At 37.5% G+C, this 1,153,433-nt stretch overlaps 17 protein-coding genes, 6 long non-coding RNA genes and 2 other non-coding genes across 34 annotated transcripts; 18 read left to right on the top strand and 7 right to left on the bottom strand.

Moving 5' to 3' along the window:
* Positions 1-35,151: 35,151 nt before the first annotated feature.
* Positions 35,152-35,255, bottom strand: LOC134802046 (U6 spliceosomal RNA). The gene has a single exon (XR_010145804.1). It is a non-coding gene; the product is annotated as a U6 spliceosomal RNA (small nuclear RNA).
* A 13,376-nt stretch (positions 35,256-48,631) lies between these two features.
* On the top strand, positions 48,632-59,125 carry LOC134801707 (homeobox protein 2-like). Its single transcript, XM_063774305.1, has 5 exons — positions 48,632-48,773; positions 51,776-51,929; positions 55,862-55,963; positions 57,313-57,393; positions 58,034-59,125. Exons 1-5 carry the CDS (start codon positions 48,640-48,642, stop codon positions 59,114-59,116), a joined length of 1,554 nt encoding a protein of 517 aa, XP_063630375.1. The 5' UTR covers positions 48,632-48,639; the 3' UTR covers positions 59,117-59,125.
* Positions 59,126-74,973: 15,848 nt separating this feature from the next.
* On the top strand, positions 74,974-75,693 carry LOC134802022 (uncharacterized). The gene has a single exon (XM_063774640.1). It carries the CDS (start codon positions 75,107-75,109, stop codon positions 75,674-75,676), a length of 570 nt encoding a protein of 189 aa, XP_063630710.1. The 5' UTR covers positions 74,974-75,106; the 3' UTR covers positions 75,677-75,693.
* Positions 75,694-86,762: 11,069 nt separating this feature from the next.
* LOC134801701 (probable serine/threonine-protein kinase DDB_G0276461) lies at positions 86,763-94,165 on the top strand. The gene is made up of 5 exons (XM_063774295.1): positions 86,763-86,942; positions 87,570-88,775; positions 89,085-89,708; positions 89,905-91,303; positions 91,829-94,165. Exons 1-4 carry the CDS (start codon positions 86,868-86,870, stop codon positions 90,631-90,633), a joined length of 2,634 nt encoding a protein of 877 aa, XP_063630365.1. The 5' UTR covers positions 86,763-86,867; the 3' UTR covers positions 90,634-91,303; positions 91,829-94,165.
* Positions 94,166-95,546: 1,381 nt separating this feature from the next.
* LOC134801706 (probable ATP-dependent RNA helicase DHX35) lies at positions 95,547-125,378 on the top strand. Its single transcript, XM_063774303.1, has 9 exons — positions 95,547-95,738; positions 96,070-96,335; positions 112,281-112,445; positions 113,967-114,047; positions 116,709-116,768; positions 119,494-119,659; positions 123,712-123,809; positions 124,843-124,979; positions 125,156-125,378. Exons 1-9 carry the CDS (start codon positions 95,705-95,707, stop codon positions 125,376-125,378), a joined length of 1,230 nt encoding a protein of 409 aa, XP_063630373.1. The 5' UTR covers positions 95,547-95,704.
* LOC134801943 (ceramide phosphoethanolamine synthase) lies at positions 97,525-99,567 on the top strand. Its single transcript, XM_063774575.1, has one exon. The coding sequence runs from the start codon at positions 98,097-98,099 to the stop codon at positions 99,216-99,218; it is 1,122 nt and encodes a 373-aa protein (XP_063630645.1). The 5' UTR covers positions 97,525-98,096; the 3' UTR covers positions 99,219-99,567.
* A 106-nt stretch (positions 125,379-125,484) lies between the features above and the next one.
* LOC134801952 (probable ATP-dependent RNA helicase DHX35) lies at positions 125,485-169,937 on the top strand. The gene is made up of 9 exons (XM_063774588.1): positions 125,485-125,615; positions 155,212-155,353; positions 156,067-156,186; positions 157,659-157,825; positions 164,779-164,906; positions 167,124-167,270; positions 168,204-168,294; positions 169,027-169,177; positions 169,798-169,937. Exons 1-9 carry the CDS (start codon positions 125,534-125,536, stop codon positions 169,910-169,912), a joined length of 1,143 nt encoding a protein of 380 aa, XP_063630658.1. The 5' UTR covers positions 125,485-125,533; the 3' UTR covers positions 169,913-169,937.
* On the top strand, positions 164,661-164,733 carry Trnaa-agc (transfer RNA alanine (anticodon AGC)). The gene has a single exon. It is a non-coding gene; the product is annotated as a tRNA-Ala (tRNA).
* A 22,170-nt stretch (positions 169,938-192,107) lies between the features above and the next one.
* LOC134801931 (uncharacterized) lies at positions 192,108-200,748 on the top strand. Its single transcript, XR_010145761.1, has 4 exons — positions 192,108-192,233; positions 198,346-198,356; positions 198,779-198,847; positions 200,669-200,748. It is a non-coding gene; the product is annotated as an uncharacterized LOC134801931 (long non-coding RNA).
* Positions 200,749-206,750: 6,002 nt separating this feature from the next.
* On the top strand, positions 206,751-208,290 carry LOC134802025 (uncharacterized). The gene is made up of 2 exons (XR_010145798.1): positions 206,751-206,839; positions 208,212-208,290. It is a non-coding gene; the product is annotated as an uncharacterized LOC134802025 (long non-coding RNA).
* A 35,072-nt stretch (positions 208,291-243,362) lies between these two features.
* On the top strand, positions 243,363-258,644 carry LOC134801951 (uncharacterized). Its single transcript, XM_063774587.1, has 4 exons — positions 243,363-243,484; positions 250,171-250,302; positions 257,220-257,344; positions 257,790-258,644. Exons 1-4 carry the CDS (start codon positions 243,458-243,460, stop codon positions 257,794-257,796), a joined length of 291 nt encoding a protein of 96 aa, XP_063630657.1. The 5' UTR covers positions 243,363-243,457; the 3' UTR covers positions 257,797-258,644.
* Positions 258,645-261,334: 2,690 nt separating this feature from the next.
* Positions 261,335-930,368, bottom strand: LOC134801938 (hemicentin-1). 9 transcript variants are annotated; one of them, XM_063774564.1, is made up of 27 exons: positions 929,932-930,368; positions 879,736-879,840; positions 588,588-588,759; positions 498,155-498,309; positions 404,960-405,139; positions 351,010-351,159; positions 330,132-330,289; positions 284,867-285,017; positions 284,211-284,322; positions 283,671-283,849; positions 281,782-281,958; positions 281,164-281,304; positions 280,622-280,730; positions 280,003-280,160; positions 279,467-279,525; positions 279,002-279,184; positions 278,424-278,556; positions 277,938-278,022; positions 277,224-277,429; positions 276,406-276,488; positions 275,581-275,758; positions 274,526-274,543; positions 273,867-274,001; positions 273,063-273,096; positions 272,224-272,279; positions 269,831-269,940; positions 261,335-265,499 (listed from the first exon to the last, which is right to left on the bottom strand). In XM_063774564.1, the coding sequence occupies exons 2-27, from the start codon at positions 879,791-879,793 to the stop codon at positions 265,338-265,340; spliced, it is 3,342 nt and encodes a 1,113-aa protein (XP_063630634.1). In that variant the 5' UTR covers positions 879,794-879,840; positions 929,932-930,368; the 3' UTR covers positions 261,335-265,337. The 9 variants fall into 9 exon arrangements, with proteins under 9 accessions (XP_063630634.1, XP_063630635.1, XP_063630630.1 ...); XM_063774560.1 differs by lacking the exons at positions 272,224-272,279; positions 273,063-273,096 and adding exons at positions 267,243-267,977; positions 268,089-269,282 and having other exon boundaries at positions 265,362-265,499; XM_063774566.1 differs by lacking the exons at positions 272,224-272,279; positions 273,063-273,096 and adding an exon at positions 266,547-266,597 and having other exon boundaries at positions 265,362-265,499.
* On the bottom strand, positions 270,864-272,019 carry LOC134801944 (uncharacterized). The gene has a single exon (XM_063774576.1). The coding sequence runs from the start codon at positions 271,686-271,688 to the stop codon at positions 270,864-270,866; it is 825 nt and encodes a 274-aa protein (XP_063630646.1). The 5' UTR covers positions 271,689-272,019.
* On the top strand, positions 360,274-362,034 carry LOC134801962 (uncharacterized). Its single transcript, XR_010145775.1, has 4 exons — positions 360,274-360,397; positions 360,702-360,859; positions 361,315-361,371; positions 361,469-362,034. It is a non-coding gene; the product is annotated as an uncharacterized LOC134801962 (long non-coding RNA).
* LOC134801961 (uncharacterized) lies at positions 414,755-415,255 on the top strand. The gene is made up of 2 exons (XR_010145774.1): positions 414,755-414,938; positions 414,972-415,255. It is a non-coding gene; the product is annotated as an uncharacterized LOC134801961 (long non-coding RNA).
* LOC134801996 (uncharacterized) lies at positions 430,185-434,385 on the bottom strand. The gene is made up of 3 exons (XM_063774614.1): positions 432,782-434,385; positions 431,503-431,677; positions 430,185-430,386 (listed from the first exon to the last, which is right to left on the bottom strand). The coding sequence occupies exons 1-3, from the start codon at positions 434,370-434,372 to the stop codon at positions 430,185-430,187; spliced, it is 1,968 nt and encodes a 655-aa protein (XP_063630684.1). The 5' UTR covers positions 434,373-434,385.
* Positions 456,822-459,444, top strand: LOC134801953 (uncharacterized). Of its 2 annotated transcripts, none has more exons than XR_010145764.1 (4): positions 456,822-456,961; positions 457,754-457,872; positions 458,726-458,783; positions 459,320-459,444. It is a non-coding gene; the product is annotated as an uncharacterized LOC134801953 (long non-coding RNA). The 2 variants fall into 2 exon arrangements; XR_010145765.1 differs by lacking the exon at positions 456,822-456,961 and adding an exon at positions 457,422-457,442.
* LOC134801964 (uncharacterized) lies at positions 634,366-1,076,356 on the top strand. Its single transcript, XR_010145777.1, has 3 exons — positions 634,366-634,534; positions 739,060-739,079; positions 1,076,059-1,076,356. It is a non-coding gene; the product is annotated as an uncharacterized LOC134801964 (long non-coding RNA).
* LOC134802001 (uncharacterized) lies at positions 985,248-992,685 on the top strand. Its single transcript, XM_063774618.1, has 2 exons — positions 985,248-985,252; positions 988,740-992,685. Exon 2 carries the CDS (start codon positions 988,743-988,745, stop codon positions 992,481-992,483), a length of 3,741 nt encoding a protein of 1,246 aa, XP_063630688.1. The 5' UTR covers positions 985,248-985,252; positions 988,740-988,742; the 3' UTR covers positions 992,484-992,685.
* Positions 1,022,906-1,031,364, bottom strand: LOC134801970 (uncharacterized). Its single transcript, XM_063774595.1, has 3 exons — positions 1,031,249-1,031,364; positions 1,024,651-1,025,231; positions 1,022,906-1,023,573 (listed from the first exon to the last, which is right to left on the bottom strand). The coding sequence occupies exons 1-3, from the start codon at positions 1,031,249-1,031,251 to the stop codon at positions 1,023,423-1,023,425; spliced, it is 735 nt and encodes a 244-aa protein (XP_063630665.1). The 5' UTR covers positions 1,031,252-1,031,364; the 3' UTR covers positions 1,022,906-1,023,422.
* Positions 1,076,357-1,110,637: 34,281 nt separating the features above from the next.
* Positions 1,110,638-1,113,948, top strand: LOC134801965 (uncharacterized). Its single transcript, XM_063774590.1, has 5 exons — positions 1,110,638-1,110,916; positions 1,111,206-1,111,864; positions 1,112,276-1,112,401; positions 1,112,734-1,112,823; positions 1,113,319-1,113,948. Exons 1-5 carry the CDS (start codon positions 1,110,868-1,110,870, stop codon positions 1,113,484-1,113,486), a joined length of 1,092 nt encoding a protein of 363 aa, XP_063630660.1. The 5' UTR covers positions 1,110,638-1,110,867; the 3' UTR covers positions 1,113,487-1,113,948.
* Positions 1,113,949-1,115,473: 1,525 nt separating this feature from the next.
* LOC134801736 (uncharacterized) lies at positions 1,115,474-1,116,649 on the top strand. The gene has a single exon (XM_063774333.1). It carries the CDS (start codon positions 1,115,474-1,115,476, stop codon positions 1,116,647-1,116,649), a length of 1,176 nt encoding a protein of 391 aa, XP_063630403.1.
* A 3,550-nt stretch (positions 1,116,650-1,120,199) lies between these two features.
* On the top strand, positions 1,120,200-1,120,985 carry LOC134801735 (uncharacterized). Its single transcript, XM_063774332.1, has one exon. The coding sequence runs from the start codon at positions 1,120,200-1,120,202 to the stop codon at positions 1,120,983-1,120,985; it is 786 nt and encodes a 261-aa protein (XP_063630402.1).
* A 12,094-nt stretch (positions 1,120,986-1,133,079) lies between these two features.
* Positions 1,133,080-1,136,018, bottom strand: LOC134802020 (uncharacterized). The gene is made up of 3 exons (XM_063774638.1): positions 1,135,702-1,136,018; positions 1,134,723-1,134,937; positions 1,133,080-1,133,788 (listed from the first exon to the last, which is right to left on the bottom strand). The coding sequence occupies exons 1-3, from the start codon at positions 1,135,787-1,135,789 to the stop codon at positions 1,133,111-1,133,113; spliced, it is 981 nt and encodes a 326-aa protein (XP_063630708.1). The 5' UTR covers positions 1,135,790-1,136,018; the 3' UTR covers positions 1,133,080-1,133,110.
* Positions 1,136,019-1,136,780: 762 nt separating this feature from the next.
* Positions 1,136,781-1,149,546, bottom strand: LOC134802000 (protein IWS1 homolog). Its single transcript, XM_063774617.1, has 12 exons — positions 1,149,353-1,149,546; positions 1,148,762-1,148,793; positions 1,146,836-1,147,658; positions 1,146,382-1,146,742; positions 1,145,965-1,146,032; positions 1,145,545-1,145,695; positions 1,143,177-1,143,378; positions 1,142,415-1,142,582; positions 1,141,834-1,141,996; positions 1,139,597-1,139,750; positions 1,139,177-1,139,288; positions 1,136,781-1,138,904 (listed from the first exon to the last, which is right to left on the bottom strand). Exons 1-12 carry the CDS (start codon positions 1,149,366-1,149,368, stop codon positions 1,138,779-1,138,781), a joined length of 2,376 nt encoding a protein of 791 aa, XP_063630687.1. The 5' UTR covers positions 1,149,369-1,149,546; the 3' UTR covers positions 1,136,781-1,138,778.
* Positions 1,149,547-1,153,433: the final 3,887 nt, after the last annotated feature.

The raw sequence follows: 1,153,433 nt of genomic DNA, 5'->3' as shown, positions 1-1,153,433 counted from the left end.
TAAACGAAATTAATAACTAGCTTAAATCTAAAATTGGCCCCTGAGGCATTGTACCAAGGATTCTGGCGGCATTTCCTCACTGTATCGCAATGCTGATATCTATCCCAAAACTAAGTATTATTATCGACAATATCGACATGTCCCATCCCTAGCGAAAGCAAAGACGGGACGAGCTAGATCTCAAAGTGCGGAATTTTGACTCGCTGCAAACCTAATATTACTCGCAGTTGGGACTTGAAGGACCTTATAAGATAGGATATACTTACATGTGTCAGGTCTGACTGGCAGATGTGTCTGGTAAGGTAAGCGAAACCCCTCTCTCCCTTATGTACGGTCGAAAGCATTAATTTATGACCCATTTCGTACCTTGTCACAGTGACAATCAATATGAAAGTCACTAGAGACCTCATACAATTGTCACTGTGACAATTAGTGTAGGTGTAGGTTCTACTACCTAATTAGGCACTACTAAAACCTTGTTCCTCGCGTTATCCCGGCATTTCGCTGGCTCATGGGAGCCTGGGGTACACTTGACAACTAATCCCAAAAATTAACGTAGGCGCTAGTTTTTACGAAAGCCATTGCCATCTGATCTTTCATCTAACTAGGCTTTATCGGGATTAGTCCGGTTTCCTCACGATGTTTTCCTTCACGGAAAAGCAACTGATAAATATCAAATGATATTTCGTACATAAGTTCCGAAAAACTCATTGGTACGAGGGTTTGAACCCGCGATCTCCGGATTGAAAGTCGAGCTCTTACCGCTAGGCCACCAGCGCCTCACCCTACCAAAGAGAATAGAGTGTATAGAGACGGATTATCACAGTAAATTATGTAGCCACTGTAAATTTACTGCCATCTTTCAACAGAAGATAAAACTGTTAGAACGCCATTTGACTTTGATCCTGATTCTTTCACTGATATGTGTTAACTCATTAAATATTAATACTAACGCGATCTACTCGATTATAGGCCAAAGGTATGGTGCAATATTTTCGAGCGATGGCACATCACATAACCTTCAGCCTACTCTCAAGTAGATGGCGGTAATATTAATATTTAACAAGTTAACACATATCAGTGAAAGAATAAGGATCAAAGTCAAATGGCGTTCTAACGGTTCTAATCTTCTGTCGAAAGATGGCAGTAAATGTACTGTAGCTACATAATTTACCATGACAGTAACTCTATTTCAAATTCTCTTTGACCCTACTAAGTAAACGCACGAAATAAATTTTATCTCCGACGACAAGAAAAAAGGGTGACATCAATCTTAAAAAGACATTAGTTAGTGAACTGTCCCATTAGGCGGACTTAAGGATGTCCGACGATTTGTTACGGCACACTTTAATTCTATTGCCCAAATTAATGGGGGGAAATTAACTCGACGGTGATGACTGTACTTAGCTTTCACTTAAAAGCTGAGACAAATATCTAAGTGATATTATAAACGCGAAAGTTACTCATTTCATTTCATTTTATTTATAATACATTGTGTTAGAAAACTTATGAACTAATTACAGACTTATAATTTAATTAAACTAAGTAATGATGGGACATGTCAGCAAATAAATAAATATGTTTTCAATAATAAAATTAGACAATTAAATAACAAGTGAAAAGTACAAATAAAATAATATAATGTCAAATATAAAATGTTATAAAACCATAATTTATGTATGTATGTATGTATGTATAAACTCTTTATTGTAGGTACAAGACACAAAACACAAATTTATGACACAGGATAGGTATCAGGATAGGGATTTAGGGACAGGATGGTATTTATAATAGTTACAATTAAATAAATGTTTGATAACATATTTAATTACACAAACGGCTCTACCGCGATATAATTTCATTGTTTTTACCTTTAATTCCGACGTTTCATCTGAGTTGCACCAGCTGTGGTCACGGAAAGACTGACGTCCCAGCAAATGTCAACGGATATGTAAATAAAACACCACTAAACTACCCGAAATTAGTTTATAAAAATGTTCGGAGTAGACAAAGAAATTGCAGCTCGTTGAAGTTTAATGTTTATTGTCCACGGCGGTGTATATGTGTACGAAACGCGAGAGTTAATAGTGTTATATTTGATAACATGTCAATCCACACAAAAACAAGTACTTAACTAAAAACCGGCCAAGTGCGAGTCGGACTCGCGTTCCAAGGGTTCCGTACATTAAGTCCGACTCACGCTTTACTGCACATTTCTAATAGGTTTTCCTGTCATCTATAGGTAAAGAACTATTTTGTGTACTTTTTTCAAAATTTTAGACCCAGTAGTTTCGGAGATAAAAGGAGGGGAATGGTCAAGCTTTGGCTATTTTCTTAAATAACTTCTAACCTTTTTATTTTAAAATTAATATATTTGAGATACTTAAAATGAGCTCTTTCATTTGATATGTAGGTAACACGATATAGTTTAAAAATCATTTTTTTTATTGTCTCATTTACCCCCCAAAAGTAGCCCCCATGTTTAAAATTCATTTATTTACGTTACATGTCCATCTTTGGGTCACTAATTTACATATGTGTACCAAATTTCAACTTAATTGGTCCAGTAGTTTTCGAGAAAATAGGCTGTGACAGACGGACAGCCAGACAGACGCACGAGTGATCCTATAAGGGTTCCGTTTTTTTCCTTTTGAGGTACGGAACCCTAAAAACAAACAAAACTTGACTCCGTCTATCTGTCTGTTACCTCTTGACACTTAAACCAGTGAGATCAATGAAGATAAAGGTAAGGTAAGGACATAGTATAGTTTTGATCGAGGAAATTATCATTCTACGCACAGTATTTGAGAATTTATCAGTGACAATACTTATATATAACTGCTAGTTGACAATAGATGTCTCCGTTTGTCTAGTAAAGAACGCAGGAAACAATCTACAGAAAAGACAAGCCGGAAATAACTTCCTTCCCGGCCGGTTAAACTCAGATTCAGCTTAATACTTTCCTAACGCTGTTGGAACGCTTTGTTCGAAGTTGTGTTGCTTATGAGATAAACTGGCAAAGGAAAGGTTTAAATGAGGTTATAGTTTGACGTAGAACGTGTTTACAGGAACAAAGTAAGGCCTCAAAGAATCTTAAGACTTTAAGTGGCAGATACCTACTCCAGTAAAGATACGCTTACGTTAAACATTAATTAGTAATAGGCAATTTTTTTTTTATTCCTGAGCCTCTACCATCAGTTTTAACATTGACATAACGCTCACGTCTACGTAATTTACTTTCTGTACATCTCGCTTGCACTATTGCTCGCATATGCGAGTACGAGCGAGATGCATAGAAAGTAAGTTACGTAAACGTTAGCGTTATGTCAATGTCAAAACTGGTGGTAGCCGTACTATTCTTTAGATCATTTTAAGATACTTTATTTTCGAATCCAAAAAACTTTCTGTCCGGAAGTAGGTAAAAAAAAATAGTTAAAAAAAAGAGCCGTTCTTGTTTGTTAAAAATAGTAATAGTATTTTTAGTTCGTAAACGTGACGAAAATAATATTTATAATGAGTCGACAATGGAATCAGTCAAAATATTAACACGGAAAATAACTAATTCAATAAATGGCGGGGCCTCACGGATATACGTCGTAACTTGATATAAAAAAAAAAGTAATAATTAGGTCTTTGATTGAATTACCATAAAACTACCTCATTAAGCTATTTATCCGAGAATCCGACATCAATATGATTTGTAACACTTGTATATATATTTACGCCTTAAACATGCTAGAAAAAATGGTTATAGATATAATTTCTTGCAGACTTTGTTCTGATAACGTTCAAAGTGATATTCAATACATAATCACACAAAAATATGGTCAATGTAATAAATATGTGCATTTTATCAAATTCGCTAAATGAAACTACCAAATTTGAACTCTTTGCGCTAATGCTAAGGATTACATTTCCTTGCGGCGCGCGGGGACAGTTTCAATGCGGGCGGTGGCGGGAGTTCGTGCCAAGGACGCGTGGATAGTATGTAGGTAAGTATGTACTTACCTACAAGTTGCTACAAGTGACAGGCCAATTCGAACGTGCGCGGGCGTCTCGCTCGCACCAAATATTTGTGCGGCCAAGTCTGAGCAAAATGAACGCGCGCGTGAATGATAGCTGATTAAAAATAACTGATATCATATCCAATATTATTGGTTGATGTTCAAATTATATTCGTAATTATATACGTCAATTATGACCCACTACAAAAATAAAAATTGCGCATGACTATCTATCGTTCTTATTTAATTTCAGAATGGCATAGTGTGGAGTGGCATTATAAAAGGAATACTTATTATCGTAGTCATTTGACAGTTTTGGTGACACTTTCACATTCTGTCACAGCGAAGTGTGTAGGCCCACTCTTTAATTTGATATTAACGTCTATCCAACAACTTTGTCAGTAGAAAAAGGCGCGAAATTCAAATTTTCTATGAGACAATAACCCTTCGCGCCTAAGCGTCTGTAGACTTTTTTTTTCAACAAACGTATTATATTGACTATTTCGTGCTCTTTCAATTCATAGTTTACGTTCCATAATAAGTATAACATAGTATAATAAGAGTCGACGTGAAATATATGTTTACACTTTTGCACCTTACTCCTTTGCAATAAGGCGAAAAGTACGGCTTTAAAATGACAGCGTTTTACACAAAAATAAAACGCTAATTAAATAACTTACCATATTCGGAACCTAAGAATAAATAATATTGAGAGTGGCAACACTGTCGTAGGGGGCTATTCATAAATTTAAGTCATTTCAAATTGGGGGGGGGGGGGTCTGGACATCGGATGATGGTAGCATGACGCAGGTGGAAACGGTGTCATTCGAAGCATGATTTTATGGGGGGGGGGGGGGGCGACAAAAATCGTCAAAAATAGATGACGTCATGTATGGACAGCCCCTAGGTCGTATTGTCTTTTTCTAGCATATACCTCCCTCTCTACCCCACACTCCTACCACACAGGCAGGTTGCTTTGTCAGTTATACAAGACAAATTTTCAAGTCATTGTCTCAATATTATACATATTTGCACCATGCAGGATTAAAAATTTAGGTTCCGAATAGAGATGCACCGGATATTCGGTTACTATCCGGTATCCTATCTCGCCCTTATTTTAATATCCGGACGGATACCGGATACTAAAATAAGGGTACTAAATAACTATGCTTGATATCGGAATATAATCGTACTCGATTATTATTTTAAAACAATTTAAACGTTCCATTCACTAGCTCGCGCACTAATTTCGTACCTAGTGATAGACCTATATACCGCGCGAAAGTTCATTACGAAACAGGCCAAAACTTCCACAATGCGCACCTGAAAAACCTGAATATTTCCGCCGGCCGAATATTCGGCGGCTGAATACTGAATATTCGGCCTATGGTCAGGCCGTACCTCCCGTATCCTGTATGCGGCCAAACAACTATCCGTTGCATCTGTAGTTCCGAATATGATAAGTTATTTAATTAGCGTTTTATTTTTGTGTAAATGCTGTCATTAAACAGCTGTACCGATATTCGGAACCTAAGAATAATATTGAAACATGTTTGTTATCGCCTGGTGGTGGGAAGACGCCCGCCAAACCAATGTGATTATACATATCCTATGATATACTTATTATGTGTATGTAATATAATTATATTATGAGTGTTTAATTAATAATGTAGTACGTACACCCTTTATTGTAACACCTGTGAGGAGAGAGATATTTAGTAAAGTATACAATTTGATAGGTACATTTTGTAAAATTAACATTTATTGTATTTATTTATTAATTCAAATAACAAATTGCACCTTACAGCTAATGCCAAAGCAGCACAATTTGGAACACATTAACAACATAAAGCATTTTTAACATTATTTATAACAATACAATATACAGCTAAGACACATGTATTCATTATGGTATGCTACTCTTAGGCATCTCTCTTTCTAATATCCTCTTGCACTTTCACATCACTATTCCGGATCGTTTTTATTTGCTAGATAATTTAACGGACAACTATGGTACATTGTAGGAGAGGACGGAAAACCGCTAAAAGATGGACGAGTGAGTTTGAGGGCCAACACGTTGGTGGAGGCCCTCGAATAATACGACTCCATCTTTAGCGTTTCCGGCCGAGGCATTACATAGTGCTTTTCACGACTACTGCGAGGAAATAAGGAAACATTTGGATAACTATAAGTACTAGCCCGCGATTTCTCTGGTAGCAAATTACTAGCCACTGCCTGTGCTGTCTCTTGAATTTCGGTAGGCGTCAGCGTAAGAATATCATTTTCTTCACTAGAAGAACTCATTTTTATAGCGAGCGTAGATACGTGTTTCTTATATTTTATAGTACTATCCAATTCAGTGAGAATTTTCCGATCCCGCCTTTTTTCTTTTTATCACATTTAAGAGGCGTTTTTATGTTGTTTGCTTCAAACGGACTCTAAACTTAGAAGCGTTTTTGCTAAAAAACCACAAACAGCTACAAAAGTAAAAAACGCCTTAAGCGTGAATCGAATGAACTGACTGAATGAATGAATAGTTTGACATTTCGTTTTTTTTAAACAAGAAATTGGTCCTATAAATAACCTAAATTTATTTTTGAAGGAAAAAGTTGCGCCAAAAAAGACCTTTTATTGATTTTTATGTTTTAAATTATACTCATTGCTGTAGCGAACTGTCACCAATGACAGATGATGATAATAATGAAACATTGTACACTCGCGTGCAAAAGTATTGCATCACTTTGCATTTTTTCGTCCGCATCCAATATATTTGTAAACTGGTTAATTTCTCTAAATTATTTTAATGTAATCATGTTCCTTGAAGTTTTAGCTTTACGAAAAGTAAAAAAACATGGAAATCGGCCCAGTATTTTTCAAATTATCGGCATTTTCCCGATTTGTGAGCGGTTTCACGTTATCACGCGCACGAGTTGCGTTACCCTTGACCCTTATAAAACGGGGGTAGAGAAGGGGTTGTTATCAGTCACTTATCAGAAGTCAATCGTTACATATCTCCGCGTATTTTCCCGTGAAAAAGACCTGGAAAAATGGAAACCACTGAAGCTGAAGTCCGCCAAATCATCCAGCCCCTGCAAGCGGGGCGTAGCCAACGTTCAGTAGCTGCCGAGCTGAATTTAAGCCAATCTGCAGTTTGCAGAGTTTACCAGAGGTTCCAGGGGACTGGATCCTTTACTTCAAGACCAAGAAGCGGCCGCAGAGAGTGTACCGTAAACCGGGGTTACTTTGATCAATTTTAGAGTTTGGCACCATTTTTTGACGATCCTAATATACGTAAAAATATGAAATAAAAATATAATAATCGGTTTTTTCTCTTCTTTCCGCCTGCCAAATAAAAAAAATGAGGACTTATATTTTTTTCATAAATAAATAAAAACAACGCGATCAAAGTTATATTGAGAATGGGGTTACTTTGAAACCACTAATTTTTTTGCTGACAATCTAAAGTAGACCCGCTAAAAAGCCCGTAAAAAATAAAAAAATAAAAATCGGTTAAGTATTTTTTAAGTTATTTATATTTTTAAGGTGTGGGGTTACTTTGATAACATACCAAATGATACAAATTAATAACTTGAAGCGCTTATTACATTATCTACTATAAATAACGTAGGATTTTAACTTATTATCTCACTTAGCAACTGATTTTTGAATTGCAAGCTTTAAGGTTTCAGTAAATTTGGTATGTGCACTCGGGTTTTTGATATGTTGCCTTCATACTTATTGTATGTTCTATAAAAAAAATTGTATGCTTTCGACGCGGCACGAATAGATCTTGTGCCCGCCACTAGGTGTGGCGTGCTCATTGAGTTGTTCTTCTTGGTATTTTTTGTAGTCTCGTTACCCGATATTTTTTTGTAATCTCTGGCATTGTTTCTATAAAAAAAAACAATGCATATTTATTAATAGTAGAATTAATTAATACCCTGGTGGGCTGGTGGCCTTACGCACGTATAATAAAACACCTAAAGCAAAGACGCAGTATTAAATATAGCCAATTTCCACCCAGAAAGTTAATACCATACAATAGAAATGGGTAAAAGAATGTTTAAAATCAGATGAGCAGTTCCGGAGATCAACATTTACATACAAATTTATAATTCTACAACCTCTACCTCTTCCACTGACTCAGACGATACATATTTATTATTGAAAAAGATACATAAAAAAATCGTAGGTTGCCAAAACAATTCATGGTGTTACTTTAATATTTTGATCAATTTCACCACGTATAAGTGATCAAAGACACCCCGACTCATGGATTCCCCGGCTATGTGCACATGTGTAGGTTGTCGAATTCAGGTATTTTTTTATAAACTCACGAATAAACACTGATTAACCTAAGACACTATAAAATTACATGTATTTAATTATTGACACAAATACAGTTAAAGTTTTTCAACCAATAAAACCAGAAAGAAATGCGTATCCGCCATTAATATTTTTTTTCAAGACGAAATAATAATATTACACTCACATCCGGTTACTGGGCGATGAAGCAACTATCAGTGTTGCCAATAAAGAAAAAAATACTGCGAAGTTATTTTCCAACTCGTCAAAACAAGCACTTTAGTAGCGGAGGGAAGTCGTTATCAAAGTCGACCCTCAAATCAAAGTAACCCCGGTTTACGGTACATCAGAGAGGGACGACCGCTTCTTTGTCACAACATCTCTCCGAGATCGACACCAGACCAGCATTGCCATCCAGCAGCGTCTGCGTGAGGTACGAGGAGTGGCTGCCAGTGAGTAGACAATAAGAAGAAGACTTAAGAAAGCGAACTTGACACCCAGGAGGCCCGCAGCGGTGCCCAGATTGCTGGCGCGACACCGTACAGCCTAAAGAGAGTTTACTGAAAATCACAAGGACTGGACCATTGAGCAATGAACCCCAGTTCTCTTCTTGAAAGAGTGCAGAATGTGTTTGAATGGATGTGACCGAAAAGGAAGAGTCTACAGAAGGCCAGAAGAACAGTTCGCTCAATGTTTCTTCTCCGAAAGGGTCGCCTATGGCGGTGGATCCGTAATGTTCTGGGGCGGCATTTCCTACGACGGGCGGACAGAACTGGTTTTCGTGCCTGGCGGGGGCCGTGACAGTGGATTGACCGCTGCCAAGTACATCACTGATATCCTGGAGGAACATGTTGTTCCTTATGCCGGTATTTTTGATGAGGGGTTCATCCTAATGCAGGATAATGTCCCGTGTCATACCGCTAGGGCCACCGCAGCCTACCTTCTCGAAGTGGGCATCGACACAATGGACTGGCCAGCGATGAGCCCGGACCTTAACCCCATTGAACACGTGTGGGACTACCTAAAAAGGAGGGTTCGAAAGCGGAATCCTGCCCTGGTCAATGTTGAGGAGTTGAAGGGAGCCTTGCTGGAGGAGTTTAATTTAATTTTGATTTAATTTAAATTTAATTTAATTTTAATTTAATTTTAATGTAATTGTGTTGACATGTATTTTTAAGTTTATTTTTAATTTTATTATGATGTTATTATTGTTTGTAATTATGTATGTGTATATTTTTTTTTGCCTGAAATAAAGAATTTGATTGATTGATTGATTGAATACTTTTGCACGCGAGTGTAGTAGTGGTGGTTCAAGTGCTACAGCTATTGCCTACTTTCCAGCTTGGTTTTAGACCATCTATTGCCACATTTCCGAACAGTGGCGTGAAAAATTTAATTATTTATTTCACACCAGCTCGGAAAGGCTTACTTTGCACTTCAAAGACTGAGAGCAAAGTTTCATTTTATTCACAAGTGAGGCAAAGGAATCAAATGCAAATTTTGAGTTGTTTTCTTATGTTTGCTGGTAGAATTGACTTTTAAATCATAAATATTTAATAAAATTCATTTGTATTTGATTTTGTATGATATTTTTACATTTAATATTTGCTTCGGGTTGGTGTGGTGAAACATTTTGTGTTTCACTTGGGGCAAATTTTGTTTAACCCTCGTGCTTTGAAACCCTCGCAACGCTCAAGATTCCATGTTTCGAATGTTTTACTTGCTCAAGTATCAATATTAGCACGAGCGGTTAAACAACAATTTGCCCCCTTGTAAAATAAATAACTATTTCAATATGGTCAGCTAAACTGAGGTACAAATTCAAAAACTCACCAGCAGTTTAGCTTCACGACCTTCCAGATGGAAAAACAGCATGCCAATGACTTGAAAATTTGCCTTGTATAACTGACAAAGCAACCTGCCTGTGTGGTGGGAGTGTAGGAGAGAGGGACGTATATGCTAGAAAAGGGCAATACGACCTACGATAGTGTTGCCACTCTCAATTAGAAATGCAATGGATAGTTGTTTGGTCGGATACCGGATATTCGGCCCGACCGTCGGCCAAATATTCGGTATCCGACCGCCGAATCTTCGGCCGGCGGAACAATAAAAAAAATAAAAAATCATTTATTTCAGACCTTGGTTCATACACTTACACCAAAAAACTAATTAACTACAAACTAAATTTAACAATACCTACATTTCGGTTTTTAGGTGCGCATTGTGCAGGTTTTAACCTGTTTCGTGGTGAACATTGGCGCGGACTCATTTCTATGTTCGAAATGAGTAGGTACCTACGCGTGCAAGTGAGTGGATGTTTAAATTGTTTTGAAATAATAAACGAGTAATGTACAATATGACCGTGACTGTTTCTTAAATCCAATTTGTTTACTCTGAAATCAAGCAAAGTTACTATCCGGTATCCGGCCGGGTATATTATTCTGAGGTTCCAAATATCGGTACAGTTGTTTAATTGTTGCTTAATTTGGAGATTGACCCCAATTTCATTTCTGATCAAATCGGTCGATTTGATCATCCCGTCTGGACTTCACTTAACAGCCTAACACATTACCGCGCCGTTCAGGGTCACGGTGCGCCAAACCATAGCCTGATGTCATGTAGGTATGTATAATGTACTTAGTCCAAAATTATGTTATTTACTAATTATGTTATTTATATGCATTAAACGTTAAATCTGAACCAATTCGATTACTACTCTATAGTGAAACACATTCAGCTTGACTAGAAAAAGCGCGGCAAATTTAAAACATGTATAGCGTTAGGTTTCAATAGCGCTCAGAGACCTGACTTTTATCTCGATATCGTAATTTTCTAGCGACAAATCCATTATCTATACAAAACTGTCGCAAAAATGTTATCGCTTGTATATCGTGGTACAGGATAGGATGGAGCCATATACTTTACTACTTGCTTGCAAGTATCGTAATTAAACAGTGCTAAGTAGTTAAATACGCGCAATGTATTTTTATGTCATAAATAATGTATTTATTTAATGTTAATTTAGTATTAATTATAGTATGTATATCGTTTTATCCACAAATATGAATAATTGTAGTTAATTTACCAATAAAACATAATTTATACGGCCACAAATAAAATATTAAATGCTTCTAAAGTCTGTTTGGTTATTTCTACATGGAAACGAAGTCATTTCAAATTATAAAAACATTAACTGAACACCTTATTGCCGCCTGCAGTCACCGCTCGCCGCTCAGCTATCCGCTGTCGTTAATACCACGGCCTTACGTTTTATGACACTGAGTCGCGTCAGGGGAGCGACACGGTTCGGTGCGCTTGCGTTCAGTCGAGTTTTGGAATATTACTGCAAATTTTTGTTGTTTGTTAATTTGTTGGTTATTGTTGTTTGTTAATTTGTTGGTTGTGGTGTCGACTTTTATTGCCCTAGTCGCCAAATGATGTTACTAGTGAAATTTTAACCGACACCACACGGTAAAAATAAGTTTAACAATAATTACTTAATTAAAAATCGAATAAAAACGGTATTTCTAATGCATAACTTATATTTTTTGCTATTCAATTAAAGAGTACTAACAAAATCCTAACTCAATTAATTAGTGCAAATATTTTAAGGTTTGCGATTCCTGCTCGGCCTTGCGTCGCAAGGTGCCCGGTACCAATGTATTGCAGCATTAACTAGAAATGCTTACTTTGGGGAACATTAGCAACTGTCGTTTTTGATAATTACATTTTAGTGGTGAGGGGTGGTACTTAAATGACCGCTATTGAAACCTAAAGTTTAAACTTATAGGCGCGAAGATTTGATTTCCCTAAGAAAATTTTAATTTCGCGTCTTTTTCTGCTATCAAATTGGGTGTGTGTCAGTATAATAGCCCTATATAATTGGCCTATTATTGTTTTAAATTTAACGCGCACGCAAAGACGGAAAGCCTGCAATTACGTAAAATTTACTTTCTTATTTACAGCACTCTTGCCCAGATTAAAGCTGATAATTAGTTCGAATCTAGTCTCCCATATTTTTTACGTTCACTGGTACATATGTTTTGACCGAGTACATAGTAAATATACTAAATACTTTTTTAAATATTCGCGCTCGGGGCGATGGAAGTTTCATCGTTCCGTCGCCCCGCTCCATGCAACGACCAATCGCGTTAGCTCGCTGGCTCGTGCGCGGCAACTTTAAAGCAACGATAACGTTTTTGATGGTTTTTTGTGTTACGAATCATATTTCAAGCCGATTTTTACAGTATTCGATGAAGGAGAACTCATAATAAAAATCCCATATGATATTGATCTATTACCATTTTTAACCAGGCAATTAATGCACAACCCCATAAAACCTCCCATACGGTATTATTTAGTGTACGATTAAATTGCAACGCTTGTACTTATTGTAATTTGGAAATAATGAGAGAAAAAATAGCCTATTACCATTTTTGAGGACGGAAATATACTGAATTTCATAATAACCGTAGGTTACTTACTTTAAATGTAGGATACAGAATTATTTTTTGTGTGATTCATGCTTAATGTCATAAAGCAAATATTTCTCTATGAGTATAAATTTAAAAAATGTTATTAATATTTTTTACAAACTTTCTGTGATTTTTTATATTTTTACTTTTTTTTTTAAATACCTAAATGTAATATATTTATTTGGATTATGTGTCGACGTAATCACTAGATTTATTATCTGTCCCATACACCGAAAATTTCAGCTATTAATAATTATTTCCATTCCGCCATACTAGCCGAGCGTACCTTTCTTGGCCTAACCGGCTACTGTATCGTACCGGACAATTAAGGCCAGTGCACACCGGCTGCGTGTGCGTGACGTGCGCGTGCGGCGTTGTATAGTATACAGATCCTTATGAGAGACGGCACACCGCTTGCGTGACGTGTGCGTGTGCGGCTCCAACATTTTAGCGCACGCACACGTCACGCACACGCAAGCCGGTGTGCACAGGCCTTTAACGTCATTTAAATTTTAAATAAAGTCGAAATGCCAACAACTCATAAATGACGTATGCCACTTGAAAAGAGCCACATGATCCTAGCCGCCTCCATACAATCGATGTTACCCTCTCATTTTAAAACGACATTTTGAAATAACATGAAATTTAACTTTTAATTTAATTTAATTTTTTATTTTATTTGAATTTATTCAAACTGTATATTTAAGTAGGTAACGATAATTAACGATAAAATAGGTATAATTGAACTTTTGAAAGTAACTTCTGTATATTAGTTAGTATAATGTATGCACTCATTGATAACTTTGTTATTTAATGATAACTTTGTTTTCCGCTTACTGCTCCTACACCAGCTATCTTAGATTAAAAATTGTTTTATTAAGGTAGGGCACTCAAGGTCTATTAACACATATAATATTATTATATTATTTTTGTACAAGACTGTTTGTTGCCTAAATAAATTAAAAAAAAAAAAACATGAAATTTTATAACTAACTATATAGGTATATCTGTCTGGTATTTGTTGCTGGATGGAAAGAAATTAGAACGAGTCTTAGAGCATTTAATAACCGGAGTTTAAGAGCTTACCCCTCTGCCGAAAACCTTGCACAATTGTACAAACTTTTGTATGGACTGACGTTTATCTGACATACCTAGTTATTTGTACGTTACGTACAAATCATGTACAAATAGCCATACATTTGACGTGCCCCTCCCCCGCAAAAATCGGCAAACTGTTTTGTCCAGAAAATGACACCCAAGGCGTCTCCAGTTAATAAATGCTCTAAGGTCACCAGTTACGTCAAACAGACGCTACACAAGTACCTAATATCATTACTTAAACGTAATAAAGGTATTCACTTCGGGCCCGCTGAAAATACTGTAGCTACTTAAATATGGAAAGTGCAACGTTCCGCCATTTTGAAACAGGTAAGCGAAATTCAAGATGGCAGCTTATTTCTGAAGATTGCGGCTCCATAACCATAGTGCTTAAGTCAAAAGGAAGGAATGCCTGGATAAAATCTAGCCTTTGAAATATACCAGCTAACACGGCGCGCATACATATACATAAATATAGTATATCTTGCAGGATACGGCAGTAAATGTTGGAGGAACAGTAGTGCAATCGTAACTTAATTTAGGACAGTCAGAATCTAAATTGTTCTACATATAGAGTTATACAGGTTGGCCAAAAAATAAGTGCATCCCCGTTGCCAGGGAGGTTTTGGGATTATACTGAGCAACTTTTGCTAAGGAACCAACACTGAATCCCGAAAAAAAATTTACCCTCCCCTAAAAAATGGACCAGCCAAAACGTATGTGTGACGACTACACAATAAACAGTACGACGCAACTACCCGCTAGCTTCACTCCATGGGGAATTGTCATGGCGTGCGGGTGGCTGGCAGAGTGCACGACTTGTTTCATTTGATCACCCAGTACACAACGGAGTCTGGACGTCACAGTATGAAACAGCCAAACTTTTTTTTCGCTCTCGGGATTGGTCCCATAGTAAAAGTTGCCCAATACCTCCCTGGCAACGGGAATGCACTTATTTTTGGCCACCCTGTAGAGACATAAATAATATCTAGAGACATAATATTTCATTTTGGTATGGGAGCTCCACTTAATTTATTATATTTTGTTTTTAGTATTTGTTGTTATAGCGGCAACAGAAATACATCATCTGTGAAAACTTCAACTGCCTCGCTATCACGGTTCGTGAGATACAGCCTGGTGACTGACAGACAGACGGACAGACAGACAGACAAACGGACAGATGGACAGCGGAGTCTTAGTAATAGGATCCCGTTTTTTTTACCCTTTGGGTACGGAACCCTAAAATTCCAAAATTTCGGCGCTTGAAGTAAGTACATTTTCCTACTGTTTACATGCTTTACACTGCATCACAGTTCGGGCGTCAAGTGCATATATTAACTCGCTCGGTTCACATGCAGAGCTTGTTGCCCCCCCTCCCCCACAGCTTGGGGGGGATAGCTCCCAGTTTTAGGTGCTAGGTGAATCATATGCCAACCTACTGAAAATATCTCTCAAGGACAATCGAAATGTCCATATTAAAATACTAAGGTTCACTTGCACCATTCCACGAACCCGGGGTTAACCGGTTAAACCTGGAGTTACCTTTATAACCAGTACAATTTGACACCAGGTTTATGGTTTAACCGCTTAACCCCGGGTTAGTGGGATAGTGCAAGTGGGCCTAAGTAACTCTTTTAATTGTTTTTTCCTGTATGTGTATGTGTTTAATATCGAGTAAATCATAATTATGCCAACCTACTCAAAATACATCTCAATAGAAATCAATATAGGTATGTCAGTCACATTAATTTCTTTCTAGTGTGTCAATATAGGTCGATGATTTTTTTTTAACTCACTACATTATTTTTGAAGCGATTAGCTGTAACCCTAGTCTAGCGTGACGTGACGTACGCGTTTGCGTTAAGTGTCGTTTTGTATGGAATGTTGAGTTTCCAAAACGTCCCGCTTGGCGCGCTGTTCAAAATCCCATACAAAAATAGACATCGACGAAAGCACGTCACGCTATCGAATGAAATTTACACTAGAGGTTCTGAAAGGGAAATATTACTTTAAGCTTTTAGTTAGGAAAGTGAAATATAAATCAAAATAAATATTTTACACAATCATGCAGTACCATACGTGCTATCAATTCTACCATGCATCATTAAAATTAGACTAGAGTTAGACCAAGAAAAGTCCCAGTGATTTTGATAGCCTACGCAGTGCCAGCAACTATTAGGTGTATAATCTGTGGTGCCAGTGTTATTTTAAACGTCAAACTTCTGTGAAATTATGACGTATTTATAAATAACACTTGCCCTGCGTGGGCTATCAAAATCTGCAGCCTTTTCTTGGTGTAACATTACTTATAGTTCGTTTTTTTAGCATTAGTAATAAGGTAAACAATCTTGTTGTGTCTTTTAATTGAAAAACACATTTTAAAAATAAGTTACGGCTAATATGTAACAATTATGAATCTAATACGATCATTTATATTCTTCTACTTTCATAAGTAATAGTTACTGATTTTTAAAAAGCGTTTACTATTAAAAGACATGTCAAGATCGCTTACCTTCTTTCAAGATCTTTCTAATGCTAAAAAAACGAACTATACGTTACAAAAGGAACCAATACCCAATTTTTAAACATATATTCTTATCTTATACACGGCGGTGTAACATGAGGAAACCGAATAATTTTAACCACGCATTTCTGAGGTCAAAAGAAGGAAAAAATATAATATAAGTTTAGGTCAATTTCGCCAAAAAAATATTTTTTTTTTCGTTTTGTTTTTTAAATTTTTTAAATGTATTTGTACATAACAAATAAATATTATAGGTAAACTTGTCACTTATAATTGATTTTTACATTTTTTTTCGGTTTTACGAAGTTTTGCAAAGTGTTACTTGTCACTTTTTGACATCTATCAATAAGGACATTTAGACTACGTCCCATAGCAGCAACATCACCATCAAAAAGGCCTTTTACACTATGTAACAATAAAAACTTGTTTTTTTTTTAATTAATATTATCTCTGAAACTAGGCGAATTTCAAAAAAGTTTATAGGACTTTTTTGTCTCTAAATATGATCAGGAATACGCTGTTAAAATTATTCGGTTTCCTCATGTTACACCGTGTATATACGCATGCGATTTGAATTTATTGTGAGACTAAATTTGATTAGTATATGCTTGTCACCTACGGTGCTCAGACCTGGTCATTGACGGAAGCTCAGAAGTCCAAACTCGGGGTTTGCCAGAGAGCTATGGAGCGCAGCATATTAGGTGTAAAATTAAGGGATCGAGTCCGAAACACCACGCTGCGTTCTAAGACTCGAATAATGGACGTAGCTCGGAAAGCGGCCAAATTAAAATGGGACTGGGCTGGTCATGTCTGCCGAATGCCGGACGACTTGTGGGCCAAGTTAACCACAGAGTGGGAGCCCCACGAGTCTAACCGGGGAGCCGGCAGGCCTCGTCGGCGATGGCGGGATAACTTGGACTCCTTCTTGAGAGGCTGGCCAGATATTGCACTAAATAGAGAAGAGTGGAGGAAGAGGGGGGGAGGCCTTTGCCCAGCAGTGGGACACAGTGGGCTCTGAATATATATATGTGCTTGTCCCGATCCCGTGATATTTATTAATCAAATTATTTTGCCACACTATCCGGACAAGAAGCATATGTCCGGAACGGAGTGGTTTCCTTCTTGCCTGTAGTCATCCTTTAGTACCTACAAAAATATGCATGCGTTTACCAAAATATATACCTGCATTTTTAAAGTGGGAGGAAAGTTCTTCCTACATATATTCAGACTTTAAGTGCTACTACTACTAGTACTATAATAAAAGTTTTTATTTAGGATAGCGGATCAGACGTCCGACTTTCAAGCCGGTCGGGTCGCGGGTTCAAAATGTACGGAATATTATTTGATAATTATTTACTACTAGATTTTCAGTGAAGGAAAGCATCGTGAAGAAACTGCATTATCAAAACCAATTCAAAACTATAATAAGTTGTCAAGTCTAAGTCGGGCTCCAGCAAATATTTGATAATTATATAAAGTTGGCAACTTCGGCGCTTAGCGAAGTTAGACTACCTAGTGCTTAGAGCTGAAAATAGGTTTTACTAGCGTGCAAATGTACTTGGTAAATAGCTTAACGTTGTAGTTTAACGGGGCGGTTGATTTTAGCTATAATAATCCCCTTTGTCGGTATTATTAGAAGTTTTAGTTTGATTTGTCTGCTTGTAATAGTGATATTGTTTTGTGCATCGTTAAACTGTTTTATTACCAGAATTTTTTTAGATGAGATAGGTCGGAACGGAACAACTAACCCCGCTATGGGGCTGGATGTTCCGTTGCTTAAAATTCTTACTTATTCGTCAAATATTTTAATCTCAGTTCACACACGCTAAAAAAGTACTTTGCAGTTCGTTGAAATATGTGATTATTTTTTGTGTACTATCAACAGTTAGTAAAAAAATCCAAAGCAAAAATGGGATTTTCCGTGGGGTTAGTTGTGCCCTCGTTTTTGATTTATTTTCCATAACTACTATTCTACTGTAATGGAAGGAACGAAAACGGCTCCTGCAATCGCATAGTGGTCTGATTTTTCGCGACAAACATCATACGAATCGCTCCATGGTTTACTTGCCTCCTATTCCCATCGGAACAACTTACCCCCGGCACGTTTAACCCCGCTCTCCCCTATTTACTTTATAGCCTTTCCCATGGTCGCATTTTTATCACTTGTCATGCCATGCGTCACTTTCTCACTTACATATTTATTAGAACGTGACAGGCATGGTGACAAATGATAAAGAGCCGACCATCCCTACCCTACTGATTTGATTGCCCTTCAATATCTGAGAAGTGATTAATGAAACCATCATGTCTTTTACTGTTTTTCTTATCATGTAGAGCAGCGGTCGGCAACAAGCGGCCCGCGGGCCGCATGCGGCCCGCGAACCTCTCGCTTGGGGCCTGCGAGCCTCCCTGGCTATTTTGTATGTAATATTGACAAACGACAATGTCTGCTAAAGTCACAAATATTACTAAAGTGCGGCCCGCGTCAACTTCGTTAACTATGTACTTCGTGGCCCTTGGCTGCTAAAAGGTTGCCGACCGCAGATGTAGAGTGTTTTAAAAGTAAATAACATATAGAAAAATATTCAATAAGGTAATAATAAAGCATTATAAGGCCCACCTTAATTTAAATTGAAATATATTTTTAACTAATCCGGAAATTAGATACGTAAAACTTTTGTAAGTAAATCAAACTAATATTTATTTAATTCCAGCTCTAGCTCTCTCAGACTACAAGGACACTTCACAGATTCTACAATATTGTCTATCAAATATCAAAAGTATTAACAAAATCGGGATGATATCATAGAATCTTTTTATTTTTTATAGATTTTTTAGTTTTTTTTAATGTTTTTCAGTTTAGTTTAGTTTTGATAAATAAATTATTAGTAAGTATTTGTTTCATTAATGATAAACATCTGTGTAGTATGTCCATCATTGTTTTTGTACCGCACGATCGTAAACACAGATCACATCTTTACCTCTTTTACCTCAACTTTACACAAATGACAAAACCGTTAGGCGGTATTCACATTGGAATGTTTAATAACTTCCTATAGGCACAAAATAAATAATAGTACCTATAGGTACAGAGTTGCCGCAAATCGTGCTCAATGGCGTGCAATAGGAGAGGCCTATGTCCAGCAGTGGACGAGAGTAGGCTGATGATGATGATGATGATGATGACCTATAGGCAGAGTTGGGCAAAAATTAACTTGAATAAGAATAAGAATAAAAACAGAAATTTTATTCTTATTCAAATCGATTTGAATTAGAATAATTCTTGCACTAGTTATTTTAGAATAAAATTAAGGTGAATAAATCATGTGACTTTTATTTTAAATGCGGAATAAAAAACAGAATAATTATTCTAGAAGTAGGACTATTCTAAATAAGGTTTTATTTAATTAAAATGTAATTTTTTTTTTTTTTTTTTTTTTTTTTTCATTGAAATGGGAAATATATGTTTATTACTCATACATCATTCTTAAATATAAAATATTATTATTAAATATTATAAATGTTATTTAGAATTAAGTTAATTTTTGTAGTACAATCGGTTATATTTTGTAAGTTGTTTTTCACCCTTCTATTTAAAAGTCGGATTGAATTGATATTTGTTACTTTAGTTTACGAGCAGTATATATTGAAGAGTTCCGCTATACACTATCTAGTTCTATCATCCGATCAGGGTGCTTAGCCAATATGCGAAACGTTAACGCTCCGTAGAGTTGCGTATAGTCTCTCTCTATCACTCTTACATATTAGTGCGATAGAGAGACAGATAGCGTTTCGTTGTCGTAGCACAAACGATTGGCATGTTGGCTACGCACCCAAGGTGCCTAGCCAAGATGTCAATTTTTGTTTTTAATTTAATAACCAAATCATTACGTAAATTTAGCAGTTCTGGGGGCCTAGCCAACATGCCAATCGCTTGCACTCCAACAACGAAGCGCTTTCTGTCTCTATCACTCTTACATATTAGTGCGATAGAGAGACAGAGATAGCGTTTCGTTGTCGTAGCGCAAACGATTGGCATGTTGGCTACGCACCCAAGGTGCCTAGCCAAGAGGACGATTTTTCTTTTTAATTTAATAACCAAATCATTAGGTAAATTTAGCTGTTCTGGGGGCCTAGCCAAAATGCTAATCGCTTGTGCTCCGACAACGAAACACTTCCTGTCTCTATCACTCTTACATATTAGTGCAATAGAGAGACAGAGATAGCGTTTCGTTCTCGTAGCGCAAACGATTGGCATGTTGGCTACGCAACCAAGGTGCCTAGCCAAGATGACATTTTTTGTTTTTAATTTAATAACCAAATCATTAGGTACAATGTAGCTGTTCTGGGGGCCTAGCCAACATGCCAATCGTTTGCGCTACTACAACGAAACGGTATCTGTCTCTCTATCGCACTAATATGTAAGAGTAATAGAGGCAGAAAGCGCTTCGTTATCGGAGCGCAAACGATTGGCATATTGGCTAGGCCCCCAGAACAGCTAAATGGTACCCAAAGATTTGGTTATTAAATTAAAAACAAAAATTGTTATCTTGGCTAGGCACCTTGGGTGCGTAGCCAACATGCCAATCGTTTGCGCTACGACAACGAAACGCTATCTTTGTCTCTCTATCGCACTAATATGTAAGAGTGATAGAGACAGAAAGCGCTTCGCTGTTGGAGCGCAAGCGATTGGCATGTTGGCTAGGCCCCCAGAACTGCTAAATTTACCCTAAGATTTGGTTATTAAATTAAAAACAAAAATTGACATCTTGGCTAGGCACCTTGGGTGCGTAGCCAACATGCCAATCGTTTGCGCTACGACAACGAAACGCTATCTTTGTCTCTCTATCGCACTAATATGTAAGAGTGATAGAGACAGAAAGCGCTTCGTTGTCGGAGCGCAAGTGATTGGCATGTTGGCTAGGCCCCCAGAACAGCTAAATTTACCTAATGATTTGGTTATTAAATTAAAAACATAAATTGGCATCTTGGCTAGGCACCTTAAGTGCGTAGCCAACATGCCAATGGTTTGCGCTTCGACAACAAAACGCTATCTCTGGCTCTCTATCGCACTAATATGTAAGAGTAATAGAGACAGAAAGCGCTTCGTTGTCGGAGCGCAAGCGATTGGCATCTTGGCTAGGCCCCTAGACCAGCTAAATTTAACCTAATGATTTGGTTAGTAATTTCAAAATAATACGGTTACTGAAACTATGCGACAGTCAATTTGTATGATTTTATTCCATAAAATGGGTATAAATTAGACAAGAAACTAACTACTATTACATCTACCTAACTATACGCAATTAGTACCTATACGGTACCCAGCCCACATTTTTACTCATAGAATATTATTTCGAATAAAAATCATGATTATATTTATTTGATTACGAATATGTTATTCTCATTCAATTTTTTCTCATACGAATTATTCCCGACCAAAATTATTTGAATATTTTTGACGGGAATAAAATCGAGATGATTTTATTCCTACAAATTCTTATTCAAATAATGATTTTATTCTTGAATGCCCAACACTGCCTATAGGTAAGGAAAACGTTACCCACAAATACTGTAAAACAAGTATTTAACATACATTTTTAAACATGTACCAAAACAAGAGTCGTAAAGCGTCTTAAATTAACCTTTAATAAATTTATGTCGGTTTTAAAAGAAATGTCGACATACTGTACATGACTGAAGAAAAAAAAAATTTTTTTTTAAATAATTTGTTAATTGTGTTGGCCAATTGCGGTATCTTTCATTAAACACCTCAACATAAAATACGAATAGAACGTCCAACTTTCAACGCGAAAAGCGGTAGCCATTTTATAGGTATATCAAAGAAATGCTTACCAAACATACCAAAATCGCCATAATCCAAATTATCTCCTAAAGGCCTGCGCAAACCGGCGGAGCACAGCGCAGATCACTTTAAAATTATCAATGTAGTTTCTTCCCTATTTCAATTACCTTCAGGCATAAATTTAAATGCTTTGAGACCGACCTCGGAGCATCACGGAGGATTGTTACTCCGCGACATCGAGGAGCACGCTAAAGGATACTGCGGCGGCAGGCGCCGGTATGCCGCGGCATCCCCCGGCATACGCCGAGGCCTCCCGAGTGCGCCGGAATAGCGCCGGGACGACGGGGGAGAACTCGTGCACACTAGTCACTAATCCCTTGTGATAAAGTATACGCGGTGGCATGCCGCGGCATCCCCCGGCCTGCGCCGAAGTGCTCCCTGGTGCGCCAGCCGCCAGCGCTCGGGCTGGCGGGCGCTCGCGGTATCGCGGGGGATTTTACCTCGCCGGTGTGCGCTGCGCGGCGTAAATCCTCCTCGGTGATCTGCGCTGCGTTCCACCGGTTTGCGCTGGCCTTTAATGTCTCAAGATTTGTGCCTTTATATTATGGTCGTGCCAATCAATAATACCTACCTGCATATTGTTGAAGCGCTGGTGGCCTAGCGATAAGAGCGTGCGACTTGCAATGAGTTTTTCGGAACTTATATAATAAATATAATTTGATATTTACCACTAGCTTTTCGGTGAAGGAAAACATCGTGAGGAAACCGGACTAATCCCGATAAGGCCTAGTTTACACTCTGGGTTGGAAGGTCAGATGGCAGTCGCTTTCGTAAAAACTAGTAGCTACGCCAATTCTTCGGATTATTTGATAGTTGCCAAGCGGACCCCATGGTCCCATGAGCCGTGGCAAAAGGCCGGGATAACGCGATGAAGATGATATCGCCATGCCAATGTGAAGGCCTTCTTAAATTAAAACATTAAACAATCCCCACATTATGAAGTAAAACTCACTCAATAAAAAGGACAATGGTCAAAGTTTGGAATTTACGACGGGACGGAATCATAAGCAGTTAAAATATTTACTGTGCTATTAAGTTGCAATCTGATCGGGTCCAACAATATATTTACAACTACATATCTAATATAGTATAGACCTCCAGAGATTTAAGTTATTTTTAAACTTGGCAACACTTCCTTCTGCAATTATGTGTTGCCTATTAAAGGATGACTCACGCTAGACCGGGCCTGGGCCGGGACGGAGCTTTAGGCGCTTCGTTTTCTATGGAAAAAACCACGTGATCACCAATCAGCCGTCATAGAAAATGACATTTCGGACGCCTCGGCCCGGGCACGGCCCGGTCTAGCGTAAGTCATCTTTAACCGGCTTCACATTCGCATCATGATCCATAAACACTCTCATTTGCATAAAAGCCAATATTGAGCACTTCCTTCTACACAGCTTCGCGCGGGTTAGTGACATCCTGAAGGCCTGTCAGACATATTTTTGGTTTTATGATGTGTTGTTATTATTTATTTTTCTTTATTATCATACCCCATGATCATACCAATTGTTTAACCATGAAAGAAATACGATCGAATTGAGTTTTATATATTTAACCGTCGAAAAATGAAGAAATAATTCGTTTCTTGTACGCCCTCCGTAATGTTTCATTTTAGTTTAAGTAATTCAAGTCAAGGTTTTTGTGCACAACATGTTGCAAGAATGCAAATTTTCTCACATTTTGAACTTTTTACTCGTCTTTTAATATTAAACAAGAGGCACGACGAATTATCTTATAATTATCATATTATTATCGTCACAATAAAATCAAGTTGAGATTTTTGAAGTTCAAAATGTTTAGAGTAAAACAGATAGATAAGTATAAAAAAAAATATTTTCATCCAATTTCATACTTCACTGTATTCTAGGTACCGTAAAATGGGGTGAGTAGGGTCAAAACTGAAATTCAAACCTCGATAACATTTTATTTTTACATATGAAAACTGAATGGTGTATATAATAAGTGTTCCGGACGTTTGTATTTTATTTTGGGTAGTTCCATTTCATAACTTTGACGATAAAGAGGAAAACCCACCTCACCCCGTAGTGCCTCGTCTTTGGCGTGAGAGGGGTTTTCATACAAAGGTGATTTTGGAAGATTGTTTTCTATGGAAAAAACCACGTGATCACCAATCAGCCGTCATAGAAAATGACATTTCGGACGCCTCGGCCCGGGCACGGCCCGGTCTAGCGTAAGTCATCTTTAACCGGCTTCACATTCGCATCATGATCCATAAACACTCTCATTTGCATAAAAGCCGATATTGAGCACTTCCTTCTACACAGCTTCGCGCGGGTTAGTGACATCCTGAAGGCCTGTCAGACATATTTTTGCTTTTATGATGTGTTGTTATTATTTATTTTTCTTTATTATCATACCCCATGATCATACCAATTGTTTAACCATGAAAGAAATACGATCGAATTGAGTTTTATATATTTAACCGTCGAAAAATGAAGAAATAATTCGTTTCTTGTACGCCCTCCGTAATGTTTCATTTTAGTTTAAGTAATTCAAGTCAAGGTTTTTGTGCACAACATGTTGCAAGAATGCAAATTTTCTCACATTTTGAACTTTTTACTCGTCTTTTAATATTAAACAAGAGGCACGACGAATTATCTTATAATTATCATATTATTATCGTCACAATAAAATCAAGTTGAGATTTTTGAAGTTCAAAATGTTTAGAGTAAAACAGATAGATAAGTATAAAAAAAAATATTTTCATCCAATTTCATACTTCACTGTATTCTAGGTACCGTAAAATGGGGTGAGTAGGGTCAAAACTGAAATTCAAACCTCGATAACATTTTATTTTTACATATGAAAACTGAATGGTGTATATAATAAGTGTTCCGGACGTTTGTATTTTATTTTGGGTAGTTCCATTTCATAACTTTGACGATAATGAGGAAAACCCACCTCACCCCGTAGTGCCTCGTCTTTGGGGTGAGAGGGGTTTTCATACAAAGGTGATTTTGGAAGATTGTTGGATCGATTTTTTTTTACTATAGCTCCATTTTAAATTGGTATACATTATTTTTGTAGCAGTAGCCTTAAAATCCCTTCTCACCCCCCTCTCAAACCTTCTCTCCCCATTCATAACCCACCTCTCCCCCGAAACCTACTCACCCCGTTTTACGGTATAGTATCCAAAGTAGATCGCGAACTGGATTAAACCAGTAACACCAGTGCATTGACATTTAACCAGCGCCTCGCGGCGAGTGCAAACACGGGGAAATTATTTAAATTATTGTTTATTCGATACACTGCAGCATTTCTTATATACGCTGGAAGTGGCTTCAGTGAATACCTGTTTTCTGTACGTATAGTTTTTAACGTGTAGCTATATTTAATTACACAAACGGGTCTACCGCGATATAATTTCATTGTTATTACCTTTAATTCCGACGTTTCAGCTGGTGCAACTCAGCTGAAACGTCGGAATTAAAGGTAAAAACAATGAAATTATATCGCGGTAGACCCGTTTGTGTAATTAAATATGTGTACAAAACGCGAGAGTTTAAAGTGTTATAACGTGTAGCTATTTTAGCAGGTCACTAATTAGGCCATACATATTATACAACCTACAATTTTTACTAACTATAAAAATGTTTTTGGACTCACACCGAAATAGCAAGCTTCTTTAAAATATTCTGGTTCATCAAATGTTTATGTTAAATTTTTTTCACGGTTTTAGGATTGGAGTTTTTAGTTTCTTATTAGGTATGTACATTGTAATAGGTACATAATTTTATTTTTATTGAAGTGAAAACTTCTTTAGCGGCGCTGAGCACTTATTGTGATGGGGAAAAAATGTTAAACTCGCGAGAGCGTAAGATGTAAGACGTCAGGTCACGTGTGACGGACACTCTTACAATGTCATTGAGTTTTTCTTTTTTGATTTAAATGCCATCTAGTGAGTTTCCCTCAAACTGGTAGTAATATAACACTAGTACTCACAGTGATGTGCTTAGGGGTTTCAAGTAATGCGACGAAATAACGCTAGATGGCGTTAACCTCAATTATACATGCTGTTATTAATATTTTGAGTTACAATGTCATTGAGTTTTCACTTCTGCCGGCACTCCCGGAGTGCAACCCGTTGTTTTTTTATATCAATTTTAATTTTAACTTTAATTCTAATTTTATTTTGACATGTATATTGACTTTATTAATAAATCAGCATGAGTAATGAGTAGGATTTACCTTTAATTTGACAACGTCCAAAAACATTATCTTCGATCTACTTTTTGCATTTTTCCGTACTAGATTTCAATACTTTCTTTACTCATGACCTTCCCTGTTTGGATTGAAGTAAAAATACGACTTTCATTAATTTTGAATTGTTTCATAAGGTTGGTTTGTTTTATGTCTACTAAGAATCACGAGCTCTTTCGATTCTAATAGTATAAAAAAATGTCCCAAAGTATTTTCCTATTGTGTTACCATTTCCCCAATACTTTGTATGGCGGTAACAAAAAGGAAAGTTTTAAATGTATGTCAATTTTGGGACACCTTTTTTCTCCTATAAATATGAAGAGGGCTCACAATCCTGACTAGAAATAACACAAAAATGGCAAAAAAGGCCACATAAAAAATTGCTAACTTTTGAACACATATATTAACTCACGTTTATAGACGGGTCTAACGCGAATTTTATTCAATTACCTTGATTTACCGACGTTTCGACACAGGTTTCACTGGTCGTGGTCGCGGCTGACACTTTTGGTCTTTTGTCACTTGTGCTCACTTTTGGTTAAAAAACACCAAGCCACATCCAGTAAGACTTTCCTTAGCTTGTCATTATGCGGCGCCACGCGCGCCTCCTAAACAGTATCTCGCGGATATTTTTGCAGCTCTTTATACGATACACGCGAAACGGCGTGTACCTAATAACAAAAGAATCTTTACTGTACCAACATATGTATAGGTGGACTCAGATGGGTTGTTCAAAAACATTTAAGAGTCCACAGCAAGCTTGGTTCAAATATCAAATATCAACATTTATTCAGCAAATAGGCCACAAGGGCACTTTTACACGTCAACATTGAATTTACATACAAGCAAAAATAATAACAAGACATTAACAATTTTATAAAATACAACTAACAATTCAAACTAACGTATTACAATTACTTAGAGATGTATATGGTCTCTTAATGTCGAATTACATAAAAAATACAGATACAAAACACAATAAAAAAAAAACTATAATATTTAGAGGTGTAAATGTCTCTTGGTGTCAGAACTATAAGATTATATAGTTTATCAAATTATCCTTAGAGATGTATAAGGTCTCCAAGAGTCAATATCCTGTATAATAAACACATTCATTGAGAGAAAAGAAACATACGAGAGCAGAATGAGGCGTCTCACTGTAATTAATTAATAAAAATAAAGTTACTAAGTATAATAGCTCGTGTAAGCTTAAACAGACCAATACATCTACCATCAGTTTTGACATTGACATATACGCTCACGTCTACGTAATTTACTTTCTATGCATCTCGCTCGTACTCGCATATGCGAGCAATAGTGCAAGCGAGATGTACAGAAAGTAAATTACGTAGACGTGAGCGTTATGTCAATGTTAAAACTGATGGTAGAGGCTCAGTCTTCACAAACAGCACCCGTTCACGAGTATGACGCGTATCTCAGGTTCTCCATACAAACGTAGTTACGCTCTCATTTTAAAATGTCTAGCTTGATTAGATTGCTCTGACACTTTGTACTTACAATAGAATAAGGTGTATCTATAGTCTTACAAAAAAGAGTCGATTAAAAAGTGGCAATACCGTAGTGTCGTCCCTTTGAAATCAATCTATACATGGTGTGTCTGACCATGGGGCTTTAAATCCAGGGCTTGATTTTACTCGCTAAACTGAGCTACTTTGACTATGGGACCAACCCTAAAATCGGGAAATTTTTTTTGGCTTTTCCATAGAAAACGTCGACATCTGATCAGCCAAAATGTATGTAAAAGTAAAAAAATTTTTCGGGATTTCGGGGTTGGTGCCATAGTAAAAGTAGCTCAGTTTAGCGAGTAGAATCGAGCCCTGGATTTAAAGCCCCATGGCCAGTAACACACAGTATAAGAAAACGGGGTGACACTACAGTTTTGCCACTTTTTAATTTCTACTCTTTTTTGTCAGACTTATGCCTGTAATTCGTTTATGTAGCTTCCGATACCATAGTTAAAAATACAGCGAATTTAAGTTTTTGATACAAAACTTGTTTTTGTTCTATTTCGTTTGTTTTATAAGGAGCTATACCGGGTGTGGCCTGTAACACGAGCAAATAATTAAAACATAGATTGTACTCCTCAAACGGTGTCACTTATGAAGTATTTAGACTCCCTATTTTTCATACAAGATAAATATTATCTTCAATGGACGCCATCGCCGCGCCATATCATTGTGATTGTGACGTTGCTTGTCACGCCTTAAACATAACAAAATTCGCAATACATTGCGTCTTAGAATAAACTTTAAAGTGTATTAAAAATCAAACCACAAGTTATTTTTAAAAGTCGCTGAACAAATGTTGGTCAGTATGAGGAATACAGCTTACAGTTTAATTTTTTGCTCATGTTACAGGCCATACCCGGTATAAACTAATTACAGACATAGATATACCTCATGTCATTGTATGTACACTATGTACAATCACCACGCGGGATTGTTATGACATTTAGGGTTCTTGCTAAATTGGAAATTCTATAATTTGTATATTTTACCACACAGTTTTATGTGAAATAATTCGTATATAATACTTTTCTTTAAAAAAGTAGTTCATAATAAAAATCTATTACCCAACTGACAAGTCATGAACTCGTGACTCGTGACTACTCTACCCCGGTTCCATTTCCGGACGCCATCTTTTGTTATGATAACTTTCAAAACCATCTCAACTCTATACAAACCTAGTACTCACTTACGACGTTTTGAAAATTAGTTATGCTTTATTGTTTTACTTTTGAAAGGATGTAAGTGCGGCGGTTTAAACAAGATTATAGGATGTTTTGAAAATGAACTAGTTTATTGTTCACTGCGGAAATTGGTTATTATGTGAGTTTTCACGATTTTGACGGATTTGCAGTGTTTTTGGGAAAGGATGTCAACGAGACGTAATCTTGCTGATCTAGAGTGAATAAACTTTTATACAGGGTGTAAATTTAGTCACCTGCAATAATTTTCGGGGTGAATATATAGGTCATACTGGACAACTTTTACTATGGGACCAACCCCGAAATCGGGAAATAAATTGACTCGCCCATACATGTTGGCTGGCTGATGTTGATATTTTGTATGGGAGACTCATTCTTTTCGCGATTTCGGGGTTGGTCCAATAGTAAAAGTACCTGCTTTATAAATTGCATAACCCTCAAGTTGTTTCGCAAGGGTAACAATCTTACAACAATTTAGTTCACATCAGAAAATTACTAGAAATAGTACATCATTATTTTTAATTTATAATAACCCCATCGGATTCGATTATACTTCTTAGTGAAGTTTTGTAAGCATTGTTAAAGCTTACACTATTAAAATATAATAATAAAAACTCACACCTACTTAAATTAGTGCAGACATAATTTAATAACTAGGTACCATTACGAAAAGAAATCGCACAAAGAACCTAACAAAGTAACTTATAGCACTTTGTCAAAGTTATCCCGCGTTCGCGGTCGAACTATTGCGACGACAATAAGCGAGAATTTAATACGACACGGTTCCAAAAGTTATAATGGGCCTCACTTTCTATGAAAACATTGTGATAAAATAAGTTGTGGGGAGCGTTGGTAGTCATTTCCTTAGTAACCGTACGTCTTAGGACTTGTGTCTAGTTCTTAAAAAAAATAGTTATATTTTTGAATTTGACTATCGATAAAAAGTTACTTCTATTTTCGAATTTGACAGTTTTTCGTTTGCATAGTGTTGTGAAGTTATGTGATTTGAACTGTTATCGGTTTTTTGAGTTGGCGATTGAACTTTTTTTTGTAAGTGTTTAGAGTTTTTGTTAATTAGTGCAAAATAAAAATAAATAATTAATTAATATTTCTTTATTAAAGAAAATCTTATTGTGTCAAAAGAGGCCTTACTGCTATAGATAAATAATGCATTTTTAACTCATAGGTAAACTTTCGGTCACAGCAAATAAAAACACTTGTCATACATTAAAGATGTACCTCTAGAGTTTAGACTGAAAATTACGTCCAAAACTTAAACTTACCATTTATTTACCAATTTATTCATAAAACTTTACAAGACTCAATAGAATAGAATTTGGTTCAATTTTTGTTTTCTTTCTTGATCCGTCATTTTGACGTATGTATGTGTACATACGTCAAAATGACAGATTAAGACAAACGATTCATGACAGCGTTTTACACAAAAATAAAACGCTAATTAAATAACTTACCATATTCGAAACCTAAGAATAATATTGAGAATGGCAACATTGTGTTGTCGGTCGTATTGTCCTTTTCTAGCATATACGTCCCTCTCTCTCTCTCACATTCCCACCACAGAGCAGTTGGTTTTGACAGGTGTTTGACAGTTACCGCCAAAACAAATTTCCAAGTCATTGTCTCAAAATTATACATATTTACACCAGGCAGGATTAAAAGTTTAGGTTTCGAATATGGTAAGTTATTTAATTAGCGTTTTATTTTTGTGTAAAACGCTGTCATTAAACAACTGTACCGATATTCGAAACCTAAGAATAATATTGAGACGTGTTTGTTATCGCCTGGTGGTGGGAAGACGCCAAGCCAATGTGATTATACATGTACTTATTATGTATATGTAATATTATTATATTACGTGTGTTTAATTAATTATGTAGTACACCCTTTATTTTAACACCTGTGAGGAGAGAGGTATTATGTAAAGCATACAATTTGATATACCATTATATTATGTTACTAACTTTACATTTCATATACGTACTTAATGTACTTATAAATGTTCAAAGAGAAAAAATGAGTCACCACAATGGTGCTATGCTTAATTAGTATGTGAAAACTAGGTAAAAGAAGATGAGATAAGTCAGTCTACTCTTCAAGGAGCATACAACATCTGTGGTAAGGAGTGATGTAATTCAAGTATGAAAAGAATAAAATCATAAAGTACTCGAGTAGTTTTTATTTATAACTCCCAATTATTAACAAATTTGATAATAATCATCTAGTAAAGTAAGCAGTTGCAGGAATATAACAAGGACAAGACCTTTCTTATTTCCAGAATCCCTCGGGATTAAGTAGACGAATATTTTAAATATTCGTTATAATTCACTATCACTACCCACAAAGTTAATATTGAGTACCTACTTACTAAAATGTCATAGGGAATTACTGAATTCCTTTAATGACTGTGAGTCAGTGTGAGCTATATACTTGGTTATAGCTATAAAATGCATTTAATCCTTTGTACGCTTTACTAACGCGAACGCGAGCTAATGTACCTAAACAAACCTTACTTAAAATTGTGAAGGTTACTTTGAGAGCTTAAGCCATAACATAACACTCATGTGGGCACGCCTAGTTATGACGCTTTTTGGTGCTCTTGGCGTTCAAATGGTTAATATAGAAATGCCACAGAACCTTATCAATTATATTTGTAAAGGTGCAGGCTCATTCTGCTTATATTCATGTTTAGCTATCATCAAGTGACCTTAATTGTACTCATTAATTTCTATATATGCAGTAAGAGTAGTTTACCTTATCTGGTGCCTACTAGTAGGCATAAGCTTGATTGGTTCTGAACGCTAAAGTGGTTTAATTTATGTAAACCATTCATAGCATTGCTTAATTCTGAATATTCAGTTTCCTCTTTCCAGTGTGTAAATTATTAAGAATAAGGTACTTAATTCGAAACCTTAGCTCATCGCATATGTGTTTTTAACCAAAATGAAAGTTTGTGTGTTTATTTAGTGATCATACATTATTTGCAATAACTGTGCGGACCATGGGGTCCCCGACCTTTTGCCGGACACCCGTGGGCACAAAGCCAACAGCGCAGAGGCCCTTTAAGAGGGACCTATTTCATCCAATGCTAGAGTCAACACTTTGTCGAATCTATTTGATATTTATGTATACTTATCCTCCTTATGAACTAAGGATAATTGTAACTTTTTGATATCAAATATACGCCGAATTGTCAATTATTTTATATTTTGAAATACATATAATATTACTGGATTTGGAGCAGTGTGCTTTTGAATACTATATCTCTGGCCTACTATATAGGCTAGTCTATTAGCATCCCGCCTCCTGGAAGGCAGACTTTTTAGATATACAGTAGCGCTAAGTGTGTGGACCTAGTTTTCCGACACTTGACTGCATGAGATTATAGTGAACATTTTTTCAGGTCTCGGGCAAGAAGGGTACCTAGATAGGTTGAGGTCCTTAACTTGTGGATTTTGTAAGAGCAAGACACAGGCGGGGTGTAAATTAATTAATCCACCATGTTTCAAGAGATTCATGTGCAATTGTGCATTGATGCCTTCAGGTTACGCTGTACAGACAGACTAACACTTTGGCAGAGTTTTGCCAACATATAATAAATGACTGCATTTGTTTGGGTGTACATGTTCCACACCAAAGACATATTTACATATTTCAATCCATTTTTGAAAGTTTGGCGTTTCAAAATAGCTTCGCCTTTTCGCAAGGCGTGCTCCTGTTTCTCTATTTTATTGTGCAAGCGAACAGTATCACAATGCTATAATTTTGTATAAATTGAGAACTAGAGGGTCATGCCCTAGGCGTGACCGCCCAGAAGTTGTGCTAGAACCTTTCGTGCAAACCATTCAGTCACTGTTTTTTAAAAACCTTTTGTAGTGGGTACATTCCACGTTCTTAAATTTGTTAAACGTGTAGTATCAAACTATGACAAGTCATGATAAGTGAATTAAGCGGTAACAGTATCTGGTCCGTGCATAGAAGCACTTGCCCTTGAGGTTAGGGCATGGGTAGTTTATAATAAACTTAATCCGTGCATGGGAGCACTTACGATACAGGTGGTTTAAAACTTCCAGGGTCACAATACAGACATAAGGGTGTAATATACATAATTCATAAAGGTAACGGGCCCGTTAGGCCAGTTTTGTATATTTTATTTCAAACATGCTTGTGCAGCACCGCCAGCACATAATAATTTCCCATACCATGGCAGTCAGGGATATAATAATTAAATAGGTAGGTAACCTTGGTCATATCGTGTACATAGGTAGGTACTCGTAAACATATTAACTGAAAGACTAGTGCTCTCGAGGCAAATATAATTTATGCAACTGTGAGCTGCTTTTACATTGGGATCATATGTATTTATTTCTAGTCTGCCTTAGCAGGCCTAGACTTCAAAGGTTTTTAGATATTCATAGGGCCGTTAAACGGACCTTTTGTACGCCTTGAGCAGGCTGTTTGTTTCACACTATGAGTAATATATATTGTAAACATAGCTTATTTCAGAATGGAATCGTAAGCTCTGTCGTGTCGTGAGCTTACCGAGCCTGATTTAATTAGAGTCCACAGATTATCTGGACCTTGGAGGATTGACCACTCCTTATTCTAATTATCAATATTCTGCCTGGGCTTATAGTCGAAATTCAGCGACTAAATTTCTTAGTATTATCTATGCCGCCCAAGTTATGAGGCTTAGCGTCTCCAGACCACAATTTTATTTATATATTAGGTTGTAAAGATTTTATCATCTTTAAAATAAAAATGAGTCGAGATAGGCCTGGAATCTTAGGTTATTTTTTACCTTTTATGATTTTAGAAATGTTATTGTAAATAGTAAGTAGTTTTCACTTTTACCACAGTTAATTAACCCAATTTTGGGTTTAGCCAACAGGGTGTTCGGGACCCTTAGAATAGATTGGTAAACAGAAATGAAAACTCTAATAACGAAGCCTTGCCTATTTCGACTGATTTTTACTCAAAACATTATTTTAAACCCTTTTTACTTTCTCTAAGAGGAGATATTTACAAATTCATCTTTGTAATATTTTTCTGATTGTGGCCTACTCGCTCGCTTGTGTTATAACCATATCATTTATATTTCTGTGAATATGTCTGACATGCCTTGCGCAGGCTTACATAGGTTATAATATCATCATCAATAACTTGACGTCAGTTTGTGAACGAATCAAAGATTCTTTGGCACACCTTACGCAGGTGGAAACATGGCAGCCTTGCGCAGGCTTAGATAGGTACATAATATATTGGTTTTATCACAAATAACATGACGTTAGTTTGTGAACGAATAAAAGATTCTCTTAGGCACACCTCACGCAGGTGGAACCATAACAGACATAGGTTTAAGAATATCATTCAAATCAAATACCCTGTGGGTAATATTCCCTTAGTTGCGGGTTCCTTGCTCGACAAGGTGAAAGGCTTTAAGCAGGCTTTAACAGGCACTTTTAGACAGTGTCATTCACGGTGACGCGCAGATTTGCCAAAACTAAACTTTAACTCTACAGTTAACTAATATAATTTGACAATATGAACCAAACCATGCGTCTTCGTCAATGAATCAATCTAAAGATTCCCGTATCGTTAATGCCCTTCCAAATCACAGGCTTCCGATTTTATTTGAAACGTTTACAAGTGTACTATTTATGTAGGTAGGTAGGTAGGCTTAAGAATTGACCCTCTTGTATGTAGTTACGTATAGAATTAATAATCAAATTATTCAAATCCAAAATAGCACATATAGCAACTACATGCAAGAGTTCTTTCCTTAACCTTTTTAGGCTGTAAGTACCTGCTAAGTTATTTATTTAAGTAGGTACCTACCTACATTTTAACCATTTTTTTTTTTTTTTTTTTTAATCAATTATCTAGTTGGAGAGATATAAGTTGGTAGATAAAGAGTGAAATACTTCACGATTTCGCATGTCATTCTTGCGCAGAGCCATGCTAATCTCTCTCTATGTCTAGTCAGATTTAAGTTTATGTACTGCCGAAGTACTCACTTTCCACAAAAATAAATGCAATGTTTGCGATGTAGGTTTGTTCGTTACCTTGTGTCCCTCAGAGCGGAAATAGAAGCCCCGCGAAGCGGGGCTTCGTCGACTCCTAAGCGGATACACATTATTTATCAGCAAGTTTATTACCAAAAAATAAATTTTGCAATAAATATTATATTAACCCGGAACGGGATAAAAAGACAAATTGCTGATAGATACTTGGACAGATAAAACTTACACGTCTATGAGCTTCTACCTTCATACGTAGGTTCTACGTAACACGTATTAACTATCCGATCCTTTCGTATTCGAAAACACAAATCACTTGAAAACTGAAGGGTATGCCTCCACAGATCACCATTTAAGTATTAAAATTTCAACCGTTATTATACACACACACAAAGATTTAAACTAACAAGACTCTGAAGAGACTTAATGTAGGTATAAAATTAAATTATAATGGTGACACGTGCACGCTTTACCAGCTCGATGTGTTTTCTAACATGTGTTTTAGTATTTTCATTGGCATAGCCACGGTGCGCGCAGGCAGCCTTTGAAAACACTTGCACATCACTATTCCGGATCGTTTTTATTTGCTAGATTGTTTAACGGACAATTGAATTTAAATATTTATTTCGAACGGCAAAAGCCGTTAGAAACTGTTTTTCAATATAGTCAGCTAAACTGGGGTACAAATTCAAAAACTCACTAGCAGTTTAGCTTCACGACCTTCCAGATGGAAAAACAGCAAGCCAATGACTTGGAAATTTGTTTTGGCGGTAACTGTCAAACACCTGTCAAAACCAACTGCTCTGTGGTGGGAATGTGAGAGAGAGAGAGGGACGTATATGCTAGAAAAGGACAATACGACCGACAACACAATGTTGCCATTCTCAATATTATTCTTAGGTTTCGAATATCGGTACAGTTGTTTAATAGCTAATTTTATTAAGGTTTGTTGCCAGTTATTAGTATATAGTTTATTTATAGATAACATACATGATTCAGGAACAAACAGTTTTGATAAACAAGCAAATAAATGCCCTTACCAGGATTCGAACCCGATACCTCCTGCTTCATAGGCAGGGTCACTACCGATTAAATAGACTAGGAGGCTAGGTTTTTTAAATGAAACGGGCAGATTGCTATTATTTTTAATACTATTAATTACCTAGAATGACCTAGATCAGGGCACTCCAAACCCCGGCCCGCGGGCCAAATCCGGCCCGCGAAGCATTTCAATCCGGCCCGCCGACAGCGGTCCAATCCGACCCGCGGGAGCCAGGCCCCAGTTGTTCAGCCCTAACAACAGCAGCAACCAGATACACCCTCCCCCCCCCCTCGGCGCCGACGGTGGCCCGCGCGAAAATTCTGAGGCGCAATATGGCCCTCAGGTAAAAAAGTTTGGAGACCCCTGACCTAGATAGAGCTTTATTGAATACTAACTTTAACTTAATAAAGGTACTGAAATTTTCTCACGGGTTTGACAGCATAATAAAGTTTTGCAAGCTATGTGAACTATGTCTAATTTAATAACCTTATGTATATTATTTCACACTTATCTTATGTAAGCTGCAATTTGATCGTTAGTCGTCTTTGCGTTTGTCATGTCGGTTAAAAAGTGAAAATGAGGACTATATTATTAAAAATATTATAAAAATAGTTTAAAAATATTTTTTTTTATTTTTTGACTTATAACTTCTTGAGAGCCCTTGTACAATTTTTTTACATCCTTGCTTCTGGGTCTCAGGAGGATAAAACTCCTGTGAGGCTCATTTATATGTTGACACTATTTAAAAGCGGTATGAAAAAAATCTTCTCGTTTGGTTTTAAAACAGTTTTAATACCTATCAAAGAGACGTGGAATTAAAATAAAAAGAAATTTAAGGCCCATCAATCCACATATTACATTGGAATCGCTGCAACCCACCAAATACAAAAAAAAACATTAAAAAAACCTTAATAATAGAAGCGTTACTGTTCATAAACGCGTTACAAGCATCAATTAGCTATTAAACCTTAAGTGCATGATTTTTTCTTTTTGCCCGAAATTAATATATGTATCACATAATTGTTTGCCGATTCTAGAAAAAATAGTAAAAAAAAATATAACTTCGATTTTCACTGCGAAATCAGTGTTAGAAGTTGAATTGGCTAAATCATATTTATGTAAATATGTAGTTTTCAGTAATAGATATATGACATGTTTTACTACCATTAGAAAGGTACACTATTTGTGATATACCTATGATAAAGATTTAAATATAAATTAATAACAAACCCCGAAAACACCGTTCAAAATCACATACTAAAAATTATCAACTTCTGGATTTTTCCAAGCTTTCCGACTTTTCGTCTTAAAACGAATGTAATTTTTATAAATTAAAAATATTGCGTAAATTTAACCCTTAAATCATCACCCTACTACTTGACGTTAGGTAAAAAGGTACGTTCAAGAACGTAGGCCTTTTTAGGGTTCCGTACCCAAAGGGTAAAACGGGACCCTATTACTAAGACTTCGCTGTCCGTCCGTCCGTCCGTCCGTCCGTCCGTCTGTCACCAGGCTGTATCTCACGAACCGTGATAGCTAGACAGTTGAAATTTTCACAGATGATGTATTTCTGTTGCCGCTATAACAACAAATACTAAAAACAGAATAAAATAAAGATTTAAATGGGGCTCCCATACAACAAACGTGATTTTTGACCAAAGTTAAGCAACGTCGGGAGTGGTCAGTACTTGGATGGGTGACCGTTTTTTTTTTTGCTTGTTTTTTCGTTTTTTTTTTGCATTACGGTACGGAACCCTTCGTGCGCGAGTCCGACTCGCACTTGCCCGGTTTTTTAATCTGTGAGCTGTCTAATGATTTGTAGACATTTGGCAACACTATGCATTTAAGGTCAATCGTCAGCCTTAATCTGTCATTTTGGCTTAAGTACTTGTAAGAAAGGGATCATAAACGTTGATTAAATAATTAAGAATTGTAAAGTTTTACAAGTAATATGTCTTTATAGTACTTATCTGCAATCATAGGTAGTTCTCACGTTTAAGTGTGATGTAAACTAAGTAGTATTATGTTAATTTACTAAGTAGTATTTAGCTGGTTCTCACATATTAATTATGAAAACGAACAATGCCGTGAGCATGCATTCATTTTGATTTCATTTATCGCTACGAGATAATTAATTGCGTTTTGTTGACCATTAAATTTGTTATTTTAGCGCTAGGCTATTTGAAATAATTTGACTTTTTTTTTGGAGTATTGGGCTAAGCTTGGATTTTTCGCCATTTTTTTTTATCGTGAGGTTTAAGGTTTACCCAAGAAATAATTTTCTATAAACTATAGAAAAAAGTAAAATACAATTTTTTGATAATCGCTTTGAAATTCTAAAATGATGCGAAAAAATAAAAAATAATGATACAAATTAAGAAAATAAAGCTTTTTACCAGTTAAAAATAATAAATAATAGAGATTTTTAACGATGTTGGTGGTCCCACACTTTATTATCCTTTGTATACTCTATTTCTGTGTCTGTGTGCGTGTTACTGTTTCTTGTCCCAAATAAATTTCAAAAAAAAGAAACCTTAGTGTCCCATCCCTATCACTTACATAATGAACCGAACTGCCGCCGGCCGCATGTTTGACTACCAACTCGAAACCACTGGACCGATTTCGATGCGGTTTTCATTGACGTGCAGTTTTGTTATACCTACACGTAGACTCGGACCAAAAAAAGTCTGCAGCGGATTTGATAGCCCACGCAATGCAAGTGTCATTTCTACGTAATAATTTCATGGAAGTATGACGTTTAAAATAACACTTGCACTGCGTGGGCTATCAAATTCGCTGCAGACTATTCTTGGTCTGACTATAGTTTGGGGATGAATGTAGCTAATTGTTTAATTAAAGTAATTGTTTAATTAAGAAGCCGTAATAACGCGACATTTTATTTAATTTTCTATCTACTTTTATTGTGTAGGTATCCATACTCTACAGATGTGTCGACGGATATGTTCTTGGAAAAATAGGAATCGAAATTTTCCATTTCTAAATAGAATGCTTCCTTTGCTTACTGTGAAATTTTCGTGGAATTCCCGAAGACTTTTCCTACTTTTCAGAAAAGTTTGCGGTAGGTACGTGCATATTTCTAATCCATACAAAAGCAGTGACACTTGTTTGACTTGACCATGGGCAGCTTTTTAACTTAAGGTGACAGTCCATTTCCAACGACAGCAGCACTACCATTCATTTTACCATCATTTTACTATGGAAATTGACAATAACACCGACTCGTTCGTACTAGTAGTGCAGCTACGGTCAGTAATGGAATGTTACCCTTAGGGTCTATTGTTTCCCATAAAGTTTTAAGTCATCATGTTTGTCCGCATTTTCGTTAGTCATAAATCGGTTTTTCTCAGAAACGCGTAACTTTTCAGGATTGCCATAAAACAAACCTAACCTAATCTAACTTATCTATAGAATAACTTTACGAAAATCCTGAAAAGTTAACGGTATCAGTTTTAGGACTAATGATAATCGGACAATCATTCATTATGACTTTCAATAATTATGTCAAACAAAGGGACCCCTATAATTTATCATGAAATAATTAATTAATAATTTATTTTATTTAGAAATTTAATTCAGGCAACAAGGCCCATATTACAAATACCTTACAGACTAACATACATATGTATTTTATAAACTTAAAACTAAACACTATTTAGTCGACAAAACGGCGTGGCTCCGTTGCATCGGCTGCTCTTGTGTCGGATTCGGCAGTTTGCCCCGGAACCTCCGAAACACGACACCTTTCGGCCAGAAGTCGACGCACTCGATGGTTCCCTGCAGCGGTCGCGGCACGCGCACCACAAAAGAGTTGAAGTGCACGTAGTGGCGCGATCGAAGCTGGAATACCCTCAGCGTGTAGCCGGTCTTCTGGTGTACATACTCCACCACTTCAGCAGCCGTGGCGGTGTAATGCAGGCGCGATACGTACAGCGCCTTACTCGGTGTAGCAATCCGCAAGCCAGAATTAGCCGGTTCGGCGGTACCACACTGAGTCTTACGAGGCGCCGTGCGCGCCTTCTTCTTTCTTGATACCACTGTGAAATCTTCCTCATCCACACTGGTAACAGGGAGCTTCTCCTTGGGAGCCGCTCGATCTTCAGTACCCTTTACAGGTACACTAACCCGGTTCGGTGCGACTTTCGGACCGGCGACGACATCCGCGTAAACACGATGATGATAATGTAATAAAATTAGTAGTTACTATTACAATCAGTGAACACAATCAAGATAGGTCACCATTAAATTTGAGGTTACCCCAAGACCCAAGTTTTCACACGATAACAATTACACGGTGTATACCCGGTGTGTAGATATATGGCACAGATAGGGAAATTTGTTTTGCAACGGTGATGCAAGTGGAAAGCACGGTGTATATAATGAGCAGTATTTTGACTTTATTATTACTTGACATAGGTATTAGATAAACGTATTAATTAAAATATTAGGTACTTGATATTGTTTTAAGTATTTTGAAAGGAATATTAAAACGTGTTTTTAATTTTGTCAAATTGCGTATATTTTGTCCCTTACGGCAGCATTATTTTTATTAAAATTTTACTATTATGACTGATTAATAAATAAGTAAATATGTGATGAAGTGCATTAAAATTAAAAACATTAATGGTTAGATTCACACGACAACAGTTTTGTATAAATATCCATTATTCGTCGCTGCCCAAACTTTAAAAACGTTATAATGTCCTAAGAGACGGACGACTCGGATGTCGGACCAAGCTATCTTTGCACGCTATTTCCAATGACATAGCGTGGCGATGTCATCATTAATGTCAAAATAGCTATGAAAATATAACGTGACACTACCTCACTTGGTTCTATTTAAATCCATGCAAATTTAGCTTCAATTCTATGGTATCTAAAAGATTGCGAAACGTACTTTTGATTATTCTAAATATTTGTGATTTCTATTATACAGAATACAGATCTTTATTGGTAAAAGAAAATTTTACAGGTCACATTTTAATCATTTTATACATATTTACAAAAAATATATGTTAGTAGGTACATACATATGTTCGCTGATTAAATTAATTATTTCATAACATTTTTTAAACAAAAACATTAAGTAGAGTACTTATTACGTTTAATATTGTTAACATTAATAGGTACAATAAAAAGTAATAAATGTAATTTGATCTATAATTCGTTTTTTTTAGCATTAGAAAGAACTTGAAAGAAGGTAAGCGATCTTGACATGCCTTTTAATTGAAAAACGCTTTTTAAAAATCAGTAACTATTACTTATGAAAGCAGAATAATATAAATGATCGTATTAGATTCATAATTGTTACATATTTGCCGTAACTTATTTTTAAAATGTGTTTTTCAATTAAAAGACACATCAAGATTGTTTACCTTATTTCTAATGCAAAAAAAAACGAACTATAGGTCGTTTTATTATTTTGAGTGGAGCTAGACATAATACTGCATATTACATTGACTGTGTAGTAGTGGAGTGGCTTGCCCCGCGGCGATGCGTGGGTTTGTGCTTTTGTGTTGTATTGTTACGGGGTACGGACAAACATACAGACGCACAAACGGATATCGCTGGTCATGATTAAAAGGTGTTCGTAAATGTGTGTGAGACAAATTGTGTTAGAAATTTGAGATTTTCAGTTTTTGTTGATAATTACCTAGGGTAATTCGGGTGGCCGGTGGCCAGTTACTTTAGAATTAGCATATGTAGTGTAGACCTACACGAACTTTACACGTAAGTACTTAGATAACTTAAAACGTCAAATTAATGGGTCAAACAGATCACTGTGTTATGTCTTTCCTGTAGACATACACAAGAGTTAAGGGCTATAAAGGTTAATTTTCTTATTTAACCCTTATCCACGTGAAAAGGTCCTCCTTTTATTTAAAGAACTATGATAAAATCATTACTTATATGCCCACAAGCTGTTAACTATTGCCCACAGGAGAGAAAACTAGTTCTCTAAATAAAAGGAGGACCTTTTCACGTGGATAAGGGTTAAAAAAGAAAATTAACCTTTACAGCCCTTAACTCTTGTGTATGTCTACAGGAAAGACATAACACAGTGATCTGTTTGACCCTAATATGTGAAATGTAACCTCCTATAGGTATAAACCAGCTTTTACCTGAGACAAATCGCAATCCCGTATTTTACCTAGGTACCTATAATAATATAGTCTGGCAAACCAATTTCACAGTAATAATAACGGTTTATTGAAAAAAATGCGTTCGATGGTCATACACATTGTATGGACTGACGTTTATCTCATGGTATAATAATATACTCCGCCTGGTACTCCATTCCCGTCTTTTCTAGGTCACCTAACTGACACAAGCCTACGTCATCATGCGACAGCGCTATATGATAATATGCGATAGCGCTATATATAGCGGCCATGTTGTTGTGACGTAGGCCCGTGTCACTCTGGGAATGGAAGACCATGTTTTATTAGACTATGGTTTATCTGAAATTGCAATTTTTACGCTACGTCATACATTTGACGTGCGATTTGTTAGATGTATTTTCCGATATTTTTTTTTTCTTGTATAATAAATTCCGATCGTCTTTTTTCCCTGTATAAAAATTTCCGCACGCCTTTTTTCCCTATAGATATATTTCCTGGTATATTTTTTTTCTTGTATATATAAATCTGAACGCCTTCTTTCCGTATAGACATATTTTCCGATAGATTTATTTTCTTATACACAAATATCTGAACGCCTTCTTTCCCTGTATTTTTTTAACATAATGCAATATTTTATAGTCCTTAATTTTACTAGGGGACAAATTCCCGGCTGTCTTTTTTCCTGATCAGAAATTTTAAAATAGATATGATTCTTGATAGAAAATTATATAATATGTATTCGCATGTTCGCAATTTTGCCCGTTTACGTTACTACCTACTTACACTACAACATAAAAGTTGATACAGATGTAGTGCATAATTACTTTCCATCGTGTTTTATCGAAAAAGTTCGTATCTACACGTATAAACTGTATAGAGGATTAATAGGCGTACTTCTGTCAAGTGCCTAACTAAGTACAACGTTTCACTCGTTTGATTTGATTACTGATTGGTAAAATTCCTTTAAAGATAACTAACCATGATACACAAAATATTCCACACAAGATTGCAAACAGGGTCCAAGCAAATAAGAAGTTTTGCCCCTAGTAAAATGAATGACCATGAAATTTTTCGTTAAACAACAAAAATACAGGGAAAGAAGGCGTTCAGATATTTGTGTATAAGAAAATAAATCTATCGGAAAATATGTCTATACGGAAAGAAGGCGTTCAGATTTATATATACAAGAAAAAAAATATACCAGGAAATATATCTATAGGGAAAAAAGGCGTGCGGAAATTTTTATACAGGGAAAAAAGACGATCGGAATTTATTATACAAGAAAAAAAAAATATCGGAAAATACATCTAACAAATCGCCAGGGGGGTTTTGAGATTATACTGAGCAACTTTTACTATAGGACCAACCACGAAATCGCGAAAAAAAAATTACCCTCCCATCGAAAATGGACCAGCCAAAATGTATGAAACAGCCAATTTTTTTATTCGCGATTTCGTGATTGGTCCCATAGTAAAAGTTGCTCAGGCAACAGGAATGCAATTATTTTTAGCCACCCTGTATATAAGTACATAATATCATATATAATAGTGTAAACAATAAACATGAGTAGTATTACTGATATTAGATCTGACATTTCACTAAAGGGCCAACCTCGGGCTAGGTCACAGATGATTTGTCTACTAGATGAAACATGATTGTAATACTCGCGGTTACCACGTTGACACTCCCTAAGGTACCCATGAGAGCGCCACCACTAATTATAAAATTATTATTATTAGACAATGACCCTAATACATATTCTTCAAAATCATATTACTCGGCGTGCAACTTGCGCGTAGATACATACTTATATACAAAGGTTGTCTGGAAGAGATCGCTTTTTAGCGATAAGGCCGCCTGTTGTTACCTAGTCTTAAGCTTGTATTTCAGTTTTTGTATTTTTTTAACTTTATGGTGCAATAAAGGATACTTACCTATTTACTTACTTATACAATTTACAGAAAAGTTAAGTCTCATGCTCTGACAGGATAATTTCAGGTCGTACAAAAAACGTGTACTAACTATTAAAGTAAATTTAATTTCATGACTGCTGTGAAACAACTTAATTAATCTTTATGTATAATACAATTTAATTAACCCTGTTCTACAATATTCTATTTACATATTCAATACAATACAATAAAACAATAACAATTTTATTGTATTGTGTTCCCTGCGTGATCCCTGGTGCAAAAGTACCCATCACACTATCCGCGTTACCACGTTGAACAACCTTTGTACCACAATATACAACTAAAATAATGCCTATGTTTTATGAAACGGAGTCTACAGGTGGTGTTCTAAAGTCTATGGTCTAGGTTTATGGTGTTAGCCTGGATAGAACATTTGACCTTTCTGACATGGGTCACTTTATCAATCTAATACAGCGGTTCTCAATCTTTTTTTTTGACGGAACCCTTTTGGAAAGCGAAATACTTGATGGAACCCTACAATAAAACAATAGTTTTTAGAAGTGTGTTTTTAGCATAGTAAAATTTTTCGAGGCGACTAAAGCATAGTGTTCTAAATTCTTTCGGAACCCCTGCAGGGGTGTCGCGGAACCCTAGGGTTCCGCGGAACACACTTAGAGAATGGCTGGTCTAATAAATATATAGGTAACTCTTACACAATAGGGACCGTGCGCGTTGGAGGGTCTGCCATCTTGGGGCCCGAATCGGAAACATATGTGCACATGTGCACATATGCTGCCCCCTATAGTTCATGCACAGGTCCTATACAGTCAAGAGATTATTATTTTATTTTATTTTTTAGTTTCTATTAATTTTTTTTTTTTTTTCTAAGAGATTGTCGAAATGTTAATAACTTAGGTACCTCCTTAAACCATATTTTCATATTTATGAAACCACTGATTCGGAATTTTTATTAGGGTTCCATGCCCAAAAGGTAAAAACGGGACCCTATTACTAAGACTCCGCTGTCCGTCTGTCCGTCTGTCCGTCTGTCCGTCTGTCCGTCTGTCCGTCTGTCCGTCTGTCCGTCTGTCCGTCTGTCCGTCTGTCCGTCTGTCCGTCTGTCCGTCTGTCCGTCTGTCCGTCTGTCCGTCTGTCCGTCTGTCCGTCTGTCCGTCTGTCCGTCTGTCCGTCTGTCCGTCTGTCCGTCTGTCCGTCTGTCCGTCTGTCCGTCTGTCCGTCTGTCCGTCTGTCCGTCTGTCCATCTGTCCGTCTGTCCGTCTGTCCGTCTGTTCGTCTGTCCGTCCATCCGTCTATCCGTCTGTCTCTAACCAGGCTGTATCTCTTGGACCGAGCTAGACAGTTGAAATTTCTAAGATATTGTATTTCTGTTGCAAGAATTACTAAAAGGTACGGAACCCTCGTTGGGCGAGTCTTATCTGTTTTTTTAGTTTTACCTGCAGCTCTCAGAGCCACTAGTGTTTAAATGTTTATCTAGAATAAAACAGCTAAACAAAAGCTCCTATAGCAGCTTGTTCAGAACAATGTTAGGCAACTTTTAACTTTGGCGGAGTTATTCGAAGCAACTCGCAGGTAAGGCTTGTAACTATTTAAACTTTTATATAAATTAGCTAGGTATTTAGGTATTTACTTGACTTATGCAGATAGGTATTTCTCATAATCATAATCTTTAGGTATCTCGAGTAGGGATTTTATTTTACTTTCAGCCAGGCGTGGCTCACTCCGCGATTTCGTCGCTTTGCAACAGGTAGCTAAAAGTACATTCGTTCTACACTAATTTTGGTGGCTAGCCATAACGCCGCGCGTGGCGCTGTCGCCACCAACGGCCATATCTGTCCTGATCGTAACAGACGCGTTTTGTTAGAGAGTGAGTCTTCTGTACCTAGTACTTTTATTTGTTCTGTGTTTCAGCTCATAACGAGGAGCTTACACGCGAGCACGCGTTGCAGGCAATCTTAGACTTGAAATACGTAATTTACTTACCACCTACTTGGTTCGTATGAATTAGTGACATAGGTAATTAAAAAAGAAAGCTATAATTTTTCACAATCCATAACTCCCGCGGGATCAATATAGGCCTTTGTCCTTCAGTACACCTGCATGAATTAGGACCTTTTTCGAGCAAGTGTGATAAAAACGATTTTTTTTTAAATACCTCTACTCGACTTATTGTGTGCGTGACCCCTCCTTAGAGTATCGGAGGTATCTCTGGTAACACAAAAGCAACAGACATAATGTTTGACCCCAAATCCATCGACTACAAAAAATGGGTCACGCAAACCCACCATTTCCCAAGAGACAATAGCGCGAGCAAGATGTACATACACTACCTCCGATACACTCCGCAATCTCCGCATTATGTATTAAAAGAACCGGGTATTTAGCAGAGTTACTGGAGTATGAAAATTAAAATACTAGTTTACGTGCTGAATAATATATTTCAAGCGACAACAGACAGAATGTACAAAAATATAAACAAACTTATAATATAAAAATTTTATGGGGTAACTATAAAGTGCCAGCATTCACATATATGCAACCTCCAATATTATGAAGTGTATTGTAAGACCGGATCCCTTTGTTTGACATAATTATTGAAGGTCATAATGTAATGATTGTCAGATTATCATTAGTCATAATTCTGAAACCGTTAACTTTTCAGGATTTTCGTAAGGTTACCCTATAGATAGGTTAGGTTATGTTAGATTTGTTTTATGACAATTCTGAAAAGTTACGCGTTTGAGAAGAACCAAATTATGACTAACGAAAATTCGGACAAACAATACATTAGGACTTAAAACTATATGGGAAACAATAGAGACCCTTGTAAGACTCACTTCCTAATATGCAGTCGTTTATTAGGCTTACATAAGTAACTTATGTTAATAAATTCGATTAAAGTAAATATGTAGTTATTAGTAGTATAAAAATAAAGGTATGTACAAAAGGTGGATTTCATGCCTGGAGACATTCTCTGCTGTTCAACAAATAGGCAATAAGTACAGAGATTTGAAGGGGAATACACACACGGGAAAATTAAGAACTAACGTTATTTAAACATACAGGATGTCCAGTAATTGATGAACAACATTCTAACCATCGACGGCACTTTAGGGTCTAGAAAATGTTTACATAGGTTTAGTAACAGTTTTGTGGTTTTCGAGATAATAGGAGTTTTCTTGGCACCTCATTTAACGTTAATGACGGACTTGTTTGTTTCTAAATATTGATGCTATATTTATAGTGGCCAAAACATTTTTTCAATCACATATTTATTCTGTGGGAGCGCCTATACCATACGCAATGGTCGACCCATTCTACAGTCAACTGTAAAAATATGGGTGTAGACAACTTACTCAAAAATATGTCCCATAGTTCTTAATTCACTGACATAAGAGTTATGGGGCATATTTTTGAGATGATTTGTACACCCATGTTTTTACAGTTGACTATACATGCACCATCTAGCGGACAAGTGATCTGTCGGCAATGTCGGCCCACTAGACAATGGATGCAATCAAGATATAAAGAATTTTAATTTTTATAGGGCGCCGGCGTTTTTGATTGGGTATTGAAAATCTGCCGGTATTGTTGTTTTAACTCTGTAAAAAAGAGGAATTGATTCGGTGATATTTTTACGTGGAACAGGAAGACTTTTTAACCGACTTCAAAATTCTAAAAGTTTGCGAAGAAATGTTTTTTTTATTTCTCTCAATCCCATTTTCCCCTTTTGTAATTTTTCTGTACAGTCAAGATGTAAAATAAATACAACAGCCAACTTATAACCTCGTCCTTTGACAACTCGATTAAAATGCTTACTCTTCTTCCTCGCGTTATCCCGGCATTTTGCCACGGCTCATGGGAGCCTGGGGTCCGCTTGACAACTAATCCCAAGCATTGACGTAGGCACTAGGTTTTACGAAAGCGACTGCCATCTGACGGTCCAACCCAGAGGGGAAACTAGGCCTTATTGGGATTAGTCCGGTTTCCTCACGATGTTTCCCTTCACCGAAAAGCGACTGGTGATGATATTTCATACATAAGTTCCGAGAAACTTATTGGTACGAGCCGGGGTTTGAACCCGCGACCTCCGGATTGAAAGTCGCACGCTCTTATCGCTAAAAGGCAAACTCCCTTTGTGACGTAGTATGCCTGTGACCACGAACGTAACATCACGTTCGAAACGTCAGGCCATAAATAAACGTAAGTTTGACGCGATTAAGTCCCGTATTAGTTAAAAAATAAACTTTTTTTTTTTCAGAATATGTCCCGTCTTCTCCTCCTCGCCCTACTGTCGAGAGTAGGTGCGGAGGTCTCCACGCCGTCCAGCCTGCTTGGACCCAGACACTTCAATTATCACCCTTTTGAACAGTACCTGAAAGAGGTCAAGCCTACCAAGTAAGTACGTACTGGGAGTAAAATGCTCTAGTGCAGAAACGTATAATTTCTGCACACTTCTTAGAACAACAATGACCCACTTTCAAAGCAAGAGAAATGAAAAAAGAAAACCGGCCAAGTGCGAGTCGGACTCGCGCACGAAGGGTTCCGTACCAATACGCAGAAAAAATCACGTTTGTTGTACGGGAACCCCACTTAAATATTTATTTTATTCTGCTTTCAGTATTTGTTGTTATAGCGGCAACAAAATACATCATCTGTGAAATGTCAACCGTCTAGTGACAGACAGACGGACAGACGAACAATGGAGTCTTAGTAATATGGTCCTGTTTTTACCCTTTGGTTACGGAACCCTAAAAACCGTACAAAACAGACAAAACATTTTTATTCTAAATGACCATATCACAAGTATTACCCTAACGATAACTGCGAATAATTTAAGATGCAAACTGTTACATCCGACTGCGAAAAGGAGGTTAATGTCAGTGACAGCGTAAAATCTAATTTAATCGGTTCAAAATGGCGATCTTACAGCTTGGCAAAAAAGAGTAGAAATTAAAAAGTGGCAACACTGTAGTGTCGTCCCTTTCAAACCAATTTAAAGAAAACGGGACCACACTACAGTGCTGCCACTTTTTAATTTCTACTCTTTTTTGCCTGTAGACCAAGCGGCTTAGCACGGTCGCGTTTTTATCCCTTGTCACCATGCCTGTCACGTTCTAACAAGTATGTAAGTGCGAAAGGGACGCGCATAGTGATAGTCGATAAAAATGGAACTGTGCTGAGCCCGCAAGTATTATTGTTATATCTTTGCGTCACGGGTATATAATAATACTTTGTATGTCTGTAGAATGGGGATGTAATGATTTTTAAGTAATATATTTCAAGCTTTAAATTTTACGGTCAAAAAAGTTGCAGTTACGTTAGAACTTTTTTTCACTATGTAGGGTAATTCACCAGTAACTGGCCACCTGTTAGTAACTGGCCACCGTAAACTAAAAATTTATTGTATCCACCTATAAACAGAAATAATTTTAGTACCTATAAGGTGGCTAGTTATTAAAGGCTGGCCAGTTATTGAAACTTTATACTAAAATGAGTTATGTTTATAAGTGAATAGAATTCATTTTTAGTTTTAGAGTGGCCAGTTATTGGCCGGTGGCCGACTGGCGAATTACTCTATAATTTGATTGAGTTCAACAACAACATCGCCCCCTTGTAAAACAAATAACTATTTGCTGTTTTTTTGTCTTTCGTTAATTTACTACAATTATAAATAACAGAACCCCTGGTGTAAATTTAATTCGATAGCGTGACGTGCGTTCATGTTTGCGTTATGTCTATTTTTGTATGGGATTTTGAACAGCGCACCAGTCCCGCCTGGTGCGATGTTCAAACAAAGGTTCCCCGTATTCGTCACATTTCATATTCTGCAATAAATGCAATAGCCTCCTTTGAGATGTCAATAAAGTCCAAATTGCCACAGTTAAACGCATAACAGAACACAATAGTGGTAAACTTGAGTTTGCCTCGGGCGAACTTAGACAAAGGCTGCATAGTTTAAGTTAAACCAGGGCTTAACCCAACCTACCGTTTACTAGGAACACAGCATCCCTACTAGGTATATCCATACTAATATTATAAAAGGAATATAATATTATAAAAGGAAGTCTGTCTGTCTGTTACCTCTTCACGCTTAAACCGCTGAACCACTTTAGATGAAAGAACCGTGTCCCTGTTTGGGCCATGGTGCGTCCATTAATGAATCGCATACTAACAGATAGGGGTTTGCGAGTACATTCACGGAAAAATAGTTTCATTGTTAATCGAAGTGGGCATATGATTATAGGCAACCCAATACTGGTGGCTTAATTGCCGTTTATATATCTGAAGATTCTTCATGGATACTGTCAAATCTTATAAAATATGTCTCCCATTTCTGTTCATGGAGGTTTTATTGGTTGTGTTAGATGCCTTGCATATCCTTATTACCAAATAATGTGCTGATTTGCCCCGGTATCAACGAGATCGTATCGTGTATCAAAAAAAAGGGAAGAGGGGAAATGGTCGGCTCCCCAGGTCCAATCTATGCTATATTTCTTCATGTTCTTAGCAACTAGGGCAAGTTATATATCAGTGTTGTATAATTTAGGGACGAGGAATTCAGTTTTAAAATAATCGTTATACCTTTTCATACAAATAAACTGATTTTTGCACTATAAATGAAAATTATATGTATTTTTTTAGGACAATTTGGTACTAAATTAAAAACTGTACAATTTAGCTCATTTATTCCTCATTCTAAAAAGTATCACTTTAAAATAGGCACTCATATTTTTTTTTGTGAATAATAATTTGTTGCGCGTGGCGGTGACGATTTCCATTTAGATTTAATTATGGCCAAAGTCAAACATTAAAAATGTTTCAAAAAAACTTGAATGTGGCATTTGAAAAGCACGAATACAATGTTTTAATATTTTACAGATAAATTACAGGCAAAATTTTTACGAATGAAATGGGTTTTTGCCGCCCTATTAAGGCAGTAGACTTTTTTGCTAACAAGGTATGCCCACCAAATACTCTCATAAAAACGATATATTCTATCGATATAGGCTATGCACTATCTACTTAATGACATATAAGTTACTTCGGGACGCGTCATGGCCCAGAACCTATACTATCCGGGACACGGTTCTTTGGTAGGTATAGAGATTGTTTGAGTCCCGATGAAGGTCATAGGATAGTTTTTTTTCTCAGAAATCATCCCTTAAAGGAGTGGAATTTTGTATGGGGACTTAACAACAACTGCACAACAAACTTTGTCAATAGGAACTGCCCGTAGCTAAAGATTGTAGCCGTTATTGACGGAGTGAAGCGCGCAGTCAATGATTCGAAATTTTTATTTTTTTATTGTGGCGCCACCTATTTAAACATTTTTGACGGTCACTTTTTGATAAATACATGGAGATTGCTCCATACTTCTAACTACATTTCTTCCACAGACAAGGCCCAGTCGTCTTCCCCAACGACGCCCCCCCACCCCCGCGGCCCCCCTTGATCGTGACGTCACGGCCACTCACTGAGTCCATAGCCAGAAGCGAGCTGAACAACTCCGTGGCCGCGCAAAGCCGGGTGCACTACCAATATGATTACGAGGTAAGACCTGAAAAGTCATTTTAATACCTAGCCTCTGCCATACAGTCAAACGTCACTTTGACACTGACAGATCGGTATCGTACCGCTGTGACTTCTTATAAGGATTGTTCGAATCGGGCCGAAAGTTACGCTCTCATTTAAAAACGATATGTTATTCTCAAATGGCATGTAATTGGACATGAACATTCAATTAGTAACAATTTTTTTCTGTCTCTAACTAAACAACACCAAGCGCATTTATTGTATAAACACACTTCTTACAAACAATAGCAAATATTAGCGAAGTCGATACAATTTTATTTATACTACAATAAAAAATCACCCCTCGGCAAGGTGCCGTAGACGCTGGCAGCATTACCTCGCTGAATTGTACTGGATATCTATGTATATGTATAGCATACACACAAGCACTCCTGTAACAGTCACACCTTTTAGGTACACACACACATACACACACACACACACACGCACGCACGCACGCACACACACACGCACACACAGTCGCGCCAAACGCCTTCCGACCAGAGGGATCAGGCTGAAAATCAGGGCTGGATAATACCACCAATCTAGCAAAACCTGAGACTGGTGCCCATTGCCTATGTACCAAAAGAAAGGCTGTCCTGCACTTGTAAAACTTGTTAGTATTAATAATTGTCTATTGTAAGCTATAATGTACAGTCGCCATCAGATATATCGGAGCGGCCAAGGTGCTCACAAATATCGGAACACGCCTCTATTGTCAGGGCGTTAGAGCGCGTGTTCCGATATTGTGAACACCTTGGCCGCTCCGATATATCTGATGGCGACTGTACTTATACTGTAAGATTTCGTTTTTTTGGCAATAAACATTTTTTTATTTTTTTATTTATTTATTTATTTAATTGGAATGGGGGCCTACCGCGAAAACCGAAACATAAACTTATCTATATCTGGTACTAGTTTTGTACCTGTGCCCAATTTAAGCATGTCGTTTTAAAATAAGAGCGTAACATCGATTGTATGAGAGCGGCGTATTGGCGGCGGGTTCGTGTAACTCTTAACTTAAGACTAGTCAAGACCAATGAAGACGTAATAGCCATGTCACAGCCGTCAAATTGACGAGTTAAATCGGCCCCTGGATTTCACTTGACAAATGAGTTTGAACCAACTAATCCTAATACGCAAAGAAATCGCAACAAATGTAACGTTCAGCGCTTGATCGATAGCATTTGTAATTACAAACAATGGTGTTAATACAAGCAGGTGCGTACAATGCGAGGCGATCAATCATTGAGCAGATGGAAAAAACACACGAAACGCTCCTTGGGTGGGGCCACAAACTTAGAGGGCAGCGGGGCGGGGAGTAGAGCGGAGCGGGAGCACCAAGGATAGTGTGCAAACTGAGTGGACACTTTTTTTACATCTGACAGCTGGTGTGGAGAGCGATGTATAGACCGACAAGAAATTGTACATACATACATATAATCACGCATATTTCCCGGAAGGGTTGGCAGAGACCACGGATTTCCACTTGCTACGATCCTGACATACTTCTTTCGCTTCCTTCACTTTCAAAGCAATCTAAGAAAACGGGACGACAATACGATGTTGCCACTTTTTAATTTCTACAATTTCTTGTCGGTCTATACGCCTTCGTACATTATGCTGTAGAGTCTGTGCGTAAAGAGAAGAGTCATGCAATATAAGGGAACCAATACATTCTATGACTCATACGCACAGACTCTAACACAGGTTTTCAAAAGTTGACGTTTGACAATCCAAAGATAGCATTTGTAATTACAAACAATGGTGTTAATACAAGCAGGTGCGTACAATGCGAGGCGATCAATCATTGAGCAGATAGAAAAAACAGACGAAACGCTCCTTGGGTGGGGCCACCAAGGCGGACAGTAGCGGAAGCACGGAGGATAGTCTACGGTCAACCAATTTGATTGCTAGGCCAATGCTTTGACTACTAGAGTTAGACCAAGAAAAGTCTGCAGCGATTTTGATAGCCCACGCAGTGCAAGTGTTATTTATACGTCATAATTTCATAGAAGTTTGACGTTTAAAATGACACTTGCACTGCGTGGGCTATCTAAATCGCTACAGAGTTTTCTTGGTCCAACTCTAGATACATGACTAACATGACACATCACTCAATAAGCACTGCCCTTAGTAGAAGATTAATAAATTGATTTATTTGGGATCAAAATGAATCAATTTATTATTAAGGAATCAAATTGGTTGACTGTATAAACTGAGTGGATATTTTTTGGCATTTGACAGCTCATATACAGTGGCGATGTGCGCCTCCGTATTACGTTAACACAGGTTGTCAATAACTATATACTATATGTCATAATGAATCAAATTTTTGGCATTTTACAGCTGATGTAGCGGGCGATGTACACCTCCGTACATTATGCGTTAACATAGGTTGCCAATCCATAGATCACAAAACATGGCAACACTTCAAAACACTTCAAAACTTCAACATTTTAGTGTTTACATATTTCTTCTTCAATCAATTATTTGGCTCTAGGTACTTAAAACTAGTAAAGAAAGGACGCGTAGCACAACGTCGACTGTCAACTGTCTGATGTTGGCAGTGGCTAATGACACTGTGCCAGCAGGACAGCAATATAATTATGCACGTGCGACAGAGATAAGGACAGGCGGGTCAGTGTTCGAAATTCCTCGAGCTAAGCGTCTTCCATCTTCATCTTTCCCAAATCTTCCCGCTGGTCTCATGGCCCGACACAGCCTCTTGCTAAGCAGCAAGTCACCATGAACGGCCCACATCACAAGCATTGTTCCGTAAAACACACGTTTTTGTGCGCCTGGGAACCGGGCTAAGATACGTGAGATATTGTGCTTATGTACATGTATATGTTTATTTATCTGGGTATATAAGTAGTTGCGAACATGGACATAAATACAGTATGTATCAGAACGAAAGGCAAAGAAAGAGACCCATTAATGTTTAGGTCACAGGCAACTTTTACTATGAGACCAACCCCGAAAACGCGGAAAAAAAATTGACTCTTCAATAGGAAATTTCAACAGCAGACCAGCAAAATGTATGAAACATCCAATTTTTTTTCCGCGTTTTCGGGGTTGGTCCCATTGTAAAAGTTGCTCAGTATGACCTAAACATTAATAGGTCTCTTTTTTTGCTTTTCGTTCTGATACATACTGTATAAATACTAAGTATTTAAATTTTTAATACGTAATAAAATCGGATCGCTTACCACCTTGCGATTCGTCTGCCCAATTGGGTCAAACTCAAAACCATGTTCAAATCGTTCCTGTGGACTTACCTAAAAGTTAAGAGCTATAAAGGTTAATTTTCTTGTTTAACCCTTATCCACATGAAAAGGTAGGTACTCCTTTTGTTTGGAAAAGTATGATACTGCCTATATTGCCCACAGGAGAGAAAACTATGCATTCGGATGAACTCACAAGTTCCCTTAACTTAACCCTTAACTTTCGGGTATAACATGGTTTTGAGTTTCACATTTGAGGTGTGAGGATGTGAAGGCAAGTTTCACGTATACTTTAACCGTATTGACTTTACTGCATTTAATAGAGAAAACAACTTACTTACTTACCTACTTGGCTGGCGCGATGACCCATAATATCACTTGGCCTCCGACACACGAGCACGCCACTTTGCTCGGTCTAGAGCGGTATCCCGCCAGCTTTCGCCGTCGCCGAGCTCACGGAGATCTGCCTCCACTCTATCTGCCCAACGGTATTTAGGATGACCAACAGGACGGCGTCCAGGTGGTCGACCCAAGGACCCAAGTAGTTTTAACTGCCCGATCTTCACCTATCCTTTTGAGGCGGCCAAGCCAGCGGAGACGATGCGCTCTGGTCTCATCTATTAGATACAACAACAATGCAAAATTTTAAACTAAATTAAGATAACAATTTTTATTTATTTTCAGCAGGAGCAACCTACTCTGCCGCCCATCTACAGGGCGATATCAGACCACGCCGACAAGAATCTCCGGCAGCTACAGAAAATACCATCTCACAGTAATTACAAGGTATCTTATCTTATCTTATTTTACCTTATAATATTCGGGGGTCCTTACGGATACACTTCGACCCATAAGGAATTACAGAGTTTATCATTGCAGTTGGATATTAACATAATGGAAATAGTTATTTGTACAACAAGAGATCAAAGTTTGATATTTCTTCGAGTGCTTATTTTGAGTGCTGTGCAAGGGAAAGATTCTATAATAGATTCACGAGCGTAGCGAGTGAATCTAATTTAGAATCTTGAGCGTAGTAAGGGCCTCAAAAGCGCATGAGATGTAAATAACTTTGATCTCGTGTAGTACACAAAAAATTTCACCTGAGCAGTGAGAACATACCTATTAGACAACTTGAAAAATGTAATCCTTCTTCATCACTTAATATAATACCTGCACTCATGTTTTCTTGAGATATACAAACAATTAAGCTAAATTACCGCAATCGAACACAAAAACAAAACGTAATAATAAATTTCAGTAAAATAATAATATGGAAATAACGAACCTCAACTGACTCTCCTATATATTACAATACTTTTTGCAACTGACACTTCAATCGACAACTTTTTTTTGTAAAAAAAAACTTTGTAAGATACGGTCCGAATTGCGGATACGTACTATTATTTTGTCAACTATGGTAGAAATTCTTAAAAGTAAAATAATTAATTTTGCGTGATAATCTGTGTATTTTTTGAGTTCATTATTTTAATTGTACAATAAAATACCTAAAATATAGTATTTTATCAGTTTTTATCAAATCTTAAACTTTATTTTTGTTAATTAATTATTAAGAATTCATACTCGTACGTGGTTTGGAACGATGCGGTCTGAAGTTTTTCGGCGGTCTATTATAAACCGTCAATATACCGTTGAATGTCGTTTTAACTTTTTTTGTCTGTTTCTTTTTGCTAAAAGTATGAAAAGGACAGAGATAATGAACCCAAGTATTTCGAACTTGTATTAGACCCCGCATGTTGAAATGACATTTGACTATAAAGGTCACTTGAATGTCATTTTGTCTCACTCAGTGAGCAAAATCGCATTTTGCTCACTGTTTTTAAGAAGCAAAGTACCCTTGTTCGAGCTGCTGAGGTGAAAATATGTTTGCATAATTTGATGTATAACTATAGCTATGCCCCTACGTTTGACTTTTTCGAAGTTTTGATAATTGTAAAAATTAGGAGCGAAAAAAATCAAACGTAGCGGTATAGCTGTGGTTGATATACAACATACAACCAATTGTGTCAAAATATTTTAAAAAATGTTAATATCCAGAGAGGAAAATAAGGACTACTTTTGTATGAAATTTCGCGCGGGTCCTCCACTTGTCTTAAGTCGGTTAAAAACATGATAATTTTCAGATCAAGGAGCCGGATTACTCGAGACAATACGAAAGCAATAACGTGAACGATGATGACAATAATGATTATAATCAAGTAAGTGACAAATTCTACATTTTGGTAACAGTTATTTTGTTACTGATGGGCAAAGATCTCCTCTGTCAAGAAAGTATGGACCCTATCGGCTATAATGCCCGCGCTAATATAAGCACCTTTTAAATTTATTTGCAGATTTATGTAGGTTTCCTCGTGATAAGTATTTATAGTTATATTGTACATATAAGTTCCATAAAGCTCAGGGGTTACGACCAAGACCAGTGTTTTGCAATCAATATAATTGTCAAATAGAAATAACAAAAAGTTTTACATCAGTAGTAAAAGGCTCAAAAATAACACTTTATAGGTATCACAATAAAACATAGGAAAGCCTTTTATATTAGGCTGAATTCATAGTATTTCCTCCCATTTAATAATATCTCCTACCACAATCTTAATTAGACGTATCTTTGTCATATTTTTTGTAAAAAGATATATAGTAATTTAAATCATTCGTTATTTTCACACTTAACGATACTTATCGATAAACTAGGAGGTACGTGTCGAAACCATGGAATTAAAGGGAAACAAATTAAATCGCAAGGGAGTTTCTATATAGGTACCTACTATTTAGTATGGAACTGGAATTCTTCACTTAATCAACTAATTCTATATTAAATCATGATTTCATCGGTTCCAGGCTCAAAACTACGCGTTCTCCTACATAGTACGAGATCAGAAAACGGGCGATGACTTCTCCCATTCACAACACAGCAGCGGCTCGGCCACCAACGGGGAGTACCGGGTTCGACTCCCCGACGGGCGCATGCAAATCGTCTCATACACAGCTGATGAAAACGGATACAACGCTGATGTTAGATACGACGATGAAAAACATGGAAACATAGATTATAGAAATTATAACAACAATCATAAATCCAATCATGATTATGTCAGCAATCAAAAACCTACTGTAAATAGTGATTATATAAATTATAACAATCAAGATCAAACACATAATTATGCAAACAATCAGAGACATTATGATAGTAAAAATGATTTCGACAGGAATTATATTGATAATTATATTAACAATGTAGATTATAACGCTCATTATGATGTTAATAATGTTAAAAGAGTGAATGATATAGATAATAATTATAGGGTAGATACAAAACCAGTGACAGAAAATCATGCATCTAAAGAGGATTATCAATATAATGATCCACAATCTAAAGAGTATTACGGTAATGATTATTCATTAGAATATGATGATAAGTATAACAACTACGATCCTCATAAAAGCAAATTCATTGCTTTTTCTGGACCCAAAAATCCCAAATTTGTACCTAAAAAGACTTACAGCACAGCCTCTACAGTTGTACCTTCATATGAAGAATTGAAACCACTTTTCATTCAAAAAAAGCCATTTAAATCACCGTCAAATAATGAGTATTTATACTCGAAAATACCAATTGAAATTAGCGTACCTTCGACAACACCTAGTCCATACTTCGACGCAACTACTGAAAGAGTAGTAATAATAGGTACAACGAAACCTAATTTTTACACAAATATCAGGAGTAGTATAGGTCCAAGTTTTATACCTGTTACTCCTGTTCCAAAATACGCGAGTCCAGTAGTGACAACGCCTAAAGGCTTTCTAGCGTCTACGATTGCTTCTTTTGTGAATTTGAAGAAGAATATTGACTTTTCGGGAGCGAAACCAGTTTTGACTAATACTTTTATTGATAAGATTAATAGGTATTTAAGTTATAAGTAACTAAGCATTTGAAATAAGTACCTATGTTAAGAGTTAAGGTGACAGTCCATTTCCAACGACAGCAGCACTACCATTTATTTTACTATGGAAATTGACAATAACACCGACGCGTTCGTATACTAGTAGTGCAGCTGCAGTCAGAAATGGAAAGTTACCCTTTAACTAAAAAGTATTTATACTTAGTTTTTTACAAAAATACTTGATGGTTTTTACCACTGAAGCTTTCAGTATTACCAAATAAAAATGATTAAACAATGTCATCAAAAAATATAAGTTACCATTTTCTAAGTCTATATTTTATACTGTAAATAAATTATAACTATGTTAAGAGATAAAATAAAATGAATGAAGAAAACATTTTTGTCATTTACCCACCTGTGTCAAAAGGTAAAATATTGATGGCATTTGTTTTACAAGGGGGCAAAGTAAAGTTGTCGTTTAACTCCTCGCGCTGTATTGATATGATACCCGAGTAAACGAAAAATTCCAAAATGGAACCACGAGCATAGTGGTTAGAAAAGTGGAATCTTGAGCGAGGGTTTCAACTTTCAAGACACGAGAGTTAAACAAACTACCAATTGAAACGAATAATTTTTCACCACCAACGCAATTCAAATATTAGCTATAAAACATTGCAAACCAAACCCAAATGATCGCTTTTAAATCAATTAAAATCATCATTATAATAGTTTATTCTAACAGCCAACATGTGACTGGAAACAACTATAATTTGCAGATTACCGCTCTGGGGTCATCCATTAATTACGTCACACGTTTAGGGGGAGGGAGGAGTCAAGAAAATGTGACATGTTGTGACAAGGGGGAGGAGGAAACTAGTAGTCACAAACATTGTGATGTCACTTTAACTTCATCAGTAACCGAAAATTAATTTATATTTTTTTATTCGCTGTACAGTTAAATAATGAGTTTTTGGAAGTAATTTTCGTTCCTAATTGGTTTTGTGTTATAAAATTACTAATATTTCTTTTACCAAAAATATTTTTTCATTCAAAAAAATAATGCCGAGTTACTATTACCGATTTCGTTGAAAACAAAATTGCCTAAAATGTGACGTCACCCCAGGTGGGGAGGGATTTGCAAAATGTGACCAAGTGTGACAAAGAGGGGGGGAGGGGTCAAAAAACCTAGAAATTCGTGTGACGTAATTAATGGATGATCCCTCTTGTGGATAAAATGCAACTTTATAATTTTTTAGGAAATAGCCTTTACAAGACTGAGTGGTGATAAATTTTTTAAATGGCTGTAATTGAATAGTTTTTAATTCAAGATATATTATAGATATTAATACTAAAAAGTTAGTAAAGTTCTCCCCGTTACGTCGTGAGGCACGAAGCTCTATCTCAGATAAGACGCGGCTGTCGATTATTGCCTACGATTCTTTAGAGCTGCCCCTGTATCGATAACTTAATAATACAGGGTCATTTTTGATCCGTTAGATATATTTGAATATGTCATTAAACTTAGATCAGCAGTACAGTCAGCAACAGAAGTTGCTAAGCGGGCGAAGTGTTCAAAATTGTCTTGACACGCTCTTATTCTCTTAACAATAAAGTCACGTCAAGATCATTTTGAACACCTCGCCCGCTTAGCGACTTCTGATGCTGTAAATTCCATGTTGACGTGTAAAAGTGCCCTTGTGGCCTATTTGCTGAATAAATGTTGATGTTTGATGTTATGTGCGCCGTCGGACTACAAATTCACGCACGTCTGTGACAGCACAATATGCCACTATTTGCGTTCGATGATTTGAAGCATGTCCCCTCTCTACTGCTGCATCTCGTGTACTGCTGATGTCGCTTTTTAGTCCGTACGTCAGGAGGAAAAAACGGAACCCTTATAGGATCACTCGTGCGTCTGTCTGTCTGTTCAACCCCCCCCCCCCCCCCCCCCCCCCTTATACAATTTTGAAAAACATACACACGTACGGAACCCTTGGAACGCGAGTCCGACTCGCACTTGACCGGTTTTTTAGTATTCCTGGGACAGTGTTTTTATTTTTACCAACAAAGTAAATATCGATATCGATAGTTTGCATGTCCCGTCCCTACTGCTGCATCTCGTGTACTGCTGAGTCTGCTGGCCGCGAGCCAACGACGGTAGTAGCGGGACAGTGTGTTTTTTCAACAAAGGTTTTATAATCAACTAGCCGTGATAATGGTAGTATAACGATGTTATGCTTGTTTTGTAGCATTATGAAAGTAGAGTCAGACCAAGATAAGTCTGCAACGATTTTGATAGTACACAGTGCAAGTGTTATTTTAAACGTCAAAATTCTACGTATAAATCATCATCATCTCTTGTCCTGGCCGGTTTCGGCCACGGTTACTGGGTTTGTAATAGTTTGTAACATTACGATACAAGTGCGATAAGTAGTGTGTAAAATGAAACACGACCGAAGGGAGTGTTTTAAATCGACACGAGTTGCGAATTACCTTTTCGCACGTATACATATTGTACAACGTTTTACAGTACATATGGCCCTTTAAATTTTCGACATATGCACGTATTGTGCCATTTACCGCACTAGGGCCCATATGTACTGTAGTCGTTTTAAAATGTTTTCACCACAGCAACTCGTTAAGGCTGTATTTATTCTTTAAAAAAACTTATGAAAAAGGTTCGAATCCCTGTAAGGGCATTTATTTGTGTGATGAACACATTATATATTTCACATGAATTTGAGGCATGGGTGTTTTCTATGTATTGTATAAGTATGTACGAGTATTTGTGCTATTCGTATGTGTATGTATATTGTCCCCTAGTCTACCCATAGTACAAGCTTTGCTTAGTTTGGGGCTAGGAGGTTATGTGTAAGATTGTCCCCAAATATTAAAAAATATATATAATATTGAGCTTCGTTGTACCAGATATTATTGCAGACTACAAATTGGAATAAAACGAATATACCCCCAAATCATATACAGCCCATCTTGAGCATATTCCGAATTACGTAGTCCGCATACGAACTAAGCTGTCCAAGTTATCTACAGGATGTTTAAAATTGTGAGTCAGAATAGACTTAATTTTACTGATCGAACAAAAGCGAAGATATTCCTTTTTATCTTGGACATAAATGCTTTCGTATATATATCCTTTTCCGTTGTTCTCCTCTAAAAGTCGTACCTATTTTAGAGTCAGACCAAGACAAGTCTGCAACGATTTTGATAGCCCACGCAGTGCAAGTGTTATTTTAAACGTCAAACTTCTATGAAATTATTACGTATTTAAAATAACATTTGCACTGCTATCAAAATCGTTGCAGACTTGTCTTGGTCTGACTCTAATAAGACTCAAGCAGATTTAATACATAATTTTATATAAAACTTGAGGGAGTCGTTTTAACATGTTTTAACCAGAGCACCTCGTAAATGCTGTCTTTATTCTTTAAAAAAACTTATGAAAAGGTTGCATGTTACCAACAAGAGTGATAAAGTAATCTGATTTTAAGCGTCAAGTTTTTGAGTTGACATCTTATTGAAAGATTAATGTGGCTTGACACATTATTGCTTAACAGCATCCTTTACAAGGGTTATGTAGCATAATTTCTAAAATCAAATTTCCTAAGTACGAAATTCCTAAAGACAGAACATCGAAAATCTAAATGTCTAATGTACGAAATTCCTAAAGATGCATGTCCTACGGTTAATCAACCTATATTTTAAATGTCTAAAGTACAATACTGGTAGTGCACGAAAATACTAACGACCTTTTTTCCTACGTTCAGTTGACCTAAGTTTAAAATGTATAAATTGCAAAATTTCTAACGACATTTGTATAAATTGCGAAATTTCAAACTTTCTTTTCAAAAAACATTTCCTTTACAACTTAACTAGACGGAGCCCCGCTTCGCGCGGCTCCTATTTCTGGGCGGTTTGCCCTTCGGCTGAAGCTACCTAACGAACCTAACCTTCCTACCTCCCTACGCTTTTTCCCCCAAAGTGTACTGTTTTCACGGATGTCACACTAAACTAAATGAATAGGTAGGTAGGTTAGGTTCGTTAGGTAGCTTCAGATGCCCGAAGGGCAAACCGACCAGAAATAGGAGCCCCGCGTAGCGGGACTCCGTCAAATCAGGGTAAAAAGGAAATATTCCCGGAAATATTGATTTTCAATATATTGTCATTAGGCTTTTTGAACGTAGCTATTTTAAGCACTAGACATATTGACTTTCAAAGTATTGTCCTTAGGCATTTTGTACAAAGGAATATTGATTTTCGAAAATGAGATCGTTCGATTAAAAGTGTATTAGGACATGCATCTTTAGGAATTTCGTACATTAGACATTTTGATTTTCGATGTTCTGTCTTAAGGAATTTCGTACTTAGGAAATTTGATTTTAGAAATTATGCTATATAACCTTTACAAGTGTTGAGTTGTTTTCTTATGTTGTCTGGGTGAATTGACTTTTAAGTGATGATCTTGAATGATAAATACTTATTAGCGTTCATTTGGATTCGATTTGTAATATAATATTTAAACTTTTCGCGTTTTGAACATATATTACGTATTAACTCACATTAGTATTAGACAGGTCTATCGCGAAGTTATTTTATTACCTTTATTTACCGATGTTTCGACACAGGTACGTATCACTGGAAAGTGGAAACGTCGGTAAATAAAGACAGGTAATAAAATAAATTAATATTTTCCTCGCGTTTGTATGGTGACAAATTTTATGTCCCACTCAGTAGCAAAAGCAAAGTTTGTTTTAAGGATGACTCACGTTAGACCGGGCCGTGTCCGGGCCGGAGCTTCTGGCGCTTACTTTTCTATGACATGACAGGCGATCACGTGATGCTTTCCATAGAAAACGATGCGCCGGAAGCTCCGGCCCGGACACGGCCCGGTCTAACGTGAGTCATCCTTTAATCGTCATGATTAAAATCCCAATATCCTCTTAATATCGCACGATGAAAAAGAGTTGGTTCTGGCGGTCGGTATAAATATTATTGAGCGCTTCGTTATACAAGATATTATTGCAGACTGTACAAATAGGAATAGAACGAATATATCCCCAAATCATATACAGCCCATCTTGAGCATATTCCGAATTACGTAGCCCGCTCACGAACTAAGCTGTCCAAGTTATCTACAGGATGTTTAAAATGGTGAGTCAGAATAGACTTAATTTTACTGATCGAACAAAAGCGAAGATATTCCTTTCTAGCTTGGACATAAATGTTTCGTATATATATCCTTTTCCGTTGTTCTCCTCTAAAAGTCGTACCTATTTTTCAAACGATTCACGTGAAATTTGGTGAGCAGGTTTGATACTTACATAGATATTAATGTCTATAGACAGGTTTTGTAACTTGTTAAAAATGGCGGAACCATGGGGATTCGCGAGGTCTAGCTCGCAGAGCCATACGTCTATGGTCTGTTTTAGTTTCATACTAAAATAACAGTTAATTACCTACTAAAACAGTTTACTACATGCCTGATGACTTGTGGGCTAAAATAGCAAGCGATTCGGTCCCACAAAATCGAACCCGGGGACACGGCAAATCTAGACCACGTTGGCGAGATGACTTCGACGTCTTTGATAGGAACTAGTAGGAGACGAGTCAAGACCGGGATACGACACTAGACTCATACTAATATGTTAATGTAACCAAACTAAACTGCAAACTATTATGTAACCTAAACTCAACACACAATAAATATTTCATTTCATAAATCCTATAATAAATAAGTTTTCGGCAAAAAATTAATTTTTGGTACAAGCTTTTATCGCTGACTGTACTTTTCTTACGACAGACAACTAATACTCATCGAGACAATTCTAAAAACCCCTAACACAATTAGGTTACGTTGTTTCATCACAGAGTTCCTATGGCCACCTCCTGTCTCCATCATCAGATCGGCTCGATGGTACCATAATATTGCATTGTCATCCGATTTATACATGCATGCAAAATTTCAGCTCAATCGGAAACCGGGAAGTGGATTAAATTTAACTTGCAAGATTTGATTACACACAGACAGACAGACAGACAGACAACGGTCAGGTGAAACTAAATAAAAGCTTGTAATAAATAAAAGCTTGTAAAATATGAATAGTAATAATTGAATTTATTTTACTTCAGGATCGTTCTTGGCGCATCCTGTACAGTGGTGCTGTAGGTATACATGCAGCAAATTGCAGTTGCACCGACTTTGATCTAAGTTGGCCGGACTCGCGAGCCGAGCTAAATATCCTAAACTAATGTGGGACACATTGTATGTTAAAACACCCAACATATCATCTAGCCGCCCATACGTCAAACCTTGCCAAGCAAAATGAAATTTTATTTTGTCAACACAAAGTTCACATTAGAATGGAACAGGAGACCTTTTTATAGGTCTCTGGGCGGCTAGAGGATATAAGTAATGACGAATCCGACTTAAATGTATAAAGCACTAGTATAACTATGAAGCGCTGGTGGCCTAGCGGTAGAAGCGTGCGACTTTCAATCCAGAGGTCGCGGCAGTGGCGCATCAAACATCAAACATCAACATCTATTCAGCAAATAGGCCACAAGCCACAAGGGCACTTTTACATGTCAACATTGAATTTACATACAAGCAAAAAACATAATAACAATTCATCAACAATTTTATAAAATACAACTAACAATTCAAACTAACGTATTACAATTACTTAGAGATGTATATGGTATCTTAATGTCGAATTACATAAAAAACCTTTCATATTAATATTAAAAAAAAATACAGATACAAAAAAATCTATCTATGCATTCTAGGCATTTGCTCTAAGGCCTAGTAGGCCCAGGCCTAGGGCGGTCTTAGGGATTAGTTGCCAAGCGGACCCCAGGGTCCCATAAGCCGTGACAAAAAGCCGGGATTTTTCACATAGCTTGGATACGGTGACAGCTGTCATATTTTTTTTGTGACCTATATTACGCATTAAAATGTAGAACATAATCCAATTAAAATGACTGTACTTACCAGAATCTTCATTTCCTCTTGATTCTTAATCTGTGCTGTCCGTCCGTCCGTCTGTCCGTATGTCCGTCACCGGCTCCTGAAGGCTAACTTGCTCTACAAAAACGTTAGGAATATGCAGTTTTACACACCACTTCAACAATTTACAGCCACTTTGAGTTTAGAAGTTAAAAGTAAGACAGCCATCGTCTTTACTAACATGAAAAATCTTTAGGAGGTCGGACCTCGGATCGGAGCCTTGGGTTCACAATAAGGTCTATAAAAACCGGACAAGTGCGAGTCGGAGTCGCCCACCGAGGGTTCCGTACTTTTTAGTATTTGTTGTTATAGCGACAACAGAAATACATCATCTGTGAAAATTTCAACTGTCTGTAGCTATCACGGTTCGTGAGATACAGCCTGGTAACAGACGGACGGACGGACGGTAATTCAATAAGTAATTATCTAAATAACTACTACTATTACTACTAAGTTACAATTATTAATATTAAGTATAACGAGCCATTTTTAATTTCAAGTCACGTTTTCGCTAAAGGCAAGTGGCTATTCTACTTTTCAAAATGGCCGCCCGTGCATATAACCGTTATTTCTTATAAGACAAGGCATCGTTATGCGAATTAACTCTTTCTTATAATGGTATGATTAAACTTTATGTTATTAAAGTTTTTTAAACTATGTAGGTAAGAAACAGTTCGTTGCAGAGATAGTTAACCCTCCCGCAAACCAATTTCTGTAAATAAGGTGTTTTTTTAAGCTGAGTATTTATTTCTTTCACAGGGATCTTAGGAACCTAATACTAATACTACCTAATATACGTAAGCCAAAATAACCCGAGAGTGTTTCTAGGTTCGAATCCCAGTGATTTATTCGACTTACTAATAGATGGATATTATTGATATATTCAATCTTACGTGTTTACTTACCTGCGTACACATATCTACACGTTACTTCTGCGTATATAAAGGGCATGTACTCAGTGGCGGATTTGCACTAGGTATTTGCAGTCTTTGTCGCCCTAGGCCCCAGGCCCTGTAGCCGCCCCTTTCTCAGCACTCATCATAGTGACTACATTTTGAGTTATTTCTTGTTATCTCTTCTTCCTCGCGTTATCCCGGCATTTTGCCACGGCTCATGGGAGCCTGGGGTCCGCTTGACAACTAATCCCAAGAATTGACGTAGGCACTAGTTTTTACTACGAAAGCTACTGCCATCTGACCTTCCAACCCAGAGGGGAAATTAGGCCTTATTGGGATTAGTCCCGTTTCCCCACGATGTTTTCCTACATCGAAAAGCGACTGGTAAATGTCAAATGATATTTCGTACATAAGTTCCGAAAAACTCATTGGTACAGGTTTAAACCCGCGACCTTCGGATTGCAGGTCGCACGCTCTTACCGCTAGGCCACCAGCGCTTGAGTTATTTCTTGTTATCATCCGCGAATTTTTAGTCACAATTTGCCGCCTCAAATATCTTCCCGCCCTAGGCCCGGGCCTACTTGGCCTTAGGGCAAATCCGCCACTGTATGTACTTTTAGTTTTATTCTAAACTAAATTTACAAATAACTGGTTCAGATGTTAAAAGAGAGAAAATATGTATTAAGTTCACTCTACATCTATTTAAATTAAAGCATAGGCAAGCATAGAGAGTTGAGAGAGGGAGACGCAGCTACCTGATAGAAAGGGAATACAATAGTGTAGGTATATACCTTTTTCACCATTAAAATCCTTTCCATCTGGTTACAATAAACTGGTTGGAATATGGATGTCGTAGCCAAATCTAAAAATTGATCATTCATGAAATGCCATTTTAGAATTATCAAATGATGAATTATGATGTGGTTACGTTGGGTTTGACTTTTTCATGGTGTAGAAAACACATTATTTCATGAAATCATTGCCACAATGAAACGATGAATTGTAAGATCTGGCCACGGCATGGACATAAAATACTATTCAATCATAAAATCAGCTCCTGACAAAATCCTCATAGCAATAACGCCGTCCTGAGAATTCGCCCGCGGGCCGCGTCAAAATCGTAATTAACTAAAACAAATGAACCGATCCGGAACAAGCTAGAACTTTGATCCGTTTACGTTTACATCGGTACACGGCAGATCGATAATCACTAATCATCAACAAATTTACGAGTAACGCGAATTTGGAGAGGTTAGAGGTTTAAATTAAATTGTTACTTTGAGGAACCTATAGGGTAATTGCGTCAGTTTACCTTCCAGTGTCAGTTTCCGTCCACTTGACGGATTAGCAAGTAATACATTTCATTTTTAATTTGCTACTTGCGAAATATATTTTTTTATGTAGATAGATAAATTGTTTAGATATTAAGGCTTGCAATAAGTCCAAATTTGTGCAGCAATGAAGGTTTATATTCAAATTTCGTCAGGTGGACGAAAACTAGCGCAATGACCCTATTGACCGTGCGCCTGATTCCAGTTTAACTGTAATGTAACTTTAAATGGAACGAGTTTAAATACGATAGCATCTTCCAAATTCCAAACTAAAAGTCATACGAACCCGCCGCTAAAAAGCCGCTCCCATACAATCGAACTTACGCTCTCAATGGGGTTGGCCGGTCGAAGTATTTAGCAGATGGCGCCATCATAGCTTGCCCTGTCAATCCCTAGAATTATGTCAAATTTTTGTTTTTTTAATGGCCTGGATGCCAGCCCTTTAAGCCAAATCTCATAGAAAAAGGGGCAAGCTGTGATGGCGATCTATGCAAACTGTTGACAGTTGCAAACCCCATTAAAACGACATGCTTAAATTCAAAATTACACGAATGAACATTATTAGAAAATTGGCATGAACATTTATGTAAAATACACGTACGTAGTTTGGTACCATTAAGTAATACTCATATTTAAATACACAAACGGGTCTACCGCGATATACCTACTTTCATTGTTTTTACCTGAAATTCCGACGTCTTTCCGTGACCACGGCAGTGCAAGGTGCAACTCAGCTGATACGTCGGAATTTAAGGTAAAAACATGAAAGTATATCGTGGTAGACCCGTTTGTGTAATTTGTGTACAAAACGCGACAGGTTAAAGTGTTATAATAAGTAATACCTACTTACTTATTTACTAAAGAAGAGCGATAGAATTGGATAGAAGTTTTATAAACCAATTTGTCAGTAAGTAGGAACAAAAAAAACTATACTCATCCTTTTCTTTTGGGTGCCAGTACTAGTGTAAGACAAAGATAGTATGATTCTCTCTATCTATGTTTGAAATTAGACAGTCCTTTGACACACTATAATTATAATTATATATGACCGAGGGGCATGGATGGGTTTTGTACAGGATGGCGGGTGGGCGTAGTATCTCAATGTATTACTTCACAGCTAACTCAGTATGCTACCAGTGCATGAAATAAACTTTCGGGCTTGTTAACCATACTAGTGCCTACTAAAATATCTAGTCGCTATTGGGATGTATTTGGATTGCACTTAAATAAAAGGATCGCATAAAATCGTTCAAGTCTTTATTCAAGTCAAGCTAGGCCGGCTCCAACCGTACACCTATGACCCGAGAAGATTTAATTCCTTCTCAATTGGAGAAGGGTATCCCAATATGGGACCGGCAACAAACTCGGCGGGACACATCTTTCAAAACAACACTTCTTCTCTTTATTTTACAAAGGTAAGCTTCTAATCACACGTAAGAAATCAAAATAACACTTGGAATAAAACACTTAGCTAAATGGTTAAAGAACGTTGGATTCTATAAGCTTTCAGAATAATCCTTCAGGTATAAGCCTTCAGGAACGTCGCGAATTAGGCACGAGGTTGGCTAACGTCCGATCTCTAGCGCGGCTTGATCAATTCTGCTCGAGGAGCGTCCCCGCTCCCGCCTTTAAATCAAGTAGGCAAACCTGCTCGACCGGTCTACCAACATAACGACAAAAATGCCAACTCGTGCCTACGTTCACCCAAGAGAAACCTCTTGACGTTCCAAAGCCTTCTACTTGTCATCTTAGTTCAACAATACGCCAATAGAGGGCGTTACTCTCTACGCAACATTATGAATTTCGTTACAACTAAGTAGACGTAGCCAAACATTGCTAATCGACTTTATACAGGCGTCTAAAACTATGAACTATAACGCTGCAATACGTCCTTCTGGAGTCACGCTCCGACATATACATACAAAACTTCATGTTTATATGACAGGTCTCACAGGTAATTAAGGTGTAAGGTGGTCGCCGTACGTGCGTTAAGGACGCAGCTCTGCTATAAGCTAGAGAGAGAAAGAGATAGTCGCGGTCGCGGTCGGGTCGCGGTGCGGTGCGGTAGTCTGCTACGGCTTTTACAACACCTTATAAGTTTTCTAAAGCCGTTGCAACAATAAAGTTGCCGCTTTTTTCTACTGACGGAAATAGTTTAAAACTAACTATAGCGTTAAATGTGAAATGAAATAAAATCACGCCAATTTAGTATGCTAATCGTGAGAGAGTATTAGACTAACAAAAAACATTGCCCGTACCTTTAAGTCCTAACGGGCTATTTTTAGAACAAAGTTTCAGTAATTACGGCCTAGCGTCTTATCTTCTAATTAGTTTTGGACCCCATTCCTGGATCAGAAATTTTAAATTGGATTGGTTCTAGATTTTTATCATAGATTTAGGCAGACGTTATCCCTTGAACGTAGAAAAAAAACAACGGGTTGCACTCCGGGAGTGCCGACAGAAGTGAAAACTCAATGACTAGTCCAAAATGTCTGCAGCACTATGTATAATTGACCCATCCTCCTTTCTATTGAAAAACTTTAGTTCCGAAATTGCTGGTCAGTGAGCTTGTTTAAAATTCGAAATTCAAATTTGTAGCGTTAATTGTTTAAAATTCGAATAGAAATTGTAAAGTTACCTTGCAGACCTCGCATCTAAATATATTTGGTCATGATATTTTGAGTTTTATTCACCAGTACTAGAGTTCACTTTTATTAGCGATTTCATCAAAATGTAGCTTTATTGAATTATATTTGAGTGATATAAAGTTAGAATGTAACTGTGAGATCCTCGTATTTCAACCCGTACAAGATTAGAACCTTTTTCATGTAATGTCATTGAGTTTTTCTTTATTGATTTAAATGCCATCTAAATGAGTGGCCATCTAAACGTTACGGTCACGTGATCGCCTTACGCTGTCTCGAGTTTATCATTTTTTCCCCACCTCAAAAAGTGCCCAGCGCCGCTAAAGAAGTTTTCACTTCAAAAATTCACAAGTAATTTTTTTATTAGGTCTTTAATGGCCTGTACAAAGTCTACAAACGTCACTAATCGCATCCGATGTAGACATTGGGGCATTGGATCATAGAGAAATATAAGAAAGAGTGGTAACTCAATAGGTACATCAGTTTTCTTACCAAAACGGGAGTTGTTTCGTAGTCGACATCTAGCATCAAGTAGCGGAATTTATCAGTACTGTTAGTTGACAATAGACGCGACGAACAAAAACTCTAAAGCTCAACTATTTTCAGCTATATAATAAAACCGGATTAACGGGAACTCTATTTTCAACTCCTGCTTGTAATATTAGTTGTAAATTGATTTATAGTTGGTCAAGCAGATCTTGTCAGTAGAAAAAGGCGGCAAAAATTAAAAATGTAGGCGCGAAGGGATATCGTCTCATAGAAAATTTGAATTTCGCGCCTTTTTCTACTGACAAGATTTGCTTGACCATCTATAGCAGTACATTTTTCGTCAGTAGCGACACTTGTGACATTGTGTCAAGTACGCGGTACTGATAATTCTACTACTTGGCGTTAGATATCGACTACGAAATAACTCGCGTTTTGGTAAGAAAACTGATGTATGGAATTACCACACTTTCTTTACTTATATTTCTCTATGATTTGATCGACTGATTGAACACATTGTTCCTACTTAGCCGGAATCTAATACTAATATCGCATGTCGTTTTCATTTGTTGCACCGTATGTACTGCCCTGCTAATAAGCTATAAGCCAAATAGCGCTATTATATACAAAAGAAAATTCATTGCTAAGTTTCTATTACTGAGAATTCCATTTTCAAAATCATTTGTTTTTGAAATAGCGCTATTCGGCTTAGGAGGGCAGTGTAGAAGTCTTAAGGAGTGTGCAAACCATACCGATATTGTAGTTTTAGACGATTGCAGCGACATGTAATTTATTTTTGCAAGTTATATCTTATATCCTCTCAGTAGTTGGGAACGTATCAAAATCACATACAATTATCAGTGAAGTCTATATTCCCATTATCTAACAGCCAAATTTCAACTCAAACAGACGTGTGGCTCTGGCTCTATTACCTACCAGGCCAATTCTAGTTTTAGTTATTCGATGTGTTTCCGATATGATATTGATTTATTAGTGTGTGTGTGTGTGTGTGTGTGTGTGTGTGTGTGTGTGTGTGTGTGTGTGTGTGTGTGTGTGTGTGTGTTTAGTATTTCTTCAACAAAATGTAACTTTAGACACTGACAGTTCATTATCATATCGGAAACAGATCGAATAACTGCAACTTCGAATTGGTCTATACGTCAATGACAGCCGGAAACAAACAGATGCTAACATCGAATTGTATTTCTATGTAATTACCATGCCTTTGTCCCGCGCAATTGCGAATTCGACAAATTAAGTAATAGAGAACGTTTATTACTGATTGGGTGTGTGCGCGACAGTGGTGCTTGCTTAGCGGCTATGAATATTAATATTGTTATACGGCCTGATAGTAAGTAATTGCTGTCGCTCATATAACACATTTTATACTTAAAGAACAATTTACCGCTTCGGGCAAGAGTGGCAAGACTCGAACTTGCGACCTTTTGGAACTTCGGTCCGATCGCTCTTAACCAACTAAGCTACCGAAGCTTACCAGAAACATGCTAATCTTTCCATTCCTTCTTTTTAGGGTTCCGTACCCAAAGGGTAAAACGGGACCCTATTACTAAAACTCCGCTATCCGTCTGTCCGTCCGTCCGTCCGTCTATCACCAGGCTGTATCTCACGGACCGTGATAGTTAGACAGTTGAAATTTTCACAGATGATGTATAATCTGTTGCCGGTATAACAACAAATACTAAAAAGTACGAAACCCTCGGTGGGCGAGTCCGACTCGCACTTGGCCGTTTTTTTCTTTTACACGCCTCATAAGAGTCATAAGAGTCATAAGGGAAATACTTCTACAGACACAGTCGACTTGCCATACTACAAATACAGAGCTCAGACAGTGAGAATCTATACATATTATTATCTATTCTGTGGGAGGGACGTGTGCGGTGGGTATCGAACGCGGCAATTATGCAAACTGTCTGCCGTCGCTTATTTGTCGAGTGTTTTCTTGAGTGCCTAGGGGTGGCTGTGTCGATATCGCTCTAATTAGATGTTATCGGTATTTTCAATTCAAGGTGCCTGACAAAGCCTGCGTTGCGGATGTAAAATTATAGTTACTGATTCAAGATGTAATGTAAGTTAAATGGATTTAAGAATTATAGTCTGTGAAGCCATTTCCGTCAGTAGAAAAAAGCGGCAAATTAAAAAAAAAGTAGGCGCGAAGGGTAATCGTCCCATAGAAAATTTGAATTTTGTGCCTTTTGCTACTGACAAACATCTTTGACCAGCTATAACAAATATTTTACACAGTGATTTACACCGCCTCATTCTTTAGGAGCTGATTTGATGCTTTAGATGAGATGCTATGAGGGAATTTAATGCTATATAAGTTTAAATGTATACCTATTAGCTAGTTAAGATAGGCTAATTATAATTTTAGTGTAAGATCAATATTTTGCATCCCTTATTGTGGCAGACTGACATGACCAGTATTGTATCTGTGTATATTAGCAAAATCAATAAATTGAAATTATAGAAAAACAGCGCTTCAAAGAGTGCCCCGGATTTGTAACCATGGCAACCCAGTCATCGAGACTGTGACTGTGATTCACTTTTATCAATTCCAAAGCCGCATTTTTAAAACTATAAGTTACAAAAAGTAGTAAAATCGAACCAAACTAACTCTGTATTGCATTTGCACTGACAACGTGTGGCAATGTCATCATTAATGTGAAAATATGACAGTTATAATGACACTCGACACTCCCTCACTTTATTCTGTTCAATTCGGCGTAAACTTATAAAGTTAGCTTAGAGGGACTCTAATCGCCTGTCGCTATTTCTCAAGTGCTTGTCGAAGGCTTTTTTGTCACCCGTTGACGTTGACATGTAACTTTATAAAATGGGTTCAGATATCGATAGAATCCCATCTCTACAGTTCGATGGGGCCGCATCGGAACGGCCGCTGTTCTAAGACTCGTTATCTCATCTCATTGTGATCGCGCTCGCTTGTTTCTCTTAACAAGATCCATGAATAACTTCCTTAGACGCGTATCCTATTCAATCATGTTTCTTTATGTTGCGCCTTATTCCAAGTAGATACAGTTAAAATTGCAATGTTGTTAACAGGACGTATTCTTCCAGGAATACATTTTTCGTTATAATTGGAATAAAATGGAACAAGTGATCATTTTAATTAGGATAGGAATAATAGGTACACAGACCGTTGGTACTTGGCATTTATTGCCGAAGTTGTAAAAACAATGGCAAAACGAAACCTAATAAATGAAATGGCAAATGTAATGATTTATCAATACAACTGACAATGCCGTAGCTATAGTAAAATAGAATACAACTCATGTTAACTTGTAACTTACTTTGTGCATTTCCGACTGACCAATGATTTCTCACATATCGTTTGACAGATCGCAATGATAAATTGTAGTCATCTGTAAACCGCTTGAAACCGCTTAAGTCGTGTCAAGACTGCCAACATTATTGATTTAATCGATCAGGCCATCCCATCCATACTTATTATGGTTACGTTATCTGTGGTAAACTCAATTTTGACGTTTGAGACACGCAAAACTTTCAATTTTAAAATACATTTTAAATGAAAATATGCCGGTTTTCAGACGTTATGAGTGATCACAAGTATTAATCTAGTTATAAATAACTTACTAGTTGAACATTATTATGGCTGCAGCTATTGTGAATAGTGTAAACGAGCTGCAACGAAACCCGTTAAAGTTATACATACAAGACATCTTTCGGGCCTCAAGAACTGAGCAAAACAAGTATATATACGAAATTTTCGGCTTAAAATTCAAGAATGTGATGCTACATGGCGTTGTGACTGCTGTTTATAATACTAATGCTTCAAAAACGGCCACTAACTTCGATTTAACCGACCCGACAGGCTGCGTTTCAGTGTATTATGATAGCACAAAGAATAATTTGAATATACCTTTGCCGTCATATAAAAAGTTGATACAAAACTTCGCAGATGCTTCGAGAAGGGGAGACGATAATACTATGGTTATGGGTAGATTGATAAATAGCATAGAGAAGAAAAAAACTAGTCCATTATTTTTTTCAACAGGAGACTGTATAAGTGTTGTCGGTGATATTTTTGTTGAAGATTTAAAGAACACTAGAATGATTTCAGCGTATGAATGTAGATTAACTTCCATGGAACGGGATCTAGTGTGGTTAGAAGAACTTAGGTATTTGTATGAGAAGTTTTATTTGTGGAAAAATGAATAAAAGTGTTTGTATGAAAATGTATTTCATTTATATATAACTGACATTTTACTTGTATTGCTACTGGATCATGTAAACAAACCCCAAATCTAACTGTCGCCACAGAATAAGTAATAGTACTATGGTACAGCAAGGAAACTTCCTACAAAACCAAAGTTTGACAGCGGTTCAGGGTCGAATCATGCAGTCCCTTTCTTCTTTAAGCTATTTAAGGTTGTTAACATTCAAGTAATTATCTTATCTGTGATCGTACACGCAAAGGGATGTCAAGTTTTGTCAACCCTAATAAGGTAATAGCTGCTTGGAGCAATGCTGAGCCGAATAGAGCTGAAAATGCCCAAAAGGAAGAGTTTTGCACAGCTGCTGTCGCTGCAACAATCAACTAAGATGCTGTGGCCAATGATGATAATAAAGTATCTACCATCGGGAACCCTATTTTCACCGTTGGTTGGTTATGCTAGAACCTCTAGCATTCCACGGTCCCAATACTAGTACAAATAACCTCCAATTAAATTTAAATCATTACCTATTAAATGGAAGAGATTTACTTTTATTTTGTTACAATAAAATTATATTTATTAAAACTAAACAAATTCAATTAAATTTTCTCATACTAATAGATCCATTTTTTTTTTCTGTATGGTGGGCGCCAGTGGAGGTAAAAATCTACTTAATTTTATAGAACAAAACTTTCTGCCACCCTTTAATGATTTCACAAATATATAAATAAATATTATAGGACATTATTACACAAATTGACTTAAGTCACAAAGTGACACAAATTGCCTTAAGTAAGTTAATTGATCCTTTGTTGGCCTTAAATTAATTTAATTTAATTTAAGTAATCTACAACTCAAGCTCAAATAAGGCTGTTGTAGGTACCATCGCCCACACTGTTAACTGTACATCGGTGGACCTTAGGGGCTATTCATAAATTACGTCATTTCAAATTAGGGGTCTGGACATCGGATGATAGCATGACGTAGGAGGAAACGGGGTCATTCGAAGCATGATTTTTGGATGATTTTAGGGGGAGGGTGTCAAAAATCGTCAAAAATATATGACGTAATTTATGGACAGCCCCTTATGCCTTTTGTAATAAGGTCCACCGATGTACATTTAGGAGTGTTGCTGTTTGTACTAATGAGACAATCACATCGCCATCTTCCTCGCGTTATCCCAGCTTTTTGCCACGGCTCATAGGATAGGACGGGGGTCCGATCAGCAACTAAGCCCGAGAACTGGCGTTGGCACTAGTTTTTACGGAAGCGACTGCCATCTGACCTTCCAACGAGGGGAAACTAGGCCTAAAACACAACTCCCCTAATGAGGGTGCCACTGGACGGTCGACCCAGTCTTAACATAATGATGGTAAATACCATCAATCAAACCATATCAAGATTACTGATATGATATCACTTTTTGATGCTGACCATATTAACACATTCAACACCAAGAACCCGACTGTCGGGTACACTGTTCGTAGCGACTACGCGCTACATACGACGAAACCGTGGCTACGCGCTACGAGCGTAACCCGTAGCACTTAGTGGTATTGAATGTGTTAATAGGATGACAATACCAGTATACATTAGGTACTGTCATGGCCTGTAATTGTTATAATAGGTAGCTAATTAGTATTTTCATACCTACATACATATAATCACGCCTATTTCCCGGAGGGGTAGGCAGAGGCCACGGATATCCACTTGCTACGATCCTGACATACCTCTTTCGCTTCCTTCACTTTCATAACATTCCTCATACACGCTCGCCGGTTTAGGGTGCTCGTGACCTATTTCTTCAGGATTTCCCCGATCTGATTAACATTTTCATTTCAACCAAATTAGCTTGAACCCTAAATGGCTCAACACTTAAAGTCCGTTACTGTAAATTTGAAATAACCAGACTTTGAAATGTTGCCCCCTCTTTATATTGAACATTTTCCATAATTCATAATATAAGTAAAATAAAATAAAACACCCAAAAGCGAGTCATTACGTTTCATTCCGTACCATTACGCAAAGAACGGCAAAAAAATCACTTTTGTTGTTATGGGAGCCCCTCTTAAATATTTATTTTATCTATGAAAATTTCAACTGCCTAGCTATCACGGTTCATGAGATACAGCCTGGTGACAGACGGACAGTGGAGTCTTAGAAATAGGGTCCCGTTTTTACCCTTTGGGTAGGTACGGAACCCTAAAAATTACACATGCAATGTATTTGGGTTAGCGTTGTTCATAGCGTTATTCCTAATCAAGTTATTTAGCAATGTGACAGATAGGCGGACGGACGGACGGACAGAGTTGCACCATAAGGGTTCCTTTTGGTACGGAACCCTAAAAACATCTATAACTCGGGTACAAAATATTTGTTTCAAACACACAAATTCCAACGTTCCATCAAAAGTAGTCAAAGATCAAAACAACGTCAAGTCAGGACGTTGTTCACAAAAATTATTATTATTAAGGCGCTTTTATACTTGAGTTTTACGTTTCCGAGGGGGTGAAGCAGACGAGTGGTAGAACTGGCGGGCGGGCGCCCCGCGCGGCGCACCGCACCATTCCCGCGCAGCATGTCTACGTCCTTATTCTGAAGACATCGGTATTCTGAATATTCTGATTTGTCAGTTCCGGGATTTTTTCCGGCAATTAATATCGAATAAGGTTTATTAGCAAATTCGTATTTGAATGAGTACTTAATAAAATTATATACAATATCAGAGTATACCCCGACAAATTAAGAACCTAATCAAATTATACCCAATTATTATGCGACAGAAATTAGTACTTACTTACCTTAAAAATATAATAGAGTTAGACCAAGAAAATTCTGCAACGATTTTGATTGCACACGCAGTGCAAGTGTTATTTTGAACGACAAACCTGTATGAAATTATGATTAACACTTGCACTGCATGTGCAATCAAAATCGTCGCAGACTTGGTCTAATTCTAGAAGTCAATTTCGGGCAAGTAGGTATTGAAAATAAGGAAGAATACTGTAGTTCGTTTTTTTGTATTAGAAAGTACTTGAAAAAAGGTAAGCGATCTTGATATGTCTTTTAATTGAAAAGCGCTTTTTAAAAATCAGTAACTATTACTTATGAAAGCTTATTTTATATATTAGGACTTTTATTTGATATAAATCAATCAACATTTGGCATGATGTGTAACATCCCCGTAGCTGCAGGCGTCCATAGGCTATGGTGAATGTGGGTCGTATACTTGCTTGCCACCAGTGTGGTATATAAAAACAGCATTTTTTGGAATAAATTTCCATATCGCACGGTACGGACTTGGCGGAAATAAGGTAGAAGTACTAGTGCTCAACGCTGCAATAGTATTCGACACGGGCACTTTATGTCAAAGTGACAAGAATTAAATTTGAATACAGAAAGATCGTCGCCGTTCAAATTTAACCTATATTACTTTGACATAAAGTATACTCGTAGTGTGTAGCTTTCAAATAGAGCTCAACGGCTAATCCTATTGTCTATTGTTAAGTAAAACCGCACGTGCTACTTACCTGCAAAAAAAGGGTCTTAATTATTTTATTTGGCACCTGAGCGCGGGCTAGGCCAACGTTCAAAAATCCAGTGTAGGTGCGCTCTCCGATAACGCGCCTTTGTTACGCATCTCGATGACACATTTTAGACTGGTTCTGTAGCGTTCGACTCGCCGGCACTCAGTAACCGAAGTACGTATTTTTTATGTAGGCACTGGTTGTGGCACGTGGCACGAGCGGTTTTACTTAACAATAGACAATAGGATTAGCCGTCGAGCTCTATTTTAAAGCTACACATTATACCCATGTCGAATACTAGTGCAGCGTCGAGCACTAGTACTTCTACCTTACCTAATATTAAACACAAAACCATTTTAGGCATTTTTCGACCACTTCCCTTAAAACGCATGTAGGTAACTCGGAAACTAAAAGCGGTGAAATGGTTACCACCATACACTAAACACTCCCACATAGGTATTTGAATCCCGTACACATATGTTTAAAAATGATTCAATTTGATTAATTTAATAGCCTTTAATAAAATATGTTTACACAATTTATCAATCGTGACATTCGTGACTGAATTCCGGATTGGTTAGATGAGTGTGTGCCTTTGCTTCCCAACTTGTTATAAAATGACAATATGACGGGCGAATGTCTGAAATGTCACAGTAATTAAGAATTGTTTTGCTTTTCTTCGTAAGTATGTTGAAAAACATTGTGTGTATAACATATTTGCATATTTATACAGTGGTTACCCATTTTATGAAACGTCCACTAAACTAGCATAGGTCCGACGCTGGCAGTGGCCACGGGCGTACTGGCGCGGGGAATGGGCGCAAGGTATTGCCGCGTAGGGTGTAATTTAGTAGGCAAAAGTTGAATTCATAAAATTATGAATGAAAAGATTAACGTATCGATAAAAGGACCAGCAATAACGAAGATTTACTTAAAAGCTATCGAATGAGGTAAGTTTCATATCCATTTTCGTCGTAGTACTTCTAAAATATGGATCAAAAGACAGCTTTAAGCATGTTTTCTACTTAAGATTCTATCGAGATAATAATGAGCCGTTGTGTTTCTGACAAGCAATAACGTAGTTCAAGGACTAAAGTTATACATACTAGAAAATAATGCATGAAATCCTTGTAAAAGTCTGTAAATATGGTTACAAAAAGCGTATTTTACTACACACCGCGCCTTAAAATCACAATTTCAAATTCTATATATTAATAACTAAACGACGAAACTGGCTACAAACTAGTACGGCCTGTATTGCAACACCGTTAGCCAGTTTCCCGACGGTACAGCGACATCTAGCGCTGTATTTGAACAACCCTGTCAGTCTAACGGGCCATAGACAAAGGGGCTGTAGGTACTATACCTATAGTTCGTTTTTTTTAGCGTTATGGTTCGTTTTTTTAGCATTAGAAATAAGGTAAACAACCTTGATGTGTCTTTTAATGGAAAAACTCATTTTAAAAATAAGCTACGGCAAATATGTAACAATTATGAATCTAATATGATCATTTATATTCTTCTGCTTTCATAAGTAATAGTTACTGATTTTTAAAAAGCGTTTATCAATTAAAAGACATGTCAAGATCGCTTACCTTCTCTCAAGTTCTTTCTAATGCTAAAAAAACGAACTATAAATTTAAAATATTTTAACAATTTTAGGTCTATAGCTCACGGAGCCACTAGTTTATTTGTAGAGTAGACCAAACTAAGTTAGCAGCGATTTGCGCTAGTATTATTTAAACGTCATAATTTAAATAATAATTGTTATACAAATAATTTCATAGAAGTTAAATGAACACTTGCACAGTCGGGGCTAAAACCAACCCCGAAATCGCAAAAAATATTTGGCTGTTCCATACACTTTGGCTGGTCCATCTTCTATGGGAGGGTAAATTTTTTTTTCGCGATTTCGGGGTTGGTCCCATAGTAAAAGTTGCTCAGTATAATCCCAAAACCTCCCTGGCAACGGGAATGCGCTTATTTTTTGGCCACCGTGTTTGAGAGTGAACTTGGAGTGAACACTCTATAAGCTTACTTATTAAAATGTATCTATGACTAAAGACATATTATAGGTATTAAGTCTTTTAGTAAAATAGTACTAAGTAATAGTCAGTACATTACTGAAATAATAGTACGACAGCCGCAGGCTGGAGTGAATTAAGGACTCGAGTAACAATATTCTTACCCCCTGAGTTACACACAATGTTTTTCATCACACAAAGATAATTAAATATTTTTAAACATAAACAAAACAATTAAATTATAAACGTTAGGTTAATTTGGTTAATATTTTGAAGGTAAAACTCATTTTATACCTTGACCTTTAACAAGTATTTTACTTGGAACCAACTTAATTTAAGTTGGTTTGACACTCGACAATGAAAATGCTACATAAACTAATACAGTCTGTGTTGGAACATCGTTAGCCAGTTTACCGACGGTACAGCGCCATCTAACACAGAATTTGAACAACGAATGGTAGAAACATCCTTTAATTTACCAGACCGACATCTAGTTCACGATTTTGGCAACTCAGAGCATGACAGAGGGCCTGCGGACACCGAAGTTTGCAAATTGCGGGCATCGTTCACTTTTACTCCTATAGGGAGTATTACTGCAATGATCTGCCGCCAGAGTGCAGCACTAGTACACATACTCAACCATAGAGTAACGTAAACATACTAGGCCTTAAAGTGGTAACACACTATCGCACCGCACCGCGACCTTGGTGCGTCGCACCCGTAGGTGAGAGCGAGAAATAGATATCTCTTCCTCGCTCTCACTTATGGGTGCGACGCACCAAGGTCGCGGTGCGGTGCGATAGTGTGTTACCACTTTTAAACAGTTCTTTGACAAGTTTTCACTATGACGGCGGGCCTGTTTACAGGTGACCTACCGCGAAACGCGAAAATCGAAATTTCGTTATCAGCCTCTCTATCGATCGAATAGGCAAGAGTAATAGAGATAGAGACGCAAAAACCGAAGTTTCGATTGTCGTGTTTTACGGTAGGCCATGTGATTGAGCTAGTGACGCCCACTACGCAGAGTTTTGCGTAATATTCCCTATTAAGGCGTAACTAGAGTGACAGAGAAAGATGCCCGCAATAGGGACCGTGCGCGTTGGAGGGCCTGCCATCTTGTGGCCTGAATCGGAAACATATGTGCACATGTACATTGCGAAAGCAAGTGCTACCATCTACCGTTTGCCCGATGTGAGGAGTGTCTCCCCACTGACGATAAGCCCCCTCCAGACTATCCGCGTGAATCGCGGGCGAAGCCGCGAACGCGAGTGTGGAGTCGATTTTCGCAGACAGCGAAATCGACTCCACACTCGCGTTCGCGTCTTCGCCCGCGATTCACGCGGATAGTCTGGAGGGGGCTATACACGCATGCACTATAGCCATGGCGTTCCATAGAAGGTAGGATCCTATAGAAGTGGTATACGTCCATGAGGGACAAAACATAGGCAATGCGACACTATGATTGGTCGAATTTATTTGTTGCCCACCATAACCCATACTAATTTATGGTGGGGAATAAAAAAAAATGTGAGACTGTGTCAAGGACAAACAATAATAGCGCTTTCGCTGCTAGGCGTGGGCAAAGGAGACCTCGCGCGAGGCCCCTGCGGCCACAGTGAAAGAAAAGGGCCCCGCAGATTCGACTTCGCCCACGGTTAGATTAGTTCACGCTACGCCACTGCTCCTACTGAAAGATACATAAGACTATCCCGTCCCGTTCGCTCATTTCCCCCACCCATCATGCCTTATCCAGTTAAAATACTAGATTCATGTGGCGTTCAAAGGGTTGAACTAATAGTATTTTCTTTAGTAGGTAACTACTTCTTATTTTATTATAATTTACCATAATAATACGGGTCATAGGCGTCATCGATTACGCAGTTATTCAATTTAATCGCTTTAAATCGATTTAAAATACGGATTTTATGGATTCGCAACCTGAAGGTAAAAGAGAATCTTTAGTTTAGTTATATTATCCGTAGATCTAAATGATTTTTTTTTACTCCATTATATATTATGCTAAGCTTTATTTCATAGCTTTTTGTGCTTAGGCATGTTAAAGCTGTAGCTACCTAACAGACGGGCGTTCCGGACCGCGACCTGGTCCGGTCTGAGGCCTGATCGATCGTGTGGTCGTATGGTGGTACCGCGACCTTGGTGTTCTAGTCTCACTTATGGGTGCGTGCATATATAATGAGGGCTACCGCGCTCTTTTACTTCAATAAAGGCGTAATTAGAGTAAAGCCCCCCATTCACACTCCTACCGAGTAGGCCGCCTCGTAGTCCGTAGTTGTGTGCATACATAATCCTACCCAACGAGGCGGACTACGAGGCGGCCTACACGGTAGGAGTGTGAATGGGGGGCTTAACAGAGAAAGATGCCCGCAATTTGCGAACTTCGATTTTCGCGGTTATAGCCCAGACCTCTGGAGCCGCCATTAACAGGCGTTCCCCTCTGTCGAAAAAAGGCGGCCAATGGTCAACCACATGTCAACCACATGTATGGACTGACGTTTATCTGACATGACGTACCTATACATTTGATGTGCCCCTCCCCCGCAAAAAACGGCAGACTATTTTGTACCGAAAATTTTAGACATGGCGTCTCCGTTAGTTATATCCTCTAAGGCCCAGACCGCGACGTTGGTGCGGTGCGGCAGCGCACGTATAGCCCCCTCCAGACTATGCGCGTGAATCACGGGCGAAGCCGCGAACGCAAGTGTGGAGTCGATTTTCGCAGACAGCGAAATCGACTCCACACTCGCGTTCGCGGCTTCGCCCGCGATTCACGCGCATAGTCTGGAGGGGGCTTATCGATAGTAGATGATAGTAGGTATGTATGGTCGCCGTACGTGAAATTTTGACCGCACCGAGGTCGCGGTGCGATGCGGTAGTCTGTTACGGCTTTTAATGACGCAGCTATAAGTGAGAGCAAGGAAGAGGTAAGTTATCTCTTTCTCGCTCGCCTTTCGCCTCAAGCTCCCCAAACTTCAGATGGTCTGAACTTTGGTCTGAACATGAAAACGTATTTCCAGACTACTCTAGAGTTTTCGACCTTCTCCTAGTTGAATTTTGCTAGAGTTAGACCAAGAAAAGTCTGTACAGATTTTGACGGCACACGCAGAGCAAGTGTTATTTTAAACGTCTAACTTCTGTGAAATTATGACGTAATAAATAACACTGGCACTGCGGGTGCTGTCAAAATCTCTGCAGACTTTTCTTGGTCTAACTCTATTTTGATTTCGATAAACTTGAATTTCGATGTTCACGAAAAATTGATGGATTAAGGCTCCATTCGCACGACAGCTTAAAAAGCGTTGCGTTAAAACCCGACGTTGGCGCTTTTTTACCGTTTCCAATATTTGTGTTCATATGAACGCTTAAAAATCACTTGTGAGTCGTACTGCCACGTACGCATCTCAGAAAAGCCATACTTTTTTGCTATTACTACTAATATAGCTTGAATATTTCAGGAATTAGTAAGCTTAAGTTGACATTTTTAAGGTGAAACTAATAATAATCTTGACGATTGACACCAAAAATTGACACTTGACAGCCAACTGACAGCAGCGCCGGCGCTTTTTCAACGCTTGTGAGAACAGATACACGGATTTCCGTATGGTCTATTCAGTTTGACGCCAACGCTCAACGCCGAAAATCGAACAGTGCTCGATAAAAAAGCGCCGCGCTTAAAAACCGCCTTCGTGTGAATACATACATGGTTATCCATTTGTGTCATTCAAACGCTTTTTTAACGCGCGTTGAAAAAGCTGCCGTGCGAACGGGGTCTAGTGTTGATTTAGGCCCCATTCGCACGACAGCTTAAAAAGCGTTGCGTTAAAACCCGACGTTGGCGCTTTTTTACCGTTTCCAATATTTGTGTTCATATGAACGCTTAAAAATCACTTGTGAGTCGTAATGCCACGTACGCATCTCAGCAAAGCCATACTTTATTTGCTATTACGACGTATTATTTGAATATAGCTTGAATATTTCAGGAATTTGTAAGCATAAGTTGACATTTTTAAGGTGAAACTAATAATAATCTTGACGATTGACACCAAAAATTGACACTTGACAGCCAACTGACAGCAGCGCCGGCGCTTTTTTAACGCTTGTGAGAACAGATACACGGAGTTCCGTATGCTCTATTCAATTTGACGCCAACGCTCAACGCCGAAAATCGAACAGTGCTCGATAAAAAAACGCCGCGCTTAAAAACCGCCTTCGTGTGAATACATACATGGTTAGCCATTGGTGTCATTCAAACGCTTTTTTAACGCGCGTTGAAAAAGCTGCCGTGCGAACGGGGCCTTAGTGACAAGACAAGTCTATGATCTATGATAATGTAACGTTAGCAGAAAAACCTTTGTAATTATTTTTTTAATAGCTAAATATATTTTCGGAATTGTTAATGTTCACAACAGTCACAATACTTAATCAATAAGTTTAATATTTAACATACCAAAAATAGTCTAAAACGACTAAGGGCCACTTGCACTAATCCACTGTTAGCATGTGAAGTTAACCGTTAACACAGGGTTAAATTGTACTGGTAACTCCGGGTTTAACCGGTTAACCCCGAGGTGGCTAACCCTGGATGGTGCAAGTGGCCCTAAGGCCCCATTCGCACGACAGCTTAAAAAGCGTTGCGTTAAAACCCGACGTTGGCGCTTTTTTACCGTTTCCAATATTTGTGTTCATATGAACGCTTAAAAATCACTTGTGAGTCGTACTGCCACGTACGCATCTCAGCAAAGCCATACTTTATTTGCTATTACGACGTATTATTTGAATATAGCTTGAATATTTCAGGAATTTGTAAGCATAAGTTGACATTTTTAAGGTGAAACTAATAATAATCTTGACGATTGACACCAAAAATTGACACTTGACAGCCAACTGACAGCAGCGCCGGCGCTTTTTCAACGCTTGTGAGAACAGATACACGGATTTCCGTATGGTCTATTCAATTTGACGCCAACGCTCAGCGCCGAAAATCGAACAGTGCTCGATAAAAAAGCGCCGCGCTTAAAAACCGCCTTCGTGTGAATACATACATGGTTATCCATTTGTGTCATTCAAACGCTTTTTTAACGCGCGTTGAAAAAGCTGCCGTGCGAACGGGGCCTAAGTAGTTTAAAAAACCGGACAAGTGCGAGTCGGACTCGCCCACCGAGGATTCCGTACTTTTTAGTATTTTTTGTTATAGCGGCAACAGAAATACATTATCTGTGAAAATTTCAACTGTCTAGCTATCACGGTTCGTGAGATACAGCCTGGTGACAGACGGACGGACGGACGGACAGCGGAGTCTTAGTAATAGGGTCCCCTTTTACCCTTTGGGTACGTAACCCTAAGAATAAACTCACTATAGTAATGTAAGTACTCGTATTCTTGGCAAGTTTATGTTCAGGTAAATATTAAAATAAAACAATATAATATTATGTTTTATGGTCTTTAAAAAATTGTTTAAAATGTTATTTCACTGACACGATTTAACGCTATAAGGCATGTTTTTATCAAATTGGAAATAATCTAGATTCCATGGTTTCTGTACTAGAACGAATCGCACAGATCTACAAAACTATAAATACATTGTGTATAGTTCAGTTCTGAGTTTTTAAAACCTGATTTATATATAATGTTTCACATAAATATATTTAAAATGAAGGCGATATTCATTATCTTTGTCGCTGTTCTGTGGTATGACGTGGAGGTAATTTTGATCATGATTTTATACTAAATTGTAAAATGTATATCAACCGGGTTAAATGCGTTACTTGAGGTAAATGCGTCTTTTAATGATATCTTCTTAATGGCACATTTTCGAACTTTTGCAATCCTCTATGTTCAAATTATGGTCACCGAACTTTTTAAGTAGACGGCTATAATAGTTATAAAATGTTCCGTTTAGAAGATATCTTTAAAATACGCATTTACCTCAAGTGACACGCATTTAAACCGGTTAACTTAGTGTTTAATTTGCCAGTAAGTATCTTGTTTTTTTTTGTAGCTACAAATTAGCGGACTGTTATATGTTTGGATTTTTTGGTTTTAAGGGTAGACTAATGTAGTAAGAGGCCTTTTGTAAAAATTAATTAAAAAATGCATTTACACTTAAATAGATGAAAATATAATCTGATCTAGATTTAAGCCAAGAAAAGTGTGCAACGATTTTTATAGCACACGCAGTGCAAGTGTTATCTTAAAAGTCAAACTTCTATGACATTATGACGTATAAATAACATTTGCACTGCGTATGCTATCAAAATCGATGCAGACTTTTCTTGGTCTAACTCTATAAAGTATTCGGTTGTTATTTAAAATGTTTTGTATTATTCAGAGCGCCAAGATTCGGGCAACCCGCAGGCAATGGATCCAGTATCAACCACCGAACCCAAATGTATCACCTGTCCAAAACCAATACAACTTATATAACGCTTATCTAAACAAACTATTGGCGAATAGGGGACAAATGTATCAAATTTGGCCTGGCTCTGCCCAGGCAGCTTGGTGGGTAAATAAAGGACTAATTGGACAATCTGGATATCAAAACGGGCTAAATTCTTTAGGAACACCTACTGTTTACAAAAACTTGGTGGGAACACGTACTTTTTATAAAAACTTGGTCAATGGAGGACATGATCTCAATCTATCTACTAACCAAAATGATAACTCTGAAGGCAGCGGGCAAGATGGTTACGATATAGGCATTCGCGTCAATAGCGCACCAAACCCTGAACAAGTTCATTATTCAGTAAATCACAATATCCAAAATTATGATAATGGTAATACTTTTTTAGCCAAAAGTGGTGTAGATGGGAACCAAAAAGCTCAATTTAATATCAAAAAGGAAGAAAGTGGCTCAATATCTTCAGTTCCTGATCATGATGCGATGACTTTAACTAATATCGATGTTTTAGATCAAAATAATTTAGACGTTGCCAACGAAGCTTCACTACAAGATGTTGTGAGTGAAGTTACTACTGATAACGTAGAAAATACCAGTAACAGTATTTTCACTGAAGATCAAACCCAAAACTGGGCTGACGAGACACACAGTGATCATACAGTGACGGTTAGTGGCTGGAACAGTGACAATGTCAAAAATAATATGACTTCTCCTGATAATGGAGATATTATCACAAATGTTGAAGCTGGCATCAAAGACAATACTGACACAGAGAGTATCATGACTGAAAATCTTATTTCAACAGACGAAAAAAGTCCTGATAGAAGTGGACTAAACGTGGCCGATGCAAGTCTTCATAAACAATTGAAAGAAGTTAGTAGAAACATAGACGTCGCCACTCAATTAAATTATTGGAGTCCTCTTCCTCCTAGGAACTTATATCCTGTAAATCAAAATAATCTTAACTGGGAAACCAAATTATCTTTCCTTGTGAACGGACCGAAACCTCGCGTCAATCCCAACGGCTTTTCCACAATGAATGTAAAACCTCGTGTATATCCCTTCAGCTTGCCACCAAACCAACAACAAATGATTAGATACAATATGCCATGGAGTGGTTTTTACGGAAATTATCAAGTAAGTATTCTAAAAGAAGATTTTAGTAGGTTAATTTGTATTTACAGAAAAATAACACTTTCACAGCACAGGTCTTAATAAATACGAATATGATGTTTCAATATTGTTTATTTCACATATAAGCTTACAGTAAATAACAACCAAAGCGCTTACAAGGTTTGTCAAGATTATGTGCTTACTGCGGCGACTATACGTTTTTTTGACTAATGGTTTAGTGTTTTACTAAATATTATTATAATATTGACAGGCCCTTTCCATATCGCTTGCTTGGCTATAAATATCTGTTACATTAATGTAATATTTTTTCAGCGAGCAAACCCTATTGTCCATCCATACTTATCAAAAAATATTATAAAGATTGTAAATTCACGAGAAAAACAAAACTGGGCCGACACCACACACAGTGCTAACACAGTGACAGTGAGTGGCTTGAACAGTGACAATGTCAAAGAGATACATGAAGAAAGTGTTGTCCCAGTAAATGTGGTACTGAAAAACGATTTGATTTCTCCTGATAGTGGGGATACTATCATAGATATTGAAGCCAACAAAGACAATACTGACACAAAGAGTAGCATGACTGAAAATCTTATTGCGACAGACTACAAGAGTCCTGATAAAAGTGGACTAAACGTGGCCGATGCTCGTCTTCAAAAACAATTGAAAGAAGTTAGTAGAAACATAGACGTCGCCACTCAATTAAATTATTGGAGTCCTCTTCCTCCTAGGAACTTATATCCTGTAAATCAAAATAATCTTAACTGGGAAACCAAATCATCTTTCCTTGTGAACGGACCGAAACCTCGCGTCTATCCCAACGGTTTTCCCACATCGAATATAAAACCTCGTGTATATCCCTTCGGCGTGCCACCAAACCAACAACAAATGATTGAATATAATATGCCATGGAGTGGTTTTTACGGAAATTATAAAGTAAGTATATTCCAAAAGAAGATTTTAGTCGTTTAATGTTCAAAGGCACACTTGTCTTGGTCTATTAATAATTACGAATACTTAGGATGTTTAAACATTTCATAATTTTCAAGGTTAAGTATTTGTTTATTTCGGCGAGTATATTTTTAGGTTTAACCTTATTATATATATAATACATGAATTATCTATTTTTCAGCGACCACACCCTACTTATCCATACTTTACACCAAGGAATGTTGAATGGATTATACCTTCACGAGAAAATATTTCACCAGAACAAGTATATAACCTTGTTTCACGTATATGCTTAAATCCGAATATAAATGTTAAAGCAGGTACACGCAACTTACCTCTAAATACCTACAAAAGCACACCACAGAACTTGGATATGGATTATGACTTGGATGAGAGACGTCCCTTTGATTTTGATTACGCCGACGGTGCTTTTCAACCAAAGCTTAACAGAAGGTTTCCATTTTTATATCAAAGACCACAAAAAGCTATTAATTTTCCGGGACGATTTAATAGATACAGACAAAGGCCTTATGGTGATGCACGAGAGCTAAAAATCGAATCAACAATTTTGAGACAAAATGAAGCTACATCAAATGATCCTAACATGATTGACTTTACACATCCCCAACTCCAAATTGTCAAAAACAATTATGTTACCAAACATGATTTTGATACAACAAATCAAATTGGATCTTTGCTAACAATGAATTCAAAAAATATGATGCGGGATGGGCATAACACACCAGAGGCTTCAGAAAAGTATGTTAGTCAAATGATAGTAGATATAGCAACTGACTTAGTAAAATTCCCCTCCTCTAAATGTCACAGTGAAAATGTTGCAAAATTATTAGAAGGAATAAAATATATTGTTGATGCCTTAAAAGCAGAGCAGTGTGAAAAAACACATTAATGATTACTGCAGGACATTATAATATAAATAAAGGAATATTTTAAGTCTACTTTTTATTTCATGTAAAATAATAATTGAAAATCACTTGAAGTTCAATTGCATGTTAGACAAACCGATTCAAAAACACAATCAATTTTGTTACCAGGTAGCATTATACTTTTCACTTCCCACTGTTAACCCCATTTTTATATGTGCAATAAATAATTTTTCTTTTCATTTTTTTTTTCATTTAAAGTTTAGCGCACTGGATAAATTGTGTAGATTATTACTCTTCAAAATGTTCATGTAGCAATATAGTTATATAAATCGGTTATATAGAATTCTGTCAATAATTAATACAGTAAATTATAATATATTTATACATGCAATGAAAATCAAAGCGACGCAGTGTAAAACTTAAGTAGCTTTAGAACTGATCTGTGATTTTCAGCATTAAAGTTCCTATTTGAGTAATTGATAAATTTTTTATAAACACTTACTCTTAACTGTTCCTAAGTGCTACAATATTGACCGTAAAATCCGATTTCACGGCATATAATGTGACATTGTGTTTCTATTAATTCTCGCCTGAAGTATTTATACGGCTGAGGTATGGGGATGCAGTATTTGCAATATGTGGCTTTGGGTAGGTTTCTATTTGACATCGGCAGTTGTGACAGCTCAGAATACAGTAAGTATTTAAACTAATTTTCATCAAGCATATGTATACGATACTACAAGTTTTTAAAGTGGTGAATTTATCCTTTAAATGAACATTTTACTGTAAGTATCTAAATACCATATATTAAAAAGTAAATCTTGTGCCTAAGGCAATTCTTAGGATGACTTTCCAAGCGGACCCTATGCTTCAATGAGCCGTGGTGAAAAGCCGGGACAAATACGAGGATTAAATGAAATTAGACAGTATTTTTCAGAGAGATAAGAAGGTTTAAGAAGAGCAAAGTATAGGAGATAAAAGAGCTGAACTGAAACGTATAGTGTGTGTAACAACTGTAACATGTTATAAATGCAGACTATATTTACCAGTTGAACACGTCTAATCTTAGCTTATAGGTATCATAGGCAGGTGGACAAATGTATCAGACTTTATATAAGTATATTATATATAGTCGTCTATTTATCATATATTATAAACCATATTTGTGTTAGATTGTCCCATAATTAAGTTATTATGACAGTACATTTTATTTCACAGGTTCTTTCTACTAAAGAAAACAAATTGCCAAATAATACCAAATGTGATGAGGTGTTACTAAAACTCTGGACGATATTTGCTAACCAGTTATATGAAAATAGAGGTGCTGTGATAGTTCCAAGTCGCGATCATATTATATACGCCTTAACATTGATCAAGAAATCTATATTAGATAAAGAAGACGGTGAAAATGTAGATATTAAAGAAAAGTTGTATCTTCGTGAAGCAGAACTAGCGAAATACAAAGGAGTTTACTTATACGATAATCGGCCTTTACAAGCTTTGCTTGATCAAGAATTGATTACGAATGAGAATCAAAATGTTGGAGTCCAATCGTCGCAGTATAATCTTAACAGTCCTGTATATACTAAACAATTAATTGGGTTAAATCCTATCGTGAAAGATTCTACCAGAAATCGTGATGAAAATGTTGCCAATACGATAGGTCAGCAGTCTGACCTAAATACGATTGATTCAAATAGAATACTTCACGCAGTTCAACTCTCAAAGGAGACAAATCATCTTCTTGGGAGTGATTATACAGCTGATTTAGATCATGCAAAGGGGGTTGCTGATAAAATGAACAAATTATATGAATCAAACAATGAGTATAAATATAGTTTGAAGTCTCAGCAACCACTTCGTAATCTTAATGAGAATTATGTAGCCGCCAGCGTAGGGGTAGTGGATACTCCCTGGGTGTCATCTTTTTATTCTAAGCCTGCTGTTGTGCAAGCAAGTTATGTAGCACAAAGTCTCTCAAATACAAATAACATCAATCAAAATCGCGACATAAGCCAGCCAAATGCTTTGTATAATATACCGACACAAGACATGCACAATAACGCTATTAACCAATCCTATACATTAATCACGAATGCAATGCAATCGAATGCAAACGGATTTAAAAACGCTATAGTAAACCCAGAATCTACAAATCAATTAAACAATTTTATCAATGCTAAATACCAGCCTAATCCTGCTCATTATGGTGAAGCAACGAAAGAAGTATTACCAAGTAATCCTCCTATAACTAGTAAGGCATATGCCCAAACGGTTGTTGCCCCTATGCTAAAATTTAACATGCATAAACATCCTTACCAAAATAAAAATGTAGGACAAATCCTGCAATATACACCTCAAAACATGGCTCAATATTCAGACGTCATTCCAATAAAAACAAATTTAAATCAAAAGCTGTATGTACCAAATAACCGTTTAAATTACAATGTCTACTCTTCACTAAACCCTTACTCTTCGAAAAACTGGAATTATCTTCTAAGTAAAGCATATAAACAAAGTCAAAATCAACCCTACATTTATATGCCCTATGCTAATAAATATACCCCTGTAGTTGCAGTAAGGCCGAATAACGCAAACGTGAATAATATCTTCCAAGAACCAGGTATGAATACACGGAATAGTATCTATACAATGCAAAACTACTTAAAACAGAACTATCCCAACAGTGCATTAAGTAAAACAATCATACATGGCACCCCACACCTTCAAACTGTCAATGAAAACGCAGTTAATAGACCTTCACCACCCTACACGTATATCACGAGGTATTTTAATAATAACAGACCTTACACACAACAAACTTTAAATTACTACAACGATCACATGGTTATCGATAAGCTAGCAAATTGGATTAGTGGAACGAATTCCGCGAAATTGAATTCAAATTTCGACACTGATGCTGATATAGAACTAACTTACAGAGTGAATAATCCACCTCCTTCATACCGCCCATCGGTTTACTATGTTAAATTCCGAATGCCATACAATGCATTTGCTAAACACTTAAGTGATTTATTGAAGATGCAGGACAATTCAAGATCAGCTTCAACAAACACAGATTTGTACAATGATTTGGCGTCACAATACAATGCTACAGTAATACCAACAGATATGGCCGGTCTTCCAGAAGATATAAAAAGTCCGGAGGAAAAGTTTTTAGTTAGAGCAAGATACATACAACCGGACGAATCAGGCAATGACAATTCAAACTCAGTAGATATTATTAATTTGGTCAGAGAAGCAGTACCAAACAATGCAAATGTTGAGAATCCAGTTAACAATGTATAAAGTAATGCCCAAATGCCATTGCAAGGTGTGTAATGCCAGTTATGCAGAAAAGAACTACTGCGATTGTCTCGATTCCTTTATTGAAGAAATTGTCAACGAATTGAATAAAATACGCCATGCCAACTAATGATTTATATACATATTGTTTACTGACACCTGTATAATGTTTTGAAGATGATGTTATTCTTCTCAATATTACGTATTTATACTATTTATTTTGTTTTATTATTAAAATACTTAAACTAACGATGTGATTATTTTTTACTTCCAATTTTTATCCCTAATCCACTTCTGCTACATTTACACGCTTGACAAGTCTCAACAAGCATCCTCAATCACCTGCGTGTGAACGGGGGTCTGTGGCTGATCCGGGCCTGATGTAAATTTTTGAAAAGCCCGTGCGCGATCGCGAGTTTTGAGCGGGCTAAATAGATCAAGTTGTCCGGAATACAATAACGCATTAGCAAGCGTGTAAATAGCATTCGAGCGTTTGTACGGAGGTGAGTATTAAGGGGCCCACAGATTACCAGTTCGCCGGACGATATCAGCCTGTCAGGCCCCATTCGCACGGGAGCATAAAAAGCGTCGCGTTAAAACCCGACGTTGGCGCTTTTTTATCGTTTCTAATATTTGTGTTCATATGAACTCTTAAAAATCACTTGTGAGACGTACTCCCGCGCGTTGAAAAAGTTCCTTTGCGAATGGGGCCTCAGTTAATTGCAAAATGTGACAGTTCCGAACAACTGACAGGCTGATATCGTCCGGCGAAGTGGTAATCTGTGGGCCCCTTTAAAGCCGTAACAGACTACCGCACCAAGGTCGCGGTGCGGCGCACGTATCAATAGTGTGTAAGGTGGTCGCCGTACATGCGTCAAGGACGCAGTTATAAGTTAGAGCGAGAAAGAGATATTTTGTGCGGTAGTCTGTTATGGCTTTTATATTCTTTAACTTGGAACAGGTAAACGTGTAACAATTTTTTTCACAGCCCAGACTGCAAGCTGACGTTTAACATAACACTTGCACAGTCATTATCAAAATCTCTGCAGACTTATTTTAGTCTAACTCTAAATGTAGCATCAAGGGTTTCATGTATATTCGATTTAATTTAAAATTCACATTTTTGTTGACGCTACTATACTATAAAAATATCCGTCTGCCAATCAAATTACATTGATCTATAATATTTGTACAATTGAAAAAAAAAAAAAGTAAAGCGTTCCGATGTATGGCATTTTTCTAATATTATTTATCAATTTTTGCTCAAGATGTCTAGCACGATTTTGTTAAAAACTTTTTGCTTTTATGAAATGGTATGGAATCACAATTTGATCACAATGCATCATAGAGTCAGTCCATGAAAAGTCTGCAGCGGATTTGATAGCCCACGCAGTACACGTGTTATTTTAAACGTCAAGCTTCTATGAAATTATGAGGTATAAATGACACTTGCACTGCGTGGGCTATCAAATCCGCTCCAGAGTATTCTTGGTCCGACTCTAACATGAATATTCAAGCTTCAAGTTTTGTTTTAGTGATTTAGTGCATTGCGTAAATTGAAACTTACGTACTGACATTATTGACATTGACAGTGACAGTTGCTTTCTTTGCTTCGTTATAATAGCGTCCGATGGCGATAACTAGATTGTAATCATAATTATTTTGTTTTCAATCTCAATGAACAAACTGTGTTATTTATGTCTTAAAATACAATTAGAAACTTAATAACTACGTAACTAAATAAAGTGTTCATACTCACAAGTTATAAATTTAACGTTCATCTTAAAAATGTTGTCTGGCAGACCTCGATTCATAAAACCGGGTAAGTGAAGTGTATTTTAGGATTATTTTAATCGTAATAATCATTTAATTGCCAGTGTACACAAAAACGATCACGTTTAATATGATTTTTGCAAAGCATGCCAATTTTATTGGTTTTTAGCCATGATTCAAAACTTACTTTAGTCTTTCGAACTCAAAATGAGTCTTAGAACAACACATTAAGTAGGTTTTTCTGTAAATTAAAATCAGACTTTAATCTCTAGAGACACTAAAACCCTGTAGTATATTGAGAAACTAAATTTTTTAACAAAACAACAACGGTCTCTTTGAGGTTATGTGGTTATGTTTACTTTTTAATTTTCGAATTCCAGGCAATGACCCACTCTATCCAGCCAGAAACAAAGATGGCGGAGTAGAGATACTGATAAACCCAAACACAGACTCTGCGCTGACCACAGATAGTGATGCAAAGACTAATTTTGTCTATAATCGGTATCATCATCTACCATTGACTAGTCAGAGACAGAAGCTGCCGGTGTTCCAGTATAGGAACCACATATTGTATTTGTTGGAGAAGTATCAGGCTTTGATACTTATCGGAGAAACTGGTTGCGGGAAGTCGACACAAGTGCCACAGGTAAGTTGTTTTAATATTTTTCTTGCAATGATGTATAGTTGGTCAAACCAATTTGTCAGTCAGTAAGGAAAACTATACTCATCCTTTTCTTTTGGGTGCTAGTACTAGTGTAAGACAAAGATAGTATGATTCTCTCTGTCTATGATTGAAATGAGACAGTCCTTTGACAAACTATATATAGTTTTTTGGTTGCTGTTACTGGAGCATAGACAGTGGCGGATTTGCAGTGTTGGCAGCCCTAGGCCCCAGGCCCTGTAGTAAGTACTAGGCACCTCTTTCTCAGTACCATACTTATATGTAGAGAGACTGCAGAGTGTCACCCCTAAAATCTTACCGCTCTAGGCTTGGGCCTACTTGAATGATGCTTTTATTCGAAACACACATACACAACAACATTAAAATAAGCTTACATCTAGGTAAATTTGAAGTTACAGTGCTGCGAGTGGTTCCAGAAAAGGATAACACTCAGCATGTGTCGTAGCACATGAGTAGTGTTACAACGCTGATTTTCAGTGTACCCATTGACACATGATAGGGAAAAATACGCAAAAACTGTAGAAAAAAAAATGAAATTTACTGTCTGAAATAAAGGATTATTACATTGACACGTAAAACAAACACAAAACAACACAGAAAATAAAAACAAAACCAAAGCAGAATACAACAGAAAGTGCAGTTGACACGGTAATTTATTTACTTTACTTGGCCTAATAGTAACTAACATTTAAATTTGAATATACTAGAACTAGATAATAAATGGTCCTAAATACTACTACCCACACCTACCACAATTTTTTGAGGTTAATTAATAAAAGTAAGCAAGTCTATAAAAATGTTGCGCTTCATTACTTAAATTAATTAACTCAGCAATCTTCCATCACATCAACTTATCTAACCAAAAATGTAAATTTAATTAACTTTTCTTTAATTTATAGCACCATCAACATAATCATTATCAACTCTACTCTAATTAATTACATTGGTTATGAGTTGATAGCATAACCATAACATCTGTAACACAAATACAATAATGACATAAGTAATTGAAAAACATTTGTATATTATTCCAATTGTTATTAAGAACTGCCAGTCTCTTCAAGCTCATCCATATAAATGAGAACTATTATTAGATATAATTATTATTAAAGTCGAGGTCTCCCTATACTGGTATTGCGCTCAGATAGAGGAATTCAGAGTCCACGCTCTGCCAAAACTTGCCAATGCAAAATACACTCTATCCCGTTCTAAATGAGTTCAGTTTCTCAATGACACGCATAACAAAAACAGGCATAAAAACGCGTCAAGTCAAATTGCGCTCTATCCCGTTTTAAAAAGGTTCATTATAAATGTTGGTAATAAATTTTGGCGGGAACGCTCGATGGCCGCCATGTTTGTTTTCACGTCATTCCGCCTAGCGGTACCGCTGCGCGCGCACGACGCACGGATCCCATAAAAACGGGAACGCGAAATATCGTGATGTCGATTTTAATAACAAAGTAATGTGAAACGCGGTGATGGAACGTTTGTGTTTCGTTAAAACAATGCTTGCTTGATAAACAAAGATCGTGTTCTTTAGTGGGATATTTAAAAAATGTGTAGTGATGTAAACATGTGTGGAAATCGATATTTACGATAAGTTTTAAGGCGGAATTTTAACAGTTCTCGTGCAGATGTTTTGAATTCGGACTCCGAAATAGCTAACCCAATTCACGCCAACGCGTGATGTTATAGCGAAGCTTTATTATAAAATTGACATTGAAAATGATGTGGCCTTCTTCAACAGCCAGCAAAGTACTCACTTTGCTCCTCCTAGTGACTTTTATATACTGCATCTATATGGACACATTCCTGTTTCTACGCATACAGAATTATAGACTAGATATTTTTGGAAATGTACCGGAAAACAGGAGTGAGAGCTCGACGTTTAAGTCGATATTGAAGGACGCGAATTATGAAGATGTTCTATGGGTTCCATGCAGTATAAATCCGTTATGTCACCCAACGGTCAAAGCGTTGATGATAGATCATGTAAACCATTATATCTACGGACCTTTTTGTTCTATAGTCGACATAGCGCTTGGGATCTCAAAACGCTGGCAATTCCTGACTCCAAACATGATTTCATTTTTCCACGTTTTCGTGGCTTTGATCGGAGCGAAACTTTTAACCTGCCAGAGTTTAGCTGCACGACGATTCGCAGTTGTTTTATTCCAAATTCGAATGTTTTTAGACGACCTTGACGGTCATGTAGCTAGAGAAAGAAAGAATATAAAAGGAGAGCGGACTGAGGTTGGGACTGTCGGTTTCTGGATCGACGGAATCTGTGATTTATTAGGAGTTATCGCTATGATGGTCGGTATATTGGTGTTCCTTAAAAATAATCCACCTAGAAGAGGTTACAGAGACACCCCTGTAAGCACGCTGCCTTACCACCAATTAAAAGAAATAAACACAAGCGAAGATTTAGAAAAGGATCATACGGCGGAGATCGGTATTTCATATAAAACAAAAGTGACTTATCAAAGGATAATTCAAGTTATAGGACTGTTTTCCGGTCAAATGCTGCTATCATCTCTCGCTTGGAACCGTTATATAGACATTTATCAAGAATTATTGGAGAATAACGCTGAATATGACTTGATAAGACGAGAAACTATGTTCAGATCTGGATTGTTCTTCTTTGCGACAAGTTTATGGCGGATTGTGAACCCGCATAGCTATCTACATCTTCTTTCTTTAGCTGTTTTCTGTGATAAAACTTGGCCTTTTCTAAAAGTGGTACACTACAGTGGCTACGTTTGTCTGGTGGTAGCTGTGGGTACTTCAGAATACTTGGTCGATACCATACAGTCTTTCGTGCTCAATGGTGTAGATGGGTTATGAATGTTATGATCCATTAGTATTTAAGGTTAACGTGATTGCCAAATATGTAATTAAGGTTAGTTAGAGATCTATGTTTGATCTATTGAATATATTTGAAAGTATTGTTTAAGCAGAGGGTACGACTTATTTGGTTGTCAATAATACGCAATAGATCGCTTCGGGTCTTGGAAGAGTCTTGAAGAAACAGTGTCCCACTGGGAAAATACTCTTTTTGTCCACTTAGTCCGATATTGAGCAATTTCCTTATGAAAGTTCACCAAAAATTTAGTATATCGTCATTTTTGACAACTGACAGTGGTGCCCTTTTTTCTGAGAACATCACGTTTCTTTGAATGGCGAAAAAACGTTTCTTCACAACTCTTTAAAAAACGTTTCTTCTCTTTAAAATTATATTAATTTCCTTACTTATTAAACTCTTTCATGCTAAAATATAATAGACACAAGTGTCAATCATCAGTCATCACAATGAATAATAATTAGGGAAAAAATACTGTATCGATCCTGTCAAGATCAAGGAATCAGAGAGTTTATCGGGAAAACTGAAAATCGAAATTTCGTTATTTCTATATGCCTTTATCGCTCGAATATGCAAGAGTGTCTAAAGGCCGACAGTCGCTAATAGATATATCGGACCGGCCAAGGTGCTCATAAATATCTGAACATGTACTTTAAAAGCGGTTTCGCACTACGTCCGATCCGAATCCGATCCGAACCCGTGAAAATATGGTCCGTTGTAGCCGTAGAACTATTTCTATGGTAAGTTACGCACTAGATCCGATCTCAGTCATCCGATTTCTTTCCGTCATTCTAGAATCTCCATTCCGGAGAAGATTTTTGACGGACCGAAGTAGCCTTAGTATTATTTGTATGAACGCTCGCGCACTGCGTCCGAGTTAAAGCCGAGCTGCGTACGAGCAGAGAGACAGCGGGGCGGGCGGGGTATGCGGCTGGGTGACGTGAAGCGGCAGGCATCCAGTGTATAGGGCTAGTGCGTAAGCGAATATCCGAATTCGGTCCGAGTTAGACCCATATTTTCACGGATTCGGATAGGACTAGTGCGTTAGCGAATATCCGAATTCGGTCCGAGTTTTCTAGACCCATATTTTCACGGGTTCGGATCGGATTCGGATCGGACGTAGTGCGAAACCGCTCTAACTTCTTGACAATAGAGGCGTGGTCAGATATTTGTGAGTGCCTTGGCTGTCCCGATATATCTGATGGCGACTGTACAGACGAACTGCAACCCGACTGCAACTTGTATGGGAACTGCGCCGACGTTGCAGTTCCCATACAAGTTGCAGTCGGGTTGCAGGTCTGTATCCGCCCTTATCTGACCACCTGTTTTATGAACTTTACTTCTTGCGATATATTTACAAATTATCAGTTATATTAACGGTGGTAATATCTACAGATGTAGTGCATAATTATATTCCATCGTATTTTCACGGAAACGTACGAACGTGTCTTGCTATTTCAGTCAGTCTCGGTACGAAAAGTACTGAGGTTGATGGAAGTAGTATGACAAATACGAAAGTTTCCGAGAATATGAAGAAAACAATTGTGCATCTACATCTGTATTTGAATTGATACCTGCATTATAATCAGTAATAATCAGTAATAATGATACTATAATCTATTTATTTTCGGAACATCAACGATTTCGGGTATTATTTTCATCGATAAAAATCGCGTTTAACAGTAGGACTGCAAAACCAATTTCAGATTATGGTGATGTAGTTATAAAAGGTGGAGCAATAACGGAGTAGTTTGTTGTATGCGAGCTATAGCTGCTATAAAGCATAAGTAAGCATAAGTATAAGTTTTTATTTTGTGTTTGTGCTTACGAATAAAATTATTTCTATTCTATTCTATTCTATTCTATAAGGTGGGGGGAATTTCGACTGCGGGGAAATTTGAACTAATCGAAATATCTTCCATGTTCATTATTAACTAGAGTCACACACAACACACGCAGCACATCTTTTTCGCTACCTGGACATATATGGCACTCTAGTTAATAATGTAAAACATGGAAGATATTTCGATTTGTTGAAATTTCTCCGCAGTCGAAATTGCCCCCCTGCACCTTAAGTGTGTTATCATATAAATCCCCGCCGCTTCTTTCCGCCGTCGTTCTATGCGACATTTCCATCTTCACCACTTGGATGGTTGTCCGTCTTTAAAGGGGCCCACTGATTAACAGTCCGCCGGACGGTATCGGCCTGTCAGTTGTTCGGAATTGTCAAAATTTTGTTCTAACTGACAGGCCGATACCGTCCGGCGAACTGTTAATCAGTGGGGCCCTTAACTGTGCGTTTCTAGAATAAACTTCCTGACATATAGCGCCTTGACAAATAGAGGCTCAGATATTTATGAGCATCTCTGCCGCTCCGATATATCTGATGGCTGTGCAATAAATATTTCAACTTCCTTAGTGCTCCATAATGGTTCCGTTTGACCAACTTTACCACAATAATTGATCGGGTACCGTGACCGATGTGGCCTTAAGGTAGTCACGTTGGGACGTCTGGTTTTTTATCCGCCCTTGACCGATTGACATTTTGTTGTGACAATAGAACAATTTACACTATCCGTTCGGTCTCGTTCACACTTTGTTCCTAAATTCCGGCCTAAATTTAGTAGAGAACTAGCGAACCGCCCCGGCTTCGCACGAGTAGTACCTTAACAAATTAGGGGCTATTCATAAATTACGTCATTTCAAATTAGGGGGGGGGGGGGTCTGGACATCGGATGACGGTAGCATGAAGTAGGAGGAAATGGGGTCATTTGAAGCAAGATTTTTGGATGATTATAGGGGGGGGGGGGGGGGGTCAAAAATCGTCAAAAATCGATGACGTAATTTATGGACAGCCCCTTATACACCTAAACCTTCCTCAAGAATTGATAGGTGAAAACCGCATGAAAATCCGTTCAGCAGTTTTCGAGTTTATCGCGAACATACATACACACAGACAGACGCGGCGGGGCACTTTGTTTTATAAGTTGTAGTGATAGGCCCTGACTCTAAATGACTGACCATCGATGAACCTTGATGTCTTAACAATAAGGTTGAATTGTGTTAACAGTGGACGTACCACGAACGTGTGTAGGCATTAGTTGTTGCAATCAACTGTTATCTGCAACACCCGACACCCACTTTTACGTTCCATTGTCATTTATCGCTTCCTCTGATTTCATACATACATACATACATACTACATACATACTACATACATTTAAAACGCTCATAAAGGCTTTGTGGCGCCTCAAAACGTTATTTTTGTATCTGGGATAATATAAAGTCGTTGTGCTTCTACATATATTCCGTAATGGGATTTGACAAAATTTAAGCAAAGAAAAACTTGCCTGACTGACCTTCCTCCCTCTCTCTTAGTTCATCCAGAGGAGAGAGAGCGGAAATTACTACTAATGCTATAAGTTGACTCCCCATACCTCCGCTCCGCTCCGCCTGAGTAGATAGGTAGACTAAAGGGGCCCACTGATTAACAGTCCGCCGGACGGAATCGGCCTGTCAGTTAGAACAAAAAGTTGACAGTTCCGAACAACTGACAGGGTGGACCTTATTACAAGAGGCATATTAAGGTCTACCGGTGTACACTTAACAGTGTGGGCGATGGCACATACAGTGAGTATCAAGAGTAGCGAACATAGATGTAAGTAAATTGAGGTAGATATGGTACCAGGCGCACGATTGTGAGCCGTTAAATATAGGTTCCGGAACCTATATTTAGTTAGTCGTATGGGTGACGCCAACCTGTCAAGTTGTCAAAATCGTTGGATCAAATTTAAATTTTGTCAACTATGAACGTCACACGTCTACATAAATAAAAAAGGTCATTGGTAGCGAACGATACATTATGCAATCTAGAGCTTTAGAGAGGCAGATAACGAAATTTAGATTTTCGTTTTTGGCTGTAGGACCTCCAAATGCAGATACTTATTTACCTACGAGTATATCTCTACAGTTTGCGTTCAAAAGTAAATTGCCACAGTCTAATTGTTTTAAGTACAATAGATTTATACAGTGTGGAAAGATATGTCGGGCCCTGGAGGGAAACTACCTTAAATCCTTAAGTTGGCTCATTTTACTTAAAGGAGACATTCCTTTATTTTTAAAAAGAAACAAAACTGCATTCAATTTTTTTTTTAAATTCGGTTGTCTTGACCGGGAATAGAACCGAGTAAAACTTCCAAAAACTCACACACACACACAACACACACACACAAACACAAACACACACACACACACAAACACAAACACTCGCTATTTTTTTCTACTAGTCGATCCAGTTAATGTTAATGATAACATTCTCCAAGAAACATTAGGTCTTACACTCGTCTGTCGTACTGGTCGTACAAAATATCCATAAAATCGTATATTTAGTACTCAAGAATATTAATCATAATCATAATCATTTATTGCAGCCATGGTATTATTACAAGGTGTTCTTATTTAAGTCAGTACATACATGTACTATTTAAAACAAGCGAAATTGAAGAAAAAAAGAAAAATTTTGAATGCAATTTTATTTTATTTTTTAAATAAAGGAATGTCTCCTTGAAGTAAAATGAGCCAATTTAAGGATTTAACGTAGTTTCCCTCCAGGGCCCGACATATCTTCCCACACTGTAGATAGAGACGCATCTCTTTTTATGTTAAACTATTAGATAAATGGACTCTGGACTCTGGAATGGAATTACTCTGGACTATAAAAGCTCTATTTTTTATACAAATGACCCATATCCAATTAAACTCGTAATAACGTCACGCGATATCTAAAAATATCGATTCAGATAACTCCGTGTGTGGGGGATTAGGGCGATACTTTATTTTAATGGATTGATACATTTATTGCTAAATATAAAACAGTTCCGTTGTGGTTTCGTTATGAATGGATCTGTAGCCACTGTAGACGGCGCGAGAGCAAGCTAGTTTCATTACATTGCGCCATTGCGGTATTTGATCGGTCAATATATAATGTAGGTACCTCAATAGTCCGCAGTGCAACTAAAATCGCATGAGGGTTTGCGCGCCGTCCTCCTAAGTCCTGAGTTCCTTTAAAAAGTACAAATTAAAATCGAATTTTGAACTAAAATGGAATAAAAGAAAGGAAGGTTCCCAATTCAAAACTGCAAAAATGACTCTGGGTCTTAGGAGGTTAACTGACCATATGTAAACCTTATTACAAAAGGCATAAGGTCTACCGCTGGAAAGTTATGAGTGTTCCTGTTTGTAGGCGAGGGGAAGCCCCTAAATTTCGAGGTGTAGCGTTTCTTTATATCAAATAACGCAGAAACGTGACTAAGGTTTGTTAGTTCCATGAATTCACAGTATAATGGTCTCATGTTGCTGTTCAGTCATTTTACCTTGTCAACAACCTTTCGTTTGACGTAATTGGGTGAATCAACTTTTTCTTGCCACTAGTTGCCATGGTTACGGTCTCCTGGGTCACTCTTAAAATACTAGTTATTTCGTATTTAAATGAACCAAACTTGAATTTTTTGGTAGTTATAAGGTCTTTCCATAATGGGACGTCTACTAAGCACGTTTGTAGAACATGGTACAGCAGCTCTTCTAAGAAACTATGCTACTATTGTCTCCTGGCTGATGGGACAGAATAACAACAAGAAATAGTTGATCGACCCAATGGGGTTGGCCGGTGGAAGTTTTTAGCAGATGGCGCCATCATAGCTTGCCCCGTCAATCCCTAGAATTGTGTCAAATTTTTGTTTTTTTAATACCCTGGATGCCAGCTCTTTAAGCCAAATCTCATAGAAAAAGGGGCAAGCTATGATGGCGCCATCTAGGCAAACCTTTGACAGTTGCCAACCCCATTGTCAAAGGGTATTTTATTAAGTTGACCATGTATTGGGCAATGAAACTTATTTTATACCTTTAAACGAGCAATTCTTGTATATATTTATATATTTCGGGGTTCACGGAAACGGCTCTAACGATTTCGATGAAATTGATATATGGGGGTTTTCGGGGGCGAAAATTTGATCTAGCTAGGTCTTATCTCTGCTGGGAAAACGTGCATTTTTGAATTTTTATGTTTCCCGAGCAAAGCTCGGTCTCCCAGATATTTTATATTACCTTTAAACGAGCAATTAATTCTTGTCTATATAATATCTGGAAGACCGAGTTTTGCTCGGAAAACGTACGGTAAAGTGGCCGAATATGCCGAATACCGAATAGTTGCCGAATATTCGTGGCATCTCTAGTTGTTATGGTTATAAACCAAAGTCGTGTCGTCTTGTAACATCGTTTTGTTATCTGATAATTCCTGAATCTTATTGTAAACACGTAAGGTACAACGAAGGTCAATTAAAGTTACTTTCCGAAAGAAACTGGATTTTTTACCGAAACCGGAGGTTCGGTTTTGCTCTAGTTTACCAAAACGCCGGCCGCAACATGATTTTTATGCCAAATCTTGCTGAAACTTTCCGAAGCCTATCGGTTGGACATTGCCGAAAATACAGTTTCGGTGCGGCCGAAAAGTTCGACAGTTTTTTGCCCGAAACCGAGTTTTCTGTCGAAACATGATTTTATGCCGAAACCGAATCTTCGGTAGGACTCTAGTTAAAAGTGTTGTTGTTATGCAAGTGAGAGTAGTAGCAGGGGTGCGAAACTCCTGACTTCGGCCAAACTCGACTCGGCATTGCTCCGAGCAATTATTAGGGTTGGCACCACTTGTCTTCCTTTGGAATGCACGACCACAGATAAGATAATCACTTGAATTTTGACAACCCTAAATAGCCGAAAGGGATAGTGCCATATATTAGAAAGGGATAGTATGATTCGACCCTGAACCGCTGTCAAACTTCGGTTTTGTAGGAAGTTTCCTTTCTGTACGGTAGTACTATTAGTATTATTTATTCTGTGGTAGTAGTGAGTTGAGAACGCTAGTGATATTCGACTGATTTTGGCGTAGGGAATGTTAAGAAAGTTATGTTGAAAAACAGTTAGAAAGTGTGAAGAAATGTGCTGAAATAATATACTTACTTAGATAGAAAAATAGTTAGGAATACAGAGCGGCTCAAAAATCTGTTGACAAAGATGTTTAACTGTGCATAATTGCTAATTGTTGATAAACATTGTTGATAATTTTAACAAACGTTTGCTTTTGTATATCAAACCAAAAATAAGGGTGCACTCATCATACTCAAAAATATGTCCCATAGCTCTTATGTCAGCGAATCATGAACTATGGGACATATTTTTGAGTAAGTTGCATACACTCGCATTTTTACACTTGACTGTACCTACGTTTCGTTTCAGTTAAATGATCGTAGTTTTTATTTTTCAATGGTTTTTTGTAAAATACGCGTAGCGTAAGATAAATACTCCTAAAAATGTTTTGTCAATATATTTTCGGGCCAACGTCTTTACACTCTATACCCAAACATTGAGATGCTGGTTTTATGAGTGACTTATATTTTGTTAGACTGTTTTTCCTGCATTCATATGTGACGTTATCTATAAAAAGGGACCTTATTGTCGACGGCGCTTACGCCATTATGTGTATATTACGCGCGACGCTGTACGGCGTAAGCGCCATCGACAATAAGGTCCCTTTTCATAGATAATGTCCCATATTCTAAACTAAACGCAGTATTTCAAGATTTTAAACTTATCTTGACGGTACAGAACATAATGTTAAGTTAAAATAAAATAATATATGTCCAAAAACAATTCTATTAGATAGACAAGGGTAATTCGTCCATTACTGGCCACTGTTTAATAACTGGCCACCTTAGGTATACTAACAATGAATGGCTGGTTAATAAGAACAATGAACAATAACGTGGCTAGTTATTGAGGAGCGGCCAGTTATTGAAACCTTAAATACTATAATGAATTCAGTTTATAGGTGAATAGAATTCATTTTAAGTATAAGGTGGCCATTTATTAACCGGTGGCCAGTAATTGACGAATTACTCTATATACTATAAAAATCATATTATTTAAGATGTTAAAATAGCTAGACTGCGATGGAATGGTTGTGTATGGCGTGTATGGCAAGTTCCAAAAATGAAATTTTGGCATAATTGTCAATGTTATAAAAAAATATTCTAATTGCAGATTTATTTTATATAATTATATAAATAAATTTGTCCTGGAAATTTAGGACACTGATTTATGTAATGTTGATTGTAAAAGTCATTTCTGCTAATCTATGGGTGACTGTACTATTTTTTTTTAATAAATAATATAAGTACTTATGATTATGAATATGAATGTTGCCCAAAACATGTTTGTAAATATAAATGTTTATTAACTGTTAGCATTTTTAAATGAATATCAAAATTATTTCAAATCATTTGTCAATTTATAATTATATTATATCAAATTATATGAATTAAGTATAATATTCAGACTTATTACTTTTAATTTAGTTTTTAAGACATAGTTAATTATTCGTATGTATGTTACCCTGTGATTCAATTGATGTTTTCATGCGATTTAAATTTATAAATGGTGTTGATTTATAAAACTAAATGTGTCTGATGCTTCAAACTTGTTGTTTTATTTATTATTTGATTCAGTTAAATATTTTTATAGTTCCGTACCCAAAGGGTAAAGACGGGACCCTATTAGTAAGACTCCACTGTCCGTCTATCTGTCACCAGGCTGTATCTCATGAACCGTGATAGCCAGACATTTGAAATTTTCACAGATGACGTATTTCTGTTGCCGCTATAACAACAAATACTAAAAAGTACGGAACCCTCGGCGGGCGAGTCCGACTCGCACTTGTCCGGTTTTTTGCTGGTTTTCTGCCCCATAAACCTAGAGATAGAGTCGTAACCAAGCTAACTCTGCATCACATTTGCAATGACAAAGTATGGCAAGAGCATTAATATCAAATTTCTATGGCAATATGACGTTTATTTATAATGACATTAATGACAGTCCTCACTTTGTAAGTTTGTTCAAATAAAAATATGTTAACTTAGACGGACCCTAACTTAAAATTACATATATTTACAACAAAAGTGTATGTTTAGTGCAATTAAACACTTAATTTTTGACAAATTTGACTGCAAACTTTTGGTTATCAGTGTACAGTCGCCATCAGATATATAGGAGCGGCCAAGGTGTTCACAATATCTGAACACGCGCTCTAACGCCCTGACAATAGAGGCGTGTTCCGATATTTGTGAGCACCTTGGCCGCTCCGATATATCTGATGGCGACTGTACCTATGGAGTCGATGATTTCTCTAAAACTATTCATTTTCCCTGAACATACATGGGGGTCAAATCGGTAGCTATTAAGGTCCCATCATAGGGTGTCACCACACCAATAGGGTATTTGACTACTAGTCAAATCAGTTTCTTTTTTCGAACTGTCAAAACGATTTTGCAACTATGGAATTTATATGAAACACTAGTATGTGACGTCACAATCAAATTACCTACTCTTTATAGTTTTATACGGGTTTTAAAATATAAATTGTGTCTAAATATAACTTCTGTCTACGTTTATGTATTAATCTTCTGGTGCTTTATTTCATGCATGGTTTAAAATAATTTATTTTAAATTCAGTCAAATACCGTATCGATCGATGACATCGATCGACGTCGATTGGTGTGGTAACACATAGGCTTGCGTTTAATCTGTACTGAACGTGACACCCTGTATTTTGTGCATTTTACAAGCTTTTAAATTTTATGTATGTTTGGGTCAAATCTTACAAGCTAAATTAGACCCACATCCCATAGTTCGATTGAGCTGAACGTACCGAACTTATTATGGTATGGCAATATTATGGTACCATCGAGCGGATTTGATGGAGGAGACCATGGTCTAATAAAACATGGTCTTCTATTCCCAGAGTGACACGGGCCTACGTCACAATAACATTGCCACTTTATTTCAACATAACATGTTACATGGGTACATTATACCTATGGTTAATAAGTTAAAATATTTCTTTATAATTTTCATTTATATGTATTTTATCTTACATTTTACAATAACACGTCATTTTTAATTATTCGTTAGCAATATCTTCCGATTCACGAAAGAAATTTCAGACGTTCGGGTAATTCTGTTTACATTACTGGCAACATAGGATAGCGCTGTCACATTTGACAATTCGGATCTAGATAACTTCATGCCCTGACCGTCATCCTTGTCGAACGCGTGTTAATTGTTATTTCCTTCTCGCTCAGTGTCAGCAGTCGCAGTGTTTTCCAAACTTTTCACGTCGTAAGCTTGGTAATTAATGTGTAACTGTGAATTAGTTTATCAAACGTTTGTCTTGTATAGATAAATAAAGTTTAATTTAATACATTAGATTTGTTTTATTTTACTATGTTTCTAAATGACGAATAACTTAAAATTAATGCCGTTAAAATAATTTTCACCGTTGGTTAAAATTCTCCCACATTTTAAAGTTTGAGAACCTGTAAACAGCATGATGACGTAGCCCCGTGTCAGTTAGGTCATACGCGAATCTCGGAATAGAGTACCAGGCGGAGTATATTATTATACCATGATGGAGACAGGAGGTGGCCATAGCAACTCTGTGATAAAACATCGCAATCAAATGGTATTTAGGCTTGTAAGAATTGTCTCGATGAGTATTATAGTTGCCTGATGAAAGAAAAGTATTGTGAACGATAAATTTATGTTGTGTAAGATAAGATATTATTGCAGAAATGCAGATTGTACCTACAGTATACGGTACCTATTTATGTTGTTAGGTATAAGTGTTAAGTGAAGTGTCTATTTAGTGACGGCATGTTTGATAATTCGAGTGGTTCTCGTAATAGCTATGACTTATTATTGTTTTTATCATTTTACCATGAAACGATTTCACAAGATTCACAAGTATGCTGAATAATAAATATCAAATGATATTTCGTACATAAGTTCCGAAAAACTCATTCGTACGAGCCGGGGTTTGAACCCGCGGCCTCCGGATTGAAAGTTGAAGGGGATATTGATATAATCTTATTTTTTTATATGTCACTGTCACTGTCTATTTGATGCTGCGTCAGGATTCAAACCCGCGACCTCGGAAAAGTCGAACGCCTAGATCACTCAGCCACGACGCCAACGTCTATTACGCAACTATAATCACCATGGGAAATGAACACAATACCACCCACACTGTTAAGACGATAGTAGACGAACGCTTCTCCATACAAACGTAGTCCATCGACATATCTAAAGACGGGCAATAAGAATGGGGCCAGTACAGCGGTGTCAGGCACACGAATTCGAGCCAATCGTCCAGTCTAACGCCACAACGCGAGTGGTTGATGAGTTCGCAACACGCGCGCGATTGGTCGCCACTAGTTGCGTTTGACTACACGAGTGCCCGTAAGGCCCCGTCTTTTGATATATTATGTCAATGACGTAGTTTAATTTTGATATTAAATTTACTCATAATCTTCATTGCATATCACATTATATCTTAACCTATTACATAGAATTAATATGCTCCTAAATTATTATAAGAGTTAAAAGCTTTCAAAGTAAGTAAGTAAGTGAAATGAAAGGGTATAGCTATGTAAATATAATAAAACAATACTTGTATTAAATTCAAGTCTATTAATGGAAGATAGTTTCTGACATGTTACAGTACAGTATATCTCATAAAAGCAGCGGAATATCTATCTGTATCTGTCTGTAGTCTGTCTGGCTGGTCACCTGGCGGCTTAGCACGGTCGCGTTTTTATCCCTTGTCACCATGCCTGTCACGTTCTAACAAGTATGTAAGTGCGAAAGGGACGCGCATAGTGATAGTCGATAAAAATGGAACCGTGCTGAGCCCGCTGGAGAGGATCGTGCTGTGAGAAGAGCGTATGTGGGATGTGGGGCACCCGCGGGCGGAAAACGTCCGTCTGGGCGTCCCAGATACCACTGGAGTGACGAAGCTCTACAAGACCCGCCCTCGGAATACCCAACTGGCGTGAAGTGGCGCAGAATAGGGCAGAGTGGCGCTCTCTTGTGTCAGAGGCCAACGTCCTTTTTGGGTCACTGAGCCATTGAGGTAGTAATAGTCTATGTCTATAGAAATTATTCAGCATGGGAAAATGGACACGCGACACTATTCAACTTTTATATGACATTTGACAGCGGCCATGCTTGATAATATCTAAATTATATGCTTTACATTGCATGGTAGTAACGAAATTAATGGGTTGAGGTATGCGTGGCCTTGGAAGAGAATTGTTTATTTTATTGGAAATATGTGGTTGGTTGGTGTACCTTACCTACCTACCTACCTATACAAGAGCTGTTTTTTTCCTTATGGATGGTTTTAATTCGAAATCTGTTATGTGGTTATCATGATAGCTAAATCCTTAAAATTTGGTACACTGATTTAAAATACAATACCGTAATAAGTAAGGTACTTTCTAGACAGTTTAATATGCAAAATTGGTGTCACTGACATATACGAGTATATAAATGTGTCTACCGAAATTCTGTCCAAATACACATAATTATGCCCTATTCACAACATCCATTGACAGATTTGTCCGCCAAATACATTTGCCAGACAAATCTGACTGATATTCTGTACATATGTATATTGTATATCCTAAGCTTTTAGCCCTTTACCGGGCTAACATTTCAAAAATGACAATCGAATGTCAGTCTTACTCATCGAAAATAAAACACATGTTTGAAGTGCCGTACGTGGGAAATATATATCCCTTAGCTTGGTAAAGGGTTAATAAGAAATGTGTCAATATGTCAAAATTATTTGGTAAGGTGCATACTAACTTACTCCGTTGGCTTAAGGGGCCCACTGATTAACAGTCCGCCGGACGGTATCGGCCTGGCAGTTAGAACAAAATTTCCGAACAACCGACAGGCCGATACTGTGCGGCGGACTGTTAATCAGTGGGCCCCTTTAGTGATCCAAAATGAGACTTGGCCTCCAACACAAGACAGCGCCACTTTTCTCGGTCCTGCGCTACTCGCCAATTGCTGACTCAGAGTTCACGCAGATCCGCCGCCACCATTACCAAATTTTCCGATATTAGGTACCAATTTTCCTTTTTTTAATGTTACAGTACCTCCACGAGATCGGACATAAAGTAGTAGTAACGCAACCACGAGTAGCGGCCGCGGCATCATTAGCGGCCAGGGTGGCTGAGGAAATTGGTGAGCCGCTGGGCGAGTGCGTCGGCTATGCTGCCGGCATGACTAGTCTGCGCTCACCGCATTCTAGTATTGTGGTAAGTTTATTCCAGGCCTTTCAAAGGCCGCGGCCGACGGTCGAGTTTCAAAGCTCAAGGCCCGGAGCGTCCTTGTCCAGTAGCGCTAATCCGTGCGAGGCCGAAGTACGACCTACCTGATGTAGGGGAAAAATCAAGTTCTAACTTCGTCTCAGACCACAGTCAGATGCGCTGCGTTCGCAATTTGACTGTCTGTATTAAAATGTAATGTGGGTTGTAGTGTTGAGGGATAATCCAATAGTCATGCGCAAAATGTGTCACTGAAAAGAAAATATTGATATGCATCTTTCGTACGCTGTGAAGTACTTCATTCTTTTAGTTCACCAGTTCAGTTTAGTTCAGTAGCTCAACAGATCCATCTATATCAAATGTACTGGTTTCATTTCTCTCATTCGCGGATATATTTGATAGATAAGAATTTGATAGATAATTTCATTCAATATGAATCAAATAGATGGATTTATGAATCGAAGGTTTAACATGGTGTCCTTGTCACTCTCTAAGCGAATGAGCAAGTAAATGAAAAAAAAAATTAACTGAACTGCTGAAGTAAAGAAATGAATCCCAACTGAACTAGTGAATGAAAGAGTGATATCAAGTGAAGTACTTCATTTGAATCTTTCATTCGCGAACTACTCGTGTCTACTTTTAAAGGCCGAGGCCAACGGTCGAGTTTCAAAGCTCAAGGCCCGGAGCGTCCTTGCGTCCAGCGCTAATCCGTGCGAGGCCGAAGACCGACCTGCAGGGGAAAAGTCGAGTTCTAACTCGAGCTCAGAGCAGTCAGATGCGCTGCGTTTGCAAGACGACTGTATTAAAATGTAATGTCGGTTGTAGCGTTGGGGCAATCCAACTTGAATCTTGGTATCTGGAATATACTCTTTCCCGGCCGATTTCGACCACGGCGACTGTTTCAACTCCGCTGCTGAAGACGTTCGTGTGCCCGCGTGTGGCTTGCGTAGCCGATCTTATTAACAAAGACCCGTGCACACAACGGGCAGGTAAGGACACCATTGCTGTAATTATACCTAATAGCCGCTGGTGGTCAGGCTTTCAGCTCATCCCGTCTGATATCTAGTTCCATAAGTCGACGGGACTCAAAGTCATCAGTTTGTTTAATGACAAAAGATCTCCATACAGGGCCGGTCGGCCGCCTGCTTCTCCCACAGAAGCGGTATCTGGAATATAAGGACCAGGGCACCAGATCAAGATTAAGCATAAGGGTTTGACTTCGGTATAAAGTGTTTATGCTTGAGTTATGAAAAAATCGGTCCAGTAATGACGGTGATATGGAGTAACAAACATAAAAAAAACACACAATCGAATTGATAACCTCCTTCTTTTGAGATTTGGAAGTCGGTTAAAAATGAGTTTTGTCTTTACAAATTGAATTGAAATTATATTTGACCTATACGGCATAGGAGAAAAATCTTAACAGTGCGAAGTAGCAGTAAATCAGCGCCATCTACCATGAAATTAGGCAATTAAACTGCTACAATTAACATTTTTATTCCTTGTTTTCAGTTCATGACGGAAGGCGTGTTGCTGCGAGAAATGTTCGCGTCTCCACTTCTGATGCAGTATTCGGTCGTTGTTTTGGACGAGGTAAGACAGACATACCGCCAGGCTGAAGTGGGACTGGGCAGGTCACGTCTGCCGCATGCATCCGGATAGGTAGGCTAGTATAGCCGTATAGTGGATGCCGCAAAATAAGCGCGGACGTGGCAGGCCCAGACGGAGATGGCGGGACGACTTAGACACCTTCATTAATAACTGCTCGGAAAAAGCTCAGTAACGGGAGTCGTGCAAATCAGGGGGAGAGGCCTTTGCCCGCAGTGGGACACTATAACAGGCTATTAAAAAAAGCAGCGGGTTGCACTCCGGGATTGCCGGCAGAAGTGAAAACTCAATGACATTGTAACAGTTTTTCGATCAGGTCACGTGTCCGTCTTACGTCTTACGAATCTTACGGTCACGTGACCTGTCGCGAGTTTAACATTTTTTCCCCATCACAAAAAGTGCACGGCGCCGCTAAAGAAGTTTTCACTTCAAAAAGACATACAGACTTGTACAGTCACCTGCAATAATATGTTACTCTTCGACGGCTGAAACGGTCGTGTTTGAAAATTTGCCACTATTTTTCGCAGTTGTACCGTAAATAACTATTATACCTAGGACTGTTGATAAAAACTTATCATAATGTTCATGACAAAGCCTTTCATTATTATTGAATGAGATCATCTATAATAACGATGACTTGTTCAGTTTAATAATATTATTTTAATCCCCTTCTCATAGACACAAACTAAAGTCTTGTGCGCACTTAGAGTTAAACCAAGAAAAGTCTGCAGCGATTTTGATAGACCACGCAGTGCAAGTGTTATTTTAAACGTCAAACTTCTATGAAATTATAACGTATAAATAACACTTGCACTGCGTGGTCTATCAAAAACCCTGCAGACTTTTCTTGGTCTAACTCTACCCTCGTAAGTCGTGGACCGGGCAATTTTGTGCACTTGCACCATTGCACTAGCCCGAGATTAACCGGTTAAACCTGGCCTCTATTTCACCACGGTGACAGGTGCGACAATTGTCGACATCACTGTTACTGACGTCACATGCGTCCATAGGCTACGGTAACAGCTTACCATCGGACGGGCGGTGTGCTTGTTTGCCACCAACATTTTGATTTTAAAAAAACTCCATTATATCGCCAATAATTAAGTACCTACTTATTTTGCGAAGCCAATGACAATTGTCACATTCAAGAAACACGACAATTGTCACGAAATTCCGACACAACTAATTTCCTGTCAAGAATTACCGAAAGTTATTTTAAATCTTGTGACAATTGTCATCATCATCATCACCATAACCTTCGCAAGAGAAATACCTGTTTTTTGCCGATATAATAAAGATATTTTAAATGATACAATGATGGTGGCAAACAGGAATACGGCCCGCCCTATGGTAAATTGTAACCGTAGCCCATGGATGCCTGTGACGTCAGCAACAGTGACATTTGTCGAATTGTCGCACCTGTCGCCGTGGTGAAATAGGGGTCTGGAGTTACCATGGTTACCAATACAATTTGACAATAGGTTTAACCACTTAACCCCGGGTTAGTGGGATGGTGCAAGTGGGCCTAAGAGTTTAAAACTCGTATTTTATTTGTACAGTCACCTGCAATAATATGTTACACAACGAAGGCCGCAAAACTATGTGACACGCTCTTATGGCTCTACAAATAAGATCGTGTCAGATATTTTTGCGGCCTTCGTTGTGTAACATATTATTGCAGGTGACTGTAGGTACTTGTAAAAGTACTTCCGTATTATGGCGTGTGACTATACTAAGTTAGGGTGGTATTCCATCTGTCCAATTTCTTTGTCCAATGTGTATTTTGTCTCACATTTTGCTTAATGAGAGAGTGAGACACACTGACATTAGACCAAAATATTGGACAGATGGAATACCACCCTTATGGCTCCTCTACACGATGGGCCAGCGCCGGCCACTCCAAGGGACGCAGCCATGCGGTAGAATGAGATAGCAATATCACTTGCTCCCTCTAACGCATAAATGCGTCGCTTGGAGTGGCCGGCGCTGGCCCATCGTGTAGAGGAGCCATTAGTCAATTCCTAAGGATGTTATTCCACCATTTCCACCTGTTCTTGGTACAATGTCATACTCATTTCGTCTTACTCTCTCATTAAGCAAAATGTGAGACGCAAATACATATTGGACCAAGAAATTGGACAGATGGAATACCAACCTTATACTCTGTATCTTTAGGTACTTAAATAAAAGTAAACAAATAATTTGTACACTTTCGGGTAGTTATAACATTTATTGGTTAACCAACCAAATACAAAACCGCCTGGATCTGTCACTGAACGACCTGACTTTCACCTACATTATTTGATCATGTAATGTTTTCATCTACCCTCAACTGGGTTAAGAAGCCATTTGAGGGTACATCTTATTTACGCTTTTTTAAAAAGGTACCTAAATATATAGACTATAGGGTAGGTGTGTTAGTTTTCGTCCAGCTCTAGTTTTCGTCCACTTGACGAAATTTGCAATCCTTAATGTCGAAACAATATATCTGTCTACATAAAAATGATATTTCGCATTTAAAAAAATAAAAATCAAATATATTATTTGCGAATCTGTCAAGTGGACGAAAACTAGAGCATGGACGGAAACTAGCGCAATGACCCTAGTCCTTACATTTATTTCAGTACCATTTTCTATGATTTTCAGGTCCACGAAAGATCGCAAATGACAGATGTGCTGATGGGTCTGCTCAAGAAAATAGCCAAAGTAAGTTTTTGGCAAATTTGCTATATTTATTTAAAAACAAACTATTAGCTACCTACAAAACTAAAACTAAGACCTAAAAAAAAAAACTAAAAATTGATATCTAAAGAGGGGCATAGTGCCAAGGATGCTGGCAGCACTTCCTCGCTGAATCGCAACGATTATTCGTTGAGCGAGGAAGCTGCCAGCTCTTTTGTCCCCAGTGACCTCAACCAGCCGTTTGGCCAAATCAGTAAACAGACTCTGAGCTCCCGGGGCCCACGGACCGAGGGTCTCGACACCGAAAGGAACAAAGTTATAATTGGCGTGGAGACCCCCGTAGTATTTCCGCCGTTTGAGGGTCTCGCAGGGGCGTATTTTGAAATTTGGCGCCCCGGGCTATGGCACGTTTAGCCGCCCCAGAACTCAAGGAAGAAAAACAAAATGCAAATCCGCCAGGAGCGGCATATGCCGCCCCCGGGGGTTGGCGCCCCGGGCCATGGCCCGGTTGGCCCTGGGGTAAATACGCCCCTGGGGTCTCGGCAGCTTCGGCAGCGGCACCCGCTTTCTTTGTGGTATCGTGAAGGTGAGACAAAAAAGCGGTGGTGGCCTAGCGGTAAGAGCGTGCGACTTTCAATCCGGAGGTCGCGGGTTCAAACCCCGGCTCGTACTATAGTGTAAACAACTTTATTTACGGTATTTGACACATTATGACTGACGTATATAGAGATGTAACTAACGCAAATCGATTGTCACAGCAAGCGATTACGATTGGATGGCACGTAGACTGAGGTATCGAATTGCGACGTATAATGAATTTTTATTTGAGATTTAAATAAAGCTAGAATTATATGGTTTTCCCGCAAGCTAAATGCATTTAATACACCGACCGAGTAGGTCGCACCCATTGTCAAAATTGAAACTAACTGGGGATCTATTTTAAAGTTTATTTATGTTATTTCTGTGTCAAATTTGTTGTCTGTTAAGTGACGATAAATATATCCATATTTACAGTTAATTATCCACCTTTTCCTTATTTTTATTAAAAGAAAAATGAAAAATTCATATCGATTTACTTAGACGACTACCGATTCATAACGGTGGTGTCCGGCCAACCCTAAAATTAAAAAAAAAAAGACGTAGAACGTAAACGTTCGCAGTGCAGTTGTTTTCCTTTGTGATTTCAATGTGCAAGACATTTTACGTAGTGTTGCTGTAGTGAGTGACAGACGTCAAATACCGTAAATAACGTTGTTTACACTATAATGAGGTTTTCGGAACTTATGTATATCATCGTAGCATCGTAGCATCGTGACTAATGAGGAAACCGCACTAATCCCAATAACGCCTAGTTCAGAGGGGAAACTAGGCCAGCGGTTGGAAGGTCAGATGGCAGTCGCTTCCGTAAAAAATATTGCCTACGTCAATTCTTGGGAATAGTTGTCAAGCGGACCTCAGGCTCCCATGAGCCGTGGCAAAATGCCGTGACAACGCGAGGAAGAAGAAGATCTTGAAGGTGAGACGGTGCCAGTGTGTCCACACAGGTCGCGTCCCACAGCAGGGCAACGTCCACACTTGGCAATTTTTAAGTCATTCTAAAAACCTAAATATTACCACCATCACCATTCCACTAACCCGGGTTTAACCGGTTAAGCCTGGAGTTACCATGGTTACCAGTAAAATTAAACACTGGGTTAACGGTTTAACCGCTTAACCCCGGGTTAGAGGGATGGCGCAAGTGGCGCTTAGTCATCTTCGTTAAGGGGCCCGATTCTTACTTGGGGAACTTAATTTAATCAGCGTTATCGATCTTGAAGAAGAAGATAAATACCATAACCATAATAAAATGTTAAGTCTGAATCGATTTCCTGGGATTTATTCACTACCACTATCCATCACAATTTGGGGGTCGACCGCGAAACAAGAAAATCGATATTTCGTTATACAACCTCTCTCTCACTCTTGCTTATTCTAGCGATAAAGAGGCAGATAACTAAATTTCGATTTTCGCGTTTACCGGTAGGCCCTTGTTAACAAACCGCCTTGATGCATCAATGTCATATTTTATTGTCTGTGAAAACTTTTCAAAAACGGCACAGTATGTATAAGTTACTCTATGGTTTACTAGCTAGCTTAGTGCTGCACTCTGGCGGCAGAACATTGCAGTAATACCCCCTATTTGATTAACTTCTGCTACTCGAATTTCTTTCTTCCCATAAAAATGAGTAAAATGTATATGATATCAAATTCAACAATTATGTCTGTAGGGTTCCGTACCCAAAGGGACCCTATTACTAAGACTCCACTGTCCGTCTGTCTGTCACTAGGCTGTATCTCATGAACTGTAGCTAGACAGTTAAAATTTTCACAGATGATGTATTTCTGTTGCCGCTATAACAACAAATACTAAAAAGTATGGAACCCTCGGTGGACGAGTCCGACTCGCACTTGTCCGGTTTTTTATTTTATTGCCAAATATTATTACTATAGCTCCATTTACAATAGGAATACATTATTTAGGTAGCAGTAGCCTTTAAAAACCGTCTTGCCCCCCCCTGTCATTCCTTCTCTCCCCATTCATAACCCAACTCTCCTCGCAATCCCTACTCACCCCATTTTACGGTATGTATGTTAGTTTGTAAGGTATTTGTAATATGGGCCTTTGCCTGATTTAAATTTCTATATAAATAAATTATTCTCTAATCGTCGAAAAACAAGACTAATCCCAACGCACCTAAATATTTTTCAGAAACGGAAAAACCTGAAGATCGTCGTGTCATCTGCTACAATGGATGCTGAATTCCTGAAGGATTTCTTCAATCTGACAGACAAGAGAGAGAGGGAGAAACCTTCCACCTCTGTCATCATGTCCATGCAGGGCCGGACTCACCCTATTGACGTTTTTTATACCCAAGGTAAAATAGAGTTAGACCAAGAAAAGTCTGCAGCGATTTTGATAGCCCACGCAGTGCAAGTGTTATTTATACGTCATAATTTCATAGAAGTTTGATGTTTTAAATAAAACTTGCACTGCGTGGGCTATCAAAATCGCTGCAGACTTTTCTTGGTCTAACTCTAACAAAACAAGCTAAACCTGTGGCGTCTCTGTCACTGGCATCGTCGCACCACAAGATTCTACCAGATGGCGTTAGCAATTCATACATCGCGCTTAAAGTTTGACGTTTAAAAATAACACTTGCACTGCGTGTGCTTTCAAAATCGTTGCAGACTTGTCTTGGTCTAACCCTACGATCTAATTCGAAAAAAAAACCCTGCTTGATTGTCAGGTAAAGAGTGAAACGGACTACCATACAAACAATACTCCTCCATACAAACGTACGTATAATATTTTTACAAAATTTGATGTAAATTAACAATATCTTTGCCCCTTCGTTTGATTTTTTTATAGGGTTCCGTACCCAAAGGGTAAAAACGGGACCCTATTACTAAGACTCCACTGTCCGTCCGTTTGTCTATCTGTCTGTCGCCAGGCTGTATCTCATGAACCGTGATAGCTTGTTGAAATTTTCACAGATGATGTATTTCTGTTGCCGCTATAACAAGTAACAACAAATACAGAAAAAGTACGGAACCCTCGGTGGGCGAGATCATCATATATATAAAATTGAAAAACCAGAACGGGATAAAAAACGAGGGAAGAAGCGAGATGGCGCCTTACAAATTTCTAAAAAAGTTTTTGACACGTTTCTCAAATACGACGCACGTATGATAAGAAAAAACTGTTCTAATCTATTATCTAAGTATGAGAATATAACTAGAGCATAAAAACTATCGCTTTCGATGCGTATTTAATTTACAATAAGCAAAAGAAATTTTCATAACCTTCTTCATTTTACGACTATCGGCTATTTTCGGAAACTCTCGGTTGATTTCGTTTCGAACTTCAAATAACCAAAATTATGTTTGTTATGTTGGTATGCAGTGATTTCGGCCTTTTTTACTCGAAGTAAAATAAAAAGTGCTGTCAACCTCAACCTTTTACCTTAGTTTATGCCCATACGAGTGACATGCCATATAATGACTGATAATGACTTATCAATATCAATAGTAATTTTTATTTTGTTGTTTTAAATTTCTTTTTGAGTTATGTTATTCAGATTTACTTTCACAGCTTCGGCAAACAAATTCGTCCGCGGACCGGGCTGCCGAGATGGGCCAAAAATACAAAGTTTATCAACTTATAAGTTTAGCAATTTATAATGTAGGTAGATAAAATTTAAGTGCATGTTCAGATATTTTTAAGCGAAACGACCTGGTGAAAATAAGAAAACGTACAGTCAGCAGTCGGCCAAATATCGTAATATAACTCTGTTGCTATAGAAATAAGGATGTGTTCCGATATACTGCCGGAATACTGAGAGACAAAAGTGGCTAAGCTTACATTGGCTCGGACATTTAGAGAGAATGGGAGAGGATCGTGCCGTGACGAGAGCGTACTTGGGACAACGAAATGGGAGACGCCCAATTGGACGTCAGGTACCTACCGCTGGAACGACGTAGTTGCTCGAGATCTGCTTATCCTCGGCCATGGGGACTGGCGAGAGCTATCGCAAGACCGAGAAAAATGGTGTGTTTTGTTTTGTCTTTTCTCGGAGGCCAGGATTCACATAACCGTAGTAAGTAATGTTAGTATTCAGAAAGGGAGTACGTACGTTTGTACCAAAAGGCGATTTATGGGCGGTGGTCGTCCATATTCGTCTTAAGGCGGAAATTAATCTAATGAACGGTTTTGCCATTAGGCTTATAAAAATAAATAATAATTTAATGTTGAAACGAGTTTTAAATAAATAACTACGTAGATGAAAAAGTATAATTTTGCCTTTTATCAAATCACATAATTTTTTTCAGATATTTTGCGTATTAAGTTATCCAAATAACGGGTACAAATAAGAAATCCCTATCACCGTTATGAACCCTGGCAGGGTTGACACACTCTTTATTTCATTTCGCGAGCGGAGCTGCGGGCCCGTCTAGTAAATCATAAGAATGGTATTTAGCGTGGTATGGGCATGTAATGAGGAGGGATGAATGCCATATAGGCAAAAGAATTAGGGATGAATGTTGATGGACGGAGAGCGGATGGTAGACCCAAAACACGATGGATGGATTGTGTGAAAGAGGATATGAGAAAGGAAGGAGTGAGTGCTGAGGGATGAAAGATAGAGGAGAATGGAAGAGAAAAACATGCTGTGCCGACCCCACATAACATGACGTGGGATAGGCCCCATTCATGAACTATAGGGGGCAGCAAAGGAGCCGTCAGATTATTGGCGCGAGGCGAGGCGAGGTTTATGCTTCCGATGTAGCCCACAAGATGGCAGAACCTACTATGCACAAGGTAACGTACCGACGAGAACGGTAGATGGTAGCACTTGCTTTGGCATGTGCACATATGTTTCCGATTCAAGCCACAAGATGGCAGACCCTCCAACGCGCACGGTCTCTATAAGGGCAGGAAGAAGAAGAAGGTATCATATTATATGGTATTGTAGTAAGTTTTATTGCGAACACCAGCAATTATTTGGAGTCGATTTCTAACTGTAAGTGTTAACTAAAGGAATAAAAAATAAGCTTTTTTTATGATATAGTAGGCAAACAAGCAGACTAATCGCCTGAAGGTAAGCGATTACCGTAGCCCATGTCACCCGCAATACCAGAGGAAGAAGGTTTGAAAGTCGTATCGGTCCGGAAATACAGAAGGCGACAGTTCAAAAAAATACTTCATCACACAAATAAATGAAGCCGCGGACAAAAGTTAGTTAAGCTTCCGTACCCAAAGGGTAAAAACGGGACCCTATTACTAAGACTCCACTGTCCGTCTGTTACCAGGCTGTATCTCAGGAACCGTAATAGCTTAGAACAGTTCATATTTTCACAGATGATGTATTTCTGTTGCCGCTATAACAACAAATACTAAAAACAGAATATAATAAATACATAAGTGGGGCTCACGGCTCACATACAACAAACGTGATTTTTTTTGCCGTTTTTTGCCTAATGGTACGGAACCCTTCGTGGGAGAGTCCGACTCGCACTTGGCCGGTTGTTTTAACACTTTCGCAACCAGGCAAAATTTCAAACAATACCCCAGAAACCGACAGTACTCGCTAGTCGGGCAACGACGTGCAACTCAATGCCGCACGCCGCGAACCCGCTAGTCGGGCAAGCGGCGGACGCTCAGGGCTGTGCCAAGTAACTTTCGTATAAGTACGTGGATAAAATTAAATCTGCTGTCTCATCTGTTTAGGCTCCCCGTTTTGTTCTTCTCCTAATTCTAACTCCTATTGATACATACCCGTGTATGCAATTTCACGTAACCAACTAATAAGAATTTTTATTTTGTAATCGCATTAGGTAAAGTAAATAAAAATACAAAGTGAAGTAATAAAATATAATAATCAACTGTACCAACTTTTCGACCACATAATAATCAGAAGACTTACAATTTTTTCTGTTAGTGGCAGTGGCAGCCCTGAGGTAGTGAAGATGCAATGCTTGCCCGCCTGTCGGGCACTTCGGCGTCGCGTGTAGGTTTATAGCTCTTGCCCGACTAGCGGGTATGCCGGCATCTGAGTAAAGTTTACGAGTGCCCGAGAGTCCCGAGGGTACGCGGTGTCGAATGTGTTAATACATACATATGATCACGTCTATTTCCCGGAGGGGTAGGCAGAGACCACGGATTTCTACTTGCTACGATCTTGACATACCTCTTTCGCTTCCTTCACTTTCATAACATTCCTCATACACGCTCGCCGGTTTAGGGTGCTCTTGACCTGGCCTTTCTTCAGGATTTCCCCGATCTGATCAGAGAAAGTCCGCCGAGGTCTACCACTTCCAACTCCCACTTCCATTTCTCCCTTATACACTCTTTGTTAGCCTTCTTTCACTCGTTCTTTTTTTTTAATAATTGGGAATCTATTTTAAATCTAAACCTGTAACGTTTCAGATCCGGTGCCGGACTACGTGAAAGCTACAGTAGACACAGTCATCAAGATACATGAAAACGAACCTTTTGGAGATATACTAGCGTTTCTCACTTCACAGGTAAATAAATATTATCATCAATTCATAATTCATCCGTTAGTCAAATAAAACTTTGCGGAAATTTCAATAAAATTATCCTATACCAGGCGTGGCTCACTCCGCGATTTCGTCGCGTCGCTACAAGTACATGCGGCCCACACCAATTTTGGTGTCTAGCAGTAGTGGTTGCCGCGCACCGCTATGGAATGGACGCCTGCTCGCGCGTGCGTCACCTAGCGGTCATATCTGTCGTAATAGACGCGTTTTGTTAGAGAGTGAACCTTCTGTACCTAGTACTATTATTTATTCTGTGCCTATACTAGTACTCGTACTTTGCGATCTACTCGAGGATAGGCCAAAGATATGGTGCCATCTTTTCGAGCAATGGCGCCATACCTTTGGCCTATTGTCGAGTAGATGGATTCTTGTCATTTAACACATATAAGTGAAAAAATCACGATCAAAGTCAAATGACGTGGCGTTCTAAAAGTGTTAATCAGGGTCGCCATGTGAGGTGGGATGTTGAATTAAACTATTTGCTTGGAGTATCGATCTATAATGTCTTGAATAACATAATGTAAGAGCTTATATACATATAGGGCTAAATAAAGGGAGTGTCAGTGTACGCGTAGCGCACCCACTACAGTGTCGAAAGATGGCATTAAATGTACTGACTACATTATTTACTTTGACGATATTCCTCTAGTTTAAATTGTCTTTGAACTCTATTGACTCTGTGGTCTGTAGACCCAGCGCCATTTCGTAAAAAAATCTAAAAACCGTATCATGATCATTTCTCGAAAATCGGTTGAAAAATGCTCTAGAGGAGAACAGACGGACAGACAAAACGATTTTGCCCAAGCCGAAACAGAGACCTTTTTGCTCTGTCAATGTGATTCCTGTAAAGCGCAAACGCATGCTGTAAATGGCTCGAAACGTCGGGATCTAGTATGAATTCAATATACGCGATATAATCCGTTTCAATAGTTTTATTTCATGAGTAACTATCGCGGTAACCGAAGACAATATTAATGTGATTCCTTTAAAATTGCAGGAAGAAATACTAACAGCATTAGAAACATTACAACTATACGCAGAACAGAACAACGAAAAGAACAAATACAGGAAACAGTTCCCGAGCGGCGTACAGGCGGCGAATTTATCCATTCTACCAATGTATGGCAGTCTGCCGCACTACAGACAAATCAAAGTGTTTCAAATGGCTGACAAGAATGTCAGAAAAGTGGTCTTAGCGACTAACATAGCGGAAACTAGCGTCACTATACCCGGGATTGTTTATGGTGAGTTTTACATTAATTCTGTATTAAATAGAATTTATCCGTTCTACCAATGTATGGCAGTCTGCCACACCACAAGCAGATCAAAGTGTTTCAAATGGCGGACAAAAATGTCAGAAAAGTGGTCTTAGCGACTAACATAGCGGAAACTAGCGTCACTATACCCGGGATTGTTTATGGTGAGTTTTACTCTAATTCAGTATTAACTAGAATTTATCCATTCTACCAATGTATGGCAGTCTGCCGCACTAAGGCAAATCAAAGTGTTTCAAATGGCAGACAAGAATGTTAGAAAAGTGGTCTTAGCTACCAATATAGCGGAAACTAGCGTCACTATACCCGGGATTGTTTATGGTGAGTTTTACATTAATTCTGTATTAACTAGAATCTATCCGTTCTACCAATGTATGTCAGTCTGCCGCACTAAGGCAAATCAAAGTGTTTCAAATGGCGGACAAGAATGGCAGAAAAGTGGTCTTAGCGACTAACATAGCGGAAACTAGCGTCACTATACCCGGGATTGTTTATGGTGAGTTTTACATTAATTCTGTATTAACTAGAATTTATCCGTTCTACCAATGTATGGCAGTCTGCCACACCACAAACAGATCAAAGTGTTTCAAATGGCGGACAAGAATGTTAGAAAAGTTGTCTTAGGGTGGTATTCCATCTGTCCAATATTTGGTCCAAGGTGTATTTAATGAGAATATATAAAATTCGTTCAATATTTCACTTACCCAATCATTGCATAATTAAAGTTTGTAAAAACACTTAGACATAATAAACAACATCAAACCGACATTGTTTCCAAAAATTGAAAGGTCTTAATCGTAGCATTAATTTAGATACAACAAAATAAAACTCTAAACAAAACATTTCTGTGGTGATAAATTGTTCCCTAGTTTGTTTTCGGTACAGCGACATCTAACGGCAAAGTGGTGATCAAACAATTGTAGTTTGTGTTACAAAGGATCAAAATGATATATTTCCGTCAAGGGACACGTTCGTACATTGAATCCTTGAAAAAAATTGTATGAAAGAAAGATAAAATCGTGTCCTAGAACAGAAAACTACAACTTTGACCCCTCCTAGCAGGGAAGAAAAGTGCCACTTTGATCCCTCTTAGCGGGGAAGCCTCCTAGCCCTTTTTCGAATAGGTGACGTGAGAAATATTTTGGATAATTTATGATTAAGAGGAAAGGGGACGCTTCTCCATACGTACGTCCATACGTAGTCTCCGTTATCCTCTCTAGATTGATGACAATTTGATGTATACTCACCAAATCTATGCACATTTGTTCGGCTTTTTTCAATTATTTTATTATTACACGAAGCGAAAATGAAACTCCATACAATTTTTTAATGCTCCTAGCTCTTATAATAATTAAACATTCGAAAAATAATCAAAAACATGGCTGTGGTTGATATGACGCAAACACTTTGAAGTATCCAAAATATTTAGTTGTTACTGTTCCACTTTGCCGTTAGATGTCGCTGTACCGAAAACAAACTAGCGAACGATTTACCACCACAGAAATGTTTCGTTGGAGTTTATTTTAGTTTAATATTAAATTAACATAACCAATGATTTTCTATCTATTTTTGGAAATAATGTCGATTTGACGTTGTTATTTATGGCTAAGTGTTTTTTACAAGTATTATATTAATTTGCAAAGTATGGTATTTAACCTTCGAGCAACACGGAAGGGAGGCGGCATTCGCACTATTTCCCCTCTGCCGAGGTACAAGATTAGCGCGTCAATCTAATCTAGCGCGGGTAATAAAACTAGTTGCACTTGGATTTTTCACTAGACCGAGTCCAGACGCGCGCGTGAACACAGCTGCACAAAAATGCCTGTTTGCTCGGTTTTTTGTTATAAAAAGAGGTCGGGGACATCAAATTTACAAAAAGAAAGTGTTACATTTCACATGTAATATTTTTTTTACATATCATACGTTTAATTACATTCAAACACAATTATTATATTTTAGTCTCATGTAATTGTTGGATTTATCGATTTTGCTCGCTCAGTACAAATTGCGGATCGGTCGAGCGACAAATCCGACTTCTCATCACTCAGAATACAATAACATACTTCAAAGAAAATGTGTTAGTGTGCGTGTTGTGACACTTGTCACTCGTCCGTACACAAAAAGAGATCGAGGTTTGCAAGATTTGTCTTTGACGTGTGTCATTTTCTATGTATTTGTGTCGTCATTACAGATTGGATTTTGTATGTAAGTGTGTGAGAAGTGCGACTGTGTGCACCTTTCCCCCCGCGAAAAATGGCAGAAAGATTTGTACGGTGAGATATCGCTTGGGCCCCTCCCTTCCGATGTGTCGGAAGCCGGTGTTGCTCGAAGTATTTAACTATATGTTTGTACGGGTCAAATTTTGCAAGTAAAATTTGACCCATTTCCAATGAAGCTGAAAATTAGCATACATATGTAAGTCGGGTGACAATGCAATATTATGGTACCATTGAGCTGTTCTGATGATGGAGACAGGAGGTGGCCATTGAAACTCTGTGATAAAACAACAACGAAACCTAACTGTGTTTGTGGTTGTTAGAATTGTCTCTAGCCTCCTAAGGCCCAAGGTCCTACCTATTACCTCTTCAGTTCGATGAAATTTAAATCCTATTCAATTGGATCAGAGTCGCTTTTGCTTTGTTTTGTTAAATTTTCCGACAACGCAAAATTAACTCTATTTCCTACACTATAGCTTCAAATTTCATTGGCAAAATTTTCATTTGTATGGCCAGGCGTGGCTCCGCGATTTCGTCGCTTTGCTACAGGTAGCTAAAAGTACACCCGTTCCACACCAATTTTGGTGGCTAGCCATAAGCCGCGCGTGGCGCTGTCGCCACCTAGCGGCCATATCTGTCCTGATACTCCTGATCGTCACAGACGCGTTTTGTTAGAGAGTGCGTCTTCTGTACCTAGTACTATTATTTATTCTGTGCTAGTACGTACTGAATAAATCGAGGTTTGAGTATTCTGAGTTTTGAGTTATATGCTGAGCGGTACTCAGACTTTTTTGGTGACGGAACCCTTTGGGAAAGCGGAATATTTGACGGAGCCCCAAATGAAAATGAAAAAAGAGTGTAGAAAGAGCTCTTCTATACAACTGGGTATCGATTTATTTTCCTTAGTAAAAAAAATATTTCAGCCTATATAAGTCCCACTGCTGGGCATGCGCCTCCTCTCATGCGCGAGAGGGCTTGGGCTATAGTCCCCACGCTGGCCCAATGCGGATTGGGGACTTCACATACACCTTTGAATTTCTTCGCAGATGTATGCAGGTTTCCTCACGATGTTTTCCTTCACCGAAAAGCAAGTGGTAAATATCAAATGATGTCCCGTACGTAAGTTCCGAAAAACTCATTTCTCTTAACAAACAAACAAACAAATCAAACTTATTTCTCTTTTTTTATTTTTTATTTATTTATTTTTCTCATTTTTCTTAGTATTTTAAGTATTCTCGCACAGCCCCCAATGAGTCTTTAAGGAGGCCTAGGGCTCCAAGCTTTGAGAATGGCTGCTCTAACAAGGTACGGCGAGGTGTACAGTAGTCACTGTTTCACCGATTTCCCGTTAGATGTCGCTGTAACGAAAAGAAACTAGCTAACGATATGTCACCAGAGAAATGTTATGTTTAAACTTTAAAGTTAATTTTTTGATGTTAAGAACTAATTGCTATTTATTTTTGGAAACAATGTCTATTTTGATATTGTTATTATTTGCGTCGCTTAACTTCAGATGTATGATATAACCAATAAGCAAAAAGAATAGATAGTATAGAGGGGTCCTGTCATTGTAAATTTTGTAGTCACTGTAAATTTACTGCCATCTATCGACACACGACTAAAACTCAAAATGAAAACGTATAAAGTTATCAAAAAATGTATATATATGGATAAATGATTTTATTATTTTTATATCATTTTGATCCCTGTTCATTCACTGATATCTATGTGTTAAAATTGTTAAATATGAAACGGTGTCGTCACGCCATCTAGCCGAGGATAGGCTAAAGGTGTGTGCGCCATCTATTCGAGAATGACTTTTGCTTGAATTCCGAGGCACGTTTTTTCCTTAGACTTTATTCGTCTTATACGAAGTTACATATGTCTTTGCAATAAGTAAGGGCCATAGAAACATACCTTACAATTACAATGACATTATATACAATAATAAAAACCTTAATACTAAAATAGTTATTTGTTTTACAAGGGGGCAAAGTTGTTGTTTAACCGCTCGTGCTCATATTGATACCCGAGCAAGCGAAACATTCCAAAATTGAACCACGAGCGTAGCGAGTGGTTCGAAAAATTGAATCTTGAACGTTGCGAGGGTTAAACAAAATTTGCCATTTGCAAAACTCAACATTGTTCACCACATCAACCCGAAGCAAATATTAAATGTAAAATATACAAAATCAAATCCGAATGAATGTTATTAAATATTTATCATCAAAAATCATCATCTAAAAGTCAATTCTACCAGCAAACTTAAGAAAACAACTCAAAATTTGCATTTGATTACTTTGCCTCACATGTGAATAATGTAAGTGCAAAGTAAGGCTTTCCGAGCTGGTATGGAAAAAAACATTTTCGTCACGCAGTTTTCTGTTATAGGTATTTATATATCTTGGAAACGGCTCTAACGATTTCGATGAAATTTGGTATATGGGGGTTTTCGGGGGGCGAAAAGTCGATCTAGCTAGGTCTTATCTCTGGGAAAACGCGCATTTATGAGTTTTCATATGTTTTCCGAGAAAAGCTCGGTCTCGCAGATATTAATATTAAAGCAGCTTAGGGTGGTAGTCCACCTTTTCAGTTTGTCCAATGTCAGTGCGCCTCACTCTCTCATTAAAGCAAAAAGTGAGACGCAATATATAGGTATTGGACATAGAAACGATTTGACGGCAGGCGTGGCTCACTCCGCGATTTCGTCGCTTTGCTACAGGTAGCTACAAGTACATCCGTTCCACACCAATTTTGGTGGCTAGCCATAAGCCGCGCGTGGCGCTGTCGCCACCTAGCGGCCATATCTGTCCTGATCGTAACAGACGCGTTTTGTTAGAGAGTGAGTCTTCTGTACCTAGTACTATTATTTATTCTGTGACGAGAGCAACCTTCAAATAGCTCCGCTAGATGTCGCTATACCGGCGGGCGACTAGCGAACGATGGGTCAACACAGATCATACTAGTTTTAGTAAAAATATATGATAGTTATTATTGGCTAGATGGTTGTCATGTATATTGTTTATCTATTAATAGATAAAATATTTTTGTAAGCGACGCTTTTTTATTGGCGTTCGCCTTTAATTTGAAATTATAATTATATTAAAATTTATTTAAGTAGTTTGCGACATTATTCGCTTCGAGTACCTACGTTAAATAATTAAGTTTATTTTAATGAAATACAGGAATCGTTACAGTTAACATACGACGATGTGAAAAATAAATTAAAATCAAATGTTGCCAGTGCAACTGATCATGGTCTAATAAAACATCTACGCCACAATAACATTGCCACTTTATTTCAACATAACATGTTACATGGTACATTATACCTATGGTTAATAAGTTAAAATATTTCTTTATAATTTTCATTTATATGTATTTTAGCTTAAATTTTACAATAACACGTCATTTTTAATTACTCGTTAGCAATATCTTCCGATTCACGAAAGAAATTTCAGAATTTCGGGTAATTCTGTTTATACTACTGGCAACACAGGATAGCGCTGTGCACATTTGACAATTCGGATCTAGATAACTTCATGCCCTGACCGTCATCCTTGTCGAACGCGTGTTAATTGTTATTTCCTTCTCGCTCAGTGTCAGCAGTCGCAGTGTTTTCCAAACTTTTCACGTCGTAAGCTTGGTAATTAATGTGTAACTGTGAATTAGTTTTTTAAACGTTTGTCTTGTATAGATAAATAAAGTTTAATTTAATACATTAGATTTGTTTTATTTTACTATGTTTCTACATGAATAACTTAAAATTAATGCCGTTAAAATAATTTTCACCGTTGGTTAAAATTCTCCCACATTTCAAAGTTTGAGAACCTGTAAACAGCATGATGACGTAGGCGCGTGTCAGTTAGGTCATACGCGAATCTCGGAATGGAGTACCAGGCGGAGTATATTATTATACCATGCAACTGATGATGAATATAAAAGCCATAACACACTAACGCACCGGACCGCGACCTTGGTGCGGTGCTGCGCACGTATCGATAGTGTGTAAGCTTCCATCGCACATAATTATTATTTATAGTGGTGCGGTGGGCATGCACGTCGCACCAACTGACAGGTAATAATAATATTAGTGCGCACCGTACTAATTTCCCTAGTGTGTAAGCTGCATCGCATCGTTTGACAGCTGTCAAACGGTGCGATGCAGCTTAAAAGCAGTGCTTTTAAGACGCAGATTTTCATGGAAAAAGGTGGATTATATTATCTCCCGCCCTTCATCTACCTCTAAAAAAGCGCAGTCACATTAATTGACCGAAGCGAAGCGAAGGTCTACGTTTTGACTCGGGCATTTTGCTTTCGTATGTCCGGATGTTCTCCTCTACAGGTCGCAATTCTTAACCGATTCTCGTGAAATTTTGTGACCGAATTTTATGACTAAATAAAATTTTTTTGTCAATCCGGTTTTTGGAAATTTTTAAAAATGGCGGAGTCGTGATACCTGGCGCCTAAACAAATAGTCGTATCGATATCATAAGAGTTTTTTCTTTTTGAGACATGTTTACAGAGTTAATAGCAAAAAATACAGAAAAAAATTATCGCTGGTTTAGGCGGTATTTAGATATTTAGTTTTGTATTTCCGGATGTTCTCCTCTACAGGTCGCAATTCTTAACCGATTCTCATGAAATTTTGTGACCAGATTCTATGACTAAATAAAAAATTTTTGTCAATCCGGTTTTTGGAAATTTTTAAAAATGGCGGAGTCGTGATACCTGGCGCCTAAACAAATAGTCGTATCGATATCATAAGAGTTTTTTCTTTTTGAGACATGTTTACAGAGTTAATAGCAAAAAATGCAGAAAAAAATTATCGCTGGTTTAGGCGGTATTTAGATATTTAGTGTCGCAATTCTTAACCGATTCTCATGAAATTTTGTGACCATATTCTATGACTAAATAAATTTTTTTTGTCAATCCGGTTTTTGGAAATTTTTAAAAATGGCGGAGTCGTGATACCTGTCGCCTAAACAAATAGTCGTATCGATATCATAAGAGTTTTTTCTTTTTGATATATGTTTATAGATTAATAGGCCAAAAATTCAGAAAATTTGTATCACTGGTTTCGGCGGTATTTAGATATTTAGTTTTTACTTGAGAATGAGTAGCTAAATTTCGTCAGCTTTAGTAAGAACTGTCATGGCGCATTTTGCAAACGTTCGCTTTTTTGTTTGCATAGGGAGGTCCCTGGTTCCATCCCCAGTAATTGTATGCTGCTACATAACTTTTTGTATTTTTTTATACTTAAATTTCGTATCAATTGTTGTTTTTTATTTTATTTTTTTATTTTGAAAAAATGAAAAAAATCGTATTTTTTATTTATCAAGCGCGGGCTAAGCGCATTCGTTTATTTTTTGCAACAGATGATGGCTTTTTGTGCTTTAAAGAAAATTTGATTCTTGAATATACGGCGCCATACCTTTGGCCTATGCTCGTCTAGATGGCGACACCATTTTATATTTAACAATTTTTACTCATATCAGTAAAAGAACATGGGTCAAAATCATATGGCGTTCTAAAAATAAAAAAAATCATTTATCCATACATATATACATTTATTGATATTTTTTTTTTCATTTTCATTTTAATCCTGTATCGAAAGATGGCAGTAAATTTACTGTGACTACAAAATTTAGTATGACAATAACCCTCTACTACATATAGGGACCGTGCGCGTTGGAGGGTCTGCCATCTTGTGGCCTGAATCGGAAACATGTACATTGCCAAAACAAGTTCTACCATCTACCGTTCTTGTAGGTACGTTTCCTTATGCATAGTAGGTTCTGTCATCTTGTGGGCTACATCGGAAGCATAAACGTCACATTTACGCCTCACGCCAAAAATCTGACGGCTCCTATGCTACCCCCTATAGTTCACGCACGCCCACTATAGGGACCGTGCGCGTTGGAGGGCCTGCCATCTTGTGGCCTGAATCGGAAACATATGTGCACATGTACATTGCCAAAGCAAGTGCTACCATCTACCGTTCTCGTAAGTACGTTTCCTTGTACATAGTAGGTTCTGCCATCTCGTGGGCTACATCGGAATCATAAACTACACATCTACGCTTCGCGCCAAAGATCTGACGGCTCCTGTGCTGCCCCCTATAGTTCATGCACGTCCCCTATACACTTTATTCTCTTTAGATTAGATATTTAAATTCTTACTCGAGAATAAGTAACCAAATTTCGTCAGCTCATCTAAATGCTATCATAGCGCAGTTGGAAAGACGCTTACAAGCAAGCATATGGGAATAGGTACCCGGTTCGATCCCCAATAAATGCAATTTTTTTTATTTTTTTTTTGCACTTAAACATCGTATTGCTGATTGATCAAGCGAGCGCGAAGCGCGAGGTAAGCGTATTCGTTTGAGTTTTTGTTTGAACATTTTTTAGCGGTTTTAGTTCAAGGGCATGGCTGTTCCAGGAGTCAATTTCCACTTACGTTTATAGCATGGGCGGTCACCATCCATAAATCGCAGGGGTTAACATTGCCTAGGGCTAGAACTAGCTGTAGGTTGCTCGTACGTTGCGCTTTCCCGGGCTCAAAGTCTAACTAACAATAATGTTAGTTAGACAATAATGTTAGTTACACTTTGAACCTTTTAATTTGGATCGCCTCGCTAAAATGGCCCATAATTTCCGCAAATCATTTTTTCTTCGAGGCAATTACTCCGTTCTCATTTTTTCCCAGTGGAATTTCTTCGCTTTATTAAATTTTTCATAAACTAAATTTTCCTTTTCTCAATTTATTCCCTTTTCTTTTTAATCCCAGTAGTAGTTAAAATAACCAGTAGGTTTTTTTTTCATTAACTAAATATTCTCTATCTCCATATTTTCTCTTTTTTTTAATGCTAGTGGTAAAAATAACCAGGTTTTTTTCAAATAGGTAGGCTAGGGTTATTTTTTTTGATGACCGTATAAACGAAACTGCTCCCAGAGATAGGTAGGTTAGGGTTATTTTTTTTTGATGACCCTAAAAACGAAACTGCTCCCAGAGATAGGTATGGTTAGAGTTATTGGCTGACAGCGTTTGGTTTTTTACTTGTAGTTTTTTAGATTATGTTTTAATTTTAGTGTTTTTGATATTTGTTGTATGTGAAATACCTACAAGTAACAAATATAATTACTACACTATTAACATACAGTAACAAGAAAATATTATCCTAGATATTTAAAAGAACGAAAACTATAAGGAAAAGATTAATTTAAAAATATTAAAAATAGGCGATTGCGGAAGAAAACCATTGGGAAAATATGGGAACGGAGTAATTGCTACCGAGAATGAATGATTTCGGGAAATTATGGGCAACGCAAAATATGAGAACGGAGTAATTGCCTTGAAGAAAAAATGATTTTCGGAAATTATGGGCCACGCTCGCGCACGAAGCAGTTTACAGTACGGTTACCATCAGTTTGTCACTGACATATACGCCGTCGAGAACGTAATTTACTTTCTATACATCTCGCTCGCACTCGCATATTAGTGCAAACGGGATGTATAGAAAGTAAATTACGTTCTCGACGGCGTTTATGTCAGTGACAAACTGATGGTAACCGTACAGGTTAATTCAAAGGTAATGTTGGTTTCCTAACATAGGTAGAGTTAGACCAAGAAAAGTCTGCAGAGATTTTGACACTGGCACAAATAACATTGGCACTGCGTGTGCTGTCAAAATCTCTGCAGACTTTTCTTGGTCTAACTCTATCCACTTTTCTATACAATTAGTATGGCGACGTGTATACTTAAGGGGCATCGACCGTACACTGACATCGGGATGATATTTTTATCATGTTATTTAGTAGTCATCGTGCGTCTCGCTTGCGCCAATACATGTACGGACAAGAACGAGTGAAATGCACGATAACTAAATGACATCAGTTAGATGTCTTTCTGATATCAGTGTAAGTTTGAATTGGCCTGTTAGCCAAAAATTGTTTCGTATGTCCATATGTTCCACTCTACAGGTCGCATTTCTAAACCAATTCCCGAATTTTGTAAGCAATTGATAGTTAAGTTTTTATGGTAAAATTAGATTCTCTAAATTCTTCAAAACAACGGAACCATACATTTATTCAGTTTTAAACTCTGCTCGCGAGGTCTACAGCTCACAGAGCCACTAGTTTAAATGAAATCTTAAAGGATTCCATTGCAAAAATTCGTAGATAAACACGGAAATATGGGACACTTGGCAACACTGGCGCACGTGTGCGGCAGTCTGTAAGCTAGGATCGCACCGTTTTGACAGTCCGGTGCGATAGTGTGGAAGCCCACGTCAGTATGAGCTATTCCTAGAACCGCTCCAAGGTCGCGGTGCGGTGCGATAGTCTGTTACGGCCTTAACAGACGCTTCGCGTTCGCTCGGTCAATAAATTGAGAAACCCCCGATAGATGTCGCTGTATCGGCGTGAAACTAGCGAACGATGTGTCGACACAAACTGTACTAGTTCTATAGGAGCCAAGATAGTTGTATCATCTATCCGCTTTTAAATGTCATTAATTCACTTTTTGTAAGCGACGTCCCTTTTTTGGTGCTCGCCATTATTTAACTAATATGCTCCTAAGGCCCAAGGTCCTACGTATAGTACCTCTTCAGTTTGATGAAATTTAAATCCTATTCAATTGGAACAGAGTCGCTTTTTGCTTTGTTTCGTTCTAGTTTTCAACAACGCAAAATCAACTCTATTTCCGTTGTAGGTTCTAATTTCAATGGCAAATTTTGGATTTTTCATTTGTGCTGGGCCTTAGGAGGATATCAAAGAGAATTTAGATTAGAGAAATATTGTCAAAGTAAATTATGTAGTCAGTACTAGGGGGGGGCACTTTTACATAGCAACAGGCGACGTCGATCATATACCTATCAATTTAGATTATTACAATTTAGAACCCCTAGCAAAGTTCTTTCGATAGCGTGACGAGCGTTGGCGTTTGTGTTGTTTATTTTTGTATGGGATTTTGAATAGCGCGCCAAGCGGGACGTTTTGGAAACTCAAAATCCCATACAAAAAACGCAAACGCGTACGTCACGCTATCAAATGAAATTTACACTAGGGGTACAGAAATCTCCGCTAGATGTCGCTATACCGGCGGGAAACTAGCGAACGATGGGTCGACACAGATCATACTAGTTTTAGTAAAAGTATAGTCACAGATGTTGCATGACAAATGTATAAAGTATTTTTGTGAGCGACGCAAATTTTTGGCGTTCGCCTTTAATTTAAAATTGTATATTTAAATTAAAATTTATTTTTGTCGTTTACGACATTATTCGCTTCGAGTACGATAATGTTAAATAATTACATAGAGTGAGACCAAGAAAAGTCTGCAGCGATTTTGATAGCCCACGCAGTGCAAGTGTTATTTTACACGTCAAACTTCTATCAAATTTTGACGTATAAATAACATTTGCACTGCGTGGGCTATCAAAATCGCTGCAAACTTTTCTAGGTCTGACTCTAAATGTGTTTTTATTTAATGAACTATCTTTACACATCACATAATATATCTGGGTACATTTTTGAAGTAAAATGCTTAAACATGGCAACAATTTAGTATGGATTTTTTTTAGTTCCATTTTATTTAATTTCTACTATTTTATGTCGCACGTACCGGAAGGCGCAGCGTGGGTAGACCCCACAAGGTGGTCTGACGACCTGGTAAAGGTCGCGGGAGTCCGCTGGATGCGGGTGGCGCAAGACCGGTCATTGTGGCACTCTGGGGGAGGCCTATGTGTAGGCCAGCAGTGGACCTCCTCTGGCTGATATGATGATGATGATGATGATGACGTTATGTCGCACTATACTTATTTTACAAGATTACTATACCATCCCATAACTGGTGCCGTACAGTCGCCATCAGATATATCGGAGCGGCCAAGGTGCTCAAAAATATCAGAACAAGCACTTTAACGGACAATAGTCCGATATATCATGCCGACAGTGTCCGCCGGGCCGGATAGATGTCGCTGTACCGGCGGGGAACTAGCGAACGATGAAACAATATAGATTAAACTAGATCCACGGGAGTTTGGTTAACATTATCATCTCACTTCAACAACAATTTTTGAAGCGACGCCCTTTTTGACGTTCGCGTGAATCGGATATGTAATTGTAATTGTAATTAGCCTTTATTATTGAAGGGTGGATTTCATCACAAAAAATTTCACCATACAAAAAAAATTTTTTAATGTTTAATTTAACACGATTCTAGCTGGGTAAAGTAATAGGGGGCTGTATATTGAGGATATTTATGGTATTTATACAATCATTTATGGCTTATATTTGAAGTTATCGCTTTCGGAAAATAAAAACGCAAGATGGTGATGATAGACGTGCGCGCCGCGCCGGCGCCGCCGCGCCGCGCCGCCGCCGCCGGCTCGTCCACTCGGCGCGCCGTTGCACGGGCAACTGAGCGTTTAAGCCCGATTCGGGTGGATAAAATTATTTTATTCACGACAATTATGCAACATGTAAAGAAAATTGCATGTTTATTCATAAACAATCTGTTTACTTTGTTGTTTTTAGGGTTCCGTACCCAAAGGGTAAAACGGAACCCTATTACTAAGACTCCGCTGTCCGTCCGTCCGTCCGTCTGTCTGTCACCAGGCTGTATCTCACTAACCGTGATAGCTAGACAGTTGAAATTTTCACAGATGATGTATTTCTGTTGCCGCTATAACAACAAATACTAAAAACAGAATAAAATAAAGATTTAAATGGGGCTCCCATACAACAAACGTGATTTTTGACCAAAGTTAAGCCACGTCGGGAGTGGTCAGTACTTGGATGGGTGACCGTTTTGTTTTCTTTTTTTTTGCATTATGGTACGGAACCCTTCGTGCGCGAGTCCGACTCGCACTTGCTCGGTTTTTTTTTCTCTCCTTATTTAGTACCACACCAAGATGGCAATAAAAGTAAACTACACAACACATTTACGCAATAAGTCTAAACTATGTTGTACAAGAACAGATTGTGCGTGAGTATAATGCTAGTGAAAAACTATAAATAGTTAATTTTTGCAGTTTTTAGTAGGAAATACCTAAATGAAAAAAAAATACTACACGCCGGCGCCGCCGCGCCACGCCGACCTAAAATGCCGGCGCGCCGCCGCCGGCAAATTTTAGGTCGGCGCGCACGTCTAGGTGATGAGAACCATGGTATGGTAATGACTCTTTTATAGACGGTAATGACACTGCATGTACGGTAATGACGATTTGGGAACTAACTTATATATGTATTAAAAACGTATTAAAAAAACAAAAACTTTTTTTAATTGTAAGGCTTTAGAACTTTAATAAACATTACAAATAACATGTTTTTGAACATAAGACTAGCTACATAAATTATTTTTAGAAAATTATAAATATACATTTTATTCATATAAATAAATATTTAACAGGTATTTTTATTGTATAATTTTAAATAATTTATATTCCGAAATAGGCAATTTATGTATTCAATTATTTTTTTGGGTTTTTTCAATGTTAAATCATATAAACAATATTGTACTCTTATTATCAGTTTAAACCCGCATCTTCTTTTATCTACTGCATAACTTGGTATTTATAACATATTATAAAATTGCTGGCTTACCAATGAGCTTAATTTTTATGATATATAACTTTTTTTTTTGATAATTTGATTCATTGCATAACTTTGTATTTTTTTGTTTTATAAATTAACTTTAAAAATAGCTATAATGATTTAAATCCATATATATGTTGTTTAATAGCTAAACATTAATATACAGGGTGGAAAGGCACGACGATCCTTTCCGGAAATGGGAGATAGTTTAGCCTAAGCTCTATATTTTCTCCATAGAAACTATGTTAATATGGGCAACCGTTTCTAAATTATGACCTTTTAAACATCCACGCAAAAAACTACTTTGTTCTAACCCTAACAGGTGACAGGGTCAATGAACTTACTTGTAAACAATCAGTATTCGACAGGAAATTATGCTAATTTGTTGCCATCTAACCATTTTTAGGTCTGCTTACAGCACGGTAAGAATCATTGCAGGATTTTCGCTTTCTTAGTGGTTCCACTTGTTCAATACTTGAATGAAATAGTTATGTTATTCCTTAATATTAATAATACCTGATAATACTAACCACAACATTGTTTACAACGACAGTTCAAATGGTGACATTGACAACCACTCAAAAGTACGCAATCGTCTTATAAATATCTCTGGTTTCCTTGACTGATAAAAAGGTTTTAGTTTCTTAACACGTTTCACAAAATTATTTTCGAATAATTGGAAACTATCTAAAATAATTAAAAATAACAAGTAGGTTGTGTTAGTTGCACCAAATGAACTTGCAAAAATGAAATACTAAGAATAAATCAAGAATAAATACTTCTTCAATACCAAACTAACAAACCTTCTTGCGTGGTAGGAAATAGACAAGACGTCTGATGTTTGAAATTAAATTTTCATTGAACTACTTATTGAATGTCATATTCTTCAAATAAAAATGTTAGATGCTCGTGGCTATTTAAATTTGTGGGGCTGTGTAAAAGATATGGTGTACCAAACCAAACGGAATGTGAAACTGCGGACGAAATGAGACAAAGGCTAATTGGTGCTTTCTGCGGAGGATAAATGACGAAGAGCATACACTATATCGCATGTGCATCGACATACTCGGGTACGGGCTGCGGCGGCGTTGTAATACACGGAGGTACATTTGAACACCGTATGTGAAAAGAAGATAGTATTAAATATTGGAAAAAAGTAATTATCTAAGAAAGTAATAAAATTGTTTGTAATATTTTTGCATGCATTTGATTTATTTGACATTTATGCGTCATTCATACATCATTGCGATACTGTCAACGATCGGAAAAAAGTGTAAAGTCCCGAGCTTTCCCGACGGAGATCCTTAATCTAGCCGTCATGTGCACATGCTATAGGGTTATCACCACAGTTAAAAAGTAGTATTTTTGCAATTTTTATTTTTTACTCAATTAACGATTCTTACCATTACCAATAGTCTCTGTATCACTTAAATGACCTAATACTTCCGGGAAGGATCGTCGTGCCTTTCCACCCTGTATAATCAGTGTTTTATAAGTTGCAATACCCCTACTTGTAATGCATGTCATAAGTTACAAAATGTTAGGTATTGGGTCCGGTGACTACCCAATGGTATAATTATTAATTGCTGTATATACATCAATTAATATAATATTATCAAAAAACATAAGGCCATCACGATAGTGAGCCAGTACCGTAGCCTATGGTCGCTTAAAACTTAATATATGTTGCTTGTTTAAATACTTTGTTTTAACACGACTAACATGCAATTACAGACTCTAAGTTGCACGATTTACATTATTAGGTTATAAAAAAAAACACATTTGTATGTTCTAAGTTCTAAGTGACCTAAATTAAGCCTACTTCAGTCAAAATGTTATTTAAAAACTAACCATCTTGTAGTGTGAAAGAAATAGTTATATCTTCTTCTACATTTATAAGGTAGACATTATATAGTGTTAGAAGACATAGAGAACGTTTTTCAAACATACAGCTTAATTTCATAATTAATTATAGCAAAATAACTAGAAAAGATTCTGAGAACCGTCATCACCATACACATGAAATCATCACCGGTCGTCATTTTTTCCCGGTGATGATGGGTATGGTGTTGACGATTTGAGAGTTTCTTGTTTTTATTTATAGAATACGAATAATAGTATTTAATGTCTATGCTACACAATAAACTTCATGTAGTTTGCCATTCATTTCAGTAATTATTTCTAATATATCATTTGTAACTTTTTTAAACCAAAGCATAACGGTGATGATGCTCTGTTGTGACAAACTACGTTTTACAAATTTGTTCGTAATATTTCTCACGATTCAATGATGTGACTTTATAGTAAAATCATTTTTGGCATTCTATATTAAAGTGAAAAATAGGGCAAGGAACTTAAGCGGTATTTCGTTGTTCATACACGGAGATAAACTCACATTGACATTACCATGACGGTGTTGACGAATATTCGTGACAAAATTTTAAATATTTTTAAATGTACTTTCTCGGTGAAGGAATTATTGCATATTTTTTCATGTGTTAAACAACAACATGGAAAAGATATAAGTAAAAGAAAAATCGCAATCGTACGATAGGTATGCTATAATTTTCACTGCAAACAAAAAAGTTCAGATTTTTCCGGTAGACGGTGATGATTTTAGACACATAAAACATTTTATATAAAAAAAACTATAAAGTTATTGGAGATGGTAATTGAAGGAACATGAAGATAAGTTCTTAAAAACATATAAAAAAGTTGCAACTCGCACAACCTACTAGTTTTTTTTATAAAGACCGAACCATAAGTTTTCGCAGGATTTTGAAATCCACCCTGAAGTCAGTTGGTAGTATATATTAATTCGGTTTTATAACTTTAGCCTCAACTCGTCTTTGACGTAGGCCTCCTCCATAGATTTCCATTTTATTCTATCTTTTGCTGTTTGCATCCATTTACCTCCTCCTATTCTTTTTAGATGAATCGGATATGTAATAGGTATTTGTTTTACAAGGGGGCAAAGTTGTTGTTTAACCGCTCGTGCTGATATTGATACGGTAGGCCATGTGATTGACCTAGTGACGCATGATGTGTCATTGATGATGTCAATGAGGTTTGTTTACTGTATGTGCTAGTGGTGCCACCTACGCAGAGCTTTGCTTAATATTCCCTATTGTTACATAATTTGCTGTGACTTACATTCTTTCTAATGCTAATTATCCAATTTCTTGGTCCAATGTGTATTTGCGTCTCACATTTTGCTCAATGAGAGAGTGAGACGCAATAATACTACCAATACGCAATAACAATACCCTAAAATAAAACGAAGTATAATAATTAGTGTAGTTTTGGAAGTACAAACAGTAACACTACTGTTTATAATAAAATATATTTAGAAGTGATGAGTTTTATTAGGCTTAATGGCTCACAACAGCCAATAATAAAAACATAGATAATCACAAAATCGGGACGAACGGAGGGACCCGTTCGAATACGCTAACATTAATAAATAATCACGTTCGGAAACATCTCCCTTTCTCAAAACAAGATACAACATAGTCTCTTAGATGACGTGGCTGTGTCTTAGCCCGCCCACTGCGGCGCACGGCCTCTTCAGGTTCCATCGGTGGATGTTGTTCTCTGATTGGTGGCTGAACCACTAGAGGGTTAGTATTCTGGTTCTCGTCCACTAATTCAAAGCCAGTAAACTCTGGTTCTCTATCGTGCAGTGGTTGGTGATCTGGGACCTGTGTCTGACTAGGGTGACCACCATCTATAATGTCCCCACTGTAAGGCTTTATGTGAACTCTACTTCTTCTGTATGCTTTATCATTTACATGTACTATGTACGATCTTTTATCTAGTTTCTTCGTGATGATACCAAAACTCCATCTCTTATCAATCTCGGGCTGAAGTGGAGTAACAACATTCTGTCCTACCTGTAACTCTGGCAGCTCAGCACATCTTTTATCACATTCTCGTTTTATCTTCTCTTTTCTTTCTTTTATTTTAACTGGAATACCAGGAATTATGTTTGGCTTTAAATGTCTTAACAGGCAAGGAAGTCCAGAACGTGTTCTTCTAGAAAATAATTTCTGAGAGGGACTGGTATTGTCCATTTCTATAGGAACATTACGCTGATGAAGTAAACTGTACCATAAATCTTCTTTGGTTTCTAGGCTGTTAAGTACTAGCTTCTTTGCAATTTTCACAGTAGCTTCGGCTTTTCCATTTGACTCTGCATGATGTGGTGATGATGTTACATGCTCGAAATTCCACTTATCTGCAAACTTCTTAAATGACTCATTGGCAAAATTAGTTGCATTGTCTGTGCATACTCTCTGAGGAACACCATGTCGAGCAAAGTTTTTCTTACAGATGGATATGATTTCGTTAGCTGATAAATTAGAAATTTTGTCTAATTCGAGAAAATCTGAGTAATGATCTATAGTGACCAAAAACTTTAGATCTCCCACACTAAACACATCCATGGATACATATTGGAAAGGGTAAGCCGGTATGTCATGACTGTCATGACACATTAGAGGCAGTTTTTGTTGTGACGGAGCATGTGCCATACAAAACGTACATTTCTCAACATATTTTTTTATTTCACCCGACATTCCAGGCCAGAAAATGTTTCCCTTTGCTAAACGAAGGGTACTAGCAACTCCGTTGTGACTGACATGAACTCTTTGCATCATCTCTGCTCTTAACGCTTCTGGAATCAAAACTTGGTTATTTCTGAAGATGAGCCCATCTGATGTGGACAGTTCATGTTTAAATTTGTAAAAAATCTTGACCTCTGCTGGCATGTCTGATATGTATCTGGGGAATCCGTTAATAATATATTCACTTAACTGTAGGCAAAGTGTGTCTTTTATGGACTCTTCTTTGATTTTTTCTAAGAGTTTATCTGTGATCTTTAATTATTTTAAACTTGAAATTTTGCTTATCAGTTTATAAACTTTTTTTTCCTTGATTTTATTTTCCAGATCATAAGTGTCACATACCTCTGATACTGGAGCTCTGGATAGGGCATCTGCTACAACATTTTCTTTTCCTTGAATGAATTGTAACTGTACATTATATTTTTGTAGTGTGAGTAGCATCATTTGTAGTCTTTTTGGAGCTTCAATCAGTGGTTTATTTGCAATATTAATTAATGGTCTGTGATCTGTCTTGACAATAATTCTACTATTGCCCGCTACATATTGATTAAACCGGATGCACGCAAACACCACTGCTAACATTTCTTTCTCTATTTGAGCATATTTCTTTTCTGTCTTTGTCAAACATCTAGATGCAAAAGCTATTACCTGATTGTTCTGATACATTGCAGCACCCAAGCCATATTCACTGGCATCACATTCTAAAACCACTTCTTTATTTAGATCAAAATACTGCAATGTAGGTAAATCACTAACTTTCTTTTTTAACATATTAAACTCTTTATCTTCTGCTTCAGACCAGACAAAATCCACATCTTTTCTCGTTAGCCTCCTAAGATGCGTAGCTTGAATACTGAGATTATTTATGAACCTGCCAAGGTATCCAACCATTCCCAGAAAACGTAAAACATCCTTACTAGATGTTGGAGTAGGCATGTTGTTAATAGCCTCTACCTTAGATTTGTCTACCTTTAGACCTTTGTTGGTTAACATATGTCCATAAAATTTCACTGATGTTCTTAGCAGATTGACTTTGTCTTTATTCAACTTACAATTTATTTCTCTTAACCTTATTAGTAATTTTTCAAATTTAATATTATGATCCAACACGGCGTCTTCAACTGTCTCTCCAACTCCATAAATTAAAATATCATCGGCTATAATCTCAATGCCTTTTAGATCCTTAAGGAGACTGGTGAGTTGTTGCTGGAAGATCTCAGGCGATGAACAGAGCCCGAACGGGAGACGGAGCCACCTGTAACGACCAAACGGAGTCCAAAATGTAGTCAGTTTACTACTGTTCTCAGTATGACGGCACTGCCAGAATCCTTTCTTAGCATCTACAGTGCTGAAAACCTTTGCTTTACTGAGCTCAGGCAACATCTCATCTAGAGTAGTGAATTGGAAGTTTGGTCTCTTTAAAGCTTTGTTTAATGGAATAGGGTCTAAACATAATCTGAATTTTGAATCACGACTAACAATCAATATGTTATTTACCCAATCTGTGTGCTGCGTCTCCTTTACTATGATGCCATCAGCTTCTAGTTGTTCCAGTTCCATTCTTAATTTTTCTTTTAGTGCAACTGGGACTCGACGTGCAGGCTGGATCCGGGCCGGAACTGATTCATCCAGCTCTAATGACACTTCACCTGGGAGGCTGCCATAACCCTCAAAGACATCTTCATATTGTTTCATTATTTGCTCTGCTTTAGAACGATCCAGCTCTGTTGATACTTCATCACAGTATTGAATAAAGCCCAGAGCTACACAAGCTTTCTCTGATAAAAGCGGTTCATGTTTTACATTAACAATGTGAAAGTTTAATTTATAATCCTTATTCTTTCTGGTGACTATGAAGGATGCACTTCCATAATTAATGATGGGAGAGCCGTTAAAAGCTTTCAGCTTTTTTACTGGTGGAGTCAAAGCCAATAAATCCTTTTGACCCGTTAACTTTTTATAATATTCTGCTCCCATCACACAAACTGCAGCTCCTGTGTCCAAAGCACAGTATATTTTCTGTTTTTTCTCACCAATATGGAACAACAGTGGTGCCTCAGCATGACCTGACTCTTCATTGTGCCTCACCTCCGCTATGATTACACTGTCATCCGAGTCTTCTTGTAATTCTTTTACCGTTCCACGCTTCTTACAAACCCTTTTAAAATGGTTTCGGCCCCCACATTCTTCACAACGCTGTCCCCAGGCTGGGCATACTTTCTTTTGATATACATGAACACCTCCACAGAATTTACACTTTTTAGGTGTGTCCTTATCCAGCTTTAGCTTTTTTTTGATAATGAAAATGAAAATGAAAATGTATTAATAACATTAGGTTACACGTCAAAGATTACATAAAATTTGAAATATCATTGTAGATATACTTATACGTATATTACACTTATTAATTATTAATACTTATGTCGTAGTAAGTATACATGTTTATTTATTACAATAAATTTTATTTAAATAAGTACATCATCAATTTTGCATGAAAGATATTCATCAATGTCATAAAATCAGTCAATGATTTTAGTAACCAACGTTTTAGTTTCGTTTTAAAATTATGGAAGGAAGGTGCATCCCTGATACTTTTAGGCAGGTGGTTGTATATGCGTGGGCCAAGCACATAGGCTGATCGTCCGCTTTTTGCTAACTTATGTGGCACAGATACCAGGCAGCCCGCGTTCCTGTTACTGCGCAGATGGCGATTTGGATTTACCTGTTTCGCAGTAAATTTGTTTGAGTTGGTGTGAGTAACTATAGCTATTTGTTGAATAAGTACACAGGGTAGTGTTAATATACTGTATTCTGTGAAATACTGACGAGCAGAGACGTCATCAGAAACACATGCTAATGCGCGTACAGCTCGTCTTTGTAATGAGAACACCCGACGCCAGTCAGCGGCTCCGCCCCATAGCTCGGTGCCATACGAAATGAGCGAGTGCACGGTTGCGAAATAACAGCTCCTGACGACGTCCCTGGTCGCAGTACTCGCGAGACGCCTTAAAGCGTAGCACGCGCTGCCCAGCCTCGCGCACAGATGGTCGATGTGTACGTTCCATCTCAGGCCACTATCGATAGTAAAACCTAATAATTTTATGTCCGCAACTTGACGGACAGCATCGTCGCCGGCATACGCGGTCATGGGCCTGGATGTGTGGCCATTTAGATTGAGTCTCATGACGAAGGTTTTGTCCTTGTTAAGGGCTAAGCCATTTGTTTTAAACCAGTTGCAAAGCTGTTTAAGCGTGTCGGTTACCCTCGTTTCCAGATCTGGTAATCTTGTTGACCTCTTCAGATTTTTTTAGATCTGCAACTTGTGCAGCAGCACCCTCAGAAGCACGACAGATATTGATGGCTGTTTCTAAAGTTAGGTCTTGCTTTTTTAGCAACTCTTTTATCACTTCACCATCTTTTATTCCCACCACAATTCTGTCTCTTAAAATCTCTTCCTCAAACTCTTTATAATCGCATCTTTTAGCCAATTTCTTCAAAGCCAGTAAATACTCGTCAAAGCTTTCTTCATTCTGGTTTTTGATATTGAACAAGTACCTCGAGTATATTACATTTGTTTTTTGAAATATGACCTTTTCCATTTTTGCTAATATTTCATTTTGACTCTTCTTCTCTATCTCAGACAAGCCAAAATCCATATATTTTTTCATGGCTTTGCTACCGATTGCGCTGAGGAGAAGGCCGGCTTTTGTTTCATCTTTTTCGGTACTCCAAGTATTCATTCCGGTAGCAAGGCAATAATCTTCCCAGCGGCTCTTGAAAAAGGTAAGATTTTCATAAGGATAGCCATCATCTACTTCTAAAGATTGTGGCCAGGGCACGGACACGCGGCTTTTAACATCTGGCGATGTGACATTTTTTACTTGCTCTTGCAGCATGAGCATTTGTTGCTGCATCACGGCTACCAATTGAGACTGCTGCTCAAGAAGTTTCTTATATTCTTCTGCTTCCATTTTTATTTAAAACTTCTACACCATGTTTATAATAAAATATATTTATAAGTGATGAGTTTTATTAGGCTTAATGGCTCACAACAGACAATAATAAAAACATAGATAATCACAAAATCGGGACGAACGGAGGGACCCGTTCGAATACGCTAACATTAATAAATAATCACGTTCGGAAACAACTACTAACTGTAAATGTGTGGACCTTATTGCCAAATGCATAAGGTCCACCGATGTACAGTTAACAGTGTGGGCGTTGGTACCTCCTCTGTACCTTCAGGCGTGGCTCACTCCGCGATTTCGTCGCTTTGCTACAGGTAGCTACAAGTACATCCGTTCCACACCAATTTTGGTGGCTAGCCATAAGCCGCGCGTGGCGCTGTCGCCACCTAGCGGCCATATCTGTCCTGATCGTAACAGACGCGTTTTGTTAGAGAGTGAGTCTTCTTTACCTAGTACTATTGTGTATTCTGTGGTACTGTACGATAAAATTGATTCATTGAATTCCGAAACCTCCGCTAGATGTCGCTGTACCAGCGGGAAACTAGCTAACGATGAGTCCACACAGATTGTACTAGTTCTGTAGGAGCTCAATTTTCTGTAGGGTTTACATCCCGCTTATAAAGTTTTTTGAAATTTTTTGCTATCGGCGTCCTTTTTTGATGATCGCCGCTAAAATAATCTAAACATTTGCCCGAGCGTTAAATAGGATCTCATTGCCTGTTGCAGCTCTGAAAAATGTGATGATTCCAACCAAAAGGTACTACATTGCTCGGGGGAAAATGAGATGTTTTCAACCAAAAGGTACCACATTGCTCGGGCAAAAATGAGATGTTTTCAACCAAAAGTTACCATATTGTCGTGTCGGTTGTTTATACCCAATCGGTTGTTGATTTCAAATTGAGGCCATATGGAAATATCGCCTTATTGACAACCGATATTAAGTACCCTTTTGGTTGAGAATGACACAAATACTTACGTATGTCTGAATATACTCCTCTGCAGGTCATTTCTACGAAAATAATAGTCGTTTTGGTACTAAAACTGATGTATGGATTGAGCACTCTATGATTAATATGATTATGCATAAACTAGTGATTTATTAGTGTAGTTTGTTATTGATTTCAGAAACCTCCGCTAGATGGCGCTGTACCAGCGACAAACTAGCGAACGATGGCTGTACATAGATTGTACTAGTTCTGTAGGAGGTCAGTCTGGTGTATGGGTTATATCCCACTTCTGATTTGTTGAGGATTTTTGGAAGCTGCATCCTTTTTGATGCTAGCTAATATCACAGAATAAATAATAGTACTAGGTACAGAAAACACACTCTCTTATATAACGCGTCTGTTACGATCAGGATAGATATGGCCGCTAGGTGGCGACTGCGCCACGCGCGGCTTATGGCTAGCCACCAAAATTGGTGTGGGACGGATGTACCTGTTGCAAAGCGACGAAATCGCGGAGTGAGCCACGACTGCTGTAGCCACATAATTTACCATGTCAGTAACTCTCTATTTCAAATTCTCTTTGCTAGTGTTTAGTGTAGTTTGTTATTGATTTCAGAAACCTCCGCTAGATGGCGCTGTTTCAGCGACAAACTAGCGAACGATGGTTGTACATAGATTGTACTAGTTCTGTAGGAGGTCAGTTTGGTTTATGGGTTCAATCCCACTTCTGATTTGAAAAGAATTTTTAGAAGCTGCATCCTTTCTGATGCTAGCTAATATCAAAGAGAATTTGAAAAAGAGGCGGATTGTCAAAGTAAATTATGTAACTACAGTAAATTTACTGCCATCTTTCGACAGATTAAAACTGTTAGAACGCCATTTGACTTTGATCCTTATTCTTTCACTGTTATGTTTGTGTTAATTTGTTAAATATTTAAATTAACGCCATCTACCCGAGACTAGGCCAAAGGTATGGTGGAATCTTTTAGAGCGATGGCGCCATAACCTTCAGCCTACTCTCGAGTAGATGGCATTAATATTTAACAAGTTAACACATATCAGTGAAAGAATAATGATCAAAGTCAAAAGGCGTCCTAACAGTTTTATCTTCTGTCGAAAGATGGCAGTAAATGTACTGTAGCTACATAAGTTACCATGACAGTAACTCTCTATTTCAAATTCTCTTTGCTATTGTTTAGTGTAGTTTGTTAACTCATTGATCTCAGAATCCTTCGCTAGATGGCGCTGTACCAGCGACAAACTGGCGAACGATGGTTGTACATAGATTGTACTAGTTCTGTAGGACGTCAGATTACTTCGTTCGTGAGGATTGTTATCCCACTTCTGATGAAAGAAAAAAAAATTGAATGCGACGTCCTTTCTGATGCTCGCTAATATATTACAGAACGTTTAATTTTTAGGGTTCCGTACCCAAAGGATGAAAACGGGACCCTATTACTAAGACTCCGCTGTCCGTCCGTCCGTCTGTCACCAGGCTGTATCTCATGAACCGTGATAGCTAGGCAGTTAAAATGTTCACAGATGTATTTCTGTTGCCGCTATAACAACAAATACTAAAAAGTACGGAACCTTCATCATCGCTCGGTTAATTAGTTTAGAATGATCCGTTAGATGGCGCTGTACCAGCGGGAAACTAGCGAACGATGTTTGTACTAGTTCTGTAGGAGGTGAATTTACTTTTGAAGATTTGACATCCCACTTCTGATGAAGGAAAAAAATTTTTGAATGCGACGTCCTTTCTGATGCTCGCTATCATATGAAAAATATTTTTAATACAGTTGCTCAAAAAGTGCTACTTTACGTAGCTGTTTAGCGTGCGGAAAGTTGGTTATCTCGAACTAGTGCTTTTTACTTTTCCAATTTTTTTAAATTTGTACTTGTTCCAATTCACGACTACTTATTGATGAGTGTTAATATTCGTTTCCTTTAAACGTCGTAATCAGCATAAAAACCTACTGTTAATGTAAGAATGTGAAAAATATACATATTTCATATTTTAATACTTACCTCTTCATCATTATAACACGTTTATTTTTTAATATTGAATATTGAAAATTCCGTTCTTAATAAGTTGTCTGAATGGAACGGAATAGCTGCCAAACGCCCATAGATATAATATACTTAAAGACGACGTCTAAGCGAGCTGTCACTGTTACCACTTTTGTTTAGTGTACGATTAACAATGTTTTACTTATTTTTTCGCAACTGTATTAAAAAACGTCGTTCGATACACGTGCGGAAATGTCATTCTTCACTCGTCCCGAGTCTTGCCACTCGCCTGCGGCTCGTGGCAAAATATCTCGGTACTCGTGTAGTAATGACATACCTTCCGCACTAGCATCGAAATGTACTATAATTTTTTCCTTTTTGAGGCGATTTTATTATATTTATAACTTCTGCCCGCGACTTCATTTGAGTTAAATGATGATCATCATCATCGTCTTTCTCGCGTTGTCCCGCCATTTTTCCACGGCTCCCAGGAATTGGCGTAGGCACTAGTTTTTACGAAAGCGACTGCCATCTGACTTTCCAACGCGAGGGTAAACTAGGTCTTATCGGGATTAGCCTGGTTTCCTCACGATGTTTTCCTTCACCGAAAAGTGACTGGTAACTATCAAATGATATTTCGTACATAGGGGCTGTCCATAAATTACGTCATCGATTATTGACGATTTTCGACCCCCCCCCTAACATCATCCAAAAATCATGCTTCGAATGACCCCGTTTCCTCCTACGTCATGCTACCATCATCCGATGTCCAGACCCCCCCCCCCCTAATTTGAAATGACGTAATTTATGAATAGCCCCATAGGGTAATTCGCCAGTAACTGGCCACCGGCCAATAACTAGCCACCCTAAACTAAAAATGAATTCTATTCACTTATAAACACAATTCATTTTAGTATAACGTTTCACTAACTAGCTAGCCTTCAATAACTGCTACCAGCCACCTTATACTAAAATGAATTTTGTTTATAGGTGAAAAGAATTCATTTTTAGTTTAGGGTGGCCAGTTCCTGGCGAATTACTCTAAGTTTCGAAAAACTCATTGGTACGAGCCGGGTTTCGAACCCGCGACCTCCGGATTGCAAGCCGCACGCTCTAAAAACTAGTGCCTATGCCAATTCTTGGAGATTAATTGTCAAGCGGACCCCAGGCTCCCACGAGCTGCGGCAAAAAAATGCCGGGTATTTTTTACATGCAATCATGGTATAATAATATACTCCGCCTGGTACTCTATTCCCGTCTTTTCTAGGTCACCTAACTGACACAAGCCTACGTCATCATGCGACAGCGCTATATGATAATATGCGATAGCGCTATATATAGCGGCCATGTTATTGTGACGTAGCCCCGTGTCACTCTGGGAATAGAAGACCATGTTTTATTAGACCATGCATGCAATTAATTTAATAATAAATATTAATTTCTTTTTGATTAAATTCTCTGTTTCCGCTACCCAAAGGTTATCTGAAAGATATCGCTCTCACCGCCTGGTATCTGCTTCTATCTTTAATAAATTATTTTACAAATAAAAATTTGACGAATATCAAACCTGCTCACAAAATTCCACAGAAACCAGGAGGCTTGGTCAATAAATCCATACTAATATTATAAATGCAATTGTGTGTCTGTCTGTTACCTCTTCACGCTTAAACCGCTGAACCAATTTGGTATATAATATTTATTTGATTATAATTTTTTTTTTTTTGGTTTTGGTATAAATGTGAGTTAAAATTTGGTATGGAGATAGTTTGGGCCCCGAAAAAGGACTAAGGATAGTTTTTAAATCATCATCAATATCATCATTCTGGCGAATTATCCTATTATATTATGCAGTGTGGAAAGATAAGTCGGGCCCTGGAGGGAAACTACCTTAAATTCTTATGCTGGCTCATTTTACTTAAAGGAGACATTCCTTAAAAAAGGAACAAATCTGCATTCAAAAAAATTCTAAAACTCTCTTGCCTCACCCGGGGCTCTAACCAACTAAAAATTCCAAAAAATAAACACTCGCAATTTTATTCTAATAGTCATTTACAGTTAATGTTAATGTTAACATTTCTCCACGAAATATTTGGTCTTACACTCGTCTGTCGTACAAAATATCCATAAAATCGAATATTTAGATAATCAAGGTTTTTGTACACAAGAGAAATTGAAGAAAAAAAAGAAACATCTTTGAATGCAGATTTGTTTCTTTTTAAAAATAAAGGAATGTCTCCTTTAAGTAAAATAAGCCAGCCTTTAAGGTAGTTTTCCTCCAGCCAGGGCCCGACTTATCTTTCCACACTGTATATGTATAGCTGGTCAAGCAAATCTTGTCAGTAAAAAAAGGCGCGAAATTCAAATTTTCTATGGGACGATATCCCTTCGCACCTACATTTTTCAAATTTGCCGCCTTTTTCTACTGACAAGATCTGCTTGACCAAGTATAGTTTATTTTATTTAGCGAGTATCAAAAGATGTCGCCTACAAAAATTATTAAACTTGTTGGTTGACATTCTTTTTAAGACACTCATGTTTAATGAGTTTCTTACACTAGTAGGATCTGTGTCCGCACATCGTTAGCCAGTTTCCCGCCGTTACAGCGACATCTAGCGTTGAATTTGGAAATTAAAAATGTTTTTCAGAAATTTTTAAATCTGTATTTCGAATAGTCGAACGTGCACCTGGTACGGTTGCGTTAAGTGTCCACTTGTATGTGATTTTGAGTTTCCAAAACGTCCCGCTTGGCGCGCTGTTCAAAATCCCATACAAAAATCGACATAACGCGAACGCACGTTATCCAATGAAATTTACACTAGGGGTACAGGCTGGCAAAAAAGAGTAGAAATTAAAAAGTGGCAACACTGTAGTGTCGTCCCGTTCTCTTATATGAATTGATTTGAAAGGACGACACTACAGTGTTGCCACTTTTTAATTTCTACTCTTTTTGCCAGCCTGTACTGAGCTGATTTTTTTCCGTAATAAGTATTTAATCAACTTTCCAAACCTTTGTCCAATGTCATTGCGTCTCACTCTCTCATTAAGTGAAATGTGAGATGCAATACACATTGGACAGGTTGTATACCATACCACCCTATGTCATTGTCAATAGAGGTGACAGCAGGGTGTCATCTACTGGGCATTAGCATGTCGAGCACCAAGACGTTTACCTAACGGTGAAAGTGTATAGAACAGTGAACTATGTAGAGTTAGACCAAGAAAAGTCTGCAGCGATTTTGATAGCCCACGCAGTGCAAGTATTATTTATACGTCATAATTTCGTAGAAGTTTGACGTTTAAAATAACACTTGCACTGCGTGGGCTATCAAAATCGCTGCAGACTTTTCTTGGTCTAACTCTATCCACCTTTTATCAAAATCTGTAAAAAATTGAAAAATTACAGTAAGAAAAATATAGCCGGTCAAACTTTTGTCAAAGCCCTTTGCGCCTACATTTACCGCTTTTTTCTACTGACGGTAATGGCTTGGCAGACTATAAATAAAAGCGACCATAAAAAAAGGACGTCGCTTTCAAAAAATATTTTGCGTCGAAGACGCCATCTGGCTTTTAATCGGTAAACTGTAAATGATAATTTAGTGGCTCGACAGGTAGAATCTGTGTCTATACATCGTTGGCTAGTTTGTCGCCGTTACAGCGACATCTAGCGTGGGATTTGGACAACAAAGCCCTTTGAGTGCAAACAATATTAAAAGATAAAGATAAAAGATTTTTATTCGTGACGATCACAAAACATGTACGAACATGTATAGACAACAACAGCAAGAACAGAAGAGAACAATAAGTGTGCATCACGAAATGGACCCAACTCAGCATAATGCCAGCGCTGGTCTTCCGTAGGGCCCATTCGGTGATGCCACGACAGATAACACAAAAATATACATATTTAAAACATTTCAAAAGATACACAGAAGAAATAATTATGAATACAGAAAATACAAAATACAAAAACACTAATTAAGAAAAGAAACAAAACAAAATGAAAAGAAAACGATAACGATAACGGGGTTTGGCAATATTAATGGGCAACTGTCAAAGGTTTGCATAGATGGCGCCATCATAACTTGCCCCTTTAAGGGGCCCACTGATTAACAGTCCGCCGGACGGTATCGGCCTGTCAGTTAGAACAAAATTTTGACAGTTCCGAACAACTGACAGGCCGATACCGTCCGGCGGACTGTTAATCAGTGGGCCCCTTTAGTTTTGTTCTATGAGATTTGGCTTAAGGCTGGCATCCAGACCATAATATTCCACAAAAAAAACAAGAATTTGATACAATTCTAGGATTGACAGAGTCCTCGCGACATTGGCTTTATCTGCCCAATTCGAACAATGCTTCTAAGATGTCACAGCGGTACGATACGGGCCTGTCAGTGTCAAAAGTGATGTTTTTGGTTGAAGAATAATCGCTATTGACACTGACCGATCGGTATCGTACCGCTGTGACATCTTAAGAAGCATTTTCAGGCGTGGCTCAGTCCGCGATTTCGTCGCGTCGCTACAAGTACATGCGGCCCACACCAATGTTGGTGTCTAGCAGTAGTAGTTGCCGCGCACCGCTACGGAACGGACGCCTGCTCGCGCTTGCGCCACCTAGCGGTCTTATCTGTCATAATAGACGCGTTTTGTTAGAGAGTGAATCTTCTGTACCTAAGTACTATTATTTATTCTGTGGCCAAATAAAGTATATTTTGATTGTTAATTTCAGTGATCGACTGCGGTTTCCACAAGCTGCCCTACTTCGACCCGTCGGTCGGCGTCGAGAGTCTGTGCGTCTGTCCGTTGTCGCGCGACAATGCGCGACAACGCGCCGGCCGCGCGGGACGCACGCAGAGGGGCAAGTGTTATAGGTAGGTAATACAATACATTACAAATACTTGTTATAGTACATATGGTGCTACTTTATGATACCGGTGCTATAGAGACCATGCGTGTTGGAAGGTGCGCCATCTCGTGACCTGAATCGAAAGCGGAAACAATTCACGCTTCTAAGGTGCTGCCCTCTACACTTCAGGCTCTATTCCGACTGCGGTTTCCACAAGCTGCCTTACTTCGACCCGTCGGTCGGCGTCGAGAGTCTGTGCGTCTGTCCGCCGGCGCCGGCCGCGCGGGACGGACGCAGAGGGGAGAATGTTATAGTGACCATTATTGGACCAAAATTTATGACATTTGTGAGTAAGTTTATGGACCCAAAGAAAGTAACAAGCTGTCAAAAGTGCTTCTACTGAAGGCTTTCAAAACAAATACCTATCTATATTTCATTGTCTTATAAAACTTTATTTAGGGTAATTCGCCAGGAACTGGCCACTTTTAGTAACTGGCCGCCCTAAACTAAAAATGAATTCTTTTCACCTATAAACAGAATTCATTTTAGTATAAGGTTTCAATAACTGGTTTGGGGTGGCCTTACTAAAAGTGGCCAGTTACTGGCAAATTACCGTATATAAAAGATAAATTATTAACCTATGGTCTCGGCCTATGGTTTTCGACTCACAAAACTCCCAACTCGCCCGAGAATTGTAATAACTCCTACACTCTTAATTTAATTTTATTTTCCTTTCAGATTATACACAGAGGCGGAATTTGACAAGCTGCCTGCCAGCGTTCCACCGGAGATATCGAGAAGTGATCTGTCATCCGTACTGCTGCAGCTTAAAGCTCTCGGCATACATAATTTACTCAGGTATACAACATAGATATTACATACCTAGGGCAGTAAAGTAAGAAATGTCTCAGATCGGGGTCCCTTTGTTTGACATAAAGTTTTAAGTCATAATGTATTGTTTGTCATATTATCATTAGTCTTAAAACTGAAACTGTTAACTTTTCAGGATTTTCGTACGGTTATCCTTAAAGGCCAAGCCACACCGGATGCGTGTGCGTAGACGTGCACGTGCACGTACGCGTCCCGATGCGTTGTATAATACGAAAACTCATACGAGAGGACACACCGCTTGCGTGACGTGTGCGTGACGTGCGCGTACGCGTGACTTGCACGCAACGCAGCTCCGACGAGACAAACCGGCTGCGTGCTGCGTGCACGCGTCCACGCAGCGGAGCGGCAACGTCGCTTCGTTGCGTGCAGTGATGACGTTGTGTTTAACTGCTTTCCCTATGAGAGGGCGAACCGAGCAGGTTCGGACACGCACAGCTCGGTGCTGCATAGGTGCTGTGCGTGTACACGCGCAGCTCGCTTGTATTTATTTACAACTCAGCCGGTGCGCGTGCTGGTTTTTAATATGGATTCAGTGATAAAAGAAAAACTAATTAAAATCGTTCGTCAATACGAATGTATATTTACAACATAGCACAAAGATTACAAAAAATACGTCTTATAAAAAATTAATTTGGCCTGTGGGAACAAATCGATGTTAGGTAGGTATTAACGATACTATTGGAAAACAAGGTTGTTGTATTGTGAACTATTGTGCGTTGGTGAATAATATTATGTACTCTCAATTATCTCGATTCAAATATGAGACATTTTTTTCCTCTAATTGCAATGGCGGCATTAGTTGAGCTGCTTCCATTTGCAACGGGACTTATAATAACATGATGTAGGTACTGTCGCAGGCGTATTTTATTTTACTGCACGCATGACTGAGCTGCAGCGTGCGCCTGCGTGGCGTGTGCAGCACACTGCGTGGCGTGCGTTGCGTGACGTGCGCGTCACCCGGTGTGACAGGGGTGCTGCGCACGTCACGCAGCGCACGCCACGCAGCGTGCTGCACACGCAGCCGGTGTGGCTCGGCCTTTAGGTTAGGTTAGATTTGTTTTATGGCAAACCCGAAAATTTACTCGTTTCTGAACCAAACAAATTATGACTAACGAAAATGCGGACAAACAATACATTATGACTTTAAACTTTTTGGGAAACAATAGAGACCCGTCTGACATGTAATTGACAGCCGAGGCGAAGTCGAGGTCACCAAACATGTGAGGCTTTCTCATTTATTGGTCGTGTTGTGTATATGTACTATATTTCTGCTATTATAAGTATTAGAACTATTAAGAAGTATTAGAGAATAAATAATAGTTACTGTTTTTTAAAGCGTTTTTCAATAAAAAGTGTCAAGATCGTGTAGTATTTACTAATACCAACACTTACCCTTTTATTTATTTATACAATTTCTAACCTTAACTCCTTGTTTTAAGGTTCACATTCCCAACGCCGCCGCCAGCTAAAAGTCTACTCTCCGGTCTAGAAACACTCTACGCTTTAAAAGCAATAGACAAAGATGGGAACCTGACACCTTCGCTAGGAGAGAATATGGCGGAGTTACCGCTGAGACCCATGTGCGCTAAAATGCTGTGTAATAGCGGTAAGTTACCCACTGTAACAGCGGTAAGTTACAAGAGCCATAGATAAAGATGAGAACCTGACAATCCTGACACCTTTGCTAGGAGAGAATATGGCAGAGTTACCATTAAGACCCATGTGCGCTAAAATGCTGTGTAATAGCGGTAAGTTACCCACTGTAACAGCAGTAATTTACAAGAGCATTAGATAAAGATGGGAACCTTACACCTTCGCTAGGAGAGAATATGGCAGAGTTACCATTAAGACCCATGTGTGCTAAAATGCTGTGTAATAGCGGTAAGTTACCCACTGTAACAGCGGTAAGTTACAAAAGTAATAGACAGAGATGGAAACCTGACACCTTCGCTAGGAGAGAATATGGCAGAGTTACCATTAAGACCCATGTGCGCTAAAATGCTGTGTAATAGCGGTAAGTTACCCACTGTAACAGCGGTAAGTTACTCTTGTAAGAGCATTAGATGAAGATGGGAACCTGACACCTTCGCTAGGAGAGAATATGGCAGAGTTACCATTAAGACCCATGTGCGCTAAAATGCTGTTTAACAGCGGTAAGTTACCCACTGTAACAGCAGTAAGTTACAAGAGCATTAGATAAAGATGAGAATGAGACTTAGGTATCATTCTCGATGACCGACTAACCTTCACATCACATATTGATAGTATAATCAAACGAGCATTTAGAAGTCTAGGTTTCATAAATAGAATTACAAAACCATTCAAAAAAATTATCACTCTTAAAATCCTATATTTCGCTTTCGTTAGATCTATTCTAGACTTCGGATGTGTAATCTGGAGCCCGTATTACAAACACCATATCGATCGTATCGAAAAAGTGCAAAGAAAATTGATTAAAATATTAAATTATCGACACAATCGTCCCAATGACCATTATGCCCATTCTTTGACACACTACAAACTCACAAGTCTTGCAAACCGCCGCAAGCTGTTCGACATGTCCTTCCTCTACAAAATTGTCAATAACGAAGTTGATTGCCCTTTATTCCTCTCAAAATTAAACTTCATCACTAAAGCCAGACTTCCCGCTCGCCCCAACCGTGTTCTTCATATGTTCGTACCACCCATCCGTCGAAAGAACTACACTAGAAACAGTTTTATTCCCCGTATTATGTATCTTTACAACAAAGAATTCAACGAAATAGATCTTTTTAATACCACTCTTAGAGGGTTGAAAAACAAAATTAATAATAAATTTATTAATAAATCAAAAGTGAGTAATAATAATTTATAATATGAGATGTGACGACCCCATCGCCCGCTGGTTTTACCAGTGCAATCAGTCAACGCAGGGCAGCTTGTGGCGAGCTGTTGGGGATTAGCGACCTCACGTACCCGAGTGCTCCTGGAGAGTTCTGTTACCCGCAAGGAGGGTGGGTGGGACAGGATTCTCTGCCTCTGGCTTGCCTTAGCCGGCCGGTCAGAGTGGAGTCGTTAGAGCTATAAGCTCCAGGGGTGGAAGTGAAATATGCATAAGACGCGAGTTGGCACAGTGGCTGTTAACAGCCACTGGGTAGAAAGCGGCGCACACCTCTCGACACCCCTGAGCCGCTCACACCGGTGTTGCCCTTGAGCCATCCTAGATGTCGCTTTTTGTGGGGGCCCATCTTGTGAGGGCGTGTCACCGTCTGCCGGAAATAAAATTGCATACCGTTTTATTAGGCAGGCGTCCGGTTTTTTTACCCCATAGCTCAGTACTTAGTCCATCGCTTTCACCCAATAACCTAGTTCATTTTAGATTCCATCAACTCTCAATAGCCCTTACACCCTGGCGGGTGCTGCCTCTGCGTGCGTCCCATGACACGGGCAAGGGCAGCATCCGCTCGGTGTACCCCTTACATTTCATTAAAGTGTCAAAAGGGCCTCTACGTGTTGGCTTCGGCTCCGCGCATGCCTCCCAAAGGTCCGGAACACCATTGTTCCGTGATGGGAAAGACATTTATAATATAAGTACCAGTAACACGCTAGATATTGAGTAGGTAGTAAACAATTTCATCTTCTTCTTATAGTTTAAGTTAATTCAGGTCCGTTGCAACAAAAATATTAACTATAATCTATAACGTTTTCGGCACTGTATTGTCAATATTATATGTAATATTTTTCAATGTATCTTTTTTGTAATGACTGTTTGTGCCAAAATAAAGAGAAAAAAAAAAGTAAGGCCGTCCGACGCTGTATTTTATATGACGTCAAAGGACGTCACATATACAAAAAATAACATAATAACAATTTAGTATATTCTATGTAAAATATTATATATAAAATATATAATGACGTCAAAAAAAGGACATCATTCGCAAAAATTAAAAAAAAAACGACGTTCTGTCATTCAGCGGACTGTCAATTAAAGCGAGTTTTCTCCTTACAACTAGTACTTTCTGTAGAGTAACATCGTTCGCCAGTTTCCCGGTGGTACAGCGACATCTAGCGAGACATTGGTACAAAAGTTTATTAGATCTGACGGTGCGAAAACTAAAGCGCCACACAAGTTGTATAGGGAACGTCGGTCAATTCTCCAACAACGCAAAATTAACTCTATTTCCTATAACATTAGGTTCAAATTTTGGATTTTTCATTTGTATGGCTGGGACTTAGGGGCTATTCATAAATTACGTCATTTCAAATTAGGGGGGGGGGGGGGTCTGGACATCGGATGACGGTAGCATGAAATAGGAGGAAATGGGGTCATTTGAAGCATGATTTTTGGATGATTATAGGGGGGGGGGGGTCCAAAATCGTCAAAAATCGATGACGTAATTTATGGACAGCCCCTTAGGAGGATATAGTGAGTCCGTCCATGTCGCCCGACTGTATATTCTATATGACGTCAAAGGACATCACATATACAAAAATTAACATAATAACAATTTTATTGGATGGGAACTTAAATTGTCTCTATATACTAGTACATTCTGTAGAGTAACATCGTTCGCCAGTTTCCCGGTGGTACAGCGACATCTAGCGAGACATTGGTACAAGAATTTATTAGATCTGATGGCGCAAAAGCTAAGCGCCACACAAGTTGTACAGGGACCGTCGGTCAATTCTCCAACAACGCAAAATGAACTGTATTTCCTATAGTATTAAGGTCAAATTTTGGATTTTTCATTTGCATGGCTGGGCCTTAGCAGGATATAGTGAGTCCGTCCTGGGGGCCGATTTTTTAATTTCGATCGCTCGATTTCGTCACTCGAAAATCGGTGGAAATCGGCGAAATGCTAATTTTTGAAATACGAGCGATCGAAATTTGGAATCTAGTGGTATTGACCACTCGATTTCAATTCTATTAGTGGAATTGAAACGCCTAGTAGTGGAGATATCATTTAACGAAATACACGAAATCGAGTGGTCGAATTTCAAAAATCGGCCCCCATGTCGCCCGATTATATGACGTCATAGGACATCATATATACAAAAATTAACATAGAAATAATTTTATTCGAATTAGAAATGTACACTGTCTCTATACACTAGTATATTTCATAGAGTAACATCGTTCGCCAGTTTCCCGGTGGTACAGCGACATCTAGCGAGACATTGGTACAAGAGTTTATTAGATCTGACGGTGACGGCGCGAAAGCTAAAGCGCACAAGTTGTATAGGGACCGTGCGCGTTGGAGAGTCTGCCATCTTGTGGCCTGAATAGGAAACATATGGATATTGCCAAAGCAAGTGCTGCCATCTACCGTTCTCGTACGTTTTTTGTGTGCATAGTAGGTTCTGCCATCTTGTGATTATTGATAAGGCCGTGTTTTACAGTCAGCAGCAGAAGTTGCTAAGCGGGCCAGGTGTTCAAAATGATCTTGACGCGACTGTATTGTTAAGAGAATAAGAGCGCGTCAAGGTAATTTCGGTCCGAGTACAGGAGCAGAGCACGAGGGCGATTCCATTGCGAAGAGGCGTAAGGCAGGGAGACGTTATCTCTCCGAAACTGTTTACTGCCGTAATGGAAGACGCCTTCAAGCTCCTGGAATGGGAAGGACTTGGCATCAACATCAACGGCGAATACATCACTCACCTTCGGTTTGCCGACGATATCGTAGTCATGGCAAAGTCGATGGAGGAACTCAGCATGATGCTCGATGACCTCAACCGAGTTTCACAATACGTTTGTATGAAATGTAGTTTTTGTTTGCCATGAATAAATGAGAATTCTTATTCTTATTATGCATCATATGGCCTCGCGCCAAAAATCTGACGGCGCCTGTGCTGCCCCCTATAGTTCATGCGCGCTCTCTCTCTAGGAGGGTAGAAAAAATAAGTTGCTTTACTAAAAGTGAAAAATAAATATTTAAATTCTTAACATGTAGTAATGTAAGTAAGGGTGGAATTCAATCTATCAAATATCTTGTCCTATATATTTTTAAACACTTGTCAAATGATGATATTTACTGAAAAACTACTTTTTTGCAGCCTAATTACATTGCAAGTTATAAAAAACTAAGCAATTTTTATTCGCGTTCCGCCCACCTAATAAACTCTTGTTGTACCAATGTCTCGCTAGATGTCGCTGTACTACGGAGAAACTAGCGAACGGATGTACACAGAATATACTTGATGACGACAGAATATACTTGTTGTAAGGTGACAATTGAAAGGCTATTTAGCTATTTTAACAGTATTTTTGGATATGATGTCATTGTTTTTTTTTTGACGTCATGTAAAATATAAGCACAGAGAATTGATAGTAGGTAAAGAGGGTTATTGTCATCGTAAATTTTATTTTGTAGTCACAGTTTTACTGCCATCTATCGACACATGATTAAAACTAATAATGAAAATGTATAAAAATATATAAATATTTTTTCACCTCAGCAGCTCGAACAAGGGTACTTTGCTTCTTAAAAACAGTGAGCAAAATGCGATTTTGCTCACTGAGTAATTTGTCTCACTCAGTGAGCAAAATCGCGTCTTCAGCCTCCCGGCCTGAAACTCGCCCTTCGGGCTTGCTTAACCTACTTGGAAATTTGACTTTGCCCGTCTCCGCCGCCATTTTGGATTTTTCATAAATTTTTTTTTGACATGGTAATCTTGGGCCCCCAGGCTCGCCGCATGCCAAATCTCAGCGCGCTCGGACCAACTTGAAAAAATTAAAAAAAAAAACGGCCATTTTGAATTTTTTTTAATGTAGTTTGTTGTGTCTCGGGGCCCTCTATGATATTTGGTCGAGCACCCCCCACCTATCACGCATCGTTTAAAAGTTGCCATACAAACAAACAACAAGAATATTGATCAGGTTCGAATCCCGGTTATGTATGATAGATTAAAAAAAATTGAATGTCATTATTATTAAATCTAAAATCGAAGCCATGGTTCCTAAGAACAGATTTCGCTATCTCTTATAGTTTCTGACTTCTCCATACTGACCCATTTGGATTGATCATCCTGTATATACAGGGTGAAATTTAATTCACTGGCCAAATTGAAACACCCGAAAGAACTCGAAAAAATATTAAACACGTGTTTTTTCTTTTAATACCGCTCAGTACATTTTTTTCGAAATAACTCATCATCAAGTTGTCCTAAAAACCTCGTACGTTATGGTGAACCGACAACTACCCACTACACCCGCTTCTCTCTTATCAGTTAAGGTCGTTGACACCCCGCCCCTCCCGCTGTTTGCAATCGCGTCACCAATTATGAACCCTATTGCAGCGAGATAAGACGCCTACCTACATAAGTTGCTAATTTTTCCTTCATACTTTAACGGGCTTAGAACCGTCAAAATACAAAGGCAACCCATTTTTAATCTAAAATGTTATTTCTGACTAATGATTATTAACAAAACGTCCGAGGCTTAAAAACAATGAGTAAAAACTAGGTCAGGAATCTTTGCATTCAGGCGTATTTAAAAAATTGAATCAACTTGTGTACATTTGATTAAAAATCGATGCAATCAACGAAAGTCCCACGAGATGGTACTTACTCTTGGATTCAATCCTTGTCTGCGAAGGCGTGGAACTGATTCCATTTCGTATAATCTTTGTGCACCACGTAAACACTCACCACTTAATAAATAACACCGTACCATTTCGTAATATTCCCGGTTCGAAAACATTTTTTTAAACCTTAGTACGCGCGCGATTATTATTTTAAGGTTGGCGAGTGACGAGTGACTAATCATTTATGCTTACCGTTATGTTTACCGCTAGCGCGGAATGGTTTAGACTACCTTCGAAATTAATATACCTGCCTACCATCGCCAATACTAACTGGGTGGACCCTATTGCAACGATTATAAGGTTTAGTAAAGGTCAGATAAAGGTTTTGCTGATGTTGTTGTTAAAACTTACTATTAGGTTTGTTTACATTTGTGGTAATAGGGTGACTACGACTCGTGGAAAATATTTAAAAATTGAAAAATGAAAATTAAAAAAAATGTACTCTTTTTTTTTTGCTAAATAGATTCCTTAAGTGTAACCTAGTGCCGGGAATGAATATGGCCAGTGATTTAAATTTCACCCTGTATATCAGGGATCTAGGAAACGGCTCTAACGATTTCGATGAAATTTTCTATATGAGGGTTTTCGGGGGCGAAAAATCGATCTAGCTAGGTCTTATCTCTGGGAAAAGCGCATTTTTGAGTTTTTATATGTTTTTCGAGCAAAGCTCGGTCTCCCAGATATTGCGCATTTTATTACGGAAAAATATATAATATTGAATTTTGGGTGTAAATGAAACGGGAACTAGAAATTTATAATAAAAAAACATTATAATTATTCATTTCCGTAAATCAATATATTTATTAACAACAGCTTTGCCGTCGTCAACATCTTTATTAGCATTGACGTAACGCTCAACTTCACACAAACCGTGAGGAGGTCTTGGTAGTTCAGATGGCAGAGCACTGGGCTAGCGATCCAGTGGTCGCGGGTTCAAGTCCCACCCAAGACAGTGATTTGATTTTAGTTTAATTTTGTTTAATGTATTCCCTTTCAGGCGAATACGGTTGCGTTGAGGAGGCACTGTCGATCGCTTGCATGCTTCAAGTAGAGGGCGTGTTCACGAAGAGTGCGACGGGGAAGGACAACATTGCAGCTAGGATGTCTAGAAGAAATAACTTTGAGGTGCGTATTATCTACAGTCTAGTAACTAATACGGTTGCGCTGAGGAGGCACTGTCGATCGCTTGCATGCTTCAAGTAGAGGGCGTGTTCACGAAGAGTGCGACGGGGAAGGACAACATTGCAGCTAGGATGTCTAGAAGAAATAACGTTGAGGTGCGTATTATCTACAGTCTAGTAACTAATACGGTTGCGCTGAGGAGGCACTGTCGATCGCTTGCATGCTTCAAGTAGAGGGCGTGTTCACGAAGAGTGCGACGGGGAAGGACAACATTGCAGCTAGGATGTCTAGAAGAAATAACTTTGAGGTGCGTATTATCTACAGTCTAGTAACTAATACGGTTGCGTTGAGGAGGCACTGTCGATCGCTTGCATGCTTCAAGTAGAGGGCGTGTTCACGAAGAGTGCGACGGGGAAGGACAACATTGCAGCTAGGATGTCTAGAAGAAATAACTTTGAGGTGCGTATTATCTACAGTCTAGTAACTAATACGGTTGCACTGAGGAGGCACTGTCGATCGCTTGCATGCTTCAAGTAGAGGGCGTGTTCACGAAGAGTGCGACGGGGAAGGACAACATTGCAGCCAGGATGTCTAGAAGAAATAACTTTGAGGTGCGTATTATCTACAGTCTAGTAACTAATACGGTTGCGCTGAGGAGGCACTGTCGATCGCTTGCATGCTTCAAGTAGAGGGCGTGTTCACGAAGAGTGCGACGGGGAAGGACAACATTGCAGCTAGGATGTCTAGAAGAAATAACTTTGAGGTGCGTATTATCTACAGTCTAGTAACTAATACGGTTGCGCTGAGGAGGCACTGTCGATCGCTTGCATGCTTCAAGTAGAGGGCGTGTTCACGAAGAGTGCGACGGGGAAGGACAACATTGCAGCCAGGATGTCTAGAAGAAATAACTTTGAGGTGCGTATTATCTACAGTCTAGTAACTAATACGGTTGCGCTGAGGAGGCACTGTCGATCGCTTGCATGCTTCAAGTAGAGGGCGTGTTCACGAAGAGTGCGACGGGGAAGGACAACATTGCAGCTAGGATGTCTAGAAGAAATAACTTTGAGGTGCGTATTATCTACAGTCTAGTAACTAATACGGTTGCACTGAGGAGGCACTGTCGATCGCTTGCATGCTTCAAGTAGAGGGCGTGTTCACGAAGAGTGCGACGGGGAAGGACAACATTGCAGCCAGGATGTCTAGAAGAAATAACTTTGAGGTGCGTATTATCTACAGTCTAGTAACTAATACGGTTGCGCTGAGGAGGCACTGTCGATCGCTTGCATGCTTCAAGTAGAGGGCGTGTTCACGAAGAGTGCGACGGGGAAGGACAACATTGCAGCTAGGATGTCTAGAAGAAATAACTTTGAGGTGCGTATTATCTACAGTCTAGTAACTAATACGGTTGCACTGAGGAGGCACTGTCGATCGCTTGCATGCTTCAAGTAGAGGGCGTGTTCACGAAGAGTGCGACGGGGAAGGACAACATTGCAGCTAGGATGTCTAGAAGAAATAACTTTGAGGTGCGTATTAGCAAGGATAATTTGATATAGAGGGTTACTGTCATGGTAAATTATGTAGCTACAGTACATTTACTGCCATCTTTCGACAGAAGATTAAACCTGTTAGAACGCCATTTGACTTTGATCAATATTCTTTCACTGATACGTGTCGCCATCTACTCGAGAGTAGGCTGAAGGTTATGGCGCTATCGCTCGAAACGTTTATATTCGATTCAATCGATTTTTAAAATCGACTTGATCAGAGAAAATATTTACTTAAATAATTTCTTGTTTTTTTATTAACCAAGTAACTAATATGGCTCAGCGACCCAAAAAGGGTCTTGACCACCGAAACGAGAGCACGCCACTTTTCCCAATCCTGCGCCTTTTCCTGCCAATTAATCATTTTCTTTTATTACGACAAATGTATATTTACAAACAAGATATACTATTCAGTTTAGTAATACCAATTATTAAAAGATATTAATAAATAGCTTAAATCTAAAATAGGCCCTTGAGGCATTGTACCAAGGATGCTGGCGGCATTTCCTCGCTGTATCGCAATGCTGATACGTTGTGCGAGGTAGCCGCCAGCTCTTCGGTCACCAGTTACGTCAACCAGACGCTTCGCCTGGTTGGACCTAGAGTTTCAACTCCAAACTTCCGAATCAATTTATTTCGCTTTTTCAATAATCGACATTTTTGTCCGCTATTTCAGGTAGCCGAGGGCGATATAATAATGTACCTAAACGTATTCGATTCTTACATGAAAGTGAAGAACTCGATACAAGATGAGAAACGGTCGAAGAAGGCGTGCAGGGAATGGTGTCAAAAGATGTATGTCAACCATCGCGTTATGGAGAAGGTAAGAAAAACATCATTCTCCTTTCTTAGTCGGTTTAAAAACTCGCTTATACATATACAGAATATAAAGGCGAAAGTGTGTCTGTCTGTCTGTCTGTTACCTCTTCACGCTTAAGCCGCTAAACCGATGTAGTTGTGGTATAGAGATAGTTTGAGTCCCGGGGAAGGACATAGGATAGTTTTTATGTCGGAAATCATCCCTGAAGAGAGTGCAAAGGGGGGTGGAGTTGAAAGAGTTAATGAATTGCCTTATAATTGAAGTAAGCAATGCGCGAATTGAATGATTGCTATTAGCATTATCCAGGCGCTATACCTACTTTAGCTGCTGTTACTAATTCCACGCAGACGAAGTCGCGGGCGAAGGCTAGTATAGTATATTACCTACACGCCTAAAGGCTCGGCCACTGCGCGACTGGCGGTGGCGGCAACCAAAGGTGGGAACGAAAGGTCCAATAGCTGTGTCTCGCTCCAACCTAAGGCTGCCGCCGCCGCCGGGCGCCACCAGACGTATTTGTCAAAAAACTGATTAATATTCTGTTATAATCTGAAATAAATGTTACATATATACTAAGAAAAAGTGTCCAAGGCCTCCAGTGCCCCAGGCTGGAATCGAACCAGCGTCAGGCGTGGCTCACTCCGCGATTTCGTCGCTTTGCTACAGGTAGCTACAAGTACATCCGTTCCACACCAATTTTGGTGGCTAGCCATAAGCCGCGTGTGGCGCTGTCGCCACCTAGCGGCCATATCTGTGCTGATCGTAACAGACGCGTTTTGTTAGAGAGTGAGTCTTCTGTACCTAGTACTATTATTTATTCTGTGCCAGCGTCCTCTGCTGACTGCTATCGCGGCAGGTGTATAAAAAAATTTCTGAAAATTATTTAACTTGTTCTAATACTTCCAATAGTATAATATACTGTTGTTTATATATTTTCAGGCCTGCGACATTAGAGACAGCTTGGAAAAATTAATAAAGAGAAAGTTCGGGATTGAAAATAAAACGTTCGAAGGACCAGACTTAGGAACAGGTGGGAATTTTTTCGTTATTTTAATTGGAAAAAGCGGTGGTGGGCGAGTGGATATGACGTCCGACTTTCAATCCGTAGGTTGTGGGTTCAAATTCCGGCTCGTACCAATGAGTTTTTCGGAACTTACGTACGTAATATCATTTAATATTGACCACTAGCTTTTCGGTGAAGGAAAACATCGTGAGGAAACCGGACTAATCCCAATAAGGCCTAGTTTCCCCTCTGGGTTGGAAGGTCAGATGGCAGTCGCTTTCATAAAAACTAGTGTCTGCGTCAAATCATGGGATTTGTTGTCAAGCGGACCCCAGGCTCCCATGAGCCTTGGCAAAATGCCGGGATAACGCGAGGAAGAAGAAGAAGATCATTGTCAACCATAGAGAAATATAAGTAAGGAAAGAGTGGTAACTCCATACCTCTCTACTTTTCTCATACCTCATACTTCAATACTCCTCACATAGACTAAGAATCCTCTAGACCGAGTTTAGAGCAATTATTTCATGCAACCGATGATGCCAAAAATGCGGGGGTTCGCGGGACGAGGTGGGCGAAGTCCCGAGCCGTGATTGGTCCGTTCAAACGACGAACCAGTTCACGGACGTCTCACAAAGACACTTTCGACTCGAACATGGAGTAAAATTACCGTATGCGTGGCAGAGGGGGTAGCGCGACTATGCTCAGTCTGGAGGATGTTTTGTCTGTGACTCCTCACTATGATCGCAACTTTTTTTTCAGCGAAATGTCAAAGGATAATGAAATGCGTGCTATCGGGATTCTTCCCCCAAGCGGCGCACCTAAGCACAGACTCCACATACAGAGGCGTCAGAGGCGCTATATTACACATCAGCCCGGACAGCTGTCTGTTCAGAGTGCAGCAGCCGTCGTGGTGAGTGCTGTGACCATACTGCCGTGGACTTTCATACAAACACGTTTACAAAATATCACGTTAGATGGCGCTGTAACGGGCGCGGAGATTCCTACATCGCGCTAACGACATTTTTATTGGGATTGTATATGGGTTGGGGATGTAGATGTATTTTCAATATATTGGATTCTTTCTCATGTATAAAGGGACCTTCTAGAAGGTAAGGGGTACAGTAGTGACTTTAATTACCCAAACACAGTTATAGGGACCGTGCGCGTTGGAGAGTCTGCCATCTTGTGGCCTGAATCGGAAACATATGTGCACATGTACATTGCCAAAACAAGTGCTGCCATCTACCGTTCTCGTCAGTACGTTTCCTTGTGCACAGTAGGTGCTGTCATCTTGTGGGCTACATCGGAAGCATAAACGTCACATTTACGCCTCCGCGGCAAAAATTTGACGGCTCCTATGCTGCCCCCTATAGTTCATGCACGGGACCTATAGTTCACTTGAATGTCATTTTGTCTCACTCGGTAAGCAAAATCACATTTTGCTCACTGTTTTTAAGCATGAAAGTACTTTAGTTCGAGCTGCTGAGGTGAAAGAGTGATTTTTCTAACAAAATACTTGTTTGTATACAGGGTGGTGTTTGCCAGCGTCCAGAGCTCTGGTGACAAGACATACATGCGCGATATGATGATGATAAACAAGGACTGGCTCATAGAAACAGCCCCGCATTATTATAAACAAACGTAATATTAATATACTACGAGATATTAATAATATGTATGTAGTTTTATTACGAATATCTGGTTTGTCAAAGCTCGGTCTCCCAGATATTTTTGAGCGCGCATTTTTGAGTTTTTATATGTATGAAAACTCAAAAATGCGCGTTTTCCTAGAGATAAGACCTTGCTAGATCGATTTATCGCCCTCGAAGACCCCCATATAGCGAATTTCATCTAAATCGTTAGAGCCGTTTCCGAGATATATATAGAGATATATATAAATAAACAAGAATTGCTCGTTTAAAGGTACAGCTAAGGGCCCACTTGTCCAATGTGTATTTGTGACGTTATCTATGAAAAGGGACCTTATTGTCGATCGCGCTTACGCCATAATTAATGATGTTACGATATAAATACAATGCCGCGCGACGATTTGCGGCGTAAGCGCCATCGACAATAAGGTCCCTTTTCATAGATAATGCCCCATTTTGTCTCACATTTTACTTAATGATAGAGTGAGACGCAATGATATTGGACAGATGGAATACCACCTTAGACTGGAATGACGTGTCGCCTGCGTTTCCGGACCGATACGACATTCAAACGTTCTACGACATTCTACAACATTCAAACATTGAAAACTAACTAACTGTCTCTGTTTAGCCCAATGGTTGACTGGTAGATAATGCCTCAAGGCGTTAATTCCGCCATTTGTTCTTAGGGTTCTGTTAAAAACGGGACCCTATTACTTAGACTCTACTGTCCGTCTGTCCGTCTGTCTGTCAACAGGCTGTATCTCTTGAACCGTGATAGCTAGACAGTTGAAATTTTCACAGATGATGTATTTCTGTTGCCGCTATAACAACAAATACTACAAAGTACGGAACCCTCGGTGGGCGACTCCGACTCACACTTGTCGGGTTTTTATTTGTGTATGTGCAATAAAGTTTAAATAAATAAATAAACATAAATCTTCAAGAAAAGAGCGTACTATTATAAATGCCGGCAACGCACTTACAACCCATCAGGTTACAGGTGTTAATGGGCGACGGAGATCGCTTACCATCAGCCATCACCGTTGTACAAATGTCACGCTAGATGTCGCTGTACCGCCGGGAAACTAGCGAACGATGTTACTCTACAGAATATACTGGTTGCACCTTTAGTGATGGTTATCATATTATAAACTTTCTTTGATATTATTCACATATCAAATTTCTCTTTTTTGAAAATGGTGTCATTGTGACAAATGACATCATATTAACCTTTTGGACGCTAATGACCGATATATCCGCACCGCAGGTTCAACGCCAAAGACTGATTAATCGGTTACAGACCACAGAGCAACATAGACCTACGTGCATATGCATAAAGTTCAATTTCAGTTTTGACACTTCGGTGACGTGGCGTCCGCGTGACAGCTTTTGTGTTTGACACGGCGTCGAAAAGGTTAAATATAGGAACCGTGCGCGTTGGAGGGTCAGCCATCTTGTGGCCTGAATCGGAAACGTATGTGCACATGTACATTGCCAAAATGCCATGCCTTGCCATGGTGGCACTTGTACCATCTACCGTTCTCGTCGGTACGCTTCCTTGTGCAGAGTAGGTTCTGCCATCTTGTGGGCTACATAGGAAGCATAAACGACACATTTACACCTCGCGTCAAAAACTGACGGCTCCTATGCTGCCCCCTATAGTTCATGCACGGGGCCTATACGCCATCTGAAGTTTTGACAACTCCGGGCCGGATTGCAAAGGTAATTAAATATTTTATAAGTGTTTTATGTAAGTACTGACATAAAGAGGATTTGAAATAGAGCAATATTGTCAAAATAAATTATGTAGTCAGTACATTTACTGCCATCTTTCGACACAAATGAATAACACTTTTAGAACGCCATTTGACTTTGATCCATATTTTTTCACTGATATGTGCCATCTTTTCGAGCGATGGTGCCATACCTTTGGCCTATTCTCAATGCTCTCGAGTAGATGGCGCTACTTTTTGACATTAAACAAATTTAACACATTAATCAGTGAAAAAATAAGGATCAAAGTCAAATGTACTAAAAGTGTTAAATAATTGCATCGAAAGATGGCAGTAAATGTACTGACTACATAATACTTTGACAATATTCCTCTATTTAAAATTCTCTTTGGACATAGGATAAAAGGGTGGTATTCCACCTGTCCAATGTCATTGCGTCTCACTCTCTCATTGAGCAAAATTGTGAGACGCATACACATTGGACAAATATATTGGACAGATGGAATACCACCCTAAGTGTGAAATAATTTTTATTTATTTTATTATGCAAATGGAGCTGTAGGTCATTCTGGCGTATGCTTACTATAATAGGGATACGTTATTTGACTTCTTACCTACCTTGCTACCAGCCACCACACAGGCCTATTCGAACGTAAAATGATATCAGAATGGTATCTAACTGATGTCATTCAGTTATCTTGAATTTTGTTCGTACTCGGGCCGCACTATAACTTAAATAACATTTTATTTGATAACGAAACAAAATGATTCAAATTCTGATGTCGTGTACGTTCGAAATTCGAATTGGGTACTTTCCTCTACTTAAATTAAACATAATTTATATTTAATAAATCGGATGGAAGTATAAAAAGTAGGTGAGTTGACTGTGACGTCACTACGCACGTTTTCATATAAACACAGAAGAAATAATAGTACTACCGTACAGAAAGGACACTTCCTACAAACCCGAATTCAGGGTCGAATCATGCTATCCCTTTCTAATATATAGCACTATCCCTTTCGGCTATTTAGGGTAGTCAAAATTCAAGTGACTGTGGTCGTGCACGCACAAGGAAGTCAAGTGGTGCCAACCCTAATAATTGCTCGGAGCAATGCTGAGCCGAACGGAGCCGAGTTCGACCGAAGTCAGGAGTGTCTCCCCACTGATATAAATTCCATATTAGGAAATCGTTTTGACAGTTCTAAATAAAAAAGAAGCTGATTTGACTAGTAGGAAAGTAGCCAATTGACCTGTCAGACTGTACTAGACCGACTAGACGGCACTCATTTTGTTCTCTGACAATCCTAATAAACTCTTGTACCAATATCCCGCTAGATGTCGCTGTACCACCGGGAAACTGGAGAACGATGTTACTCTACAGAAGTACATCCTTTAGAAGGAGATAAAGCTATTCAAGAATTAACAAAATTAAGTTTTTATTTTATTACAATTTTTGAATCACGACGTCATTGTTTTGTTTTGACGTCGTGTCGGAAAAGTAAGTGCTGATGTCAAACGTCAAGATTTGACAACTAAAACAAACATACCAATGGGATTGGCCGGTCAGTGTTTAGCAGATGGCGCCAGCATAGCTTGCCCTGCCAATCCCTAGAATTGTGTCAAAGTTTTGTTTTTTTAATGGAATTTTATGCCCTGGATGCCATCCCTTTATGCTAAATCTCATAGAAAAAAGGGCAAGCTATGATGGCGCCATCTATGCAAACATTTGACAGCCAAATCCATTCGAAATTATGTTTTAAAAAAATTCGCTACACGCAAGTTTTTTTTAAATTGGATTTTTTATATAATTATTTACTTTTATTACCTTAATTTTTAAGTGAAATGAAATAACTTTTAGTAAATTTTAACTTAGTAGCAGGTCACAAAATGCAATCTTCCTCATTGAAATTTAGCTTATAATTTTCGAGTAAAATGGCTACGGCCGTCCGTATGTCACGGACGGACAGACGGACATGATGAAATTATAGGGGTCCCATTTTTACCATTTTGGAACCCTAAAATCAGCTTATAGCTAGCATAATTTCATAATTATGACGTTTAAAATAACACTTGCCCTGCGTGGGCTATCAAAATCACTGCAGACTTTTCTTGGTCTAACTCTAACACCCTTCCTCTACTCATGTAACTCCAATATTGCGTCTCACCTTTTTTCTTAATGAGAGAGTGAGACGCAATGACATTGGACAGGTGGTATAACACCCATAGCTTTAGCACCAACATCACCTAATAAACTCTTGCAGCAATGTTTCGCTAGATGTCGCTGTACTACGGAGAAACTAGCGAACGATGTTACTCTACAGAATATACTATACTTGTACAGAGACATAGCATTATTTGAAATGTAGTTTATTTTATGGAAATTAAAATTACTAATTTTTGGAATACGATGCCATATTGACGGACGTCGTAATAGAGTCAGACCAAAAAAAGTTTGCAGCGGATTTGAATTGATTTGATAGCCCACGCAGTAAAAGTGTTATTTTAAATGTCAAACTTCTATGAAATTATGACGTATTTGCACTGCGTGGGCTATCAAATCCGCTGCAGACTTTTCTTGGTCTGACTCTATAATAAAAGCTATATCACAGAATAAATAATAGTATAGTCGTTCGATTTGTAGCAGGCCCCGATTACTCTCAGAGTATAGGAGATTCACTCTCTAACAAAACGCGTCTATTACGACAGATGTGACCGCTAGGTGGCGCAAGCGCGAGCAGGCGTCCGTTCCGTGGCGGTGCGCGGCAACTACTACTGCTAGACACCAACATTGGTGTGGGCCGCATGTACTTGTAGCGAACGCGACGAAATCGCGGAGTGAGCCATGCCTGACTATGTAAATCGTCCAGCGGGCGCAGCACGGTTCCATTTTTATCGCCTGCCACTATGCGCGTCCCTTTCGCACTTACATACTTGTTAGAGCGTGACAGGCATGGTGACAAGCGATAAAAATGCGACCGTGCTACCGCCGCAGGCCCCTATTTCACCACGGCACAGAATAAATAATAGTAATAGGTACAGAAGACTCACTCTCTAACAAAAGGCGTCCTGTTACGATCAGGACAGATATGGCCGCTAGGTGGCGACAGCGCCACGCGCGGCTTATGGCTAGCCACCAAAATTGGTGTGGAACGGATGTACTTGTAGCTACCCGTTGCAAAGCGACGAAATCGCGGAGTGAGCCACGCCTGACTATTTAAAAATCGAATTAGACCGTTTAAACCACAGAGTCAGGCCAATCTAACTCTGCAGCGATTTTGATAGCGCAGACCGTTGTTTTAAACGTCATAATTCCATAGAAATCTGACATTTAACACTCGCACAGCCTGTGATATCAAAATCCTTGCAGAGTTAGCTTGGTCTGACTCCATAATAATTATTTAACACTATTATCATAACGAATGAAGCGCGTTGTTGTCCAAATCATTCACTAGATGTCGCTGTACCGACAGGAAACTAGCGAACGACTTAACATCATAAAATATACTACTAGATTCCGTTAACTATCGTGAGGCAGACGAATGTTTTGCGTAGCGTTATAATAATAATTTTTAGAAACGACGTTTTTGACGTCGTGTAGTGGTGCTGTTATAAAATAGAGCTGGGTCGTTTCGAGTTTTCCGTGAAACGAAACGTAACCGTTTTTTTAAATCACGTAACTGTTAAAAACAGTTTCTAAAATAACTGGATTCCCTGTGTGTGTCGAACGAAACGAAACGAAATCGCATTGAAGTAATAAAACGTACAATACGCAATTCACATTTCAAAAAAATCTAATTTGCATCGTCTCACAAATCTCTAATATAACTTGACCCCTAACTTCAGTACTTTATAAAGATAAATCGATAGGTCACACATAAAATGGCTCCTCAATTTGTGATGCAAGCGAGTGTTCGTTAACCGTCGTGAATCATTTGTAACGTTATTCAATTGACGCTACTTTCGCTACTTGCTTTAATTTTACGCATTAAAAGATTCTTTAATTTAAACCCTAATGCTTAGAAAATAGAGCACTTATTTGTTTAACGAACATTGAAGTTTTTGAATATAATGGCCTGGTAAAAAGCGCGCCTGGCGTCTACCTGAACAAAGCTCAATCCGTTTCGTTTCGTTTTTATCTCTATCTCGCTCTTTCGCTAGCCGATAACCTATATCTGTCCCTCCCTGCTCATCGGAAAACGAATAAAACAGTTTTGGAGCTGCGTTTTGCTTTGCGATAGTTGCGTCCGTTATGCGCGACTATGTTATCGTATGTCGCCGCCTCTTTGTCATCGTTTTTATAAAAACAGTTTGTCGTTACTACCACAAACTGTTATTTCGTTACAGCACAAGAAAGTGTTTTTAAAAACACTTACGAAAAAAAACGCTCAGCTCTATTATAAAATGTTATATAGTGTGACAAGGATAACATGATAAAACCATAGAATTAGAACAGACACGAACAACTGTCAATCTTCAAAAGCGTGACCAAAAATGAAATGCAAGTGTGTGCGTAATTTGTCTATGTGAGATGAAAAATAGTGACGTCATGTTGCAACATATTAATAATCTGTCGATGTTTGATTGCTTTATGGACTACTTTTTCAAATGTGTTATTTTAAACGTTAAAATTCTACGACATTATGATGTATAAATAACACTTGCACTGCGTGTGCTATGTAAATCGTTGCAGACTTATCTTAATATTCTTAATGTAACTCTTACTGTGTTGGAAAGTGAAGTTTAAATTTACCGCTAAACATGAGCACCTTCAAAAAGGTATAACAATCGTTATTATTTGAAGTCGGTTATAAAAGCTAATATCTTAATGATGTCTTGTGAAGAAATAATTACATAGCTATTAATATACCGACAAGTTATCGATACTGTCATATGAACATTTTGTCAAGCCCTAGCGTAAAGTAACAGGTTATGTTTTTACACAAAATATTTTAATTTTTAGACTAATATGATAAAATATTAGCACATAAATGAAGAAAAACTTATAATGAACTGTATAAACCGGCTTCTTACACTTTTTATGCTGTTAATTTGACGAAATATCGTTATGAAAATTTCGCTCCGGATATCATAAATCCTCTGAAATGAGTATTTGCTTGGATTATTCGGCCCTGTGACACTGCAATCCGGCACACTACAAGACACCATCTTCACTGAATTACTTTATTTAATACTTTTCGTCCTAATCCGTGTATATTTTTCAATTTGAAAATTACCGTGATTCGCTCTTGGCCGTCCGCGGCTGTCGTCAAACTCAAAAGTGGTTACGTTTTCTCATTGGTAGTCTGACTCTTTCGCACTCATGGGATGTTCATATACGTGATGGCTTCCCTTTCGCACACTTAAGCTGTCTGTCAAGCGCGAGCGCGGTCTGTGGGTGCAAAACTCCTGACTTCGGTCGAACTCGGCTCCGCTCGGCTCAGCATTGCTCCGAGCAATTATTAGGGTTGGCACCACTTGACTTCCTTTTGCGTGCACGACCACAGATAAAATAATCACTTGAATTTTGACAACCCTAAATAGCCGAAAGGGATTGCCTTAAACTACAGATAGTCCCCATACGGCTAACCTGCCAAAAGTGAAGCCGAAACACGATCGATGTGTGCGTGGGAGGCTCGTGTTTTACGCTCAGCAACACACACACATATACAAAAACGTGTTGCCAGTATATAGATATTTCCCTCAAAGTGGGGATTTAACAATATCCTTAACACTTGGTTATTAATAATTTGTGTGTAGATTTAATAGCAAAAGCTTTTTATTAGGGATGTACCGACTAGTCGGGAAAGCCGACTATCCGGCCACATTTGTAGTCGGCGACTAGTCGGCAAAAATGGCCGATTAGTCGGCACTTTATTAGTGCAAGAAAAACAGAAAAAAAAAGAAATCAACAGTCAATATTTACCATATGTTTTATGTCTTTTTTACTAAAATACCTATTCAGAGGGCATTCGAGAACTTTTGTTCATATAATTGACTGTTTGATCGTTATCGTATGTTGGTGGGATGGTGTTTTCCTCTACAGGTCGATCTCAACTGATTCTCGTGTAATATCATGGGCAAGTTCGATAGTTAAATAATTTTATTATTATTCAGTACTAGCTTTTGCCCGCGACTTTGTCTGCGTGGAATTAGTGACAGCAGCTAAAGTAGGTATAGCGCCTGTATAATGCTAATAGTAATCATTCAATTCGCGCATTGCTTACTTCAATTACTAGGCAATTCGGTAACTCTTTCAATTCTACCTCCCTTTGCACTCTCTTCAGGGATGATTTCCGACATAAAAACTATCCTATGCCCTTCCCCGGGACTCAAACTATCTCTATACCAAATTTCAACTAAATCGGTTCAGCGGCTTAAGCGTGAAGAAGTAACAGACAGACAGACCGACACACTTTCGCCTTTATATTATAGTAAGTATATATTGACGAACTATTAATGTTATTGCAAAATTTAGAGACTTAGGCAGGGCACGTTGATCGTAAAGTCGCTGACCAAGGGGATAGGTTCTTAACTGGCGACTACGTACGGGAAATAGAGCCTTGGAAATACCTCCTACAAGCTGTACGGATGGTCAGCTCAGGATCGCAAAATAAAAGAAAGACAGAAATTGAACGAGGATTCTTGTGATAATAGGTCTTTGAAGCTGTAGAGAACACCTTTTAGCCAAGCTAATATGATGAATAGCGCGACCAAAGGAGTAAAACTATTGTTTTTCACCTGAACTTATACGAAACTAATGATCTGGCCGACTAGCCGACTAGTCGGCCGACTAATCGGCCATTCGAGAGCCGATTAGTCGGCTAGTCGGCCAAATCAATAGTCACTCTTCATCACTACTTTTTATGTTTATTTAAGGATTTTTTGCATTAGAGTCCTTTATTTGTGAAATAAGGTTTAAATAAAAAAATTGATCCATTTTTACAATTTTTTATTTAAAATGTGCATGAAATTACTACATAATTTGAAATAAAATTATGAAATATTTAAAAATATATAATTTTTATATAATTACACAAGGAACTTCAATTAAGCGTATTCATTTTAGAATGTAAACGTCATGTCCCATTTTGAGGAAAAAATATTCACTACACTGGCAACATTTATAACAAATGGCGGCTGACGAAACATTGGATTTTTGTAGTTACGATTACGTAAAAATATCACTTTAAACTCTATACTTACGCGTGAAATGTAATGTAAGTCGGTTTGTTTTTATGATATGATGCGTTGTGACACCCATTCAATGCACAAACAACCATTTATCCTGTGTTTTTGATTTTTAAACGGGAGGTGTACACAAACCGACGTGACCTTGAGTACTGCCAGGGCCCATGGTATAATAATATACTCCGCCTGGTACTCTATTCCGAGATTCGCGTATGACCCATGGTATAATAATATACTCCGCCTGGTACTCTATTCCGAGATTCGCGTATGACCTAACTGACACGGGCCTACGTCATCATGCTGTTTACAGGTTCTCAAACTTTAAAATGTGGGAGAATTTTAACCAACGGTGAAAATTATTTTAACGGCATTAATTTTAAGTTATTCATGTAGAAACATAGTAAAATAAAACAAATCTAATGTATTAAATTAAACTTTATTTATCTATACAAGACAAACGTTTAAAAAACGAATTCACAGTTACACATTAATTACCAAGCTTACGACGTGAAAAGTTTGGAAAACACTGCGACTGCTGACACTGAGCGAGAAGGAAATAACAATTAACACGCGTTCGACAAGCATGACGGTCAGGGCATGAAGTTATCTAGATCCGAATTGTCAAATGTGACAGCGCTATCCTGTGTTGCCAGTAATGTAAACAGAATTACCCGAACGTCTGAAATTTCTTTCCTAAATCGGAAGATATTGCTAACGAATAATTAAAATTGACGTGTTATTGTAAAATTTAAGATAAAATACATTTTAAATGAAAATTATAAAATTATAAAGAAATATTTTAACTTATTAACCATAGCTATAATGTACCCATGTAACATGTTATGTTGAAATAAAGTGGCAATGTTATTGTGACGTAGGCCCGTGTCACTCTGGAAATAGAAGACCATGTTTTATTAGACCATGCCAGGGCCGACCGAATACGGTGACACGAGTGCGACGTGACGTCGCATTTGAAATGGCTTCACTAGGGATGTACGAACACTCAATCTATGCCTTATAAATCTATGGGGATTGCCATATATTAGAAAGGGATGGCTTGATTCGACCCTGAACCGCTGTCAAACTTCGGGTTTGTAGGAAGTTTCCTTTCTGTACGGCGGTACTATTATTTTTTATTCTGTGACGGCACTCATTTTGTTCTCTGACAATCCATCTAATAAAATCTTGTACCAATGTCCCGCTAGATGTCGCTGTACTGCCGGGAAACTAGCGAACGATGTTACTCTATAGGAGTACATCCTTTAGAGTAAGGAGGCAATGTTATTGTACTATTTTACAACACGGAGTTTCTTTTTTATTAACAATTTTTGAATCACGACGTCATTGTTTAGACGTCGTGTCGTAAAAGTGCTGAGGTCTTACTGCGAACCACGTTCGAAGTATTGCCTCCCTGTCACACTTACGTACAAATTTACAAGTGCGACAGAGAGGCAACACGTCGTTCGCGGTAGGCCCTCTGATGTCAAACGTCAAGATTTGACAACTAAAACATGCCAATGAGATTGTTCAGTCAAACTGTTTAGCAGATGGCGCCAGCATAGCTTGCCCTGTCAATCCCTAGAATTGTGTCAGTTTTTTTTAATGGTATTTGATGCCCTGGATGCCCTTTAAGCAAAATCTCATAGAAAGAGGCGCAAGCTATGATGGCGCCATCTATGCAAACCTTTGACAGTAAACCCCATTCGAAATTTTGTTAAAAAAATTCGCCACACGCGAGTTTTTAAATCTGATTTTAAATATAATTATTTACTTTTTTTACCTTAATTTTTAAGTGAAAGAAAATACAGTAGAATCCCCTTATAATGACATCGAAGGAAAGTGACAAATACGTCATACTAAGCGGATTTCATATAAAGCATAGTTGATTAACTTCTTATTCTTGTTAATTTTTCCAAATTAATCTCAAATTCCTTTGTGAGAGATGAGTTTTATTAACCTTGTACCAATTATTAACTTGTCACCGAGAATCAAAACTAAAATAACTTAAACGCCACGCACGCACCAAACGTCCTCGCAAGGAAATACGTGGGGACGGCCACGAAAACCAGCGAATGTGTCACTATAACCGGACATAATTTCACGGAAATAGGATTTATAGGTCATAGTAAGCGGTTTGTCACTATAAACGAAGTCATCTTATCCGAATTTGTCACAAATAATTATATATGAAAACCAAACTTCGCACAGTAATTACGTCATAGTAAAATTAAAAAATCATTCATAGGTAATTGTGTAAGATTTTATAATAAACTTCCAAACCATATTACTGAATTATCTATTAATAAATTTAAGAATTATGTAAAGCGCAAACTTATTTCTAAAGCTTATTATACCACACAAGACTACATGAATGATAATACAACGTGGGATTAATTGTTATTCGAAATAATTATTTATTTATAAGGTATATTTGATTATTGATGAGGAAATGGATATGTATGTACGTACTTCTTTTGTTATGTTATTTTTGACATTTAGATTTTATTCTAGAAATTCTAGACTAGTATTTTTTATACATTTTTTCATGTTTGACAATCCTTTTGTGAAATTCTTAGTGTTAAATTTGATCTGTAAAATAATCCAATGTTATTATGGAATAATATTAACATCAATAAATTGCTCTGATAATTAGATTAAGATTAATTCCGATTCATAAGAGCTTGTTGCTAGGCCTACATGAATAAAGTATATTTTGAATTTGAAATTTGAATTTGAATTTGAAAAGTAAGCGGAGTCATAATAAACGGATTCCACAACAAAAACTTTACAGCTTACAACTTTTAGTAAATTTTAACTTATTAACTTAGTAGCAGGTCCCAAAATGCAATCTTCCTCATTGAAATTTAGCTTAAATTTTCTGGCTTAAAATTATAGGGGTTTCATTTTTACTATTTTGGAACCCTAAAAACAGCTTATTGCTAACACCCTTCCTCTATTCATGTAACTTGACAAATTTCTTTGTCCAATATTGCGTCTCACATTTTCCTTAATGAGAGAGAGACGCAATGACATTGGACAAAAAAAATTGGACAGGTGGAATACAAACCATAGCTCTCGCGCCAACTCACCTAATAAACTCTTGTACCAATGTCTCACTAGATGGCGCTGTACTACGGAGAAACTGGCGAATGATGTTACTCTACAGAATATACTAGTTGTATAGATATGTAGTTTGATTTATGGATATTAATATTACTTACTAATTTTTGGAATACGATGACATATTGATGGACGTCGTAATAGAGTTAGATCAAAAAAGTCTGCAGCGGATTTGATAGCCCACGCAGTAAAAGTGTTATTTTAAATGTCAAACATCTATGAAATTATGACGTATTAATAACATTTGCACTGCGTGGGCTATCAAATCCGCTGCAGACTTTTCTTGGTCCGACTCTATAATAAAAGCTGTCACAGAATAAATAATAGTATAGTCGTTCGATTTGTAGCAGGCCCCGAATACTCTCAGAGTATAGGAGGTTCACTCTCTAACAAAACGCGTCTATTACGACAGATATGACCGCTAGGTGGCGCAAGCGCGAGCAGGCGTCCGTCCCGTAGCGGTGCGCGGCAACTACTACTGCTAGACACCAACATTGGTGTAAGCCATTGTACTTGTAGCGACGCGACGAAATCGCGGAGTGAGCCACGCCTGACTATGTAAATCGTCTAGATGTTATTTAAAAATCGAATTAGACCGGTTAAACCACATAGAGTCAGGCCAATCTAACTCTGCAGCGATTTTGATAGCGCTGACCGTTGTTTTAAAGGTCATAATTCCATAGAAATCTGACATTTAACACTCGCACGGTCTGTGATATCAAAATCGCTGCAGAGTTAGCTTGGTCTGACTCCATAATAATGATTTAACACTATTATTATAACCAAAAAGAATAGATGGTATAGAGGGGTCCTGCCATAGTAAATTTTGTAGTCACAGTAAATTTACTGCCATCTATCGACACACGACTAAAACTCAAAATGAAAACGTATAAAATTATCAAATTTAGAATTTTTACTTGCGTAGTAGTAAAAAAAACCATGGCCAATTATGTTTTTCTACGCATGAGAACACAGCAAATGACTCAAGCTATCTGCCGTTTTAATTTGGCAAACGATGTAGCAAACAGCCTGTATATGGATAAATGATTTTATTATTTTTATATCATTTTGATCCATGTTCATTCACTGATATCTATGTGTTAAAATTGTTAAATATGAAACGGCGTCGTCGCGCCATCTAGCCGAGGATAGGCTAAAGGTGTGTGCGCCATCTATCCGAGAATTACTTTTTCTTGATTTCCGAGGCACGTTTTTTCCTTAGACTTTATTCATCTTATACGAAGATACATATGTCTTTGCCTATAGCTTTCACGTCATCACCCAATAAACTCTTGTTGTACCAATGTCTCGCTAGATGGCGCCGTACTACGGAGAAACTAGCGAACGATGTTACTCTACAGAATGTACTAGTTGTATAGAGACATAACATCATTTAATGGATCTTAATATTACTACTAATTTTTGGAATACGATTCCATATTGATGGACGTCGTAATAGAGTCAGACCAAAAAAGTCTGCAGCGGATTTGATAGCCCACGCAGTAAGTGTTATTTTAAATGTCAAACTTCTATGAAATTATGACGTATTAATAGCATTTGCACTGCGTGGGCTATCAAATCCGCTGCAGACTTTTCTTGGTCCGACTCTATAATAAAAGAGATATGCGCAAAATGTATCACTGAAAAGAAAAGATTGATATGCCTCTTTCGTACGCCGTGAAGTACTTCACTCTTTTAGTTCACTAGTTCAGTTTAGTTCAGTAGCTCAACAGTACGGTTACCATCAGTTTGTCACTGACATAAACGCCGTCGAGAACGTAATTTACTTTCTATACATCTCGCTCGCACTCGCATATTAGTGCAAACGGGATGTATAGAAAGTAAATTACGTTCTCGACGGCGTTTATGTCAGTGACAAACTGATGGTAACCGTACAGATCCATCTATATCAAAAGTATTGGTTTAATTTCTCTCATTCGCGGATATATTGAGTTGAATTAAGAATTTGATAGATAATTTCATTCAATATGAATCAGTCAAGTAAATTAATTTATGGTTCAACATGGCATCCTTGTCACTCTTTAAGCGAATGAGCAAGTAAATGAACAGGTTTTTAAACTGAACTGCTGAAGTAAAGAACTAAGTGAATCCGCGCTGAACTAGTGAATGAAAGAGAGACATCAAGTGAAGTACTTGATTTGAATCTTTCATTCGCGAACTACTCATGTCTAATAAAAGCTATGTCACAGAATAAATAATAGTATAGTCGTTCGATTTGTAGCAGGCCCCGATTACTCTCAGAGTATAGAATAGAATAGAATAGAATAGAATAGAATAAATGTTTATTGTATAACTGTGTACATACAAAGGTGGTAATTTACAAAGTAAGAATTATCAACAGTTGCCTGCTAAGGGCGTACAATCATGGTATGTAGGCAACCTACCTATCTTAAAACTAAGCTTATAATACTAATATTGTTACCTGTTAACTTGCAAAAAATTCGTTGACATCATAAAATATAGGAGATTCACTCTCTAACAAAACGCGTCTATTACGACAGATGTGACCGCTAGGTGGCGCAAGCGCGAGCAGGCGTCCGTTCCGTAGCGGTGCGTGGCAACTACTACTGCTAGACACCAACATTGGTGAGGGCCGCATGTACTTGTAGCGACGCGAAGAAATCGCGGAGTGAGCCACGCCTGACTATGTCAATCGTCCAGATGTTATTTAAAAATCGAATTAGACCGTTTAAACCACATAGAGTCAGGCCAATCTAACTCTGCAGCGATTTTGATAGCGCAGGCCGTTGTTTTAAACGTCAGAATACCATAGAAGTCTGACATTTAACACTCGCAGTCTGTGATATCAAAATCGCTGCAGAGTTAGCTTGGTCTGACTCCATAATAATTATATAATATTATCTGATATTATTATAACCAATTATAACGAATGAAGCGCGTTGTTGTCCAAATCATTCACTAGATGTCGCTGTACCGACAGGAAACTAGCGAACGACTTAACATCATAAAATATACTACTAGACTCCGATAACTATCGTGAGGCAGACGAATGTTTTGCGTAGCGTTATAATAATAATTTTTGGAAACGACATTTTTGACGTTCGTTTAGTGGTGCTGTTATAAAATGTTATATTGTGTGAGAGGGATAACATGATAAAACACTGTCATGTTGTCCCTGTCACATGATGTTTTTAATTTTTATAAAGCGGTATCCAGACGGGATGATCAAATCGACCGATTTGAGCAGAAATGAAATTAGCGTCAATCTCCAATTTAATCACCAATTTTAGATTTATGGTGATATTAGAGCCCTCTAAATTGAAAAAATGCCCCGGAACGAAAATACAGGCGTCACAAATTCTTGCGTCCGCACCTCATTTTATCGGTAATATCGGTCATTATCGGCGGTTGAATTTGGCGAGCCAAATTGGCGTTTGCGTCCGCACGTCCTGATTCGATCGGGCAATTTAATCAGATTGTCGAAAATTTGACTAGTCTGGATACGCCTTAACATTTCATAACAGCCGATGTGGGAGCACCATTTAGAGTTGAATGGTGAGACGAGTTAGAATAATATATTTCGATGAATTTGGTTGATGGTTAGTTTGAAGACTGAATAGCTCCTTAGAGCGTTTTCACATTGTCCGATCCGATATCGGATGTAGGATCCTACATCCGCGTAATCAGGCCGCGGGGGCGCGCCCGGGCGCCGTCGCCACAGAATAAATAATAGTACTAGGTACAGAAGATTCACTTTCTAACAAAACGCGTCTGTTACGATCAGGACAGATGTGGCCGCTAGGTGGCGACAGCGCCACGCGCGGCTTATGGCTAGCCACCAAATTGGTGTGGGACGGATGTACTTGTCTGACGTCGCATAGCGGTCACGCATAGTCGCAAACTACAACAAGCATTATGTCTATACGCTTACGCACACAAATAAATATTATCGGTCCGACATCGACAGGCTGGATTTATCGGAAGCGCCTTTCCGATATCGGATGTCGGAAGGCGCCTATGACAAAAACAGCTGCAGGAGAGTGCTATTGGCATTAAGTCCGCTTTTTTGCGTTATTAATCGTTTTTTAGTAATTATGATTTATTATATAAATTCATAAATAAATACCTTCCGACATCCGATATCGGATCGGACAATGTGAAAACCATAGATATAATATACAAAGATTACGTCTAAGCGAGCTGTCACTGTGACCACTTTTGTTTAGTGTACGATTAACAATGTCACTCCACCTTGCTGTAGCCATGTCGATAAAGTCATATCGATAAACTATCGACATTTATTGCAATTTTAAGTTTACTTCAAAGGTTTAACGATACCTAAAATGAACAAAAACGCTTTTATTCTTTATTGTGGTTATCAGATCACAATTTTATCGTCACGCCCCAGCAGGGAACGAAGGGAAAGTTCAGATATTTAATTAAAATACATAAATACCTACTGAAATACGTGTTCCGCAATAATTGAATTATTTTATTATATTTTAATATATTCATTATACATTAGCATTTCAATTATGTTTATGTTTAACGAAGATATTGAAGCTTCAATTAATAGCTATTTCGTTCCGCTGTGTAGTGTTTATCGATATATAACATGATTAAAATCGACTTTTCACATCCCTAAAAGAGCACACATACACGTTTTTACGCACACATACACAGCCTGGATGCACCAAAAAAGGCAACAATTTGATTTGAAGTTCATCTTGTCAACAGTATGGTTGTCCTTTTTTGACAAATGGCATTTTTAAAAGAGCGAGGAGAGAGAAGTGATACTAGTTGCTGCGCCGTCAAAGTGAACAGACAACGTTGGGGCCTGGGTGAAAACGCTCTTATTCGGGGTGCAATAAATACGAAGTCCCAATTTAGGAACGTAAAATGTCTAATTTTCCGAAAACCAAAAATAATTATTAAATTGGTCATTAAATGTATCGTTCTCGTAATTTCATAATTAAGTAGGTACATAAGTCAATATTAATCGTTAATGTTTTCAAATTGATTTGATATGGCTTTGTGTTAAATCAATAACCAATTAATAGGAAATTAGCGGTACACGACATAATTATGCTTTCCATACATACAGACAATTTGATATGCCTGTAATCATACTATTCATTATTGAATCAGAATTGTGACGTTTAAGGCTGTAACGCCTTACGGCGCGATTCGGGAAATGAATTAGAGATTCACTAGATATGAAAGGCTACAAATATAATGACCACCAAAAAATACTTTGGTACCCTAAATAAAAAAATCATGCTTACCAAAAAAAAAATCTGAACACCAAAAATATAAGGCCTAAAAATACAAAAGTATCACCGTTTTAATTACGACTGCACTTCAAATTGTAATCAAATACCAAATATATTGAATGATCACCAAAAATCATTAATGATCACCAAATCTTGAAGACCAAATTAATGCGATATTTTCACCTAAATAAACCACTATGATTACCAAAAAATTTATATATATTACCAAATAAAGTAAACTGATGCCAAAATTACTAGCCCCTCCCGCTCAACCCCCCGTACCCCGCACCGCATGCCTACCTAACCTAACCTACTTTTCTAGTAGCATTTCGTTATGCTACTAGAAAATTAGGTTATACTGCTATCAGTTAAGTGGGTTAAGTTAGGTTAGCACTGCGACCCTTACAGAAACGAAATGGTACTAGAAAAGTAGGTTAGGTTAGGTTTGAACTGCGACCTTTACAGAAACGAAATGCTACTATAAAAGTGGGTTAGGTTAGGTTTCAACTGCGACCCATACAGAAACGAAATGCTACTAGAAAAGTGGGTTAGGTTAGGTTTGAACTGCGACCCATACAGAAACGAAATGCTACTAGAAAAGTGGGTTAGGTTAGGTTTGAACTGCGACCCATACAGAAACGAAATGCTACTAGAAAAGTGAGTTAGGTTTGAACTGCGACCCTTACAGAAACGAAATGCTGCTAAAAAGTGGGTTAGGTTAGGTTTGAACCAGGGATGTAACGGATGTGGTTTTATCGGAACCGAAAACGGAAACAGATGCTTTCGATTTAGTTTAACGGAACCGAAAACGGAAACGGAACCGAAAACGGAAACGGAACCGAAAACGGAACCGGAACCAGAATCGGAGCCTGACTTTTTAACGATGTAGTCGTTTTCTAGAATAAACCTTCAGACAAAGTTTACACTTAGTCGTGTCCCCACTAACTTCATCAAAACAGTTCCAAATCGAACTTGATTTCGGCTTCATTGTGCGTTTTTTTACACACTAACATTCACCTCACACACTACACACAGTCAGTAGTCAGTACACAACAGAACACATACGATTTTAATTTTAATAACACGAATACAACAAAGTATACAAACAAACAACAAATTAGCGTAGCACGTGGCAAGCGGGGCGATGAGCGACTGACTGGTATGAACCTGTTTGTTTTTGATGTACGCCGCCGCCGCGCGAAGCATTGACTACTGACTTATAACTTCCGTTTCAAACATAACGGAACCGGAACAGAAACGGATGTGTAATACCAAACGGAAGTTCCGCCTTAACGGAAACGGAACCAGAGCTCCGTAACATCCCTGGTTTGAACTGCGACCCTTAAGAAACGAAATGCTACTAGAAAAGTGGGTTAGGTTAGGTTGGAACTGTGACCCTTATAGAAACTAAATGCTACTAGTAAAGTGGGTTAGGTTAGGCTTGAACTGCGACCCTTACAGAAACGAAGTGCTACTAGTAAAGTGGGTTAGGTTAGGTTTGAACTGCGACCCTTACAGAAACGAAATGCTACTAGAAAAGGGGGTTAGGTTAGGTTTGAACTGCGACCCTTACAGAAACGAAATGCTACTAGAAAAGTGGGTTATGTTAGGTTTGAACTGCGACTCTTACAGAAACGAAATGCTACTAGAAAAGTGGGTTAGGTTAGGTTTGGACTGTGACCCTTGAAGAAAAGAAATGCTACTAGAAAAGTGGGTAAGGTTAGGTTTGAACTGCGACCCTTACAGAAACGAAATGCTGCTAAAAAGTGGGTTAGGTTAGGTTTGAACCAGGGATGTAACGGATGTGGTTTTATCGGAACCGAAAACGGAAACAGATGCTTTCGATTTAGTTTAACGGAACCGAAAACGGAAACGGAACCGAAAACGGAAACGGAACCGAAAACGGAACCGGAACCAGAATCGGAGCCTGACTTTTTAACGATGTAGTCGTTTTCCCCTTTCTAGAATAAACCTTCAGACAAAGTTTACACTTAGTCGTGTCCCCACTAACTTCATCAAAACAGTTCCAAATCGAACTTGATTTCGGCTTCATTGTGCGTTTTTTTACACACTAACATTCACCTCACACACTACACACAGTCAGTAGTCAGTACACAACAGAACACATACGATTTTAATTTTAATAACACGAATACAACAAAGTATACAAAGTTAGGTTTGAACTGCGACCCTCAAAAAAATGAAATGCTACTAGAAAAGTAGGGTAGGTTAGGTTTGAACTGCGACCCTTACAGAAACGAAATGCTAATAGAAAAGTGGGTTAGGTTAGGTTTGAACTGCGACCCTTACAGAACCAAACTGCTATCAGAAAAGTGGGTTAGGTTAGGTTTGAACTGCGACCCTTACAGAAACGAAATGCTACTAGAAAAGTGACTGCGACCCTTATAGAAAAGAAATGCTACTAGAAAAGTGGGTTAGGTTAGGTTTGAACTGCGACCCTTACAGAAAAGTAATGCTACTAGAAAAGTGGGTTAGGTTAGGTTTGAACTGCGACCCTTACAGAAAAGTAATGCTACTAGAAAAGTGGGTTAGGTTAGGTTAGAACTGCGACTGTTACAGAAATAAAATGCTACTAGTAAAAGGTGACGAAGTGGATTAATTAATTTAATAGGATAACGATAATTATATTAAATATTTGCACATTTTTAATTAAAGTGTGGTTACAATTTTGGTGGTCATTTACTATTTTTGGGTTTACAATGATTATTTTGGAGTCATTTGCTTTAATAGGATAGCAAGATTTAAAAATTTGGTTATAATTTTACATTAAAATGGAGTTCTAATTTTGGTGGTCATTTATTATTTTTGGGTTTACAATGATTATTTTGGTGTAATTTTCTTTAAAAGGATAGCAAGATGTAAAAATTTGGTTATCATTTCACATTAAAATGGGGTTTGAAATTTGGTAATCATTTATTATTTTTGGGTTAATAATGATTAGTTTGGTGTCATTTCCTTTAATAGGATAGTAAAATGTAATAAAATTGGTAATCATTTCACATTAAAATGGTGTTATAATTTTGGTGATCATTTATTATTTTAGGGTGGTAAAATAGATTTTTTTGGTATTAAATTTTACTAAATCTGGTGATCAGTTAAATAGCAGCCGATATGAAATAGTAACGATATGTGACGTTCCACGGCAAAAGGTACCTTATGGAAATTGGCACGTACGTTATTATTAACGCCGCTCCAATATTATTGCGGCCATAAGGTACCTTTTGCCCTGGAACGTCACATATCTTTACTATTTCATATCTAGTGAATCCCTAATTCATTTCCCGAATCGAGCCGTTATTGTTTAGCTACAATAAGTTATCTTCATGAAAACAACACAATTAGATATATGTTGGTACTTGGTAGTAAATTGATATTATATTGATTTTCTCTAATTAATCAAAATATCTGGGAGACCGAGCTTTGCTCGGAAAACATAATTATAAAAACTCAAAAATGCGCGTTTCCCCCCCGAAAATCCCCATATACCAAATTTCATCCAAATCGTTAGAGCCGCTTCCGAGATCCCCGAAATATATAATAAATAAATAAATATACAAGAATTGCTCATTTAAAGGTATTAGATATATTTTCAACACACCAGCTCATATTTGATGTAAATTTTGAGTTATTTCCTCGTGTTGGCCGTTCAAATTCACTTTTAAGTGATGACTTTGAATGATAAATATTATTTTCATCCGTTGACCACGAACGCTGTAAAGGGTTCGAAACGTAGGAACGTATTTACAATTCGTTATGTACGCGATATAATCCGTTTACATAGTTTTATTTCATGAGTAGATAGGTAAATATCACAGTAAGTAATCGAGTACAACCCCCTAACCCCGGCTCGTACCAATGAGTTTTTCGGAACTTATGTACGAAATATCATTTGATATTTACCAGTAGCTATTCAGAAGGAGAAGAATCCTGAAAATATCATGGACGGATAGAATAACTAACGAAAGAGTGCTGTAGTTAGTAAATAAAGAGGTCGAGGTTTTAAAGACCGTCAAAAAACGCAAGCTACAGTACTCATTTTCCAAGACGACGACGACAAGACGAAGACGTAACTCATGCCTCAAAAATCTCCGAATATGGTTCAAACAGAGCACACGCTCATTATTCCGCGCAGCTGGGTCTAAAGTTCGAATAGCCCTCATGATAGCCGACCTCCGGTAGGAGATGGCACTGGAAGAAGAAAGTCGCTTTTCGGTGAAGGAAAACATCGTGAGGAAACCGGACTAAGGATAAGGTCTAGTTTACCCTCTGGGTTGGAGGGTCAGATGGCAGTTGCTTTCGTAAAAACTGCCTACGCCAATTCTAGGGATTAGTTGCCAAGCGGACCCCAGGCTCCCATGAGCCGTGGCAAAATGCCGGGATAACGCTAGGAAGAAGAAGAGAGAAGTAACCGAAAACAATATAATTTATTTTTTATTTTTAGTAGCCAATGTGTATGTCCCACTGCTGGGCAAAAGTCTCTCCTCTCCCTTTCCAATCCTCCCTGTGCTGAGCAAGATCCCGCCAATCCCGCTGGAATGCATCCAGGTCGTTCCGCCATCTCTTCCTCTGTCTGCCTCTGGCTCGACTACCCTGGGGATGCCAGCTAATGGCTATTTTGGCCCATCTGTCATCATGCATCCGGCAGACATGTCCAGCCCAGTCCCGCTTTAGCCTGGCGGTCTTCACCCCAACGCCAACGACTCGGGTTTTGGAGCAAAGCTCTGTGTTCCTCACCCTGTCAGATCTTCGGATACCCAGGACAGGATACTTCGCTCCATTGCCCTTTGGCAAATCTTGAGCAGAGATTTCTGCGCCTCAGTTAGTAAACAATATAATACCTACATTTATTTTCAGTTTCCGAATAAGTCTTCAGATTATGTGCGCGCTTATATAAATCAAACAAGGCCGCTGTACGCCATTTTGGATTAAACTATCGCTCGCAATGCGTCGAGCTATAGTCGTCGCAATGGCGCTGGCGGCCGTTGCGGTAGTACAGGTACATTGTTTATTAAGGGCGGTAAACAAGAATTTACGAACGAGTGTGAATTGAAGTTTGAAGCCGAAGGCGAGGGCTTAAAATTCCTGTACCGCCCGTGATATTCAAGTTTTTCATCAATTGTGGGTCAATTTTCAAATAGGCATTTTTTGCTGTCCCACGGCTAAAACTCGAATTCCATAGGACTAAAAGACTGGGTATGTATATATTTTCATTTAATGTATTATAAGCTTTAAAAATCATGCACAACTGTACCTAAAATATTATTTGTTTCTGACGAAATCGCATTTGAAGTTCCAAAAACGGCGAAATTTGCCGCTTTTTCGCGTGTCCCAGTGGCGGCATAGCGCAATAAAAAAATCATAACATTGGATGTAGGCAACGTATTATAAACAACTTTGTATTTTTATAAAGAGCATTTTCTAGAGAATTGATATAATCATATTGATAAATTAATGTGTTATTCAATAAAACAAGGGAAGCCTTTTTATCGCTGTCCCGCGCGGCACCTGTTTTGCTATGACTTAAATATATCCCCTATAATCTTCTTTGTCTATTGAATAACGGTTAGATTAAATTTACGACGCAATAGTGCGGTTAGTTAGGCGTCGATTGAAATAGAGTGTGGACACGGAAACAGTTTAATTTATTTTAAAAACAGGTAAAAATCTCTTTCTATATATTTTGTTACGACTACAATGACATTTGTATGGACGCTTAATGCGTTGGTACATAGTTGAAATAAAAATGTTTATTTTATAATAATAGTTGCAAATAAAGTGTTAAAATATATAGTAAAATAAATAAGTGAAGCGGTTGTATTGTGTAGGAAATATCGCAAAAAAATATTATTGGGGACATGTCGCGACATTTGTATGGCGACATTTATACGGCTATTTTGACCGTAAAAATGTCGATTGTGGCATACAAATGTCGACATAGTGTCATACAGATGTCGAGAAGGTGCCATACAAATGTCGTCGGGGTCTTATAAATGCAACAAAAATAATAAATAGTGGCATATACATGTTGATACTGCCATACAATGTAGAAAAAATGCCTTATACATGTCAAAAGCGCCTTCATCATTTCAGCCTATATACGTCCCACTGCTGGGCACAGGCCTCCTCTCATGCGTGAGAGGGCTTGGGCTATAGTCCCCACGCTAGCCCAATGCGGATTGGGTCAAAAGCGCCTTACAAATGGCTAAATAGTGCCATACAAATGTCGATCTTTAAACGTCCATATCTAACTAACTGTAAAAAGTACAGAGGTGCCTCGTACAGTATATTTTTTGTTGTTAAGAACCCTTCCTAAAACGATGATTATAAATCTAATTTTTCAAAAATAAAAAATTGCCATACAAATGTCGAAAAAACACCCTCTTCAAAAATTGACCCTTGTGAGGAAAAAAGGGAAGAATGAAACTTCTACCTAATTTAGGACGTACATTACAGCCCTAGGTCGAAATTTTGGATTTATGGACCGCATCGCCTATACCTAACACCTTTTCCGAGCAAGTGTGATGCAAATTTCATTTCAGTAGGTTCGGGTTAACTTGAAAGTATTAAGTATTCGATCTATTGTACGCCAGGAAATTGAAGAATCATTTAATGAACGTCTAATAGATAAAATTTGCAAGAGGGTGTCAGATGAATTAATCCCGACACTTATTAATAAGATTACTGCCGTACAATGTTACAGGACTAAGTGAGCACAATGCTCCCATTGCAACTGCCGGTCCCGTCGCTACATCTGCCCCTACCTACACCTCCACCCCTGCTGCTCCCGTCGCTACATCTGCCCCTACCTACACCTCCACCCCTGCTGCTCCCGTCGCTACATCTGCACCTGCCTACACCTCCACCCCTGCTGCTCCCGTCGCTACATCTGCACCTGCCTACACCTCCACCCCTGCTGCTCCCGTCGCCGCTTCTGCTACCACCACCGCAACTACCAATACTTATCCATCCTACGCCGCTGCCGCCGCCGCTGTAACCACCACCACAGCACCAGCTTCTCCTATCCTACTACCAGTCCAGCCCGTTATTCGCTCCAGTCCCAAGGCAAGAACAAACAACGATTCCAAACCTAACAAAAACAAAGACAATCAAGTGTCTACTACTCCTGCCGCACCGCTTAAGGTACCACCATCAACATCTCGCGAAACAAATCCAACCCAAAATGGCCTATCAGAAATTAACGACCATAGAAAGTCACTAAAGGGAATCACACGGGGCTGTGCTACCACTTGCATTTCTCAACTCCAAGCGTCTGAATGGATGAGACAAATTCACCTATATTATGTGAAGTTGGGAACCCCCGATGATGTAGTTAAAAATCATTTAAAAGTTATTACAGGTTATGATTGTGACACATTTAAAGTTGAATGTCTTAAATCCCGCGGTCAATATGCTTCATTTAAGCTTACTGTGCCATCGAGTCTGTTAGATAGAATTATGATCCCTGATAACTGGCCAAAAGACGTATGTGTCAAACCTTGGAATCAGCCCTTTCGACAAAATTACGCAGACAAAAACAATACATAACAAAAACCGCTTTACTAGAATACAAATAATATACCAAAATGTTAGGGGACTACGTAGCCGAACCTCGCTCTTTTATAGAAATGCCCTCGCAAGTGCCTGTGACATATTTGCGCTCACTGAAACATTTCTAACTAGCTCGATACAAGATGCTGAGCTCTTCCCGTCGAACTACACCGTGTTCCGTAAGGATAGAGCAGGCGACGCGGGATGGGGAGGAGTTCTACTAGCAGTGAAAGATATTTACAAACCTCAGTTAGTAATGCAAATTGATGGCTTGACACCAGACATGGAGATATTATTTGTTATACTTCATATTAAAAATAATAAAATTCTTATATGTGTAGCATACCTACCGCCAAATTATAATAGAGATCAGTATCTTCGCGTACTAACGTGTATTGAGAATGCAATTTGTACATTTTCTACCATAAAATCCATTATTATTGGCGATTTCAACCTCTCCTCATGCACAAAAACTGTAGTTGACCAATTTAACTGTTTCACCGAATTTTGCAAACTTAGGCAATTAAACAAAATTTGTAACGAATATGGAGGCATTTTGGATTTAGTTTTAACTAGTCTCAGTGACGTGTGCGTGGGTAGCGATGTCGAGCCGTTGATACCAATAGATCCATATCACCCACCTTTAGGAGTGACTGTCACCCTGCCAAGAGGACAGACAAGACGGACCACATTATCTTCACCGTCACGTAGTGTTGAACATAGTGATGCTCCGACCGGATGGAATTTTTTTAAAGCTGATTTCCCTGCCTTGTATACAGAACTAGAGTCTATTGACTGGTCTGATGTTCTTAATTCAAATAACATTGATTCTGCGGTAGACGTTTTTTACAAAAAACTCTACGGCGTTTTCAATGTTACTGTGCCCAAACGTTTACCCAAAACTAAAGTATATACATATCCATCGTGGTACACACCGGAAATCAAAAAATATATCGAACTAAAATACTATCACTTAAAGAAATTTAAATCATTAGGCCTACAATTTAACCTCGAAATGTTTAAATACTACAGGTCTCTCGTAAAGGAGTTAATTAACAAATCTTATAAAAAATATCTTCATGATATTGAATGTAATATAAGTAAAAACCCTCAAGAATTTTGGAAATATGTAAAAAGTAAACAACAGAATAGAAACATAATATCTGAATACATATATAAAGGTAAAACAGTCGTTGATCAAGAAGCAGTCGATGCTTTTGCGTCCTTCTTCAGCTCCGTATTCCAGCCTGAAGCTCCGCAACTAGATCCCAAAAAAGCGGAACTGGAGGCTGGTAACAACAATGAATCTATGATTGCTATCCCAACTATCAGTATTTCAGAAATCAGAGCCGCTATTCGGAAACTCAAACCTAAGTCGTCAGCTGGGCCTGATGGTATACCCCCGTTTCTAGTCAAGGACTGTGTATGCTTGTTAGAACACTCGTTACTTCACATATACAACCTATCACTCAAGCTGGGCGTATATCCATCCCAATGGAAGGTCTCAAGAGTGACCCCAATTCCTAAGATAAGTAAGTCCTCCGATATCACAAACTTCAGGCCCATTGCTGTATTGTCCGTGTTTGGAAAAGTGTTTGAGACCATTCTAAACCACTGCTTACTTAATCAGATAAATCGTAAATTAGTAGATTGTCAACATGGATTCCGCGCTTCTCGATCCACTACTACCAACCACATTTGCTTCTTTGATAGCGTTTTGCGCCAAATGGATACTGCACGACAAGTTGATGTTGTTTATTTCGACTTCAAGAAAGCTTTCGACTTAGTTGACAACGATACTCTCCTATGCAAACTGTCAGCCTTAGGTTTCACCCCTCAACTTCTTGTTTTCTTCTCTGACTACCTCAGGAATCGCACACAATATGTCCAATTAAATTCTTACCAATCTGAAAGGTATTACACTCGTTCCGGGGTTAGTCAAGGTAGCACTCTGGGGCCTACTCTTTTCTTAATCATGGTCAATGATCTGCCAAGTAATATATCAGGCGTGGAATCACTATTTTATGCGGATGATCTTAAAATAATTCAACCGGTCGTAAATCCATCCGACTGTACGGTACTCCAACAAACAATCAACATGGTTGACAGCTGGAGTAAAACAAACCGCTTGTACCTAAATGAATCTAAGTGCAAAGTAATAAGTTTTAGCCGGTCTGTAGATTATATCCTCCAGACATATACTCTTACTAACATTCCCCTTGACCGAGTAACAGAAATAAAGGATCTAGGGTTAACACTCGACACTAAGCTAAACATGCACTCACACATTATAAATATTTGCAAAAGTGCCTACAAAATTTTAGGGTTCATTATTAGAACGACTTCTGAATTTCGTGACCCTAAAATCGCAATAATTATTTATAATGCCTATGTTCGCAGCAAGCTTGAGTACAATTCTATCGCATGGGACCCTCGGGAAGCAAAATATACCATAATGGTCGAGCGCGTCCAACGTAAATTTGCTAGACATCTTTACAAAAGGTATTACGGATACTACCCATACTTATTTCCGTCATCCTTTGTATTGGGAATGGTAGGGTTAGAGTCTCTCGAGCTAAGGCGTAAGCAAACGCTTGCCTTACACTATTGTCTGCTTTTAAGAAATCGTATTGACAACCCATCCGTTCTGGAGCGTATGCGTATTTTTACCCCAGACAACTACATAGCTGCAGTAGGGCGTAGCGCACGTAGAGCCAGAAACCTTTTTGCATATCCAAATGTTCGCACCTATCACGGTTCAAACGCACCCACGTACCGAGCAATAGAATTACTAAATAACTTCATAGCTACAGTCCAAAACGCAGACATATTCGCAGACAAGTGGCCGTCCCTACAACGTAGTATCAGGATTTTTTTAAACTCTACCTATGTTATTTAATATCAGATTCTTTTTTTTATCTCTATGTAACTTAGTAATACATAATATGTATGTTCAATTATAAAGATAAGTGTGTAATACAATAAGTGTACCTACTAATTTTATGATACTGACTGATACTGACAACATATATGTACCTAATTAACAGTATAAGTGCCTTGGCTTGAGCTGTAAACTTATACATAGTGTTTGAATAAAGAATAAAGAATAAAGAATAAAGAATAAAGAAAGCGGGACATAGGGCATGCATACCGGTATTTCGGAATACCGGTATGCCCGAACCGACCTTACGATATTTTAATACTTAGGTACCTACTGGGATTTAAGAGGATCAATGTCGATATATCGGAATTCCATAATTAGAAAAAAAATTGATATAATATCTTTTAACATATAAAAAAGAAGACTAGGTACTAATTTTGTATAGATTATGTTTATAAATTGTATATGTGACGTTCCACGGCAAAAGGTACCTTATGGCGGCTGGCGCTTACGTCGCATAGCGCCGCAATAATATTGGAGCGGCGTTAATAATAGCGTAAGCGCCAACCGCCATAAAGTACCTTTACCCGTGGGTCGTCACATATGTGTAATCTAGGTTTTAATAGTCTAGAATTGGTCTAAATAATATTCTTACATATACCATTTTTTTTCATTGTAGTGTGCAGATTCGTAAGTACACACATTAATATAGACAATTTTTTGAATTTTATAGATGTTTAGGTAACGTAAAAATTTATAGCCGATTCCTTCGTTTTCCCGCTTAAAAGACTACGAAATACGCAACAGTGAACCCGCCGAGCGGGATTCCGGTATTCAATATGTTAAAATCATATATTTACTAACAAGATATATACAGTGGTATTACTAAAATAAATTAATAACTAGCTTAAATCTAAAATAGGCCATTGAGGCATTGTGCCAAGGATGCTGGCGGCATTTCCTCGCTGTATCGCAATGCTGATACTTTGTGCGAGGTAGCCGCCAGCTCTTCGGTCACCAGTTACGTCAACTAGACGCTTCGCGATTTCTGCGAATAACTTATGCGCGCTGGGACCCCATGTTAAAATGAATGTGTAATTGATTATTCACAGGCCCCAGAAAGATGCAAATGTGACACTATCCGACTCAAAAATCATAAAACCTGGTAGTAGAAACAAACGGTAAGTTTTGGAAACATTTTGAAAGAGAACGTTTTAAAATTGCCCGACTTTCATACAATAGTGAATCATAGCTTTTTTGGTTAAAAATTAGCATTACACTTCAGTATAGGTACACTTCACAAAAAAAAAATACAACCACCAATGCTCTATAGATATAGACTAAGTGTAGATAAACTTAGTGGTCACTCCAGATTAATCGAGGATACCATCATAAGATCCCGAATTTATGACTATGGATGATTTCATTGTAAAGTTCTTCTTCTTCTTTTTAAAATTATGGCTTCAGCCCAGTGGTACAATTTCGCCAGTATCATGGTCGTAGTAGCAGGATAATACGATTGAAATTGTACGGTTAGTACAAGACAGTGTACTGTGATTTTATTCGCTTTTGTAAAGCGATAGCGGACTTGCATTGTAAAGTTATTTTTTCGAAACAAAAAAACCGTATTACGGCCCTATTGTCAAATATTACGTACGTATATAGATACGATATGGATAAGATAAGTCAAAAGTGACGTTTCTTCAAACAAACACGTAACTTTTACACCGACATTATCTAATCAATATCGTATCTAGACATAATATTTGACAGTACCTTAAAGTGCGAATCGGGCTGTTAGTAGCCAAAAGAATTAAAGGTAAAAACAATGAAATTATATCGCGGTAGACCCGTTTGTGTAATTAAATATGTGTACAAAACGCGAGAGTTTAAAGTGTTATAGAGTTTTTACATCACTGAAATTACTGGAAACACCTTTAGCGGCACTTTATTTCTAAAAGTAGTGATTATCCAACGTTTAATTTTATAGTATGTAATCAATTTTGTATTTTTAGGGTTCCGTACCTCAAAAGGAAAAAATGGAACCCTTATAGGATCACTCGTGCGTCTGTCTGTCTGTCCGTCTGGCACAGCCTATTTTCTTGGAAACTACCGGACCAATTAAGTTGAAATTTGGTACATATGTGTAAATTAGTGACCTAAAGATGGATATGTAACGTAAACAAATTAATTTTTCACTTCTCATGCTCAAAAAGTGCACCTTTATGTCGTGCGTAGACGACATAAAATCGCATTTTATGCTCTAGAGCATAAAGTATAATCATCTATTACGACCCTTATTGACTTAGCAATAAAGTCCAAATTCTGCCATACAAACTGCCAGCCCTGCCGGCGCGCCCCCGACCGGCGCTCTCCCGATCGGCGTGCCCCGCGCCTCCGACCGGCCCAAGAACAATTTTCTTTAGTCTTGAATAAATACGTTAAAATAACCTAAAATATTTGATTTTTTGTATATTTTCCTCGCAATCGAAGTGAAAAGCAGAGTGTACAACAAGGGCATAAATGTCCATTTTTACCCTCGTCTACTATTTTGGTCTTCGCTTCGCTCAGACCAAAAAATTGCCTCGGGTAAAAATGGGTCACTTTATGCCCTTGTTGTACAATCTACTATTAAACATGGAGGCCACTTTTGGGGGGTAAATGAAAAACGTTTAAAAATAAAGTTTATCAAACTACTTATATCGTGTTACATGTCAAATGAAAGAGCTCATCTTGAGAATTAAATATATTTTTAAAATACAGAGGTTCGAAGTTATTTAAGAAAATAGCCAAAAAAAGACCACCCCCCTCTTTATTTCCGAAACTACTGGGTCTAAAATATTGAAAAAAAATACACAAAATATTTCTTTACCTATGGATGTCAGGAGAACCTATTAGAAATGTACAGTCAAGCGTGAGTCGGACTTATTGTACGGAATCCTTGAAACGCGAGTCTAACTCGCACTTGGCCGGTTTTGTATTTGTACCTATTTTTGTTATAGGCAAATAGTGAGGCTAATGCCCTATGAGGACTCCTATAAATGGTGAGTCGTAATAATAGCCTCTATTATTAAAGGGGCCCACTGATTAACAGTCCGCCGGACGGTATCGGCCTGTCAGTTAGAACAAAATTTTGACAGTTCCGAACAACTGACAGGCCGATACCGTCCGGCGGACTGTTAATCAACGGGCCCCTTAATACATAACAGTAGCACCATTATTACCAGGCGTATTAGGTCACTCCGCGATTTAGTCGCGTCGTTACAAGTACATGCGGCCCACACCAAATTTGGTGTCTAGCAGTAGTAGTTGCCGCGCTATATGCGGAACGGACGCCTGCTGCTCGCGCTTGCGCCACCTTGCGGTCATATCTGTCGTAATAGACGCGTTTTGCTAGAGAGTGAACCTTCTGTACCTAGTACTATTATTTATTCTGTGACATTACTAGAAAAGAAAGGCCAGGAAATAGGCAATTGCCGGCCGGGTTTGATATGAAGGACCGAGCGAGCGAGGCCTTATGAACACAAGGCCACAAGGCCAATCATTCCTATCCCGGCCGAGGTATGTATTATGAACAATGCTTTTCTAAAAAAATGCGTGTGAATACAACCTATAAATCAATAATAACCTCGACGCTCGCTTATCTTCATTTATTATTTAATATAATTTAGAAATTTATGAAGAATATTGTTCGAAAATCCATTGATAAATATTAATTCTTACAAAATTGCAATATAATTTTTCAGGCTTCTAAAGTAAGTATAACAACGTATATTACCTATAGTAATTAATAACAAGGCTATTTCTTGTCATATATAGCTATGAATTTAACAATTAGGTTTTTTTTAAATTAATACTAAATACCTAACGAGAGCCAATATGAATCTGAGGGCCTACCGCGAACATCTAACTTCGCAAATTGCGAGCATCTTTCTCTGTCACTCTAATTTTTACACTCATTGTTTTATTATAACGTATGAAGAAAAAAGTTTCTTGTAAATTAAAGTAAGTTTTTTTTTGTTACAGAGAAAAGGAGTAAGTACTTACAACATAAATCTAATTTTCTGGCCTTCGTAATAATTTATTAATTTACCTAGCCGTAATTTTTTCTTATTATGTTTCTTTATAAAATTAGTTTTCTGCAATTCTTAATAAATCGCTAACAGTTTTTTTTTATAATTTACAGAAAGTAAGCATAAATTTGAGTTATTAAGTTTATATTTCAGGTTTAAATAACAAAGAAAATAACTGTATTTTTTGGAACAGGCGAACCAAACGATCTTATTGAAATCTCTAACTCCTGCAAGAGAGAATGACATGATAACAACTGCCTATATTACTCTCCACTCTAGCAGATAGCTACGTATATAAATATCTTCTTCTGGACTCTGTTTTAAGATTTTAAACTAAACGACATTTTTACTGTTGTAGGGAAAATCAGTAAGTACAAAAGTAAACAAAAAACTTTTCGGAGGGACCCACAGATTACCAGTTCGCCGGACGATATCAGCCTGTCAGTTGTTCGGAGTTGTCACCTTTTGCGTTTAACTGACAGGCTGATATCGGCCGGCGAACTGGTAATCTGTGGGCCCCTTAACAACTTGATTGTATTTCTCGAACATGCATAGAAATGTCATGTTCGAGATATCTACTACGACAGGTGATGTTTTGAGAGCTTTAGTAAGACGTGCAGGCAATAGATTTTCATATAACATGGCAAGGTGGATTCGAGGTGTGTGCCATGTAAACTGGCGTCGTACAGACTTATCTTGCTGTAATACTAACCCGTTGAGATTGGAGTATCTCCTGCAGTTAAAAAAATACTAATTATTTCTTGAATAATTACCACATAATTATTATAACTATTTACATATGTAATTGATAATCTTATAGAAATTTCAAAATCCTTATTTTTAATTTTTTTAATGTCATTTTTACAGACAGTGAGTATTCTATTTATAGCATGTTTTAGTAGTAAAACGTCCTTTTACAGGATGTGTAGAAAAACGAATACATTTTTTATATTTTTTTTTATTTCCATTGCAAAAACTGTTAGAAAACGAAATCTAACAAAGGTTTTTTTTTAATAAGTACGACTTTATATCACATTACTGCTTAGTTAAAACTATTATTTACTATTACAGACAAAAGAAGTAAGTAAAACAAAAAATAAAGCTTCCTAAAAATTGTTTGTAATGAAATGTTAATAATTACCACGTAACTATACCTAATTTTAGTTTTATTCGTTTTATTTATTATAAACTATAGCATTGTCTCCGTTTTACAGGCAGCTGTGAGTACTATTTCTTGTTATAATAACAGTGTTTCATATACAATATGTAGGTAGTTTAAAAGATTTTATACGTAAGAAAAAAAAAATGTTTTTTTTACTTCTAATATCTTATGGATTTATTTTCCTGTTTTACCCAAAATATTGGGCTATATTTTGGGTAAAACAGGAAAATAAAAAGTAGAGAATTTATTTCACTTTGTCATATAATTAAGTACTTTTTCATTTTCCAGGAAACAATGCCTGCGTAACAGCCCAAAGGATCAATGCCTGTAAGTGCATCATATTGCTACACGGGCCAGAAAGTAAGGCATAGCTGGCCGAGTTTAAAATGGGCGAGCGTAAGCGAGGCCGATTAGTAATAAGAGGCTGGCAGTATCGTTTCCGTCCTTCAATTGCTAGCGGTCCTTATAATAAAAATTCGAAAATTCGATAAATTCATAGCTTTTTTGCTTTTTGTTCATATTACTTATCTTTTTAAATTATATTTACAGGAAAAAAATGTAAGGGCATTGTAAGGGGTTGGACAATCAGCCTGTAATTGTAGTATAAAATACGTAAAAAAGTAGCGTGAAGTGTGGTTATTCAATATTATCCATACACATACATATCTAATTTATAATTATATTTACAGGCGAAATAAGTGAGGACCTATATGTATAATTGCTTATTTTTAGCTTATTTTTTCATAATATTAAGTACACCTCACCACCACTCACCGCCAATCACTTACCATCAGGCCCCTATTTCACCAAAGTGACAGGTGCGACAATTCGACAAGTCTCATTGTTGCTGACGTCACAGGCATCCATGGGCTACGGTTATCGCTTACCATCGGGCGGGCCGTATTCCTGTTTGTCACCATCATTGTATTATTTAAAAAAACTTTATTATATCGACAAAAAACAGCTATTTCTCTTGTGATGTTTATGATGATAATGATGACAATTGTCACAAGATTTCAAAGAACTTTCGGTAATTCTTGACAGCAAATGAGTTCTGTGTCGGAATTTCGTGACAAATTGTCATATTTCTTGTGACAATTGTCATTAGCTTCGCAAAATAAGTACTTGTGGCGTGGCGATATAGTGGAGTTTTTTTAATTAACATGTTGGTGGCAAACAACCACACCGCCCGTCTGATGGTAAGCGGTTTCTGTAGCCTATGGAGGCCTGTGACGTCAGTAACAGTGATGTCGACAAATGCGACATTTGTCACGTTGGTGAAATAGGGCCCAGGTGACCCGTCTGCTCGTTTGCGTCCTATATGATAAAAAAACCTTTTGTCAGTTTGTGAAATCACTAGATGCTTCTATACAAATTTCAATTTCTCCTATCATTTAAAGGTTTTATTTTTATCCAAACGAAACCGGGTTTTTTGCTGAAAACGAAGGTTTGATTTTGCTCTAGTTTCAGCCGAAACAAGATGTTTTAAAATGAGAATATCGCTCTGTACCGACATCTATTTTTTATGTTGCTGGATTCGTCAATCTATGCGTCCAAAGTTAAAACGGCCGTTTTTGTTTTGAGTTCATAGATCGACGAATCCAGCAACATAAAAACTAGTTTAATGTATTCAAAAGGTACTTAAAATACAAAATACAGTACGTAGCGGCCTCCTTTTTAAATATCTTTCGTTAAATTTAAATAAACACGATTATTTAGCAGTGGCGCTAGTGTGCACGTTGATGGGCTCTTAAACTACCCAGTCCAGTAGTGAGCAATATAGGCACATTTTACCGGATAAAACATTTGAGTTTAGTACACCTTTGACATTATCGTTGCAGAAAAAAATTGTAAGTAAACCGGTTCCGAGTATTGTATAATTATGTAGCAGTCTAATTTTAATTGGTAGAAACACTAATCGAATAAATTATATATTTGATCCACAGAAATATTTTCGCTCTTAACATATTAATCAAGGAATGGTGGGAGTAAGTAAGTATTAAGGGCAGAGCACACCGGCTGCGCGTGCGTGCGCACACGTCACGCAAGCGGTGTGCCGTCTCACATAAGCAAACGTCGGACTATAGGGGGCAGTTTGAGGGCAAGGTAAGGTTTACAAAAAAATTACGAGTACCTAGTATTTGTAACATAGTTAATTAAATTAGTTACCCGTTATCATTTATTCATCTTTAATGTGTAAATACTCTTTGAAGTGATGACTGATAGCCCACTGAAGTGGCCACTTAAAAAACACATTTTGACTTATGTGTAGTCCAAGTACGTTTATAAATAACGCAGTTAGTTGCTATGATATTTGGAATTTCACAATATAAATACTAGGTACCAAATACTAAGTACAAATACTCGAAAGTGAATTGATTGATTTGCGAACCTTACCTATCATTCTGATATGCCACGAAAATGACCGCTGGAGTCCGACGTATGCTCATAAGGAATAGACGTGCGCGCCGACCTAAAATTTGCCGGCGGCGGCGCGCCGGCATTTTAGGTCGGCGTGGCGCGGCGGCGCCGGCGTGTAGTAATTTTTTTCATTTAGGTATTTCCTACTAAAAACTGCAAAAAATAACTATTTATAGTTTTTCACTAGCATTATACTCACGCACAATCTGTTCTTGTACAACATAGTTTAGACTTATTGCGTAAATGTGTTGTTCAATAGTTTACTTTTATTGCCATCTTGGTGTGGTACTAAATAAGGAGAGAAAAAACAACAAAGTAAACAGATTGTTTATGAATGAACATGCAATTTTCTTTACATGTTGCATAATTGTCGTGAATAAAATAATTTTATCCACCCGAATCGGGCTTAAACTAAGGAACTGTATATTACAACGCGCACGTGCACGTGCAAGTTTACGCACCCGCACCCGGTGTGCACAGGCCTTTTTTCATATGATCATGTGTTATTGGCCTATGGGGCATTAATATTTAAACATGTGTACATAATATGTTCAATTGTTCAATATACCGACCGACCGGTCTGGCCTAGTGGATAATATAGTGATCCTGCCTGCGAAGCCGATGGTCCTGCATGGGTTCGAATCCCAGTAAGGGCATTTATTTGTGTGATGAACACTAATATTTGTTCCTGAGTCATGGGTGTTTTCTATGTATATAAGTATGTATTTATCTATGTAAGTATGTATATCGTCGTCTAGCACCCATAGTACAAGCTTTGCTTAGTTTGGGGCTAGTTTTGATCTGTGTAAGATGTCCCCTAATATTATTTTTTTATATATCATGTATATTCACGTCAAAATAACATCCTGTATTTCATAATGCAAATAACATTATCATACCCACCACAACAATGACAAAAATATAATCAAGAAAATATTTTTGTGGATCAAAATATATAAAATATTCGAAATAGTAAATTAGGTATTTGCCGTGCTATATTTTTTCATATTGATTTATTAAAGTAAAGGATTCTTTTACAGAAATATTGGAAAAATAATAGAAATAAATCATGTTTTGTGACTCGTACAAAGACGGCCTACCGCGAAAAATGAAAACCAAAATTTTGGTTAGTTGATGCGTAAACCAGGGTTCGGAGCCGATATTTTTTAAAAACCCCGAAATAGCCCAATATTTTGAATAATTTTATGCTCTGTACGGAGAACTGATTCATGTATTTAGGTAACAATCTAATAAGATTGTTCCATTAAAAATGAAATAATAAACCAAAGAACGAAAACGAACGTAATGATACCGGTATTTTTGTATGGAGCAAATACAGGTTCCGGACCCCTGGCGTAAGCTCTTGCATATTCGAGCGATAGAGATGCAGATAAAGCAATCTCGATTTTTATATTAAATTTTTATATTAAAAAATGTTAATATTAAATTTGGTTCACAGGACTCTTATTGCGTACATCTTACTTCCTGGGAGTGATTTTTGGTGATTTCTGTTGTGGGTGAGTATGTAATGTTATTTGCATTAAGAGATACCCCACACTAGCGTCTTTCGAGCGTCGGCGTCTAGTCAACTCTGTGGCTGCTGCTCGACGGAACGTTGGCGCTACTGCGCAGCGACGCCATTTTCCTAGCGCTGACTAGACGCTGACGCTCAGATGCTAGTGTGTGGTGGCCCCAAACATCCTAAAGTCTATCTATACTTTCTACCGTCTAGTACAGGGGTCTTCAAACTTTTTTACCTGAGGGCCATGTTGCGCCTCAGAATTTTCGCGCGGGCCACCGTTGGCGCCGAGGGGGGAGGGGGTGTATCTGGTTGCTGCTGTTAGGGCTGAACATTGGAGCCTGGCTCCCGCGGGCCGGATTGGAACGCTGTCGGCGCGCCGGATTTGGCCCGCGGGCCGGGGTTTGGAGAGCCCTGGTCTAGTAAATAGGTTCAATGTTAGAATTAGACCAAGAAAAGTCTGCAGCGATTTTGACAGCCCACGCAGTGCAAGTGTTATTTATACGTCATAATTTCATAGAAGTTTGACGTTTAAAATAACACTGACACTGCGTGGGCTATCTAAATCGCTGCAGAGTTTTCTTGGTCTAGCTCTAGTAAACTTTGGCTATGACAAATTGAGGGAGTGTCTACTGTCATTATAAATGTAATTTTTTCATAGAAATTTGACATGGAAGATGTCATTGTCACACTTTGTCATTGCTACTGCCATATATAATATTTAAAACTTCCGCGTCTTGAACACCAATAAAAGTCTGCAGCGGATTTGATAGCCCACGCAGTGTAAGTGTTATTTATACGTCATAATTTCATAGAAGTTTGACGTTTAAAATGACACTTGCACTGCGTGGGCTATCAAATCCGCTGCAGACTTTTCACGGTCTGACTATATTAACTCACATTTATAGAAGGGTCTAACGCGAAATTTATTCAATTACTTACCTTTAAAGGTAATTCGTCTATAAATGTGAGTTATTATGTATTGCCATATAATTGCAATACAATTTTTAGCAACTAAAACTAGTACCTACCAGGGCCCCTATTGTAGTGTAAATTTAATTCGATGGCGTGACGTGACGTACGCGTTTGCGTTAAGTGTTATTTTGTTTGATACTTCGAGTTTCCAAAACGTCCCGCTTGGCGCGCTGTTTAAAACCCATACGAAAAAACGCAAACTCGTCACGCCTTTGAATGAAATTTCTACTAGGGGTTCGAGTAACAATTTTGTATGTACAACTTCTACTCGGTCTAGTTTCTTTGTGTGTGACTCTTTAGGAATTAAAATAATAGTTAATCTTAAATAATTATAATTGGTAATCGTACAGCACGTTTGTATAAATAAATTTCTCATAACTTTATTTGATTTTCAGATAAATCGAGCAAAGGAAATAATGTTATTCGACCAATCGATGAAACTTTTGCTATTATACGCTCCTGAATATAATAATTGTATTTTAATTTATCAGTGTTAAGTATACAAAAATCCCTTAGAGTATGACTCACGCTAGAACGCCCAGGGCCTGGGCACAACACTCAGTTTTCTATGATGGGTGATTGGTGATCACGTAATGCTTTCTATAGAAAACAAGTTAGAGGCTTAGGCCCGGATCCGGACCGTTCCAGTCATCTTTTAGTTGAGAGTAATATGAGCATACACATGTTGACAGTGACACTATTATAATAATATAGGTACCTACAATAACATATAATTTAAAAATAGATACATATTTAACTGAACAACAAAAACATTTAAAAGATATTGGTAATCGTACATCGTAATCATCTATAATTATGAACCACGCAGTAGATTGTCACATTAATAAACTAATTAATTAAGTACACGTGTAAAACTTCAAGATCCGTCCACACCTGGCCCCAATTTCACCACGGTGACAGGTGCGACAATTGTAAAATCACTGTTGCTGACGTCACAGGCATCCATGGGCTACGGTTACCACTTACCATCGGGCGGGCCGTATTCCTGTTTGCCACCATCATTGTATTATTTAAAAAAACTTTATTATATCGGAAAAAAACAGATATTTCTTTTGCGAAGTTTCTGACAATTGTCAAGATTTAGAAGAATTGTAGGTAATTCTTGACAGGTGATGAGTGATATGTCGGAATTTCGTGACAATTGTAGTGTTTCTTGTGACAATTGTCATAAACTTAGCAAGAGAAATATCAGTTTTTTTCCGATATAATAAAGTTTTTTTTAATTAAACAATGATGGTGGCAAACAGGAATACGGCCCGCCCGACGGTAAGCGGTAACCGTAGCCCATCGATGCCTGTGACGTCAGCAACAGTGATGTTTTACAATTGTCGCACCTGTCACCGTGGTGAAATTGGAGCCTGGCGAATGCCTTACAAGCGCGACATTCGCGCATCTCTCGCGCACTGTACCATGAGTTTTACGCAGTTTCAAACTCACTGCGTCAACTCATACGTAGTGAATCTCGCTTGCACCAACACCAGCAAGAGAAAGAGGCATGGCTCTTTGAATCATTGTAATTTGTACGTGGGCCATACTGAAAGTTTCTGGATTCTGATATATGAGACGACTTTTTTTTCTAAGTGGCCAGGTCCAGGAAATTTCAGTATGCCCTAAGTATTTAGTTGCTGCCATATTCGCTAGCGCCTGAGTAAACTAACTAACCATGCTCTCGCTTGCACCAATGTCAGTACGAGAAAGATGCATGGTTAGTTAGTTTACTCAGTCGCTAGCGAATATGTCATCAACTAAGTACAATACAATGATTCAAAGAGATCCCACATTTTTGAATTTAAACTGTTGTGAGACTTACTAACATTAAATCATTTTACGGTTTAGACTCACTTGTTTTTAGTATCTCGCGCGACATGTTTCGGAGAGCCTAGCTCCTTTCTCAAGCACTAACAATGACTACACTAACGAACAAGTGAGTCTAAACCGTAAAAGTATTCAGTCCAACATTTTTTTGGTAAGTAATTTCGTATTATTATCTCGTTTCTCAACCGATTCTCGTAAATTATTGTGCAGTATAGAAGCAGATAACGAAATTCAGATTTTCGTTTTTCGCGGTAGGCCCTCTGTAACCCAAGTATAAATTTATATCGATAGCGTGGCATGACGTACGCGTTTGTGTTAAGAATCGGTTCGATTCGGAAAATGAATTAGATTTCTACTAGACTTCAACAAGTTACAATACGGATAATTTAAAGATATTTGTAAGATAGATATGTCAAATTTGACGTTTCCGCGATTCTGGAGGTCCTCTTGAACGATTTCGACAAGTTATGACTTAGATATCCAAGTCACATCTAGTCGATATCTAATGTAGATCTAGTTGATCTCTAAATCGTCTCAAGATCTTGTGATTATCTCGAAATCCGAATAGGCCTGTAAGTGTCATTTTGTATGGGATTTTGAGCTTGCAGCGCGCCAAGCTCAAAATCCCATACAAAATTCTCAAGATTTTTTAAATAATTTTGAGTAAATAAATGTTATCTATAATGGTTTTGGTTTATGGTTATATTATATTACATACATGTATAAATGGCTGTAATTATATAATATTTGATAATTTTAAAATGTTAAAGTTTTTTATAGTTATTAAGTTTTCAAATGTAATTATTTTTAAAATGCCTTCATGGATTTGCATGCTGTTTGTACACAGCTGAAAAGGTGAAACAAAATACTGTTTACTTACATTAAGACCTGAAAACGTTGCCCTTTTTTTGCAAATAAATTATTGTTTATTTGTTTGTTTGTTCAAAATCCCATACAAAAATACACAAAGCAAACGCGAACGCTTGTCACGCTAATGAAATTTACACTAACCCCTAGTAAATTTTATTAGCGTGACAATGCATCTCGCTCGTACTCGCATATTAGTGCAAGCGAGATGTACAGAAAGTAAATTACGTAGACGTGAGCGTTATGTCAATGTCAAAAACTGGTGGTAGACGTACTGGTGTGGACGCACCATGCACAACGAGAGGCCGTGACAGCCTTGGACTTGAAGTCAAAAGTCTAGTATTTTAATTAAGATTCACCTGGATCATGGATAACCTATAATTCTGGGCTATCTGTGCATTTGTTTACATGATTTCAATGTTAAATGATCAATTAACTGTAATTAGGAATCTTCTAGAGTAACCCTAGTGTACATTTAATTCGATAGATTGACGTGACGTACGCGTTTGCGTTGAGTGTCATTTTGTATGGGATTTTGAGTTTCCAAAACGTCCCGATTGGCGCGCTGTTCAAAATCCCATACAAAAATGGACATAACGCAAACGCTCGTCACGCTGTCAAATGAAATATACACTAGGGTTTCTGGGCTGGGGAATGTTGGTTTTAATTTTAACAAACGTTTGCGTTTATGTATCAAAGCTAATAAAGAATATTTGAAGATATTACTTTTTGTTTTCATTAAATGATTGTAATTTTCAAGTGTCAACTGTAAGAAGGTTTGGCAAATAAACGTGCAGGAAAAACACCCGAGAAAATTTCATTGGAACTTTGCAATTTTAGAAAATACTCTTTTGCACATTACTAATTATATGGGCTATCCCACACTATAGTTCGTTTTTTTAGCATTAGAAAGAACTTGAAAGAAGGTAAGCGATCTTGACATGTCTTTTAATTGAAAAACGCTTTTTAAAAATCAGTAACTATTACTTACATTGACGTATAAAATCTCAGGACTGGCCTTACGGGCAATAAGAATGGGGCCAGTACAGCGGTGTGACACCGCTACAACGCGATTGGTTGATGAGTTCGCATCACGCGCGCAATTGGTCGCAACTAGCTGCTTTAGGCTGCGCGATTGGCTCGAATTGGTGAGTCACACCGCTGAACTAGTACCATTTTTAGTGTCTAGTCAACTCCATGGCTGCTGCTCGACGCTACGTTGACGCAACTGCACAGCGACGCCATTTTCCACAGCGCTGACTAGACGCTGACGCTCAAAAAACGCTTATGTGGGGTGGTCGTATTAGTTACTACTATAAGATGCTTAAGATACGCATGCATTATAACGTAAACAGCAAATCTAATTCACGCTTTACGCTACACTGCGTAGTAAATAATATTTACTATGCAACATAATGCAATTTCTAGCTAACACAAACAATACAATATTGTAGTTAAATTCTCCATTCTACAATTACTATGTTTCTAATGATTCATGCTATCGTTATGTTAATTATCAAGTATAGTAACTTATTAAAATCATTAGCGATCTGAGGTTATCGCGGGTTCGATCCCGGACTTAGTTTAATTATGAAAAAGTAATTAATGCGATTGAGGCGTAGAAATTTAAATTAATTGATCACGTTACGGTTTTCACATTTCTAACCTCTAGCAGATACATCAAAACTTGCCAAGGCAAATTGATGATTTGTCAAAATAGGTAATGATTCAAAATCGAATAGAATTGGAGACATTTTAATAGGCCTAAAAAAACAAGCTTTTATTATTAATTTACTTAATAACTGCTCCACGCAGGCGGATTTGCAGTCTTTGCCGCCCTAGGCCCCAGGCCCTGTAATAACTACTAGCGTGAAATGGCGTCATTATTAGGAATGCACATTTTGTTGATATATAATTTTCCGATCAGATGTAGACTATAGGAACTTACCTAATACTTATATTCAGAGGGCGGAATTGCTCATGGCAAAAATCAAACGTCAATAGAGTTGGAACGTTGAATTTTATCGACTTTTTCAGCTATCGATAAGTTCAGTCACCTTTTACATTTTATACGATGAAAATTAGTTTTTGAATCCTTAAGCCCCTGCTACACGGTCGCCGACAAGCCTACTAACCGTCTGACCTTGGTCTGTCCCTGGTGTGTGGGTCCGTCTGAGTTGGCTGGCTAGACGGTGGCAGACCACAGTGTGTTCAGAACTCGCGGACGGACAACACGTATTGCAAGCGCACAAAATGGCCCCTAACCTTTCAGAAAGTTGGCGTGGCATTAGTACCTACTCAGTGGCGTATGACCCTATAAGGGCGGCGTATGCCACCCCTGGCGGATTGAATTTTGTTTTTCTTCCTTGACTTCTGGGGCGGCAAAACTTATTGGCCGAGGCGCCAAATTTCATAACCTACCTACTCATACTAGTGCAATGACAAAAAAATAAGGTTTTAGCAAAAAAATAATTTTTGGTACTTACAAACTTTTATCGCTGACTGTACTTTTCTTTCCAGAGGCAACAAATACTCGTCGAGACAATTCAAAAAACCCCAAACACAATTAGGTCGCGTTGTTCTATCACAGGGTTCCTATGGCCACCACCTGTCTCCATCATCAGATCAGCTCAATGGTACCATATTAATAATGCATTGTCACCCGACTTATATATGTATGCAAATTTTCAGCTCTAAGTTAATAAAAAGTTTGTAAAAAAAGAAAAGGGTATATGAATGAAACGCTGGCTCAAAAAACGGCATTTGTTGAGTCATTTCAACTTAATGAATTCGCTGGACTACGCTACGGGGACATACATAACTTTCTGAGAATGAAGAGGAAAGTATTTGATGAATTATTAGAAATGCTACTGAGTACCCATGGCATGGCTATTAACCACACGAGCGCACACGGCGCGTCCTTCAAGCGAAATGGCCTAGTGCGGTCGGAGTCGGGCGGCTACACGGTTCCGGACCGACCGCTCAGACCGCGGTCGCTGGCGCGCGCTCGCATGCCAAGGGCGTCAGGAGGTCAAACGAAATTTTGTTGGTAACAACTGTCTACACGGTCCGGGACACACCAAGGCCACGCGGTTTGGGGGCTTGTCGGCGACCGTGTAGCAGGGGCTTAAGGTTGTATTATTGAAACTTAGGTAGTTTTAATAATGCAGTACTAGTATTAAGTAGTTTTTAAAGTTATCGTTTTATATTGTCTTTTATTTAAATGTTATTCCGTAATGTTCATATGAAGTCTATCATTGTTTGCTTATGGATTTGAGGTTACTAATTTTGTAATAGGTATATATGTCGTAGTCAGATCGTATAATCCGCCGTATTACGACTAGCCGTAATAGCCGTTTTCAAAAACAGGGGCGTTTTGAAATGCGGCGGTTCGACGATTAGCCGGATTGTCATTGCGATACGTTCTTCAATAAGGCGGCCTACGTTTAGCCGCATCGTACTACTATTTAGATTGTAGAGTGACCAGTTCTTTCGGTCGCCTACGTAACCGGAGTTTTATTTATTATTTATTATTATAGTTATTTATTATACAAGAAGTTACAACTTTTTTGTAAGGACAATGCTCCACAAAACTACATTTAGTTTGACTGTGGAGTCTCACTATACTATACTTAATAAAATTTAAATATTATAATAGGTTTACATTTGGGAGTTAAAATACTTAGGTAAGTAGGTATGTCATGAATACTCTGTAGGGTAACAACACATCTCCTATAGAGTATTCAGGAGATACCTTTTTAGACTATTTTTAAATATACTTTTTTTGGGCTCTTTGACTATGTCCGCGGGCAAAGTATTCAGTAAATAGGGTAAACGTTTCTTAAGTGTCCTATCACCGTAATAATTATACACCCTAGGTACTTCATATTTGCCCGCAGTTAGTGCTCTGGTATTATGACTATGTTTGACTAGATCTCTGTGTTCCTGGCTGCCATGACTGTTTATAGCTAACATATATTTAAGTTTTATTCCCACTGGTAAAATTTTACATAATTTAAATAATTGTCTGTAGTCAGATTTGCAACTGTATTTTATCTTTTTATTTACTAGTAGTTTTAGAAAACGGATTTGTAACATTTCTATATTATCTATGTTTGTTTTAAACGTGAGGCCATAGCAGTCAAGACCGTAACTAATAATAGACTCTACTAAAGAAGTATAAATACATTTCAACGTGCTAACAGGAACTTTAAAACTAAGATGGTAAAATATGCTTAAAAGTATTCTTAATTTATTACTAATGAAATCTACATGAGTCGTCCAGGAGAAGTTTTCGTCGATTTTCATGCCAAGATATGTAAAACTGTTAACTCTTTCTATGGGCTGACATTTACAAGTTCCGGGGTTATTAATACTATGAAAACAATGGAAACTATGAGTGAAAATCGATGGGATATCGTTTTTAGGTACCAAGTATGGAGAATGTATTATCATAAGTTTTGTCTTATCGGCATTTAGTACGATTCCATTATCGTGAGACCACTTGACAACAGCATCGACGTCCTCCTGTACGAGCCTGCAGGTCTGCTCTAGGTCGGTGCCGGCGCGCAGCGTGCACAGGTCGTCCGCGAACATGTGTGCGGAGCAGTGACGCAGCACGCCGCACAGGCTGTTCACGTGCATCAGGTAACAGAGGGGCCCGCAGCCCGAGCCCTGCGGCACTCCGTAGCGGACGACCTGCTCGTCACTGAGCGCCGACCCGACCTTCACGTGGAAGGACCGCGCGGTCAGGTAGTCGCGGAACCATTGGTTCAGCGGCCGCCCCACCCCGCACTCCTCCATAGCTTTCAGCAAAGTATCGGTCTCTAGGGTGTCAAAAGCCTTTTTAAAATCAAAAAAGATAGCTACCACAAACTGTTTATCTGGTAAGTTATTGTTAATCTCATCTGTAAAGGCAGATAATAGTGTGTTCGTACTTTTCTGTTTTTGAAATCCATGCTGGCGACTATTTAGAATATGGTTAGTTTGTAGATAATGTGATATTCGGTCGGTAATACATTTCTCTATTATTTTGTCAACGCTAGATAGTATAGATATGGGTCTGAAATTAGAATAATCTTTAAAACTGCCTTTCTTATGGATTTTGGTTTGACAATGTTTGCAATTTAAGTTATTTTTACCATGGTCCCACCGCACTACATGTGTTTCTTTTCCAAAACATTTCCTTCAAAACTTAAATAGACGGAGCCCTGCAAGCGGGGCTCCTATTTCTGGGCGGTTTGCCCTTCGGGCATCTGAAGCTACCTAACGAACCTAACCTACGCTTTTTTCCCCAAAGTGTAATGTTTTCACGGACGTCTCACTAAATCAATAGGTAGGTAGGTTAGGTTCGTTAGGTAGCTTCAGATGCCCGAAGGGCAAACCGCTCAGAAATAGGAGCCCGCGAAAAGTTTTGTTTTTTGAAAAGAAACAGTCCGATGAACTCCAGATTTGATGGACACCCCAGCGTTTGTCAGGCAGCGCCACTGGTGTTAAAAATGGGAACTAAAAACTGTCAAAGCGGCGGCTAATGACTCGCTGTATTACATTACGGCTAGCCGTGTTGAAGAACGTATGGCGCCGAATACATTCCGGCGGATTCTCATTCAGCCGCATTCAATCCGGCTAATCGTTGAACAGCCGCATTTCAAAACGCCCCTGTTTTTGAAAACGGCTAGCCGTAATGTATACGGCGGATTATACGATCCGACTGCGACATATACACAGCTTAAAAGTAAGAGATATCGGCCCTTGACAACCAGCTGTCTCCGTTGCGAGGTCGAAAGCCGACGCCGCGCCTCCTCCGTACAGTCACGGGCTTTAAAACATAATTAACCATATTATTTTTGTGTAAAAAAAGCGCTGGTGGCCTAGCAGTAAGAGCGTGCGACTTTCAATCCGGAGGTCGCTGGTTCAAACCCCGGCTCGTACAAATGAGTTTTTCGGTTGTCTATTGTTTGTCCGAAAATTATATAAAATAATACTCATATGCCCGAATTTCATTTGCCCGAATTGTTTGTTTACCATAAAAATTATGTGACATACTCTTTGTTTACCCGATTATTAGATTCCAGAACGTACGAGTGCCATACGTGTTGTTGTCCATATTATTAATTGTAATAATATTATTTAATAGAATATTTAAACCTCACCTAACCCACTTTTCCAGTAGTATTTCTTTTCTGTAAGGGTCGCAGTTGGGTCATTCCATAATAAACGCTACCAAGGGTTCAAAAATGAAAAATAGTTTAAGAAGTCAACACTAACCTATTTCCATAGAAAACATACCAAACCTTCATGTCAGAAAAAAAAACCGGAAAAAAATCAATTTTTACATATTTTTCATGTACTTGATCGCAACGTTTAAATGATAGGCGTAAAACTAATTTTATACAGCGATATTGGCAAGACTAATTAAAAAGAAAGTAACTGTAAACTGTTACAAATTTCCCGCAGTTATTTCAGGTAAAATATCGTAATTTTATAATTTGTCTTTAAAAATATTAAAAGCATGGATTAATCGGTGTTTAGAAGAGTATTCTAGACTATGGTCTCAAAGTAACACCCGAAACGAAAAAGAGATAAAAGTATGTGTAACTTTTCCCGTAATTAACTATAGCCAAACATGTTTTGCCAAAGAAAGGCTATGATGTGAACCTATGCAAATGTGTAATAGTTGTTGTTTTAGCGTCTGCTTTAGTCGTATGTTTTAAAGTTTGAAGTTGTGTAACACCCGAAACGTGTTGATCGTCCGCCTGTCATTCCCCGGCTTTTCTCCGTGATGGTTAGTGCTAGAAAGCTGCAATTTGGCATGGATACATAAATCAATCATGGCGACAAAGTAGTAACACAAAAACTACAAAAATAATTTTTTTTTAGGTTTGCTCCTGTACAAAATATTTTTAATTTTTTTGCGACTTTAATCCTGTGATGTGGGATGTCGTTGGATAGATCTTTCAAAATGAATAGGTGTCACCATCAACCATTTTTTGATTAAGTGAATATTTTCGGTAATATTCGCATCGAAAGAAAAATAATTATGATATCTTCGAGAAACAGTTTTTATTGTTAAGATTAATGTATTTTATAATAATTCAGTATTTATTACTTATGTTTTTCATCGAATTTATTAAAACGACAATAATTTCAATAAAATGAGCCATAATTTCGTATAAATCTGTCTTAATTTCGTACTCGTAACACCCGAAACGAACCATGAGTAACACCCGAAACAGGTAATTTATTTTATTAAAATTAATTGAAAAGTGATACTAAGTGTTACTTCAGTGTTTCAGTAGACTATACTAACTATTATTACTTGACATAAATAAAACTGGAGGTTACTTGACAAAATTCGCTAAATTATGCATTTTGGTACTGATGGTCAGAAGGTATAGGCCAATTCCTGTAACGCCCGAAACAGCTACTTTTTAGTGATTCTCTCGTTATTGCTCTTATACTTTAATTATGTGTGTACAGGAAAAGAAAATATTATCAAAGTAGTAGATGAATCAATAGTTATAACCCCCTAGTTCCTGTTACAATATCGAATAAAACCTTATTTTAAGAGTTCAAGTGTAATACCCGAAACGGTGGAATGACCCAGTTCAAACCTAACCTAACCCATTTTTCTAGTAGCATTTGGTTTCTGTAAAACAATTATATTATGGATAGTGATAATTATGGCTTACAATGATGATGACAAATGATATTATTGAAATTGATTTTATGGGAAACAAAGTTTCTGGCACGTGACAAATATAGTAAACAATGAGTATTGCATATGTAATTATGGGAAACAATATAATGGCTGTTGACTATTATGGGAAATGAAATTATGGCAAATGAAATTCTGGCAAGTGGGTGTATACCGAGTTTTTCGGAGCTTATGTACGAAATATCATTTTGATATTTACCAGTTGCTTTTCGGTGAAGGAAAACATCGTGAGGAAACCGGACTAATCCCAATAAGGCCAGGCTTCCCCTCTGGGTTGGAAGGTCAGATGGCAGTTGCTTTCGTAAAAACTAGTGCCTACGCCAATTAAGATTAGTTGTCAAGCGGACCTCAGGCTCCCATGAGCTGTGGCAAAATCCCGGGATAAAGCGAGGAAGATGATGATTATTTTTGTGTACACCTTGTGTTTAAAGTAAGAAATAAAAACTTTTTACAAAAAAAAGCAAACCGACTTCAAAAAGGATGAAATAAAATATTATCCTTTTTGAAGTCTATGCGTTACCAACTGATATGTTTGAAGTCGGTGCCAAGCCAAAATTTGAAGCATACCATGATTTTGGTGCGATTCGATAAGGATGTACCTACGTTGGATTGCCTTACACGACGACAATGAACGTACTTTCTGTAGGTACAGTCGACGTTAAAAATATGTTTACACTTTTCGCCTTATTACAAAGGAGTAAGGTGCAAAATTGTAAACATATCTTTGACGTCGATTGTATCTAAGAACACACCTCAGAACACACGATCAAACCTTCTTGGCGCAGTCTGTACCATGTTTGTCGGCACATTTATTAGTGGAAATCCAATGCATTTTTTTTCCGTCGTATTTTTTAAAGAGCATTTCTTACTAATGCTCGAACAGTCTATAGCACGCAAGTGTGAGATTGGGACTGAGTAATTTCCCGTCCCTTATCCAGAGGACTACATTTCAAAATATAAAACAATTCAAGGAATTTACCTTCTTGCCAAATTTCACCTAGTACATCAAATTGGTGGTTTTCGGAAGCAAATGCTCGAGTTACTTTAGAAAACCCCGAAATCACTTAACACGTGCCTTTAATTGAGGAGTTCCCTCAATTCCTCATGGATTCCATCATCAGACCAGAACCAAAAATAATACGGAAACACCTTGGAGGTAACTTTTTCCAAACAAAAAAAGAATTACTCAAATCGGATCACCGGAGTAATCGCTGAACATACTTACATTTAAAGAAATCATCATCATTATCATCAAAATAATCATCATCATCAGGTCTACTTCATCAAATTGGTGGTTTTCGGGAGAAAATGCTCGAGTTGCTTAAGAAAACGCCCAAAACACCATGCCTTTAAAAATTGAGGAGTTCCCTCAATTCCTTATGGATCCCATCATCAGAACAGAACCAAATTAAAATGGGACCAACTCGGAGGTAGCTCCTTTCAAACAAAAAAAGAATTACTCAAATCGGACTACGGATGTCGGAGTAATCGGTGAACGTACATAGAAAAAAAAAACCGGGCAAGTGCGAGTCGGACTCGCGCACGAAGGGTTCCGTACCATAATGCAAAAAAAAACAAAAATAAAGCAAAAAAAACGGTCACCCATCCAAGTACTGACCACTCCCGACGTTGCTTAACTTTGGTCAAAAATCACGTTTGTTGTATGGGAGCCCCATTTAAATCTTTATTTTATTCTGTTTTTAGTATTTGTTGTTATAGCGGCAACAGAAATACATCATCTGTGAAAATTTCAACTGTCTAGCTATCACGGTTCGTGAGATACAGCCTGGTGACAGACGGACGGACGGACGGACGGACGGACGGACGGACAGCGAAGTCTTAGTAATAGGGTCCCGTTTTACCCTTTGGGTACGGAACCCTAAAAACATAGCCACAACCGAATACAGAACCTCGTCCTTCTATGAAATTGAAGTCGGTAAAAACGGATAATATTTTATTTCATCCTTTTTGAAGTCGGTTTTCTTTTTTTTTTGTAAAAGTTTTTATTTTTCAATTTTTAGTTTTAAGGCATTGTTAAAAGCTTATGAGTGACGTGTGACGCATGAATGAAATGCATAATAAAGCGTATCACTAAATTCGAAATTATTCCTGTCACTACACAAACACAAAATCCATCCTCCGCCCCGCCACTGACCAAATCCCTCAACCCCCGGATCACTCAACCTCACAGCACATCAACCCCTGATCACGGAACCCCTCGACCCTGAACCGCCAACCTTTCAACCGCCATTTCCCGACTCCTCAGTAGCCTTACCATAAGTCTTACACTGACATATTCGCTAGCGTGTGCGTAACTTACTTTCTATGCGTCGTGCTGGCATCCTATTAGTGCGAACGAGATAGTTACGAAGACATTAGCGAATATGTAGTAGTGTCAAACTCTTGGTAGGGCTACAGTTGTACTTCATCAAATTGGTGATTTTCGGGGGGAAATGCTTAAGTTACTATAGAAAACAACGATGTCGCCATACTCGTGCCTTTAAAAATTGAGGAGTTCCCTCATTTCCTTATGAATTCCGTCATCAGATTAAAACCAACAATGTTATGGGAACACCTTAGAGGTAACTTCGTTCAAACGAAACAAGAATTACTCAAAGCGGACCACGGGTTTCGGAGTAATCTACATTTATAAAATCATCATTATTATCATCAACAATCATCATCATCAGGTCCACTCTATCAAATTAGTGATTTTCAAGAGGGAATGCTTGATTTGTTTAAGACAATACCCAAATTACAATACATGTGCCTTTAACAATTGAGGAGTTCCCTCAATTCTTCATGGATCCCATCATCAGACCAGCACCAGATTAATGTGGGACCACCTTGGAAGTACCTTCTTTCGAACAAAAAAAGAATTGCTCAAATCGGACCACAGGTCTCGGAGTAATCGCTGAACGTCCTACATTTTAAGAAATCGTCATGATTATCATCAAAACAATCATCATCATCAGGTCCACTTCATCAAATTGGTGCTTTTCGAGAGAAAATGCTTGAGTTGCTTAAGAAAACACCCAAATCACCATACATGTGCTTTGAAAAATTGAGGAGTTCCCTCAATTCCTCATGGATCCCATCATCAGAACAGCGCCAGATTAATGTGGGACCACCTTGGAAGTACCTTCTTTCGAACAAAAAAATAACTACTCAAATCGACCCACGGGTCTCGGAGTAATCGGTGAACATACATAAAAAAAAAAAAAAAAAAAACATACCGAATACAGAACCTCCTCCTTCTATGAAATGGAAGTCGGTTAAAAAAGGAGTTATATTTACGATTACAGAGGTAACAGAAAATGTAACTAATAGTTCATTGAGAGCTCTACATTTGAGATTCAAATCTCATTTTTCAAAAAACACCGGCCAAGTGCGAGTCGGACTTGCGCACGAAGGGTTCAGTATCATTACGCAAAAACGGCAAAAACATTACGTTTGTTGTATGGGAGCCCCACTAAAATATTTATTATATTCTGTAGTTACGTATTTGTTGTTATAGCGGCAACAGAAATACACATCATCTGTGAAAATTTCAACTGTCTAGCTATCACGGTTCATGAGTTACAGCCTGGTGACAGACAGACGGACGAACAGACGGGCAGACGGACAGCCGGACAGACGGACAGACGGACAGACGGACAGACGGACAGCGGAGTCTTAGTAAGGGACCCCGTTTTTACCCTTTGGGTACGGACACAGAAGAAATAATAGTACTACCGTACAGAAAGGACACTTCCTACAAACCCGAAGTTTGACAGCGGTTCAGGGTCGAATCATGCTATCCCTTTCTAATATATGGCTCTATCCCTTTCGGCTATTTAGGGTTGTCAAAATTCAAGTGATTATCTTATCTGTGGTCGTGCACGCAAAAGGAAGTCAAGTGGTGCCAACCCTAATAATTGCTCGGAGCAATGCTGAGCGGAACGGAGCCGAGTTCGACCGAAGTCAGGAGTGTCTCCCCACTGGTACGGAACCCTTAAAATTTACTAGATATGTTCTTTCCGTGTACACTTCAATTGTTAAACCAGGTTTACATTAGATTGGTCATTTCATACCGTTAGTATTGACCACCAAATTATCTTGAGCCCTAAATGGCTCAACAATTAACGTCCGTGACTGTACAGTCGCCGTCAGATATATCGGGGCGGTCAAGGCGCGCACAAATATCTGAACACGCCTTTATTGTCAAGGCGTTAGAGTGCGTGTTCAGATATTGTGAACACCTTGGCCGCTCCGATATATCTGATGGAGACTACCGCGCGGTGCAGCGGTGTCAGACCGCTACGTGGGTTCTTCGCCTTAGTGCTTTCAATACAGATTGCTATAATCGGTAGACACAACCGTCTGGCCGTTGCTCTTGTTATTGTCCTCTCGTTAATATGCGAGATAGCTGCAGGGAGCAATATACATAAGTATACAATGTGTGTCTAGGTTGCAGATAACCCTGAAACTTATAATAAATATTTTTGGGGACAATCTCACATAGGGCGACCTAGCCCCAAACTAAGCAACGCTTGTACTATAAGAACTCGGGCGATGATTTACGATAGGGTAGGTACATAGACACATCCATAACTCAGGAACAAATCTTCTTCTTCTTCTTCCGCGCGTTGTCCCTGAATTTAGCCACGGCTCATGGGAGCCTGGGGTCCGCTTGACAACTAATCCCAAGAATTAACGTAGGCACTAGTTTTTACGAAACAGACTGCCATCTGACCTTCAAAACCAGAAGGGAAACTAGACCTTATTGGGATTAGTCCGGTTTCCTCACGATGTTTTCCTTCACCGAAAAGCAACTGGTAAATATCAAATGATATTTCGTACATAAGTTCCGAAAAACTCTGGTACGAGCCGGGGTTTGAACCCGCGACCTCCGAATTGAAAGTCGCATGCTCTTACAACAAATATTCGGGACGAACACAAATAAATGCCCTTACCAGGATACGTGCCTCTAGCAGAGTCACTACCGACTAGGTTAGGAGATCGTGAAACATAGATTAGATTAGATTAGATGATTTATTTCATGAAAGACAATTACATAATAAGTTTGCATTGATGTCAAAAATATAAGAATTTCTATCATGATCGTCAAAGTAAAATAAAATAAAAATACAATAATAAATACAATAATAACAATAATAATGAAATAATATTATAGCTCCAATAAGGATTGTCAACACAATTAGAATAAAAGTAAGTAGGTGAATACTTACAAATCCAAAATATAAATTCACAAACAAAATACAAATAATATCTCCCAATAAGAATCGTCAACACATAACAATATAAAAACAATAACATATGTAGTAGTACCTATCTCCCAATAAGGATCGTCTTTATGATAAAGAAAACAATGTCAATAAGAAACAATAACAATAAAACAATTTCTGAATCAAAATGTCATTTCCATGAACTCCTTTACTGAGTACATGGGGTTTTCCAACAAAAGGTTTCTCAATTTACGCCTGAATATTTCGTCGCATATGATTGGATATAGTTTTGACGTAGAAATTTCTTTGGGCTGCGATCTTTAGCGCCAAACTGAGGTCATGTGTAAATGTATTACAAGGTACTTCTTTGGATTTCAAGGGCCTATAAATCCTGGTCTTTTGATAGGCTTGCGTGGGGATATAGATCCAACACGTAGAGGCCCCTTGGAGAGCTTTAATGTCATGTAGAAGGCCTGCTGGGACCCGTTCACAGGCGCAACAATAAATACCAATGAACCGGTCGCAGCAGGCATTGGGACTATTGTATATACTTAAAGTGAATAGTTACCGGTCTATGGATTGAAGTTTGGTCTATGAAAAGTGACAGTTATTTTATTACGTGAATAAAGATGGAGAAAGCCATCCATAATACGCCGGCAGGCGCGGGGAGCGAATGCACCCGTTCGTTGTTAATAATCCATTTCGTCTGTACAAAACCATTTGCCTCGTCTTTTTTGGTAAGGACGGCTAAGGAATGGAATGCGCTCCCTTCATCTGTATTCCCTGAGAAATATGACCTCGGTCTCTTTAAAGCAAGAGTGAATAGGCTATTACTCCGTCATTGGTAAACCGATTTGGAAAATTATTTTTAAGTTTGTAAGTATATAGTTCCAAGCTTCCAAGTTGGTCCCGTTTTTATCAAATCCCAGTTCTGATGATGGGATCCATGAGGAATCCAGGGAACTCCTCAGGGAACTCAGGGAATATAGCGATTTTTGTGTTTTCATAAATAAAGCAAGTACCTATTTACGTTCAGAAAAAGTGACATTTAATGAAATGGAACTGCTGATGATGATCAAAACGGAACTCTTTACTGAGCCAGCAAGATTTATAAAGAACATTTTTATCAAGGTTTAGTCTGATGATGGATTCCATGAGGGATTGATGGAACTCCTCAAATCTTATAGGTAAGCATACATACAGCGATTTTTATATTTTCATCTACAAACTAAGCATTTACAATTAAAAAGTGCGATTTGATAAAGTGGAGCTGCTGATGAAGACTTGAAGTCGGATTTACTTTTTTTTAAAGATTAATTATATTATAAAAAAACCTACTTACATTATTCACAGATTGTTTATTGTATCTCGTGATATCTCAATTTTTGTTGAACGTGGCCTGTTTACTTCACCTGATAACTGTGGCATTTGATGTTTTGACTAGTGTCGCTGTAAACAAGTTTTGTTCCGGTTAAAAGGTTGGTTTATATTTATCACAGCAGCGTGATCGTTATCATTTGGTATAACAGCCAAAAGAACATAGGTTTTCCTTCAGGATCTTTACAACGACCGGTCGACAGCCTTCGTCCAACGGATCATTGTGAATATTGTGATCTTCAGACCCCTTCAGGACCGGTATTTCGATTTTGAAGTTTGTTAAGTTTTTGATATTTGTGGCACGATCGCTCGCGCTGATTGATGCGAACAAAGATAAGATAAGTTGCAAAGAGTCGCGTTATTAGGTATCAAGGCCGCACTTGAATACGAAACACATTCATGTAAACTAATCAACTATAGAAAAGCGAAAAGCGCTGGTCTTAGGGGAGTAATTAATAACAATATAACGCCTACTTTTTTGATTAAGTTTCTGAGGGCCACTTGCACCATCCCACTTACTCGGAGTTAACCGGTTAAACCTGGAGTTACCATGGTTACCAGTACAATAAATTTGACAATGGGTTAACTAACGGTTTAACCGGTTAACCCAAATCTCTATTTAGTTACCACGTGATCCGATAACTATAAAAAAATCGTGGGTGATAATGGTTGTCTACGTAACATTCTAGAGAATCGCTAATTCATTTCATTCTATTTTTAATTTTGATTTGATAAGGGTTTATTTTTAAACTGCCATTTATGAATTTTAAATTGAGCCTAATCACTGTGTAAATAAGGCATAATTTAGATTAGCAAATGGTTCACATATAGCTTTATGACAAGTCACGCCCCTTGCATCATTTACCAATCGAAGAGACTAACATAATGCAAATGAAATTAAGACATCTTACATAGGAAATACGGTGTTCAATTCAATGACTAATTGACCTTTAATACCTACGTTTGACGACGCCTTGTTACCTACTTTAATTAAGTTTTTTTCCACAGTTACCAGTTTAAGACTTTCGGCCGAATTTTACCTTCCCATACAAATGGAGTTTCGTTCTCTTTTTAAAACTACGTGTTGGATTGTAATAAAACTTTGCACATGATATGAGGTATATCTATTTCTGTTATTAGTTATATAGCTCCAGTTTATAAAACAAATACTTTACTTGAAAATTTTTCAATTTAGACCAGTAGCCTTACCACGACTGCTTTAGCAGCGTCAAACTGACATTCGCTAACCCTTTAAAAATCTATAGAGTCTGTTCGGAAAGAGAAGAGTCGTTGAATGTATTGGGCCCCATACATTCCACGACTCGTCTCTTTCCGAACAGACTCTACACTCCTTTGTTGAAGAATCCCATACTGTAGTCCCACAAGAAAACCTCGGCATGAGCTCATTCCACAGCTGGAGCGTCTGCAGGAGGAAATTCCTCTTAAACCGCACAGTGCGTGACCATTTAGGTTCTAGGGTTCTTTAAATTGTTAATAAAAGAGTCTAGTGCCTCTACGTTTTGGCTTCAACTCCTCTTCTTAAACACGCCTCCTATCATTTGCATAATTGTCACGTCTATTTGTGTGCTCATATTAAGACCCCCCAGTTAATTAAGGACCGTATCGTTAATTATGGGTACAACTTTACTTAGCCGTTTTTTCTGGTATTATATTTTTATTTAAAAATTACACGTATAGTTTAATTAGTGCTTTAATAATAAGTAACATTTCGTCCTGGGAGATCACGTAAAGCATATGGTTTGGACAATATTTACCAAATCCTCCCTAGTAACTACAACGATTTTGGACAAATACTACAAGAAAATTTGCGGTTTGCGAACAAGACGAGATATTACACAAAGAAAATCGTACTATGTAAACAGCAATTACATATGATTCGTAAAGCGAAACATCTGGGCATAGTCTAGGTTGTTCAGCGACTTATTAAAAATACTTGTGTTTTGATTTTTAATATTCACTTTAAAGTTTATTCTAAAACACAATACATTGCTAATTTTCTTATGTTTAAAGCGTGACAAGCAACATCAATTAACCTAATCATTTATTTTAGTTGGAAAAAGTTTTGGATCTGTGCATGGTGGCCTTTTAGAGAATATGGCATGTTACTTACGACAACCCCGACTTTGGCATACAATATAACCATCATGGAGCGTTTCTATTGACCTGCTCTAGCCATGGTTCAACGCCATGAATGTTCGTTAGGCTTTGGATTTCGGTAGATTCTTTTAGCTGATTCCCTCATTTCGCTTGCGTCAGAAATTGACGGGAATCCAAAATGTTGCATAAAAAGTATTTTTCATGTAAAAATAAAAATTCACCACATTTATTTTGTGGATGTTCAATTGAGCAATCATGAAAAGGACACTTAGATGGCATATTTTGGCAGCATATTAACCTTTTGTTTCTTTAAATCGTACCAAGGAATCGGTGAAATAGTCTCAGATTAAGCTCGGTATTAAAATCATCATAAAGTCCCTAAAATAAAATACCTAAATACCTTCTTATATCAGATATGGCTTAAAAATATCCCCAGTTGATACCTTAAGAACATAGTAAAACAAAATAATACACATGTCAACAGTTAGACCAGGTTTTATCTGTATCCATAATAAACGATACGGTCCTTATTTCATTTTTATTTATACATATAGATAACTATAACTGTTCGTTAATTAACTCGTGAGAAACATGTGTGCTGGCCATGATAGGAGGAAAACCCTAATGAGTCATAGTGCTAAATATTAATTTCAAGGCATAGCGTAGGTAATGTTATACCTAGAATTTGTGATCATAATATTATTGTTTCCATTCGGTAAGGCCAGTGTGTAAAATTGTATTGTATCCTCTAGTCTTAGAGTCTAGAGTGAAACAAAACAAATTTATACGCGGCATCTTTACAGGCGGGATAATTATTTCAGTACTTGGACTCAAATAAGAAAAACGGGATATCTATGTATAGTCGGACGGTTTTAAAATGTCGGTACGGTATGCACTTGTGAGAGTAGGTACTACCTGACGATGAATGGCATTGTTATCTTTTGTTAAACCAAACCGTTAATTACCTGTGCAATATGAAATGCAATAACAACAAAAGATTCTAAACAGATAACATCTTTACCACTTGAAGGATAGAGTTAAATTACAATATCAAGTAGGTAATCGATATATAACCTTTTGGAAATTAAACATGAAACTTACATGCCTATTCGGATTTCGAGATAATCACAAGATCTTGAGACGATTTAGAGATCAACTAGAGAACTAGATGTGACTTGGATATCTAAGTGATAACTTGTCGAAATCGTTCAAGAGGACCTCCAGAATCGCGGAAACGTCAAATTTGACATATCTATCTTACAAATATCTTTAAATTATCCGTATCGTAACTTGTTGAAGTCTAGTAGAAATCTAATTCATTTTCCGAATCGAGCCGTTAGACAAACATCTGGGCGACCACGGCTCTAAATTCCAAAAGGTCCTATAGGTATCGAGTACCTGCTACTGTAATTCTAACTCTATTCTAAGCGGCAAAGTTGTTATCTGTATGGAATATTTTGTTATTATTGCTTTTAATTTTGCACACGTAATTAGCGGTTTGGTTTATCAAAAGCAAACAATCGGTATCCACTTGAGAGAATTGGCATTGTAACAATACCATTCATCGGCAGGTATTCTCTCAAGTGGATACCGACATTTTAAAACCGTACGACTCTACGAGAGTCGTATATTTTTATTGTATTAGGGTCCCTTCTGTGGACAAGAAGTGACGTTTTTCTAAAATGTGTTTGACCCACTTATACTTTTTCAATTTTCCTCACTGCCCTCTTTATTTCGATTAAACATCGCAATGCAAAGATGAATAAACTCATAACGCGGTTAAACAATAAAATTCCACTATTATCAAATGCGCAGTTGATCTGTACCAACAAAAGGTCGGTATGTCGGGTATTGTGATCAATAGATACGTAGATCTTGATATCCTAATTACCCGTGTTAGGTTAGGTTACACGTGTGGATGGTAGATATGAGTGTGTCTGATAATAAAATTTTGAACAAAGCGTTCTGGTAAGTTTACTTAATCTGATTTAAGGATTATTAATTAAAATAATTTATTGACCCAAAAAAATACATATGCTGTATGTACTTTCAGATCCACATCGCAGGCTTCGTTATTACACAGATAGCTCATCCACCTCAGGTTTCGTCAAAATGAAACGTACATTTTCACATATGTCATCCACAACACGCATCGTCAAATTTAAAAGGAAATTATGTATGTCTGTCTATGTATATATGTACTGTATTTCTATGTATATAATTATTAGAAGAAGAAGAAATACATTTATTTAACATCTTAATTGAGTATAAAAAATAACAAATACAACACAAATTACACAATTAGATGCTAAACAGGATCCCCACTCAGCACGATGCCACGGCTAGCCATGACGCTGATTTTCAGTGGGTACCTGACTTAAAACTAAGCTACTCGTACACCTAAACTAAAACTAAACAAGTGACAACACACACCTACTATTACCTACATTAAGGTAGGTAATAAAAGGGTAGAGATAGATAATAGGCACCTTCTGACGTCACTTATCATATCACCAAAACCCGGATCCGGATACTTTAGTGAAATTGCGATAATTATGATGGATTTCAGGAAGATTTCGCGATAGCCAATATTCGTGGCGTTTTCGACCAAAAGCTACCACATTGTCGGTTGTCGATAAGGTTGATTTCAAATGGAATCTATATGGAAATGGCGCCTTATTGACACCCGACAATAAGTACCCTTTTGGTTGAAAATTGCACATTTATCAATAAGGCCATAGGTTAATAATAAATGGCTAATCTTACAACGTCAGCGTCTGGTGACGTAGCAAAAATAGTTGCATTGCTTAAATGATTTTTAGTTTATTAGGCCAAATTATATTTATTTAATATAACATACTAATAACCATATTTTAAACTAAAATTTATCACTTCACCTAAATAATAGGTCGGGAAAAAGTTTTTTCGCAGGTGTGTTATAATTGAATTATATGACACCGTAAGATTGTGAAATCGTTAGTTTACAATTCAACATAGGTTAGTTTAGTTTACTGTTTAATCTTCCGTACCGTTAATTTATAATCTAACTCTGACCGGTGCTTTATTAACAATCCTTTTGGCAATCCAAACCACATGGGGATACGTCTTACTACGGAAATTGAGTAGAGTTAGACCAAGATAAGTCTGCAACGATTTCGATATTGTACTTACACTGCGTGTGCTATCGAAATTGTTGCAGACTTATCTTGGTCTAACTCTATCTATCAATATAATAATTCGAACGTACACTGACCTCAGAATGATATTTGAAAATTTTATATTAAACGAAAAAAAGGAAAAAATTACGCGTTTTTGACGTGATAACGTCTTATAAATCGATGAACACCAGTAGCATGCACGGAAAAGTGTCACGTTGTGGACAGATCTCCATGGTAACGTTGTGGACAAATCTCCATGGTAACGTTGTTCATCAATGTTTTCTTATGACGTTATCACGCTAAAGTATCGTCCGTAAACCGACTTTAGAGACAACCATATTTTTATTTAGGTTGCGGGTTCAAGTCCTGCCGGAAGCGTAAATTTTTCCATTTTTTCCTTTAATATAAAATCTGGAACGCTCGCAGACGTATCTGCATGTTTAAAAATTAGTTTAGAATGATATTTGAATTGTGTATTTCGCTCGCACTTCTCCACAAACCAATAAAAAAATTAAATAAACACATTAACTATAAAAAACCCAACCTAGGATACCGCTAGCAACGGGGCAAGGCCCAAGCTGCCGATGTGGTCAGGGCTGCAGAGAGAGGAACCGAGTACTATCCGCGCCGTGTCCAAGATCACCGCCTTCTGCATCTGCCCCTTGATCCAACCACCTAGCGAGAGTCTCTCAAGATGTTGGTCGAGACTCTTCGCTATTAGACTGTTCACTGAAACGACTATCGGGACAATGATCGTCGAATCAACATCACATCAGTCTAGGTACTTACTGGACTTGTCCTTCACGAGCTTCTCATCATGGGGTATGGTGATGTCAACGAGCACGGCCTCGATCTATTATCACAATGTCAGGCTTATTGGCTACAATAATCCTGTCAGGATAATAGATCCATCCCAATAGAGCGTGGCACGACCATTCTCGAGAATAGGCGCAGGTAGTACGGTACTTCGCGGTCCACAAGGCCGTATAGAAGAGCAAGTTGCTGGTGAAGTGGTGAATAATCCTGGCTATGAGATTATGTCTGTGCAAGTACTCGCCGTTAGCAAGATGAGAACAACCTGAAATGATATGCCTGAGTGACTCTCCGTCCTTCAGGATATATTTCCGTTAGTTGTTCGTCGTCATCACTTCGTCCGCCTTATTATTTATTATTGTTAATTATTGAACTTTACACTTTGTTGAGTATATAAAGTAGTCTGTAGTTCTTGAGGAAATCCTGAATGATTCACATCGCATCATGATAAACAACAGGTGCTTGAATAGGTGTTATATATTTGGTGTTCACATTTATCTTAAAGATAAGACCCTTCTTGGGATTTAATTTGTAATGTTTTACAGTGGTGAAAAATGTTGTCACTCGATAGCAAAGTTTGTTTAACCCTTATATATATTTTTAACTTTATTGCACAGTAAAAATTGTGCAAAAGGCGAACTTAATGCCAGAAGGCATTCTCTACCAGTTAACCCTCGGGCCAAACAGAGAACAAGTCGTAATAGGTGCAAGAAAAAATAAAAGTACGAAAATTTTAATATTAAGCATAAATTTTATGTTGAACAACATACTATTTCAAAGGATCTATATCTGAATGGGTCCATATTGGGTTGCATAAAAGTTTAGGTCATATCTTTGATGCGCATAACAACTTGTATCATAATCATCATTGCGCATACAAATGAAAAGTCATATTATATTGTGTTATACATTTTTAGCCATAATATTTGATGACATACTCAGCAGTTGTCATATATTTTTTGTGCATATAGGTTTTGATTATAATGAATTAAATGTCATACCAGCTAAAAGCATATTTATCAATACTTATAATGTTTTTACGTATAACGTTTTGTAGCATAATAATTTTCAACCATAATGGTTTACATAAATAATTTAAGAAACTAATTTTAGCCTGTCAACAACTCCTCAAAAAAACCTTTTCCCTAATCTACGTCCAATCACTTAAATAACCGGAGCCCCGCTCACGCGGGGCTCCTATTTCTGCGTAGTTTGCCCTTCGGGCATCTGAAGAAACCTAACGAACCTAACCTCCCTATTATGATTAGTTTCTTTTATAAAACCGTTTCTCCTACTGGAGGGGGCTCCTCTCCTTCGATCTCCTCTTTTATACGGTCTTTGTGTGGTTATGATTATGACATTTATGACTAAAGTAATATAAATTTGCTTCATAGGTTGCTCACAACCATACATATTTATTATTCATGCTTTGTAACATTTATGAAAATAACATATTATGATCACTAATTATATGACTTAATTTTTTATGTCTATATTAATACTATGCACTGCAATACTTAGAACGAAAAACAATTATGGATATCAAGTAGATGACTGAAAATTTTATGCGAATTAAATTGATGACTATAAAAATTATGACATAACTCATTTATGACAAAAACCCAGTTATGCTCAGAAATAATTCTGACTAAAGATTTTTATGACTTACAATTTTATGCATAGAGTGTTATGACAATTAAAAATATGACAAAAGTTGTTATACGACCAGAGGGAGTCCCGTTTTTCCCTAATGGCACTTTCCGTATTGAGTATTTATCCTAATGTTATGTAGCATAATTCTTTTTTTGCCTAATTATTGTTAGGCCGAAAAATTATATATCCTATCCATCATGTTACCTAATTTTAATTAGCCTATCGTTACTTGACCTAACACTCGTATGCCCTACTTTTGATTTTCCTATTATGGAATGGCCGATTTTTTTGTTCCAACCTAACCTAACCCACTTTTATGACAGCAGTTCGTTTTTGCAAGTATCGTAGTTCTAAACTAACCTATTTTTAACAGCAGTTCGTTTTTACAATGGTCGCAGTTTTAACCTAACCTAACCCACTTTTATCGCAGCAGTTCGTTTTTGCGAGGATCACAGTTCTAACCTAACCTAACCCACTTTTGTGGCAGCAGTTCGTTTTTGCAAGGATCGTAGTTCTAACCTAACCTATTTTTAACAGCAGTTAGTTTTTACAATGGTCGCAGTTCTAACCTAACCTAACCCACTTTTATGGCAGCAGTTCGTTTTTGCGAGGATCTCAGTTCTAACCTAACCTAACCCACTTTTGTGGCAACAGTTCGTTTTTGCAAGGATCGCAGTTCTAACCTAACCTAACCCACTTTTGTGGCAGCAGTTCGTTTTTGCAAGGATCGTAGTTCTAACCTAACCTAGTTTTAACAGCAGTTCGTTTTTACAATGGTCGCAGTTCTAACCTAACCTAACCCACTTTTGTGGCAGCAGTTCGTTACCATTCATTATGGAAAGTAATGGTTATGATAATTGATCAATAGGAAAAGTAACTGTTATGACAATTGATCATTAGGGCAATAGCCATTAGGTCAAAACAGTTAGAGCATGTTATTTTATGCCAAACATTGTTAAGGATTTCGAAGAATATGGTAAAAACATTAGGGATCTTGATAGTTATGGTACAAATGCTTAGGACAAATGAGTCTTAGGCTAACCATTACATTATGGAAAATAATCGTTATGACAATCGATCGTTAGGGCATGTGCCCATTAGGACAAACCAGTTAGGGCAAGTGACTTTAGGACAAACGTTGTTAGGGATTCAGAAGGACACCCTATTTCAAATATACGTAATTACATACTGCTATAATATACTTACTTATACATACATAAAATACTTATATACATATGTGTACATATAATACAATATATACAAAAAGTTTTCAAAGTATCAAGGTCTCGGCCCCCAATACCATTTTGTGGCATTCGGTGTCGAGACACTGGGGCCGTGGGGTCCAAGCGCTCATGTTCTTTTTAAAGAACTGTCGAAAAAGCTGGCCGATACCACCGGTGACCAGAGATCTGGCAGCTTTCTCTCGCAACGCATTAGTATTGCCATTCAGCGAGGGAATGCTGCCAGCATCTTTGGCACAATGCCGCGGGGGCCTTTTTTAGATTTACTTTAATTTAGATTAGTTTAGTTTTTAATTTTAGGTAGTTTTAAATTTTAGTTTTTAAATTTAGTTTTTAATCTTTTTATGTTACTCATTATACTGTAATTAAATTTTATAATTAGTATTTTATACAATCGTGAAATATATATAAATAAATACCTGCTTTCAGATTTTTATGAGACTTACTTAGCTAAGAGACTTTTCTAAAAGATGTCTGCGCAACTTGATTTTAAACAGAGTTTTGGTCTGACTTTGCCTTATCTCGAGAGGGAGGGAATTCCAAAGACGAATCGCATGCATGGTGAAGGAGTTGGTCATGGATCCGGAGCGATACAATGGAACTGACATAGTTAGTTTTCGTGAGGAACGTAGCTCACGGCCTGGCTGTGCGGTAACAAACTGGATTTTAGACCGCAGGTACTCCGGTATCCGGTACCATTGCATCGCTCAAGATTCTACTTTTCGTAGCACTCGCTAAGCTCGTGGTTACATTTTGGAATATTTCGCTTGCTCGGGTATCATAGCACCAGAGTTAAACAAACTTTGCTATCGAGTGAAACACATTTTTCACTTTCAATAAAATCCAATGTTTGGTCCATCGTTTGCCAAATTAAAATGGCGGATAAGTGGGGTAGTTTTCTATCTTTTCACGCCCTTTAAAAATTTTTTGGGCCCACGAGTTTTTTTTTTTGTTGTTTTTGAAAAATCTTCAGGCCTGACTTGTTTAAACTTAAATTTAAAAAAGTAAGTGGTAGAGATGCAACGTTTATTGCGTCGTGATGTCTAACGTTAAACGGTTTTATCAAAGTCAAAATTACTGACATTTATCCTCTAGTTTTTTTTGTTATTTACACTCAAATGTTTTACAACATGTAAAAATTTACACCAAAGTCAAGTTTGATTTTCAATTAAAAAAAACAAAAAGAGACCACGTTCTTGAAATTACTTTACGAAATTCTGTGTTCTGTCCTCTTTCTAATGATGTACAATAATCCCAAAAAAACTTTCATGAACTTCATTTTTTGCCGATGTTTTGTAACGGACGCAACAGGCAAAAATTATCAATGCCTAAACATTGACGCTGTAATCTCCTTTGAAATCCCCTTTGCCTATCCACACGCGGGTTTTTTTCAGCGATGAGGTTTGCTGGTTGAAGGTTTAAAACTTATCTTTCTTAAATTTTGTTGAAGGTGCTATCTCCCTCTTACATAGCACAAAAGCTGGTAGGTTCCGATTTCGCGTCGCATCCATAGTTAATTTATGTTTGGTTATTGTAATTAAATGTGAACGCGCCTTATTAGTGTGAGACCGTTTTAAAAAAATAAAACTTAGGCGCGAAACTCGGGAAATGTGACCGATGTCGGAACTTAAAAAGCCATAAAAAAAACAGAAGGCATAAAACTGAACTTTTGTTAGTGCTTTTATTAATCTCTGTTTTGTTGAGTTTTGATCATTTGTAAATGGCTACTTTTTCGAATGAAGAATACGCAGACATGTTAATGGCTTATGGTAAAGCCGATGGTGTTGCACGAGCAGCGCAAAGAATCTACCAGGAACGATTCCCTAATAGACGCTTACCAACCCTCCACACGTTTCAAAACACTTAAAAAAACCAAAAAGAATTTAAAGGGCGTGAAAAGATAGAAAACTACCCCACTTATCCGCCATTTTAATTTGGCAAACGATGGACTAAACAACCTGTATAAGTATATCCGTATTTTTGTAATTTCAAAAGATGTAGCATGCAACTTAGGGTCACATGCACCATTCACTAACCCGGGGTTAACCGGTTAAACCTGGAGTTACCACGGTTACCAGTACAATGTGACACTGGGTTAACGGTTTAACCGGTTAACCCCGGATCAGTGGGATGGTGCAAGCGGCGCTTAGTGACCTATATTCGTAAAAGCCTCATAATACTGTGTTACTATGCAAATTTTTATACTTAATATCCATCAAATATCAAGTGTGCGGTCAAGCGTAACGGTCAATCATGACCTCTGTGATAAATATTGTTCATATCATCAAGCCATGGCCATTGCCGCACAATTCCATGCGTGTTAACTATCCCCCTAAGGCCCAAGATCCTACCTATTGTACTTCTATAGTTCGCTGAAATTTAAACCCTATTCAATTGGAACAGAGTTGTATTTTCTTTGTTTCGTTAAATTTTCAAACAAATAAAAATCAACCCTATTCCCTGCACCATAGGTTCAAATTTCATTGGCTAATTTTGGGTTTCGCATTTGTATGGGTGGGAGGGAATATCATTTCCGAACTTAATTAACCTTTTGCCCCTCCATCATTACCGTGTGTGATTTAAGAGGCTGTCAATGCCTAAAACGCGCACACTGTCTATTTATACTCGTATCGGAGTAAATGAGATAAAGTTAGACCAAGATAATTCTGCAACGATTTTGATAGCACACGCAGTGCAAGTGTTATTTATACGTCATTATTAGATATATCGAATACCGATGGTCTCAAAGGCGGTGGGCGCGTGGGGGTAGTACGATAATGTATTACTTCACAGCTAAACCAGTATGCTACCATGCTACCAGTGCATGAAATAAACATTCGGACTCGTTAACCATACTAGTGCCTACTATACTTCAGTAGTAAATGTTTAAAAGAACTAATTGCTATTTTTAACTCAAGGGAGCGATATGAAAGTAAAAAGAAACCGTTTAAATCTTTATTCAAGTCAAACTAGGCCGGCTCCAACCCTACATATCTGACCTGAAAAGATTTAGCCCTATATGGGACCGGCAACAAACTCAGAGGGACAAATCTTTTCAAAACAAGTTAAAACAACACATAACACATCATTTCTTTATTTCACAAAAGTAAGCTTCTAATGAAACATAAGAAATCAAAATAACACTTGAAATAAAACACTTAGCTAAATGGTTAAAGAACGCGGGATTCTATAAGCTATCAGAATAATCCTTTAGGTATAAACCTTCAAGAACGTAGCGAGTTAGGCACGAGGTTGGCTAACGAGTACGTCCGATCTCTAGCGCGGTCCGATCAAGAAGAACTACCAGCGGCGGAGCCTCTCTGCTGCCGCCTCAAAGTCAAGTTGGCAAACCTGCTCGACCAGTCTACCAACATACCGACAAAAATGCCAACTCGTGCCTACGCTCACTCGAGAGAAACCTCTCGACGTTCCAAAGCCTTCTACCTGTCATCTCAGTTCAACAACACGCCAATAGATGGCGTTACTCTCTACGCAACTTTATTTCAACAATGCGCCAATAGACGGAGTTACACAACTTTACTTATTTTGTTATAACCAAATAATACGTAGCTCAACATTGCTAATCGATTTTATACAGGCGTCTAAAATAATGAACTATAACGCTGCAATACGTCTTTCTGGTGTCAGGGTCCGACAGATAGAAGTTTGACGTTTAAAATAACACTTGCACTGCGTTTGCTATTTAAATCGGTGCAGACTTGTCTTGGGCTAACTCTAACACTGTCGCATGTTGCTGGGCCTGATGGGCAAGGGAATAATAAGAAAACTATTGATATAAAAAACCGGGCAAGTGCGAGTCGGACTCGCGCACGAAGGGTTCCGTACCATAATGCAAAAAAAAAAACAAAAAAAAAGCAAAAAAAAATACGGTCACCCATCCAAGTACTGACCACTCCCGACGTTGCTTAACTTTGGTCAAAAATCACGTTTGTTGTATGGGAGCCCCATTTAAATCTTTATTTTATTCTGTTTTTAGTATTTGTTGTTATAGCGGCAACAGAAATACATCATCTGTGAAAATTTCAACTGTCTAGCTATCACGGTTCGTGAGATACAGCCTGGTGACAGACGGACGGACGGACGGACGGACGGACAGCGAAGTCTTAGTAATAGGGTCCCGTTTTACCCTTTGGGTACGGAACCCTAAAAAGGGGATTATTTGTGTAATATTACTCGTTAGCGGTTTAGGTATAAATGTTTTGAAATTGTGATTTTAATTGCAGACCCATTGGTAAAAAAAAAAGACAGAACCGTTTAATGGTGATTTTAATACCAATCTTTGCAATTATCTTCTATCGAGCCGATCTCGTTCAATCATGTATCGAGTAGGTACGGCCACGGTCTTTGAAATATAATGAATATTAACATATATTTTTTTGCTAATCCGTCCCGAAATATGAGCTCCACGTAGCGATAATAATATTCACGATTCACGATATGCCTAGGAATTTCATGATCTACCTGATTTTACGATCGGCCACCAACATATATTTCTTCATTGATCCCTATCCGTTTACGTGACTGTTATCATAATGTCTGCCGTATATTATCTTTTCAATGTCTAGACTCATATCCACCATGTATCCAAGGCTCATTTTCCTCGTGTTACCGATATGATAAGACGTCGGGTGAGAATACGTTTGTGCCATACGCCACTTACATTGGTTTGCAGGAGAGCGAAAAGAAGGAAAATAAAATATTTTGCGTAAAGTTCTACATTTAGGAAATATTGAACTTATTTATCATTTAGGCACATATGTTTACTATTTATAGTACAATACAAATATTATAAATATAAATCATAAATCATAAATTATTTATATAATTATTTATAATTATTTTATTAATATAGTGGTAATCATATAATAAAAGCATTTTTAGTATTGCCATATCCGTTTTTGATGAGTAAATGTTAAACGTACGATGTATGATATGGCACAAACGTTTTGGATATGTCACACTTTTGTGATAATTTTCTGTTAAAAGAGTGTAATTATCCTATAGCAAAATGCGGATATGGCACAACATTTTTCAAAAATAGTTTTTTTCCAAAAACCGATTACTGTACATTATAGCATATTTTTTGCTATTTTAGGAATCATTAAAAAACGATTTTGCCAAAAATGGATAGGTATGGCACAAACGTATTCTCAACCGACGAAGAGTTTGAATTTGTAAAGCGCCCTCCACACTCATGCGCGAATCAGTGTGGCGTCGATTTCGCAGATTGTTCACTCCTTCGCGCCTTGTTCCCCGTTTTTGTCGGTTTTCTGGCCCGAGTCAAAGGAGGCGCGAAGCGCGAACTTGAAAGTCTCCACATTAAACACTATTTTGGCTCATCTGTGGCAATATTAAATATTTGTTATATTATATTAAGCGGCTATATTTTACAACAAAACAAAATGGAAAAATCGCACATAGCAATAACATTGCTGCCGTAGCTAACTCACCGTTACATTCGATCAGCTGATGATTTGCCGCCATCTTGTGGCGAAAGTCCATAGGGGCCCACTGATTAACAGTCCGCCGGATGGTATCTGCCTGTCAGTTGTTCGGAACTGTCAACTTTTTGTTCTAACTGACAGGCCGATTCTGTCCGGCGGACTTACGGAGTGCTCCCGGTACCGGTTTTCTATACAAACACAGTACCGGAACCGGGAATTCCCGGTTCTCGCCATACAAACTCAATACCGGGAGCATTCCCTAGGCGGACTGTTAATCAGTGGGCCCCTTAAGGTGACAGTCCATTTCCAACGACAGCAGCACTACCACTCATTTTACTATGGAAATTGACAATAACACCGACGCGTTCAGTACCATGGTATAATAATATACTCCGCCTGGTACTCCATTCCCGTCTTTTTTAGGTCACCTAACTGACACGGGCTTACGTCATCATGCTACAGCGCTATATGATAATATGCGATAGCGCTATATATAGCGGCCATGTTGTTGTGACGTAGCCCCGTGTCACTCTGGGAATGGAAGACCATGTTTTATTAGACTATGTTCAGTACTAGTTGTGCAGCTGCGGTCAGAAATGGATTGTTACCCTTAATCGCCGTGAAGCTCGGAGAGTGTGGAGTCATACGTCAACATCGCCACAATGCTTTCTCCGCGATGTCGCGCCGCAGTCTGCAGGGGGCTTAATACGAGGATTTGGAGCATTTTCGCGGATATTTCATACAATCGCAATAGAACAAAGTTCGAAATTCTATCTTAGTTAAGAATTTGCTTTAATTTTAATAACAAATCTTCCGTGAGACACAGACTTATTAAATATATTAAGAACGGGTCACTCACGTATTTTAAGTCGAAAAACGCTCGAAATGTTTCACTCAACATCATGTGTCGAGCGTTTTTCGATATAACTACGTGAGTGACCCGCTCTTAATATACCTACATATTTAATTTGCTTTTCCCCTCACTAGCTCGGAAAGCCGTCTTTTATCCTTTAAAACAAGCGGGTATAAACGCATTTTATCCACTAGTGGGGAAAGTAATTTGACCTTGGAGCGTGTTTAAGTAGCTTTTGACAGATAACAAAACGTAAAACGCTCATAGTAATGGTTCGTTCGATATTAATTATCATTAAATAAATAATTTGAGAATTTAATAAAAAATACCAAATTTATCTTTATTTAATGATTTTAAGTCATAAACCTTAAAATTCCATATTTTATAATGATGTTGAATATAATTCTGAACGCACAAGTTGAGTCTATGCAATTTCAAAACGCATCGTCAGAAATGTCAACAAAAATTTTACTTTAAAACTTTTCTCACCGACTCCGACTCACGTAAAAATACACAACTTCCAGAGTTCTCTTTTATAATATCGTAAAAAAATGAGTGATTCCTGTGATGAAGATGATCTTTTAACGCCTGTGGAGCTTGCTATATATGCACTTTCCTCGCTATAGTGAGGTGAAAAGTTTTGTTACATACGGGTGCAAATGTATTTTTTAATACAGTTGCTCAAAACGTGCTACTTTACGTAGCTGTTGAGCGTTCGCAAAGTTGTTTTTTGCGAACTAGTGCTTTTTACTTTTCCAGCTTTTTTAAATTTAATTCTGACCGTATTCGATACGTCCACACCAAAGAGTTTGGATGTCCAAAAACTTTATGTACCTATTTTCATTTTGCCAAGTATTGTTACACGATATAATTAAAGTAAATATTTATTTGTTATTATATAAAATAAAACGTTATAAAATACGATATTTCACTAAAAATACTTTTTTATTATTTGGCTGAATGGAACTATCATTGCCACGTTGGCTGTCCTTAACAGAAAAAATGAAAAATTAAAAAGTTAAAACGCGCCCGCCATTTTCACTTGAAATTTAGTTGTATCAAAATAATTATCTTAAATTGCAACTGTAAGAGTGTTTTTGTATTAAATGAGATAATGTGATTAATTTAGTCAGTGTAAATCAACGCTGAACGTAGTTTATAGTAGAGATGCCCCGAATAGTGAATTTGGCCGAATACCGAATACCGAATATTCGGCTTCTCTCTCGGCCGAATACCGAATATTCGGCATGACATGCGAACACTTTGAGTCACAATTATTATAAAAACTGTTTGCCAAAAAAGCACAGCGTTTGCTAAGATATATTTTTATGTTGAACAGAATTAATGAATGTAGTTAGAGTCAATCAAATCAGACCCATGATAAAAATAAAATATTTTGTAATCAACAAATGCTCAAAAACTTCGTATTTAACTACTTTCCAAGAATACATTTTAAATATTAAATATACCTAGTTTTTGGTTATTTTTTTGTGTAATTTTTCTTTTTATGTAGGGGCAACAGATATTCGGTATTCGACGGAATAGTAGGCAACATTCGGCCGAATACCGAATATTCGTGGCATCTCTAGTTTATAGTGCTGAATAATAATATATGATATACAATAGCATACAAGTTCAAGGGAAAATTCGTAAATGTAAGTGTAATACTCATGAGTATTTATATTACCAATATTTGTATTATTGTGATTGTTTCGCAAATGTATAACGTCGTTCAATGTACGTGTGTAAGTGTTATTATTTACTTGTCCCGTGTCTTTAAAGACATCTCGGGACTCGTAAATAATAACATACTTTCCACAGTTGTGTTGAATTGTACTATTACTTCTCGTGTTTCAATTCCACACTCACAGGTAAAATACAACTTTGCACCCAACACACATAACAAATAACTATTAAGTTTTTTGGTTGGGACTGAAAATCAGCGGTGATCGCTTAGTCTCATCCCTTTTACTACACAAATATTTGATAGGTATCATAAGTCGTTACAGTACATTAGGTGCTACATTATGTTACTACTGCTGTAATAGGCACATTACGTTACTACGTCGAAAATGTGAAGGGCCTTACTGTAAAACGTTGTACGTACTATACACGTGCGACCTATTCGCATTATACTCGCGATATACCCGTGTCGATTTAAAACACTCCCTTTTATTACAAGCTTTTATTTACTTTCACCTGTCCCGTTGTCTGTCGGTCTGTAATTAAATCTTGCAAGTTAAATTTGATCCACTTTCCGGTTTCCGATTTGTACCATCGAGCTGATCTGATGATGGAGACAGGAGGTGGCCATAGGAACTCTGATGAAACAACGCAACCTAATTGTGTTACGGGTTTTTAGAATGTGTCTCATTGAGTATTAGTTGTCTGTCGTAAGAAAAGTACAGTCAGCGTAAAAAAAAAATGAAAAATGAAAAAAAAAAAATAATGAAATTTTTGCCTAAAACTTATTTAAATCTCTAGAACAGTCCTAAAATTTGGTACCTCTTAATTTCTATTTAATAGAAAGCCGTATTTAATTAATTTATTTAAACATTATTGTAAAATACATGAAAGTAAAAATTGTGGACTTAATGACAGAAAGTATACAATACATAGGTAATACTTTACCAATCTACCAAGGGCTAAACCAAAGATTAAGGACTGGTGCATTTTAATACAAAACTATACATTATAATCATGATACCTACGTAAGTATGTAATACTCGTATATGTATACAGAGTATATAAATATACATACATAGGTACATAATTATAAACCTATTGAGGAACATCATGAAGACGAACCTTGAACCTTGTCAAACAAACATGCGCAACATGCGCTTGAAAGTGAATTTATTCTGAGCCTGCCTAATGGAGAGAGGAAGCATTCCACAGCCGGATTGCCTGGACAGTGGAGAAAAGCCCATTTTGCTCATTATATAAAAAACCCGGTATACAAAGATCTAAATCTCAATAAGCCCCAATTCTTACATCAGGAAACAATCGCCCACCACCTTCCTTATCTTTATCACTAGAAGAGCACGCGCCGAATAGGTGTACGATAACAAACAAATAACCAGCCAGTATAACGAGACCTCTATACAACCAACGGTTACACGTAATCACAGCTCTTATCTGTACTGGTTGTTACAGATAGCAGTTGGAACACTACTCCCGGTTATATCATTAATACCCCGGCTTTACTTTATAGCCGCCAAACGGTACTAAAACGCGGGATCGAACGAACCGGAGATTGGTTTGCAAAAGTTCCATTGACTTTTAAAAGAGAAAAATTAGTGAGAATTAGTGAAAATGGTGGCGTTAGTGTTTTGTCTTTTGGTGAGTTTATTTTGTTTTGTGATCGATTGTTGAACTTATTGTTTGGTTTTTGCTTTTATTTAAAATAAAGTGCGGATGTTAAGAGATAGTTTATGATGCAAAATTCGCGTGCAAAAAGCTAGTTTTTGAGCGTTCATAAAAAAAGTTTGAACACAATTAAGGCTTTCATACAATTTTCAGTTGTTTCTTATTGTTTTACTAAGTTTTAACTGAAATGCTATTTTTGATATGTTTGAATTGATGCATATAATAATCTTTTCACCACACCGGCTCGGAAAGGCTCTCTTTGTACTTCAAAAAACTGATAAGAAACTTGCATTTTATCCACCTGTGAGGCAAAGTAATCTGATGCAAATTTTGAGTTGTTTGCTCATGTTGGCTGATAGAATAAACTTTTAAATTGTGGTTTTTAATGATAAATATTTAATAGCGTTCATTTGGATTTGATTTTTTTGGTATTTCATAGTTAGTATTTTCCTCGCGTTGGTATGGTGAAAAATTTTGTGTTTCACTCGGAGGAAAAGTTTGTTTAACTCTCGTGCCTTGAAACCCTCGCAATGCTTAAGATTCCCTCGTGGTTCAATTTTGGAATCTTTCGCTTGCTCGGGTATCAATATTAGAACGAGCGGTTAAACAACAACTTTGCCCCCTTGTAAAACAAATAACTATTAATCATTTGTAAAATGATTTTCGTTCGTCTCGTTTGATTTCTAGAATAACTATTAAATATACCTCAGTCAATAAGTCAATTCTAGGCATATTTTTCCAACTAAATTCAAACAGACTTATATCGACCGGGATATGGACCGTGATTACCTTTTGTATTGTTTTCGAGCTCACGATCGATATAAGTATAATAGTGAAACTAACCGCGAATCATTCAAAACTGTTAAATCCAAACAGTTTAATACTTATATATGGGCATAGTTAAACAAAATCTAACGAGAAATGATAAGGGCGTAATAAAATAACTGCAAGTATTTGAAAACGAGGACAAAACCTACATTTAATTTGGCACAACATACGCATCACGGCACGGCACGGCATACGTAGCACGGGCATAGTACCTAAGTTTAAGAGTCCCCAGCAAGCTCAGTTTTCCATAAAAACGTAGTACTTAAAACGTTGTACTTACGTACAATAGGAGTATATATCTATATCTAGCTTCAGATATCATAGTTAAAAAAATACAGCGAATCGAAGTTTTTCATACTAAACTTGTTTTTGTTCTAATTCGTTTGTTTTATAAACTGGAGCAATATAAACTAATTACAGGACAATTCTGTTTATAGTACGGCAGCTCTCATAGGTAAGATACTACGGGATTTCCCATCAAACTATGAGACTGTTGGCTTGGCGGATGCCAAGAACGCCTGGTCTATTGCCTGCCCGGGCAAAGAATTTCCCGAGAATCGGGAATCACAGAGGGCCTGGGATGACGTCCAGTCCAAAATTATATACGACGACCTTCTTAGCCGCAGCACTGGTTCAAAATCAGACTCTTGGCGGTGGGGACCAAAGAGGCCGGGGTCTGGTTGCACGCTTTTCCTTCGGTGCACACCGGTACCTTTTTGGAACCTAACACCATGCGCGTGGCAACCTGTTTGCGGCTGGATGTCTGTGTTTGTACTCCTCATCGGTGCCCTTGTGGTGCTGATGTTGATGTTCGCAGCCACCACGGACTCTCGTGCCAAAAACGTGCTGGGCGTTTTTCCAGGCACTCGTCCCTTAACGACATCTTGCGACGCGCGCTCGCCAGCGCTAACGTGCCAGCTTTGCTGGAGCCCTCCGGCGTCCTCAGGGACGATGGTAAGAGGCCGGACGGCATGTCATTGATTCCATGGGAGATGGAGCGGGTGTTGGTGTGGGACGCTACATGCGTCGATACACTGGCCCCGTCCCATCTTCATGGCACCTCCGTCTCACCTCTCATCTACATCTCAGTGCAGCTGCAGATGCGGCTGAGCGAAGGAAAAGGACTAAGTACAGCCGTATCGGCCAAGAATATAGTTTTACCGCTTTTGGTGTGGAAACACTCGGCCCGTGGGGTCCCATAGTGCCCTGAAATTTTTGGGGACCGTAGGGCTGGCAGCTTCCTCGCACAGCGCATTAAGCATTGCAATTCAGTGAGGTAATGCTGCCAGCGTCTACGGAACCTTGCCGAGGGGCAGTTTTTTATTGTAGTCTAGGTTTTATTTTTATTAATTTAGTATAATTTTAGTTTATAAGTTTTTATACAACATTTATATTTATTTAATGAATAATAATACATTTTAATATTGTACGTTAGTGTAGTAATAAAGAATTTGATTACTGGACTAGATATACATCATGCCATTGAATGTGCAAAGTTTCATTACAATCCAATACGTAGTTTTAAAATGAGAACGAAACTCCATTTCTATGGGAAGGTGAAATTCGGCCAAGCTTGCTTGGGGACTCTTAAGTTCGGATTTAAAGAAGACCTAGTTCGGCCCAGGCCGAGGCGTCCGACATGTCATTTTCTATGACGGCTGATCGGTGATCACGTGGTGCTTTCCATAGAAAACGAAGCGCCGGAAGCTCCGGCCCGGCCCCGGCCCAGTCTAGCGTGAGTCATCCTTTAAAGTATCCCTGTCAAAAACTTCAAATTACTTAATATAAATTAGCTTAAGATGATTCTTGTAACTGGTGTGCTTTTTGCTAGGCCTACGCAGTTATTTGAATAAAGAATATTTTCAGTTCGTGGCATAGACTAGGAATCCTCTAGACGGAGTTTAGAGCAATTATTTCATGAAACTGATGCTGCCAAAAATACGGGGGTGCGGGGGACGAGGTGAGCGAGGTCCCGTGCCGTGATTGCTCCGTTCAAAGACACGGACGTCACACAAAGACACTTTCGACTCGAAAATGGAGTAAAACTATCGTATTTGTGGCAGGGGTAGAGCTATAAGCTACTATGCTCAGTCTGGAGGATGTCTTGTCCGTGGTTCACGGTTACACACCAGTAGCAAATTTAAAATAACTGTTTGGGTGTTAAGCTATAATCTCAAGACCGAGAGCTAAGTTATATCCTGCGATACATCTGGCTTAACCAAACGTTGTTTACAATTTATAATTATCTATTATGGATCACACTGTCTTCCCAGCGATACCCGGGCCCATCCACAGGACGGCTACCAGTCGTCCCAAGAACGCCCTCTTGACAGCCCGATCCTCTCCCATTCTGAGTAGGTGACCGAACCAGCGTAATGCGCAGGATCGGGACAGGTGGCACGCTCTCGTTTCGAAGGCCAAGATTCTTTTTGGACCACTGAGCCAAAATAAATGGTCCTGGGTCATCATCATTAGCCTTCGAGTCTATTATAGACTATACAAACAGTGTTAGGTAGGGACACTACGTATTTCGTGGCTGTGTAAGCCAATGCGGGAGCGGAAAACACGACCACAAGCCTGGCAGGTGTAATGTGCCCGTGATGAATAAATATGTCATATATCACGTTTTATTGTATGCTTGACTTGTTAGCGTCTTTCTTGCGGACATCGCATTAAAGGCTATAATTTTCAATCAGAAATGTATTTAAAAAATTAGCCTTCATAGCGCAAGGGCTCAAAGTCAGGAAGGAATTGTCATCTGAAGAGACGTACTTAAATCTTATTGTTGCTGAGCCACGTAGCGTCAATATTTACTTCATAGACCAGCAGCTCAATGAACGATGGATTCTCATGCTGACAATAAATAATTGTCAGCATGGTGATATAAAGCCGAGTTGTCCCATTAGAAGATGACTTAAAAAATATCCATAACACACAAATAAATGCCCGTACTAGGGATTCAAAGCCTCCCTGCTTTGTAGGCAGGATCACTGCCGACTACAGGCTAATAGGACGCCAAGAATAGAGAACCAATTTGCAATAGTCTAGTATACGTGCAAAGTCTATCAACATATAATAATATGCTCTACTATCTCACTAATTGCTATTAATTATAAATAAACGGAGAAAGCCAATTAATAAAGGTGTTGCAATAACCTTGTTTACTGCGTTCTTGTAAACAGGTTACACATTTGTATCGGTGCAAAAATAGGTAGTTTATCTTAAATATGAACTTACTATCGTACATATGCCTATAAACTTACCTGAGTTATTACCATGAATGATCATATTTTTAACGATGGTTCGTGTTTTTAAAAGTAGGCAGAGGTGAAGGTAGGGGGGAGGAGTAGGTAGGTAAGTGGTGTGAATCCAGGAAATTAGAAAAAAAAAACAAAATAAGTACGAAACTTGTGACGGAAGATTTGGTCGTTGTGCGGGACCTTTCATCTTAGGATTTCGACTCAGCCCCTTCTTAAAAACTTTTGGTCTACATAGTAGACAACTTAGATAATTAGGTCTTTAATTAATATCGATTATTTATAGAAGTCTTATCTCACCCATCGATTATATTCTAATAAATTTAATTGCTATTTGGTCGGAAAGATAAGAACAGTCAGTGGTAGATTAAAACTTCCGGCGTCCCTACTATGTTATTAATAATAACTTATTATGATAGAAACACGAATAAGTCCGTAGGACAAGGCCACATATATTTATCTCTTCACCTTACACGAGTTTTACTTATCTTACTCAATTAAAAATTACTTATCTTACTTACAGGCCAATTCGAGTTTTAGGTAGGTGCCTATTCGATCTGTTTCCGTTATGGTACCTACTGGGCCGCGTAGCCAACATGCCAATATCTTACGCTCCGTAGCGATCGAAACGCAACTGCCACTGTCGCACTAATATGGAATAGTTGTGCATTAATGCCATGATTTGCAGTATCGTAATAGATAACAGACTAGACGGATGTAAGATAAAAATCGCCAAGTGCGAGTTGGATTCGCGCGCCGAATGTTCCATGAACCCGACTTCTGAATCTCTTTTTAACGACTTTTTTTAATACCATATCGGTGGTAAACAAGCATACGGCCCGCCCGATAGTAGCTAGAAGATAGCAGTCACCGTAGCCTATGGACGCCTGCAACTCCAGAGGTGTTACATCGGGACCTAGTTTCGATTTTGTTTCGATACGACCTTGAAGATCCGTCACGCTGATGGATGCGAGATGGAGTGAAAGTCGTGCCTTAAGGTGGGATCAGACGGTTTACTCGAATGAATGTTCACTTGAGTGAATGATTCATTTTTCTTTCTGCTGCTGCTAAGATTATTCACTTTTCATTTTCTTTCACTATGGCGTCGAATGATGGTGTGCGTCTTGGATATTTTTTTATTTGTGATAAAGAAAACGTCGACGGTGGTAGGTGCGAGCTTCGAGTACATTGGGGAAACTAGCCATTGAAGATCCTGAATTTTATCGCAATTTTGCAGTTTTTTGCTCTGCTATACTTTTTCCAGTTTTATCCTCTCCATGATATATTGCGACCAAGATGATTAGCGATCTTGAATGACATGACAACTAGAAACTGGGTCAAACCCTATCTATTTATAAGTAATTATTTATTCAATAAGCGTAGATAGGTATTATATTTTATTGATATAGATGATAATCTCAGGAATTAGGGCACATTGTTATTGATGTTAAAGGTCGCGTCTTAATCAATCAATATTGATGTAAACGCATAGATTTAACCAGGTTAATCTGTTGAAAGAGTAAATAGAAGTATCGTTGGATAAAATAATAGAATATCGTTGAACAAATATAGAATTAGGAACAGTGTGATAAGGGAAAACGGTGGACTGAACGAAGATGTAGTGACAAAAATTGAGATGGTTTGGACACGTGGAAAGAATGAGTGAAAGAAGGTTAAGAGAGTATATGAGGGAGAAGTAGAAGTGGGAGTTGGAAGGGGTAGACCTCGGCGGACTTTCTCTGATCAGATCGGGGAAATACTGAAGAAAGGCTAGGTCAAGAGCACCCTAAACCGGTGAGCATGTATGAGAAATTTTATAAAAGTGAAGGAAGCGAATGAGGTATGTCAGTATCGTAGCAAATGGAAATCCTACACCTCCGGGAATTAGGCGTTACGATTAATCCTAATATAACCCAAAACCAATAAGTGTGAGTCTGTATAATAAAAACATTATCATATTGCAAAATTATATACGACATGTTAGTTATCAGATCAATGAGAAAGCGATTGCGATAGCCGGGAAAGTTGTGAGTGCAGTCTTCAAACCGTCCGAAAGAAATCAATTAGTGAAACAACCTGCTAATTAATTAAATAATTATTCTTAATTATCTATTAGGACTTGTCTGGCTGGTCTAGTGTGACTCTGCCTTTGAAGCCGCTGGTCCCAGGTTCAAACCCTGTTAAGGTTTATTTGTTTGATGAGCACGGATAATTTTCTTCCTGAGTCTTGGGTGTTTTCTATGTATTTAAGTATTTATAAATATTTATACATTTATGATTATTTTATTTTTCTGAAAATAATATAATAACAATATACCTATATGGGGGAGGCCTATGTTCAGTGGACGTCTTATGGCTGAGATGATGATGATGTATTATCATATAAATTAAATAATTTATTTAAACAATATAAATAAGAACAGGCATTTCTATACATTATATTATCGTTGTCTAAGTACCCACAACACAAGCCTTATTGAGCGTGTTGTGGGACTTAGTCAATTTGTGTTTATGTCCTTTCATATTTGTTGTTATTTATTTATTTATTATTAAATATCCTTTTTCTTTTTTCAGAAACACTCAATAGCGTTGCTGCTTCTAAGCATGTGTCTTGCTATGCTGGTCCGGGACTCGAACGCGAGACCCCCCGGAAAGTCGGAGCCGGCGACTGGCATCTTCTCCGAGTCCGCTCAGTGTAAAACAGACGTAGGTGCTCTTATATTTTTGACAGATACCGTAAAAGTATAAAACTTTGCCCTCTAACATAACTTTGCCCAAAGCGTCACAGTTCAGTAAAAGCGAAATAACTTTCTGAAGAAAGTGAAGAAAGCGCTGAACTGAATTCAACTGTGACGCGATGGGCAAAGTTATGTTAAAGGGCAAAGTTTTAGACTGTTGCGGTACAGCGGCGGCATGAACGCCGCCGCAGGAATGTTGCAATAGTAATGCAGCCGTTGCCATCCGAATATCATATTTTAAATTGAATTCGCATCCAAAGATACCCAAAGATAGTTTATTTTACAAGTAGGCATGTTGCAATGCGCTTATGAACCTACACCTCTAACTAACCCTACACCACTGACCCAAGAAGATTTAAGGTTGACTCGTGCTAGACCGGGCCGGGGCCGGGCCGGAGCTTCCGGCGCTTCGTTTTCTACGGAAAGTACCACCGATCAGCCGTCATAGAAAATGACATGTCGGACGCCTCTGCCCGGGCACGGCCCGGTCTAGCATGAGTCATCCTTTAAATCCCTCCTAAATTGTAGGTGGGTATACCAATATGGGACCGGCAAGAAACTCCACACAAACCGGCAAAACATAAACTATGGTATTTATTACGATTATTTATCAATTGATTCCGGAAGCATACAAAAAATGTGTAACTATTATGGGCCCGATTCGGATTTTGAAATAGAGATCTATTAGATATCTTTTAGACATCACTAAGATTCGATAACGATATGTTTAAGATCTAACCTGTCAAATATGACATTTGCGCGATTCTGGAGATACTCTTGAACGATTTCCTCAGGATATGACTTAGAGATCCAATTCACATCTAATAGATATCTGGGTTTAAAGATTTTATTACTCATAAAGAACAAAAGTTCACTTACAATGAGCTTAAACTATAAAGAATTTCATGCATGTTTTACAATTACAGACATCCAGCTAGTCGATGATAATAATTAATATACATTATCACTGATATATTTTTTCAACTTGGTTTTAAACATTTTTAATGATTTGTCTGAATCTTTCACTTCACTGGGTAAGTTATTGTACATCTGTGCTCCCTCGTACATGACGTTTCTTTTGCCGTATCCTGTTCTGTGCTTAAGAAGTTTGATTTTGTCTGTATTTCTCAAGCAATGTCTAAAATTTCGTTTTGTTAATGTAATGTTTGTATGTATTTTATTCGTAATGATTTTTTTAATTAAGATACAAGTAGTATAGGTGTATAGTTGTTTTATATTGAATAGTTTGGTTTTTTTGTAAAGTGTTTTGGTATTCATAAGGTAGTTATACTTGAATAAGGATTTTATTAATTTATTTTGCGATCTTTGTAAACTTATTAAGTTGGTTTTGGCAGCACAACCCCATACTTCGACTAGATATTCTAAATTACATTTTACTAAAGAGTTGTAAACAGTCATCCGTACTTTATGAGGGACACATCCAGCAATTTTACGAAGTGCACCAGTTAAGGCGATTAATTTAGATCTTACATGTTCAATGTGCCACTTCCAGTTTAATTTATCATCTAGGTGGAGGCCAAGGTATTTTTCTTCATGGGAACGGTGAATTATTTTGGTATTGATGGTTAAGGACGGAAGCTGGGGGATTGATTTATTTTTCGCGGCAAATATCATATAGGAAGTTTTCTTAATGTTAATAGTTAATTGATTGTGTTGACATCAAGTATGAAATTTGTCCAAGTCGAGTTGAGCGTTCCGCGTAAGTTGCAGGAGGTCAGTGCCAAAGTAAAAAATATCTATAATCTTACGCTATCTAACGTAAAAATGACATTGGTTGGCCGAATTGCGCTGCAAAAGAGAACTAGTTGATATCTAAACTATAACGTATCTAGAATGGATCTAGTACGTGTCGTCTCTTGTGAATATCTTGAAGTTCGAATACGGCAGTATGTCAAATAATAAACGGTATCTATGCAGTGATAAAGATAACTTAAGTATATATATTATTTGATATTATGTATGTATAAACATTACGTCACGGTCCCGTGACTGGACGGCATTGATGTGATAAATCGTTTTTTAATAATTAGGGGATAACTTTTATCACGGGTACCTATTGTTACGGGACATTTGACACACAGTTGAAAAATATAAGATCATAAAATATCGAACACTCCTAAAACAATAAACGTATGAGTAAAACTAAATTAAATGACACAGATTATTTGATCCCGACATTTTGAAAGTGGATCTCGACATTTTAAAACCATCCGAATATATAGGTAGATTTCAATTATTTTGCCAGCGAAGTCAACAACGATGCACATTCAAAATACTGAACTTGGCTCTTATATCTCATTTCTGTTTTTGATGGGATTTTAATTACGTACAGGTCTTAACTGTTACGTTTTTTTAGGGTTCCGTACCCAAAGGGTAAAACGGGACCCTATTACTAAGACTCCACTATCCGTCTGTCCGTCTGTCCGTCTCTCCGTCTGTCCGTCTGTATGTCACCAGGCTGTATCTCATGAACCGTGATAGCTAGACAGTTGAAATTATCACAGATGATGTACCTATTTCTGTTGCCGCTATAACAACAAATACTAAAAAGTACGGAACCCTCGGTGGGCGAGTCCGACTCGCACTTGTCCGATTTTTTTGTTTGACAACAACGAATGCGGCTCGGCTCGTTTCGTGATAAAATGATTAGTTAATAATCTTATCACCATAAAATTTCAATGTTATTATCAATATCATCTTATATTTAAGTATAAGTATTGCTGATAGACAATATAGGAAAACCTTGAGGCTTATTCTATTTTATTGAAAGCTATTGGATTTTTACATAGGTTTTTATACACAAAATTTCTTTTCTGAGCTGTTTCCCACTGACGTCCGGTTTTTTGCGGGTACGGTTTTTTGCAGGATCCAGTTTTCTGTAGTATGCATGCAGGATCCCGCAAACAGAATCCTCGCATGAAACTTACTATATTAGCACCTATACTACTAAAACGGGATCCTGCAAAAAACCATACCCGCAAAAAACTGGACTTCAGTGGGAAACAGCTCTCAGGGTCTTATTTTACTCAGAGCCGCAGTTGCGCTCGAAGCATTTTGAAATATGAATTCATATTAAAATATATGACAGGCACTCAAATATTCAATCCTTTTATTTTTTATATGGGTGTTTTATATTATGGCTGTTAAAAATTGAGGGTCCAAACCTCGATAATGCTGATAGAGAAGAAAAAATTGTTCCCAAAATAAAACCGAAAAAATGGTTAAAAATTAGGGTCCTCCTTATCATACACAGGGGAGATACATATAAGAGGAGGTTAATATCGATTTTAAGAGAGATGGTGTTTTGTTACCTTAGAGGATATAACTAAACGAAGTAGCCATTAACCAGGCGTTCCCCTCTGCCGAAAATAGGCGGCCAATGGTCATCACACACACATTGTATGGACTGACGTTTATCTGACATGGCTATTTTTACGTTACGTATACATTTGACTTGCCTCTCCCCCGCAAAAATCGGCAGACTATTTTGTACCGAAAATTACAGACATGGCGTCTCCGTTTGGTTTTATCCTCTAAGTTTGATATCAACAATAATACATAACATGGGCAAGGAAAGAATAATACAAATTATTGTATATTTTGTCCTCTGGAGCCATAAATTTGTCATTATCTCCGCCTGATATCCTTAAGACCTTACTAAATACCAGTTGATATCCAGCCTGGTAACTCTGGTCATCCACCCGGCTTCATTTTGTTTATTTGTATTTAGATTTATTACTCAGATTATTATTGCCATTTGCGTATCTAAAAGAGACTTAAGATAATTATAGTGCTAGACGCTAAGATTTTAGGTTATATAATTGCGTGAACTTAGCATGGAATTTACCTTATATAGGAAAATACCTTTAAAATACTTAAACTTAGTATGGTTTTCTAATTATTTATTGGCGAATTTCCTTTATATCGGTACCACATACTTTAATTGGATTATTATTTGTTTTTAAAATTGTTACTCAAGATTATTATTGCCATTTCTGTATCTAAAAGAGAAAATATTAATGCTTGTCTAATGTCTGTGTATAATAAGGATCCCGGCCGAATTTTTCGTCATTTTTTAAATGTTTTTTGACAAAGATTTATTCTGGTCCTTATAGTTACAGCTCAACCCATTATTTTGGACCACCACACACATAACGGTTAAAAGTTTATATAGCTAGTAGTTACTAGGGTTTTAGGTTAAAAGATTGCGTGAACTTTCTTTTGGACTTTTGGCATTTTTATTTTCATTCATTTTTCTAAATCTTTTCTGTGTGAATGTAATGTTCTGTTTTGTAGGTTTTTGTGCATTTATCTGGGATTGTAAATACTCGTAGATACGAAATGCGCAAAATATAATAATATAACCTAGTGACAGTAGTGACCTAAAATGTTATCGTAAGATTACGCAAATCATTTCACGGCGATAATTTAGAGTTTTAGATATTAATCTACTATGTTAATGTTTTTATCGCAACAAAAATAGATATCTCTAATGATATGATTGCGAATATACATTTTTGCTATAATCTGTTAGCTATCGTGTAGACCGCTCTAAGATAAGCACCTGTTGTTACTTTTACCTAAGTCCTAAAATAATAATAATAACCCTGTATCTACTAAAAACCCTATAAATAGATTAGATTTGTTTATTTTTCTAAGAAAATGACACTCATACCACAAGGTATTCAGTATTTTTCATTTAATTCATTTGAGTGTTACTAAGTCAAAGTTGTACTAACATAATAATTATACTCATGGACAAATTTAGAGGAACGCCAAAAAAGGTTTAATTAGGATTAGTACATTACAGCAGCTAAACTAATTTCAAAATTAGTAATTAAACTATTTTACTTTCCTCTAAATTTATCCATGAGTGTATTATTACTTTTTGCACTAACATAAGCTCTTTGCTTACTTTTTGGGCCACATACTCTTGAAAGACTTTAAAGCAGGCCACTGACTAACAGTCCGCCGGAGTTGTTCGGAACTGTCAAATTTTTGTTCTAACTGACAGGCCGATATCGTCCGGCGGCCTGTTAGTCGGCTTAAGGTAACAAAAACGTTACTTTTGACACTGACATATCTAACGCGGCCAGGCCAATACTTACTTGTATTGCTAGACCAACATCTACGATGGGGAGAGCATATTAACTATGTAGTCGAAAAAACCCAAAAATACCTTAGCATTTTGAAAACTTTAGCTGGCGCGTCTTGGGGAATACATCCTAAGCACCTACGGAGGTTGCACATCTTGATTAGAAGTAGACTGGATTACGCGAGTGCACTTTTTCACAATAGCGCCAACAGACACATCTATAAGCTTGGAAAAATTCAAAACCAAGGTCTAAGGGTAATCGGAGGCTTTATCAGGTCTACACCGATTCATGTTATGCAAAGTGAATTATGTCTTGTGCTATTGCATCTCCGTAGATGGTTCCTGGCCACTAGGTTTTGCTTGAAATCACTAACCTGGTCAAATAGCGCCACGGTTGATGAGGTTCTGGAGTTGCGGGCCTCATGCCAAAGAGGGTACTGGACTAAGACAAGGAAAAAACCTTTCCTTTAGCTGTCGTAAATGAGGAAATCTCTGAAGAGCATATTCAGTCGTCATTCCCATTACCAATGTTTCAGTTAGATGTTTGGGTGTCAAAAATTGAATTACATGAAGTCTTGTACAGCGGTTTAGAATCTATTGTTGGTGCAAAACACAAACACAACGCCGATGCTCTGCGTAATATTGATGTGGTTCGAGAACTGAATAGAAAATATACCAATTTCTATAGAATATTCACTGATGCGTCGAAGTGCGATATAAAAATAGGGGATGCCTTGTTTGATCCTTTTAGTGCCACAACAGCACAATATAAAATTTCAACTGGAGTTTCTATAATGACCGCGGAACTCATTGCGATTTATCAGGCTTTAGTGTTTGTTGAAAATCAAAATTATCCCAGTGTGGCAATTTTCACGGACAGTAAAAGCTCCATTCAGCATTTGAGCCGGTGTGCCTCAGGCGAACGGTGCTTTTCACTGGCGTACAAAATCTTAATACAAATCTTTAAGCTCCGAAATTGCGGAAGGTGTTTGAAAATACAGTGGGTTCCGTCACATATCGGCTTGGCGGGAAACGAGGAGGCTGACCGGTTGGCGGCAGCGGCTGCTTCTGAGAGAACTGAGGTTGATGTCGCTCCAGACTTCTCAGAAATAGTCGCAAAGTATAAAAGTATGGTTGTATGGTCGCTGGAAGGAGTTTTTCGATGAACGATCGCAAGAGAAAGGAATCTGGCACAAGATCATTCAATGTGAGCCTCCTCGGATACCCTGGTGGGAAGTTGCTGACTTAAACCGAGCGAATATTGTACGTGCCCACAGGCTTCAGTCCGGTCACATTCCATTAAAAAAATTTTTGCTCATCTGATGAAGATAGCAGAGTCACCCAACTGCGATATCTCCGAGTCTGGCGAGGATGTACAGCACTTCCTAATGGAATGTGTTCGGACTCGAGACAAGAGGGCACAACTATTTGAAGCTGGGGGCTATACAGTAACTGATGTTGGGGTTTTTCAGTCGATATTGGCGGAACCCCTGTCTAACCTGCGAAATTCGTGTACCATTTTTTTGATATCTAGTAACACTTATTGGAACTCATGTAATGTAGAGGCCCAACGGAGCCGACATGTCTCATAGATAAAGGCTCCTTTTAAATACGTAGATAAAAAAAAGAAAGAAAAAAGACATATCTAATGCATATCATATTGTATCTAGACGTAATATTTGACGTATCTTAAAGTTCGAATGGGGTCGTGTACGAGAAGGAAAGGGAATGTGAACAAAAAAAATGTACAGTAACTTCTTTGTCCCCAGGACGAGCTAGTGGACTTATGCCAGCGCTGCGCCAAGCTAACAAAAGGGAAGGACGCCTACAAGACTTGCTGCTCGGCAGACTTGAACGCCAGGAAGTGGTGTTATGACTACGTCTACTTCGGAAGGTGGGGTGCGACTCTACGTCGCCTTAAATCAACTTTAACCTTTTGACCGGCAAAGACGTTAACTGACGCGCGCAGCTACAGCCCAATATCTTCGGGCATTCCAGCAAGGTTCACGATGACGCGGCGTTCAAAAGGTTAAATAAAACTATGTCGAACTTTACTTACTTACTTGGCTGGCGCGATGACCCAAAATGAGTCTTTGCCTCCAACACAAGAGCACGCCACTTTGCTTGGTCCAGAGCGGTATCCCGCCAGCTTTCGCCGACGCCGAGCTCACGGAGATCTGCCTCCACTCTATCTGCCCAACGATATTTAGGATGACCAACAGGACGGCATCCAGTCGGTAGACCCAAGTAAGCCCTTTTGGCTGCCCGATCTTCACTCATCCTTTCGAGGATGTCGAACTACTGAATACAATATAATCAATTATTTTTTGTATTTTCAGGGAATGAAGAAGTGCCGAAAGAGGAACCATGACTAATTGTGGCTGGAGAAATTACAACAAAAGAAAAAAAATTAGTAGGTAATACAAAAGACAACATAAAAGACTTAGTGTACAGCCTCAGTGCGAGCGGCCAGCGGTGAGTGTAACGTTTCGTCGAGCGTCAAGACATGGCGTCATTCATAGCTATGAATGAATCAGCTGTTCAACGTATTGTAAAGTGTCGCGGGTCCACTAAGGCCAGAGCACACCGGCTGCGTGTGCGTACGCTAAAATGTTAGAGCCGTGCACGCACACGTCACGCTTGCGGTGTACCGCTTCTCATAAGGATCTGTATATTACAACGCGCACGTGCACGTCTGCGCACATGCATCGTGCACAGACCTTTAACGACAATGTATATCAAGTTTAAATTATACCGAAAAATAGAACTAAAATTAAATTAATTTGGAGGAATTTATTTTTGACGCATTACAAAAAAAATTACGTAAGACTCAGACCAATCAAATTATACTCGTATTGAACGGGCCACTTATGGATTCGGTCGAAAATTCAATCATCTCGCAACTTCACTTGAAGATCATCATTATGTAATGAAATATGCCGAGCAATTTTCGACTTGACCAACGAGAGTGATCCGACTTAATATGTACATATATTTAAGACATTTTGGGTCATTCTCTGAGAATATGTGTTCGGTGGCGTCTAAATGCCACTCTTTAATTAAATCTATGACCTTTTGTATGGGTCGCGGCAATTAGACCGCATTTTTTGAGAATGATCCATTTTTGTTATGCTAAAACGTCGGATTTATGTAAATATATGATGACTCACGTTAAACCGGGCCGTGTCGGTGGAGCTTCCGGCGTCTGTCATCTGTCATCTGTTATAGAAAAGTAAGCGCCGGAAGCTTCGGCCCGAAGACGGCCCGGTTTAACGTGGGCCATCCTTAACTCGCATATTCGGGTAAAACTTTTAGTTTTTAGCACTTGCTATATCGAACTCAGAAATAACTTGACGTAGGTACCTTTTTGTATTCAACTTGTAGATTAAGGTTTTTTTGTATATCCGCTTTATATGCGATAAAGTTACTTCTGTGTTCGATGTTAAGGTAAAACCTACCTATTGCTGGCCTTCCTCTAAATACTAGAAGCACAATCAATCAAATGAGATAAGGAGAGGGAGCCATACTAGGGCCAATTTACTACGCCTCGGCTAGTCTGTGGCCATGAGTAAGCCCATTCATTATAAAAAATGAAAAAAAAAAAATTAGTTTGTCATCCGATTTCTTTTTTCGACTGATTTCGATAAAATTTGGTTATAGGTAATTTCAGTGTCCTAAAAAAATCTTCCTCTGGAAACATACCTATGGAATTTTTGTAACTAAACGGAAAATTACGTAAGTACATTTTCAGTGCATATAGTGCTACTTTCCCGCACTAGTGCGGGAATGAGCACTTTCCGTAGCTATGTCGAAAGTTTAAAGGGCCATATCTATGTAGGTACTGTAAAACGTTGCACGATACACGTGCGAATAGGTAATTCGCAACTCGTGTCGATTTAAAACACTCCCTTCGGTCGTGTTTTAACGTATCTCCACTCGTTTCGAATTTCCTCTTTTCCGCACTTGTATCGTAAATAACTATTTTTGAGACAAGTTTTGATTTTGTATTTATTCTGTACAGAAATAAGAAGTAAGGTACTAAATTTTATCATAATCTGACAAAAAAAAATTGATAACAATCAATAAAAAATTGGCCCTTTAAAGGGAAAAAGATCATCAAGATCATGGATATAAAACCTGGCCTTTTTCATGTCTAGATAAAGTTTTGGTTGCCAGAAAATAGGTGTTTTACTCTGCTTTGTACTATAAGCCATGAACATGACAATATAGTGAGAATAGTATCGTCACAAAGTCTCCTCTTAGGCTGCGTTTCCACGAGAGATGTGCGAGGATGTGCAGCGAGGGATGTGATTGTTAAGAACCAATGGAATCAATTTGTTTTCCTACCTCAGCGTGTAGTGGTTCTATTGGTTTTTAATAAACACTTCCCTCGCTACGCATCCTTGCACATCTCTGGTGGAAGCCTTATGGTAATCATCGGTGCTATATTGATGTATGTACGTAAAAGTAAAGTGTATTCAAAACATAAGGATGCGCTAGGATGGAGGGAACGGTAGAACGGTCCGGGTCCTAAATTACCGCTGATCACGTGATGATTTCTATAGAATACGAAGTGTCGGACGCCTCAGCCCGGACCTGAACCGATCTAGCGTGAGCCATCCTTTATTCATTTTATTATATTAACACCGATGATAATAATCGAAATTAAACTTTCGTGAGACATATTTTAAACTGTTTAGACGACAACCGGTTTCACACATGAATTTTTAGTCGCTATGTGAACTTCGTCCAGTGCACGAAGTGCAGGCGACGCGAGCACTCGAGCCTGAGGAAGGACCCCCGACGGGCCCGAAACATGTCGCCCATAGCGACTAAAAATTCAAGTGAGTGAAACCGTTGTCGTCTAAACAGTTTAAAATATGTCTCACGAAAGTTTAATTTCCATTATTGCGAACCGATGATAATCATTAGAGAAAAATGTGCTATAGTATAAAATGTGATAAATAAGTATGTATTTAGTATTAAGCTGTATTTGTGATATTACGTCATAGCTTTGCATTGATATTATTTGCACAGATGTAGGACACCGTTTAGGATTATAAAGAAACGTCAAAGTGAGAATCTATTGTGAGATTATTGTAATTATTTTCGTTTATGTGACAATATGAAAAGGTTACTTACGGAAGCCAGAGTATTTCACTGTGGTTTTAAAATAGTAGTTAGTGTCATGTCATTATTGAACAAACAATGTAGGTACTATAATTGATAATAAAGTTTTCTATATACACTTTTTGTCACTATTGACTAATGTTTTTTACATTGTTTGCTAAAACTTAAAAGTCCCATTCCTTAAACGAAAGGATAATTACCTTTTTCAGGCTTGTTATTGGGTATCTTTTTATATTGTCATATGTAGGTATTAGTTAAGAATTCTAAAAACCCTCGACTGCTTGTTTTTATATTTCATCAGTAATCGAATAATTAATTCAGATAATTTATTTTATTAGTGTATCGTTTAGACGCCTCATTGTTTCATTGAGTTTTTATTTATTAATTATTTTAATTGCTAAAAGCTGATATGCAGAATAGATGCACTAATGCTTCCTTAGATAATCATCAAGCCTTATAACGAAACTGATACAATATTATACGAGTAAAATATCTAATGCATTTCTATAAAAAGCAAATGCAATCTATGTTACATTTCACCCTTTAATTGGTTTTTGACTAAGCAGTCGAGAAAAAGTAAGTACCTATGGTGCAAAAAATGTGTCTTAAGTCTGCCTCAAAAATGGCTGTGATAATTTTATTTAACGTTAAAATTATAAAAAAATAATTTGATAAAAATTTATAATAAAATAAGTTTAAGTATAACCTTTGTTTTATTTTGTGGTAAACTAAAAGGGGTAATAAAAAAAGTCAATAAAAATCCATAAATTAATTTATTAACACTATTTGACAATATTATAACAAGTCACTTTATGTACAAAATCTCTAGTTACATTAACGATCCTATGTATTTAAGTCTCAATATATAACCGCGGAATGAAGTGTTACATATTATTTATAAGTATCCTGTATTTACTAAAGTGACATTATTCATTTTAAGACATTGGTTTATTACAAAATGTTGAAGAAATTCTTTAGGCTTTACGGACAAACTTGTGACATATACAGTGTGGAAAGATAAGTCGGGCCCTGGAGGGAAACTACCTTAAATCCTTAAGCTGGCTCATTTTACTTAAAGGAGACATTCCTTTATTTTTAAAGAGAAACACAACTGCATTTAAAGATTTTTAAAAATTCGCTTGTTTCGACCGGGAATCGAACCGAGTAAAACTTCCAAAAAATAAACACTCGCTATTTTTTTCTACTAGTCGATACAGTTGATGTTAATGATAACATTTCTCCAAGAAACATTAGGTCTTACACTCGTCTGTCGTACAAAATATCCATAAAATCGAATATTTAGTACTCAAGAATATTTTTAGACAAACGAAATTGAAGAAAAAAAGAAAAATCTTTGAATGCAGTTTTGTTTCTTTTTAAAAATGTAGGAATGTCTCCTTTAAGTAAAATGAGCCAGCTTAAGGATTTAAGGTAGTTTCCTTCCAGGGCCCGGCTTATCTTGCCACACTGTATTCACATTTCTTTTTTGTGCATAAATAAAGTCATTGGCGAAATAATTTTACTTTACTCAATTTAGTCTCATCATTTAGGAGTAAATAAATATAACCTGCTAAGTATTGAGTAATATTGTTTAACAATCAAATTGTTCATCAATGTTAAGCACCAAATGAGCAAGCAAAAATTAAAGTTTTTTGGCATAGTTTAAAGTTTTTACATTAGTATGACAATAAATTTACGGGTTTAGTCTCACAAACATGAATAATTCATTATTCGTTAATTATTAACGATGAAAATAATTAATATATTTTGCAATGGCGTTAACAATTTGTTCTTATAATGATAAATCTAAACGCCAGAAAACATAGGTATTTTAAATGTGTTAAAAAACTTATGAGTAAGTACCAAAGATTATTTAAAATAACCAATTTTTGTTAATGGTTAATGGTACATTTCTAGTTATTAACCGTTCGTTACATGTACTATTATCACAAGTAACAGCGGGATACCTTAAAACGATGTTAAAATATAAATTAAGTACATTAAAATTCGTATTTCGTTGCATTAATAAATAAAAATCGGTACAAAATATATGAATTAAAAGTATAAAATAAATGCCGTTGTACTACGGGCCCCTGCAAATGTATGAACACTACACATCGAGTATCCACACAATATGTATAATTTAAATATATAATCCATTGACAGTTCTACAATCGATATAAATAATTACTTTAAATAATAAACAGTTCAATTACTTCATTATTATTCACGATTACTTTTTGATACATTTAATGTAATCCACTTCAGATCTTAGAAGTGTTCGTAATTCCCAAATACTAATTTACAATCTATCTTTGATCATTTGACTAAAATCTGTCTAAGTTAATATTGCATCCACTTGAACAGGACAAAGTGAGTGTCATTAACAACGTCATATTTTCATAGAAATTTGTCACTAATGATGACATTGCCACATTTTGTCATTGCAAATGCGATGCAGAGTTAGCTTAGTTCGATTCTATGGTTTTACTTTTAATTTCATACAGCTTAGCGTATTTTACACTAATTACAATTTTACCTAGAAATGGGTTTTAGCTAAATTCAACTAATTTTGTAGACTCACCCGTTTGGACGGATAATAAAATCTAACGTGTTGTTACCCTACAAAAGCATTAACGAATAAAATAAAAATAAAATTAGTCACAGGAACTCTCAAAAGCCCATATCGGTTTAAGTTACAAAAAAATAAATGTTAATAATTAGTCTTAAATTTTATTTTTTATTTTGCTTTGTAATTAATACAATCAATAAAAATAAAATCAAAAAGCTTGTAATTTTTAATTTTTAGGCACATTAATATGAAAAACATTACAAATAGTTATGGGTCTTAAAATTATTCCTAGACCTAAATTATTTTTATTTCAGTCAAACGTTTTATCAAGTAAATGAAAGTAATAAAAGCCAATGCTATAGTGTCAAGAGGAATAAATTTGCTCTAAAACATCAGAAATTAATTTATAATATATCAAATAATAATAAACTAAGGCCCAGAGCTAGTTTATTCACTATTTTATTTACAAACCTTTAAATACGTCTGTTTTCTTTCATATTCAGCCAAATACCCTGTTTATGAAAGATTGTAACAAAAGTAAAAATCTAAGTGTACAAAAAACAGTATAACTTTTACATTACTGCCTTATTAGTATTAGGATTCAGAAATGTATGTACAAGAAAATGTCAGTACATTCAGTTTTAATACACGTCACGATGGTATAGTCCGACAAGAAATTGTAGATAATTATTGAGGGCGCCACTTCCTACGCATCTGTCATATATTTGACGTAAAATGAACATGGCAACAATTTAGTATGGAATTTTTTTAGTTACATTTCATTTAACTACTGTTTTATGTCGCACTATACGGTCAGGAAATTGACAATGTCATTTAGGCGTTTTGGCACTTGAATACGCCATGGGTTGTTATCGCCAGCGAAAAAAAAATGCCTATTAAAGTATGGACCCCAAGCACGAAAAATATCGTACGTTGACCCGCTCTTTCCTATCTCTATCGCACGCGAGTAATTACATTGTGGTCCCGCTCGCATAGTGGCATTGACCGCTGGCGTAGGCAGGATAGCAATACATATAATTACGCCCCTGCGATAGATATGGGAAAACGCCTCTTTAACTAATTAGTTATTCAGAGTTTAGTTCAAGTGAAAATCTTACATCATAGTCTATTTCACAGTCGTATGCGGAAGTGAAAATAATTTATTTACATACGCAATATTTACGCTAATCTGTACATTTTAGGCTAATCGTCACAATTGGGGGTCGTTTGTCAGTCCAGAGTATTTTACAGATTGTTATATCGTGTAGAGAAAGTTCTATACTTAACGTATAATATCGATAGCTTTAGAGTCGATTAGCGTAAGCGACATAATTATGTATGTCTTTTACGTTAATGAAGTCTAAAGGTATCGATATTGTAGGAAGTATCGACCATTTTACATTACTAGTTTATCAGATACGACACAGCAACAGCAGGTTGTATAAATAACATATTTATATAAAAAAAACATGAATCTTATATAAAATCAGAGGCGTATTCTGATTGTAATACAGGTTTTGTATTTGATCTCGATTTATTACAAATGTGATCTGTGAACAGAAACGTCACTTTTCAAACTGACACTACTGACAGATCATATCCATAAAAATCCAGATCAACAGACCTGTTACTAAATTATTATTATTTGTAAAAAAGAAAAAAAAAATTAAGAATACGGCTAGTCAAAAAAAGGGTTGCACTTATGAACGAAAGATAATAAGCTGAAAATTCTTAAAGTTGTCTTGAAAGAGTTTTCAACTTATTCTCTCTCTTTCTGAGACCCCTTTCCCGAGTTGAAATAACTGTATTAAAATGAACTATGTTTTATCAAGCAGATACGTCTGCAAACTATAATAAAAATTTGCGTCTCAAAAAGAAGGAAGGAATGGAAAAAATTGCACGCTTCTGGTAAGATTCGGTAGCTCAGAGGGCCTAGCCAGCCAATCGTTTGCGCCGTAGCGAACAAAACGGTAATCTCTCTCTATCACTCTTCCATATTAGTGCGACAGAAAGAAAGCGTATCGTTGACTACGGCGTAAACAATTGGCATCTTGGCCAGGCACACAGTTGGTTAAGAGAAATTGGAACGATGTTCCAAAAAGTCGCTAGTTCGAATTTTGCCTGAAGCGGTGAATTTTTCCATCTTCCTTTACTTTAAAGTTTTACATTGAAATATGTAACAAAATCACAACATATCGTCCTGTTGCTTGTCGTATATCTCCTGCAGGCGCTGTTGCTCCTTGACCTTCTTCATCTGCGAGTAGATGGAGGCCTGTTTGTAGTTGATCGGCCCGTAGTCCTTCAGGTCGGCGTCGGCGTAAATGAACATGTCGTCCGGTTTGAACGGCTGGAAATATAATATTTTTGAAATTTATGGTAAGTTCAGAGGTCAGTAAAGGCCATGTGTCATGTGGGGTAAGAGTAACATCAGTTTAATTGGCTCGGGGCAAGAAGACAGTATGAGGATTCCCTTCAAGTGTTTCTCGTGCCCCAATGTTTCTCTTACTGTTTTTTTACGGGTTTGAGATATATTTATTATTGAAATATTAAAAGCTAAGTTCAGTAATATACTATAATTATAAGGTCATGCGAAGTAAGAGGAACATCAGTTTATTTTGCTCGGGACAAGAGAAACAGTATGAGAATCCCCTACATGTGTTTCTCTTGCCCCAAGTTGCTATCGACTTTTATTGTTTTGTTTTAGGTACTTGTTCCTTTGTTATTTTTTTTATTTTCGTTTTATGTTCTTAATAAAAAAAATAACTTAAGGATTTGTTATCCTGACAATGTTAGCAAACTTTACAAAATTTTGGTTTGCACTTTTACGTGTTAAGCCAAGCCATGGAATATAATGAATAAATTTGACCATTTTATCATTTTTAAAAGTATAAAAATTGTTGCATTGAAAGGGACATTCCGGTAGATTTCTCCTTTAGATATTTTTAAATAAGATTATTAATGCAATAATCTTAGTAACATAAGTACTTTAATGCGCAACAAAAATAAGTTGAATGTATAAAATCGACTGTAATTTTGTTTGGTAATATGTGTTAAGTGATGCATTAAAAGTTATGATGAGGATTGGATTATAAATAGGTGATATATATTAATGCAACTACGATGAGAATGTGAAGACAATAATAATTGTTTTAGCATTATTGTTTATCATAATTAAACTTGCAAAAAAAAGAAATAAAAAAACAGCTCGTATTAAAGTTAGTAAGATACTAAAAAATTAAATTAAAGTATAATTTAAAAGTTAGGAAGTTATTACTTTTTTTTCTAACTTATAACCGAAAATTGAACACCATTTAGTCATGTTAGTGCCAATGTTAGTTTTAAAATAAAAAGCGTTCTAATTATAAAAGCAAGTGCGTATAATTTGGAAAATTACCTCGTTTTAATAAATGTACGTGTCACTCTTGGTAAATAGCTTATTGCGGCCCTAGAACAAGACAAAACGTCACAACGGCACACATGCTTTAAGCATAGACTCAAAAGCATTGAAATATGTTTTTTTTGCATATTTTTTGTGTAGCACGTGTACCTATTTCATTGCTCTTGACTGTATTTTCGGGAGTCATGCTATGAAGCATTCACTTTATCACATATTACCAATTAGAACAAATAAATCTTTAATAATTATATATTTTTATATTCACTTAATTGACTTCTAATTAAAGCTTGTCTTCTTATAAAGTGAAAATTACTTAAATATTTATTTTAATAAATAATGATTAACCCGCAGAACAAAAAAATAATCTTTTTGGTTTTATACTGTTAATTCAGAAAAAAAGAGTTAATTTATTATAAACATTCACGCAACAGGAGAATTTACACAGATCTCATTTCTTACTTTGTGAATTAATTTCATCATTCTCGCAAATGAAATTTGGATAATTTGCACCTCAAAGTTGTGTCAATAAACTAGTTATAATGTTTTTTGATAATAAGTATACAAAACTTCCAAAACTTACATTATATTGAAAATTCACGTTATCATGCATTATGATATCAAAATCAGTTTTTGTTCATTGACACAATTAAAGATGATCATAATGATGGTTATAAATGTTTTAATGTTTCTTACCTTTCAGACGTCGATTTCGTTAAATTTAAGCGTAGCGTAGTCACTGCGTTGCTGACTGTGACTTCCTTTCCGACTACTGGCTACATTACTATGACTACTATTAGTCTCCTTGTTAGTACTATCATGGTTACCTATAGAGTACGTATCGTACAAATGTCTATTTGAATTGACAGTGTTCTTAAATTTCAAGTTATGATTACCTAAAGCTAAATCTGCATATACTAGTTTTTTATGCTTAGGTTTTTCATCTTTGGGGCCCATTGTGTTAAAATTTGTATTATAGTTGTGCTCGGGGCCTAAATTTCTCGTTGAGTTTGATATGTAATTGCCTTTTAGGAGTTGTAGGTACGATCTTCTTTCTGAATCATTGTATTCTGGTTCAGGATAGTTTGGTTTCTCGTAATTATCGTATACGCCTACACATGAAAGCTTTTCTCGTAGGCTTTCAGATTTCTTTAGCCGGTTCAGTTTATGGCTGTTTTTTTCTCTGCTTCTGTTAAGGGTTTTTGTATAATATTGTACTTCTGCTGGTTGGTAGATCATAGGTCCTATAGTGTTGTTATATGATCTCTCTTGATCTACTGGTATGCGTTTGTCTACTCTTACAGGCTGGAAGTAACAGAAACTGTGATGTTTTTGCAAAGGAATTTGGAAGTTTTTCTTATTCTTGCCTTTACTATTTAAATTTACAAAATTACGTTTTTGAAGGTATTGTTGTTGAAGTATGTTAGTATTCTGAAATGGAAAATGTTAGTCATTTAGTAAAAGAGCTTTAAGATAGTTTGAAGAGCGGGGATGTTAAAATAAAGAATGATAGAAAAGAAAAACATAAAGGAAGCGTTATACCTGAGCATCATTCAAAGTAATACTACTTTGAACAGAGTTACTTCGTTTAATTAGGTTCCTCTTTGGTATAGGTTTTTCTGTAAGCTTTGGTATTTGTAATGTTTTATTTGGCGATATCACTTGCTTTTTTGGTAGTCCAACTTTGTTCATTCCTTGGTCATTTAGCTTACTAACTGCCGATTTTACTAAAGACGCTGATGGTAGTATTATAGAAGTATTTCTTTTAGGAGTCGCTCCAATGATATTTGGTTTCGATGTATCTTTCTTTTCGTCAGGATTTTCCATATTCCCATCATCATCACTATCACCAGTATCGCCTTTGTCAACATTTACTCGTGGTTTAGGGAGTAACGCTGGCTTTTCAACATTTTTACTTGCACTTTGAAGTGTTTTCGACACATCTTCAGCAGATCTACTAGGCCTAATCGGTGCGTCCACCACATCGTATGACATAAACTTTGTGTTTATCAACGGCATTGACAGATTAACATACACGTGATCAGTCTTCTGTGGCGATGACATTGGTGTCAATTTTGTTCTAGGTGCCGGCACTGGTTTCAATGATCCAGTAGAAGCATTAATGTTTTCGTTGCTTTCTTCATACACTTGTATTGAATCGGTTAGATTCTCAAACTCTTCTACGCCACTTATATCAGATTTGATTTTGAGCAGCGAAGGATAGTTTGCATAAATAATATTTTCATGTTCATTTTTATCTGAGTTACTAAGGTGCTCTTTGTTGTTATTAATTTCAGTAAAATTTTCTCCATATTCTGTATTAGGGTAGAATCTTTCGATGTTTCTCTTTCTCAGTGCTCTCATTGATTGGAACTGTGGCAATCTTCTTGGGTTTCTTGTATTTAATGAGGAAAATTTTCTAGTATCAGTTTCTAATACTTCTTCGTCAATTGTTGGAAATTGTTTAAGAAAAGACGTTTGCATTGGAGGAAGATACGGATTTAGTAGTACCGTTTGGTGTAATGGATACATTTGCTGAATGGGTGATAGTAATGGGATTCCATATTGGTATTGGGAATTAGATCCTGTTGTCATTGGATAAGGTATATTTTGCACAAACGGCGGACATACAATTCTCGGTGTAAATGATGGGTTTGTAGTTAATTGTTTTTGAAGTGCTTCTATTCCTTTCGCCGTTTTACTCGTATCGATTCGTGGTTGTATAGCCTGTACAGGCTATCATGCAAACAAACATGAAATGAATGAAACAAAAAATAGCAAATTAGTAGGTGAAGCAAACAAAACATTAAATGATTGAACTCAACATAGCGTGTGAAATAAATTTAGGTTATTGTAAGAATTTGCAGAGGAATGGATACATTATAAAATTTAGGTTAGACTAATACTATTAAAATAATTATATTAATAAATTTCTACAATAACCAAATATACTTCAATATTTTCAACACAATTATTAAAAATTGCAATTTTCGATCAAAACAATTTTGTTTGTTTTGAAATAACAATGAAATGAAAGTGTTCATAATACACCGCATCGAGCAGTATTCGTAACCTTTTGGAATACTGTGATGAATTTGTGACATTTTTAATGAATTCTATAAACTTAAAAAAACGCTAGCAGCAAACGCCTCTGCAATGTACACAAATTGACTTATGTGTTTGTATGTTATGAGTTATAACACATCTGCCCCAAAATTAATTTGATCGATATAATTATTGTTAAACAGCTCAACATTCTCATTAGATATAACATCTTTATTTACCTTATTAGGTGCTTGTTGGAGCCCATGGAACGGCAGATTCTCGTACAGGCCGGGACTGTCCGCTCCAAGGTTGCCGTTTGGTGCATTATCTACGCCATTCATAGGTGGGCCTGGAAAATACAATCAAGTTCTTAATACCTTTTTTGAACACAGTTACTTGTAGGAACCAATATGGCGAATAACTTAGATTTCGCAGGTTTTAAGAGATTAATACCATGTAAATGTAGAATAGGTTACTATAATCAATATAAATATTAGAAATATGATTCTGAGATAAAGGTTATGAATAAAAAAAAACAAAGATACTTTAACACTATCGTTTACAATGATGTGAAAATGTATAACATCATAAGATCTTTCGAAGGAATGTATAATGGTTTACTTTACAACAAAACACTCTTTAATAGTAAATAAAAACGAGCCGTAATAAGATGTGAAAATCATTTGGATTCATAAGTACGTATCTACTTATCGAGATTAGAATTCAACTTAATAAATAATCATGTACAAATCTATTAACTGGTAGTACTTACTAGTTTGATTTAATAAAGCAGTAGAGAAATTATAAAATAGCAAATCGTGCAGTACTCACTGTCTCCTGGAGCTTTCCTTTTTCTAGTGCCTTTAGCATTATCATCGCTTAAAGGTTTCACACTAGCGGCAATTCTATCAGGCCTCTTAAACGACACAACTAAAACATGCAAACAAACATACATGCAAGCTGAATTGATAAAAGGGAACGTGACATTGTGTAAGATTAAGTGTGTATTTATGATTATGATTAATAAGATAGATTTGATAAAATTTAAGCAAGAGTTAATCATGAGGATGAAGAAAAATAATTTGATATCAAATTATAATTTACTCTACAGAGTAAATAGTTTCTCGTTTCTTCTATTGTTAAATGTTGGGTGAAGTAAAAAAATAATAATAAAAAGAGGAGATTTGATCACAAAACGAAACCACATCGTTTTAAAATGTAGAATGTTGCTTAAACAGCCAATAGTAGAGTATAAAATAAAGAGTTAAATGATCATTTTGTGATCAAATTTATTAAAATAAATGAATTCAGAATAATCTGACAACTACCTCCTTCAGTAACAATGACATTAGGCGCTTCACTTTGGAAAAATGATCGTATCCTGCTCTTTGGTAAACTATAACCTGGCTTATTCAAATTAACTAAAGACACAGCCCTTTTATTAGTCTTATTTATCTTCTTATATTTACCACTGTCATCATCAGAATCATTATCACTCTTCCTTCTCAAATTTTTGAATATTCCTGACACTACGTTTTGAGTATGTCTTCTTGGTTTACCATTCTTTTTTGAATACTCAGATTTTGTTGGTGATCTTTCATCATCACTTTTAACTCTGTTTCTTTCAAGTAGTCCCAAAGTAGCATCTTCTTCCTTATCATTATTTTGGGACACATTCGCAGCCATTCTTGCTTGATTTTTAGGGCTCAGTGTGTGATTTGAGTTCACATGAACTAAAACACCAGGTTTGAGCGGCCATTTGCTTGGGGTTACTACAGTTTGAACCTTATCACTGTGAACTCTAGGTTCACTTTTCGGGGTCTGCGTTTCGTTAGCTTCATTGTCTCTTATTGGTGATTTATTTGCATTGATAGTAGCTTCTAATTGTGATAGATTAGCTTGTAAGCTGCTGCGTGTTTCTTTAGTTTTGTTGTCAGGGTAGTTTTGGGAGTCAACCAGTCTAGTCCTATCAGATGTTTTAGGACTGAAGGTCAAGTTAAGGCGCGGCGATAAAGCAGGCAAAGCTTGCGATATGATTGACTGAGCGATCGACATTTCATTAAGGCAGCTACCATCCGGACTGAGTGAACAAAACATGAAAATAAATGAAACTATGTTAGGGACATGCAAAATAAAATGAATTAACCTAAATCTATAATGGCCCTATTCTTGTTATACAAGTACAGAATGGACAAATAAATTACAAAATACATAGTTATATTACGTTAAAATTACATATATAATGACCCGTAAAATATCAAGCTAGAAGAATGCTTTCCACTTTGCTTTTTACATGCATATAAATTTAAAGTTTTAAACAATCATACAATATCTACTTAATTTTAATTTGCGGCTACCGTCAAAATTACCACACGTTTACCATACAAAACCACTCTTAAGCAAAATTTGGCTTTAAATAGCTCGAAAGACTTATGGTCGTTTATAAGCCTTTTTACATTGACTTATAAAATACCATAAATAAGCCTGTCGTGAAATAAAAGCCTTCTGCAACAATTAAATACGCTGACTCTAAGAATGTGTGTTTTTCTAAATCCAAATACAAAACAGCGTGAGAACAAGAAAGCATTCTCCATCTATATAGAAAATGTTATGATTGTTAGTAAATTTATACCTGAGGTATTAATTGTAGTCAGTCTTAGAACATCTGGAGTTAGTGCTGTTAGGAACCTAGGCAACAATAAGATATTTAGCAAAAAATATATACGAATATTATAAAAAACTTCAAAACCCGTGTTAAGGAGGGACAAAAGTGCTCATCTACCACTATAAAATAAAAACTGTTTGACTATAAAACGTTAGATAAAATCAAAACTGGCCATTGGTCCAAGCATTTACAGGCAAAAACGCAAACTCAGTGACCTTGGAGATTGCCCTTGACCTTTTGGAGGCCTAGTACCTCTGCGTGGGTACCACAAGAGGTGACCTTGAGGGCGGCATTGACAAAGTGTGCCAAGAATCTGCTCGGACCAAGGGCGTCGCTGAAAATTATCATTTTATAACATTTACTCCTAGGAAAAGTAGTAAATAAAGTAGAAACAAACAATGATATTCTTGAAGTTAGTCGAAATAAAATAATAACTATAACTGAATAAGAAAATGTATTAGAGAAACCATCACCTATTTATCATAAATAGTTATAAAAGGTATACTACTATAAAATGGGGAAAAATCCTGCAAATGAATTTGCAAGTGACTAAAAAGTAAATTTGATGTAAAAAAAATTAGCAGTCATATGCTATGTAGGCATTCCCAATACCTACTAAGCAAATCGCAAATTATATAAAAATAGTTAAAATTGAAACTTAATTCAAAACTAATGCGACTATTCTATAAACTTATCATTGGAGATCATTTACAACAAATAATAGTCAAGATTCAATCAAATAATCTAAACGATTAATCATTCTCTATAATATATGAAATTAAAAAATAAAAACAAATGAAACTTACTTTTCTCTCTCCTCTAATTCCACTGGATTATTGTCTATGGTATTGAATAATTTTAGTCGTGTTAAGTGTGGTTTAGTAGGCAGCGTCCCAAAAAAAGAAAATAACAATTAGTTCTAGATTCAACACTAAATTAAAACCACTTAGATCGTGATCATCGTTGATCTATAGATCAGACTAAATTTTAATTCAAAACATGCTACAAGTCAAAACTTTTGTAATATGATGTAAAACATTAAGTTTAGTAATAGCAATAACATGTTATAGGTATTTAGACAATGAACAATAATAAGCCACATCTTCGACAATGTGTTTTCACAACATCACAATGAAATAAGCAAATTACTGTAAAAATCAAAACACTTAAGACGAAAGTGGAGGTGCCGCGCGAAATAGCCTTTTCATACAAATGTAGTCCTCATTTTCCTCTCTGGATGTTAACATTACTTAATTTTTTTTGACACAATTTTGTTGTATATTAACCACAGCTACATCCTTAATTTAATTGTCATTTATTTATTTATTTAATCTTTATTGCACAAAGAAAATACAATCGTACCAAAGGCGGACTTAGTTAGGAGCACTTAAAAAATTGTATGTATTCTGTTTTTCGTTCCTAATTTTTACATTAATCAAAAAGTCAAACGTAGGGCGTAGCTATGGTTGATTAAATATAAAACAAATCGTGTAAATTTTTTTTCAATAATGTTAATGTTCAGAAGGGAAAATGAGGACTAGGTTTGTATGGAGATTGGAGAATCGGCTCTCCCCTTTCCTCTTAAATGGTGCTTAAAAACGACCACTTACATTTGGATTTCGCTCTCATCCGCCTGCATATGCAGATGATGATGATGCAGAGGATAACGGTGATGACTAAGATAGCGAGGGCAATGCAACCAATCAGGATGAGTTGCTGTCGATCCCGCCACCAAACTGCCGAAGCTAATAAAAAATGGGATTCATTACTTAAACGTGTAAATTTTGAATTTGGAGTCATGCCATTTGGACTAAAATCTACTCCAGGACGGTCCGAAAGATTTTAACGTTACGAACATGGTGTACGAAACTACATATTTATTTACTTCGATCAGTTTTTCAGGTTAAAGTTAATAAGCCAATTATAAATTTTACAAACAGTGACAATAATCTAATACCGGTGCTGAAAAATCTTTTATAATTTGTTTTTGTAAGTACTGCCAATGCATAATTTGGACATAAATATGCGAAGCTCTAGACAAAATTAGAGTGGAGCACGAGTCTTATGATACTGCCAGTTCTTTTGTATTCCCAATCCCTCTCATCATTTTAGCGGCCAATGTTATCCCTTCTGATCTATTTCGGGTTTCAAGAAATTTTTGAATAAGTATGAATTACTTAAGTACTTTTGAAGAATGTTTTAAGACTCATGTTTCAAACTATTAACTTATTTGGACGTGTACAGTCTACACAATAAACACATTACTCACTGAGGCTTTCCAGGTTGGCTAGAAAACATAATTTAATGTTACGTCATACGTGAAACCAATTAAAGTCAAAATGAGTTTTTATTTAATTATGTAATTTATAAAATTAGCACAAGAAATGTCCCAAAATTTCATAGTAATTTCTAATCATATGAAAATAATACAAAATACAAATAAACTTTACGTAATTCTGAAATTGGAGAAGTAGAAAACCAACATATTTTTTTCTTAAATATATTTTGCATTATTTTGTGTTTATATGTTGCACTTAATCACAAATTGTTACTAAGTAAGAAATTTTGAAAACCGTTCACAGGTGCAATATTAAAAAAAACCGCGGGAATCAAAAACAACGATAACGTTTTCGTAACGCGTGACACCATTCGTTGTTTTACATACATACCAAATAATATGATCAGTACTTGACATTTTATAAGAATAAAATGCACTATTGAAAATCAGTATCATACTTATGTTTGCACTCATCAAAGATTTAATGGAATGACACCTAATTTGGACTACCGATGAAATTATGTACAATTTAAGGTAGTTCTTGCGCCTAATAAAGTCCATCGTTTTTTATTATATTTTGTTTTTAATGTAAACTTGCAATTTTGTCGATGGTATGCAAGAAGGTTAGTTTAAGAACCAGGCCTTTTTAGGTGCAGGTATCTTACATTATACCCACACTCTTAAGAGCCCATCAACGTGCACACTAGCGCCACTGACGCACGCTGCAGTGTTCACGTTGACGGGCTCTTAACTGATCGTAAACCTAATTGCGAAGATTATTTAAATTTAACGACAGGCATTTAAAAAAGGGGGCCGCTACGGACTGTATTTTGTATTTAAGAACCTCTTGAATACATCAAACTAGTTCTTATGTTGCTGGATTCGTCTAAAATACACAATACAGAACGCAGCGGCCCCCTTTTTTAAATACCAGTCGTTAAATTTAAATAATCACGATTATTTAGCAGTGGCGCTAGTGTGCACGTTGATGGGCTCTTAACTGATCGTAAGCCTTATTGCGAAGACAGAAGGTTCACAATACTCACCTTGCACATCTCGCTCGCACTCCCTACTCCTGCCCACAGAGTTGTTAGCGTAACAGAGATACGTCCTGTGGACCTCAACGCCGGGGTGTAGGCGGAGGTAGCTCTGCTGGCCGACTTGCCAAATCTTCTCGTCGGAGAGGGAGTCGTTGTCGTTCTTCAGTTTCCAGTAGAAGGTTACCTGGAAAGTTGTTAAATATTTGCTTAGCTTTTGACATTACTAACCTTTCTTTTCATGAATCATAATAACAGCCCTTCAAATAAGTTGCTGTTATTACTTTGAATACGTGCATTATTTTACATAGTTATGTTTACCTACTATTAGAATGAAAAGAAACCTTTGACGGATGACTCTACTCAAACAACTGTACCTATATATTATATTGCAGAAGAATATGGAAAGAATGTTATGAATCTCTAACAACGCCCTCTAAGGAAATTTGGCTTTAAAGCTGAAAGTAATAAAGACGACTATGAATTTGATTAACATTTTCAGTGCCATTCGTTTAAATTATCATCATCACTATATCGCCCACTGCTTAGCATAGGCCTCTCATCGAGTGTGCCACTTGTCCCGGTCCTGAGCTAATCTCACCCAGAAATGACCCGAAATCCTCCAATCTGAAAGTCTAATCTAAAAGTGGCCACCATTCCATTAGCATTTTGGTCCACCTGCCATCACTCTGCCTGGAAAGTGGAAACATGTCCCGCCCAGCTATTTTAGTTTGGTAATGACGTATCCCACGTCCTGCACCTTGGTCTTGAAATAAAAGCCTGAGTTAAAATGAACTCGGGACCTTGGCAGAGATCCTATTAAAAAGAACATACCTCGCTAGGGTTAGCGTGAGCTGTGCAGATCAGGACTTGTTCGCCGTCCACCTCCGCTTGCTTAATGCCGCACTCCGGAACAACTGAAAATGTTCACAAAACACGTTCGTTCCTCAATCGAATTACAAATGAACGTCCGTTAAAGTCTGGTCGCTTTTATACGAATAAAAAAATCGAAGAACACCCACACAGAGCAGATGCTTCACACAACTAACATTGACACCTATACTGGAGTATGCAGGAGAGTTGAGTTCTTGGGGTTGGCTGTTGATCATAAGTTCGAAAATAAGTTTTTGGCATATAAATTTCATTTTTGGTACAAGCTTTTATCGCTGACTGTACTTTTCTTTCCACAGGCAACTAAAACGCGAGACAATTCTACAAACCCCAAACACAATTAGGTTTCGTTGTTTTATCACAGAGTTCCTATGGCCACCCCGTGTCTCCACATCAGATCAGCTCTATGGTACCATAATATTGCATTGTCACCCGACTTACGTAAAGTATTTATGTACATTTTCAGCTTCATTGGGAAGTGGGACAAATTTAACTTGCATGATTTGACTTTATTCATACATTGCAAGTTAATAAAAAGCTTGTAAAAAGGACACTAACTTCAAAATACCGTTGTCACTAGATGGGAGTCATGTTGTTGAGTGCACGATATAAACTCTGGTGCCGATCCCTCTGTTTTGCGTCCTGACTATTTTTTTCATCAGGTTTCATCAAATTCAACACTCCTTGTTGGATGGAAGGATGAGAAAATTGTTGATATTGTAAAGACAGTGTTGGAAACATTTAACAAAAATGATACTTACACATGACATCCAAGTACGCTGTAGTAGAAACAGCGCCATGTCTGTTATGAGCCTCACAAAGATAGTGCCCTGCGTCTTTTCTCTGCACCGGGCCAAGCAGAAGAGTGTTGGAAGATGAGAGGACGAGAGAGGTGTTGGTGTGGTCCTTGGCTAAAGATTTGCTGGCGTTCTCTCGACGCCACGAGTAGGAGGGGACGGGGAAACCTCTGTAAGGATAAATTAAATAAGTGCTGTCATCTGGTAGTTATTTATATCCTAAACCCCATTTCAGTGGTGTGCCAATGAAAAGTTAATTATTCGTATTAAGTTACATCAAGAGGTATAGTTAGATACTTTTCAGATATCAGAATTGAAGGGACTTAAGTAACACCTTAAAAAACCATGTCTTAGGTATGTATTATATTAGAAAAAAAACTCTGCAAGAGATAGCCACTGCGTTATATAGTTGTTTTTAACAATAAAAAAATATTGATTCGGATAGAAGGATACTGATGAAAGGCGCAAAGCCTATCAAAGATTGCATTGTTGAAAAATTGAGACACATGCTGCGATGAACAGTTGTGAATTGTGAACGATAGAGTCAAGTAGATGGTTTGAATCTGGTCTCAGACTTTCGAAGGCTTGGTAACTTTTTCATTAGTAAGTAGGTGCTTTTATTTTATATTCTGATAAGTCTTGAAATTTTAGTATTTATAATACTTAATCGTATCTTACCTAGCCGAACAGACGACTTTTCCGGGTATTTCTCCTTCGATCACTGGAACTATTCCCGGAGTCACTGTGATGTTTTCTGGTTCATCTGACAAATACATAATGACCTATTTAGGTACAACTTGTTGCTTAAAGTTTTATTTTTTCAATCTTCATTCTAATTCAATCTTACAGGGTTCCGTATATCCGACCCGTTTAACAGTAACCCAAACAGATCCTTAAATACATTTTTGTTTTAGTTTCATTCAATGCAAACATTAAAAATAACCTCTAACCTAGGTATCAAAATAAGTCGAGTTTCGTTCTTCAAAGGTTACCCCCTTAGGAGGGAGGAAAGTTGGTTTTAAAACTTTTTTACCCGAAAGCCATGAACACTGAACAGGCCTTCGTTTTCGGCTAATTTTGTCTTACTGGTCCTATTGGAGAACCCTGTGTAAAAGGATCACGTATTTACATTGCGTCAAACTATCTACTTGAGAATTAACTTACATTCGACAGCAAAATGTGTGGTACTATTGACAGCAGGCCCGGCATCGTTTCTCGAAGAGCGACACATGTATTTGGTGATGCGAGGGTCCGTGCGGTCCAGAACGCCTCCAGCCCAAGCCGACATGTTCCAGTACTGGGGAGAAAGAGAAATTAGAGATTAGAATGGATCTCATTAAACCTTATGCTACAGGTATATAATATTGGAACGAGCTATTAGTACACCGTTGACAGACAGAGGTAAGTTTACCATCGTCACCTGAAGTCAGCTCATTGAAAATTTTTGTAAATATTTTTAATAATTTCTCACTACAAGGAATCATGTAAATCTACATGAGTTTTAAGTATAAGCTAGTGCTTGTGAATAATTTGTGATTATGACTGGTATCCCAATTAGTATAATGCCTGCCTAGATTAAATCTCAAGTGAAAATAAGCAACTCGAAAGCTGAGTAATGGATGGTTGAAACCTGATAAGTATTTGAACCATTCACCTCTCACAAATGCGTGCTAAGATGCGGCGTGCAAATTCGGCTTGCTAGAAAATCAAGGTTCCGCCTTATCAGTTAAAAACCAACTCACCAAAGTACTCTCCGTAGCCTCGAAATCGTTCCTGTTAACCTCGGGCCCGATCTCCCTTTCCACGATATAGTACCTATCCGTCTTGTTGGGGTCAATGATCTGCATCTCCTCATTGTCCTTCATCATGAGCCATTGCACGCTGCAGCGGGGGGCGCATTCCACGGTGCATTTGAGGGATATGTTCTGAAAGTAGGTTTGATTATAATTAAAATACCTAATAAAGTAAGTTGTTAAAGAATAAATAAATGAGTTAAAGGACTTACGTACTTTAAAATGTGTGAAAAAAGAAATAAAAGAAGGAGTAGTAGATCGAAAAATGCAAAAATGGTGTATCCATCAATTTGTAATCCACTGGTAAGAATTCCTATTCCTCATGTTTTTAGCGTAAGAATAAGAAAACCAGTAAGCTCGTAAATGTTGTTTATTATAAAATATTGATGAGACAGGTAAATAAATCAAACTTACTTGAGATTTGTACAAAGCTCCGCTGTAGTAGTTCATGGCGTACTTGAAGCTTGGAGGAGCTGAAAATATAAAAGATGACTAATACAGTCTCAAACTAAATAAACTAGACAATAGGACAAGTTAAGTTAAATTATCTGGGTAGTTTGAAAAAAAAAACGTAAAACTTACTGTAAATAGCGAACGCAACCTTTTATTTGTATAAAATCTATATTCCTAATGCAGTAGCTAAACGCAGCCGTCGGGCTCGGCTAGTATTCGGAAGCTTTTTCTAAAGCACCAATATTATAGGAGCGCTCCACATACCGTGTATCGGGGCCAATTAGAGGCACCTAAATCTAAACCACCATTTTGTACTGTTCAAATTATGCAAATCACTCTTTCATCAGCCTCCATACAATTACCACCACTTCTGCATTTAACCGTTTTGTCAAGAAACCCTTGTAACCAGTACTTTGGAAAATTATATCAGTTCACTAAGAATTGAAGCTTTTTATTTGAGTCGTCGAGATCCTGACCTGCACGGCGGCTACACTTACCAAGTACATTAATGAAGGTAGTTGCAGGCGGCCCCTCGCCCCCAGCGTTGAAGCCGCGACACGAGAAGTTGGTCCTGTGGTCGAGGCTGATGGGGTCGATGGTCCAGTTGGCGGACACAATGTCCGGGACGAGGCGGCCACCTCGGTGCCAGCGGAATCTAAGAATGGTAAAAGTGAATATTGTAATTTTCATTCAAGGACAGGGATAAAATAATCTAAATACTTGTTTGTCTGTCTTTAACTAATAAAAGAAAATAATTATCAGATAAATTACCCCATTTTATATTTTAGTTTATTTTCGTCCGTGTGATTTTGACGATTAGTCATGTTTACAATTAACAACGAATCAGAAAAGCAGTAAATTAATAAAATAGTAAGTAGAAGTAAGTAAACCAGAAGTTGATTGAAGGAAAAGGACCTTAAAAAAACCGACAGAAGATAAGCAAGAGATATATGTAAGGAAGGAAATGATTTCGTCAGTAATTCAAATATCGGGTAGAAGTGCATAGGATTTCTACCGGATAAATGTTATGTAATAGCATCTGTGCCATCAATATCTTTCTGCTGCCAATTCTTCCACTTTCACTTACGGAAGGATTAAAGTAAAAATAATTGATACCTCTGAGCTTCCGGTCTGCCTTTCTCTTCAATGCTGCACGTCAGAATGAGGGATTTCTGTTTGACTACTCGCCAAGGGGAATACACCAGCTTCGCCGGTCCAGGGGGATCTGTAACAGTTTCCAAACATTTTTAAAATCGATTATCACCAAAAAAAGTAGTTTGTTACACGTGTAGCGCAGAAGAATTATCTTTGCCTTTGATCTAGTACTTCTCTACTTACTATTCTTATAAGCTAAACAAGCTCTTCAACGTTTCGAAAGTACAATTTACGCAGAATTAAGTACTTTGGCTATATCAAGGTACTTCATTATGTATTTTTTAATAATATTTATATATTTATACTTAGTTTTGATAGTGGTGACGATGTTTGAGTGGCAGTAGTATTTTTTTCTTTTTTTTATACTTTCTTTTTATTCTTTTACTATGTATATGTCATATTAAAAGCTAACCAAAAACGTAATCTATTTTTTATTTCATCAAAATTAGCAAATCAAACTAAAGTTTTTGAGAAATTGTTTGATTAGTTGGTTTTATACTCACAATTGACAACCAGCTCGGTCTGCGGACTTCTTTCTCCCTCTCCCGCGGCGTTCTTGCCCTGACAGGAGTAGTTGCCATGGAAACTTCTCGTCGTGTCCTGGAGAAGCAGCATTGAGGGATCCACTTCATCACACAGGGCCGCTGGAAATGAAGATAATTGAATTATTATTAGTACAGATCTATGAATTGTAAATGATTGAATACTAGCTTTTGTCCGCGACTTCGTCAGTGTGGTATTAGTCCCAGCAGATTAAGCAAGAATAGCGCCTGGATAAAAACGAATGGCAATAATTTAGAGCATATTATACTTGCTTACACCAATTAACAGGCAATTCATTAATTTTCCCATTTCCACCCGCTTATCACCCTCTTTAGGAATGACTTCCGACATAAAAACTATCCTATGTCCTTGCCTGGGACTCAAACTATCTCCATGCCAAACTAAATCCGTTCAGCGGTTAAAGCGTGAAGAGGTAACAGACAGACAGAAAGACAGACAGACAGATACAATTTCGCATTTATAATAATTATTAGTTCTTCTTCTAAACGGTTCTTTTACGCAGATACCTACTATAAAAATAACGACAAAAGTTCAAAATTTTCGACATTGAAACTTACGATCAGTTCCATTGCATTCCGGAAGCTTCTTCAGCACCTCATTATCCAGATACCAGGTGACCTCATCCAGGGTCCTCGGGTTTCCGTCGATGGCCTCGCATATCAGCGTCACGTTCTTATGGTCCAGCTCGTTGATGGGGCTGGGGTCCGACATTACTAGACGGACTGTGGGTTTGTCTGGAATTGGGATAAAGATAAAGATAAAAAATAGTTTATTCAAGTAGGCATATTACAATGCGCTTATGAACGTCAAATAAAGCTATACCGGCTCCAATCGTACACCTCTGCCTCGAGAAGATTTAAATCCCCCCTCAATTGGAGTGTATTGGATAAGTTTGATTAGTCTTTCATGAAATGAGTTGGGTGAGAAACGTAAACAAAGGTGACGGTGAAAGTCTAACCTCAGATAAAATTGGTAATACAAAACTTATTAATTAATTTTTTTTTTAAGGCTTCGACATTAGTTAATGATAATTAGTATATAGTAATATTTAATAATGCAATATGGAACTCTATGACTGCAGCAAAAATTCACCCTACATACATAGAAATTATTAATAACATCTATGAAAATTGCAAAAGTAGAGTCAAGCTTGAAAATACCGGTCCTGAAATAAAAATAGAGAGAGGAGTACGGCAGGGTGACCCGCTATCTCCGACCCTATTTATAATCGTCCTAGAACAAACGACTAAAAGCTTAAATTGGAATAACAGAGGCATAAGAATGTCACTACAGGAACTTACACATCTCTGCTTCGCTGACGACATCGTGCTAGTTGCCGAAACAGCGAGAAATCTGCAGTACATGATCTCATCACTAAGTACAGCTAGCAAACAAATTGGCCTGGAACTTAATGTACAAAAAACAAAATTGATGACAAACTTCAAGGAAACACCCATTATCATAGAAAACTCAGAAATTGAATACGTAAAAAGCTTCGTGTACTTAGGTAAACAAATATCTTTTAACGCAACAAACAACTTAGAAGAGATAGATCGAAGAATCAAGAAAACTTGGAATATGTTTTGGAGTAAGAAAGAAGTTCTAAAAAGCAGTCTCCCACTTAAATTGAAAAAGGTAGTAATAGACTCTTGCCTACTCCCAACTATGACATACGGCAGTCAAACATGGAAATACACCGAAGAAGCCAAAAACAAAATTAGAAGCTGCCAAAGGGCTATCGAACGAAATATTCTGAAAATAAAACTAAAGGATAAGATAAGACACAGTGATATTAGAGCAAAGACAAAAATAATAGATGCGTTAGAATACAGTCTAAAGTCCAAATGGAAATGGGCCGGCCATGTTGCTAGAATGCACGCCAAAAAATGGACTAAAGTGGCCACGCTGTGGAAAGGGCCAGACGGCAAAAGAAGACACGGCAAACCAAACGCCAGGTGGTCAGATGAACTCCGTGACATAGATAAGGACTGGCCCAATACTGCACAAGACAGAAAAAGATGGCAAGAGCTGGAGGAGGCCTTTACCCGTGAGGGGTCCTAACCAAATTATATAATTATAGTTACAAAAAAAAAATAGTTTAAGTGTACAAAATATATTAAAAAAAAAAAAGATTTTAATTACCTTTTTGTTATGTAAATTTAATCTTTGGTTATGGAATAAATGGGCTTTTTATTTTATTTTATTTTATTATATTATTTATTTATAATATTTAATAATGATAATACGTCACTTACAATCCACAATAATATCGTAAGCTTCGCAACTAATGCCATTATCGACGTCTTTAGTAAACTTAGAGTAGTTGCCACTATGGTTGGTTTATGTTATAAACAATGAAAAACTTGGAGATGTTCATAGAATACTTAACATAAATAGGTACCCAACGCTAGGCTATTATTATAAAGGATGATGTTGCAATACTTACACAAAACATTAACGTCAATAGCGTTGTCGCTAGTGCTGTTTCCAACGTCATTTTTCAGCTGACAGGTATAGTTTCCACTGTCACTCCCAGTGACATTGTGGATGATGAGCGCTGGTTGGTTGACGTTGCCGCCCTGGTAGTGGGAGGAGTTGACGTCGACCTTTTCGTCATCTTTGTACCTGGAAATAGTTTTAAATAGGTAGGTAAATAAAGAAAGTGAAATATGATTATTAGATTATGTGAAAATTAACAAAAAATGCAGTATACAAATGTAGTTTCCTTATCCATTTTATGTTTAAATCAGTCTAGCTTATCATTAATAAAAATTAAAAATTATGTGTGTTCCCCGATTTCTCAAATACGGTTGAGCTGGTTTGGAAAAAATATTTTTAGTTCTAATATACATCTTTACAGTTAGGTAGTCTATTTGTCTGGTATAAATCTGATGATTGAAATCTCAAAATCTAGGGATCTCGTCAAATATTTCAGGCGTAGGCGGTAGTTATGCCTCTGTACCTAGTGGATGAAATAGGAACTTACCATGCAACGTCTATGAGGAGTGACGGGTTGCTCTCATACTCGCACTTGAGGAGGATCTTGGTATCCTGCAGAACGGTGAAATTGGGTGGATTCACGTGGACTATTGGACGATCTGAAATAGAAAGTAACATTTTATTGATACATTGGAAGAAATGAGTACAGCAATTACTGACAGTACTTAAGTACGAAATATCATTTAATATGAACCAACCACTTTGCCGGTGAAGGTAAACATCGTGAGGTAACCGGACTAGCCCCGATAAGGCCTAGTATCCCCTCTGGGTTGAAATGTCAGATCAAATGGCATTCGTTTTAGTAAAACACTCATCATCATAATCATCATCATTGGCCACAGCAACAGCACCTTTGCAGGATGATAGTTGCAGCAAAAAAAAAGAAGTTATTTTAAAACTAGTGCCTGTGCAAATTATTGGGATTAAGCTGCCGAAATACCGAAGGAGTAGGTAATGCTTGTGTAGTCTAAATCCAAAAGGTACCTTTAGGTATCTTTTCCAAGCATTTTCTAGCAACTTAAACTATTAGATGACACTCGGCCATCCGGGCGATGGCAGCTTATAGTATTTTCTTAAGTATATGACATCTCTTAAAGGCTTACGGTGGGTGCCCTTTAAGAGATAGGATATATGTATACTTACACCATACTTCCATCTCCTTAGTCCTGACGAGCGGCTCCTCACTGATTATCTTGTTAACTTCATTCTCGCTTTTGCACGTGAATTTCCGTCCGTTTTCGAACCGCGTCACCGTGAACGTGAGATTCGCCATCGTTTCGTATGTCGAGTCGCTCTGGAATAAAATATAGTTGATTTAATTTATTGTTAATATTTAACAAACCTTGGAAGGGAGTAAATAGGGTTGTAAAAACAATTCTCATTAGCTACCATACGTAGGGTCCCAAACATTGCTTGGGCAAGCCTAAGCAAATATGGTTGATTTTTTTATTGGGGAACTTTTTTTAATACGGCCAACTTGTGGGAAATAAGTTCTACGGTCAGCTCCTCAAGATGATAGCTATAATAAGAATTAGTGAATAAAATGGGGAACATAATCCATATTAAAGTGTCTTCTTGAGCAGCTTTTCGGACAATAATATATAGAATAGATACCTATAATCCCAAATACCGAAAATTCACTCGGTACTAATAGATTTTAGCTCTTTTCACTATTTCAATTTAGCTCTTTTAGTTTGTGGTTTTAGTTTTTAGGGTATCTTGATATAATACTTAAACTCAAACTCAAACTCAAAATATACTTTATTCATGTAGGCCTAGCAACAAGCTCTTATGAATTCTTCTCTAATGTAAATAATGACGTATTAGTTGATATCATACGAGTACCTACATATGCAGGTATTATAAAAACCTGGCGTGATCAATCTTATAAGAAATTCATACGACTAACGCACCATTTTGCTTCAGAAAAATTTCTCCCCCTATATCACTTTAATTTTTCATCAACCTAAATCGCTTCACAACTTCGACCTTCCAATAAAACTTGGCAGATTTTTCCGTAAATTTATTACTTTACGTAAGAGGGTGTAATAGGCAGTGATAGGTCCAAGGGCGCAGTAAAATTTTAATTTCTCCCCTTGGGGGTGAACTGACAGTGTCTTTGAGAGTTAGAGCGAGGAGCTAAAGTATGTGGATGGGGCAAGTTGGAAGTTTGATAATATTTTGAGGGTATCTAATGGGATTTGGGAATTTAAAAGGGTTTAGGTTAGTTGTAATCTGACGTGAAAGTTTATGCTTTATCAGATTCAGATCGTGGTTTTTCTATTTCACAACAAATGTAGACTGACGGTACTTACAAATTAAATTATTATGTAAACTTATATCAGACATAATTATATCTATAATTCTATACATATCAACCCTAGTCTGTACATTTGTAATTTTCTATAATTTTACTTTTATATTTGTTATATAAATAAATGTTTTCCACATATAGGAATAAATTTGGAAAATAAATATATTTTATTTGTATTGTATTTTGTATTTGAGTTTTTATCACTAATATGTTTCTTTCTTTCTTATCTAATATTAGAATTGTGATTTCTTTCAAATAAATATTATCAAATGTAATTTTAAAAAAATTGCTGGGGGGCGGACGCGAAAAACATGGTGCGCGACATAGGCCGTCGACTTAGGCAGAAGGGGGAGGACCCCAGCTCCGAGTCGTTTCTGGTGCAAAGGCTATCCATAGCCATCCAGCGCGGCAATGCCGCGAGTATTATGGGCACTTTTGCACCGGAAGCGTCTAGGAGCGGCAGCAATGTTTAGTTAGTAACTGGTGTGTGTTTAGTTTGTACCCAACAAACAATTACACGACACTTAGCACTTATTTTATCACCTAAAGACATAGAATAGCTTTAGAATAGCTATATATTCTAACCTTAGAGGCTCTGGTGACATCAAGGTCTTTAAGAGGTCCATATATAGCTTTAAGATCCACAGTAGCCGTTTTGGCCGCTATAATGCATCTTAAGCAGCTAGTGTTATAGCTCAAAGTGAATTCTACTACCTTAATATCTATATGAGTAATAAGCAGCTGCAATTTTCACTTGAGGCTCTAAACAGGAGATAAAAAGTCTTTTATAGCTCCGTTACTCGCAATCGCTCCTTAACTCTCTTGTATCACTTTCAGTCGAAAAGAGAAGTTATGAGTTACTTTTATATATCATGTAGTCGCAGACGAGCGTCATTCAATACCTTAGTACATCTTATACTGTTATTAGAGTCGTACTTACAACCTAAGCCTATAGCGCCATGTTAAGATGACCGATGAATCAATAAGGAAAATAAAAACTATTAATTAGAACGTAAATACTTAATAAAAATCGATACTTTTACTCAATATTGACATAATGTTAGTATTGTTATATTTAAAACCGGACTTCACGTAAGTACTTATATTGTGTAAGTTTTCGAAAATTAAATACGGTGGACCACAAATAAAAAATAATTATATTCAAATAAATATGCAAAGGATCAGAGGCCCTTTAAAATTTTGTTAGTAATGCATATAGTTATTGACAGTGTAATTAATTTCGCCATCATAAATCCGCAGATAACGCCGGCATCAGTGAACTAAAAAAAGTAATTTGTTACCTAGAATATTTGTTTACCTATATAACTAGTAAGTATGATAATAATCTCGAACAATCTCCTCCTACATTTTGTGCTATCTAACACTTAACAATAAATAATAAATAAATAATAAATAAATAATAAATAAATAATAAATAAATAATAAATAAATAATAAATATTATAGGACATTCTTACACAGATTGACCAAGTCCCCCAGTAAGCTCAAGAAGGCTTGTGTTGAGGGTACTCAGACAACGATATATATAATTTATAAATACTTAAATACATAGAAAACAACCACGACTCAGGAACAAATATCTGTGTCATCACACAAATAAATGCCCTTACTGGGATTCGAACCCAGGACCATCGGCTTCACAGGCAGGGTCACTACCCACTAGGCCAGACCGGTCGTCTACAATAAGGATTCAATAGGCTAGATTTGTTCGGAGTGGCCAATTACTATGTAGTCGCTATTAACTATAGCAGTCACCCTACCTGTAGTAAGATATGTATGTACGAGTATATTATGGGATTGGAAGCGTGTCTAATAATATTCCGGGCCTTGTTCCAAACTGGAGATCAACATCCCATGACATAGGTGCTTGTTAACCGCATTTCACGTTTCTCTTCCAGCCGATGTACCGAACTTCCAAACTTCCAAAGTATTTGCAATGTAAATCACCATTAATTAGATATGCATGGAAAATAACAGGCCCAGTTCGGGACATGTGTATCGCTTAATATGAAGCAATTTATTTAATACGTACACATTATTGCGTTAACAATGTAATGAAATTATAGGGCTTAAGGCAAGAGTTTTAAGGTGGAGTTGCAAGGGGGGATTGAGTTGAATCGACAGTCATGAATATTTACATTTTGGTGCCGGGAACCAGGATGATTTAAAAGGTGTTGTATTTTCAACCGACCTCTAAAAAGAGGATACCATTTTGAAGACATACATATTGAACATAGCAATCATGTGGTCTTCCGTGAGCACAGCTAGTGCAACCCAAAGAGTATATAGTACATATATTAGTGCAACCTGACCGAAACGTCGGAAAAAAGGTAAAATAATGATATATAATCGCGTTAGACCTGTTAATGGCATTAATTATGTGTACAAAACGCGGGAATTTAAAGTGTTATTTAATAGTTATTTGTACAACAAGAGATCAAAGTTTGATATTTCTTCGAGTGCTTATTTTGAGTCCCGTGCAAGCGAAAGATTCTATAATTTAGAATCTTGAGCGTAGTAAGGGATTCAAAAGCGCACGAGATGTAAATAACTTTGATCTCGTGTAGTACACAAAATTTTCCACCCTAAGCAGTGAGGACATACCTAGAGGGACAGAGATAATAGAACCCAAGTATATCGAACTTGTATTAGACCCCGCATGTTGAAATGACTATAAAGGTCACTTGAATGTCATTTTGTCTCACTCAGTGAGCAAAATCGCATTTTGCTCACTGAGTGAGACACAATCAGTGAGCAAAATGCGATTTTGCTCACTGAGTGCGACAAAATGACTCAGTGAGCAAAATCGCATTTTGCTCACTGTTTTTAAGAAGCAAAGTACCCTTGTTCGAGCTGCTGAGGTGAAAAAATTATTATCAACATTCTCTACCAGTCAGTCAACCGTTGAGTCAAACAAAAACTTATACTAAAGTAGTGCAGAATTATATGTAGATGTCAAGATGAAGCAGGAAACACAAATCAATACATAGGTATTTAATACTGCCAAAAACAATAGCTTTCAGAATAACGTATATCGCAAGCGAGGTTAAGGGAGTATTGTCAACATTAAATTCAAATGAAAATAAATACAGAATCAGTTAAATTAATGATTGAAATTAACAAATTTTTATAGGTAGTAAAACTATTTAAATAAGTTTTAAACACCGTCAGCACCACAGTTAAACCATCCTCATTTCACATCCATCACAGATTTGAAAGAAAATAATCTTTCCACTATTTTAAACTTTGTTCAAATTTTAATTTATGGATTGCAATAATTCATCGTTGACGCCAAAACCAAGGTTTATTTAAAAATAACTTCGTTTCATTTTATAACTGGGTCACAAAGTTTATAACTCTATAAAATGTTTTAGTTGGCCAACTTCAATAACTATTAAATTTAAAATAAAATAAAAAACCCCTACGCTAATTATAAGATTTTAAACCATTTTATGATATAAATTCCTTACATCATTTTGGAAAAGAGCTGATACTCGTCAAACTGCTTGATCGATTTTTATTTAGCTAAGAACCACCGTAAGGAAACTCGCATTTCAGGAAAAAAACTGCATCAAAATCGGTCCATCCGTTTGAGAGCTACGATGCCACAGACAGACATTGGCGTCAAACACATAACCCCTCTTTTTGCTTCTCGGACATTCGCATTGCGACTGCAACAGCATTTTTGCTGCGTTGTTGATGTTAATTCAATATGACACCGTAAGGGTGCACGCACGCGGGTGTCATTGTAGGTAAAATACGTAGCACGCGGCCGCGCCAGACTGCCTGCTGGGCTGACGTCCTTAGCTACACTACTTATATATAATGTAAATGAAATACATACTTATACTGTGTTTTCGTTTCCGTGATTCACTCGTCCATGGCCCCGACGGACGACCAGCGTTGGCCCATCAAGGCTAACACCATGCTGAGTCGGGACCATTTCGTGGCTATTTTACTTATTCTGTTATGTAAAGATATGTGTTGTAATGTTAAGTGTAAGTTTTTTATTTTTGTGTGCCTGTGTTCCATAAGCCACGAATAAACTATTTCTATTTCTATTTTATACTTACCACTCGCACCGTCTCATTCTGTAGCGGGCGTGGAACAAAAGAAATTGAGGTTACTAATTATTGAAGAATAGAAAACATTACATCAGAGAGTTTACAGAGTGGGAGCCCGAAAACTTAAATCGGGGATTTGGCAGACCCCGCCGCCGGCGATGGCAGGATGAACTAGACTCCTTTTTGAAGGAGTGGCCAGACACAGCATTGGAAAGAGATCTGTGGAGAGATTGGGGGGAGGCCTGTTCCCAGCCATGTGACACGTAAGGCTCCAAATAATAATATAAAACTTTATAATAACTAGTCGCTCTGTGAGCTGTAGTCCAAATCTGGCAATTTGAAAGATTATCAAAAACTGAATCGGTAAAAAACCTTATAATTACCAATCCAAAATATTATATAATATTTTGACAGTCATTTTGCTCTGATTAAGTGAAAAAAGTGTTTCTAAATTTAAGTTCCATTCAACCGTAAAATCTCTTTGAAATTGGTTAAATGCGTTTTGATACCAATTAGTACGCAAGCCGTGTCGTCAGCTTAGTATTCATTAATGCGTAATTTACGATATTTAAATAAGATTAAACGAAATAAGCCACCGGGCGGCCATTTTTAAAAATAAGCTAATTAATATGTACGGGAGAATAAAGAACGGCTGGTCAAGAGAGGTGCGATATTTATCGATAGTTTTTCGGTGATAAAACAAGTATTACATTTAATTACTTTGAATTAACTGAAAACAAGTTTTTTTTGACTGAATTAGGAGGTGTGTAGATAATTTTGAAGACCCTCAAACTACTTCTACTGCTTAATGTACAACAGCATATATGTCAATACTACGCGCAGTGTCAGAAAGTTACGTATGCTGTATCGAATGTATTTCATCATTGTATTTCAACTCCTGTGTCAATATAAAACTACGACTTAAAGAAAAATTAAAGGTTTTTTTTCGGTAGTCTTAAAGTGACGGTCTTAAATTACTAAACAGGAGCTTTGAAAATGTAAGGGCAAATTCGATATTAAAGATCGAAACATAACACCCTTAATTGATACTTAATTGCCTATTTAACGGTACAGACACCATAGACAGAGATAGACATAGATATATAATTGATGTTCGTAGTAAAACGAGGCGAACGGTAAAAAACAAAACATACCAAAGTCTATATTCCTCTTTCTTTTAAAAAGATATTGCCCAAAACATACTTAAATGTTACAATCTCAAGAGCTTTCAACAATAAATGATACAAAAACCCACGTTTCCAACCGCGTTACAATAATCCTTACCCCGAAAACAGCGGTAAGCCGCCATATTTTATACTTTTTAATTTCACGACAGATGTAGCAACACTTCTTTTCAAAATGGTATTATCTACATTGAATTTTCTTGTCACTTAAGACCATTTAAGCAAACGGACACCAAGAGTTAGAAGCTTATATCGTACGGGAATTTTTCCAACTTTTCCATGAATTAATTGCTCGAAATTTCACTTTGCAAAGTTTCGTGAATTCTCGCACTAGTGTTGCGATGCTTATCGATAAATTTTGGCGCTTCACTTGCTGGAAGGAAGCCAAATGGTTATCAGTTTGTTTGTATTTTGTTTGGGATGTTAAATTTATTGGCAGGTGGACGTTTTGAGCAAGTAGAAATGCAACTTTTGGGCAACAGTTTCGCTTTAGTGAATTTATGTTTATGTAGTGTTTATTTTGTAGATGTACAATTCTTCAATTTTATTATTTGAAATGATTTATTATGCGTAAGTTTCCTCCATTAGATGATTAAATCAGAGGTATGCTGAAACTGGTTAGACTAAATGTTTTCCAAGTAGCGAGTTGGAGTGTCGCATCTTGTGGTCTGAATCGGAAACATAAACTATACATTGACACTTCACGCCAAAGCAAGTGTTGCCCCCTAACGTTTATATATGTTTTCCTGTGCATTGTAGATTCTGCCATCTTGTGGGTTACGTTGGAAGCATAAACTTGACATTTACTGTTTGCGCCAATAAACAGCACCTGTGCTGCCCCCTATAGTTTATGAACGTTTCCTATAATCGCCCATCATTGTTTCTTTTAGCGCAACTTTTAAGTTCTACTTTACAAACTAAGAGGAGTACTACATTCGTATTTTTTACATTATTAACTGAATTGCAAACGTTTCAAGCATTCGCATAGCCTAAGGCGAGCTTGTCTGCCATCAAAGTAAAACAAGAAGTGATTATTAACGTTTGAATATTATTTGTTTCCAAACGATTACCCGGAAGGAATATTATATAGTAGGAAACATTGTTCCTGATCAATCAATCTATCAACACTAAAGCAACTTAATCTTGAGGATAATTAACTAATGACCCGCAGTCGCTGAGCTTCTGACCCTGTTGACCTTGACCGTAGTTTAATTTGATATAATTCTGAAGCTTTTAAGATTATTAAAGCCTTTTCTAAAGTGGATGTCAGGCTAAACTTAATATAAAGATAGAAAAATAACCACTTGTGTTAATTTTTAACTGCTCAGGAAAGCTAATGTTCACTACTTCGCCATTTTTTAACTCTGTATAATTCAAAATTAAAAAAATCTGCAAGTAGGTACGTCTCAAGGGCTCTCTGATACGTCAATACACAATTTACAGTTGCATTATTTATATAAATACAACAACCAGAACCTGTGAAAACATTACGTTCTAATAATCTTAAAAATAATTGAACAGACGCGAGTAGTAAGATAGACGATGAACGCGTAACCATCATTAATGCACTCGTCATAAAAAAACAACATAATGCAGTATTCTGGTAGGCTTCGAAATAAAAACCACTAAAACACGTGCCTTTTTTTTATTAAACTGGCAAAAACTAATTATAAGTAATTTTAACAACTTTTTTGCATATTCGCTCTTTCACCGTCCTCATCGTTTTCCAAGTCCTTTTTGTCTCCGTTCCTCTTGTGATCGTTCTCTCTCACATAAGTGAGCCATAAGGCTCGATTCGGGAAATGAATTAGAGATTCACTAGATTTGAAATAGTAAAGATATGTGACGTCCCACGCGCCGTTACGTTCCGTTTGACTCTATCTCCTCATCCTCACGCTCCATTCCTATACAATAATTATATTATTTATCGATAAATTTAAAACCAGTGCTTCACATCACTAAACTTAATGCGATTACCTACAGCAGAGCGGGCATTAAAGATATTTCCCTTCGCGATTGTTTTTTCAGCCGGTGTCCTGAAACTTCAGTTTTGCAGGTATTTTCAGGGTTCATTAAAATGGGCGGCAATTTACACAGCTTTATTTAAAATTCTTATACCGATCGAGTTATTAAATGTTTTTTTAGGGTTCCGTTCCCAAAGGGTATAAACGTACCATATTACTAAGACTCCACTATGCGTCTGTCTGTCCGTCTGTTTGTCTGTCACCAGGCTGAATCTCATGAACTGAGTTGAAATTTTCTCAGATGATGTATTTCTGTTGCCGCTATAACAACAAATACTAAAAAGCACGGAACCCTCGGTGGGCGAGTCCGACTCGCACGTGGCCAGTTTTTTTTATATTTCAATTAGGTGGCGAACAAGCAAACAATCTATTTGATTGCAACGAGTTACTCAAGCCGCCTAGCCTAGTCGGTAATGACCCTGTAGTAGGAGGTCCTGGGTTCAAATCCTGATAAGTGCATACAGGATGATTCAGGAGACGTGAGCAGGACTTACACTGCGCATTTCGTAAATTATAAGCAACTGTTTAGTATCAGTATTAGTGAGGTTAACGTTAATTTTCTAGTCGTGATGAAAAAAAAAGTTATAAATTTATTTACGAAATGCATGGTCACCCTACAATTAGAATACTAAACTACCGATATTCTGTGTCAAATTGAATGTCATCACTGTCATCACGGTCTGGTTACTTTTGAAAACTCGTATCTCACTCAAGTTAGACAGTTTATCTTCTTCGTAATCAAAATGATGTCATTACGGTTAAAGAGGTTTCATGTTTATTAATTAGGTCTTGTAGTGACCATGATTGTAGAGAAATGAATTTGCCCTCACCAAAAAGTTAAAAAATAGGAAAAAGTGTGGTTGTTTCACCTAAATACGACGGTGATCGATCAATTATCAGTTACTGAGTGTGCAGGATAAGTCCTGCTGACGTCTCATGAATCACCCTGTATATTAAGGTTTTTATCACAAATATTTTGCTTATGTAGGACATAGCAAATATTACGTTATGCGCGAGAGGGCTTGGGCTACTAGTCCCAACGCTGGCCCAATTCGGGTTGGGGACTACACTACACTTAGGCACATCTTAGAATTTCTTCGAAGATGTAGGCAGGCCTCACGTTGTTTTCCTTCACTAAAAAACTAGTGGTACACATAAAATGAAATTCCGTACGTACCTAAGTTCCGAAAAATTCATTGGTACGAGGATTTGAACCCGCGGCCTCCGGATTGAAAATCGGACGTCAGATCTACTCTACCACCACCGCTTTCAAATAAAATGCAATATAAAATTATATCAATAGTAACGGAACACTTCCATGCAAAGTTTTCTTTTTACACAGTTCCAATATTGAACGATACTCGCAGACAAGCGGCTTAGGCCGTTCACTGAGAGTTACAGAAAATTAACAATCTTTCTCTAGTAACGAACTTTTTATGAATTTACTATGTTATAACTCCGGCACAGTCTCTTTGTCAGTAGAAAAAGGGGGGAAATAAAAAAGAAATTGGCGCGAAGATTTGATTGGTCTCATAGAAAATTTTAATTCAGTGTCTTTTTATACTGACAAGCTGGGTGTGTTTGAGTATAAGTACTTATCTCAAATGTAACCGTTTTTTACCATTTAAGGCTTCTATACGTAATAGATGTTGCAACAAATGTCATGCGATTTTATGTACCTACCTAATTGCTGGCTAAGTAGGAGCAACGGGTTCAATCGATCGACCAAATGCCGCAATGTATTACAAATCGCATGCGATTATCGGTGATATTTGGAGGGGCCATTGCAAGCATAAGATAATATATTTTTAAAAAGGGTATAATGAAGACGGAAGATGGCCATGGTAATAACAAACACGACCTACATAACTGATCCTAGTTGCTCACTGCGCAAAGGTATAATAAAAATTAAATTTTATTAAAAACTAGCGACCCGCCACGGCTTCGCACGGGTTAACAAATTATACACCTGAACCTTTCTCAAGAATCACTCTATTGATAGGTGAAAACCGCATGAAAATCTGTTCAGTAGTATTTGAGTTTATCGCGAACATACAAACAAACACATAAATAGACAGACGTGGCGGAGGACTTTGTTTTATAAGGTTTAGTGATGAAATTATAGGCATATGTACATTTATTTTTCGTCATATCAGCTAGTAGAGGTTCTCTTTGTTCTTCAAAAACTGATGAGAAAATTAGGTTTTATCCACAAGAGTGGTAAAATATTTTTTATGTCATTATTAAAACTGTAAAGTTACATGCATGATAATTGTGTATAAATCAGTTCAGTTTGCAAAGATCTCCTCAATAGGTACCTACTGTAAAATTACATTACATAACTACGGCGAAAATTTAAAGGGCCATATTTCTGTAAAACATTGTACGATACTCGTGCGAATAAGTACTTAATTCGCAACTCGTGTTGATTAAAAACACTCCCTTCGCCGTGTTTTAAAATTAACCACTCGCTGCGAATTTCCTATTTTTCACACTTGTATCGTAAATAAATAACTATTATCGTCTATAAAATTAAACGACAGTAAATTAATCGCCCCTCATTGCACAGTCTTTTGGGGAACTGCGTAAACATTAATTAATAAAGAAAACTAAAAATGAGTTTACATAGTTACATAGTGGTAAAATAAACACACACATCAACACGCGTATAATTACAAAATTCTTTAAAATTATTAATTTTCTCCATCATGAATTATGTGTATTTATTAATTAGGTATATCAAGAAATACATGTAATATAAACAAAAAAAAAATTATATACTAAAATTAAAAACTATATAAAGCTACAACTACAACTAAAATAATCTATAAACTAAAATAACCTATAAATAAAAAACTGGCTCCAGTTCCGTGCCTTTGGGCAGGGTGCCAAGAAGGCTGGCGGCATTGCCGTGCTGGACGGCAATACTAATGCGTTGCGCAAGGTAGGAGCCAGCCTTCTTGTCACCCGTCGCCTCCACGAGGCGCTTCGCCAGTTCGGCGAATATGCCGTGGGCGCCAGGACCCCACGGCCCAAGGGTTTCCACCCCAAACGGCTCAAACATGCAGCCAGAATCAATGGCTGCATATTTGCGCCGCTTGAGGTGTTCAGCCGCGTTGGCGGCCGCACCAGCTCTGTTAGATGTTCCTTGAAGATGGGACGGCGCATTTTTTATGTTAAATCATACAAAAATATATGATTTAATACGATACCTAAACTCTTACCAATTTTGCATACCTACGTGTAAAAAAACTAAATAAATACGTATAGTACTCATACTTGACACCATCAGTTATATAATACTCGTCCCTCGCAAGGAACCTTTAATGAAGTGTCCATTATTTACGGACCCTCAGTAATTTCATTTACTCCTTAATTAGAAATTAGGCGGGCGACCCACGAAAATATCCATTAAGTATGACTTATTAGGCGTACTTTTATTTAAGGTTATCTTTAAATAATTGAGAGTTACAAATTAATTTAGTATTGAGCCGAGTTTGCTATCGTTATTTTTTGAGCCAGAAATATTCAGGATTGGACACGCTTCGGTAGATTAGTTAGAACTATTGGACCGAACAAAAGTTTAAATTTACCGCCATTTGACGTTCAGTTTATCTTTTAATTAGTTTGTTTTGTTGTTTAGGCATAACTTTCGTATATAATGGGCGATCAAGATATTACGGAGACATCACCGCATTTTCACATTTCTGCGATAGAGCAACGATGCTACACTGGCGGTCGTAACTTGGGGTTCCTAAACACATCATAGAGAGCTTACTTATAATAGGTGTGTTGATAAAACAGTAAATGTAACTACATAATAAAGCATTAAAACACTTGTGTGATCCTTTTATGAAACACACTTCGTTCGTTCCATAAACCCACACTCGTATTTTAATGCCTTTCATTATGTAGCAGTCACATAAACTACTAATAACCGTTATCAAGATACAGTTTGTTAAACTTCAGTGCAAAAACTGCACCTCTTCCTTTATGAAGCAAAAGTTCAAATATCCGGTAATACCTTAAGCCAGCGTTCGGACCCGGCTCGTTCGTGTTTATTTTTAATATTCCCGCCAGAGTCCAGACTGGCGTGATTCCAGCACCTGCTGGAGAACAGCGGATGGTGGGAGTCGAATTTAAATTTAAAACTATTAAATTTAATCATTTAACCTTTTGAACGCTTTACGTCATAAACAAAAACTTCACTGATATGATATGCTATGCCAAGAAGCACTACCACCAGTTTTGACATTGACAGATACGCTCGCGTCTAAGTAACTTACTTTCTATGCATCTCGCTCGTACTCGCATCTTAGTGCAAGCGAGATGTATAGAAAGTAATTTACGTAGACGCGAGCGTATCTGTCAATGTCAAAACTGGTGGTAGCCGTAAAGGTCTCGGGCGCAAGCGAGCTAAATGTAAACCTTACTTGAAAGTGAGAAGGTTACTACTTTGATAGCGGCCGCCATAACACGACTAGTTAGGATGCCTTTAGGTGTTCATGGCGTTCCAAAGGTCAAGGGCCGATTTTTATTTTGTTATCCACTTTTATTTTTCTTCAGTTTTCGATAAAAGTTGGCGGATAAAGAGATCAGAGAGACCACAAAAAATCATGAGTTACGGAAAATGTATGGTGGTTTCGGAAGTCAACGGAAATTTACATTTACTTTGAATGGAAAAAAATAGATTTCGTAGGTCGCAGAATGAGGGGCTCTTCAAATCAGCTAAAGTTTATCCATATATTCCAAATCTAACGAAAAAAAGATTCGACAGTAAAATAAATATTGGGCCAATAAACATAATGTGAGTTCCTATAATTGGCTTCCTGTATCTACTATAATTTCTATGTTAATGTCACAGCTGTTGGATCTCCAAAAGCAAAAGCTTATCGAGCAAAAGATGTCGAGCAATCTTCGACTTAAAAAGGTAACTGTCCATTTTCTCTTATCGAGATATTTTTGGAGCGTAATAGTCTCGCTAAAATGCGCAAAAGTAAATATAACACGCTCTTATTGCTCTTACAAGAGATTGGGTCTAACAATTTTGCGCGCTTCGTTGCGTATTTCTAAAATACCTCGCTTTCCAACCGCAAACTTAAACGAACTAAATCAACTCCACCCCGCCCCTGTCCGCCGTTCCAATAAGTCAAATTCAATAATGTCCCCAAATGAAACGTCACATCGTCCGATTTTATATTTCCCCGTCTCCCTTAATATTGTTTCAAAGAATTTTCTCGAATCAGCAACTTTAAGGTGAATTTTACCGGGGGTTTGAAGTTTTAGATTTAAGTTGGCGAAAGGTTTTGGCTTTCTTTTAATATAATTTTGATTTATTATATCCGTTTGTGAGTCGGGATTTACTTTTAAAAAGATTAATGTTGGTTTTATGAATTTTTAGACTATGTAATTTCTTTTAATTTAGTAGGTATATTTGGCTTATGTCCAATTAGAGCCCGGCGTTTGGTAAATTTAATGAATTTGGAGATCATTAATTTTTAGTAGGTAGTCCATTTAGTAAATATTTCTGCTTTTATATATTTAACGGCTTCTTAGTCTAGTCGGTGGTTACTCTGCCTTCGAAGCTGAAGGTCCCGAGTTCGAATCCTAGTAATGGCACAGTCTATAAAACAAACAGTCAGTCGACGAAGCCGCCTAGACAGGGGCGACAGGGCAATCGTGCGGGTTGCGTTGCGAGGGATGGGTCGCGCGCACCCGAGCTGCATACATCGCCATTGTTAGTAGCTCGGTACTAACTTACAGGGCTAGCGTGTCAGTAATAAAAAAAAACGCTTTTTATTTCTTGCTTGAAGAATACAGATTTACAGAGCGTGTCAGTAAGTCAAGTGTAAGTCTTGGGCAGTTGTGTAAAAGTCTGTGACAACCCTACTGTGTGTGCGGTGTCGGTATTTACGCAAACATCAAAGGCGTCGGTCCACTGTTACTTTTTACACGTGTTAATGGCATTTATTTTTGTGTATATCACAAACATTTGATCCTCAGTTATGTATGTTTTCTATGTACCTTCTTATTTAAGTATTTTTATCGTCGTCGTCGTCTTGAACCCACAACACAAGCCTTATTGAGCTTACTGTGGGACTACTTCGATCGATTTGTGTGAGATTGTCTCATAATATATTTATTTACTATTAGTAAACAACTACTACACTTTTGCGCTGAAATTCAAAGCTGAAATTTGTTTCAGCTTTGAATTTCAAGGTTCAGTCGCCATCAGATATATCGGAGCGGCCGAGGTGCTCAAAAATATCTGAACACGCACTCTAGCACCTCGACAATAGAGGCGTGTTCAGATATTTGTGAGCACTTTGGCGGCCGCTCCGATACCTCACCTGCAATAGTATGTTACTCTTCGAAGGCCGCAAAAATATGTGACACGCTCTTATGGCTCTACAAAATAAATTCGTGTCAGATATTTTTGCGGCCTTTGTTGTGTAACATATTATTGCAGGTGACTGTACGACCTTCAATTGGTGTAAACTGTCGTCATAAATAACGGAAGTGTTTTACTAATCCTAATATATTTAACAATACACACCTATTCCTGTTAATGTGTCGGTTTGTGTGTCCCATAAAGTGTCGCTCGCAATACCGAAGGACATCAATCGTATGTACTCTAATTAAAACGTGCCTCCTCAGAAGGAAATTGAATTTTGTGCAGGAGCACGGCCTACACGGATACTGAACGCTAGATGGGACATGTTAGCCTGTAGCTGTAGCCTTTTAGTAGCATTTTAGCCGCATTTTAGCCTGTAGCGATTCGGAGCCTTTTAGTAGCATTTTAGCCTGTAGCGATTCGGAGCCTTTTAGTAGCATTTTAGCCTGTAGCGATTCGGAGCCTTTTAGTAGCATTTTAGCCTGTAGCGATTCGGAGCCTTTTAGTAGCATTTTAGCCTGTAGCGATTCGGGGTTGGTCCCATAGTAAAAGTTACTCAGTATAATGCCAAAACCTCTCTGGCAACGGAAATGCAGTAATTTTTTAGCCACCTTTTGTATATAAATATATCTCTCTTCTCAATGGACGAATGGATGGATGGTAATCTCTTAAGGGGCCCACTGATTAACAGTCTGCCGGACGGTATCGGCCTGTCAGTTGTTCGGAAATGTCAAAATTTTGTTCTAACTGACAGGCCGATACCGTCCGGCGGACTGTTAATCAGTGGGCTCCTTAGCGCTGTTCATGTCTTTACATCCTTGTGCACTAATAGGTGACAGAATTAGGTCGCGGTCGCAATTTTTCACTGCAAAGTTGCGTCAACGCTGCTTCGAGCAGCAGCTATAGAGTTGGCTAGACGCCGACGCTCAGGAGACGCTAGTGTGGGGTTGCCCTAAAGACGCTAGTGTGGGATCTCTCTTAAAGTCTTTACATCCTTGTGCGCTAATGGGTGATGGAATTAGGTCGCGGATGGCAATTTTTCATTCTGTCAGTGCTCGCTTTAATAAGACGGCTCTAGTTCTTGGTATTACTTAGGATATTGCATTGCATGAGATGGGAGAGGGATGGGAATATTCCCAGGTACCGGGAATTATTTCCCGAAAAAAAAATACATTAATCATTACATAAACAAAGGCAATGAATAAGACAGCTCTATTACTTAGGATTTTGTATGCGATGATAGTGATGGGAATATTCCCAGGTATCGGGAATTATTTCCCGAGAAACAGAAAACATGCAACATAATACGGATGTCAATTTTTCATTCTATTACGTTCGGTTTAATAATACGGCTCTAGTTCTTGGTAAGTATATATAACTTTGGATATTGCATGCGATGATAGTAATGGGAAGTCCCGGGTCCCGGGAAATATTTCCCGAGATACAGAAGAGATGCTTAATAATAATTATGGAAATAAAGTTAGTAAGGCGATTCTAATTTTTGGTATTACTTATGATATTGCATGCGATGGGGTGGTGATGGGAATATTCCCAAGTAAATATTTCCTGAAAAAGATAAAATAATAGACATTCACAATTATAAAAACAAAGGAAATTGATAATAAGGCTCTAGTTATTGGTATTACTTAGGATATTGCATGCATTGGTAGTGATGGGAAGCCACAACTCCCGGGAAATATTTCGTTTTTATGTGTATTGTTTCCTTGTGTTTTCTTTTATTTTGTAGTTTCACAGTGCCTTGGTTTTACTGTAATGCTGTGTTACTTATTTAAGTAATAAAATAAATAAATAAATTGGTATTTGGATAAGTTTACTTTATTTTAAGTAAAAAGTTGCCCACCTCTATTTTTAAAAATATTGTAGGAAAAGTACATAAGCTTAATTTTTGTTTAGTAAAATGTTGCTCATTATTTCCTTAAAAATTTCATTACCGGTAATATCCCCTGAATAAGTACATCACTAGATGGGTGTAACGCGTTATACGCCTATAAAATTTAATGAGGGAGTTTACGTTTTGACGTGGATTACTTACTAAACATATAATCGTAGATAAACATCGGAGGTAAAGTGTTTACGCGGCGTTTGCGAATGTGTTTCTAATTTCACATCTTAACGGTGTTTACTTACCTACAGTAACGGCCTGATTCTAATTTTAATAAACAAAAATTTGATCTCGATACGATATGGATCGGATCTGTCAGTGTCAAAATTGACGTTTCTTGACGCCTGACAGATCCGATCAATATCGTATCAAGATCTTATTTTTGACGTTTATTAAAATTAGAATCAGACTGCGAGGATGGTGTGGATGGCGATATACATAGGTATTTAATTTTAGTTTAATATAAAACGGCCTTCTAGCATAGTCAGTAGTGACCTTGTCTAAGAAGCAGGAGGTCCCGGGTTCAAATCCGAGTAAGCATTTATTTGTGTGAGGACCTCGGACATTTTATTCCTGAGTCATGGATGTTTTCTGTGTATTTACGTATTTATATATTATATAAATATATCGTTGCCTAAGTTCCCACAACACAACTCTGATTGAGCTTGCCGTGGGACTTAGTCAATTTGTGTAATAATATTTGCCACTTACCAATACACAGGTATATAGCAATGTCACGTTTTTCACTACAATATACTATATAACCGCCTGTCTGCAGCTCCTACAATCCAGGGTATAGACGCTGTTGATGAGTTCGTATATCTGGGGTCAAAGATATGTAATGATGGCAGCTGTGTTGCGGAGATCAAAAGGCGCATATGAATGGCTAAAGATGCCATGACGCGGCTTCAGAAAATATGGCGTAATCGGGGAATATCCAGAAACACTAAAATAAGACTTGTACGAGCCCTTGTATTTCCAGTATTTATGTATGGAGCCGAAACGTGGACAATCAAAAGCAGAGAGAAAAAACGGATCGATGCCTTTGAGATGTGGTGTTGGAGGCGTATGCTGAGAATACCATGGACAGCTAAGCGCACGAATCACTCCATACTGTTGGAACTCGACGTTAAAGTGCGATTGTCCACAATCTGTGAACAACGCTTCCTAAGTTACTTTGGCCATATAATGAGACGGGGAGACGAAAGTTTGGAAAGGTTAATCGTTGTTGGTAATACTGATGACAAAAGGTGACGGGGCCGTTCACCAGCACGATGGACTGACCAACTCAGAGGCGAGGAACCATCTCAGAAATTCTATGACGTGGTGATGATAGCGATGGACCGGAATCGATGGCGAGAGTGTGTTCGTGCCCGAACAAAACCCATCAATCACGATCATCAGTCATGATGGATGCGACCGCGACCAAGAAGAGAATACTATATAATTCATGAAAATATGGAACTAAATTGAATTATTTACTAAAACCAGGCCATGGCCAGCCCTAACTGTACCTATGTAAAATATTGAATATAAAATATGGACTATCCCAATTTGAAGCATACGCTTGCCATCATGTTTCTCGCATTGCATCCCTAGGGCCTAAAGTGGAACATTATTTATCATGTGACATCCTTTTTCGGTAGGCAATTTAAAAGAAATATTGCCTCGATCTTATATTTGTTGGCGAAATATGTATTGAGGTGTTTGACGGAATAAATATAGATTAATGGATACCTCTTAGTCTATAATAATAGTTTCTTTAGATTTATGTATATATCGGATATGTCAATGTCAAAAGCGACGTTTTTGTTTGAAGAAACATATCTTTAGCTAATTTTTGACGTAAGTAATATCTTAAAGTTCGAATTAGGTCGATAGTTTCACAGTAAGCTTCACAAAGCTCGTTTTAATAAAATGCCATGGGCTTTTTAAAACGTGTAATCGGGAGAATCTATTACTTAATTACCTTATCTAATTAAAAATAAACGTTAAAGTGACTTCTAAGAATTTACTCATAATATCTAAATAATTATGGGTAATACGATTTCTGACGATTCCATATATATTTATCGGTATAAAATCATTGCACTAATTATTTTATTTCAATTTATTAACATCTGATTTCTCTTTGATAACTGTTTTATTGGCATTAAATTATCAATAAAAACGACCCTCATTAAAACTTTAAAATGTATGTCCTTCATAAAACTTTCAAAAATCATAAAAATCACTAAAATCGTCTATAATTACAGTTTTTTAAATTAATACTGAAGTCATATAATTCTTTTTACTGTAGTTTTCTCAACTAATAATGGATTTTATTGAAGATATTTTTTTACATTTTAAAATCTTCTCTAAACTTATTGAGAGAGCTTTAAGCTTTAACAAAAAGTAGAAAATAAACAAAAGAACTCCAATCAATAAGCCGGCAAACCGTACAAATCGGCCGGAGCTTAAAGCTTATTTTCAAGCTCCCATAGCTAGCAACAAAAGCTTTGCTTCAGAAATTAGTCGGGAGTCGTGAATCATTTACTTCATAGCGGCAAGTGTGAGTGTGGATTCAAAATGAAGGGTTCCTTATCTTTCATCATAGCTTTATCACGGTAGCATCTTCAGCTCGACACCTTTGTAATTATAAGCTTATTAACGGCGTGCTGAATACTCGTTTGTCATCGTCGTGGTATCTAAAAGAGTCCGCTTGCCGCCTTTTTCTCTTCAACTTCGCACGGTCTTCGGCATTCTTTTTTGTACGACCATTAGCATATCATCTTTCGCAACGTCAAGACTTTCCCCCTTTCTAAGAAAGGAAAAAGCGGAATTTTTAAGGATTGAATGCCTCGAGTCTCTATATGTCATGGTAAATTTGCTCCTAAACTACCTGTTTTAACAACGAGTTGAAATTCTCTCTCTCTATGTCTGCTTTTCCTCCGAAACTACTGCTTCTCCAAAAAAATATAAGTAAGTAAAACAAGTAAAAATAAATCTTTATCTTTTCTGGACGGCCCAATTCGAACAATGCTTAAAAGATGTGACAGCGATACGATACCGATTTGTCAGTGTCAAAAGTGATATTTCTTCAACCAAAAATGACATTTTTGACACTGACGGATCGCTATCGTATCGCTGTCACATCTTTTAGGCATTGTTCGAATTGGGCCGGTAATCTTGGACACACGACACTCGCAACGTTGTCGCGAACACACGGAACCCTAAAAACTGCAAACTTGAAGAAAAACTAAGAAAGCGATAAAACGTTGCCTTTTGTTGCACGCTGCAATGTGATCACATTAAGGATAGGGATGGGCAGGGCACTATAGATGAATGATCGATATCGATAAAATGGGAAAACTTGAATATATTCATGAATTAGGTATGGGTGTTTAAGATTTATCTGACCAGTAAAATATAGACTTACAGAGCTATGCAGTTAAAGACGAAATTAAAATAATTTGGTTGCTTGGTGGTTCCGAAGATCTTCATCTTGTTTTTATACGAATCAACCTTGGTCCAACTCTATCAAAAAAGTTCAGTGTACATATTACATGATGTAAATGATTGTAAAATGTGTGTTTATTCACCTATAAAGATTAGTGTGTTGTAATACTATCTACTTCTTTTGTTACTTATGCTTTTTTTTTGACATTTAGATTTTATTCTAGAAATTCTAGACTAGTATTTTTTTACACAATCTTTTTAATGTTTGACGATCCTTTTGTGAAATTCTTAGTGTTAAATTTGATATGTATAATAATCCAATTTTATTATGGAATAATATTAACATCAATAAATTGCTCTGATAATTAGATTAAGATTAATTACGATTCATAAGAGCTTGTTGCTAGGCCTACATGAATAAAGTATATTTTTGATTTGATTTGATTTGAATAGTCATCTACATAACTTTTTCCCTCAGTCCTTATTTTACAAAGCAAGTACTGCCTTAAAATCGGTGAAATAGTGCAGTGGCCCAAAAACATGTCGACAAAGATACTTTAGGGAAATCTAATAGTTTAAATATTTAAAAGTTAAAAAAAAACTCCTAATTAAAAAAAAATCTCTACGTATTTTTGGGGTCAACCTGTAAAATAATAGTTTAGTAAGTTAATTTTAAGAATGTCAAATGGAATAGAATAGAATGGAATATAAATAATTTATTCGTTAGCACAGACACCTAAAATGGAACATTACACAAAACAGAAAAACATAAAAAGGAGAAAGTGCCACGAAATGGTCTCAACTCAGCATGTTGCAGGCGACTTCCAGTGCCGATCTTCCGGTGAGACCATCCGGTGAAACAACGAGCTATTTACGCTATTATCGATATCTAACCCATCCCTATCTTTGTTTACGGGAACTTTAGCTCAATTATTTTAATAGAGGACATCTTGGGCGCCGCGTATCCCGTCTTTTCATTTACTTTGCGTCCGTAACAGCTATGCAGTCAGCAAAATACGAGCTGAGAGCGGAAAATATTTAATAAATGGGTTGTGTATAGACAAGCAGATGGCACAGGATCAACTGGCGTTTACTCGTGTCAGAGGCCAAAACTCATTTTGGGTCGTTGCGCCATTAAGTAAGTGTATAGACAAATCATAAAACATAATAAACTTCTTTTAAATTTTAACTTTTTGATTGCAAAGATTTTTTTTTAAAAGACAGACCTGTCATTTTGATAATGATCCTTAAGGAACAAAATATTACTACCAGCCACTGCTACCAGCACGTTAAATTTGACAGATTAGTAGAAGTATTAACTATATTTTCATATATAAGTATCTAATCATATTGTGCAAGAAGACATGAGAAAGAAAGAAGCGAGTGCTGAGGTGACAACAAATAGAGGAGAATGGAAGAGAAAAACATGTTGTGCCGCCCCACACACAGGATAAGGGCAGGGAGAAGATATATAAGTATTTATATTAGTTTTTTGTCACAAATTTATCATGGAACGAATCCCATAACCTCTAAATTGATTGTTTCATACATTTTGGCAGACTAGTTGAAATTTTCTATACCATCTTTCTCGAAGCTATGCCAATGTCAACGCCGTAGTACCTACCTAATAGGGGGCGATACCACTTTATTCATATGATATTAAATAATTAATAAATATTTGGGGACAATCTTACGATAGATCGTCCTAGCCCCAAACTAAGCTAAGCTAAGATATTAGATCGCTACCGCTTGTTACTCAAAGCCCCTCTCTTAAGAAAAAGCCTTAGACAAAATAATTGCTTCTCGTTTGCTCTGATCTATTCGATACGGCTACTTATATTTTAACACTAACTTCACTTTAAAAATATTAGGTAGGTACTTACGTTAGAAGTTGTTTTCTCAAGTTTTTTTTTTATAATTTATAAATAAATACCTAATGTTTTAAATACCTAAATGGGGCAGTATAGACCTATGACACTCGTTTATTTTGTATAAATCAATAAAATGGCCCCGTTTAAAAAATAATAATCCAATAATTGCTTTATCCATAAAATAAGCTAAACTCCTTAATGTCTCGTTACGTATAAAGTTTAATTTTATTCACCTAATTCAAGGTTGATTGGCGTTGTCTTGAAAATATGTCTGCTACTTCAGAGGACAATTGCAATAGGGGATATTACTGCAATGTTCTGCCGCCAGAGTGCAGCACTACCGACTTTTATGGAGTAGACACACGATCTCTTAGATGGTTTGAGAGCTACCTCACAGGACGTACTCAATGTGTTGAGATACGTGATGTATATGGTGTGACATCTGCCTCTAATCCTTTAATTGTTTCACGGGGCGTTCCGCAAGGCTCTATTTTGGGACCACTTCTGTTTATTTTATATAGTGCAGATGTTATAAATAATGTAAATTATTGTAATTATCACTTATACGCCGACGATATGCAATTGTATATTTCATGTATGCCAAATGAAACTGACTCTGCAGTTGACAAATTAAATTAAGATTTAGAGCGCATTGCAAATTGGTGTAAGTCAAATAATCTCGTTTTAAACGCAAATAAATCTAAATTAATGATGTTCGGTTCAAGTAAGCGAGTAAGTGAGCTAGAGAGTTACGTGCCACAGGTGGTTATAATGGGTGATATGCTTGAACGTGTTTACGTCGCTCGTAACTTAGGCCTTATTATGGATGATAAATTGCGTTTTGAAGAGCACGTCACAGAACTAGTCCGAAATTGTTTTTACAGGCTCACAGTGTTATATCGAGTTCGTGACTTTATTAGTGTTGACTTGCGAATAAATCTCTGTGATTCACTCATTCTATCTAAGTTGGCTTATGCTGATGCTGTCTACGGTGGCTGCCTGCTGGCGCGTACTTCTAAATTGGTACAACGTATACAAAATGCTTGCGCTCGATATTGCTTTTATGTACCAAGCCGCTCCCATATCACTCCATTTCTAAACCGAAATAAATTATTGAATATGTCGGCCAGGCGAACGTTACACTTCTCTTTGTTAATTTTTGGAATCATGCATACAAAAAAACCATCATATTTATTTAATAAGATACAATTCTCTACGCGTGAAGTGCGGGGCGCTCAACGGCTTGTTGGCCCAAAGTACAGTACGTCTGCTTTTCGTGGCAGCTTTCGATATGCCGCCACGAAGTGTTGGAATAATCTGCCACCACCTATAAGAAATTGTACTTCGACAGCAACTTTTAAAAGTAAGATTAAAAAGTATTTAATTGATCTTCAAACTTCCAACACATGAGCTGACGTACGGTGCCAGATGCTATTATTATAATTTCTTTAAGTTTAATTGTTTCAAGTTAACAAACAAGTATGTTCACCTACTCTTTAATTGTTTAAAGCACATATTACTTATATAGGTACTGTTTTTGTCTATTAATAGTTTAAACTCACTTTCCCACATGTTAGCTTGGTTTTATTCTGTTTTATTGTTTTAATTTTTTTTTTGTGTTTTTCCTGGTTGCCCTGAAAACCAGCGCCATGACGAAGTATCTTAGTCATCGGCATATGCTGAGTGGCATCCATTTTGGTGTTAGAATATATTAGAATAAGATGTATTATAGGTTAAGTTTTATGTTTTACACCAAATAAAGTATTTCTTTCTTTCTTTCTTTCTTTCTTTCTTTCTAAATTCATAGATAATGTATAAACATACTGTGCCTTAAACTGCTTTTTGACAAGTTTTCACAGACAATATAAAATATGACATTGATGCATCAAGGCGGTTTGTTAACAAGGTACCGGTAAACGCTAATATCGAAATTTAGTTATCTGCCTCTTTATCGCTCGAATATGCAAGAGTGGTAGAGAGGCAGAAACCGAACTTTCGATTGTCGTGTTTCACGGTAGGCCATGTGATTGACGTAGTGACGCATGATGTGTCATTGATGTTTCTTTACTGTATGTGCTAGTTGTGCCATCTACGCAGAGCTGTGCCTAATATTCCCTATTACTTTGCAATTTGTTTTCCATAGATTTTAGTGTTAGACTTTGACAGTAAAAACACTAAAATACACAACCAACACAAATCGTCCCCAAAAAATCAGTCCGATTTTCAAAACAACCGACAAACGACCGTTTTAACAAACCAAAGACCATTAAAGGCATTTCGGGCCGATAAAACTTTCGTCCAAGTACAACAATCGTTTTTCGTAATGTAATTAATTTACGCACCCCTTTCGGGGGTCGATTCTGGCCCCTTCGATAATTTGTCGCGCACTTTGGTTCTCGATTCTAAAATCGTCAATAATGTTATCAAATTTCTTGTGTTTTCTGTCATTTTTGCCATGGCTCACTTAGGGAGCCTAAGGTCCACTTGGCACCTTGGCAATCACTAGAATTGGCGCAGGAATTATTAAGAAAGTGACTTATCTGACTTTCTTAACCCAGAGGAAAATCTTGAACTTATTGGGATTATTCCGATTTACTCACAATGTTTTCACCGAAAAGCGATTGTGAAATATCAATGATATTCGTAGGTATATACATACATTCCAAGAAAATCATTGGCACGAACACGAACCGGGGTTTGAACCCACGACCTTTAGCCTATCTACCGTCTGGATTCTGACTACACCACCCATTATTGCAGCAGAATTGCAGCGCAATATTACTACCGACTGCATTGCTGCCGCTATAGCCAAAAATTCGGACAGCAGTATCATGGTATAATAATATACTCCGCCTGGTACTCTATTCCGAGATTCGCGTATGACCTAACTGACACGGGCCTACGTCATCATGCTGTTTACAGGTTCTCAAACTTTAAAATGTGGGAGAATTTTAACCAACGGTGAAAATTATTTTAACGGCATTCATTTTAAGTTATTCATGTAGAAACATAGTAAAATAAAACAAATCTAATGTATTAAATTAAACTTTATTTATCTATACAAGACAATAAACGTTTGAAAAACTAATTCACAGTTACACATTAATTACCAAGCTTACGACGTGAAAAGTTTGGAAAACACTGCGACTGCTGACACTGAGCGAGAAGGAAATAACAATTAACACGCGTTCGACAAGGATGACGGTCAGGGCATGAAGTTATCTAGATCCGAATTGTCAAATGTGACAGCGCTATCTGTATGTACTCCTAACTTTACCAAAAAGGGCGTTCTTTATCAATGAAGGAAATAAACAACCAGTCACAAATAAAGCCAATATATTCAAAATAATCCCAAACCCTTATATACAATCCCAATAAAAATGTCGTTAGCGCGATGTAGAAATCGCCACTCCCGGTACAGCGCCATCTCGCGTGATATTCGGTAAACATGTTTGTATGAAACCTACATTATGGAAGTACGGACGCGAACATGCCGCCCACCAAGAACTACAGTTCTTAACCCAATTTAGAACTACATATAACAGAATAAACTTAACACATCATTTTTAACAGAAATTTCAATTTTGAACAAGTAACTAAAACATAAACATTTAGTCGTTGAAAAACTACACTTTGAAAAACTAAACCGTAACATTTATTCGGCTAATGGCAAAACAAACATTTTTGAAGTGGACCTTTTTATGAGACTAATCTTACATGAGATTATCATCTCGCGTTACCCTGCCCAAACCTGAATGCGTTTCAACCACTTGATTGCCATATAGCCATATAGCTCTTTCACCAGAACTACATCCCCTACCTCTAGTTCTGGAGTTTGCAGAGACCACTTGTATAGAGTATTTTCCTACCCTTGTAAACACGTATATTGTTGTGCACGGCGTAATCTACCCCACTACGTACAAAGGGCATTGCCATATTCACCCTGGGTGATGGTAATTCCCTTAGCAATTTATTCCGATTGTTGACTGCGGTCCGAACACATGGAATACATTTATTGACATAAGCCTTTGCCAAATTTTTGAGACCTGGGATACAAAACTTGGCCCTTATATTGTTAACCATCAGCGGTGGTCCTCCATGTAAAGTCTGGAAATGCGCATCTCGAAGGATAAGCCGAGTTAACGACGCTGATTTCTGCAACAACATTGGATGCTTTTCATCATAATTTATGTCAGCACCCTGGAGCCGCCCACCAACACGAATTATTCCGAATTCATCGAGTTGAGGAGTAAACGAGGTAAGTTGACTTTTCTTCTTTAGTTTACCCTTTTTAATTTCTTCTATTTCTTTCGCATATGCTTGCTGCTGACTCTTTTTTACCATGATTGCTAAAGCTTCATCTAATTCACTTTTCAACAGATAAGTATGACTTTTTCTTTTATTTTTCAGGAATCTTCGGCAGTACGCAACAACTCTCAACAACTTGGTAAGTGAAGAATACTTCGACCATATAGAATCTTCGCCGTCCGATCGAGTTACTGCAGTTTCCAGGTGAGTATGTATTTTTCTTTCTGCTAACTGAGTATGCTTTGGTTTTGATACTTTAGAGTCAATCACTTTCTGTTTCAGCCCTTCAGGTCCGTTAAACCAGAGTTCTTGTTTACTTACTTCGGATGCTGAGATCGGTTTTGACTTATAATCTACCATATTTTGCTCCGACTGTACGTGACTTATCCTTGGCTGATATATAGGACCTATCGTTATGTCACTGTTTAAAGTATCCCCGTTTGTGCCCTTGTACAATGCTTCGAGGACTTTGCCAACCTTACTGGTATTTCGATCTTCACCCACGATGGCATTGTAAGGTAAGTATAGTCCCTTTTCCTCTGCTTGTTGTACTGTACTGTGTAAAGGTTCCATGTGATTAAAAGCCTTATGTTCATGAAACACTTTTGTATATTTTGTTTGCAGGCGCTCATCAGTTTGAAGCTTTCTTTCCAGAGAGTGAAATCTTCGCAACGGTATCTCTCTGGACCCACTATTTACACAGGCTGGTTGTTCATCCCGGAACGGTAACCTAACAAAGTGGCGTCCGTTCTCATCCCGTGCAGTAGTCGCTTCGTTTATCTCCTCACTCCTCTTTTCCTCAGGTGTTAAGATCCTTGGATTGTTGGTAGGTTCTGATTTAAGTTCCCAATATGACCTATCCAACTGTTTCACCCGAGTGTGCATGCTAACCAGCCTGCAGGAGATGTCAGCCTTTAAACTTACGTCACCACATATAATCCATCCTAGAGACGTCTTTTGGGCCACCATAGTCTCTTGAGGTGATTTGATTAGACCTGGTTGAATGATTCGAGCATAGACCTTAGCTCCCAACAAAATGTCTATTTGATTTGGAGTGTGATACTCAGAATCTGCGAGCTCGACACTTTGTAACTCAGGCCAGGAGGTGATGGTTACGTTTGCAGAGGGTTGGTTCGTGGTAACTTTGTCAATCACATAAGCTGTTACTTCAATGGCACTGTTAGAATCGGTGCGTGATGCAATTGTGACTTGAACCGTTGACTTCAACGCTGTAATCTGCTGACCTCTCAATCCCGTTACCGAAACCTTAACTGCAGTTTGTTTTAACCCTAACTTCTTAACTGCAGCTGCGGTTATAAATGAGACCTCTGAGCCCGGATCTATCAATGCCCTTATTTGATGATGTCTTTCATTTTCCCTTGATATGGCTTTCACTACCGCGGTAGCCAGTAACCCTTGCTGTGAGACTTCATTCACGAAGTGATTTGAAACACTGGTTCCCGGTGTAGCTTCTCCCGTTGAATTTGTGACTTGCTGTATATGATCCTGTGATTCCTGTGCCACAGCTTGACTGGCTGATGGCTCCCTATTTTCATTGGCTTGCGTGTCCCCCTTTTGATGTAGCAGCGAGTGATGTCGTCTGTTACAGATTTGACAGTTTGTTGTCAATTTGCAGTATCTGGCAGAGTGATTATTACCCAAACAGTTGAAACACATCCCGTTGGTTTGAACAAAATTACGCTTAACATCCACATCTAAAGCATTGAAGTCTTTGCAATGTATTATCCTATGCTCACCTTTACAGTAATTACAAGATACATTGTTGGTGATATGCAGACTACTAACTTTTTGCACCTGATTGCCCTTGACCTGACTGAAATTCCCCTTGTAATTACTCACATATTTAGGCTGTTGGACAAATCCCGATTTCGGTTCCAAAAATTCCAAAGAATGGTATCGCGTTTGCAAAAAGTTCTTAAATTGTTCCAGTGTCGGTAACTGTTCAGACAGAGATACAGATTCGCTTACTTTACATTCCCAGTTTTTCCGACTTTCTGGATCCAATTTATGACTGACAATGTAAATGATAATAATATCCCAAGTGTTTGTATCAATTTTGAGACTAGACAATGCGTTCAACGTTTCTGTGGTACAATCTAACATATGCTTAATGTCAGTGGCAGACTCAGTCAGAAGAGTCTTTTGTCCAAAAAATCTCTTTAAAATGCAATTCGCCAAATATTGCTTGTTATTATAGCGACTCTCTAACTGGGCCCAACACTGGTCATAACTTTCACTAGAAATGGGTATGTGTCTTAGTAGCTGCTCCGCTTCGCCTGTCAAATGCGCCTTGAGGTAGTGAAGCTTCTGGATGTCATCGATGTCCTGATTTTTGTGGATGAGTGAAATGAACAAATCCCGGAATCCCATCCACTCCTCATACTTTCCCGAAAAAGTAGGAATCGTGATCTTAGGGAGCTTCACATGACTCGATTTTGACGTTGATGCTGTAGTTGACAACATGGGACTAGTATTGCTGGGTGTTGCCGTTAACTTGCTCATAGCGTTCTTAAGCCCGCATTTGTAATCCATGTATAACTCGTTGGTCGCGTCATACACATCGTCTTTCATGTATGCAGTGTCTTGTAGCACATCTTGCTCTGGCAACATCAGTATCTGCATATGCATACGTGAAAACTGTTCCCATAGTTGGTCTAAGTTTTCGAGTCTGGTTTCTACGTATGAGATGGTAATCCGCTCCTTCGGTGACTTTTTGTAGTTATTGAATGCCTTAGTAATGCGAACACTTTGATCCAGTTGTAAGTTAATACTGGCTTCCAACTTATTACTCATCTTGAAAAATTACAAGTCCCAACAAAACTAATCATGAATTTTCAAAGTCCCAATTTAGTTGCTCGTAAATCTGCTAAGTCCCCAGTATAGCAAATCTTGAAAAAATCACAAGTGTTTGGCTGATGTACCTCGATATGAAATCGGGCATAGGTTCCCCGTAGGTTCACTTTTCCTTAAATTATTCTAAGTCCTAAACACTTTGAAAATTTCTACTTCAGTCTTATGATTTTTACTAAGTCCAAATTTGACACTTGACAGTTCTACTTTCCAAATAATGACACTTTGCACAGATAAAACATAAATGTACTCACAGTTTAAAATCTTCTTACACTTTTATTTCACTAGTACTTGAACCTCAGTTGAATCTTCCCGCCAAGTTGATCACCGTGACGTCACTCAGGGTCACGGCGCTGCTGACTCCGTCGACTGCTCCAATCCGCTGCCGCCCTCGGAGACTGCACCCTCGACAACAATCCGTTGCCACTTGGTGCAGGAAGCACTACTAAAGCCCACAGTACATCCCGGTTCGCTAAGGACCAATGTATGTACTCCTAACTTTACCAAAAAGGGCGTTCTTTATCAATGAAGGAAATAAACAACCAGTCACAAATAAAGCCAATATATTCAAAATAATCCCAAACCCTTATATACAATCCCAATAAAAATGTCGTTAGCGCGATGTAGAAATCGCCACTCCCGGTACAGCGCCATCTCGCGTGATATTCGGTAAACATGTTTGTATGAAACCTACATTATGGAAGTACGGACGCGAACACTATCCTGTGTTGCCAGTAATGTAAACAGAATTACCCGAACGTCTGAAATTTCTTTCGTGAATCGGAAGATATTGCTAACGAATAATTAAAATGACGTGTTATTGTAAAATTTAAGATAAAATACATATAAATGAAAATTATAAAATTATAAAGAAATATTTTAACTTATTAACCATAGGTATAATGTACCCATGTAACATGTTATGTTGAAATAAAGTGGCAATGTTATTGTGACGTAGGCCCGTGTCACTCTGGGAATAGAAGACCATGTTTTATTAGACCATGAGCAGTATCAATTGTGACATTTGCACAGCAGTGTTGGTCATACTGCAGCAGTAATGCTGGTGTACTCAGAATTTGAAAGGTTACGAGTTTGTTAGGAACCTTAAACAGTAAGACCGTCAATAATTTGTCACACCCTTAGGGGTACTATTCCGGCTTCGATAATTTGTCGCACACTTCGGGTCGGTATCGATCTCGTAGATAATTTGTCGCTCCCTTCGGGATTTAACCTCGTAGATAATTTGTCGCTATCTGATTGATGTTTCGACATAGTTGTGGAAGTCCAATTCCCGATATTGTCAGGCCAATTCGAACGTACAGTGACATCAGAATGATTTGAATCATGTTATTTTGCGAATATACGATAACTGAATGATATCAGTAGATGTCATTCTGATGTCAGTGTACGGTTCGAATTGGCCTGAATTGGCCTGATAGTTGTGGAAGTCTTATTCCCGATGTTGTACCTATTCGTTACGGTATTGGAAAATAGAAATTAGATTTAGACGTACCTAAATAGATATCTAGAAATGAAAAGGAGCTTGTTGTTAGTTTGAGGGATTTCTCTAACAATGTGAAATCTTAAAATCAAGTTTAAAGATTAAGAGCAAACAAATTATATGTATAGATTTTATAGTTTAAGAATCATATTTTTCTGTTTGTAAATTAAATTTAAAGATCATAGTATATGTGATATCCTAAGTATAAAAAATACTCAGTAAGTAATATAATTAAGTAGGTATCAGACCAGGATTAGCAATTAGTAGTACAAGCGAGAGGTAAGAGATGTCAAAAGACGTCATTTGACAAATTGACAGTATTAACCATTTGTAGATTCCAATTGGCCCCACGATATAAGAAGCAGGTTTTATCCCTACGTGAATATAGCCAACTTTGCCACCAGGGAAAACTTTGCCCAAAACGACAATTTTAAGCGAATTCGTTAATGTAGAAAAATTTAAAATACTTATGGCCACCCTGCTATTTTTAGCAGAAAATAGGTTAAATTTGTGACAAAACTATACACCAAACATGTGCACAACTTGCCTTGGGAATTTTCAGCGAGTTGTCTTCAGGGTATAGTTTAGTTTAGTTTAGTTTAGTTTAGTTTATTTATCTCAATATACAATTTTCATACAGGTAAAATATACATACATTTCAGCTTGTACTACTTGTCGTATGATGATCGTTTTTCAGAATAATAATAAGAATTAGAACCGAACATCAAAACATAAAATAAAATAAAATTAGTACATAACAAATCAAAAAGAATTCAAATCGAAATAAATTAAAAACGTCAAAATGTCACAATAGTAAAAAATATAAAAATAAAACAATGTCAATAGAAAAATTAGATCAGTTTCAGTACTAGAAAGTACAAATCATAGAAAATGATGTCAATAAAAAATTAAAATTAATACTAAGTCTAAAAAAATATAACATAATAAAAACAATTATTAAATAGATCTAGTACTGTATAGTACGCATCAATGTCAAGTATCTAATATACATATAACTAACTATGTTCAATATTTATTTAATTATCTGTATATATTCTTTTACGGAGTAAAGTTCCTTTTCCAACAAAAGGCTCTTCAGTCTGCGTCTAAACGTTTCCTCATTAGTCTCCTTTTTCAAGTCGACAGGTAGGTGTTCATAGTATGTCGGCCCTATGACTCGTGCGTTTTTTGCTTGCAGTACTGTGCGACGCGGCACTGTCCGGAGTTTACCCGTACTACGTAGGCACTTACCTATCACTTCCACTCGCTTATACTGTCCTAGGTTTCTTCGTGTGTACATAATTACCTCGAAAAGATACTGAGAGTAGTGTGTCATTATTTGGTGTTCAGAAAACAAGGTTTTGCAGGACTGTCTCTGATTAAGACCGAGCATTGTCCGCAACGCCCGCTTTTGCATACGTAACACTCTCTCAGCATCAGTTGAGTTGCCCCACAGAATAACACCATAAGTCATAAGCGAGTGGAAATGGGAGAAGTATGCTTGCCTCAGCGCATCACGGGAAATCAACGGCTTTAGTTTACGTAGTGCGAACACTGCACTACCAAGCCTGTCGCACAACGAGTCCACATGGTGTTTCCAATTTAAAGTAGGGTCTAGCGTGAAACCTAGGAACCTACACTTGTCACTCATCGGTATTGGACACTGAATGTTCACGCCCGAGACGCACCTGCCAGAGAACAGCATTACGTTTGATTTGTTCATGTTGAGTATCAAACCATTTGTCGAAAACCACGTTTGCATATTTCGGCGGGCAAAAAATTGTTAAAAAATGAATGCATGTAGAAACAAATTGAGAACCCTTTGACAAATATTTCCGGGTTTCAGTTATAAAACATGAAGCATAGATTATGTCCATTGAGGTTTAATCTAAAAAGGCCTAAAGACACAAAAATTTTGGCGGTGGGCAATGTAATCCAGTCCGGTTTGTACACTAAAGTAAGTTTATAAATATATACTGTATTTGATTGGTCTTATTATCCTTTATTTAGATGTTTTATCACTTTTACGCATGAAAAATACAGCAAAACTCATATTTTAGGCCATTAAACTATTGTAACAGGTTTCCTCTAAAGTGACAACCCTAGCCTTTGTAAAATGCTTAGGTGAGTCTTGTATGGAAAAGGGCAAAAACGCGTAGGCAACATTGCTCACCCGATTTATTCAAAAGTTTACATACTTATCGATAAGTTATTAACAGGAAATGGTAGGATTTCCCAAAAACTTTTTGTGATTCTTAGACATCATCATCATAAGAGCTGTATTTCAGCACCAAATTGATGTGGGCAATGTTGGCCACAACCCCGGATATCTTTGCCCGCCCTCTAAAACGCCAAAAAAGTGGGTAAAAACAGGATTAAATTTTTTTTTTCAAGTGAACTGACGCGGTTGATTACAATGAACGTGCTGAGCAAAAAAAAGTCATACGATGTCATATTTTTTTTTGAGAAATTCGTGTTTTTTCGAAAAAAGCGGGCAAAGTTGGCTATATTCACGGTACTGTAAATGCGAGAATAACTCTGTCTGTCACCATTTCACGCTTAAATCATTACTGGACTGTTTTATGAAATTTGGTAGGTATGTAGATAATTTGAAGTCAGGGGAAGGATATAGGATCGTTATTATCGATCATCATTATCATTCCTAGCAGAAAGTCCCGGGAAATAGTTCGTATTTTAAATATATTTCATTTCCAACTCAGAATAACCGCCTGTCAATGTTAGCGAACAGAATAATCCCCTAAATCGGGATAAATTCGAGTTTCTAATATTTTAAAAAGTTCCGAAATGTGCTGATTTCTTTATTCTTCGTTAATGAAGTCGATTTAAGGTACTTTTAAAGGCTTTTAAAAGTTAAGGCCTTTGTGAAGACTAATATTGGGAGACGGATTTTGGAGGGCGAAATTTGGATAATTTTGAAGATTGTTTGATACAGGGTGATTTGGGGTTGTTTGGTTAACTATTTGAGCGAGTTAAGAGAGCATTATTTCGGCTTGGAAATCACAACTTACCTATGAATTAAAGTATTATAAAAATATCATTTATTTCGACCAACTGAGGATTATATTATAAATAAATATCAGGGGACATCTTACACAGATCAACGTAGCCCCAAACTAAGCAAAGCTTGTACTATGGCTGCTAGGCAAGGCAACGATATACATATACTTATGTATATAGATAAATACGTACTTATATAGATAAAAAACACCCATGACTCAGGAACAAATATTTGTGTAAGTACATCACACAATAAATATGAAATTGTTATATAAATAAAAAATATTCGAGGACTCCTACACATAAATATCTAACCACAAGCTAAGCAAAGCTTGTACTATGGGTACTATGCGACGATGCACATATTATTTATATAGACTAATACTTAAAGACGTAGAAAAAACCCATAGTTAAGAAATAAATATTTGTGATAAACATTAGTAGAAGATCTCACCAGGATTCGAACCCGGGACTCCTGTTTTGTAGGCAGGGTCACTACCGTACTAGGAGGCCGTCAAATAATTAGCTTTTTATTTTTACAAGGCTTTTTGACGTGATAACGTCTTATAAATCGATGAGCACTGGTAGCATGCACGAAAAAGTGTCACGTTGTGGACGGATCTCCATGGTAACGTTACGCAATGTCAAAGAGAATAGATTGAATAGAGGGCTCCTGTCATAGTAAATTTTGAAGTCACAGTAAATTTACTGTCATCTATCGACACACGACTAAAACTCAAAATGAAAACGTATAAAATTATCAAAAGAAATGTATATAGGTATGTAGTATACGTGCGAAAGAGATGCGTATATCTGTCGTCTCCTGCGCACGAACACGGACTCTACGCGCGTGCAAGCGCGCAGTGGTATTTGAGATAGGTACGGAAGCCGAGTCACGTCGCGTAGCGTAGCCGAGGAGCCGATATTCATTATTATATTATTGTGTAGTGGAACTAGTGGATACAGTTGAAGAAGCGAACACTACATTTTGGCGACGGGCTAAATCGGTAAGTCATTATAATATATAACTTGGTGACATTTCAAAATTACTAAATACGAAGGAATAGATACATGTATACACACCTACCTGGTTTCAAATAAAAGTGTAGCAACATAATGTGTTTAAGGAACGTAAATCAATACATGTCTTTGTATTTACGTCGTTATTTTGAGATCAACAGTGTACGGACATCTAATTTGAACAGATTGCATAAACAGTTAAACATGAGTGTGCATGGCGTAGTAGGTACCTAGGTAGTGTTAACCGGAAAATCAAAACTTGCAACAACACTAGCATCGGTGTCAATCCCTAGCGGTTGACAGCGTGGAAAAAAAAACAACAACAGAGATCGCTTGCGCATGTAATGGCGTGTAGCGTAACTAATAACTTGATCGGAATCCCGTAGAAATACGGTAAGTGCTTTCTATATCTTAATAGTAGTAATGCTCAAGTTTACAAGAGGTAAAAATAACGCATATATTATTAAAATAATCATACAACTCAAGCGTAAATGACAAAAGCCGTGCAGTATACTGTAAGTATAGGTTATAATATAAACACGATCGGGCCGCGACCTGTCGGTCGGCGAGCGCGCGGCGTAGCTTTGTAATTCAAGACAGCGACATGCGAAATTGAACCTTGTGCTTCTTAAAGGGACTTCTTATACTTTAACAAAATAAATATTGTTTTGTTTCCTGTTCTTTTTTTTAGGTTACGTTAATGTAGTGATTTGAAATTACCTAACCTAACTAAGAAATTAAATGGACATAACGCCATAGCGGTAATAGTACTTATAACTTTGCTATTATTTTCACTTAATGCCACTACATAGGGTCGTATTTCACAAAATGTTTTGATTATGGCATTGTTTAAGTTTGTTTTCTTAAGGTACCTATTCGATAGAGATGTTGACCTAATAGACCAGTCGAAATATAATAGTCCGGTCACATAAATTTCTGGCGTTGACATTATAGTAAATATCTATTTCTTAGTCATTGTGTGATTTCAAATGAAGGAAGATACATACATTTCTATTTTACACTGTATGACTTTTAGAAAAAATTGATTATATTACTTAGGTTTTAATAGTCCAGTAATAGGAGAGTAAATAGTCCAGTAAGTGAAAATTTAAATGTATGCAAAATATGTCAAAATCAAAACCTATAGTACCAAGCAAGATGTTGTAAAGCGTGATGGCTGTTACGACTTAGATGTATAGGTATGCAGATGATGACTGTAATATACCTGGAAAAATGCATAGAAACTGGGAAGGAAGGATGCGGACTGAGTAGGATTGAACAGATGACGTCTGTTTAGTGCCTACTACAGTTCATAAATCAATATATATAAAATACATAATATGTAAAAAAAAAAAAAAAAAATGAAAAATTGGATGGAAGGATGCGGACTGAGAAGTATTAAACGGATGACGTCTGTTTAGTGCCTACTACAGTTCATAAATCAACATATATACAAAATATATATATATATATATATGCAGATGGAAATTTGGATGGAAGGACGTAGACTGAGGAGGATTAAATGGATGACGTCTGTTTAATGCCTGCTACAGTCAATATTTTTTGTCAACAGGAAGCCAACAATGACAACACCATCGCTGGCGCTTGAAAAGTTTGACTGCGAAGGTGATATCAATTCTGTATGTACACGATGGGAACGTTGGAAGAGGAGTTTGTATATTTACCTGGAAGCGGTAGGTGTTAAGACTGCTGCTAAAAAACGAGCAAGTTTGTTACACTGGGGGGGAACTGAACTACAGGAAATATTTTTTAACATACCAGGGGCAGACGTAAGATCAGAGGAGTCCGGTGAGCAGGATGTATTCCAGGTGGCCATTGAAAAATTGGACAATTACTTCGCACCTAAGCAGAATAAAAGATTTGAACGGCATACCTTTAGACAAATTAAACAAGAAAACAATGAAAAATTTGAGAAGTTCTTGGTGCGCCTTAGACAACAAGCGGTGAAGTGTCAATTTGATAACGTAGAAGATCATTTGATTGATCAAATCATAGAAAGATGTGCGTCAGAAGAACTGAGGAAAAAAATACTTAAGGGAGGAGATAACATGACGATTGAAAATATTATCTCAGAGGCTAATGCCCTGGAGGCTATTAACAGGCAATTAGAGGATTACAAAAATAAAGAAAAGAACGTGCCGATAGAGGTTAATAAAGTGGAAGAGAAGACAGACAGAAAAGGGAAAGAATGTTATAGATGCGGGAGCTGGGGACATTTGTCCAACAGTGAAAACTGTCCTGCTAGGGGAAAAAAATGCCTAAAATGTGGCAAAATTGGGCATTTTAAGTTGCAATGCAAAAGTCAGAACCTGAAAAGAAAACATGAGGACATAAAACATGATGAAACTCGACAGAAACAGTTTTCAAAGAAATTTAAAAAATCTCCTAAAGCTCATGAGGTAAGAAATATTATAGAGGAAGAGGAGGACTCTGAAACCGAAGAAGTCGAGTATTTATTTAACATAAACGGAGATGACATGGTGGTCTGTGATGTGGGAGGAGAAAAAACTATATATGATGATAGATTCAGGATCAAAAAATAATCTAATTACGGATAAGACATGGGAAAAAATGAAGGATATGGGAGTAAGGGTAGTTGACGAAATAAAAGAACCAAAGAAGAAGTTCTTCCCCTATGGATCTAAAACACCTTTGCGACTGCTGGGATCTTTCCGCTCCGACATTAAATTAGCCGGGAGAGAAGAAAACGCAATTTTCTATGTGGTAGATAAAGGTACACAAAATTTACTGGGGAAGACAACAGCAACTAAGTTGGGGGTTTTAAGAATTGGGTTAGAAATAAACCAAATTCAACTAAAGCCTTTCCCTAAACTTAAAAATATTATGATTCAAATACCCATCGACGATAAGATTAAACCAATCGTTCAGCCTTACCGTAGAATTCCAATACCTTTAGAAACCAAAGTCGAGGAAAAAATTACGGAATTACTGGAAAAAGATATTATAGAAGAAGTCCATGGCCCCCCAAGTTGGATATCCCCTATTGTGCCTATAATCAAAGAAAACGGTGACATTCGGCTTTGCGTTGACATGAGACGTGCAAATAAAGCGATTAAAAGGGAAAATCATCCATTACCGACTATGGACCAACTACTACCAAAGTTTAGGAATGCTACAGTGTTCAGTAAATTAGATATTAAGGACGCATTCCACCAGCTAGAAATCCATCCAAACTCACGGGATATAACGACATTCATATCTGGAAAAGGCGTATATAGATACAAAAGATTAATGTTCGGCATTACATGCGCTCCTGAAATATTTCAAAAAACTCTTGAACGCATATTAATTGGATGTGAGGGAGTTGTCAACTTTATTGACGACATATTAGTTTTTGGCGAAGATCAAAAGGAACATGATGTCAGACTTCAGAATGTGCTGAAGGTACTTAAAGAGCATGATATCGTTCTGAAAGAAGAAAAATGTATCTACAACGTTAATAAAATTCAATTTTTAGGACACGAACTAAGTAATAAAGGAATTCGACCACTAGATAAATACGTATCGGCTATTATGGACTTCAGAGCACCCCGAACAATCTCGGAATTGCAAAGTTTTTTAGGACTCGTCAACTATGTAGGGAAGTGGATACCAAATATGGCCACAATTACTGAACCCCTGAAGGAATTATTAAGGCACAAGACAGGCAGAAATGCGGACATCCAAGAGCTCTGGAAGGAAAATCAGGAAACAGCATTTAACAATTTGAAAACGGCTTTGTCTAAAATACCTAATTTGGGATACTATAATGTTAAAAATAAAACAATGGTATTCGCAGATGCTAGTCCTGTGGGGCTCGGCGCGATCTTGGTACAAACAAGTGAAGCTGGTCCACGCATAATAGCTTACGGCAACAGAACCTTAACGGAGTGCGAGAGACGTTATTGCCAAACAGAAAAAGAAGCTTTAGCTCTGGTATGGGCAGTGGAGCACTTTCATATGTTTCTTTTTGGGAAAAGATTTGAACTCATAACCGATCATAAACCTTTAGAGGTGATATTCGGACCGAAAGCTAAACCATGTGCTCGTATCGAACGATGGATATTACGTCTACAGTCATACGACTTTCAAGTTATATATCGTCCAGGAAAAACCAACATTGCCGACTCCCTTTCCAGACTATGTAAGAACCTCGACGAACGGAACAGCAACACTAAAGGAAAAGATTTTGTACAAAACATAGTAGAACAGATAAGACCAGTAGCAATATCGCTACAAGAAATAGAAAGCAATTCTAAAGAGGACTCGGATATACAAAAAGTAAAGGCAGGCCTGTATGACTCCAAATGGGACCAACAAATAAAGAGTTACAAAATCTTAGAAAACGAGTTGTGTTTTTGTGGCGATATTCTTTTAAGGGGTAGTAAAATAATTATACCAAAAACATTGCGAGAAAAGGTTTTAGAAGCCGCCCACGAAGGCCATCCTGGAGTCGTTGGAATGAAAGCTAGGCTTAGAGCTAAAGTATGGTGGCCCAGGTACGACAAGGACGTTGAGAGACTGGTTAAGTCGTGTAAAGGATGCACCCTTGTTTCAGCGCCAAATCCCCCAAATCCGATCAAGAGAAGGGAATTGCCGACACACCCCTGGGTTGATATTGCAATTGATCTCTTAGGTCCTTTGCCGTCTGGGGATTACCTTCTGGTAGTAATCGACTACTATTCGCGGTATAAGGAAATAAAGGCTTGCCGCGATATATCAAGCAAGGCTATGATAGCTATATTGAAGGAAATGTTTAGTCGACTAGGATGTCCAATCACGATTACGGCGGACAACGGTAAACAGTTCGTTAGTCAGGAGTTCAGAGATTTTTGCCAAAATAATGACATCCATTTGTTCAACACTATCCCTTACTGGCCCCAGCAAAATGGAGAGGTGGAACGTCAGAACAGAGACATTATTAAACGTTTAAAGATAAGTCAAATTGACAAAAAGAACTGGAAAGATTCGCTCTTGGAATATCTGACTATGTATAATAGTACTCCCCATACGACAACGGGAAAGACGCCAGCGGAATTATTTTTCCAACGGAAATTTAGAGACAAGATACCGATGATAGATACGTTTGAATATAATTATAAAGACCAAGATATGGACGTCAGAGACAGGGACAGAGAGCAAAAAGAAAAAGGAAAAGAGTACGCGAACAAGAAGAGAAGAGTTGAGGATGGAAACATAAAAGTAGGGGATGAGGTTTATGTTAAAAATATGAATAAGACAAATAAGTTAGCTCCAAATTATGAGCCAACCCCTCACACTGTAGTATCTTGTAAAGGCGGAGATGTAAACATTGAAAATAACGAAACTGGACAAAGACTGAGAAGAAACATGATGCATTTAAAAAAGGTCGAAGGACAATGGAAAATCTTGGACGAAGAGACGACAGAGACGAATGATGGCGAATCAGATAATTAAATATATATCTTAAAATTTAATAAGGGATAAGAGGAAGACGTGAAGTAATGCTAATGCATGAAGCGCAAAAATATTGCTAAATATATACATAAATAAAGTGAAGTATAAAAGTACTAAGGAAGTTAACGAAGCAGGAAGTAGTTGTGTTAAAGTAATGATTATAAAAATAAATAATGATGATTATTGAAATTACTGTTTTATTTAATTATCCAAAAATATTAATACAACAAACTTAACAATAAGGAAGGGATGTAGTATACGTGCGAAAGAGATGCGTATATCTGTCGTCTCCTGCGCACGAACACGGACTCTACGCGCGTGCAAGCGCGCAGTGGTATTTGAGATACGGAAGCCGAGTCACGTCGCGTAGCGTAGCCGAGGAGCCGATATTCATTATTATATTATTGTGTAGTGGAACTAGTGGATACAGTTGAAGAAGCGAACACTACAAGGTACATGTATAAATGATTTTATTATTTTTATATCATTTTGACACATTTCCATTCACTGATATCTATGTGTTAAAATTGTTAAATATGAAACGGTGTCGTCACGCCATCAAGCCGAGCATAGGCCAAAGGTGTGTGCGCCATCTATCCGAGAATGACTTTTTCTTGATTTCCGAGGCACGTTTTTTCCTTAGACTTTATTCATCTTATACGAAGTTACATATGTCTTTGGTAATGTAATGGTAATGTTTTCTTATCGTCGTTAAATTATCGTCCATAAACCGACTTTACAGACAACCTTTTTTTAAATTAGCAAGAAAACTCCCAAGACATTTGGCAATAACGAAAGGCCGCGTCACCTTTCCGGCCTACTTTAAACATTGCCTGATCACTGAATTTCGGTCACAGATCACACACACTAGATGATGCCAGCAAGAAGATTCACGCTTACCGCTGATGCCAGGCCAGTCATTGCCAGGCATTGTTGAGGCCTCGTTCACGACTTATGGTGAGTGATTTTAAACTCCAGTAACTTGATGTATCAGTAGATTTTTTTTTGACGTGATAACATCTTATAAATATCGATGAACACCGGTAGCATGCACGACAAAGTGTCGCGTTGTGGACAGATCTCCATAGTAACGTCGTGGATAGATCTCGATGGTAACGTTACGGCCAAAGTATATAGTTATCACGCAAAATTATCATCCGTAAACCGACTTTACAGACAACCATATTTTTTAACTAAATTTTGTATATTTTATTTCATTAATGTTAAAGTTTGTCGTGAATTGTGTAAGAATGATTGGTGTGATTCAAAGCTTATTTTAAGCTTAGCACAGGCGTAAGATCGCCTATTATTATTATCAATATTACTTTAAACTTGTACAACTTTCACAGAAAGACCGATTTGGACGTAATTACGCATGAAATAGTTACCTAATAATCTTAAATAAGACAAATACTATATTTTATCGCGGAATGATTCCCTAATACAGTGAAAAGGGGGTTAATTAAAACCAAAATACTACTTTGCTAATCCGCGAAAAGATAACGTGCTAGTCAATCAGCAAATTTGCGGATTAGCAAAGTAATATTTTGGTTTTCCGCAAAGTAACGCCCGATTCTATTCACTTTTTGAAAAAGGGGTTGAAACCGAGACTGCCTACAAAAAAATGCTTGTGTACAAATTTTACATCTAACGTAATAATACGGAGTAAATACGAAGGTAATACGGAGTCTACACGAGAAAGTCTATGCCCCAGTATTATTCCAACTTAAACCAAGATGACAGTGAAGAATGGTCGGATTAATTCTTTTTTTTTGTCCAAGAATTTTCCGCCGGAATAATACGGCTGCGGGGCCGAGATAATGTTTCCGAGGAATAATAGTTCCGAGTGAGATGTCAGCTTTTCCAGTAATTAAAGGTTATTATGGGGGTTAGGGAAAAATTTGGGGGAATTTTTAGGTTTTTGCCTGAAGAAATTATTTTGGAGAGTGTGATGAGATTACCTATATTAAATAGTACGCGTGTCACACTGCAATCTAAGAGCATTTAGTAACTGGATACGCCTTGGCTGTCATTTTCTTTACAAAACAGTCTGCCGATTTTTGCGGGGGAGGGGCACGTCAAATGTATGGCTATTTCTACATGATTTGTACGTAACGTACAAATAGCACTGTCAGATAAACGTCAGTCCATACAAAAGTTTGCACAATAGGGAATATTACTGCAATGTTCTGCCGCCAGAGTGCAGGACTAATTTGTTTAGTAAACCATAGAGTAACTTAAACATACTAGGCTGAAACAGTTTTTTGACAAGTTTTCACTATGATATTGATGCATCAAGGCGGTTTGTCAGGTGGCCTACCGCGAAACACGAAAATCGAAATTTCTTTATCTGTCTCTCTATTGATCGAATAAGTAAGAGTGATAGAGAGGCAGAAACCGAACTTTCGACTGTCGTATTTCACGGTAGGCCATGTGATTGACCTAGTGACGCATGATGTGTCATTGAATGTCAATGAGGTTTGTTTACTCTATGTGCTAGTGGTGCCACCTACGCAGAGCTTTGTCTAATATTCCCTATTGATTGAAATCCTGAACTAGTGGCGCCATCTATCGCGCCATTCAAGTACTAATGTCGTGGGTGGTAGCGCTCACTCTGCTAAAGATGCCCTCTCAATAATATGCGTTTTAACTCTTAGTATTAATATTCCGTGGTCTCTCTGATAGTCCGGTATATTAATATTGGTCGCACGTAAGCGTCAGGCACCTTCGCTTTGATTATCGCAAGGAAGTCGCCAGAAAATTCGTTATTCTACGTGCTCAGGCATTCGGTGAAGATGTGTATGCGGTACCGGCGGCCATACAACTATTTCAACCTTGTGTATAATTTTGGTGCAATGCAACTTAAAATGGTCTTGAAACGTGCTAAAATTTCAAAAAGGTGACCTAAAAACTCTAAAGTGAGTGTCTATGAGAATATGTATGTCATCATGTTGTCATGTTTGTGTGGTTTTACAGCGATCCTTTCGTACGCAAAAAAGCGTAGCGTTTTAGCGACATCCTGTCTGAAGTAGAATAATAATATTTTAAGAGTCAATAATGGCATTTCGTTGTCTGTGATTGAAATACCGATTGCAGATAATGTATTATCAGTAGGGACTCATAAAAGTTATCTTCGCTTCTCACTTTTAAAATTGCCAAGCGGACCCCAGGCTCCCATGAGCCGTGGCAAAATGCCGAGACAACGCGAAGAAGAAGAACACATTATAGTTACAAAACTAATTCTACTTAAAACCTAGATAATTCGAACTCGAATCAATTATCGTTATTGACGCTAAAATTATCACCAAACAATTTCACAGACTCAAACCATTTGTGTGACAGCCGTCTAAAACAGTTTCCTTCTTAATGAAGACGAATTTGCAACCGTCTTTAAGTTAAATTAAGTGAAGTCGCACATTAGCGCAGATAACCCCGGGAACTGATTCGGACTTGCAAATGGATGTCATCTTGATTCAATTTTGACATTACATGTCTTTGCATCTCGCTCGTGTCTCACGGTGTCGCTGTCAGTATGGATTTAATGAATAATTTAAGTTATACCGTAATACCGATTGAACCCTAATGTATTTTCAGCAAAAAAAATATGTTTTCGACGAAATCATCAGTTTTGTATTCCGTGCCTCCCGTGTTATCTTACTTTTGTTACTTGATTCAATATTTCAAAATTGATTCTGTCACGTTATGTTCTAATGTATGGGGAAGACAAACAAATTATAGCCAGCATTAAATGAATGTAGTATGATACCTTAGGGTGATGCTTTACGCACACTAGTGTCCCATCCCCTCCTCCTGACGCAATCCCCCCTTTAAGCATAAAATATGTCCCGGTTGACGGTATTTAAAATAATTTTGGAGAAATAATTGCAATTTTTTAATTATCACTGAAGATACCTGGGTAAAGTCGGTAGCTCTTAATAAGGTATTTCATGGGACTTAGTTAAATCCACAATAAAAACTTATACAATACTTAATTATACTCGGTCAAGCAGATCTTGTCACTAGAAAAAGGCGGCAAATTTGAAAAATGTAGGCGCGAAGGGATACCGTCTCATAGAAGATTTGAATTTCGCGCCTTTTTCTACTGACAAGATTTGCTTGACCATCTATATGCATCAATAGCAAATAAAAAAATAGATTCGTAGAGTCCGAATACCGCTTGAGGTTGCTAAGCTAAGCGAGATTACAGTAATAAGTCCTCGCATCATCTAACTTAGAAATAGGGTTTGTGGGGTTGTTTTTTTGCTCGATGTAGTTTGCTTGAGATGGTGTGTGGAGTTTGGAAACTTAAATGGTTGATGGGAGTGTCCAAGACTTTCAAGAGTTAGTTGATTATTAATCTCAGACATAAACGTAGCTAAAATAATTCTGTGTTTGTGGGGATGCAAAATTATAAGAATATTAATTTTCATACGATGCTTTGTAGGTAGAGTTTGCACGACGGATCTGAAATGTATGGGAAGATCCGCGGATCCGGATCCAGATCCGGATAATTTCATACATTTCGGATCCGGATTGCAAACCCTATTTGTAGGTAATTATGAAAAATATTGATTAAAAATTACAAAGGCATCCGGGGGCAGAAAATCAATTTGAACCAGCATCACCAACTTTCGTGGTTTCAGTTAAGCTACAAATTAAGAACATTTTTAGTTGCGGGCTTGTGTTTCAATAATACCTACCACTGAACGATGACCGATATGTTTAGCCCCCTTGGCCACGTTCACTATGGTCAGATCGTCCTCTAGCTGCCTAGTTTTACACTTTCGCATACGTATAAAAAAATGTCTCGTCTACTTCTTGCTGCCTAGAATCTAGCAGGGTAGTTCCATTGTACCACTGCACGACGGTCGGTGGATTAGCCCCTTTGACCACACACGTCATGGTCATGCTTGTACCCTGCCATATGCACCGTCATAACAATAGAATGGAGAGCCTTGGTACACATAACAATGTCCTCATCAACAACCTCAGTCAAGAGGAAACGAGGAGAAGATTCTTACCTTAACTTCCTGCTGCCTCGAATCGAGCAGGGTAGTTCCATTGTACCACTGAACGACGGCCGGTGGATTAGCCCCCTTGACCACGCAGGTCATGGTCAGGGTGGTGCCCTGGGTCACGTGGTCTCCGACGCCGAGGATCTCCACTTTCGATGGGGGGACTGAAAGGAAAATTGAGGGTTAGATGAGGAAAAATTTACTTTTGCTTAGTAGACCGATTGTGGGACCGGATTTTTGCCCGGGTATATAAAAATGAAATGCTGTTCGTTTGTCTCGATAACACTCGAAAACAGCTGGACCGATTTGGTTAATTTTAGTATTGAATTATTCGTAGAAGTCCAGGGAAGGTTTAAACGGTGAGAAAATATTGAGAAAGATAGTAAAAACAAACAATTTAGGTAGTAGCAAAGTCTGCGAAGCTAGCCTCGTAACGCCCGATGCGTATTACAATGTACTCTCCGTGTCAATCTATTTAGAACCTTACATTAAGCAAATAAAGTAGCATTTTTATTGTTTCAATACCTTCTCAAACTAACAAAATTCATCCTAGTTTACTATACAACAAGCTTCAAATTAAAAATAGGAAAGATTTGTATGGTGAGCCTTACAAAACTGGAGGTTCTGGGTGCGAATTGAGCAAGAATCACGAATATTTTCTTGTGATGTATGTATGACTGTATGTTTTCTAAGTATATATCTATGGAAGAATGTATTTATATACTTAAGGCGATATGATTCGACTCATAAACGAATCTGAGGGGGTGAGGTGCGCGGCAAACCGTGAAGCCCCGCCCGCGCGTCCCGCGACCCGCTCGCCGAGATCGTGAGCGCGCGTCGCGCACGGTAAACATAGCAGACGGGTCACAGTATAATGATCTTATGATGGCAGTATTTTAACTAGACCGGGAAATGGTCACGTTTTAGAGTTTTTATTGTATATGTATTTATGTATTTTTTGCATTACGTATTTCTGATCATTTCATGTAGAATTATTATTTTTATATAGACATGTGTACTTATTATTGATCAGTAAAGAACGTTTTAATTTCATGGCAGCGTGTTCGAGTTAAAGTACCTAAAGGAAAGTAACAATTTTAAAGGAGACGGTCAATTAAGGGTTCTATTTATAAAGGTTATTAACCTTAATCAATAATTTTACTTTACAGATTCCTTTATAACTCAATAACGCTGCCGTGAAATTAAAACGTTGTTACTGATCAGTAGTACTTATTTATAAGCTCTAAAAACAAAAAAAAACAGTTTCAAAGTAAATTTCTGATAACTTTTTGTCAGTGCAAGCCTTATGGTTTCTTCTTGGCAACATTTTACATGAAAATGTTTTTGGTGGGTCTCATTATCACAATTTCCAATACTTTTGTTGCCTAACTTAATAAATTATTGTTTACAATACCTATCGACTTTATACCTGTTTTAATGATCACACAATTTTAACGAAACAATGTTTTCAAGAAAATAATTCAATTAAGTGCGAGTCAAACTCGCGCACCGATGGTACCTACATTTTATTAAGTACTATATATATATATTTTTTTAATTAAGTTGTAACTGACTCATCATCATCATCTCAGCCATAAGACGTCCACTGCTGAACATAGGCCTTCCCCTTGGACCTCCATTCCGGTCGGAAGCGACCCGCATCCAGCGTCTTCCGACGGCCTTAACAAGGTCGTCTGTCCATCTTGTGGGTGGACGTCCTACGCTGCGCTTGCTAGTCGTGGTCTCCACTCGAGCACTTTTCGACACCATCGGCCATCTTCTCTGCGCGCAATGTGGCCTGCCCATATATATAACATTTTCAAGAAGTCTGGTCGCGTGTGGTGAAAAAAAAATGTATGGAGAACAGAGTGGCCAACTTTCTTAAAAATAGTTTATCTAATACTGATTCTAAAATGGTATCACACATGCTATTTACATTTCTACAAATAAAGATATGGCCTAGATGGTGTTTAAAGTGAAGTATGGTGCTAACTAGTAAAAAAGACAAAAGTGCGATTATCTCGAAAACCACGAAACTTTTACTAGACCTATAAGTGCATTTTCTGGACCAGCCTAAGCTGCCCTGTCGATGGTTAGAAGGTTGTCCATTAATTACTGGACATCTTGTATAGAGATGTAACTAACCCAAATCGATAGTCACAGCAAGCGATTACGATTGGATGGCACGTAGACTGAGGTATCGAATTGTGACGTATAATGAATTTTTATTTGCGATTTAAATAAAGCTAGAATTATATGGTTTTCGCGCAAGGCATTTAATACACCCACCGAGTAGGTCGCACCCATCGTCAAAATCTAAACTAACTGGGGATCTATTTTAAAGTTTATTTATGTTATTTCTGTGTCAAATTTGTTGTCTGTTAGGTGACGATAAATATATCCATATTTACAGTTGATTATCCACCTTTTCCTTATTTTTATTAAAAGAAAAATGAAAAATTCATATCGATTTACTTAGACGACTACCGATTCATAAAGGTGGTGTCCGGCTAGCCCTAAAATTAAAAAAAAGACGTAGAACGTAAACGTTCGTAGTGCAATTGTTTTCCTTTGTGATTTCGATGTGCGAGACATTTTACGTTGTATTGCTGTTGTGAGTGACAGATGTCAAATAACGCAAATAAATATGCACACAGTATATGTCGGTGACTTTAGTTCGTCTACGGATCTCCTCATTTCTGATTTGATCACTCAGAGAAACTCCGAGCATAGCCCTCTCCATAGCTCGTTGAGCGACTTTGAATTCTCAGATGAGGCCGATAGTGAAAGACCACGTAACTGACTGAATAACACAAAATATTTAAAAAAAATGTCTTATACCCGCCTTATTTTGAACTCCCTGTAATCACACCCCGTATTCCGCACCCTTCACAAATAATCTGATTAAGTAAAGTTTACTAAATGTTTTTTTTTTATATTTTTTTTATACACCTTTAAAATTATATTGAATGTTACGTAATCGCTTTTTCACGCCGAAAATGAGGCGTGGAGGACTGTGTTCAGCGTTGAATAAAAAGTATAAATAATAGAGATACAGTCCTGCAAGTATATAATGTTGTATTGGAAATATCCTCCTCTTTAATAATATTAACTAGATTTTGCCCTGTGCGCGGGGCCCGAGGGCCCCGCGGTACGCGTGTTGTTTGCTGTTGGTGCTGTTGTTGACGTGTTGTTGTTGCTGTTGTTTGTGCTGTTGTAACTATTAACCTAACCCACTTTTCTGGTAGCAGTCCGTTTCTGTCGGGTTCTCAGTTCTAACCTAACCTAACTCACTTTTCTGGTAGCAGTCCGTTCCTGTGAGGGTCGCAGTTCTAACCTAACCTAACCCACTTTTCTGGTAGCAGTCCGTTTCTGTGAGGGTCGCATTTCTAACCTAACCTAACCCACTTTTCTGGTAGCAGTCCGTTCCTGTGAGGGTCGCAGTTCTAACCTAACGTAACCCACTTTTCTGGTAGCAGTCCGTTTCTGTGAGGGTCGCATTTCTAACCTAACCTAACACACTTTTCTGGTAGCAGTCTGTTCCTGTGAGGGTCGCAGTTCTAACCTAACCTAACCCACATTGTTGGTAGCAGTCCATTCCTGCTGTTGTTATTGTTGTGTAGTAGTTTGTTTTCCAAAGGGAGAAATAAATAAAGTTGTACTTTTGATAGAAAGAAAAGATCCGCATGCGAGAACTTCATTCCCGCAGCTCGGCCTTCGGCCTCGCGTGCTTGGGAAATCGTAACTTTTCCTATTGGGTCGTGTTTCAGCTCCAACTTCCTCCTCACGTGTGACGCTTCGGGCCTTCGGCCCGCCGGCTCCGCTTATCAAGAAAGTTGACTTTGTAGGACGTTTGGAGGAACTGCATTCACGCAGCTCGGCTTCGGCCTCGCGTTTTGGGAGTCGGGGTGGAGGCTCCGGGCCTTCGGCCATCCACTGGGGTCGGCCTTTGGCCTCCCTGCCTGAAGCTCGCCCTTCGGGCTCGCTTAACACACTTTTTGTATAGGATTTTGCTTTGTTCGTCATTCCCGCAGCTCGGCCTTCGGCCTCGCCCAAAATTACTGGGGGGGGAGGATGCTTGGACATTCGAGATAAAGCTCCGGGCCTGACGGCCCTCCGCGGGGTCGGCCTTCGGCCTCCCAGCCTGAAGCTCGCCCTTCGGGCTCGCCTAACCTACTTAGAAATTTGAATTTAGCCCGTGTCCGCCGCCATTTTGGATTTTTCCAAAAAAATGTTTTCACATGGTAATTTTGGGCCCCCAAGCTCGCCGCATGTCAAATCTCAGCGCGCTCGGACCAACTTGAAAAAAATTAAAAAAAAAGTCGGCCTGTTTGAAATTTTTTAAATGCAGTTTGTTTTGTCTTGGGGCCCTCTATGACATTTGGTCGAGCACCCCCCACCCATCTCGCACCGTAATATGAATACTTTTTGAGATATTGGGGAAATTAAAGATCTCTACTTTTTCCCCCTTTTTTTGCTTATAACTTTTGAATATTTGTGTGTGCTACTACACGCTTCGAACGCATTTTTCTAGGCATTATGACGAATCTAATGAGGTATCACACGTATTTTTAGGAGTATTATCTCTATTTTTCACCGTGTTCAGTTTCTCGAACAAGACTAATACAACCAAGCGCAAGATGAACTGCCTGTAGGCACCTTGAACTCTCAATTATATTTAATTCATGTCGATCGAGGTCAAATATTAAAATTAGTGATATGTATTTAGTTCTTAAATAATTGTATTGCGATATGCCTATTAGGGTAATTTTTTAAATTACTTCAATTTGACATTTTATATTTATTTAAATTTATGATTATGATGATGAATTTGCACGCTTGACGGGCGTGGCGCATTGCATGCGATCCAAAGCCGGGCGCCTTCGGCACCCTCATACTAAAAGCGTAACACTATACATATATTGTAACATCCCCATACTGTATCAATCCAAATAAATAATTTCTGATTTTCAAAGGAGTCAAAGAGCACGAAGGAATGTAATCATTTTGCAGATCGGACGTAGGTATATCAGTAAAGGTGAAATACTGTAAATATATCATACTTACATACTCACAATTATATTATCTAGGAATATCGTCGTTGAGAATGCCAAATACGGTATGTGCGCGATTTTAATCAAATTAATTAATACCTTATGTATTTTGTTGCTAGGTAACTATTTGTCAATCAAAAATCGTGCACATAACGGATTTGGCATTCTCAACGACGATATAATATTATTTACCTACATTGAAATTGGTTGCTGACCTAGTGAAAATACTGAAATATTTTAACTGTTGATGTAGGAAAGCTAGGCGCTTTCAAGCACCTCGTAAAGTATTAGATGCTTCTGTTATCAGAAAGTGTGTTTTTATAGCACTTAGTGACTTTTTCTTACGTTTCATATGCTTTGTTTCCCATTGTTTGTAAATGGTAAAATCACGTGACCGCGCGGAACACACTGACGCAGGTCCGTCCTCTACAAGCGCTGCCGCGCGACTGAAGAGGGCGTAAGTGCGTTCGCGAGTGATGGCGGTTGCGGATTTAGTAGGTATTGAAACATAGAAATGATTTTAATGATGTTACCGAGACAAAGTGATCCAAATCATCTAGATTATCTTATTACCTATACATTTATGTAAAAAACAAGTCAAAAAAGTTTGTATTGTAGCTCTGAGATTGATTTATTGTTAAAAAAAGGCGTAACTTTGGATTTTTTTTCTATCGAGCAAAGTTTATCTAATCGCGTTTTTGAGATCCAAAACATATCTGCCAGATCCTTAAGTATAAGATATATTTTTTTCACAATTTTAAACATTGTTTCTTATATTTCCGATGGATTCAAAAAACTGGTTCGCTTAGCTCGTACGGGAAAAGCACGCCTTAAGTTTATTCAAATAAATGGAAATTAATGCAAAAGGCCAACAATAATGGGTACATTTTCTAACTTCGTAAAAGAAATGTAAGGCTGCAGCAGGTATACATTTTCAACTATATCGCCTACCTTTTGAATGCCCATTCACGCTTCAGATTTCAGATAGACCCAAGCTTTATTGGAAACGACTAGAAGTCTATAACAATAGCAAATCTGTCGACGGCCACTTCGTATCTAATACGAAATAAAAAGTTCACCTCGCTCTGGTGCGTTCCCCGAAGTACAATCCCATCCGAACTTACTCAGAGTTACAGAAGGGTCATAATGTATATAGCCTCGTTCAAACGGTTTAGTCGAGCAGTTGAATAGAACCGTTTAGTCAAGTAACTTGCTTGCTTTTTGGTTGGAGTTAAAAGCTGCGCTGGAGTTACAAAAGGGCCATTAAACCACCATGTCTCTAGTATCACTTCCCAAACAAAAAAAATATCATGAAAATAAATTCATGATTAGCGGAGTAATAGCATAAAAAACATACACAAAAAATCTGGCGAATCGATAACCTCCTCCTTGTTTTTTGAAACCGGTTGAAAATACACGTAAAATGAAACATCTACTAATCGATATTAAACTTTCGTGAGACATATTTTAAAATGTTTATACGACAACGGTTTCACTCACTTGAATTTTTAGTTGCTATTGGCGACATGTTTCGGGCCCGTCGGGGGTCCTTCCTCAGACGACCGACGGTCCGACGGTCCGACGTACCCGAAACATGTCGCCAATAGCGACTAAAAATTCAAGTGAGTGAAACCGTTGTCGTATAAACATTTTAAACATCTACTAGTTAAAATTCGGTAACACCAGGCAGTAAGTTATCGCTATAAATCTTTTCCAACCTTTGAGTCGCAGAAGTCTAGAATTTACAACATTGAGGTACAAAACTATATACAGCCGAGCAAGCGCTTGTTTTTTGACTGGAGTTTCTTAAAGGCGGATTTAGTTTTTAGAATTTCTTAAGTGGTGTTAATCTGGCGTCTAGCTTCTCAGACTTTTTAAGTGCGGCCTGTTTCTGAAAGTTTTTGTTTACCTTTAATTATGCAGTGATTGAGTTGAGAGTTTTATTTTTATAGACTTCAAAGTGTAAAACGGGGTGAAAAGACACGATTTTCAACTTCAAGGACGATTTTCGCCAATAATCCAAATGATAAAAGTAAAAAAATTGATATCATTTTTTGAGTCTTGGTTAGTTCTTCAATTATGCATTTGTGAAAAAAAAAATTACCGACCCAATTCAGAGAAAATCGAAGAAAACTACCTGTTTTCTCCATATCCTTAAAACGGGGTCGATAGACAAAAGAAAGGGGTGAATAGAAATATTAAGTTTTAGATGTCATAGGCATCGAATTTGGTCATTATTATGTTAATACTCTATTGGAAAATGGTATATATATGTGTTAAACAGCTATTTGACACAAAATTATTTTTTCGTGTCTTTTAACCCCCAAGGCGTATCTCTACACCCCTTTGTGGTATCTAATCACCCCCTATGGCGTAACTACTCACCCCATATGCGTGTCTACTGACCCCTTTATCACGTAAAATTGCTTGTTATTAGTTTTTTACAAAAAAACTGCCTCATTATAGAGAAAATTTGTGATATTATTTATTATTTAGGTACTACAGTACAGGTACTATATTAGGGTCAAACAGATCACTGTGTTATGTCTTTCCTGTAGACATACACGAGAGTTAAGGGCTATAAAGGTTAATTTTCTTATTTAACCCTTATCCACGTGAAAAGGTCCTCCTTTTATTTAGAGAACTATGATAAAATCATTGCTTACATGCCCACAAGCTGTTAACTATTGCCCACAGGAGAGAAAACTAGTGTGTTATCGCGAACAGCACATTTTTCTCTCCTGTGGGCAATAGTTAACAGCTTGTGGGCATGTAAGCAATGATTTTATCATAGTTCTCTAAATAAAAGGAGGACCTTTTCACGTGGATAAGGGTTAAATAAGAAAATTAACCTTTATAGCCCTTAACTCTCGTGTATGTCTACAGGAAAGACATAACACAGTGATCTGTTTGACCCATTACCAGGTTAGCTAACTTTTACTTAGTTAATGTCAAAATATTTACCGCTAGAACAAAGTTCAGACAGGCTTCATTTCATACCTCGGCGAGACCTTACTTTAGAGTAAAAAAAAATCTAACTTTTAGGCAGTTTGATTAAGTTCTTTTGGTATCAATGTAGAGAATAAATAGTCTACTATATACGCATTCCAACAAATCTAATTTTAGAGATGTACGTTTTTAAATATAACAACTTGAAAGAAAAAGTTCAAAATTTCTCTATTCACCCCGCGATTTCTGTTGACCCCGTTTTACGGTATATCAGAATAATCTAAGTACCTATTCCCTTTAGATGTAAGAAGGTTAAGCTGTGTGTCATGTTCCATGCCAAGACTTATAAATCAAGACAAGATTTTTAACGTAATACGTTCTATGTCGTTTTAACAAGAACTCATTTAAGGGCTGATTTAAATATTTTTAAGTTTGAGCTAGTCTCTTTTACACATTAAATTTATAACGCCAATTAAAAAAAAACTAAAAAGCTTTATCACTTCAATTTTGAAAAAAAAAAAAAAATTTGTTACACATTTTCCGTAAAAATAGAATATAGATTAAAATTGTCTGTACACATAGGAGCTAGCAAGCAACAGTCTACAATAACAAACTTGATCATAAGAAAGGAGCATATTTGTTTACTAGATACCTACTGGACAAAATGTAATCTTATGTTATTCATGACAAAGGCTCTGTATAATAGAAAGTTTAACCACTGTAAAACAGATTATACATAAATGTGTAATGTGTTTCAGACTGAATGCGGCTGCCACAACTCATCTGATGGGTTTCATGCCTGCACCACGCGTCACTGCTTCGTGCGAGTTCAGCTAGCTACATAGATTGAACACTCATATCAATGTGATTAAAGTGTCATTCTATAGAACTTGCTAACTATGTAAATAAACCGCCATATTGAAACTGTCACTGATTGATGATTTCAGTATGGCGGTTTGTTTACATAGTTAGCAATGACACTTTATATCCCACTACTGGAACACATCCAAACGCAGCACCACACATCTCGCAGCCCAAAGACATAAAATAGTTACTGATCTAGCATTTTTTTCCGTCCCCCGGGATCCCGGGCAATAGACGTGATATCCCGCCCGGGTATAGGACAATATACGTGATATCCCGCCCGGGTATAGGACAATAATCTAGCCGGGAAATACAATAAGTGCGTGTCGAAGTGTTTTCTAGTCAGCTTTTACTATAGGTTGGTTTATGACGCTAGTGGCCCAATTCAAGCAATGTTTATAAGATGTCACAGCGATACTGATTTGTCAGTGCTAAAAGTGACGTTTTTGGTTAAAAAATTATCGAATTATGCTGTAGGACACGTGTTGAGATTTAAACTAACAATTTAATTGTACATACTGCAAATTAGTTACTGAATTGACTGATAGATGTCGCTTTTTAAAATGGAAACTAGCTAATGAAGTGTTTCCTGAAACAAAATGGGGTCGAATCGTTTCCATGGTCAAGTAATCAACCAAATATAAAGTGAAAGTCATTCACCTTGTTTCATTGATTTGTACTTTGACCTTGGAAACTATTTGATTTGACTATTTTTTGACTATTTGAAAGTGAGTAGGTATACTCGTACTAGTGAAGATTATTGCCCGATTCGTACTTTAATATACGTCAATTAATAGATCTAGAAACGATATGGATTAGATGTGTCAGTGTCAAAAGTGACGTTTTTGTTTGAAGAAACGTCACATTTGACACTGAGTTAGCTAATCCATATCGTTTCTAGATCTATTAACTGACGTATCTTAAAGTTCGAATTGGGCCGTCCGTCCAGTATCTACAGATGTAGTGCATAATTGTTTTCCATCGTTTTTTCACGGAAACGCACGATCGTGTCTTGCTGTTTCAGTCAGTCTCGGTACAAAAAGTACTGGGGTTGACTGAAGTAGCATGACAAATACGAACGTTTCCGAGGAAATACGATGGATAAATTATGCACTACATCAGATCTGTAGTGACGTATCAGTCCTAATTGTCATAGTGCAAAAAAAAGTTGTGTGTAACCTAATATAAAATGGCCCGATTGTTAATAACATTTGCACATCGTTACAAAAATGTATCTACACATACTATTGAAACTTTATCGCGCTTTTTAATGTCACTATTTTAGAACATACAAGTATCTCTTAAAGAATACGATAAAAGAAAATTTAATTATTAAATTACATCAAAAACACGACAATATTCTTCATTCAAAAAAAAGATAAAAAGACCTGAAGATCAAAGAAACAAAATAAAAGACAATTTTATTTCTCTGAAGCAAGAAAAGAAATGTAACGCGTCATGATAAAATTTCTCAATTTTCTCACATTCATTATATAGAGTATGTTTAAGACAAAATAAAACTAAAGATAAATTATTATCTCAAATAGAAAGCGTCTGGCTTTCTATTTGAGATAATATCTTTAGTTTGTGTAGTTTTTCATAAAGTTCAACTCAATAGACTATTTTCGGAGAGTTCGCTCGTTTTTTCAATATGTGGGACCGATGGCCACTTAAAAAGGGTGTCTGCTGAATTTAAAAACGTAGTAACGTATTTTGATAAGGCCTGAAGGGCGAATATATTGTTTAAAGGTTGAATCGAATAAGATGTGTGAAATTCAAAATTTTGTGTACTTATTTTAAGAAATATTTCCAGTTTACGTTGGTTACTTAGTAATGTCGGTATAAGTACATGCCAATTTCGTCTAGGAACAGTATTTTTTTTTATTTATTCAAATACGATTAAGAATCATTTTTGAGAATTACAACACATTTTCACAGTAAAGTTCTTCTTTGTACATTAAGGTATGTATATTTTGTTTAATTGTAATTTAACCTGTCTTATGTACAATAAAGTGTTTACATACATACATACTTACTTTTTTAAGTTAAGCCATAGAATATCACGGAAACCGAGCTATTCCAAAAGTTCTTAATCCGTCAAACCGTCTTCGAGATGTTCACCAAGAATAGAATTGTATAAAATGCAAAAAAACTACCCCGATGAATTGAAAATCTCCTAGCTCTGAAATAGTTTCAAAAGAGTAGCTTTTATAAGTGACACTGGTGTAATGCCCTTTACAAGGTTTTGAAAAAAACCAATCACGTGGGCGTTGACAGCTCCAATAAATATGTATGGGCTCGAAATAGAAAGCCTTTTGCCGTCGCCAAATAAAAGACGTAAAGCATTGTCCTTTACTAGCTTTATGACGGTGACATTGGAAGTCAGAATACGTATACGCTGTTTTAACTTTGAAAGAAAATAGGTCTTTTAACCTTTGCGATAATTCTGTAGATGGTTTTTATGTGTGATTTTATTAGAAAACTATAACATTATATTTTAAAATTGCGAAAAAAAAACACAAAAATGTAAAAAGAACAGTTTATAAAAAGCAATGTATAGTCTGTCGATTTGTAGCAGGCCCCGACGGCTAATCCTTTGTCTATTGTTAAGTAAAACCGCACGTGCTACTTACCTGCAAAAAAGGGTCTTAATTATTCGAATTGGTACCTGAGCGCGGGCTAGTCCAACGCTCAAAAAACCAGTGTAGGTGCGCTCTCCGATAACGTGTCTATGTTACGCATCTCGATGACACATTTTAGACTGGTTCTGTAGCGTTCGACTCGCCGGCACTCAGTAACCGTAGTACTGAGTGCCGGCGAGTCGAAGGGACTACACACAGTCTAGAAAAATCTTTTTCACATTAGTGCATTTTGAATCTTATTGCAATATCCATAGGAAAGGTAATTAAATCATCGGTTAAAGTGACGAACGATTTTTATGCAGGTGGTAGCACGAGCGGGTTTACTTGATAATAGACGAAGGATTAGCCGTCGGGGCCTGCTACAAATCGACAGACTATACTATAAAGCGAGAACGACTTTGTGTGATTGCACCTTATCTGTATTAGATTCAACAGGATTTTCGGCCCAGAGCTCTTAGGAGTTAGATAAAAGTAATTTTATGACAGTAAGTATACATAGTTTCAGACTTACCTAATAGGTATACCTTAAAGCTTTAAGACTAAGACGTATCCTTAATAGATCCTCTAATACACAATCATGATATCCCAATTCTAATAACGACTCAATCCCAGCCTAAAATTACCAATAGGCGAATAATCAAAACCCCGTCACCGTATAAATCGAAACAGGAAAATAATTTCAATTAGTGGGGTCACTAAAGCGGTAGCCGGCCGATCCGGCTAGCCAATCAGCGCGCTGTAATTGCCCCGCCCACGCCATTATTTACGGGTAATGTTTACAAATTGGGAGCGGATAGTTTTTGGCATTTTTCCGGGAAGGAGTCAGCAGGTTTGGAGCATGATTAAAAGGATTAGATTCATTTATTTCTTAAAGAAAAAGACTTAAAGTGCGATATAAAATAGTAGAAATTAAATGAAATGGAACCAAATCTCCATACTAAATTGTTGCCATGTTTAAGCATTTTACGTCAAGAATGTGAGAGTTACGTAGAAAGTGGCGCCCTCACTGTAGTACTTTACACAAAAGAATAAAATAAAATGCTTTCACTAAAACATCGTACCTAAACTTAAAACTCAAATAGAAAAAAGCTAGAGTTAGACCAAGAAAATTCTGCAGCGATTTTGATAGCCTACGCAGTGCAAGTATTATTTATACGTCATAATTTCATAGAAGTTTGACGTTTAAAATAACACTTGCATTGCGTAGGCTATCACAATCGCTGCAGACTTTTCTTGGTCTAACTCTGGGCATGGGCAGCTGTTTAGCTTTGGTGTTTTAGTTCCCTTGAGACCTTCATTTCTCTATTTTTTCTATTCAATCGGAAATATTGTAGGTAGTTAAAATAATATTATGTAGGTAGTAGTTCAAGTGATTGCCTAAAGTAAGGACGACAAGCACGAAGAATTTGGTACATTGGCCCGCCTGTTCCTATATCTGTTACCTGCGCGTAATTATGTTGCTCTCCCGCTTTAGTGCCGGCGGTCAATGCCACTGTGCGAGCGAGACAGCGACGTAAAAATACGCGTTATCCCTTGCAACGCGTGTGGTGGAAACGCAGCCTTAATTATAATTCTTTGTGGCTTTCCATATCAAAAGGTACCTTCATTTATAGTGTCCATTTTGAATACTACATTTTGGTGGTAGCTTTTGTCCCGCTCACACTTATACTTTGTCCCATATCCTCATCTCAAATGTGATGATTGCTCCGTTACCTATAACCATCGATATATTCCTCTGTTTATGCCTTATTCCTCCCTATTCGTACGATGAAGGGTTAGGGTCCGATATTGGGCCGCGGAAGGGTTATGATGTGATTTTGTGAGCCTTTGTAGTCCGCGGTATATTTTAGGGTGAAATAGGAAATGCACTTTAACATTAGTATGACAAGTCTGTGGCGTCTCCTCTAGCTGTCACTGCCAAAGTCTGCCATAATAATCTAACAGATGGCGTTAGGGAGCTAGAACTCAATTAGTAAGAGACCTACATCGCGCTTACGGAGTTTCAAATGTCAGTTGCTATATATATAACTTCCGACCAACTCTCAGTGGACTTCGGTCTCCAGGCATAACACCCGCCTGGAGAGAGTAGGTACTCTCTATTGCCTCTCTACCTTCTACAAGTCTTTGTGGTAAAATGTGTTGTATTGATTAATTTTTTTAGGGTTCCGTACCTTAAAAGGAAAAGAAGGATTCCTTATTTATGATCACTCGCGTGTCTGTCAAATGTCAAACTTCCGAGCAGCAACATCAATTTTGACATTTGCCGCAGTAATGCTGGTGCAGTATGAATACGAACGTCACCTTAAGGGTGTTTCTCTCTCTCTCTGATAGTTTACGCCATCACGCCATAGCTCTGCGCGTAATATCTTGAGAGATTTGTTGGTTAACGTGAGGATGTTGCCGAGATTGGCTCAATCTTGCCCCAATCTCTCACCCAAGAGCACATTCATTACGGAAGTACGGTGCTTCGGGGTTATTCCGAACGAGGTTGTTCCGAAATAAAAAAAATCCCAATTTAAGAAATACGTCATATTTTCATAGTGGCATTAATCTTGACATTGCCACAATTTGTCATTTCAAATACCATGCAGATATAACTTGGTTGGAGTTAGATGGTATGTCGTATATCGATTAAAATTACATAAGAACTGTATTTACTGATTTTGAAAATTACCTTATAAAACGCGGCCATTTCCAAGCACGAGTACATATTTTTCACTTAATAAATAATATCTTTAAAAAGTAAGATTGTAGTACCTCATTAGGTACTTCAATTAGATCCTGAATCTATGTCTATAGTCCATTGGCTATAGACGTAGATTGAGGATATTGTATGACTGTATAAGCAATAGTTAAGTCGGAATAATTTAGTCAAAATTTACCAACCAAAGGTAACTTTATTCATCCTGCCGCTGCCCCAAAACACCTCAATGCACCTGCTAGTTAGTGCTCTAACTTGTCCTGAATTGGTAAACGTCTGTAATACATCAATAAGACATAACCTTAAAATTACAGTTATTGGCAAATTTGAGCGTTGATTTGAGTAATAAATTCACAAGCCATAATAGCAAGATGGCGTCGCTCAAATTGTAAACAATATTGTAAAGTTCCGGCGCCTTCCCTCGGCGCTTGTAAACTGACACCCGATACAGTAATAAACTAACCTATTAATGTAGATCGTTTGCCCTTAGGGAAGTTTGTAACATAAGTTTGTGATGTTATTTTAAATCAAAGATCTGGTTTTGGGTAAAGTTTTGATATAACAAAAACAACATCTTTGTTATATAGGTAACATAATAACGGTGTCGGTAGCCTAGTTGGTAGTGACCCAGTCTACGTAGCTGGAGGTCCCGGGTTCGAATCCCGGTCGATCTGTGTAAGATTGATCTCGAAATATATTTATGTATTAATAATTAAATTCCTATCTTTGAGTAAACTAATGATATAAAAAAAAAACATTTTACTTAACATCATACTTAAGTTTATATTTATCTTCGGAGCTACTTAAAATTAACGTATTTTCTTTTTTTTCAGCAAGCGATAAATGATAAATGCACTCATATAATGGTGATCGCTTAAAAAACATGAAAATGATAAATTTTCAATAATTGCTCATTTTAGTTAAAGAGTTTCGAAGTTAATATTTAATTTATAATTTCCCACCAGACAGTGCAACCCTCTATCAAACACCCTTAACTACAGATTAGTTCAGGAACTAACATTGAAATCTAAAATCGGGCAAGTCCCGACAGTAACTATCACTTTATTGGGCGCTGTAGTATATTGCAGGGGAGCTGGGCAGGGGCGGACTGTAAATGAAATAGTAATAAATAAATAACGGCCTCCTAGCCTAGTCGGTAGTGACCCTGCCTACGAAGCAGGAGGTCCCGGGTTCGAATCCTGGTAAGGGCATTTATTTGTGTGTTCATTACAAATATTTGTTCCTCAGTTATGGATGTTTTCTATGTATTTATATATATGTGTATATTATATATATCGTTGTCTAGTACCCACAACACAAGCCTTATTGAGCTTACTGTGGGACTAGACTGATCTGTGTAAAATTGTCCTATAATATTTATTTATTTATTTTATTTTATAAATATTAAATAGGTAAGGTGCGCTGGGGTACGATAGAAACATTTTTTTGAAGGAGTAAGACAAAAAATCGTCCGTATACCGAAGCATTACGGGCGACTTGTTATCTTGCCCCTAATGAAAAAACACTTTCAATCTTACCCCAACGCACCTTAATACAACTTTTTGGACTTTATTTTTTATATCCATATATAAAACCTAGCCTAAGATAAAAAATACCTGTAGGTTAAGTATTTAATAGTAAGTTTTAGCTATTATGTTTGGTTTTGTTTATTTCCTTCAATTTTAATAAATAAATTTATTTCAAAAATAATGAATATTATCGGACAATATTACACAATTCGACCTAGCACCGAAGTAAGTTCAATAGGGCTTATATTGGGGATAGTAGACGACAATATTATATAATGAATAGATAGATATATATAAATACTAATATACATAGGAAACATCCATAATTCAGGAACAAATATCTGTGATGAACGTACAAATAAATGCCATTACCAGGATTTGAATCCAGAACCTCCTGCGTCGTAAGCAGGGTTCCTACCGACTAGGCTAGGCTAGGATGATCCTCTAGCAAAAAAAGGAGACATATCTGGCGCTAATTTAAGCTATTCGTACAAAATTGGTTTTTTAACAAACTACCGATTGAATTTCAGCGCATGTCTTTCGGTCTAACAACTGCACCAATTCATCAAACTTGACATGATTTTCTAAAAACTAGATCAATATATTATCTTGATAAAATCTTAAGAAAAGTATACCTACTTGAAGTTGTCAACGCCGCCGGCCCGGCTTGCACTGCATTACACCATCACTTAGGCGCTCGGACCATTTTAAGCAATGACCTTTTATTTATGTAGACGTGTGACGTTCATAGTTGACAAAATTAAAAATTGATCCAACGATTTTGACAGCTTGACAGGTTGGCGTCACCCATACGCCTAACTAAATATAGGTTCCGGAACCTATATTTAATGGCTCACAATCGTGCGCCTGGTACCATATCTACCTCAATTTACTTACATCTATGATTTTAAGACACCTAATAAAATGCCAAAATATCCTCTAGCAGTGAACGAAACAAATCTAGCGCAAATTTTAAGCCATTTGTAAAAAAATGCTTTTTACAGCACATAACTTTGGCTCTAAAACTAGATCAATTTATGATCTTGATAAAATATTAAGAAAAGTATACTTGAAGCTGTCAACGCCGGCCCTGCTGGCATGGCATTACACCATCACTTAGGCGCCCGGGCCAATTTTCAGCCACCCGATAAATTGCCAGAATGTATAGCTAATAAGTGGCGAGATAGTGGGCCAGGGCGGCCGACGTATCGATAATGGGGCGATTAAAAATAGTAGTTTCGATGTTATTTTGCAAGACTTTGTGAATATGCATGTTGTTAGCAGGTTTTGATGAAAGTGATAATTAACGCATCCATAAATGTGGTCTGCTCTCTTCGATGTATCCCTTGCTTCGTTGTCATTGTCAACTATTAAGTATATAATTATTAATCTATGAAACACAAAGACATAAAGTAATGAATTATCTTCTAGAAACAATGCAGGAGGTGCTTGTTGTGATATTAATTAATGAAGTAATCATTCAATGTAGTTTTCTAAACCTAAAGTGATCACTGTGTGCGCCGCGTCGGTGAAAATGATGTGCACAACATAAGTGAGTTATTATTCAAAAATTGCTTTGCACAAATTGTTTTTCTTGACAATATTTTCTGCTGACTGTATACATTATAACTTATTGTTTTGTGAAATTATAACAGATAAGTTTTTTATTACTGATTTACCTAAATAATTCGTTTTAAGAAATAAAACACTCGAATTTATACCTACACGGCCATTCAAAGTGTAACAAAAATAAGTTTGATGGTTTCACATTACAATAATAGTAAAATAACCTTAATTACCTAATGAATTATAACTACTAATAAATTAATTACATTAATAGCTCTATCCTTATTGCTCAAGAGACCAACCGGTAGAACCGTAAAAATCCGATCATAAACCCAACAAACCCATAACTTGTTTCTACGTAAATCTACGAGCCATACAAAATCAAGCCCAGTTTTATGTAAGCACGATCCATCGATAACCATTGTCCCAGCACTAAACCTAATGGAGGTCGAGAGTTTTACCACCTTGCAATATCGAGGGTCGATACATTGTAGGGAGAGGGATCTGAGAGTGTACTTTGTAACATGTCGATTAAATTGAGAATTACTTTCCAAGTCTGGGGTTCATTGTAATTAAGTCTTAAATTTGTGTCTAACTTATTAATTTGGTGCTTAACTTCCTAGTCTTTACTTTGTTGGATTCTATACTAAGTACTTACTAATCTGTCTGTATTTCTCTTTTAGCTCAAACTTCAGATAGGTAATTAATTTGAAAGGTTTACATAGTGCTCGACAAAAATTTGTAATTTAATATTTGGGGACAATTTCACACATATCAATGTTCCAACTCCAACCTAAGCAAAGTTATGAGCGTCTACTATGGTATAGTATACTAAAATGTGGGCGTCGATATAGGTACGTTTTGTAATAGAAATCTACATACTTAGATATGTATATAGAAAACACCCGTATATTTCAGGAACGAAATATTCGTGCTAAACACACAAATATAAGTATGAAAATAGAGTAATGGAGGTAACTGGGAAACGAATCCACGACCTCCAGCTTAATAGGACAGAAAAGGGCCTGTTAGCCAAAAAATTTCATAAAACTATTTTAGTTGGCATTAGGTATATGTTAATGTCCCACTGCTGGTAAAAGGACTCCTTCCTTGAATGTCACTCACTCGTAGTAAAATTGTTAATAATTATTATTTTATGTAATTCATATTTGTGTCCGCAAGAGATTATCCGCCCTACCGAATGGAATCTGGGGTGTTATAAACACAACCGCATCAAAATATTTCCAAAAACCACTCTCACAATCACTAAAGCTTCGTAATATCAAGAAAATTCAAAAACTTTCCTCTCGCGAGATAAAACAAAATTAATCGTGACAAAATAATTATCAAAACAGAACAAAGAAACGGAGCACAAAAGAAAAAAATATTATCAGCAATCATAAAGTAAATTTTACAAAGAGAAATGTTAACACCGGTGAGGCCGAGATTTTAAAAAATAGGGAAGAAGTGGCTCCAAAAGGAGTTGTTGGCAATGATCTGTTGGAATGATAATTTCGGTGGATGGAGGCCATTTGTTGCAGTGTTCGTGAAATAAAATGTAATTATTTGCACTCCATTGGGTTTATTATCTGTTAGGTTGTACGTCTTAGATTAAACGGTTAAGGGAGAGGGGGAAAACGAGATAACGTTCTATAGTTTTGTTATCATTTACGTTGTAACTTTTGTTTTCATACATTTAGTTCAACTTTTCTTTAAGGTAATGAGTAAAGTGTCTCGGTCCGAGAATGTTCTCTTGATTAAAGTCTTAATTATAATTAAAAGTCTACTTACTCATAATACTACAGGGTAAGTGGGATATGAACCCACGCCCTCAAAGAGGACCAGAACTTGAGTCTGGGACTTGTCTAACTTCGTCTTGAGATTGAGACTGTTGTAATCTTCTACATTCATTGCATCGTTTTGTCTATTTTATCATGTCTCAGTCCTAGAATGTTCTCTTGATTAAAGTCTTATATTATAATAAAAGTCTACTTATTCATATTACTACATGGTGTCAGAAGTGGGATACGAACCCACGCCCTCAAAGTCCAGAACTTGAGTCTGGGACTTGTCTAACTTTGTCTTGAGGTTGAGACTGTTGTAATCTTCTACATTCATTACATCATTTTGTCTATTCTACCATGTCTCTAAAATATTCTCTTGATTAAAGTTTTATATTATAATTAAAAGTCTACTTATTCACCTTACTACATAAAGAACTAACATTTAATTTCAGATATTTCTCAATAATGTTTTAGTCAATTGGCTATCTAATAATTTTAGGGGGTAAGAGTTATTTCAAAAAAGAATTGCCATCATACAATTTAAACCAGATAATGTTTCAAATCCGTTACCGAAAACAGTGTGATTGGATGCTAATTTATTTTTGGTATTTTCTGGTTTTTACACTAAGTAGGTATTGAAAATTGTTACATAAAACAGTTCCGTTACTTAGATACCAAATTAAAATGGAACCTTCAAATTCTTCAAATGTAGTGAAAGTCCACTAATAAAGGATTCTTTGAAACATAACTAAACTTCTAAGGAAATGAAAATGGGATTGAATAATTTTTTAACATCTTTAGGCCGAAATGGCGGGTGGATGAAAAATGATTTATTAATTAAAATAGATAAATTATATTCTAAGACGTTATGACGTAGATATGACCCGACTGCTCCTTAACCTCGACTTTTTCCAGTTTAATTTTGCAACGGAATAAATTTTCATTAAGAGAGATACGGGGTTATTAATGGTCGCAATTATACGGATAAGGAAAAACTCATTTAATTCAGCTAATACCTATTAGGAACTAGCGGGTGATTTAGGAACGAAGTTGGGAGTGAGATTTGTGATGTGTGAGCAAATTTGCGGCTGGATTCTGCTGTAACTAATCTAATCTGTAATCTGATTCTATTGAAATATAAATACATCACTTGCTTAGATTCATAATATTAAGACAGGTTAAAGTAACGCAAAATAGTAGTTTTTAAATTATTTTTTTATACGTTTCACTCAAGGGTGAAAGTCTTTAAAATTTCACACGGAAACTAAGAAGATTCTAACTAAAAGCTGAAATTTTCAATGTTGGCCCGGCAGCCAAAAATCACTAAAATACATATCATATTTTTAGGGTTCCGTAGCCAAATGGCAAAAAACGGAACCCTTATGGATTCGTCATGTCTGTCTCTCTGTCCGAGTATGTCACAGCCACTTTTTTCCGAAACTATAAGAACTATACTGTTGAAACTTGGTAAGTAGATGTATTCTGTGAACCGCATTAAGATTTTCACACAAAAATAGAAAAAAAAACGATAAATTTTGGGGGTTCCCCTTACTTAGAACTGAAATTTCTTTTCAGAGCATTATAAATTTAGTAGGTATACAATAGCCTAGTGATATATCTGTGGGATCTGTAAGCACGATTTGGCAAATAAATATATTTTCATAGTGAGATAAAACGTAAAAACCCGCGTGACGGTCATATCTTCCGTCATAAGTTTCGAGTGGCGCGCCATATCTTTTCTCTCCTTCTAATTTCCTGGCATTACGCCCTTTAACTGTTCTTAACTAACACTTACCTCTAACATCAAGCTTGACTCTTTTCACGATCGGTTCGTCCAAAGCATCTGATGAGACGGAGCATTTCAGTTCACCACCAAGCTCTTCTCGAGATATCGTCAGAGCCAAGCTTTGCTGGACGGTCGTGTTGTCCGGAGTTGTGCGTTGAGCTGCAACAAAGAAATTGTCTAATTAGAAAACGCGGCCGTAGTTACGAGACGTACGTAGTTAAAGTATCATTCTATGGAACTTGCTAACTATGTAAACAAAAGTCTCTAGTAAATTCATCATTCAGAGACAATTTTTGCAAGTTCCATAGAATGACACTTTACGAGACGTACGTATTTACGAGAGGTACGTATGTAGTTACGTTATCAACCTTGAAAAGCGCATTATGGTTGGCATGGTGGATGGAGGACGGGGTAGTGGACATCCACCAACCCGCTGGGTGGACACTGTAAAGAAGGCCTGCCAGGGATCTAGACAGGCGCCTATCAGGAAGGCGGAAAATCGTGCAGAATGGAGAGCCTTGGTGCATAAAATAACGACCTTATGTGGTCGCGACCCTCAGTCATGAGGAAACGAAGAAGAAGAAGTTATTATAGACAAGTAACCTACAGGTTGTGTAAAATGATATCCCACTAAAAACGTTTTCAGGTAAAATGTTGCCACGATGGGGCCGTATGGCCCGCACTCTCAAAAAGTTATCAGATCTCATGTAAAGCCAAGCTTCTAACTCTAAATGCCCTAACTCTACAAGCTCTATACCTTAGTATGTACAGTTGAAAGTTAATTTATGATTATGACCCATTTTGTACCTTCACAACGACAATTGTATGAGGTCTCTAGCGACTTTCATATTGATTGTCACTGTGACAAGATACGAAATGGGTTATAAATTAATACTTTCCGTACCTACACCTAAATATGTGGCATGGCCGTTTCGTTCCTACAAAAACAATTGTACCTATGGCTGAAAAGTAATGAACAGTAAATACATTTTTCACTTTACGCCCACGTGACGGTAACACGTTGTATAAGTACACATGATAAACTATCTAGTTCAAGTAGCATCCATAATATATTTATATTTTCCCAAGGACCTCTAAAAAGCATTATCACATTACCAAGTCCATTTCTAAAAGCGTTTCTCTGAACAAAGGCGTTTTATACATTACACATTCTCTTTAATTGAAAAGCACAAAGCAAATTCATGCATCACTTAAACATTCTCAATTAACTTAAACATTTTTTACCTTTAATCTTTATTCTTTAGACCGTAAAGTTCAAAATTAAACGCGTTTCCTGTTCTCAGTGTGAAAAGGTAGTATGTTGGTGTTTTTTGTATAGTATTTGTTACTTTTTAAAGGTGATTGGATACAGATTGATGGACTATTCGTACGATTGATCCGGTGTGTGTTCAACTGTATAGTGAAGTGAAATAAGGTTATTTTGTGTAACCGGTGAAACGAAAACGCAACGCGGACGAAGTACTCATAATGATGTAACAAATGTATTGACCTGAGAATTTATTTACTATTTGATTACGCTGCAAGCTTACCTTACTGCTGATATTGGGCTCTTATTAGGCTTTAGAGTCCCGTGTCTGCTGCCGAATCCCAAGATTTGAAAGTACCTAAGATTATTTATATTTCTAAACGATATTTCTATTTCTATGTGAAGAAGATCGGCATATAACATTTTTGATTGGGAAGACCGCCATAGGGCAAAAAACTCTCGATGAAACAGATATTTGTTCCTGAGTCATGATTGTTTTTCTATGTATTTAAGTATTTATATATTTTATATATCGTTGTCTGAGTACACAACACAACACAACACAACAACACAAGCCTTCTTGGGCTTCCCGCGGGGCTTAGTCAATTTGTGTAAAAAAAAAGTGTAAAAATATGGGTGTAGACAACTTACTCAAAAATATGTCCCCATACCTAGTTCTTAATTCGCTGACATTATGGGACATATTTTTGAGACGGGTTGTGCACCCATATTTTTACACTTGACTGTACAAATGACGAAAGAGCAGATACAGAAAAGTGACGAAAGAGCGTGTAGACAGTCTTCCCTTACAGACGGTCTTCTCCAAATTGACTTAAGTAATTCAATTCCTATCTACTTTTTGGTCGTAACCTGTAATTCCCTCACCAGTTTGCACATAGCCAGCAGTCGAAATTGGAACACAATTCCTTCAATGACGCCAGCTCTAAATAGCTTAATGCCCAAATGTCCGGCTTGTCCGGATGAAACTGGAACATTCCGGTTTGAACCGGATTGATCCGGACTAGGGATGCCCGGACAAAACATCGAGAGTTAGTTTATGTTAGAAAGTGTTAATGCCTTCGAGGTTTAAAATTTAGGTTAAATCGTTCGCAGTTGCTAAGTAACCTAAAAACTCTAGTTACTAAAATGAAAGCGAAGCGCCTTCTGACTTTTCCGTGCCAATTCTTGGGGTTAGGTTGCCTTTGGACTCCAGGATCCCTTAATACTACCATTGATTTCTGGCCTAAGGGTGTGGTATTTCGGCGGTTCTGTGGGAATCTGTCGAATCCTACACAAGAATAGGTGACGCATCAAAAAACTGTGGTGTCGCTAATAATATTTTAGTTTTTAAGATTATAATTATTGTCTATATGTTAGTCTGTCCATGTATGTGTCTTTATGATTTTAGATTTTTTATTTTTAGTAAGCTGCCGCAAAATACTATAAAGGTGCTAGAAAGTCAGATAGGGAATTGAATTGCCGTTGTCCAAAGGCTACGTTGACCGTATACCATAACATAAGGCAGCCTGTATACTTATCAATTTGCCACCCACATACTATAAAAACTAAGAAACACCAAAATGATTTACTTGAACTAAGCCTAAACTATTCGAAAACCGCTTATGGAATAATAACGAAATAAACTCTGAACAAACTCTGTTCATAAAATTACCCGAACTATAAATAACGTCCAATAACCCAATCCTTATACTATCGGGTAGTTTACCCCGATTAGGGGGTAATTTGACCCGCGGTGTTACCACGATTGTGGATGTTAATGTTGTTTTCAGTGGAATGGGCTTTCGAAGTGCGTGTGATGTACAGTCAAGTGTAAAAATATGGGTGCACACAACATACTCAAAAATATGTCCCATAGCCAATCATCATCATCATCTCAGCCATAAGACGTCCACTGCTGAACATAGGCCTCCCCCTTGGACCTTCATACGTGCCGGTTGGAAGCGACCCGCATCCAGCGTCTTCCGGCGACCTTAACAAGGTCGTCTGTCCATCTTGTGGGTGGACGTCCTACGCTGCGCTTGCTAGTCCGTGGTCTCCACTCGAGCACTTTTCGACCCCATCGGCCATCTTCTCTGCGTGCAATGAGGCCTGCCCATTGCCACTTCAGCTTGCTAATCCGGTGGGCTATGTTGGTGACTTTAGTTCGTCTACGGCCCATAGCCAATACATCAAGCTAATGAAAATAATTAGGTAAGTAAAATAATACATTTTACTACCCGTGAGAAGCCGGGCCGGGTGAGAAGACTCGCTAGGTAAATACCTATAGTAATGACTACATATTTGTGACCACTCAGTCTACTTACATATATTTAAGCCGAACAAACAAACCAACCTCAATCGCCATGGGACGAACCTCAAAGTTTTTCCAACTAAAAGGCTCAAACAAATTTAATTACGACAAAGTAATACTACCTAATATATTTCCAATGATACATGTAAGAAAATTAGGTATTATGAACCTTAATGTAATGTAATATGGGTTATAATATAAATGGTCAAAATGTTGTATAGTTTGATGGTTGTATAGATGAACCTTAACGCTAGCTTTATAAAGTTGAAAACTGGTATGATATTTTTGGTTTAGTGATTGTAAAATTGTGTCGTTAATCCACTGCTTAGTGGGATCACTAAATTTTAAGTGTGTATAATCGATTATCCGCATGACTAATTAAAATTAGTAGTATCTACCTAGTACCCTTTAATGTAAAATTGCCATCAGATATATCGGAACGGCCGAGGTGCTCACAATATATATACGCACTCTAACGCCTTGACAATAATATATAATAAAAGTAACTTAAAATTAAGGTAAGTATTACAGGAAAGGCTAAGTACAGGGTAGTAAATACAGAGATCAAGTGACTGGACGTAAAAGAATAACTATAGAAGTCTGACTTGAGCTAAAAAAACCGGCCAAGTGCGAATTGGACTCGCGCACAAAAGGAGCCCCACTTAAATACTTATTATATTCTGTTTTTAGTATTTGTTGTCATAGCGGCAACAGAAATACATCATCTGTGAAAATTTCAACTGCCTAGCTATCATGGTTCATGAGATACAGCCTGGTGACACACAGACGGATAGACAGATAGACAGACGGACAACGGAGTCTTAGTAATAGGGTCCCGTTGTTTACATTCTTTAGATGTTCATGTGATCAACAGATTACTGACGGCAGTGACGGTCTTTCCACTACGATACAACCGGCTGACTATTTTTTTAATTCATGATAGCATCTACATAAACTATCATCTGACAAAATATCAAGCGGGAGGCGATGGCTGACGATATTTGCTCCTGGCCCGCGGTCTATATTGAGAAGGTATAACGGTCAGTGATACGGGTCAGATAAGTGTCAGTCATGTAGACTGATTTTTGAAGTCAAAAATGTAGTTAAAGCTACATAATATATCCCAAACGTAGTAAACAAATTAAACCTGAGTAGGTTTAATTTGTTTACTAAGTTTTGGAGTCAAAACTTCCAAATTCCAGTCAAACCCAAATTTTACCTGCGCAATCCGTTCAAAGCAATAAGATTTAAAGGGGGCTATTCCGAGCTGTGATTTCGATCAAATTAACGGGAATAAATAAACTGAATCGCTCGACCCTTCTCTACTCGAGTACCAAAAGGTCGTAAGGGATGGTATTATGTATCAAGAATTTTGTCGTTTTGTAAAAATTAGGTTTATCTGATGTTATAAAATTGGACTGGTAGGGTTGGTACCAATGAGGAAATACTTTGTTGTGTTTTTGTGAACAGATTTGGCATTGTGTATTACATTTTTGTATTTTTGTAGTTGCTTAGCTAATCGTTTTGTTGAGTGTACCTTTCAAGTTTTGCCCACAATTTTAGAAATTTTTAAGTAAGTATTAACTAGAGTTAGACCAAGAAAAGTCTGCAGCGATTTTGATAGCCCACGCAGTGTTAGTGTCATTTATACGTCATAATTTCACAGAAGTTTTACGTTTAAAATAACACTTGCACTGCGTGGGCTATGAAAATCGCTGCAGACTTTTTTCTTAGTCTAACTCTAAACACTTTATTGTAAGAAAAGATAGAAATAATGGTTACATCACATAAAACATAAATGTGTACTACAAAGTCGAACTTATCCCTAAGAGGGATCACTTCCAGTTAACCTATACCTAAGGAGTAATTAAAAGCTACCTAGAGTAATAATTATATAATATTAAATTTTAGATCTTAGACTCAATCAGTGACTAATATGATATACGTACGCGTAGTTATTATTTGTACCTAAATGTCAACACCATTTTCACCCCCATAGGGGTTGAATTTAAAACTAATCCTGGTAAGGTATGTTCTCGTTTCTTGTCTGTGGTCTGTCTCGTTGATTTGTCGATAAAATTGTGCAAACACATTGTATAGAAAAATATGAACATTAAAAATAATGCTCTTAGGCAGGTATTTAACATTTTAAATCCGTTTTATTCCGTAATATTTTCTGGATTTTCATTTAACAAAGTAAATTTTAAAATAAAAAGCTACCAACCACTGTTTGCATCCGTATACCCTGATTCTGGCATTTTAAATATCTCACTTAAAAATAAAGGATTATCGAAAAAGGTTCAAATAGGTGAGGCCGAAATTTATAAAAAAATAAAGGATACACGTTCAAAAAATTTTTTATTTCGTAATTTTTTCTGCCGATGACATAATTTTATAATGGAATTTTATTAAAAAAAAAAAACGGTCAAATCAAAACACGTGTAATTGAGTTTTCCGGATCCACATACAGTTAAAAAAAGCCATACAAGTTGATTTTAACCACTAATTTTAACTAAAAATCATTATCACGTTTTTACCTCTATTTTTAGGGTTCCGTAGCCAAAATGCCAAGAATGAAAACCTTATAGTTTCTTCATGTCTGTGTGTCTGTTCGTATATCACAGCTATTTTACTGGTTACTTTAGCTTTAATATCGTTTTTAGAGCTCCGTACCCAAAGGATAAAAATGGGACCCTAGACTCCACTGTCCGTCTGTCAGTCTGTCTGTCTGTCACCAGCCTGTATCTCGTGAAACGTGTTGCCGCTATAACAACAAGTAGGTACTTAAAAGTACGGAAATATGTAAGGTCCTGGCAGAATATCAGCGATGTGGCTTGCCGCGTCATCATGATGAGCCAGCGCCAATTCTCTGCCACGACACATGGTTATGTCCTTTTATGTTCATATCGTGTAATTAAATTATAATAGTTTTTCTTTTAATTTAAGCTGCATGTGAATGTTTAATAATTCTCTCTTTGTAATTACCATGTATGTTGTGGAAATGAATAAAGTGTTTATCTATCTATCTATCTATCTATCTATCTAACCCTCGATGGGCGAGTCCGACTCACACTTGTCCGTTTTTCAGGGTTCCGTACCCAAACGGTAAAAACGGGACCCTATTACTAAGATTCCGCTGTCCGTCTGTCTATCTGTCACCAGCCTGTATCTCAAGAACCGTGATAGCTTAGGCAGTTGAAAATTTTCACAGATGATGTATTTCTGTTGCCGCTATAACACCAAATACTAAAAACAGAATATCATAAATATTTAAGTGGGGCTCCCATACAACAAACGTGATTTTTTTGCCGTTTTTTGCGCAATGGTACGGAACCCTTCGTTCGCGAGTCCGACTCGCACTTGGCCGGTTTTTTATTTTACCTGCAACTTTCCAAATTCCCCGTTCCTACACGTTACCTTTCCACAGGTGTTACAGTCCTCGCAGAGAACGTGAAACAGTAACCCGACTCAATGAAGCGAACACTCCCACCATCTGTGCCGGGATCGGCTCATGAAATATGGATGCGTACAATGGGATATTTTCTTTGTTATTTTAAAGCGGGTAGGTGAAAACTTGGAGTTTTGGGTTAATTTGTGCGGCTTGGAGTTTTTAACAGGAAAATAGACAACCCTTCTAAAAATAATTTACTGAAAAAAGTAGATTGTGTCACAAGGGAGCAAAATGACATATTTACGGCGATAGCGTACGTACGGATTCTAAACGAAGTGAAGGATTCTAAAAAAATCCTGAGCGTAGTGAGGTATTCAAGTGATAACGACCAAGGTGGAAATAATTTTGCTATCTTGTGACACATACTGCTTTTCACATCACCTATTTATGAGGAAATTTATTAAGCTACAAAATAGTATGCATAAAAATTGTGTCGTAGAACAGAATACTTTGATCCCGACTAAGCAGGAAAGAAAAAGCCCTTTTTCGAATAGAGGTGATGTGAATACAATTTTGGTACCTACTAGTGAAAACGAATGAAGACATGCCTTAAAATATATCTTTATATTTAATTTAAATCGGTTTCGCGATTCATCTTACGCTAGACCGGGCCGGGGCCGGGCCGGAGCTTCCGGCGCTTCGTTTTCTATGAAAAGCACCATCAGATCAGCCGTCATAGAAAATGACATGTCGGACGCCTCGGCCCGGGCGCGGCCCGGTCTAGCGTGAGTCGTCCTTAAGTGCGAAGAGGTAATAAGACAGAGTAACTTTCGTATTTATAATATTAGTAGGGATAGGACATTATATACCCTATGGTTGACTGGTAGAGAATGCCTTAAAGCATTAAGTCCGCCATGTGTACTTATTTTTATCGTGCAATAATGTTTAAATAAATAAATAAGTATATACTGGTCTTTTAATATCGAAAGCACTTAGCTAATTAATAGTGGGAATACGATATAAAAACTAAATCACGTCGACCCTTTTAGGGATGTTGCGGATATTCGCATCCGCCTCCGCATCCGCGGAACATCCGCATGATTTTCAACATCCGCATAAAATCGATGCGGAGCATCCGCATGATGCGGATGTCGACCAAGTCGGTAACAGGAACGTATTAGCGGCGGCGCCGGCGGCGTAAGTGCTAGGTAATTTCGTCATTCTATATAACGAAATCGTCTAGATCCCGAAAAGTCGGCCAAGTTACTGTTTATTAAATAAAACGCACCTATATTCTTGCTCAAATACTAAATGTTTCGTTTTTTTTAAAATAAAAAATGCTAAAAATGTAATATCTGACGTTTTTTAAGTACCAAATCTTGACATCCGCATCCGCATCCGCATCCGCGGAAGTGAGACTTTAAATATCCGCATCCGCATCCGCATCCGCATATGTCAAAAAATCTGCATCCGCAACATCCCTAGTGGTAGTTTAGTGGAAGGCCTTCACAATATAAGGCCGCTATTAATTGACCCCATAAATTAACCCCGAGTAATAGACTCCCTATCCCTAGTTTATTTCATCAAAGGAAAGGTATAGAAGGCATGGAATATATACCTAATAGGTCAAATGTAGGTATGAAAGTACAGAGAAGTGGTATGAAGGAGCGAGGTTTTATAAATACAACGTGCTTCTACCCTCTGGACAATACAATTAGAAATAGGTACCTATTAGAACAAATCAAATTATTTTCAGAAAATATTTTAATTTGTTTCAAAATAAATTATAAATATAACTAAAAAAAAGGTCGTATACTAAGAAAAAGTGACCAAGGCCTCCAGTGCCCCAGGCTGGAATCGAAACAGCGTCCTCTGCTATCGCGGCAGGTGCCTCTGGTCCTAGATAAATTGGACGCTTCGATTAGGGTATTTCTAACCTATGTACAAAGTCTCATTCCAAACGCCACATAAATTACTGACATCAGCACAAAATAAGATCCAAACTGTCAATCAATCAAGGGAAAGGTATACAGGGCATTGAATGTATATCTAATATCTATTATCTAGTAGGTCAGATATGGGTATGTAAGAGTAGGAGGGAAATGAAGTGACAGAAAGGAGCCGGGTTTTGAAGAAATTTGCATAATTTTGGTAGTTTTGTAAACAAAGCATGTAAAAAAAAACGGATAGACTAAAAGACAAAATATGTTTTACTTCACAATAAATATCACTTTCGGTCATTTGTTTCAATTAATTCCGTGACAAATCAATTTCATAATTTTAGTGGTATTTAAGTACTTTTATCTACATCTATGGACATGAATAAAAGAATGTAACTAATTACAGTGTATTTGATTTTTTATCACAATCTACGAGTATGTAGTCGTAACGAATGATATTTCAGAACAGACGTATCGTCCCTAAAATGGTAATAAGCAATTTTGAGACTGTTTTGAATTCATATTTATTTTCACCACACCAGCTCGTAAAGGCTCTCTTTATTCTTTAAAAACTCATGAGAAAACTGCATTTTACCCACAAAAGTGTCAAATTGAGTTGATGCAAATTTTGAGTTGTTTCCGTGATTTGATGCACGGTCCGATGCTTATAAGATGTCACAGCGTGTAATTTTTTCAACCAAAAACGTCACTCTAAACACTGATCAGTATCGTATCGCTGTGACATCTTATAAACATTGTTCGAATCAGGTCGGCAATTTATGTTTGTTTCAGATCGACCAACTGTCAATAATTTTATTTCTTAGTTTAGCCGGTTTTACTTTTGGAGTGAATTTCCTCTACAACTGTCGTGAATTACATGAGCAACCTCCTACCACAGATAATATGCAACTAGATATAAAGAAAGTCTCGTTTTGGGCCAAATACTTTGGGTAAGTTACTGGTTATTGTTAAATCATGGATTAATCCATAAGAAAACTTTCGTGAGATACAGTATAGGTACTTATAAAATAAATTATCACGAGTCACTTATGCTTTTAAAGTCGAAAATTACTAGACATTTTTCGCACCATAACGAGGTATTTCAACAGCGGCCACACGCATGGCTATATAATATACGAGTAGACAAATAAATAAATAAATATTGGGGACATCTTACACACATCGACCTACTGTAGGTATAAGGCGACGATATAAACATACCTACTTATAGAGATAAATACATACTTATATACATAGAAAACACCCATGACTCAGGAACAAATATCTGTGTTCACACACAAATAAATGGCCTTACCGGGATTTGAACCCAGGACCATCGGCTTCGCAGACAGGGTCACTAACCACTAGGCCAGACCGGTCGTTTTATTATGTTTTATTTTTACAGTTTTACTTGCGATTTTGACACATAAAGAAATGCGCATAAGTTACACACATGGAACGGGTGAGTTAAACACTGATTTCATTATTCGTAGCATTAAATATATGCATTATAATTAGGAGGTGTCCAGTTTTAATTTCATATATGTGTTTGTTTTTAGGACACCATCCCATCAACTAGCTTAATGAATCTGTGATTAAAATATTCTTGGTAAAGGTATCTTTAATTTACCCACCTATATACATTTTAGCCATATTGGTCATATATTACTATTTTAAAGATGTAAACGTTGAATTGTGCAGAACCAATTGGGCAAGGAACCTTTTTTAGGGTAAGGGCTATTGCAGGTCGACACTTGGAAAGGATTGGGTTTGGATGACGTTATGCAACAGTCTGTCGCAAGTAATTTTAATTTACAAGTCACTTGCACAAAAATATAAATCATAAAAAAAATATTAATGTTGTTACATTCATATTTCGTTTAATTTAAGATCTGTCAAGATGTTTAAAAACAGCAATATCCATAAACACAATTTTCCTGAAAAATACACATTTATTACAAACAACAAAAATGTAAACTAGTGTAATTAATTGGCTTTGATTGAAGGAAATATAAGATTTACATGATATGTTTTAGTCATTAAAATTCCGATTCTCACCGGCTTGCCTAATTCTTTGAAAGCTAGGCACATTTTCTACAATTCGTCAAAAATTTAGTTTTCGAAACTTCTTGAAAGAGCGCCACTAATCATTTATAACTTCTTATTTTCCATCAAATATTTTGTAAGCATCGCTACTAGCAGATTTAAGAAAGAATATAAAGATTGTTTTCTTTTCAAACAGCTTCCATGTTGCATAACATCATCCAGATCCAACAAAAAGTCCCGGTCCATTCGATAAGTAGCAAGCTTTACGAATTCAGTCTCCCATTGTCATCTTTATATCTAAGGTTCGACAAAAAGTTAAGCAACATTCATCAATGTAATGGTTCAATATGTTTATGTTGCTAAATTTTCTACGGTCACTGATGAATTTTATTTTGATCCCTGAGAATCCCCGAGAAGAAAAAAGTTGATAAGCAATGAAACTGAGTCTTTAATATAATTGGGTACTTTCCTCTACTTAAAATAAATTATTTCACACTGTGCACGCAATAAAACATCACATTATTATTAGAAAAACATACATAGCAGTTATTTTTAACCACAATTTCTATTTAATAAATCGGATTGAATAATAAAAAGTAGGTGACTTGACCGTGACGTCATTATACACGTTTCCATATAAATTCCATATTAGCAAATCGTTTTGACAGTTCTAAAAAAGAAGCTGATTTGCCTAGTAGGAAAGTAGCCAATTATGAAACGTGTGAACACAAGCCTTCTTGCGTCTACTGTGGGGCTTAGTCAATTTGTATAAGGATGTCCTATAATATGTACCTATTTATTTATTTACGTATTTCTGTGTACAGTAGGTAATTTGTTTATAGTTTGCAGTAGGAATCCTCTAGACGGAGTTTAGAGCAATTATTTCATGAAACCGATGCTGCCAAAATACTGGGGTGCGGGGAACGAGGTGAGCGAGTCCCGTGCCGTGATTGGTCTGTTCAAAGACACGGACGTCACACAAAGATACTTTGACTCGAAAATGGAGTAAAACTACCGTATATTTGTGGCAGAGGGGTACTATTCTTTATTATTTATTCTTTATTCTTTATTCAAACACTATGTATAAGTTTACAGCTCCAGCCAAGGCACTTATACTGTTAATTAGGTACATATGTTGTCAGTATCAGTCAGTATCATAAGATTAGTAGGTACACTTATTGTATTACACACTTATCTTTATAATTGAACATACATATTATGTATTACTAAGTTACATAGAGATAAAAAAAAGAATCTGATATTAAATAACATAGGTAGAGTTAAAAAAAATCCTGATACTACGTTGTAGGGACGGCCATTTGTCTGCGAATAGACATAGACATCCTTTATTGGTAATGATAAATTACAGGTCACAACTTACATATTATTCAATTATTATAACTAAGACATTATTTACATATTATTTACATATAACTTATTTGTTCATTACGGTCACAACTTATAAAAATAATAGATTGCAATTATTTATATATCATTATTTAAGTGTTATAATTTAATATTCATACACATTATTGAATGTTATTTCTTTATGTTCAATAAATTCTTTATAACTGTAGAAACATTTCTCAATAAGCCATTTTTTTAATTTATATTTAAAACTTGGATCACTTACAGCCTCTGTTATAAATTTTGGCAACTTATTATACACTACAGGTGCTGTAATATGGATAGACTTTGCCGTCTTTTTGAGTGTGTGAGGGATGGTCTTTATTTTGTGCGCGTTTCGAGTGACCCGGGCATTTCCGTCACCTCGTCTCCCATACAGTTCTAGGTTCTCTCTCGCATAGACTGCCGCCTGGAATATTAGAAGTGAAGGTAATGTAAGTATGCCTAGTTCTATAAAATAGGGCTTGGCGCTGTCGTCGTGCTTAGCACGTGCCAGGGTTCGCACAGCGCGCTTCTGCAAGCGGAACACGCGTTCCCATTCAGCAGCTCGGCCCCAGAACTCCAGGCCGTATTGCATTAGGGCTTGTATACTCGCGAAGTAGCACGACCGCACTGCCTGACATTGTAATGTTTGGCTTAGCCTCGCCAGCGCAAAGCAAGCCTTGCTCAGCTTGCCACATACCGCACTGATATGAAGTTCCCACGTAAGGCCTTGGTCGAGCTGGAACCCCAGGAATGTGATAGTTGAAACTTGTTGGATGCTAGTGCCTTGCTGATTTATATTAAGTGGACGGCGTTGTCTGCCCGATAAGTCGAATTGCATGAACTGCGTTTTAGTCAAGTTCAATAGCAGTCCGTTCAAACGGCACCAATCTAAAATATGTTGTGCGGTTGTGTTCAATTTAGATTCCAGCTCGTCCAGGCTCTCGGCCGTGACAACGGCCGCCACGTCATCCGCGTACATGAAGACTTCGCCAACCTTTACGGTGTTCGGGAGGTCGTTCAGCATGAGTGAAAACGCTAGGTTAGATAAAGACGAGCCTTGGGGAACACCTATTTCCGTGGACAAGCCATCCGATTTTAGGTTACCTCCTTGACCCAACACGTATTGTCGTCTCTCACGCAGGAATTCCACCATGAAATGTAAGGCCTGTCCTCGTATGCCATAGTGATGTAGCTTTTCTGATAAGGCTCCGTGGTCCACCACATCGAAAGCTTTTGAGAGGTCGCAGAAAAGTACCGCAACCTCCCTTTTTTCCTCTCGTGCGGTAAGGATCCGACTTATCACTTCACGGGCCATCATCGAGGTAGATCTCCCTGCACGGTAAGCGTATTGCCTTTCGGATAATTGCCCTGTTTTGTTCAGAAAGGCTGTCATGCGAGATGTTATCCCGTTTTCCAGGATTTTAGCAACCGCTGGTATAATGCAAATTTGTCTGTAACAGTTAGAATCACTCGTTTTTCCTTTTCCTTTGTAGATCGGACAGACTCTAATTTGTTTGAGTATTTGCGGATACTTTCCATCGCGTAGCAACTCATTAAAGACTGTCGTTAACGGGGTTGCTAGGTTTGTTGCAACAAGGTTCAGTAGTTCTGTGGAGATACCATATATGTCTTTGGTGTTTTTAATTGCAACTTTGCCAGCTATGATTTTATTGATTTCTATCGGCGAGAATCTACTCAATAGGAGCGAGTTATCATTAGGCGGTCGGGTACAAGACAGCGCGGCGAGAGCGCGCAAAGGGTCGGCGCGCGGGGCTCCGCATTGCTCCGCTGCCGACACGAACTGTTTATTTAAAGTGTCTACTAGTTGTTTTTTTGAGGTAAAACTGGTCCCGTCTGTTTTTTTGATTATGTCAGTAAAATCAGTATATACTTTGCACTGTTTACCGGATTCCGTATTTACAATTTTCCACATAGTTTCACTCATATTGGAACTATCTTTTATTAGGTTTGTATTTCTGCGTTAATTTTGCATAATATGTCTGCGTTTTGGACTGTAGCTATGAAGTTATTTAGTAATTCTATTGCTCGGTACGTGGGTGCGTTTGAACCGTGATAGGTGCGAACATTTGGATATGCAAAAAGGTTTCTGGCTCTACGTGCGCTACGCCCTACTGCAGCTATGTAGTTGTCTGGGGTAAAAATACGCATACGCTCCAGAACGGATGGGTTGTCAATACGATTTCTTAAAAGCAGACAATAGTGTAAGGCAAGCGTTTGCTTACGCCTTAGCTCGAGAGACTCTAACCCTACCATTCCCAATACAAAGGATGACGGAAATAAGTACGGGTAGTATCTGTAATACCTTTTGTAAAGATGTCTAGCAAATTTACGTTGGACGCGCTCGACCATTGTGGTATATTTTGCTTCCCGAGGGTCCCATGCGATAGAATTGTACTCAAGCTTGCTGCGAACATAGGCATTATAAATAATTATTGCGATTTTAGGGTCACGAAATTCAGAAGTCGTTCTAATAATGAACCCTAAAATTTTGTAGGCACTTTTGCAGATATTTATAATGTGTGAGTGCATGTTTAGCTTAGTGTCGAGTGTTAACCCTAGATCTTTTATTTCTGTTACTCGGTCAAGGGGAATGTTAGTAAGAGTATATGTCTGGAGGATATAATCTACAGACCGGCTAAAACTTATTACTTTGCACTTAGATTCATTTAGGTACAAGCGGTTTGTTTTACTCCAGCTGTCAACCATGTTGATTGTTTGTTGCAGTACCGTACAGTCGGATGGATTTACGACCGGTTGAATTATTTTAAGATCATCCGCATAGAATAGTGATTCCACGCCTGATATATTACTTGGCAGATCATTGACCATGATTAAGAAAAGAGTAGGCCCCAGAGTGCTACCTTGACTAACCCCGGAACGAGTGTAATACCTTTCAGATTGGTAAGAGTTTAATTGGACATATTGTGTGCGATTCCTGAGGTAGTCAGAGAAGAAAACAAGAAGTTGAGGGGTGAAACCTAAGGCTGACAGTTTGCATAGGAGAGTATTGTTGTCAACTAAGTCGAAAGCTTTCTTGAAGTCGAAATAAACAACATCAACTTGTCGTGCAGTATCCATTTGGCGCAAAACGCTATCAAAGAAGCAAATGGGGTTGGTAGTAGTGGATCGTGAAGCGCGGAATCCATGTTGACAATCTACTAATTTACGATTTATCTGATTAAGTAAGCAGTGGTTTAGAATGGTCTCAAACACTTTTCCAAACACGGACAATACAGCAATGGGCCTGAAGTTTGTGATATCGGAGGACTTACTTATCTTAGGAATTGGGGTCACTCTTGAGACCTTCCATTGGGATGGATATACGCCCAGCTTGAGTGATAGGTTGTATATGTGAAGTAACGAGTGTTCTAACAAGCATACACAGTCCTTGACTAGAAACGGGGGTATACCATCAGGCCCAGCTGACGACTTAGGTTTGAGTTTCCGAATAGCGGCTCTGATTTCTGAAATACTGATAGTTGGGATAGCAATCATAGATTCATTGTTGTTACCAGCCTCCAGTTCCGCTTTTTTGGGATCTAGTTGCGGAGCTTCAGGCTGGAATACGGAGCTAAAGAAGGACGCAAAAGCATCGACTGCTTCTTGATCAACGACTGTTTTACCTTTATATATGTATTCAGATATTATGTTTCTATTCTGTTGTTTACTTTTTACATATTTCCAAAATTCTTGAGGGTTTTTACTTATATTACATTCAATATCATGAAGATATTTTTTATAAGATTTGTTAATTAACTCCTTTACGAGAGACCTGTAGTATTTAAACATTTCGAGGTTAAATTGTAGGCCTAATGATTTAAATGTCTTTAAGTGATAGTATTTTAGTTCGATATATTTTTTGATTTCCGGTGTGTACCACGATGGATATGTATATACTTTAGTTTTGGGTAAACGTTTGGGCACAGTAACATTGAAAACGCCGTAGAGTTTTTTGTAAAAAACGTCTACCGCAGAATCAATGTTATTTGAATTAAGAACATCAGACCAGTCAATAGACTCTAGTTCTGTATACAAGGCAGAGAAATCAGCTTTAAAAAAATTCCATCCCGTCGGAGCATCACTATGTTCAACACTACGTGACGGTGAAGATAATGTGGTCCGTCTTGCCTGTCCTCTTGGCAGGGTGACAGTCACTCCTAAAGGTGGGTGATATGGATCTATTGGTATCAACGGCTCGACATCGCTACCCACGCACACGTCACTGAGACTAGTTAAAACTAAATCCAAAATGCCTCCATATTCGTTACAAATTTTGTTTAATTGCCTAAGTTTGCAAAATTCGGTGAAACAGTTAAATTGGTCAACTACAGTTTTTGTGCATGAGGAGAGGTTGAAATCGCCAATAATAATGGATTTTATGGTAGAAAATGTACAAATTGCATTCTCAATACACGTTAGTACGCGAAGATACTGATCTCTATTATAATTTGGCGGTAGGTATGCTACACATATAAGAATTTTATTATTTTTAATATGAAGTATAACAAATAATATCTCCATGTCTGGTGTCAAGCCATCAATTTGCATTACTAACTGAGGTTTGTAAATATCTTTCACTGCTAGCAGAACTCCTCCCCATCCCGCGTCGCCTGCTCTATCCTTACGGAACACGGTGTAGTCCGACGGGAAGAGCTCAGCATCTTGTATCGAGCTAGTTAGAAATGTTTCAGTGAGCGCAAATATGTCACAGGCACTTGCGAGGGCATTTCTATAAAAGAGCGAGGTTCGGCTACGTAGTCCCCTAACATTTTGGTATATTATTTGTATTCTAGTAAAGCGGTTTTTGTTATGTATTGTTTTTGTCTGCGTAATTTTGTCGAAAGGGCTGATTCCAAGGTTTGACACATACGTCTTTTGGCCAGTTATCAGGGATCATAATTCTATCTAACAGACTCGATGGCACAGTAAGCTTAAATGAAGCATATTGACCGCGGGATTTAAGACATTCAACTTTAAATGTGTCACAATCATAACCTGTAATAACTTTTAAATGATTTTTAACTACATCATCGGGGGTTCCCAACTTCACATAATATAGGTGAATTTGTCTCATCCATTCAGACGCTTGGAGTTGAGAAATGCAAGTGGTAGCACAGCCCCGTATGATTCCCTTTAGTGACTTTCTATGGTCGTTAATTTCTGATAGGCCATTTTGGGTTGGATTTGTTTCGCGAGATGTTGATGGTGGTACCTTAAGCGGTGCGGCAGGAGTAGTAGACACTTGATTGTCTTTGTTTTTGTTAGGTTTGGAATCGTTGTTTGTTCTTGCCTTGGGACTGGAGCGAATAACGGGCTGGACTGGTAGTAGGATAGGAGAAGCTGGTGCTGTGGTGGTGGTTACAGCGGCGGCGGCAGCGGCGTAGGATGGATAAGTATTGGTAGTTGCGGGGGTGGTAGCAGAAGCGGCGACGGGAGCAGCAGGGGTGGAGGTGTAGGCAGGTGCAGATGTAGCGACGGGAGCAGCAGGGGTGGAGGTGTAGGCAGGTGCAGATGTAGCGACGGGAGCAGCAGGGGTGGAGGTGTAGGTAGGGGCAGATGTAGCGACGGGAGCAGCAGGGGTGGAGGTGTAGGTAGGGGCAGATGTAGCGACGGGACCGGCAGTTGCAATGGGAGCATTGTGCTCACTTAGTCCTGTAACATTGTTGTGTAGTACGGCAGTAATCTTATTAATAAGTGTCGGGATTAATTCATCTGACACCCTCTTGCAAATTTTATCTATTAGACGTTCATTAAATGATTCTTCAATTTCCTGGCGTACAATAGATCGAATACTTTCAAAGTAAAGAATGTCGTCGCGGAAAGTCTCATTGCAATACTGCACACTAGTATTTAGTACATTTGGAGACCGCTCTCGCCGTGTTGTGATGTTTCCAAACATGGAGTTATCTGCTTCGTAGATAGGAACAGAAGGAGCGTTGGAAGTACTGGGATTCGGTATAGGAGTAATTGACTTCTTGGTTTTATTAACGATATTCGTCTTTCCATAATTTTGGTTACAGTGACGGCATTTCCAGTTACTTTTATTTTCTATGGTCATAAGGGTAAACCGTTTAAAACTTACGCCCATTTCTTCTAGACAGTCTAGGCAGTACCTGGAGTGGCAGGAACAACAATCCAGAAAATTTCTGTGGGTCACCGTGCTACATTTACTACACAGAACCATTATCGAATAGTATTTTAGCAAATTTATAAATATATATCAAAGAAAATACGTATATAATGAAGTAAAATAATGAAAATAAATTTTATTGACGTTGACGTTTATGACACGTTCTTTCTTTCTTCTTTCTTCTTGACTGGATATGCTCAGTCTGGAGGATGTCTTGACTGTGTTTGCAGTAAACACAGTAAACAGTAAGTAAGTCGGCTTCGTTAGTGCGCGGTGACCACAGAATTTGTCCGCCACGGAAGCCCAATAATAACCGAGACGCCCAAACTTCAGTCTAGATAGTTAACTTTGAGGAGCAGGTCATAAGCGATAGCGGATTTAAAATGTGTATTGACATACCTATTATGAAATTATATTATAACTGTAACACGTTCAAAATTATAATTATATCTATTTCGCGTGATCACTAATATTACGAGACCGCAAAATCGCATAGCATTACAGGCAACAGTAAAAGCTATAGGGATCGTGCGCGTTGGAGGGTCTGCCATCTTGTGGCTGAATCGGAAACATATGTGCAAAGCAAGTGCTACCATCTACCGTTCTTGTCGGTACGTTTCCTTGTGCATAGTAGGTTCTGCCATCTTTTGGGCTACATCGGAAACGTAAACGACACATTTACGCCTCGCGCCAAAAATCTGACGGCTCCTATGCTGCCCCCTATAGTTCATGCACGGGGCCGATTGTTGTAAGTTGTAACGTTACTGCTACAGAGTTGGAGCGGACAATGTCACTGTCAATTAATTTTATTGTTATTTGGTAATGTCGGTGTTTTTTGGTACCTATAAAAAAGGTTGTTACGTATTTTAAAATTGTGGTTCCACCATTGTTATACTGCCACTCATTCGCACTCAACGCTTTGCTTCCAGCTTTGTTATGCGAACGGCTAAGGAGTGGGACTCAGTTTCTGCAAATTTATTCCCAACGCACTATAAAGCATGATTCACGCCTCACGCTAGACAGGGCCGCGGCCGGACTGGGGCTTTCGGCGGTTCGTTTTCTATGGAAAGCACCACGTGATCGCCGATCAGCTTTCATACAAAATGACATGTCGGACACCTCGGCCCGGGCACGGCCAGGTCTTGCGTGTCATCCTTAACTTAGATCTTTTCAAATACGTTTACGTGTACGTTACGTGCTGAGGTGGCGGCGCTGAGAAAACGGGAGAAGTACGCGGAATTGGACGGCTATTTGTTTGTGCCTCTGGCGGTCGAAACGGCTGGTTGTTGGTGCTCAGAGGCTAGAGAGTTTTTTAAGGAGGTTGGGAACCGTTTGCGAGATAGAGGCCTGGATCCCCGCTCCGGGTCATTCCTGGTGCAGAGGTTGTCCATCGCGATTCAGCGCGGTAATGCGGCGAGCGTTTTGGGCACCTTTGCGCCAGGGATGACGCGGGGTGGGATATTTGACTGACTCAGTAGTCAGTCAGTCAGTACTGCTTTGTTTTTGACTTGTGTTTTTTTTTGTGTTATGTAACTTGTGTAAATGTAATGTAATTATGTGATGTATTTTATAATTAATGTAATTTTGGTGTAATACGTTTATCCAATAAAAAATAAAACAAAATAACTTGTTTAAATCGCAAATTGGTCCCCGCTTAGACTAGCCCCTAAACTAGTGCCCTAGTATAACATGTAAAGCAGGCATCCAGTGACAAAGGCCCCACACAAGCCGAGTTCACAACTAAATCACTAGTTCGGTTCGCGACGCCATGGTGGAGTTTACAAAGACCACTTATTAAGGGAGAAGAAAACAATAAACCACGTATATACATCTAGTAACAGTAACTTTTATCAGATGATCAGATATATAGCCTGATGGTAAGCAATTACTGTCGCCCAGGGACACACGTAGCACATACATAGAACACCCTCTGTCGACTCTGAAGGTTGGACAACGAAAGAAAAAACCGGACAAGTGCGAGTCGGACTCGCCCACCGAGGGTTCCGTACTTTTGTTATAGCGGCAACAGAAATACATCATCTGTGAAAATTTCAACTGCCTAGCTATCACGGTTCGTGAGATACAGCCTGGTGACAGAGGGACGGACGGACAGCGGAGTCTTAGTAATAGGATCCCGTAGGGACCCTTTGGGTACGGAACCCTAAAAAATTATAATCTTCATCAGCAGTTCCGCTTCTTTAGACGGTGTTTCTGACAAGCAATTAAAAAGTTACTATAAAATTCCCTATAAGTCTGCCTGTATTATTTCTCGATATTTTCAGACCATTAGATCCTAACCTTGCAAACAAAACAGAGCGAACATTACTCGAAAAATCAGGGAGCGTAAAAAAAACCGACAAATTTACAACCCCCTCATTTATAACAGCCATTTATTATTTATAAAAAAACACAAATACAAATTAAGAAGCTCTTTCGAAATTCTGACGTCGCTTTAAAAATATGCTGCAAGAATATGCAAATTCCAACGCTGTTCTCACCCTGTCAAATCTAACTTCACATCCGATAATTCAGACTATCGAGCATATTCTCGAGACTAAAAATAGAACATACTCTAGAGACTAGGAGGCCGATTTTGTTTTCCGATCTTGATATGGTTTTCATCCAGGAATCCAGATTAAAGTAGTTCGGACATGTGATGTGTAGACCCGAAAATCACGTTGTGTGCCTTTCCATAGATGCAAAGGGAGGTAGGGGTAGGCCACTAGGTTGCGGATGAGTGACGCCGCCACCCCAGGTTTTTTAGTGAGTAGGAATCTCACATATCCTCTGCGTTTCCCCATGGTGCTGTGGAATCTTTCGAAGATTTTTCCTGGGCAACAAAAAAAAGGAGTAGGCCACTGCCTGCACGCTCCACTACCCCGCTGACGAATGTCCGGAGTTAGGCCTGTCCAGTGACGACGATTGTCAGCGAACAAAGTGGTGCCTCAGGATTAGGAAAGCCGACCCGCGTAACGGAAAGAGGCAAGGATGAAGAAGATAGGTAATGGTTTGGTTTTCATTTTGTTTTGATACGACCGTGAGCTCCAATCAAAATAAGATCAACATTTGCAGCTCCCGCTGATTGATGCATACTTATGCAAGGTCGTGTCAAAACAATACGAAATCCTTAACAAATTGATATCTCAGAATTGGCTTCTAGTTATTAGGTGCATAATTTTGTACGGCAGAGTGCACTCAGCTATTTGAATTTATAAAGCGTTGTCATACGGTGATCGAATTTGTGACTTAAGCACTGTGATTTAACTTCGTTGAATAGAGGGAAATGGGAAGTCTATTTTAATATGATTGCATTGCCAAGAATCTCAACTAACCTGCGTAAGAGGGTGTATTGGGCTTGAAATGTTCACACAAAGAGCCGGCGGTTTTTACGAGAAACGGGTGTTGTTATAAATGGGTAAGAACATAACTTGGTATCATCAGCAAATTACATATACGAGTACTGATACAATATTTGACATAATGTAGCAAGTTAATAATGTATAAATGTAAAGCACAGGGCCCAAAACAGAACCCTGAAGCACTCCACTGTATATAGTGTCTATTGGCAATAAAAATGCCGTAAGAACGCAAATCTCATCTAATAATTGCAACTGTCGCAGTCAGTTCAAAGAATGAATATTTAAGGCCAATACCATTGCAGCGGTCTAGTTGGGGTTGGTTTCATGAGACTGCTGGCGAGGTTGCGGAAGAGTACTTCGGCGTTCCTGGGACCTCGCCATATAGCAGCGTGGCGGCAACAGAGGGGTTTTAGTGGGTAAACCTGGGGTCTCATTAGCCCACAACAGGGAGTCCCACATAACCATCCCGGCCCGTCCCCGCGCCGGGTGGTATGCGTAAAGCATTTCCCCTCTTAAAAAAAAAAAAAAAAATGGTTTCATGAGACTATTCTTATATCATCCAATAAAAAAAAATTGCACTGAGTTTCCCAACTGATGCAAGGTCTAATTTGTTAAATATTTAGTCTTGTTCTTCTTCTTCTATATATTTAAGAGCTGTGCTCTTGTCGGTGGAGCAATCTCCAACTCGTCCGGTCCTCTGCCAACTCCTTAACCTTCTGGTATGACACGACCTGAACCTTTTCTTTTATTTGGTTGAAATAATTTATTTCGGTCTTCCTCTTCTTCTTTTTCCCTCTATTTTTTTTAGTCTTGTTATTCATCTCAAAATGTTATACAAATTACTATTTCATAAATTACCGAGAATCTTCAATATTCTTTCCATTTCGAATTAAGCGGGTATCACGTCACATACTTCACAAGGAATTCATTTAATCAAGGATTTTAATTAGGTTACGGTCCGATTTCCCTCGAGCTGTAGTTTCATACCATCGTCGTCAGCTGAGCGAACTTAAACCTTATTTCAAGGACATACGGTCTATGGTCATGGTGTGTGATGATAAGTTTAAATTGTGTTGCGTAATCCTTATAGTTATGGGAGCCTGGGAGCTGGGGAGGGGAGGGGCTGTGATATAGTTTTCATATATAAAAACTGTTTGGAAAAGCGCTGGTGACCTAGCGGTAAGAGCGTGCGACTTTCAATTCGGTGGTCGCGGGTTCAAACCCCCGCTCGTACCAATGAGTTTTTCGGAAGTTATGTACGAAATATAATTTGATATTTACCAGTCGCTTTTCGGTGAGGGAAAACATCGTGAGGAAACCGGAGTAATCCCAATAATAACGGCCTAGGCAATAATAGGCCTAGTTTACCCTTTGGATTGAAAGGTCAGATGGCAGTCGCTTTCGTAAAAACTAGTGCCTATCCCAATTCTTGGGATTAGTTGCCAAGCGGACCCCAAGCTCCCATGAGCCGTGGCAAAATGCCGGGACAACGCGAGGAAGGAAGATGATATAAAAACTGTTGAAGCACAATTACCCAGTGGGGAGCAAAGTAGGCAGATTTTATACGGTATCAACTTATTAGAGGCCTCTAATGAAGAGCGCTGGTAGCTTAAATAATGGGAAGTGGGTCTATTTTAACTTGCAAGGTTTGAACAAACAAAAAACATCACAAACATTGCAAGTTAAATAAAAGCTTGTAAAAGAGTAAGAAGTAAATCGAAAACAAGATGGAAGGACGTAGTGCTAAAAGATAATATATGATTGAATGTAAAGTATCCGAATACGACGTCAGGGATAGGGCAACGTGGAAGCAAAAGATATGGAAAGCTGACCCCATCACCATATACGAGTATGTATAGCTTGAACGTTTAAGGATTGCAGCACATTTGTCTCTTTGATTGCAGCGAGTGTGGCCGCACATTTGCTGCAAAGATTGGCTACGTCAGTCACCTGAGAGCGCACCAGCGACGCTCTCAGCGGTAGAAAAGCAGTCGCTGTAGCCGAAAACGGCTAGGAGATGATGATGATAGCTTGGAAGAGAGAAAGAAAAAAGTAGTTTTGCTTTTAATTGAGCAAAAATAAGTAAGACAAGTTTTACAACTTACTGCAAAACGTAATAACTTCACGCCCGTTCTGTTTACTGCTTTAAACTATCTCCAGCAGTAATTCCTAGTAAATGGTACATAAAAGGAGCATGAAATAACTGCGAATGGCGGCAAAGTTACTGACCGGAACGAAGCTAATTAAAGAAAGCTGAAGAAATTAAACGGCCAAGTGTACGATGGAAATGGTTTTCTGAGTCTATGTGTAGCTGTGTATAGTTTTTATAGCAAGAGGCTAGAAACACATTAAATTTAAAACTTATTTACACTTAGGTGGGCTGCAGTGTTTTGTTCTAAATAATAATATTTATATCTTTGATTATGACATTAGTTTTCTTGGGTCTTGAACATATTTAAGCTCCGTTCTTACTTGATGTTACAGGTTTTCCATGTAGAATTATACTTTTACTATCGTTTTTTATATTCAATCCATGTTTTCTATTCATCTGCCTGCTGCCTTGAGCCAAACTACCAACCAAGCTGGAAAATCAATTTTTGGTTTAAACTGTACTGCCGTCATAGTCTAAAAGGCAGTTTTTCGACATTTTGCCAAAATTGACTTTTTGTGATATTCGTAATATAGAGATCGAGATGCATCGACCACTTTGGCCCGTTTTCCGATAAGTGGCTTAGTTTTCGAGAAAAATATCGTAAAAAGACCGTATTTGCACTAATAGTCCGGTGGCCGGCTGCATGAAACAAACCTCATCAAAAAATAGAATATACCTACCCTGTAGAGGTACCTGACATTTAGTAGCTTCCAACGCACTTGGTCGGCCTAAGCTTAACCTGGCAGATTTTGTACAAATGGCAAAAACGTTGGACAAAAATTCATCAAAAAAAACCTCATCGAAAAATAGAATGAAACTTGTATGGTAGTATACCTGACCTTGAGGACAGTAAAAAAAAAGTGGTCGGCCTCACCTTAGCCTGGCAGTTTTTGCAGTCCGACCAGATTTATTGGGTCACGTGAGAGCTTCAATTTACCTCATCGAAAAATAGAATGAAACAAACGGATTATAATAGCTAAAATAAGCCTGTTGACATATGTCTTGGTCGGCCTCACCTTAACCTGGCAGTTTTTGCAGTCCGACCAAATTTATAAAAAAATCATCAAAAAATTTTTATCGAAAAATCGTATGAAACTGGTATGGTACGATGGCTGCCTTTGAGGACAGTAAAAAAAAAGTGGTCGGCCAAATCCTGTGTTGGCAGGTTCCTGTGTCCGACCAATTTTGTGGTACCACGTGAGAGCTACAATTTTACCTCATCGAAAAATAGAATGAAACAAACGGATTATAATAGCTAAAATAAGCCTGTTGACGTATGTCTTAGTCGGCCTCACCTTAAGCTGGCAGTTTTTGCAGTCCGACCAAATTTATACAAAAATCATCAAAATTTTTTTATCGCAAAATCGTATGAAACTTGTATGGTACAATAGCTGCCTTTGAGGACAGTAAAAAAAAAGTGGTCGGCCAAATCCTGTGTTGGCAGGTTCCTGTGTCCGTCCAATTTTGTGGTACCACATGAGAGCTACAATTTACCTCATCGAAAAATAGAATGAAACAAACGGATTATAATAGCTAAAATAAGCCTGTTGACGTATGTCTTGGTCGGCCTCACCTTAGCCAGGCAGTTTTTGCAGTCCGACCACATTTATAAAGAATAATAATTTCTATATTGAAAATATGGTTTCTTCGCAGCTTGAACTTAACTTAATAATGCTAATTGAAAAAAGTCATAAGTAAATGAGTCCATGGAGGTCTTAGAGGGCTTTAAAAAAAAAGAAAACATTCAGTTCAAATTTTATTCATAAATCTATCTAATATCTAAATAACGTTTTCTAACTACTGACGTGGTTTCAGAGTAACACTTACGTTGAGATGATGTCTCACAGATGTCAAAAATAAAAAGGTTTTCATCGATTTTTGACAAGCTTTGAATCCTACTTTTCCACTACAGATAGAATGAGGAGGCATAACTGACATTTTATCACGCCAGGTGGTGCCTCCATAGTGGAGTTGCTGTCACTGTCAAATCACATACATTGTTTCCAATAAATTGTAAACATTCTCCTTTTTTAACCGACTTCCAAATCCCAAAGGAGGAGGTTATCAATTCGGTTGTATGTTTTTTTTTTCTCCACAATACTGCAATAGTGTGCGACAAATTGTGGAAATATACCTATAGGATCTCCCTTTTTTCCCAAGGACCCGATATGCATAAATCAGTGAGAAAAAGCTTTGAGTACCAAAAACTAAGGCAAATGATAAAGACCGTTTGTGTAGGCTGCATTTTAAGGAAGATAAATATTTTGGAAAGAGTAAATACACAGGTAAGCTAAGTTTTAACGAAGTAGTACATAATTTAGGGCGTAATGGCTTGGCCACACATGCTGTATTCCATACGCATCATGACTTTGTGTGCCTATCTGATGGGCGGGCGTATATGAAACGCCTTCTTGTACATGCAGGTGATCCAGGTATACACCAAAGCTTAGTTTTCAATCGAACACTTGTAATATAAGAGGAAAAACTGCACGTGAGCCTTCCAAAATTTTAATAAACGGTAAAATACACAAGATAACCTCACATATATTAAGTGATTATCTTTGCATCAAATCAGCCTTTTTTCCATCAACTGTAGCATTTCTCCTTCGAAGCTCGGTTTGTAGAAAAGAAATTCCCACCCTTTACCAGTGGTAACTACTGGGAATAAAAATTCCCAGTAGGTACCACCAAACCGAGTTAGTGGTAACTACTAGGATTTTTTTTTCCCAGTAGTTACCAGTGGTAAAAGGTGGGAAAATAATTCCCAGTAGTTACCACTGATAAGAACTTGGTGGTAACTAGTGGGAATAACCCTTTTATTGTTAATAATTACTGTTAATCATAATCATCTTCGGAGTCGAAGTCTGACGAACTTTCCCCAGACTGCGACTTATCTATTGTTATTTCTTCGACTCGCAAAGGCGTTATGTGTCCTTCAAACCATTTGATCTTATACATTTCATCTCTTAATGTCCAGCCACAATGTGTTGCATCAAATTTGATGCAAGTGGATTCTGCCGCACACTGCAACATTGAATTTATGAAAGCCGTCCGTAACAAGCCATACGTCAACAGGTTTATTTTAGCTATTATAATCCGTTTTTTTTTCATCCTATTTTCGATGAGGTAAATTGTAGCTGTCACGTGGTACCACAAATTTGGTCGGACTGCAAAAACTGCCAGGCTACGGTGAGGCCGACCAAGCCATACGTCAACAGGTTTATTTTAGGTATTATAATCCGTTTGTTACATTCTATTTTTCGATGAGGTAAATTGTAGCTCTCACGTGGTACCACAAAATTGGTCGGACACAGGAACCTGCCAACACAGGATTTGGCCGACCACTTTTTTTTTACTGTCCTCAAAGGCAGCTATCGTACCATACAAGTTTCATACGATTTTTCGATAAAAAAATTTTTGATGATTTTTTTATAAATTTGGTCGGATTGCAAAAACTGCCAGGTTAAGGTGAGGCCGACCAAGACATACGTCAACAGGCTTATTTTAGCTATTATAATCCGTTTGTTTCATTCTATTTTTCGATGAGGTAAATTGTAGCTCTCACGTGGTGCCACAAAATTGGACGGACACAGGAACCTGCCAACACAGGATTTGGCCGACCACTTTTTTTTTACTGTCCTCAAAGGCAGCTATCGTACCATACAAGTTTCATACGATTTTTCTATAAAAAAATTCTGATGATTTTTTTATAAATTTGGTCGGACTGCAAAAACTGCCAGGTTAAGGTGAGGCCGACCAAGACATACGTCAACAGGCTTATTTTAGCTATTATAATCCGTTTGTTTCATTCTATTTTTCGATGAGGTAAATTGTAGCTCTCACGTGGTACCACAAAATTGGTCGGACACAGGAACCTGCCAACACAGGATTTGGCCAACCTTTTTTTACTGTCCTCAAAGGCAGCTATCATACCATACAAGTTTCATACGATTTTTCGATAAAAATTTTTTGACGTTTTTTTTTATAAATTTGGTCGGACTGCAAAAACTGCCAGGTTAAGGTGAGGCCGACCAAGACATACGTCAACAGGCTTATTTTAGCTATTATAATCCGTTTGTTTCATTCTATTTTTCGATGAGGTAAAATTGTAGCTCTCACGTGGTACCACAAAATTGGTCGGACACAGGAACCTGCCAACACAGGATTTGGCCGACTACTTTTTTTTTACTGTCCTCAAAGGCAGCCATCGTACCATACCAGTTTCATACGATTTTTCGATAAAAAATTTTTGATGTTTTTTTTATAAATTTGGTCGGACTGCAAAAACTGCCAGGATAAGGTGAGGCCGACCAAGACATACGTCAACAGGCTTATTTTAGCTATTATAATCCGTTTGTTTCATTCTATTTTTCGATGAGGTAAATTGTAGCCCTCACGTGACCCAATAAATCTGGTCGGACTGCAAAAACTGCCAGGCCAAGGTGAGGCCGACCAATTTTTTTTTACTGTCCTCAAGGTCAGGTATCCTACCATACAAGTTTCATTCTATTTTTCGATGAGGTTTTTTTTGATGAATTTTTGTCCAACGTTTTTGCCATTTGTACAAAATCTGCCAGGTTAAGCCTAGGCCGACCAAGTGCGTTGGAAGCTACTAAATGTCAGGTACCTCTACAGGGTAGGTATATTCTATTTTTTGATGAGGTTTGTTTCATGCAGCCGGCCACCGGACTATAATGTTCTAAGCGTTCCTAGTCTAAAAAGCGACTATTTGACAAAGCCAGGCTAAAACAACTTATATGCAGCTATACGTTTTTTTACGCTCTGGTGCCTAAAGCGTATTTGGGTGTTTTCAGAAATAAATATTGAAAACCTGATTCTTTCACATCTGGACGTTCTTGGGCTCATTCTACTCAGAATCGACAGCATTCTCCATCCTACCATTAAAATAAGATGTCCCAAAATGTCCATTCCATTACGTCACGTTTTAGTATGAAAAAATGTTTCACTTGTATGTGCGTGACGTAGTGGAATGTACAATTTTCATACAAATTGTTGGGACATTTTATTTTATCATCAAAATTGAATATGCTAGTGATTCTGAGTTGAAAGAACCCAAAAACACCGGGATCTGTGAGAATCGGGTTTTCGACATTTATTTCTGAACACGCCCATTTACAAAATATTGCAATAAAAACTGAATGACATTACATAATATCAGATAGTTACTGCCGCTTTGTATACAGAATGAAATTGTAACCACTAGCAATACTCTTCGTAGTGACTATAGGTCATACTGAACAACTTTTATTATGTGACCAATGCCGAAATCGCAAAAAAATTTGGCTGTTTCATACATTCCGGCAGATGTGATGCCGCTGATTTCTATGGGACAGCCAAACTTTTTGTCACGGTTTCGGCATTAGTGCCACGATAAAAGTTGTTCAGTGCGACTATAAAGTCACTACGCAGAGTATGGCTGGTGGTTAAAATTTCACCTTGTATTATTTTATTGTGCCACATAATGGCGCAGTTTTTAAACCCAATGGTATACTGCGGAACTCAAATTTACTAACCATTTCTCAAAGGACAAACCGGCGTAAGAATCTGGAGCAAGTTAACTGAACTTCACTCAAGTTATGATGCCGTAAACTGCTGGCTTCACTGAACCACTCGCCTGAGCACAGATTCAATAAAGCTACAGTCAGATATACCACTGCTTAATGAAAATAAATACATTTATTTTTTGTAGATACAAATGCGGAGTTTTTCAGGCCGAAAGATTTGATGCGAAACTCATAATATTGACCATATTTATAATGAGAAAGCAGAATAATCTGGAGCAAGTTAACTGAATTTCACTCAAGTTATGACGCTTTAAACTGATGGCTTCACTGAACCACTCGCCTGAGCACAGATTAAATAAAGCCACAGTCAGATATGCCACTATTAGCTAGCAATCTATAGAGTCTTTTCGGAAAGAAAAGAGCCGTGGAATGTATTGGGCCCCCATACATTCCACAATTCTTCTCTTTCCGCACAGACTCTAAAAATATAGATTGTGCTAAGAATAAGTCGTTAATTGAACTTTTCTTAAAAATAAACCGTTAAAAATTGAAAAGAAATAGATTTATATTTGGTGGATACACATGCGGAGTTGATCAGGCCAAAAGATTTGGCGTGAAACTTATAATACCTAATGAGAAAGCGAAATAATCTGACAACTTGCACAGATTTAATAGTACTGAACTTAGGGTCACATATAATAGAACCTCCGACTTACTTAGAGAAGGATACAGTCGAACTGACTTGTTGCTTATGGTCGTAAATATTATTATACATAGCCAAGGATAACTTCTTAACTTGAGTCAACCACTAAACTTGTTTCTCGAGTAATCAAACAAGTCACGTGGATGGGATATCCTTAGAATGATAAATAAATAAGTAGACTATACAAGTATTCAAGTAGTACAAAATAGTTTTCTATTAAGAAACATGATAACAGAAAATAAATGGTCGTTCTTTGACTGTGGTGTATCGGAGATGTAGTTCTATTTAATCTGCAGCTCTGGTCTGGTCTGACACTAAGCGATATTACAGCCTAGAATATTTTCTAATAAAACCTCCGTTTTAAATGAGCACAGTTAACTACGGGTCTAGGGGACACTATTGTAAGAAATAAATTTTGTCTAGAGTTCTTTGTAGATATGTACTGCTGCGAAATGTAAAGGATCAACCACACTGCAACTTGACGCAGCGTTAGCCACGAAACACACTCCGAGCGCGGGTTCCGTGGCCCTCAGGTTACTATCAGGGATGTTCCGAATATTCGCATCCGCATCCGCGGAACTTCCGCATTATTTTCAACATCCGCATCTGCATCCGCATAAAATCGATGCGGAGCTTATGCGGATGTCGAACAAGTCGGTACAGGAACGTCTTAACGGCAGCGTAAGTTCTAGGTAATTTCGTCATTACCTATAACGAAATCGTTTAGATCCAGAAAAGTCGGCCAAGTTACTTAGTTACTTAATAAAAATTACTAGAAATGTAATATTTGACGTTTTTTAAGTAAATACCTAATCTTGACATCCGCATTCGCATCCGCAGATGTGAGCCTTTAAATATACGCAACAGCATCCGCATCCGCGGACGTTAAAAAATCTGCATCCGCAACATCCGCGGACGTTAAAAAATCTGCATCCGCAACATCCCGGTTACTAACATTGCTTTTTTGTTAATCAATGCGTTAAACAATTACTAATGTTATTTTTTATGGAGAGTAAGGCTTCTAGAACAGATCACTTCTGAGGATACACTTTGTAGGCTGTAAGTGGCCTGCATTTATACCTTAACCTGACGCAGTGAATCATAGGTACATAGTGAACCATTGTATACTTATATATAAACGATCGGCAAAGTGCTTATGATACCTCTGGAGTCGGAGGCAGGTTGTGAGTTTTGGGTTACCTTGGATTTGCTTGAACTCAAAACAGTTTTCCTCTCTAAAAAATTATACCCTATTTTTTTCCTTTACTAATAAAAATGCGAAATAGTAAAGGAAATTTTACTTCCGTTAGAAGAAGCTAAGTAGGCAGCGATTTTGATAGCCCAAACTGTGCAAGTGTTCATAATTTCATAGAAATTTGACGTTTAATATAACACGTGCACAGTCTGGGCTATGAACTTAGCATGGTCTAACTCTAGTTCGTAACAATCGTGAAATTTTCTTGATTCAATTAACTACTTAGCAATGTAGGTACTCTAAGAACATTCAAACTTCCAACTTCAAAAGACAACTGCGTACATCATCGTCAACTGAAACTCGTCAAGTGTAAAATTCCTGTAAAACTACGAGTAGAACCTGTCTCGGGCCGGTTTAATTAAAATTCTAATTTAAACCAGCCTGGACCCTCCGGCGATTTAATGTTGTAGGGATACTGGAAATGGCCTTGAAACACTGAATTTGTGCTGAATAAAGAAAAGTTTATTTGGGTCAAATAGTTAATACAGTAATTCTTCATGTTAACATTGATTTATATCTTAGTTAAACTACTTTTTTGTTTTAGTTGGTACAGTTACCTATCATGATAATAATTATCAAGCCCTTAGTTGATCTTGCTAGGCTCAATTAGTTAGCATAATTATTTTTCATGTAAATATTGAACAAGATCTTAATTGGTTCAGTTACATAAAAATAGTAATAGCAATCAGAATTACCTTGTTTGATGTGTCTAAGTTAAGGCTCGTATGGAATCAAGATGCTTGATTACGACTATCAAGATATTGATAGGGCCGACCAAATTTTTTTTAAAGCGTACATGTGGATTGAGTGTCGTTAAAAGCTAGGCGTCTTTGACCATACTCTAAGGGCGATCATTATCATTACTTGCTAGCACTAACTGTAGTGTTAAAAGTAATGTTAGCTTTCCTTATTATGGAGCCAGAGATAACATTTGATGGATATACATATGGGTATATAGAGTTCCCTACAAATAATAAACCAAATTTTACTGTAAGGTAAACGTACTTGGTGCTCGACGCGGTCCCAGTACAGGTCACCTTGAAACTTAAGTAATTGTCAATAGAGATTAGCAAGGTGCCGTCTATTGGGCATTAGCATGTCGAGCACTAGTACGTTTACCTTATCTCCTACAAAATCTTCCTCTTAGTTACAAAAACGTTTGGTGTCTTTGTAACTCTACAAAAAACATTACATACATTTTACATTCACATGTTTACAACTTTAGTACCTTACTGTATTAAAATCTGACGAAAAAAGAACTACAACAAAATTTAAATAGGCCTTGCCACTTCCAGCGCACTTAAATCATGCCCAAAATTCAAAATTAACGCGCCATTAGTCAACTCATTCTAGTTTATAATAGTGACAGTGTCAAACACCAGTCCCTGTTTTGATTAGTTTGCGTTTCTAATGTTGTCAGCGTTTTGGTTTGGCTATTCAATCATTAAACGGTGAAATAATTAATGAACGGTATTAATTTCCCTGTTGGTGACATCACTAATCTTGCAATTATCATAGAGTAAATAATCTCTATATCAAACACAGCAAAATGAGATCAATTTACTTCGAATGCCGCTACCGTCAACATAAGATCTATCAACACTTTTAATGAAAACGTTAAAAGTTAAAGTTTATTCAATATCAAAGGCAGAATTTTCAATATTTCAGTTAGAACAAGTTATATCTGGTTACGACGAGTTCGGGCTGGATTTAACTTGTTTGAACTGGTTTGAGATTTTGACAGCGAATTGAGTTTTCTGACCTTTTAAATTATACTTGTAAATATTGTAGGAATTACGGAACTTGAAGATACTTCAAATATTCAGACAAGATGATAATAGGCTTTACGAAACCTCGATTTTTGAGATTTTTACGCAGAATTTTTCTCCTTGTCCTTATCGCACTACTTTTAGGTGCCGCTCCGTTAGCGAGACGGGTATATTTACTTAAAATATTTAAAACTCAGCTCCTGTTTCGTCTTAACAGTTTTTCGCTTACACTGATAGAGAAAGACTGGAGGTTTATTTTACTAAAGTACATGGGTCGATTAAACTATCGTCCATATTTTGACCAACTATATCGAAATACGCATGCAAAATAAAATATAAATAAACAGTGAACACGATACCTAGTATATATGTATATACATATATAATGTGAATGTGTATTCACGATAAACATAAAAAATAAAAATGCCCTTACCGGGACACAAGATCAAGCATAAATTAATTAAATTATACTTCGGGACGAACATACCTACGTATCAGTTTTCTAATAATTCAAATAGGTAGGTACTGGTTCTAAATGTAAACTTTCGGGTACGGAACCCTAGAGAGATGCACTCGTAAAGCAGTATGCAAACATCACAAGCAATCGACCCGGAACACCTACTTTGAAGGCTCAACATACATTTCAAAGACAACATTCTGAAACGAAAATTTAATACCAGGGTCGCTTTTTATCTTGCTGTCGTTTTCCTCGTCTGACTTCAATAAAATTTGGTGAATAGATAATGTTCTCTATTCTGTACAGTATAAGCGTAATTTCAATGTATTGTGTCCTAAAAAAATCCACAGATTTTTTACTGTTTTTTAGGGTTCCGTACCCAAAGGGTAAAAACGGGACCCATTACTAAGACTCCGCTGTCCGTCCGTCCGTCCGTCCGTCTGTCACCAGGCTGTATCTCATGAGATAGCTAGGCAGTTGACATTTTCACAGATGATGTATTTCTGTTGCCGCTATAACAACAAATACTAAAAAGTACGGAACCCTCAGTGGGCGAGTCCGACTCGCACTTGTCCGGTTTTTTAAAAACCATACCATTTCGTAACTTAACGGAAAGTTATATAAATTTTTTGTATTTTGGATATGTGATTCGACCCAGAAGCCCCACGCTCTTCAAAATTACAAAATTTTATAAAATGTGTAAAAAAAAAGATTAGAAGGAACAGTACTTACCGTATATGTTACTGATAAATATCTGTTATTGATACCTATGTAAATACCTCAGCATCTCGCTCTCACCGAATAATAAGGATAAAGGATATTAATTATAATCTTGCAAACAATATGGACAACCGAATCATCTCAAAATTCAATAAAATATACAACAATTTGAAAATTTGAATTGGTCTCGAAGCTCCTGCCCTCTAGCGCACAAAACCAATACGTTTACCATATAATTTAGCTACGTCAATTCCAATAAAGCCTTAGGAAAACAGTATTCAAGCCAGCAACACCTAAGCCTGTATTTAAGAATATTCCAATATTCCGGGAATATTTCCGACGCTTGCAGGGGATACGGGAGTGAGTTAATATATTTCTGGGAAATTTTAAAGGATCGACTTTGCAGAAAATGTAGATTTCCTCCGACAGATTTCGCGTTTTTGAAAAGGGGGTGTAATTTTTTTATTTCAAAAATTAAACTACGTAGGTATACGTATAAGTAGTTATATTATAAATATAATCACACATTCACTGATTCATTCGAGCCCCTTTTTAACATCACGCTGTTTTGAATGTTAATGTCAACTTAACTAGGTACCTAATACTTAGTTGACCGAAGCGAAGCGAAGGTCTACGTTTTGACTCGGGCATTTTGCTTTCGTATGTCCGGATGTTCTCCTCTACAGGTCGCAATTCTTAACCGATTCTCGTGAAATTTTGTGACCGAATTTTATGACTAAATAATTTTTTTTTGTCAATCCGGTTTTTGGAAATTTTTAAAAATGGCGGAGTCGTGATACCTGGCGCCTAAACAAATAGTCGTATCGATATCATAAGACTTTTTTCTTTTTGAAACATGTTTACAGAGTTAATAGCAAAAAATGCAGAAAAAAATTATCGCTGGTTTAGGCGGTATTTAGATATTTAATTTTAACTAATTTTAATTTGAGAAGGAGTAGCTAAATTTCGTCAACCCATCTAAGAACTATTTGACTCAGTTTGTAAACGTTCGCTTTTTCTGTTTGCACAGAGGGTCTGGGTTCGATCCCCAGTAATTGTATGCTGGGATATTATAACTTTTTGTATTTTTTTACACATAAATTTCGTATTGTTTTTCTTTAATTTACTATACACCGTGTTTTTATTGAATTCCGTTAACTTCGGGGTATAGTTAAGTACGTTTATAAGAACTAAATCGCATAGTTAATTTTCAAAAAAAAAATTTTTTTTTGTTTTCTTTTTTGTTTTTTTTTTGTTTAAAAAGTAATTAAATGTAGCATATAGCGTTGTTGTAACACGGGCATTACATTTAACTCAACCAAACAATTGAAATCTGTGACATATCAATTTCATTTCGTACATCAATCGACCGAGATTGTACTTTAGTTTAGTAGCAAATGTATGAACTCATTCTAAACACTAATCAATATGTAAGCCGGCCCTAAGGCAAGTGTACACGCTTGTAGAGGCCTTATAGTAAAAAAATAAATTATGGATTATCTCCGAAATGGACTTAATTAGAACATCGGTGTCTTTGAGAAAGTTACTTGATTTAAGCTCAGGAATGCACCCTTGAAATTAACGGAAATCAAAAAAAACACGGTGTATTTAAAGCTCTTAGCACCATGTTATTTCAAGCTCTGCTCGCGAGGTCTACAGCTCACAGAGCCACTAGTATGTAAACTGTTAGTAGATAATTAGATTTTAAGATTGACCTCGAATGTCCCTTAATAATGTTTGTGATGTTAAATAAAATTTATCTCTCTCTATCTTGTAAAGTCCCCAGTAATTCCCTCGGGATACTTATATTAGCGGGAGCACAAGGAAACACAACCGTTAGGAATCTTCATATATTGCAAGAATGAGTCTTAGATCTACCCGCGCTGTCAAGCGTTTATTAATGTATTTGTATGTACCTACATTACATATCTCTCTTTTTTTCTCTCTCTCTCTATAAATTCCAAATTCAAGTTGCTGTACGAATGTATCTAACAAGACAGACTTGTGTACAACCAAATCTTTAACTTTAAGCAACGCACGCCCTCTAGTGGATATAACGTGAGCTTTAACCTATGGCGACTTAAACCCAGCAGAGCTCTCGTGCTTCAAAAATTCTGGATAAAGCTGTTTGCGTCGAAGAAGTCTGGAAGTCTAGGCTTAGGTCTTCTTTGTAGGAGTCTGGTCTGTAATATTGTGTTGAAAATGCATTTGAAAGTAGATTGGTATGTCTTTACTTACATCTGAAATATTTTTACCTTAATTTGTATGTGGAAGTTTTATTATTATAAGTTTTTTTTTTATTAACTTGCAATGTACCTAACTATGTATGTATGGTCGCCATCCGATATATAGGAGCGGCCAAGGTGTTCACAATATCTGAACACGCGCTCTAACGCCCTGACAATAGAGGCGTGTTCCGATATTTGTGAGCACCTTGGCCGCTCCGATATATCTGATGGCGACTGTACGGGTCAAAACTTGCAAGTTAGATTTGACCCACTTCCCGACTTCTATTGAAGCTGAAAAATTGCATACATTTATGTAAGTTGGGTGACAATGCAATATTATGGTACAATTGAGCTGATCTGATGATGGAGACAGGAGGTGGCCATAGGAACTCTGTGATAAAATAATGCAACGTGTTGTGTTTGGGGTTTTTAGAATTGTCTCGATGAGTATTAGTTGCCTGTGGAAAGAAAAGTACAGTCAACGATAAAAACTCGTACCAAAAATGAAATTTTTGCCTAAAACTTATTATCAGACGATGATATATCGATGTTTCTCTCATGTACTAGTGATCGCTCCAAATTTTGTTTGTAATAATAAATTTTTATTCAAAGTATTAACATGAAACAAAATAATAACTAAATTTCCGTTTTCTTTATTTTGAAGGGATTTTTGAAACTTCTAGCGGTCATATAAAATAAGCTTTGTGTAAACTTTATCATCGACCCCGAAATAATACTACAAATAATATACATTTACCAACGAAACAGGAGGCGGTCACTAGTATTAGGGAAAAGTATCGATAATTGAGTTTATCGATATAGGAACTCCTTGGCTGTCAATGAATTTTGCCCCATAGAATCCTATGTCTGCTTATTATGTTAGCCTAATGGTGACTTTGTCTACGAAGCTGGTAATGGTAATGGGTTCCAATCCTGGTAATGTCTAAGGTTTAGATTCATTGGTAAGAGTCAAAATAAACGCCAGAAACAACCACAAGGCACAAACTCACACATACTTTCAAAACTAAACTATGCTAAATGTTCACAAGTTCATATTCATACATAAACTTTAATCCAAAATATTAACCCGTGCGAGCCTTGGGAAGTTAAAAGATAACCATAGACTACCTATAATAGACTGTGCATTGTTGTGTGTGCGGACGCTCCGGCTGTGGAATGAGCTCCCTTCCGAGGTATTCCCGAGGGTCTACAGTATGGGGTTCTTCAAAAAAGGAGTGTACAGGTTTTTAAAAGGTCGGCAACGCGCATGTAACACCTCTGGAGTTGCAGGCGTCCATAGGCTACGGTGACTGCTTACCATCAGGCGGGCCGTATGCTTGTTTGCCACCGATGTGGTATAAAAAAAAAGATAGTAATGATTCGTAATCGCCAGACGCACTAACTTCTTGTCAGCTACATTTGTTGCAACTAGCACGTAAATGAGCATTTGGGGAAAAAAGTGTACCATCAAGGTTCGTCACAAAACTGACACCCAAAATTTGTATGAAAAATTGCGGACACTTATATTTATTCGTTTTAATCAATAAAATTAAATATACCTCGTGGATTTAGTCGAAATAACCTAAGGTTTTTTTTTAGTCTTTCGAAAAGAGTACCTAAATGGTAAACCAATTTTTCTGAAAGCCCCCAAATATCAATATTTCTTACCTTTTAAAATGTTTATACTAAGTTTAAATTATAAAATATGATGTTGACACCATTTTTGTCACAATAGGCTGTCACTGCAAAATGCAAACCGTTTAATGCTCCATCTACTATTCAAGGTGATCTACGTTGAAAGATAACCCACTTGCTTGATTTAATTTCAGAGATTCCGTCGCGTACGATTTGGTCCCAACTTTGCTTTGATGAGAACATGTTTCGTGAAAAGTTAGTGAATTTAATCGCACGAGTTGAAGTCAAAACTCGGTTAACTCGGTTTGGTTTTGAGGTTATTATTTTAGTATATGACGTTTATTAAAACGGGTTATATCCTGTAATCTTAACCTATACATATTAACAAGCTTTTATTAGGTCGACCTGTATGTAACCACTAACCAGGTATTAGTAGTTGCCCGTTGAAAGAAAAATATAGTCAGCGATTAATTTTATATCAAAAATGAAATTCTGACAAAAAACTTATTTGTTTCTTTTTGTTTTGTTAAAGGGGCCAAGCATAACTTCGACTAATAAATATTTGTAAGGTGTATTCGGGTAATTCCGAATGTCGAAAACTGTCGGATAATTCCGAAAAGAGACTTTTATTATGATGGAATTTTGGGTGATTTTCATCTGAATTTCGGAATTACCCGAGTAAACCTTATTGCTTTTAACATTGTCAATACACTCCCCACCCTTATTTTGTGAAGGGTTAACCATCAGATAAATCAAATAAGGGCACGCGAAAGTGCCATTCGCTGTACGCAGCCAAATAAGTAATCTGATTGATTGAATAAATATTGTCCGTCTGAAAATTGGAATGGTCAGTAATGGATGAGATGTTGTTAAAATTTGGGGTTTTCCTTCGTTTTACTATACAATTTGTTTTGACAAATACTCTTAATGTATATATCAATAGAAGAAAATAATACAGAAAGAAAACAGAGAATAATACAAAAAAGATTTGCTACCGTAAAACGGGGTGAGTAGGTTTCGCGGGGAGAGTTGGGTTATGAATGGGGAGAGAAGGTTTGAGAGGGGGATGAGAAGGGATTTTAAGGCTAGTGCTACAAAAATAATGTATTCCAATTTAAAATGGGGCTATAGTAATGTAACGTAGATACGTTACGTAACCTAGGTTACATTTATAAAATTAAATTAGATTGATAAATAACTTGTAACACTTTAATATTATTTTTACAAAACTGTTCCTTCTTATTACGACTCACTGTACTTCGTGCAACACTCTTTTGTTCGAAGTAAACCGGCTAGCGGCGTCCCCGTCCCGCGGACCCTCTCTCCGCGCGGGCCCGCGCGCGAGTCGATCATAGTGAGGACAGATCTAGCTTTCGTCGCCGGCGCACGCTCGCTTGCCTCGCGCAGCGACGTCTGTCGTGCCCGGCGAGAATTAATTTGTTCGATTGTATTTATTCATTCCGTTCCTGCACTCATTTAGTGCAAATGGAATCATTTTTTAGTGTTTTAAATCCCCTTTGGGGAGCCTAGTTACGGCTAAGACCGTAGCCGTGAAGACCTCCGGCAGTTCCTGAGCGGCCCCAGCTGACGTCCCTCAGCTCGTCCGTCTCCTAACCCGCAGTGGCTCCGGCAGCTTCAGGGGAGTACTTGCGTGGTGGAACTGTCCTCGGAGCAAAATCAGTACCGGCCTAGAACGTACCCTACCCTACGACGTAATCGTGTGCTTGCGGCGGAAGTTAAGGGAGAATAAATTTAGTTCGTTATTTTGAAAACTACAGTTTTATTTATTCTCACCGCCTACCCGTAGCATAATAAAAAAAATCGATCAAACAATCTTCCAAAATCACCTTTGTATGAAAAGTCCTCTCACCCCAAATACGAGACACTACGGGGTGAGGTGGGTTTTCGTCTTTATCGTCAAAGTTACGAAATGGAACTACCCAAAATACAAACTAAAATACAAACGTCCGAACCACTTATTATATACACCATTCAGTTTTCACATGTAAAAATAAAATTTTATCGAGGTTTGAAAGTCAAATTTCACCCAACTCACCCCATTTTACGGTACGCTCGTGGCGCACCTTTGGAATATTCCGCTTGCTCGGATATTCATTTATTTAACACGACGAGATAAACCATTTTTTTTCGCCTTGTAAAACAATCTATTTTAAATTCAGCAATGCCTCTTAGGCCAGAACCCCTAAGTAGTCTAAAATTTGATAAAGTGACGTGACGTACGCGTTTGCGTTAAGTTTCATTTTGTATGGGATATTAAACAGCGCGCAAGCGGGACGTTTTGGAAACTCAAAATCCCATACAAAATCGAATATAGTTTACAATAGGGGTACAGATTTCTATTATACTTTATTATATTACAATTTTCTGAACTATAGCGCTCGTATTTCATTCATGTTTTAGTAAAATCACAGTAAAATAAACGTTTCCAACCACAGAAATCTAAAATCAAAAGTTTACCTAACGTTTTTCAATTACGACAGGAATATTTCGACAATGTTTACACGGGAGAATCTCTGAGCCATCACAGTTGAATTGGCCAGGCTTTGGCAAAACCATGTATGTTCTAATTCAGTGTTTTTGAGCTCTAAGAAAAAAAATCGTCCAATGAGACACGTCTAACTACTGTTGACGTTATTCACAAACGTCTGTCAAATCTAAGAAGCCATTAAATTATTTTCTCTATCCCTCATTTTGACGGTTTTAGAAAAGAAAAACGAAGAGAGTTTTGCTGAGTTTACAAAACTCATAAAGTTTAGAAAATAAAGGCGAATTATAAATTAAAATAAAAATCACCGGCCAAGTGCGAGTCGGACTCTTAAATAACTTCGAACTTAATTATTTCAAAATTATAAAAAAAAACATGTCCATCTTTGGGTCACTAATTTACATGTGGGTACCAAATTTCAACTTAATTGGTCCAGTAGTTTCCGAGAAAATAGGCTGTGACAGACGGACAGACAGACAGACGCACGAGTGGTCCTATAAGGGTTCCGTTTTTCCTTTTGAGATACGGAACCCTAAAAACAACATATTTTCAGCAAACAAGGCAGAGCTGCAAAGCAAAGAGAATAATAAGAATTTTGATAAAAAAGCCGCAGTCATATCAGAATAATCGCTTCATACGTCAGGAAGCAATGATGCTACAGACCTACATAATATTATATATTCGCGTCAAACTATAAAATACTTATTTCCGTCAATAAAACAAGCTATTTTATTCGAGGAAATTTATCGGTCCGATCCACAAGGCGACAGCCTTTTAGTAAGGCAATAGCACATTAAAAGAAGTTTTTACTTTTACGCACTAGAAAATAAAAATCCATTTTATGCAGTCTACACTAAAAACGAATTTTACGAGCATGAGAAATGGAAATGCGCTTGTTGCAATCATGGTATAAAATGCATCTTATTTCACTTTACTGTATTAAACTTTCAAGTTGTCACGTTCGTTTAGGACTATTTAAGACCTTTCCTGATAAGTCCAATTTGTGTAAAGTGTAAAAAAAAATCCTGGATAGTTCGTAATCAAAGTGAGTTTATTAGTTTGTAACCTGTTATTTCTTTAACATATAACAAATTTTTGTTTATATAAAGTACTAACAATTAATCTCTAAACATAGAAAAAAACTTTACATGTTTTTGCAAAATAGCGATTTTAGAGATACATTGTTTTGTCACAGCACGGCAGAAATCTCCCATTCATACAAAAAAAGTTTCGCCTATCAGATATTCGGCAGTCGAATGTTTTTCCAGTTTACTTTTCAGGTATGTAGGATATAAAAAAAGAATAGAACTAGTTCGTGGAAATATAATTGGTTTGGAGAAGGCTAGCAGATTTTTTAGATGGATAAAAAAATAAAAGCCCATAGGTGCCTGTTGTTTCTATTAACTGTGATATGAAAAAAAAAATACAATTCTTTAAGTATTTTGTTAGCTCATATTTGTGTTGGCTCCTCTACTGTTAGACCAAGGTTTTTTTTTCCTCCATAAAATTAGTTAAAAAATATTTTACCGCTATAAACATGTTTTACCGGTATAAAGTATTTTGTTTTAAGTTATATTAAATGACAAAAAAATAATTGATACGAAAGAAATGTAAGTAACTTTTCGTTAAGTTACGAAAATTGCGTACAGAACAGGGAACTCTATCTATTCACAAAAATTTATCGAAATATGACGAAAAAAACCGGACAAGTGCGAGTCGGACTCGCCTACCGAGGGTTGCGTACTTGTTAGTATTTGTTGTTCCAACGGTAACAGAAATACATCGTCTGTGAAAATTTCTACTGCTATCACGGTTCATGAGATACAGCCTGGTGACAGACAGACGGACAGACGCACATTGGAGTCTTAGTAATAGAGGGTCACGCTTTGGGTACGGAACCCTAAAAAAACGAAAAATACAATAAAAATCGGTCTAAATGATTGAAACAATCGACCAGCATGGAATCGATGACAGTGATAGACACGCATCTTGTTTGTCGAGCTAAGGGTTTCGAAACTGTGGGCACGTTGCCGAGCTAAGGGTTTTCAAACTGTGGGCAGGTCCGCGTCAGCATTGTCAGTAAATCTAGACAGTGACCGGCCTAACAAGTTGCAACTATGCGTGTATTTTTACAGAGAGGAAAACTATGAATTGATAACGTTTTTTGTGCAAGTATGTTGTAGAATGAGGGATAAAAATATGTTTAGTATTTAAAAATATATTGTAAAACTCAAAAGTAGCAAAAGTTTAAATTAATAAATTTTATCTTTATCTTATATGGTTATTTGTATTTGATATATGGACAAATATTTTCAGAAATAATCTCATTATTTAATGTGATTAGTTAATTTTTTAAGTAATAGGGAGAAAAATAGTTCACTTTATTGAATTTCCCATTATACTATTAGTTGAAATCCTAATTTTTTTACATGTATGTATTATAAAAAAAAGGAAAGTAACTGTTTGTTTTTAGGGATATAAATAAATACAAAATTAATTTAAATGTAAAGGAAAAATAAAAACATTGAAACAAAACTGTAGCAGAACGTTCAGCCGCATTTATTTATTCGTTTCAAATTCTATTTGTACACTTCGAACTAGATATGAATAAATCAAAACCATTAAAATGATAACGTACCTAAAAAACTTTGAGTGCCGCCCGCTCAATCATTCATTGTTTCGGAAGCCGACCAATCACGCGGTCGCACGGGCCGCGGCAGACATCCCCAAACTTTTTACAGCTTATTTGATTCATCGGAGAGTTGACAGGTTTTTAAAGGTGATTTAATTATGGATATGTCAAACTCATGTGGAGGATTTCATTTGCTGGGACTTTTTAATCAAACCGATTTATTTGGAGCTTCGATTTATAAATTGAGGGAGAAATGTAGACTGGCAAACATAAACTATTATTTAATTGGAATATAGAATACCTAATCAATAAATGAATTCAGTTTTATATACTTTCAAATGACAATGAAAACATTAGAACAAAGGTACTACCTACTACCTAATTCAAATTAAATGTACTTAAATCCACTGATTACATAAACGTGAAAGCCTATGCGACATTTGCTAAAATCCATCAAACTATTAAACTAAAATGGATGTTATATAGGTGCCTAATTAAGAAAGTGTCCAAGCCCTCCGGTGGTCGAGGCCGGATTCGAACCCGCGGCTAACGTCCTGACCGCTAAACCAGCCACGGCGATACCTGTCCTAAATTCTTTAGAATATGCAATCTTTGATTGGCTATGCGTTTTTGATACATAAAACTGTCATGAAACAGTAAATGTCAACAAAATACGTAGGCATAATAACAAACCAAATACTAGGTAAAAATTTCCTTCCTTTATTTTTATATAAAGCTTCAATACGCACCAAAGCAACGTCAGGCGAATTAATTCTCAAATCCCTTTCAAAACAAATAAGGACGGAAAAAAAATTAAAACTACTAGAAAGGCCTACTCGGACTTTGAAAATCGAAACACGACTTAATATTATTATGAATATTATGCTATAGTTACTATTTATTTTGTCATTGGCCCCTCGCAGTGAATCTGGCATTTAAGGGGCCCACAGATTCCCAGTTCGCCGGATGATATCAGTCAGTTGTTCGGAGCTGTCAAATTTTGCGTTTAACTGACAGGCCGATATCGTCCGGCAGACTGGTAATCAGTAGGCCCCTTTAAGCACGAGCAGGCGTGGTTCACTCCGCGATTTCGTCGCTTTGCTACAGGTAGCTAAAAGTACATCCGTTCCACACCAATTTTGGGGAAAGCCATAAGCCGCGCGTGGCGCTGTCGCCACCTAGCGGCCATATCTGTGCTAATCGTAACAGACGCGTTTTGTTAGAGAGTGAGTCTTCTGCAGGTACCTAGTACTATTATTTATTCTGTGGCACGAGCGAGATTAAAATCTTGAAGCGTTGGTAGCATAGCGATAAGGGCGTGCAAGTTCAAACCAATTCAGGCTCGTACCAATTCGTTTTTTGGAGCTTATGTACAAACAGCAACACTCTTAACTGTCCATTGGTGGACCTAATGGCTTTTGTAATAAGGTTTACGAACTGTCAGTTAACAGTGTGGGCGATGGTACGATATAATACTCGTATCATTTGTATTTACCAGTCGCTTTTCGGCGAAGGAAAAAATCGTGAGAAACCAGACTAATCCGAATAAGGCCTACGGCGCGATTCGGGAAATGAATTAGAGATTCACTAGATATGAAATAGTAAAGATATGTGACGTTCCACGGCAAAAGGTACCATTGCCCCGGGTGAATATTGGAGCGGCGTTAATAATAGCGTAAGTGCCAGCCGCCATAAGATACCTTTTGCCGTGGAACGTAACATATCTTTACTATTTCATATCTAGTGAATCTCTAATTCATTTCCTGAATCGCGCCGCTAGTCTATTCTCTGGGCTGAAAGATCAGATGGCAGTCGGTTTCATGAAAACTAGTGCCGACGCTAATTCTTGGGACTAGTTGCCAAGCGGACCCCAGGGAAATCCGTGACAACACCAAGAAGATGATGTGAGATTGACAATGAAGTGTGAGTTATGCGTGGTAGAATATTAAAACAAGATTAGATTTTTATAGTTCGAATATGTCTCTGTCGTGCTAGGGTTGGCAGGTAACGTAATTAATAAAGTCCGGTACCGAAAGTGGTTCCGTGTGGACATATTTCACCCGCACACGGTATTTTTGTAGAGTTGGTGTGTTTCCATTGCTTCATTTGACGGATTACGAAGGTACATAGGTATCAAGATTTCACATATTTGGGAAGAGCTACCAAGAAAGCCCTGTGTTGCGGGTGTGGCATTTTTATTTTTATGGGATAATCAGCAAAAGAGCAGAAGAGCCGCCTGATGGGAAGCGGTCACCGTCGCCCATGGACATAAGCAACATCGGAAGAGCCACTTAATGCGTTAGCGACCCTTGGGAAGCCTGAATAACCCGCGTCTTGAAGAGCCTCTCCCATACCTCTTTCTTTTACTAACAAAGAAAGAAAAGATTATAAACTGAAAAATAATATATGTCATATACTACATAAAAAAAGTGACCAAGTCCACCGGTGGCCAAGGCCGGAATCGAGCCGGCGTTTTAGAAAGATACGAGTATATGTGTACATTACATAATTTTGCCTACAATAGGTACTTAAGCTTTGTTCCCGATTAGATAAAATTAATATAGCCTAAAAACAGGTTGTATTTGTAGCTTAATTCTGTCGCTTTTAACTTATTTAAAATGCATACCGCTTAAAAGATTTATTTCATAGAAAAATCGTACCTACGTCAAACCGTATCACTCAGGTAGTCAACCGTGTGATAATGGAAACACGCCCAACAAATACTACCGTCCACATAATAAATTAGTTTCGACTGTTCCCCGCCATTCCAGGGCACTGCGCTTCGAATGCATGAAACCGACGATGCGTAGTGACAACCCTAGCTTAACTGCCAATCCATTTTCAACTCTATACTATACAACATAAAGTTGAGATTTACCTGAGGGCTAGCGAAGCGTTTGATGGTTTTAAGTAAGATTCGAAAGTATTTTAAAACGTGTTGCTTTGTAAATAAGGTCGGTTTTAGACTGTTTTAGAATTGTGATTTTAAAGTTTGATCGAGTTACAAGTAATGAGCAATTTTGAACGCTATTTGTGAGTGCCAAAGTTTGTTTTTAAATTTTGCGGGTAGGGTTGTCGCAAAGTTTGGTTAATTTTGTTATTGCCAGGTGCATAGTTTGGAATTTATTTTTAATTCAATGTTGTTAATTTCGTAGTTATTCGTGTAGTTTCATAATTGTGTTAGAAACTGATATCGCTTTTGCTGAAACCTCAACGTATCAAATATTGTCTGCAAAAAACCGGGACAACGCGAGGAAGAAAAAAAAGGGGTTTACCTAAAACGTGTAAAAATTAAATATGAAAACAACAACTCTGTTAGCCCTCTTAGTTTAAAGTAGTCAAAAAAAGCGGCCAAGTGCGAGTCGGATTCGCCCATGAAGGGTTCCGTAGCAGCAAGTAACATAATAAAATTGCGGTTTACGATTTATGACGTATTATAAAAAAAAACTGGTACTTACTAGATCTCATTCAAACCAATTTTCGGTGGAAGTTTGCATGGTAATGTGTACATCATATATTTTTTTTAGTTTTATCATTCTCTTATTTTTGAAGTTACAGGGGCGGAGGTTTTGAAGTTACACATTTTACCACTTTGGAAGTGTCTCTCGCGCAAACTATTCAGTTTAGAAAAAAAAAATATTAGAAACCTCAATATCATTTTTGAAGACCTATCCATAGATACCCCACAGGTATGGGTTTGATGAAAAAAAATATGAGTTTCAGTTCTAAGTATGGGGAACCCTCAATTTTTTTTTTCTATTTTTGTGTGAAATTGTTAATGCGGTTCACAGAATACATCTGCTTACCAAGTTTCAACATTATAGTTCTTATAGTTTCGGAAAAAAGTGGCTGTGACATACGTCAGGACAGACAGACAGACAGACAGACAGACAGACATACAGACAGACATGACGAATCCATAAGGGTTCCGTTTTTTGCCATTTGGCTACGGAACCCTAATAAAAACGGTGCTTCTATTCCGGATCGGTTAAACCTTTCGTCAGTAAGCAATACTAATACCCAACCAAATCCAACCGGACCTCCTCAGCAATTCATAGGTGCAATTCTAGATAACTGGCAAACGCCTGTAGAATATATTAACCAAATCTTAACATACCCCAAACGACACTCAACTCTAACCCCTTCAAGTAAAGTCCAATTTTCAATGATACAAGTTGAAGAGGAAATCTTAAATAACACTTACAGTCAAGAATGAATCGTATTACAGCAGCAATGAGTGGAAATTCGATTGAAAATTGAATCTTCCTTTTCAACAATGAAATTTTAAGGTGCTAGTTTGATTGGTTATCGGAAATTGGAGCTTATAATAAGTGCTTAAGGTCGAAATTTTAATGGAGTGTGTGATGCATTCGGTGCATAGGAAAGGTCACGGTAGAATAATTTATTAAGAAGATATTTTAGATTAGAAAACGCTTAAGTGAGTGGTATGTCTCAAGCACTTACGCTTAATATGTGTCGAGAAAGTATAGTTAAGTTAGGTTTTCTTTTTTTTTGTCTACTGGCCAGTTAAATTGAATAAATTATGGTCCGAAGGAATGCGGGAACAAAGGAAGATATACATTTGCACTTTTGCATGTCTACATATTAACTCACATTTATAGACGGGTCTAACGCGAATTTTATTCAATTACCTTTATTAACCGACGTTTCGACACACGTTTCACTGGTCGTGGTCGCGGCTGACTGATGTCCCAGCACATGTTGCCACACATGTTACACATTTGCCATGTTGTGTCGCAGCAGCATGTGTTTTCCATACACTTTTCGTTGGGTAGTTGCACAAATCTCTGTTTTGACATTTTGCTGGGACATCAGTCAGCCGCGACCACGACCAGTGAAACCTGTGTCGAAACGTCGGTAAATCAAGGTAATTGAATAAAATTCGCGTTAGACCCGTCTATAAATGTGAGTTAATATGTGTTCAAAACGCGAAAGTTTAAAATATTATTTTGCATGTCTAATTAGTTATTTCCTTGTCACACGACCTGAACTGCTGCTTTAGCAATTACACAATAACACAACAACACACAACAACAATACAATACAACAACACAATACAACACGCTCTTACTTTAAGATGTAAAGTATCATTAATCACTACACCTTATAAAACGAAGTCCCCCGCCGCGTCTGTCTGTTTGTGTGTTTGTTCGCAAAAAACTCAAAAACTACTGAACGGATTTTCATGCAGTTTTCACCTATCAATAGGTGTAACCGCATGAAAAGGGAAGGGAAAGGAAGGTTTAGGTGTATAATTTTGTTAACCCGTGCGAAGCCGGGGCTGGTCGATAGTATCGATTATGACTGGAGTAGGTACTAGTTAACGTTGCTAGAAATTCTACTTCATCTATTTTATTTGTAGAAATAACTTAGCAACGAATACTCTCTATTTCCATAGGTCTCTCTAAGCATTTAATAACCGGATTCGCCTTTAAGAGCTTACCTCTCTGCCGAAAACCTTGCACAATTGTGCAAACTTTTGTATGGACTGACGTAATCTGACATGGCTACTTGTACTTTACTTACAAATAGCCGTACATTTGACGCGACCCTCCCCCGCAAAAATCGGCAGACTATTTTGTACTGAAAATGACAGCCAAGGCGTCTCCAGTTACGAAATACTCAAAGCCATAGGTAAATAATTTATGTTTTTACTGGCGTTTTTTACCTATCTAAAAATTTTTATCTTGTCTAGACCGACTTGCAAGCAGTACTTCTTTGAACCGGATAATCCGTTATACAGTCAACGGTAAAAATATGGGTGTAGACAACTTACTCAAAAATATGTCCCATAGTTCTTAATTCACTGACATAAGAGTTATGGGACATATTTTTGAAATGATTTGTACACCCATATTTTTACCGTTGACTGTAAGTAGACATTTGTAGTGACTAGAACGCGTCTAACGAGATATAATTTCATTATTTTTACCTTATTCGACGTTTCAGCTGGGTTACACCAGCTGTGGTCACGAATGGTTCAAAGTGTTATAAATGCCTTTTTAGGGCATCCGCTAGCTGCTGCAGCATGCAGCTGGCACGGGTGCACGGGGCGGGCGCACGCACGCGGGCATACAGAATAAATAATAGTAGGTATAGGTACTAGGTACAGAAGACTCACTCTCTAACAAAACGCGTCTGTTACGATCAGGACGCTGACAGCGCCACGCGCGGCTTATGGCTAGCCACCAAAATTGGCGTGGAACGGATGTACTTTTAGCTACCTGTAGCAAAGCGACGAAATCGCGGAGTGAGCCACGCCTGACGCGGGTACCATTTTAGGTAAAATCCGTCGTCGTCCGCGTTGCGCGTTGCGCGTTGCTCATTATACCTATTTTTCGTAAACCCGCTCAGTGAAACCGCGCCAGCTAGCTTTCAATAGGTACCTGACATTGTACAATCGGTTATCATTTTCCGTATAACCGGGCCGATACCATAATTTATCACGTGCACGCCGCCCGCATACCAAATGCGGCTGACGAAAACCCATGAATATTACACGATACGTACACTCGGCTAGAAAATGATATGCTATTAAAAATAAGTTATAATATTTTGTCCAAAATGTTTAGTATGTAAGTGATTAATTGTTGCCGAATTAAAGCCAAAATCTCTTAATCATAACACGTTACAAGGCTAAACAAGCAATTAATTAATTTATGTTTTATTCCTTTTTTACAAATACCCACGCAAGTCAAAATGACACCTTAACAAATGATCTTTTTCCGTCAGGGGTGGAAAAGATTTCATATGTAACATATGAGCCAATATATCGACAATAAACAAACGCATCGACGTTTAGCTTGTCACTCGGAGACCGAGATTTGCTCGGAAAACAATTAAAAATTAAAAAAAGTGCGTTTTTCCAGAGATAAGACCTAGCTACATTGATTTTTGACCCCGAAAACCCCCATATAGCAAATTTTATCGAAATCGTTTCCAAGATCTCCGAAATATATTAATATACAAAAACACCTAATATGCACAATAGATAATAGATAACCGAATAGAAAGAAATAAATATTTATTTAACAAAAATGAACATTCAATTGCAATTTCACATTTTCTCTTCGGCTAAAGTAGTACCTAATGCGAGCGACTGTACTCAGATCGTGATGTCTTTGAGCTAAGAATGATAGCTTTGCGTCCTGAGGCGCAGCGAAATATCCGCAAAATATATAAATATTATACAGGTATATCATATAAATATTAGATCTATATACTAGGTAGGTTGTAAGTCAAGTTATTGTAAGGTAGTACCTAACTAATAGTAGAAATAAAGGCTATTTTTATTTTATTTTATTTTTATTTACTAGGTAGGTTTATGGAAAATCTATGCGCTGGTAATTAGTAGCCGAATAGTATAATACGGTGTATGGCATTTAAAACTGAGGCTGAGTAACTTTACTGTGGGTTCAAACCATAGAAATTTCGGGACGTATCTATGAATACCATTTGATTTTCGACGAAGGAAAACATCATGAGAAAACTTGCATGAGTTGCAAAATTATGAGTGAAGTGCAATAAAAAGAGTTAGTAGGAATAACCCTAAATCCTAACTCCTATAATAGGAGTAATCCTAGGAGTGGGACGTCATATAGCTAATAGGCTGATGAAGATATACATATGATTTCGGTCAAGTTATATTCTAATATTCTAATGTATGGGGAAGACAAACAAATAATATCCAGCATTCAAGGAATGTAGTATGATACCTTTGGGTATGGTGCTTTACGCACACTAGTGTCCCATCCCTTCCCCCTGACGCAACCCCCCCTTTTAGCATGAAATATGTCCCGGTTGACAGTTTTTTTATTTTTTGGGGAAAGTATACAATATAGCAAAAACCGGGCAAGTGCGAGTCGGACTCGCGCACGAAGGGTTCCGTACCATAATAAAAAAAACGGGAAAAAAATGCAAAAAAAAACGGTCACCCATCCAAGTACTGACCACGCCCGACGTTGCTTAACTTTGGTCAAAAATCACGTTTGTTGTATGGGAGCCCCGTTTAAATCTTTATTTTATTCTGTTTTTAGTATTTGTTGATATAGCGGCAACAGAAATACATCATCTGTGAAAATTTCAACTGTCTAGCTATCACGGTTCGTGAGATACAGCCTGGTGACAGACAGACGGACGGACGGACGGACAGCGAAGTCTTAGTAATAGGGTCCCGTTTTACCTTTTGGGTACGGAACCCTAAAAAGTGTCAATGAAAGAAATGATTCCTATTTAATTCTTAACATAAAAGATTATACCTATTCATTTTTTTGGCGATGGGGATGGGACACTAGTGTGCGTAAACCACCATACCAAAAGGGTATCATACTACATTCATTGAATGCTGGTCGGCTATTTATAATTAGTTTTACATAAAACACAATTTGACCGAATCATTAAGAATTTCTTTGATTTTACATTAAACTGTAAAATTTCTTAACAGCGCGAGGCAGCAGAATGAACAGCGACATCTACCACGAAATTGGGTAACTAAAACCTGGATACGATATTACTTCCAATTATCCGGCTGTATGCCGGTCGCGTACGGCGTATATCTCAGGATACCGAGTGCCTATGAATATTGCCGTTTATATATCGCCTTTGTGCAGTTACGCATTAAGATGGCTGAATTACTTGTAATCTTGTTTCATGTTAGGATTGTTGGGTGTTTAACATGACTTCATAATAAAACGTATTTAAATATACCGGTACTTTAGCAAAAAACGGTTAACATCTCCGCCATGCTACCTTTCAAACGGTATCCATCACGTACAGTCACAGAAATAATTGTCAATACCAAAGAGAATAGAGTGTATAGAGGCGGATTCTCAAAGTAAATTATGTAGCCACTGTAAATTTACTGCCATCTTTCGACAGAAGATTAAAACTGTTAGAACGCCATTTGACTTTGATCCTTATTCTTTCACTGATATGGGTTAACTTGTTAAATATTAACGCCATCTACTCCACACTAGGCCAAAGGTATGGTGCAATCTTTTCGAGCGATGGCGCCATAATCTTCAGCCTACTCTCGAGTAGATGGCGTTAATATTAATATCTAACAAGTTAACACATATCAGCGAAATAATAATAATCAAAGTCAAATGGCGCTCTAACAGTTTTAATCTTCTGTCGAAAGATGGCAGTAAATATACTGTAGCTTCATAATTGACCATGACAGTAACTCTCTATTTCAAATTCTCTTTGTCAATACTAACGGTATGAAATGTCCAATGTAAAGTAAACCATATATCTTAACAATTAACGTCCATGACTGTACATAAATAAGCACGATCCAATAAAATGTAATCCCACAGGATTCAGACTAAACAATGTAGACACAGGGGCCTTAATTTTAACTAATCGCATCAAAAACACAAAAACATAAACTCCCCTTTAAACGTACACAAATATAAACTCTATTCCCAATGACAAAAGATTCAAATTACAACGATTTATAAAATATATAGTGATGTTATTATACGTCATCTGTACCGACTGAATCGAAACGATACGGTATGGAATTTGTTTTGGTATTTAATATTATGGGATAGGTTGCAATGTTGCAAATACTGCGTGAATATCAGCGTGCCTGATAACTGTCCATCGATAGATCTTATGCCTTTTGTAATAAGGTCCATCAATGGACAGTTAAGAGTGTTGCTGCTTGTATCTGAGGATTTTAGTGAAATTGGATAGTGGTTTTAATATTATTTATCTGCAACACGGTTTTGTGAACATGCATTTATATGACAGATTTTACAGTACAACACATTATAATTGGTGGCATGTATGTACTGGTATGCACTTTAGCAAATATGCCAGTCATACCTACTTATAGATTACCATTTCGTAAAGTTTTACGCTTTTAAGTTGCCCACTTTTAGATTAAGTGTGGTTAAAAATTGTAATCGCGAGTGACAATAATTGACGATTAACGGGTCAAATCTGAATCCATTTTTAACAAATGAAGTTCCAAAATGTCTCATTCACAATGACTAACCATCTCAACGTAGTTCCAAAAATATCCCAATCAAATCTGCACCTAGCCAGCCAAATAAAGTGCATAATCACTTACCGTCACTCCTGTCTTCAATTACCACGTCACTTTAGGGTGGGCTTTCCCTTCCTTCACCAGACAGGCTACGGTGATCTGCTTGTAGATCACAAGTGGTCCCAAAGTGGCCACAAGTGGTCCCATGTAGATCGTAAGGGATCACAAGTGGTCCCAAAGGGGCACCGTGTTTGAAAACTTCCTTCAATTAAGCTAATATGAGTCGAGATGCTGACATTTATTGTAGTCGTCCTAATTCGTATACTTAAGTTAGTGTTAGAAAAAAATCGCATTTGATGACTGGCGGGTCAAATCGGAATCTATTTACCTACAAATGAAGTCTTAAAACGGCTCTTTCATTTACTTACCATCTCAACATAGTCCTAAAAGTACCCCATTCAAATCAGTGCCCTTTCACCTAAATATAAAATATAAAATCACTTACCATCCGTCCTCTCCTTCCCATTAAAGTACCACGTCACTTTAGGCTGGGGTTTCCCCTCCTTCACGAGACAGGCTACGGTGATCTGCTTGTAGATCACGAGTGGTCCCAAGGTGGTACCGTCTTGTATGGTGGTGGAGTTGGTACCGTCGATGGCCAGTAGCTCTACTGTTTTTGGTTTTACTGTGGACAAAGGAAATTGGAGTTAGATATTTAAAATCAGAAAAATTTTCTGTGTACTGAGAATCATACAGTAAATCGTTGCCATGTTTCGTGGAATCGAATACTAAGTAAGAAAAATTTACAATTTTTTACATAATTTTTGAGTAAGTACATATTTATTTTGATAACTTCAAAAAGTAACTAATCAATAATTTTAATTATCTTTTTTTTATTGGAAATTGAGGTTTTGAATGCAATATTTTCAATTCTAACTATTGAAAAATTGATTGTAAAATGATTTAATATTATTATAATTTTTTTAGAATATTAAAAACTGTTATATTATTATGTGAAATAAACGATATAGTAAAAAATTGCGTACAAACTACAGTAAAAAAAAATGTGACATAATTTTTACTAGGAACCTATTATTAAACAGGTATCTATTTTTACACACTTTTATTTAGCTTCACTGCGTATATACTTATATCTCTTTGTATATATGGTGCTTCAAATCTTGTAACTAAAATTTGAACCACTTCCGGGTGTCTGATTGAGCTAAAATTTCGCATACTTCCATATTTCCAATGACAATGCAATAATATTCTAACATGGAACTGATCTGATATTGCAGTCGGAAGGTAGCCAAAGGAACTCTTCGATGGAAAAACATAAACACATTGAGTTTAGGCTCATTTAAAAGGTGTCGAGAAGTACTTGATAGACATGCAAAGGAGAGAAAGTACAGTCGGCAAAGAAGTGTCTATCAAAGAATTTTTTTGACGGTTACTTGTTTATTATTTAAATCTAATTGACAGCTTTTTAAATATTAACAAAGCCTAAATATAAGGTTGATCACAAACGATTTGACAGCATATACCTCACAGTCAAATTGACAGCCGAGCGATATATTAGTGTTAGCCGCGGTTAGGCTCCGAGCATAAATCCAGGCACAAACAACAGATCCAGATTTATTAGCAACACTAATGTACTGGAATTATGGTGAGCATATGTGTTTACATACACACAGACACCTGATTGCCAAACTAGAGGTATATTTCTAGGACACATAGGATTACCTGTTTTATGATAATATTCGAAATTAAACTTTCGTGAGACATATTTTAAAACTGTTTAGACGACAACGGTTTCACTCACTTGAATTTTTAGTCACTATTACTCATACTAGGCTCGAGCCTGAGGAAGGACCCCCGAAGGGCCCGAACATGTCGCCAATAGCGACTAAAAATTCAAGTGAGTGAAACCGTTGTCGTCTAAACAGTTTATGAAAATATCTTAATTTTTGTTATTTCTAGCAGAAATACTACTATACACCGTGTTTTTTTGATTTCCGTTAATTTAAAGGGTGCATCCCTGAGCTTAAATCAAGTAACTTTCTCAAAGACACCGATGTTCTAATTAAGTCCATTTCGGAGATAATCCATAATTTATTTTTTTACTATAAGGCCTCTACAAGCGTGTACACTTGCCTTAGGGCCGGCTTACATATTGATTAGTGTTTAGAATGAGTTCATACATTTGCTACTAAACTTAAGTACAATCTCGGTCGATTGATGTACGAAATGACATTGATATGTCACAGATTTCAATTGTTTGGTTGAGTTAAATGTAATGCCCGTGTTACAACAACGCTATATGCTACATTTAATTACTTTTTAAACAAAAAAAAAAACAAAAAAGAAAACAAAAAAAAATTTTTTTTTTGAAAATTAACTATGCCATTTAGTTCTTATAAACGTACTTAACTATACCCCGAAGTTAACGGAATTCAATAAAAACACGGTGTATAAAAATGACGCCGTAAGCCCATAAGAGATTGCATATACTTAAAAAATTCAACCCATGCCGCTGTGGTCCGGATGGCCGAGTGGTCTAGACATCTAGGGAGTTTACTGGGTTCAATCCAAGCCCTGGGCACTGGAGGCCTTGGTCACTTTTTCTTTTGTAAAAAATGACATCTATTTCAGTTTATTATTGCTATTATTTTCTATATTATCATAAAAAGTCAATTAGTCTACGTCCTTAATCATTAGATTATTAGTGCGTAATTGGAGTGCCTATTTAACAAAATTAATAGTCAAAAGTACCTTTAATTACAGCAAATGTAATAATGAGCCTAATTTAAATACTAATTAGGCTTCAATAATTCGAATTAGGTATTAATTACGTTCGGTTCAACATTTTGATGAAGTATTTTTAAAGTGAGGCTGGCCTCCATATTGGGGCCTGTTTACACATTAAATATGCGAGTTCATACATTTGCCACTAAATGCAATTTGTAAATTTTCGGGTAGTTATAACATTTATTGGTTAACCGACCAATTACAAAACCGCGTGGATCAGTCACTGAACGACCTGACTTTAACCTACATTATTTGATCGTGTAATGTTTTCACCTACCCTCAACTGACGGAGCCATTTGAGGGTAGATTTTGTTTACTTTTATTTAAATACCTAAAGATATAGGCAAGTAGCAAATGTATGTGTGTGTGTAAGTAGTGCATGCGCTGTATATGTATATGTATGTATTCAAGCGAATAAAATCATTCATTCATTCATTCATTCTTTCATTCATTCATTATGAACTCGCAATAAACACTAATCAATGTGTATACAGGCCCCAATGTGAAGGTAAACCACTCTTATCCAGCAGCGACACTTACTCATATTGTCTTAAATTAAATATTACCTACTTAACAATTTCTTAAGTACTGTGAAAGCTCTCTTTTCCTAGGATAGTGGTGCCGTCATATAGCGGCCGTCTCCATACAAAATAATACGGCTAAATATGGGTGGAGTAGTATTTTGTAGGAGACGACCGCTATATGACGGCAGCTATCCTAGGAAACCAGGCCCCAATTTCACCACGGCTACAATTGTCAGTGACATATGTCGAGCGACAATTGTCAAGCGATAGGTGACATATTATTATTACAATTTTATAAAATATTTTCTATAGAAATACTTACAAACATGACAGGCATTTTGCTACAATTGTATGTATTACAATTATGTTGTGAAACAAGAATTATTTTATTCTAGTCGACATATTTGTAGAATTGTCGGTGAATCTTGACAGGAAATGAGTTATATGTCGGAATTTCGTGACAATTGTAGTGTTTCTTGTGACAATTGTCATAAACTTAGCAAGAGAAATATCTGTTTTTTCCGATATAATAAAGTTTTTTTAAATAATATGATGATGGTGGCAAACAGGAATACGGCCCGCCCGATGGTAAGCGGTAACCGTAGCCCATGGATGCCTGTGACGTCAGCAACAGTGATGTTTTACAATTGTCGCACCTGTCACCGTGGTGAAATTGGAGCCTGAGCTTTATAGTTTCTAGAGGTAATTGTTTTTTTCTTCAGTTACAGTACATGTAAAGTTCCATACAACTTGTATATGTATACATATTTAGTTCCACAGTAAGCTCAATAAAGTTTGTTCAACCCAATTCTATTATCCGGGTTTGAAAGTTAATTAAACTTTTTGTGTTAATTATCTTAAGACATTTAAATTAGTAGGCCATGTTTTAGTAAGGTAATTATATTCTGTTCTAACAGTATTTAATCTGCCGAAACTCTATATAATTTATACAGGAGGCTGATTCTAATTTATCAATTTGATATGGTTTTTTATTTTGATGCGACCTTGAGTCGTATCATCATCTCACGCGCAGCCCCCTGTTATTACTGCAATGTTCTGCCGCTAGAGTGCAGCATTAGCACCCATCGTAAACCATAGAGTAACTTATACATACTCTGCCTTAAACTGTTTTTTGACAAGTTTTCACAGACAATAAAATATGACATTGATGCGTCAAGGCTGTTTATTTACAAAGGGCCTATAGGGAAACACGAAAATCGAAACTTGGATAGCTGAGTTTCGATTTTCGCCTCTTTATCGCTCGAATATGCAAGAGTGATAGAGAGGTTAAACAACAAAATTTCGACTCTCTGCAGTAGACCCATATCAAAGCCGCATCAGGCAGCCTAGCCAAGGTGATAATCGCTCGAGCTTCGCCATCGAATCGCTTTGTGTCTCTCTATCACTCTGCCATATTAGTGTGACAGTGACAGTTGCGTTTCGTTCGCTACGTAGCGTTAGCGATTGGCATGTTGTCTACGGAGTCAGTTGTCCTTTCGAACGACACCTTCACTTCAGCGGCTCACACTGATTAGTGTAGCGGCGCGCACTCATCAAATCGTATCGAAATAAGATGAAAACCATATCTAATTAGTAAAGCAAAATAGGCACAGTTTGGTTGTTTTGCGTGGGTTGTTCTTTAAGTAATTATACGAGTAAAACGTTCATGTATAACATTATACGTGTTTAAAATTACACTCCAGTAAATTGTGCTGTTCATCTTGCTTGTGTTTTATTGTAATGTTAATTATTGTTGATGATGATCACAATAGGGGTATAACTGAGTATCTAGTTATACATAATTATATATTTATTATGAAACTCTTAATCTTTACTAAAGTACTTAAAGTAAGGCGAAATGATTCTGCGCCTTGTGTGAACTTCTCCTATAGGTAATAATTATAATATTAACGGCGTTATTATTTTTTATGTCTATATTCCCCCATGATGAGAATCTCGTGAAAGCCGAGAAGGACAAGTCCAGTAAATACCTAGACTTGGCTCACGAGATAACCGCCATGTGGGATGTTGATTCGACGATCATTGTCCCGATAGTCGTTTCAGTGAACGGTCTAATAGCGAAGAGTCTCGACCAACATTTTGAGAGACTCTCGCTAGGTGGTTGGATCAAGGGTCAGATGCAGAAGGCGGTGATCTTGGATACGGCGCGGATAGTCAGCCGGTTCCTTTAGTGACAGAGATAAAGTAGGTACCGAGTCAGTAGGCCAAGTATCTCGCGGCGAGATAGACTACCCGTTATTTCTATATTAATAAAAGAGGGACGGGTAGTCTATCTATCGCGCCAATCATGTGCTAGCCTGGCTGGTCAGTCAGTAGTCAGCATAAATCTTATGAAGCTGATTTAACTCTGCTCTTAATTCGGTTGCAATCAAGTAATAATGTTAAGCACAGCGCATTGGCGATTGGCTCGGACAATTGGTACAGTCGCGGACAGAAGGACACAAAAAGGTAGGTTTGATTCCCTAATCAAAAAAATATTACTTTGCTAATTCGCAAAATTATAGCATATGTAACTCCGTATAAGATGAATAAAGTCTAAGAAAAAAACCTGCCACGGAAATCAAGAAAAAGTCATTCTCGGATAGATGGCGCACACACGTTTGGTCTATGGTCGGCTAGATGGCGTTGACGACACCGTTTTATATACAATTTTAACACATAGGTATCAGTGAATGAACATGGGTCAAAATGATATAAAAATAATAAAATCATTTATCCATATATTTTTTTTTTCGATAGTTTTATACGTTTTCATTTTGAGTTGTAGTCGTGTGTCGATAGATGGCAGTAAATTTACTGTGACTACATAATTTACTATGACAGGACCCCTCTATACTATCTATTCTCTTTGATTATAGTAACGTGCTAGTCAATCAAGGGGCATAGGGGCAAAATAAATGAAAATTAGGGCAAAATAATTAATATGGATTTCCGCAAAGTAACGCCTCGTTCTATTTATTAAGTAATGCCTTATTTTTTTAATTATTACGAAATATAATGCAAGGTATACGTTAATACATCCTGTGTCAGGAATATTCTCCAACCAAGCATTTTTCTCGACGACTGTACCAATATCAAGAGAAACGGAGGTGTACAGTGAAGCTCGTTAGCAGTAAATATTTGTTTGTCTGTCAGTCCTGCCGTAATGAGAGAGAACGGGAACGGTGCGATGTACAATAAGTAGGTTTTTTATTCACCTACTGCCTGATTCGAACTTAAAGATACGTGAGTTACTAGATCTAGAAACGATATGGATTAGATGTGCCAGTGTCAAAAGTGACGTTTTTGTTTGATGAAACGTCACATTTGACACTGACATTATCTAATCCATATCGTTTCTAGATCTATTAACTGACGTATCTTAAATTCGAATGGGGCCGTTTATCTTTCACTAAGTAATCATCATCATCAATCATTAGATATTAGATATCAATTTAATCAAATTATAATTACGTAACATAAATAATTTATAAAACATAAATTTAATTGAACTATCTAATTAGAATAAGAAAAAAAAATTTGACATAATAAATTAGGTAGTAATTGACATCGGTAATATGTAATGTAAGGAATGGAATAAAGCTCTTTTTATTTATTTTATAAGTAATCATGGTCACCCTATGATTTTTGACTTATGCTGTATGCAATGCGAGAAGACTTCACATGGAGTAGAGGGTGACCAAATCGTTTGCAACTTTTTTTTTCTAAATTCTGTATGTTGTCTTGTTCTCTTGCTCCACTACCCCGAAATCACTCTGTACATATATTTCGGTGTAACTTTTATTGTTAAAATTGGTCCCGTTTTTAATAACCTACATTTCATTTGATAAGTTTACAGTAAATGTTACAATCAATTGTTATGCAGGGTAGGACAGAACCTATTTACTTACCTACTGTTCTAAAACAATTCTCAGAGTGTCCCAAAAAATTTCAGTACCAAATTCTTAACTAAATTTCCAACATCATATGCGGCCAAAACGTGATCTCAAACTAACATTTGTAACACTGCATAATGTTTAATTCTATTGGCTACGTGGCGTAGCACGTCTACGGTGCTGGCGTAGCTGGCTACGAATGTAAATAGGTTTCACATTTGTTTTTAAGCTTCTTGCTACGAATTAACATTTTAAACATAAAAAAAAAACATACAACCGAATTGATAACCTCCTCCTTTGGGATTCAGAAGTCGGTTAAAAAGAAGAAAGGAAAACGTTAATTCCTGAGTTTTAATCACGAAAAAAATCTTTTCGACTAATAAATATGTTTTTGGATATTATTTGATTTTGTTTTCGTATTAATCATAAACGTCCACAAACGATACAAGAAAGCTTTAACACATTCAGCGCCAAGAATCGGACTGTACACTGTTCGTAGCCACTACGCGCTCCATACGGCAAAGACGTGGCTACGCGCTACGAGCGTAAACCGTAGAACTTAGTGGCAATGAATGTGTTAAAATAAACGAGAAGTGGAAAAATCACTGTCACTTTTGGTCAAGAATTGACATCACTAGCCCATCGCACTGCCAACTGAGCTATCGAGACTTCACTCGATGACAGCGAATATTATTCAACCATATCACCAAAGAGAATTTGAAATAGAGGAATAATGACAAAATAAATTATTTAGTCAGTATATTTACTGCCATCTTTCGACACAAATGATTAACACTTTTAGAACGTCTTTTGACTTTGATCCTTATTTTTTCAAAAAACAAAAAGTATCGCCATCTTTTCGAGCGATTGCGCTATACCTTTGGCCTACTCTCGAGCAGATCGCGATACTTTTAGTCATTTAACAAATTTAACACATATCAGTGAAAAAATAAGGATCAAAGTCAAATGGCGTTCTAAAAGTGTTATTCATTTGTGTCGTAAGATGGCAGTAAATGTACTGACTACATAATTTACTTTGACAATATTCCGCTAGTCTAAATTCTCTTTGATATCACTCATATGTGCCTTAGGGAGGCGCCTAGCGACATCTACTGTAAGAGCATTAAACTTGTTAAACGGCTACCCGGAGTTTCAAGTCATATCGCATCGTTACTGGTGAATTACAAATATGATTTGATTAACCGTTACAAATTGTTAAATTAGAATAGTAATTTTTGTGTTTTTACTCCAAAATACAAAAAAAGCGGTGGTGGCCGAGTGGATCTGACGTCTGACTTTCAATTCAGAGGTCGCGGGTTCAAATCCTGACTCGTACCAATGAGTTTTTTAGAACTTATGTACGGATCATTTCATATTTACCACTAGCTTTTCGGTGAAGGAAAACATCGTGAGGAAACCTGCTTACATCCGCGAAGAAATTCAAAGGTGTATGTGAAGTTCTCAACCCGCATTTGGCCAGCATGGGGACTATAGACTAATCCCTCTCGTGTTTCAGAGGAGGCCTGTGCCCAGCAGTGGGACGTATATAGGCTAAATTATTAAATTATATTAAACTCCAAAATACATACTTCCTTTAAACACAGTAATCTTTTAAATGTTTAATTACCTACTCCTCTTAAATTGTTAGACAACTTATCCCGCGGCGTCAAAATATCCGAAATGAACCCCAAAACAATAACAAGGGGCCTCCTGACAGCCTTGTCAGTCGTACGCCAATCTAAGGTGCCAAAACTGTGGTGAGGATAGACACTTCACTGTTTATTAATAAAATATAACTGTTCATCTGTAATAAATAGTGAATTAACAGATAATAACTGTTATTTATACATAATTGCGAGCTCACACTATCTCTCTCTCTCTCTCTCTCTCTCTCTCTCTCTCTCTCTCTGTTCAGTACAAAATGAACCCCAAAACAATAAAGAGCCTCCTGACAGCTTTCGTTTCTTCCCTTTTGACACTGACATATCCGATCCATATCGTATCTTTAGCAACAGACAGACAGTATTTAGACAGAGGAGAATGGAAGAGAAAAACATGTTGTGCCGACCCCACATAACATGGGATAAGGGGCCCGATTCGGATTTTGATATAGACATCTATTAAACATCTTTTAGACATCACCAAGATACGATAACGATACGTTTAAGATCTAACCTGTCAAATTTGACATTTGCGCGATTCTGGAGATACTGTTGAACGATTTCCACAGGATATGACTTAGAGATCCAATTCACATCTAATAGATATCTTACTCTATCTAACGTAAAAGTGACATTGGTTGCCCGAATTGCGCTGCAAAAGAGAACTAGTTGATATCTAAACTATAACGTATCTAGAATGGATCTAGTACGTGTCGTCTCTTGTGAATATCTTGAAGTTCGAATACGACAGTCTAAGTACGTTAAATAATTTTTTAAGAAAAATCAATACAATTATTTTATTCTATAAAGCTAATTAAAAATTTTTTCGACATTGTTCTTTGGATTGTGTGACCTACTTATTGCAATTCTGAAAGTCCTTTGTATTTATTTTATGATAAATTTAAAGAAGAAGAAAAGATCGTATCCTTAGCAAATTTTTGACGTATCTTAAACTGAGGTTTCGTCTATAAGCAGTTTATAACAAAATCTGTACCCCTCGTGTATATTTCATTCGATAGCGTGACGTGGCGTACCCGTTTGCGTTATGTCCCATTTTGTATGGGATTTTAAACAACGCGCCAAGCGCAAACTCGAGCGCGCGAAACTCAAAATCCCGAAAGAAGGGGCCCACTGATTAACAGTACGCCGGACGGTATCGGCCTGTTAGTTAGAACAACATTTTGACAGTTCCGAACAACTGACAGGCCGATATCGTCCGGCGGACTGTTAATCAGTGGGCACCTTTACACATACCACAATTGATTCAGCTGTTTTCTTGAGCCTGCGTCTGTTATGACGGCGGTTGACGGTGACAGATAATTTTAACGCTCCGTAATACAACTGACGTCTGTTAGCGGTGACAAGTGAAATGGAACACGTCAGCTATTTCATATTAAATGTGGACGTGTAACAGGTTTATATGTTTTGATCACACTAGCTCGAAAAATACCTTATTTCATGCAGGTGTACTGAAGGACAAAGGCCTATATTGTTCCCACGGGAGTTATGGATTGTAAAAAAAAGCTATAACTCCCTAGGGAGATATAGCTTTTTTTTATTGTGTCACTAATTCATACGAACCATGTAGGTTATAAGTAAAACACTTTGTTTAAAGTCAACGTATAAAGGAGTTTTACTTTTAAAATACTGACGTTTATTATTTAATATTTTTGTTTATGATTAAAAATATTTAATTTGATTAATTTAATAGCCGTTTAAAATATTTTTACACAATTTTCAATTGTGGCTGAATTTCGATGGGTCTGTGCCTTCGATGCCTACACTACCAAAAAATTTCAATATGGCGGGCGAATGTTTGAAATGTCACCGTATTTGAATGATTTCGCTTAAAATTTAGTTTTTTCTTCGCAAGTGTGATGAAAAACATTGTGTGTAACTCCGGGGGTAATGTTACTCGAGTCTTTAATTCACTCCAACCTACTGCTGTCGTGAATATAATAGACTCTCTTACAATATTCCACTTACCCCCCATGTTGCACAATGTACTATTTTTGTCTATACACATAATATATCATACCTTCTGCGATGCTTTCAAAAACCGCAAACTATTTTGTTACAACATATTTCGTATCTGTGAAAATGTTATTATTGTGTATTAAGCGGCCCACAGATTACCAGTTCGCCGGACGATATCAGCCTGTCAGTTGATTGGAGCTGTCAAATTTTGCGTTTAACTGACAGGCCAATATCGTCCGGCGGACTGGTAAGCAGTGGGCACCTTTAAGATTTGTCTCGCCCTAACAGGGTTCATGCTGTACTCTATAATGTTATTATTAAATGTAAATACTTTGTAATACCATGGCTGGCATTGAATAAATGGTATGATATGATATAAAATGATATGATCAATTTAAAAATGACATTCAAACATTTTCTCTCTCTAAAAACAAAGGAATTAGATTTGACCCTATTTTTAGTATTGGTCAAAATGTCGTAATGTTCTAAATGAAATGTCAATTGCAAACATTCAATAAAAACCGGACAAGTGCGAGTCGGGCTCGCCCACCGAGGGTTCCGTACTGTTTAGTAGCGGCAACAGAAATACATCATCTGTGAAAATTTCAACTGTGTATTTAGCTTTGATCTTACCCAGATCCGCTGTGTTGTGTATTTTGCTCGATTTCTTTATAAATTTATTTATTGGCGTAATAAAAAACCCTATGAAAACAACGAGAATCCTTATGAACACATAAAATCCCACATTTCAGTAATTAAACAGCGAATATTTTTAATTAACCAACCCACGTCAATCCCTCGTCAAAATGGAGTCGGTTATGACAGATATTACGCCGCTGTGACAGCCCGCTTTACGACTTGACAGAGATGAGGATTGGGGTAAAAAGAGAGGCAAGATAATTTTTTGAAGGCATCGCTTGTGTTGAAAATGTGCCTCGTAGTAGATTGGGATTATGGTGTACCTTTTCGTAAATAAATAAATTGCTCATAATGGTTATGATGAAATGAATCAACAAACAGTGAATTATAAAATATTTTTTTTCTTTATCCCACATGGTGTTTGCGGAATCACGAAGGCGAGAAATAACCGCAAAAAGAACCGCATCGCATTTCAATTAACTTCGGGCGCTGGACTTAATTAAACAGAATTAATTAAATCTGATATTCCACGGTGCGATTTCTGAGGAATATTGAATTTATTTGTGGATAGTTTCTGCTATTTTGTGTAATGATTGTTGACAGTACTTATTTTGCAGCTGTTTGTGATGTTCGTCTAGCTGGTTTTGTAATATGTAGGATACTGGTAGGGGTATGATGGGTTCGGGTCCATGCGGTGTTTCTGAACCTTTCCTGGCCAGTTCATCCTCTGCGTTTTCTCTTGATCCACTGTGCCCCTTTATCCATTGTAGGTACTTTGTTGCCTTCATTCCTCACTTCAGTGAGTCCTCGATGACATTCAAGTACCTATGAGCTCCGATGCAAGTTTATTTATACCTAGTGCTTGTAGTACAGATTTTGACAGTATTAGTATATTTTCTTGTTTTACTTGTCGTCTTTTTATCGCATTGCAAAATTCTAATATTATTTACCTAACAGCCAGTATTCATAAATGCACGAAATTAATCATATCTTAAAACAATTAACCCATTACCAAGCTTCCTTTAAAAACATTCAAAACAGCACCCAACAAAGGATCCCGAACAAACGATTTATCCAACTTTTTCAAAACACAAAGAAAAATCTTGAGATATAGTTTTCAGACAATTTCACAACATTTTATTTTACCCTGGGCAATTTTCCAAATGCAAATACGGTTTAAAATAAAAACTCCAAAACCGTCCAAAAGAATTCTAACTTTAACATCCAAAGGATAAAGTATATTTTACTTTGGGTTAAACATGTCTGTTTTGAATGTACGTACACTATATTTCATTCGGAAAGGAGAACTCGACAAAAGTTAAATTTTGTCGAATTTCGAATGTTTCGAAGTTGTCGAATATCGAAAAGTGGAGTTTTAAGATTTATGCGGCAAGTTTGGGGGAAATATGGCCTGAATTACCGGTACCTTGAATTCGATAAGAGCGCTTGCAAACAGGGCGTCGAGATGTGACGTTTGGAATAAATAATTTGTTATTTTCATGTCTCGTTACCGTTCTGACATATGAAATTCAAATTTAAAAGGATCGGCCACACCCCTGGTGACGATACGGAATCGCAGTGACGTGCCGTAAACGTCACGATCGCATGCCCTCCAAGTAAAGTCGTGACGTTTAGTTTGAGTTTGAGCAGCGATGTCGAGGACATGCGATGAAATCGTGACGCTTACGGCACGTCACTGCGATTCCGTAACGTGACCGTTTTTTTGAGCAGCGGTGTGGCCGATCCTTAATGAACGTTGGTTACATTTGGTACAAACTATAAATCTTAGTCACCGACTAGAAGAATGAAGTAATGAAATGAAAGAACTAATGCTTAAAATTATCTCAAGGTTTCCTACTGCTTTCACTTATTTTAATTAAAAAAATTGTCCTTTTTCACTCATTTTAAATATCTTGAAGCTAAGCATCATTCTTTTCGACCTTCAATAAAGTAAGATACTTACTTAAAAATCTTTATAAAGTAACACATGAAAGTCACGTGCGTACAATAAAAGCCTGCGACATGTGTTAGGCACTTTATTTTGATAAAACACTTTATTTGATAAAGTTACAGGCGTGACTATTGGGTATACGGTCAAACCCAAGGGCGTAGTAAAAGAAAATTTACTTATAGGTCTGGTGGTGACTTACCTACCTTACATGATTGACTTATAAACATATTTATATTACCTATATTAAAACGCACTAAAAAAATGTATTAAGGAGAAATTAAAGTATTTAAAAAAGTTTAAAATTTATGGTAATAGATCAGATTTAATTTCCTTCAATGTACAATGGGACCGGGTTAAGAAACTGGAACATGACTGTTTTAACGCATATGTTCACCGTATGGAGAGTAACATTGCAAAGGACCCCAAGCAATTTTGGGCCTACTTAAAGTCACGTTCCAACTCACGCGGTATGCCTAGCTGTTTGAATTATTGTGATCGAGTGGTCAACACGGCTGTTGACATATGTGAAGCATTTTCCCAATATTTTCGTACTACATTCTCGACATCAAATTCCGATCCAATAACACCCGACGACTCCATGTATGATTCTGTTGCCCATATATCTAGCGTTGAAGTCAACTCTGACCTGCTCATCAAACTGCTGTTGAAACTCGATCCATCTAAATCAGCTGGACCAGACGATCTGCCAGCCCAGTTTCTGATAAATTGTGCGAAAACTATCGTTGTGCCCGTAGCTTTATTATTCAAACGCTCTTTCACTGAATGTAAGGTTCCAGCACTATGGAAATCCGCCTTTATCACTCCGGTCCACAAAAAAGGCCCTAAAACAGACGTAACCAATTACAGGCCGATTTCCAAATTGTGCATCATTTCCAAAGTACTTGAAAAGCTAGTTTACAGTCAAGTCTACGGAGCAATCAGAAATTGCTTCAATCCAAATCAGCATGGTTTTCTTCAACGCAGATCTACGGTCTCTAATCTGATATTGCTTAATAACTACGTCACAAGTGAAATGGTCAAAGGAGCCCAAATAGATGTTATCTATACTGATTACAGCAAGGCGTTCGATAGAATTGATCATAAATTGTTAATTCTAAAGCTGCATAAAATGGGCATTCATGGTGACTTGCTGCGATGGTTTTCATCATATATTGACAATAGATCACAGGCTGTTGTCGTTAACAATTATATATCAGGCTGGGTGACCGTTCCAAGTGGTGTCCCTCAAGGATCGTTACTGGGACCTCTCCTCTTTAATGTATTTGTTAACGACATCTGTGATTGCTTTAGATTTTCTAATTTACTCTGTTTCGCAGATGATATGAAAATCTATGCTAAAGTAAAATCTGCTCATGATTCTGTCCTTATGCAAGAGGACCTTTCGCGCCTAGCTTCCTACTGCCAGTTAAACCGATTGGAACTTAACCCATCCAAATGCTTTACATTAACCTTCTCTAGACAGCGATGCATAATTCCAACTACATACATGATTGAAGGTCAACAGCTGCAAAGAGTCCAGTTAATGAGAAATCTGGGAATTATTCATGACTCTAAATTATTATTTGACTCCCACATTAATGCTGTCATATCTAATGCCTCCAAAACACTAGGGTTTATCATGCGTAGCTCCCAACACTTCATTGAAGCTAAAACTATTAAAATTCTTTACTGTACATATGTTAGGAGTAAACTTGAGTATGCATCACAAATTTGGAATCCCCGATATCATACTTATATTGATAGACTAGAACGCATCCAGAAGAAATTTATCAAGTTCCTCTGCATTAAACTTAAATATCCTTATGCATCCTCCAACTATGTCAATATTTGTAGGAAGCATCATCTCATTCCGTTGCATACACGCCGTGAAATCTCAGACATAGTTTACATTCTCAATATTATAAACGGAAATATTGATTGCCCTGAGTTGTTGGCTGAGCTCTCTTTCAGTATTCCATCCAAATCTACAAGAAATTTTCGACCCCTTGCTGTTCCAAATGCTTCGCGTAACTACAGACAGAACAGTTTTTTGATACGTGCTAGTAAATGTCTAAATAAACTCACGAAGGAGCATGACATCGATATTTTCAACAGCAACATCCAAACTGTGCGGCGTATCCTGACAGAGGAGTTCTTTAAATGAGCATGGCTTAGTGGAATGTGAAATTTCATTGTGCTGTGTTTTTTCTTTATTTCTTTTGAATCTTCTTTAGTAATGCGAATTCAAAATTAGTTACTCTGCCTTTGGCGTTGAAATGAATGTATAGTGCAATAGTGCTAACCACCAATTGTTTTTGTTAATCTGTATTTCTTTTGAATCTTCTTTAGTAATACGAATTCAAAATTTGCTACTCTGCCTTTGGCGTTGAAATGTATGTGTAGTGCAATAGTGCTAACCACCAATTGTTTTTGTTAATCTGTATTTACTGGTGAGAACCTGTAATTGGCTTCTTGTATCACATTTATAAAACCTATTAACATGTTAACAGCTGTTGGATCTCCGAATAGTAATAAATAAATAAATAAATAAATTAATATAGCCTATTTGTTCTTAAAAAAAATCACATTTAGTTACACGTATTTATATTTTTACAGCTAAAATAGTAATAGGTAGAAGGTACATTTCATCATAGTTAGAATCAATTATTTCTAAAACAATTTAATTTCAAATATTCTTAATGTGAATACTAATTTTATAAAATAATAGTTTAACTAATTTTTGAAAAAAAAAACAATAAGTATATTTGATTAATAATAGTCAAAATAATATTTAAATAATTTGGAACCTGAAAGAGTATGGAGAACCCTTTTTGAAAACGTTTTTCCAATGATAATAATATATAGGTAATTTATATTATAATTTGCTAGCAGTTTCTACCTATATTTTTTTTATATCTATAGTATAAAAGTCGGAGCGATGTGTTGGAATGTAGGTATAAGTAACATAATCTATTATTGTAGTAGGTACATATAAGGAGAGGCATGTAATATGACTCTCCTCCATATTAGGTTAGGAATGTAGTCCATATACGATGACTCTCCTCTATATAAGGAATGGTATTTAGGTCAAGCTACTGGACACCTTCCACGTGTAAGCCTCCCCACCTAAATTCCCAAGTTTATATATACTAGGTTTTTTTTTTTTTTTCATAATTTTAGGAGCTTAGTCGCTGAGCGATTATGGCGCTCCATACGTTCGCAAAAATACAGTAGCATATAGCACTAGGTTTTAATGAATAAATTACAGTATTTACTCGGCACTCCTGTGTTTAACTATTGTCCTGGGTCCCATCCTTACAGTGTATTCGTGAGGTCTAAGTGCATCAGCTCACAGAGACACTAACAATACCTACATAATTATTTATACGAAGGTACGTATAGGTATATTATATATTATCTTTTAAGGGGCCCACAGATTACCAGTTCGCTGGACTGTTTCAGCCTGGTAGTTCGCAAATGTGACAGTTCCGAACAACTGACAGGCTGATATCGTCCGGCGAACTGGTAATCTGTCGGCCCCTTTATACAAGTGACACAAACATAACGAAATGACTCATGTGAATCCTTATATCTCCTTGCTGAACGAAAATAAATCAAAACCATTTATTATGCAACCTTTTTGCCGAGTGATGGTGCAAATAACTCACGCATGTAAATAAAATAGGCGTTGTCTGCCTCGGAATACAGCAAAAGGATACAGATTAGATACATATTGGATTTGCCATGCCACAAAATGCCAATCGGCGTACAGAGATATCTATTTCTTTCTGCTACATTATTTTGTATTACTTTATCTCAACGGTGGAACTGCTCACTAAGCACCATACAGGGCTGACTGAGATGCAGGATCAGTATCGCCGTTATACGCGCCACCAGCATATGCATCCGCCACCGCTTTAACGACTCGGCCACGACTTTGAGCGACTTGCGCAGCGATAACCATAGGATGGAGCGAGACACAGCGATCGGACCTTTCATTCCCACCTATGGTTGTCGCTGCCACCGTCACCAGTCGCGTAATGTCTTGGCCGAGCCGTAAGTCTACTGCCAGGTGGCTTGGTCTCAACGACGGTGCCGCCCTTCCACACATCGATTGAAACCCCTTCTCTACCCTAAATTTTTCAATGTATATTTATTTAATTATTAATAAAGTTGTATGTATTTCGGTTTTGTATTACTTTACTCGCACCCTTTATCCATGGTTTTAATAACAATTAATGTAACACTTACTAAACTTGTTCCCCGACTGCGTATTTCTTTCCCAACTCAGAAAAGCGTGACAAAACATAATACTTCTCACTTATATTGCGAAACTTATAGCAATTAGTAAATTACCTCTCAACGTACTCTCTACTTTATATTCAATTACATAGAGCTCATTTTATCTCAAGCACCCGGAATTCGGCTTAAGCAGTTACTGAGGAGTTTAGGAACAAGTTATAATGCACTTAAGTTACTATTTGTTTTATTGTGAGTTACGCAAGTTACGTTTGTACGTAACTTTGGATGGAGCGTTTCGTACAATTTCGCTGTTTAGTTATGTGTTTTATTAAGGTGACATTTGTGTTACCAGTAACAATTAGTTTTAATTAAACTAAAATTACACCTTGATTAAACACTTATTGCGAGTTCATACATTTGCTAGTTAACGAAAATGGCAATATAATATTATGAACTAACACTTCACATTGGTTTTATGATAGAGGAAAATACGACCTGCGGCGCGATTCGGGAAATGAATTAGAGATTAACTAGATACGATATAGTAAAGATATCTTTAGTATTTCATATCTAGTGAATTTCTAATTCATTTCCCGAATCGCGGCGCCAGCTGCCATAAGGTACCTTTTGCCGTGGAACGTCACATATCTTTACTATATCGTATCTAGTTAATCTGTAATTCATTTCCCGAATCGAGCCGCAGGTTCGGAACCTTGAAATATAGAGTGCTTGTTTCCTTTTATGTACCGTCAGCATCATACTAACGGGTCAGACTACGCGTCAAAAGTATTTTCACCACACCAACTGGTAAAGGCTCTTCTTGATTGTTCAAAAACTGATAGAGCAAAGTTACATTTTATTCACATGTGAGGCAATGTAATCAAATGCAAATTTTGAGTTGTTTTCTTATGTTTGCTGTAGATTTTACTTTTAAATGATGATTTTGAATGAAAAATATTTAATAACATTCATTTTGAATCGATTTGCTTTGATTTTGTTTGATATATATTTTACAGTTAGTATTTTCCTTGAGTTGGCGTGGTGAAAAATTTTGTGTTTCACTCGAGGGGCCCTATTCGGATTTTGAAATAGACATCTATTAGACATCTTTTAGACATCACCAAGATACGATAACGTATGTTTAAGATCTAACCTGTCAAATTTGACATTTGCGCGATTCTGAAGATACTGTTGAACGATTTCCACAGGATATGACTTAGAGATCCAATTCAAATCTAATTGATATCTTACTCTATCTAACGTAAAGTGACATTGGTTGCCCGAATTGCCCTGCAAAAGAGAACTAGTTGATATCTAAACTATAACGTATCTAGAATGGATCTAGTACGTAAGGTCCCTTGTAGTTCTAGAATATCTTGAAGTTCGAATACGGCAGGAGGGCAAAGTTTGTAAAACAGTATAGAATATGCTACCTAATATCCCCTTCGATATATACTACGAGTGTAAAATTAGGGTCCACAAATTAGGCTGGGCTATAATTAAAAGCGCCTTAATGTCGGCAATAACGAATGTAGTGTGGTTCGTAACATACATTATATGTTTATTTACATGCACGGGAGCTTTTAGGTCAGGTTTTTAGGTTAGGGTATCCTATACAGCGTGTATTTTTAATACGACCCCATACTTTAGAGATAGTAAATGCCATAATTTTAAACAAACTTTCTAAAAATACCTAAATCACTGTAAGTGTGCTTATAATACTTGAAGAGTCCCCATAAGTCCCATTACCGATATATTCAGTAGTACCTAACATACATAAAAAGCTCTTTGAAGTGTGTTGAAAACAGTATCAGTACAATTTAGATCATGAAAATATATTATATCGTTACAAATTCTAGAATTAATGACATTATTGTTTATCAAAGGTGAAAAGTTACTTAATATTAAAGCAACATGGACATAAGGACTCAATGAGTCCGAATTACTTCGAAGCCCATGACATGAGCTTCGAAGTAATTCGGAAACGTAAAATACAGTACTTAAGCATTTAAAAATTATAAAGATCGTAGATATTGGGTTTTTAAAATATTAATAAATTTATTTATTGATTAGACTTCATTAGACAATGTATTTATTAAGCAACGCTTTTTTAACTATTTATTCGTTTTTATTCTAAAAATATCAAATATTTTCCTTAGGTACCTTTTTTCGTGAAGAATGTTGAGATGGTATGTTAAAGATAAGATAAAAAGATAAAAAATAGTTTATTCAAGTAGGCATATTACAATGCGCTTATGAACGTCAAATAAACCTTTACCGGCTCCAACCGTACACCTCTGCCCCAAAAAGATTTAAATCCCCCCTCAATTGGAGGAGGGTATCCCAATATGGGACCGGCAACAAACTCACTGTTGAGAAGCATATTCTGAATTCTGAAAACTCCGTTTCTTAAAATTTCACTTAAGAAACTGAGTTTTCAGAATTCAGAATATACTTCTGCCCAAATGTACCTACCCTTTTCTTCCATATACGGTCCCCATTCTAGAAATAAACTAACTTACTTCCTCTAGTATTTAATTGTCTAGTATTAAATAGCGCATTTCCGAATGTCGTCAAGATTGTGGAATATTGAGCATCTATTCTCTCCAGTTAATGAAAGGCTATAGCAGATTGTCTAATTATTGCGCAGGGTTGAAATTTAACTGATATTATATCAACATCGAATTATATTTCCGAATGTTGTTAAGAGCGTCGAATATTGAGCATCTATTCTCTCCAGTTCATGAAAGGCAGCAGATTGTCGAATTATTGTCAAGGGTTGGAATTTAATTGATATTATATCAACACCGAATTATAGTTCCGAATGTTGTTAAGAGCGTTGAATATTGAGCATCTATTCTCTCAAGTTAATGAAAGGCTATAACAGTTTGTCTAATTACTGGTAAGGGTTGAAACTTCCGATATAGGCAGTGTTAAGTGTTTAGAGACAAATTGATAATACGGACTGTTAACCTTTCATAAGACTCAAAATTGTTAAAGGCTGCATTTTCAAAAGTATTTGCCATCCCGGTACCTACATTTTTGAAGTGAAAACTTCTTTAGCGGCGCTGAGCAGTTTTTGTTATGGGGAAAAAAATGTTAAACTCGTAACGTGTCACGTGACCGTAAGACGTAAGATGTGACGTCACGTGTGATGAACACTGTTACAATTAGTTTTTCTTTATTGATTTAAATGCCATCTAGTGAGTTTCCTTCAAACTGGTACTAATATAACTGTAGTACTCACAGTGATGTGCTTAGGGGTTTCAAGTAATGCGACGAAATAACGCTAGATGGCGTTAACCTCAATTATTCATAGTGCTGCAGACATTCATTGAGTTTTCACTTCTGCCGGCACTCCCGGAGTGCAACCCGTTGTTTTTTTTTTCCGTTTGTCGATGTACGGTTGTCGTATTGGCTAGGCCGCCAAATGTCAAATGTAAGTAGGTCGACTCGCGCTTGACCGTTTCCTAATACACACTGTAAAACCGTCGGTACATAATGTGAAGAACAAGTTCCTCTTAAACTCGAGACGCCACAAAATACAACATAAACATACTACAGACGCAGTATGGATATTGCTAATGTTGGTACACTGCAATAATATGTTACTCTTCGAAGGCCGCAAAAATATGTGACACGCTCTTATAGCTCTACGAATAAGATCGTGTCAGATATTTTTGCGGCCTTCGTTGTGTAACATATTATTGCAGATGACTGTACAGTCAACATCAAAAGTAACGTGGGGTTTGCGCTACGCCAACGAAACGATTTCTATTTCTCTATCACTTTTACAATACTAGTGCGATGGAGAGTCAGATAGCGTTTCGTTGTCGTAGCGCAAGTGATTGGCATCTTGGCTAGGCACCACGTATCAGACTATGCGTCAAAAGTATCTAACATTCTTGAATAGAATTCCAAAAAAAATCTCTTTATGTACAACTATTAGGATGTGACAAATACTTTTGAAGGCAAACTACAGTGATCATTATTTGAAAACTGTGGCAATTTCTCCTTTGTTTATTTTTTGTTTTGTATTATTTTCTCTTCTATGTTTGTGCTTACGAATATTTTTTTTTCTACGTCTTAGTATATATTATATATATTTTTTTAATTTATTTAATAACACAAAGCATATACATATAATACATTTAATAAAATATGACAGCGAACAAAGCCCCCTAGGGCTTAACTGCCGCTTTATATGTTATCCTATGTCCTTAAGCTCCTAATATCCATATCGATACCTCCTAACAGCCGTATTCGAACAATGAGATACGTCAAATACTAGGTATTGAAACGATATGGATTGGATCAATGGTCAAACAAGTGTCAAAAGTGACGTTTTTGTTTGAAGAAACGTCAATTCTGACACTTGTTTGACACTGACATATCCAATCCATATCGATTCAATATCTAGTATTTGACGTATCTCATTGTTCGAATACGGCTGTAAGTCTAATGAGGCAAGTGATAAATCAGGACTTTGCAGGAGATCGGTTCAAAGGTAACGGAACGTAACTACCTTTTTTGTTAATGTAGTTCCATAAAATTTTGGATTTGTTCTGGGGAAACATCTTAGATTATGTCGGCATTAACGGAAGTCAAAAATTTATGGCAATTTATGATGTATTTATTTATGACATTTTGCTGCGGACTTCAGACGCCCGGCAGCACTGTGGTAAACACATTGAGAAATAGATGATGGTTGTCAATGTGCTTACCTACCGCGGTTGCTGTAATGTTTTAAAATTAATGTTATGTGTTTAATGTTTGTGTTTGTTTAATGTTAATACTTATTATTTAACTTATGGGTCACAGATACTTGAAATAAATGGATTTTAAATTTTTATTTATAAGTATATAAACTCCAGTTTAAGCGTATTTAAGCGGAACCAACAATCACTTGATCCAGGATACCTCAAAATTGAACAAAATATAGTATAATCTACTTCACCTACTGTTCCATCTTATACTGTGATGTAACTTAATCGCCCGATGTTATTGCTCGCTCACCAACTCGCTGTTTTGCTTACTGCTCCGATATTGCAGTATTTAATTAAGTCTTCCGTCCCGCTCGCACTTATAATGACTTCCGAGAAAGCAGGGTGAGACCTGGGTAAATGGAAACTAAAACGGTAATTTGGGGTCAAGAATGTTCCGCCGGACAATGTCGTAGGTTTTTTTGTTTTTATTTAGTGATGTCCACCACACAGCTGTGAATCACTCTTTGAAACCTGTATGTGCGAGTTTAGACTGGATTCTTTCCGAGAATAGGGGATATTACTGCAATGTTCTGCCGCCAGAGTGCAGCACTACCGACTCAGTAAATTCATAGAATAACTTATACATACTGTGCCTTAAACTGTTTTTTGACAAGTTTTCACAGACAATAAAATATGACATTGATGCTTCAAGGCGGTTTGTTAACAAGGGCCTACCGCTAAACGCGAAAATCGAAATTTAGTTATCTGCCTCTTTATCGCTCGAATATGCAAGAGTGATGGAGAGATTAGATAACGAAATTTCGATTTTCTTGTTTCGCGGTAGGCCATGTGATTGACGTGACGTGTGATGTGTCAATGTGGTTTGTTTACTGTATGTGCCACAAAGGTGCCACCTACGCAGAGCTTTGCCTAATATTCCCTATTGTGAATTTGAAGTCCATCTACAGGTTCAAATTTTAATCACCAGCCATACTATTCTGCGTATAGTGGCTTTATAGGTCATACTGAACAACTTTTATTATGGGGCCAATGCCGAAAGCGCGAAAAAAAATTGTCCGTCCCATGTAAATCAGTGGCATTCACATCAGCCGGAATGTAACTATGAAACTTCCAAAAATTTTTTTCACGATTTCGGCATTTACCTAATAATTGTGACTTGTAATACGTATTAATATTATAAATAAATGAGTATGAGTCAGAGTAAATTAATTTATTGGTAAAGAAAAAAAATGAAGTACAAATAGCGCACTTTAATGCCATTAAGCCATTATCATAGAGTGTATACGTTGGATATTCTTTAAAAATATTGAGATAAAAAGTATTACAAGGTCTCGTTTACCTAGGTTCCACATTATTAAATTTGTGTGTGCAAAGTTGTAAAGTTCCTCAAGTCGTAAGAACGGGCGCCAGAAATTTGAACACTTGGAGTATGCTCATGCTTAAGTTGGTCAGTTCGTTAGGTGTTTCAGTTCATCATCATCATCACCCCGCTTATCTAAGATGGATTTTGATCCTGGATGCGATCGATTAGCATCAAGTTTTGTTTTGGGATCTAACTTGAGGGGGCGAGTTACCGTTTTTTTCTTGGCGATGTATCTTACAAGATACATAATTTAACACCCTCTTCTTTTTGTATTTTTTTCTAAGGGCATTTTTTTCTCTACTTATAAGGCGCAATCGAGGCTTTAACTCACGATTTTTTTAAAGGATCAAGAAAAGGGTTAAAATAAAATTGCATGCCGTTTTAGTAGGCAGACATCCGGTTTTTTTAGCTCAGTATTTAGTCTATCGCTTTCACCCAACAACCTAGTTCATTTTAGATTCCATCAACTCTCAACAGTCCTTACACCGTAGCGGGTGCTGCCTCTGCGTGCGTCCCATGACACGGACAAGGGCAGCATCCGCTCGGAGTACATATAGATTAGATTAGATTAGATTAGATTAGATTTCTTTATTTCAAGATGAAAATTACACTATAAATTTGCTACATTCGTCAAAATTATGTTTATCTTCTCATCATGATCGTCAAAAATTACATTATATATTTAAAAATAAAAAATATTAAGATTAATAAAATTATGTCTCCCAATAAGGATCGTCATGTACAAAGAAAAACATGTCAAACAATTGAATATAAACCAAGTTAACATTAAAGTCGATGTCAACATAAATAATTTGTAACTGTCATTAAAATGTCGAATTTAAACATAAAAATATCACAAAAGAACAAAATGTCATGTTTAAAATACAAATCTACAATTTAATAATAAATAAAATTACATATGTTGTTACAAATTCAATTCCATGTACTCATTTACAGAGTACAGAGGGTTATCCAACAAAAGGTTTCTCAATTTGCGCTTAAATGTTTCGTCACACGGCTCATTTCTCAGAGCGGCAGGTAGGTGCTCGTAGTAAGTAGGGCCGATTACTCGTGGGTTCTTTCTTGAAAGTGCCATGCGACGGGGAACTGTTCTCAGACGCCCTGCAGCTCGAAGCAGTTTGCCCGGAAAGTTAATGCGTGCAAATTGGGATATATTCTGTCTTACATATATCAGTACATCGAACAGGTACTGTGAGTAGTGCGTCATTATACGTTGAGAACCAAAAAGCTCTTTACAAGGGTGCCTGTTAAGGTACTTGGGACGCGACAATCAAACACCAGTTTCTGATCAAGACTGAAGTTCATTTATTGTACGCTTACCCACAACATGCATAAATATAAAGTACCTACAATCTCCTCTTTTCAAAAAAAAAAAAACAAAAAAAAATGACACTTTCAAATTAAATACATTTAACTGACTAAATATGACGTTCGTACGTGTAATACCTAAACTGAGTGTAAGTACAAAAAAAAACTGAGTGTACAATTTAATAAATAAATGCTGACTGGTAAATTTAAAATTATTAACAAAACTTATGCTTATTGTACTATTTTAAAACATCAAAATGCGCATGCAAATGATTTTCCTTACTAAACATAGGTATTTATAGTAACAGTATTAAAATGACAAACCATATTTTATTCCAGATAAAATGTTGATTCGTGAGACAATGTGCTTAATCCAGACACTTAACATCATTATTAAGTAGGTATATAACATTTAAAAAAAATATATTTCATTACATTATCATGAAAATTATTAAAATAACTTATAACAAAATACACATTTTATTTAGCAGCAAAAACAAGACCAACTTGAAGTGCATGTACAGGCATTACATTATTATAGATATAACATTGATCATTATAGAACTTATTATAGGTATACAGTATGTTAAAATACATTACCATTCCAAACTGTTTACCAGCCCCACGAACCCCACCGATCAGGAACGATCACCTCCCTGCCGGAGCGAGTAACATAGTTATTACTATTATTATTGGTGGGAGCAGACAGTATACTGGATGGACCGGGGTGCGCGACCGTGTCACGAGAATCAAACCCGGTGTCGAGGGCGCGCGGCGCGCCAGCCACACCGCTCGATGACGTCACCGCGTTATCACTGCAGATAGCGATATCATCATAAGGCAGAGGGCACACTGAAATGTCTTGCGCTGCCGGGCGCTGATCAGAATCTTTAATAAGATGTCGTCTATTCCTAATCAAAGTGCCACCACCACATATTTTTACAAGATACGAGCGTATACCGCGCAATGATACGACGGTACCACTCACCCAACGTTTGTCTATTCTTACTTTTACATTTTGTCCAGGGTGTAATTCAGACATATCGCGAGCATTTTTATCATACTGATTTTTTTGCATTTCTTGGCGTATTTCCAACTCTTTTTTTACATTTTTCTGAATTTTAGGCAAAAGCAGTTTTGGAGGACATGGTACAATACCTCTTAGTTTACGGCTGTTAAGAAGCTCAGAAGGGGAAGCTAGTTTGTTACTAATGGGAGTATTCAAATATTCTATTAAAGCTATTCTAAATTCCGTTTTTTCATAGTGAGTTTTCTTTAGCAAGTTTTTAATTGTTTGAACCGTCCTCTCAACTTGACCATTAGACTGTGCAAAGTGTGGCGATGACGTTATATGTTGGAAACTCCACTCTGCCGAGAATATTTCAAAACTGTTGGATCTAAATTCAGGGCCGTTATCAGAGATCACCGTGTTAGGAATACCATGTCGACTGAAAATTATTTTCAATTCCTTGATAACGTTATCAGAGGTTAGAGAATTCAATTTTGCAACTTCAACATATTTGCTAAAATAATCTACTACTATCAAGTATTGGTTTTGCTGAAAATGGAATATATCAACCCCTAGTTTGGACCACGCCCTTTCTGGCACTGGATGTGGGATTAAGGTTTCTTTTCTATTTTGATTTTTAAATGTCAAACATGCCTGACAGTTACTAATGTAGTCCTCTACATGTGCATTTATATTTGGCCAGAACATACTCTCCCTAATACGCAACTTACATTTATCTAAGCCTAAGTGCCCTATATGCACACGCCTTAACATTTCGTTGCGCATTGCAACTGGAATAACAATTCTATCGCCTCTCCATAACATGCCATATGCTAACGTAAGTTCGTCGCGGTAACCCCAATAAGACCTCGCTTGAATGTCAACCTCATGTTTATGCGTTGGCCACCCATCCTTAACATACCTGAGTACTGTTTGTATTTCCACATCATTTTGCGTAGCAACTTGTATTTTTACAAAATGCGTGTCCAGTAACGGGTTACTCACTGCGATGGCACAAACTTGTGCTTGCAAGTCTAGCTGGTCTCGCGGTACTTCAACTGGACCGCGCGTCGGTTCTACAGCGCGTGATAACGTATCTGCCATATACAAGTATTTTCCCGGCTTATAAACTAATTTGAACGTGTACGGCTGTAGACGAAGCAACATTCGCTGTAATCTAGCTGGAGCGGTTGCTATGGGCTTGCAAATTATACTGACCAAAGGCTTATGGTCCGTTTCTATTATTATGTCACCCCTACCATATATATATGTATAAAATTTCTCACACGCGTAAACCACGGCCAGAAGCTCCTTCTCAATCTGAGCGTAAGCTTGCTCAGCTTTCGTAAGCGATCGCGAAGCATAACAAACTGGTAATTCATCTTGCATAAGACATGATCCTAATCCATTCTTAGACGAATCTACTGAAATTACCACGGGTTTATTGAGATCATAAAACTGTAAAACGGGAGCTTTTGTCAAACAATCTTTCAAGTCATCAAACGCTTTTTGGTGGTGCTCTGTCCAATGCCATTCGGTATCCTTACGTAACAACTCTCTCAATACAAAATTCCTATCCGATAAGTTTGGTATGAAATTGCCTACGTAATTAATCATTCCCAAAAATCTCTCTAAATCTTTTATGTTTTCTGGTCGTGGCATATTTTTTATGGCAGAGGTATGTGAGCTATCTGGATATATACCTTGTGCACTAATTCTATGACCTAAATATTTAATTTCTGTTAAACCAAATTTGCATTTATCTCTATTCAACTTTAAATTGATTTCCCTGCACCTGTTCAAAACCCTTTTCAGTCGGTCGTCGTGCTCTTCTTTCGTACGGCCGTGTATAAGTAAGTCATCTATAAATAGGCACACTCCCGGAATGTCATCAAAATTTTCAAACATTTTCTTATGAAAAACCTCTGAAGCGGACGTAATTCCGAACGGTAACCTTAAAAACTTATACCTACCGAAACATGTGTTGAATGTGCAAAGATCCGTACTATCTTTGTGCAAACGCAACTGCCAAAATCCCTGTTTTGCATCCAACGTACTATAATATTTAGATCCCAATAAATTTACAGTAATTTCATCCAAGGTCGGGAGCTTGAAATGTTCCCTTTTAATGGCCTGATTTAAGTCACGTGGGTCTAAACAAAGCCGTAGGTCGCCATTAGATTTTCGCGCTACAGTCATACTGTTAACCCAGTCGGTAGGGCCTTCCACTTTTGCAATTATGCCCTCATCTACCATATTATCTAATTTTTCCTTGATACTATCTTTTAAAGCTACCGGCATCTTTCTCGGAGCGTGGACTACGGGTCTAATACTACTATCAATTTCTATCTTGTACTCGCCAGGCATACATCCTAACCCCTCAAAAACGTCATTGTACTCGTGAAAGATATACTCATAATCCTGTATGACGCTAATGTCCTTTATCAATCTAACTACCTCAAGTTCACTGCACGATTCGCGGCCTAACACCGGTACTACATAGGACGGTACATCCGCTATCACGAACTCCAGTATATAAAAGTTATTTTTGTACTGCACTTTCAAATGACACGTGCCTAGTACAATGATATCGTTAGCTGAGTAACTCTTATACTTTATACACGTCTTAGATAAATCTTGTTCTGCTAAACCAACCTGGCTCAAATATCTTATTGGTAAAATATTCGCATCGGCCCCGGTATCCAGTTTAAAATTAATAGTAACATCTGCTCCGAAGGTTAAATCTATAGACCAATCACTACTCGAATTACTAAGACAATAGATTACCTGATCGATAGGTTCCACTGAGGACTCCACAGCTTGTACGTTATACACCGTGCACATGCGTGAGAAATGATCATAGTTATTACAACTCAAACACATTTTTCCTAAAGCCGGACACTTCATATAGATACCGTGAGCAAACCCGCACTTTAGACACTGCACTCCAGATTTAATTTCACCATAAGGTCCCGTTTGTTGACGTTGTTGTCTCATCTCTCGCGATGAAACAGCTGTTTGCGCAGGAGCGGCACGGCGGCGCGGCGGCGCGGGGCGCGGGGCCGGCTGCGACCAGCCGCGACCTCTGCCCCTCGGCGCGCCTCGCGCTCCGTACCCTCCACGTCTTGATATCCAATTCACCTGACCGTACGGAATACCGCCTTCCTCTAGCATAAACTGGTCTTGACTATTACTTGCTGTAATATTATAAGTATAAGCTTCATGTTCACTGGACTCTTTCTTGATTGACCCCGCCTGCACTTTCGATATTTGCGCAATATTACATATTTCCAGGGACTTTTTTAGAGTTAAGTCCGGCTCTCGCAACAAACGCTCCCTCAGCGCGTTCTCCTGTATTCCACATATGAGGCGATCCCTTATCAAATCATCTATTAGCTCCTTAAATTCACAAGCACTTGCTAGCTTTTTCAACTCGAACGCGTACTGCTCAATTGATTCACTTTGTTTTTGACACCGAGTAAAGAATCTGTGCCTTTCGATGGTAATATTTTTTTTCGGTGAGAAAAAAGATTCGAATTTATCCAATAAATCCTTTAGACTGGCAAATGTACCTTCAAATTGAGCATGTACCTCGCGACACTGCTCACCAATCACATGCAGCAATATGCTCATCTGCACCTGAGCACTTTTTTTAGATAATTCACACGCCTCATAATAAACTTGGAATGATTTTCTCCATTTCTCCCATTCTTTGGAGAGGTTCCCTGATGTAACATTTTCCAAATTATTTGTAAAACTAAACGGTAATGGCGGCGGCAACACAGCTTCCATTATGGCACAAACACTTCTCTGTATGTACGTATATATGTATATTATTGCAATCCAAATGTCTACAAAATCGTAATATCACTACAATTTTCGAGTTTTCAATACCCGTCTCAATTAACGCACGCACTATTTCTACAAAAGGTTCAAAACGGCTGCGCCATGTTAAGGTACTTGGGACGCGACAATCAAACACCAGTTTCTGATCAAGACTGAAGTTCATTTATTGTACGCTTACCCACAACATGCATAAATATAAAGTACCTACAGTGCCTGTCTTTCACACCGGCAAGTGTACGTATTGCGCGTTTCTGCATTATCAGAACTCTTTTGGCATCTGTTGAATTGCCCCAAAGCAGTGAGCCGTATGCCATGATAGAGTGGAAATGCGCAAAGTACACCTGCTTTAAGGCTTCTGCTGAGATAAGTGGTTTCAGTTTTCTCAACGCAAACGACGCACCACCCAATCGATCACAAAGGTTGTCTACATGGCACTTCCAATTTAGAGTGTTGTCAATCATAAACCCTAAGTACTTACTCTTTTCGCACATGGGCATCGGAAAGTTAGCCATGCACGGTGGCAGTTGAACCTTTCGACCAGAAAACAACATAATATTTGATTTAGTATAATTAAGCAATAGCCCATTTGCTGAGAACCATGCCTCCAATTGGTTGCAAGCATCATGAATTTTTAAAGCCAGTTGGTCATAAGAGCTTGCACCAACTAACACAGTTGTGTCATCCGCAAACAATACAGACAAGCCAGCTCCAATATTCGATGGCAGGTCGTTGACAAATAACAAAAATAAGGTATTTCCAAGGGATGAACCTTGGGGAATACCAATATTTATATCTCCTGCATCAGACTGGATTGACTTGCCATCAGTGAGTAATTTCACGACTTGTTTGCGGTCTGACAAGAATGAGGTAAACAGTTCATGGGCACTGCCTTTGATTCCGTACATTTTCAATTTTTTAAGCAATAACTCGTGATTTATGACGTCAAATGCCTTTGACAAGTCGCACAGTATAGCGGCAATCTTATCCTTATCGTCTAACCCTGTCATGATAGAATCGAATATCCTGTATGTCGCGGTGGTTGTCGACATTTTTTGTCGGTAAGCGAATTGGTTTTCGGTGAGCAGGTTATTCGATTCTATATGAGTCATAAGGTGAGACGATAGGACAGATTCTACCATTTTTGAAATGGTGGGTACTATTGTAATAGGCCTATAGTTATTGACGTCACACCTGTCACCCTTACCCTTGAAAACTGGACACACTCTTGTGTTTTTTAGCACGCTAGGATACGTACCAGTTTCAAAAATAGTATTTATGAGAATGACAAGTATGTCGCCAATAACAGGCCACAGACACAAAATAATTTTTGGCGAAATGTCAAAAGCATCGACAGTGTCACCTTTTTTTAACATTGAATGTAACGTCCTGGTCAATAGATCACGTGTGACGACCGGCAGACTGTAAGATGGTACATTGGTAGTTTCTAAGTGCCTCTCAAGATAGCGTGTTGATTGCTCCATATCATTTCCTATTGCGTGTTTGCACCCTATCCCTAAAAAGTGTGTGTTAAACGTGTCTGGCAACTCACTACTCTTCACTTCAATATTGGTATTAGGATCGCGGAGACATATGTGGTTCGATCTTACTTTTGTGCCTACCTCCTCATTGACAACCTTCCATATTTCTTTGGCTTTATTGCTACTAGAAGCCAACCTACTCTCAGTGTGAGCTCGACGAGCCTGTAACGCAGTGATCTTAATTATAGAAGAGTAGTGCTCAATACAGTCAGTTAATATGGGGTTGTTGGGATACTGGCGTCTTATTTCGTGAAGGTCATTGTGCTTGCGAACTAACTCCGCTAAATCATCACTTAACCACGGTACAGTATTATGTTTTTTATGCCTAATCTTCTTGAATGGAAAGTGAATATTCATATAGAATGTCAGAATTTCAAATAATTTAGCAAATTTATAGTCAATGTCAAGGTCAATATTGTAAATAAAATTAAAATCATAATTATCAATGTCAGTATAGAATGAATGGAATGAATTTGCACTAAATAACCGGCGCTCAATCACCTCATTTGACTTTTTGTTATGTTCAGTAGTCAACTCAAACTTTTGAGCGGTATGGTCGCTTATCGCAGTAACCAACGGTGTCACTGAGAGCGTGTCGGGCGCAATGTTGCTTAAACCGCAGTCAATGGACGTCGCACAATCCGCAGTCTCCCGAGTGGGAAACGTTACAGTGTTACGACATCCATAGGCCCTTAATACATCATTAGTGCGTCGTTTTAAACTAGAGTCTAATAAAAAATCCACATTATGGTCGCCAATAATGAGAAACCTTTTGTTTTCGTCAGTTAGCTTCCTTAATAGTAATTCCAAATTCTCAATATAAATGTCAAAATTACCATTACCGGTTCTATACATTACAATAATAATCAAGTTACAATGAATAATTTCTATAGCCGCGAATTCAAAATGATATTGCACGGCAAAAGTAAGTAGGTCATTACGCTGTCGATATTCTGTGCCTTCCTTTACGTACAGCGAAGTACCGCCATGTGCGATATTTGTGCGACAGTAATAACTAGCCAGCGCGTACCCACTTAACCTCACTCGTTCAATTTCATTTTTTCGACACCAAATCTCGCTAAGTCCTAATACTTGTGGTTTCTCGTTATTTGTTAATAAATCTAGTAATGAAGTTTTACCGCATACCGATCGTACATTTTGGTGTATAATAACAAACTTATAAGATACTAAATTGTCTTTGTTATCTCGTGTCTTGTTGATACGTTTTTTGGCTGGACTGTGTTAAATAAACGCACTGAAACTCCAGATGGCCAATTTTTAGGGTCCCTGGCGACCTTTTGTTTATTAGCTGGTACATCAAGGCGAAAAGAAGCGTACTTTCCGCGGGTGACGACCAGCTGTTCGCATACTGGCGTTGGTATGTTGATTTGGGTCTGGACATGTCGAATGACGTCGTCTAGGGTGGTGTCCTCGCTAAGGTTGAAAATATGGAGACTCACGATGCGGGGACCAGCAGCGCGAAGACCAGCTACAGCCGATTTCGCGGGCAGATTGACGGCTGATGATACAGCAGTTGGTGGTGGTGCAGCAGCTAACAATGGTACAGATGGTGGGCAGTGTATCGCTCCAGGATCTGTTGACACAGCTGGTGTTACACGCAGAGAACCCCTCGGAGAAGAGGCTGCCGGTGACTTCGCCAATTTTTGCTGTTGTGGTGGCCGTACCGGCAGCGGCAAGGCATTTTGAGGGGACGTTACCTCAGTGGGTCCCTGTGGACTGTTTTTATGGGCTGCGGTGAGAGCCTTACGCCTTAGCCTAGAACGGCCCTGGTCTGAGGTGGAGGCCACAGGGGGTTCTTGGGTCGGAAGCTGGATGGAAGGCGGCGGCGGAGCAACAGGGGGCTGGTCATCACCCAGGAAGATCATGCCAAAAGGGCCAGACTCGTTGAGTGAGACGTTTTGTGAGTCCGGTAGTGCTGTGTTATTAGTGCCGGTTATAACCCTGAGAATCTTCTGGATGCTCTCGTTTTGGCAAGTAAGTAGCTTTTGTTGCTCACGGATGGTGTTATGGCAAGCTAATAATTCTCCTTTCATGTTCAATATTTCGTTATTTAAGTTTGAAATATTATCCACCAACCTGTTAACCGCCGCCGTATTCGTAGTTACTTTATTCTTTGTTGGGGCCATATCTTGCGTCTTCTTATAGTAAATATGTATAGTTGGATGTCAATAGTTAATAAATAATATTATAATTACACTCAAAACTTTGTATTAAATAATAAAACAAATTAAATATGCAGAGCTGTTTAAATTTGGCTGTTAACGGTAGCAGCGCCCTCTAGCGAGCACTTCATTAATGTGTCAAAAGGGCCTCTACTTATTGGCTTTGGCTTCACGCACGCCTCCCAATAGCCCGGAACACCATTGTTCCCCTCATGGGGACACCATGAAAACTTTTGAATATATACATACCCAAACGCGCAACATGGCACCAATATGGGAAATATCAACTCCCAATAATTACGCAAATTGCCACCATAGCCTTTCATTACCTCGAAGACAATGGGTATGGGGTGAATAGTGCTTAATATTACATGTCGGCCTTGATTAATTCCAAAACTAGAATTAGACATTGACTGTAATGCCAATACAATTCCAAGTCAAAGTTTTCACTTAACTATTTTTAGAGCACCGTACAAAACTTTGTTCACGGTGCTCTTATGGGATCACTTCGGTCTTGCAAATCGGTTAAATGCGTTTTTCTCAAAGACCGTTTGATGTAAGTACCTAAAATTTGGAATAGTTATGGCAAGTACCATCACTAACACTGTGAATAAGTCAAAACTGCTTATTTCTGATTTTAGGGGGAAATTTAGGGGGTTGAGAGGGGTAGCCTGAATTTTTTTTTAATTGTAAGAATCGTGTGGGGTACCATTAGAAAGCTTGCAAAAAATTGAGTCGATGGACTGATTTTGACTGCATTTTAGAGTGCAATAGTTTCGATAAAAAATGCATTTAAAGTTGCAAGTTTTCATACAAAAATTTTCACCTCTGTCCTGGCGATTTTCGCGAAAACTATAGCTAACAGGGAGCTGACCAGTCAATACCCAACTTAAAGAAGCATGGAGACGGCGGGAAAATTATCAGCTTAACTTTATCTTTATTCGTTTTTCAACTGCAGCCTGATCTTTGGTTGCTTAGGGCTAGCTAACTGATGCTTACACTGGTCATTAAAATTTCATATTAGGAAGTAGTTTTAGCGAGAAAGATCCTTAGTTAAAACTTTGGCATTTAAATTTATGACTTATGTCTTTGATACAAAGTTTAATTCTGCTTGCTTATTTTTGTGGGATATTAATTTTTTTCTGAATACTATAAGTATGAGAGAGATCTACAAAATACAACCTTATTATATTGCAAATAAGTTTAAATTTCGAACGGGCTTTCCAACCAATTGACCATCTCAATGTGCTCAGTAAGAATCATATTTATGATTGCAGTTTATCTGAAAAAATTCAAATTAAGTATTCCGTTTTTCACTGTCGTTGTGTTTTTTTTTCACAATAGAGCACATAGAGTTAGTAAGGCGTATAGAGAAAGGGAACGGTGCTCTGAACACCGTAGTCTTGACTTCGTGCTTGGCCAATTATTTTATAATCAAAGTGCGGTGAGGACGTGCGACTGACAAAAAATAATCAAAATTTTTTATTTGTTTTAAGTATTTATATTTTAACTAAAAAAAAGTAACAAAATGAATCGTTGTAACATGTCATTAAAAAAACTGACCCAGAATGTTTAAGAGATCATAAAATGAGATTCTAAAATCCGAATTTCCAACAGCTTAGAATACGTATATTTAAAACGAAATCGTTAACCCAGCTGAAACGTCGAATACAACGTGTACAGAATGCGAGAGTTTAAAATCGGTACAACTTACAAATTCATAGTAATAAGTGTAATAACTAAGCAATTTTAAAACTGTAGGATACACAAAAAGATCATTTTTAGGGTTCCGTACCCAAAGGGTAAAAACGGGACACTATTACTAAGACTTCGCTGTCCGTCCGTCCGTCTGTCACCAGGCTGTATCTCGTGATCTGTGATAGTTAGACAGCTGAATTTTTTACAGATGTTGTATTTGTGTTGCCGCTATAACAACAAATACTAAAAACAGAATAAAATAAAGATTTAAGTGGGGCTCCCATACAACAAACGTGATTTTTAACCGACGTTAAGCAACGTCGGGAGGGGTCAGTACTTGGATTGGTGACCGTTTTTATAGATAATGGTACGGAACCCTTCGTGTGCAAGTCCGACTCGCACTTGGCCGGTTTTTTTGAAAAATGAGATTTTAATTTTAAAATGTAGGGTTCATTGAGAAATGAACAATTAGTTACAGCTTCTGTTACCTCTGTAATCATAAATAAATATAACTCCTTTTTTCTCACTTTAAAAACACTTATACACGAAAATAATATTGTTAATTATAATAATGATGTACATCGTTCCTTTCAAACCGCGATAACTCAAAATGTTGTCAGAGTGACTAGACATGTTCTTTCCGTGTATTTCAATACGCTCTAGAGTTTGCGCGTCGAACAATTGAAGGGATGTTTACAAAAACAACATAACTGACTACACTGGTTGACACCTGAAACTATTAACAATGTTCTTAAAAAAGTGTCAACCGCTCTAAGCAGTTATGTTGTTTTTGTGTATCCCTTCAATTTATTTCCAATATCATTTCGATGCAACAAATATTTTACTACAGAATAGCCTCTTCGTGTTTAATGTTAAGGTGTTGTCATTTCAAGTTTATTGTCACTAGAATGTTCAATATTAATCATCCGATTGACAACTGTACCCCTAGGGGGCCTAGGGTATTAGATTTTGAGTTTCCAAAACGTCCCGCTTGGCGCGCTGTTCAAAGACGCATACAAAAAAAATGAGACTTTTGCGCAAACGCGTATGTCACGTCACGCTTTCGAATGAAATTTACACTAGGGGCTCAAACAAGCTTAAAAGTACAGTCGAGTTAACAAAAATCTTACAAACCAGCGTTCCAAAAATATATTTACACGCCTCCAAGACACTGACAACATGATCGTGTAATTATGTTATTGGAATATTGGCCTGTGAAGTCGACTGTACCGTTTTAATTCAGACTACACTAGCATTGCTGCAGCGGTACCTACGAGTATTGCAGCGCGACATTACCTAATACTGGTTAAGTATTTAAGTAACGCTTGGAGGCTTTCGAAATGTGGTTACATGTACAGAAGAATCCTGAAAATATCATGGACGGATAGAATAACAAACGAAAGAGTGCTGCAGTTAGTAAATAAAGAGGTCGAGGTTTTAAAGACCGTCAAAAAACGCAAGCTACAGTACCTTGGTCATATCATGCGAAACGAGAAGTATGAACTCCTTCAACTCATTATACAAGGAAAGATCCAAGGGCAAAGATCATCCGGACGAAGACGTAACTCATGCCTCAAAAATCTCCGAACATGGTTCAAACAGAGCACACGCTCATTATTCCGCGCAGCTGTGTTTACTTAAAGTTCGTATAACCCTCATGATAGCCGACCTCCGGTAGGAGATGGCACTGGAAGAAGAAGTTAAGTATTTATTTCATTTTAAAACCACTAACACCTTATAAACCAAAGTCCTCCGCCGCGTCTGTTTGTGTGTATGTAAGTTCGCGATAAACTCAAAAACTACTGAACGGATTTTCATGCGGTTTTCACCTATCAATAGAGTGATTCTTGAGAATGGTTTAAGTGTATAATTTGTTAAGGTTTTGTGTAACCCGTGCGAAGCCGGGGCGGGTCGCTAGTCCAAGTATAAAACTTTGTCTAACCTCACTACCAAAGAGAGTAAAACTTAATTATTAGTTGAATCTAAGGATAGTTACGTATTCATTAAAGCCTAGACCTAGACCTAAGTGTCTTAAGTGACAATAAATCTAAACTTAGCTTAGACATTTCGTACGTTGAGGCTTAGGACATGGCTAGAAGCCAAATGAGAAATTACTAGATTAGGAGTTGGGTTACTAGGTTAGGGTACTAACTTAGTGCAATAGGAATGTGCTGAAATTCTAGTCTAGTCAAAGTAGGTAAGTACAAGTACGTTTCTATTTTTGGGCGTATAATTTTTTTCTGAGAATTTCGATTTTATAATAAATCCTAACATATCCCAATAGATGTCGTATTATGCTAAAGAAAAAGAGATTGAAGGTACGGAAAAAGAGAGATGACACTTTTATTTACACATTATAAGATATATATTATTTAGCTTTTCGGTGAAGGAAAACATCGTGAGGAAACCTGCATACATCTGCGAAGAAATTCAAAGGTGTATGTGAAGTCCCTAATCCGCATTGGGCTAGCGTGGGGCCCAAGCCCAAGCCCTCTCGCGCATGAGAGGAGGCCTGTGCCCAGCAGTGGGACGTATATAGGCTGAATTATTTATTTATTTATTTTAAGATACAGCGAATTGAATATTTAAATCAATTATTTACTTTTTCAATGAAATAATGGATTTTATATCATGTACCTATAGGTATATGTATAGGCCCTAAGTCTTAGGGTATTTTTGATAAAATTCTAAAATGTATGTTTGCCATTTTGTTCATTGGTATATACACGGTGTAACATGAGGAAACCGAATAATTTTAACAGCGTATTGCTGATCATATTTAGAGACAAAAATGTCCTATAAACTTTTTTGAAATTCGCCTAGTTTTAGAATAATACCAATTTAAAAAAAAAACAAGTTTTTATTGTTACATAGTGCAAAACGCCTTTTTGATGGCGATGGTGTTACTATAGGACGTAGTCTAAATATCCTTATTGATAGATGTCAAAAAGTGACAAGTAACACTTTGCAAAAACTAAGTTCCTCGTGAGCACCATGTATAATGGTCCTTTAATAGTTATTTACGATACAAGTGTGAATTACCTATTCGCACGTGTATCGTACAACATTTTAGATATGGCCTTATAAATTTTCGACGTAGTTACGTAATATGCTTATTATAGCACATGGTGTCGTAATGTAGCACCAGATGTATCGTAAAAACACATTTTACTCGGCAATAAATAAAAGAACTCCAACAATAATTATATAAATTGTCAACATAAACAGCGCATTAAACATAGAGCATAGAGGCGGTTGTACGGGGTGTTGCAAATGTGTTTTATTACAGCGCAGCTGAGCGCGGCCGATAGCATCGCATTTGAATACAGGGTGCTCCTATATAGCGCTGGATGTGGCTTGCTTCGAAAAAAAAATTTTTTGTGTTTTTGTATATCTATTTTTTATATTATTATTATAGTTTTTATGTAATTCGACATTAAGAGGCCATATACATCTCTAAGTAATTGTAATACGTTAGTTTGAATTGGTAGGTAGTTGCAGTTAGTTGTGTTTTATAAAATTGTTGATGTATTGTTATTATTTTTGCTTGTATTAGGTCATTACCTATGAAATTGGCGTTTTGTTCGGAGAATTTCAACGAAACACGAATTTCCATACAATTAATTTTGCGGATATTTTTTTGATGGCTAATTCAAACCAAACAAAATTTTTCCAGTAATTTTTGACACCTTTAAGGTATGTTTTCAATATCTCCATTTCTTGAAAATTGGTACCATTAGAAAAATATAAGTAATTTTAATACTCGAACCGACAGCACATGAAAAGACCTATTTTCAAGGCTTAATTCTGAACACTTAACAATAAAAAATAACAATTAATTGTATGTAAAATCGTTGTTTATTGAGTGCACTGTAGTTTTATTGTAATTGTGTATGTACTTTTGTAAAAAAAAAAAAACTAGGATCAGACTTATATCTATGAACAAAAACGCCAATTTCATAGGTAAGGACCTAATACATATGTAAATTCAATGTTGACGTGTAAAAGTGCCCTTGTGGCCTATTTGCTTAATAAAATGTTGAAGTTTGAAGTTATAAATGTAAAGCCATAAAAAATCAAACAAGTGTCAAAACATATTGAGTGTATTGACGACCGGTCTGGCCTAGTGGGTAGTGATCCTGCCTGTGAAGCCGATGGTCCTGGGTTCGAATCCCGGTAAGGGCATTTATTTGTGTGATGAACACAAATATTTATTTCTGAGTCATGGGTATTTTCTATGTATATAAGTATGTATTTATCTATACAAGTATGTATATCGTCGTCTAGCAGCCATAGTAGGGCGTAGCGCACGTAGAGCCAGAAACCTTTTTGCATATCCAAATGTTCGCACCTATCACGGTTCAAACGCACCCACGTACCGAGCCATAGAATTACTAAATAACTTCATAGCTACAGTCCAAAACGCAGACATATTCGCAGACAAGTGGCCGTCCCTATAAAGTAGTATCAGGATTTTTTTAAACTCTACCTATGTTATTTAATATCAGATTATTTTTTTTATCTCTATGTAACTTAGTAATACATAATATGTATGTTCAATTATAAAGATAAATGTGTTAATACAATAAGTGTACCTACTAATTTTATGATACTGACTGATACTGACAACATATTATGTACCTATTAACAGTATAAGTGCCTTGGCTGGAGCTGTAATCTTATACATAGTGTTTTAAAGAATAAAGAATAAAGAATAGTACAAGCTTTGCTTAGTTTGGGGCTAGGTTGATCTGTGTAAGATGTCCCCTAATTTTTTTTTATTATATTTTTGAAAGACTTGACTTTATCTTGTTTTTGGAGGCACACGAGAATTTGAATGCATGATGGTAAGCAATTATCAGCCACACCAAATGTGTTGTCAGAATATGTGAGTGTGTACGCTATTTTCTGGAAGGTTTGAAGGACGTATCGGTCCATGTCCTTGGGCGGTGGTAATTGCTTACCATCAGGCAACTTGTTTGCTTGTTTGCCGTCTATATCATGAAGAGAAAACCGTAAAGTGATTCTATAATCCTTCTACGGCCCGATTCGAACTTTAAGATATGTCAAATATTACCTCTAGATACGATATGGATTAGATGTCTGAGTCAAAAGTGACGTTTCTCCAAACAAAAATGTAACTTTTGACACTGATATAATTATCTAATCCATATCGTTCTTGAAACAAAAACGTTAGTTTTGACACTGATATATCTAATCCATATCGTATCAAGACGTAATATTTGACGTACCGTAAAGTTCGAATCGGGCCGCTAGTAATAAAACACAAAGTCGCAGACAGAAAGATCGGTATACGAATATTTTTGATTACAAAATTTGAAAACTTTTTAGGTAGCTAAGTAATATTAAATATTAAAATCAAGTCACTTCCGGTTTCCAACCATCCGTGTAGGGTAGCTGCACCAGTTGTTGTCCGTTGATAGTGCCGCGATTATTTTGCTTAAATTAGCACATTTTGTATATTTTATGTCGGCCGGCGGCCATTTTAGTTTATTTAGCGTTTTTAGTAATAATGAACAGGCACTAATTGTGTTGGTTTTGCTTAATTGAGTGAGTTCTGGTTTATATCTAGGTCTCTATTTTTTTGGTTAGTGAAACTGTTCGTGATATTTTTAGCGAAACGTATTGTTTGATATCAATTTTCAAGCGTAAAATCTACATATCATGTGTTATAAAGGAAATAGGTATAACAACATACCTGCATGGAAACTAGAATACTAACATTACGAGGGATTTTGTGAAAAAAAATACTGTGAAATAAAGAATTAGATAAAATTTGGCTGGTTTCAAAGGCTCCTCATTCAAGGGTGGGATAGTCACGATATTACAAAATATGTATGGTTTTTTGAAAAACTTTTTTCCGTTGTGTTAATTTTACGTTCCTCAGTGGAAGGTTTTTTAGGACATACGATGAAATCGAAATAATAATGTCAGCCTATTACGTCCCACTGCTGGGCACAGGCCTCCTCTCATGCGCGAGAGGGCTTGGGCTATAGTCCCCACGCTAGCCCAATGCGGATTGGGGACTTCTCATACACCTTTGAATTTCTTCGCAGATGTACGCAGGTTTCCTCAAGATGTTTTCCTTCACGGAAAAGCTAGTGGTAAATTTTAAATGATATTTCGTATATACGTTCCGAAAAACTCATTGGTGACCTCCGGATCGAAAGTCGGACGTCATATCCACTCGGCCACCACCGTTTGCTTATATTATACAGAATAGGGAACTCTATCTAATCTATCTATCCACCACATTGTATCGAAAACTGACGAATAAAAATCGATAACAAAATAAAATCGGCCCAATAGTCATTATAATAAATGAGTAAGATGTACTCTGAATATCAAATTAATACCACATCTAGTTCATATTTTTAAACTCCGAATACCGCAAAGATTTCTCAAAAGGAAACCATCGGAATGGAAGCAATACATACCGGAAATAGTTCAATATCTCGCTTGACACGCGTGCAGATGACACTTCCGGTCTGACAGTGCAATTGATTTGCGGCCCGATTCGAACTTTAAGATACGTCAATTAATAGATCTAGAAACGATATTATGGATGAGATATGTCAGTGTCAAATGTGACGTTTCTTCAAATAAAAACTTCACTTTTGATATTGACACATCTAATCTATATCGTTTCTAGATCTATTAATTGACGTATCTTAAAGTTCGGATCGGGCAGTTGGAGGCATGTGTCAGTGTTGAATGAATATTGGTTAACTTTTTGTATGAAGTAAGTTTTTTCTTTGGTGAGGTTTGTGAAGGGGAAGTGGATTTGGAACTTTTTGTTTTCTTTGGGTTTTATTTTTAGGGTTCCGTACCCAAAGGGTAAAAACGGGACCCTATTACTAAGACTCCGCTGTCCGTCTGTCAGTCCGTCCGTCTGTTTGTCTGTCACCAGGCTGTATCTCATGAACCGTGAGAGCTAACAGTTGAAATTTTCACAGATGATGTATTTCTGTTGCCGCTAATATAACAACAAATACTAAAAAGTACCTTCGGTGGACGAGTCCGACTCGCAATTGTCCGGTTTTTTTAATCATCATCATCATTTCACGCAGACAAAGTCACGGGCAGAAGCCAGTTCAATTATTTTCTAATTAAATTCTGTAAGTAAGTACGCCTTAAGTGTTCTTTCAAAATTTATAATAAACAAAATTATCCATCAAAAGCGAATAAAAACTGAAAAGTTACCCCAATAACCACCATAAAATAGCTTCAACCTCCGAAGCGGGAAACTGGCATTCGCAATAATAATAAAGTGGTCAGAAACCGTCTCCTTTACCCCAAATTAATCGTCTAATAGGACGCCATTAAAAATAACGACGAGATATTTCAAAAACTAATTTTCTTTAGGAATTTTCGCATCGTTTTTGAGATAAATTTTCTTTTCTAATTTGTTGGGGGTATCAGTTTGAATTGTGAAATTAAAAATCGATATCGTTTGCGATTTGAGATTTTATAGCGATTCATATTCGTCTGTCGAATCTGACAAACCGTTGTTGATATTCGTTTATCTATCCGTCATTTTGAGATGTATGTTTGTTACAGACAACATTAAAACGTTCACACCGGGAGGGGGTGGAAAGACCCTATACAAAGGGGGTCGAAAGACCCCAAACAAAGTATGGTTAATTACGAGTTACACTAATTGCTGGAGCAAAAGTGAGGTTTTTAATACGGGGGTTAATATTTAAATAATAATAATAAATAAATAAAATATCTTTATTTCGAAGAACACAGGCTTCATAGTTGTTAGTAACACAGTGAAATGAAAACAAATAAATTAAACTTACAGCTAGAGGTTAGTATTAGGAATAAGTACATAATTAATTATCAATAAGGGCTAGTTGCCACCCCTTTAATTTGCCCAATCCAATATGCGAGAATTGGGCTATCATATTTGTCAGCAATGACATTCAGAATACTGTTGGGACTGCTTCTAACTCGACCTAGCAGAGATGCTATTTTCTTGCGCATGATTGCCGGAAAACCGTCTGTTCTAGCTTCGCAAAACATGCCAGATGCACTACATCTACTAGGTAAGCTCAACAGCATTCTGAATGTATTGTTGTACTGCACTTTTAATGCATTGTAGGCTCGTTTTGTATAGTTAACCCACAGGCCGCTTGAGTAAAAGGATTGGCAATATGCTCTAAAGAGCGTTACCTTGACATTACTGGAGCATCGAGCAAACCTGCGGGCCAACATATTTCCCCGAACTGCCAATGCCCTGCGTTCTCGTTCAATATCCTGGTCATCCTTGAGATCATTGGTGATAATATGACCAAGATATTTAAACTTGTCCACATATGCCAGAGTCATGCCATTAAGAATAACAGGCTGTGCGTGGTAAAGCTTGATTTTTCTTGCCTTAAAAACCATGACTTCACTTTTCTTAGTATTGTATTCGAGGCCATGGGATTCAGCAAACGTCTCGCAAATATTCAGCAACCTTGCGAGCGCGCCGACAGCCGGCGCCAGCAGCACCATATCATCTGCGTAACTGATGTTATTGGCAGACACGCCATCAATGTAACATCCCGCATGGATACTGCTGAGGCCCGCTATCAGCTCATTTACATAGAGGCTGAACAATTTGGGAGACGTTATTCCACCTTGCCTTACCACACACTCCAGTCTGTATTCCCCCGACAGAGTATCAGCCCACCTCACCTGGTTGAGTTGATTGGCATACCAATATTTTAGCAACCCAACACACTCACTCGGCATGCCCGTTTTCCCCAGTTTCTGCCATAGTAAACTATAATCAACACGATCAAAGGCTTTTGATAGATCGAGGAAACAGGCATACACGGGAGTGTTTCTTGCGGTATAGTATCCGACAGTATGCTTCAGACTTAATATAGCACTTTCCGTAGACAACCCAGCCCGAAACCCGAACTGAGCGTCGTGGATACTAAGGTGCTTTTCTAAAAGCGAGTCTAGCATACTACCTTAGCCGCGATCGTGGCGAGCGAGATAGGCCGATAATTGGTTTTGTCTGAAAGGTCACCCGTCTTGTTCTTCACAATCGGAACAACTATGGTCCTCATTAGCGGCTCAGGTAGATAGGAGTGACAAAGGCAAAGGTTGAAAAACAAGGCGAGCACTCTCGGTAAATGGGCTCCGGCATACTTAAAGTGTTCGATACTGAGGCCATCATGACCAGGCGACTTTCCTCTCTGCATTTTAGCAATTATTGTTGCAACTGTATTAGCATTGAAACTAGTGTTTCGCCTGGTCTCGACCCCCCCAGCACCGTCCACCTTCCCCTCAGCAGATTGTGCTTCAAGCAAAGACTTAACAGAGAAGTGATCCCTAAAAAGCTCGGCTATTTCCTTGTAAAACGTTTAGTACAGAACTCTAAAACTAGTATGTATTCTTCATAAAAATACTTACAAGTTTTCAAAATTTTGATTTGTATTTTCCTATATTTCAATCCTACCTAACATTTCGTTCTGATACATCATACTGTATATCTTACTCATCATCCTCAAAATGTTGTTTGTGTTGAAATTGCACTACCACAGCAACTTACCTGTAAAGAAAGAAAAATAATTAGAATAAATTATAAAACTAAATAATTAAGTGATACACTGGATTTTAGGTGCAACAAGTTCAGTTCTTTTTAAAGGCACCTTATGACTTAAGACTACGCCAGCATCACTGCAGCAGAATTGCAGCTGTAATAATGCTGCTGACTGCATTACTGCACTGAACGTTAAATTTAATACAATGGCTCATACGTTATTGACGTTTCTGCAGTAATGCTATCTGCAGCAGTATTGCAGCAGGACATTACTGCCAATTGCATTGCTGCCGTACATGTCAAAATCGATGTTACTGCCCGGATTTTTGACATTTACTGCAGCAATGCAGTGTAATTTAAATTTTCTATTTAAACTATATGTATAGTGTAGGAACAATGCCACAGATTAGCCAAATTCCGTAGAGCAGCTCGCAATCTGCAGATAGCACACAATGCAGTAAGATACCGCCACGCCTGCCTCTGACGTTTTGTGTCGTTGCCAACTAGAGAGGGGGCTGAGCGTGAAAATATTCTAGTTTTAGTGTTTTGAAGAATTTCTTAATGTGAAATTTCAGCGCCTGTTTAAATATAATAGCAAAGATCTTTTGTGTTGATCATTCAGCAGAAGAAACATTTGCAATTTTTTTTTTGATACGGCGCTTGCACATAGTATTTTCCTTAACTTATCCTTCATTTTGATTTAAATTTAAAATCTTTTATTGAGTATGAATTATGAATATGATATCAGCGCATTTGATTATTTAAAATTATAAAGTTTCCCTGCGAAATTTACTAAAATCTTTAGATAAACGCCACTTTTAAACACACAAATATATCGGTCTAAACTTAAAATATAACTCCCAACAAAACCCAGTCATTTCTTTAAATTTAAACCGTTGCTATCGAAAGCAGTAACATAAATTATTATTTGCGGAAAATATTTCTACCGTTCGTTGCAAAGGCGATGGATCAATGTAAGCTTTGCTTCGGTGCTATTTATTCTGAGGAGTAACTTGGCGTACCTGTATTTTGTTTATCGAAGATTTCTATGTAGTCAGTAAAAGCAGAATCATAAATTTCGCGTGACTTGTAATAAATAGCTTTTGGTCCTAGAGTTCTTACTTTTTATCTATATTTTCTGATCTGAAAAGTACAGGCAACTTTATCAATGCACGCTAATGTTAATGCAAAATATTTGTTCCTAATGTCTTGAGACTCTGATATGAAAGCTCAGTCATCAGTGTCATATTCTCAAGAGTCTGTATTTGATCAATACTGTTCCAGATACCGATGGAGTGACGAAACCCTAAAAAACCTATCCACCGCGCAGCATGGTGGATGGAGGACGGGGTAGTGGACATCCACCAACCCGCTGGGTGTACACTGTAAATAAGGCCTGCCAGGGATCTACACAGGCGCTTATTACTAGGAAGGCGGAAAATCGTGTAGAATGGAGAGCCTTGGTGCACAAAATAACGACCTCATGTGGCCGCGACCCTCAGTCATGAGGAATCGAGGAAAAAGACCGCGCAGCATACGGCAGAGTGGCGTTCTCTTGAGGCCAAGATTCTTTTTGGGTCACTTATCCAGTGAAGTCAATCTGGCCTAAATAAAAATTACCTAAGTTTCTCATCCTTTCTGTCTTAAGATTATTTTCCCAGCACTAGTATAGCCGAGTCATAACTCAGGGTATCGATAAACATGGGCCAAAGGCGCATTAGCGGAGTGGAGATATGGCGGGCCGCCAGCGACACTATGTGGTTACCATGCGCGGCTTTGTGAATCAATGCAACGATTTTACGAAAAATATTTTTAATCTCTCTAAGGTCTTAAAGCAAACATATTAGAGTAAGACCAAGACAAGTCTGCAATGAATTTGATAGCCCGCGCAGTGCAAGTGTTATTTTAAACGTCAAACTTCTATGAAATGATGACGTGTAAATAACATTTGCACTGCGTGTGCTATCAAAATAGTTGCAGACTTTTCTTGGTATAACTCTACATGTTCACTAAAAAGCCCGTTTTTAGGGTTCCGTACCCAAAGGGTAAAACGGGACCCTATTACTAAGACTCCGCTGTCCGTCCGTCCGTCCGTCTGTCACAAGGCTGTATCTCACGAACCGTGATAGAATAGACAGTTGAAATTTTCACAGATGATGTATTTCTGTTGCCGCTATAACAACAAATACTAAAAAGTACGGAACCCTCGCACTTGTCCGGTTTTTTTATATGTACACGAAAATATAAAAAGATGTGTTTAATTTTATCGTACATACCCAGTTTCCTAAATACCTAACCATAATGTTGACTATAGCTGAATAATAAAATATACACATACATTTATGAATGGGACATTAATAGTTTCTAAGTCAAAGTCGTGCTTACATAATACTTATAATGTTTACAATGAATATCATCATCATAGTCATCATCATCATGGTCAACATTAATATATATATTATGCAATTCTAATAATATTGTTTGTTGTCAAATAAACCATTGTAGTCCTTTGAATAAACATAAACATAACCCGCCACGTTGGACAAAAAACCTATATTATAGAAAGTCATCAGTTGTCAGTCATCTATTTATAAGATATTGTATTTTTTTTTAATCGTGGTGGTGGTGGTGGTCGTGGTGGTTTACACAATGTATTTTGTTAGGTAATTGTGTAATCTTCTGTCTGCATATATTTCTTTATTATTAAGACGAATAGATACATACAATATCAACGCACAACTACTTTCATAAATACATAGACTGCTAAAACCATAACCCTATGTTTATTGTAGTCTGATAACCAAACCCGTCATTCTAACTGTCAACATGTCTGCATCGATTTGAATTAATAATAGCGTAGTCTGTATGCAAATGATCTTCAGATCGAGTCTTGGCGACATAATTATTTCCCAGTGCACTTACCGCGTCTGAGGGCATCTCATTATGGGAAACTTTCTTTTACAGCACACGGCGCGGAGCCGATACGATTTTTATTAGAGTATGTGCGATAGGAGAAGAGTGAAATGTATCCAATACATTCTACGACTCTTCTCTTTCCGCACAGACTCTATGGAAAGATTTGAATCATCATCATCATCATATCAGTCAGAGGACGTCCATTGCTGGACATAGGTAGGCCTCCCCCAAAGAGTGCCACAATGACCGGTCTTGCGCCATCCGCATCCAGCGGACTCCCGCGACCTTTACCAGGTCATCAGTCCACCTTGTGGGGGGTCTACACACGCTGCACCTCCCGGTACGTAAGATTCGAACCGCTATTTTGTAATTTTAGTTGATTTTTGATGGACTCAAACGATCTGGCATGAATAAAAGTGAGAGCAAAGGTACTGTTCGTATTCACAGTACACCAGTATCTGCGGCAGTATTGCAGCGCGATATTACTCCCGATTGCATTGCTACGCAAATGTCAAAAAATTGCGTTCTGGCCTACTGGGTAGTGACCCTGCCTATGAAGCCAATGGTTCTGGGTTCAAATCCTGGTAAAGGCATTTTCACCACACCAGCACGGAAAGGCTTACTTTGCACTTCAAAAACTGATAGCAAAGTTGCATTTTATTCACATGTGAGGCAAAGTAATCAAATGCAAATTTTGAGTTGTTTTCTTATGTTTGCTGGTAGAAGTGACTTTTAAATGATGATTTTGGATGATAAATATTTAATAACATTCATTTGGATTTGATTTGGTTTGATTTTGTTTGATATTTTACATTTAATATTTGCTTCGGGTTGGTGTGGTGAAAAATTTTGTGTTTCACTCGGGGGCAAATTTTGTTTAACCCTCGTGCTTTGAAACCCTCGCAACGCTCAAGATTCCATTTTTCGAACCACTCGCTACGCTCGTGGTTCAATTTTGGAATCTTTCGCTTGCTCGGGTATCAATATTAGCACGAGCGGTTAAACAACAACTTTGCCCGCTTGTAAAACAAATAACTATTATTTGTGTGGTGAGCACGGATATTTATTCCCGAGTCTTTGGGTGTTTGTGTTTGTGTATGTAAAGGGGTTTCAATGTATCCTACACATGGATCGAATCATTACGATAAGTACCGAGATACTTAAGTTAACGACAACCTACCAGCCCAAGCATTATTTATTATACTAATGGCATAGAAGGTATAGCATCATATAGAAGTGGTATACGCGTGCCTCCGTGAGGGACAAAACATACGCAATGCGACACTATGATTGGTCGAATTTATTTGTTGCCCACCATAATCCATACTAAATTTACGGTGGGGAACAAAAAATATGTGAGACTGTGACAAGGACAAACAATAATAGCGCTTTCGCTGCTACTTCTACTGAAAGATACATAAGACTATCCCGTTCTGTCAGTTATCCCCACCACTCATGCCCAATCCAGTTTAATACTAGATTCATGACTAATGGCTAAGATCATGGAAAAAAATACAAGCGCCTGATAGCTGAATCAGGCAATTGTGCTTTCATTAAACATTTGCTGTTTTATTTTGACAGGCGCTTTTTTTCAAAGGGAGTCGTACCACAGTCAGTGGACTGACGCCTTTGATGTTTGCGTAAATGCTGACACCGCACAAGAACACAGTAGGGTTGTCAGACTAGGCATAAGACACGCTAGCCCTGTAAGTAGTACCGAGCTACTAACAATGGCGATGTATGTAGCTCGGGTGCGCGCGACCCACCCCTCGCACCCCGCACGATTGCCCTGTATATATATATATATATATATACTGTGGTCGTACCGTACGGAATAAATGATATTTACAATGTATCCTACACAAACGGATCGAATCATTACGATAAGTAACGAGACACTTCAGTTAACGACAACCTAACAGCGATCGCTTCGTTAACCCGTTCCGTGCCGGCGTTGCGTTCTAACCCTCTTTTTGCTGTCTGGATTGCTGTGCAGTATTTCTAAGTCGTCGTATATACAGCCGTTTTCGAGAAATTGGAGAACGTCCCGGGTGTGTTCGTCACAGATATTTTTTTGTGAGTTATGGATGTTTTCTATATGTATTTAAGTATTTATCTTATTTATCTATAGTATTCACGATACAAACCTTGATGTACATAGTGGGGCTAGTTCGATTTTGTGTAATATTGTCCCATACCTATCTGGCTAGTTATCTATTTTTCATTATAAAATATTTAAAGGCCGGATCATAGAATTTCATCATTTCATTAATAAAAACCGAAAATAAAAAACAGAATACCGATGAATCGTAAATTTTCTTGAAGTTGGATAAAAACTAATTTACTAAAACGTATCTAATAAAGTAATTTATTTGCACCACTTTTGAAGATTACGTTTTACCTATTATCTTTTTGTGATGTTCTGGCTATTTCGATATGCGTTTGAAAGAATTCAAATATTCAATCAAAAAAAATAATTAATCAAAAAGTTCTTTGTGTTAAAAAGATTTAATACATTATCGAAACTCAACATTTTTAAATAATTATGTACCTAGATTTCACAAAATATTAACTAGAAAACTAAGGGCAAAATAGGTACTCATTTTCTTTCGAAAATAAAATACAATAAAATCTAACAAGCATTGCGTGCGTACAGAATATAAATTTTCATCAAAAAAGAAAATGTAAGTAACGTATTCTTTTCGAAATAAAATATTTTCTCTTGTTCACTTTAACATCTTACTTTTAGGTTTTCGTTTGATAATATTTATTTGGGGGATTAAACAGGTATTTGATAAATAAATATTCTGTTGTTTACATTGTAACACTTAGCGTAACAGAAAAAATTTAAGGTACGTATTCTGCTTTGGATGCTTATGAAAATAACACTTTTTCAATCATCTACATTTAAAATTCATTATTTATTATTGATTACCGTGTAAGCACTAACTCCTAAATTCAAGTACCTACTTTTAATACTGTAAGAACAAATTAAATTTAAATTACTTTCTACGAAAATATTTTCATTAGTGTTACTCGTATTTCAAGTAGACACACTACTTTTTAAACTATAAACCAATATGACATTTAATTCAGTTTATACTTGTAATACTCGTACTCACAATTTTATGGTCCCATGCATTCTGCGACATACATATTTAAATTGAAATTGAAATTAGTAATGGCTATAAAAATAATGGGTCACAGACAATAAATCAAGCAACACATAAAATAAATGGTTAGGTATATGTATTCTATAACAAAAAGCGTAGAAATGAAAAAATGAATAAAAATATATTCAAACTCCATATTTTATTTTCGGTTGATATCTTAATAGCAATAAAATACGAAACAACAATTCATAAATACCTTCCTTACATATTTAAACTGACTTTTCTGTTTTTTACATAAAATATTTAATATCACTTTATTTTACTTCGATTAATATTGTATCTAATCATAAATATAACAAAATTGTATTATTGCATCATGGAAAAATTACAAATAAAAAATATGTCCATAATAATTTAGATTGTACCATAAAGTTCCGCAGTGAATCAATTTTGTTTAATTAAAAAAAATATTTACGTCAAATTAATTACGTTCAAGTGATAAGAAAATTAAAAACAGTAATTAAATAAGGTAGATGACATTATTTTAGAGCGTACTGTACATCGCTGTATACCTGCAGCCTATGGACCAGATATACCCAGCGATCGCTAAATGCTCTGCGGGTCCAGTACAATGATGCATTCAGGGTGCTGTTGCGGCTGCCGCGATACTGCAGCGCGTCCGGGATGTTTGCGGATGCGAGCGTGGACGGTTTCCACGCCACGCTCCGCAAGCGTTGCGCCGCGATGCTCGATAGGGTGCGCGACAGCCACCACAGCCTCCTGGACGTTGTGGCTAACAGATGGGACAGTGGCCTTCTGAAGCACTGGTCCACTATGCACGTTAGCCTCAATAATAAATTTAATTTAATGTAATATATTTAGTTTAATGTAATATTTTTATTTGTATAAATTTTACGGGGTTGTAATTTATTGTAATTTAATTTAATTTAATTTTTATTGTAAATCTTGACAATGTTATAAGTTTTAATTTTTAATTTTTAATTTAATTTTTATTTTTTATTTTATTATTTTAAATCTAATGGAATTTAGTTACGATATGGATTCTATGGTCCGAAATAAATGAATTTTATTTTTATTTATTTATTATTAGGAAATGTGTATTCAGATAGTTTTATGTTTTTTTTCTGTTGACTTTAAAATTAAAGTCATTTATTATCTAAGATTAATAGGTCGATTTGTCGTTATACGAATCAATTCATTTTATGAAGTAAACTAATTGATAATTATTTGAATTTTATTTAGATTTATATTACTATCGCAGGTGTTCTAAATATAATTTTAAATGTTTAACATTAAAGCACAAATCTCCTTTACTACAAAATAATATATAGTTGTTGTGAAAACTAATAATTAAAATAAGGTTCATTTGATTTAATTTTTATTTGGAATAATTTATAAGAAGTGATTTTACTATAGATGCATTTACCCTGCTAAACACGTGCAAGGTTATATATAAATCAGAAACGAAACTAATGAATGCAGTCTAAGTGACATGAAGAAAATGGTAAGTATTAACTTACGAATTAAAAATGTTACTTTTATAAATTCATTAATTAAAAAATTACGATGTATATTATATTAAGTATAACATTTTGACGTACGGAACACGGAAGTGGAATTTTATTTGCCATAATTAACGAGTGAGATAAAATAAATAATAGTAAGATTTTTATAAAATTATTCGAGGTAATTTGGTGACAAATTGTCATCGATTTATCGTTGTTTTATTTATGTACGAAAACGATAAGACCGCCAATTCTGTTATCTCTACTTTTATATTTTTGATTTATTGAATTGTGAATTAAATTGTATTGTTGTTGTAATAATTTGAAGCTACAAGTGTGATCCTGTAATTGGCTTTCCATCTCTTATGAATTTGGGAAACTCTGTATAGATAGCTGTTGGATCTCCAAAATATAAATAAATAAATAAGTTGAGCAACATTGATTTTGCATAGAAAACTAATATGGGTGACGGAGACCGAGGTGAGTTAAAACAGCGGTTTTTATAATCGTCTTGAGGTAAGGAACTCATATTGAGGGACCAGCGGTCTGTGAGACCAGCAGTACGATTATGGATGGTTTTATCCACGTGACAAAATAACCGTCACTTATTAACAGAGCGCGATTGAAAGTGATGGATACCGTTTTATCACGCTGTCACGTAGACAAAAACGACTATCATATCCGTACAGGCTAAAAATTACAAAATTTACGTTGTTTCAACCTACCTCTGTTTTAACTCACCTCGGTTTTTGCTATCTCAAGTAATTAAAGTATTATTTATATGTTTTCAGCGATTTCAACTATTTCTCTTATTCCTATGCCTGATTGGGGCCTTTGCGATGCCCGCCGATGAAGAGTCTAAGAATGCTCAGAAACCTGATATTGATATCGCAGCGTTAACTTTAAAACCGTGAGTTTTTACATTAATTTATTATTTTAACGAACCTTTCTGACCTGCTAGCATGAGTTGCGTTCTCGCGCGACTCCATGCATCAAGCGCGACTTCAAGTATGGACTCGCGCGCGAGAACGCAACTTATGCTAGACCGCCTGGTCTAGTTGGTAAGTGAACTAGTGAACCTGCCGAATAAAGCCGATGGTCTTGGGTTCAAATACTGGTAAGAGCATTTCTTTGTGTGATGATGGGTGTTTTTATGTTTTTTAGTAATTATAAATAATTTAATTTTTAACAAGCAGAAACGTCTGCGAACGATGCTATTAAGCTTAGAATAAATTTAAAAGGGGAAAAATTACTGTCTTGTGTGAGATTTGAACTCACGGCCTCTGGATCGATACTCCAGCGCCCTGCCATCTGAGCCACCAAGACCTCATCCATGCTCAGCATGTTATTCTAAGTATAAATAATTTGTTTGTTATACATAATAATTATAGTATATCGTTGTCTTAGGACTCAGTATATGTAGCAAAAAAAAAGAAATAGGAAATATATGCACGTCCTTTGAAATTGAAAACCTTCCTTTGAAAACACCTTTTGACGGACTATTCTTCATTTAAGTACTCTAGCGTTCTCTTTAGTTCTACCCTCCTTAATAAAACATAAGGTGGTGGTACTGGTGCTCGACGCAGTCCCAGTACATGTCATCTTGAAACTTAAGTCATTGTCAATACAGGTGAGAGCAGGGTGTCATCTATTGGGCATTAGCATGTCGAGCACTAGCACCACCTTACCCAATTGTGTTTCTTTGACGTTTTTGGACATGTTTTAGGCGTGGTATAATTGTTATTTTTTTGTTATGTTTACAGCCTGGCTCGTAGCGCCGAAGAAATGAGTAAAGCTGCTAAGGATACCGTAAAGACTGGAGTAAGGAAATACAATTTTTTTACTAATTAATAGAGCGAATCTTCTACACTCATGAACTAATTTAGAGAAACGCGTAAAAAAGTTTAATTACTAATCTTGAAATTACTTTAGATGCTGTATCCAGTAACTAAACTAGTATATAACTGGCCGTGGCCACACACCTTTCAATATAGTCTGTCGTCGTCGTCGTGAAGAATCGTGGAATGTATTAGGTCCCATACATTCCACGACTCTTCTCTTTCCGAACAGACTCTATATAGTAAATTCTATTTATTTATTCACACAATTGAAGTAGGTAAACTAACTAACATTAGTTTAGAAATTGCGTGAATATTAAACCGACAGGCCTATTCGAATTTCGAGATAATCACAAGATCTTGAGACGATTTAGAGATCAACTAGATCTACATTAGATATCGACTATATGTGACTTGGATATCTAAGTCATAACTTGTCGAAATCGTTCAAGAGGATCGAAGTTTTTCATGCTTAAAGTCTTTACTTTAAATTACTTAATCGAATATTTGGTTTTTCAGGGCGATATGCTGGCGTCTATGCTAGGATGAATGGATTTGGCATACCCATGAATATAATGCAGTGGCGACTTACAATAATTAATGTAACGACTATAACAACCGCATAATAAAATGTGACTAATAAATTATGATTTTTCACTATTTTATTTCATCTTTTCTACGCGGAAAGTATCATTAAAAGTAATATTTGTATTTGTTTAAAAAAAATGTAACCTACTTTATTAGTAATTACAGTTTAGATACAGCATTTAGATATTAAATTTCATCTAAATCGGTTCAGCGATTTAAGCGTGAAGATGTAAAGACAGAGAGACAGACAATAAATAACAGACAAACAGACGGCGCGATTCGGGAAATTAATTAGAGATGCACTAGATGTGAAATAGTAAAGATATGTGACGTTCCACGACAAAAGGTACCTTATGGCGGCCGCAATAATATTGGAGCGGCGTTAATAATAGCGCAAGCGCCAACCGCCATAAGGCACCTTTTGCTGTGGAACGTCACATATCTTTACTATTTCATATCTAGTGCATCTCTAATTCATTTCCCGAATCGCGCTGTTTGTTTGTCTGTTATTTACTGTCTATAATTTATTTCCCGAATCGCGCCTAGAAAGGCAGACTACATACATATAACTATAGAACCTACTTACAAAATTTTCATGAGAATCAGTTGAAAAATGTGACCTGTAGAGAAGATCACCCGGGCTTACGAAAAAATTATTGCCCGATTTTTCTAGAATTTTTTTTTTTCACCTTTAACGGAGACCTTCACTCCGCTTCGGTCAAAACTTTACCGTCTACTGCAAATACGGTCGTTTTCACAGTAGGTACCCGAATAGATAAGTGTCCTCTGACACAAACAAAATACATGTTTTGTTGTATATTCAAATCGCTATCGATGGCTGGCGCGGCTCCAGCAGGATGTTTGTCTGTCTGTCCGCCCGGTGTCCGGAACTAGGGATGGGAACATACCTTGGTAGGTATTTTTTCAGTAACATTCCCGGTAAAATTTCCCGCTTAAGGTAGTATTGCATATGAGGTACAAGCTTTTATATAATTTTAAAGCTTTTATATTATTAGACTTACATCCCATTATGCGATTAAGCTGAAACTTCACATACATATGTAAGTAAGTAGGTAGGTATTTTATTGAGACAAAAAATACAAACTAAACAATAATAAAACTAAAACTAAGTAAGTTGAAATACAATATACAATGCAATATTATAGTACCATCGAGCTGATCTGATAGGAGATGGCCAAAGGAAAACTGATAAAACAATGCAACCTAATTGTGTTTGAGTTTATTAAAATTGTCTCGATGAGTATGAGTGAGTATGAATACTGTCGAATGAAAAGCACTCCGCGATATTAGCTTGTATCAAAAATGTATTACCTTTTAAGCTTTATTTCTTTTTTTGCTTTGCTTGACGCTCAATGAAATAATGAGAAGTGGGAATAATTTAACTTGCAAGATTTGGTCCGAATATACATACATACTAAACATTGCAAATGAAATAAAAGCTTCTCTTTTGTTTTCTTTTGTTTTCTGGACAAATAAATGAATATGAGTATGAGTTAAAAATACACGGTAACATGATAATATTTCCGGGAATGAAAACACTTTAGTGCCCCATCACTACCCGGAACCGACGAATTGGCACCACACTGTATTGAAACTTTAAAGATTACTGGTGCCAACCATTTTCACGAGCAAAACTGCTGTTGCCCGTTTCTTATTGTCAACATTGTAACATTGTAGCTGGCGTTCTTAAATTCGAGTGAGACAGGATTCTTGGGAAGAGAGAATGAAACGGTAACAGTTAATGGTTTTTTCTAAGAAAAACTGCATCAATACATTTTTAAGAACAAAGAAAAGGAAAGGAAGGGAGGAAATAAGAAGAAGGTAAGGGAAGGAAACAAGGAAGGAGGAGTAAGGGTAGAGCCGCCGCCGCCGTCATACAATCGAAATTACGCTCTCATTTTAAAAATACATTCCGAATTAACACGAAATTTAACATGAACATTCAAGTAATAGGCATATAACTATCTGGTACCTACTAGTTTTCTTTGCTAGAATTTTAGTACCTATGTACTAAGAAATTAGAGCGAGTAGAAGTTTTACATAAAAAACTTATATTTTTACAGTCACTTTTCACCTAATAGGTCTTATTATTATTGTCATATAACGATTTATCATTAATACAAATTAGTCTAGATTTGCATTCATACACTTCAATCCTTCATCATTAATTTTATCAACCTTTTCGTTATTCATCCAAGAGAAGCATTCAGATTTTAAATACATATATGTAACGGAATTGATATTCTCAATGATTTCTACTGTTATTATTTCTAGTTTCACTCTTGATATATTAGTCGTGGTCACAAGCTTCACAAAACGCCATTCATACGACTGCGGGCCTAGTCAAGAACCCCTATACGTCTACCATCAGTTTTGACATTGACAGATACGCTCACGTCTACGTAACTTACTTTCAATGCATCTCGCTCGTACTCGCATATTAGTGCAAGCGAGATGTACAGAAAGTAAATTACGTAGACGTGAGCGTTATGTCAATGTCAAAACTGGTGGTAGACGTACTAGTGTAAATTTAATTCGATACCGTGACGTGACGTACAGCTACGCGTTTGCGTTAAATCTCATTTTGTATGGGTTTTGAATACCAAGCGAGACGTTTTGGAACGTCAGGCTATCGAATGAAATTTACACTGGGGATACAGATGACAATCTTTGATAGAAAAACGTCAATAGAAATTAAAATAACGTATATAAATAATCACGTGAATTTTCCTAGCGTAGGTTTGTCATCCTGATTTATTGTTATTTTTTGTTTGGCGTTTACGTACGATTGTTACTTTGGCTAGATCCACTACTTTCAACTCTTTTTCTATTATTTTTTGTACGAGCGCGATGTAAGACAGGAATGACGTATAAATATCAAATCAGTACACAATTATGGAAATCCGAATGTCACTTTAGTTCAAACGGCTCGAGTAAATAGGCTATGTGTACTTAATATCGGATTTATTACCCTATTCGAGCCAATATTTACATTTATTACAAACATATCGTAATAATTGGGATTAAATTCCATACAAATGTTAGCAGTTGAAATTTTAAATGGGCTATTGGATTTTACGATAATATTTACTGTTTACTGTTGAATCTCATAATAATATTGTATTTATTTAGTAAGATATTAATTATAATTTTATGCACTCCTTCCGGCGTATTATGGATGGTTTTATACACGTGATAAAATAACTGTCACCTTTTAACACCGCGGGATAGAAAGTGGCGGACACCGTTTTATCACGATGTCACGTAGACATAGAACGACTATCATATCCCTTATTAATCTGTCAATAAAATTCAGTGAGTGATAGTAGTATTTGATAAAAACAAGAATGGTTGTTTATGTGATTGTTGCATGGGTTTATGAAACGAGCTAAAAGCGAGTTTCACAAAAACATCACACGAGTTAATAATTATGTAGGTAGGTACCTACAGTTCCATACACTGTTTTATCTACACAGCTATTATAATCTCTCTATGATGTGTTTAGGGGCCGCATGTTACGACCGCCATTGTGGCATTAGATCAGTGATGACACACTTAATAAGACGTCATCTTGACTGATATCAGAAATGAGGCCAAATCAAATTCCTTTGATATTCAGAGATGTTGGAAATTTGAATGTCATTATTAAATCGATATTGATGTTTTTATTAAGTACGCAATATTATAAATTTCTTAGATAAGATAATCCTGAAGCTAACATATACGTACCTATGGTTTTTTATATCGTATCTGTAGAAATAAAATACTTATTATACTAACAAATACAAATAAACCTCTCTTATTATGGCTAGATTGACCTGTCCCTCAAAACTACACAATACAAATAATTTTGAATCCTATATCCCGGAACTAAAACTCATATTCCATTGACATTACATTTGAATGAATAGATCACTAAATAAAGCATTATCGTATCTCGATTTCCCGTGCAATATAGAAATGAACTCTATATTATATGATTTAGGTTTAAAGTAGATTGTAGATATAAATCACGTGAAGACGTTTGGATGTCTTGAGATATTCTATTGACATTAAATTTCAATTTATCACAGGCTTTCAAGTGAAGATGAATCGAGGCGGCAATAAGAAATAGATTTGGAAGAGAAATATTGAATTTATGGATTTCCAAATGTTATATTTCAATAATTTACAGTCTTACAATAAATACAGTGCCATTAAAATGATGTATGGAACAGTAACATTGGGATATTGAGGAAGTTATTTACGCCAAAATTCCTGAAATAAATTTTGAAAATTTGGTTTCCTGATACATGAAATTTCGACAATATATAATTTAAACATATTTTTGAAGTGAAAACTTCTTTAGCGGCGCTGAGCACTTTTTGAGGTGGGGAAAAAATGATAAACTCGAGACAGCGTAAGGCGTAACGCGTAACCCTCTCTTTCTACCGCGCGGCGAAAATGTATGCCTGAGCCTGCTGTTTCGTAAACCTAAAATTTCTGAGCGTCCTATAGTATTTTTCAAACCGGAAGGGTACGATAAAAGATGTCAATTCAATACAATTTTGCGACATTTGGCATTTTTAGGTTATAAATTGTATGGAGTTGACATCTATCATCGTACAGATCGTACTCTTCCAGTTTGAAAAATACTATAGGACGCTCAGAAATTTTAGGTTTTTCCCACTGAAAATCACAAAGTTATTTCTGAAAAATAAAAAACAACGGGTTGCACTCCGGGAGTGCTGACAGAAGTGAAAACTCAATGACTAGTCCAAAATGTCTGCAGCACTATGTATAATTGACCCATCCTCCTTTCTATTGAACGACTTTAGTTCTGAAATTGCTGGTCAGTGAGCTTGTTTAAAATTCGAAATTCATATTTGTAGCCTTAATTGCAACTTGCAACATATAGTGCAAAATGTCTGCAGCACTATGTGTAATTGATGTTAACGCCATCTAGCGTTGTATCGTCGCATTACTTGAAACCCCTAAGCACATCACTGTTAGTACTACTGGTACTACAGTTAGGTATATTAATACCAGTTTGAGGGAATCTCACTAGATGGCATTTAAATATAAATAAATAAAATAAAAAAACAATGACATTGTCCGTCACACATCACGCAAGCGCACTGCGCCGCCTAAATAAAACAGCAGGCTCAGGCATACATTTTCGCCACGCGGTAGAAAGAGAGGAGAGACGCCTTACGCGTTACGCCTTACGCTGTCTCGAGTTTATAATTTTTTCCCCACCTCAAAAAGTGCACAGCGCCGCTAAAGAAGTTTTCACTTCAAAAACCGCGAAGTATCATTTTAAGATATTCTTAAAGGTTCTATTTTATTTGCCTGTTGAAAAATAACACTTACTAAAACGTGACCTGTTACCCTAAAAGCCTTAAAACATTATCTTTTTTTTGAACACTTGAAACACTGCCACAAAACATAAACCGAGTAACATCCATCTCAAAATTTTAATTCCGACTTAAACTAAGATCTCATTTTGAATAATTCTATAACACCCAATCCATTGCAAACTAGACCTTACAATTAAAACATAAAGTCCAAATTCGTAAATACTTAAGCGTGAGTTATGATGTTTCGTAGGCCGTAACGCTGCATTTCAAAAGTGCATGTCTTACACGTGCGGTTTTGAAAGACATGAGCGTGTTAAGTTTTCATAGTATGAAATGCCGTCTTTTAAGGGGAGTGCACACGGACTAAACATTTCTATTGAATATAAAAGGAAAGGGTTGACGATAAAAAAAAGATAAAGCTTCGCATGTAGTTGTGTATAGTTCACAAAAACGAATTTAAACTGTTGTGAGACATACTAACCTAATAATACTGTTGTTTACTCGGCGCGCGCGCAGCGTGCGACGCGGCGAGCCGCAGTACGCGATACACGGCCGTCGTGAACGCTGCTCGCACTGTTAGTGCTTGAGAAAGGAGACCTAGGCTCTCCGAAACATGTCGCGCGAGTAACTAAAAACAAGTGAGTCTAAACCGTAAAATTATTCAATTTACAAAAACGCTTGAATAATCATCAGACCATCATCACGCGATTTGTATATTAATGTCAAAACCAGACCAGACTGGAATGAAGTGGCCAGACTAAAATGGCAATGGGCGGGACACATTGCTCTTAGGCTCTTACAATACAATACAATACAATAATTTATTCATAAAACCAATACAATTTTACACGTCATATTATTCGTGGTTGGATAATTATATTAATCAACATATGGTCTGATGACACGACGTCACAAAAAATCTGAGCATAAAAATCTAAAATGTAGACTGTCTATCGCAATCCCACGCGGCAACGCAGAGAGCGTGATGGGCACCTTTGCTTCGGGGGCAGCCCGGGGCGGGTTTCAGTAGGTAATTTTTTTATACATATTTAGTTTATATTTATATTTAATTATAAATGTAGACTGGTGAAATTATAAATAGTCTTCGTCGTTTCTTTAATAAGTAAGTATACAAGTAACAAGTAGGCACTTATGATTTCAAACATGGTTGATGCAACTCTCGTGAGTATACAGCCTTAATGCGGACCACCTAAACATGCAACCTTTACGTTACTCCGCAGTGTAAATAATGCAAGTGCATACACTAGGCTCGACCTGCATATTGCAATGGAGATATTGCATGAGTGAATAATGTACTTCTGATATTATTATATAGTTATTTGTACAACAAGAGATCAAAGTTTGATATTTCTTCGAGTGCTTATTTTGAGTCCCGTGCAAGCGAAAGATTCTATAATAGATTCACGAGCGTAGCGAGTGAATCTAATTTAGAATCTTGAGCGTAGTAAGGGATTCAAAAGCGCACGAGATGTAAATAACTTTGATCTCGTGTAGTACACAAAATTTTTCACCCGAAGCAGTGAGAACATACCTAGAGGGACAGAGATAATAGAACCCAAGTATATCGAACTTGTATTAGACCCCGCATGTTGAAATGACTATAAAGGTCACTTGAATGTCATTTTGTCTCACTCAGTGAGCAAAATCGCATTTTGCTCACTGAGTGAGACAAAATGACTCAGTGAGCAAAATCGCATTTTGCTCACTGTTTTTAAGAAGCAAAGTACCCTTGTTTGTGCTGCTGAGGTGAAAAAGTCTTTTTATTGCTTATACAATAATTATAAAGGTATTTAAAGGCTTGAGCTCTCCGAGCGTTAACACATTCAGGGCCAAGAACCCGACTGTCGGGTAAACTGTTCGTAGCGACTACGCGCTCCATATGGCGAAACCGTGGCTACGCGCTACGAGCGTAACCCGTGGCACTTAGTAAATTAATTAATAATTATAGTGAATAGTTAATGAATATGTTAAGTTAAAGGCTAGAGCTCTCCGAGCGTTAAAATTATATTTCATACTGTTAAGAGAGAAAACACCATACATCATTAAATAAAGGATTTAATACATAAAACTCGGAAAACAAGTAAATCACACTCCGACGCAGTAATGGCGCGGGCGATCCTCTTCTGACAGTCCGGGTCGCGCCAGTCCTAGTGTCACCATTGACACCTACCGTAGGGCTGCGTTCGAGCAAACCACATAATCGGTTATCAATACTTATTAGTGTTTCACGTCAGGACTTGTTGAACCGTTTACGGGTGGGAGTCGGTCGATCAAAGGAAAATCTCATAAAATGGGGAATCTTACCCGAGAATTCAAATGCCGAATGTTCTTGCGGATCATATCAGACGATGCAGCACATGACAATGTGCCCTCTATGCCCTGTCATCTGCACTACCGATGATCTCCTTAAAGCAACTCCCCGAGGAATACAAGTGGCAAAATATTGGACGAATATAATTTAGGAAATTGGATCACCTTTACACGATAAGAAGAAGACGTCAGGACTGTTCAGCTGACAGTCTTAAAAAGTAACTAACGAATTTTATACCTAAACCTTACTCAAGAAACACTCTATTGATAGGTAAAAACAGCACGAAATTCTGTTCAGTAGTTTTTCAGTTTATCGCGAACATACATACATACACACAAATAGACAGACGCGGCGGGGGACGTGTTTTATAAGATGTAGTGATGATACCTACTACATATATTTCATGAGTAACACAAACCGATTGCCCAGTCTACTTTCTAACCTATCTATACCTGAAATTCTGGGATTATTAATGTAATACAGATTTTACTCAGCATCGTGTATCTATGGATTTCTATTTTTTTAATTATCAATAAAAAAAAACTTGCAATACTGATAAAAAATAATCATATAGGTAGTATAGGTACATATAGCTGGTCAAGCAAATCATGTCAGTAAAAAAAGGCGCGAAATTCAAATTTTATATGGCACGATATCCCTTCGCGCCTACATTTTTCAAATTTGCCGCATTTTTCTACTGACAAGATCTGCTTGACCAGCTATATCTACGCTAACATACCTACTTAATGCTGTTTTGATGATGCATTAGGATAGTAATAAGAATTCAATAAAGATTACATTAGAAATTAATTAAAATATCATTTCCATTTGTGCACTGTTATCAAATAGTACTAAGCTTATGTGTAAGACTATCTCAATTTCAATAACTATTTCACATTTAACATTAACGAAACAATATTGTTTACTAACTACAAACTAAAATTTACACCATAACTTATATTACAGCGCGCGAATTGTTCTAATTGTGCTTTTATTAAAAGCTTTGCGCACACAACAACCGTTCTAATGCCTGTTGGAATACGGGTGGAAATCGCGCAAGCTTAAATGTTATTACTTTAGTAAAACACGGAGTTTAGCGTAAAGTGTAAGTGTGTGAGCAATTACACGGAATGGTGGTTTAACTTCGCTTTGGGTTACGCTTTAAAATGAAAATGTTACTGTTACGTTTTCAGTTAAATTTTGCGTTGGGATTTATCTTGACTGTTTTCTAAATAATGAATAATCTACATTAATTTTGTACTAATTAAAGTAGTCTGATTATAAAATAACAATATTTTTTCCCATTTAGATCTTGTAATCTTCAAAAACCCCAGTAAAGTTGTTGATCTACTTACTTAAAAAAAACCGGTCAAGTGCGAGTCGGACTCCCGTTCCTAGTGTCCCGTACATTACCCGATTTTTAACAAAGTTGTTTTTTATGTGGAACATGAATGAAATGTCTTTAAAAAACCCGTAGGGGTCGGATCAAAAACTAAGTATAAGTCCGACTCACGCTGCACTGCACATATCTAATAGGTTTTCCTGTCATCTGTAGGTAAAGAACTATATTGTATTGCATTATTTTCAAAATTTTAGACCCAGTAGTTCCGGAGATAAAGGGAGGGGGGAGGGAATGGTCGGACAGGCAGACAGACGCACGAGTGATCCTATAAAGGATGACTCACGAACGACCGGGCCGTGTCCGGACCGGAGCTTCCGGCGCTTACTTTTCTATGACATGACAGGCGATCACGTGATGCTTTCCATAGAAAACAATGCGTCGGAAGCTCCGGCCCGGCCACGTCCCGGTCTAACGTGAGTCATCCTTAAGGGTTCCGTTTTTTCTTTTTGAGGTACCTACGGAACCCTAAAAAGCATATGATCACCGATGACGATTAAATCATTTCATCTTTTCAAACACCTCAACACAATAATACATCTGTTATCTGCTATCAACATTTATAACATTAACATTACCCTCCCTTCTCTCCCCGGAAAAGTCATAACGAGCATCATTGCAATTAAGCCTTTTCTGCCAAGTCGCGTTTAAAACTGAATGGACTTGTAAGTAAACATGGGGGGGGGGATCATTTCCTGCTCCGTTAAGCGGCGGGGGGGAGAGCAGATGTGGCCGGACATTTCACAACGCATTACCTGGTAGTGATGGGGAGTGTCGATAGATGTTATCGATGTTTTTTGTCGATAGCGACTATAGCTGATGAATGTTTAAAATAATATATTAGCTACCTATTCTAAAATAACTGTTATTGTGAATTTTGCTTATGCATAACTTATTACTGTTTGCAGATATATTCATAAATAAGATTTAACAAAAAAAGAGATAATGCAGTACGTAATACAAATATAATAACATATAAATGTGGCTGTTTTATACATTCCGGCTGATGCGAAGATGCTTATTCTAATACATTTTAGACAAATCTGAACTTAATAACTAGAAAGATATATATGTGTAGGTAAGTAATATTTGTAACGATTATTTTCTTTTCTTATTTCCCACTCTATAAGCAAAACACGAAGAAAACGCCATAACATAACCTATGAAACTTTTCCACATCATCGACTCTAATTTGTCGATAATGATGACATCACTAGCAAATCAAAAAGGTCCTCCAAGAGTCATTTCACGTGACATTAGATGAGAGGACCCGTGCCCTACACTAGCGTCCTTTCTGTGGTATGCGTCATAAGCGGTAGCGGGAGCGAAACGAGATTTAGTACGCTTCAACTAATTGAGTATGAAGCTACGAACAAGATAACGTGTTCTCGCAGGTAGTGGATAATGTGAGGGATAATTCATATGAACGACACTATTCATAATATAATAAGATCAAAGTCAAACTACGTTTATTAAAAAACAACTTAGTCCTTTAACAAAAATATTTACATCACATTAAGTTCCGATATGACGTTAATAGGTATTTGTCAGATGTAATTGAGTGTTACAATATCGTGTATCACCAACGACGGCGCGCAGACTGTATATGCGTGTCCCTGGTGTTAGACTTTTATAGATTTATGTTTTAAGATACCAGCCAATTTTAAATATACAGCGCTGTTAATGTTGTTTGGAGAAGGTTATCACAAAAGCGCTTTTCGCTTATAACTTACACCAGCCTTAATGCGACCGATTCTTCAATGGCCGTTGGAGAAATATCGCCGTCTATTATTGTAACTGATATTGTACGTCTCTTAAACCGTTTCCTAGTGGGGCGTAACAAACCGGAAGTAACATTTGATTCTATTACGTATTTAAATAAATTATAAGTTCAAACTGATTTTCTAATCTCACTTAAGTTATTTAGGTTGTTATCATGTGGGCCTACTTCGAACACCGAAGTTAGCAAATTGCAGGCATCTTTCTCTATCACTCTAATTACGCCTTAATTGGAGTAAAAGGGAAAGATGGCAGCAATTTGATAACTTTGGTGTCCATGGTAGGCCCTCTGGTAGGACAGATATGACACAAAATGTACTTAGACTTGTACAATCAGAAAATTTGATTAAACTATTGCAATATCTTTAGTAGTTAGGTCTTAGGTTCATTTCTAGTCAAAATTTATATTAGCGAATCAGACTACTTGTTAAAATTACCTACCTTTTTCTGAAAGCTCAACAACAAGATATATACTCTATATCTGCATCTATGTAAAACAATTAAATTGTACGGATACTTTTGAAAGCTATACACCGTGTTTTTTTGATTTCTGTTAATTTCGTGTAATTTCGTGTGTCGTTACAGTCGTGTCCAATGCGCGCAGCGACTTAGACGCATTGATGATTAATTAATTTAATTAATTGCGAAATTAGCGCGGCTCGGCCGCAGCTAGCGAAGTGACGCGATGAGTGCCTCCGGACAGAGTGCACCCATTGTGAACGAGCTCCTCGCCTTTCTGCAACAGAAGCTGCTGCTGGAAGGAGTGATGGACACGGTGTCTGCTGTCCAGATCTGTTCGTCGAGTTTTTCCGTCGAAGATATCTGTGCAGCAAAGAAGGTGCTGCACGAGTCCCTCGGGATCGCCGGCACGTATGTACCTCACCGCAGAGGAGATGAAACCGGGAAGAAGACCCTAGAGGACATCATCAGAGTTCTAAGGGAGAATGAAGACCGGATTCCGGAGTTTGCGACGATGGGTGCCTCCAGCCTGCCGTCCTATATTCCGGATCATGTCGACATTAGCTGCTTGTTAAAGGAAATCGTGGCCCTTAAAACAAGTTTAGCGGATGTCATTTCGAAGTTTGATGCGGCCCAGGTAACCATAACCGAGTTACGCAACGAAGTCCTCAGTTTGCGAAACAGTGCCCTTACTCGGTCGGCGGCATCAAATTTCAAGTGCGATGACCGGCAAGCCACAAGTGCCGAGTCGGTCAGTTTGCGAGTTGCTGACACTGTAACATGTGTCGCATCAGCTGTGTTGCCGCCCGCGAGCCTCCCGCGCGCGCGCCCTCCCCCCGCCTCCTCCAAATCACGTCATCGTGTTTACGCGGATGTCGTCGCCGGTCCGAAAGTCGCATCGAACCGGGTTAGTGTACCTGTAAAGGGTACTGAAGAGTGAGCGGTTCCCAAGGAGAAGCTCCCTGTTGCCGGTGTGGATGAGGAGGATTTCACACTGGTATCAAGAAAGAAGAAGGCGCGCACGGCGCCTCGTAAGACTCAGTGTGGTACCGCCGAACCGGCTAACTCTGGCTTGCGGGTTGCTACACCGAGTAAGGCGCTATATGTGTCGCGCCTGCACTACACCGCCACGGCTGCTGAAGTGGTGGAGTACGTACACCAGAAGACCGGTTACTCGCTGAGGGTGTTCCAGCTTCGATCGCGCCACTACGTGCACTTCAACTCTTTTGTGGTGCGCGTGCCGCGACCGCTGCAAGAGACCATCGAGTGCGCCGACTTCTGGCCGAAAGGTGTCGTGTTTCGGAGGTTCCGGGGCAAACTGCCGAATCCGACACAAGAACAGCCGATTCAACGGAGCCACGCCGTTTTGTCGCATAAATAGTGTTTAGTTTTTAAGTTTATAATATATATATGTATGTTAGTCTGTAAGGTATTTGTAATATGGGCCTTGTTGCCTGATTTAAATTAAAAAAAAAAAATAATAATAATAATAATTTCAAGGGTGCATTCTTGAGCTTAAATCAAGTAACTTTCTCAAAGACACCGATATTCTAATTAACTCCATTTCGGAGATAATCAATAATTTATTTTTTTCCTATAAGGCCTCTACAAGCGTGTACACTTGCCTTAGGGCCGGTTTACATATTGATTAGTGTTTAGAATGAGTTCATACATTTGCTAGTAAACTTAAGTACAATCTCGGTCGATCGACGTTCGAAATGACATTGATATGTCACAGATTTCAATTGTTTGGTTGAGTTAAATGTAATGCTCGTGTTACAACAACGCTACATGCTACATTTAATTACTTTTTAAACTTATTTTTTTTAAATTAAAACGCAAAAAATTTTTTTTTTTTTAATTTAGCTATGCCATTTAGTTTTCTTAAACGTACTTAACCATACCCCGAAGTTAACGGAATTCAATAATAACACGGTGTATGTATATTTAGAAAATTATTTCAGGGTAGCAGCTATTTTTGGTGCGTTGTTTTATCCGTCCTATTAATATTGGCTAAATATGTAGTGCATAATCCTTAATCATCGCATTTTCACGGACGAACCCGTCATGCTATTTCAGTCAGTCTCAGTACAAAAAGTACTAAGGTACTGAAGTAGCATGATAAATACGGATGCACTAAATCTGTACTCTACCTAAAACGCTCTTCACTTGTAACTCGCACCGTACTAATGCGACTGATTCCTCAATGGTCGTTCGAGAAATACCGCCGTCTATTAGGGTTCCGTACCCAAAAGGTAAAACGGGACCCTATTACTAAGACTTCGCTGTCCGTCCGTCCGTCCATCCGTCCGTCCGTCCGTCCGTCCGTCCGTCCGTCTGTCTGTCACCAGGCTGTATCTCACGAACCGTGATAGCTAGACAGTTGAAATTTTCACAGATGATATATTTCTGTTGCCGCTATAACAACAAATACTAAAAACAGAATAAAATAAAGATTTAAATGGGGCTTCCATACAACAAACGTGATTTTTGACCAAAGTTAAGCAACGTCGGGCGTGGTCAGTACTTGGATGGGTGACCGTTTTTTTTTTGCATTTTTTTTCCGTTTTTTTTTTCGTTATGGTACGGAACCCTTCGTGCGCGAGTCCGACTCGCACTTGCCCGGTTTTAAAGTTACTGATATTGTACGTCTCCACGTTACGGTATAAATAAAGGGGATTGCCGAGATGATTCGATCATTATGAGTATCGTAGAACTACCCGACTATAGTCGTATTCTTTTTTTTTATAAATAAATAAATACTATTAGGACAATTCTACATAGATCGACTTAGACCCACAGTAAGCTCAATAAGGCTTGTATTGTGGGTACTAGACGACGATATATGTGACGTTATCTATGAAAAGGGACCATATTGTCGATGACGCTTACGCCATTATTAACAATGCTCTGATATAAATACAATATCACGCGACGCTGTGCGGAGTAAGCGCCATCGACAATAAGGTCCCTTTTCATAGATAATGCCCCATATATAATATACACACATGTAGGGGAGACCGAGGTGAGTTGTGACAGAGGAGAGTTGTGACATCGTAGATTTTTTGGAATCTATTAACTAAAAACAAGGTCGCAATAGCGCGCGTTTGTTAGTTCAAGTTACGAGCTAACAAACGCACACTGTTGCGAGCTCGCTAACAGTCATTAGATTCCAAAAAAATCGACAATTTCACAACTCTCCTTTGTCAAAACTCACCTCAGTCTCCCCTATAAATACTTATATACATAGAAAACATCCATAACTCAGGAACAAATATTTGTGATAAACACACAAATAAATGCACTTAGTTTACCAGGATTCGAACCCGGGACCCCCTGCTTCGTAGGCAGGGTCACTACCGACTAGACTAGGAGGCCGTTCTTTGTCATCACACTCTTGTCAGAGTGGTCGTGGTCGTCATATCAGGGCTGGTGGCAAGCTTCACAATCCGTCGCCATTCCTCCCGTACTGTAGCCCTCTTGTACATTCATGGAGTGGTTCATTGAATGCACTTTTGACTAGGTCTGACCAACGCATTTGTGACCTACCGCGCCTTGTGACTTCGACTTTTCGCTGCACGTCAAGTATAGTCGTATTATGGGAGGACTTATCCACGTGATAATATAACCGTCACTTTTTAACACAGGGCGATTGAAAGTGACGGACGCCGTTTTATCACGCTGTCACGTAGACAAGTACGACCATCATATCCGTGCTGTACTGTGTACAACTATGATCCACATATACGTATTTAAGTTTTGTATAAGTTTTATCTTTTATTTTTGACAATATTTTGATTCAGAACTGTGTCATTTAGGTTTATTTTTGTGGTCCAAAAGCGAGCGAAAGTTGGACGATTTTGGATTATATAAGGCAGAGGCTCCAGTGCCCCACACAGCTACAATAATCGTCATTTACAATCATAATGTCATAGCAAACTGGGTCTTAACAATTCGATTATTGAGGTGTAGGTAATTGAATGGTTTTACGGTATTTGGAAATCTGAAAACGGCCCAAAACATGAGCATACGGATAAAAAAAATAGAGTTCGTTTCCAAAACTATTTATTCCTATGAATATGAATATAAAGTATTTCAAAATTTTTAAAACTAAATGCGCCATAAAACAATAATAAAGTTTAATAACTCGAAATGGCTTCTCTAAATGCGATCACTAATTGCATCATTGTTTTTATGAGTGTGAATTTGATTTCAATTCTAAATGCGTCAACTCTCCCCACAGTCCAGATTTCCTAACTCCCCCTACATATTAATGTAAAGAAAATGGCGAATGAATCTTGAGGAAGAAATGTATTATTTATTTAGACAGACAGAAAAAGATGAAATTCTCGTTAGGTCTGCATTCTCAACGTTAAGGCCGTCGTTCAGTAAATGATAAACAGAAAAGATATATTTTGAATACCACAAGCACCGGTTTATATACGGACCTGCAGTTTTATTAGGCAGGAGTACTGACTAGGCTAGGAGGCCATTAAATCTTTCCTACTTATTCTTAACATTTATAACAACAATTGTCTAGCAAATAATATACAAAATAAGTATGTCACATTAAAAATAAGTCACTAAACTTCTTCACAAAAGCTCCAAAAGCCAAAAAGAGCCCACATATAGAAACCATTAAAAAGGCAATAACTTTGAACAAATCGAACCATACATTACTAATGTTGCACTCAAAACTACTTTACTCTAAAAGGTCCTACATCCATTGAAACCTAAAGGATATATGCTGTTTTAGAATAAGACGACGGAGCTACGACAATCTGTCTTTTACCAGTAACCGCAAAGAATGGGTCGCATACTTTTAAGTCTTGTTCGCATTGCTCTTGGTAAGAACTAGATTCAGAGTGGTCGCTGTATACCTTTGCATAGGGATCGAATTTTTGGTGGTAGTTTCAAAAACAATATAGAGGGCTATGGCTTAGACTTTTTAGGACTTATTTCATTGACACCTCTCGTATGTTTGATGAGTCTTTAATCAAATTTTAGTTTATTAATCATATTATTTTCTGAACGCAAAATTTAAACAATTATCAATATTTTCTTTCTTAAAGATTATGTCCAGGTTCTTGATGAATACCAAGTTATATTCATATCTTTTGAATAGGTCTTCAGATCTACAAATACCTCGTTGACAATTAAGTAGAAATGTAGCTTCAGTTCAATTTAGATAAATAAATAATTCATTCATTCATAATTTTGGTCTCTGTAAAAAAATCATCCTCCATAGCAATCATCTGTATAATAATCATATAGAAGTGAAAAATATTAGAATTGTCCTAGATAGGTCAAAAAAATTTAACAAGCCGATAAGAGTAAAATAATAATAATATAATAGCCCTTACACCCTGGCGGGTGCTGCCTCTGCGTGCGTCCCATGACACGGGCAAGGGCAGCATCCGCTCGGTGTACCCCTTACATTTCATTAAGAGCCAACAGGAGTGGTCATTCCTCCATACAAACGTACTCCCCGTTTTCCTCCGTGGTTTTTGAAGCTCGAGCAATGATTTTTTCAATATAGATTAATATTGTCAATATCTGTGTCGGACCGTTTTGCTTTTTTTGATATTTTTGTTTTTTAAGGCGCTAGAGCCCTTCAAAAATGGCCAAAATGGCCTAATTGACTATGCCGCAATGAGAGGCGTGGTATTCAAAACTGATATCAATTAGCCAAAAAAGCAAAACGGTCCGACACAGATAATTTCATAATCATTTAGATTTCCAAATTTGGTTACGATTGGTTAAGTTTTGGAGGAGGAAACAGTGGAGTACGAAACCTCGATTTTTGACATTTTTACGCAGGATTTTTCGCCTCAGCTGCAGTTGTCCCTATCGCACTAATTTTAGGGGCGGAGTCAAGTTTCTAAATACGTACACAGCCAGAAAAGTGATGGGCAATAGTCGACATGTAATGTCGTTAATCTAGTGATGTGAGAAGTTATCGATAAACCATAACAAAGTCGCGATTTGCCTCTTAGTAGGCGAAGTTAGTGAAATAAGTAATACCTATTGCACTTTTGCCTCAGGGAAAACCGTTTAAAGGATGACTCACGTTAGACCGGGCCGTGTCCGGGCCGGAGCTTCCGGAGCTTACTTTTCTATGACATGACAGGCGACCACGTGATGCTTTCCATAGAAAACGATGCGCCGGAAGCTCCGGCCCGGTCTAATGTGAGTCGTCCTTTACACTATTATTTCTTGGTTCATACAAAGCTGAGTAGACGCACTTTTATTTTATAATAATTTTTGATTTTATATCTGTGGTAATAAACGCTTTGAATACATTTTTCTAAACATCATTCTGAATCCAATGAGGTATCACACCTTTGAACTTGTAGACTATACTGTTGTCCCAAATTGGGGTTTCGTATTTATTCCGACCAGAATCAGGAGCTCCTCAAACATAGGTACCTAAATGTATCAAAATCTGACTCAAAAATAAAAATCGGCCGAGAGCATGTCGGGCCATGCTCAGTGTAGAGTTTCGTAGTTACCGTTCTGTCAAAATAGGCTAAACGGGGGCGATAAGTTAGTATCATACGTTTACAAGGGAGTACAGAGCTTTCTACGTATTTTTAGATTTTTACTAAGAACAGAAGATTTTTTGCAATAACTCAAAACCGACTGGAGTCCGGTCATGTTCGCTATATAGTTTTAATTGAAAGTAGTTATTAAGCTTTTGTTACCTATGATCTTTTATATGAAGATGTGATACACGTTCCAAAATTGAAGCACTCACCTCGTGTCATGTGTACGAGTTTGTCTCAGTCTGCCTGACGCAAGCGCGAAGTGTACACCGGTTAATACTTTTCCACAAATAACGTGTATTAAGCAACAAAATGCCGACCTGCGTTATGTTGAAATGCTCAAATTATCCGCGGAAGCGCAAAAAAATTGACGGCGTCACATATCATTCGTAAGTAAAAGCTGAAATAATCCGTTTTTCTTCGGTTTAATCTTGAAAGAAATAAAGCTGGCCGCCATTTTCGCTGGCTGACAGAAAGAGATAAGTTTATGTTCTTATCAGCGAGAAGGACAAGGACGCACCAACTGCGTACATAGATTATCATAGCAGAGGTGTCATGGTAAGTTGCATTCATTGTTTGGTGCTTGTCGTACAAATAAGAGAAGTAAATTTCAACTGTAATATTATAGTTTTTAACTTGCACGCATTTTTTCTTGTAATTAATTACAACAATTGGCAAATTAAAGATTATTATTGTCCGGGTCGCGTCAATTAAGTAAATAGGTACCTATATTGCTGTTTATACAAAGATTACTACAAAATTATATTACAAAAGTATTTTTTTTAGGCATTTCATTTTCTCACACAATAACAATTATTATAACATAAAATTGTTAGTAAAATAAAAGGTTTTGTTGTTATTGAATTTGCTTTTTTTTAGGGTTCCGTACCCAAAGGGTAAAACGGGACCCTATTACTAAGACTTCGCTGTCCGTCCGTCCGTCCGTCCGTCCGTCCGTCCGTCCGTCCGTCCGTCCGTCCGTCCGTCTGTCACCAGGCTGTATCTCACGAACCGTGATAGCTAGACAGTTGAAATTTTCACAGATGATGTATTTCTGTTGCCGCTATAACAACAAATACTAAAAACAGAATAAAATAAAGATTTAAATGGGGCTCCCATACAACAAACGTGATTTTTGACCAAAGTTAAGCAACGTCGGGAGTGGTCAGTACTTGGATGGGTGACCGTTTTTTTTTGCTTTTTTTTTGTTTTTTTTTTTTTGCATTATGGTACGGAACCCTTCGTGCGCGAGTCCGACTCGCACTTGCCCGGTTTTTTAACTCGGTTTCGTGGAAAGGAATATTGTTTATTTACATAGTTATATATTATATACATTTGCGTATGAACTGTGCTAGTACCAGTATATATCACTTGATCAAAGGGAAGGTGAATGTTATTAATAGTATTCACGAAATAGGTAGAATCCAGTACATATAAAATATAAAAATACGGGGTGAAATTTTAACCACCATACATACATACTCTGCGTACTGAACCAGCCAAATTTTTTTTGTTACAAAAGTAACAATGATAAGTATATAATATATTTTATTTACATAACTAAATGTGAAAACTTTTTACTTTGGTAGCGTGTACATTACTACATACAACTGCACTAAAATGATTTGCACCTTCTGTCAAACATCTTATTCTTTGATATTTTTTTTCTTAATAAGTTTTACGGTTCGCGCCATCTCCACTATTTGCCGTCGCGTTATGGTGGTATCTCTGATTTACCAAATTTATGCGCAAGTGACAAACACTAGCCGTCTCTTTTTTACTTAGGTTTTCTTTTAATTGTGCCGTCTCTTTTACGCATTTGCGTATGAAGTTGTAAACAAATTGTAACTGATGCTGCCGTGACGTTGGCAGCATTGGTTAGCATCATTTTTTTCGCTTGATATGTTAGTGTATGGCATATCTACATATAAAAGATCATAGTTTGTTACACGATTTTTTTCATTTTATTGGACAATGGTTCAAAAGTTAGAGGCGGGTGGTGGGATATTTTTTTTCTTTCGGAGCGATTATTTCCGAAAATATATAAATTTATCAAAAAATGTTTTAAGGAGACCTTTATTCGTTTTGAAACACCTATCCAAGGGTACCCCACACTATTGGGACTAAGCAAATAAAAATATATATATACCTTTGGGTTCAATTGGCGTAAAGGACATTTTAGCGAAAATGAGTTTTATATACAGTTTTCATACCTGGCTTAACAACCTCAAAGCTGTACTCTGATTGCCTAATCATGCATGCCATACGATTAAATAAATAAATATACAGTTTTGTTCAGAATTCCAAGTGCTTTCGTTCTGTATAGTTAAAATTTCGATATCTCATAAAAAGTTGCCTTTACGACCTAATTTTTACACTATGAGCTTGCAAAAACAGCTTAGCTCAAGGGGCGTAAATGACCAGTTATAAAATAGAAGTTCAAAGATAGTATCGTAAAGGTTACCGCTAAATATAAATTATGTTGTAAAGGACTAACAATACTAACATGTCCTTTGTCGTCCTTTAGCCCTTTATTTGTCATTGACTATTGAAATTATTTTACTTGCCCTTTACGACCCGTTCTAAAAATGATTTTACCTTAAGTATACGAGGCGAACAAATTGTAAAGGACTTTTCTAATTTTTGTGTCGTTTAAACTCTAAATTGAAAACAAATAACATTGGACGTAGCAGTGTAGATTAACAAAAAATCATTCGGAATCTCTTATAGTCTTGCGACAATACATACTAGCCTGTGCATAATACACTCTGAACCTTTCCGACTGGCATTTCTTGTTGATTAGGAGAACGAGACAGGTGTATCAGTGATTGCCCATTGCCTCGCTCCTGACTGTTTATTATCCGTTCCTGAGCGGTGGAAGTTGTTTTTTGTGCGTAATTTAATTATTTGTGTCATTGCTTGAGCTCGGCTACAATAGCTAGTTGAAATAAAGAACAATACTTCGTTTCAAACACACTCACAAAGTTTGGAACGTATCTGGGCGAAGTGGTAATTAATACTTAATGACCGAATCGGTTATAATTAATTCGTTTACTATACTTGTTTCATAATATGTAGTTCTAACAGAAGATATTTTTAAGTGTTTGAAATTAGAAATTATTGCAGCTACAGTTAACAGGGATTAAATAACACAGAAATTACAACTTAAATAGGAAAAAAAAAATCGATTTAATATCTTATTGTTTCGTATTTTGAAATAAGACATCTTGAAAATTTTAAACTATAGAATTATAGTCTTTTATTCACTAAGGAAACGTCCAAATGCTTGATATGCTAATTCTTATCATCGTTAGCTGATCTAATACTTCCCTTGTTATGATTAAAGGCTGTCATGTTATGATTGAAGGCGGCTAGTGTTAAGCACTGGGACATTTAGTTTACCTTCATTCCCGAATATTAGCTACTTTGTGAGCAAGTAATTGTTTTTTAGTAAATAATTGTTCAAAATATTGTGCTTTCTTTATTATTACTATATTATCAGAAAAATATTAATAACAACTGTACCTAATCGGGTTATACCTAGCATCATTAACTACCGTTTGATACATTTTTAAGCTTCGTAATAGTAAACTATGCTGAAAACAGTTAACATGTGCAGGTACCGTGGCTGGTAACTAATACACCCCGAATTTGGAATAAAATAGTCTCAGAATGTCACTTACGACCCCCTACTAAACAAGATACATTAAATTATCAAAAAACGCAGCATGGGTGTAAAGGACATTCATAGTGTTTTGACCAATTCTATAGGGCATTAACTTCTTTCGTTTTTAATTTATACATATTATTGCTAATTCAGGTTAAAGAGACTAACATTTTGAGTACTTTTTTAATACACATCAAAAATATAGCTCCATAAACAACAAAAATAAACCAACATTTTAAATAATCTGTCTCCTGAAAAATAGCATTTTGTCCTTCACGCCAATTGAACCCAAAGGTATCGAATATTGTATGGGAGGTCTCAGGTCTGCAATTCTTTTTTAATAGTTTTTATTTTACCCATATTTTACCGTTCTGTCGCAATGCGTGATTCATGTATCCATGCCAATAAGTTGCAAACTTGCAGCTTTTTAGCACTTACGATCACGAAGCAAAGCCTCGGACAGACAGACAGACGAACATGGCGAAACAATAAGGGTTTCTTTGGTGACTACACAACCCTAAAAATCGGACCACTAATAAAACAGTTATTAAGATTTTAATTGGATTGCAGGTTGTAGACGGATATTGAATTCAGTTAGGTACCTAAAGTCAAGAAGTTAAATCACAATAACAGGGAATAAGTAAACGCTTAGTGGCGGTAGCGAGCTAACGAGTTACCACCGAAGAATAAGTTTGTAATATAAGAAAAGAACTAGGTGTAGCGAAGCTAAGTACCTATATAACGGGCCGACCGCTTCGCGAGGCCCGTGAAGGCAAATGACGTGTGCGTCTGTGTGCGCGCACCACACACACAGGGATAGTCCTTCGTTACGCGGCGCCGCCCCCGTCAGCGCGACGGAGATATTCACCTCAAAATCTCAAAACTGAGATCGGGCTGACGTCCCGTTTCGTCTTAAAGTGTCAAAAGGGCCTCTACGTGTTGGCTTCGGCTCCGCGCACGCCTCCCAAAGGTCCGGAACACCATTGTTCCGTGATGGGAAAGACATATAAGAGTAAATTTGGCTGGTTAATATCCGTTCAATTTAAAATATTGAGAGGAAAGCATAACCGTAACTCATAGGTGAGCGTTTCTTTTATTTTTTGCCATTTTTATATTATTGTGACCTTTTTTGCCACTTTTGTGTTATTTCTACTCAGAATCACGAGCTCTTTCGTAATGGGATAAAAAAATGTCCAGAGTTTTTTTCCTATTGTGTTACCATTTCCCCATATATACTATATGGCGCGCAGGCGGTAACAAAAAGGAAAGTTTGAAACTGTATGGAAAATTTAGGACACATTTTTTCTCCTAAAAGGATAAAAAGGGCTCGCGATCATGACTAAAAATAACACAAAAGTGGCAAAACAAGTCACAATAATATAAAAATGGCATAAAATAAAAGAAACGCTCAGGTACCAAACAAGATTTTGACCTAGATGGCTTGAGGCAATAGCTTGGTAGGTAATAACAATGAGACGACAGTAACTATCGTGGGATTCTTGAGTTTCAACTCGGACAGTCGCTGACTAAAGTCTAAACTCTAAAGACTTTGTTTTTAACATTTCTTAACTTTACACTCGCTGTGGAGGAGCTAACAACTTCTGTGTTTTTGGCGAGAAACCTACTTACTTGCAGGCTTTTGAAAAAAAACCGTTTTGGGTTAACTGCAACCAAACGACGAATTCAGGCAATTGTGAGATTTTATTGATTTTGATTAGATAACTTTTATTTTTATTAGTTACGAAGCGAAGCGAATAAAATCTTTACTGGACTGTAGCCCTAACAGAAATAATACAGCCCGATTTGTAATGGAAATCATTCGTTCAATATTCAAACACAGGTGCGAGAAATAATTACAATTTGCCGCCATTTTTACGTTTAAAGACCGACGAAGATTCGAGGAAAAAGAAAATTGGATGTTTATGGAAATTGATTGTATGGTTCTAATATCATGGCTGTTAACAGGAAATACCGAAATTTGTTGATGAGCATTTTATTTATTGTATTTTTAATGGTTCTGAGACGACCTTGACATTCGACTTTCACTTTTTATATTTGAATCATATGATTCAGCGGCCGTAGCACTGTCGCATTTTTATTACCTGTCACCCGTCACGTTCTAACAAGTATGTTAGTGCGAAAGTGACAGGCATAGTGACAGGCGATAAAAATGGAACCATGCTGCCACCGTTCCAGTTTTGCCTATGCTAAATTTGAATACCAAATTCTACCTAAATTATGGCGCACCTATACCTATGGGATATGTGATGCATTGTCACTGTAAAGGTGGCCACTGACGAGCCTTCCAACAGTCCAAATAGCGTGGCTGCACTCCAAAGTCGGTCCGTGAATGTCAAAAACGTACGTTTAGTATTAGGATGCCGTCCATTTGGATTAATCCATTGTAACGGCATCCATTTGGAAGGCTCGTCAGTGGCCTGCTTTAAGTTTATGCAAAAATAGCGTGGTCGCAGTGTTAGTAACAATTTTAAGAGGCACACCTCAGTAAAAATCGGGGTAAAAGGATACCTACATGTTTATTCTACTTTCGATTGCCTTTTCTAAGAATACTTTACATTTTATATACAGGATGATTCATGAGCCGTGAGCAGGATCAAGCCTACGCATACAGTAAGTTATAAGCAACTGTTTCGTACCAGTATTTGTGAGATTAACTTTAATTTATTTTATACTGTGTTAAAAAAAAATATTGACGACATTTATGGTCACCCTCTTCGTTTTATCCATTACAAGTGCCAAATTGAATGTCATCACTGTCATCAGTCTGATTACTTAAAAAAAATGTTATTTTCTTCATATTAAAAGTGTTGTCATAACGGTTAAAAAGGTTTTATCTTTGTTAATTAAATGTTGTAGGGTGTCCATGATTGTAGATAAATAAATTTGTCCTCACCAAAAAGTTTAACAACAGAAAAAAAAGTGATTGTTTTACTTAAATATTGAGGTGGACGATTCATAAACATTTACTGATTGTGTAGGCTTAGTCCTGCTCACGTCTCATGAATCACCCTGTATAACCCAAATAGAATAGAAACATACCTACACGTATATAGTTGCACTAAGTGGATACCTTACCTTGAATCCAATTCTGTTTTAAGAAGTTGATATAGTTTTTATCTTATTTTGTTACGACCAAGACAACATACGCTGTTTAGTCCCGTTAAGAAACAAAAGACATGACTTGAGCCTCTACCATCAGTTTTAACATTGACATAACGCTCACGTCTACGTAATTTACTTTCTGTACATCTCGCTTCCACTATTGCTCGCATATGCGAGTACGAGCGAGATGCATAGAAAGTAAGTTACGTAAACGTGAGCGTTATGTCAATGTCAAAACTGGTGGTAGCCGTATTGTAATTGTAAATTATTTTAGTTTTGTTTAAGGTAAAAACATTAGGCAGGTACATTCACCTGCAATAATATATTACTCTTAGAAGGGTGCAAAAATATCTGACACGATCTTATTTGTGGAGCCATAAGAGCCTGTCACATATTTTTGCGGCCTTTCAAGAATAATATATTAGTGCAGGTGACTGTACTATACAAAAATTTTTTTTTGCTGCGTCCCTGTGCTGAGCAAGATCCCGCCAATCCCGCTGGAATGCATCCAACTCATCCCGCCATCTCTTTCTCGGTCTGCCTCTGCCACGACTACACTGGGGATGCCAGCTAGCCATACAATACAAAATAAACTGAAATAATACGAAAGAAAAAGTGACCAAGGCCTCTGAACCAGCGTCCCCTGCATTTGTGGTAACCTAAAGCCGCTCGACCATCCGGGTCTAGGCGGTATAGGTCGATATTGGTCCTCACGATGCAATCGGGAGTCGTCTTATAAGGCATCTCGCTCGCACTTATTGGTTTTGAGATTCCTGATGACACGACTCAATGTTGTGTCAAAACCAGTTCAAATTGTCAAGTCTGAATCGGTATCCTTATCTCACAAAAGCTCGGATTTCGTTAAGCTCTGATTTCATTTCGACTTCCGATAAACCAAACCGACATAACATAGACCTCCACATTTATACAAACTATACGTAGTTAAAGACCAGCTTAGAATGGCTCTTGGTGAGTGAAGAACAGATTTCATTGGACTTAGATAAGCTGAATGCCCTCATTCCGATAGATCCATTTTTCTACTTTGGATAGAAATCTTTGGAAAAATGGGGTTTTAGTGGAATCGGTTACCTAGTTTATGGTTTAGGCTTGAATTTGGAGCGGGATGTTAAAACTTAGACCCGATTTTACTAGTGTTTATACCTATTATGACCTTTTCTCTGTTATCAATTTTGGAATAATACTAGTATACTTACAACTCATTTGAGTTTATTTCGTTTGACACGTGCATCTTTATTTCTTAGGTGTTGACGTCAAAAATATGTTTACATTTTTCGCCTTATTACGACGGAATAAGGTACAAAAGTGTAAACATATTGACGTCGACTGTACCTTGCAAGTGTTGTTAAAATGAAAACATACCTGCGTACCAAAATAAAATAAAATACATGCAGTGTTACTAAGTTATTAATCATAGAGGCACACAACAGGCGGTTCCTAGGTAGGTAAAACTAACTTATTTAGGCCCAATTGCACCATTCCACTAACCCGGGGTTAACTGGTTAAACCTGGAGTTGCCATGGTTACCAGTACAATTTGACACTAGGATAACGGTTTAAGCGTTTAACCCCGGGTTAGTGGGATGGTGCATGTGGGCCTTAGTAACTTAATAACATCATCTGTTAACAATCTTTAAACAACCTGCGGCGAGATTCGAACTCGCGGCTCAATAATAAGTGCTAGCCAAATCTAACTGCTATACCAACTAAACTACCGAAGCTTGTCCAAGCATAAATGTATGCATGTAATTAGTGATGTGACTGATGTGCCGATGAGAACGTTCTCGTTTCTGAGAATTCCTTTCCGAAGAACGTTCTCTTATTAGCATAAAAATAAATTATGAACAATCTTAATTTTTTTTATAGAATGACATATTTACTTTTGTTAAGATCGTACCCTTTGCCTTAAATAACTTGTTTGGGTAATTTTGTGTTGTTTTACTCCTGTTTTTTATCAATTAGTATTATTTTTTATATTGCTATGAACGGTGCCAAGTATTTGCCTTTAAGCTTCCATGGTAGCTTCCTTCCTTTTAGCTTATCTCCTACACTAAGCGATTAAACAAAAGAATTCATCGCTTTTGCGACGAAAGGGTAAAAACTCTCAAAAAACATTTCCGAGACCGAGAACCGTTTCCGATAGATTTCCCTGTTCTCGGGAAATTTCGAGAACGGCACATCGCTATATGTAATATTAATTAACAAGCTCCCACTATCCAAACCCACTGTCAAAGTTGCTTACTGTTTTTGTTTACATGTTTATGCGACCTGCCAGTCTGTTAGTTCGCCCGGAGCTCTCAAACTTCGTCGTACTGGAATATTCTAAGTTAGATTAAACTGGGTAAGTTAGCTCTTGGCCAGAGCATATTGCTGCTTATCTTTAGTGACAAATTAAATATCATTTCCATAGGCTACGGTGACTGCTTACCATCAGACAGGCCGTATGCTTGTTTGCCACCAACGTGGTATAAAACAACATTTGAAGTGATTTTTTACAACTAGCAGCTTTTATTAAACTTATAATTTTATTTTTTGAAAACTAAAAAAAATCTTCGTTTATTAAAACCATAAACATAATTAATATCAAACTCATTACAATAAAAGGTAAACTAAAATTAAAAATACCTACAAAATTAAAACTAATACCTAAATAAGTTTTTGGCAAAAATTTCATTTTCGGTACAAGCTTTTATCGCTGACTGTACTTTTCTTACGACAGACAACTAATACTCATCGAGACAATTCTAAAAACCCCTGACACAATTAGGTTGCGTTGTTTCATAACAGAGTTCCTATGGACACCTCCTGTCTCCATCATCAGATCAGCTCGATGGTACCATAATATTGCATTGTGATCCGATTTATACATGCATGCAAAATTTCAGCTCAATCGGAAACCGGGAAGTGGGTCAAATTTAACTTGCAAGATTTGATTACAGACAGACAACGGTCAGGTGAAAGTAAATACAAGCTTGTAAAAATAAATAATGACGATAATATCAAAGCTCAACTTACACTTACTTTAACTTGTAATGTATGTATGTTTGGGCCAAATCATGCAAGTTAAATTAGACCCAATTCTCATTATTCGATTGAGTTGAAACTTCACATACATATGTAAGTTGGGTGACAATGCAATATTATGGTATCATCGAGCTGCTCTGATGATGGACATAGGAGTTGGCCATAATAACTCTGTGATAAAACAACGAAAACTTATTTTTTTTTTGGATTAGTCCGGTTTCCTCACGATGTTTTCCTTTGCCATAAATCAATTGATTTGACTGCATTGGTTTGTTTCCTTTTATATTATCGTCATAGTCCCACGATTAAATATATATCCTCCTAATTCCTGATGTTCTTTTAAAAGGACAAATCTAAATCACATTTTGAACTAATCACATAAAAGAAGGTTCCGAATTAAAAACTGCAAAAATGAATCCAGATGATAAACCAGCACATTAAATTAAATCCACTATTAAATTTAAATGTTATGGAATAACATTATTGTCTAGCGCATTGCAAATGGAATTCAAATTATCCATGAAATGACAGTCGGCGCCATATTGATTTAATTTCTCCGTTAATTTATCTTGACGCAACACCCTTAACGCACTAGACCAAGAGTTGTAAAAGCCGCCGGTCGATAAGGCAACATTTACGACTTGAGAGAGGAATACGGAACCCAACACGTAATGAGTTTTTTAAGAACGGTTTTATGGTATAATAAAGTCGTTTATTTTTAGAACAAATATCTTTTGAGCTTTTGACACCTTTGAAAAGTATCCGTATCAGTTTTAGATTATTCTAAAACACATATTTGGGGCGGCGAAATATAATTTAAAATAATACTTAATTGTTAGTTGTATATTTTTTTATTATCAATCACGCCACAGTTAAACAAATTAAGTACCTATTGTGAAAGTTGTCAAATATAAATGGTTTAAAACTGAGAACAAGATGTAGAATAGTTCCTAAATTTATATTATTCAGGAGTAAAAAGGGGTGCAATTTAACGACTTCGGAGAAAATCACGGGCATAAGTTAATACAAAATAAAAACGAAAACTAGGCTGCATTATTACGTAATACTTAAAATATTCCTATTTTTAAATTTATTTTAGTATATGAGTATTTTGAATACGTAAAATTTTATGTGTAAGTATAGGTATTGTGTGTTACTTTTGTTTATTCTCCACACAGTCCATAGCCACGTTTCTGAAGTTTAATAATATTGTAGTACTAATATGACAAAGCCATTTGCACTTAATAACAAAGTGGCCCATCATATTGTCCGAGGCATTGGAATAGTAACACGGCACCCATCCACGTCTACACTGTTATTATGTACCTTGTAATCTTGAATAGAACCCTTCAATAGGGATGGGGGACTCGAGTCTTTTAGATACACCTTTGGGAATCATCATCATATTTTTAAGAGTTAGACTCTTGCCAGTGGAGCGATTTCCATTTTCGTCTTGACAGTCTGATATGACACAACGTTGAGTTTTCATATAGGTATTATTTTCTTCTAGGTCGCTCATTTTTTCTATTTGCTGCATTTCTCCCTTCTATAATGTTTTTGATAAATTTGTCGTGTCGTAACAGGTATTGAGACCCGACTAGGTTTTATTTGACTTAAGTAATGTTATGTAGTAGAAGTTTATTTGCACTAAATAACTTATTGGCCTGTCATATTGTCCGAGGCATTGAAGTAGTAACACGGCACCTATCTACATCTACACCGTCATTGTAATTTAGGAGTAATAGAACCCGTCACTAAGGATAGGAAAGACTAGATTCTGTAAAGACACTTTTAAGACGCCTACCTGTGTTTTAGAGTTTAGTTTTCAAGTCAAAGTTTTAGTTGTTTTGAAGTAACTTAATTTCTATATACTTTCAGAAGCGCATTGTCTTTACATAAATATAGGTACTCTAGATGCACAAATAAATAGGTACGATTTTCGACATTATTAATTGTTACAAATTCATCTTTTAGAAGCAATATGTGACTTTCCCCTTCCCCTTCAAACTTACCGCCGAATGACCGCCCTTCTTAACAGCGATGACGTCGCATGGCAGCGATAAAGACGCATTGTAAATCAATTCTTCAAGTTTGTTTGTTAATTTTGTGTAATTGTGTAAAAGATGTTATTTACTCCATTTATGACTGATGAAGTCTTTAAATTCAAAGATAGACTCAAGTTCTTCAAATCCAGTCTCACAAGACTCGTTTTTACCAACACTAGTCGCTCCGCCTCCTCATTCCGTATGCGAGAATGGACATTTTACACTGGAATTGACAAATGATAGGGAAATTGATGGAGGGGCCAGGAATAAAACGTTATACAGACATTTCTTGTTTAAAGAAATTGCATGTAAAAATGGTACCGTAAAAAATGGAGTGCCATTTATTTGCGTGGGTGAATTTTTTATTATTATTTATGTTATTCTTATACTTTATACAAGCAATTCTTGTATATCTATTTAGTTTAAATATATTTCGGGGATCTCGGAAGCGGTTCTAATGATTTCGATGAAATTTGCTGTATGGGGGTTTTCGGGGACGATAAATCGATCTAGCTAGGTGTTATCTCTGGAAAAACGAGCATTTTGGAGTTTTTATATGTTTTCCGAGCAAAGGTCGGCGTCCCAGTTATTATCATTATGAAATGTATAAGCATGAATATAGGTAGGTATATAATCAGTCGGTTGCGCATTTTCTGTTTAATACATAATGTTTTTATCAAGAATCCCTATTGCGAAAAAAGTAGGTATACTTTTCAAAAATTATTTAGACCAAACGACGAATGGTTTAGGGTAACATTCCATTTCTGACCGCAGCTGCAGTACTAGTACGATATGAACGCGTCGGTGTTATTCTCAATTTCCATAGTAAAATGAATGGTACCTAGTGCTGCTGTCGTTGGAAATGGACTGTCACCTTTAGACCCAAGACGCAAACGGTACGGAACGGGACTAAAATTTTTATACGACTCTTTTGTCGGTCAAAATTACTTTTTCGGAAAAGGGAACTACCGTTTGCAAGTTAAATAGAATCGCGAGAGAGATAAGTCAAAACAAAATAAATATTTATAAAGTAGGTACCTAACTTTTCCAATTTAAAACACAACATTTCTTAAAACCGAATATTATTTATTTACCGCCAATCCAACGTAGGAAGGAAACGCCACACTCCTCAAGCCTTTTGTTCAAACGATTTATTTCTCTGTACACTACTGCCTTGCCTCCAAAAACATCTACACATTATTCAACCTTACGAGGAACATAATAAGGTTGATATTGATTACTGTTTTCATGTACGCAGGGGAAGTAACACCGGAACACAACGCTCAGTGTATGTGATGCATTTTGTTTCAAGCCCGATAAAGTTAACTATGATGAATGGCTTGTACCAACCAAAATGTTGAAACGAAAGGTCGTATACGTATACTAAAATAATGGTTGTTACGTCGTTTTTCTTTTGATGTTGTAATTGTGAGAAGATAGTGTTGTTTACGTGAAATATGAGCGCGAAAAGAAATATTCTTTGTTGTAAATGTAGCGAGAGAGATTGGGTATTATTGTTTGAAAGTTTTTTTTGTGACTTCTTTTGGTTATGTCATTTAAATAGGGATGCAAAGGAACAATTTTTGGAGGGAAAGAATTTGTTATTAAAATGTTATGACATCTCATTTTTCAATTACAATTGCATGAGAAATCATTTTATAAGTTAGATGGGGTAGTAGGTACCTACCTACAATAGAAATATCGTTTACAAAAACCGTAAAATTAAAAAAGGCATTTCAGAAATTCTTAGCTGACATGTTTGGTTAGGTTTTGTAATTCATCCCTACATAATCAACTCATTTCCAGACAATCGTCATTTCATCGTTAATTGACATAACCTTAAAAATTCAATAAGATCTTTGTAAAAATAACTCAAACCCCGCCGTAAAATCTAGAAGATATTTTAAGCCCAGATCTTAATCAAATCTTAAAAAACCCCTTTGAGCTTCCAGTGAGTAATCCGCAAAGACATATTTTAGACTGAAAAGAGGTTTTTAATCTTGGTCTTTGGAAACTTTCCCGTATCTTCGCTTGGATCGGGGGGATTTATATGCGACGATTTTCACTGAGTTTCGATAAGGATGAATTTGGAAATTGCATGGGAATTTTCGGATTTTTAGCTGGCGCGGTTGCATAGAGCGGGAGAGCGGTTTATCGAAAAATAGTATTTATTTATTATTATTATACTTGTTAGCCTTGTGTGCTACTGCTGGGCAAAGGCCTCCCTCTCTTTCTTCCACGCGTCTCGTTCTATCGCAAATCTTTCCGAAAGACTTAAATATCGTGCCGCCATCTCCTTTGAGGTGTGCCGTGACGCCGCACTATATTTGGTGTCCACTCGGTAGTTTTCTTGGCCCACAAGTCGTTTGGCATACGGCAGATGTGTCCGGTCCAGTCCCATTTAAGCTTAGTGGCTGGCAGGGCTACGTCGGCTACTTTGGTTTTGGAGCGCAAGATGGAATTTCTGATTCTGTCAGTCAATTTGACAGCAAGAATACTGCGCTCCATCGCTCTCTGGCAACCCTTGAGGGAAAGCTTTTGAGCATTAGTCAAAGACCAAGTCTGAGCGCCGTAGGTGAGGAAACATAGCTATTTGTAAATAAGTAGGTTGCAAGAAATCTACTTATAGGGTGGATAGGTTGTACCACCTTAATGGAAACGTATAATAAGTATCCAAAATTTAGATAGGCAATTGAAAAATATACAATAGGTGTATGTCAAGGAGCGTCAGAAGACTTGGACAGCTACGACTTAGCAAGAGGAAAATATACGACTTTAAAATGTTTCATAGTTAGACATAATAACCTCACTAGGTTATAGTTATATCCATTCAAACATTAGAACAACGATTTATATTTTACAAATACAAATCGCATCGCATACGTGACGTGCATCATAACTGAGTTCCTTCACAGGAAATATGAAGTCAGTATTTACTGAAGAGAAATTGAATAAAGTTAAACATATTTTGCGCCAATGCATGCTGCAATATGCTGAAGATATTGCTTTCAAAACAGGGCGCTCTATCAATTTTGCATATTACATTTTAACGAAGACCTGTATAGGAAACAAAGTGTTTGGGCTACAACACGGTACATGGTTCTAACAGGGACGGTATATGTGTAGACGACACTCTCAATACATTTTTGACTTCGAAAAACGATCCATATGACTGACGCTTACCTGACACATGTCACAAAAAGTTATCCTTTAGCCATAAATGTAATGCATCATGGTATTAATTAATTTCTTGTCTGTCATCTGTCAAGTGTGATATTAATTCAATCAGAAGTCACTGCAGAACTATTTCAAATTTTCACAGTCTGTTATTAATCGTAATGAAGATATTTCTAAGCATGTTTGAGAAAATATTTCCTTAGTAATAATATTTCAAGGACAACACAGTTATTAAATGTAAGACTTATTTACCTTGACTAAAGGTATATAATGAGTAAATAACGTAACCTCACTAATATTCATGAAGTTTCAATTAAGGACATTAAATAGCTTAACCATTTCAATCCGTGACTGACATCTTAAGTAAATTGATGGTAACGGCATTTACATTTAGATTTAAGTTTGGCAGTTTTTCTCGATAGAAGGGGATGATGCGAAGATAAAACATTATTTTTGTAGATACCTACATATTCTGTTATGCCTCTTAATCTTATTCCCTCTATATTCAACGAAAAAATAACTGTCAAAAAATATTTTTCTGACACACATTTTTATTCTTAACTGTACTTCTCATGCCTATCAATTACTTCTCGAGACCTTTTTAATGAGCCTAAACTCGATGTGTTTGTGTTCTTCCATCGAGGAGTTTCTTTGGCTACCTTCCAACTCCATCATCAGATCAGCTCCATGTCAGCATACCTATACATATTATATTATTATTATTGCATTGTCATCGGAATTACGGAAACACTCCAAATTTCATCTGGCTCAGAACCTACCTATAGTGTAAATTTCATTCATAAGCGTGACGTGACGTTCGTTTTAGTCTCAGTTTTGAAAACTTAAAATCCCATACAAAATGACAACGCAAACGCGTACGTCACGTCGCGCTATCGAATGAATATTACTAGGGGTACAGATATCAGGAAGTGATTCAAATTTAAGTAACGAGATTTGGATCAAATATACAAAGAAACAAATATACGAAATGAAGTTAAATAAAAAGTGTAAAAACTGTACTGTAAATGCAACGCTTTTCCACCTAGCGGCTCCAAAAGGCTTTTCACATTAAAACCATGTCAACTTACGTCACGCTTGGCATAATCTGAAAGCCCTATACTAAGGGCTAAAATCTAAGGGTTGTTAAGAGGAAAGGGGAAGGCCGCGCGTCCATACAAACGAAGTCCTCATTTTCCTCTTTAGATATCAACACTATAGAAAGAATGTTTAAATAATTTGACCACAGCTATGACTCTTCTATTAACTTTTTTAGGGTTTTGTACCCAAAGGGTAAAAACGGGACCCTCTTACTAAGACTCCACTGTCCGTCTGTCTGTGTTTCTCATGAACCGTGATAGCTAGACAGTTGAATTTTTTACAGATGATGTAATTCTGTTGCCGCTATAGCAACAAATACTAAAAAGTACGGAACATTCGGTAGGCGAGTCCGACTCGCACTTGTCCGGATTATTGTATTTTTCAATTATTAAAAGAGGAGCAAAAAACAAATCCTATGCAATATTTTCAATGCTCATATTTAACTCTTATAATAAACCAAAATTCGAATAAAACAAAACAGTAAGTACTTATTGTAAAATCCTCATAGGTATCCTGTATCAATGCAAATAAATAATTTCTGATTTCTGAAACAAACATAGCTGTGGTCCATCAAATAGTATCATATTATTTTCAACAATTTTATTATCCAGAGAGGAAAATCGGGACGTTTGTGTGAAAAGGCGGTTTCGGGGCGGTCTTTCGTCTAAAGCAGCCCCGTAGGCGTCGCTAAATGACAGCCTCATTTGAATAATTGCTGTATTGCTAAAGCAAATCTAATAGATCGATAGATTGACGGCCGGGAACAATCGGTGACGTATTGACGTTTTAATAGATGAACGGGAGGGAGTTGGGAGTTTTAAATTGAATTGCTTTTAAGAGTTGCGTTTTGCTTTATCAGATTGGATGTTGTTCTTGAAAGAAAATGAAATGCAAATTTTTGCACATAATTTTCGCTTTGTGTCACTAATGCCTATGCCAATTCTTAGGATTAGGTAGCCAAGTGCAATCTGTGTCTTCAGAGGCAATCAAGGAAGCACTAAAAGAAGAAGAAGAAGAAGAAGAAGAAAATAAATTTATTCAGACGCTTACAGTATTGCTTAAATCTAATAAAATATTTTTATTAATATAAAACATACACGTCACTCAAAATGTCTCCCCCCAGCTTGACATCAAGTTATATTTCAGGTATCTTGACGCTGGTCTTCCGCAGAGACCTGTCCAAGCGAACTCGTCAGCACGTAAACTTTAACTAAAATGAGATGGTTCAAAAGTTTCAAAACAGTTTGAAAATGAATGAACTAACTATGAGCGCACTTTTTCATCTATTCTGACATAGAACTATCTGCAACGTAGATTTGTTCCTTAAACCCGTTTTTACGAGGGAATTAACCCTAAACCTGATAATTTGTCGGGCACATCTTTATGGGTCGTTTTTCTTTATGGGGGAATTGTCTTCGTCATAAAAAGGCTAAAAAATAGGCGTCATATTATGAGGGTTGCTCGCTTTACATTTCATTTTACATTTTTACGTTAGAGTCACGTAAAGTCGCTTCCATACAATCGCAGTTACGCTCACATTTTATAATGACATGAACATTTACGTAACATTTATTTTCTCATTTATTCCCCAAAAGTGTGTTTAAAATTAGGCTTTGTGTGTGTGTGTTTTTTTTTCGTATTAAATGTCGGCATTAGGTAGCTGTACACTTAAGGTCACGCACACAACAACAACTTATCGTGTAATAACTAATTACAGCGGGATTTTCAAATTAGTGTATTTTTAGGGTTCTGTAACTCAAAATGAAAGAAGAGGTACCCTTATAGGATCACTCGTATATGAATGTATTTAAGTTACATATCTTTGGGTCACCAACTTACATGATTGTCTACCAAATTTCAACTTAATTGGTCCAGTAGTTTCAGAGTAGGTAAATAGGTTGTGATAGATTGACAGTTAGATAGACGCACGAGTGATCCTATAAGGGTTCCTCTTCTTTCATTTTGAGTTACAGAACCCTAAAAAGACACTAATTTCAAAATACCGCTGTAAATACACGATAAGTTGTTGTTGTGTGCGTGACCTCAACTGTACCTACCTAATGCCGATGTTTAATACATACTTAAAACACATACACACACACTCACACACACACAAACACACAGATACACACAAAGCCAGGGCACTTGCCTTGTAAATATATAATGCTATTCTCCCTTTATGGCCAAAGTAACGTTTCAAATAAAATATCCCGCATTCATTTTATTCCACACTAAAGCTTTTTCCCAAGACTAAAAGAGACACAAGATAGGTTTAGTGGTGTGTTAGAAGGGGATGGAACGTGGCACCTCTGAATAGGATAGCTCGAGTCAGGACAAACACAATATCGTAGAAGATGGTGGTAGTGATGGGATGTGCCGATTTTATCGACATCTGATAAAATCCTAAATGGAGACGAATTTTCTGTTTTAAGTATTTGAAAATAAATCTAGAATTTTGGTTGGAGTTTAGGATTTATAATTAGGCATTAGGCGTCACTCCAGTCATTGAAAATGTGGTTGACTGGTAGATATTGTCAGGAAGCATAATTTTACAGGGTACCCTTTTAATTTTTATTTGACTTAATAAAACTATAAATATAATTAAAACATTGATTCTTAGAGATAAATGTCTGAAATATATTTTTTATAACCTCCTGAGACCCTTCGTACAAACTTTTGTACATAACCAATAATGTATTCTGAACTTTTATTGATTAACTAACTAAAGATTCCAAATTCAAAAACAATAACTAAGTCTGGGCAGGCGTGGGTCACTCCGCGATTTCGTTGCGTCGCTACAAGTACATGCGGGCCACACCAATTTTGGTGTCTAGCAGTAGTAGTTGCCGCTACGGAACGGACGCCTGCTCGAGTGCTCGCGCTTGCGCCACCTAGCGGTCATATCTGTCGTAACAGACGCGTTTTGTTAGAGAGTGAACCTTCTGTACCTAGTTCTATTATTTATTCTGTGGTCTGGGTCTCACAACAATAATATTTTAACTATGTTACATATCTTAAAAATAAACATTAACAGTCTTCTCACCATGTTTATGATCGATAAATATTGTCATGAAATCTTTTGAGCTTATAGTTTCTTATTGATCATAGTTTTGCCTAGTAAATTATGTCATTTGTATTATTTGTTCATATCGAACGTTAAAACCATAACATATTTTGCTCATATTTTTAAAAGATTAATCCTAAACTATCGACATGCAACGCGTTTCACATCCCTACCAGGATTTGTTTCGTCGTGATTGGTTATTGACACAACTTGCGATATATCGGTTAATCCGGATAAGACACCCAAAACGGATTATACTCGAGCAGCGTCAAATATATCTACACATTTTCCGCCTTATTACAGAGGAATAAGGAACAAACGTGTTTATATATATTTAGTGTAGTTTCACGGCAGTAATAGGTACAGATATAGACGTTTTTTGTAAGCATTTATCACTTACAAAAAGAAGAAGTGGACGACCGCTTTTCTATACAAGCGTACCCCATTTTCCTCCCTGGATATTGGCATTATGGAAAATATTTCTAGACACTTTAATGTAAATTGACCATAGCTACATGCCCTTTCGATTGACTTTTGTCGATTTTTGATTATTATAACTTTATAAGACTTAGGAGCGAAAAAAAATTTCCATACAATTTTTTAGATATTCAAAAATTTAAAAACAAAATGAAACTAGGGGCATAGCTACGGTTAATATACAATTAATTGCGTAATTTATATTCTCCATAATGTCTAAATCCAGGGAGCAAAATGGGGACTACGTTTGAATGAATAAACGGTCTTCCCCGTTAAAGCAAAAGTAAGGTTATGTAATTTATATCTTAATCAAAGGAATTGAACGTAGCGCACTTCCTATATTTTATTTTACTTACTGAAGCTTGGCGAACTTTAAATTTGCATTGGCAAGCGGAAACTTTAAGATGATATTCTTGGGCGTTATACCGAATTGGTAAATAACTTTATAAAATGGGACCTAAAATAGAGCCTTGTGGAAAACTGCTTGGTTTACTTTTGCTTTAATCTTTGTAATTGTTTGTTACATTTAAATGCAACTATTTCAATAACCAGTGAATAAAATAAATTGTTATTTTACTTAAAGGAATATTCCCATTTTTTAGGTATCTTGTTATTAAGTATAACAAGACAACATCAAAAGCTTATCCCGAGCCATGGCATTTTTACATGTAGTATTTTTCAATATTTTAGTATATAACTTCATAAAATACTTCAGAAGACACTTCTTACATTAATATGTGATTGAATCCTAGGGTAAACTACTCCGCTGTGGCCACTCTATCGACATAAATCCTACAACAATACACATATTAAATATAAAGTGCCAATTACTACTAAAATGCATTGGCAGACAATGATTGCATTGTCTCACACTTCCTTAATAGATGACTTTCATTAGCCACCCCGAACTATTTATTCTATTACTTATCTTAACTTATTATTTCGGGGGTCTTTGCAATCGCCCCCTCAAGATCAACCTTTTGCCTACGCAAGAGCTTTTTCATTCGTCAGAGGCAATTCCTTCGAAACTTTCCTTCGGTTCGGTTCCAGATAGCCTGCTTTAACGTCCTTCATTCTCTGTCTGGCGAGGACCTGACATTCACACATTTGGTGTATTACTGTCCCTTCCTATTCGCCACATTCGACCATCCGTGTTATCAGAATGCCCGATCTTGACTAAGATATTATTCTATAACTTACTGTATGTGTTGAAGTGAGACAGCTGCACGGTGTTGCAGTCGTCTCCCACTTGCAGATACGTGATCTCGCAGCGGTACAGCCCCTCGTCTGAGGCCTGGACACTGTTGATGACCAGCTCAGCGAAGGTGGAGTTGGGGACGTGGCTGATCGACATTCTGGGGACAAAGGAAAATTGTTCGTTTGTATTCATGATTCATGACATAATGTTGTAAATTTTTAAGTGAATTAGTGTTACCCACTTAATACTTAAATTAGGATCACAGAAAATTTGCAACATGGCGTAGGCCACTTAAAATCTTGTCAGAGTATGGCAGACGACAGAAGTTATCAATATGTCTCTCGGTTAAAGCAAGAAAAAGTCCAACATTTTGCAAAAAGAAACTCCGAACTCGTAAACTTAAGACACGGCAGCCGATAATTAAAAATGTCCACCTTGCCGCGGAAACTAATTCCACTTCGGTGTTCCACGTCAGTTACCACAAGATTTATATTCTATCGTTACAAACATATATGACATGACCAAATGGGAAAATTCTCGTGACTTTTCGTAGCACCTGTCATCTTGATACATTTTTTCTTTTCGTTAGGCGTTTGTCGATGTACGATTCAATATTGTCATCTTCGCTAGGCTTCCTGTATATAAATTAGTGGCCCTGTGAGCTGTAGACCTCGCGAACATTCGTGGCAGCACTATTTTTGATGAAAATATATAAAAAAATTATCGGAAAAAAATTATAGAATCTAGTCACAAAATTTCACGAGAATCGATGGAGAAATGCGACTTGTAGAGGAAAACAGCAGCAGCCAGATATACTTACGAAAGCATTTTGGACCAAACTAAAATGAAGACCACGTTTGCTCGATCAATAAAGCACGATAAGTCAAAAAAACAACCGTTATAAAACCTGGTAAAAATACGGTTTTATCAGGTAAAAATATTGTTTTAAATACCGAAGCAAAGCTCTAACGTTTTTCAAAAAAGCACGCACGTTGCGAACTCAGAGATGAGTCGCGGAAAAACCTAATCCCATTCCGTGTTGCATTATACAGTGATTTACATGCAAAAACAATTCCTGCCAAAAATACAATGCATGCATTAAACGAGCCATTTGGGAAGCGCGGACATTAAATGATGTATAAAGAAATAAATTGAGATTTTAATATGTTAATTCACATATATATGCATTGTACTTTATTTTACGCGTGTAAAAAAAATATGCTTGGATTAAAAATACTTTCGTATGACTGGGGCTTCGCCAAGATTACGCCAAACGAAAACAAAAAATGTATTGGAATGACAAATGCCACGAAAAGTCACGCGACTATTTCCATACATTATTTAAGTTTCGATTGGCTTTTACTATCAACGATTGTCGGCCCGATTTGAACATTGAGATACGTCAATTATTAGATCTAGAAACGATATGAATTAGATATGCCAGAGTCAAATGTGTCGTTTCTTCAAACAAAAACGTCACTTTTGACACTGACACATCTAATCCATATCGTTTCTAGATCTATTAATTGACGTATCTTAAAGTTCGAATCGGGCAGTGTGTTGTTCTTAACCGATTTGCGTGATATATTGTAAACAAGTTCGATATCTTTATTTGTGAGCTGATTCTATTCTTGTATAGAATTATAATGTCAATTTTGATAATAAAGAAACTTAGTTTTTATTGGAAACTGCAATTATATCGTTCCAATTTTATAATACATTTAATTAATTGTTTTTTATTGCATAAAACTTTGCAGCACTAGAAAAAGGAATTTTCAAGGAATAAACATTATTTTATAGCAATAACTAAGCAATAAAATATCAAACGATCACGAAAGAAAGCAGTAAAATTTTAACGAGTTACCATTTCTCTTAAAATATTAACAATTGCTTAAAACTTTTCTAAAAGTTATGAATTGATAAAAAATAATGTTGATAAAATTATAATTCTTATCTGATGCAAAATTCAGTGAACAATATTTTGAAGAATCTATCAGGCATAAGTACCTTTAAGTTCTTTCTTTTATAATTATTAACTTTGTCTCATGCTATTTTCCAGACATTCTTCAAAATAACGAAACCATATTAACGAAAAAATATATAAATTATTTATAAATTTTAACTTCTAAACTGAGTTTTTGCTTACTTTTTTGCCCCTGTTGTGCGATTCATTTGAAGACGAAATGAAAAAGTAGGTATATTTTTACATGTATATACATACTGTGTAACTGGATTTTATTTGAGAACAATAAAACTGAGTAGCGGCTCACAAAATACACCTACGTTCTAAATTTCATTAAAATATATCTTATAGTTGCTGAGTAAAATATCTGTGACATACGGACAGACAGACGAACAGGCGGACATGACGAAACTATGGGTTCCGTGTTCCATGGAACTACAAAAACTTTATCAAGAAAAACAAGTCACGCAAAATTAATCAAGGAAAAAACAAAGGTTTTTAGACAAAGGCTAATAGTTCGGCCGTGAGTACGCGCTTTACTCTAATCAAGTGGACTCCACTAGATTGATAGCTCTATGTATTTGACATAACATGTAATCGAATTCTGTGCGGTCCGCTTCACTCTTATTCTTTACAGGATTAGGTTGGGATTGGAATGAGTTGAGGTTTTTGGTTATTTGGTGGTAAAAATTGCGGTAGTTATAATTGTTAGTTGGAGGTTGTGATTGGTTTAGTTGTATGATTTGACGATTTTATGTTTGTGAATTTGGAAATGCAGTTTTTTTTAAGTTTATAAAATATGGTCGCAATTCTATTAGAGCTTATAAAGGCGTGTTCTAACTACAATTTTAATACTTATTAAGTTATCAATCGCATTTTTTCTACAATGTCGGTAAAAATAAGAGTTCAGCAGGGTCACATTGCCAAATTATTGTGTGCAAAGGAATTTAAGCGAGAATACTTCACGGGTTAACATTTTAGTTAGTAGCTAAAATAGCTAGTTTAGTGCTAATAAAACTAGCGTTAATAGCGTTCCATTACCGAGGGTATAAATTAGAGAGCGGCTTAAGATATTGTACTGATTCTGACTACATCAGCTTTACTGCAGCAGTATTGCAGCGCGACATCATTGCCTGTTTTGCTACCGCAAATGTCAAAAATACCGACAGAAACATCGATTTTGGCATTTTTAGCAGTAATTTCGCTGACTGCATCACAGCAGGAAACGTCAAATTTTATATACATTTCGGTATGAATTTCCTTTTTAACCTTTAAAATGTCAAAATGGAAGTTTCAGCCCGGATTTGCCCGGATTGCAACATTATGCTGGGGGAGCTCCTATTTAACTAACTAACTCATGAATATTAATTTCTCCCTTAGATCTGCAACTCAATTTATTCTAAATTTAAGGTTTATGTGTAAAAAATGTTACACTATCTATTAACTCTACCATTTCATGTGATGTTGAATAAAAATGTTCTATCTCTGTATCTTTATGTATTTAAATATAAGTAAACAAATAATTTGTATATTTTTACACGGGTAGTGGGTAGTTATAATATTTTTTGGTTAACCAACCAAATACAAAACCGCCTGGATCTGTCACTGAACGACTTGACTTTAACCTACATTATTTGATCATGTAATGTTTTCATCTACCCTCCACTGGCTTAAGGAGCCATTTGAGGGTAGATTTTGTTTACTTTTATTTAAATACCTAAAGATGCAGACTATATATCTATTTTAACATTTGCGACAGCAAAGAAGTCGGCAGTAATGTCGTGCTGCAATAATGCTGGGTGCAGTTTGAATCGAAACGGTACCTTTAACAGCGTTCTATTACGTCGGGTATAAATTAGCAAGTGGCTCAGTTGAGCCGCCATATTTAATCGTGGGACCTCCATTACACTGCACAATAAAGGTAGTTGTAAAAACTTCCAAGGTCTGTATATACAACGAAATGTAACGTTAGGATAAATATAAAAATATGAAAAAATTCACTTCGGAAAAGACTCGAACTTGCGACCTTAAGACCAACTGAACTAACAGAAGTTTGCGAATCTTCGGTAGCTCAGTTAGTTAAGAGCGATCGAGCGAGCGATTTTTGTAGCAATTGTAGGTAGAAATAATGATAATTATAAACTGAATTTAAAAACGTTTTAATCTGTGAGTGTTTGGGGGAATAATTTTTTTTTTTTACAAGCTTTCGTTATTTTAAACGTCAAACTTCTATGACGTTATGACGTAAATAACAGTTCCACTGCGTAGGCTATCAAAATCGCTGCAGACTTTTTTTGGTCTAACTCTACTTACTTTCACTTGTACCGTTGTCTGTCTGTAATAAAATCTTGCAAGATAAATTTAACCCTTTTCCCGGTTTTCGTTGAAGCTGAATATTTTCATACATATGTAAATCGGGTGACAATATGCAATATTATGGTACCATCGAGTTGATCTGATGATGGAGACAGAAAGTGGCCATAGGAACTCAATGATAAATAAAACAGCGCAACCTAATTGTGTTTGGGGTCGTTAGAATTTTCTCGATGAGTATTAGTTGCCAGTGGAAAGAAAAGTATAGTCAGTGAAAAACAACCCTAAAAACGTTTTTAGGGTTCCGTACCCAAAGGGTAAAAACGGGACCCTGTTACTAAGAGTCCGCCGTCAGTCCGTCTGTCTGTCCGTCTATTTGTCACCAGGCTGTAACTCGAGAACCGTGATAGCTGAAATTTTCACAGATGGTGTATTTCCGTTGCCGCCATAACAACAAATACTAAAAAGTACGGAACCCTCGGTGGGCGAGTCCAACTCGCATTTGTCCGGTTTTTTATTATATTACGCTTCGGTGTAACAGTAGGCTAGCATAAAACTCGGGCACACGATAAGGGTGCTTGTAAACGGCATTACTCACTATAATGCATGCAGTGCTTGCCCCGAGTGGGTTCAACTTGTTGTTCTGAATAGACTCGTTTTTCACGATAGATGGCGGTATAAAAACGAAGAGAGTTTTGCCAGTAATAACATAAAGTTAAATTAGAAAATATGTAATTATACCTTGACAAGATTTGATTTGGTCTAGTCTAAGTCATGTTGCGGTGTTTTTGTGATACTGGCAAGTAGACTTTGACAATAGACGTTGAAAGTCATCGAATGTCACCGATGTAAATAAAAAAGAAAATATTTGGCAATTATAAACAATTTTACCAAAAATACCAAAAAGATTAACAAAGCAAGAAGAATGATTTCGAATGAAATAAAACACTTACATCAATAAGAGGACAAAGGATAGCATTAGCGTAGCATTCCAGTAAACAATGCTTTGAAATTAGTCGTTGACATGACCGGTACTGATATTTTATTTGACAATACATGACGTTCGCACTATCGAGGGTAGAGGCAAAAAGAATAGATAGTATAAAGGGGTCCTGTCATTGTAAATTTTGTAGTCACTATAAATTTACTGCCATCTATCGACACACGACTAAAACTCAAAATGAAAAAGTATAAAGTTATCAAAAAATGTATATATATGGATAAATGATTTTATTATTTTTATATCATTTTGATCCATGTTCATTCACTGATATCTATGTGTTAAAATTGTTAAAAATGATTCGGTGTCGTCATGCCATCTAGCCGAGGATAGGCTAAAGGTGTGTGCGGCATCTATTCGAGAATGACTTTTACTTGAATTCCGAGGCACGTTTTTTCCTTAGACTTTATTCGTCTTATACGAAGTTACATATGTCTTTGGTAGAGGTAAGGAGTCCATCAAAAAGCCTTAAATAGGTGGCGCTAAAATACATCGCGAACAATTTTTTGACTTTGATAAAAACAATTACATCACTGACAGCGCACTTCACTTTGTCAATCACGTCTAAGTTTATGTCATGTCCTGTGCTACCCTAGCGCCACCGGAGAGGTTTGGAACTATATTTACAGCTGCCAGCTGGACACTTTAGCAACTGTTCTCCCATAAGAGATTATTCTCCTCACCTCTGCCCTCCATAGTACGCACATTATTGTCATATGAAAGCCTGCTTGTACTCATAGCGACACTATCTCAGGGAATCTCACTGTGTCATTGCCTTAGGATATCTTTTTTGTCTGGTCACAAAATTTATTTTAATTTGTATTTCACATTTCCCGAAATATTTTTATAACAAAACTCAAAATGCCTTCATCCCTTTTTCCCGGAAATTAAAGCAACCTCCATCCTTATCTTTAGCCATAAACCATTCAACTAAACATCCGATATAAAAATACACTTATCTGGTGGCTGATTCTGATTTAAAAATCGTTAAGGTTTTGATCTTATTTTGATACCTTTTTAGGGTTCCGCACCTAAAGGGTAAAAACGGGACCCTATTACTAAGACTCCACTGTCCGTCTGTCTGTCACCAAGCTCAGGCCGTATCTCATAAACCATGATGTTGAAATTTTCACACATGATATATTTCTGTTGCTGCTCAACAAATACTAAAAACAATAGAGAATGGTACGGAACCCTTCGTGCGCGAGTTGGACTCGCACCTGGCCGGTTTTTTACGACTAACTGACGGTTTTTACGCTAATTGGTGCATGTGCGAATAAAAAAAAAACCCAACGGCCACGGATTGCCGCGGCATTATGCTGAGTGGGGTCCTATTTTAGCGTCTAATGTTTTTTATGTTTGTATGTCTTTGTTTTCTAGATGTAATATGTTGTGGCGTTAAATAAATGTATTTTCTTTCTTTCTTTCTTTCAACGCAATGAACCGATTTTGATAAAACATTATCTAAAAACCTGCGCTAAAAAACGGCGTCAACTTTTTAACATTGCTCTTTTTGCTTTGGGAGTTATGTAACAATGTAATTGGAGGCGTGTCATTGGGCATCTTCATCGCACTTATTAGTGACATGTAATGGCACATGGCGATAGTCAAAAATCGTCAGAAACTAGTAGGTATTCAGATTTTGAACGGTACAGTCGCCATTAGATATATCGGAGCGGCCAAGGTGTCCACAATATCTGAACACGCACTCTAACGCCCTGACAATAGAGGCGTGTTCAGATATTTGTGAGCACATTGGCCACTTCGCTATATCTAATGGCGACTGGACATTAAGGGGCTACCCCACGCCAATGACCTTCGATCTGAATCCCTTAGTTTTGTAATGTTTTTTATAGCTTAGTATATTAACAACAACGTAAAGCCATTGTTGTTTAAAAGCAATATAGTATCCCATATTTACTTCAAAGTTCATTGTCTTCGAGATATTTGGCATCAAAGTTGAACAGTTTAGGCTAAAAAACTGGTTTTCTGGCCATAACTTTTGTGTTAATTAGTTTAAAATTAAAACGAAAAACGTGTCTAGGTTTTTCGAGACGTCAAAGACTAACCCAAATATGTAGATTTCGTACATGTAAGATCCTTCACAGTAAACTAGATACGAAAAAAGTGTTCTCTTAGACAATGTTTAAAAAATTCATAAAAAAAAAAGTATTCATTTCTTTCAAAATCCGGTAGACAAAACCAGAGATGAAAGATTGAAGAATCGATAACCGTTTGTCTTATAATTCAACCTGTAGTGCAAAAAAAAGGAGATGCGATTCAAAACTCGTCAAAAATATCTGGAGCACTAATCAGCGTTAAGGGGCTACCCTAAACGTCGGGTAGCCCCTTAACGCTGATTCGTGCTCACGGTCAACGACCTATCAAAACAAGTTGAAAACCGTAACAATTTATTAAAGCACAATCGGATTCCCGATATAAATATACAGTTATCTGCACCGCGGTTCCGCATTCTGATCGTTTTGTTTTTATTGCGAATTTCATCGCTCGTCGTAAAACCGTTTTGATGATGGATAAAACAATGTGACAACATTTGAAAAGGGTGTTCACGTTAATGTTGGAATGCGTCAAAATGTATATAAAGTGATATAATTCTTATGTACACCACACTGGATTGTTATGCCATTTATGGTTCTTGCTAAATTGGATATTCTGTAGCGTAAGTATTGAACAACCAATTTAGCTAGGACCGTAAATGGCGCAACAATCGCGGAGCGTGATGCCCGGCTAGAGTCGGACCGCGCCGGAGCGCATTTTTAATGTGCCTATACATTATGTACGGCAGAAGCGATGGAGTTCGTCCGGAGCCGTACGCGTCCGCGAAGAGCTGACCGGCTCCTGGCCATACAAATGTAAAATGCGCTCCGACTTCGCTCATACATACTTAAATCGGTCTTGGACGTAAAAAAAAATTATTGTTAGGCATTAGCCTACCTAAAAATAGATTCAAAAACAACTTTCTGCAGGTAAAAAGTTTTGCACATTGTAAATTTATCAGAGGTGAATCTATTTTTCCTCATTCTCGCGTTGGCCACGAAGGCTGTTGGGTTCTTAACACATTCAGGGCCAAGAACCCGACTGTCGGGTACACTGTTTGTAGCGACTACGCGCTCCATACGGCAAAACGCGCTACGAGCGTAACCCGTAGCACTTAGTGGCAATGAATGTGTTAATTATACGCGATATAATCCGTTCACATCCTTTTATTTCATGAATATAACTATCGCAGTAGGAAAGACAATATTATATAAACCGGACAAATACATAACTCTCTTTTTACGCTTCACAGCAGTGAGATAATAAAAGTTTTATTGCTGTAACCGCTACAACCCGTACATAGTTAACAAAGCCAGCATGTTCTAAACGTGGAAAAAGGTGAAACTAACTCCCAAAGAATTAAAGGAACTTGTAATGAAAGTTGGAGTGATATAGGGGCGGACTTACGGCCCGCGGGCGATTTCCCGCCTCATCGGAGCGGAAACACCGCTCTATCCGGCATTTGACCGACTTTGCGGAGGTCAGGAGTTTTGTTAGGAATAAAAGTATTTTAGCAATTCCACTTCTGATGTTTAGTTAGATTAAAAAACCGGCCAAGTGCGAGTCGGATTCACGAACGAAGGGTTCCGTACCACCTACGTAAAAAACGGCAAAAACATCACGTTTGTGGTATCAGAACTCCAATTAAATATTTAATATATTCTGTTTTTAGTATTTTTTGTTATAGCGGTAACAGAAATACATCAAATGTGACAACTGCCTAGCTATCACGGTTCTCAAGTTGCTCGAGAGCCGAAAGTGCCTTGTTTTTAGGGTTCCGTACCCAAAGGGTAAAAACGGGACCCTATTACTCCGCTGTCCGTCTGTTCGTCCGTCCGTCCGTCTGTCTGTCACCAGGCTGTAACTCGAGAACCGTGATAGCTAGGCAGTTGAAATTTTCACAGATAATTTATTTATGTTGCCGCTATAACAACAAATACTAAAAACAAAATAAAATAAATATTAAGTGGGGCTCCCATACAACAAACGTGTTTTTTTTGTAGTTTTTTGCGTAATGGTACGGAACCCTTCGTGCGCGAGTACGACTCGCACTTGGCCGGTTTTTGTTCTACATATGGAGACAAATTTCTTTTTGTTAAGTATTAGTAAGCGGTGGTGGCCGAGTGGTTCTGACGTCCGACTTTCAATCCGGATGTCGCGGGTTCAAATCCTGGCTCGTACCAATGAGTTTTTCGGAACTTATGTGCTATTCTATGTAACTTTTCGGTGAAGGAAAACATCGTGAGGAAACCTGCATACATCCGCGAAGAAATTCAAAGGTGTATGTGAAGTCCCCAACCCGCATTGGGCCAGCCTGGGGACTATAGCCTAAATCCTCTCGTGCTTGAGAGGAGGGCTGTACCCAGCAGTGGGACGTATATAGGCTAAATTCTTTATTTATTATAAGTAATTAGTGAATGACACTAGACACTTTTGACGCGTAATCTGATCCGCTACTTGCTGCCACGATGCTGACTGTACTCAGGTAAACAACAACACAGGAATAACAATTGTGCTAAAATAAAACATTATTCGAGAATAATATGTCGCCTAAGGCTTACACGTGTGAAACAGTCCCTATTGGTCTTGTGCAGGGACTTTCACTGCCCGATTCGAACTTCGAAGATACGTCAATTAATAGATCTAGAAACGATATGGATTAAATATGTCAGTGTCAAATGTGACGTTTCTTCAAACAAAAACGTCACTGTTGACACTGACACATCTAACCCATATCGTTTCTAGATCTATTAACTGACGTATCTTAAAGTTCGAACCTGGCCGTAAGGCTTACACGTGTGAAACAGTCCCTTTTGATCTTGTGTAGGGACTTTTAGACCCATAAGTCACATCTTTGTTTCATCTTTTGAACTTACAAATTGAGATCTATGGACTATGACCCCGATTGATATTCGTTGGTAAAAGGCCGTTTTGCAAGGCAAATTCCTGAGTGTTACCTTTAAAACGTCTTGTTAAAAACGTCTTCGTTTTATTAAAATGATGGCAGGTGTTTTTAAAGGTAAAATATTGAAGACGTTTTATTTTTAGCCAATGAGAAACAGACGTATTCAACTGACAGGCGTATTCGATTTTTTGTTATTCGATGTTTCCGATATGATACTGATCTGTGAGTGTCAAAACTAAAAACCAAACCAAAAACGTCACTTTTGAAGTTTTGACACTGCTATCAGATAAGGGGGTTTTTAGAAAAAATTGTACCATTTACTTTTTGTCAAAAAACCATCAACTTTTGGGTTATTTAAACTCAGAATCAAAGTACTATTGAATGTGACAAAGAAAAAAAGTGTCCCCGGGCAGTTTTTCATACAAATTTTGGGTGTCAGTTTTGTAACGGTCCATAGGCAAAATGTATGTGAAAATGCCTTACAAAACTGACATCTTTTTGAACACATTTTTTTTTATTAGATAGTCCTCGTGTTTTAGTAGAAATTAACCCAAATTTGATGGATTTTCGAAAAAAAGTAAATGGTACGTTTTAAATGAAAATGCCCATAAATGCCAATACAAACATACATTAAATAAATAAATAAATAAAATAAATATTAGGGGACATCTTACACAGATCAAACTTAGCCCCAAACTAAGCAAAGCTTATTTAAACTTTCACGATTATTAAACATTATCAAACTGCACAACGGGACTTAATCGCGTATTTAAGTTTTAAGATTTACCTCCGACTTAAAACTTAAATACGCGATTAAGTCCCGTTGTGCAGTTTGATAAGCAAAGCTTGTACTATGGGTACATTGACATAAGAATTATATTTAAATCATGTTATCTAGTTATCACGATTCAGATTACACCAGCCAGCATTACTGCAGTAGCATTGCAGCGCGATATTACTGAATGCATTGCTGATGCAAATGACAAAGGGCCCGATTCGGATTTTGAAATAGATATCTATTAGATATCTTTTAGACGTCACCAAGAGACGATAACGATATGTTTAAGATCTAACCTGTCAAATTTGACATTTAAGCGATTATGGAGATACTCTTGAACGATTTCCACAAGATATGACTTAGAGATCAAATTCACATCTAATAGATATCTAACACTATCTGACGTAAAAGTGACACTGGTTGCCCGAATTGAGCTGCAAAAGAGAACTAGTTGAAATCTAAACTATAGCGTGTCTAGAATGGATCTAGTGCGTGTCGTCTCTTGTGAATATCTTGAAGTTCGAATACGGCAGAAAATCGATGTCGCTGTCCGGATTTTTGACTTTTCGGCAGCAATGCAGTTGCGTTGCAAAACTGCTGCAGTAAGAGCGTTTCCACATTGTCCGATCCGGATCTATATCTGAATCCCTAAAGTCTTTTCTCCTATCTTTGTATTCCCTAATATTTTTTGTCATAATGATCAGTTCGAATAATATGGTAAAAAACATTAGGGATCTTGATAGTTATGGTACAAATGCTTAGGAAAAATGAGTCTTAGGCTAACCATTACATTATATTTAGAAAATCATAGTTATGACAATTGATCGTTAGGGCTTTTGCCCATTAGGACAAACCAGTTAGGGCAAGTGACTTTAGGACAAACGTTGTTAGGGATTCAGAAGGACACCCGTCCGATCCGATATTGGTTGTAGGATGTAGGACGCGCCGTTTTTAGCGGTCACGCACACGTTGTAGTGTTGCCTTTAAGCATTATGCCTACACATACGCATACAAACAAATATTATCGGTTCGACAGCCTGATGGGGGGCTCCGACATGACTAAATTTATCGGAAGCGCCTTTGCGATATCGGATGTCGGAAGGCACCTATGACAAAAATAGCTGCAGAAAAGTGCCATTGGCATTGAGTCCATCTTTTTTGTGTTATTTATCGTTTTTTTTGTCATAATGATTTATTAAATGTATTAATAAATACAGAGAAACGCTTAAATCTTACATTTATCCTTCCGACAACCGAGATCGGATCGGACAATGTGTTGCTCTTGCAATACTGCTGCAGTAGTGCTGCCGACTGCATGCTGCAGGAAACATCAAATTCAATATAAAATGTCTCGATAAAATGACGTTTTTGGGCCTGATTTGTCAAACAAAAACAAAAGATTAAAACCAATAAAGGAAGCGCAATCTCTGCTCAAAACGTTTTCTCCGTAAAAACACCCTAAGTAATCCGCTATACTCATTTATTCGCATTTCTAATATTATTCCACAAAAATGTAATCCCCGCTTTTTGAATATTTTACCAATCGTTTGATGTTCCGATTTCCCTCACATTTTCGATTTGTTTAAGTGTTTTTGTTCCATTTCGACTCGTTATTTTTCAATTCTAATACGGATTTTGAATAAACAGGCTTGACGTGTCGTCTGAAAGTGCTTTGATTTTGTTTTTACTATCAGCCGTATTCGAACAATGAGATACGTCAACTGCTAGATATTGAAACGATATGGATTGGATATGTCAGTGTCAAACAAGTGTCAAAAGTGACGTGTTTGTTTGAAGAAACGTCAATTTTGACACTTGTTTGACACTGACATATCCAATCCATATCGTTTCAATATCTAGTATTTGACGTATCTCATTGTTCGAATACGGCTTTATCTGCCCGATTCGAACTTTAAGATACGTCAATTAATAGATCGAGAAACGATATGGATTAGATGTGTCAGTGTCAAAAGTGACGTTTTTGTTTTAAGAAATGTCATATTTGAGACTGACAATATCTAATCCATATCGTTTCTGGATCTATTAATTAACGTATCTTAAAGTTCGAATCCGGCCGTATGACATCCTGTACCCCTAGCATAAATTTCATTCGATAGTGACATGACGTACGCGTTTGCGTTAAGTGTCATTTTGTATGGGATTTTGAGTTTCCAAAACGTGCCGCTTGGCGCGCTGTTCCAAATCCCATACAAAATGAGACTAAACGCAAACGTGAACGCTCGTCACGCTATCGAATGCAAATTTACACTAGCCCGCTATTATTTCCGTAGCTATTCGTATGTTTGTATAAAAATATACTTGATTCAAATTTTGTAACTCAGAATTACATCTCGGTGTCTGATTAGGTTGATATGGTGTATTTTTGTAATATTCAATGCAATAATGATTCGGTCGAGTTGTGTTCTAATGTATGGGGAAGAAAAACAAATTATAGCCAGCATTCAATGAATGTAGTATGATACCTTTGGATATGGTGCTTTACGTACACTAGTGTCCCATCCCCTCCCCCTGACGCAACCCCCCTTTTTTTGGATTTTAGAGAAAAGTATTAGAGTTAGGAATAAAGTGTCAAGGTAAGAATTAATCCTTAATAAATTTTAAACAAAAAAGGTTACATGCAACTTTTTGGTAAGACTCACCATATTCATGTATTAACTTGTTGAAGTTCAATATAACATAGTACGTGATAGTACTGAAAGAAATCTTATACGGACAATAAGCTTGCAAGGTTAAATTTTGTCTAAGTTCATCTAGCCATAACATGAATATGGTGAGTCATATCAAAAAAAAAAACATTTTTGTTAAGAATTTGATAGGGATTATTTCTTTCATAGACACTTTTTTCCCATATTGTATACTTTCCCCAAAAAATAAAAAAAAAACTGTCAACCGGGACATATTTCATGCTAAAAGGGGGGGTTGCGTAAGGGGGAGGGGATGGGACACTAGTACCATACCCAAAGGTTTCATACTACATTCATTGAATCCTGGCTATAATTTATTTTTCAAAAACCACAATATGACCGAATCATAAAATGATTAACATATATGGAGATGGAGATCGATTGTAAATATTGTAATCAAATAAGTTGTTATAGTTTTGAATTGGTTTTGATACGACCTTGACATTTCTTCAACGAAAAGCGTCACTTTTGACACTAAAAGATCGGTATCGTATCGCTATGACATCTTATAACCATTGTTCGAATACGGCCGTAAATCGGGCTACGGGGTTTCGTAGGCGAGCTACGAATGCTACGGTGCTACAGATTTATTTGGCAATAGAATTTATTTAGCAATAGAATTTATTGCGCAATAGAATAAAGTCGTGCTGAGCTTGTTTATAAAGACCGCCATCATTTAAGCTATTTCTTAGATTTATTCTAGTCGTGTTTTAGGAAATATCTATTGTAGACACGCTATTTTGAGCCCCGCTGTATTAAATAGTCGCAACTCCGATACTTCATTAAGTATGCTTTTTTTAATTGTTATTTAAAGTCTCCGATTCAATCAAACGCGTAAAACCTTTTCTTTATAATTTGTAATTTCTGGTTCTCTGGTAAGCTAAACTACCTTAAGCTATTAAATAAATAATAAATATATTGACCAAAGAACATCAAATTAAGAATCAGTGTTCTTAATATTCTATGATACAAATCTCTATGGCAACTGTCCGACTGGGAGCAAGAAAGCGAAGGTCTATTATTATACTTATACCCTTTTTTTTTTAATGATTTATTTTATAAAAACACAAACATAAAACACAGAACCGCAGAGTCTGCTTTCTGTTCCTGTGTTTTTTTAACAACATAAGTCCAAAAATACCATTAAAGGATCTTTTTAATGAGGTAACTTTTGACGAAGTGAGTAAGAATATTGTTTGTGGAAAACAAGGCCGCTAATTTAAACCTTTAAACGAGCAATTCTTGTACATATATTTATATATGCATATGTATATTTCGAGGATCTTGGAAACGGCTCTAACGATTTCTATGAAATTTGCTATATAGGCGTTTTCGGGGCCGAAATTGATCTAGCTAGGTCTTATCTCTGGGAAAACACGCATTTTTGAGTTTTTATATTTTTTCCGCGGTAAGCTCGGTCTCCCAGATATTTTGAACTTATATTACGATATCAAAATGATGTCACATTGTTTTTCATAATATTTGTGAGAGCCGATAGTAAAATTACATCATTATTTTTACATTAGAATCTTTAAATACCTTAAGAATTTATTTAAGTTAGCTTTTAATTTAAACCATTTTCAAAAAGATGGTTAAACATTTTCCTTTTTTACGCATGCATTTTTCCAGTACCGAAGGCAATAAAGATTGAATTAATGAAAGCGGCGTTAACGGCACGTATATTATTTCTTTACGTTTACGGTTTAACGGTCGTAGGCACGGTCAGTAAGTGTCTGGAGACCGTAAATTTTTAGGGTTACGTTGGGGTTGGGGTGACCAGAAGAATCCCGAATTTTCCAAGAAGGTTCTGATTTTTCATCATCATTCATCATCATAACTTTAGAGCTTTGCTCTTGTCGGAGGAGTAATGGCCAATCTTGTGCCAGTCTTTTAATTTTCCTCATACTATTAACGGTCCTTGGTTAAATAAGACAGCATCCTTTTAAAAACAGTGATTTGATTTTCATTATACTGATACATTAATTTTTCTTTAAAATGTCAACCGTATCGACTCATGAGTTCAGCTCCGATCGTCTAATGGCCGCCTCCGCACCCTACCGCCATTTTCTGGTAAAAACTCAACTACTACCCTTTTAATTTTACAATTTGATTTTATGAGTTTTGGGAGGATGCTAACAATACGGGTATGTCCTTAAACTACGTCCAAGACCACCGGTGGACGGGCAGCAGCGTCCCTCAAATTCGGTGTACTCGACTGCGATCGCCAACCCGCCTGCCAAGCGTGGCGATTATGGCATACACCCCCCATCATGATGAGCACAATAGAACCACGGCCCCGAGGTTCCGGCGACCCCCGGTGCTCTGGCTATGGTAGCGGTCAGGGCATTAGCGGGGTCAGGGGTGCTAAGAATCTCCGGCAAAGATCCGGCTACCCGCCCCGACGACGACTGGCCCTGGTAACACACAACATACGCACTATGAGGACTGACGAAAAGATCTGCGAGCTGGAAGAGGAACTGAGCAGGTTACACTGGGACATTGTAGGGTTATGCGAAGTCCGTAGAGAGGGGGAGGACACGACAACCCTGAAGTCTGGTAACTTGCTCTACCACCGGGAGGGCGACCAACAGTCCCAAGGTGGTGTCGGGTTTCTCGTTCACAAGTCCCTCGTAAACAACATAATAACCATCGACAGTGTGTCGAGCAGGGTGGTATACCTAATACTCAGAATATCCAAAAGATATTCGCTGAAGGTCATTCAGGTATACGCACCGACCTCGTCACACTCCGATGATGAAGTAGAAGCTATGTATGAGGACGTAAGTAGGGCCATACATACTTCTAAAACCTACTTTACTGTTGTTATGGGGGACTTCAACGCAAAGTTGGGCAAGAGAAGCGGGGATGAGTTGAGAGTGGGGCAATTTGGGTATGGGCAAAGGAACCCTAGGGGTCAGAGGCTGGCCGACTTTCTGGAGAGAGAGGAACTCTTCATGATGAACTCTTTCTTCCAGAAGCCGCCTCACAGGAAATGGACCTGGATGAGTCCTGACGGTTCCACGAGAAACGAGATAGACTTCATCATGACCGACAAGAAACGGATATTCAGTGATGTCTCTGTGATCAACGGGGTAAAGACCGGTAGTGATCACCGAATCGTAAGAGGCACACTGAATATCAATATTAAACTTGAAAGGTCCAGCCTGATGAAGTCTACGCTCCGACCTACTCGAGCCTATGTTCAAAACCCCGAAAGCTTTCAACTCGAGCTCTCTAACCGCTTTGCTTGCCTAGAGAACTTGGCTTCAGTGGACGAAATCAACGACGGGCTAGTGGAAACTGTCCACACAGTAGGGTCTAAGTTTTTTAGATCCCGCCGTAAAGATAGACCTCAGAAATTGACCGAGCAAACCTTAAACCTCATGGCTGAACGACGCTCGCTACAGTTGCAGTCTCCCGATGACGCGGAGTCATATAGGCAGCTCAATAGACGTATATCTAAGTCCTTGCGACATGATCTGCGTCTCTTTAATACTAACCGTATTAAAGAGACTATTGAGCGAAACCAAGGCTCCAAAGTGTTCGCAAAGGACAAGTCTATTGGGCAAAGCCAGCTGACAAAGCTGAAACGGGAAGATGGCAGCATAGCGTCGAGCAAAGCGGAGGTTTTAGGTGAGATCGAGAGGTTCTATGGACAGTTATACACTTCGATCGCAAAGCCCGTTGACAGCTTGGTAGGAGATCCAAGAGCCAAGCTGTCCCGACATTATACCGAAGATATCCCGGACATCAGTCTGTACGAGATTAGGATGGCCCTGAAGCAGCTTAAGAACAACAAGGCGCCGGGCAAAGACGGAATCACTTCAGAGCTTCTGAGAGCGGGTGGAACACCGGTACTTAAAGTCCTCCAGAAGCTCTTTAATTCCGTCTTGTCCGAGGGCATAACGCCTGAAACATGGAATAGAGGCGAGGTGGTGCTGTTCTTCAAAAAAGGTGATAACAACCTATTGAAGAACTACAGACCCATCACGCTTCTGAGCCATGTCTATAAGCTGTTTTCAAGGGTCATCACGAACCGTCTCGAACACAGACTTGATGACTTCCAGCCTCCCGAACAAGCCGGTTTCCGAAAAGGCTATAGTACCATAGACCACATCCATACGCTGCGGCAAGTTATACAGAAGACCGAAGAGTATAACTTGCCATTATGCTTAGCGTTTGTGGACTATGAGAAAGCCTTCGATTCGGTGGAAACATGGGCGGTGCTTGAGTCTCTTCAGCGATGCCATATTGACTATCGGTACATCGAAGTGTTGAAGTGTTTGTATAGTAACGCCACCATGTCGGTCCGAGTACAGGAGCAGAGCACGAGGGCGATTCCATTGCGAAGAGGCGTAAGGCAGGGAGACGTTATCTCTCCGAAACTGTTTACTGCCGTAATGGAAGACGCCTTCAAGCTCCTGGAATGGGAAGGACTTGGCATCAACATCAACGGCGAATACATCACTCACCTTCGGTTTGCCGACGATATCGTAGTCATGGCAAAGTCGATGGAGGAACTCAGCATGATGCTCGATGACCTCAACCGAGTTTCACAACGGGTGGGCTTGAAAATGAACATGGACAAGACGAAACTTATGTCAAATGCCAATGTTGTGCCCATCCCAGTCTCTGTTGGGAACTCGGTACTCGAAGTTGTTGACTCGTACATCTACCTAGGACAAGTAGTCCAATTAGGTAGGTCCAACTTCGAGAAAGAGGTCAACCGCCGAATCCAACTCGGTTGGGCAGCGTTCGGGAAACTACGTAATGTCTTTTCGTCCGACATACCTCAGTGCCTCAAGACGAAAGTCTTTAATCAATGTGTGTTACCAGTGATGACTTACGGCTCCGAAACGTGGTCTTTCACTATCGGCCTCATCTCAAAACTTAAAGTCGCTCAACGAGCTATGGAGAGGGCTATGCTCGGAGTTTCTCTACGTGATCGAATCAGAAATGAGGAGATCCGTAGACGAACTAAAGTCACCGACATAGCCCACCGGATTAGCAAGCTGAAGTGGCAATGGGCAGGCCACATTGCACGCAGAGAAGATGGCCGATGGGGTCGAAAAGTGCTCGAGTGGAGACCACGGACTAGCAAGCGCAGCGTAGGACGTCCACCCACAAGATGGACAGACGATCTTGTTAAGGTCGCCGGAAGACGCTGGATGCGGGTCGCTTCCAACCGGCACGTATGGAGGTCCAAGGGGGAGGCCTATGTTCAGCAGTGGACGTCTTATGGCTGAGATGATGATAACAATACGACGCATTATTTTTTATTTGCCTGAGATAAGTAATTCTAGGTCTCCCTTCCTCTCTTGTCTTTTCAATCCTGCCTTCCAGGATGTTTAGGAAAAAGTTGTCATGCCGTATATGAGTTTTAGGTACGTAATTTAGGGAATCCATTTCTGATAAAACCTCTCATGTGTTTTTTTCCAGCGGCAAAAATATAATATAAAAATTCTTAATATTTGTATAAAGATATTTTTCTTTATTGTTAAGTTCTAGAAGATTTTTTTCTTAAATACAAAGCACTCAAATGGGTGCATATAACCTGGTGTCATGTTATAAAGTTTTTGTATGTCGGCTTCAAGTAAATACTATATAATTATAACATTGGGGACATGTTATATTTCAACCATGAGTCCGTAATTTTGAATATGGTTATCCTGATAAATGGGAATCTGTCCTGGTGACCCTATGTAGCGTAGACCTTTGAATATGGGCCTTAAGGGAGGTCTAAAGTAGAGTTAACTGCTTTTGTCTTTGTCATGGCATACATTGAGCTTAATCCATTTCGTCCCTTATTTTGTCTTTCTCGCTTGCTTTATAAAAGAGCCTGGAGTTCGCTGATAGGTACATTTTCATACATTTTTATCTGGAAGTACTTATGATATGCCTTTCGATGTTTGTGTATTCAACAAATTCATAGTCATAAGCAATAGTGATATATTATAATATCGTTCTTTGCATTAGATATACAGGTTTTACGTTGAGATTTTTTTTTTGTAATATTTTGCTTACTTTAATACGTCTTTTCAAAATGTCGTTAAAAATTAAAACAACAATCAATTAATTAAAACAAAACGTATTATCTTAGAAAATATTTAGATATTTTTTTTTATATAAATATTTTCCTTTACTTATAGATACACAAACGCAAACGTTTTAAAAAAAATGTTAACTTACCTATTTTTGAACCTAATACAGGTGTCAGTGTGTACGAGTACTACGAGTACATTTTGTATCATACCGGCCCGGAGCGTATCAATTCTCCATTTTTTAATCACCACCAAAAATCTCTACTGATTCATATCACACATGACTTACTTGAGTTAAAGTCCTATGTCCCCTAGATGGAGCATAGGACGACCACAGTGCACCGCCATCTCGTACTGTCTTGGGCTGTATGCTTCGCCTCGTCGGGGCATGATAGACATAATAATAATTAATATTTCGGTTGAAGAGTCTCGACCAACACCTAGAGATACTCTCGCTGGGTGGTTGGATCAAGGGCCAGATGCAGAAGGCGGCGATCCTGGACACGGCGCGGTGGTCGGTTCCTCACTCTGCGACCCTGACCACCGGCAACTTGAGCCTTGCATCTTGCCGGCGGCACCCTAGATTAGGTTTCTTATAATGTGTTTATACGTATTTTTTATTGTTTTTTATGTGTTTCGTATTTCACTTTTATATTCATATTATAAATGAATAGAAGAAAAATGAATAGGTAAATGATTAATATTTATAACGGAATCCTCATCGTTGTCGACTCACGCTTGACCGCTGGTTTACAGCGTCCGGCCGTTAATCCAGTTTACGTGCTCCCGGATTATTAAATAGTTTTTATTGTTGTATTTTTTACGGGAAAGCCTTTTTGCGGTCCTTTATTGCGTGCTACGTGAATTTCCAATATGGCGGTGCGGTAGAGGCTTCAGTGTGAGTGACGAATGTTTACTACTTACTTACTTACCTACTTCAACATTCCTCCAGATTGCGTTTTTAATACCGCAAAACAACCAAACAATAGTCCAAAGGCTCTTATTTTTATTTTTACTGCGTTATGTTTTACGGGCCCTAGTTTTAATAGGTATCACAAGTTAGTCGAATGCCTGGGCAAAAAATAACATCAATTATTACATCTAACTTCCCAACATCGGATCAACATTTACAAAAAAGTTGTTGCAATAAGATCCCACCGCTTCAAATTTTGGAGAATCAAACGGCGATTCGAGCCTCTGTGGACGTGAAATTGAGAATGACACTCTGTATGGAAAAAAAGCTTTGACAAACACGAGACTGGTTACTGGCTGGTTTTAAAATACAGGATGGAAAAAGGCAATTGGCAAACAGGACATACCTTGTGGAGAGAGGAACGTTTTATTATTTTGAAAACAAGAATACTTTAGCTTACATCCATTTACCTTTTTAGGGTTCCGTAGCCGTAAACAGTAAAAACGGGACCTTATTACCAAGACTCCACTGTCCATCTGACTGTCTGTCACCAGGCTGTATGTCATGAACCGTGATAGCTAGACAGTTGAAATTTCCACAGATGATGTATTTCTATTGCCACTATTACAACAAATACAAAACATAGAATAAAATAAATATTTAAGTGGGGTTCCCATACAACTAATATGATTTTTTTGCCGTTTTTTGCGTAATGCTACGGAACCCATCTTCGCGCGCGATGCCGACTCGCACTTGGCCGGTTTATTTAGGTATTAAGATATTTGCATAGTTGCAATTAGTTACCAATCACCGTAAGCAATTACTGTCGAACATGGATACATGGTAAAGGATGACTCACGCTAGACAGGGCCGTGCCCGGGCCGAGGCATCCGACATGTCATTTTCTATGACGGCTGATCGGTAATCACGTGGTGCCTTCCATAGAAAACGAAGCTCCGTGAGTCATCCTTAATACCTGGGGGTTGCAAGTGCTTTGTCGGCATTTAAGAAGAGACGCTCTTTTATCAAGGCATACGACGGTCCTGAAATACTTTGGGCATCACAAATTCGTCGTTAATTCCACAGTTTAGCTGTGCGAAGCAGGAAGTACTAAACTTGTATGCAAACTATATCATATAGTCTATTTTGACCATATACCAACTACAACACTAAAACCATACGTCTGTCTCAACAGTAAACAGACACCAAATAAATCTCAAGGCGAAGACGATTAATGGCTGAACACGTTGAGTAACAAACGTGGTGGTGGCGGAGTTATGTGCGGCTTTGTCTACAGTCTAGCATATGCTTAGTGAACTGCTTCCTGGGGCCCATTTCTCGAACGATATTAGAGTAATTAGTCCACAAACTTTCATAACGCACTAATAATATTAGACTAATATCGTTCCAAAAATGGGCCCCTGTAGAATATATAACTACTGGCTGAGAGAAAGCAACAATTTAATATTAAGAGCGCTATTACATTTCGGCGTTGAGCGAGTTTAGGTATTTTACGCGCTGCGGCAGGCCGTGCGAGCTCAGTATGCCGATCCCTTCTACCACACTCGCACTACAATGATGGATTAAACATTCTTGATCCTTCGCGAAGCATATTGAAATCAACCATAACAACACTAACTGTGCTTAACTTTAAAAAGTCCTAAAACTGTTATTTGGTAAGTACGTAAATACTAAATGCAGTGCAAATGTAAGTGTGTGCAGTGTTCATAAATTAATTTTTCATCTATTTTTGACGATTTTTGACCCCCCCACCCCTCAAATCATCCAAAAATCATGCTTCGGATGACTGTTTCCTCCTACGTCATACTACCATCATCCGATGTCCAGACCCCCCCCCCCCCCCTCCTTCCATTTGAAACGACGTAATTTATGAATAGCCCCATACTCGTACTTATGAAGGTATAAGTATCACTCGAAATAAATTATAGGTACTCGCTTATTTACATGTTTCGTCATAGCATTTGGTACCTATAGGTTGTAAAGTTTGTATCAACGAGGGTTTAAAAACGAACTAGTATTGAGGATCTGATGATAATTATGATGATTAAGGTGGTCACGGATACCAATCAACCATGTAGTAACATGATTAGGCTCGTTTGATTCGTCTCAACAAGATCTTTGACACTGAAGATACACAGGGTCTGATGATGGAGCTGGAAGGTGGCCACGGGTACCAGTCTATCATGTAACTAAACCACTTCGTGTTTGGGCTCGTTTGATTCGTCTCAACAAGATCTTTGACACTGAAGATACACAGGGTCTGATGATGGAGCTGGAAGGTGGCCACGGGTACCAGTCTACCGTGTAACTAAACAACTTCGTGTTTGGGCTCGTTTGATTCGTCTCAACAAGATCTTTGACACAAGACAGTACTCAGGGTCTGATGATGGAGCTGGAAGGTGGTCACCATTACCAATCAACCATGCAACTAAACCACATCGTGTTTAGGCTCGTTTGATTCGTCTCAACAAGATCTTTGACACTAGGTGATACACCAAACACGAAGCCCAAACACGATGCCCAAACACGAAGCCCAAACACGTAGCCCAAACACGAAGTGGTTCAGTTACGTGATAGACAGGTACCCGTCGCCACCTTCGAGCTCCATCATCAGACCCTGAGTAGTATCTTGTGTCAAAGATCTTGTTGCGACGAATCAAACGAGCCCAAACACGAAGTGGTTCAGTTACATGGTAGACTGGTACCCGTGGCCACAGTCTAACTCCATCATCAGACTCTGAGTACTGACTTTTGTCAAAGATCTTGTTGCGACGAATCGAACGAGCCCAAGCACGAAGTGGTTTAGTTGCATGGTTGATTGGTACCGGTGACCACTTTCCGGCTCCATCATCAGACCCTGAGTACTATCTTGTGTCAAAGATCTTGTTGAGACGAATCAAACGAGCCCAAACACGAAGTGGTTTAGTTGCATGGTTGATTGGTACCGGTGACCACATTCCGGCTCCATCATTAGACCTTGAGTACTATCTTGTGTCAAAGATCTTGTTGAGACGAATCAAACGAGCCCAAACACGAAGTGGTTTAGTTGCATGGTTGATTGGTACCGGTGACCACCTTCCGGCTCCATCATCAGACCCTGAGTACTATCTTGTGTCAAAGATCTTGTTGAGATGAATAAAACGAGCCTAAACACGAAGTGGTTTAGTTGCATGGTTGATTGGTACCGGTGACCACCTTCCGGCTCCATCATCAGACCCTGAGTACTATCTTGTGTCAAAGATCTTGTTGAGACGAATCAAACGAGCCCAAACACGAAGTGGTTTAGTTGCATGGTTGATTGGTACCGGTGACCACCTTCCGGCTCCATCATCAGACCATGAGTACTATCTTGTGTCAAAGATCTTGTTGAGATGAATAAAACGAGCCTAAACACGAAGTGGTTTAGTTGCATGGTTGATTGGTACCGGTGACCACCTTCCGGCTCCATCATCAGACCCTGAGTACTATCTTGAGTCAAAATTATTACATATAGAATGTCAGGTCGTTTCAAATATTTTTAATCCTGTCCGGTAGTTTATTAAACTGTACCATTATAAATTATAATACTATAAAAACAGTGCTAGGATCAAAGTCTCTCGTTGCGGTTTACACGCACACAGTATAGCGTTTTACACGGCGCCCGCCGCACACAATGATAAAAAATCTCGTTGTCGCCGTTGAAAATGTGCGGAGCCGATCGACACACGTCCTGCCTCTACAAGCTCTGCCGCGGCACTGAGCTGGCGCAGCGCGCGTCATCGGTAATATAGAGTAGTTTTCAAAAAATTGCCAAAAAATTATAGTAGAATTTCATAAACACTAATGTATACCAACAGTATAAGCAAACGTTGCAGATTGCTTGAGTATGAAAATGACTTCGATATTAAGTAGATTTTCGTAGGAATTGACACTTGTTTCGGAGAGAAAATTGAGTTCGTTTTACTTTGATTTTCTCTTTCTCAAAGGTGTGTAGGAAAAATATCGTTTGATATGCCTAAAGTACAGGGTATTAGTAATACAAAATAGCCAGGTTTAGCAGAGTAAACTTCTCAACATTTCCAAATAAGAGCTTGCCATTCAGTGCTTCACGGGGTTTTTCGGAAACGACCATCAGAAAAAAAATCATTACTAATTTAATAAGTCCTTTTTCTAATATTTACAACGATATTTAAAAAGATAAGAAGACGCTTTTACTGGAACAAGTACTCATTGTTTCTAATAATGAACACAAAGTCCTGAATTTCGTCGACTAGTATCATCAATTTTGCGTTATTTCGACTTTTCTTGTAAGAGCGCTCTTAAGGAAAAGTGAAAAAATTACCGCTACGGGCAAGAATCTTAATTGGGAATTAATTTTTCCATAAATTTCAAAAAATTTAGTATCGCTTGCAGATATAACTGCTTCTATAGTTTGCTTTTTTAAATTCACTCAATATATTTCTCTCTCTGCACCAATTGTAGGCTGTTTGGCCCTATGGTAGACTGGTAGAGAATGTCATTTGGCATTAAGTCCGCCAATTATACATTGTTGTATATATTTTGTGCAATAAAATTTGAATAAATAAAGAAAATATTCTAAGTTACAGCTTGAACTAAAATGTTTCGTACGAGTATGTCTGTCTGGCTGTTCTCCTTTACAGTATTTCTCGAATGATTGTAGCGATTGGCAAGTTCGATAATCATAAAAAAAGTATTGTCTATTCGGTTTTTGGACGATTAATGACTGAACCAGTTCAGTTGCAAGCATCGTGGTGGCGGAGTTATGTGCGGCTTTGTCTACAGTCTAGCATATGCTTAGTGAACTGCTTGCTGTGTCGCTACCACCGGTTTGGCACTGACTTACTGCCCGATTCGAACTTTAAGATACGTCAGTTAAAGATAGACACGATATGGATTAGATACCTATGTCAGTGTCAAATGTGACGTTTCTTCAAACAAAAACGTCACTTTTGACACTGACCCATCTAATCCATATCGTATCTAGATCTTTAACTGACGTATCTTAAAGTTCGAAACGGGCATTTTAAACGCTATCGAGAAGGTAACTTACTTCACTCGCATATTAGTGCGAGCGAAATGTATAGAAAGTAAATTTACGTAGACGTTAGCGTAAATATATGTCAGTTTGGACACTGTCAGTGACTCGTAATACGGTTACCGGAGAATCACAATTACTGCCTGATAGAAAGCAAAGGTATCTGATTCAAAAATTTAAATTAAGGGAAAAGTGAAAAAAATATCGGCAAAAATCTTGCATCGGAGTGAATTTAAAAAAAAATCCATAAATTTCAAAAATTTGTGTATCGCTTGGTGTATCTGCTTGATAAAAAAAACCGGACAAGTGCGAGACGGACTCGCTCGCCGAGGGTTCCGTGCTTTTTAGTATTTGTTGATATAGCGGCAACAGAAATACATCATCTGTGAAAATTTCAACTGTCTATCATACGTCTACGTTTAACAAATGTAACCTCACCTAACTCGCAGTCAAAGCATTTACAAGCTTGAACAAACTTTTTCAATCGTCGCCATGCAAATGTTCCCCTTGCACGAACGTCAACAACGGGAACACACAGGGACAACTTACGGCAGCAGTGGGGACTAAACTACACCAGTTTACAGACTGGTTGTGATGCTGCAAATCTTAAATGGCCGCAGATATTCTGAAGCTATTATTTTTTGGGAAATAATAAGTACACACGATAGCTATAAAGTATGTATTGAGAAACTATTATTGTTAAGAAACTTAACTTAACTATGCCTTAAACTAACATATTAATAAATAAATAAATAATAAGTAAACTTAAGTATATACCTAGTTTGTTATGTACTCTGTATGTAATTATAACAAGAAAGTAACATATAATATAGTAACATATAATATCAGAGCGCACTACTCGCCAACAAACTGTCTCAGTTTGGCGAAAATATTGTATACCCAGGCTCCAATTTCACCACGGTGACAGGTGCGACAATTGTAAAACATCACTGTTGCTGACGTCACAGGCATCCATGGGCTACGGTTACCGCTTAGCATCGGGCGGGCCGTATTCCTGTTTGCCACCATCATTGTTTTATTAAAAAAAACTTTATTATATCGGAAATAAACAGATATTTCTCTTGCTAAGTTTATGACAATTGTCACAAGAAACACTACAATTGTCACGAAATTCCGACATATACCTCATTAGGGGTCATCCATTAATTACGTCACACGTTTAGGGGGAGGGAGGGGGTCAAGAAAATGTGACATATTGTCACATGGGGGAGGGGGGAGACACAAACTTTGTGACGTCACTTTAACTTCATCAGTAACCGAATTTTTTTTTTAAATTATTTTATTCGCTGTACATTTAAATAACAAGTTTTTAAAACGATAATCGTTTTTATTCTTTTAATTTTCTTTCCTAAGCACTTTTGGGTTATAAAATTACTAATATTTATATCGTCAAAAATATTTTGATAAAATATTAATAATACTTAGGTACTTACTTAATTCGATTTGGCGATTTCGTAGAAAAAATGTGACGTCACACTAGGGGGGAGGGGTTTGCCAAATGTGACCAAATGTGACAAGGGGGGGGGAGGGGTCAAAAAACCTAGAAATTCGTGTGACGTAATTAATGGATGACCCCTTACCTGTCAAGAATTACCTACAATTCTTCTAAATCTTGACAATTGTCAGAAACTTCGCAAAAGAAATATCTGTTTTTTTCCGATATAATAAAGTTTTTTTAAATAATACAATGATGGTGGCAAACAGGAATACGGCCCGCCCGATGGTAAGTGGTAACCGTAGCCCATGGATGCCTGTGACGTCAGCAACAGTGATTTTACAATTTTCGCACCTGTCACTGTGGTGAAATTGGGGCCTGTCTTAAGTGTTTTTTGAAATAAATAAATTTAAAAAAAGGTAAAGTAGTTTGGGGTGTGATACTTTGGGAAAAGTTTTTCGTAGTAATAGTAAACCTAGTGTACCAAAGAAGGGATTAGATAATGTTCACTGTATTACTCGAAATTAAATACATATTAATGAATTTCATCTTCATAAAGGTTAACGTAATAGAGTTAGACCAAGAAAATTCTGCAGCGATTTTGATAGCCCACGCAGTGCAAGTGTTATTTTAAACGTCAAACGTCTATGAAAGTATGACGTATAAAATAAATAACACTTGCAGATGCAGATCAAAATCGCTGCAGACTTTTCTTGGTCTAACTCTAGTATATCGGTCGTCTGTTATTTCACGTACACATTTTCATCTTTATCACATTCGTTCAAAAAAATGTCAACACAAAAACAAAAAAGTCATTTATAAAATTTCTTAAGTACCTACCCGATTTTTATAACAGGCTATATATCAGCAATGGACGGATCTAGACTAGTTTATGTATTTATTTAAAAACTTAAAAATCATATTTTTCCTTTGACTCTTTTAAACGCCATAAAAATTAACAACTACAATTAATAAAGGTCTGAGAAAGCTTTTAAAGTATTAAAGCTACCGTTGAAGCTGCGCCATTAATCTAGAACGGTTAACCGTTTACGAGTTGTTACAAGCTACGGGTCTAACTAGTCAATTTTCAAAGCTTGACACAGTCATAAGAAACAGTATCATAACTTATCGTAAATAGTTATTTAGGGGAATACGCGTAAGAAATATCAGGTGACTGTCGGAGCTTCTAACCTCCGCCTCTGTGGTGACCTGTCATCGACCGACTGACGGCCGAATGATAGGTACACTTATATTAGGATATTTTACATTTTAACTTCAAATTCGAAATCGACTCGATAAGGCAAAATCATTTCAGTTCACGACAAACGACGACGACAGACCATTCGTTGACATAATGCTCATTTTTAATAGTCGGAAAATTTTGATATGGAAATTTCTAATTTACCATAGTATTTTTTTTGTAATTTACTCTAGACATTATATGTATACACTTACACTTGGATATATCGTTCGGTCCCTCTATCTATATTTACAACTAGCACAGTTTGATTACTGCAATGATGGGGGGAGGGGGGATGATGATGAAGTTATTTAACTGTTGCATGCGCCATGATTCCAACGACAGCAGCACTACCATTCATTTTACTATCGAAATTGACAATAACACCGACGCGTTCGTACTAGTAATGCAGCTGCGGTCAGAAATGGAATATTACCTAAATGAGACTGTAACATTCAAGTCAAGGTACTGCATTTTAACTGTGTTTAGTTCGTGCAGCTCACACTTTGATACAAGGCTTATAGCACGAGGACGTCAAATCCGAGCGAAAAAGCTTAACTTTAGTTTTAAACCGGGGGCAGATTCAGATTGTAAATACATGATATCAATGAGGTGGAACCCAATCCCAAATAAAGCAATTGGCCTTTTAAACTTCATTTAATTTTAATCTCAGTATATCTCGCTCGCACTAGGGACCTACTGCAAAAAGGATGTACTTACTGGTTACCGGAGCTTAACTCCTTCCCACTCCCTTATAGGACGATCCACAAATTTCGTGCCACACCCACAGATTACTGCCTCAAGGATCTCATCACTTCAACGTTGGAACCGCATTGAGCTGCTCAAACAGCAATTCTGGCACCGTTTTTCCACCGAGTATATCCTCTGGCTTCAACAGAAGACAAAATGGCACTCATCCGCAGGAGAACTCCAGGAAGGCGTTCTGGTTGTCGTCAAAGACAGAACTCTGCCTCCCCTTCTATGGCAACTCGGTCGAATCGTCCGAGTTATTCATGGCAGTGACGGTGTCGTGCGCGACGCCGACATTAAGACGAAGAGGGGCGTCATCCGACGAGCCTACAACAACATCTGCCCTCTCCCTGTCGACAAATGATTGAAGCTCTCATTCTTCAACGCCGGGAGCATGTTACGAATCGTTCAAAAATCTCATTTTTGATCCTGACTTCGTTAGGTTAAGTTATTAATATTCGCAATTAAAAACGCCTTTCATAAATATACTAAATAATTTAATTTTATGTAATAGAATAATTCATAATTAATATAATTCGAAATTGTCTATTTTATTTTTAAAATATGCAATTAAATGTATAAATTAAATCATGTCAATGTCTCTATGTGTCAAATTTAACTATGGCAATTTTATTCAAAGCTTTGACAGTTATAGAGCTTTCAAAAACTTACTTTGTCATCTCGAATCCCAACGACAATCCACTTTGCCACTTTTTGTATTTCTCGTATTTTTGGAAGTAAACCAGCGTTAAACTACAGTCCACTTATTATTTCACCACCTTTACAACAGCTGAGACCAGCGAAGATTTTACATGGTCTAGTTGGGATTTATTATGTATTGTATCATTGTTCTGCCTTTATGAATAATATTGTTTTGTATCTAATTTAATTGTGTAATTATGAATAAATTTCTTACTGGTTTGGACCAGTATATTCTATTGTAATTGTATATAATATTGACGTCAAATTTGAAAAATCGGAATATGCCCATCGTAGTTTATAACTGGATTTTCTTATAACGTTTAACTTTGTAGTTTTGCCATGTTTCCAGTTTTCGAATATGTCGCTTTAAAGCTTTTCAAATTTAATCCTGTTTACGGCGGTTAACTTTAACGGCGATATTTTTACTCAGACTCAGTTGAACAAGCAACAATTTAACGAAGTGTTAAGGCACCGTTCGGATTGTGACGGCACCAGCGTTACCGCCTGCAGTATTGCGGCGGCAATGTATTAACAGCTACAGATGTCAAAATTAATGTTGAAGGCCGGATTTTTGACATTTAGGACAGCTGTACTTTTACCTATTGTGTAAAGGTAACAGTCCATTTCCAACGACAGCTGCACTACTGTTGCGACATTACTGTCATTCATTGTCTTGTCATTCATTTTACTATGGAAATTGACAATAACATCGACTTGTCGGAGCAGTAGTGCAGCTGCGGTCAGAAATGGAATGTTACCTTAATCCACGTCGCTTTTGACGATGGCTACCCTAGAACTAACAATTAAAACATTTAAACTATCATCTCACAAAGTTTCAATCGAAATACGATGACTAAATTAGATTGTTTACCTGTTTGGGTGGCTGCCGTCCCTCAACCCAACAACGGAGCGGCAGATGACGTCCACGAGGGTTCATTACACATCGCCCTTAACCACTTTACGAGTTATTGGGATGCTATCGGTCGTAGAAATCTGTTCCTGGCTTGCAGGCTATTTGTATTTGCTCCATTAAACGTGTAACAGCGCGTGTATAATTTGTGTTAAGGTTTTCTTTCCGTATTTAATCTCCATAACACATGATTAAATAAGCCTTAACCGGATAAGCGGGCAAATTACGGACGTGGACCGGAAGTGACGTCATCCATCATGCGCCGGAAGCCGCTCTCATTAGGGTAATGGCGGACAAAGACACTCGATAGGGAAATTTCTCAAGTGCTCGGATGATTAAACTTACATTAATGGTACAGTCATCAAAACTATTAGCTGATAGTAGGGGAGCCCACGATGCTAAATCGGGATTTACTAGAGCGTCGTACAGACCTATTGGAATCGAAATATTAGATGTTAAGAAGAAAAAAAGTTATATAAAGATTTTTTTCCAGCGAGCCGGAAGGCGTCTATATTTTTTTTTTATTTCGGGAGGTTGGTGGAGGGTTAAAAAGTCGTGTAAGCAGTTTGTGGATTTGGTCGTTTTTGTCCACGTTAATGCTATATTTTTTCTATAATATAACATATATTTGTAGGTATTTTCTTAATCTGACGAACACAAGTTTGACGCCTAATTGTTACATTGTAACCGTCAGATTACGGAAATGCGTGCAAATAATTATCAGATTTAGTAATAGCACAATTATGGCGTTAATTTGGACTAATATGACCAAATCCACAATCTGCTTAGCAATTTGTTGAACCCCCCACCAAACCCCCCACCAACCAAGGGCTCAACATAGATGGCTAACAGGGGTAAAGGTAGACTACACGGGGTACCAAGATATCACTCATATCTTAATCTGACGCGCTCGAGTAAACACAAAAATCCCCTCTTGGGCTCCCCTACCATGAGGGCCACCACGTTCTACGTGTTGCCTCTTTGTTGTACTTGTAAATTCGTACGTAAGTGTGACAGGGAGGCAACACGTTCCAGAACCCCTAGTGTAAAGTTCATTCGATAGCGTGAGGAGCGTTCGCATTTGCGTTATGTCTATTTTTCTATGATCTATGATTTTGACCAGCGCGCCAAGCGGGACGTTTTGAAAACTCAGAATCCCATACAAAATGACACTTAACGCAAACGCGTACGTCACGTCACGCTATGTAATGAAATGTATACTAGAGGCGTACATGTATGTTACCTTTATGTTTAAGGTCTCCGCCCACTACACCGTATCATACCATGACCGTGCTGTGAACGTATCAGGCACGGAATTTAACGCGATACAGACTACTATGCCCACTTACACCGTGTCCACATTGTTTCATATCCGTACATAACGGGTTTAGTGGCCGTAGGAACCGCGTATCATCCCCATAGCATCCGCCTATAATCGCCGTAGCATCCGCGTTTCATCCACTTAGTACCCGCGTTTTATTCGCAAGAGCAAGATTCGTCAGAAAGAGCAAGCGAATAGTTATCAGACTGGCAAGAGCGAACAAGAAATATGGCAACGAGTTTAAAATGGGCTTAGAACGGTCACCATAAGCGGTTATAACCCTTATGGTCACCGTTTCGCCGCCTGCACGCACCGTTCTGGCAACGTTGCGTGCCGTGCACGGAGCGTTTCGGCACCGGCAAAATATCCTCGCCGACAATTTTTGACGGTCCGTGCATGGCACGCGACGGGGATGGTTGGTGTCGGAACGGGCTAGTGGGCATAGTCTCATACTTTTTAATACAAAAAATATTTTTATGCCTGACACGTTCCTACTACGGTCATGGTATGATACGGTGTAGTAGGCAGAGACCTTTATGCTAAATTTATTGTAACTTAAGCATGTTGTTTCAAATTGAGAGCGTAACTATTATTGTATGGAAGCGGCTTTTTGGCGGTGCGTTGACTCTTTTAGTAATAACACTATTACAAGCTGTGCCACACGGCTCCGCCCGAATCGGTCTGTCATTTGTTTCTGTCATCCAAAGTGTAATAGGTATCTCAAGAATAGGTAAACTTGCATAATTATAAATCTGGTTCCCCAGAGACTAATTTTTCTACAAAATTTTAAGCATCACAAATGATTAGGTGTCACCTGTCAACCTTTGATGGGCCCACTGATTAACAGTCCGCCGGACGGTATCGGCCTGTCAGTTAGAACAAAATTTTGACAGTTCCGAACAACTGACAGGCCGATACCGTCCGGCGGACTGTTAATCAGTGGGTCCCTCGCTGCCCGCGAATCAAAACTTGCCGATACAAATGTAATTAAGTAATTATTGATATTGATTGATTGATTGCAATTTTGATTCATCAACATAAAGATTCAAAATACAATGGAACGAAAGACTTTTTATAGGCAGCTAGAGGTTTATCCCTTATTCATAAAACTTTACGGGCCTGATTTAGCTAAATTATGTTTTTTCCCTTTCTTACAAATACATAAGTCAAAATGACAGATAAAGACAAACGATTATTAGCTAATTAAGGCTTGTATCCCGTTTATGAAAAAGGGCCACTTGCACCATCCCACTAACCCGGGGTTAAGCGGTTTAACCGTCAACCCAGTGTCAAATTGTACTGATAACCATGGTAACCCCAGGTTTAACCGGTTAACCCCGGGTTAGTGGAATGGTGCAAGTGGGCCTAAGGGGGAAAGAGTCCAAAGAATAAAGTTAAGTAGTAAAACCAATATTTTTACCACGTTCGTACGTGGATACGTCATGTAAATACGGTTTACGATCATTCGTCGGTGTACACGTCATGTACGGACATGTACATCTACGGAATACATATTGTGCGAATATAATGTAAAGAAAAGATTATCTTTTCTCAAGTGTGTTCGCAAAAAGCATAAAAGTTTGCGAATCCGCGAAGCTTAAGTCGCGAATTCTTTTTTTTAATAAAAAAGGATTTAACATATGACAAGCGCAGGATATTTGGCGGCGTTACTCTTACGGAGATAATCCTTGAATAAAGCCTCTTATATTTTCGTGAGGCCATTAAAACAGCGTTTCGTTTTAGTTTTATTTTACGTTACGTACTTATTCCGCACTATACTCTGTATCTTTAGGTATTTCATTAAAAGTAAACAAAATCTACCCTCAAATGGCTCCTTAAGCCAGTTGAGGGTTGATGAAAACATTACACGATCAAATAATGTAAGTTAAAGTTATTATTATATTCTCTTTATTTATTTTTCGTCTTAAGTTAGGTTTGTTATAATATGAAAATGATGAAGTAAAATATAAAAACACTTACAAAACAATAAAAAATACATATAAACACATTATAAAAAACCTAACCTAGGGTGCCGCCGGCAGCGGGGCTTGGCCCAAGCTGCCGGTGGTCAGGGCCGCAGAGTGAGGAACCGACGTACTATACGCGCCGTGTCCAATATTACCGCCTTCTGCATCTGACCCTTGATCCAACCACCCAGCGAGAGTCTCTCTAGGTGTTGGTCGAGACTCTTCGCTATGAGACCGTTCGCTGACACAACTATCGGAACAATGATCGTCGAGTCAACATCCCACATGGCGGTAATCTCGTGAGCTAAGTCTAGGTATTTGCTGGACTTGTCCTTCTCGGCCTTCACGAGATTCTCATCATGGGGGATGGTGACGTCGGCGAGCACGGCCCGGCGCTGCGATCGGTCTATCAGCACGATGTCAGGCTTATTGGCGACAATAGTCCTGTCAGTGATGATAGATCGATCCCAATAGAGCGTGGCACGACCATTCTCAAGAACAGGCGCAGGTAAGTACTTGTAGTACGGTACTTCGCGGTCCACAAGGCCGTATAGAAGAGCAAGTTGCTGGTGAATAATCCTGGCTACGAGATTATGTCTGTGCAAGTACTCACCGTTAGCAAGATGAGAACAACCGGAAATGATATGCCTGAGTGACTCTCCGGGACGGCGACATGCCCGACAAATGTCGACCGTACCGTCCTTCAGGATATATTTCCGATAGTTGTTCGTCATCATCACTTCGTCCGCAATTGCACAGGCAAAACCCTCGGTTTCTCCGAAGAGGTCCCCGAATCGTAACCAGTTCACCGACGCGAGCAGGTCCACATCGGGTCCCGTGAGGGCCTTGTAGAACCGCCCGTGTAGCGCCTTACTCTCCCATGCCGCCTTGCGATCCGCAGTACTTAGTACCACAGGTTTGCGCCAGTTCTCGTTTGCCAAGGAGAGCGGCGTGAGGTTCCTGTCTACTGCCACCACATCACGATGCATCCCACACTCGTTGTTAAGGAAATAATTCCTGAGATTGTACACCTCGCGGTTGTGGAGATCCTTGGCGTTTAGGAAGCCTCGGCCTCCACACTTCCGTGGGATGTACAATCTCATAACTGACGAGCGTGGGTGTAGCATGCGATGTGTGGTGAGCAGTGACCGGACCCTCCGATCCAGGGCGTCCAGCTCGGTCTGAGTCCACCTTAGTATGCCAAAGGAGTATGTGAGAAGAGGCATTACCCAGGCGTTGAAGGCGCGCACTTTGTTGCCTCCTGACAAAAGACTGTTAAGGACTTTTGTGAGCCGACTGAAAAAGCGCTCCTTCACCGACCGTCTAATCCCCTCGTCCTCAATACCCAACGACTGTGACATACCAAGGTATTTATAGGTCTCTGATTCAGAGATAGACCTGAAAGACATTGTCTCAGAAAGTTGTAAATTTGTTGAATTTACAACCTTCCCCCGCTGTACATGCATAACCGCACATTTATCGACACCAAACTCCATGTTGATGGCACTACTGAAGACTTCGGTGGTTTTCAGTAGCTCCAACAAGCCTTGGGTATTTGGTGCAAATAATTTGAGGTCATCCATGTACAGAAGGTGAGAAATAACTTCACCCTCTCTCCGAAGCCGGCAACCTAGTCCCAAATCATTCAGCAAGGTGCTGAGGGGATTCAGAGCTAGGCAGAACCATAGCGGACTCAGACTGTCGCCCTGAAAGATTCCTCGCTCAATCCTTATAAAATCCTGTGGGCCAGGTCGGTCATCCCCGCCTCCTGGTTGACGAAGGACTGTGGTCCACTGCCCCATACACGCGCTTAGGAAGGCTCTCAAAGCTGCATCAACTTTGTACAGCTCTAAGACCCTCCCCAGCCATGAATGAGGCACCGAATCATAGGCCTTCTTGTAGTCAATCCAAGCGGCTGAGAGGGCCCCCTTGGTCCGCCGGATTTGTTGGCAGATGGTCATGTCTATGAGGAGGAGCTCTTTAGTACCACGGGACCCAACCCTACATCCATTTTGAGCAGAGGCCAAAATATTGTTTGCGACAATGTGCGCGTTGATTTTTGCTCTCAAAATGGATGTAAGGAGCTTGTAGAGTGTAGGCAAGCATGTGATGGGTCTGTAGTTCTTCGCTTCCGTGGTACTACCGGACTTATAGAGCAGGAAGGTGACACCAGTTGTTAAGGAAGGTGGGAGAGAACCAAGTTCGAGGGCTTGTTGAAATTGTGCTGCTAAGTAGGAGTGCGAGCATCGGAACCATTTTAGCCAGAAGTTGTGCAATCCATCCGGCCCAGGACTTTTCCAGTTCTGGGCCGTGCGGATGGCACAACTTACGTCATCGGGGCTGATGGTGACTGCCCCCATAGGTTCAATGGACTATGCTCGTTATTATTATTATTATTTGTATCTCCGTTACAAACTCTCGGGTTTTTAAGCCCGGTCATTTATAAGGCGTGCGTGGGGATATAGATCCAACACGTAGACGCCGTTTGGAGAGCTTTGATGTCATGTAGAACGCCTGCTGGAACCCATTCACGGGTACATAAATAGATACCCGTAAACCGGTTTCAGCAGGCATTGGGAGCTATTATAGAAAAATGGAAAGAGTCCTGGTCTATGGTTTAAATTTGGGTGGAAAATAAATCTGGGCTATTGCTAAGAGTTCCGGACACCTGCCATAACATTGTGTTATACAGTGTTATCGAGGCAGGCGGTGACTCGCCACTCGTTAGATGGGCACTTGATGCGCCATCGTGAAGACGGCCAGGCGCAACACCGGCATGAGCGGCTCAGGGGTGTAGAGAGGTGGTGCTGCGCTTTCTCCGAAGTTACTCGCGGCGTTATGCTCTTTAACACTTCCACCCCTGGAGCATATGGCTCTAGCGACTCCTCTCTGGACGGCCAATGAAGGCAAGCCAGAGCTGAGAGTCCTGCGGGTCCCCTTGGGGTCCACTCCGACCGACGAAGACACGCCGGAGACGGAGACCCTGACCGACTCTCGGGAGCACTCGGGTCCGTGGGGTCGTTACTCCCCAACAGCTCGCCACAAGCTGCCCTGCGGGCTTATTATTATTATTATTATGAGCCCATATTGTCCCACTGTTGGGCAAAGGCCTCCCTCTTATTCTTCCACGTATCCCTATCCGCAGAAGTCTCCCACCAGTCTCTGTCAAAAGCGTCAAGCTCGTCCCGCCATCTCCGACGAGGTCTACCGTGACGCCTTACAAGTTGTGGTACCCAACGGGTGGCTGTTTTGGCCCACAGGTCTTCTGGCATACGGCTGACGTGTCCTGCCCAATCCCATTTGAGCTTGGCGGCAGTTTCAGCCACATCAGTTATTCCAGTTTTGGAACGTAGTATTGTATTTTTAATGCGATCGGTTAATTTCACGCTCAGAATACTACGTTCCATGGCTCGCTGACAAAGTTAGGTCCAAAAAACTCGGTGTGCTCAATAAAGCAAGGCGATTCTTTACTCCGGGCAAAGACTGCTGCTTTATAAATCGCAAGTCAGACCCCATATGGAGTACTGCTGTCACCTTTGGGCAGGAGCACCTGGATACCAGCTTGGACCCTTCGACTCAGTCCAAAGGCGCGCTGTACGAATCGTCGATGATCCCAAACTCACAAGCGGTATTGAACCTTTAAGTCTAAGGAGAGACTTTGCCTCCTTGTGTGTGTTCTATATACCGCTTGTACAATGGGCTGTGCTCTGAGGAATTATTTGACATGATGCCAACGGCCGCTTTCTATTACCGCACCGCTCGCCGTCGGCAGGGTGTTCATCCTCACACCCTAGAACCTAAATGGTCGCGTACTGTGCGATTTAAGAGGAATTTCCTCCCGCGGACGCTCCGGCTGTGGAATGAGCTCCCTTCCGAGGTTTTCCCGAGGGTCTACAGTATGGGGTTCTTCAAAAAAGGAGTGTACAGGTTTTTAAAAGGTCGGCAACGCGCATGTAACACCTCTGGAGTTGCAGGCGTCCATAGGCTACGGTGACTGCTTACCATCAGGCGGGCCGTATGCTTGTTTGCCACCGATGTGGTATAAAAAAAAAAAGGTCGTCCAGTGAGTATCCAGTGACTGATTTTGTAATTGGTCGGTCGGATAAAACAAAATGCACGTTAATAAAGTCACCTTATCTCATGTATCGATTTGATCGATTTTCTTGTTTCGCGGTAGACCCCCAGATTGTGATGGATAGTGGTAGTGGCACCCCCTACGCAGAGTTTCGCGTAATATTCCCTATTTATTACGGTTTCGAAGTATACTTCTTTACCAGAATTATATTTCCTTTATCACATCGTCGGTATATTTCTAAAACATGATAACTACCTGAAACATAATTTCGAGTAAACGCGAGTTGAAAGTTTGATCCTCAAATGTAGGAATTTAAAAACGCGTTTTTACCAAATGTCTCTGGAACTGTATTGATATTTTCATACAAGCGGATAACTTAGAGTCAAAATTCCCCCCCGCCCGTCCTGTGGCCCCAATCGCAAGAGGTTAATCTCCAACCGCGCGATAAGTGGCGCCGAGGATGAATCTTTAAAAATGGCGCCCCCGTGCCTGCTTGTACAAGCTGCCAGAATTTTAACCAGGAGAAAACCTGTTTGTTTGGGCTATAATAACGTTTCATTATGACAACACTCCTGTCTTGATCGTTGTTGAACCAGAATCATCTCTAGGCACAGAATAAATATTAATGATAGGTACAGAAGGTTCACTCTCTAACAAGACGAGTCTATTATTACGACAAGAGCGAGCAGGTGTCCGTTCCATAGCGGTGCGCGGCAACTACTACTGCTAGACACCAAAACTGGTGTGGGTCGCATGTACATGTAGCGACACAACGAAATCGCGGAGTGAGCCACGCCTGGCTCTAGGTTCCTTTGTATAGTGTATACGCATCAATAGTATGACATATAAATTATACGGTACGCACGTGAGTAAGTTGCTACGAAGTTGCTACGCCGTAACCCGTAGCATGGAAATATCGTAGCCTACACGCTTGTTAGAATATTGTTATTCTATGTACAAATTGTATTACATATAAAACTGACCTGTTTCTCTTTGACGTTCAATGTTGATAATATATTACACTATTTAAACACTTAACACAACATTACTTGAATTTTACAGAATTTGCTATTTATGTGGGTAGGTACGATACGAAACCACCGTTGACAAGAGAAACAGTAAGTCTGTTAACTTACTACTTAAATTTGTAAACTACTTTGAAGTAATTATATTTTGAATTAATATTACTGATTAATAATTATGTATAACGGAGTTTATTGAAAATATATTCTAATAGTTTTATTCTGCATGATTCGATAAATGGACGAGGTACATGAGAAACTACTTCTGTGACGTCACTTATCGAATGACAAGTGGCATGATCAACCAGTTGCCAGGTAGAAATTGGTATAAAAGGGACCGACCCATCCATTACTGATCATTCTGCTCTGAGCATTCTGCCTTGCGCATCAGCACTGAGTTAATCGTCGCCAAAGGAATATTGAAAGTTAAGTAAATACTATATTGGTAATTATTGTGATAATTATATACTTACTTGATTAATTAGATGGATTAATTAATTAATAATTAATTAAATCATCTCTTACTGAATTATAAACTAATAGTGATTGTGTTTGTAAGTTTTTGATTGGATAAGGTTAATACATTGGATTATTTAATTTAATAAAACAGTTTTATTTTCAATTACATCTGTTTATTATTTTATTTATCTTACTTAAAACTTAAATAGTAACCAGTTATTGATTTGGGTCAAACAGATCACTGTGTTATGTCTTTCCTGTAGACATACACAAAAGTTAAGGGCTATAAAGGTTAATTTTCTTATTTAACCCTTATCCACGTGAAAAGGTCCTCCTTTTATTTAGAGAACTATGATAAAATCATTGCTTACATGCCCACAAGCTGTTAACTATTGCCCACAGGAGAGAAAAATGTACTGTTCGCGATAACACCCTAGTTTTCTCTCCTGTGGGCAATAGTTAACAGCTTGTGGGCATGTAAGTAATGATTTTATCATAGTTCTTTCAATAAAAGGAGGATCTTTTCACGTGGATAAGGGTTAAATAAGAAAATTAACCTTTATAGCCCTTAACTCTTGTGTATGTCTACAGGAAAGACATAACACAGTGATCTGTTTCACCCATTTAGCAGTTTTACAAAATTATGAACCAAGGTAAATAAATAAGTTCCTGACAAGTTTTACCTTGAAAGTAATATTGACTACAAACTTTTGAGTTTATTTTTAATATTTAATATTTTAAAAATTATCCATTTATCTAACACGCTCATCAAGCAATTGACCGAGCGCTAGCGAAGGTCTCCGTTACAGCGTGGGCAAAATGCTTTCGAATATTCTCTGCATGTCACATTTCTCAACCGATTCTCTTGAAATTTTGTTAGAGGGTTCGTTAGTTACATAGAGTTTTTTTGTCGTTTCGTTTTTTGGAAAAGTTCAAAATGTTAGAAATGGCAGGACTTAAGTGCCAGTCGGGTCTATGGCACTTAGGACTATTGAGTGTTCGCTGTGATAACTCAGAGAAGTTTTTTTTTTACATATTAAAGGTTATGAAGCTTGTCGCGAGATCTACAGCTCACAGACTAGAGTCACTAGTTATGATTTCGTAGTCAGTCAAGAGCGGTGCTAGTCATTCAGCCCGATTCTAACTTTATATTACGTCAAATATTACATTCAGATAAGATAATGGATTAGATATGTCAGTGCCATAAGTGACGTTTCTTCAAACAAAAACGTTTTAATTGTAAATACCTATCAAACAGAAGTAAATTCTTGGACGCTTCTAAGACTATTGAGCACTCTATAATTATTATCTATGGATAGTTTTAACTCACCTCAACCATGAAAGCCACCTAATTTTTCATGCAAAACCAATATAATCTTGTGAAAAATTACTAAAACTTCCTTTTTCGCACTTGTGCAAGAAATGTGTTCATATCATATTTCAGAGCAAATTTCACCTGACGTCCAAAGCGAAGCCGCATGTCACGGCTACCTTCTATTTTACACAGGCGTAATCATGAATACCCAATGGGATACGTGACTTTCCACTACCAGCTAAAAACAACACTAATACACCGTAAAACCATCCTTATTACAAGATACTAAGAGTCATGTTGTCTGCATTGTTAAATTTGTAGAAGTGAGACATGACTTGATATACCAGTATAACTTGAGCTTTGTCATTTTAACGCGCTTGGAAAATTAATGGAGTTACCAACGCTTGTATGAAGAAGGACGGACCAAGTTATAATGGTTGATGTTCACAGACGAACTCGCGTACTTTTAGTATGTAAATCATAATCAAAGTGACGTTTATTGTTGTGTAAATGCGACTGTTATGTGACAGAAGGACATTCGGGAATTTTGTCGGAATTGCTAAAAGATAACTGAAGGTAATAAAGAATACGGGAAATAAATTGTAAAATATGCTGTCTTTTGTGAGTTAAAGTCAAATATGTATGAAAATTGCGTGGTATGATTCTTATTTTTTTTACGAAGAAACGACTAAAAGTTATGTAATAAGGTATGTATAACCAATTCTTAATATGACCTTAACTTTCTGCTATAAAAATATATATAACGTCAATGAACCTCTAATTTGAGTACAAACTAAAGTTAACGATATTTTAAGGAATATGACTTTTGCTATCAACTGAAACACCACCTTAAATGTAAATATATTAAAATTATTAAACCTATTAGCGTATCAAAGGTATATATTATGTAAAAAAAAAAGTACCACCACACGAAAAATGGTAACTCATGGACAATAACAACCAATTACCTACTCAATGAATATTACTACAATATTACGCTTCAAATATTCTTCTAAATATAGATGTATATGTTACTGTAAAAGCCCGAAGTACGGTAAAACCTAGGATGACAATCGGTAAAAGCGCGAAATGTTAGATCATGCTAGTTTATATTATACCTATGTATCCCATTCCAAATTCAAAACGCAATAGCCCAACATTATCACCCACCCAAGTTATCACCATACATTCTTCAAGGATCCCATTTATCAGTCACATTTGGCCCAAAAAGCGGAATAAATCAATCGGACGGAACCCATTGGGAAAGTGTCACACGTGGTCGGAAAAAATAAAATTTATACGCAATCCGACCGCAAATAACCCAAGGGAGGGAGGGGGGAGAAACGAGCCTTTTTTTACGTTCGGTTCAACCGCTCAGTTACTCCATTTGTCTGGGGGCTGGGGGTGATACTGACAGAACGGAGTAGCTGTATTAATTTACATAAGTGGTAAGTAATAGTATAGTACTTGTAGAATCGGGAACCATTTTGTAGGATTGAGGAGGTACTATTAGTGAGAAAAAGTCGATAAGTTAAGAATAAGTGTGGTAAATGAATACCGAGGTAAGAAAAAAAAATTGTGGTATAATCACAATTGATTTGTCTAACGATCACGGTGGTTTGGAAAAGATACAAGACAAAGATAAAAAAGTTACAGATTAGTGTAGTCATTTTAATATACATAAGTAAAATATATATGTATATGAACATTATTTCTTTTACTTAAATTACAGGATATAAAAAAATATAGGACAATATTAGACAAACCGACCTAGACCTAAATTCTTGTGTAAGTCTCCAGAATCTTCCGAGAATGTTACAAGACTTGTCAATCTAAAAAGTGACAGATTAATTGTGTAGACATTTTAATATACAGGGCCTTAGCGGAGCGCCTTATAGATGCCGCAGGGGACCAGAGGGCTGGCCTGTATTTTGCTCAACGCGTTAGTATTGCCATACAACGTGGCAATGCGGCCAGCCTTCTGGGCACACTGCCCATCGGCAGTGACTTGGGGGACGTTTTTTATTTATAGGCGTTTTATTTTAAGTTTATTTAGTTTAGAGATAGTTTGTATTATTATTTTTAAGCTAATATAATGTTTTATATTTATTTAATAGTGTTATAATAAAGCTTACATTAATATGATGATTAATATCTTTTAATATACATAAGTGAAATATATATGTATATGAAAATCATTTCTTGTATCTTAATCCCAGGATATAAAAAATATAGGACAATATTACGCAAAACGACCTAGAGCTAAATTCTCGTGTAAGTTTCTAGAAACGAAATGTTCCTGCAGTTTGAACATTGCTAATGCCAATACAAGTTACCAACATTTTCAGAATCTCAGTCAATTGTAAAAATATGGTGTAGCCAACTTATTCAAAAATATGTCCCATAGTTCTTAATTCGCCGACATAAGAGCTATGGGACATATTTTTGAGATGATTTGTGCACCCATATTTTTACAGTTGACTGTACATAAACATAAACATAATCCCAGCTCCCTTCGATTCGCCTCAAAGGCCTTCTATAAATCTCCGTGGGTGTATGTAGATTGGCCCAATATCGATGACTTATTGCACTATTAAGGGTCAGGATTCGATTCCTGTTCGGGTTCCATTAGTCAAATATGTGTTTGGGTTGATAGTGAATGCTTTTTGATGGGAAAATCAAAGCTAAAGGATGGTATTGGTTTAGTAGGGGAGATTAGTCCAAAACCGTGGCACGGGGTAAAACAAGGACACGGCAGTATCCTCCTAAGGCCCAAGGTCCTACCTATATCACCTATTCAGTTCGATAAAATTTAAATCCTATTTAAATTTATAAGACATATGTAAGACCCTTACTGGAATATGCCTTCCAAATTTGGAATTAATATTTTAAGAAGGATATAAATCTTATTGAAAAAGTCCAAAGAAGAGCCACAAAATTGGTACCTTCTCTTCGTAACCAACCATATGAAGATAGATTAAAGGAATTGGACCTGACAACCTTGGAGCAGCGAAGGCAACGCGGTGACTTGATAGAAACGTATAAAACACTCACAGGACACTACGACGTACCCGGGTTAAGCGATATTTTTACTCGCAACATAAATGACAGACTGAGAGGACACTCTCTGAAACTAACATGGACGCAGAGTAGTTAGTAGCAATCCCAGACGACACTTCCTATCTCACCGCGTAGTGAGAGTGTGGAACAGTTTACCCGAGTCAGTGATCAGTGCACCTTTGATAAACAACTCTTTTAAAAACAAACTCGATGAACACTTTCGTAGACTACAAAACACAAGTGGACATTGATGTGCACGTATCAGCTTTAAGCTGCCTGTGCTTTCACATATAATATAATAATATAATATTTAATTGGAATAAAGTCGCTTTTCCTTTGTTTCGTTCAATTTTCAAACAACGCAAAATCAACTCTATTTCCTACACTATATGATAAAATACAGTAGCAAATTTTGGGTTGTTCATTTGTATGGCTGGGGCTTAGGAGGGTATGGTTGGGGCTTAGGACTTAGGAGGGTATGGCTGGGGCTTAGGAGGGTATGGTTACTTAGATAGTTGACAGACTGATCAACGCTTTGGTCACTGCTGCTCGTATCTATCATCTTGGTATGTTTGTCAACAAAAATCACAACCTTATTATTTAAGTGTTACAACATGATAATTATAATAATTTTAAAATGTAAATTAAATTTCAAATTATGGAGCAAAGTTTTACTGCATTCTACTACCTAATGCAATTTTTATTACAGGAAATTGTCTCAGAAATTCTTGCTGAATACTTTGAATAGCGATTGAGAGAAGAAAATAATTTAATAGAAATTCCGAAAATTAACAAATGATTGAAGATAAAAACCAGACAATGAGCGGCCTTATCGCTAGAAAACGATCTCTTCAAAATAACAAAACAATGTTCTTGCGCACAATAATCATAATCTTGCGCTCAATAATATAATATTAATATCAATATCTTAATATTAAAATCATAACACTATTCCACACTAACGGCCCGATTCGGACTTTAAGATACGTCAAATATTATTTCTCGATACGATATGGATTATATACGAGTATGTCAGTGTTCAAACAAAAACTCATTGGTCATGGTCTAATAAAACATGGTCTTCCATTCCCAGAGTGACACGCGATTACGTCACAATAACATTGCCACTTTATTTCAACATAACATGTTACATGGGTACTGGTATACCTATGGTTAATAAGTTAAAATATTTCTTTATAATTTTATAATTTTCATTTATATGTATTTTAGCTTAAATTTTACAATAACACGTCATTTTTAATTACTCGTTAGCAATATCTTCCGATTCACGAAAGAAATTTCAGACTTTCGGGTAATTCTGTTTATACTACTGGCAACACAGGATAGCGCTGTGGACATTTGACAATTCGGATCTAGATAACTTCATGCCCTGACCGTCATCCTTGTCGAACGCGTCTTAATTGTTATTTCCTTCTCGCTCAGTGTCAGCAGTCGCAGTGTTTTCCAAACTTTTCACATCGTAAGCTTGGTAATTAATGTGTAACTGTGAATTCGTTTTTTAAACGTTTGTCTTGTATAGATAAATAAAGTTTAATTTAATACATTAGATTTGTTTTATTTTACTATGTTTCTACATGAATAACTTAAAATTAATGCCGTTAAAATAATTTTCACCGTTGGTTCAAATTCTCCCACATTCAAAGTTTGAGAACCTGTAAACAGCATGATGACGTAGGCGCGTGTCAGTTAGGTCATACGCGAATCTCGGAATGGAGTACCAGGCGGAGTATATTATTATACCATGCTCATTGGTATACGAGTCGGGGTTTGAACTTGCGACCTCCGGATTGAAAGTCGCATGCTCTTACCGCTAAAAATTACAGTGCAGCGCTTCAAAATTACAGTTAAAACAAAAGTAATAAAAAAAGTAGGTATAATTTATGCAAGGCTATAAATAAAATATAATTCTATTTAAGTTTTCAATTAGTTTTCTACATTAAAAAAAACAACGATAGTATTTATGCCAACAGAAGCCTGTTAAGCTGTCAGAGATAAGTACACTTAAGCGCAATCAAACCGGGTCCCTTGGCACCGACATTCCCATACAATATATCCCATTTTTATTGCACTTGGGTGTACAATATTTCATACTGGAATGAATTTACCGAAACAGCGAGAGTTAATTAACTTTATCTCATCGGATAGCGAATTAAACTTGTTAAATTGAGACTGAAACTTGTGCGCTATGGAATATTTAAAAAGTTATATTCATTTTTTTTTATGGTTAATATTAAGCACTGATTATATGTTAACGAAAAAAGGAGCCAATGTTGTTTAAGTCTTAAAAATGGAATAATACTTTGTATTAAACATCAAAATAAGTATTAGTCGCATTTTAATTTGCATGGTAGAAATGTGATTTTGATGTGTGCGTTTATTGATATTTTCCAGAAATTCTAGTTTATCCGTTTCTTTACACAGTTGTCCTATTTATGAGATTCAGGTATTAATAAATTCACGTACTTAATCAAAGTTATAGGCAAATGTTAGAACTCGTACTTAAAGTATTAAAATATTAATAGAGCACCAACCTTCTAAATTGTTTACGACTTGTAAGCAGTAAACATTGCAGTTTTACGTTACAACGCTTCACGTCAACTTCGCACATGGTCGTTTTTTTTATAGACTAACAAGGAAACCAAGCCTAAGCAAAAAGTAGGCAACTGTAATAGTACATTATTGTCGAGGCTCGGAAGTAGCTACTTGCAGGCTGAGGATTCGTTTTAAACGGACGACCTTGGAAGTCCGTTTAATTGAATCCGAAGCCAGCAAGTAGCCTTCCAGCCGAGTCATATATAGTGCTTTTCTCAAAAATGGTGCAAGAAATATAAATATCATAGAAATATTTTACAAAAGCAACTTTCTTACGTATATATTTTCACAGAAAAAAGTAGAAACAATTGAAAAAATTAGCTTTGCCGCCTTTTTATTTTTGTAATAAAAAAATAGAAGTGTATTTTTCTGCCGAAAATACGCCAACCTATTTGAGACAGCTAAATAGTCGCGGTACTAATCATCTGTTTGGCTGTTTAATGGGCCTGTGCCTTCATTTGATATGGCCATTTCAACTTTTAAAAAGTTTGAAACTCGACAAATAATGGAATTTGTATGCAACATTGCAGTCCCAAAATCGAGACTGCAATGTTTTTAACTTTTTAATTTTTGACTGACCATAAACTACGCGCTTCGCAACCTATTTTTTAAACGGCAAAGTCGACTTTGCCGTCCATTTTTGAGAAAAAGTATGTTACTTCGAATCTTCGAGCAACACGGAAGGGAGGCGGCATTCGCACTATTTCCCCTCTGCCGAGGTACAAGATTAGCGCGTCAATCTAATCTAGCGCGGGTAATAAAACTAGTTGCACTTGGATTTTTCACTAGACCGAGTCTAGACGCGCGCGTGAACACTGCTGCACAAAAATGCCTGTTTGCTCGGTTTTTGTTATAAAAAGAGGTCGGGGACATCAAATTTACAAAAAGAAAGTGTTACATTTCACATGTAATATTTTTTTTTACATATCATACGTTTAATTACATTCAAACACAATTATTATATTTTAGTCTCATGTAATTGTTGGATTTATCGATTTTGCTCGCTCAGTACAAATTGCGGATCGGTCGAGCGACAAATCCGACTTCTCATATCTCAGAATACAACAACATACTTCAACGAAAATGTGTTAGTGTGCGTGTTGTGACACTTGTCACTCGTCCGTACACAAAAAGAGATCGAGGTTTGCAAGATTTGTCTTTGACGTGTGTCATTTTCTATGTATTTGTGTCGTCATTACAGATTGGATTTTGTATGTAAGTGTGTGAGAAGTGCGACTGTGTGCACCTTTCCCCCCGCGAAAAATGGCAGAAAGATTTGTACGGTGAGATATCGCTTGGGCCCCTCCCTTCCGATGTGTCGGAAGCCGGTGTTGCTCGAAGCTTCGAATAGATGTTTATTTTATCCTTTTGGTTATTTTTAGGCACTATATGGAGTGCTTCTAAAAAAATACAATGTATATTTTCTAAATGGTACCGATTCATCTTGCAGCTAAAACTTTTTAAATAATCCCAAATCTCCTCCAATTATCGCATTATGGGGAAACAGGGGAGAATCCGAAGAAATGAATAAAATTCTAAATTGAACGGGGGAACTCTAAAAGTTTCAGGTCTGTGAAATACGTTATTGAAAATTTAAATCTAAAAGGGACGTCTTGTTGCACCGTGAAAGTTTGTAATTCATTACTAGATTTTTTTTCTGTCAAACCACAGGAGCATTTTAATTTTAATTACAGGATATGAATTTAATCCAGATGAGATGTGGATCTGTCAGTGTCAAAAGTGACATTTCTTCTACCATTAACGTCACTTTAGACACTGACAGATCTAATCCAGAGCAAATTCATATCCTTTAATTAAAATTTGATTACGCCTGACGAGAGCCAATAGAGTATTGTCCCCTAGAGCTGTGCTGAGCGAGGATAGGTTAATTGATTCTATTTATTTTTAAGGGGCTACACGAGGTTTTCATCGATTTTTGACAAGTTTTGAATCGTATCTCCTACTTTTACACAACAGATAGAATTATAAGGCAAACGGCTATCGGTTCTTCAACCTTTTATCTCCTTTTTTTTGAATACTTATTTTTTATGATTTTTTTAAACATTGCCTAAAAAAAGCTTTTTTCGTATCTCGATTGGTGTGAGAGATCTAACATATATTATACGACATCTACATATTTGGGTTCGTCTTTGACGTATTTAAAAATGTGTCTTGGGTTTTAATTTTAAACTAATCAACACAAAAGTTATGGCCAGAAAACCAGTTTTTTGGTCTAAAATTGTTCAACTTTGATGCCTAATATCTCGAAGACATTGAACTTAGAAGTAAATATGGTATACTTATATTGCTTAAGGCCATTGCTGTTATGATAAGCTACAAAAACATTAGAAAACTAAAGGATTCCAGATCGAAGGTCAATGGGGCATGGGATCACCTTAACAGACATAATATATCCTTCGCTAGCTCGCTACGCATCGTCACACGCCTCTGGTGGAATCGCAGCTGTTTTCGCAGCGTTAAATTCATCCGCTTTTAATTTTCTAAGTATTCTTACACTTCTGTGCAACCACCCCTTAGGAAAAGACAGGGAAACATGAAACTTAGCAGTATTAAACTTTCTTTAATGGATTTTTTGTGTCTCCGAGAATCGCTTCTGAAGAGTTCCGAGAAAAAATATGCTCCCGACTACTGTATTTTTTACTACTATTTAGAACTTGGACATGGAAACCGTTTTAAAAAGAATTGAGGTACCGAATCTTAGAAGACGGATTTGTATATTTTATACCCAGTTGTACACTTCAAAAGTATCTGAACAGGCTACTCGTCAAAAACATCTACCATTCTCTAATAGCTTTATTAACAGGTATATCTCTATATGTACCTACTATTGCTGCTGATTGTACCTACAACAAGAGTACGGACTGACTGAAGGTAAGTGGTAACCGTAGCCTATAACCTGCGCGGTGACTAGAATACTGACTGGACACTGTAAGTTGAACAAACACATGTTTCAAATTGGCAAGAAGAAAGATGCGACATGCAGGTTCAGCCAGGAGTCAGAGGAGACTGCAATGCACATTCTCTGTTCTTGTGGACCACCAATGTCAGAAAGAAGTACCTACTCAGGGAGGCACGTATTCCAACCCTATGAGGTACAGAACATTACGGCCCAAAGAATCTGTAATTTTCTGGATGCAACGGGCATTAGTAATGAAACTAAAAACTTTAAAGGTCCGTCACAATAGATCAATGCTTGGTCGATGTGGCACTCAAAGGCCCATAACACCCCAATAATAATAATTAAAAAAGGCAGGCACACATACACACTTACACACACACACACACACACACAATTGTACACACATGTTAGTCACAGGCAAAAAAGCCAAGACAAATGCTAGGAAATTGACAATTTTCTTTACAACTTTATTAATTTATTACACTTTTGATCAGTACCAAAGTTAAACTCCACATTTCAGCTACACTCTACATTGGCAAGCATGTCCTAATTATAAAGTTAGCGTGGCCCGTGGCTCTACATAGCGTTACCTTGTTAATTATGAGCTTGTACTAATTATCAGGAGTAGAGCATATTGGGAGAGTATGAGAGGTTGTACGGAGAATGTTACTATTATTGTTATTATTTGACGATCCTTCTCAGGTGAATTTTTCATATTATGTATTATTAATGAAATTAATTTATTTGGATTATCTTGCTATACGTATTATTTAAATTTATTTCTGACGATCACAATATAGATTCTTATAAATTGACATTAATGTAATTTGTACTGTAATCATATGTTGTGAAATAAATAAATCTAATCTAATCTAATCTAATCTAATCTATTCTAGTGATCTGTGGGAAATGTAAGAGAAAAAGCGAGTTTTTTGATATCGTTATATAATAAATGTACTTAACCGTAATTAATGAGTAAGTATGAAATAAATGTTCTTCTAAAGTATGTGTGTACGTGTGTGTGTGAGAGAGAGTGTGTGTGTTACTTCGGTTATTAACAGAAACAGTTACCTACTTTACACAACAAACAGTTTTGTTAAAATGATTCAAAGAAATAAATCAGGATTTATTTATTTATTTATTTTATTTTTTTTATTTTATTTATTTGGAGAACCAACAGCTATGACAATACCATAGAAATTATAGTGGATACAGAAAGCCAATTATAGGAACTCACAGGTAGTAACACAATACTAAACTAAATTTAATATCACTTTTGACATAAAGGACTTGCTTACCTAATATAGAACTAGCGGCCCTATTCGAACAATGCTTATTCTTACTTCTTAGTCACAGCGGTACGATACCGATCTGTCAGTGTCAAAAGTGCTCTTGCATCCTAAATATTCAGTTTTTTTTTTTAAGGTCAATGTGGCTAATTCCGTCATAGGGACTATTCAGTCCACTAGCGTTTTTCTCGAACAACGGACAACATTGATGATTTCGTCGACAAAGCAGCGATAACTTTTAGTTTCAGCAATCAAAACCAAATGGTTTTTTTTTCATACGATTGAAAAATCAAAGAAATATACGCTCGTAGACGGAATAGTCCCTATGATGGAATTAGCCACATTGACCTTAAATAAAAAATGCCACTTTGAACCTTATCACAGTGAGAAACAATATGGAAGCCGCTACAGATAGAGTTAGTCCAAGATAAGTCTGCATCGATTTTGATAGCACATGCAGTGCAAATGTTATTTTAAACGTCAAAGTTATATGAAATTATGACGTATAAATAACACTTGCACTGCGTATGCCATCAAAATCGTTGCAGACTTTTCTTGGTGTAACTCTAGATTTGTCATGTTATGTTATGTTATGTTGTCTTATGATTCGTTATGTTATGTTTTTAAACATATCTTGTTTTATATATATATATATTTTAGTTTTTAACTATTTTTTAAGACAGTGTGCAGTGTGATCGATCATGTACCAAACCTTTATGTAACACCTTTTATATCCATGGTTTTTCGCATGAAATAAATGAATAAAAAATAAAATAAATAAATAAATATTGTCACTGTGACAAATTATGAGTGAAATTCTTTGATCGTATCTATCTCATTACCTACTTCATGAACAAATTATCTTATAATAACAACAAAGATATAAAACCGCTCCTGATTTCATAATGAACGCGTCGGTAAACTTTTGTTATACAACACCTTGTTTTCTTTAGGTACTTCTAGCTCCGTGAATAATTAACTTCTTGAAATTAACTTGTGTTTACCTGGAACAAAGAAAATAACATCATTACAGATTTTATTTAGTTTTGACAGGTTCTTGCGGAAATCTAATAAAAGTTTATACAGTTTTGCTTATAATAGTGAATATAATTAAGTCATACGAAAGCATAATATATAGGAGGCAAACGAGGAGACGAATCGCCAGATGGAAAGCAATTACCGGCTCGCATGGACATCTAGTGATACAAAAACATTTTTTGATGATATTATGCAAGCGAGAAGAGGCGTCGCTTAGTGGAAAGCCATTTTCCCAAGCCAGCTTCCATGGTGTGACGATTACACAATAAACAGTACGACGCAACTACCCGCTAGCTTCACTCCGTGGAGAAGTGTCATGGCGTGCGGGTGGCTGGCGGAGTGCACAAGTGATAACAGTTGTTTCATTTTATCACCCAGTACACAACGGAGCCTGGACGTTACAGATGGCGACGAGGGTAAAATATTACAAAAAAATTACGGAAAGGAAAGGTAACGGTGGCGGAAAAAAAAAAACAAATCTAAGGTATGGAAATCCTAACCTAATAGCTACCGTATTTGTCCATTTCCTCCCGAGCTGCCGATTGTATTCAGGTAATACAACATTTTAGGCGAGGTGATATTCTGTGTAACGAGTGACGTACGGTTGTACATAATACGAAAATATTAAAACTGCAATGATTTTGTTAGGCGGTACTTACGTAAGTAGGTTATGAAATTCCAAACTCACGTAACAGGAGTATTAAAGGAACTAATGCAGAATTTAAATATTACTGTAAAAATGTAGATCTAGTACCTATACCTAATTTTATAGTTTTGTTTACAATCAATGTTAATAAAAACAATTATGTATATACACAGTTGATTTTGTCGACTGTTTACATAAGAACAGTGGTTAACTTTACAACTATTATTGAGTAAATAATTGATGTCAATATTATATTATTCAAGTATTATAATGAAAGGACGATAATTAGATATGTATGCTATGCAATTAATATAATGGTCAAATAGGCAGGTAAATCTTAGTAGGTACCTAACAAATTAATAATATATAAATCTATTTATATAGATTATTGTTTGCTTAACCTATTCACAAGTAAAACTAATCATACTTGACGTGGTACCTCTACAACGAATGTAACATTCCTACTTTATTTGACCTTGGATTATCTACAAGTATTTTAAATTGCATTATATATATTAACATCATACAAGACAAGTAAAACTGAGTCAATCAGTTATTGCCAATAAGTAACTAATGTCCAAGACGCTTGGCAAGCTTACAATGTTATTGTATCTAAATCATGAAATAGGTATTAATTAGTAAAATATTATATTGTATGCTAATGGAAATACCTGGAAATGTGTAAGCATCAAAAGGAAAATGTAGTAATTAAGGCGTTTAAAGTAAATCTTTGAGTTATAAGCAATTGAATAAAAAACTCAAAACTGCAAATAGCAGAAGGAGAGGGACTGACACCTAAGAAGAAATTGTAAAAGTAAAATAATAGTTTTACAGATTTAAAGGCTTGCTAGTGTTGGAAAATATTTATTATTTAACTGTTGTAAAATGAATACATCCACACCTCGCCGAGTTTCTTACGCCGGTTCTTCTCGGGTCTGAGGTTAACCTTTCCGAACCGGTGGTAGTATACCTAGATTGGAAAAATAAATTAACCTAGCGAGTATAAGATAATACGATAAACTGAACTATTGTTGCATGATAAATATATAAAGTAAAATAAATAAATCGTTATAAAAAGGGAGAGATGTGACGATTACACAATAAACAGTACGACGCAACTACCCGCTAGCTTCACTCCGTGGAGAAGTGTCATGGCGTGCGGGTGGCTGGCGGAGTGCACAAGTGATAACAGTTGTTTCATTTGATCACCCAGTACACAACGGAGCCTGGACGTTACACATGGACACCCTGAACATCACGTGCGTTGCCGGCCTTTAACATGGGCACGCTATTTTCATAAAGGTGTGAAGATAGTAGCGGTCCAGAAATACCACGGGCAAATTGTTTCACCTTCTTTAGAACCTTCTTTCTTATTGCTTGATTTATCTAGCAATGCATTTGTGTATGACATCGGTTACACGCTAATTCTGGCGTCAGTTCAGTCCATCAGTCTGGTCAGACTGACGGGAGAATTATCGTGTAACACGCGGACTGATGGACTGATGGTCTGGACTGATGAAAATTTAAATTTTTAGATAATATTCGTCAGTCCATTTTGAATGACAGAATACTGATAGGAAACTGATCGTGTAACCTGTTCATGTCATTCTCGCGTCAGTCACAATATTATACAAGACTAAATGACTGTGTTGCGTTCTGTGTCCAAACGGCGACTGTGTCGTAATTTTATCAGTCTGTTGTCAGTCTGGACTGATCGTGTAACCGTGTCCATTTTCCATCATTCTGGCATCAGTCAAAACTCGAATGGACTGATGGACTGAAATGACGCCAGAATTAGCGTGTAACCGATGTCTATAGGTAGTTATCCAAGCAAAAATCTTATCGTCTTACTACCTTTATTTTACCTTTTTTTTTGTATACCATCACTTTAATATAGGAAACAAGGCACTTAAACCAAACCTTTAAGGTTTACTTTCGCTTGTATTTCGCTCAGTAGTAATCAAACTCCTTTTATAAACTATAAAGCCTTACAAGCCAAGTCTATAAGATTCATTTTCGCTTGTATCTGAAAAGTATTAATGACACGAAGAATTGCCACTCACGGGAAAGTTGGCAAGCCGCTTAGCCGGCTAAGCCGACTTCGATACAGTTTGCGATAGCGAGCATTAGAGTTTGGTTCGCAACTCGCTGGGAATTAAGATTGGACGTGTAGGGAAACAAAAGGTTTACGAGGAAGTAAATAACCCAAAAGTTTTTCGATTATATTTAAGAGGAAATTGGTTAACAGTAGCGTAATATAATCATGCTTGAAATAATAGGCTATCAGAAAATGGAGTGATAAAGGTTTCCGTGTAAATTTCATTACATAGCGTGACGTGACGTACGCGTTTGCGTTAAGTGTCATTTTGTATGTGATTTTGAGTTTCCCACATGTCCCGCTTGGTGCGCTGTTCAAAATCCTATACAAAAATAGACAACGCCAACGCGGTTCTGGAAATCGTAGCAAATCTGGGGTAAATCAGAGTTCTCTTTAAGACAAGATAAAGATATTTTCGATACACATTAGCGCAAAGTCTCGTGATTTTAAATATATGTTTTGCTTCGGAAGATTGATTTTCTTATGAATTATATTGAATTTTAAATAATTCTGGTTTGGTTTTCGCGAATAACTATCCTACAAAATAATAAAAGCGATCAAAACATATATTTTGATTATTGAAAGGGATAATCTTACACAAAATCAACCTTGTCTGACAGTAACTTTATTGAAGCTTGTGTTCTGGGCTCTAAAATATCCAGAATATCCAGATGACACTACGAAAACCTCAGAAACAAAAAAGAATCTGAGCTCATAAAATGTAATATCCTAATTGCGACTGCAGCAGCGTTAACGCTGTCATGTACCCTTAGGGCCGATACAGACGGACTGCATTCTGTATGGGAACTGCACGCCGACTGCACGTCAACTGCAACGTCGGCGTGCAGTTCCCATACAAGTTGCAGTCCGTCTGTAACGGCCCTAATCTGGGTTTGAACTAGGGCTCCCGATATCCGTGCTACACGCCAACCCGTGCATCCGTGTTCTTAGCCCCGGCGGTGCTAAGCCTCCGAATTACACGAATCCGTCAAAATCCATGCCCGTGTAGTGCGTTTGGATCCGGATTTGCGTTCGGCTCCGGATCTAGTTGTTGTTGTTCTGTGTTTTTTTTTTTGTTTTGCTTGTTAGTGGTAATGTATTATTGTTCGTTATAAACTTTTCATTCTTTGCTCTTATAAAGAACGCGTCCGATCGTCACTATACGTCGAGAACGGGCCGGACCCTTGTATCCGTAGATCCGGACACACGGGTAACACGGGTACACAGATCTTAATTACACGGATCCTAATTACCCGTTCCGAACGGGCCACAAATCCGGTTTCGTGTAGCACGAGAACGGGGCCCCGGCAACGGGTACCCGAAACCCGGACCCGACCGCGAGCCCTAGTTTGAACCAAGAACAGTTACAACAGACAATGTTATATGGTTAAGTCGTAACATCTACTCGTAGTTTCCTGGCACAGAACCGAAACTCCGCAAATGTGTCAAGGTTTAATAAATGGGAAACAAAAAGGAATCTCGGCCGCACGACGTGCTGCGACTTTAAACGAGTCTCGACAATTGACTGTCTCCTATAGACGACTTTTACTAGTGGCTCTGTGAGCTGTAGACCTCGCAATAAGCTTTAAAAATGTAAAAATAAAAAATATTGTCTGGCACAGCCCTCTATCTATCAGTGAAAAAAGGCGGAAAATTTTAAAAATAAAAATTTCGCGCCTTTTGTCTACTGAAAATTTGGGTACGTTTGAGTATAAGTACTTACTTCGTTGAGCCACGATCACTGGCGCTTATGTCCTTTAGGCCCATTTTCAAAATTTTTCAAAAAAACTCAAGGACAGAAAAAAATTATCATATTACAAACCTGCTCACAAAATTTAAAGAGAATCGATGCGACCTGCAGATGAGAACATAATGCGAAAACATTTTTATCCAAACTGAAACGGAGACCTTCGCTAACGTTCTGTCAATAAACATAGCGGCTACTTATAAGTCCTAAAAGACTGGCTAAAAGTGACGTTTTTGGTTGAAGAAATGTCACTTTTGACTAAAGTGCAGAAAGTGGTTTTTTTTTTATTATTCTACTGGGAAAGTAGTCTGTGTTGGTCGACGACACGTAACTGGTAATCACTGGGACACGAGTGTGTTGCTGTTCGAACACAAAACGACGTATGTCACAACAGAAATATATGAGAACAAGACGTTTTGAAAGGAAAACGTCTTAGTGAGGGGTGGAACTTTTGCAAAATTACTGGGAGACAAAGTGTATTCCTTTTGAATCGGTTAAGGTTCATCTGGCCTGTTGTATTGGAGTCAGGTAAAATATTGGTATGATTGGCAAAAATGTTTGCTATTGAAATTTGGAATCTGATATACTTTATAATTATTCTTTATTCTTTCAAATAAAGAAATAATGAATAAATAGTTAATTATGCATGTTTATGGGGTGTTCCTGCCAACTACAAGAGGCCATTTAGGTTCCAAGCAAAATATATTATTATACAACTTACAATTTGGTATAATTTGCAGGAAAACGTCACTGGCTATGATAAAACGAAAATCATTTGTTATTTATGACTTATCAAATTTACCAAAGTCCCAAAATATACAATCATAATACCTATTTATTTTAAAATTTACAAATATTTTTTATCAACATTATGCCATAAATACTCAGCTAAATACATTAGATTAAAACTAGAGACAGAAACCTAGACTTTACGGTACTCGTAATCGTATAATAGACATCAATGGCTAAACTAATTGAAATCTAATTTCAATTCCATTTCAATAGCACTGCACCAATTCCACCCATCAGATCCTTAATCAACCGCCTCACCAAATAGACAGTTTGACAAGACTAATGTATTAGGATACCTGCATTAAAACAGCTGCTAATAAATTACTAACAGCATCGGTTGGCAGAATGAAGGAAATACCAAGCGCTTTCTATAGACCTACGCTGTTACATTTTTAATGTGGTATTTAAAATTAAACCTTAATTATCATGCTATAAAGTTTATTTTACAATGTCAATTATAGCTTTTCCTAAATATTTCAGGTTTTAGATGGTCCTTAAGTACATAGCGATAGGGTTGGAATTGGAGTTAATAGAATAGCTTCGAGCTGAAAACCTGAATTAGGCAGACAATGGTTTCTTTTTGGGCATAGCCCCAATTAGGCGAGGGGATCAATTGCTGCATGATGCAGGCGTACGGATAGAAAAAATGGTGCAAAAAATATAAAACTTTAAAAGGGTTTTTTGTGAAAATTTGATGGCTCGCTTTCGTGGGAAAAATACTATTCTAGTAGCTTCAAAGAAATTCAATATTTTAAGTGCAAATAAACGAGAGGAGTATACTGTTTCACTCTGTAATTATTTTATAATGTAAACACCTGACATACTCTGACTGACAGTCACGAAACTGTTTAAAATTTAATTGCTGAATTTTATAAAAACTTTAAACGTGTTTATACAAAAGATAAAAAGCTTTTCAAAATATTGTCGATTTTAGATTTACAAAAAAACGGAGGCTGTCTATGATTATCGCTATTCAGCGTGGCAACGCGGCGAGCGTGATGGGCAACTTTGCGTCCGGAAGGGCGCGGGAAAAGCGGACGCCCTAAGAGTATCTCAGCAGTGAATAAGTTAAAATATTAGCCGCTATTAAACTTTACTTATTTGAACTATTTTGCAGACGCTACTGCTGACATATTACTAATTGCAGTAACGAATGTCTGCTAATGAACGCAGATAGAATATTCTAGAACCAACGAAACTAAAACACCGAAAAGGATTATTTGCTAATGTTGCTAATGGGCCGCTATTTGCAGTGTGTTAAATTGATAAGTGCTGAATGTTAGATAATAATGTTAAATTTTATGCTGGGTCAATGAAAGCTAGTGCAGATTTCATATGAGATTTTTACAGTTCTCAGTTCTTACATTTCAAAAATTGCGTAACAGCTCTTAATGCATTAACTTAGACTATTTTATATCTAACGTAACGTAAGTATAACGGGGTCAATGGAGAGAGCTTCGAGGAATTGAAAACTAATCGCAGCCGCTTCCTTCCACCAGGGGTTGGTCCCATGGTAAAAATTGCTCAGTATAATCCCAAAACCTCCCTGACAACGTGAATGCAGTTATGTTTTAGCCACCGTGTATAGTATAAATAGCATGGATAATATTTTTAAGCTGTTATTTTTCTCCTGACGGTACAGGATAGACTGGACAGGGACGGTCAGAACAATAGCTGCTACCGTTCTTCCATTATATCCGTAGAGACAAAAACGCCTATGAAAGGTCAGTTTTAGGGTTCCATTTATAAAAGGCCGTCAGACTATAGGCACAGAATAAGCTTTTTTATGATATATAATGCTTCAAACGAGCAGACGAATTGCCTGATGGTAAGCAACAAAGACACTTGGTACTCCAGAGTACGCCCTTCAGACTGCGCGATCGTCCCCCATCCGGACTACATGACCGAACCATCGGAGTCTGGCGGCTTCCATTTCTCTAATGATGTTCGGCTCGGACACCAGATCTTCAATCTCCTGGTTCTTGCGGACCGTCTGGACGCCCTAGGTATCGTTGGAGAGACGAAGTGCAGAAAGACCTTAGCAAACTCGGATATAGATCTCAATTTTTTTGTCGGCGAGTCAATAATGACACATATTCTTAATATTGAACTTGGCTCTCATTTCACATTTATGTTTTTGTTGTGTCAACTTGGACGTTTTGCACATTGGGAAGAAAGCGTTTTGCGCATTATTAAAACTTAATTATACATAATTTAGTCCCGTTTTCGTAAATATTAATATTATCAATAATACCAAAGCCAGACCGACGTCAATAAGACCATTTCTCATTTATTCTATTAATAATATATTCCTTCAAACTATCGTGGTAATCCTATTTCTTGCTCGCAATTTCCATACGTTTAATTAATTTAAGAGATGGTGGAAGGATTAAATCATGAAGCCGGACTACATCTTAATGAGGATCTGATGTATGAGAGACAGGTACCTACAGTAGGTCTGTATTAAACATAGTTTGCCTCAATCCGTCGCCTACAGATATCTTGCAAACTAACAGGGAATAAATAGTATTTATTTTTTGTTTTCGCTTACCCCCTAACTTTCATTCATCCATTCTCTTGATATCTGCTTAGTAATTGTATTTATTTGAACTACACAACAAATCATTCTGGTCGGTATTTTATTTATGTGTTTTTACCTAGGTACTTGTATTTCGTGGGCATTTTGGGTGCCAGTTGGTCAGCACCCCAGTCCTGTGAGCTTTTAACCGCAGGGACTCTCCCGGGGCCCTGCGCAGCCCACTACGGCGGAGGCAGCAGGCGCGCATAGCGCCTGGCTCTGCCCCCAGCCCGTCGTCGGCGGAGTGGATGCGCGTCAGGATCGTCCTCGCGCGCACGCTCCGCTGCCTCCTTCTGCGACATAATTTCGTCACTGAAGGAGGCCATCGCCTTCCAGCATGGCATTAACAATGCTCGCCAACGAAAGGTCTGCACCTAGTGTTGCTTGAAGGGTGGCCCGCTGGGGCCCCCATGGAGGGCACTCCTCGAGAGTATGACGCGCTGTGTCTACAGGTGCGCCACACTCATGGCACATGGGAGATTCCTCCCTCTCCCCAACGTAAAAAAAAAAAGTACTTGTATTTCGTAGTAGGTAATCAATAAAAAATCCTATTTCTAAAATAGTAATAATGGTTACGCCTACAGAAATTAAATCTACTGCAAGGTCGGTTGTTTAAAATTTTGAGTAAATTTACTTTTGTATGCTATTAAATAATTACTTTTAATAATTATAAAATAAAACAAGACCGAAGTGATCCCATAAGAGCTCCGTGAACAAAGTTTTGTACGGAGCTCTAAAAACCTGAGTTAAAGTAGGTAAGAATATGAAATTGTCATCTCCCTTAAAACGGTTACGAAATATAATATCTTCTTCTCACAGTAATCGTGAAAACCACTTTGTAATGACCCGGTGGAAAATGCATTATAGATGGAATTGCATCTTTAAACTAATTCAAATCCATATATGTATTGGTCATATTCTAGTCTCCTCCATAATGTAAGTACAATTTTTTTCCCTGTTCATAATTTAAACTTATCATTTCATCTGCAGATGTTTTTGTACAAAAAGCATCCTCCTCGGTATGGAGTGAAACATGTCGAGAAATTTTCGACTTAAAATACGTGAGTGACCCGTTTTGATGTACCTATTTCATATGTCTGTGTCTCAAGGGAGTAGTGTCTCCTACTGTACAGTATGTATGTTACGTTCGCAGTATCAGCTTTCTGTCTGAGCGAGCACAGAGCCATCTAGATTTGAAACAGATAACCATCACTAGGGAAATGTGTACCTACAGTCATCTCTATTAATGTTGTCTGTCTTTTAAGTAAGTAAGTAAGTAAGTAATCATTTCTTGTCAGATTGTGCAATGTCAGTATACAGTTGTTACAATATTATTTGATTAGAGAGTGTCACAATCAACCGGTTTACGGTATACAATGTCCTTATTCCTAAAATACATATAGTACAGTTCAAATAACCTTAAGATTAAACTAAAAAATGTCTAAGGTACAAAATACATATATTATAACTCAATTAATATACCTACAGGTATGTGTAGGTATATGAATTGAGTTTTTTATAACTAAAATATTTTTAGATGGTTGGCAGTCCTTAACTATGCGTTTCTCCAGAAACTTCCTGCCTCGCACAACTGTGGACTGAACTGTCGCCTGCACAGTATTTCCGGACCGAGACGACCTTTAAACCTTCAAGAAAAAAGCGTACTCCCATCTCAAATGGCGGCAACGCACTTACAACTCGTCTGGGGGGTCTGGTTCCGGCTGTCCATGAGCGGCGGTAATCGCTTACCTTCAGTGATTCGTCTGGTCGATGGCCTCCTATATCATAAAAAAAATATGGAAATAATCGTTTCCTATGATTTTTTTTATACAAAGTAACCTATTTTATTGCTGAGTGTATTTGATCCCCTTGCAATATGAAACATATCTTGAAGATTTATGTCACTTATCTTTCCCCAAAGATATACGATTGAACAAATCCCTAATATGAGTAATGTAATGGAAGAAATAATGCCATTTTGTTCGGTTTCATATTTAACCAACATATTATGATTTAACGTTCAGGTTCAAACCCCCCGAGAGGGTTAACTTTATACAACGTGTAACTAAATTGACGCAAAATCTGTATCTATTGACTTATTAAATGCTTGGAAACTAAACAACGTACATCGATGCTGTTTAGCACAAATGTGTTAACCCACATTAATTTTTCAATAAAATGTCAAGCGTAATTTTTTTGAGTTGACATATCTTATTGCAAAATGAATGTGGTTTGACACATTATTGCGTATCAAGCCCTTGCTACACGGTCGCCGACAAGCCTTCTAACCGTCTGACCTTGGTCTGTCCTTGGTCAGTTTTGGTCAAATTTTGTTGGTAACAACTGTCTACACGGTCCGGGACAGACCAAGGCCACGCGGTCTGAAGGCTTGTCGGCGACCGTGTAGCAGGGGCTTCAGCATTCAGCTAAACTGTAGACTGTCGCCTGCGGTATTTGAACTGATACGACCTTCAATCTTCAAATATATACGTACTCCCATATTAAAGGCCGCCATTGCACTTACAACCCCTCTGGTGTTGCCAGTATCCATGAACGACGGTAATAGCTTACCATCGGGCGATTCGTTTACTTGGTTGCCTCCTATATTATAAAAAAAATCAGGTTCTTTAAGTTATTATAATTTTATAATTGGTCTTAATTTATGGTATTGAATTTAATTTAAAACATAGCTCTCAAATATTATTGTCTTATCCCGCATAATATGACCTTTGGAGGGTAGAAGTAAGAAAGAACTCTTTTATGAGAGAACATTTTCAAAAATATCCAGCTGTCAGCTATAAATGACAGTTCCAAATCTCTCCAAAGTAGCGCTAGTAGCTAAGAACGTAGGCGTTATTGACGGAGTGAAGTGCGCTGTCAATGATTTGCATTTTTTTATCAAATAATCTTGGTATTGTGGCGCCACCTATCCATAATGTGACCCATCGATTGACAGTTTCATTTCTTCAGTAGGTAACGTACACATTGTATAGATATGAGTAAATAAAATGAATAAAGTATTCCTTAACATTCCTTTTTTTCCTCACAATACGCAACAAAGAAAATTTCACCACATTTTCTTTTTACAAGCTAAAGCTATTTACTACATTATTATTTATTTTCCTTTCACCTATAGCATAATAAGCTTTAACACTTTATGCGACAAGAATAGTCAAGTGGCGGTCAAATTTACAACACTAAGGCACAAAAAGTCGTAAGTGCTCTTTACATTAAATATACATACGCCCTTTCGTAAATTACCTATCAAAAAATTGCTTAACTTGAGAAAGGCTTAAGTGCATTGGTGTTATATAGAAGTTAATTCGTTTTATTTGTATGGAATGAGCTAGATTTGGGCGCACGTTTTCGATGCCGTATAGCATTACGATATTTTTCTTGTAATAATGGGCCTTATTTTGGTGGGTTGGGCCAATGTTTGGGGTTGGTGGTAATTTTTAGGTTATTTTATTCATAAACACATTTTAGTTCCAGCCTTCAGGCTGGAACTAAAATGTGTCCTGGGAACATTATAAATAAGCTTCAAATATTATTTTCGTAATGCTTAAAGTTTATAATATTCGATAGGTGTAAGTGTGTTTGTTACTCTATAACGTATACTTTTTGAATCAACTTAGATTGACATAGCAAAAACCATTTTTTAGGATTTCGTACCATATAGCACCGGATAACAACAGGACCCTATTACTAAGACTTCTCTGTCCGTCTGTCCGTCTGTCCATCTGTCTGTCTGTCACCAGGCTGTATCTCATGAACCGTGATTTGACAGTTGAAATTTTCACAGATGATGTATTTCTGTTGCCGCTATAACAACAAATACTAAAAAGTACAGAACCCTCGATGGGCGAGTCCGACTCGCACTTGTCCGGATTTTTTATAACAAATTTCTAAAATTATTTCTGTGGTCTTGGTCGATGTATGTAAAATTGTCCCATAATATTTATATCTTTTATGCACATTGCCATTTGACGTCCATTCCGAAATAATATAATGTCCCCAACATTGGCCCGGGGGCCATGTTTCCCGCGGCCGGAACTACATAAAAACAGTACGTGACCTCCGGAAGCAGGTGAATTCGAGAATTAAGGCCCATCGTTGTTTCGGCCACTTCAGCTATTTTTATTGAAAGCTAGGGCTTTTGTGTTCGAACGTACATTCACCTACAATAATATATTAGTATATTACTCTTCGAAGGCCGCTAAAATATCTGACACGATCTTATTTGTAGAACCATAAGAGCGTGTCACATATTTTTGCGGCCTTCGAAGAGTAACATATTATTGCAAGTGACTGTACACTGCCATCAGAATGATATTTCAATCATGTTATTGCAAGTGACTGTACACTGCCATCAGAATGATATTTGAATCATGTCCAGAGTTCGGACATATTTCGCAAAAATAAATATTGTATGGAACATGATACACACACACACACATAGTAATTTTATAAAGATACTGTGTACATAATATGAATTTAATAAAATGTTATTGTCCTATTTTGAGATATAAATGATTTTTGATGGTTTTGCGATGATTTATTTTGTCCGATCACTGACATTGACATGATTCATGTCATTTAGTAATCGCGCATATCGCTCGTACTTGTCGGTACCTACCTGTCCTGTAGGGCTGAGATGGCCGTATTTTTATCATTTGTCATCATGCTTGTCACGTTCTAACAAGAATGTAAGTGCGAAAGTGACGCACGACATGGCAAGTGATAAAAATGCAAGCATGATAGCGACGCTGGAGGCGAGGCGCACTATAAATGACATCGTTCAAGTATCATTCTGAAGTCAGTGGAAGTTCGAATAGGCCTGTCTGCCAAAAACATTAATTAGGCTGACACTTATAAATAGTCACCTACTTATTTTTAGGGTTCCGTACCCAAAGGGTAAAAACGGGACCCTATTACTTAAAAGGGGCCCACTGATTAACAGTCCGCCGGACGGTATCGGCCTGTCAGTTAGAACAAAATTTTGACGGTTCCGAACAACTGACAGGCCGATACCGTCCGGCGGACTGTTAATCAGTGGGCCCCTTAGACTCCGCTGTTCGTCCTTCCGTCCGTCTGTCTGGCTGTCTGTTACCAGGCTGTAACTCGAGAACCGTGATAGCTAGACAGATTAAATTCTCATAGATGATGTATTTCTATTGCCGTTATAACAAGAAATACTAAAAACAAAACAAAATAAATATTTAAGTGCGGCTCCAATACAACAAACGTGATTTTATTGTCGTTTTTTGCGTAATAGTACGGAACCCTACGTGCGCGAGTCCGACTCGCACTTGGCCGGTTTTTTTCATAAAAACCATGATCAAAGGAACCTTAATCATAAATATCAATGTCTACGAAACTCCTGAAACATCCACCTCTATAGAAAGTTAATAAAAAGTTATAATGTGCTAAATTGAAAAACTTCGCTAAAGAAACTCATACATAACTTACAAGTTTATTAGATATCGAGAAGGACTAGTTTCGCTTGAGGGTATCGATTTCTCTGGCCCATTCTGTATGCATTACGGGTGAAATTGCATACGATTCTGCGCTTAAAGGACTTTTGGTCAATAGTGCAATGGCAAAGTTTCGGACATTTTATTTGTGTTGAATAGGGTTGTGACATGGGAATATAAACGCTTTTCCTGAAACTTTCCCTTAAAAAAATACTGCATGTAAAACTTACTGTCATCCTTTCATAGTAAAAACATTAAACCTTTCCAAATATGTACCTAAATATTATTTTTTTACGGTTAAATGGAAATATAAATCTGGAGATGAAAGAAATAAATTTTGCTTTTTGTTTAATTAGGGAGACGTTTCAATAAAAAGAGATCAAAAAATCGTGTTCAGACTGATTGAAAAAAAATTAATACCAACTACCTTAATGGTAACACAAAAAACCGGACAAGTGCGAGTCGGACTCGCCCACCGAGGGTTCCTTACTTTTTAGTATTTGTTGTTATAGCGGCAACAGAAATACATCATCTATGAAAATTTCAACTGCCTAGCTATCACGGTTCATGAGATACAGCCTGGTGACAGGCGGACGGAAGGACAGCGGAGTCTTAGTAATAGAATAGAGTCCCGTTTTTACCCTTTGGGTACGGAACCCTAAAAAGAGAAAAAAAAACCCTATATTATGTATGATGTAAGTTAGGGGTGATGACCTGGTGACTCCGTCATGACTGTCAATACAGTGAACCTTCGTAAGTCGACAACGCGCATGTGACACCTAGTTTCAAGATCCCAAGCCTCCAAAAAGGTATCCGCTTTCCAGTCCATTCCACTTCTGACCGCAGCTGCACTACTTAACTGCTCCCAGTGCTCCGACACGTCGATGTTATTGTCAATTTCCATAGTAAAATGAATGACAAGACAATGAATGACAGTAAAGTCACAACAGTAGTGCAGCTGTCGTTGGAAATGCACTGTCACCACTGATGCATTTTCACATTTTGAACACCTTTTTCCAAAATAGTCTTTATAGGAAAATAAATAATAATAATACTATTTGAGAAATATATCTGAGAAGCGCTGGTGGCCTAGCGGTAAGAGCGTGCGACTTTCAATCCGGAGGTCGCGGATTCAAACCCCGGCTCGTACCAATGAGTTTTTCGGAACTTATGTACGAAATATCATTTGATATTTACCAGTTGCTTTTCGGTGAAGGAAAACATCGTGAGGAAACCGGACTAATCCCAATAAGGCCCAGTTTCCCCTCTGAGTTGAAAGGTCAGATGGCAGTCGCTTTCGTAAAAACTAGTGCCTACGTCAAATCATGGGTTTAGTTGTCAAGCGGACCCCAGGTTTTCATGAGCCGTGGCAATATGCCGGGATAACGCGAGGAAGAAGAAGAGACTATCTGGGAAATATTTCCGTATTTCCGTATTTCCCATCACTACCGACAAGCGGTCAAAGCCTTTTATTGAGTCCGAGTAAGGATATGCAGGACGGAGTTTCTTTAAACCGTCTGTGATTGTGAGTTACGTCTGTGAACCGACTGCATGGGAAGTTGGAGTTTTTCAATAACAGATGGAGCCACTTTAAGTTTGTTTACTCTGTTATTTATAAGAAAGTACCTGCTGAATTGACGCTTAAGAAATCGGCCTTTATAACAACTTAGATTTTTTTAATTTTTTTTTAAACTATGATGATGTTATTTTTACCTGGTTTTACAGTTTACGCAAAAGCAAACGGGCAGACGAATCGCCTAATGTTAAGCAATTACCATCGCCTATGCTGCCCTCCTACGCTAAAAGGACGTATTTTTACTGAAAATTAAATGCAAATACCGCTTTTTAGCTTAGGAGGGCAGTTTGGACACCTACACATCAAAGGGGTTGAAAGTTCGCTGCCGGTCACTACTGCCCGATTCGAACTTTAGGATACTTACGTCATCGTCATCGTCAATTTATTAATAGATCTAGAAACGATATGGATTAGATGCAGCAGTGTCAAAAGTGACGTCATTGTTTGAAGAAACGTCACATTTGACACTGACATATCTAATCCATATCGTTTCTAGATCTATTAACCGACGTATCTTAAAGTTCGAATCGGGCCGTAAAACGCTTTTTTCTTGACGATATGATGGTCGTATCGGGCCTGACATACCGCGGGCAACAGTTTTTTTCTCAGTATAGCTGTGTTCATATATGTGTTTGATTATATTCAGTAATATTTTTGTTAATAGTCAAAAAAAAAGCGAATATGCCATTCGAAATTTTATACAAAAAGCACACGCCTTAACACTAGGGTACCAATAAAAGACTTACAGGCCTATTCGGATTTCGAGATAATCACAAGATCTTGAGACGATTTATAGATCAACTAGATCTACATTAGATATCGACCAGATGTGACTTGGATATCTAAGTCATAACTTGTCGAAATCGTTGAAGAGGACCTCCAGAATCGCGGAAACGTCAAATTTGACATATCTATCTTACAAATATCTTTAAATTATCCGTATCGTAACTTGTTGAAGTCTAGTAGAAATCTAATTCATTTTCCGAATAGAGCAGTTAATAATATTCCGGTATTCCCAAATATTTATTTTGGAAACAAAATGCTTCTCTACCTCTCCCCATTTACAAATTTCCTTTGTATTTTAATCCCAACAAAGCGAAACAAAACCATGCCAACGGCTACGAATATATACCAAATATATTTAAACAACAAATATATAAATATACGGCAAACATATCCGATATCGGCAATATTTATAAGCCACAGCAAACGTGTATTTATGTAAAAGGCCGTTTATCAGGACGCACCTCACGGCCGGCTATTTATTTAGGTTCGTTGTGTGGCTCAAAGAGGAAAACGAACGGTTTCTGAATTTAAAATATTATTTTTAAAAGATGTAATCGTCTTTCGGTAGATGTCGCTATACGCCACCCCAAAGGCGTGTATACATAAGGGAAGGAATGGAAACTTTCGCGAGTTTCTGGTAGGCTTCCGTAGCTCAATTGGTAAAGAGCAAACCCTCGGATTGCGGAGGTTGCGGGTTCAAGTCCTGCCGGAAGCACAATTTTTTAAATTTTTTCATTAATATCAAATTTATTTTTAAAAGGTACGATTGACTTGACAGCTTATTTTCATCTTCACCACTAAGATGGTTGGTAGGCCTCAACAGTGCATTTTCTCCAGAAACTTTCTGCCACGCACAGCTAAACTGTGGAATGAACTGTCGCCCGCGGTATTTCCGGACCGATACGACCTTCAAACCTTCAAGAATAACGCGTACTCCCATCTTAAAGGCTGGAAACGCACTTGCAACCCCTCTAGTGTTGTAAGTAGTCATGAGCGATGGTAATTGCTTACTATCAGACAATTCGTCATCTCGTTTACCTCTTATATGATAAACAATTCTAACGGAAATATCGGGTCATTGCGTCAGTTCACCGTCCAGTGCCTGTTTCCGTCCACTTGTCGTATATTCAAATTATACGCATTTCTTGAATATATAGGCATATATTCAAATTATACACAATTCTGTAGCAACTACGTCAAGTGGACGGAAACAGGCACTGGACGGTAAACTAACGCAATGACCCTAACAAACGAAAGAAACATAAAATAAAGAGGCAGTAAGGGCTATGACCACACGATCAACTAAAACTGTGGGACATTATCTCCCGATCCTCACTTGTCCCACCCCCGCATTTATTTAGGTGTGCCCCTAGGGTGACAATAAACAGGACTGTCCGCCCCTAACCAAACTGTTTGGGGAACGCTCCCTGCATAGCCAACGACTTTTAATACGTCCTACGATGTGTGGACACCCTGTTTGGATAGGTATCTTTTCCAAAACGATACTTAATTTATCTTCATATTGATGACTTTATTAGGAAACATTGTTAGTGTAATGAAATGTCGCCTACCTGGGGTTAACCGGTTAAACCTGGAGTTACCATGGTTACCAGTACAATTTGACACTGGGTTAACGGTTTAACCGCTCAACCCCGGGTTATTGGGATGGTGCAAGTGGGCCTTAGACAGTTTTTTTTTATACGGTATACCTATGCCTATGTTACGTAAATGTTCATGCTAAGTATCATTCGTTGTTTTTGAATGAGACCTTAACTTCGATTGTGTGGGAGCGGCTTTTGGCAGCGATTTCGTATGACTTTTAAGTTGTTCTTTAACACCTGATGTTAAATATTGATACCATAACAAGCAAATATTCTAAAATCTTGAGCGTTGCGAGGGTTCCAAGGCACGAAATTTAAAGAAACCTTGCTACTGAGAGAAACAACAACGTGAAGAGTCTAACTGAAAAACATTACAAATAAAATCCAAGTGACCGCTTTTTAATATATATCATTCAAAATCATCACTTAAAAGTCAATCCCACTAGCCAACATGAGAAAATAACACAAAATTTGCATCAAATCATTTTGCCACTCTTGTGTATAAAACGCAACTTTCTCATCAGCTTTTGAAGAAGAGCTGTGCCCTGTTTATCAAAAACTTGTAACTTATAATACAAGTGGAAGTCCCTTTCTAACAAAAGCTGTCAAAAAGGGACTTCCACTTGTATTACAAGTTACAAGCATTTGATAAATAGGGCACTAGTGCATAGTGTGGTGAAAAATTATTACCAAAATGTCAGCTTTAACAGATCATCGTCAGGAAACCTGAAACCCCAATGTAACCTTTCAACTGTATTAACTATCCCCGTGTTGCTGAAACTTAACCCCCTCACTGCCTAATACCGGCCTAAAGCCGCGTCCGAACGGCCGTGCAGTACACGGGTTAGCCTAATCCAAGCTGGCTTTGCTAAAATCAATACAGTTCGAATAGAGTTAGATAAAATAGTAAAGTAATCCAAGAAACAATTTAAAACTAAATATGTGTTATTTTAGATTAAAGACTAACGCAAAATAATTGTTTTTATGTTGATTTTCTACATATGTTTTATGAAAGACAAATGCCATGAAACAATCGCACGGAAACTAGAATATATTTGCTAGGGTAGCAGTGGCGGACTTGCAGTCTTTGCCGCCCTAGGTTCCAGGCCCTGTAGCCGCCCCTTTCTCATCACCCATCATATTTACTACATTTTGAGTTATTTATTGTTATTATCAACGAATATTTTGTCACAATTTGCCGCCCCTAACATCTTGCCGCCCTAGGCCCGGGCCTATTATTACTTGGCTTTAGGGCAAATCCGCCACTGTAGGGTAGACTCCAACCAAAACTATAAGGTTAAAGCTGGCTCGATAGAAGAAATTCACGAAAACCTGTCTTATTTTCATTTATATTTCGTAGCCTTACCACGAGTTTGACACTGACACGTTCGCTAACGTCTGCGTAACTTACTTTCTATACATGTCGCTCGCACTAATATGCCAGTACGAGAGAGATGCATATTAGAAAGTAAATACGCTAGCGCATATGTCAGTGTTAAACTGTTGGTAATGCTACAGGTGTATATCGTTACCCTGCATCTCGTTCCAGTAAAAATATATTTTTATTGTTTAATTCTTATTTTCTGGCTTCACGGCGGCCGTCTTAAATGGTAGACCTATAAAGTTTCTGTATACTGTATATAGAACGTCAAATTTCATAAACGTCTGATACTGAAACAGTTGTAATTCAACATTTAATAATCTCTGTTTCAGCAAGAATGCGGGTCAAAGGAGTTGTTTTGAGCTCGGGGCCTGACAACAAACGTGATGTGACAGAGGTATGGAAGCCTTGGGAGGTGACTTAAGGTACCCATAGTATTCACACTATAGGTACTTTTATAAAAAAATATATAAATTTCTCGATAGCATGACGTTTTAACAGAGGTAATAAGCCTTGAGAGGTGGCCATTTGCATACTGGTTGGCCAAAAATACATTAACAAAGTTTTTTTAAATATTTTTCTTACTTACAAAGTTACACATCGTTTACAAATTGTCATTAACATTGAAACTACAATAGTTAGTTTAACTATAACAAAACGCATATCTGAGAAACTCGCTCACTCACTTTTGTTATTTGTTAAAATGATCAACTATTATGCACAGTAAAAAATATTTGTCAACATATTTCTGGGCTACCCTTTAAGGAAAATTCTCAGGATTTATTTCATACCTAACAAAATATGACAATAATAGGTACCTATTCAAAAACATCTATCCTTTTTACCATGAAATATGTTTATGTAATGTGTGGAACCGAACTTCAAGATTATTATTATAGTAAAACGAAAAAATAAAAAGTTTTTTATCAATATGTCATCTCCAATCTATTCCTTCTCGTGCAACAATATGATATGAAAACTGCCAGCAAAGAAATATGCGATATTGGATCTTTCGTGATATGACTGCACTATTGCACTGGAAATATTATGTAACTGACATACATAACAATACATATGTACTTATAATGTCATCTGATCATCATATAGCCTATACAGGATGGCAAAAAAAATATTTTTTTTTGCATTTCCGTTGCCAGGGAGGTTTTGGGATTAAACTGAGCAGCTTTTATTAGGGACCAACCCCGAAATCGCGTAACAAAAATTTGGCTGTTGCATACATTTTGGCTGGTCCATTTTCTGTGGGAGGGTAAATTTTTTTTCGCGATAAAGTAGGTATACACTTAAAGAAACTAACAAAGTATTGAAATCAACTAAATAACCACAGAAAAATATAATTTCTAATAAGATTTTCATCCATAATCGCAGTAACGAACGGATCACCTCAAAAACATCTGACATTACGATGTCTAGATTTTCTATGGATTTTACGTTTGTTTACTTACATGATAAGACACGTAAGGATGAATAATACACTTTAGGTATCTATGTTACTTTAATTTGAGTTTGAGTAGACTTTTTTATAAAGTTTTTACCGGAAAAGTCCCGAGCTAAACAAATCACATTTATCCCGAACAGTAAATACTTAAGCAGGCGCCGCAAGTGAACCGGATAAATCCGGTTTAAACCAGACTAGTTCAATTGCGCGTGCTGATATTATTTTTGTTACCTTTCACAATTTTATTTTTTAATGTTGTTAAGGTTTTGTCCTAGTTAAATATGATATGATTCTCTTGCGTATTGATATACACGAAATAAAATAACGTTCGGATTTTGCCAACACCAGCATAAATGCTGCAGTATATCAGTATAAAAAACCGGACAAGTGCGAGGCGAACTCGCGCACGAAGGGTTCCTTACCATTACGCAACAAACGGGAAAATAATCACGTTTGTTGTATGGGAGCCCCACTCAAATATTTATTTTATTTTGTTTTTAGTATTTGTTGTTATAGCGGCAACAGAACTACATCATCTATAAAAATTTCAACTCGGTTCATGAGTTACAGCCTAGTGATAGACGGACAGACGGACAGAGGAGTCTTAGTAATCGGGTCCCGTTATTACAATTCGGGTACGGCATCCTAAAAATTAGCTAATTTGCAAGACCGAAGTGATCCCATAAGTGTTCCGTGAACAAAGTTTTGTACGGAACACTAAAAATATCAAATTTTTAACACCTTGTAATCCCAGAATACCGTTCATTTTAGCACTCAGAAGATGGACTTAGGCTCTCCGAAACCATGAGGCAAATTCAAACGTCTCTTATCCCTTAAGGCCAGCGCAAACCGGCGGAGAGCATTGCAGATCACCGAGGAGGATTTACGCCGCGCAGCGCACACCTGCGAGGTAAAATCCCCCGCGATACCGCGAGCGCCCGCCAGCCGGGCGCTGGCGGCCGGCGCACCAGGGAGCACTTCGGCGCAGGCCGGGGGATGCCGCGGCATGCCGCCGCATGTACTCTATCACAAGGGATTAGTGACTAGTGTGCACGAGTTCTCCCCCGTCGTCCCGGCGCTACTCCGGCGCACTCGGGAGGCCTCGGCGCATGCCGGGGGATGCTGCGGCATGCCGGCGGCTACCGCCGCGGTATCCCCTAGCGTGCTCCTCGATGCCGCGGAGTAACTATCCTCCGTGATGCTCCGAGGTCGGTCTCAAAGCATTTAAATTTATTTCTGAAGGTAATTGAAATAGGGAAGAAAATACATTGATAATTTTAAAGTGATCTGCGCTGCGCTCCGCCGGTTTGCGCAGGCCTTACGCGTGCATTCCGCTCGTATTTGTTCGTACGTGTATTGGTACGACATGCAACAAAATGACACCATTTTAACATCAAGGTATACGTTCGGATTGGCCTCTTCGATTACTAGGAAACTAATTCAAACACACAGTCGCCATCAGATGTATCGAAGCGGCCGACGTACTCACAAATATCTGAACACGCTTGTAATGTCAAGGCGTTAGAGTGCGTGTTCAGATGTTTTTGAGCACCTCGCCCGCTCCGATATATCTGATGGCGGCTGTACCTACATTTTACAGATTTTTTTTGGTACATATAGTACTACTATAGGTACTAGCCACTGTGCTAGTAGTACCAAAAAGCCCAATTACAGTGCAGCGTGGCCGGCGCATTATTTATGAACTCATATCCCGGGGGACGGGAGCGCTACATTGACAGATATGGCAGACTGTTTAGTTAAGTATTAAACGTGCGTTTTTTGTAAGATACACTTTCCTCTCAGGTTGAATGACATTCGAAGATTACCTGCAACAAAATAAGAATATTTGTCAATTATCATCCTTGGTACCTATGTTTGGGACGAGGCATGTTGCTGATTTGCATTTGTAGCCACCGGACGAAGCCTGCGTTGCGGATTTCTTACTCAATACATAACTAGAGTATTTTTTAACATTGCAATAAAATTATATTACAAATGTATTAAGTTAATTGAAAACTAGGTATGACATATCAATGACATTTCGAATATACATAGATATCTAAAGACAAATAAAAAATCGGGCAAGTGCGAGTCGGACACGCGCACGAAGGGTTCCGTACCATATAAAAAAAAAACAAAAAAAAAAGCAAAAAAAAACGGTCACCCATCCAAGTACTGACCACTCCCGACGTTGCTTAACTTTGGTAAAAAATCACGTTTGTTGTATGGGAGCCCCATTTAAATCTTTATTTTATTCTGTTTTTAGTATTTGTTGTTATAGCGGCAACAGAAATACATCATCTGTGAAAATTTCAACTGTCTAGCTATCACGGTTCGTGAGATACAGCCTGGTGACAGACGGACGGACGGACGGACGGACGGACGGACAGCGAAGTCTTAGTAATAGGGTCCCGTTTTACCCTTTGGGTACGGAACCCTAAATAATAGGGTCCCGTTTTACCCTTTGGGTACGGAACCCTAAAAAAGTATTGGTGTGGTAGACCAGAAGTTTTGCCGAAATTGCTCGTAAAATACCACACAGGCGTTCGATTTCTTCTAGGGTGTGAATCATAGAAAATTAAAATTAATCGTTATTTAGTTTCGAAAATACAATTTGTCAATTTCATTTGATAATATCTTGTGTTTGTCCAATTAAGTTCCGTATAACCACCCAACTATCGTCCGTTACTACTTAATACCAATTAGGTATGGTTCACAAGTTTAACAAGAAATTACCTAAGTCTCAACACATTTTTGTTGTTTGTCTGAGTTGATTCTTCCTTCCTGAAAATATTTTGCCTCAGCTGCACCAATCAAATAACTAGTACATTCCCTAACATAAGTATCCACTTTTCTATACAACGAAACAAGACTTGTGTACTTAAGTTTTGGGGCACCAACCGTACTCACACTTGAACAAAGATATTCGAGTTAGTTTTGAGCCTGGGAGCTTTTGGTCTATATTTGGGTGGTTTCAGGTTTTAACTATAAAAATAACACTACAATAAAAATACCTTGATGCGGCCTGTACATGTACACTCGTCGAGAGACCCCGAGACAGGACGAGAGAGACGAGTGTGTACATGCTGAATGCTGATCCCTTCTCGTCTCGCTCTTCCTTTATCTCGTCTCGCGCTTCTCCGATTGGACTGCTGGCGACAGCTAGAGGCTCTCGACGAGTGTGTACATCCGACATGATGCTTTTAAAACGAGAGGGCTGTTCCCTCCGGCTTTAAAACAGCTGATCCAACTGGAAATACAGTTTTCGGCGAGTAATGTCGGTCAGGGGGGGATCCTGATGGAATTAACGTTCCACTAACTGCCGATTGAAACTGGGTTTATTGGTACGGTACTTGAATATTAGGTGCTAACTGTGGCATATTATGATTTTACTTTAGTAGCCTTACCACGACTGCCTTAGCTGTGTCAAACTGCGGTCGATAACGTGCGTGACTTACTTTCTATACATCTCGCTCGCACTAATATTCTTCTTCTTCCTCACTTTGTCCCGGCATTTTGCCACGGCTCATAGGAGCTTAGGGTTCGCTTGGCTTATAATCCCAAGAATTAGCGTAGGCACTAGTTTTTACGAAAGCGACTGCCATCTGACCTTCCAACCCAGAGGGGAAACTAGGCTTAATTGGAATTAGTCCGGTTTCCTCGCGATGTTTTCCTTCACCGAAAAGCAACTGGTAAATATCAAATGATATTTCGTACATAAGTTCCGAAAAACTCATTGGTACGAGCCCGGGTTTGAACCCGCGACCTCCGGATTGAAAGTCGCACGCTCTTACCGCTAGGCCACCAGCACTTTCTATTCAATATTACTATTTTTGTGTATGCCAAAAATATTTAAAGGTATTTACATCGAAGCCTCCAGAAATAGAAATTGTAATTTACATAACGCCCTATTATCTATAATTTTCTCTTATTTTTTTTTTTTTGGAGGAAAAAATCATTTATTTACATACAATATATATACAGTGGTACTACTAAACGAAATTAATAACTAGCTTAAATTAAAACCAAAATATTACTTTGCTAATCCGCGAAAAGATAACGTGCTAGTCAATCAGTGCTAACCCGTTATACTTACTTGCGTATTTTTACATGCAATTAATATTCCCACCCTCCCACCGCAAAAATAAATACGCAAATAAATATAACAAACCACCACCAAAAGAATAAACCTCGACACGTGTTTCGCCTCTCTACGAGGCATCCTCAGGAGTTGTTGACGGTCTGACGCCCGGCAACGGAATGACCTGTCTAGAATGGTCGGCCATATTTATACCTTGACCACTCCCCCTACCGTGCAAGTGTGAGTGAGATGGAAAAATTCGTAATAACGGCGATGACGCAACATTCAATTGTTCGTTAAGAATCATGCCCCTATTGTTGTACCTAATTATTTCCAGTTGTTCCAGAACACCCAAACGCAATCCCTTTTCGCAAACATGTAAAATATCAAAAGAATGATTCTCAGATAAAGTGTGACCTGTATCTAATAAGTGCTTTGCAAAATTGGACTTCTCTGGATGGTTATGTCTATATGACGCAACATGCTCTTTATACCTAGTAGTGAAACTACGGCCCGTTTGCCCCACATACACTTTATTGCAATCGTCACAGGTAAGCTTATAAACTCCAGACTTTTTCCCATTCTCGATCTTATCTTTGCCATTGCAAAGCTTCGAGTGCAAAGTATTATTTGTCTTAAAGGCCACAGGAATGTCGTTAGACTTCAAAATTTTGTAAATTGCATCAGACAACTTGCCAACATAAGTTATGCTCGCTTTATATTTCTTAATCGGTTCAGAGGATCGTGCCGCATACAACATAGTGTTGACCATACTATTCCGCTTTTTCCTGATGATACCATCCACAACAGACTTATCGTAACCATTCGAAACTGCTAAGTGATAAATATTATTTAATTCAATCTGATAGTGTTCATCAGAAAGAGGCACAGTCAACATTCTATGCACATAACAATGAAAAGCAGCCAACTTATGCTGCCACGGATGCGTGGAAGAAGCCGGGATAACTATATCGGTATGTGTAGGCTTACGGTAAATTTTGAACTGATGCCTGTTGTTTACTTTAGTGATTGTTAAATCTAGAAAATTCAATGAGTTGTCTTGCTCTAGTTCCTTTTTAAACTTAATTTTTGGATGCTTACCATTAATTTCAGCAATAAATGCATCCAGCAGGCCCATACTACCCGTCCAACAAATAATCAAATCATCCACGTATCTAAAATAGTATAATATATTATTGTTGCCCGCAATATGCTGGTTCTCAAAATGGTCCATAAAAATATCAGCCATTAAAGGACTTAGTGGTGAACCCATAGCCAAACCATCACTTTGCAAATAATACTGTCCCCCAAATCTGAAATAATTTTGTTTCATACAAATCGCTGTTAGATCTATCAATTCATCTACTTCCCCTGGATGTAAACGTTGCCTTTCAAAAAGACCCTTAATAATCTCCAAAGTCTCTCCATATGGCACATTTGTAAACAAACTGTCTACATCCAATGAAAGAAGAACAGCATTATCTGGTATGTTAATGTCCTGGATCTTTTCTATTAACTGCAAGCTATTTTTCAAGCAATATTTCGGCTGGAACTGGGACTTGTCTCTTATAATGGAATTCAACCTTTTTGCCAGATTATAAGTTGGCGCACCCAAATATGAGACCACTGGACGAACTGGGATATTATCCTTATGAATTTTGGAAAGTCCATAAAGAACAGGAGCTCGTGGATTCATAGGCACAACCATACTCTTCTGATGTTCGGTTTCAAAAACAAATGAAGAATTCTTAACTGCTTGTCTAAGACAATGTTATGTTGGCAAGTTGTCTGATGCAATTTACAAAATTTTGAAGTCTAACGACATTCCTGTGGCCTTTAAGACAAATAATACTTTGCACTCGAAGCTTTGCAATGGCAAAGATAAGATCGAGAATGGGAAAAAGTCTGGAGTTTATAAGCTTACCTGTGACGATTGCAATAAAGTGTATGTGGGGCAAACGGGCCGTAGTTTCACTACTAGGTATAAAGAGCATGTTGCGTCATATAGACATAACCATCCAGAGAAGTCCAATTTTGCAAAGCACTTATTAGATACAGGTCACACTTTATCTGAGAATCATTCTTTTGATATTTTACATGTTTGCGAAAAGGGATTGCGTTTGGGTGTTCTGGAACAACTGGAAATAATTAGGTACAACAATAGGGGCATGATTCTTAACGAACAATTGAATGTTGCGTCATCGCCGTTATTACGAATTTTTCCATCTCACTCACACTTGCACGGTAGGGGGAGTGGTCAAGGTATAAATATGGCCGACCATTCTAGACAGGTCATTCCGTTGCCGGGCGTCAGACCGTCAACAACTCCTGAGGATGCCTCGTAGAGAGGCGAAACACGTGTCGAGGTTTATTCTTTTGGTGGTGGTTTGTTATATTTATTTGCGTATTTATTTTTGCGGTGGGAGGGTGGGAATATTAATTGCATGTAAAAATACGCAAGTAAGTATAACGGGTTAGCACTGATTGACTAGCACGTTATCTTTTCGCGGATTAGCAAAGTAATATTTTGGTTTTAATTAGTATGGATTTCCGCAAAGTAACGCCTGATTCTATTCACTCTTTGAAAACTAGCTTAAATCTAAAATAGGCCCTTGAGGCATTGTACCAAGGATGCTGGCGGCATTTCCTCGCTGTATCGCAATGCTGATACGTTGTGCGAGGTAGCCGCCAGCTCTTCGGTCACCAGGCCGCGTAGCCAAGATGCCAATCGCTAACGCTCCGTAGCGATCGAAACGCAACTGTCACTGTCGCACTAATATGGAAGAGTGACAGAGAGACATAAAGCTTTTCGTTGTCGAAGCGATAGCGATTGTAACCTTGGCTAGGCCGGCTGTTACGTCAACCAGACGCTTCGCGATTTCTGCGAACAACTTATGCGCGCTGGGACCCCATGGACCTAGAGTTTCAACACCAAATGGTACATTTTCTCTTATTAATATTAACCTGAAGGAATTGTATTTCAAAATACTCAATAAAACCTGCCTTTACTCCTACACAAACCAAATAAACACTTAGACATCGGTTACACGCTAATTCTGGCGTCAGTTCAGTCCATCAGTCTGGTCAGACTGACGGGAGAATTATCGTGTAACACGCGGACTGATGGACTGATGGTATGGACTGATGAAAATTTAAATTTTTAGATAATATTCGTCAGTCCATTTTAAATGACAGAAAACTGATAGGAGACTCGAGAGATCGTGTAACCTGTTCGTGTCATTCTCGCGTCAGTCACCATATAAGACAAGACTAAATGACTGTGTTGCGTTCTGTGTCCAAACGGCGACTGTGTCGTAATTTTATCAGTCTGTTGTCAGTCTGGACTGATCGTGTAACCGTGTCCATTTTCCATCATTCTGGCATCAGTCAAAACTCGAATGGACTGATGTACTGAACTGACGCCAGAATTAGCGTGTAACTGATGTCTTAGGTGTTTAAATTGTAGCATCTTACGTGGCGTGGGAAGAATAGCTACTGACAATAGGTACTTTTTTGGTATTACATTTTCCATTTCAGGAGAAAACGGTTTCCACTAACTAAATCTTAACATTCTTAACAAATCACTTTGATTTTGATGTCGATCGCTTCACCATATTCTAGGTTATAGGTTTCGCTTTAAAGAAAAAAAACTTACTTTATTTTTTTATTGCAAATTTTGAAAAAAGTAAAACCTATAAACCTAGTCGTAGTCTTTCATTGTGTCAATAACATATTAACAAATCATGGAGAATGAAAAATTATTATGGAGTGGAAAAACATTTTTTCTTTTTGTATGAACGAGTAGGTACGTAGCATTCTTCCCTCTTAAAGTGGCCACTGACGAGCCTTCCAACAGTCTAAATAGCGTGGCTGCAATCTAAAATCGGTCCGTGAATGTCAAAAACGTACAATGTATTAAAATATTAGGATGCCGTCCATTTGGATGAATCCATTGTAACGGCATCCATTTGGAAGGCTCGTCAGTGGCCTGCTTTAAATACGGTCCTTTACAATTCCCGACAAGCATAAAACTGAAAACAGACTTCCTGTCACAGGTGCAGTATTTAACTCTCACACAGCAAATTTGTAGTGACCATAACGGTCCAATTCGAACAACATTTATAAGATGTCACAGCGATACGATACCAATCTATGTCAAAAGTGACATTTCTTAAACCAAAATCGTCATGATACTGACAGATCGGTATCGTATCGCTGCGATATCTTATAAGAATTGTTCGAATTGGACCATAAGACCTTTCGGTAAAGTTCGTTCTCGAAACTAAGATACCCAAACTTAAATTATGCAATTCACTCGGACAAATAAGCCGTAGGTTTGCTTAGCTAGGCATGCCCTAGTTTTCTGAACGAGTGACCTACATTTCTGGACTTAAAAATTAAGTTTTACTGCTCTTTGGGCTTAGTCCAGCCATATTGAATTTGAGCCGAGTGACTAGGTTATTTTGTATCGCATAAGCGATCGTACAGGTTTTTTTACTATAAGCTTGTAGTTTTAAATAACACGCTTTTATGTGATGCTACTAATTTTACACATTCCTCAATAGTTATTTGTACAACAAGAGATCAAAGTTTGATATTTCTGCGAGTGCTTATTTTGAGTCCCGTGCAAGCGAAAGATTCTATAATAGATTCACGAGCGTAGCGAGTGAATCTAATTTAGAATCTTGAGCGTAGTAAGGGACTCAAAAGCGCACGAGATGTAAATAACTTTGATCTCGTGTAGTACACAAAATTTTTCACACCTTAGCAGTGAGAACATACCTATTAAACAACTTGAAAAATGTAATCCTTCTTCGTTTCTTAATACCTATGCACTCATGTTTACTTAAGATATACAAACAATTGAGTTTAATTACCGCAATCTAACACAAAAACAAAACGTAATAATAAATTTCAGTAAAATAATATGGAAATAAAGAAACATCAACTGACACTTCAACCAACAACTTTTTTTTGTAAAAAAAGAACTTTGTAAGATACGGTCCGAATTGCGGATACGTACTATGTATTTGTCAACTATAGTAGAAATTCTTAAAAGTAAAATAATTAATTTTGCGTGATAATCTGTGTATTTTTTGAGTTCATTATTTTAATTGTACAATAAAATATCTAAAATATAGTATTTTTATCAAATCTTAAACTTTATTTTAATTAAATAATTATTTAGAATTCATACTCGTACGGAGCTCGTACGTGGTTTGGAACGATGCGTTCTGAAGTTTTTCGGGGGTCTATTATAAACAGTCAATATACCGTTGAATGTCGTTTGAACTTTTTTTCGTCTGTTTCTTTTTGCTAACAGTGTGAAAGGGACAGAGATAATAGAACCCAAGTATTTCGAACTTGTATTAGACCCCGCATGTTGAAATGACATTTGACTATAAAGGTCACTTGAATGTCATTTTGTCTCACTCAGTGAGCAAAATCGCATTTTGCTCACTATTTTTAAGAAGCAAAGTACCCTTGTTCGAGCTGCTGAGGTGAAAAAGCTATTATTTAAACAGAAGGACTATTAATATGAAAACAGTTTTGAATGATTCACAGTTAGTTTCATTAGACTTATATCAACCGATACTCGTGTGGACCGTGATTACCTTTACGCCCCGTCCCGTCCCGTGATATTGGGAGCTCGAAACAATACAAAAGGTAATTACGGTCCATATCCCGGGCGATATAAGTCTATTAATGTGAAATAATTATAGGTATGTAAAGCTCAATATTCACAGTATTTTTATATTTTAAGACTGAATCACTACCTAAGATATTATATTATGACAAAAATGCGCCTGCCCACAGAATAAATAATAGTACAACCGTACAGAAAGGACCCTTCCTACAAACCCGAAGTTTGACAGCGGTTCAGGGTCAAATCATGCTATCCGTTTCTAATATATTATGGCACCATCCCTTTCGGCTATTTAGGGTTGTCAAAATTTAAGTGATTATCTCATCTGTGGTCGTGCACGCAAAAGGAAGTCAAGTGGTGCCAAACCTAATAATTGCTCGGAGCAATGCTGAGCCGAACGGAGCCGAGTTCGATCGAAGTGAGGAGTGTCTCCCCACTGGCCTGACTGTGACTGGTTATTTAATTATACAAAAGTACTTCTTTTACAAACGTTCATTAAATCAGTGACTACTGAAAAAACTTTCTTGAACAGATAACACAAACAAATATAACACAGTATATCCAATCCAATCCAAAATATTAGTGATACGTAATTACTTACCCCCAAGCAAGCAATTAAACTAAATCATTTCACTACACCTAATGACTTCTAAAGCCGCCCACAAACGAGATCAAAGATACCCCAGCCCCCAGTGCAATTTGGACCCTGATTCGTATGTAATAAGCGTCGTTTTCGCTAATGCCGCCACAAATCAAAGTCAGGTAGATCTTACAGACCCTGGATTTGCTGGATTCAACCTGATTTATGAACGCCGGCAGCTCTACAAATGTGGGTCACGGGTTTATATGCAATCGACTGTCGCAGGTAATTTTCCTAAGTGCTTTATAAAAGAGCTTTAGAAAGAATAATGTATAAAATTGTGCTGGTATCCTCAGGGGATTAAATTTCCATTTGAAATTTTTATTAAGGCATCACGTTAAATTTATCAGAGAATACAAAGGACTTTCAGAATTGCAATAAGTAGGTCACACAATCCAAAGAACAATGTCGAAAAAAATGTTAATTAGCTTTATAGAATAAAATAATTGTATTCATTTTTCTTAAAAATTTATTTAACGTACTTAGACTGCCGTATTCGAACTTCAAGATATTCACAAGAGACGACACGTACTAGATCCATTCTAGATACGTTATAGTTTAGATATCAACTAGTTCTCATTTGCAGCGCAATTCGGGCAACCAATGTCACTTTTACGTTAGATAGAGTAAGATATCTATTAGATGTGAATTGGATCTCTAAGTCATATCCTGTGGAAAACGATCAAGATTATCTCCAGAATCACGAAAATGTCAAATTTGACAGGTTAGATCTTAAACATATCGTTATCATATCTTGGTGATGTCTAAAAGATATCTAATAGATGTCTATTTCAAAATCCGAATCGGGCCCATAGTTTCACTTGGTTGATCGGAAAAAAATATTCATCGTGACAGTTCTTACCGAAGAAAAAAAATAGGAGCTTTGTATCTTCCGATCGAAAAACATATTTAACCCTCTTTCAGCAGTCAGGTAAAAAATTAAAGAAAGTAAAATCAAGTCTTAAATTTGTGTGGTAGTCGGCCACACAAACTATATTGCGTGCTGTACGAATATCAAGGATAAACTTCGGACACATTCGGGAACTTGAAAGGATCTTTGTTTCTATAGGAATGGGAGCCTATTTGCGCCTTGCCAATGAAAAATCGACTCTAAAGCAGTTGACTCTTACGTCATTATTAAAAAGAATACTATATAAATTCGACGACTTGTGACGTAAGCGACTGTAGTATTAAGGTTCACTTTGCTTGGCAATGTGTATTTGAAGGTAGGTATCTAGTGGAATAGTTTTTTGTTTACTTATTTCAAGTTTTCTTATTATGTGAAGTTCGGTGATTTCACATCTAGCTGTCTTTCAAGTGATGAATTTAATCCATGTTGTGCGAGCTATCCAAACCTTTTTTAGGATTAGATAAATATCAAGAGACAACCTTTTGGATCGTAACCAAGATTCTCCCTGCCGAGGTTTTCTCGAGAGACTAAAGTATGAAGTTGCAGGGCTCCATAGGCTACGGTGACTGCTTGTGCTTACTATCAGGCGAACCGTATGCTTATTTGGCACTGACGTGGTATTAGAAAAATAAATTGTAAAATAAAGGATAATAATTAGGTATTTTTAACTTTGAGATTCCTAGCGCTATTTAGGTACTACCTAATGTAGGTACCAGTAGGTATTCGCCGTCAATACATTTCAAACCTAGTCCAAAATAGCGACAATTTCAGTTAATTAACAAATTAAAGCACTCAAAGCCTCTAATACCGTCCATTCCCTGTTTATTGTGCCTAGCGCCATTGTTTTCGATCACCGAACTAACAAATGCTATGCACAACCCTAAATGGTTCAACCTCGAACGCTGTCATTCAAAACTCAACCTAAAAGCACAGCCAATACAGTTCAGTTTAGACTAAGATATTGTAAAGAGTTAAGTAAGTGGGTATGTATGGGCATAGATGAGTCTCTCGTGTTAGCGCAGTGTTTTGTTTTTAAAGCGATCAGCTCTGTTGGTCCCTTGAGGATACAAATGCGTTAGGGCTGTGCCAAATTACTAATGATGTGCTTGGAATGAGTATTTAAGTCTGGTTCACTAATGTATTAAGTACTTTTTTTTCATGATATAGGAGGCAGACGAGCAGATGAATGACCCGATGGTAAGAAATTAATGTCGCCCATGGTTGCTGGCGTGGGAGTCCTTGAAGGTTTGAAGGTCGTATCGGTCTGGGAATATAGACTGGAAGTAGTCGCTATAAGTGGTGAAGATGAAAATATTGTCGTGTAGAGGTGGACACTCACGTCGTCGCCCTCCGGATAGCCTGGAGAGAGTAATGATGGGCAAAGTTGAAGGCACAAGACTTGTGGGTCCCACATCCCTACCAGATGGTGTGCTAAAATTACTGCAATTAAAACTGCACGAGGCCATGCCCTTGGCGAGGAACAGAAGCCTATGCAGGAACCTGGTCTTCAACAAGACATGATGTCACGATCAGCATTAAGGGAACGACTGAAGAAGAATATATGGCCAATACGAGTAATAATAATATTTTTTTTGTAGCCTACGTTGGTGTCCCACTGCTGGGCAAAGATGAGGGAAAATAAATATTAAGGGACACTTTTAGAAAATTGACTAAGCACGGTAAGCTTTAAGAAGGCTTGTGTTGTGGGTACTCAGACAACGATATAAGAAATATGTAAATACATAGAAAACAACCAAGTGTTCATCACACAAATAAATTCCTTTACCGGGATTCGAACCCAGGACCATCGGCTTCAGGCAGGGTCTCAACCGACTAGACCAGACCGGTCGTCACTGTTTGTACAATATGTTTGTAGTCGATTACCCGCCTTTGTTTGATAGCGTTGGGAACAGCTGAATGAGGATCGGAGCTGTATAGAGGTAATTGTGGCAGTAATTGCTCTGGACGTGTTACAGTGTAGCGGTAATAGATGCTATGTAAACGGGGCCAGTTAACCCTGTTACATTGCCCCACAATTCCAGTTTTAACGGGTAAAGTAAACGCGTCTCGCGTCGTTCTTAATATTTATATTAAATACTATATTACTAAAGCGTATTTACTAAACATACAGGGTGACTTCAAATTGGTAATACGAAATCAATGTATTACACACATCTTCCCTTAACTAAGCCCCTCAATCAAGTCTCATTCTTTTAAAATAATCAAAAGTATTTTTATTTTAAGTATTTAATTTATCAAATTTTTTAGGCTTCACATGGTTATCGTAACAAAATGATTGATAAGTAACACTTTCCTCTTTGGTTATCATATCAATCACCTGCCAAAGTATTTATGAAGTAAACGTGTTTTGATTAGTAATTTGTCACTTGTCGAAGAAAATAAGAGTGACCGGTATGACAGTTAGGTTTTTAATGTGGGGAAACCACACTTCGGGACTTTAATTATTTGTTTTATTAGAAAATTTGCGATAATTAAACACACCTAATTTTAACAACGGGGTTAATGTAGTATATACCTAGACTATTTGGCATTAACTGAGTCAAGAACAAGTGTTTTGTATTAAATTACCAATTTGAATTAAGTCACCCTGTATACACATAGGTACTAAAAATGTATAGAGTTATTAAATTTTGCGCAAACCTAAAACAAGAAATATAGAGGTTACGTCATATTTTATTTCCACAAGCTGTTTAAACCCAAAATCAAGCCTAAACTTCCACAATAACTATAATATCCTGCAAACTGCTTCCTTAACGGGCTAATTAGCTTTAACTGCCGTTTAAAACTCGCCTAAACGACGGTTAAGGTTATTTTATTCCTTAGTCTTAATTGTGGCAAGTTAAGGTAGCTTTAACAAGACTTTACAGTATTGTACCGGGAAAACCATTACTAGGGTTATCCTTACCCAAATACTTATTAAGAAACTTGCAATGATTTAAAGTTATTATTTACTGGATAACTACTGTTTTTAAAAGGAAACGTGACGAAGTCACGTAGCCGTTTCTCCATACAAACGCAGTCCCCAATTTCCTCTCTGAATATTAACATCATAGAAAATATTTTTACGCAATGGTAAAAATAAAAAATGAATAAATGCAATTTATTTTATTATTTATTTTTATTTATGTATTTATTCGTTAGCCTGTTGTGTCCCACTGCTGGGCAAAGGCCTCCCTCTCTTTCTTCCACGCGTCTCGTTCTATGGCAATATTAGGCCAATCTTTCCGAAAGACGTCAAGATCGTGCCGCCATCTCCTTCTAGGTCTGCCGTGACGCCGCACTATGTTTGGTGTGCACTCGGTAGTTTTCTTGGCCCACAAGTCGTTTGGCATACGGCAGATGTGTCCGGCCCAGTCCCATTTAAGCTTGGCGGCTGTCAAGGCTACGTCGGCTACTTTGGTTTTGGAGCGCAAGATGGAATTTCTGATTCTGTCAGTCAATTTGACACCAAGAATACTGCGCTCCATCGCTCTCTGGCAAACCTTGAGCTTATGAGAGTTATGAGCATTAGTCAAAGACCAAGTCTGAGCGCCTTGTGCAATAAAGTTTAAAATAAATAAATAAATACGAGTACATACTTTTATACATAGTAAACACCCGTAGCTCAGGAACAAATATCCGTGTTCATCACAAAAATAAATGCCCTTATCGGGATTCGAACCCGGGACCATCTGCTTCATAGGCAGGGTCACTGTCAACTACCCACTAAGCCAGACAGGTCGTCAAATGATTATTTAATTTAACGTTTTTAATGTTGAGAGCTCTTGGACTATAGGCTGGTTTTCAGTAACACATTAAACTAATAAATCACGTACAAAATAATCATTCAATATCATTGTCAGTGTATCGGATACCAATGAGCGTTGATGGGATTTGCACAGGGACGGATGCTTTAAATTACATTTGAATTGTGTGTGATACGGGCATTTGTGGATTTGGGAGGTTTTGATTAGTTGTGCTAGCTAATACGAGTTTGTAACGGGACTATCACGAATAAACTAATTTATTCATAAAAACATGTCAATTATATGTATTTGTATATATCCTTGTTTATATGTATGTATATATGTATGTATATATATATATATATATATATGTATGTATTTAGTGTACTCGTAGTCATAAGGTATAACACAATTATATATAGTAGGTATTTATTTAGAATGTTGATATTTTACTTCGCTCAAAAGTTACGTTTCTTTTCTGTTTATTTCTCACTGCACCCACATGGACTCTTTTCTGTTTCGCCCTATGGTTGACTGGTAGAGAATGCCTATAACGGCATTAAGTCCGCCTGTTGTACTTTTTGTATGTGCAATAAAGTTTAAAAATAAATAAATAAATAAAATAAATACAGTACAAAATAATAACAAAATTATAGCTTATGACTAGTTATGACTATATAGCTTAAGCCTAGTCAAAAAGTCCCCCTCGAGTCCTCCCCGGCGCAAAGGTACCCATCGCACTAGCTGCATTACCGATGAGAATGGCGATGGACAACCTTTGCACCAGGTACGAACCCGCGCGGGCGTCAGACCCTCTCCCTCATTCTACGTCCCACTTCCCTAATAAAGGCAATAGCCTCCGACCCCCAGCACCCAGCAGTCTTAAATGCAAGGGGTACAAAATAATAACTACCACCTAGGGCCGCATATTTATCCCGCTTTTGGCCCGCGGCAAAATCCGCAGCGGCACCAGCTGTCCGCACAGTTCGGCCGAGGCGCGAGGCGGCGAAAGTGCTGACGCACGTAGCATCACGAATATGTATCTATTTATTATGATATAAGATAAGGTGGGGTAAAAGGAATATAGTTTATTAGAGGTTTGCTCGGGGCAAGAAAAACAGCATGAGGATTCCATACAAGTGTTTTTCTTACCCCAACTTAACTACCTTAGCCGGCAAATTAGCAATCACCGTCGCTTCTGGACACCTTGAACACCAGAGGAGTTGCCAGTGCGTTTCCGGCTTTTAAAATGGGAGTACGCTCTTTTCTTGAAGGTCGTATCGTCTCGGAAATACCGCAAGCGAGTTCATTCCACATTCCTGTGCGAGGCGGGAAGTTTCTGGAGAAACAGTTGAGGACTGCAACTATCACAGTGGTTTTATTAGGGTTCCGTACCTCAAAAGGAAAAAACGGAACCCTTATAGGATCACTCGTGCGTCTGTCTGTCTGTCCGTCTATCACAGCCCATTTTCTCCAAAAGTACTGGACCAATTAAGTTGAAATTTGGTACACATATGTAAATTCGTGACCCAAAGACGAATATCTTACGTAAACAAATGAATTTTAAACGTGGAGTTCAAAATAGTTCTATACCTATAGATGACAAGAAAACCTATTAGAAATATGCAGTCAAGCGTGAGTCGGACTAATTACTTAGTTTTTGATCCCATCCCTTTTTAAAGGCAATTCACTCGCGTTTCACATATAAAAAATACATTGTTAAAAATTGGTTAATGTACGGAACCCTTAGAACGCGAGTCCGACTCGCACTTGGCCGGTTTTTTTACAGATGTATGAAATATAAAAGTCTGCAACGATTTTGATAGCATACGTAGTGCAAGTGTTATTTTCAACGGCAATCTTCTATGAAATTGTGACGTATAAATAACACTTGCACTGCGTATGCTATCAAAGTCGTTGCAGACTTTTCTTGGTCTGACTCTATATCTATAAATAGATTGCTCCATGAAGTAAACAATACAACCTAATTTGCACTTATTCACTAACGAGATTACCCGCCGTCGCTCGCTCCTCGGTGACCCAACTACAATAAGTTGATTAACTAAACTCACTGATAATGTTGCTACGTGCTTGTGTTGCGAGCACGTAGGCGATTGGTACAAGGGATAGGAGAGAGCGGTAGCGGAAGCGGGAGCGGGAGCGATCGATAGCTATAATGTATTCACTAACGAGACCCGCCGTCGCCCGCGCTCGGTGACCCAACTACAATAAGTTGATTAACTAAACTCACTGATAATGTTGCTACGTGCTTGTGTTGCGAGCACGTAGGCGATTGGTACAAGGGATAGAAGAGAGCGGTAGCGGGAGCGATCGACAGCTAGCACTAAAAATACATGCGCATATATTTACCCTAGGTAGGTAAGTATGGGTCATCCGCATTCGAGGAAAGCCAGTGCTGTCAAACTGGTTTAACTTGACAGACATTCAGACGTACTCTATGAGAGTAACCACTGATGAAACTCGTACAATATGTCAGAATTTCTGAGTGAAAACTGCCAGTGTGAGACGAGATTCTCGCCGCGAGAACTTACTTATATTTGAGATTCTCACAACAATGAACCATTTCACTTGGTCTAATCTAATATAACTCCAGTCCACTCGTAGCGTTGAATTACTTTCCAAACCTATCTTTTAATGTGATTTTTATCGTCCAAATACAGACACAACAGTTTCTTGTCGCGCGCGAGCGGAGCTTAAAACAGCCTGGCAAACGAATTAGATAAGGATGTAAGACCCCTGTTGTTAAACATTATTTAACGCTTAAATATTTTGGCATAGCATTGTTTAAGAATATTTGCTCGCTTACGGCGCAGCTGTCCGGCATTTATATAGCGCTCATACAATCCTCTCGCTTTAAGCTTATGACTTGTAACGCATTAATGTTGGATATTGTATTTCGATCAGTGCGATATTTACGCGATCATCTCGCAGCGATACAGGATTTATGATCATCATTAACAGCAGTTTACAGTTTCATTGCGATTTGGTTATTATTTGTAACTTTATAGTATATTATGTAAGTACATACCTACCTAACCTAGTATACTGAGCTGTATTCAAATTTTACGGCTTCAGTTTTGATATTGTTATTATTCTACCGAGGTTAAGTTCTCGAGTGGCGACCACGTATCGGAAGGCGCAGCGTGGGTAGACCTCCCACAACGTGGACTGACGACCCTGATAAAGGTCGCGGGAGTCCGCTGGATGCGGGTGGCGTAAGACCGGTCACTGTGACACTCTTTGGGGGAGACCTATGTCCAGCAGTGGACGTTCTCTGGCTGATATGATGATGATGATTATTATTATTCTACCATGATAATTATGTTAGAAACATGGGCGCTAAAACAGTATCGCAAGGAAGGTATTATGTACATTCGTTGACTTACCTGGTCATCATATCGCCCTCCGGCCTGTTGATGGCGGCGCCCTTAGACGCCGAGAACACGTATATCCTGACATCGTCCTTGTACCATTTCACGCTATGCATCTCTCCGCAGGAGGCGCTGTCGATCCGGCATTTTATACGTGCGGTCTCGCCTACTAGCGCTGCTGTTGTTTCTGTAAACAATAGGAAAAATAAATTGATTTGTGTGCCACCTTAAAAAAATTATTAATAAGTGGGGCATCGAGAATAAGCTATGTTGTTTATCAATCTTCACATGACTTCTTATATGGAGAAGGTTACGTCGATGACGGTTCCTGGATCTAGTCTACTGGTTTGCTCAGCTTGAAGAAAAAAATATGTGCTTGTGTTCGATATCCTTTTTCATTGAATGCCCTCATCATCCACGATTGAAGAATCTAATGTGTTCTCTCTAACATAATACGCCCAAGATTCCCAATCCCATACATAACTAAAGGAAAGGGATCCAGCCCTCTAGTGCCCGATATCGGATTAAAATCGGGGTATTCAGCATTCGTGGATTACGCCATAACCTATACCTAAGTCACGGCGGCACTAATTCATCGAGTTTATAATGTACAATATTTGAAAGTTAATGTGTGTTCCACACGGAAGTGTACTTAAAAATAATAAAGTAATTTTTTATTTCGTTTTCTTGTGGTACCATCGTATTCGCTGCCAGTGATCCGTTAAAAAGCGAGTTATAGTAATCGGGAGGTAATGCAATGATAATATTATTTCTTACAATATTCCTTCCTGAAATGCAAAAGTCTGGGTAAACTTCATAATATTAATATAATTATGTAAAATACACGGTGAATTAAAAAATAAAAACGAAACAGGAATTTTATTAAACTGCTCACGTACTTACAACACTACACCTACAATTTCATAGAAGTCGTGTGAAAAAAAGTTTAGTTTAGTTGAATTTTAGTAAAAGTTTTTAATTTTAATCCTGGTCACGGCACCAAATTGTAAACTTGCTTTACTAATATGAACCTTTTGTTTTGCATTTTAAGATACATTTTGAAATGAATTTGAAATGGTGTAATGGAATTCTTACTGAGCAATCGTATTAAAAAGTTTTCTTGGGAATGTTCGTTAAAGTATTTTATTACAGAGCCTTCTACTGCAATAAGTGATACGATTCTGTGTCACGAGCAATATGAACTGGATAATATAAAAACGAAATTACTGCAGTAAAAACCCAACTCATGCATTTGAGAGTGCTCATTTAAGCTAAGGCAAGGCTTAAATTTAAACGTTAAAAAAAAAACCTTTTACTAGTTTTCATAAAAAGGTTACATCCTATAGGTAAGTATAGATGAGATTAAAAATAACGATATACAGGGTGAAATTTAAATCACTGGCCATATTCATTCCAGGCACTAGGTTACACTTAAGGAATCTATTTAGCGAAAAAAAAGAGTAAATTTTTTTTTAATTTTCATTTTTCAATTTTTAAATACTTTCCACGAGTCGTGGTCACCCTATTACCACAAATGTAAACAAACCTAATAGTAGGTTTTAACAACAACATCAGCAAAACCCTTATCTGACCTTCACTAAACCTTATAATCGTTGCAATAGGGTCCACCTAGTTAGTGTTGGCGATGGTAGGCAGGTTTATCAATTTCGAGGGTAGTCTAAACCATTCCGCGCTAGCGGTAAACATAACGGTTAGCATAAATGATTAGTCACTCGTCACTCGCCAACCTTAAAATAATAATCGCGCGCGTACTAAGGTTTAAAAAAATGTTTTCGAACCGGGAATATTAGGAAATGGTACGGTGTTATTTATTAAGTGGTGAGTGTTTACGTGGTGCACAAAGATTATACGAAATGGAATCAGTTCCACGCCTTCGCAGACAAGGATTGAATCCAAGAGTACCATCTCGTGGGACTTTCGTTAATTGCGTCGACTTTTAATCAAATGTAAGTACATAAGATGATTCAATTTTTTAAATACGCCTGAATGCAAAGATTTTTGACCTAGTTTTTACTAATTGTTTTTAAGCCACGGACGTTTTGTTAATAATCATTAGTCAGAAATAATATTTTAGATTAAAAATGGGTTGCCTTTGCATTTTGATGGCTCTAAGCCCGTTAAAGTATGAAGGAAAAATTAGCAACTTATGTAGGTAAGCGTCTTATCTCGCTGCAATAGGGTTCATAATTGGTGACGCGATTGCAAACAGCGGGAGGGGCGGGGTGTCAATGACCTTAACTGATAAGAGAGAAGCGGGTGTAGTGGGTAGTTGTCGGTTCACCATAACGTACGAGGTTTTTAGGACAACTTGATGATGAGTTATTTCGAAAAAAATGTACTGAGCGGTATTAAAAGAAAAAACACGTGTTTAATATTTTTTCGAGTTCTTTCGGGTGTTTCAATTTGGCCAGTGAATTAAATTTCACCCTGTATAGATAAAGGTGCAAAGCGAAAATTTGTGTTTAGCCAGGCGTGGCTCACTCCGTGATTTCCTCGCTTTGCAACAGGTAGCTACAAGTACATCCGTTCCACACCAATTTTGGTGGCTAGCCATTAGCCGCGCGTGACGCTGCCGCCACCTAGCGGCCATACCTGTCCTGATCGTAACAGACGCGTTTTGTTAGAGAGTGAGTCTTCTGTACATAGTACTATTATTTATTCTGTGGTATAGCATATATTATGTATGTAATATTTAGGCCAACACCATCCATTTCATCTGTCAAACTAGGGAAGGGAACAGGATTTTATTTAAACAACCAATATTCAATAACTCTTCGATATTAGATAGGCGCAAGCAATAAAATATTATGTAAAAAATTATTTTAAAACATTTGTGTAACAATTTCATCTTAAATGCACAAATGTTACAAAAACTGCAAATTTTACCGGAATTACACTAAGCGTTTATTTACAAGTGAGATAATAAGCGCTCCCGGCGATTACAGTCGCATTTACCCTCTTTCCTGCTTGGAACACAAAAGAAATAATTTCGAATGAGAACAAATAGAGGACCTTACTCCATTGTAATAAGATTCAAAACTTTCTGCAAATGGTTTTCTGGTTTTTGCTTGGTTCAACTGACTTAAACTTAAAAATATGTTAAGCTTTATCAAAGTAAGTAATAATGATCCAAATGGGGTGTTTCTTCAAGTTTTTAAGAATATTGCAATATTCATTTATTGACGACCGGTCTGGTCTAGTGGATAGTGACCCTGCCTGCTTAGCCGATGGTCCTGGGTTCGAATCCCAATAAGGGCATTTATTTGTGTGATGAACACTAATATTTGTTCCTGAGTCATGGTTGTTTTCTATGTATATAAGTATGTATTTATCTATACAAGTATGTATATCGTCGCCTAGTACCCATAGTACAAGCTTTGCTTAGTTTGGGGCTAGGTTTGATCTGTGTAAGATGTCCCCTAATATTTATTTATTTTTTTATTTTTTATTTATTTTCTATTCTGGTACTGTTTTGGGCTATGACTCTGCACGATAATGGGAGAAACGAAATTTACATTTGGCATCAAAATGATACCTAAATAATGTTTATCATTTATTTATTTGTCATGTACATAATAGGTGTTACATTAATTATATAAAGTCATATCATGACATTCATGACACCCTGTAAGGGCACACAATAGTATTATTATTATATTCTAGGCTAGTCCATAAGGTAACATATTAACATTTACTTATTAGTAGTAATAATTTAAATGAAAATAAATGACGACAACAAATAAATGTCATTTTGTCGTGAGCGAAAGAAGAGTTCGACTGATAACTAAATGACATCGTTTAGATATAATTTTGATGTCAAACGATTGGCATCTTGGCTAGACCCCAGATCATCGATTAAACGTTTTTTGAGCTGTTTATAACTAAACCCTTTCACAGCCAAATAATAAGTAAGATTGTGCACTATAACGAAATCTGCAGCAATGATGTAGTAGGTATATTTAATTTTTTAGGGTTATATATCCAAAGGGTAAAAAAGGGACCCTATTACTAAGACTCCGCTGTCCGTCTGTCTGTCACCAGGCTGTATCTCATGAACCGTGATAACTAGACAGTTGAAAATTTCACAGATGATTTATTTCTGGTGCCGCTATAATAACAATTACTAAAACAAAATAAAATAAATATTGAAGTTGGGCTCCCATACAACGAAACGTGATTTTTTTACCGTTTTTTGCGTTATGGTACGGAACCCTTCGCGCGCAAGTCCGAATCGCACTTGGCCAGTTTTTTAATTGTCGATAGGGTCAAACACATTTTAGAAAAAGTAACTTTTGTGGACAATACAGTAAAAGTTCATGAATCTGGTACATTATACATTATATCCCGTTTTTATTATTTGAGCCTCAAGTACTCAAAACATTGTATGCCGCCTGTAACGGGCAGCGGTTAGCTTTAGATTTCCTTTCGATGTCTACAGGAAAGACGCGAAAAGTTTAGCATATTATAAAATGTGTAAGTACAGAGAGTTAGACCAAGAAAAGTCTGCAACGATTTTGATAGCCCACGCAGTGCAAGTGTAATTTTAAACGTCAAACTTCTATGAAATTATGATGTATATAACACTTGCACTGTGTGGGCTATCAAAATCGCTGCAGACTTTTCTTGGTCTAACTCTACCTAAGTATGACCCACATTTAAAATGGCCTAAAATTATTATTTCGTAAAGGGATCAATAACGAATCTAGCTTACACATAGTCACTGTTATTCCTAATTAATTATTTCTCCAACACATAATTTGATAAACCCACATTAATTAAGAATTTTCTTAATCAACCTCTGAAATTTGAAGGCTGTAATTAATCAAGCCTCGGTCGGCGCGAGCCATTTGACGATAACAAAGAAAGTGCTTGATTGAAGACAGTTTCCATTTAAGTTATATAAACAAGTAAACTTGATAATTAAATAAATATTATGACACAATCTTACGCAAATCAGCCTAGTCCCACGACAGTAAGCTAAAGTAGGCTTGTGTTATAATAAATTATTTTGAGATTGCTAAATTTAGATATGGCCCCTTTTAATTTTTTTTTAATATTTAAGCTCTAGCTAAAACATGACTTTGTTGCTATAACTGGGTGTTATATCACTGATATTAGCGCCGAATATAAAAAATTAACCGATTTTGCTGAAGAAAAAGTGTAAAAATTCTAAAAATATCTAATACCCTATTCTACCTAAGAACCTGTAAATTGCCATTGTTTATTCTTCAAAACGTTCTTCGATAAATACGAGTAATTAAACTTCTGAAAAAGTCAACCTTGATAAAAATAAAAATGTTTTTATAAAATATTAAAAAAACCTAAACCAGAAGCCAACTAAATTAGGCCTTATTAAATGTGTCCTAAAATACTAAATATTAGACTGCCTCCTTGAAAACAGGCAGGCCAAGAACGTAATGCTATACAACTTTCCCAGACACTTTTGTAATTAAACTACCTAAGTGAAATCTGTCAAATTAAAGGAACTAGAATAATCAGGACCGTTTTCTTCGTGACGTTGACGGGCTATCCAATTAGAATGGAATGAGACAAACAGACAGAAAAGAATTAAAGTCCAAATGAGATGAGATTTCTGTGCAGCCTCTGAACAGGCGTTAATAAAATAGGTACTAAGAAACTTTCTGGTCAGTCTTGCAGTTAACTGTTCAAATTATTAGTCACAAAATAACTGACAGCGGGATCTTGATATTATTTAGTATGTATTCACTGAAAACGCAAAAACAGCAGCGTTTGCCTTTGAAGCGAAAAACTAGTTCTACAAATCGTACCTAACGAATGTAGACAAAAACTAACGGTGCACTTGACAAAGATCTAAAGGCACAAAATAGTAGGAAAGTACCTACGTGCAGAATTCTTACTATGACACCTACATAAATATGAATATATTGACACCTAACAACTTGTGCTTCAATGTACCTAATACAAGATTGCCTGTCAAATATAAACAGAATGTAAAATAAATATTGTGTATATTTTCATATAACAGGGTTAAAATAGGTATAATATCAGACATGAAATAAGGGACAGCGAGTAAAATGAAAAATTATGTAAAAAGTCACGAGAGAGACAAATAGTGTTTATACTCTGTTTCTATATGGTTTGTGTTCTCTTTACAACCTCAACTGAAAAGCAACAACTTTACTTATTAGGGAGGAAACTTCTAGAACAGCGGCCATCTTTACTTCTGTTTTTGCATCTCCATACTACGACTTGCAATATTTCTGTGAGGCGTATTCGATTTTCTGTCATTGGATCTTGTTCCGATATGATACTAATCTGTCAGTGCCTGTGTGTTAAACTAGTTATTTTTGAATAAATAAATTAGTAAGCATCAAATGCAAAATTAGGCTTGGAAGATTATACCATTTAACGTGTTTTAAAGGCGGTTAGCCAAAATGTCAAGTTGGCGGATAGTAATTTGATTTAAAGCTGTTTATAAAAAATGATGGGTAAGTATCTGCATACTAAATCAAAGCATACATGAGGTTATTGAGGATGAGTAATTATTTATTTAATAACATTTTTACAACGTAATAAATCATTGATGAGATACATAATATTTTGGTCTAATTTTTCTATTGTAAAGTTGAGATTACTTGAAAATATCCGTTATAAATGTCAATGGCAAATGTCAAAATGTAAAACAACTAATGTAAAGGAAGCATTTATGCGGCAGAAGGAGATGGATTTATGGATGTAATGTTTGCGTCATGTTTTGTCTGTCAACGCTCAACGGTGACGCCCTCAATAAAAAAAAAATTAGGTCTGTAGCTGATTTAAGTACTAGGTATTGTTTTCATACATTCTTGACACGGCTCGCAGTGAGCGAGCGAGTGATCCTATCATAACAAAATAATTTTCAAAATCTGAATACAGCTCATGGTCCTTCGATCCGGATATACTTAGCAGGGGTCGCCAAAACGATTACTCAAAGTACCAGTAAGGGCCCAAAACTCATTTATTCCCACCCTTAAAACCGTATTACTTCCTCTCCAACCGCCAATTCGATCCTCATCAGCTTGCATATCATAAAACGATTTTGCCCGAATATTGTGCGGTATAACGACCTCTTACACTTACGCTATTTAAAATTTTGGACCTCGTTTGTTTACAAACGAGACAGCATGAATGTACAGAACTGCATGAATAATCGTAGTGTAAGTTTAGCTTTATTTGTACATAGTTAATTTAGCTAGTTAGTAAATTTATTTATAAGGAAGATACAAACTTTAAAAATAAAATAAACTAACGTATCTATAAAATAAAACTAAATTAAAATTAAAAACTAATACTAAATAAAATAAAATAAAATTAAATTAAAATACGTCTAAGAAATTGGGCCCCTTTGGCATGGTGCCGAGGACGCTGGCAGCATTTCCCCGCTGTATTGCTAGTTAGTAAGTTGTAGAAATTTTAATAACAAAACTTCCGTGAGACACAGACAGACAGACTTAAAATACGTGAGTGACCCGTTGTTAATAAGTTGTAGCAATATTTGTACGCCAGTCATGGCAAAACAAGAATCGTCCTGGAATGAAATATTGAACACCTATGTATACACGCTTGTTTAATGCAAATAAACGATCATTCATTCAATCATTCAGCCTAAATTTAGATGGAGTTTGGGAGACTTACATAGGTGGCAGACTGTAATTATTTTACAGCACCTATATCCGGTGCTCCATTACGACACCATTTGCTATAATAGTCATATTACGCAACTACGTCGAAAATTTAAAGGACCATAAACGTACTGTAAAACGTTGTACAATACACGAGCGAATAGGTAATTCGCCACTCGTTGCGAATTTACTATTTTTCGCACTTAAATCGTAAATAACTATTATACGACAGTCTTAAAAGAAACTGTCAAGAAACAATTAACTATAGTATAATAGTGGCTAATATTTCTAACTACCTACAAAAAATACCTTCCTTCTCATTTATATAAGTAGTAACTATTAAGTAAAATACCAATTCACCAAATAAAATTAACTTTCAGCTTGATATACATCTTAACCATTCATAAACTAAAAGTGCGGTGCAATAACACTTGTCAATATTATTTAGGGCAGTTTAATAAATAAGTTTATTACTCACATAGAAAAGGTCGTCTACAAAAGGTTTAGTATTAGGGTCATAAAGTAAACTTTTATCAGATTAGGCTTAGTTGGGAATATACCTAACAGGCTTTTTCGTGCTTATATCGAATAAATAAACGTACAACTCAACGGATCCCCGTGAAATTTCGATAGTTAAATATAATATAATAATATAATATTTCGCGCCAAATGTTAAACACAAGCAATATCAATTATGTAACGCCCCAGGTATCGCTGGTGCGACATGGTGGAGGCGGATTTGCGCGAACTTAGAGTCAAAAATTGGCAAGAGGTTGCACAGGATCGAGAAAAGTGGCGCTGTCTTGTATCGGAGGCCAAGTCCCATTTTGGGTCGCCGAGCCAACTGAGTAAGTAAGTATCAATTAAGTATCAAATTTAATTAAGTTTTGAAAGATCAAATCGGCTTCCGAAGTTACGGATCGTAATTTTGTTAAACGTCCTTTTGCAATTAGGACCACATTTATAACTTTTTTTCAACAGAGGGTTTAGGGGTCCGATATTTTATTAAAATCGTTAGAGAAGGTAACTGGACTTTTGAAATCAGGTCAGGTTGGGGGTAAAGTGTTGAATGTTGTTTATAAAGAAATTATCAATGCTAAGATAACCTAGCCATGTCACAATCTACAATAATATTAAGTGAAATAACGTCTCCGTCCCCTAAATATCTCTTTACGCCTGTCATTTTGGTATTGTCAAGTGCTTCGCTTGTCAGCTTATCGACTGTCAAAAGTCGATAAGTATATTATTGGTCCCGTTATGGCTCTTAGATACAAATAGGTCAAGCATTAATAGGTCAAATTGACGCTTAACATTTCTGGTTTCGAAATAAAAACATATGTACATGCTAACCTCCTCCGTAGTCCGGTAATATGACTGCCTACGATATTGGTCCCGTGTCCAAATGGTAAGGGCATTCATTTGAGTGTTCATCACAAATATTAAATTAATCTGAATTATGGATGAAAATCGTTTGAAATCACATTAGAGTCGGACCAAGAAAAGTCTGCAGAGATTTTGATAGCCCACGCAGTGCAAGTGTTATTTTAAACGTCAAACTTCTATGATTATGACATACTTTAAGACTTGCACTGCGTGTGCTGTCAAAACCGCTGCAGACTTTTCTTGGTCTAACTCTACCTATCGTTGAATTACAGAACACGTTTAATTCCGTAATAAGCTTAATCTCTTAAAGGTAGTCTGAATCTAAATTCAGAAGCTTTATAGTGATAAGACCGCCCGTTGTTATCTAAAAATAATACACAATAAATTAAATTCAGTAATAACCATACCTACTGTATTTCATTTTTTCTGTATTTTTAAGTGTACGATGTGCAATCAAGTAAAGAAGAGATGCTTTCCTGATTGCACTGTGCGAGTTTGAAATCAATATAATAAAAGTGCAATATAGATAACTACAGTCGTGTCAATGCACGAAAATCTATCTGGAAGACGTATCTGCTTTATATTTATTTACTAACCCCCTTATTCATTTTGATATTTGGCTGTTTCATACATTTGTTGCTGGTGCATTTTATGTATATGGGAGTGTAAATTTTTTTTTTACGATTTCGGTTTTGTCCCGTAGTAAAAGCCACCCTGTATGGGAAACCCGGAATTTCATAACAAAAGTTAAAAGTTAAAAAATCATAACTCGAAAACTACGAAAAATCGGCTAACATACATGGGGTATATTCTGATAGCTCACGTTGCGACGTGAGGAATCTAAATAAAATTTTTGGACGTCAAGGTTTGGACCAACCTATTACAACCTACGTAACTTGAAGTATTTTCGCCACCATCAGGATTTCAGGCAGGTATACAATTTAAGTGTAAAGAGAATAAATAATAAAGCGTTAACATACCCACGTACGTAAACACCCGTAACTCACAAACCTTCGTTAATCTCAGTTAATTAAAAAATTAGCTCCTAATTAAAAGGGATATATTAAAGGGAGCATTCGTTTGAATTAATTACGCATTAGGACTGTAATTATGATTATTTAGGGCCAGGGGATGTTATTAAAAAGTCCTTTTGAAATCCCTTGATATTTTACACATTGTAGGGTGTTATGTTTGTAAGGCCGAGCCAAGAGGTTTAGATATGAGACTGAGGGTAGTGACTTACAATCCTCAAATAATGAAATAAAGCGCTGGTGGCCTAGCGGTATAGCGTGCGACTTTCAATTCGAAGATCGCGGGTTCAAACCCCGGCTTGTACCAATGAGTTTTTCAGAATTTATGTACGAAATGTCATTTGATATTTACCATATGCTTTTCAGTGGTACGGGCATGTGATGCGGAGGGATGAAAGTCATGTGACGAAAAAAGTATTACGAATAAATGTGGAGGGAGGTACGAGGAAAGGAAAACCGAGGAAAAGGTGGATGGACTGTGTGAGAGATGATATGAAACGAACGCATGTGAATGATGAGATGACGGGCGACAGAGGTATAGAAGAACAACGACCCCAAGTGAATGGGACATGGGCAAGCGAATGATGATGATTTACCAGTTGCTTTTCGGTGAAGGAAAAAATCGTGAGGAAACCGGACTAACCCCTATAAGACGTATTTCCTCCTGGATCGGAATGTCAGATGGCAGTCGCTTTCGTTAAAACTAGTTCCTACATTATATCATGGAATTCATTGTCAAGAGGACCCCAGAGTCCCATGAACCGTGGCAAAATGCCGGGATAACGCGAGAAAGAAGAAGATACCTACAGACAAGAGGAGAATGTTGTTAAAAGACATAACATTCGACACTTTAAATAGATCCCAACGAACTAACAATCACAAACTAACATTAGTTTCGACAGCCGGATGTGCTCGTAAATAACCAGTTTTTAACCTTTTAAAACTATGGCAATAAAAAAGAAATATTCCGGGAACTTGCGCGATAAATGTGCAGTTCTGTAATTGGCCTACAATTTATGTGGCGGAGGTGCAGGTGTGTTTACATTAGGCCAGTAACTTGGGTTAGTATTAGTACTGGCATGACAAGTGACCGAGAAACTGTGTGACTTAATAAATTGGGTGGTTATTTAGAAGGTATCGAACATCACTTCTCCTGTCATTTGAAACTTAATAGCCTTTTACAGAAAGTTCTTTCTTTAAAAATAAATACACACTAAATTTTCAATTGTAAAATTGTATTCCACCTCACAACGACCGGCGACCAATATAAAGTTAAACGTAGGCCCCAACCAAGTATTGACTTTTAGTCAATTTGACGGATTAAAGTTTAAACTAGCAAATTTTGATACCCAATTGTTAGGAGAATAATCAGTCACTGGCAAGAAAACTGGCGCCAGTAGCTCTCCCGTTCAAACACGTTTAGTCCTAAGGCAAGCTCAAAAAGTTCCCGTTTTTATGTCTCAGTCAAAAGTTCGGGATCGACTCCTCGCTACCCGCCGGCTTTACGATGTTTGGGAGATACGGAGGATGGGACGGACCGACGAACACCGCAGATAGGGCCGGTTATACATATTCTGTTACTATATGCAAGTTTGGGCCTTTTGGCGAGTAACGATACTGGGAAATGGGTAAAGGGGTAGTTGCACACGATGAAGCGTGGTTTAGCCTTCTTCACACTAGGCGAGAACTGAGACACCAGCGCGCCGCTCTCCCACCTTCGTCACCGGGCACGGCGTTCTCCTGCCAGCATGCGGTCGCGGCTGCCGCTCTCGCATTGGACTTACTAGTCATTTGCGGAAGTGCCGCACTCTTATGGACGCTGTTTAAACCATCATCTTATTGATGTTACAGGCCAATGATGTGGAAATCAATAAATAAATATTATAGGAAGATTTTATACCGATCGACCAAGTTCCACAGTATGCTCAATAAGGCTTGTGTAGAGGGTACTAGACGACGGTGTATAAACTCACAGAGCCTACAGAGTCTGTGTCGGTCCGCCAATATGTGATCCAGTTGTAGCTCCTCGTTATTAAGTCAATTTGACTTACAATACATGAGCGACCCATTTTAATATATTACATATTTAATTACATTGCCGTATTATTTCTAGCTGTCATAATATGAAAACAATTTAATGAAAAACCCGAAATGAATCGTGCTAATTACGCATTCTGGGAATCGTTATCAGTCATTTCAGGGCTTTTCATTATTAAAATAATTATTAAATTCATCACATTGACATGTTAGCGATGCCGATGATAATTAATTAGTATAAGTACAGTCATTTACAGTAGTAACATTTTTGAAATGATTCAAAAGTAAGATCGGTGATGATTATGGGTTTGATGGTGAGATTATGATGTTAAGCGCTGGTGGCCTTAGCGGTAAGAGCGTGCGACTTTCAATCCGGAGGTCGCAGGTTCAAACCCCGGCTCATACCTTTTTTTTTTCGGAATTTATGTACGAAATATCATTTGATATTTGCCAGTCACTTTTCGGTGAAGGAAAACATCGTGAGGAAATCGGACTAATCCCAATAAGGCCTAGTTTCCCCTCCGGGTTGGAAGGTCAGATGGCAGTCGCTTTCGTAAAAACTAATGCATACGTCAAATCGTGATATTAGTTGTCAAGCGGACCCCAGGCTCCCATGAGCCGTGACAAAATGCCGGGATAACGCCAGGAAGAAGAGGTGAGATTATAATGTTACTAATAATAAAGGTTTTTCATATAAACCTTGAGCTAAAATTCGATTTTGTGATCATCCGTCAGAGCTTTTCGCGCCTTAAAAATGATTTTACCGCTCGATCGTAAAAAATCACCATTTCTGTTTTTTTTTTTGTTTTAATAAATAGATAGACCGATTTATGGAAACATGTAAAAAAAGGGATGTCTTTATGTGGATTTTTCCGTCGAGTTACGAAAATACCACACCTACTTTTTCGTAACTCAGTAAAATATATAATAGGACATGCAATAAGTTGCACTTATATTGTAACTTATAGGTATATCCACCAAATTTTATTAAATGCTGACCAAATAAATAAAAAATACTACTAAAAAATCGGCCCTTAAAAATAACAACTGCCATTCTATTCTTTTATATATGATAATATATTATTATGATATGATATTTATTGGTCAATATTCACATTTACAATTATCTTTCATATAACATTACAAAACATACCGTAAACTCGAGTTACTTTGACCCAAAGGAGGGTAACTTTGACCCACACGAATACCATCATATTATTTAATGGTGTCTAATAAAATACATTAAAACGTCAAATGTTAGCTAAAACCAACCTCATGTCATATTTCCATAATTACAGTGCATTAATATGACCTGTACGGATATGATGGTCTTATTTGTCTACGTGACAGCGTGATAAAACGGTGTCCGTCTCTTTCTATCCCGCAGCGTTAAAAAGTTGTTACGGGTTGGCAAGGGGAACAGAGAAATAAGGTCACAAATAATAACTAACTATCTTTATTACAAAAACTAATCCTACTTAATAAACTATTAACTAATCTAAGTTTGGACGCCAGGTGAGTTTCCGTCTGGTGACCGACGAGGTACTCAGCCGAACCGCTGCCGTTGTAAAAGCTAGCTCAGTCCGTTTTACTTTTCATATTTAGCCGTACACCAAAAGGGCATGACGATAAGCTAAAACAAGACATAAATCTACTTTATTTCCCGCTACTAGATAAACTAAGTAACGTCAACGACTAATTATACAAAGCTAGGATTTCCTTAATACTAAAACTTACCCCTTTGGTGTAGATGATTTAACACTCACAAAACAACAAAATTAATGTCACCTCCACTGGTAGGATTGTCCAGATTTAAATTCCAAATTATTTCCATAAATTCCTCTATACAATCTTAAATCACAGCACCAGTGGAGAATACATGTCTACATGATTTGCTATTCCAAGTTCAAGTGTTTGTTACAATTTTTCTCGACATGACCGCAAATATAATCATAATTTATTCAAATACACAAATTTAAACATACAAAAAGTTAACCCGTTTCGGGGATCGATCCTCGGTCCTCCAACTTACAAGTCTAGCCCGCACGCCACTGGACCACCAAGACTCATGGCTAGCGGCCGTAAATTGGCAACCAGTTACAGCGCCTTTAAACCATTGCAGCTTATTCCAAAGACATAAGGTCTATTATCGAATGATGTCGATAATCCTAAGTTGACTTAGTGACATCATAATATGCCCCGTCCCTCATTAAAAAATAAATAAATAACATTTATTTATTTATTTTTTATAGTATGGTTTCATATCCTTAATATGCCAAACTCCAATGTTCTTTCCATGTGCATTGTTTAACCTAAATACAATGTCCGACAACTTTTCCACTACAACAGCCCTGTCAAATTTTGGAGCTAGCTTTGCCATAAATTTATTACCTGCATTTGACAAATATTTGGTTCTTCTCCAGACTATATCACCTACCTCAAATGTTGCCTGTTTTGTTTTTTGATTATATCGAAAACTACTCTTTACGTGTGCGTTTTTTATTTTATCTTGCACTTCTTTGAATATCACCCTTCTTTCTTCTAGACTGTTCAGATAAGGTCCGGTATTTACAGTGACACTATCTGTCGGAATAATTAATGGCTGAGCAGAAGGCAAGGGTATCAAATTCGAGACCGTAGTTTCCCTACCGAAAAACAAGTATGATGGGGTTCGCCCCGTAGTTTCATGAACTGCTGTTCTAATTGCATGGCCAATTTCATCTATACTACTATCCCATTCATTATGCTTCTTTGACGTTATATATGAAGAAATCATTGTCCCTATCACGCGATTCACCCTTTCGGTTGGGTTGCTCTGTGGATGGTAGTGCGGGGTGTAACTAATCTCTATACAATACTTTGAAGCTAAGTCTTTAAATAAATGTGACTCGAACTGTTTCCCATTATCACAAACAATTACTTTTGGTGCACCGAATAATAAAAATATTTTTTCTAGAGTCTCGCACATCTTATCCGCCTTACCCGTACGTAGGGGAAATAAAACTGTGAACTTACTGAATAAGCATGTTACCACTAATAACATGGTGTTACACTTCTTGCTTTTTGGAAAGGGACCCATAAAATCCATAGCTACTACTTGCCAAGGCCACTTTACTTCTCTGTGCTGTCCCATATGTCCTAAAGGTAATTCTTGGGAGACTTTACGACTGGCACAACATTCACACGCCTTCACATACAGTTTCACATCATTAAGCATGTCGTGCCAAAAAAACTTCTGCTTTATTCTGAAATATGTTTTCCTTATGCCTAAATGACCGGATGTGGGAACATCATGACACTCTTGAAGCACTTTCTCCCGCAACGGTTCAGGTACAAAGAGTTTCCACACGTCCTCTTCGTTAGGGAATTCTTTCATAGGGACTTTTTTGAAAAGTAGACCATCGCTAACCATCCATCCAGAATTGCTAACCTTATTGGTTACCTTTGCAACTTTATTCTTGTACCAAGTGTCTTTGTGGCTATCCAAGATTTCAATAACATCCATCTCACACTCTACCTCAGGCACACCTCGAGATAAAGCATCCGGGACAACGTGGCATTTCCCCGGTCTATGAATGATGTCGAAATCGAATTGCTGGAGTTTCATAGCCCAGCGCGCCAATCTTCCATGCGGGTCCTTCATCTTGTGAAGCCAAAGTAGTGCGCTATGATCCGTAACAACCGTAAAATGAGTCCCATCAACGTACGGCCTAAATTTTTCTATTGCAAACACGACACTCAACAGTTCCCTTTCTGAAGCTGAATATTTTACCTCTGTATCGGTTAGTTTCCGACTTAAATAAGCTACCGGCTGGTCCACTTCAGCCACTCTCTGACAAAGAACTGCTCCAATGCCTGAACTGGATGCGTCACACTGAATGATGAATGGCTTCGTGTAGTCGGGACACGTCATCACCGGCGTTGAAGTTAACAAGGTCTTTAGCCTTAACCAGGCTGTTTCAGCCTCCTCAGTCCAGACCAACTTCTTCTTCTTACCCTTGGTTAAATCGTGAAGAGGAGCCGCCACCATTGCAAAGTCCTTAACAAAGCGCCTGTACCAACTTGCGAGCCCTATAAACCTCTTTAATTCCGTAAACGTTTTGGGTCTAGCAAAGTTCAATATGGCCTCTACCTTTTCCGGATCTGTTCTAAGACCATCCTTGTCGACGATGTAACCAAGGAATCTTAGATTAGACCTAGCGAACTTACACTTATCCACATTAATTGTCAGGTTAGCCTTCTTCAAAACCGTCATAACTTTCCTTAACAGGCGTAAATGCTCTTCAAAGGTCGGTGAACAAATAACAATGTCATCGAGATATGCCCAGACTTTCCCTTCCTCAGCTTGAAACAGAATGTCCATAAGTCTTTGCTGAGTCTGAGACGCGTTCACTAACCCAAACGGCATGACCTTAAAATGAAACAGCCCTCTGCCTGGAACCGCAAATGCTGTTTTCTCTTTGCTACCTTCCTCCAGTTGAATTTGCCAAAAGGCAGATTTTAAATCGATGGTACTTAAGAATTTAGCATTACGTAAACTATCTAATATATTCGCTACTCTAGGCAAAGGGTACGTATCTCGTTTGGTAACCTTATTTAACTGTCTGCTATCCAAACATAATCTATTTTCGCCATTAGGCTTTTTAACGATTAGCACAGGCGAGCACCAAGAGCTGTAAGATGGTTCTACTACGTCTTTGGCCAACATGTCCTCTAATTCCTTTTCAATTGCTTGTTTTACAATAGGCGAGAAATTGTACTGTTTTTGATGAATAGGTTTACTTTCACCAGTGTCTATACTATGTTTTAAGAAGTTCGTTCTCCCTAACCCATTTCCGACTGTGCTCTTCATTTCTTCTATCAACTCTTCCAAACACCCCAGCTGACTCGAAGTGAGATTTTCTCTGGCTATGATCACCGGTGCGTGTGTTACAGTAATCGCAGCAATTTCCATATTACTATCTAAGCTTTTACCCCTAAACTTATACCCAATGCCGAATTCCTCAAAAAAATCTTGCCCTAAGACAAAATCTTGTTTTAAGGCTGGCATGATCATAACCCGAACTACCTTAAACTGATCGTCGAAGTTAATGGGCACATCAACAATTTCCGTAATCTGGTGTGCAACGCCATCAGCCACTGACATCTCAATGGGATCTCTCTTAACGGACTTTAACCCGAGTCTCGTAAGAGTCTTAGCAAATCGTGCATTAACAACCGTGCGACATGCTCCACCATCGAGCAATCCTACACACTCATAACCTAAAATACTTAGAACTACATATTTCCTATTATCATTGTTTTTCCTTACTACTAAAGGGCACAAATCACTATCATTATGGGCGAAAAACTTCTTTATTGTGTCCAACCATGTTTGCCACTCTCCACTTTCACGTCCTAGGGAGAAATTCAGTTGGCAGGACTCGAACTTCTCCCTTGGTCTTTTCCCTGACAACCACAATCCTTTGTCGTCATCCCAAACTTCCCACATCTGTAGCAAAATAGTCGCTGTTTTGGCATCGAACACTGCCTGAAGAAATGGCCCCCTTCCCGACAGTTCCAGCACCGCCTTGCTGTCGAAACCGGTTCCTGGCCCTGTGCCGTCTTGACTTCCGCAATCTCGCCTATCCGTTTAACAGTTCCCTCTGCAGTGTTCGCCACACCCTTATACGCCAGGTCCGGCTCCAAAACATTGACCTTCACTTTAGGTTGCTCAAAACTTTCGCAATTTATCTTTGTTCGTTCCACGATTCTCAGAACGTTCATCATATCGGAAACAGAATCAAAGACATCTCTACAGATGGCGCGTTGATAGTATGGTGATAAATTTTTCTGAATAATCAGTACCTTTTCACGTTCTGTAACTCTATTTGGCAATCTGTTGAACATATTCTGCATCACAGAAATATATATATATGGTGTGTGTGCGCGCTACAAATAAGACGTGTTAAAAAGCTCTTGGCCAATTTTATCGGATATCCCTGTAAAATGGCCAAACCCGACTGTAAAAGTGTATTCGACGAAGCAAAAAGGAAGTTGAATGCGTTATCTGAAAAAATTGCAGTGCAAACGTCCCTAATTTTGGAACAAAATGAGAAGATTCGAGCTCAACAAAAGCTGATTGAAAACCAAAAGGAGGTACTTGAACAATTTTTTACGAGTGTCGATATATCCAGCATGTCGATGTGTGCGGCAGCGCAACCGGCAGCGGACAAAAATGACGAAGACTTATCGGCAACTACAGTGAGTAGAAAGAGCATGACACTAGCGTCTACGACTGTCACCGACCGTGCCCGAAGAGCAGCTGAACGCGCAAGCAAGACAACTGTTAACAACAAGCATCAGCCACCGCTAAAACCGAAAGCGCCGGCAATGAGTGTGAAAAGGACAACAACACCGCCCATTGCACCCGTACAAAAGCAGACCGCAGCACCCGCACCGGTGAAAGCGCGACTAGATGTTGGGCCACTAAACCAACCTGAATTAGCGACAATCAACAATAATACACCGCTGACATCACGATCTGCCAACGACCAGTCACCTGAGATTGAAGAAGACGAAAATGCTGGAAAATGGCTAGTTCCCCGACGTAAAACACGGAAATTTAAATCGACTGTTGTTATCGGAGTCGGCAACGATGACAATAATCTGCAATCTGCACAGCGATTTAAATATATACAAGCTTGGAACTTTCAGCCGGATACCACTACCGAGCAAATTTTGACTTTCCTAAATAAGATTCATAAGTCAAAGGAATACACGGTCGAGAAAAGAAACTTAAAAACCGAACGGCATGCTGCTTTCATAATTGGATTTCGCGAAAGTATATATGAGCTGTTAAAGTCGCCGACTTCGTGGCCCAACGGCATACGGTTTACCGACTGGTTTCGAGTCCGTCCCCGCTCCGAGCGGGGCCCCACCACCGAGCGACCCGAGACAGCAGCTCAGTGACTGCGCGGCTGCGCGTGCGACCACTACACACACAAAGGATGCATCGAGTATGCGGATTATTGTATGCCATCAAAACGTGCAATCGCTCAACAATAAAACAGATAAGTTGGAAGTGTTATTAGGTACTGACTTAAAATGCGACGTGTTAGCCGTTACCGAACATTGGTTATCTAATGAAAATCTTAAGTGCATTAATTTAGACAAATACCTTTTGGTATCTTCTTTTTGTCGGAAGCAATCTATTCACGGTGGGTCGTGTATATACGTCAAAGATAACATCAAAGCCGTCAATATACCTGAATTTGTTGACCTATCAAAGGAATTGTTTTGCGAATTATCAGCTGTTAACTTGTTAGAGTTTAATCTTATTGTAATTTGTTTGTACCGAACTAATTTAATTCCAACCAAAGACTTTTTGACCCACCTTGAATGTGTGCTCGAGAAGGCCAACGAGTTCAGTCGACCCTTCGTTATTGTAGGCGATATGAACATAAACTGTATTGGGGACAAAACAGCAGACCTGAGATATTTGGAGGATTTGTTGATGTCACACGATTGTAGGAATGAAATAACGTTTCCCACTCGAATAAGCGCTCACTCATGTACGGCACTTGATCATGCCTATACTAATGTAGATACAGGCTTAGTAACAGCATCCCCTGTCGTTACTAACCTCGGGGATCATTACGCCGTGCGTCTAGAACTCTCAAGTAAGGATAATAATATTATGTCACAAACTCGCGTAATCAGAGATTACTCCGAAGTAAGTCGTGTCAACTTCATCTTGGCGGTGGAAAGCATAGACTGGAGCAATTTTGTGTCTATTAATAATAATGCTGAATCACTATCAACCCAATTAAGTAGTATTTTAACAGAAAAAACCAGCTTATGCTTTCCCTTAAAAAGAAAGGGGGGTTCTAAAAATAGCGAATCGTGGGTAACTCAGGATATTTTGAATATCAAATCATTATTGTTTGACTGCATTTATTTAGAAAGTAAATTTCCAAATAACCTTGACTTAAAAAATCGCATTAACAGTTTAAAAATAAGATATGACAATGAATTGCAACAGTGCAAAACGCGATTCTACTGCCAAAAAATGTCTATGACCCAAAATTCGTCCAAATCAATGTGGGAAGTCGTTAATAAAGAGAGAGGGAAAACTAAACGTCTCGCCGTTGATTTTACAGATGTAGTGGAAAGTCCCGAGGGTGTAAAATGTAGCTCTAAAAAAGAGGCAGTAGATTCCATGAACGCCAGATTTGTACGCGCTGCATTAGCTTGTGGTGCGCCACGCGCCGACCTTGACCGCGTGCGCGATCAGCTGAGCGCAGCGCGTGCATCCGCGGACCGCTCCATGAGACTCACCCCTTTCACCGTCAAAGAGGTTTACAATATAATCGCTATGCGCATTCCACACAAGCCGACGAAAGATATATACGACATCTCCATGGATTTATTAAATTCTATTGTGCATACCATCACACCCGCGCTAACGCATTTATACAATATATGCCTTAAAGAAGGATCATACCCCAACCCCTTGAAGGTTAGTAAGATCTCTCCACTCTTTAAAGGCAAAGGGAAAAGAGAGAATATCGACGGGTACAGGCCAGTCTCCATTATACCCTGCGTCGCTAAAGTGTTGGAAAACGGGTTATGCTCTCGGCTAACAGCGTTCCTCGATGCAACAAACGCATTGTCAGATCGACAATACGCATACAGATCGGGACGCTGTACGACCGACTTAGTGCGCGAGGCTATGCGAAAAGTCTTCGACGCGCTGGAGAGGAAACAGCAGGTTGCAATGCTTTGCTGTGACCTTTCCAAAGCGTTTGACGTGGCAGATCACGGCGTCATTGCCGCAAAACTACTGCACTATGGTATATGTGGCAGTGCGCACGGCCTCCTCACTGACATTCTCCGAGGCAGATCTCAGGTCGTGGTAGGGGACGGGGGTCAGGTCAAGTCAGACCCGTTGGCTACATCCATGGGTGTGGCGCAGGGCTCGTCAGTGTCTAATATTATTTTTTCATTATTACTGAACGATCTTCCCGAAGCAATAACAGCCGCCGACATTTTATTGTACGCGGATGATGTCGCGGGCATTATATCAGCACCAAATATAGACAGCTTGGAGACACGCCTCAACGATGCTGCGGACCAGCTGTCTAAGTGGTTTAAGTCGAACGGTTTGGCGCTTAACCTTTCCAAAACGCACTTTTTGCACTTTCACGTTGGAGGTCGGACACCAAGGCCACTCCAGATCCAAGCTAACGGCGTCAAAGTGGAGCAGGCTGACTTCACCACTTTCTTAGGGTTTCAGGTAGACCGTAAGTTGACCTGGATGAACCATATCGACAAGTTGTGTGGTAAACTAGGTGGTGCATGCTTTGCCCTTCGCCGCCTGTCTCGGGTCGTACCACGGCATGTCGTACGAAGTTGCTATTTTGCGACAATACATTCGGTGCTGCAGTATGGCGCGGAGATATGGGGGCGCGCCGCGGATTGGCAGCGCGTTTTCCGTCTGCAAAAAAGAGCCGTGCGGTGTGTGGCACAGGTAAGCCAGGATACCTCCGCGAAAGCATATTTTAAAGAACTGGGTATATTGACTCTGCCGTCAATAGTGATTCTACAAGTCGCTATTTACGTGTATACCAACCTGACGCAATATAAGAAACGCGCAGACTCAGCCCCCACGCTACGGAACCCGAATCAACTTCTCCCGGTAAAACGTAGACTGGCAAGGTCCAATAAGCTGACCCACATAATGGGTCCAACTCTCTACAACAGGTTGCCGGAGGCAGTCACCTCGTCACCGTCGCTGCAATGTTTTAAAGCTAGACTGAAGGCTTGGCTTCTCGAACACACATTCTACACCTATGACGAATTTTTGAATGTTGAGCTTTAGTGAAGTTACCCGAATATGAATTTAATTTTGATTGTTATTGATTTTTACGAATTTAATGTACACTTATATAGTACTTATTTTGAATAATTATACAATATATTATGTAAAAATGACATGGAATATTATAAATATTGTGAATAAATAATATGAATAATATGAATATATTAATACCGATTCATTACTACCTTGCGTCCTTGCCCTTATCTCCGCTAATAACTCCTCCTGATAATAAGGTCTCTGGAAGGCACGTTTCAAGAGAATAACTAATTCATCCCAACTAGTAGCGTACTCTTTATTGGCCCTGAACCAGACTAATGCATCCCCTTCAAAAAAGTCAATTGCATAACGCCATAAGTCCATATCAGTCGCATTTCTAGCCTCTTTTAATTCACCAACACGTTCTAAGAAAGCGTCTACACTCATTTTATTTCCCCCGTGAATTTAAGACCCCACTGATGCACCGGTACTAATTTCCGCTTTGGTAATATGTCATCCTCAACAACGGTCGAGTAACGCATCAACCTGGGCCTACTATCCCTATCCTGTCCCCACCTACTATCTGAGAACCCCACACTCCTATCACCCCTATCCAACACCTCCCCATGCTCATGCCCCATCTTACTCGTAGAAGCGCCCCCTATGTCCTTAAAAACACTGCCTTGACCCTCTAATCTTTCTATAACTAAACGTCCTAATTCCCCTAAAGTGTTCTGTAAAATCTCCTTATCATCTACAGTCAGATCTTCCCCCTCGACAATGTCGTCCTGCCCTTCCAGTTTATCTACTAGAACCTGACACTGCTGTAGCAAGCCCTCCTTAATAATCCCCTCATCTTCGGTAGCCTGTGTCACTAAAGATAACCTGTTCTGAACGTGATAAAGTCTGGAGATCAACCGTTTAAACAAAGTCCTATCTGGTTTGCCAGTCAACTCTGCAATGTAATTTGACAGAACTTGCAGTTTTGCCGCACACACTTCAAGGTCATATTGAACAGAGCCTGACTTTGGTGCCTTAATTTCTAACCCAGAACCTTTTTCTAGCTCTGCACGCACCAGTTCAGTCAACAGCTTTTTCAAGACCGGAACTGTCGCTGATTTTAAAACAATACCTCGGCATGCGAGTTCAAACTCCAGTTCATCCTTCAATAAAAATTTTGGATCCCTTCTCAACACAATAAACAAACCAAAAATCAGTAGTAAAAACAATAACACACACTCAAAATAATCTGCCAATTGCTAAAATATGAAAACACACGTCAAGAACAAAATTGATTAATATCCAGATTAACATCAACCTAGTTAACAGCAATTCTTAATAAATTTAATATCCCCCAAAACAAAAAAAAACTAACAAACACAATATAAAAACAAAAATAAGTATAGTAAAAATGTTTAAGTTACTACAATTGAATATACCTAAACTATCTAACTAAAAACTATTTTTATATCAAATCTAACACTAAACTAACTCAAATTAACTATGCAAAAAAACTATATTATAAAACAATAACAAAAAGAAACAACATCACAACGCAAGGATTACGGTGCAAAAATTGCAATTCACCTCAACGACCTTTGGACCTGTGACGACCGCTTGCCATTTAACAGTTTCTTTTTTTTACGTTAGGCGCCAATTTGTTACGGGTTGGCAAGGGGAACAGAGAAATAAGGTCACAAATAATAACTAACTATCTTTATTACAAAAACTAATCCTACTTAATAAACTATTAACTAATCTAAGTTTGGACGCCAGGTGAGTTTCCGTCTGGTGACCGACGAGGTACTCAGCCGAACCGCTGCCGTTGTAAAAGCTAGCTCAGTCCGATTTACTTTTCATATTTAGCCGTACATCAAAAGGGCATGACGATAAGCTAAAACAAGACATAAATCTACTTTATTTCCCGCTACTAGATAAACTAAGTAACGTCAACGACTAATTATACAAAGCTAGGATTTCCTTAATACTATAACTTACCCCTTTGGTGTAGATGATTTAACACTCACAAAACAACAAAATTAATGTCACATCCACTGGTAGGATTGTCCAGATTTAAATTCCAAATTATTTCCATAAATTCCTCTATACAATCTTAAATCACAGCACCAGTGGAGAATACATGTCTACATGATTTGCTATTCCAAGTTCAAGTGTTTGTTACAATTTTTCTCGACATGACCGCAAATATAATCATAATTTATTCAAATACACAAATTTAAACATACAAAAAGTTAACCCGTTTCGGGGATCGATCCTCGGTCCTCCAACTTACAAGTCTAGCCCGCACGCCACTGGACCACCAAGACTCATGGCTAGCGGCCGTAAATTGGCAACCAGTTACAGCGCCTTTAAACCATTGCAGCTTATTCCAAAGACATAAGGTCTATTATCGAATGATGTCGATAATCCTAAGTTGACTTAGTGACATCATAATAAAGTGACAGTTGTTTTATCACGTGGATAAATGTGGATAAAGCGATCCATAATAGGCTTGCTGGACCGAGTAAATCCCAATGGCCAAAGTTACCCTCCAGGGCTAAAGTAGGTTAGGTAAGTTAGTAGGTACGCGATTGAGCCAATGCCCCTTGGCCATCGAAGAACTCGTCAATGGTATAGCAAGCCATTTCTAAGGCTTAAGGCTTAAGGCTTAAGCCTTAGGCTTTAGGCGTTTGGCTTTTTGTTTGCGGACAAATATTGCATCGCATTTTATTTACATTTTATAAAAATAGATACCTACTTCTGTAACTAACTGTACCTGCAACAAAATGTAATCCAACATCCTGCATGTGATTTAAAATTTTAAACTCAATTTCATTTAAAATTCATAATGTCCACGAGCTTTTTTATTAGAAAAGTTTGTCTATGTGTTTGTACAGAACTCCTAAACAAGCGGGAAATGTTGGAGTTTGTTACGAGGATTTTGTTCTAAGCTTATAAATCTATATATATAAAACAAAGTCGTGTTTGTTCCAGCACCCATAACCCGAGAACGGCTGGACCGATTTTCATGGTTTTTGATTTGTTTGATTAGTCTCGGCCCAGAATAGCAGAATAACTGTTAAAACCATTGAAAAAATTGACGAAAACAAAATAATGAAAGAAAAATCATTCCCATACAAAATGTTCCTAGGTATCTTACCTGTCAAACATTTGATGTTCATCCCGTCGATACGGTAAACTCTTACCTCAAATTAAATAACGTATTTAAAAAAAAGGGTTTCGAACCGACAAGATATATCCACAATATTAGGATTACGCCGTATTTGAGATTTTAAAATTGTAAAATAGTGACAGTAATGACAACGGATTGACATATTTATATTTATGCATGCACTATAGTGATGAGGCTAACCATAATGTTACATCACGTTTGTCAAATGTAGCGATTATAAACGAATTAGTCGAATCGATTTTAATGCCGATTTTTGCAACTTTGTATTATTTGTTTGTATTATTAAATAACCTTTTTTTCACATCGAATTTCATTTTATTGTCATTTGGTTTTTGTTTTAATTGTATCGTTTTTTTTTAGTCGATTTTCATCAACTTACGGAAATGTAATGACTTGACCACAGATGAGTATTAATCGAATAACTTTTTATTCGATTAATCGAATAAAAAAGTTAATCGTCAAATTTAATCGTCGATTAAATTATTCGCGATTAATTATAGTCGACCTAACATACCATTGAAATTGAATTAATCTGAATATTAATCTACTAAATTTTCGATTAAATCTCGATTGAAAGTTGACAGGGGGTTATTTTTGTACGTAAAAAAAAAAGACGGGAGCCAAACACTTTGTCATAAAAGTCATCATGGGTGTAGTTTTATAGGTTTTAGGGATTGCCGGTTTCGAAAATGATAACTGTTTTAGAATCCAAGATGTCGACCGTGCACTTTGTCATAAAAGTCGTCATGGATGTCGTTTTATAGGTTTCAGGGAGTGCCGGTTTTGTAAATGATGACTGTTTTGGAATCCAAGATGTCTGCCGTGCACTTTGTCATTAAAGTCGTCATGGGTGTCGTTTTATAGGTTTTGGGGAGTACCGGTTTCGAAAATAATGACTATTTTGGAATCCAAGATGTCTGCCGTGCACTTTGTCATGAAAGTCGTCATGGGTGTCGTTTTATAGGTTTCAGGGAGTGCAGAATTCGAAAAATTCGAAAATGGTGCCGTGCACTTTGTCATAAAAGTCATCATAGGTGTCGTTTTGTAGGTTTTAGGGAGTGCCGGTTTCGAAAATAATGACTATTTTGGAATCCAAGATGTCTGCCGTGCACTTTGTCATAAAAGTCGTCATGGGTGTCGTTTTATAGGTTTTGGGGAGTACCGGTTTCGAAAATAATGACTATTTTGGAATCTGAGATGTCTGCCGTGCACTTTGTCATAAAAGTCCTCATGGATGTCGTTTTATAGGTTTTAGGGAGTGCAGAATTCGAAAATGATGACTGTTTTGGAGTCCAAGATGTCTGTCGTGCACTTTGACATAAAAGTCATCATGGATGTCGTTTTATAGGTTTTAGGGACTGCAGAATTCGAAAATGATGCCGTGCACTTTGTCATAAAAGTCATCATAGGTGTCGTTTTGTAGGTTTTAGGGAGTGCCGGTTTCGAAAATAATGACTATTTTGGAATCCAAGATGTCTGCCGTGCACTTTGTCATAAAAGTCGTCATGGGTGTCGTTTTAGGTTTTCGAGATTGCCGGTTTCGAAAATAATGACTATTTTGGAATCTGAGATGTCTGCCGTGCACTTTGTCATAAAAGTCCTCCTGGATGTCGTTTTATAGGTTTTAGGGAGTGCAGAATTCGAAAATGATGACTGTTTTGGAGTCCAAGATATCTGTCGTGCACTTTGACATAAAAGTCATCATGGATGTCGTTTTATAGGTTTTAGGGACTGCAGAATTCGAAAATGATGCCGTGCACTTTGTCATAAAAGTCATCATAGGTGTCGTTTTGTAGGTTTTAGGGAGTGCCGGTTTCGAAAATAATGACTATTTTGGAATCCAAGATGTCTGCCGTGCACTTTGTCATAAAAGTCGTCATGGGTGTCGTTTTATAGGTTTTGGGGAGTACCGGTTTCGAAAATAATGACTATTTTGGAATCCAAGATGTCTGCCGTGCACTTTGTCATGAAAGTCGTCATGGGTGTCGTTTTATAGGTTTCAGGGAATGCAGAATTCAAAAATGATGATTATTTTGGAATCAAAGATGTATGTAATGATAATTTGAAAACTTCGCGTTATATTCCACAAGCTTATTTGAATGCAAGACATTGACATATTTTAGTATAATGTTGCCTGTTTCGTACAAGTCATATAATAGTGAACCGATACAACAGATATTTAGGTACGTATACGTATTTGTTGATATAATGCCTGTAATACAATGATTGTATAATCCGTATTTAACGTGCAAAAAAAAGCAAATGCATACATGTACCTAGAGTCAGACCAAGAATAGTCTGCAGCGGATTTGATAGCCCTCGCAGTGCAAGTGTTATTTTAAACGTCAAACTTCTATGAAATTATGACGTATAAATAACACTTGCACTGCGTGGGCTATCAAATCCGCTGCAGACTTTTTATGGACCGACTCTAGGTGAAACGAAGTTCACCGGGTCAGCTAGTACCAGTATAAATCGAACTAATGATACATATTAACTGTACGTTATTAGAGATTAAGTTAATCTTGGTATCCTGGGATAATATTTACAGCATCTTTTTAGCTGAATTGTAAAAATAGTCTATTTGTATTTTATGATTTGGTACCTTTTGGAAGTAAATTTTATTAATATTTGTTAGGATTAAATTTTGTATAACTAGCCAATAAATCTATAATTGTTTTATTAAATGTTTTTTGTATTTGTGTGTTTAGTACTCAAACTAGTACATTATAAAGACAAAATGTGATTTACTAGAGCAAAATTGACCAAGCCCCACGTGGCCAAATCAGAATCGAACCCGGTCCTGAGTGATCCATGAGTCACCGACAGTGTCAAAACTGACATACACGCTAAAGTCTACGTAATTTACTTTCCATACATCGCGGTCGCACTAATATGCGAGTACGCGCGAGATGCATAGAAAGTAAGTTACGTTCTCGAAATCGTTAATGTCAGTGCCAAACTTGTGGTAGCCAAACAGGACCAATAGACTACCTACCCCGTCATGGCGGTACATATATTTTTCATAAAATAATTTGATTTGTTCCCTAGATTATGTATAGATAGATGGCAGCACCATCTCTCTCCCTGTGCCGGATATCACGGGCTGTCATCAAAAACTAAGCCTCTGTTTTGTATCAGTAATTTATCATAATTTATTAAGTAGTTTGTTAACAACTTACTTCCCTAGGTCAAAAGAAACTTCATATTTCCCCATAAAAAGGGTAATCTCCCCATAAAGGGGAGTTTCCGGTCCCTGAATCGTCTCGAATATTACACGCAACATTAACATTTTTACCGCCACATAAATTCAGCTAATTTGAGAAGTTACTCACTTATTCACCAACGTTTTAGAAGTAGCAATTAACCACTGTATCTTGATCTCTAGATCCTTCAAAGCTGTTTGTAAACGGAGGTCAGATTTAAACTGGTTTGTTCTTATAGGGTAAGTGTAGTGAATGCAGACCTGGCACCCACTACTGGTGTTACTGTCAAACTTTTAAGACATTCATAAAAAAGACTCTGCATATAAATTTGCACTTTAATACAATGGGAGTAAAGTTAATTTTTGCAGAATAGATTACTTGAAATTGGGCGTCTTTGAAGTTAAAGAGCGTAGGAAAAATGGTTATTGATGTGAAATGTTGAATAAAAATAATTTTAGAAGGGATAGCCAGATGAAATAAGAAAATTCGATGTGTTGCGTCTTACATAGCACGAAAATTCGGCTGTAAAATATTTATAATAATTATATTATATGGTTACTGCTTAGGTACACATTTGTAACGGTAAAACAAGCACATTTTGTATTTAGTAAGCACTATAACTGAAATGAAATGTACAGACTGCTAAATAGGGTTGGCAATATCAAATGTTTAAATAGATGGCGCCAGCGTAGGCTTTACCAGTTTCTAGTTTTGTTCTTTGAGATTTGGCCTAAAGCATCCAAGCCATAAAATGTCAAAAATAAACTATAATTTGACACTATTCATAGGATTGACAGGTAAATCCTTACTGGCGCCATCTTTAAAGTACTTCGACCGGCCACCCCATTGACTCGACTATTATTGGTTGAATATAGTTTACTTAAAATATGTACATAGGTAAGGTAGGTAATTAACATACAATATATATACAGTGGTACTACTAAACGAAATTAATAACTAGCTTAAATCTAAAATAGGCCCTTGAGGCATTGTACCAAGGATGCTGGCGGCATTTCCTCGCTGTATCGCAATGCTGATACGTTGTGCGAGGTAGCCGCCAGCTCTTTGGTCACCAGTTACGTCAACCAGACGCTTCGCGATTTCTGCGAACAACTTATGCGCGCTGGGACCCCATGGACCTAGAGTTTCAACACCAAATGGTACAAAATGGTACTCTCTACCGAGGCTCTTATATTTGTTACGTTTTAGAATTTCGGCGCTTTCCGCCGCTCCGCCCGCTTTTACAGTAGTCCGTTGGAGGTGGGACGGTGCCAGTGTGTCTACGCAGGTAGCATCCCACACCAACATCCGTCCCAAGCTCCAAGGAACTAAGGACACTCCATAGGGCCTCTAATTGTAATTAACTATAATTTCTTCCTTTATCGAAAATTAATGTCTAGTAAGTACCTACATATTTCATACATGTTTTAGATTTTAAGACCTTAAAGGTACCCATATTTTTTTTATACCTACAGGCGATAAAATATAAATAGGTATGCTTATAGCTTTTAGATATATTTTCGACGTCGAAAATATAGTTTAAAAGGTTTTTCAACTCCAATACTTGACCGAAACCCTTCCCATATAAAACCGGCTTCTTTCAATGACCCGCGCTAAGTGTCATTCCGTGTACGCAAGTGCGGCATTAATGTTGCATAGATTAAGTGGACCAGTGTGACCCAACCTTTATACGGTGGTGTAAAAAATAGAGCAATACGTTTGAAAAATATTTTATTATTTATCGCAGTAAAATGTTTGTTATGTTATATTTTTTATGTTTATTAAATTGTATGCTATTTTAGTATTGTTTTTTTTTAATAGTCTGTAGGTATGGTTTTAATTGATTTGTACTTTTTAACCGACTTCCAAATCTCAAAGGAGGAGGTTATCAATTCGGTTGTATGTTTTTTTTTTTTTATGTTTGTTACTCCATATCTCCCTCATTACTGGACCGATTTTGAAAATTCTTTTTTTAATTGTATGTATATGCATACAGATTGGTCCCGATTTTGGATCCCATCATCAAAACCTAGTTCTGATGATGGGATCCATGAGGAATCGAGAGAACTCCTCAAATCTTAAAGGCATACATATAGTGATATTTGTGTTTTTATCAACAAATCAAGCATATACATTCAAAAACGTGACATTTGATGAAGTGGAACTGCTGATGATGATCAGAACGGAACTCTTCAACGACGGATAGTTCACGTTTGGCGATTTCTCCTCTTCGTTATGTTTGTTAAGCAAGTTAAGTTTTTAAGCCACATTTTTGTCAAGCTCGAGTTCTGATGATGGGATCCATGAGGAATCGAGGGAACTCCTCAAATCTTAAAGGCATGCGTATAGAGATTTTTGTATTTTCATCAGAAAATCAAGCATTTTCATTAAAAACTGTCGCATTTGATGAAGTGGAACTGCTCATGATGATCAGAACAGAACTCTTCAACGACGCATAGTACACGTTTGGTGATTTCGAATTTTGATTTTGACTTGGACTGGGACCCGGACTCGGACCCAGACCCGGACTCGTACCCGGATCCGGTTCGGACCTGGACTCGGACTAGAACTTGGACCCGGACTCGGACCCGGACTCGGACCCGGACTCAGACCCAGACTCCGACCCAGACTCGGACTCAGACCCGGACCTTGACCCGGAAAACCACTATGATACCTAAACTATATAAACCACTATGATTTCCTACCATAAAATGTAGGTATAAAGTATGGTGATGCCAAACCCCTCCCGCTCAAACCCCCGTACACCGCACCGCATGCGCCGTTAAGTGGGTTAGGTTAGGTTTGAACTGCGATCCTCACAGAACCGAACAAAAGTGGGTTAGGTTGGGTTAGAACTGCGAGCCTTACAGAAACGAAATGCTCCTAGAAAAGTGGGTTTGATTAGGTTCGAACTGCAATCCTCACAGAACCGAAATGCTATCAGAGAAGTGGGTTAGCTTAGACTAGAACTACGACCCTTACAGAAACGAAATGCTACTAGAAAAGTGGGTGGTTTTACCTACTTTTCTACATAGTGCACCATCTACCATAATCTTTCACCGGGCCCCATAGAAGTCGGTTTTTTTTTCTTAAAAATTATTTACTTTGATTTCAGATCAGTAGGCAAAAAACACGTTATAATAAACTCGTTTTAAATTAGATAAATATTCCGTAGTGTTCTGATAAAGAAATAAAAACCGGGCAAGTGCGAGTCGGACTCGCGCACGAAGGGTTCCGTACCATAATGAAAAAAAAAACGGAAAAAAATGCAAAACAAAACGGTCACCCATCCAAGTACTGACCACGCCCGACGTTGCTTAACTTTGGTCAAAAATCACGTTTGTCTTTATTTTATTCTGTTTTTAGTATTTGTTGTTATAGCGACAACAGAAATACATCATCTGTGAAAATTTCAGCTGTCTAGCTATCACGGTTCGTGAGATACAGCCTGGTGACAGACAGACGGACGGACAGCGAAGTCTTAGTAATAGGGTCCCGTTTTACCTTTTGGGCACGGAACCCTAAAAAGTAAATACTAAATAATGTGATTAGATTAACTTCACTTTGAAAAATATATTGCTTTTTAATAATTTAATAATTATTTTCTTGTTCTTTAACCTCACTCTAATTTCACTTGCTATTTTTATACATTAAAACCCTTTGAAAGTAAGTTTCATTTCAATGTAAAATATTTATTAGAAAGGAAGTTTATATTATTACGCATTTACGAGTATGTCGCACGTAAGAAAAAAACTTTACAAAACCTACCCCGAAACTAACGGATTTGCTCTTGGCAACAATTTTTCAAAAATAAATATGCATTTCCTGCCAAGAATGTTTTTTATGGACACTTCATAGGGTGAAAACGATCTTAGCTAACATGGCGGAACGCACAAGGTCCTCTATTTGGTGACTTTACCCAACTTAACGCTGCTATATAATTGTATAAGGTCGTATGTCTTAGTGGTTGTTATAGTGACTTGTGATATTTTGGTATTGGACGGTATGAAAAATGTTTTCTGTCATAAAATCAAGCAGTTTCGATATTACTTATCGTTAGGCACACATACCTACCATATCTTAGATCATCCGGATGTCTATTATGTAATCTATTATTATATTATTTCGAACGATGTGTACCTATATGGTAATAGAGTATAACGAGTTTGATATTTAGTAATCTAGTGTAGACATTTAATTACTTATATTGTTTCTATTTTTACATACGAATAAATAAATAAAATAAGTTTGATGTATTTGTGTAAAGTTTTGAAAAAAACAACAGTGCTTCGGCAAGAAAATAAACAGTCAGAAACATTTTATGCTCCGAAACTACATATTATGTACGTGTTTTTTTATCAGCTACTCGTAATCGTAAAACTGGTTATTATATATCTTCTTACATGAGCAATTCTCAAAAAGTTTGTACATTTCGATCACATCTTAGATTTTTATAAGAACTGGTATGCCGGTAGAGTATACAAAGCTGAACAACTTCCACCACAGTTCTCAAAATGTCCCAGAAAGTTTCTAAGAAACATTCCTTTTTTGTTACCAAATGTGTAAGGAAATCTGGTAACAAAACAGGAAAGTTTTATAATAACTTTCTTGGACATTTTGGGAAATATGGTGGAAGTTGTTCAGCTTCATGTACTTTACCAGCATACCAATTTTTATAGAAATCTAAGATGTGATCGAAATGTACAAACTTTTTGAGAATTGCTCACATAATACATTTTTAGGCACGTACGAAGTTAGCACGATAAACAAAAGCTTGTAAAAAGCGAAATTAATCACAAAGTCCGCGCAAACATAAAAATCCTCGTCCCTTGTCCCTGTTTGTTTGTTGCCCTAATTGTCGACAAACATTACACGATGCCTTAGACGCTAATCCTAATAGGGATGGGAGATGTCGACGTTTTATTCGAATATTAAACGTTTATTTTAAAAAAGCGGCCATGTGCGAGTCGGACTCGCACATGAAGGGTTCCGTAGCAGCAAGTAACATAATAAAATTGCGGTTTACGATTTATGACGTATTAAAAAAAAACTACCTACTAGATCTCGCTCAAACCAATTTTCGGTGGAAGTTTGCATGGTAATGTACATCATATATTTTTTTTAGTTTTATCATTCTCTTATTTTAGACGTTACAGGGGGGAGGGACACACATTTTACCACTTTGGAAGTGTCTCTCGCGCAAAATATTCAGTTTAGAAACCTCGATATCATTTTTGTGTTTCAGTTCTAGTAAGTTCTAAGTAAAATTTATTGTTTTTTTTTCTATTTTTGTGTGAAAATCTTAATGCGGTTTACAGAATACATCTACTTACCAAGTTTCAACAGTATAGTTCTTATAGTTTCGGAAAAAAGTGGCTGTGACATACACGGATAGACAGACAGACAGTCATGACGAATCCATAAGGGTTCCGTTTTTTGCCATTTGGCTACGGAACCCTAAAAAGTGCTGGTGGCCTAACGGTAAAAGCCCGCGAGTTGCAATCCAGAAGTCGCGGGTTCAAACCCCGGCTCGTACCAATGAGTTAATTATTCGGATTTTTTTATATTTACCAGTCGTTTTTCGGTGAAGGAAAACATCGTGAGGAAACCAGACTAATCTCAATAGGGCCTAGTTTACCCTCTGGGTTGAAAGGTCGGATGGCAGTCGATTTCGTAAAACTAGTGCCTATGAAAATTCTTGGGATTAGTTGCCAAGCGGACCCCACAAACCCGCATTACAGCATCTCATTTTAAAAATGAGAGCGTAGCTAATAATTGTATGGTGGCGGGGGCTTACCGTCTTTCATAGATTTACTATGCATTTACTGAGTTCACCAACTCCTGCTGTTTCTCTGAGAATAACCCCGACCCCAACCCCACAAAGGGCCAATTGCACCATCTCACTAACCCAGGGTTAACCCGTTTAACCGTTAACCTAGTGTCAAATTGTACTGGTAACCATGGTAACTCCAAGCTCGTCCAGGTTTAACCTTTTAACCCGGACTAGTGGGATGGTGCAAGTGGCGCTAAGCAAAGCTTGTAGAATGAGTAAGTGCTAGGTGAAATATAGAGGAAAAATATCGATCATAAGCACAAACAAATAATCTTACCGTGATTCGAACCCAGGTCCTTAAATATCGACAACATTGCACGTGTCCAGACGTCCCATCTCTACTGTCCCGGCTTAACAAAGATCCAAATACAGCTTAGTTCTAACTCCCACACACACACAAAGGAATGTATAATGCTCACATTCTGCTTTTAAACGGCTTCGAATACTCGATGAACAATGTTCACAATTCATCCGTACCCGTACCACAGTGTAAAAAGTAACAGTGGTCCGGCGGCCTTTGACATGTACCGAGCTACTAACAATACGATGACAGCGATGTATGCAGCTCGGGTACGCGCGACCCCCTCGTTGTACGACTGTATAGACTGTGCCCGTACCATGAGTCACTGACAGTGTCAACACTGACATATTACGCTAACGTCTACGTAATTTACTTTCTGTACATCTCGCTCGCACTAATATGCGAGTGCGAGCGAGATGCATAGAGTAAGTTACGTTCTCGATAGCGTTTATGTCAGTGCCAAACTGGTGGTAGCCACACCATTGTCTATTATAGATAAACTTTCTTTATAATATAAACATTATATTAATTATAATGTTTGGAAGATTTATCAAATTTATACTATAGTGAGTCATACTAACATTAAATAAATATAATGGTTTAATTTACGTCACGTGTCCTATTTGTCTCGCCTCTCTATCGCTCGAATATGCAAGAGTGATAGAAATACAGACAACGAAATTACGATTTTTGTTTTTCGGTCTCCATTTCCAAAGTGCGGGACGGTATCACATGGTCAGCGCGCTTCGCACAGTCAAGAGTAGTAAAAATATGGTTGCATACAACTTCTCAAAAATATGATCCAAAATATGATGAAATGTCCCATAGTTCTTAATTCGCCGACATAAGAGCTATGGGACATATTTTTGAGTAATATTTGTGTGCACCCATATTTTTACACTTGACTGTACTAATAGTAAAACAGCCTACTAATAGTACTAATGTAAGTAATGCATTAACAATGCACTAAAATGTTGGAATTCACCTTTGACAGCACTACAATAGAGTCAGTGAATTCGCATGTTTTGAATAGGTACAAAGCTAACTGGAGTGTTGGTCGCGAATGTCATGTGCGCGAGATGCGACGCGAAACATTCCAGGCTGATTTGATGCACAGGGCAATAGGGTTGCCACTTTAGCCGTTAATTTTTTTTAGTATAACTATTTCTTTGTCTTAGAATGGATATATTTATTATTTAAGAGACAATCTGAGTTACCATATCATTTTCGTAGATATTTACTTACCTATTTAGTATTATTAGTTGTGCGTCCGCATTGAAAATCAATTTTGTATTTGTAAACCGATATCCACTACCTACAGATAACATGGCTAAGAAAACATAAAAAAAAGTTTTTAAAGTTTTTATCAAGAAAACTCGAGCGTGCAAATGTCCACAGCACAGCACATCAATGGCATTATTGAGTATATTGATTACGCATGAGTTTCGCATGTTTCGAATGCAAAGCTAAAGCTAACTGGAGTGTAATGTTGGTCGCGAGTGTCATGTCCGCGAAATGCGATGCGACATGACATTCCAGGCTGATTTGATGGACAGCGCCATAGGGTTGCCACTTCGGAGGGCTACAAATATTTTACTGTTTTTTTTAACTGTGTGACTAGCGGCCCGATTCGAACTTTAAGATACGTCAATTTATAAGTCTAGAAACGATATGGATTAGATATATGTCAGTGTCAAATGTGACGTTTCTTCAAACAAAAACGTCACTTGACACTGACACATCTAATCCATATCGTTTCTAGATCTATTAATTGACGTATCCTAAAGTTCGAATCGGGCAGTAGGTCAGTCTGTGTAAAATTGTCTAGAATATTTTTTTATGCTTTGATGTTTAGATCTGTTCCAATTCCAATTCAATTATTGGGATTAGTTGTCAAGCGGACCCCAGGCTCCCATGAGCCGTGGAAAAATGCCGGAACAACGCGAGGAAGATGATGATGCTTAGATCTGTGGCTTGTAGTTAAATCAAGTAAAAACAAATGAACAAACTTGGATGAAATTTGACATGGCTATGGGAATCTACAGCCATCATATTGTTTCATCTGTACTATATCTAATGTTGTATTTTATTTATTATCATTATCTCGAATAATATTGAGTTGTATTGCCATTCTATTCAGCACGTGTAGCTTCTTTTCTTTTCGTACCTGCAACAAAAAATATAAGGTATTAAAACATTATTAAATTTAGCCATTAGGTTACTTAGTAAAGAGGGGAGGCCTTTGCCCAGCAGTGGGACACTCCTATAGGCTAATAAAAAAAAAAAAAAAAAGGTTACTTAAAAGATACCACAGATAAAACATTCCTGTTAATAGTACGGCCACGATAAATATTACGTAGTAACACAATAAAAGATTATGATTTTAAAAATAAGAATACGATTGTTGATAAGAGAGAGACTGTTTTAAACGTAGGTGTCTACTCGTTATTATGGTGTTCTTCTTCTTCTTCTTCCTTGCTCCATCCCAATCGTGTTAAATAAATAAAATGACGACACGATGTATGGTGCGACATAAAATAGTAGAAATTAAATAAAACGGAACTAAAACATTTCCATACTAAACTGTTGCCATGTTTAAGCATTTTACGTCAAAAATGTGACAGTTACGTAGGAAGTGGTGTCCTATTCTATTTTCTACAATTTCTTTTCGGACAATAATTGTGTGTAGATAGTAAACATTATTTTTTTATTTGTGTCTGTGACAACCCTGGCTAATTCGTAAATCAATCACATGATTCGTCCGCGGAACGTATCATCCTGATTGGCTGTCCGATTCAGTTGCCTAATCCAGCCATATGTCTTTATTAACCATTATTAAGATATGTTTCGTAAATATATGAATGTAAAAAAAATTGAAACTAGATTTTTTTACTATTTCATGTTTCAGACTTGCCATCATAAAAACTTCAAAAACAAAAACGCATCTACATATACTATAAGGTAAGAATTACGGTTCGAAATTGAATGACTAGAAAAGAATGTCAAATGGTTAAAGGGTTAAGAACTCCTCATTCGGGGCGACATAAATATAAGAACAAAACTTCTCCCGAGGAAAATGTATGTTATTTTCCATCAAGTTACGGAAATTCCATTATGTTTTCGTAACTAAGAGACAGCTTTTAGGACATGCGGTGAAATTGCGCTTATTTTTTTTTATCTGACGAAACAGAAATTCGACCACAAAGTACACTGTCAGAAGCAAGTTCTTGGAGCAACTTTTAAAAGTCAATTTCGTTACTGCTTGAGTACAGTAAGCAACAGAAGTTGCTAAGCGTCGAAAATTACCTTGACACGCTCTTTATTCTCTTAACAATAAAGTCGCGTCAAGATCATTTTGAACACCTGGCCCGCTTAGCAACTTCTGCTTCTGACTGTACGTGTATTTGGTATGTTACGAGTATATGTCGAGTAGGGACCTTTAGTTATTTGTATATGTACGAGACTAATTTAATTAGCAAATGGGTATTTAATCCTCTCGGTTTCGACGGAGCATGAAAACTAATTTCAGATCTAATATCGAACTAAATTGAAAATGACCGACATACATCGATATTTTCCGCAATAATATTTAGTTAGGCATTAATCTTAATAGGTTTCCTAATTTAATTATTGGATAATAATTCAGATAATAAGCCTTATGAAACCTGTTACTTCTGGCTCATGGAATATAATTTTCTGTGCTATAATAATAAAAAAAAACTTTTTCTCTTACTGGTAAGTAAATATTTTTCTACAAAAAAAATATGTATTTTTATATACACTTTTTAATATCTTTATCTCTATATCTTTAAAATATTGACATATAATTGCCGAATTTATAAGCGATTTATTGCATTTTCGAGGTCGGGCCTCAATTTTGCATTACGTTCATTTGTTTTACGTTCATTCTACTTTTACCTGTGTGTGTGTTATTCCATTCATTCATCATTCGTTCCATTCACCTCTTTTTAAATCCTGAGATTCATAAACCAACATTTTTGTCATTTATATAGGTCAGTAAAAATACTACCACGACCGAGTTCTTTTTTATAAATTCAATTAAACGAGATTACTGACTGCAAAAAAAGTCCCCATAAAAATCAACTTTATCCCGATGCAATAAGGTTCTGTTTCCTTTTCCCAATCTAATAGTAATTGCACAGTGAATCGCAAGTGCATGAAAAACTGGACAAAACAAAAAACGTTCGAAGCGCATTCCGCACAAAGAAATTTCGACTTTATATATAAGCTTTTCAGGTTGAAATTGGAAAAATATAACCATTTCATGTTTTTTTTTTATTTACTGGTCAAGAGTGACATGACAAGTGTCCCGTGGACGTTCGAGAATGATGCTTCGGGCTTTCCGGTTGGACTTTTATTGAGTTTTTTTCAACTCACGTGACGAGTGTAGTGCAGTTTTAAGTTCATTTTGGTGACACAGCTTTTATGATCGGCTTAAAAGCGATACAGTAGGCCAAGCTTGATTGACGCGACAGTATCTCGCCGCGATATAGACTACCCGTATTTTTCTAACTGTATTAATTAAAGAGGGACGGTTAGTCTATCTCGTGGCGAGATACTGTCGCGCCAATCATGTGCTAGCCCGGCTGGGGTAGATTTTGTAAACGGCTTGAATCTGCAATAATATGCAAATGTTATTTTATGTAGGGCAGACAAGGGTCAACTGAACTACAAGGGAATTTAATTAGGTATCTATCTAAATCATCATCATAATAAGTATATTTAGCATTCATTGATCTACTATTTAAATATGTAATACGACGTATTATATGAATATACAACTAATAATTATAAAGGCCGATACAGGCGGACTGCAACAGGACTGTAATAATTTGTATGGGGGACTTGATGACATTTCATTTTCGGTGTTCTGTAATTAACTTAAAATAGCGCGACTAGTTATATTAGTAATTTTACTAATTATTTCAGTTATTTAGTAATAATTTGGTATTTATTTATTTATTTTATTTTATTTTTTATTTTATTTATTTAAGGTTTACCAACAGATACAACACTACAGAAATTACAGATAAAAGCCATAAGTACATGAATAAGTGTCTATCCAATTATAGGTAAACACGACATGCGTTAATTCTTAGTACATATCTAATTAATTAAGACCTAAAGTATAAAGTAATATAACATACTTATAGTTAAATTAGATCTTATTAGCATACATGTAGCTAGCGTTATTATACTATACTACACTATAGCATTTTTATACAAGAAATTCTTAAAACTACTTTGACTTATGGATAAGATGTCGACTTGGGAGGCTTTGAATAACTTGTTGTGTTCCCTACATATTCTGGGTATAAACGGGTGGGTATTCTGGGTATTTAAACGAATAGTTAACATATTTTTGTTTTAGCTCACTGGTTAGCTTTAGAACCTATTTTTTTTTTCAAATTCGAACGTTGTTTTACTTTCCCCAAGGTTCAAAATCGCTTAAAATAAAATATCCCACAAATTCAATAAGCACGTACATGAAATAGAGACCCTCTCACATCGTAATAAAGTCCCAAATGGCCTAAACTTTTTTTTACCTATAAAAACATGTTTGCACGACGGTCACGTTCTAACACGCGACGTGACATGACGTACGTGACAAAAACGTGACAAAAGGCTTAACCGCGGTTATGACAAGTCGGTAATGATTTTGACGTGAAAGGAAAACTAAATGACGGTTGACGTCACTATGAGGTATGTCTTGGAGTCTTGGAGACCTTGCTGCGAGTAAAGGATGACAAAATTATTTATACAGTACATTATCTATTCTGGCCTGAAGAAAGGCCAGGTCAAGAGCACCCTAAACCGACGAGCGTGTATGAGGAATGTTATGAAAGTGAAGGAAGCGAAAGAGGTATGTGAGGATCGTAGCAAGTGGAAATCCGTGGTCTCTGCCTACTCCTCCGGGAAATAGGCGTGATTATATGTATGTATGTATTATCTATGGTGCTACTATACCGCCCTAGTGCGTACTATAAAACGTTGTATAATACACGTGCGAAAAGGTAATTCGCAACTTGTGTCGATTTAAAACACTTCCTTCGGTCGTGTTTTAATATATCGCCACTCGTTGCGAATATGTGGTAGCCATACTCTCGTACAGATCATCAAAGGTTAACTAGAAGAAATCCCTTAAAGGGATAAGTTCGCCTTTGTAGTGCCCATCCTGTGCCGTAAATTTGTGTTTTGTACAATAAAGAGTTTATACATACATACATACATCATAACTACGAGTATATCAAAATTTTGACAAATTGCAAAGTTAAATACTGCTCTGGTTTCCCTTGTATCTATGTATACATAGACGTATATACATTAATAAACACGTTTAGCAGCTTAGCCGAATCGCGAGACGCACAAACAGCCGGTTCGGTTAATAAAACCGTGGGGATTAAAACGGAATAATCCTCTCGGTTACTGGATTATGACTGAATATGGCGCACGAGGAGGTTGAATGTACTGGATGTGACTACAGAATAGTAAATAAGTTAAATTAATAAATATTATAGGACATTTTTACACAAATTGACGAGACCCCACGGTACGCTCAAGAAGGCTTGTGTTGTGGGTACTCAGACAACGATATATACTCGTATAATATATAAATACTTATATACATAGAAAACAACCATGACTCAGGAACAAACATCTGTGTCATCACCCAAATAAATGCACACAATGCCCTTGCCGCCGTGGCCTAGGGTGGTCGAATGGATCAGGCACCTGCCGCGATAGCAGAGGACGCTGGTTCGATTCCAGCCTGGGGCACTGGAGCCTTGGTCACTTTTTCTATATTACATTTTGTAATGTAGGTAGTTATAATCTTTGATAAATATGGTATGTGGGTATTCGGGTTGTTCGCAAATAAATGGCGTACTGACGGACGTGTTGGTTTTATTACAGTGGCTTACGAGTTGGGATTTAATCATTATATACAGTGTTATTGCTAAATTTACGTAAAACTGAGTGCTATAAGTGATACGCGGTAAAAATAACAACATAAACAATGCCGATCGGGAAAATGAGCGAGTTCGACGTGACGGACGGAACGTGGTCGTCATATGTGGACCGTTTGGAAATGTTTTTCCTTGTAAACGAGATAAAAGATGAATTAAAATTGCCGACTATGATTGCTGTGATGGGAAACGGGGCGTACGAGCTACTTGTGAACCTGGCAAGCCCCAAAAAGCCGTCGGAGGTCACTTACAAAGAAGCTTTTGATCTATTACGTCATCATTTACAACCAACGCCGTCAGTCTTGGCCGAAAGATATCGTTTTAGACAACGTCGACAAAACAATGGCGAAAATATTGCCACTTACGTGGCGGAATTGAAGAAACTGGCCAGGGAGTGCAAATTCGAAGCTACCCTTAATGAAAACCTTCGTGACCAGTTTGTATGTGGTCTGCGCAGTGACATCATACGTCAGCGGGTATTTTCGGAGGAAGATACGCTAACATATGCAAACGCGATCAGGATTGCGACGTCCTTGGAGGCAGCGGAAAGAGACGCGGCAGCAGTAGAACCATCGTCGGGCACCGGGGCGAGCGGTGCGGGGCCGACGGTATCAGCTACGGTACATGCTCTGGCGCCAGGAGGGGCGCGCGGAAACCAGGTGCGAGGGTCGCGGGCCACGGGCGGCGGGCGCGGCAGGAGCCTTGGTAGCACAGCGCGGGGAAGCGGGACAAGATCGCACACCATCGCGGAGAACGGCGGTCATGGTGCAGGCACCGCCTACACTCCAGGCGGCAGAGGGTCCCACCAGGACTGTAAAGGCTGTGGTTCGACAGCCCACGACTACACCAATTGTCGGTTCAGAGATTATATCTGCAGTTTGTGCCGTCGCAGGGGGCATTTGCGACGAGTGTGCTCGAGCCGTAGTGAGGGCAGTCGCGGGGGAAGCGCCCCTTCAGGAAGACTGCATTATGGCCAAGCGGAGAGCTCGGATCGGGAGGAGTCAACCACTGAGGACTTTCACCATTTGTGTTTAAGTGACTACGGACCGGTGAGTGTACCTATCACTGTAGACTCTCATATCTTACTACAAATGGAGATAGACACAGGCTCGGCGGTATCGTGTATTAGTAGCAAAACTTATAAGGAACTTTTAAGTCACTATCCGCTCGAAAATGGCTGGTTAACACTAAAGTTTTATAACGGGGCAAAGGTCAAGCCGATAGGCGTTATTAAGCCAAAAGTTAGTTATGATAAGCGGGAGAAATATTTAGAGTTGTTTGTTATTGACGGAGGCACTACCTCGCTGCTAGGGAGACAGTGGTTAGCTGAGTTAAATATTAAGATACCCGAGTTCAGCAATTGTAACAATGTAAAGACTGATGAGCTAAAAATGTCTAATGAAATAAATAATTTACTTTGCAGATATAAAGAATTGTTTAGCGGCGGGCTCGGGCGGTACAATGGCGGGCAGGCAACGCTGCGCGTGCGCGAGGGGGCGGCGCCGGTGTTCCACCGCGCGCGGCCGCTGGCGTACGCGCTGCGCGAGCGGGTTGACGCCGAGCTGGACGCCATGCTGCGGGACGGCGTCATCGAGGCCGTGGACTGCTCCGACTGGGCCTCGCCGCTGGTGCCGGTGAATAAAGCTGACGGTTCGTTGAGAATATGTGCCGACTACAAATCTACACTGAATCCGGTTTTGCTAATTGATCGATATCCCTTGCCTAAAATTGATGATTTAATGGTAAGCCTTAGCGGAGCGTGCTACTTTTCTAAAATAGACTTATCCCAAGCCTATAACCAGATCGAGCTGGATGACTCAAAAAAATATACCGTTATAAATACGCACCGCGGTCTATATAGGTATAACCGACTAGTGTACGGGTTATCGTCCAGTCCGGGAATATTCCAACGTATAATGTGTAATTTGCTGAAAGGTATACCTAATGTAGAGATATTTTTGGATGACGTGATCATTGGGGGTAAAACTAAACAAGAACATTTAGCGGCCTTAGAAGCGGTGTTCAGCAGGTTACATAAGGCCGGTTTAAAACTAAAAAGTAGCAAATGCGTATTTTTAGTAGACGAAGTTCAGTATCTCGGGTACATAATAAGTAAGGATGGTATAAAAACTGACCCGGCCAAGGTGGAGGCGGTACTTCGGGTACCTAGGCCAAGTAATGTCACAGAGCTCCGTTCCTTCTTAGGTATTATTAATTTCTATGGGAAATTTATTAAAAATATGAGTGTGAAGTTAGTTCCACTATATGAACTTCTTAAAAAGGAAAAACAATGGTTTTGGTCTCCAGATTGTGAACGATCTTTTAAAGAAATTAAGGCAATTTTAGCCAGTGCGGAGGTACTTGCTCATTATGATCCTAAGAAACAGCTGTTTGTTACCTGTGACGCGAGCTCACGCGGCGTGGCCGGCGTGCTGACTCAGCCAGGCCCGGACGGCCGCGAGCGGCCCGTTGCCTACGCTTCGCGCACTCTCAATGACGCCGAGCGGAACTATTCACAAATACATCGCGAGGCACTAGCTATCATATTTTGTATGAATAAATTTCACCAGTATTTATATGGTCGGCATTTTACTTTACGTACAGACCATAAACCGCTAGTGTCAATCTTCGGACCCAATACCGGTATACCGACGATGGTAGCTAGTCGTATGCAGCGATGGGCAATTATTTTATCGGCCTACTCGTTTGATATAGAATATGTGCGAACGGATAATAACGGCGCGGACGGTTTTTCGCGATTACCTGTTAGTAACAAGGGTCAAGACAAATTATCGGCGCCGGAACAAACTTATTTGCACTTTGTTCAACAAGCCCTCTTGCTGGATTATAATGAAATTAAAAGAGAGACCGCACGTGACCCATTACTGTCTAAGGTTTTAAGCTACATTAGGGATGGCTGGCCAGAGTCATGTGAGATTTCGAATTTACAGCCACACTTTAATAGGAAGAACGAGCTGTACGAGGAACTAGGGTGTGTCATGTGGGGTCCTAGGCTGGTGGTACCGGAAAAGTGTACAGATAAAATATTAACTATGATTCATGAGCCCCATATGGGAATCGTCAAATCAAAGGCGCTCGCCCGCAGTTACGTGTGGTGGGCGGGAATAGACGAGGCCGTGGAGCGCGTGTGCCGCGCGTGCGTGGTGTGCGCGGCACACGCCGACACACCGTCGCGGCACACGCCGCGCATGTGGACTTGGCCTCACCGACCCTGGTCACGTCTCCATTTGGACTACATGGGCCCTATAGGGGGCAAAACGTATTTAGTCGTAGTGGATGCGATGTCTAAGTGGATAGAGGTTTTTAATGTCACTAATACTACAGCAGGAGGGTTAATAGATCGGCTGTGCGAATTGTTCAGTAGGTTCGGCATTCCTAAACAAATAGTCAGTGATAACGGCAAGCAATTCACTTCAAAGGAACTCGAGGATTTTACAAAGTATTGTGGCATTGAACATATATTTACAGCTCCGTACCACCCGGCGTCGAACGGGTTAGCTGAAAATTCAGTTAGGACATTAAAGCGGGTGATCCGTAAGGCATTGCAAGAAAACCAGAACGTGGAGCGGGCATTATGGGCCTTTTTGATACATTACCGGAATGTAGAACACTCCACTACTGGCGAATCCCCGGCTACGCTTCTTTTAGGTAGACGGTTGCGCACGCGCTTAGATACAATTAAACCGGACAGGGAGGGACACGTGCGGCGCGCGCAGCACCGGCAGCAGGAGGCGGCGGGAGGAGTGAGTAGGAGTGTAGATATGCAGGACCAGGTCTGGTATAGGAAGTACTTGAAGGGAGAAAAATGGTTTCCAGGTCGAATAGTAGATGTTCTGGGGCCGAGCAATTATAAAGTGTTAGGTGATGATGGTGAAACCGTACACAGGCATATCGATCAATTGCGGAAACGGTCAGTTAACGGTAGGCTATCTCTGGCAGCTACCACGACGGCAATAGAACCATCCGAGACACTCGGCACAGATTCTCAAGGGCATCGTTCGGTATCGGCGGAGACACCGACAACACCGGTGAGGGTTCAGGCGGAGACGTCGGCGGCCTCCGTGGACGAGTCGCGCGGCACGGCGCACACCGCCAGCTCTGACTGCGCCTCTCCGGCTTCACCGGAGTGGCAGTTTGCTTCGCCTCATGCTTCTACACCTGCCCGGGCTCGCCCAATCCGTCAATGTAGATTAAATAAACCTAATTATAAAATTTAGAATGTAAAAACTGTTAAACCCTTTAACTGCCTAGTGCTAAATTATTTAAAACTAGTTTATCTAATGTAACTTTATTTTTCTGAGATAACATTCGTCTCCAGCTCAATAGATGGCGGTTAAAAGGTTCCTTAGAATATTAGTGCATAAAATTAGCGTAGAGGAGTGTAATGTAGGTAGTTATAATCTTTGATAAATATGGTATGTGGGTATTCGGGTTGTTCGCAAATAAATGGCGTACTGACGGACGTGTTGGTTTTATTACACATTTATTTCAGTTTAGTAAATAAGTTTTTGGCACAAATAGTAAATTGTTTTACAAGGGGCACAGCTGTTGTTTAACCCCTCGTGCTAATATTGATATCCGAGCCAGCGAAAGATTCCAAAATTGAACTGCGAGCGTAGCGAGTGGCTCTAAAATTTAATCTTGAGCGTTACGAGGGTTTCAAGGCACGAGGGTTAAACAAACTTTGCCACCGAGTGAAATACAAATTTTTTCACCACACCAACGGAAGAAAAATAGTAACTGTAAAATATCAAATATCAATTGCATCCACACCGAGAGTGACGTTATCAGTTGTCGAATTTGCGCCAAAAATTATAAGCGTTTTAACCGCTCAAAATTTTTTAACATTTTTTTTTTAATATTATTATGTTTATAAAAGTATTTTTATTCTTTCTGGTGTTCAAACGATATAAATAATGATCTAAAATATAAAAAATAAATCATGCATGAGGCCAATTCTAACAACCTCGTCGAAAACTAAATGTAGTATTTTCATGTTACACGCTTCCAAAACTTTAGCTCTGTGTGAGCGCTAAGTCTCATGCCGTTATTAAATCTAAGCACTTATCCTTTGTGTACATCTTATGTGAACGAGTTACCCAGTTTGGATGGAGTTACTAAAGATATACTCGAGAGGCAGTCCTCTCCGCCACCACCAGTGTGTTACACCGTGGTATTTTGACTTTACAATTTGTTAGAGCTGCCGTCAAAAAGCCGCTCCCATACAAATCTAAGCACTCGTCCTTTGTGTACATCTTATGTGAACCAGTTACCGAGTTTGGATGGAATTACTAAAGATATACTCGAGAGGCAGTCCTCTCCACCACCACCAGTGTGTTACACACTGGTATTTTGATTTTACAATTTGTTAGAGCTGCTGTCAAAACGCCGCTCCCATACAAATCTAAGCACTCATCCTTTGTGTACATCTTATGTGAATGAGTTACCCAGTTTGGATGGAATTACTAAAGATATACTCGAGAGGCAGTCCTCTCCATAGACCGCGGGCCAGGAGCAAATATCGTCAGTCATCGCCTCCCGCTTGATACTTTGTCAGATGATAGTTTAGATGCTATCATGAATTTAAAGAACCGTCAGCCGGTTGTATAGCGGTGGAAAGACCGACAGTTACTTGCATAAACATGTAAAAAATACGCGCCTACCATTTATGTCCACAAATTCGTAAGGCGTTTATTGAAATGCCTGATGAAATCCTATATGCAAAGTTTCATGAGTTAGTTACTTATTACTATAATAAAAAGGTACAGCGCTTATTTTTTACATGTTTATGCAAGTAGCTGACGGTCTCTCCACCGCTATACAACCGGCTGACGGTTTTTTATAAGAATATCTAAACTATCTTCTGACAAAGTATCAAACGCGAGGCGATGTAAAAATTTATTTTATTTTTTTACGTTTCGGTGGCTGCCATTCCTCAACCCACCAGCGGAGTGTCAGCTGACGTCCATGAGGGATCATCATACACAGCCGTTAATCAATATACGAGTTATCGCCCGGGAGGCGATTGGTCGTGGAAATCTGTTCGTGGCGGTCCACCACCACCACCAGTGTGTAACACCAGTATTACACACTGGTATTTTGATTTTACAATTTGTTAGAGCTGCCGTCAAAAAGCCGCTACCATACAAATCTAAGCACTCGTCCTTTGTGTACATCTTATGTGACCGAGTTACCCAGTTTGGATGGAATTACTAGAGATATACTCGAGAGGCAGTCCTCTCCACCACCACCAGTGTGTAACACCAGTGTGTTACACACTGGTATTTTGATTTTACAATTTGTTAGAGCTGCTTTCAAAAAGCCGCTCTCATACAAACCTAAGCACTCATCCTTTGTATAAATAGGTACTTACACCTTATGTAAACGATTTAGGTACCAAGTTTGGATGATATTACTGTTCAACATATAGGTAGTTACTTGAGAGGACAGGTGTTACACTGTAAGTTATAATTTTAGACTTTTAAAGAGTCACTGGAAAAGCCGCTCCCATACATTCGAAGTTACGCTCTAAAGGTCATAAAAGGTCATACTGATCAACTTCTAGTATGGGATCAACCCCGAAACACGAAAAAAAAAGGCTGTTTCATACATTTTGGCTAGTCAGGTGTTGATGTTTGTTAATGTTAGTAGAGGCAATTTTTTTGCGTTTTTGTGGTTAGTCCCATAGTAAAAGTCGTTCAGTTTGATCTATATTATACCCACATCGCAAAATATTGCTGGTAATTGAAAATAATAATTTTATACAGGACAATAAAGTTTTTAGGTCATCCTGTATACTTCACAATAAACCTTATAGTACCAACACCTCATCGCCATACAGATAAACAAAGGGACATGTTGAAACCACTTATAAATAAGAGTTCCTTGATGACTACGTAACCCTAAAACATACTGAAATGACCCCACATTGTCGAGGTCAGGCCGCCATCACTTATGCATGCAACCACTTACGATATTGCTACGTATTTATATGGTAAACGACGTAAAATATTCAAAAAGCACGATTTTAGGCCAAAACTAAGGACACGAACCATGAAAATGTTTACAGTAAATGTTACACCTCTATACGTAAAATAACCAAAATCTTTAGGTAGTAAACTGAAATAAATGTCATATACTAAGAAAAAGTGACCAAGGCCTCCAGTGCCCAAGGCTGGAATCGAACCAGCGTCCTCTGCTATCGCGGCAGGTGCCTGTGCCATTCGACCATCTGGGCCACGACGGCATAGGTCAATTTTTTCTGAGTATATCCATTTCTGAAGGCTTATGGCGCCCCCTGGCCATCCCTAAGGTAGAAATAGTGGTTCGAGGCCTTGGTCACTTTTTCTTAGTATATGACATTTATTTCAGTTTATAATTTATATACGGACCGATTCGAACTTTAAAGGTGGGTTTAGACCAAACGAGCGAATGATCATTCTATCCCCACTCTACCAATTTTATTTTTACTCATTTGAAGTCGGTTAAAATTTAAATAACTTCCTAAAAATCTTAAGCAGGCCACTGACGAGCCTTCCAAATGGATGCCGTTACAATGGATTCATCCAAATGGACGGCATCCTAATATTAAACATTGTACGTTTTTCAGTTTCACGGACCGATTTTGGATTGCAGACACGCTATTTGGACTGTTGGAAGGCTCGTCAGTGGCCACCTTTACACCATCGCTTTGGCTAAAAAGCAATATTACACTATAAATCCGAACCTCTGAATATCTAGAGAGGCTTAAAGCCTTAAAGGCTATTGTCGGCGATTCTCGGAGCATCCGAGCACGTAGCCCATTACTCCTGGTTACTGGTCGCTGAATAAATACGTGTGACGAATGGAACCAATACTGTTCGGTGTTGGCATAGAGAAATAATTATTGTAAGAATGGAATGCTCACTCCATACATTAGTTTTGGTACCAAAACGACTATTATTTTTGCAGTCGACATCTAGCATCGAGTAGCGGAATTATCAATACCGCTACTCGATACTAGAATTCTCTAGTGTCGCGACTCACGTTGTATTGAACAACTATTTACAACTAATATTAAAAGCAGAAGTCGTTGAAAATAGAGTTCCGGTTAATCTGGTTATAATATTAGCTGAAAATTGAGCATTAGACTTTTCGGTCGGTGCTATATCTATTGTCAAGTAGCAGTACTGATAATTCCGCTACTCGATGCTAGATGCCGACAACGAAAATGATAGTCTTGTTAGTACTAAAACTAAAGTATGGAGTGAGCACTCTATGTATTTTTTCTCAATGGTGTTGGTTACGTTTCGATTCTCAATTACCTACATCTCTATAGAATTATACGGGGTGTTTTTGACCCTTAGCGGCCTTAGCACAGTAACCCGTGTTAAGTCAACATGAGCGCTGGTGGCCTAGCGGTAAGAGCGTGCGATTTTCAATCCGGAGGTAGCGGGTTCAAACCCCGGCTCGTACCAATGAGTTATTCGGAACTTTTGTACGAAATATCATTTGATATTTACCAGTCGCTTCTCGGTGAAGGAAAACATCGTGAGGAAACCGGACTAATCCTAATAAGGCTTAGTTTCCCTTTTGGGTTGGAAGGTCAGATGGCAGTCGCTTTCGTAAAAACTAGTGCCTACGTCAATTCTTCGGATTAGTTGTCAAGCAGACCCTCGGCTCCCATAAGCCGTAGCAAAATGCAGGGATAATGCGAGGAAGAAGACTGGCAGGCCTATTCGGATTTCGAGATAATCAAAAGATCTTGAGACGATTTAGAGATCAACTAGATCTACATTAGTAACTTAACTAACATAACTTGTAGAAATCGTTCAAGAGGACCTCCAGAATCGCGGAAACGTCAAATTTGACATATCTATCTTACAAATATCTTTAAATTATCCGTATCGTAACTTGTTGAAGTCTAGTAGAAATCTAATTCATTTTCCGAATCGAGCCGTGGGTTAGGTCAACGTGAACTTATTTATTACATACACAATATTTGACTTCAACGGCCAATATTTGACCAATGAAGTATTTAATACATCTCAACAGGCGTCAACCTATTTTTGCGGTAACAGATAGTCCACAAAAATAGAGATACATGCCTTCATAAACTTTGAAATGCTCCAGAAAACGTCATATCATATTCAATAGAGCGTATGTACGTATATAGATATGACTGGAAATAGCTGGAAGAGATGAAATAAAAGGTTTCATTGGAAATTTTATTAAGTTTCCAACTTCTAGTTCGGTTCGTTGAATTTTTGATAAAGCCGGGCTTCAGACTATGTATAGTTTTATAGGTCTTGATAGTTTTATAGTCTTTGATTGTTCTATATTTGTTACTGGCTAGTTCATCAGTTTAAAAATTAAATCCAGTGCTGTATGTAGGAATGGAAATTTGATTATTTTGTAAAATATGCTTTAGGTTAGGTTGAATCTCGCCCGAATAGTATTTATAGTAGTAAGGTAGTATGTAGTATTTTGTATTTGTCAATGTAAAATTTGTTGAAATATGCTGCTGACATAAAAATTTAAAATATTGCCTACCTACTTATGTTTCTATGCGTTTTCGTAAAAAACGTTTTTGATACAAAAGTTCAATGCTTATCGTTTAATTTTGATTTTCCAACATTAAGTACAATGTTCGCGACAACACTATATCTATAATAGTTATTTGTAATGAAGTACTATTTATTGCACACCCTTAAAATAAATATGCAACCTTAAAGTAATAAAATTATCTTTCATTAAACGAATCATTCTAATCTAATCTTCGCGACATTTCTTTTACATATAAGTACACTACGAGTACTACTTAGTACATGTACAATGTAGCGTTACTCTACGGTTCCATGCCGTTCTATAAACTCCTTACGTAACATACTCGCATATGTGACACTCCAAACATAAAGGCCACACACAATAAAGGCCTCTGCCGGCGACTGGAGAGAGTGGAGAGTCCTTACAAATATTAATTAGGTTTCAAGCGATATTGGCATAGTTTCGAGGAGCTTTTAAATGGAGCGGGGTATTGGATTTTTAATTAAATTATTAGAAATAACTAGTAAGGAAATAATATAGGGGGTGTTATTGTTAACTAAAATTACACTTTTACCAGTGTGAATAAACTTGAACACTACTTCCGACGTGTTGAAGAGTCTTTCTTAAGTTTTTTCCGGAACCACGAAGACTACAGACAGGAACAAATATTCGTGACATACAAACAAATGCTCTTGCCAGGATTCGAACCCGGGATCGCTTGCTACGTAAGCAGGGTCACTACCGACTAGGCTAGGAGGCCGTTACCGTGTTTGAGTCTCTAGAAAGTTTTATTAAAAAGTAGCAAGTATAGGTCTGTGTCACCATATTCTTCGGCCAAAAACGACACTTTTGACACTGAGAGATCAGATCCATAACTAATCCAGATCTAGTTCATTTTTATAATCAGAATACGCTTGTAAGTACAAAATCAAATTGGTTTTTTAGCGGTTTTGAGTTTAATGCTATTATGCTTGGTAAGAAGCCCGTCTTGCCCCGCTCTGCGCTGACCCCGCCTAACCCCACTGCACTTAACCTAAACATGTTAAACGTAAGGGCACACTCGTTGCTAAAGCAAACATGGTCGCCTTTCATCAAAGTAAAATGTATATTTATATGTCGGGAATCGTGGGCGTATCATACTATCGAATGCACATCAGAACCTTCAATCGTGGATGACGAGGGCTTTCAATGAAATGCGATATTCAACTCGCAGTCTTTACTGGACAAGACCGATTACAAATCATACCACACGTTACACATCTTAACCAAAGCAAACCAGTGGATTAGACCCAGGAACCGCCACAGACCGTCACCTTCTCCCGTTACTTCTCATCGTGCTCTCTTGAAGATTGATTGACAGCATAACTTCAATTGTTCTGGACTTCAATTGTTTTGACAGCGCACTCTATGACGCCTTGGCAGAACTGCGTCGAACGCCACTCGGGTGTACGTAACACCCTAGTTTGCTCTATTTGTCAAAGACTGCGTGATAAAAAGCTTCTTGAAGGCAATAGATGGCACAATTCAGCCATTCTCCGACATATACGAGTATATATAACTATTATCACAACAAGTTCGAGTTATAGAGGTCTCAAAATTGACGTTGTTTCAAATCACCTCGGTCTCCCTTACCCCATCTTACGTCGTCTTACATGACCCGTTCTAACCCCACTAGTGCACTTAACCTAAACATGTTAAGCGTAAGGGCACACTCGTCGCTGGAGCGAACACGCTCGCCTTTCATCAAAGTACCGCATGTATTCAAATTAATGGGAAGGTTTTGATTTTAGTGTTATTTGGAAACGTAGTTGGAAGTGTTTTACAAATTTTATTGCAATATTTTTCGTAATGCGACTTTCGAAAGGCGCTGAAAACTGCTAAGTACATTTTTCAGCGCAGTTAAATACTTTCATTGTTATCATATGAGTAAAACACACTCTCAAGTTAGTTCAAGTTATTCATGTTAAAATCACATGAAATCGAGAAAAAGTTGTGCGACGCAAAAAAACTGTAAGTGCCATTCGAATACCCATTTTAACAATCAGTAATGGTCGCCTAAGTAAATTATATTTTTTTTAATTAAAAGAAAAATTTAATTAAAGAAACCTTGCTCGATGCGTTGAATTTTCCCATTTTTAACAAGCTTTTATTAGGTCGACCTGTATGTGTGTATAACCAACTGTAATGGAATCTAAGGTAACTAATTTAACCATCTTCCAAGGATCGTATCGTCATGAAAACTGGCAGCTGTATGTAGTTTTGATGACAATACAATAATATCGCACTGTCGAACTGATCTGATGATGGAGACAGGAGGTGGCCATAGGAACTCTGTGATGAAACAACGCAACCTAAATGTGTTAGGGGTTTTTAGAATTGTCTCGATGAGTATTAGTTGTCTGTCGTAAGAAAAGTACAGTCAGCGATAAAAGCTTGTACCAAAAATGAAATTTTTGCCAAAAACTTATTCTTTTTAATTAATATTTGTAGGCAATATTGCTCGCAGACCTATCTGCTTGATGAAAAAATAGTTCAGTTCTCGCCTGTTTTGGTAAATGCTCACCCGCGAACAAATAAATAGGTAACGTAGGTACTTAGTGACTATATTACAAAATTTAAAAATATAAATCACCGCATGAAACTACTGTAAACTAGCAACTAAGCCCATTATTCTCCTTTTGTAAGTCAAATGACAAAATACTTTCAAAGTCTCAGAAATGCAAATTCTGGCTGAAATGTAGTGTCCCCTGCATAATGCGGCGGCCATTTTTAAAAGTAAACAGATACGAGAGCAAGTACTACAGATTACACCCACTAGAAGGAGCATATAAGATGATTCGCGCAAGCAAATGACTGTGTTAAATAAACTTTAGGTCTAAGAATACTAACTTAGATAATAAGATGCAAGTTATGTACTATTGTGATACTAACTACCTGATTATGAATCCTGATGGATATTTGGAATTAATAATTATTGATTGATTACTAATCCAAACCCTTTCGGCGCGCTTAGCCCATTGCATTTAATCTGGATTTGTTATAAATATGATCTGTCGGTGTCAATAGTGACGTTTCTGGTTGAAACAAAATAAAAGTTTATTATGTAGATTTTTTTATTACGGTGCACTATAAGAGTTTTTAAAATGGTTGGTCTTGACTTAGTTCCCTGGCTCAAAGCATTTCAAGTAGTTATAAAGGTATAATTAAATAGCCCTTATAAAAAAGTGCATGCATTGAAAAAACATTGTTTTGCTGGGTCTAGGGAAGGAAGTCAATGAAGTGCGCTTTAAAAATGAAATGATGGCAACATTTTACTAAAGTGAAATTTGTTCTTGCTTCTTTAGAATCTTTTGTGACTGAGGCGTTTTCATAAGGTACTCTAGTGAAATTGATAACAGTTTTACAGCAAGAAATTTTTATCAGATCCTTCTAAACTAAAATAATTCTAAGTTCTAGAATGTATGATATAAATGTTAATTTCTTAATGGTATACTTTTTTTAATTGCTTGGGTCTAACGCGATTAAATTTCATTATTTTACCTTTTTTCCAACGTTTCAGCCAGATTGCACTAGCTGTCACGGAACACTGACGTCCCAGCAAAATGTCAATGGAGATATTGGTAAACTACATTAAACTATCCGATATTATAGATCGACCACTTCGGTTATATAGCATAAATTCTAAAATCAAATTTCCTAAGTACGAAATTCCTAAAACAGAACATCGAAAATCGAAATATCTAATGTACGAATTTCTAAAGATGCATGTCCTAATACATTTTTAATTGAACGATCTCATTTTCGAAAATCAATATTCCTTTGTACAAAATGCCTAAGGACAATTCTTTGAAAATCAATATGTCTAGTGCTCAAAACAGCTAAGTTCAAAAAGCCTAATGACAATATATTGAAAATCAATATTTCCGAGAATATTTTCTCCTTACCCTGAAATGACGACGCGGGGCTCCTATTTCTGGGCGGTTTGCCCTTCGGGCATCTGTAAGTACCTAACGAACCTAACCTACCTCCCCATTGGTTTAGTTTAGTGTGACGTCCGTGAAAACAGTACACTTAGGGGGAAAAAGCGTAGGTAGGTAGGTAGGTTAGGTTCGTTAGGTAGCTTCAGATGCCCGAAGGGCAAACCGCCCAGAAATAGGAGCCCCGCGAAGCGGGGCTCCGTCTAGTTAAGTTGCAAAAGAAATGTTTTTTGAAAAGAAGGTTTCGTACGTTAGACTCTTTAAGCAAGGTCAGCTAAACGTAGGACAAATGTCGTTAGAAATTTCGCAATTTATACATTTAAAACTTAGGTCAACTGGACGTAGGAAAAAAGGTCGTTAGTATTTTCGTCCACTAGCATTATTGTACTTTAGACATTTAAAAAATAGGTTTGTTAACCGTAGGACATGCGTCATTAAGAATTTCGTACATTAGACATTTTGATTTTCGAGGTTCTGTCTTTAGGAATTTCGTACTTAGGATATTTGATTTTAGAAATTATGCTACATAACCACCACTTCACTGAGTCCTCGCCTGCGCGGTACGGGGGCGACGGGGCGAGACGACCAAGGGTGGCGGGGAAGGTGCGGGCGGCAGGCGTATGCCGCCCGCACCTTGCGGCAGGCGTACCGCGCAGGCGAGGACTCAGTTAAGCGGTTGGACTATAGTTACGCGAGAGTTTAAAGTGTTAAAATGCTTGGGACGAAATTTCTGTCATCTTAGTTCTATCTTTTATCTTATTTCTATCTTCTGTTATTTTAAAGTACTATTTCAAATTCAGACTACACCAGCATTACAGCTGCATTGTTGCAACGCGACAGTGCTGCGAACTGCATTGCTCCTGTAAATGACGAAAATTAGGGCAGCAACATCGATTTTGCCATTTATGGCAGCAATGATATCGTGAACATTACAGCCAGTTTTTATATTTTTTTTTATTTATTGAATAATCAATCAAATTACAGTCTAGAAAGTTAATACAAGACCCATTGTAGCCAAAACCTTGAGGAGGTGAGCTTGAGCGCGACATTACTGCCCACTACCTAACTGTCGTTGATGTCAAAATCAATGTTAGCTGCCCGGATTTTTGCACGGTCATGCTCTTTTGTGAGTCCATTGGCGCACATGCCAACCAAAGACTGGTGATGGCTTTTTTAGAAAATAATGCTCTTGTTATTTATTTAATATAGACGTACCTACGTAGTTACCAGGTGATGCGTGTAGAAAATAGGGTAGGTTTACCTGTAAAAAAAAACATTTCATGAAATAAATTTCTCAGTAAATTCATAAATCCGAAAGAGTTAATTGAACTTTGCAATTTAGGTACACAGTGTCAAAAATTTCTAAAAACATGATTTAAATAAGGTACTAGCGCCAAAGAATGCCCATCGTACATTTTTTTTAATGGAGGTGGAGTTGGACATGGAGTTGCATGAACTTGCAGTTTTGTCGACGGTACTGGCGGGGTGCGTATCATAATGAATACGAACTTTTGTTATAATTTCAGTTTACAAACGTTCAAAACGTATACTAATCTTATGTATAATGCACTAAATCTATATTTTCAATATGTATAACATAAAAATTGTGGCGAGCTGTTGGGGAGTAACGACCCCACGGACCCGAGTGCTCCCGAGAGTCGGTCAGGGTCTCCGTCTCCGGCGTGTCTTCGTCGGTCGGAGTGGACCCTAAGGGGACCCGCAGGGCTCTCAGCTCTGGCTTGCCTTCATTGGCCGTCCAGAGAGGAGTCGCTAGAGCTATATGCTCCAGGGGTGGAAGTGAAAGATGCATAAGACGCGAGTTGGCACAGTGGCTGGTAACAGCCACTGGGTAGAAAGCGGCGCACACCTCTCGACACCCCTGAGCCGCTCACACCGATGTTGCTCCTGGTCGTCTTTACGACGGCAGTTTCAGGGGCCCATCTAGTCAGCGGCGAGTCACCGCCTGCCTCGATGACGGTGTTAACATTGTTATGGCAGGTGTCCGGACCTCTTTTACAATAGCCCAATCTCATTGTCCACCCAAACATCAATCCATAGACCGGTCTACTGTTCACTTTTTCTACAATAGTCCCAATGCCTGCTGAGACCGGTTCATGGGTGTCTATTGTTGCGCCTGTGAACGGGTTCCAGCAGGCGTTCTACATGACATTAAAGCTCTCCAAAGGGCCTCTACGTGTTGGATCTATATCCCCACGCAAGCCTATCAAAAGACCGGGATTTATAGGCCCGTGATATCTAAGGAGATACAAATAATATAACATACAATATATATACCGCTGTTTGGTATAACATACAAATAAACTAATTACATTTAATATAACATTCATTATGCATATAAATTAAAATAATGAATAACATCTCATATAAGTATCTGAACAAAAGATCAGTAAAATTATTTGGATAGCTCAGTATTTCATAGGTCATCCAAACTAATTACTGTCAGAAAAGTAGGTTAGGTTAGAACTGTGACTCCCCAGAAAAAAAACTACTACCAGAAAAGTACGTTAGGTTAGGTTAGAACTGTGACTCCCCAGAAAAAGACACTGCTACCAGAAAAGTAGGTTAGGTTAGAACTGTGACCCCTCAGAGAAAGAAACTGCTACCATAAAAGTATTAGGTTAGGTTAGAACTGTTACCCCCCAGAAAAATAAAAGGTTAGGTTTATTGCGTGGTATTTGTTTTGTATATTTATTTCCTTAAAAAAAAAAAACTTTTCACAATATGACATGGGTAGAGACTTCCTATTAGGTAAAGAAATACCTGTATCAGGAAATCCCGCTCCTCTATAACAATTCGTCTAGTAATATAAGGTGTAATCTAAAGTAAACAAAGTGATATAGGTATATAATATTAACAATTTAAATTAATAAAAACTGAATTTACGCGCGTGTGTGTGTGTGTGTGTGTGTGTGTGTGTGTGTGTGTGTGTGTGTGTGTGTGTGTGTGTGTGTGTGTGTGTGTGTGTGTGTGTGTGTGTGTGTGTGTGTGTGTGTGTGTGTGTGTATGTATGTGTGTATGTGTGAATGAGTGAGTGAGTGTGTGTGTTAAGTGTATATTTATAGTAGAATTATTAATTTATGTTATGTAGGACGGTATAGGAGTGATTCTGTTTGCTCGTAATCGAGATTCTGCAGCCATTCAGTTACAGCCAATTTACATTTATAATACTGCATCGGGTAAATATTTATCTTATCATTCAGGTTGTTGTACATAAATGCTGATTGTGTTGAGAACTGACGTTTAGCGAACATAGATTTAGTTATTGGGAGAGGGGCAACTTTATGTTTCCTTCTTCGTGTTTGGGGTCTGATATTATAATCTAGAGTTTTGTGTAGTCTTGGGGAAAGATTTATTACAACACTATTAAATAAATATAAAACATTAAATTAGCTTAAAAATAATAATACAAACTATCTCTAAACTAAATAAACTTAAAATAAAACGCCTATAAATAAAAAACGTCCCCCAAGTCACTGCCGATGGGCAGTGTGCCCAGAAGGCTGGCCGCATTGCCACGTTGTATGGCAATACTAACGCGTTGAGCAAAATACAGGCCAGCCCTCTGGTCCCCTGCGGCATCTATAAGGCGCTCCGCTAAGGCCCTGTATATACGGCGCGCGCTTGGCCCCCACGGCCCCAGCGTTTCGACCCCAAACGCCTCAAAAATATAACTACTGCCAAGGGTGGCATATTTGCGGCGTTTGAGGTCTTCTGCCATGGACGCGGCATGACCAGCATCTCTGCTGGTGCCCGGAAGGTGGGACGGCGCGAGGGTGTCAACACATGTGGCATCCCAGACTAGAGGCCGTCCCATCTTCCAAGGCACCAACGTCATACCGTCGGGCCTCTTGCCATCGTCCCTAGCCAAACCGACGGGCTCGAGTATGGCCGGGACTTTGATGCTGACAAAGGCCCTTCGGATGACGTCGTTGATGCTGGCGTGTCTGGGTATGCGTCCGGCGCTTCTGCCGCAGGAAAGCCCATGATGTCCAAATTTGTCCACCATGGCACCACAACGGCAGTGATGGGGGACGTTTGTTACAGTCCCTATGCGCAAACAAGTCGCCAGTCTGAAGGTGGTGTTGTCCAATAGGGTCCCTATGAATGGAGAGGGTAGGGCTTGTAGCCACAGACCCGACTCCCACTCCGCAGTGGCAAGAAGACGAGCTCGGTCTGCCGTACTAGTTGACGTATCAACGAGATTATTCCGTACTAGACGGCAGAGCGGCTCGTCCCACTGCCTCTGCGAGCATGGATTGGCAGGCGGGTCCGTGTTGCTGCAGGTTAGTGACCAAACATTCTTGGCCTCGGTGCAATGTGCTGCCTCTATGGCCCCGAGAGAGCGAGATAAAATGCCTCCAATCAGGTTTTGAGCACTATGCACCGAGGACAAGAAGGCAGGCAGCGACACACTGGAAATTTTGCGGATACCCAGGCCACCGTGCCGAATAGGCAGAGAGGCCTGGGTCCAGGACCTTTCTTCAAAACGTATGTTGAGAACAGATGACAGAGTATCCTGAATTAAGGAGTCAAGTTTAAAAAGTAGGGTGGGATGCTTCCAAAGGTGACTACAGCGGAGAACATAAGTAAATTTGGGTACGAATAGGCAATATCGAATGATGGAAAAGGCGGTATGCATATTAATTTTTAGTAGGCGTTCCGAAACAGAATTAAAATTTTGGATTTTGGCATTGACATATTCGTCGAAAGATTGATCTAAAATAGGGCAACCAAGAAGGTGAAGCTGATTGTCACTAATAATTTTGATTCCGGGGGCTATCATAGCAAAGCTGTCCTCTATAATTTTGCAATCGTAGGAAGGGTTCAAAATAAAAAGTTCGCATTTCGAAAAGTTCAGAGTTAGGCCGATTGATTTTAACTCTGATGTTAGTTTTTTTAAATCGTCTAAAACAGTATCGGCTTCACCTCCAAGGGTTCCGTCGTCCAGGTACCAGATATTTAATTTAGAATTTAGATTTTTTATGATAGAATGAATGGCGAGACTGAAAATGGCTGGGCCTAAAGGATCACCCTGCTGACAACCAACGGAGGAGGCCAAAAGGTTTGATTTATATAAAAGTTTCGTAGGTGAGCTGTAACATTGCCATAGGAAATTGTAGGTTTCCGGGATTTTTTCTTTGATTTGGGTCAGCAGGGCGCCTCGGTCCACGGAGTTGAAAGCGTTAGTTACATCCACCTTCAGCAGTACCTCGCCGGCCCGACGCTCTACGTAAGTACGCACGGCGTGGACGGCGGCTTCACAACCGCTTTTGGATCCAAAACCGAGTTGAAAAGGGCTAAATTCTCGGCCTAATTTTTCGAGAATGGCACGGCAGGCTATTTTCGCAGTGAGGCGGCGAAAAGTGCATCCAACAGCGATTGGTCGGATACCGCCGTCTTTTTTTTGAAGGGCGCATAGGTTTGCGCCGTACAGGATGTCGATAACGTCCTCGGGTACTTTTCCTGTAAGCATAAGGTTAACGAGTGACGTTAACTGTACAAGGAGCTCGTCACGCGTTCCATTGCATTCACTACTTAAAACATCCTTTAGGTGTTGCGGTGTGAGAACAGCGTTCAAAACATATAACTTTCGCACTGTCATCTGACCACTCATGTTGTACAGTTCACTTGTGGGAAATCTGTAGGGCTTTAAGAACATTACTTTTAAAAGACAGCGTTGTCCCCGTTCCACCTCCAGGAACTTAGTTTTAGTTGCACCCCCCCCAGACAGTTATGCAATAGCAGATAATAGATTTTGCTAAGCTGATATATAATAATAATAATAATAATAATAACGTCAGACGCGTTTTTTACTAAATTTTCCTTTTATATGTGATCAAATATGTTTTTTACTGGCTTTTATTACATTTTTATTGAATTTTTTGTGGAAAAGTTACCTACACATTAATGCGACACTTCGCAAAGGGATTCATGACCGCGAAAATGTAACTATGTACAAAGCTAGCCAACAAAGAATGATCGAATGACAGAAGGAAATGATCACACGGAGTAAAACGCGCTCACAAGCGTCTATCACAACTAACGCACGCCCACCACCCTCGCCCGTCTCGTCCGTCTCCTCACAAGCGTCATCAGGCGATGAATTTGCCACTGCGCCCGATACCAGCGAGTCGAGCGACGAGTGCGGGCCGCCGCCGCCGCCGCCACGATCACCAGCGCGACGCGGGCGGCCACCGCTGCCGGCACGCTTGGGGCCTGCGGGACATCATGCTCCGCCCACGGTTCCCGCTGCCGGTGGTGTAGTGCGTCGCATGCGATGGTCTCAAACAATGAATGAGAACGTCATGCGCGCCTACTATGGGGCTACAGAGGGGGGAACCGACTTATGCGCGTACCGTGGCAAAATGCTTCCACTGTTTCAGGCCCTCGAACCAACCATCGACGTGACTGCGCAACGGCTATCGGATCAGGTGCGAGTCATCCAGCGGCTAAAGCGGTTGGATGACTCGACACTTGATCGGCTTCGCCTGGAGGCTCTCTCTACTCGCGCAGCTTCCACCTCGGTGCGAGACCCGCCCGCCACATCGCCGGATCCGGTGCCGGCACCCGACCAGGCACCGGAGGCGCCGCGGGTAGATCTCTGTGCCGACGAGGAGGAGTTCGCGCAGAGTGTGAGTAGTACAGCCAATGAGCAACTGAGGAGGACTTTGGATGAGGCGATTACGCAGTATCGCTCCACACCCAATACTAGGCCACGATTACCACGTTTGCCTATGAATAGACACAATCTAGCGCTAATGGGAGCCCTAAACGCTTTACTAGAGCCATATTTGCGGACTAGTAAAGATTTAGATGATACGCACGCGATCATGTATTGCGGAGCCATCGCGGCGTGCCGTGTTGCACGAGTCAAGTTTCCGGACTCTGAACGTGCACCTAGGACCGCCGGGGGTGCCCCCGCATGGCAAATACGGATCGAGCGACGTATCAGCTCTTTTAGGACTCTTATCGCAAAGCTGATCTGCTTCAGGGGGGGCAACAATCGCCCCCGAGTAATGCGCTTTGTAAACCAGGCATTCGCGGGGACGGATATCAGGCCCCGCGACTACATGGCCAACATTACGGAGCGCATCGACTTTCTAAAGCAGAAAGTCTATGCATGGGCAAACCGTATTCGCCGCTACAGAGAGCGTGTGGACCGATTCCAGCAGAACCGTCTTTTCCAGAGTGACCAAAGGAAGATGTACCGAAAGTGGGAGGAAACCAACCCTCGTGCGTCCGACTCGCAGCCACCGGAGGCTACTGTCATGAATGACTTCTGGCGTAGCATCTGGTCAGTGCCTGTCGGACACACCGAGGGGAGTTGGATGAGTGTTGTCGAGCGTGAGTGCGAGTCCATCGAACCTATGGGGGCAGTCACCATCAGCCCCGATGACGTAAGTTGTGCCATTCGCACGGCCCAGAACTGGAAAAGTCCTGGGCCGGATGGATTGCACAACTTCTGGCTAAAATGGTTCCAATGCTCACACTCCTGCTTGGCAGCACAATTTCAACAAGCCCTCGAGCTTGGTTCTCCCCCACCTTCCTTAACAACTGGTGTCACCTTCCTGCTCTATAAGTCCGGTAGTACCACGGAAGCGAAGAACTACAGACCCATCACATGCTTGCCTACACTCTACAAGCTTCTTACATCCATTTTGAGAGCAAAAATCAACGCGCACATTGTCGCAAACAATATTTTGGCCTCTGCTCAAAATGGATGTAGGGTTGGGTCCCGTGGTACTAAAGAGCTCCTCCTCATAGACATGACCATCTGCCAACAAATCCGGCGGAACAGGGGGGCCCTCTCAGCAGCCTGGATTGACTACAAGAAGGCCTATGATTCGGTGCCTCACTCATGGCTGGAGAGGGTCTTAGAGCTGTATAAAGTTGATACAGCTTTAAGAGCCTTTCTAAGCGCGTGTATGAGGCAATGGACCACAGTCCTTCGTCAACCAGGAGGCGGGGATGGGAGCCCTGGCCCGCAGGATTTTATAAGGATTGAGCGAGGAATATTTCAGGGTGATAGTCTGAGTCCTCTGTGGTTCTGCCTAGCTCTGAATCCTCTCAGTACCTTGCTGAAGGATTTAGAACTAGGTTGCCGGCTTCGGAGAGGGGGTGAAGTCATTTCTCACCTTCTGTACATGGATGATCTCAAATTATTTGCACCAAATAGCCAAGACTTGGTGGAGCTACTGAAAACTACCGAAGTCTTCAGTAATGCCATCAACATGGAGTTTGGTGTCGATAAATGTGCGGTTATGCATGTACAGCGGGGGAAAGTTGTAAATTCAACAAATTTACAACTTTCTGAGACAATGTCTTTCAGATCCATCTCTGAATCAGAAATCTATAAATACCTTGGCATGTCACAGTCGTTGGGTATTGAGGAAGAAGGTATTAGACGGTCGGTGAAGGAGCGCTTTTTCAGTCGGCTCACAAAAGTACTCAACAGTCTTTTGTCAGGAGGCAACAAAGTGCGCGCCTTCAACGCCTGGGTAATGCCTCTACTCACATACTCCTTTGGCATACTAAGGTGGACTCAGACCGAGCTGGATGCCCTGGATCGGAGGGTCCGACAGCTGCTCACCACTCACCGTATGTTGCACCCACGCTCGTCTGTTATGAGATTGTACATCCCACGGAAATGTGGAGGTCGCGGCTTTCTAAACGCCAAAAATCTCCACAACCGTGAGGTGTACAATCTCAGGAATTATTTCCTCAACAACGAGTGTGGGATGCATCGTGATGTGGTGGCAGCTGACAAGGGCCTCACGCCGCTCTCCTTGGCGAACGAGAACTGGCGCAAACCTGTAGTACTAAGCACCGAGGACCGCAAGGCGGTATGGAAGGATAAGCAGCTACACGGGCGGTTCTACAAGGCCCTCACGGGACCCGATGTGGACCTGCTCGCGTCGGTGAACTGGTTACGATTCGGGGACCTCTTCGGAGAAACCGAGGGTTTTGCCTGTGCAATTGCGGACGAAGTGATGATGACGAACAACTATCGGAAATATATCCTGAAGGACGGTACGGTCGACATTTGTCGGGCATGCCGCCGTCCCGGAGAGTCACTCAGGCATATTATCTCCGGTTGTTCTCATCTTGCTAACGGCGAGTACTTGCACAGACATAACCTCGTAGCCAGAATTATTCACCAGCAGCTTGCCCTCTTATACGGCCTTGTGGACCGCGAAGTGCCGTACTACAAGTACTCACCTGCGCCAGTTCTCGAAAATGGTCGTGCCACGCTCTATTGGGATCGATCTATCATCACTGACAGGACTATTGTAGCCAATAAGCCTGACATCGTGCTGATAGATCGATCGCAGCGCCGGACCGTGCTCGTCGACGTCACCATCCCCCATGATGAGAATCTCGTGAAGGCCGAGAAGGACAAGTCCAGCAAGTACCTAGACTTAGCCCACGAGATAACCGCTATGTGGGATGTTGACTCGACGATCATTGTTCCTATAGTCGTGTCAGCGAACGGTCTCATAGCGAAGAGTCTCGACCAACACCTAGAGAGACTCTCGCTGGGTGGTTGGATCAAGGGTCAGATGCAGAAGGCGGTAATTTTGGACACGGCGCGTATAGTACGTCGATTCCTCACTCTGCGGCCCTGACCACCGGCAGCTTGGACCCTGCCCCGCTGCCGGCGGCACCCTAGGTTAGGTTTTTTATAATGTGTTTATATATTTTTGTTATGTTTTGTAAGTGTTTTTATATTTTACTTTTATACTCACATTGTAAAACCCTAACCTAAGACCCTAATTGAATAAAGAGAATAATAATATTCTTTATTGTGCACAATGAAAACATGATTAAATACAGCAAATTAACATAAATAAAAAACTAAGCAACAACAGGCGGTCTTATCGCTAAAGAGCGATCTCTTCCAGACAACCTTCAGGTAGTATATATTTGGTTAAGTACTTTTTTATTGGTGATATTTCTAAGAATTGTGAATATCCAGGTGAGTTTCCTTATTCTGTTACTAACATAATCAATATGGGTATTCCATGAGAGTCTTTGGTCCAACATAACGCCTAGATATTTGATCGAGCTCACTTTTGTAATTTCTTGGGAATTACACGGTAGACCATTTGCTTGATTGCAGGAGTGGATTTTTAACATTAGGTTACTATCTGGCTGGGTACTATTATATTTAGTGAAACACATATAATTGGTTTTACTGACATTGAGCGTGAGAAGATTCGTTCTTAGCCAGGATGATACCTTGCGTAAACCTAGTTCTGCACTTTCGAACGCTGATTTCCATGTTGTCCCTTCAAAAGTTATAACAGTGTCATCTGCGTAAGAAACGATATGGCCATGTTTTATTTTGAGATTTGTCAAATCATTTATATAAATCAGAAATAGCGTAGGCCCTAAAACGCTCCCTTGGGGAACACCGAAAGTGATGGCAGTTTCGCGGCTAGTGAAATCCCCTATTCTAACTTTTTGAGTTCGCCCATGTAGGTAGTCCTTTAGCAATTTTAATGGGTATCCTCTGATTCCAATACGTTCCATTTTTCGTACAAGAGTGGGGAGAGAAACCGTATCAAACGCTTTTTTAAGGTCTAAAAACACAGCCAGACTTTTTTTTCCAATATCAGTTTTATCAGCTATCAGAGTAGAAAGTGAAAGTATCGCATCTTCAGTAGATCTTGACTGTCGAAAGCCATATTGCTGATTTGAAAGAATATTAAACTTGTTTAGATACTTAATTAGTCTGTTATTCATTAACTTTTCTAATATTTTTGATATAGCCGGTAAAACCGATATGGGTCTATAGTTGTTTACGTCATTTTTCTCGCCACTCTTGTACACCGGTGTAACGATAGATTGCTTAAGTGGAGCGGGAAACACTCCATTGTAAAAACAAAGATTCGCTAAGTGACTGATAACAGGGGCAACATCAGTCCGGGCGAGCTTAAGAAATTTGGTCGGAATATTGTCCCAACCAGGAGCACTTTCCATTTTCAGGCTACCGATAATGTCATGCACTTCTTGAGGATCAGTATCTAAGAGAACGAATGATGATGTTGTCCAGTTAGGGTAATTTCTTTCGTGTACATAGACGTCCTGGTTTTCTACATGGTTATTGCTCAGTATTTCTTCAGACAGTGTTCTGCCCATTATATTATTTCAACGTTATACCTTTTTATACTTATTATAAACGATATTATATGTAAAGTTCATTATACATTATAAAATTATAGAATTCACTGTTATACGTATCGCACGTTATACTTATTGCACGTTATGCGATTCAAAATTATACTAATTGAATTTATATATTCTGAGCAATATATTATAGGTTTGTATACGTTCTATTACTTACCCATATTCATAAAAATTTGTAACTAAACATAAATAACAATATCTAAACTAGAATCAATTTTATTGGACGATTAGGTACCTACCCTACAAAAATCTTGTGCAAAAGACAATCCATACAGTATAATAGGGGAGACCGAGATGAGTTTTGACAGAGGAGAGTTGTGACATAGTCGATCTTTTGGAATCTATTAACTAAAAACTAGGTCGCAATAGCGCGCGTTTGTTAGTTCAAGTTACGAGCTAACAAACGCAAACTGTTGCGAGCTCGCTAATAGTTATTAGATTCCAAAAAATAGACAATGTCATAACTCTCCTCTGTCACAACTCACCTCGGTCTCCCCTACATCAGTATCAATCCGTCAGACAAAATAGTCGCCATAAAGGATGACTCACGCTAGACCGGGCCGGGGCCGGGCCTGAGCTTCTGGCGCTTCATTTTCTATGGAAAGCACCACGACCGTGATCACCGATCAGCCGTCATAGAAAATGACATGTCGGACGCCTCGGCCCGGGCGCGGCCTGGTCTAGCGTGAGTCATCCCTATTACTTCAGTGTTTTTGAAACAATGATCCCACCTCCATTTTAACAATCTTGTAAGAAATACAAAAACGCAATCGCAACGAAAGCAGATAACTATTAAGAGGACCAGTACTAAAAAGTCTGATTAAAATCTCCCTTTAAGAGCACAATTAATAAAAATATAAGCAATCTTTTATTTATCTTTCTCATCTAAAACTCAAATTTGAATTTGAAACGACTACTGATTTAAACTTTCACGATTATTAAACATTATCAAACTGCACAACGGGACTTAATCGCGTATTTAAGTTTTAAGATTTACCTCCGACGTTTCGAGGACGGCGTTGTCCCCGTGGTCTCGGAGAAGACTGGCTCAAGTTGACATCAACATCTTCTAGCCGCGCGAGTTTTTCGAACTACCCGCACTTGGTCTTGTTTATCAGTTTGAACGTTATGCGCACTAGGGATGTCACTCTGTCGACACACAACACTAACGATATTCGATTTATCGACTGTCGATATTCGTTTCCGCTTACATTTACTAATGACTGGATTCCATGTGGATGAGATCTTAAAACCCTCGTCCCGATTAAAATTGCAATGTTTTTTGATTTCAATGGCTTCCCGCACTTTTCTACCGTAGAAATGGCGATCCGTGGAGAGGATTTTAGGGTTATGCAGCTCAATCCAGTGGTTTGGTCCTGACTCCAGCAAATGCTCAGCCACCGCAGACTTGTTGACCTGACGATTTTTGACAGCTGCGATATGTTCCTTAACTCTTTCTGCTATGGTGCGCTTAGTTTCTCCGATATAGGAACTACCACAACTGCAATCTATTTTATAAACGCCAGGTGACTGGAACGGAATAACGTCCTTCGGTGACCTTAGGCTCCCTGCTACTTTGGATAAAGGTGTGTACACCGTCTTTATAGAGTACTTTCCAAGTACTGTGCCAACTTTATCCGTTACCCCTTTTACATACGGCAAAAATGCCGTACTTAAATACGCGATTAAGTCCCGTTGTGCAGTTTGATAATGTTGAAACGACTATTTTACTTTTAATTTTCTTGATATTTAAACCCTTTTAGAAGTGAGATATAAAAGGCGTAGCGCGACGGCAAAAATTCAAAACGACAATTTTGTATGAATTTCCTATGTATTTAAGGCCTTTTGGAGATGAAGTGTGAAAGTCGTAGCGCTACGCCGTAACCGTGCTACGAACAAAAGGCGTAGCAAGATAAGGAATTCTTTGGCTGAGAAGTTTTATAAGAAATTTTATTTTTGTGAGTTTTTGTTTGAGTCTGTGTTCAACATGGAAAAAAGTGTTTAATTTTAAGTTAAAAACTTAAAAATGTAAATAATTATCAAAATTATTTTTGACCTCTAGCCATGTTCCTCAAAACCTTCAAACAGCAGATTATTTTCGAGTTGTCAGGGTTGAAACCATAGGATCCCCATAGTGCTGCGATCGCTGCAAGGGACCATCGAGTGCGCCGACGTCTGGTCGAAGGGTGTCGTGTTTCGGAGGTTCCGGGGCAAACTGCCAAATCCGACACAGGACCTGCCGATTGAACTATGACGGCCCGATTCGAACTTTAAGCTACGTCAAATATTACGTCTAGATACGATATGGATTAGATATGTCAGTGTCAAAAGTGACGTTTCTATAAACAAAAAAGGTACTTTTGACACTGACATATCGTATCTAGATGTAATATTTGACGTATCTTAAAGTTCGCATCGGGCAGCGAGTAAGCTACGCCGTTCTGTCGCCAAAATAGTGTTAAGTTTTAAGTTTATGAATTTATAATAACATGTACCTAGTCATGTTAGTCTACTTAGGTGTATGAGGTATTTCTTATATCGCCATTATTGCCCTGTTTAAATTTTCAAATAAAACAGTAAAAGTTTAGCTTGCAATTTATTGCTATGTAGGTAAAGTAAGTAGGAGCGAGATGTATGGATAATTTTCTGATATCGTTCGTATAAAAACAGTCATATCAATATATGTGTTATGGAGATAAAATATTGAAATATTTGTTTGTTAATTTCAATTTCGCTATATTTGAATGCGTTCAAAATTTGTTTTCCAATGTTAATTAAAAACTATAAAATAAGTAAGTTTTGTATCAAATACACATATCATTTAATATAAAAATCAACAGTGGCCATATTGGGATTAAATATTATTTGCCTTTACTCAACCAAAGCAAATAGGCAGAAAGCATCAAATGGAAACAAAACCCGGTATTTTCCATTCCATTTTCTAGTTTCACGGCAGTTTTAGATTTTAGAGTTCGACAAATTTTTGCGTAAAAACTTACAAATATGTTAACGGCATTCGAAATTCAAACATTTGATTTTGACATGTCGTATTTTGTAATCCTTCTCATATTCCAACGTCAAAAGATGTATTTTCGTGAATTATATTACTAATACATTTTTCGAATATTAGATAAAGAAAACATATAGTCAAACATGGAATATACAGTCATGCAAACAGAAAAACTGCACACCAAATTAACTCTAGCCAAGATAATCTTCATTGCCACAACTCCCCTCTGTCACAACCCACCTTAGTCTCCCCTATTTAAGTTTCGATAGATAGATGAATATATAACACCAGTTATCTATCTACGATTGTCAGACTAGGCGCCCTAAAGGGGCCCACTGATTAACAGTCCGCCGCACTTTATCGGCCTGTCAGTTGTTCGGAACTGTCAAAATTTTGTTCTAACTGACAGGCCGATACCGTCCTGCGGACTGTTAATCAGTGGGCCCCTTAAGACCTTAGTTCACTCGGTCAATAAATACAACCGTGATGTCACACTGAGATCAAATTTACATCAATTTGCTATTTCGAATCGACCACTGAGGCTTTTCCTAACATTGGAAACGAATGGATGACTTTTATTTGTTATTCAATATGTTGTTATTAATCATTCACAGTGTTTTTATTGAATGTTGCTATGGAATATTGGAAAAATTAGGTTTTTTTGTTATTGGGTTTCATACATAGGTATGACTCAATATCATTCTGACATCACTGTACCTACGTTCGAATAGGCCTGTAAGTAGAGTCAGACCAAGAAAAGTCTGCAGCGGATTTGATAGCCCACGCAGTGCAAGTATTATTTTAAACGTCAAACTTCTATGATAATATATTATGACGTATAAACAACACTGGCACTGCGAGGGCTATCAAAATCGCTGCAGACTTTTCGTGGCTTAACTCTAGCGGCTCTCGTAATACCCCCTGGGGTCCCTTTGTTTCACATAAAGTTTTAAGTCATAATGTATTTTTGGTCATATTATCATTAGTCTTAAAACTGAAACCGTTAGCTTTTCAGGATTTTCGTAAGGTAAGGATCCCATAGATAGGTTAGGGGCCCGATTCGGATTTTGAAATAGACATCTATTACACATCTTTTAGACATCACCAAGATACGATAACGATATGTTTAAGATCTAACCTGTCAAATTTGACATTGGCGCGATTCTGGAGATACTCTTGAACGATTTCCATAGGATATGACTTAGAGATCCAATTCACATCTAATAGATAATATATCTTACTCTATCTAACGTAAAAGTGACCTTGCGTGCCCGAATTGCGCTGCAAAAGAGAACTAGTTGATATCTAAACTATAACGTATCTAGAATGGATCTAGTACCGTAAACCGGGGTTACTTTGATTTGCGGGTCGACTTTGGTAACAACTTCCCTCCGCTATTAAAGTGCTTGTTTTAACGAGTTTAAAAATACCTTCTCAGTTATTTTTTCTTTATTGGCAACACTGATAGTTGCTTAACCACGTAGTAATCGGATGCGAGTATAATAATTAATATTTCGCACAGAAAAAAAATATTAATGGCGGGTACGCTTTTCTTCCTGGTTTTATTGGTTGAAAAACTTTGACTGTATTTGTGTCAAATGTATTAAACATGTAATTTTATAGTGTCTTAGGTTAATCAGTGTTTATTCGTTAGTTTATAAAAAAATACCGGAATTCGACAACCTACACATGCGCACGTAGCCGGGGAATCCATGGGTCGGGGTGTCTTTGATCACTTATACGTGGTGAAATTGATCAAAAGACTAAAGTAACACCATGAATTATTTTGGCAGCTTACGATTTTTTTATGTATATTTTTCAATAGTTATATAATAAATAAGTATCGTCTGAGTCAGTGCAAGAGGAAGAGGTAGTAAAATTATAAGTTTGTATGTAGGAGTTGATCTCCGGAACTGCTCATCTAAATCAGATGAGCAGTTACATTATTTTACCCTTTTCTATTGTATGGAATTCACTTTCTCGGTGGAAATTGACTATATTTTATCCTGCGGCTTTGATTTAGGTTTTTTATCATACGTGCGTGAGGCCACCAGCACACCAGGGTATTAATTCTACAAAAATAATAATGCATATTCTTTTATAGAAACAATGTCAGAGATTACAAAAGAAAATCGAGTAACGAGACTACAAAAAATACCAAGAAGTACTCAATGATGCACTCGCAAACATAGTGACGGGCTCAAAATCTATTCATGCCGCATCGAAAGCATACAATATTTTATATAGAACTTTATACAATAAGTAAAGGCAATATATCAAAAACCCAGGTGCACAGACCAAATTTACTAAACCGGAAAAGCTTGCAATTCAAAAATCTGTTGCTAAGTGCGATGATAAGTTAAACTCCTACGTTATTTATAGTAAATGATCTAATAAGCGCTTAAAGTTATTAATTTGTATCATTTGGTATGTTATCAAAGTAACCAAAAATATATATAACTTAAAAAGTACTAAACAAATTTTTATTTTTTTATTTTTTACGGGCTTATTAGCGGGTCTACTTTAGATTGTTAGCAAAAAAAGTAGTGGTTTCAAAGTAACCCCATTCTCAATATAACTTTGATCACGTTGTTTTTATTTTTTTATGAAAAAATTATAAGTCCTAATTTTTTTTTATTTGGCAGGCGGAAAGAAGAGAAAAAACCGATTATTATATTTTTATTTCATATTTTTACGTATATTAGGATCGTTAAAAAATGGTCCCAAACTCTAAAATTGATCAAAGTATCCCCGGTTTACGGTACGTGTCGTCTCTTGTGAATATCTTGAAGTTCGAATACGGCAATAGGTTAGGTTTGTTTTATGGCAATCTTGAAAAGTTACGCGTTTCTGAACCAAACAAATTAAGACTAACGAAAATGCGGACAAACAATACATGTTCCAAAAATTTTAATATAGCTTAAAGTTTTTGAGTAAAATAGCTGTGACATTCGGACAGACATACGGACAGTACGAAACTATTATGGGTTCCGTTTTTGCCATTTTGGCTATGGAACTCTAAAAACTACACTAAATACCGTCAGTATCGTCTCCATTCTTTCAGACCGGCTAGCATAAGTTGCGTTTTCGCGCGCCAGTTCATACTTGAAGTCGCGCTAGATGTATGGAGTCGCGCGCGACAGCGCAACTGATGCTAGCCGGTCAGGAGTAAAAAGCTTATAGATGATAATAAGTTAGCTATAAGACTAAATATTTGTACACCTATATGGTAGATTACAGAGTAAGTAGTGTATCAACTCACTGTCATCTGTATTATAATCTGTGTACCTATCACAAATAAAATATTTCTTACTACTTACTTATTTTCGAAATAACTTAATCAGCTCCAAAAGCTCCCATATAACTCAGCTTGCAAGTAAAGTGGTTCAACTGCAGAACTCGAATAACAAGACTTGAACTCGAGTGAAACTTGCAAGTTTAAAACTTACAAGTTTCGAGTGACACTTGTCTTGAATTTTTCAGTTAACCCCTTTGGGTAAATTCGTGCTGTGGACTGTACTTGGTTCAGAAAAAGTTCGCTTTTGTGGCACAAGCAAAGCCTAGGATTTTTATATGGAAACATTTATATCTAACTGCATTTGATACATCTAATCTAATACCTTTAAACGAGCAATGCTTGTTTATTTACACGTTCCCTTTACATGCATCATATGTGTAGCATTTTAGGGTGCATATGATACGTGCATGCACCACTAATGATGCACGACCCCATATAAACTTCAAGCATTGCCAAAATTTACACGTGTGAGTGTCTTTTTTATTTGCATCAAAAGGTTCACAGCCAGTATGTGCATGGAAATAAAAAAGACCTAGCTCACACGTGTAAATTTTGGCAATGCTTACGTTTATATGGGGTTGTGCATGCACGTTTCATATGTACCCTAAAATGCTACACATATGATGCATGCACAGGGAACGTGTTTATATTTATATTTCGGGGAACTCGGAAACGGCTGTAATGATTTCTATGAAATTTGCCCCAAACTACCAATACTTATGTATGGAGGTTTTAGGGGGCGAAAAATCCATCTAGCTAGGTCTTATCTCTGGGAAAACACGCATTTTTGAGTTTTTATATGCTATCCGAGCAAAGCTCGGTCTCCAAGATATAATTCTTTATTGTGCACCATAAACATTTTTTCGCAATGTCGGTCTCCTTTCCTCTACAAGAGTTAGACCTGTAATAATATACGCCGCGTCACCCCATTATGATGATAATTCCATGCCACCACCATTAGTATGATTTATTATGTTTTTTATTGGACGTCGAGAATGATGGAGTTACTGGAATATATGGGTTTTGTGTGCTGAAACTAAAATTGCAATGTTTTGATACGATAAATGACGATCACGAAACATGTACGAACATGTACAGATAACAACAGCAAGAAAAGAAGAAAACATAAAGTGTGCAACATGATAAAGCCGGCGCTGGTTTGCTATTTGATGAATCATCATCATCATCATCTCAGCCATAAGACGTCCACTGCTGAACATAGGCCTCCCCCTTGGACCTCCATACGTACCGGTTGGAAGCGACCCGCATCCAGCATATCCGGCGACCTTAATAAGGTCGTCTGTCCATCTTGTGAGTGGACGTCCTACGCTGCGCTTCCTAGTCCGTGGTCTCCACTCGAGCACTTTTCGACCCCTACGTTTCGAACGTAGGTATTTGATGAATATTTCGGTAATAATACGCCAGACTATTAGAAAACCACAAATTCTTTTTTTTTGGGGGGACAAACTCGCAGACCGGCAGGGTATTTACGACTAGGGTAGGAGACCTTCAGAAGCGCAAGTGATTTAAATATAATAGTTATCTGGAGCCCCAGATCGCAAGGGATGACGGCAAGCGCCCCGACGGGATGTCGTTGATCCCCTGGCGGTTGGGCCGCGCGCTGGTGTGGGACGCCACCTGCGCAGACACGCTGGCGGCGTCCTACATTTCAGCCACCAGTAAACAGGCCGGGGCGGCGGCTGACGTCCGAGAACGTTCCAAGGTTAATAAATATAGTTGTCTCGGCGCACACTACGAATTTGTAGCCTTCGGCGTCGAGACTCTAGGTCCGTGGGGTAGGGGGGCTCGGGGGCTCCACAAGGAGCTCAGCAAACGCCTAAGGCAGGCCACAGGTGACCCTCGCGTGGGCAGCTTTCTCGCGCAAAGATTGGCCATAGCAATCCAGCGCGGGAACGCTGCCTGCGTGATGGGCACCTTACCAAGGGCGCAAAGTTTTGATAAATATTTTTAGTTTTTAGCTTTAGTTTTTAGTTGTACTTAATTTTAGTTTTGTATTCATTTTATAACACTTATTTTACAATAAATGAGTTTTCCCCAGTTATCTATTGATAAATTAGCAGCTTAATTTTTACTTGCGCTTTGGTCGTGGAATGACACAACCCAAGTCCTAAAATACAAATTAAAGGATTTCCAAACATATTGAAAAGTTTTAAATGGACAATTTGTTAACAATAAGAAACGCATTACAATTCGCGAAAAACACAATCCGTCCACAATTATTTCCAGCCATCAAAAATACAGACATCCCATTTTCTGATAAAAAAATTACTAACGCGCTCACTCTGACAAAAACACTCAATCCTTGCTGAAACGCCCTGACAAAAACATACCCGTCCTTCTTCCTCTTCTTAAAAAGATATATTGCCGTCTCGCTCGGAGGGGAATTCGGCAACAAATGAGGTGTAACCGCGAGTACGATTTGACTAAAAGCAACGATCTATTTTGTCGCAAGTGGATTCAACGCTTTTGCAGATGGGGCCCTCTACTCGGGTTACGGGATTATTTTGAGGAAAAATGGACGAATCGTTTGTTATAAATCTTTATGGTCATTAAATGTGTTTTGATCTGTATTTATTATCTATAACCGACTATAACGTGTATTTTTGATAGGATCATAATTATATTCTTATGATAATAGATACATAGGCCTAAATACATGAATTTTAATATTATATTTTTCAGTAAAAATAAATATACTTACATGTATTTTTCCTTATAATCATACATCGGGGTTTTCGGTGCGGGAATGATTTCGTGTATTTATAACTTTGTTTATTGTAAAATAATTACCAAATTATGAATTAAACGTAGGTAGTAAGGTCCAAATGTGCTTAGAAATGTTAAATTAGTATCGTTTTATACAGTTTATCCTGTTATTTGGCTAGTGTAAAACATTCCCGCACCGAAAACCCCGATGTTTGCTTATAATATAATTCAGCACGCTATGTATTTATGTAGCAGTATGTAGTTATGTAGGCAGCTCATTACTCAAAACCAAAGATAATAGAGTGTATAGAGAGTTACTGTCAAAGTAAATTATGTTGCCACAGTAAGTTTACTGTCATCTTTCGAGAAGATTAAAAACTGTTAGAACGCCATTTGACTTTGATCATTATTCTTTCACTGATATGTGTTAATCTGTTACATATTGAAATTCACGCCATTTACTCGACAGTAGGCCAAAGGTTATGGCGCCATCGCTTGAAAAGATTGCACCATACCTTTGGCTGACTGTTCAAAGGCCAGGAGTTTTAGTTACCTACGTATTATACGATATGCCTAGCCCGAGAGATATCATTTTATTTCACTTGAAGACGACACCTTTTCACGTGATATTTAGAGAGTTGGCCACAAATAAAAACTTAAAACTAGATAACACCGCTGACAACTTCATTAACTTTTTTCACGTGTCAGTGATAACATTAAAATATTATCCATAAATAAATTTATTAGTATGATTTTAGTGTGTATCAAGTGTATATAAGAGTACAGTATATTGTCACTTACAGGGAGGTCCGTTTAATCTTTTAATAATATGCTAATATGGTACTGATCTGTCGTGTCAAAACCGACGTTTTTGGTTGAAAAATGTCCACCAATGTCTTTTTTGACACTGAAAACATCATCGAAAGAATCATTGGAAACTCGAATAATTAAAACTCGAATTGGTCTGGCACTGTTTTACGAATGAACGTGTAGATAGATATCACCCGCTAAATCACTCTTCATCGTTACTCATTTATGAAATCACCAAATAATAGATCCATTACGGAACCGTTTCAAAACGGGTATTTACTTGATCGTCCACAATCCTCGCTCATGAAACATTTCTCACGCGAACTGTACAAAAATCCATCATCACCCGTTTACAAAATATTCTATATCAAATACATACGATTTTCGCCTTTATTACGTTGGTATAAAGTGCAAGATTTTTGGGGTAGGCTGTACCTTTTATTATAACACGGCCTGGGCGTTATTAAAAGACATCATTCTAAACGGGCTATAATAAACAACCCATTACTCCGCGCGACTAGTGATGTGGGAAAATTTTCCTGGTATAGGGACATTTCCCTGATATTAGGAATATTTTCTTACTAAAGGGAATATTTTCTGTTAAATACAAAATTATATTGTATTGTACGTCCAAGACCACCGGTGGACGGGCAGCAGCGTCCCTCATATTCGGTGTACTCGACTGCGATCGCCAAACCGCCTGCCAAGCGTGGCGATTATGGCATTCACCCCCCATCAAGGGGGAGGCCTATGTTCAGCAGTGGACGTCTTATGGCTGAGATGATGATGATGATGATGAAACACAAAAAGAAATCTATCACGACTCTGATTTTCATAAATATAATTAATATACCGTTTAAAATGAATGAATGGTATACCTTTATTTCAGGCAATTAGTGGTCCATAACCTTAAAACTAGCATACAATCATACATATTATAAAAAAATATACCTTAACACGACAGAGAGTATAACCTCCATAATCACTTCTTTGAGAATTGTCACAGTATTGCACAACAAAAAAATATTTACTTTACTTACTTATTATTGTCAATGTTTTCAAATATAATTATCATCATACCACAATTAGAATAAAATAGAATAGCAATATTTTTTTCGTGGCATTATACACAATATGTGATAGTTTCTTGTTTGTAGTGTAGGGGCTTATATACTGCTCTCATTCGAGCGTTTTGAGACGGTTAAACAAATAATAATACTTACTTTAAAAAATTCCCGGGAAATTTTCTGGATTGCCCCCACACTAAGCGCGACTCGTACCAAAACTCACAAATACACGGTGATCTCTCTCTAACGTGTACATATAAATATATATTCATCTCGTACATTAACGGTGCTCCAAATTTAATTTCGGTAAAAGCAACAATTTATAATGTTGGTTGTCATGGCGTTTGCGTATAATGCGTGTTTTATTGCGTTCAGATATCCGCGTGTTTTCCTTTAATTTTGTTCGGTTAAGTGGAAAAACGGGGCGGTGGGAATATTTTGGGAACGGGATAATTTCAAAAATTACAATGAATTTTAAATTACTCCTTTTTAATTTACAGGTAGGTAGGTATAGGTACAGTCACCTGAAATTATATATTACACAACGAAGGCCTCAAAAATATATGACACGTTTTTTATTTGTAAAGATAAAGATAAAGATAAAGATAAAGATAAAAAATAGTTTATTCAAGTAGGCATATTACAATGCGCTTATGAACGTCAAATAAACCTTTACCGGCTCCAACCGTACACCTCTGCCCCGAGAAGATTTAAATCCCCCCTCAATTGGAGGAGGGTATCCCAATATGGGACCGGCAACAAACTGTAGAGCCATAAGAGCGTGTCACATATTTTTGCGGCCTTCGATGAGTAACATATATTATTATTATACGTGACTGTACCTCGCATTACTTTGTATAGTATTTCATGTTCAATTTTGTAAAGTAGCAAAACTGAAAATAATATTCACCTTTCGGCAACAAAGTAAATAATGATGGAAGTTTTCAGGTGAAAATTTCAGCGTAGTTGGAACTTTTCAGCACGAGTAGGTAACGAACCACCATTCACAAAAATAGTTAATGTAACCAGTACTGTGACTACTAAACGCGCTTTTTTATTAACTCACAGGTAGATGTATCACAAAGTGCCGCAGAATGTCGAGGTAATATAATTAAATACTTACTAATAATTTCTTATTATCTATCAAAATATAATACAAAGCATGGAATAAATATTAAATTTGACAATATAAAGAAAAGCCAAACGTTGTAAGAATTTTCATCGTAGTTTTTATTTGTCATATCATATTGCGGATTATTGTGTGATAGGTATGAACATGTGTGATAGCTTTTGTTCGTTATTGCATCAATTTAAATGAATGTAGAAATAGATTTTTTAAACCCCGAACATTATATATGTTACAACATTTGTCTAGTTAAATATCTACCCATATTACAATTTTGTTCTTATCTATATACTTCTTACCCACAAAATTTTATATTTTTATTGTAATTCAATTTTAACGGTGTATAATATATTTCATGCTGTTTAGAAATAACTAAAGATGTTTGAAACAAATTGTACATTTAACTTAAGATACTTATTGTACCCTTTTTGCGAATAAATTATTTCTGTCTTCTATTTTGTAAAGTCAAAATACTGTCTTCAATATTATATTGTTAGCAATCCAAGCTGTTACTTTATCTATTAAAAGTTTTGTTACAGGCTAATAATACTTCCTTCAGCGGGGCTTTGAAAAAGTTATTCAGATGCTTTTTAAAACTAGAACAGCCTGATAACCTTAACAGAACAAAAAGCTAAATATATAACATAATTATAGTTAGTCAAACCAAAGTCAGTAAATAAGAACAAAAAACTATACAATACAATTTTTATGGAAGAAAACTAGCACCAGACAGATATTTGTTGCGTTTATATTCATGCCAAATTTCATGTCCTACGAGGGAATTAAATTCATTCAAATAAATTAATCAAATTAATTAATTTTTTTGATTTATAAGTTTCATGTCTTTGAATGTACTTCGCGTCATTTAAAAATGATACTGTAACTTCAATGGGAGAGGTTTTTACTGAGGCGATACGGAAAACTATTTTAACTAGAAAAAACGCATTTTCACTAAAAACTGGTTTTACGGTAACATATATACCTAAATTCTAGCCTAAGGGCTGATGCTGGAAATATGTAAATAAGGCATAAAGGCTTTAGCTTAGAGGCAAAAATGATTACTTAGCATAAAACCCGAGTTAAATATTTTGTTTACCTCGACGTTTTACAACGCTATGACGAGTGGTAATTGCGCTTGTTTAAATATTCATTAATTTTAATGGCCTCATAAGTCAGGAGCTCATAATATATCTTGTTTTGAAAAGTTAATTAAACGTGTTACTAACCGTAGGTACTTAATATTATAAGACTTCTACGCGACAACAACCGGGCCCGAACTGAGGCGTGCGATATGTCATTTTCTATGACGGCTGATCGATGATCACGAGGTGCTTTCCATAGAAACCGAAGCTCCAGTAGCTCCGGCCCGGCCACGGCCCGGTCTAACGTGAGTCATCCTTTTACTAGACTTTGAGGCATATTGTGCAGACGCAGGTGCGTGAATTTGAAGCCAGGCAACGCACAGAGCTCCACGTTAAGTGTGACGAGCTAAAGGCCAGACCACCTGTGGCCATCACGTTTTTTAATCAATCAATCAATCACTTTATTTGCAATAAAACATACTTAAATGCATGCAAATACAATTATATGGTGCACAATAAATTCAACAAAAAGTATAATAAAACAATCACAACAATAGTAATTACAGATTAATAGAAATGTCAGAGCAAAGAGTATTTTAATAATATATGTGTCAGATGTCAACTAAGTATTCTTATTACAAATCATACATTTTAATCTAAAGCATTTGCAAAATATTCTTTAATAGAATAATAAGGTTTACTTATAAAGTAGTCTTTTAATTTAATTTCAAATGTCCTTTGATCCTTACATGACTTTATATTAATGTCCAATTTATTGAATACTTTAATTGCGGTGTTGTGTAAACTTTTATCAAAATGTTGAAAATTACTTTTAGTGGTCAAAAATTCATTCTTAGTTCTCAAGTTTCTGGAGGTATTTTGTCTACTTAGTTGGAATCGGTCTTTGTTTTTGAAAACGTATATACAAATACAGTAAAGATAAAGAGATATCACAGTTAATATTTTGTGCTCTATAAACAAATCTCTATGAGTAGCAGGCACACGTTTACACCCTGCAAGATATCGCAGAGCTTTTTTCTGTTTAAGGAGCACTGCATTTATATTTACACTATTTCCCCAGACTTCAATACAATACTTCATCACACTCTCAAAATAAGCAAAGTATACTGTTCTTAGTGTCTCCTTGTCTGCTGTACTAGAAAGGGTTTTTAACGCATAGCAGGCACTACTAAGCTTGTTTGTGACTTGTTCTACTTGCTTGTGCCATCTTAAAAATGAATCCAGCTCTACGCCTAAGAATTTTATACAATCGGATTTGACGATAGGTATATTGCAGACAGGGTCAGGGCTATTGAAACCACGGCGAAAGGTCATATAAAAACTCTTGGTAGAATTAATTCTTAAGCCATTTGATAAAAACCAGGTACATAATTTAGACCAACAGTCTTGCATTTTTGAATTGAAATCCATTTCTGTATTAGCTTTTATGACAATACTGGTATCATCGGCATAATTAATTACGTCGTTTTAATTACGTCGGTTTAATTACGTCGGAGGGGTGCTGACCTGCAGCGAATGTGGCACATTTGCAGCAAAGATTGGCTACGTCAGTCACCTGAGAGCGCACCAGCGACGCTCTCAGCGGTAGAAAAGCAGTCGCTGTAGCCGAAAACGGCTAGGAGATGATGATGATGAGACTTCGACCGGGATATCCGTGATTACCTTTTGTGAACAAGATGCATGTAACTGCGTCGAAATATCGGGAGCTCGAAATCAATACAAAAGGTAATCACGGTCCAAATCCCGGTCGATATAAGTCTAGTGAGTCCGGAGTCTAGTCAGTCATTAGTAAATGTAAGCGGAAACGAATATCGACAGTCGATAAATCGAATATCGTTAGTGTTGTGTGTCGACAGAGTAACATCCCTAGTGCGCAAAACGTTCAAACTGATAAACAAGACCAAGTGCGGGTAGTTCGAAAAACTCGCGCGGCTAGAAGATGTTGATGTCAACTTGAGCCAGTCTTCTCCGAGACCACGGGGACAACGCCGTCCTCGAAACGTCGGAGGTAAATTTTAAAATCTAGTGCAATTAACCGTGAATCATTCAAAACTGTTATTTCCATCTCAACCACTTAAAAGATGGTTGGCAGTCCTCAACTGTGCGTTTCTCCAGAAACTTCCTGCCTCGCACAGCTAGACTGTGGAATGAACTGTCGCCTGCGGTATTTCCGGACCGATACAACCTTCAAGAAAAGAGCTTACTCACATCTTAAATCCAGCAACGCACTTACAACCTCTCTGCTGTTGCGGGTGTCCTTGAGCGACGGTATTTGCTTACCATCAGGCTAATCCTCTGCTCGTTTGCCTTCTATTCTTATCCAAAAATATTTGAGTTTAGGTACAGTCACTTGCAATAATATGTTACACAATGAAGGCCGCAAAAATATCTGACACGATCTTATTTGTACAGCCATAAGAGCGTGTCACATATTATTGCAGCCTTCGAAGAGCCACATATTATTGCAGGTGACTGTACTAGCTGTAAAAATAGAATAAATTTGACAAACTTTTTTAAAACTTTTGCTATTCTTTTTTCCACTAAATCGAATTGTAGCGCAGTTTTGCCGAATCAAACATTAAAATACTTTAAACTGTCAACGAAACGCCAATCGGAATTTTAAAAGCGTTGAATTCGATTTTTGGATAGTCACCGTTGTCAACGTATTTTCGTATTCTAAATTTGAATAAACGAAACTTTTGTCATGGCAGCTGTTGCTAAAATTCGTTTTTCGACACTCGATGTATTTTGTAATTCGATTGTCTGTTAGTACTTTTATATTTCTAAATTCAGTCTGTTTGTAAAGAATATTTTTTTTTTTATTAGACCTTTTTCCAATACATTCAGTTAGTGATCATTGAGAATGTTTTTACTTATTTTTAGTTTAGCTATTTCAAAACTGGTAAAATTTACGAGTAGGTAACATAATTATTGATAATTTTATTTCTTATAAATTTTATAATCTTTCATTCTCAATTATGTTTCAAGCAAGTATATTTTCGGATATTATTATATGAAATTTAATCCATAGGATTCTAGTTTGTTTTTATTATAAAATTTGTTTCATCGAATCTCTTCTTCCTCGCGTTATCCCGGCATTTTGCCACGGCTCATGGGAGCCTGGGGTCCGCTTGACAACTAATCCCATGATTTGACGTAGGCACTAGTTTTTACGAAAGCGACTGCCATCTGACCTTCAACCCAGAGGGGAAACTAGGCCTTATTGGGATTAGTCCGGTTTCCTCACGATGTTTTCCTTCACCGAAAAGCGACTGGTAAATATCAAATGATATTTCGTACATAAGTTCCGAAAAACTCATTGGTACGAGCCGAGGTTCATCAAAAAAATTCAAAATTCGAGGTTCAAAATTTGTTTCATCGAATACAAAAAGATAAACATGATCACATATTGTGAGGGATATCAAGCTTTGTTTACCTACTTAGGCACTTGTCTTTGGTAAGTAGTGATCAAAGAAAAGGTGTAAAGTCTAAGAAAAAACGACACATTTGTTCTTGAACTTGCACTTCTACTCTATTGAATATTTTAAATTTGCAGCAATCTACTGATCTACTGATTTAGCAATCTTCAACTTAGTAATACGTAAGTGGACCTTTTTAATATATTCAATATGACTGTGTCTCACTTAGAGCATTTAGTAACTGGAGACGCCTTGTCTGTCATTTTCTGTACAAAACAATCTGCCGGTATTTGCGGGAGAGGGGCACGTTAAATGTATGGCGTAACGTACAAATAGCTATGTCAGATGAACGTCACAATGGTGCAAGGTTTTCGGCAGAGGGGTAAGCTCTTAAAAGGCGACTCCGGTTATTAAATGCTCTAAGGTGTCTCACAAAAGTTTTGTTATTAAACCTCTTTGATGCTTACTAAAACCTAACACTAGTTACTCGTACAAAAACACACCTAAGTTTACCAGCTCTCGTTTAACTCCCCAGCGTTGGTGAACCAACATTATTTGTAAGAAACTTGGTATTGAACCTCGTTATAACAAACTTACCATATTCTCGACGTAAACAGCGAGTTTAAAACTTCACCTTAAACACCTCCACGTTGCGATCTGCATCTACTTACAGGGCACGTGAGAGCGCAGAGTAGAACAGAGAGGGCATTATTAAAATAAACGCCTTGTTGACATTGTTTAATAAGATAATAATCTCCAGGATTCGAACCCAGGACCATCGGCTTCATAGGCAGGGTCAAAAGGCTTATTAGTATAGTAGACGGTTTAGTGCCAGGGTGTGCGTCCTTTATCCTTTGCTCTCTCAGGCTTTTCTGCACCGTAGTCAACCTAGTAGCAGGTGGTCTCCCGTATTCTTGCAACGTCGCAAGCATCGGTAAGGCTACATTGACCATATTATGTTCAGGAATGAAGATGTTTCTGAATGGGCCCGTACCAACGTAGACGTTTCTTGATAAGCTTATCTCTGTTATCGGTGTGACTTTGAAACTGCCCTTGATATACTGGTTTGTATTCTTAACCAACACAGCACGCGTAATTCGATATTTGGTCGATCAACTGAATTACTTGTAGGTACTCTGTAGTTAGCAATATATATCGCGGTTTCGCACGGGTGAACAAATATACTTTCATACCTTCTTGAAGAATCACTCTATCGATGGGTGAAAACTGCATAAAATCCGTTCAGAAGTTTATCGCGAACATACAAACAGACAAACAGACAGACGCCGCGGAGGACTTTGTTTTATAAGGTGTAGTGACTTGCAAGTTTTTAAACTGTCTAAATGGGGCCTAAGACCAAACGAGCGTAATGCAAAGTGACTGCGCCGTTCTACTCTGTGCGGTTAAACTTCGACATCATTTAGCATGTTACAGCAACAAAGGCTTTCGAATCTTTGCTATTGGCTCAGTTAGTTAAAAACATGTTTGAGCTGTTTATATTGGGTTTGAACTAGCTTGGGAAGTTTTAAGTTAGGTTCTTGTGTTTTTTAAGTATGATTTTATTTTAATTTGTGCTTTAAATCTACTGTAACTGAACTAAGGGTACCTATCCTATTCTTATTTTTGATATTCATCACTAACTGTTAGCAGGCGTGGCTCGCTCCGCGAATTCGGCGCGTCGCAACAAGTAGCTACAAGTACAGTCACCTGCAATAATATGTTACACAGGGAAGGCCGCAAATATATCTGACACGATCTTATTTGTAGAGCCATAAGAGCGTGTCACATATTTTTGCGGCCTTCGAAGAGTAACATATTATTGCAGGTGACTGTACATCCGTCCCAGACCAATTTTGGTGGCTAGCCATAGGCCCCGCGTGGCGCTTGCGCCACCTAGCGGTCATATCTGTCCTAATCGTCACAGACGCGTTTTGTTAGAGAGCGACTCTTCTGTACCTAGTACTATTATTTATTCTGTGCTGTTAGTTGAGATGTTATCGCGTCGTTTTGCCACAGTAAGCTCAATAAGGGTTGTCTTGTGGGTACTACGATGATATAACGCACAGCAGTTTATATTATACCAACTTGTCTTTTTAAAAGTAGCAACTAATTTAACTGTAACTAGGGGACAAGCAATAAAGATTATGATTATGATTATGTAAAAGAGCTGTACGGTTACCATCAGTTTGTCACTGACATAAACGCCGTCGAGAACGTAATTTACTTTCTATACATCTCGCTCGCACTCGCATATTAGTGCAAACGGGATGTATAGAAAGTAAATTACGTTCTCGACGGCGTTTATGTCAGTGACAAACTGATGGTAACCGTACTGGCAGCTTCCTCGCTCAACGAATTAGCGTTGCGATCCAGCGAGGAAATGCTGCCAGCATTCTTGGCACTATGCCCCAGGGATCCTCTTTAGATATATATTTTTAGGTATTTTTTTATTTTTTTAGGTTTAGTTTTAGTTTTGTAGGTAGTTTTAATTTTAGGTTACTTTTTATTGTAAGTGTTTTGGTGTAGTCAATGTACTTATATCTTTATTAGTTTTGAAAATAAAGTTAGTTGAGAACTTAGTATGGGGAACCCCCATTTAACTGTAGTTACTTTTAACATCGTTAGCATATAATAACAAAAAATGAACAACAGAACTGATAGTGTTACGTTAAAAGAAAATAATCATCACTTGGATGGTTGGCAGTCCTCAACTGTGCGTTTCTCCAGAAACTTCCTGCCTCGCACAGCTAGACTGTGGAATGAACTGTCGCCCGCGGTATTCCCGGACCGATACGACCTTCAAACCTTCAAGAAAAGAGCGTACTCCCATCTTAAATTCCGGCAACGCGCTTGCAACCCCTCTGGTGTTGCGGGTGTCCATGGGCGGCGGTAATCGCTTACCACCAGGTGATCCGTCTGCACGTTTGCCTCCTAATACATAATAATAAAAAAACACTTACAAATACTATTTCATTCTGAAAAATTCATCAAGCTGAATGTAAAAACATAAAATAATATTTTATTTCCCAGAGAAGCTTTTAACATTTAAATAAATAACCATAACCAAGCTACTGGATACTGTTTGTACTCCAATCAACGACGCCAATATTTGTGTAAATATTTGGGAAATAATGTGTGAATAAAGAGGGTAAATTGAGGCAACGGCTTATAATGTATAAGTAAAGTCGAAATATTGTCAAACACTTCACTGTAAATGTAAATAGATGAAATATTTTAAATACACTCGCAACTTTAATTCTAATTTTAACTTAATTTTTTAGTTTTCTTTGAGTTTTCAACGTTTATAGAGTATTCCGTTTTTTTTTTATTAATAAAACAGACGACATGTATAATCCTAATACGACTTTAAAGTAAATATTTTTTTAATCCAATAAAAAATAAATGTCTAATGTGTTCAATTGGTCTCACTTACTTGAAACTCATAAATGTGGAAATTGCCATTTTATAATTTCTAAATCTTTCGAAAATCTTAGAGAAGAACAGTGATTATATAAACGTAAATTTACTGAGACAGTATGTTGAGTTGTTGACTGGACTACAATATGCTGTGTTGCCATGAAAATTCAAATTTAACGGCCCAGTGTTGCCAAACTTATAACAAATGCCGTTAATTCCAGCCTCCATTGCATTTGGGGTAAAAATTAACAAGTTGAGAGGCCATTTTGAGGGAGTTATATTTTTAGATCGTTTGATTTTACTGGCAACACTCGTATTTAAATTAATGGTTTGTTTGTGCAATAAAAGGAGTAGATACGCAAATTATAAAAAATATAAATTCGTTGCTATTTTTATTTGAAATGGTCGATGGGTACAGTCGACGTCAAAGATATGTTAACACGTTTGCACCTTACTCCTTTTATAATAAGGCGAAAAGTATAAACATATCTTTGACGTCGACTGTACCAGTCACCTGCAATAACATGTTACTCTTCGAAGGTCGCAAAAATATGTGACACCCTCTTATGACTCTACAAAGAAGATCGTGTCAGATATTTTTGCGGCCTTCGTTGTGTGACGGCGCAGGATCGGGAAAAGTGGCATGCTCTCGTTTCGGAGGCCAAGATCCTCTTTGGATCGCTGAGCCATATTAGTTAGTTAGTTAGTTGTGTGACATATTATTGCAGGTGATTGTACAGCGTGCTGCAAAAGGACATGGACATGATATCATGAATGGAGCATGCGATTCGTCTGCTTCATTCATCATAAAAAAAAACCGGACAAGTGCGAGTCGGACTCGCGCACCGAGGGTTCCGTACTTTTTAGTATTTGTTGTTATAGCGGCAACAGAAATACATCATCTGTGAAAATTTCAACTGTCTAGCTATCACGGTTCGTCAGATGCAGCCTGGTGACAGACGGACGGACGGACAGCGGAGTCTTAGTAATAGGGTCCCGTTTTACCCTTTGGGTACGGAACCCTAAAAAGAAAGTGGTTATGCACTTTTGCAACGGATATTTATATTTAGCTATCATAAAAATTTTAACAGTACCTAGTTCAACAGTATTGACTAAGCATTTGTAGTAACTGTAAACATTCAGATTCAACGTGCATAAATTGATACCAACATCCAAAACCCAATTTCTATTATTGGCCACTCAATTCTAAAACACAAAATGCAAAGTTATTTCGTCCCATCACGCATAACAGCCATCGAAATACCAGTTTGAATTTATACTTTATCGCACGGGATTACGGTAGAAAATTGAATGTGTTTTCCAATGTCGGTTACGGCTTTTATGTAGGTAGGTATTGGCAATCGCGAGCATCAAATTAGAATAAGTGTTGGTTGTTTTAACACGGATTTGGAGTTATTGTTAGTTGGCACGAATACTTGACGCCTGGCGATGTTATTAACTATGATCACTATCACTAGTGGTTGCTTCATGACAGAAACACGGAAATAAAACAGTTATGGAAACGTGTAAGAAACAGATACAAAAAAAAAACAACGGGTTTCACTCCGGGAGTGCCGGCAGAAGTGAAAACTCAATGACATTGTAACAGTTTTTCGATGAGGTTACGTGTCTGTCTTACGAATTTTCAATCTGTCGAATCTGTCGGTCACGTGACCTGTCGCGAGTTTAACATTTTTTCCACATCACAAAAAGTGCACAGCGCCGCTAAAGAAGTTTTCTCTTCAAAAAAAAACTCCTGACTACATGCATGATTGATATATGCAGGCAGGGATTATAACGCTTTATGCCAGGAACGCAGAATGTCAGATTAGCAGGATGTCAGATTCGCAAAAAGTCAGATTCTCAGAATGTCAGTTCCGCAGAAAGGGGGGCTACCGCGAACACCGACATTCGCAAATTGCGGGGATCTTTCTCATTTACTCCAATGAAGGCGTAATTAGAGTGACAAAGAAAGATGCCCGCAATTTGCATACTTCGATTTTCGCGGTTATAGCCCAGAGCACGCGTCAAAAGTATTTCTTCTCTAATAACCTAACAAAAACAGATATCTCTGTAGGAACAATTATTAGGATATGACCACGATATGACAGATACTTTTGGAGCGTGGTTTCATTTCATCTACTACTTTAGATTCTGATGCTAACTGTACTTATATTAGGTAAGTAATGTAGTCGATGAAAAATAATTATGGAACTAGATTGTAATGAATTGTACGAATTTCACAACTTTTTTCGTTAACAATTTGTAATTTGCAGCTACCACTACTAATACGACAAATACAGTCAGCTTGGTAAAAGTATCATTTATAAAGTAGTTGTTGGTTGTTTTGCTGCAGCTTCTTATTTATTGAGTGTTGGCACGAACACTTTACGCCTTGTTGTTACGATACCATCGGCACATTCAATCCATTGCAGCTAATTTAGAAATATAGCCTCGCTCTATATTTACTATCGCATTTATAACGAAAAGTGTTCGGATTAACCCCTGCCGCTTCTTTCCACCATCGCTCTACGCGAAAGCATTTCCATCTTCACCATTTAGATAGTTGGGCAGTCCTGAACTGACTTCCTGCCTCGCACAGCTGAACTGTGGAATTAACTGTAGCCCGCGGTATTTCCGGACCGATATTACCTTCAAACATTAAAAAAGAGCGTATTCCCAACGGCCGGCCGCCTGGTGACACAGGTGGTGGTGGACGGTAGTTCAATAAACTAATTATAATATAACACGTGGCTGAATGTTTAAAGTCCAGTGACACCTCTCTACCCTAAGCCCTCACATTGGTGTTGCCCTTGAGTCATCCTAGATGTCGCTTTTTGTGGGGGTCCATCTCGTGCGCACGGTGTTGCCCTTGAGCCATCCTAGATCGCTTTTTGTGGAGGTTCATCTTGTGCCTCTCAAATGTCCGATTGTTTCGTGATGGGTAAATACATAGAATAATATAACTTGGTTCCAAAATATCCCAGCAGATCATCACATCAATATAAACAGTAGAAAAGCAATCCGCAAAACCAGTGTTCCCGTAACAACTACGCCATATTGCTTTCTTCCTCGTAGTAATCAAATTTGTCGAGGGGCTCGCTATAATTCTTCAATTACCCGAGCGACGGTAAACGTTGTGGGTCGAGTGAAGAGCTTATAGCGTTTTGCTGATAAGAACTATTTGAACGCATCTTCTTCTTCTTCAACCTTGCGTTTTCCGGGCTTAGCGCCAGGGTCCGCTTCTCCCAATCTTCTCCACTTTGCCCACTCTTCGGCATCCTCAGGTCTGAGATTGTTCTCTTCCATGTCCGCTGTCACGACGTCCAGCTATTCTTAGGCCTACCGCGGCCGCGTGATCTATTTGAACGCATATTATAACATAATTCTATCTATCTCGAATCTATCTCGAATTTATTTTGTTACTTTTACTTCAGAAGTTTCGACGCAAGATTCATTCCGATAGGTAACTAATGTCTCTGCAAAATGTCAAAATAGAGATTAGTGTAACTACCCGACGGAAACTCTATAAAAAAGTTTGGGGTAGACGCCACAATGTTAAACCACAAATATGTTAGTTATTATAGGCTAGGCAAATAAGATTTGATAGTAAAGATTATGAGGAAGGAATAAAAAAGGGTTTCTTCCTTTATCCTATAGAGTAACTAAACTAGAGGATCATTCGTTAGCCGCTCCCGCCCCCGCTACCTCCTGTCCCAAAACGTCAGTGAGAGTGACTCCCCAGTTTACGATTTATGACTTACCCAAGGTTACTGGAGTAGATTACCGACTCGTATTAAGGCCGGGGTCCTGATGGATATAATTCTTTGAGGAAACCCTTGAGCTTTGGTAAGATATTAATAACACCGTTTATTATATTTAATATTATTATCTACTTTTCATTAACTAAAGCTCTGGTTTCCTAGGATAGCGGTGCCGTACCAACCATAATGTTATGTATGGAGATGGCCGCTATATGATGGCACCGCAATCCTAGGAAAACGGAGCTTAAGCATTAAACTTTGGAGCACTATTCTGATTTTACCATTTGTTAAGGTTCATCTTGTTACGATACGACCTCCAAAGAGGGAGGAAGCGATGCGATCATCGCCTATATACCGACCGCTTAAATGAGTCCTTGCCTGCGCGGTACGGGGGCGACGGGGTAGGACGACTAAGGGCGGCGGGGACTTTATGCCGTACGCCTGCCGCCCGTACCTTCCCCGCCACCCTTAGTCGTCCTACCCCGTCGCCCCCGTACCGCGCAGGCGAGGACTCATTTAAGCGGTCGGTCTATACTATAGCATCACCTTGTTCGCATTTATTTCATTTCATTTATTTTTGTTGTAAAGTCATGTACATAATAAATCCATGTGATGCAATAAAATAAAAGTCAGACCATGACACCCTGTATGGGTACACAACATTAACTTAAAAACTAAACTAAAGTTTGGGGTTATTCATAAATAACAATATTTGAACAAAATAGATGTTGTAAACTATCGTCATTAACCGAATAATAATATCAACTAATAAATTTTCTAATTTGTTTTTAAACACTGCGTTTAGAGTTTCTAGCTTAATATAATTGGGAATTTTATTTGTGATTAAAATACATTTATATGGGGACTATTTTTACACATCTCTAAGTTAGTTATTGGTGGGCCTAACTAAGGGTAGCCCTATATATTTATGTACCTAAGTGTATATATACCTATATACATAATCTTATTTAGTCCGTGGCTGTGCAGGGCCTTGTAGCGTAGTTGTTCTGTCACCGATAAATAAAATGTCTACCGCCCTCTGAATACTAACCAAATTGTTCTACTCAGCTTACAGAGACAGAGGGTTCGGTTCATACAAGTAGAACCTAATGGCTTTGGCTAGTGAATATGGCCGTACATTTGCTGCTAAAATCGGTTATGCAGCCACCTGAGACCTCACGAACGTCGCTCTCAATAATCAGTACTAAACAGTCGCCGTGGTCGAAACCGGCCAGGGTGGTATGATGATGATAATGATGAGTTTAGCAAAGGCCCTAAAACAGTTAGAAAAAACAATGCTGTTTTTATTCTGAAGTTAGTAACATCTGGCAAAACAGGTTTAAGGATGACTCACGTTAGACCGCGCCGTGTCCAGCCCGGAGCTTCCGACACATCGTTTTCTATGGAAAGCATCACGTGATCGCCTGTCATGTCATAGAAAAGTAAGCTCCGGAAGCGCCGGCCCGGACACGGCCCGGTCTAACGGAAAGTCATCCTTTAGTTTTCTACTACATATGACCACTGACGCTACTGTTTTCTATTTCTATTTATTTATCAAGTAGGCATATTACAATGCGCTTATGAACGTCTAATAAAGCTACGCCGGCTCTAATAACCCTACACCTCTGACCCGAGAAGATTTAAATAAATCACTCCTAAAGTAATACTGTAATTGACTACTGACTGATAATGGGTTGATCATTGATCAACTTTTGGGATGTTTATTTATTTACCTAAACTAATGCGATGGACGCGATGGACTTACCTACGTCTGAAATTAACGATTTTTTTTAATGGCTCTGTGAGTTGTAGACCTCGCGAATTCCCATGGCACCACCATTTTGTGATATTTCCGAAAATTTAATCAATAAAAATCTTTATTAAGTACCGAAACTGCTTACAATCACGAGAATCGGTTGAGAAATGTGAGCTGTAGAAAACCCAGCCGGATATACAAAAGCATTTTTACCCAAACTGAAACGAAGGCCCTCGGCCTCGAAAATATTCACTATTCTGGTATGCTGCCATTTTGCCACAGATAACCTAAGCCAGTATACACCATTCGTTACTCTGTCCCAATTACAGCGTTAGTGATCTATCTGTCCGTGTAAGCTGCGGTCTCTGGTGTAAAGGGAGATTTATGATTCTGATCTCTACTCCTAAGCCCGGTCTTAGATGTTTCGGTAAACAAGTACAGCTGTATAACTTAAGGTGCCATTCGTATTCAGACTTCATTACTGCCGACTGCATTGCTGCCGCAAGTGTCAAAAATCTGGGCAGAAACATCGATTTTGATATTCGCAAATACTGGTGATTACAGCAGTATGCGTAAATACTCCGCAATGCAATGCAGCCTACTGTTTGCTGCAGGAATCGTTAAAAAGATAATTATACTGAGAAATTGATATAAAATTTGACGTTCCTTGCAATAATGTCGCGCTGAAATATTACCTCAGTAATGCAGCCAGCATTACTGAGGTAATATTTACATAATTGCGAGCTTGCATATCCATCATATGCATCAATGTCAAAATCGATATTTGTCTCTAGTTTTGTGTAATTCGAATACCAATTTTAAAACCTTCGAAACTTTTAAAGTAAAAAAGCGACCTTCAGCCATTTTGATTTCAATACACAAGTAAAATAACAATTGCACCTAACGTCATTCAGAACGAAGTGAGCACGAAATTGCGTTGTAATAAATTGAATTGCGACAACAAACTGCAGTTGTCTTTTAAACGCTGGCAAATTGAATTTTATTAAAAAACGTACAGTTAGTCTTATTCCTGACTCTGCTGGGTAAATACAGTGTGACTTCAACGGAGTCTTTCTAGTGAATTCATCTTTGTTTTGCGTTGGTTATTTATTTTTGTATAAGTACGCAGTAAAGGGGCCCACTGATTAACAGTCCGCCGGACGGTATCGGCCTGTCAGTTGTTCGGAACTGTCAAATTTTCTTCTAACTGACTGACTTTTGTTTGATTGAAATTTTCTTGTAAAGATCTCAGATTATTTAGATATTCATCAGAAACTTACTCACAATTTTGCCGCCAAAATTGATCCTAATCATCGTTATTTTCAACACAACAAAGTTATATGGACAACCATATTATACTTCGACAAGCATGCAAAAAATTATCTCTATTGTACAAACAAAATAAAAGAGCTATTTAGCGAAGAACACTCACTATATTTTACAAAAATCCTAAACTCCACTTTGAAGAAATAAAACGAGTCAGCGACAGTGAGAGAACTATAAAAGAGCGACGCCATTATTTATTTATTTATATTTATTTATATTTTTATTTATATTTGCTGATAGCGCGTTGGATACGGGCATGATGGGGAGTTAGATACACGGGTGTCGTCATAATGTACACGGAGGTTATACAAAAGCGAATGGATATTATAATAAACGGTTCCGTATAATTATACCTTTTATATATTATAGTGTATATTAGTGTATAGTGTATATTATACCTTATAGTGTTAAGGTGCATTGGGATAACTACAACTACGGGGATGATTACCCCGTCTCTCTCTAATAGAGCCCGCTACCGTCTAAGCTAACTCTGCACCATATTGGACCACAGCGTGTGGAAGTGTTATCATAACCGTCATATTTCTTTGATATTAAAAGAGATTTAAAGGCTATCGGTAATTTTTTCTTTGACTATGGTCATGTGGGGTAAGAAGAACATAGTTTATTTTACTCGGGGCAAGATTAACAGTATGAGGATTCCCTACAAGTGTTACTCTTGTCCCAATGTTTGTGTTACCCCATCTGACCTTCTAGTCGCAATCTGCACTAACCTAGGTTAGTATCTAAGATACAGTACTATGTTAACCGTTTTCCATTAGGCGGACTATAGGTATTCTTGTTTGCCAATGTAGGTAAATAAAAATACCCTGGACCCCAGAGCCAGTAAAAAAATAAAAGCGACCCCTAAGGACTCGACCTTTAGGGGGGAGTAAGGAATGACACTATCAAAAATGTTGTTTCAAGAGAAAGTAACGCTCGCGGCGTTTGCTGATGTGTTTGTGACATACTGACGAGGAAAATAACGTACTTAATTTATTTTACACCACGCCGACTCCAAAATGCTTTATTTATTCTTCTAAAACTGATGAGAAAGTTGCATTTTATCCACAGAACCGGCAAAGTTTGATGAAAGTTTTGAGTTATTTCCTCATTTTCGCAGGCAGAATTGTAAGTTAGGATTTTGAGTTAAGGTCACAGTCCATTTCCAACGACAGCAGCACTACCATTAATTTTACTACGAAAATTGACAATAACACCGACGCGTTCGTACCTACTAGTAGTGCAGCTGCGGTCAGAAATGGAATGTTACCCTTAGCGTTCATTTGGATTTGATTTGTAATATTTCAGTTACAATTTTCCTCGCGTTGGTGTAGTGAAATTTTTTGCTAATGTTTAAAGTTATTTGTAAGAAATTCTATCCACTCGTGTGTCCCTATTTAACTCAAGGCGAGACGCACGGAAAATGTCCGTGTACCGCTATTTGCTCACCTTACAAATGTGGACAAACGAGATACCAACTCAAAACGCATTTTATTTTCTGAAGACACGGACGCGTGGATAACAGAGTCAAAGGATAATTTTACGGTAGATGTCGCTATGAGCCTCCCTACGGCTTATAAATAAAATGCGTCGGTGAAAGCACTGGTTGCCTAGCGGTAAGAGAGTGCGACTTTCAATCCAGAAGTCGCGGCCGGGTTCAAACCCCGGCTCGTACTAATGAGTTTTTCAGAACTTTTGTACGAAATATCATTTGATATTTACCAGTTGCTTTTCGGTGAAGGAACGGTGCTCACCGTTAGGAAACCGGACTTATCCCAATAATGTAGTTTTCCCTCTGGGTTGGAGGTTCAGATGGCAGTCGCTTTCGTAAAAACTAGTGCCTACGTCAATTCTTGGGATTAGTGGTCAAACGGAACCCAGGCTCCTATGAGCCTTGGCAAAATGCCGGGATAATGCGAGGAAGAAGGCTTTTAAGCAAAAGGAAGAAATGGAAAAATTTGCGCGCTTCAGTAGCTTCATAACTTTGTCTGTCTGTATGTTCGCGATAAACTCAAAAACGACTGAACAGATATCCATGCGGTTTTCACCTATCAATAGAGATATTCTCGGGGAAGGAACGTTTAAGTATATCATTTGTCAAGGTTTTGTGTAGTTGAACTACCCGTGCGAAGACGGGGCGGGTCGATAGTCATAATAAAATCTGCATCTGACTGTACACTGTACAAACACGGTCATACCCTACTTCCCTACATCGTGTTATCGTTATAAATGTGCTGCGAAAGTTTTCCTGGATTGTTCCCGTTCCATACAAATTCAATTATTGTGTAGAAAGTTTGCAATTGAAATTGCAACTTTTCCGCCCGTAGAGTAGTTTTTAGTACCATCGAAGTGTTTACGGCAAAGTAATGTCATTGAAAAATAAAGCTGTTAATTTTAGTTTTGAAATAAAGTTAAAGGGGGAAAAATGCTGAAGTCAATATTGAGTAACATTAGCACTAGGGATAACATAGGGATACCTGTTCATGATTATTCTAGATAAAATGGACGTACGTTTATTAAGCTTAATTCAGAACGGTTTGAGTCACTGACCAATGCCCAGTCATGTGCAGTGACTGAACATTCGTCGACCAGTTTACTCGACCTAAGCCTGTGTGACGGTTTACCACAACAGCATGTAAATGATAATAGCTCCTTCCACACTACACAACAAAGCACACCTAAACCTAATGTTATTATGTATTCTGATGAAATTGGAAGCAATATGAGCTCATTTTTAAGCTTTTACCTAAAGGGACTTAGTACAATCAGCAATTGTCTGCCTCACAGTAGCTTTGAAAATATCTTAAAACAAATTTTAAATGACAGTAATATTAATTCTAAGACAACACTGCTTATTCTTATGGGGAATAGGGGTAATGTGAACAAAAATAATTTAATTAAATACTTTGAACAGTTAAACTCGCTTGCAGTGCATGAAATTATTTTTTTCACATTCCCCTATTGTGAGCAAATGTCAGAGGCAGAAAATACCACTAGACATAAGTTAAATATATCTCTATATAATCTTTGTACATATAGTAGTAAGTTTAGCATAATTGACACTAACAATTTTGTTAGTAAATACCATATGCCTATGGTGTTTTTGACTAAAGGCAAGTGTTGCCTTTCAAATTATTACAAAAGACAAATAGCTTTATCGCTATCATATTTACTTGACATTTCTGCCAAGAATTTGGCAGACAATTCTGCTCCTATTGAGCAGCCCAGTATGAACATGGAATTGGTTCCAGTCATAACCAATGATTTAATAGATTTAAACTAGGTGTTAAGACAAAAGATTCTGTCTCTGGCAATTTAGTTTTAAATAAATATAATGAAAAATACTGCAAACATGGAAAGTATATCCACCTGGTGCATCAAAATATTCAATGTATTAGAGGAAAAAATTTACAGATAGAACTTTTTTTGAATGATTTTAATATTGATATTTTATGTCTTACTGAACATTGGTTAAATAATAATGAATTAATGCCCCAATTTAATAATCACCAGGCGGGAAGTTCGTTCACCAGACTTAGTTCCATACATGGTGGGTCATTAATTATATTAAATAGTCAGTTAAAATTTAAGGAACGTAAGGACATTGTATCCATGTCTGTTGAACGGACTATAGAACTAAGTGCAGTAGAATTAGAGCAATTTATTGTTGTCTGTGTGTATAGGCCGCCATTAAGTAATTTTGAATTATTTGAAAACATAATGGAATCTGCCCTGCTTAAAATATCATCTTCTAGTAAGAAATTGCTTATATGCGGCGACTTTAATGTAAATATTATGGAAAATTCAACAATGTCTTGTAGATTATTGAATCTTTTTAAATCTTGTAATCTCAACCACATGTTTATGGAGCCCACTAGAGTGACTGCTACTAGTGCAACCTGTATAGATAATATTTTCACAGATATTTTTCCTATTGCTAAAAAAGTTATCAGCAATTTAGAATCAGACCACTTAGGTCAATTAATGGTATTTGAGGCATTAAGGAAAAATACCATGAGAAAACAAATAACTTTTGTACCAGTAACCTCGGACCGCGTGGAAAGAATGAAGCTAAGTTTAGTTCAGGCGCTACCCTTTTTGTCTTCCGATATGAGTCCTAATAGTATGTATAATTCATTCTTTCACACTTTTATGGATCATTATAATGCGATATTCACCTCAAAATCGGTCGTAGTTAGTGGTGCATCAGTTTTTAGTGAGTGGGCTACTGCGGACTTACATCAAAGAAGACGTGAACTGTATGCCTTATATGAGGAACGGCGGTTTAATCAGAGTGATGAATTTAAAGAACATGTGAAGGAGTATTCGAAGAAGTTTAAAGTAGATTGTCATATAACTAAGCGAAATTATCTAAGTCAGAAAATAAAAAGTAGTTCCGACATTGTTAAAGCAACCTGGAAAGTTATAAATGTGGAAACTGGTCGCTCTAAACACACAATTAAAGAGCTTAAACTAAACATTGATAACAAAATTATAGATTCCAATTTAGAAGTAGCTACAGAATTTGAAAAATTTTTCACCGAGGTACCAGTATCCACAACTAAGGATTTAAATTCATCACCCTCATCTGCTGTTACATTATTAAAACATAACGCTCCAGAGTGTTGTGGAGACCTTCATTTTGAACATGTTTGTACCTCAGATGTAATAAAGGCGTTTAAATCAATTAATGTCAAAAAAACTAATGACCTCTGGGGAGTCTCTGTCCATGCTGTCAAATCCTTAGTTGAAATTGTAGCGCCTGACTTGGTAGTTATATTTAACAACAGTGTTGATTGCGGCGAGTTTCCTGATCTAATGAAACATAGTAAAGTAATTCCTTTATTTAAATCTGGTAGCAGCTCTGACCCCACTAACTTTAGACCGATATCTGTGCTACCAACATTTAGCAAGATTTTTGAAAAATTAGTTCTTTCTCAATTAGTACGACATTTTAACGTTAATAATTTGATGCATAATAAGCAGTTTGGTTTTACACGGGGTCGCTCAACAACCGATGCCGGTGTTGAGCTAATTAAGCATATTTTCGATGCCTGGGAGGAGTCACGAGATGCTTTAGGTGTCTTCTGTGATTTATCTAAGGCCTTCGACTGTGTTTGTCATGAAACATTAATCAGGAAACTTCATTATTACGGAGTTAGAGGATCGGCACTGAATTTACTTAAGTCCTACTTAAATGGTAGAATACAAAGGGTCGATGTGAATGGACAGCGATCACCTGGGTCATTGGTCTCTATGGGTGTACCACAGGGGTCAATATTGGGGCCTTTCCTGTTCCTTATCTACATAAATGACTTGCCATTCCTTGTTAAGACCCACCATGATATAGTATTGTTTGCAGACGACACCTCACTTATTTTCAAAGTCAAACGACAGCAACAAGCTTACAATGATGTAAACAATGCCATTTCAAAAGTAGTAAATTGGTTCAATGTTAATAATTTATTGTTAAATGAGAAAAAGACTAAATGTATTAAGTTTGTCACTAGTAGTAACGTAAGGCATGTGCAAACAAGTGTCATTGTGAAGGATGAGGAATTGGAATTAGTTGATAGTACAGTTTTTCTTGGTATAACTTTAGATTCTAAACTCCAGTGGGGTCCCCATATTGCTACTCTTTCGAATAGACTGAGCTCTGCAGCTTTTGCAGTGAGCAAAATCCGTCAGTTAACTGACGTGAAAACAGCTCGATTAGTATATTTTAGTTACTTCCATAGCATTATGGCATATGGTATTTTACTGTGGGGCGGTGCTTCAGAGATAAATACCATTTTTGTTCTGCAGAAGAGGGCTATTCGAGCAATATACAAAATGAACCATAGAGACTCACTTAGAGATAAATTTAAGGAAATTGACATAATGACAGTGCACTGTCAATACATTTATGAGAATATTCTGTATGTACATAAAAATATTGTAAATTTTAGGAAAAATTGTGAAATTCATAATATTAATACTAGAAATAAACATAAGCTCGCAGTGCCCTTCACTCGGCTCCATAAAATTAAAAAATCATTCATGGGTAATTGTGTAAGATTTTATAATAAACTTCCAAACCATATTACTGAATTATCTATTAATAAATTTAAGAATTATGTAAAGCGTAAACTTATTTCTAAAGCTTATTATACCACACAAGACTACATGAATGATATTACAACGTGGGATTAATTGTTATTCGAAATGATTATTTATTTATTAGGTACATTTGATTATTGATGAGGAAATGGATATTCCGATGTAATACTATCTACTTCTTTTGTTACTTATGCTTTTTTTTGACATTTAGATTTTATTCTAGAAATTCTAGACTAGTATTTTTTTATACAATCTTTTTAATGTTTGACGATCCTTTTGTGAAATTCTTAGTGTTAAATTTGATATGTATAATAATCCAATTTTATTATGAAATAATATTAACATCAATAAATTGCTCTGATAATTAGATTAAGATTAATTACGATTCATAAGAGCTTGTTGCTAGGCCTACATGAATAAAGTATATTTTTGATTTTGATTTTTGATTTTTTGACGTAATTTAGGGAAAAGGATCCCATTTAAATGACTATCTTTTAAGGATTAATCTTTTTATTTTATAAAATGGTTGATGTACTCTTACTGTTATTATCTTTGCTTGTATGTAAATTCAATGTTGCCGTGTAAAAGTGCCCTTGTGTCCTATTGGCTGAATAAATGTTGAAGTTTGAAAGTTTGAGTTTTACGCAAAACTACATCTAAGTTTCCGATAAAAATCGTTAGGTACGCGGAGTTTTTTTTTTTTTTTAAGACTAAAAGAACGACCATGACTTCTTCTTTAGAAAAACCGTGTCAGTTAAAAAAAAACGATAGGTTAAATATTTTATATTTTAAAGTATAATTAGGGCTAAGAGCCTCTACCATCAGTTTTAACATTGACATAACGCTCACGTCTACGTAATTTACTTTCTGTACATCTCGCTTCCACTATTGCTCGCATATGCGAGTACGAGCGAGATGCATAGAAAGTAAGTTACGTAAACGTGAGCGTTATGTCAATGTCAAAACTGGTGGTAGCCGTAAAGGTATCTTAAACTAAGGGCAAGTACATAATAGTGAAAGTGACTAAAAAAGCGAAAGAGGTCAACAATTTCATTAAAACAATAGGTATTCGTAGTGGTTCAAGCGTGAATCCGCGACCTCTGGTAACTTCACTAAAATTAGGCGTGTTATTTACGTACTTGTATTTATTATACAAAACCCGAAACCCAGGAGAACAGACTCGTACCTGAAAAAAAAAAACAACAATTAAGTACAATTCCTCAATTTGTAAAAAGCCGTAATGACCGCCTCATCTGAATTTAAATGTCGCGATTTACATTTGAATTAACACCGGCGCTTTTCATTCATTCAGTCATCCCATTCGCTTTGTGAACAAGATTTAGTGGAAGGTTACGGTGGGTTGTTTTCCATTCACTCAAAAGGTTATTTATTTTTGAGCGGCGGTTTGGAATTTTGGAAAATTTCAAAGCAAAAGAGAGTTGGAAAACTTCAAAACTTTTACAGATTTTAAACAGAAATATACATAGGTAATCCAACCATCCAACCATCAACCATCAACCATCAACCATCCCAAGCGCGGACTTATGGCCGAAGGGTGTGGTGTGGTGTGGGCAACGGAGCCACGCTGTTACGTCGTCGCCAAAATCTAATATTTAATTCGTCTTTGGTTTTTATTTCTAGTTTCTTTGTATTGCATTTTATTTTGTAGTTTCACAGTGTCTTGGTTTTACTGTAATTCTGTGTTACTAATTTGACTAATAAATAAATAAATAATAACAAATAAGTAATATAGGTAGATACAAACAGCGACACTCTAAACTGTACATCGGTGTACCTTATATGCCTGTTGTAATAAGGTTTACGTGAGTTAACAGTCCGGGCGATGGTACTAAAAAGTGACCAAGTCAAAAGTGGCCGAGACCGGATTCAAACGGAGTCTTTAGCTGTCGCAGCCAACGCAGCACCCATCCCTATTTTACATTTATATACATTTTTGTGGTATATTTACTTACTTACTCCGTTGGCTCAGCGATCCAACATGAGACTTGGCCTCCGACACAAGACAGCGCCACTTTTCTCGGTCCTGTGCGACCTCTCGCCAATAATATTTTTTGTGGTATAACTACTTAAGTTAATTCAGTTGTAAATTACAATATTTCATACATCAACACCCAAAAAGAACAGTTGGTGGATATAAATAACATAATTAGTCTCATTAAATTAGTATGGAATACTTTGAATACCTGCGGTATAATATAACAGAGGAACAACGCTTTGTAGTAAAATAAAAGCCACCATTTATACTTATACCATCATCATATATATAAAATTGAAAAACCAGAACGGGATACAAAACGAGGGAAGAAGCGAGATGGCGCCTTACAAATTTCTAAAAAAGTTTTTGACACGTTTCTCGAATACGACGCACGTATGATAAGAAAAACCTGTTCAAATCAATTATCTACATATGGGAATAGAACTAGACCATAAAAACTATCGCTTCCGATGCGTATTTAATTTACAATAAGGAAATAGTAGTTTATCTACACACATATCATAAACTCTCTATGATACCTTCAAAATCCGTAAATAATGGCCCACATTACGATAAACTGTTTTGTTACAGCAAATTTCTTATCTGTGAAAATGTGGTAATAGCTTCATTACTATATCAAAATCGATTTGGTAATGACATTCAAATTTCGAACATCTCTGGAAAAAAAGGCAATTTGATTTGACCCCTATTCTAATATCAGTCGAGATGACGTTTTATTCGAAATCAAATGACAATTGCATACAATATTGACAAATCTCGCTTGTAAGTTGGTATCGGACGATATGGTAATCGACCCCGACTCTAGTTTGTCTTTGAATTAAAAAAAGAAACTACGGATGCGTGACATGCGTGAAAAAAGTTTTCATTTGCCGCCATTGCCGCCATTCGTCCGGGGAACGGGCTAAGAATGCTGAGATGGGCCAAAAATACAAAGTTGATAGTAAGTTATGTAGGTAGATTAAAGTGCATGTTCAGATATTATTGAGCGACCAGATAAAAATAAGCAAATGTACAGTCAGCAGTAGCACCAAATATCGTAATATAATTTTGTTGCCATAGAAATTAGGATGTGGTCCGATATAGTGGCGAAATATTGAGAGACAAAAGCGGCTAAATTCAGTGGTGGCTCGGACACTTAGAGAGAATGGGAGAGGATCGTGCCGTGAAGAGAGCGCAGGTACTTGGGACAACAAAATGGGAGACGCCCGAGTGGACGTCCTAGGTACCGCTGGAACGACGTAGTTGATCAAGACCTGCTCAACCTCGGCCATGGCGACTGGCGAGAGCTATCGCAAGACCGAGAGGACTAGACTACCTATGTTTGTATGAAAAGGCGATTTAAGGGCGGTGGTCGTCCATATTCGTCTTAAGGCGAAAATTAATCTAATGAACGTTTTTGCAACTAGGCTTATAAGAACAAATAATAATTTTATCTTGAAACAAGTTTTAAATAAATACGTGTAGATGAAAAAATACAATCTTGCCTTTTATCAAATCACATCATTTTTTGACAAATTTGCGAATTGAGTTATCCAAATAACGGCTACAAATAAGAAATCCCTATCACAGTTTTGGCATGGCAGGGTTGAATACATAATAATGTCGGTATTTAACTAAACATAAGACGAACTCTTTATTTCATTTACGCGAGCGGAGCTGCGGGCCCGTATAGTTCTACATGAAATTCAATATTTTTGAAATGAAACATTCGTTCTCACATAATAAAAACGAGTAGCAAATATATGTTTTGACGAACATTTTCATACCTATTGAATTTCACAAAATATAATGCAAAAACCTATTTGACTATATTATTTGGACTTTCAATTATAAAATTGCGAATGAATATTTTGCTTAAAGGCCTTATAATATTTGCCTACAATTAAAATTTTGTAAAAATAACATTTTTTAAATAGAAGAGCCCTTAATAATGCGTAAAGCGTTCAAGCCTACTCAGACGCATCTTTTAATTTTAATTAATCTAAAATAAACGGTTGAAAGAACCAAAATACGAATTTTAAATTCAACATTCATAAGACTTGGCTCATTCTACTCAAAAACTTCTTATAAAACCTTTGTAAAATTGGACTCTAAAGCTACGAAACAAAGTCTAATTTTCAGTAAACAGGAATGAAGATGAGATATTCTGTAAAATATTACCTCAAGTGCCACTTTTGTACGAAAAGTGCTCGCGAAACCCACGGAAAGCATGTAACTTGGCATTCACAAAAAATGTGCGTATTTTTCTAGTTGGAAAGTGCTGTTTTTCGAGTTACTTTTCTAAATAGGATTTGTTTTTTAATTAAAACCTTTTGAAAAGTCTAAGTCCTTACGTGATTCATGGAACGTTTTTTACCTTATTTTAAAGTGCAATAGTTTTAGTCATATTTGCGTTGGAAGTTGAAAATAATAACGACTTGAATTAAAATAGGTAATAGGTTACAGTTTAATTAAGCTTGGCATTTACGAGAAATTATTTATTCATACCTAATTTTAAGCAAAAAAATTTTCCGTGAATAGTTTTTTGTTTATTGAAAAATTGCTTGCCTACCATACCATAGACAAAGTGTTTTTTGATCCATCTCTGATTATACTGAGCAACTTTTAGGTTTCAACCCCGAAATCGCGAAAAAAATTGACTGTACATTTTGTTTGATAACGTGTCGCTGTTTTCTATCCGAGAACCAATTTTTTTTTAAGATTTCTGGGTTGGAGCCATAGTAAAAGTTGATCAGTATGGCGCATATACTCACCTCGCAAAATTTGGCTAAGAGAAAGGCGAGGAACACACTTATCCCACGTACGCAATGTATGCAATGCATTATGACATCTGAACCCTGAAAATTGTACGCTTAGAAACATACTTGTCATACGCAACGCAACGCATGACAAGTATGTTTCTAAGCATACAAATTTCAGGGTTCACATGTCATAATGCATTGCATAACGTTGCATACGTGGGATAAGTGTGTCCCAGCCTAAAAAAAGCATACCGTCCCAATTTAGGTACATAGATAGATAGATAGAATACTCTTTATTGGCACACCTCAGTAAAAAGATACAAAAGAAAATAACAACTAATACTAACTTAGGTAGGTACTTATATAAAATGTTATTCTGCCTTGCAAAACTTTATCCTCAAGGGCATCTCATCCATCAATTTACTAGATGACCTACTAGAGAAATAAAGAATATTTTTTTTTTCTACAGAGATTGATGGTCAGTGAATCTAGATATATTTTAGGCAAAAGAACCATTTGTCAATGAAACATCATTAAGGATGACTCTCGTTAGACCGGGCCGTGGCTGGGCTTTCGGAGCTTCGTTTTCTATGGAAAGCATCACGTGATCATCGATCAGCCGTCATAGTAAATGACATGTCGGACGCCTCGGCTCGGACACGGCCCGGCCTAGCGTGAGTCATCCTTTAGGTTTAAAGGTATTTTTGTACAGATGAGTAATTGCACCTATTTATCAAAAGTATTATAAACATTTACTACACAACTTTTTGTAATTTATTTCATTTCATTTCATTTAAAAGTGAGTTACCTATTTATTGGTTAACAGCTCGATTCTTTTTTTACTTTTTAATTATTGTATTTGAAATGTAGAATAAAAAAGTTGTTTGGGAGTAAAGAATCCGTATCAAATTGTGAATTCGTTTGTGTACTTAATTAATTATTGAAGTTTTATAGTACTTTGTGCAACATGGAGCGTAAGTTGAATATTGCAAACGAGAGTAAGTTAAATCGCGACGGCTTGCCGGAGCGATTTATAGACTCGAGTTTGCAATATTATTACGCCCCGAGTTACATACAATGTTTTTCATCACACTTGCTATACAAACATTAAGTATAAAGACAAAAAACTGCTAATTATGGCACTAGAAACTTCATAACTCCCTAGGGAGAACGCTTTTTCTATAACTCCCGCTAAACCTGCGTGCAATTCCACATTTACTGAGCGAGTGTGATGAAAAAATACTTTTAATTTTGAAGAATAACCTTGAATAATATTATTATTCAAGTACTTTTTTACAATTCAACATTTAAGTACACTTGCGACTCATGTCAAAGTCGAATCAAAGTTTAACAATTTCAACAGAAGTCAAAACCTAAATACATTTAGTAAAACTAAACTTTAGCACTACTTATAGATACTAATATGACTCTATGGAACTTTATCAAAGTATAATAGTTATACTTTAGATCAAACTGTGCATTATTTATGACTATTTGTCAATATGACATGGTTCTACAGAATTTTGCTGAATGTACGTTATTAGTCAAACAAAAGAGTCACTGGAGTAGCTCAAATACTACGGCACCTTCCAAAAAATAACAAAAGAAAGGTCGAATTCATTATTCAAAAACTCCACCACAAACTCCAAATTGTCTTAAATGCCATAATCTTCTCGTAAAAATGAACTATAACGCTTACAAATTAAGGTAGAATTTTGAATTACTTAGACTAGTCTATACGACTTTTGAATTGAGATTAAAAAGAGAACGTTTCCGTGTTAATGTCTTGAATATTTTTGGGAAAGGACTTTAAATCAACGCGTTAAGGTTTTATTTCCAATAGTGTGAGTCCCAAGGGTAGTTCATGGAAATCTTTCCGCGAAAACCGAAGTGAATCAAGTGGTTTTATTTTCACGCTGATTAAAGACTTACTGCCAGAGCAATTAGAAGTGCAATCGCGTGCAGTTTGTATGGGTTTAGGTCGTTTTGGGTTGGAAATTAACAGAAATAGCCAGTGGCCAGTACGTTATGAATAACTTAGTTTCGCAAACGAGGGTGCGATTGATTAAACGACATATGGACACTGATTGCAAGCAAATGACTGAGACTTTATTACGTGTTAGTAAATTCTTATAAAGGTGTTTGAAAACAAACTTAAGAATACGTCAACTGTACTTACCTAAATACACCTGCTGGATTCGATGAATCGATTAAACATTTACTTCATTCAAAAATCTATTAACTGAAATAATTGAAACGGCGGCCTTAAATGTATGAAAACTAATTCTTAAAGATAAATGGATCATTTTCTTTAGAAAAAAATCGCAAAACTAATAAATTGAAGTTTGACAGGCCCTACGTTTTAACAATCCACTACTGTAATTTTATCAAAAAATCATTATATCCACTTTGAATGTCAAAAATAACAAATTGAGCGTTTTACATTACTGCATTTTTTCTGATAAATTTGCCTCCGTGGTTATTATTGCATTAAGAATAATCTACGTGATTAAAAAAACTGGACAAGTGCGAGTCGGACTCGCCCACCGAGGGTTCCGTACTTTTTAGTATTTGTTGTTATAGTGGCAACAGAAATACATCATCTGCGAAAATTTCAACTGTCTAGCTATCATGGTTCATGAGATACAGCCTGGTGACAGACAGACGGACGGACAGTGGTGTCTTAGTAATAGGGTCCCGTTTTTACCCTTCGGGTACGGAACCCTAAATATATTATTATCCATTTTAAAACACTTATCAGTGTTTTCATCGTCCGTTTCTGTCTAGAAAACTTGTTTGTTTGAACAATGTTTCAACCTAAAACATTCTAACAATACCAATTCACTAAGCGAATTACCTAATGTCAATAGAATCAAATGAATCCAACAAAGAAACAGATAATTCCAGAAAACTTGTAAATCTCGACTTAAACTGAAGAATTCTCGCCTAACTTCCCTCTTACGGAATTGAAAACTTCTGAACTTGCCTATTCATAGGGAGGGGACTGTAAGGTTCCATACTCATCTGTTAATTGTATGCTTCATTTTAACCCTTAAACAGGTTGTGTATCTATAAGTACCACATAGCAAATGATTTTTTTTGGCGAGCTGAGTAAATACAACGACCGCAAAATGTCATTGCCGTAAAGTCTATTAAGTGGGTGATATCAGAACGTAAAAAAATGACAGGTGGCAAAACGAATCTCTTTGAAAATTTAGTTGTTAAGTTCAAATCGACAACAAATGGCAGTTTTTGTACGTTTCTCCCGCTGTATAAGTTCGCTACGCCCAAAAAAAGTGCTGTAAGTATTTTGTTTTGTATTTTTATGGTAGATTATTAGATAATGTATGTGTAGTAAGTCATAACTTACCTTAGTTATTGTTTTCTGATAAAATATTCGATCTAAAAGTTTGTGGTTCGTATGAAGCCTCTGCCCGTCTGGGGCACGTTCGAGTGGTTTATAAGTGGCCTCTGCCCTGCAGGGAGTTTACATGACATTTAAGGGTAAGATTCATTACTATAAATGACCCTCATAGTACAAAAGTAATATATATTCCTTTGGTTTTTAAATTAAATATTTATTCAACGGTCAATTTTACGAGCCACGACATCCATGCGAGCCAAGAAAGTGCTGGCAGTTCGTGCAATTTGTGACGCAACTGTAAATGTGATGTGCACATGACTTGCCCTTAAAACTACTCTGTATGGCTAACAAGGCAGTGGCCATATAAGGACCACGTAGCACCATTGGTCACGAGCAGTGGGCATATATAATTTATATAAACCACCGGGTTTTTTTTATTGAATTAGGGGTAATAAAAAAAAATCAAGATATTACTTTTCTTTTTAAGCTATTACCTACCCGAATCAGTAATCAAAAGTAAAAATGCGTCAGGCCTGTTTAAGGGTTAATAATAGTTTATATGTTAGTAGGGTAAAATTTGTAATCAATTACAGAATAATCCAGCGTTTAATATCTGATTTGTAGCTGCACCACGTTTCTGAAGCATAAAGCAGAGTTGGTATGATGATAGCTTTGTTAACCATAAATTTAGTGTGTTACAGAATAATAAAGGATCATTGTAGGGGTACCTATTTAAAATATTAAATGGCTGGTCAGATAAGATATAATTGAATAGTCATGCAAAAATCAACACTTTATAAAAAAAATATGTCACCGTGTAGGCGCAGTCATAAATTATTTATTTTCTTATTATCTATATTATATGTTACTTTGCTTCCGTCGTATAGGTAGGTATTTAAAAAGGAAATCTACATATTTACGTTTCAAATCACGATAATAAAATTGCCGATTTAAAATCGATACAGGTTTACAATTTTATTTTGTAATTTGTGAACAAGCATGTTGAATGAGCCATAGTGACTTAGTAATATTGTCAATAGAAGAAATATAATATTACTTCGATTTCTCCCTATTTTAACTATTTTTGTTAGTTACCAAAGATAAACTAGAGTTATACATTCATTCGTTTCACTGCAGATTATCTGAATTTTGACAAAAATATTGCACATTTTCACAAAACTAAAAACAAATAATACTCATCCTCGTATGCACATTTACCCCCATCCCTAATCCCTCTTGAAATCCAATTTACATCTAGCATATCATCTGAATAGGACAGTGGAACATCGGTACCTCGAACCTCTATAAGTCGAAATACTCGTTAACACGAAATAATGCTATTCCCTTCCCTTCAAAGCCAAAAACCTTCATAAATGTTCACCTCATTAAGAGTTTAAGACGAAGTAACGAACAATTCCTTTTATGGCTATCCAGTACAAATTTGACCCCCATAACTTTAAAACTGAAATCTATCACTCGAAAATATAGACGTATTGTTTTGCAGCTCTATATTATTTTTTCAATTTGTTTACTAACAAACCTCTATTACTCGAAGAAAATAATAAGACTAATTTAAGATTTAAGTTATTGTCATTCGTTTGACCACTGTAACTTGAAAGTTTCAAGTTGAAACCTCTTTGAGACGAACTAAAATCTATAAATACCTCTCTAAGTTAAATTGCTTCTATGTCCTAATAACCCCCTTATTCATAAAACTTTACGGGCCTGATTTGGTTAAATTATGTTTTATCCCTTTCTTACAAATACATAAGTCAACATGACAGATAAAGACAAAATATTATTAGCTTATTGAGGTTTGAAGCGCGTTTATGAATAAGGGGGTTTAATCGGTATTGTTTTCGTTTAGTGAGGTTTTCAATGAAGAGCATTAGTAAAATCAGAAATCAGAAATTGATTTGCTAAAAACATGGTCATTACAAAGGTATTTACAACAGAAGTACTGAGTTTCACATGCTTTGTCAGTAAAGACATGCAAATATAAACACTTATTCTAGTATAACTAAACTATTTTTACGAAACCATAATCAATACATTTAATTACATAGATACTTAATAGCTACGGGCAATTTCATTTCTCTTCAGTATTGAGTATTGGACTAAGTATTTAATACAAGATAGGTACTATATTTATTTACAAAGTAGCTTTAATCTAAAATAGGCCCTTGCGGCATAGTACACAGGATGCTGGCGGCATTTCCTCGCTGTATCGCAATGCTGATACGTTGTGCGAGGTAGTCGCCAGCTCTTCGGTCACCAGTTACGTCAACTAGACGCTTCGCGACTATATTCGACTATAGGACTATTTTATTGGACTATATGGGCATTTTCATTTAACTTGTACTTTAAAGCGCGACTTAAGTCGTGTTTCAGTAACGTCTAACCGTTACATTCCTGACAAAATGTATGGGATTTGACATTGACCATCAGTTTTGTAACGATTGCTAACCGGCCGTTAAAGGTGTTCAATTAAGTGAAAATGCCCATATTCGAGTTATCGAGGTTCCACTGTACATTTTGTAAATCCCGAGTTTAACAACTAAATAAAGCAGTATAAAGCGGTAAAATATTGAGAATTTCCCGGTCCAATTGAGTCGCACAACTGTTTGAAATATTGCAATTTTCCAATTGAGTTTATTGGGAGTGTAGTATGTATTCTGGGTGTTAGGTTAGTTTGGAGTGCTTAGATGGGATGGTTTAACTAAGTTAGTTTGGTATGAAAGAGTTGAGTGAATAAGAATACTATTCAAATAAAGCGAGAGAAATAATAAAGCGTTAGAGCCAGTGTAGATTTATTGACGTTCATAAGCGCTTTGTAATATGCCTACTAATAAACTATCTTTATCATTATCTTTAAATAAGTTCTGTTCAGTTGAAACAAATTGTGTTTATAAATTTAGCAGCCAGTTTAAAGACGATTGTGTTATGTGGTAAAAAATTAATTATAAGGGATATTTGACTTGGTTTCTACAAAATAGATTTTTGAATCTTTTGCGACACTCTGGATTCAAAGCACGCCCTTGTTATTATTATTATTAGTATATCATCTTGTTCCTTTATGACCCAATCTATTACAGCAATGTTATGCATTATTATAGTAAGTTTTTAGTAAAAAAAGCATTTTTGGTACAAGTTTTTACCGCTGACTTTACTTTTCTTACGACAGACAGCTAATACTCATCTAGACAATTCTAAAAACCCCTAACACAATTAGGTTGCGTTGTTTCATCACAGAGTTCCTATGGCCACCTCCTGTCTCCATCATCAGATCAGTTCGACAGTACCATAATTATTATTGTATTGTCATCAGAACTACATACAGCTGTCAATTTTCATGACGCTACGATCCTTGGAAGATGGTTAAATTAGTTACCTTAGATTCCATGGTTGTCTATTGTTTGTCCGAAAATTATATAAAATAATACTCATATGCCCGAATTTTATTTGCCCGAATTTCATTTGCCCGAATTGTTTGTTTACCATAAAAATGATGTGACATACTCTTTGTTTACCCGATTATTAGATTCCAGAACGTACGAGTGCCATACGTGTTGTTGTCCATATTATTAATTGTAATAATACTATTTAATAGAATATTTAACCTCACCTAACCCACTTTTCCAGTAGTATTTATTTTCTGTAAGGGTCGCAGTTCAAACCTAACCTAACGCATTTTTCTAGTAGCATTTGGTTTCTGTAAGGGTCGCAATTCAAACCTAACCTAACCCACTTTTCCAGTAGCATTACTTTTCTGTAAGGGTCGCAGTTCAAACCTAACCTAACCCATTTTTCTAGTAGCATTTGGTTTCTGTAAAAAAATTATATTATGGCTAGTGATAATTATGGCTTCCAATGATGATGACAAATGATATTATTGAAATTGATTTTATGGGAAACAAAGTTTCTGGCACGTGACTAATATAGAAAACAATAAGTATTGCATATGTAATTATGGGAAACAATATAATGGCTGTTGACTATTATGGCAAATTAAATTATGGCAAATGAAATTCTGGCAAGTGGGTGTATACCAGATTCCATTACATAGTTACTTACAGGTCTACCTAATAAAAGCTTGTATAAAGGGACTTTGAGTATAAGACGAATGAAAGACGGAAAATTTTGGGCCTTTTATTTTCATTGAACATTAAAATTTTACAAATAACATTAGGTATTGAAAAAAAAACTAAACTAAACCCATAAATTAAAATGTATGACCATATCTTCATCAACAGTCAACATTGTAGTAGTAGTAAAGTAGGTACTTATGTAGTTAGTTTCTTATAATTTCTATTACATACTCGTAATTATTACAAATTAGAATATTACAAAATGTTTACGAACTATGGATATCGCTGTATTTGTGAAACTATAGGTCCCATATACTTTTGACGCGTTTTCCGTACTATTACGCTGACTGTGCAAAACCTGAAAAGGAAAAACCATTTCCACGTACAACATAATACATTGTTGAACAAATTACCCACCGCTGAAACCGGGGAATTTCCATTTTTCTCCATCTTGAAATTGTAAAACCTCTTTTAAAATAATAGAATGGGGGACCAAGGGTTCTTGGTGAAGGACTATTCAGCCCGTTGAATGAGGAGTGCCCTCTAAATGAGGATATCTACTGAGTGGGCGCCATTTTAAAAAAAATAACTGTCTCGTTAATTGACAATATTTGTTTTGGATATGCGTAATTTGATGTGACGTTTTATTTGGATTTAAGGAAATACGACAAGCAAAAATTTAATAAAAAAGAAATACAAATGTTTTTACTAATTTATTACGGCGCGGCGTATTTTGTAAGGTAAAATATTTTGCGAGTTTGATTTAGATGTTTGTTTAAAAAGCGCTGGTGGCCTAGCGGTAAGAGCGTGCGACTTGCAATCCGGAGGTAGCGGGTTCAAACCCCGGCTCGTACCAATGAGTTTTTCGGAACTTATGTACGAAATATCATTTGATATTTACCTGTCGCTTTTCGGTGAAGGAAAACATCGTGAGGAAACCGGACTAATCCCAATAAGGCCTAGTTTCCCCTCTGGGTTGGAAGGTCAGATGGCAGTCGCTTTCGTAAAAACTAGTGCCTACGTCAAATCATGGGATTAGTTGTCAAGCGGACCCCAGGCTCTCATGAGCCGTGGCGAAATGCCGGGACAACGCGAGGAAGAAGAGATTTAGATGTTTGTTTGTAAGTTGTCATTTTTATTCAAATTTAAATTTTCATGATTTATTAGTTCGTTCTTTCGTCTGAAACTCGAGACCTTGGCTCTCCGAACTAAGAATTGTTTGGTTCACCTCATCAAGATTCGGTTGAAAAAAAAACCGGTCAAGTGCGAGTCGGACTCGCGTTCCAATGGTTCCGTACACTACTCAATTTTTAACAATGTATTTGTTTATGTGGAACGTGAATGAAATGTCTTTAAAAATCGCGTAGCGGTTGGATCAAAAAGTCTGACTCACGCTTGACTGCACATTTATAATAGGTTTTCCTGTCATGTATAGGTACTTAAATAACTATTTTTTTGTATTTTTTTAAACTTTTACACCCGGTAGTTTCGGAGATAAAGGGGGGGAGGAATGGTCGGACAGACAGACAGACAGACGCACGAGTGATCCTATAAGGGTTCCGTTTTTTCCTTTTGAGGTACGGAACCCTAAAAATGAGACTTGTAGATGGGAACAGCTGGACTGACATAAAAGCATATTTTCCCTAGCTGAAACGGAGACCTTTCGCTCACGCGCCGCGCTCGCTCAGTCAGTTACTATTTCTTAACATATTTATTGCCACTAAGCTCGTAGCGCGTAGCCACGTTTTCGCCGTATGTAGCGCGTAGTCTCTACGAAAAGTGTACTCGACTGTCGGGTTCTTGGCCCTGAATATGTTAAAATGGGAAAATCGGAGGTTTACAGGAGCCTGATTTAGATATAAGAACTTGTTACGTTTTTGTATTATTTTGATACGACCTTTACGGCTGCACCAGTTTTGACATTGACATATTAGCTCGCATCTACGTAAATTACTTTCTACACATCTCGCTTGCACTGGCATGCGAGTACCAGTGAGATGCATAGAAAGTAAGTTACTTAGACGTGAGTGAATATGTCAAACTGGTGGTAGTGGTACTTGAAGATGGCTCACTCCGAATTAGGGTTGAAAATTCTCGAAAAAATCAAATCATTTTTAGGACGTTTTGAAATTTTAGTTTTTTCCGTATTTTTCAGTTTTTTTGCGAAAGAAATGAAACTTTTTAGGGTTCCGTACCCAAAGGGTAAAACGGATAAAAGGGTAAAAATTCGACCTATGCCGCTGGGGCCCGGTGGCCGAATGGCACAGGCACCTGCCGCTATAGCAGGGGATGCTTGGCTTGGTGGAGGCCTTGGTCACTTTTTAGGGTTCCGTACCCAAAGGGTAAAACGGCCCCTATTACTAAGACTCCACCGACCGTCCGTCCGTCCGTCCGTCTGTCACCAGGCTGTATCTCACGAACCGCGATAGCTAGACAGTTGAAATTTTCACTGATGATGTATTTATGTTGCCGCTATAACAACAAATACTAAAAACAGAATAAAATAAAGATTTAAGTGGGGCTCCCATACAATAAACGTGATTTTTGACCGAAGTTAGCAACGGCGGGCGGGGTCAGTACTTGAATGGGTGACCGTTTTTTTTTTCTCTTTTTTTCCGTTTTTTTTTTGTATTATGGTACGGAACCCTTCGTGCGCGAGTACGACTCGCACTTGCCCGGTTTTTTAAACTAACGACAGCGTCAAAGTCAATAAAAATTTTCACAAACGATCGCCAGCCAGCATTTAGATAACAAAACACACGACTAAGCAGGCGTAGTTACCTAAACTATGGATTAAATATAAATGTAAAAATTCACAAGTTCTTTTCAAAGTGCATTTTTTCCGATTTTTATGTTTTTTTCGGAAAAATATATAAACTAAAGCGACATTGTTTTTTTTTCCGAATAAAACTTAAAGAAACATGTCTTTTAGAAAAAAAAACGGGATTTTTTCCGGGTTTTTTCAACCTTACTCCGATTGGCGCATGCGAAATGAAGTGAAAGTCGTGCGTGAGATGCGCGCTAACCACGATCGTCAAGCTCGTATCAAAACCCTAACCCTAACAACCTATTGTATACCAATTTTCAGTTACATATATTAAGAACCTCCAGTACGGCTACCACCAGTTTTGACATTGACATAACGCTCACGTTTACGTAACTTACTTTCTATGCATCTCGCTCGTACTGGCATATTAGTGCAAGCGAGATGTACAGAAAGTAAATTACGTAGACGTGAGCGTTATGTCAACGTCAAAACTGGTGGTAGCCGTACAGGTATTTTCAGTATTAAGATTTATGTGCGTATTACGCACCTCTGACATATGTATCTTGTATGACTGTATGTGTTCTGAATAATAGTAAATTGTACAACAAGGGCATAAAGTGACCTATTTTTACCCGAGGCAATTTTTAGAAAATTTCTGAAAAATAGTAGACGAGGGTAAAAATGGACATTTATGCCCTTGTTGTACAATCTGCTTTTCACTTCGATTGCGAGGAAAATATACAAAAAAATCAAATATTTTAGGTTATTTTAACGTATTTATTCAAGACTAAAGAAAATTGTTCTTGGGCCGGTCGGAGGCGCGGGGCACGCCGATCGGGAGAGCGCCGGTCGGGGGCGCGCCGGCAGGGCTGACAGTTTGTATGGCAGAATTTGGACTTTATTGCTAAGTCAATAAGGGTCGCAATAGATGATTTTACTTTATGCTCTAGAGCATAAATGCGATTTTATGTCGTCTACGCACGACATAAAGGTGCACTTTTTGAGCATGAGAAGTGAAAATAAAATAACAAGTTGTTAAGTCTGAAGTCGGGTCCCAAAAATTTCATTTATAAACTCCACGAAAAAATGTAAGTAGTGTTTCTTTTTTATTTCAGTACCTATTTCAGGGTATTCAGTGAAGGTTTCCTTAATTAACATTCAGGATTTTTACTAATTAACTACATGTTTTTCCTTTAAAAGTTTTGTTTTTTATGGAATGCCTAATTAGACTGTTTCTTTGTTTACTGTTTTTATTTACGAAGTGAATAAGAAATAAATAAGTGAACAAAGGTGGATTTTACTCAATTTATCTTAAAGAACTTTCGTTCTTTGTTTCTTTTTCAATCTTATACAAATTGACCTTGTCTCACTGTAAGCTTAATAAGGTTTGTCTTGTGGATACTAGATATATATAAAAGAGAAATACTTAAATACATTACACAAAATATCCATAACTCAGGACAAAATATCTTTGATAAATACTCAAATAAATGTCGTTACCATGATTCGAAAAATATCTTTTTTATAAAACTTATTTAAGAGCTTGATTATTGAACAAAATTGAGTTCATTTAATGAATAATTTCATCAATCATCATATTCAATTATTCACATGTCCACAATCCTGCATTAACTACAAGTTTCTGTTTGACCCAATAGTTGACTGGTAGATAATGGTAAGGCATTATCAACCAGTCAAGGCATTAAATCCGCTATTTTAACAATTTTATACCGTGCAATACATTTTAAATAAATAGATATTATGGTTTATCGGCCTATTTAAAGACGCAGAAAATCTTTGATTTACCTTGTTACTTTGTAACAGAACTCCCTAAATGTAAAAAAAAACAAATAGGGATTAACAATTATCTTTGAAATTTGATATGGATATCGCCATAAGTAACAAAAAACGAACTATTAAATCTAAAGGATTGCACGTATGTTTAAATTTTTATAGTGTATGCAGCTACTCCTATGTATGGTACCTCAAAGCAGACTCAAACGTCTTACTCACAAACTAAAACCGATCATAAACCAAATAATAACATTGATTTAGCCAACGGGAAGCTCCCAAATTTATTTCAGCTTGCCCATAAGATACCCATTGTATTTAACTTAGGCTATGGTAATCCGCCCACCCCCCTCTCAATAATAGACAATACCCGTGTTACCATTGTTTACGATTTAACCCCCCAAATGTTTTTGGACCAGTTTGGACGGGACTTTCTCTTTCAATATCGGTTGGCTGGTCAAATCAATTGTAATTTACTAAAGATAGAACAGCAAAGTTGGGCAAAATTAATTTGATTGAAACTAAGATTAAAAATGAAAATCTTATGTTTAATAATATTAACTTTATAAACGAATTAAATCATGAACTTGCAAATCAGACTGAATTCAATTCGAGGGCTTGGTAAGTTTTTCTTTAGTATATGCTGACATCTATTTTAGTTTTGGAAGATTCTAGGTGTACCGTGTACCCGAATGTATTATACCATCCTGGTCCATGTATTATCCATTCATCCAACGTTGGCCGACCGTTGGGACTCACCGTGGCTGAAGCACTGGGTGCAGCTACATGCCCATTATGTAAAGGAATGTTTTAAAATTATGTTTGTACTAACCCTAGATTTAAGTATTAGTATGTTACTAACACACTATGAACTTTTCAAAATTAAACTTTCGTGAGACTTATTTTAAACTGTTTAGATGAAAACGGTTTCACTCACTTGAATTTTTAGTCGCTATTGGCCCGCTCTTTTGTTTCGGGCCCGTCGGGGGTCCTTCTTCAGGCTCGAGTGCTCGCAGCGACTGCACATGTCGCCAATAGCGACTAAAAATTCAAGTGAGTGAAACCGTTGTCGTCTAAACAACAGTCTATGGACTTTTGTTAGTAATGAATGATTTTTGATTTGATTTGATTATCCTAAGAGTCCTCATTTCCTTGTATATTGCTCATGATTCAATCAAGATTAGAATTTTCATAGAATTTTCCATATTCCTTAAAGATGATTAAGCCAGTGTACAGTATTTAAAAGCACTCGCATTACCCTCTAAATTCCTGTTTTTAGTAAATGAGTGTTTATTTTCTGTTACACGCCATAATTAGGTGAAAGATGTAAAACCCGCCAAGTAAAATATCGTAGAAACAGTGTAACTATCTCATGCATGGTTAGCGGTGCTCACAGATATTCATTCTTATGTAGGGAGTCCATGCAAACGCACTTAATTTCTTATAAAAAAATTAAGTGCGTTTTTTTTCAGCTAAATTATTGTAGTTACTTGGAGGTTCTTAAATTATGTAGTGGTCCTTACGGTAATAGTACTCATCAACACAAAAAAATTGCTATGTTGTTGCTACGAGATTACCACCTGATATAGGGTTAATTTTTTTTTGCGTTTCCCTTCTATTTTAATTTTCCTGCCGTCATGACAATCTCTTGATAGGTATGTTTTCTACTTATTTATAAATATTCCATACATTTTATCGCATAGTTTTGTGGTTTATTCGCATTTTCAGAGTTTTAAATTTTGCCTGCTAAGCCAATAATGCCAAGTTTACAAAATGTAAGTACGAACGAGATGTCTATGCAGGCAATATGTCTGTGGCAGCACTGCTCGCCGCAACCGCATATCCGCATAATTGCGCTTTATATCAAGACTGCTCGTTGCCAAAACAATACTTACGTTGTTTTGCTTCGGCCGAGTGGTTGCAACTTGCAAGCAATAGTGGCAACACTAAAATGTGTCTGTGTTAGTCACATTACGTACCACAATACCACAAAACTATAGTCCTGTATTAAAATATATAACTGTATGGTCCAGAAATTCATCACGTACCGTAAAATCAGGTAACTTTAGTCCATAACTTACAACTATGATCCAAATTCAAGTCTCAATAATATAAGTGTAATACCTAAGTATTTTTCAAATTATGTTGAGTAAGTATATAATATATTTAATATCATCAAACGACATCCTAGCCTAGTCGGTAGTGTAGTGACCCTGCTTACGAAGCAGGAGGTCCCGGGTTCGAATCCTGGTAAGGGCATTTATTTGTGTGTTTATCACAAATATTTGTTCCTGAGTTATGAATGTTTTCTATGTATATAAGTATTTATATACCGGGTGTGGCCTGTAATATGAGCAAAAAATTAAACTCTCGGCTGTACTTCTCATACTAACCAACATTTGTTCAGCGACTTTTAAAAATAACTTGTGGTTTGATTTTTAATAAACTTTAAAGTTTATTCTAAGACGCAATGTATTGCGAATTTTGTTATGTTTAAAGCGTGACAAGCAACGTCAATCACAATGATATGGCGTGGCGATGGCGTCCATTGAAGATAATATTTATTTTGTATGAAAAATAGGGAGTCTAAATACTTCATAATTTTTAAAAGTTGTTGAACAAAAGTGTCACCGTTTGAGGAGTACAATCTATGTTTTAATTATTTGCTCGTGTTACAGGCCACACCCGGTATGTGTAGGTATATTATATATATCGTCGTCTAGTAACCGCAACACAATCCTTATTGAGCTTACTGTGGGACTAGGTCAATCTGTGTAAAATTGTCCTATAATATTTATTTATTTATTTATTATTTAATATAGAAAGAGCAAGTGTATCTAAGCTCCAAAATAAATGTAGCTAGTATAAGTCATAAAGGCTCGTTAAGAATCAACGTTAAAAAACTGGACCATAGTTGTACTTAGGACTATAGTTACCTGATTCTACGATAATTAAGTCTAAATACTAGCCGTGCCCTCTCGCGCATGAAATGAGGCCTGTGCCCAGCAGTGGGACGTATATAGGCTTAGATGATGATGATGACTAGCCGGATGAAAGAGGAAACGCCAGCAGCGTGCTAGGTACATTTAGCCGGGTACCAATGGCCTAATAGCATATAAAACCCTTAATTTTTATATTTACCTAGTTATAAGTTTGTAAATTTCTGTACCTATTTACATTTCATCAATAAATCTAATCTTCTTTAGTCTAAATACTTGTTCTTCTTGGTTTTATTTTAGTTTATTCTTCCATTTATAAATATATTTTTCCACAGAACTACGACATTAAAATAATAGTCTCATTTGAACGAAGATATTGGAGTTAATTTTGGACGTACTTTCGTAACTATTGTGCCGATATTTATACCAATGACTTAAATAGGTACGAGTAGTATCAAAATGAGATAAAATTGACATACATTTGTAAGTTCATTTCGGCCTCAACATCTAGACCTAGCCATTTCAGTCAATTTGTGTGTAAAAGCAGCATCTGGCAGCATTACGAAACCAAAGCTTTCAAGTAAATTGGTTGGTCGGTTGAAAAATTCCCGAATTATCGGATTGCTGAGATCCTGAGGTGATGTGTTTTGATTCTTCGGGGGTTTGTGAAAATAGAATGAGAAAATGGATTAATCATATATATTTGGGACTGTTTTTAACTGACTTAAAGATGTTATTATAAGCAAGTTTCATTTCATCACGCTACATATATGTTATGTAAAAATGTAGATACAGTTTAAATATGTGACGTCCCACAGGTAAAGGTACCTTATGGCGGTAGACGCTTACGACGCGTAGCAGCGTATTCGTATAGGAACGTTGTGAATAACAGCGTAAGCGCCTGCCGCCATAAGGTACCTTTTCCCGTGGAACGTCACATATGAGTACCTATATTGTAAAAATATTCATAATTGTACCTACCAATGACCACTGTGACTTTTTATATATCTTCACACTGTTATGAGAATTGGTAAGTACCTGTAACAAAATAACAATGTATTTAATTTAAGTTTATAATTAACCCGTTAAAATTTTCTCTATGCACCATTTTTATAACGGTTTTACCATAGTGGAATTATACAATAATAAGTATCATTGAAATAATACCTAACGTTGGTAGATTTTTAGAAGTTCATTTTCGAGCCACAAATTATTTTGTATATAGGTATTATAAAACGCCACTATGGTTCTCAAGGAGCAAATTGTCTGTTTCGCCCTATGGTTGACTGATACACAACGACAAATGGCATTAAATTCGCTATTAATCATTTATGAAATCATTATATTTCGTGAAAAAGCGAACGAACTTTGCGGATAAAAGAAAGTGGTCATATTGCCAAGTAACGTCCTATCACTCCTATCCAACGGAGCGTGACACTACCATCAAAAGGGTGCCACCGGAACTTCGCCTCGACACGCAAATGGTAACACTTATGTTCGGGAATGAAATTCGATACCTGGTATTTCTTGCTGCCTTGGGACATTGCCAATTTGGTGCTAAAAGTGATACATAATCATTTCAACTCGCTGCCTAATATTTTCAGATTTTCATATAAATTCAATAATTTGTTAATGTTACTAGGTATATGTATTTCACTTAGAGCCCCTTGCACCATTCACTAACCCGGGGTTAACTGGTTAAACCTGGAGTTACTATGGTTACCAGTACAATTTGACACTGGGTTAACGGTTAAACCGGTTAACTCCGGGTTAGTGGGATGGTGCAAGTGGCCCTTAACATAGTAATAATAAATTAATACCATATGAGTACCTGTATATAGGCTTTAGGCCGGAGCCCCACTGCTGCGCACGCTACATCCACGGCCCACGTTTTAATACAAACCGTGGGCAAGCCCACGAAATTTTGTATAGGAACGTGGGTCGTGTACATAGCGTGCCCAGCAGTGGGGCTCCGGCCTTATTCATATTCCCAGGATAGTATTTAAAAAAAATACAATAAATATTTATATCTACATTTGCACGTAGGTATTTATACTAGGTACACTAAAACAATCGACGTTATCACATTACATCCGACACAATATACCTCATAAAGATATACCCAACGCATGATTACACACACACGATCCAAAGTGGTTATCACTCAAGAAACACAGTTTTTACGGTCCCTGTGAGCTTAGCGGTGTTCCCTTTGCTTGCCGAGGCGGGCGAGTCCGTTTAATAAAACGAGGATAACGAAAGCTACCTGGTTATTAGTAACCAATTTTGTAACATACTTAGCTTCTGCATCCGAATTCGTCCGCGTAGTTTCTTAAAAAAATATAACCCAAATGGTTTATCATTTAAAAGACACAGTTTTTATAGTCCCTGTAAGCTTATACGTTCCAATGCTTACCAACATGCGAGTTGACTTATGCGAACTTATAAAAGCTCTTTAATTAATATATCTGCAATACCTACCTAAGAAATTAATATTAATTTAGTAACTTTTCATTCACTCATTCATTCATTCATTTAAATACCTATTAGGCTATTACGAACCTTGAGGTCGAAATATACTGGTTAACACTGAAACAATACTTGCCCGGGAACCGAATAGGAACACGTTACGGACCCGCAGGGAGCCCTCCGCCCGATACGACCTTGGACCGATAGCAGGATTTACGCTTGGCTGCGCGCTCCTTGAGATCGTTTGTAGGGTGCGATACGGGAACGATACGACGTGGCTACGACACGATATATCTTTTGGTGCTTAGTTTCAAATAATTCTTTAAAAAAGGAGACGGATTTAAGGATGACTCACGCCTCAACGGTCCGGATCCGTGCCAAGGCTTCCGACACTTAATTTTCAATGACGGATGATCGGTGATCACGTGATGCTTTCGGTTCGGACCCGGATCGTTCTGGTGTGAGGCGTCCTTTAAACGATGATTTAGGTAAAATACCTCCTTATTATGTTCGGAACAATTATTGACAAGTGGAGAATACTATTTGGCATTAAGTTCATTTAAATAATACCTAATAGGTACTCCTTGATGGGATGAAAATGCCGATATTATTAACAATGAAATAGCAAAACAGATTTCGGATAAAATTTAACTAGTAAATAAATATGAACCAAGTAATTAAATAGAGTGATAGGTGCGTACGTGACATTTATTATTAACACATTCATTACCACAAAGTGTTACGGGTTACGCTCGTAGCGCGTAGCCACGTCTTCGCCGCATAGAGCGCGTAGTCGCTACGAACAGTGTACCCGACAGTCGGGTACACTGTTCGTGTGTTAACCGACTTCAAAATTTTAATAAACAAATATCTGCAACACATTAGTAGGTAGGTAAACCATCACCGATATATCCGTCCTTTGGCAAATTTTTGACGAATCTTTAAGTCCGAATCAGGCTGTAAGACCGTTAAGACCATTTCACTTCCATACAAAACTTTGTAAACGAATCAGATTCGGTGGGACCGAAATACAATTCATTAAAACATTGCCCTAGGCTTAAAGTGATGATAATGCGGATGGAATTGTACTGGGAACTGTACTGCTTTATATATATTTTATATTGTAAAAGCTCTGACATAATTGAAAATTCGTGTAATTCCGAGTTGTTCTAGCTGAAATATGCCAGCGAGTAAAATAGATTTTAATTACATTACGCAATAGGTAGTAGTAGTAGTAATTATACACTTTATTATACAAAAATAGGTTCACATGAAATTCACATAAATTTAGGTAGGTACAAAGGCGAACTTATCACTATAAGGGATCTCTTCCAGCTAACCTCAGAGTTAATGAGTAGACAATTCGAATTAGATAGACAAACTTACAAAATGTACAATAATTGAAAAGGCAAACTACAATATTATCAACGATATTGATATTGATGATATAATTTATCATCTACGAATAAATAAAATACATCGATAACATTAAACAATAAAATAAATAAATAAATACTAGCATAGAAAAATATAATTCTAAATAAATATTATATACTTACCTAAATATATATTCTATTATTATTATATATCAGGTGCAAGAAAAAAAAACAATTGAATTAAGGAACATCCTGATATTGAATTTAAAAGAAGATAATACAAAATATACAGCCATTTAAATCATGGCAAATAACAAACGGATTTACTTCTATAAAGCGATATTTTGATACAATACGATATGTATATGAATATTTAATAAACTAAACTAACATACTGTCCAGAAAATAAAGAATATAGGCAAACAAAATACGTGTTCAAACTCAATGAAGCTACTTTGTTTTGTTAAATTACTAACATAAATAATTGACGTAGTGCATGTGTATTTAGATTAACAGGCCAATTCGAACGAACACTGACATGAAAAAGACATCTAACTGATACATACACCTACATATAATTACGCCTATTTCCCGGAGGGGTAGGCAGAGACCACGGATTTCCACTTGCTACGATCCTGATATCTTTCTCTTCCTTCACTTTCATAACATTCCTCATACACGCTCGCCGGTTTAAGGATGACTCACGTTAGACGGGACCGTGTCCGAGCCGGACCTTCCGGCGCATCGTTTTCTATGGAAAGCATCACGTGATCACCTGTCATGTCATAGAAAAGTAAGCTCCAGAAGCTCCGGCCCGGACACGGCCCGGTCTAACGTGAGTCATCCTTTAGGGTGCTCTTCACCTGGCCTTTCTTCTTACCCCGATCTGATCAGAGAAAGTCCGCCGAGGTCTACCCCTTCCAACTCCCACTTCATTCCATCTAACTGATGTTATTCAGTTATCGTGCTTTTCTGTAGTACCTACTTGTCTATAGTCTGTACATGTATTGGAGCGAGTAAGACACACGAGAATTCAGATCTCATTCTGATGTCAGTATACGTTCGAATTGGCCTGTACGAAGCTTACCTATATGCCTATATACACTATCAAACATTGTACGATCTTGAGCATGTAAGTATTGTGAAAAAACGAAATATCGTATTGTATAAAGGTTCCCAAACGATAGCGGGTAACCACGTTAAGGATACTCGCTTCGCTGCCCGCTCCTTTGTGTTTTTAACGTTTTTTACCTAATTACCCCCCTCCCCCACCCCCGTTCTTAACCGACACCAAATTTTGACACAACATACCTTAACTGTTAAGCCTTAACATATTGCACAAAATTCAGCATATTGTCTTTTTAAAGACGTATTTTTAGGGTTCCGTACCTCAAAAGGAAAACACGGAACCCTTATAGGATCACTCGTGCGTCTGTCTGTCTGTCCGTCTGTCACAGCCTATTTTCTCGTAAACTACTGGACCAATTAAGTTGAAATTTGGTACACATATGTAAATTAGTGACCCAAAGATGGACATGTTTTTTTTATAATTTTAAAATACATAGGGTCGAAGTTATTTAAGAAAATAGCCAAAAAATTACCATTCCCCCCCTTTATCTCCGAAACTACTGGGTCTAAAATTATGAAAAATATACACAAAATAGTTCTTTACCTGTAGATGACAGGAAACCCTATTAGAAATGTGCAGTCAAGCGTGAGTCGGATTTATGTACGGAACCCAAGAAACGCGAGTCCGACTCGCACTTGGCCGGTTTTTTTGCCTAATGTGGGTAATTAAGTAAAAAACGTACCCTTATACCTTATTGACACCAAATTGTAAAAAATTACATCGGTTTTTGAAATAACTATAATTTCTAGCAATGAAAACTAATACCTGACATAGATATATGTTACGTAAATGTTCATGCCAAGTTTTATGTAATTCAAGCATGTCGTATTAAAATGAGAGCGTAAAGTCGATTGTATGGGAGCCGCTTTTTGATGGCGGGTTCGTGTAAATTAAGAATTTCGCATAATTACGTTAAAAATGTGTCTCAAACCGGCCTTACGCTATAGGAAGTTTTACTGCCATCGTATAAAAAAATGATTGAGCAAAGTTAAATCAAAATTGGCTGGTACCTTTTTTGTGTAGCCTTAATGATCCCTTTTTGTGGCGAAGGCGAAACGTCATAATGAATTTCGTTTCACGGATGATTCGGTTTGTTGGGGGCTTTCTTCGGTACCTATCTTTTTTAAGTGACTCGTAAAAAAGTCAGAGGCATAGATTGTATTACTTATACAATAGCAGATATGTCATTTTATTTCATAGGAATCACGACGTACGTACGATGTGCGTGACGTCCAAGCTGTCATTTGTTTTTGTTAAACATTTATAACGTTATTCATAAACGCGTTACTGGCCTGAATTAGCTATGAATCGTTTGAATGAATGTGTCATTTTGACTTGTGTTATTTTTGTAAGAAAGAGATAAAGCATAATTTAACGAAATGGCAGGCCCTTAGCTTAGAGTTTTATGAATAAGGAGGTTGATTAACGTTTACTACCGCAGTTCTACATCAAATTGACGACCGGTCTAGCCTAGTGGGTAGTGACCCTACCTGTGAAGCCGATGGTCCTGGGTTCGAATCCCGGTAAGGGCATTTATTTGTATGATGAGCACAGATATTTGTTCCTGAGTCATGGATGTTTTCAGTATCTATTATATTTATTGTTGTCTGAGTACCCACAACACAAGCCTTATTGAGCTTACCGTGGGACTTAGTCAATTTGTGTAAACTAAGTATGTCTTAAGAATACTTATTTATTTATTTATACTAAAAGCTGCGATGCAAAGCTTGTTTACAGAATTCTTTAAAAAAACTTTCATTTGTTGATAATCGATTGTTCAACAAACATAATGGATTGAAAGCGTCAATACTAATGATTGCGACAATAGCTTTTAGTTCAAAATAGCTGAAGCACGTAATAATAATATTTATTTTGTTTCTCTTTGTTGTTAAATACATAACAAAACAAGCAGTTTTGTGATAAAATCTCTGATGATGACTATCCTGACAAAACTTTTGTCATCATCTCCTTAGTGCTGTCACGGCTCATTGGAGTCTGTGGTCCGTTCTGCAACAATTATTATGGGCGATAGTAGCGTATCTGTAACACTGTTACTTAATCTATATCACTAATGTAGCCTCACTGTTTTCTGTTAGAGGATATCTCTCGGTTTGTGGCGGATATCCTTTCCTTTTTGCTGGGATGGATACTGGATCACGGACCGTGTATTGTTAGCGTGTCAAGTTGTAACCTTGAGTAACTCTAAAGCTTACGTTTGGCACTTTTAGGTTTCTTAGGTACCCTCAACATCACCTTCAAAAAGAAAGCGGACAGGTTTTTAAAGGGTCGATCCCTGGAGTTGCAAGCGTCCATCAGATGGGTCGTATGCTTGTTTGCCACCGATGTTATGATGAGCGGCATTATTTTAGTTGTATTTACAATTTATAACTTTGTTGTTTCTTGTGTAAGGTTTTAAAGCATATTTTTATTCTATTTTAATATCATTTACTTGCCTCCACTTTGTCTGAGTGTAGCTAAGATTCTAAAAACGTTGAAATCCTTTTTACATACCTACTTAGGAGTTTCTTCTTTCTTCTTTCTTCTTTCTCCTGGCTATGTTCCCATATCACTTGGGGTCAGCCCTCCTCGTACGTTTTCGCCACAACAATCTATTTTGTGTTGTCCCTGCGTCTACATTATTAGCTTTAAGATCTTTTTCGATTGTGCTCTTCCAGGTGGCGGCAGGTCGGCCTCTGCCTCGCTTCATTTCCTCTATTTGCATCACTGCTCTCGTCATATGGTCCTGGTCTCGCCTCATGACGTGTCCGTACCACCTACTTAGGAGTTTAATTTAAAAAAAATATTTCGTGACGATAGAGTTCAAAAACTTTTAATAAGTACATGTTTCTAATTTTATTTAGGGTTCGTTTGGCTTATGCTGTGTATTGAATGCCACTATGTATAAGTAAGTATATAACGAGATTGCTATATATACTTTGGTATATAAAGTAAGCCGGTTATACTCGTATTCATGTTTAATAAATGCCCAAACCTATACCGTATCACTCAGGTAGCTAATAAGTATAGCAATAATTTTGATTCAGTCAAATTTTGTTTTTTGAAAAACACATTATAGCCAGCATTTAATGAATGTAAGTATGATACCTTTGGGCATACCCATTACCCACCACATATGGTGGGAAATACTAAAAAAATACTATAGGAAAAAATAAAAAAAACTGTCAACCGGGACATATTTCATGCTAAAAGGGGGGGTTGCGTCAGGGGGAAGGGATGGGACACTAGTGTGCGTAAAGCACCATACCCAAAGGTATCATACTACATTCATTGAATGCTGGCTATAATTTGTTTGTCTTCCCCATACATTAGAACTCAACTTGACCGAATCATTTTAAAATAAGAAACCAATAAATATTATATTAATCACAGTATCCCATCCCATTCCGCCCACGCTACAATACGACAAGTCCTTTGGGGATCACTTGAAATATGAACATGATATATGAGTAAATAGGTATACCAGTTTCATGCATACGTTAATATGTATGATTATATAAAACTAACATGTGGAGGGTTCTATTTGATTTGAATAATCAGATGGCTCAGGATATATCAATTCGTGAGGCTAAATCTGAAATTTTCTGCCGATTTTTGCGGGGGATGGGCACGTCAAATGTATAACGTAACGTAAAAATAGCCATATCAGATAAACGTCAGTCCATTCATTGTGTATGACCATTGGCCGCCAATTTTCGACAGAGGGGAACGCCTGTTAATGGCTACTCCGTTTGGTTATATTCTCTAAGGCTGAAGATGGCAATCGTACATCGACAAACGCCAAGCGAAAATAAAAAATGTACCGTGATGACAGATACTACGAAAAGTCACCTGATTATTTACATACATTATTGAAGTTTTGTCATCTTGGCCAGCACCACCAGTTTGACATTGACATCAACGCTACCGAGTAGTGATCCAAAAGACTCGAGCCTTTGGAGCTCTATTTTTTAGGGCTTGCCTCATCTCTTGACGCCTAAAAGGCTAAAAGCCTATTTAGCTCTTTAGCCCCCGAGCCTAGTTCTATTTAAGAGCCTAGACTCTTGGGGCTAATAACCTTATTAAGCCCCTAAAAAAAGCCTATTTAGCTCTTTAGCCCCAAGCCTTAATAAGGTTATTAGCCCCAAGAGTCTAGGCGTCAAGAAATGAGGCGAGCCCTAAAAAAAGAGCTAAAAGGCTCGAGTCCTTTGGATCACTACTACCGAGACCGTAACTTACTTTATATGCATCTTGCTCGTACTTGCGTATTCGTGCGAGCGAGATGTATAGAACGTAATTACGTAGACCGCGTAGACGTTAGCGTATATGTCAGTTTAGACACCGTCAGTGACTCATGGTACGGGTAGAGGTACGAGTATGTAGGACCTTTTTCTAACCAAGGATGACAGCCGTTCCCACGGGCGTGTTATGATCAAGTTTCGTTCCGCATGGGATCCCCTGGCAAATTACTCGCTGTACGAGTTTTATCGTTTTTAGACTTGGTTATTTTTACTCGATTGCTGGTAAAAATCAGTATATTTCTGAGTGTGTGTTTGTTTGTATGTAACATGTAGGTAAGTATAGAGTCTGTGCGGAAAGAGAAGAGTCGTGGAATGTATGGGGCCCAATACATTCCACTACTCTTCTCTTTCCGAACAGACTCTATTTATTGGAAAACTCAGCAGCCACAGTGTTTGAAAAAAAAATCACTATACGAGTTTTTTGTGCTAGGTCTTCATAGGACAGAGGTTTTTTAATTGCATAGTTTTTAGCATTCACAAATACTTTAAAATGCCTGTATTGAAGAAAAACATACTTGCCCAAGACCTTAGACCCAAATATACTGATTGGATCTACTATTGGCAAATAAAAAAGATGTTTACGTACTCGCCACCACGTTTTGCGATGTTACTAGTTTATAAAAAAATGTTCCTGGTATGTTTTTTATCACAAAAGAAATAAAGTCAATATTTAAATCACGCCAGCCAATCTAATTAAAAATCTAAGAATTTGACTTCGACTACAAGATAGTTCTAAATTTATTAACATTACCTATTACATATTATGCAACAGAAGGCCTTTTTGTTAAAAAAATCTCAACTGTCTACCTGATACCTCTATAAGGCTTCACATATTACATTACGACCACAGCGCCCTGACCTCTCAGCACCCGACTAATGCACCAAACACTCCATTACGCAGGCAGCCACCAGGGGTCTTTGTGGCTGGGCGGCAAAATGCAACATGGCGGATGCAGATGGCGAAAAAAAGCAGGTAAGTGAAGTAATTTTTAAAATTACATTTTTAATACTAGACGCGACATGTTAAAATGCTCAAGTTGATGAAAAATTCGTCATTTTGAAGGAACTTACTTTTTTATTATGGCGGTGCAAATTAGTCTGTTTACTCCAACAAGGATATCAACCTAAAGCTTCGTTGGATACTTGTGAAGTGCTGTGTACTATCAGTACTTTTCTATGGCTGCGAAACGTGGACTCTTAATAAAGCTATGGAAAAGAAAATAGAAGCATTTGAAATGTGGCTATATAGGCGTATGTTAAAAATCTCCTGGACCTATAGAGTTACAAATGTGGAAGTACTTAAAAGAATGAACAAAAAGTTAGAGGTTTTGATCACAGTAAAAAGAAGGAAAATATCATATTTTGGACACATATACAGAAATGACAAATATAATATACTACAACTAATATTGGAAGGAAAAATTGATGGCAAGAGAGGAAGGGAAAGAAGGAGGGTCACCTGGCTTGACAACATAAAAAAATGGACGAACATGGATAACGCAGCCACACTGGCAAGAATGGCTAAGAGCAGGAGAGAGATGGCAAAGGTGGTCGCCGACGTCCGTTAGGGCATGGCAAATGAAGAATAAGAAGGTGCAAATTAAACGAATGATGGTGAAGGATAGCTAACAGCGTAGCCTCAGGACAATCATAATAGAATGATAGAGATATTAGGAAGATTTAATTTATCATTCATACTCACTTGCATACATGTAATTGAACACTACCAATAAAATGAATATGAATATGAATACATAAAACTTTGCTCCTCTTGTGGATAAAATGTAACTTTCCGTTTTTGAATAATAAACCTTTTCGACCTAGTGTGGTGAAAATAAGTTTTATTAAGTCTGTGACGGCTATTACCTTTGTGTAGATATATTATAAATACAAAATGACAACGCAGTAGTCTCTCTCTCTTGTGTCAAATATATTGACATTATTGACGTACTTATGCCTTTTTTGTATTTATTATACTACCCTACAAAATTTGTTTTAAACACTTGTCCAAGAAATGTAACCGTAGCAAAAATGCAAGTAAAAAAACAATAGGTTGTTGAAGAACCTAGTTTTATCTTTTAAACCCAGTTTCAATAACAGTGTTAAAATTTACATGCAACAATTTCGCATCGCAAAGCAAACGTTGACATTGAAAACCACCCATTTCTATAGCAAATACCGCCGTCCAAAGAATATCTCTTAATACGAACATTTAAACACAAGCGAACAAATTCGTTCGCGAATTTACACTCAAATTTTCGTCCATTCCCGCCTTAATAACCGGCGAATTCAAGCCAAATTGCACTTTAACTACTGGTGATAGAATCTAAAATTCAATGCGGAACTTAAGTGCAACATTACGAGGATATCTGCATTTGAAATTGCACTTTGAAATCATGGAGTTACAGTTCAATTTTGAATGGGAAATAATTTCGAAAGGAGGGCAATGGAATTTGAGATTTCCTGGTTGGAAGTTAAGGTTGACTTTTCTTTAGTTGTGTATGGAATGATATTACTTGGTCTAGTACAGTTGGTGTAATATTGTTATTGTATATTTTCACGGATTTTACGCTGCAGAGGGAGTCGGGTGCGAAATTTGTATGTTATTTGTGAGTTGGGAGTGAATTTCAAGTTTCTTCGCTATCGATAGTGATGCCTTTGTTTTGGTACAAGTTTTGTGGTTCTTGAAATGTAAATGAGATAAAAATCTACAATTTAACTTCGGATCGGAAGATCGGAAATTGGTTCCTAGAACGGAATTTCTTGAAATTCTTTCATTGTGTGCAAAGTTTTTAACTTTACAAAAATTTACGGTACTAGTTCTAGTTTATTAAAATAGAACGAAAACCGAACCGGTCTTCAATTCACGCCGTTTACACTATAACTTTAATGCCACCCGGTTAGCACAAATCCAAATTTCTCGTCAAACAAGCCAGGTAAATCGCTGGCCCAATATTACAGGGTTCTATGTTTCACTTTTATCGAACTGAAATTTGAACATTGTCATAGTGACATTAAGTCGAATTTCAACTATCTTGAAAATGTAACATAGAACCCTGTAATATTGAGCCAGCGACATGTATAGGTACGTGCTTGAACCTCCTATCCGAATCACTTGTACTTCTGGCGTCAAATGTTGGTCCCTATATCACAATTCTTTCACTTCGATTTCATTGCACCTACATATCATAATGCCATTCTATTTTTATGTCCTAAATTTCAAAACAACTTAGTCCCAAAATGCCTAAATATCAAATTGTTGCCTTCTTAAAATGGCCGAATATCATAATGACTTATATTATGCAAATCGCCCAAGTCTCAAAATACCTAAATGTTAATAAATATGTTTCATCAAATGCCGAATTCCCGATGGGACATATTTTTTAAGATTTGTTAGACCTGTACCCCAAAAGCATAAAATTGTTGTAGTAATTCACCGAATCGCATTTCACCCTATTAATTTTTTTGTGTAGTATTTTACCGTAGACGCATTTCGCCGTGATCGACGTTTGTTTGGGACTCCAATAAACTTGATACGTTAATTTGATGCTTGCACTAAAATGAAGTAATTATCTAATTATCAATCTACTCAATCTCCATACAGTTGCGTTGAATCACGTCGCCAATACAATACACGATCGAGGTGAAATGCGACTAAAGTAATAAACGATTGAGTCATAACGCGAAAGTTAAATGCACGATCGAGGTGAAATGCGACTAAAACTAATAACGACTAAAATAATAAACGATTGAGTCACAACGCTATATTTAAATGCACGATCGAGGTGAAATGCGACTAAAACTTATAGCCACTAGAAAAAAAACTATTGAGACACAATGCGAAAATTAAATATGAGATCGAGGTGAAATGCGATTCGGTGAATTACTGTAACAATTTTATGCTTTTGGGGTACAGGTCTAACAAATCTTTTTTAAATATATTAAGTTAACTACATCAAGTGCAATTTTATAACCATCATATTCAATAATAATTATTTTTAACAATGCTAAACTAAAACGATAATATTGGATAACATAGCATTCAATAATATAGGTAATCTGAGATTTTGGTAAAATGACACCACGTCGATTTGACGTTTAGGCATTTTGAGAAAAAAAATTAGGCATTTTGAGATTCAGGCATTTTGATAATATTAAGTTTCGAGGTCTAGGAATTTTGGTAAATGGGTAAAATTAAATTAAGGTGCAATGGAACCAAAGCTTTTGGTTTCGCGGTATAAATCCATCGAGCTTGCGTCAAATTGTGGGACGAACGTTTCAACTGCGGTTACCATCGTACCTATTTAATTAAGGCTGATGACGTCATTAACGTTAAGTAGTCCTTTTGTACTATATTTATTTGTCAATACAATAATGTTGCTTTATTTTAACAAATGTTTAACTAGTTTTTTTGCTGTTGCAAGGTGGGTGAATCAACTTTTTCTAGTTCCGTCACTTCAGTTTGTTAGAAAAACTCTTGTAGAGTTAGACCAAGATAAGTCTGCAATAATTTTGGTAGCACACGCAATGCAAGTGTTATTTTAAACTTACATGAAATTATGACGTTTATAACTCTTGCACTGCGTATACTATTAAAATCGTTGCAGATTTTTCTTGGTCTAACTCTACAAGAGTTTTTCTAACAAACTGAGGTGACGGAACAAGAAAAATTGATAAATTTATGTTACATTTATGTATTTTCATGCTTGTTTGATAGCCCATTGTAGATAGGCTTATAAATGCCACAAAATGCATGCATAATACGTGTTTGATAAATCCATAAAATCAGGATTAAAAAGTGACCCAGGCGACCGTGACCATGGCAACGAGCGACAATAAAATTTTGAGGCATAAACCAGGTAAAAACTTTTTAAATCCAGATTATTACAAATTTTAAAACGAAATTTGCGGGTAGATATGTATTTTTTTTTGTACTTTTTTTTTAAATAGAATAGTTTTTATTATTCGTAAACACACAGACAATAGTCATAGGTACATAAAAAGAACATAGTGAAAATAAAGTGTCACGAAATCGCCCCATCTTAGCATGTTACTAGGACTTCCGGCGCTGATCTTCCGATGAGACCATCAAGTGAGAAATAATCACGTAGCAGACAAAAAGAAAGAAACATCAAATATTATTTTCATATTTTTAGTGTTGGACTGCAGGCAGATGTGTACTATGAATTCGTGGACATACTTATATAAAGCCCCGCTTGTATGAGCAGGTAGGGAATGGATCGAAAATTCCGCACATTGTGATCGGTGCATGACCCAGTTGCCTAGGGTTGTCACGTAAACAACAACATTTTTGATTAAAGCTTTTATCGGTGACTGTGCTTTTCTAAGCTTTTATTGCTGACTGTTCTTTTCTTGCAACAGGCTACTCAGAAAACACGATTATATTGCGTTGTTTTATCACAGAATTTCCATCGCCACCTTCTGCGTCCCTCATCAGATCAGCCCGATGATTTTATTGATGACTGGTTGATGATTTTAGCTTAATCGAATACCTAATGGGAAATGATTTTTTTGAGAAAATTTCACTGATAATGATTTTGAAACTTAAGTCTCAGTAACTCAATTGGTAAAGCGGCGGGCTGGTATCCCGAAGTCGCGAGTTCGACTGTCGCCCGAGACAGTGAGTTTTTCAACTTTACCTTTATTTTTTTGAATAATTTTACGGTTTAGACTCACTTGTTTTAAGTCACTCGCGCGACATGTTTTGGAGAGTCCAGGTCTCCTTTCTCAAGCACGAGGGCCAGTACTGAGTGTACAAGTGAGTCTAAACCGTAAAATTATTCAATGTTATTACCTATATGTCTCACAACAGTTTAAATTCGGTTTACCTTTATTTCTAAGTATTATGGTATCGATTGTAGGCGTTTCTGCTTAATTCAAAATTAAATTTCTCCGAAGTGCCAGCCCTAGTAACGAGGGTGAAACTATCCACAATAATAACGGGGTTGCGCCGCATCCCCCGTAATGCAGTGTAATTTGCAACCCGATGGGAATAACTTCGGTCTCCATGTATGTACAGTCAAGTGTAAAAATATGGGTGCACACATCATACTCAATATTTGTCCCATAGCATAGCTCTTATGTCAGCGAAGTAAGAACTATGGGACATATTTTTGAGTAAGTTACATTATATGCACCCATATTTCTACACTTGACTTACTAGCTGTACTTTTTTAGGAAAAAGTCTCCTATCCTGTATATTCTTCACTTAATAATTTAACCTAAGAATGCCCGATTTTCAAAATTTCATAGTGTTATAATTCTGAATGGGTTCAAATTTTGCGTCCATGTTCGCTAGTAAATACTATAAACAGCAGCTCAAATTAAAATATAAGAAATAAAAACATTGGCCCATCATCATAGGCCCAAGTATCGGTTTTTGCCTTAATACATAGGACTAAGGTTCAGAATTGTAAACATAACAACGTTGACGTATGTAGGTACAATACAAGTAGGTATACCATTGCATTCCACACTGTTAACTAGAGATGCCCCGAATAGTGAATTTGGCCGAATACCGAATACAGAATATTCGGCCCCACTCTCGGCCGAATACCGAATATTCGGCATGACGCGCGAACATTTTGAGTCACAATTATTATGAAAACTGTTCGCCAACAAAGCACAATGTTTGCAAGATATATTTTTATGTTGAACAGAATTAACTAATGTAGTTAGAGTCAATCAAATCAGACCCATAATAAAAATAAAATATTTTGTAATCAACAAATGCTCAAAAACGTTCGTATTTAACTACTTTCCAAGAATACATTTTAAATATATATTAAATATGCCTAGTGTTTGGTTATTTTTTTGTGTAATTTTTCTTTTTAGGTTGGTACAACAGATATTAGGCCGAATAGTAGGCAACATTCGGCCGAATACCGAATATTCGGCAAAGTGGCCGAATAGGCCGAATACCGAATAGTTGCCGAATATTCGTGGCATCTCTACTGTTAACTGTACATCGGTGGTCCTTATGCCTTTGGTAATAAGGTCCATGTACAGTTAGGGTTGTTGCTGTTTGTACAAGTTGAGCCCCACGATCAGTCAAATGTGGTGACAGCCCTAATAGGCGGCAAAAACTAATGAGTAATGTCCGCAGTTCCGCAGATATATCAGCTGTCATCATGTTAGAGGTTTGGACACAGAATAAATAGGTAGGTACAGAAGGATCACTCTCTATCAAAACGCGTCTATTACTACAGATATGACCGCTAGGTGGCGCAAGCGCGAGCAGGCATCCGTTCCGTAGCGGTGCACGGCAACAATAGTTCGTTTTTTAGCATTAGAAAAAGACTACGCGATCTTGACGTGTCTTTTAATTGAAAAACGCTTTTTTTAATCAGTAAGTAGTACTTATGAAAGCAAAAGAATGTAAATAATCTTATATGATTCATAATTGTTACATATTTGCCGCGGCCTATTTTTCTAAAGTGTTTTTCAATAAAAAGACACGTCAAAATTGTTTACCTTTATTCTAATGAAAAAAAAAACGAACTTAGTATGCATTTTTTCAAATGATTTTTACGCCTAAGACCCTAAGCTTTTAACAAAAGCCAGTATTATGTATGTATAAACTCTTTATTGTACAAAACACAAATTTATGGCACAGGATAGGCAGTACAAAGGCGAACTTCCCTTTAAGGGATAAGTTATAGTCTAGTGTGTTTTAGTCTAGTTTCAATTTGAAATTTTCCATGACATTTACCTATAATGAAAACGTGTAAAATGTCTTTATCAAAACTATAAGTTTGCGTTAGCCCCCTTTCAAGATACTCAATATGAAACTTTATCCCTGGTGTAAATTTCATTCGATAGCGTGACGTGACGTACGTTTGTATGGGATTTCAAGTTTCCAAAACATCCCGCTTGGCGCGCTGTTCAAAATCCCATATAAAAATAGACATAACGCGAACGCTCGTCACGCCATCGAATGGAATGTACACCGGGTTCTGACAGTGAAGCATGTTTTACTATCAAAGTTTCATCGAAACAACCGTTAACCCTAACCAACCCAATAGTCTTTATTACTCATAACATAAGAAAACTTTAGCCCATACGGCCTCGATCCGAAACTCGCAATGAAGACCGTTAGCACCTTCGTAAACAACAAACATTAGAGGGATTTGCTGACCGTACTTATATGTATACTATACTCTGTATCTTTAGGTATTTAAATAAAAGTAAACAAAATCTACCCTCAAATGGCTCCTTAAGCCAGTTGAGGGTAGATGAAAACATTACATGATCAAATGATGTAGGTTAAAGTCAGGTCGTTCAGTGACAGATCCAGGCGGTTTTGTATTTGGTTGGTTAATCAATAAATGTTATAACTACCCAAAAATGTACAAATTGTTTGTTTACTTTTATTTAAATACCTACAGATTCATACTATAGCTTCTGCCCGCGACATCGTCTGCGTCGAATAATGATGACGATTGATAAAACTAATGTATGTTCTCGGGCCACAAACTCCATACCAAGTTTCATCCAAATCGGTTCAAGTTTGAAGAGGTACCTAACAGACCAACAGACAGACATACACAGTTACTTACACTTTTAGAATATTATTGATATAAGATAAATTATACTATTATCATTTTAAGACAAGAATTAGTATCTGTGGAAAGATATTATTTATTTATTTTATTTATTGAGTATTTAAATTGCAAGTTTTTTGGTCTAACTACACTGTCTACAGACTGTATTCTAACTTTTTTTTAATAATTTAAGTTAATAATTACTTCCATAAAGTAAATTGTTGAAATTATTGCACACAACAACCTAATTTATTTACAACTACATGAAAGGCTATATTGAGCTGATTTCCGCTTAAATATTTATGTACTTTCTTCATGTCTATGTTTATGTAGCAAAAGAATTTAAATAAATAGCCGTATAGAGTAAAGCTAATTTTAACCCTTACACTACCTTCCTTGTACCATCTTACCCCCTAAAGGGGGTGCCGTAATATATTAGTGTTCGGAACTAACTCCAACTTGTTTAATTTGAGACAGGTGCTCGCATGATGTACGGCGAGGTGGGGGAGGGGGGTGAAAAATGGCCCAAATGTTTAGTTATTATGGCAGTAGAGGGTTAAGGGCTATGTTTTTAACCATTAACCATGGATTTTATACATCTACGTTATATTGTATTAATTAATTATTTTAAGATTATTATAATGTACGTAGAGCGCTGGTGGTCTAGCGGTAAGAGCATGCGACTTTCAATCCGGAGGTCGCGGGTTCAAACCCCGGCTCGTATTACCTATGAGTTTTTCGGAATTTACGTACAATATTTACCAGTCGCTTTTCGGTGAAGGAAAACATCGTGAAAAAACCGGAATAATCCTAATAAGGCCAAGTGTCCCCTCTAGGTTGGAAGGTCAGATAGCAGTCGCTTTCGTAAAAACTAGTGCCTATGTCAATTCATGGGATTAGTTGTCAAGCGGACCCCAGGCTCCCATGAGCCGTGACAATACTCGTATGCCGGGATAACGTGAGGAAGATGAAGATTATTATAATAATTTATAATGTACTGTTTACCCAGGTATGTATATTTTATAAGATTTAATACGAACATACAGTCAGCAGCAGAAGTTGCTAAGCGGCCTAGGTGTTCAAAATGATTTTGACGCGACTTTATTGTTAAGAGAATAAGAGCGTGTCAAGGTAATTATGAACACCTCGCCCGCTTAGCAACTACTGCTGCTGACTGTATATAGTTACCTACCCACATACAAATATTGCTAGTTTGAGTAACTAAAAGCTTAAAACATATTTTATTATAGATTAAGTGCAGGTTGTATTAGTAGATATAATTAGTCCTTAATTCCTAATAGCTGGCATACCGTGCTATAAATGTTTATGCGTGAACAATTTTAATACAAACTCCCTACAATACCCGTTCAAATTAAACCTTGGACACAATAACGTTCGAAATTTACGGCGGACGTAAAGAGAAGTGATTTGCGGTCAACGGGGGCTCTAAATCAACCGTGTACTACTCCCTTTGCCAAAGGAGAGTTTAGTTCTCGAACTAATATAACGTGGCCTCGGGAATACTGAAAGTTTTTAGAATATCGGAGACTAGTCCTCTAGCTGTTCAGACTTCAAAACTTGTCATAGTCATTGTAATTTATTTTATAAAGTCGATTTAGATGTCAAAAATAATAATAAACTTATAGCAAAACTTTCATTTATTTCATTTCCACAGGCAACTATAACTCATCGAGATAATTCTAAAAACCCCAAAATACAATTAGGTTTCGTTTTTTTATCCCAGAGTTCCTATGGCCACCTCCTATTTCCATCATCAGATCAGCTCGATGGTACCATAATATAGGTATTGCATTGACACCCAACATACATTATGTGTGCAAATTTTCATCTTCATTGAAAGTCGGGAAGGGGGTCTAATTAAACTTGCAAGATTTGACTCATACAAACATAATTACGTACATTGCAAGTTAATAAAAAGCATCAAATTACAACTGCAATAAGAATAAAATTACTAACAAAAATGGTCAAAGAAGGGGTTGTTTAATGAAAACTCTTTCTTTTTATTGTACAATATCTGTGACCCATTCCAAATATTTTCAGTGTAACCCATGTGAATGTGTCCGGAGAGACATACTGGATGCCGGAGTCCTCAATTCGGTCTCGGTCGCACGTTCTAAATCAACCTGCACCCGCGGGGTTCTTTGATGGAATACACCGAATACTCCCATGTTTATAGAGATATAGGTACCTACCTACATTAAATCCACAAAATATAGTCAATAATAAACTGAATACGTTAGATAGTCTGATATACACCGTGTTTTTATTGAATTCCGTTAATTTCGGGGTATAGTTAAGTACGTTTATAAGAACTAAATGGCATAGTTAATTTTCAAAAAAAAAATATTTTTTGTTTTCTTTTTTGTTTTTTTTTTTGTTTAAAAAGTAATTAAATGTAGCATATAGCGTTGTTGTAACACGGGCATTACATTTAACTCAATAACAACAACATTTAATTCAACTCAACCAAACAATTGAAATCTGTGACATATCAATGTCATTTCGTACATCAATCGACCGAGATTGTACTTAAGTTTAGTAGCAAATGTATGAACTCATTCTAAACACTAATAAATATGTAAGCCGGCCCTACGGCAAGTGTACACGCTTGTAGAGGCCTTATAGTAAAAAAATAAATTATGGATTATCTCCGAAATGGACTTAATTAGAACATCGGTGTCTTTGAGAAAGTTACTTGATTTAAGCTCAGGAATGCACCCTTGAAATTAACGGAAATAAAAAAAACACGGTGTATAAGTAGATATTACTTAAGAGTCAAACGGACCAAGCCGTCGCCAAGCAATCTAAATTTACGGTCTCATTTTGAAATAACATGTATTTTGACATGAATATAAAAATGAATATCGAAATGAATATAACGAAAAGCGGTGGTGGCCGAGTGGATATGACGCCCGACTTTTAATCCGGAGGTCGCGGGTTCAAATCCTGGCTCGTACCAATGAGTTTTTCGGTACTTATGTACGAAATATAATTTGTTATTTACCACTAGCTTTTCGGTGAAGGAAAAACATCGTGAGGAAACCTGCATACATCTGCGAAGAAATTCAAAGGTGTATGTGAAGTCCCCAATCCGCATTGGGCTAGCGTGGGGACTATAGCCCAAGCCCTCTCGCGCATGAGAGGAGGCCTGTGCCCAGCAGTGGGACGTATATAGGCTGAATTATATAAAAATGAATATGAATATCGATATCCTAGCTCACACTCGTACGAGTACTAACTACGCGGAAAAAAATACAAATAAAATTTTCGTTGTAGGTAAATACAATTTTACGTTGCTAAAAATTTAAACACAAATTTCTAAAATGGCCGACCTTTTTTTGTCAAGTTGGTCCGAGCATTTTTTTATTTATTTATTTATTAACATAAAAGTATACAGCTTATACAAATACAATGTCCCACAAAACAGTGGATGCTGAGATTTGGCATGCGGCGAGCCTGGGAGCCCAAGATTACTATGTCAAATTTTTTTTGGAAAAATCCAAAAGAGTGAGTAGATGTTTTACATAAAAAACTTGTCTCAAAACGATCTTTAATAGATTTATTTGCAAATTTTTGCTAAATTCAAGCCCTGCCGATTAAATTCACATTATCACTTTAAAAATAATAAAACGAAGGCAAAAATCATTTACTGATGTAATTCTGCCGCGATTTTTCACAATATCTGAGCCACATACAAACTACCCATTTCAACGCGACCACAAAGGACGAAAACCAACAATTACTTCACACAATACATTTAACATAAACAAAAAACGTTTTTCAGCGAATCCCGGTCCGAAATGTACAATAAAATGTACATTCAGTACTACATACAATAGTACCCTTTCGGGTACAGCGATGCGCGAGAGTGTTATCGGTACAACGGCGCTCATCCGGCGCTTATCGTGAATACATTTTTGTGCGCGACGATATCACAGTGCTTTTGAAGCAGTATTTTAACTTTTACGACTTCCAAGAGGTTTTGAAGTTGTCACTGTGAATTCTTATTTTACAAGCTTATTTTATTTTATATAACTTTCAATGTATGTACAGACAGCTGCAGAGAGAGACCTCCCTGCATATAATCAGTCTCAAATCAATTAATCAGTCAGTCTCATTTCAATCAGTTCGGGTCAAATCTTTCAAGTTAAATTAGATCCAATTCCCATAGTTCCCTTTCGATTGAGCTGAAACTTCACAAACATGTGTAAGTTGGGTGACAATGAAATATTAATGATGGACACGTTGGCCACAAGAACTCTGTGATAAAACAACGTAACGCATTTAGGTACTTAAATGTGTTTGGGTTTTTTAAAATTGTCTCAATGAGTATTGGCATGTTAAAAATGATCAAACTTATTGACTTTTTAAACTACTGTATTTATGTTCACTGTGATCACAGTAGCCCGAACCATCAATTCACTTGTAACTGCCGCAATCAAATTGCACAGCGACATTCGCAAAGGATGTATTCCATACCACGCCATTATACTCCTAATGGCTACTAACTTATGTCCCATATTAGCTTTAATGTAAACGTTGACTTATGACCTTTTTATCTTGAGGTGTCGAACTGTCGATGTCGGCGGCCGATTATAAAATCAGGCGGATCGTAAAGCCCCTGTGTAATGTTTTGACGGTAGTCACATTAAACCAATAAATAGGTAGGATAGGTTCGTTAAGTTGCTTCAGATGCCCGAAGAGCAAACTGTCCAGAAACAGAACCCCCGCGTAGCGGGGCTCCGTCGACTCAGGGAACAAGACAATGATTTTTACTATTTCACGATATGTGTAGGAATTTCATGATCTACCTGATTTTACGATCGGCCGCCGACATCGATATAATAATTCATTCGTAATACTGCTGATTGCAAACATATGTCCTATAATAGCTAGAAAATTACCGTTGAGTTATGTCCTTTTTAATTTTAAAATATTGATATCACAATGTAGCCAACACCAAGCTACAAAATAATTTTATTGTCGCAGCTATCTTTAGGTCTAAAGCTGTATAACATACAATGTTGTTTTACTAAGAAAATGCAGTTTATGTGACTTGTGCGGAAAGTAAAATGAAAACTGAGCGTGCCTTTTTCAAGAGTCATACAAACTGAAATAACATGAAAGACATGAATATTTATGTAATAATATAATTATGTCTGATGCTAGCTTTCATTGCTACAAAATAGGCCTTATTGGGACTCTTAATTACCCACATACTTACCTCATTTAGTCGATTCAGTGGTTTATAAGTAAAATGCTAACAGACATACAGCGTTTTAACATCCTTCCAACATCGGAAAAGATTACAAACGAGACTTTTTGTCAGTCCGAGTATGACCCAGATACAATAATATCCTGTTACATCAACACAGATCACTTATTAGACGAAGCATCTCTTTCGCAGTCGCCACACATTGCCGCTTGCATGCTAATTTAGTATGGGAGCGGCATTGTAGGGTGGAATCATGTTACATATTACAAATGAGTTTTTGTCAAAAAAAAGTTTTGATACAAGCTTTTATTGCTGACAGTAATCAGCAATTTTCATTCAACAGGCAACTAATTCTCATTCAATTCTAACAAACCCAAACACAATTAGGTTGCGTTGTTTTATCACAGAAATCCTAGGGCCACCTCATGTGTCTATCATTAGATCAGTTGCACCATAACATTGCATTGTCACCTAACCCTTCATATTATGTATGTGAAGTTTTTAGCCCAATCGAATAATGGGAAGTAGGTCTAGTCTAATTTAGGTTGCAAAATTTGTCCAAAACATACATACATTGCAAGTTAAATAAAAGCTTGTAAAATTACGGAAAAATATCAAATTCATTTGTAACTCAAATATGTTGCAGAAGTTAACCGAGTGAAAAAGTAATATGGGAAATAGGTGACCTTGAGGTCAGTAAACCCTCCATACAGCGTAGTCTATGTATCGTGGTCAGTGGTACCAACAGTGGTCTTCCCATGAATATAGCTAATTAGCCGTGCCGACAGTGATCCATGGGGGAAGGATTTCATGTTAGTCATCGTAGTAGGTGCCCTCGAGGTTAGTAAACACTCCATGCAGCGTAGTCTACGTATCTTAGTCAATGGTTCCAACACAAAAACGGTCCATTTTCCTGCTGACCCGTCTTCCCATGAATATAGCTAATTAGCCGTGCCGACAGTGATCCATGGGGGAAGGATTTCATGTTAGTCATCGTAGTAGGTGCCCTCGAGGTTAGTAAACACTCCATGCAGCGTAGTCTACGTATCTTAGTCAATGGTACCAACACAAAAACGGTCCATTTTCCTGCTGACCCGTCTTCCCATGAATATAGCTAATTAGCCGTGCCGACAGTGATCCATGGGGGAAGGATTTCATGTTAGTCATCGTAGTAGGTGCCCTCGAGGTTAGTAAACACTCCATGCAGCGTAGTCTACGTATCGTGGTCAATGGTACCAACACAAAAACGGTCCATTCTCCTGCTGACCCATCTTCCCATGAATATAGCTAATTAGCCGTGCCGACAGTGATCCATGGGGGAAGGATTACATGTTAGTCATACATAGATAAGGATATAGGATAAGTATAGCGAAAGCCGGGAAAAATAACTATGTGATCATCACAACACTTAACTAATGTGTGGGTAAATACATGTTTACAAAATGGCTGTTCAACGATATGTTCATTTTTAATGCTTATCCAATAATTATATTCCAAATCATGTGTATTTTTTTATAAGTGGTCACACTGTGGTTACTTCACAGGTTAATAGTAAGAAAGTCTTTATGCGGATTAAGGACGGCTCGCTTTAGAACGGTCCGGGTCCATGCCGAGGCATCCGATACTTATTGGTGACGGATTATCGGGGATCACGTGATCGTCACCGGGCCCGGACCCGAACCGTCTTTAAGTCATCCTTTACGGTTCAATCGGAAAATTAGTTTTTTTAGTATGTGCACAGAAGAGAATAGATTTGTAGATAAGTACCTAAACAGGTTATATGCAAGTCTTTCAACAACATTTTAAAAACATTTTCTTTAATACGTAAGTCCCTTTAGAATCCCTACTAGTGGAAAGTGATCTTTGAAAAGACTGGAATCGGTGCAGATGTATTTTCTTTACATATTTGCAGAACTTTGGTCGCCCTTCGCCGTCAAAATATTTACATGATAAAATACAATATCCCAAAGGCAACGCCTGATATTTCTTCTTCACTCGTAATACATATTAAGCAGATCCAAATATATCGAAAGGCCGTTGCACCCTCGTCATCTATGACGGACTCGTATTACACGGCCTGTGTGTTTACTCACAAAATATGCAGATTGGGGTCGTGATAAAAAATATACTGTATGATGTTGTAGTGTAGCCAAGTCAAGTAAATATAAACTAATATTTGTGAGGACAAGTCGAAATGATCACGTATGACAGCTAACGGCCCGATTCGAACTTTCAGATACGTCAATTAATAGATCTAGAAACGATATTGTAATACTAATATTTAAACTAAGGTTCACCGAAGGAGATAAAACAAACAACCCGATAGTGGACAGGAACAATTTAATTGTCGGGCTAGTTAAGATTACACTTTTAAGCTTAATCACTATTTGACGACTTATTGGTAGTAAATTAAATTCTAAATATATGTCTATATAACCAGGTTTTAATTATCGTTGGTGATACTTGGTCGATTGCGCTATTTGATAGTTAATACTAGAAGGTGAATAGTCCAAAATCGCAGTTTAGGGAAAAAATAGTGAAAGGCTTAGCTGCACTGTAGCGACAGTCGACGGCTCTCTCGACCAGATGGCCGGAGGTTCCAATAGCTCCGACTCTGGCGGGGCCAGCTGCACAGGTCGACTGGTACAGGATCTGGCCTACCAAAGGCCGCGCCCCTAGTAGACACCTCCTGGAAAATTCCGGGTACGGGATTAGTTCCACTGACTCAGGTCACGCCAAGAATCCGTGGTCCGTGCCACGTGAGAGTCCGTTTCACATAGGAACACAGGGTTTCCATGCGTAACCCTTTGGGGTTATATTACAGCACAACATTCAGCGTTATGCGGGATAATTTTATGCGACCGCATGGCGCGCCATACAATTTCTGACGAAAGTATAGGAACGACGCCTTACCTGTCGGAGGAAAATCGTCTTGCGGGGGTTTATGAGTGAGCGAATGTCAACTCCGGAGAGCCCAGGACGCGCCTGGCTCGCCCTTTCGGGAAACGGGTTAACCGCAAGGCACGATCACACACTGAGGGCAGCTGAAATAAACGGTTCACGTCACTAATCGCATAATCCAACAACAGATTCTGAATTTCACGATCTTCACAAACGAATGTAAGATGACTTACCAAAGATGAGAACGTTGTCCCAAATATTTAATTTAAAGCCGAGCTCGGCTGGGTCGGGGAAGAAAATCCAAGTGAAAAATGGCGGAATCACTGTCTCCTGAGCATAGACCTATATAATAGGGACAAGACATATTGTTCTATACGTACAATTGCTTATAGAAATAGCACCCATTTTGACGGCACACACATAAATATATATCTATCTCGTTTTTACTCAGTACTGTAACCCATAGCAAAAAAAGGTGACAGTATTTCAGTACGGACATAAAGTGTTCCATGAAAATACGTAAATACCTAATGCGGCCGAAAATCCGCCATGTTTAGTCACGCAAATGTCATTGTCTGTCAGTTCAGCCGGTACTTGTCCTGTCAAAAAGTCGTGGTGAAAATTAAAATTATTAATTATCTTTCAATATTTTGCTTGTGATTGAAAATAATTGAAGCCAAATGTGAATAATTACGTCGCGAATATGCCAGTGTGTAGTGTATTAGGGTGCGGCATAAGAAAACCACCAAATCAGCCATCTTTAACCATACACAGGTACGCTATAATTTACATGAAAAATATTGGTTATTGTTAATGTTCCTGGGAAATTTAAGGATGTTTCACATTATAAATAGCAAGGTTCTTCTGTGCAGTTATAGATCATGAAGTGATTGGATTTATTTAATTATATTTTTACGCTTAAATAATGTAAACATTTCAGCTAGGGTTGTACTTTATTTATCGACTTTGATATCGACATATTATGATTGCCTATTTATATTTTCTTATTTTATCATGCTACCCCGCTTCAAACCAACTAAATTATCTTAATTTAATAATTAAATCATTTTTATAGCTTACCAAGAAATGAACATAAAAAAAAAGAGCTGGAGATGGAGACCCTGACCGACTCTCAGGAGCACTCGGGTCCGTGGGGTCGTTACTCCACAAGCTGCCCTGCGGGCTTTTTTATATCATTATTAAAGTTTTTTTATAAATTCGACATTAAGAGACCATATAGTTGTAATTTATAAAATGGTTAATGTATTGTTATTATTTTTGCTTGTATGTAAATTCAATGTTGACGTATAAAAATGCCCTTGTGGCCTATTTGCTGAATAAATGTTGAAGAAGTTGAAGAGCGGAAGTCATTCCTTTTTTTGTAATAAAAAAATGTTCTGAAGGTGTTTTGTTTTTTTTCACCCGTCGCTTAATAAGCTTGAATTTCGTATCGCTCTCACTTATAGATACGGCGCACCAAGGTCGAGGTGCAGTGCGGTAGTGTGTTACAGACTTCAGGGTTAGCAACACAACAAAATTGATTGTAATAGAGAGGTAAAGTCCAAGAAAAACACGTACACTTATTCTGACATCCAAAACAGATGGCGCTGTACTGCGCCATGTGTTTTGCAGTCACTAAGTTGTCAAACGTCAACTTTTGAAAATCAGTGTTACCGCAAAAATCGCAATATGTATTGAGTAGTACAGCGTCAACTCGTTTACCTGTCAAATTTGAAGCACGAAATTGTCCTAGACTCCACACATCTTACTCAATCAAAGTATCTTTTCACATAACAATATACTAATAAAGAATTTTTATTTATTTACTTACTTCCTATTAAAACATAAACTGCACAAATAATACATACTTAGTATTTTAAATAAAATGAGCCGAGAACGTTAAAAAGGTATCGATGTATCGATAAAACCTAGTAACAGTAAAAATCTTCTGGGCAGCACTAAAACCGCCATGTTTAGTCCTAAGATGACGTCACAGTGGCACGCATTATTCGTTGACGTTTCACTTCCATAGGTTTCATATTTCAGTGCTCCTGAGGGCCTCTTTTTCGATGTTGCCAGGGTTACAATCCCAAGGCATTTAACCAAACTGACGTGAAATTCTAAATACGGAAATTAAACCAGACCGTGGTAAGCGCTGCTGGACAAGCACGGTATGATATTTTTTAAGAAAAGAAAAGGAAGACTCGACAATCTATACATTTCTACCCGTTCATCGAGAATTATAATAATTATTTTGGTAAGAACTAGTTATCGACCGAACTGGTGTCGAAGGGATTCGGAATTATCTGACGCGGAATCGCTGTCAACTTGACAGCCCATTGACACTATTCGAGACACAGATTTAATCGCCCGTCCGGCTTCATAGAAGTATTTTGTTATCCAAATATTTTTCCATTACAATATGGATTAGATATGTCAATGTCAAAAGTGACGTTTTTGTTTCAAGACATTTGACACTGACATATCTAATCCATATCGTTTCTAGATCTTATTTTAATTGACGTATCTTAAAGTTCTGTCGTGATTATTTGAATGACCTTTAAAATTTGTAACAGTTATTTAAATACTGTATTTGCTGGAAAATACGAATTGACACATTCATACTTAATTGATAGGTACTATCTATATAGAAGAATTATAATATACATATTTAAGTAGGTACTATAAGACAAGTATACTTCTTATTCTTCATAATACCTAATAATATTATAATATTTTGTTTATTCAAGTAGCCGTAAATTGTACCCACATCAAACAGTCAAGACATATTACACTTATTATATAGACCTATTTACTCACAAAATATGCATAAGATCGGGAACTTGTTTAAGTATTCACTCTATACATCTCGACTGATGGTTGTACTGTAGGTATACCTACGGGCTTGATGGTCATATGTCATTTTTGTCTAGTACGTGACAGCGTAATAATGACATTCAGCCCGATTCGAACTTTAAGATACGTCAATAAATAGATCTAGAAACGATATGGATTCGATTTGTCAGTGTCAAAAGTGACGTTTTTGTTTGAAGAAACGTCACTTTTGACACTGCCATATCTAATCCATATCGTATCTAGGCGTAATATTTGACGTACCTACCTTGAAGTTCGAATCGGGCCGATTGTCTGGCTCTTTCAAAGCGCTGGTGGCCTAGCGGTAAGAGCGTCGACTTGCAATCCGGAGGTCGCGGGTTCAAACCCCGGCTCGTACCAATGAGTTTTTCGAAACTTATGTACGAAATATCATATGATATTTACCTGTCGCTTTTCGGCGAAGGAAAACATCGTTGGGAAACCGGACTAATCCTAATAAGGCCTAATAGGTTACCCTCTGGGTTGGAAGGTCAGATGGCAGTCGCTTTCGTAAATACTAGTGCTCACGCCAATTCTTGGGATTAGTTGCCAAGCGGACCCCAGGCTCCCATGAGCCGTGGCAAAAATGCCGTGACAACGTCTGGAAGATGTTTGGATCTCTCAATTGCGTATAGACCGTATTTTGTCGTGTGGATAAAGCTATCCAATAACACGCCTGCAGGATTGTATGCACTTTGCGACACGAAAAAAGCTCATACACAGAATAAATTTACGTGAAAAACAACAGTTTCAAGTACCAATTAATCAAGCTGCAAACAATTAAAAAATTAACGAATCCTCACTACAGTCGCGGACAAAATAAAGGCGCGCCAATTAATTTTGAATTACTCTTTTCCGATACAAAAAAAGGTAACAACAATACTCTTAACTACCCGATAATTGATCTTATTTAATTGAAATAAGGTTCAAATTGTCAGTTAACAGTGTTGACGATGGTATTTACCACTTGAAATAATTCTGTGGAGATACGACTTTTTTATAATGAAACATCAATTAAAGTTTCGTAGTGTAGCGTTGGGTTCGACGAGATTGTGTCGAATTAACAATTCCTTTTTGGATTACGGATGATGGAAGACTGTGTTGATGAAAGGTATACGTTAACAATATATTCGTAATTACATTGACTTTAGTTCTTTAATATTTTAAGTAAATGTAAATTGGAGTGAACAATTATAATTTGAATTTGACTTAATAAAGTTTGTAAGAAGATTTAATTATGCTGATTTCTGGGCATCTAGTGTCTAAGGAACGTTGAGACGGAAGGAGAAGAAGTATATAAAGGAGACCGGGGTGAGTTGACTCGACGTCAGTTTTGAAACATCTACAAATGTTATCAGGCTGGAATAACGATGTATAGCCGCGTCCCACCGTCCCTCAATATGCGTCCTTGCATCAAGAAGATTACAGATGATAGATAACGTGAAATTGGCGTTGTTTCAATTTACTTCTTTTTCAAGTCACCTCAGTCTCCCCTACAATTAACTTTACTTACATAGAAGTTTATTCTAAAAACTATACACACATCAAATTTACTTGTGTAACTAAGTAACGGTTAGGTCCATGGGGTCCCAGCGCGCATAAGTTGTTCACAGAAATCGCGAAGCGTCTGGTTGACGTAACTGGTGACCGAAGAGCTGGCGGCTACCTCGCACAACGTATCAGCATTGCGATACAGCGAGGAAATGCCGCCAGCATCCTTGGTACAATGCCTCAAGGGCCTATTTTAGATTTAAGCTAGTTATTAATTTAGTTTAGTAGTACCACTGTATATACGAGTTGAAAGTGTTCCAGCTGCGATCGCGACATTACGTGCACTTCAGCTCGTTTGTGGTGCGCGTGCCGCGGCCGCTGCTGGAAGCCATCGCGAGCACGGACTTCTGGCCGAAGGGTGTGATATTTCGGCGGTTCCGTGGGAATCTGCCGAATCCTACACCAGAGCAAGTGACGCCGCAACAGAAAACTGCGTCACGAAAATGATTTTTTAGTATTTAAGTTTTTATTTTTGTATATATATATGTTAGTTTCTATGTATCTATGGGCCTTAGTAGCCTGAAAATAAATGCTTTGATTGATTGATATATATTGTATGTAAATAAATGATTTGTAATAGTAACGGTTGCTTTCAAATATGAATGGTTACCATTGATTTTACTCACACTGATACATATTTAATACGTAAATCCTAATAATACCTATGTTCCTCATGTAAATTGACCCAACTTTTAATTGCAACTAATAATAAAACTTGTCCACAACCTCATAATTAAAGTAAAACAATGTAAGTAAAATTAACCGTCAGATCCCCGCGTTTCAACTTTTAATTGACAGTTGCATAATTAATTTCGCTTCGACAGCTTTCAGTGGCCGCATTTGTATCTCTTGTAGGATTTACATGTCAGTGCAATCACTTAAAAAGACTTAATTAAAATGCTGGTAAATTAATATGTAATTAATTGATTATCTTTCGAATGGCTGAAAAGAGATAAAATAATAAACATCAGTGTATTATTTTGTAATGTATGTAATTATTATAGAATGTACCCTAAGACCAAACATATTAAGCTTAGCGAACTGAAAACACACAAAAAGGTGTATTCGGGAAACACGGCGGGTGTATTATACGAGTCTATCTGGGTATATAATGTTACAAAGGCAAATTGTAAAGCTACGCAATCATATATTATTTTATTTCTGAGATCTGTACTTCCAATTTCACTTGAAATCATTCCGATTTTGGTCGCACATTTGGCAAACATTTTTATAATTATTTTTGGACATTTTAAGGAAGCGCTGGTGGCCTTGCGGTAAGAGCGTGCGACTTTCAATCCGGAGGTCGCGGGTTCGAGCCCCGGCTCGTACCAATGAGGTTTTCGGAACTTATGTACGAAATGTCATTTGATATTTGCCAGTCGCTTTTCGGTGAAGGAAAACATCGTGAGGAAACCGGACTAATCCCAATAAGGCCTAGTTTCCCCTCTGGGTTGAAAGGTCAGATGGCATTCGCTTTCGTAAAAACTAGTGGCTACGTCAAATCATGGGATTAGTTGTCAAGCGGACCCCAGGCTCCCATGAGCCATGGCAAAATGCCGGGATAACGCGAGGAAGAAGATTTTTATTTTTTATATTCTTTATTAATTTGACCGATTTTTACTTTTTACCTACTCTTTTCTATTTTATAGAAAGTCGTTTTATATTATATTATATTACTGTTTTATTTTATTGTTTTTAAATTAGTATAATTGATATTTTGTTGTGACGATCTTTTTGTGAATGCATTTTATTTTGACATGTAAAATTTAATGTACATTTTCAATAAGAAATAAATGAAAAAAAAATCAATCTCGTACAGTCACCACACGGGATAGTTACGCCATTTAGGGTTCTTGCTAAATTGGAAATTCTATAGCGTAAGTATTGAAAAACCAATTTAGCTAGGACCTTAAATGGTGCAACAATCGCGGAGCGTGATGGTACATTTCAGACCATGGACGCAGAGTTAACTGGGTCTAGCTCGAACACTATTTATTTTAGGATCTCGTTTGGGACATGTAATTAATATTAAGACATGTGAAATAATTACTGTATGATATTGTTATGTTTTGATTATGTTATGTTCATTAATTTTATATACATATTTACTAATGCATGTAGTTTAAGAATATTTTTCGCCTTAAAGGCAGGTTATAATGGACACAACTATTTTAGAAAATCTGTATTACCTACATATAACCAACAATAAAGAAATTGAAATATAGATGGATTAAAACGTCAGCCACCTTTGTCCATGAAAAAGTTACGACACACAATACAGCCAGTAAGCTCAGATATACTTCCCTGTCTCAACCTGCCCCTGAATAGAAACGAAACTTCTAGCTATCGGGTGCAACTATTGTCTAGTTTCTAGTTTGACAGCTCGCTATGGAGCCCAATTCAGATTTCGCAATTTGTTTTGAGCTGGTTTCGATACGAACTTGATGATCATTTTGGTGATAGGCGCGCATCTCACGTAGGTACCACTTTCACAACTGGATTTACGAATGTTACTGATCTAAAGTTATAGTTTTCTGTTAATTTTCATCTCCTCATTGACTAATATTATATTGCACAGAGCTGTAGCATCCTCAAACGCTGCACAATGTTTTCACAACTGAAATATAACCTTTAATATTTCCACAAAGGATGCTACGACCGACAGATCGGTATGAAGCATGTGATTTATGATCCCACTTTGTTTCGTATTTCAAAAGAGTTGGACAAACTTTCCCCTGTGCCCAACATTGCCCCAACGGGCGAATTTGTGCAAAACATTTCTTTTTATGCTAATGCCTTAATAGTTTGGATATAAATCATAGTTCGGAAAATGCTTAAAAGCTGGGGCAGTCATAAATTATTTCAGAATGTATTATGTAAAAGACTTATGGCATCTGTATTTTGGAAGCTATTGAACACTAAACATATTTAAACACAACTCACAAGTATAGTAAAGTTGTATTTATGCCATAAATATTAGCTTCTAATCTCCATATGTTCCATCAGGTTTTTTCGAAGAACTTTGACGATATTCATTTTGTGAAAAAAAAAACCTCGTTTTAGCCTGTATCTTTAAGGACTAAGGCTACTTTTACACTAGGACTAAAAAGTCAATTCTGTGGACAATACGATAAAAGTTAACGGTAGACATAGTAGTGACATATACCTATATGTCCCGCTTTTCTTAATTGCGTCCCAATTACCGAAAAAAATTTATCCCGCCTAGCAATGTGCAAGTTGCAAAACATTGTCGAAAAATGCAGGAACATTCTCGAAAGTTTCTGAAAATTTACACGACAATTTAAACAAGTTTCTATTCTGAAAGATTCTTGAGAGTGTTTTTCTGTACGTATTTATTAAGTTCTTGACATATTTTCATTGTTTGCTATTTATAATTAAATCTCTGAGATTTTCTATAGAAATTTCAGAACTTTTGAAACCTTTCCTGGATACAATGCTAATCTCACCTGTAAAGGCTGTAGCATATAAATTAGCTTTAGATTCTCTAATAATAGGTACCTATCTACAGAAGATAATGATAACGAGTCAAGCATACTGTAAAATATGTGACCCCGTTATCCAATTCAGTGGCAAACTCTCTACTCGCTAGTTTTAGCAACTTATAGCACCTAAATATAAGAATAAAATAAAATTGAAGACCCTGATCATACTTGCTTAATATATGTAAAAAACCCATTAACTTCAGTCACTGGTAATGGTCACCAATGAGTACCTGAAACAGAAAATGGTCACGTCAATATATCTTTAAGCTATTGACAAAATGATGCTCTTTACCAATGGTGCAGGTGAAAATATCTGTTCACCACACCATGGCAGAAACATCGAATTTGACATTTGCGGAAAATCATTGTTGAACTAACTAATAATAATTGCTTTGCTTAAATATGTTTTAATTAAGTAAAAAGTACAATAAAACATATAGACATGCCTTCTCAAACATATTTTTACATGTAAAAGTAAATGCGCCTGAATTATTCAAAGGGCTGTGTCATTTTATTGTTCCTAATTTCTTGGAGAAAACAGAGTATAAAAATATGTAAACTTTATGGTGACACAACATTGTTCTTAATGCATTATAAATGCTGACCAAAAGCTGCAAAGGTTTCATAACGTGAAAAATTATCTCAATCCCTTGATCCAAGCCTCGTGTCTTCCCATTTCAAAACTTCCCACATTTGGCAGCCATTTTTGACAATTAACCTTTTTAAATGCTCTCTGTTATAGGTTTAAGCCAGAATTTACATCCATTTCAAAATCTACTTTGTCCCCTTCCGCTTAGAGTACATTTTGGGTTGACGAGGGATTTTAGGTGGGCATTGAAACTGATACTTTTGGCTTTTATCTTTTATAAACTGTGGATGTTGGAAAATTCTTTGGTGATGTTCGGTCTGACATCTCGTTAGGAATTAAAGAGGAGGATTTAGGTTAGTGTTTAAAAGGTGTATTTAAAAAAGGTATATAATTTTATACGATTTAACTTGGTTAAAGTAGTTGTCAGTGTGACAAGCATGTGGTTCCATGCAGAGGGCAGCCCACATAGCCCTTGTTCGCGATAAATGGAGGGACATAGTTGTTGGTCACGATCCTTAGTCATGAGGGAACGACGAAGAAGAAGAGACAGTAGTGGCAGTATTGCAGTTCGACTTTACTGCCGACTGTATAAAGAAGAGACAGTAGTGGCAGTATTGCAGTTCGACTTTACTGCCGACTGTATAAAGAAGAGACAGTAGTGGCAGTATTGCAGTTCGACTTTACTGCCGACTGTATAAAGAAGAGACAGTAGTGGCAGTATTGCAGTTCGACTTTACTGCCGACTGTATACTTAGTAATGCGGAAGTAGGTGCAAATATTAAAGTCGACGATTCTGCCCGAATTTTTGACATTTGCATGAATGTATGAAAAATCTTTATTTCAGGCAACTATTGGCCCATAGATAAATACCTTAAAACTAGCATACATATTATTAAAAAATATATCTTGAAATTAAAAACACACAAACATACACACATACATTTGCGGCAGCGATGTAGTCAGCAGTAATGTTAGTCATACTCATACTCATATATACTCATACTCATATATTGTATTGCATTTCATGTTGCACTGCAACTGCAGAAATGTTGGTGTAGTTAGGATCCGAACAATACAAGGATTAAAAATATTGTTAATTCAATTTCATAATACTATACAATATTATAATATTTATAACCGACTCACGAAGAACATCGGTTAATGCTTTTAACGTCGACCAAGCCCGAGGCGTGGCTGCGCATACATTTCGCCCGCAAGCGTTTTGACGTGTTTAGTGACACTCCATCATAAATTGTGACAAAATGTCAACCTCAGCGACACTGGAAGTGCTGTGACTGGTGACAAAAGGGTTCATTTTATGTTTTGGTGTGAAAATATTACATTTACAAATAGAAAAACAGTGCATACTGATAGGTTATGAATGTTATGATCCAAAAAGTCATTTTAAACTATAATTTATTAATTGAAACGAAAATAAAGGCAAAAATTTGCGTCAATAAAAGTTCGAAGCAAATAATGAGTATTTTGAAGGAAGCCGGACTGGATTTTAGAGATAGGAGAGTTATTTACCAACTGTATAAGGAGCAAGAAGCATGGGTGGAGATTGGAGAGGAAAACGGGAGTGCAAGAATCTGGCAAGGTGTCAGACAAGGGTGTCCACTTTCACCACTAATATTTAACATATATATAGAGTACACAATCAAGAAAATCAAAGAAGCTGACAAGGGTGGGGTCAAAATTAATGGGGAAATAATTCACTTTATCCGGTTCGCAGACGATATCGCAGCATTTGCAGAAACAACAGATAAACTAATAGAACTAATATCAACAATGGATACAATTTTTTTATGAATTAGGTTTGAGTATCAACGTCAAAAAAACAAAAATACTTACCACTACAAAATGCAATAGGCAGCATACACCAATAGTGATCAAAAATATACCCATACAAAACGTGCATTGTTTTAAATATTTAGGTAGTTTAATTACAAAGAACATCTGGAGATGTACGCCAGAAATTGTTACACGGATAGCCATGGCAAAAAAGGCGTACAACCAGAAAAAGCAACTCTTAAGATCTAGTTTGTCATGTAAGAGCAAAAAGTTGATGATTAAGGTGTATATTTAGAGTATCGCACTTTATGGTAGTGAAACGTGGACTATGACCCAGAGAGACCGAAAAATACTGGAAGCTTTCGAAATGTGGTGCTGGAGACGCATGGAAGGTATAAAATGGACGGAGAAGATAACGAATGAAGAGGTATTACGAAGAGTGAAAGTGAAGAGGATGATATTGAACACCATCAACAACAGACGGGGAAAAATGATTGGACATTTGTTTACGGCACGACAACTTCTTTAAAACCATCATAGAAGGCAAGATAGAAGGAAAGAGAGGCAGGGGCAGACCAAGACGTAGCTATGTAGACCAAATAAAAGAAAAAGCTGGTGTCGTGTCGTATCAACAGGTCAAGGCTATGGCTTATGAGAGGGAGAAATGGAAAATACTCCACCGACAAGAGGATATCTCTTAAATTGAAGAAGAAGAAGAAGAAAAGTTCGAAGACAAATATTTAACATGGGTACATTAAATGGATTAAATGAATATACGGTCGCCGAATATTCGGTATTCGGCCGAGAGAGGGGCCGAATATTCGGTATTCGGCCAAATTCACTATTCGTGGCATCTCTAGTCTATGCTACTGTGCAAGCGGTCCTTATTAAGTAATAGTAGAAAATAATTATTTACAATATAGCTTTTCCAAAAAGGAGTAATTTTCCACACCGCACAATATTAATGCAAAGCACATTAACACCAATTTAGTACCAGCCAATCATGCGAAATATTTGCACTCAATAAACAACTCATTACACGCTGTGACCCGCATTGTGGTATAAACCTAAATGCGAAAATAGGGCGTTACAATACAAATATGGCTATTTTAGATGCACTGAGCGAGGTGTTTACACGAGGATAGTACTTGGGCAAGTTGCTTGAAAGAGTACTAACCTACGACGGTAACCGGGAAACGAGCGGCGAGATGGCCCAGTATTTTAGGACGTACTCGTATTAGTAAAACCCTGTTTTTAACACAGGGCTTATAACACAGAAATAAATAAATTTTACGAGGGTAGTACTCTCGTTATTTATAATAAGTGAAAGAATGTTTTCAGAGAATTCAATTTGTATATACCACTTGTGAAAGCTGCTAGCTAGCAGCATTTCTATCGTCACAAACTATTTAGTTTTAGGCAACAGGTTAGGTATTCATTCATTCATTCTTTTAAAATTACGGCTCTACTCCAGTGGGACCATTTCAACAGTGTCAAGGTATTAGGAGCTTTAAATACGACTAAACTTGTATAGTTAGTACAAGACAGTGTACAGTGATTATTCGATCTGGATTAAATTTACAGATATGATCGGTCCGTGTCAAAAATTACGTAGGTCACTAGATAAGTTTTGCAATACAGCTTTATTTATTACAATCTTTCAAAATAATTACCATCACAGCTTATACACTTACTCATTCGTAGAAACCAATCATTAAAAATTTGCTTCCATTTTTCTTCTGAGAGATCGGAGCAGGCCTGGTCCCGAGCAGCTAATAACTCGGTGTCGCTGGCAAACGTCTTTCCTTTAAGCTGATCCTTAATTACTGGAAACAGACCGAAGTCACAGGGCGCTAGATCTGGACTGTACGGCGGATGTTCAAGAAGTTTTACTCCGACATCTTGTAAAAAACTCACAGTTTCGTGCGACCTATGTGCAGGAGCATTATCGTGGTGAAAATGCCAATTGTCGAGTCTTGATTTTGGACGGAGCTCTTTGAGTTTTTGGATAACCTGAGGCAAACACTCTTTTGTATACCAAGAGGCCGTAACTGTACGCTGACTTTCTAAAACTACTCTATCTAAAATTCCTCGTCTGGTGAAAAATACAGCAATCATTTTCTTCTTTACTGACCGAGATTTTCGGACTTGAATTGGAGTAGGCTCATTTTCAAACAACCAAATTTTGTTTTTATTTTTGGTGGGCACATCAAAATAATATAGCCAGGTTTCATCACCCGTGACGATATTATTGACGTAGTTAGAAGTTCCATTTTCATACTGCTTTAACATTTTCTTGCACCAATTTACTCTGCATATCTTTTGTTCTTCATTTAAATCATGGGGTACCCAAAGTGTACATTTTTTTTTCACGCCAATTATATCGTGCAGAATTTTATGAATGCTTGGCGCACTAATCTGCAGGATCTCTTCTATCTGCCTATAAGTTATTCGGCGGTCTTCTCTTATCAGTTTTTCAATTTTCTTCACATTATCTTCAGTACAAACGTCCGTAGGACGTCCTGACCTCGGCGCATCTTCTACACTGAAATTACCGCGATTGAATTCCCGATACCACCGAAAAACCGTTGTACGATGAGGGCAGTTTTGTTTAAGTACAGAATTCATTTCTTCCATACACTCATCCATTGAAAGACCGCGCGTGAAGTTGTATCGAATAATAACACGTAATTCGTCCTTAGACCACCCAGACATTTTTTTTAAAACAAAAAATTTCTGTACAGTTCTTAACGAGTCACTATTGAAATATTATGTATCTACCGTCATAAGATTAGTTTAAATTTCTAGTAAGACTATACTCATCTACCTACAATTGAAAGTATTGCTGTATTGCAAAACTTATCTAGTGAACTACTACATTTCTGGTTGAAGAGATGTAACGTTTGAAATTGACAAATGATTCAGATGATTCAGATGATTGGTAATATTTATTTATAACTTGTTATTTTAATCAAAATACGCCTCTAGGCAAGCAGTTAGCGGTCTAAACGGGCATCAAATTAATAAATCAGCATGCATAAATCCAAATAAAACATGCGGTTTTGTGATTACTGTAATAATTGCAGCGGCGATGGATCCGCAGTTCACATTTAGATATCTGGCTTATTGCGTTTGTTTTACGATGGCTCTACATGGATTTTGTAATAGATATATTGGGTGATAGTACTGATAGTATTAGGCTGCCTTTCCACTGAGGCGGAGATCAGCGGAGAGAGGAGACGTGCGGGAACCAATTGCATTGGATGTAATTCACATCTCTTTTAAGCTCCGCTGGATAAAAAATTATTTGATACCAGCACGACTCCTCTCATCTTCACCTCTCGAAAGGCAGCCTTAAGTACCTAATTTTCACTACCTAATAAAATCTGTTTGTAAATGAAAAGTCACGAATCGCGCGAATTTTTATAAACATAAAAATCAGTCCAGTATATTTCTAACTCCATAACTAAATTCAAAAGTCACACAGATCGCTTACTCGAAATTAGCCCTCATTATGCTCTTGTGATTCTTAAATTCTGCCTTTTTGTCCCTAAATTTACGTATGTGCTCCGCTGTTGTCCTTTCTGGAAACATCAAAATTTATTGTCGCCCATAGATGATTTGATCAAAATTAGTTTAGAGACGATTCTAAACATCCAGCTAAGTGAGCCTTCCTGGTCTCAAGCGTCCCTCCCTATTCGGTTTGGAGGTTTAGGAATTCGCAAAATTTCCAGTGTGGCTTCCCCAGCCTTTTTGGCGTCCACTCATAGCACGTCTGGTCTCATAGGAAATATCCTAAGGGCTTTGCCCACAAACTGTGAGATCGCGGGCTCTGAGGACGCCAAAAATGCTTTTAAAATTGCTTGCCCAGGCAAACAATTTCCAGACAACCCAAATTCACAAAGGAGTTGGGATAACGTTTACTGTGATTTAACTTACAATACTCTCCTAAACAACTGTACAGGTCCAGACCGCGCGTGGCTTTTGGCGGTCGGAGCCCGGGAAGCCGGTTACTGGCTACATGCCCATCCTTCGCCCAATACTGGTACTTTCCTGGATCCGGCCTCCCTTAGACTGGCGACTGGTTTGCGACTCGGGGTTTCGGTGTGTACGCCACACGTATGCTCTTGTGGCACGGACGTGGACCGACTGGGACACCACGGATTATCTTGTCAAAAAAGTGCAGGCCGTTTTTCGAGACATGCGTCGCTTAATGACATAGTCCGTCGGTCTCTTGCCACCATCAATGTGCCTGCTCTTCTTGAGCCGACTGGCATTATCAGAGATGATGGCAAGAGGCCCGATGGGGTGTCTTTAGTTCCTTGGAGCTTGGAACGGATGTTGGTGTGGGATGCTACCTGCGTAGACACACTGGCACCGTCCCACCTCCAACGGACTACTGTAAAAGCGGGCGGAGCGGCGGAAAGCGCCGAAATTCTAAAACGTAACAAATATAAGAGCCTCGGAAGAGAGTACCATTTTGTACCATTTGGAGTTGAAACTCTAGGTCCATGGGGTCCCAGCGCGCATAAGTTGTTCGCAGAAATCGCGAAGCGTCTGGTTGACGTAACTGGTGACCGAAGAGCTGGCGGCTACCTCGCACAACGTATCAGCATTGCGATACAGCGAGGAAATGCCGCCAGCATCCTTGGTACAATGCCTCAAGGGCCTATTTTAGATTTAAGCTAGTTATTAATTTCGTTTAGTAGTACCTCTGTATATATATTGTATGTAAATAAATGATTTTGATTTAAAAATCAGTCCAAAGCAGATATAATATTTCATTTTCGATGTAGGTATCGAGAGGAATACCTATCGAATAACGCGATAGTGTAATGCTATCGAGCAATTAGACAATAATTTACTAAAATGTTGCAAAATCAATGAGATGTCACCACAAACCAATCGCACTAAAATGCCAATTGAAATACAATCAACAACAAAACTAAACCTCGAAATCAGCGTCAACTGATGTACCTATGTGAAAATTCGTCATCATTTGTTATATGAAATGGCAGATAGGTATAATATAGCATAGATAATACCGCTTTTCATTTAGTTGTTGATTTATTTTTTCATTTGTTGTCGTTATTATTTCGTGGTAGTTCCCTATTCTGTTCAATATAAGCGCAATTTCCCTGTATATCCGAAACAATTTTCTCTTAGTTATGAAAATGTAGAGTATTTTCCTATCCCAACGATATTACATAACAACAGTACATTTTTTTCGGGACAAGTTTTAATTTCGTATTTATTCCGCCCAGATGAGGAACTCATGAAACTAGCCAAATTTTACTCAAATGTAACAAAAAAATTCGGCAACTAAATACAATAAATAAAATGCATTTATTTCAGACTAGTTCTATAATTAATGGCAACTACATAGGAATTGGCCACTCTTAACAATAAGACTTTTATTGGCTTGCTTCTTTCAGATTTGTTGGCAGTGGCCAATTACTATGTAGTGGCCAATAACTATAGCAGTCATCCTATTACGAGTATCTGTAATTGACCAAACGAAGCGTCTCCGTTTCAGCTTGCGTAGAAACGCTTTCGTATTTTTCGTCCTATTTTTCGCGATTTTATATTACCTACTACCTACTACATTATCCATAAGGTGCCCATATTTGCCCCACGTGCTCCTCAAACCGTGAGATAAATATTATTTTGTAAAAATACGAGTACAAACTACCTTTTGCATTTCCTACACTTATACCCAATCTCGAAAACCTCGTTCTGTCTTTTATCATATGAAAAGAACCTACACACGTTTAAGGAAAAATATCACCTTTCTCCAGATATCGGTAGAAGGATATCAGAGGACTGACAGGCCCTATCCTACTTGATAAATGATCCTAACCATACTCTACACCCTACGACTAAAATACGACCTTATAGTCGTAGACATACAGCTCAAATTCACTTGTGACAAATGCGTTCAAATCTGTCGTTCGAAATTCAGCTTTGAAACAACCGTTAGACATTCTTTTTTCAAATGACGCAGCTTTTTAAATGCAAACGTAAGAGTCAAGCAAATTGGAACTGTATTTATTGATAATTAAGGTTGAATTTTAATTGGAAGTTTTCGATTCTGTATTAGGGTAAGAGAGTGCGTAGTTGACACCCAGATAATTTATATTAGGGACATCGGGTTTTTTCGTTCGTTAGGTATAAGATTTGGTGCCTTTCTCAGCGTTTTTAATAAGTTTAAGAGCTGACAGAGATAATTGAAAATTGACGGTGAACATTGAGTTTTTAAAATAAAATGGATTTTTTTGTAAAGCGTAGCTTAATAAAATAACTCTGATATAATTTGACCCAGCGTAAGAACAGCTTCAGCAAAAATGCTTTCGCATGTATGTCCGGGTGTTCTCCTCTACAGGTCGCAATTCTCAACCAGTTGTCATGAAATGTTGTGAGCAAGATCGATAATTAAATAGATTTTTTTTGTCGATATCTTTTCTGAGAATTTTCAAATGGCGATGCTATAAATTTATTCAGTTTACAGCTATCCTCGCGAGGTATTTAGCTCACAGAGCTACTGGTGTAAAAGTTACAAAACATATGAAATATTATGAGTGGAACAAAAGAGACAGCTATGACTATGACATAATTTTTTAATAAGTATAATTAACAGTCGCCACTCACGTGTTTTCAAGCCGATTAGACATAACGAATGGCTCTCGATATGTAAATCTCCTTGTTAAGGAACGAAATATGTATATCGACCAATTAATACATGTAACATTATAATTTTTCAATTTTTTTTACTAAATACAAAATGTTAATATCTAATAAATACTAGTAATTATTCTTATCTTACAATAATGATATTAATTATAACCTCGCAAGACCCAAGTCAATTTTTGCCCTTTTGAATTTGGAACTTTCTTTTATTTCTGTAAGAGTTGTAAACTCGAATTTAATTTGTATAAATAGTCATTAAGTGATTTCTTCATCATTAATATTACCAAAACAACGCTTAACAATAAAACACAAGAACGCAAGACGAAACCAAAACTAAACCTTAACTGTATTTTTTAAAAAACCAATTTAAATTTACGAATTAAATAATTTTAATGATAAAAAAAAAAAAAAAAAAAAAAATTTAAAGCGCTGCATAAATAAATTTGTGACAAAAATATATTTGCCACTTTGAAAGTCATTGTCTATCAAAAAGGAACTTTAATAAGATAGAAATAAGTTCGTGGGTTGTATTAATTGACAGCAATTATAAGCTGTAAATCACAGAAAAGGTTAAATTGAAATTTCGCGTGCCGAGATTCATTACAATCATTACTAGCGATTGATTGGCTGAATGATTTGACTATCACTACTTTCAACATAAATCAATGTGAAATGAACCATAAATACATAAACATTAAGTGTATTTCAGAATAGCAAGTTATTGGAAGAAAATTACCAACTTATTTCCATGACCCGAATTTTTCACATTCAAAATTGAGTCGTATTCTATATGATTAAAGTTGTATTTTGTTTGGTGATTTTATATAGGGCAATTATAATAAAAGGAAATTCGGACAAGAGAAAAACTGAATTTTGATGTATGGTTCGTTAACATTCTTCGGGCAAGTTTCGGAATGAAGGTGAAATATGGAAGTTTTTATTTTATATTACAATGATATAAGTACAGCGTTTTTTCTATAAACATATTTTTGCCAATCCAGGAAAATAGTGGAAAGTATTCAAATGGGAATAAAATACACGGAATTTGGTTACTGTCCTTAAAATAATGAGAATAAATCTACCTAAAAATCAATCAAGTTTTCTTTTAATTTCCTAACTAGATTTACTTACTTTGATTTCCCTGAACTCCGTCATTCAATTCTTCTATAATCAAATTGAACCAAAACCACTTCTGGAGCATTCCATCGTTACGTAATCGACATTTACATTCATTTTTTTGTCTTTCCAAGCCTGTACGGATATGATGGCCGTTCTTGTCTACGTAACAGCGTGATAAATCGGTTTCCGTCACTATCTATTCCGCGGTGTTAAAAAGTGTCAGTTATTTTATCACGTGGATAAAATCATCCATAATACGCCCGGCAGGTGGTAGTTTTTTGGCGTGTCTTTTTATCGTGTATTATTAGTATCATCTAAAGTCGATTGTGTTCTTAAAAAACTTTGTATTCCTACTTATACTGTAATACGTAAGCTGACAATGAAATTCCGCATTAAATCAAATTTTACGTAAGCGACCCGTGCTCATAATTACGCCAATACTTTTAGCTACAATTAGGCATTACTTAATAACGGATTTTGTTAAAAAAAGAATACATGAAAAACTAACCGTTTTCATGGAATGCTCCTTTTGAGAAAAAACTGTACGAAAATTCACCGACATTTTCCTAACGCAATATAATGACATGTCATCGTGACGTCACAAACCAAAACAATACCCAAATCATGGAGAATTAATTTTGACAGCGATTTCGGGCGGACTGTCAATTTCAATTATTTTGGGCCGGTGGGGGGTGCGTTTAAAATGGGGCTCAATAACAGATGATTGGTTTGACAGATGGCACAGTCGAGGAAATGCAGTATGGAAAGAAAACAAGGACCAAAAAAATGTTTCATCTCATTTTTTAGGTATGGAGTTGGACAAAGCTACTCGTAACAACGACAATTTCAATGACGAAGTGAGGCAATGTCATTATTAATGTAAAATTTCCATGAAAATATGTCGTTTATACACTGTCTCACTTTCAGGAGTATTCTAAAGGGGCCCACTGATTAACAGTCCGCCGGACGGTATCGGCCTGTCAGTTAGAACAAAATTTTGACAGTTCCGAACAACTGACAGGCCGATACCGTCAGGCGGACTGTTAATCAGTGGGTCCCTTAATTTTAACTATACTACAGGATAGATTCAATCTGGATTAGATATGAATCGGATCTGTCAGTGTCAAAAGTGACATCTCTCCAACCGAAAACGTCACTTTTGACACTGACAGGTTCAATCCATTTCTTATCCAGATCTAATTCACAACCTGTTATTGTAATCAGAATACGCCTGTTAAAGTAAGAAATATCTACTAAGTTAAGTAACCTATTATACACTCATGGACAAATTTAGAGGAACGCAAAATAGTACATTGTGCAACGAGGGGGGTTAGCGAGATTCTGTAAACGAGGTCTCAGGCTGTCGGGAGTTAAAGACTCGAGTTTGCAATATGCTTACCCCCGGAGTTACATACAATGTTTTTCATCACACTTGCGAAGAAAAAACTAAATTTTAAGCGAAATAATTCTTAAATACGGTGACATTTCAATCATTCGTCCGCCATATTGTCTTGTTTTCGCAGGTTAGGATTCGAAGGCACAGACCCACCCGGATTCAGCCATAATCGAAAATTGTGTAAAAAATAATTTAAACGGCTATTAAATTAGGCAAATTAAATATTATTAAACATACACATATAAAATAATTTATAAACGTCAGTATTTTCAATGTAAAACTCATTTAAAACTACTTTTTTCGTATAAATTAGTGACATAATTTAAAAAAAAGCCATAACTCACTCGTGAGTTATAGTTTTTTTTTTTAGAATCTATAACTCCCGCAGGAACAATATAGGCCTTTGTCCTTCAGTACACCTGCATGAAAAAAGATATTTTTCGAACAAGTGTGATGAAATAGTTATTTACGATACAAGTGCGGAAAAGAGGAAGTTCGAAACGAGTGGCGATAAATTAAAACACGACCGAAGGGAGTGTTTTAAATCGACTCGAGTTGCGAATTACTTATTCGCACGTGTATCGTACAACGTTTTACAGTACATATGGCCCTTTAAACTTTTGACATACGCACGAAAAGTGCTATTTTACGCACTACTGCGGGAAAATAAGACCATATGTACTGTAAAAAAGTTTTATTACTTTTTTTTAAATTACTATATTATTAGAAATTATCGTACGTAAACAACAAGTATTTTTAGTAAGAAAACCAAACAAGTAGATACTAAACCAAGAATAAAGCATGTTTACGAGACCATCGAAACTTGAAGTTTGTAAATCATTAAAAATAATAACCTTTATATTGAGTCAACAAGTATTTTATTCGACGGTCGCAGATAAAGAATATTTCTTCGAAAGACTAATTGTATACTTCAAAGTTGTTTTCATGTTTGGTTTCAAGGATTTCTATACAATTACAAAAAGATTTCATAATAATTGAATAGACTAGACTATCTACTTATAGAAATACTAGTACTAGCGACCCGCCCCGGCTTCGCACGGGTTACACAAAACCTTAACAAATAATACTTACACCTAAACGTTCCTCAATAATCACTCTATTAATCGGTGACAACCGCATGAAAATCCGTTCAGTAGTTTTTGAGTTTGTCGCGAACATACATACACACAAACAGACACGCGGCGGGGAACTTTGTTTTATACGGTGTATTATTTATTTACGGACTACTGTAAAAGCGGGCGGAGCGGCGGAAAGCGCCGAAATTCTAAAACGTAACACATATAAGAGCCTCGGTAGAGAGTACCATTTTGTACCATTTGGAGTTGAAACTCTAGGTCCATAGGGTCCCAGCGCGCATAAGTTGTTCGCAGAAATCGCGAAGCGTCTGGTTGACGTAACTGGTGACCGAAGAGCTGGCGGCTACCTCGCACAACGTATCAGCATTGCGATACAGCGAGGAAATGCCGCCGACATCCTTGGTACAATGCCTCAAGGGCCTATTTTAGATTTAAGCTAGTTATTAATTTCGTTTAGTAGTACCACTGTATAATATATATATTGTATTTACATATTGTCTGGTGTAGAAAATATTTATGATATAACTGCCGTCAAATGGTAAAACGCTGCAACTCAAGTTACAGCGTTTTAAGTTGCCTTGCACAGTTTGTACCTACCTACTTTTATAAAATTTTACTTTTGTACCTAATCATTTCTATGCTATTTTCTTTGTAACTCAATTTTCTTTGTTAGTGTAATAATTATTGTTTTTTTTCTGTTATGATGTGTGTAAATTTATATTGTGTGTCATTGCAGCTGTCAAATAAATGATTTATCTATCTATCCTTGGACCAAATGATTCCTTTTATGTTCTTCTATCATCCCCTTTTTTCAGCTTTTTGATATCTCTTTTAATTAAGTCTGTAGAAAACTGTCAAAACGCGGCAACTATAGTCTAAGCATACCAAAACATTGTAACAAGAGTTAACGCGTGTTTATTTCTGTGTCGTGTTAATACATCATAACATTGGGTAAAGCGGAACGCTGTAAGTGGTACCTGCAGCGTTCTGCTTGCATTATAATATTGTTAAATTAAGAGCATAGAATACGCCAAAACGCGGCAAGAGACTGAAAAAATGATATTATAGTCCGGTGGCCGGCTGCATGAAACAAACCTCATCAAAAAATAGAATATACCTACCCTGTAGAGGTACCTGACATTTAGTAGCTTCCAACGCACTTGGTCGGCCTAGGCTTAACCTGGCAGATTTTGTACAAATGGCAAAAACGTTGGACAAAAATTCATAAAAAAAAACCTCATCGAAAAATAGAATGAAACTTGTATGGTAGTATACCTGACCTTGAGGACAGTAAAAAAAAAGTGGTCGGCCTCACCTTAGCCTGGCAGTTTTTGCAGTCCGACCAGATTTATTGGGTCACGTGAGAGCTACAATTTACCTCATCGAAAAATAGAATGAAACAAACGGATTATAATAGCTAAATTAAGCCTGTTTACGTATGTCTTGGTCGGCCTCACCTTAACCTGGCAGTTTTTGCAGTCCGACCAAATTTATAAAAAAATCATCAAAATTTTTTTATCGAAAAATCGTATGAAACTGGTATGGTACGATGGCTGCCTTTGAGGACAGTAAAAAAAAGTGGTCGGCCAAATCCTGTGTTGGCAGGTTCCTGTGTCCGACCAATTTTGTGGTACCACGTGAGAGCTACAATTTTACCTCATTGAAAAATAGAATGAAACAAACGGATTATAATAGCTAAAATAAGCCTGTTGACGTATATCTTGGTCGGCCTCACCTTAACCTGGCAGTTTTTGCAGTCCGACCAAATTTATAAAAAAAACATCAAAAAATTTTTATCGATAAATCGTATGAAACTTGTATGGTACGATAGCTGCCTTTGAGGACAGTAAAAAAAAGTGGTTGGCCAAATCCTGTGTTGGCAGGTTCCTGTGTCCGACCAATTTTTTGGTACCACGTGAGAGCTACAATTTACCTCATCGAAAAATAGAATGAAACAAACGGATTATAATAGCTAAAATAAGCCTGTTGACGTATGTCTTGGTCGGCCTCACCTTAGCCAGGCAGTTTTTGCAGTCCGACCACATTTATAAAGAATAATAATTTCTATATTGAAAATATGGTTTCTTCGCAGCTTGAACTTAACTTAATAATGCTAACTGAAAAAAGTCATAAGTAAATGAGTCCATGGAGGTCTTAGAGGGCTTTAAAAAAAAAGAAAACATTCAGTTAAAATTTTATTCATAAATCTATCTAATATCTAAATAACGTTTTCTAACTACTGTCGTGGTTTCAGAGTAACACTTACGTTGAGATGATGTCTCACAGATGTCAAAAATAAAAAAATTTCATCGATTTTTGACAAGTTTTGAATCGTATATCCTACTTTTCCACTACAGATAGAATGAGGAGGCATAACTGACATTTTATCACACCAGGTGGCGCCTCCATAGTGGAGTTGCTGTCACTGTCAAATCACATACATTGTTTCCAATAAATTGTAAACATTCTCCTTTTTAACCGACTTCCAAATCCCAAAGGAGGAGGTTATCAATTCGGTTGTATGTTTTTTTTTCTCCACAATACTGCAATAGTGTGCGACAAATTGTGGAAATATACCTATAGGATCTCCCTTTTTTTCCCAAGGACCCGATATGCATAAATCGGTGAGAAAAAGCTTTGAGTACCAAAAACTAAGGCAAATGACAAAGACCGTTTGTGTAGGCTGCATTTTAAGGAAGATAAATATTTTGGAAAGAGTAAATACACAGGTAAGCTAAGTTTGAACGAAGTAGTACATAATTTAGGGCATAATGGCTTGGCCACACATGCTGTATTCCATACGCATCATGACTTTGTGTACCTATCTGATGGGCGGGCGTATATGAAACGCCTTCTTGTACATGCAGGTGATCCAGGTATACACCAAAGCTTAGTTTTCAATCGAACACTTGTAATATAAGAGGAAAAACTGCACGTGAGCCTTCCAACATTTTAATAAACGGTAAAATACACAAGATAACCTCACATATATTAAGTGATTATCTTTGCATCAAATCAGCCTTTTTTCCATCAACTGTAGCATTTCTCCTTCGAAGCTCGGTTTGTAGAAAAGAAATTCCCACCTTTTACCAGTGGTAACTACTGGGAATAAAAATTCCCAGTAGGTACCACCAAACCGAGTTGGTGGTAACTACTAGGAATTTTTTTTCCCAGTAGTTACCAGTGGTAAAAGGTGGGAAAATAATTCCCAGTAGTTACCACTGATAAGAACTTGGTGGTAACTAGTGGGAATAACCCTTTTATTGTTAATAATTACTGTTAATCATAATCATCTTCGGAGTCGAAGTCTGACGAACTTTCCCCAGACTCCGACTTATCTATTGTTATTTCTTCGACTCGCAAAGGCGTTATGTGTCCTTCAAACCATTTGATCTTATACATTTCATCTCTTAATGTCCAGCCACAATGTGTTACATCAAATTTGATGCAAGTGGATTCTGCCGCACACTGCCACATTGAATTTATGAAAGCCGTCCGTAACAAGCCATACGTCAACAGGTTTATTTTAGCTATTATAATCCGTTTTTTTTTCATCCTATTTTCGATGAGGCAAATTATAGCTGTCACGGGGTACCACAAATTTGGTCGGACTGCAAAAACTGCCAGACTACGGTGAGGCCGACCAAGCCATACGTCAACAGGTTTATTTTAGGTATTATAATCCGTTTGTTACATTCTATTTTTCGATGAGGTAAATTGTAGCTCTCACGTGGTACCACAAAATTGGTCGGACACAGGAACCTGCCAACACAGGATTTGGCCAACCACTTTTTTTTTACTGTCCTCAAAGGCAGCTATCGTACCATAAAAGTTTCATACGATTTTTCGATAAAAAAATTTTTGATGTTTTTTTTATAAATTTGGTCGGACTGCAAAAACTGCCAGGTTAAGGTGAGGCCGACCAAGACATACGTCAACAGGCTTATTTTAGCTATTATAATCCGTTTGTTTCATTCTATTTTTCGATGAGGTAAATTGTAGCTCTCACGTGGTACCACAAAATTGGTCGGACACAGGAACCTGCCAACACAGGATTTGGCCAACCACTTTTTTTTTTACTGTCCTCAAAGGCAGCTATCGTACCATACAAGTTTCATACGATTCTTCGATAAAAAAATTTTGATATTTTTTTTATAAATTTGGTCGGACTGCAAAAACTGCCAGGTTAAGGTGAGGCCGACCAAGACATACGTCAACAGGCTTATTTTAGCTATTATAATCCGTTTGTTTCATTCTATTTTTCGATGAGGTAAATTGTAGCTCTCACGTGACCCAATAAATCTGGTCGGACTGCAAAAACTGCCAGGCTAAGGTGAGGCCGACCAATTTTTTTTTACTGTCCTCAAGGTCAGGTATCCTACCATACAAGTTTCATTCTATTTTTCGATGAGGTTTTTTTTGATGAATTTTTGTCCAACGTTTTTGCCATTTGTACAAAATCTGCCAGGTTAAGCCTAGGCCGACCAAGTGCGTTGGAAGCTACTAAATGTCAGGTACCTCTACAGGGTAGGTATATTCTATTTTTTGATGAGGTTTGTTTCATGCAGCCGGCCACCGGACTATTAATATTGTTTATCAAAATTGAAAGTAAAACAAATTAAATTACCTAATTTTTTTTTTTTAATAACATATCTATTTTAAGAATTACACTTACAATGTTTTTGTTTTTTCAATTAATCACTTTATGTGTTATAACCTAATGGCCAAAACGATGCAACTAGGAAATAATTGTGGCAAAATGATGTAACTATAGAGTTACAGCGTTTTGCTAAGAACTTCTTTAGATTATTTTTTGTTGGATCTTATTGGCAAAACACTTTATGGCTAATATTTAAATAAATACACTAATTTATAAAATTTTCATTAGTCGGCTATATAAAATGCACCCTTAGGTATATATTGTGTAAATTTCAACCTTATAAGTTTATAAAAAATGGGTGTTTCAAAGGCCGGAATGTTTAAACCTTTAAATGCCTTTTTCTCAAAACTGCGTTTTTTGACTTGCAGCGTTCTACCATTTGACGGCAGATAAGTACTCGTACTTTATAAACGTAAAATATTTAAGTGCACTTATGGATAAGAATCCATCGTAACATTTAGGTAATTTAACCTCGTATCTAATACTTCAAGTGATTTTTTAAATAGGTGTGGAACTTTATTAGTTTGTATTATATAGTAGGAGTTTGTATCATGATAAATAAAGATTTGATCTGAAGGGAAATAAATATTTCATCTCACGTGAAATGTACAGTGAGCTGCGAAATTGCATAGAGATATTATGAATAAATAAATAAATAAATACATTAATAAATTCACCATCCACTTTTACGGCTGGTGGTACCTCTGTTTTAAATTTTAATTACTTCCTTTTTTATTAATTCTGTCTGCTTTTGTTATACTGTTTATTTCTTAAAATGAGTTCCATTTTTCTTTAGCTATACGTAATTCTATCTTTTCTTGTAGTATAAGTTACAGCGACCACATATAATAAACTCTGTGATATAACGCAATTTACTATCTCTAAAATTGTATTTTCTTTTGAATTTATTTGCCTTGCCATCTTAAATTTCATTAGCCTTACTGTTTTACTTCTACTGTGGATCTATTACGAATTTACTTGAGGCCTCGATTGTGGCCTGATTTGCTTTTTGTGCGGCACTCTTTACGATGCCATTACTGGGACCTATTACTTCATTCTACAACTCCATTTGGTGCGGGGTGTAAGTATAATTAGTTTCTAGTAGGTATATCAAAATAACAAGGTCAGGTAAGGTAGGTAGAAAGGAGTGAGTGGTGAGGTGACGAAAGACAGAGGAGAATGGAAGAGAAAAACATGTTGTGCCGATTCCACATAATGTGGGAAAAGGGCAGGGAAAAGAAGAAAAGTAGGTATATCAAATTTGCTTGAATTAAAATTTATGGTTTTATTAAAGATCTCATTATACAGTCATTCGTATAATTGAGGTAACATTTTGACAGCAATAGGTACCATACCATTCTATGGTGACATATAATTTTTAAGTCCACAATTAATTCGGTTTAAAGAAAGTTTGACATCACGCCGGTTTATAATTTAATCAATTCGTGAATACTCATGTACCCTTTTAATGACATTTGATTTTATTTTCGATTGCGATTTTATCAATCCTATTGAGTCATTTGAGTCCGATAAAATTCTAAAATATTTTATTTTTATTTTAATATTAATTTTCTTATTACCTACATGAAATGAAGTACACACAAAAAGTACAACAGGCGGACTTAATACCGTTATAGGCATTCTCTACCAGTCAACCATAGGGCGAAACAGAAAAGCGTCCATGTGGGTGCAGTGAGAAATAAGGGGTCATCCATTAATTACGTCACACGAATTTCTAGGTTTTTTTGACCCCTCCCCCCCTCCTTGTCACACTTGGTCACATTTGGCAAACCTCTCCCCCCTGGTGTGACGTCACATTTCTTCAACGAAATCGGCAAATATTTATTTAATATTATATAAACATATTTTTGACAAAAGAAATATTAGTAATTTTATAATCCAAAACTGATTAAGAAATAAAATTGAACGAATAAAAACTATTATCTTGTTATTTAACTGTATAGCGAATAAAATAATTTAAATAAATTTTCGGTTACGGATGAAGTTAAAGTGACGTCACAAAATTTGTGAGTCCCCCCTCCCCCTTGTCACAACATGGCACATTTTCTTGACCCCCTCCCTCCCCCTAAACGTGTGATGTAATTAATGGATGACCCCTAAACAGAAAAAAAACGTAACTTTTGAGCGAAGTAAAATATCAACATTCTAAATAAATACCTACTATATATAATTATGAACCTTACATTCTAGTTGTAATAGTTTTCTTGATATGAAATTGACATTTTCAAACCCAATTATACATTCTTATACACTTAGAACTACTTAGCTTTAATAAACTTAGTTAAACAAATCTCGTACTAAATCCGACTTTGAAAACCTAAACTAACAAAATGAACGAAACTGAATGAAATACTTCTGCATAATTGATTTCCATTCATTCGCGAACGAAACGAAGCGGGTTCCTATTAGATATTCCGATGATCGAGTGAACGAGCAGGTCATTCGTTTATTCAACAGGAGGTCAATGAAACACAGTGATTTCCATAAAGTAGTAGGTGCAGAGACATTTTAGTCTCAAACATGAAAAAAAAGTGTAGTGTAGCTACACTATACCGTAAAATACGGTGGATAGGGACAAAACTGACATTCAAACCTCGATAAAACTTGATTGAAGTGAAAACTTCTTTAGCGGCGCTGAGCACTTTTTGAGGTGGGGAAAAAATGATAAACTCGAGACAGCGTAACGCGTAAGGCGTCTCTCCTCTCTTTCTACCGCACGGCGAAAATGTATGCCTGAGCCTGCTGTTTCATGTAGGCGGCGCAGGGCGCTTGCGTGACTTTATGTTATGTGTGACGGACAATGTTATTCACCAAAGAACTTTTAATGTAGTAAATAAAGGTAGTGGACCCCGCAGTAATTCCTCAGCCAGAAAAAACTTTACAGTATGATAAAGTATCAATAAATAAAAAGTATTGTATAAATTTCCAAAGAATAATAATAATAGAATTAAAGTAAATACCTAAAGTCGTAAATCGTTAATATCTTTTTACGGAAAAATGCTCCGTTCAAAATTTCTTCACCAGACATATTCATGTAACGTATTGCAACAATATATGAAATATCAAAAAAATATCCCAGCAGAAATACCAGTATTAATAAAATAAATTTTTTTGGCGTGTCTTGGACCGGAAAATTGCTCAGTCTAATTTTTTCACTGGAATGCCATTTTATTGCCGTTTTATACCTACAAAATGAAAATCTAAAAATTTTCCACTCTCAGTTTTTAATAGTTCTATAATGCATACATTTCGATACGCATTTTTTTTGGATTTTTTTACCCACTGCGCCAAATTATATTCTAAGATCATATAAGAAGAAAAAAATTACAGAGCAATTTTCCGATGAAAATGAGCGTCAAAAAAATGAAGTATCATAAAAAAATATTCTCATGTTTGACAAAACTTTTAGATTTTTTTCTAGTATCACATACTGATACAAATAACTTATTTTGTAAAATAATTTTGGACTGAGGAATTACTCGGTTCAATATATAATCAGATTTGTGTTTTTACCTAACTTAGGAGTGTTTTTTTTTGGATATTTATAATGTTAGTCTCGGCTCATACTATACAATAACCAAACTAAATTTCATCGACTGAGAAATTAATGCATGGGTCTCCATACAACAACTTGCTTCATTTACTACACTATTTAGTCATAACGTGTCAGAATCAGGTCAATTATTTAAAACTGGACTTTTATATTAAGCAATAAAGCTCAAATAGCTCAATGTTCTAATCTTGTACGGGCTGAAATACGAGGATCTCACAGTTACATTCTAACTTTATATCACTCCAATATAATTCAATAAAGCTACATCTTGACGAAATCGCTAATAAAAGTGAACTCTAGTACTGGTGAATAAAACCGATAATATCATGACCAAATATATTTAGATGCGAGGTCTGCAAGGTAACTTTACAATTTCTATTCGAATTTTAAACAATTAAAGCTACAAATTTGAATTTCGAATTTTAAACAAGTTCACTGACCAGCAATTTCGGAACTAAAGTTTTTCAATAGAAAGGAGGATGGGTCAATTATACATAGTGCTGCAGACATTTAGGACTAGTCATTGAGTTTTCACTTCTGTCGGCACTCCCGGAGTGCAACCCGTTGTTTTTTTTTACATGTGGCAAACTGATTTTTGTATATAATAAATGTTCCAGTCGTTTGAATTTTAGTTTTTTATGATTTTGTGTAGTTCCATTTCTTAATTTTAAAGATAAATACGAAATAGTAGGAAATCCCAGCTCACCCCGTAGTAGGGGTGAGGAGAGATTTCCTACTAAGGTGAATCTTGATAATTGTTGGATCGATACTTTGGGATTATGAACATTATAATAGCTTGATTTGTTTTTAGAATAGTTAATTTACGTAGCACTAGTCTGTAAAAACCAACTCACCCCTCTGTCATCCCTCCTCATCCCATTCATAACCCAACTGCCCTCGTAATCGCCACTCACCCCGTTTTACGGTAATGATTTTTAATGTTATTTTCAAAACTGTTAAAACAGTAACTAAATTGCATTCTGAAAAATAAATTTTCTATTTCAATTTAATTTTTCGTCATGCGCCAAGAATTTAATTTTACAACTAGATCGTCCACCTATATTAATTCAACTTTTATAGCCTTTATCATTTTATAAACATTTAATTAAAAGTCTTTCCACTTTTTCATTTGAACACCGGATCCCTTTGAAATTGTTTTCGATCAGGAGCCAGTCGTGTTATCGCGTTACAGTAATATCTCCTAACAGGCGAGCGTGTATTACATCTCCATTTCATCTGATACCTAGCTCATTTATATAGAGCACAGCGTAGCCACTTGTGTATAAAAACGCTGTTCTTGATATGACTAGCATAAGTACGTCATTTGAGATGTTTATTGCTTATTGGTATAAATGACAGCTGATGTTTCTATAAACACCTAGGTAATACATATTATTATGCTAAGGTTGACGAAATATAAAGTGAGCCGATCTCTCGAAGAAGGTTGAACAAGATCGGCTCACTTTATATTTCGTCAATTTTAACTGTAGGTATTTGCATTTATTGTTTGGCAAAGGTGGGTAGCATCATATTTCTGTTCAATAAGTTAGTCGGTTCGGCAGCACGGTGCTAACTAGGTAACATAGTTTGATAAGTCTTGTAAATATGTAATCACTAAAAATTGTATGGATATGTATGTCTGAATTAAATAAATTGAATTGAATTGAATTATAACTTAACATGGCGCAGTCGGTAGGATACATTATGATGAAATTAAATATTTTTTATTAAGAAACAAACAAATATAAAATATATTGTATGGAAATTTAAAAACTAAACTAAAGTAAAATTATATCCTAAATTATAAAATGAAAATTCACCCCAATTTCATAGGCAAGGTGCCGTAGATGCTGGCAGCATTACTCCGCTGAATTGCAATACTGATGCGCTGGGCGAGGAAGCTGCCAGCCCTACGGTCCCCAGTACTTCGCATCCACCAGCAGCCTCTAAATATCGTTTTGTCGGTTATTTGTGTTAGAAAACTAAAACTACTCAGGATTTTTACAAGAGGTATACGAGTAAAAAACTGAAATTCTTAGAATGATTGCGAATCTATCATACAAATTTAAAGGAGAGAAACCTGAAACACATGGACACCCCAAACCAGCAAATTTTACAAAAATTTACTGTACCATCACGCTCCGCGTTTGTTATGCCATTTAGGGTCCTGGCTAGCCTAGCCTGCGCTATGGAATGTCCAATTTAACTAGGACCCTAAATGGCTTAACATTTCCGTGTGGTATAAGGACTTTATCCGCTTAGATGCCCTTTAAAACTTACATCCTCATTTTTACCCCCTCATGGGTTTTATTCAAAAAATCCTTTCGTAGTAGAGCTCTTTAATCTACATCATCAGGTACAGGTCATCGGAAATGTTATGAATTATGTAGTTGTAAAACTAAAAAAAGCGTTTTATCAATAAATACCTCTATCTGTTCTACGCTGTGCCTGTCTCCCTTGACATACCTGTACTCGCATTATTAAGTGTTCACATTCACACGTGAAACACCTGTTTTTGTCCACGAATATAATGTCTCTTTTAACAGATTTCGTCGCTTTAGTTGAGTGTTTATTTCAATTGTGAGTTTCGCGACGTATTACCTACGTAACTTAGAGCATTTAATAACTGGAGTCGCCTTTAAGAGCTTACCCCTCTGCCGAAAACCTTGCATAGTTGTGCAAACTTTTGTGTGGACTGACATGGTTATTTGTACGTTACGTAGAAATCATGTAGGAATAGCAATACATTTGACGTCCCCTCCCCCGCAAAAATTGCCAGACGGTTTTGTACAGAAAATGACAGCCATGACATCCCCAGTTACTAAATGCTCTAAGCTAGCTAGATTTTACTATCTTCAAACAGTCTTTTTTTTAGCTAGTCTGGCCGGACAAGTTAGGCTTAAAGTGAATAAAATTAGATTAAAATAGTAAAAATACAAAAAACAAATGAGTAAGTAAACATGTCTAAAAACCACTGACAAAATTGTGTTTAAAAAACCCTTCCGGTTCATCCGTGTAATAACTACGGTGCCACAGACAGACACACACTCATACACACACGATGAAAATATCACATTCAAATTTAAATCAAAATTATCTTCATGCTAACTACAAAATACAAGAACAACCTAGAAATTAAAATAAGTTGATACGACGAATCAAAAGTTTCTCTCCCATCTACAACGAAACTAAAAAAATTGGCTAAAATAGGTCTCTGTTCTGAAGTGCACCCATATGTCATAAAGTTTCAGATCTGTATCTACTAAGAGACCTACGGCTACGCCTACATCGTGCTCTCGAGTGCAGACTGAAGGGTCTATAACTCGCAGCGAGCGACGAATTATTCTAAGCGAGAGGTTGAGTGGATCTGACTCGCTATCACACCGTCAAGTGCCACTTTTACAATAGATTCTGGCACTTCTTTTTAGGGTTTCGTAACCAAAGGGTTAAAACGGGACCCTATTACTAAGACTCCACTGACCGTCTGTCTGTCTGTCTGTCTGTCTGTCTGTCTGTCCGTCTGTCTGTCACAAGGCTGTATCTCATGAACCGTGATAGGCAGTTGAAATTTTCACAGATGCTGTATTTTAGTTGCCCCTATAACAAGAAATACTAAAAACAGAATAAAATAAATATTTCAGTGGGGCTCCCATAACACAAACGTGATTTTTTTGCCGTTTTTTGCGTGATAGTACGGAACCCTTCGTGCGCGAGTCTGACTCGCACTTGGCCAGTTTTTTACATTATACACTTTTATCACCTAACTGGAACATTTGAGGAGTTTTCCAACGGTTTTGCGAGGTGCCTTATTTCATTCATACATCAACCCATGGGATCAACCGTAGTAGTATTAGGCATGCTTACTGAATGGAGAAAATCGCGTATTAATAAACTAGGAGAAAATTCAACTTGCAGCGAGCGAGGAACAATTAAGAACCCCTAGTGTAAATCTCATTCGATAGCGTGACGTGACGTTCGATAGCGTGACGTGACATTCGATAGCGTGACGTGACGTTCGATAGCGTGACGTGACGTTCGATAGCGTGACGTGACGTTCGATAGCGAGACGTGACGTTCGATAGCGTGACGTGACGTTCGATAGCGTGACGTGACGTTCGATAGCGTGACGTGACACCGATAGCGTGACGTGACGTAGGTACACGTTTGCGTTAAGTCTCATTTTGTATGGGATTTGGCACAGCGCGCCAAGCGGGACGTTATGGAAACTCAACAAGAAGATTACTACATGTCATCATCATCATCATCAGGCTATATTAGTCCACTGCTGGACATAGCCCTCCCCTAAAGAGTGCCAAAGCGCCCTGTCTTCAGCTTGCCGCATCCAGCATCTGCCTGCAGTCTTTCGCAGATCGTCATCCCACCTGGTCGGAGGGCCATGTTTTACTACATGTAATGTTATTTAAATAGATAATGTCAAAAATCTACCTTGGTTACATACGTGGTAAAATGGTTAACCATTTTAAAGTTACGTCGATAAAAGCTTAAGTATAGAAGATGTATAAAAGTAACCGCAAGAACGTGTAATGTTACGCGCCGATGTGACACACACCCTAACACGTATTCAACCGATTTCCCTTAGAAAGAAATACAAAAACGCGTACAATTGCGCCCGAGAGCGGAAAATGTCGCATTACTGTCGAGGATGTGCTTAAAATAATGTGCCCCTGTAAATTATTGCCGTAATGTAAATTTTAATACAAGCACTCTACTTGACATGCACGGAAGGTGTATGTGGCGCTTTTGTTCTTTGGTTCATAATTTTGTCTTTAGTTCATGTTTGACAATTTGTTATGGGTTTGATATAAATACATTAAGAACGGGTCACTCACGTATTTTAAGTCGAAAAACGCTCACCACCAACCTCGTCACCGTAAACGCAAGCTCCTGATGACACTCCTCGGTACGGAGTGAAACATGTCGAGCGTTTTTCGACTTAAAATACGTGAGTGACCCGTTCTTAATATTTAATATGTCTGGGTTTGATATGGTTTTGATACGTCCTTGGTGATTGTCTTGGTGATTTGCGTGCATCTTACACACGACTTGCTATTTATTTCGCGTGCACCAAACAGCGTGAGCGATCTTCAAGGTCGCAACTTACAAATAATATACAACATATAGTTACATCTTATACATTTAAACGAGCAATTCTTGTATATTTATTTATTTATATATTTCAGGGATCTCGGAAACGGCTCTAACGATTTCTATGAAATTTGCTATATGAAGGTTTCTGGGGGCGAAAAATTAATCTAGCTAGGTCTTATCTCTGGGAAAACGCGTATTTTTGAGTTTTTATATATATGTTTCCCGAGCAAAACTCAGCAAAGCTCGGTCTCCCAGATATTAATAATATATAGTTCGAAGCTGGGGCGATCACTAACATCAGGGAAAAGTATCGATAATTTAATTTATCGATAGGTTTTTGTCTCCTAGAATCCGATGTCTGCTAATTAGAGTCGTGTTCAGATATTATTATGTACCGTAAAATGGGGTGAGTAGGGATTGCGAGGAAAGTCGGGTTATGAATGGAGAGAGAAGGTATGACAGGGGGGTGAGATGGTCTTTAAAGGCTACTGCTACCTAAATAATGTATTCCTATTACAAATGGAGCTATAGTAATATTCATAATAAAAAAATCGATTCAACAACGTTTCAAAATCACCTTTTGTATGAAATCTCACCTCACCCCAACTACGAGGGACTACGGGGTGAGGAGGGATTTTGTGTTTATTGTTAAAGTTATGAAATGGAACTACCTAAAATCATACAAAAAAACTAAAATACAAACGGCCGGAACATGTATTAATAAAATTAAGTTTGCATAAAATGTAAAAATAAAATGTTATCTAGGTTTAAATGTCAGTTTTGTCCCTACTCACCCCATTTTACGGTATGTGTAATCTGCAACGTTCATTAAAATCTCTTGGCAATTCTTCAAAGCTTGCATGTTCTTAAACAATCGAAACTTCCAAACATTTCCGGATTACCGGCAAAAGTCAAAAGTCAAAGTAGCTAATTAAAAACACCCCTCTTCAAACTCGGTTAAAGTCAAAAACACGAGAACAAACTTCCTTAAGCAAAAAAAACGAAAGTATTTCAATATTTCCTTCTAATTGCCTTCGGAAGAACAATTTGCAGCTCTTTAACTAAAATACGTTCAAAACTCGTTCTTATTCTTTTGCGTTTAAATGCTATTTAGATTTAAAGAGCCACGATTTTAACCGCCATTGATTGCCAACAATTTCTTTTTCGTTTTTTTTTCTTACAAACTTTTAACTGCCTCTAACTCACCCTAAATACATTACGTTTAAGGTTCGTTTTTGTTTGAGTTTTAACTTTGAAAGCTTTGTATAAGTTCTTTTAGGTAATTTTCTACTAACTGGGTTTAAAGTAATTAATTACATAGTCAATGTTACGGAACATATTAGGGTGCTTTTCCTTTAAAGTGAGGTAATTAAGTTTTGTAAACGTTTGCCTGTATATGGGACTGTCATCAATCATGATAATTAAATTTATTATGAGGCACTTTAGATTTGGGATGTATTTTCTATGTATATTACTAAACTGTAAAACTTAAAAGCAATCTTAAAACTTTACTAAAAATTATCCCCATGAAGCATGGTGCTGTAGATGCTGGCAGCATTTCCTTGCTGTATCGTAAGACTAATTCTTTGAACGAGGAAGCTGCCAGCTCTGTGATCGTCAGCGACGTCTGCTATCCTTTTGGTTAGTACCTTAATAATGAATATAGTTCCTAAGTTCCTTATGAATACATTAAGTAAATACTAACTTTACTAAGCTTATGCTTAGTTTTTCTATATTATCTAATTATTCTTAAAATCATATATTGGCTTTTTTCAACTTTTACTAAAATTTATTTCCATTTCATCCAGCAACATCGAATTTGAGATTTGCGGCAGTAGTGTTGTTAGCAGTAATGTCGTACTGCAATGCAACTGCCTGCATTACTGCAAGAAAATGTCAAATTTTACATTAATTTTTCGATATAATGACTTTTTTACTTTTCCTGCAGCAAAGTAGTAGTACTAGTAGCAGTAATGTTGCGCTGCAATAATGCCGGTGTATAGGGTTTGCAATCCGGATCCGAAATGTATGAAATTATCCGGATCTGGATCCGGATCCGCGGATATTCCCATACATTTCGGATCCGTCGTGCAAACCCTACCGGTGTATCTAGAACCCAAACGGTATCCTTAATAAATGCATACGTAAGAAACTTTTTAGCCAGAAAACAAAAATCAGCCTATTTCCAAAGAAGGTCAACTACTTAAACTTACTTCCCAGACATTTTTATTGACATCCACGTGGCAATATTTTCTTCAACAAAAACCGCAAAAATAAATCAGCCCTCGTCCATCGAATATTTTTCCAGAATGATTAACGACATGTTGGACTTTGCTAATTTTCCGAAAGCTTTCTAATGAATCCCAAAAGTGTTTACAAGTTCTTTCTTTAAGATGGCGGTTTTTCCTTATAATCTTACTAATTTAACGCTTGCCAAATAATCTTATCTAAAAGACTGAGAAGATGGATTCATGGGTGTTTTATACTCATTCATTCGAAGACAATTTTTACACGACTGCCCAAAAAAAGGAGTGTATTGTTTTCAGGGTTCATGTTTGTATGTGATTTTTTTATGATAGGTATAGGAGGCGCACGAGCAGACAAGTCGCATGATGGTAAGCAATTACTGTCGTCTATGGACACCTGTAATGTAAGTACCTACCTACTTAAATCACGATGATGAAGTCCGCCTGCCTTACAACCGATGCCATCCGAAGGTGATAGGGGTTTTATGGGGAAAAGACCGGTTTCCTCATCAAAAAGCTAATGAAAAATTACCGAATGCCATAAGATACGAGATATTTACTGATACGAGTCAGTACACGAAGCCTTTAGTTTTAATCCGCACGATTAAACTATCCGTAAAATCAAACAGCTAAAAATAATAAAATGCCAGTTAATTCCAACATTGACACAAACATAACCAATTTAAAAGAACACCCATAGCCCGGTTAAGGCGATTTCCACAATGCCTAACAAACGAGCTACAAGCAGGGGTACCAAATGGCACATTTTCAAAGAAATATAACAGCAATAACAACATAAAGCCGAAATCTTTTGTAAAATTATGCCTGAGGTTTGCGACCGCTTTTAAACTTGCCCAGTTTAAGAAGGAACTTGAATACATTTGGATAAGACATTTAAATAGCTCAGCTTATGCTGGTCATTTTGAAGGTAACTATTATAAAAGTGAGCTCCACAATAGGTCAGTCTTCCCCTATTTTCGCCTACATTTTGTGTTTTCTAGCAAGGAGAGAGGGGTCTCCCTAAATTGGGCAGAGCCCATACATTGAGTTAGAGGAATGAAATTGTTCCCTTTGGACTGTGAGGAAAATGCATTTTTATTTCGTTTGGATTTTTGATGCCTGTTTTATCTTGGTCTTCTGGGATTGCAGGGGCAAGATTTGTGTGGCGATATGAACAACTTGCTGCGGAAAAGTTTACATTTTTGAATTTGTCTTCTATTTTCTTTTGCTGCTGTGACGGATTTTTCTATTTGGTAGCCAACACCTAGACTTATATAAGCAAAATGTAGGTACAAATATTAGTTTAATTTGGTCTTACTGGTAACAAGTTATAATGTTAAGAATTAACTTAATAATATATAATATTCCACCTTTCTAGACATAAACATATCACAACAAGTAGGTTAACTACATCTGTTAGTTTGTCCTGAATGATGTACAAAAGACGAGCTTAACTGTAACGTTCGCAAACTGCGATATATTTTAGTGCTCGTAATATTATTTAGGTGGCCACAGAAATTGTGAAGCAGAAATATAACTTTCATGTTTATATTGGTTATTTCGAAAGGTCGTTTACTGTTAGGACTAAAAATATTGTCAACAGTGTTTTAGTATATTGTGTGAAAAATTTACTACTGCGCTGTTATCTACGACAAAAGAAGGGCAGAATCTTCCTTTTTTTATATGTATTTTTATTTGTTATAACTAGTTATCCCGGCGAATTTTATACCGCCAGTCTTGTTTATTTAAATTCTCTTAAACGATACGCATTCCCACTCAAAAAAGTACATGTCCGCCATCTTTGATTCTAAAATGGCAGTAATTTCCAAAATCATCACCCCTGAGAACCTCGAAAACTATAATAACTTTAATGAAATACTTTCACGGAAAAGTACCTACTTATACGTGTCAGCCAAAATTTTTTTGGGATTTTTCCTAGATATTTTATGTAAGTATTCTGCTAATCGGGGCATTTTAAACTCTAAGTCCTACTACTGAATTGTTAATATTTGTGCCTGCTTTATCGCTGGACCAGCCATAAAGTAAATACGACAGATTTCCCCCCGGCATGGAAACTGCAACATTTCCCAATGAAAACTACATTAAACTCGAAGTACATTTTGCTATCAGACGAATGAACCTCACAAACCAAGGAAGGGTAGGTACAATAAAATACAATATTGTTTATTGCTAATAAAGGAAAAGTGAAAAAGGGTGGAAGTTTCTAAAGAAATTCTTATTCTACACAGACAAGTCGTGGTCAGAAGCTTGTCATAATATAAAAACTTACACTACACGATATATGTAGAATTTTAACACTTAATTCGACTCACAACATGGAAGGTGGTGAGTTCCTCGTTGGCGCTTAATAGTTAGTAATGCAAATGGAAGGTCAAATAAGTCCGGTATTTTTAACATTATCAAATTAAGGTTTAAGGACGGAGGCCGATCGGATGTCCCAGGTATCGCTGGGGCGATGCGGTTGAAGCGGGCTTGCCTGATCTACATGCCGATAACTGGCGGCGGGAGATGGCGAGACAACTGGCGTGTACTCGTGTCGGAAGCCAAGACTCATTTTGGGTCGCTGCGCCATTAAGTAAGTAAGTAAGTTTATAAAGTTCAGGGAAAGGACCCCAGATATTTAACTATTAATTATTTCAGCCTTACTTCTTCAGAGGTATAAGGCAGCTGGCAGCTTACCAACTTTTGATTATTTTACTGCGATTTCGTTATTAAGGCCTTAACTTTATATCCGCGTAGTAAAGGTACCAATTACAATGGTCAACTTACGACCAGACAAATGACTCAAAAGGGCCAATTCGACTTGTTTTCAAGACGAGCTTACATCATTAGTTATAGCAACTTATTCTAAGTTGTCATAAACAACAATGATTTATCTAAAATCAATTCTGAGTTTCTACAGATAATTATATATATTGTAATTCAATAATTATTTTGTAAGACATCCAAATAAATTGGTTTTTCACAAAAAAAATGTACCTATCTATAAACATCGAAACTGCTCACAAAATGAGAACCTGATTCAGAGTTTACTATTTGTTTCGAGTTGGATCCATGATATCACTTTGAAGATCTCTCACGCGAATTGGCGCATGCAAGATGAATGTGCGCCGATTACCAAAATGATCGTCAAGTATCAAAATCAAGTCAAAACCATAACGAATCGTTACATTACAATCGATCTCCTGTAGAGGTGAACAGCCGGACAAACATGCCTATGAAGCCGATGGTGCCGGGTTCGAATCCCGGTAAGGGCATTTATTTGTGTGATGACACACATATTTGTTCCTGAGTCATGGTTATTTTCTATGTATATAAGTATTTATATATTATATATATATCGTTGTCTAAGTACCCACAACACAAGCCTTCATGAGCTTACCGTGGGGCTTAGTCAATTCGTGTAAATATGTGTCCTATAATATTTATTTATCTATTTAAATAAATAAATAAAATAAATAAATATTGGGGACATCTTACACAGATCAACCTAGCCCCAAACTAAGCAAAGCTTGTACTATGGGTGCTAGGCGACGATAGGGATTTATTTAAACATATGAAAGAATGTTTGCCTAAGCTGACACGAAGACCTTATTTTCACTCATCAATAATTGTGTCGCTTAACTTCAAACTCGGGTAAATCCATTCAACCCTCTCAGTAAATATTACCTTTATTTAATACCAAACCGCATACCTAATTTGATAGATGGATACCCGAGTTTGAAGTTAAGTGACTCAATTGGATTCGCAATGTCACGAGCAGCGGAACAACAATGTAGAGTTGTACCCTTGACCAAATGACTCATACTCGTAGATTATTTTGTTTGACTCAATGTCGTGGGACTATTCCACTATTGTCTCCAAAAATAAGACTTTCACACGAATGTTTCTGTTATTCTTTAAAAAGTTTAGGTATTCTTTATTTTAGGATTGCAGATTTAAGGTCATTGCAAGTTCTTATATTTGTGTAGGATTTTAATACTAAGCCAAGTGGTATGCAGAATCATACAGAGGGCCAGCGGCAGATACCAGGTTTCAAAATTTGATTAAAAAAACTGAAACAGATAAAATAAAACTATTTATTTTTAATAAAAGAAGATGAAAGCTGAAAGTACGCTTATAGGATGGAATTTTATTTTTGCTCAATGCTTAAGAATATTAATTTTGATCGGATTACGATTAGAGTTAGACCAAGAAAAGTCTGCAGAAATTTTGATAGCCCACGCAGTGCAAGTGTTATTTTAAACCTCAAACTTCTACGAAATTATAACGTATATAAATAACACTTGCACTGCGTGGGCTATCAAAATCGTTGCAGAATTTTCTTGGTCTAACTCTAACCCCTACGGGGTAAACAAGAAACAACTATTAATTTATTCATAGGCATTCTTTTATAGATCTATAATATGTGTGTGTGTGTATGTGTGTGTGTCACGAGGCAAAATATGAGACGGCAAGCTGTCACGCCAGCCTAAGGGTAACATTCCATTTCTGACCGCAGCTGCACCACTAGTACGAAACACGTCGGTGTTATTTGTCAATTTCCATAGTAAAATGAATGGTAGTGCTGCTGTCTTTGGAAATGGACTGTCACCTTAAATGTCACGTTTTCATTGTTTATGACTGTAGTTTCTCAAGTGCCTAACTCGAGCTATTAGCTACCTTCGTAAACAAGAGCCATAAACAAGTTTATAATGCGATGCATAGTTACGGTAAATGAGGGTAGTTTTTCACGTTTTCATCCGACGAGAGATCTGACTCATAAATTCCGGGTTTAAGCTGGCAGGTGGGTAAATGGGTGAATAAATGGGTAGGGTTCCGTAAGATTTAGATAAAGCTTCGTCAACAATTTTTAAATTATTCACTACTCTCAATTCTCTTTCTTCGAAGAAGGCGAGGAGGTTCTCAATACACTATTTAACTCCACCTGTAAGCTATATATTATAATGATTTATTAAATATGTAATATATTCTTGAAAGTAATTTTTAGGCTACAAGACACGACACATCAACTTTTTGCTCGTTTCATAAACCGACACTCGTACTATAATGTCATTCATTATGTTAGTAGGCGTCACATACACTACTATTATTTGCTTACCTAAACGACACTATATATTGCTGACATATCAACCTTTATACTGCGGAACCCTAACCATAAAAATACGAGAAGGGTACGAACATAAATGTCACCCGAGTTAATATGTTACGTGGTGACGAGTGTGAAAGAGAAACACAAAATATATTTAATCTGGTTTTAGAATAATCTGGCAATTTATTATAAAACCAGTAAAATCTGGCGTGATATTAAATACAGCGTAGGAGTTAGGTGACTAAATGTTACTATAATATAATATGTTTCTAAATTTTGATTTTAAAACTAAATATTGAAGACTACGACTACCTAATTGAACGTTTAAATAATGATAGAGTTTAAATTATGTTTAAATTTAAATAGCTTGTTCATATTGCCACGCTTCTTGATGAAAATACAAAATTCCATTGAAAGTTTTGTTGACATTATTTATGTCAAAATGTCGAATAAGATTAATTGTTTTTTTATGCAGAGGCGGTGTCAAGTATGAGAGTTGTGGGAGACCACCTACGGTTTTGGTAACTTAAGTCTCATTACTTGAAGACTTATTTACAAGGTGTTAGCTTGTATTATACAAGCACTGTAATTATAGGTACAAAGTCTAATGTATACACAAAAAGTAAAGGCAATGTACTTAATCTAGTAGTGGTGTAAAGGTAATGTAATGTAAAGTGTAAGGTGACGTATTAAAATAAAACGGGCTTGGCCGCTGACTCTACTGTTAGGCCCTGTTTACACACTGATTAGTGTAAACACTAACAGTTAGTGCATGTTCATACATTTTCCATAAAACGCAAGTAGCAAATCTCGCATTTATAAATACATCAACATTTTCAAACCAACTGTACTGCACCGAGTTTTGTTTTAAAAATAAAAACAGAAACAACAACAAATCAAACATATTATTATTCAATCTCCCCAAAAAATTGTTGATTAAATTTTAATTGGGAAATACGGCGTGACTGTTGACAGTTACAGCTTTTTTGCCTGATTTATTTGATTTGTGGTGTTTGTTCAAATGACTGGAATATTTTCTATGTTTGGAGACTAAGGATAATACAATTCTAAAATAATGTGTAATGGTGCTGTTTTAGCTGAAATAATTTTATAAACTTTATATTTGTTATCTTTATGGAATTGAAAGATTCACGCTTAAACCCTGGTGGGTTTGTCATGTATTGCACTAAGGGACTGTTTACACACATTGATTAGTATTAAGTGCAAGTTTATACATTTACTACAAAAGGCAAGCAGCAAGTGCAATACTGGCTGGCTGGGTTTCAGCAAGTTTCAGCATGAATCTTTTAATACTATTCCAACCTTTAAAGAAAAAAACTATTTTTTTTTTAATTCATTAGCCAAAGACGATTTCTTCATACCAAGACTTACTGCCGTATTCGAACTTCAAGATATTCACAAGAGACGACACGTACAGTCACCTGCAATAATATGTTACACAGGGAAGGCCGTAAAAATATCTGACACGATCTTATTTGTAGAGCCATAAGAGCGTGTCACATATTTTTGCGGCCCTCGAAGAGTAACATATTATTGCAGGTGACTGTACTAGATCCATTCTAGATACGTTATAGTTTAGATATCAACTAGTTCTCTTTTGCAGCGCAATTCGGGCAATCAATGTCACTTTTACGTTAGATAGAGTAATATATCTATTAGATGTGAATTGGATCTCTAAGTCATATCCTGTGGAAATCGTTCAACAGTATCTCCAGAATCGCGCAAAATCAAATTTGACAGGTTAGATCTTAAACATATCGTTATCGTATCTTGGTGATGTCTAAAAGATGTCTAATTAGATGTCTATTTCAAAATCCGAATCGGGCCCTTAAGCTGCTGTTACTACTCAAATAAGAAGGTTAACTGAAAATGAAAAACATGGTCTCATAAATAATGTTGGTATAAAAATACCTTTCCTGTAAAAACACCATCATTATCAATATTTAAGAGCTATGCTCTTGTCGGTGGAGTAACCGCCACCACCAAATAAAAACACCAAATGATTTTATATGATATCTTCCTAACTACTTTGTTAACATCGATATATTGGCAGCTGTCATTTCCGGAAATCAGAACTCGAATATTTTTCTACTAAACGTCCATGGTCCGATGCCCAAAAGGTCTATTATTCAAGGTCATTTCTTCCACGTTTTCGCACGTGTGACTTTCTCGGCCGTATGATAATGTTTCCACTTAACTTTTTGTTCCCTATTTCCTTGTTTTCATGAAATTTTAACAGATGAATACACCCAAACAGACCCTCTTGTTGGTAAGGTTAATACGGATAAATCTGGCTGCGGGATAAGTTAGTCTTCATTGGGCCTTGTTTACACATTGAATAAAACCAAAATATTACTTTGCTAACCCGTTCCACTGCACCCCGCCGCACCGCTGCACCGCTGTGCCGTGGGGTTAGCACTGATTGACTAGCACGTTATCTTTTGTGCCTTTGCTCTTTAGGTCAAGTACTAGCAAGGCGTTGATGGAATCAGCCCAGTGGCAAAGTTTTTCACCATTGTCATGGGATGTCCTGTAACCCCAGGAAGTGTGGTGGCTGTTGTAGTCGCCTGTGTAGAGTGCCGGGTGGCCAAGGTTTGGGAGGGCCGGGTCTGGCCAGGGGCTATTCGGAGGTTTGTACACGTTGCACACTTTCGTTTCGCCAAGTTGTATGATTGTGATCTCTATGTTGTCGGGGTTGCTATAAGAGCTTATCAATTCAGATGTTGGCAATAGCGGTGTTCTGACATAAGTGGCAGTTCCATATTTTCCGTGGTAAGTAGCTCCAATTAATTGATATCCCGGGATAGCCCCCCGTCGTGAGAGCTGTGTGGGGTCCGCGGCGTGGGTCTCTTGCAAAAGGATTATATCTACTTTGTTGTCGTTAACTATTCTGCTTAAGCATTCGGATTTTGCTTGGCTTATACCTTCTATATTAAATGAACAGACACGGACAGAAGGTCCGATGTCTTTAGTCTGAGGGCGCTGGGGAGCGCCTATTTGAGATTGTTTTCTGAGCATTTTATTCGCAGTGACGATCAGCTGTGAGATTCAGAGAGAACAGTACAGCTGCCAAGTTTATTGCACTTTTAGCACCACCCAGGGGTCACGTGTAGGGTAGCGGTGGGTAACTTCCTACGGACGTGGTGCAATATCGGCCCCCATTTGGTTATAATTAATATGGATTTCCGCAAGTAACGCATGATTCTATTCATTACACATTGATTAGTGTTTATTGCGAGATCATCCATTTGCTACGTGTGTTTAGTGATAAATTTATGAACTCGCACTACACATTAATTAATTAAATTAAAGTAAACAGGCCCCGGTATTAAGGCAAGTTACACTTATCCCGCAGCCACACTTAGCCGTATTGAATTGACCATTATTATAAAAAGGCACGTATTTAACCAGTCAACTAATTAATCGAATTTGGGTAGTTTAAAATAATAGAAATGGCTACTAAAATTAATAGTTTGGCAACTAAAACGGAGCCTTAAAATATATCAATATGAGTTGTATTTTAATGCTGTTACAGCTTTTGTTTATTTTTAGACAGGTACCACATATTTATTTGGCAACTGAATTATTATATTGGAGACTATTTATGAAGCTCATTTTAAAAAGAAAACGGCTATCTATTAATTTAAAAATGAAGTTCTTTTAAAATATTTTGTTTTGTCACTACACGGTCAACCTAACACGCTCCTCCTCGCTTCGCTCGTCGTCGCACCGATCTTTTGGCTCTGGCAGAACGTGGTAACTATTGAAATTAGTAATTAAAAATTTAAAGACCTAATGGTATAATGGTCATTAGGTATTTCATGATTAGGAATTTCAACTATAAGTATAGTAGGGTATATTATACGTAAATAAATTTGTGGTGTTTTGTGGATTAGGAAATTTGTCAATTTAAAGTTTGTCAAATGAAATGTTTAAAAAATTATTAAAAATGGAGTATTTAAAGCTTGTGTATATAGGTATCTTAGATATTCTGTTTATGTACAAAATATATAAACAACCAAATTTTATGATCGCTTTACAATATTAGTTGCCAACTTATTATTTTAGGCGCCAGCCTATCAATTCAAGTTCCCTATATTTTTTTGGGTGGCTTGATTTTCCTGCTAGTTTTTTAATAATATGATGCTTCAATTTGAGGCTAATATAAATTTATTGGTGCTAAAATATTAATGCACAGCCAAATTATATTATTATATGCCCAGTGAAAGTTCCTGTTTCATATTTTAGTTGCCCGGTTAATAATAAGCCTTATAAAAATAGATACGATACCTAAGTAATTAAAAACGGTTCCATTTCCTCTTTGTCTAAAAACGGAACAAAGTAAAATTAAATCCAATCAAAAATTTACGCAATTAAATTAAATTGTACGGCAATCAACTCGAATCGATATTAACGTTATTTCCTAAGAGCCCTTTTGGGAAATCAATCAAAATCGTTTCAATTTAAACATCCTATTACGTACACTCGATAAAACAACTGCAGGCCTATTATGGATGGGTTTACCCACGTGACAAAATATCCGTCAATATCCGTCCGTTTTTAACAGAGCGCGATGGAAAGTGACGGATACCGTTTTATCACGCTGTCACGTAGACAAGAACGACCATCATATCCGTACAGCAGCGGTATCATGGTCGCATTTTTATCACCCGTCATGCCATGCGTCACCTTCGCACTTATGTATTGTTACAACGTGACAGGCATGGTGATAAATGATAAAGAGCCGACTATCTTAGCCCTACAGGAGTGGTATTGTGATTTTTAAATCTGCGTTTTTTCTTCTCTCTTCCTCCTTTCGTCACGGCTTTGTGCATGCTCCCGCCAGACCCCGCAAAATGAGTCCAATTCATCTCGCCATCTCCTTTGGCTGGAAAATCTGTCAAGGTTTTGATATTGTTTTAACACCTATAGGTACATGTTGCGATTGCTCGAGGATGATGCGAGCAAAATGTACTTACAGTCGTGTACATGTCTTAACAATAATTTCAAAACTTTAACAAAATGTCCAATCAGAATAGTTAACTTACTTACTTTTCTACATTTACTTCTCGTACACTCGTACAGTCTCCTTCTAAGTAGGTAATTACCTGTAAACAAATTATATAAGTTAGCACAGAATATTAAACATAGCGTTATCGAGTGTTCATTACAACAATTTTATTTTGCTAAATTAAAAAAAAATTGCCGAGACTCGAAAAAGTTATACAACTTTTTTTTCTGCTTGAAACATTGGAGGCGACAGAGCGTACAAAGTTTCTTATGTTATAACAAAACTATATACTTAGAACATTATCTTCAAACGAGTTTTGTTATTTATTTAGTTTATTATTGAAAAGACTAAAGTGGAATCCAGTTTGTAAAGTGCAGATCAATCTTGTCTAGAAACTTTTTATTTATTTTTTTGCATTTGGACACAAAATTGTAAAAAATACGATTACCTATTCGTGTTAAATAAGTATTTTGGTATTTTATAAGGATGAAACTGACTAAACTAACACTGAGTTAATACACAGGAGAGCAATAAAACAGGTCTTTTATACGGAGGCAAACGAGCAAACGAATCTCCTAATGGCAAGGCAAGCGATTACCGTCGCCTATGGACACCAGACCTGCAATACCAGAGGCGTTGTAACTGCGTTACCGGCCTTGCTTTCCTATGTAGCTTTCGCTATGTGTCTTCTTATGGTGTTACTTTTTTTATTGGAAAAAGGTAAGCATTTGACCACAATCTTATCAGATGATAAGGGTAACATTCCATTTCTGACCGCAGCTGCACTACTAGTACGAACGCGTCGGTGTTATTGTCAATTTCCATAGTAAAATGAATGCTGCTGTCGTTGGAAATGGACTGTCACCTTAAGTGTTAATGCAGTCTAAGGGTAACATTCCATTTCTGACCGCAGCTGCACTTCTGGTACTGAACGCGTCGCTGTTACTGTCAATTTCTATAGTAAAATTGACAGTAGTGCAGCTGCGGTTGGAAATGGACTGTCACCTTAAGATGGCGTTTACCTAAAGATGTATTTTATGGAAAGTTCCATATTTGTCACCATGCCTGTCACGCTCTAACAAGAAAAGTATGTAAGTGTAAGTGCGAAAGTGACGGGCACAGTGACAGGCGATAAAAATGGAACCATACTGCCACCGCAGTGTCAGAGAGATACGAAGTTTCCCGAAGTTCTCTAACCACATTACTTGGATATTCTTGAAACTAGTATATGTACGTGAGTAATTACATTATTGGAACTAAGATATAGTGCTTTTTAAACTTAGTTTGAGTTTTATGTAAGCCTAAAGTTAGGCTTTCTGTGAAATTTGCTCAATGATCTAAAGATCTCTAACATTATCTACCATACACACCTCTAACATATTCTACCTGTAGAAACTTGTAATTGGCTTACTGTTTCTATGTTATTACCTAACTTGTTACTCAAGCTCTAAGTTTTGCTAATAAATAAAATAAAATAAATTATTCCGAACTTCTAAGAGATAGATCAATTTAGAATAGAATAGAATAGAAATACATTTATTTATAACAAACAAACACAGATGACAAAAATATGTTGTCACATATACAAAATTTACTCTACCATAATAATATACTAAAAATTATTACTAAAAATAATTTATTTATTTTTAGTATATTATTATTTATTTATTTATTAATCTTTATTGAATAAAAAAAACTTATCGTACAAAAGGCGGAAAGCCAAAAGCATTTCCTACCAGTCAACCTTAAGGCATCATCATTATCACTATTATCACTCAATTGTCATCATTTTCATTTATAGTTATTTTGAACAAAATGACATTACGCATTTTCACCACAAGCAATTTTAATGTTAATAGCTTTTGAGCAAAAATAGTTACAGAATTTTAATGGTGCGTTTTAGTATAAACCTATAGTCGTGATTTTTTAATAGATAGATTTAATAGATTATGATAGATACATAATCTATTAAATCTATCTATTAATATAATATTTATTTATTTATTTCTTTAAAAAAAAACAGAATTTCACAAAAAGATCGTCAAATACAAACAAACCAAAGAATATGTGTAGGTATAAGTAGAGCAAAAGTTGTTTTTTAATTCGGTTTCGAATCAATGAAGTTACTAGACAAAAACTTTAAGATTTCTATCCATATTTTCGGAAATCGTTTTATGATCTAAAAAGCTACTATTTTACAAAAATTCTGACACACCTGTCTTCAATGTTCCTACTTCTGTTGTATAGTCAAGTATAAAAATATGGGCGCATATAGCGTTATCAAAAATATGTCCCATAGTTCTTAATTTGCTGACATAAGACATGGGACATATTTTGATGATCACCCATATTTTTACACTTTACTGTACAAGTGTACCTAGGTTCACCATTTCACTCAATCACCTATCTAAGTCGCTCCAATACCACAACAGCCAATAACTTCTCGCTTTTGACTGTCAATTAAAGCCCAGTTAGCCGTCCCGCCGGCCCGGCGATCAATTATGCCGTCTTCATCGAACGGGTTAACTTGACTTTGATCATTGTCTGACTGTTGGTTAGTGTTGTGTCGGTAGTGAATTCGCGCTCTCGATCGATAATAGAGACGATGCAGTCGCTGCTTCAGATGAAGATCCTCAAAAACTGATCGACGCATGTCAAGCGTTTGTTCGACTTACGTCAGTAATCTGCTTAAAATAATTTCATATAACATTTGATCACTCAGTAATGCGCCAAAGAGAAATTTAAAAAAATGCAAAATATTTATGGAAAGTTTTTGGTAAGTAGACATTGACGTATATCTCAGAAATGGCCTTACGGGCAATAATAAGAATGGTGTATGGATGGAGGCAGTACAGCGGTGTGACATCGCTACAACACGATTGGTTGATGAGTTCGCATCACGCGCGCGATTGGTCGCAATTAGTTGCGTTAGACTGCACTATTTGCTCGAATTCGTAAGTGACACCGCTGATCTAGTACTATTTTTAGTGCCCGTAAGGCCCGTCCTTGGAGATATACGTCAATGTAAGTATTTTTTTCTGCACGTTCAGTGGCAATCGTTCTGACAGATAGTCTCAATTTCGATGCCACTTGATGAAACAGACGCCAATGTATGACATAAGTGTCAGATGAAACAGTCGTTAACTGTTCAGTAGTTACATCGAGTACCTCTAATCTGAAAGAAAATTTAAAACTTACATAAAAACTTCCTCATGTACGTTTCTAGGCATTTCCAGCAATTTTGAGAAATGTTCTGCACTTTGCCCTTTTGCTACGAATCCTTAGAAAACTTTTAAAAACCATAAAATTCTACCTAAGTCGTTTCTATAGTTGGTACCTACCAACTATAGAAACGACTTACCTAAGTAGGTACAAATATCGGTTTGATATAGGTAGGTCAAGGGGGTTAAAAAGGGTCCATTGTATTTGGAAACTATGTTATGAGGTTAGCGGGTTAATCTTAAATCCATGCCCGGTTCAAGTACCGGGAGCCGTTATAGCCGGTCGACCTAAGCTTGTTTACATTATTGCTTGCTTATTATTTGACAAAGGGTTGTGTTTACATGTTGACGTTTGCTTTAAGGTACCGTTCGGATAACTAACGACTATACCAGCATAATGGTAACATTCCATTTCTAACCGCAGCTGCACTACCGGTACTGAACGCGTCGCTGTCATTGTCAATTTCCATAGTAAAATTGACAGTAATGCAGCTGCAGTTAGAAATGGAATGTTACCATTAGTCGTATTGCAGCAGTATTGCAGTGCGATATTACTGCCCACTACACTGCTGTCGCAAATATCAAGAATCTGGACAGAAACATCGATTTTGCAATTTGTGGCAGTAAGCACGTACAGACGGACTACAACCCGACTGCAACTTGTATGGGAACTGGAGTCCTTCTGTACCGGCCCTAAGGCAGGCGGCAGTAATCTCGGCTGCAATAATGCAGGAAAGTTCAAATTAATATAAATTTCTTGACAAAGGCCATGACTAGTAAAACCTGCGTCGAACCGTCGAAAATAAAGGCAACAAAATAAATTCACAATAGACCCGTTTATAACTATGTTTTAATGTGTTCACAAAGAGAAAGTTTTATATGTTATACCTATCGTAATTTCTCGATAAAATGGCCTATATGACATTTCCTGCAGAAATACAGTAGGCTGTACTTATAGAAAATAAAGGATGACTCACGTTAGCCCGGGCCGGGGCCGGGCCGGAGCTTTCGGCGCATCGTTTTCTATGGAAAGTATCACGTGATTACCTATCATGTCATAGAAAAGTAAGCCCCGGAAGCTCCGGCCTGGACACGGCCCGGTCTAGCTTTTTTTTTATTTGAAGCCTGTATTTAACAGCTTTATCTGTATTTCTCACAAACTATTTAGTCCATAATAGCGCTTTAAGACCCGAGGTGCAAGATTGTCGACATTTCTGTGTTAAGAAGGGGGAATTATCTTAAGGGGAACACAGAATTATGCTGAGAAACGCTTTTAGTTTTGTTTCTACCTATTATGCTAGCTGCTAATAGCAAATAAAATATAATGGAGCAATCTAGGATAAGGCACTAAAAATGGTGCTAGTTCGGCGGTGTGACTCACGATTTCGAGCCAATCGTGCAGCGTGCAGTCTAATTAGTTGCGATCAATCGCGCGCGTGATGCGAACTCATCAACCAATCGCGTTGTCACGTTGTGGCATTAGACTGCACGATTGGCTCGAATTCGTGTGCGTGACACCGCTGTAGTGTACTGGCCCCATTCTTGTTGCCCGTAAGGCTCGTCCTTAGATAAATGTAAACGTATAAAAACGTGTATGTTTATCTTTGTTGATATCAGTAAGAAATACTTGCTTAAGTTATCAAGTTTTTTCGGCATGAATAATGTTGGTCCAATTTTTATTCTCTTCTTAGGAGCATAATTAATAATATTTGTGTTGTAAATGTTGTATCTGCACTTCAAATAGCTTCCCCTTAAGCTCCGCCTTAACAGCTTTAGCCACAGCACCTTAATGACCGCGATATCCGACTGAAGCTAACGCTTTCGTAAAGCTTATCGATATAAAGTGGTGTTGGAATAGCTTGTACAAGGCAAAGCTTTGACGCTAATGGAACACGGGACCTTGGCTTTGACTACCTATGATTTAATATCGGGATACTTGCATGAAATATTACATACATACATACATACATACATATTCATGCCTATTTACCGGAGGGGTAGGCAGAGACCACGGATGTCCACTTGCTACGATTCTGACATACCTCTTTCGCTTCCTTCACTTTCATAACTTAAATACGAATTTCTGATTTGAATGGAATATACCGTATGATATCCTTCAGATACGGTTAATTCCATAAATAAATACCTAAATACAGTTACAAAGGGCAGACATAGGTATTACTGGCAATAATTGATTGATACAAAGATCCGATATCACATCATAAGTGTTCATTGCAGAAGTCAAATATTGTATTACATTTAACGTTCTTTTATAATTCATTTTCTGCTATGAGTCAATTGTGTATCACTCAGGTTCTTTAATACTCACACATTAAATTATATTACAGAGCATGAACTATAGGAGGCAGCACAGAAGCCGTCAGATTTTTGGCGCGAGGAGTAAATGTGAAGTTTATGCTCACAAGATGGTAGAACCTACTACGCACAAGAAAACGTACGAGAACGGTAGATGGTAGCACTTCCTTTGGCAATGTACATGTCTATGTTTCAGATTCGGGGCACAATATGGCAGACCCACCACCACCAGCGCGCACGGTCCCTAATCCAAAGCTAACTACCACAAAGAATAGCAATCCAAATAAGTATAAAAACATTTAGAACGCACAAAAACTCTAAATGGTTCGCAGAGCGAATGAAACGCATAAAACAACAGTCTATTTAACCGACTGTGCAAGCAGTAAGGGCACCACAATGTTCTTAACGAGCAGAGGGTAGGTTAGCGTGGAGACGGACATACACATGGACCGATTCTGGTAGAGCATGTGTAGGAACCAGCGCTAGAAAACCAGCAATACCAGCATCCAAAAAAAATCCGCATCGAAACACACATAGGGATCAAATTTATCCCCCTTTTTACGTCGGGTGTTTTTGGTTCTTTTTCCGGATAATAATGAAAACTAAATAACTACGAACTAGGAACGCAGAATATATAATTGATTATGTCATGTAGTAATTGTAGTATGCCTTAATATTTTTGATATATCTCTCTATTTGTGATAACTGTACCAAACAAAAAAAAACATTTATATTTTGCTGTCGTTTTATTTCGTCAGATTTTCTCAACGGAAACTTACATACATGTATTTGTCCTAAACTGGGATTTCATATTTATCCCACCCAAAATGAGGAGGAACATACTATAAATATACAGGGTAATTCCTGATCCATAACCACTTTTTCTGACTCTTTTTTTTTACTAAATAATAATGTTCACCCAATGACTTTTAACATACGCTGTATAGAAAGCGACAAGACGTCACATTGTGTAGAGTGACCAAATTGTATGCAAAAATGTTTTTTTCTGCTTGTCATCTGTAAAATAATCATCGTTATTGGTGATAAACAATAATTACCAACATCATTAGGCTCATATTTGAATGTTGTATGATATCTTGATCTCTTAATTGCTCCACCGAAATCAACCTGTATAGTAAAATTATATCATTTGTTTCCTAGTTATTGTACATACACTTCTTGTATTATGTTTGCAATTAATAAAGCCATATATCTTTTTTAATAACTACAATTTACGACGAAAAGCGTGCCACGCAAACGTAAAACTGTTGAGAACCTCAAGTTTTTACAAGACTTACCACCTTCGCGTTTATGTGAGTTCATTAAGGAACTTCCTAGCTGTACTGTACCTATTTAGAATATAAAGTAGTTAGAAAACACCTTTTCAGCTAAAGTTGGGATGTTTCGAAAATGGTGAGGAACAAATCCTCAAAGTAACAAGTATTTAACACCAAATACAGCAGCCCTAGTGCAGTGGTGGGCAAACTTTCTTCATGGGGGGCCAGAAAGTTAAGAAAATTTAAGTGGAGGGCCAGAATTGTAGCCAAAATGTATTTTGATTTGTAATAAATTGATAATCGTGGGCCAATGCCACATACTAATTATTTCATAGGACCGGCGGCGGCCCGGATAAAATCCTTTCGCGGGCCGCAGATGGCCCGCGGGCCGTACTTTGCCCACCACTGTCCTAGTGTAAATTTCATTCGATAGCGTGACGAACGTTCGCGTTTGCGTTATGTCTATTTTTGTATAGGATTTTGAAGCGGGACGTTTTGGAAACTCAAACCCATACAAAATGTCAGTTAACGCAAACGCGTACGTCTCGTCACGCCATCGAATAAAATGTACACTGTTGTACATCGGTGGACCTTATGCCTTTGGTAATAAGGTCCACCGATGTACAGTTAGGAGTGTTGCTGTTTGTACAGAGCGGCCAAAAGTCAAAGTCAAAGTCAAATAATTTATTTGCTATAAGTATACAAGTATACATGCAAATGAGTGTATATATTTTTTCCCCAAAATCGTTAATTCCGCGTAGCAAATTTTCCATTCGCATTTTTTCCCACCCGAATTTCTACCCTTTTTTGTCATTCGCTTATATCTCTATTATCAAATATGACTTACTGACATTTATCACAACATTTTTATTTCTTAGGTTAAAATTTTTGTTATGTTAAATGGAAAATTTGCTACGCGGAATTAACGATTTTGGGGAAAAGATCTATACACTCATGCAAATATACAATAAAACAGTATTTACATTTAGAATAAGTTTACATAAAATTATTATTTCCTAAAAAAAAAGTTATTAAAAATGCGTATCCAAAGATTTACTTTCTATACATCTCGCTCGCACCAATATGTCATTTCGAGCGAGATGCATTGAAAGTAAGTTACGTAAGTTGTATATAAAAAAGGTAATTTATTATAATCTTTTACCATACAAGGATCCATCTAACATCCTTTAATTTTTCTATTGACTGGTCTACCTAATAGTCCAGTCAATGAAGCCATTAAACCCGGGGATGTTTGCCATTAGATAATGAGATATGGCGACGCTTTTGCCGGTTACCCAGGGGACACCCAGGGGACGTGGCGACCTATTTCCTCGCTTTGAGGGGATTATGAGATTTATCGCGGATTTGGACAACCTTTGCTGGTAGAGGTTAAGTAATCAGTTTTAACTTGGACTTAAATGCTTTGAATGTATAATTATGGATCCTGATGTTTAATTTTGTAGGTTTATGGAGTTAATAAAGATTTAAATTTAGTAAAATATACACTAGACAATTTAGTAAATATTTTATAATTTATGTTACTTCCTGTGTAAATATTACTGAGTTTTTAAAGGGGAAGTGAACTTTTTAAAACATGGCAAAAACATTTTTTGAAAAAAGACATTTTTAGGCAATACTGTGTCTACTTAGGTCTTCCCTAATAGGTATCTATAGAGCCTTTATTTTTCTAAAATATTTTCTCTTATCCATACCACTTAATAAATGATAAAAGTAACTACTTATAGCTCGTTTTTGCTTGTCACCTGTATACACACCCAAAAATCCTACCCAAGTTTTTTACTAAGGTATAGTTTACTAGTATAAAAAGTCCGCCTCTATACTTAGCGAGTCCGTTTTGCCCCAAATGACTCTCAATACAAAATCAATGACTTTTTACGGAATCAGAGCTCCCTAGCTCCCGGTTCGCGTTTGGTGCAAATCGAAAGATGAAAGCGATTATTATTTAAATTAAATTGAATTCAAGTTAAATTTTTTCAAGCATGACCATAATTGTCAGTAACGCACAAAAACCGAATTTCAAAATGTATAATTTCATAAAACCTAACATGAGAAACAATTAAATACTAGGGCTGGGACAAAATCGGTGAAATAAAAAATATTAGATGATCTTACCTAGTCCTACAGTACTAGCTAGTAAGCTCAATAAGGCTTGTGTTCTGTGTAGGTACTAGACTACGTAGAAACATCCAAGTCAGGAACTAATATCTGTGATTAGCTCGCAAATAAATGCCTTTACCATGATTTGCTACCGGGACCACCCTGTTTTGTAGTTAGAGGGTTACTATTAACAAGATTAGGAGGCCGTTCAGAGGCCGGTGAACTTACTGCTGACTGCATAGTTGCTGCAAATTTCAAAAATCCGGGCAGCAATTTCAATTTTGACATCTGCGGCAGCACCGCCGTCTCTCTCAATCCAACGGTACCTTAAAAGTACTTTAGAAACGGCACTGACGTCACAAATCACAAATAATATTATCAAAAACGCTTCAGCTTATGCCTCAACCCTAAAATCTCTGCGCTTCCTGTCACCAAATGAGAGACATTCAGAGCGCTTTCAGTCTTAAGGAAATCGATTTACCTTATTTGTAACGTCAATATTACCTCGAGTAATTGGCGAGGGTTTTACATAGAAAAATGACGTAAGAGTCACACAAAGGCACGTTTACCCTTACAACATAGATCACGGGGGTTCTTCAAGACGCGGGTAATCAGGGTTCTGAAGGGTCTGCAACGCATAAAAGTTGCTAATATCCATGAGCAACGGTGACCGCTTTCTATCAGGCGGCTCGTTTGCTCGTTTGTTGATATAATAAAGTATAAATTTGTATGGAGTGGTTTGTTGCATTCCTTGGGTATATTTGAAAAACTAAAACGTTAGTTACTGTTAATTAAATACAAATAACACCTTAAATAAAATTTAACAAATCGGAATCCCTGTAATATCATACCTAATCTTGGAAGTACTAAACTAAATTAATAACTAGCTTAAATCTAAAATAGGCCCTTCAGGCATTGTACCAAGGATGCTGGCGGCATTTCCTCGCTGTATCGCAATGCTGATACGTTGTGCGAGGTAGCCGCCAGCTCTTCGGTCACCAGTTACGTCAACCAGACGCTTCGCGATTTCTGCGAACAACTTATGCGCGCTGGGACCCCATGGACCTAGAGTTTCAACACCAAATGGTACAAAATGGTACTCTCTACCGAGGCTCTTATATTTGTTACGTTTTAGAATTTCTGCTCTTTCCGCCGCTCCGCCCGCTTTTACAGTAGTCCGTTGGAGGTGGGACGGTGCCAGTGTGTCTACGCAGGTAGCATCCCACACCAACATCCGTCCCAAGCTCCAAGGAACTAAGGACACTCCATCTTGGAAGTACTTATTTATCTACAAAGTTTTTGAGAACTCATGTTTATTATTAGTAGAAACTATTCCCCGATTCTGGCCCCACCTCTCAGTGGTCACCGATCCTGACCCCAGGGCCGATCCACCGCCCCCGCTGAACCTAAAAAAAAAAAAAAAAAAAAAAAAAAAAAAAAAAAAAAAAAAAAACAAATAGCCCCCCATTTGAATTGATTGCGCTAGGTCTCAGCAGTGCCCGGCGCCTCCTTCAGGTACTTACGAAATACGCTAATTAAACAATACACCTTGCTCACCACGGTAACAATAGGCTTGTCGACCCTTTTCTATTGTTCGATCTCGACTCGGGTGCGTTATTGTGTTACCGAGAATACTACCTGGACCCTTCACCCACCGACGTCTTCATTCATGCCTTCTTTATGTGTGTATTATACTGTAGGTGTTTGTGATAGGTATTAGCGATAGGTATTTGCAATAGGTATTAGCGATAGGTATTTGCAATAGGTATTACCGATAGGTATTTGCAAAAGGTACTTATTTGCGATTCATTATCTTATGATCTTACAACCTCTTGGAGCTATTTCGATTTATAAGGAATACAGTTCTAACCTAACCTAACCTAATTAGAATTTACACAAGTAATCCGTCGGTAGCCTAAACTAACCTAAACCTTCTTTTACCAAACCTAACTTGACCAAACCTAACTAAAATCAACCTAACTTCTCATTTCAAACTAACCTGCTTTCACCTAGTCTTCGTTCAAGTTATGTTTTAACCTAAATACCTAAACTTCTTACCTATCCAAACTAAAGCATCCTACATATCGTATACATACTTACCTATATTGTGCATATTGTATTGTGTTATTTTATTTAGTTTTACCTATTTCTAACTCATTATTTTTGTCTGCGATAAATGCAATTCAACCTAATGTAGCCTTTTTTATTCTTAAACTATTCTATCTTCTTAAACTTAATATGTAAGTATGTCTCATTATCTAATACTATATGTTTATTTTCACATACATTTTTATGTTCTTTGTAACACGATAGAAAGTAAACTCGTAGCTACTTGTTTCTTTGTATTATTAAAATAATAACTAGGCGTGTGAGGCATTTCTTGTGCACTTGTTTTCATTGTTATAACAGCTTAATTGCTTTATTGATAGACGTCTATTATATTTTATGCTGACAATGGATTATTATGTGGATATAATTTGGGTTTGAGTACAGGGAGCGTCTGTTTAGATGAACTTGTTGAGACATGTTACTTTGTATGATTTTAAAAAAATAACGAGACGTGTCAACTGGTTTCAACATGATTTAGTCTAATACGGCGGCATTTCTTGTGTGTTGGTATTCATTGTTATAACAGCATAATTGCTTTATTGGTAGACATCTATTATATTTTATACTGACAATGGATTTATTGTTTCCTATTATGCTTTTGAATTTGGGTTTTAGTAAAGAGAGCGTCTGTATTAGATGAACCTGTTGAGACATGATTTGAACGATACTGTATCCTGCTCACTATCACAGTATAAAAGCCGAAGAGAAATGGCTTTGAGTAAGTATTACTGTCGTGGCACTCCTCTGTATCAGAGCTCCTTGTATCTACTGCAGTATATAGAAATATAGTGTTAATTCAACAGTGAAGTGTTTAAGTGTTTATAGAAAGACCCAACAATGGATGTAAGTATGTCTTTTATTACCGTAACTTACTTTGTTTTGTTTTCACTTGTGTTCTTTGTGTTTTAATTATCAAGATTGTAGACAGTGTGTAAATTATTGTTTTATATTGTTTCAGTTCACTGAAAATACTTTCAAGAACTATTACTACCCGGATGATAATAAAGACGAATCAAGCGATGAAGAGGGTACGCTTGGTCTCAAAGTTAAACAAGCCATCGCAAAGAAACGTTCAGGAAACAATATCGATAGCTTCTTTGAACGACCTAAAAAGCAGTCTAAAGTTGTGAAACGGTCTTCAAATGTGAGCAAAAGTTCACCAGACGGTGTTGCAAACTTGTCATCCGGACAAGACGACGGGGCCTATGCATCACATTTGATTAAAATCGAGATATATGATATGCATAAAATCAAAAACGTCCCACCCATGGAACACTGGAAGCATGCGGACTTCAGATTGAAATATTTTGCGTTGGAAGACGATTTGGAGCTACAAAATACGCGAAATATTATTTATAACATAACAAAGCAATTAGCTTCTAAGGACAGTAGTGTGAAATATTTTATAGATAATAAGAAACAGTGATAGTTATAATTATTAATGATAGTAGTAGCTTAATGATTGTGTTAACGTATTTCTCATTTTTTACCTCTCCTTAAGTACATTTTCCATGTAACAGATTATTTTTGTTGTATCACATTACAACAAGTTTTAATTTAATACTTCTCATTTGTAAAGATTACAGTCCCCACTCTTAGAAATCTTATACCTGTAGTCAACTATTTAAATGAAAGAAAGCACTGTATGATTTCTCATTTCATAATGGACTCTTTGAGTTGTGATGTCTACGATCTTGAACTTATCAGACTCTGTGAAGAAATAGAAGAAAATGAAGATCTATGCGAGGCTGCCCGTCTTGTGAGCCAACTACATCGAGAGGCGTAAGTAAAAGTATTCCTGTTCATACATGTTTATAACTCTTAACCAGTACCTGTTTAACAAAGGATGGGTTCCTCCTAACTTGTTGTGACCAGAACTTATTGTTAGGATAAACGTGGGGTGGGAGAGTGCTGGTTATATAAGCGGGGTATCTCGAGTTCATATCATTCAGTGTTTTGGTGCCGTGCTTGTACTGTGATATCCTTTTCCATAATGGTGTTTACGTACTATCATATTGGTCTCACTTTGCCTCGTGATAAGATTGAGGAATTAAGTAAAGAATTTATTTTAGCATATTTTCATAGAAATATAAGAATGTGGTATATATCAAACAAATTACCTCACTCGTTACTGGAAGATTCTGATATTATACCGTATTATACACCATGTGATGGGCATATCAAAAATTCCAAGGGGAATACTCAGTCATCAGATGTGATTGATGGAGTTTTGATGATGCGGGCCTATTGCCAGCAGTGTCGAAAAGACTTACGTTAGTATATACAACCAACCGTTTTAGTAATTATTTTTATTTTATCTGACATTAAGATATTTATGTTTATTATGTATTGTTATAGATCTTCTCAAATAGGACGGGGAGTAAAAAGGACAGCTGCAGTTTTGGAGACCGAAGAATTCTTGGTGAAGAAAAACCGTTCAGCAGCTGCTGAACCTGTAGCGTCAACATCATCCGAACCAGTTCCCGATGTCATTGTGAGTACAAATAATAATCATGAAATTGAATGTTCTGTGTGTAATAAGTTTGTTTCTAAAAGATATTTTAAAAATCATTTAAATAGTAATCTTCACAAAAATAATGTTTTAAGGGCTGACATTGAATGGATTAATGTTCAGTTAATTGAAAATGCTTTTAAGAATAGGGTGGCCACTTACAGAATACTATTAAATGAAAATGTTCACCAACCATTTACTCCCGAATCCATTTTACTAGGAAATAAAGAGAAAATCTTTGCATTATTGGATCGTTCCCTCACTGATCACCATGCTTTAAAAGTAAACTTTATTTTGAATGCGGATTTTACTCAAGAGAGCAAACAAGTAAATAATACATTTGATTTCCAATTATGTAACAATGTAGTTGATGTTAGCAGCGACAAAGATGATATTTTCGAGTCAGTTGTTAAAGATATATTAACAAAATTATTTAACTTTGAGAGAAAAGACAGTGGATGGAGTTTAGTAAAATTTAACTATCTAGATGTCAATGTAAACAAATTTAATCCATTGCGTGGTTCTTCCTATATCGAATTACCACGTGATATTCAGAACAGAAAAGCAGTTATTAATGTAAAAAATAATGATCATGAATGTTTTAGATGGGCTGTATTGTCAGGCTTGTATCCACCTACAAGTCATCGTTCAAACACTGCGAAATCGTATATAGCGCATAAAAATAAATTAAATTTTAGAAATTTAACTTTCCCACTTAAGGTTGGAGATATTCAAAAATTTGAAAAAATGAATGATATAAGTATAAACGTTTTTGGTCTTGAATACAATTCGAAAAGTAAAAAACATGACGTAGTAGGCCCATTACACTTAACAAAGTGCAAAAAAGCTACCCACTTGAATTTATTGTACATATCCAAAGACAGTAAGGGGCATTATTGCTATATCAAAAATTTATCTAGGTTAGTATCTAAACAATTATCAAATACACAGCATGCTGCACATATTTGTGATGGTTGTTTGTCGAACTTTACAACTCGCAACAATTTAATGAATCATCAAAGAAACGATTGTTTCCATGTTTGTACACATTTACCTTCAGAACAGGATAAAAAGAAAAACTGGTTCAATGAAAACGTTTCCTCCAATATACTTACTTTCGATAATTATGAACGTAAATTAAGGGTACCTTTTGTTATTTATGCTGATTTCGAGGCCTTTCTAAACCCGATTCAAACAGGTACAATTAATCCTACTACATCCTCAACAACAAATGTACAAAAACATGAGGTATATAGTTTTGGATACTACATTAAATGTTCTTATAATGATAAATTGTCAGTGTACAGAACATATAAAGGCAAAAATTGCACCCAGGAATTTATGAAGTATATGGAACAAGACTTAAAGGCCATTTGTAGGAGAAATACTTTTGTAAAAACTCCATTGCCTTTATCTAATGCAAATAATGTGCATATTGCTCAGAGTAGTACATGTTATATTTGTGATAAAAATTTAAACGAGGATTCAGTCATTTCCTATAATTACCATACTGGTCTTTATGAAGGAGTGGCACATACATTTTGTTCTGAAAAATACAGGGCACCTAATTTTGTACCTGTATTTTTCCATAATTTGTGTAACTATGATAGTCATTTTATAGTGCATGGGCTTGGTTTGGCGGAAGGCGACATTGAACTGATTCCAGAGAACAAAGAGAAATACATTTCATTTTCTAAGAGCTTACAAATAAATAATCGCACAATTAAATTGAGATTTGTCGATTCACTTAAATTTATGTCCAGTAGTCTTGACAAATTGGCAAAAAACTTGTTGCCTGAACAATTTCATGAATTAAAATTGAATTTTTCATGCGAGGAGGATTTTAAACGCTTATTACGAAAGGGTGTCTATCCCTATGAACACATGTCATCATACGATTCTTTAAACTTAACAGCTCTTCCCTCTAAAGATGATTTCTTTAGTTCCTTGTCTGATAGTCACATCTCAGAAGAGGATTATGATCACGCAAAAGATGTTTGGTCTCATTTTCAATGCAAAAATATGGGTGATTATTCTGATTTATATTTAAAAACTGATGTTCTATTACTAACTGATATATTTGAAAATTTTAGAAACCTTTGTCTTAAGACGTATGGATTAGACCCCGCTCATTATTATACTGCTCCGGGATTAAGTTGGGATGCAATGTTAAGAACTACAAAAATAAAACTAGAACTCCTAACTGATATCGATAAAATAGCTTTTATATCAAAAAATATTCGAGGTGGCATATCACAATGTAGTAATAGATACGCGAAGGCTAATAATATTTTTTTGGAAGATTATAATCAAAATATCCCATCGTCATTTCTTATGTACTTTGATGCAAATAACCTTTACGGGTGGGCTATGTCTCAATGTCTTCCTACCGGTAAATTTGAATGGGTAAATACAGATACTGACTTTAATATATCTGATGACGCTGATCATGGTTTAATTTTAGAAGTTGATCTCGAATACCCTAACGAGTTGCATGACTCTCATTCAGATTTGCCATTTTGTCCTGAAAACGTTTGTTTGGGTAATTCCAAAGAAAAAAAATTAATTCCTAATTTAAATAAAAAAACGAATTATGTCATTCATTATAGAAATCTAAAACAGTGTTTGAAGAATGGTTTGAAATTGAGTAAAATCCATCGCATTCTTAAATTTCAGCAGTCTATGTGGTTAAAAAGTTACATAGATTTGAACACCCACATGCGATCACAGGCATCATCCGATTTTGAAAAAGATTTCTTTAAACTAATGAATAATTCAGTGTTCGGTAAAACCATGGAAAATGTTGCAAAACGCGTAAATGTCAAATTATTAAATCACTGGGAAAATCGAGGAAAAACGCAGGGGGTTCAATCTTTGATAGCGAAACCTGAGTTCCATAGTTTATCCATATTCTCTGAGAATTTAGTGGCCGTTCAATTGAATAAAACTAAAATATTTTATAATAAACCGATTTATCTGGGATTTTGCGTATTAGATATATCGAAAACTTTGATGTATGACTTTCACTACAGCTACATGAAAACCAAATATCCAGACAATCTTAAGCTTCTTTATACAGATACTGATAGCTTAGTATATCAAATTTTCACGGAAAATTATTACGCAGATATAAAATCAGATCTTAATTTATATTTTGATACATCTGACTATCCTCCTAACAATAAATATGATTTGCCGTTAATAAATAAAAAGCGATTAGGGTTTTTCAAAGATGAAAATAATGGTAGAATTTTAAAAGAGTTTGTAGGTCTGAGATCTAAAATGTATACCTTAGATGTTGAAAAATATGACGAGAATGATGAGAAAACCGAAAAATACGGTGTTTTATCAAAAGCCAAAGGAGTCAATAAATGTGTTACAAAAAAATTTACTCTTGACAATTACAAAACGTGTTTATTTAATAAAAATTTGCAACGCGCTCAAATGCTAAGATTTAAGTCTATAAAACATATAATATTCACTCAAAAAATAAATAAAATATCATTATCGCATGAAGATACAAAACGGTACTTATTAGAAAACTCTTCTGACACTCTAGCGTGGGGTCATTATAAAATACCGCAATAATGAAAAAGTTTCAAAGTTGTAATATAATCACACAGAACATTCGAATTCCAAATTATTGTTTGTACATTGTATATTTTTTAAGGTATTACTTGTAAACATGTAAAAAAATGTATGAATTTTATTTTATTGTATCTTTTAAGGTATTTTTGTAAATATGAAACAAAAAAAATAATGTTAAAAGTGTGATCATAAATAATAAAAAAAAAATTACGTAATCATTTTGTTTTGTTTTTTTGTCTACTATATCTGAGTTGTTTAAATAGTAATCATCTTTCTGAATATTACCATTTAAAGTCCATCCGTTAACATATCAACACTCACCCACACACATACACACATACACATAGATTACGATATTTAATAATGATTCACTTTTATCATCCTTTCACCACCATTGTCGCAGGTCCTAGTGGGTGTGGTAAAACGCAATTTGTTACAAACTTTTTGAATAACTCCAAAGAGATATGTAATGTTGAATTTGATGAAATTATTTGGTGTTATGATGAAATGCAACCTCTCTACAATCTGGAAAATGTAAATTATAGTCAAGGAATACCAGATTTTTCAATGTTTGATGGGAAGAAACCTAAACTTCTTATTATAGATGATTTGATGAGAGAATCAGATGGACGAATCGTTGACATTTTTACGAAAGGTAGTCATCATAGAAACTTAAGTGTTTTTTATATTACACAAAACGTATTTCATCAAGGTAGAGGTCAACGTGATATTTCATTGAATACAAGCTACATTGTATTTTTTAAAAATCCCAGGGATAAAACTCAAATACGCTACCTGTCACGACAAGTTTACCCAGAAAACTCAAAGTTTGTGGACGAAGCCTACAAAGATGCTACAAAGGAGGCTCATGGTTACCTCATGATTGACCTGAAACAAAATACAAATGACATATGCCGTTTTAAAACAAAAATATTTCCGTTTGATGGGCATTGCACAGTGTATGTACCTAAAAAGGGGTTTAAATATGATAAAAATCACCATATTTTAGTCAGTTCTACATGATGCATGCAAGAGTAAACACATATAAACATTTACTTGAAGCATTGCAGTTGCTTAAACCCAAATATCGTACTGCATTACTTAAATCTTGTGACGATGAAGAGATCAACATTATTTGTGAGTGCATTTATAACGTCCTAAATGGGAAAATTCCATTAGAAAAAAAAGAAAAGACGAAACTAAAAAAATATAAAGATATTTTAAGAAAATTAGTTTCGAAAGGGAAACATAAAATAAAAAAAACTGTTATAGTTCAAAAAGGAGGTGCATTTCTACCTATTATTTTAGGTGCAGTTTTAAGTGCTTTAGTGAACTCTTTATCATAAACAAAATGGAAAACACAAAAAAAATGTTATTAGTTGAATCAGATTTTATTGAAAGGCTGAAAAGGAATGAGAGTCCACCCGAAAATTCCTCATCTCGGCTAGATGGAGAGATGCAAAAAATCCTTAAAAGTAAAATGAATGATCGCGAAAAGTGGACGTTATATTCTCAAGCATTACAAAGATTTCTACATTTTATTGAAACAGATCGAAAACCGTTTAGAATACCCATCGTGATGGAGGGGGTAGATCAAGTCATCAACGAAAGTAATGATATTATAAAAACAAAAGTGAACAAAAAGGAGGAGATTGAAAATAATGAGTCAGTTACAGATAATGTAACTGAAGCAGCCACACCGTCATCGTTTAATACACCACCTGGCGAAATAAATCAAGAACTAATGCCAATTAGTCCGTCAAAAATTATAAACATATTACCTAAATCTTATGAAAAAAAAGCTCGAACGTTGTTAGATTACATTGTTTCAAGTAAACCGAAAATTTGGTGGAAACAGACTGGTGAAGTTGTTATAAATAACCAAACCATTCAAAATAGTAATATTACTGATTTGGTAAGCGACACCGTTAGATGTCTTAAACGTCCTAAGCCAATTGGATGGGAAGTGTTTGCTTTACTTTTAAAAGATATCGAAGTTCCTAGGTCATGCATAGGTAATCCTACAAATTTAGCATTTATTAATGGTACTCCTTTGATTGAACCCTTTACCCCCTCCACATCTGTGAAGACGAGAGCCTCAACAGATAAAGATAATAATACTTCTACGCCTCTTGCTACACGGGAGCAAAAGCGATCCGGAAAGAAAATAGAGTGGGAAAGATGGACTCCTTATTAGATATTAACAGAATCTATTATGACGTCTCTAATCCAGCTGGCTATAGCAGTTTAAATAATTTATCAAAGGAAATGAAAGGTCAAATGAATAAAGAGGAAGTGAAAAAATGGTTACAATCTCAAGATACGCACACGCTGCATAAACCTATTCATAGACGATTTACTAGAAATAAATACATTCTCTCGAACTTTAATGAACTTTGGCAAGCTGATTTAAGTGATATGAGTACTTATAGTCAATATAATGATGGGTATAAATATATTCTTTGTGTTATTGATGTGTTCAGTAAATATGCTTTTGCAAGAGCCATGAAGAAGAAGGATTCAGCAACTGTTAAACAATGTTTTGAAAGCATATTTACTGAAGCCAGCTCTGTTCCCCGTCACATCCAATCTGATAAAGGTACAGAATTTGTTTCAAAGGCGGTTAGAGATTACTTTAAGAGCAAAAATATTAATTATTATACCACTAATAACCCCGACATTAAAGCAAGTATAGTAGAAAGGTTTCAAAGAACACTTAAAATGAAAATGTGGCGTTACTTCACTCATAAGAATACATATAACTACACAAATATATTACAAGATCTTCTACATTCTTACAACCATAGCTATCATTCTAGCATTAAAATGCGCCCAGTTGATGTTAGCTCTAATAATATTATGACTGTTTGGTGTAATTTATATGATCGCAAAAAAGATAGGCAAATTTCATTAGAAACTAAAAAACTAAATGTAGGTGATCATGTTAGAATCACTAAATATAAGCATGTGTTTCAAAAAGGTTATGAAAGTAATTGGAGTGATGAAATATTTATTATTGATTCGATTATTAACAGATCGCCACGAGTTGTTTATACAATAAAGGATTTAGAAGGTGAACCCATCATTGGTACATTTTATTCTAAAGAATTACAAAAGGTAACTTACCTCCCCTCCAACGAGTATAAAATTGATAAAATAATACGCTCGCGTCGAGTTGCTGGCAGAAAGGAAATACTAGTTAAGTGGCAAGGTTATCCTAATAAATTTAATTCTTGGATACCTGAATCAAACTTAAAGAAAATATGAGTGAAAATAGTTTTTATCTAACTTTGTTAAGTAATAGTTCATCAGATTACTACACGGATAACACGACTGCACATTTCTTAACTTAATTACCAAAGACCATTAAATTGGATGGAGAATGGGTAGTTTGGTTGGTGGAATTTCAATATCCTTGTTCCATGTATAATGTTCAAGAGCACGAAAACATCATTTATTTAAAGAAAAAGGTGTTATCACCCACCGACAAAACTACAAAAATAGTAGATATAAAAACTCATATACCAGCCACTACATATGATAATATAGATCATTTTCTTCAAGCGTTTAATGAAAACCCACAGTTAAAAAATAACGTGAAATTTCGATATGATGGATTAACAAAACTGGTTGGAATAGCAACAACAAATAAAGAAATAACATCTATCATTACAACTCCGATACTAAGTCTGCAATTGGGTTTTAAACCGAAAACAAATTTAAAACAAAATACATTAGGAAAAAGCCCTGCAAATTTATATTTAGGTTTACCATCTCAAATATTTGTTTATACTGATATAATACACCCACAAGTAGTCGGAGATGTTATTACTTCATTACTCAGAATAATACCTTTAGATCCAACTAAGTTCATTTATGGAGCTTATAAAACTCACATCTTCTCACCCGCTCATTATGTACCAGTTTTACGAAGAGAGTTCGATACCATTGAAATAGATATAAGAACAACGACTGGTGTCAGAGTACCATTTCAATTTGGATCTTCTTGCGTGAAGCTACACTTTCAACGAGTAAAATGATTTACAACAGATCGTCAGTCTCTTGTCCTTACGAACATTATTATTCACACCAAGCCGGCTCTGGGATAGGTATTGTCTATAAGGGAGTTCCATATCAACGAGGACATGGTATAGGCAGTTTTTTGGGTGGACTATTTAGATCAGTGCTCCCTTTGTTATCTAGCGGTTTAAAAACCATTGGAAAAGAAACCTTAGGGGCAGGGGTTGGTTTGTTAACTGATATGGTAAATTCTCGTCCTATGGATAGTTCCATTCGATCACGATTTAAGGAAGCGAGCGCTAACCTAAAAAGAAAGGCTGATGAAAAAATTGATTCTCTCATGTCAGGATCTGGGTATAAAATGTCGAATAAAAGAAGAGAACCACTCATTACTCGAAAAGCATCGCGACGAAGAGGAAGTAGAAATAATAATAAAAATAACGATATATTTTCAAGTTAAATAATGTCATTTCTACACAGTCATTCATGTGAATGTGCAAAATCTGAATTAGATATATTTGCCCTTCCATCAACTCAAACAAGTATTGAAAGCGGACATTGGATTCATTACAAACCAATTTCATCTTTAAGTGATGATGGCCCCATTGAATTTCAAGTACCTGGATCAGGAGATGACTACATTGATCTATCACACACAATGTTACATATTACTGCTAAAGTATTGAATCAAGATGGGACAAAATTAAAAGCAGATGCCGGAGTTGGACCCACCAATAACTGGCTACATTCCCTTTTCAACCAACTTGATGTATATTTAAATCAAAAACTCATATCACCCCCAAACAATACATATGCTTACCGTGCTTATATGGAAAATCTTCTCAACTATGGACCGGCAGCCAAAAAAACCCATCTTACTTGTGGGTTATGGTATGAGGATACCCCAGGTTTTATGGATACCGTTGACGCCAACAACAAAGGATTTCAGAAAAGACTAGAATTTATCAAAGAGAGTAAGGAAGTGGAAATGATTGGACATTTGCATGGCGATATATTTAACCAAGAGAAATTCTTGATAAATGGTGTTGAATTGCGTATTAAGTTAGTCCGATCAAAAGAATCATTTAATTTAATTTGTCATCAAGATAAAAAACTTAAAGTACAAATAACAGATGCTAGTCTCATTGTTAGAAGAACAAAAATCAATCCTAGCGTTTTGTTAGCCCATCAAAAAGTATTGGCAACAACGACTGCGAAGTACCCCATTACGAGAGCAGAAGTTAAGGTTCTCACAATACCAACAGGGGTCCAGGGTAAAACATTGGATAATATATTTCTCGGACAAATTCCTAAACGCTGTATTATTGGATTTGTATCAAATTCAGGTTTTAATGGAAATTTAGCTTTGAATCCATTTAATTTTCAAAATTATAATATGAATTCATTTAGTTTGTTTGTAGATGGTCATGAAATTCCTTCTAAAACATTACAACCGTCATTTAGTTCTGGTTTAATAGCGGCGGCATATCACACCTTATTTTCTGGAACTGGTATTCATTTTCACAACGAAGGTAATGGAATAAGTAGAACAGATTATGGTGGAGGATATTGTTTGTTATGTTTTGATTTAACCCCTGATTTATCTGCTAGTTCAACTTCACACTGGAATCTTGTTAGACATGGAAGTGTTCGGATAGAAGTACGCTTTGATTCGGCTCTAACTAGCACCATTAATTGTATCGTGTATGCAGAATTTGACAACATTATTGAAATAAACAAAAACCGTGATGTATCTGTAGATTATAATAGTTGAATAACATAATTATATAAATACAATGTTTTCTTTCGTTTACTTTATTTTGTTGTAGTCATTGTTTGCAGCATCATCAAGACATAAATTGTTATTAATTAAGTAATTATGGATACTAATGAGATTCAATTTTGTATGAAGAAATTAAACCCACTTTTTGAATCAAATGTTTTTGCTGCTAACAAAATACCTATTTGGGTCGATCTACCTGTCTTTATTGTTAGTAATTTGGACCCTGACACGAAACCAGGCTCCCACTGGGTTGCCATACACATTGATGTTACTGGTATAGGAGAATATTTTGATTCCTTCGGACGGAAACCTTCAGGTTACCATAACTTATTTTTAAAAAGAAACACCAGACAGTGGTTTTATAACAATAAACCTCTTCAAAACCATTTTACTTCAGTTTGTGGTGAATATTGTCTAGTTTATTTGTATTTTAAATATCATGGAAAAACTATGACAGATATGCTAAGTTTGTTTTCTGATAATTCTGTATGTAATGACCTTATATTAAGGAATATGTTTAAAACATTTTTTGTGAAATAAAATAATACGTGTACTTGAATAAGATTTTTTATTTTTTCATATAATACAAAGACCTTTTAAACCACACATTTTTTTTTTAATTTTATTATTTACAAAATATTTCTTAACATTCTTTGTTACTTAAAAAACGAGACGACACAAAAAAATCTGTTACATGGAAAATGTACTTAAGGAGAGGTAAAAAATGAGAAATACGTTAACACAATCATTAAGCTACTACTATCATTAATAATTATAACTATCACTGTTTCTTATTATCTATAAAATATTTCACACTACTGTCCTTAGAAGCTAATTGCTTTGTTATGTTATAAATAATATTTCGCGTATTTTGTAGCTCCAAATCGTCTTCCAACGCAAAATATTTCAATCTGAAGTCCGCATGCTTCCAGTGTTCCATGGGTGGGACGTTTTTGATTTTATGCATATCATATATCTCGATTTTAATCAAATGTGATGCATAGGCCCCGTCGTCTTGTCCGGATGACAAGTTTGCAACACCGTCTGGTGAACTTTTGCTCACATTTGAAGACCGTTTCACAACTTTAGACTGCTTTTTAGGTCGTTCAAAGAAGCTATCGATATTGTTTCCTGAACGTTTCTTTGCGATGGCTTGTTTAACTTTGAGACCAAGCGTACCCTCTTCATCGCTTGATTCGTCTTTATTATCATCCGGGTAGTAATAGTTCTTGAAAGTATTTTCAGTGAACTGAAACAATATAAAACAATAATTTACACACTGTCTACAATCTTGATAATTAAAACACAAAGAACACAAGTGAAAACAAAACAAAGTAAGTTACGGTAATAAAAGACATACTTACATCCATTGTTGGGTCTTTCTATAAACACTTAAACACTTCACTGTTGAATTAACACTATATTTCTATATACTGCAGTAGATACAAGGAGCTCTGATACAGAGGAGTGCCACGACAGTAATACTTACTCAAAGCCATTTCTCTTCGGCTTTTATACTGTGATAGTGAGCAGGATACAGTATCGTTCAAATCATGTCTCAACAGGTTCATCTAATACAGACGCTCTCTTTACTAAAACCCAAATTCAAAAGCATAATAGGAAACAATAAATCCATTGTCAGTATAAAATATAATAGATGTCTACCAATAAAGCAATTATGCTGTTATAACAATGAATACCAACACACAAGAAATGCCGCCGTATTAGACTAAATCATGTTGAAACCAGTTGACACGTCTCGTTATTTTTTTAAAATCATACAAAGTAACATGTCTCAACAAGTTCATCTAAACAGACGCTCCCTGTACTCAAACCCAAATTATATCCACATAATAATCCATTGTCAGCATAAAATATAATAGACGTCTATCAATAAAGCAATTAAGCTGTTATAACAATGAAAACAAGTGCACAAGAAATGCCTCACACGCCTAGTTATTATTTTAATAATACAAAGAAACAAGTAGCTACGAGTTTACTTTCTATCGTGTTACAAAGAACATAAAAATGTATGTGAAAATAAACATATAGTATTAGATAATGAGACATACTTACATATTAAGTTTAAGAAGATAGAATAGTTTAAGAATAAAAAAGGCTACATTAGGTTGAATTGCATTTATCGCAGACAAAAATAATGAGTTAGAAATAGGTAAAACTAAATAAAATAACACAATACAATATGCACAATATAGGTAAGTATGTATACGATATGTAGGATGCTTTAGTTTGGATAGGTAAGAAGTTTAGGTATTTAGGTTAAAACATAACTTGAACGAAGACTAGGTGAAAGCAGGTTAGTTTGAAATGAGAAGTTAGGTTGATTTTAGTTAGGTTTGGTCAAGTTAGGTTTGGTAAAAGAAGGTTTAGGTTAGTTTAGGCTACCGACGGATTACTTGTGTAAATTCTAATTAGGTTAGGTTAGGTTAGAACTGTATTCCTTATAAATCGAAATAGCTCCAAGAGGTTGTAAGATCATAAGATAATGAATCGCAAATAAGTACCTTTTGCAAATACCTATCGGTAATACCTATTGCAAATACCTATCGCTAATACCTATTGCAAATACCTATCGCTAATACCTATCACAAACACCTACAGTATAATACACACATAAAGAAGGCATGAATGAAGACGTCGGTGGGTGAAGGGTCCAGGTAGTATTCTCGGTAACACAATAACGCACCCGAGTCGAGATCGAACAATAGAAAAGGGTCGACAAGCCTATTGTTACCGTGGTGAGCAAGGTGTATTGTTTAATTAGCGTATTTCGTAAGTACCTGAAGGAGGCGCCGGGCACTGCTGAGACCTAGCGCAATCAATTCAAATGGGGGGCTATTTGTTTTTTTTTTTTTTTTTTTTTTTTTTTTTTTTTTTTTAGGTTCAGCGGGGGCGGTGGATCGGCCCTGGGGTCAGGATCGGTGACCACTGAGAGGTGGGGCCAGAATCGGGGAATAGTTTCTACTATTATTTTATACAATAGTTGCTCATTTTGTGAAGGATTTGATACTGGTTTCTAATTATTAGTTAACTTTTTCCGTCAACCTTCTTAACAACCAACCAAAATTGCTTCGTTTAAAAATCATCCTATTTACACTTAGAGCATTTAGTAACTGGAGACGTCATCGCTGTCATTCTCTTTACGAAACAGTCTGCCGATTTTTGCGGGGGAGGGGACGTCGAATGTATTGCTATTTCTACATGATTTGTACGTAACGTTCAAATAGCCATGTGAGTCCATACAAAAGTTTGCACAATTGTGCAAGTTTTTCGGCAGAGGGGTAAGCTTTTAAAGGTGACTCCAGTTATTAAAGGCTAAAAGTACTTATTTATAGACGGTCAAGCAAATCTTGTCAGTAAAAAAAGGCGCGAAATTCAAATTTTCTATGGGACGATATCCCTTCGCGCCTACATTTTTCAAATTTGCCGCCTTTTTCTACTGACAAGATCTGCTTGACCAAGTATACATGACATATTTTCATAATCGTTGTGTACAAATTCATTGAGCTTTTAGCGCTGTTTGCCTTACCGATGTGATTTTGCGAATTTGTTTGTGAAATACATACGAGAATGGGAAAACATCGAGAAGGAAAATGGAGGGCTTTTTTTCAGGAATACATTACGCTTCGGGTAAATTCAATTATTCGTAAAACTGGCTATTTTTGTACCCACGTAAGATAAAAGGTGTGATTTCAAACCTAGGTAAGCTAAATATTAGAAAATTAAAGCATTCGGCGACGTACGAGCGTTTTCACATTGTCCGATCCGATATCGGATGTCGGAAGGAAGTTAAATGTAAGATATAATTATGTATTCTCTGTATTTTTATGCATTTTTTTCTGGACTTATTTATGCATTTAATAAACCATACTTACTAAAAAACGATAAATAACGCAAATCGGTCTCCAGTACCCGTACCACGAGTCTCTGACAGTGTCAACATTGTCATATACGCCAACGTCTACGTAGGTAATTTACTTTCTATACATCTCGCTCGCACTAATATTTACGAGCGAGATGCATAGAAAGTAAGTTACGTTCACGCTAGCGTTTATGTTTAGTGCCAAACTGGTGGTAGCTGCACAGGTAGCTTACACCTGAGTGTCGGATGTCGTTATTTATGGCTTGTCCAGTGAGAAATAAATTGTGTTGTTTGTCCGGTAGTTGCAAAACTCGAGATTTAAGAAGTACCTAGTTCTGTTTATTTCTGTGTTGGCACTATACACAGTCTTACACATCTTGTAGAAAGTGTAGATAGTATATACTATACATACCTACGATGGAAAAATGAATCCAAAATTTGTGATCTTGTCTGACCTACCCTATCACAATCAATTTTTCCAAAAAATCAAAACTTATCTCAAAATCCTAACCGAGCATCCTACACAAAACGTTAAATCATTTACCCTGTCACATTATCATTTATCCTGTCAAAATGCCAGGGTAATGAAAAATTACTTGTCGTTCTGCCGATCTTCGCTAAGCCTATGTCGGGTCTAGCATACCCTACTCAAGTTTGATATCTAAATCTCCAAGGATTCATAGTTCATCTGAATTATGGGTTTGGTAAGTATATTTGCATTATTACATATCAACTTTGATTATCATACTGTTCTTTAAAATTGATTTATTGAACAGAGAGTTAAGGTCATCTGGTCAATTAAACTATACTTATAAACATAATATGTCACTAGTAATGGACAATAATTGCAAAAAGATCGGGAAGACATGGTGTTTTTATTTAATTATTAAAATATTTTGCGCCAAAATTCAAATTATTATTTATCTTCATCATAACTATTACTTGTTCACATTTATGCACACATTTGTTATTTTAACAACTTTTCATTATGTCGTTGTCATTATAGATATATGAACTATTTCTCAACTTTGTAAAGTAGTAATCATTAAGTAGTAACTATTTTTGTCACATGTACCTACATGTGACATCAATATTTCTTATTTACATGCGCCGCGCCGTTCACATTATTTTGATCCTCATTATTCTCATTACTTAACAGTAACATAAGCAATAATTTATTCACAGGAAAATTAATTGTGCACGATATATCACGTTAATGAGTATTATGAATTATTGCATCAAGTTACATAAAACCATAGTAAAAACCGAAGCATTCCTCCACACAGTGCAGTCACACAAACAAAAAGTTTTCACACGTTCGTCACGCCCACTGCGTACCCCCAACCTTTAGATAACTTACTTGACGCGCTTCGTTGACTATGTCTTACAGTGCTAGCGATTATAAGGATCTTAAATTACTGATTTCTAACGTTTGCTGTAATTAAAGAATAGATTGGGTGTAAGATGGTACCGTACGGCAGCAGGAACCGTCAAGTTTTATATTAATTTCTCAATATAAAGATCGTTTTGACGTTTCCTGTAGCCATTACTGCCGCAGTTTTGCAGCGCGACATTTATGCTGACTGCCTTACTGCTGCAAATATCTAAATCTATGTTTCTGCCTGGATATATGACATTTAGGCGACAATGCTATCAGCAGTATAATGTCGCTCACTAATGCTCAAATTGTAACATAGGTTTTTACACCAAAATGTTACAGGTCAAAGCTTTAGGTCCGAATCTATAAGGATTTTAACGGTAATACACATAATTATATTTAAGTACCAGAACGGAAGGTTACATATGATTTTAGCCGTATAATGTCAAGTTTCATTTAAAAATAATTTTATTCAAATTATGTAGCTTAGGTACTTTTAACTTGATTTTCGCTCGACACTTTTCGATCCGATACAAGAATCCTCTAAACTTGAGACGCTTTAAATGGTTGGAAATAGCTTATTTCTCCGTAAATTATATTTCAAATGTCAATAATACTTACGATTCTGTTAGGTAACCTACATAATTAATATAATAAACTGATAAACTGATAATCCGTAAATTATATTTCAAATGTCAATAATACTTACGATTCTGTTAGGTAACCTACATAATTAATATAATAAACTGATAAACTGATAATCCGTAAATTATATTTCAAATGTCAATAATACTTACGATTCTGTTAGGTAACCTACATAATTAATATAATAAACTGATAAACTGATAATCTTGTTAGGAATTATATGAAACGTTCCAAATTAACTACACAATCAATTAAAGCAGAGGGCCTAGCTTAATGACAAACATCGACAAATATGATGGCTTACCTACATCGACAAACGACAAACAAAAAGAAAAATTTATCGGGATGATAGAAGTTACGAAAAATTACGAGACTATTTCCATATTTAAATTTCGATTGACGTTTTATCTGACCGACTGTCATCTTGGCTAGGCGCTTAGAGTGTCTAATCAAGATGACAATCGTTTGCAGAGAAACGAATCAAAACGCTGTCTTTATCGCACTAATATGGAAGAGTGATAGAGAGACAAAGCGTTTCTTTTGTTGATTTACACCTTGGCTAGGTCCCCAGGAATCTTTAGCAATTAATAACTCCTCAATTAACCTATCCGCAGTCAGTTCAGTTCATTGAACTTACGAAGGTCATAGAGAGTGGAAAAACAATAGAACTGGCATTTCCCACGATCATTGCTTCAGGGCAACTTCATTACCAGCTTTCAATCAATTTCACACCTTATTTATTAGAACTAAAGTCCAAATTCCAATGGCAAATGACAGTAAAATTCTTGTAAAATAGTATAGATCTTATGGAAAGGTAATAAGGTTGGTTTCTGATTGTATTTTAGTTACAAAAGCGAGGTTAGGTAGGTTCCCATAAGAACCGCGTCAATAAGTACGTTTTGCATTTTGTCGATATTTCGCGGAATGATATAAGATTTGTCTTTTTATCAAGTTAACAGTACAATTACAACACTAGGGTGGTAATAATATATAGCATACATAAGCCCTAGGGTAATAAGGTCAGAAATGTCTCAGATTACATGCCTTTGCTAACTTAGCTGGAAAGCGACAACTTCGTTTAGCGCAGCGGGCCGAAAGTTGTCATTTTCCCACCGGACGGAAGAAAAATCGATTCCGTACGATGGTCGTAAATGTGCCTACATCGTGTTTTTTTAAATCTACGTTAAATTCAAGGGTGCATTCCTGGGTTTAAATTAAATTGTGAATATCTCAAAGACACCGGTATTCTAATTTACTCTATTTTTCACTCTTTATATGTACTTTTAACTTAAAAATTAGTCATATAATCGAGGTCTATAACCACCCAATATAACGATGCCCGTAAGGGGTCGAACCCGTAAATCCTATTATACAGGGTGTTAGGAACCTCGCGCCGAACTTGCGGCAAACATGCGGAGATTACCCTAAACTTTAGAATGGCTCTTAAGTATGTAACATACAGTATGTTATATGATCGCTACGTCTTGTGATACAGTATGGACTGATAAAGAAACCTCTCGTTCGTATTTTATTAATAACAAATTAAATTGGGTCATTTGTCAACTTCTTACTTCTTCTTAAGTAGTTTCGATTTCTGTAACTTATGAAATAGACACCAATGAGTGAATTGCAAAAAAAATGTACATAGTTAAGCACCTGTATTTAGTCTAAAGTTATGTTATCACAGTAAAGCCATTTCTATTTAAGTTAGATGCATGAAAGTGTGTTAGCCTATGCTATAGACATATGTGTACGAATTAAGTACGATAAATACAATTTACATAGTTAATTTTCGTAACACAAATGAATCATTTAAGTTAAGACTAAACAGCTTCTTAACTGCGCTTAATTACGTACATTTTTTTTGAAATTCACTCCAATGAGTGACGTAATTGTTAAATGAAACAGTTGTCAAAAGTTAACAACATTGAGTCATAATCCCTAATCTGAACCAAAACTTTCTAATATAAGTGGGACCTTGCATTGACAATTTTCTCATGAAAGTTTCCATAAATTGCGGAAATTTTGAGAATGTTCTGAAACTTGCACATTGCTACGAGTGAATCCTCCAATCGCCATCCGGTATACTTATATACTTTACATCGATAGATATACTAAACATGTTCGCTCCTTCAAATATAGGGTAAGTTGACACAAAGCTCCTCCTATGTAAACGTGAGGTAAAAGCCCCTGTGCGGGCCCTGTTGCGGAAAAAGCGGTCAATAAAGATGGCAGCTTTAAGTGTTTTCTGTTATTGTAGGTGTCGTGTTAAAACAAGACGTTAAAAAAGAACTATTTCTTTTACATTTAAGTATATCTAGCGAAACTATAATTTCGAACATACAAGTTGCTTGCTTAAAAAATTGCGATACCTTTTTCAATTCTAAATTTTAATTTATAGTACCTACCTTTGAAAGGTTTCATTCAATGAGTATGAAGTATAAAATGTCAACTGTCAACAACGGAAGTGTAAATAAAATTCCGGACACAAAATATATTTTAATTACTGTTTTACGTACTAAAATCGTACTCAAATCACTTAGCAGCATAATATATACATTCTCACTTCTGAAAATTTTATGTTTGAGTGGATATTTTCGCATTTTCACAAAATAGTCTACTCTGAAGTTTTCCATATATCAAACCACTAACTTAAAGAAGAATATCTTATCGAAGCGTGCAAAGCTGTCTTTTTATCTGCGGCAGATTCCAAAGGCCGAAAATAACCCAGCATCCTACAAAGAAAAAAGAAGTTCCGTTTGCGCCCGGGGACTGCGCCCTCGATGTGACAGTGCTGACATTTGTCATCTCAGTTTTTTAGTATTTTTGTAAACATTGTATTATCTTATAGTTTTCGTATGGTTTATCTTATTTTAACGTAAGTTCTAGTTTTTACACATTCTTAGTTTTAAGCCTTGGTGGATGCAGACCTCTACGGCAGCCACTGGCAGCTCGTCTTCACAAGCAAAAAGGAAATCCTTGCAATCCGTGCCACAAATCGTTCTCAACAACTCACGGCCTGAATATTCATATAGGAAAATGTCACAAAACTACAAATTCGCACATCATCGCTACATGCCCACCCGCCGTAGGGCCCCAACCCAGTCCGTCAACACCTCAGCAGAACGTAAACTACTTCCATCTCCACCTCAGCCACCTTAAAAACAACATTCCTGTAATTAAAAGAATACCGCGTGGTGCAAGAATTGCCGTAGCAACCCGACTAACCGATGTCATCAATACCTGCGTAGAAAGCAATAGCCTAGATTCCTGAGAAAACCTTCTTACATTCTCATTTTCCACTCTTCATGCTACTTTAGACAATAATCGACTATCACTTACTCAAAAAATAAAAAACAACTGTGCCCACCCCCTTAATCACCAGATTCCCATTTATCATCTAAACAACCATCTTTCTTATAGTTCATGCAACAACTTGAAAAAGACTGTAGAGGGAAAAGTGAGCGATGGTGACTTGAAAGGAGCTGCACGTTTGCTTTTTTCAACTGACGTACTGTCTATGGACTCGACTGAAACACTTTCGGCTCTACGCGACAAACACCCGTCCGCCCCAGCAACTCCATACTTGCTAGATCCGCCTACAGAATCCAACGTGTGTCTTCAAGTTCAGGATAAGGACACATTAAATGCAATTCTTTCATTCAAAACGGGTTCTGCAGCGGGTCTAGACGGGTTATCCCCACAACACCTTAAAGATTTAACCTCACACTGCGTCGGCGATACAGGCAAACGGCTCATTATCGCCCTCACCAAACTTGTCAACCTCATGCTTTCCGGAAAAGTCAACCCCCTCTTTGTACCCATTATTTACGGCGCAAATCTTATAGCCCTCACAAAAAAAGACGGGGGAATCAGGCCCATTGCTGTTGGTTCAACATTTCGACGTTTAACTTCTAAAATATCCGTGCGTCACGTACTCTCGAAATTGCAAAAACAATTTGAACCGGTACAACTTGGTTTTGGTACTAAAGGTGGGTGCGAAGCCGCCGTCCATGCCCTTCGCACCTGCCTGTTCAATGACCAGTGTGAGGTACTCCTAAAAATTGACGTCAAAAATGCCGGACACTTAAACCACGCTCCGGAACTTTATAACTATTTATTAAATTGCTATGCATATCAGTCGAAATTACTTTACAAAAACCACGAACTTTCCTCCGAAGTTGGCTGCCAGCAGGGCGACCCTCTCGGACCAGCCATCTTCAGTTTAGCTATCAATCCAGTTGTTCAAAACCTAAATTCAAAATTTAACGTTTGGTACCTAGATGATGGCACCCTAGGAGGAGATGTAAACACAGTACTAGCAGACCTTTCGGAAATAAAAAATAAATTTAAGCTTATAGGGCTGGAATTGAATTTCGGTAAGTGCGAATTATATTTAAACCTTTACAATCCCGACATCGTACAAAAATTTCAAGCCCTCACTCCCAATATAAAAGTAGTCAATAAGGACTCTCTAAACCTCCTAGGGTCACCAATTTTCGAAGAAGCCATCCCCAGCATTATCACAAACACGATTACTAAATTCAAAAACTGCGCCGATCGCCTAACGACGTCAATTCTCATTCCGCTCTGACTATTCTAAAATTCTGCCTTTTCGTACCAACATTTACTTATTCGCTCCGCTGCTGTCCATTTTGGAAACACCAAAACTCCTTATTACCGATTGACAACCTTATTAGATCTTCCCTTGAAACCATTCTAAATATACAGCTTAGCGAGCATTCTTGGAACCAGGCGTGCCTGCCCATCAGATTCGGTGGGCTGGGTACGCGCAAAATTTCTATCTTCCGTCCATGGCACTTCCTCCCTCGTAGGAAAAATATTAAGGGCCTGCCCTTTAAACTACGAGACGGCGTGCTTGACGGAAGCTAGAGACGCCTGGCTGACGGCTTGTCCGGGTCAAGATTTACCTTCAAAATTACATATTCAACGTTGCTGGGACGACACTTTGTGCAAAATTAACTTTGAGGTACTACTTTCCAGCTCTGATGGTCCTAATACACGTGCGCGGCTGCTCGCTGCTGCAGAACGGGAATCCGGCCAGTGGCTGCATGCCTACCCCTCCCCCCACCCTGGTACATATTTAGAACCGGATACCCTACGCCTAGCCGTAAGCCTTAGGCTAGGGGTCAAGGTCTGCGCCCCCCACGGATGCCCCTGCGGCGCAACCGTCGACGTGCTTGGACACCACGGCCTCTCTTGTCGGTTAAGTGCTGGCCGCCTCTCCAGGCACGCTGCCCTAAATGATATCATCCGCCGGTCTCTTGCCACCGTCAATGCGCCAGCTATCCTCGAACCTAACGGCGTTTTGAGGGACGACGGCAAGAGACCGGACGGTATGTCCCTGGTCCCGTGGAAGATGGGACGGGTGCTAGTCTGGGACGCCACATGCGTCGATACACTGGCACCGTCCCATCTACCAAGAACTTCGACCAGGGCTGGGGCGGCTGCCGAGGCGGCTGAAAACAAAAAGTTTTCAAAGTATCAAGGTCTCGGCCCCCAATACCATTTTGTGGCATTCGGTGTCGAGACACTGGGGCCGTGGGGTCCAAGCGCTCATGTTCTTTTTAAAGAACTGTCGAAAAAGCTGGCCGATACCACCGGTGACCAGAGAGCTGGCAGCTTTCTCTCGCAACGCATTAGTATTGCCATTCAGCGAGGGAATGCTGCCAGCATCTTTGGCACAATGACGCGGGGCCCTTTTTTAGATTTACTTTAGTTTAGATTAGTTTAGTTTTTAATTTTAGGTAGTTTTTAATTTTAGTTAGTTTTTAATTTTAGGTAGTTTTTAATTTTAGTTTTTAAATTTAGTTTTTAATCTTTTTATGTTACTCATTATACTGTATTATTTTTATCGAACCTTATAAATTAATCTTATAGGTATTTACATGTGTTAAGACGCTTGGTATAATAAAAAGTACTTTGTTGAAAAAAAAAAAAGTATAAATTCAATATTAAACTTAACCTTAACGAATACAACTAAGTACGGTTTTTAAGATATTATTCAAAAGTTCCCGAAGAATACATTAGAATATTATTAAAACGTGGGATTTCCACGAAATCTTTTCATACTTATTATTTACCATAATAGGTAGGTAAGTAATTCGATTTGTAGACCTGTCACTAGAAGAAAATGTCTTAAGCAATTTTCTTAAAATCTCTGGCAAACTGAATTTAATAGTAAAGTTTAGGTACGAAATTAGTTTTCGACCCGATTTACATGCTATTAATCTTAATACGATTTATTATCGTCGAAGTAAAAGAGAATACGTAGAAAGCTATTTTGTACAGGCAATTTTATAGGAAGCAAACAAGCAGATGAATTGCTTGATGGTAAGCAGTTGCCGTTGCCCATGGACATCTGCAACACCTGAATGGTCTGTCATTATTTCTAGTGGTTTTAGCTTACTAGTTATATATTCCCTTAAAAAAATATTCTTATTATTACTAAATAAATAAACAATATTTTTACGTTTTTATTCAACAGTGTTCCCTTTTATATGCTGGTCTACAGGAATTCTCTATAAAAAATCTATTACAACTTTCATGTTTCAATATAGGATAAAATTCCTAAAATCCCCTGCAAAACCTTTAATTAAATTCAGAAGTTTATTAAAAATCAACACAACCTAAGCTTATGGAATCGATTCCATTATCAAGAGAAATGGCCGATTCTTTTTTGTTTAGTCAAAATAATATGAAAATGTACCGCTTTTACCAAGATTTTTTGGCATCAGTTTAAGTCTTAAAGCTTTATAAATAAGGTCGGTATTGTTAATTTGGGGGGTTTGGTGGGGTTGGTAAAAAGATGGGTAAACAAAAGGCAGTTGTGCGAATCAGTTTTCAATGCGGGGCTTTGAAAAATAACAAAAAGAGGAAATGGGAAAGCCGGCGGCGAGTACGGAGTCGGCTTTTGTTAAACATGTTTTTTGATTAAAAATACTGGATGATGTTATGGGTAATCCAACACAGTGCCTAACTGATTAATTAACGGAATTCCTAGAATCCAATATTGAAAACATAAAGATGTTTGTGGCTCTTGTGGCGAAGGTGTTTCTAAATGAAAATTTGGGTTCTAGTGTTAGCCTTCCTTCAAAATTAAAATATATTAGTTAATAAACCAGTGCACTGGTCCACTGCAGTGGCTCTGTGATCTGAATCCCTATGACTCCACGATTATAAAAAATCCATAAACTGAATCGACAAAAAACCCTATAATAAAATTGAGAGTAATAAACCTGCTCACAATATTTCACGAGGATACGAAACAGACATACGAAGGTTTTTTTACTCAAGTTGAAACGGAAAATTTCGTTTCGCTTTGTTAATTAACTACCTATTTCATTTAAATTATTTCATAACATTGCATTACAGTATTTACAGTGCTCGGTTACCTACTAGTGTGTCACACGTACCAAAAATCTTGGTATTTGTATATCTTGGTCCAAGATATCAAAGATTTTATAAAATAGAAGCCTCTTCCTTCCTTACTTAGCCACCAGTTAACCGGCGGTTAAATAATGAAAAACAGACCTATAAATTATACTAAACCCACCATCCACCGATCCAAATTCAATTCCGTTCTTTAACGGCCCAAAAGTACGGCCGAAAAAGTAAAATGGCGGCTACGTACGCTAAGGATAACAGTAATTGGCCGTTATAAGCATGTTTTAACTATTTGGATAGTATTAAAATGTTTTTCAAATCGATTAAAACTATTTTTCACCTCAGCAGCTCGAACAAGGGTACTTTGCTTCTTAAAAACAGTGAGCAAAATGCGATTTTGCTCACTGGGTCATTTTGTCTCACTCAGTTAGCAAAATCGCATTTTGCTCACTTGGGTTCTATTATCTCTGTCCCTCTAGGTATGTTCTCACTGCTTAGGGTGAAAAAATTTGTGTACTACACGAGATCAAAGTTATTTACATCTCGTGCGCTTTTGAATCCCTTACTACGCTCAAGATTCTAAATTAGATTCACTCGCTACGCTCGTGAATCTATTATAGAATCTTTCGCTTGCACGGGACTCAAAATAAGCACTCGAAGAAATATCAAACTTTGATCTCTTGTTGTACAAATAACTATTGCGATATTGTTTTTCATTCAAAGTGTTTTACCTCGATTATGATTTGACAATTTGTTAAGGTTATTGTCTTGGCGGAGGGCTTAGTCATTCTTTCTTTCGTACGGCATTTTCCTTAAAAACAACAAAAATCTAAATCTCTAATTTTTATCTGGTTAGAGGTTTCATGGAGAGGTCTCATGCGTTTTTCGACTTAAATTACGTGAGTGACCCGTTTTTTATATATTTAATATAGAGGTTTCATGTTTGTTCTAGTATCCGTTTTTATAGGGTCAAAGATAAATTTTCTTTCTCCGGGTAGATAGAACCACAATATAGTCATTAAATCTTTTCATTATAAATATTTATGAATGCCAGAACGATTCATTTCGAACCAAACTTAAACTACTAACTTTTAACGACCTTATTTTAATCACTAACTCTGCCATGTCAAATAAACGGACGTCCGTAATATTGTGAATTTTGCCTTCCTTACCACACTTACGTTTGCCTTTTAACAAAACAAACGTATTGGATTTTCAATTCTATTATTTATGTGGTAAGAACCAAACCCTACTTTTCAATAACTTTGTGATTGCACAAACCACAAATACGGCGAATAAATAAAAGTTATTATATAAACAACTCTATTACATTAGTATAAGGTTCATTGACAATTTTGCCAATACCTTAAAAGTTTTGGCAATGTGAAACATTACATCTGTGAAACATACTCATTATAATATCAACCCTAAATTAATAGCGTTAAGAACTACAAAGGATTTTAGGAGCTTCGCGGTAAATTGGTGATTTTAATTTACTAAGCGTTTTGTTAATTATTGATACGTCTTAACTGCTTCAAACGTGTTGATTAAGAATGAACTTTATCTTAACTGTTATAAAGTTCCAATTGCAACTGTTTTTAAATGAGAGTTATACCTTTTTGTATGTTTAAAGTTTGTTGGCAGTGAGGTTTCTACGAAACTTTCAACTGATAGTTCAGTTTAGGTTTCAACTATTAAAACAAAACAGCTAAGTAAATTACAGACGAACAACTGTTTATTTAAGTAAAACTAGTGGCTCTGTGAGCTGTAGACCTCGCGAGCAGAGCTTGAAATAACATGGTGCTAAGAGCTTTAAATATAGTAAATTAAAAAAAAAACAATACGAAATTTATGTGTAAAAAAATACAAAAAGTTATAATATCCCAGCATACAATTACTGGGGATCGAACCCAGACCCTCTGTGCAAACAGAAAAGCGAACGTTTACAAACTGAGCCAAATAGTTCTTAGATGGGTTGACGAAATTTAGCTACTCCTTCTCAAATTAAAATTAGTTAAAATTAAATATCTCAATACCTCCGAAACCAGCGAAATAAATTTTCAGAATTTTTGGCCATTTAATCTATAAACATATCTCAAAAAGAAAACACTCGTATGGTACCGATACCACTATTTGTTTAGGCGCGAGCTATCACGACTCCGCCATTTTAAAAAAAATCAAAAAACCGGACGGACAAAAAAATTTTATTTAGACATAGAATCCAGTCACAAAATTTCACGAGATTCGGTTAAGAATTGCGACCTGTAGAGGAGAACATCCGGACATACAAAAGCAAAATGCTCCAGTCGAAACGTAGACCTTCGCTACGCTCCGGTCAACTAAATTCGTTATTTGTGAAAATTCCAATTTAGTGTCACAAGTTTCATTTAATTTAATTTGCCTTTTAAGTAAATATTTCTCTGTTCTTCTGTTTAAAATTATAATTGTACCCATCTGCAGGAAAAATAGTGCTCAAAATAACGTTTAGCGCTTTTAGAAAACCGTTTTATTCTTCATCTTCTTCATATTATCAATATAAAATAAAAGCATTTGTCAAATCCCCGAATCACACATAATATTATACAAGAGTGCATAAATTGTTTTCCATCGTATTCCCTCGGAAACGTTCGTATTTGTCATGCTACTTCAGTCAACCTCAGTACTTTTTGTATCGAGACTTACTGAAATAGCAAGACACGTTCGTACGTTTCCGTGAAAATACGATGGAAAACAATTATGCACTAGAGTTAGACCAAGAAAAGTCTGCAGCGATGTTGATAGCCCACGTAGTACAAGTGTTATTTACACGTCATAATTTGATAGAAGTTTGACGTTTAAAATAACACCTGTACTGCGCGGGCTATCAAAAACGCTGCAGACTTTTCTCGGTCTGACTCTACAACTGTAACCTCTAGATAACCTATCTCCATCTCATTTCTGTCTAAAGTGACATTTCTGATTGATATCCATAAAAAATCCATAACCTGATATCACAGTTAGAATAAGCCTCCTGGTCTGAATTCTAGTGGCCTACTTCCCAATATTTCTACAATATAAAATAATGGGGTAAACGTGCTCGGAATGGACGAGTCTATTTTTCTCGAATGCAAATGAGCTCGCCCGAAATTTGACCCGAGGGAAGTTTTGATTGACCGACGGTTACGTAAATAACATTTATGTTATAAGTAGGACTAGTTTAATTATGTTAAACTTTAGTATAAACTTTGGAAATACGCAATATTTATCAGATATTTTTGTTATAATTATAATATATAGGGTGGATTATCAGCTATAGAATAATTTTTTTTTATATGTTTTTGTTTTTCGAATTTTTATTCGGTCATAATAAAATTTTAGGAAGGTATATTGTGTAGTTTAAATGCTATAGCACAGTAAACAAAATGTATTGAATCTACAATATCTGCATATCAAATATTATGATTATTATCTTCGGGTGTCATTCTGAATCCCTAACAACGTTTGTCCTAAAGTCACTTGCCCTAACTGGTTTGTCCTAATGGGCACATGCTCTAACGATCAATTGTCATAACGATTATTTTCCATAATGTAATGGTTAACCTAAGACTCATTTGTCCTAAGCATTTGTACCATAACTATCAAGATCCCTAATGTTTTTTACCATATTCTTCGAAATCCCTAACAATGTTTGCCATAAAATAACATGCTCTAACTGTTTTGACCTAATGGCTATTGCCCTAATGATCAATTGTCATAACAGTTACTTTTCCTATTGATCAATTATCATAAAAATTACTTTCCATAATGAATGGTAACGAACTGTTGCCACAAAAATGGGTTAGGTTAGGTTAGAACTGTGACCCTCGCAAAAACGAACTGCTGCCACAAAAGTGGGTTAGGTTAGGTTAGAACTGCGATCCTTGCAAAAACGAACTGTTGCCACAAAAGTGGGTTAGGTTAGGTTAGAACTGTGATCCTCGCAAAAACGAACTGCTGCCACAAAAGTGGGTTAGGTTAGGTTAGAACTGCGATCCTTGCAAAAACGAACTGTTGCCACAAAAGTGGGTTAGGTTAAGTTAGAACTTGTGATCTTCGCAAAAACGAACTGCTGCCACAAAAGTGGGTTAGGTTAGGTTAGAACTGCGACCATTGTAAAAACGAAACGAAATAGGGAAATCAAAATTAGGGCATACGAGTGTTAGGTCAAGCAACGATAGGCTAAGTAAAATTAGGTAACATGATGGTTAGGATATATAATTGTTAGGCCTAACAATAATTAGGCAAAAAAAGAATTATGCTACATAACATTAGGATAAATACTCAATATGGAAAGTGCCATTAGGGAAAAACATATTAGGACAAAAAAAAATCGGCCATTCGATAATAGGGAAACCAAAATTAGAGTATACGAGTGTTAGGACAACTGATCATTATGACAAACAATATTAGGGAATGCAAAGATAGGAGAAAAGACTTTAGGGATTCAGATATAGATCCTTATCTTCCACTTACTGATTATACTACACAACTCACGGTTGGATAAGTTGTTAATATACCTGAAACAAAAAATAAAACGATTTTAAATTTCAATGTAAACACACAGACGGCGCGATTCGGGAAATCAATTAGAGATGCACTAGATATGAAATAGTAAAGATATGTGACGTTCCACGGCAAAAGGTACCATTGCCCCGGCTGAATATTGGAGCGGCGTTAATAATAGCGTAAGTGCCAGCCGCCATAAGGTACCTTTTGCCGTGGAACGTCACATATCTTTACTATTTCATATCTAGTGAATGTCTAATTAATTTCCCGAATCGCGCCAGTAGACCTGCAATTTTAAATCCATTCATTGTTTAACTTCTGCAAACAAATTAATTATTAACACGAAGAAAACTAGTTTTTTTTAATAAACGGTAATTTATTTATTTATTAACATTTTTGTAACATAATAAAAACACTAAAAACTTATAAATATAAAATTTGAAGTCGTAGTCGCTCAGTGGGGTGCCCAAAAGGCTTGACATTTAAATTTGATAAGTACGTATTTTTGTAAATTGTAAAGACTTGAAAATATACAGGGTGGCCCAAAATACGAGTACTTTGTATTTTTTTTACTACGGCATATAATTGTTGATAATTCTATGAGTTGACGTTTGTATATAAAAGCTAAAGGATAATATTTTGAAGATGAAATAAGAGAAATATTCCTAAAAATCTTTTTCAGTATATTTTGGGGTAACCTGTATTATTATGATTACCCATAGAAGCAATTTGTCCATTTATTTTTTATTTTTCCACTAGCTCTAAAGCAAAGACATATGTAACTTCGTATAAGACGAATAAAGTCTAAGGAAAAAACGTGCCTCGGAATTCAAGTAAAAGTCATTCTCGAATTGATGCCGCACACACCTTTAGCCTATCCTCGGCTAGATGGCGTGACGACACCGTTTCATATTTAACAATTTTAACACATAGATATCAATGAATGAACATGGATCAAAATGATATAAAAATAATAAAATAATTTATCCATATATATACATTTTTTGATAACTTTATACGTTTTCATTTTGAGTTTTAGTCGTGTGTCGATAGATGGCAGTAAATTTACAGTGACTACAAAATTTACAATGACAGGACCCCTCTATACTATCCATTCTTTTTGCTCTAAAGTAATAAGGTATTTTAGTTGTTTTATACCTACTCAAAAGAAAATTACTTCACTACTCAATTTAAAAATAAAAATTTTAAGCATATTTAAGGACTAATTCTTCCACTAATGGAGGGAATAGTTGTGGAAATATGCGTCCCCGTAAATGTGGGTAGGGAAATAATTTGGACCCTTTGCAGGTCAAAGCATACCTTAGGGTTATTGAGGTCGGGGTCAAAAAGACAATTTAGACGACTATTTTAATAGCTTGAATAATTTTAACACAATTTTTCCACTCTGGCAAAACGTTAAATAAAACTTAAATGGCCTAGGTATATTATATTAAATATGTATGTATAGTATGCATGGTTTTCCTGCAGATTTTGTGCCTTTATCTTTTGTAGGACTTAACAAGCCAATATGTACAGTCGCCATCATATATATCGGAGCGGCCAAGCTCACAAATATCGGAACACGCCTCTATTGTCGGGGCGTTAGAGCGCGTGTTCAGATATTGTGAACACCTTGGCCGCTCCGATATATCTGATGGCGACTGTATCTAAAATAACCTTAAACCTACCTTTGTACCCTGTACCTTTGTAATTTTAATATAATGGGTTAATACCTTAATACATACATTTTTATTTATTTAAAAGAATATGCCACAATGCATTCATCATCTTACAAAATCAAATATTTAATTACACAAACGGGTCTACCGCGATATAATTTCATTTCACCTTTAATTCCGACGTTTCAGCTGAGTTGCACCAGCTAGCTGTGGTCATGGTATAATAATATACTCCGCCTGGTACTCCATTCCGAGATTCGCGTATGACCTAACTGACACGCGCCTACGTCATCATGCTGTTTACAGGTTCTCAAACTTTGAAATGTGGGAGAATTTTAACCAACGGTGAAAATTATTTTAACGGCATTAATTTTAAGTTATTCATGTAGGGATAAGTTCGCCTTTGTACTTCTTACTAATTGTATGTTATTTTTGATATGTCTTTTTGTACAATAAAGAGTTTACTACTACTACTAGAAACATAGTAAAATAAAACAAATCTAATGTATTAAATTAAACTTTATTTATCTATACAAGACAAACGTTTGAAAAACTAATTCACAGTTACACATTAATTACCAAGCTTACGGCGTGAAAAGTTTGGAAAACACTGCGACTGCTGACACTGAGCGAGAAGGAAATAACAATTAACACGCCTTCGACAAGGATGACTGTCAGGGCATGAAGTTATCTAGATCCGAATTGTCAAATGTGCACAGCGCTATCCTGTGTTGCCAGTAGTATAAACAGAATTACCCGAAAGTCTGAAATTTCTTTCGTGAATCAGAAGATATTGCTAACGAGTAATTAAAAATGACGTGTTATTGTAAAATTTAAGCTAAAATACATATAAATGAAAATTATAAAATTATAAAGAAATATTTTAACTTATTAACCATAGGTATAATGTACCCATGTAACATGTTATGTTGAAATAAAGTGGCAATGTTATTGTGACGTAGGCCCGTGTCACTCTGGGAATGGAAGACCATGTTTTATTAGACCATGGCTGTGGTCACGGAAAGACTGACGTCCCAACAAATGTCAACGGAGATATTAATTAAACACCACTAAACTACCCGAAATTAGTTAGTAAAAATGTTCGGGGTAGACAAAGAAATTACAGTTTAAAGAAGTTTAAAGCGCAGAACGCGAGAGTTTAAAGTGTTATATTACAAATATCAAATCGGATTTTTAAAACCGAATCCAAATTTAAATTCAAAGAATAGCTAATTTAAATGTGGTTGAAGGGGAATAATTCGGACCTTTTGCAGGTCAAAACCTGTAAGGTTATTAAGGTCAGAGTTTAAAGGGCATTTCAGAAGAGCATTTAAAATAATAGCTGAACAAAGAGATATATGTCTCTACAGAGTGTTACAAAAATAATGGGGATCCGTTTAAGGGAAATTCGGTACCTATAGATGGTCAATCAAATCTTGTCAGTAGAAAAAGGCGCGAAATTCAAATTTACTATGAGACGATATCCCTTCGCGCCTACATTTTTCAAATTTGCCGCCTTTTTCTACTGACAAGATCTGCTTGATCATCTATATCTTATTGTGATTTGGAAAAAGTAGAAACAAAAAAATTTTGACCTTTGTATTGCCCGACTTGAACGACCTGCCCCATATTTTTTTTTCGCAACGCAACGTCAAAACCCGATACCAAATGTGCCCTTAAACGGATCCGCACTATTTTTGCTACACCTTGTATAGTTATATGATATAGAACATAGAACAAATAAACTGTATTTACTAATTTGTCGATATTTTTAAACTCGAACTGTAGATATACTTATCATCTCTATTTGGAAAAATAATCCAGGGTGGCAGATAATTTTGGCGTGTTATTTCATACGCTAATATCGATGCTGACTGTACATGATGATTAAAATAATTCTTTATGTTATAGACCTCGGTCTATAACATAAAGAAGACTGACAATGACAACCGTCATACAACTCCAATCGAAATCGAATGTTAAATGGGAATCGTCATGACAGATAAAAACTCTTGCAGTTGACCATGATAGGGAACGTCGCTGGAAAAAGGAAAGATGGCGGTCGATTAACCCTAGCTATGCCCCTACGTTTGACTTTTTTCGATTTTTTGATTGTGTGATTAGGAACGATAAACAGAGTTCATACAATTTTTTAAATGATCGTTATTTTATAAATATTTGAAAAATCTAAATAAACCAAACGTCCCCTACGTTGTGGTTGATATACAACAAATTGTATCATAATATTTTCAATAATTAATATCCAGAGAGGAAGATGAGGACTACGTTTGTATGAAAAGGCGATTTCGCGCGGGTCCTCCACTTTTTTCTTAAAAGGGTGGTCGAACTCTTTTGCCTCGCCAAGGACAAACAAAAATATGAGGAGCTGACTGATAACCTTCACTAGTTGGAGAGACACCTGAAGAAGAAGAAGAGAATCGTCAATGCTGTAGATGACATACTGCTCGATTCTAACTTTAAGATACGTCAATTAATAGATCTAGAAACTATAGATATATGTATTAGATATGTCAGTGTCAAAAGTGACGTTTTTGCTTGATGAAACGTCACATTTGACACGACATATCTAATCCATATCGTTTCTAGATCTATCAATTGACGTATCTTAAAGTTCGAATTGGGCCGTTATTGTTTTTACATTTTAGTTATTTGCGTCTGGAAACTGTCACTCTGCTGCTATTTCCCTACCTACATTTTCCTTGAATAGGTACGCCATGAAATGAAAGTGTTGAGATCATTTTGCCCACTCCGTCCGCGTTACCTGGCTCGGTTCGGATCGTCAATATTCTCCCTTAAATAATGTAAAACCCGCACTCCAGGGAAATACCCGAATTGCCTTAATTGTGTGAAATATTCCCAGACAGCGGAAAATATTTCATGTTTATTTAGAAGAAAAATGCTTTTTGTAATACCTAAGAGTTTTAGGTTCTTTTTATGAGATGAGTTAGGGAGTTTGGATGTCTTAGGTAATTTGGAAGGTATTTTATTCTGTAGCTCATTTTCGCTTATGTTATAAGAATATTTTTGTTTCTGGGGTACAATTTCACTTGTTAATGATATTTTACTTGCTTTATGGCTTTTTTGTGTGGCGGTGTATGTAAACATACATAGGTATTTTGTTACATGGCGATCAGTGGTGGAGTTTTCACTTATCATATTTAATTTGGAACTGTTTGAAGTCTTCATCACATCTAAAAGAAAGCAGTGAAAATGGCTTATTTGAATTTTTATAATAACTGACCTGCTTTAATAAAATTGGTCTTGAATATTCATGTAAATGGGAAAAGGATTAAAGGCTAAACTATAAAACAAAGTAATCATATAAGCTAGTATTTAGTAAATTCATTTTATTAATGAGTATCAAAAATTCTTTTTTTATTTTTAAATGTCTACAATAACAATAAAGTAAAGTCATAATAAAACATTTCTTTCAGCAACCCTCAAAAATAAGGGATTCTTTGAAAAGGTCACTGGTCTAAAAACCGAACGGGTTAGCCCTTTGTTTTCAACCCAGTCAAGTGAAAAAATTCATTAACACCCTGTATATTTTGCGGACGCAGACATATTTTTGAATAGAAGCCTTAGTCGGGATTTGAGAATGAGGAGTTTTGTGGAATTATGTGGAATGTCCGTTCTGCTGATTATTTTAAACTAACTGTATAAGGCCACTTCTTTAAAAGTATTCAGTATTCTAAAACCAAACAATATTACATTATTGTAGTAGGGAAAGGGAGAATCGTGGATGAGCTTCGATTTTGTCGGACGACGCGAAGCAAAACAACATAGGTAGTAAAGTAAATATCCTTTATTGCACCATAAAGTTTAAAAAAATACAAAAAGTGCAATACAAGCTTAAGGCTAGGTAACAACAGGCAGTCTTATCGCTAAATAGCGATCTCTTCCAGACAACCATCATATCTCATAGTTTCATTATATCTCATAGTTTTTCCACGATCAAAATGTATTACTCAATAATCAAAGTCCGCGTGCGTGGTCTTCATAGAATATGTCTGTGTTGGCGACCCAAAAAACAGTGCTGTTATAAATAGCCTAAACAAAAGGATCGATCCCATTGTCGGCCCGGCCGGGAAGGAGTGGAATAATAGGCTTATTACACCACTATGACCATTATCTCATTCTGTGTGTTATTTAATATTCTGATAGGTTTTGCGTGTGGGTGTTGCTAAGGATAATGATATAGTTATTTACGATACAAGTGCGGAAAAGAGGGAATCCGAAACGAGTGGCGATAAATTAAAATACGACCGAAGGGAGTGTTTTAAATCGACACGAGTTGCAAATTACCTATTCGCACGTGTATCGTACAACGTTTTACAGTACATATGGCCCTTTAAACTTTTGACATCGTATGACACTAGTGCGGGAAAATAGGACCATATGTACTGTAAAATTAATATTAATTTTTCACGCGTAGTATGTTGATGTATTGACGCGTATTTTGACGATCTAAAAATTAAAAATAGGTATTAAAAAGAACCCCTACGCATTATACAAAAAAAACTTTTAATACCAAAAATACCTTACATTATTTTGGAAAGAGCTGATACTTTTCAAACTGCTGGATCGATTTTCATTAAACATAGCTAAGAACCACCGCAAGGAAACACTCACGTTAAGAAACTGCATCGCAATCGGTCCATCACTTTGAGAACTACGATGACACAGACAGACATATTGGCGTCAGACATATAATGACACCCCTCTTTTTTGCGTAGGGGGTTAAAAAGGGCATCAGCACGGACAAAAAACTGTTTTCTCGCCGAAACACTTTTTAGTTTTCAAGATTATAATTATTGTATGCATGTTAGTCTGTAAGGTATGATATCATCATCATCATCATCATCTCAGCCATAAGACGTCCACTGCTGAACATAGGCCTCCCCCTTGGACCTCCATTCGTACCGGTTGGCAGCGACCCGCATCCAGCGTCCTCCGGTGACCTTAACAAGGTCGTCTGTCCATCTTGTGGGTGGACGTCCTACGCTGCGCTTGCTAGTCCGTGGTCTCGAGCACTTTTCGACCCCACCGGCCATCTTCTCTGCGTGCAATGTGGCCCGCCCATTGCCACTTCAGCTTGCTAATCCGGTGGGCTATGTCGGTGACCTTAGTTCGTCTACGGATCTCCTCATTTCTGATTAGATCACGCAGAGAAACTCCGAGCATAGACCTCTCCATAGCTCGTTGAGCGACTTTGAGTTTTGAGATGAGGCCGATAGTGAAAGACCACGTTTCGGAGCCGTAAGTCATCACTGGTAACACACAATGATTAAAGACTTTTGTCTTGAGGCACTGAGGTATGTCGGACGAAAAGACATTACGTAGTTTCCCGAACGCTGCCCAACCGAGTTGGATTCGGCGGTAAGGTATGTAGGTATCTAACAATAAATTATATTTGATTTGATTTGATAAGTGGTAGATTTACAAATAGTTAATTCTAGGTTTCTAGTTCAACAAGGTCCGTACTAATCCCAAATTCCTTAACACCCTCTAATGCCCCTCAGGATTTAGGGACCGGGAGATAAGGAGGAATTAGTGGGTAATAGAAACATTAAGCCCTAGGGTTGAAACAATAGTTGGTTTGACAAAAGGAGCAAATGTAAATATTTTACAGCCGTATTCTGATTTCAATTACAGGTTATGAATTAGAAAAGTGACATTTCTTCAAACAGAAACGTCAAAAGTGTCGGTGTTGATCATAATAATTATCCATAACTAGTTAATCCAGACCAGATCTAATTCATAACCTGTTATTAAAATGAGAATATGCCTGTAAGTGAGAGTTAGATACAGGCTAACGTATTGGACATTTAAAAACTATTAATAAAAACCGTTTCATTTAGTTGACTATAAATAAGATTTACTTTGATCAATCAGTCGACACAATTTATATTTTCTAAGATCTTTTGATTGCATTGAAATAATAATAATCTGGACAGCAGAAGTTACAGCCACTTGCACCATCCCACTAACCCGGGGTTAAGCGGTTAAGCCGTTAACCTAGTGTCAAATTTTACTGGTAACCATGGTAACTCCAGGTTTAACTGGTTAACCCCGGGTTAGTGGAATGGGGCAAGTAGGCCTTAGTGTAGTAGGGGCCTGTTAGTCCTGTTACTCAATGGCTTGTAACTTGTAATACAAATGGAAGTCCCTTTCTAACAAAAGCTGTCAAAAAGTGACATCCGCTTGTATTACAAGCTTGTAACTACAAGCTTTTGAGAAACGGGCCCCTGTTCAAAGTAGAATTTTAATTTCTTCTACTACCTGTCTTGCTTTCCTTTCTATACAATAAACCTTTTGTCTGAGTATGATGGGATATTTTGTCATCTTTTAGCATTTTTTCCAGAAAGATTTTTTTCTGCTCTATATCTACAGCACAACCGAGGTTTGAACCGATGGTTTTTGACCGCTACACATATATGAAAGTTTATATAAACTGACGTCTCACGTGGTTTTTATTTACATTCTTTGAACAAAACTGTATTGACATAAACTTATCAAAGCTGATAATACCCCCTAATCCACGGCGCTCGATCGAGCACATTCAGCTTTTTAATAGGGGGTAATAATACTGTGACACCTCCTGACTCGGCGTTACGTCTCGCTCGCGCTTGAGGTGGAGAGATAAGAAGGATGTAGTGCAGTTACATAGTTGGGGATAGAACAGTAAGATATGTTTAAGAAAGAACTAAGTTTTTAATATGGAACATTACGCAAAACTCTGCGTAGAGGGCGTCACTAACTCAATCGCATGGCCTACCGTGAAACCGTGAAACACGACAGTCGAAAGTTCGGTTTCTCCAGTTTCTTGCTTATTCAATCGATAGAGAGGCAGATAAAGAAATCTCGATTTTCTCGTTTCGCGGTAGGCCACCTGTAAACAAAGCGCCTTGATGCATCAATGTCTCGGAGTAATTAACAATGGAGCCGCCATTAACAGGCGTTCCCCTCTGTCGAAAATAGGCGGCCAATGGTCAACCACATGTCAACCATATGTATGGACTGACGTTTATCTGACATGACGTACCTATACATTTAATGTGCCCCTTCCCCGCAAAAAACGGCAGACTAATTTGTACCGAAAATTTTAGACATGGCGTCTCCGTTGGTTATATCCACTAAGATCAATGTCATAGTGAAAACTTGTCAAAAAACTATTTAAGGTCTAGTATAAGTTACTCTATGGTTTACTAAACAAATTAGTGCTGCACTCTGGCGGCAGAACATTGCAGTAATACTCCCTATTGGGGGTAATAATACTGTGACACTCCTCCTGATAAACTCCACACTTCTGTTTTTAGGACATACGGTGAAATTGCGCTTATAGGGGGAAGTGGCGGACGCCTAAGCTTTTTTGAAGAAAACAAAAGAAGTAGGTACCAGGTATTGTACAGAATAGTGAACTCTTATATTATCCAACAAATTTCATTGAAATTTCAGTTTTTCCGTGACCACAGCTGGTGCAACTCAGCTGAAACTTCATAATTTAAGGTAAAAACAATGAAATTATATCGCGGTAGACCCGTTTTTGTAATTAAATAAATTTCATTGAAATCTGACGAAAAAAAATTCAAATCATAATAAAAATCGACCCACTTAGCTTACTGTTCTCGCTCTACTGCGACCGCCACTCAACCTCAAGCACATCAATCTCCAGCAGGGATTAGGCTCGGTAAAAAAATTGCCAAGTTCGGCCGTTTTTCCTCATTTCACAAAGTACCCGTCATTTTCTACCATTGTAGATGTAGGTAGTTCGCTGGATATCTTTAGTTTGATAAATTATATTTATGTCAGCTAATCTACAGCTGTGATATATGCTTCTTATTGATGATAGGCCAAAAGAAAGAGTTATGATTATAGCAGTATATTGATTAAATGTTATTGTACTTTATTTATTTGTGTTTGGGAAGTTTTTGGCAATTATGAGCATGACTATATAAAAGGTTGCTTATTTATTATTTTTTATTTATTTAACCTTTATTGCACAATATGTACAAGAAAGTACAAATGGCGTACTTAATGCCATAAGGCATTCTCTACCAGTCAACCATTGGGCCAAACAGAAACTTACAATTGGTGCGGAAGAGAAAATCAGTACAGAGATATAAAAGTCACTATTTAAATACCAGGTTTATCATATTATCATGCTAGGTAGCTTATTATGGCAGAGTCAAGAAAAATGCAAACGCGTGAGTTATTATAAGAATCAAAGCCTTTAGGTAAGTCTAGGTTCGCCTAAGCGGTGGTGGCCGAGTGGATATGACGTCCGACTTTCAATCCGGAGGTTGCGGGTTCAAATCCTGGCTCGTACCAATGAGTTTTTCGGAACTTATGTACGAAATATCATTTGATATTTACCACTAGCTTTTCGGTGAAGGAAAACATCGTGAGGAAACCTGCATACATCTGCGAAGAAATTCAAAGGTGTATGTGAAGTCCCCAATCCGCTTTGGGCTAGCGTGGGGACTATAGCCCAAGCCCTCTCGCGCATGAGAGAAGGCCTGTGCCCAGCAGAGGGACGTATAATGAGTATGAGTATGAGTATATAGGCTGAATTATTATTTATTATTATTAGGTTCGCCTAAAACAGGATTTCATCATCAAATCAGATTGTAACCTGATGACAATGACTAATCTTAGCAGTATTTATAACAAAAAAACAATTTTCTAAATCGATTATAATAAAGCCATCTTCTGAATATTACGGAACATAAAACAAAAAAATATCCTAACGAATACAGAATCTTGAATGAAGAGAAATTTCGGAGTCAGGTAAAATTAGATTAGAAATACATGTTTGAGAACGTGCCCAAAGGCAGGAAAAAGAGGTTTACTCGCTATAGATGTCTTGCGTTTCTCCTCCACTCTCAGTCCCTAAATGCATTTGTAAAACCGTGTTTTCGCCCCTTGGCGTCTAAGTAGGCGTTGAGGGGAAATAGGGGAGTTTTATGACAAATAGTTGGAGATGATTAATCAGTCGCATTATGTCAATCTAAGTGTGGGGAAGATTTCGTTTAGGCTTAAGTGAAGATTGAACGAGGGGGGCTTTTTCGTGAGATTTTTAGAAATATCAGAGATTTTACTAACATGAGAGACAGATAAATGAAATGTTGTAACAGAAAATAGCCCCCAACAAGGTGCCAACGCCCGGCCCCCAACGCACATGATCGTAGAAAAGAATAAACTTATTTTTCAAAAAGCATTACTTTGTTTGGGAGTAAAATTTATAACTTTCTGTGTTAGGCCTCTCTTCTAGTACGCCACTTGTCCCAGTCCTGAGCTAATCTCATCCCAAGTGACCCGCACTCTTTAGAAATCAAGGACCGCTTAAGTCTAAGTAGGTAATTAGTAAATTATTGTACAAATCTGGAGCTCTCTAAATATACTCAGGTATTTAATGGAATCCCGCAAGGATTAAACCTCGGACCAACATTCATCAGTAAAGTTTATTATCCAGTAAATAACAAACTTCATTGTACAAAATAAAATGCTTTTAGCGGCTGGTGTGTTTAACAATATAATAATTTATATCATGTTCTATAGAAACTTTCGTAAAGTAATAAGTACTAAATCTTCCTCAAACTTACTACTATTACCGCTTACACAGCTGTTATAGCGTTATTAGTTGCAAATCGGCTTTCAACCCTTTCCGATCACGCAAGGCCGTATTTAACACCCTTGTTTACTCAGCACTTTGTCTTGGAGGGTGAATTTCGATTTTATTGTACGTACTCATTTAAGCTGCTTTAATTTTTATGCCTATTTTCTATTATTACTACAGACACAGACCTACATTATAAAAGACATTGAAATATTGTTTTAATGTATGAAATTTTGCATGTAAAAACTCCTAGACACATTGTATTGCAGATTTGGATGGAAGGAAAATAACACAGACTGGATCCAGTATAGACGGAGCTAATTAGGAGATGGTTATTTCTAAGATACGTATTATTTTGTCCAAAGTCACCGTTTTTAATTTTTTGACACCTGTCTTGCTACGTGTGGCTTGCTTGCTTGTACTAAAGTTAGTTAAGAATCTCAATCCCACGCATGACCATGAAAACTGAATTGATTTTGTGCGAATTTCATCTAATATGAGTGAAGACATGTTTCCACGAAATTATTCACCTACTTATTAGCTCATTTACCAATTTAATATACTTTGATCCCAAATTTCGCGTAATCGACAGTTAGACAAAATTAATTGTGGGTAAAATAAGTGTTGTCGATAAAGTGATGTTTGGCTAGAAACGTTTGTCGACGGTTTACCCTTGAAACCCCCTTTTGCACTGTTCCCAATTGAAAAACAAACTGTATTTCCAAACCGAATGTGTTTGCAGAAACAGCCCTAAACCGCAACCATTTGCCGAAGTACACTCCACGACATTTCAATTCGTAAGTAAATTCTACGATTTCGCTGACTGTATCGCCGCGAAATGTATCGCCCGGAGATTTACACGATACGGCATTCGCTTACACCGAATAAAAAACAAATGTATATATAACTAGGGCAAGTTTTTTTTCATGTTGACTTAATCCGTTAGACAAACACTAAATATACCATGACAGATAAGCTATTTTTCATACAGATTCTTAATTTAAATGTCAAATTCTGAAAGAAAATCATTTAAGTACCTATCTAAAAGTTAAATAAATTTTTAGTTTAAAGATTTTTCTTCCTTCCTTCGATAACAACAATGGGCATTCTTATGGTTAAGAGATGAGTCCCATAAGGTTCTGTGTTAGGTCCCGTATAGCTCGTAAAGAGTAAGTACTGTACCATCGTCTACAGTTTAGGTAGTAAAGTTTATGAATTATAAATTAACAGTGTAGACTCACACTGTTAATGTACAATTCATAAACTTTATTGTGCAGACATAAAGACTAACTATAGACAGTTATGAGTGTTACAGTTAGTTAGTACCTACTAAAATAAGTAAATATAGGTACCTATCTAGTGTAAATCTTCTTCGACGGTGTGATGGCAGCCAAGGGGAAGCTGCCTAAGGGGCATTATCGTACAAAACGCTATCCGCGACGCCCTCTAATGTAGGCGTCCTTGTTACACTCTCTTTTGTACCGAATACATTTCTGGTTCGATTCAAAAGCCTTCAATACGTCCTGCTCGCATAGTACTCATATAGAAAACAAATACCCACAATAAAATTATAATGTGACTTAACCAACTTCATAATATTTTTTTTTTGATAGGTCTAAAGCCTTTGATAGTAACAATATGATAATATCTCGTTTAGTATGGAGAGTACCGCAAGGAGCTGTTAGGTCCTATGTTTTAATTCTACTACTTTTTTTTTAATGGGTGAATGGCAAGCCGGTAAATCTGAAGCCTCAATGTACAGCAACCCGCGGCAGCGCTGACTTGGCACGATTCGGCACTATTCGACGCTGGCGGGCTTTTATTTTTATCGTCAGTGCGGTTAATATTACTGTTTGCTGGTGAGGATTATTGAAAAAAGGGGTTTTTTAAACACTACCATACTGTAAAAGAGTGAAGTTGTACAATAAAAAACTTTTTTTTTATTTGTACCGATTATAGGTAAGATACAAAACAGCAGGATTAAACAAATGAAATTACACAGGTACAAATAGACTGGAAGAAATTATTCTAATTTTATTATAAAAAGCATTTAACTACGGTTTACAGTGCGTGGCCTCTCTCCACCATGCAATACTGTAGCTATCTACTGTAAGTGTATTTCATCTTATTTTCTGTGCAATAATAGAAATACTGATATTAAATCAAAAATAGGGAATTTTCATTTTTAATAGCAACTTATATTTGTAGTCGATTCTTGTTTTCTTTTATTTTTGACTAAAAAGTTTGTAGGTTTTTTTTGACAGTTACAGATAATGGATACCGTGGAAAAACAAGATTCGGGGCAAAACATCGAATATGCCTTCCTTTAAGTAGGTACTCGCCTATACAGGGTGTTTGGTACATCGTTTGCCAAATTAAAACGGCAGATAGGTTGAGTCATTTGCTATCTTCCCAGGCCTAGAAATTTTTAATTTTGCGCACGTTTCTTTTTCAGCTCTATGCCAGTTTTTCGTAAATTTGAAATTTTTACTTGCGCAGTAGTAAAAAAAACCATGGGCATTTTTTTTTGTAGGCATGAGTAGATAGCAAATGACTCAACCTATCTGCCGTTTTAATTTGGCAAAAGATGTACCAAACACCCTATATAATTTGCAAAGTAGAAGGTTTAATAAAATAGTTATTCATTCAGTTTTTAAGGACGTCCTTAACGACAAGATTTTCTTGACATCATACATTATACATACACTTCAATCTCACAAGTTTGTTCAAGTACAGAATTACTCACGCAAAACTGAACTTCAAAGCGCTTTGCCAAGCGAAACTCAACTTTGAAAACACACCAGCAACTAAAGTCTCTTTAACATTACACATTAAAGTGGTCCTCGTGTCTTTATAAGACTTTAGGGGTCTTTTCCACCCCTAAGTATATATAAGTTACTATCGAATTGGTATTGAGATAAGCTTTTTTAACATTAGGGGCCCATATACATCTTATGCTAAAAAGATGTAACTGGCTGTAGGATTTATATGAAGATGGGCTGTTTTGGAGCTAGAGGCGTTACGTATCTTCCCCTGCAACGATCAAATCAAATTGTCTCAGTCTGCTTCATCCGTAGTCGAATCTGCACCCTCGTGTTCAGATATTGCAGACAATTTATTTCGTTGAAAAAGCTCGGTTTTTATTTTACAAGAGAAGACTACTGTTTTACTTACTATCTATCAGCAAGTCTGGGTTTTTGTTCAATTTGTACATTTGTTCTGGCTTACCTGTAAAAGAAAATTTTGTCATTATTGTTATGTAATAAAAAACCGATTTGATTTGCGTACAAAACTTCAAATATTTTACATCAGAAAATTTAATGTTTAAGAAATGTCAGATCAAGAAGTACCTACACAAAGTTGACTACAATGTTAAGAAGATTGTTATGAAAGTGTATTATGAATCAAAAGAGGTGTGTGAGAATTGTAGCAACCGGAAGCCTGAAACCTAATTAGTTAAATATTTTCCGTTTTAGTAAATAAAAATGTGTGAAAATCGTGTTTAAATCCGTGATAAGTATAAAGATAAATAAATTTAATGTATCTCTATTACTATATTAAATGTGGACATTAAAATAATATTTAAACCACCTTACGTACGACTTGTTTCTTCTTATCTGTCTCCAACCAAATTGTGCGAAAAAGAATATTCTATCTATCTATTTAATAATCTTGTGTTACCTGTTTATAAGTGAGCAGTCTGTTCCCTCTGGCGCTAACAGGCAAGTGTTATTGTTTCATGTCATTATTTGGGGTCCGAATCCGCCCCTAACGAGTTTCAGGGTAACAGGTTCATCTCGGCGATGTCACCGGATATTTACATGATTACTTCAGTGATCAGGCGCATCCGTTATGGGGTCTTTTAGAACATAAAATGACTTTAAAAACCGGTCAAGTGCGAGTCGGACTCGCACACGGGTTCCGTATCTATAAAAACGGTCACCCATCCAAGTACTGACCCCGCCCGACGTTGCTTAACTTCGGTCAAAAATCACGTTTGTTGTTTGGGAGCCCCACTTAAATCTTTATTTTATTCTGTTTTTAGTATTTGTTGTTATAGCGGCAACATAAATACATCATCTGTGAAAAAGCTGTCTAGCTATCACAGATCACGAGATACAGCCTGGTGACAGACAGACGGACGGACGGACGGACAGCGGAGTCTTAGTAATAGGGTCCCGTTTTTACCCTTTGGGTACGGAACCCTAAAAATCGACCCAAAGTTTTTAATGGTTTTGATGAATGTAAGCACAACAATATGTACACTATTTTGTACACTATACCTGCTTCACACAAATGTTCAGTTTTATTTTATTTTTATTTGTTTTAACACGATCGGTTTGCGACAATTGCGACATACTCGTATAGGTACTCCTAGTTGACAATATGTAAATAAAATGGTGTCTTCTTCTTCTTTTAGTTATAGTTCTAAAATTAGTGTTTACTTCATTAATTAGTAAACAAAATTTAATTCGATAGGAAAGTATTTTTATAAATAGTACATTTTTGTCCAAATTTCTCTTTTTTTTTTTAAACACTAACTGATTTTAACTTTGCAAAGCGTTCTTTTTGAAATAGAAACTCGATATCAATTCTATTTAGTTACTCTCCAAACCAAACACAGCAAAATCCGGAATTCCTGAAAAACTAGAGCCTTTACGGCTTTGTCCGGATCGACACGTGAAACATCCGGACAATGGATGAAAAATGGCTAGGGCTGTCAGCTGGATCCGGTTGCGCAGCTAGGGTTGCCACTGGTCAAATGTGAAGATTGCAAGTAATTTTGTCACGTTAAAATGTGACAGATGTTCAACTTTGAAACATGATAAAGGAATATGGCGGCAATACGAACAACATTCGTTAGTAGTAACTAAAACAGTATATACTGAGAGATAAGCAGATGAAGGCCGATTTCTAATTTGTTGTCAATTTAGTTTTTCGTTAAAGAGGTATAAAAATACCTCAACGGAATCATCAGTAGATGGTCAGATGTGGTCCAAAATATTACCCAGACTTCGCTCCAGGCAACGATGCAGATGGCCGAAGATCGAGAGGCCTGGAGAGCAGTGGTAGGAAGAATAACCCATAGGAGTCACGTCCCTCAGACATGAGGTCACGACCACGAAGAAGAAGAAGATAAAAATACAATATTGTTTCGTAACTCAGTGGAAGATTTTTAGGACATACGGTGAAATTGCGCTAATATTGTACGGAATGGAAAACTCTATCTATCTACCAAATTTCATCGAAATCTGAAAAAAAAATCTGAAATTGATTCTATGTAACTCAACTAACTGCATTGCCATAAAATCGCTACGCTGCCGTGTCACGCGCATCTCATGTAACTTTAAAAGTTGAGTTTCGAGATAATTACGTTTAAAGTTTTAAAGATTCAAATGCTGTTATCGTTGACAGTTCATCGTAATATTTTTTTTTTCTTATCTACATGTAGGAAATATGGTCACAGAATAGGCCCTTTTATTTTTTTTTTCTTATAACTAAATAGTTTTTAATTTTATTCGAATTAAATGGTTGATCAACTCATCCATACTATAGTGGTCACACGAAAGTAGAAACTATTCCCCGATTCTGGCCCCACCTCTCAGTGGTCACCGATCCTGACCCCAGGGCCGATCCACCGCCCCCGCTGAACCTAAAAAAAAAAAAAAAAAAAAAAAAAAAAAAAAAAAGCCCCCCATTTGAATTGATTGCGCTAGGTCTCAGCAGTGCCCGGCGCCTCCTTCAGGTACTTACGAAATACGCTAATTAAACAATACACCTTGCTCACCACGGTAACAATAGGCTTATCGACCCTTTTCTATTGTTCGATCTCGACTCGGGCGCGTTATTGTGTTACCGAGCATACTACCTGGATGGACCCTTCACCCACCGACGTCTTCATTCATGCCTTATGTGTGTATTATACTGTAGGTGTTTGTGATAGGTATTAGCGATAGGTATTTGCAATAGGTATTACCGATAGGTATTTGCAAAAGGTACTTATTTGCGATTCATTATCTTATTATCTTACAACCTCTTGGAGCTATTTCGATTTATAAGGAATACAGTTCTAACCTAACCTAACCTAATTAGAATTTACACAAGTAATCCGTCGGTAGCCTAAACTAACCTAAACCTTCTTTTACCAAACCTAACTTGACCAAACCTAACTAAAATCAACCTAACTTCTCATTTCAAAGTAACCTGCTTTCACCTAGTCTTCGTTCAAGTTATGTTTTAACCTAAATACCTAAACTTCTTACCTATCCAAACTAAAGCATCCTACATATCGTATACATACTTACCTATATTGTGCATATTGTATTGTGTTATTTTATTTAGTTTTACCTATTTCTAACTCATTATTTTTGTCTGCGATAAATGCAATTCTACCTAATGTAGCCTTTTTTATTCTTAAACTTAGTATGTAAGTGTGTCTCATTATCTAATACTATATGTTTATTTTCACATACATTTTTATGTTCTTTGTAACACGATAGAAAGTAAACTCGTAGCTACTTGTTTCTTTGTATTATTAAAATAATAACTAGGCGTGTGAGGCATTTCTTGTGCACTTGTTTTCATTGTTATAACAGCTTAATTGCTTTATTGATAGACGTCTATTATATTTTATGCTGACAATGGATTATTATGTGGATATAATTTGGGTTTGAGTACAGGGAGCGTCTGTTTAGATGAACTTGTTGAGACATGTTACTTTGTATGATTTTAAAAAAATAACGAGACGTGTCAACTGGTTTCAACATGATTTAGTCTAATACGTCGGCATTTCTTGTGTGTTGGTATTCATTGTTATAACAGCATAATTGCTTTATTGGTAGACATCTATTATATTTTATACTGACAATGGATTTATTGTTTCCTATTATGCTTTTGAATTTGGGTTTTAGTAAAGAGAGCGTCTGTATTAGATGAACCTGTTGAGACATGATTTGAACGATACTGTATCCTGCTCACTATCACAGTATAAAAGCCGAAGAGAAATGGCTTTGAGTAAGTATTACTGTCGTGGCAGTCCTCTGTATCAGAGCTCCTTGTATCTACTGCAGTATATAGAAATATAGTGTTAATTCAACAGTGAAGTGTTTAAGTGTTTATAGAAAGACCCAACAATGGATGTAAGTATGTCTTTTATTACCGTAACTTACTTTGTTTTGTTTTCACTTGTGTTCTTTGTGTTTTAATTATCAAGATTGTAGACAGTGTGTAAATTATTGTTTTATATTGTTTCAGTTCACTGAAAATACTTTCAAGAACTATTACTACCCGGATGATAATAAAGACGAATCAAGCGATGAAGAGGGTACGCTTGGTCTCAAAGTTAAACAAGCCATCGCAAAGAAACGTTCAGGAAACAATATCGATAGCTTCTTTGAACGACCTAAAAAGCAGTCTAAAGTTGTGAAACGGTCTTCAAATGTGAGCAAAAGTTCACCAGACGGTGTTGCAAACTTGTCATCCGGACAAGACGACGGGGCCTATGCATCACATTTGATTAAAATCGAGATATATGATATGCATAAAATCAAAAACGTCCCACCCATGGAACACTGGAAGCATGCGGACTTCAGATTGAAATATTTTGCGTTGGAAGACGATTTGGAGCTACAAAATACGCGAAATATTATTTATAACATAACAAAGCAATTAGCTTCTAAGGACAGTAGTGTGAAATATTTTATAGATAATAAGAAACAGTGATAGTTATAATTATTAATGATAGTAGTAGCTTAATGATTGTGTTAACGTATTTCTCATTTTTTACCTCTCCTTAAGTACATTTTCCATGTAACAGATTTCTTTGTGTCGTCTCGTTTTTTAAGTAACAAAGAATGTTAAGAAATATTTTGTAAATAATACAATTTAAAAAAAAATGTGTGGTTTAAAAGGTCTTTGTATTATATGAAAAAATAAAAAATCTTATTTAAGTACACGTATTATTTTATTTCACAAAAAATGTTTTAAACATATTCCTTAATATTAGGTCATTACATACAGAATTATCAGAAAACAAACTTAGCATATCTGTCATAGTTTTTCCATGATATTTAAAATACAAATAAACTAGACAATATTCACCACAAACTGAAGTAAAATGGTTTTGAAGAGGTTTATTGTTATAAAACCACTGTCTGGTGTTTCTTTTTAAAAATAAGTTATGGTAACCTGAAGGCTTCCGTCCGAAGGAATCAAAATATTCTCCTATACCAGTAACATCAATGTGTATGGCAACCCAGTGGGAGCCTGGTTTCGTGTCAGGGTCCAAATTACTAACAATAAAAACAGGTAGATCGACCCAAATAGGTATTTTGTTAGCAGCAAAAACATTTGATTCAAAAAGTGGGTTTAATTTCTTCATACAAAATTGAATCTCATTAGTATCCATAATTACTTAATTAATAACAATTTATGTCTTGATGATGATGCAAACAATGACTACAACAAAATAACGTAAACGAAAGAAAACATTGTATTTATATAATTATGTTTTTCAACTATTATAATCTACAGATACATCACGGTTTTTGTTTATTTCAATAATGTTGTCAAATTCTGCATACACGATACAATTAATGGTGCTAGTTAGAGCCGAATCAAAGCGTACTTCTATCCGAACACTTCCATGTCTAACAAGATTCCAGTGTGAAGTTGAACTAGCAGATAAATCAGGGGTTAAATCAAAACATAACAAACAATATCCTCCACCATAATCTGTTCTACTTATTCCATTACCTTCGTTGTGAAAATGAATACCAGTTCCAGAAAATAAGGTGTGATATGCCGCCGCTATTAAACCAGAACTAAATGACGGTTGTAATGTTTTAGAAGGAATTTCATGACCATCTACAAACAAGCTAAATGAATTCATATTATAATTTTGAAAATTAAATGGATTCAAAGCTAAATTTCCATTAAAACCTGAATTTGATACAAATCCAATAATACAGCGTTTAGGAATTTGTCCGAGAAATATATTATCCAATGTTTTACCCTGGACCCCTGTTGGTATTGTGAGAACCTTAACTTCTGCTCTCGTAATGGGGTACTTCGCAGTCGTTGTTGCCAATACTTTTTGATGGGCTAACAAAACGCTAGGATTGATTTTTGTTCTTCTAACAATGAGACTAGCATCTGTTATTTGTACTTTAAGTTTTTTATCTTGATGACAAATTAAATTAAATGATTCTTTTGATCGGACTAACTTAATACGCAATTCAACACCATTTATCAAGAATTTCTCTTGGTTAAATATATCGCCATGCAAATGTCCAATCATTTCCACTTCCTTACTCTCTTTGATAAATTCTAGTCTTTTCTGAAATCCTTTGTTGTTGGCGTCAACGGTATCCATAAAACCTGGGGTATCCTCATACCATAACCCACAAGTAAGATGGGTTTTTTTGGCTGCCGGTCCATAGTTGAGAAGATTTTCCATATAAGCACGGTAAGCATATGTATTGTTTGGGGGTGATATGAGTTTTTGATTTAAATATACATCAAGTTGGTTGAAAAGGGAATGTAGCCAGTTATTGGTGGGTCCAACTCCGGCATCTGCTTTTAATTTTGTCCCATCTTGATTCAATACTTTAGCAGTAATATGTAACATTGTGTGTGATAGATCAATGTAGTCATCTCCTGATCCAGGTACTTGAAATTCAATGGGGCCATCATCACTTAAAGATGAAATTGGTTTGTAATGAATCCAATGTCCGCTTTCAATACTTGTTTGAGTTGATGGAAGGGCAAATATATCTAATTCAGATTTTGCACATTCACATGAATGACTGTGTAGAAATGACATTATTTAACTTGAAAATATATCGTTATTTTTATTATTATTTCTACTTCCTCTTCGTCGCGATGCTTTTCGAGTAATGAGCGGTTCTCTTCTTTTATTCGACATTTTATACCCAGATCCTGACATGAGAGAATCAATTTTTTCATCAGCCTTTCTTTTTAGGTTAGCGCTCGCTTCCTTAAATCGTGATCGAATGGAACTATCCATAGGACGAGAATTTACCATATCAGTTAACAAACCAACCCCTGCCCCTAAGGTTTCTTTTCCAATGGTTTTTAAACCGCTAGATAACAAAGGGAGCACTGATCTAAATAGTCCACCCAAAAAACTGCCTATACCATGTCCTCGTTGATATGGAACTCCCTTATAGACAATACCTATCCCAGAGCCGGCTTGGTGTGAATAATAATGTTCGTAAGGACAAGAGACTGACGATCTGTTGTAAATCATTTTACTCGTTGAAAGTGTAGCTTCACGCAAGAAGATCCAAATTGAAATGGTACTCTGACACCAGTCGTTGTTCTTATATCTATTTCAATGGTATCGAACTCTCTTCGTAAAACTGGTACATAATGAGCGGGTGAGAAGATGTGAGTTTTATAAGCTCCATAAATGAACTTAGTTGGATCTAAAGGTATTATTCTGAGTAATGAAGTAATAACATCTCCGACTACTTGTGGGTGTATTATATCAGTATAAACAAATATTTGAGATGGTAAACCTAAATATAAATTTGCAGGGCTTTTTCCTAATGTATTTTGTTTTAAATTTGTTTTCGGTTTAAAACCCAATTGCAGACTTAGTATCGGAGTTGTAATGATAGATGTTATTTCTTTATTTGTTGTTGCTATTCCAACCAGTTTTGTTAATCCATCATATCGAAATTTTACGTTATTTTTTAACTGTGGGTTTTCATTAAACGCTTGAAGAAAATGATCTATATTATCATATGTAGTGGCTGGTATATGAGTTTTTATATCTACTATTTTTGTAGTTTTATCGGTGGGTGATAACACCTTTTTCTTTAAATAAATGATGTTTTCGTGCTCTTGAACATTATACATGGAACAAGGATATTGAAATTCCACCAACCCAACTACCCATTCTCCATCCAATTTAATGGTCTTTGGTAATTTAGTTAAGAAATGTGCAGTCGTGTTATCCGTGTAGTAATCTGATGAACTATTACTTAACAAAGTTAGATAAAAACTATTTTCACTCATATTTTCTTTAAGTTTGATTCAGGTATCCAAGAATTAAATTTATTAGGATAACCTTGCCACTTAACTAGTATTTCCTTTCTGCCAGCAACTCGACGCGAGCGTATTATTTTATCAATTTTATACTCGTTGGAGGGGAGGTAAGTTACCTTTTGTAATTCTTTAGAATAAAATGTACCAATGATGGGTTCACCTTCTAAATCCTTTATTGTATAAACAACTCGTGGCGATCTGTTAATAATCGAATCAATAATAAATATTTCATCACTCCAATTACTTTCATAACCTTTTTGAAACACATGCTTATATTTAGTGATTCTAACATGATCACCTACATTTAGTTTTTTAGTTTCTAATGAAATTTGCCTATCTTTTTTGCGATCATATAAATTACACCAAACAGTCATAATATTATTAGAGCTAACATCAACTGGGCGCATTTTAATGCTAGAATGATAGCTATGGTTGTAAGAATGTAGAAGATCTTGTAATATATTTGTGTAGTTATATGTATTCTTATGAGTGAAGTAACGCCACATTTTCATTTTAAGTGTTCTTTGAAACCTTTCTACTATACTTGCTTTAATGTCGGGGTTATTAGTGGTATAATAATTAATATTTTTGCTCTTAAAGTAATCTCTAACCGCCTTTGAAACAAATTCTGTACCTTTATCAGATTGGATGTGACGGGGAACAGAGTTGGCTTCAGTAAATATGCTTTCAAAACATTGTTTAACAGTTGCTGAATCCTTCTTCTTCATGGCTCTTGCAAAAGCATATTTACTGAACACATCAATAACACAAAGAATATATTTATACCCATCATTATATTGACTATAAGTACTCATATCACTTAAATCAGCTTGCCAAAGTTCATTAAAGTTCGAGAGAATGTATTTATTTCTAGTAAATCGTCTATGAATAGGTTTATGCAGCGTGTGCGTATCTTGAGATTGTAACCATTTTTTCACTTCCTCTTTGTTCATTTGACCTTTCATTTCCTTTGATAAATTATTTAAACTGCTATAGCCAGCTGGATTAGAGACATCATAATAGATTCTGTTAATATCTAATAAGGAGTCCATCTTTCCCACTCTATTTTCTTTCCGGATCGCTTTTGCTCCCGTGTAGCAAGAGGCGTAGAAGTATTATTATCTTTATCTGTTGAGGCTCTCGTCTTCACAGATGTGGAGGGGGTAAAGGGTTCAATCAAAGGAGTACCATTAATAAATGCTAAATTTGTAGGATTACCTATGCATGACCTAGGAACTTCGATATCTTTTAAAAGTAAAGCAAACACTTCCCATCCAATTGGCTTAGGACGTTTAAGACATCTAACGGTGTCGCTTACCAAATCAGTAATATTACTATTTTGAATGGTTTGGTTATTTATAACAACTTCACCAGTCTGTTTCCACCAAATTTTCGGTTTACTTGAAACAATGTAATCTAACAACGTTCGAGCTTTTTTTTCATAAGATTTAGGTAATATGTTTATAATTTTTGACGGACTAATTGGCATTAGTTCTTGATTTATTTCGCCAGGTGGTGTATTAAACGATGACGGTGTGGCTGCTTCAGTTACATTATCTGTAACTGACTCATTATTTTCAATCTCCTCCTTTTTGTTCACTTTTGTTTTTATAATATCATTACTTTCGTTGATGACTTGATCTACCCCCTCCATCACGATGGGTATTCTAAACGGTTTTCGATCTGTTTCAATAAAATGTAGAAATCTTTGTAATGCTTGAGAATATAACGTCCACTTTTCGCGATCATTCATTTTACTTTTAAGGATTTTTTGCATCTCTCCATCTAGCCGAGATGAGGAATTTTCGGGTGGACTCTCATTCCTTTTCAGCCTTTCAATAAAATCTGATTCAACTAATAACATTTTTTTTGTGTTTTCCATTTTGTTTATGATAAAGAGTTCACTAAAGCACTTAAAACTGCACCTAAAATAATAGGTAGAAATGCACCTCCTTTTTGAACTATAACAGTTTTTCTTATTTTATGTTTCCCTTTCGAAACTAATTTTCTTAAAATATCTTTATATTTTTTTAGTTTCGTCTTTTCTTTTTTTTCTAATGGAATTTTCCCATTTAGGACGTTATAAATGCACTCACAAATAATGTTGATCTCTTCATCGTCACAAGATTTAAGTAATGCAGTACGATATTTGGGTTTAAGCAACTGCAATGCTTCAAGTAAATGTTTATATGTGTTTACTCTTGCATGCATCATGTAGAACTGACTAAAATATGGTGATTTTTATCATATTTAAACCCCTTTTTAGGTACATACACTGTGTAATGCCCATCAAACGGAAATATTTTTGTTTTAAAACGGCATATGTCATTTGTATTTTGTTTCAGGTCAATCATGAGGTAACCATGAGCCTCCTTTGTAGCATCTTTGTAGGCTTCGTCCACAAACTTTGAGTTTTCTGGGTAAACTTGTCGTGACAGGTAGCGTATTTGAGTTTTATCCCTGGGATTTTTAAAAAATACAATGTAGCTTGTATTCAATGAAATATCACGTTGACCTCTACCTTGATGAAATACGTTTTGTGTAATATAAAAAACACTTAAGTTTCTATGATGACTACCTTTCGTAAAAATGTCAACGATTCGTCCATCTGATTCTCTCATCAAATCATCTATAATAAGAAGTTTAGGTTTCTTCCCATCAAACATTGAAAAATCTGGTATTCCTTGACTATAATTTACATTTTCCAGATTGTAGAGAGGTTGCATTTCATCATAACACCAAATAATTTCATCAAATTCAACATTACATATCTCTTTGGAGTTATTCAAAAAGTTTGTAACAAATTGCGTTTTACCACACCCACTAGGACCTGCGACAATGGTGGTGAAAGGATGATAAAAGTGAATCATTATTAAATATCGTAATCTATGTGTATGTGTGTATGTGTGTGGGTGAGTGTTGATATGTTAACGGATGGACTTTAAATGGTAATATTCAGAAAGATGATTACTATTTAAACAACTCAGATATAGTAGACAAAAAAACAAAACAAAATGATTACGTAATTTTTTTTTATTATTTATGATCACACTTTTAACATTATTTTTTTTTGTTTCATATTTACAAAAATACCTTAAAAGATACAATAAAATAAAATTCATACATTTTTTTACATGTTTACAAGTAATACCTTAAAAAATATACAATGTACAAACAATAATTTGGAATTCGAATGTTCTGTGTGATTATATTACAACTTTGAAACTTTTTCATTATTGCGGTATTTTATAATGACCCCACGCTAGAGTGTCAGAAGAGTTTTCTAATAAGTACCGTTTTGTATCTTCATGCGATAATGATATTTTATTTATTTTTTGAGTGAATATTATATGTTTTATAGACTTAAATCTTAGCATTTGAGCGCGTTGCAAATTTTTATTAAATAAACACGTTTTGTAATTGTCAAGAGTAAATTTTTTTGTAACACATTTATTGACTCCTTTGGCTTTTGATAAAACACCGTATTTTTCGGTTTTCTCATCATTCTCGTCATATTTTTCAACATCTAAGGTATACATTTTAGATCTCAGACCTACAAACTCTTTTAAAATTCTACCATTATTTTCATCTTTGAAAAACCCTAATCGCTTTTTATTTATTAACGGCAAATCATATTTATTGTTAGGAGGATAGTCAGATGTATCAAAATATAAATTAAGATCTGATTTTATATCTGCGTAATAATTTTCCGTGAAAATTTGATATACTAAGCTATCAGTATCTGTATAAAGAAGCTTAAGATTGTCTGGATATTTGGTTTTCATGTAGCTGTAGTGAAAGTCATACATCAAAGTTTTCGATATATCTAATACGCAAAATCCCAGATAAATCGGTTTATTATAAAATATTTTAGTTTTATTCAATTGAACGGCCACTAAATTCTCAGAGAATATGGATAAACTATGGAACTCAGGTTTCGCTATCAAAGATTGAACCCCCTGCGTTTTTCCTCGATTTTCCCAGTGATTTAATAATTTGACATTTACGCGTTTTGCAACATTTTCCATGGTTTTACCGAACACTGAATTATTCATTAGTTTAAAGAAATCTTTTTCAAAATCGGATGATGCCTGTGATCGCATGTGGGTGTTCAAATCTATGTAACTTTTTAACCACATAGACTGCTGAAATTTAAGAATGCGATGGATTTTACTCAATTTCAAACCATTCTTCAAACACTGTTTTAGATTTCTATAATGAATGACATAATTCGTTTTTTTATTTAAATTAGGAATTAATTTTTTTTCTTTGGAATTACCCAAACAAACGTTTTCAGGACAAAATGGCAAATCTGAATGAGAGTCATGCAACTCGTTAGGGTATTCGAGATCAACTTCTAAAATTAAACCATGATCAGCGTCATCAGATATATTAAAGTCAGTATCTGTATTTACCCATTCAAATTTACCGGTAGGAAGACATTGAGACATAGCCCACCCGTAAAGGTTATTTGCATCAAAGTACATAAGAAATGACGATGGGATATTTTGATTATAATCTTCCAAAAAAATATTATTAGCCTTCGCGTATCTATTACTACATTGTGATATGCCACCTCGAATATTTTTTGATATAAAAGCTATTTTATCGATATCAGTTAGGAGTTCTAGTTTTATTTTTGTAGTTCTTAACATTGCATCCCAACTTAATCCCGGAGCAGTATAATAATGAGCGGGGTCTAATCCATACGTCTTAAGACAAAGGTTTCTAAAATTTTCAAATATATCAGTTAGTAATAGAACATCAGTTTTTAAATATAAATCAGAATAATCACCCATATTTTTGCATTGAAAATGAGACCAAACATCTTTTGCGTGATCATAATCCTCTTCTGAGATGTGACTATCAGACAAGGAACTAAAGAAATCATCTTTAGAGGGAAGAGCTGTTAAGTTTAAAGAATCGTATGATGACATGTGTTCATAGGGATAGACACCCTTTCGTAATAAGCGTTTAAAATCCTCCTCGCATGAAAAATTCAATTTTAATTCATGAAATTGTTCAGGCAACAAGTTTTTTGCCAATTTGTCAAGATTACTGGACATAAATTTAAGTGAATCGACAAATCTCAATTTAATTGTGCGAATATTTATTTGTAAGCTCTTAGAAAATGAAATGTATTTCTCTTTGTTCTCTGGAATCAGTTCAATGTCGCCTTCCGCCAAACCAAGCCCATGCACTATAAAATGACTATCATAGTTACACAAATTATGGAAAAATACAGGTACAAAATTAGGTGCCCTGTATTTTTCAGAACAAAATGTATGTGCCACTCCTTCATAAAGACCAGTATGGTAATTATAGGAAATGACTGAATCCTCGTTTAAATTTTTATCACAAATATAACATGTACTACTCTGAGCAATATGCACATTATTTGCATTAGATAAAGGCAATGGAGTTTTTACAAAAGTATTTCTCCTACAAATGGCCTTTAAGTCTTGTTCCATATACTTCATAAATTCCTGGGTGCAATTTTTGCCTTTATATGTTCTGTACACTGACAATTTATCATTATAAGAACATTTAATGTAGTATCCAAAACTATATACCTCATGTTTTTGTACATTTGTTGTTGAGGATGTAGTAGGATTAATTGTACCTGTTTGAATCGGGTTTAGAAAGGCCTCGAAATCAGCATAAATAACAAAAGGTACCCTTAATTTACGTTCATAATTATCGAAAGTAAGTATATTGGAGGAAACGTTTTCATTGAACCAGTTTTTCTTTTTATCCTGTTCTGAAGGTAAATGTGTACAAACATGGAAACAATCGTTTCTTTGATGATTCATTAAATTGTTGCGAGTTGTAAAGTTCGACAAACAACCATCACAAATATGTGCAGCATGCTGTGTATTTGATAATTGTTTAGATACTAACCTAGATAAATTTTTGATATAGCAATAATGCCCCTTACTGTCTTTGGATATGTACAATAAATTCAAGTGGGTAGCTTTTTTGCACTTTGTTAAGTGTAATGGGCCTACTACGTCATGTTTTTTACTTTTCGAATTGTATTCAAGACCAAAAACGTTTATACTTATATCATTCATTTTTTCAAATTTTTGAATATCTCCAACCTTAAGTGGGAAAGTTAAATTTCTAAAATTTAATTTATTTTTATGCGCTATATACGATTTCGCAGTGTTTGAACGATGACTTGTAGGTGGATACAAGCCTGACAATACAGCCCATCTAAAACATTCATGATCATTATTTTTTACATTAATAACTGCTTTTCTGTTCTGAATATCACGTGGTAATTCGATATAGGAAGAACCACGCAATGGATTAAATTTGTTTACATTGACATCTAGATAGTTAAATTTTACTAAACTCCATCCACTGTCTTTTCTCTCAAAGTTAAATAATTTTGTTAATATATCTTTAACAACTGACTCGAAAATATCATCTTTGTCGCTGCTAACATCAACTACATTGTTACATAATTGGAAATCAAATGTATTATTTACTTGTTTGCTCTCTTGAGTAAAATCCGCATTCAAAATAAAGTTTACTTTTAAAGCATGGTGATCAGTGAGGGAACGATCCAATAATGCAAAGATTTTCTCTTTATTTCCTAGTAAAATGGATTCGGGAGTAAATGGTTGGTGAACATTTTCATTTAATAGTATTCTGTAAGTGGCCACCCTATTCTTAAAAGCATTTTCAATTAACTGAACATTAACCCATTCAATGTCAGCCCTTAAAACATTATTTTTGTGAAGATTACTATTTAAATGATTTTTAAAATATCTTTTAGAAACAAACTTATTACACACAGAACATTCAATTTCATGATTATTATTTGTACTCACAATGTCATCGGGAACTGGTTCGGATGATGTTGATGCTACAGGTTCAGCAGCTGCTGAACGGTTTTTCTTCACCAAGAATTCTTCGGTCTCCAAAACTGCAGCTGTCCTTTTTACTCCCCGTCCTATTTGAGAAGATCTATAACAATACATAATAAACATAAATATCTTAATGTCAGATAAAATAAAAATAATTACTAAAACGGTTGGTTGTATATACTAACGTAAGTCTTTTCGACACTGCTGGCAATAGGCCCGCATCATCAAAACTCCATCAATCACATCTGATGACTGAGTATTCCCCTTGGATTTTTTGATATGCCCATCACATGGTGTATAATACGGTATAATATCAGAATCTTCCAGTAACGAGTGAGGTAATTTGTTTGATATATACCACATTCTTATATTTCTATGAAAATATGCTAAAATAAATTCTTTACTTAATTCCTCAATCTTATTACGAGGCAAAGTGAGACCAATATGATAGTAAGTAAACACCATTATGGAAAAGGATATCACAGTACAAGCACGGCACCAAAACACTGAATGATATGAACTCGAGATACCCCGCTTATATAACCAGCACTCTCCCACCCCACGTTTATCCTAACAATAAGTTCTGGTCACAACAAGTTAGGAGGAACCCATCCTTTGTTAAACAGGTACTGGTTAAGAGTTATAAACATGTATGAACAGGAATACTTTTACTTACGCCTCTCGATGTAGTTGGCTCACAAGACGGGCAGCCTCGCATAGATCTTCATTTTCTTCTATTTCTTCACAGAGTCTGATAAGTTCAAGATCGTAGACATCACAACTCAAAGAGTCCATTATGAAATGAGAAATCATACAGTGCTTTCTTTCATTTAAATAGTTGACTACAGGTATAAGATTTCTAAGAGTGGGGACTGTAATCTTTACAAATGAGAAGTATTAAATTAAAACTTGTTGTAATGTGATACAATAAAAATAATCTGTTACATGGAAAATGTACTTAAGGAGAGGTAAAAAATGAGAAATACGTTAACACAATCATTAAGCTACTACTATCATTAATAATTATAACTATCACTGTTTCTTATTATCTATAAAATATTTCACACTACTGTCCTTAGAAGCTAATTGCTTTGTTATGTTATAAATAATATTTCGCGTATTTTGTAGCTCCAAATCGTCTTCCAACGCAAAATATTTCAATCTGAAGTCCGCATGCTTCCAGTGTTCCATGGGTGGGACGTTTTTGATTTTATGCATATCATATATCTCGATTTTAATCAAATGTGATGCATAGGCCCCGTCGTCTTGTCCGGATGACAAGTTTGCAACACCGTCTGGTGAACTTTTGCTCACATTTGAAGACCGTTTCACAACTTTAGACTGCTTTTTAGGTCGTTCAAAGAAGCTATCGATATTGTTTCCTGAACGTTTCTTTGCGATGGCTTGTTTAACTTTGAGACCAAGCGTACCCTCTTCATCGCTTGATTCGTCTTTATTATCATCCGGGTAGTAATAGTTCTTGAAAGTATTTTCAGTGAACTGAAACAATATAAAACAATAATTTACACACTGTCTACAATCTTGATAATTAAAACACAAAGAACACAAGTGAAAACAAAACAAAGTAAGTTACGGTAATAAAAGACATACTTACATCCATTGTTGGGTCTTTCTATAAACACTTAAACACTTCACTGTTGAATTAACACTATATTTCTATATACTGCAGTAGATACAAGGAGCTCTGATACAGAGGACTGCCACGACAGTAATACTTACTCAAAGCCATTTCTCTTCGGCTTTTATACTGTGATAGTGAGCAGGATACAGTATCGTTCAAATCATGTCTCAACAGGTTCATCTAATACAGACGCTCTCTTTACTAAAACCCAAATTCAAAAGCATAATAGGAAACAATAAATCCATTGTCAGTATAAAATATAATAGATGTCTACCAATAAAGCAATTATGCTGTTATAACAATGAATACCAACACACAAGAAATGCCGACGTATTAGACTAAATCATGTTGAAACCAGTTGACACGTCTCGTTATTTTTTTTAAATCATACAAAGTAACATGTCTCAACAAGTTCATCTAAACAGACGCTCCCTGTACTCAAACCCAAATTATATCCACATAATAATCCATTGTCAGCATAAAATATAATAGACGTCTATCAATAAAGCAATTAAGCTGTTATAACAATGAAAACAAGTGCACAAGAAATGCCTCACACGCCTAGTTATTATTTTAATAATACAAAGAAACAAGTAGCTACGAGTTTACTTTCTATCGTGTTACAAAGAACATAAAAATGTATGTGAAAATAAACATATAGTATTAGATAATGAGACATACTTACATACTAAGTTTAAGAATAAAAAAGGCTACATTAGGTAGAATTGCATTTATCGCAGACAAAAATAATGAGTTAGAAATAGGTAAAACTAAATAAAATAACACAATACAATATGCACAATATAGGTAAGTATGTATACGATATGTAGGATGCTTTAGTTTGGATAGGTAAGAAGTTTAGGTATTTAGGTTAAAACATAACTTGAACGAAGACTAGGTGAAAGCAGGTTACTTTGAAATGAGAAGTTAGGTTGATTTTAGTTAGGTTTGGTCAAGTTAGGTTTGGTAAAAGAAGGTTTAGGTTAGTTTAGGCTACCGACGGATTACTTGTGTAAATTCTAATTAGGTTAGGTTAGGTTAGAACTGTATTCCTTATAAATCGAAATAGCTCCAAGAGGTTGTAAGATAATAAGATAATGAATCGCAAATAAGTACCTTTTGCAAATACCTATCGGTAATACCTATTGCAAATACCTATCGCTAATACCTATCACAAACACCTACAGTATAATACACACATAAGGCATGAATGAAGACGTCGGTGGGTGAAGGGTCCATCCAGGTAGTATGCTCGGTAACACAATAACGCGCCCGAGTCGAGATCGAACAATAGAAAAGGGTCGATAAGCCTATTGTTACCGTGGTGAGCAAGGTGTATTGTTTAATTAGCGTATTTCGTAAGTACCTGAAGGAGGCGCCGGGCACTGCTGAGACCTAGCGCAATCAATTCAAATGGGGGGCTATTTTTTTTTTTTTTTTTTTTTTTTTTTTTTTTTTTTTTTTTTAGGTTCAGCGGGGGCGGTGGATCGGCCCTGGGGTCAGGATCGGTGACCACTGAGAGGTGGGGCCAGAATCGGGGAATAGTTTCTACTCACGAAGTCCTGTAAGTCAAGTTACATGACATACACGTGATCAAATGTGACACGTATTACTTGACCAATATTGTTGTCGTATAAACCAACCGCTCGGCAAGTCATGTCTAACTCCGGCAACTTAAGAAACGATGGTGATATTTTGGTTGTGTCAGTCATGCAACTCAAGTTAACTGAGTTGTGCCTGACGCCATCGGCAAAAAAATGAAGTTACATGAGTTAGTCATATGCTTTTCTCAGTAAATAATTAAGATTTTCAAAATTTTCTTTTAGAAGATATATCTTTAATACAGCGAAATGCTATACATGGAAGTATTCTGTCCGCTCAATTATGACCCAACGCAAACTACCCCGCGATAGGCGGTACTTACAAACTGCTCGATTGGCAATCTCAGTACCACCGAGATGACAGTCAGTGACAAATGGCTAAATTGATTTATAAAAACAACGTTTTTTTGTACTTAAAAACATATTAATGTGTCGTGAAGTGGTGCAGAAGTTATTTTAGTTCATACCAAGGACAGTGGAATCACTTTTCACTTGTAGTAAACAGATAACTTCAGTAGAATTTGGAAAAAACATGACGATTTGTTTTCAATACTACCGTGCTAAGCTAAAACGTAACAACTGCATACGACTTTCATAACAACATACGACTTTTTAAATTGCGAGGATAATAGGGATGGTGTTATGCTAAATGAAGTAGACTATTTTATTAACTTGTGTTTGGTTTAGGTATTTTCTATATAATTATAAATGTAGTAATAAATTCCTTCTTACAGATTTGTATTTTCCTTTTTTATTTCATGAGATGGAGCTATAAAAAAACTACTTACCTAGTTATTTCAAATTAATAATCAAATTTGGTATTGTCATTTTACATTACTTTCCATTCAGATTCCCACAAGATGCTATTCGCAGAGAACTACGGAAAAAAGCTGTCCAATTAGAGAGACATGAAATTGAGTGGATGCCTGGCAAGATATCTAGAATAATGTTCTATTCATGAGATATAACCCGTGAGTTAATCATACCCGGTCTCCTATATGTAGATACATTTTTCCTATCATGCTTTCACTGAATTAATTTAACAAATACACACATTATCTGAAAATGTTGATCATTTGAATCCACCCTCTACTGTCACATATATGTAGGTTCTCTCTCAAGCCATTTCCGTCAGTAGAAAAGAGCGGCAAACATATTAACTCACATTATAGACGGGTCTAACGCGTTTTATATTCAATTATCTTGATTTACCGACGTAAATCAGTTTCGTTTCGTATAATGTGAGTTAATATGTGTTCAAAACGCGAAAGTTTAAAATATTATAAGAGCGGCAAATTTAGAAAAAGTAAGCGCGCGAACGGCTGTGGTCCTATACAAAATTTTAATTTTGCACCTTTTTCTACTGACAAACTTGCTTGACCTGAAAATATTCTGAACTGAAAGTGGGGATTTATTGTGACTCCGCCTGTTCAAATATTTTTGACCCGATTCGTGTACCCATGTAAATTTTGCAGACTGTATAGCCAGTCCGATTTCTAAGATCAAGTTCGCCATACATTTACTATGGCGTACTTGATCTTAGAAAAACGGACAGACTATACCTGAACGTGACTTCGCACTGCCATGCAGATTGATAATAAAATATACAAAATACTTATTATAGCGGAATACATTTATACAACAATGATATATTTACTTATGTTGAGTTAGTCTGTCGTGTCATAACAACATTTTAACTAGTTATATTTTAATCTGCATTAAATTATTATACGTGAATTATTTGACTGGTTCTTCACTGTATGGCATAAACCTATCCCTGTCCAAGTCATATTCTAATCAAATATGAACCGCGAACTCTCAGCGGCCAGTACGTACAGCAAGAAGGTTATTAGCGGATTAATGTCGCTGATTGGTAGTTATTGACATTATATGCATTTCATCTACACTTAGCTATGTACCATTAGTGTAATAAAGATGACTCTTATTTTGTTTACCAGCTTTGATTACAGGCTCTGTAAACGCGTCGTCTTATTTGAATGTAGGCGTAATTGTGTATGTGTGCTAATTTGGCCCGAGAATTTGAACGGTAATGTTCCTAAAGGCGGTATCCATGGTTATATATGATCGCAGCTTTAATAGTTTTTAAGACGATTTAGACTGGTTATCCGTAACTCATGTAACTCGAGTTAACGGAGTTAGGCGTGACACGGTAACGAGGTTATTGGTGTTTGATATGCCAAAAGCCAGGCTCATTTTATAGGACATTTTGTAAATGAAACTTTCATGGAAAGTGGACAGGGGGCGAAGTCACGTGACTTTTCTTATTATAAATCTTAATTTCTATAATACTACACAGTCACTGGATTTATGTACAATAAGTGCTTAAGCGCACCAAAACAGGCATCGTCAATGTTGGGGTCAAAACCGTCAGGCTAAAGTGGGACTGGGCAGGCCATGTACGACGTAATCACCCACAGAGGTGGGATAAACTAGCCACGGAGTGGGTGCCATAATTTAAACACCGGCAGGGTTGCCTAAAGTGCCTAAGAGGAGATGGCGGGACGACCTGGACGCATTTCTCAGCAACTAGACGGATGCTGCGGTTAATTGGGAGGATTGGAAGTCTAGAGGGGGAGGCCTTTGCCCAGCAGTGGGACACCTTATAGGTTCGTTAAAATAAAGTGCTTACAGCTAAGATAAGTAGTTGAGGACCTCAATCGCTAAAGTCTGCTAAACACCAACTCCTGACATCCCTAGCAAACCGATAAAAAGTTCCATTGTCCAAAATAATGGCGCCCGTAAAATATCTTGAAACAGATAGATGGGAACGGTGAGGGGTATAATAATAAAGTTTATTTATCGAGAGGCAAGTGCCATAATCTGTGACGTTATGTAAGATGGCCATTTGTCAATAGTAACGATAATCGTGAGAGTGTTTTGTACAGCGAAAGGTTTACAAAATGGCTACTTATTGGAAGAATAATTTGTTTTCGAATTATGTTATTTTTAACCCGCGACGCAAAAAGACGCGTGTTGTTTATGCGAGTTTTCTTGCAATGGTTCTTAATTATGACAGAAAACGTTCCGGCAGTTTGAAGAGTAGGTAGGTATCAGCTCTTTTTAAAATTATGTAAAGCATTTTTTCGTATAAAATTGTTTTTTTATGGATTTAGCGTAGGGGTTTTTATTTAATAGTTAGTTATATAATATTCGTCTACAAGGTGGTGAGGTAATTTTATAGAAATACCAAGAGCCTGTCGGGTCATTCATACCTCCGTAGTTAAGTTATAATCATTGAACTATTATTACTACGTATAGAACCGGCACAGAGAACCAGTATTTTTCGCCATGACTTGTTGTTGTTTTGACAACAAACCATAGAAGCGGAGCGTGAATCTCGCGACCTAAAAGCGTAAGCTCCACGAATTTTACGGCGCTTACGATTTTTTGGTCACTTGGAACAGGTTGCGTTTGCGACAATTTCATTGTTTGGTATGGACATATCAAACAATAAGGAATATTTTTACAGCACTTACTGCCTTTGAAAATAGTTTTAGGATTTTGTGTTTCATCGTTTTCTTTTGTTGTATTATAATTTAATAAATCGGATAAATCGTCGATAAATAATCGCAAAATATGTACAAACTTTATATCCAATTTTTATAGTTGGTTGTTATGTCAAAGGTCATACCTATTGTGATAAATTTATATGGGAAAGAAATATTTTTTTTAAAGAAACATTATCATGTAACTAAATGATCCATGCACCTTTCAAAATCACATTTCTAATATTTATACCCGCAATAATTTCTCGACTACTAAAAATACCGATAAAGAAAAGGGGAGTGTGGGGTAATAAAGGCTCTATCTTTATTACTGACAACGTGCGTCCCCTATCTCCTCTTTTAGTGGGTTTAATAGTGTATTTAATGTCACATGTTGTTGTGGTTGAAATATTGCCACTGTTGTGATATGATTTGACGTATTGACTATAAGTAGGCTAACAATATAAATTTTATTATTTCCACATAATGCCAGGAGCCCAATTCAGTTGTTGGCGACCATCTCACACAGGATTCTCATTTCATTTGAACAATCTTCAAGGTCGTATCAAAACAAAATCAAAATTGCAACAAATTATTAAATCTGAATTGGTTCCCAGAATTGCGCATATTTAAACATTGAGAATATATGTAATTCGTTTCGGTTTGGAACATTGATAACTTATATAGTTTTTATAATAAGTATATAAACGGCATAAGCGTTAAACATAAATTCACCGAGTAACAAGTCTGAAATTCGACCCATATAAGTACCTATTATTATTTTAAAATACCACCACATTAATGAAAAACCAAAGTATTAATAAAGCAATTCCCAAGTTGCAATTAACGTGCCATTACAAATAAATCACAAAAACATTACCAACATTAAAATAAACCAATATAAGGCACCAGCAAAAATTAAATAATTTCCATTCATAACTTTGCGTACATTAAAATATACATTTCATTAAAATCAAGATAATATTTTGTTCCAATGCACCCCTCGACATTTTAATTCCAAGTAATCTCTACTTCAAGTATTTAAATCATCCCTTGAAGGGGTAAGTTAAGACTAAGTTATACAAGGGTGACAAAATCATTACCTATTAAATATTTTGGTATCACAAATGATCCCCTAAATGTAATAACAAATTTAAATGGGGTCATAAAAATACCACGAATAAATTCAATTATTAAAATATGCATAACTGTATATGATATATAAATGTATCTGTGTATTTGGTTTGTTGTTCAATTTACCACTTTATTGTATATAACATTAGGTCGTTTATCTCTTGTACTCGCTTGAAAAAGTTGAATCTCAATATTTGTACGCAACTTACCAATATTAAGAAGTTAATTCTGATACAGGGGGCTAGAATATACTTTGCTCACAAAAGGACCACGTGCAAGCTTTGATAAGGAGTTTTCTTTCCTTAAAAGGAACAGTTAATAGCATTTTAAATTGAAAAATGCCACAAGATTTACGTTAAATAAATTGTAGATAATATTGAAAACTTTTTGATTCAACAATTCCATTGTACACCACCAAATCTACACCAAAATAACTGATATCTATGACAAATATTTTTTAAATATCCTTTTCCGAGTGCTTACAAAAAATAGGACACTTTTGGCAAATAATAGTTGATACCTATTATTTGCCAAACCTTTCCTTTTTACAATTCATCTAGAGTAAGTAAAATTAATACCAAACCTCAAAACCAACAACACAATGGCATAATACTGGCTTCCGACCGACAATTAATTTGTCGTATTTATTTCCACGGAAATACGGGTTATTTTCCTTTAAAACGTTTTTCCTTTTACACGGGATGGACTGTTAATGTAAATAAATGGAAAATAAATTGAATTTGTCAGTAATTTTGGCGTTTGGAATGTATTTGGTCCCGTTTCTAAAGAAACGACATCGCCAAATATATTATTGCATTTGTAAATGCTAGAGTTATATTCTTTATCTTTAAATTTTATGAGTTTTAAGGATCTATTCTAACAGGATAATTTACTGTTTTTTTGTACTAGTCATTCTTTTAACTTATGCTAGGTTCACACGGCGTTAAATATTCCCGTATAGCGTATACGGGATTTTACGAGTATCGAATACCGTAGTGACAGAAAAAATTGTATGGGAACTTTCAAAATCGTTCACACGGCTAGACGACTTTCCCGCATAGACGCCGTGAATCATCATCTGTGAAAATTTCAACTGTCTAGCTATCACGGTTCATGAGTTACACCCTGGTGACAGACAGACGGACAGAGGAGTCTTAGTAATAGGGTCCCGTTTTTACCCTTCGGGTACGGAACCCTAAAGCATCGAAACATAAATCTCTACAGCATACTCAGCACTTTTCCCAGCTTCAATTCTCGCAAGCAAGGAGCGATAAAAGCCACTCTATCGCCGCTATCTTTTCTTTATCTTTATTAAATGAACCCTTGTTTAGCCCACTAATGGCTGGGGGTGCTATTCGATCCCCTATAGTGTTGTAGTCTCGAGGAAACCAGTTAAACTTGGATACGAATTGTTTTGGGTAATTAATTCTTATTACCTTCTAGCCACCTGCCCCGGCTTCGCAGGGGTTAACAAATTATTCACCTATACCTTCCTCAAAAATCACTCTATTGATAGGTGAAAACCGCATGAAAATCCGTTCAGTAGTTTTTGAGTTTATCGCGAACAAACATTTGTTCTCCCTCTCTCTCTTCCTAGTTACTTCTCTCTTCCTACACTTCGTCCTGTCCACGACATCGTCCTCGGATAACTTGCACTCACTCATGTCCTTTAGCACTAAATCCTTCCATCTTGTTCTGGGTCTGCCCTGGGATGAAATGTTGTAGTGCCAAATTTCCTACGTAGTCAGAAGGCCTTCTTGTTACGTGACCTTACCATCGTACCTTTTTCTTTTCTATATGTTTTATAATTAGGTACATTGGCCCGTTGTAAAAATCCCATTATTCGTATTCTCCCAGTATCCGAGGCCGAGCCTCCCCTATTGTGTCCTTATCAGGATGATTCATTTCGACACATCTCCGCCTACAGTTTACAAATGATTGCACAGTAAAAAAAATAAGTAGGTATTCTATTATAATTTGAAAAAATCATTTATTTACTCGTACATACAAGATATATACAGTGGACCTACTAAACGAAATGAATAACTAGCTTAAATCTAAAATAGGCCCCTGAGACATTGCACCAAGGATGCTGGCGGCATTTCCTCGCTGTATCGCAATGCTGATACGTTGTGTGAGGTAGCCGCCAGCTCTTCGGTTACCAGTTACATCAACCAGATGCTTCGCGATTTCTGCGACGCTTCGCGACTTATAATTTATTTTTCAAAAACACCTATTGTTTTAACCACCCGTCTCTTTTCTATACATATGTTTTATAATTGCATCGGCTCAAAATCCCAATTCCCTCGGTCGCGATGTCCGAACAGCTTCCCCTATCGTGTTATCTGAGGATAGTGGGGATGATTTATTTCGACGCGTCGCCGCCTACTGAACGTAGTCCACAAAGAGTGAGCTACGCGCTGCGAGCGGAGCCGAAAGCACGTATTTTCCGTTTTGTAGCGATAAATGGATCACTGACAGTAAATATTCACATTGTGAATAGAATCAGGCGTTACTTTGCGGAAATCCATACTAATTAAAACCAAAATATTACTTTGCTAATCCGCGAAAAGATAACGTGCTAGTCAATCAGTGCTAACCCGTTATACTTACTTGCGTAACGGAATCACTCCGTTGCCGGGCGTCAGACCGTCAACAACTCCTGAGGATGCCTCGTAGAGAGGCGAAACACGTGTCGAGGTTTATTCTTTTGGTGGTGGTTTGTTATATTTATTTGCGTATTTATTTTTGCGGTGGGAGGGTGGGAATATTAATTGCATGTAAAAATACGCAAGTAAGTATAACGGGTTAGCACTGATTGACTAGCACGTTATCTTTTCGCGGATTAGCAAAGTAATATTTTGGTTTTAATTAATATTCACATTATTTCATTTAGGTACAAAGATATATTATAAATACAAAATCTGAAAGTTTTACTTTAAGCTTAGTTTTTAATTTTAGTTTGTAATTTTAATTTTCTTACTTACTTACTCCATTGGCTCAGCGACCCAAAATGAGACTTGGCCTCCGACACAAGACAGCGCCACTTTTCTCGGTCCTGTGCGACCTCTCGCCAATTGCTGACTCGAAGTTCGCGCAGGTCCGCCTCCACCATGTCGCACCAGCGATATCTGGGGCGTCCGATAGGACGTCTTCCTGCTGGACGGCCCAGGTATGCTCTTTTCACGTTCCGATCTTCATCCATTCTCTCAAGGTGGCCCAACCAACGGAGTCTGTGAGCTTTAGTCTCTCCCATGATGTTAGGTTCAGCCACTAGGTTTTCGATTTCACGGTTCGTAAGGACTGACCAGCTTCCGTCCGGTCTTTTTTTTGGGCCCAGAATCTTACGGAGGATCTTCCTCTCGGCCACTAGCAGCATGTTTTCTTCCTTGAGTGTCAGTGTCCACGCTTCGCATCCGTAGGTTAGGATTGGGGGAATCACGGTCTTATAGATTCGGATTTTGGCGCGTCTACTTAGGAGCTTGGACACTAACACCTTATGAAGGGCTGCACTGCATCGCAAGGTATTCTGGATCCTGATATTGATATCCTCGTCACGATTGTTGGTGTCTGTAACGGTGCAGCCTAAGTATTTAAATTTTGACACTCCTTTGTACTTTATATCTCCTACATTTAGATTTTGGGGTGGAGCGCGGGTATTTTTATAGCGTCGCATGTGGAGATACTCGGTCTTTTCGTGTGAAATACTCAGGCCGACCTTTTTAGCTTCTGTTGCCAGAACACTGACGCTTTGCCGCACTTCGTCTACAGATGCTCCAAGCAGGGCTAGATCATCCGCGTAGCCGATCACCTTATGACTCCCATTTAGCTCTATTCCCCCTTCCTGTGACAGAACTTTTTGTAGGATTGTACTCCAGAACCAAATTAAAGAGCATGGGTGACAATGCATCGCCCTGTTTCAGCCCCTTAATCACCGCGAATTCATCCGTCAGTTCTCCGTCGACTTGGACCAACATTTTGCTCTCCTTCGTGGCGACTTCAATCATGCTTACCAGTTTTTTGGGAATTCTGAAGTATTTTAAGATATTAAAAACCGGGCAAGTGCGAGTCGGACTCGCGCACGAAGGGTTCCGTACCATAATGAAAAAAAAACGGAAAAAATGCAAAAAAAAAAACGGTCACCCATCCAAGTACTGACCACGCCCGACGTTGCTTAACTTTGGTCAAAAATCACGTTTGTTGTATGGGAGCCCCATTTAAATCTTTATTTTACTCTGTTTTTAGTATTTGTTGTTATAGCGGCAACAGAAATACATCATCTGTGAAAATTTCAACTGTCTAGCTATCACGGTTCGTGAGATACAGCCTGGTGACAGACGGACGGACGGACGGACGGACGGACAGCGAAGTCTTAGTAATAGGGTCCCGTTTTACCTTTTGGGTACGGAACCCTAAAAAGACTGTTCCGGTCAATACTGTCATACGCTTTGGAAAAATCCACGAACACTGAGTGAATACTCTGGGCATACTCCCACCTTTTCTCCATCAACTGTTTTAGAAGAAAAATTTGGTCAACAGTGCTACGATTTCGTCGGAAGCCGCATTGGTAGTCTATTTTAATTTTCACAAAATAGAAAATCCACGATGCACTGCACACTGCTGAAGATCGCAACAAGTGGAAGGAGTTAGTCCACAAAATAATTCGTGGAGGCCACGACCCTCAGCAATGAGGAATACGACACAAGGAGGGAGGAGGAATTTTAATTTTATTTTATTTTTATTTTTAAATACATTTAAATATTTTCCATCTTTATTCTACATTTTAAAACGCCCTACACTTCTACACTTTTCATTGCAATTTACAACATCTGTGCTCACTGAGCTATGCTAATCTCTTTATCCAACTCGAATCGCCGTCGACTTACACGTAGGGGAGAAGAGGATACACGTAGGGGAGAATAATTGTTGCTGCGTTGACATTGTTAAGTCTGTGATGCGTGAAACCATAGCGTGTCAAGAAGGTGACATTTGTGTTTAACTCCGCCTTGTTAAACTCTGATTTAAATCGACATGTAACGGTCACTAGCAAAAAAAAGTTGTTTAACAGTAGCCGAAAATATGTAAGTAGGTACACGGAAAATATACGAGTAAAGTCTAAGTAACATGTTTTGGCACTTCCAATTATGGCAAATCTGAACGAGTAAAAGTCATATTATGAAGAAGATGAATTTTATCACAATATATAATGACGTAACTGGTGACCGAAGAGCTGGCGGCTACCTCGCACAACGTATCAGCATTGCGATACAGCGAGGAAATGCCGCCAGCATCCTTGGTACAATGCCTCAAGGGCCTATTTTAGATTTAAGCTAGTTATTAATTTCGTTTAGTAGTACCACTGTATATATATTGTATGTAAATAAATGTTTTTTCACAATATATTAAATAAATAAATAAATAAATAAATAAATAAATAAATAAATAAATAAATATTAGGGAACATCTTACACAGATCAACCTAGCCCCAAACTAAGCAAAGCTTGTACTATGGGTGCTAGGCGACGATATACATACTTATATACATAAATACGTACTTATATACAAAGATTACAACCATGACTCAGGAACAAATATCTGTGTTATCACACAAATAAATGCCCTTACTGGGATTCGAACCCAGGACCATCGTGACGTCATGGGATACGTCTCGCTTACAAATCTATAGAAAAATATGTTTAATGTTTTACTATGAGTGTGAACTGAACTCCTTCTTAAAGGAGTGGCCAGACATAGCACTGGACAGAGATTTGTGGAGAAATTGGGGGAGGCTTTTGCTCAGCAGTGGAACAGACAGGCTCCAAATAATAATAAGAATGAGTTGCTAACTAGACAAATTAGTAAAATAGCCTATAAGTATGATAATAATTGCTTATAGTAAATCGTTTAATTACGAACAAATAAAACGGAAAAAAAAAATGTCACGGTACTATTATTTGCTATGTTTCCAAATTTTCTAGCACAACACAAAAAATATAAAAGCAGCACTTATAGCTTTTAAAGCATTTTCCACAAGTCAACCATTCTTACTTTCCTGCAACATCTGTGTGTATTGGACTGTGTCCTAATCTCTTTATCGTGGGGTCACCCCGGGACTTATCCCGCCCGTGAATTATAGGATGTGCACCTTATTCGATAGTTTCGTTTTTTATAGCTGATGTCATTATTACGGCCCCTATTTGACACGCACGAGGTCGGGATTTGTTGTTAACAATGCCTGTTAGCACGTCTTTTTATATTTATAGCATTTACAAGAATGCAATAGGCAGATGTGATATACCTACAAATTATACGATTTTAGGAACCCGGTTCAGATACAACTTGTTATAGTTTTGATTTTATATTGATATCTTGAAGATCGCTCACGCTGAAATAAAGCAAAAATAAAGTGAAAGTCGTGGGTAAGATGCGCGCCAATCACCAAGACGCGATCGTTATTTCGACGATATTGGCCGGCATAAAGGATGACTCACGTTAGACCGGGCCGTGTCCGGGCCGGAGCTTCCGGCGCATCGTTTTCTATGGAAAACATCACTGTCATGTCATAGAAAAGTATGCTCCGGAAGCTCCGGCCTGGGCACGGCCCGGTCTAACGTGAGTCATCCATAACTCAAGGTCGTATTAAAACTAGTTCAAAACCATAACAAATTGTTTGATTAGAATCACCCGCCAGGTTTTCTAATGACTCTTAAGGTACAAATTGGAATCCGGTGACGTGTCGTGACTGCAAACGACACGACGCGGCGACACGATTTCTTTGTATTTATATGGAATTCCAGTCCTAGTCAGTGACACAAAGTCAACGACGCGTCGCCGAGCGGTATTCGACACGTCGCCCGACCGTAGATCAGTTACACGGCTATCAGTTGTCGTCTGCAGTCGCGACACTTTACGAAGCAGGGCAGTATGGAATAGGAATTAAATTGAATAAATATAACAAATATTTGTAAGGCACATTTGACCGTTTCTTTCTATTGAATTACGAAAGCTGAAGAAAATTTCTTGCCAGAAATAAACGAGCAATGACCGAAGAAAACTCGCTCCATTACGTAACAATATCGGCAAAACATTTACCACAAATCTACGAATCCTCATAACAAACGCCCCGACGTTATCCAAACCGTTTTTCGTTACGAATAAAAATTACCTAAATCACAATTCAATAGCATCGTATCAAGTTATATATTGATAGAGACTTGTAACTTTTTGAAAGTAAGCGTAAAGGATTAACATAATTGTCAGAAGAAAAGTGACGAAGATTGGGAAGTGTCCAGAAATGGCAGTGTCACATTTCCAATGATTGAAACCAAAGGCCTCTATCCTTAACACACTAAATAACACTTTATTACAAAGGAAATAAAGTTCCTTTTAAAGTGACGATAAATTTTTCAGTGCAAACGCGTACAAATTTATTCTGTCCCGTTGAAATGCTTTTTATGTCAACGCTAAAAGGTTTATGTTTGGCTGGCTCAGCTGTATTGGCTTTGTTCTTCTCGACCCCATTCCCACGCACATCTTTGCTGTCATCTTGAACTGTGTTGTATAAGATTTAAAACTCATTTTCATTTGTGAGAGCTCCGAGATAAGATTGTAAAGTGAAATGGTTTTGTTTTTTGTAAATTAGGTCACGTCTCTAAGGCGTGCATGCCTCTCAACTAATGTATTTACTAGTATGTATATTGATTTGTCCACGAAAATCCTCTGCTAACCTATTTTCCCTGTTTGCTATTATTGTTTTATTTGGGCTGATACAATTTGTGTCCTTTATATGTGCCGTAGTAAAGATAAATTGAGTAGCGTGATTCGTTTATGAATCTATGACGGTATATTACGAGTGTGCCTTTTGAGTAGAAGTGCGTTGCCATCATTTGAAATGATCATTTCTTGAAAGTTTGAACGTCGGGAAATACTTCGTTGCGACAGTTAATTCGGTAGCTGAACTGTTCTCTTCGTCATGTATATTAATATCCTTTCATTCTCTTTCCATTCTTTACTTAGTTCAAAATGTATTTCACAAGATTTATTGTGCTTCAAACTCATACAAAACGCCACTCAATATTACTTCAATAATAAATGCCGATCGGCTCCGTCTTATTTGACTTATGAATTGAGAGAATATATATTTATAGGAAGATTGTGGAGGCTTACGAATTGCTAAATACATTGAAAGGGTATTTGCTAGATTTTGTTCACTTTGATGCTAACATTACTTTACCGTGATTTAATACTTTTCCTTATAGAACACGTTTACATTTAGCTTATTAGTGGAAATCGCAATTTATTTATTTATTTTGTCGTATGACATTATTACAAAGCATGCTCGCATTACAAATTTACGGCCCAACTCATTTACGGAACAATGCTTATAATGTCACAGCAATGTCAAAAGTGACATTTCTTCAACCAAAAATGTAAATTTTAACACTGACGGATCGGTATCGTATCACTGTGATATCTTATAAGCATTGTTCGAATTGGGCCGTTACAAATTAATAACAATATTTTCACTCATCGCAAAAGTTTAAACTGACAAACCTACACATTTTCTTGCAATGCTTACTTCTTCCATATCGACAATCATAATTTATAGAATTAAACAAACTCCTGATTAGGATAAATGTTTCTTTGCTGTTTGCTTTGTGTTAATAAATGATGCTCTGGTGGTAGATTCCCATATTTACACTTGTGGATCCTGGTTGAACAAATGTTTACTATTGGACTATATATTTTTCGAATAAAATCACGTGGAAATTTACTAAAATTGATATTTTATCTCTTACTCTGATATTACAGTGTCACTCTGAAATGAACCAGAAAAATGTCTTCGTCGTCTCGTCACCCATAAAGACTTTTTATCAAAAGTCGTTACATCTACATATACCTATTAAAAAACCGTCAAATACTTTTCGTAATTACCCGGGTCCTTTGTAAAGGCCTTTTACACGTACTAGATACCTACCCTTTTATGATTATAGTTAATCAAATACATATTTCAAGGTAATGAGGACTGATTTCCATACAAATTCTGTTGCTAAATATATGATCGCAAAATATTTTGAAAGCAACACATAAAATACTGTTCCACCAGGAACGGTTTTAAGGAAAGTGCTAAAAACCAAAAATATAAACATTAACGCAAATCAAAATGCACCCCACACTTGGCAAGGTTAGTAAAAATTATGTAATATTGCGAACCGTACATTTAATGCGTATATAACATATAGCCCCGCGGGATTATGAGCAATAACATTACAAATAGCGTCGGCAGAAACGATTAAAACGCTGTTTTATGTTTCAGGTCAATTCGAACGTATACTGACATCAGAATGATATCTGAATTATGTTATTTATACTCTGTATCTTTAGGTATTTAAATAAAAGTAAACAAATAATTTGTTAATTTTCGGGTAGTTTTTTGGTTAACCAATCAAATACAAAACCGCCTGGATCAGTCCCTGAACGACCTGACTTTAACCTACGTTATTTGATCATGTAATGTTTTCATCTACCCTCAAGTGGCTCCTTTAGCCACTTGAGGGTAGATTTTGTTTACTTTTATTTAAATACCAAAGATACAGACTCCGCCAATACATGTACGGACAAGTACGAGCGAAATACACGATAACTGAATGACATCAGTCAGATGTCATTCTGATGTCAGTGTAAGTTCGAATCGGCCTGTTTGGTAAGGCCGTTTCTTCTACGTGAGATTGCAGGATTCGTGGCTACATGTTTGAGGTTGTCTGTTTTTTGGATAGAATAATATCAGTAGAACAAGCTATGGTTAGTTAGTTATGGTTGCAATTCAATTTTTAAAACTTTTTAATATTTTAAGGTTTTTATTGGCACTTCCGCTGTGATAAGATATTGTTTTACTATTTCCATGGTTATGGTTATGCAATTTTTTGTTTTATTACAGTTTTTAATTGTTTTATTCGCAATGTACCTACTTAAAGAATTACGAAACACATTTTAATTTCGTGCCTATTATTTTTTAATCATCTCAACCATTATCTGTAATTATTGAAATATTTTTTTTTATAATTTTACCGTAACATGCGATAACATGTTACAGTAAAATAAGCATATATACACGGTGTGGCCTGTAACACGAGCAAATAATTAAAACATAGATTGTACTCCTCAAACGGTGACACTTTTGTTCTACAACTTTTAAAAATTATGAAGTATTTAGACTCCCTATTTTTCATACAAAATAAATATTATTTTCAATGGACGCCATCGCCACGCCATATCATTGTGATTGACGTTGCTTGTCATGCCTTAAACATAACAAAATTCGCAATACACTGCGTCTTAGAATAAACTTTAAAGTGTATTAAAAATCAAACCCCAAGTTATTTTTAAAAGTCGCTGAACAAATGTTGGTCAGTATGAGGAGTACAGCCTACAGTTTAATTTTTTGCTCATGTTACAGGCCACACCCGGTATATAGAATTAAAAATAATAATAAATTCATCTTCTTTCAAAAACAGTTTGGGACCATATCGTCTTACAAGACAGCATAAATATAGGTAATCATCTTGCCAAATGATCAACATTTATTTACATAATTTAAATTTATCTAGGCACGTATAAAAATAAACACGCTAACCCAAAAACCCCAAAAACTCAAAACCGCTCACGGCATCAAAATATTAAATCAACGTAATTTAACTCGTCGTTTCTGCTACCACTCCCCCGTAGGTAAATTCGGGAGCAAAATTGGGTAGTCATTTCATAAATTGCATTTGACCCGCGAATATATATTAAATTTATATTCCCGTATATTTATATTATGCGATCTTCTGGTCGATTATATTTCGGTGGAATTAAAAGGCAATTCCATTTTATGGAAGTGACGTAATTCTGTAATCCAAGGGATTGGTTCTGGGGATTCAATTATGTGAGATGATTTGGCCTCGATTTGCGTATATTTATAATCTACGCCAAATAGCTTTTCAGACTTGAGCATTTTTAACACTTTAAACTCTCGCGTTTTGTACACACATAGTTAATTACACGAACGGGTCTACCGCGGAAAACAATGAATTCATATCGCGGTACACCTGTTCGTGTAATTAAAAATTCGAGCATTTTTGTATACTTAAATAAAACACTTGAGAAGGTGATAGTTATTTAAATAAAACTTTACTCTTAGTAAAATTTATTCTGACTTTTTTGAACGTGAAATTACTGATCTAATGTTAAGTGGTCTAACTAACAGTAACACTAACCACTACAAACTAGTCAGGGCTAAAAAAATATTTAAACAAATAAATACCACTTAACTATCAGTCTATTTAGCCACCATGAAAAGCGTAATTTCACGTTCAAAAAGTCAGAATACATTTTAACTACCAATTAAAATATATAAGGGAGACCAACAACCGCTCAAACTGGAGAGAGATTGGAGAGGCGTATGCCCAACGGTGGGCGAACACACACTGAAGAAGAAGAAGAAGAAGAGAAAAAAATGTGTATGTACGTAGGTACATTCAACATCATCGGCGAGAGCAAGGCTGCTCGATTTCGCTGGCTCGGCCATGTGGAGAGGATGGGAGAGGATCGTGCGGCCAAAAAAGAGCTTATCTGGGGCGACCAACTGGGAGACGTCCGGTCGGAAGGCCTAGGTACCGATGGATCGACGAGGTCCAGAAAGACCTGTGTGGCATTCAAGCGGCTGAATGGCGTCAGATCGCACAGGATAGGAACGAATGGCGAAATCTAGTGTCGGAGGCCAAGATCCACTTCGGGTCGATGAGCCAGCGAAGTAAGTAAGTAAGTAAGTGTAGGTACATTGTATATTGGTTTTGACTTGGGCACCGAGACGAAATGTAGGTACCCACCAATTCCTACTTTTGAAGATAAATATAAAAGTTTCAAACGTACCTAGATACCAAGTATACCAACCTATTTCTCTTTTGTAAGTTATATAATAACGTCACAAGTTTAATGATACTTGTTTCAAAGATTGTACGTGCAAAAAGTTGAAGAGAAAATAATGATGTCCATTTTACGACGAACTTTCATCTAAGTATAGAAAATAGCACGACACAGAAAATGTATGAAATTCTACTACTGCTTATTAGGTACTTACGACTAATAAAGTTATAAATAACAACTGGTACATATAGACTTATATCGACTGAGATATGAGCCTCTACCATCAGTTTTAACATTGATATAACGCTCACGTCTACGTAATTTACTTTCTGTACATCTCGCTTGCACTATTGCTCGCATATGCGAGTACGAGCGAGATGCATAGAAAGTAAATTACGTAGACGTGAGCGTATATGTCAATGTCAAAACTGATGGTAGACGTAATGAACCGTGATTACCTTTTGTTTTGTTTTGCACGAATGAGGGTAGACCGAGCGCGGTCTGCACAACTTTGACACCCACCCGCTATCATCAGTTCTATTCCCCGTGAACAAGATGGATGTAACTGCGTCGAAATATCGGGAGCTCGAAAACAATACAAACGGTAATCACGGTTCATATCCCGGTCGATAATAACCGTGAATCATTCAAAACTGTTACGGTACATACATATGGATATTAAATATTTATTAATCTTATTAGGACGACGCCTCAAACTGTGAAATCATATTCGAACATTATAAATATTATTTTAATTTATGATTGGGTACGGATAAAATAAGAAATTCAAATACTTTGTTTTTTTATCCATGATTCAAAAGTTAATAATTTTTATATAATTAACAAACCAGTTAAATAATAGGTATTAAATTCTATTTTAACTTTAAACGCCGAAAATAATGAATGTCATTCAATTCGAATAAATCATTGACCTAATTCCTGCCAAAATTAATGCAATAAATTTTCCTAGAAGTTAACAATGCCAGTTCAATATCAGTTTTATGGAACTAAAATAATTACGATCCAATTAACTCAAATAAATCAAACAATTTAATGTTAAATAGGGTAATCAAATAATTTGTAACATCAAAAAAAAACATCACTTTCTTATCGTTTCTAGATCTATTTTCGGCCCGCCTGATGGTAAAAAGGGGATCCCTTTGTTTGACATAAAGTTTTAAGTCATAATGTATTGTTTGTCATAATTATTATCATTAGTCATAATTCTGAAACCGTTAAATTTTCAGGATTTTCGTAATATTATCCTGTAGATAGAGTACGTTAGGTTTGTTTTATAGCAATCCTGAAAACTTACGCGTGCGTTTCTGAGAAAAACAAATTATGACTAAGGAAAATGCGGACAAACAGTACATAATGACTTAAAAACTTTTTGGGAAACAATAGAGACCCGGTAAAAGTCATCGTATCTCATGAACGCCTCTCGAAGAGTCGAGCGTTGTAGTACAAAGGCTCTGTAAGATTGACTCCGCCATTTTGAAAATTAGAAAAAACTGAATCGACAAATAAATCTATTTAAAATCATCAAACCTGCTCACAAAGAATCGGTTGAATATTGAGACCTGTAGAGTAGAACATCCGACTGTACGCAAGTATTTTATCCAAGCTGAAACAGAGACCTTCGCTAACGCTCGGTCAAAAAACTTGCACTCCTTTGTAACTGAATTCCGTATTTTCTAATATTTTTTTAAAAACTTGGCTACTGGATTCCTATTCCACCACGAGTATTTCGTCCATAGGCCGAGTACACACATGCTCTTTGACTGCCTTTGTGAGCTTCGGTTGTGCCATCGTCCACTCTATTAAGAGGATAGTGGGCGACCGTTTTTCCATACAAACATAGCCCATACAAATATAGCATATTTTCCTGCCTGGATATTTTGTTATCTTTCTTTATCTCGATGAGATAAAATTGCAATATTCCTTAAAAAAATTATGCTGATATTTCATATCTTAAAACAGAAATCCTATACTCATATACTGGCCAATTCGAACGTACCTATACACTACTGATCAGAATGATATTTGGATCATGTTATTTAGCTGTCGTGCATTTCACTCGTACTTGTCCGTACATGTATTGGCGCAGCGAGACGCAAGATAACTAAATCACATGATTCAAATATAATTCTGATGTCAGTGTACGTTCGAATTGGCCTGATAGTCCAGCCAATCTTATATTGATCTCTATCGTAACGATATAAGGTGCAAATTCCTTTGATAGTTAACACGAACACATTGTACCTATATTACGTGACAGGAAAACTGCTTACGTCACTAAGGTAATTAAAATAGCAGGCAGAAAGTGATGACGTCACTATGCGTGTGTTGGGAACGGTGAAGGTAAAGCTTTGGTTATGTGACCTACAGGTCAATTCGAACGTAGGTGCACTGATATCAGACTGACATCTAACTGATGTCATTCAGATATCGTGCATTTCGCTCGCACTTGTACGTACATATACCTATTGGCGCGGGCGAGACACACGATACCTGAATAGTATGATTCAAATATCATTCTGGTGTCAGTGTAGGTTCGAATTGGCCTGTTACTCCTGTTAGGCGTATGGCGCACGGAACATGAACATCATACAGACGGCCCGATTCGGACAATGCTTATAAGAAGTCACAGTGGTACCGATCTGTCAGTGTCAAAAGTGACGTGTTTTTGTTGAAGAAGTGTCTCATTTGACACTGACAGTATCGATCTCGTATCTGATCGGTATCGTACCGCTGTGATTTCGTATGAGCGTGGTTCGAATCGGGCCGTGAGTTGTAGCCATTTTCGGTGTTTGATAATTTCATCTCGTTTTATGTATTAATTCTACGTAATGTGTTCACACCAAGTAAGTCATTTACGTATCTTGGTTATTTTATATTATGTGTAAGTAAGTTAATATTCTTCATTGCGTCACAGAGAAAATAAATTCAAAAGCAAATAAAGGTAGCAACAGGCAGATAAATGAGTTTATCGATAGAAGAACTCCTTACCTGTTACCTATTTAATGTTGCCCTCTAAATCCGATGTCTGCTTGTGACTATGCTCCATGCTCCGAGACCCAAACAAACTAACGGCCTAATTCTAACAATGCTTGTAAGAAGTCACAGCGGTACGACACCGATCTGTCAGTGTCAAAAGTGACGCTTTTGGTTGACAAATCGGTATCGTATCGCTGTCACATCTTACAAGCAATGTTCGAATTGGGCCATAACAAACATCACTGGAGTTAAATTAAAGCTTTAAAAAGAGACAATGTAACTTCCATCCCTTTCAAATGAATACGTCGACGTTGCGAAATGACACTTTAAATCGGAACGCATGCTCAATCCGGAACAAAACGAGTAAGTAACAATGTGACGGTTCTGTAATTAAATTCTCTATTCTCTGAGTTGTGCGCTTTTGCCCTCTTGCCGCATTATGTGAGGCTGAGGACGGACTTTTTTTAATTTGCGGGTTACGCGTTTGTATGCTGAGTTTTTATCTGGATTTTCAAAGCGAAATGTAATTGGAAATCATTTTTAATCTTTTACTATTTTAAAGTCAACAATTTGTGTATTTTTAACATATTATTTGTAACGTAAATATTAACTATAAATATTTCATCTTGTTTCAGTTTAATAAAGAATTCATGCCTTAATTTTTTCCTCTAAAATATTGCGATGATTAAAATGAGATCATTTTATATCTCTGAGTAAATACAATCCAGGATTTACATAAATAAATATTTCAATCCATATTTGGGAATAATATTATACCTACATATGAACCTCCAAACTAAGCTAAACCTGTAGGTATAGATTTATAGAAGATAAATATAATTATACTTAAAACTTGGCAAAACTGAAGACGGTCATAATGTATTTCCTATATTCGTTTGTCGTAATGTTCTTATAGGGTGGTACTTTATGTTACTATATCTGTTATGGTCTTTATGTTATGTGTTGTTATACTTAAATAGATACATAACATCCATAATTCGGGAACAAAATAAATGTCATGATAAAGACAGAAACATATATTATTCCCTTACCAGGATTTGAACCCGGGACCTCCTGCTTCGTAGGCAAGGTCACTACCAACTAGGCAACAACACTACACACACACACACACACTGTAACAACGTTACAGATCTGATGTACCTAGTGTATAATTATTTTCCAGTCAGTCTCGGTACAAAAACTACAGAAATTTACTGAAGTAGCATGACAAATACCTATGAACATTCGCGGGAAAATACTATGGAAAACAATGATGCACTACATCAGTCTGTACTAGGTACAGACCTAGTGGAATGTTCTGAAGTGTTTTATACATATAAAACACTTCAGAACATTGAAACAATCAGTCCTACGAGGCTTGTAAAGATCGTTTCCAGCCGCGCACACAATCAGTCACTGTCGAACGACCCCTGATTTTATCAATAATTGCCCTAATGTATTACAGTCCGGATTATTGTGTCACGGGTGTTTACAGACTGATGCTTACATACACTTTAAATGATTACTTCCATTTTTCCCTTAATAAAACTTTTGCCTAATTTCAGACGTTACAGCCGTAAATAGGTCGAAATTTGGGATTTCCGGACCGCATCGCCTACGTTTAATAATACCTTATACGTGAACAAGTGTGATAAAATAGTATTTTATACAATCGTGATACAATAGACAGTTTTTCAGTCGAGTACCGTGTTTAGGCAACGAAGCTTGCTGAGTTGCCTAAGTAATGTACGAGATTGAAAAGCTTGATTATATCACTATTGTATACAATACTTTTTCTACGAGGCAACAAAAATAATACTTTAAACTAGTAGAATCATACAAACAAACCAAACCAAAAGTATACAGCAAAGATACGCGAGCAGCCGCGATACCTTCGTAATACTGATACGCGCCCCGGCGCCCCGGCCGCCGCGATGGTCAACGACACCTTCTCGTAACTCATGAGACTTACAGCCGTATTCGAACAATGAGATACGTCAAATACTAGATATTGAAACGATATGGATTGGATATGTCAGTGTCAAACAAATGTCAAAATTGACGTTTCTTCAAACAAAAACGTCACTTTTGACACTTGTTTGTGTTTCAATATCTAGTATTTGACGTATCTCATTGTTCGAATACGGCTGCTAGGTACTTGCTCCACGCTAAATTCAATTTTTAGACAGTTGTTTTCTCGATTTTGGCCACCGTAGCCTATGGAGACTAACAAGCTACACTAAGTGGTTTTCGTAGTCTATGGATGTTGCTATATTAAGGGTGTCACATGCGCGTTTCTGACTTATGAACCAATTGTTTATACTATACAAACTAAAATAAATAATTAATTTGAGCTATGGTTTTGTTTCGTCGAGCTGTAATTGGACAATTTCATTATAGGATAGGTCAACATTATACATTATGTTGACTAAATTGTATCTAAATGAATATTATAGTTGAGTTGGGAGCCCAAACATTAAAAATACCCAATTGCAGTTTGGTATAAAAAATCTAGAATTCATTCTAAACGTCATATTTTTTTTTCATATAAATCGTAGAGCGGTGGTAACCGAGTGGATATGACGTCCGACTTTCAATCCGGAGGTCGCGGGTTCAAATCCTGGCTCGTACCAATGAGTTTTTCGGAACTTATGTATGAAATATCATTTGATATTTACCACTAGCTTTTCGGTGAAGGAAAACATCGTGAGGAAACCTGCATACTGAAGAAATTCAAAGGTGTATGTGAAGTCCCCAATCCGCATTGGGCTAGCGTGGGGACTATAGCCCAAGCCCTCTCGCGCATGAGAGGAGGCCTGTGCCCAGCAGTGGGACGTATGTAGGCTGAAATGATGATGATGATAAGAAATCCTAATTCAAGAATTACAGTCGACGAGTAGAAAAAATAAATTTAACACTACATGTACCTATTGTAAGCCAACGATATTGATATAACAATAAAGATTAAAATATAAATAAAATGGGCTAGACTCTTTATTGAGTTCGTCAACAAAGTTGTTGATTCTGTAAACAGTAGCGCCATTATTTTTATAAAACGCAAACAGATACACTAATTGTATAATATTGGCTATTCAGACCTAAACCAATATTGGATGGAAAAATAAATCTTTTGTAAGAAAATTGCTGTGCAAGCGCCTAGAGTCTGCCGAAGCGAACTTTGCACCGATATGAACAGGGTGAGGGAGTGGCATTATAAACATCATAATGTCATAGTAATTTGACATGACCATACTCTGTCATTGCAAATCCCATTCAGAGTTAGCCCGGACAAACTCCTTGAACTACTTAGAAACATTTCAAAATAAATGGGACTTAAATCATCGCGTACACTCTTTAAATTGTTTATATTTAGAAACAAACCTAAGTATTTTGTGGGTGTCTTAGTTACTGTTTTTTTTTGTACTTATAATAAAATAATCGATGTGCTACGTGAAAGCCCAAGGACCCATAAACAACTAAGCTCCAACCACCAATCATTATAATGTATCAAACTTTTGCCAAACTAGCACCGCGCTCACAGTTAATAAAACGTAGTAAGTTAAGTATTAAAACATATTTATCTCAAGTCACTCACGTACGTAATTTCATTCGATTTGATGACGCGAGTATCCTATGGATGTAGGTAGTATTAGTATATTTCAGAGTCTCACGGCAGACTATTTACATTCAAATACATGCATCCGATACCTACGAAAAAAGTGTACCCACTACCCCGTGCTGTCTGTATATACACTCCGTCTGGTGCTTTGCCGTCGTGTCTGGAAATGACAGAACATGTCCCATACATATGGCAGTAGACTAACGTAACACGCGCGACAGCGACCATCGTTCTATAGCATAACTGGCATTCTCAAGGTCGCATTTTGTCGTGTCTCAATTCAAACTATGCTTTATATGCTACGGAACTGCTATGGAAACTACTCGTTTCACTGTGGCGAACATGCAGAGTTAGTATAATAAGCGCACTATATCATAGCGTTATTAAAACTTTAGGCAAATTCCGCGAGTTGTGGGTAGTTCGCGCGTGCTCTCAACAACGGATACAATAACAGAAGGTCTGCGTTCTATCGCTTTTTTAAAGACTTAAAAGAAAGATTACACTAGTCCCATCTTACCTTATCATAAACTTGCTTGATAAAAATGTTTAAGATGGCAGGGGCTGTTTTTAAACCTAACAGTATTCTGGTAAACTCATAATGCCCATTTGTGTTCAAACTATTTTTGCAGTCCAGCATCTACGTTCTTAGGACGTGTTCAATTTCAAATATTTTCCGCGTTTAGTCATACTCTATGAGGAAAATGTGGGATATAGAAAATATTTTTCCACCAACGTGATATAAAATATATTTTTTTAATCACAAAACCATTAACGAATATGAATAAAATTTGTATAGGTACCTATATTATCTAAAAGAAACAAAGTCAAAGAACTAGGTAGGAATTTTATTGAATGTTAGGTATTTATATTCCAATTTTTACGACTTTCTCACATCATTAAAATAAACAGGACAAAATGGCGTAATAATTGCACTTAAGTAATTTAAGTACAAGGATTAAAGTCAATTAAATATATTAAATAAAAAAATCTAGAAACATTGACAACATAATTATATTATTATTGTTTAATATTAACATTTCTTATCGTTTTTCGTAAAGAACTTGAAATCAACCTTTTTATCTTAGATGTTAATTTTATTCAACAGTGTGTATACATATCTTATCTCAAAATCAGTTCATTTGATAACCAATTTGTTCATTTGTTTTAAGCGTCTCCATCAAATGTCTTACCACGTAAACCCATCGCCCTCAAACTTCCAAAACTTAATTCCGTCCAGTCGGTAATTCCAGCAAGTCCTCGCGCCAGCACTATCCTAAATTGCACCTGCAAGTCAACTTGCAAGTCCTCCAACTATATCGATTGTAGTTGCAGAATCAACAAGCGTTCTAAATTAATTTCGAGCCCTGAATGACTTGATTGGATAACTTTAACATGTAAGCTTGGTTTATTAGTTTTGGTTTTAATTTGAATATAAAGCTAAGGTTAATGCTGTTAAAAGTTGAACGTTTTGGGTGAAATTACCTTTACGAGTGTTGTTTACAACAAGTCGTTGTTTTAAATGCTGCAATAAAAGGAACTTTCTAATTTTGGAACCTCATCTTTTGTTTTTATTTGTCTAGACATCGTTATTTTTTCAAGTCAATGAACAAAAATTAAAAATTGTTGTAGCAAAATTACTGTCATTATAAATATTACGACAGTTATGAAATAATAATTCATGCGAACTTGAGGGTCATTCTGTGGGTTACCACCACCCAAACAAAATTGTTTGTGTCTTTAAATTAATTGTAATTGTGCCGGAGGGATATTTTTAAGAGAGTTATTTTTGTTGAAGAATACGACTTTTCTTAATCTTTAGTCACGATGTGCTTTTGTTTTACATTATGCTCTATCCCATACTTTTATATCGTTTTTTTTTACCAGTTTGGTGCATTCTCATAATTTTTCAAGTGGAAATAGATGTTTTCATATAAATCATTCCTATTTGTCCCGTAAGTTAAGATAAGTTAAGATGTCTTTGACATCTGACTCTTTCAGTATGTCTAAAGTATTTTACTCTTCCATTCCAATATTTTTCAGCATATCTTCTACTGAACGTGGAAGCATCAGACAAGCTAGCCTTTGTTGCTACGAGGAGAATGACATGTCAGCTACATTTGACACATGTATTAATCAAGGCACATTCTCTTTTAAATGCGCAAATATGAAGTTATATTCGCCAACCATGCTGTTCGTTGTATCGGATGCGAACCCTATAAAATTTGTCAGCGGTATTGAATGCGATTTTAGCTAGTCTAATAAAGCATGGCTCAAATCTTCGGCTTTGCCAGAACCTACTTCATACATTTCATATTTGTTGTCACGTAAGGCGGGGACAAATGCGATTACACCATCAATCTCATTGTATCTGCTTCTGAATATCGATACTTAGAATAAATTATGTCAAGTGTATCTTAATAAACAACATGGACAAGCTTATAGTAGGTACCTAACCTATCTATAAGCTTGTCCGGAATATACATTTTAACGGCGAAACATTTAACATAGAAACCTCAAAGTGAGTGAAAGCTGCAAGAGAATTGACGGTGGCTAAATTATAGTTTGAAGGGTAGAATGTTATGAATAAGATGATAATAATGGTGACAAGAGATGTAATACGTCAAGGCTATTTCTAAGTTGTGTCCATCACCAACTTCTCTTGTCTTAGGCCTGCGGTAGAACATGTTTCTACCTAATATTTCACCATAAATCGTTAAGTCTAGAAGAAAAGGAAAGAGATGAGAGTTGACCTGCTGTAGCACACTCTACTGTGACCCAAGTGTTTAGAAAATTGAGAAAGCCGGATCTGCGTAAAATTGAATTTGTGCTCAATCCAAAGCTTATAATAAGAAGCTTTTGTAGAGCTTATTTCAACGGTGTATGATTCAAATTCGCACAGCTTTTCACATGTTATATACTTAATGATATAATGTGTGATTTCCAAACGTAGCTCGCATAATAAGAGGGTGGTGTATAGGAATGGAACGATGATTGCTACATTCAGATTTGATGGATTAATGTGGCTTCTATAAGTTACCCCTTTCAAATTTGTTGTAGTGAATTCATGATAATTTCAATTTAGTTAACGATTTCAATATGGATTTAATGTAAGAAGGAGTGTTTCAATTAACTTCGCAATGACAATATTACAGATTGTGAAAATGAGAGCTAAGTTCAAAATTATGATGATTATGGTTTGTTTTTTATTTATTTATTTGAATAGTCAAATAATTTACAGAAAGCAAAAGACTTAAGATTTTTTGAATCTCAACAGAGAGATGGACAAGTTATTTGTATAAGTATAGAACACTCAGCTGCAAAAAAAATGTTGTCAGGTGCACATATACCTGCACTAGCACATCGATACAATGACTCTTTAATTCTAGATCTGTAATCTAGTTTAGATTTATTGATTGTTGTTTTGTCGCCTAAAAAGTGTTTAGTTTTATATTTATAAAATACTTACATAATTATGTATTGTAGTCTGTAAGGTATTTGTAGTATGGATTATGTTGCCTGAATTAAATTTCTAAATAAATAAATAAAGAGCTAAGGCTTACCTTTTTCAGCCAAAGCGCCGACGCAGCCCAGCAAGAACACGAGCAACACGGCGGCCATCTTGTTTAACTTCACGCGCACATAGCACTGCACTAGCACATCGTCACCTGGAAGAGAAAAACACCGGGTGTATTCATTGGTAAATTCTTTCAAAATTATCGTTTAACTAAAATAATGTGGTTTTATGGGACAGACTTTAACATTATCAACAAAAGATGTGTTCGTCTGTAACTGAAGTACCTACATGAATACGTTAGTTGTTTATGGATTGGGACGAAAGTTGGCTATAAGAATTTTGAAATTAAACAAGATAAGATTTTATACATGGTCTAATAAAACATGGTCTTCTATTCCCAGAGTGACACGGGCCTACGTCACAATAACATTGCCACTTTATTTCAACATAACATGTTACATGGGTACATTATAGCTATGGTTAATAAGTTAAAATATTTCTTTATAATTTTATAATTTTCATTTATAATGTATTTTATCTTAAATTTTACAATAACACGTCATTTTTAGGGTTCCGTACCCAAAGGGTAAAACGAGACCCTATTACTAAGACTCCGCTGTCCGTCCGTCCGTCCGTCCGTCCGTCCGTCTGTCACCAGGCTGTATCTCGTGATCTGTGATAGCTAGACAGCTGAAATTTTCACAGGTGATGTATTTCCGTTGCCGCTATAACGACAAATACTAAAAACAGAATAAAATAAAGACTTTAAGTGGGGCTCTGGGACTTAAGTACTTGGATGGGTGACCGTTTTTATAGATAATGGTACGGAACCCTTCGTGTGCGAGTCGGACTCGCACTTGGCCAATTTTTTTAATTATTCGTTACCAATATCTTCCGATTCACGAAAGAAATTTCAGACGTTCGGGTAATTCTGTTTAGATTACTGGCAACACAGGATAGCGCTGTCACATTTGACAATTCGGATCTAGATAACTTCATGCCCTGACCGTCATCCTTGTCGAACGCGTGTTAATTGTTATTTCCTTCTCGCTCAGTGTCAGCAGTCGCAGTGTTTTCCAAACTTTTCACGTCGTAAGCTTGGTAATTAATGTGTAACTGTGAATTAGTTTTTTAAACGTTTGTCTTGTATAGATAAATAAAGTTTAATTTAATACATTAGATTTGTTTTATTTTACTATGTTTCTACATGAATAACTTAAAATTAATGCCGTTAAAATAATTTTCACCGTTGGTTAAAATTCTCCCACACTTTAAAGTTTGAGAACCTGTAAACAGCATGATGACGTAGGCCCGTGTCAGTTAGGTCATACGCGAATCTCGGAATAGAGTACCAGGCGGAGTATATTATTATACCATGGATTTTATATAACTTTTTGACAGATAGGTTTTTGAGGATAGGTAGGTAGTTAATCTTTATTTTGTTTGAACTAAATGCGACAAATATGTTGGCACCTGTTACTCCGTAGAAAACTCCCAAACTTTTTCATACAAGCAATTTTGAACAAACACTTTTATCAACTCGTCTGTAGGTAGTTATAGTTTAGCTCTTTATTATAGTTCTCTAAAGGTCTAAAGATCTGACAGGATTCAAGTAAATTCGGAAGCATTATAGTTATAAAAAGCTTGGAGGAATGACGCGCGCGCTAAATTTACCAAATCGATCTGTTTGCGCGTTTTGCGGATATAATTACATTCTGACGAACGCTGGCGCATCCAGACTGGGTTTTGCGAAAGATGAATGAAACGGGGTCATTTATTTTTTATAATATGTGTAGTTTTATGTTATTGATCTTGAGCTGAAAGTGGTGGGTTTTGTCAGCGATCGTAAAAGGGTTGTTTGTGTGTATTATAACCATATTTTCTTAAAAACAGTGGTGTTTTTTTTCTTCATTTGGTTCGCAGTTATCTCGGTAATTAATTAGGAGTATGCAGGGTAAAAAAAATTAAAGCGCTGATGTATATTTAAGTTATTTCATATAGTTCTTTTTTTTTAGCATTATAAATTAGGTAAACAATCTTGATGTGTCTTTTCATTGAAAAATACATTTAAAAAATAAGTTACGGCAAATATGTAACAATTACGAATCTAATACAATCATTTTATATTCTTCTGCTTTCATAAGTAATAGTTACTAATTTTAAAAAAGAGTTTTTCAATTAAAAGACATGTCAAGATCGCTTACCTTCTTTCAAGTTCTTTCTAATGCTAAAAAAACGAACTATAGTAGGAGCAAAAAAATATTAGACAATTTTTAACGAAAAGATTGAAGTAATAAAATGTTCGTATGTATATTGAAAATATTGAATATACCGAAGCCGATGGATGTTTAATGTTACTTTATTACGGAGTTATTTAATGTTGCGGGTATTTTTTATACATGCTGATATCTTAAAGAGATTGAGGTCGTACAGCAGCAGAAGTTGCTAAGCGGGCTAGGTGTTCAAAATGATCTTGAAGCGACTTTATTGTTAAGAGAATAAGAGCGTGTCAAGGTAGTTTTGAATACCTCGCCCGCTTAGCAACTTCTTCTGCTGACTGTACCTACCTAGATGACGTGGTTGCGTCAGCCGTTGCTGTCAAAATTCAGCAATTCGTCTGTTGTTGATTCGTTTGCGTTATGAATGAATGATATTTTCATACTCACAACTGAGTAGAAAACTATAAGCAATGTTCGTTCTATAGATGATCCAGTCACAACTTCATTTGCTGTTGATGATAGATCTATTAGATACCCGTGTAAATCATTTATATTCTAGGAACGAATAAAGAATGCGCGCAGCTATTCTTGGCTGTTGCTGCGCGTATTTCGGCCGCGGTTTGCAGACAAATATTACAACACGTCTGAATGTTACCTAGTTATTTGCCGGTAGCAAAATTAAACTGAGGACATGAGACTTTCTACGAATTATAATATCAGATGCAATTGGAAGCATGAATCCTTAGTTAAGTTTGAGTGTATTTAGTAGCTTTAATAGGACACTCAAATTAAACAGTTTTTTTATTATTTTCTGGTCTGTCAGTATGTAAAAGTGTCCACTTTAAATCACCTAGGCAAGTGACCATCGTCCAAATATGCAGAACTTAACTTAAAATGATGTTTGGAAGTGGTCACATTTATGCAATTTTCTTTCGCATCTGTTATGCTGTTGCTGATACATTGGATAGAAGTTTGTATAAACGACTGTTATTTTGGCTGCGCTCCGGCCTCTGCGGTAGTAAATCATAAAATTTTCGTCTTACTATTTTATCTGAAAATCTTAAAGCTTAAAACCAATACACTCGTCCCATTACCAAGCTCTTACAAGCCAAAGTCAAAGTAAAATTGTCAAAGCGTAAATTTTCTCTGGTCACTTCTATAAATCTCCACTCGATTCTCAACCTTATCCCTTGGATATAAGATGCAAAGCTTGTTTATCCAATGGGATAGCCACTCAAATTAGGCCATGTTTGCTGAAATATAGCGTAAGATGCAGCGGTGCGGATTGCACGCATGCATGCCTCTGTGTGTTGCATAAATACATGTTCCATGCAAATACACCTTGCATGCAGTAGTTGTTAATATTAACCGGGACATATTTCATGCTAAAAGGGGGAGGTTGGGGGACGGTAGTGTGCGTAAAGTACCATACCCAAATGTATCATAATAATAATGTATCATACTACATTAACTTCAAAAAATTTTTTTGAAAACGTCTTCCCTATATTGGTATTGGAATATTGGCTTCACGCAAATCACGTCAAGGTCGTATCTAAAAAAAAAAACTAGTATTTTATATACCTACACTTTTTAGGGTTCCGTACCCAAAGGGTAAAAACGGGATCCTATTGCTAAGACTTCACTGTCCGTCTGTCTGTCATGTCACTGTCAGGCTGTATCTCATGAACCGTGATAGAAATTTTCACAGATGATGTATTTCTGTTGCCGCTATAACAACAAATACTAAAAAGTACGGAACCCTCGTTGGGCGAGTCCGACTCGCAGTTATCCGGTTTTACTATTTCATATTATCAGCAAGTTGTTTTATCTTCAAATTCGAAAACAAATATCGAGAAAAACTTTATTGCAAACCGAATAGTAAATGCTTGGAACAAATTACCCTCTGAAGTTGTGAGCTCTACACGCGTGTCTCAATGTAAAAATAGTCTCGACAAACTATCTAAACAGTTAAATCGCGCTAAGTGAACAATGATTAAGAAGACGTACCAGCATCAGCTGCCTGTCTAAAACGAAATAATAATAATAGATCAAAACAAAAGCTCCAAATGATCTCCAGTCCAATTACGAATTAACTTGAGCTCATAATGCTCCTTAATGAGCACAAATCGGATCGCAGTCTTCGCCGAAGGACCCACGGTCAAGGGGCCTACCGCGAGCCATGTTCGAAGTGTTGCCTCCCTGTCATGCTCGCTTAAAAGTCTTTGCTTACGGTGGCGTCGTTGATCGGGTCGCCACTTTCCCGAATGAAGGTTGAGGGAGGCGATGGCTGAGATACGCGTCATACTCGTGAACGGGTGCTGTTTGTGGAGACTGGTCTGTTTAAGCTAACACAAGCTATTATACTTAGTAACTTTATTTTTATTAATTAATTACAGTGAGACGCCTCATTCTGCTCTCGTATGTTTCTTTTCTCTTAATGAATGTATTAATTATACAGGATATTGACTCTTGGAGACCCTATACATCTCTAAGGATAACTTGATAAACTATATAATCTTATAGTTCTGACACCTAGAGACATTTACACCTCTAAATATTATAGATTTTTTTTTTGTGTTTTGTATCTGTATTTTTTATGTAATTAGACATTAAGAGACCATATACATCTCTTAGTAATTGTAATACGTTAGATTGAATTGTTAGTTTTATTTTATAAAATTGTTGATGTTATTATTTTTGCTTGTAATTATGTAAATTCAATGATGACGTGTAAAAGTGCCCTTGTGGCCTATTTGCTTAATAAATGTTGATGTTTGAAATGTTGATGTTTGATGATGTTTGTCACACTTACGTACGAATTTACAAGTGAGACAGAGAGGCAACACGTCGAGCGTGGTTCGCGGTAGGCCCTCAGATGTCCTTCGAATATTGGGAAACGAGAGTGAGCCATGATTTCCTATTTCAGAGACTTCCTTGTCAGATTGAATTAAAGAAATAATTGAATTAACAATATTAAACGACCTAATTAAATGAACTGTTTCATTTATTTGAAATAAACGAATACATATTTATATTTAACTAAATAATAAATAACTAAACTAAACTTAACAAATTCAATTTATTTTATTTTGATATACAAAAAAGAATATTTATGTCAATCGTAAGAAACATGTCTGTGAAATGCATTTAACATGTTTCATTTTAAAATGTCGTGTTCCTTTTAAAAGCTTTTCAAAATTGTCTTAAAACAGTTAATTTCATCATCTCATTATAATACCTATATATTCTTGCAGTTAAATAAATTGTGTTATAATTATATATTGTTTTAAAGCCATTTTAAGTACTTACCATATTTTTTTGTCAATTTTTGACATCTTACTTTTTACACAATTTGTTAAAAGAATCCTACGTTTCTATTCCTAGAAAAGAACTACGCATTTACTTTATTTTGTGAAATAGAAAGACATACTTTTATGATTTCGATAAGAATTCACAGCCAATCCTAGTACATAAGACAAATAATATGTAAGTGAAGTTGCGTATAATAAAACATTTTGGCTTCGACATTGACTCAAGGCTGTGATATGGTTTGCTACATTTTTATTAGATATCTGCCAAGGTAAATATAATAAAGATATTTGCTCAGAAACAAGCCCCAAAATGGGATATTTTCCTTGATTAACTTATTCAAAGTAAATGTCTATTTGGACATTTCTTTTACCTAATATGCTCAATAGAGAATATGTCTAATGAAATCACGAGAAGTAGAATATGTGGCTCTTTTATGAGTCCTTGATGAGTTAGGTAACATCTCAACCAAGTTTTTCGATCAAATACTTTGGTAATTGCTACATATTCGTAATTTATTTTCATACTTACTAACGACCCGATTCGAACTTTGGGATACGTCAAATATTAGGGCTAGATACGATATAGTCAGTGTCTAATGTGACTTTTTTTCAAACAAAAACGTCACTTTTGAAACTGACATACCTACCTATCTAATCTATATCGTAAAGTTCGAATCGGACTGTAAATGGTTACTAAAATATTTATGTAACGATAAATTTCTACCATAGATTAACGTTATTACCTTAAAGGAATTTTGAAAGGGTGTTGGTTTGGGAGTTTGTATTACAGTGTAATATTTAAAAATATCACCGTTTTTGAAGTTACATAATTACCTACATATTACCAAGATAATTATTATTTCACTCAAAGTTATTATCAAATCGATAATTATGAAACTATAATTAACGCTACCTATAGTAAAGTTATTATCGATAATTATCCTTTCAAACTCTATACCGACTTACGATACATGTTAATTAATTTAAGTCTAACAAAGTCTCAAAGTGATTTAATTAATCAAGGCAATTAATCCTAGTTCCAACTTGTTTGATAATTTGTATATCTGTCAAACACACAAAAGAGTTGATTACAATTTACTTGTAACTGTTACTAAACAAAGTCAGTTACAATAAGGTTTTAACATCAAGAGATATGCAGAGATCTCTGCTTTGTGCCCTGGGGTTCGATTCGACTTTGCTTTATGATAGTTTGTGACATACGGCTTGATTAGAACTTTAAGATACGTCAAAAATTTGCTGAAGATACGATATGGATTGGAAGAAGAACGTATGTGGGGCATCCGGGGGAAAAACGTCCGTCTGGGCGTCCCAGATACCGCTGGAGTGACGAGGCCCAAAAAGACCTGTCCACCCTCGGAATACCCAACTAGCGTGAAGTGGCGCAGAATAGGACAGAGTGGCGCTCTCTTGTGTCAGAGGCCAAGATCCTCTTTGGGTCACTGAGCCAGTGATGTATGTATGTACGATATGGATTGGATATGTCAGTGTCAAAAGGGACGTGTTTGTTTGAAGAATTGTCACTTTTGTCACTGACGAATCCGATCCTTGCCGTATCTTTAGCAATTTTTGACGTATCTTAAAGTTCTAATCAGGCCGAATGTAATCTAACAACTTCCTGGTACTGGTTGCATAAAAAATAGGTAATTACAGTCGACATCAAATATATGTTTACATTGTTTGGCATTAGAAGGGATTAAGGTGCATAAGGTAATTATAGCTTTAGTATCGGCTGTTCTTTTACATTTAAATACATAAATGAATACTACACTATCTTACACAAAGCGATCTAGTCCCATAGTAAGCTCAAATGAAGCTTTATAATAAATTATTTTGATGGTGATGGTGACTCACTTTTGTATCGCTGTAATATAGCTTCAGACTTTTAAATATTACCCATAAATGTGATCCGTAAAAAAGAATGGGAATTTGAATAAAATCTTAATTATGATTAATTCTATCTCATCTCGTTTTTACGGGCTATCATCTGGGGCTCGTAAACTGTGACCTTTTCTTCTGACCTTATACCCTTAGCCTCTACGATATAATTATCGTGGCAAAAAAATTAGAACTATTAAATTCATGGTTATAAATGTAAGGCATTGTTTTTTGTGTGATACTATATAGCAGGTTTTGAAATAAAAGAAAATTTTAAAGTTTTAACTTGAACGATTTATATTTCATTTCAAAAGTATTATATTTTAGTTAATAATGTAGGTTATAATAACATCAAATTGTTTGTTGTGCTAAAACGATATAACAGATTACAAAAGTCAAAGCTAAATAGAAATACTCTCTGCCTTAACGAGCTCGTTCGATCCCAATAGTAGAAAAAGTGTCCCAAAATTTCCATAAATTTTTCATTTACCATCCCACACAGGCTATGAAAAATGGTAACGCAGTGGAAATAGAAAATTTGGGACACTACTTTCTTCTATTAGAATCGAAAGAGCTCGTTATTTTGAGAAGAAATAACATCAACAAATCTCTAAGGTAATCTGAAAAAGTGTAGTTTACAACTTTAAATAAAATGGCCCGTGAGAATAGTTCCTTTTCGTGACATTTCTGATGGTTACTGCACTTCTTAAATAAAAATAAATGTCCCCACTTATATTAAATTAAACGATGCATTTTGCAGGATCCCAGGAAAATAAATTCGTTTTAAGACTCAGAGCGAGAAATGCTCATTTTCCTGCACTTGTGTTTTATTATCACATTCCCGTTTTATTCACTATATTGTTATATCCTGGTAACTTCATTACCCTCAAGGAAGGGGTGTTATTTCATCCCCCATGAGATCAGAGACAAATAGAAGGGTTTGTGGTGAGAGAATGTTTATTTTGCTACGCGTATTATGTTGAGGCATGTAATAAAACTGTAATAATATTTCTAGGTATAGAGTTAATACAATAATCTACAGGGCAATTCGAACATATGTTTACGTCAAAATGATATTTTAATGAAGTTATTTAGTTGCCGTGAGTGTCACCCGCGCCTATAAATGTAGGTATAGATTTTTTTTTTAAGCTGGCCGTTTAGGACTATGAGATTTCAGAGCGAAATGCATTATAACTAGAATGACATCAGTTAGATGTCATTCTTAAACCAGTGTTTGTTCGAATTGGCCTGCAAGTAAGGCCATGTGAGGTAAGCAAACATAGTTATTTTGCTTGGGGCAAGAGAAACAGTATGAGGATTCCCTACAAGTGTTTCTCTTATCCTATATAACCCTATAGGTTTAAACGACAGGTTTATTTTAGAATGAACATAAAAGGTCCCTCAAAATGTTGAAAGGCATATCTACTAGGTACACAAACAGATCACCTCAAATCTAGATAATTGAATTTCCTGACTCTTTTCCAGTGTAAAGGTTTAGGGTTCTCGTGCTTTCCTGGAATCGATTAGGGCTTTTTAGAGTCCCTCACGAAAATAGAAAAAGACCTTGAGGTTGATTCTAATTTAATAACTTGTTATGGTTTTGATTTTGCGGGTTTTTAAATTTTCTTCAATCACTCAGAAAATATACTTCTGTTTTAGATTTTGCTCGTCAGATCCCTCGGGTATATCACTAGCTATTTTATAATAAAATTATACTGCTATAGTATTCAGGGTAACCATATAAAACTGAAAATAAATTATAATTAGACCCGTTTTAGTGAATTTATCCGGTTGGGCCAAATTTAACCTTTTAAGGATTTGGTCGGTGCAAATATGGTCTAGTTTTCGTGTCAATTTTCATGTTTTTTTTTTTATTGAAACATGTAAAAAGTCAATTTAATATATAAAGTACAATTTTGAGTTATATCTCTCTACGGAACCTTTCTCGCTAGGACTAACCATTTCCAACATTTTTATATTTAGGATTTAGGACACGCACCGACGCGTTTAGCCAAATGAAAAGGCCCAATAGATTAGGCATTGAAGAGCATTCGAGGTTGTAATTTTTGTTAGTACTTTTTTTAACGCCATTTAGTAGAATTTCAATAAGGCAAAATATTTATGTTGCAAGTAAAGTTGAAAATATAATTTCCACCTCTTTCTAGAATATCTTTAAAGTGAATATTTTGATGTTAGGAGTAAAATTCAGATTCAAGTCGTTTAATTATTACCTATTGCATTTTAAAGAAATGAAATCACTATTAAATTGTACAACGGGACTTAATCGCGCATTTAAATTGAAAATGAAAATGAAAAATGATTTATTTAGGTATCAAAAATGCAGCTTATTACATCTCTCTTCTTCCTCGCGTTATCCCGGCATTTTGCCACGGCTCATGGGAGCCTGGGGTGCGCTTGGCAACTAATCCCAGGAATTGGCGTGGGCACTAGTTTTACCTAAAGAGACTGCCATCTGACCTTCCAACCCAGAGGGTAAACTAGGCCTTATTGGGATTAGTCCGGTTTCCTCACGATGTTTTCCTTCACCGAAAAGCGACTGGTAAATATCAAAGGATAGTTCGTACATAAGTTCCGAAAAACTCATTGGTACGAGCCGGGGTTTGTACCCGCGACCTCCGGATTGCAAGTCGCACGCTCTTACCGCTAGGCCACCAGCGCTTTTTTGAAACATGTAAAAAGTCAATATAGTATAAAGTACAATTTTGAGTTAGATTCCTCTTAACTTTTTCGACGATAGCTACGGAACCTTTGTCGCTAAGATTAACCCTTTCCAACTTTTTTATATTTAGGATTTAGGACACGCACCGACGCGTTTAGCCAAATGAAAAGGCCCAATAGGCATTGAAGAGCACTCGAGGTTGTAATTTTTGTTAGTACTTTTTTTAACGCCATTTAGTAGAATTTCAATAAGGCAAAATATTTATGTTGCAAGTAAAGTTGAAAATATAATTTCCACCTATTTCTAGAATATCTTTTAAAGTGAATTTTTGATGTTAGGAGTAAAATTCGGATTCAAGTCGTTTAATTATTACCTATTGCATTTTAAAGAAATGAAATCACTATTAAATTGTACAACAAGACTTAATCGCGTATTTAAGTTTTTAAGATTTACCTCTGACGTTTCGAGGACGGCGTTGTCCTCGTGGACTCGGCAATTTAAAAATGTTTAAAAATCGTGAAAGTTTAAATAAATGAAATCACGTTTCAATACATAGTAAAATACCTACTAACTTAACAACTAGCAAAGAGCTACAAATATCGTTCATACACACACACCGGTAATAATAAGTACGGTCATATTTGTATTTATTTTGTTTTTATCAAAGTAGGTACACGAGTTTTTAAATATACTTTTCGTGGAACTTGATATTAAATTGTAAATAAATACGTTATACTATAATATTATATACGTTATTCCGTCTTTACAAAAATCACTCGGGTTTTTTTATGGCAACATTTTCAGTTTACCGACTCACGCTTGACCGGAAAAGACAATACGAATGCACCTGTCATCACTCGGCGTTGTTCGCTCTTTTAATACTGTGGTCTAAAAAACTGTAAGCTTATTGGGTCTGGTCACATAAAAATATGTACCGGTAAAGTTGATTTACTTTGACTCGTGGGGTAAGTAACTAACATTGATCTTAGATTTCGAAAGTAGGGGAAAATGCGATAAAATCGTTAATGCGTTAAAAGAAAGGTTAAAAAAAAACCTTTATTTTATTAAAATCTACGAACTTTGCTAGTCTATGTTTAATTTACTTAATTAACTACATATTTAATGAGTTAGATCATTGTTTACATTATCACACGTGGAAAAAACAATCAACTTCTAAATCTCCATTTTGACCGGTTTACCCCATGCCTTGTCCAAAACCGGGTATACCAAATCCAGCATTTTTTTTCCATGTATTGTACAAAAAAAGACACTTGTACAAAACCGGGACGACCCGGATTTATCCCGCCCGGTTTTGAACGTACGTACCTACAAGAAAAAAAAAATCTGCTGACCTAAAATCGTAACACAATCAATAACAATCAAAGTAATGTTTGCTGATCCTTAATACATACATAATCGAAATAAAAACACAAATTGTAATCACCATCACCGTACCATTCCGTTTCCATTGTAATCAAGTGTAAAAGCTATCAGCTTGTGCCTTGCGCCACAAAGGCGGTTAATATCTCGATATCCTTTTGTCGCACTGTCACTGCCACCATGTTTTCATTCCCTGTTTGACTTTGGCCTTTTTTTTTTCAAAGATGTCGCCTTCTAGATAGAGTACAGGTAAGAATAGATGCAGCAATGACGCACCCGGGCAATTTCATTTAGATTTGCCCTTACCACATTTTTTCCTATTAAGATCTAAAGATAATCCGCGAAATAATAACATGCTAGCCAATCACTCAAAATATGGTCGACCAGTCAGGAAAGCACTAAGCAGACCCTCAACATTTCCGGCGTCTCCTGATGACGTTTCGTAGAGAGGCGAAACGTGTCTTGTTTTATAATATTGGTGGCGGTTTGTATTTAGTTTCGCGGTGGGATGGTGAGAACATTAATTGCATGAAAAAAATTACGTAAGTACCTACCTAAGTATAAAGAGTCACCACTGATTGACAAGCACGTTATTATTCGGCGGATTAGCCAAGTAATATTTATGTTTACCTAAGATCGAAATGGCTTATGATTCAGAATAGAAAATTAAATTACATTATTACATAAATTAAGTAGTGCGTGTGGCTTGATACGCTTAAAAGTTTAAGATATAAAAGAGTTCATAAAAAAGCGAGCGTCAAACATGTTTGTTAACTTTTTCAAAATTTCCCATATGTTTGTAGTGACTGCACGCTTTCGTACGTGGTTGTAATGCGGAATCTACTTGAGGTAGTCTACACTTTTTTTGACGACCTGCAAATTGGAAATCCTCGGTCGTCTGCAGTTTGAATTGCAATTTGTTCCAAGATCTGTAATATACTCAAAAACAATTAAAAACGAGTCATCACGTATGGAAAATGTAAACGAAGCTTCCCATTTTAATTGGTTTCGAGTGTACGTCGATTAGTATGAGCGTCGATTAATTGACCTGTCCTTTGCGAAAATGGAATTGCGTGGTTGATATATCATTTGCGTAAGTGGTCTGTTTGTAATTAATTTTCTTTTTGACATTGTTAATTTATTTCAGTTGATGGTATTTATTGTTTAAAAGATAACTTACGCCAGACCGGGCCGGGCCTGGGTCGCGGCGTCCGACATGTCATTTTCTATGACGGCTGATCGGTGATCACGTGGTGTTTTCTCCGAAACTCCGGCCCGGCCTCGGCCCGGTGTAGCGTGAGTCCTTCCTTTATATCCTTTATATTTCCTTGCAAAGGTGAAATAATGGAGAAAATTAATTATACCTACAAATGAGAGTACCTACTTAATGTAAAATTCTGTAGCCGTAACTTTGACAGCAGCTGAAGACAATGACAGTAGCCATCTATGAATTTAAGAAGTAAATGTAAGTAGCAGCCCGTTAATTCAATTAAATCCTCTGCAGAACTGAACCCGGACGGAAAGTAGGAAAAGTAAAATCGTTTGCCAACTTACTTAATTACTTAATCGAGAAGTTTCATTCTGTTGTGAGACGCCCGTACGGCTACCACCAGTTTGACCCTGGCATATTATTTTACACTAACCTAACCTAACCGATGATATATAATATAAAAAATACATAAAAAACATCCAAAACTCCAGAACAAATAATGATAAACACACAATCACCCATACCAGGAATTGAACCCGGGACCTCCAGCTTTGTAGGCTAGCGCTAGGGAACTAGGCTAGGAGGGCGTTAAACAACATATAATAGTACATTATTGTCGAGGCTCGGAAGTAGCTACTTGCAGGCTGAGGATTCGTTTTAAACGGACGACCTTGGGAGTCCGTTTAATTGAATCCGAAGCCAGCAAGTAGCCTTCCAGCCGAGTCATATATAGTGCTTTTCTCAAAAATGGTGCAAGAAATATAAATATCATAGAAATATTTTACAAAAGCAACTTTCTTACGTATATATTTTCACAGAAAAAAGTAGAAACAATTGAAAAAATTAGCTTTGCCGCCTTTTTATTTTTTTAATAAAAAAATAGAAGTGTATTTTTCTGCCGAAAATACGCCAACCTATTTGAGACAGCTAAATAGTCGCGGTACTAATCATCTGTTTGGCTGTTTAATGGGCCTGTGCCTTCATTTGATATGGCCATTTCAACTTTTAAAAAGTTTGGAACTCGACAAATAATGGAATTTGTATGCAACATTGCAGTCCCAAAATCGAGATTGCAATGTTTTTAACTTTTTAATTTTTGACTGACCATAAACTACGCGCTTCGCAACCTATTTTTTAAACGGCAAAGTCGACTTTGCCGTCCATTTTTGAGAAAAAGTATTTAAGTACTAAGGGTCGGTTGCACCAAACTGTTCGTATGGTTAAAGAGTTCGCTAAATTTTTATGTATGGAAAGTTTCATAGTAAAGTGCCGGGGCGCGCCGGCTGACGTGGATCAGTCTGTCAAATGTGGTTGGTGCAACTGGCCCTTAGTATTTCAAATTTTCACGATGATATACACATCTCAGTAAAAAGGTACAACAGCTACAATAGGGTTGCCAACTTGCCAGCATAAAACATTTGTATGTCCATTGTATCATACAAATGTAGAATGTTAATTAGAGTAAAGCATTCGCGAAGTTGTACTGTAAGTACGAACCAATGTTGTTTGTCAACTCCTTAATTACTTAATCGGGAAGTTTCTCTTTTCCAATTATTATATTTGCGATCATTAATCTTGTTTTAATTCGAGTTTTAGCGGATTCATTAAAGGAGACACCTCAATTCAGAAACGGCTTAAATCATTTAAAATTTCTAATGAATTTCCGCCATTTTGCTTGTTTGCGTTTTAACTTAATCCTCCTTTGTGTCTGAGTATTGTCGTTTAATTGTTTTATTCTATCGTTTAATTATAATTTTATCTTGAAATTCGTAATTCATGGCTATTTATTTGATAGATTACGGGACGTTTTGCGGTTATCATTAGTTTTCATGTAATTTTTTTGTGCGATAATATCATCTGTTCATTAATATGGATATCCGTTTTTCTACATTATTACAAACTTGATTAAAGTTCTATGATAAAGATTTAGTTATTGGAATCTTCCAAGTTTAAATGAACTACAGCTATTTAATTACTGCAAAAAAATGTCTCATCTAAGATCCGAATTTCACCGACAAGAAACACGTACCTATGTATACCTACACGTATACAGCCCGTCTATACATTCTACACTAATACCTGAAGGCAGCAAACCCCTATAGGCTGTGCCACTTGACCTAAATCTATATCTTGTATCATGATCTCGATGACCGGAACCTGTCATTGTGTGGTTATGGCGGTAATCAGCTTCGATTAGGTGGACAGTTTGATTGGAATCTAAGGTACATTAGCTGAATTGGAAATATGTAACGTTAGAAAGGGAAATATGGCTATAGTATGGATGGAATTTTTCAGCAATTCCCTGAACTTAAAACTCCGACAAAATCTATTATCATTCCTACAAAAGTGTCCGTGAGTCCACACAATGTGCACTATGTTGCTAAAAAATAATTGTTTACTTAGAGGAGATTAGTCCAAAACCGTGACATCGGGTAAAACCGTAAATTGATCGCTAGCCAGCTGTGAATCGTGCATGCAATTGAGGTGTATCGTACCATAGGTTTTGACTTGGTACGGCAAGGCGTAGGTTTTGCATTATGATCAGAATAGGCGGAAAAGATTAGAAAAGTTCATACACAGCGAAGGTCGACATTTCTGATTTTCCATAAATGAAATCCGCATTCATCTTCTTCTCATAAAAATAAATAGTTCAGTTTTATCTGTTATAGTTTGTCAAATCAAATTGTGAAATCGGAAATCTGCCACTGGACACCCTGTATTACCCGAGTAAAACAAGACAAAGACACTACAACAGAATTCTCTCCCAAAAAAAGATATTCTCTTCCCAAATCTTCAAAGAAACAATAATAAAAGGATCATCCTTCGTAACCCCCTCACCCTAATCAAGATCCTTCCCGAAGATTTCGCGTCGGAAGCAATTCTTTGATCTCAATAATTGACATTTTTGAGTTCCGTCAGGATTCCGGTGATTAATCCTCCAATTAATAATTGTTTCAGAAATCGCAAAAGAACGATTACGATTTTAAGAATTTAATTCTGCGATTTTGAAGTCAAGGACATTGTTAATTGCTCAAGATGTTTAATTCATTCTTTAAAATATCGTTTATCAAATAATTTTATAAAATTAACTCAAGGGCTATTATAGCCCAAATAATTTTATAAATTTAACTCAAGGGCTATTATAGCCCAAATTATTTATTTAATTATTCTCTTTATTCAATTAGGGTCTTAGGTTAGGGTTTTACAATGTGAGTATAAAAGTAAAATATAAAAACACTTACAAAACATAACAAAAATATATAAACACATTATAAAAAACCTAACCTAGGGTGCCGCCGGCAGCGGGGCAGGGTCCAAGCTGCCGGTGGTCAGGGCCGCAGAGTGAGGAATCGACGTACTATACGCGCCGTGTCCAAAATTACCGCCTTCTGCATCTGACCCTTGATCCAACCACCCAGCGAGAGTCTCTCTAGGTGTTGGTCGAGACTCTTCGCTATGAGACCGTTCGCTGACACGACTATAGGAACAATGATCGTCGAGTCAACATCCCACATAGCGGTTACCTCGTGGGCTAAGTACTTGCTGGACTTGTCCTTCTCGGCCTTCACGAGATTCTCATCATGGGGGATGGTGACGTCGACGAGCACGGTCCGGCGCTGCGATCGATCTATCAGCACGATGTCAGGCTTATTGGCTACAATAGTCCCGTTATTTAATTATGTCTTTCCCATCACGGAACAATGGTGTTCCTGACCTTTGGGAGGCGTGCGCGGAGCCGAAGCCAACACGTAGAGGCCCTTTTGACACTTTAATGAAATGTAAGGGGTACACCGAGCGGATGCTGCCCTTACCCGTGTCATAGGACGCACGCAGAGGCAGCACCCGCCAGGGTGTAAGGGCTATTGAGAGTTGATGGAATCTAAAATGAACTAGGTTATTGGGTGAAAGCGATGGACTAAGTACTGAGCTATGGGGTAAAAAACCGGACGCCTGCCTAATAAAACGGTATGCAATTTTATTTCCGGCAGACGGTGACTCGCCCTCACAAGATGGGCCCCCACAAAAAGCGACATCTAGGATGGCTCAAGGGCAACACCGGTGTGAGCGGCTCAGGGGTGTCGAGAGGTGTGCGCCGCTTTCTACCCAGTGGCTGTTAACAGCCACTGTGCCAACTCGCGTCTTATGCATAACTCGCGTCTTATGCATATGACGCATTTAATTATTATTATTATGATATTAATAATGGCTTTGAAGTCAAATAAATTTTAATGCTTCTGATTTGATATGACTTTTAATAATAACTAGGTATTTATTATAGATATGTAAATCTTCATATCTCGCATGTTTATAATTTAAGGAAATTCAAGTTTTTGTACGCCATCAGACAGGATCTACATAATTATTTATTTACCGCCACTGTAATCAGTTTGACGTGTACCCAAAAAAAAACACTGAAATTTGATTGTAATTTAACAATTTGTTATGGATTTGACACGATCGTGACGATCGTCTTGGTGTTTGGCGAGCATCACACGCACGACTTTTACTTTATTTTGAAGGTACCAACCAGCGTAAGCGATTTCAAAGTCGCATCAAAACCAGTGCAAAATCATAACATATTGCGAAATCTAATTGAGCTCAAAGGGTATTGCGAATTAACCCCCTTATTAATAAACGTTTACTAAAGTTGACAAGCCGATAATAATCGTTTGTCCCTTTCCGGCGTATTAGTATGTTGGAAAGGGACAAACGATTATTATCGTCTTGTCAACTTTAGTAAACGTTTATGACAAAAGGGGGAAATAATTATATCAGCAAAGAGAGATTCAAGTGTTAAAAATAAAGTATTTATTTCGAAAATGTTTTGCACTAAAATAATTCATACCTGGTTCACATTTCAAAGTGTCATTCTTTCAACAGTCTGATTATGCGAAATTATGCAAAAGTTGTAAAAATAAGTCATCACAAGTCGAAACGTCGCGACTGAAACAAATTCCAAAATTAATATGGTGCATCGTTCACACTGTAAACATACAATGTCAGCACGAGCTACGCGCTACGAACGTAGCCGATAACACGGGAAAACCCGTATGTAGCGAAAAGCAACTACAAAGAGAGAACAGGCCCAAACGGGGGCTGGCAGTTAAAGCGATAAGATGGGGCGTAAAGTCAGGAAATTAGAAGGAAACAAAAGATATGGCGCGCCGGCGACGGAAGACGTGGCCGTCGCGCGTGTTTTTACCTTTTATCCCAATTGCTTTGAACATGTACTTCTGTTTAAAGTTATGCTCGTCAGATCCCTTGCTCGACTAAACCTACCTATCACTAGCTGTTGGTGCAACATAACATAAGTACTCGTACGGTTACCGGTTGACGACACATGACGTCACACACCATACGTCACGGCTCCCCGTTCCGCGTACCTACATTAGACTGCACCTTACAGCCGAAGCGGCTACACATATTTTGTATAGATATCCAAAACCCTATATTACTACTTACTACTTATTATTATTACTTATTATTTATTGGTGTATTTTATTGGTAGGTTTTTTTTTGTTTTAGTAATGTGTATTTTTAGAGTAAGTGAGTTGACGAAGCCTGTTGCGGATTTTATCGCTGTAGTTTTTTGTGACGATGCCTGTAGCTGATTGTAAATTTGTGTTTACCTGACGAAGCCTGCGTTGCGGATATAAAAGTATGGTCTCTAAACCCTAAACGTAACTTGTACCTTAAGTTAATTAAAAGAAGATAGTACTATCCTGGAGTTTCTTCATTAATCACCACAAGAGCTTAAATTGAAGAGTACATCGAACACTAGCTATTTTATACGAAAATTATACCTACTGCTAAGGTATGCTGGGTATACAGCTGAAAATAAATAAAAATAGGATATGTTTTCGTGATTTTTTTCTATCGAACCAACTTTAAACTTTAAATGTTATTGAAACTAAATGTAAACTGACGTGGCACTTTTCCGCTAACAACAGCACACATAACTAGCCAACAATAGACTTTAACTCAAAGCAGTAAGGTTGACAACTAGTCACCCTTAAGATTGCGTGTCTTGGTCTTACTGGCGCAGTCCCTACGGATTTCAAGGAAGCATATATCTTACTTAGTTCGGGAGTAGCGTAAGGCGCCTTCAATTTCAATCAATATGGGGTGACCTTTGAGAGTTGAACAGAAAGCAACAAACCAGTTTATGATTGATAAATATCTTATTAATATTGCATATCAACCGAAAGACATCCACAGCTGTATAGCTGCGGATTCGGCTAGAAATGTGCGTCATGCTTTAAGTATTTAAAGCATGACGCACATTTCTAGCCGCCACCATACAATCGAAGTTGCACTTTTATTTTAAAACAACATTCTGAAATAAAATAACATAAAATTTGACATGAACATTCAAGTAACATATTTATTTATATCTATGTCTGGTACTAGTTTTCGATGTTATAAATTTTAATACAAAGAAATAAGAGCGAGTAGAAGATTTACATAAAAAACTTCTTTGTAGGTATAACAATTTTCGTTTCCTGTGACCGAGACCTAATGTAAGAGCTTACCTTTCAAAAAACACTTAAGACGTAGTCTATATTTTGCTTATTTATCACTTTACGACCGGCAATAACATATTGCCGGCGCGTTAACGGACAATCAACAGCGCCACCTGGTGTCGCGCTCGTAAACTAAAGTATAATTGCGCGCGCTGCGGGTGTTTTATACTTTCATTGCTTAGTGTTAACTCTAACAACTGGGTAATAACAACTAGTAACTAAGCTAATTTTACGGTTTCATTCTCGTATTTTTAGTCAGTCATGTCGCGCGAGTGACTACAAATACGTGAGTTAAACTATAAAATTATCGTAATGTTAGTATGACTCACGACAGTTTCATTTCAACTAGTAATTTTATTTATTCATCAGCAAATAAAAAATTAAGCTCTGATATAAGTCGTGCGACTGTAAACCCAAAGGTCGCAATTTCAGATCCCGACTCGTACTAAGTAGGCGTCCATTAGTTGCGTCAGGTGTTATTGAGGATGTTTTGACTTTTGACCCCCACTCTGGTGAGAAGTCACGAGATTTGCCTAAACTCTCGCCTTCCCGCCCTCCCATAATACCATATGAAATATTTCAAAATTTTTATTTACTATAAACACAATTTGAATTGTTATTTTTGTTAAGTAGTAGGTATTTAGAAGGAAGGTTGTATCTCGCCATATTTCAGCCGACAAACAAGTTAACGTACTGGTGCTCGACGCGGTCCCAGTACATGTCATCTTGAAACTTAAGTCATTTTCAATACAAGTGACAGCAAGGTGTCATCTATTGGGCATTAACATATCGAGCACTAGTACGTTTACTTCATATTTTAATTTCGACGCTCACGAATGAGCTTTTCAATGAATGAAAATATTGTAAGAAAACTGAACCGAATCCCAATAAGCACTAATTTCTCCTTAATAATAATAATGAAAGATCAGATTACACCAATGATGGCAGTCGCTTTCATAAAAACGCCTATTAAATGGGCTCATTATCTGTCGATATACCTAATACTAAAATAATTCAGCCTATATACGTGTTACTGCTGGGCACAGGTCTCCTCTCATGCGCAAGAGGGTCGTAATTATTGTATATGAAATAGTATCTGATGTCGTTACTATTTCAAATACAATATTCGTGTTTTTGCGATGAAAAATAAATGTTCGTTTTCATAAATAAATTACAATACTTAACTTATATTTACAATCTCACAATAAACAGACGCCGAAATAAAACAGGCCTGCATTGTTACAGAACGATAAATACTGAACTTGGCCTGTTTTGCTGCCGTTTTCGCCAATTCGCGAACATTATCCAATTCACATAATGATAATGGAAAATAACACTAACCAGAAATACTTGTGCTAAAACCAAAATGTCTTATGTCAGTAATGCCGGGTTTACAATAGTTTAGTGAAAATGCTTAGTACTCGACTTGTACCTATAAATAAACTGTATCATTATTATCATCAGCACAAGCACTTTTAGATAGGTACCTACCTATGTAGGAAATTCTATATAATTTTGTAATTTTAGGAAATTAATCTTATTAAATCTAAATCTAAATCCTAGATTAGGAGAGAGAAGAGAGTACTAGAATATAGCCAAATTACTTAGAATATTCTAAATAATCTATACTGCAAAACGTAATTCAAGACCAAAAAAGTAAGAAAATGTTGCCACTGCAATAATTTGTTTGTAAAATTGTAAATTCCTTTTGATAAATAATCACGCTAAGATAATTTATTTATTAGTTAGGTATTTTACTCCTACGATTTAAAACAGTACTTTTATTTACTTATTTTTACATAAATACAAGACGCGCTAGTAAAAAGTGGCAACATTTTCTTCTTGGTCTTGAATTACGTTTTGCAGTATAGGTAAATAATATTATAAAATAATTGTACCTAAGGCAAAACAGAAAATATTAGGCTTATGACGAACCCTAACTAAAAATATCGAATCGTTCCTAATTCGAATCGTTCCGAAAGTCAAATTTAATGTGACCAATTGAAGGCTTAATTAATACTTTCTAATTAGAAACGATTTTATTTGTTACGGGCGTGGCTAGGCCGGCGGACAATGATGAATATGATGATTTTACTGCATTTTTAACGAACGTACGTAGTACGTATACGACATTATGGCTGAGATACGCGTCATACTCGTGAACGGGTGCTGTTTGTGGAGACTGGTCTGTTTAAGCTAACACAAGCTATTATACTTAGTAACTTTATTTTTATTAATTAATTACAGTGAGACGCCTCATTCTGCTCTCGTATGTTTCTTTTCTCTTAATGTATTAATGTATTAATTATACAGGATATTGACTCTTGGAGACCCTATACATCTCTAAGGAGAACTTGATAAACTATATAATCTTATAGTTCTGACACCTAGAGACATTTACACCTCTAAAGATTTTTTTTTGTGTTTTGTATCTGTATTTTTTATGTAATTCGACATTAAGAGACCATATACATCTCTTAGTAATTGTAATACGTTAGATTGAATTGTTAGTTTTATTTTATAAAATTGTTGATGTTATTATTTTTGCTTGTATGTAAATTCAATGATGACGTGTAAAAGTGCCCTTGTGGCCTATTTGCTGAATAAATGTTGATGTTTGATTAATTTAATCTTCAGGTTATTTGAACTGTACTATATGTATTTTAGGAATAAGGACATTGTATACCGTAAACCGGTTGATTGTGACACTCACTAATCAAATAATATTGTAACAACTGTAAACTGACATGCACAATCTGACAATAAATGATTACTTACTTACGTGTAAACGGAGCTTAATATTGCCAAATAGGACGATCTCGGAAATGTACAATACTTTCGAGTCTGGTTACTGTCACCGAATTATTACATAATTGTTTCTGCATAATTCTATGCCTAAATATAGCTTATTGTGAAGAGGGTTAGGTCTATAATTGGTTGGGGTTGTTTCTGACAGTTGGTACTTTAAGGGTGCCGAGAGATACTTGACTCGAATTGAAAGTCCCTGCCTGCCTTTGTTAAGTATGTACGTAGTTATTGTAAGATAAATATTATATACAGTATATTACCTTAATAACATGCGCTCAAAGCGTTTTTATAAGTATATAACATGTTTAGTATAAATGTAATCGATAATGTAAATTCCTTCATAATGCCATATTTAAAAAAATATGTTGTTTTTAATTGAATTCATAATATGCTGTTCATACAGCCGATTTTTTTTTGCTAATAAACCAAAATTAACTCGTTAATTTACAAATTACTTCAATAGATTATAATCCCTATTAATAATATTATAAATGCAAAAGTAACCTGTTTTGTCTATCAGTCGGTCTGTTATCTCTTCACGCTTAAACCACTTAAGCCATTTAAATTAAATTTGGTATGGAGATAGTTTGAGGCTCGGGGCAGAATATAGGATAGGTACTTATAGTTTTTATTAACGATCATCATTCCATGCAGCCAAAATAGCGAACAAAAATTAGTAATCTAATATTTCAGTCACCTATAATAATAGATTGCTTTCAATCCCCTATTTTAATCACACTGCTTTTATTAACTATACCTATACTCTGTTAATAGCCTATCCTTAGTTAAAGGCTTACCTGCCTCGATAAATTGATCTATTATTAATTTTAATGGAACTCGGCCGCTAACACTCAACCTGTCAGAATGAGGGGTGAATATAACATGTTAGACAAAACCGAGTTAATATAGGTCAAATATTTTAACCTTTAAATACCTACCAATTATTATAAGTAATTATGGCTATATGAGCGCGACAGTGACGTCTGATTGGCGGCTGTAGGCTATTTTACAGTGAACTCTAGTCTAACTGCCGTATTCGAACTTCAAGATATTCACAAGAGACGACACGTACTAGATCCATTCTAGATACGTTATAGTTTAGATATCAACTAGTTCTCTTTTGCAGCGCAATTCGGGCAACCAATGTCACTTTTACGTTAGATAGAGTAAGATATCTATTAGATGTGAATTGGATCTCTAAGTCAAAGTCCTGTGGAAATCGTTCAAGTATATCTCCAGAATCGCGCAAATGTCTAATTTGACAGGTTAGATCTTAAACATATCGTTATCGTATCTTGGTGATGTCTAAAAGATATTTATATGTCTATTTCAAAATCCGAAGTCGGGCCCTAATAGTTTATGAAGTTTCAGTGATTATAATTATATAATCAAGCTCCCTATGAATGTGTTCTGGCACCGCATGCTACGACCCTCATTGTAGCATTTGATCACACACTCAATAAAACATCTCGACTGATACCTACTAGAAATGAGATCAAATCAAATCCCATTATTTTTCGGACATGTTCGAAATTTGAATGTCATTAATAAATCGACATCGAAGTTGTTATTAAATAATAATATTTTCATAGAAACTTGTTGTAACTAAACAGTTTATCTTTAATAGGGTATTATAAGTACTGTATTTCAAATAAATTATTTTACACCATGCATGAAATAAAGCACCACAAAATTATTAGAAAAACACAGATAGGAGTTATTTTTAAACACAAGTTCTATTTAATAAATCGGATAGAAATATAAAAAGTAGGTAAGTTGACCGTGACGTCACGATGTAATGTTTACATATAAATTCCATATTAGCAAATCGTTTTGACAGTTCTAAAAAAGTAACTGATTTGACTAGTAGGAAAATACCCTATTGTAGCTTTTTGGAATCATATAAGTGTGAGGGTTTGTAATAGTTGTGTGTAGTTTTTTTTGTAAAACCTTTTTATGTAATATTATAGATTTTTTTCATTCTACATACATCCATACATGTTTCGGCTGTTATTTCTTAAATTCAAAATAAATGAGATACCAATAGCAATAAATAGCTAACCCTGTCGTTTGTCAGTGTCACCGCTAAGTCCACCTTAACCCTTCACTCGCAGGACTCCTGAATTACCGGCGCCTTTGTTCCACGACAATGTCCTCTATTTTCTTGTATTGTCTTAGTATTTTACATATTTTGCTAAATATGTCAAAAGAGACTTAATTAGCATTTGAAAAGAGGTTTATCAATCATAGTTCATGTGGGTTCAAGTCTCTCCCGGTATACTCTTAGGTATACCGGTTATTATAGGTTCGCTCTATTTAAAGGAGTATATAATTAATATTTACCGAACAAATTGTATTATTTATTGCTGTTAGGTAGTAGGTAGGTACGTATAAGAATTTATTGCTGTTAGGTAGTAGGTAGGTACGTATAAGAATGGGGCATAAAACATCGAGGTGCTCCCCTAAGGTTGGTAATTAAGGCACCTGGGCAAGTTCGCTCGTTAAGCTACCCGCGAACTCCAGACGCTTGCCGAATACTTGCGAGAATGAACACCGAACCAGACCGGCTAGCATGAGTTGCATTCTCGCGCGCGAGTCCATACTTGAAGTCGCGCTAGTTGTATCAGGTCGCTTACTTTGGGACATACTCATTTTAAGGTTCCGTCACACAGGCGCGTTTTCCGGGCGGGGCGTGAGCGCGGCGTGAGCGTTTTATATGTAAAAGCGGCGCGCCCCGCTTACGCGCCGCCCGCAAAACGCGCCTGTGTGACGGAGCCTTTATTGTTTAACTTGTTTCCGTCTTTCCTGTAGACATCGCAATGTTAAGAGTATGATAAACTAATATTTACGCTGCACTCTAACAAATCGGATTTTTTTTGGTACTTGAGACTCGAATATAAAAAAGTGGCAGATAATATATATGTCCGGGACGTTAACCTTAATTGTTTTATATTCAGCTAATGTTTCAACAACATACGTACGTATTAAGGAGACCATACATAAGCTGGTTGGCTGAGGCTCGTGCTTTAACTTCCGTCGTTAAGACGTGTTTGTATGATGTATGTTGTATGTTCCCCAACTGCCTTTACAGTTAACCTACTGTTTATCGTTAGGCCAGGCGGGGCCTATTCGCCATTTTATTGACGCTATGTCATATTGTTGTGTGATATGGGCAGAAATTTCGGGAATGTTTGAGTTTCAAACCGATTTGGAGGCAAAATTCGATTTACAAAAAAATCATTAAAATATATATTTTTATGTACAGTTTCAATCTAGGTACTTCCATTTTATTGTAATAAGAGGAAAGTAGAAAAGAGAAGCTGACTCCACAGCCAACGGCCTGATTCTAACTTTAAGATACGTCACAAATTTGCTAAAGAAACGATATGGATCGGATGTGTCAGTGTCAAAAGTGACGTTTTTGTTTAAAGAAAGTATTAGCAGGAAACTTCTTTTATTTATTATTGACATGAATAACCCAATCCTAATTTATTGAGCTGTTATTTAAAAAAAAAGCTCATACATGTGTATTCACGGATTCTGATGCGATTATGACAGTTGCTATTCGCTCGAGTGATGCCATCGCTTACTCGGTCAAACTGTCAGCGGAAAATACCATGAACGCAAGCTACATTCAACCTTAAACCCAATTAAATAAGGATCATATGAAAAGCATTTATAACGTGGTAGTGGACAGCAGAGGGCCTACCGCAAACACCAGAGTTCGCAACTTGCGGGCATTTTTCTCTTTTACTCCAATGAACGCGTAATTAAAGTGACAGAGAAAGATGCCTGCGTTTTGCGAACTTCGGTGTTCGCGGTAGCCCCGCAGTTAACAAATTTAAAATAACATAATAGGCAAGTGAAACTAGCTTTTATTTAAGGGGAGTAAGATTCAATGAAAGTGCAGAGTTATTTTGGTAGCGATTTGAAGTCTGGCCAAAACGAACGACGGTTTCGGTTTCGATGAAAAAGAAAAAATGAACTTTTTTCTAGTCGATATATTCGGTCGGAGCATGGAGTGTGGATTACGTTTTTTTCGAATGAATACCGTTGCATTGGAATGGATCAAAATTTTTAACGAATTTTTGAAAAATGTGTTAGAAGTGTAGGTATAAGTGTAGGTATACCTACTGTGACACATTTTTTTACATACTATAAATTGGATTATCGTAATCGAAGAAATGTATAGGAATATTTCCGTACGTAGACAACGAAATAGATTATTATCTTTATTTTATAAGTATTGTTATATTTTTGATGTTTTTTGTGTATATAAATGTAAATAAGCATGTTTTACAATTTTCATCTTTAATGCGTTTCATGTGAAACAAAAAAGATTGAAAAATAAAAAAACAAAACTGAAATATTTGCATATTTAGGTATTATTTCCTATTGTCGAACATGTTATCAAAATGGCAAAATATAGCAAATAAAAAAAAACCTCCACAACTTTCAAATTGCTTGAAGTTTACTTAAACAACAATTCAGAATTAGGGTCAGTAATATTTAATTTTCACCAAAACACCTACTCTTTAATCCCGACTGTTTCCCGCAAACTCCGAAATTAAAAGTATCATTTCACTTTATTGAAAAGTAAATCGCCTTGCATTCGCAACATTCCACATCCAATGTAAACCTTATCACGTAGGTCATAAAGTTAGATTTTGTGTGTGGATGGGGAATTTTTATTTCTTTCCAAGGTTCATTTTGGTGGCATATTTGGTTTATGTCTTTTGCGACAAACATTCGTCTCTTTTAATATCGCATTTTGCAGATATGGGTTTGTTTAATACTAATAGGGATTTGGAGCAAAATTATTTACTAGGTGACTTATTTTCGCTGTCAATAATGTTTAATTTTCTTTGCTTAATTATAGGTACACACACAGATATACACGTTTGAAGTCAAGTATGTTTTTTTATACTTTTTTAGTTGCAATTGTTGCAAACCAGCATACGGCTCGCCTGATAATAAGCAGTAACCGTAGGCAATGGACACAGTCATGCAACTCCGGGTGTAATGCGCGTTGCCGAGACTATGTACCGGCGAATCGATCATTTATTTAATAATTTCGTTGATTGCTTGATTAATAATTATCCGAATTTGATGCCCAAAATGCGCTTGAGTATTTAGCAAGAAGATAGGCTACGTGAGCCACCTAAGGGCGCACCAGAGAGTGGATCAGCTACACTCTAATAACACGAGTTAAAAATTGCCTACTCCAGAGCACAAGTCGCTGTGGCCGAAATCGGTCAGGAGAGCATCATCATCATCATCCGATTTGATAATTAAATTACCTATGTGTACGAGCTAAATGTGAAACCGATATTGGACTGCTAAAAACATTTTAAGGTCCGTGTTAACCTACATCGGAGCACGTCAAAATTCCGAATGAATAATGGATCCCTCCATTCACATGTGTTGCAAATAAATTATCATTTCATTTCGTATCATTTACATTTATTCAGATTCAATAATACGTTCAACCAGAGTATGGTCGCTATGTGTTCTATATAAAATTTAGACTTTTTTTTTAACAATTAAGTACCTATGAGCGTTTATCGTTCATTTATCAAATAAATGCGACATGCGACTTTCTCTATGTGGAATGGTGATGATCTGTTGATGATATACAATATATATACAGTGGTACTACTAAACGAAATTAATAACTAGCTTAAATCTAAAATAGGCCCTTGAGGCATTGTACCAAGGATGCTGGCGGCATTTCCTCGCTGTATCGCAATGCTGATACGTTGTTGATGATTGATAAAAACTATATTTTGTTCTTTCTTGGGCATCAAACTTTCTACCTAATAATTAAACTATATTTCATCATAATCGGTACAGTGATTTAAGCAGCCTCAAGGGCTCTTGAGGCCTACTCACAAGATATCTTGAATTTTTGAATTGAGATTTTCTTAACTAATTACACATAACTATTGTCCATAGGCGTGGCACCTTCAATAAGAATTGATTGACCTTGGTACATATAAACACATTATAAAATCATGAGTATGATGCCACTAAAGTATGAGGTAGCACGTAATCCCCTTGAAGTAGGTGCTGCCTCATATTTTGATGTCGAAACTACACAAGCGATCACATTACTGAACCAATTGGAAGCCATTTACGTCTTCGTTAAAGCGATTAGTCAAGTTTTTGGGGGGCTTATTATTATACTTACAGTAAGGTAAGTAAGACTACTAGCTGTTTTAACGCATGTTATGTATTAATGTTTTAACGCTGGTAGCTGGTAGCTTAGCGGTAATAGCGTGCGACCGGAGGATCATTTGATATTTAGCAGTGGCTTTTAGGTGAAGGAAAACATCTTGAGGAAACCGGACTGATTCCAATAAGGCCTAATAGTTTCTCCGTTGCGTTGAAATGTCACAGTCGTTTTCATAAGAACTAGCGCTTACGCCAATTTATGGGATTAGTTGTCAAACAAACCCCTCCTCCGTGCGTCGTTATCCTCAGTGCTGAGGGTCGTGACCTCCCTTCTGAATCACCTTCTCTTTCACAAATTCTCTCCATCTGGTTCTGTCCTTGGCGGTGTGAGAGCCATGTGGACTGTGGAGTCAAGAGCGGTGCGGATCTGGTCGGACCAACGTATTGGACTGCGTCCACGTCCCGGCCTTTTCCCATCCACTTTGCCGGTCACAAAAAGCTTTTCGAGGCTGCCACCGTCTTTCTCCATTACACCCACATTCCAAACAAACCCCATTCAATTGGAATGGATCTCATGAAATTGGGAGTAATCGTGGCGCCCACAATGACTGGGTAGCCTAGAGGTTATCTTTTACGTGTATGTACGTCTCTGATCTGAAGTCAACAGTTTAATTTCCTAACGAAGTGAAGTAATGTATGATCGTTTGGCGTAATGCCAAGCGCAGCTAATGCATGTTCCGAAAACGGAACACATACTGTGTGCCGACAAAGTGGTTAATTGCGTTAATACAGAATAGAAGATAAGTGGTTACTTCAAAAGTGGAGCTACCCCGGTCTGCCCTTCCTGAGGCTGGCTTTTTACTGACGCAAAGATGAGAGAAGATAAGAGTAACGTGTGTGAATCAACTAAATAAATGTTATTGGTTGTAATCTAAGCGGAGCGGAGAAAAGAACCGCTACTATTGGTTGATTCCTGCATGTCTTCTCTCATCTTCCCTCATCTCCGTCTCAGTGCAAAGGCAGTTTAAAAGTATTTTTTTTGTATTTCAGTGCATTTTCTTGTGTTTTAGCTTTAGCTTGGAATATCTTCTCTTCGTACAATATTTTTATGTTATGACCTCGATTCGGTATGTCAGAGGGACGCCCGGGAATCATTTTTCTAACGCCTATACGAGTATGTATCATTATGACGATGACGCCACACCCCAAAGCGCACTGTGCGAAAGAGTTGGTTTACAAATAGCTTCTACACGAAGTAGACAAAATGGCCAGCATAAGTTGGCCTTTAAAAATAAACGTAATAATAAACGTCGACGTCGACAGTGACAGAGGAGACGCCACAGCGTTCTCGGGGTTAGTTATCGAAAAAAACATAATTCATGTGTGTGCGTGTTTGTGTTGTAAGTGTGAATTACTAATAAAACAAAGAGTACAATCATTATAATTACAGATGAGGTGCTGCTTTTTCTACCGTTAACCATACTACTCTGATTCTCGCGAGAAAAGATCTTATTGGAGGACACGATGATATTTGTCCACTTTAAACAATGTAGGTATTCATAGCTTTTTGAATATGAATAGCCCGGACTGGCGTACCGCCAACGATATTTCCACGATTCAGTCAATTTTCATTGATTACGCACAGATAGGTATTTCGGTCGGAGGTTAGTTACGTGTTACGGTTGTGAGTCCACCGGCAATTATGGCTGTCAATGAGCAAATTGGGTTCCGATTTGGAAGTTTGTAGGTATTAATTATTAATGGGGGTTATTTATAAACGTTACTATTACAAGCGGTAATCGTTTGTCCCTATCTGTTATTTTGACTTTTATCTTTTTGATAAAGAGATAAAATTTAACAAAGGTTGGCGAAGTTTTAGCGGGTAAGTGTCTATCAGAATATAGTGAATGTTATATTTATGTCACTCTGCGTTTATATTTTGATACTGTCTCAGGCCTATTCGGGTTTCGAGATAATCACAAGATCTTGAGACGATTTAGAGATCAACTAGATCTACATTAGATATCGACTAGATGTGACTTGGATATCTAAGTCATAACTTGTCGATATCGTTCAAGAGGACCTCCAGAATCGCGGAAACGTCAAATTTGACATATCTATCTTACAAATATCTTTAAATTATCCGTATCGGTAAAAAGGTACTCTTTATTTCAGGACTTTTACAACAAAATAAAAACACTACGAAAACTTATAAATAAAAAATTTGCCCTAAATCGTGGTCTGTAGGTAGGGTGCCCAGAAGGCTGGCCGCATTGCCCCGCTGGATAGCAATGCTGATCCTTTGGGCAAAATATTGGCCAGCCCTCTGGTCACCGGAGGCCTCTATGAGGCGCTTTGACAGCTCCTCATAGAGGCGACGCGCGCTAGGTCCCCACGGCCCCAGGGTTTCCACTCCAAACGCCGCAAATATGTAGCTACTACCTAGTGTGACATATTTGCGGCGTTTGAGGCTTTCGGCCGAGGATGCGGCCGCACCAGCGCCAACTTTGGTGCTTGGAATATGGGACGGCGCCAGGGTATCTACGCACGTAGCGTCCCAGACAAGTGGCCGTCCCATACTCCAAGGCACCAGCGTCATTCCGTCAGGCCTCTTGCCATCGACCCTGGCCAGACCGTTGGGCTCGAGGACTGCCGGTATCTTGGCACTGACAAGGGCCCTTCGGATGACGTCGTTGAGGCTGGCGTGGCGGGGGATCCTTCCAGCGCTACGGCTGCATGAGAGGCCGTGGTGGCCCAGATTATCAACCATATCTCCGCATTGGCACCGGTGGGGCATGTTTGTTGGTGCCCCTAGTCTGAGACATGTGGCCAAACGGAATGTTGTGTTATCCAAAAATGTGCCAACAGTTGTGGATGGTAATGTCTGTAACCACAGACCCGACTCCCATTCCGCAGTGGCAAGAAGACGAGCTCGATCTGTCGGACTATGTGCCGAATCTAGGAGACGGTTCCTAGTTAGACGGCAGAGAGGCTCGTCCCACTGCCTCTGCGAACATGGGTTGATAGGCGGGTCGGTGTTAGGACATGTTAACTGCCATACGTTCTTGGCCTCGGTACAGTGCGAAGCCTCCAGGACCCCAAGGGAAGGGGCTAAAATTTTCCCGATAAGGTTTTGAGCACCGTGTACCGAAGCCAAGAAAGCGGGTAACGCCACGCTGGAAATTTTGCGGATGCCCAGGCCGCCCAACCTAATGGGTAGGCTAGCCTGGGTCCATGTTCTTTCGCCAAAAGAAATGTTGAAAATGGTGGTGAGGGTTTCTAAAACTAAGTTGTCCAAGTTTGATAACAAAGAAGGGTGTTTCCAAAGGTGTGATCCGCGGAGAATGTATGTGAATTTTGGGACGAATAGACAATGTTTTATGATACAATACGCCGAATGTATATTAATTTTGATCAGACGATGTGAGGATGCCTTAAAATTTTGAATTTTTGTATCTATAAAATTTTCGAAAGATTGGTCCAAGATGGGACAACCAAGGAGGTGAAGCGTTTCTTTTTTAATAATTTTGATTCCAGGAGCTAGTTGTTCAAACTGTTCTATTGTTCGTTCCTTGTTTGGGCAAGATTCTGTAACAAAGAGTTCGCATTTTGAAAAGTTAAGGGATAAGCCAACAATACTGAGGTCTGTTTTTAATTTTTCCAAATCACCGAGAACTGAAAACGCTTCACCACCAAGGGTTCCGTCATCAAGGTACCATAAATTCAATTTTGACTTTAGGTTTTTAATTATGGGATGGATGGCGAGGCTGAAAATTGCTGGGCCGAGCGGGTCGCCTTGTTGACATCCTACGGATGAAGCCAAGAGGTTAGATTGATATAACAATTTAGAAGGGGAACTATAACACTGCCAAAGAAAATTATAGGTAGCCGGAATTTTATCTTTGATTTGGGTCAACAAGGCGCCCCTGTCTACTGAATTGAATGCGTTGGAGACATCCACCTTCAGAAGAACCTCTCCTGCTTGATGTTCGATATAGGTTCGCACAGCGTGCACAGCGGCTTCGCAGCCGCTCTTGGAACCGAAACCAAGCTGCACAGGCTGTAATTCTGAGCTAAGTTCCTTGAGGATGGAGTGACAAGCAATTTTTGCAGTGAGACGGCGCAAGGTAGTACCAACTGCAATGGGCCGAATACCGCCGTCCTTTTTGGTTAAGGCGCATAGGTTGGCTCCGTACAGAACGCCTGTAATCTCTAGAGGGACTTGACCAGCCAGCATGATATTTACAAGGGCCGTCAAGTCCTTCAAGAGACTTTCCTTGGTGTCACCACAGCCACAGTACAGGAGGTCTTTGAGGTGTTGTGGTGACAAACCGTCGAGGCCTCCTGCGGAACCATTAGGAAACGACATTATGGCTGCGAAAACATCATCGGTGGATGCACGCAGACTGGGGTCGTTGGGTTGCGGGGGATCAGGAAGATGAAGGTTCGGGTCTGAGGGTGGATGTTTAGCAAGTAAGGCTGCGAGGGTATCCGAATTGGCCGGGGCCACTGCATCGTCAGAAAACAAAAGGCGGGCGGCACCTTTGATGTCACCATCGGAGATTTTGCATTCTACTTTTTTGAATATATTATCGCTCGAGCGCTTAGAACCATCAGCGGCGGGATAATTTGAAAAATCACAGCTGCAATTATCTTTAATAATTTTCGTGAGTGACTTGGTATTCTGATCCGGTTTTATGTGCAACACTCTAGAGGTGAACGTTAGTAAATTTTCCCAGCTGTGAATGGAATTTTTTGAGACTATTGATTTGATTGTTTCACTTAGAAATTTGGCGACGGACACGCGCGCACCGCGCGGTATGCGCTTTAGGACCGGGCGGGTGTTTTTTAGGTCGCTTAGTATTTTCCAGAAAGGTACATTTGAGTTAGATGACTGGGAATCGGGACTGGCTACGGCGTTAGGTTGAAATTGTGTAGAAGGTGTGGGCTGGCTGAGGCCTTGTTTATGTTTTTTGCCGATGTGAATATTTAGGCCTCTAGGGCCTTTAAAAAAGCTCGGTTCTATGCATTCAGGGCAACGAACAAGGTTCTCTGGCAATGCAGTGGGTGGAGTAGGGCAAGATAGGCTTGAAAGGGGCATCAACAAAGGACTGGTTTTAAAAGTGAATAATTAAACTACTTACAAATAAACTTAATAATAAAACTAACAGGTACCGTGGTACTAAAGAGCTCCTCCTCATAGACATGACCATCTGCCAACAAATCCGGCGGACCAGGGGGGCCCTCTCAGCCGCTTGGATTGACTACAAGAAGGCCTATGATTCGGTGCCTCATTCATGGCTGGGGAGGGTCTTAGAGCTGTACAAAGTTGATGCAGCTTTGAGAGCCTTCCTAAGCGCGTGTATGGGGCAGTGGACCACAGTCCTTCGTCAACCAGGAGGCGGGGATGACCGACCTGGCCCACAGGATTTTATAAGGATTGAGCGAGGAATATTTCAGGGCGACAGTCTGAGTCCGCTATGGTTCTGCCTAGCTCTGAATCCCCTCAGCACCTTGCTGAAGGATTTGGGACTAGGTTGCCGGCTTTGGAGAGAGGGTGAAGTTATTTCTCACCTTCTGTACATGGATGACCTCAAATTATTTGCACCAAATACCCAAGGCTTGTTGGAGCTACTGAAAACCACCGAAGTCTTCAGTAGTGCCATCAACATGGAGTTTGGTGTCGATAAATGTGCGGTTATGCATGTACAGCGGGGGAAGGTTGTAAATTCAACAAATTTACAACTTTCTGAGACAATGTCTTTCAGGTCTATCTCTGAATCAGAGACCTATAAATACCTTGGTATGTCACAGTCGTTGGGTATTGAGGACGAGGGTATTAGACGGTCGGTGAAGGAGCGCTTTTTCAGTCGGCTCACAAAAGTCCTTAACAGTCTTTTGTCAGGAGGCAACAAAGTGCGCGCCTTCAACGCCTGGGTAATGCCTCTTCTCACATACTCCTTTGGCATACTAAGGTGGACTCAGACCGAGCTGGACGCCCTGGATCGGAGGGTCCGGTCACTGCTCACCACACATCGCATGCTACACCCACGCTCGTCAGTTATGAGATTGTACATCCCACGGAAGTGTGGAGGCCGAGGCTTCCTAAACGCCAAGGATCTCCATAACCGCGAGGTGTACAATCTCAGGAATTATTTCCTTAACAACGAGTGTGGGATGCATCGTGATGTGGTGGCAGTAGACAGGAACCTCACGCCGCTCTCCTTGGCAAATGAGAACTGGCGCAAACCTGTGGTACTAAGTACTGCGGATCGCAAGGCGGCATGGGAGAGTAAGGCGCTACACGGGCGGTTCTACAAGGCCCTCACGGGACCTGATGTGGACCTGCTCGCGTCGGTGAACTGGTTACGATTCGGGGACCTCTTCGGAGAAACCGAGGGTTTTGCCTGTGCAATTGCGGACGAAGTGATGATGACGAACAACTATCGGAAATATATCCTGAAGGACGGTACGGTCGACATTTGTCGGGCATGCCGCCGTCCCGGAGAGTCACTCAGGCATATCATTTCCGGTTGTTCTCATCTTGCTAACGGTGAGTACTTGCACAGACATAATCTCGTAGCCAGGATTATTCACCAGCAACTTGCTCTTCTATACGGCCTTGTGGACCGCGAAGTACCGTACTACAAGTACTTACCTGCGCCTGTTCTCGAGAATGGTCGTGCCACGCTCTATTGGGATCGATCTATCATCACCGACAGGACTATTGTCGCCAATAAGCCTGACATCGTGCTGATAGACCGATCGCAGCGCCGGGCCGTGCTCGCCGACGTCACCATCCCCCATGATGAGAATCTCGTGAAGGCCGAGAAGGACAAGTCCAGCAAGTACCTAGACTTAGCTCACGAGATTACCGCCATGTGGGATGTTGACTCGACGATCATTGTTCCGATAGTTGTGTCAGCGAACGGTCTCATAGCGAAGAGTCTCGACCATCACCTAGAGAGACTCTCGCTGGGTGGTTGGATCAAGGGTCAGATGCAGAAGGCGGTAATATTGGACACGGCGCGTATAGTACGTCGGTTCCTCACTCTGCGGCCCTGACCACCGGCAGCTTGGGCCAAGCCCCGCTGCCGGCGGCACCCTAGGTTAGGTTTTTTATAATGTGTTTATATGTATTTTTTATTGTTTTGTAAGTGTTTTTATATTTTACTTTTATATTCATATTATAACAAACCTAACTTAAGACGAAAAATAAATAAAGAGAAACTAACAGTACTTATAACAAAATGCTTAAAAGTGTAAAGGATAAAAATAATTATAAAGACGATAGGTGTCCTGGCGCGAGCCCCAGCTCAGCGGGTAAGGACACGTATCGTAACTTGTTGAAGTCTAGTAGAAATCTAATTCATTTTCCGAATCGAGCCGAGAGTCTGTTTGGAAAGAGAAGAGTCGTGAAATGTATAGGGCCCAATACATTCCACGACTCATCTTCTCTTTCCGAACAGACTCTACCGTGTTGTTTCTTAGTACTTTATGTTTATTATGTAGTCAGAATATTCGGAGATCCGGTTCAACGCACCACTGCAAAAAAATTTGGCTCTCGCATAGAAAACATCGACATCTGAGTAGCAGAAATATACTTTTTTGCAAATTCCATAATAACAACTGATTAAATACGAACTATAGGTGGGTACCTACGTAGATAAGTATGTACGTAAAGTATAATTTACGTCTTGAACAAACAGGTTTAACATTTTACAAAAATATTGACTGTAACTGAAGCACATGTCCATAATCTACGCTAACCGCATACTAATAGCCACTCGTAGTCACGCGCGCGTATAATAAAAGATGACGTTAGGTCGGGAGCCGGGATTCGAACCCGCAACTGGGTCGGTTATAAATACGGCGCTTCCCCGAACCACAGTCAAGGTTGATCCACGAAGCTTTCAGGCGTATTCTAATTTTAATTATGCGATATGAACTCGATCTGGGTTAGATTTTGCTCGGATCTGTCAGTGTCAAAAGTGACATTTCTTCAACCAAAAAAGTCACTTTTAACACTGACAGATCCGATCCATATCTAATCTAGATCGAATTCATATCCTGTAATTAAATTAGAATACGCCTGTATAGCATTCGCGGCTGTCACACTGAAGGTACCGTTCGGATTCGGACTTCACAAGCATTACTGCAGCAGAATACTGCTGCAGTACCTAATGCTTGTGAAGTCATTGCAATAATAATTGCAGCCCGACATTTATGCCGACAGTATTACTGCCGCAAATGTCAAAATCGATGATGGTGCCATAAATATGGAACAGAGAAACCCTGAATCATCGCGTTATTATGGCAACTCACCATCCATTGCTCCAACAAAAATGCATTGACGTTTGTGTTGTCACTTAGCGACCGAAAAAAGCACAGGAAATTATTATTTATTTATTGATCAAATAAGTAACACAGCATTACAGTATAAAACCAAGGCACTGTGAAACTACAAAGTAAAAGAAAAGACAAAGAAAAACAATACACATAAAATAGTTATTAGTACAACAAGAGTTATTTTATTTTATTTTTAAAATGGGAATACGTTTTACTTTCTTAAAAGTTCAAAAGTTGTATCTATAGGTCCGGAAATACTGAGGGCGACAGTTCATTCCACAGTCTAGCTGTGCGAAGCAGGAAGTTCGAGGACAGACGCACAGTTGAGGACTGCCTAACCATCTACGTGGTAAAGATTGAAATGTTGTTGCGTTGAGCGATGGCGGAAAGAAGAGGAAGGGTTTCAGATTAAGCTTTATCAACGTAGTAAATGACTAATACTTTATCGAACATAATCAATGGTATCTTAATACAGTCTACTCATTATAAAGCTTTGATCGGTTTTATAATTACATGTCTATACGTCTGCGGTGACGTGTATTGTATAGGAACGTAATTATAAACACAATTAGGAATCTGATACTGATACTCGAAACCAATCAACTTGATTATGTTTAATTATAGAATAATACGTATTGATGTAGGTTTAGGTAGGCTTAATTTTCTAAAGCTTAAGCAAGCACAGAAAAACGAGAAGGTATTTTTTTCTTAGCCTGTTGTTATGTCCCCCTCCCCTCCCTCCACTTGATCTCCACTACTCCTGTCGTTGTGCTTTTTTGGCCTGTTACCGGTGAAGGAGTCTGAAGTCGTACCGCCTAAGAATACTAAATTAAAATGAAATTTTGAGGATATTGCAAAAACAATAAGAAGTGCCCTTGGTCTCAAAAAATGTATTACTGGCATTACTGTATATACTATTTAGTAAACGGAAACAATTATCAAAAATGTAATATACCTACTATTTCCATCGCAATAAATATCAATTAGCAAGCATATCGTATGGTTCATATTTAATGTTAATTATACAGACCAATGACAGACAGATATAAATAGTGTGGTGAAATCATCTGCTGAAGCCACGCGGTCATATTTGAAAATAGTTGTTACTTCATCATTTTCTAATAGATTACGAAGGACGGGAAATATGAAGCTCTTTCTCATGTATCTAGTAGGTATAACAGATGATGAAGAAATCATAGCTTCTTGATGAACAACAAAAACAGCTTTATCCACGTTATAAAATACAAATCACTTTTTAAAGCCGTAGGATTAAACATTACTACATTAAACATACTATTTCTAGAAATAATAATTGTGCTAGGTGTAAAGATTTGTGGTATTTCTAGAAATAAGATTTTGTAGACATTTTTATTTTCATGAGTGTATAATTATAATTATATGTTATAATTAACACAATTCATCAAAGAGTATACAACCACAAACCTATTCTCTATTATTAAATTTAACTACCAAACTCGTTCCTCTTATTACCTACCACAAAGGTACTATATTACCACATTTAATTACCGAAATCGTCTTACATTACAATGTCCTGTGCACAATATACCTTTGTCCGCACCACATATAATTACTAACGTAAATGCTACGCTTGTAAGCTCGTACCTAGACTGTTATCTGTAGACTCCGACTTATGAAGCTTTTATGAAGAGCACGTGGTCATCACCGGCCGCGTTTACTTAACCCTTTGAACGTCACGCCTATCGTGTGCGGCCCGTCATCGCAAACCTTGTCGGAATACACGAAGGTTGATATTAGACTGTAGCTGCGCGAGTGAGTTGACATCTTTGGCAGTCAAAGTATTAAATACTAGAAAGAAAGCTTATTCACTTGGCTTTTCCAAAGGTGCATTATAAGATAATGAATCGTGTGGAATGCCACGCAGCCAAAATTGCGGGCAGAAACTAGTTAAATAAATATACAAATTTCAAATACAGAGAGGTAACGCAGCCAGCGTTATGGGCTCAATGCCGCAGGCGGAGGTTAATTCATAGTTAGTTTTAATGTTTTTTTTTATTATTATTAGCAATTATATTTATCAAAAGGTTTTTAGATTAAGTTTTTAAGTTTTGTAGGATAGTTATTTAATTATGTTTTAGGTATGACTTATCTTATGGTATTATTTTGTTTCTAGGTATGCTTACAGATAGTATTTTCTATAAATCTGTATTTAAAATAAAATGAAAATAATTTCAAATACCTAATTGGATCAAACCTACTATAGTTTTAATCATAAATAATAATACAGTCACCTACAATAATAATGTTACTTTTCGAAGGCCGCGAAAATGTGTGACACGCTCTTAATGGTTCTACAAATAAGATCGTGTCAGATATTGTTGCAGCCTTCGTTGTTTAACATATTATTGCAGGTGACTGTACATTGTAGGTAACTGTCTCTTAGATTATTTCTTTATCTATTTATTTAATCTTTATTGCACAAAAGAAAACCTTTTACAGTACAAAAGACGGACTTAACGCCATGAGGCATTATCTACCAGTCAACCTTCAGATTAGATTAGATTAGATTAGATTGTCCTTAATTATCATAATTTGCTAACATTTGTAACTAAAAGTCGTAAAACGTGGACCAAATTATGACCTGTCACTTTCACATTATTAAATTTGATGAAGAGTACTGTGTACTGACTGCGAGTTGTCTATATGCTCCGTCTACTAGTAAGTGGTCTGTAGTAGAACCGTAGTGTGCCAGTGTATTTAGTATTCCTAGGATAACTACATAGTATAAACTATAGTAGGCGAGTGGCGGCTGTAGTGGCGGATAGCAGATTATAAATGAATTATCTGATATTATAGATAGATAATTAATTTGGTAATTAATTCTCATTAACTATTATCGCGCAGTAACGCCCCGCCTTAAACTCGACCTACATTCTGGAACTATAAAAATACTTTCTCAAATAAATAAAAAATGCAGACTATTATAGATAACCTATATCAGCTGCCTTTATTCCAGTGAAATTAAATGATCATGGGTCACTATCTATGTATTATGTAGAGATTGATATGTACACATTGTTTTTGAGTGTAATAAGTAAGTGTATGTAAGATGCTCTCAAAAGGGGTTCCATCAAACTATACTTTGGCTTTGTTCCATAATTCCTATCTTACCGTTACAGGTAAACCTTTATACCTAAACCTCATCGCTATTCCTTGCATGACAACCGCATCCCATCTCCGGTACGGTTACCGGTTCCCAGATTTTTCCGGTTACCGGAACGCGGTAGCGTCCGGCAAATGCTTGACGTTTGTACGAGTAATGTGGAAATGTAGGATTTGTGCTATTTCTAGAAATAAGATTTTGTAGACCATTTTATTTTCATTCAAGAGCCTGATTCTGATCTTTAGTTTCTTGTTTTGAGACAGATATGGATATGATCTGTCAGCGCCCACTGTTGACAGCTGACAGATCATATCCATTATTTGTAACAGTTTCAGACCAAGAAATTGAAATCAGAATCGGGTTAAAGTCATTCACAATAACGAATATTTCGAGATTGCATCGAACGAGAATTAAGTTAATCAATAAGTATAAGTAGTAAGTAATAAATATTGTTTAAAAAATATTCTTCAAAAGGTTAAGTTTCATTACGGAGGTTTTTATTAGAGAATTATTTTTAGTAAACCACAACGAGAAGGTTTTTTCCTTGCAGAAATGAGATACGAATCCAATTTACTATTTAAGACATGTGAACACAAAAGTAACGCATGTCGGAATATTCATTCAGCCAATATAATATTCATTCCTCGACCATGAGTTCAGAACTCGTTCCTCTCGGTTGGCAAGCGCGAGTGCAGTTCACGGACAGACAAGTCTCACGTGACCTCCAGATTTGCGATAACTATGTTTAAAATAAAGGATCATTGCTGAGTCATGGTTGTTTTCTATGTATTTAAGTATTTATATATTATATATATCGTTGTCTGAGTACCCACAACACAAGCCTTCTTGAGCTTACCGTGGGGCTTAGTCAATTTGTGTAAAAATGTCCTATAATATTTATTTATTATTTATTTATTTATTTATTTATTTATTGCTCGCTTATCCTCTAGCCGTCCAGAGGCCAATTAGATAATAATAGGTCTCACATTTCATTCTATTATGAATCTTAAAATCAAAATTGCATTCCGATTTTATCGCTGACTGTACTAAACTTTTCTTTCAACAGGCAACTAATACCTACTCGTCGACATAATCCGAACAAGGGGTCCTTTTGTTTCCCATAAAGTTTTAAGTCATAATGTATTGTTTGTCATATTATCGTTAGTCATAAAACTGAAACCGTTAACTTTTCAGGATTTTCGTAAGGTTATTCTGTAGATAGGTTAGGTTAGGTTTGTTTTATGGCAATCCTGAAAAGTTACGCGTTTCTGAGAAAAACCAATTATGACTAACGAAAATTCGGACAAACAATACATTATGACTTAAAACTATTTGGGAAACAATAGAGACCCCCCTAACAAACCCAGACACAACTAGGTTACGTATGCGAGTTCCTATGGCCACCTCCTGTCTCCATCATCAGATCAGCTCGATCGTACCAGAATGTTGCTTGTCAATCAACCTGCATATGTATGTGAAGTTTCAGCTCAATAGAATAATGGGAAGTGGGTCTAATTTAGTTTGCGAGATTTGGCCCGAACAAACATAATAAATCACAGCAAACAAACAAGCAACTATTGCAAGCAACAATAAAAGCTTGTAAAATGAGGTACTTCACCGATAACTAACTTCAACGTTAATAACCTCTTAACTCATAGGTAACATTGATGATGTTGTGTGACTACATAATGCGGTGGTTGTGCGTTCTGTGATTTCTGTGCCAAATGCTCTTCAAGCTACTATAATAATTCTCAGAACTCTGTTCCATACACTTCGTTATTACGAAGCCCATTGTGTTCGCCATTTGCAAGCACGACAACTTTTACTGAAGCTACGACTTTGTGAAACAGGGGACGTTATGTTGTGTTGGGTAATTTCGGAAATTAGATGATTTCTAAAATTGCTAAAATGTAGAAAGTGTAGAATCGTTATTGAAATTATTATTTATAGCGGGCTACCCATATACCTAATCGTAATCTGCGTAGACACACTGGCACCGTCCCACCTCCAACGGACTACTGTAAAAGCGGGCGGAGCAGCGGAAAGCGCCGAAATTCTAAAACGTAACAAATATAAGAGCCTCGGTAGAGAGTACCATTTTGTACCATTTGGTGTTGAAACTCTAGGTCCATGGGGTCCCAGCGCGCATAAGTTGTTCGCAGAAATCGCGAAGCGTCTGGTTGACGTAACTGGTGACCGAAGAGCTGGCGGCTACCTCGCACAACGTATCAGCATTGCGATACAGCGAGGAAATGCCGCCAGCATCCTTGGTACAATGCCTCAAGGGCCTATTTTAGATTTAAGCTAGTTATTAATTTCGTTTAGTAGTACCACTGTATATATATTGTATGTAAATAAATATATTATTTATTAAAATATAAAAAAATCGTAATCAAAGTAGAATTCCTTTATTACGTCAGTGATGGGTCAGAACTATATTATATGTCTGAATTGTGTAGGTATGCCATTCTTACGCCAAAGATTTATTTCTCTCAAAATATTCAAATTGACTGGGCACTGGGGGCATTGGTTTCTTTTTCTTTCATATACATAAGTAGACAACTATTTTTTTAAATCCAGATTGAGTTTCTTGACAGAAATGTACAATTAGATTCCGCGCTTCCATTCCATTCCATCCATGTCAATATTTACATTTTCGAAAACAATTGCATTTTCGCGCACTATGAATGTCACCAGCTGCCACAAGGCGCAGTGGAATTGTGGTTAACGTCTACATTTCTGCGCCTGGTAGCTGGTATGCAGTCTGCATTTAAATTCGGAATCTTTATTAACTGCTCGAAAAGCTATGCGGGATCTTTGCGGGCTGAAACAGGCATAATACAAATTATTTGCTCAAGAATAAGCAGAGAGGAGAGCCTTACAGAATAATTTATATAATATTTCGAATGTTTCTCATTAAAAAAAAAGTGACCTTGAGGTAACTGTTACCAACATCTACGAAAGTAGGTACATGTTTTCGTACAGAATAAATGATGGTGGAGAAGAAATTTTATTTAATAATTTATCACGTCAATTTATGCAATTTGATACACCTGCAATAATGTGTTACCTTACTCTTCGAAGGCCGCAAAAATATGTAACACCAGATATTATTGCAGTCTTTGTTGTGTATCATATTATTGCAGGTGATTGTACCTATGTTGATTTTTTTTTACCGTAAAAACCTCAACGATTTTTTTTTAATTGTCCATAGAAAGCTTTTCAGTCCAACCACCACTAAAAGCTCTATTTCTGTATTCTATAAATAGCAACATCTACATTATCTAGGTCAGAGCATCAACAAAAACTTGTATTTTTACTCAAGATGTCGCCCAGAAGCGCGATTCGAACTTGCATCTCAATCTGAATTTGATCACATTTAGCCCATACATCTCGCTCGCACTTATACAGGATAATTTAGTTATATCTGAATGGTCAGAAATAAGAAAATTATCCTGTATTTAAGTACGAGCGAGATGCATGGGCAAAAAATAGACTTTGAGGGGTAGATAGATAGATAGATTTATTTATTGGTACTGATCATATACTGCCATGGTGTAACATAGGGGAATATACCTGGTCTACGTATCATTGAATAATTTTACGGTTTAGACTCACTTATTTAACTACACAAACGGGTCTACCGCGATATAATTTCATTGTTTTTACCTTAAATTCTAACGTTTGAGCTGAGTTGCACCAGCTGTGGTCACGGAATGACTGACGTCCCAACAAATGTCAACGGAGATATTAATAAAACACCACTAAACTACCCGAAATTAGTTTATAAAAATGTCCGGGGTAGACAAAGAAATTTAAATTTATAGTCTGTATCTTTAGGTATTGAAATAAAAGTAAACAAAATCTACCCTCAAATGGCTCCTTAAGCCAGTTGAGAGTAGATGAAAACATTACATGATCAAATAATGTAGGTTAAAGTCAGGTCGTTCAGTGACAGATTCAGGCGGTTTTGTATTTGGTTGGTTAACCAATAAATGTTATAACTACCCAAAAATTTACAAATTATTAGTTTACTTTTATTTAAATACCTAAAGATACAGAGTATAAATATGTGTACAAAACACGAGAGTTTATAGTGTTAGAATAAATCAATATCAGATGTTCACGTTCGAAAGCCTCTCGAGGAAACTCTTGAATATTTGAATGGGAAAGAGTTTGCATCAAGATAAATGAGTTTGCAGCGTTTGATAAACGAGGCCTGGTTAATTATATCACTTGAGGGGGGTTTAAGGAGGGGGGAGTGTGAAATTGAGGAGGGGGGAGTGTGAAATTGAGGGGGGGTGAAGAACGTTGAATGTAGGGTATGATATTGGTTTGATATTTTTTTGTGTGAAGTTTTGGTTAATTTTAAGATTTTAATGCAAAGTCGCATAGGTTCCCTAGACCGTTTCGGATTATTCTGTTGCCACACGTCAGACCGAATATATCTCCAGATTATGCCTCGAGTCGAATCTTCTACTTTTTATGGTAGTTTGTTATGTATATTTGCGTGTTTATTTTTGCGATAGAAGGGTGGGAACATTAATTGCATGTAAAAAAATACGCAAGTAAGTATAACGGGTTAGCACTGATTGACTAGCACGTTATTGAATATTTCGATTTTCGTTTTAATTGTGTGAATTTCCGTAAAGTAACGCCCGATTATATTAATTACGTTGTATAAACACAGTCGAAAAACAGCCTTCGGTAAATAATATAAAAACCTAAACCTACATATTTTGCACTGTTTCACTTATCTCTGGCCTACATTGATGAACTCTTTACCGCCTACGTATAATTTGTACGGAGCCTGGCACAATATCGCCGAAATGGGTCACACTGAAAGGCTATTCTGCTGCATTAATTGCTGTTAGTATATGGAGTAGGTAATAACAGAGATGAATGAACTAGCTGTTTGGAAGACTGGGTTATACACATAAAGAAAACACACAGACCGGGGTCCCTTTGTTTCCCATAAAGTCTTAAGTCATAATGTGTTGTTTGTCATATTATCATTGGTCCTAAAACTGAAACCGTTAACTTTTCAGAATTTTCGTAAGGTTATCCTATAGATAGGTTAGGTAGGTTTGTTTTATGGCAATCCTGAAAAGTTACGCGTTTCTGAGAAAAACAAATTCTGACTAAGGAAAATTCGGACAAACAATACATTATGACTTAAAACTTTTTAGGAAACAATACAGACCCACACAGACCAGCTCAACTAGGTACAGTCAGCATGGGATGAAACAACTCAACCCGCTAAAAGTATCTACTACTCTGAAATACTCTTCCAAATATCTCTACAGTCGCGTTAAAAAGTATTTGGTGCGGTTTATTCTTCTACATATAATGATAAATATTTCTTTCTGTACAGCTGTTTGAGATCCGCTAATTTTGGTGCTGACTGTATATAAGTACAATAATAACGGCCCGATTCGAACAATGCCTATAAGATGTCATAGCGATTCGATTCTGATCTGTCAGTGTCAAAAGTGACATTTTGTCAACCAAAATATTAAGTAATTAATAATGTTTTGTGTAAAAATCGGGAAAGTATCAATAATTAAAATATCAATATCAAATTACGTCATATTTTTAAGTGCTGAATAGGCCTCTAGTATAATTCTAAACGCTGGGGGGAAGGGGAGGGGGGGTGATTCATAACAATAATTACGCTCTCGACCTTCCGGGAGTAATTGAATATTTACATAAGGGTACGGTAAAAGGTAGCAATTTGCCGTAAGTAGGTATGTAAGCACATGAATACATGTATATATGTTATATGATCTGTCAATTAGGTGTGACAGAAAAATATTGAAGCATAATTGTTGCTTCAAATACTTAAAGAAAAACTTTGATACGTAAGGTAAACGTACTAGTGCTCGACATGCTAATGCCCAATAGATGACACCTTGCTGTCACCTATATTGACAATGACTTAAGTTTCAAGATGACATGTATGTACTGGGACTGCGTCGAGCACCAGTACGTTTACCTTAATGTACCCACCCTACCTACATATATAATTCATAATTCTTTATTCCATTCCATCTGTTATTGCAATTTTAAAAACAAAACATCCGCGATATATAGACATAACATAAACACAGACTTATATCTAAGTAGGTATATGCCTTTAGCTCATTCACAAAACAGGCAAAAAAGAAATATTTCGCACGTTATGTTTTCGCTAACACCTACTTGACTCCATCTTGCTATTTAATATGCCTTTCCTGCGAAATAAAGCTAGAAGAGATAGTTCGTACGTATTTTAGTGTCTCCATTCTATCTATAATATAGATTCAATATGACTTTGCTGGGTGCTAAATAGAGGCAAAGATGTCATATTTCGCACATATTTCAGTAACAGCAAATACATAACTCCATTCCATTGCTGTGTGCTAAATAAAGCTGAAAAAGTGATATTTTGCACGTATTTCAGTGTATTCGCGAATACATGACTCCATTGTGGCTTTATGCCTTTGGTGCGTGCTAAATATAGGCAAGGAAGTGATATTTCACACGTACGTGGGTATCAGTCTATTCTGGTACTTTCACGAATATTGGCTGTGGGCGGTGCAGGAAAAGGGTGCTCTCCTTTGATAAAAGAATGAAAAAAGGGGTACGTGATGAAATTGAAGTTCTTTTTATTTTGGGACTATATTCTAGGCATCGAGCTTTGCTATTTACATATTATTTTGATTTGACAACTCGTTTTGATCTGCAGTGTATGTGTATCAGAAAAAATCTAAAAAACTTTTATTTTTAGGGTTCCGTACCCAAAGGGTAAAACGGAACCCTATAACTAAGACTCCGCTGTCCATCCGTCTGTCTGCTAACCTCTAGGTACTAAGTTCGGGTAACTCATGATCCGTGATAGACAGTTGAAATTTTCACAGATGATGTATACAGCGGTATTTCTGTTAACGCTATAAAAACAAAAAACAAAATACAACAAACTTGTTTTTTTTTGCCGTTTTTTGCCTAATGGTACGGAACCCTTCGTGCGTGAGTCCGATTTGCACTTGGCCGGTTCTTTCAGATTTTGTCGATCTATAAAATGCAAAATAAATAGCAACACAATACAATCAAAATGTATGGAATGAGAAGCGTTTATATATGTAGAATTTATAATTAAATATTATGAGTAATATGACCAAACAAGAATTACAATAATTCTCAACTGAAATAAATGTCATATACTAAGAAAAACTGACCAAGGCCTCCAGTGCCCCAGACTGGAATCGAACTCCTCTGCTATCGCACCAGGTGCCTGTACTTTCTACTTGAAATAAAAACAAATTAAAATATTTTCACAAATTAATTTGATTTGTTCTTATACATTTAATAGTATACAATCATTCTCGTCTAGGAAAAGGTAAAATGTGCGTAAAAACTAGTGTAAACATAATGTATTCATGTATAAGTAATTACTGTTTGTAACACAGTTTTCCCAGGGGCTACGGAGCAACTCGTTTAGAATTAGAATGATCTACTCATTGTATTTGCTTGTGAGCAACGGACCATATATGTTAGTATTTAAATAACCTTTAAGACTAATCATATGATATTTACAGGCGCTTTTCGATGAAGGAAAACATCGTGAGGAAACCGGACTAATCTCAATAAGGCCTAGTTTACCCTCTGGGTTGGAAGGTGAGATGACAGTCACTTTCGTAAAAACTAGTGCCTACGCCAATTCTTGGGATTAGTTGTCAAGCGGACCCCAGGCACCCATGAGCCGTGGGAAAAATGCCGGAATAACGCGAGGAAGAAGAAGACTAATCATTCTGTGAGCTAAAGAGTTCGTGAAGCACCATGGCTCCACCATTTTCAAACACTTAGAAAATCCATATAGGTAGGTAATTATTGAATCTGCAAAATCAAATTTCACGATAATCGGTTGATAAATGCGACATGTACAAGAGAACAGCCAGACAGGCATACGAAAATATTTTTGCCTAAGCTTCAACAGAGACCTTCACTGTCGCTCGGTCAATGAATCCACTTCAAAAAACTGTATGCCATCTTTTTATGGTCTTAATCTGTTATTTTCATTCACCAAATGACACCTTCCAAGAGGAAATGCACGAGTATTTATAAAATATCTAGGAGACTGAGCTTTGCTCGGAAAACATATAGAAACACAAAAATGCGCGTTTTCCCAGAGATAAGACCCAGCTAAATTGTTTTTTCGCTCTCGAAAACGCCCATATACCAATTTTCCTCGAAATCGTTAGAGCCGTTTCCAAGATCCCCGAAATACTATATATTATATATAGAATCATATTACTTATTGTGCCTACAATATTTGAAGAGTTCGCTTGATTTCTTCAGGATCTCATCATCAAATCTTGATCTTAATTGACCTGATGAAAATCCTTGAATCAAAAAGACATATTTTCAAATTGGTCCACAATTCTTAGAGAAATCAAAAAACTAAACATATATCAAAAACCAAGTAGGTAAGTACAACAAACATCTCGATGAATTGAGAACATTATGAGAACCACCTCCTTTCTAAATGTAATATTTGACGTTTTTTAAGTACCTTATCTTGACATCCGCATCCGCATCTGCGGATGTGAGCCTTTAAATATCCGCATCCGCATCCGCGGATGTCAAAAAATCTGCATCCGCAACATCCCTGCCTAATTACATTGTTAAAAGGAAGTAAGCCATCAAAAATTTTCCCACACCTATAATTTATACCTTCTATTAAAAATAATTGTTTTAATTACCGCTTATTACCTACATTCGTCCATAAATATATGTAGTAATCGGAAAAGTCGCGTGGGTAGGTAACGTAAAAGTTATTTATAATTGTGGCCAGTCTTTACAACAAAATATACATTTTTTTTAGTTATTGTTGAAAAAAACACAATGAAAGCCCACTCAGGGAAAGAAGTTTATTTTTACTTTAAAAAAATATAGTTACAAATTGGGCTGCCAAAATGACAATAATGAAAAAATTATGCTGCCATAATTATGGTGACGATGACGTACCCACACACCATAGCGGTCTACCGTTTTTCTTTCTTTATCTTTTTATTGTTCTATTCTCTTTTAAAATATTGGTTGTAATGTTAATGACCATGCATGTTAGCTTGAAAACTAATATTTTCCCTACCCCTACTTTGGGCATACAAGCCCGCAAATAGCCTATATTTACGATTATCTACTTTTGTATCACGAATACGAATAAAGTAAAGTATACGTAGATATATATTTTAGTTATGAGCTTCCTTAAACCTATAGAAGCTTTTTCTTTTAGCCAACTTTCTTAACCCCTAGAAGCCTTTGGCATATAAGCTCTCAAATCTGCCAGCTTATCTGCACGATTATCTGATTTTGTTGACCGACCGCTTTACTATAAGCGTGCTATAAGCAATTATATTAAGTTCCTATGTCTCCCACAATATCTAATGAAGGAAAAAATAAAGGGTGAACATTTTTATTGAATAACAGATAGAAATGTAACAGTTAAGCATAAGGTAAACGTACCTACTAGTGCTCGACATGCTAATGCCCAATAGATGACACCTTGCTGTCACCTCTATTGACAATGACTTAAGTTTCAAGATGACATGTACTGGGACCGCGTCGAGCACCAGTACGTTTACCTTACAAATTCCTTATAAATTAAAAAAAAAACCTAAGAATACGTAAAACGAAATGACACAATAAATAAATAAAATACAATAATACCTACAATCTTCCATTAAACACGAGAAGTTTTTGGCATATAAGCTCTCAAATCTGCCAAGTTTCAAACTTTACGTTTATCTAATTCTGTTGACCGCCCGCTGCCAAACTCAAACTAATGTTTATGTTCTGTATTACGAGCCATAACCCACTGAAGGTTGACTGGAATAGATTTTTCGTGGAACATAAGGTTAGTTAAAGGGTGGAAAAATACAGAAATTATTTACATTGACCGGTGATAAATATTTTCCTGTTAATGTTATATTTGTGTTTGACATATTGTAGAGAATTAATTCGATTTATTTATTAAATCTAATTTAATCAGTATTTCCTAAGTAAATAATTTATAACAATTCAGTCTATTTAGTAATGAAATATACTTTATATTGTCACCGATCAATATAAAAATATTTAAGTACCTACAAAATTAAGGCTGAAAATTAATTTATTACAGAAATTAGAGAAATGAACACATATCCCTTATTTCTTTTATTTTTTTTCCTAGGATCCTCAGTGTTTGATTCATCTCAAGTAAGCATATTGACTCTATTATCAATAATAACTAGGAACAGGTGATTACTTATAAGTTAACATCTCAAGTCATAAATCATAATATATTTTTTATGTAACTTATGTTTTCAGATCAATTTCGGTCAGTTGTGACAGTACAATTTATAACATCGTATAATCCCACCGCTAAATTTCCCATTGCCCTGAAAACGTGGTTGAAAATTTCCCGAGAAAATAGCACATCTAAATAAAACGTAACAGATGACTGTCATCCATACAAATAGATTAATATACCGCTCTACATAAAAATCTGTAAATCTAAAATTAAACTTACAATTCGCTCAGTATCCAAAAATCCACACAGATAGAGCACTAAATCTTTAAAATTCACAACACAGCACACCACATTGCATTCACTACGAATTCGTTCGCGAAGATTCGTTCGACACGTCCAGGCGCGACGGAGTCTCAACCGACACTGATGGTGAACCCCGGGATCTGTTGCTGTGTGGGTGTATTATACATAAGATTGACTATTTTTAAACCTTGTTTTCAGAGACTTAAGGGTTATCGTTAGTCACTTTAATGTTGGTGTAAGTGTAAGGGTGGTTTTGCGTATGTGTGCCAGCCAGGTCACAAGTAAGAACTGGCACATTTCGGTTAGGCTTTTTGTATTGGGAATTTTAAGTGTTACGTATTAGTGCCTGGGTCAAGTGGACTATTCTCACTAGTGATGCGTTACGGGAAAATTTCACGGTATTTTCTTGTGACATCCCTGGCAAATAAAGCGCTTGCAGGGTTATTTCTGGGAACATGGTTAGGTATTTTCGGTTTAATTTTAGAGTTTCTGGGAATATTGACAATGTATTATCGGGAAAAAGTGGAAATATTTATTGTTAAATGGATTGGAAATATTTGATTTTAGTGACGAACCTTGCCGAATATTAAATTTATTTACAATCGTTAGTAGAAAACGCCGAAAATGAAATATATAAATTAGATTAAATGTATAACCAAGAAAGCTTTGTTGTACTCTTAAGTCATAACTAATATAGTAAATAACATTATTATTATTAGCCTTCTTGAGCTTACCGTGGGGCTTAGTCAATTTGTGTAAAAAGAATGTCCTATAATATTTATTTATTTATTATTATGCCTGTACTTTAATAAATTTAATTTAAGTAAACCTTACTCGTCTTAGAATATTGGAATATTTGATTTGCGGAAAATATTACTTATTAAGGTTATGTCATCATTAACATCAAATTCCAATGAAAATATGACGTTTATTACCTATGACACCTCAACATCTTGTTCTGTTCTCAAGTACAAAGTCAATTGAGTCTCAGATACAAAGTTAGATCAGGCGGACTCTAGGTATATTTTTGTCATCTTGGCCCCTATCCCTAAAGTTAATCAAATCCTTAATAACTAAATATACATATAACAACACTTATGTGACCTAGAATCTTAAATAATCTAGCTAGAAGCCGTATTTCACCCTCAGGGCGCCATATATTATAATTGCAAATTGTGTTGAAATTGTTAGAACTTTCTCTTGAACTATATTGGCTTCAGTTACCGCGATAGTCATTCATAAAATGAAATAATTAGAACGGGTAATATGGCTTATAATGACAACCTTTCATAATTATGTATATGGTAGTCAAACAACTTGGTTTCAAACCTCGGTTGTGCGCTGTATATTTAATATTTATGTAGAGTACCTAAATACTCCCTACCTAGAAAAAAATTGTTCTCGAAAAAAAAATCATTAAGTTGACTAAAGGACTACTCACGTTAGACCGGGCCGTGTCCGGGCCAGAGCTTCCGGCGCTTACTTTTCTATGACATGACAGGCGATCACGTGATGCTTTCCATAGAAAACGATGCGCCGGAAATTCCGGGACGGCCTCGGCCCGGTCTAACGTGAGTCATCCTTAATGGTTAGGATCCTTATCAATAATCATACTCGTACACAGACAGTGTACGAAAGGTGGTTTAGCCTTCTGCAGACTAGGCGAGAACTGAGGCACCAGCGCGCCGCTCTCCCACCTTCGTCACCGGGCACGGCATTCTCCTGCCAGCATGCGGTCGCGGCTGCCGCTCTCGCATTGGACTTGCTAGTCATTTGCGGAAGTGCCGTACTCTTATGGACGCTGTTTAAACATCATCTTATTGATGTTACAGGCTAATGATGATGATGATGACACAGACAAGAGGTCAAGGGCTCATGTAGACGATGCGAGAACTGTTACGGTGAGTACCTACACTGAGAAAACGTCATACCTATTGTTGGTTATACATGGCATCATATACGGGTTGGCTAAAAAATAACTGCATTCCCGTTGCCAGGGACGTTTTGGGATTATACTGAGTAACTTTTACTATGGGACCAACCACGAAAACGCGAAAAAAAATTAGCTGTTCATACATATTGGCTGGTCCATTTTCTATGGTAGGGTAATTTTTTTTCCGCGATTTCGGGATTGGTCCCATAGTAAAAGTTGCTCAGTATAATCCCAAATTGAAATTGAAATAATCCCAAAACCTCCCTGGCAACGAAAATGCAGTTAATATTTTTAGCCACCGTGTATATAGCAGCTCATTTAGTGCATCTGGCATGTATGATCAGAATTATTATTTTTATTTTGTTTCATGCACTATTGAACACCATGAAACTAGAGCAATTACTGTAATTAGGATCACATACTTTTGTGACTGGCTAGTTTCCGTCCATAACTACATTTTCTTATAAACCGTATGAAAATTATCCTAGATCCTTCCCTGGGACTATCACCAAACAAATCAAATTCTCAAAAAACAATCTCCACACCAAATTTCATCTAATCGGTGCAGCGGTTTAAGCTGACAGACAGACAGAGTTACTTTAATATTAAGTAGAAATACCTACTATGGCGTATGTGCTTGTCATCAAAATTTCCTTCAAGTCGTGAGACACATGTGTGACATTTATGACATCACTAAGGGGAGCCCGGACCAAGGGGTGACAGTTACATTAAAATTGCCTGTTTTACGTCACTTTCCACCCTTACAAAATAGGTAATCATAATGATGAAATTGGCAGTGTATTATTTAAATTTAAGAGAGTGAAAAATAATTTTATTGGGTTTAATTTTATAATTATGCAAAAACATTAAAACTAAGAAATGTGTCTACATTCCGTATAATTACTCATTATTTTCATTGGATCGAACTAGCAAATCAAATTAATTACTTTTTAAGAAATGTTTAAACATCTGTTATTGGAATTATGTTTGAATTGAATACAATTCAGCCTCATTATAATTCAGTTGTCAGCTACAAACTGCCTACTATTATAATAACATATTTTATCAATAACAATCGTCGTAAACATAAAATACAATTGTGCTACGTATGCTTGATTTATTTTCTATAATTACTTAATTAATGTGAATCTATAGAAAAGAGTTTCAGTGATTAGATACAGTTAGACAAAGCACCCCACCTCCACCCACCTTGTGGGTAGACCCCCCACAAGGTGGACTGACAACCTGGTAAAGGTCGCGGGAGTCTGCTGGATGCGGGTGGCGCAAAACCGGTCATTGTGGCACTCTTTGGAGGAGGCATATGTCCAGCAGTGGACGTCCTCTGGCTGATATGATGATGAGACAAAGCACAGTTTAACGTGTTAAAGGAAAACCTTGATACTTTTATGAAACTCACTACATATTTCCTTCAAATGTGGTAGAGCTCCAATAAGATAGGATTTCTTAACGATTTATAAAAGGAGGAAATAGATGGCGGCGGTTAATATAGTCCGACAAGAAATTGTAGAAAATTATTGAGGGCGCCACTTCCTACGTAACTGTCACATTTTTGACGCAAAATGCTTAAACATGGCAACAATTTAGTACGTATGGGAATATTTTAGTTCCATTGTATTTAATTTCTAATATTTTATGTCGCACTATACTTAATGTATAAATAAATAAATAAATAAAAGCTTATGAGTTCATTACAGTAAGTACCCCGTATATGTTCTATAGCTACCACCTACTTGTGTTGAAAGAATAAAAATGTTATAGATTGAAACGAGTCCATTACTTATAATAGGCCCAGGTACTTATTTTGCACGTTTTAGGGTTCCGTACCCAAAGGGTAAAAACGGGACCCTATTACTAAGACTCCACTGTCCATCTGTCTGTCTGTCGGTCCGTCTGTCTGTCACCAGGCTGTATCACGTGAACCGTGATAGCTAGACAGTTGAAATTTTCACAGATGCTGTATTTCTGTTGCCGCTATAACTACAAATACTAATAAGTACGGAACCCTCGGTGGGCAAGTCCAACTCGTACCTGTCGGTTTTTATTTTTTTTTGATAACTGCCGCACAACATTACAAGACGTGACATTTATGACGTGACAGGGGAGCTAGCGGTGACACTTGTATTAAAATGGACAGTTTTACATCACGGCCCTCACCCCTACTCCCCGTGGGACCGAGTTTGGCCCCCGACAGTTATGGTTGAGCGCTCTACGCCTATGCCCTCTTTGGCCTAATACTTTTTACAAAGTAGATGCTTATCAGTTTATAAGTACTTCGTTGAACGACTGTATAACTCATTAACCTACTCGTCAAAAGTTCTGTAACAGCAAAAAGAGTGTTTTCTCTTTATGTATAACAGTTAGACTATAACAGATACTTTTCAACGTCCACTCTAGATATTTGTCTCTATTTGGAAAGTTATCCAGGATCCAGGGTAGTAGATACTTTTGGTGCATTGTTTCAGGGTGGAATCACATCTATCAACATCGAGTCGCATTTTATATACGAAAAATCGCTCGTTGTGTGTGGGAGCCCCACGAGTCTAACCGGGGAGCCGGCAGGCCTCGTCGGCGATGGCGGGATAACTTGGACTCCTTCTTGAGAGGCTCGCCAGTTATTGCACTAAACAGAGACGAGTGGAAGAAGAGGGGGGAGGCCTTTGCCCAGCAGTGGGATACAGTGGGCTCTGAATAATAATAATAACACATGGTTTCAGCTTCCTGATGCGTACGCATCTTTATCCTGACGAGATATTTCTCAAGTATAAAATGCGGCTCGATACTGACAAATGTGATGCCACCCTCATCCGCTACCTACTATAGATGGTGACTGTACAAGGTATGCTGTTCTAATTACTTGTGGTCCTGCGACTGGGACCAGCCGGACCTCTGTCTGTCGGCCGAATCGACTGCGATCGTCGCGGTCGCCCGACTGACACTTCCATTTGCTACTCGTATGCTATTCCGAACGCTCGCTAGTGAGAGTCGTAACGGTATAAGTATCTCGTTATAGGAAACGTCGGTAAATAAAGGTAATAAAATAAATTCGCGATAGACCCGTCTATAAATGTGAGTTAATATAGGTACTATAGGAGCTAGGTAGGTAGGTATACTGTTGATACTCATCAAAAATGTACCTAGTTATACTTCTTGTACTGACACAGTTTTCACAATAAATATTTCTGATTCTGATTCTGATTCTTATCCTCTTGCAACCCACTATACAAGAAAATTTGGTAGTCAAATTTAGTTTTTTAATGTCATGAGGCAAACGAGCACACGAAACGCCTGATGGTAAGCGATTACCATCGCCCATGGACGCCTGCAACACCAGAGGAGTTGTCAGTGCGTTGCCGGCCTAAGACGGGCGTCCGTTCTTTTCTAGTCCAGTCTTTTTAAGTTGAAAGCTTTTAGCGAGTTGTACGCGAACGAAACCGCGGGCGGAGGGTAGTCAGCTAGTCACTAAACCATTGGAATTACAAGGCCTAAAGGCGGACGTAACTAGGGTTGCCAGATGGTCGAGATTTGGCGGGATTCTCCCGATTTTTAGCATGTGTTCCCGATTCCCGACAAAGTGAAAATTGTCCCGAAAAACAGCTTCACGTTATAAAACAATAATTTCAAGTTTCGAACTGTCGTTGAGCGAGCGACCCGCGTTGATAATATAGGTAGATAATGAGAAGACATTTTTTTTGTTTGTTAAGATCTCATAGAATTAATACTATTTTTATATAAAAACGTCTATGGGCAGAGCAGCTGACGTAGTGCCAATAATGTAAAATATCGTTGTTTTTAGTTACATTACAATTACTTTAATTTGAATGTATTTTTTCCCGACTTAAGTCCCAAAATCCCGAAAAATTTATATTTTTTCCCGATAATTTTGTAATTCATTAGTACTTTCTAAATTTGACTACGCGGACGTAGTATATGGCCCACGTTTACTAGCTCGCACTGACCGTATAGTACAGAGAGTGCAGAATGCATGTGCTCGTTATTGTTTCGGAATTCCGCCACGAGAGCATGTGACACCATATTTAAACTCAGCAAATATTCTCAAAATGACATTTCGTAGAGAGCTGCACCTGTCATCTTTGTTGTTTGGAGTTTTTAAAATCTCAGAGCCAGAGTATCTGTTTGAAAAGTTCAATTGGCGCGCAAGTAGGTCGAGCTTGTATGGCATCAGATCGGTTTGTAACGAATTGGTATTACCACGTCACCGTACTGCTGCATTTCGAGGTAGTTTCAAATATACAGCAACAAAATGTTGGACTAATATACCTCCACCTCTCAAAAACTTAAACACAGTAAGTAGTTTTAAATTGCAGATTAAACAACGTCTTATAGCAATACAAAACACGCTACCTCCTGGTACTAGAGCCACGCCGTCATATCTAAAATAATGATATATTTATGCACCATATGTCTTATGTCTTTATTTATTTATTTAGTTTTACCTTTATTAATTATATTTACACTCATAATCTATCTTATAAGATCATATACTTCCTTCCATATTATTATTCTTTATTTTCTATTCAATTCTACTTACACCATAGGTACTAGCAATTATTCTGTCCAAATTCTAATACTTGTAGTTTACTTACACTCATAGATACATATTTAACATAACTTTAAGCCATTTAGTTTCCGACTAACAGAAGCAAGGGATAATGTATCAAGGGTCTGCCTGAAAACCAGCGTTGTAGTTAATACACTGCAACATTATGCTGAGGCAAGCTCCTATTTAACACTCATGAATATTTCTCCCTTAGATGTGCAACTCAATTTCTTAGTTTTTAAGTGTAAATTTAAGATTTATCTGTAAAATGTGTTACACTATTTGTTATATAACTCTGTCATTTCATGTGATGTTGAATAAAATTGTTCTATGTCTATGTCTATAATAGCGCCTTTCGATCTGGCAACCCTAGACGTAACAGACATATGCCAGGTTAGAAACAGCTCGGAATTAATGATTATAAACAATGTACCTATACCTAAACTGGTTTCTATGGATAGCAGGCGCTCACACAACGTTGCTGACGTCTTTTAGGGTTCCGTACCTCAAAAGGAAAAAACGGAACCCTTATAGGATCACTCGTGCGTCTGTCTGTCTGTCTGTCTGTCTGTCTGTCTGTCCGTCTGTCACAGCCGATTTTCTCCGGAACTACTGGACCAATTAAGTTGAAATTTGGTACACATATGTAAGTTTGTGACCCGAATACGGACATGTAACGTAAACAAATGAATTTTAAACATGGAGGCCACTTTTGGGGGGTAAATGAAAAAATTAAAAAAAAAAATTTCAAACTATATCATGTTACATATCAAATGAAAGAGCTTATTGTAAGGATTTCAAATAATTTTTTTTTATGATTTTCGAATCAACAGTTTAGAAGTTATTCAAGAAAAATGACCATTCCCCCCCCCCCCCTTATCTCCGAAACTACTAGGTCTAAAATTTTGAAAAAAATACATAAAATAGGTCTATACCTATAGATGACAGGAAAACCTATTAGAAATGTACAGTCAAGCGTGAGTCGGACTTAATTACAGTTTTTAATCCGACCCCTACGGATTATTTAAAGAGATTTCACTCACGTTTCACATAAAAAATACATTGTTAACAGTGCCGGATTACTTAGAGTAGTAGTTTTCTTAGAGTAATTGGTGATAATTTTCTGATAAGATAATCATTTTAAATATTTAACGGTCTTACCTACTTACGAGTAATTGTAAGGTCAAATTAAAAATAATGTTTAAAAAAAATGTTAAATTGAGAGCTAGCTTAAAGTTTTTTGTACTCGTCGACTTTAATGGTTGAATTAATAAAGACTTTGTAACCAATAAGCAAAACAAGCACGTGCTTAGGGCACCACGTTCAGGAGGGGCACCAAAATGCCAGGTTGAAAAAGGTGAACAAATTTTAAAATTAGGGACAGACACATCGTTTTTACCACACGATTTTTTTTAGCTGTCCAAAAGCTAATTTGCAAAAATAATGGCGCGTAATTCTTTGGGAAACAATCGGTAGCAGAAGAAGAGTCGTGATTACATGCATAGATTCGATTTCAACCCACTCTTTTGCGGTTCGGCGTTAGGTCTTATGCGAGGCCTTCTGCCTTAATTACACTTGGGCGTGGATCCAAATCCAAGCTTTCCTCTTTCGCAGCTAGGCCTACTGCCTTTCTCACACTTCGCCAATTCAATTCCAAGCTCTGCTTTCTTGCATATTTTATGCATGAAAACAACCTCGAATATCGAAGCCTAAGAAATATCGAGCCCTATGCGAAGCTAGGCTGATAGAAAACTGTCCCATCCCTTCTCTGTATGAAATCCTGGATTCGCGCCTGGTTGGGACTAAAAGTAAAATTGCGTTTGTATATCGAAAAATTTTCGCGCTCGCTTCGCTCGCGTTTTCAATAACTTTATAAGGTATGATAAAGGTGACATTCGGGTGGCGACTGCAGCAACATTACTCTGTTGCAACGTTACTGCTGCAGTACTGTCAACTTCCGTGATAAAATGATGTGACTGATTTCCATACTAAAAGTAAAAATTTACAACTGTCTATCATATTGCGTTTTTATATCGAAAAATTTCTGCGCTCGCTTCGCTCGCGTTTCTATTACTTTCTAGGCTATGATAAAGGTGACATTCGGGTGGCGACTGCAACAGCATTAGGTACTCTGTTGCAACTTTACTGCTGCGGCACTGTCAATTTTCGTGATAAAATGATGTGACTGATTTCCATTCTCAGCTGTAACGCGGCAATGAACTTCTCTCAATTCACCAAAAAATCAATGTAATCTTGATGACCCGAGGGAGAGGGGGCACCTAGAAATCCTTAGGGCATCAACATATCTTAATCCGGCACTGATTGTTAAAAATTGTGTAATATACGGAACCCTTGGAACGCGAGTCCGACTCGCACTTGGCCGGTTTTTTTGTTTACTCGTAGCTTTCTAATTGTCAAAGTAAAACTCAAAATATATCTATGGTAAGACTATTTATAAATATTTGGGGGACAATCTTACAGAGACCTAGCCCCAAACTAAGCAAAGCTTGTACTAAATAAATAAGGGTACTAGGCGAAGATCTACATACTTATATAAGTACATATATACATATTTATAAGTACATATTATATAGATAACATAACATCAGTATTACTGCAGCAGTTTGCAGCGCAATGGGCAGTAATGTTACGTTGCAAATGTGATGTTATCAGAACATACATTTATTATAATCGCATCAGAAACTAATGTAGCTTTCACTAATAGTACATTACTATAGAGGCCGGGACGAAAGGGGTTGCCGGCCGAAGACATATAGACGGCCGAGCGAAGCGAGGCCGGATAGGTCTGAGCGCGGGCAACCCCATTTCCCGCCGAGGTATGTATAGTGCTCTTCTCAAACATGCAATGAAATAAATAAAATAAAAAATCCACGACCAAGTTTTATTTATACAAAAAACTAAAAGTAAACTACACCCAAAATATAACCAACACGTACCTATATCATTATCACGCGTATGTTTTACACGAGTCGTGTATTTTTACTACCCGTATATTTTCATGTATCTTTGATTTTTTCGCCTTGTATCCGTCTGACTGTCGTTTTCGTCACATAAGTTTACATAGTCTTTCATGTTGATATCATGTTTCACATACATCGTTGCTTTATGCATGGAGTAAATAAGTATAATTTCCACACTGTTGACGAATTTGTAGTTACATTCATTTAAAATATGCCACAAAACTGTTTCTAATAAACTGTAAGCCATTTTTCTGAGTTTCTCAAATAATAAAATTGCCATAAGCAACCATATACATACTTCGTCTTTGACTTGGCGGCAGAGGCAGCAAGTTATTAAAATCAATTCTGCTTACGCTGCCAATTCCAACACCTACGATTACAATTAATATTAATTTCATTATTTCGTCGGAACTCATATTAAAGTCAAAAAATCAACAACGCACCATAAATCCAATAAAACAGAATGAATATTTTTCAACTTTACCTCCATAACAATTTAAAAAATATAACTACGCGTGTTTGAGTAGACCTTTTTACCGCTAACGTTTAGATGAAATATTTTAAATGTTTTTATTTGTGTAGTTAAATTTATAATTAAAAATTATAAAATTATAGAATGTATTATTTATGGTGTGAAAACATTTATTTACATACAATATATATACAGTGGTACTACTAACCGAAATTAATAACTAGCTTAAATCTAAAATAGGCCCTTGAGGCATTGTACCAAGGATGCTGGCGGCATTTCCTCGCTGTATCGCAATGCTGATACGTTGTGCGAGGTAGCCGCCAGCTCTTCGGTCACCAGTTACGTCAACCAGACGCTTCGCGATTTCTGCAAACAACTTATGCGCGCTGGGACCCCATGGACCTAGAGTTTCAACACCAAATGGTACAAAATGGTACTCTCTACCGAGGCTCTTATATTTGTTACGTTTTAGAATTTCGGCGCTTTCCGCCGCTCCGCCCGCTTTTACAGTAGTCCGTTGGAGGTGGGACGGTGCCAGTGTGTCTACGCAGGTAGCATCCCACACCAACATCCGTCCCAAGCTCCAAGGAACTAAGGACACCCCATCGGGCCTCTTGCCATCATCTCTGATAATGCCAGTCGGCTCAAGAAGAGCAGGCACATTGATGGTGGCAAGAGACCGACGGACTATGTCATTAAGCGACGCATGTCTCGAAAAACGGCCTGCACTTTTTTGACAAGATAATCCGTGGTGTCCCAGTCGGTCCACGTCCGTGCCGCAAGAGCATATGTGTGGCGTACACACCGAAACCCCGAGTCGCAAACCAGTCGCCAGTCTAAGGGAGGCCGGATCCAAGAAAGTACCAGTATTGGGCGAAGGATGGGCATGTAGCCAGTAACCGGCTTCCCGGGCTCCGACCGCCAAAAGCCTCGCGCGGTCTGGACCTGTACAGTTGTTTAGGAGAGTATTGTAAGTTAAATCACAGTAAACATTATCCCAACTCCTTTGTGAATTTGGGTTGTCTGGAAATTGTTTGCCTGGGCAAGCAATTTTAAAAGCATTTTTGGCGTCCTCAAAGCCCGCAATCTCACAGTTTGTGGGCAAAGCCCTTAAGATATTTCCTATGAGACCAGACGTGCTATGAGTGGACGCCAAAAAGGCTGGGGAAGCCACACTGGAAATTTTGCGAATTCCTAAACCTCCAAACCGAATGGGGAGGGACGCTTGAGACCAGGAAGGCTCACTTAGCTGAATGTTTAGAATCGTCTCTAAACTAATTTTGATCAAATCATCTATGGGCGACAATAAATTTTGATGTTTCCAGAAAGGACAACAGCGGAGCACATACGTAAATTTAGGGACAAAAAGGCAGAATTTAAGAATCACAAGAGCATAATGAGGGCTAATTTCGAGTAAGCGATCCGTGTGACTTTTGAATTTAGTTATGGAGTTAGAAATATAATCGGGAAAAGATTCTTCGAATATAGGAGAACCCAGGAGGCAAAGAGAATACTTGTCTACTGATTTGATATTGGGAGTCAGATCGTCAAATTTGGGTTGTAAGTTGGTCAAAGTACAAGAAGATTTTTGAATAAAGAGTTCGCATTTACTGAAATTCAGTTCTAAACCAATATTTTCGAAACTACTCTTAATAAAAGACAAATCAGAGAGTACAGTATTCACGTCACCTCCTAGGGTTCCGTCATCTAAGTACCACACATTGAATTTTGATTTTAAATTTTTGATAATTGGATTTATAGCCAAACTAAAAATTGCTGGCCCGAGAGGGTCATCCTGCTGACAGCCAACCTCGGAAGATAATTCATGTGACTTGTACATTAATTTAGATGAGTCTGAATAGCAAAAGAAAAGGTAATTGTATAGTTCCGGAATTTTGTCCTTAACTTCTGTCAGCAAGGTGTCTCTACTAACCGAATTAAAAGCATTTTTAACGTCAATTTTGACAACAATTTCGCAATCATCGAGTGAAAGGTAGGTCCTTAGGGCATGGACGGCTGCCTCGCACCCACCTTTCGTGCCGAAACCTAGCTGTATTGGTTCAAAAAGGGATTGTAATTTTGATCTAATGTGTCTAACCGCAATTTTTGAAGCCAGACGTCGTAAAGTTGACCCCACCGCAATGGGTCTCACCCCTCCGTCCTTTTTGGTTAGGGCGATCAGGTTTGCCCCGTATAGAATCGGGACGATATTAGTGTTAATTTTGCCTGAAAACATAAAATTTATTAATTTAGTAAGGGAACAGACAAGCTGCTCACCTGCGTCGCCCACGGAATGAGAAATAAGATCTTTCAAATGTTGGGGCGAGATCCCATCCAGGCCGGCCGCCGAACCGGCTTTGAAAGAAAATATGGCGTCAATAACGTCTTTGCCTTCGATTTGGAGGCAGGCCTGGTCAGCTGTAGGTGGGGCAAACGAGTGTGGTACTGAAGGAGCCGGGGGATGTTTAGATCGTAAGGCCGAGAGGGTATCGGGAGTATCTGGCGATAGCACGTCGTTTGTGAAAAGAAGACGAGCGGCACCTTTAAGATCGCCGTCGCTAATTTTGCTTTCAATTAATTTAGTTCTATTGAAAGTGGATGAGCTACATCCAGAAGGTCGAGAAATGTGTGGAGTTGTATTCGAAACGCAATTGTTTTTGATTTTTTGTGTTAAAGAAATTGTCTTATCCTTCTTGGCATGAAGGGTTTTGAATGAGAAAAGGAAAAGATTATGCCAATCATCAATTTGATTATTTTCCACACATTTTGTAAGTAGGCCTGAAAGGTGTTTAGCGACTGTGATCCTGGCGCCGCGCGGAACTCTTTTAATAACGGGCACATTATTTTTAAGTTCGCTAAGGTGTAAATGGAAAGGGATAGAATTTGGATGGTCAGAAAGGGGGGTGGTCAAAAGGGATGGGCCTAAATTTAGACCGGCGTCATTTTGGCTGATACAAAGACGGTGTTTTTTGGAAATATGAATATTGAGGCCTCTCTGCGTTTTAAAAGAGTTATCGCATTATTTATTAAGTTCATGTTGATTTTATACAAATAAAACTGCAAATTATAGCAAACATTATTTTGTTTTTTAATTTTTTTATAGGCGTAGTGGCAGAGTGTCATTACGAACCATAAAGCAAATACTGCGTCTAGTTTTTTTAATGGATGAATGCCACGATGCTGTGTAACAAATATCTGTGAAATGAAAATTAAAAAAAGAGGACTTTGCCGGCCTAGGCCTGCAAGATGTGTATGAAATTCCATTAACGACCTTTTGTCCTAGCCGCACCTGAAACGTCATACTTCGCAGCCTATTATAAGGAACATAACATCAATATTTCATTGCATGTTTGAGAAAAATATTTTCACAGCTCGAAATGTGTTATTTATTCATCATTAATTATACCTAAACTGCAAACAAACATACTCGTAGAAATATCCACTTCATAAGTTAACACACCATTACAAAGGCTATATCTAGATTCTAGATGAAATCTAGCCTAGATTCTAAGCCACAAGTCTAATTCTGCAAATGTCATTACAAGTTGTTTAGAAGTCCCCGCTTGCTCAGACTTGGGTTAGGTACTCAATAGTACAACTTGTTTAATTTGTTACGAAGTTTCAAAGTCGTAGGTGTTCAAACATGTTCAATTGATTCATTGAATGTATTGAAAGGTAAATAATAAAGGTGACATTCGGATGACTACTGCAACAGCATTAAAGGTGACGTTCAGATGTCGACTGCAGCTGCATTCTGTTGCCGTTACTGTTTTTTCCGCCGCTGTATCAATCAATTTCTTAGATAAAATGAGTGATGGAATGAGTCATAATCGCGGCAGTAATACGGCGGCAAACGTCACTGTTCATTAAGGGGCCCACTGATTACCAGTTCGCCGGACGATATCAGCCTCTCAGTTAATCGCAAAAGGTAACAATAACTGAGCCTCTACCATCAGTTTTAACATTGACATAACGCTCACGTCTACGTAATTTACTTTCTGTACATCTCGCTTGCACTATTGCTCGCATATGCGAGTACGAGCGAGATGCATAGAAAGTAAGTTACGTAAACGTGAGCGTTATGTCAATGTCAAAACTGGTGGTAGCCGTACTGGTGACCAACTGACAGGCTGATATAGTCCGGCGAACTGGTAATCAGTTGACCGGTTTACTTTTCTCTTATACAATAGTACTTGTATTTAGTAGGTAACGAAACGGCTAAGCCAAGCCACATATTTTGACTAAGGTGTAGAGTTTATGAAGTTAAAGCGTGTAGAGTTAGAAGCTTGGCTCTGCATGAGACCTGATACCTTTTTGACAGAGCGAGGCATATGTTCTCGTCTTGGCAACATTTAACATGAAAATGTTTTTTTTTTGTTTTAAATAATTAATATGGATATCCAAAAAGTAATACTTACCTGAATTTGTTCATTATACCTATAAGGTACCATTATACGTTCAACGTAGGGACTCGTGCTCGACGCGGTCTCAGTACATGTCATCTTGAAACTTAAGTCATTGTCAATAGAGATGACAGCCAGAGGTGTCATCTATTGGGCAAGCATGTCGAGCACTAGTACGTTTACCTTAGCCATTATAGCCAGTTTTAGAAAAGTCAATCAACTTTTCGTTCCACGCTTTTGACAAAACCGTAAAATCAGAAAGCAAAAACTTTTTATCATTTTACACATTGTTCTAGACACGGAAGGAATTTTATGTACTAAATTTTAATGAAATTTGTTACTATAATAACTTTAGAGGACACGAGAGTGGTGGTACGATAAAATTATTGACTGTTATTGACCCATTAATGACATTTAAGTACAAGCCGCTATGTTTGGCATGAAAGGCAATGTTGAGGAAATCTACGGTACAAAGAGGCTTTTTTTATTATAGGCATAGGAGGCAAACGAACAGTATCGCCTGATGATAAGCGATTACTATCCCCATGGACACCCACAACAACAAAGTGCGTTAGCAGCCTTTAAAATGGAAGTAAGTATATTCTTTTCTTGAAGGTTTGAGAGTCGTATTGGCCCGGAAATACCGCAGGCGGCATTTACAGCTTGTGGCTCTTCCTCGTTACCCCAATTGCATGAAATACCCTGTATACCTCACAAGCTACGTTTCGTGGCCTAGCCTCGGAGCTGGTATAATTTGTTTAATGTGTATTTTAGCAGATTGGACGTACATTTTTGCGATGTGACGCGCGCGCGACGGAGCGGAGACGACGCCGCTAAAATGTCGCTAGGTAAATTGTTGATTAGATTTTCCTCGAACACTGATTTACATTTATTAAGGTTATTTGCCGTTTTAAATAAAACGGCACTTAATGGCTTAGGTATATTAGTTATATATATATATATAGGTATGCCTGGCCAGGCTTAGTTAGCTAATAAATAATTATTATCCTTTTTACGATTAACTTTACTTGACTTTTTTATCTGATGCAGTGTTAGCTAACAGCTTTATGGGTTAGAATCTGAGCGGAAGTCTAATATGAAAATAATTTATGCTCTAATGTAACTTCTTCTCTACGATTAAATCGCGATATGTTACTCGTACATTATACCTATATTTTACTTTTATTTTTCTCCGATACCTACTCGGACGACTTCGATGAAATATACCTACAATAAGTACAGAATTTCAAAAAAAATTGACAAATCTAAGAAACCGTTAAAAACCGTTTTTTTTTCTATCCGCCTTTTGACATTTCATTTTGTTGAAAACGGATAAAATTTAACAAAGGCTTTTAAGATGTTCCTAAATTTAATGAATAGGGGATTAGTCACAAGCAATAATGTCACGTCATGAGACTCATGATGAGTTACTCAAAACAGCTACAATTTAGCTTTAGTTTTTTCGACTATTTCCTCCATTCTCATTCCATTATTTAAATCCCGCTCTGGCGTGCTCTTATCGCCAGATCTCCAAATCTGTCCCTTGGTATTGACACTTCCATTTTCCGCGCCAAACAATGCGCCATTTGTAATCATTACAATCTTGAACAAACCACCGAACTCACCCCTATCACAACTGATTAAAGTTTATTTTGATTGAAAGGAACGCAGTTTAAAGTTTGCGGTTTCGCGTTGGCATAGATTTTTCTCGAAGGAAAATTCCAGTGGCATAATTCGGCTTGATTTTTATGAGGTTTCGGATTGTTTTATCTGGGTGTTGGCTATTTTCTATTTATATTGCTATTTTTGGGATTACGACGCTCTTTTTGGGGTTGGTCTAGGAGATCTAGGCAATTAAAAGGTTAAGTACTTGTCTAGTTAGTGCCTATAAATGTTAATAAAAGGTACTTAATACCTATATCTAAATCGTCATGTACTTGTAGTGCCTACAAATCTAGCTTTAGTTTGTGACTAGTTAGCGCTAACTAATACCTATTTATTTCCCTAAAACCGTCCCTAAAGCGGTATCCGTTATATCTTGTATTACTATCCATTATATAATAGGGTTGAACTTCAACCCGTTGAAGTGATTTAATAGGTACCCAAAGTAATTAGTCATTAAATTTATCAAAAGGGCTAAATGGGTAGATCTTAGCGCGAATCTAGCTCAAATGTAAATTAACTGAAACTACCTACGTGTCGATACTCGAAATAGGCAGGCGTACCTATTCTGATTCTAATAACAGGTTAGGAATTGGATCTGGATTAGATATGGATCTGATCTGTTAGTGTCAAAAGCGACGTTTTTGGTTAAAGAAATGACGAAAGTGACAAAAAAATTTGGTTGAAAAAAGTGTGTACATACTTATTAAAGTCAGAATACATCTGAGGGGAAATATTATTAATACTACTAAATCTATGTATGTGAAATAATAATAATAATTGCATATTATGTAAACTAAATGTAATATTTATTGGAATAAATGGCTCTACTACTACTACTACTACTACATCAGCTGAGGGTCACTACTGACTACGCTGAAAGGCCGTCCCATTCTCTAGTCAATGGTACCGTTTTAAACTTCTAACATATTCTAGCAAGATAAGGCAGACACAATAAAAGGCAAAGTTTATAGGGCCTTAGACCTTCCAACCTTTTTTACACTTGAGCGCACGCGCCAGCCATCTGTCCTATAAAAAACCCTTTAAAAACTACATACAACCAACCCTCAAAACTTGCAGTATGTAAAATCTTTAGTGTATTAAAATCTACTCTGTGGCATTTGACCTGCCGGCCTAAGAGGTTACACGAAATTCTTTATTGCGCTTTACCTCAAACCTGTTACCTTACCAATAGGGTCCACATTAACTTGGCTGGGTTAAAGGGATAACATATTAACGGTCGCAAGCACCTGTCATGCCATCGTGTCAGGTGGTGTGTTGCTGTCTCTTTCGCTCGCACCTGTGGGGTCGACACCCGACCTAGGGTTTTTATAGACATGTGTTTGTCTAGGTTTAGATAATAGTTTGACATAAAATTTAGTTGTAATTTATTTAATAAAAACGCAGAAGTCTCTCGCCGTGTCATTGTAGGTATGTGCGTGTCCCCTCTTTACAATAAGATATTTGCTTTTTAATACCACAAGTAAATGAGGAAAGGATAACACGCTTGCCTGGTTTCAGCGAGGATCGAACAATTTATCACAATTTCGACGGTCTGACGTCTGCCGATAACTTCACCGTCTCTGTACAACTTATTATCACAAACAATACAGACGTTTGACTTGCGACTGTTTTAATGTTACATCCCATCTTAAATGTAGATCGCGCACTTACAACCCCTCTGGTGTCCATTGGTGACGGTAATCGCTTACCACCAGACGATTCGTCTGCTCGTTTACCTCCTATTTCATAAAAATACTCAAACACTAAAACAAGCACCTCTGTTGTAGACCTCAAATCCCCATGGCTCCATCATTTTAAAAACAATCCGAAAACAAACAAATATAGGTATGTAATTGATATATCCATTATGATTATGAACTTTAGAAAACTTCATTAATATCGATTGAGAAATGCGACGTGCAGAGAGAGGATGAGAAACCGACAGCCAGACATAGGTTCGAAAACGTTTTGCCCGAGCTGAAGCGGAGACCCTCGTTGTCGCTCGGTCAATAATAGATAGATATATCATAATAGTAAGTAAGTTAGTCTACGAGGCAAAAACAAAAAATATGAGAGGTAAAATGGCATTCCAAAAACATTAACTAACTTAAAAACTTATGTCACAAATCCCTATAGGAGCAGTTAAAACCCTGCATTCATAATTCCTTGTGCCTCTGGCTACCCCCATATTACAAAGGTATTATGCACTGACATTCCCATCACTCGGTATTTCGTTTGCCGATCCAATTTAAGGAGCCCTCTGGTCCCAATGAACTTCGATCGTGTTTCATAATTCTATTTTTTTTAACACACCTATTTGATTCGGCGATTTTAGGGCTCAAAACAATTATTTTTGTATTAAGTACTTTGGTTTCCTTGTGCAAAGATGTCGAGTCTTTGCACTTAAACGACTATCTACTCAATCATCATCATCATCTCAGCCATAAGACGTCCACTGCTGAACATAGGCCTCCCCCTTGGACCTCCATACGTGCCGGTTGGAAGCGACCCGCATCCAGCGTCTTCCGGCGACCTTAACAAGATCGTCTGTCCATCTTGTGGGTGGACGTCCTACGCTGCGCTTGCTAGTCCGTGGTCTCCACTCGAGCACTTTTCGACCCCATCGGCCATCTTCTCTGCGTGCAATGTGGCCTGCCCATTGCCACTTCAGCTTGCTTATCCGGTGGGCTATGTCGGTGACTTTAGTTCGTCTACGGATCTCCTCATTTCTGATTCGATCACGTAGAGAAACTCCGAGCATAGCCCTCTCCATAGCTCGTTGAGCGACTTTGAGTTTTGAGATGAGGCCGATAGTGAAAGACCACGTTTCGGAGCCGTAAGTCATCACTGGTAACACACATTGATTAAAGACTTTCGTCTTGAGGCACTGAGGTATGTCGGACGAAAAGACATCACGTAGTTTCCCGAACGCTGCCCAACCGAGTTGGATTCGGCGGTTGACCTCTTTCTCGAAGTTGGACCTACCTAAATGGACTACTTGTCCTAGGTAGATGTACGAGTCAACAACTTCGAGTATCGAGTTCCCAACAGAGACTGGGATGGGCACAAAATTGGCATTTGACATAAGTTTCGTCTTGTCCATGTTCATTTTCAAGCCCACCCGTTGTGAAACTCGGTTGAGGTCATCGAGCATCATGCTGAGTTCCTCCATCGACTTTGCCATGACTACGATATCGTCGGCAAACCGAAGGTGAGTGATGTATTCGCCGTTGATGTTGATGCCAAGTCCTTCCCATTCCAGGAGCTTGAAGGCGTCTTCCATTACGGCAGTAAACAGTTTCGGAGAGATAACGTCTCCCTGCCTTACGCCTCTTCGCAGTGGAATCGCCCTCGTGCTCTGCTCCTGTACTCGGACCGACATGGTGGCGTTACTATACAAACACTTCAACACTTCGATGTACCGATAGTCAATATGGCATCGCTGAAGAGACTCAAGCACCGCCCATGTTTCCACCGAATCAAAGGCTTTCTCATAGTCCACAAACGCTAAGCATAATGGCAAGTTATACTCTTCGGTCTTCTGTATAACTTGCCGCAGCGTATGGATGTGGTCTATGGTACTATAGCCTTTTCGGAAACCGGCTTGTTCGGGAGGCTGGAAGTCATCAAGTCTGTGTTCGAGACGGTTCGTGATGACCCTTGAAAACAGCTTATAGACATGGCTCAGAAGCATGATGGGTCTGTAGTTCTTCAATAGGTTGTTATCACCTTTTTTGAAGAACAGCACCACCTCGCCTCTATTCCATGTTTCAGGCGTTATGCCCTCGGACAAGACGGAATTAAAGAGCTTCTGGAGGACTTTATGTACCGGTGTTCCACCCGCTCTCAGAAGCTCTGAAGTGATTCGTCTTTGCCCGGCGCCTTGTTGTTCTTAAGCTGCTTCAGGGCCATCCTAATCTCGTACAGACTGATGTCCGGTATATCTTCGGTATAATGTCGGGACAGCTTGGCTCTTGGATCTCCTACCAAGCTGTCAACGGGCTTTGCGATCGAAGTGTATAACTGTCCATAGAACCTCTCGATCTCACCTAAAACCTCCGCTTTGCTCGACGCTATGCTGCCATCTTCCCGTTTCAGCTTTGTCAGCTGGCTTTGCCCAATAGACTTGTCCTTTGCGAACACTTTGGAGCCTTGGTTTCGCTCAATAGTCTCTTTAATACGGTTAGTATTAAAGAGACGCAGATCATGTCGCAAGGACTTAGATATACGTCTATTGAGCTGCCTATATGACTCCGCGTCATCGGGAGACTGCAACTGTAGCGAGCGTCGTTCAGCCATGAGGTTTAAGGTTTGCTCGGTCAATTTCTGAGGTCTATCTTTACGGCGGGGTCTAAAAAACTTAGACCCTACTGTGTGGACAGTTTCCACTAGCCCGTCGTTGATTTCGTCCACTGAAGCCAAGTTCTCTAAAATCTACTCAATACCTACTCTAATTTCCTACCAAGACGTAAGTAGCTTCGCATTATGTTCCAACCCGACAGCTCTTAATATTCACTGATTTAAACTTTCACGATTATTAAACATTATCAAAACTACACAACGGGACTTAATCGCGTATTTAAGCGTTTTCGCGTACTTAATATTGGTGACAATTTATTAAACTACCTAAAAAACACCATCATCATCATCATTCATTTCAGCGACGGATTTTTGAAAAAATGTAACCATGTTTAATTTTAGATATTGATAGAATTAAACGAACATTTACAATAGTATGCCTATATATTTACGTATTTTTCTCCACACTCTCGTCATACATACTTCAAAAACTGATGAGAAAGTTGTATTTTATCCACTTGAGTAGCAAAGTCATCGGGTGCTTGAGTTTATTCCTCGTAATGTTTTGCGAATAGTTTTTTGCTTAGTTTGTGTGCTAGATAATTTTGTGTTTCACTCGTTAGCGAAGTTGTTTGACACTCGTGCCTTGAAATTCTCGCAATGCTCAAGATTCCACCTTTTGATCCACTCACTAAGCTCGTGGTTCAATTTTAGAATCTTTCGCTCAGGTACTCGGAAATTACTATTAGCATAAGGGTTTATCAGTAAAGAGTAACTTTTCCCCCTAGTATAAAACAAATAACTAATTTAGGAATAGGTAACGCAGTTATTTTTAAACTGTTTCTTACGAGGCTAATAACTCTGTAGGCTAAGAAAATAACACTTCAGTTCCACTGCTGCATATTCATGACGATGCCCGGTGGCGACGCCATCTTCCAAAATGACGTAAGCGCCGGCCATCTTGTTTAAACGTCCGCCATTTCGTGTTCCAACATGGTGGCGAGGGAGTCTAAGAATTATTCCCGTTTTAAAATCGCATTACGCTATTGTCACTTTTGGCGGTTGTTGTATGAATAGTATGGAGATTATGATTATTTTATTTCTACGGAAAAATATAGAACCATACAACATATTTTATATCAAAATTGGCAATTTATTAATTTAAATATAAAATGTAGAAAATAACTCTTTAAGGATGATTCAGGCTATAGGATGAGTCAGGGATCTATATGTCATGATTTTTTAGTAATTATCTAATTATATCAAAAAGGGTAAGCAAATATGAATTTTACTTGGCAACTTTCTTAAAATACCTGAATTTAATATTAGGGTAATGGGTAATGTATAATGACTTACCTGGCAACACTTGAGTTAGCAAGTGGTAGGGGTAAGCGGGAGTTAAACGGACGGTTGTTCAGACTCGTTCACTTGGATTGGGGAAGTCAAAGAGACGACATCTTGATGGTAACATTACGGGTGAGCAAAGTTAAAGAGGCACCACCATTTTATAATTACATATTAATTATAGATAAATTCATAATATATAGAAACCCATTCTATTTCCTGATCGCCAAATGATCATCCTAGAAAACGTAGTGTTGGAAGCCTCGGCCCGGACCGGACAGTTCTAGCGTGAGCTATGCTTTATCCTAATGAAAAGGTTTAAATTTTATTGAAATAATTAATATTAGTACCTCAGGTACCGTGTGATTTATAATAGGTAAGTGATAGTTTATAACCACTGTGATAAATGTAAAAAAACCGGACAAGTGCGAGTCGGAGTCACCCACCGAGGTTTCCGTACTTTTAAGTTTTTTTTGTTATAGCGGCAACAGAAATACATCACGTGTGAAAATTTCAACTGTCTAACTATCACTCATGAGATACAGCCTGGTAAGAGACAGACAAACGGACAGTGGAGTCTTAGTAATAGGGTCCCGTTTTTACCCTTTGGATACGGAACCTTAAAAAGAGTCTTTAACTAACAAAGTTGTAATGCCTAATTTCATTTATTATTATTAGTGTCTAAAGATATGAGCCGTGGCAAAATGCCGGGATAACGCGAGGAAGAAGAAGAAGAAGTGTCTAAAGATATAAACGTACTTCCAAAGTTTAGCATAAGTTTAGCATTAAACGCTTTAACTTTTGCAAAGTTTTCTACTTTAGACTTACTTGCCTATAATTATTATCGATGTTTTGATGACACTTATTGAGATATACTTCGTTTTATTTCTGTGGCCCTAGTGAATAAGGGTACAAGTCTCAGGCAGCGCAGTTGTAAAGGGCGTAAGTTCCACGTAACACTTATGCCCTTTTACACCTAAGCTGCGCGTGACTTGTACACTTTTTCACCAGGGCCACAGATTTGTAACAGGCATTTATAATAATTGGTGTAATAAAACTTTTCACTTGAGTTTATTTGGAATAAAAGTTGTTTTAATAAGTATTTATTAAGGTCCATAACCTAAAGTATTTAAATAAAAATTGTGTCATTTGAATCACAAACGATTTAGGTATATTATAACTGTTGACGCTTAGCTACACAGTCAATATCCCTATCCTCGTGTCGCTCAATGTAGATTAGGATGTACAGTACCTACACTCTGTTTCGATGGAATATCAACCTTCATTCAAAACAAAGTCCTTAAAAGGTTAGGCATTTCATTTGCTTCGTAAAATTTTCGAATAAATTAAATTAAACCCAATCAAAAATACAACTAGATTCTAACTTCCCTGGCTATAATTTTGTATGGTTGGCGGCACGAGGCTATGATGTTCCAGCATTTACGAATATGTAGGTACATACCTACATCAAGGTCAAAGAAGAACTTTCATACGAATCGGCCCGATATGAGCAAGATGGATGCCGCGTACGTGCCAGCGTTCATAATAAGGCGCATTTTAATAACATCCTGCTGGTATGTAGAGAACAGCTAAATGCATGTTAGCCGACTTTAAGAAAGTTATGAATTTTGTTTTCAAAAATCCCTGTCGCCTTTCGTTTAGGTACCTTGATCTACGTTGGCCCAATGCGGGTAGGGAACTGCACAAACGCCTTCGAATTTAAATTTGAACTCAAATCCTCCACGCGTTCCCGAGATAAAGGGTCTTAACAGACAGACGGACGGACGGACAGATGGACGGATAACAAAGTGATCGTATAAGGGTTCCGTTTTTTCTTTTGAGGTACGGAACCCTGATTAACTAAACAATATACCTATTATAAACTATAAACAAGTCTTTCACTAAAATCAATACCTATTATGCAAAACAGTTCAAACTCAGTTGTAGGAAGCTTTGTGATGCAAACGATGCAAACTATACATATATTAGGATGAACAAAATATAATCTGATTATATGACAACGCCATCTAGTTAAAGAGTGTGATATCTGCTACGAACAGAGTAACTCTGAGCGAAAACTATAGATGGCAATAAGCGTGCTACATTGATGACTAATGTTTCAAAGATAGCGATTTACAAAATGGTTACTTTTCGAAAAATAAAATAGATAAGACAAGTATGGATACCTACTAATATATTATCTTAACGATGAGACTTAGGTCATTCGCAAGTTTATTTGATTAATTAATCGCAACTTACCTAAAGAGTAAAAAGATTCAAGCAGAGTATGACATCAAAATCGTAGCAAGTGATTAAATCGTATTTGCTTCAAACAACAGTAAACCCCCTAGACTACAAATTCGGGAAAACTGCGTTCAATGAAACTACCTCCTATAGTTACAGCTTTGCCATTTTAACTGATTGCCTGCTGAAACTACGAGTAGATAGTTATTTAATTCTGTTATTGTAATAATTATACAAGTCCGTAAAAACGTTTGTTTATCAAAATTAGCATTTACATAACTCAATAAAATAATGTAGTCTCGAAGGCAGCGCTCGCGCCGCTCTCCCTACCAATCACAGCGCTCGGTGGTAATGGCGAGTTGTGATTGGCTGCTCGCTGACAATTACTTGAGAAGATAGCCAATCAGGTGTTCAGAGGTCCAGGGAGTAGGTAGTCTCTTGACTTGTTTTGTATTCTGGCTGGACCACTTTCATTGTATTATGTTAGTGTTAGTGACAATATTTCCCAAGGTGTGCCGATAGTTGTTTTTTAATTATTCTCGACCTGAAATTTATTTTGGTACGTAATATACAGTACTTAATTGTAAATGAACGAAAATCATTTAAGCCGTCAATGTTTAGATCATACTGAGCAACTTTTACTATGGGACCAACCTAGGGTTGCCAGATGGTCGGGATTTGGCGGGATTCTCCCGATTTCTAGCATGTGTTCCCGATTCCCGACAAAGTGAAAACTGTCCCGAAAAACAGCTTCACGTTAATAAACAATTATTTCAAGTTCCGAACTGTCGTCGAGCGAGCGAGCGACCCGCGTCGAGCGCGTCAGCGCGCACGTGGCGAAGAGCGGCTGACGTAGTGTCAATCTGCCAATAATGTAAAATATCGTTGTTTTTAATACAATTACTTTAATCTGAATGTTTTTTTTCCCGACTTAAGTCCCAAAATCCCAAAAAAAATATATTTTTTCCCGATAATAGCGCCTTTCGATCTGGCAACCCTAGACCAACCCCGAAATCAAGAAATCAAATTAAAATCCGTACTTACCTAACTTCCATTTATGTTTGGTAGTATCGCCCACACTGTTAACTGAACATCGATGGACCTTATGCCTTTTGTAATAGGGTCCACCGATGTACAGTTAGGAGTGTTGCTGTTTGTACCTATGTACTTACTACTTTTTGTAGCTAAAAATATAGATAACCTATATATCTGGTGTAAGAAGGTTTTACACACAAACTTAAAGGAAACTTAATTCAAAGAAAACATAGGTAGTTGTAGTTTCTACCAGTTTCTTTATTACTATATAAAACGTAGTTTCAAAACATGTAATATTTATGCATACGTGACCGTTTGCGACCCTCAAAGCAGGCGTTCGTTATTTTTCCGCACCGTTTTACTTTTATAATGGCCTCCTTTGCTCTATTTACATGAAATAGGCGCAAGTTTGGAGTTCGCTTTTATAGATTAAAGGTTACATACGGATTGTGGCAGCGGCGCTGCATGGCTGCTGCAGCGTTGTCACACTTAATTTTCTAGAAAAATTCCGCACTACTGCCTCAATTAAGACGTTCAATACCTACGTCACATCACATGGCACGTTATAGTCGTTACACAGAAAAAAATATTTTTCTACAATACTACCAGGCCCCAATTTCACCACGGTGACAGGTGCGACAATTGTAAAATCACTGTTGCTGACGTCACAGGCATCCATGGGATATGGTTGCCACTTACCATCGGGCGGGCCGTATTCCTGTTTGCCACCATCATTGTTTTATTAAAAAAAACTTTATTATATCGGAAAAAAACAGATATTTCTTTTGCGAAGTTTCTGACAATTGTCAAAATTTAGAAGAATTGTAGGTAATTCTTGACAGGTAATGAGTTATATGTTGGAATTTCGTGACAATTGTAGTGTTTCTTGTGACAATTGTCATAAACTTAGCAAGAGAAATATCTGTTTTTTTTTCCGATATAATAAAGTTTTTTTTAATAAAACAATGATGGTGGCAAACAGGAATACGGCCCGCCCGATGGTAAGCGGTAACCGTAGCCCATGGATGCCTGTGACGTCAGCAACAGTGATGTTTTACAACTGTCGCACCTGTCGCCGTGGTGAAATTGGAGCCTGAACGCATAGTAATTAAAAATATAGTTATACCTACTAAAATCCGGTAGTAATAACAAAAAATGTTGTATCGTGTAAAACTTGTTTTTTAAACATCACTGTTTAATTCTAGTTAAATGCAATTTAGTACTGCTTACAATTTCGTTGTATATGTAAAGATGCGTTTGTCTCGTTTAATATATGCATCGTAACACTAACTATCGATATGTAAAAATAAAGATACAAGTGTACACGTTACAAGTTATTATGTTGTGGTTACTATAATGCATTGTATTCTTAACGAATCAAACAGTTGTGCCAACACCACGGTGTATGCGCGGGGGGCGGGGGGGCGGAGAAAGGAATTGCGCAAGTCACAGAACAGCCATTGCGCCAGCGTCTTTCGTTACGGCCGGTCGATGTTTTTATTTACGTAGATCCTGTCCATAATTTTATTGTAAACTAGTACAAGTGTATAGTATAAGTGCGTGTTGTTTGCGTGTTGCTGACACAGTGAAATGTGCCGCGGTGTTCTGTGCCTCTACGTCACGTCAGCGTGCATATGCTGACGTCGCCGGTCAGCCTGTCGCAGTTAACCGGGTCATCGCACCTGTATACGCACGGTGTATGAAGCACGGGCTCCGTTTAAAGAAAAGTCCTCCCGCACCGATGTGGATAAGGAGGGATTGTTTATTGTTTTCTTTGTGGAGACAAAATGTTTTTTTAATTTGTAGTTTCACAGTGCCTTGGTTTTACTGTAATGTTGTGTTACTTATTTGATCAATAAAATTTAAAAAATAAGTGTGCTTAAAAACTTGTCTGTTTTGTGAACATGGACGAAGACCTAAGAAACCTTCTAATAACGTGGAACCACACGCTTATAAAGGTCTATATTTACAAGAAGAGCAGTGTACTGGTTATATATTGTTCACGTAACCAGAACCCACTGTGCTGAAGGGACTTCTAAACGGGCCATATGTTCACTGCAATATGTGCTAACTATCGATTATAATAAGACTGAGGAGAGACGATAGAGTGACACGCTTGTATGGAGATAATAAACATTTTTATAAATATTACTTAAATATTACTTCCACAAATCGCAATCCTGATGCACTTATGTAGTAGTAGGTAACTTATGTTACAATATATCCTTGTATCTCTCCACTTAGTATTAAGGGACTTGACTGACGGACTGACTAACTTAAACCCCTAGTTAAGGTTAAATATTAGTACTTATGTTTAGGCATAATTCTTTAGTTTTTAATTCATTAACTGGTTGCCCAAGATACAGGCTATGCCTAGTTTGGGGACCCCTGTTCATACTGTTTTATATAAAAGTATCGCAGTATGCATGTATCCTCAACTTCATGTATATTCCCACTGTTAAACCCATTTATATGTGCAAAAATTTTTTTTTTTCATATGTGGCCGGCAACTATTAGTGTCCCTCTCTAACATGTGAGTAAGAGGACACCAATAGTTGCCGGCTACATATTGCAGTGAACATATGGCCCGTTTAGAAGCCCCATTAGCACAGTGCGTTCTGGTAACGTGAACAATATAAAACCAGTACACCGCACAAATCGTTCAGTTACATATACCAGAACATATACTAAATACCTTGTTATTACAACAGGACGGGAACGTATATGTTACTGTATTATTTAGTAACCATTAACAGACCGGCTAGTTGGGTTTACTAAAAGTCTTATACCCACTACTATACGCTTCGTAGAATTAACAAATTTAATTTAACCAGAATGGTCTGGTTATGTTTACAAAGTGTCCTGTCGTCACATATACAACAAGACAATACAGTACAGCTAACCAGATTCTGGTTACCAGTACCAGGTTTTTTTTTTCAGTGTATAGGCTGCATTTCCACTGCGGCGTTGAGACGTGTGGGATTCAACCAATAGGTACCTAGCATCCAGCGGAGCGGAAAAGAGAACCAATGTTTTTGGTTGATTCTCTCATCTCTGCCTCATGGAAAGGCAGCCTTATGAAGAAGATTAAAAGTGATATTGTCTGCGTCTACGCTCTGCAGTCGCCTTCCGATTTGACCTTATTATTTAGTCCCAAGTGTCTTCTAAGGAAGGACGATCTCAATCCAAATGAATCTTTAATTAGGTACCTATGTTATATAGGTAGGTATAGTGTTATATAGTCTGCCAAACCATTTCCGTCAGTAGAAAAAAGCGGCTAATTTAAAATGTAGGCGCGAAGGGTTATCATCCCATAAAACATACAAAAATTGAATTTCGCGCCTTTTTCTACTGACAAAATTGTTTGACGGGCTATATAATATCTACATATAACATTTTTAATTTTAAACTTTCATTGAATAATAGAAAGTACACTATAAAATACCTAGAAAACTTCATATTCAAATTAAAAAACAAAGCAATAGCTTCCGGAACTCTAATCATCATTTTTCTAAATATTCCAGAAGGCAATTAAAATTTAAAGCAGTATATATTTCTACATTTGCGGTCGAAGGTCGAAATATCCACGTGACTAAACCTGAATAAAATGTTATTCGTAACATATCTATTTTATTTCAAGTTAAACAAAAACCTTTGTGAGTCAAGAATCGTGAATAATAAGACACATTGAATAAAGATTTCGTAATTTATTGTCAAGTGCCCTTGGAAGGGTTGCGTCTCGAGTTTCGTCTTCTTGCGTACCTACGCTTAATCAAGACAATTCTGATTTCATAACTTGATATGGTTTTCAATTGTTTTTGAAAGAAGAAAGAAAGAAATAATTTATTAAAGGAACGCCAAAACATAGGGCATTAAATACAACATATAATGAAGCAAAAACAAAAACATTGGACTCTAAAATAGGATACCCACTCAGCCTAAAGGATGACTCACGCTAGACCGGGCCGTGGCCGGACCGGGACGGGCCGGAGCGAGCCGACACAGGGGCTGTCAGGAGCGCCACCGTGACCGGGTCGTTCCGGGACCGGGGCGTCAGACCCACCCGACACTAGTATATTACATTAACAATAGTGCTGTCCGAGCAAAGTCCGAGCCTCTAGTGTTTGTAAGAACTCGAGTCCTTTGAGTCTGAATTTGAGAACAGCTCGTTTTTACAAGACTCTGCGCTTAAAAAACTTCTCCCGAGTGGAGTTCTTTGTAGTATTTTTAAGAGCAACATAAAAGGACTCGAGCCTCCAAATAAAGACTCCGTGAACAATTTTATAGGTTTTTCCTATATAACAGTAAAGAAATTAAGCGTTATTGTATGATTTATGTAATCTACAAATTATACATAAAGACAATGTATTTCGATTTTTTTGTAAAAAAAACGAGAGTTCTCTGATAAGTAGGCAAGTCTCTACAAGAGACTTGGGTCTCTATCTAGTTGAAAAGAACTCGAGTTTAAACTTAAATATAAGAGTCTGAAAATTGAGTAGAGTCTTCAAGCAGAGGACTCAAAGGACTCGAGCTTACCCAGCACTATCCGAGCCGACCGGGACGTCCGGGCTGACTGTTCATGACAAATGTCATAATAAATGTCAATCAGATTGAAAAAAATGGTTCGATCGGAAGCAAGCGGATATGGAAGGAAATAATAAAATCAAAATATTGGCCCTGGCTGCCTTAATGAGTGATGAAGAGGCTACTGCATACTCTAGGTAATGGGGCGTACATCCACTTTGGTCGACGCGTTCGAAAAAATGAGAATACACAACATGATGTAAAGAGCTTTATTTACATATTATGACCGAAGACTCTTTCGAAGCCGTTCACGGCAGAATTAAACAATGTTTGGTAAAACAAAAACAAGATTTCAGAAACCAATATCCAGCAGTCACCGTTTGGCTCTCTGCTTAAGGTAAGATATGGAAATACAATGCTTATACCTACTAATAAATATGTATAATCATGTGCCGAAGCATATTAAGCTATTAAGAGGAAAGGGAATGACCGGTTCTCCAACAAACTAGTTCCCGTTTTCCTCATTGGATATTGATATTATGGAATATTTAGATAGCCATCAGAAAACTGTAGTGATACCCAACTCATTCATCATTCTACAAATGTAGATTTTTCAGCTTATCGGGTTTTGACATTATTTTCTCCCATCAATCCCTCGTTCTTCAGTGTTCATGTGTTCAGTTCAGATTTGTTCAGTTTCAGAAACGCATGAAAAACGAGTTTAAAAAGAGAAAAATATCCAATGGTTGCGAGAATGTAACAAAAATTTAAAGTATCGATATAAGATAATTATCTACAAGCTGTTTTCGGCCACAGCGAATACAGTACAGCACTAAGAATGTCGGTGGTGCGCTCTCAATAAAATAAGTAAGTAAATAAAAACTATTCAACTGCCGCCTGCGCATAAACCGAATTTTGTCTGATATTGTCTTAAATTAAACTAGGAAAAAAAGTATAATTCTTGCACTTTCTTCAACGTACTTCCTTTTCTAGAGTGTTTAAACTTGGCGCCACATTTAGTACCTGTACTAAAAAAGTGACAGAAACGTTTTAAGGGTAATGAGAGAGTGAAACGCAATGACATTGGACAGAGAAACTGGACAGGACGGTGGAATACCACCCTTATGGCTCCTCTACACGATGGGCCAGCGCCGGCCACTCCAAGGGACGCATTTATGCGTTAGAGGGAGCAAGTGATATAGCTATTTCATTCTACATGGCATGGCTGCGTCCCTTGGAGTGACCTGCGCTGGCCCATCGTGTAGAGGAGCCTTTAGTAATCATTAATATAAGAACAATAAAATATACGAAGAGTTCTATTGTATTATTTCAGTAGTTAGTGCCTCTGGGTAATTTTAGGCAGGAAATAGGGAATATTACGGAAAATTCTGCGTATGGGGCGTTACTAGCACTAACCCCAGGACCTACTGCGAAACACGAAAATCAGAATTTTGGTTTCTGCCTCTCAATCACTCGATATCTGCTTCTCTGCATATCGACAGAGGCAAATAACGAAATTTCGATTATCGCGTTTGCGGTAGGCCATTTGTAAACAAATCACCTTGATGCATCAATTAGTGTAGTAAATGAAGCAAGTTGTTGTATGGAGACCCATGCATTAATTTCTCAGTCGATGAAATTTAGCTTGGTTATTGTATAGTATGAGCCGAGACTAACATTATAAATATCCAAAAAAAAATACTCCTAAGTTAGGTAAAAACACAAATCTGATTATATATTGAACCGAGTAATTCCTCAGTCCAAAATTATTTTACAAAATAAGTTATTTGTATCAGTATGTGATACTAGAAAAAAATCTAAAAGTTTTGTCATACATGAGAATATTTTTTTATGATACTTCCGTTTTTTGACGCTCATTTTCATCGGAAAATTGCTCTGTCATTTTTTTCTTCTTATATGATCTTAGAATATAATTTGGCGTAGTGGGTAAAAAAATCCAAAAAAAATGCGTATCGAAATGTATGTATTATAGAACTATTAAAAACTGAGAGTGGAAAATTTTTAGATATTCATTTTGTAGGTATAAAACGGCAATAAAATGGCATTCCAGTGAAAAAATTAGACTGAGCAATTTTCCGGTCCAAGACACGCCAAAAAATTTTATTTTATTAATACTGGTATTTCTGCTGGGATATTTTTTTGATATTTCATATATTGTTGCAATAAGTTACATGAATATATCTGGTGAAGAAAGTTTGAACGGAGCATTTTTCCGTAAAAAGATATTAACGATTTAAGACTTTAGGTATTTACTTTAATTCTATTATTATTATTCTTTGGAAATTTATACAATACTTTTTATTTATTGATACTTTATCATACTGTAAAGTTTTTTCTGGCTGAGGAATTACTGCGGGGTCCACTACCTTTATTTACTACACTACAATGTCATACTGAAAAGTTGACAAAAAACTGTTTAGCCCGCTCCACACTCATGTGTGAATCGCGGCGCGAAGCCACGATTCGCGCACGAGTGCGGAGTGGCCTTTTAAGACATAGTATGTATAAGTTACTCTATGGTTTACAATACATGCTAGTGCTGCACTCTGGCAACACTTAAACTAAACACAAAGACTAAACATAGCCTATACAATAACCAAGTTAAGTCTGGTCTGCACTGAAATATGATGTTTGTACCTACTCTGTGCAGGCAGACTTATAGAAGATCAGTTGAATGAATAAAAATGGTTTTTATAGTTTGTCAAAGGACTGTCTCATTTCAAACATATATAGAGAGAATCATACTATCTTTGTCTTTTCTAGTACTAGCACCCAAAAGAAAAGGATGAGTATAGTTTTTTTGTTCTTATTTACTGACAAATTTGGTTTGACCAACTATAGATACTTTATTGTCGTATATATTTCTATGAACTTCGTACGATATAAAAAGTATCTAAGTAATAAGTGGGAAATTGAGAAAAAACTAGTATCTTAATATAAACCTACATGCTCATTATTGAATCATTTTTACAAGCAGTAACATCAATAGGTGTCTCATTTCATAGAATCCGACTAAATTACATTTCATCAACACCTCCATATTTCACAAAATAAATCAAGACATTATCCAACCTATATAATCTTGACGTATATTATATCAAAGACGCCTGTACCTATTATAAACCGACCATGTAACGAATTAGCTATACCATCATATTTAACAAACAAATTTGTGACGTTTTGCAACCTTCTTATTTTGGCAAATATATTCCGACACAGCCGGGCATGCATATTGTGAAGGGTGGTATTCCATCTGTCTAATCTTGGTCCAATGTGTATTTGCGTCTCACATTTTGCTCAATGAGAGAGTGAGACGCAAAGCATATTGGACAAAGATCTTAAACAAGTAGAATACCACCCGAAGAGAAAAATTGAGTCTCCGGGTTGTCAGGAGCCTCCGGGACGTCAGGGCTATGACGTCAAGTACCTAATATAAACCGACCAAGTAATGAATTAGCTATACCATCATATTTAACAAACAAATTTATGACGTTTTGCAACCTTCTTATTTTGGCAAATATATTCCGACACAGCCGGGCATGCATATTGTGAAGGGTGGTATTCCATCTGCCCAATCTTGGTCCAATGTGTATTTACGTCTCACATTTTGCTTAATGAGAGAGTGAGACGCAATGCATATTGGACAAAAATCTTAAACAATTAGAATACCACCCGAAGAGAAATATTGAGTCTCCGGGTTGTCAGGAGGCTCCGGGACGTCAGGGCTATGACCGGGCCGGGCCCGCACCGTGCCACGCCCGAGCCCCGGTGATCACGTGATGCTTTCCATAGAAAACGTAGCTCCGGAAGCTCCGGCCCGGCCACGGCCCGGTCTAGCGTGAGTCATCCTTAATGCCGCGTGGCGCTAATTTTCGGTGGGGAGCTGACTTATTAACTAGGTACGTACCTATTATCGGGTCATTCCTAGAAAATTTCGGCCATACCTATTTGCATATTAATTATCTTTGCATGTTATTTAAGTTTAGTTCATAAGTTATTTAAGTATTGCATAACCAAAATGGTTAACTGTTGAAACAAATTGTATCATGATTACATTGATTACCATCTACAAATGTACACAGTACCTACTGCAATAAATCATTCTTATTCTTATTCAAATTCCCAGGAGATTCCGCTTTATTTGCAGCTCATTTTTGGTGACTGTGTAACCCGCGTCACGTCTTTCTATAACCAAAACTGCTTAGCGGAATCTCCTGATGAGAATTTGCGAATAGAAATAGCGAAGGGTATGAGATTATTGAGGAATGACCCGCCACAGAAATGAATAATTGTCCACACATAAAATGAAATAGGACAAAATAATTATAATAATATAAATAAAATACTACACAAAAAAAACATAATAATCACTGATTGCATTTCGTCAGCGCGAGCCGCTAACGCAGATTCGTGTGCACGGTGCAATTTCGTATCAAAATAAACCATATCACATTGTTGAAACAAAATCGGCCTCCTTAAGAGTCACTTAGCGATTATATGTAGTTTAGGTCGAATGCTCAAAAGGTTTTACATTTTGTATCCCAATTGTATAGGTATATGTGTGTTTAGATCTTAAAGTATTTCACACAAAAAATAAGCTAGTCAATATCAATAATATAGCGAGGGACCTAGGTATACATATAGGTAAAATGTAAAAAATATTTGTTACGGATAATTTATCTATACAGCCTACCTACCTATTTAATTGTTAAATCTGTATATAGCGTACAAGTATGTAAATAAATGAAAATCATCACGAGTAAATTAATCCAATTACCTAATTAGCGCATCATAATTAAATTTATTGATAAATTTGAAGGCAGACTTCCGCCTTTCACGTGTAATAACGGATTTCCGGTGAAGTATCGGTACCGGAAATAGACAAAATCAAATCCAATTTTCATTGAATGTCGATCACTTTATTGGCATCTCGGCTGAGGCAGGCACACGTGTAGGTATTTAATTAAAATAACGGTAAAAACATTTAAAGTACCAGGAGAGCCGATTTTTAATTTGCTGTCGACTTTATTTCGTTAGATTTGTTCGACGAAGTTTAAATGTAAAACTTTTTAAAATCTGGTTACTTAAATAATATAAGTTTTAAATAAACACAACAATAAACTATAAATAATAATACAAACTAGATATATTTCCTAGCTATATTATTATTATTTATATTTATTAGCTAGCTTTATTTGTCATTTTTTTTCCTTCTGTGTATGTATTGTATAACTGTGTACTTATACTGAAATAAATGGTATTCTATTCTATTATATTCTATAAATAAACTTAAAATAAAGGCCCTATAAATAAAACACGTCCTCTAAGTCACTGCCGATGGGCAGTGTGCCCAGAAGGCTGGCCGCATTGCCACGTTGAATGGCAATGCTAATGCGTTGAGCAAAATTACTGGGCAGAATTCTGGTCCCTTGTGGCGTTTAAAAGTTGTTGAGAGATATATGTCATATGAGTTGATTTGCCCTTAAACCGATCAAATCATTCAAAGTCACAGCTACAAATCCGCAATTGGTATTTTATTTAAATGAGCTCCGTTTAGGTCTAGACCTAGTAGACATCTAAATCTAATCTAGGGCTTGATAAACCAAGACACGCACGGCCTATAAAAACACCGTTCGCCATATCGTTTGAAATATCCCTCGAATATTAATCAGAGGGCAGATTCAGAAAGATTCAGATTCATAAGTCAAGTTAAAAAAAAATTTGCTAGTAGCCTCAAGGGTTCTTTCACAAGTCAATACAAAATTTAGAGTAACGTCATATAAATAAATAATTACTTAAACAATATAACAGAGATGTATAGTCTCTATCTCTTGGTTACTAATACGTTAATTTTTTATATGTGACGTTATCTATGAAAAGGGACCTTATTGTCGATGGCGCTTACGCCATTACTAACGATGCTCCGATATAAATACAATGCCTCGCGACGCTGTGCGGCGTAAGCGCCATCGACAATAAGGTCCCTTTTCATAGATAATGCCCCATATGTAAAAGGTCCCCAATGTTAAAGAAAATACTATAAATACTTACCTTGCAGTCGGCAATAATATCGCGACGCAATACTGCAGCAGTAACGCTGGTGCAGGCTGGATCCGAACGGCACCTTAACAGACATTCGAAAACTCATTCTATTGTTTACCGTATTCTTGAGCTTAAAATTACAATTTTAAATGAATTATCCAATTATAGCTGATATGGTACCTACGCGTATAAAGGTAATATTACCTACCCGCAATATTAAGCTGGCTGGTATCATATTTTATGTTCCCAAATGAGCCACTACATACCTATTTGGTTAACATATGTTTAATGATATGTACAGTCACCTGCAATAATATGTTACTCTTCGAAGGCCGCAAAAATATGTGACACACTCTTATGGCTCTACAAATAAGATCGTGTCAGATATTTTTGCGGCCTTCGAAGAGTAACATATTATTGCAGGTGACTGTACGTGGGAGACGAAGGATATTAATTTAGACATTTTAGACAAGACTATAGTTTAATAAAATAGGCACTTAACCTATACATTTCAGGTCTCAAAATGTTTTTAATATTATGTACTTATAGTATAATTATTCTAATATGACCTTAATTAAACTTTCGTGAGATATATTTTAAAATATTTAGAACACGACGGTCAACGGTGCACATTTAACCAAGTTGCCAATCGAACTGACGTATTTCATTGTTCTGGAAGTGAATTTGTAAAAGTTACATTGTTTGTGTTGTGTTATTCATATTCTTAGCAATCTTAGCTTAGTTATAGTTTATAGTACTCGTAGTATATACCTAATAATAGCCTGCCTACACTATCGCATTGGGAAACTGTTATGATAGCTGTAAGATTTATTAATAAAATAAAATAAAATAAATGTCGCCAATAGCGACTAACCCCCTTATTCATAAAACTTTACGGGCCTGATTTAGTTAAAAGACGAAATAATTTTGATACCGTGTGACACATACTGCTTTTCACATCAACTATGAGGAAATTGTTATGTTCCAAAATATGTATTATTTGACCCAAAAAAATAGGTTTCCAAGGAAGAAAAAATCGTATCCTAGAACAGAAAAGTACAACTTTGATTCCTCCTAGCAGGGAAGAAAAGTGCCATTTGATCCCTCCTAGCGGGGAAGAAAAGTGCCACTTTGATCCCTCCTAGCGGGGAAGTAAAAGGCCTTTTTTGATGTAAAAAAAATACATGTGAGTGTAACCGTTGTTGTGTTCTAAATATCTTATGACTATCTGATACAAATAATATAATAATATGCCATAAAGATGATTGCAAAGGGCATTCGCCAGAGTGTACTAGCTTAGCATAGGCTAAGCTGATATACTCTGGCGAATGCCATAGGGCCTATAGCTTTTTCTTAGTAACGGCAAAATCAGATTTAGTTATAAGCGTTTATTTCCCAAGTGGTTCAATTGATCCATGTCTACCCTACTTTACGTTACGAGGTAACAACATATAAAATTGTGATCCGTTTTAATGGTTGCGTACCCAAAGGGTAAAAACGGGACCCTATTACTAAGACTCCGCTGTCCGTCCGTCTCTCTGTCTGTCACTAAGCTGTATCTCATGAACCGTGATAGCTAGACAGTCGAAATTTTCAAAGTTGATGTAGGTATTTCTTTATTTGAGGAAAATGAATGGAACAGAGTACTACAGCACAGGATGATAAATATGGGTGCAGTGAAAGAAATATGTATGGGCAGATGATATACCAGGAGAGGTATGGAAGTTACTGCGTGAGGATGGATGTAAGTGGCTGACTTTGTTCTTCAATAAGTTGTTGCATGAAGAAACCATTCCCGACGAATGGTGCGACAGTTTGCTGGTGCCCATTTTTAAAAACAAAGGGGATGTACAGGAATGCAACAACTATAGAGGAATAAAGCTCATGTCACATAGCATGAAAGTATGGGAAAAAGTGATAGAGAGACGCCTGAGAGATGAGAGTGATATAACACAAAACCAGTTCGGGTTTATGCCGGGGAGAGGTACAACAGACGCCATTTTTGCACTTCGCCATCTGTGCGAAAAATACAGACATGCTAAAAAGAACCTGCATATGGTGTTTGTTGACCTCGAAAAAGCATACGACCGAGTACCCCGAGAGGTTTTGTGGTGGGTTCTGAAAGAGAAATGCGTGCCTGGGAAGTATGTAGAGCTAATCCGGTCAATGTACAACCGATGTTGTACACGCGTCCGGTCAGCTGCTGGCACCACCGACAAGTTCAGTGTCACGGTAGGCTTGCACCAGGGATCGGCTTTAAGCCCTTACCTCTTCCTGCTTGTTATGGACGCTCTGTCGTCGGACATACAGGAGGAGGCACCCTGGTGTATGCTATTTGCCGATGATATTGTGCTTGTTGGTGAAAACGAACTCGAGGTGCAGAGCAGACTTGAGAAATGGCGGCAAAAATTGGAGAATGTTGGCCTGAAGATCAGCAGATCTAAAACAGAACACATGTTCTTCGATTTTGGCGGTCTCTCCAGTTTTGCTGCCATAGAACTCGACGGCGTTACATTGCCGGTCTGCTCCGACTTTAAGTACCTCGGTTCGCTCGTACAGTGCGATGGCGATATTGACCGTGACGTGAAAAACCGGATTAGCACAGGATGGATGAAATGGCGACAGGTCACGGGAACCATTTGCGACGCCCGAATGCCTCTTCGGTTAAAGGGTGAAATTTATAAATCAATCATAAGACCTGTCGTCATGTATGGATCAGAGTGTTGGGCCCTAAAGGTAACGGATGAAAAGAGATTGCATGTAGCGGAGATGAGAATGTTAAGATGGATGTGTGGCGTGACGAGAATGGATAGGATAAGGAATGAGTATATAAGAGGAAGCCTGAAAGTTGCACCCATAACAGAAAAAGTAAGGGCAAATCGCCTAGCGTGGTACGGGCATGTGATGCGGAGGGAAGAAAGTCATGTGACGAGAAAGGTATTTATTACGAATGAATGTGGAGGGAAGTACGAGGAAAGGAAAACCGAGGAAAAGGTGGATGGACTGTGTGAGAGATGATATTAAACGAACGCAAGTGAGTGATGAAATGACGGGCGACAGAGAGGTGTGGAAGAGAAAGACATGCTGCACCGACCCCAAGTGAATGGGACAAGGGCAGGAGAATGATGATGTAGGTATTTCTTTTGCCGCTATAACAACAAATTCTAAAAACAGAATAAAATAAATATTTACGCAGGGCTCCCATATAACTAACGTGATTTTTTGATAATGGTACGAAACCCTCCGTGCGCGAGTACGACTTGCACTTGCCGGTTTTTTTTAATTGTAAGTTAAAATCGAGCAGACAAGATTAGGTATATTCAAACTAAATTTCATGAAGTTATTATGGTTATGGTTAACAACGGCCATAGATACTCATCATGCGAAATCCACTTTGCTTTATAATGATTATTTTTATCCTACAGGCTCATGTCATCTACCTTTATGGGATATTTTACGTGATATCTCGTGAATAACTGTTACAAAGCTCTTTTTAGTTATGTTTAGGGAGACAAAATGTAATCACATGTAAGGTGATGCCAAGGTTAAAATACTTAAGTACATTTTTGCATTAATTTTATGTTGCCATACGTGTTTGTTGGACAAACATAATGTTTCATGCACGTTCCTAATTCCTCTGAACGTCGTGAACATATTTTACTACTCATATTCCCTTGTCCTCTCATTTGGTCAAGATTGCATATCGTTTTATTCATCTATAACGCAGACATTTTATTACGCTCCTATTGTGATTGTGATATAATGACTAAAACGTCTTATTTCCATTGTATAGTATGGTTCTTACGACATTTTCTAGGCGAAAAGCAGGACAAAGTAATTTTATATGACTTAAACAATGTACAGTTATTTATGGCGTGTAAAGCAACAGTGTAGAGGCGACGGACGCAATGTGAGCATAAAGTCGAGTTACGTCTGTTAATTCTAAAGTAGGCATGTATGGTTGAGCTGAGCAACACTGTCTTGTGTTGGTGACAAAGAAGATAAGAATCAAGACGGAAATTTTACATAATGTGAATAAGCAAAGCCGATGAACCATCAGCCGGCAAAGTGCATGGCGACTTTATCAATGAATTCATTCATAATTTCTTCATACAATTTCGCAGCTCACACAAGTCGGTATATGTTTAAGTAGGTACTTTTTTACATTATACTCGTACTAATTATAATTACTTAGGACTTTACTTTGGTAGGTTTATTTGACGTTCATAAGCGCATTGTAATATGCCTACTTGAATAAACTATTTTTTATCTTTATCTTTATCTTTACTTTGAGACGGCTTGAGCTTGATTATGACGTCACAATCAAATCCAATACTGTTTAGTAAGGGATGTTACGATTGTCAGACAGACTGCAATTTCTGACTTTTTTTTATATTGCTTTAACTTTAATGCAATGGGATGAGTCCCATATGCAGACATTTGAGTTTCAAAATAAACCAGCAAGCGTATTATGGATGGCTTTATCCATGTGATAAAATAACTGTCACTTTTTAACACCGCGTAATAGAAAGTGACGGACAGCGTTTTATCACGCTGTCACGTACACAAGAACGACCATCATATCCGTGCAGGATCGACTGATACCATTAATAAAAACTTGTCATGTATTTAGCCTATTGTAAGTATATGTATACCTACTGATAGTGATAGGCAGCCATACTCGTACATAGGTATACTTCATTTCATATATCGGCAGTTTGCACGTCCCGACTGGAATGCGTGGCAATATCGCTCCTTTATGGGCGTTGCATCGACACAAGCATCTTTGTCGAGTTATGTATGTTATGTTATATTTATTAACTTAAAACATAATCATAATTCATAACTAATCTTTTAAAATTTATGAACTAAAAAGTAATTACAACTAGGAAACCAATAAAACTACTTACTTTAGAATTTTAGAGTTTGTGTTTTTACGTAGGTGCGAGTATCAAAACTAAATCAGCCTAAATAGTAATTTTTCGATACCCTGTATTGTATGTTTACTGTTTATTGGTATGTTTAACTTTTTCCGTCTTTTCTGTATACATCGCAAAGTTAAGGTAATCTAAAAGCTATTTTTTACGCTGCACCGTTACAGGCAAGATACGTTTTTTCAGTACTTGAGACTCAAATAAGAAAAACGTGATATATGTATACGTACCCGAATCGTTACCTTTTTCTAAAATGATTCTGGCCCTAGTTTATGTTATTTCAGAGTTATGATACCATAAACACAGTGTTACTTTTGTGTGTTTTATGACATAAGTGATAAATCTATTGAACTCCGCGTATCAACGGGCGTGAACTGAATGCAAGCGTGTTTGTTGTTGCCTGCGATCCGGGTCGTGCTGAATGTGGGTCACGGCGCTCCGTGATGATTACTATAAAAATACTACATCTTTGCATCTTTACTAAATACAATACAATAGGTACCGTAAAATGGGGTCAGTAGGGATTGCGTGGAGAGTTGGGTTATGAATGGGTAGAGAAGGGATGCCAGGGACGTGAGATGGTTTTTACAGGCTACTGCTACATAAATAATGTATTTGTATTACAAATGGAGCTATAGTGATATTAATATGAAAAAAAAATCGATCCAACAATGTTCCAAAATCAACTTTATATGAATCCCATCTCACCCCAACTACGAGGTACTACGGGGTGAGGAGGGATTTTGTGTTTATCGGTAAAGTTATGAAATGGAACTACCCAAAATCATAAAAAAATACAAACGTATGGAACATTGATTATATATATATACCATTCAATTTACATATGTAAAAATAAAATGTTATCGAGGTTTGAATGTCAGTTTTCTCCCTACTCACCGCATTTTACGGTATATTTGTGTTTAATGCACAGCCCAAGAGAATTCTCTTGGGCTGTGTTTGTTAAGCAAGTTAAGTTTTTAAGCCACATTTTTGTCAAGCTCGAGGTCTGATGATGGTATCCATGTGGAATCGAGGGAACTCCTCAAATCTTAAAGGCATCCCATACAACCATTTCCAGTCGCCGTTACGACGCGGTGTTGACACATCTTGTGTCGACACCGTCTGTTTCGGTCACAATTCCAGTCGCAGAGTCGTCGCCGTGTCGACACAGTTACCAGAAATGGGGAAGGGTCGACACATGACACAAAGTGACATAAAGTGTGGTCGCCGTGTGCACACATTGTTTCGGGTTTGCGACTACTTTATGCCAAAATCATTCGTTCATTCGTTCATTTTGTTCCTGTCAAATGGAAACTGTCAGATGGAAAAATACTTAAATAAAAATAAGTGACATTAATACGCCATCTCTAAAACGGATTACAAGACGTAATTATATATTGTTTGCATTTATATTACAATAGGACTTAAATTATTATGGGGAATTAAACTGCTCGAGTGATTTGATAAACTAAGTGTAATATAATCAACGCGCCACCACATTGTTTTAGTTTAGCCGGAAATGAAATTGTTTACTTCTCAGTGCCTGTGTTCATAACTATATTATTTGAAGCATTTTTAGTACTTCGATGCGTATACTATACTTAAATAACAGAAATAACGCTTTACATACTACGAAACTTGTTAATTATGATGTATAAATATGGTTTAAGGCTGAGAAATATTGCAGTCACAAAGTAGTTGCAATGTTTCGACTTTGTGTCGACTCTGTGTTGACACATGACACGCGCTGTCAAAAGTAATAACAAAGTTACTGGTATGTTACTGGATTTGCAAAATGGCTCCTTGTGTTGATTTGTTTTCAGATATTCTCAAAGTGTAATAATTCCGTGGTCAGAGATGGGCATTAATCGATTAACTGTTTATTCGACTAATTCATGGAATAAAAAAAGTTAATTCTCAAATTTTAATCGCGATTAGTTTAGTCGACCTAACATAGATTGAGATTGAATTAATCTGAATATTAATCGAATAAATTATCGATTAAATCTCGATTGAAAGTTGACAGGCCATTTTTGTACGTAAAAATAATAGAAATGTCTTGCATGCAGATGGTAGCAAAACACTTTGTCATAAAAGTCGAGATGGGTGTCGATATATAGGTTTTAGGGAGTGCCGATTTCGAAAATAATGACCATTTTGGAATCCGAAATGGCGGCCATGCACTGTGTCATAAAAGTCGTCATGGATGTCGTTTTATACGTTTTAGGGGGCCCCAATTTTGAAAATGATGACCATTTTGGAATCCAAAATGGCGGCCATGCACTATGCCATAAAAGTCGTCATGGGTGTCGTTTTATAGGTTTTAGGGGGCGCAGATTTCGAAAATGATGACCATTTTGAAATCCAAAATGGCGGCCATGCACTATGTCATAAAAGTCGTCATGGGTGTCGTTTTATAGGTTTTGGGGGGCACAGATTTAGAAAATGATAACCATTTTGGATGCCACTTTTATGACAAAATACGTAGCCGCCATCTTGGATTATAAAATGATCATCGTTTTCGAATTCTGCACTCCCTAAAACCTATAAATCGACATCCGTGACGACGCAAGTTATCTTTATTTTCAGATCTAACAAATTGCTACAGAATACAAAGGACAAAAAAGAAGCGAGGAGGTAATGAAACAAGCAAAAATACAGATGATTCCTCGACGCAATTGGGTGATTCTTAAATTGTGTCCAGATTTTTTTTGTCATAAAAGTTTTTATTTTTCACATATTACTCTCACAAGTTCCGTGACATTTCGACCTTGTAATTTTTTAAGTAAATGTTTTTGTTTATCTATGAGGATCTCACTAGAATAGTATAATCAAGGTATGTTTATATTTTATGAATGAAATAGTAACGCAAAATAAAAGTATATTTGTGTCTTATATTCCTGCCGAAGACTTTTATTTTACCTTTTCCTTCTACACAAGTTTGGCCAAGTAATAAGAATTTAGGGCTCTCAATTTTATTTTGACTTCTACAACAGTAAAGCTACGAGGCCATGTTTGGTATCGTTTTCGTATAAATTCGCAGTACCAAATTTAGTTAAGGTATCACATTGACACCATTCCGAAGTAAAAACATATAAACTTATTAAAATACTTTCTTTTAAACTCCTCTGCACGCTTAAACTGCTGAACAGTTTTAATTTAAATTTGGTACACATATATTTTGAGTCCCGAGACAGGATATAATAAGTTATCTCAAAAATCATCCTTTGAAGGTGTGAAATGAGGTGTAGGGGGGAATTCAGAATTGACTTCTTGAAGTTAATACTGTTTAAGTTTAGGTTTGAAGTCATGTTTTTTCATCATTTTTAACTAAATCAAAGATGTAGACCATCCCAAATTTCATATAAATCGGTTCAGCGGTTATTGATTTCCCGTACAAATTTCCACGCCACTTTTCACACCTTCAAAAGATGATTTTGGTTATAAGATCTATCCTATGTCCTGTTCCGGGACGCAAACTATTTCTATACCAAATTTCAACGAAATCGGTTCAGCGGTTAAGCGTCAAGAAGAGTTTCAAAAAACCGGCCAAGTGCGAGTCGGACTCGCGTATTAAGGGTTCCGTACATTAAGTCCGACTCGCGCTTGACTGCACATTTCTAATAGGTTTTCCTGTCGTCTATAGGTAAAGAACTATTTTGTGTATTCAGACGGACATACATACAGACGCACGAGTGATCCTATAAGGGTTCCGTTTTTTCCTTTTGAGGTACGGAACCCTAAAAAGATTTATTTTTATTTTGTGGAATGGTGTCAATGTGATACCTTAAATGGATTCAGCACCCCAGATTTATACGAAAACGATACCAAACACGGCCTAGCACCTTCACTGATATAGATATATCAAGATAAAATTGAGAGCCCTAAATAAACTTTCCAGAGCGGATATCTCAAAAACTATTCAACATATCGAAAAAATTGACTGAATAAACTTGTAACAAATTAAATTAACTTTCATTTTGTATAAGTGGCCATGTCGCTGAGATGCATAGTTTCCGAGATATAATCGAAAAACGGGAAAATGGGACCTTCAAAGCCCCCTCTCTCCCCCCCGCTCAAGGGCTACGGCCGGGGACTTTTGATATGTTCACCTCCTAACTTGTCAAACCGAGTTACGGAGTCAAAAATTGTGTTCCGAGCATTTCCCTCTACAACTTTTAGAGCATTCGTTGCCTGACCTAAGTAGCTTATTGAATTTCTTTAAAAACTTTTCTGTAAAAGGTTGACGGGTGTTGGGTGTTTATATGGTTTCGGTCGATTATTATCATTTGCATTGCCCATGATGACTTACTAGAATACACACGAGACACTAATAGTAGTTTGACAAACCTTGGTTTTCAAGAGGTATTTTATATTGACATTTGCTGTCACAAATTTGCTGTCAGATTTAGTCGCAAACCGCACGCAAAGTGCACACAAATGTGTCGACACCTTGTTACTGAAAAGTGTAGACACGGCGACGACACTTTGTTTCGAAACAATTCTAGACACATTGTGTGGACTCTGTTACGACACATCTGACATTTAGTTACCACTTTGTGATTCTGCGACTGGAATGGTTATATGGGAAGCAAGGAGTGTGCACGCTCGGGTTTCGTGGCATGGCACGCCTTGGGAGTGGAGCCGCAAGATTTTGACAAGCGCGCCTCAAACATGAAGTGGCGAGTCACTAACTACGCGGTCGAACTTGCCTCGTTACTCGCTCACTTGCCGGTCGAGTTCAAGTTTGACTTAACTGTTACAAGAGAATACGTTATGTTCTCTTCATGAAAGCCATTAAATGATACATTTACATACATAAATCATTAGTTTGCAAAACTTTGAGCTGATTTGGTCAAAAACGTTCAGAGAAATCGGCGTCTTCTTTGTTGACATTACAATATTATTTGGTTACAATTTTTCTACGACTTTTATCATACAAATTTTAAGAAGTAGGTTTTATGTCTATAAGGAAAAAGATTGAAAATTAGACTTTAAATTCCATTTATTTTATGATGTCCACGGGAAAGTCGCTTAACCTTAACTCATACTAAATAAGTTTTTAATCCGATTATATTTGTACGGTAGCTTTATTTGGCATTATTTTTAAACATTTCAAGTTACAATATCAAAAGCAAAGGGTGTTTAAGAGCAAGTTTGGCACATAAGAGCTCATGAGACGAAAAATCGTTGATTGCCGAGGTCGCCGTCATCGAAATCGACGTGGAAGACTATATATGTAGGTATATGAAAAGCAATCCAAAATCAGAACCCAACTATAACCCAATATCGTCCGTTTGCTAACAGGAACTATAAGTTCACAACGTTATTATTGTGAGATTGTTGCACGTAACTCCAGCAAGATGCAATCAATTTGTACAATATCGCGGAGCATGCTCTTGTGCTTCAACTGATTCACAAAGCACTTTGTGCAGATAGAGCCAACAATAATGTGCATTGATTGATTGAAAATTGATCTCAATTTTACATGAAAGTCTAAATAATCTGAACACGCAATACAAAACATTTAAACATAGCAAAGAATTAAACTTCCACAATTATGGTGTTAATCCGTTAATGTGTACTATTTAATTCAAAACGCAGTAGCGAATTAAAGATGGCTCACCGAGCCTGGCTGGCTGAGGCATCCGACATGTCATTTTCTATGACGGGGCTGATCGGTGATCACGTGGTGATTTCCATAGATAATGAAGCGCCGGAAGCTCCGGCAAGGCCCCGGCGCGGTCTAGCGTGAGTCATCCTTTAACCTCCTCTGATCATAATTTAAACTGAACACTCCAATCCAAACACTCTTGTTTTAGCCCACTGCTGCTTACTGCTGGGTGAAGACACAGCTAAGGGCTGTACTTGTAGAGTGATGGTATAAGGTAAGGTAAACAAAATAGACAATAGCAATTAATAGCCAAATGCAGAAAAAGCATCATCATCATCATCAGTATTTAAGAGCTATGCTCTTGTCGGTGGAGTAATCGCCACTCTTCTTTTTGCTGGGCCAGCCTTTTAACTCCCTCGTACGACACGACAGAAACTCTATCTTTTATTTGGCTGAGATATGTGAGCCTGGGCCTTCCTCTGCCAGAGAAAGCGAGAGGCGAAAATGCGTCCAATGGATGGTTTTACGTGAGGCCAAACAACACAGAAGAAGGCACTGAACTGAATCAAAGGTCCACGTAATTGCGATAGTTATGATGAGGAGGCGAGCATAAGAAGCTTTGTGAACTATAGTCTAGGTACCAGAAGATCTGTAGTTACTGATTTGATTATTAAAAAGAATTTCACAAAAGCAGCTTTATACAAATAACAACGTTTTATCATTGAAAAAGTTCGAATTATATCGAAATTTCAAAGCATCTCAATTGTATTTGACTTTTTCATATCTTATACTCAGAAATTGTACTATTGTACCTATGTATATCTAAGAAACAGAGTTCCACTTTAAAATATTTACCGTCCCCTCTCTTGAATTTTAAATTTATTCATTCTAGAGCTGTCATAACTTTGATTCAAAACTTCCAAATTCCAAAACATCGGAGTAAGATTAAAAATAATTGTTTTTTTGACATACTTTGAAAGTGGGTCATTGCTAATGTAACAATAAAGCAGATTTAAAGGGATGCCTTTTTTTCAAAGTTGTAAAGTTGAAATTTAAAAATGATTACGTTATGATTTATTTTATACTCAGAATGATCAGCTCGATAAAAATAAATAATAATAAATAAATAAAATATCCCAAGGTTTTTATTTTCATTTCCATTCCGTTACAATTTTTCATAACGACTTTGTATAACGGTAACAGAATGGAATGAACGATAAATATACTTACGGAAATGTTTGTAAGTACACTTTTTTCTTCAACAATAATCTAAAGAGCTGGCGATTCTGAATAGAACGAACTTAAACATTTTTAAATCTGTAAAAAGTCCAGTGTACTACAAAGTACAAACTGAAATATACATGTCATAGGTATAAGTAGGTACTACTAAAGGAAAATTTATCAAGCCCTGCGGTATTATAGCCGAGGCCGAAATCGAACCGGCGTCTTGAGCTTACCCGGCTAACGTTCTTACCATTTAATTATTAGACCACATACCCAATCACATATAAAAAGAAACGTTTATTTAATAATGAAAACAAATAACACAGACTTAATCTAAACATAAAACCGAACCGAAAAAAGTGACCAAAGGGACCGAGAAAAGTGGCGCTGTCTTGTATCGGAGGCCAAGTCTCATTTTGGGTCGCTGAGCCAACGGAGTAAGTGAGTAATCTAAACATAAAACTAATTAAAACGAAACAAATATACATGTCGGGAATTGTGGGCGTATCATACTATCCGCAGCACATCAGAACCTTCAATCGTGGATGACGAGGGCCTTCAATGAAATACGATGTTCAACTCACAATCTTTACTGCACAAGACTCATTACAAATCACAGCGCGCGATACGTTTCTTATCTTAAGCAAACCAGTGGATTTGACCTAGGAACCGCCACAGACGTCATTTTCTCCCGTTCGTTCTCATCGTGCTCCTTCTGAAGATTGATTGACAGCATAACTTCAATTGTTCTGGACTTCAATTGTTTTAACAGCGCACTCTATGACGTCTTGGCGGAACTGCGTCGAACGCCACTCAGGTGTACGTAACACCCTAGTTTGCTCTATTTGTCAAGGTTTGCATGATAAAACGCCTCTTGCTTGAAGGCGACAGATGGCACATTTCACCCATTCTCCGACATACATATAAACTAAATATGTATAAAATAAACTACCTACTGAATCCCGTCTGGAGCTGCCCCCTACGCAAAAGTGCCCATCACGCTCGCTGCGTTGCCGCGTCGGATCACATATTATTTCTGAATTCAATACTTCCAATGACACTTGACATTTTTTTTTGCAAGAAAATATGGTCTAGTTTGGTATCCAATGAAAGTGCTCGGCTTGCACTTTTATAATATCGTTTTTAAATTTGAAATAATTAGCAAGATAAAACATAAACATAATATAGGTATTTGACATTTGACAGGAAATATTTCGGCTTACCACAGATACAGTATCAGCTAAGGGCTCCACAGACCTTGTAATATATCCACGCGATTTTTGATCCATTGCCGCCTATAGTGGGACATAAAATAGTAGGAATAAAATAAAATGGAACTCTAAAATGTCCATACTATAGTCGGCCAAACAAGTTTGTCAGTAGAAAAAGGCGCGATATTCAAATTTTCTATGGGACGATAACCCTTCGCGCCTACCTTTTTAGCCGCTTTTTTCTACTGATGGAAATGGCTTGACAGACTATAAATTGTTGCCATGTGTAAGAATTTTTCGTCAATTTTTTTATTTTCATCAGAAAATCAAGCATTTTCATTAAAAATTGTCGCATTTGATGAAGTGGAACTGCTGATGAGGATCAGAACGGAACTCTTCAACGACGCATTGTTCACGTTTGGCGATTTGTCCTCTTCGTTATGTTTGTTAAGCAAGTTAACTTTTTAAGCCACATTTTTGTCAAGCTCGAGTTCTGATGATGGGATACACGAGGAATCGAGGGAACTCCTCAAATCTTAAAGGCATGCGTATAGAGATTTTTGTATTTTCATCAGAAAATCAAGCATTTTCATTAAAAACTGTCGCATTTGAGAAGCGTAACTGCTGATGTTGATTAGAACGGAACTCTTCAACGACGCATAGTTCACGTTTGGCGATTTGTCCTCTTCGTTATGTTTGTTAAGCAAGTTAAGTTTTTAAGCCACATTTTTGCCAAGCTCGAGGTCTGATGATGGTATCCATGAAGAATCGAGGGAACTCCTCAAATCTTAAAGGCATGCGTATAGAGATTTGTGTATTTTCATCAGAAAATCAAGAATTTACATTAAAAACTGTCGCATTTGATGAAGTGGAACTGCTGATGATGATCAGAACAGAATTCTTCAATGACTACACGTTTGGCGATTTCGAATTTCGATTTTGACGAAGCTGGACCTCAACCCGGACCTGGACCCGGACGTGGACCTGGATTTGGACCTGGACCAAAACCTAGACCTGGACCTCGACCTGGACCTGGTCCTGGACCCGGAATTGGACCGGGACCCGGACTCGGACCTTGACCCGGAAAACCACTGATTATTATTATTTTATTATTATTAAGCCTTTATTTTCATCCTTAATCTACCTTAACTAGTACATAATGAATATAAAATTGTAATATATTAATGGTAATTAAGGCCCCTGACGGGTGAAGGCCTCCTCCAAAGACTATAACCCTCCAAAACCACTGATACCTAAGCTAAATAAACCACTATGATTACCTGGTTAGGTTAGAACTGCGAGCCTTACAGAAACGAAATGCTACTAGAAAAGTGGTTTTGGTTAGGTTCGAACTGCAATCCTCACAGAACCGAACTGCTATCAGAGAAGTGGGTTCGTGAGGCTAAAACTGCGACCCTTACAGAAACGAAATGCTACCTACTAGAAAAGTGGGTGGTTTTACCTCCTTTTCTACATAGTGCACCATCTATGTACAATAATCTTTCACCGGCCCCCAATCGGTTTTTTTTTCTTGAAAATTATTTTCTACTATATATTTTATGTCGAACTATACGAGTACGTAGGTGCAACAACGTCTATCGCTCTATATAATTTTTGGCAAACCGCGAGTTCTCAGTTCGGGGCGAACTACTAGTATATAAATAAAAGATTGTCCCCACATATTCACATCTATTCACAAACTATATGAAAGGATATTAGTTCCTCAAGTATAGGTACGTATACGATACGTATCCAATTACCAGCAGGACATTCATTGCAAGCAATTATCTCGGCTTTGGGCCACAATGGGTTCGATCCCGGGCTTCTTGAGGTATTGTATCATGGTATACAGGATGGGTGACTTTGGAGATGGGGAAGTTGATTTTACATAGTAGAGTAGGAATTGGCGCTTTCCCCTAGCTTGGTAAAAAGCCCAATTATTGAATAGGTTTTGTATTGTATGCTTACAGATCTGAAAAATGAACAAAATAATATCGTTTGTTACTAGCTTGTTAATTGCAAATTTGTCATGTTAGTAATAAAATTGAAGCTGAATTAAAACCAGTTCCTGGTATAAAACTCATTTCAAATTCAATCAAATCCTTATGTTTGATTAAACTTAAATTTGGTTTACTACAACTACAATGTCCTCGTATCGCTCCATAACGAGGAGTTTCAACGGAAGCACTGTGGGCTGGCTCGCGCGGCGGCGGCAGGAGAGGCTAGAAACTACCCCCCTTTGCGGCATTATTGTCAAATGATGGGTTGCACACACCTCACTACGTCATTCACTGAAGGCAATCTCCTTAAATATCCATGACTGGTTTTAATATATTTAATATTATGTCTCAGTCTCACTATTAGGTACTACCCATATTAAACAATGTTACAGGTCTATCCAGCATATATCGTTTGTGTAATCGATATTTCCGGATATATGTCGGTGCAAGATCCGCCTATCATTGCTATAACAATGCGTTTCAGCAGATACCAGACAGGAACCAAACAGATCGACAATATCGACATGCATCTAACTAACTTGGCAAATTAGGTGTTAAAACATGTTTTCACAAATAAAAAGATTCTGATTCTGAAAATTAGCAACTCTTTAAGCTATTCATACCTAGAACCCAAAATAGCCGATTGGAAAATTAGCAATTTTTGAAATTATTTTCCCATTCAAAATTGGGAAAAATATGTAAGAAAATACATTAAAAAGGAGGATTAATACAAAAAGGCCCCGTTTTCTCTAGTCTCGAAAGTAAATTTTGTCCAGTAATAATTCGGTATTTCTAGGCATTTAATCAGGAGCTTTAGATCCATCATATTTAGCTTGTGACGTGTAAACCTTTTTCATTCCAACACCCAAAACAATATTAAGTAAATACACGGGTGCCTGTCGACTTACCTACGTCTCATAAAAGCGGGTTTTTATTAATTAACTTAATATTTTTAACAAAAAGACCGAGCTCACCGCGCATGATCGATCACACACACTATACAAATAAAACCTTCTGTACACGAGTAGACAAAGGGTAGGATATCCAAGTATGCACAAAGTGATTTCGGGCAGGCCAAAATGACCTCAATGTTAAAGACACTAGTGACTTTGGTGATGGAACCAAATTCTGCTACTTTTCATGAAACAACTCATCTTGTCATCTGGCAATATCAAACATTTATTCAGTAAATAGGCCACAGGGACAGTTTTACATGTAATTTTTTTACAAGCAATAAAAATAACCTAAAACAACTGCCAACATTATTTCTTGGCAGTATTTTAATGGCCAAGTTGGCAACACTGTTTTAGTAAAAAGCGTGCAAAATTGGCTAGGTTCACAAAGTCAGAGCTCACCGCGCAATGATCGATCACGCTTACTATAAAAACAATACCTTCAGTACACCAGTGGACAAATTGTACCTACACATGTTTCCGAGTTTTAAGATTGCTGCGCGAGCACGAGCGAGTGTTTCTAATGTGTAACTAATGTGTACCACTGTACCTACCTACATATCCATGATAATGATAACCATACTACCTACGCTTTATCTCATTGCTCAATGCGCACTAGGGTGGTCTGGGTGGTCTTAAAATAATAAAAATAATAAGTAGATTAAACAATGACAACATAAAACAACTTACTTCCAGCCGATTGTATTGCTGGCAGGATTAAGCGTCAAAAAGGTAATTTTATAAAGAAATGTAAAGTTCCTTTTACTGCTGCAAATGGAAAAATATAATCTGAATCATAAATATACTTTTAAGAAACGCCGTTGCTCGGTATAGCGGTAGAATATCACTGTACGGTTGTCGGACGTAAGAACAAAAGCCAAGAGTTATGAAGTGACGCGACATAAATCGCTCCGCGTTGGCCAGTTTGTAGCTAGAGGTGTATTACGAGCGGGAGCGGGAGCGGAAGCGGAAGCGGAAGCGGGAGCAGAAGCGGAAGCGGAAGCGGGAGCAGAAGCTTTTTGAACGTAAGAACAAAAGCCAAGAGTTATGGAATGACGCGACATAAATCACTCCACGTGGGCCAGTTTGTAGCTAGAGGTGTATTACGAGTGGGAACGGGAGCGGAAGCAGAAGCGATTTGAACGTAAGAACAAAAAGCCAAGAGTTATGGAATGACGCGACATAAATCACTCCACGTGGGCCAGTTTGTAGCTAGAGGTGTATTACGAGTGGGAACGGAAGCGGAAGCAGAAGCGATTTGAACGTAAGAACAAAAGCCAATAGTTATGGAATGACGCGACATAAATCACTCCACGTGGGCCAGTTTGTAGCTAGAGGTGTATTACGAGCGGGAACGGGAGCGGAAGCAGAAGCGATTTGAACGTAAGAACAAAAGCCAAGAGTTATGGAGCGACGCGACATAAATCGCTCCGCGTCGGCCAGTTTATCGGACTAACGAAAACAAAGCTAAAATGGAAACCTTCGCTTTGCTCGCTCAAAACTTGTGCGTAAATTGCTATCTCAAATCGCTCTCGCTACCGCCTATGCGCATAGTCACGCCCCTTCCCTTAATAACTGCTTGACCGAACGTCCTTTTGATATGTTCACGCTATGCTCACAGCCCACAGGGGTGACAACTTGAGGCAAGCAATGCACAATGTTCAGTTTCAGTACAAAAAACTGACACGTTTAAAGTTGACAGCATGATAGGGTTATTGCAAAGTTTTTTTTGTGATAGGTATACGAGGCAAACGATGGTAAGCAATTACGATTGCCCGTGGACACCTGCAGCACCAGAAGGATTGCATGTGCATTGCCAGCCTATAATATGGAGGTACGCTCTCTTTTTGGAGGTTTGAAAGGTCGTATCGGTCCTATAATACCGCAGGCAACAGTCCATACCACAGCTTACGTGTGCGACGCAGACATTCAGAGAAGCAAGCACTGATTTGTATACAACTGCCTACTTATACCTACTTACTGCTGTGGCGCAACGACCCGAAGTGGTGGTGGTTTTTATACATCTGCCAAATATTTTTTTTCTCCTATCAGGCGAGCTCGTGATTCTGAGTAGAAAGAAATAAAATAAACATTTCCAAATCTGGAAAACGGTTTAGGTAGTGTACAACTTTAAATGCTGTAAGTATAAACATAAGAAACATAAGAACACATAAGAAAACATAAGAAAGGGATAAAACATAAGTGAACTAACTAATTGAGGCTTAATAGAGTTTTAGAAAAATCTTTTTGTCTTAGTCCTAACGTACCTTAAGTACAGGTCACGTGTGCCATACCTCAACCTACGGTTAGTATATCTGATATATTAATTATAAGCATACCGCGACCAATCAAGATTAATTATAATATTGTACTACAAGTGCATTTTAATTAATATGTAGGACTAATCAGGTTTAGGTTGAGTAGGTATTGAGGTACATATCAACTAGCGTACGCTCAAAGGGCGTAACGGACAAAATGGTGAACATTAGTTATAATCGCATTTACAGTTTAGGTACACTCAGATTTTTCGGATGGAATATCGAATGCCTATCTTTAAATTTTAATTAATTCATTCCTGTAGGTACCGCCCCCCGTGGCACACACAATGTTTTTGATCACTTTTGAAATAATTAATACTTCTGCCTAATTTTGTACGTACACTACGGCCCTATATGGAAATTAAGGATTTGCGAACCGCATCGCTTAGCAAGTGTGATGAAAAAATACATTACAGCCCTAGGTAAAAACTTAGGATTTACAGACCGCATCGTGTACGTGGAATAACACCGTTTACGAGCAAGTGTGATTTACCCCTTGCCCTTACAACCGACGAAAAATCTGCGCTTGATTTCAATTTTCCGACGCGATTTGTAGTATTAATATATACCCAGATGTTCCTTTTTGAGGGGAATTTAATGCGAAACTGATCCACATTTTTAACCGACTTCAATTTCATGGAAGGAGGAGGTTCTGTATTCGGTTGTGGCTATTTTTTTTTTTTTTTTCTATGTACGTTCACCGATTACTCCGACATCCGTAGTCCGATTTGAGTAATTCTTTTTTTGTTTGAAAGGAGCTACCTCCGAGTTGGTCCCATTTTAATTTGGTTCTGTTCTGATGATGGGATCCATGAGGAATTGAGGGAACTCCTCAATTTTTAAAGGCACATGCATGGTGTTTTGGGCGTTTTCTTAAGCAACTCGAGCATTTTCTCCCGAAAACCACCAATTTGATGAAGTAGACCTGATGATGATGATTATTTTGATGATAATGATGATGATTTCTTTAAATTTAAGTATGTTCAGCGATTACTCCGGCACCTGTGATCCGATTTGAGTAATTCTTTTTTTGTTTGGAAGAAGTTACCTCCAAGGTGTTTCCGTATTATTTTTGGTTCTGGTCTGATGATGGAATCCATGAGGAATTGAGGGAACTCCTCAATTTTTAAAGGCACGTGTTAAGTGATTTCGGGGGTTTCTAAAGTAACTCGAGCAATTGCTTCCGAAAACCACCAATTTGATGTACTGCAACTGTAGCCTTACCACGAGTTTGACATTGACACATTCGCTAACGTCTTATGCATCTAAATGTAACTTTTTATGCATCTCGCTCACATTAAGGTTAGTACGAGCGAGATGCATAGGAAGTAAGTTACAAACATGCTAGCGAATATATCAATGTCAAACTCGTGGTAAGCTGGTAAGGCTACTGATCGGGGATTAGAGTTAGGAGTCAATGGGTCAGGGATTAAGGGGTCGGGGAATGGCGGTTGAAGAGTTGCTGGTTCAGGATCGAGGGGTTCCTGGATCAGGGGTTGATGTGCTGTGAGGTTGAGTGATCGGGGGGCAGAGGGATTGGGTCAGTGGCGGGGCGGGCGGATGGATTTAGTTGACAGGAATTATAATTTCCTAGACGGACTCGAGAAAATTTCTGGTTCAGGGTCGAGGGGTTCCTGGATCAGGGGTTGATGCGCTGTGAGGTTGAGTGATCAGGGCGTTGAGGGATTGGGTCAGTGGCGGGGCGGAGGATGGATTTAGTGTAGTAGTGACAGGAATTATAATTTCCCAGACGGACTCGAGAAAATTCCTGATTACATATTTATTAAAGAAATAGGTAGGTACACGAATTTAGTGTTAAACATGATCTTGTTTTTCATTCATGCGTCGCGCTCTTAACAATGCGTTAAAACTAAAAATGGAAAAATAAAAACTTTTTTACAAAAAAAAGCAAACCGACTTCAAAAAGGATGAAATAAAATATTATCCTTTTTGAAGTCTATGCGTTACCAACTGATATGTTTGAAGTCGGTGCCAAGCCAAATTTTGAAGCATACCATGATTTTGGTGCGATTCGATAAGGATGTACCTACGTTGGATTGCCTTACACGACGACAATGAACGTACTTTCTGTAGGTACAGTCGACGTTAAAAATATGTTTACACTTTTCGCCTTATTACAAAGGAGTAAGGTGCAAAAGTGTAAATATATCTTTGACGTCGATTGTATCTAAAGCCCCCTCCAGACTATGCGCGTGAATCGCGGGCGAAGCCGCGAACGCGAGTGTGGAGTCGATTTCGCAGGTCTGCGTTCAGGACTCCACACTCGCGTTCGCGGCTTTGCGCCGCGATTCGCGCACGAGTGTGGAGGAGGCTTAAGAACACACCTCAGAACACACGATCAAACCTTCTTGGCGCAGTCTGTACCATGTTTGTCGGCACATTAGTGGAAATCCAATGCATTTTTTTTCGTCGTATTTTTTAAAGAGCATTTCTTACTAATATTCGAACAGTCTATAGCACGCAAGTGTGAGATTGGGACTGAGTAATTTCCCGTCCCTTATCCAGAGGACTACATTTTAAAATATAAAACAATTTAAGAAGCCTTGAAAAGGCGACAAAGAGGCAGACAAAATTACTTACACATTTGTAATAGTTATTAGTGCAGTTCTAATGGGATTTATAGCCATAAAGCTGATTATTTTGACTGGTATTGTTACTACTTGGCTTGGCACCGACTTCAAACATATCAGTTGGTAACGCATAGACTTCAAAAAGGATAATATTTTATTTCATCCTTTTTGAAGTCGGTTTGCTTTTTTTTGTAAAAAAGTTTTTATATTAATTATAGTTTCGACTTGCTCATTATTTTAACAGTTAACTTGTCCATCTAGGGTAAATAATATTGTAATGATGATTTTACAAAGTGAATGCAAATACGATGCATTGTGAATTTGGTTTATCTACATATCAGGTATGCAAGGCTGACTTCGGTTTCAGGCCTATTCGAACTTCATAAATCTTATAATATTTAAAACTTTCGCGTTTTGAACACATATTAACTCACATTTATAGACGGGTCTAACGCGAAATGTATTCAATTACCTGTTCAAGTTAATTAATATACGATTGGATGTTTACGCCATCTACTATGTAATCACAATAATTTTAAAGTCTTAATTTTGCATGTGAACCGTTGAACATATCAATCTTATGTATTAAAACTCATTACTGCGAATAGATGGCGTTACGGATCCTAAAAATCATCAAGCATAGTTGTTTACTTGAATAAATTGTCTTGCACTATACCTATCTGCATGAACGCTGCATTTTTAACTCTCCCACACCTCTCATCGACCGGTACAAAAAGTGGTCCTTACCGAACGGATATAAGAACTATATTAGTGTGACATCGAAATTAACCTCAAATGCTGTTTACGTTTTTACAAATTTAAATGGTTTTAAGTAGAAATTAAAGTGAAAAAACTGTATAATAAGTGATAAATAGACTTGATAAGTGTATACAAACGTTGGTGTGTGTATATCTTCACTATGGAAGACTATATAAAGGAACAAGAAAACGTGTACGCGTTGTTGACGAAAACTATTTCAAATTATAAGAAATCACCGAAACAAAGATTAACTAGTGGTTATGTACAGTTACGGATGGAAATATTGACCGAATATTGGAATCAGTTTCACAACAATCATATGGAAATGTTGAAATTGGTACCTAAACAAGATCGCGGACAGTATGAATATTTCACAAAAGATTATTTTATGGAAGTCGAAGAACAATACATCGAAATACGGTCAAATATGATGGACTTGTTATTGAAGTTAAATTCACGAAGCGGAGAAAGTACATTGAGTTCACATAACCCTCCAACTGCCACTAGTGTGAGTGAGGAAGTCCGGTTGCCGAAAATTAATATTCCACAGTATTCGGGCAGTTATCATGAATGGACTTCGTTTCACGATATGTACACATCGCTAATACACAATAAAACCACACTCAATAAAGTGCAAAAAATGCATTATTTGAAAGGTTGTTTATCAGGTGAGGCGGAACAATTACTTAAGCATATACCTGTCAGCGAGAGTAATTACGATTTGGCATGGAATATTTTATTAAAAAGATACAACAACAAACGAATTATTGTAAACACTATTTTGGCACGATTAGTGAATCAACGAAAATTGGCTACGGGAACATCGAAAGGGTTACGAGATTTGTTAGACACCACAAGTGAATGTATGAATAAATTGAAAAATCAAGATATACAAGTTGATACATGGGATACACTGGTAATTTATTTAATTGTCAATAAATTAGACTCCGAATCACACAAAGAATGGGAACTTGAGCTCGGGTCCCTAGAGATTAGTGAATTACCAACACTAAACATGTTAAACAAGTTCCTGGAAAAAAGATTTCGTGTTTTAGAAATGATACAAGCTCCGTCGCCGAGTGCACCTGTAAATAAAAGAAGTTTTCATGTAAATAAAAGCGAACAGAAATGCATTTTTTGTAACCAAGACCACCTATTATACACTTGTAAGGAGTTTACGAAGTTGGCAGTAGATAAGAGAGTGGAATATGTGCAAGGCTGGCGGCTATGTTTTAATTGCCTAGTACCGGGGCATTCAGTCAAGTTCTGCAAACATCGATCTTCTTCCGCCAATGTGGGAGAAAACACCACTCTCTGCTACACAGGACGTGGAGCCCGCAGTCTCAGACCTCTGCGCCGGTTCCGGAGGCATCAGCGCAGATTTTAGAGGAAAAAGAAGATACAAAGGAAGAAAAAGAAGATAAAAATAAAAAGAATATTATATCTCACCTCACTACTGGGAGTCACGCGCGGCTGATGCCAACTGCATTAGTGCAAGTATACGCTGAGAACGGAGAAAAACACTTGATGAGAGCGCTGTTGGATCCATGCTCACAAGAGTCTTTTATAACTGAGGCCGCAACACAAAAGCTTCGTTTACGACGTACCTCAGTCAGTGGGCATGTCACGGGAGTTGAGAAAATGAAGACTACGCTCAAGTATGTAACAGAAATAGAGTTCTCATCAAGAATCGAGCTTAAGATGAAGATGAAGGCAACTACTTACGTTGTACGTCACATCACCGACATTATGCCGGAGAATGAAGTCAAGATGGAAAACTGGAAGCATGTCGAGAAGTTGTGCCTCGCAGATCCAACATGTCACACTCCAGGTCACATCGACTTGCTTTTAGGAGTCGAAGTTTGGAGCGAAGTTATTAAACCTGGAGTGATCAATGGCCCCTCAGGAACACCTGTAGCACAAGATAGTCACCTGGGGTGGATAGTTTGCGGAAATGTGAGGACAGAGCACACTGCCACAAAAAACATCGTCAGCATGCATCTTAACGTTGATCTTAACAACATGCTGAAGAAGTTCTGGGAGTTAGAAACCATAGAAGAAGAAAGTACTACACTAACCTCAGACGAAAAGAAGGCAGAAGACATTTATGAGAAGACACACAAAAGAAAAGAAGATGGTCGTTACGTGGTCAGGTTGCCATTTAGAGAAGAACCACCTGTGCTACCACGTGACTCACGAGAGATAGCAGTGAAGAGATGGATGTCGCTAGAAAGAAGATTAGATAAGAATCCAAAATTGAAACAAGATTACAACGACGTCTTACAAGAGTACATAGATCTGCAACACATGACGAAAGTAGATGATGAAGAAAGAGCCGAGAATTGCGTGTACCTACCACATCATGCTGTTGTACGAGACGACAAACAAACCACACGAGTTAGAGTTGTATTTCATGCTTCATGTGCTGGAACTAATGGGGTTACCTTAAACGATGCATTACTCGTAGGTCCTACTCTGCAAGAAGATTTACATGATATACTGCTGAGATGGAGAACGCACAAAATCGCATATGTCGCAGATATCATTAAAATGTATCGGCAGATTGAAGTTAATGACGCAGATACAAATTATCAAAGAATTGTTTGGAGAAGTGATGCTCAAAAACCGGTAGAAGACTACAAACTACTTACCATTACCTTCGGGACCTCTTGCGCTCCCTACCTGGCCATCAAAACCTTACGTCAAGTTGCGATAGATGAGGGTCAAGAGTATCCTGAAGCGCAGCGTATAATACTAGAGGATTTCTACATGGATGACGTCCTGTCGGGGCATGAAACAGAAGATGAAGCTAAAAGGAATCAGAAAGAAATCACAGCAATTCTCAAAAAGGGTGGGTTTGAACTTCAAAAGTGGAGTTCAAATAGTGAAGCATTCATGCAAGAGATTGAACCTGTAAAACGATCACCAAAGGCCCAAAGAGAAGTAGATGGAAGAGACAGTATTAAGACTTTGGGTATAATTTGGAACACTAAAGAAGATAAATTACAAATAACGAATAATTTGAAAGACTTACCTGAACAACCAGTCACGAAGAGGAATGTTTTAGCAGATATAGCATCATTATTTGATCCGATGGGTTGGCTGGCGCCTGCGGTAGTCATCGCTAAAACATTCATGCAAAAATTATGGCAGTTAGGTGTTGGTTGGGACGAAGAACTCGCAGATGACGTGAAGGAAGAGTGGCTGAAGTTTAGAAAAGAAATTCCTGCATTGACAGAAGTAAAGATAAATCGCTGGATACATACCAATGCAGACAGAAGCTCGATTGAGGTTCATGGATTCGCTGACGCCTCGATGAGCGCTTACGCAGCAGTAATATACGTCCGAGCCATCGACACAGACGGGCAAGTACAAGTATCTCTACTCACGGCTAAAACGAAAACCACGCCTTTGAAGCAAATATCCATGCCAAGATTGGAGATGTGCGCTGCGGTTCTGCTGTGTAGACTTCTGAAACATGTTGTAAGCATATTAAAAGTTGAAAAACATCAAGTATTTGCCTGGTCAGATTCACAAGTTGTACTGTCATGGATAAAAGGCGACCCAGGTCGATGGACTCCTTTTGTAAAAAATCGAGTTACTGAAATTAAGAAAATGAATGAGATAAACGGGTGGTATTATGTCAATACTAAACACAATCCAGCAGACCCAGCCTCACGAGGAGTTATGCCAAAAAAGCTCTTGACAAATACACTCTGGTGGAATGGACCGGCGTTTCTCAAGGAGCCAGCCATAGAACTTCCGGGAACCGAAGTACCTGAAACAGACTTAGAATGTAGAAAAGTTATAAAAACATTAGTTACTACAACTAAAGAAAATGAAGAGGATTTAATACTTACCTTGATAGCTAAATACTCGTCGCTCGGGAAAATGGTGAGAATAATCGCATACTGTCGTAGATGGATGCTGCACCTGAAAAGAAAGAGAGAAAATAAAGATCACTTACCAATTTACCTGACGACTGAAGAAAGAGATGAAGCACTTACCATTTGCTTACGACGATCCCAGGAAATCGAATTTCAAGAAGAAATTGAAGATTTAAAGAGTAAGAGACAGCTGAGAAGAAAAAGTCGATTGTTGTCACTCGCCCCCTTTTTAGATCCAAAGGGTGTGTTGAGAGTAGGCGGCCGACTACGCCATGCTGATTTAGAAGCCCAACAGAAGCACCCCATTATAATCACGAAGGACAATGCTCTGTTACCTCTTCTTCTAGCAGAAGCACACAGCAGCACTCTTCATGGCGGTCCGCAATTGATGGTGATGTATCTTCGATCCAAATACTGGCTAATCAACATGACTAATAAAATAAAGAAATATGCACGCAACTGCATCGTGTGTATCCGGCAGAGAGGAGAAACCGGTAGTCAGCTCATGGGAGATCTACCTGCTATACGAGTAAAGCCCGCAAAGCCATTTTTGATCTGCGGAGTAGATTTTGCGGGACCTATAAATGTGCGTATGAGCAAAGGCCGTGGGGCAAAATCCACCAAGGCGTACGTATCTCTTTTTGTCTGCATGGTGACCAGAGCTTTCCACATCGAGCTTGTGAGTAGTTTAAGCACAGAGGCATTTCTAGCAGCTTTAAGACGATTCGTAGCTAGACGAGGACGATGCGCAGAGATGTGGAGCGACCATGGCACAAATTTCATAGGAGCCAAGAAAGACTTGATAGCCATGTGGCGCCAAGGTCAAGCAAGAATTCCAGACGAGTTTGCAGCCCAGTTGGACAATATGAGGATTATATGGAAGTATATTCCTCCTGCAGCTCCAAACTTTGGTGGTATATGGGAGGCCGGCGTGAAGTCTATAAAATATCATATGAAAAGGGTCATAGGAAATTCAACCCTCACATTCGAAGAAATGACGACGCTCCTCGCCCAGATTGAAGGATGCCTTAATTCTCGGCCCTTATATCCTCTCAACGATGATCCAGACTCCTTACAGCCGTTAACCCCTGGTCATTTTTTGACCACTGAACAGATTGTTAGTATCCCTGATGATGACTATACGGAATTTAAGATTCACCAGCTATCTAGATGGCAACTAACGCAAAAGATGTTGCAAGATTTCTGGAGACAGTGGCAGAAGGAGTTTTTAACCCGTCTTCAGCAACGTCCTAAGTGGAACCGCGTAACCAAAGATCTGGACATAGGCGATTTGGTACTGGTCAAAGACCAACGACTCCCGCCTGGAAGCTGGCCGATGGGTCGTATTATAGGAAAACATCCAGGCCCTGATGGCTTAACTCGGACTTACGATATACGGACAATTTCTGGTGTTTTACAGAGATCTATAACAAAATTATGTGTTTTACCTTGTGTAAAGGACTCCGTCCTTTCCGGGGGAGTATGTTCAAGTTAATTAATATACGATTGGATGTTTACGCCATCTACTATGTAATCACAATAATTTTAAAGTCTTAATTTTGCATGTGAACCGTTGAACATATCAATCTTATGTATTAAAACTCATTACTGCGAATAGATGGCGTTACGGGTCCTAAAAATCATCAAGCATAGTTGTTTACTTGAATAAATTGTCTTGCACTACCTATCTGCATGAACGCTGCATTTTTAATTCTCCCACACCTCTCATCGACCGGTACATTACCTTTATTTACCGACGTTCATAAATCTTATCTAAATATTTTCTTGATAATTTATTTAGCTATTTCTATGCTGTTACTCGAACCCATAAATTTAATAGTAGGTAGTTCGCTCCGAAAAGAGACCTAGCTAAGCGAAATATAAGCACATTTGTACGGAAAAGTAAGAGCGAAACTCACGATAACTAAATGACATGACTAATATCAAAATTCCGGGCAGCAACATCGATTTTGACATTTTCGGCTGTAATGCAGTCGACTGCTGCAGTAATGCGGGTGCAGTCTGAATCCGAATAAGGCTTAACAAGGCACTTCAACGGGTCGATTACTTACTTACTTCGCTGGCTCTGCGACCCGAAGTGAATCTTGGCCTCCGACACTAGATTCCTATCCTGTGCGATCGACGCTATTCAGCCGCTTGGATGTCACACAGATCTTTCTGGAGCTCTTGTGGGAGAGAGGAAGATCTTAGGCCCTACAACGGGTCGATTAGAACAGTCTTATTTTAATAACAAATCAAGTTGCGATTTTATGGTTCGCATTGGCATCCAGGTACCCATGCAACGCTGGTTTCGTCAGAAATGCGTGTAAACGCTGAAGGGAGTTGCTTCGCGTTCAATTATTGAAATGTTTTAGTGATGGCACCATGCAAAATCACTCGATGACATTTTTGAGTTTAGTTTAGTTATTATTTTATTTATTTAGGGACATCGACTGTGATGCAAAAAGTTAAACAGTACCTTCGTTACTAACCCGATTACAATACGATAATAATGAGTTAGGTAAAGCTAAGTTAGGTACTTCAAGTATTTAAGCTGTAACCGGGTCCGGGCCGATACATCCGACACTTCGTTTTCTATGATGTGTCCGTCGAATGCCTCGGCCCGGATTCGGACCGTTCATTAATCCTTTAATCATCAGCAATTCTTTCAAACAATTGTGACTAAATTTTGCTTTCGCAAATCACTCTCACTCACCGGATGCTTTTTTTAAATTAGGTAACGATTAATGGCGTTATTCTTAAACGCGTCTTTATCTGTCATTTTGACTTAAATTATGTATTTGTTAGAAAGGGGTAAAGCATAATTTAACTAAATCAGGCCCGTAAAGTTATATGAATAAGGGGATAAATCGTTTTGTCTATGTTAACAACTTCTTCTAACAATTTTATGTCGTAGGTATGTTTCGGTTTTCGGCAGAATTATTTATTTTATGTTACTTTAACCTATTTATTAATAGTTTATAAGGCTGTTTTCCTGTACTGGCGAGATTTATAAACTTCCTACAAGCCTTTAGCAATTAATCGTTTGTCCTTATCATCTATTTCTACATTTGTGGTAGTTAGAAAAGGATAAAACTTAATTTAACAGCCTTGAGCCTTGTTAATGTTGAGTTTTATGAATATTCCTGACATGATTTTTCCCTTTCTCTTTCCAGTTTCTAGAAATTCTTACATTGATCTCCCTTGCCGTACCGTTCCGTAAAATGGGGTGAGTAGGGACAAAACGGACATTCAAACCTCGATAACATTTATTTTTACATTTTATACAAACTTAATTTTATTGATAAATATTCCGGCCGTTTATATTTTAGTTTATTTATTATTTTAGGTAGTTCCATTTCATAACTTTAACAATAAACACAAAATCCCTCCTCACCCCGTAGTCCCTCGTAGTTGGGGTGAGATGAGATTTCATACAAAAGGTGATTTTGAAACGTTGTTGAATAGATTTTTTTTATTATGAATATTACTATAGCTCCATTTGTAATATGAATACATTATTTTGGTAGCAGTAGCCTTTAAAAACCATATCACCCCCCTGTCACCCCTTCTCTCCCCATTCATAACCCGACTCTCCTCGCAATCCCTACTCACCCCATTTTACGGTATCTACTGTGAGAAACATTTTATCGATATGTTAGCAAATTGGCATCCCTATTACCTAAAGCAGCTCAAAATGCGTCCCATTTGCAAATAGACAGCATTACAAATAAAGCCACCAAACACAGAGTGCGACTCGCATGCCAGTACTTAGGGGCACGGCACACTGCGTCCGAACGGGATGTCGCTACAATACGCGCATGGCATTGTCTCGCTCTAACTTCGGACGAGCGAATCGAGAGCAGTGTGTGCCATGCCCCTTAGTGCATCTAAGTTTACTTATTGCTGGTAAGTAAACTTAGACCAGTAGTTCACAAATTAAAAATATATTCAGACGCGCCGCCAGTGATTCGGTGATGCCACGACAGATAACACATATGTAAAGGTTCATTAAAATATAGTAATAACTAATATAACTAGGTAATAAAATCACACAAAAGACATTAAGAAAACAAAAAAGTCCAATATAAATGTAGGTAGGCAAGGCAAAATACGTACGAGTAGGGTAGACCGGGACCAATTGAACCACTTACTTACTTACTTACTTACTAAAATAACGACTTAATATTTAGGTAAAATTTTAGAAAAGAGATACCTGAAAATCAGTCTGCCATAGTCGTCCCGTCCCGTCGTCGTTGTTTTTTTTTTTTTTATTAGATCAATGGTTCCTACAAAGCAATAAGGTACACACGCATCTTTTCTGTGGACATCCCCTCAAAATTAAGGGCTCTTACGGCCCGATTCGAACTTTAAGATACGTCAGTTGATAGATCAAGAAACGATATGGATTAGATGTGTCAGTGTCAAATGTGACGTTTCTTCAAACAAAAACGTCACTTTTGACACTGACACATCTAATCCATATCGTTTCTATTAATTGACGTATCTTAAAGTTCGAATTGGGCAATTAGCCTGATTTTCGGACTAAACCTTTATTGATATTGTAGGGTACTTCTTTTCTATTATTAATCGGTGGTAAAATTATTACATTTACACTAGCAAGTCAAGCGACCTCTTGCCTACAGTGTTTTAAAATCCAACCCTAGGTAGATTCTGAATCTAATCACAATATATTATGCTGATTTGACTAGTAGGAAAGTAACCAGTCAAATCAACTTCCTTTTAGAGCTGGCAAAACAATTTGCTAATATGCAATTTTATATGAAAACGAGTATAGTGACGTCACGGTCAACTCACCTACTTTTTATATAATCAATCCGATCTTGCCATGTTAAGGGTTAAATAGAAATTGTGTTTAAAAATAACTGCCATCTATGTTTATCTAATAATTATCTGGTGCTTTATTTCGTGCACAGTGTGAAATAATTTATTATAATTAGAGGAAACATCCCAATAGTATAAATGTTGTATACGTATGTAAATTCAGTAAATCTAATCATTGAACAGCATCAATAATATCGGCGCCGATAACGAGTCGCTCTAGCATGCATCGTATTTGAGCTTTAATATTTAATACGCTGTTTTGACCTAGCGCAGAGTAAAAGCAGTATTTCATCTGCCGCGAATATTATGAAAACTGTTTTTTTAATAGTGTTGTTCTCAATTAAAAATAAAAACTAAAATATAGATAAGTAAATCTAAAAATGGTATCCTGTAGCGATTCAGAGTCTCTTCGACGTCATTCATTATGTTTTATTAATCTTTCTAACAAGATTATCAAAATTGTAGCTATATTATTGATGGTACTTATAGATAAATAAATTTCAGTGTAGTTTATGTGAGCATTTTTTTTATGTTCGATTTTTCCTTTTCGTCGGATTTAGATTTTTATTTTTTGTAAAATAACGGAAAATTACATAGCTTAATTTTTTTCCCAAATTGCGAATTCTTATTTATTACGTTCAGTATGAGGAAATCTTTCATACTCACCAAAAAAAAAATGATAGAATTTTGAAGGCGAAAGACTTTCCAACGCTTACGTTTGCTAACAAACGCCCAAAACACAATTCCTTTTAACATAAAGTGAAGCTACTACTTTCACTATGTTTTTAATCCAACCCCGCGGTACAGGTTTAATTGTGATTTGATTTTGATGGAGCCGTTTACAGGAAATCTAATATTTGATGTTCGCGGTTGCACAATATTCATCGCTCGAAGCTCCATAGTGTTAAACCGACGTTGATTGGTAGCAATTCACAATTCGCATATTCAAAATTCGAATCCTGCTCCATACCTACAAACTTTTGTAGAGTATACCGAGGTCAATTGAACCAAATAGGAAACAACGACTTATAATTCCAAATTTTAATATACCAAATAAAAACTGAGAAGACGAATACATGCTACGGTTATTAAAAATAAGTTAATCTTTGTCAAAAGAAAACTGGGACCTTAAATTTGACTTTTTTTGCTTAGTACAGTAAGCCACAAAAGTGCATTGTCACTTATCAATCTAAAGATTGGATTTCATTCGTAATGTGTCCATTTACTTTTGCTGCTTGCTGTGCGTTTTCTTAGATCATGATCAGATTTAGATTCTTAATAATATTACCATATTAAAAAGGTACGGTAGATGCTCTAAAAATGTACTTACATAATTTGGCGCACTTACTGTTGGGACATACATATTATTACTTATTCAAAAATATTAAGTACCCATTACTCATGAAAATGCATTTTTTTTTTATTAAAAATTATATTCCATGTGACCTAATTTCTCTGGAGTGCAGCCTATATTTGAGGCTTGTTAGAAGTTTGTTTTGAGGCGTATGATTGACGTAGAAACTTAACGCGGTTCACGTTCTAAACTCGCAAACTTTGCCGTAATAACTAATGGCAAAAGTCGAAGTTTCCTTTATAAATACACGTATGTAATAAGGGAAGCTGACTAATTGCTATTAAAATTAGGTCTGTAAACTTGTGAAACGAGTGCAAGGGTTTCTATGAGGTGGAAAAGTATGGCTTCGAAATGTTGTCCGACGTTATTATTTCATAATATGTGTGTGTGGTAACACAACTGTTGTGTCACCAATTTTTTCATCAGTTTCTAATGTTATAATAATTATTGTATGTATGTTAGTATGTAAGGTATGTATCTATCTATGGGTCTTTGTTGCCCGACAATAAATTATTTTGTTTTGATCATCCAAAAGCTCCATGTACTATGATTTATGGTCCACAATTAAATCGAACATCAAAATATTTTCATAAATTAAAAAAAAAGCACTAGCCAACATCAAAAAGAAGATTGGTACCGTAAAACGGGGTGAGTAGGTTTCGCGGGGAGTGGTGGGTTATGAATGGGGAGAGAAGGTTTGAGAGGGGGGTGAGAAGGGACTTTACGGCTACTGCTACAAAAATTATGTATTCCAATTTAAAATGGAGCTATAGTAATACGCATAATAAAAAAAAATCGATCCAACAATCTTCCAAAATCACCTTTGTATAAAAACTCCTCTCACCCCAAATACGAGGCACTACGGGGTGAGGTGGGTTTTCCTCTTTATCGTCAAAGTTATGAAATGGAACTACCCAAAATAAAATAAAAACTAAAATACAAACGTCCGGAACACTTATTATATACACCATTCAGTTTTCATATGTAAAAATAAAATGTTATCGAGGTTTGAATTTCAGTTTTGACCCTACTCACCCCATTTTACGGTACTAATACTTAATCACTGATTGGACTTGTGGATCACAGTTGTAGTGAAGGAATATAATTGGATGGTTTGACGGTAGGTGAATAACAGCAGTCTACGAGCAAACATGGCTGTCACTAATTATATAGGTACACTATGGGGACGAATATTGAGCAATCTTCACTCAAAATGCTTGCTTTAGTACCCGCCAAAACGGTATTAGTTTTTATGTCGACTAAACTATTAAACAGCGCTGAAATAAACATTGTTATCGATAATTTTATTTTCATCTGAAGGCGTATTTTGATTTAAATAACAGGTTATAAATTTGATCTAAATTTGGTACGGATATGATTATTCAGTGTCAAAAGTGACGTTTTTGGTTAAAGGAATGTAACTTTTAACACTGAGAAATCATATATTATAGTTGGTCAAACCAAATTTGTCAGTAAATAAGAAAAAAAAAACTATACTCATCTTTTTCTTTTGGGTGCTAGTACTGTCTAGTGTAAGACAAATATAGTAGGTATGATTCTCTCTGTCTATGTTTGAAATGAGACAGTCCCAGACAAACTATTAAAATATCTTGAAGCCTACTCCGTAGTCTAAAAGTGTCTTTGAAAGCTACTCGCAGGATACAATTTTAAATTTTTTAATAATTTTAAAGCCACAATTTGTGTACCACTTTACACCACACGGAAGCGAATAACATCGAAACAAAAGCCAATCGAGAACAAATTGACGTACAGCGCTGTCACTGTTGTTTCCGTCCCTGTCCCACGCGTTCCGCTTTGCAGGTTAGAGGGAGACAGTCGCGATGACACTCGGAATGGAAGTGAGGTGCATTTGTAAAGTGCTGCAGCTATTCAGAAAGCTTAATAAGTTAAGTGAAGTTGGTTTAGGGTTAGGTTTTGGTTTGTATTAAAACTTTGGAGCTATGACACAAACAAATCATAACCTGAGGATGATTTAGCTATCTCAAATATTGTTCAATTGACCCCAGTCTAGAATAGAATTCTAAAGTAAAATTATCATTCACTATCAAAGTCATTAGATATGAAAACAACCAAGGTCGTTGACATTACTTGTCTAGAGTCCGCAATATACCAAAGTAAGGAGTCCGGTTCTGATTTACCTATTTGTAACGGTTTTGAACTGGTTTCGATACGATGATTGTGTTGGTGACTGGCGCGCACCCCACCCACGACTCACTTCAATAAAATTGCCATGCACCTGATAATGATCTTGATGATGATGACATTTAAGGTCGTATCAAAATAAGATCAAAACCATATTCAATCTGAACCGGGCGCAAGGTCGTTGACACAGCTTATTACAGCGTCGGCGGCCGATCGTAAGATCAGGCATATCGTGAAATTCCTAGGCATATCGTGAAACGTGAAAATTTCTGACTCGTTCCCTGAGTCGACGGAGCCCCGCTACGCGGGGCTCCTATTTCTGGGCAGTTTGCATTCTGGGCATCTGAATCAACCTAACGAACCTATCCTACCTATGTATTGGTTTAATGTGACTATCGTCAAAACATTACACAGGAACATTACGATCTGCCTGATCTTACGATCGGCCTACGACATATAGATGGTCAAGCAAATCTTGTCAGTAGAAAAAGGCGCGAAATTCAAATTTTCTATGAGAAGATATTCGCGCCTACATTTTTCAAATAATGCCGCCTTTTTCTTCTGATAAGATCTGCTTGACCAACTATATTTCACTTTTTGTATTATTTTTAGGGTTCCGTAACTCAAAACGAAAAAACGGAACCCTTATAGGATCACTCGTGCGTCTGTCTGTCCGTCTGTCCGTCTGTCACAGCCTATTTGCTCCAAAACTACTGGACCAATTAAGTTGAAATTTGGTATACATATGGATGTCTGTGACCCAAAGACGGACATGTAATAAAAATAAATTAATTTTTAGCATAGGGGGCACTTTTAGGGAAAATATGAGAAAATTAAAAAACAAAGTTTGGCAAACCATATCGTGTTACATATTAAATGAAAGGGCTTATTTTGAGGATCTCAAATATAATTTTTTATAATTTTGTATGAAATATTTTAGAAGTTATTTAAGAAAATAGGCAAAAAAATACCATTCCCCCCCCCTTAACTCCGATATTACTGGGTCTAGAATTTTGAAAAAAAATACACATTATAGTTCTTCACCTCTAGATGACAGGAAAACCTATTAGAAATCTACAGTCAAGCGTGAGTCGGACTTAAGAAAAAAAAAAACGCGGTTGGGCTGTTTTAGGGACACAGCCGTAATGGTTTACGTGAAACGTGGTGTGGACAGCTTTTGAGAAGGCCGACGGCTGAGCTACGCGTAGGGCCGAAGGCCCGAATCGTCCCCCAGAGGCTTTTTGAAACGCACGGCCGCAGTCCGAATTGCGGGAGGTTAGTGCTCAAACACAGAACAATTGTAGTACAAGTGTCTGAATGCGAAGGTCGAAGGCCCTGAAGGCCCGGAGCCTCCGACATGTGCATGCTTCCTGCAAAGGAGATCGTCGATTTTGTTCTATATTTTGCTAAGCGATTGGGCCCGCTCCATGAAATCAGACGCACTAACTACTTACATGTAACTACATACCTAATATAATTATGAAAAGAATCGTTATAATTACTAGATTATTAAGGTGAAAACAGAGCAGAACCACTATATAACGGGAATTTTGATAATTCTTTTGATAAAAACTAGAAGATCAACCTGAGTAAAAGGTTTAGGTACATAATTAATTTTAAATAACTAGTGTACAAGTTATTTAAGAAAATATTAGGCAAAAATTACCAGATGTAGGAGAAGGCTTTAGCTCCGAAACTGCTGGGCGTATATTTTGGAAAACGCGATAAATAGTTCTTTTACCTATAGATTACTGGAAAAACGTAATATAAGAAGTCTGCAGTTAAGCATGAGCCGGACTTAAAAATAAAAATTGCGGATAAGCTCTATCAGGGCTACAAGCGCAATTGTTTACGTGAAACGTGGTGTGGACAGCTAGTGCGAAGGTCTAGGCCAAGCTCTGCGTTGGGCCGAAGGCCTGAAGCATCCGAGAGAGGTGCACCAAACACCAATGTTCGCAAATTGAGGGGATATTTCTCTTTCACTCCAATGAAACCGTAATTAGAGTGACAGAGAGAATGCCCACAATTTGCGAACTTCGATTTTCGCTGTTATGGCCCTGTTACCTTGAAATAACAGAGATACCTACGCCTAACCAATGCAAAAATTAAAAAATAAAGAATAATTGCATAACTAACTATCCTCTGATAGCTCAGTTAAAAAACACGGAAAAGCCGGGGCGTGCCCCTAGCAACCCGTGTGTGGAACAATTGAATGAACAGTTGAATGTATTTAAGAACTTCGCTTTGCTCGCTCGTTCGGTGTGTGTGCAGTACGGAACCCTTGGGATGCGAGTACGACTCGCACTTGACCGATTTTTTTTACTTTATGGTGCTCAATATAAAATATTTACCTACTTATTTACTTATAGAGTCCAAAATATACCAAACTAAAGTTCACAAGCGATTTTAACAGTTTTTGTGAACAAAGCTGTGCTGTCTGTTCTTGCACTTTGTTGTAGCATTTTTGAGTGCCTGCATCCTGGCTTGATTCGTCGACCTTAATAAAAAGAGTTCTGTACGAAATGTCATTTACCTGGCCGGTTTTTGCGACTGCCGCTAAAATGTACATAATTCCTGCTGCTGTGTGTTACTGTATGTTGTTTTTGTCAATAATAGGTACAACGTAAAATGGGGTGAGTAGGGTCAAAACTGAAATTCAAACCTCGATAACATTTTATTTTTGCATATGAAAACTGAATGGTGTATATGTCGTAGTCAGATCGTATAATCCGCCGTATTACATTACGGCTAGCCGTTTTCAAAAACAGGGGCGTTTTGAAATGCGGCGGTTCGACGATTAGCCGGATTGTCATTGCGATACGTTCTTCAATAAGGCGGCCTACGTTTAGCCGCATCGTACTACTATTTTAGATTGTAGAGTGACCAGTTCTTTCGGTCGCCTACGTAACCGGAGTTTGACAATGTTTGCAATTTAATTTATTTTTACCATGGTCCCATAGCACTACATGTGTTTCTTTTCCAAAACATTTCCTTCACAACTTAAATAGACGGAGCCCCGCAAGCGGGGCTCCTATTTCTGGGCGGTTTGCCCTTCGGGCATCTGAAGCTACCTAACGAACCTAACCTACTTACCTACCTACGTTTTTTTGCCCAAAGTGTAATGTTTTCACGGACCTCTCACTAAATCAATAGGTAGGTAGGTTAGGTTCGTTAGGTAGCTTCAGATGCCCGAAAGGGCAAACCGCTCAGAAATAGGCGGGGCTCCGTCTAGTTAAGTTACGAAGGAAATGTTTTTTGAAAAGAAACAGTCCGACGAACTCCAGATTTGATGGACACCCCAGCGTTTGTCAGGCAGCGCCACGGGTGTTAAAAATGGGAACTAAAAACTGTCAAAGCGGCGGCTAATGACTCGCTGTATTACATTGCGGCTAGCCGTGTTGAAGAACGTATGGCGCCGAATACATTCCGGCGGTATCTCATTCAGCCGCATTCAATCCGGCTAATCGTTAAACCGCCGCATTTCAAAACGCCCCTGTTTTTGAAAACGGCTAGCCGTAATGTAATACGGCGGATTATACGATCCGACTGCGACATATATAATGAGTGTTCCGGACGTTTGTATTTTAGTTTTTATTTTATTTTGGGTAGTTCCATTTCATAACTTTGACGATAAAGAGGAAAACCCACCTCACCCCGTGCCTCGTATTTGGGGTGAGAGTGGTTTTCATACAAAGGCGATTTTGGAAGATTGTTGGATCGATTTTTTTTTATTATGCGGATTACTATACTGTGTGTTTTTTTTATTATGCGGATTACTATACCTACATTTTAAATTGGAATACATTATTTTTGTAGCAGTAGCCTTAAAATCCCTTCTCACCCCCTCTCAAACCTTCTCTCCCCATTCATAACCCACCTCTCCCCGCGAAACCTACTCACCCCGTTTTACGGTACTTAAAAATCTACTTAATGTACCTACTAGTTACATAAAGTAGGTAATAACACGAAAACTGAAATTTTGATTGTGTTCAGTACCTACAATACCTTTTTTTTTAAATATAGGACACAAACGAGCCGACGAATCGGCTGATGGTATGCATTGCCCATGGAACCCTGCAACACCAGGGTGCGTAGCCAACATGCCAACCGTTTACTATCCGTAGCGAACGAAACGCAACTGTCACTGTCGCACTAATATGGAGAGAGATGACTACGCTACGGAGCGTTAACAATTAGCATGTTGGCTAAGCACCCAGGAGGCTTACACGTGCATTACCGGTCTTTAAAGCCGACCACTGACCGACCGACCGACCGCGACCAGTTCGCCGGATGATATCAGCCGGTCAGTTGTTCGGAACTGTCCAATTTTTGTTCTAACTGACAGGCCGATATCGTCCGGCGGCCTGTTAGTCAGTGGTCGGCTTAAAATGGGAGTGCGCTCTTTTCTTGGTTTGAACGTCGTTTCGGTCCGGAACTTTCTCTTTCTAAGAATCACTAAGAAAAGCAACCAAATGCTGGGATTTATCCTTCGTGTTACCAAAAGTATTCAAAAAGCCGAGCAGTCTTCTCTGCCTATTTCAGAATCTCGTACGCAGCGTGCTCGAGTATGGTTGCATCGTCTGGTCGCCCTATTACGATGTGCACTCTAACAACATTGAGCGAGTACAGAAAATATGCCTTAAACTCGTGTCCTATCGGTACAAACATGATCTCATACGTCATAGTTATGAACAAAGACTATATACATACACTTAGCATATCCTCCCTTAAATCTCGCTGTCTCCTACATGACTTCTTATTCCTACACAAACTTCTTCATCATAAAGTTGACTCGCCTAGCTTATTATCCCTGTTCACTTTCAATACCCCTCGATTCAGATCCCGTGCTCCCAAGACTTTCGCCCTTCAAGTCTACAAAAACAATACATCTTTTTATAACCCAATTGTTAGAATGTGTCGTCAGTACAATGATTTAATTTCACAATATAGAGACATCGATATTTTCAACTCACGGCTAGCAGTTTTCAAGAGGCAAGTCGTTAGAGTTCTTGGCCACCATACTACACAACAACAATAGTAAGCAATTTAACATGTTACGATTGTTTATGTAATTTTAAAATTTAGTATGTTTTTAAGATACTTTGTGTTTTTTTTTTATAAATTTAGGATAGTTTTTGCTCGTTGTTACTTATTGTTCTTGCTGTGCTCACTTATTTTGGATGGCATTTCTATATACTCGTAAAGCCTACCACTTTTATTGTAATCATGTATTGAATGTCGTCTGTATAGTGTGCCTTATGAATAAAATAAAAATAAAACTACGGTCTTTTGACGAACATAACCACCCGAAGACTACAAGTGGGCCTTGATAACAACATCCTCACGCCTGTCTTGGAATTTTTCATTTCCTATCCCGACACACCACGAATACTGAGGACTTGGGACAAAAATATGAAAACCATTTTAAAACAGTGTGAGTGTGACTTTCAACCATACAACTCAAATAGTGATGATACCGATGCGTCGAGCTTGCAGCGCAATTATAGAAAAGCAAACTTTCCCCTGCTCTATTATAGGTTATCTAACACTGATTGGTCCCCGGTACCGTTGATGAATGTGTTAAAAGTTTTTACTTAATATTGGATGCAATAATTTCAGAATGTGTCCCACTAAAAAAGATCGCAAAAAATAGAAAAACCTACCCCGATTGGTTCACTAGTGAACTAATCCAACTAAATCAATTAAAAAACCAACACCACAAAATTTATAAACAAACAGGAAACCAGCTCCATTACGCATTCTTTTCATACTACAGGAAGCTAGTATTGTCCAAGTCTGAAGAATGCCAGAAATCGTTTCTTGAAGCCCTCCAATCAAATATAGTAAAGGACCCATCCTCATTCTGGTCATTTGTTAAACGAAATAGGATGTCTAACCAACCAGCAACTTTTGTAAACTTGTCCCCTAAAGAAGTTGCCGATTCATTTGCCGACTTTTTCAGAAATGTCTATCTACAGACACCTCCGACCCTAGATGTATCTGTCGCACAAGCGTCCGCAACTGCACGCGGTATCCAAGAAACCCATCGCCATGTAACTATTGATAACATTAGTGAGGATGATGTCCGTAAAGCAATAGCACGCTTACGCTCTAAACACACTCAAGGTCCTGATGGGATTCCTCAGTATATAGTCAAGGACTGTCGAGAAGTATTCGTGCAGCCTTTACGAGTAATTCTTAACCTTGCCCTAGACTCGAAGACATTTCCCTCGGCCTGGAAAATAACAAAAGTACTGCCGATACACAAGACTGGTTCAAAAACGGACATTCAAAACTACAGGCCAATTGCGGTGTTATCCATATTCGGGAAAATTTTTTAAAGTATCCTCTGCTCACACATAAATCGGCATCTCAAAGGCTGGTTCTGTGATGAGCAGCATGGGTTCTTATCAAAGCGTTCGACCTCATCGAACCTTATAAACGCAACAACCATAATTGCCAACAGCCTAGATAATAAAAAACAGGTCGATGTTGCCTATTTTGACTATCGAAAAGCCTTTGACACAGTAAATAACGACATACTACTTGGGAAAATGGCTTTAGCTGGTTTTTCCTGTCAGCTCTTATCCTTCTTAGCCTCTTACTTATCAGGGAGGCAACAGTATGTGCAATATGGCCAATCTAGGTCAAATCTGTACCCAGTACACTCAGGAATTGGTCAAGGTAGTAACCTGGGTCCTCTCCTTTTTCTGGTCTTAGTTAATGACCTGCCAGCAAATATTAGGCATTCCACTTGCTTAATGTTTGCTGATGACCTAAAATTAGTCAAACCGGTTGGAGACCACGACGATTGTCTAAAGTTGCAGCAAGACATTGACAGTGTCTGTGCTTGGAGTGTCCAAAACAAATTGTCTCTAAACGTAGGGAAATGTTCGGTCATGTCATACACCCGTGCTCGACATCCTCAAAAATGTTATTACAGGATCGGAAATAATTCTCTGCAGCAAGTTGCATCAGTTCGTGATCTTGGCACAATATTCGATCAACAGCTCACATTCAATGACCACATTGTCAGCGCCTGTAAGGTTGCAAGAAAATGCCTAGGTTTCGTAATCCGCCAATCAAAATCTTTCAGTACACAGAATGCACTTAGAATACTGTACAACGCGTATGTACGAAGCCGACTTGAGACGAATGCGATAATTTGGAGTCCCCATGAACAACACTACACACTTATGTTGGAGAGGGTCCAGAAATCGTTCATTCGTCATCTATATAATAAAACTTATGGTTACTATCCATACATGTACCCTAGTCTCTATATTTTCGGAATGGTTAACTACACCACCCTCGAGGCCAGAAGAAATGTGGCACTCGTAAGATATTTTTATCTCCTAATCCGTGGCCAAATACATAACCCTCAGTTGCTAGCACTTGTACCGTTTCGAGTACCTGTCCACAGCAGTATTCAGCTGCGCCCTCGTCGCCGCGCGCTGTTTGCAGTCCCGGCGGTGCGGACCCGGGCATTATCCCACTCACCGCTGCACCACGCATTGTCTCTCCTGAACGATATATTGGACAGCGACAGCGAACTTGACATATTCCAATGCACGGAACCTAGTTTTTTGTCAGTTAGTAGCCGATACCTGGAGTCAATAGCGACGCCGAGCTCAATTAATGTATAGTTAGCACTTAAGTAAAATCTTACTCTCAATGTTTATATACTGTCACTCCTTTTAACATGTGTAGCTTGACTGTAAATGTTAATTTAAGGAATAAATAAATAATAAATAATAAAAAAAAACACCTAGTAAATATTGATCCAAATTTGTACAAAGTATTAAATTTAAATAATCTATAGTAGGTATGAGGTTAAGTATTCAATAAGGGGTGTTAGGTGTGTATAGGCTTTTAAGTAAATGAGTCAGCAAATAATTATCGGCAAAAATATACTTACCTACTAGCATGTTTGAATTTTAAAATAAAATGATGATTTAAATGAAATTAGAATAACAGTTTAAAACCTGAAATATTACACACGATATTTGTTCGTGGAATCCCCTAAATTACTAAAATGAGGGGTAAAAGTAGGAGAGTTGTTTCAGTTTTATTGTTCGATGTATTTTAAGCAAATAAAATGACACGAAACTCGGCTGTATTATTGCTCTTAAATATCTTTCATGTTTCGTTTCTTAGCCCTGTTTTGTTTTTTTTTAAGTGTAAATTCTATAAAGTTTCCCTGCTCCACAGTATACAGATTTCTACCACAACAAGTCCCATTACTCAATTTCCGATCGGCACCCGAACTGACGTCTTTGTCCGTCTGTCTGTCGCGTTGTCTGCAAATTGGATGAAACCCAAATTTAAAACGCTATTGAGGAAATTGAGTGATTTTCGGGCGTCAATTGTTTTGAGGGGCCTTGTTTAAATCAAATTGTGTAGGTGTCTGTAAGAATGGAAAGACCTTTTTGTATGTAGTAGAAAAGTAGAAGATAGAAAATAATAATTTGGCGTAAAAAATCACACATAAAAACAAAAACCAACAAAAAAGGAGTACCAGTGAAGTGTTCGGACAGACAATTCTATGTTTTAAATTTGTATGATAGCGTAAAGTTTGCAGACACAATTATGTAAAGAAGTTTAATAACTACTTTAATTACTATCCACTTAAATTTTCGTGTCAAACAATAACTTATGTGGTCTGCTCTTTCTTAGTAATGTCTAATTAGTAATTTCTAGTTATTTCTAGTGCCTTATCTCTGCGTGGTGCGAATTCATTTATTTTAAATACAGCCAACAACTCTATATGTAGGTATACGTAGGTATACATAAACTTACTCACCTTTCATCCGCTTACACATGTAATCCCGTAACTCAATACCTACCGATTAGTCCAAATAATCCAATTAAATTCCAAAAAGTCCTAACTTCATACTCATTACGATGATTATAAGCCTCTTTCACTCAAAGCATGGATTTAGAATCCCCATGGATTTGAGTTGATTGACCGGGTAACATTTACCTACTGTTCACCGATCAATCGTAAACCTTATTTCAGACATAAGAGTGGTACGAATCTAGCAGCTCCCATACAACCGAAGTTACGCTCCCATTTTAAAACAACAAGCTTATTTAACATTGTTGCTTAAATTGCATGAAACTAGGCATGAACATTTACGTCATACATATACCTATACCTAGTATATGACCTATATCTATTAAAACCAAAATGTTACTTTGCTAATCCGCGAAAATATAACGTGCTAGTCCGTAAAACCCGTTATACTTACTTGCGTATTTTTTAAATGCAATTAATGATGGACTAGCAAGTTATATTTTCGCGGATTAGCAAAGTAACATTTTGATTTTAATTGATATGGATTTCCGCAAAGTAATGGCTGATTCTATTCATTATGTCTGGTACCTACTAGTTTTCATTGCTTGAAATTATAATAAAAACCTTTTAGAGCGAATAGATATTTTCCATAGAAAACTTGTACCTTGTACTTGCTCTATTTTCTTTATATATGTTTTTTTTGCAATGGAAACTAGTGCAAGACATAGATGTATGGATTATGATCCATGTCTTGTAACCACTGACTTGCTTCATTAATAACTAAACTCTATACAGGTCACTGATCAAAAATATGACGAACCTCGTACCACAAAGATACTCGTATTAAGATAAATTCAAAACATAAGTTATACCTCCACTCCACAAATCTAAAGTTCTTTTTATACAAGACACGAGCTTACAAACGAGTACATCTCTATCAATAGTTAAGCTGATACCACCACAGTCAAAGAATCCTTGAGATAAGGCCCCGATAGCGAAGGGTTGGGTTTAAACCCGTTCACCTAAAGATTTCCGCACAATAATATTTTCGGGGACTTTGGTCAAGTGTGAAGATAGGGGTCCATTATATTATTTATTCGGTAAGGGTTTTTGGTTAGTTGAGAGCAATATTGTTGATAGGAAAGTCTTAAGTTTAAATTTTCTTTAACACTTTAACCTGAACACTGAGCACTGAGTGTTTTGAGCGCTCGAGCCTGAAGAAGGACCTACAATGGGCCCAAAAGATGTCGCCAGTACCGACAAATAATTCACGTGAGTTCCCACCAGAGATGAGTAAGTAGCGAGGGATGTAATGAATATTATTGAGCGCGAATCATACTGCGATCTAGTCAAGTAAGTGCTGTCACGGTCGAATCATAACAATATCGAAACTTAAACAAATTGTAAAATGTGTTTACCACTCTAGGAACACATAACAGGCAAGTCTCGGCTCGGGTAAGTGCTCGTACGAGCTACTTGCATAATAGGAATCACTTGATACTATCACTTGCATACATTTGCATTTTACTACATTTCCTGCGAAAATAGGTTAAGTGCAATTAAATGCAGATTTACTGTTGAATGAAAATAATCTTTAACCACGAGAGGGTAAGACATAAAATATTTTATTTTTGAGATTTATGTGATAATTTAAAGGAGGCGTTATTATTAAGAACTATAATAACATTTTACGTTCTCGATCGTGTTGTACCGCTCCGAATCAGGTCAGAGTTATAGTCCGACAAGAAATTGTAGAAAATTATTGAGGGCGCCACTTCCTACGTAACTGTCACATTTATGACGTATGGAATTTTTTTAGTTCCATTTTATACAATTTCTACTATTTTATGTCACACTATAATGAATAAGTCACACAAATCAAGCCGCCGCCATACAATCAAAGTTACACTCTAATTTTAAAACGACATTCTGAAATAACATTTAATAAAAACATGAACATTAAAGTACCTGACACATATTTTTTTACAGCGGCAAATTATGTACCTGCCCAACTGGATTTAATTCCATGTATGTATGAGATAAATTATGTTTGTTTTTGTTTGTACACTTCTCAATATTCCATACCATCGATCCTAAAAACAGAAAAATGCAAACCATACATATTCAGTGCCGCCGGTATCCGCAAACAGTTTAGGCCGTTGTGTTTACTTAGACCGCGTAGGCATTGTCATACGTTGCGCAAGTCGGGGTCTGTACAAACTGGTACAAACTAATGTAATATGGCCTCCTCCCTGTCTTTTTATTTACTGACCGAGCGTTAGCGGAGGTCTCCGTTTCAGCTTAGGTAAAAAATGCTTGATGTTCTTCTCTACATTTTTAACCTATTCTCGTGAAATTTTGTGAGCAGGTTCGATAATTAAATTGCCGAAAATTGTCGATTCATATTGCGATTTGTTTTCAAAATAGCTGAGCCATGGGGGTTCGCGAGGTTTACAACTCACAGAGACACTAGTTTAAAACTTAATAGAACTAAATGCAAAATAATGTAGAAATTGCCGACATGTTCTCTACCAGTAAAACCATCGGGCTAAACAGAGACATGTAAAAATGGTGCAACGAGAAAAGTAAGAAGATAGGTACTTATTAAATTTATCACAACCAACTGAAAAACTTGGTAAATTATATGTACATACCTATATACAAAAATCAAAATACTAGAATATATATTATAATTAATATAACTATACTACATAATTCATACGAGCTCAATAATATACATAACTATACCTAATGATGACCACAGAAAAATGGCCTAAGGACTGGGCACACTCCGTGTTCGTACCACTGCACAAGAAGGGATCTACAAAAAAATGTAGCAACTACAGACTTATAGCTTTGATTTCGCACGCCAGCAAAGTACTTCTCCATATCATCAACACCAGACTGCAAGCTTTTCTGAATCCGGAAATAGCTCAGGAGCAAGCAGGATTTGTCAAGGGTCGTGGAACAAGGGAGCAGATCTTAATTCTTCGACAAATTATCGAAAAGTCTAGAGAGTTTAACATCCCACTCTATATCTGCTTTGTTGACTTTCGCAAGGCCTTCGACACCGTGAAATGGGACAAGCTCTGGGACGTTCTACTTCATATGGGAGTACCTAACCACTTGGTCCGCCTCATACGTCGACTCTACGAGTTCGGAACTGCGACTGTTCGAATTGACGACGTCGACTCGAAAAGTTTCCAGACACACGCTGGTGTTCGGCAGGGGTGCATTCTCTCTCCACTGTTGTTTAATATTTATACAGAATGTATTATGAGAATTGTTCTAGAGCAACGAGACAAGGGAATTTCAGTGGGAGGGCGGAAAACATCGAACTTGAGATACGCTGATGACACAACTCTTCTCGCTCAAACAAAAGAAGACATGAAACTGTTGTTGGAACGCCTAGAGACAACAAGCCTCTCCTTCGGACTCGCGATCAACAGAGATAAGACCAAAATGATGATCGTGGATCGAGCGGAACTAAATCAACCTGATGTCTCCATGATTGGCAACTGTGAGATTGTCTAAAGCTACATATACCTCGGCTCCACGATCACGAACAATGGTGGGTGTGAGGACGAGATCCGCAGGAGATGTGCTATCACAAGATCTGCCGTTGACAAGCTGAACAGAGTCTGGTGCAACCGCAACATCACTAAAACCACGAAAGTGCGCCTGATGAGAAGCTTAGTCTTCCCAATATTTCTTTATGGTGCAGAAACGTGGACGGTGCGTCTGAAAGATCGACGCAAAATTGACGCACTCGAAATGTGGTGCTGGCGGAGACTACTGCGAATTCCTTGGACTGCGTTTCGGACCAATGTTTCGATCTTGGAAGAACTCAAAGTGAAGGAGAGATTATCGTCGACTGTTCAAATACGAATCCTCAAATACTTCGGGCACGTTACACGAAACCAAAACTCCTTGGAACGTCTCGTTGTCCAGGGACGAGTGGAAGGCAAGCGGTCACGACGAAGTCGGTCACCTACGCGCTGGACAGACCTGATCAAATCTGCGACACAAACCACCATAGTCCAATGTTCCCGTAACGCTGAAGACCGTGGCAAGTGGAGGCGCATTGCGAGGGCTGCGTTATCCACGATAGATACGTCTCATCATACAACCACGACCACTCTGTCAAGAGTGAACGACTGAGGAGGAGGATACCTAATGATGGACGTAACTCGAACTCTTGTTTCAGCAGATACTTGTTTAAATTATGTAGGTACCTGTGCTTTTGTTTTATATAGAAAGGGAGCTCTTTTCTTGAAGTTTTGAAGGTTTCTAGAGAAACTTTTATAAATGTCGTTTTATGCATATTTATGTGAAACATCAACTCGCTTGCACTGGTAATTACTCCAGTGTTGTTTGTTCCCGAGATGGTTGCATCTAAACACGTCGGTGAAAAACCGTGCATCGATCACCCTGTATTGGAAATATGTAGCGTACACAAATACAGGGGGTTTTTGGATTTCGATAACTGCCTCACTATTCGAAGTCTAGTGAGCCTGGAATGTGAGACGTCCTAGGTTCGAACCCGGCAAGGGTATTGAAATGTCCGATGAACATGAATATTATACATATTTGCAACGTCGTTTAGTACCGATAACACAAGGTTTACTGAGCTTACAATTATCCAGCAATCTTAAAAAGTAATGTATATATTCTCAATAAATACGTCCCAGAAAGATTCCTACAGGCAAATAATAAGCAGACCAATTCGAACTAGCACCTGATATCAAACCGATATTTGAATCATATCAGTTAGCTGGATGATTTATACATGAAAATGTACCTTTCTCTTTTATATGTCTATTTTAGTCTTTAGGCTCTTCGTAAATAAATTGAGAAATAACAACAACATCCAATTTACAAAAACTCACAACAAATTTCCCGCCATAAGATCAACACACAGCCTAAATAAACCATAACATATAGCCTTAGCCATGCAAATTCACCGGTCATACTCGTACCGAGGGTCCGATGTCACCTCTGATTTATAAAACGTCATATGTGTTGTATTGGGTGTTTTTGTAGGGTTTTGATAAGTTCAAGGAAACATTCTTGAGGTATTTTTTCAGACATATTCGTTGTTTTAACACACAAAACATCAGGTTTTTTTACTTAGATACTGGCAGAAAACGCACAAAAGTATAGACCACCAACTTTTGAAGAAAAGTTTTGTTTAAATTTTCGGACTTTACCCAAAAGGCTCGGGTAGTTATACCAGGGTAAACTTGAGTTTAATTTAACCTTCTAACATTACCTGTAACCCCGTAACATATACAATAAATAAAATGTAGGTACACAGTTTCATTGTGACAGTTTCTCAGGATTTATTTTAAAGTTATGGCGGTTAAGCTCTGCTTCAACGGAGCTTTCGGCAATTGTCCTTTGACCCTCTCGCCTTTGATCTGGAAGGTTTATTTGTATAGATATACTTGGGTAAGAAAGGAAATTATTATTGGAAGCGTAGATAGGGTGTTATAGGGTTTGGTTGCTACGAGTAACTAGTTTGTGTTCTGGGATGGGATGGTTTAAATAGGGTAAACAATTATAGTGAGGTTCATCTTTATTTAACAATTTTTGCAAATTATAAACTGAAATAGTATTCCTAGTAGGTGGTAAATATATGGTAGTGTGACTTAACTTAAAAAAAATATTTTTATTTAAATAATTTAATATTTGTTCCCAAAGTTGTAACACTTGCAAAGTTCAGAAAACTTCTGGGCCTTGCACAGATTTTAAACAGAAGTTGTCCCTCCTGTGGACAATTAACAGCTTGTGTGTTAATAGAGACGGACTTTATGTGAATGAGACGTAAAACTGCAAGTTTGCAAAATAAAACTTAGATGTTCTATTGACAGTAAACATAATAATTATTTATTCGTTTTACATCAGGAGGGGCAAAGTTGTTGTTTAACTCCTATAGTGTTAATATTCTCATCAGATTTTGATGAATAAAGGGAGCCTTTTTAATAGCTATCATGATATGATTAATGATTATTTTTCAGAAATATTTCGTTGATTTGGTTGCCATTTCTAAACAAACTATGTACTATTTTCGTGCGTATATGTTCAGCTCTTTTTCTCTTCTTCTTAGTCGTGCCCCCTTGAGAGAGTGCTCGTGGTCATGTCACGGTCGATTTCTACGCCACCGCAACTCTTGCAGCCCGTGTGGCTCTGTTTTTGGTGGAGTGGGAGCAATCGGTGACTGTATTTCCTGTGATGGACTTAATGAGGTCTGTCCATCGTGTTGGGGAGCGGCCACGAGATCTCTTGCCCTCGACTCTCCCTTGCACCACCAAGCGTTCCAATGAACCCTCGTTACTCGAGTGATGTGTCCAAAGAATTTGAGGATTCGCAGTTGCACAATCGACGATAATCGATCTCTCTCTGATATTGAGTTCTTTCAGAATCGAAGCGTTGGTACGGTGTGCAGTCCATTCAGCAGGGGTTCCAATAATCGAACCCTCAAGCCTAAGGAACCCTCCAAGGGTGTCGTTAAAAAGGAACAATACACGCGGAACAACACGAACCAATTATTTCATCCCTACACTACGTACTGGAGTACTTTTCCATAATTTTCTCATTTGGGGTTCTTTCGTAATCATTCATGTAGACTTAAATGCTGTGAAAATTGTTGTTATACGCGGAGCGGAACCCTCTTTTTATAGAGCCTCTCGCGTCGGTAAAACCAAATTGAAATTAATTATGAATTATGTTGGTAGACTTTCTTATACCTATGTAAATATTTAATACCTACCTCTGCGGGAAATGATGGTCCCTATACAGGTCCCTTCAAGTCCCTTTTGGTTGAGCTTAATTTAAAAATAAATTTAATTACTTTAATACCTTGTAAGAGAGTCTATCGCAAATTTATTTTGTTACCTTTATTTCCGATGTTATGACACAGGTTTCACTGGTCGTGATCGCGGCTAACTGATGTCTGGGACATGTACTTATACAGACTATATCACCTTATAAAACAAAGTCCCTCGCCGCGTCTGTCTGTTTGTGTGTATGTATGTTCGCGATAAACTCAAAAACGACTGAACGGATTTTCATGCGGTTATCACCATTGATAGATGTGTTTTGTGTAACCCGTGCGAAGCCGGGGCGGGTCGCTAGTAATGGCTATAAATATGATTTAATATGTGTTCAAAACGCGAAAGTTTTAAACATCGAAGGGAATTTTAAAATTCAGTTACACGCGGTAAAGTCCCGTTTACGTAAATAACAATGTGTAAAACTCGTGAAAGTTTAAATCAGTGTTTTAACAAAAACATGTGAATTTGTAGGGATTACGTTTGGCGCTAATTTGGAAGGTTTAATTAAATTAAACAGTTAGAAGGACTCCAGTAAGTATTATGTAATCTAATCAAGTAATCAGGGAGAATCAGGGAACAGCAGGAAGCTAATTATTATAATTGCTTCCTAGTGTTGGGCACGGCGTCCTTTTATCTGATAAATATATTATGCAACTCAGCTAGCTTCCTCAGCTGAAACGACGGAATTTAAGGTAAAAAAAAAAAACAATGACATCATATAATCGCGGTAGACCCGTTCGTAATAAAATTGAAACCGCTATGATTAAGCGGGACAGAGTCACAGTTGTAAATTTATAGCAGTCTAGGTACTTAATTATCTTATTTTATGTTATTATATTATGCTAATAATTCGACACCGATATAGTAAAATTTATCGACGCGTTTAATAAAGATACAATAAAAGACATGCCTTAGTAAATTTCACAGGTAATGGATAATGAAACACGACAGTTTCTAGTTAAATTGACAAATTGTTACGCTCGTTTTCTAGTATATTAATACTATTACTAGTAGGTAATTAATTAACTGTTAATGCTGTTTACAGTAGGTATTAACAATTGACTAATGAGCGGTTGACGGATACAAACGATGCTGTTAATGTCAATAGGTATTATAATTTTGCTAGCTTTTGCCCGTGATTTCGTCTGCGTGGAATTAATAATTCGGTTAGCTTATATTTTATCCAATCTGCTTTTTATCGATTCCCCATACAAGCTTCCTTATTTGAGAGGCAACTATAACGCCTAGATAAAGTGTATTGGCAATCATTAAATTATCTGTTTTTGTTGAGTTATATAATTTAGTTGTATTTAGTTAGATAATAGTCGACACTTTTAACTCGTAGTCCGCTGACAGATGCTGGCTGTACCTCTGCCACGAATGAAAGTTGGTATGTAACTGTTTTACTTTATACCGGGTTATTTAATGTACCCTGTATAAACCTGTAAGATCCGGCCTCTGGAGGCCTGTAGAGGCCGCGGACGTAAAAAGCGGCCGCCGCGGGCAATTAGTGAGATTGTTAATATTTGATGACCCTCGCCGAGACATACCGCCATATATAATGTTATATCTAATCTAGGCCTCTAAGATAAGATAAGATAAGATAAGATTTCTTTATTGTCAAAGCTGTGATGGTACATAGGTCATATAAATATTACAGAAGTCCATCGGCTTGCCCATTTCGGGCAAATGGAATTCCGCAAATGTTAAAAATCCGAGCAACAACATAATTATATGTTTGCATTTGCGGGAGTAATGCAGCTGGCAGTAATGTCGCGCTGCTATACTGAAGCAGTAATGTAAACGACTCCATTACTTCAGAAACGTCAATTTTTACATAATTTTTCCATTGAATGACCTTTCAGTACCGCGGAAAAGAAAATAAATAACTTATTTTTGTACCGCGGTAAAGTATTCTTTATTTTTTTATTTTACATTCATCACGAATCATAATATAACAAAAAGCCAGTTTTCCTCAACTCCCCAACAGTGTGTATTGCAAATTGACATTTTAAGATATTAAAAGACAGATTATTCTGACGTTTTTAAGGATTCTCTCAGACACGCACCGGGATGATAAGGAGTAAGAAATAAAAGAATTGCGCGGAGACACTTCGACAAATGACCGACGAAATTATTTTACCGACTAAAGTTTACAATAGCTTTAAAATTAGGTACCTACCTACACACTGAGATAATAATGAAAGATAAATAAAAGAATTGCGCTGAGACACACTGACGGTTGACCGACTAATCTTACGAATAGTTTTAAAATTATTAAAACACAGAGATGTTAAATCATTGAGAAGTTAAATAACCGATTAACCTCCGACAAAACACGGTTTACTAATATGTGGCCGAAAATTGTATGGCAAATTATCACTACCCAAACTATTTTTCCCATAGTATCATTTGGCAAAACTATCAGATGGCAGACCAATGTTTCGCATATATAACATGTCGCAAATGATTATTTACAATATTATTGTATGGCAAAATATTTAGTTGGTCATGTTTCAAAATGTCTTTTATTGTTATTTTGAATGTATTGATAGGCATACATTATTTTTCGCCTAATATTGTGAATAACCTATCCCTGGGAGCAGTTTCGTTTTTAGGGTCATAAAAAAAATAACCCTAACCTACCTATCTCTGGGAGCAGTCTCGTTTTACGGGTCATAAAAAAAAATAACCCTAACCTACCTATCTCTGGGAGCAGATTCGTTTTTAGGGTCACCAAAAAAAAATAACCCTAACCTACCTATCTCTAGGAGCAGATTCGTTTTAAGGGTCATCAAAAAAAAATAACCCTAACCTACCTATCTCTGGGAGCAGATTCGTTTTTAGGGTCACCAAAAAAAATAACCCTAACCGACCTATCTCTGGGAGCAGTTTCGTATTTAGGGTCATCAAAAAAAAAATAACCCTAACCTACCTATCTCTGGGAGCAGTTTCGTTTTACGGGTCATAAAAAAAATAACCATAACCCAAGTAGCACAGATTAGCTGTATAGCAGCCGCATAATGAAGTACGAATACGCTTGAAGCTGGAGTATAAAAGCTGCATAAGAGCTGTATAAGCGTCTTTTCAGCTTTTATAACTCTTAAATGGGCACAAATTAGGCAGCCTTAAGTTCACATAGCTACTTAAGAGCGTTGTAGCAGCAATTTAACGGAATTATAAGGGGTAACAGGAGTTATAAGAGGTGTATATTGACTGGGTAAGAGACCACCAGTTACCCTTTATTCAGCTAATATGTCACATGTGCGCCCTAATACCGGGAAAGATTGACGTTGGGCTGAATAAAAGATAATTAATAACATACTTTTACACCTCTGCCTTAAAAATCAGCTATTATATTTAGTATAGTGACGACGAACGCAGAGGTGAACATATTTATATTGAAGCAAAAACGTTAAGCGCAACGACACCATAAGTCATTTTGTTAAAGTGTTTAGTTAAATGTGTGTACATGATCTTTTATATATTAATGCGAGAAAGATGTTTGGGAATGCAAGTTTATTGACATTATATATATACATTATCTAAGAAAATTTCAGTGCGCCACGAAAATAATCAGTATTTATTTAAATTAATGATATAAATAAGCTATGTGTAAAAACTATTTCAGTGGTTTGGACAGAATTATGAGATAAAAAGTTAATAATACGTTATAAGAAGTACTAAATTAATGATTTAGGTTAAGAACTCAGGCACAAAACCTTATTGTTACCCTTAAAAGTTGGAAAAGCAATTTCAATTTTGTAGGTTATATACAATAAAATGGCGGTCAATGTTAAAAAGCAACGTGAACCGTTAAAATTCTTATATGCAGCATACGACTGTTATATATCTGATAAAGATACTTAAGTGAACCACTATAAAGTCCAAGTCGTTATTTCGATACACTAGTGAACCTCTAAACAGTTATAAGGCATCTCGTGAACGTTCTAACAGCCGCTATGCAGACAGTCCCAATGGTAGTAGAATAGGTTGCTTAGCGGTAAACATGTTCAGCGCTCAGCCGTATTATGCGCCACATGTGTTCGATTATACGTCTATTGGTTTCATAATAGTTCACTCGTTCTCCCTTATAATAAGTCAGCGAAATAAAAGCTGCTTTAGCGGCAAACATGTTCAGCGATAAGCTGTATTATGCGCCCCATGTGTTCCATTATACGTCTATTGGCTTCATAATAGTTCATTCGTGCTTCCTCAAAAAGTCAGAATAATAAAAGCTGCTTAGCGGTAAACATGTTCAGCTATAAGCTGTATTATGCGCCCCATGTGTTCCATTTATACGTCTATTGGCTTCATATTAGTTCACTCGTGCTCCCTTAAAAGTCAGCGTAATAAAAGCTGCTTAGCGGTAAACATGTTCAGCGATAAGCTGTATTATGCGCCACGTGTGTTCCATTATACGTCTATTGGCTTCATAATAGTTCATTAGTGCTTCCTTAAAAAGTCAGCGTAATAAAAGCTGCATAGCGGTAAACACGTTCAGCGATAAGCTGTATTATGCGCCACATGTGTTCCATTATACGTCTATTGGCTTCATATTAGTTCAGTCGTGCTCCCTTAAATGTCAGTGTAATAAAAGCTGCTTAGCGGTAAACATGTTAAGCGACAAGCTGTATTCTGTGCCACATGTGTTCCATTATACGTCTATTAGCTACATAATAGTTCACTTGTGCTCCCTTAATAAGTCAACGTAATAAAAGTCCACAATTACCTCCTTATACAGAACATGGCGTAATTTTATCCACTAAACAGACCTTATAACGGTTAAAGCATTTGATAACCCTTAAAGCTGTATAGGGTCGTAGCAAATATACCTTTATATCACTCTTTGCGTATGAATGGTAGTTTACAGAGCCGTAATGCAGCTTTTAATCAGCCCTAAGCTATATAAATATCACTGAGATCTATTATACAGCTGTAGGACCACGAGTGTGCTCTTATAAGTGTCTTAATACGCACAGAGCGTTAGATAGAACTAAAAATGAGTAGTTATAGAGCTATCTGTGCTACTTGGGAACCTACCTATCTCTGGGATCAATTTCGTTTTTAGGGTCTTAAAAAAATAACCATAACCTACCTATCTCTGAAAGCAGTTTCGTTTTACGGGTCATAAAAAAAATGCTGAATATTATAATTGTGATCCAATAAAAAGTATGCGAAATTTCAATTTGGGCAAACGTTATTTAACAATAAATAGTTAGGTATAATAAAACATTTGCTTAGTAACTATTTTTCTAAATAAATCGTGGTAAAATGAACATCTGCTAAATAAAATTGTGTTCAAATAAAAATTATGTTAAATAATAATATGCTAAGCATTGGTTTGCCAACTAAAAGTACTGCAATAAGTTGGTTGGGAAGTGAAATTAGGCGAAAAATATTTCGGCGAGATGGCAGTACACCACAAAACATTTAGAAACATTCTTATGGATTTTTATTGATTTCCAGAGCAATACTCGTATACTAGACTTATTTTGACCGGGATATGAACCGTGATTATCTTTTGTAATAAGTCTAGTCTAGTGTTGTTATAAGTCTAGTGAATCATTCAAAACTGTTAATACTCGTATATTGAAATAAAAACAAATGATTATTCTAGGACACGCTCACAAAAAAATTACAATTAAATAAGCCTTATAAAAAACTTCATAACAATATTCACTCAATCGTCAACAAAACACAAAAGAAGCGCGATTCTTGTTTTGGTTTTCATACGACCTTGATTTTATTTCGCATGCACCAATCAGCGTGAGCGATCCTCAAGGTCGTATCAAAATAAGATCAAAACGAGTGGTTAAATCTGAATTGGGCTCAAGTACTGCTGATTTATAATGTAGTAATTTCATCATTAATATACTCGTAAAAGGCTCTTACACAAATTGAAACTAACCTAAGCCGAGACTCTCGTTAACTTCATTACAAATTTAAATTAAAACGAAGCACGTGTAGCATCTTAATAACAATTCTGATTAATCAAATTTGTGCTCTAAGTAATTTAATAGTTTATATTACGAAGATTCATAAATTGTAGATAGCTACAGATTTGACCTACGGCTTCGCCCCCAAGGTACAGTCAAAAAATTAGATTTATGCACAGTAAGTTGCAGAGTTAAGAGCTGGAGTTACTACGTGCTACGGTTGCCTATGGGCTACAGTGACTGCTTACCATCAGGCGACCCGTATGCTTGTTAAGAAATAACATAGCCTTTGAATTTACAATAAATAAAGCTGCGTAAAAATATCACTTAGTTAAAAAAAATTAAAATATACTTATTTAACTTAACTTCCCGTCCCCAATTTCGCTTTATCATTTTTTAAACTTATTCCAAATTAAAAATATTGAATACGCCCACGTATCCCAATATACAATTTATGCAAGTTAAAGCGAAGCTATGTACTAAAGGCAAATTTAGGGTACGTATTTTTGCCGACCCTTATTTTTAATGAATTGCAACATTAAAAACTAGGCTTGCTAACGAATATCCAGATATAAATAATACCGGGGGTGCGAAACTCCTGACTTCGGCCAAACTCGGCTCCGCTCGGCTCAGCATTGCTCCGAGCAATTATTAGGGTTGACACAACTTGACGTCCCTTTGCGTGCACGACCACAGATAAGATAATGGCTTGAATTTTGACAACCCTAAATAGCCGAAAGGGATAGTACCATATGTTAGAAAGGGACAGCATGATTGGTCCCAGAACCGCTGTCAAACTTCGGTTTTGTAGGAAGTTTCCTTTCTGTACGGCAGTACCATTATTTAATTTTATTCTGTGATAATACAGTCACACATACAAATAACATACACAAATAAATAATACAGTATTATTAAAACTAGTAGTTAATAATTCTTAATTCCATGTACGCACGCTTCCCCAAATTTTCGATAACACAAATATGAGATTCCCAGAACGTAGAATTACCAAAATATACCTGGAACCAACAATATTATATACGTAATTGGCTTTCAAATGAGTTTATATATTTTGTGTAAGTAATAAGTTTTCGGCAAAAATTAAATTTTTGGTACAAGCTTTACACTGACTGTACTTTTTTTTCCACAGGCAACAAATATTCATCGAGACAAATTCTAAAAACCCCAAACACTATTAGGTTGCCTTGTTTTATAATTATCACAGAATTCCTATGGCCACCTACTGTCTCCATCGATAGATCAGTTCTATGGTACCATAATAGTGCATGGTCAATTTCTCTAATTAAAATTCGTTTCCCAAAACAGCGTAGTGAAAACTAGTTTTAACTGAGACTTTTCTGTCAAAACTAGTTTTCATAAAATGCTTTGGTAAAAACTTTAAAATATTGAATATTTCCGCGTAGATCGTCTCTTAACAATACAATACATTAAAAAAATCGTTAAACCTTTTTTTATAACCTACCAGACAAAGATGGTCTCACATGAATATAAAGTCACGCATATCCTGTACGTACTGCGACCTGCAAAATTCGGTTCCCACCCAATGTTTATCTCTTTGTTTGTTACTGTACCTACGAAGTTAACTGCACCACCGACAAATCTTAACATTTTGGTTGGTACCAATTCGCATCCCTACCATGACAAGTAAATACAACGCGTAGCGCTTTATTCCACGTTTTATACGTTTATTTTACGATTAATAACACTTTACAGCTCTGCGGATCACCGACAAAACCACTTCCGTCTACCTACAGTTTTAATAACTTAGCATACGTGCTAAAAGAAAAACAATTAAAATATGGTGGGGTATATTTTAATCATGTTTTTATATATTAATCTCACTAAAGTCTCAGACCGAATCAAGTGATTCGGTCTGAGACTTTGTACCTAACTAGGTCATTTACACGCAGATAAGGACTTTTCCGTTTTTGTCATTTCAAAGGATATTTAGCAAAGTGGATCCTGTATTAACAAAAAACAACGAATGTTTGGTGTATTCAATGTTGAAACAGGTTGCTCGGCTAAAGGTGACGTTCGGATGTCAACTGCAGCTGCATTACTCTTTCAAACATTTAAGGTGACAGTCCATTTCCAACGACAGCTGCACTACCGTCCATTTTACTATGGAAATTGACAATAACACCGACGCGTTCAGTACCAGTAGTGCAGCTGCAATCAGAAATGGAATGTTACCATTATTCAGCAAATAGGCACTTTTAGATGTCAAGTTGTTTAACCAAAAATTATAAAATATTAGATGTGGCTCCTCGTCTACTGTATCTGTCAGTTTTCTTGATAAAATGAGTGTCATAATCGGGTCAGTAACGTCACACGTGACACCTACAGCGGCGGCAACAACGACGCAGGGGCCCACTGATTAACAGTCCGCCGGACGGTATCGGCCTGTCCGTTGTTGTCCCCTTTATGCTGCAGTTGACATACGAACGTCACCTTTAGGATAACTCCTACAAGTATAGTTGGTTTATAAGCAGCCGAGGTACGACTTCTTGCAACACTTCCTGCAGCAAGGGAAGTAGTTGGCCTTACGGGCCTTGCCGCTCGAGCCTATCTTCTTCTTCTCTTTGCCGCGTCCGAAGTCGGGGCAGCGCTCGTAGGCGATTTTGAACTTTGCACTGAAAATAAAGGCTTATGAAAGAATTGAACTTTAGTTAAAAAAGACGATAAAGAAAAATTGATTTAGTACGGGTTAGCACATTGTTACTGGTGAATTCTCAATGCAACTTGAGACTCCGGTGCCGTTAAAAAGATGTAATCGTCTTTCGGTAGATGTCGCTATACGCCACCCCAAAGGCATGTATACATAAGGGAAGCAATGGAAAGATTCGCACGATTCTGGTAGGCTTCCGTAGCTCAATTGGCAGAGCTAACGCACGGATTGCGTAGGTTGCGGGTTCAAGTCCTGCCGGAAGCGTAGTTTTTCCATTTTTTCCTTTAATATAAAATTTACGATAAAGAAAGATGGAACGGCAAGAGAACTGCTTAAGCAACGAATGCTCAAAAAAAGCTGTAGAGGGAAATGCTACGGACACTATTTTTGACTCCATAACTTTGTTTGAACTATTTAAAATCCCCATCGGCACACAAAACTCCTCAAGGTTTTGCCCACGATGGATCTTGTTACAATTTGCTTAATATTCAATTAATAAAAAAAGAGGTGAACATCAGATAGATAGTTAGAAGGGTCCCAATTTTGGGTTTTTCAATTATATCTCGGAAACTTTGCGTCCTAGCGACATGGCTACTTAGACAAACCGAAAGCTGATTAAATGTGTTACACGTTTTATTTAAGTTTTTCGATATCTTGAATAGTTTTTGAGATATCCGCTCTTGAAAGTTTATTTTGGGCTGAATTTTATCTCGATATCTACATCAGTGAAATGCTAGGCCGTATTTGGTATCGCTTTCGTATAAATCGGGGGTGCTGAATTCATTTATGGTATCACATTGACACCATTCCGAAGAAAAATCATATAAACTTACACAAATACCTTTTTTAAACTCCCTTTCACGTTTAAACCACTGAACCAATTTAATTGAAATTTGGTACCTATACAGATTTTTTGTGTCCCGTAAACAGGGCATAAGAAAGTTTTTATCTCAATAGTCATCCTTTAAAGTTGTGAAATTATCTTTATTATCTGGTCTTATATAAGATTTACTAGTAATCAGTAATTGATGTATATACTTACTGCATTTCCCTTTTCTTCTTCTTTTCCTCCTGTTGTTTGAGCAGCCACAACTGTATCTGCTCCGCTATCTTCTGCCGGGTCATTACCCTTGGCACACTAGTATACTTCGTATCTTTACTCTTTACCAATTTTTCGTAAAACTCGTTTTTCTTCTGATTTCTTAACCAATCATCTTTCTCTATATTATTACCAAATCTAAATGATATCTTTCGCCTAAAATCAGCATTACCATCACTGGACTTTATATCATCATCACTATCACTAGCTTCGTGTATTTCTTTTATCTGATTTTTCAAAGTTTTCAAATCTGCTAGACCGGTAATTGCGTCAGTGTCATTACTTTTTTCGAGTTCTGGTATAGCTTCGTCGATAGCTTTATTAATTTTGATGTATAGATCGTCTTTTTCCTTCTGCAGTATTTCGATTTGTATTGCTGTCTCGTTTTTATGATCGATTTCTTCTACTGTTTCCATTGTATGCGTTTCGTTTACATTTGTGACATTTAAGTTGGTTACGTTGATACGCGCTGATTTTGATGGCAACAAGGAACCCAGTACAATTGTATAATAAAAAAGGAGATGCTGCAAAACAAGATTGTATAATTTATTATTTAAATAAAAAAACTACAGATTGACTCATACAAGCTACCACGCGGTCCAAATTTTTCCAAGTTTTTATCAATTGCCTTCTCTCTCTCTCTCTCTCTCTCTCTCTCTCTCTCTCTCTCTCTCTCTCTCTCTCTCTCTCTCTCTCTATCTCTCTCTCTCTCTCTCTGGGGCAAAACGAACATTGCACCATCAGCGCGTCATTAATTGCAAAAATAATATCGATTAAAATATACCTACGGCCCGATTAGAACTTTAAGATACTAGCTACGTCAATTAATAGATCTAGAAACGATATGGATTAGATATGTCAGTGTCAAATGTGATCACTTTTAAAAACGACACATCTAATCCATATCGCTTCTAGATCTATTAATTGACGTATCTTAAAGTTCGAATCAGGCAGCTACTCCTGCATTACATACTAGATACCCTATTTTGCCCCGTTCATCCCCGAGGTTCATCCCTACGTGTTTAATTCAAACAATAGAACGGGCAAAGAAGCTTTAGCCATAATTAAGTATAAAATATATGAATATCAAAGAAATATCACGTTACAAAGCATTGTTTCATGAATGTGTCTGTCGGTCCACGGCCCGCGCTCATACGGGTGGGACGACGTGTAGCAGCCAGCCATACAACGTTAATTATATTATATGAAATGTAATCGTCCCTCAAAAAAACACAAAGGGTTGCACTCCGGGAGTGCCGGTAGAAGTGAAATAGTCATTGAGTACTAGTGCTAAATGTCTGCAGCACTATGTATAATTGAGGTTAACGCCATCTAGCGTTATTTCGTCGCATTTCTTGAAACCCCTAAGCACATCACTGTGAGTACTAGAGTTATATTAGTACCAGTTTGAGGGAAACTCACTAGATGGCATTTAAATCAAAAAAGAAAAACTCGATGACATTGTAACAGTGTCCGTCACACGTGACGTCACGTCTTACGTCTTACGTACGCTCTCGCGAGTTTAACATTTCCCCATCACAAAAAGTGCTCAGCGCCGCTAAAGAAGTTTTCACTCCAAAAACTATTTTCGAAAAATTCTTATTTGCACAGCAGAATGCTATTTTTCCATGTCAGTACTTTTTTTGCTGTGCAAGTAGTTTTTAGGTTAGGTTAGTTAAGTATTTTTTACTGGTCGTTTAAATAGTTCCCAATTATTATAACCTAAGCTGACTAGGCTGTTAGCAATTCTAAAGAAATGTGGAAATCCAAACATATACCTATCGAAATGGTTAACAAATACAAAAACATTTTTTTTTAAATCTCTAATAAAGATTAAAATTTCATTTTAACATTTGAATGAACCAGAAATTGTAGTAAACTATACACAAAAACATAACAATTTATAGGTAGTCAAAGGTTTTTTATTCCAACATTAGAATGACTGATACCTACATAAACGTGGTGTGGTGTCACGTCTTAGTAGTATCATATAGTAAGATGCGATACAGACTTATAAATCTTTCTTCTTGGTGACTTGGTGAGTTACAATTAACTCAAAAACTTTTAAAGTACCTAGGTATTCAAGCTTTGCTTATTTAAGTTACTTATTTAGGACCCCTTAAACTACCTACACTGTGTCTACAATGCTGCCGCCTTAAGAAAAAAAACCATAACTGACAAAAAGTAAGTTTCTGTTCAAATAGGTTAAATTCAAAGTACAAAGTTGAAACTTTTGTTAATGAACAAAGTAATAGTGTAGAATTTTTATGCGTTGTTTTTATGCGTAAATTATTCGATTATCTATTTATTTAAATAAGTTATATAGAAAAAATAGTTACTGCCTCGTGATAATTAAAATTAAATTATCTTTACTAACATTAAATGACATAAGTGTGTACTTATGGTTTTTGTGTTAGTTTTGCACTACGATGTCTAAGAAATAAAAACACAAGTACACAGTTGTGCTTATGTTACTGACCGATCTCGAAGCTGAGAAAGCATAATTGGGTACTTTATGTTTTTTTTGCTTAGTTAACGTAATCAAATTATGACTTATTTCGTTAAAGGAATTCATAAAAATACGATGAAGAATCAGAATTATTTATTAAAAGAAAATAAACGAGATACTTTAAAGATCTTTGATTAATAATGTAATACAAAAACTAAAAAATTGCACAATTAGATTGCACTACCTAAGTACAAATGCTATTAGAGACCTTTAAGATGTCATAATGTAATACAAAACTGAAATGAGGTACAAGTAGATTGTACTAAGTACTAGTCCTTAATTTATTGAGATGCTGCTGATGTTTGTGGCTATACATTATTTTCTTGAATTTCACCTCCGGCCATAAGAAGCAACCGTCTGCTGGACGACTGCCGCATCATTACTAATCTGATAACCAAAACAAAAAGTACAAAGTACACCAAGAAGGGCAAGAAGCAAGCACAAACAGCCTTTGAGTTTTAGAATAAAATATGGTTAGTTAAATATTAGATACAGCTCAAACACTCAGAAAATTATCAATTATATTTTATTATAACAAAACTTGCAATCATAAAAATAACATCAAAGCGATACTCATGAAACAAACATAATGAAAAATAAGTAATGTAGTTGGGAAAAGCCTGCTTCATGAACAAACATGACTTTGGGCGGTGTATCCCGTACTAAAACTTAGCCATGTGCCAATGTTACTGTTACTGTGCGTGTTATTTTGCAACATACATAAAGCTCGGTGGTGCCGGAGTGATCATACATAGGACCGAAACTTAAAGCTACGTTATTTTAAGCCACTGTACCTTAAATTCGTGGTTAGGTTATGTACAAAATAGGTAGGTATTCAACAGCAGTCCCAATAGACAAGTTACTTAACACCAATATAAATAATAGATGATGTTAATTCCAGATACGCATATACATTAGAATACGCGCGCCAAGCCTTAACGTAGGTACTAGAATGACCGCGATAAATATACCTAAAGTTATTCAAAAATATGGTCAAAATCTGGAAAACGCGACAAGGTGAGAAACGTAACATGGATATAAGTATACTTACGAATAATTTTTGACACTTATTACAATCACGTATACATTAACATTAACACTTCTAATATTTTTCGAAGTAGGCACAGAAGTAATTAATACCTACGTGCGTCGTACGCGCAACCTCTTCCGAAGGAAAGTAACTAGGAGTGAACCGGCTGTAATCTGTCCTTTAGGGGACCGGAGGGGGACTACCTACTAGCCTGATAAAGCATAACTGACCACAACGTTTAATAAATAAAGCACAAGTTTACTTTCTTGAAACCGACACTAAGCAGAACAAGCATAAGGAAGAGTCATACGAGATAGAAAAAACATAACGTGCAGCTTATGTTTTTTCAGATTCCGAGAGTTATGACTAATAATTATTTTATACTAACAAGAATGAACATTTCTATCAACTTATGGGTTTTTTACATAGAAATTTTATATAATACCAATATTATGGTTTTTCTTCTTGTGAAATAATTGTTGGGCTCAAATTCAAGACAAAGGAAAAACAACACAAGTCGTCAATTTAGTACTTTTCTGTCTATGAATATATACTTATGCTTTTTCTTTCTCAAAAAGGCAGTAGGTAACTTTACCAAAATGGCGTGTAGTTATGCTTGTCTAAATCGTGACCTGTTAGAGATAAAGAAATAACTGCTAGATAGAAAAATCACATTTTTCTTCCTGAATTCGAGGGTGTCAATAACTCAATTTCGCAAAAATTGTCGCTTTGGTTTTTTTCCTTAAGGCGGCAGAATAACTCACAAACCTTATATATATTTAAGTTTAAGCTGAAATAAAACCCCAGTATTAACAGTTTAAGCTTAGGTACCTATACATTGATGAAACTCTCCATAAAGAGCCAATAGTATTTCAAACATTTTTACTTCTGAATTTAAAATGAAATATCTTTCGTAAGGCCACCTGTTTAAGAACATTCTTTAAGTGGCGAAAATATGAAAATTTGTTCAACGCTGAAGAGTCCGTACTGAAGTATATTTACTTTCCACTGAAAATGCTAAGAATACCTTTAACTTTTCTATTGTCTTATCTCACACTACCGTCATTTTAAAAGCAACCTTAAGACGCAGAAACTAAAGTTTACAACGAAATTAACTTTAACACAATAAAAGTGATTTTGAGAGTAACTTGATAAAGCGCTAGTTCATAGAACTATAAAGATGTAAAACCGATTAAGATGCTAAATTTATAAGACAATTTTCTTCTTAAGGTGTAGAATAGAGACTTATTCATTATTGTGGTTGCAGTGAAATATTAGGAGGGCTCGTAAAACATTTAAGAGAATATCGCCTTTAAAGAACTTTAATAGATCCAAGTACTATCGAATGAAAAGAAAAGAAAACAATTTAAGTGTGACGAGTTAAAATCGTACTGGAAAACGGGCGTCTTTCCTGTGGAGAGCATAAAAGCTAACAAGTTTACTAGGTGAGGACGACCGGTCTGGCCTAGTGGGTAGTGACATCATAATTATACCGAGTGTCATGAAAAATAGATGGTAACATAAATACAACAGTCAAACCTGGGAAACATTAGATATAACACATTACATTACGAAAACTTATAAATAAAAAATTTGCCCTTACATTTGAAGATAATAAATTCCCCAATATATAAAAGACGTGCTAAATGTATTGTATATATAATTTAAACGCACAAAAAAAGAAAGAAACCAGTTTTAATATTTTACATTAACAAAAATCTAAATAATAAACAAAATGTTTCACGGCCATGACCTTACAATAAAGAAAACGACTTAGGAAAGAAACTATAATTATTCCAAATCATTTAATTGCTTTCAATCGCTTTTCAAATAAAGAATTTACTGAAAATTACACAGTAATCTTTGTGGCGTTTCCATTTTCAATTTTTTTACCAACCCACGTAATTAAAGGTAACCAAATCGTTAGAAAAACTAACACGACTACGACATTTTGTAAGAATAGGTAAATACCCATATTTTGACAATTACATATTTCGAAAGATGCATGTATATTTATACCTAAAAAACGCGTGAAGATTGAATAATTATACGATTTGCTTACTAGCCACTCACTTGCTTTTGGTAACTGTAGCTACCAGCTGTCACCCTTATTTTATTATAATAATAGAGGTCACTGAAAAATATCAAGCATGTGAGTGGCTAGGTAGTCAGCCGGTCGGTGCTAAGCCAATGTAGGTATGCCTCGGCCAGGCTAAACGAATGCCTCTAGACCTCGTTATTTAGCATTAGAATTGACTACACGAACTTGACGTGTCTTATTATTGAAAAACGTTTAAAAAAAATAGTAACTATTACTTATGAAAAAAACGAATGTAAATTAACATATTTGCTGTGACTTATTTTTAAAAGGTGTTTTTCAATAAAGTCACGTCAAGATCGCGTAGTCTTTTTCTAATGCTAAAAAAACGAGGTATAGATAAAAGCTCCTCATCATAGAACGATACATGGCTAGCCATTTCGCCTAAAAAAAAACCGGGCAAGTGCGAGTCGGACTCGCGCACGAAGGGTTCCGTACCATAATGCAAAAAACGGCAAAAAAAAACGGTCACCCATCCAAGTACTGACCCCGCCCGACGTTGCTTAACTTCGGTCAAAAATCACGTTTGTTGTTTGGGAGCCCCACTTTAATCTTTATTTTATTCTGTTTTTAGTATTTGTTGTTATAGCGGCAACAGAAATACATCATCTGTGAAAATTTCAACTGTCTAGCTATTACGGTTCGTGAGATACAGCCTGGTGACAGACGGACGGACGGACCGACGGACGGACGGACGGACGGACGGACAGCGAAGTCTTAGTAATAGGGTCCCGTTTTACCTTTTGGGTACGGAACCCTAAAAACGTGAGTGACTCGTTTTAAAATTATTTAAAAAGAGCTAGATGAAAATTTTAGTTTTCCAAGTGACCTTCTTAAAATACCTAGGAGGAAAACAATACAGCCAATTCAAGTTTGAATAGTGTAAAGTTTTAAGCTGACTCACCATATCAGAGACGTGTTTCGTACTGTGGAAGTACTTTCGCTCGTGTTTACGACTCGAAATAAAACGAATGGTGATAATAAATCCTGGACTATTGTGCAATGTGCAACGCAGCTATTTATTTTATAAATGCGGAAATTTCACGATTACTGAGTGATTTTGCAACGCCTACTTGTTACGTTTCAAACGTAGCAGGGGAAATTTCTTTTTTTAGTTTGGTACTCACAACGACACCTAGCGGCATTGTGGTTGAACAGGCCGTGCAGGATTGTTTTCGGCGCCATCTATCCGCATCAAGAGGCACTCGATCACTTAGTCGCGAGCTTGAGACTTTATGGTTATTATTTAACATTAAATATTTTCTTTAGTGACTTAAATGTTTAGGTTTAATTCTTCTAAAATATTAATACTCAATATAGTTAGTCTTTTGATATGATAATTTCCAAATATTGTTTGGGACATCGTTTGCAATGCCTGGCAAAATTCCTTGGCTGTGAAGCGCGGATGTAGATTGAAAAAAAATAACAAGAGAGGAAATTGATTGTCAAGCGCGATCAAGTCACTGAGATTTCCGCAGCCATGTGAGAAAGTTGGTGCAGATCTTCTCTGGTCGCTTTGTACGGGACCCATCCCTGTAAAATATGGAAACACATCTCGACTTCTTGTAGCAAGGTAAGTCACAGCGCAAGTGTTTAATGTTAGGAGAATATAGCCCGCTCTCTGCAACTTTTGTCAATACTGATTTTCCATTTCTTTTGTTACAGCAAACAGAACTCAACATGGCGTCCCATATTAAGTCCCTGTAAGGGCAAATTAGGATTATTTTTTTTATAAATGTCGGCAGTGTAGCATCGGTAGCTTCAATTGAAATCCGGGTAAGCATTTGAGATTTTATTGTAGGAAGTGTAACCTTTTTTTTCGTCCTTGTCCATGTGTGTCGGATGACCGCATGGCCAATTTGTAAGTTTTCCTGTAAATACCAGATCGGTGTGTCAGTTTGGTTAATGTCTAGTTAATTTCAGTGGAGAACAAGGTCTAACATGTGCGTAACCTCAATCCTTTTCATATTGCGTTTCAATATGTGTTTTTTCTTTAGCTTTAATGCCGGTCTCTACCCTGGGTTTTTTCTTCGGGCACGTGTCGGCGCTGGGCGTTGCTGTGGACCTTGGGCTGGAGCTTCGTGCTGTTCAGCGTGACGTTGGCGAAGCGGGCAGGCAGCCACCTGGACACGTGGCTGACGGTATCACCGCGTGTCACCGCGACTCTTGGCAGTTCCCCTGCGCGCCTCTGGAGCAGTGCGTGGCCACGGCTTCACCGTCTTCTGCTATGGACACGTGACTCAGGTGTGGTCAGATCTAATTTGTTATTGGCTCTTTCGAGCTCGTGATTACTGTTGCGCATCGCGACGTTGGCGTGGTAGATAGGCGGCCACTTGGACACGTGGCTGACGGTTTCGGCACGTGTCACCGCGGCTTTTGGCTCCAACCTATGCGCCTCTGGCGTAACACGTGGACACAGCCAGACTGCCTTTTACTATAGACATGTGATTTAGGTGTGCTAGTGTCAATGGACTTTAATTAGCTTCACGCAATAGTGGCCTCTTAATAAACTTCAAGTGCTCAGTGCATAATTAGTGTATAGACTTAATAAACTTTAACTGAGACTGCCTAGCCAGTCCGATAGCATAGTGTTCTTAGTATACTTAATAGCATAAGGTTATTTTCTGTATTGCTTTACTGTACTACTACTGTTTTCCTTGTGTGAAGCTTGGAAATTATATTTAATTGTCTTGAGCTTAAACAATAGTTTTTCTTTATCTCATCTTAGTTTTACCTATCTGTACGCTCTATAGCGTGCTGGCGCCCAATATTACTCATTTTCTCTCTCTAGAATTAATTTAGTTGGCAAATAGATTTTTAGGAATAACGCAGACGTGTAGTGTGACAATAGAGCGTCAGACCCACGAACCCTGAAGACCAAAACGCTTGTTACATACTCATCTTGATTTGTCTCTTATTCTGTTACCCAAAGGTTGTCTGGACGAATACTATTAGCGATTGATCTGCTTCTATGTTCAATCAACTATTTTTTTCTGAAACGATTTCTTTTATCGGTTCGTGAAAGATTTTCAATAGGAAGCCGATTGTAACTGTAATATTTCAACTTGATCTGTTGTTATGATACGGGATTGACACGACTCGTATATCATCACAATAAATGCCTCCTGAGTTACCTACTTAAATCACGTACCTAATTAATTTGAAACTCAATGAGGTCATTGAGGTCTCACCTTTCATATCTGGTGGTCAAAATGTATGGGTTCAAACCTCGGTTGTGCTGTATAAAGCAGAAAATATCGTTCTCAAAATATGACTAAAAATTCGGTCAAGAGGTTAAAGCTGACATCATCTCTCGGACCACAAGGGGCCCTAAGCGGCCTAGTAACATGCGTAGGGCTTATCGTTTATCACACGGAACACTCGCCTGCACATTCACAAAACACTTTGTACTCAACTTGACCCATAAAGACTGAACCCTTTGACGCGCACGGTCCCTAATGTGATCAGGGTCAAACAAATATTGGTCCTAAAATAATGAAGTTGTTGTAAGCTTTGTGAACAGGGCTGAACTTACGTAAGAACGGGCGATATTATTTTGTTAGGGACTTCTACATTGCAGTTATCATCAGCAGTGTATAGTGTATAATATAGGTCTTACTGCTGAGCACAGAGAACCTACCACGAACATCAAACATTTAACTTTTTATATATTTTTCTACTCGTCGACTGTAATTCTTGAATTAAGATTTCGTATACCAAGCTGCATTTGGGTACTTTTAATGGATGGGCTCCCAACTCAACTATAATATTCATTTCGATACAGTTTAGTCAACTACCTATAATGAAATTGACCAATCACAGCTCGCCGCGGTCAAGAGGACGAAACAAAACCATAGCTCAAATTATATTTACAGTACATATGGCCCTATTTTCCCGCACTAGTGCGTAAAATAGAACTTTTCGTGCGATGTCAAAAGTTTAAAGGGCCATATGGGCTCCCTTCGGTCGTGTTTTAATTACTCGCCACTCGTTTCGAATTTCCTCTTTTCCGCACTTGTATCGTAAATAACTATTTAAGTTGTATTGTAGGAACAATTGCTTCATAAGTCAGAAACGCGCATGTGACACCCATAATATAGGAACATCCATAGACTACAACAACCGCTTAGCGTTACTTGTTAGCCTCCATAGGCTACGGTGGCTAAAATCGAGAAAAAAACTGTTTAAATATTGAATTTAGCAAGGATCAAGTACCGGGGCCTCATGAGTTACGAGAAGGTGTCGTTGACCAACCCGCCGGGCCGCGGCCCCCGGAGCTACCAGTATGATGGTATCACGGCTGTTCGCGTATCTTAGCTGTATACTTTTGGTTTGTTTACCTATCTTATATGATTCTACTAGTTGAAAGTATATATTATTTTTGTTGACTCGTAGAAAAAGTATTGTATACAATAGTGATATAATCAAGCTTTTCAATCTCGTACCTTAGGCAACTCAGCAAGCTTCGTTGCCTAAACGCGGTGCTCGACTGAAAAGCTCTCTATTATATCACGATTGTATAAAATACTATTATGATATAGGAGGTAAACGAGCAGACAAATTGCCTGACGATAAGCAATTGGCATCCCGCATGGCAGGTATCCATGTGCGATGCCAATTGCTTACCATCAGGCGCCAAGGCAAGCCAAAAGACAAAATGTATCGGCATTTATAACAGAAGCAACGATATGTCACGTGATCATTTCCATAAGTACATTATTTTACTTTCGATTGGCATTGCCCCCTGTGCAGCTTATAAGGCTTGTTTAACGACAAACCATTTGTTTTCATGATGGATGCTTTGACCACTGTCTTGGGCGGTGGTGGAGAGCGAACCTGGGGGGATTGCCAACGAAATCTTAATGTCACCAGCGCTAACTATACTATGTATTCTCATCTACAGGTTTTATTTTATTTGTTTTTATTAAGTAAAATTAGGACTTCATTGGAGTCATAATTCTACGTATTCTGCTAAAAAACTAAATCGCATTTAATATTCAACGCCACGAAACTGCAACTTCAAACGAGTTCAGACATTTTCACCGACTCTGCACAAGATGTTGCGAGATGTTGCGAGATTCTCGAGACATTCCTGATCTCCGCTCTCGCTATTACCGTGATGACCGCTTATCGCGTGAAAGTAAGGCTGTGGCCGAGGAATAGTGGATAGCGGAAGACAAATTAAAACCAAAATATTACTTTGCTAATCCGCGAAAAGATAACGTGCTAGTCAATCAGTGCTAACCCGTTATACTTACTTGCGTATTTTTACATGCAATTAATATTCCCACCCTCCCACCGCAAAAATAAATACGCAAATAAATATAACAAACCACCACCAAAAGAATAAACCTCGACACGTGTTTCGCCTCTCTACGAGGCATCCTCAGGAGTTGTTGACGGTCTGACGCCCGGCAACGGAATAACCTGTCTAGAATGGTCAGCCATATTTATACCTTGACCACTCCCCCTACCGTGCAAGTGTGAGTGAGATGGAAAAATTCGTAATAACGGCGATGACGCAACATTCAATTGTTCGTTAAGAATCATGCCCCTATTGTTGTACCTAATTATTTCCAGTTGTTCCAGAACACCCAAACGCAATCCCTTTTCGCAAACATGTAAAATATCAAAAGAATGATTCTCAGATAAAGTGTGACCTGTATCTAATAAGTGCTTTGCAAAATTGGACTTCTCTGGATGGTTATGTCTATATGACGCAACATGCTCTTTATACCTAGTAGTGAAACTACGGCCCGTTTGCCCCACATACACTTTATTGCAATCGTCACAGGTAAGCTTATAAACTCCAGACTTTTTCCCATTCTCGATCTTATCTTTGCCATTGCAAAGCTTCGAGTGCAAAGTATTATTTGTCTTAAAGGCCACAGGAATGTCGTTGGACTTCAAAATTTTGTAAATTGCATCAGACAACTTGCCAACATAAGTTATGCTCGCTTTATATTTCTTAATCGGTTCAGAGGATCGTGCCGCATACAACATAGTGTTGACCATACTATTTCGCTTTTTCCTGATGATACCATCCACAACAGACTTATCGTAACCATTCGAAACTGCTAAGTGATAAATATTATTTAATTCAATCTGATAGTGTTCATCAGAAAGAGGCACAGTCAACATTCTATGCACATAACAATGAAAAGCAGCCAACTTATGCTGCCACGGATGCGTGGAAGAAGCCGGGATAACTGTATCGGTATGTGTAGGCTTACGGTAAATTTTGAACTGATGCCTGTTGTTTACTTTAGTGATTGTTAAATCTAGATAATTCAATGAGTTGTCTTGCTCTAGTTCCTTTTTAAACTTAATTTTTGGATGCTTACCATTAATTTCAGCAATAAATGCATCCAGCAGGCCCATACTACCCGTCCAACAAATAATCAAATCATCCACGTATCTAAAATAGTATAATATATTATTGTTGCCCACAATATGCTGGTTCTCAAAATGGTCCATAAAAATATCAGCCATTAAAGGACTTAGTGGTGAACCCATAGCCAAACCATCACTTTGCAAATAATACTGTCCCCCAAATCTGAAATAATTTTGTTTCATACAAATCGCTGTTAGATCTATCAATTCATCTACTTCCCCTGGATGTAAACGTTGCCTTTCAAAAAGACCCTTAATAATCTCCAAAGTCTCTCCATATGGCACATTTGTAAACAAACTGTCTACATCCAATGAAAGAAGAACAGCATTATCTGGTATGTTAATGTCCTGGATCTTTTCTATTAACTGCAAGCTATTTTTCAAGCAATATTTCGGCTGGAACTGGGACTTGTCTCTTATAATGGAATTCAACCTTTTTGCCAGATTATAAGTTGGCGCACCCAAATATGAGACCACTGGACGAACTGGGATATTATCCTTATGAATTTTGGGAAGTCCATAAAGAATAGGAGCTCGTGGATTCATAGGCACAACCATACTCTTCTGATGTTCGGTTTCAAAAACAAATGAAGAATTCTTAACTGCTTGTCTAAGATCTTTCTGGAACCCTGGAGTTGGGTCTCTTTGCAATCTCGAAAATCCGTCACCTTGAATAAGGTCTAGTACTTTCTGATTATACTGTCCCTTCTCCATAATCACAATGCAGTTGCCTTTATCTGCCTTTGAAACCACCAAATCACTGTCTTGCACTTTCTGTTGTATAGATCTTAGCAGCAAAACATCAGAATCAACACACGCACTCTGTGCTGGACTAGTACTCTTGATAACATTAGCCACCATGGTCTTTGTATCTACATCACCACGGCCCCGCACTATTGCAACCTCAGAATCCACTGCCAAATTTTCTAATGTTCTATGAGTAATTTTTGACTGGAAATTATACTTCAAACCTTTATCTAAAAGCCCAATTTCATTTTCTGAGAACTCCACATTAGTTAAATTCTTGACTCGAGGATGGAAAACATGGTGAGTTGTTACTTGCACATCCCTTCTCCTTAAAAATGAACCAGAACTCGACTCTGTTAACCTATGCAATTTGTTCAGCTGGGTAGTATACATCTGGTGTGCAAGTTCAGAAGCAAAGTATCTCGCCTTCTGGTCCAGAATATCGAATTCGAGATTATGCAACTTAAATGAAAGTTCTGAATATAACACCTTAAGATGCAATTTCAAATTATCCCTTACTGAAAACCAGTGGCGAGATTCTTCGTTCAACCATATTTTCTGAGCCCTATTAATAGCCAATTTAGCAGCCCTGGAAGCACTTCTACAGCGGAAATGGATGTAATTAGGAACAACATTCAAACGCTTGCACTGTTGGTTAAACCAAACATTCTGGACAGCTGCACGATGTTGTTTGGTTAGTTTGACATAAAGTCGTGCCTGGAATATTAATTGCATGTAAAAATACGCAAGTAAGTATAACGGGTTAGCACTGATTGACTAGCACGTTATCTTTTCGCGGATTAGCAAAGTAATATTTTGGTTTTAATTAGTATGGATTTCCGCAAAGTAACGCCTGATTCTATTCACTATTTGAAAACGGCTTGCGTGGCCGAACAGGCACGACTTTATGTTAAACTAACCAAACAACATCGTGCAGCTGTCCAGAATGTTTGGTTTAACCAACAGTGCAAGCGTTTGAATGTTGTTCCTAATTACATCCATTTCCGCTGTAGAAGTGCTTCCAGGGCTGCTAAATTGGCTATTAATAGGGCTCAGAAAATATGGTTGAACGAAGAATCTCGCCACTGGTTTTCAGTAAGGGATAATTTGAAATTGCATCTTAAGGTGTTATATTCAGAACTTTCATTTAAGTTGCATAATCTCGAATTCGATATTCTGGACCAGAAGGCGAGATACTTTGCTTCTGAACTTGCACACCAGATGTATACTACCCAGCTGAACAAATTGCATAGGTTAACAGAGTCGAGTTCTGGTTCATTTTTAAGGAGAAGGGATGTGCAAGTAACAACTCACCATGTTTTCCATCCTCGAGTCAAGAATTTAACTAATGTGGAGTTCTCAGAAAATGAAATTGGGCTTTTAGATAAAGGCTTGAAGTATAATTTCCAGTCAAAAATTACTCATAGAACATTAGAAAATTTGGCAGTGGATTCTGAGGTTGCAATAGTGCGGGGCCGTGGTGATGTAGATACAAAGACCATGGTGGCTAATGTTATCAAGAGTACTAGTCCAGCACAGAGTGCGTGTGTTGATTCTGATGTTTTGCTGCTAAGATCTATACAACAGAAAGTGCAAGACAGTGATTTGGTGGTTTCAAAGGCAGATAAAGGCAACTGCATTGTGATTATGGAGAAGGGACAGTATAATCAGAAAGTACTAGACCTTATTCAAGGTGACGGATTTTCGAGATTGCAAAGAGACCCAACTCCAGGGTTCCAGAAAGATCTTAGACAAGCAGTTAAGAATTCTTCATTTGTTTTTGAAACCGAACATCAGAAGAGTATGGTTGTGCCTATGAATCCACGAGCTCCTATTCTTTATGGACTTCCCAGAATTCATAAGGATAATATCCCAGTTCGTCCAGTGGTCTCATATTTGGGTGCGCCAACTTATAATCTGGCAAAAAGGTTGAATTCCATTATAAGAGACAAGTCCCAGTTCCAGCCGAAATATTGCTTGAAAAATAGCTTGCAGTTAATAGAAAAGATCCAGGACATTAACATACCAGATAATGCTGTTCTTTTTTCATTGGATGTAGACAGTTTGTTTACAAATGTGCCATATGGAGAGACTTTGGAGATTATTAAGGGTCTTTTTGAAAGGCAACGTTTACATCCAGGGGAAGTAGATGAATTGATAGATCTAACAGCGATTTGTATGAAACAAAATTATTTCAGATTTGGGGGACAGTATTATTTGCAAAGTGATGGTTTGGCTATGGGTTCACCACTAAGTCCTTTAATGGCTGATATTTTTATGGACCATTTTGAGAACCAGCATATTGTGGGCAACAATAATATATTATACTATTTTAGATACGTGGATGATTTGATTATTTGTTGGACGGGTAGTATGGGCCTGCTGGATGCATTTATTGCTGAAATTAATGGTAAGCATCCAAAAATTAAATTTAAAAAGGAACTAGAGCAAGACAACTCATTGAATTATCTAGATTTAACAATCACTAAAGTAAACAACAGGCATCAGTTCAAAATTTACCGTAAGCCTACACATACCGATACAGTTATCCCGGCTTCTTCCACGCATCCGTGGCAGCATAAGTTGGCTGCTTTTCATTGTTATGTGCATAGAATGTTGACTGTGCCTCTTTCTGATGAACACTATCAGATTGAATTAAATAATATTTATCACTTAGCAGTTTCGAATGGTTACGATAAGTCTGTTGTGGATGGTATCATCAGGAAAAAGCGAAATAGTATGGTCAACACTATGTTGTATGCGGCACGATCCTCTGAACCGATTAAGAAATATAAAGCGAGCATAACTTATGTTGGCAAGTTGTCTGATGCAATTTACAAAATTTTGAAGTCCAACGACATTCCTGTGGCCTTTAAGACAAATAATACTTTGCACTCGAAGCTTTGCAATGGCAAAGATAAGATCGAGAATGGGAAAAAGTCTGGAGTTTATAAGCTTACCTGTGACGATTGCAATAAAGTGTATGTGGGGCAAACGGGCCGTAGTTTCACTACTAGGTATAAAGAGCATGTTGCGTCATATAGACATAACCATCCAGAGAAGTCCAATTTTGCAAAGCACTTATTAGATACAGTAGGTCACACTTTATCTGAGAATCATTCTTTTGATATTTTACATGTTTGCGAAAAGGGATTGCGTTTGGGTGTTCTGGAACAACTGGAAATAATTAGGTACAACAATAGGGGCATGATTCTTAACGAACAATTGAATGTTGCGTCATCGCCGTTATTACGAATTTTTCCATCTCACTCACACTTGCACGGTAGGGGGAGTGGTCAAGGTATAAATATGGCCGACCATTCTAGACAGGTTATTCCGTTGCCGGGCGTCAGACCGTCAACAACTCCTGAGGATGCCTCGTAGAGAGGCGAAACACGTGTCGAGGTTTATTCTTTTGGTGGTGGTTTGTTATATTTATTTGCGTATTTATTTTTGCGGTGGGAGGGTGGGAATATTAATTGCATGTAAAAATACGCAAGTAAGTATAACGGGTTAGCACTGATTGACTAGCACGTTATCTTTTCGCGGATTAGCAAAGTAATATTTTGGTTTTAATTAGTATGGATTTCCGCAAAGTAACGCCTGATTCTATTCACTAGCGGAAGACAGTATAAATTCTTGAACCGATTCTTGATTGGGATATTTATGTATTGACATATCCCTAGGGTGCCCGTTAGTTAATGGATAACCTTCTAATATATATTGGAAAGTTTCGTGGTTTTCGAGATAATCGAGCTTTTGTGTATTTTTATATCTGGCACCTTAGGTACTTCCCTTTAATCACCATCTAGGCTATATCTTTGTTTGTAAAGATGTAAATATACCATTTTAGAATCAATAAATTATTTTTTAGAAAGTTGGTCATTCTATATGTCTCTCTCTCTTCCCGGCCGATGTCGGCCACAGCGATTGCATTATATTATGCCTAGGAGCGGGAACTGAGCTGGTCCGCTCGCTCGTGCGCCCTCATATGTATATACTAACTCTCTATATTTTGCTATGTAAACTCTCACAATTTGCGGGAAAGTTAATTATCTGACCGACATTTAACACGATCACTTCTAATGGCTTCAATAATAATTTATTCACCCTCTCAATCTAACATACATAAGCGACCTACTCTGCAATCCGCTACCACTTTCCGCTTATAACTGACTACAGCCTCATCGCCGAGTCTTTTTATTTGGTCACATAATGCTGTAATTATAAGTATCATCAATTATAGGAATTATTTTTGACACCCAATCCGATTAGGGAATTTTTGACTGTATTTATGTTTTTCTTCGGTGCCTAGTTATCTCTAAATGCTATGTACAACGAATATATTACTGCGTCAACAGCTCGCTCCCCGCTCCGCTCATGACGGGCCACGGCCTTACCCTGTCCTCGTATTTGCTCACGTAATGCCTTCCGCCTCACCCGCAGATAGTGTAGCAAATGTATTTGTATAAAAGTTACATACGTTCTCTCTCTGCTACCAACATTTCCTTCCTAATTTCTCTAAGTAGGGTGTAAGTTATGTACCTACTGAATTGTTTCAGGTATTTCATTTACTAAATTAATTATACAATGTTCGTTTACGGTAGTTAAACGTAAATAGTGATGGAATAGTTAGGAATATTAATGAACTGTTACATAACTAAGGGCATTAAAATACGAGTGTGGGTTTATGAAACGAGCTGAAAGCGAGGGTAATTTTATCAAAAGGGTTATTTTAAATTTGACGTTTCCTACAGTAATGCAGTTGGTAGCATTACTGAAGCAGTATTTCAGCGCGACGCCACTGGTAGTCATTGCTGTCACAAATGTCAAAATCGATGTTGCTGCCTGGATTTTTGACATTTGTGGCAATAATGCAGTGGGCAGTAATGTCGCGATGAAATACTGCTGTACTGGTGTAGTCTGAATCTGAACAGTACCTTAACTGTACAAACTGGGTTTTCCCTCGGGATGTAAAAGCGGTTCGTTAGAAAATCTTTAATTTGGCGTGCAAATCTGCTTCGTTGAGAGACGAGATTGTGTGGCCACGAAACTAGCGATTGTGCAAAAGTTCTCTGATGAAAGAACTTACCTGTCTACGAATTGAAGTAACTAACGTAAACACGTCCAGCTGTCTTTCTGTACATAGATATATGACTAGCCAAGAACAAAAACAAATTAAATTCATAACCTATTACCTATTAGCGTGAGTCATCCTTTGCGAAGTAAGAACAAAAAAGTCATGATACAGTCGCGATGCAAAACAGGCAGTCCAATGTCCACTATTATACTTAACTAATTAGAGTCTACTACGACTAGAGACCAAGAAAAGTCTGCTACGATTTTGATAGCACACGCAGTACATGTAAATGTTATTTCCATTCATTCTTTTTAAATTATGGCTTCAGCCCAGTGGGGCTATTTCGCCAGTAGCAAGGTAATACGATTGAAATTGTACGGTTAGTACAAGACAGTGTACGGTGATTTAGCTCTTGTAAAGCGATAGCGGACTTTACAAGAAACACGTGGACAACCGGCCGTTGACTCCAAAATGATGGTTAAACGTGCTTCAAGATTAATTCTCCATTCACTGCAGACTACCACATTAGTTTACTGTACTAGGCTATCGATATTACACTTTAAACAATATTAATGAGCAAAAAACAAAGCAATTGATCACGACGCGTGACCATTAAGATGGCGCTCGAACCGGAAGTCCACAAATGTTATTTATACGTCATAATCTCAAAGAAGTTTGACGTTCAAAACAACACTTGCACTGCGTGTCCTATCAAAATAGCTGCAGACTTTTCTTGGTCTAACTCTAAACTGTTAAACAGTAGTTTTCTTTCCTCCTAATATTCACAGCCTTAAACGTAGTTGTTGGCCGCTCATGAATTTCATGGCCCCAAAATCAAAAAGCTGTGACAATCAAAGTCAATCCTGTCACCTCACTAATCGAATCACATCACTAATCGATCGTCCGTCCCTATCGATAGGATAGAGGGTAAACTTGTTACCATTTAATATACCATTCTAACGCCAGAGACTAATCAATGTTAAAGACTTGACGCTTTTGGGCAATGGAACCGTCATTTTAATATATTTAGGCACAGGATTGGCTTGAGAGTATGTCGCACGAGAGATAGACTACTGGTCTTTTTCTCGCTGTATTAATTAGAGAGGGACGGGTAGTCTAGTCTATCTCGCAGTCAAGATCCATACTCCTGTAGGATATAAAAAGTTTTGTGAGCTCTCTTATTGTTAAAGCAATTAATGTTCATGCCTACAATGATAACAAAGTAAGAAGAAGGTTAACAGTCACTATAGTTAACTCGTCTCGGTCTTCAACGACCTTTTGGTTAATTCAATTTGTCGATAATATATTCCATCAAGCGCAACACTAATCGAAAGTGTTGCGACATTTATCGATAAAGGAATTTTATTCAAATTGAGCGTTTTAAATAGCGTTTTAATTTCGTTATTTTAATGGGGTTATGTTTTAGACTAAAGAGGATAAAAATGCTTTTAGGAATTTAAATTGAAGAGTAATATCGCCTTTCGTTATTAAAAATTGCCCTCGGGTTATTTTTAAATCTTACTTATTTTAAAATGCTCTGAGATATTTCAGTAAAAATGTAAAATCATAAATAATTAATTTTTCGTGATAACATGATAAGGTGGTGATGTAGTAGATAACAAAAACGATAAATAGTTTGGTACTTAGGTAATGATACAGTACAGTTTAAGCATATTAAATCAGAATAACAAACTGAAATCCAGAACGTACCGACCTGAGATAACGTGCCCCCCCCCCCCCCCCCTCTGCAGAGGTGCAATTAAGGGGATTGCAATTAGAATGGACGAACCGTCTCCGAGTCGTTTGTTATGTATCTGGCTTTGTTCGGTTTGTGTACTATTATAGGGTTACACTGAGGATTTTCGAAGTCCAGTCAGAAATAATAATATTGTATTTAGAGTATAATTTGACTTTGAAAATTATTAGAATTAATTTATTTTGATTGTATGAAATTATATTTGTTTTAACTTAATTGACTCGAATTTAATTAAATTGATTTTATTATTTTTAATTAGCATTATTTGTAATTTAATCCAATTTATTTTATTTTGTTTTATTGTTTTAATTTAAGTTATTTGTTTTTAATTAAATCGAATTTGTTTTAACCTAATTTAATTAGTTTTAAGTATATTAGTTTTAAGTACCTATGTTGTGTGCCCTAGCAGGGCATCATGGACTGACTTTATTTAATTATTTACACCTGTTTGCGTTTATGTACATGATTATACAATGAATAAATTAAATGAAATGAAAGCATCATCTTCCGAGTGTTTTCCCGGCATTATGCCACGGCTCCGCTTGACAACTAACCCCAAGAATTGGCATAGGCACTAGTTTTTACGAACGCGACTGCCATCTGATCTTCTAACCCAGAGGGTTAACTAGGCCTTATACCTACATTAGTTCCGAAAAACTCAGTCCAGTCCGAAAACATTGAAGATAAAATTGTTCTCCTTGCTGGGATTTAAACCTGATACCTGTTTCATGCAGGGTTACTACCAACTTAGGAAGCCGTTAAAATTTGAAAAAAGCAAATGAAGTTAGCCAGGGGTCATCCGACCGACTGCGCCAGATAAGGGAATTCTTTTATCAAATAATCCGGCCTACGGTCATTGCCTACGGTACTTTATCTACTCGCATATTCAAACTTTATCAACATTACCTACCATGCTACACATTGGCAGGCTTAATAACAACTGTTATACTTTACCAAACACCTGTCTGTATACCTAATTCCTTATAGTGAAGAGAGCGGAGGAGGTGGCAATCTACATTCAAAATAGAGAAATTCTATGGTCTGAAAGTCTATTTGTGTTAAGAGCCAACGGGAGTGGTCATTTCTCCATACAAACGTACTCCTCGTTTTTCTCCGTGGTTTTTGAAGCTAGAGCAATTATTTTTTCAACACAGATTAATATTGTCAATATCTGTGTCGGACCGTTTTACTTTTTTTGATATTTTTGTTTTTAAGGCGCTAGAGCCCTTCAAAAATGGCCAAAATGGCCTAATTGACTATGCCGCAATGAGAGGCGTGGCATTCAAAACTGATATCAATTAGCCAAAAAAGCAAAACGCTCCGACACAGATAATTTCATAATCATTTGGTTACGATTGGTTAAGTTTTGGAGGAGGAAACAGAGGAGTACGAAACCTCGATTTTTGAGATTTTTACTCAGGATTTTTCGCCTTGTCCTCATCGCACTACTTTTAGGTGTCCGTTAGCGAGATGGGTATATTTATCTAAAATATTTGAAACTCAGCTCCTGTTTCGTCTTAACTACAATCCATTTCGACAACACATTTACGTTCATTTCAGGTGTACGTGCGTTACATTGTTTTATTGCATAAACTGTTTCCAGCATATTCAGCCGCATATTCCTGCTTATTGAGACGGTAGCCCGCAAGCAGAACTATTGTGTAACACTTACCAAACATACTAATTAAAAGTAAACCAATTTACATGTGATCTCTAGACCAAAAGTAGACGAAGAAGTAAACACCTTGTTTCTCTAAAGATGACATTCGGATGTCAACTGCAGCTGCATTACTGTTGGGGCGTTAAGGTGACAGCTGCACTACTGTTCATTTTACTATGGAAATTGACAATAACACCGACGCGTTCAGTACCAGTAGTGCAGCTGCGGTTACAAATGGAATGTTACCATTATTGTTGCCGCCGCTGTATCTGTCAATTTCCTAGAATGAGTGACGGAATGAATGTCATAATCGTGGCAGTAAACCAGCGGCGAATGAACAGTAATGCAGCCGACCGCATCGCTGTAGGAAAAGTCAAAAAGGTCGTTTGCAGCAGTAAAGCAGCGCGACAATACTGCTGACGGCATTGCTGCCGCAAATGTCAATATGGATGATGCTGCTCGGATTTTTGACATGTTCGGCAGTAATACAGTCGGCAGTATTGTCACATAATTATAGTCTGACTGAACCCGAACAGTAACTTTACCGTACCGATTTTTGAAAATTAGTTCATACGGGTTTCGGGGATCAAGTAATACTAGAAACAGAAAGCCTACATGAAGTCATTTGGGGGTAATGCATCCTGCATGGGCGAAACATCTGCGGTTTGGTCTTCATTCGCTGCACTAGCGTCGATATGCTGCATTCCTAATGAGGGATGGACGGTATAAATGATAAAATTACATATCGATAAAATTAACGTTCCTGAAAACCTTATGAATAACTTTCGTTGTCTTGTTTGTTTCCTGTTCCATAAGTTATGACGGTGTATTTTTTACATCAGAAGAATTCGTTTTTAGAGTAATGTTTATTAACAGCCTCCTAGCCTAGTCGGTAGTGACTCTGCAAAGCTGGAGGTTCTTATTTCGAATCCTGGGAACAGCATTATATTTATTAAATATTAAATAAATAAATAAATAAATATTAGGGGACAACTTACACAAATCAACCTAGCCCCAAACTAAGCAAAGCTTGTACTATGGCTGCTAGGCGACGATATAAATACTAATATAGATAAATACATACTTTACATAGAAAACATCCATGACTCAGGAACAAATATTTGTGTTCATCACACAAATAAATGCCCTTACCAGGATTCGAACCCAGGACCATCGGCATCACAGGCAGGGTCACTACCCACTAGGCCAGACCGGTCGTCGAAGTTATAGGTATATGTCGTGGCCAGAGCATAGAATTTGATAATTTCATCGTGTAAGTAGCTGACTGTACATACGAAGCTGGTGGATCTGGGTTCGATCTTGGTGAAAGCATTTGTTACATTTATCGTCATCTAATCACAATGATACATAGCTCATGTTATAATATACCTTTAACCTTAAAGGAATGCAGAAAAGGTGAAGCAGCTTAAAAAAAACCTTATGAAGCTATTTATTTATTATTATTACTGTATACCTATGCTGATTAGTCGTGTAAGATTACCTACCACATTTATTTCATATTTTCTTTTCCCTGGATGAATAATGTTTAAAATGTAACCTATTCAAAATGAATGTTCGCTGAGTGCATTGCAGTCATAATAAATTCCTTCCGATACAATCAATGTTGGGATAAACGCACGCAAATATTTGCAACGCTGGCCAGCAGTGTTGCCGCGACTATCGATATCGATATTAAATATCAATATTATAGGACGGCCTTGTACAAATTTTACAGTACTTTATATTACGAGTATAACTACATATATTACTATTACAAACAGCAACACTCAAGTGTCCATCGGTGGACCTTATGCCTTTTGGTTAATGAGGTTTATAAATTGTCAGTGAACAGTGTGGCCGATGGTACTTGCAGTTAAGTACCTTAGCAAGTCAGCATTCTATGACTAATATTTGAATCCTATCATTAGGGTGGTTCACGTTTGTATGGGAACAATTCAACTTCTATCCCATGTCTAATATTATTTTATCAGTCCTTTCAGGAGTTTTATAAAATATGGCTAACAGGAAAATCTAAGTAAAAGACAACTTATCACAGAAAAATATTTTGCCTCTAGGAGGCCTCCTGGTTACATTTTCGTACTCGTATATATAGCAACAATACAAACACAGACCTGAACAAACACGCCGTAATTAGTCTTAGTCTTCCACACAAACAACCGAGCGATGCGTCCGCCGTATGTACCTACACAATGTACACATGCGTATGACGATTTTAATACGTGGCCATGGCTATCGGATGTTCTATAGATGGGCCATAGGCGTGCGCCCGTGAGAGACAGAGCATACCTATGCAATGCGACGAAATTAAAAACACGTTTTAACATTCCTGGCAACACACCAAAAACAACCTACGTAATTTGGTTGGGTTAAATGTTACCCACCAGGGACCGGTGGGCAACAACAATATCGTTTTAACGTCTTTAGAAGTCAGCAGACATGAAAGTGAGACTATGCAACGACAAACAACAATAGCGCTTTCTCTGCTACTCCTACTGAAAGTTCCATAAAACCATTCCGTTCGGTCACTTCCCCCCACCCCCCATGTCTTATCCAGTAGATCCTATATACATGTACGTGGCGCTAAGCTTCGGATTTATTACTTGTCACAATAGTAACAAGCTGAAATAGATGTCACAATATACTAACAAGTCTCCATAGACTACGGTAATCACTTATACCTAACGGTACTATTACCTACACAGGAGATCAGTAACAGTGTTACAATCTATAAAAACTAGTCTTCTTTGGTACATCAAAAAAATAACTTGTAGTTTTGTTTAAAATTTTCAAAACAATAAAGATGTTTTAGATGGGTCTATCGCGAATTTATTTACCTGTGTCGAAACGTCGGTAAATCTTCTTCTTCGCGTTGTCCCGGCATTTTGCCACGGCTCATGGGAGCCTGGGGTCGGCTCGACAACTAATCCCAGGAATTGGCGTGGGCACTAGTTTTTAAGAAAGCGACTGCCATCTGACCTTCCAACCCAGAGGGAAAACTAGGCCTTACTGGGATTAGTCCGGTTTCCTCACGATGTTTTCCTTTACCGAAAAGCGACTGATAAATATGAAATGATACATATTTCGTACATAAGTTCCGAAAAACTCATTGGTACGAGCCGGGGTTTGAACCCGCGACCTCCGGATTGAAAGTCGCACGCTCTTACCGCTAGGCCACCACCGCTTCTTGTCGGTAAATAAAGGCAATAAAATAAATTCGCGATAGACCCGTCTATACCTAAACGTGAGTCAATATGTGTTCAGAACGCCAATGTTTTAAATATTATAACAAAGATGTTGTAAATAGAACTACATAAACATTTTATAAGCTCAAGCCCTAAGCGTCACTTGCACCATTCCACTAACCCGGGGTTAACCGATTAAACCTGGAGTTACCAGTACAATTTGACACTGGGTTAACGGTTTAAACACTTAACCCCGGGTTCGTGGGGTCGTGCAAGTGGCGCTTAGGGGTTAATTCAATTCAATTCAATTATTTATTTCAAATCCAGAGATCCATAATATTGTTAGTAGACCAGGTACAACAAATCTTAAAATTAATTAAGGTTAGTGACATTAAAATTACAAAATATTAATAATAAACCTATCTACATACTAAAAAATAAATATAACTAGGCAACCTAAATGCACCACTTCTCAGCATCTGTGGCTGCCACATGCAGTCCATTCCAGTTAAAAATGAGGTTAAAAGTTATTTAACGGCTTCTACGCAGACGAAATCGTAAGCGAAGACCATAAAATATAAATGCAATCAAAAATCAAAATCAAAAAAAAAATCAAAAATCAAAATCAAAATTTATTCAATCAAGAGTAAATTACAGATAACATTCTTGTATTAAGTACCTCTTTTTAAGTAAATTATTACCTGTGTTAAGAGGTACTGCTCTTCTCTTATTTTAACAATCACTCTTAATTTTATTATAATAAAATATAATGAAATACAAACTATAACAAAACATATTCTCTTGAAATACTTAATATATAAAACATGAGTTCGGTGTATCTATGATCTAAATATATTTATTTATAAGGTAGATACAAACATTAAAAATAAAATAAACTAACTTATCTATAAAATAAAACTAAATTAAATCTAAAAACTAATACTAAATAAAATAAAAAACTCTATGATCTGTATGATGTATGTTCTTTCCTTTTCGTATTTATGTGCATTGGATGTATGTATATAAGTAAATTTAATCAATTTCAGCAATGTTTAGTAATATGTTTTCTATATTATGGTATGTTTTCGACTTAATCCAGTCCATTATATTTTTTTTGCATTCATAATAAGGTAAATGGTAAATGTTTATTTGTTTATTGATGAAGTTATACAATTTAGTCGATCTAGTGGTGAATTGTCTACTCGCAAAGGTAGTGTTAATAGATGTGGTTGGTAAAATATTATCTTTTCTTCTTCTATTTTGTACAATGGATTCAAAATGCAAAGATTTGTGCCGTCTTAAAGTGGTAAAAAGAATGTATAGTTTTCTAACAGATAAAACGTCGGATAGCTTATACAGGTCTATGGTTGGGTATCTAAAAGGCTTGAAATGAATTACTTTTAATAGAGATCTTTGAGCTCTTTCAAGTTCTAGAAATTTCATTTTTGTGGCGCCTCCCCAAACTGGTATACAATAAGTAAGGATAGATTGAGCTAGGGTTAAATATATCTGCTTCAGTAGGTTTTTGGAGGCTATGTGTCTCAGGTTTTTAAAGATCCAAATTAGTTTTCTGGTACGGGACATTATTAGCTCAGTGTGCAGATGCCAGGTGAGTCGTTGGTCAACTATAATACCAAGATATTTAGTATTATCTACTTTCGAAATAGAAGGACAGGAACAATTTTGTGGATTAATGCATGTATATAGAAGGACAGGAACAATTTTGTGGATTAATGCATGTATGGATCATAAATGTACACAATGCCAACTAAATAGTAAATCACTTTATACAACAATTTTTCCTATCCCTTATCACTGCCAAGTAACGAGCATAAGAAAATTAGACAGTAGGAAGCGGTATATTAAAAACCAATGGACAAATTGGCCGGTAAAAAGGCCGGACGACCGGAACCGGCCGGAACGCGAGTATTCTCAACGGTTGACGCGTTTGGGCGAGTTATTTATCTACAAGCCGAATTTAACCTCTCTTCTTCTTCTTCTTAGTCGTTTCACTCTTGACAGAGTGGTCGTGGTCATCATCGGATGGTGACGAGCTTCATAACACGCCGCCATTCTTCTCTGTTAGCTGCCTTCTTGGCACATCAGTGTGCCAACCCATCCACTGCAGCTTGACCTGGCGAATTTAAACATTTTAAACTGTCATGAGTCATAAGTACTAACATTTTTAAGCAAATTTTACGGGTAAGCAAGCGGGGTACGCGGTAACCATGTAGTGTAGATACACATACATAGGTGCGTTTGTTAAATCCAATGGTATGCCGGTAAATTCGTAAAGTTAAGTAATGCTTTGCTTGTGTGCCACTTTCTTCGACTGGGTCTTGCATTATTTAGTATATATAGTTTTGTTTATATGAAATTTGCAATCGCAACAAAACCAGTGTCGGAATCTTGCTTTTGCTTTATTTGTCCAACACTGAAATTGACTGACAAGCTTTCAATTTTCAACAATCGAGTTCAATATCTGCCAAAAGAAGATCTTCGCTAGTGAACTGATTTCACCTCACGGTTCCCTGCAATCTTAACAAAATCATAAGTCCTTATTCTTCCGGTTTCTTCTACTACGTCCTTCAGTCTGATCGTCACTTAGAAACTGTCTACTCCAGCGACCTTTGGTTATGTTGTTGTCTTGCAATACGCGCGCTGCCACTTAGTTCCGGCAACACACTGAGCTATGTGAACGACGTTATACGGATCTCCTGATTCTAATTCGATCATGCTCTTTCTTGGCCTTCCAAATGCCCTTCTCCGAAAACTCTCGCTCTGCGATCGGAACGACATCCGAGGCCGGATGCGTCTCCGGCTTCCGGTCGGACCTAATTACCAGCCCTTATTGTTTTAAGGGTCTTTGGCTTCCGGAATAATGTTTACATAAAGTATATATGTATCTTATTTGAGACGGAACTGACCGATATGCTTGGTAATTAATTGATTTGGAGGTTGAAAAGCGCAGATTTTGCAATAACAAGGTGCAAAAGTGTCATCATAATTCCACATTATGTTCTGTCAAATTCTGTGTAGAGCCCTCATATGCCCTTTATAAGGCACACCAAAATATCATAAGGAAAATAATACCACAGTAACGTCACATAATCATTATTTTTTCTTAAGCTAATTTTTAGGAACATGGCAATGAGGCTTGCATTGAGGATCTAGTCCGTTAAAGGGTTAAGGAGTGTAATATTTAAAAAGTAATCTATTGTATTCTACCTGCTAACACCAACGTCTATTTTGAACACAACATATTGTTCCCCACACTTAACTAACTGCACAAAGCTCTACAAAGTTGGACAAGTTAACAAGTAAAAATAGTGGCGTCCGCAACAAGTTCTCCTTGTACTAGTTGTACGGTGGGGGGGAGGGAGGGGGAGATAAGGGTTCTATTCGCGTTTGTCCGAGTGAACGGCTTCATGTACCTACAGTATCTGAGAAAAGTTTCTGCATGTTTATTAATAAAAACAAGGCAATTTTTACACATGTAGGAAACGGTATGCAAATAAACAAAAAATAGGAATATGCCCGTATTGCAGGCATTTATAGCACTACAACACTAGGGTGACTAGGACGTATACTCCACGTAGGTATATGCGTTGATTGACGATGTTGATTTTTTTACATTTTATTATTGCTGTGAAGGTGTTTGGGTTACAGCGTAAATACAGCGTTGTGCGTAATGACATCGTCAACTTTTCACATCAATCTAAATAGTGGGTATACCAAACTGTGTGTCAAGTCAAATTAAGCTTAAACTTTCACAGTCATTTATATGAAAACTGTTGTGTTCACCACATTTGACGTTGATAAGTTCTTTAATCAGAAGTGAAACCTTCCTTCTTCGCTCTATCTTAAATTAAATAATCTGTAACTAATAAGAACCTGTGTAAAAAGAAACTCCTAATCACTTTAAACTCCCCTGTAAGTTTCCTCAGGCATCCCAAACTAAAACTGTATAAGAGCTGCAACTTTAACGTTGCAGTCGTGTCATTTCAGAATAAACCTTATGTGTTAGAGATAGAGTTCATGAGTAGTGGGGGAGAGGGGTCACAAAATACGGGCAGTTAGCTCTTTGACAAACTAAGTTCGAGTATTTACTGTGGAGCCGTTTAAAATATAGATTTACTCCTAACTTTAAAGTATAGCTTTAACTCTCTAACAAGGTGTTTTCCCGTTCTTGTTTTCAATCGAAAATTTGGAAGGGAGGTTATCGACTTATCGTGATTTTAACCTCTAACGGTCAACGGTACAAGAAAAATTGGCAGTCAATTTTGAATCAATGGTATTAGGTAATAAAATTAAAGTTTCAATTTAAAATCGAACACTACAAAACATAAGCATATATACTCATACTCATACTCATACTCATTTATTTATAATATAATTACATATTACACGTCAAAAATGGATATTAAATTAGATAAATTAAGTTACAATTATAGTTATTATGTTACAATAATACAATTACATTATTATTTCAGTTTTGGTTGGTATACCTAAATAAGTGTGTCAAATATTATTACAATTGTGATGATAGTGTTAATTAAATTTGTTTCATAAAAAAAAATATTATCTAAAATGTGAACTTTATTGTAAATTATAAAAGTCATTTAGACTGTAAAAGGCATGCGAGAGGAGCCATTTCTTTAGTTGGCGCGTGAATGAGTTGATGGATTTTATCGTGGTGATGTCCTGCGGTAATTTGTTATACACGTTGGGGCCTTATGTTCCATTTAATAATTATTTGTACTAGTATAATGACCGTGGGACGCTAGAGGATAAATACTTAATTTACGCCGTGCTGCATTAAAAAATGTAGTGAGGAAATGCAACAGTAGATATACTTAGTTATTTTAGTGTTACTTAAGTTGTATTTTTGACCTAAAAATGATAATTTTAAAATTGTATAGTGCCCAATTTTCCTATGACCCAGGAAAATCCAGCCGAAAAAGGAGGTGAACCTCGAAAAACTCGTATACATGTAGGTACGTATCTATTTTATCTCCTCATACTGACCAACATTTGTTCAGCGACTTTTAAAAATAACTTGTGGTTTGATTATTAGGGTCAAACAGATCACTGTGTTATGTCTTTCCTGTAGACATACACAAGAGTTAAGGGCTATAAAGGTTAATTTTCTTATTTAACCCTTATCCATGTGAAAAGGTCCTCCTTTTATTTAGAGAACTATGATAAAATCATTGCTTACATGCCCACAAGCTGTTAACTATTGCCCACAGGAGAGAAAAATGTACTGTTCGCGATAACACACTAGTTTTCTCTCCTGTGGGAAATAGTTAACAGCTTGTGGGCATGTAAGTAATGATTTTATCATAGTTCTCTAAATAAAAGGAGGACCTTTTCACGTGGATAATGGATAATTTAAATAAGAAAATTAACCTTTATAGCCCTTAACTCTTGTGTATGTCTACAGGAAAGACATAACACAGTGATCTGTTTGACCCATTAATACACGAAGTTTATTCTAAGACGCAATGTATTGCGAATTTTGTTATGTTTAAGGCGTGACAAGCAACGTCAATCACAATGATATGGCGTGGCGATGGCGTCCATTGAAGATAATATTTAATTTGTATGAAAAATAGCGAGTCTAAATACTTCATAATTTTTAAAAGTTGTTGAACAAAAGTGTCCCCGTTTGAGGAGTACAATCTATGTTTTAATTATTTGCTCGTGTTACAGGCCACACCCGATATAGGTACCTATCTTAAAATATATACGTACAGTATGTCATCACCGAAAAATTGAATGTAGGATATGAATGTATGGGAGCAACGATTACGGTAACGCGTGCCGAATACAAATCCGCGACGGAAATGGAACAATAGTCCGGGGCTAGTGCTGCTACCGTCGATACACATGTCGATATCGATAGACACGGTTATAAAGGAGACAATATTTTTTAGGCCCCGTGAAAACATCGTAGCATAGCATACTTTCATGATAATCTTCTTCTAGGGCCATCTTTTGGAGGTCAGCCATCATGTGGGCTATGCGGATATTGCAAATGTACAAGACTACGTTCCCCACACGCTAAAATTGACCAAATTTAACACTCTTGGTAGTGTACAATGTTGGTGGTATTTTAACCTGAATATATTAATAAAAAACATTTGTATTGTTCCAAGCACATCACATCCTAATTTTATAAAACTACAACTTACAAAAGGTCGAACAGGCAACACTGGTCACATCACCTCAAAATTAGAGCTTCTTTATCGTCTGTCACTATGGCAATCACTTATTAGTGCACGCAGTGGAACAGCTAAGCTGTGGAATGAATTGTCCCCCGCGGTATTTTCGGACCGATACGACCTTCAAAGCTTCGAGAAAAGAGCGTACTCCCTTATGCATTTACAACCCCTCTGGTCGATTCGTCTGCTCGTTTGCCTATATCATAATAAAGTCGACAAAAGCACAACCATCATTATTCCTGATGTTTCGACTGTGCCCCACACTAGTAACAACTTTACCGACAGGTATTCCTCGGAAATCAAACAATCGCCGACGCGGTCGCCCCTCCCTCCCAGCTAGACAGGGACAGAGCGAGAGCCTCTCCCAAGCTAGACAGGGATAGAACGAGATAATTTGTAATTGTTTCTTGTAGGTACGGAATTTGCGTGCTGATTGGATTTGTTCGGAGGACGCTTCAGTTTGGTTATTGTGAGGTAAAACCAGGTAGATGATATTACAAATTAAATAAAAAAATGTGGCTTAAATCTATGAGATAAGCAATACCAACGTATACGATTTTATTTGTTAGCCATAAGAGCGTGTGACATATTTTTGCAGCCTTCAAAGAGTAACATATTATTGCAGGTGACTGTAGTACCTTATCTTTGTTTTTAATTTCCGATTGTTTATAAGCTATGGTGTTTCCGTACAACCAAGACGTAATATTCTTGTTAAATTATCGTTGTCTTGAACTATTGTTGCAAGTATCACGGATCCTACCGACTGCGCCATTTAATATCTACACAACACAACACTCTTTATTGCACACCTCAATAAACGTTACGATACAAATCACAATCACAATCTTAAAAGCTTTTTTATTATCACTTAGCAACAGTAAATAATCTCACACACACACACACCAACAACAAACACAAACAAACAGTATATACACGGGCGCTCTCTCAACAGTAACGACACACGTTACACGCAATGGGAACTTATCGCAAGCTTTTAAATTTTTGTACTTTTTTTGTAGTATGTACCATTCCTTTGTCAAATTTATATTTGACTCGATACGTTATTTTCAAAACCCATCCATTGTCTAGAGTTTTGGAAAAGCATCCTGTAGCAAATTAATGTTAGGTTGGATTTATAAATCAAAATTAATTGTTATTCGGAATGATTATTTATTTATTAGGTATATTTGATTATTGATGAGGAAATCGATATTCCGATGTATGTACTTCTTTTGTTATGTTTTTTTGGGTGCCGTTCAATATTAATACAAACATTTTGCATAATTACATTTAACTACTTTTAAAACTTATAATAAACATAATGTATAGAAACAAAATCCATAATATTATTCGTTATAATAATTAAATTACAGAATGTTCTATACGCGTCCACTGTTGGCCGTGCCGGCGGCGCGCACAGTATCGCACAGAAACTCGCCACTCCTCCGCGCGTTATCGCTGCTCAACGCACTCCTGACATCAGCACCAGAGTGTGACTTGTTTGCGTGGAGATGGGCGAATGTGTGCCGGGAGTGTCTGAGGTTTTGTGAGATGATGGATGAAAGGCTTTCCAGCACTTGCATTTGACTTTTAATGTTTACCTGTATTTTACTTTATATATATTTATTGTGTTTGTAATACGTAATTAGTTTAATTATGCGGTGTATTGGCATATGCTGTAATGCCGTGTAAATGTATTTAAATAATAAATAAATAAATAATAAATAAATAATAATCATAAAAACGTTCTTTATAATGAAGGAATAATTTTACTTGTTATAACATACAGTTAGTATTATGATTAAAATGTAGAACTATATTTTAACGAATGATCGGGTGACATAATATAATATGACATAAACTATAAAACAACTTACATATTCTACCTTAAGGCAGGTCGCCGTTAGGTACGACGACGAGCGAAGCGAGGAGGAGTGTTAGGTAGAACTGCGACCCTACAGCGCGCGAGCCGAGCGAGCGAAGCGAGCGTGCCGCGGCAGCGGCCGGCGAAGCATCAGAACCGACTTATTTTATAATAGTACACATTTTATTACCCTCTCGATCATGAGAGGAGGCCTGTGCCCAGCAGTGGGGCGTGCATAGGCTGAATTATTATTATTATTTTGTCTGTCTCTTACAAATTCTCGGGACCATGAGGTCCCGGACATTTGGAAGGCGTGCGTGGTTTTTATGGATAAAAAACGTTATGAGCATTAAATGAGCACGTTTATGACCACTATCCAGCAGGCTGTAGAAATTAACTCGAAGCAAGTAAAGATTCCCCGGTCCAAATTCACGCTTAAACCCTGGATGACGCCAGGACTACTCCGCTGTGCTAAACATCGTGATAAGCTACATTTAAAATCAAAACAATATCCTCATGATGCAGTGCTTCAGCTAACCTATATCCGCTACAAAAACTTCTGCAATAATCTCCTTAAAAACTCAAAGAACAACGACGTGAACAGAAATCGCGGGGTGAATAGAGAAATTTTGAACTTTTTCTTTCAAGTTGTTATATTTAAAAACGTACATCTCTAAAATTAGATTTTTTGGAATGCGTATAACTACATTGATACCAAAAGAACGTAATCAAACTGCCTAAAAATTAGATTTTTTTGACTCTAAAGTAAGGTCTCGCCAAGGTAAGAAATGAAGCCTGTCTGAACTTTGTTCTAGCGGTAAATGTTTTGACATTAACTAAGTAAAAGTTAGCTAACCTGGTAATATAGTATCTGTAGTACCTAAATAATAAATAATATCACTAATTTTCTCTATAATAAAGCATTTTTTTGCAAAAAACCAATAACAAGCAAATTTACGTGTTAAAGTGGTCAGTGGACACGCATATGGGGTGAACAGTTACGCCATAGGGGGTGATTAGATACAACAAAGGGATGTAAAGACACGCCTTGGGGGTTAAAAGACACGAAAAAATAATTTTGTGTTAAATAGCTGTTTAACAGATATATATACCATTTGCCAATAGAGTATCCACATAATAATGACCAAATTCGATGCCTATGACAGCTAAAACTTAATATTTCTATTCACCCCTTTCTTGTGTCTATCGACCCCGTTTTAAGGATATGGAGAAAACAGGTAGTTTTCTTTGATTTTTTTCTCTGAATTGGGTAGGTAAAAATTTATTTCACAAATGCAAAATTGAAGAACTAACCAAGACTCAAAAAATGATATCAAAATTATTACTTTTATCATTTGGATTATTGGCGAAAATCGTCCTTGAAGTTGAAAATCGTGTCTTTTCACCCCGTTTTACGGTACGAAAAACAAGAGCTTTCTACCAATAATCATAACACGAAGAAACTGTGGAAAGTTGTTAAAACTATATGTAACATCAACAAAAAAACACTATACCTACAGAACTCATATCTACAATTCAAACTCATCCCGAGCAGTATCTAAATAACTGTAATAGATTTTTCGCATCCGTGGGTCAAAACTTAGCTAATATAATTATGTCACAATCCGGAAAGTCAGAAGAAGACCTAGCCAATAATATTAAACTAAGCGCTTGCACGGACAAGTCCTTCTTTATGCAACCCACTGATTTTAATGAAGTTGAAGCTATTATCATGCAACTAAAAGTCGACAGTGCACCAGGCCTCGACGGGATTACAAACCAGTTATTAAAGTGTGTTAAAAATTATATTATTGTGCCACTAACCCATATCTACAACCTAAGCCTTGGTTCTGGTTGCTTTCCGGACCAATGGAAAATAGCATCCGTTACTCCTATACACAAAGAAGGCCCAAAAACAATTCCCAGTAATTACAGACCGATATCGCTGCTCAGCACAATCTCATAAATTTTAGAAAAAATAGTTAACACTCGCCTAGTCAAGTATCTTGAGGGCTACAACCTCTTATCGGAGAGACCGTTCGGGTTTAGGCGGAATAAATCCACGGAAGATGCCACATCAACTCTCGTCAACCTAATTTCATCATATTTAGACAAAAATCTAAAATGTATTGGCGTCTTTTTGGATCTGGCTAAAGCCTTTGATACCGTGTCGATACCGATCTTGCTCCGCAAACTACAAAATCTAGGGATACACGGTATCCCACTGTCGTGGTTCGAAAGTTACTTGACAGGGAGAAGGCAACTTGTCAGAGTAGGTTCCTTTACTAGTCCGACAGAAAATATTAAATTCAGAGTTCCGCAAGGAAGTATTCTTGGTCGCACCCTTTTTACGGTTTACATGAATGAAGTTCTAAATTTAACAATTCCTAAGTCTGAAATTCTCTGTTACGCAGACGATACCGTTATACTTTTTAATGACACATGCTGGGAGAACACAATCGCTACTACAGAAAAGGGCATGAAAATTGCATCTGACTGGTTCCGTTCCAACCTTCTAACCCTGAACTGCAACAAAACTAAATTCCTTTGTTTCTATAAAACCGCCCTATCTAAACCATCCTCCTATTATAAAAATCCATTCATGCACAGACTACCCTACTTCTAACTCATGTAACTGCGATTCCATTCAGAATACTGATGTTATAAAATATCTTGGTCTTTTAGTTGATGAAAAACTGAACATTAAAAACCACATACATAAACTCTCTGCCAGAATAAGAAAATCCATTTATATTTTCAAAAAGCTACGTAACTCTGCCGATGATTCTATACTTAAAATGGTTTACACCGCGCTCTGTCAGTCTGTAATTGCCTATTGCATCACAGTTTGGGGAAGTGCAGCAAAGACATTTATGCTAGAAATTGAAAGGGCTCAACGTTCTGTTTTAAAAGTGATACTTAAAAAGCCCTTTCGATTTCCAACCATTGATCTCTATGCTCAAGCAAACGTCTCAACCGTACGTCAATTATATTTAATGAAAATTTCTTTACACACTCACAAATTCTCAAAATTATTACATTGCCAATTCCAAAAGTACGGTCCGTTTTTGGTAAACGTTTTGGTGAACGAATGCGAGTAACCACTTACGACGCCATGCTTAAACACTGCAACCTTAAAGACTGCACTATTTTCGAAGCAAAGAAACTCCTATTTAATTTTTTACAATCACTTAACTATGCCGAGACAGAAGATATTTTAGTTAAAATAATTTAGGTTTATTTTTCATGTTTTGCCATAGAAATGTATATCTTTTTCTTACTTATAAGTATGTTATAAGTTTTCATTTTAAGTCTGTTGTATTATATCAAAAACATACCTAAGATATTACTGGACTTGATTGTGTAACTTAGATCTCTTATTTAAACTGTAACTGGTTCCCCGCGATACAGACGTAGCCTAGTGCGGAGACCCCTGACATACTCTGTTATGTGTTCTTTTGATAATAAATTTATTCTTATTCTTAAATAGTATACAAAGTGATCATTATACTGATTGCCTGTTATGCAAGTACTATGCAACTGAATTATTATTATTTCTGAAATGATGCATTTTGTTCTTATTTATTTTGTTTTTATACTAAATAATCATTTCTGCATTTCAAAATTATGCAATTCGATTTATGCAAAATGAAAATTCGAAAATAGTTGTTATTAAAAACATTACACACCCATTTTTTTATGTTTGACGATCCTTTTGTGAAATTTTTAGGATTAAATTTGATCTGTATAATAATCCAATGTTATAATGGAATAATATTAACATCAATAAATTGCTCTGATAATTAGATTAAGATAATATGTATGTACCTAATAACTATTCGTAAGTGCTTGTTCCTAGGCCTACATAAATAAGGTATATTTTGACTTTGACTTTGGCAATTAAATAATCGGACAAACATTGTTCGAGGTTGTGATTACCTTACACTGGTACAAAAGTAATCTCAATCCGCCATTTGTCGGGTTCTAGTGAGTCAGTAACTTAATAGTAATAGGGTTTTGGTTGGCATTTAGTTATTTGTGTATTTGTTTTTCGGTCGAGACCGGGTCTACAGTCAACAACCAAAGTAACACGCATGCTCAGAATAAAATAGTCCTTAACATCTTGGCAATAAATCGTTTCTAGTTTGTTACGATGGTTACTTGTGCTGATGACTTTGTTTGCTGTTTAATCGAATATTTGTACACATTTTACGTTGTTTGAGATCTTTGCGGTTTTCATTCAAGTTGTCAGATCAACATTTGTATTGTTTTACATGATGTATACATACCTGAATATATTTGTCTACAAATAAACTTGACAATCTTACAATTTAGTCACTTCTACATTGTTATTGTATTTCAAATAGTATCCCTAATTATAATATGAATAATACAACACTTTCCCCAAAACATAAAGCCGTACGTCATTGTTGAGGTTACGTAAACGTTAATAACAGTCTCAACAGCTTTTTTGTTATTTTACTCATTTTTAAAACAATAATTATATATACCAACATACATTTTACTCTACTGACCTATTACAACCTAGACAAATTAATACGAGTGCCTGCCATTGTATGGAAGTGATCATACAAAATGATCCGTTGCCATGGCTCTTGAATTTACTTACCTACAAAACTAATTTACCTACTTTCTTGACCTAATTACTAAAACCTATAAATAGAAGTCCAATCGTTGCAAACTCACCCCAGTTAAGTAGGAGCCCCAAATGAGCCGTAAGTACCTATACCGTGAATATATCGCAAGTACCGTAACCGTACGAACGAACACGTAACTGACCATCACTAGACCTTATCATTTGCAGTATGGTGTGGTTTGGTGTAAGCAAGTGTAAGTATACAGGGTGACTATGAAATATGATTAAGAATAAAATTAAGTAGAAATAGTTAGAACTGATTATGTGATTAGGAATGAATCCATATAACCCAGTTTTATTCACCAGCTACCCGGAACAGTTCAAAAGTCTGATTAAATAAAATTTCATTAATCTTTTTAATTTATACTCATTTCAATGTAGACAAGTTTCCTTTTTGAAGATTTTGGTCAAAATTCACAATAATTATTTTTGAAAGTCCAAGTAAGTAAAGTTATTAACTGTAAAGGTATTAACTAATATACACGATGATTTTTAATCGGTGATCAGGAACCAATTTTTCTAATTCAGTCATCGATGGCGATCACATTTAACTATGAAACCAACCGCGAAATCGCGAAAAAAAATTAACTCTCTCATAGAAAATATCAACATCGGACCAGCCCAAATGTATGAAACAGGCAACATTTTTTTTCTGATTTCGAGGTTGGTCGCATAGTTAAATGTGATCGCCATCGATGACTGAATTAGAAAAATTGGTTCCTGATCACCGATTACATTTCTTGGTGTATAGTATAGTAGTATAATTAGTAATGTGAAGTTACGATAGGTAAGAATAATGTAGGTTTAGGTTTCTGATCTAAATATTATATTATTTGCTTATTTACTTGTTAAAAACTAAAATTTGCTTAATTAGGTCTTGCCATGAACCTCGTTCCTTGCCACCCTGTATGTGAGTCGGTCAGTGATGGTTCTAGAGATAGCGAGCGATACGATCATCGTAACGGCCCTTAACGGCCGCCCACACATACCTTAACTAGCCCAATGCGATGCATTTACGATCGTGATAACTTACTTAGAGCACCACATACAATTGACGAATTAATTAAATTACGTATTTGTGCGGCTCTAAGGATTATGGCCTACAATGTCCAATTCCTCGAATGTCCATTTTCCTACAATGTCTTATTCCTCGAACGTTGGTCCCATCCGGCAGAAAGCACGAAATTTGGCATGTATATAGCTTGTGGGAATATTTAGGAACGAAAATTTACTTAATCACTCACTATTGTTACTATTGTCGCTGTTATCGTTTTGTTTCACTGTTTGGTAAAACTTTAAAATTTAAATAAAATTGGCCGTTATTGTCATGGTGACAAAGCACGAAATGGTACCAACCAACAGAACCCCTAGTAACTATTCTGTTGCTACGGCTGTTACGTTGTGAGGCACTAACACTTTAGGCATGCTTTAGGTTATCCACCCTGTAGGTACGTGTAACAGAAACAATAAATAACTGCTAATCACATGCAAGCTCGTACTGATTGCATCGCTTATCAAGATCTCGGCTCACTTGCTTTTTGTAGTGTTAGACCTTATGGCCTAGGCCATAGAGTTCAAGGGAAAATATCAAGGACCGGTTAACGCAGGTCGCAGTTTAAATAACCAGTATATTAACTCAAGAAAGTGATCGCACAAAATAGAGACAAATTACATGTGGTCGCGATACTCAGCAATGAGGGAACGAAGAAGAAGAGACAGTAACTCAATGGATGAGCGTCGTTGTGCAGAACCTTGAGGGAGGATATTATCCTGCTTATCAAGTCAGTCAATGTACTGTGTCAGTGATCAGTACACAGTCGAATGCACAAACATCTTTACAAGCCAACGTTCAAAAAGCCTCTAAAACACTGACAATAAGGTGGTGTAAATATTATTTTGAAAGTTGTTTGTGAACTCGGCCGCACTAATCCTTGAGCAAGGTTTTCGCTATAGGATAATGCCTATCAAGAGCCCAATAACTTGTTAGATGTCAACCTTATGAAGCACTGATAATACATTGTGAACATACGAGACGCTAAGATAGAGAATTCCCGTGTGAGAGTTGTACTTAAGTACAATGTTGTGCTGAATGCATCATTTTATAGAGCATAGGTTAAAATACTGCATATATTTAGATTGCGGTTGGAATTAATTAATTAACTAAGTCTAATAAATGTTACCGCTGAGGATCTTGAACTAAATAATACATTATACTGAACAAAACTAAACCGTTCGTTTATTTCTTTATACCTGCTCAAGACCTTCTGTCTCTCTTGTATGTATACTTGTTAATGGTACTCCCACTGTGAATTGTTTCATTATCAAGGTAGGAGGGAGGAGGAAGTATCTCTATAAATAAGAATAATAAATCAAAATAAGATTTTAAACGTCACTCTCAACTTCAGTCTTTTGGATAAAAAGAAACGTTTGGCGTCGCGTCCGTTGGCTCGTGCCTCGCTGGGTGGACGACATGCAGAAGACTGCGGGTCCCTTCTGGATGACATTAGTAAGTAATCATTTATTGTCAGATTGTGCAATGTCAGTATACAGATGTTACAATATTATTTGATTAGAGAGTGTCACAATCAACCGGTTTACGGTATACAATGTCCTTATTCCTAAAATACATATAGTACAGTTCAAATAACCTTAAGATTAAACTAAAAAATGTCTAAGGTACAAAATACATATAATATAAAAAAAAAACTATTCAACCCTACAATCATAATATTATAAAGCAACATTATTGTTTATTACCTACTAGCTATATTATTAATTACTATGTCAATTAAATATTATTATAATTTACATTGTTATTAAGGTCAATATTCATAAGATAGGTATCATTCACATGTCAAGCGTTAGAATTGTTCTATCTTGAGAAAAAAATCATTGATATTGTAAAAACATTCAGTTAGGAGAAAGGATCTTAACTTGGAGAAAAATTTGTTGTTTGGCAACTCTGTCCATGACATAGGAAGTGCATTATAAATACGAACAGCCATGTAGTAGCAATTTTTCTTACTCACTTCTAATTTACATTTTGGGACTACTAAAGCTTTATGTGTGACTGTGCGCTTTCCAATGTTACATTTCTGATCAAATAATTTTAAATTACATTTAACGAATTTACATATCTCTAAGATGTATAAGCTCGGAACTGTCAGGATTCCATACTGTTTAAACAACGGCCTACATGACTCTGACCACTTGACCCCCGCTATAGCCCTAACACATTTTTTTTGTGCTATGAAAGCTTGTTTTACATTTGTGCCATTACCCCATAATACTATTCCATAACGAAGTGCAGAAGCAACATAGCTATGATAAACGAGTAGCGCAGTTTTATCTGAAGTCATTCGCTTCAGTTTTTTTATGGCATAAATAAATTTATTAATTTTAGTGGAAACGACGTCGATTTGTTGTTTCCAAATTAAATACTGGTCTACATCAATGCCTAGGAAAATTGTATGTGCTACTTCTTCGATTTGCTCAGTGCCCATTTTTATATTTAATGGCATCATTTTACTATTTCTTGTAGCAAATCGAACTAGTTTAGTTTTTGAAGCATTCATACATAGACCATTCCGATTTAACCAATCACCTACATCAATCAGAGTAGCATTTATGTTCTCTTTCAGGTCATTGTCGTTTTTACCTCTAATAACTATCGTTGTATCATCTGCAAACAAAAGGCAGCGGTGTTTAATACAGGTAGGAAAATCGTTTATATAGAGCAAGAATAGGAGTGGCCCTAATATGCTGCCCTGCGGTACCCCACTGTGGTTCATACGTGAAGCAGAGTCGACAGTTAACTTAGAATTATCGGTCAAAGATGTATATTGAACCCTAGTTATTTGGTGACGGTCTGATAAATAGCTATGAAGCCATCTCAATGCCGCCCTCTTATGCCATATTTTTCTATTTTTTTAAGTATAATTGAATGATCTACGAAATCGAAAGCTTTACTTAAATCCAAGAATAAGCCTACAACCATGTCGTTTGCTTCTAATGAATCCAGTACATTGCAAACTAAATTAAATGCAGCATGTGTAGTTGATTTCCCTTTACGGAAACCACTTTGTTCTGAGCAGAGGATGCGATTTTTATTTAAGTATTTTAAAACCCTTCCGTACATGACCTTTTCATTAGTTGAGGACTGAGACAAGGGGTGTACCTACTAGAAGAGAGACCTATGCTTTGCTCAGCAGTGTACGATAAAGGGCTGGTTATGATGATGATGACTCACAAAACACACAAAAACATTGCATTTAATGCTTTTACTAGTTTGTAAACTGCAATGACATCGCAACATTTCTTACCGGAAACATAGGTACAGGAAACCAGTAAATTCAGGACAAACATAATCCCAACTAATTAATTATCGGCTATCGTCCATCTCTTTATTCCGAGGGTCCAGGGAAGGCACCGACTCCAGACCACCGCGTATCTGATCTGCAGACAGATTACAACTTTTAAAATAGTAGCTTGATATTGCTTTCTCACTTTTCTCGTTGCATCTCACATGGTCTAATGGTCTTCATACGCTCCGTGCCTTAATCATTAATTTTAAGCATAGATTTATTAATTAGCGTCATCTAGCTCTTTGAAGAAGGGTTAAACAAAGATAATTACTTATGATAGATGATACTCTTGACTATTTTACTAACATTACAAGCCAAGCCAATAGTGACGTGAAAAATGCGCTGGGTCTAATGAATAATAATCAATATCAAATCAGATTATATTTTGAAAGTCCGAATAGAACTGTAAAAAAGACACCGACCCTGGCGTAATGCGTATCTGATCAATCTGATGAGCTGTGTACTTTCATCTTAGAAGGGTTCCATGAGGAATTTGCAAACTCTGACGACAGTCTAATAAGGTTGGGTGGTGGAAATGGGTCAGTGATGATAAAAGTTTATACATAGTTCATATAAGTTTAAAAAGCTACATTCGAATTCACTTAAGCGGTATTAATTTGAGATTTTCGTGAAATATATATACTTACCTGAGACCATAATTTTAATTTATTGATAAATACGGATTTTTACTTAGGTAATCATCAAAACTGATAATATCTAATGTCATGAAGCCCAGCCCAACTTGTTTACAAGTGTACCTAGATGAGGCTAGAATGGCTAGATGCAATAATTAACATGGCTTCTGTACAGTTGCCGGTAGGTATAGATTTGTACTTACTCCATCAATTTACTTATCTATAAATATTCTCAGTTTACACCTTTTCTTCTCCACAAACCTTTTAAATATTTGAGGACTAAATTGCCACAAATTGCCCCTATAAAGCAGCATTTTTATTAAAGTTAACCGCGTCGTAACCCTTAACCTACGAATAACCGTAAATTCTTATCAAAAAACCGACAATACGACTTCCGATTTTCCTTCTAAGGTGGTTATCACACTGGATGCAATCCGCATGTCGTCCCGATGTCGCATCCAGTGTGATAACCACCTAAATGACATTTTAGTGACGCGCGATTATCAATTATCACCCGTATGATGATGGAATACAGGTTAGTTTTGTATGTAGACATGTTTATGGAACGTTGGGTTCACTAAAGGTCTAGTCTTAATGTGGGCAGTTTGGGATTCAACGATTAAATTGTTATAAAAACAAATTTGTAGGTACAGAATATTGGTTAGAATAAACGGTCAGATAGCAATCACTTTGCTACCTATCTCCAGGATTTAAAACCCGTTTGCCAATTTGCCATACCCGTTCCGGGTCCATGAGATATTTTTTCATGTTTTAACTAACAACCTGTGATTACCATGGTGTAATAAAGAAATACAAATAGGTACAAACAAGAGCTGAAAATCTCACTTGTCCTCTACGTCAAAACCAGAAGATTGTCTGAGTATCTCCACAACTAGTAAATTTCGTATTGTTTGGCAGCTTAATTAGTATCGTGTAGTGTAGTGATATAGTTGACCGCCCGTTTGTCATCAACTCTATTGCTTGGAATGAAGATTGAACATGGTAACTATTGGAACAGTGCCCAGCACTGGGGATATTTACTTTAGCTATGGGATCGTAACTTGATATACAGCAAAAGCCCACTTGTAGTTCTGGATTATAAGAACTTACCTACCGAAAAATGTCTTAATTAATCTTACTATTCTCCCCTGCCGGTGCGTGGTGTGGCATGCCCCTTATAGCGACGACTCGAAGACGGCAGTGATACATAACACGTTAACAAATTGAGTATTCAAAGGGGATTGTTACGGTTTTTATTGCCAGGGGGTTGTTGGGGGTTAGATAAGGGATTAGTGGGAGATATAGCGTTGTTTTAATGTATTAGTTTTTTAGGTATTATTCCCATTTTCTGACCCTGAAAGTTATAAAAATGGGTAGTATACAAATACATTCTCACGATAGGGTATTTATTTGCCTGACTGTGACTAGTCAAATCAGTTCCTTTTTTGAACTGTCAAAATTATTGGCCATTATGGAATTTCTGAAACACAGACCAAGTTAGGTACTTATGTCACGATTATTTATTTATTTATTTATCACGGTCAATTACCAATTATAATTGTCTGATTCATTAAATTGTGTCAAAAAATTGCGGTTGTGTACCTACGTTATTCTCATAATTTTCTGGTTCTTTGTTTCGTTTATTAGGGTGTTTTTGTTAAATACCGACAACATCCCTATTGTGGTTCAAAATATTCACCATAAATAGAAAGAAGACTTAATGCAAAGAGGAAGAAGAGGACAGCAAGAAGAGACTGCCTATTGATATGTACTGACTGTTACCTATCCCATCAGATGGGCTCTGTGTTTATTGGCCACCATCGCCAAAAATAACTTTTATAAGGACTTTTTTTGTTATATTGCTGTTGCTAAGCCCGACCCTAAACAACCAAACCGCGATATAAACTCATATAAAAAGAAACAGCACTCTAAACTTACAACTAAAACAAACCTGTACCTACAGAAGGGTCTGTCCATTTACAAACACATCTGTACGCAATTGTATTCCCATCATAACTTGACCTGTACACGCGTAACAACCAAACCTCGCTATCAATGTTGCAATTCATTTAAAATCAGACAATCTGACTTTTACCAACTTTTACTGAGTTGCTTTTATTACGATAACGAGCAATTAATTATTACCTCTGTCGTTGTCGTACGCACGACATCAAAGGCTGTTGTTACGTGATTTCAGACAAGGAAGGGGTAAAGGAAGGATTATATCATCATTTTGTGAACATGAACTTGAATGAACATTCCTGTTGACAATTATTGTTGTGTTTAGTAATAGTAAAGACAGTGGGATGAGGATGATACTAGACCTTTCGGGCGCTCTCGGCTCCGTTCGGCCATGTTCGGCTCAGCCTTGCAACGAGCAATTATTAGGGTTTGCAAAACTTGACGTTCCTTTGCGTGTAGAAAAATGACACTCCTCACATTGTTCTGTTCAAACCTGTGCAAAGTTAGCTAAGATTGACTCTAAATATGTTTTGAATCCATATTTTATTGACATTATCTCGATATGGTGGTCTTAAAAATACTAAAAAGGTTTCCGTTCATGGCGCTTTCACCCCGTGGTCGAACTTGAAATGGTCGATTTTGAATGTTTGCGAACAACTACGGGGGTTGAAGAGTCTGCTTGTTTAGGACCGGGGTTCGATCGCCGTGCGAAGCCTTTTATGAGTTTTGTTGATGGCAGTTTGGAGAGGCTCATACAGTGGTTCGGTTTGATATTCTGTATGCTTATAACTTTATAAATATATTTCCTTCATAGCCACGTGTAAAATCGACATTAAATAATTTAAAAATTGAAATTGTATTGAATATAATAACTTTTTTTATATACCTAAGCACTATTGAATTCCGCAAAGATTTATATTTATTTATAGAACGATAACAAATTTTATAATTCATTGAATTAATATCAAAATTATATCAATTCTTGTCATGACTTCTTTTAAATATTATTGTATGAAATCGATGTCTTATGTCTCCCAATATCAATTTAATTTAAAAACTGAATGTCAAGGATAATCAGTTCAGAAATCTCCTATTAAGGGATCGGGGTTACACTAAAAATACACAAAATAATTAAGGAAATGTCAAGAACAGGCAAAAATGTATTAATAGAAGACAAAATTAAATTACCCCAGATTTACCAAGGCAAAAAAGGGTTCTTCAAATAAATGTTTGATTTAATATAACATCTTGCTAATACAGGCTTCACTTGAAACAAACAGAAAGTACCCTATTATCTTTTTAAATGTTAACCATGATCCGATTTGTTTTCATGTCGCATCCGTCATCGACCATTTTATTAGGCACAATGAGCAGTAGGTGTAGAAATTACTGTAGTGACTGCTTAATACAAGTTTAAATCAATCCGAAATGTATTCCTATTCCTGTAGTATCTTATCAGAGATCTTGACGGTGAGCAGCGATGCCGATGGCCGCTCGACCACCGACTCGCGGCTGCTTCATTAATTCAGCGCGGTGACTGTTACACCTCCTATTGTGGTTGGCCGAATGCTGGCACTAGTTTAATTGGCTCAAATCAATGTCTATAGCGGACGAAATAACTTGTGTCTGATACTCCAACTTGACAATGATCTGATCTGTCTAAATTCTGGTCGTAAAAGTGTACTGTGCACCGTGGGGTCCATGGGCCTACTCCGTGACAAACCACTTGTTTTCATGACAGATGCCTTGACCACTTTCTTGGGTGCAATCCTATAGTAGATGGTGCAAGGCGAATAGATACTTGCTTGCATTTCGAAGAAAATAACTTGATGCTATTAACCCTTGTTTATATACATCGTTGCGGTGCGGTCGCTACACCTCCTATTGTGGTTCGGTCAGTGCAGGCGTTAATTTTAAATAGCTTAAGTTATGGCCTAAAGCGGACTAAGGAATTATCCAATTATATTGTAAGTTTACAGTAAAATACTTACCTTGCATTGGATCCAAACGAGACAATTATCAAAGTTGAGTGTGGGCATTGTACTAAAATTTGGTCAAAAAGTTAGCACAGCCTCATTTTTCGTCAGACATTCTAGTGGCCAATAAAATAACTATCGCAGTCACCATATTAGACTACGGTTGCCTTTGAATTGTGCATGTTTTACAGAAACGCTAACTCCTAGAAGTTCGCTTCCGCTCCCCGGCTCCGCTTATGTTTTGAGCCTGATGCTATCTCCGCTAATGAAGAGCCGTGGAGTTATTTATGCTCGCTATCCGCGCGGCGCCATCTCGTCCGATACACTTGTTCGCTCGGACCGACTAATTCCGACTAATGTTACCTATTACTTCGGGATTCCATTTTGTCTGGACCCCGCATTCGATTATTGCATACCTCAGGAGCGGAATTTGGATTCTGGAATGAGATGAATGAAATATCTTTATTTCAGGCAATTAATAAAATTAGCCCATCAGGTAGGTAAATACCAGTCATCCGCTGATCTACCCCGCGATCTTCCGAATGTCTTCCACCCAACAATATAATAGACACAAATGATATATTTACTTATATAAATAAGCCCCTAATAACAAGTATGTCGCCATGTTTATCTATATATATGTGGCTACTGGTATCTGTCACACAGGCATTAAATACAAAGGCCAGCATCTGACTGAATCTCCTCGTCAGACTGAAGTTTAACCAAGACATCATATTCTAACGTACATTCAAAGCTAAGCCCAGATTCGGTAACAATTCACACCCGGCATTTGACTCCGTAAGCAAATTGCCATAAATTGCTGTAGGCAGTGCAATGGCATGGAGTGACGTCACAATGTGGTCGCTCGGCCGTGGGACTGGGACAGGTAGAACAAACTATGCACTGGGCAATAACTGTACGATAATTGTACCCACACTTCAGGACTTGCGGTAAACTAGGAATGACGTCACAATGTGGTCGCTCGGTCGTGGGTGGGTATAATAGAACAGATAGAACCGGCAAAGCACTGGTCATTGAACCGTACGCAAGGCTCGGAACCGGTTTTAAAAATAGCGGTTAATACCGGTTTATTTCGGTTTTACTCCGAACTTTCATAAGAACGCGAACGTTTAAAGAACTTTATTTTAACCTAAATAAACCGGTTTATTCGACGAGCGAGCAACGAGACGGCCGGGCCGGCGCGCACAAGGTCACGGTACAAGCAACTACCTAGGTACTTGTTTTGTTTTGAGACTTTTGGGTTTAGTTTAGAAAGACGCGTGCGCCGCACTGTGGGCTGAAATTCGGCTCTCATTGACATAGAAACCGAAGTTGTTATTTTTATATATTTTTTTTATTGAAATAGGTTTTGCCCAGCATTGTTATGGTAAAGGGATTGCAGAACCGGTACTGTTTAAAAGAACCGGGATTTTCGGTAATAGTCAAAAATGGAACCGGGATTTCCCGGTATTTTTGGGACTGCCTTCAAAAATCAGTTTTTACCGGAATTTTCGGTAAAAAAAACCTGAAACGATCATGAATCATTCTTTAAACATTAGTACAGTGATGTACTAAAAAAATTTAATTAATCATTTTCGCATACATATAATAATCAAGAAGTTGTTGCAGCCAGAATTAAGAATTTACCAAGGAGAGGGCATGTCACTGTAATATTTTAATTTAATTTAAAATGTCATTCTCATTATCAATGAGAGTTTCTTATACCGTATTCCAATTAAAAGGAATATTTTAATAAGTACACAATTCTCTCTAGTTTTTGCTCGTATTAAGTATACAAATAACTGATTATTCGTATAAAATTTTTAATTATTCGTAGAAACACTCGTATAGTTTCAAAATACGCAATTTTATGTTGTTGGCTTCAATTGACAAACCCATTGACTATTTTTGTTTTGCTTTAATATGTGGTCAGCCGTAAAAGTATTAGCGTCAGCTTGGATTGATACAATATATTTCTTTAAAAAACATGATATTTTATGATAAGTAACAGAAAAGTCAAATATTGTACCGGAATTATTAGTCCCGAAAATCCCGAAAGTACCGGAAATTTAATTTTGAAATCCCAGTTCTTTGCTTGGCTCTAAATCCCGGGAAATCCCGGTACTTTCGGTTCCGGTATTTCCCGGGAGCAAACCTTAATGGTAACCTATGAATTTTAGACGATTTTGAATGAAAATTGTCGAGTTACAATTTTTTTTTTTTTATGTATGGAGCAGGAACAAGAAATCATTTTAATCAAGAACCGCAAAACAAACGGTAATATCCGCGCAGGTGGTGATACTACGAATTATTTGTGATTTGTTGGCATACTACATATATCCGTCACTGGAAAAGCACAACAACCAAAGTCAACATTTTAAGGTATTTTTGATTGAAATGGGTTTTGCCCAGTATGTTTATGCTAAGTTATAGGTTTCAGACGTTTCGAGTTGAAAATAGTAGTTATGATTATTTTTTTTTTTTTATTTATGGAGCCGGAACAAAAAATCTGAATATCTCAAGAACCGCAACAAACCTACACTACGAACTACGAATTATTTGTTATTTTTTGGCACCCTACATAAAGAGACGGAAATCGACCTTGACATTTTAAGGTTGTTTTGATTGAAATGGGGTTTGCTCAACATTCTTTTGCCAACTTATGAATTTCAGATTAGTTGTAGTCAAATATAAAAGTGTAATCTAATATAAAAAAATCGTAGCAATAAAATTAAAATATTTAATAATAAAAGATTTTAAAAAAACGCACCCGTGACGGATACATGTAGTATGCCAAAAAATCACAAATAATTCGAAGAATAACCATCTGTGAGGATATTACCGCTATTTGTTACGGTTCATGAGATATTTTGATGTTTTTTCCGGCTCCATACATTTTTTTGGAAAAAAATCATAGTTACTATTCTCATCTCAAAACGTCTGAAACTTAGCATAAACATACTGGGCAAAACCCATTTCAATAAAAAAAACCTTAAAATGTTGACTTTGGTTTTTGTGCTTTTCCATAGAAACAATTAATGATTTTTTTTTAAAAACGCACCCGTGACGGATATATGTAGTATGCCAAAAAATCACAAATAATTCGTAGAATATTACCGTATTTGTTGCGGTTCTTGAGATATTTCGATTTTTTGTTCGGGCTCCATATTTTTTATTTTTAATCATAAACTACTATTTTCAACTCAAAACGTCTGAAACTTATAAATTAGCATAAACATACTGGGCAAAACCCATTTCAGTCAAAAATACCTTAAAATGTTGACTTTGGTTTTTGTGCTTTTCTATAGAAACAATTAATGTTTTTTTTTTTTTAAACCCACCCGTGACGGATATATGTAGTATGCCAAAAAATCACAAATTATGCAAAATATTTTTTTGTAGATAATTAAGGTCTTTAATTCGTCCACAATTTAATTTATTATTTTTTGTTACGAAAATTAGTCATATATAGTTAGCTTTAGTAACGACAATAGACGCAGTCAAATTGTTGACGAATTTTAGCCTTTATTATGTATATACATTGCAGACCAAAATATAATCACACCATTAGGTATTTGATTGCAACAAAACATTTAAATATAAATACTTATACTTACCCATCATATACCAATTTTTTGCAATTGGAACGAATTTTATTAATGCACTGAATGAAATGAATGGCTTTCCCGAAGCAGAAGTTTGTTACAAATGCAAAATTAAAGAAAACAGAGTTTGTTTATCGTGCGTTGGAATAAACCGGTTTTAATAGTTCTTAACCGTTTAATGTGACAAGAACTTTATTAAAGCGTTCCCCTAAAAACCGGTTTAAAAATAACGGTATTACGAACAAAACCGAAACGAAAAGGTTTTGCGCTGAGTACATCATAACGGTTTGGAAATTTAACCGGTATCCGAGCCCTGCGTACGATTATATATAAATCGCTATTGGCTGTGCAATGGTAAGGAGTGCCATCACAAAGAGATCGCTCGGCCGTATGACTAGGACACGTAGGGCAGACCTAGCACTGGCTAATGATCGCGTTGTGCAGTCACGGAATATAAAATACGTCGGTATTAACAAAGAGCGGTTAAATTGTATCAAACTTTTATCAGAAATCGAATTAGCCTTCGTTTATAAAGTTTGTTTCGCGTCTCTTCTTATAATCGTTTCAATTTTGCCACCTGCTGAGGATTGTGACTCCTTTAGATCATGTTGGCTGTCTCCATCAGCTGCAACGTCATGCGGGTAAAGTACGACGTTGAATAAACTGTTCCGGGTATGAAACTGATAAGCGTAGCCTGAGCTAAAAGTGTTCCTATTATTCTTCGTGGCAATTAAAATTGCTAGCCGTACCTAGTTTCAGTCTGATCGTTCTCATATAAATTCCAGGTTTCTAAGCGTAGCCTGAGCTAAAAGTGTTCCTATTATTCTTCGTGGCAATTAAAATTGCTAGCCGTACCTAGTTTCAGTCTGATCGTTCTCATGTAAATATTTGACTTAAAATCTTTATGCAAAATCCCAACGCTTTTACTATTATTAGTTATTATTTGTTTTATTAGTTGGTACTCAATTCTTAATCTGTATATGTACATTACCCAACAAAGTATTAGATATCGACTTCAAATTGCAGCTGTTTTAGCAGCTGTTTAAATAGTTGGCTCTACCTGGCATCTACTATTGTTGGCATATATCATAGCTTGCGGTTCGGTCCGAGGCGCGGCTCATGTGATGTCAATTCAATAATCAGCCTACTACCGACACTTGAGAGGGGATAGGTTGGGTTATCCCCTCTCAAGTGTAGGTTGGGGTTGAGTAAAATGGGTTATTTTGTAGTTTGAAGATATTCATTTTCATTGTCTTAAGTGTATAGTTTGAACAGCAAACGATTCAGAAAATTCTTAAAAAACGTCAGTCCACTAAAACAAGAAATGAATCAGAATATATAATGCATTCAGTTTGGACGGCGGATAACGTGACAATGATGTCACGCACGATGCAACGTGCATTATGTGCATTCGTATTGTGCGCGTCTGAAATAGAGCCTGAATATATGGTGTTTATAGTTACAGTCACATGTTTCAGCTACATTATTAACACTCCTAGTTCTAGTGTTAAGCTTGTATGTATTTTTTTTAATTAATGGGGCACAATAAAAAATATTTACTTTGCGCGAAGCGCTGGTGGCCTAGCGATAAGAGCGTGCGACTTTCAATCCGGAGGTCGCGGGTTCAAACCCCGGCTCGTACCAATGAGTTTTTCGGAAATTATGTACGAAATATCATTTGATATTTACCAGTCGATTTTCGGTGAAGGAAAACATCGTGAGGAAACCGGACTAATCCCAATAATGCCTAGTTTCCCCTTTGGGTTGGAAAGTCAGATGGCAGTCGCTTTCGTAAAAACTAGTGCCTACGTCAAATCATGGGATTAGTTGTCAAGCGGACCTCAGGCTCCCATGAGCCGTGGCAAAATGCCGGGACAACGCGAGGAAGATGAATAAAAAATATTTACTTACTGCCATTTCGAAGGACCAACGTTTCAAGGTCGTACCACTAAAATCTTTATGTTATTTTATGTTCACTAGTCGCGACGTGAACGTAAAAACACCAAGAGTGTCCAAGAGTCTAAATTTATTATACTTAGTAATAACATATGGGCTATGTGCGAAATGCATAGTATTGTAAAGCGATCGTTTTAAACCATACATATGTAAAACGGGGCGTAACCATGGCTCAAAGCCATGCAAAGATATTCATCGCGGCATTCTATCAGTCAGTCAAACGGTTGCATGGCGACAGACGAACGCACTTCCAACTGATGCATGTCATATTTATTCATATCTGTCAGTTGCGGACCCAGAATAGAGAGTTTATTTCGAAAATTTCGAAATACGCGGTGTCGCTTTTAGTAGGTATAGATCAACAAACAAAAGTCCTAAAGAGCTATATAGGTAACTGTCCATTAAGCTCAATATATAAGGCTTGTGTTGAGGGTACTAGACGACGATGTAATATATAATTTATTGTTATATAATACATAAAAAACATCCAAGCTCTTTTGCGGAGTGGGGCAAAAACGCATTACGTCATAAAGTTATTTATTCGACATGCACCCAAGCACTACGACTGATCTCGTGAATTTTCATAAGTAAAATGTGCAGAAAAACATTTTCGATTTGTGTATTAATTTAACGTAAAGTAATTACAAATCCGCAATTTTCCTGTTCTTTCATGTCTTATCTTTGAAGTACTGTTTGTGGCGAGTGAATTATTCCTTGTTTTACCAACGTTTTGGGAGATAATAAGATTCTAAAATTGCGGTTGCTTTCAGAAGTAGGTATGTGTGAGATTTGTTATCCGGTCTTAACATTTGAGCGCTTTTTTAATGTAGGCATTCAAGCGAGTTTGGCTATTATACCGTGCGTAACTGACGTTAAGGGACATTACCTCGCCTAAATGTCCTTAAACCCCTTTGTCTATGTGTAGGCACTGCGCAAAAGGCAACATGCACACTGAAGCGATCAACGTCAAACACCCCACTTCAAAGGTGCACTTTGTGTAACACTTACACAGCTTAAAATCGAACAATGGCAGGTTTGAACCGGCGTCACTTTGAGTCACTAATTAGTGGATTTCAGATATGTCATAAGTATAAGGGTATAAGGGTGTAAATGCCGTAGCTTGCCAGGGCATTCTGTCACTAGACCAATAAGGGTGTAAATGCCGTAGCTTGCCAGGGCATTCTGTCACTAGACCAATAAGGGTGTAAATGCCGTAGCTTGCCAGGGCATTCTGTCACTAGACCAATAAGGGTGTAAATGCCGTAGCTTGCCAGGGCATTCTGTCACTAGACCAATAAGGGTGTAAATGCCGTAGCTTGCCAGGGCATTCTGTCACTAGACCAATAAGGGTGTAAATGCCGTAGCTTGCCAGGGCATTCTGTCACTAGACCAATAAGGGTGTAAATGCCGTAGCTTGCCAGGGCATTCTGTCACTAGACCAATAAGGGTGTAAATGCCGTAGCTTGCCAGGGCATTCTGTCACTAGACCAATAAGGGTGTAAATGCCGTAGCTTGCCAGGGCATTCTGTCACTAGACCAATAAGGGTGTAAATGCCGTAGCTTGCCAGGGCATTCTGTCACTAGACCAATAAGGGTGTAAATGCCGTAGCTTGCCAGGGCATTCTGTCACTAGACCAATAAGGGTGTAAATGCCGTAGCTTGCCAGGGCATTCTGTCACTAGACCAATTCAAGCTAACACTGTGACATCAAAAGGGTCTCATGCGATAGACATCTATCGCATGAGACCCTCGGGAAGCAAAGTATAACATCATGGTCGAGCGCGTCCAACGTAAATTTGCTAGACATCTTTACAAAAGGTATTACAGATACTACCGTACTTATTTCCGTCGTCCTTTGTCCTGGGAATGGTAGGGTTAGAGTCTCTCGAGCTACGGCGTAAGCAAACGCTTTGCCTTACACTAAACTTCAAACTTCAAACTTCAAATATTTTATTGCCACAAAAAAAAAGACTTACTAACTAATACATATATGTACTTAATAATTATTGTGAGGCAATAGGTCTCAGTCTCAGCATGTGCTGTGCCGGTGGCTCAGCGCTGGTTTTCAGACCGAGCCTTTGAGTTGTGTGTCGGTCACAAACAAACAAACAACAAATTCTGGTGGTGCTTGTAGGTACATCAATAGGTAAGTACAAAAAGAAAAGAGAAAGATATTACAATTTTTAACAATCTGGATAAAAATAAAAAAATTAAAATTATTAAGAATGTACTTATAAAAAAAAAAAAACAATATTAGTGCCACAATAATCAGTAAAAAAAAAAAACTATAAAAAATAGTATAAAAGAGAAGAAATAAATAAATAGATAAAGTGCCAGGTGTATGTATACATATTTATATGTATGTATGCATGTCTATACCTATGCGTGCGTGTGTGTGTGTGTGTGTGTGTGTGTGTGTGTGTGTGTGTGTGTGTGTGTGTGTGTGTGTGTGAGTAGTAAGAAAAAGAGAGAGGGGTGCCGTCTGGGGAACCTAAAATTTGCTCTGCATGTCTAGCAAGTGTCTTCGGACTAACCGCTTGTACTTTACAAAGGCCATGGGTTCCCGCAGGGGTGGGGGAAGGTCGTTCCAGACCTTTGCAGCTGCAAATTTGAAGCTCCCTCTAAAGAAGGCAGTCTTGTGTTGGGGTGTCGCTAGCTTGGTGCATCCTCTTAGCAACCTGGACCGTGTGTCGTTAACCCATTTCAGCTTCTCAAATAGGTAACGGGGCTTCTCATACTCTAATATTTTTCGTACTGCACAGGCCAAATGCATTGTCCTCCTGTTTGTCATATTTAGTTTGGCGTTGTCGTTTAGGTAAGGAGTAATATGCGCTCGTCTGGGAATTTCATAGCAGAAACGGGTACACGCATTTTGAATGCGTTGTATGTATTTTTTTGTATCTGCTAATAGCCTGGGTCCATATACTATGTCTGCGTAGTTAAAGGGTGACAGTATTAATGCTTCTACTAGAATTTCCCTAACTTTTTCTGAGAGATATTTGCGAATTCTGTACAGTATTTTTAATCGGTAAAAGGCATTTCTGACTTTAGTATTTACATGTTCAACATATCTCAGTTGTCCATCCATGACTAACCCGAGGTTTTTTGCTGTGTCTACTTGCGTGACCGGCGCCGTCCCTATCGATACTCTGGGGTTTTGTTCCTTTATTTTTAAGCATTGCCACTTGTTTCCTAGTATTATGTACTGGGATTTAGCTGGATTTAGGATGAGGTTATTTTTACCTGACCATTTTGCTACTGCTTCTAAATCTGCGTTGATTTTTTCAAGAGCAATTTCCAGATCGTTTGGCGCAAAAGAGTAATATAGCTGGGTATCATCCGCGTATAAGTGAGCATTACAATGTTTAATGTTACTGTCTACTACTAAGAAATCATATTGACAACCCATCCGTTCTGGAGCGTATGCGTATTTTTACACCTGACAACTACATAGCTGCAGTAGGGCGAAGCGCACGTAGAGCCAGAAACCTTTTCGCATATCCAAATGTTCGCACCTATCACGGTTCGAACGCACCCACGTACCGAGCAATAGAACTACTAAATAACTTCTTAGCTACAGTCCAAAACGCAGACTCACTGCCCGATTCGAACTTTAAGATACGTCAATTAATAGATCTAGAAACGATATGGATTAGATATGTCAGTGTCAAAAGTGACGTTTTTCTTTGAAGAAACGTCACATTTGACACTGACATGTCTAATTCATATCGTTTCTAGATCTATTAATTGACGTATCTTAAAGTTCGAATCGGGCCGATATTCGCAGACAAGTGGCCGTCCTTACCTTACAACATAATATCAGGATGTTTTTAAACTCAACCTATGTAAACTAGTATAGTATCAGGATTTACAAAGTAGTTTTTTTTAACTCTACGAGTACCTATGTAAATTAGTATAGTTTCAGGGCTTTTTTTTAATCTCTACATATGTTAAGATAAATAAAGATCCTAGAGATAGTTATGACTAACTATGTATTAAGGGTATAAGTGTTTTGGCATATCTAGAGCTGTAAACTTATACTTGTATTTATTTGAAGAATAAATACTCTAAATGATCCAATACTCGTGCAAGTACGAGCGAACGCACGCGCGACTGGCAACATTTACATATCATGTTGATGTCACAATGTAAGCTCGAATTGGCCTCTTAGCCACGCAGCCGAGTACAACGGCCATGTTGCGTGAGTTCGGCTGAACGCACTCGCACTCAAAGTTATAAGGCTCACAATTAGGGGCGATTTCTCTTTGTGAGGCCCTAAGGTAACCTGCGGAAATTTATTGTACTACGGATCAAGAAAAAACTTCTGGCAGAATATTTCATGATATGTAAAGTTAAACCCTTAAAAATAGTTATGATAGTTTAGCCTATATACGTCCCACTGCTGGGCACAGGCCTCCCTCTCAATGCGCGAGAGAGGGCTTCAAAATATTTTATCATTTAACTACTGAACTAAGTTGTTGTCTACACACGCTAAAATTATTCTCTCAACAATAAAGATGTGTTCAGATCATTTTGGCTTAGCTACGTCCTTTTTAATTTTCAAATATACCGGGTGTGACCTGTAACACAAGCAAAAATTTTGAAAAATAAAGGCAGTAATAGTTAAATTAAAGCCCATCGCAATATTTTATTTCGTTTTTAACATAGGTATGTGTAAATTGTGTAAATACCTATAATATAATTCTGCGTTACTTAACACTTTAGGTACTTGCCTACATAAAATATTGCGTCTTATTTCCACTAAGTCCACATAATACCTCCTTCAATTACGAAACAAAAAACTTATTCACATTCCTAATATATTACTGGAATCTCCGCTCTAAGCCCGATATTCCTTCGCCTCTCATTTAGATACAGTCCCTTCATTGCTCCCATAATGAGCGCAGAAGTGGCCGCAAATTATCTTCAACTAAAGCCCTTTTATCTCTCTCTAACACGCGGTTTTGCTGCGGGGTAGAAAGAGAGATGGGGTATTTTTTGGGCCCGTTAGAATAATCTGTCGTGGTAAGTAACGTGGCTCGTAATAAAGCAAGATGGACGCCTGAAAGCCGTCGTTTGGTTTTTATGTTTGGACATTAGCGTCAGATATTTCGACGGAACTGTGGAGAATGATCGAGATCAATTTAGATGGTCATGGAGTTGATTCGACAGTTTCACTTTTAGGGTGACATTTGGTTAGTAAAAATTAAGTAGGTAGTAACTACCTATAGTTTTTTAGGGTTCCGTACCTCAAAAGGAAAAAAACGGAACCCTTATAGGATCACTCGTGCGTCTGTCTGTCTGTCTGTCTGTCTGTCTGTCTGTCTGTCTGTCTGTCCGTCTGTCACAGCCGATTTTCTCCGGAACTACTGGACCAATCAAGTTGAAATTTGGTACACATATGTAAGTTTGTGACCCGAATACGGACATGTAACGTAAACAAATGAATTTTAAACATGGGGGCCACTTTTGGGGGGTAAATGAAAAAATGAAAAAAACAATTTTTTAAACTATATCATGTTACATATCAAATGAAAGAGCTTATTGTAAGGATTTCAAATAATTTTTTTTTATAATTTTCGAATCAACAGTTTAGAAGTTATTCAAGAAAATAGGCAAAAAATGACCATTCCCCCCCCCCTTATCTCCGAAACTACTAAGTCTAAAATTTTGAAAAAAATACATAAAATAGATCTATACCTATAGATGACAGGAAAACCTATTAGAAATGTACAGTCAAGCGTGAGTCGGACTTAATTACAGTTTTTAATCCGACCCCTACGGATTTTTTAAAGAGATTTCACTCACGTTTCACATAAAAAATACATTGTTAACAGTGCCGGATTACTTGGAGTAGTAGTTTTCTTAGAGTAATTGGTGATAATTTTCTGATAAGATAATCATTTTAAATATTTAATGGTCTTACCTACTTACGAGTAATTGTAAGGTAAAATAAAAAATAATGTTTAAAAAAAATGTTAAATTGAGAGCTAGCTTAAAGTTTTTTGTACTCGTCGACTTTAATGGTTGAATTAATAAAGACTTTGTAACCAATAAGCAAAACAAGCACGTGCTTAGGGCACCACGTTCAGGAGGGGCACCAAAATGCCAGGTTGAAAAAAGTGAACAAATTTTAAAATTAGGGACAGACACATCGTTTTTACCACACGATTTTTTTTAGCTGTCCAAAAGCTAATTTGCAAAAATAATGGCGCGTAATTCTTTGGGAAACAATCAGTAGCAGTAGAAGAGTCGTGATTACATGCATAGATTCGATTTCAATCCACTCTTTTGCGGTTCGGCGTTAGGTCTTATGCGAGGCCTTCTGCCTTAATTACACTTGGGCGTGGATCCAAATCCAAGCTTTCCTCTTTCGCAGCTAGGCCTACTGCCTTTCTCACACTTCGCCAATTCAATTCCAAGCTCTGCTTTCTTGCATATTTTATGCATGAAAACAACCTCGAATATCGAAGCCTAAGAAATATCGAGCCCTATGCGAAGCTAGGCTGATAGAAAACTGTCCCATCCCTTCTCTGTATGAAATCCTGGATTCGCGCCTGGTTGGGACTAAAAGTAAAACTGCGTTTGTATATCGAAAAATTTTCGCGCTCGCTTCGCTCGCGTTTTCAATTACTTTATAAGGTATGATAAAGGTGACATTCGGGTGGCGACTGCAGCAACATTACTCTGTTGCAACGTTACTGCTGCAGTACTGTCAACTTCCGTGATAAAATGATGTGACTGATTTCCATACTAAAAGTAAAAATTTACAACTGGCTATCATATTGCGTTTTTATATCGAAAAATTTCCGCGCTCGCTTCGCTCGCGTTTCTATTACTTTCTAAGCTATGATAAAGGTGACATTCGGGTGGCGACTGCAACAGCATTAGGTACTCTGTTGCAACATTACTGCTGCGGCACTGTCAATTTTCGTGATAAAATGATGTGACTGATTTCCAATCTCAGCTGTAACGCGGCAATGAACTTCTCTCAATTTACCAAAAAATCAATGTAATCTTGATGACCCGAGGGAGAGGGGGCACCTAGAAATCCTTAGGGCATCAACATATCTTAATCCGGCACTGATTGTTAAAAATTGTGTAATATACGGAACCCTTGGAACGCGAGTCCGACTCGCACTTGGCCGGTTTTTATTGCTTGAGGCTGGTAGTCAATATTCCTAATGTTTTAAATGCCTACATTATTTAAAAAAACTTGATTTACCAAGGTAACTTTGCACCGACTCGCTTGAATAGAACAAAGTGAGGGTGTGTCATTATAAATGTCATATTTTCTTACAAATTTGACATAAATGATGACATATATACTTTATCATTGTAAATGCTATGCAGAGTTAAGTAGGTAGGTTGGCTAGACTCTACGTAAATATCGAGTCCCAGCATTCCATCGAAATCTTACCATCTAGGCACATCAAATGCAGCTTAGATTACATGAAATGTCATTCCGCTCCTACCCACCAGTAATCCCATATGTAGGAGCGAGATGCAATCTAATCATACCCGAGCATTAGTGGCGTCGCGTTGCGGATTAGGTTAGTGCAGCTATATAGATTTACATTCCGGACATGTTTTCTAGTTTATCTCAAGGTATGAGACATTACATCCGTGCAAATATTCAACCTTATGAAATGACGTGTGGCATTAAAATCATTTTTGAATTCCACTATGTTCTAGCCGCTCAGGCATTAACACTTACCAAGACAAATGCAATTTTGTTTTTTAACAAAAAAGGAAAATAATAAAAAAGTAAAGATTTAAATTAGAATGGAACGGGAGACCTTCTTATAAGCCTCTGGGCGGCTAGAAGCTATAGAAACACTTTATTTTCAGGTTTATTCACAAGTGTACAAAACTTGAAGTCAAAAAGCAGAATATACCCACGTATGTTCGTGACGTGGCACCGCTTCGTCGGCACTACGTGCTGCCCAGCGCCCGCTGCTCCGTGTGTGTCCGACGTCCGATATCGTTATACAGAATATTGATACAGCAATTTAGAGCCATATTTTAACTTTATAAAGTCGAATTTGACTTGATATTCATATCACACCATTACCAAAAGAATTAAACCATTTCAATGTAGCTTCAGGTTTTGCTAAGGGCCGTAAGTATCCATCTTGAAGACGATAAGAAGATGACGTTAAACTTTATCGTAATCATAGTAACGCGTTATATTACAGGTCTATCTTTTGATTAAGCCTTAAATTAGGTTCTAATAAACATGTGTCGCATAAAAGGGCCCATGTCGCAGCATATGTACCTAGGTATGCACAGTGAGCTGAGCTGCGTAATTGCATGGAGAAATTATGGATGAATTCATTAATAAAGTCGCCATGCACTTTTACGGCTGTTGGTACATGCTATGGAAATATTGCTAGGTAGGTACAGTGCTGTTTTTTAGACAGAGCCTGATAGTGTATCCTACTCTCGCTAGTCACCGGGAACAGTTGTGGTCACAGTCCCCTCATTTTACATAAATCTTCAGATAAACAGGTTAAGAAATCGGCCTCGATTTGTATAAATTTGTGTATTTATGTTGTCCTGATATCGGGCCTTCGATAAGGGTGCGCCCATTTATCCCACTTTGGGTAGAAATACTGTTACAACGATAGCTAGGGAAAAATACATTATTGCACAAAACAAGTAGAGTTAGACCAGGAAAAGTCTGCAGCGATTTTGATAGTCCACGCAGTGTAAGTGTTATTTTAAACGTCAAACTTCTATGAAATTATGACGTATAAATAACACTTGCACTGCGTGGGTTTTCTTGGTCTAACTCTAAATAATAAACTGAAAATACAAACCTTCATTTGCCTTTATACAACGCCGCGTGTTTCATCATTTAGATATAGATGGCGCTATTGTGAGTATCCTGACAACTGCAAAAAAATACAGGCACGCACAAAGCCAAAATACAAATTATAATAAATAGTGCCCACAACAATTATGTGGCATGCGGCGCTTTATGAAATCAGAAGTTGAATTATTTTCCCCTTTCTTTTGATGGGCTCTATCTATGGGATGGAACTAATCGGCTCGAAAATGATTTACTGAGAGTGTGCAATTAAAAATGTGTATGTACAATTTTATTAACAACTTATACAGAGACAAAGTCGCACGCAAAAGCTAGCCAGAATAAATCTAAAGATAAAGACCAAACGTCCACAATTTGTACATGTTGTGTTTTGTCCCGAAAGGCCATTGCGGCCGAGATAAGAGCGCGCCATCTATCCACGCACGGCGGCATTAGTAACGAACGTACGTGGGCTATTAGTTAGGATCGGGAGAACAGGTTTTGAGGGTGGAGGAAGAAAATGTAATGTGAACTTACTCCTAAAAGATTTGCTACGTTTACACAGTCATGTTAATAATGTATTTGGGTATGTTTGCGTCGTCTGTTCCATCGTAGCAGTTTGTTGGCGGATTTAGAGACGGAACGTAGGTATTATATCTAAGTGTACCTACTTAGGAACGCACTCTTATCTTATCTTATATATTATCCTTTTTGGGGGTCCTCGCGGATACACTTCGACCCATATTTTGTGCAATTACCCCCTCCGTTCCGTCAACTATACTTAAGAGCTTTTCCCACCATCTCCATGGGCCGATAATAGAGATCGTGGGTAGCATTTTCAAGTCCTTTGGTTCCAGATATCCTACTCCAAAGTCCTTCATTCTTTGTCTGGCGAGGGTGTGACATTCACACATGAGGTGTTTTAGGTACTGTCTCTTAGCTGTAGGTGTTGTCAGAGTGTCCCATCTTGGCCAGATGGGTTAGGAACGCATTGACATACTTCATTGAATTTTTGCATTTTTCAAGGGCAGACTCCGACCAAAACCCTAAAAGGTTGAAGTTAGCTGGATAGAAAAAATCACGAAACCATGTCTAATGTACCCTCTGATTGATGTCTAATTTATGTCTATTGTTACCCTCATGCCACAGCAGTGTAATTCTAGTAAGTATAAAACAGCCACTTAGTCATATAGCCGAGGGATCTGACTGATCTGAAAATTGTAAACAGAAGTGTATTTTCAAACTTTTCAGAGTAATTGCGAAAAGATTTTTTTTTATTAAAAGATTAAAGTTTATTAAATACTGAAGTCTTCACTGCGCGGTTGCAAAAAGAAAACTAACGAAATAACTGTTGTAACAGGCTTCAGGTGTAAGGTGGCTTTAGGTACCTACTCGTAATATGATTCGGCGGCTATATTCCGTTGACAGATGCGTATTTACCGACATGCTTGAGGTTACACAAACATCGTCGTTATTCCATTCGACCCGCTCGCTCGCGAGTTGATCACTCGCGCGATCTAACAGTAGGTACGAACTATGCGGGAATGTACGGGGCAGCACCACACACCTGCCATTGTCATCGCTGACGCTATTTCTATGGGCAGCAGTGGCAGCACTTAAGTATACTTATAATGTCAATGTCAAAGCTAAACCATTCATGTCAAATTTCATATTATTTCAGAATGTTATTGTTTTAAAATGAGAGCGTAATTTCGATCGTATGGTAGGTTCGTGTGAGTCTTAACATAATGAGAGAAGGAGAAGTTACGGAGGAGAGCGGTTCACGCTATTTAATATTTTGACTTGTAATGGAGACATGTTACGCTGGTTCTCGAGAAGCTCCGGCAGCTGATACGAACACGCGCGGGTACAAACACGCTAACACGCAAACAACCGCAGGTGCGGTTGATCGCATATTGCATTAGGTGGCCCGCGGCCGCAGCGCTCTAGCCGCATAAGCTCATTGTTGATCGAGATGATTTTCGTTTATTGTCATTCTTTTTATGCTGGTGCTTTGCCTGACTGCTAAGGAATAGATCTCCACACTAAGTAAAACCAGCAACTGCATTGCTGCTGTTGATGTTGAAGGTGTTCCACAATAGAAACGCGAAATACGGGATACGAAAAACAGTTTAATTGTCGAAAGTTACAGACACCACGTGATTTTTATATGAGAGCAGTATCATAAGGTTATTTATACGTGTGTCGCGCGCGGATAGACAAGCCGACTGACCCGTGGTCAAAAACAAAAACCGTTGGAACCTTGTCGCTGCGTCACACGTATATCTACCTCCAAATTTCAGCTTAAAACTAAAGTTGTACAAATTATCGGAGTACCACAACAAGAAACAAAATTAAAAATAAACCAAAAAACCCATTTTGAGCTCGTCGCTAACAGCTGCGGTATATATTAAAATTGATGTTAGTGCCTTGATTTTTGAAGTTCGGTGCAGCAATTTAGTCATTAGCAATTTTTCAGTAATTCGGGTGCAGAATAGCATTGAATAGAATTGCATTCTTACCTTATATTTTGGTATTTGTGGGAATCAAACTAAGAAACAATTGATGAGTTTAAATATAGGTAAGTACTTACCTACCTACTATTCATAATTTAAAGAATGAAAGGTACCAGCTATTGATGTACGTTGTGGCCCTTCGCAAGATTCTCTCTGAATACAATTTATATAGAAATTACATACAGATTGTTACCAATTTCATGGTTATTTGCTATTGTGTACATGTACTTTCATTTTATTTCGTTCTTGGCTTTTCACTAACATGAAGCCAAATTAACGAAAAATGTTCTGTCCATAAATAAATAATAAAATAACTGCCCCGTTACCTTCTAGGTACAAACACCTGAATAACGCCACAACAAAACTTTTACAATTAACCAAAATAGAAAATAATCTGTCCCAACATTTACAACTGTCATTCCCGCGCTGATACACTCGAGGGCAACAAAAATGGGTTACGTTGTATGGAAACCCCTATACATATTTTTTCCCTCCTTTAGCAATACTCTGAGAGATGTGATATTTTATATATTTATTTAGGCATGTAGGAATGTAGATCATACTGGACGACTATTAATTGCTGGACCAACTCCGAAATTAAGGAAAATATTGACTGATCACCCTGAATCTGATCATCATAGAAAAGATCAACATAATTATTTCAACATGTGATTTTCGAGTTGGTCTCATAAAAAACATTGTTCCACAAAACATATACCTAATACGACCTTGTTCCGTGAGTTGCTCAGTATACCTATACTAATAAGCTTAATATGGCTAAACTTTTTAAAAACTATCTGCCTAGAGTAACCCGATTTCATTGCTCTCTAGTGTAACAGGCAGGAGTAATTATTGTAATTACCCCACGGGAGGGGCGTTGGGGTAATTTTTCAAATTGCCTTCGAACGTTGATTGTGCTAACATTGTACCCAAGGGTGGGAGGGGGCACTCAAATCATCGCGAGAAAACAGGGAAACATAAAAAACATTCTTGTTATGGAATGGAAACATTTTATAATAACCAAGGATGGTTGTACTTGCATATTATAAGTATAGTCCTTAAAGAAGCCAACCAAGTTTTATGTATATGTCCTAAATAAGGTGTCTTCCATATCCTATCATTTACAAAAAAAATAGAGAATTGACCTATCCTTACGATTTAAATAGGTTGGTAATGTGAATATTTTGCATGCTATTGATTATGGCTGATTAAGAAGTGTACCTAACCTACATAAAAATATTTCTGTTAATACCTGTAGGTAAGTCAACTCTTTTATTACAAAATAAAACATGATTGATTGACTTAAGAAGATTCTCCAAATATCGCAATGAATTCGTCTATCCTGTATGTAGTTATATTGTACAGCCAAAATGCCTATTTGAAGTACCATAAAAGAGTTACACAACAAATCCATAACGTAAACGTCTAAACCATCGTAGCGACATTTCAAACCACACTATTTCGCGTCACGACATCACCTGGGAATCACCTGCCACGGAACTGTCGACCGTCTGTGGGTGCGATAAGGTTGAGTTTAGCGAAGCAATGCGGTCGGGATGTATTTATATTGGAGCGTCAAGCTGTACAGACGGCGTCAAAACAAATGCAGACCTGAGGGAACCCTGCAGGGTTGGCAGACCAAAAGTATTTTATTTGTTTTTACCTATTAACTTCTGTCTAAACTTGGTCATTAACGGAAGTCCAGAAGTCCCAACTCAAGATTTTCCAGCGAGCAATAAAGCGCAGCATACCTTGGAGGCTGCAGAACTGATCGAGTTAGTAGGTACCTAACTGCGCTCCAAAACTAGTATCTTGAATGTGGTGTTAAGGCCGCCAAGAGTAAGTTGCGTAAATTGGATGTTTTTTTTCTTTTGTTGTCACATGTTTAAGACTTCAGAAATGTTGGTCTTTATTGAAAAAAAACTTATCTTTTATTTGGTGTTGCACAGCCCTACCAGCGGTATAAGAGCGTTCCCGTGTCGCGCCGCCGCCGCGACAGCTGCGCCAAATCGCGGAAATCATCGCGCTCGCGTCACTTCACTATACCTAATTACCGTCCCGTGAGACGGGAGAGGATTTGAAGGATATGGCGAAAAATTGTCATGTGTCAAGCCTGGAGCCAAGATGAACACTACAAACGCCACAAGTGAAACTGAGCGAGATGACAGTAAAGTGACGTGACCATTTCCATCTTGCTATTGACTTTTTCTATAAACGATTGTCATCTTGGTTACGGCCCCAGGTTTTATCGCCTATCCCATCCCATCACTCTCGTGCTTACAAACTTGTCGGAAAGTGACTACCACAATATGATGAATGCAAGACCATTATATACTTGCTACACAGATATTAGTTGTCAGAATTTTTTTTCGCATTAACTCTATAGTATGTCAAAGTCAACGTCAATATATACTTTATTCATGTAGGCCTAGGAACGAATAGGTTATAGGTACATGTTATCTTAATCTAATTATCAGAGCAATTTATTGATGTTAATATTATTCCATAATAACATTGGATTATTTATTATACAGATCAAATTTAACACTAAGAATTTCACAAAAGGATCGTCAAACTTAAAAAAAATATTGTATAAAAAATACTAGTCTAGAATTGGCCTGATGACAGTAACAAAGAATCATGGAAATAATGGTTTCAAAGAAACATATACGTAAATACGATTCTAAAAAATGGCCCAATCTCAGTATAAACATTTAGGCCATCTAGGCCGCTATTTATAGACCTGAATTTATTGACTGTGCCATGTATCTATGAAGTTTGTTTATTCGTTAAGGCCCACCCAGAACTCTTCAAAACTTTCAAAGATATATGCAACTTTCCTACAAGGTACCCAAATCGTCTGGCTGGTCCTGGCCGTAAGACACAATTGTACAGCAATAACGCATACTGTAAGTCCATTGACATATTTAATTGCCTACATAATGACATTAAAGATTTGCCTATCAGTTTATTTAATCGTAAACTTAAGAACTGGCTCATTCAAGAATGTTTTTACTCTGTTGAAGAATATTTTGATTATAAGCTCTAAAGCTGTGGCATTTTGGTATACACGGGGACCTTTACCGTTGGATAAAGTCTTATGTAGAAAATCGTTCGCAGGCTGTAGCTGTGAGAGGCCATATTTCTCATTATAGGTCCATCAGCTCTGGTGTTCCACAAGGTTCCCATCTGGGGCCTTTATTATTTGTACTGTATATAAACGATATCACGGAATGTATCAAGAATTCAAACATGCTTTTATACGCCGACGACACGAAAATTTTCAGAGTCATACGAAATCCAGACGATTGTAATTTATTGCAAAACGATTTACATAATTTCCAGACTTTCTGTTATGTAAATAATCTTTTCTTAAACCCAGGAAAATGTTTTGTTATTAGCTTTAGTAGAAAAAGGACAAATATTAATTTCAAGTATGATCTCTGCAATAAAGAGCTAACCCGTGTAAACCAGATTCGTGACCTCGGCGTAATCATGGACTCAAAGCTTACCTTTGTGCCCCACATTGACAATATCTTAAATAAATCTTTTAAACAGTTGGGTTTCATCTTGCGCGTAGGTAAAGATTTCAGGAGACCTTCGACTTATAAGATATTGTATAATAGTTATGTCCGTAGTCGGTTGGAATTCGCTAGCGCGGTGTGGAATCCGCTATATAAAATCCATAGCGATAGAATTGAGAAAGTGCAAAAAAAGTTTGTAAAAACAATTGATTATCGCACTGGAAATAAATACATAGATTACTCTACCGCTATGAAGAGATATAATATTTCATCCTTGTGCTTGCGTCGTGAACGCACTGATGCTATAATTCTTTATAAAATCATAAACAACATTATCGACGCCCCTGAGTTGTTAAAATCTCTTTCTTTTAGAGTACCCCGTCGTTGTGAGCGAGCATGTAGAAAGAAGAACCTCTTTTATATTCCTCGTAGCCGAACTTCATACGCGAGAAACGGTTTCATTAGAAGAGCATGCAGGACGTACGATGATAAATTTCAAAATTTAGTTATTTTCAATGAAAAGTTATATAGTTTCAAACGACTGACCTTGAAGTGTATTAATAGGCTTTAATTAGATAGTTTATAACTCTAAGTGCACTTTTTGTTTGTTATTAAAATTTATCCGTTTTCGTTAGGATGCACGAGTATTTTTGTAACTTCTATTTCATTTCCAAATTCGAAATTCCATTGAGTATTTTAGTAACTTTAATTTCATTTCAACTTTGAAATTCCATTTAGTTTTAGTACTACTTATATAAGTTGTATGGTTTATATATTCTCATTAAGGAAACTGTAGGTCTATAAGTCTAATAACCGTTTACTGTAATAATTTATTACTATAAGAGACTGTTTGTTTCTAAATAAAGAAATAAATAGAAATAAATTACTTTAGACATCAAACTTGACATTTTATGATATAAGAAATTAGTTATTGAATCTGTATTGTAGTTATGACATTAGTAATTTAATTGTAATTTTGACATTTTAATAATACGCTAGATATAAGTGCACTAGATTGTTAGATTTAAGTACTCTAAGTACGTACCGTTGCATGCTTCTTTTTATATTTAGGTATTTTCTAGAATAGTTTTGCATGCCAGCTTTTGGTGGAATGTGTGTGACCACGATATACTTTTATAACATCTTTTTGTACCACATTTTAAAGCGAAATAAAGATATTTGTATTTCTATTTGTATTTGTAAACATTAGGATTATTAATATATTCAATAAAATAAAACTGCAAAATTCTCTAATCGGCCATTTTGACTGAAACGCGAATCAGAAGCGAGCTAAGAATAGACGTCATCAATGTATGACATATTTCTTAGAGCAACATAGACAACCTCATTGACTGAGGGGCTACCGCGAAAACCGAAATTCGCAAATTGCGGGGATCTTACTCTTTTACTCCAATGAAGGCGTAATTAGAGTGACAGAGAAAAATGCCCGCAATTGACGATTTTCGGTATTGGCGGTAGCCCTACTGTAATCCATTACGTCCTCACCAAAGAGTTTGGAAGTTCAAAAAAAATATTATTTCGCCACTAAACATTTATTACGTCCAAAAAATATTATTACACGATATAAAGTAAATATTTATTTGTTATTATATAAATAAAACGCTAAATAATACGATATTTCACAAAAAAACTTTTTTAATTTTTTGGCTGAATGGAACTATCATTGCCATGTTGGCTGTCGTAACTAGAAAAAATTAAAAATTAAAAAGTAAACCCGGCGCTCGGTGATTTTCACTCAAAATTTACATGTATCTAAATCATTCATCTTAAATTGCAACCGTGTGAGAGTCTTTGTATAAAATGACTTATTGTGAACAATTTTTGTAATGTATTTATCACCCCTAATCGTAATATATGGTGCTGAATTAACAATATCATTCGGATTCAAGGGAAATTCGTAACTGTAAGTATGTAAACAATGTCTACCACCATAATTTATGACGTCACAAATGGCGTGTGAGGCGTTTTCGCGCGAGGTTTAAACTAGCTATAATAAAATGCAATTATTTATGTTAAATCTTATGAGTATAGCTGAAATATTGTGTTTTTCGGAACCAATACAAGTGTACCGATAATATTAAAAGCGATAATTTCAATTACTACAATAAAATCTAAATGTCAAAAAAAAAACATAACAAAAGGAGTACATATATACATCGGAATATCCATTTCCTCATCAATAATCAAATATACCTAATAAATAAATAATCATTTCGAATAACAATTAATCCCACGTTGTATTATCATTCATGTAGTCTTGCGTGGTATAATAAGCTTTAGAAATAAGTTTACGCTTTACATAATTCTTAAATTTATTAATAGATAATTCAGTAATATGGTTTGGAAGTTTATTATAAAATCTTACACAATTACCCATGAATGATTTTTAATTTTATGGAGCCGAGTGAAGGGCACTGCGAGATTATGTTTATTTCTAGTATTAATATTATGAATTTCACAATTTTTCCTAAAATTTACAATATTTGTATGTACATACAGAATATTCTCATAAATGTATTGACAGTGCACTGTCATTATGTCAATTTCCTTAAATTTATCTCTAAATGAGTCTCTATGGTTAATTTTGTATATTGCTCGAATAGCCCTCTTCTGCAGAACAAAAATGGTATTTATCTCTGAAGCACCACCCCACAGTAAAATACCATATGCCATAATGCTATGGAAGTAACTAAAATATACTAATCGAGCTGTTTTCACATCAGTTAACTGACGGATTTTGCTCACTGCAAAAGCTGCAGAACTCAGTCTATTCGAAAGAGTAGCAATATGGGGACCCCATTAGAGTTTAGAATCTAAAGTTATACCAAGAAAAACTGTACTATCAACGAATTGCAATTCCTCATCCTTCACAATGACACTTGTTTGCACATGCCTTACGTTACTACTAGTGACAAACTTAATACATTTAGTCTTTTTCTCATTTAACAATAAATGATTAACATTGAACCAATTTACTACTTTGTGAAAAATAGCATTGTTTACATCATTGTAAGCTTGTTGCTGTCGTTTGACTTTGAAAATAAGTGAGGTCTCGTCTGCAAACAATACTATATCATGGTGGGTCTTAACAAGGAATGGCAAGTCATTTATGTAGATAAGGAACAGGAAAGGCCCCAATATTGATCCCTGTGGTATACCCATAGAGACCAATGACCCAGGTGATCGCTGTCCATTCACATCGACCCTTTGTATTCTACCATTTAAGTAGGACTTAAGTAAATTCAGTGCCGATCCTCTAACTCCATAATAATGAAGTTTCCTGATTAATGTTTCATGACAAACGCAATCGAAGGCCTTAGACAAATCACAGAAGACACCTAAAGCATCTCGTGACTCCTCCCAGGCATCGAAAATATGCTTAATTAGCTCAATACCAGCATCGGTTGCTGAGCGACCCCGTGTAAAACCAAACTGCTTATTATGCATTAAATTATTAATGTTAAAATGTCGTACTAATTGAGAAAATTTTTCAAAAATTTTACTAAATATTGGTAGCACAGATATCGGTCGAAAGTTAGTAGGGTCAGAGCTGCTACCAGATTTAGAAGGAGTGACTTTACTATGTTTCATTAGATCAGGAAACTCGCCGCAATCAACACTGTTGTTAAATATAACTACCAAGTCAGGCGCTACAATTTCTACTAAGGATTTGACAGCGTGGACAGAGATTCCCCAGAGGTCATTAGTTTTTTTGACATTAATTGATTTAAACGCCTTTATTACATCTGAGGTACAAACATGTTCAAAATGAAGGTCTCCGCAACACTCTGGAGCGTTATGTTTTAATAATGTAACAGCAGATGAGGGTGATGAATTTAAATCCTTAGTTGTGGATACTGGTACGTCGGTGAAAAATTTTTCAAATTCTGTAGCTACTTCTAAATTGGAATCTTTAATTTTGTTATCAATATTTAGTTTAAGTTCTTTAATTGCGTGTTTCGAGCGACCAGTCTCCACATTTATTACTTTCCAGGTTGCTTTAATAATGTCGGAACTACTTTTTATATTCTAACTTAGATAATTTCGCTTAGCTAACTTTATGACAATCTACTTTAACTTCTTCGAATATTCCTTGACATGTTCTTTAAATTCATCACTCTGATTAAACCGCCGTTCCTCATATAAGGCATACAGTTCACGTCTTCGTTGATGTAAGTCCGCAGTAGCCCACTCACTAAAAACTGATGCACCACTAACTACGACCGATTTTGAGGTGAATATCGCATTATAATGATCCATAAAAGTGTGAAAGAATGAATGAAAAAAATATGGGAATATGGTGTTGTTATTGTTAGTCTTTCAATAATGTAGAGTCTTGAGTACCGTAACGGGGTGAGTAGGTTTCGCGGGGAGCTATGGGTTATGAATGGGCAGAGAAGGATTGAGAGGGGGGTGAGGTGGGTTTTTAAGGCTACTGCTACAAAAATAATGTATTCCAATTTAAAATGGAGCTATAGTAATATTCATAATAAAAAAAAAATCGATGCAACAATCTTCCAAAATCACCTTTGTATGAAAAACCCTCTCACCCCAAATACGAGGCACTACGGGGTGAGGTGGGTTTTCCTCTTTATCGTCAAAGTTATGAAATGGAACTACCCAAAATAAAATACAAACGTCCGAACCACTTATTATATACACCATTCAGTTTTGACATGTAAAAATAAAATTTTATCGAGGTTTGAAAGTCAAATTTCACCCAACTCGGGGTATTTTACGGTACCTACCGTTTGTTAACGCAATTTGGCCATCATCATCATCATAGCAATTCCAACATATACAATACACACACACACACACACACACACACACACATACACACACACACACACACACACACACACACACACACACACACACACACACACACACACACACACACACACACACACACACACACACACACACACACATAATAAAATATTATTAAAATTTGTAGTATCCAGGCATTCACAATTTGAAATACGCTTGACCCGCGCCAAGTAAAAGCCATTCGGAACGTAATCGACTGTTGGTTGCAGCTGATGGCGTGCGTGCGATCGCCATCGCTGGTGATCGGCGCTTCGCGGAACACGAGCTATTAGCACTGTTGACGTACCTACAATATGTGTACACTGAACTTTAACGTGCGTCAACAAACGCGCGGGGCAACATTGCCTTCTGTACCACGTCTTTTTATTGAAAAACGCTTTTTTGAAAATAGTAGGCAACTATTACTTACGAATATCGGTGCCGGTGAAAGATATTTTAAACGTAAAAGAACGGAGAATAAAATAACGGTTTATTTTTAGAAATTGCGAGATTGCGGAATAATAAAGCTAAATTGGTTTGTCTTCACTATTTAAATTTCTATCAGTTCAAGCTATAAATACTTACATCGTGTTTCATTTACAGAACTTTGACGTTCCACGTGTCTGTTCACACGTACGTGCTAATATCATGCCCACACGTGTAAGAGCGGCGCCGGAGGCTCGGCGGAGCTCGGAGCTGCCCTACTTATTGCTGTTTGACGGACTGCTCAATACCTGCTCTGAGAGCCTACCGCGAAAAACGATACCTAACCGAAATTTTGTTACCTGCCTCTCTATCGCTCTTGCACATTCGAGTGATAGAGAAGCAGAGTAAAATCGATTTTCGTTTTTTGCGGTAGGACCTCTGGTAATGTATAAGAAAGTAGGGAGGCCAAATAGATACCTCAGTAGCATCAACTGTCTGCAATATAGGCAAGTCACTGGGATTTGAATTTTATTAATGCATTTTTGCAACTGATCTTTTTAATCGTGCATATGGAGCCACAAAACTCACTAGTAAATACTAACCCCCGTATTCATAAACGTTTTCTAAAGTTGACAAGCCGATAATAATCGTTTGTCCCTTTCCATCATACCAATACGTCGGAAAGGGACAAACGATTATTATCGGCTTGTCAACTTTAGTAAACGTTTATGAATACGGGGGTAATTCTGTTATCGCCACCAGTACGGTTACCATCAGTTTGTCACTGACATAAACGCTGTCGAGAACGTGATTTACTTTCTATACATCCCGTTTGCACTAATATGCGAGTGCGAGCGAGATGTATAGAAAGTAAATTACGTTCTCGACGGCGTTTATGTCAGTGACAAACTGATGGTAACCGTACAGTTGCGTAGCGCCGCTACGCCGTAGGCCCTCTACGGCACTACGTGTTTCCTAATCCAGAATTTTATTGCATTTGTTATACTGTAATTTTAGTAGTAGTAGTAGTAATCATTTTATTGTACACAACACGGGTACAATTTTAAACTGTACTTGTTACCAAATTAGCCGTTATTTCAATGTTATTCTTATCTAACACTAAAGCTAACTTCTAAACAAATAGTTGAGTAAAAAGAAGCCACAAACCTCCTACAGTCTATCTAGCTATTCAAAAACAACATGAATTTATAAGTGCAAAATTCACGAAGAATTCTACGAGATTTTTAAGAATTGTGAGTAACTAGAGTCTGGCTAGCCAAAAATTGTTGACAGATATTTCGTTGTTGTATCACCAATTGTCTATGAATTAAAAAAAAAAGCTAAAAGTCAGTTGTCAATTTATGTCATTCATTCAAATTGTTTGCGGTTTTTAAGGGGTTTTTTATAAATAATATTAATAATGTCTAGACTGAGTGAGGTTCGCAAACTATTATTTAAGCTCGTAAATAATTACGACAATGTGCGAAGTCGACGTGTAGCGTTGTATAACGAAAAACTGCAATGTTTACAACTCCTAAACAAATGTAAACAAATTAGGAGGTTGATGCTCTATAAATAAATTGATACTTAGCATTTAGCATATTTGGCATAGTACTAAATGTTTTTTTTTTTGTGATGGATTAATATTACGGTATTATCGAGCTAGGTCTTATTTACACTACATTTCATTTTTCGCCTTGTTACAATGGTATATGGTGAGAAAGTGTTAACATATGTGTTTATCGTTGACTGTACTTTACATGGTGGTAGAAATTATGTGAGCTGACTTTGAGTGCACGTCAACGTATATTTAACTTATACACTTAGGTACCTTACGTGTGCACAGAAAATCTAAAATATTGTCTAGTATCAAAACTATAATTCCTACTACACAAAGTATGACCAGCCCAAGATTTTTTGAATTTCCCGCCAAACATTTGTGTAATATTTCAGTAGCCAGACTCTACCCTCAAGTCTTCCGTGACTCTGTATGGGTAGAAGTTGTAAAACTACCTTTAACTCTGTGTCTTTATTATTTCCGTATTATTCAACCACTATTTGACCTCCTAAACATCCATACATACATTTGATTGGGAAAAAGTAGAGAAAAAAAATTTATGCGAGAAAAAAAAATGTTTTCCCGTGGGGCTGGTTGGCCAAGTCAGCCAACCTTCCATACAAAGGCCAAACATTTTTAGAGTGAGCATATTTTTTCTCTATAGGTACCTACCGATCATGCTCTTAAATGAATCTCCGCTATTATTGTTAGGTTCTAGAATTCAAGATTAAACTGGTCTACCTTCTTGAGCTTAGCTTCGTGAACTACCTTTACCCCACCACCATTAGCCCGAACGAAACTATTCACTTTTAAAAAGGTCCACCTTAAGGCGAGGTTTTGTTTGACCCAATTTCCACCCACGTCAGTAGGTGCAAGGACCGAGTTAGGAAGCGAGCTGGTGTGGTACAACCTTCACGAAGATAAACAAACTCGGAAACTATTTAAGACTTGGAGTTTGGTGCAGGATGGGAATGGGCGTTACTTTATACATGTTTTTGACGAAGCTTTGTTGGAGAAATAATTGTTTGTTTTAGTATTAATGTAGATCTCTGCAGTTCGCGATCCCTCACAAGTTAAGCTATTAGATAATGGTACAGATACTTTTGATGCGTAGTGAATCACACCTCACATCTCATATGGTCAGTTTCTCTCACATCACCTATAATTGCAGGACACTCTAGTCCCGTCCACAGCGCAGCGAGCGGCAAATGCGCCGCATTGAGCTGCATTCAACCGGTCGAACTGCATCGGAGCATTCGGAGCGGCGCGGCGCGCGGTAATGAGGATTCCACTGGTGTCCCCGTCGGTGTGGCGTTTGCGCTATTTCGTATTCAATGCCAGCGCCCCGGAAGGGCTAGAACTCGATTCTAATTTAACCATTTCTTATGGTTTATGATATGAGCTTAACAACCGTCTGAGTAATTGACGACACACGATTTTCACTTCATTTAAGCGTGAGCGATCTTCAAGGTCACACTCTTATGGCTCTACAAATAAGGTCAGATATTTTTTCAGCCTTCGTTGTGTAACATATTATTGCAGGTGGACTGTACTCTGTTTGTAAGCGCTTTTCGCTAGTTTAGTGACTCTAGATTAAGTAGAGATTTCGATAAAATAATATAGACCACACGTGTTCGACACTGAATTGAGCTATTAAGATTTTTCTTATGCCTTTATCTAAATGTATCGATAATGAGAAGAATCCAAAGATCTTAAGCGACATTAGCAACAAGCCCCCATTTTATTAGATACAATATCAACCATTAAATATCTAATTCAAAGGTAAGAAGATTGCGCCGGTTCTCTGCGTTCCCGATTTTAATGACGGAGCCAGATATAGAATAGCCATGAAATAATGGGATCTTGTTATAATTTACATTTCAACTCGTCTTTGATGTTTGTGATTAAAAGAATTTTACAGACTTCAAAGGTTATATTTTGAATTAGAAGCGTAATAATAAGAGTTGCTAAGTAGGTGCTGTAACATCTTGCAAAAACGCTTATATAGGTACTAACACTACTAACTCGCTGTTACATCCTTATAAATACCTATTAGGATGTCCAATATTCTTGCACGCTTTTTCTGCGAAAGAAATTATATTAATTTACTGTCAATGACTGTACCTACATGCGACATGGAACCCAATTCAAATGTAACCTGTACCGTTTTTGATCTTATTTTGATATGACCTTATATAAAGATCGTGCACGCTGATTGGTGCATGTGATATGAAGTGAAAGTTGCGTGCTGTGCGCGCCGATGACAATCGTCAGTGTCGTGTCAAAACCAGTTCAAATACAAAACAGATTGTAAAACGTGAACCGGACCGGACTCCTGTATGCAACACACTGTGTATGCAACAAACATTAGCTAGAAGTAGATATTTGAAACGAGCGTAAGTTCGGCGTATTGCGTTATTAACTATCAGAACATATAATAATTAGTCCATTACAAATTCGGCCTAAATACAGACCAATATATATTATTCATCCAATTCGTGTTTGAAATTAAATGGCAAATGGAGGCTGATTCTTTTGTAACAGGTTGATTATGGTTTATATCTCGTTTTGATATGATCCTGAGTCATCTCACGAGCACCAATAAGTGCGAGCGAAATCTTACCTTTAAGCGAGCAATTCTTGTATATTTAATTATTTATTTTCGGGGGCGAAAAATCGATCTATACAGGATGATTCATGAGACGTGAGCAGGACAAATCCTGCACACTCAGTAACTGATAATTGATCGATCACCGTCGTATTTAGGAGAAACAACAACACTTTTTCCTATTTTTTTACTTTTTGGTGAGGGCAAATTTAATTCTCAACAATCATGGTCACCCTACAGGACGTAATTAATAAACATAAAACCTCTTTAACCGTAATGGCATTTTGATTACGAAGAAAATAAACTGTCAAACTTGAGTGAGATACGAGTTTTCAAAAGTAACCAGACCGTGATGACAGTAATGACATTCAATTTGACACAAAATATCGGTAGTTTAGTATTCAAATTTTCGGGTGACCATGCATGTCGTAAAAAAAAAATAACTTTTTTTCAACACGACTAGAAAATTAACGTTAACCTCACTAATACTGATACGAAACAGTTGCTTATAATGAACGATATGCGCAGTGTTAGTCCTGCCCACGTCTCCTGAATCAGCCTGTATACATAGTCTCAGAGAAAACGCGCATTTTTGGGTTTTTATATTTTTCGAGCAAAGCTCGGCCTCCCAGATATTGGCTTATAAGTTCAATTCAATTTAATTAAAATAATTCAATTTAATTTTCGTCAGCACTAATCAGCGTGAGCCGCTAAAGGTGAGGTTCGGATATCAACTGCATTAATGTTGCGGCTTCGTTGTTATCGGTGCTGTATCTATAAATTTTCATGATAGAATGAAAGACGGAATGAACTTCATAATCGCGGCTGTAATGCGGCGGGGGCGGGCCGGCGCCGGCGGCGGACGTCACACATTTTATCAAAATTGACAGATACGGCAGCAGCAACAACGATACCGGTGACTTTAAAGCTGCTTGGTGCTCACGGTCAAAGCCGTATCAAAATAAGATGAAACCCATATCAAATTGTTAATACCGAATCGGCCATGCACTCTCGTTTCGCTGCATATTGTTTCCATTAACTAATGATTATTTATTAGCAGTTTCACGAATTCACATCATAGATTACGCAGGTCATGTTTAAATACCTTTTTGATAGTTTGCATCCAATTTTGATAAATAAGGTTAAGTGGGGTTAAAAGAACAGCGGGGTAAGAAAATCCCTTGTATGGAAATATATCAAAATAATGCTGGCGACTTCCAGCGCCCTTCCGATGAAACAATCACGGCAGGTAACAAAAAAATAATCAACAAAAGAGAAAAACATACAACAGAAAGATAATGAATACAAATATATATCACATTACTATATACATATAAGTATAGCAATTTCTCACTAAGCTGTCGCTTCCAGTAATCTTTCAGAGGTTAACATTAATCGAACGAGCGAGCGAAGCGAACGAAGTTCTTATCGAACGAGCGAGCGAAGCGAACGAAGTTCTTACATTCGACTTGGGACACGCGGCTGGCTAGGGGCACGTCCTGGCATTTCGATGTTTTTAAGCTGGACTATCAGAGGATAGTTTGATACTCAAGAACTTAAGTCAATTTGTATTAATTTAAATTAAATTGGGTAAACTTGTAGTTGAGGGCATTATATTTTAGTCATTAAATTATGAGCAGGCTCGATGAAGGGGTTATTGAGCTAGAAGAGCTTAGAAGGCTAAAAAGCTATTTGTGAGGGGTCTTGCTATTCAGGTCATCTTTTTGCAAGAAAGTATGGTCGAGTTTGGTATCAAATGAAAGTGCTCGGCTTGCACTTTTATAATATCGTTTTTAAATTTACCATTTTGAAATAATTAGCAAGATAAAAATAAACATAATATAGGTATTTAACATTTGACAGGAAATATTTCGGCTTACCACAGTTTGCCACAGATACAGTATCAATTAAGGGCTCCACAGACCTTGTAATATATCCACGCGATTTTTGATCCATTGCCGCCTATAGTGGGACATAAAATAGTAGAAATTAAATAAAATGGAACTCTAAAATTTCCATACTATAGTCGGTCAAACAAGTTTGTCAGTAGAAAAAGGCGCGATATTCAAATTTTATATGGGACGATAACCCTTCGCGCCGACATTTTTAGCCGCTTTTTTCTACTGACGGGAATGGCTTGACAGACTATAAATTGTTGCCATGTGTAAGCATTTTACGTCAAAAATGTGACAGCTACGTAGAAAGTGGCGCCCTCATTTATTAACCGACTTCCAAATCTCAAAAGGAGGAGATTCGATTGTGATTTTTTTTTATGTTTGTTACTCCATATCTCCGTCATTACTGGACTGATTTTGAAAATTATTTTTTTGATTGTATGTATATGCATACAGATTGGTCCCGTTTTTGTCAAAACCCAGTTTTGATGATGGGATCCATGAGGAGTCGAGGGAACTCCTCAAATCTTAAAGGCATACATATAGTGATTTATGTGTTTTACCAGCAAATCAAGCATATACATTCAAAATGTGACATTTGATGAAGTGGAACAGCTGATGATGATTAGAACGGAACTCTTCAACGAAGCATAGTTCACGTTTGGCGATTTGTCCTCTTCGTTATGTACAAATTGTACAAGTTAAGTTTTTAATCCACATTTTTGTCAAGCTCGAGTTCTGATTATGGGATCCACGAGGAATCGAGGGAACTCCTCAAATCTTAAAGGCATGCGTATAGAGATTTTTGTATTTTCATCAGAAAATGAAGCATTTTCATTAAAAACTGTCGCATTTGATGAAGTCGAACTGCTGATGATGATCAGAACGGAACTCTTCAACGACGCATAGTTCACGTTTGGCGATTTGCCCTCTTCGTTACGTTTGTTAAGCAAGTTAAGTTTTTAAGCCACATTTTTGTCAAGCTCGAGGTCTGATGGGATCCATGAGGAATCGAGGGAACTCCTCAAATCTTAAAGGCATACATATAGTGATTTATGTGTTTTACCAGCAAATCAAGCATATACATTCAAAATGTGACATTTGATGAAGTGGAACAGCTGATGATGATTAGAACGGAACTCTTCAACGAAGCATAGTTCACGTTTGGCGATTTGTCCTCTTCGTTATGTACAAGTTAAGTTTTTAATCCACATTTTTGTCAAGCTCGAGTTCTGATTATGGGATCCACGAGGAATCGAGGGAACTCCTCAAATCTTAAAGGCATGCGTATAGATATTTTTGTATTTTCATCAGAAAATCAAGCATTTTCATTAAAAACTGTCGCATTTGATGAAGTCGAACTGCTGATGATGATCAGAACGGAACTCTTCAACGATGCATAGTTCACGTTTGGCGATTTGCCCTCTTCGTTATGTTTGTTAAGCAAGTTAAGTTTTTAAGCCACATTTTTGTCAAGCTCGAGGTCTGATGATGGTATCCATGTGGAATCGAGGGAACTCCTCAAATCTTAAAGGCATGCGTATAGAGATTTGTGTATTTTCATCAGAAAATCAAGAATTTACATTAAAAACTGTCGCATTTGATGAAGTGGAACTGCTGATGATGATCAGAACAGATTTCTTCAATGATTACACGTTTGGCGATTTCGAATTTCGATTTTGACGGAGCTGGCTCTGGAGCCAGACCTGACCCGGATCCGGGCTCTTATCTGGACCTGAACCCGGACCTGGACCTGGACTTGGACCTGGACTTGGACCTGGACCAAGACCTAGACCTGGACCTCGACCTGGACCTGGTCCTGGACCCGGAACTGGACCCGGACCCGGACTCGGACCCGGACTCGGACCTTGACCCGGAAAACCACCTAAGATACCTAAGCTAAATAAACCACTATGATTACCTACCCTACCATAAAATGTAGGTATAAAGTATAATGATGCCAAACTTACTAGCCCCTCCCACTCAAACCCCCGTACACCGCACCGCACGCGCCGTTGAGTGGGATAGGTTAGGGTTGAACTGCGATCCTCACAGAACCGAAAAAAAGTGAGTTAGGTTAGGTTAGAACTGCGAGCCTTACAGAAACGAAATGCTACTAGAAAAGTGGTTTTGGTTAAGTTCGAACTGCAATCTTCACAGAACCGAACTGCTATCAGAGAAGTGGGTTCGTGAGGCTAAAACTGCGACCCTTACTGAAACGAAATGCTACCTACTAGAAAAGTGGGTGGTTTTACCTCCTTTTCTACATAGTGCACCATAATTGTGTTTTTAGTTTTAAGATATATTTTGTAATAATATGTATGCTAGTTTTAAGGTATTTATCTATGGGCCAATAGTTGCCTGAAAATAAATGTTTTCATTCATTCATTCATTCATTCATATATGTACAATAATCTTTCAGCGGCCCCCATAGTAGTCGGTTTTTTTTTCTTGAAAATTATTTTCTACTATTTTATGTCGAACTATACGAGTAAGTAGGTGCAACAAAGTCAATCGCTCTATATAATTTTTGGCAAACCGCGAGTTCTCAGTTCGGGGCGAACTACTAGTATTCTTTATTTTTCGAACCGGCAATAAGACTGCAATCTTCTACCGCCTACTAGCCGCTAATGGAGGTTTTGTCCCCCCCCCCCCCCCCCCCCCGACGGCCTCCTCTATATAAATGGCACAGTTCCTAAATCTGTGTTTCTTTATTGCGCTTTAAATCTGTCTGGTTACAGTTCGTATTTTAAGGTTCATATAGTTGTGTTGTTTGTCACATTTTCCGATTGGATATCGGATGTCGGATAACCCTTGTAGAAGGGCAGCTGCTAGAGTGTGCCCTACACTACACACGTTTCCCCCCGCAAAAACGGCAGAACGGTTTGTACGGTAAGACATCGCTTGGGCTCCTCCCTTACGGATCGTCGGAAGCCGGTATGCTTGAAGTAATTAGGTACTATAACCATGACTATGTGGTAACCTAAATGGTTGTCATATACAGGGCCGGATTAACCCTAAGTCAAAGTAGGCAACTGCTTAGGGGCCCCGCCTCGGCTAGGGGGCCCAGACGGCTCAGGCGAGCCCACCAAAAAAAAATTTGTTTCATAGGGTCAAAATTCACGCGTAAATTTATTATTCTTAATAATAATGAGGGTGCTTTGTTATTGTTTTTTTTTCGATCCATTCTTTAATTTAATTCAGATTCAGATTCAGATTTTTATTTATAAACACAAAGTAAAGTTTACACGTCAATATCTTAAAACTAGAAAATTATATTATATAATTTATGACTATTTACATTATAGAGTAGGTTTACAATAGGCATATTATATGTAATTTATAAGTGAGTGCAACGATCCCTTTGAAGAAACTCGTTTATACTATAGCATGCTAATTCAATGAGCATGTTTTTAAGTTTTTTGGTGAATATGGCATCGCTAGGCGAATTTTGAATGTCCACAGGGACACGGTTATACAGGTTAGGTCCGACAACCTCGAGCATCGCGCGGGCCTTCGCTAGTCGTCGACGGGGTGCTATTAGAAGGTGTTGTCTGCGTGACAGCCTTTTATTCCTCACCGTAAGTTTTATAATTTTGTAGGTTGGACCGAACATATTTACAGGCAGTTAGGACAAAGACGCATGGCAAAGTCAGGATTCTATGTTTCCTAAATAGGTCCTGAGCCGGGTGATCAGTAGGCTTTCGGTCAATGATGCGCAACGCTCTTTTTTGCAATTTGAACAGTCTATCCCGGCCAGCGGATGCCGCCCAGAGATCAACACCTTGTATTAGAATGGAGTGAAAATAGCCAAAATAGGCTTTTTTTAAGTTTTCACTCGTTAACGTTGGTGCCAGTTTTGAAAGGGCATAGCACGCCTAGGACAGCCTGTCACACGCATAGTCGATGTGCGGAGACCATGTCAGCCCGGAGTCGATAACGAAGCCCAGGTACTTGGTGGCGTCAACTTGTGGAACGGGAGTATTGTTTGTCACTATACTCAGTCGAATGATACTTTTTCTTAACTTAAAATGTATTATATTAGTTTTTTCTACATTCAGTATCATTCCGTTTGCCGAAAACCATTTAGTCATTTGGCACATTACATGCCCTAGCTTAAACCTTAATCCGTCTATGTCATCAGCGTTTACTATAAGACAGGTGTCATCCGCGAACATTACACACTCGGGGTCACCACACGCGGCAGTAATATCGTTAACCAATAGTAAAAATAGTTTGTTTCCCATTACCGATCCCTGGGGCACTGCGCAGTTTCCTATTTGTTCAAGGTTAGACTTAGTATTAAGCACGTAGGTGCTCTGTCTGCGGTCACTCAGGAACGAGGCGATAACGTCATGGAAGCCACCGGAGAAGCCATATATAGATAGCTTGGCGAGGAGAAGTTTGTGGTCAATCATTTCGAAGGCGCGCGACAGATCGCATCGCATTCAATGAAGCTGTAATAAAATTGAAGCAATACGTTACAGTTTACGTGGCGTATATGCGTACCTGGGGCCCGTTTCTCACAAGCGTGTAACTTGTTATACAAGTGGAAGTCCCTTTCTAACAAAACCTGTCAAAAAGTGACATCCGCTTCTATTACAAATTACAAGCTTTTGAGAAACGGGTCCCTGTTGTAAAGGTTTTCTGAAAAAATGTTGACATTTACTTTTTTCGAACAACCAACAACTTCTGGGTTATTTCGATTCAGAATTACGAGGACTATTGATTAAAACGAAGAAAAATAGTGTCCCCAGTTTTTCATACAAATTTTGGGTGTCAGTTTAGTGACGGCCCATACAAAATGTATGTATGTAAAAATGCGTCACAAAAGTGACCTTCTTTCGACGATTGGTTCATGTCAGAGCGCTGCGCGCTGCTTCCTTACAGCTCGGCCTTCGGCGTCGCTTTTTAAGAAATATCAACATTGATTTCAGTAGCTTGGCCTTTTGCCTCGCATGAAAGCTCACTTCGCTAAAAGACGCTTCGGGTTTGTTGACCAATGCGGAGATTGCTGAGCTCGATTACTTCAGCCTCACTTTTTGCCTCATTTTACCATTGGTTTGTGTTCATCTCCTCTACTTCAGCTTAGCCTTTGGCCTCGCTGTGCCTAGCTCGGCCTGCGGTCTCGCTTTTTAATACAATGGAGTTTGGTTCGTCTCTGATGTGCTCAACTACTTATCCCGAAGCCTGAACGGCTTTGAGTTCGCATGAAAGCTCGCCTCACTGGGGCACTTCGAACTTTTAGGCTCATGTGAAGATCTGTACCCGGCCTGGCCTTTTGACAGCCTTTCACAATTTGCGATATTCATAAAAAATTTGGCGCTCGCTGCGCTCGCGTTTTTCGTCGATTTTTTGGTTGACCCTCTAATCTACATATCTAATTAATACAGTTAGACCAAGAAAAGTCTGCAATGATTTTGATAGGATACGCAGTGCAAGTGTTATTTATGGATAATTCTTATTCTTATGCATTTTTTGTGCAACACGTAAGAATAGCATGTATTTTTGTAAAATAAGTAAACTCTATATCAGTATAAGTAGTTAGCAATTTACCTCTAGTTTTAGGTCAACCTAAATGTATTGTCCTAAGAGTATTAGAAACATATAAAAAAAAAATTTTATAAGTGCGAAATGTCACGGACCGTGTAGTGTGACTTCCCCAGATTTTGTGACATTTGATTTTTTTTGAAAAAATATGAAGTGATTTTGAAATAATTTATATCAAATATAAAACACTAATCCTTCTTGTACAACAATGTTTAAAAATTGTATGGAATTATAACGATTTTATATAATTTTAAACAACACATTTTGTGATTAGTTTTCGCGTCACCACCGAGAGTGGTAATATAAACATGCGGTACTCGGTAGAAAATTATCTTTACTACTGGCAGCCTTATTAAAGTTTTTTTAGAACAGCAACACTGTGTTGTTGTCATGTTTACAAATGGCTGAAGGGAGAAGTTTTGCCGAAAATTATTTATTTGTGTTCATTTGAAAAAACGGTCAAACTTAACGCGTCACCGCCGTGTTATAGTTTTAAAAGTAAGTTGCAGTTTCACGTTATTGTTTGTAACATAAGATATACCTCATACATTGCAGATTAAGCTAATTATTTAACATTTGCAAAATCAAAGGAAAGGTTTATGTAATATCGAACATGTTCCAAATTATCACGACCGTGGCCTCAAAAATCTGTCACCGCCACGGACTTTTGAGTCCACGTTCGTGACTTATAGACACGTGGTCGTGTCATTCTTAATTCGTTTGATTAATTTAGAGGCACATGCATTTTTCAGAAATGCATTTTTATTAGCTACAGATCATTTGCTATTATTGCCCGACTGCCAAAGCAAAAAAAAATCTTTTTCGCTTGTATGTATGTATGATGTGTATCGAATTCTTTGTCACGCTCTACAGCCTTTATAGTTTGACGAATTTCAAAGCCTGAGCTGTAATTAGGTTTGTCGTAGTCATAGGAGTGACTTAGGCTATGTTAAAATAACTATAAAAATCAAAATAGCCGAGTTGGCCACCAAAATGCCGAAATGTCATGACTGAGGGACACTTTGTCACAACCGTGTTTATGTACTCATTTTATTTACCTTTCCTGAGGGTATTAAGCTTGACCATATGAATAAAAAAATTGTTTTTTGTATGTACTTTTGATATATGTAATAATATATTATGAAAAATAAAAACGTTTATGAAAAAAAAAATTTTTTGGACACAATTTAAGAATCACCCTTATACGTCATAATTTCATAGAAGTTTCACGTTTAAAATAACACTTACACTGCGTGTGCTATCAAAATTGTTGCAGACTTATCTTGGTCTAACTCTAATAATTTTAACATTATGGAAATTCTTTATTACCAGGTTGATCCTAATCATGTGGCTCGGCGTTTTGTCTTATGGTTGGACAATCACTGTTCAGCCTCGCAAAATATTAACTATTGAGAGAATCAACTTTGCGGCACTAATTGAGCGTAGCCTCGCTTAAAATTTTCCATTAGAGGTAGATTGGAAAGTGACGCTCAAGCTCACAGCTTTGGTATTCCACTGGGAATTGGCCTTAAGCCTAAAGGGCTCTCCCCACACTTGACGCAACGCGGAATCGGCAATAACCGATAGAATAAAGCATTATATCCAAGCAATAAGAGCGAAAAAGACATCGTCCTGACTAGACTCGGATCGTCTCAGCTGAAGATTGAAATTAAAAACGCAAACTTATTTCCCTGTACTGAACAACTGAACATGCTGTATGCAGAATTGACTGTAAGGGGCAGTGGCGTAGCTAGGCGTGGGCGAAGTGGGCCGTGCGTCGCGCGAGGCCCCTTCGGGCACAGTGAAAGAAAAGGGCCTTGCAGATGCGACTTCGCCCACGGCTAGATTAGTTTACGCTACGCCACTGGTAAGGAGGCCCCGAGCCTTGCACTGCCTAGGGGCCCCGACATGCTTAATCCGGCCCTGTCTATGCTATAGACTCTATAGAGTATAGACTATAAATTATGTATAGACTGTTGACAGGTATTAACCACTGTGTAATTATGATTTCCGTAAATAATAGCTAATGAGCATGTTTCAGGTAGCTGTAAGTAAGACTAACTAATCTAACTTTATTACTTTCAATTAGTTTGCAGGCGTCCGAACTTGCGATGAGTAAAAAGTAATTTGTTGCTTCGCTCGCTCGAATATACAGGATATATTTTTAAATGGGTCAGGGTAGCTACTGTCCTGTGCCGTAATGCTATAAATACTACTTCTGCGAGTACCTACTTCATCTGCGTAGAAATAACTGATTCCATATCCCACTCTATAGTAAAATTTCTCTTTAGGAAATGTTTTCGGGGATAAAAATTATTCTATGTCCTTTCCTGGAACGCAAACTGTCTCCATACCACATTTCAACGATGTACCTAGGCATGAAGAAGTAACAGACAGAAAGACAGATAGAGCTTTCGCATTTATAATATTATTGGATTTCAATGTGGGTGCTTATTGTTTACCGCCTTGATAGCGCGTTTACGACTCACAGTGCGTTGGGTAAACTGACGTTTGGCAACAGCGCAAATTATTTTCTTTCATACTTGTCGGCCGCGGTAATTTCTTGAACGACGCAAGAACGTCGCATCCCCGGCAATCCGGTGGCAGTACTCATGTTACACCGGTGCCTTGTGGCATGGTCAGGAATTGGCCTTTAGCAACGAACTAGGTTGAAGTTGTAAATTAATTTTAAAAAGTTGTAGTGTTGGTTTGGTGAATGTTCTGGTCAATGCTGATTCTCGTGGCCGCTGTTGACGCCTGCTGCGGTAAAGATTTCTTTAAATAGTAGGTACTCAGGTCAATTGCAGAGTGTTCAGAATTTTTGTTTGTGAGAAAAAGTCTGTTGCATGATAGATTGATAATACAAATATCACTTTGTATGTCGCAAGATTAAAAGAGACAGATACTGTCATTATCACACTACCGCGTTGATAACCACGAGTATCGCGAGTATCGCGACCGGCGCGATGGTCAGCCGCTCTTATAATTTATTCATGACGTTATGAAGGTACCTATTATTAACGTTTTCTGCTTTCAAAACGTTTACGCTTTCAGATAATGCTTCTCGACCTCGCCCGGAGGCCCAGGAGCCACCAGCCCGGGACCTACCGCACGGGATCCAACTACCTACAGCCCCATACCCAGCAAGAAGGTACCCACCATTTCAGGCCCGCAGAGCACACTTTGAACTTCCACCGCCCGAAGACTCTCAAAATACAAAAGGAAATGAAGATTTATTTGGACAGAACCCTCCTCTAGGTCCCTATCCACCGCTATCGGACCTCAAAGGGTACAATTTGCCACCACCTCAAATACCAAGATACCAAGGTCAAGAATTTCCCAGAGAAGAAAGTTTGGAATATCTGACACCGCGTGGACAAGGCATTCTAGATGGTTTAGCTTTAAGATCCCACGCGTTAGAACCAAATAGACCAAGGATGCAGAACTCCGATCTCTATCCAGGGTTTCAACAAAACGGGGGGTACAGACCATTGAACCCATGGTATGGACTACCAGTGCCAACTGAACCCAGCTATCTGCCGGGGCTTCAGCAAGGGATAAGACCACTGAACGTGGCGTATGGAAAGCCAGTGCCAACCGCTATGGGCCCGTACCCTCAGCGAAGGCTGAAGCCGATACAATTATTTCCAACGCAAGGTCAAGCGCAGCTCGCACCGCTGCGAGATATCGAGTCCTCTACAAAGAGAAACGAGGTGTGTACCTAATCTGACACAACTGACTTCCTAATATTAACTAGGATTACATTACATAATATATATAGGTACTTACTGTAAAAAAAATATATGAATACTTATGGTGGTTTTAAGGGAGGTATGCTTGATATTAGGCCCGTTACGTTGCCCTACAATTTAGAGTATTTCTATTTCAAAATTATTTTTGGACATGACAAAATATTCCGAAAATATTTCCTAATTTCTCTTCTTCTTGTCATTTTTGTGATTTTTGTATATTTTTATGTACGTCGGTCAGGTAGAAACCTGATTGCGTCACTGACGCAGTATTCTTAGACCATTTTTGAAACCGTCGCTAAATGTTCGCGCCCTGCATGCACCGGCGCCACGTTGGTCAGATCTAGAAAAACCTCTTGACCTGATTGTTTCCAGCCACGTTTCGACAACTGGGGGCTAAGCACTCAAGGACGAGGCCGCAGCCAACCGCTGTCCCTAGAGCAGTTCGGGCCGCTCGCGCCGCCGCAATTACGCAGCAGGAACAGCCCTAATCAAGCCCGGGTACACCTATTACATGAACTATTATCACACCTCACATGACTCGCACTTGGTACCTATAGTGTTATACGAGGACAAGTAGCAATCTCTTATTATACTTACCTAGTTCTATTATTACTAGTATTGTACCTATTCCTAGAATAAATCTTCAAGTTTAAGTGCGGGTAGTTCGAAAAACCCAGCTAGAAGTAATAGAAGTAAAAGAAATCCCCTCCAGACTCACAAGTGAACGTGATTAATCTCCATTTAGCTCAAATGAGATCAATAATATTAAATTTTCTACATGACAAGGATTTGGAAATTGCTGATAAAATGTTTCTGATACCTACACATAGGTGACAACAGAGTACTCCGAGGAGAAGATCTACGTGAGGCCGGTCACACGGGGGACATTCGTGACACATGGCCTGTTACGGCATTTAACCGTAAGTTATCAGATACCCGCAGGTGACGTGTGACTACTCCGAGAGGGCTCCACAAGTTTCCAGAGAGAAGGGCTACGTGAGGCCGGTCACACGACGGACGTTCGTGACGCATGGCCTGATACGGCATTTAACCGTAAGTTATCAGATACCCGCAGGTGACGTGTGACTATTCCGAGGGGGTTCCACAAGTTTCCAGAGAGAAGGGCTACGTGAGGATTAGAACCTGTGAGCTTTATTTGATATTCATAAGCGCATTGTAATATGTATTGCGCTTGAATAATGAACTATCCTTATCTCTTATCTACGGTCCTTTCCCATGACAGGCCACTGAAAGAGTCCTTGAGGCCTACTTATTTGCAGAATATTATTTTTAAATTGACCTTAGCACAGATATATGTTACCCTTACCAACTCATTGTAATAATGTTTAATTTCTTCATTTCAAAACGAAAATATATCAATTTGTACGTTTGTTAATTGTTTCATAAATAAACAGGAAACGACGACACAATCTCCGCCCCCGTTGTTGAGAGACGAAGACGGATTGATGGAGGAGTTGGCCCCCGAGTCGGGTGACAGGTCGAGTTTCAGTGAGGAGCGCGAACAACTGCCGAAGCTCCCACCAGGCGCAGGCCTGCCAAACACTTTCGACAATATATTGTAACATTAACATGAGTATCATTCATTGAGAGACGGTGGATTTGAAGGAGTTTGCATCCGAGTCGGAGAACAGGTCGATGTTCCGTGAGGAGCGGAAACAACTACCAAAGCTTTCATAAAACGTACCAAACACCTTCGACGGTATCTTATTACTTTTAAATTAACATTTCATTAAGGAACGACAACGGATTCGATACGAGTTGGAACCTGACAAGGAAATATGTCGCTGATCAGTAAAAACTATTACAGACACAACAGCTGATACTTCGTCCGGACGCGTCAGGAGTCTTTGATAATATAGACCGGTACAACCACTTTAATAAGATAGCATTTCATTGATCACCACACCGTCCAGGTAATCCAGCACAAAATTTAAAGTAAATAAATTAAAATGACCTTAAACGGGTTACTATCAAATGTACCTTATCGCTAAAGGACAATGCGCACGAAGCAACTGTACTGACTTTACGTATTTCAAGTGCTAGTGGTAGTACACATGATGTAAATGTACGTAGCGTTCAACAATTAAGTATACCTGTTAATTTAATGTTAATTTAGTTAATTTAGTACCAAAATGTTAATTTAGTAGACTGCGACAAGTATGAGCATTTGAAAAAAACTTAAAACTCAACTTCCCTTTGCTAAGATTTCTAAGCCAGGGTTGTTAATAGGTCAGGACAATTATAATTTACTTGTACCTTTAGAAGTATGCTTAGGGCCTGATAACGAACCGTCAGCTACACGCACCCCCTTAGGTTGGTGTGTTCATGGGCCGGTACATGTGCCGCGCGCGTCGCGGGCCTCACGCTCCTCGCGATCAGCGCACGCCACGCTCAACCTCTGCGTGGTGCCTGAGGAAGACGCCGTCGCGCACGCACTGCGTGAGCTACACGACGAGGTATGCCGCTCGTTTGCGATCGACTCTTTGGGAGTTGCAGGTAAGCCTAGAGAGAATGCTGACAATGTGAAAGCGCAGGAAATGTTAGAGAAGTCTGCAGTGCTCACCAATGGCAGGTGGTCAGTGGGTCTTCCGTGGAAAGATCCGCACGTCAGCTTGCCCGATAGTTACCCTAGCGCATTTAAGCGGCTACAGGGTGTAGAAAAGAAAATGCTAGCTGATAAAGCATATGGACTCAGGTACGAGGAACGTGTCAACCATTTGTTTGAAAACGATTTCGCACGGGAAATGGCCGACACGTCACTCACGCTTAATACATGGTACTTGCCACATTTCGGAGTTGACAATCCGAACAAGAAGAAGCTGCGTTTGATTTATGACGCAGCAGCTAAAAGTAAAGGCAAGTCTCTAAATGACTTTCTTCTCACGGGTCCGGATTTACTCGTTTCCTTGTTCGGCATTATGGTTCGTTTTCGAGAGGATAGGGTAGCCGTAACCGGTGACATAAAAGATATGTTTTTGAGAATTAAAATTAATCCCGTAGACCAGAATGCCCTTAGATTCCTGTGGAGAGGTAGGAACCCCACAGGCCCAGTGAAGACGTACGCGATGACGTCGCTGATTTTCGGCGCGAACTGCTCGCCCTTTATTGCCCAGTACATTAAGAACAAGAACGCTAGCAGGTTCGATTCTACGCTTCCAGCTGCCGTCGCTGCTATACACCGCCAGCACTATATGGACGACTATATTGATAGTCTGCCGGATGAAGCTACCGCCGTATGTGCCAACAGGACTGAACGTAGCGGACATTGCTACAAGAGAAACGTTCAATTATCAGTCTTTTCTCAATGAGTGGTTCAAGGGACCCGAGTTTTTATACAGCGATGAGACGTGCTGGCCAGCGAACGTCCTGGAACCCGAAAATGAAGTCGGCGCTGAAGCTTGCATGACCGTAGTACAAAACTCACGTACATGTTTCCCGGTTCCTGACCCTGAGCGCTTCTCCTCGTGGCTACGATTTCTGCGATCTACTGCCTGTGTTCTCAGGTTTGTAAATAAATGCAGAGGTATCGCACTTGACGACTACGCCCTGATGGAGCAAGCAAAGCAGTTAATCTTGCGGCAAGCTCAAGAAGATTCCTTTGCCTGTGACATACAAGCGGTAAAGGCAGAAAAAGACTTGCCACGCGATAGTCGGCTGAGAAATCTATCTCCTTACTTGGACGAGAACAATGTTTTACGCGTGAGCGGCTGCATTGATGCTGTTTCTGACGTACCTCAGGAAGCGAAAAGGCCCATTATTCTTGACGGACGGCATCCTACTGCGAAGCTTTTGGTCAAGCGCTATCATGTGAAGGCTGCCCACGGACACCAAGAAGCGGTAGTAAATGATTTAAAACAAGAATTTTGGATAATCCAGTTGCGACCTACCGTCAAAAATGTTGCGTCTCGTTGCATGCTCTGCAGGTTAAGAAAGGCTACCCCACAGATGCCTCGGATGGGTGACTTACCTCAAGCGCGCATGGCGCATCATCAACGTGCCTTCACCTTTTGCGGGATCGATCTGTTTGGGCCCATGGAAGTCACAGTAGGCAGACGTCGAGAAAAACGTTACGGCGTTTTGTTTACTTGCCTAACCGTTCGTGCAGTCCACATAGAAGTCGTTCATACACTTACTACTGACTCATTGATTATGGCGCTTCGACGAATGGCGTCTCGACGTGGGTGGCCGTCGCATATTTATTCCGACAACGGCACGAACCTACGCGGAGCAGACGTCGAATTGCGAAGATCCATACAGGAGCTCGACGAAGAACCAATTAGAGCCGAAGCTCTTAACAATCAAGTTCGCTGGACTTTTATTCCGCCCGCCAGCCCCCATTGGGGTGGGGCGTGGGAGCGCTTGATTCGGACCGTAAAGCGATCTCTTCGAGTCATTTTAAAAGAACGAGCGCCCCGAGACGAAACTCTCAGCACTCTACTAGCGGAAGAAGAAGATATTGTCAACGGTCGACCACTAACACACGTGTCGGTAGAGCCGGGCTCCTCTGACGCGCTTACGCCCAACCACTTTCTTATAGGCTCTTCATCCAGGTTGCCAATACATGGCGTATTTGACGATTCGGACTTAGCCTTAAGGAAAGCAATGGCGAATAGCGCAGCGATTGGCCGACATGTACTGGAAACGGTGGATGAAGGAGTTTCTCCCGCTTCTGTTACCGAGAAAGAAGTGGCAACAGGAGCAGAAGCCACTGTGTCGGTGACCTAGTGCTTGTCGTTGACCCTGAAACGTGTGGCCACGAGGCCTAATAAAAAGTGTCCTGCCTGGAAAAGACGGTCGCATCAGGGTAGTCGACATCAGCACCGCTACCGGCGTGCTGCGCCGCTCTGTGGCGCGCGTGGCTCCTGTACCCTTAGCTGATTAGTGCTAGTTTGCGCACTAGGGCGGGGAGTGTAGATGACGGCCTCCTTTGATATCGATATACTTTTATACCTTTTTCTATATTTTACTGTTTTTACTGTCACTAATGTCATTCGAAGAAAATTACACCTATATTTTGCAAGATTTCTTCGTTTTTATTGCGAATCAAGCTCACGACCTTTTCAGACAATATAGCTGAAATGTCTGAATTGTGTTATGTCTTTGTGACAACATAGACATAAATGCTAAATGCCTCTTTAGCAAAACGTCTGGATCTTAGAATGTTACAATTTAAAATGACCTAGCAGTAAAAGTCCTTTATCTTCGAATGTCTTTATTACTTAATAGACATAAACGCTAAGAAGTCTGTATTGTGTAATGTCTTTTTCACTAAATGGAATAAACGCCAAACGACTCGTTAGCAAAACGTCTTGATTTTGATATGACACTTGAAATTAAAACCTTCCCGCGCATACTTTGTATTGTAAACACATTGACACATTACATTTCCAGACGTTTTGCTACTAACTCGTTCTGTGTTCACGTCAATCAAATAATTTTACTTTCGGCTTATTAGGTATTCTAATCATACGGACTATTTATACTTCCAGACGTTTAGCTACTTAGTCATTCAAATTCTTAGCCATCCAGCTAAATTGACTCTTTGCTGACTGAGTATTCTACTTTCATGTCGTCCAGCTGAATTGACTCTATGCTGACTGTGTATTTTACTTTTATGTCATCTAGCTGAAATGGTCGTTTAGCGATAAGGTAATTTTGATAGTAACCCCCTTAAACGGGTTTGTCACGTATGATTTAAGTAGTCATATAAACGCTCGGCATGTTTCGATCCCTTTCAAGGAACCATGAGAGTTTATAATGAATAAATTGGTTGTAAATATTAATAATAATTCAGCCTCTATCTTTACGTACCACCAGCTAGCTGAAGACATTGCCTGCTCTCTCATGCACGTGAGATTGGTTTTAATATGCGCAAATTAGACTTTAATTCATAAACATGTTTAACATTTATAGGAGAACTAATATAAAATCCCATATCCCAGTAACCTAGTGCCAACCGGCGCGGCGCAACAAGTACAAAGTACGGAGCCGGCGGGTACAGCCGGCGCCGGCACAATGCCGATTAATTGCCTCGCGCTCCACTTCCCGCGCGCTGACTGTACCACGCTTTATTGTACTCGATACGGCCGAGATCATTTATTGTTCTTTGTGAACTTTGTAACTGGGCATTTCTATTTAAAGTTTTACCTACCAAACAGTTTTGTGTTACAATTGGGAGTTTTCAGAATTACGAGCTTTTCCATTTACTTATACTGAGAAAAAAAGTCTCCCCATAATTTTTGGTCCGTTTGGTTACGGTTTTCAATACAACCTTCTACCAACCAACCAACCAACCAACCTTGTATGACCGTAACAAAACGGACAAGAAAATTTTGTATGAAATTTTGGGGACACTTTTTTCTCGTATAAGGATCGAAAGACGAAAGACGAACGCCCATAAAAGAGGGCGCTGAGGATTCCTATTGCTGCACGCAACGCTAGCGTCATCTACTGGTAACCGAGCGTAGCACGTCGATTCCTAAGGACATCGCGCCGCCGCTGATCTATCGCTTAAATTCATCAGGCCTGCTCTAGAGGGCACGCAGAGTATCAATCCTCTAAAGTTATTTTATACTAGACGGGCCCGCAGCTCCGCTCGCGTAAATGAAATAAAGAGTTCGTCTTATGTTTAGTTAAATACCGACATTATTATGTATTCAACCCTGCCATGGTTTAAAACTGTGATAGGGATTTCTTATTTGTAGCCGTTATTTGGATAACTCAATTCGCAAATTTGTCAAAAAATGATGTGATTTGATAAAAGGCAAGATTGTATTTTTTCATCTAAGTACACGTATTTATTTAAAACTTGTTTCAAGATGAAATTATTATTTGTTCTTATAAGCCTAGTTTCAAAAACGTTCATTAGATTAATTTTCGCCTTAAGACGAATATGGACGACCACCGCCCTTAAATCGCCTTTTCATACAAACATAGGTAGTCTAGTCCTCTCGGTCTTGCGATAGCTCTCGCCAGTCGCCATGGCCGAGGTTGAGCAGGTCTTGAGCAACTACGTCGTTTCAGCGGTACCTAGGACGTCCACTCGGGCGTCTCCCATTTTGTTGTCCCAAGTACCTGCGCTCTCTTCACGGCACGATCCTCTCCCATTCTCTCTAAGTGTCCGAGCCACCACTGAATTTAGCTGCTTTTGTCTCTCAATATTTCGCCACTATATCGGACTACATCCTTATTTCTATGGCAACAAAATTATATTACGATATTTGGCCGACTGCTGACTGTACATTTGCTTATTTTTATCAGGTCGCTCAATAACATCTGAACATGCACTTTAATCTACCTACATAACTTACTATCAACTTTGTATTTTTGGCCCATCTCAGCATTCTTAGCCCGTTCCCCGGACGAATGGCAATGTTTGCCGAAGCCGTGAAAGTCAATCTGAATAATATAACTCAAAAATAAATTTAAAACAACAAAATACAAATTGATAATAATAATATAGTAATTACTTTGATTGATAAGAATGATAAGTCATATATGACATAAATCACTCGTATGGGCTCTATAGACTAAGGTTGAGGTTGGCAGCACTTTTTATTTTACTTCGTGTAAAAAAACTCAGAAATACCTGTATTACCAACATGACAAACATAATTTAGTTTACTTTAACTTACGGATTATTTGGTCTAATCTGTAGCACCGCCAAACGAAAGCAACCGAGAGTTGCCGAGAAATAGCCAAAGAAGATTGTTATGAAAATTTCTTTTCCTTATTGTAAATTAAATACGCATCGGAAGCGATAGTTTTTATGGTCTAGTTCTATTCCCATATGTAGATAATTGATTTGAACAGGTTTTTCTTATCATACGTGCGTCGTATTCGAGAAACGTGTCAAAAACTTTTTTAGAAATTTGTAAGGCGCCATCTCGCTTCTTCCCTCGTTTTTTATCCCGTTCTGGTTTTTCAATTTTATATACATTATATATGATTATATGATTATATGATTGAAAACATAAAAATAAAGAATGGAGTGTAGCGAGTGTGGCGAAACTTGCACAAGCACAGATAGTATTCAATGCCACAAATGCAATGAATATACTCACACATTATGCCTCCCTAATTTAACACGGGAGGAGAGCAGAACATTAGGTTAAAAAAACAGTTTCTGTGCCCCACTTGCAAATCAAAATCAAGGAATATTAAAACTGACTCCACACCCTTGAGAACAAAACATCCTGAAACGGAGGAAGAACCAGAAACTGACTTTTTAAAATCAGCCAGACAGCTGGCGAACTTGGCAATCCCCTCAGAGGCGATGTCCGCCTTTACGGCAGCTATTAAGGAACTCTGTGACACCTTCACCTCAATGAAAAATCAAATGTCAGGATTCACTAATTCCGTAAATAACTTCTCTGCGGACGTCGCAAATTTCAGGGAGGAACTGTCCTCTTTAAAAAAACAGCAAAAGGAAACCGAGAACATTAGAACAGAAGTTGTGAGCCTGCGGGCCGAAGTGGCCGAGCTGCGCGATATTATTGCAGCCAAAGAACAACGTCAACTCCTTAAGGACATTGAAATTTCGGGTCGGCCGGAATCTAAATCGGAAAACCTTCGTCAAATAGTCCATGTTATTTCGAACAAGCTAGGCATACAATTGGACCCCTTGGAAGTGGATGATGTCAAAAGAGTGGGGGCCCGCCGCGAAGGGGAACAACAGCGGCCGCGTCCCGTAATCCTAACTTTTATACGCCGTGCACCGCGAGACCAGCTGTTAAAAGCGGCAAGAGTTCGACGTGGCCTGACTTCTGATACGCTTGAGATCCCGGGGCCTGCTACTCGAGTCTACCTTAACGAACATCTCAGCAAACCAAACCGCATTCTCTTTAGCAAAGCTAGGAAACTTGGCGCCGAGCTCCGATTCAAATATACATGGACGTCAAATGGAAATATTTTTATGCGTCGCACGGACACCAGCTGTGACACACGTGACATCAGAAGCGTTACTGGAAAAACTGAGCCAACAGCGCCGCCCCGCGGAGGATCCACGCGCTGCTACAAACCCACCAGGCGAACTAACTTGCTCCTAACGCTACGGTCTTAATTAAATTATGGTCGTACCTCGTGAATACCTTAATTATAGAAAGCTTTCCTCCTGTGTTGCAATGATAAACCTATCCATATTTTTGTAGTGATAAGTGTATATGCTCCTTGTCATAACTGTCAGTGCCATCCAAATATTCGATTAAGGGGCCGGTATATGACGTTTTCGATTTAGACCTCACTTTGTAACCATAATTTGTTCAATAAATGTTTAGTAATTGCATTAAATTACACGTAAATTTTTTCATGAAGAAACCGTGTACCGACTCTTCATGCCATTATATTTTTAATTTGCTGTTATTCTCTACAAATCGACACTAAAAGTATCAAAAAATCAAAATATGGAGTTCCGTTTGAGACAGAAGCAAAACAATGTTGTCTTTGACAGTAATTGAATTATTGTATGATTTTGAAAGCTAGATATTTCAGCTACCAATATATTATCGATTTATGTTTTAACTCACAAAGACAACAGAGAAATTCAATCTCAAATGTAAACTTTCGAACAATTTCCATACATTGACGACATCACTCAAAATTATTCTTCAAGTCAGATGCCCGTTGGGGCTACACCGGAGCACACGTGTACTTCTTCAAATGAAAATGACAGCTTGATTTTCTTGCTTTTGACAATTATATTGACATTAAATCATATACGCACACGAGAAAGCATACCAGTAGATAAATTGTATTTCAATAAATAGGGTACGTAAATATCAGCTCGCGTCTCATTTAAATTTGATTTGCTCTTATTTACGGGTCATAATGGTTGAAAACCTCAGTAAACTATCTTAAAACAATACGATTACAGTCGAATTTAAGTATTATGTTCCTTCAAAACTCGCTTAAAATGAAAAAAGTTTAAAGACTCATCTTTACTGATTGGGATCAATTTTTATTATGCTGGTATCATTTGCTTCATTTTAAAAACGTATTTGACTTCTGTACGTCAATGAATTTTAATGACAATTGTAATCTTGTATTATATTATAGAACTTTTATCTTAAAATACTGCCTATTAACAGGAAGAGTTATGTAATTCGTATAAGTAATACCTGGCTCCAATTTCACCATGGTGACAGGTGCGACAATTGTAAAACATCACTGTTGCTGACGTCACAGGCATCCATGGGCTACGGTTACCGCTTACCATCGGGCGGGCCGTATTCCTGTTTGCCACCATAATTGTTTTATTAAAAAAAACTTTGTAATATCGGAAAAAAAACAGATATTTCTCTTGCTAAGTTTATGACAATTGTCACAAGAAACACTACAATTGTCCCGAAATTCCGACATATAACTCATTACCTGTCAAGAATTACCTACAATTCTTCTAAATCTTGACAATTGTCAGAAACTTCGCAAAAGAAATATCTGTTTTTTTTTCGATATAATAAAGTTTTTTTTAAATAATACAATGATGGTGGCAAACAGGAATACGGCCCGCCCGATGGTAAGTGGTAACCGTAGCCCATGGATGCCTGTGACGTCAGCAACAGTGATTTTACAATTGTCGCACCTGTCACCGTGGTGAAATTGGGGCCTGAAAGTCTTGTACCTAGATCTGTAATACCATGGATTGCGACGAATAAATTATTATGATTATGCCGTTCGTTCCGTCTATATGTAATAATATGTATAATGCGTGTACGTGCTGTTCTCTGAAAATCTTCAAGAAAAATTTTTTTATCGTGTTTTTACCCATTTTTTGCGTTTTAGAGGGCGGGCAAAGATATCAGGGGTTTTCGCCAACATTGCCCACGTCAATTTGGTATTCAAATACAGCTCGTATGATGATGATGTCTAAGGATCACTTAAAGGTTTTGGGCAACCCATACAACCATTTCCAGTCGCCGTTACGACGCGGTGTTGACACATCTTGTGTCGACACCGTCTGTTTCGGTCACAATTCCAGTCGCAGAGTCGTCGCCGTGTCGACACAGTTACCAGAAATGGGGAAGGGTCGACACATGACACAAAGTGACATAAAGTGTGGTCGCCGTGTGCACACATTGTTTCGGGTTTGCGACTACTTTATGCCAAAATCATTCGTTCATTCGTTCATTTTGTTCCTGTCAAATGGAAACTGTCAGATGGAAAAATACTTAAATAAAAATAAGTGACATTAATACGCCATCTCTAAAACGGATTACAAGACGTAATTATATATTGTTTGCATTTATATTACAATAGGACTTAAATTATTATGGGGAATTAAACTGCTCGAGTGATTTGATAAACTAAGTGTAATATAATCAACGCGCCACCACATTGTTTTAGTTTAGCCGGAAATGAAATTGTTTACTTCTCAGTGCCTGTGTTCATAACTATATTATTTGAAGCATTTTTAGTACTTCGATGCGTATACTATACTTAAATAACAGAAATAACGCTTTACATACTACGAAACTTGTTAATTATGATGTATAAATATGGTTTAAGGCTGAGAAATATTGCAGTCACAAAGTAGTTGCAATGTTTCGACTTTGTGTCGACTCTGTGTTGACACATGACACGCGCTGTCAAAAGTAATAACAACGTTACTGGTATGTTACTGGATTTGCAAAATGGCTCCTTGTGTTGATTTGTTTTCAGATATTCTCAAAGTGTAAAAATTCCGTGGTCAGAGATGGGCATTAATCGATTAACTGTTTATTCGACTAATTAATGGAATAAAAAAAGTTAATTCTCAAATTTTAATCGCGATTAGTTTAGTCGACCTAACATAGATTGAAATTGAATTAATCTGAATATTAATCGAATAAATTATCGATTAAATCTCGATTGAAAGTTGACAGGGGTGGCCCCCTGTCAACGTCAAGTTTTTGTACGTAAAAATAATAGAAATGTCTTGCATGCAGATGGTAGCAAAACACTTTGTCATAAAAGTCGAGATGGGTGTCGATATATAGGTTTTAGGGAGTGCCGATTTCGAAAATAATGACCATTTTGGAATCCGAAATGGCGGCCATGCACTGTGTCATAAAAGTCGTCATGGATGTCGTTTTATACGTTTTAGGGGGCCCCAATTTTGAAAATGATGACCATTTTGGAATCCAAAATGGCGGCCATGCACTATGCCATAAAAGTCGTCATGGGTGTCGTTTTATAGGTTTTAGGGGGCGCAGATTTCGAAAATGATGACCATTTTGGATTCCAAGATGGCGGCCATGCACTATGTCATACAAGTCGTCATGGATGTCGTTTTATAGGTTTTAGGGGGCCCCGATTTAGAAAATGATGACCATTTTGAAATCCAAAATGGCGGCCATGCACTATGCCATAAAAGTCGTCATGGGTGTCGTTTTATAGGTTTTAGGGGGCCCCGCTTTCGGAAATGATGACCATTTTGGAATCCAAAATGGCGGCCATGCACTATGTCATAAAAGTCGTCATGGGTGTCGTTTTATAGGTTTTGGGGGGAGCAGATTTCGAAAATGATAACATTTTCAATTTCAAAATGGCGGCAATGCACTATGTCATAAAAGTCGTCATGGATATCGTTTTATAGGTTTTAGGGGGCGCAGATTTCGAAAATGATGACTATTTTGGATTCCACTTTTATGACAAAATACGTAGCCGCCATCTTGGATTATAAAATGATCACCGTTTTCGAATTCTGCACTCCCTAAAACCTATAAATCGACATCCGTGACGACGCAAGTTATCTTTATTTTCAGATCTAACAAATTGCTACAGAATACAAAGGACAAAAAAGAAGCGAGGAGGTAATGAAACAAGCAAAAATACAGATGATTCCTCGACGCAATTGGGTGATTCTTAAATTGTGTCCAGATTTTTTTTGTCATAAAAGTTTATATTTTTCACATATTACTCTCACAAGTTCCGTGACATTTCGACCTTGTAATTTTTTAAGTAAATGTTTTTGTTTATCTATGAGGATCTCACTAGAATAGTATAATCAAGGTATGTTTATATTTGATGAATGAAATAGTAACGCAAAAAAAAAATATTTGTGTCTTATATTCCTGCCGAAGACTTTTATTTTACCTTTTCCTTCTACACAAGTTTGGCCAAGTAATAAGAATTTAGGGCTCTCAATTTTATTTTGACTTCTACAACAGTAAAGCTACGAGGCCATGTTTGGTATCGTTTTCGTATAAATTCGCAGTACCAAATTTAGTTAAGGTATCACATTGACACCATTCCGAAGTAAAAACATATAAAATTATTAAAATACTTTCTTTTAAACTCCTCTTCACGCTTAAACTGCTGAACAGTTTTAATTTAAATTTGGTACACATATATTTTGAGTCCCGAGACAGGATATAATAAGTTATCTCAAAAATCATCCTTTAAAGGTGTGAAATGAGGTGTAGGGGGGAATTCAGAATTGACTTCTTGAAGTTAATACTGTTTAAGTTTAGGTTTGAAGTCATGTTTTTTCATCATTTTTAACTAAATCAAAGATGTAGACCATCCCAAATTTCATATAAATCGGTTCAGCGGTTATTGATTTCCCGTACAAATTTCCACGCCACTTTTCACACCTTCAAAAGATGATTTTGGTTATAAGATCTATCCTATGTCCTGTTCCGGGACGCAAACTATTTCTATACCAAATTTCAACGAAATCGGTTCAGCGGTTAAGCGTCAAGAAGAGTTTCAAAAAACCGGCCAAGTGCGAGTCGGACTCGCGTATTAAGGGTTCCGTACATTAAGTCCGACTCGCGCTTGACTGCACATTTCTAATAGGTTTTCCTGTCATCTATAGGTAAAGAACTATTTTGTGTATTCAGACGGACATACATACAGACGCACGAGTGATCCTATAAGGGTTCCGTTTTTTCCTTTTGAGGTACGGAACCCTAAAAAGATTTATTTTTATTTTGTGGAATGGTGTCAATGTGATATCTTAAATGGATTCAGCACCCCAGATTTATACGAAAACGATACCAAACACGGCCTAGCACCTTCACTGATATAGATATATCAAGATAAAATTGAGAGCCCTAAATAAACTTTCAAGAGAGGATATCTCAAAAACTATTCAACATATCGAAAAAATTGACTGAATAAACTTGTAACAAATTAAATTAACTTTCATTTTGTATAAGTGGCCATGTCGCTGAGATGCATAGTTTCCGAGATATAATCGAAAAACGGGAAACTGGGACCTTCAAAGCCCCCTCTCTCCCCCCCGCTCAAGGGCTACGGCCGGGGACTTTTGATATGTTCACCTCCTAACTTGTCAAACCGAGTTACGGAGTCAAAAATTGTGTTCCGAGCATTTCCCTCTACAACTTTTAGAGCATTCGTTGCCTGACCTAAGTAGCTTATTGAATTTCTTTAAAAACTTTTCTGTAAAAGGTTGACGGGTGTTGGGTGTTTATATGGTTTCGGTCGATTATTATCATTTGCATTGCCCATGATGACTTACTAGAATTACGAGCACACGAGACACTAATAGTAGTTTGACAAACCTTGGTTTTCAAGAGGTATTTTATATTGACATTTGCTGTCACAAATTTGCTGTCAGATTTAGTCGCAAACCGCACGCAAAGTGCACACAAATGTGTCGACACCTTGTTACGGAAAAGTGTAGACACGGCGACGACACTTTGTTTCGAAACAATTCTAGACACATTGTGTGGACTCTGTTACGACACATCTGACATTTAGTTACCACTTTGTGATTCTGCGACTGGAATGGTTATATGGGAATCCTACCATTCCCTGTTAATAACTTAGCGATAAGTGTAAAACTTTTAAATAAATTTGCTGGGCAATGTTGCCTACCCGTTTTTGCCCATTTTCAAATACGGCTCGCCTAAGCATTTTACAAAGGCTAGGGTTGTCACTTTTGAGAAAATCTGTTACAATAGTTTAATGGCCAAAAATATGATTATTGTTGTGGTTTTCATTCGTTAACGGGATTAAACATCTAAATAAAGGATAATAAGACAAATTAAATACAGTATATATTTATAAACTTATTTTAGTGTACAAACATAACCTTCTTTTACTTGCGAAGTTGGGTAAATTAGATGAAAGTGACAACCCTAATCCATTTTTGGTGGTGGGCAATGTTGGTATGGATGCCAAAATACCGGATTACTTTGCCCACCGCTAAAACTTTTGTGTATTTAGGCCTTTTTAGTTTAAATCTGAATAGACATAATCTATGCTTCATGTGTTATAACTCAAACCCGGATATATTTGTCAAAGGGTTCTCAATTTTTTCTACTTGCATTCATTATTTATCAATTTTTTGCCCGCCGAAATATACCCTATATATAAACAACTCGCTCAAAATTCCCAAGTCAAGTTATGCACAAGTTTGGTATATCAGTTATGCACAAGTTTGGTCAGAAATATAACCTATTTTCTACTAAAAACAGCAGGGTGGCCATAACTATTATCAATTTTTCTACATTAACGAATTTGTTTAAAATTGTCGTTTTGGGCAAAGTTTCCCTGGAGGCAAAGTTGGCGCTAATGACGTAACATATTATTGCAGGTGACTGTACATAAATGTTTCGGTGATTTTGAGATTATTTTCCAGGTTAGTTTACTAACAATCAAGTTATGCAGATACCGATTTCGTGAACGTATAAGTAGTAAGGTACCGCTATTGTTTAGCGATACCGATTATTTTTGAAGGTAAAACTATACCGGTTGAAATATAAAGATATTAAAATTACAGCAGGGACAACCATTTTTTATAGGTGTACCTAAACCATCATTGGCCGAGCGTTAGCAAAGGTCTTTGGCAAAAATGTATGTTCTCCTTTGCAGATCACATTTCTCAACTGATTCTCGTGAAAATTTGTAGGCAGGTTCGATAGAACTACTCTGTTTCGCTTTATCCGCCAAAATGGAATTGCCACCCTGCCGAAACTTTATTTATTTAAATTCCCATTGAATGGATATTGCACCTTATGAAAAACTGTATAGAGTAGTAAATAACATTTTATATCTGACTTAATGACATCTTGTTTTATTCGCTTTAATTGTACAAAACGCGTATCTCGACAAAGCAATATTAGGAAGTAAAACAGTCAACAATCAAATGAATTATAGGTACGTCATGTGTGACATGAACAGACAAGGAAAGCAAGATTAAATGCATTGTTTCTCTTTCATCTTTAAATGGAACGCTTTTACCCTCAAAGGAGGCTAGTGGTCAATACTAAACTAAAAGTCCAATCTTAAAAAAACATGATGGGTCACTGACCTGTCCCAGTAAAGTGAGGAAGTGTGCGTGAAGTGCGCTTGTGTGTGAAATGGGGTAAATTGACAGAATCTGAAATTTTACCCACCGCTACCGTCGCCTTAATCAAAAATACTGTGAATTGTATTATAATGTGCACTACAACCTTGTTACCTAATAGCAATGCTCAACTCAATCGTAATATGGTTGAATTAGTTCTAAGACATATTTCGTTACCGAAGATGCTCCCCTATGACATGCCTTCATTACTTAGCTATTTTAATATATCAAAGATTAATAGGGTAGAGAGCCAGTCACTCGTGATTCTGTGTGGTATTAAATTAATATAAAAATTCCAAAATCTAAAATGCATATTGGGGGTACAACTTGAAATAGAAATTGCCAATTAAGTACTAATGTGTAGCAAACTTTGTATTTGTATAAACACTTTATTTACAAAACACTTGAAAAGGTAATCATACAAAAAGTAACTAACTTTTTTGTCAAATGTATAATCCATCTTGCCCCGTGTTCCTCTCTGCACGCATTATTTATTTATTTATTTATTTGAAAACATAATATACAGCATTACAGTCGAGACCAAATCACTGTACACATCAGATTACAGAATACATAATGTATTTACACAATTTAGGAAAATCAGATCACAAATATCACAATCAACTTTCGTCCATCATCTCACAGTACCGCAGACACATCTGACACACAACCATCCATCGACTTGCAAACATATCACATTCTGGTGCCCATGACAGAAGCGAGTTCAACAGCCTTAGAGCCCGCACAGCTGGTGAGTTTTTATGAGCTACAGTGCGTGTAGTTGGTACTGCCAAAAGGTTGTGAATTCGCGGTCTAAGGAGATTTTTGGGCACAAATGGAACAGCGAGTCTAACAACTCTTCCTATCAGCTCAGGACAGTCTGTATCGCCACGTAAAATTCCGCATGCTGTCACTAGGAGATTGTTATTCCGCCTTACTGCTAAGGAGTTAAAACCTAGGGATCCTAATAAGCACTTGGTCGGATATAAAAATGGATAATAAGTGTACAACTTTTTATATAAGAACCTAAGGAATGTTTTTTGTACTTTTTCTACGAGAAGAGCGTATGTGCTTTCAGCTGGGTTCCAAACAATACTTGCCGTTTCAAGCTTACTTCTCACAAGAGCCGTGTAGAGCAGTTTGATAGCTCTAGGATCATTAAATTCGCGCGCATTTCTGATAACGAAACCAAGTCGCTTATAACAATCGGCAGCTAATCCTTTTATGTGTTCATGAAAGGTAAGAGAGACATCAAAGGTAACACCCAGGTCTTTGACAGTTGTTACGCGGGCTATGACTTCTGATCCAAGTACATACTGTGCAATTAAAGGCTTTGGGGAGCGAGTGAAGGACATCGCACAACATTTGGATACGTTGAATTGCAGTTTATTCGAAATACTCCATTGCAAAACCGCATTGATGTCTCTTTGCATCGCATCACAATCCGCCATTTGTTTGACACCATGCATGAGCTTTAAGTCGTCTGCGTACAAAAGGCACGTAGTATTCTGTTTCAAACCTGACTCGAGATCATTGATCATGATGCCAAATAGCAGAGGGCCAAGAATAGATCCTTGACTGACTCCGGATTGCGTAGAGTACGTGGATGAAACAAAACAACCATGTTTTACGAATTGTTGCCTGCCGCGCATGTAACTGGCAAACAATTTTAACAATCGAGGTGAAAAACCAATGGCACACAACTTTCCAAGTAAAATGTCATTATCGACTTGATCAAAGGCTTTCTTGAAGTCAAAATAGAGGACATCAACCTGTGTCCCTCTATCTAAGTGTTCTGAAATTATGTTGGTAGCCGTCAAAAGGTTGGAGTCCACTGATCGTTTCGACCTAAAGCCGTGCTGTGCGTCACAAAGGAATGGTTTTAGCTGTGGAGAAATCAATGCCTTCAGGACAGATTCAAACAGCTTCGCTAATGATGATAGTATGGCTATGGGCCGGTAGTTTTCTACACTTGAAGTGTTACTAGATTTAGGAATTGGAGTTACTCGAGAGAGCTTCCACCGTTTAGGATACACACCAGTCGCAATTGATAAGTTAAAAATGTACAGTACTTTTAGTATATAAGGTGGAATATTATCCGGTCCAACTGAGCTTTGAGCTTTAAGTTTCTTTAAAGCCGTTTTAACGTCGCGGGGTGTAATAAGATTGATATGCACATAGTTTGCGGATTTGTAGCTATCATTATGCATCACGGTGTTATGATCTAACGACGGGGTATCGGGCAAGAATACGCTAGAGAAGAATTTCGCGAAAGCATCAGCTGCCCCCTTTCCACTGAATTCCTGACCACCAAAACTAACACAAGGCTCAAAGCCACCTCTGGACTTAAGGCTACCTATATGCTTCCAAAAAGCACGAGGATCATGACACACTTTAGCTTCCAGTCCACTGACATAGTGGTCATAAGCTTTATTTATTCGTTGCTTTATGTCGGCACGTAGCTTTGAAAACTCATTGTATATAGCTAAATCATTAGTGCTTTTCCATTCCCTGTGCATTCTAGCTTTGCGAGATATATCGTGAATAATATCTTTGCTAAACCAGACCGGGTAACATCTAGAACGACCTTTAGACATCTTTTTCCTTACGAATGCTTTATCAAATAACTCATACACAATACTATAAAAGATGTCAACTGCTTTGTTAACTTCCTGTGTATCCAGTACTTTTTGCCAAGATACTTTGGATACGAGATCATAAAGTAATCTGTAGTCACCCTTAGAAAAATTCCAATCCAGTTGAGGATCAATAATGCTTGGATCGACAGAGTTAAAAGCAGATGTCTCATGATTTCTGTCAGAACAAACGATGATATCTAGTGGTGGGTGGTAAGCATGACGCTTAGGTACGAGTCCACCCCCCTTAATTTCCCTAATACCAGTAATTTTAACCCCTTCTGTCACAAGCACCACGTCAAGCTTTCCTCCATACGCATTTTCAATTTCATTCTTCTCGGTCAAGCCACACACAGTTAGAAAATAACAATAATAATTTAAAATATTCTGAGACATATAGAATGGGTTAAGATTAAGATCTCCTAAGATAATTAAAGGTGCACAATCATTAAACGATTCGATCACTGATTCGACTTTGTGAAACCATGACATATATACTTCGTCCGTAGCTCTTGGATGTATATAAACAACACATACATGTATGCGAGTGTCACCGATCTTCAACGTGGCCCAGAGATCTTCACCACTAGAGGTTTCTAGCTCCTTGCGCCTTGTTGCTTTGATACCCGGACGACAGGCTAGAAGGACTCCTCCGCCGCGAGCACCGGTGGCACGGTCACGCCGCAGCAAACTCCAGCCAGCGCCAACTATTTCCGGATCATCAACGGATTCCGTTAAAAATGTTTCGGTTACCGCGACGAAGTCAGTGTTTGAAGTAAAGAAATTTTGCCGAAAGTAATTGAGTTTGGTATTAAGACCTCTTACATTTTGATAAATAACATGGACGGTGGGTTTGGTTACTGAGTGATGAAGCCGCTCGTCCCTGGATGCCGGCTTTCTATATTCTTCGCTCCGAGGCTCGACGAAATAACCATTCCTTAATTCTTGCATTATGTGGCCACACGTCTGCTGATAAACACTTATCAAAATGTTTCATTGGAACTCCAATCTTGAATGACTTGTACTCTCCTTTTGGCTTTAATTCCTCCACTGTGCATATCTCATCTGTGCAGAGAACTTTTAGGTAGTCACGTATTTCCTCAGGGCCAGATAGCATGTTCCACAGATGTAAATACTTGCGCTGCTCCACTGCTCTAAGGGATGTCACGTCTGGTCCAGCAGTGCCACGCACCGAGGAATATCTTCTGGATTTCCTGCTCTGTTCAACTTTGGACCAACCCGCATCACCCTGTTCTTGGGAGGAAAGATCTACACTCTGGACATCAACTGTGGATGAATCAGTTAGCGGGGAGCACGCTGGTTCCGCAGAAGGAGGTTCTGATGTCTCAGAGTCTGGCTTCTCCTGTTCAATATCTCCTACAGCACTCGAAAGCGCGCCCGCGTAGGAGACCGGCTTATCAGACAAGGTCTTTGAACTCTTCTTCTGCTTTTTCGGTTTGTCCATTTTGCCGAGGGTTTTTGGGACAGGTTGTACTACCGCCGGCTGCCCCGAAGCAATGATGTTTTTTAACGCATTGATTTCAAGGGCCTGAGCGTCAATTACCCTCTTATACTCTCATCCAGCTTATGGTGTAGGGACGAGGACAGCGATGAAAAATTATTTTTTAGATCTTGCAACTCTTCTCGAAGGATACTCATTACCCCTACTTCTCTCCTTAGTTCTCGAATTTCTGACAACATCTCAGTAATGTTTGGGTCCACTGTGGAGTCTGTCGGAAATTATGTATATGTTAAGGTAGTAAATAGTTAATAGTTATAAGTGTTTTTATGTAAGTACTAACCTACTAACATAGGATGTAAGATTTTCTGGTTAGCTAACAAAAATATGGATCTCATGGTCATGGTATGGTGGTGGATAAACATTTTTTTTTATAAAACATTTTTATTGATAAAAGATTTTATCGTTGACTGTAATTTTATTTCTACAGTCATCTCACTCGTTGAAATGACTAAGAAAACCCAAATTTAGCGAGATCGTGTTGTTCTATCACCTAATCCATCCTAATTCCAACTAATCTATTGATTCGGTCGAGTTATATTCAAACTAATGTATGGGGAAGACAAACAAATTATAGCCAGCGCATTCAATGAATGTAGTATGATACCTTTGGGTATGGTGCTTTACGCATACTAAGTTAGTGAGCCCTAGGTATCAAATGTCAGGAAGTTCTAAGACTTGTCCTAAAGGGCAGTAAAATCAGTAAAACAATTATACAAAATCAACTTCTCAATTCTTCAGATCTCGGGCACGAGGGAGTGTTCTGACTGGCAACTGCAAGGTTTGCTCGAGGAGGACATCCCATCCGCGAGCAGCTCCTCATCCCGCCTCGCCGCGAACCGCTCGCCGTACCCTCCTCCTGCATTCCTCCTCCTATCCACCACGTATCGTGAGCGTATCTCCTGCTTATTCTCCGAGACATCTCGTTCTTGAGTTTCCGAACTAGCACTTTCATCAGAACTGCTATTTTCATCCTCATTTCTTGAAAGTCTGTCGTTTCTCTTGTTTTCATACTTACCCTGGTTATACGGTATTCTATCTACATATCGATACCTGTCTTCAATTCGTTCATTATTATGTTGTCTATATTCACCCTCTGAAGCGCTTACATGCGTTTCTTCTTGAGGATTTATAATGCCCCATTCTTCAGCTAGCCTTGGAAAGGCATCAACTAATTTATTTCGATACCTCTCTTTAGAGTTCGTATGCACTTTGTACCGTTTTATTCCATTTTCTTCAATATAACGCGGTATGTCTTGCTCAGTGTTGTGTTGGTTCCACCTTTTTCTGCTTTCCTGTAAAGGATCAATGCTACTATGCTTGTTGGACCGGATACGGTAAATGGGTTTGAGCTGATCTTCCAACTCGTACATACTATCTAGAAAAGCTCTTCGTGGCGAGTTTGGGCCGTCTAGCTGGAAAGACAAAATATTCATTTTATTTCATTAGATAAGGCAGGCAATTTAATTATTTGCGATCGAATATAAGAAATGCCCCTAGCAACGAGATCAGTAAAGTTGGTTGGTTGGTTGATAGGTAAAGCTACGCTGAAAATCATCCAAAAAGGACGCCAAACTGAACATCATTCGGGGGATACTCTCATGACTCGTAAGAGGAAAGTATAGCTACTGACAAAAGGTAGGTATGTACTTATTTCATACCATTTCCATTTCGGGAGAAAACGTTATCCACTAACTAAATCTAATATCACTTTGATCTTTGATGTCGATCGCTTCAGCATAATATATTCTAGGGTTATAGGTTTGGCTTTTTTTGTACCTATTGCAAATTTTGAAAAAAAAAGAAAAACCTAGTTTTTCATTGTGTCAATAACATATTAAAAAATCATGGAGAATGGAAAATATTTAGAAGTGGAAAAGCGTTTTCTCTTTTTGTATGGACGATCACGTGCTATAGGTACCTGCCTACATACTTCGTCCCTCTTAAAAGGATTTCTTATATATATCTCGAACCCTGTCGCTCGAGCAGATGCATTTAAGGAATTTGATTTAATGTATCATTTCGTACCTTGTAAATACAAAGCTTGTAGAAATATGTGTGCTATAAATACTTTTGATTTAGATTTGATTTGATACATCATCAAGGATCAAATTCCTTGACCGTACCTACAAATCGTGACAGCTAGGGCACCGCTTAGTATTAACTACATTTAAATTTAATTAAAGCGCTCAAGGTAAGAAAATGTACCCAGGGGCGATCAACTTGTTCAGGAATCCTTTCCTTGTAGTATTGGGTCTGCAGGGCCGAATGGAAAAGGTAATGATGTACGCCGCTCGCGTTTACTTAACTAAATACTGTACTATAAAGAAAATTGTTTTAACAAGTTACCTCAGCATCAGTAATAACGTCTCGATCAGGCTTCGGTCCTCGCAGATCCCGCCGAGAGATGCCAAACTCACGCGACGCGACCGCGTCCTCTGAAGCATTCTGTCTGCTTCTAGCTGAACTGGCCCTACTGCTCGGGACGGCGGGTGCGGGCCCGTAGTCGTAGCTATCGCGGAGTAGATTTCGACGGAAGCCTTCGAGCCACTTTGCGTTGACGTCTACAAAAGATGGAGCCTAAGCGTAGAGGTATAAAGCAGTGCGATGTTGTGCGCCGCGAACTTTATCTGACGCTATCTGGCACGCGCTGACTTCACTATTTATACAATACGACCTCTGCATGTTACAAGGAACTATTTTAGACATGTAGGTATCACAATTTTGTTTAAGTAGGTATTAAGATTTTTTTGCGATAGGTACACTCTAAACTATGTACCTAATGTTACCATTGTACCTATTCCAAAAGTGTATACTTGGCTGCAAATAAAGATCTCTATCTCAATATGTGGGATAATATTGTTTTGCATAAATTATAACGTTATCTAAATTGGTTGCTACAATTCAGTAGCCATGTTTAGTTTGAGTCGGGTTAAGTAAGATAATAATTACATACATGTTGGTAAAACATACCTAATATATTACCCACGATTTTTATGAGAGTTTACAGTTAAACTGTTGTGCGCGTTTACTGATGACTACTGAAAAAACCGGACAAGTGCGTTCCGTACTTTTTAGAATTTGTTGTTATAGCGGCAACAGAAATACATCATCTGTGAAAATTTCTACTGTCTAGTTTTCACGGTTCATGAGATTCAGCCTGGTGACAGACAGACGCACAGACAGACGGACACTACGGACAGTATTTGAGTCTTAGTAATAGGGTCCCGTTTGTACCCTTTGGGTACGGAACCCTAAAAGCTAAGATTAAGTACCTACTTAAGTAATAAATAAATATGTAATGAATATTGTTTGGTTGTCTCCTTACCGTGCGTGGTCGGCGCGGGCGCGGTCGTCGCAATGTCCGCTTTGACGGGGAACGCACACAACACCAGAATAACCCACTCGCCTTGCATCGCATACACTGTAGTATTAATATTACCAATATCACTATTTATGTGCCAAATTTGGCAAATATGACGCCACCATACACCAAAATCTGCCACTTAGCAGCTTTTTTCCGTAGATTTGCCAATTTAGCAAACTTGGAGCCACCTAGCACCCGGATATCTCACCTATAACCAGGTACTCTTTTTTCATTGATTTTAGCAATGTTTGCCTGCCGTCTGGCAATGTTTAAATTCATAGTTGAGTAATACTCGTAAAGGCGATAAGCCACGGTAGTAAATCTAAATTGTTAAAAGTCAATTCCACCAGCCAACAGCCAACATGAGGAAACAACTCGAAATTTGCATCATTTTACTTTGCCACACTTGTGGATGAAATATAATTTTCTCGTCAGTTTTTGAAGAATAAAGAGAGCCTTCAAGGCTGGTGTGATGAAAATTAAGTTTTGCTTGTGTTAACTTTCTAAATTCTATTAGAATTAAAGCTTTCTCGTATTCTCTTCATAGATAGACTTTCATATATATCTATGATCAAAGATTGATTGTGTAATGTATGATGTATTAAATTGAAGACAAATTCGTGCTTGGAATTTAACAGCTGATGTAGGGGGCGCTGTAGGGTTCCGCAAGTACAGCGCCATCTGCATCAGCTGTTAACTTCCAAGCACGAATTTGTCTTAGATTAATAATACATCATACACAATCAATCTAATCTACATGCGGTAACTCTCTCTGGATGTCAATAAATTCAGTTATCACGAATCGACATAAATCGATATTTCCGTCTGTCGTCTATTGTTCTGGGTTCTGCTTGTCGAGTCATATTTTAGCATGTCATACTTGTTACCGTGTAACATATTTGTTACCATAGAATTAAGAACATTTGGCCACTTTAGCCTTCGCTATAATTAAATATTTGATTGTTGTAAAAGTCAAATAATTATAACCATGCGGATATTTAGAAATAAAACGACGCTTACAACTTACGAGTCATTTATTTATATAAGCCTTATAATATATATTATACTTTACACGCGTCTCCATACCGAGCACCGCGGTGCCAACTTACTCTATCACACCCCCTCTGACGTTTCTAACCTCTAAATAATTATTTTGGCCAGAGACAAATAAATAAATTTAAACTTCATATATATGTATAACGCCGCCTGACTGATTATATATAGATATAATTCTTGATGACGATATTCATTGAGTAAACCCCCATATTCATTAATTTATTTCTGTTTCGGCGTGAAATTATTTTTCGAATCCACGAAGCAATCATCAAAGACAAAAATAATGTTATTTTGAGGTTAGAAAATAATAGACGCGATTTGCGAGCAACTCGCAATTATGTAGACCTAACTAACTGACCTCTCCTCAATCCTGGCGGCCTAGCCAAGGTGACAATCGCTTACGCTTCGCCATCGAATCGCTTTGGTCTCTCTATCACTCTTCCATATTAGTGAGACAGTGACAGTTGCGTTTCGTTCGCTACGGAGCGTTAGCGATTGGCATGTCGTGTACGGGACCTGTTGCAAAGATGTGAGGTCCACAAATAGTCATACATTATACCATCTATCAGTTCCATATAAATGGAACAGTCCAAAGATTGCACGCGTCTCTATAAACAGAAGTTCCATTTTGCAACAAATAATTCGTTTTACTGTAACATGTCCATGGAAGAAACATTTTTATTACAAATATGTACTAGAAGTATCATTACGCCAAACTCGTAGAAAAGGGTAATTCCGAAATATCAAAAAGTAAATACAAGCCCGATTGGAAATTTGATCACTGCACACATACAACATACACCACCCTACCATAATAAAATCAAACACTCGCTGCACGCGAATACGTAATAGTGTGTTCTCTGTCACACCTACCCGCCGCGCCGTAGGGAAGTAGGTATCACACGTATTCGGGTGCAGTGAGTTTTTGATTTAACTAATTATAGCGGCTGGAGAAATAACTCCAATACTCTTATTTTACGCAGTGGGTTTTTATGCAGAAAAAAATATTAGAGCATTTCCCAAGAAATTTTATACACTTCTTATTTGGATGCCAGAGGGATTTATAAAAAAATTGCAATTTTAAACTGTATAGCAATTTACGAGTCGTACTTTTGTGTGCGTCTCATTTCACACTATATCATATACGTAATATTGCTGAAAAGTGTTTCGTAATTACATATTTCTCATAATCACTACCATGACAAAAATAACTAAACAATGAGGTAACAAAATAAAACTTTTACGTAAATTCACGTTGTTTTTGAAAAATGTCGACTTAAGTATCTTTTTTCATTAAAATATGCCTAAATAAAATCAAACTAGAATCAGAAGCTCACAGCGCCGCGCCGACCCGAACATTTCCATGTCAACATTTATGTGACTTATGCTTATTTACAATCGCCACCAGACATATTATTGTGTACTTTCATGGTACTTATTTCGAAATATTGAAACATACACTAACACCTTGAGAGTAGAGGCGTGTTCAGATATTTGTGAACACCTTAGCCGCTCTGATCGTTATGGTGGCGATTAAGTATATTATGTCATCGCACCACACGTATATCACCGAGACTCTAGCTAGAGGGAGTCTGGAGACATTTGGACCTACTACGGTACGGTACAATCTACTTAACAAAATTATAAAATGTTCAATGCGAGTAATGCAATACAAATTATATTAACTTTGCGGAATATGACTAATAATAGAATTTAAACTGTCGTTAGCCATTCTAGCAAGAAGCCAATTTTACGATTTAACTTAGTATTTTTTCGGAGAGCCTAGGTCTCCATTTCCACGCACTAACAGTCCATGAGTAGCGGTCACGACATCCGCGCACCGCGTACTGTAAATTTACCTGAGTTAAACCTTAAAATTAGCTTTTAATGTTATTATGACAAATAGTTGAAAAAACACAAGTTGTACAAGTATAGAGGTAGATGTCTCCAGTCCCCCTACACTACAGCGTACTTGTTTACATTCACAGCGCCATCTTGCGGCCCTCGATGGAGATCTCGACGGCGCGGCGCGCCCCGCTGCGCAGCCGCTTCTGGTCGATGAACCGCTTCATCTGCTTCTCGTACCGCGTCATCTTCTTCTTTGCTACCTGCACACGTCAAAAAATAATGCTAAATTTATTTCTTCGACAATGAAATAAGAGATATAGGAACAATTTCATTATTTCACGAAAAGAAAATAGATTTAGAATTTATTTTTAAGTTGGAAAAATATAAAAAACTGGTTTGAAGCGTGACAAGGTAAAACGACGATCCCATTACGTGTACCCATGGTTGAACTCCTAGTTTCGCTCACTCACTCACTCGAGTGATAGATGACAATTAATGTTGTAATGCTGTGTATTTGGTTGTATATACTGACGGTGGACATGTCGACCTCGCTGGTGGACTTGGGCCGCACCACGTAGTCCTTGCTGGACGGCGTCGGGACTCGCGCTCGCGCCACCCAGCCCGGGTCGCCGGGCCGCAGCGGCCTGCAACATTCACCTCATTAACTTACGTCCACCGGAACATTTTCAACATCGTGGAACTTTACGAGGGATTCTCAAAACGTTTTCATCGACTCTCGTACATTTTTTAATTAAAAACCAAAAAAAAGTCACTTTATGTAAAATTTCTGCAATTTATACGTCCGTAATAATGAGGCTCGAACGGACGACTTCTATGCGATCGTGCGCAAAAAACGGCATCTACGTCGATCGGACGTAGGATATGGTACGTAGGATCCTACAGCCGACATGGGATCGGAGCATGTTTATTAGACGCTGTGACGTGTACGTACTTGTCTGTGCGCTCGTCGTTGCGCGGGCGCTTGGCGGCGGAGTGCCCCGGCTCGGCGTCGCGCCTCCCCCCTCCCCCTCCCCCTCCCCCGCCCCCGCCCCCCCGCGCGCCCGCCATGGCCTCGTCGCGCGCCTGCCGCTCCTCGCGCGTCATCGCTGCAACACATATAACCACCAAACATTAACCCTTCTCCGGGCGGGGCGAGGCCCGAGGTCAATTTCATTTCCACATTAGCGATCCGATTTAAGGTTCCAATTAGATTGTGGTACCTATCTCGGAAAATTTGACTCGTCTTCGAAATTCGAATGAATCACCGAAACGCCCGTTTGGAATATATTTGGATCCGTTGGAAAAACCTTCTGGATTGGTCCGACCGCGAAAATCGGAACGTTCGTCCGAAACGGTTTCTGTCAGTCGGGTCGTCTTCAATTACAGCGTTAGCGTCATTACCTATCGATCATTTTACCTAAACATTGACTGACCTAAGTTTATAATACCTAAGCTCAAATAACCTAATGGACGAAACACCTAATGCACGGTATACCTAATGCACGTTTTACCTACTGCACGTTTCACCTAAAGCTATTATACCTAATGCACGAAGCACCTATAGCTGATATACTTAAGGGCTTGTGCACAAATCACGCGAGCTTCGATAGGGGCAGGGGGTCACGAAAAAAAATCACGATAGATCACGTTGGGGAAGGGGGGCTATAAGGAAACCTCACCTTCTACAGTGAACGAAACCTACCACATGAGTAGATACTTTTTCTCGGTGTCGTTAAACATAAATCTTCACTCTGCACTTCAAAATAGCGAGTCTATTTAACGAAAATAGAAAAATAAACAAGATTTTCTATATACAATACAATTTATCTTAAAATTAGATCGTATGAAAAATTTTCAAAAAAATACACGTGAGGTTGTGTGGGGGGAGGGGGGTAGCCAAAAACCTCATCAAATGGTCAAAAAGTAGCCGAAAACACCTCGCGTGATTTGTGCACAACCCCTAATGGACGATACACCTAAAGATGATATACCTAATGAACGATGTACCTAAAGTTGATTTACCTAATTGACGAAATACCTACAACTGTTAAACCTATCGAACGAAATGCCTAAAGTTGATATACCTCCTGAACGAATTACCTAATGTCGATATACCTAATGCACGGAATACCTAAAGTCGATATACCTAGCACGAAATTCCTATCATTTTGCCGGATGATCAAGCGCCAACTCAACCCAATAAATCGTATCATTTCCCAACCTAACAGTAGAAACTGTTTGTTTGGATAACAAGTTAAAAATACACTTTTTTGAATGCTACGTTTTAGGTAGTAGAATGCTTTCGTAAGTCTAATAACACAAAAACACAAAAACTTTATTTTTGTAAGTTAACATCTTTCATTTTGGCACTGTTTGGTCGCAGTTAACCTAACACGCTCCTCCTCGCTTTGCTAATCAGGTATTTCGTGCATTAGGTAATTCGATCATTAGGTATACCGACTATAGGTAATTCGTGCATTAAGCCTTAGATGTGTCGAGCAAGAGGTATATCAGCTTTAGGAAATTCGTGCATTAGGTATATCAACATTAGGTGTTTCGTGTATTAGATATATTAGCATTAGGTATTTCGTGTATTAGGTAAATCGGTTTTAGGTATTTAGAGCATTAGGTGTTTCAACTTGAGGTAAATCAACCATAGGTATTCTGAGCTTAGGTAAGTGAAACGTGCATTAGGTAATTCGTTCATTAGGTGTAATGTTAGGTTTATTGATCATTAGGTATTTAAAAAAATAGGTGAAACGAGCATAGGTGATTCAACATTAGGTAAATCGATTTTCGGTATTCTGATATGTAACCCGACGCGGATGACGCTGTAATTGAAGACGACCCAACTGACAGAGAAACCGTTCGGACGAACGTTCCGATTTAAAAATTCGCCCGCAGGAGAGAGGTCTCGACCTCCGCTCCGGGTCGTTCCTGGCGCAGAGGTCGTCCGTCGCGGTGCCACGCGGTACCGCAGTGAGCACGATGGACACCTTTGCATCGGGAGCGATGCGGGGTAGATTGTTCGAGTAGTTAAGTAGGTACATTTTATAGTTTAGTTTAAATAAATATATTTCGTCTCAATTGTAGTTCTATAGACCTATATTCGGTTTTAGCTGTATTTAAAAACATATTCGTCAACTATACGCATCATAAATAAATACAATAGTACATACAACGACTGACCTTTAAAGTCTGTCGACAAGTTAAAAATAGGTCTGGCCCACTCTGATATGAGTCTCCCGGCGCGCTCCCTGTTGGCCTTGGTCTCCTTCGGGTGCTTGTAGAGGTACATCACCGCCTTGCCGATGCCGGACTGCTTTAGAAGGGATTTGTCTATCGACGGGAACTGAACACACACAAAACAACGTTGTGGTGAGAAGAGAAAAATCTAATTAAATATATAACTTTATTAAGGTCAAATGCGAGAATTCTTACGTGTTCTTATCTTTTAATTTATTTATTTATTATATAATATTAATTGTTTCAAGAAACAGAAAACTTTGTTTTTCAATTCAATTTAATATCTTTATGCCCCGGATAATAAAATGGTTTGCACCCAATATAGGATATAATAAAAATATAAGCTGCTCCATTTCTGGTATTATTGAGCCTAAATTTTTTTCAAGGATCATACCACCCTTCATGTATTATGGGTATGCGCGAGTCATTTTCGGGTACGGCGTTATAATTTGGGGAAAATGTGATTTGTGTTTATCTGTTTTGTGTGCCACGCGATGCGTATGTGCCAATTTGTATATACTTACATCCTGTAACAGCTTTAATATAGAATCCCTTATCAGCAGACAGGGTAAAGCCCTATTGGGCATGGGGGCCAGCCAATCACAGAGCACGTTGAGGGCGTTGTGCTCGAGGAAGGCCAGTTGCAGGTCCTTCTTGATCAGCTGGGACATGGCCGCTTTTAGCATCGACACCTGCACGGAAGTTGCGATTAGTCAATGTTAAGTACTTACAAATATAATCACGAAAAATGTTAATTAAAACTTCAACATTTTATAAAGTAGGGCTTTATATTTTAGTTTTTCTGTTCACGTTGGAAATTGGAGACATAGGAATCTTTACTCGTGAGAGAATCAATTGAAAAACGAATTAGAGACAGTTGAGCCCCTCTTAGGTTTTAAAGAAAAGTTTTTGTCAAAAATTTCATGTTTGGTACAAGCTTTTATCGCTGACTGTACTTTTCTCATGACAGACAACTAATACTCATCGAGACAATTCTAAAAACCCCTAACACAATTAGGTTGCGTTGTTTCATCACAGAGTTCCTATGGCCACCACCTTTCTCCATCATCAGATCAGCTCGATGGTACCATAATACTGCATTGTCATCCGATTTATACATTCATGCAAAATTTCAGCTCAAGCGGAAACCGGGAAGTGGATCAAATTTAACTTGCAAGATTGGATTACAGAACGACAGACAACGGGACAGGTGAAAGTAAATAAAAGCTTGTAAAAAGTAACCAGATTATTTTGCCCATGAGGTATGTAAGTTTGAGATGATTTACCTTCCTGACGGCAGGTTGATTTTTTCTGTTAAGCTCTCTGTCCTGCTCAGCAGCCTGTCTCATCTGCTGCAGTAGTGCCGCTATAAGGTCGTCATTGTCATTAATGATGTCGATGTCGCGGCGGCGGCGCCGTCCCTTGCGCTCCTCCCGCTTGCGCGCCAACATTATCTCGAAGTCCGACATGCCGCCCATCATCTCCTCCCTAAAACATACATGATCAATTGAGTCACTTCAAACTTGGGATCTTGGTATTAAGAATTATTACCTTAATAGGGTAGATATTTCCTAAGAGGGCAGAGTGCAATTAAAGTCCGGATGCGACGGACTTTACTCTTACATACTTTATGATGTCATCGATCTTCGTAAAGTTCGTAAGGTAATGTAGACGGGACACATACAGCAGCGTCGACGGCGATGCAGGACGCAGCGAATGGTTGGGTCCAGTCGGTGCGGTACCGAACTGATTCTGACGCGCCGCTTTCCTTCTCTTCTTCACCTTCTTGAAACCGCATGCGATGAGGATGCATCGCGACTCCCTTCGAGTCAACTGTGATTGGTCCTTGTGAACATGTTCACGAAGGCTCTGCACCTCTTTCTTCGGCCGCTGCTTAGGCTTGGACACAGCAGGCGGCTTAGAGGCGGTGGCGACGGAGGAACGTTGCGGGGCTGACGTACTCTCGCGTGACGTGCGCGTCTCCGGTGACGCGGCCGGGCGGCCGGCGGGGCGCGCGTCGGCGGTCGCCTGCTCAACACTTGCCGACACAACCAAATTCGCGGATCCACAACCGCCGGTGGACGCATTCACCGCAACGTGGCACACGGCGATGTTAGAGTTATCTGGCCTACATCCCGAACGTGCGCTACGTAATAACGCCATTTCGGAACATAGTTGACTGATGGTATTATTAGATACCTCTAACTTAGCCTGTACTTCTGCCAGACTCGTTTTCAGGAATGTCATGTCCTTCAGCAGATCTGCTGCTGCTGATGTCTGTAGATGTTCGTACATGTTTGTGACTATCACGAATAAATGTATTTTATCTTAATGCTTCAAAAAGCAGTCAATTGAATTGTTTTGTGAGCTATAAAAAGTTTATATATGTATTTTTACTATGCCCGGAAAGACGATTGGAATGTGAATTGAATAATGCAACGCGGGAATTATCAGTTTTCTGGCGGAATTACAATAAATTTTAACCGAAGCAATACTTAAATACACAAAGAGTAAAATTGGAAATAACAATGTTCATCAAATATTGAGCACACTAACATTAAGCTAAGGTTCATTTTGCATTGTTGGTTATTCTTTATCTATCATTTTATGGCAAGCAATTAAATTCTGTGAGTTATCAAGAAAACAGAATAGATTCGCGTTTCGTATATTTCTACAACCCGAACGTGATTCTAAATTGTGAGCCATTTTATTAAAACTTGTACACTACACATTTTTTTTAGATTTGGGAATTTTATGAGCTGAGCTCTTACGATCCTAATATAAGAAAAAAGTGTCCCTAAATTTCCATACATTTTTAATTCTTTCCATTTTGTTGGCGTCATGCAAACAGAAGCGTGCCTAGGGTTTCGGAGTAAGGCAAGCCGAAAGACATGTTTTCATAATAAATGTCCAATCTCACTCTTTGGACTCAAATGAATTTGCTAGCGTATCGCGGCGAGTTATCATAGCGCACAGGGCATACTAGGTACAGTAGGTACTACTAGATAGAATTTTACAAACATATCAGAGGGCCCACCGCGAACACTGGAGTTTGAAAATTGCATGCTTCGTTCTCTGTCACTCTAATTACGCCTTAATTGGAGTAAACCAACAATCCTTCTGTTTTGTAAACGGCCGTACAAATTTTTTTCTTAATGCGACTGACTTATCTGAGAATACACAAGTCGGGTGTTGGAAATGATATCCCGTTTTTCTACAAAGTTTAACGATTTTACCTTGTCTTCGTTGAGTAATACGTGGACGCATCTGGGGTACTTTCAATTAACAATTTAGGCAAAAGTATCGTTATTTGTGGAATAGGGAGTCAAATATCACAATGAAAATTGTATAACAAATCCATTTCTACCCAAATTCCCATTGCTTATCGTAAAAAAAAACGTACTTGGAACCTAAAATGCTCTAGTGCAGAAACGTATCATTTTCTGCACACCTACTTTTCGAACAACAATGACCCTCTTTCAGAGCATCAGAAATGAAAAAATATGTCCCATAGCTCTTATGTCAGCGAATTCAGAACTCTCCGTCCTGCGCGGGCAGCACCTGCCCCTCCCCGCCGCCCCCCTGGGGCCGGGCCCGTCGTCAGCGGACATTAAACCTTGTTGCAAGGCTGTAAGGTCGACAGTCAGTACTCACGTCTTGGAGTCGGGTGCGATCTCGTCATCGGAGGAGTCGTCCTGCGCGGGCGGCGGCATCTGCCCTTTCTCGCCTTCCCCCTCGGGCCGTGGGCCATCGTCGTCGCCCTCGTCGTCGCTCGCCAGCCGGACTATACGCCGTTTCTTGGCGTCTGTACACCAAACACGATTTGAATTGAAATAGACTATTCTACATTTTTTTATATTTATAAATATTTTTATTTCATGAAAATAATATCGCTTTGTGCAAAGAAAATATTATTAAAACTTTAACGATAAATAAATGTTTGCGCCAAAAAGGCAGCGTGACGTCAGAAAGGCACAGCAGTAACAAAGAAACGTTAAATGTGCAGTGCATACTTTTAGGTAGATGAAACTTCCCTAATTGGTAATAAAGTGAGTTGTTAAGTTGTTATGTTACCTGCGCGCGGAGACCCGGAGCCTGAGCGCGAGCGGCTGCCCGAGCGCGAGCGCGAGCGGGACCGGGACCTGCGAACATACGTCACTTCACTCATACCACCACTGTACCACTGTACCCCTGTACACTCAACCAGTTTCATTTCTGTGACACTTCGTTCTTTGTCACAGCGACTATATGAAAGCCGCTAGGATCTCATGTCATGTGGTGTCACAAAATAAGTAATCCTCACCCCGCGGCACTAGACTCACAGTCGATTTAAGATCCCACAGAAAGGTACCACGAACATTACGTACAGACAGCTTTTATACACACTCTAATTGAAAATAAATATACGCTTGTACTTTTGTATTTTATTTGGACCTTTATATTAGAACAAGCTATTAGAGAACTCTTAAAAGTAAAATCAAAATTACTCACCTAGATTTGGATTTGGCAGAGCCCGAGCGAGATCCCGACTTCGACCTCGATCTCGACTTAGATCTTGACCTGGACTTGGATCTTGACCTTGACTTGGATCTCGATCCAGATCGCGAGCGCGAGCGGCTGCCAGAACGTGAACGGGACCGGGACTTGGAACGGGAACGGGATTTAGAGCGAGATCGGGACTTTGAGCGCGAACCGGACTTAGAGCGGGACCGAGATTTAGAACGGGATTTGGATCGAGATTTGGAACGAGATTTGGATCGGGATTTAGAGCGAGATTTGGAACGGGACTTAGAGCGGGATGCTGACTTGCGGCCCGCTGATTTGGATCGTGATCGGCTTTTTCTTTCGACCTCTGGAAAACAAAATAAATTTGTTGTTGACTTCTATGTTTTTCGCCCATTTTAAAGTAAAAAATATATAATATATAATCTTGGGTTAAGCTTACGTGTAAAGGTAGGTGACTCCGGCCTGTCGCCCGCCGCATCAATCTCCATGCGCTCCGGCGACCCCGAGCGACTTCTCGACCCGGACTTAGGCCTCGATCCACTGCGAGATCGCGACTTCCGCGGCGAACCGCTACGGGACCGGGACTTCTTAGGCGAACCGCTACCGGACTTCGCCCTGGACCCACTTCGCGAACGTGACTTCCGGGAACCACTACGAGAGCGAGATTTAGCCGGCGAAGCACTTCTAGATTTTGCCCGAGATCCGCTTCTAGAACGGGATTTAGCTCTAGAGCCCCTACGTGAGCGAGATTTATCCATTGGCGATCCACTGCGCGAACGACTTTTAGCTGGAGATCGGCTCCTCGAACGCGACTTGGCAGGTGAACCGCTTCTGGAGCGCGGTTTACGCGGCGAGCCACTCTGATCCATCGGGGAACCACTTCTAGACCTAGATTTAGCTGGAGAACCGCTCCTTGACCGCGGGTTGCGATCTCCGGCATCAGAACGCACTGCTGAACCGCTGCGGGAACGCGACGAGCGCGAGGAACGTGAACGGCTCCTGGACTTCGACTTGCGGCTAGCAGCGGACCCACTACGGCTACGAGACTTGGATTTGTGGCTCGCAGCGGACCCACTACGGCTACGAGACTTGGATTTGCGGCTAGCGGCGGACCCGCTGCGGCTACGAGACTTGGACTTGCGGTCGGCAGCAGATCCACTACGGCTTCTGGACTTGGATTTGCGGCTCGCGGCGGAACCGCTGCGGCTGGAGGATGACGATGCGGAGCGCGAGCCCGAACGGGACTTCGCCGCGGACTCCACCTGGCGAGGTTACGTTTACATGACATGAAAGCATATTGGTCCACATATTATTTCAAGTAAAATCTTGTGTCTTAATGCCATTATTTTCGCCATGATTAAAACCACATGGAACTTAAATAAACTATTGTGCATTTCTGTCAGTGCCATCCTTAGAGCATTTAGTAACTGGAGACGCGTTGGCTGTCATTTTCTGTACAAAACAATCTGCCGATTATTGCGAGGGAGGGGCACGTCAATGTATGGCTATTTGTACGTAGCATACAAATAGCCATGTCAGATAAACATCAGTCCATACAAAAGTTTGCACAATTGTGCGAGGTTTTCGGCAGAGGGGTAAGCTCTTAAAGGCGACTCCGGTTATTAAATACAAATACAAATTATTTATTGTTTGAATGTGAATGGTTATAAATGGTGGTAGGGTTAGTATTTGGTTACATCACAATCAGCCAGAATTTAGCGTACAATACTCTGACTCTTAATATGCATGTCATTAAAACCAATTAAAAATAAAAGTATAATAATGTCAGACTAAACAATAAGTATTAATAATAATATAAAAAATAAGCACAGCACCACCTCTCGACACCCCTGAGCCGCTCACACCGATGTTGCGCCTGGCCGTCTTTACGATGGCGCATCAGGTGCCCATCTAACGAGTGGCGAGTCATCGCCTGCCTCGATAACTTGTGTAAGCAATGTTATGGCAGGTGTCCAGACTTATTTGCAATAGCCTCTAGCCAATAGTACTCTGTCCATATTCCAATAGCTTCCAATGCCTGCTGAAACCGGATCACAGGTATCTATTGATGTACCCTTGAATGGGTTCCATCAGGCGTTCTACATGACATCAAATCTCTCCAAACGGCTTCTACGTGTTGGATCCATATCCCCACGCACACCTTATAAATGACCGGGATCGAAAGACCCGAGAGTTTTAAAACAGAGATACAAATAAAAAATAATAATAACAGGTCAATGTCATGCACATACATAGAATCAGGCAATGCAATGCAATGCAACTGAAGATTCCACTGAGGTGTTCCACTGAAAAATGCATTAGTGATATGAAGAGGCATGTGTATGTGGTGGAGGTAGATACTCACGGACTTGCTGCGGGAGCGCGAGCTGCGGCCGCCTGCAACGATACAATTCACGGCTATCATTTTAAGAACTTGACCATCACAACAAGAATGTTTACTAAAATGACAATCACAACTCTCATTTACTGGCCTCACCTCACCAGTCCTCAATGTATCATAATGATCAAGTACGCATGGTTTTATTATTAACTATTGCAGCTGTTTAAGTAAGTAGTGAATTCTAAACGGCAGCACTGTGTGACCCTGTCTTAAACGGCATTGCTCCAAACATCTGAATAATTTCATCATGGTTTGTAATAATTTAGAGACCATATTTTTAGACACGCTTTATAAAGAGGTCCCTGTTTGTGAATATCTTTGTTTTCAAACAGCATTATCTAACAAAAGGTTGGAGTGCACAAAACGAGCACTTTCCTTGTCTTGAGAAAAGCTCATGAAATACTTGGCTGTACTTCAGGAAAAGGTTTCCAATATTCACACCATTATTTGTGGATAATACATCGCCTTCTAGTTTAGTAAACCTTAATGCATTGTTTAACATTAAAGAGATACAAGAGAGGTTATGTCCCTACCGCAAATAAAACAATAACATACCCGTATCCACGTCCATTGTCGATTAAACTATTATCGCTCGTCAATAACTAGTTATATTACGGAAATTAGACCATTTAAAAGTAATTTCACACGTTTGAATAATAAAAACGAAGCATTTTTCGCTTTTACGTTAACGAGTTTGACATGTAAAAAAATAACGCCGATTGCCAATTTACATGTCAATCGAGTCTCATATAAAGCCGCCATTTTTTAAACTATGCTGAGCGATTCCCAGGATTCCCAATGGCTTTTCCACAGCCTTGAATAGCTTGACTCACAAATGTCAGTGTCAGTGTGACATTGATGACAAATGAATTATCATTCTGAAATTCAATGTGGTTTGCTCCGAACAATGCAAAATTTTACGTATATGAGTTTTAAATTATTAAATGAAACTAAAATATTGACAAATTTAATTATATTTTTTAATTATTACAATATTTTGATATATTTGAGGAAATTTCTCGAAACGTGCAGCATCTCAAGTTTTGCTTGAGAACTCAACTTTTGTTTCCGAACACTGCTGGAGTATATTGACATCTACGACTGACAGAACTTGACTTGCCCTGTCTCATGCCTGTCTCACAGTCAAGAAATCTTTGTTATTGTTGTTCCTAGCTCAGTATTTCTGAAATGTAACAGAATTGAAAAGAAGCTTACTAACAAAATAATGGAGGATGAAAACCAGTTACCGCTGAAGCGGGTGGAGCTGTCGTTGTCTAAGTTCAACGACGTCGCGATTCCACACCACTTGGAGCTACTTAGACAACACAAGGCTAACATTATCAAGGTATCGTTCGACCTTATTTCGTCACATTTTAGGTCATACGCAGCGTCTACAACGCAATACCGACGGTCTAGTATCAATTAAAATACAAAGTAAACTTTCATCAAGTCATTTTCGTTAGCGTCAAGTGCGTAATATTTTTTGTACTATGACGTTGTTTGTGTAAAAATAAACTGATTTACAAAACTGTTTGCCTAGAGAATTCCCCGAGCTTTTGATACACTCGTGTATTACACAATCTTTTTTGGCTTTGTTTGTGTTTAAACAGTCCATACTGTAAATATTGAAAGTGTTTATATTTAGTACACTTGAGTTGAACATACTTTAGTCAAGGACACTTACTGCGCTTCTTGTTTAATTAAAGAAAGTTACGACTATTTGCTATTCTTTTATTTTTGTCAAACAAACAAGAGTGTCAAATTGGTCTTCAGCAGTCTTCTATCATTGATCCATATTGTAGGTATATATGTAAATTATGTAACACCCGCTATTTAGGGTTGGCTCTAGAGTTGGACCATGCTAAGTTTTCAAGCCAAGTGCTACATCAAGTATGGAGTTTATGGGGATATGTCTGTATTCCTACTGTTAGGTTTGTGCAAAGTTAACATGGCCAGAGTTCGACTTTAACCAAACCTGTACAGCATGAAGAGGCGGGCCAGTATGCACAAGTTCGTCGCGAGCAGGCGGGCGCCAGTCGTGCTGCATCACGCCTGCGGTCCCTTCTTGCTGAACTCTCTGCACTGCGGGGGCGCGTGCGGGAGCCTGACCGCCAAGCCTTTGACACCCGGACACAGCGGTCGAGGGACCTGACCTTGCAAGCTATTATGGACTACCTTGGTTGGTACTCTTTATTTAAACTTAAACAGACTCATCACAAGCACTTTCTTTTATTACTTATACCTAAGTATTGAAACTGGTTTTACGTTATTGGTAGCCAGCAGATAATCTTGGGTAAGAATGTAATGTTGTGTTGGAACGCAAGGTAAAATGAATGAGTAAATATTGTAATAATTCTGAAATCTAAATGAATATCTTGTAAAAGTTGTTATTTTGTTGTTGTTGTTGCAACAGAATGGGTCATATTAAGTCATATACCAGCATATTTTTCATTTTGAGAACCATTAGGATCTCTCCTCACCTATCGACGCAGAATCGGAAATAGTCTTTGTGGCTCTGATTGCGTAGATATTTATATCCCAACCTGACAATTGAAACCCTGAAAAAAAATCCAAATTTGCACCTTTTCATGTGTTGACTCTTGTTTTATACTAATAAAATAATAAAATAATACATATAATAGGATTCTGTTTTCTGATGCCAATGTAGGGTTGATAGAGCAAAGTTGCACAGGCCTGGCGAAGCCCCGATCTCGCCCCTACGGTGAGCTGCATGTGTTCTCCTATCGTTAGTATCGTTACTAAAATACTAACTTGTGTTGTGCTGTTCCTTGTTCCTGACTTTGTCTAGAAAGTTATACTAACAGTTAAAAAGTGACGCTGATATATAAAGATGCAATAAGAAATAGCTTCGCTGAGTGACTTTTTGCTATTAAGTAATTAATAACTAGGGTGCTTATGTACTGTGATTAAATGCATACCTTGAGGTACCTACATGGTGCCTTAGCTTAAAACGTCATAAATATTGTCATCATGTGTGATTGGGTGTTGTTATTGCGACTAATATTCGTGATGTTATCGTTTTGTCTATGACTGTTGCTATTTTCACGAGAGCCGTGCCGAAACCCACGACAAATGCTTGGTTGTTTAAGAAGAAGTACTTTGTATAAGAGGCTGTTTTGTAACTATTTACAGAATCCTCACCAATGAGCATAAGTCGGTCAGACCGAAGCATGACAGCGGTGGCTGGTAGTGCGGTGTCTACTGACTCGGTGGGCGTGGTCGCGCACGCAAGAGAGAGAGTGGAGACAGGTCAGAGTGAGATAGAAGACGACTGCGATGTGCCGGTGCTGCAGCTTCAGGTCGATGACCATCAGGTGCGTGTGCGCAGACGAGTAGCCTAAAGTACCCAAGTCCAATCATCAATAACGAGTTAAAATCCATATTTTCCGTGTTTTTTGTGTCATTTTATTTAGCTTTACTTTTGGATAGAATCTTAAAAATTGTATTGTGAAATAACCAAATGTCGCTTATTTAATTTTGGATACCCCACTTATGTGTATGTGCTCCATCAAAAGTTAGTAAACGGTTACCGGATTTGAACTATCTCTTTGACCGTATGCCATGAGAGGGATGTCATGAGACATACGAAAAAATTCCACGTGTCACATCAGTTTCGAGAATCGTGTTTTACGATAATTATAAATATTGGTTGTATTCACAGGAGTTGGCTCTCGCAGAGCGCGAAGCCGCGTTACGAGGATGGACGGAACTACAAGCGGAGCTAAGAGCTCTACACGGAGTATGGGCAGCGACACACGCGGCCGCGCGCGCGCAGCGGGAACAAGTGCTAGAGGCGGCGAGTCATGTGGAGGTAGCAGCTGATAATGTGGAAGCAGCTAAAGCGCACCTCTCTACTGCAGAAAAGTAAGAGATTTTGTTGAAAAGAGTGCTATGATACACAAGTCACCCAAATGACACAAGTCACAACGCGACGCATGAGAACATTATAGTTAAAAATAATTATATATGTATAGCTATTATGTTTCAACTATTTACTTATTGACTAGGGATGTACCGACTAGTCGCCGACTAGTCGGGAAAGCCGACTATCCGGCCTCATTTGTAGTCGGCGATTAGTCGGCACTTTATAAGTGACAGAAAAACAGGGCAAAAAGAAATAAACAGCAAATATTTACCTAAGCTTTTCATCTATTTTACCCAAATTCCTATTTAGGGTGCTTTCGAATACTTTTGTTCGAATTATTGACAGTGTGGTCACTTTCTTATGTCCGATTGATTGTCCGGTTGTCGTGTGAAATATAGCCTTAGGTCTATTTATTTTAGGTTTTTTTAGCTTTACCACCTTTTTTTGCCTTTAGGTAGATGAATAGCGTGACGATAGGGGTAAAAGGGAAAGGGAAAAGACTGGATGTACAATGCCAAACACAGACATTTATGGAAGAAATGGGAGGAGGCCTTTACCCAAACGGGATCCATACCTCACGAAAGGAGGAAAAACAACAGAAACAACAGCATAAAAACATATCTTAACAGAAACTAAAAAAGAGCTATGGAAATAAAGAGGCTATAATAATAATAATAAGGGGTAAAACGATTGTTTTTAAGTGCATCTGAACCGAACTTAGACGAAACTAATAATATAATAATCATCCAG

Source organism: Cydia splendana, chromosome 23 (genome assembly GCF_910591565.1).
Source record: "Cydia splendana chromosome 23, ilCydSple1.2, whole genome shotgun sequence".
Taxonomy (NCBI): Eukaryota; Metazoa; Arthropoda; class Insecta; order Lepidoptera; family Tortricidae; genus Cydia; species Cydia splendana.
Note: the sequence above shows the minus strand (reverse complement) of the source record. Positions and strands in the feature narration are given on the sequence as shown.

Bases quoted from the DNA above. Each gene is read 5' to 3' on its own strand.
- LOC134801701 (XM_063774295.1), top strand. From the start codon at position 86,868: ATGTTTCACATAAATATATTTAAAATGAAGGCGATATTCATTATCTTT. The intron at 86,943-87,569 runs GTAATTTTGATC...TGTATTATTCAG, and splicing joins TTCTGTGGTATGACGTGGAG to AGCGCCAAGATTCGGGCAAC. The intron at 88,776-89,084 runs GTAAGTATTCTA...ATATTTTTTCAG, and splicing joins GTTTTTACGGAAATTATCAA to CGAGCAAACCCTATTGTCCA.
- LOC134801707 (XM_063774305.1), top strand. From the start codon at position 48,640: ATGTCCCGTCTTCTCCTCCTCGCCCTACTGTCGAGAGTAGGTGCGGAG. The intron at 48,774-51,775 runs GTAAGTACGTAC...TTTCTTCCACAG, and splicing joins AAAGAGGTCAAGCCTACCAA to ACAAGGCCCAGTCGTCTTCC. The intron at 55,964-57,312 runs GTATCTTATCTT...AAACATGATAAT, and splicing joins CATCTCACAGTAATTACAAG to TTTCAGATCAAGGAGCCGGA.
- LOC134801706 (XM_063774303.1), top strand. From the start codon at position 95,705: ATGTTGTCTGGCAGACCTCGATTCATAAAACCGG. The intron at 114,048-116,708 runs GTAAGACAGACA...TATGATTTTCAG, and splicing joins CGGTCGTTGTTTTGGACGAG to GTCCACGAAAGATCGCAAAT. The intron at 116,769-119,493 runs GTAAGTTTTTGG...AATATTTTTCAG, and splicing joins TGCTCAAGAAAATAGCCAAA to AAACGGAAAAACCTGAAGAT.
- LOC134802000 (XM_063774617.1), bottom strand. The intron at 1,142,583-1,143,176 runs GTAAATCATCTC...ACTTCCGTGCAG, and splicing joins ATCAACCTGCCGTCAGGAAG to GTGTCGATGCTAAAAGCGGC. The intron at 1,139,751-1,141,833 runs GTCAGTCGTTGT...TATGTGTTGCAG, and splicing joins CTTGTCGACAGACTTTAAAG to CGATGACGCGCGAGGAGCGG.
- LOC134801952 (XM_063774588.1), top strand. From the start codon at position 125,534: ATGGCGGACAAGAATGGCAGAAAAGTGGTCTTAGCGACTAACATAGCG. The intron at 125,616-155,211 runs GTGAGTTTTACA...TGTTAATTTCAG, and splicing joins TATACCCGGGATTGTTTATG to TGATCGACTGCGGTTTCCAC. The intron at 156,187-157,658 runs GTATACAACATA...CCTTGTTTTAAG, and splicing joins GGCATACATAATTTACTCAG to GTTCACATTCCCAACGCCGC.
- LOC134802001 (XM_063774618.1), top strand. From the start codon at position 988,743: ATGAAGACTACGCTCAAGTATGTAACAGAAATAGAGTTCTCATCAAGA.
- LOC134802020 (XM_063774638.1), bottom strand. From the start codon at position 1,135,789: ATGCAAGGCGAGTGGGTTATTCTGGTGTTGTGTGCGTTCCCCGTCAAA. The intron at 1,134,938-1,135,701 runs GTAAGGAGACAA...CATCTTTTGTAG, and splicing joins GCCCGCGCCGACCACGCACG to ACGTCAACGCAAAGTGGCTC. The intron at 1,133,789-1,134,722 runs GTAACTTGTTAA...TTGTCTTTCCAG, and splicing joins ACGTTATTACTGATGCTGAG to CTAGACGGCCCAAACTCGCC.
- LOC134801938 (XM_063774560.1), bottom strand. From the start codon at position 879,793: ATGGCCGCCGTGTTGCTCGTGTTCTTGCTGGGCTGCGTCGGCGCTTTG. The intron at 280,731-281,163 runs GTGAGTATAAAA...AAACTGTTACAG, and splicing joins GACCGAGCTGGTTGTCAATT to ATCCCCCTGGACCGGCGAAG. The intron at 278,557-279,001 runs GTGAGTTGGTTT...CTTTCTCCCCAG, and splicing joins AGGCTACGGAGAGTACTTTG to TACTGGAACATGTCGGCTTG.
- LOC134801735 (XM_063774332.1), top strand. From the start codon at position 1,120,200: ATGTCCGCCTTTACGGCAGCTATTAAGGAACTCTGTGACACCTTCACC.
- LOC134801944 (XM_063774576.1), bottom strand. From the start codon at position 271,688: ATGTTTTGTTCACTCAGTCCGGATGGTAGCTGCCTTAATGAAATGTCG.
- LOC134801996 (XM_063774614.1), bottom strand. From the start codon at position 434,372: ATGGAAGCTGTGTTGCCGCCGCCATTACCGTTTAGTTTTACAAATAAT. The intron at 431,678-432,781 runs GTATGACTGTAG...TGTATATGGCAG, and splicing joins CCCTACCGACTGGGTTAACA to ATACGTTATCACGCGCTGTA. The intron at 430,387-431,502 runs GTATGTTAAGGA...CGCTATCTGCAG, and splicing joins GAAATACAAACAGTACTCAG to TGATAACGCGGTGACGTCAT.
- LOC134801970 (XM_063774595.1), bottom strand. The intron at 1,023,574-1,024,650 runs GTAAGTATATAC...CTTTATTTTCAG, and splicing joins AAGAAGAAAAGGGAAATGCA to TGCAAAGTTCAAAATCGCCT.
- LOC134801943 (XM_063774575.1), top strand. From the start codon at position 98,097: ATGATGTGGCCTTCTTCAACAGCCAGCAAAGTACTCACTTTGCTCCTC.
- LOC134801965 (XM_063774590.1), top strand. From the start codon at position 1,110,868: ATGTTCTGGTCAATGCTGATTCTCGTGGCCGCTGTTGACGCCTGCTGC. The intron at 1,111,865-1,112,275 runs GTGTGTACCTAA...GATTGTTTCCAG, and splicing joins CCTCTACAAAGAGAAACGAG to CCACGTTTCGACAACTGGGG. The intron at 1,112,402-1,112,733 runs GTACACCTATTA...ACCTACACATAG, and splicing joins ACAGCCCTAATCAAGCCCGG to GTGACAACAGAGTACTCCGA.
- LOC134801736 (XM_063774333.1), top strand. From the start codon at position 1,115,474: ATGGAGCAAGCAAAGCAGTTAATCTTGCGGCAAGCTCAAGAAGATTCC.
- LOC134801951 (XM_063774587.1), top strand. From the start codon at position 243,458: ATGGTGGCGTTAGTGTTTTGTCTTTTG. The intron at 243,485-250,170 runs GTGAGTTTATTT...TTCTTTTTTCAG, and splicing joins CGTTAGTGTTTTGTCTTTTG to AAACACTCAATAGCGTTGCT. The intron at 250,303-257,219 runs GTAGGTGCTCTT...CTTTGTCCCCAG, and splicing joins CCGCTCAGTGTAAAACAGAC to GACGAGCTAGTGGACTTATG.
- LOC134802022 (XM_063774640.1), top strand. From the start codon at position 75,107: ATGGCTGCAGCTATTGTGAATAGTGTAAACGAGCTGCAACGAAACCCG.